The 1,114,144-nt window shown below is 35.1% G+C and overlaps 16 protein-coding genes and 1 long non-coding RNA gene across 36 annotated transcripts; 7 read left to right on the top strand and 10 right to left on the bottom strand.

Moving 5' to 3' along the window:
• Positions 1-52,117: 52,117 nt before the first annotated feature.
• Positions 52,118-61,400, bottom strand: LOC147078826 (uncharacterized). The gene is made up of 3 exons (XR_015070986.1): positions 60,700-61,400; positions 53,973-54,224; positions 52,118-53,670 (listed from the first exon to the last, which is right to left on the bottom strand). It is a non-coding gene; the product is annotated as an uncharacterized LOC147078826 (long non-coding RNA).
• A 1,691-nt stretch (positions 61,401-63,091) lies between these two features.
• LOC147078825 (sorting nexin-4-like) lies at positions 63,092-84,945 on the bottom strand. 2 transcript variants are annotated; one of them, XM_085949923.1, is made up of 10 exons: positions 84,613-84,945; positions 81,461-81,567; positions 75,503-75,641; positions 71,245-71,422; positions 70,470-70,608; positions 69,689-69,834; positions 67,961-68,123; positions 66,651-66,812; positions 66,000-66,114; positions 63,092-65,155 (listed from the first exon to the last, which is right to left on the bottom strand). In XM_085949923.1, exons 1-10 carry the CDS (start codon positions 84,688-84,690, stop codon positions 65,105-65,107), a joined length of 1,278 nt encoding a protein of 425 aa, XP_085806049.1. In that variant the 5' UTR covers positions 84,691-84,945; the 3' UTR covers positions 63,092-65,104. The 2 variants fall into 2 exon arrangements, with proteins under 2 accessions (XP_085806049.1, XP_085806054.1); XM_085949928.1 differs by having other exon boundaries at positions 69,689-69,816.
• A 9,318-nt stretch (positions 84,946-94,263) lies between these two features.
• LOC147078824 (uncharacterized) lies at positions 94,264-95,716 on the bottom strand. Of its 2 annotated transcripts, none has more exons than XM_085949917.1 (4): positions 95,553-95,716; positions 94,982-95,093; positions 94,744-94,887; positions 94,264-94,530 (listed from the first exon to the last, which is right to left on the bottom strand). In XM_085949917.1, the coding sequence occupies exons 1-4, from the start codon at positions 95,561-95,563 to the stop codon at positions 94,483-94,485; spliced, it is 315 nt and encodes a 104-aa protein (XP_085806043.1). In that variant the 5' UTR covers positions 95,564-95,716; the 3' UTR covers positions 94,264-94,482. The 2 variants fall into 2 exon arrangements, with proteins under 2 accessions (XP_085806043.1, XP_085806037.1); XM_085949911.1 differs by having other exon boundaries at positions 94,271-94,530; positions 94,976-95,093.
• Positions 95,717-96,174: 458 nt separating this feature from the next.
• aralar1 (calcium-binding mitochondrial carrier protein aralar1) lies at positions 96,175-166,797 on the top strand. Of its 4 annotated transcripts, none has more exons than XM_085949889.1 (14): positions 96,175-96,405; positions 146,521-146,659; positions 148,632-148,808; positions 149,750-150,036; positions 152,058-152,296; positions 156,063-156,110; positions 160,099-160,189; positions 161,116-161,191; positions 163,409-163,617; positions 164,414-164,494; positions 164,801-165,016; positions 165,417-165,539; positions 165,751-165,944; positions 166,097-166,797. In XM_085949889.1, exons 1-14 carry the CDS (start codon positions 96,352-96,354, stop codon positions 166,251-166,253), a joined length of 2,091 nt encoding a protein of 696 aa, XP_085806015.1. In that variant the 5' UTR covers positions 96,175-96,351; the 3' UTR covers positions 166,254-166,797. The 4 variants fall into 4 exon arrangements, with proteins under 4 accessions (XP_085806015.1, XP_085806027.1, XP_085806021.1 ...); XM_085949901.1 differs by having other exon boundaries at positions 96,175-96,409; XM_085949895.1 differs by lacking the exon at positions 156,063-156,110.
• Positions 166,798-175,847: 9,050 nt separating this feature from the next.
• Yod1 (Yod1 deubiquitinase) lies at positions 175,848-185,482 on the bottom strand. The gene is made up of 3 exons (XM_085949879.1): positions 184,801-185,482; positions 180,788-181,119; positions 175,848-178,045 (listed from the first exon to the last, which is right to left on the bottom strand). The coding sequence occupies exons 1-3, from the start codon at positions 185,153-185,155 to the stop codon at positions 177,938-177,940; spliced, it is 795 nt and encodes a 264-aa protein (XP_085806005.1). The 5' UTR covers positions 185,156-185,482; the 3' UTR covers positions 175,848-177,937.
• Positions 185,483-193,226: 7,744 nt separating this feature from the next.
• Positions 193,227-233,333, bottom strand: LOC147078821 (uncharacterized). Its single transcript, XM_085949706.1, has 17 exons — positions 233,247-233,333; positions 232,792-232,866; positions 226,933-227,096; positions 226,309-226,454; positions 225,169-225,358; positions 222,023-222,333; positions 221,269-221,437; positions 220,784-220,933; positions 215,939-216,056; positions 215,673-215,818; positions 210,919-211,058; positions 207,736-207,966; positions 206,995-207,129; positions 205,582-205,757; positions 205,001-205,204; positions 204,193-204,281; positions 193,227-195,094 (listed from the first exon to the last, which is right to left on the bottom strand). The coding sequence occupies exons 2-17, from the start codon at positions 232,862-232,864 to the stop codon at positions 194,264-194,266; spliced, it is 3,273 nt and encodes a 1,090-aa protein (XP_085805832.1). The 5' UTR covers positions 232,865-232,866; positions 233,247-233,333; the 3' UTR covers positions 193,227-194,263.
• A 452-nt stretch (positions 233,334-233,785) lies between these two features.
• On the top strand, positions 233,786-242,748 carry LOC147078820 (uncharacterized). Its single transcript, XM_085949772.1, has 6 exons — positions 233,786-233,978; positions 234,094-234,803; positions 237,134-237,275; positions 238,794-238,996; positions 240,947-241,190; positions 242,416-242,748. The coding sequence occupies exons 1-6, from the start codon at positions 233,911-233,913 to the stop codon at positions 242,591-242,593; spliced, it is 1,545 nt and encodes a 514-aa protein (XP_085805898.1). The 5' UTR covers positions 233,786-233,910; the 3' UTR covers positions 242,594-242,748.
• LOC147078819 (rhodanese domain-containing protein CG4456-like) lies at positions 242,727-251,451 on the bottom strand. 5 transcript variants are annotated; one of them, XM_085949865.1, is made up of 4 exons: positions 251,325-251,451; positions 248,165-248,377; positions 246,261-246,423; positions 242,727-242,863 (listed from the first exon to the last, which is right to left on the bottom strand). In XM_085949865.1, exons 2-4 carry the CDS (start codon positions 248,304-248,306, stop codon positions 242,809-242,811), a joined length of 360 nt encoding a protein of 119 aa, XP_085805991.1. In that variant the 5' UTR covers positions 248,307-248,377; positions 251,325-251,451; the 3' UTR covers positions 242,727-242,808. The 5 variants fall into 5 exon arrangements, with proteins under 5 accessions (XP_085805991.1, XP_085805983.1, XP_085805997.1 ...); XM_085949857.1 differs by having other exon boundaries at positions 251,321-251,436; XM_085949871.1 differs by lacking the exon at positions 251,325-251,451 and adding an exon at positions 251,042-251,263.
• LOC147078818 (rhodanese domain-containing protein CG4456-like) lies at positions 250,459-263,056 on the top strand. Of its 4 annotated transcripts, none has more exons than XM_085949804.1 (4): positions 250,459-250,576; positions 253,921-254,089; positions 260,067-260,229; positions 262,910-263,048. In XM_085949804.1, exons 1-4 carry the CDS (start codon positions 250,520-250,522, stop codon positions 262,959-262,961), a joined length of 441 nt encoding a protein of 146 aa, XP_085805930.1. In that variant the 5' UTR covers positions 250,459-250,519; the 3' UTR covers positions 262,962-263,048. The 4 variants fall into 4 exon arrangements, with proteins under 4 accessions (XP_085805930.1, XP_085805938.1, XP_085805946.1 ...); XM_085949812.1 differs by lacking the exon at positions 250,459-250,576 and adding an exon at positions 253,442-253,525 and having other exon boundaries at positions 262,910-263,056; XM_085949820.1 differs by lacking the exon at positions 250,459-250,576 and adding an exon at positions 253,554-253,644.
• A 9,691-nt stretch (positions 263,057-272,747) lies between these two features.
• On the top strand, positions 272,748-286,002 carry Cont (Contactin). 2 transcript variants are annotated; one of them, XM_085949666.1, is made up of 3 exons: positions 272,748-272,778; positions 277,239-280,979; positions 282,158-286,002. In XM_085949666.1, the coding sequence occupies exons 1-3, from the start codon at positions 272,752-272,754 to the stop codon at positions 282,464-282,466; spliced, it is 4,077 nt and encodes a 1,358-aa protein (XP_085805792.1). In that variant the 5' UTR covers positions 272,748-272,751; the 3' UTR covers positions 282,467-286,002. The 2 variants fall into 2 exon arrangements, with proteins under 2 accessions (XP_085805792.1, XP_085805798.1); XM_085949672.1 differs by having other exon boundaries at positions 272,766-273,019.
• A 10,285-nt stretch (positions 286,003-296,287) lies between these two features.
• LOC147078816 (uncharacterized) lies at positions 296,288-626,483 on the top strand. The gene is made up of 15 exons (XM_085949694.1): positions 296,288-296,754; positions 591,046-591,202; positions 593,086-593,207; positions 593,971-594,867; positions 596,778-596,918; positions 602,451-602,575; positions 611,406-611,534; positions 612,594-612,762; positions 614,627-614,796; positions 615,911-616,078; positions 617,433-617,626; positions 619,537-619,702; positions 623,769-623,905; positions 624,083-624,188; positions 624,568-626,483. The coding sequence occupies exons 1-15, from the start codon at positions 296,664-296,666 to the stop codon at positions 626,356-626,358; spliced, it is 4,563 nt and encodes a 1,520-aa protein (XP_085805820.1). The 5' UTR covers positions 296,288-296,663; the 3' UTR covers positions 626,359-626,483.
• A 12,944-nt stretch (positions 626,484-639,427) lies between these two features.
• Positions 639,428-718,632, bottom strand: lili (LMBR1-like protein lilipod). 5 transcript variants are annotated; one of them, XM_085949737.1, is made up of 11 exons: positions 718,215-718,632; positions 716,468-716,732; positions 708,499-708,726; positions 705,922-705,990; positions 685,151-685,303; positions 684,732-684,916; positions 681,639-681,800; positions 677,268-677,499; positions 675,773-675,929; positions 660,299-660,418; positions 639,428-640,754 (listed from the first exon to the last, which is right to left on the bottom strand). In XM_085949737.1, the coding sequence occupies exons 1-10, from the start codon at positions 718,275-718,277 to the stop codon at positions 660,328-660,330; spliced, it is 1,605 nt and encodes a 534-aa protein (XP_085805863.1). In that variant the 5' UTR covers positions 718,278-718,632; the 3' UTR covers positions 639,428-640,754; positions 660,299-660,327. The 5 variants fall into 5 exon arrangements, 4 of the variants coding, with proteins under 4 accessions (XP_085805863.1, XP_085805882.1, XP_085805854.1 ...); XR_015070978.1 differs by lacking the exon at positions 660,299-660,418 and having other exon boundaries at positions 639,844-639,930; positions 640,511-640,754; XM_085949756.1 differs by lacking the exon at positions 660,299-660,418 and having other exon boundaries at positions 639,844-640,754.
• LOC147078815 (tetratricopeptide repeat protein 12-like) lies at positions 686,260-691,478 on the top strand. Of its 2 annotated transcripts, XM_085949792.1 has the most exons (3): positions 686,260-686,625; positions 687,718-687,963; positions 691,123-691,478. In XM_085949792.1, the coding sequence occupies exons 1-3, from the start codon at positions 686,380-686,382 to the stop codon at positions 691,330-691,332; spliced, it is 702 nt and encodes a 233-aa protein (XP_085805918.1). In that variant the 5' UTR covers positions 686,260-686,379; the 3' UTR covers positions 691,333-691,478. The 2 variants fall into 2 exon arrangements, with proteins under 2 accessions (XP_085805918.1, XP_085805910.1); XM_085949784.1 differs by lacking the exon at positions 691,123-691,478 and having other exon boundaries at positions 687,718-689,208.
• A 4,096-nt stretch (positions 718,633-722,728) lies between the features above and the next one.
• LOC147078813 (gephyrin-like) lies at positions 722,729-733,949 on the bottom strand. The gene is made up of 4 exons (XM_085949718.1): positions 733,842-733,949; positions 729,411-730,325; positions 727,286-727,581; positions 722,729-723,639 (listed from the first exon to the last, which is right to left on the bottom strand). Exons 2-4 carry the CDS (start codon positions 730,320-730,322, stop codon positions 723,078-723,080), a joined length of 1,770 nt encoding a protein of 589 aa, XP_085805844.1. The 5' UTR covers positions 730,323-730,325; positions 733,842-733,949; the 3' UTR covers positions 722,729-723,077.
• A 47,527-nt stretch (positions 733,950-781,476) lies between these two features.
• Positions 781,477-967,744, top strand: LOC147078812 (uncharacterized). Its single transcript, XM_085949683.1, has 7 exons — positions 781,477-781,817; positions 844,131-844,578; positions 925,979-926,086; positions 955,569-961,542; positions 962,032-962,198; positions 964,367-964,578; positions 966,135-967,744. Exons 4-7 carry the CDS (start codon positions 955,594-955,596, stop codon positions 966,587-966,589), a joined length of 6,783 nt encoding a protein of 2,260 aa, XP_085805809.1. The 5' UTR covers positions 781,477-781,817; positions 844,131-844,578; positions 925,979-926,086; positions 955,569-955,593; the 3' UTR covers positions 966,590-967,744.
• A 14,767-nt stretch (positions 967,745-982,511) lies between these two features.
• Atac3 (Ada2a-containing complex component 3) lies at positions 982,512-1,007,555 on the bottom strand. 2 transcript variants are annotated; one of them, XM_085949646.1, is made up of 10 exons: positions 1,007,493-1,007,555; positions 1,004,927-1,005,010; positions 1,002,910-1,003,062; positions 1,000,055-1,000,252; positions 998,619-998,832; positions 996,726-996,791; positions 990,609-990,703; positions 989,678-989,804; positions 986,225-986,814; positions 982,512-984,291 (listed from the first exon to the last, which is right to left on the bottom strand). In XM_085949646.1, exons 2-10 carry the CDS (start codon positions 1,004,981-1,004,983, stop codon positions 984,052-984,054), a joined length of 1,740 nt encoding a protein of 579 aa, XP_085805772.1. In that variant the 5' UTR covers positions 1,004,984-1,005,010; positions 1,007,493-1,007,555; the 3' UTR covers positions 982,512-984,051. The 2 variants fall into 2 exon arrangements, with proteins under 2 accessions (XP_085805772.1, XP_085805779.1); XM_085949653.1 differs by lacking the exon at positions 996,726-996,791.
• Positions 1,007,556-1,023,884: 16,329 nt separating this feature from the next.
• Fas1 (fasciclin 1 Fas1 domain-containing) lies at positions 1,023,885-1,069,005 on the bottom strand. Its single transcript, XM_085955141.1, has 13 exons — positions 1,069,000-1,069,005; positions 1,068,289-1,068,427; positions 1,061,534-1,061,715; positions 1,060,476-1,060,609; positions 1,059,216-1,059,312; positions 1,058,385-1,058,562; positions 1,056,161-1,056,321; positions 1,039,929-1,040,080; positions 1,038,160-1,038,250; positions 1,028,299-1,028,519; positions 1,027,653-1,027,839; positions 1,025,762-1,025,909; positions 1,023,885-1,024,096 (listed from the first exon to the last, which is right to left on the bottom strand). Exons 1-13 carry the CDS (start codon positions 1,069,003-1,069,005, stop codon positions 1,023,885-1,023,887), a joined length of 1,908 nt encoding a protein of 635 aa, XP_085811267.1.
• Positions 1,069,006-1,114,144: the final 45,139 nt, after the last annotated feature.

Raw genomic sequence — 1,114,144 nt, 5'->3', positions numbered from 1 at the left:
AGGGGGGAGGAAATGTGCCCCTTCTATTTTTTGATTGTGCCTGTTTACTTATGGGAAAATAAGAATAATTTGGGTTTGTTTCTTACCACACTCCTCCGCTCGTCCTAGTCTAGGCCTGGTATTACCGTGGGCCAGTTAAGTAATTACACGTTCTAAAACGTGCAATTACCGAACTCGCGCGGTCAGAACAGGTCGTAACCAGTACTAAGAAGAAGTGTTGTCCGGGATAGGATGAGTTGACGCGCGATAACTCGAGCGCACGTACAGAGCGTAGCCCGGTCTCGAGTGTGTTAATGCGCAGCTGTCGGCCTGTCCGGCCAACTACCTGTTACGACTTGCAGGATTTCTATTGTTTGCTCATGATTTCGACAGCTCTAAATATACTCTGACGTCTATGGTATATGGCGGGCAGCCAGTGTTACCAATATTGAAAGATTTTTTTTACACAATAACCAGTTCTTGGTGGGTAAACAAGTCTCCCAGGGGATCATGTCTCCCTCCCTTCCCCTAATTTGTAATGTCCACAATATGTTAAAAAAAAAATGAATTGAATATATTAATCATCATCATCATCAGAGGTCGATCGACTGCTGGATGAAGACCTTCCTTTGCTCCCTCCACTCCTTTATTCTTCACTGCCACGTATATCTACCAAACTTCATGAGTCCGTCTACCCAGCGGGTTTTATGTCGTCCCCTTGGACGTTTGGTTCCTCTTGAGTACCATTTTTTTTTTAGAATTATTAATAACCATGTCCTTGCTTTTTCGTACAAGGTGGTTGTTAGTAATTTTGAAAAATCACATCGCTTTGAGAAAAAACACATAAATGTTTTTGTCATGACCGGGAATCAAACCCAGAACTCTCGGGTGGAAGGCCAGCGCCTTACCCACTGCACCACGAGAGCCGCCTCTTGAGTACCATTGTATGATTAAATTAAATAAAACACAATCTTAAGTAGGTAGTACTTATTTGTTTTTATCGTCTGTGAACCAATGAATAAGGAAGCAGACAAGAGTACCTACGTGATGTGATTGAGGTCGCTAAAGGCTGGTTCGGATTAGTCGAATAATTTAGTCGAGTGGCGAGTAATTTAGTAACTAAACGTGTACGAGGCAAATTTAGTCGAGTAATTTAATGAAATCATTTAGTCGAGTCAATCCTTTTTGTTCTAATTTTTCGGCGAGTAGCAACCCCCACCACATCTCACTAAATACTGAACAACCCACGAGACAACTCTGAACACGTTATATTTAGTCAAGTTCATTGGTTGTCGGAGAATTTCTTCCTCCAATTTTTCTAACATAGCCATTATAAAACAGTTATTAACTTATTTATTTTTTGAACATAAAAGTTTTTTTATATTGGTTATATATTATAAGTGTTTTTAAATTATGTATATTCAATCAAATGAATGTTACATGTTTAAATCTTGTGAATTATTCGTTGAATAAAAAAAATAGTTAATTATTTTTCCGCTAGGTGCTTCTGCTGGTAGAAGCATCGCCATTAACGTCGAAAATAACTTATCGCAATATTTGTGCAAAGAAAATGTGATTTCAGATTCAAATGATAATAAATTAAAATACACAGCAAGCTAAATCAACCGTAAATAATATAATATTTTTAAAGTAACCAAAAGAATAATAAAATTTCTTTGATTGTCGTCAATGTTACTAAGCAAACGAGATCACTGGGTGGGATTTTCCCAACGTAAAGTTTTATATCTCGTCCGTTAAATTCGCCATTGTTCAAGATTTTTTTCTGATGTTATAATATTAATATATTTCACATTTTTTTTCATGAGTTTCAAAATCTAATAAAATATGAAATAAATCAATGCAGACTGACCATTCCTTACATTTTGTAAATAGTCCCGGCAGTCTCGTGGTTTTGTTGTAAATAATACTGATTTTATCTTGTTTTTTTTAATTCATTTTTTTTATATCAAAGTAACAAATTTGAGACTTGTATGGACACTGTTCGTGGCGCTATCTATCTTGGCCCGCCCCAAAACCTTCGTGGAAATTTTCGCAAAGCCTCCACTCTCAATTTCTTTCAAAACTTGCATGATTCTTTTAACCCTTGAATGCATGATTGCAACCTTTTAATGTGGGTAGATATTACTTTTATAATCGATCACATTTTAATGTTTAATCTATATATATATATATAAATGAATGTTTGTTTGATTGTCCCGTATGCGTTCCTATACCATTCATCCGATTGCAATGAAACTTTCGTCAGTTGCTGTGCGCTCTTCCGCGAATATTTCTGAATTAGTAGGTACAGCCATCTTCTTTTTCTTATTCTTCTATTTATCTTCTTCTATTCGTATACGTTCCTATACCATTCAACTGATTCTAATGAAACTTTAGTCAGTTGTTGTACGCATTCCCGCGAAGGTTTCTGAATTAGTACAACTATCTTCTTCTTCTATTAGTATGCGTTCCTGTACCAATTTTGGAAAATCCATGCTTCTCACATGGACAGCTGTATGTGGCCTGCTTACGCGTTGGAAAACCTTTTGATTTATTCGTGTATGCACCATAACAAAAAATATTGTATATCCAAAAGCACTTCAATAAACAGAATGATACTTTATTTCTTATAGTGGCATCGCAACGCATGCCGGGTACTCGCTAGTACTATTATAAATTAACAGTGGTACCTGTGACTAAAACTATAACTATCTTGTCAGTATACTGTCTCCGCTGGAGAGAACTGCAATTTTTAAATAAAACTTTATTCACCCAAAACAATACAAATTAGGTATTTTTATTATATTGTAGTATAACTGTTTTTTAACTACATGGCAACAAAATTTTAAAAAGGATTTTAAATTATACACATTATTATTTTATTTTACAACGTTTTTATTAGCTCGTATTCTTGTTTGTCCGGTGGTTGTTTTTCCAGTACAAATCTTCCAATCGATTTTAACTAACTTCCTGACTAGCTAGACATTTAAAACTTTTAGAATATATCAGAACACGACGACAATGCATTCGTTTAATACTCTTAGCCATCTTTAAGCAATTCATTTTCAGTTAATTCTGTTTTGTATGGAAAGTTAATTCAGAAAAATCCGTAAAAAGTAAAAGACTATTATTGGTTGCTAAGGGGGTGGTCCTAGCAACTAAATTATTAATATATACGTGCGTTATTATGGAAATTAAAATGAAATGTCAAAATGACATTTCAGTATTCTATATTTGTTTGTTTGTTTGTTTTTTATTTACTTCTTATCAAGTGCAAGTTTGAGCATATTGAGCATAATTATTCAACAGAAAATTTAAAAACGTTGTATATAAAAAGTTCTTTTTACCTTCTAATTATTTTAAATATAGATTAAGCACGTTTTTTAGATGTGATTAAGTGACGACTCAGATAATTATAGTATTTATTCTCATTTCCTCGTTAATAAAATCATATTATTATTGTAAATAGCTTGCTACATAATGTATACTATGAGAAAGTAGGTCAGTATGTATATTTAATAATTAATGGCTAAACCCCACCATCTAGAAAGTCGTCGAGCCACCACTGGGTGGTTGACCAAAAAAATAAAGTACTAGATTAATTTGGGTAGAACATGCAGTGACGTGGGGGTAGGCAGATTGAGCGTCGCTTTTGGCGGCAGTTACTCGAAGGGAGGCAAATCGAGGAGAATCATTAGGTATATATAGAAATAGCTACCTAAACTTAGTAATAACGGAAATATCTTTCCATTAAAAAAACCAGCTCACCGGTTGGAAACAAAATGTTTTAATTAACATACAAGGTTTAACAGGACTGCATTTTTTTCGGTTCGCGATGGCTAGTTTACTTCCATTGTCCTAGAAGGTCACGTCCTGGATGACTAGTAATGACACGTGCAGATTTTTGAATTATAGGTAGGTACATACTTGCCTAATTTAAAATTTATCCAAATATTTTTGCCAGTCACTCGCGAATTTTGGAAGTTGCCAGATGTATTTTTAAATGTATCTGGAACCGTGGACTCACAATATTTCTATTGAAGCAGAGATAGCATTTGATTTAGATTTAGTAGTATATATTTTGTCCGTAATGTATCTATACAACATATTTCTTAGATATTTTAGTCAGAAGGGTAATGAAAAATACTGTATAAAAAATGGGGCGGCATTTTGTCTAGGGACGTCACTGAGAACATGCTGTGTGGTATCTTTAGAGATATCAGTGATACTTGGTTAATATTTCAAAGTAAATGCAAGAACCGAATTATTAACATAATATTTCAATTACCAACTTTACAGAGAACCATCACTGTGTCAATTTTTGAAAACCGGTCAAATTTTGTTTCTACGCTAATCGGTTTGCTGTAGGTGCAATGAGTTATGTTTATACCTAAGATCGATGTAAAAACCCATCATCAATAACTATACTAAATACTAATGATTCTTAATTGTATATTTTCGTTATTAAATGTCTATCGTTATTAAGTATCTTTTATCATAAGACTTTTTTTTATTTCGACGGTTTGAATTTGGGAATATTGACAGCTGATCATTCATTTTCAAGCTGCTCCTTTACGAAAGGGGGGATTATTTATTATATAGCTGCAATTAGGTTAATTGCTATTTTCACTCTTAAGTGGAGCATCCATTATAAATAATTAGGTAGGTACTAAACAATTTTCCATGAATCAAACTTAAAAAAAACAATATAAAAATAAAATACAAGAAGTTGTACGGGCCGGGAATCGAACCCGAGCCGCCCGCGTGGCAGGCGTGCATTCTACTACTGAACGACCGAATTGCATACCGGCTGTTGTTATATTTTATAAAATGTCATTTTGCATATTACAATAAGTATTCATTTATTAACGTATCTATATTAAATATTAATATTAAGGTTTGAAATATAAATTAAAATAAAATATTAAAATAAAATAAAAACATATAAAAAATATTTGTCGGAAGATGGATGGATTCAAACCCACGCGAATTTGAATCTTAGACCGTGAAAAATTATAATAAAACAAGCGGTCGCCCATCCAGGTCATAGACGCGCTAAATGTTGCTTAACATCGGTGATTGGATGATAAGCTTATTGTGAGCGCTTTGTTGGAGTAAGCGTAAAGATGATATAATACTTATAGTAACATTATCCACATTAACAGTTGATTTTCTGCACACAATTTTAATATCGTGGCAAGCAGTAAAACATATAAATGTTAAAAAAAGAACATAGCAACCTACTTACGTAGGCACGCACACAGGAAAAGGGTTGGGGTGGTTTCATTTCTTAAAAATCTCCATAGTATTTTTTTAATGATTTTTATGGCGGCAATGGGGGATGGGGTTAAGAAAATTTACTGATATCCACATGTGCCCGCCATGGCTTTTCTTCACTTCAATTGCAGAATACTGCAATTTTCCGTGTACATTCCCTATACCGAAATACTATGTACCTACTTGGAGTCTAGCCATAAACACCTGACCCGCATGTATAACAAAAGGTGTTCACGCGAGCTGTCGCATCGACAAATGGTTATCGGATTGCGTGGTTTAACGGTCATAATAATTATCTGGATCATTCAGAAGGCTCCAAATTTCGACAGACAAATTATCATGGTCACGATCCTCAGTCGAGAGATCCTGACGAAGAATAAAAAGAAGTAATATTATATGTACGTAAATAATTTGAATTTTTTGGTACAAGTCGGTGTACAGGAAGCCAGACGGGAAACGCGCTAATTTTTATAACCGCTTTTCGTAAAATTTATGAATTCAAGAATGAAAACCTAACCTAACCTAACCTAACCTAACCTAAAAATGTATATCGGATGCTTTCAAAATTTGTTTGCCGCTAGCTTCCTGTAAACCGTCAAGAACAGTATTTTTTCCACATATTTTTCTTTCGACCATGTCCGATCCTAATAAGATTATATGGCCCCCCACAGAGTAGAGGTTTGTATTAACACATTTTATTTTTACGAGAAATGGATGTCAGCTACTTCCTCATCCTATTAGGTCCATACTCTGACTCATACACAAATTAAAAAACAATATGTGTACCTACTTACCAGACCCAGGATTCGAACCTGGGGCCCTCAACACTATAGACCGGCGATTAAGCCACGCGGTTATCGTGGGTGTGTTTCCACATATAACCGGACACTATCCTTTTTCTCCTCATATTCAAACAAAAATCTGTTAATACACCCTCCATTACGTGGAGACCAATAATAAATGATCTTCTTAGAATCAATTAAAGAAATCTTACTCTTGCTCTGAGTATAATTTTAGGCTTCCACATAATGGAGGTTATATTATCAGATTTTTTTTCTGTAGAATGGTGAAATAAGAATCTATTGGATCCTTGCAGTGTATCAAACACATACAAAAATAACATATTACATTGTTGCCAGCCTCGAGATCAAAATCACGACTCACGTCTTCAAAGACATGCAGTCTACAGTGGGTGTATACAATATAAAATAATTATATTTGTTACAACTGTCTTCTCAAAATGTTAATCTTTTTATTACGTATCTGCCTACAAACATGTGATGTGGGTCACTAACTTTAAGATGTTCAATTACTTAACAAAATGGTTGGTTTTTCCACTCGTAATGTTGGCAGTTAGTTGTCTGACATATTTCTAATTACTATGTATGAATCTTAAAGCCCTCGAGTATTTTGTACGTTTAACAAACCATCTACATTTTATTTGAGAGTTCGCCAACATTTTTTTGTTAAATTTATTATACTTAATCTATTTAACAATCCTTTGCTATTATAAAATAGTACAGTAATTAAAAGGTTTTAATAATAAATGTTTACTAATTTATATATTATGTAATACGTTTTATTCAATTAAAAATATAAATATAATATATTGTTTAAAATATCATGGATAAATGAAAGTAAAACAAAATACATGCCAGTTCTTTACGGTGCAACAGATAATAATAACACCTTTATCATTGACGGCGATGCTTTTAAAACCGTGGATTCATTTTTTAGTTATCTAGGGTCGAGAGATGAAAGAAAACGCCCCATCACCCTCACCAACAGGTGCTTTTTTGGTCTCCAAAAGCTTCTAAAGAACAAAGCACTCCAAAGAAAATCAAAACAAGCTTATACAAAACTCCCCTGCGGCCGATATTAACATATGGATCAGAATGCTGGGCACTCAGCAAACAGAATGAGATAAGTATGGATATCTTTGAGAGGAGAGTGTTGATAATAATTTTTGTGGCTGTTCAAGATAGTGACATTTGGAGGTCAATGTATATTGAGGAGCTATACAAACTTTATGGGGGCGAAAAGAACACGTGGCATATTATGAAAATGCAGAGACTGCGCTGGATCGGCCACGTGTATGGAAAGCTGGAGGATATACTGGTGAGGTGGGCTATGTTCGCAACCCCCGATGGCAAGAGAAACCTGGACTGCCGAAATTGAGATGGCTGGACTGTGCCACGGGAGATTTAAAAATGCTCAGTCAAAGCAATTGGAAAGTGTCACCGCTGGATCGTCCAGGATGTAGGAAGTTTTTGAAGGAGGCCAAGATCCACCAAGGGTTATAGTGCCATAAATGATGATGTTTATTTAAATCGGTGTTTTAAAACTACACAACTCTATAAAAGAGGAGTTTTGCAAAAGAAAATATTTATACGACGATCATTCAAATCCGTTCGCGGTAAATATGCTAAAATTAAAATATATTGATTAATTAATTTTATTCCTACTAATACATTTGTAGATATATTTATGTATTCAATACCTATCTGAGATTTTAGTGACATGTTCTTCATAATTCAAACATTATTTTAGATGTTATAAAGAATGGAGGGGCTGTTTTCAAACATATAATTTGCTAAGTAAAGTTATGTTAGCCAAAACAGAACTCAGTCTGACATAGATTTTTAAATATTATAGAATTTTGGGGAGATGGTGTTTTGATGAAAGACGAGATTGGAGGTTGCTCCGTTGAATGGAGAAACGAGTTTATTGCTAAGTACAATGGTAAAATGACAAGGCAAAGTTATGATACTGTTCCGAGGTCCGAGGCTCGGTGAAAGAGAATGCTGTGCGGAGCGACTAACACGAATATTACTGATCGGACGGAGGTAAAGATTGATACTAAGATTTAGACTAACTCATCAACACCCACGGTGGCCACGTGGCTTAAGCGTTGGACTATTGGAAGCTCGAATCCTGGGTCTGGCAAGTAGGTACACATATTGTTTTTCAATTTGTGTGTGAGTCTAATAGTCTAATGGATCTAATAGGTTGAGCAAGTGGCTGACATCCATTTCTCGTAAAAACAAAATCTGTTAATGCATACCACTCACTCATTTATATATAGAGTTAGGTTAGGTTAGGTTAGGTTTGGTTAGGTTAACCTAACTAATAATCCAGTTTATCGGCTATTTTCAAAATGCGTTTTCCGCTGTATCCGCTTTAACCGAACAGTACCAAAGAAACTTATGTAATTTGCAATTTTATCAACTATCTCCTGGTCGAAAAAAACTCATTTATATATATGAATATTCGGTAAATTGTGAATACTTCATTGCTGATGAAGTTTGCAATTGGGAAATTTGCCAGCATTATTTCACCTCGAGCATTTCAACCCCATCAAAGAATGTCATGCGTGAATATGCTGACGGTAGATGCGACGATTGTGCGATAGTTTAAATGAAATGTTCACAAGGTCCAAAGTCATTTACCGCTACATAATTATAAATTTAAAAAATGAAATAAATTAACGAATAACATCAAAAACCAAGACATAGAACCGAACACAATAAAGGAAAATGTGAGAGGTAGGGGTGTATTTCCAGCAGTGAACGTCTGCAGACTGAAGAAGATTCAGAAAATTTATTCCAATTTCAGGTAAGTATGTACCTGTCAGTGGCGAAAAATGGAGATAGGCTGATAAGAACCGCCATAAATAGTGCAGACTAAACTTTTTCAGTCATACGTATGAACTAAGACTACAATTTACAAATATCGTTGGTTAGGTTTTAAAATTTAATTAAGCCCTGCCTAACCAAACAATAATGGAGAATAGCCAAAAATACGCGTCTATCTATAAAATTTTGCCATTAATAATTATTAATCATATATAATTTTGGATATTTTTTAGATAGAATTATATTTTTATCTATCATAGTTTGGTTTAGGTAATACTTAATGAATTTAAAAAAATAACCAACAATATGTGTTATCATCATTATCAACCTAAATATATCCACTGCTGGATGAAGGCCTGTTCAAGCTGCTTCCACTTCTCTCGGTCCTGTGCATTGCGTTGCCACGTACTTCCGCAGAACTTTATCATTTCATCGATGCAGCGACCTCTAGGTCTACCTTGCGGACGTTTTGTACTTCTTGGATACCACTGGATGACTAGATTTGTTCAACGATTGTCTTTTCTTCGAGCTATGTATCCAGCCCATCTCCATTTAAGGCTTTTAATAAACTCTATTACATCGCAAACCCATGTCTGCTTCCTTATCCACTCATTCCTCTTTTTGTCCTTTCGCGTTATGCCAAGCATGCACCTCTCCATACCACGTTGTGCTACTCTAAGTTTCTGGATCTCTCTTTTACTTAGGGTCCATGTTTCACACACATATGTGATCACGGGAAGCACAAACTGGTTGAACACTTTGCGCTTTAGGCACAGTAGAAGGTCACTTTTGAAGATATTATTCAGGCGGCCAAAAGCACTTCAGCCTAGCTTTACTCTGCGAACAATTTCATCAAATATACATCCATCTATAGACACTTGTTGTCCCAGATAGATGTAGCTTTTCACCTGTTCGAGCTGAGTGCCATTAATGAGGATCTCTTTTTGGCCTGCAAAGCAGTTGAACATGACTTTCGTCTTTGTTACATTTATTTTCAAACCTACTTTGTTGCTTACTTCAGCAAGTTCCTGCATTCTGCTTTGGAGGTCTTCTGAGTCTTGCGAGAAAATTACTATGCCATCGGCAAAGCGCAGATGACTCAGGTATTCTCCATTTATGGGAATCCCTTTGTCATTCCAGTCAAGTTGCCTGAATAAGTCTTCAAGGGCAGCTGTAAATAGTTTAGGTGAGATTGTATCACCTTGTCGGACTCCTTTGCTGATAGAAAATCTGCTCAATAGTTTATGGAGATAGGCAGATGCTGTTGCGCTACTGTATATATTATGGAAAATATTTATATAGCGCCCAGGGATTCCTTGTTTTCTGAGTGCGTCGAGTATTGAACATTTCTTTATCGAATCAAACGCCTTCTCATAGTCTATAAAACCCATGCATAGTGGCAGTTTGTATTCTTGGCACCACTCTATAATTTCTCTGACGACTTGGATATGGTCCATAGTGCTGTATCCTCATCTAAACCCGGCTTGTTCTCTCGGTTGGTTCTCGTCTAGTTCATTTTGCACACGGTTTAAGAGAATTTCTGTGAACGTCTTGTAGAGGATAGGGAGTAGACTTATTGGACGATAATTTGCTAGGTCTTCTCTGTCACCTTTTTTGTGAAGAATGACAATGCTGCCATTTTTCCATGCCTCTGGGACATCCTCTTTGCATATGCAGGCTGTGAACAATTATGCAAGTACTTCATTTGCATCCTTTCCCGCTTTTTTGAGGATATCTATCGTTAGACCGTCTTCCCCGGGGGCTTTCCCACTTTTCATATAATTTAAAGCGTGGGTTACTTCCCAGGATGTGATTTCGGGAGTATGGTCTTTTGAATTTCCATTTCTCTGGAGATCTAAGTCTATAGTCGTATTGTCAGTGTCATCACTGTAGAGATCGCTGTAGAACTCTTCAACTCGGCTTAATATGTGTTATATGTATATCGAATTCAATGAAAACAATTAAATATGAATAAAAAGTGTGCACAATTTTGTCGTATCGCCCAAAGTATACCAAAACTATTATGTTTTGGCTTAGGCAAGGTTTATTTGATTTTTAAAAACTAACCAACACTATCTGTAAATTGTAGTCTTAGTTCAATAAAAACAAATACATATGAATAATAAAGTTTAATGTGCACTATTCTCGGATTTCAACAGCCTACCTCCATCCTTCGCCACTAGTACGTATGTAGTTAATAATCAATGGCAACTCTCGTGCCGATGGTCTACAAAGACATATATTTTTTTATGAACATATATAAATCATTTACTGCCTGATTGTTAGAAGCGATTCGCTAAACTATAAAAAATATCATATAAAAATTTTAGACAGAATAAAAATCAGCAATGAACTCGGAAATTCCCAAATTTTAAACCAGATCTTAAAAAACCAAACACCTGGTGGCTAAGAAATTATTAATAAGTACAAATAAAAACATTATCTTGATACTGCCACATTTTAATCACAATGATCGCTGTTACACGCGTAATGGTCAAAAACGTTACTGACTATCTGGGCGTTCACCGGAAACCGGTCAGCTAAGTACGCATTGCGATTAGTTTTAACTTAAACAATAATTTATAGTAACTATAATTGCAAATAGCAGTAATCAATTAACAGACACGCAGGCCATCAATACACTGTAATCGTATATGATTTTGAAGAAGAAGGAGAATTCTTTAGTTCGAAGCAGGCTTGAGAGTGGGTCTATTGTTTGGGCACCGCATCAGTTGAAGTACGGCCTTATGATCGAGAGTGCTCAGAAAAAAATCTTGAGATTCCTTTACTTGAGTTTGTATGGATACTATCCGTGTCTTTATCCAACTTACTTTCTCTTATGTATGCTTAATTACTGCAGTCTGCAATTTAGAAGAGATCTTTATTTAGCTACGTATTTTTTTCGACTTATACGAGGTATAAATGAGAACTCTGCCATTATGGGCAGTGTTGACCTGGTTGTCCCTGATAACTATCTTAGAAATAGGGAGCATCAGTTGTTTATTTTCCCAAGGTACAGAACCAACCTGCCACTGGTAATGCCAATTGGGAGGGCGATAACTATGTTCAACCAAACTCCTTTGGGTGTTGATATATACCACTTGCGTGAGGGTGAGTTTAGGTGGACGCTATTTTATAATTCCTTAAAATAGGGTCTCCTTAGCAAACTCGGTGTACTTCTTTGAGCTTCTATAGTTGTATAATTGTATTTTCACTGCTTTTGTATGTTTATACCATGTTCTCTTTTTATATTTTCATTTTTCCCACTTTTATTACTTTTATTTTTCTTTCTTTTTTATAATAATGTTTCATATCATATTGTGAACGTCTTAAACTTATAATTTGTAATGTGCACTATATGTATATTAAAAAAATGGAAAATTGAAGAAATATAATATTATAAGCGTTTGATATATTTATTAAAATACAGCAAATATAAACATGTATTATACTTATAGAAAAATATATTTTCATGAGCAGAAATCATAAGTTTATCATGGTACACGATTCAACACAACATACGGTGCCAGCCTATGGATTGTACCTACCAGCTACGCTTAGCCTAGTTTAGGTGGATGTTGTTTTATAAATTCTTAAAATAGGGTCTGCTTAACTCATCCGATGTACTTCCCTGTACCTATCTAATTTATCTACTGATATATCTCTTTTTTTATGTAATACTGTTATATTTATATATCTTTGTTTCTAAATATCATGTTGTGAACGTCTTAAACTTATAATTTGTAATGTCCACAATATGTTTAAAAAAAAAATGAATTGAAATTGAATAGATGCCATCGATAGGCTGAAACTGTATACGGTTTAGAACCGTTTGCCATACTAAAAATATGATTTCTGTTCATGGAAATATATTTACACAAATTATAGATATTATAAGCATCTGATCGTATCCGTTTATACTATACACTTACAAACTTAGTGAAAATATATTTTTCATAAACAGAAATCATAAGTTTAGTTTGGCACACGGTTCCAAACCGTATGTGAAGTAAAAATCAGAAATGAAGATATCCATCGCATTGCAATATTAAAGTAATGTAATACAATAGTTATCGCAAGATATTTACCTGCATCGTATAGGTATTTCGTTCGTTCAAAGGCAAGCTGTAAAATGCAAATGCGTTGAAAGGCTGCAATAATCCGTCCGTAATATTTGTTAGGTACACTCAATACACACAGATGATAAATTAATAATATTTATCACTTTAGCCGTCGATATCCGCCTTGTGTATAGAATAGATCCACAGGTAGACGAACCACAGTAGAAACTGCGTCTCTTATATTCATGGCCCCACATCCTGAAGCGGGCCCCCAGGCGGGCTCCCCTAGCTATCGCAAAGGATAAAGGCACTGTGATGCTCTACAGTAGCGTTTTCCAAATGGTGTACGCGGTAAAATTAATATGTATATATAGTGTTTTTTTGTATCTCTCAATACATTCATTTGAATTGTGGAGTTGTCAAGTATCGATACACAATTAAAAATTGTATCGCACAAGCACAATTTTAAATAATAACATTATTGAAGGAAAATAGCGCCGAGGCGACTTTTTTTACTATGAGAGCAAATTTGTGATGTGTGTTTATCTCACTTATCTGGTCGAGTCACCAAGCCGGGCCCCTCCTGAGCTCGGGCCCTCAGGCTAGAGCCCTGTCAGCCCCCCTTGTGGGGGCCATGCTTATGTTACATTACGCACACGAAACTTCAATCAGCGTCTGGAATATGGCTAATATTATTTTTCCCAAATATGTGTCTTTATGCCTATAATATTATAATAAATTCATTTTTGGTAAATTTTCATTCGCAATAAATATAATTTATAGGTGATTTTGCAACGAATATTTTTTTTTAAATCCCAGTTGGTTATATTATGTTTGTGTTGAGTTGAGTATGCCAGCATTATTTGGAGTCCTTCCACATAATTAAGTTGGATCGAGCCCACAATAGACTTCTTAGATTTCTCTACTTAAGAACATACGGGTTCTTTCCTTATGATAATGATAATAAAATGAATTTCCCGACTCGTTTTCTTCGGGTCTAGGACGATTTGGCACCGGGACAACTGGACGCCACGGAATTCGAAAATAAATAGACGTTAGGTACTTTAAAAAAATGATATTATTATTTATATTTAAATTTAAATGATTATATTATGATTTAATAGTTGGTGAGAATGTAAATATACAGACGTAAATAATGATTTAATCGTGCATATGTTTAAGTTCCAACGAAAAAAGAGTTTTTTTTTATTTTATATAAAGCCTTAGGCATGGTAATTCTCAATCCGCAATAAAGAATACATTATGTTAAGAGTAAAATTAATTAAAACTACTAAGTAGTAGATAGAAACTGATTAAAATACCTCGTCTACGTTCTGTATACGTGTCTACGACATTGCGGCGTCCAATAATTGTCCGGAGTCCAGTCGTCCCATTCCCTGTTCTTCTGGGTATGCTATCAATGCAATGTCCACCCGAAAAGTAATTGCTCTTTTAAAGTATTTCTTTTTACTTCTTCGTGGGTTCATTTACAATCCGTATATACTGGCAAATATAAATTTTCATGTTCCCACCAATATCACTCGTAACTCTGCAGGACTGCTAAGTAGGACAGATGTTATGTTTCATGATGTTGTCTATCGTGCGATTAAGATGGCCCCATAAAGGTTGATTTATTTTTTATTAACTGTATAATGTTTGTGGACGTATTAAATAGGTTAAATTTATAATTGTATATATTATCATGTTTCTTTAATATTTACATAAACACATGCTGTCTTTTCTACTTTCTTGTTATATTAGTTGTTATTTGTAAAGAAGATATTTTAATAATTTTGTATTTATTATGTATTATGGCGCATTGACCAATTGTTGTAATGCCGTAATACTATTTTTCTAAATAAATAAAAAAAAAAAAAAAATATTTCCCGGTACGTTTATTAATAATTTATTATTGTACATGTATTTGTAATAAGGTATGAATCTATGAGTAAATAAAAATATTGTTAAATTGAATATATAAGATATTTCTCAAATAAATTATAATTATTATTGTGGTCATTCGTCAACTCTTTTTTTACCGCCAAATAGGTTATACTCATTCAAGTTCACAGTAAAAATAAAAATCAAATTGTCCACCCAATTAAATTGATATAAATAATATAATAAATTGTACAACACTTTCAAACCTGATCATATTAATTAATTCGGAGAAATGATTTGTAGCAATCTTCATATTAAAACATTGTGCTGAAATCAACGCAACCAGTTGTCCGGCAGTGGTGTTTTCGAAAATGCGATTCGTGACACTCTGGCAAATCAGAAGATATAACGAAATAGTACCTAACTCAATGCCACAAATCAAGAGGAATCATTAAAAAAATATTGTAATTAACTAAATTAAAATATTAAAAAAATCATTGCATGCATATAATTAATTAAATTTATACCGACTACTTTAAAAATAATTTCAAGATAAAAAAGAACTTTTTATATACCACGTTTCAAAATTTTCTGTTGAATCATTTATAAACTTAACAATTCTATATATTAATAAAAACTTTTTATTGTACTTGATAGAAATACTGAATAAATATTATAGAATACAGAAATGTCATTTTGACATTTCATATTGATTTCCATAGTAACGCACGTATATATTAATAATTTAGTTGCTATGACCCACTTAGCAACCAACAATAGTGAGTAGTAAATATTACTTTTAACGATTTTTTTCCGAAACATACAAAACAGAATTAACTGAAAATGAATTCAATTCTGCTTAAAGATGGCCAAAAGTATTAAAAGAATGCACTGTCGTCGTGTTCTGATATATTCTAAAAGTATCAAACGTCTAGCTAGTCGGGAAGTTAGTTAAAAAATCTTGGACAAACAAGAAAAAATGTGTACTGCACAAGAAAAAATCTGTACCGGACAAACAAGAATACGAGCTAATAATAACGTGGTAATAAGACGGAAAGAAGCAATGATAAGGCTTTCATACAGTGGTGGCTCGATTGACTGGCAATATTAACATCCAATTTTAAATTTAAAACTCGATATGTTTTGCTCTCCCCGAAAGTTAGCACACTCCTATTATAAACAAATACAGTACCAAAGGAGAGATATTTAATAGGGGGTGTCAAGATTATGGTATGACTGGAGTCACGGACCATATTATTCGTCAAATAGGGGGCATATGCCCAAAATGTTTTGAATTCACTGTGTTATGGCATGTTTTATCACAAGGATAGTAAAGATGTAATATAAATAATTTAATAGTAATAACGCCTGTACACGTGTATGGATTTACTGGCAGCAATAGTGTGTATTTTAAACTATCGTGACAATAACTGTTTACACGTAAAAGTGCTGACTGTCTCTGCGATCTCATTCTTCAAAAGTAAGCGAGACGCGATGTTCTCATTTTATAGAAGTGTTCGACAAGTCGTAAAAATCGGTTAACCTCAAAATTAGTCTTTCCGCGGTGTTGTTCATTTTTTCGCCGTCAGGCTCACTACTATTGTTCTACTGCGCAGGCGCAGATCGAAAAAATTTCAACTGTCCCATAAAAATTCAGAAGCTTCCGAACTGTTTTGATTCATCCATGCAATCTTGTAACTGCAGGATAATACATATTTCGATCGTCTAGTTCATTAGTCAGACATCTCCAAATAACTAGTTTTGAGATAATGGCAAAGGTAATATTCTAGTGGTCACCAAAAAATCAAATATTATTGATTTATGCCCGAATTTTATATATTTTATCAACAGGTGTTTAAAGATTGGGTATTTTTTGAGATTTTTAGAGAGGATATTTAGAAATAATCTTTTAATGAACCAGACAATATCAACATTTCGTTTAATTCTTTAGAAGCTTATCAGCATTAGCATTTGTTTGGTGGCATTTTGGAGATATCTGAGTACTGAACCAGGTAGAATGTAAAATTTTACATAACACTGCATATTTCATTTTTTTGGAGTTGTCTGACTAATGAACTGGACGATCGATTTACGCATACATTTTCTTGTTACGGCCGCGATAATACGTACTGTCAGCAGTAAATTCATGCACGTGTAAACGGGGTAGGTATAATGTACGTATACTAATTAGGTAATCGATTTTTCGTTCTAGTAAACAAAATCAAGTCAGCAGATATTTTTGATTATTAGTAAATATTTCAGGTACAAAAAATGCATTTATTTTTTTTAATATTTTTGACTGTGAATATAGGGAGCCATATAAACTTTTTGTATAACAACATTTTACAGCGATTTCAGGACAAAATTTTTGCAAAAATAAAAATGGCTTCGTTGTTTGGCATCTTGCCTAACTACTTTCTTACATTACTTCCTTTTTTACGTCATTGTGTGGATACAAAATTATATAATGATGTGCCACTCAATAAAAAACATTTTTAGACTTGTTACACTGATGCAAGGGGGGGCTGACAGAGCTCTAGCCAGGGGGCCCGGCGTGGCAAGCTGATCAGTTAAATGAGAAAAACACATACCACAAATTTGCTCTAATAGTAAAAAAGTAGCCTGCGGCGCTATTTTCCTTAATGATTGTTAACATATAAAAATATGTGTCTGCGCGATGTAATTTGATAAGATATGATGACTGATATAATTAAATGATAATTCACACGTAGAATTTTGTTATATAAATATTTTGTATTATGTAGTAGTAATACATATGTTACATGTATCTTTCCTGACTTAGGCGAATATATGGCGAAGGGTTTCATATTACTTGGGTATCACAAAATCGGCGATCAGTGTTTCATAATTTTCTGATTGCCGACAACTCAATAAATCAACTGGATTTATTTAAAAATACAATACAATTTTTAAAAAAACACGGAATATCCTTAACCCTGGGGTTCCGTGGAAACCACTTGGAGAACACTACTGTAAAAAATCACACTGCCCCGTTAGCGATAGGTAGTAATACCAACAGAACTGTCTGCCTTCAGCAAACGGCTCCTCTAGGGTACGAATAGACCGGATCATCGCCTTCCAGTATATTAGTCAGCTGATCTTGAATAGGTATGTAACCATCCTCCTAGCTACCATTCAAATATAACGAAAATATTAAAATTAGTCGACTTTCAAGGGTTAGAGACGTGGCGTGACACACAGGTTGATCCGTATTGTATAGGCGGCCATATACGTATAGTTTTCGTAAGAGGTTGAACATGCCAGTTAATACGTAATGGCGGCCATACAATTATCTTTGGTAGATAATCTGCTGCGCCCATAGACGGACAGTTTTCGACCTGTCAGATGTGTGCCATGTTCAAACTGCCAGCGACCCCCCACTCCTGTGTTTTTGTAAAACTGTTGGAATTTCAACTCACCGAAAGTTTTCGGGTGACGTTAGTTAGCTGTGTCGTAAAGTAGGGGTAGCTGGCGCGATTTGGCGGCAAATTTTGACAGTTCTGTCATAATCTTCTAAGTTCGTTCGATAAGAAGTATATTATTTTTGTTGCGTATTCTTTTGCTACTCATATTATATAATTACGAATATTGTGAAGTGTCAACTAGGTACCGCAAACAATATTTTCCACTACTTAAATACAAAAATATGTCTAGGTATCATGGAAACAGACGCCAACTTGCAATTGCATGTTGTGCAATGTATGTCCATGACAGGGCGATGATAACGGAAAAACGTCGTTCCAAATAGGTGAAACAGTGGCTTATGGAGAAGGAACATTTTAGCCATATTCCTTTGTTCCTCTGGACATATATTTACACAAACAATAAATTGTAATCGTAATAAATTTAGCAAAATCAATATCGTTCAATATACCCTACTTAAAACTAATTTAACACTAGGTAGGTACCCCTGTGTATGATCTGCGCGAACATAACCTCCACAGTTTTTGACACTTGGTCTGCCACAGACAATAACTGTACGTATATGGGCACGTCTGTTGACAGTTCGACAGATTTAAATGGGGTAGTTAAACTGATCTGTGGTGTGGCCACTTAACGTACAGTTATTGAACAGTTATTGTCTGTGCCATGTTCAACCTGTTACGAAAACTGTCCGTCTATGGCCGCCTTATGAGAGACCTCGTAAGATGTGTTCGGCCAGCCTGTCGGCTCTCCAAGGTCGAAACCGACAGGAAGCAAACAGGAGAAATAAAATTTAAAAAAAGGGTACCTAGTAGGAGAAATTCATTTCGAGTGAGATGACGTCTAAGGACGCGAGCAAATGTTTAAGTTAGGATTAAAGATGATGTTATAAGATAAAGCTATTATATTTAAATTAAGTTATTGTAATATGTGACTGTAAGGCATAAAGCCCATTGACGCAGCGAGTGCGGCGCTCGCGCAAAATTTCTACAAGTGGCGCGTTAATCAACGAAAATACAACGTAATCTAATACGCCAGCGCCCACTGGATTTCATGGCGCATTATACGCGCCCGCCGCATGAATCATCGTTTTTTCGCGAATCACCGCTTCTCGGCGATACGAATGAAAGAAAATACAATGGAGTCCATTCATTGAACACGGCTACCAAAATTACGCTGCTCGAGGCGTCGTCGATCGACGGGCGAAAAGCAATTATTTAATAACAGAGAATCATTGTTTAATTTTATTGCGTGTCAAGTTTATCGCTGGTTGAATAATGTCGTCGTAAATATTAATTACAAGCCCCGAAATAATATAATATTTTTATTGCTTTGTTATGAGAGGCGCTGTAATAATAATTATTTTGTGCTGCTTGGGCCGCTTATTACATAGGTGAAGGGTAATGCGCGGCACGAGACGTGTGATTATGGTTATGAATAAACGCTGCATATGCGGACTTCGCCCGCTCGACGCGTTCTATGGGCACCATCGCTAAGAGACTTAGTGAATAATATACCAGTTAACTTACGCTATGAGTTATTTATTGTGAACCCTTCCCTACTCCCGGCCGAGTTAAGAAGTAAAAAAAAAAGTATTAAATAAATGTGGTGAAATGTACGGAGGTAGCAGTAGGGGGGCCCCTTTAGGATGTGATTTGTGATTAGGATGATTCAGTATGGCACCAGAAATAAATGTCAGAAATCGGCGACGAGGAAGATGAATTTAATTCCGATAATAAGCGCAGACAAAATGGTACAAAAAACTTCGCGGTTGATGTGTTGAATACCTCTGTATTATCAGTGATTCAATGACTCATAGAGCGTGATAATAATCTAAAAAGATTATTGAGTCAATCTGTGTACCGAATAAAATTGCTTCTGACTCTTTTATTAACTCATGTATCTGCCTACATAATAATATAAAAGAAATAACCTTATTTTATCATTGAATCATAGCAACTTCACTGCAATAAATTTGATCAATTTTCCTAGAATTAATCTGTAATCACACACAATAAACTTAATATTGATACGCTATTGGGAAAGCAATCGAGTGGCATATGATATAAGACCTTTCGAAATTGTTAAAAGAAATATTAGCACACATTATATTAGCGAAAATATATATATATTATAATATGGCGTCATTCTACCGGTTCACAAGAACCAATTCTTCAATTATTAGTGTTCTCACTTTCAGATTAACATTTTAATATAATAAAGTCAAAACACTTGACATCTCTACTAGGGATTGCAATACCGGTATTTCAAAACCGGTATTCAATTATTTATCGCTACCGGTTTAAAAAATCCAAAATACCGATGATAAAAAAGCATACACGTTTATGTTTTTTGCAAATGTATTAAAATTATATTTTCATTACTTTCTACTCTAATATTGTATATTAAATTTAGTGTATAAGTTTTATCCTGCCAAAATGCAAACATATAACCAACAAAAGTTAAATAATATTAAAACAAAATCCCTCAAATATATTTATAGAATTTTATTTATAGAAAATACCTATTCGTCGCAAACATTTCCATGTATTCTATAACTGTTGATCCAACGTTGATAGTACATCCAATAAACGTTGAATATGAGAGAGATTTTCCTATACCCGGACTTAATGGGAAAATTGGCAGTATTATAATCTATATTCTATACATATTTATAGAGGTCAATGTATATAGGTAGGTTCTTTCGGTTGCTATAAAATGGTGTTTCAAAAAGATTTTAATAGTTATATTTATTGATAGGTACTTTTTTTTCCGAAAAATATGTTTTGACGAGGGAATGGGACGACTGGCCTCTGTACAATTGGACGCCGCACTGTCGTAGACACGTGTAGACGAGGTATTTTAATCAGTTTCTATCTACTACTTAGTATTTCGAATTCATTTTACTCCTAACATAATGTATTCTTTATCGCGGACTGAGAATTACCATGCCTAAGGCTTTATATAACATTAAAAACTCTTTTTTCGTTGGAACTTAAACATATGCACGATTAAATCATTGTTTACGTCTGCATATTTAATCCTTTCTATGCCGCAATTAGTTAATTGATAGTAATTAACGTAAGAATCGGTGTAATTAAGGCGTGCAAAGACGCTCTGGGCACTTAACCGGTTAAATTCTTACCAACTATTAAATCATAATAAAATCATTGAAGTATAAATAATAACATTGAATATTTTTTTTAAAAGTACTTATAAGTACCTAACGTCTATTTATTTTCGAATTCCGTGGCGTCCAGTTGTCCGGTGCCAAATCGTCCTAGACCCTTTTGACGAATACCGGTATTCAATAATAAATACCGAAATACGGGTATTGATATATTCATTCGGTATTGCAATCCCTAATTTCTACATAAAAAAATATAATGTTTGTTCAAATACCTTTCCTGCCAATTCCAATTTTAAATTTTCACAACAGATAAAGTTTGCATATTTTGATTCCATTTTAATTTTTTCTACTTTTGTTTGATTTAGCAGTCAAGATTATTTTCTTTTTTTATATTACGTAGAATGCCTAGAAACTGTTAAAATTAATTTAAATTAGCATGAATAATAATTCAAAAAAACTAATAATTAGAGTTGACACTCTACATTAGTATTTCTCAAAGTGGGTGATAACGCCCCCTTATGGGCGCTGGAGGCTTTCATGGGAGCAGTAGAAGGCTCAAATAAAATTAGGGGGCGTTAATGATATCTAGAGGGGCGACGGCAGACAAATTTTATCCACAAAAATCCGACAGAATCCAGATACGACACCACTTCAAATGCGATTTACTACTCGAACGTTTGGAGTCCCGTATATACGGTTTATAGTCGCTTACGCGTATAACATATAACATAACAACGCATATAACATAACAATATATCTTACAGAGATAATGTTCATTCAAAGTATTCTACGGGACGAGGAATGAGCTTAAGTTAACCCAATGCTTACGGGCCGCACAAAGCTGTGTTTTTGCTAATTACTCTTCAAATGCAAATTAACACGTTAATTACAAAATTAATTAAAAGGGCCCGTAAGCATTGTGTTAATACTGAGGCTAAGAACAGGGCACACAATGGGCAAAAGATTTGATATCCTCGTGGGAAGAAGTGAATCGCAGCTCTGCATACAGCACTACAATGCCCTAAATATGAACATCACATAGTACAGCTGCAAATTACGGATATCTATGAGAATGTCGACGAATTTAAGGGTGTCCTAGCGGTGGGTAAGACGGAAGAGCTAGGCAAAATTGTAAAGTCATTTAGAAGAATAGTAGTGAGAAACTGATCGACGGATCCACTTCTAGAAGAGAAGAGGCGATATGACAGCGAGTCGCAGTCAAAGCCTTGGTAAAATCACAAAAAAAAAAAATTCTACGGAATGACGAAACCATAGACTAAATTTGTCATAACGTGATGATAATGTATTTGAACCTTAAGAGGCTCGTCCTGCTTTGACGGAACTCCCGACGAAATATCTTTGATAGCAGAATGATGAATTTTACATTACAATTATTATATTATAATATATTACACGTCATACCATTTGACTCACTGACCTATAATATATTCAATATATTATACTATATACACTTTAAATTTAATATTTCCGGATGAGTAAACGTTATGGAAAGATTATTAACTGTGGTGTGACCGGATGGGGCATAAACATGAATTGTCATGTCATTTCATACGCTATCGGCATATTAATTACTACTTTACAGTCATAGGAAGTTGTACTCTTTTCGCATTAAGATATGCTCATGACTACATACCTCTTTTGGTAAGTACGAAGGGTCAGAGACTTCCGAGACCAGGGGGTTCCGCCATGAAAACTACGGGATGTAGGAATAGCTATGATCAGATAAATTACTATGTAGTTCAGGGGTAGTCAACCTGGTCCCTACCGCTCATTTCTGGGCGTTTCAGCTTTCATGGTGGGCGGTAGGGGTTTTAAAAACAGTTTCATATTGTTTTAGCTTCAAGGAGCTAAGAAAACTCTTATAGTTTGCCAAAGTATTGTGTCATTGTTTATTGACAAACTTGAACTACTTCGTTATAATCTATTAAAGCAGAGGAGGGCAAACTGCGGCCCGTCGGGTATTTTTTTGCGGCCCGCCATCATTAATTGTACTTCTGATTGCGAATAACTTTTTTATAATTAAAAAAAAATATATCGACATAGATTAAAATTTGTTTAGCAATAGTACGCGATCCATTTTCAATAGATATTAATAGTATACCGACAGAGCTACAACTTGAGATTATTGATCTGCAGTGTGACACTGATTTAAGGGAATTGCATCGTCGTGAAGAAATCTCCAAATTTTACAATGCCCTCAATTCAGACAAATTCGACCAACTTAAAGATTATGTAAGAAAAATGTTCATTATTTTTGGATCAACATATATGTGAACAAACATTTTCGATCATGTACCTCAATAAAAATTCTTTACAATCAAATATCTCCGATGCCCATCTACAAGCAGTTTTGAGAATATCAACTACAAAATTAACCCCTGAATTTAAAAAAAATGTTAAAAAATGTATTTACAAAAAGATTAATGAGAAGAAAGAAACTGTTGTACTTAATGTTTATTTTTCGTAATAATAAATAGAGTATATCTAAAAATGTTATTTTACTTGCAGCCCGCCGCTCATTTTGAATTCTTGAATTTGGCCCTCCATCCAAAAAGTTTGCCCCCCCCCACCCCTCCCATGTATTAAAAAGAGAATTTATCACTTTCCTGAATTATCATCTATAAAAGATTTTGGTTAGGTATAACCAATAGAAAAAATCTTACCTTAAAAATATAAGACACCAAGCAGGAATCGAACCTGCATCTCTCAGGTTTCGCGCCGATTTTTCGATTTTTCTGTTGGTTATAATATATTTTCTCATAGGTGTTTTCAAAATTATGTATGTTCAATAATTAGAATGTTAAATTCTTAAATCTTGTGAATTATTCGTTGAAAAAAATATTTAATTACAAAAAAACAGTTTATCATTACTTTTACATTTGATACATTTATCTTATAATAATTTTATTGCTATAGGTATAATTCATATAATATTAGCTAACGAATTTACCTCTAAGAAATACCTGTATAAAACAAAACTGAAATAATTACAAGATAAAAATAACTTTTTATATACAACGTTTTTAAATTTTCTGTTGAATCATATTAACTTGACTTGACTAGCTTAAACGATCAAAAAAATTGTACTTGATAGAAATACTGTATAATGAAATATCATTTCGTATTGATTTCTATAGTAACGCACGTATATAATAATATTATTTAATAATTTAGTTGCTAGGACCCCCTAGCAACCAATTATGTTATCGAAATAACTTTTCATACAAAACAGAATTAGCTGAAGAGAATTCAATTCTACTTAAAGATGGCTAAAAGTATTAAAAAAATGCATTGGCATCTGATATATTCTAAAAGTTTCAAATGTCTAGATAGTCGGGAAGTTAGTAAAAATCGATTGCAAGATTTGTAGACGGACAAATAAGAATACGACCTAAGAAAAACGTTGTAAAATAGTAATGAATTATTTATATTTAAGTTGGTAATAATGCATGTCCTAAAGTGCCGAAGGAAACCCCTTTACAAAACTTAGAAATTCTCTTAATTTTCGAAGAAATTAGATTTAAACGTTTAATAAAGAAACAATTCAAAAATTGAGGGAACCGACACCGACAATACTATAATTTTGTGCCAAATATGCCAAAATACTATAATTTTAAAGGATTTAAGCCGAAAAATGTTCCTGTACTATACTGTTTACAGAAATACTATAATTTTTACGCCTTTGTACTATAATCAGCATAGAAAAAGATGGCAACACTTTATCAACTCAAATTATACCTATTTCGTTTAAACAAAATATTACGAGCACATTGTCATCGTCAATATATTCGTTGTGTCATCCGCTAATAATTTATATGCGTGAAACGCTTGACAATCGAGAATTGTGGTTAATTCTTTTCTTGAATAAATCACCGCATTATCTCAAAAAATTCTGTCATCACCCAGGGGGAAATTATTATGCCAGTTCCTTGTAATCAACGGTCACCCATCACAATTTTCCTGGATTAGGAATTCCGCTGACATATTTTGCATTGTCCCATTTTCGTTAAATCGATCCTCTTACACAGGGGAGTCCCTATAATGGTCTCTATAATCCAGTGGTTTCCAAACTTTATGTTACTACCCTTTAAAAAAAATCTAATCTTGGCGCCTCCCCCGCCCCTTCATTTTCATTAAATAATAGACACCTTTTTAAATAGACAAAAATGAAAAAAAAATATATAAAACAAACAAGGTTTAACTAATATTATATTCTAATGGATTCAAGCTCTGTACTATTCCATTTAAGTCGTTTTTTGCGACCCTGGTTTCGCCTTTCGGCATCGTCATGCGTCGTGTACACTCACCAAAGGTAAACACACACTGACAACGAACACTCTTAACTCTACCTTATATAGTAAATCAATACAATAAAGTAGGTAAAACTCCATTAAAACCCGGGTCGCAAAAAACGACTTAAATGGAATAGTACAGAGCATGAATCCATTAGAATTTAAATCCAAATTCCATCAAGTACCTTCGGTCGATAGTATTAATAATATTATATTCATTTTTCAATTAATTTGTTAGTCAATCCAAATTCATCATCTTTAATTGACGAATGGATTCTTCATGGGCCCCACATCCTGAAGCGGGCCCCCAGGCCAGGATCTTTGGCGAGCCCACCTATCGTGCTCTAAAGTAGTGTTACCTAAATTATACACGGGAGTTATATCAATCATCATAATTATATAGGTATAACATCAAATTGCAACGTACAACAACATATTTAAAATATTTAATAGCTTCGAAAGAAAGAAGTGCCTTTTACTATTAATAAAATAATGTAAAAAGTGCATTAGCAAACTAACCAAAAACTCAGTAAATAGATTTTTGTTTGCTTCAAAATATCTGGCGCAGAAATCATTTAAAAGTGGAAACATGGTGAACGGCGCTTCAGAATAGTATAGAAGTGAGGTATTATAAAATAAGTCACCATATTTTCAGACAGGTTTGCAAACAACCTTTTATAGAACTGTTTTTTTATGTAGTTTATAACTAGCGGCCGTTTTATAAACTAAGCATTTGCAAACTGCAAACCTGTGGCTACATTAATTGTGTTAAACTTTTCGCGCCTCCCAGTTTGGAAATCGCTGCTATAATCCTTCAATCTTTTGGATTAGGCATGCCCAGCACGGTGACCGTGAAGTGGACTTTCATCTATCGGGTACCATCGCCCCGCCCCCATAGGAATAGAGTCGTGAAATTTTAAAATCGTGTAGATATTTTAGTTTTTGAACATACCTACATAATTCTGAAAACACTCATGAGAAAATATAGCCAATAGAAAAAATCTTTTTTGAAAAAAGTAAGACACCCGACAGGAATCGAGCCTGCGTCTCTTGGGTATCGCGACCTGTGCATTACCACTGTGCTACGACTGCCATGCTTAATTGCGGTAAATTTTAACTATTGGACTTTTTAATACCTGCTCATAAGCGCTCTCCAAATTTAGTTACTGTAGGCGATCGGTTTTTGTATTCTAAATTAAAGTATTTATTACTTTTTTCAAAAAAGATTTTTTCTATTGGCTATATTTTCGCATGTGAGTGTTTTCAGAATTATGTATGCTCAATAATTAGAATGGTACATTCTTAAAATCATGTGAATTATTCGCTGAATAAAAGAAATAGTTAATTAAAATTATTAGCAAGTTCAAGTAAGTTACAACAGAAAATATTGGAGTGACCCGTGACGTCGGTTAGTAATTAAAGTAATAAATACTTTAATTTAGAATACAAAAACCGATCGTCTACCGTAACTCAATTTGGAGAGCGCTTATGAGCAGGTAATAAAAAAGCCAATAATTAAAATGTGTCGCAATTAAACATGGCAGTCGTAGCATTGTGGTAATGCACAGGGCGCGATACCCAAGATACGCAGGTTCGATTCCTGCCGGGTGTCTTACTTTTTTCAAAAAATATTTTTTTTTCTATTGGCTATATTTTCGCATGAGTGTTTTCAGAATTATGTATGTTCAATAATTAGAATGGTACATTCATGGTAAAATCTTGAGAATAATTATTCGTTGAATAAAAGAAATAGTTAATTATTTTATTTTTAATATAATATTGTTTCATAATATATTATCTTACATGGAATATTCATCATAAAGATTTGCATTTAAAACCATATAAATATAAATAACACAAGAACTTAAACCGAATAACCATTTGAAAGAAAAAATATATCTCTTATTTGATAATCCTTTATAAGGAAGAAAAATACATTATTATTTCTACTTACTACTTAAAATGTATGGTTTTTATTTTATTGTTTATCGTGGGGGGGGGGGCTCGTGCCTCGGGCTTCTAAGTCTTCGAACCAGCCACTGTTTTACAATAATTCAATAACTTATTCATTTTACAACTACTGATATTTTATATAACAGATCCATCAAAAAACAACAAAATTTGTGTCGCTTTCAGAATCTAGGAAACCAATCTGTAACCTTATTAGATGAATGTCACTGTAGTATTCAGTGACGTCCCCAGATAAAATGCCGCCCCTAGGCAGCGCCAAAATGCTGCCTCATTTTTTTATACATTATTTTTACCATCCTTTCATGAGTCCAATATCTAATAAATGTGTTGTATTGACACAATACTAACAAAATATCAGTCTAATGATTCACAAATCTACACGTGTCGTTTGTGGTCACCAATGACGTCGAAGGGCAACGGAAGTAAACTAAATATAGCGAACCTGGCAAAGCCAGTGAGTTCAATTTTTTAATCGAAAGTATTTTCGTTATTACTAAGTTTAGGTAGCTATTTCTATATATTCCAAATGATTTTCTTCGATTTGCCGCCCTTCGAGTAACTGCCGCCCCCAAGCGACACTCAATCTGCCTACCCCCACGGGACGCCACTGGTAGCATTCAAAATAAAACTTAATGTAGCCATAAATTCAGACCCCTTTAGAGACGTGTACTTATTTTATCTTTATACTATGGAAACCTTCCTCATTAAAAACAGACATTAAGAATATAAAAAACCAAATGGATTGTGATTATTTATAATATAAAAATAATATGCCTTATAGCATAAACATACTTGAGACAGATTCTTGGAAAATTTATTAAGTTATCCCTTGGAAAACCACTGAAGGAAAATTTTATGAATTCAATGAACACCTTTAATTTAAAATTGACTTCAATTATATCCATGACAACTTGGAAAACATTCTGAGAAATTGACACAATCATGAGATTCTAATAATATGTAACTGTTAAAAATGCTCAAAGATAATAAATATTCAATACTTTGATTACAGTTATTTTTACAATGTCAGGAAGACAAGGCATGACACAAAGCTGTACATTTTCATCATAGTGCTCATTTTCCGATTTATCCGACAATATGGTACTTAAACTATTTGCAGTGATGTCCCTAGATAAAATTCCGCCCCTAGGCAGCGCCAAAATGCCGCCCCATTTTTTACAACGTCTTTCTTAGCTCGTATTCTTATTTGGTCGGTGGTTCTTTGTCCTGTACAAATCTTGCAATCGATTTTTAACTAACTTCCCGACTAGCTAGACATTTGAAAATTTCAGAATATATCAGAACACAATGCCAATGCATTTTTTAAATACTTTTAGCCATCTTTAAGTAGAATTGAATTCATTTTCAGTCAATTCTGTTTTGTATGACAAGTTATTTCGACACCATTATTGGTTGCTAGGGTCTGGGGTCCTAGCAACTAAATTATTAATATATACGTACGTTACTATGGAAATCAATATGACATGTCAAGTACAAATTTTTGTGATCGTTTAAGCTAGTCAAGTCAAGTTTATATGATTCAACAGAATTTAAAAACGTTGTAAGTATATAAAAAGTTCTTTTCAGTCAAATATCAATATCTAAGAAATGTGTTGTATGGATACATTACTAACAAAATATCAGACTATAATAATTCTCAAATTTACACGTGTCGTTTCTGGTTGGTCACAAGGATGTCGAAGGACAACGGAAGTAAAATATCGCGAACAAAAGCAGTGAGCTGAATTTTTTTAATGGAAAGATATTTTCGTTGTTATTAAGTTTAGGTATTCTATATATTATTCCAAATGATTCTCCTGGATTTGCCGCCCCTCGAGTAACTGCCGCCCCCAAGCGACACTCAATCTGCCTACCCCCACGGGATGTCACTGACTGTTTGTGTAAAAAATATGATGATTGTCTTATTAATTGATTTAAATAAAATATACATTTGAAAATAGTCAATAACTAGCACTACCACCGCAACTCATAATTCAGTGTTGTTACAATAAGTGCTAATACTTCGATACAAACCTACCCTATATAGCTGCTGTAGTGGCCGAAAACAGTCCTGCTAGGTAATAGATGCGCTGCCTTAGACTATAGATACATCTAGACGCCACCCGTTGCATTGCTAAATGAAGCCGCGTGCCTTACGTTTGGTTTGTGGGCGAGCGAACGCATTCGTCTACTAATGTTCGAGACCATAGACCATTTCGCTAGTGCTCGCCCAAAGTGCTCGCACTAGACGCTCAGAATTAAAATATAATTCTCTATTTTTTTACGTTATATAGTATTTTTAAGCGGTCAAAATGCAACCATTAGGTAAAGATATCCATAATTTAAGTTATTTTAAATAAACACTAGGTCACTGATATTAAAATATATAATAAAATACAAATAAATTATCACGAACATGTATCAACTTACCTATGAAACGTAATACCATCTTCTTGCTTATCAGTACGGCTACCACATTTTAAGACAACGCACAGAACCATCTTTTCTACTTGATTAACTAAAAATATTTACCATTGACTTTATGTTTAACACAAAAAATATCAATTTTAGCAACTCAAGCTCGCAAGTTATCGACGCTATGTGAAACGTTTCGCCCCGATTTGATGGCGATACTTTTGGAAACTAGCTCACAGATATGTAGACCTTTTATCTTACTCTAGCGCATGTCGCAGAGAATGTAAGGGTGCCGAATACTTTCTCACTCGCACTCATGCATCGTTTTTGTTCAGGCCTTGTGCGCTGCAGTCACTTCTTCACAGATACCTCCAACGTATATTTGTTGTCATAATGCGCGCGAATTAGTTATTGCAGGCCAAGTTTCTTGGTCGTGACCAATGTTCTCTGTAAGGTGTGCGCGTGTGCGGGGGCACACTTACCAAAATGTGTCCGCACACATGTCTTCATCCCTCGCACAGTTCTCACACAAAAATATTGTAAAAGAAGCTCTAAGAACCAACCCCAGTTACGCCACTGCTCAAATGCGTTGGTGATCCGTACACACAATAGAAAAATTAGAGGGAACATTGGTCGTGACTCGTGTTATTTTCCGATTTGGCGTCTTTAAGAGGGCTCGCACATCAGAACTCGCCGCATGCGTCTTACGACGAATTCGTCGATGTGACGTCATCGTAAACCAAGAAACAAACGTTATCAAATGGAGCTTCGCAGATTGGCTGATGCAACTGCAACGCTGCGACGCTCCTGCATGCGACGAATTGCGTTAGCTAGAGCCTGCATGTCGATAACGAAAAATGTCGACTCCGGGCATAACCGAGCCGTGCGAGCCGGCTAACTGTCCTCCAAGACCGTTGGATATCTTCATTTAAAGTTTTTTTTTTTAAATAAAGTCTACATTGATAAGCATCATAATATCTGGCGCTTCGTCAGTGAAATAGAGTTGGATTTATCCTCAAAATCCGTAGTAATGATCACCAGCCAGAAAAACTGAGGCGGATAAAATTTGAACACTGTTACACGCTGAACATAATTAAATCTATCAGTATTACAATTATAGATTTTTTAAAAAATACAAAAATATTCCTTTTACTTTATTACAACGTTTTTATTGGCTCGTATTCTTGTTTGTCCGGTGGTTGTTTGTCCAGTACAAATCTTGCAATCGAATTTTAACTAACTTCCCGACTAGCTAGACATTTGAAACTTTTAGAATATATCAGAACACGATGCCAATGCATTCTTTTAATACTTTTAGCCATCTTTAAGCAGAATTGAATTCATTTTATTCTAAATTATTAATATATACGTGCGTTACTATGGAAATCAAAATGAAATATCAAAATGACATTTCAGTATTCTATATTTGTTTGTTTTTTATTTACTTCATATCAAGTACAAGTTTGAGCATATTGAGCATAATAATTCAACAGAAAATTTAAAAACGTTTTATATAAAAAGTTCTTTTTATCTTGTAATTATTTTTTATTCAGTTTTTATGGAAACACCAACTTTTATTGTGATAATATGAAAAATTTGGATTAGTATTTTTTACACAAATAATAATATTTTAAAATGTATTGCTCACTTAAATAAATAGATATTATATTATATTAATATATTATAGAATGAATACCCGACCACTTTGTCGGCGTGCGGTTTCCCGCCCTATTTCCTCTTTACAGTGCAAAGTATTGTCACATCCGTTTCCTGTATCACAAAAATTACTTGTTGAGGTTGCAATAGCAGCTTTCAATTGGCAGATTATACTTAATGATTGTCATTAATTAGTTATTAACAGGTGTTTAAAATAGAATTTGTTTTACCGCAATTTGTCAGATTTTTTCCAAAGAATCCCAGGAAAGTTTTAATATTGGTTTATGGTTTAATAGTCATGTTCCGGCTGTAATTCTAATCTTGTGGTAACTTAGTGGGCACACGTACGCACCGATTAATATTGTTCTCAAATGTAAAATACTATACAGCCGAACTCTGTTATTACGATCACGGATATTGCGAGATATCGGATGTAACGAGGAAACATTCGTTGATATTTTAGTTTATGATTTTCTCCATACATTTATTCACTTTTATAACGAGCTACTTATCGGTTTGTACACCCACGGTGGCCGCGCGGCTTAAGCGTTGGGCTATCACGCTGTGGGTCTCAGATTGGTCTGGCAATGTACACATATTGTTTTTTAATTTGTGTGTGAGTCAGGGTATGGACCTAATACTCCTAATAGGTTGAGCAAGTGGCTGACATCCATTTCTCGTAAAAAAAAAACAAAATCTGTTAATACAAACCTCTACTCTGTGGAGGCCCATATTATGATCCTATTAGGATCAGACATGGTCGAAAAAAAAACTTATCGGTTATACCGAGCTAAAATATCGTCAAAAAATTTCTTGAAACTGTTAATGTGTCGATCGTTTAAAAACATTTAGACCCTAAGCAATAAAATCCGACCGGACAGGGTGCCGCCGGAATCGAATTACGTTTATCACACTAGTTCAGTGTCTAAATACCTACCTAATTGGTGTTTTCGCCGACTATAATGAAAAAATATACACGCATATGGTTGAAATTGCAAGTTTGTGAAATCACTAGGTAGGTACATACCAGCGTTCATTACAATAAACAACTTCTTTTGTAGTTTATGAATGCCATGCTTGTTTCGGGGAAAATTCTAATTGTGTATTTTTGTTTGAATTGGGACTTTTTGTGTTATGTGACCGCTCATTTAAAAATACCCTTTCTCTGATATTACGAGTAACGCTTATAATGAGTAAATTCAGTCGGTCCCATCTTCTTCGTAATAACCAAGTTCGACTGTAGTATCTTTGAAGGAGTAGAACAATTTGATTATTATGAAATAAATCAATAACAGAAGGCCAAAGGCCTAACAAAGGCCTCTTGTCTTTGGATTTGGAAAACTTGTCTGCATGGACATCAGTAAGCAGTGGCGGCTCGACGACTTTCTAGGTGGGGGGGGGGTTTAGCCATTTATAATTAAATAAACTTGGTCTGACATGGCGGGAGGCGCAGGAGTTGGCGATGGACCGAGGGAAGTATCGCCAACTTGTGCTTGCCCTATACCCCAATGTTGGGACGTGACAGGGTGAAAGAAGAAGAAGATTAAATAAACATACCTACCAACTTTCTCACATTATACATTATATACCAAGATACTTATAATAATATGATATAATATATTGAGGAAATGAGTATTTTTTCAGAATAAATAAAATGATTATTTGAGTTTTCACTTAATCACATCTAAAAAGCGTGCTTAAAAATATTAACTTAATTAATACCATGGGGTCTTTTGATTTGCTCCCCAGTATGATAAAATAAATTGAATAGTTAATTTAATCATGTAATTAAATACCTATGTACATTATGACAGTAATAAAATATCGAACGTGTATTTTTGACATAACGATGTGGGGATGGTTCCTACGAACCCTTAAGATAGAGCCGCCCCTGTCAGTAAGCAAAAGATATATAATCTCCGCATCTGCATTTGGATTTTCCGGCAAACCCCGGTTTCCATTAACCTTTCTACAGAAAGACCATGAGATCAAGGTCAGAATAATTGAGATGGCAAAAAACACTTTGGAAAATTCTTCTGCAATCTGTAGGTCTATCTAGCAGTGGTTTTCACGTGATATTTAACTGTGGCCGCACAATTGACATTTATAGTTCTATGGAAACGTCTGGTGGCCGCACCAAATTTCACTTTCATTGGGATTGAAAAAATACAGCTAAATTTTATTTAGTTACTAAAAACTGGATCAACTTATTTATAGACAAGTCCTTTTAATGAAAGATATTTGAACATTTTAGTACTTATCTATTTATTTAAAAATAATGCAAATGAAAATTCCTCAATACTCCTTTTTCCAATGCGAGCCGCATGGCTGCTTCTAAGTTTACATCTGTCAACTGGCTTCGATATTTGTTTTTTATGAAGTGCATTACACTGAATGATCTTTCACAGTATACAGTAGTAGAAAAAATCCACAATATTAATAAAGCAATTGTGCGCTACTGAAGAGCATCACAATGCCTTTATCTTTGAGATGGGTAAAGGGCCCCGCCAAAGATCCTAGCATGGGGGCCGGGTTCAGGATGTGGGGGCCTTGCCTAAGACATACAGCGATGATCGCTTGTGAACAATCAGTTTAGTTTAGGGTGATGGAACCCATGGTGGATGATGGAGGGTCGACCACGACGGAATCCATTCGGCTGTGCAAAATGATTTCGAAGTATTGCTTATTAAATATGTCTGAATCACATGTTCCATCCACGTAATGTGCCATGTCACCGACGGCTGACAAGTCAGCTCACGAGTAACATATCACGTCCATACGTACAATCAATGACATATTAAATGGACAACTCACTTCATACCGGCGCGCACGAGAAATTGTGCATGAAAGTCATTCACAGATGTATAGGTAGATGTCACGTGACCATATGACGTATCCATTTCCATTATGCGATACAAGCTTCGAGAATTTATAGTAATATAACCTTTATTGTAATGGCGTATTAGTGTCATGACTCATTGCGTTAGAAACAGATTCTCGGTTACTTACGACATTTCGGAGATTAGACGCAAGTGAGCCAGCGCATCACAGGCGACTGTCCAATGGTTTCTGTCATTCAATTGCATTGAATAAACATTATCTTAAAATGGCATTTTATAAATAATAAATAATACTAACACATGAAAAGTGATATCCCATCTTTCTTGGAGTGTTTAGTAGATTTTTTTTACAATTTTTAACTAGGCACATTGGCATTTTGTAACACAATAATAACGGTGGAGTCGAAACCTGACAGTCAGAAATTTTGTATGGGCAGACCCAGCGGTGTCGCCAGACCGCTTGCAAGCAGGATGTTCATTTGAGCGTAGGACACCGATATTAAAATATGAATTTCGCCATCCGGCAGACCCGACACAAAGTGAGTGTCATTTTATTTTCTAGATGCTTCGTCCATATTAATGTCATTGCGTACAATACAATCTCCAACAAATAGTGTGACGCGAAACGAGTTACGAGGTCTACAATAATTATTATAGTCGCATAAATAAACTCTACTTTGTGGTTTTCGAGGAAACAGGATATTATCCTGTTATTGGATGTATCCTTTCTTTCAACATGTTTTAACCATGCCCGTTCAAGTAGGCTTACGCCATATTTTAAAGGTTGCATACTACACCATTGTGAATCATTTTTTTTGTGCATTGCCAGTGTTGTCAAAATTTCACTATTAGACCAGGCTCCCATAGACTTTTTGTATACATAATGTATATGCGGAACGCATTCTGACAATTGCTATAGGTTCTAGGGGTCTTTTTTTTTCTAGATGCCTTAATGGATACCTCGCATTTACTATCGAGGTTTCTTAAGGACTTCGGCACGCAAACTACTCTACTTGATGCTAGTCAAATGAAAATTGTGCCGGCTGAGAGAATATGCCTTATTGAAAACTGTTCTTCAACCCGCATCGGGTATTGCCAATTAACGGCCAGGGCCTATGAAACCGCCTTGCAAAAACCCTGGAAAATTCTTAGTAGCGCAAGGCGGAGGTGATTCTGATGAATATTTTGTCGTATTCATTGGGAACTGAGGACTGCGATTTGTAGTCGAGTTTTTTCCCGTTGTAAAAGAAATGTCGCATAGGACTGATATTCTGAGCATATACTTATCCTATCTTATATGATTGCAGTCACTGGATCTGAAAGGCATGAATCATCATTACATGTCACCATTTAGGTTCTAGGGGTCACAAAGATATATATATTTTTTTATTATTATTAATTATTTTATAATCTGCGCAGGAGTGTACATCGTTCCATCGGTTCTGCGCATAAGTCATACATTGATGGTATCGGGGGGAAGTTAACGTCAGATCCTAAATCATTTTGGAATTACGTTAGAGGTACACGCGACTCTTCTGCACAATTATCATCTATGTCTCTGGAAGGTAGTGTTTTGAGTGGCTCCCAGTCTATTGCTAACGGTTTCGCTCAATATTTTATGTCTGTCTATTCTAAAGCTCCTTCGATATTGCCCACACCTCGCCCGGATAGTATTTCATCTTCCTGGCCAGTACTAGATATTGATCTACTGGATGAGACTGACATGGTGTATGCTTTTTCTCGACTATATCCAAAATCCTCAATAGGTCCTGATGGTATCCCCCTTGGATATTAAAGGGCTGTCATAAGTTGTTAACTGACCCCCTGCTATATTTATTTAATCTCAGCCTAAGTACTTCTGTCTTCCCAGATTGTTGGAGCCTAACCCGTATTCTTCCGGTGCACAAAAAAGGCTCGCGCTCTGAAATAATAAATTTTCGCCCGTGTGGCGGTTCGGTGGCTGTTCTATCTGCACCAGCCAAATTATTTGAGTCTATTTTGCATAGGTATATTTATAAACATGTAGACGGTAAACTGACTGACGCTCAGCATGGATTTCGATCAGCTTAATTGAGGCGTCTAATTACAAAAGTCCACAATTCAATATTTTCGTGAAACAACGTTTTTATGTGCCAAGCTTCAATTATTTGTTTTAACGTGAGATTATTTTTTCCGTTGTATTCTATGACGAAATTAGAACCAAATGGCAATTTGTTTCAGCCGATAAACTCTTAAATGTAATAAATATAGGCAAAATAAAATCGGACGTAGCGCTATTTGTAGCTCACTTTTTAATTTACTCCGCATAAGGCACATATTTCCGTGGCACTGTCATGAGTTTACCAGATGCTACAGCATGGGAGACGCCCTTTTCAATATTTAACGTCCCCTTATTGGTTGACTTAAACACGCACGAAATCATCCAAGCTTTAAATAATATGAAACACGGACTTGGCGCTTCTTGTAATAAATCGAGACTTAAAATATTTTTTTTCGTAGGGTTATGTCGCATTTTGGAATTTATAGATCAATACATATTGTGTAAAATTATATAAAGAATACGTGCGTATTTTTTTCTCGATTTTGACCAAATGTGGACTTATCGCTTTTTGGAATTGGACGCCTCTTATGACGTATACTGAGTACATATCTCATTCGCTGAACGTAAATTGTCAAGTGGACGCAATTTATACAGATATGTCAAAGGCTTTTGATCGGGTAGATCATGATATTCGCATTAACAAATTAAGTGCAGTAGGTGGATCTATAAATTTTATCAACTTTTTCAAATCTTACTTTTCGCATCGCTGTCAATATGTGGAGTATGCAAGGTGTAGATCTGACGTCTTTCAAACTTATTCAGGTGTTCCCCAAGGATCAAATCTTGGCCCAATTATGTTTCTTATATTCATTAATGACATTGTCAATATTATAAATGGAATCCAGTTTTTAGTCTTTGCAGACGATTTAAAATTATATGCGTCTATTCACAGTGAATTAGATTGTCACATATTACAAAATAATCTCAATTCAATTGAAATTTGGGCGAAAAAAAATAAACTCGAATTTAATACTGACAAATGTGTATTATTAGCTTTTCGAAATCAAGATCTCCAATTATATTCAACTATAATATGTCAAATAGATTACTGAAGCGTCAATCAGAAATTAAAGATCTTGGCATATTGTTTGACTCACGTTTATCATTTCGCTCGCACATCACTTCTACGGCATTGCGTGCGAGGAAGCTTCTAGGATTCGTCATGAGACAAGCCAAGTCATTCAAGAATCCAACTGTTTTACGTACACTCTATGTGTCGTTAGTACGGAGTATTCTTGAGTATGGCTCCATTATCTGGAGTGCTTGTAAGGTTTCCTATAAACTTGTTTTAGAGCGTGTTCAGAAAAAAATTCTTCGTCATCTTTATTTTAAAGTTTATAATTATTTTCCTTTTGACACCTTCTCAAACGAGTATTTTCCGACTAACTTTCTTCAAGGCATGCTCGCCTTTCATTCTCTTGAAGCTCGTAGGTCACTTCTGCTCTTAGAGCATTTTTCCCTGCTCTCACGTGGTATCGTTTTCTGGAAAATTTGAATTTTTACGCACCCGTCAATTACATGCGTGGTCGCAGCCATGACCTATTTTGGGTGAAAGCTGTTTCCTCATGTCAGGCTCACCAGGCACCAATATCGAGGGCTGTGCGGCTGGTCAATGCACTCCCAAGAGATGTAGATATTTTTGGCGATCCATTATATATTCTGTTTTTTTAATTCTATTTTATAGTTTAATTTGTATTTTTTGAATTAAGTATTGTTGTTTTTTTTTAATTTTATTTCTTTTATATAAAACTATTTTTGCTTTCTTTTTTTTTCTCCACCTTGTTTTTTCTTTAACTCATTACTTGAAATTTTTATTCAAAATGTCATGTTGTGAATGTCCTGAATTAATAATTTGCTATGTACTCAAACGTGTCTTTTTCAAATAAATAAAATAAATACATAATATCGATGTTGCCAGGAAATATTAGTGATCATTTTTTTTGTTGAGCGTACTTCAGTGAAACGGCGAATAATTTTCAACAGAGGGTGTCACTCGTCGCCAATCGGAGACCGACAGTCAAGGTGTGCGCACGTCGATTTTTTTTGCCACGGCGTCGGATGAATATATTCTTCAATCGTGTAAACATGTCCATAAATATACAATTATTAGTAATATAACAATAAACATAACATTAAATAGACGCATGTTGAATTTTTATGACAAATTATATTTCGTTCGGCACGCGTCATTTGAACAATCCGCGCATCGCCTAGCCACGATCTTTTTAGACCATGCCTCAACTGAAGTATAGCCTTAATAAAAATAATAAAAACCAACCTAAAATTGTTATGAGTTCTTCAATAAAAGTAAAACCGAAGCACAGATCGATTGGAAATGCGATAAGTTTTACCATGCCATCAGCACGGTTCGTCCCCTTTGGAAAAATGAAAATAGTCAGTACCTAGTATAATGTGTTCAAAATTATCGATTCTTGGGATCATCTTGGATTCGATTGCCTTATTTAGTAGTATGTGTATATAATCACTCAATTTGATTTTGCTATGGGTACCACATCTATAAATATGTATGACTTTAGTTGTAGTAAAATGGTTAACCCAGAAACAGTGCAAGTTGCATGTATAGGTAGGTGAGTAAATGAAACAACGATAACTACACTAAGTACACATGGGTCTAGGACGATTTGGCACCGGACAACTGGACGCCACGGAATTCGAAAATAAATAGACGTTAGGTACTTATAAGGCGGCCATAGACGGACAGTTTTCGTAGCAGTTTGAACATGGCACAGACAATAACTGTTCAATAACTGTACGTTAGTGGACACACCACAGATCAGTTTAACTACCCCATTTAAATCTGTCGAACTGTCAACAGACGTGCCCATATACGTACAGTCACGTACAGTTATTGTCTGTGGCAGATCAAGTGTCAAAAACTATGGAGGTTATGTTCGCCGAGATCATACACAGGGGTACCATGTGTTAAATTAGTTTTAAGTAGGGTATACTTGAACGAACGATTGATCTACGAATATTTTTACTTTGTTAGATTTATTATGATTACAATTTATTGTTTGTGTAAATATATGTCCAGATTCTTTTATTTTGAATAAATTATTCATAGTATACTAATTGTTGTTTTAATAAAATTTAATTAAGATAAAATACATACGTATTGTTTTATTTAAATCAGGGTTATATACATTAAATTTATGTAATATGTTTTATTCAATCACCAAAACAATTTACTTATTGGTTTTGAATAATATAATATATTAATTTGGTACAGACATATTAACAACACAAAATAAATATTGTTTGCGGTACCTAGTTGACACTTCACAATATTCGTAATTATATAATATGAGTAGCAAAAGAATACGCAACAAAAATAATATACTTCTTATCGAACGAACTTAAAAGATTATGACAGAACTGTCAAAATTTTCCGCCAAATCGCGCCAGCTACTCCTACTTTACGACACAGCTAGCTAACGTCACCCGAAAACTTTCGGTGAGTTGAAATTCCAACAGTTTTACAAAAACACGGGAGTGGGAGGTCGCTGGCAGTTTGAACATGGCACACATCTGAAAGGTCGAAAAGTGTCCGTCTATGGGCGCAGCAGATTATCTACCAAAGATAACTGTATGGTTATTAACTGGCATGTTCAACCTGTTACGAGAACTGTCCGTCTGTGGCCGGCATTTGGTACTTTAAAAAAAAATATTCAAAACTATCATTTATATTTAAATGATTTTATTATGATTTAATAGTTGGTGAGAATGTAAATATGCAGACGTAAACAATGATTTAATCGTGCATATGTTTAAGTTCCAACGAAAAAAAGAGTTTTTTTATTTTATATAAAGCCTTAGGCATGTTAATTTTCAATCCGCGATAAGGAATACATTATGTTAAGAGTAAAACGAATTCAAACTACTAAGTAGTAGATAGAAACTGATTAAAATACCTCGTCTACGTTCTGTATACGTGTCTACGACAGTGCGGCGTCCAATTGTCCGGAGGCCAGTCGTCCCATTCCCGTACACATTTATTAAAAAAAAAAAGCAACAACAACAACATACACAAACGAGTTCAAAGTTCAAACTGCTTCAGTCCTTTATACTACTTACACATTTTCACAAAGAAAAATGCACTTGCCAAAGCCGATTTATAACAACTACATAACAATTTTTGGTTGGGTTTTATTATTTTTTTATTACCTCAATAAAAAAAAATACCACTATTATTTCCTGGCAACATCGATATTATATATCTTTGTGACCCCAGAATCTAGACCAATAATTGTCAGAATGCGTTCCGCATATTATGTATACGAAAAGTCTATGGGAGCCTGGACTATATATTTAAATATTGCTGTAGGTATTGTACTTAATATGAACTGTGCGGTGATCCACATGGTTGAGTTTAATTCCGCGTCGGTCTGCGGTTAACTAAAGACATTGCCTACGTGCTTTAAAAATAAACATGATACCATTGGTGTCTGACCATAGCATGAGCATACATAGTAATTATTAGAAGGTACATACATTAATACGAAAAGGGACTGATACCAAATATCATAATGCCTAAATCCCCCATCAAAAATCCTCCAATCGACAGAGTTGGGAATATAATGATATTATTGTAACCGTAAATGAGTCAAGGCTAGACCAGGATGCACAGCGAAACAAACAAAAAGAAAGTACCGTTATCTGTTTTCTGGGCGGACGAAGGATCGAGAGTAGGTACGGTCAGTCGGTAACCTACCCCGAGCCTTGAACGTTGCCTCCAAACAAATACGATTTGCCACATTTTTGCCCCAAAGCATGCGTTTACAAATGTTATTAATAATTAATTGTTACTTGTCAAGCGAAATATATTTACAATGTCCCTGAATCCGTGTTTTTAATAAGTGGAAAAGTATAAATCAACACCCTACGTAAACCCATACCTATCAGTACATACTTTTGTATATTTTTTTTATTAATAGGTGACATTGAGCTACTTTACAAGTTGCTTGTTGGCGAATTTACAATCTGCTTGTAAACTCGCCCAGTGTCATCATCGAACAAGCTAACAAGCAGGTTGTAAACAATCTACCAAGAAAAGTTGACAGCCGGTCAACTTTACACGCTACACGCTGGCGTGTGGGCCGATATGCGTCTGCGCAGTAGAGCGATAGTGGCGGCCTTCCGGTAAAAAAACGAACTACGTCCTGTCAAAATAATCGCTAGCTTGTGGCTTCTGAGCGAGTGGAAAGTTTTGTGTGTCATCATCACAATCGTACTAGCTGACTCGTCCACTTATAAATTCGCCAACAAGCAGCTTGTAAAGTAGCTTAATGTCATCGAGGCTTAAGCCTTATTTAGTTTTACGTTTACATAATAATTATATAACATACATTTTTATTATTACAATTAATAATGCAGTATTACAATTTAAATGTACAAAAAAAATTAATTTACACTTGAAGGCCACTTCTTCATCTTCTTCGGCCATATCCGCCTTTTAGTTGGAGCGTATGGACACTACGAGGCGCCTCCAAGAATTCCTGTCCCTCGCCAGTCTTCTTGCATCGTTCCAGGTTACACCAGCATCCCGTAGTTCCATCGTATACACTATATAGATAATATTTAGCGGCCTTCCGGTTGACTTGTAGAACAGGCAAGCCAGGTTGAGATAATCAGGTTAAATTCGCAGTAATTAAATGACTGCTAATTTAACGGTATGCATAATATTATAAAATAGTTTTTTTTCAATTTCATTTTACTTCTATCGCCCCCTTATTTATTTTATATTCAACCCCTTCTTCCCTAATTGTTTCCAAGGCTACTGCCGCCCTTCTGGACCACCCCAACGCCCCCAATTTATAATGACGAATACGTACGTAATAAGCAAATTATTATCTCATAATATAATAAACTATTTTTTTTATTCAACGAATAAGACACAAGATTTAAAAATGTAACATTCTATATATTGAACATACATGATTTGGAAACATCTCATGCATCCATTTTCAAAAAAAAAAATATGACATCCGACAAGACATGAACACACAGAACAGAGATAATAAATAGAATTCTGATAGGCTATTATATACCAATACAGTAAATTTTGATGCGGGGGTTTTAATGTATGAGTGTCCTACGAAAATGAACCACGCATTATAGACGTGCAATAGTGTGTGTTGCAACCTTTAATACACCAATATTAAATGAGCGTCGGTGCATAAACCGAGAGCAGTTGTCAGTATTCGACGTATGACGTTTTCTTGACACGTGTTTAAGTTTATCCCGTATTCTTCCACACTCGAGATCGATTGCCTGCTTCTCCACACCCGTTAAGTATTTCAGTTCCCATTATTTATGAGTTCCGTGACTATGATTAAGCCTTAACATTAATTTGTGTATTTGAATTACTTAATGATCCCTGCATGTACCTGTAACCTCTGGCCAGTGTGCTTTTTCAATTAAGCTACGGCCATCTTCATGGCCCCCACGGGGGGCTGACAGGGCTCTAGCCAGGGGGCTCCGTCCCAGGAAGGGCCCTGCATGGCGAATCGACAAGATAAGCGAAATAAACACAGATCACAAATTTGCTCGAATCGTAAAAAAAAGTCGCCTGCAGCGCTATGTCTATTAAGGCGATACTTCACTGAAACGGCAAATAATTTTCAACTATAGGCGCGATGAAATTTTGGACTCGCTGGCACTCGGAGACCGAACGTCGAGATGTGAATACGTCAATATGTTCCGTGATGGCGACGATTCTTAAATCGTGTAAAGATGACTAAAAACGTTATCCATTTACTTTAAAAAGAAAACATGTCAATGAATATATTATTATTGTTACTAATAGAACATATAGTGCCCACCACCACCCGTCATATATACACAGCCGTGGATATGCACGGCCGCTTTCTATGACGCTTTAAACGTGTCTGAAAGAAGTGATTTTAAGTGGTCATTCCGTCCCGAGACGGAGCCGCACTTACTAATATAACAATAAACAGAACATTAAATGGACGCATGTTGGATTTATATGACAAATTATATTTCGTTCAGCATGCGTCATTTGCACCCGCGACCAGCAATCCGCGCATCGCTAGCCACGATCTTTTTAGACCATGCCTCAACTAAGCTACAGCCTTAATAATATTTGGTTGTAGGTACGATGCAATTTTAACTGTGTGCCGATACTCGACAACTCCATAATTCAAATTGATTTACATATTAAAAATACAAAAAATCGCTAAAAATACACCTTAATTTTACCGCGTACACCATTTGGAAAACGCTACTGCAGCGCGTCACACTGCCTATACCTTTAGGGATAGGTAGGGGGACCCGTCAAACATCCTAGTCTGGAGGCCCGCTTCAGGATGTGGAGGCCATGGCCATACTACTTAATTTTTTTGACCATGTCCGATCCTAATAAGATCATAAATGGGCTTCCACAGAGTGGAGGTTTGTATTAACAGATTTTGTTTTTACGAGAAATGGATGTCAGCCACTTGCTCAACCTATCAGATACATACCCTGACTCAAACAAATATTGGAAAACAATATGTGTATTTGTTAGACCAGTGGCGCACCCAGGGGGGGGCCAAGAGGCCCTGGCACTCCCCAAAAATGAAAATTATCAGAATGATTTTAAACACTGAAATTGAAAGCCAATAAACTATACCTTTGGGCTTAGACAAATAAAAACACGGCAAAAAAATGATTTGTAATAATTCTCCAGCATCCTTTTTACAAAAATTTCTACACTACACTAATGTCAGGTTTTTTTAGAAACCCAATCCCTAATTGAACTGTCAAAAAATTCTCGGTGTCCACCCGAATTCGGAGTGGTGTAGGTCATAGTTGGAGAGGGCTGACAGGGCTCTAGCCTGGGGGCCCGGGCTGTGGGGGGCCCGGCTTGTCGGGTTGACCAGATAAGTGTGATAGACACACATAATAAATTAGCTTTAATAGTAAAAAAGTCGCCTGCGGCGCTATTATACTTCATGGCCATGAACATTTTCAATTACCTACTTATATAATTGTGCAATATATTTTTTGATTATTATGTGTCGATACTCGACAGCTCCATTATTAAAGTAGATGTATTAAAAATCGCCAATAATTCACTGTATAAGTACCCTTAATTTGAACTAAAACATAATTTGAAAAACGTTAATGTAGTGTTTCACACTGCCTTTAATCTTAGCGGTAGGTAGGGGGGTCCCCAAATATCCTTGCCCGAGGGCCCGTTTCAGGATGTGGGGACCATGGTGTAGGTACACCGAGTGCAATAGACAAAAGACCGATAAACGAGAAATTAGGCTGTGAAGAAGAAAAAGAGCCTATAGGACTAATTTACAATCTCCTCCTTGGCCCCCCCCAATATTAAATCTTGGGTGCGCCACTGTGTTAGACCCTTGATTCGAACCTGGGACCCACGACGCTATTACGACAATTTTAACTAGTAGTTCTTACATGAAATGCATATCGGGTGACGTGTTTTTTCTAAAATGGATTTTTTCTAGTGGATGAGATGTTTTCAAATTATGAGTGTTTATCTCACACGTATATCATCTAAGTATAAGTCAAGTATAAGTATAGTCTAAGTATATAATATCTCTACGTAAATTATAATAAGTAACATACTTTTGTAATAACCTATTTTTAACATCCTCAAACAATGTATTTTTTTTTACTACAGACGCAAGCTATGCAATTACCTTGTTATTTATTTTGTTATGCCATTCGTTGTATTATAAAATAATATTTTAATTATACCAACTGATTTTATCACTTAAATTAATGATATACTTACGTCATCTGCATTTTCGTGTTGTCTTTTTTGACAATTTTGTAAAATCTTAAATTTTATAATTATTATAAAGATCCTGACATTCAATTGATTTCATGTTACTCACAATTTTAGTGACAGATAAAAGGTTTATAAAATGAAGTTTTATAAGTATTTAATTAATAAATAGATACGACAAAAATTAATGTTTTATTTTTTCCCGTGGCTGTTCTGTTTCGTCACTGTTCTGTTTTTTTATGTTCTGCTTTGGCATCGTTCTGTTTCTTCGTGTTCTGTTTATACATGAAACCGACTAAAGTACATGGATGCCGATTTAGAACCTTCCTACAATTGAAGTTAACGGGTCTAGGACGATTCGGCGCCGGGACAATTGGCGCCACGCAATCGAATGAAATTCAAAAATAAATAGACATTTGTGAATTATATTAATACTGGGTGAGAATTTAAACGTAAATAATGATTTAAAACCGCGTTGACACGATCCAAGTACACTTGGATCGAGTGCCATCCAAGTGACAGCTTCATACTATTTATTCCTATCCAAGTGCACTCGTATGAGACATCTTCATACTAATCATTCCTATCCAAGCTACTTGGACCGCGTCCTACTCATCCAAGTTAACTTGAATAGGAATAAATAGTATGAAGCTGTCACTTGGGTGAGACATCTTCATACTAATTATTCCTATCCAAGCTACTTGGACCGCGTCCTACGCATCCAAGTTAACTTGGATAGGAATAAATAGTATGGAGCTGTCACTTGGATGAGACATCTTCATACTAAATTATTCCTATCCAAGTCTACTTGGATCGTACTTGGACCGTGTCAACGCGGCCTAATTGCGCATATGTTTAAATTCCAACGAGAAGAGGGTTCTTTTGTTTTTATATGAAGCGTCGGGAATAATAATTCTCAATCCGCAATAAAAAAAAAATATGTTAAGAGCAAAATCAATTAAAACTACTAAGTAGTAGATAGAAACTGATTAAAATTCCTCATCTACTTTCTGTGGCAAATCGTAACAAACGTCTATTTATTTCATTAATGAACGTTATTTTATTCGACAGTGCGGCGCCCATTTGTCCCAGTGCCAAATTAACCATATCAACTATTGCAGGCATGTCCAACGCGTGTATCGCGGGATGGATTTTGGCAGATCTCACCATAGACCCATAGGAAGTCAGTCGTGAAAATATAAAACGCGTATACTTCGGTTGTAATAATATAATACGATTTCATTGAGATTTCGAACCGAAGGATTAACCCTAAAACACCTATGAGGAAGATATTGCATTACGCATGGTACACAGGAGTGAAAGAATGAGAATATTTGAATACTTAGCTTTCCCATACCGTCGCGTAGTACACTACAAAAATAGTTTAACAGCGATCTCCGTGTAACGATAATGTCAATAATTTTGTAATTGTTCGTGTTATTTTATTATTAATAAGTATGCGCGTCTCGGTTGAAAATTACTTCAGCGACGTCCCTAGACAAAATGCCGCCCCTAGGCAGTACCAAATTGCCGCCCCATTTTTTATACAGTATTTTTAATCATCCTTTATGACTCCAATATCTAAGAAATGTGTTGTATGGATATATTACTAACAAAATATTATACACCTACCACTAAAACATAAGTACAAAATTAAATTTAGATATAAAAAGCGAATAAATAATATAAGTTAGACCAGTGGTCGGCAACCTACTACCCGCGGGTAATTCAATTACCGACAACATTTTGAATTACCCACCAAGAAAATATGGTAACAATTTTTTCAAATTATTATTTTCATAAAATTATTTATTTATTGAAATGAATATTTGAATGAATTTAAAATGAATAAATAATAATGTTTTTTATCACTTATTAATTTTAAGTAAGTAACTGAAGGTTTTTGTTTAAATTTTCTGTATTTGAAAATGATATCAAAAGTAAAATATTTTCCATCAATAAAAACACACGAAGGCATTGAAGATGTAGATAATATGAATATAATTGTGAAATATATCTGCGCTATAAAAACGGAATTTGATGTGAGATTTGTGGATTTAAAAACGTATGGTCCAATGTTTAACTTTATTATAAAACCTGAGCTTAAATACTTTGAATATCTTGAAATAAACAACATGGAATTAAAATACATTGAATTCAAATGTTCAGTTATATGGACAAATAAATTTAAAGATCCTAGCCAGCATCTTGAAAACACAGAACACGATCATATGAATGATGCTGTTGGGTCACTACTGTGGTGTTCGATGTGTGGGTTGAGGATGATGATAATGAAGTCTACGATGTAGCAGCGTGAGATTTATTAGCAGCGTATCGGTACAATAGTATATTATACAATGATAGTACATATAATCTACTGAGATAGTTACGAGCTAGGTACTTGGATTCGAGTGACATTTAGATAAATTATTCTTCGTTATTTATACAATAAAATGTAATACGTTAACATTAAATTCTGGTACATAATCATATTGGACTAATTATAGAGTCAGCGCTTTAAATCGAGTAGCGAAATGAAACATTATTTATTATTACAGTCGTAAGAAAATATGATACCATGAAAAATGATTATTCGGCTTATATACCGTAATGATATAATGTGCTGTGATATGATGTAATAATATACCGTATCTAATATTACCAATCAACTTGCTGATCTAGCTAAGAGTTGTTTGCTGGAAATTGATTCGCTGGGAATATATTACTGCAGAGTAATTTGATACATTAAACAATAGATATCTGATCGCTATTATTCTGCAGCTACAATGCTCTTTATGCTGGGCGTTATTGCCACAAAATTTTTTCATGGTTAAAAAAAATGCTTTTTTGTTCTATTATCAACATTATTCTTGTGAGCAAACATTTTTTCAAATAAAATGTGTCCAGAATACTCTGCGAAATCGATTAACACTAGAGAATCTTGATTCTTGTGTTCGACTTACAACTACGTATTCGCCAAATGTTTAAAAACTTCAAAATTCAATCAAAACTAAGGAAGCCACTAATAAAAGTATTTTACTATTATAATGTATGTTTTATAACATAATTTTGTATTTACACATACATATGCAACGTTTTATATATATTTAGATGTATATATTTTTTATTTTATAAAATTTTGTGTTTTGTTAGTGTTTTTTAAAATATTGAAAATTTGTTTCAAACTTTTACCCACTAACCAAATATTTTTTTCAAAAGTGAATTTTTTTACCCATTCTTTCAAAAGGTTGCCGACCACTGAGTTAGACACTTACCCACAAACATTATGGATTGTACCAACTACATGGGCATAACCCTTCTGAGCACAGCCTATAAAGTGTTCTCCAATATCCTGTACAGAAGAATGGTTAAATACATGGAATGCACAATAGGCGAATATCAATGTGGTTTCCGCCCAACGAAGTCGACCACCGATCAAGTATTTGCCCTACAACAAATCCTAGAAATATGCCATGAACATAAGATAGACACAAATCACTTATTTGTTCAATTCACGACAGCCTGTATGACTACATCAATAGGCTAAAACTCTATGAAGCATTAAATGAAAATGGAGATCCCAATAAGCTAATAAGCCTGGTTAAGATGTCAATGGCAAAAGTGGAATGTCAAGTAAGGATACAATCAGAACTGCACACATACAATGGTCTCAGACAGGGAGATGCCCTTGCCTGTTTGCTATTCAATATAGGACTGGAAAAAGTCATCAGAGACTCTCAAATACAAACAACAGGAGTCATATACAATAAATATGTGCAACTCCTTGGCTATGCCGATGATATAGACATAGTGGCAAGATCAGAACCTGCCTTAAAAGAGGCATTTATCGTACTGGAAAGAGCTGCCATAGAAATGGGACTCCAGGTCAATCAAGAAAAAACAAAATACATGCCTGCAAGTGAGGCTCCTTCAAGCTCACCACTCACGATTGACACGTATCAGTTCGAAAGGGTCGACGAGTTCATATATCTGGGATCACACATTACCCCTCAAAACGACATCAGCCAAGAAGTTAGCAGGATTACTCTGGCAAACAAATCTTACTACGGTTCACAGAGACACTTCAGATCAAGACTCCTCTCAAAGAAAACTAAGATAAAGTTATACAAAACCCTCATCAGACCCATATTAACATATGGGTAGGAATGCTGGGCTTTATAAAAAAAAGATGAGAGGAAGCTGGATATCTTTGAAAGGAAGATATTAAGAGGAGTCTTCGGAGCTGTATGTGAGGAGGATGGCACGTGGCGAGGAAGGTATAACCATGAAATATATGCGTTGTATGAAGACCCCCCTGTAGTCTCACACGTGAAAGTGGGGCGACTTCGTTGGGCAGGCCATGTCTCAAGGATGGAAGACACCCAACCACCAAAGAGGCTTCTCTTCAACAGACCTGAAGGGAAAAGGAGGGTCGGGAGACCTAGACTGCGATGGCTGGACTGTATAGAAAGAGACACAGCATCCCTGAGACTAAGGCGGTGGAGGGAGCTTGCGGCAGACAGAGGGGAGTGGAGACGTTTCCTGGAAGCGGCCAAGACCCACATTGTGTTGTAGTGCCGATGATGATGATGACACTTGACAAATCACCAGAGTCTGAGGTCCCATTTGCTTGATATTTCTGACATATTTGGTTTGTACCATTTTGCAAAACACAGATTTATTATTTTCACCCCATTTTTACTAAGCTATTATTGTAAACAAAATAATTCAACGGCCAAACGCCCTAAACGTCGGCCTATAACATCATGAGTCCCAGGTTCGACTCCTGGGTCTGGCAAATATACATATTTTTCAATTTATGTTTGAGTCAGAGTATGGGCCTAATAGGTTGGGCAAGTGGCTAACATCCATTTCTCGTAAAAACAAATCTGTTAATGGAAAGTCCCGTGGAGGCCCATATGATCTTATTAGGATCGGACATGGTCAAAAGGAAAAAAAAAGAATTTAGTAGGTATCTACTGATACCATCCCAATTCCATGTCATCAATGATACTGATGCACGATTTTAGTTTTGTAAAGCAATTCTATATTATTACTACATCGAGCTTATGGACTCTCAAAATTTTGAATTGATTTATGCAATTCGCGGAATTCAATATTCGGACTATTTTAAAAGGAACGAGACAAGTGAGAATATCACAAACATCTATAACTACGTCCACACCTGTGCCCTTTCGCTTGAAATTTCAATTCTGCTTTTTAACACTAAGTAGTTTAGTACATGCCTTAAATTGAATGCGCGTCAATTTTACAACTTCTCACCAGTGTAGACGTGAAGCAGTGTTGTCATTTATTCCCATGCTGCTTATAATACAAAGGTGTAAAAATTATAGTATATCTGAAAAAAACTATAGTACATACCGTCACCGTTCAGGCAAAAGTCACCAACCCTGAAAATGGCAGTTTTGAGTTGAGTATGTCACCCGAAGCGTAAAATTATGTTCTTTAAGATGCAAAACTCACCACGGTACATTAGTTAGTAAAATTTTGCTTAAATCCGAATTATTTGTTTTTCACTAAATGACTGTCGATAAAATCTTAACAAGCAAAAGTCATTATAGGTGAATAGACATTATTGACTATATAAAAAAAAAAATCCTTCGTTATAAATATACAAGCAAAAGTCACTATACTATGGATGGTGAGTTTTACTGATCCTTCTTTTGGCTAACATTGTTAAGATTATTAACAAGCAAAAGTCACCAAACCATAATTGAGCTACCTTGCCTCCTTCAAAACCTTCCAGATGTTTTAATTAGCATCAAAAAGTAAAATTATCTTATAGAAATTATTAAGAAGACATGAGAAAATAATTTAATGTAGATAAAACCTTAAAAACATTAAAATCCGATTTTTCCTACATTTTCAAACTTTCAAATTGCGATATCTCAAAACTATATTTTTAGGGTTGGTGACTTTTGCCTGAACGGTGACGATACACAGATCATTTTTCATTTTTAATTTAATTTAAATTATAGTACCTACATTTAAATTATTTGGCATAAGATTGTATAACTTACTAGGACGGGGCATAAACCCAAGAGATGCAGGTTCGATTCCTGCCGGGTGTCTTACTATTTTCAAAAAGATTCTTTCTATTGGTTATAATATATTTTCTCTGAGGCCAAAGATTCACTGGTTAGATGGAGCTGACAGTGACTGCCGTATTTTGGGGGTACCAAATTGGAAAGCGGCCACACTGGGTGGAGGGAGCTGTTGAAGGAGGCCAGGACCTACACCAGGTTGTCGCGCCCCTGATGATGATGATATTTTCTCTGAAGCATTTTTCAAAATTATGTATGTTTAATATTTACATGTTTTCTGCGTCATCACTCCAAATCAAATCCACTGATGGTGGAATCATGTACGTTAGCATTTCACATGTTGTTTTTACAATATGTTTTTAAATCCAGAAACACAGACCTACTAGATTAAGCAAATGACTAATAGCCATCGAAGGTGGCCAACATCCACACCACGTAAAGCCAAACTATTTCTTTACAAGCCAAATTCAAAAGTTAAATAGTTATTTAGTTTTAAATCTTCGCCGACCGAATTGCCAGGTGACAAAAATATTAGCTAAAAATAAAATAAATAATTACAACATTATTAAGAGGCATACAATGAGTTTTATTATCCATTTACATGGCAATCTTTTGTTTATTTGGTACAAAATACAGTTATTTTTTACAGGAAATATTATGGATGGTCCCTAAATATTGTGATCTTAATAATGTGTCCTTACGATAATCTCAATTAGCTTAACAGTACATGCATAATTATTGTGATAAGCTATATTAGTAAAGGGAATCAAATATCAATGGTAGACCATCAAAAATAATACACCAACAAAACTTAATGACATCTAGATAGCTTCATATAAGCTAGAGATAAATGTTATACCGGCTCCACATTGGATGCTGGTTCGTTGGTGATTTTAACAGTGGGACCAGTGTGATCTCGTGGCCGTAGGATCCAACATCTACCTTTTGACAAAAATATAGCGTAAAAATCATACATGTTTTGATTTATTTTATTGTGTACTGTCAATTCATGGTGGAAATGCATTGAATTATTAATTCAATTTAATAAAACGCGAATTTTTATCATACTTATTCAACTTTTATGAATTAATATCTGGACCGGACAGGCAGACGAAACCGGTCCAAATATTAATTAATAAAAGTGGAACCACTATTAACTCGGGAACTCTCACAAACAAGGGTTAAATTTCTATAATAATTAAATTCTAAAATCGGTTAAAACATTCAGTTGTCTATACTCTTGTCAAAAGGTATTGATTCATACGGCGACCAGACCAGATATGTATGTTCATTTATCCCTTAACAGCATATAATAATATGCAGAAGATACTCACATTTAATTTGTGTAGCACGATTAGGGATTGCAATATCGAATGAAAATACTAATACCGGTATTTCCTATTGAATATTTTTTTTTTTTTTTTAAATTATTAATAACCATGTCCTTGCTTTTTCGTACAAGGTGGTTGTTAGTAATTTTAAACAATCACAAACACCCAGGCTTTGAGAAAAACACATAAATGTTTTTGTCATGACCGGGAATCGAACCCAGGAACTCTCGGGTGGAAGGCGAGCGCCTTACCCACTGCACCACGAGAGCCGCCAGAACCCCTATTGAATCCTATGAATATTGTATTATTATACGTATAATTTTTTTTTAAATATTAATTTGTAATAACATGTGTCATTGCTTGTCTCCAAGTGCGTTGAAGGACAACGGAAGTAAACCAGACATCGCGAAACCCGAAAAAAATACATTCATGTTAAACCTTTTACATTAATTAATATGTTTTGTTTCCACTTTAAATACCGAATATATCAGTATTATCTGATTTTTAAAACCGGTATTTTGGTATCGAAAAATACTGGGATACCGGTTTTGAAATACCGGTATTGCAATCCCTAACCACGATATAATGAACCAACACATTATCTGGAACCGGCATTGTGAATAGAAGTATAATTATTCTAATGAGCCAACAAATTGAAATATGTGTAATGAATGATTTTAATTTTTAGAACAAGGCACAAATATATTCAAATTGTTAGTATAATAATGGCAAACCGATAGTTCAAATATCTATATTTTAATAATTCACATATAGAAGATATCATTGGGTCTATTCTATACGTATCGACCGCTAAAGTGATAAAGTGATAGATATTATCAAACTTAGGGTAGGTTTGTATCAAAGTATTAGCACGTATTGTAACAATTACACGAAGCTGGTTTTTATTGTTGCAATAAGTGCTATATTTTAACAGCACCTATCTTGCTGCTGTTAAAATATGGCACTTATTGCAACAATAAAAACCAGCTTCGTGTAATTGTTACAATAAGTGCTAATATTTTGATACAAACCTACCCTAAGTTTGATACTATTTATCACTTTAGTGTTCGATAAGTATAGAATAGACCCACATGTCATGTTATTCGCACAAGAAAAATTGGCTAAAATCTATAGTAATTGAATGTCATTAATGTGTCCAGAATTACATAGGTACTTAAAATCAATAAACCAAATGGTACACAGTACCATCTATGAAAATCGCAATAAAGTTATTGCCGCATAATAATAATATGGCAACATTTTGCTACAGAAATAATGAGATATAAAACTATAGACGTATATAACTAAATATTCATATCGCAGTGGCGAAGGGTGGAGGTAGGCTGTTAAGATTCGACATAAATTAACAGTGCACTCTAAACATTGTCAGTCAAACTTATTTGTTTTCGTTGAACTAAGACTAGTGTTGATAGTGTTTGATAGTTTTTAAAATTCAATTAAAACCTGCCTAATCCAAGCCATAGTACCTAGATAATAGTCAAAAATATTCGTTTATCTATAAAATATCTAAAATTTTAGATATTTTATAGATAGAAGAATATTTTTTATTGATTATGGTTTGGGTTGGACAGGGCTTAATGAATTTTATAATACTAACCAACACCATCTGTAATAATATTATGTATTGTTAATTCGACGAAAACAAATAAATATGACGCAAAAAGCGCGCATTATTTTTGTCAGATCTGAATGTAAGATTTGAATTTAAAAAATTAACCAACATCATCTGCAAATTGTATTCTTAGTTCAATGAAAACACATTGTGTGCACTATTTATGTTGAATCTGAACAGCCTACCTCCACCCTTCGCCACTGACATATAGTTACTAAATTCAGTAACCTTGTGAGAAACGTCAAATTAGAGGTTTAAATAGATTTTTAAATTTTTTAAATAGACATTCTAAGAAGCCTAACGCTTGATTATGTATTTCAGTTCAACGCCAATACGATGCATATATATTATTGCTTTCATTCATTATCGATGTATATTATATATATATGATAATATAAAGGTATAAATGTTTAATTATGTAGAAAACATGCATACATACATATAGAAAAAAATTAAGCCACATATACCAAAAAGGATGCAAAGACAAGTCACAATAATTATAGATGTGAGAGATTTAGAGCTGTCCAGAATCCACGAGGGAACTGAGACAGGTATTCGAACATAGATCACTCTCCCAAAAGATGTACATTACAGTACAAAAGCATACTGAAGGCTCAGGATGGAGATCGACCTGGGACCTGGATGGCCTTTGGTGCCCTCTAAGGTCGTGAGTATCTTATAAACGTCGAAAATTAAAAATTTGGAGTGTATTGGATTGTTACTTGAACAATTGAAGACAACCCCGAACAATGATAAGGGGGCACATTTCAATAAATTTGATGAATGAAGAGAAACATTTAACCAAATATTTTTACAGGAAAATAATATTTTCTATTTATTGATATTATATTATTAATATAGAAAATATAGACTTCTATACTTCATAGAATCTTCCTTTTTTGCCTTTGTTTAATTGATTTACGTCACTAGATGACAATTTCACACAACTAACATCCGCCATCTTTGTTCTGTTTTTCATTGTTCTTAGATGAAGCAATTTTCAAAACCTTACAGTACCATCTAGTAGTGAAGGATAAACCTTTTCGATACATTAAAACGTTCACAGGGATCTAATTATTATTGATATGTGCCGTTAATCGTTGTTCGGGGGTGCCTTCAATTGCTAAATGTACATAATAAGAAAGATACTTGTGTCATTATGATACCATATCTTATAGTATAAAAATATGTTATGCGATCATTAAACGTTGATTTACTTACAGGTGAGAAAAAATGGGGCGTCATAATGACATTAATATCTTTCCTACAAAGTCAGCTATTTTCTCCTGCTAGTAATGCTAGAAGACTAAACCAAGAAACTACTACAGGGTGTTTTAAACAAATATTCAATTCCAAACATACAAGCGTTTTATACAATAGTTCGCGTAAAGGTTACACATTTAAAAATAGATTTGGTGTGAGTTTTACAGTAGCACATTGTAATAATATCTTGGGTACACAATCCATATAAATTTTATATTAAACTATTATTTTTACATTAATTATTACTACGCTATGACATATTATTTTGATCAAGGAAACGTTTATCTTCAATAACGTGATATCCACCTAATTACTAATGATCCATCTCGAGAGAAAAACCCATTAACTGCCAGTGTAAAAAAAGTTTTAATTCCCAAAATGCCAAATGACTAAGTGTTTAATGTCAAATAATTATTAAAATAATAATCTTATTATAGTGAATTCTAATGAGATTACTTTGAATGTAGATACCTATAATCAATATCATTTATGCAATTAAATTCAGAGTCAGAAAGTTTGGTAACGTTGTTTCATGCAAATATGTATTTCATTATAGTATATTGCATAATATTGAAATGCCATACACTTTTGCTGACCCACACAAACTCTCTCTTTCCCTCACAATCTCTCTCTCTCACCCTCACAATATATCTCTTTCCATCAAAATCCATCTCTTTCCCTCACAATTTCTCTCTTTCTTTTTGTGTATGTGTTACACCGAATGTGCGAAATTGACTATTACATGAAATGGGCAAAATTTTGGCTAATTCATGTAATAGTCAAGCCTGTTGCCTTATTCATGAATTAGGTAATTTTTCTGCTGAGTACATGAATTCGCCACGGTATGGAATTCTTGAACTGTCAACATGACAGAAGAAAAAGTAAATTTAATACGGATGGTTTTATTAGTTATAATTGGACATAATATAATATTATTATTATTAGGTTAGGTTTTGTAATTCTGAATTAAATTATTCAACTGAATGTCCATTTTGAGGTTAGCTATCAAATGTCAACAAACTATCACAAACATTCAATCGACCATTGCACAATTGATACCCAAGCACGAATCAAATCGCGAAAATACTTTTCAATAAAATTCTTCTGTTATCATATTATAGTTCTAGAATTTTTTTGCGCATAGTAAATGGATATGAACGTCATTCAAATCAATGACATTTGACACATTTGTTCAGTTGTAAAAAACACCACGGAGCGCGATCATCTATTTTGACCAAGATAATATAAATGTACATTTTGACCAATCCATGAGCATTTGATACATTTAGTTTAGTTGCAAAAAATACCACCGTAGCGCTACTATCTAATTTGTCCAAGACATGAAGTAGGCAGAAAAATTACTGCCGATTTCACGCACTCTCCAGATATTTTGTCTAATTCATGAATAAGGCAACGGGCTTGCATTTTTCATGATTTAGGCAAAATTTTGCCCATTTCATGTAATATTCAATTTCGCACATTCGGCGTAACATATGTATCAAATTTCTACACTGTAAAGGATAAAAGTAAGTTAGTTCTCTTTTAGCAATATGTCAGTTTCCATCATGAGTAGATTAATTCACAAACAACATTAAAAGCAATGAATAAATCACAGTACGCCGGAAGTAGAAGAGAATTTCAGTATTACACAGTCCTTGAACAAACGTTCAGTGACAAATAAGTGTTTTCTGCTATGCCGTCAATGATGAAAGGCCCCATTTATACACGTTAACTTAAGAAAAATATTTATAACCAGTACAGAATCTTTGGATCTGAATTTATAATAATATTATATTCATTACATGGATAATTTATATCATAATATTGTCTTATATGTAAATGCTAACACATCATGATTACTTATATTATTTTAGTTGCGTCACAATATTATTCACTGATTGAATATTGCTTAAGATAACTCTCAATAAAGCCTCATTTTTCAATGTACACCCTATCTCGATGCTTTATAAAGTAATTTTGACGCCAAGATAAATCCAATCTAAACACAAGTCTTTATATTATTTATTGAATTATTTGTATAGACGAACCTTGAACCAGATATCAAAAATTACAAATAAACAATCTAATATAGTTTTTAAATTTTTCGCTTATCTTTACTCATCACGATTTCGGCATACCGCGAACGAGTAGACCCAAACCCTGACTTATCTTGCCCGGCCTTCAGTCTCGGCTTGTTTGCAGTGACAGTCTTTGGTTTTATCAAAAATATCTTGGATTTGACCAGATGCAGCCAAACAACATTGTGTGCCGTTTTGCTGTGGGCAAGGCTTGCATTCAAATTTATTTATTTACATATTGTGAACTTTACAAAGCATTGGCTATCTCTTCATTGAGGTGAGTTCCCCGTAAATCAATCAAGGTGGGACGGACTGTGCCAAGTGACACTTCTCCTAGTCAAGATGTTTGCTACACCACACGCCTTCAATTTGACGAGGGTGCTCTCAAGCTCATGCTTCTCCAGATCTGCAGCCTGAAAACGCCCAGGATATTTAATATTAATTCTTTTGACAGCTGACGTTTTTTAAGTCACCCAACTCTGTGGAATCCTTGATGACTTCTGTGAGAATCGTCACCAAGAAATTTACATCCGTCACGGGCACTATCACCAATATCAGAGGCATCTCTCAATGAGTGCAAAGGAGCAATTCCAACGGTTTCACGTATTCTTAAATCACACAAAGTTCACTAAATTCATTCAGAAAGTCGAGCATAATTATATTTAGAAATATGAAATTTTGAAAAAGCAGGTTAAAAGAAGGTTAATTTTTGAAGAGCTACTTTTATATTTACAGAACCAAATCACAGAACCAAACCTCTTACAAAGTTGAAACCGAATCTAGAATATAATATTCTATCTAAATAATTTAGGTGTTGGACAGCTCTGGCAACAACATACTCTGCTCTAATGAATATGGTACTCTACGAGAATGATTTAAAAACAATACTCAATCAAAATAATATTATGGAATTAAATCTTATACATAGTATGTATTAACACATTTTTACATTGTAGTGCAATAAATTATTTTGCAATATTCACAATATCTAATAAGGAAATATCATAATGTAGATATATTATAATATCAAATCTCTTTTAATAAGATAAAATGGGAGTAAAAAAAACTAAAGTTTATAGAAATAGAAAGTATTCTATCGAATAATGATTTTGTACTTTCAAACCACGTGTTCGACGGGGACGATGTAATCATAATTAAATAATTTAATTACGGGTAATTAAGAAATCAAATAAATCATTGATTTATAAAACTTTATTTCTTTTAAACAACGGGCCAAATGCACGGTTACGGAAATAAATGGGCTTATGCATTATGTAGCTGAACATCGACCCAAGTGACAGCTGTCAAAATACACAGAAATCAAGTAAATATAGTATTGAGTACCGATTAGTTACGCAAACGTGAAGAAATATAGCTTACAATTATTCAAACTATCAAATCGTCACCGTTCAGGCAAAAGTCACCAACCCAAAAAACATAATTTCAAGATATTACAATTTGAAAGTTTGGAAATGAAGGAAAAATCAGTTTTTATGTTTTTAACGTTTTATGTAGGTATGTACATTACATCATTTTCTCAAGTCTTAATCAATTCTGCTACTTTTACTTTTTGATCCTAATTAATACATCTAGAGAGTTTTAAAGGAAGCAAGGTGGCTAAAATGTGGTTTGGTGACCTTTGCTTATTAATAATCTGGACCAAAGCGATTTTATTATGACAAGCTAAACTGCTAAAGTAACTATTCCTGTTTAGTTAATGTTGCTTGTTTCAGACAAGCATTAGAAGTTTTCAAATGACAAATCAATAAGTCACCATAAATGGTTTAGTAACTTTTGCTTCTATATTTATAACGAAGGATTTATTTTTTATAGTGTCTTATGCTTGTTAAGATTTTATCGAAAAGTCATTCAGTGAAAAATAAATAATTCAAATTTAAGCAACATTTTACCAACTAATGTACAGTGGCGACTTGTGCATCTTAAAGAACATAATTTTACACTTCGGGTGACATACTCAACTCAAAACTGACTTTTTGAGGGTTGGTAACTTTTGCCTGAATGGTGACGAAATACTAGTCAAATAAATTATGTTTGAGGGTTAGTGACTTTTGTCTGAACGGTGACGAAATAATTGCCAAATAAAGTTGTTTGACACAGTGTTGCAATTCAAATATTATAGTCAAAATGTTAGGGATACTATATCCGCTGTGCGTGCATATATTCAATTAAACCACTGATAAAGCAACCGTTAGATTATTTAGAGTTCAGACTAACTATTAATTTCATACTTTTACCATTGTATGTCGATTTAAAAATATTAATAATATACAGAAAAAAGAATTTTAAAAATGGCAACACTTTTGATTGGCCCTATCAAGTTAATTTGAAGTAATGTATTTTTTTTAGATTCACTACACCACATGATAAATTGTTTTAAGTATAATAAAATTATAATAGGTGAGTATTTTTGAAATTGATTTAGTGAATTTCTATGATGTAATATTAAACATGATTGGGTTGATAAAAAAATATAAACAATTAGGTACTTACTACATTTTTTACAATATCCATTTTGGTATAACATTAACTAACATAGAAAAAAAAATTCTAGATAGGTAGATACCATTTTCTGCATAATTTCAAATTGTTGTTTTATGAATTTAATGAAAGAAATAATATATCTTAAGCGGTTCGCACATGGAGAATCAACGCAACACATATTTGAAAACTCATGACATGGGTACAAATGACAAAGAAATACCCTTGTAATAGTGGTAATTTAAACAGCTGCAACAAACACGCCGCATCACAGTCAAACATATTAGCAGTATAAAGCATTTGCTTCCGATAAGACTGGATATCATTGGCGAAGGGTGGAAGTACGCTGTCAAGATCCAACATAAATAATGCACACTAAACTTTGTCAGTCATACATATTTGTCTTCATTGAACTAAGACATATGCAGATAGTGTTAGTTTTTAAAAATCGATTAAACCCTGCATAAACTAAACCATAATAGTTTACTCATACTTATTTGTTTTCTTTGAATTAAAAATACATTTTACAGATGGTGTTGGTTAGTTTTTTAAATTCAGTAACCCCCATCTAAACCAAACCATAAGAGAATATTCTTATATCTATAAAATATCTAAAACTATGTATGATTTAATTGCATAATTTTAGATGTTTTATAGATGGACAACTATTTTTTGAGTATTATCTATCATGGCTTGGTTTATGCAGGGTTTAATTAATTCTTAAAAACTAACCAGCACTATCTGCAAATTGTAGTCTTAGTTCAATGAAAACAAATAAGTATGACTGACATAGTTCAGTATGGACTATTAGCCCACCTCCTCTCTTCGCCAGCGCTGGATCTAAAGTTACGAGTTGCGTTAAGTTTGTATGTGCGTTCTCGCTTAACAACCTTACCACCATATCACACGCAACAAATATTAATAAAACTCAGGACTTTATATCGCGATTATATTCGCTGCGTATGAAACGGGCGTAACCAACATTGAAATCTTCAAACAGAGTTAATAAATTTGTAAAGAATACTTAACTGAATAATAAACAGGCTGTAAAAAATATTAGTCACAAACTGTAATGTTTTTTAAAGCAAACATAACATTGCATGTATAAAATCTATAACTATTCTATATTTCAAAATTATTTAATATATGATTATAATTCAAAGCTGCAAACTGAAAGACTATACCTAGATCTCATGTAAAGTTTAGAACTAGAAGGTTTTTCCAATGTTTATTTATGTATCAAAAAACTTTGAGTTTATGTGTATTTTTCGAACGTCAAGAACCAATGTGAAATTGTTAAATATTTTTCAATGTGCTACAAGGCAAAAATTCACACTGATCTAATTTCAGTATAATATTTGATTTTAAATTGATAATTTCATATTATGTTGACGTTTTAAAGAGATGATATTGCGTAAATCAACTAAAGACATTTCTTAGAAAAATTAATGGAAAAAAAAGTTATGTATTTTTAAATACGTCTCATGATATATATGTTAATCTGTTTAGAAATTGTATTTAAATTGAAATTGATAAGTGTTTTGTACCATTCCATAGCAATCAGTTTTATCCACCTTTATTTCGGCTTTGGGAATCTTCAGGCACTATATATTCCTACCTAAGGCATGTATACAACTGACAAAGATTGATTCTATGTACATTAATTATTGTAATTTATACAATTGTGTGTTGTCACCAGATGAACACAACAAGCAAAAAACAGTTTTCCACCTATGAACATGGGAGTTTTATCCAGTTTCAAAGTACCTACCTAACTAAAAATATTGCCTATTAGCGTGTTTCAATATATATTATGAAAGGTACCTAAAACCTAAAGCACCAACGTGCTTTCTCTTTTTATAATAATGACCCACCCTCGTCTCTCCCAGAGACCTAAAGTACATAGTGCGTTTAGCTTGTAGTTTATGTACCGACTTACTTTTCCAGCATTCGGACAAATTCCTTACCACTAAAATATTTACCATTAAATATATGGTTTTGATAAACGTGTAACTTACAATAATTAATGCCTCATTAATGTTCATTAACAATTAACCTCCATATGTATTATTAATTTAATTTCCGGCAGAAAGCAGTCCAGATTTGTTTATTAAAACCTTTTCACCGCTGACGGCACAGCTGTTGTGCCCTCATTAGTTGGCCATTCGATATTATTAGCATGTTATTTAAATGTGGTAATTAAATAGTGATTAAATGCTCCGCGGTGAAAGGGTTAAAAGTGGAGAAAGTACTATAAAAAAATTCGCATTTTATTAAATTAAATTAATAATATAATGCATGTCCACCATGAATTGACAGTTAACACAATAAAAGAAATTATCCATCTGTGTTTTCAATTCAACAATAGTATATTATATCTTTGTCCACATATATGTTATCACTAGTATTCGAGGAGTCCAGAGGAGGGTATGTCAGTAAGTTGTATTCACGCAATAGATAAATATACAAAAACTGATATCTATGGAATAAGCCAAACCTTCTATCAATTAAAAATTTAACAATATATTGTAGGAATTCATATCATGAGCCAACACTACAAGGTTCCAAGTGTTCATCCTTGAGAAAACAAACCCATCAATGAAGTAGTATTCTAAGCTGCCTCATTATTACTTTTGTTACGCCAAGAACAAACACTTAGAACCTTGTAGTTATCCACTTGCGATATGGTATCTATTTACGCAAATATTACCCTCTTTTCATGTATTTAGTCATTTTTCACATTGGCCTTCTAGTACCATACCAGGACACTTTGCCAGTATGTTTAATCAAACGGCAGATTTAAAACTAATAAAATCCATTTTGACACAATATGTATTACAATTAATGACATTAATATGGAACAAGCATCTGGAAACAAAAATAACACTCACTTTTTTTGTCGGGTCTGCCGAATGGCATAATCTGTTCTAACGCCATTACAATAAAGGTGATATTGCTATAAATTCCCGATGCTCTTTGTCGGGTGTGCCGAATGGCATAATTCATATTTTAATTCGCTCAAATGAACATTGACACTAGAAACACTGTTCTAACGCCATTTCAATAAAGGTGATATTGCTATAAATTCCCGATGCGTGATATCGCATAATGGAAATTGCGAAATTTTGTCACGTGACGTCTACCTATACATGTGCGAATGTCCCTATGCACGAATTTACTTGCTAGCTACTGTACTGAGTGCATTGTCCATTAATAATGTCATTGATTACAATATCCAAATTAACATTTTAGTCAAGATCGATGTTATGAAATGTCAAAATATAATCATTTTTGGTTTTCTGTGAGCCTAGATTAAATTGACAAGAGTCGTATTAAATCTACTAATTTAGGTTTAATAAAAATATAAATTAGTACTAAAATCAATACTAAACAAGTAATTTAACTTAGTAAACTCTCAACTAAAAAAAAAACAAACTAAACTATGTTTTAAATCACATTAAATTGGACAAATTCATTAATATGTAACAATATTAATAAAAATAAACCTAAAAAAACGTAACAAAATAAATTCTTATAATTTTTAGGTACTATTTTCGTGTATTGAATGTCAGACATCTAAGACCAGTGTCTGTCTGTCTGTCAAACAAACTGATTCGAGAGATACCTATACAAAACAAAAATTGCAAAGTACAAAAACTAATAGTTATTATTTCATTACAATACGCAGAATTATCGGTAAACAAAATTCGTTGAGGTGCTGACGATTAATCTAGTACAAATGACAAATGATTTAAAAATCAGTTACAGGCAATTGTTTATGTCACCGCCTACCTACCTACATATCTGTACACACACACTTCGTATGACACCCACGATGGCAGCGCGACTAAAGCGTCGGCCTATAGCGTCGTGGGTCCCAGGTTTGAATCCCGGGTCTGGCAAGTACACATATTGTTTTTCAATTTGTGTATGAGTCAGAGTATGGACAGGTTGAGCAAGTGGCTGACATCCTTTTCTCGGAAAAACGAAATCTGTTAATACAAACCTACACTCTGTGGAGGCCCATATGATCTTATTACGATTGGACATATATGTAGAGATACAGTGGAACCTCAATTTTACGTGTCAGGAATTGATGTTTCCCCCTATTTACGTATAGTTTCTGCAGTCCCGTCTCATTATAGTACATCGAATTTGCAAGTTAACGTTTTTATTTCCCGCAATTTACGTCTGAAATATTCAAAATTAAATTAAAAATTCAATTCAACGCAAGCAAATAATTGAAATGAATTCCACACGCATTTATGCATTTCTATTTATAGGCATGTCTGCAGTCCCAAACCAAGGTTACACAATGTAAAATCGTGGTTTTACTGTAGTATAACCATTTTCCAAATTATCCAATTACATATTATATCCAAAGTTGTGAATAAAATCGTCAAACCAGCATCATGTATAAAATATAATTATCATCTTCATAGCAGCCGTATATGTAATATGTATAATTTGAATGTTTCAGCATGATTTTTGTCCTCCTTTAAAAACTTAAAACATTAAATAAACATCACCAGTCCACTTGTATTGGTTCAATCCCCAGCACCTCAGTTGCACTCTTTGAAAACATTCAAAAAGTGCATTATGTTTTCTCTTTTTCTTTTGTTATTTTAATATGTTACAATGATAATTTATAAATTTAATGTTTACACGAAATTGGCAGCATAATTGGTGACAGGAAATTTATAACAAAACAGCATTTGTGAAGCGTAAAAATTATATCAGTATCATTGGTTTAAGGTATGCTGTCAAGGCAATCTCTAATCTGCGTCCACGTCTGAAGCCCCTTAAAAAGAAAGAAGAAACAACATTAAATTTATTGTATTTTGTTTTTGGGCTGCCACTGTGCAGTCTTGCTATAAACGGATAGAACACTTTGAAAGTAGAGAATGTTGACTGAGCTTGAAATTTTGTACTGTCATTCCATTGATGTTACTGCTGAATATCAATCATGGGACAAAAGAAATAAGCGATGTAACCTTCCCTCACACTTTTTCACATCTATTCTATATGCAAGGAGGCTATGGAGGGTAGTATTGAGGTCATGGGCCCTACATCGTGAAGCGGGCCCGCAGGTTCGGAGCTTTGTCGGGCCCCCCTACCTATCGCTAAAGATAAAGGCAGTGTGACGCTCTACAGTAGCGTTTTAAAAAAAAATGTACGCCGAAAAAATAATGGGTATACATATTTAGTGTTTTATTGTATATTTTAATACATCCATCTGAATTATGGAGATGTCGAGTATTGAAAAACAATTAAAAATTGTATCTTAAATAGTAATATTGCTGAAGGAAAATAGCGCCGCAGGCGTCATTTTTACTATAAAATCAAATTTGTGGTGTGTTTATCTCACTTATCTGGTCGACTCGTCTCGCCGGGCCCCCAAGCTAGAGCCCTGTCAGCCCCCCCCCTTGTTTGGCCATGATTGAGGTACTATAATTGTTACAATAAGTTAGCCGTCTAAACTGTCATTACAGGGTCTGGCCAATTCACATATTGTGTACCCAATAGGTTGGAGCAAGTGGCTGAATTATTAAAAAAATCTGTTATGAAACATCCTCGTGATAAGACCAAGATTCACATCAGATTGTACAACTGATATACAAAAAATATTAAGAAGATGTATATACCTTTCTAGCATTCTTCACTTGGAGTACGACATATCCAGCTAGTGTCTCCTGTAAATCTTTGTCTTTTTGCTTTTGAAAGCGTTCAATATCGACGAGCGCTTTTTCGGTGAACTCTCTATAAAAACATTTTTTAAAATTAATTTATTATGAAACATACATACCCTTGCTTCTTCATACATTCAGATAAGTTAATTAGATATTTGCATTTTTGAAAATGTTGGAAGGTATTTATACTGTTTATCACATAGTGATGTAATGTAACACTAATATGATAAAGAGATAGTTGATAAAATTGCAAGTTACATAAGTTTTTTTTTCCCGACCATGTCCGATCCTAATAAAATCATATGGGCCTCCAAAGAGTGGACGTTTGTATTAATAAATTTTGGTTTTACGAGAAATGGATGTCAGCCACTTGCTCAACCTATTAAGTCCATACTCTCCGCGCTAGGCGTTTTGCTGTGTATTGATAATAATAATTATAATCCTTATTGCATGTAAAGCCGCATTTAGACCAAGCGAGCGAATGTTTGTTCTTCCCCCACTCCAGTGAAATTCTCTCGCTTTTTGTTGAGCGAGCATAAGAATTTCGCCGGAGTGGGGAAGAACAAAAATTTGCTCGCTTGGTCTAAATGCGGCTTAATTTTTTACCTGAGATCTTCGTGTGCTTTTTCAATAGCAGCCTTATCGCTAATTATTTTAGAATCGAGGACTCTGCACGTTTGATCTCGAACTATATCGGGATCTGTTGTGCCAAATAGCCTAGACATCAAGCCAGACTTGCCTTGGGCCGCTCTATCTCTTTCTGTAGTTCTAGAAAATAGATAAATAAATTATAATAATTACTTTATGGAGACTAAGAAATCAGAAAGTTAAAAGTTTCTATCATAAGATATAATATCTCTGTTCATTGAATTGATATGAATAACATTAATTAAGAAAAATTTTCCTTGCTCATTTCATCAGTGTCGACAAAATATAATATATATTTGTCGCATTTATTAGAGTTACTGTAACAATATACTGCTTTTAACACGTTCTCAGAAACGACGTCTATAAACGTCGTGTTCTGTGAGATGAGATATAACAAGACGTCCATTGACGTCCTCTACTGTGGAACGGAATATGACATGACGTTTATAGAAGTCGTATTTTAGATTAAATCCAATAATTTCAATGTGTCATATCACTAACATGACGTATTTAACATGTGTCTGCGAATGTGTTAATTGTCAATGAATGTGCAGCAATTAAAGAAATAATGTTAATGTAGAATGACAATAACTGAAAACTCAAATGTTTGCTTTTAATTATCTCAGAAAATAAATCAACTATTTTTTTATATTTCTATTTAGAAATCTACCACAAAGAATCAATTTGCGCAAAATTCAGATCAATAACATGGCCAGCAAAAAAGTTAGTTTTGTTTTAGTTTTTTACAGACACGTTTGGAGTACTGGACCGCCCCCAAATTTGAACAAAATATATCGTCACTGTTCTGGCAGAAGACACTAATTCGAAAAAATGACATATTGAGTTAGTTATACCAAAATGTTCCTTATTTCAAACTTTACCATCTGGAAACCTTCTTAATAAATAAACAGTCTTTATTTTAAAGTCATCCTTTTTACGATTACTTAATAAGCTCACATGATAGACCATTTCAAACATTTTAACAACTTCAAAGTCAAATTACTCAAAACTAGTATTCTCCAGTTAGTGTGTTCTGCCAGAACAGAGACGATATTGTCACTATGTTAGCATCGGTGTACTGAATTTAAAATTTCTAGGTACAATGGAAAAAGTCACTTCGTATTTGGTAGGTATTGGTTCCACACTCGACAAGTTGTTTTTTTTATTTTTTTGATTGCCCGGATACTCTTGATTACTTTGGGTAATCGGAGTTCTAATGTAGTGTACATGTACACAATAATGTTTATATATTCAAGTTGCTAGCTTACCTAGAGGATAGGCAGTCCTCGGCATTTTCTACGGCTAACTGTAAGGCTTCGTGATTTCTGCAGACATTCTGCAGCGCTTCCGCGAAAAATAAATACTCTTTCAGCTGGTCAGCGTACAATTCTTCATCTTCTAAAATACTATCTATACTATCGGCAATGGAATCTGGAAAAATTAAAAAGAAACGACAATATTACAACCTGTTATTAAAGATGGCCAGAGAGAATTACAACACGACTATTCTAACATATCACTTAACTCCAAAATCAATAAAAAAGTGATAAATATGATATGTCATATTCAGGCAGTTAATTATCGCAGGAAGTTAACAGTCAGGTGTGATATTTTTTAACATGGCCGCCCATGACCGTGAGCTGTCAAATGTCATAGAATAACACAGTTAACACGTCTTACTTGATTTCAAATGCATCCGATTACAATCTCCGAGAGATCATATTAATTATGTTAAGCATGCATCAGGAGAATAGCAATAACATTACGAGGGTATACTGACAGAACGCACTATTTCAGTTTTTGCTGTTTTTCTGTTTTAAATGCCAAAATGTATACAATTTTACGCTCTACGTCCTGGCAAAATGCACAAAGGCATAGGATATAAAGGTGAGAAAATAGAAACATTATTAAATCATATTGTTATTTTTTTATTCTGGTAGAAAGCATGATAATGACCTAATGCGTTCTGTGTATACAAAATACAGGACTTGTAACATGTCGTATATTGTGTTTGCCATAAAGGTTAGTCTTTATAATGTAGAAAAAATGTTTTTAAATCATAAAAAAATCTACGTGGGAGAACGCTTTGAAAAAAAATTGAAGTCATTTTTGCGATTATCTCAGAACTTGTTTTAATGAGTTAATGCTTTCTGTCAGTATACCCACGATTATATCGACAGCTCCAAGCCAAAAGGGCGTAAGTAACATTTTGGTGATTTTTAGTTAAATATGAGGTTAGGTTTACAAAAAAAGCCTCTACAGACTGGCAAAAGGGCGTTCTTCATAGATGATTGCAAACAGAGTTAGAATTTTCCAATTTGGGCGTAAATGATAACCCTAGAGAAACCCAATAAGAATTAACGTACCTACCACTAACGTAACGTACCAAAATTAAAATGATTATAATAAACAAACAAAACATAACATAAATACAAACAAAAATATGAATAAAATAATTTAAAAAAAAAACAATTCGGTGTTTTCTTTATGAACTTTGTACTTTTTCTTGGACAGCCAAAAGGAATATTTAAAAATTCTAATTGCAAATAAATAAATAAATTAACACTACATACTCCAAAACAATATTATTCTACCATAAATGAAAGGAAAAAAAATTCCAATACTAAGTGCTAGAATGCAGTGGTTGGGCGGGTGACGGCGTGGCAGCGGCGTGCGCAACTCAAACGTATAACCGTGTGTGAAATGTTCGTATAGTGTATTTTTTTTTTTGGGCATATCACACACGGTTATACGTTTGAGTTATACACACCGTCCCGCTAACCACAAAGAATTTGTTCTCATTAACATGAATTTTTTTCACTCTTTCTGCTCTCGTGAATAGTAGTGATTTGTCACTAACTTTGGCTTGGATATAATTAATTTAATTAGATCATATTATGTTATAATTAATTAAATAATATAATTATTAATTTAACTAAATCATTTTAATTATATAATTAATTATATATATATATATAGTGTAGTAGTTTTCTCACCAAAATAATGGCCAGCTTTTTGCAGTCCATCTCCCATTTCTTTCTCTATGACACTCCACTCGCTAAACAGTTTTCCGTAATTTGCATGCAGTTTACACAGCGTGTATTGCTTTTCCACCATTCTTGATCTAGAAAAATTAAGAAAACTTGAAAATATTAATGCTACCACAATTAAGATGTTTTCACGACATTTGGACTCCAACACAAAGCATGCATATATAATATACCTCAACAATGTGTAAAGGCCGGTTTGGTTTAGTCGAGTAATTAATTCGAGTGGCGAGTAATTTGGTAACTAAACGTGTACGAACAAACAAATTCAGTCGAGTAATTTAGTAAAATCGTTTAGTCGAGTCAATCCATTTTGTTCTAATTTTTCAGTCGAGTAGCAACCCCCACCACCTCTCACTAAATACAATACTTAAACAAAAACCGATTGCCAATAGTAGCTTGATTTGGAGAGCGCTGATGAGCAGGTATTATAAGGGCCAATAGTTAAAATTTGTCGTAATTAGTATGTCACCTAGTAGCATAGTGGACAATGCGCACGGGGCGTAAACCCGAGAGATGCAGGTTCGATTCCTGCAGGGTGTCTTACTTTTTTCAAAAAGATTTTTTCTATAGGTAATAATATATTTTCTCAGAAGTGTTTTTCAAAATTATGTATGTTCAATCAACTGATAAGCAACAGCCTAGTGATTTTTACTTATGGTATGTAATTAATATAATATTTATCAAGCGGTAACTTTAAATATACAGATTGAAATTAAATAATGAATACCTGGTATAGAGCAGATTATTTAGACTAGTTTCCAATTGTTTTCCGTACGATTTTATCATTTCAAATTTAGCGTCCGGCGTCTTCAATCGAATCGCAACCGTAAGTGACTTCAGTTTCTTTTCGGCTAAGAGAAGATATCCTGAAAGAAAGCAAGAGTAAAATTAATAACCAAAACTGCATTAAGAGCGAGCGCAGGGGGTTACAATTGCAGCCAGCGCATCTATTTTATACACAAAACTGCTTTCGGCCGCTACGGCAGCTATCTAGAGTAGGTTTGTATTGAAGTATTAACACTTATTGTAACAATTACAATAAGTTAGTTGTAATCGTTACAATAAGTGCTATGTTTTAACAGCACCTCTTTTGGCTGTGGTAAATTTTAGAGCGAGATAAGACAGATTGTTTTTCAATTTGTGTTTGAGTCAGGGTATGGACTTAATAGGTTGAGCAAATGGCTGACATCCATATAATCTTATTATAATCGGACATGGTCATAGAGTATTTACTTTTATATACCCACAGAAATGTGTACACATTATTATCTGTAGAGAGAATTATTGATTTTAGATAATGGTATCATGCAACTTATGTATTTTCTTCAAACTGAACGCATTCGAGTCTACGAATGACACAACATATCTTCTGTGATGCATTAGCGATGATTTTAACTTACGCAATGCTAAAGCGTGATAAGGTGAAGTGGGTAAATAATTCGAGGGAATAAGAAAAGGCCACTTAACCAATATTATTCTACAGAGAACATGTCGATCCTCACCTGATTCAATAACTGTTTCCCGCCAGCCATGCTCCAATTGCAGGAATCCAATAAAGTGATTGTCGAAGCAGAGGATAGGATGTGAGGCAATCCGGAGAAGGAAATTCTCCAGACCGGCTCTACGTCGATCGACGAATTCAGGATTGAGAGTGTCGGATTTTTGCCATGAATACAATATCTAAAAAATAAATCATTATGAATAAGACACAGCACACCATCTCTTTTCAATTATCGTATGTGTCGGATTATTCGCCGAGGAATGCTGATATTTTTTTGTATAGACTTGAAGCCACGTGACCTTAGCATGTCTATTGCAATGCATTCAATACGGTAGGCTCCGATGGCTAAGCCTAAAACATTTGCGAATAATATTATTGTCTATGAGCCAAAATAATTAATAATTAGATAATTTAAAAAAATAATTTCAACGCCATTCAATCACACATAAATTAATATAGGTTGTTTTTAAAATAAAAAATAATTTTACTTAATGATTTTTGATGCGTAGAAATGTTCCGAAAAATACAATTTCGCTGGTCAATTTTATGACGTCAGTGAGCTATTGAAATTTCATCGAATTAGTCTGTCTTTATCATTAGTGTGTAACGCCCACGGTGGCCGCGCAGCATAAGCGTTGGGACTATCATGCCGTGGGTCCCAGGTTCGAATCCTGGGTCTGGCAAGTACACATATTGTTTTTCAATATGTGTGTGGGTCAGGGTATGGACCTAATAGGTTGAGCAAGTGGCTGACATCCATTTCTCGTTAAAACAAAATCTGTTAATACAAACCTCTACTCTGTGGAGGCCCATATGATCCTATTAGGATCGGACATGGTCGAAGAAGAAGAAGATTATCAGTAGTAATGAGTAGGGATGGCAAATAGGATTTGATCAGTGTGCCAAAATAAGCTGATTTTTTTTTTAATTCGTGATGCGTGCCATTCCTTGACACATGATATAATGTAAATATTCTAAATCATATTTCGTCTCTGTTGTGGCAGAACACACTAACTGGAGAATACTAGTTTTGAGTAATTTGACTTTGAAGTTGTTAAAATGTTTGAAATGGTCTATCATATGAGTTTATTAAGTAATCGTAAAAAGGATGACTTTAAAATAAAGACTGTTTATTTATTAAGAAGGTTTTTAGACAGTAAAGTTTAAATTAAGGAACATTTTGGTATAACTAACTCAATATGTCATTTTTTCGAATTAATGTCTTCTGCCAAAACAGTGACGATTTATTGAATATATAAAAAAATTATAGATATAAGATGTACATTTTATAACACACTAATTATTTGTTAGAGGTTTTTTGTTTCATGTTATTTGTGAGACTTTTTATATCAGGCAGATATGTCGTTGATTGTAAATTAATAATGCTGAATCTTCCTTTGTCAACCTATTTCTAGTCTTTGAATGTACATGATTCAATATAAAAAAAATACTTTCACATACAGGAATTTATTTTTTGACGTGCCGTCGAAAACTTTTAGCGTGCCACGTATTTGCCATCGCTGTTGTAGTATCTTCTTATTTCCCATAAGTATACATGACAAGTGTGCTCTTTTTCTCAGATTTCCACAGCCTACCTCTTTACAAAAGTTGCCCTTCGGCACTGCAATTAATTGATGTACCTACACAGTGACTGAAGCTTGAATGTAGATAATTTGGCAGGTATTAGAGGTAATTCGTTACAAAAGGTCAAAGTAATTGGGGGTTACAAAAGGTCAAAGTGTACAAAATTTGTAGAACTGGGAATAAATTAATGAAGGACATCAATTTTGTATGGCTTTATTTAGTAAATCTACTCTACTATCACCTACAAAAGTTTACATATACAAGTGTCAGTCAGCATCAATGACATTAATATGGACGAAGCATCTAGAAAATAAAATGACACTCACTTTGTGTCGGGTCTGCCGGATGGCGAAATTCATATTTTAATATCGGTGTCCTACGCTCAAATGAACATTCTGCTTGCAAGCGGTCTGGCGACACCGCTGGGTCTGCCCATACAAAATTTCTGACTGTCAGGTTTCGACTCCACCGTTATTATTGTGTTACAAAATGCCAATGTGCCTAGTTAAGAATTGTAAAAAAATCTACTCACTCCAAGAAAGATGGGATATCACTTTTCATGTGTTAGTATTATTTATTATTTATAAAATGCCATTTTAAGATATTCATGAATGTTTATTCAATGCAATTGAATGACAGGAACCATTGGACAGTCAGTCGCCTGTGATTCGCTGAGCTCACTTGCGTCTAATCTCCGAGAAGTCATAAGTAACCGAGAATCTGTTTCTAACGCAATGAGTCATGACACTAATACGCCATAATAAAGGTTATATTACTATAAATTCTCGAAGCTTGTATCGCATAATGGAAACGGATACGTCAATGGTCACGTGACATCTACCTATACATCTGTGAATGACTTTCATGCACAATTTCTCGTGCGCGCCGGGTATGAAGTGAGTCGTCCATTTAATATGTCATTGGTCAGCATGTACAAACAATGATACCGTTGTTGAATACAAATTTGTTTTTAAATTTTAATCGATTTAAGTTTTGTACTATTCCATTAGAGTCGTTTTTTGTGACCCGGGTGTCGCCTTTCGGCATCTTCAGGCACTGTGTACACTCACCAAAAGGCGAATAAACACTGACCACGAATACTATTAACTTATATAACATATATAATTTTGAAAAACACTTTCTGAGAGAATATATTATAACCAATAGAAAAAAAGCAAGCCAACCCGACGGGGAATCGAACCCCGTATCTCACATGTTTACGCCCTATCCGTTGCATTACCACTATGCTACGAGGTGACATACTAATTGCGACAAATTTTAACTATTGGTCAATCTTAATACCTACTAATCAGTGCTCTTCCAAATCAAGCTACTTTGGCAATTATTCGTTGAATAAAAGAAATAGTTAATTCTAACTTATATAACAAATCAATACAATAAAATAGTTAAAAACTCCATTACCTACCTATTAAGTCAAGGGTCGAATAAAAAAATATAACAAACAAAAAGTGTTTGTAAAAAACCCCCTATATTGTCAACAATAATACACTCGATAAGCATATAATAAATCGTCAAAACGTATTGATTTGTTATACAAGTTAGATATCATATTATATATAGAATCAAGTACCTCCGGTCGATAGTATTAAATTGTTTTTAACTTATCACCAATTGTGGTAGGGAAAACAGATGTCGCCAATATATTGCATATCATATTGTGATAAAAGACATATTCGTGATTGTGCGAGGCATCGTTTAGTCAGGAAACTCAATGACGAATTTGAAACAATAATGTGGACAGACCGGACAAAACCACAAGTTTGTCATTTTGTGAATAAATAAATAGTCTCGACCTACTTAAAACTTGTCTATTTTTATTCCCTGATCTTGAAAATGTTTATTTATACAACAAGATTGTGACTGTAAGTGGTTTAGAACCTGGGATATTGGTAATGTAGTTATATTTCAAATTGGCCACAGGAGTAAGTTGTTAAAGTGAAAAATTTAAAGCTTTGTCCCTGAATAGCACGTAGAATGAATTTTACGCTTTTACCTGGTGTCCACATCTTCATGCCAAATCTCATCTTAAAATAATAATCATGGTGACAGTGGCTTAAGCGCCAGTCTACAGTGTCGAGGGTCCCAGGTTCGAATCCTGGGTCTGGCAAGTACACATATTGTTTTGTGTATGAGTCAGTTAAACATTACTAATAGATGACACACATGATGGCTGCGAGACTGAAGCGTCGGCCTATAATGTCATCGGTCCCAGGTTCGAATCCTGGGTCTGGCAAGTACACATATTGTTTTTCAATTCGTGTATGAGTGAGAGTATGGACCTAATGGGTTGAGCAAGTGGCTGACATCCATTTCTCGTAAAAACAAAATCTGTCAATACAAACCTCTACTCTGTGGAGGCCCATATGATCTTATTAGGATCAGAGATGGTCGAATAATTAAATGGTACCTGATGAAGGAAGCTAGGGCTGTAGTATCCTAGGACAGCCATATTTATGAGGCTTGAATTTGAATTTTGTTTCATCTTCAGTATTTTACCGATACAATTTACTGCTAAATTTTAATTTTTATAAAAAGATATTTCTATAAAAAATTATAATATTAAGCACAATTTTTTGAATTTTAACAATAATTACTCCGTTGGTAATAATAAATCTGTATACAGAAAAAACTAAGTAAACTGAAAAATTACATACTCTTTTTTCTGGGAGTGGGGGCATAACGATGTACGGATAAGTGACTTGAAGATAGTCATGAAGTTGTTCAAATTCTGTGTAACGCCGCCATATTGAACTCAGTCTATCCTGTAGCTGTGTGAAATTTTGGTCTGTAACTCTGAAAGAAAATTAAACAAGAAAGAAAATGAAACATAAAAGAAGACTTTGTTATCTAATACGAGGGTTATCGTCATCATCATCAGCAGCCTGAATCTATCTACTGCTGGATAAAGGCCTCTTCAAGCTGCTTCCACTTCTCTTGGTCCTGTGAGTTGAATTGCCACGTACTTCCGCAGAACTTTATCATTTTATCGATCCAGTGGCCTCTAGGTCTACCTTGCGGACGTTTTGTACCTCTTGGATACTCCTGGATGACTAAATTTGTCCAACAATAATATAATACTTAGGGTATGTTTCACACGCATATCGTCATTGAAACTAGAAAAATGTGTAACTCCGTTTTATTCGAAAATTGACTTTGAATGCCATCTAGTAATCGTTTTTAATATCTACCCGTCTTGCAAAAGGTGCAATTTCCGCGAGCCCCGCTCCTCGCGCCCCTCCTTCGCCCATCGAGCATATTCCATCAAAAATGATACTGCATAAAATCACGCGATGCGTCACTTTACTGATATTTGTATCGCAGTGTATGATAATTATTGGATGTATCGGTGCGCGGGCGAGCTTAACACCATTAAATAATATTCATATATTTATATAATATACATAAATTTATGTATATTATAATATTACATTTTTCTCAATTTGCTTGGGGGTGCTGCAGTTCCGCAGTGCATGTGGACGAGCCGCCACTGCTATTATCTACTATGGTTTCGATTATGCAGGGTTTAATTGAATATTAAAAGCTAACAAACACCAATATACATATTGTAGTCTTAGTTTAATGAAAACAAATGCGTTTGACTGACAAAATTTAGTGTGCACTATTCATGTCGGATCAACAGCCTACCCCCACCTTTTACCACTGGTAAGCACTGTCTACCAGCGGCTTCAAAGGAAAACATGGCTACAATTAGGTAGATAATATGTAAAATCTCGTAAAAGAATACAAACAGGTTACGTAGAGCATGTTTTGAATTAATACCCCGTTTACACATGCATGGATTTACTGTTAACAGTAAGTATTATCGCGGCCATAACAAAAAAATGTATGGGTAAACATGTATTATGCTGAAGTTGCAAGCTTGCATGGATGAATCAAAAAAGTTTAGAAACTTCTGAATTTTCATGCGACAGTAGGATTTTTTCGATCTGCGCCTGCACAGTAAAAAGATAGTGGCGAACCTGCAGGCTAAAAAAACAAATTACGTCGCATTTTGAGGTTAACCGATTTTTACGATCTATCAAAGTAGTAGCAAAAAATAACAACATCACGTCTCGCTCACTCTTGAAGAATGAGATTGGAGAGACACCTAACACTTTTACGTGTAAACACTTATTGTCACGATAGTTCAAAATACACACTATTGCTGCCAGTAAATCCATGCACGTGGTACAATAATTATTAATAATAATAATAATAATTATTATTGTATCCTGGCTAAAGAACAGGTGTATTGATTTTATTATCTACTCGCCTTGGTTGCAGGCAGACAACTGACAAAAGAAAATATTTTTAAATCAAGTACCTACAGAAGGAAGAATTTTTACAGTACAAAATATATGAGTGCATGAAAAGAAAAGAAACGCGAAGAAAACCAACGTCTTGTGTAATAGCACCTATCCTGATCCAGATTTTATCTGATTCTTTTCTTTGCCCATATCCGCCCCTTAACTGGAGCATATGGACACCACGCGGCGCCTCCAAGAATCCCTGTCGCTCGCCAGTCTTCTTGCTTCGTTCCAGGTCAAACCAGCATCCCGTAGCTCCGCCGTATACACTCTGTAGATTGTATTTAGCGGCCTTCCAGGACGCCGGAATCCGGTCGGCTTGAAGAACAGGCAAGCCAGGTTAAAGTTCTCTTCTGGCATCCGCAGCACGTGGCCGAGCCAGGTCCAACGTCGCCTCTTCACTTTCAGCGTGATGAGAGGCTGCTTGGTACGTTCTCTTATCTCCTCGTTGCTCCTAAAGTCATACCACCGCACACCCAGTATTCGTCGCAAACATCTGTTTTCGAAGCTCAGTATACGGTTGCTCTGAGCCTTCGTAAGGTGCCATGATTCGCTACCGTAAAGCAGCACCGTCAGAATGCAAGCGTCGAATAGGCGGCATTTGGTTTTGACCGAGTACAATCGTGAGTCCCAGACATTTCGCATCGAGTTGAATGTTGCTCCAGCCATTCCCATTCGGATAGCGAGCTCTTTCTGCAAAATGCCATCTCCCGTGATGTGTACCCCCAGGTACTTGAAGCTGTCGACGCTCTCGATGCTCTGTCCATCGCTAATCAGAGGGAAATCTGGATCAGGACAGGTGCTATTGCACAAGACGTTGGTTTTCTTCGCGTTGATTTTCAAACCAACGCGAGAGGAGTTGTTATACAACCTGTCGATTGTCTCTTGAATGCCCTCGATTGAGTTGTCGAATAGGACAGCATCATCGGCGTATTCCAGGTCGCATAGCTTCACCGTGGGGGTAACAGGTATGCCTCGGTCGGGTGGTATTGACTTCCGTAGTATGAAGTCAAAGAGAATGATAAAGAGAAACGGTGCAAGGACACAACCCTGTCTGACTCCGGTCGTGACCCCGAACCATTCCGTGACAGTGTCTCCAATTCTGACACAGCATTCGCTATTCTCGTGCAGGCTTTTGATTATGGCAATGATCTTGGGAGGGATCCCGTATGCTCCCAGTATCATCCAGAGGGAGGGGCGGTGCGGACTGTCGAAAGCCTTCTCATAATCCACAAAACAGCAGGCCATCGGACTGTTCAACTCATGGCTCTGCTGGAGAAGACATCGAAGGTTGTGGATTTGGTCTGCACACGCTCGACCAGGTAGAAACCCGGCTTGGTTTTTCCTGAGGACGTGCATTATTGGGTCCCTTATTCTCATCAAAATGATGTTTGCCAAAATCTTTCCCGGAACACTGAGTAGCGTAATGCCTCGGTAATTGTCGCAGCTTAGAGGGTCACCTTTTTTAAGAAGTGTGATGATTTCACCGTTCACCCAGTCCCTTGGGCAGCGCTCTTCTTCCCACACCTTTGTCATCAGATGAAACATAGGGTGCAGGATTGCGCTCAAGCTGTACTTGAGGAATTCAGGATGAATCCCGTCTCCCCCCGGTGCCTTTCCGTTCTTGAGCCTTTTCACAGCCGATTTTATCTCGGTGTGCGTGGGCGGGCAATCGGAAATGTCGGTCGCTCGGGGAATGTCCAAAAGTAAAGCTTCCGCAGATATGTCAAAGGGATCCAAGGGGGGTGGGCGGTTCAGCACTCCGCAGAAATGATTCTTCCAAATCTTCTTGACGCATTCTGCGTCAGACTCTATTGCTCCACTGGGACCACGAATGGCTCCGGGAGTCGGTGGTCGCCTGCCGCAGACTTCACGGGTGATTCGGAAGAGTTTCCTGGTGTCATTTCTGCTTGCTGCCTCCTCTGCCGCTTCAATTTGCCGGTTCATAAAATTGCGCTTGTCCAACCGCACGGATCGTTTGACTACCCTGTCTTGGGTCTGGTAGTCAGTCCGGCGGTCCTCGGTTCGGTCGGGGTCTCTCTCCTCGTCTCTCAGGGCTTTCAGCCTGGCTCGTTCACCAATTTCAACCCACGTTTCGTCAGACATCCACTTTGGCTGCTCACTCCTTCTGGTACCAAGGACGGTACGAGCCGACGACACAATCGCACTCTTTATGAGGCTCCAGTCCGCCTCAATGAGGTCGGATTCAGATTTGTGCCGCTCGTAGATACGATCTACACTATCTCGTACAGCAGTTTCGAAGTCGGTCCGAATTCTTCGGCGTCGGAGCTTCTCAACGTCAATTCGTTCGCACTTTGGAGGCCTCGCCTGGCGACTGAGTTTTACTCGGATGTTTCCAATAAGTAACTCATGATCGCTATGGATATCGGCGCCTCTGTAAGTACGCACGTCGAGAAGTTCCTTTCGGTGCTTCAAGCTGTATAAGAAGTGGTCAATCTGCGTCCTCGTGCGTCCATCAGGAGACGTCCACGTATATTTGTGAATGTCTTTGTGGGGAAAAACAGTGCCTCCGATTGCAAGCTCGTTCAGAGTGGCGAATTCTACGAGCCGCTCACCATTATCGTTGGGGTCACCGAGGCCGTGTCGTCCCATCACCGTGGGGCCAAGCACCGGGTCTGCTCCTACTCTCGCATTATAATCCCCCATTACAATCACGCGGTCTCTTCGGGGGATGGCGGAGACTGCCGCGTGGAGAGAATCGTAAAAAGCATCCTTTGTCTGCGCGTCGGCATCCTCAGTGGGGGCGTAGCACTGAAAGACGGTCAAGGAGCTACCAGGCGTCTTGAAGGAGGCACGTATCAGTCTCTCCGAGATTGGTTCCCATTTCACGAGGCAACGGGCCGCTCTCTTTGACATCAACACTGCCACTCCCTGGCGATGGTATTGCTCCTGACCTGAGTAGACAATAGAGTAACCCTCAATCAACTTTCTCCCGGCTCCTTTCCAGCGCACTTCGCTCAGCCCTAGGATGTCCACACCATAGGTGTGCATGATGCGTGTGGCGTGCAGGTCCTTTCCGGGGGTACGCAGGGTGCGAACATTATATGTCCCAATGCGCATACTCGAGTTGTTAGAGAGGATTACTCTACCTGTTTCATTGTCCATTTCCATGCAAGGTCGTCGTTTTACAGAGCCGGTTGTCGTCCGAGGCTGCTGTGTAGGTGTTTTGTTAATCTGTTTCGTTTAAGGAGGCAAGGTGATTAGCCCAGCGCTCCCGAGGCCTGAGCCACGAGGGCCCTGAAGGTCGGCTCGACCAGGTTTTTCTGTCGGGGATTTCCTTCCCTTAGCCAGAAGGCCAGTTTTATGGCGCCGGTCACTCGCCCTTCGCCCCCTGCTGTTAGCTACAGCGTACGCTGCATTGCCCGGAGGTCGCCACGGGGAGGCCAGCAGATGGGACTTGCTGGCAGTTTGGCATTTCCCAACTTTTGCTATGAACACATCTACTGGCGTCAATGTGTCCACTTGGGGCCGACCAGCCGTTGATTAGCGACGGACAAAACATCGAGAGCGTTGACAGCTTCAAGTACCTGGGGGTACACACCACGGGAGATGGCATTTTGCAGAAAGAGCTCGCTATCCGAATGGGAATGACTGGAGCAACATTTAACTCGATGCGGAATGTCTGAGACTCACGATTGTACTCGGTCAAAACCAAATGCCGCCTATTCGACGCTTGCATTCTGACGGTGCTGCTTTACGGTAGCGAATCATGGCACCTTACGAAGGCTCAGAGCAACCGTATACTGAGCTTCGAAAACAGATGTTTGCGATGAATGCTGGGTGTGTGGTGGTATGACTTTAGGAGCAACGAGGAGATAAGAGAACACACCAAGCAGCCTCTCATCACGCTGAAAGTGAAGAGGCGACGTTGGACTTGGCTCGGCCACGTGCTGTGGATGCCAGAAGAGAACTTCAACCTGGCTTGTCTGTTCTTCAAGCCGACCGGATTCCGGCGTCATGGAAGGCCGCTAAATACAATCTACAGAGTGTATACGGCGGAGCTGCGGGATGCTGGTTTGACCTGGAACGAAGCGAGAAGACTGGCGAGTGACAGGGATTCTTTGAGGCGCCGCGTGGTGTCCATATGCTCCAGTTAAGGGGCGGATATGGCAAAAGAAGAAGAAGAAAAGAAGCCTAAAGCTTGATCTCAAAAAAATCTCACTTCATTCGATATGCCAATTGTCGATAGGTATATGGGTAATGAACTTTGCCGAATCAACTCAGGAATCTATTGCCATAAAATATCACAGTATTTAAGTACCATGGGTGTTGACAAATACTTACTTGACATCAATAAGATAGACCGTGTAATGATCCCGTACGTGCAGAGGACCATTTGCTCGTTTCTCCGACTCGGAGATATTTATTTCTGCATGCTTCACAAGGGTATCCTAAAAACACCAAATTATACAGTTATAATAAATACAATATAATTGGTTGATGCTATGCATGACCAGAAAATTGTACATATGTAAATCGCCATATCAATTAATCGTGAGCTGTTGTACTGGAAAGAGACGACCGTATAATATTGAGATTGCATTATTCGAAGACTAGGGGTGGCAGGTTATATGAAAGTATGGTGAAGCAGGCAAGTATGGTGAGGCAGGCTCAATTTGCAGCAAAATTTCCGCATTAACATTATATTATATGGGCAGGCTATAATGACCAAAGTAAATTCTCCGTGATGTCCTGGATTTTTTTTATCGCGTCGCTATTTCTCATAAGTTGTCGGCAATTGTTGGCCTGCTTCATTCAGTTGTATGATAAAGCCGATTCCTTGCCCCTCTTTTTAACTAATACGTCTATGTTCGAAGACCATTTCACATGTGGTTATAGTCGGTTGACTATAACCACATGTTATTTATCCGAAAATGGGTTTATAGCCTGAAAAAACTGTCAACGTAAATGACTCAATTAAAATAGAATTAACAAACATAACTTTGCTGCAAACATTATAATGTAGTTCTACCAGGTTCAAACAATATATTAAGTATATATTTTACATATAATAACAGTTAAAAAATTTAATTAGTGTTTATACGTGTCCCACAAAAAATTATTTTAATCTGTAAATTTATTGGTATAAATAACAACGCGATATCAATGCTATACAGCCATCTGTTTTCAGTACAACATCTCATGGTCAAATCTGCTAAGAATATTGAGCAATTTATACAAAAATAATTACAAGATAAAAAAAACTTTTTATATACATTTTTAAATTTTCTATTGAATCATATAAACTTGACTTGACTAGCTTAAACGATCAAAAAAAATTGTATTTGATAGAAATAATACTGAAATGTCATTTTGACACTCATATCGATTTCCATAGTAACGCACGTATATTTTAATAATTTAGTTGCTAGGACCCCAGTCCCTTAGCAACCAATAATAGTGGATTGGATTACGGATTTCTTCCGAAATAACTTTTCATACAAAGCAGAATTAACTGAAAATAAATTTAATTCTACTTAAAAATGGCTACAAGTATTTAAAAAAATGCATTGGCATCGTGTTCTGATATATTCTAAAAGTTTCAAATGTCTAGCTAGCCGGGAAGTTAGTTAAAAATCGATTGCAAGATTTGTACCGGACAAATAAGAATATGACCTAATAAAAATGTTGTAATAACTACTTCCTTGTGAGATGGGTACTTTCTATTGCGGCACAATAATTGAATTATCTATGGTCAAAAAATAGTGAATATTTTCCGGCAATAAACAAACTGCCACGTTTCAATTTAAAACTTTCAACATACGAAATATTAATTTTCCTCAAATAGTATAAGTATCCTCAATAAGTTATAAAATCAAACCACACAAAAAACATTCCACAAATGCCATCACATGTTTTCATACTAAAATTGCATATGGCACAAAACAATAAGTTATGGTTATATTCTTGGTATGTATGAATCACATTCTTTTTTATTAATGACTAGGAGCCAATGACATTATTAATATGGACGAATCATCTGGAAAAGAAAATGACACTCACTTTATTTTCGGGTCTGCCGAATGGCATAATCTGTCCTAACGCCATTACAATAAAGGTGATATTGCTATATATTCCTGATGCTTTTTGTTGAGTTTGCCGAATGGTTCGGTTCGAACGGGTTCACTCAAATGAACATTGACATTAGAAACACTGCTCTAACGCCATTACAATAAACGTCATATTGCTATAAATTCCCGATGCGTGATATCGCATAATGGAAATTGCGTGACGTCTACCTATACATGCGAATTTACTTGCTAGCTACTGTATTGAGTGCGTTGTCCATTAATAATGTCATTGCTAGGAGCTAAGTCACTTTCATTCATTTGTTTTTCACATGTTACAAACATTACAAAATATTAATTCAAAATGTTCACCACAATAAACATTTAGATTAAAGATATATTTTATATATATATATAGGCAGAACTCGACTTTTGTACAAAATTTGATTCCTACCTGCCTGTTCCCCTGCATGAAAACCACATTGCCTGCATAGCATCAAACACTAAGCCAGCTCTCACATCTAAACTCGCCTCGTCTGCAACGTGTCAAATACATCGATGTGACGTCAACTTATTCACAAAACACACATTGCCAAATGGAGCTCTGCAGATTGGTCGAATGCGACTTTTCAGTTAGAAAAAAACATCTAGTGCTGCTATCAACAAATTGCATGCTTCTCGGGCTGCGAGTCGAATACACCAAAACGCATATGAACAATTACGAATTGGTCATTCCTATACCGGCTCGCCAATCCAAATATCTATACGTTTCGAGAGGTTACGTGCGACAGTCACTAGGTCACCGGATTGGCGTTCCTAGAAGGTTTGATTTATGGCTGTGCGGCAGACGAGGCGAGTTTATATGTGACAGCGGGCTTATCAGTCCACGAATCACCTCCATTGCCTTACAGAATGTCAAAAAAAACCTATAAACTAAGAGCCTATCCTATATGGTAAATAAAATTAATGGGTTGAACAAAGGTATTGCCATAAAATAACTGATACTCCCAATTTCTCAGATAGGTATCAGGTACACACTAACAAGAAAAATGAACATTTCTCATTTACACCATGCGTAAGTCCAACAAATACGTAGCCAAATAATGTTTAACATCTTTCTCTGCTAGTACCTATCATTAATAAACGAAACATTAGACTAGCTTCAATATTTACAGACCATAATGAGTGACCTACCTACCTTCATTACTTCTACACATTAAAATTACCCAACAACTAACAGTGGATATGTTTCAAAATTAATACCTAAAGAAAAATAATAATAGAATAATGCCACAAGGGCTAGGTAATCATCGATATCACCAATCTTAAATAATAAACTGCTCGACTGATTGTCAAAAATTGTTACCTAGATAATCATTACAACTCCGCAGCAATACGATGGAAATATAATATCCAAAGCTCACTTACTTGTTCCTTTATGTCGCTGAGGGACACATACGTATTTATGATCTCTTTTGTTTCAATAACAGCCGCTGTGACTTCCATAACTACAGCTGAAAACAATCTGTGTTTTCTACTGTCACTGAATTTGCGAAATCCTGGACCCAACGAACAACAATTCTGTACTTAAAATGTCGTCGGTATAGTATTGTTGAATGTCCAGTACATACTGTGTTGTATATACTCTCATTGTTTGATGTCACTTATCTAATTAGTCCATTGATTACAATAGTTTTTGATTTCTCGACGTCAGACGTAAAACCTACCAAATATGACATGTATTATTGAATTGTCAAACGCAAATAAATGTCATGATTATAAATAGTGGCAATACTATTAATATTATTAGTATGTAAGGAAAATGGAAATTAGATATCTGGCAGCACTAATGTTTTTCTAAAATTCTATTTTTATAATTATTTTTAAACATTGTTTTTTAAATTAAATATGTTAATAAGTTCAGTATTTTATATTTATCCATCCCGAAAACAAAATATAGCATTGCAATATAATTCATTTTAAACTACCTAGGTACGTCGTAGGTAGAGTGCGGAACTTTAAGGTGATGCGCGGCGAACTTTGGAGCTTGGAGAACTAAATCCCCTCCTCTCGCGTTTCAGTATTCATTCCCCTCACCTGGAACGCATTTGACGTTTCTTATAAGTGCGCAGTATCAGTCATTTAGACGTGTTAATAATGGCAAAAGTTTTGAAAAGTGACAGTTGTCGACAAGAACAAAAACGACAAAATAATAATAATCATTATTCGAATTTGACTTTGAAGTCCTTGAGATAGTGTTTGCTCTCCCTTCTTCGCGTGAAGCTATATTCTACTAATTTATTTTCCTTTTTCTTGTCGTTGGTCATTCCTCCCTTTTTATTAACTGGTCATACCCGCGCGTACCTTTTTTACGTAGGGAGTTTGGGAGTCCTTTGTCTTCATTCTGGATTTGGTTTTCTTATTGTTTAGACGTTGCGTCTGATATTTCATTTCTAACTATCAAAAAAATTATCTTGGACGACTGTTAAGTGATAGTTATGTGAACGTTAAGTGATCAGTGATTATGGCGCATCATCTGAATGACCGTGAGGAGGATATTCTAAAAGCAATGGACACCAGACGGCGAAGCAGAACAGCTATAGGAGGTAAAGTTTAACGTACGAGCGATTATACGATTAAGATGCTGATGTTTGAGGTATCCTCGTTACGTACCTTATTTCAGCAGGGGGACAAGTAAGGAGTGGCACAACGCCCAAAAACAATTCTTGGCGGCCCTTACGTTCGTAGAGTTAGGTCTAAATGATGAGTTGCGTCGGTACGACCACTCGTCATCAGCTAATCATCTGACGGAGAGGACCATCGCGGCCCTCCAGAATGCGATGTTTTCCCAACGGGACAGCTTCTGGAAGGGTATGCAAGGATTACTGGATTGGGCAACCAATCCTCAAAACATCATTTTTTTATTATTCCGTCGTGCGATCCATTCATTATCAAGCGAAGATTGCGGAAAGCGTACGAAAATAGCCAAATACGCGCCTGCTCGCTAGTCATGCAAACGGTCGTTCATTTCATTCTACTGGTCGATTTCAACTGAATAACTGCAAGATGGCGAAAACACAAATAAATAAATGGAGTAGCACCGAGGACACAGTCCTCGTCGAATTAATACACGCCAAAGATATAGTGTGTAACGTAAACAACCCGCTATATTCAATGGCGATCACGCTGTTCTTCAGTTAGCCAACTTTTGACCCAGTGTTTTCGTTTACGGCGAGTCCTGACCGCCTGAGCCAGTTGAAATATAGCCATACTCGCTGCAATTAGTTTTAATCAATTGGTTTGGAGATGCAAGCTCGCTCAGTTATTCATGATGTAAATTAACAATAAGTATACAAAACTTTCTATAAATGTCAAACGGCCGCGTAAATTTTAACAGATGCTCGCTAGGTTTGACAGCTCAGTTTTTTTGACGTAAAATTGCGCGGGAATGCGTTTAGTGTAGCCACCAATCTAAGAAATATCTAGTTTTCGGTCAACCTATATTTTTAATAATAGCAACACTATGTTTATTTTAAACCAATCAAAAGCAAGGACCAACGCGATTGAATCGTTGTGTGTAATTGCAAATATTGTTAAAACGTTGACCACGACGGTTTTTGGATCGGGTTGGGTCTGCACGTCTGCCAATGTAATTAAACCATAACAGCGATGGGCCTGTACCAAAAAATCGAAGAGGGTTTTGGGGACAACGCATAATCAAATTTGCGAGGACATGACTTAGATGCTTACCGGGAAGCGCGCCGAGATTATGCAAGCTCGGCGCCAGGTGATTTCGTCTTCAGTGAAGCATACCTTCACTCGGGAGGCACTATCAAGGATTCCTTCGAGCTCAGAATCCCGGAAGGCCCTCGAACTCACATTATAGCCGGGGTACTCCGTATGGGAAACGCCCTGTGGGAAGGGAGTTCTCTAGGGGAGGTACGGGCTCCACCAGGGTCCGTACTCCAAGCGGGGGTGACTGCATCTGGACGACCAACAACATTGGGGGCCGCCTAAGAGACTTTCGGTGAGTCTGGATGATGTAAGATACCCCCCCAAAATTGGTAAAAAAAAGCCGTAGCCCGCATACCTTTTGTGCGGACACCACCATTGGTAAGTTCCTCTATACTTTTACGGGAAGAATTTCAAACGCAACAATCAGCAGAGGTCACTCTCGAGATCGAGAAGTTAAAGAACTCAGGGGTTCTAGAAGAAGCGGGGCCAACCACCTCTGTTTTCTCTCAACCCTCTTTCTGATCAAGAAACAAGACGGGACCTATGCCCTGTTTTCAACCGAAAGCGTTTGAATGCGTTCCTACAGCCAAAGCCATTCAAACTAATTCACCATTACGAGGTTCCAGCCGTCTTACAAAAATAAGAATGGCTAGTAATAATAGATCTATGCCAGGCGTACCTCCAGGTACCCATGGCTTCTCATCATCGTCGATTCGTTCGACTAACCTACCGAGGAGAGCTCCTACAATTCACGTGTCTCCCGTTCGTGCTGTCAGCCGCTCCGATTGTGTTTGCATCCCTGAGCAATTGGGTCGCCGAACGCCTACGAAAGAATGGCTGAGAATATTCAATTACCTAGACGATTTCTTAGTGGCCAACCAATCCGATAAACAGTCTCGGTTCAGGTGGAATATAGGATAACCTTCTTACAGTCTTTAGGGTGGTTAATAAATATAAAAAGATTCTGTCTGATTCCAAGCCAACAGCCAGCAAGAAGCCAAGGTTCCTGGATATCACGTAGGACACACACAACAAGCGGAGGTTTCTGTCGCCGGAGAAGTGTGTAGCACTCCGTCACCATCTGCTAACGCAGGTACAAAAGGGCAGTTGGTCGGTCAGACAGGCACATATCCAATCCCTTCTGGGGCGATTTAACTTCACATCCTACCTCCACGAGGAAGGTTGCATTGCCGACGGCTACAACGCTCCAGTCATTAATATGGCCGAGGTCCCATCCTCGCCAATTGATGACAATCCCACCACAGGCCTAACAGGACATCATGTGGTGGCTCTAGGCGATAGGATCCTCAGAGTTGACACAACGCAGGTACAAAAAGGCAGTTGGTCCCTCAGACAGGTGCATATCCAATCCCTTCTGGGGCGACTCAACTTCACATCGTACCTCCACGAGTAAGGTTGCATTGCCGATGGCTACAAAGCTCCAGTCATCAATATTGTCGAGGTCCTATTCTCGCCAATAGACGACAATCACACCACAGGCCTAACAGGACATAATGCGGTGGCTCCAGGTGATAGGATCCTCAGAGTTCACACACAGAACGACATTCAATCACTTCCTGACGACAGACGCAGCCGACACAGGCTGGGGAGCCAACTGAATGAACACCACCTATCAGGTACGTGGAAACAAGACCAGTTAGCATGTCATGGCATTCCAACAGGAAGGAAATGTATGCAATTCAATCTCAGGTACAAGCAATCATAGGATCAGATCTGCTTCTGCAGACAGAGTAACAAAACACTGGTGGCCTACATCAACAACAAGGGCGGCACAAAATCTGTCACCCTCTTAAACCTATGCCGACAGATACTAGTATTTACCAGTCGAGCCAACATCACGTTTACTGCACAATATCTCCGCAGAAATTACAACTGCGTGGCAAATCATCTCTCCCGCAGACAACTCATTCCCGAATGGCACCTCATCAACACCGCAACCCCCCCCCCTGTTTCAAAGATGGAGAGTTCCCGAGGTGGATTTATTCGCAAGCGAAACAGCATAATATGTCGTTGCAACGTACGTCTCACGAGACGTTACAGACAGCGGCGCGCTGTTTCACGACGCCTTCAGCCGAGTATAGGACTTCAGACTGGCGTGAATATTTCCCCCACCAAACTTACTTCCACGAGTCCTAGCGCACCTGAACTCAGCAAAAGGGAAATACTTACTAATGGCAGCGAGCTGGAAACAATGCTTTTGGGGAGTGAACTTACGAAAAAGGGCGATAGTACCTCCTTATACAATACCTCACCTACATACGACACTAGTAGGTACGGAGACCAACCGTCCACCTCCAAGGACCCAGGACCTGTCCCTTTAACTATGGATAATTTCGGGTGGGGTGAAATAACATCAAATTGAATGGTGGAAGAAAGGGAACTCCTTACTTCCAGATGGTGGCCTTCGACTCTAAAAACTTACAAACCAGCTTGGAACAAATGGAAGGCAATGACATGGTGTAACATGAACCTAATGGATCATAATAGCCCTCAATAAATGGAATTGGCCAGATACCTAGGCTACTTGCACAACACGGAGGGTTTATCGTACAACACCATCCTGGTGCATAAGTCAGCCATAGCCACATTTTGCAAACCGATTATCATTATAGATATCAGCATCAACGTGGTAGTACAACACATTATGTTAAAGGCAATTTCGGTACATAAAACCAAACCCGTCAAACCACCGGTTTGGGATCCAGAATGAGTGGTAGATCATCTTAGGAAAACAACACCAGTGGAGTACAACCTATTCGAAACGTCTCGCAGGGTTCATGACCTCACACTACTCAGTAATAGTAGACAATGGGTTAGTGGATAAAGGTGACCACATAATTGTATAGCCAATGTTTGGCGCGAAGACAGATACCGCCAAGCATCGTCAATCGGAATGGAAGCTAAGCGCTTCGACGTGTCAGAACATCGACCCAGTATTCTGGTTACGGAAACTCGTCTGCGTGTCAAACCCAAGGAGAGAGGAAGGTGGGGATATTTCGGAATTATTTATATCTTCAAGAGGACCACCAGGACAGTAATAGGGAATTGGATAAGGTCAGTACTGTTGGAAGCAGGAGTACAAGAACCACCAGGCAGTGTCCGCTCAGTGGTGGCTTTCTTAAACTGTAAATATACCCAATAGATGATATCTTAAAGAGAGGTAACTGGCGTGGTGAGTCGATATTTCACGACAACTATCAGAGAACGATGGACACACCATCATCAGAAGGGGAAAGAACCCATTAACTTCTCTATTCAACCCTATACATTGAACGTCACGATGGTCTATACCTCGTCAATGAATCATTGTCACATACAGGAATTAGGCATACCCAACACCAGGTGATAACAAACAGATATCTCAAGGACTTCAAAGTCAAATTCGAATAATGAAAGGAGTTTTACCTACCAATAAAACTCTTATTATTCATGTTGACTTTGAAGTCCAGGTAACTTCTACCTGGTTCCTTGAGCCATATCATAATGAAGACAAAGGAGTCCTAAGCTCCCTACATAAAAAAAAGGTACGCGCGGGTATGACCAGTTAATAAAAAGGGAGGAATGACCAACGACAAGAAAAGGGATAATAAATTAGTAGAATATAGCCTCACGCGAAGAAGGAAGAGCAAACCCTATCTCAAGGACTTCAAAGTCAACATGAATAATAAGAGTTTTATTGGTAGGTAAGACTCCTTTCATTATTTGAAATTTGTAAAAATATATACTTAAAAGGAAATGGGAAATAATATCTTCCAATACCATATGATTCCGACATCGAATACCATAGCTGATAGATACAACACAAGCGCCGCCTCCAGACCTCACGTTAAATTTTTCGGTCTCTACCTACCTACTTACAGTTTAATTTTTTTAGTAAGTATAGATATTATTAAAAACAGAAGAGAACGATGAAAAAATACGGGTGCTTATGACTGGTCGTCCGCCGTCTTTGTTTGTCAGTCGCCATTGTTAAATTCTGCTATCTTTTTGTCATCGAATTATAGTACGCGGTCCAAGAAATGATAGTATTTCGGCAAAAATTATAGAATGTGTTGAAAATGTAAAAATATGCTATTTAACCGGTGAATTCAATTGATTGCATTTTTCAAAATTGTGGTATTTTTGACGTACTATACTTTTTTAATAGTACGCGGACCAAAATGTACAGTTCACTGACAAATGGCAGCGCGCGACGGCGGACGGCGGTCACAAGACCCAAAATACGGCGTATTCACTTTAATATATTTTTTTAATATAAATTTTGTTATTCTACTCGAAAATTTTCGTCGTAGCCTCCCCCAAACCAAAGCGAATATTCGCGGCGAATATTCGCAGCGAATTATTCGCCAATCAAGCTTGTATTGGCTTACGGGACAGAGCACGCTTGCGCGACCGCCTTGCGTCTTGAGTGCGAATTTGCAGCGAATATTCGCTGCGATTTTCGGGAACTCTGTCGACAGCGAATTTATTCGCGGCGGACAATTTCGCCAAGGGAATTAGTAAAATCAAAATGGCGAAGACATTGAGCAGCTGATCGAGTTGGTCCGGAAATATCCAATCCTTTATGATTTCTCTGACAGTGACTACAAAACATAAGAAAGAAAGATAAGATATGGGATGAAATTGGCAGGAAAATTGTTGAAAATGGTATGAAGGTCGTCATAATAATATTATGTAGGTATCTTTGTCTAACCAAAGTATGTAAAGTTTTTTGACAGGATGAATACGCTATTATAAATAAATAACTTTAATCTAAGGTCCCGATATTTAAAAAATACATATTATTAATTTGCGTCATGCACAGCCTTTAATAACAGAAACTTTATAGGTAGGTAACTTTGATTGTTAGTGCACTGACAGTTCTAACTTATTGCGATCGTTTGACGTTTTGGTTTCGACTTTCGAGCAGTCATATCAATAATGTTATAATTAGGTATCAGTTACAATACTTCAATCATATTCGGTATCGGTCACGTAAATACCCATTTTATATTCGTCGATAATATCTTGATAATATTTTTTTAGGTTAGATAGGTAGTCTTTAAGATTATTTTTTTGCTTCTAACATTATGCAGCATAGCATTTCTATTGTAGCTAAAGATATAATATACATATAGGTAGATAAGTAGGTACTCCATGTCGTCATTGTGGTATTTTGTAAGGTTTTAGACCAAAAACCTTACATACTACTTACTATCAGGTTATTTACAGTAGGACATACCTAGGTTGTGTTTGTTTTTTGATCTCAAGAGACCTCAATCACAAAAACGATATTATGTACCTATATACCTACTAGGTATATATTTCCTTCATTATGTATAGGTATATTGAGCTAATTAACTGGTTTTGCCCAGTGCCGACCGCGAACCAAGATAATATCTACATGTTCCATGTACCTACCTAACATAACCAATGTTTTCTGTTTCACATTAATTTGTATACCTACAAACATTTTAAACTTAATTGAGATGTTCTTAAACTTCTGTTCATGTAATATTATGTCATTTTCACACACCGGACGAAGGCCCTTACTTATAAATAAAAAAATACTTACGTGGTTGAGCAAGGAATCAGATTAGATGTTTTATGAAGCCGTTTCTAGAGGTCAGGGTTACGTTTCGACTTGAGCTACTAAATGATTATTTTACACCGGGAGAAGCCCGCCTGTAACAGGGGTGTATCATAGGTATATCTTGGTCTGCATTAAGCAATAAGATTAATAATTTTATGTGCATGTAAATATAAAGGTCAGGTACCTCCTCTAAGTACATAATATTATATTATCATCATGGATACCTACCTGAATGATGTTGGAGATATACTAATGCTTTGTGATGAATTTAATTTTAGCAAAGATCTTCAACCTTTCAACGTAGGTACAAAGCACCAGAAGAAATTAAAAATGAAACCCCCGGCATTAACAGGAATAAAATAATATTTCATCATAAACATCAGTCGGGGTCATTCCACTGCTAGATGAAAGCCTCTTCTAGCTCCTTCCACTATTTTCGGTCTCTAGTTCTTCGCTGCTACATACTTTTATTGTACTTCACGTGAACAAAGAGATCAACTAAGTGAAGTGTCAATCAACAAAAGTGGCATTTGTGCACAATGTTAATGAATTTTCCAAAACATTAAGTGTGATAATATAATATACAAGGATGAATAAGGCGTGGGCGAGGGCCAAGGTCCATTTTATGATTCCTCTATTGATGTACCTATTTTTATTAAGAAAAATGTTTGCCGTAGAATGGGGTGAATACTGAATAGACCCTTTTTAAAATTTCTATTTTTCTGCTACACATTATTGGGACAAACATGAATGACTTAAAACCTGTTTCTATGGACATAATCATACTCTAAAATATTTTTCAACTACCATTTATTATCAAACAGCCAATTTTGTGTGATGTCTCTTTCTATCCAGCGTTGGGGTGATTATAGACATGGCGGGTGGATAGAATTGAATAATGGTAATTTCCTAATGTTAAAAATGTAATTAAGTACCTACTGTACATTACAAATTTATGTAGGTACATTTAAGTATGTAAATCAAAATCAAAAATATAAATTTAAATGTTATACAACACAGTATCATGTAAGTATTTAAAAAAACATATACTTACATAAACATCTATTTATCCAAGAATTATTTGATACTTGAATCTGTATTTTATTTACCATATTCGATGGATGTATGTGGTGTATTTTGTAAAATATTTGGTACGTATTTATTATTTAACTAAGCGTATTTAATTTGCTACGTGACCTGTAGCTCTTTTATAATCACAAATTATTGTTGAATGTTCCGAAAATGAGTTTATGTGCCGAAACAGCTGTCAAGGTAAATGACTCAGTTAAAGTAGAATTAACAAAAATAACTATATTTCAAAACCATTATAATCCATCTACCATGTAAACACCATTTCAAGTAATAAAGAAATAAAAAGTCACCTAATTAAATAATATTATACTAGAAAAAATATACTATCTATATACCCACTTAATTTTCATTTAAAGTTGTAAAACGCCCGGTTACTAAATAGAGGAAGGACAGAGTCTTCTGGCACGACCGAATCACATTGGAACGGTGTTATTGTCATTTGAAAGTAACAATACTGACACCTAAATGAGTCGCCTGTACTGCCAGAATCATCTGAACCCTGTCTACCTATCTATATACAATTTATTGTTATTTTTTTTCATATTTGTCCATTTTATTACAATATCGTGTTACTTTTAAAGCTCATTGTAATTCTAATAATTATATAAATATTTTTCTTGTATTCTGTGCAAAAATGATTATTAAAACTTTCTTAACCTAAACCAAGTATTTTTTATTGAATGATCCTGCAAAAATATTCAAGTACAGTTAAGTGACATATTTTGTTTCGGTGTATAAGCCATAAATAAATATACATAAATTATATTTAATATATACATGTATACTGTATGTATAGCCACGGTTGGTCTTGCACTTGTTGCTGTAGCTATGCGATCTGGTGTGGTCCATTATCCAAAAACACTCAATCACATCCCTGGTCAAACAGCGGGCAGCCGTGTAGTGAGTCTGGCTGGCCTATGGTGGCACTAGAATGATTTCAATATACACAGTCTGTTAATTTGAATATGTTTTCGACTGAAAGTTGTAAAAATATTAGAAATCAGGATTTAAATAATTAAAAAACTGTTTCATGCAAAATTTTGATTCCTTTGAAGTACCTATACAAAATACGGATGAATATAAACCAAACAAAAATATTTGTTACTGGTACTGCCATAGTAAAGTAAAGTTTAACATACTTCCCTAATAGAACAAAATTCCCAATTCTTGTCGTTCTGTAGATGTTTCATTTCAGTTTTTACCAACGATCCATTAAATATGAATTGGTCATAAACACTCAAAGGAAATCTGGCACTCACTGCGAGAATGTCCATGTCAGATACCTGCATAAAAATAAATGTCATGTTATGATATTATACGTAATGAATATGAATGTATCAGAAACAACATAGATTTTATTACGAATTTTACATTTACAGAAAATTTCCTGCGCTCATTTTTGAAAGTCTCCAAGTATGACGGGTATATTCGCACATGGGTGCAGTTAATGCACCCAATGATTTTCGGGAAACCTGCCCTTTCTTGAAGTCTGAAATTAAAAAATATTTTTAACGACACAAAATAATATTCCCGTTAAATTCTTATTGAGTAGGTAATTTACTTGTTGTGTCTATGCGCAGTTACTCTAGTTACATGACATGTACATTGTAATATTGTATAAATTGATCAGAGGGTATCAACACAACACTAAAGACTGTCAGCGCTGTATGGCGACTGTATGTAAGTATTACTAAGCACTGCTATTATAGCATCGGTCACGTTTCCTATGCATCTGCTTACTGATGCCTGGCTCATTGCGCAGAAGACTTGGCCTACCCGTTTTTGGTACGCTCCCTCTGCGTAGAAACGCAAAATAGTCAAAACCTACAATTCAAATAACGGAGACATGTTATTTCAATAGCATATTACCTTCAAATCCTGTTAACCCTTCATGGTAAATGCTTATTTATAATATGTGCAGTTATGAAACTGAGTAAATCTATCTTACCTATGAGCCATGGCAATCTTGCCCTGTCATAAAGTAAGGTTATATTAAATGTCGATGTAATTTGTCGCACGCCATCTCATTATATCTTCAGCGTGTAATAAGCATTCAGAAGACGTGTACATTTTGTCAACACACAACTGTCACTTTGACATTCGTATATGTATTTAGTCTATGGCTGCATCCAATGCTGCCACCTTGTTTCAGATAATTTTAAAATACACTTTACGCAAAGTGGGTAAAAGTTGTAGCAATTCTGAAAGCGCTATAGTGTACGTATATTTTTCATATTTAATTCATAAAAATTATAGAATATTTGGCGTAAAATATTAATATTATTTACAATTTTTAAATCTGGCGCGTAAATAAAATTATTTAGTCTATGGCTGCGTCGCTGACGCTTTGGTGTGGGGCCAAGCGCGAAATTCGCATCAAATCCAAGCGGTAGCGACAGCGACAGCGAGGGCGTTGCGAATTCGCTGCGAATATTCGCTTTGGTTTGGGGAGGCTTTAACATTTGTAAGTATTTTTTTCAATAGTGGCGGGGATTTAGTTTTCCGTAGCTTGGCAACACACATTGGCGCTTTTTCTGCGCCCACGATCGTCAAATCCAAAACGAAAACCTGTCGAGCGTAGAAGTCGGTGTCAAGTGGTGTCCGTGTTCCTCTTTCCTAGTGTCGTTGGGGGTGAAATAATTGTATGTTTTGAATGACAACTTGCAAATTCTGAGAACGTGATACTGTTACGGCAACCCTCTGCGTATTGTTTTTATTTTGTTCATCGCCTGTCGAAAGCGTCTGTGATGTTTAATTCAAGTTTAACGGATATGTTATTAACCCGAGCCAGCTGTCAAGAGGTGGGTAAGTTTGATGACAGTTTTACTAATTTTACCTGTCAACCAACGCACAATTATTATTTTATTCTGAGAGAATGGATGTTATTCAACGTCTCCGATACAACAATAATGTGCGGGTGTTGTGTTTCAATATTTCCAAGGAGTTTAGGATGCCAGTTGCCCTCCTGGTGCCCTTGAAGACTTTATAGTTTAGTCAATGCCGCCAAAATGTTTTCATCAAATTTGTGGAAAAATATGCAATTTCCAATTTATTTATAGATATTGATTAACAACACGAACTATACCGTTTTGTTTCACAAACTGGTATGTGTTTTAATAGCTCAGATAGACAGTTATGTCGGCATTATAAATGATTATAAAAATGATTTCTATATTATAATTAATATAGGTAGGTAACTAAAATAGTATGTTCCGAGATACGTAATAGGTACATGGTTGATAACTAGCTTAAAACAGGCATTTTAATTCTTTAATTGTGTTCAGAAAAAAATATGACTTGCTAAGCTAAAATACTCAACGTGACACCTACGATAATAATTTTACATACCTATCTACCGGATACACAAGATACCTATCTACCACAGCTTGCTACCGATCTAACATTGTTTTCATTTTAAAACTAATTAGGCACTCGATTAAACAACGTGTGTACAATGAAAAAATAATGGTTTTGAAGTTCTTCACGATAATAAAATCACTTTCGGTATTATAAATACTGGAATACCGGTTTTGCAATCCCTAGTTAATATGTAAGTGGTTATCCAACCCACTTCATTGCTAAAACATTCACGATTTAAAAAAGAAATGTTCGGCACTTCACGATTTCTACCTACGGTAAAGTACGTTCTACTAATAATTAGTATAACAACGAGAAAATACGACAGTGATACATAGGAATTACTTATTAAAAATACAAAATATAAAATGACAATGTGCAGCCACTGCATTAAGTGTGCATTAAGACTTGTTTACACTGGTTTAGTACTAATCATTAGTACTCACTACTCACACTTATACCGACCAGTGGCGAAGTGTGGAGGTAGGCTGTTAAGATCCTCCATTAGTGGTGTACACTAAACTTTGTCAGCCATACATATTTTGTTTTCATTGAAATAAGACTACAATTTACAGATGGTGTTGGTTAGTTTTTTAAATTCAATTAAACCCTGCGTAACCAAGCCATAATAGATAATAGTAAAAAATATTCGTTTTTCTATAAAATATCTAAAATTATACATGGTTTAATGGCATAATTTTACATATTTTATAGACAGAAGAATATTTTTATCGATTACGATTTGGTTAGGCAAGGCTAAGGCTTGATGAATTAAAAAAAACTTATTCTTAATTAGACAAAAACAAACAAATTTGACTGAAAAGGTGTGCACTAAATTTGTCGAATCGCCCATAGCATAAGTACCTAAACTATTATGGTTTGGTGAGGCAGGGTTTAATTGAATTTTAAAAACTAACTACCACCATGTGAAAATTGTATTCTTAGTTCAATGACATTAAATAGGTAACTAACAAAGTTTAGCGTGCACCATTTATGTCGAATCTTAACAGCCTTCCTCCACCCTTCGCCACTGCTATTTAGTGATACGATATACTTTCGACGTACGTACTTACAGCAGAAATGTTACAGATTTCAATGAAAAGGTATATTTCATTTTCACCAGTGGCGGCTCGACGACTTTCTAGGTGGTGGGGTTTAGTCATTAATTATCAAATATATGTACAAGTATGTACCTACCTACATTGTCATATTAGTATAGGTACATTATGTATGAAGCTACTTATAATAATATGATTTTATTAATGAGGAAATGAGTAATTTTTCAGAATAAATAATATGATTATCTGAGTCGTTACTTAATCAAATCTAAAAATCGTGTTTAAAAATATAAACTTAATTAATAATAATAATTATTATAGATTTACCATCATCGGTTTTGAACAACAACACACATCGAGCGTTTTTACTCACCAATGGGGTGTCATGCTATTCGGTCCCTAGTATGCGTATAATAACGCTAATGCATTCACATACTTTGTAGAAAAAGATTTGTATCGCAGCAACGGGATGGGACTGAGTGACCCTGATCATCTAAAAATAGACGCCAGAGCATCCATAATTTGTATATTTATGTGTCACCGTGAAATATTGCGTATTTAATTTAATAAATTATATTAATACGGTGTAATCATTATTATATTATTACATAATTTACAACTATTGCTTTATTTATTTGTATAATAATAATAAATATCTCTCTAAAATTGCGACGGGTTTAGATAGATGAAATAAATTAAATAATTCATTTAATCATTTAGTTAAGTAGGTATATTATGACAATGATAAAAATATCGGACGTTTTTTATGCATTCTTCACATGATAACGATGTGGGGATGGTCCCTATGAACCCTTAAGGTAGAGTCGCCCCTGATTTTCACCATAGTTATGAGTAATGTTTGTTAGCCATCATCGGTGTTGATATATATAGCCGTCTAATATAATAACATAACTAAATATTATAAGTAATAATATAAGAATATTATAAATATGTTTAACTACGGCACTGGCTGTCAGTCAATGCTAAATACTAATTAATACTAATTACAGTTAAATGTTCACTTGAGTGTCCGGCGTGACATCAGTGTATAATCGAAGGTCTATTGTAACGGTCGCAAAATCAATGTAATCTTTTACTCTGTATATTATTATTCATGATGATAATAATAAAGTTAATCATATGAAGAAAACCATGTTCATAATTTAACATCCTCTAAACGATCCATTATCCCAACATGGTAGCAGAACGTGGTTTAAATATAAAACTAGTGCAACGTGGTTTAAAAACGTAAAACCAGTGCTCCGTAAATTGTACCGCGGGTTCCCGGTGACAATAATAAAAGTGCGATCACAGCGGATCAGAAAACAGACCGCTTGGTTAAGTGAAACGCAGTGGCGGCGTAAGGCTGCAAAATAATTCAATAAAAAAGAAAAATAAATAAATAATAAATAAAATTATTATTACGAAAATGGCAAATCTAACGAAGATCACAGAGGTAAATATACCAATCTTCGAAGGAAGGAATTACAATAGCTGGAAATACAGATTGCTGAACATTCTAGAATACAACGAGTGTCAAGCGCCAGCAATCCGAACAATGGAAACAACAGAAAAATATGCGGAATGGAAAAAACTAGATTTAAAAGCCAAAACCATTCTAATTAGTGCAGTTTCAGATAGCCAATTAGAATTTATCAAGAACTGCGACACGACATTGACAATGCTGAAAAAACTAGATGAAATACACTCAACGAAATCAACGCCGATGCAGATAATCTGCAGGTCAAAAATCGAGGAAATTAAAATGAAAAACTATGCAACTGTCGATGATTTCTTCTTAGACTTCCAGAAAACCTGCAATGAATATGTAAATGCAGGTGGTACTCTTCAACAAGAAGAGCAGATAAGATATTTAATAAAGGCACTACCGTTAAGCTATAGTGCGATAGGTGATTTCATTGACATAGTTCCGGCGGAAAAACAAACAATGGAATATGTCAAATCGAAAATCAAGGAAAAAAGCCTAACAAACACGGAAAATCCACAAAAGACGAATGTAAGCACATTCAATACAAAAACAAAAACAAAAGCCCTGTGCTATATATGCAATAAGCAAGGACACAAGCAGCAACAGTGTTGGTTCGCAAATCAAACCGACAATCTACAGCAGGGATATGGGCCCAGCACCAGAAACAGCGGCAATACACCACAACAGCCGACGAACAAAAACAATAACGAGAAATTTGGATATCAGAGAGGCAGAGGCACAAGATACCAGCGAGGCGGCAGCCGAGGCAGAGGCATCCAGCAGCAGCAACAACAACTAAACTTGAACACGTGGGCTCTTCAAGTAAATCATCATAAACTCAGTGCAAACAGTGAAGAAACAAGTGAGAGTGAAATAAAGTGGCTACTCGATAGCGGGTGCACAGATCACCTAGTGAAAAGCGATAAGTTCTATTCAAGTTGCGTTGAGCTTAAAGAGCCAATCGACGTAAACCTACCCGACGGCAAAAAGTTGCGAGCAACAAAAGTGGGAAATATTGTAAGTTACTTTAAAAACCATAACAATGTTGAGCTAGTAGAACTAAAAAACGTCTATTTAGTAGAAGGTTTAAAGAAAAATCTGTTAAGTTTTTCAAAAATAACACAAAATTGCACAATAGTAGCGCGCGATTCAAACGCCAAAATCTTTGATAAAAAAACCAGAAACCTTATAGCAGTGGCTAATAAAATAAATGATTTATACTACATGACTAGCTTTGAAAAAATTCCTAAAGATTCAAGCAAGATTAGTACATACAATGATTATCCAAATGAAGCCTTCACAAATACAACGAGATTAACAAAAAAGGAAAAGTGGCATCGAGCGTTAGGCCATGTAAACTTTAGATATCTAGAAAAAATAGTAAAAGATAAGTTACTTGATGGACTACCAGACCATCTTGAAAAACAAGAAATGAAATGCGCGACATGTATTGAAAGTAAAATGGCAAATTTACCTTTTGAAAATCATCGCGCGAAAACAACAGCAATAAACGAAATAATACACACCGATCTAAACGGTCCGCACAATATTGTGGGCTATAAAGGTGAAAAATACTTTTTGACTGTCATAGACGATTACAGCAAATGTGCAAAAATTTATTGTATAAAAAATAAATCAGAAACGGCCGAGTGTCTCAAAAATCACATTAACTTTGTAGAGAATCAATTCGGGAAATCAATAAAAAGATTGCAATGCGATAAGGGGACCGAATATTTAAATCGAGAAATATACGAATTTGCAAACAAAAAGGGAATCGAAATTTTACCATGTCCGACAAACGTACACGAACTCAATGGAGTCGCTGAACGTTATAACAGATCAGCAATGGACATAGCAAGATGTTTAATTAAAGAGGCGCGCATAAGTAAAATTTATTGGCCCGAGGCAATAAATACAGTTGCCTATTTAAAAAATCGAACTATCGCAAATACGTGCGAGAATAAAACGCCTTATGAAATATTTTTCGGGGTTAAGCCGAAAGCCAAACATTTAAAAATTTATGGCTCAAGAGTTTTTGTCCGAATTCCGGAAATAAACAGAAAAAAATGGGACGATAAGTCACAAATCGGAGTACTCGTAGGATATGCACATTTCGGGTACCGAGTTTTGGTTAAAAATAAGGTGATCGAGGCAAGACATGTGCAGGTTATCGAAAAAGGTACAAGACTAATATGCCTAGAAAATCAGACTAATGAAAACACTTTCGACGGAAGTAACGAATCACAAAACCGTGTAAACATTGATCTAAATGAGCAGGGCTCGGAGATCGAATTAAGCGAAAGTGAAAATGAGCGTGAAAATGATAATGATAATGAAGTATTTGTTGAAAATGAACAGGCGAGCGAATCGGTCAAAGTTAAAACTAGACGAGTATCCGCACGCGAAAAAAAGACAGTTGAGCGTTACGGAAATCCTATAGCTCACTGTATATACGTTAATTACATAAACGCAAATGCGCCAAGTACATATGAGGAAGCTTTAACCTCAAAAGACTCTGACCATTGGCGAGCGGCGATGGATTCAGAAATTAACTGTCTAAATAAAAACAAAACATGGTGTCTAGTCGATAAGCCGACTGATAAGAAAATAATCGATGTTAAATGGATATTTAAAAGAAAGAGCGATGATACATATAAAGCGCGTCTAGTAGTACGCGGCTTTCAACAAAGTGAACACTTGGAAAACGTTTATTCCCCGGTGGGAAAAATGTTAACTTTTAAAATTCTTGTGAGTTATTGCACAACGAATAATCTCTTCATTGACCAGATGGACGTTGAGACCGCATTTCTCAATGGACCAGTTAAAAGCGAAGTTTATATTTACCAGCCAAAAGGCTATCAAAAAGAAAAAAATAAAGTCTGCAAACTAGAGAAAGCGTTATATGGTTTGCGAGAAAGTCCACTTGCGTGGTACGAAACATTCGATGAATATGTAAAAAAATTAGATTTCAAGAGAAGCGAATACGATAATTGTCTTTATGTAAAAACCGAAAATAAGGAATCAATATATCTCCTGGTATTCGTAGACGATCCGTTGATCTGTGGGAAAGACAAATTAAAAATTGACTTAATTAAGAAAAGTTTAATGAAAAGATTTACGATGAAAGACCTTAATGAGGTTAAAAGTTATATAGGCATCGATATAGATTACAATAAAGATCAAAACAACATGAAGCTAAGCCAGACAAAATATATCGAATCATTAGCCTCTAAATATCAGTTAGAAAATTCTAAACTATACGAAACTCCAATGGAGACAAACCTAAAAATCGATCAAGCGAGCGAAACAGATGAATCAATAAAATACAGAAACTTGATCGGCGAACTTTTATACATAAGCTCAGGCACTAGACCTGATATCGCGTACAGCGTTAATTACTTAAGCCGTTTTCAAAACTGCTACGACAAAACCCATTACAAGTATGCGATGCGAATTCTAAAATACTTATTAAAGACCAAAGATCTAAAATTAAGATATGGCAAAAACGAAAAGAACGATAAAATAGATTGTTACGTCGACTCGGACTATGCGGGCGACAATATAGACAGAAAATCGACGAGCGGTTACGCAATTCGACTAAACGGAAATTTAATTTTTTGGAAGTCAAAAAAACAAAATGTGGTTACAAAATGCTCCACTTTCGCGGAATATATAGCACTGTCAGAAGCAGTCACAGAAATTTTATTTGTGAGAAATATATGTAACGAAAGTTTTGATTTAAAAATAAATACACCAATCAAAATTCACGAGGACAATAGCGGAGCGGTCGCTATTGCAAAGTTTGGAAATTTTACAAAAAACTCCAAACACATTGAAATTCAATTTCATTATGTAAACGAACATTACCAAAACAAGACGATTGACATAGTAAAAGTTGATTCAAAAAATAATATAGCGGACATCTTTACCAAAGCATTGGATAAAACGAGCTTCCTGGAAAATCGTCAAAGACTGAAGTTAATCTAATGTACAAGTACAAAAGTAATTAAACGGCTAAGAGGCGTGTTGATATATATAGCCGTCTAATATAATAACATAACTAAATATTATAAGTAATAATATAAGAATATTATAAATATGTTTAACTACGGCACTGGCTGTCAGTCAATGCTAAATACTAATTAATACTAATTACAGTTAAATGTTCACTTGAGTGTCCGGCGTGACATCAGTGTATAATCGAAGGTCTATTGTAACGGTCGCAAAATCAATGTAATCTTTTACTCTGTATATTATTATTCATGATGATAATAATAAAGTTAATCATATGAAGAAAACCATGTTCATAATTTAACATCCTCTAAACGATCCATTATCCCAACAATCGGGATACCCGGCACTCGACCAAACAATCCTGAATGCTAAACTTTTTTTGAAAATTAAGAATAGATTTGAAGTAATGTAATAAAATATAATATCACACAAATTTGAATGACATCATCCACTATAATTTCTGACACCGTGTGTTGTTGTATTTTATTAGTTTATTATTAGATTATTACATTATATTCTTATTGTTTTCTTATCAGATCACTATCAGTTTTCTTCTTATCACTCTCCGACCCATTCATTATTTTGGAAATAATATTCATTCAATAGCATGAAAAAGTAGTTCTTTTGTTTTATTTTCAATGTGCGTTCTTCATATAAATTTAGTTACATACTTGCATTCTTGCATATTAATATGTACTGTTTAATGTTGGGCCAATTGACCTAAAGCATTTAAAAATTAACAGACACAGGATACGAACCTGATCCCAAGACTTCGTGGACAGGCACTCAAAAGATTCATAGAAATTCAACAATAAAAAATATTATACTTCACAAAGGCTATACCTCAGCTGGGGCACGGTCTAAAACGATCGCGACTGCAAACGACGCCTGCAAAACAAAATATAATTTGTCATAAAAATCCAACATGCGTCCATTTAATGTTCTGTTTATTGTTCTATTAGTAACAATAATAATATATTCATTGACATGTTTTATTTTTAAAGTAAATGGGTAACGTTTTTAGTCATCTTTACACGATTAAAGAATTAATACGCCCGTCGCCATCACGAAACAAATTGACGTATTGACACCTCGACTTTCGCTCTCCGAATGCCAGCGAGTCCAAAATTTCGTCGCGCCTATAGTTGAAAATTATTTGCCGTTTCACTGATGTATCGTCTTAAGTAGAATGAAGTCAGATTTTTGATTCTGAGTCAGACCGTTGCAAAGTGATTTCGTCGTGGCTGTAATGTCAGATATGTCCTTCCTCTACCTGTAATTATAATCAGCTTAGATTATTATTTCCGTTTCCAGGTAATTTTATTCAGGTACTTATTGTGATTTTACCGTAAACATCAACAACCTAAAAATGTGCACACATTGACCCGTTTCAGACGCGACACCTGTGTCCAACCACCGGTGTGTCGAGATGCCGAATTTACATAAATCAGGGGTAGTTAACCTTTGTATACTTACCGCCCATTTTTTTATCTCTCTTTTATAAAATTTATAAAGCAGAGTTACAGCTGGGTGGTGTGGGGGGAGATGCGCGAGCTATTCTGGGACGTGGCCCTTTTGTTTGCGTTTGCACTATAGTGCCATTTAGTTTCACTTCCGTAACGTAAACTATACTTATGCGAGGGCGATACTAATAGTATATTTTCTGAAATATAAATTGTCACGGGGAATTTTATGAAAATGTTATTAAAACCCCTACCGCCCACCATGAAAGCTGCAACGCCCACTAGTGGGCGGTGGGGACCAGGTTGACTACCCCTGACATAAATGAACGCGACACTCGTGTGTCTCCGTCTGAACGCGCCCATTCATTTATCTGTAAATGCATCCGCTCGATACACCGGTGGCTGGATACAGGTGTCCCGTGTGAAACGACTCTAACCCCCGTTTCAGACGGGACACCGGTGTCGCGCTCGTTTATAATAAGGAGGCCTTTGTATTCCAATAAAGGGGCCTTTGTATTATGTTTATGAACGCCCCAGAGATAAAGAGTCAACGCGTGTCCGCTACACGTTTCCGTCGGCCGCTACATTCTCAAGCCGCCGATACATTTGTTTTTATTACCGCAGCCAGTTTTATGTTCTAGCTCTGGGACGTTCATAAACATAATACAAAGGCCCGTTTATTCGAATACAAATGCCTCCTTATTATAAACGAGCGCGACACCGGTGTCCCGTCTGTAACGGGCCTAAGCCTTTACACGGAGTACATTTTGCGGTCGTTACGGTACAGCTGCAGAATGCAGCCGCTTCTCGGCGTACATGGGTACATACGTACGTTGAACGGGGGTTTATTCGATATTCTTGCATAAAAACGACACTAACAAGTATAATATTTTGCAATGAATTTAATTAAACAAGATTTTATATCGATATTGGTGTCAAAATAATTAAAAGTAAATTTGTGGTCTATATAGTACTTTATTGTTTCAATATTAAATTTGTATTGACATTTTAAAACATCTTTTGCTATTGCATGCCTACTGTTTGTGATGTCAGTATTTAACCTTTTTCTGATAACCCTTCAATAATAATTGTTATTGAATACCAAACGTCATCACAGCATTTTGATTATAGTAGATAAGTATTGATTTCTGTTGACAAACATATTTTTGAATTTCGTTGTAGATGCGGCAATGTGATTTCAGAACATGAGACCTAGAAATAAATAAGCAACATTAATGCAATAATATGATATTTACTGATTTACATAATACGTAATAGATCAGCCATCAACTTGTCATTTTGTCATACAACGGGAAACCTATTTTTTATCCACCGATCAATCCAAAATCCGTTTATGACGTGAATATGTTGATAAGTCTAAAAACATAAATTCTCATGGCAATTATTGTGTCCGAAAATTTGCACGTATGCAGTTCGTCGTATCACACTTCACCGTGAAATGTTTATTGAAAATATAATATGGTCGTATATTAAATACCGTCCAACCTCTTTGGGTCGTACAGTACATGTCTAAATAAAACACGGTTATTGTCTTTTTACAGGAAGCCAGCGGTAAACAAATTTTGATAATAGCCAATATACTGGATTATTTGTTGGGTTAGGTTAGGTTTTCATTCTTGAATTCAAGAATTTTGCCAAAATCGGCTATGTTGAAAATTGAATTAATGTTCATATTGAATCTAATAAAATTGGAGACCGTATAGTAGAATAGTATAATAATATATGGTCATATCTTTCCGATAAGAAAGCTTACGGCGAACTGTAGTAGTAGGTACGGTGAAATGTAATACGTACAATTTATATGTAACCGGCAGCTTGGTAGCACCACTTGGTTTTCTGTGGTAAATCCAATGACATTAATATGGACGAAGCATCTGGAAAAAAAATGTCACTCCCTTTTTTGTCAGGTCTGCCGAATGGCATAATCTGTTCTAACGCCATTACAATAAAGGTGATATTGCTATAAATTCCCGATGCTTTTTGTCGGGTCTGCCGAATGGTTCGGTTCGAACGAGTTCGCTCAAATGAACATTGACACTAAAAACACTGTTCTAACGCCATTACAATAAAGGTGATATTGCTTTTAATTCCCGATGCGTGATATCGCATAATGGAAATTGCGCGTCTACCAATACATGTGCGAATGTCGCTATGCGCGAATTAACTTGCTGCCTACTGTACTGAGTGCGTTGTCCATTAATAATGTCATTGGGTAACTCAGGTATGTTTTTGGAAGTTTTTAAATTCTCAACTAATTATCATTTAAAGACTTTCCTGATTTACCACCGAAAGCCAATCCTACAAATAGCTGCCATAAGAATTGATTTTTAGACTTATCAACATATTCACGCCATACACGGATATACCATAAAGCCACAGTGGCAAAGGGTTCACATTAAAGGTAGGTTATGTAACTAAAAGATAATCCTAGAACAGCCATGTTTACAGGGCTTACTCTTTTACTAAACAAAAAATGAGTGCGTGAACACCAAACCAGCTCCAGCGCGCCAACCCTGTCATAATCAAATGTTAGTGCCTGGATTGAATCACTGTTTAAACTAAAACCCTCCCCCTAGATCCGCAATCCACAAGCATCTTCAAAATTACAGTCCACTGCAAAAAGTGCAACCAGTGATTATTTAAATATGTACGTCGATATGTAATTCAAAATAGTTTTTCTTGAGAAAGTAGGCTTTAAAGTTTAAATCATCGATGAGCAAAATCTTTATTTTTGATAAGCGCATGGTGAAGCAGAAATAATGTAAATTAGGTATCCTCGAAGACTATAAATAAAATATCGCTTGCTTTATTCCTACAATGGACAAGCATGGCATTTGTTCTAAAAATAATGCAATATATATACTTGCCTACCTAGGGTTTTTAATAACACTGCAATAAAAATCTGCAATCTGAACCTTTTTGTATGACTTTTTGTTTGAAAATAGGGTGACCAATAATTATTATACTAATATATATGTATGTACTCTTGTTTTATTTTCATAACTTTTTTAACCATCCTAAAGATATCTATTATATGTACAGCATTCTTAAGTAGGTAGGTACCTACCTACAATATGCATGCAGTACAGAAAAATACTTTTCTCATGTTAATTAAATATTCAGCTATTTAAAGTAAATAAAGTATGTTTACAGATAAATTTATAGGCATAAATATTTATTTTATTTTGTTAACTGTCAATTCATGGTGGAACTTCATTGTATTGTTGTTTGATTTAATTGGAATTAAGTGGAATAAGTACTACAAAAAAATGCGTTTTATTAAATCAAACAACAGACATAAATATCTGCTCAATATTTTAAATCCTTTTTTTTTTTTTTAAACAGAGTGTATTATTTGAAGACAGCATATTCGTAAATCCCTCCACTATACTTGAAGACTACGAAATGTGGTTACGTGCCCATCGACGCTTTAAATTTAAATAATCGCCTTGTATGGAGTCTTCACCACTGTTCGATATAATACCGATATGAAGTACGAGTATCATTACCTTTTCTTCCGACATATTGTCATCCTTTCGGATTGACCGAGCATGGCCCCCACAAGGGGAGGGGGGGCTGACAGGGGTCTAGCATGGGGGCCCGGGCTCAGGAGGGGCCCGGCGAGGCGAGTTGACCAGATAAGTGAGATAAACACACATCACAAATTTGTATTACTAGTAAAAATAAGTTCTTCATTGATATTAACATTTCAAATTATGTGGCTTGGTTGTACAATACAATTTTTAATTGTGTAACTCCATAATTCAAATGGATGTATTAAAATATACAAGAAAACACTATATATATACACATTAATTTAACCGCGTATACCATTTGGAAAAATTCTACTGTATCACTGTACTGAGCATCACACTGCATTTATCCTTAGCCTTAGCGATAGGTAGGGGGCCCGCCAAAGATCCTAGCCTGGGGGCCCGTTTCAGTATGTGGGGGCCATGTGACCGAGTAATATTAAATATTCGGTAATCGGTTACTTCTAGGTATACGTATTAACAGAATATAATATATATCTATCATTAAGAATATATAATCTATCTTTATAAAAGTCGTGGAATAAAACACAAATGATTAAGTTTGTTGCGTGACATCGCTTTAATATTGTACAATATAGTTCGGTACCGCTCATCCCACGATTTTATACAAGTCAAATTGAATATTATGGTATTGCCAGTTGTTGAAAACTTGATATAATCATTTTGAATTTGTTAGAACTGAAATATTTTTTTGTAGTTGTAATACGGAAGTAGTCTTGCCCCGGCAGTGGCGAAGGGTGGAGGTAGGTTGTTTCGAACCGGCTTAAATAGTGCACATTAAACATTGTTAGTCATATTACGTATTTGTTTGTATTCAACTACTTAAGACTATAATTTACAGATGATGTTCGTTAATTTTTTAAATTCAATTAAACCCTGCCTTAACCAAACCATAATAGTTTTAAATTCTAACCGATTTAAGTTTTGTACTATTTTATTTGAGTCTTTTTTTGCGATTCGGGTTCCGCTTTTCGGCATCTTAAGGCCATGCATTAGTTGAGGCACGGTCTAAAAAGATCGTTGCTAGGCGATGCGCGGATTGCGGGTGGCGGGTGAAAATGACGCCTGTCAAACGAAATATTATTTGTCATATAAATCCAACATACGTCCATTTTATGTTCTGTTTATTGTTCTATTAGTAACAATAATAATATATTCATTGACATGTTTTCTTTTTAAAGTAAATGGGTAACGTTTTTAGTCATCTTTACACGATTTTAGAATTAATTGACCCGTCGCCATCACGCAGCAAAGTGACGTGTTCCTGGGTCAACATTCTCTCACTGAATGGCAGCGAGTCCAAAATTTCGTCGCGCGTACAGTTGAAAATTATTTGGCGTTTCACTGATGCGTCACCTAAGGCACTATGCGCACTCACCAATGGTAAATACACACTGACAACGGATACAGTTGGTTCTAACTTACCTATATAATAAATTAATACAATAAAGTAGGTAAAAACTTTATCACCTAGGCAACTATTAAGTCAAGGATCACAATAAAAAATATAAGTAACAAAATAAATTATGGATAGTTGAAGTGTTGGTTAAAAAGCCCCTACATTCTCCACTTACTACTAATAATATAACAGTAGGGGTAGGTATTAATAATCCATAATTGGTACCTAAATGTCACGCTTTAAAAAAATTATATTAGTTAAACAAAAATGCTTACTTGATAAGTTACCTACATACTACAAACTTCAACAAAATTCGATAGAATTAATTGGTTAATAATTACAAGATAAAAAGAACTTTTTATATACGTTTTTAAATTTTCTGTTGAACCATATAAACTTGACTCGACTAGCTTAAACGATCAAAAAAAATTGTACTTGACATGTCATTTTGATTCCCATGACGCACGTATATATTAATAATTTAGTTGCTATGACCCCAGACCCCTAGCAACCAATAATGGTGCCGAAATAACTTTTCATACAAAACAGAATTAACTGAAAATGAATTCAATTATACTTAAAGATGGCTAAAAGTATTTTAAAAAAATGCATTGGCATCGTTTTCTGATATATTTTTAAAGTTTCAAATGTCTAGCTAGTCGGGAAGTTAGTTAAAAATCGATTTCAAGATTTGTACCGGACAAATAAGAATACGAGCTAAGAAAAACGTTGCAAAAATAATCATAATTGTAATATTCCTAACAGTGCTAAATTAATTTGTTTTGACGTATGTAGCCAGTTTACTTACAAATGTACCCGTAGGGAAATGTAAAAACATTGTACCTAGGTACGTGAAGTATTGAACAAACGCCGTATGAAAAACATACAATGCCCAACGGGACTTGACCATGTAACCGCTGGATTCGCGCCAGTGTGCTTTTCCAATTAAGCAACGGGCATCCTATTTAATGACGACAATTTTAACTAGTAGTTCTTACGTGAAATGCTTATCAAATTGCGTTACAGTATTGGCTATCGGTTTTTGTATATTAAATTAAGGTAAGTAACTATCAATTATTAACTCCTTAATTACTAACCGACGTGACGGATCACTCCATTATTTAGTTTTTATAACGGTCGTATTGTTGGTTTCGGGATCAATCTCATTTTGCATTTAAATATAATATATTATATAATGTTGTACTAAATCTATCTCATTTTTACATTGTTTTGTTGTGGGTCACGGTCATTACTAAATTAAATAATATTTACAAATTGCAGAACCAGGCTGACAAAATGTTTAAAATCACTGACCTAATTAACGATTTCATGGTTGATGAAAAATTCTTTAACTAACCTTTCAAACGCCGAACAAAATTAATTTAAATTGCCTATTTGAATTGTAATAATTTTAAAAGAATTTATTATCAACTTCTATAATGTATGCCTGGATATCTTGTAGAGATGTAAAGTTTCTTTGAATATTCTATTATAAATCCCGGACAACGTATATCGATCACTTTATGGTATTCTAAACTTAAATAAAATTTCGTACAAATTACTAAACTACATAATCAAATCGAGGGATACTTATAACCAGAGGTACACTGAAACAGCAATCTCGAAGGTTATTTAGAGGTCATCGTTGTGAAGGTAGAAACTACATAGATATTAATAGGATGTTTGTGACATTGTTTAGTAATTAATTACCTATCAGTAAGACGGCTTATTGGTAATAGGTATGACTATGGTTGGCCGTACGAAAGCATAAAATTTAATGTTTAGATAAACGTTACGAGACCAAAGCTTCTTTTGTGAATTTCGCAATTAATGCAAGTCTCGCGTGTGTGAAATTATTCACACACTGAGACGATTCTCTCTACGAGATCGCCCGTGAACGATAGTTATTTGCAGAAAATGGGGAAACCTCTACGTTTACATAATAATGATATTAAGAGAGTGCGTCTGGGATTCCGACGCTCGGTTTTATTTTTAAAACCAGCTGACCGCATAAAATTCTCTGCGACCACACTCAATATTATTTTTGATAAAGAAGAAAATAAGTCTATCGTTCTATTTTCAAAATATTTGTCTCCACATTCGTCTGTCATTGAAATACGACAAAAGGTATCGCCATTTTTTTCGTTATTCACGTTTTTTTATTTAAATAAAAGTTATAGATTCATTAAAAATCTGAGAGTTGTTTTGTTAGCCAAGGTAAACAATGGCGTTAATTTGTTATGTAGGTATTGCCAGCTAAAAATCATTCAACACAATGCCAATAATTCTGTCGTTAAAAAATCGGCATTATGGGAATGCGTCAACACGATCTCTGTTGTGCAAAAAATCAAATTTCTTCTAAGTTAATAATTATTCCAAATATATATCGTTATTAGTTACAATGGAATCAGTGAATATCAAACAATGGAATGGGTTTAATATTTATTATAGGTACACAAACTATGTTATTAAAAATGCTAAGCTCAACTCACAAAATATGGCCCATAATAATTACCTAGGTACCATATTTGGCAGTACGCACTCGTGGGTCTATTCTATACAAAAGGCTGCTTTCGTCCGCTAAAACCGCTAACCGGGGTATGTTTGTATCAAATTATTAACACGTATTGTAACAATTACAATTAGCTGGTATTAATTGTTACAATAAATGCTATATTTTAACGGCATGCCCCCTGCCTGTGCTAAAATTTAGAGCATGAGCGATAGAGAGAGAGCGAGAGAGAGACAGTTTCGACTGATTAACTGATTACAATACAATTACAATTATAATATTTCAATATAAAATGTATGTAACAAATACTAACACATTATCACGTTAGCACGTTAGCGGTCGATAGTCGCCTTTTGTATAGAATAGACCCGCAGGAATGACACAAGGACATATCTACTCGCGGAAGTATTGCTACCTAGTTATTTTGTTGAAAATTATTATTATATTTGACAGCATACTATGCAGTTGCGAAAACTCGATACTAGTAAATAACATTTACGTTGAAGTATAAAAATACTACGATTTGCTAATAATAATAGCTACAATCGTTTTTTTCGGTTAGGTACATGTTCAAACACGCGCGTTAACATGATCTTACTCCCTACTTCATTTATCGTTTGTCAATTTATGGCTACGGCCGTATGTTGTAGCTTAACTACTGGGAAACGACAATAGAAATTGCGTATTTCAAAAAAATACTACCTTATTCTTAGGTCAATAGTTATTATAAAACAATCATTATTCGTCGGATGTTTATCACATTTGAATGGTCAAAGACATAGCTTATAATCAGTATCTTTAGAATTATCTTCAAATGTGTTAATCGTGCCCATTTTTTAATAATAAAATGCCTAAATCTTTGTCAAATTTGGGATCACAGAGAAATACGTATGACTGAAAAAGTTTACTCTATCACAACATCTTCTTGGCTACGTGTTAAAACTGTGAACTAACATGCTCCTCCCATTTTTAACCGCACTTAGCACATAGCTTATAATCAGTATCTTTAGAATTATCTTCAAATGTGTTAATCGTGCCCATTTTTGAATAATAAAATGGCTAATTCTTGTCAAATTTGGGATTACAGAGAAATACGTATGACTGAAAAAGTTTACTCTATGACAACATCGTCTTGGCTACGTGTTAAAACTGTGAACTAACATGCTCCTCCCATTTTTAACCGAACTTAGCACATAGCTTATAATCAGTATCTTTAGAATTATCTTCAAATGTGTTAATCGTGCCCATTTTTTGAATAATAAAATGGCTAATTCTTGTCAAATTTGGGATTACAGAGAAATACGTATGACTGAAAAAGTTTACTCTATCACAACATCTTCTTGGCTACGTGTTAAAACTGTGAACTAACATGCTCCTCCCATTTTTAACCGCACTTAGCACATAGCTTATAATCAGTATCTTTAGAATTATCTTCAAATGTGTTAATCGTGCCCATTTTTTGAATAATAAAATGGCTAATTCTTGTCAAATTTGGGATTACAGAGAAATACGTATGACTGAAAAAGTTTCTTGGTCACAACATCTTCTTGGCTACGTGTTAAAACTGTGAACTAAGCTCCTCCCACGTAGTCAACAACAGCGCCTTCCTTCACGTAGCCAAGAAGATTTTGTCGTACAATAGTGTGCACTATTTATGTCTAATCTTAACAGCCTACCTCCACCCTTCGCCACTGATATCTAGTCGTGTTAGTTGACAATGCGTTGAGTATGTATGTTTTTTTTATAAAATGCTGATACTGGCAATACTGCTTCTCCGATCAATTTAATTCGCCGGAAGTAGGAAAATGCATTTATCTGTTCCGGAAATTTGTCAAGCGAGTCATAGCGTAGCTGGACGAACGCGAGCAAAGGGGGAAATAAATACCTAATCAAACAATATTGTTTGCCAATTAATCAGTGTTACAAGGTCCCCGTACGAACTATTACATCTTCACTATATCGGTGTTTGTCAAACTTTTTCATTTTACAGCGTCTGGGTATACATTTTTCGCGGCACGGCACACTATTCTAATTATAATTTTTTCGCAGCATATCTACCTATTATTTTTTTCAAGCATAAAAATCAGATGCAATAATTTGTAATATAACTATTCAAAATAACCTACCTTTTATATAAAAACAAATGACAACAGACGTGTTCCTTAATGCCTGGTCCAGACCAAAAACATCTGTACATGGACAATGTTTTCCATCTACTCCGGAATACAAAAAACACTTGGACATTAAATTTGTGTAATGTTCGTAAACAGTTTTTATACAACTTTTGAATAGTGTATAGCATGGTTTCCCAAACTATGGATCGCGACCCACTGGTGGGTCGCGAGCAAATATTGAGTGGGTCCTCGCCACTGTATACATGAATTATAAAAAATAATACTTTTATTATTGAAAACCAAGTGCAGCCTAAGATGAACGTACTGTCTGAAATTTCCAGTCATTTATCACTGTTAATAAATAACTTTGACGACTATTTTGGGGAAGAGATGAAAAAGTTTGATTCGTTGCGTTGGATTTGTAACCCATTTCAAGACGACTTACCAACTAGTATGTCAACAAAAGCAAGTGAAGAACTCATTGATTTATCAGAAGATACGTCACTGAAAAATAGTTTCAATCGTAAACAGTTAATGAAATTCTGGCTCTCAGTTGCTGATAATTATCCTTGCCTGTTCGATGAAGCTATGAAAGTCCTCCTCCTCTTTACTACCTCATATCTATGTGAGGTCGGATTTTCGGCTACGGTTAACATTAAAACTAAATACCGAAATAAATTGGATATATCAAACTCACTGCGATTAAAAGTAACTAAAGTTGAAGTGGATGCTAAAACTGTAATGAAGAAAAATAAGAAACAAATACATCTTTTCACATTGAAATAACTTTGTAAAAAAACCTTGCAGGTGTAGGTATTTAAGTAATATATTTTTTTTATTTAAGTTGTGTTTCTAACAGTTTTTCATTCATATTGGTAACTCTTATAAAAAATATTTTTTTTATTTCAATTAGATCAAATAAGACAGCATTAAATAGTTCCACGACTCACCACTAGGGAATCTGAGCATTACTAATATGTATGCCCTCTTTTCTCTAAGACAGCTAAGAAGTGGGTCCCAAGATTGGAAATTTTTGTTAGATGGGTTGGAGCCCAGTCAATTTTGGGAACCACTGGTGTATAGTGCTTCCACCTTGGCAAGGTTGCTGGAGCCTGTGTGTTTTATGTGTTAAGTGTTTTATCCAGTACAATAGTCAGTGGGTTTGGTGAATGGCTTACAACAATTCTTCATAATTATCATCGAGCGGTGGTGACATATCATTGGTTCCAGTGTTGCCAACTATCGTTGATAAAAACATTCCAGACGGGATATGAAAACAAGCTATTTAGCAGAAAAAACGCTAAATTTTCTGAAAATAAAATTGCAAGTAAATTTACCCTACCAAGAACGAAGTTAATACCTCTGCTTTCGCGTATCAAAAAAAAGTGGAAAAGAACAAATGTCGATACATGTAAAAACCACACATTGTTTCATGTTTGAAGACGAGAGCTTCTTTTTTGTAGGACAGACATAGAGAATTAAAAACATACCTTTTAGATGAATAATAATTGTTCAATAATTATTTTATATACCTACTGTTACACCCCCGAATGGTCCCCATTTGGGGATGTCTCTGTGAATCTGGAGAGGCGCAAATCGATACCAAATCGACAAATAGTAAGGGTTGATTACGAAAATAAATAATAATAGAGCCGGCAATGCTGTAAATCACGGTCTTTTAAAAATATCGGCAACGTCGCAAACGTTTTTCGACAACGCTTCTCGCTGAAAGCGAAACACAAGATGGCGGGTAATACGCGCCAGACGGCCAAACAGTAAACATCGTTAACTTGCGCTTCATAATACGAGTATATAAAAGAAATTGTAACTGTAAAAAAAATGTAACCATTAGTAAATATTAACGTAAATACATCTCGTCGTTTCCACCACAATTCCGGTGTGTTATTTGTCCACCTCCAAGTCCTGAATCCAGACCAAAATCCATACGAAGAAACAAAGTGACAGCGTGCTTCCCACTTTCGAAAATGGAGGGAAATGACACTACTTACGCGGAGATTCGGAATAATTTACAAAGACATTAAAAAATAATGCATGAAATTGTTTCATCGTATTTTATTTCTCACTAAAATAGGTACTGACCTACCTGCATTAAGTATCCGATGTGATGCGCATGAAAATACATAAACTAAATATCTAACGTTTTTTCAACACATTTAAAACTGTTGGATGCATAAAAAAAATGTTAGTAAAAACGCCACAAGCCAGATGCGTTTTTTGCAAGCTAGGCGCTAAATTGGCAACGCTGGTTAGATCTAATAATTATATATCCATCATGAGCTCGTGACTTGACAGCTGTTTTTTTCTTTTAGACTCTTCTTCAATTTTTATCATAAGTACTTATGCGTGGCTTTCAAATCATTAAATTCACGAGTTTTTAAAACGTCGCGAGATTTCACCTGAGACTTTGTATGCGTACAACGGCGTGCGAAATGCAGCTGAGAATTTAATTCGAGTAACGGCCGCGTGATATAATAATGATGGCACTCGGTGCATACTACGATTTCGTTTCCCGTGACGCAATCTAAATCTCGAATCGGCCATCGGGCCAAGGCCACGCGTGCAATGTGCTTTATCCGATTTGAAAATCGAACATCAGAAATAATTGACGTTTAAAAAAAAGTTTAAAATTTCGGCATTCGACCAGAGAGGATGGTAGGTAAATTGACAATCGTCACGTAATACACATTTATCTATGGTATTCCAATTTGCTGAAAGGCGAAACACTAGACATTATTTTTATTTGCGCGCGTCAATATCATTTTACTCCGTACTTCCATTATAGTTTGTCAATTTATGGCTACGGCCGTATGTTTTAGCTTAACCACTGGGGAATGACAAAAGAAATGGCGTATTTCAAAAAAACACTACCTTATTCTTAGGTCAATAATTATTATAAAGCAATCATTATTCATAAGATGTTTATCACACTTGAATGGTCAAAGACATAGCTTATAATAAGTATCTTTAGAATCATCTTCAAATGTGTTAATCTTGCCGATTTTTTGAATAATAAAATGCCTAATTCTTGTCAAATTTGGGATCACAGAGATTATCAAAATAATTTTTTATCGTGAATATTTTACAAAAATTATCTCGTAATAAATTATACTAATGGTTTTATAAATGCGTTTAAAAATTAATAAACGTAAAAAATCTTAACACCACTGCACAGTTATGTACCGAAATATGACTATATTCTAAAACATTAGAGCGAGAGGTTTAAAAGAATACTATTTTATGTAACAAAAATACTTTATGCAGTCTTTTAAAATAACTATAAAGGATAATAAGGCTTCAAAATTATATAAATAGATTATCTACAACGTTTAAGGAGTGTCCAGGATCATGGTTTGAAAATACAATAAAAACTCAATTTTGACCTACGACGAGCACGTGGGCCGTTAAGTAAAGTTGTTCCACTATATTATAAATTCATATTATGCCGTAAAATTTATATGCGTTTTCTTTAATTATGGAATTGGAAATTCTGCCCAGTATTGTAATCCCTATAAACATAATATTATACCTATAAATACTGCCCTTCCAAGGAAAAAGGCAGTAGGTAACTCGCAAAATTTGTGAAATTTAGTTATTAATGCCATCTGTTAGGCAATTTTGAAAGTTATTATATTCTGTTCTAAAATACCGTTAAAATCATTAGTGAAAAAATATACATCTTCTAAAATAATACAATTTTTTTAGCAAAAAGGCAGTAATTGCACCTATTCATTGCAGTTACTGCTCATTTATTATTACTTTGTATTTTAACATCCTACTAACAAAAATTATCACCGTTTTTTTATTAATTCACAGTACTAAAGTAGGAAAAAAACCACATTATGTAATATATCTCGAAAGTGTGTGAGAGTCAGTTACTGCCTTCTTCCTTAGAAGGGCAGTATAAGCGTGAAATTCGATGGTTTTGGCACGAAACAAGCCATAGTGGGACAGATATAGAGAGAGAGAGAGAAAGTGATACAATAAGCTTGATGCAAGTAAACTCGACAATAGCGACCATAATAATAATAATAATAATCACACTATCTCTACATAATTGCTGTGCACTAGACGCGTACCTACTGTTTTATATTTCACTAATGTTACCTATGTCCAAAATAATCTTCCGATTGTAGAATGGATACCTATTTCACTGTTTCAAAAATAAAAAAAAGAATTTACAAATAGTTATTTGTAAGTATAATATAATGTATATAATTAAGTATTTTTCCTGTCATCTTGATTCTGACTTTTATTTCAACATCAGGGTTTCAATCTACTTCTGATAAGTACCCTCAAAATGACAAGCAAATGCTATCGACTCTTATCGTTTCATCGTCAACATGATTTTTGCTGCTATCTGAAAGTCAGAAGGTATTAATTGTTATTAAATTTACCGCCATCATATTTTATAGAACACTAATTCGTGAACTTTTGCCTTAATGAGTTTTTTGTTTTGTTTCTGTTTTTTTGCATTGTTTACCTCGATCAGCTGAGCACACTTTAAGTTGTATACATAACAGGAGTATCATATTATCAGTATATCACTATCTATCAGTATGTATAAATAAACCAATGACGAAATAATTTATGTTAATCAAACTGTCAACCGGTATTGATCTGGCGCGATCTGGTTTTTTTTATTCATGTTGACATGTCAAAATACTTAACACTACTTGATCTAATGAAAAAAATTAGGTATACAAATTTGATTCGATTAAATTATCATAATTCATAATAATAGGTGTCTAGCAATAGACACTGGCCACTGTACTTTAGGCGATACTTCAGTGAAACGGCAAATAATTTTCAACTATAGGCGCGACGAAATTTTGGACTCGCTGGCACTCGGAGACCGACTCAAGTCATTTCGCATTGCGGTTTCGGTTGTATCAAACTTAACACTGTTATCACCCTTAGGCATTTGTCAAAAACCGTAAACATTTCAATACAATTTTAGATTCGAACAGTCTCTTCCGTAATATAATAAATGTGTGGATATTGCCAAAACAACATTTAAAACTTGAATTTATGCCAGTTTTTTAATCATATCACATTCACAGTCCTCAAAAAAATATTGATTTCGTCCTCTACTTTAATAGAGCGGCTTAAATCTTGTACTTACTCATGAAAACCAATAAAATTCACCCCTGATATATCATCTCGGAACAGGTTGGGAACCTCTGATTTAATGTGTCACCCAACAAATTCATCGTCAAGCAATGTGCTAAAAAACATTCAACAAGCTTCTGCGATCCTAACCGGTGATCGTTGAAACATGTACTTGAATGGAACGACCATAATAATGTATGGCACTCCAACCCTTGGTGGGTATTGGCGTCCTTCAAAAACTTCCTCCACCCTGAACGATCCAGCACCAAAACTTTCCATTTGCTTTGGCCGACAATTCTTAAATCTCCTGTGGTCCAGTCCAGCCGTATAGGTCTTGGAATTTAGCCTCAAGGAATGCCTCCCAGATTCTACGCACGTGGCCGATCCAACGCAGTTTCTGAATTTGCCATAGGTATGCCACGTAATCTTCTCTCCATAAAGTACCTATATACAGCTCCTCGTTAAATCTCAACCTCCAAATTGACCGTCCCTAAGATTCTTCTCAAAGACATCCACGTTTCTCTCATCCTATTTGCTGAATGGCCAGCATTCTGATCCATATGTTAATTACTGGGCACATGAGAGTTTTATATGGTTGTTCTGGTTTTTCATGAGTGTTCCCCGTTTTCCAGAAGCCCATGGAAACCAAAATATCACATTTTGGCTAGGTTGATCTGGGCCCCGATTTCCTAACTATCGACTCGTGTGGCACCAGACGACATGACGTAATTGTGACGTCAGCCAATACACGCTCGAAGCATGCCGCCCGCGCGCAGTGCTCACCGTAGATAATTATTACGATGAAACACCTATATGTGTATGGTGACAATGAATAGCGCCGCTGTCTGAGTAGCGTGATTTTCTCGAGTGCTATTATCACTCCGGTAGTACGTCACAATGATGTCATATGACGTCATGTCGACCGGGTAGCTTGCACTCGCAAGTTCTAACATAGGGCCCTGGCGATATATTTCGTTTATAGTGTTTGTGATAAGAGACCCGATATAAATAAATGACTACCGTTTCAAAAGCATCGCCGACAATGATAAGGTTGTTATTATTATTTATTGCTGCTCTGTGGAGAACTAGCATGTATTTATTACTGGAAGGACTGAACTGCATACGATTATAATAATGAATTATATCAGAAACCTTAGATTATGCCGGTTTCATGGTAATATAATTATTTTCCACTGATTGGTGCTGAATGTATTTCTAATCTAACAATATAGTAGGTACTGTAGGTAGTAGGCAATACAAGATAATATTATTGAGCTGTTTATGGCACAATATGTTGGTATTCTTATCAATGAAAAAATACTATCGCCACAATATTACCACGTGTAAAAACCAATACTTTAACGTGATACTGATATTTATGTAATAAGTATTTAATCATAGCGTAACCCAGTTGTTTTCAAACTTTTTCGTTTCACGGCGCCTTTCAGATTTTTTCACATGTTTTCGAATCATGAAATCAGACTAGGACTAGACCACAGATACCCTTGTTTCACGGCGATTGCGAGATTTGGATTGGATTACAATTACTGTCTAAAACCCAAATTCGCATGGGTAAATCGTCACAAATAAAACTAATATTTTTTAATTCGGTTGTTTATATTATTTTTTTTAGAATTATTAATAACAATATCCTTGTTTTTTCGTACAAGTTGGTTGTTGATAATTTTGAACAATCACAAACACACAGGCTTTGAGAAGAACACAGATAAATAGTGTGTCCTTACCGGGATCGAACTCAGAACTCTCGGGTGGAAGGCCAGCGCATTACGCATTGCACCATGAGAGCCGCTCGTTTGTGTATGTCTTGTTTATGCTGACAGCATCGACCCATCGTCAGAGTTAGGGATTCCAATCCCGGGATCCCGAGCTATTTTCGATACCTATGAATCCCGGGATTGATAAACATAATCCCGGGATTTCGGGATTGATTTTTTTATCAATTTTTATGGAACATAAAATAAAAGCAAAAATATAAAAGAAAAATTACTACATTAGAAATAAATTGAGTTTGAATGAAGTTTGATTTATACCCATGTGTAAGTTGCCGATTCATTTTATTTTTTCACATAAATTATTAAAAATGAGAAAGATTGGAAAAAAACAATGCTTCGCACTTTTAACAACGTAATTCCACCATGATCTCATACGTTTTACGGCAGTTTCATATTTGGCTGACTAATTAGATTTATGAAGCGGAAAGGCCATAAGTACGCCATGATTATTTGCTTTACTATTTTAAATCTCGCTAATCCATTCATAAGCCTTTACTATCAGAAACAGCAATCTCATATTAAATTCAGATTATTATTTATATTACAATATTATTTACTCCATTAAACTTATGTATTTCCAAGATTGAACGTAGATACAATATTAACAATAAATGTCTTAAATAGTATAAATTATACTAGATTTATTTTTGACCGATTTTATCAATGTTATTTGTGAATATAAAATTTTTATATTAACAGTGGAAAAAAATGCCAATCCCGGGACCAGTCTGGTTTTTGGCTCGGGATTGGATTCCCTAGTCAGAGTCAGTAAGATGTTCTGACGTCGGTTTTATAGCCCGGAACTCCTATCAACATAACTAACGCAATTATCGTAGATATTTTTTAAACCGTTTTAATGGACTTCTACCTAATGAATGACAGTTTAATTGTCATCAGTATAATGTCTCCAAACAGCTTAATTAAACTCTTCCTCTGCCGAGATAAAGTTAGATGGAGAGTAGGTACTTGTAACTTGTAACCATGCGCCAGCGTATTGAATTTACATTATATACCTCAAGCCTGGGGGCCCGGCGTGGCGTGTTGACCAGATAAGTGAGATAAACACATCACAAATTTGCTCTAGTAAAAAAGCAGCGCTATTTCGCTTAAGGGGGACATGCTCGTCGAAGGTCAAAATTGAGTTTTTATTGTATTTTCAAACCGTGATCCTGGACACTCCTTAAACGTTGTAGATAATCTATTTATATAATTTTGAAGCCTTATTATCCTTTATAGTTATTTTAAACATTTGATGACTGCATAAAGTATTTTTGTTACATAAAATAGTATTCTTTTAAACCTCTCGCTCCAATGTTTTAGAATATAGTCATATTTCGGTACATTACTGTGCAGTGGTGTTAAGATTTTTTACATTTATTAATTTTTAAACGCATTTATAAAACCATTAGTATAATTTATTACGAGATAATTTTTGTAAAATATTCACGATAAAAAATTATATTGATAATCTCTGTGATCCCAAATTTGACAAGAATTAGGCATTTTATTATTCAAAAAATCGGCAAGATTAACACATTTGAAGATGATTCTAAAGATACTTATTATAAGCTATGTCTTTGACCATTCAAGTGTGATAAACATCTTATGAATAATGATTGCTTTATAATAATTATTGACCTAAGAATAAGGTACTTAATGTTTTTTTGAAATACGCCATTTCTTTTGTCATTCCCCAGTGGTTAAGCTACAACATACGACCGTAGCCATAAATTGACAAACTATACTTAAAGTAGGGAGTAAAATTATGTTAACGCGCGTGTTTGTCGCTTGTCGTGTAATAGTAACGGGCATGACGGGGCCATGCCCGTTACTATTATTTTTTCCTGGCGATTAATCACGGCGCTCCAGGCCCGTGAGGCATTGCACTTTGAAAACCTCTGGCGTAACCGTTGCGTATAAATTTCAATAATTTTCTTTAACAGGGTCGAACCGATTATATTTGGCCCCGCTATCAATTATCATTATTCTATTAATATTGTATGCTCACTGGTTGTTAATATCTAAAGTAGGCTGCATGTATGCAATAATAATTACTTAATAAGCCTAGTCCAAATCAATATACATCTCCCCGTTCACAAATAAACAGTACTTACATAAAACCTAACCTGACGTCATGTTTTTTTTTGTATTCCGCCACGGATGGAAAACCATACAAGCAAGCAGCAGCGAAGGGTGGAGGTGGGCTGTTAAAATCTGCCATAAACAGTGCACATTCAAATTAATTGTTAGTCATACGTATTTGTTTTTATTGAACTAAGACTGGTGTTGGTTAGTTTTTAAAAATCAATTAAACCCTGCCTAAACCAAACCATGATAGTTGGTATTTTCTGCAATTCGACAAAATTGTGCACACTTTTTCATTCATACTTATTTGTTTTCGTTGGATTAAAAATACATATTTCACATATTGTTGGTTTATTTTTTTGAATTTATTAAGCTTTCCATAAACCAAACTATAATAGATAAAACATATTATTCTATCTATAAAATATCCAAAGTTATGTATGATTAAATTGCATAATTTTAGATATGTTATAGATAGAAGAGAATTTTTTGACTATTATCTATTATGGCTTGGTTTCGCAGGGTTTAATTAAATTTTAAAAAACTAACCAACATCATCTATAACATTGTAGTATTATTTCAATGAAAAGAAACACGTTTGACTGACAAAGTTTATTGTGCACTATTTAAGGTGGATCAGTCTACCTCCAGCCTTCGCCACTGCAAGCAAGTGTAGCCATGTTTTCGTATTTTTTTCGGACAACCGAAAGCACACTTAATTTTACAACAATATATTATGCTGGATGTGTAAGCATGCATTACATTTGTGTAGCGGCAATAGTTTACAAACTGCTATCAAACATACAAAGACCTGTTTGTCTAATATTGTAGCAAAATTAATTGAGTTTTCAGTTTTTAGTAGAATTCAATTTTATTATAGTTTAATAAATACAATTTAATGAAATTCTGTGGGCTCGCGTCCAGTTCTGAGTTCGAAGAAATTCGCGGAGTTCGATTTCACGTGAGATGAAATTTAAACAAGCCTTTTTTTAATGTAAATTTGCACAACATCAATGCAGTTCATTGCACAATTGGAACGTATAAACATACCATCGACACTTCTTTAAAACAACCATATACCTCGATGTAACATAGTAAAATTACTTGTATACTTATCAGCTAAACTTTTAACGTAGGTACCTACGTGAATTTTCATTAAACGGTGCGGCGCCCAGATATTCGTTTTCCTGGCTTCCAGTCGCTCTAATCGTCGTAGCTAGAGTGTAGCTAAACTAATATGGAATATATGCTGCTTCCTGTGTTTCAGTGGCGAAGGGTCGAGGTAGGCTGTTAAGATCCAACATAAATAGTGCACAATAAACTTTGTCAGTCATGCGTATTTGTTTTTATTCAACTAAGCCTACAATTTACAGGTGGTGTTGGTTAGTTTTTTAAAATTCAATTAAACATTGCGAAAACGAAGCTTTAACTCATTTAGTGCTAACACCGCGACTGGCGCGGTTTGGAGCAATAGGTCATTCTATGTAATTAACGTGTTATTTAAATGTGGTAATTAAAATGTAATTAAAACGTCAGCAGTGATAGTCGAAAAATAATCATCCATCTACAAAATATCTAAAAGTATGCATAATTAAATCATACATCAAGTGAAGGCACGGCATAATAAATTTAAAAAAAACTAACCAACAATATGTGTAATATGTATTTTAATTCATCGAAAAGTATGAATGAAAAGGTGTGCACTATTTTGTCGAACGCCCATAACATAACAAAACTATTATGGTTTGGTTTAGGCATGATTTAATTGATTTTTAAAAAATAACCAACACCATCTTTAAATTGTATCTTTAAATTGTAGTCTTAGTTCAATAAAAACAATTACGAATGATTCACAACGTTTAATCTGCACTATTTAGGTTGGATCTTAACAGCTTACCTCCACCCTTCGACACTGCTGTGTTTCTTAGGGCACATGAGCCTATTTTCTTTTACGACTGTAGATTCACGACTAATTAAAATCTTCAATGATTTGTCGATTCAGAATAGAAAATAAATCACGTGATTGATTGATCGTCCTCGTTTACGTGGCCTGTCAGGTCTGTCGGACGTTGACGGTCACTGGCGAAAGCCCCCATGGGCCGTGTCCCGTACTCTTCGAAATAAGTCAACGTCGAGCGGAGAACTCCCACACCTAACTACATGACCTAAATATACGCGTCGTTCTGCGTTATTATCCCGTTGGAACTGTGGAGAAGTTCTCTCTTTTAAGAGCATATAGGTACTTCAGTGAAACGGCAAATAATTTTCAGCAATAGATGGAACGTAATTTCGCAAGATTTGCCAATCGGAGAGCGATAGTCGACCCGTTTGCACGTCAATTTGTTTTGTGATGGCGTCGGAGGAATTAATTCTTAAATCGTGTAAAGATTACTAAAAAACGTTACGTATTTACTCGAAAAACAAAACATGTCAATGAATATATTATTATTATTACTCAAATAACAATAAATATAACATTAAATTGACGCATGTTATTTTTATGACAAATTATGTTTTGTTCGTCACGCGTCGTTTGCACAATATGTGCGTCTTAGACCATGCCTGAGCTCAAGTATAGCCTTAAGGGTGGAGACATGCTCAGCGTAGGTCAAAATGGAGCTTTTGTTCTATTTTCAAAGCATGATCCTGGACATACCTTAAACGTTGTAGATAATCTATTTATATAATTTTGAAGCCTTATTATCCTTTATATTTATTTTAAACATTGGATGACTGCATAAAGTATTTTTATTACATGAAATAGTATTCTTTTAAACCTCTCGCTCTAATGTTTTAGAATGTCCAGGATCATGCTTTGAAAATAGAAAAAAAAGTTCCATTTTGACCCACGCTGAGCACGTCCTCCCTTAAGACAATCTATAAAAAAAAATTTACTATACCAGTAAGGCATATCATTTAACACCATTTCTAACATATCATTTAACACCAAAATAAAATTAAAAAATGATAAATATGCTATATAGTAGGCATATCGTATTCAGACAGTTAATTATCCCGGGATGTGAATTGTCTTGCTTGATGTTTTTTTTTAACACGACCTCTAATGACTGTAATAACACCAATAACTATTTTAGAGCGAGGTAAAGTACGACAATTACATATTAAGAATTGAGGTGCAGCGATTTTGAAAATTCCTACGTCACTCATGCTCTTGAGACATTTTTGCATGTTATCGCGTGAACGTCTTGAATTTAGATTTGTTATGTCCACAATGTTTTGTTTTCTTAAATAAATAAATAAAATTTGAGAAAAAAACGACATTTAATGTCGTTGAGTAAGTATCTACCGCAACATATTTTTAAATACGTTAAACTTGGTTCTAATTAGATGCATTTGAAATCAAGTAAGATGCAGTGCCGTGTGTTAGCAATTATTGTAGATAACCGCCTTGCACACGGAATTACCCTGAGTGATATCCGTGTTATTTTGTATCAAGAAATATAACGCAAACGTGTTACCGTGATAACCAGTTAAAATAGCCCTGCAGGGTGTTATGTTATAGAACTTTTAAGATCTGCTTAATCCGATGTCAAGGTATTGACCGAAGTTAAATCATGTTGATGTAATAGAATGTTACTTTTTTTAATCCGGTGTACACTTAGTGACAAGATAAATAATTAATATTATAATCTCGCCTGTCTGACAGTCATAATATCGTCACCGCTTAGGCAAAAATCACCAACCCTAAAAACATAGTTTTGAGATATCGCAATTTGAAAGTTTGAAAATGCAGGAAAAATCAGATTTTAATGTTTTTAAGGTTTTATCTTCATTAAATTATTTTTTCATGTCTTCTTAATAATTGCTTTAAGGTAATTTTAATTTTTGATGCTAATTAAAACATCTGGAAGGTTTTGAAGGAGGCAAGGTAGCTCAATTATGGTTTGGTTACTTTTGCTTGTTAATAATCTGAACAATGTTAAGTATATATTTTACATTCGTCACCGTTCAGGCAAAAGTCACCAACCCTAAAAACGTAGTTTTGAGATATCGCAATTTGAAAGTTTGAAAATGCAGGAAAAATCAGTTTAAAATTTTTAAAGGTTTTATCTACATTATATTATTTTATCATGTGTTCTTAATAATTTCTTTAAGGTACTTTTACTTTTTGATGCTAATTAAAACATCTAGAAGGTTTTGAAGGAGGTAAGGTAGCTCAATTATGGTTTGGTGACTTTTGCTTGTTAATAATCTGACCAAAGCGATCTTATTATAACAAGCTAAGGTAAACTATTCCTGTTTGGTTATTTTTGCGTATTTCAGACAAGTGTTAGAAGTTTTCAAATGACAAATCAGTAAAACTCACCATCCATAGTATAGTGACTTTTGCTTGTATATTTATTACGAAGGATTTATTTTTTTAGAGTCAATAATGTGTATTCACCTATGATGACTTTTGCTTGTTAAGATTTTATCGAAAGTCATTTAGTGAAAAACAAATAATTCGGATTTACCTAAGCAAAATTTTACTAACTAATGTACCGTGGTGAGTTTTGCATCTTAAAGAACATAATTTTACGCTTCGGGTGACATACTCAACTCAAAACTGCCATTTTCAGGGTTGGTGACTTGCCTGAACGGTGACGATATGTTCTAGATACGATTCGCAAACTAACTGTGTGAATAATAAATACTATATTGTCAAGTGGATACTTAGTAAATTGTTACCGAGGTACTATAATAGAAATGACCTCAAAAGTGGTGATAGTAGTTGAAATGCATAACTATTGATTGATAAAGCAAATAGTAAAATCGTGAAGTATTTTAATCTAGAGACAAACATACAAGATTACAAGGATGTTTGTAAATAATATTACTCATTAAAATAAAATACAATATCTAGTACTAATTCCACCTAGTTTAATATTAATCATGCCGGGTTTCATCCGCTTTAAATGGGCATTGTCAACTGGTAAATAATATATAAATAAGTATCTGTTTATTCTATATTCTTGTATATTCTTTATTAGTTGACAATGTCCCTTTGAAGCGGACGAAACCACTTCTGATATTAAACTAGAGATGGGAAAACTGGTCGATTTTGAAGACTAAGTATACTTACTACCAGTATAAAAAATACTTAGTATAGAAACTTGTTCCAAAATACTTACTAGTATTCGGAATACGCGTTTGGCGTGTGTGTATGCGACAAAAGTTTCATACTCAACGGAAACTAAAACCAACTCCATATTAGTTTTGAAATACGTATAGGCTCAGGGAACTCAGACCGTGTATCGGCTTCAATAGAATCGCTAAAAATATGCTGAGCTCCGCTTGTCGAAAAGTCACATTTATTATAAAATTTTAAACACATTTTAAATTTATGAGTTGTTTTTCTGTTAGGTTACAATATTCTTGTTAACAAAAATGAATAACAGTGATTTCTTTTAAATTTCAAACATGTTTTGAGCGGTCATATAACAAGCCTAAGCCTGTGCGTCATCTCACCACTGTGCTGCGACACAAAATTTATGACCTCTCTAATCTATGAATTATTCATACATTCTCGTTCGCGTGCACTTAATGTCAATAGTGTTGAAAGTCTAGCAACTGGCGAGTGCACAGAACAGCGGCTCGCGATGATAATATCATCACAAGTTTATTGGGCCACACATACTGAGTATGGGTAGTTTCATCCGAAACTTGAGTACACAAACTGGTGACAGTATTTCCAACTCACCTCTATATTAAACTAAGGGTAACAAAACAGAACATGACAAAACAGAACGTCATGACAAAACAGAACGGTGACAAAACAGAACATGAAAAAACAGAACAGCCAGGGGAAAAAAAAACATTCATTTTTGTCGTGTCTATTTATTAATGAAATACTTATAAAACTTAAGTTTATAAACAAAATTTATATAAATATTTTTCAATTTGTAAGTGAAATCATCAACTATTTATTAGGAATATGTACATACATATATTTACAAAATCGACCATTTTGGCAATTATGCAACTGCTAGATTTACCGTAGGTTAGCACCATTTACTATAAAACCACTTAAATGATTAAATTTTGGAAAATACAAGATACACAATGGATTATAAAATGTATTTATTTAACGGCGCTTTGGAAATATGTAATTTGTATCCGCAAACTATGTATAATTGTATACAAATATCTTTTTTGTCTATATTCAACGGAAAATCTGATAATGATTAATTATCCATCCCCTTTTATATCTATTCACCCTTCGCCAATGATTGACAATTCCATTTGTTTAGCAAATACAGGTGATATAGGTACAAATATACATACGATTTTTTCAATAAACTATGTATGTTAAACATGAAATATATGCAATGAGCTAATACCAGGCATGTACATGTGCCATATTCAATTAACGTATGTGTCTACACAAGTTTTCACCCAGTTGGAGTACCTATATAGTATATACTAACATAGTTTGACCGTGAAAAAAGTTTTACGTGACCTGGGCACCTATAAATTTGATACAACACGATGAGTTTAACTTTAAACTGTAAGTTTTTCATTGTACAAAACGAGTAGTTAACTACCTACTGTATTTTCACAAATAGACAGTTGAGTAGGTATATCATAATTATGGTTGGCTTAACTCAGTGATACACAACCCGCGGTCATCCACTTTACTGCGACCTACCCATTGAGGCCATACCTCAGTTGAGACACGGTCTAAAACGATCGTCGCTAGGCGATGCGCGGATTGCGGGTCGCGGGTGCAAATGAGGCATGTCAAACCAAATATAATGTGTGTTATAAATCCAACATGTGTCCATTTAATGTTCTGTTTATTGTCTTATCAGTAACAATAATAATATATTAATTGACATGTTTTCTTTTTAAAGTAAATGGGTAACGTTTTAAGTCATCTTTACACGATTTAAGAATTATTACGGCCGTCGCCATCACGAAGCAAAATGACGTGTTTCCAGCTCTACGTTCTCTCTCCGAATGGGAGCGAGTGCAAAATTTCGTCGCGCCTATGGTTGAAAATTATTTGCCGTTTCACTGATGAATCACCTTAAATAAAAGTGTGGCAATTGAGTAGGTACAAATAAATAAAATTATCTCACACATAAAGTGACCAATTAGACACGTAAGAAAGTTTTTGAACAGTGTTAAACAGTGGAATTACACATATTCTATTTATAGCACAAAACAATTATTTGTAGAATGCACATAGTTTATTGCATTTAAATGCAGTTTGGCACTGTCTATCGGTAAACGTTCAAGTTACCTGTTAGATTTATTCTAGCTTATTGGAATAGAGAAAGGTAGACAATAATTTGCGTAGAATCGGCCATTCGAGCAGTGCATGTTCAGACGTATGAATGTGCTATTATATAACTAAGTATCTGTTTATGTTTACGAAGTTGAATCTGAAATATGATTTGTATATGTTACGCCAAATGTGCGAAATTGACTATTACATGAAATGGGCTACATTTTGGCTAATTTGGCTAACTCTGTCAAGCCTGTTGCCTTATTCATGAATTAGGTAAATTTTCTGCCTAGTACATGAATTCACCAGGGCATGGAATTCTTAAACTGTCAACATGACAGTAGAAAAAGTAAATTTAATACGGATGATTTTATTAGTTATAATTGGACATAATATAATAGTATTATTAGGTTAGGTTGGGTTAGGTTAGGTTAGGTTAGGTTTTGAAATTCTGAATTATTCAACTGAATGTCCATTTTGAGATTAGCTAACAAGTGTCAACAAACTATCAAAAACATACAATCGACCATTGCACGATCGATACCCAAGCACGAATCAAATCGCGAAAATACCTTTTAATAAAATTCATCCGTTATCATATTATAGTTCTAGTTTTTTTGCGCATAGTAAATGGATATGAATGTCGTTGTAGTTATTGATTGGTATATTTTTATATTTAGTTTAGTTGCAAAAAATACCACCGTAGTGCTACTATTTAATAATTTGTCCAATGCATGAACAAGGCAGAAAAATTACTGCCGAATTCATGCACTCACCAGATATTTTGTCTAATTCATGAATAAGGCAACGGGCTTGCATTTTTCATGATTTAGGCAAAATTTAGCCCATTTCATGTAATAGTCAATTTCGCACATTCGGCGTTAAATATACAAATTAATGAGTGCTTATGATAATTTTACTTACACTTATAGCGCCTGTACACGTTCATAGATTTACTAGTACCAATAGTTTGTAAATGAAATGAGATAATAACTGTCTTCACGTAAAAGTGCTGACTGTCTCGTTAATCTTATTCTTCAAGCGAGATGCGTTGTTGTAATTTTATAGTGCTATTTGACTGGTTGTGAAAATTTCTAAACTTAAAAATCGTCTGCGCGTGTAGTCCGTATTTTTTCCGTACTTTCACCACTATCTTTCTAATGCGCAGGCGCAGATATCGCACATGTTCCAACTGTCGCTTGAAAATTCAGAAGCTGCTGAACTTTTTAGATCCACGCATGCAATCTTGCAACTTGCACGATAATCCGTGTTTACACGTGTATTCTCTTGCTGTGGCCGTGGTGATGCGTATGTACACTCAGCAGTAAATCCATGCACGTGTAAACGGGGTATTATGTTAAAACCCTTTTAGAGACAAGCTAAAGCCTCGGGTACACGGATTTGCTGATGAATTTCAAAATATTGGTTAATTTTATTATAACATCTTATAATATCTAATTCTGATCTTATTGGAATGTAAAAAAACAGCACTTACGTGCGTAAATGTTTACACTCTTGTAATGTGTAAATATAGTATGTACCCCTAAAGAAAATATGCGACATATTATACTGCCCTTCTAAGGAAGAAGGCAGTAACTGACTCACACTTTCGACATAAATGACATGTTTTTTTTTCAAACTTTAGTACTGTGAATTAATAAAAAACGGTGATAATTTTTGTTAGTAGGATGTAAAAATACAAACAAAGTAATAATAAACTAGCAGTAACTGCAATGAATAGGTGCAATTACTGCCTTTTTGCTAAAAAAAATTGTATTATTTTAGAAGATGTCTATTTTTTCACTAATGATTTTAACGGTATTTTAGTGATAATACTGATTTTAAAGTGGACAGAATATAATAGCTTTCAAAATTACCTAACAAATGGCATTCATAACTCAATTTCACAAATTTTGCGAGTTACTGCCTTCTTCCTTGGAAGGGCAGTAGGTATATTACATGTTTGAATTGCAGAGTGGAGAGTGAAGCATCCGCTATGTGCTTACTTAAGGTGACGCATCAGTGAAACGCCAAATAATTTTCAACTGTACGCGCGACGAAATTTTGTACTCGCTTCGCATTCATTGAGAGAACGTCGGGTCAGACATACGTCACTTTGCTGCGTGATGGCGACGGGCCAATTAATTCTAAAATCGTGTAAAGATGACTAAAAACGTTACCCATTTACTTTAAAAAGAAAACATGTCAATGAATATATTATTATTGTTACTAATAGAATAATAAACAGAACATAAAATGGACGTATGTTGGATTTATATGAGAAATAATATTTCGTTTGACAGGCGTCTTTTGCACCCGCGACCCGCAATCCGCACATCGCCTAGCAACGATCTTTTTAGACCGTGCCTCAACTAATGCATGGCCTCTGGAAAGGACAATATATTAGTATCATAAACTTACCAATTGTACCCAGTGCAACCCACGAACAATTATTAAAAAAAAATGGTAAATTTTCTCTTATTGTAAAAAGGTTTTGTATAACTGACTCAAATTGATAATGCCTAATGGCGTGCCTGCAGTTGTAATGTCAATGTTGTTGACATCAAGGTTTTTTTAGTCTGCATTTACAAAACTTGTAATGGTTACCTTTAAATCGTTGTCATAATGTTATATGTAGGTACCTATGTCAGAGTCAGTGGGTCCCAAGTACAATACATATTGTTTTGTACCAAAATTATAATATATTATTTCTGTGTCAATTCAACATTTAAATATATTATTTTTTATAATTCATAACATAACTCTTTTATTCGGCGCTCTTGTTTAAATTATAATATGTATTTCTCCACCGTTGATCCTTTTAATAATTCACCTGTTTCATTTAAACCCGCTATCTCCAAAATTTTGTATAAATAGATATATATATATTTTATGTTACTTTTTTGTATATAATTTAATTATTTATTATTCTTCTCATTTTTCTCACGTAATTTTCTTATGTAATTTCTTTATATTTATGTTATTCTTACTCTCTATCTTGTTAGGCTTAACTATATTATAATGTATACATGGAAACTTTGCTGATTGCAATAACTTTTCATTATTATATTTAAAAATTTTGTAATCAAAATGTAACTGTTTGTTTCCTTAATAAATAAAATAAAAAATAACAGAAACCCGAAATACTTAAAACCATTAAAGAGTTATTTATTACCATTAGGAGTGTGCTGATGAATCTCTAAAAAATATGCGGTATAAGCGTCTGCCTATAGTGTCGTGGGTCCCAGGTTCGAATCCTGGTTCTGACATATACACATATTGTTTTTCAAATTGTGTATGAGTCAGAGTATGGACCTAATAGGATGAACAAGTGGCTGACATCCATTTCTCGTAAAAACAAAAATCTGTTAATACAAACCTTCACACTGGAGGCCCATAAACGATCCTATTAGAATCGTACTTAGTCGAAAGATGATAATAAGAATGGTTTTAAAGTTATCTAATATGTATTTTCTAACACAAAATTAATACAGTTCCCATTCACTTCCGACTTACCTAGTTTTATCATTTTGTAGAGAAGGAATTGTAGAATTATATTCAATAGCTATCTCAAAAACAGTGAAATTGTAGTATTGAGGTGACGATTACATTATAGTATACTTTTTGTATTTACTCTTCATGGGAGGGTACTGTTTTTCTAATAGATAGGTAGGTAATCTGCTATAAGTATATTTCCTTGTTTTTTCATGTCGTGTTGAGAATGTCTTGAATTTGTAATTTGTAAAGTTTAATATATCTCTACCTGAAAGCAAGAGTCAGATGAAGTTTAAAAATACGATTTTGAGATAGTGTTATGCCATTCGATTGCTGAAAGCTACATCTACATCATGAGTATCAGTGATTCAGATACAGACATTTAAGGGGGTGTCACGAACACGTTTAGTGTGCCCCTGAGAGGACGCTCCCATAAGGAGTGGTACCATCCAACCGCTCGATCTGATCAAAATAGTCAATGTACCACCGGTTATATAGCGAGAAGCTCACGACCCCCGACAAAGACGAGCCATATATGATGTATGAGGAAGTCCTACAGTTGCCCCAGCAGGTTCCACTGCTCCTCAGGGTGAACTGTAGAAGAGATAAGTCGGTCATAAGGACCATGAAGAGTGATGGTAAGAATGTAAATAACGACGGAGTAATAATAAGGTAGTAATTAAAATTCAATTAAATAAATAATTGATAGGTATATAAATGTTAAATTAGCATAATACTGTATTGGACTTCGAGTAGATATAATAATGTAATTAAGATAAATGGATCTAATATTGTATAATTGCGATGATTAGGTATTGTCAGCGTGTGTAATTGTAAACCGACATTAATATATAAATCTGTACCTATAATTAGAATATAATGTTGACATAGTTCGATCCACGAAATTAAGCTAGATAATAATTAATCAATATTTTAATTAATTTAATTAGACGAGAATCGGTCCAGACCTGGGCTCTGTACGTAGCATCTACATAGCATCTAAGCCACTCACGAGGTACTGTATACCTCTGGCATCTAATTTTCATCACTCTCATATTAATACCATACGCGTGATCCGCACATCCAGCGCGAGATTGCCCAGCGGGATTTCTCGCGGATCATGTGTGTCATATGAGCAGCCTTGGCGCTGCGTTCGCTGGTCGGTAACCGGACAGTTGTCTCCCTCGCACAACTGGATCAATTCCCTATCCCGACCGCGGCCACAGCCGATTGGCTCATGTGTGGAGCGAAAACCCGGTTACGCAATCCATGACAGCCGCGAGATCTCCATACAAACACATTATCAACGATAGCTAGAGCTGCGCGTGTCCGATCAACGTGAAACTTGAAATGACGTATGCGTCTATGGACCGCGGAGATTTTAGTTATTTTATAGTACGCGTAACCATAAAGGTTCGCGAGATATAGAGCTCGGAGACTGGTCAGATTCCATTAATTTTAGCGCCTTAAATATAAGTTAATTAGATATAACATTTATATGTATACGTAGAGAATAAGACCTAATATTTTAATAATTTTTATTTTTATCATAAATATACACGTAGCGCGTGGGCGGCCCGCTTATAGGTCCGGACTGCTGGCTCCCGCCCTTCAATCATGAGGAGACTCACATCACGGGGTGCATACTCAAATGCTAGCGTAAGCGGTAACGAGCAGATTGACGTATCACACTCTTTGATACACTGAGTTTTCGCTTGGTTAATTAAAATCTAAAAGTACAATACCAGCTAAAAAACACATTCATTGTAAGGAGAGCTATATGAAATCGCGCTCTCAGCGGGATGTCGCGAACGAGATTTCATGCCAGCGGCCCGCGCCTACCGAACTCCGTTGATTTCAGCTCGCTCGCGGCTTGCGGTTCCGCGGGGCAATCAATTAAGTCCAAATCTCATAGTGAAAATGATATGTGGATTTTTGACCCGTAGAACGCTCGCCGAGGGGATGAAATCTCCCGATTCGAATAAAAACCCAGGATTTCCGAATTCTGTATCCAGTTTTCTCACTGCTTCCGAGGACGTCACCACGCCGGTGGACGATCCAAATTCGCATCTATTTTCATACATTTGTGCAGTTGCACAGGAGTTTGGGACCACCCAACTCCCCCTTTCCTCCTGCGGGTAAAATACCCTAAGTTGGACTTAGCGTTTCGGCGCGAAAAATCGTTTAGAAGTACCTAACCGGGACTTATAAAAATTTCGTGAATAATTTTCGGGAATAAATACCTATCTGGTACTTTAACATTTTCGGTGTGAGAAATAAATTATAAATACCTAACTGGGACTTATAAAAATTTCGTGAATAATTTTCTGTCATAAATACCTATCTGGTACTTTAATATTTTTGGAACAAATTGTGAAGTTTCTCTCTCGAATCAATATCTTTTTTTGTGTTGCGAGTGTTAATGTACTTTATCATCTGACGGATGACCGTATACTGTGCTTCGAACATTTATGTGAATAATATTAACTTTTTTTTGAACACTAATAATTATAATATGATGAACCATTGTGAACTTTGTGAACTTTTGTGAACTTGAACAATATATGGACCATTTACCAACTATGAGTTTTTATTCTGACTTCCAACCATACGAAGACCTTGGCCTGTGACTCCTCTTGGCATTGACAACCTTCACTTCCATACCCTTGGAACTAGCCGCGGCAGTGGAGGGCCCCGTCAGGGGGACATGCTCGTCGTAGGTCAAAATTGAGTTTTTATTGTATTTTCAAACCATGATCCTGGACACTCCTTAAACGTTGTAGATAATCTATTTATATAATTTTGAAGCCTTATTATCCTTTATAGTTATTTTAAACATTTGATGACTGCATAAAGTATTTTTGTTACATAAAATAGTATTCTTTTAAACCTCTCGCTCTAATGTTTTAGAATATAGTCATATTTCGGTACATAACTGTGCAGTGGTGTTAAGATTTTTTACATTTATCAATTTTTAAACGCATTTATAAAACCATTAGTATAATTTATGACGAGATAATTTTTGTAAAATATTCACGATAAAAAATTATATTGATAATCTCTGTGATCCCAAATTTGACAAGAATTAGGTATTTTATTATTAAACATTTGATTGTGATCAACACATTTGAAGATGATTCTAAAGATATTTATTATAAACTATGTCTTTGACCATTCAAGTGTGATAAACATCTTATGAATAATGATTGCTTTATATTAATTATTGACCTAAGAATAAGGTAGTGTTTTTTTGAAATACGCCATTTCTTTTGGCATTCCCTAGTGGTTAAGCTACAACATACGGCCGTAGCCATAAATTGACAAACTATAATTGAAGTAGGAAGTAAAATGATATTGACGAATGGCATGGTTTGAAAATACAATAAAAACTCAATTTTGACCTACGACGAGCATGTGGGCCGTTAAAAGAAAATTACCTATGTTGTATTTATTTAAAAATATCCTGTAACTTCGAAGCAACAGTGTGATAAGTGATAACTGAAATAACATACTGTTAATAGTGTTATGCTAAAAATCTAATCACTATCAACATCAACTACAAATTATAAACATCATGAAAAACAAAATAAACATAATATAGTTAACGGTTTGATTTGAATGAAACAAACGGTTGCTTTCAAGTAGCGATATATAAATAAATAAATTTGAAATTAACTATTTTTTGTATTCAACGAATAATTCACAAGATTTAAGAATGTCACATTCTAATTATTGGACATACATAATTTTGAAAACACTTCTGAGAAAATATATTATAACCGATAGAAAATTTCTTTTTGAAGTAAGACACCCCGCAGGAATCGAACATACATCTCTCGGGTATCGCGCCCTCGCACATCGACCACAATGCTAAAGGAATCATACTTAATTTAGACATATTAAATGCCTAATGGATTTAAGTTTTGTACCATTCACTAGAATTTAAATTCAAATTCCATCTAGTACCTACCTTTGGTCGATAGTATTAATAGTATTAATATAATATTTATATATTATTAAAAGCCATTAGTTAAAATTTGTCGTAATTAAGTATGACTCCTTTAGCAATGTGGTCAATGTGCGCGTCCATTTCCGCGCATTTTAATTTCCATAGTATCGCACGTATATATTAATAATTTAGTTGCTAGGACCACCCCCTTAGCAACCAATAATAGTCTTTTACTTTTTATTGATTTTTCTCAAATAACTTTCCATACAAAACAGAATTAATTGAAAATGAATTGAATTCTGCTTAGATGGCTAAAAGTATTAAAAGAATGCATTGTCATCGTGTTCTGATATTATATTCTAAAAGTTTCAAATGTCTAGCTAGTCGGGAAGTTAGTTAAAAATCGATTGCAAGATTTGTACCGGACAAATAAGAATACTAGCTAAGAAAAACGTTGTAAACATTCAATTAAATATCGAATTAACAAGATCAGAATATTCAAAGACCAATCAATCATAACCTTTATTTGTATTCAAAAATGATTTGTAGAAAATAGACAAAAAATATTCACGATTTTACAAAAGTATTCGAAATTCAAATAAATACAATACAATTTAATAATTCTGTGTATGTACCTATATGTAAAACGAGAGTTTTGTATTCACCTCACTGACACAATCACGTATTCCTGTGAATTCTAATTTTAAAAAGTATAGGTAGGTAAGTACTTATGTAAGTTAATAACTAAATAGGTTATGAAAAAAACGTTGTAAAATACCCCAATGCGACCCACCATGTACATTATTATGCGACAGACATTGGCAACAATCGGACCTCGTCCGTTTACGATCTCTTACAATGATTTAAATTTAAACCATTCAGCAAAAAAAACGTATTTTTATATGAGATCCAAATATACACGGTCCGTACATCCATCACGTTGCTATTTTGGACCTTCGCCAGAGATATACGGTCAATTTCCCACTATCAGGCGTCGTAATCACATATTATAACGCACAGTCACGGTCAATAATAAAATAAATACTCATAAACTACCCAACACGGCTATTTTATTTTCTATTCCTTAGCGGTAGTATTTTTTAGTTAGTAAATAGTATGACGTATTGTTTAGTCTTATCGCTTTTTGAGAATATGTAGTTTTGACGTATCTTACGGTTTGCTGAAATACTGTATTTTACAACGTTTCTATTAGCTCGTATTCTTGTTTGTCCGGTGGTTGTTTGTCCAGTACAAATCTTGCAATCGATTTTTAACTAACTTCCCGACTAGCTAGAAATTTGAAACTTTTAGAATATATCAGAACACGATGCCAATGCATTATTTTTATACTTTTAGCCATCTTTAAGCAGAATTGAATTCACAACCACGGTGGCCGCGCGGCTTAAGCGTTGGACTATAACGCCGTGGGTCCCACGTTAGAATCCTGGGTCTGATAAGTACACATATTGTTTTTCAATTTGTGTATGCGTCAGAGTATGGACCTAATAGGTTGAGCAAGTGGCTGACATCCATTTCTCGTAAAAACAAAATCTGTCAATACAAACCTCCATTCTGTGGAGGCCCATATGATCCTATTAGGATCGGACATGGTCGAAAGAAAAAGAAGAAAGAATTAATTTTCAGTTAATTCTGTTTTGTATGGAAAGTTATTTCAGAAAAAATCCATAAAAAGTAAAAGACTATTATTGGTTGCTAATGGGGTGGTCCTAGCAACTAAATTATTAATATATACGTGCGTTACTATGGAAATCAAAATGACATTTCAGTATTTGTTTGTTTGTTTGTTTTTTATTGACTTCATATCAAGTACAAGTTTGAGCATAATAATTCAACAGAAAATTTAAAAACGTTGTAGGTATATAAAAAGCTCTTTTTATCTTGTAATTATTTTCTTCTTAGATCGTATACCTATATCTGCGTTTCCTAAACAGTTTTCGCAGAAAAACATTTCGCCTGCTGCGCAATTTTTTCTTGTAATTGTAATGTAAAATTGTTAAGTCAATCAAATTAATATGGAAAAAATTAAATACGGATTGGCAATGTGTCTTCTGTCATATCTGCAAAATATGTCCATATGACACGACCAAATGAATGTCGCATCTTTATAATTGTATAATACTCACTATTGGTAATGTATCGAGACTTCAATTATTATCCGAAACCTTTCCCAATCGCCACGCATCTAAATACGGCCCTGAACCTTTATCAAAAATATTATTTTATACTTGAATTGATCGATTATCGTTTTTTGACCTAGGTCATGGTTCCCAATATAATATGATGGTTAATTTTTATTCTAAAAACATAGTTTGTCAAATATACGCGTGAAGATAATCCAATAACATTGCTATTATTTGATTAGTATTATCATATAAAATACAATAACATTAATTAATAGTAAATATTCTATAATATTATGTGTACAATAATATAATAAATCAACACATAGATATAATATTATATGGGTTTGATTCATTTATTGTTTTAATCTCGCATTCACAAGTCGGATCAGTTTTTTGCCGCGTGACACATCCTCATCTCGCAAAGCAGTGTTGCTAAAACTCTTGGTACCTACTTATATAATTAAATTGAAGTTTCTCTCTGTGATTTTGAAATATTTGCCATTTGATCAGCGTGTTGACTATTTCCATGATACCTACGCACAAAATACTTTTTTTTTTTTAAATTTTTGATTAATCTGTTTTCTCTGTTATAACTAAAAAAAACTACTTAACCAAAATTAATTATTGGTACATACATATCTATCAATTTAGTATTCATGTCCGATATATTATAATTTATAATATTTCGAGGTAACAAGATAAAACTTACTTTACGTAAATAATGCACTTGAAACAATAATTCGTCTCTAGTAAGTAAATTTATCAGATAGTAGCGGTGGAGTGGTGAGGTGAGTCGCGAACAGAGGAGTGCTAGTCTAGATCCAACCGTTGTCTTTATAGATATCATTGTGTTTAAATAAATCAAGTATAATATGCAATATATTTCTTCGTTCTTTACATAATATATTATGTACTTATATCTACTTTTTATTTCGCTAAATTAGAGTTTTTTTTATATGTCCACAAATAAAAAACAGCAATGAATAGTAACACTATATGCATACAAATGTCTGAATAGTGGGGATTTTTCAAATCCAACCAGGTCCAAGTTTTGTCTGATTTATTTTCCCTTGCAACCCAGTGACATCTCCATTTTTTATGACGGCACCCTTCTGGATTCATATCCAGCCCGCTCGCGCTCGTTGAACCGATTCGCGACGCATTTGGTTTACGATGAATCCCAAATGCACAAAGTTCACTACCCCAGTATATCAGCTACACTCGTTGTACGTATAATGAGAGAAATATTATTTAAACGTGTTATAAATGCTAAAAAAACTATTACCCCGCACACGCGTTGTGCAAACAAAATGTTATATATCTGTCTTAAGACGCGTTTCTAATGTTCCTAATACTTCTCCCCGTGCACTCATTGTATATATACAATATTGTATGCCATGTTTATAATTTCTACGGTGTCAATAAATCAGTCTATCATAATAAATTTTCATCATAAAACAGCCCTTTCTCCCCAAAACATTCCACCCCTCTCTCAGGCAACTTAACACCCCTATTCGTCTGGAGTCACGAGACTGGTTTGTTTGTTAGGTTTTTCCAAGTTACCTACGTTTTTCAATATAAATGCATTAATTCTACATTATATATATTATAATGTCGTATTTCAGTGAACATAAAACATTGCATATTCACTGAATATTGTGACGTAACGTTATGTTCACGTGCACGCAAACTGTTTTAAACTAAGAGACGTCACCCGTTTTCATTTCTTCTAAAAACCTATTCTTTCTAATCATTATTATTTTTGTAATGTCTGCTAGATACGTCTTGATATTGTAAACTATTATTAATTTCTTTGTTTTACTGCAACTGTTTAATGTTAAATCAATCATTGTTAATTAACTATTTGTGTCCTAACGGAGGTTGGCAATCATCCGTCATTTTATCCTGACCTTGGTGCAATGCCGTGGAACAAAATATTCCTAGTCCCGTTCCAACTCGATAAATATACCTTATAATTGATTAACATAGGTGGCTTCTTCTTCTTCTGATTTTCATCCTCAAATTATAATGTTAATTTTTAATGAAAACTCTTTTTCTTGCCTTAAAATCGTGTGAGACTAAAATTCGATTCTGTGCAATCGAACATGAAAAAAATATACACATTTTAAATATGGAACATTCGAAACAAATGACATGAATTTTCGTGTCAAATCAATGATATAAATAGATTATAGCGCAAACCAAATTGAGTTGCATGTCGCCTACTAACTATCGCGCTGTCGCGGCGACAAATTTAGTCTATGGTTTCGTCATTTTGCAGAATATTTTGAACCAGCACCATCTCTGTAAATTCGCTAAAGAATGACACTGATGAAGAATGCCGACTATAATGTATTAGTAAATTGAATTATTAATTATTCATGCTAATTTCAATTAATTTTAACAGTTTCTACGTGTGCGTACGTTAAAATACATAGGTAGGTAGATAATATTTTTAACAGAACCCAACCTTCATACCATAGATAATAGACACCGAAAATACATAGTGCCAACAGCTAAAAACAAAAAACGTGATTTTGACATGACACTCAAAAAGTGTGGGCATGTGGAATATGATTAAAAAACGTTCAAAACGTTATGCAGGTGTCGGTGCAGTGCAGTTCAACGTGAGGTGACCTCATTGTTGTTTTAGTGATTTCGGCAGATTTTGCCAACTGCCAATGTTTGTTTAAAGGTTCAAAATGTGCTACGGGATGAGAGCATCAGTCTGATAACATTTTAAATACCAAGAACAACGACATTACACACTTTTTTCTCGTAGCGGCAGCCCGTGACAGTAGGCGACATGCACCACAATTTGGTTCGCGCTTAAGTTCACAAAAATAATATATTCGTTATTTTTTTTCGTAAATCTGTTTTGGTGGGAGAAGAAAATGATTTCACAGTTCTAAAAACAAAAAAATATCTTTCTAATATGTAGTTAAAAGAGCGAACTGTTAAATAGGTTATCTACAATCTAGACTTTTTCGCAATATCTGATAACAAATATTATTGTGATTCTGATTCTGATTAGTTTCTTGGTCGAAAACTGTTTATTGTCTATAGACACAGTGTTGTATAAATAGTGATAATAATAATTATGAATTATTTATAAACGACTGTATACCTAGTAGTAAAATGCAATTCTACCAGGAAAATTCGAATGAAAGAACATTAAGTAACATTAACTGCTAAATGCCTAGTAATTATTATCTTTTTTTTATTGATGAATAATGACGTATTATTTTATGAATTGCTGTAAGATTCTTGTACTGCATATCGATGATTCAAAGGAAAACCAAGATGTATAAAAAACCCATATTTAATTTTTTCAAATCATGACATGGGAAAATAAAATAAAACACAATAGGAATAGTCCATAACTATCTTAATATGAATGACAATATCAATTTATGAGTTGGTATTTCCATTAAGTAACTATAACACTTTCCTTTAGGTCAGGCGCCCGCCCACACAGAAAAATAGAATCGTGGGGGTCCATTTCGATTTATTCAATGAATATTTTGATTTATTATGGCGTATATATTTATTGAGTCTAGTGATGAACAACTGACCTGCAGCTTATACCAAACGCGGGGCCTAATCATTAGGCTAGTTAGTGTCCGTTTGTGTCATCCGCGCTGTCTTGTCTTTTAGACATGCCGCGTCAGAATATTAATGGGTGCCTCAGGCCTTACGTGTCGTAGAATGCCGAAAGAGGAGGACCCAACGAAATGGCTGTTCGATAACAAAATCAACTCAGTCATACGGTTCCAACGAAGAATAAAAAGTAACATTCCAATTCACCTAAATAATTTGAATTTTTTCGTTTCTGGGGGGGTCCGGACCCCCCCCCCCGTAAGCCTGTTTGGATAGATACCTACCTAAATGTAAGCTGTGTAAATATGTGCCTACCTAATTTTACAGTATTTTAATGTCTAAAAAAAATATTGACAGAATTAATCAACTGTCATAAAAAAACCTGCACTTTTTCGTTGACATGTTTATATTCTTAGATTTCTTCATGTTTCCTTATCTTGTTTCAATAGTTTTTTTTTATGTTGACGCTGACAGTTAGTATCTTGCCGACGTCCGCCATAAATGCCGAATACAATATTGTCTACCAGAGTAAGTTTCAATTTTACCCGAACAACGTGATTTTATTCGTTCTATTTCAAGTATTCCGTGAAATTGTTGTTTAAAAATCGAATCGAGTTGTGTGATTTCTGATATCGATTTCATAACCTATACTAGTTATTAACTTACATAAGTACTAACCTACCTATACTTTTTAAAATTAGAATTCACAGGAATACGTGATTGTGTCAGTGAGGTGAGTACAAAACTCTTGTTTTACGTATACATACACAGAATTATTAAATTGTATTGTATTTATTTGAATTTCGAATACTTTTGTAAAATCGTGAATAATTTTTGTCTATTTTGTACAAATCTGATTCTGATCTTGTTAATTGGAAATTTAATTGAATTTGTACAACGTTTTTCTTAGCTCGTATTCTTATTTGTTCGGTACAATCGATTTTTAACTAACTTCCCGACTAGCTAGACATTTGAAACTTTTAGAATATATCAGAACACGATGCCAATGCATTTTTTTAATACTTTTAACCATCTTTAAGTAGAATTGATTTCATTTTCAGTTAATTCTGTTTTGTATGATAAGCTATTTCGGAAGAAATCCGTAAAAAGTAAAACTATTATCGGTCGCTAAGTGGGTCCTAGCAACTAAATTATTAATATTAATATATACGTGCGTTACTATGGAAATCAATATGACATTTCAGTATTATTTCTATCAAGTACATTTTTTTTTGATCGTTTATGCTAGTCAAGTGAAGTTTATATGATTCAACAGAAAATTTAAAAACGTTGTATATAAAAAGTTCTTTTTATCTTGTAATTATTATGAAATATTTTTAAAAGATTTCCTGTTTGAAAAAATGTTTTATCATCTGAGCTGTCAATAACTTGTTTCCTCTGAAAGGATTATGTCTTTTCGGTGTGTGTTTTATCGAAATTGGATTGTTTTTTATTGCGGGACAACGTCCTATATTTTAATGTTACGTGTGAGAGATTGAACTGTGTCAATGTTCTGTACCTACAGCTTCCTTTAGAAACGAAAATCTCGAAATTTCATATTATCGAAAAACGATATATACCTAGAATATGTAATTACAAGAGAATTCTCGAGCACAACTTCTAAATACTTACAAGTTATTAGATATTCAAATTTAGAATGGTTAGTCAAATGCATTGTCATATTTTAATTTTATTTACCCAGTTGGAAAGATACTCACTGTATTCTGTTCATGCTCTAATTGTTTATCTTCAAAGGGCAAGCACAAGGTCGCCGCACGCCGCCCACGATCCAATGCGCGACGCCCTTCGCCTCTTTCATTTATGTATTTACTACATACCATTCACTGGCTGAAATATTATATATTTATTTCGAATACAAGCATTATTATTGATTGCAAACATTTAAACTACTATTACAAAACCACCATACGAATTATGGGGAGTCCCTATTATTAATTTTCAATTTCGCTACATTCGGCACTAAGGCCTTGTCCACATGGCGCGACTTTGACTCACGCGCATTCCAGATAGGTACATGTGACCTCATTGAGCCGTCCACAAGCACTCGCGCCATGACGACTGTCACGCTCGGTCGAGGTGCAGGTGACCTCATTGAGGTGTCCACATTCACACGCCATGCGGACAAGGCCTAAGGACAGAATAATGAAAAATTTATTTTCTTCTTCGGCCATATCTTCCTCTTAGTTGGAACATATGGACACCACGAGGTGCCTCCGAGAATCCCTGTCGCTCACCAGTCTTCTTGCATCGTTTCATGTCAAACCAGCATCCCGTAGCTCCGCTGTATACACTCTACAGATGGTATTTAGCGGCCTTCCAGGACGCCGGAATCCAGTTGGCTTGAAGCCAAACATAAACCATAAACAAAATTACCTCCGTCGATTGTAGATATTTCTCCCATCGGAAGAATAATTATATTATATATACATAGACATGCACAATTTTTTAATTGGTTTATTAAACACCTCCTTTTTGTTTTGATTTCAGGGTGCTGGTCACCTAAAACGCGCCGACGCAGAGAAACTAAAGGAGATCTTCATCCAATATGCTTCCAAAGAGGTGAAAGGAGAGAAGTTTATGACTGGGGATGACTTCGTTAGGAAATTTCTCGGCTTATATAATGAAGGTAAGGAAATCATGTATCCATTATTTTGATTCAATATCTCCAATGCTTAAAACTCTTTCACTGCTAAAGACACACCTGGCGTGTGGCCATTAGATACATATACTTTCACCGCTGACCACTTAATTACCACATTTAATTATCATGCTAATTGCTACACGCCAAGCGTGTATTTAGCAGTGACCAAGTTGTGGTAATTAAAAGTATAGTTAATCAAGTTAAAACAGTTTCCAAGTAGTGGGGTATTATTCTTGAATAGTTATTGGATGGAATGAGTGAGGATCCCGAAAAATATTTATGTAAAGACAAGCCATTTATTTTTCTAGTCTTAAGTTGTAAAGTGGAATTCTCCCAATAAATGCTAACACAATTAATTAATTCGAAGCATTTAAATAACATCTCAGCGCATCTATTCTATCACACGGCTGCTATCGGCAACGTGTGTTGAGGTATTATAATTGTTACTATAAGTTAGCCATTTAAACTGTCAAAATCTCGCTCTAAAAGTTAACAGCCAAGAGAGGTGCTGTTAAAACATAGCACTCTTTGACAGTTTAGACGGTTAACTTATTGTAACAATTAACCGCCTCAATACATAAATATGATAAACACCCTCGATAGTCGCTGATAGCTGCGTTGTGTATAAAATAGATGCGCAGATTTGTATTGCGCACATCACTATATCATTTATAAACAATTGAATTCAGATAAAAACAGAAATCTTCTATTTAAACTTATTTGAATTCGAATATGGAATTTAATTGAACTGACTGTTTATAGACAAAACATTAAATTTGTTTTATTTTTGGCAATCAATTCATTTTTGTTACATTAACAGCATATTAACAGTAAGGTAGGCCAGCTGCTAAATACATCTTCAAGGTGTATTCGGCGATGTTACTAGTGGGCCTATTCTATACTTATCGACCGCTAAAGTGATAAAGTGATAAATACATCGGCTAACTAGGGTAGGTTTGTATCAAAGTATTAGCACTTATTGTAAAAATTACAATAAGTTGTTTATAATTATTGCAATAAGTGCTATATTTTAACAGCACCTCTCTTGGCTGTGATAAAATTTAGAGCGGGATAGACAGTTTTGACTGTTTAGACGGCTAACTTATTGTAACAATTATAATACCTCAATACAAATATGTGATAAATACTATCACTTTAGCGGTCGATAGTCTAAGAGGTCTAGAGCTGATGTGACATAGATTCTTAGAAATACTGAATGTATGTATGAAATAATGAAATATGTAAATATGAAATACTGCGTGGTGTCTATATGCCAGTGGCAAAGGGTATAGGTAGGCTGTTAAGATCTGACATAAATAGTGCACACTAAACTTTGTCGGTCATACGTATTTATTTTCATTGAACTAAGATTACAATTTACAGATTATGTTGGTTAGTTTTTAAAATTCAATTAAACCCTGCGAAACCAAGCCATAATCGATAATAGCCAAAATGTGTTCATTTATCTATAAAATATCTAAAATTATGACATTAAATTATGCATAAATTTGGATATATTATAGATATAATAATATTTTCTATGTATTATGATTTGGTTCAGGCAGGGTTTAATGAATTTTATAAAACTAACCAACACACTGTGTAATGTGTGTTGTTAATTCAATGAAAACAAATAAGTATGAATGAAAAGGTGTGCACTATTTGGTCGAATCGTCCATAGTATACCAAAACTATTAAGGTTTGGCTTAGGCAGGGTTTAATTGATTTTTTTAAAACTAACCAACACCATTTGTAAATTATAGTCTTAGTTCAATAAAAACAAATACGTATGACTGATAAAGTTCGGCGTGCACTATTTATGTCGGATATCAATAGCCTACCTCCACCCTTCGCCACTGCTATATGCAACGCTTGGGATCAGCAATGGACAAATAAAATAAATATATTATTAATATGTATTAAATTTGATTGGCTACATGTAATATTTTGGTTCCAGGCCAATTTAACGAGGAGTCGGTGCGGCTCATCGCCAATATTGTGGACATGGACAAGGATGGACTCATCTCGTTCGATGAGTTCCGCGCCTTTGAGGGTCTGCTGTGCGTGCCGGACGCCCTCTACAAAACGGCATTTCAACTTTTCGACACTAACGGAAATGGACAAGTGGCCTTCGGTAAGTACCTAATGCACAATTTGTTTATGGTCAAAGCATTAAATTAAGCATACACATTTAGTAAAATAGGACAACAAAGCTGTAAAGACATGGATGCGAATTTGCAATAATCACCCTATTCACAATGTATGCAGAGTGCGTTTTTCAATGACATTCACATACAGGTTAGCAGAATAGGACAACAATGCTATAAACATAAACACATGAATGCGAGTGGTACATTTTCCACATTCATCTGTTTACGAAAGAATGAAATTTGTATGTCTATAAGCAGAATCATTTACAAGGCCCCTTTCCTTAGGTCCTGCTTCCATTAGTAAATCAAAGCATCAAAGAGATTTAACTACCTACTACTATAGTAATTATAATAATGCGTCCACGATGGACGAGGACTTACCACATAAGCGTGAAGTTCGGTAGTTTTTATAGAAAATCTGACATAGTTAAAGCGACGCAGAGCGAGAGAAAACGATGCAATAGGCTTCATGTAAGAGCATTCGGAAATAATAATTGTAACAATAATTAGATTTACCCTATGTAATTCATGCGAAGTAGAAGAAATCGCAATCTGCACCATTCTAAGGTAAAGTTTTTCCACTATAACATGGTCGCTTATGAAGTCGTGGTCTCAGGTTCGAATGCCTGAGTCTGCCAATTTCACATGTTGTTTTTAATTTGTCTCTGGAACTAGAGCTTACACCTAATGGATTGAGCAAGTGGCTAACATCTGTTTTTCGTAAAAAGAATCTGTTATGAAACGTCTTCGTTAGGTGGCCGAGGTCAGAGAGTAATATCACTTTTTGTATTAGAACACTTATTAGCGAATCCGGAATCTATCATTCCCCAATATTTGACACATCAGCCACTGGTGCATAATAATATTTTGATTATTATTGTTGCTACAAAATGAGCATAACTAAGTTATTGTTGATTATCTTCAGATGAATTCGCCGACGTGATGAAAAAGACTGTCCTGCACAAGAGATTACCATTCAACATGGACGGCACATTCGTGAAGCTGTACTTCGGCAAGGAGAAACACCGAGTGATCTCCTACTCAGAGTTCAGTCAGTTCCTGCACGACTTCCACGAGGAGTATGCCGTGGAGGCTTACAAGAAGTGTGACAAGGAAAGCTCCGGCTTTATCTCCGCCGCAGACTTTAGAGACATCATGTTAAATATTAAGGGCCATTTATTAACAAAGGACCTCAGGAGTAACCTCTCTTCGGTACGACGTTTCTATATTTACTTTGCAAATTTCATTTCATACGTGAAGAACTGGAAATTCTATCCAGCGACAACAATCTATATAGATACATTAATTCAACCAACACTTCAATAGATGACTTTTTCGCCCTCCAATATATTTGTGTAACTAATTTTGCAGTGCGTAATGAACTTTGAATGCGGATGACAACAAAACTAATTTTTTATTTACTTATTTGATTTGTAAATCTGTCACTGAGGTTTTTCTATATCTTTTTCAAAATTGGAATATGTGTATAGTAGCATGTACGGAAACTTGTACATATGCAGTTCGCCGTATCACACTTCACTGTGAAAAGTTGTACCGGAAATATATGGCCGTATATTAAAGTGATACATCAGTGAAACGGCAAATAATTTTCAACTATAGGCGCGACGAAATTTTGGACTCGCTGCCATTCGGAGAGAGAACGTCGAGCTGGAAACACATCAATTTGTTTCGTGATGGCGACGGGCGTATTAATTCTTAAATCGTGTAAAGATGACTAAAAACGTTACCCATTTACTTTAAAAAGAAAACATGTCAATGAATATATTATTATTGTTACTGATAGAACATTAAATGGACACATGTTGGATTTATATGACAAATTATATTTCGTTTGACATGCGTCATTTGCACCCGCAATCCGCGCATCGCCTAGCCACGATCTTTTTAGACCGTGCCTCAACTGAGGTATAGCCTTAAAGACTGTCCAACCTCTTTGGGTCGTATAGTACTGAGCAGCAGTACTACAGCAGCAATGAAAATAGCCCATATACTGGATTATTTGTTAGATTAGGTTAGGTTTTCATTCTTGAATTCATGAATTTTGCCAAAATCTGCTATGAAAATTGGATTAATGTTCATATTGAATCTAATAAAATTGCAGACCGTTTAGTATACGGTGATTTCTTTCCGATAAGAAAGCTCACAACGAACTGTGCCATGATGAAATGTTTTACGTACAATTTACATGTAACCGTACAGTAGACCTGTACTCTTAAAAAATTCTTCGATCATAATAAAATTATATTGTCAACCATTTTGGAGTAGCAACAGATTATCCTCTTTTCGAGCCGTGGGTGAAGTCTGAACATACTCGGCTTTCAAATAAATATAAAAGATCACCTATTTTATTCATGACATTACTTTATTGTGTGATTAACAATTAAGTATTAAAAAAAGTTTTTGTTGGTTTTTAATTCTGAAGTTAATGATGTCGAAAACTATTTCGGGTATGGACCAGTGGCGAAGGGTGGAGGTAGGCTGTTGAGATCAGTCATAAATAGTGTACCGTAAACTTTTTCATTCATACTTATATGTATTCATTGAACTAAGACAACAATTTTATTGTAGTAGATTTTTGGGTTTCCACCGTGTGTCCTTCTTCCTTCTTTACTCGACGTTTCGGGCTCGTTGCAGAGGCCATTATCAAGAGATGATATGTTGATAGATAGATCATCTCTTGATAATGGCCTCTGCAACGAGCCTGAAACGTCTAGTAAAGAAGGAAGAAGGACACACGGTGGAAACCCAAAAATCTACTACGATAAAAAAACAACCATGAAAGCCTCAAACATTATATAACAATTTTATTATTTGCAGATAGTGTTGATTAGTTTTTAAAAATTAATTAAACCCTGCCTAACTAAGCCATAATAGTTTAGGCTAATAGATGACACACACGATGGCTGCGAGGCTTAAGCGTCGGCCTATAATGTCGTCGGTCCCAGGTTTGAATCCTAGGTCTGGCAAGTACACATATTGTTTTTCAATTCGTGTATGAGTCAGAGTATGGACCTAATGGGTTGAGCAAATGACTTGACATCCATTTCTCGTAAAGACAAAATCTGTTAATACAAACCTCTACACTATGGAAGCCCATATTATCTTATTAGGATCAAACATGGTCGGAAAAAAAAGTCTAATAATTACTATTGCTACTGGATATATTTTCACGTTTATTATTATCTTCGCTAATACCTTTAATTTTGTTTTAGGCAGCGGGTTATGGACAAACCAATCGTAAAGTTAGCTTCCCGTACTTCATGGCGTTTAATTCGTTACTAAACAACATGGAGCTGATAAAGAGGGTGTATTTAAACGCAACCAACGGACACAGATCAACGGAAGTTACTAAGGAGGAATTCTTATCGTCCGCCCAATTGATGAGTCAGATCACACCCTTGGAAGTCGATATCCTGTTTCAATTGTGTGACATGTTGCACCACGCGGCGGGGTGAGTACATCGATTATTTTTCTACCTCAAAAATGTGAGCAGAACATTGAGTATTTAATAAAATGCACATCGAGCAAAGCAATATGTAATTTAAACGCCTACCTATTCAATTCCCACGTTTTTTTTGTTCGGAACTATCTGCAGTTTAATAGCTGAATCAACACTTTTATTAAGTAGGTATACAGTACAGCAGTGGTGAAGACTTGATACCGAGTGATTATTTAACGTTTAGGGGTCATCCATGTATGACATCACGCTCCATGGGATACGGCGTTGCATATATTGTTATGAAAGGGATAGGGGGTTGTAGAAATTGCGCCCGCGATGACCGAGAGGCTTACGCGTCAGTTTATAATGTAGTGGTTCCCAGGTTTGAATCCTGGGTCTGTTGTTGTTTACATTGTTACATTGTTTTTCAATTTGTGTTTGGAGTCAGAATATGGACCTAATAGGTTGAGCAAATGGCTGACATCCATTTCTCATAAAAAACAATATCTGTTAATACAAACCTCTACTCTGTGGAGGCCCATATGATCCTATTAAGATCAGACATGGTTGAAAGAAAAAGAATTTTATTATCAATGTTACCTCGACTTAAAACCATAAGTATATAAAATTATTATTTATTTTCGAAAAGTGAGTAAATGTTGTAAGGGATGGATATTTGTAAATGTTGATTTTTGAAAATAGTTTATTTTATTATATTGTGTTACATACATAGAAGTATTATACGTACTCAAATTATTTTCAACATAACAATAATAATATTATATTCATCTGATTTTATGAGTAATTTGACAAAATGATTGGGCCAACTGTTTATAACAGCAAAATAATCAATAGGTACTGTAACTTAATTTATCAAACAAGCTGTAAAATTAATAACGTGCTGCATGACATGTTCATAAAAGTATGAAAATGAATTGCTATAAATCTAAAAATTTCGCTAATATAAAATTTCTGCAACATGGTTAAAAGAAAATGTACCGTCACAAAACTGTCAAAATTATTTTATATTCCATGAGAACAGTTAACTGAATTTGATAATTTTCAATTTACTTGTTTTTTTAACAAAAGGGAGCAAACAAAATTGTGTAAAGGCCATATTCTATTGGCAGACGCACAGACCCAACCCGATCCAACGATCGACGCCAATCGTCGTCGCTAGCTATTTGCAATTACACGCAACGATTCAATCTCGTTGGTCCTTGATTTGATTGGTTAAAATAATACTAGTGTTGCTATTATTAAAAAGATAGGTTGAGTGAAAACTAGATATTTCTTAGATTGGTGGCTACACTGAACGCATTCCCGCGCAATTTTACGTCAACAAAACTGAGCTGTCAGCTGTCAAACCTAGCGAGCATCAGATCTGTTAAAATTTATGCGGCCGTTTGACATTTATAGAAAGTTTGTATACTTATTGTTAATTTACATCATGAATAACTGGGCGAGCTTGAATCTCCAACCCAATTGAGTAATTCGAATATCGAAATCGAATAATCCAAAGACTAATTTATTGTAGCGAGTATGGCTATATTTCAACTGGCTCAGGCGGTCAGGATTCGCCGTAAACGAAAACACTGGGTCAAAAGTTGGCTAACTGAAGAACAGCGTGATCGCCATTGAATATGGCGGGTTTTTTTACGTTCCACACTATATCTTTGGCGTGTATTTATTCGACGAGGACTGTGTCCTCGGTGATACTCCATATATATTTTTTAAGTTTTCGCCATCTTGTAGTTGTTCAGTTGAAATCGACCAGTAGAATGAAATGAACGACCGTTTGCATGACTCAGGCGCATATTCGGCTATTTTCGTACGCTTTCGGCAATCTTCGCTAGATAATGAAAGGATCGCACGACGGATAATAGAAAATTTTCCACTTTCGACCCGATCGCTCACGATCCTTGAAAACCATAGAGAATAGAGTTTGACAGTCGTGGCAGACGTGGCAGACGATCGGGCCAGACGCAATCTGCCAATGGAATATGGGCTTATTGAAAAATTTTAGGGGGTCAAAATTTATCTGAAATCTTGTGATGTCTTTTATCTTTGACTCAAAAATGATTTAAAAATAAAATTAATACAAGGCAATTGCCCCACAAATACGTACTGTGAATTGATTTATTATACCATTCATAAGTAACGTAAATTACAATGTGAACAAATTAAAAATTGCCACTCATTTATAAGACGTAACACTTTACACACCGTCACGGTGTATATTGTTATTCTCTACAATTGTTATAATCCATCCAATATGCCGTCTTCGCCACCGCAGTATTGTTAGTTGTAGAGTCCTGCCTTATTATTAACTGATTCAGCAGATTTTGTAACTTTTGAAAATGGAACCTGCAATGATTGCTTCAGCCTACAATAAATGTCACCCGTCCATATATTATTTTAGCGAAGCGAAAGGTTTAGTTATACATTTATGGCTTCCGCAACACTTCCCCTGTAAGAAATGTGGGAGCCTGCACGGGGCATAGAGGGGTACACAACGTCTTGAGAATACGTAGGTGCGCAGCTTTAGTTGAATGGAAATTATGATTTTTAGTATTTACCTAGTGGATCATTTTAAAGTTAATTTAGAAAGCTTTTTATAATATTTTTCTCATGAATTATTCAGAATATTGCCGACAATATATCACTGGTGAAGGGTGGAGATAGGCTGTGGAGATCCGACAAAAATAGTGCACACCAAACCTTGTTAGTCAAACTTGTTTTGTTTTCATTGGACCATTGAAGTATGACTGACAAAGTTTAGTGTACACTTTTTTTTGGTCAGATTTCCACAGCCTACCTCCACCCTTCGCCACTACAATATATTATTCTTCATTTAAGAAATGACGCCAACAATAAATCTTCAACCAAAACATTAATTGTACTGAAAAGACGATCGAAGCAGTAATGAACTGCTTGCAAGTTTATGACAGATGTCATGTGAATTATTTCTTATAACTACGTTTTAATTGAGGTACCTAGAGTCTGTATTCTATAAACTGGCGTTCACGTCACGTCGTACGCGAACGGAAAGCATTGACCCATCGCGTTTGACTGTTGCATGTTTTCAATGAGAGGGAATGCAGTGCTGAATGCTGAAGCGGGGGGGAAACCGCACGCCAGCTTATAGAAGACAGACTCTACTTCAAAATATACATTTGTTATATAAATAGCAGTCAAAAAATTACTATTAGAAAGTCCCATTTTATGGCTACGATAATGATTCCTAATACTGATGGCATCACAAATTCTGAACTATCCACTAACATAATGTAATAGTCAATATACAAAATACTTCTAGTGTTAGTTAAGTGTTACCCACTGCAATGTTCCACAGTTATTCAATACATCATAAAATTTATTTAATACCTCATTCTAATTACTATACATATTATTTAAAATATATTTTAATTAAGTCTTTATTTCCAAAAATATTGCTCCCTTGATAATTTATATAATGCATTATATTATATTAATTTATTTATCTATGTAATCGGAATATTATACTTATTTCTTCTTATATTAATCTATTAAGTTATTATAAATATTAATTGTTAATTTATTTTTATAAGCGAGTAATCAGAACTTTGAATTATCATTACATAAGTGTTTACTCTAACTTGTATTTTTTCAAGTAAATGTTTACACTTATCTAGTAAATTATAAGTATTCACTGAAGAAAACGTTAAGTAAAAACAAACATATTATATTTTTGTATTCACTTGACCCAAATGTAACTTCATTTTTAATGAATGTTCAGAGCTACTGCTGTCAGCGTTGATTCAACCAATGTTCAACTGATGAGGGGGTTGGTTAAAACAATATTTATATAATTTTCATCGGTTGGTTTTTATCATTTTTGCCCCTGAAAACGCTTATTTTTTCACATAACCTCACATTACACAGTATTATTTTATGCTGTTATACTGCAAAAAAACTCCATTTAAGTGTCTCGGTTCAGTACCAGTTCAGTATCATCCATAAATGTAACGCTAACAATGTACTAAAATTATTTTTAATGTTCTACTCATGAACAGCTTGTATTAATTTATATGGCATTCAAACATTCAGAATATTTAGATTATATTGATAAATTTAGTATTACTTGAACATGGTTATACTTGCAACAAAAAAAAAATGCAAGCAATATTTGAAAAAGGAATCGGTTTTTCCTTTTTGCTGTGAATCTTATCAAAATAATTGTTTTTAATAAATTCTTACCATTAAAATTTGTGCTAAAACTATATATGTACAATATTGTTAGAATGGTACATACTGGACTGATGCTTACTTAATATTGTGTAAAAATATATATGTGAATATACCTACACTTTTTTATTTTCTCTTTTGAAAGTTTTTATTGTTCTTTTAAACATAATGACAGAGTGCGTTTATAGTGATTATTTATAATAATTGAAACTAATTAACGGGATGGGGTGTTAATACATATTTTATTTGCATATTTAATATGTGTAGAATATCTACCAGTAAACAAACTTTACAACACCCATCATCAAATTTGGACTGCCTTTTGAAGTATCGAAACAAATAATTAGTGACTTTTTGTTTAAGTTTTAAGATAAAACTGAATTCGTCAAATGTCACTTAACCTATAAATGAATAACATGACCATTTTGTTATTGTAGTATTTAATTGAGGTATTTTTTCATACAGCTAATATTGAATTCTTCTGAAATGTAACCTTGTCTAATTGGCTGCACTAAATAGAAACACTGTATATCCGTATTCGTCGCTATAGGATTGGTTTGTCGTATATCCGTTTTTATCGAAATCGACCTTTTAATACAGAATGATTTTTAGTTTAAAAACATTCCTAATATTCACGCCATACACGGATATTATACGTACAGATAAAATGTTTAGAAAATGCAAAAATGTGATTGGTACAGTTAAAAATAAATTTCAATTCAAACTAAAAATGTTTAGACTGAATAACCAGCCCTTTCATTCGGGCTTATTCCCAGAGGGATCACGATACATCTGTGTGATTCTTACAAATCCAGGATATTTATGTGATTGTTTCACTGCTACTACTACTACACTATACTACAGTGGAGTCAAATAACCACATATACACACAGATACGATTTCACACTCTACACAAGATGCGGTAGTGTTAAGCGGCAATTACATTATGATCACGTCACGTACTGTCACATGCTGGTACAGCGACAAATTTTGTCTGTGGTTTCGTCATTCCACAGAATATTTTAAATGATCACCATCTCTATAAATTCAATGATGGCGAGTACCAACTCTAATGTATTAGTAGGGCAATTACATTATGATCACGTCACGTACTGTCACATGCCGGTACGGCGACAAATTTAGTCTATGGTTTTGTCATTCCACAGAATATTTTAAATGATCACTATCTCTATAAATTCAATGGTGGCGAGTACCAACTCTAATGTATTAGTATTTTGAATTATTATTCTAATGCTAATTTCAATTAATTTTAACAGTTTCAGTTCAAACCAGTTCAAAAGAATAAGAAAACCTTCATTGAGTCATGTGGTTACCGATGTAGCGCGGTACGCGTGAGGTGACCTCATTGTTGTTCTGGCGATTTCGGCAGATTTTGCTAACTGACAATGTCCATTAAAAGATTTGAAATGTGCTACGGAATGGGAGCATCGGTCTGATAACATTTTAAATACCAAGAAAAATTACATTACACACTATTTTTCCGTAGCGGCAGCTTACTGTGACAACACATAACGTGATGATAATGTATTTGAACCATTATTGTAATTATTGTTACCGTTGCATCGCATTCTCTTGCTCATCTTTCTTGTCTCAAATGCAGAAACTGTCGATCCTCACGATGTGGAAAATTTATACCACACTACTGTCATTGTGCCGCGTGGGTTGCCGTAGCATTAAAAAGAAAAAGAAAATCCAACATTAAAACATTTTTGTCAATAATTGTTAGGACAGTGTTTATATTTGGGACAACCGCAATGTTTTATGGAATCAAAAAATATATATAAATACGTAACTCGAATGTTAACTTTTGCACCGCAATATTCACAGTATTTATTTATATTTTATTACCGTATTTTCTGCACAGCACCAATTTCTATAACGCTTTTACTAATATATATTTTATTCATAAATATATTATAATATTCCCGTCATCTATTGAAACGATTTCTATTCCTATATTTCTCTTCTCTTCTTATATGATTATATTATTTTAACAATAAATCTTATTACATTATTATACATACTATGTCTTATTTTGTTTACTTTTATTAGTATTGATGTAAAAAATTTCGAAACTGTTATTCCCACAAACTGTAGGAAATTAGCATATTAATAATTTTTCTTGACATTCTTATTTTTACCGCAAATACATCATGTTTATAGCAGTGGCGGAGGGTGCAGGTTAGACTGTTAACACTCCCGTTACTGTAATGTCACCTCAGGTTACCCGGCACATTAAACTGCAGATATTGCAGTTAATATGCACTTCATATTTTGGCTATTCCTAGAATCATCAATATTACATCTAATTAAAATGTTATTGCTTTCAAAATCGATAGCTTTATCCAGTAAATACATAGAATTGATAGATATCCGTCAGATTTCATTTCTTCTTCTTATTGTGCCATCCCCTAGCGGAAGTCGGCCACCATCAAGGAGATCTTATCTTTGTTGTCTGCCACCTGGAACAGTTCAGTGGAGCTGCACTCGTACCAATCACGGAGGTTCTTAAGTCACGAAATGCGGCGCCGTCCTCTGCTACGCTTCCCATTGATCTTTCCTTGAATGACAAGTTGGGGAATGCTGTATTTTTGTCCTCTCATAATGTGGCCGAGGTACTGTAGTTTCCTGGTTTTGATACTACAGATAGAACTTCTCGGTCCTTCCCCATTCGATTGATAACTTCAACATTTGTCACACGGTTAGTCCATGGAATTTTGAGGATGCGTCTATACAGCCACATCTCGAAAGCTCCAAGTCTCCGTGACATCTCTTGGTTTAGCGTCCATACTTCCATACCATAGAAAAGAATTGAGATTTCATTTAACTTTCATAAATTATAAATGTTCATTGCATACAGAGCTTCGCATTCCATTACGAACAAAAGAGATGGATCTAAAAGTATATGCGATAAAGAGACATACTCAATTGTGAAAACAAGAAAATGAAAATAAATGGTCAGATCATGATAGTATTATTATGACTTGTAGGCTCTAAGAATGTATAGAAATAATTGTATGATTATATTAAGTTTTGATGCCTTGATCATTAAATAAAGCAAATAGCAAATAGCGATGAAACTTTGTAATATATGTTATATTGCCAAAATAGGGATTTTTCTTTTACCTACTGTAATATTGTCAATCTCATATGTATTATGGTAACACAAGGTGATATCACTGTAACAGACGGAATTTATTGGCATCGTAAAGCAAAAGTTAAGATCTGACATAAATAATGCACATTTAAACTCAGTCAGTCAGTCATACGCATTTGTTTTCATTGTATTAAGACTACAAATTGCAAATAGTGTTAGTTTTTTAAATTCAAACTAACTAACACCATCTGAAATTTGTACTCTTAATTCAATGAAAACAAATTAAGTATGACTGACAAAGTTTAGTGACTATTTATGTCAGATCTTAACAGCCTACCTCCGCCCTTCGCCACTGGTATATAGTAGGTATATGTACTATATAAAAATTGATTATTTTCTTTAGAGATTTCATACTGTAATGATTGATATTAAAATTTAGAAAAAACTTGAAAGTTTTATTCATTTTCAGGAGAATAGTATACAATGACCTGAACGCCATTACTCCAGAACAATATTTTAAAGTAGTAACAAGGAGAATAGCAGAAATTAAGGCCGTATCTGTAAGTATTTCAATGGTTTATTGGCATACTGAACGAATAAACCGTGGGGTTACTGCCAAAAATTGGTAAGTCTCGAAATCATGTTATGGAGCAATTGCAGTTTGTAAGTTTGACATGCCCTATTAGGCATAATGCTAATAGTTGTGCTTTATGTACATGTTCTATATATTGGATGGCCTTGAATTTTCTTTCTAGTATACATATTTATCAGTGGCGAAGGGTGGAGGTAGGCTGTTAAGATTCGCTATAAATAGTGCACACTAAACTTTTTTAGCCATATGTATTTGTTTTTATTGAACTAAGACTACAATTTATAGATGGTGTTAGTTAGTTTTTAAAAATCAATTAAACCCGGCCTAAACGAAATCATAATAGTTTTGGTCTAATTTGGGCAATACGACAAAATTGTGCACACTTTTTCATTCATAGTTATTTGTTTTCATTGGATTAAAAATACATATTAAACATATTGTTGGTTAATTTTTTTAATTCATTAAGCCCTGCCTAAACCAAACTATAATTAATAAAAAATATTATTATATTTATAAAATATTCAAAGTTATGTATGATTTAATTGCATAATTTAAGATATTTTATAGATAGAGATGTATTTTTTGACTATTATCTATTATGGCTTGGATTCTCAGGGTTTCATTGAATTTTAAAAACTAACCAACACTATCTGTAAATGGTAGTCTTATTTCAATGAAAACAAATATGTATGTCTGAAAAAGTTTAATGTGCACTGTTTATGGCGGATCTTAACAGCCTACCTCCACCCTTCGCCACTGAAATTTATATATAAACACATATCCGCTGTTAACTTTAAATACCTAAATTATTGACTTACCAACTTTCGGCTGCAACCCCACGAAATGAATAAATGAACCTTTTTAAACATTTTTAAGTGACCTTTTTTGTTTTAGAGTCCTGAAGAACGCGGTTTTTTCATTCAAATATTAGAAAGCGTATACAGATTTACCCTCGGTGCTATTGCTGGAGGTAAGACTTATAACCTTTAAATAATTACTCACAGTTATAACAATTTCAAATCATAAAGATTCAATCGAAACATATCTTATCTGCCATATTTCTTCGACTAGATCTTCGTTCGCCTTCCTTTCCCGAATGTCAGTTTCTTTGTCATGTGTGACTCGTCCATTTTGTCTACATGGCCCAGCTATGTAATGCAGTACAATTTGATGAACTGTACAAGCCACGCACGATGCGTACAGTTCGTTATTGTATCTTCATCTTTACCCCAAATGTGTGTCATCGATGGGTTCGAAGATACCACGCAGCACACTCCGTTCAAATCTCTTTCCATTTATTTTGGTGATGCACCAGGTCTCCGAGCCATACGTGACAACAAACTGGTTTTAATAATATAGTGTACACGATACATTTCAAGTGTTAATGCAATACCTTGGAACGTAGCATCTTCTCCTTACATTCATTACTCTCACTGCTAATGGAGGACCCTAGGTACACAAAAACCTTGACCCTCTCAAAAAGGCAGTTGTGCCTCTTGATACCGGTAGTGAAGGGTGGAGGTAGCCTGTTAAGATCCGCCATTAATAGTACTCATTAAACTTTGTTTGTCATACATATTTGTTTTTATTGATTTAAGACTACAATTTACGGATGGTATTGGTAAGTTTTTAAAAATCAACCCTGCCTAAACCAAACCATAATAATTTTGGTATATTTTGAGCGATATGACAAAATTGTGCACACTTTTTCATTCATACTTATTTGTTTTCGTAGGATTAAAAATACATATTTTTGGTTCATTTTTTTTTTAATTTATTAAGCTCTGCCTAACCAAACTATAATTGATAAAAAATATTATTCTATCTATAAAATATTCAAAGTTATGCATGATTCAAGTGCATAATTTTATATATTTTATAGATATACAAGTATTTTTTGACTAACATCTATTATGGCTTGGTTTTCGCAGGTTTTAATTGAATTTTAAAAACTAACCAACATCATCTGTAAATTGTAGTCTTATTTCAATGAAAACAAATACGTAGGTATGACTGACAAAGTTTGGTGTACACTATTTATTGCGGATCTTAACAGCCTACCTCCACCCTTTGCCACTACTTGGTACAACCATATATTTAGTAGAATTATAATTTGAAGCTAACTATAAATCAAATATACACATTTGAATTTTTGTCCGCCGTCTACATTCGGCAACTATATTATAAGCTTTGAAAGAGTACATCTACAGTTGACGCTTGATTTAACAGACTAGTTGAGAAAATCTTTCCTCAGTTAATGCAATATATCTTTCTTCCTGTTTGACGGCGCTACATCCCGGGGTGAGATATGGCCTCCTCCACATCCGCTCTCCACTCACTCCGGTCTCTCGCCATATCAATGCAATATATCAGTGAAAATAATTTCCAGTTGATTTAAGGCTCGGGCACACAGAACGTGATCTATCGTGGCGGGCAGCTATCGTCGTGGCGGTCAGCGATATAAGAATGTCACACAGGCCGTGATACCTTTGTGGTCGATCCAATATCGTGGTTGCTTCCTAGCGGGCTGATGTGTATTCTTTTTTTGACAGTTTTTGTTCGAAATGAGTAGTTCGGACGAGGAGCAACTCCTTTTTCTATTAGCCCTACGAAGCAATAGAAAAAAAGACAATGTTGGGTACGATATGAAAAAGGGAAAGATTTGGAGAGCACCACTGCTTCAATCTCATGAAGATAGATTTTTTCTATATTTTCGTGACGTACAAATAAAAATGTTCTCTCACTTTTCGATAAATAACTCCATTTCTTCCGCCATTACACAGATCGTGTGGTTGATTATGTACAACCGTATCGCTGCCCGCTGCGATCTATTTAACCCTAACTCTAGACTATTTTCTAAAACATTAGAGCGAGAGGTTTAAAAGAATACTATTTTATGTAATAAAAATACTTTATGCAGTCATCAAATGTTTAAAATAAATATAAAGAATAATAAGGCTTCAAAATTATATAAATGGATTATCTACAACGTTTAAGGTATGTCCAGGATCATGCTTTGAAAATAGAAAAAAAGCTCAATTTTGACCCACGCTGAGCACGTCCGCCCTTAAGCTCCTACGTTCTATCCTGGAAGTCTTTTGAAAAGATAACAATGTCTACAAAATGCTAATATATGTATCCGATTGAAGTGGTATTAAAATCATGACAAATGTTTTATAATTAACAGCTGTGGGAGCATCGGCGGTGTACCCAATAGATCTGGTAAAAACTAGGATGCAAAATCAAAGAACGGGCTCCTTCATTGGTGAAGTGGCTTACAGAAACAGCATTGACTGCTTCAAGAAAGTTATCCGCCACGAAGGTGTCTTCGGATTGTACCGAGGATTGTTGCCGCAGCTCATCGGTGTTGCCCCCGAGAAAGCCATCAAGCTCACGGTAAATAATAAGCCCTGCACCATATTTAAATATTGCTATCCTGTCGTGGTGGAGGAAAACTCTTTGGTTTCACTCGAAAAAGAAAACATTCCAGTCCCCGCACAAAAATAATGAAAGAAGGCAGTAGAGTATAATATAATCGTATAATACACTATACGTCCACGATAACCAAGCGGTTACGTATCACACTTATAATGTCGTGGATTCCGGGTCTTGCAAAAATTTATGTATAAAATAAATAATAAGTACCATAAAAATCTGACTGTGAGAAAAACTGAAAATCAATGACATCAGACAGTAATAAAATTATTATAGAGAATTGAATTTTTCTCTGCCATTTTGGAATTTTGGGGCTCCTGGGTAAATTTTAAAGCAGCTCAATATCTTGGCAAGGACCTCTATTAGATGCTTATTCATCATATTGAAGTTAATGCTTTTATACAAAAGTGCAAAATTCATTGGGAGTATTGAACATTTTGAAAAATAAATGACGCCCGACGGGACTTGAACCTGTAACCACTGGATTCACACCAAGGTGCTTTACCAATTAAGCTATGTGCATCCTATGTAATTACGACGAAATTAATCAGCAGTTTTTACATAAAATTGTGTTAATTTTGGTTATCAGTTTTTGTATTTTAAATCAAGGTATCATAAGTACCCTAATTAGTGAGTTAAATTATGTATGTTCAATATTATATAGAATGTTACCTTCTCAAACCTTGTGAATTATTTGTTGAATAAAATTGTTTTTTTTAATTATATTTAATTTATATGTAAACACATCTGTTTCCAGATGAATGATTTCGTCCGTGACAAATTAATGGACAAAAATGGAAATTTACCTCTATGGAGTGAAGTTCTATCTGGAGCCTGTGTAAGTAAATTTTATCAACCGCTTTTTCAATGCCTAACTAAATTGACAAGTTTTTTTTAATGCTACCCAAATTATGAAAATAGTGCAATTTACATAAAACAAAGGGTATAAGTCCTGTTTTTCTAAATTATTATCGTTCTCATGTCACGTCAACCCAATGTGGATCTTGAATGCTTCCAAGAAACATTCCCACTGCACTTGCGTATTTATTGTTGCATTAATTTAGTTACTTATCGTAATTTAAAAATTTTACAATTCAAGCATTGATAATATAATATATTTACTTTTAATTTTTACAATGTACAGGCTGGCGCTTCACAAGTAGTGTTCACCAATCCCTTGGAAATTGTGAAGATTCGTCTTCAAGTAGCCGGTGAACTGGCGAGTGGTGGTCGTAAAATCAGTGCCCTGGGTGTGGTGAAAGATCTTGGAATCCTCGGCCTCTACAAGGGTGCGCGAGCATGCTTCCTGAGAGACGTGCCTTTCAGTGCCATATATTTTCCCGCATACGCTCACGTCAAGGTAAGAAACACTTTATATTGTTTTGTCAGTTACAAGCAATGACATTAATATGGACTAAGCATCTGGAAAAAAAAATAACACTCACTTTTTTGTCAGGTCTGCCGAATGGCATAATCTGTTCTAACGCCATTACAATAAAGGTGATATTGCTATAAATTCCCGATGCTTTTTGTCGGGTCTGCCGAATGGCATAATTCATATTTTAATATCAATATCATTAATAAAAATTAAATAATTGCAAAATTTTGTCACGTGACGTCTACCTATACATGTGCGAATGTCGCTATGCGCTAATTTACTTGCTAGCTACTGTACTGAGTGCGTTGTCCATTAATAATGTCATTGGTTACAAGCAATATTTATGGAAAGCCACAGTAAATGAATTGAATTTGTTTCCCAGGCGTCATTTGCTGATGAGAGCGGTTACAATCATCCTCTGACTCTCCTGGCAGCTGGAGCCATCGCTGGTGTCCCCGCTGCCTCCCTCGTCACACCCGCTGATGTCATTAAAACTCGGTTGCAGGTACGACATCTTTTTAATATTATATTTCTACATAGAAAAATTCTAGTTTAATACTACTGCATACTGTATATCAGGGAATCCTTTGTTTTTTAAACCTATTATTTTATTCCTTTTACTCAAATATTCTTTGCATTGCGCATTTCATGTTAAATGTTCATTTAGTTTTATATTAAACGAGTAGTCACCTAATTTTATTTTATTAATTGTATAGGTAAAGGCGAGAACTGGCCAGACCACGTATTCGGGTGTGTTTGATGCAACACGAAAGATCTACGCTGAGGAGGGTCCACGAGCCTTCTGGAAAGGAACCACCGCCCGTGTCTTCCGATCTAGTCCACAGTTTGGTGTCACTTTACTCACGTATGAAGTTTTACAGCGTCTCTTCTTCGTCGACTTTGGTGGATCGTAAGTATTAATTTATTAATTGTATATATAGATATATATCTATAGATTGTATTTAGCGGCCTTCCAGGACGCCGGAATCCAGTTGGCTTGAAGAACAGGCAAGCCAGACAATGCTTAAAATATTTTCTAATGCCTGAATTATTATATTACAGACGTCCATCCGGCTCAGAATTACAAGTGGCGTCAGGCGCGGAGGCCATCGCCACCAAGCCTCACCACATCGGAGGCTTCCAGGTGGCCATCCCTATCATCACAGGAATGGAGACCAAATTCGGAATTGCCTTACCTCGTTTTCACACTTCCGTATAACGAACCAACCGATCTACTCCTATTTCAAATGTACATAGCAGAAGTCCCTATATCACCTCTAATGGCTGTTTTTACAGAATTAATTATATATTTAAAAGCAGCGATTACTGATCGGGATGGAGTTACGTTGATAAATGCGCTTTCACCATTTCGTCTGTGTCAAAGACAACTATTTCGACATTACTATGTAGTTATCAAATCACATTATTTAATATTGTGTAATGTTTTAAAAACCTCCTAGCGTAAAATGTGTAATTCTGCACAATGAGAGTAAATTTGGCGATGTCGTTACTCGTTGATATAAAATATTATTTTATTTGTAATGATTCACAAAATAAAAATTAAACTTACAGCTATTGATAAAATGCCAAATATTTACATATCAGATATTTGCTTATTTTTTAGATAGTAATATTGTCTATGTAAGTTCAATACCGCGGAAGAACCATTTGTCAAAATGTTCAGGAGGGACAAAAAGTCTTGCAATTTCGTCAATAAAAAAGATAAAAAATAAATTTTAATGCAGTTCATTGTGTCTGTTTTATATTAGAAAATATATTTTTACTATCGTATTCGTCTGTGGCCATATATTGTAATAGGATTATTTTGTAAATCGGTTAGACAGTATTGCAGCAACTCTCCGTTCATCGGCTGTATTGGATCTAGGGATACACGCGGTCTTGTTTGCTTTTTTAGTATAGATAATTCATGCGCGGTATTGATTTTAACTGAGTGCAAGTAGTCTATTGGTCAATTTCAAAATTTGAATGCACCAATCAATGCGGCTTGTGTCGTCTAACCGAGAGCGCCAAAACTACATATTTTGAACATATTGGCGGCGCATACGCTGTATTGAACTTACAATAGATGATATAGTGAAATTGAAGAATCCATGGTTTTAAACACGGTGCCATCCAAACTTAAGCTTTTCAATCTTAGATTGTATCATACTCGCAGATTTAAAGCACCGTGTCATTATGTTCGATGCTTCGTATTAATTGTTTTAAGAATTCTCGCTTCAGTAGTTTGTCAAATATATAACTAAACTTAGCTTAACACAATTTAATCGGCTGACGTGTTATTCTTAATTATTAAAACGACACCTTTAGTGACTTTTTAACAGGTCCTGTAGATAGATTTTATCGTAGAGATAAGCTGTTGTTTTCTCCGATTGAATGAATACCTAAAAGGGAATCTCATATATCAGAATATCTTTTTCGCTTTTTTCCTCATGCTCTGACAGTTAGGTAATAAATAAATTATTGTTTCGATATAAATAAATGGTGCAAAACTTATAAGGCTGTGTAAATTAAATTATTGACAGCTGTCAAATTTAGTGCCAAACTGCCATATTTATTATATTGTATATTTTTTTTTTCTCTTTCCACGACAGAATTTTGCATTTCTTTCTACATTTTAATAAAACTGAATAAAATAGAAAGGTTGCAGATCCCGATAGATCGTGGTGAAAGCGACCTTTATCAATATTTATTTTTTTTATTGTAAGAGAAAGAGATTATATTTTTTTATTCTATCTACATACATAAACTTTCAAGGATTATAATATAAATATTGAATTTTATTTTTTATAATTTTTTTTCCACATTGGAAACGTTTTGAATTTAATACAGTTCATATTATTTTTTTATCTTACAATTACTGCACTGAATTGGCCTTATATTATACTATATTATATCATTAGTCATTTTTGTAATATAAATATATAATAATGTATACCCCCTTACGATGGAAATTGTTTGTGGATTCGGGTCTCATAAGGGTATAAAACAATTAATGAAAAATGTTTATTTTTTTACACATTTCTTGTCCACTCTATTTTAAGTGTTAAGTATAAAAACATAAATTGAGACTTGAATATAATATTATTATTTATTTGAGATTTATTTCATGAAATCTGTGAAACAGATTAAATACTATTATCGTTTTAGGAAATTATATAAAGTAAATTTACAAGCTTATACATTTAAAACAATTTTATTGACACAAAAATGCACATGTTTGTAAAAATATTTTCTTAAATATACAAATTTTATTTGTTTTTTTTTGTCATTTTTATTTTCCCAAAAAAAATCATAATAATTTATAACAAATTATAAATATGTAATGTTAAACGTAAACTGACAACACTTTACGTAATAGAAGTACGCGTGTAAATCTACACATAACCTGTACGCCTAATGAGAGATCAACAAAAGAAAATTCATAGAAAAATACCGCAATTAAATCGATTTATTTAATTTACAGCAAGAGAAATCATCAACGGGTTCATAATAAATATGTACCATTGAAATTATATTCGTATGTAATTCTAACCATATATAAAAATCACCAAATACTTAGGAAGTGACAATATCATAAGTGTCAAATAAATGATATTTAAAAATATAACGAATTAATGAAAAAATGGCATTCATTTTATAGTGACAATATAAATGACAGTGACATTCTAGATGAAAACAAATAAACTAAAAATATATAGAATGCCTTTTTACATTGTTTGATAATAGCCATAAATATTATAGAAGATGGAAATCTTTCACAATATATACAATATTATGGAAATAATAAATTACGTATTTATTATCTATTCTAAAGGCATCAAAATAATTCGATTTAGTTTGAAAGATTTTCAGTTGAGCATAATATTAATTGACATTAAAGCCTATACAACATGCTTTAACATTTATCGATTGGGGTTGCATTTGCTTTGTAGAACTCCATTACGGGTGGAAGAACTGGTTCACCTACTGGAGTTCACAAAAAGCAATGAGGATCTAGAGAAAGTAAAACAGCAGAGACCATAAATTTTTGGAAGCAAGACAAATAGCTAACAATTCCAAAACCTTTTTCATATGGTGGAAGCCTTGAAGCATTTTATAAAATCTATGTGATTCCTCCACTTGGCTGATATATATAGAGGTCCAGCGCATCTATTCTATACACAAGACTGCTATTGGCAGCTATCAAGGGTAGTTTTGTATCAAAGTATTAGCACTTGTTACAATAAGTGCTATGTTTTAACAGCACCTCTCTTGGGTGTGCTAAATTTTAGAGCTAGATAGACAGTTTTGACTGTTTTTTAGACGGCTAACGTATTTTAACAATTGAGGCGCTAATTCCAAAAAGCGATAAGTCCACATTTGGTCAAAATCGAGAAAAAAATATGCACGTATTCTTTGTATAATTTTACACAATATTTATTGATCTATAAATTCCAAAACACGACATAACCCTACGAAAAAAAATATTTTAAGTCTCGATTTATTACAAAAAGCGCCAAGTCCGTGTTTCATAGTATTTAAAGCTTGGTTGATTTCGCGCGTTTTTAAGTCAACCAATAAGGGAACGTTCAATATTGAAAGGTAGGTTTCAGTGTAAGGTTTCAGTGTAGGTAAACTCATGACAGTGCCACGGAAATATGTACCTTATGTGGAGTAAATTAAAAAGTGAGGTACAAATAGCGCCATGTCCAATTTTATTTTGCCTATATTTATTACATTTAAGAGTTTATCGGCTGAAACAAATTGCCATTTGGTTCTAATTTCGACATAGAATACAACGGAAAAAATAATCTCACGTTAAAACAAATAATTGAAGCTTGAAACATAAAAATGTTGTTTCCCGAAAATATTAAATTGTGGACTGTCGCTTTTTGTAATTTGACACCTCAATTATAATACTTCGATACAAACATGAAAAACTACCCTCGAAAGCAGTCTTGTGTATAGAATAGATGCGCAGATCGATAAATTACAGATAAGACATGTCAAGTAGTCGGTTTTAACATACCTTGGGGAATCCCTGCCTGCAATAACAGTAAAATTCCATCTTTTCTATTTGAATTACCTATTCGCCACCTTTTATGATTTCTGTGTCGCTATCCTAAATGGATACATGCAAAAAGATCTATAAAATTCCGATAAACACATCTACAAACAATAATTTGCAATTTTTATTATTGAATTCCTCAATCATGTTTTGCTGCAACAAAAATTCCCATTAACAATAAAATTTCATCGTTGTTTAACTTTTGTGAATACTCGAGTAACTCTGATGTGAGAATTAACTGTATTATCTAGTTGAAACAAGATTAGCAACCCTTAAAAAGGTCAGTCGGGAAGCCAAGATACGCTGGGACGACAGCATCAAGAAAGAAAGACAAGAATCAGAATATCGGGTCGGCCGGAGAAAAACAATTGACAGAAACTCGAATTATGTTAATTTAATAAAATAATATAATCATTCATTCATCATAGTCACCCATATAAAAGCTACACAAACTATAATATTATCATTATAATCTCTAGTCAGGCGTTTACGAATTAATTTGAGCTACTAGAAATCAGCCTTTCATCTTGGGGTCTACATGTTACAACAGCTTCGACAGATAATATCCAATACACGTTAATTTCTAAGATTTACTCGAAACTGAAATATAAAACCTCATTATACCCTGCAGTGAATAGCTGCATGGTTTATTTGATTTAATGTTTTGAAGATAGAAAAGGTTTACACAGTTTTTATGTGCAGTCGTGGTATGTCAGAATGATGGAGGTTATGGTGCTATAGTAAAACCTCGCTAATACAAATACCACGGGACCGAAAAATGAAAAAAAATTCGAAATTATGAAATGTATGGGGGGGAAAATATTAAGATTTTCATTAATTTCGTTTACGATTGATCATTTCCGATACAATTCTTTCAAATTAAAATCTGTGCAAATACCATGCGTCATTAATCCATTAATTACAAAGTAATGTAGGTAGGTATTTACCACCATGAGCTAGAATTATTTTTTATGTTTCCAATTCGTCAACACAATTGTATAACATTGGTTCTCTTGTAAAACTGAAAATCCAAACAACAATTAAATACCTACAGCCTTGAAACATGTGAGTTTCTCTGAGTGGAGTGCAATCGTACCACGATGTGTTAACACAATGCTTACGGGCCCTTTTAATTAATTTTGTAATTAACGTGTTAATTTGCATTTGAAAAGTAATTAGCAAAAACACAATTTTGTGCGGCCCGTAAGCTATGGGTTAAAACACAATCACTGCTAACCTTTTAATAACCACACGTTAATTATATCTAATGGTCAAACAATTTATGTTTTAAAAAAAGTCTGTCACAATTAATATCAATAACTGGCTCATGAATCGTCACTGTTCTGGCAGAAGACACTAATTCGAAAAAATGACATATTGAGTTAGTACCAAAATGTTCCTTATTTCAAACTTTACCGTCTGGAAACCTCCTTAATAAATAAACAGTCTTTATTTTAAAGTCATCCTTTTTACGATTACTTAATAAACTCACATGATAGACCATTATTTCAAACATTTTAACAACTTCAAAGTCAATCACTCAAAACTAGTATTTTCCAGTTAGTGTGTTCTGCCAGAACAGAGACGAAATAGTGTACTTTATTACGATCTATTGAATATTTTTATATGCCAGAACTCTGAAATCATTTCGTATTCGAATTAAAGTTATGGTTTTATATTAAAATTAAAATTTCGAATTGCCCGTGTTCTTATCAATGAGGTTTACTGTAATAGAATAGTTATTTGTTTGGTCTGAGAGCGAGCTTTCAATAGTCAAAGATATGTTCTTCCGATACACCTTTCAAGAGGTGATATAAACCCGAAACATTCTTTTACTAAATTACACATTTTATTCGATATTAAAAAACATTTTTTTTACTAAGTTAATAACAAAAAAAAATGGTATGGTTTGTGGTTTACGGTAAAAATACATACTGAAGAATGGTTGACTCCTAATCCTGGAGTTTTCATAATAACATCCCCATAAAACTTTTTTTTTCATTTCAATAAATAAACACCATACTTCACCATAGAAAACAATGATTTATTAGAGAATGCTTTAAGCACATATTATAAACTACTTACATACATTACGTGAGCGAAATACGTATTAAATATTTTTTATATGTCATGACTACCAAGTAAGATAAATGGTTCCGAGTTTTCATTTGGTTAAACTAACATGTAATATAATATATATTTTTTCCTTATTCAATAATAAATCATTTTGTTTTTTATAAATTGAAAAATAAATTATCATGAATTAATTACTTACCACAATGTAAACGCTAATTCTATATATTAAGTAGAATGAATTATTTAAATGAAACAAGAAAATTAGTTTTTACAACTGGATTTTAAAAACAATGGAAATGTGAAATCAATAAACTGTATATATTATATCGTCACCGTTCAGGCAAAAGTCACCAACCCTAAAAACATAGTTTTGAGATATCTCAATTTGAAAGTTTGAAAATGCAGGAAAAATCAGAGTCCACATTTGGTCAAAATCGAGAAAAAAATATGCACGTATTCTTTGTATAATTTTACACAATATTTATTGATCTATAAATTCCAAAACACGACATAACCCTACGAAAAAAAATATTTTAAGTCTCGATTTATTACAAAAAGCGCCAAGTCCGTGTTTCATAGTATTTAAAGCTTGGTTGATTTCGCGCGTTTTTAAGTCAACCAATAAGGGAACGTTCAATATTGAAAGGTAGGTTTCAGTGTAAGGTTTCAGTGTAGGTAAACTCATGACAGTGCCACGGAAATATGTACCTTATGTGGAGTAAATTAAAAAGTGAGGTACAAATAGCGCCATGTCCAATTTTATTTTGCCTATATTTATTACATTTAAGAGTTTATCGGCTGAAACAAATTGCCATTTGGTTCTAATTTCGACATAGAATACAACGGAAAAAATAATCTCACGTTAAAACAAATAATTGAAGCTTGAAACATAAAAATGTTGTTTCCCGAAAATATTAAATTGTGGACTGTCGCTTTTTGTAATTTGACACCTCAATTATAATACTTCGATACAAACATGAAAAACTACCCTCGAAAGCAGTCTTGTGTATAGAATAGATGCGCAGATCGATAAATTACAGATAAGACATGTCAAGTAGTCGGTTTTAACATACCTTGGGGAATCCCTGCCTGCAATAACAGTAAAATTCCATCTTTTCTATTTGAATTACCTATTCGCCACCTTTTATGATTTCTGTGTCGCTATCCTAAATGGATACATGCAAAAAGATCTATAAAATTCCGATAAACACATCTACAAACAATAATTTGCAATTTTTATTATTGAATTCCTCAATCATGTTTTGCTGCAACAAAAATTCCCATTAACAATAAAATTTCATCGTTGTTTAACTTTTGTGAATACTCGAGTAACTCTGATGTGAGAATTAACTGTATTATCTAGTTGAAACAAGATTAGCAACCCTTAAAAAGGTCAGTCGGGAAGCCAAGATACGCTGGGACGACAGCATCAAGAAAGAAAGACAAGAATCAGAATATCGGGTCGGCCGGAGAAAAACAATTGACAGAAACTCGAATTATGTTAATTTAATAAAATAATATAATCATTCATTCATCATAGTCACCCATATAAAAGCTACACAAACTATAATATTATCATTATAATCTCTAGTCAGGCGTTTACGAATTAATTTGAGCTACTAGAAATCAGCCTTTCATCTTGGGGTCTACATGTTACAACAGCTTCGACAGATAATATCCAATACACGTTAATTTCTAAGATTTACTCGAAACTGAAATATAAAACCTCATTATACCCTGCAGTGAATAGCTGCATGGTTTATTTGATTTAATGTTTTGAAGATAGAAAAGGTTTACACAGTTTTTATGTGCAGTCGTGGTATGTCAGAATGATGGAGGTTATGGTGCTATAGTAAAACCTCGCTAATACAAATACCACGGGACCGAAAAATGAAAAAAAATTCGAAATTATGAAATGTATGGGGGGGAAAATATTAAGATTTTCATTAATTTCGTTTACGATTGATCATTTCCGATACAATTCTTTCAAATTAAAATCTGTGCAAATACCATGCGTCATTAATCCATTAATTACAAAGTAATGTAGGTAGGTATTTACCACCATGAGCTAGAATTATTTTTTATGTTTCCAATTCGTCAACACAATTGTATAACATTGGTTCTCTTGTAAAACTGAAAATCCAAACAACAATTAAATACCTACAGCCTTGAAACATGTGAGTTTCTCTGAGTGGAGTGCAATCGTACCACGATGTGTTAACACAATGCTTACGGGCCCTTTTAATTAATTTTGTAATTAACGTGTTAATTTGCATTTGAAAAGTAATTAGCAAAAACACAATTTTGTGCGGCCCGTAAGCTATGGGTTAAAACACAATCACTGCTAACCTTTTAATAACCACACGTTAATTATATCTAATGGTCAAACAATTTATGTTTTAAAAAAAGTCTGTCACAATTAATATCAATAACTGGCTCATGAATCGTCACTGTTCTGGCAGAAGACACTAATTCGAAAAAATGACATATTGAGTTAGTACCAAAATGTTCCTTATTTCAAACTTTACCGTCTGGAAACCTCCTTAATAAATAAACAGTCTTTATTTTAAAGTCATCCTTTTTACGATTACTTAATAAACTCACATGATAGACCATTATTTCAAACATTTTAACAACTTCAAAGTCAATCACTCAAAACTAGTATTTTCCAGTTAGTGTGTTCTGCCAGAACAGAGACGAAATAGTGTACTTTATTACGATCTATTGAATATTTTTATATGCCAGAACTCTGAAATCATTTCGTATTCGAATTAAAGTTATGGTTTTATATTAAAATTAAAATTTCGAATTGCCCGTGTTCTTATCAATGAGGTTTACTGTAATAGAATAGTTATTTGTTTGGTCTGAGAGCGAGCTTTCAATAGTCAAAGATATGTTCTTCCGATACACCTTTCAAGAGGTGATATAAACCCGAAACATTCTTTTACTAAATTACACATTTTATTCGATATTAAAAAACATTTTTTTTACTAAGTTAATAACAAAAAAAAATGGTATGGTTTGTGGTTTACGGTAAAAATACATACTGAAGAATGGTTGACTCCTAATCCTGGAGTTTTCATAATAACATCCCCATAAAACTTTTTTTTTCATTTCAATAAATAAACACCATACTTCACCATAGAAAACAATGATTTATTAGAGAATGCTTTAAGCACATATTATAAACTACTTACATACATTACGTGAGCGAAATACGTATTAAATATTTTTTATATGTCATGACTACCAAGTAAGATAAATGGTTCCGAGTTTTCATTTGGTTAAACTAACATGTAATATAATATATATTTTTTCCTTATTCAATAATAAATCATTTTGTTTTTTATAAATTGAAAAATAAATTATCATGAATTAATTACTTACCACAATGTAAACGCTAATTCTATATATTAAGTAGAATGAATTATTTAAATGAAACAAGAAAATTAGTTTTTACAACTGGATTTTAAAAACAATGGAAATGTGAAATCAATAAACTGTATATATTATATCGTCACCGTTCAGGCAAAAGTCACCAACCCTAAAAACATAGTTTTGAGATATCTCAATTTGAAAGTTTGAAAATGCAGGAAAAATCAGATTTAAATGTTTTTAAGGTTTTATCTACATTACATTATTTTCTCATGTCTTCTTAATATTTTTTTTAAGGTACTTTAACTTTTTGATGCTAATTAAAACATCTGGAAGGTTTTGAAGGAGGTAAGGTAGCTCAATTATGGTTTGGTGACTTTTGCTTGTTAATAATCTGACCAAAGCGATCTTATTATAAAAAGCTAAGGTAAACTATTCCTGTTTGGTTATTTTTGCGTATTTCAGACAAGTGTTAGAAGTTTTCAAATGACAAATCAGTAAAACTCGCCATCCATAGTATAGTGACTTTTGCTTGTATATTTATAACGAAGGATTTATTTTTTTAGAGTCAATAATGTCTATTCACCTATAATGACTTTTGCTTGTTAAGATTATATCGAAAGTCATTTAGTGGAAAACAAATAATTCGGATTTAAGCAACATTTTACTAACTAATGTACCGTGGTGACTTTTGCATCTTAAAGAACATAATTTTACGCTTCGTGTGACATACTCAACTCAAAACTGCCATTTTCAGGGTTGGTGACTTTTGCCTGAACGGTGACGATATATTGGCCAAGCAGCTCACGGATCGTTTTATAATATCGTGGGTCCCAGATTTGAATCCTGGGTCTGGCAAATACAAATATTGTTTTTCAATTTGTGTTTGGGGGCAGAGTATGAACCTAATAGGTGGAGCAAGTGGCTAATATCCATTTCTCATAAAAATCTGTTAATACAAACCTCCACTCTGCGGAGGCCCATATTATGATCTTATTAGGATTGGACATGGTCAAGTAATCATAAGCTGACATGCAGGGTTTAATATTATGACTGAGTTACCCCATCTCCACCCGCCACATATATGCAGCCGCAATTTGTGCACAGCCGCCTTCCATAACGCTATGAACGTGTCATAATGAAAAGATTTTAGTACCACACTTCCTTGTCCAGGAATGATTTAGCAACCATGCACCTTGGTGCCTAATGAAAGGGTTTAGAAAATAAAAAAGAATCTTGACTTGTTCTGCCGTCGTTTATCTTTGGTGATATGAAATGTCCTCCGTACCCATGTACTGAAACACAAGTCAGTAGATATTTCGAGTAAGACAGGAGAAACTGATTGTTTAAAATAAAACTTTTCCACTGGCATTATCGTTATATGAAAAATAAATATCAGGCAGAAAGAATTAACATCTACGGAGTCACGGTCCATACACTGCTCGCAAATTATAAATGTTAAACAATAATAATAAATTGATTACTGATGCGAAAGGATGAGGCATTGTGAACCGTGCTAGCTGATTTGTCGGGATACATAAGCGGCAGTATGCGTATTAACAATATTTAAATAAACATACTTAACAGTGATTCATAAAAATTGCAAAATATATACATAATATTGATTTAATCGATGGCCATTATATACAGAATTGAATATATATATGAGACTTACCACGAATAACTTTGGGGTCGTCAATACATGACGTGATGCTTTAATAGAGCATAGAAAGCAAATTGTAGAAAATGTGATATTACAAAACCAAAAAAAGGGCGTATGTAACCCTCAGTATTTTCAAAATAGGTTTTATTGCATAATAACGTTGTACATGACTAAATAATACACGTCGTGTCCAAAAGGCATAAGCTGCAAATGCCGATTTATTATCTAAATTTAGCATGCAATTGGAAAAAAAAGAGAATAAAGTGACGTGGGAAAAAAGACTTAAACATCATCTTTGTTGGTTTTTTTTTTAATTAATTCAACAATTAATATCAGATGTCGGGATTTAAAAAACCAAGTTATTAATTATCATGCTTGTTTCTGTGCCTCCTAATTTGATTTCTGTAGATTACGCCCCTTTTCCTTTCCACACGGTCAATATCATGGAATCGTCAAAAGTCAATATGTAGTTGAAAAAATTAATTCATTTATGGTGATTGTGTGTATTATTCATATTCACTGCTAACCTTTTAATTACCACATTTAAATAACACGTTAATTATATCCAATGGCCAATGACTCCAAACGCGCCAGTCGCGGTGTTAGCACTAAATGAGATGTTTGATCAACGTGTTTAGGCTGAGCAAAAAAAAAGATAGCTATTTGGCAAAATAATGATACGAAGCACGGAAGTATTGAAGCAGCAAAAACAGCTATCTCTCTAGATTCTATAAACTATTTGTCGTGCCGATTTAGCCTCCCTCGCAAGTTGTTCGGCTTCGTGTAGAATATCAAGGTCTTCAATTGGAAATAATGTTTGAATGTCACCCTGAAAATAATAAAACACTAAGTATTAACAATACGATCAAAACCCAGGTCTCTCCTCCTACGAGAACTCAAGATACATCAATAATAAATGAGGCGTCTAATTACAGAAAGCGACAAGTCCACAATTCGATATTTGCGGGAAACAATGTTTTTATGTTTCAAGCTTCAATTATTTGCTTTAACGTGAGATAATTTTTTTCTTTGTATTCTATGTCGAAATTAGAATCAAATGGCAATTTGTTTCAGCCGATAAAATCTTAAATGTAATAAATACAGGCAAAATAAAATTGGACGTAGCGCTAATTGTACCTCACTTTTTATTTTTTTCCGCATATGGCACTGTCATGAATTTACCGGATGCTACAGCATGGGAGAGACGCCATTTGCAATATTGAACGTTCCCTTATTGGTTGAAAACACGCGCAAAATCAACCAAGCTTTAAATAATATGAAACACGGACGTGGCGCTTTTTGTAATAAATCGAGACTTAAAATAATTTTTTTCGTAGGGTTTTGTCGTGTTTCGGAATTTTTCGACCAATACATGTTGTGTAAAATTACACAAAGATTACGTGCGTATTTTTCCTCAATTTTGACCAAATGTGGACTTATCGCTTTTTGGAATTAGACGCCTCAAATTATTGTTAGCACTCACTGCCAATTTTCGTTTGAATTTAATACTGACTGAAAGAGAATGATGTAAAGAAGTGTTCAACAATAGTTGAATTCAACTTTACTTTTCATCTACGTGTAGATTTATTTTCATTACAGTTAAGACTAATACACCGTTTACATGTGCATGGATTTACTGCTAACAGTACGTATTATCGCGGCCATGCCGCCAACATTCAGAAGCGGGCCCCAAGGCTAGGATCTTTGACAGGGCCCCCTACCTATCGCTAAGGTTAAAGGCAGTGTGACGCTCTATAGTAACGTTTCCTAAGTGGTGTTGAGGGTAAAATAATAACGGTATTTTTGTGTACTCAAGTCTTGGCATGAAACTACCCATACTCAGTATGTGTGGCCCAATAAACTTGTTCCAAGAAACTTGTTCGAACGCATACGATGAGATCATCGCAACTCGCTAGTTGGTGTTAGTAGACTTTCAATACTATTGACATTAAATGTGCGCGAGCGAGATTGCATAATACACATATGTCGAGCCGTGATTCACTCAACAGTCATTGGCGTCACTGCTCTCTCTTTCTCCCCAGTTGTAAAGTTGGTATAGTGAAGGACAGAAATAATGACAAGTTCGTGTGACACCAAACGCTCTATAATATCCCAAATACTAGTATTTTGGAACAAGTTTCGATACTAAGTATTTTTTTATACTAGTAGTAAGTATACTTAGTCTTCAAAATCGACCAGTTTTCCCACTTTAGCGCAGACTCGTTTTGAGGTTAACCGATTTTCATGACCTGTCAAATAGTACTATAAATTGACAACATCGCGTCGCACTTACTCTTAAAGAATGAGATTGGCGAGACAGTCAGCACTTTTATTATCACACAGTTATTATCGCGATAGTTTAAAATACACACTATTGGTGAAAGTAAATCCATGCACGTGTACAGGCGCTATAACTATTTTGATCTTATAATCTCTTATATTATTATAATCGTTTTATAACGCCCGACGAGATGAACCGATAGCCAAAAATTAATGCAATTTGATAAATATTACATGTAAAAACTACTGATTAATTTTGTCGTAATTAGATAAGATGCCAGTAGCTTAATAGGTAAAGCACATTGGTGCGAATCCAGTGAATTTGGGATTAAGTCCCGTCGGGTGTTCTCAGATTATGTATGTAAAATTAATTTGCTACATATACCCACACAATAATATTTTTGATAAAATTGACTTGATACTCCTCTTTTTATATACTTTTTAATAACCGGATGACACGTCCAATCGTAAGTACTAGCTTATCAGTTTTTATATACCAGTTATCGGTTTTAAAGCAGTTGTATATATTTTTAGTATAAGAAGTACAATCATGTCCATAAATTATCAATTATCAATTTAAAATATATAATATATAGATAGGTATATTATATTCTTTTAACACTACAAAAGGCCTAGAGGCCCAATGACGGTAGTGGAGTGAAACAGTAGTGTAATTAGTAATAGAAGTGAAACAATCACAAACACCCAGGTTTTGAGAAAATCACATAAATATATTGTGTCCTCACCGGGAATCGAACCCGAAGACCACCACGAGAACCGCTAATATAAATAAATATTATCCAAAACAGTTGTTTATTTCAGGGCTTCGAACCAGAACTAAACCGGAAAAACTGTGATTTTTGTCAGAACGAAAACCGGAACCGAAACTGTTCAAACACGCGCGTTAACATGATGTTACTCCCCGCTTTAGTTGTCGCAGGCGCAACACGTCTTACGTCTTGTGTCTTGAAAACAATTAAAAAAATAATTTCTGCAAGAGCTGCCACGATATTCCTTAATCCTTATGTGCACCAAGTATTTTATAATTCATCAATTAAGTCAAAATTTCATAATAATTTCTGGCATGTCTAAATGCCTAGCGCTGCCATACAAATTAAGTAAATTACCATATTGACTCCTAAGCGAAGCATATAGACTTTGGTGGATAAAGTGGTTATAATAAGACTTTTTTACAGGGAATGGTTATTTATCCATTGGCACTATATCGGACACATTGAAAAACAACATTTATACATTCATTAAGTCTATTTATAAAGAAGTATTTATTCACCTGAACCGGCTCCAAGTATAGCGGGTCATAATGGATGCCATCGAACAATAAAAACACCCTTTGTCCGTAGTTCTGATCTTCACCAAATCTATTGATTATGGCGTTTAATGTGTCTACGACGTCCATTTCCAGTCCGTAGAATCTTGATAGCACCGACACTTCGATGGCGCCGCCCCAAGAATTCGGTTTCTGTATCCAGGCGCAGTATTCGGCGTTCGGCTTGCCCAAGAATCCGTCTGAATAAGTTAACGGATCGCTGGCGACCACTTCAGCAATTATCTGGCGCATAAATGTCCCGACGGTCGTGTCGACTTTTCCATTTAATACGAAACCTAAAAAATTAATCAAACCAGTCAAGGCAAGGAAATCTATTCGAAATTCCAATACAATCTCCGACATTCAAAAATTTGTACCCTTCTAACACACATCTCCAAAATTGTCACCATAACTATTAATAAAACAAAAGTGCCTAGTTGAAAAATTAATATTGTCAATGTACAGTCGAACTTGGTTATTACGAGGAAGATGGGACCGACTGAATTAATTCGTCATAAGCATTACTCGTTATATCAGAGAATAGGTATGTATTTTTAAATGAGCGGTCACATAGCACAAAAATTCGCAATTAGAATTTTTCGAAAGAAGTTGTTTATTGTAATGAACGCTGGTAGGTACCTACTGACTTCAGCTTGGATTTTTTACATGAAATTTCAACCATATGTGTGGATACTTTTTCAATATTGTTGGCGAAAACATCAATTAGGTACTTAGACACTTAAATAGTGTCATAAACATAATCCGATCCCAGTGGCATCGGTCGACGGTCGGATTTTATTGCTTAGGGTCGAAAATATTTTTAAACGATCGACACATTAACGGTTTTAAGAAATATTTTGACGATATTTTTGCTCGGAATATCCGATAAGTAGCTTGTTATAAAAGTATGGAGAAAATGATAACCTAAAATGTCAACGTATGAGGAAACATTACATCCGAGATCTCACTATGTCCGTAATCGTAATAACCGAGTTTGACTGTATTATCTTTGGCAGTCTATATGAAATTGTCAAAAAAGTATCTTTTCGCAAAAACGTCTGCTAGATATAGCAATATGTGAGATGCATGAAATATTAATTTTGAATCAAATCTGATTGTACACTATCGAATCCTATGAATTTTAGTATTCAAGATTTTTTTTTGCAATATCTACACATAAAGGGTTATCAAAATAGTACTATTGCCTTGATTACACGTAACGAGTACAGTGGTCTCAGCCGAATGCTCGGTTGGCATAAACATATTACCGAGCGTTCGGCCTAGTAGGATGGCGAGACAGTCACTCGGACCTTTTCTATTTACTAGACCGAGTGCCCAACCCCCCACCCTACCGGCACTGACTTGCTAACCCGCTTGGCATGTTTAAACTCACACTCGGTGCGTACTCGCCACTCGTTTCAACATGCCAAATAGCTTAAAGCTACTTGTAGTTTAATCTTTGCAAGTATTGCTTCTGTCATGACAGTATCTTCATGGAGTAATATTTTTTAACAATTTATCAAAACATTTTACGTCCATTCTCAGAAGCGCTCTAAATTCATCGGGGTATTCCAACTCCAATTCACTAAAAAGAGTGTATGTTGCATGACGATCTGGTCAGCTTAAAATCCGTTGTCTTGTCCAAAGACGTTGATCTTCTTCGTGCAATAATTCATTCAATTCAGGAGTGGTATGAGCAGCTTAATATATTTTTTAATGTACGTTTTACAATCCATGTTTCGGTACACAAAATTACCCTGTTTTTTCATCAAAAGTGAACTGACTCGCTACAAAAGTCGAAAAGAGAAAACTATATATAAACACTCTCTCGCTCACACCACTTTCTCGGCCTAGTGACGTTTTGCTGTCTCCCCACTATGCTCGTTACGTGCAATCAAGGCATATGGATTTTTAAAACGTCATAGCAGTCATTTTTTGTCTAATTCCCACCAAAATTGACATCTATGTTCAGTACTGCTTGACAAATCATCATGGAAAGTTACACAGTTGTCCAGCGTATACCAGTGGTGAAGGGTGGAGGTAGGCTGTTAAGATTCGCTATAAATAGTGCACACTAAACTTTTTTAGTCATATGTATTTGTTTTTATTGAACTGAGACTACAATTTACAGATGGTGTTAGTTAGTTTTTAAAAATCAATTAAACCCTGTCTAAACGAAACCATAATAATTTTTGTCTAATTTGGGCAATAAGACAAAATTGTGCACACTTTTTCATTCATAGTTATTTGTTTTCGTTGGATTAAAAATACATATTGGACATATTGTTGGTTATTTTTTTTTGTTAATTTATTAAGCCCTGCCTAACCAAACTACTTATAATAAATAAAAAATATTATTCTATTTATAAAATATTCAAAGTTATGTATGATTTAATTGCATAATTTTAGATATTTTATAGATATACATGTATTTTTTGACTATTATCTATTAAGTATGACTTGGTTTCTCAGGGTTTAATTGAATTTTAAAAACTAACTAACAGTATCTGTAAATTGTAGTCTTATTTCAACGAAAACAAATATCTATGTCTGAAAAAGTTTAATGTGCACTGTTTATGGCGGATCCTAACAGCCTACCTCCACCCTTCGCCACTGGCGTATACAAATAATTAAAATTTATTACAACAATAATAAATCTATTTGAGCTACGTTTCGGGCGTTACGTGAAATTTATGTTCAAAAGAATCGACCTACAGAACTTACTATTCGTAATTTAATCAGAAAAATCGAGTCAAATGGTAATTTTTGTAATGTTAACAATTCAACCCGTCAAAAACGTAAATGTCTTGCTGAAAATATTGATATTGTGAATCAACGTGTCCGGAAACTTGTACATATGCAGTTCACCGTATCACACTTCACCGTGAAATGTTGTATCGGAAATATATGGCCGTATATTAAACTTTGGGTCGTATAGTACTGACATAAAATTCATGTCTAAATAAAACACGGTTCATGTCTGTTTACATTTTACAGGAAGCCAGCAGCAAACAAATTTTGAAAATAGCTAATAAACTGGATTATTTGTTAGGTTAGGTTTTCATTCTTGAATTATGTCAAAATCAGCAATGAAAATTGAATTAATGTTCATATTGAATCTAGTATACTTACTAAGTATACGGTCATCTCTTTCCGATAAGAAAGCTCAAAGCAAACTGTGCCACTGTGAAATGTTTTAAGTACAATATACATGTAACCGTGAATCAAAGTGTGGAATCCAGAACAATCAATTACATGTCGTTCTCGGGAACTTGGACTTTCTTATGACACTACACGGAATATTCTTCATAAAGATTTGCATTTGATGGCGTATAAAATACAGTCAATACAAGAACTTCAAACGAATGACCATTTGGTCATAGTTACGGAACTTGACGCTGAATTTTGTTTCGTCTTCTGTATTTTAGTAATAAAATAAAAAAGAAAAAAACAGTGTGCATTTGAATGGCATCTGCAACGCCCTGAAACGTCGAGGAAAGGAGAAAAAACAAGCAATGACAACCCAAAAATTTATTATGAATGTGACAATTTTTTCTAAAGATTTTTCTAAAGTGCCAATCAACCGAAATATATCGCAGGTATGAATAAATAAAATTGAAAGTATCAGTGTGAAAAGTGAAAATTTTTTACATTTTTAAAAATTCTATAACCGTAATAACAAGAGTGATCGGTGAGCGATGACATTATTAATAGACAACGCACTCAGTACAGTAGCTAGCAAGTAAATTCACGCATAGCGACATTCGCACATGTATAGGTAGACGTCACGCAATTTCCATTATGCGATATCACGCATCGGGAATTTATAGCAATATCACCTTTATTGTAATGGCGTTAGAACAGATTATGCCATTCGGCAGACTCGACAAAAAAGTGAGTGTCATTATTTTTCCAGATGCTTCGTCCATATTAATGTCATTGTCGGTGACGGATATTTTATTTGACAAAAATCTTACCAATGCTAGTAAATAAACACGAATTGTCTGAAGGCACAACTCTCTTCATCAAGATTCCTTGGCGGCCATCCCTTTGATATTCTTCAACGGTTACTGGGATATTAGTTTCATTAGATTTCTCTTCTATAATCAGAGTGTCCCCAGATTGCAAACTGCATTCGGCTAATGTATATTCTTCGAGGGACATATCTATTGGTTTAGGTGGATAGCCACATAATACGTGAATTCGAGATGACGGGATATTGGTTATGCCACACAATATTGCCTTTAGGTCTGCTATCGTACTGAGCGGCGTCAGGTTCTTGATTATCTCCTGTCCCGATTTACTTTTAACCTTCAACGCTAAACATGCCATTGTTTTGTAAAAATAGACAATTTCTCTCACGCCGGTTTATTTTTATTTGTATATTCACATAAGCGAGAATATAATATTATACACCATCTATTCGTGCTCGACGCTGCTGCGAGAGTATGTCAACAAAGGCTAATCAGAATGACATATTATAATTCAAACGCACAACTAACACGCATACTAGGTACGCGCTGCAGATTAATATGGAATGTTATGAATATTTACGGCTTTCTGATGTAATTATAGAATTCACAAAAAGATCACACGGTTTTTTAAAAGTGGAAGGAAACAAAAATAGCAACATACAAAACGTCTGATTAAAAGATTCACAGACAATAAACGTCAAATTAAGAGCCTAAAGGTTTTTTTTTACCAGGACGAAAAACTATTTTTTCCCTATATCGTATCATAAAATTAATTTATTATTATAAGTACCAATTAACAGTGGCGCACCCAGGGGCCTTGGCCCCCCCAAAAATATTGAAATTGAAAGCCAATAGATTAGACAAATAAAAACACGGCAAAAAAATGATTTGAAATTCTCCAGCACCCTCTAGAAAAAATTCTTAGATTTTAATTTCTAAAACAAAAATTTCGAAACACTAATGTCGGGTTTTTTTAGAAACTCAATCTCTAATGGAAATGTCAAAAAATTCTCGGTATCCACCCGAATTCAGGAGTGGTGTACACCGAGTGCAATAGACAAAAGTCCGATAAACGAGAAATTAGGCTGTGTTCTGTTGGGTTAGGTTTGTGTAATTATAAGTTAAATGCAATAATACTTTATTTTCCATATTCAATTAATATTTTGGAACTTCACTATTAAAAAACCCAAAATCGACGATAAAAATTCGGCGAAAAGTACGACTACACCCACCACTATGGGCTGACTGGGCCACCACCTGGGGGCCCGGGCTTAAGAGGGCCCGGCGTGGCGGCTCGTCTAATTGTGAGATAAGCACACACCAGAAATTTGTTATATCATAAAAAAAATCGCATGTGGCGCTATACTACTTCATCAAAATTAACATAAAAAATATGAAGTATGATGAAAATATGATATACGTAACTACATGATAATAATTCACGTGTATCATTTTATATTACAATTATTTTTAGTGTTTCTAGAAAAATAAAAATGATTATTTATCCAATATTGAAGGGTTGAATGCTACTTGGCTACCACAAGAGGGGGTCGTGACCAGTGGTTCATAGTATGATAACGATCGATAATATGATATGAGGTCCGACAAATCAAGAATTCAAGGGAATTATTTAACAATATAGATAAATCCACGGAATACCATTTGGGAACACTACTGTAGAACATCACATTCCCCTTAACCCTGGTGATAGGTAAGGGGGCCTGCCAAACATTCATGATGTGGGGGCTATGCCCACCACAGTCGGTGGTGGTGTAAATTTAAAAAAAAAACATTTTTTTCGGTGGAATTCAGCATAAATATTGTGGCTCTAGACCAGTAGTTCTTAACCGGTGCACCGCTGGCTTGTTGCAAGTGCACCGCGAAAATAATGATAATGAAAAGCAGAAAAATCCGCGAAATACCGAAAACCGAAAAAGTCCTTCGTGAAAATATGTGAGCCGATGAAAGATCTAATGTGATTTCGGTGTTGCCGAATCGATCGCACGTGTCTACCGTTGGCCTCACAGGTTTTCGTTTCATAAATGAAAACAAAATAGTGGATCAATATCTATGCTGCAAAGAACTCACCAGCATACGACATGACAAGATGTTTTTGATTCTATTTCTTCATATTTAGAACAATCTAAAATAGCATGGAGGAATTTGTATGGATGGTGCTCCGTCAATGTTAGGCTCATTTAAAGGATTTGTTACCCTCGCAAAGACAAGAAACCCTAACATTATATCTACGCACTGTTTTATTTACACAGGGAATCTATAGTTTCGAAAACATTACCGCAGTGCTAAAACCTGTACTAGACCAATATGGTAAATTTCATCAAATCCAGACCTTTAAAAACGGGCATTTTTTAAAAAAGCTGCATTTCTATGCAAGCTAAGTACGAATGTTTGCTTTTTCACACTGAAGTGAGGTGGTTACAGTAGCGCACCCAGGGGGGGGGGGCAATGGGGCCCTGACACCCCCCAAACATGAAAATTATCAGAATGATTTTAACTATTGAAATTGAAAGCCAATAAACCTTTGGACTTAGACAAATAAAAACACTGGCAAAAAAATGATTTGTAATTCTCCAGCACCCTTTTTATAACAATTTCTTAGATTATAATTTCTAACACAAAAATTTCGAAACACTAATGTCAGGTTTTTTTATAAACCCAATCCCTAATGGAACTGTCAAAAAATTCTAGGTGTCCACCCGAATTCCGGAGTGGTGTAGGTCATGGCTGGGGAGGGCTGACAGGGCTCTAGCCTGGGGGCCCGGGCTGTGGGGGGCCCGGCGTGTCGGGTTGACAAGATAAGTGAGATAAACACACATCATAAATTAGCTTTAATAGTAAAATACTTCATGGCCATGAACATTTTCAATTACTTATATAATTGTGCAATATATTTTTTGATTATTATGTGTCGATACTCGACAGCTCCATTATTAAAGTGGATGTATTGAAAATCGCCAATAATTCACTGTATAAGCACCTACCCTTAATTTGAACTAAAACACAATTTGAAAAACGTTAATGTAGTGTTTCACACTGCCTTTAATCTTAGCGGTAGGTAGGGGGCCCGCCAAATTTCCTAGCCTGAGGGCCCGTTTCAGGATGTGGGGACCATGGTGTAGGTACACCGAGTGCAATAGACAACGAGAAATTAGTTGTCTCATAGCTAAGAGTCGACAACCTGCGAACGCGTGTTGGTAAAATTGCTATTTTTTGTGTTAAATATAAAGGTAGTGGTACATATTTTTAGTTAATTAAGTAGAAAAGAGGGTTGTGTATGCTGCATTAAAATGTGGTAGCCGTACTGACAAGCAAGAAGATGGTATTACGTTTCATAGGTAAGTTGATACAATATGTTCGTGATAATTTATTTGTTTATTATTATATATTTTAATATGAAGTGACCTAGTGTTTTTTTTAAAATAACTTAAATTATGGATATCTTTACCTAATGGTTGCATTTTGACCGCTTCAAAATACTATATAACGTAAAAAAATAGAAAATTATATTTTAATTCTGAGCGCCTAGCGAAATGGTCTTTGGTCCCCCTCACTGCTCCACGGGCCACAAGTTGACACCCAGTAGGCCGCGGGTTGGCCGCCCATGGTCTAATGGTAGGATGGTGCTTATCGATATTATTTATTGTTTTATCGTTTTGATTTCTCTTGTACAGGGTAAATTAATTAAAATCACGCTGAAATCTCTGTACTTTTTCGTATTACGATTAATAGCAATTAATTTAAAACAGTAATCTCAAGTATAGTCAATAAATAAATATACACAATAAATCTGATTCAATACTTTTTATTAGTCATCTATTTTTTTCCTATAAAAGATACATAGGTAAAATAATTATAAATAATTGTGAAGGAGAAAAACAAATAATTATTTATTACACGGGTATGGTTCGGTTCGTATATTAAATCATTGTGATATAAAAATGATATACAATGTAAAAACTTGAATGTACATACTTATAGTAAATGCAAAACATTATGTTAAAAAAGTCAATAACTTGGGATGAATAATGAGTGAAACAGTTTTATCCATAACATGACAATATAACTACTAAACCATTACTAAGGTGAAGGAATATTTTTTCATAGTTTTATTCATGTACTAATATTTATATTATAATATTATAGTAATAATATTATGAATGTTTGGCAGCATTTAAAAAGGTATAAACCAACAATAATCAAACAAGAAAAACCTATTTTGGTATAAATGTTACACCAAATGAGCGAAATTGACTATTACATGAAATGGGCAAAATTTTGGCTAATTCATGTAATAGTCAAGCCTGTTGCCTTATTCATGAATTAGGTAATTTTTCTGCTGAGTACATGAATTCGCCACGGTATGGAATTCTTGAACTGTCAACATGACAGAAGAAAAAGTAAATTTAATACGGATGGTTTTATTAGTTATAATTGGACATAATATAATATTATTAAGTTAGGTTAGGTTTTGTAATTCTGAATTAAATTATTCAACTGAATGTCCATTTTGAGGTTAGTTATCAAGTGTCAACAAACTATCACAAACATTCAATCGACCATTGCACAATTGATACCCAAGCACGAATCAAATCGCGAAAATACTTTTTAATAAAATTCTTCCGTTATCATATTATAGTTCTAGAATTTTTTTGCGCATAGTAAATGGATATGAACGTCATTGTAGGACGACATTTGACACATTTGTTTAGTTGCAAAAAACACCACGGAGCGCGATCATCTATTTTGACCATAGATAATATAAATGTACATTTTGACCAATGCATGAGCATTTGATACATTTAGTTTAGTTGCAAAAAATACCACCGTAGCGCTACTATCTAATTTGTCCAAGACATGAAGTAGGCAGAAAAATTACTGCCGATTTCACGCACTCTCCAGATATTTAGTCTAATCCATGAATAAGGCAACGGGCTTGCATTTTTCATGATTTAGGCAAAATTTCGCCCATTTCATGTAATATTCAATTTCGCACATTCGGCGTAACATAAATACATTTATAAATTATGTCAATGACATTTTTAATGTAAGTTTTATATAAAATGCACTATCCAATACCGTGAATTAGACACACATAAAATAAATGACTAGGCAGTAAGTAACTAATTTATTGCACGTTATGGTAATAATATTCTATGTGACTAGCACCTTGTCTAAAGAAATAATCATTATTTCGAAATTTCAAAATATATCTTTAATTCACGCTTCGAGACTTTCTTCATGACGAATACGGTTCAATGGTAAATAAACTCTATATACATTATAACAAAACAACGCTTCGGTAAACGCTAATAATATAACATGCGAGGAAAAATATTAAATACATACACAAGAATTCCCTGTGGTGCTGCCCTGAATAAAATAAGTCAGAATGCTATTAGATATTACATAGTCCTGGTACACACGTAACCACTTATGGGTGCAACAGGTTGCATCCACTGGTAAGTAAGTGACTATACACACACACCAACAGTTACAGCTGCAAGCCAGTCGACATGGGCCAAGAGTTTGAAACCGGAGTCGGTTTATTACTTTATGACGGTCAGATCATAAGTTTACATACATTTTCTTTAACACATGTTTAAGTTCATCGCATATTTCTCCACACTAGAGATTTACACTTTGTTACAGCCTTACCCAGAAGGCAACCCACTTCCCACTATTTGTGTTGCCATGGCATGAGGCATGAGGCATGAGGGGGGGAGGAGGGAAATCACTGAGTCGTAGATGCATAAGGAGCGGTAAGGTACTGTGATGGATAAGAATGGCAGGGAGTCGTCTCGCATGTGTTCGATGTAGGCTACGCAGTGTATACAAACATCCCATGCATACAGTATGAGAAATGCAGTCTGAAACATATGGTTACCACCGGTCTCATGTCTTGTCTATGGGTCTTAGCATGTTCATATGCACACCTTCAATATCATCGCATGATATTCGATATAGGTACTTACTAAAACAATTTGTCAGAGCACAGCTGATTCTCGATTCCGGGAATACCTGGAATATATTAATAAATAAAAAAAATGGCAGTGCTTAACACAACACAATAAACTGTCAGGCTATAATCTGTCGTGACATTACACATTATTTTCCAAAAATAATTATAATCATCATAGATGCATTTATCAATAAATAAAATTAGCAAGAGTCATCTTATTTACACCTTTGGCATTTAGAAAATTTTGCCACCCCCCATCAATGACATTATTAAATGGACGACGCATTCAATACGGTAGCTAGCAAGTAAACTCGTGCATTCGCATGTTTACGAAGACGTCACGCAATTCCATTACGCGATATCACGCATCGGGAATTTATAGCAATATGACCTTTATTGTGATGGCGTCAGGGCAGTGTTTCTAATGTCAATGTTCATTTGAGCGAACCCGTTCGAGCCGAAACTTTCGGCAGACCCAACAAAAAGCATCTGGAATTTATAGCAATATCACCTTTATTGTAATGGTGTTAGAACAGATTATGCCATTCGGCAGACCCGACAATAAAGTGAGTGTCATTTTCTTTTCCAGATGATTCGTCCATATATTAATGTCATTGCCCCCCATAGAGTAAAATTTGGCATAATAAAGCATTATCTTCGGTGCCAAATACAGACTGAGTAAAATTCGGATATTATTTCTCCAATCAATATAATATGTATGTATTTGGATTTAGGGAATGCGCTCAATAGATTGAGCGAACAGATAACAGGTAATCCGCGTAAAAAATGCTATTAGTATACCTCCACACCGTAAAGATTCATAATAAATAATGTCTTGCTGCCGAAATAGTGATTTACCTATACACATTCATGATTTGAACTTTACCGTACGCTTATAAATTATTAATTATTGCTTTGCTTTGCTTATATAGAAAAAAATTTAGACTCTATCAACTGAAGTTATTTGATGGAAAATGTTTTTATATTCTAATTTATAAAAATTCTGTATTTTTCCATTATTATGTCAGCGACTTGGGTTTCTACGATTTGGCAATTATATTATTTCATTAATGGAAGCTCATTAGATACTTGATATTTAAAATTTCCCAATAATTGATAAATTTAATAGGTTTCACAAAATTAAGGAGGTACGTAGTGAATTACTTTTTATTGTTATTGTCACTACAGGTGATTGATTACCTGAGATATTACCAGTGACGTCCCGTGGGGATAGGCAGATTGAGCGTCGCTTGGGGGCGGCAGTTACTCAAAGGGCGGAAAATCGAGGTGAATCATTAGGTATATATAGCAATAGGTAAGTACCTAAATTTAGTAACGGAAATATCTTTCCATTAAAAAATTCAGCTCACTCGTTGGAAACAAAATGTATTAATTAACATAAAAGGTTTAACAGGGAAGTATTTTTTTGTCGGATTCACAATGTCCAGATTACTTCCGTTGTCCTTAGACGTCATGATCTTGATGACCAGCAATATACAGATTTGCAAATTATAGGTAGGTACATACTTACCTAATTAATTTATCCAAATATTTTTGCCAGTCACTCGCAAGTTGTCAAGTATATTTTTGAATGTATCTGAAACCGTGGACTCGCAATATTGTCTATTGAAGTAGAGATGGCGTTTAGATTAGATTTAATAGTATATATTTTGTTAGTAATGTATCCATACAATACATTTATTAGATATTGGAGTCATGAAAGGATGATAAAATATACTGTATAAAAAATGGGGTGGCATTTTGGCGCGGCATTTTGTCTAGGGACGTCACTGGATATTACTGTTGTTACTTCTTGGTTATTTGGACTTCGATTTTTGATTATCCAGCTTTCTCTTTGATCATAATTTTCTCGAGTATTTTGTACTATGCGTTTTGGGAAAAGCTGAACGAACAATATCCTACAGATAGTCAATACCACTGTCAAACAAGATCTTCTTGTCGACGTGTTAAAACTATGAACTAATAAGCCCCTCCTACTTTTAACTGCACTTCGACTGCCACGACTTCCGGTTATCGACGAGTTGTCCACGTGTTAAAACTGTGAACGAACAAGCCCCTACTTTTAACTGCACTTCGACTCCAGCGACTTCCGGTTATTGCCTAGATCTTCTTGTCGGACAGTATATTATAGTAATACAAACAAGATAAATAATATTAATGATATTCAATCAATTTACAGGCAATTTAAAAACCTGTATTTATTTTTGGAAAATACATGATAAAGCAAACTGCGCATTATGCGTTTATAAAATAAGTGACAAATTAAAAAAAAATATTGTATACTTATTTAAAATGTTGAGGATTGAATTAGTATGTGACATATAATTTTAAAATGAGTTGAGAACAGTTTTCACATAACCACGTCATACCGGTGGCGAAGGGTGGAGGTAGACTGTTGAGATTCGACATAAATTCTTCTTCTTTCTTTCGACCATGTCCGATCCTAATAGGATCATATGGGCCTCCACATAGTGACGGCCTATAGCCTCGACATAAATAGTGCACACTAAACTTTGTCAGTCATACGTATTAATTTGTTTTCATTGAAATAAAAATACAAATTGCATTGATGGTATTGTTTGGTTTTTAAAATTCAATGAAACCCTTCCTAGACCAAACCGAAATAGTGTAGAATAACATATCCAACAAAAATAATGCACATTTTTGTCAGTCATATTTGTTTTCATTGAACTAAGAATACGAATTGCAGATGGTGTTGATTAGTTTTTATTTTGGTTTAAAATAATACCATTTATGGTATAAAAATATTTTATATGACCATTAAAATGTTTCGTGATAAAAATATGTAAGTACCTCACCTACAAAGTTTATGGCCAACCTAGGCTTAGAACGTAATGCAAAGTTGTCGACGTTAAGCAGCTGTTCTAAAAAAAAAAAACACGTGGCATGTTCAGTTTTTCTCACTGAACTTAGGTCATCGAAATCGGCTTCTTAAAGCTAGACGCGTATCTTAGGGACTTACGCGCCTAAGTATGGTTCTGCATCGCGCTCTTAAATGCTTAAAGTATTTTTTTTTAATTCTCATTTTGTTTAGGACACTTGTCCTTTAACACTATTTTATGTTTACTAAGATGCTGAAATTAAAAAAAAATGAATGTTGACATTTATATAAGAAAATACACTACATTTTTTTTATAATGGACTATGTAATGTGATCGTTCTTTCTTTTTAAGCTATTTTAAAACATCGATATCTTAAATATCTTTTTAAAGGACGGGTTCAGAAAAATGTTTGGTATTGCATACCGGTATGTACCATCACATAAAACGCATTGGGGATACACCTATTGCCTTGCATACTTTACATTTTAAAAATTAGGTAATACATCTATATAAATAAGTAAAATTTTCCTTCTTACATTCAACTCCCCCAAATACTAATTTATGAAGAACATAGACTGGCATGTGGTGAAATGTTACCATCACAAACGGCTAGCAAACATTTTCAGAATTGTATCCTGTAGTTGTTGATGGAACGCTCGCCGTTTTTCCCATCCCTGGTGAGGGAATTTCCCCGCCGGGAAGAAGAAGACGCATACATGGCCTGCAGTTTGGACGGTGGCGGCAAAGAGCCGGCCGAATTGTCACTCATTGTGGCGGACCCGCCCGAATCTCGACCGCCCTTCACCAAGCTTTCCCTCGAAGAGTTCCCGACGGGCATCGACATATTCTTCATTATCGAATCTCGCAGATTGCTATTGCGCATGTCTATCCCTTTAACGAGGGATTCTCTTGAATTGGACGTGGAAGGAGAACTTGATCCGGGAACTGATGGAGTAGTAGATCGAATGGATGGCTTCCGTAGAGAGCGTTGACTGGAGGAATCTTCGTTGAGTCTCCCATAATCGCCTAAGCGCCGCGGGGGTAATGCGGGTCGTGCTGTAGGACTGGCGCTTCCTCGCCCGGACACCATGCTTTCCTCGGAATTCTTCTTAACGTCGGCGTCACTAAGCCTGCCGTAGTCTCCGAATCTCCGGATGGAAGGCTTCCGAGGCGGGCGGGGCAAGCTGGACGGGGGCAGCGACCCCGACCGCCTAGCCTCGCTCTCTGCCGCGTCTTGCATGCGCTGCTGCTGCGAGCTCAGACCCTGCTTCTCCAGCAGCATCATCTCTTCGGGTCGACCCTGATCGTGGGGCGGCCGGGTGACCAGGTTCCCGAGGAAGCTCTGGTCGAACAGGACTCCCGTTCCGGACGATCCGGTCAACGGTTTTGACATTTTACCTTTGCGCGGAGCCGTATTGGCCCCCGAGAAGGCAGGGAAGCAGCAAAGACCCCGCTGAAAACATCATTTTACAATGAATTTATAATTTCTAACACAAAATAATATTGGCAATATTATTTGTGTCCATCTTTTAAAACATTGTAGGTAAATAAATGTATTTTATTAAGATGAATTATTTTTAGATTTGACACTATGTACCATTATGAGCGTAGGTGTACATTACTAAAATCCAATAAATGTAGGAAATATTGGTTTATCCTATTTTAGTTTTTTCATGCATGATAAACCTTGATATAAAGTTGTGTGTGAAAAATTATTCACACATTGGTTTTTCAACTTTTCATGGTAATATTCAAAAACAAATAATTTTAATTTTAATTATTAAATACCAATACTCAACATAATATAACTATTATTTAACTAACCTTCTTAACTAAACACATAAAGGAAATAAATAGATTCTTCCAAATTAGATTATAAAAATAAATCTTATCGAAACCATTATGTAGGTTTTTCGTTGCGCGGATTATACTCTCGAATGGTTATGAAAGCAAAGTGTTGTGGGCTTATGTTTTTGTATAATTATGTGTTAAAAAGATTAGCTTAGTGACATAACAATGAGAAAAATATGTAGTAAAATAAACACTCACCTCAATATTTGGTTAAATCGTCAAGATTCCAAAAACTTGAATGCAGGAAATTAAGGGAAACAAACTCGATTAGTAAACACCCAAGACATGCAGAGCATTCTCGGGGTGAGAAATCATTTAGAATAATATTATCTGTTCATTGGTGTAGGACTTTCATTTAATAATGACTTATCCAATAATTGTTATAATTAATATTGAAAATTGCATTTCTACTTACGACTTTATAATTACACATAAGACAACATCATGGTACAAAAAATAAGATGAAATTTATGCACTTATTAAATTTGTTTGCGGCGTACTACAAAGAATTAAATCGATATTATAATAATAAATTATCTATGTTATACCATTGTAAGTTATGAGCCATCCGGTTCCAAAATCCGTTATTCACATTTTGAGAAAATTATATTATGCACCAGTTCTCAAGTTCGACTATATTCAAGACGTGCTAATTACGATGGCAGTGCTAGTTATTGATTGTCTTCGAATGCAATGCAGTAATTGTTCGCAATAAATCAAGATTTTCTATTGCATATTGTTTTCAAATTATTACCATTTATTTCAATACGCACCAATTATTTTCTACAGATAACCAAACTACCATCTAAGTTTTCAGTTTCGTGTCACGGTTTGACTATAGTGGGACTTTGTCCCACTATAATAATGTTTGAGATCAGAAGGATTGACCTATAATTTTATTTAATTCCTACTTCCGGTATGTGTTACTATTTTGTCTATTAAAAATGTATTCAGCAATATGGATGACCCTAATGCTTCTAAAAACACGTATTTGGTAGTCTATCTATCCAGTTAGCACGGCTGCCAATGTTGGCATTAATAAACGTTACATATAACAGTTTATATCTCGAATAGTTAACTCTTGGAATATGTACATCGTAGCATTTTCATCGCTTTACTTTTTGATTTTGGAATAGAATTAAAAAGTTAAAACTCATTAAGTACAATGTTACACTTTGGCACTTAATGAGTTTCACCTTTAATACAACTTTAATTAATTATTTATTTTTCAAACATTTTTATATACAACTGCTATTATTTCTATTAATAAATAATTAATGGTTTCTTACAATTGTTTTTCACAAAGGTGGTTATTAATTATTTCGTCGGTGTTTTGTAAAAAGGACGAATCAACCAAACTTAACTTTTGACATTTATTTGCCTGTGGATGATTATAAATGTCGAACAAGTTTATAATAAAGCTTAGAAAGAATACTGTCTTTATAATATAATATTTTAAAAGGCCTAATATGTCACATTCACTTTTTATCCAATATTAACCCTTACGATTATCATTTTTAAGTACTTTCCTGTGTAGATCCAAATTCGCCGTTTTTACGCAACAAATCTAGTGAAATACATATTATTGTTTTTTCATTAAAATCTCAATTTCGCCAAAATGGTTGATTCGCCCTTTTTACAAAATACCGACAATATCGTCACTGTTCTGGCAGAAAACACTAATTCGAAAAAATGACATATTGAGTTAGTACCAAAATGTTCCTTATTTCTAACTTTACCGTCTGGAAACCTTCTTAATAAATAAACGGTCTTTATTTTAAAGTCATCCTTTTCACGATTACTTAATAAACTCACATGATAGACCATTATTTCAAACATTTTAACAACTTCAAAGTCAAATGACTCAAAACTAGTATTCTCCAGTTAGTGTGTTCTGCCAGAACAGAGACGATATATAGGGTGGGTGGAATAAAAATCAACCGATGTATATTATATAATATTTGTGTATTTTTATTAATATTAAACAAAAGTAAAGCCTTCTTGGATACATAATACATAGTGTATTATCTAAAGCAGATCTCACAATAAACAATAAACAACTAAACTAGAATATAAATATGCATAGTATTTGGTTGTCAGCATATTCGAATAAATAAGCATAATCAAGTAGCGTTATTTTATTATACATACATATACACGCACACACACACTCTAGTATCAAAAATATGTCATATTACAACAATAACTAGTATAAAAAATAAGCCTTGGCACAATTTGATATATCAAAATATTTAAGGCACAATGAGAACACAGCTGCAAATTTTGTTATTTTTTTTTTTTCATGTCATATATAACAGTAATTTTTGGTTACAGTATAATTCACAAAATCCAGAGAATATTCAGTGTCATTACACTAAAGCACCAATCCAAAACAAATTAAAGTACAAAATGGAGTCATCCATACATGAGGCGTATAATAACAAAAACCTACTAAGTCACACATATGGTCAAAATCTAACAATAAAATGTCCACATTCTATGTGCAATTTCACACACTATTACATAATGGTCTATAACTTCTAAAATGCCCCGAAATCACACTAAAAAATGTTTAAAAACCAAACGATTTACAGAAACACATTATTTAAAGCGATTTAAAAAAATATTGACATTATTTCATGAATTTAATGCAAAAAAAACGTCAATTAGCTAATAGAAATAAGCATATTGTTCTAATTTAAAAATAAAATACTATGGAAAAAAGAAACTAATGTTAAAACCAACCAATTACATTTGATGCACAAAAATGTAATTTCCCTCTAATATTGAATTATGGACTTATTGGTTTTTGTTATTAGATGCCTCTAATATGATGTAATGTCCTGATAATGTTCAATGTATTTATTTTTTGACGAATTGGGGGGGGGGGGTAAAAAGTGTGACATCACACCGTACGTGGTTCTAGCTTAAGTTGAATTGTATGAATTGTATGAAATTCTCAAGTGACAGCTGTCATATTATTCATGTGTATTGTGCAAGGATTTTATAGTGTAATAATTTGTTTTAAACGAAATACAAAACAATACTTGCTTGAATTCAATGTGTAATGATATGCTTGACTATTTTGAGAGATCCACATATGCTTCTCAAGTCTGCCACTATTTGGTCACATCGCCACTTCTGTTAATTAGGTTAAAGTAACGGCAACATCTTTGCATCTGACCCATATCAGATAAATAATTAATTTAACAGTGTTGACACTTGCGTTTTATCGATGTTACATAAGTATGACTCTAAATATAGACAAAAAGCTGTTTAAAAGTTATGTTACCTATGTTTACATTTTTAGTCAAATCTGGCATCTCTGCATATGGGCTAAGTGGACGCGAAAATGTGAAATTTTAAATGGCTGCTCTATTCTTACAAAATGATATATATGTTCGGCCTATATCTAAGCAATATTTCAAAATCAAACCGGCTTCACAACCGACAAAAAAAAATTCCATGTGAATTGGAAAGAAGTTTTAATTTAAAGACAGCAAGACATAATTAATTTTATGAAGCTGAAATTGTAAATAGTCTGCATATTAGAATGAACAATAAATTGAACATGTATATAATATGTAACTTGGCACGGTAGGTACTTGTGACCTATTTATAAATAGGTCAGATATCTATTTATAATATCGCGACCTGATCGAATAAAAAAATAAATAATGTGGAATATAAATACATGTCAAAATATATTACAGATAAAAAATATGTCAGAATTGAAATCAAATATTTCACGTAAAATAATTTTACATGCTGGATTAATATATTATTATGAAATATATTGAAAGGTTTTATATAATTTTTTCACTCAAAACAGTTAATGTTAGTTGGCGAAAACGATTTCACAAAGGAATGTGTAAATAAGTCATTTTTGTACTACGACCTTTGAATGTTACTGAACCCACTCCATCTTGTAGAAAACAACTATAGTTTAATTCACTATGTTAATACTATTATAAAATATTCTTTTCTGGTGGTGAGTAAAAACTATAATATGACGAATTATTTGATTGTGTTCAACATAGAAATTGTTAGTACAGTTTTAGTGACATAAACACGTCTACTTTCTACTTTTTTGGTACGAGCTGTTCGCCCTCATTCAGCCACACACCACAAATGGCAAAAAAATCATTCCATTATATTAATTACCTAACTAAATCATGATTTTGAGATGTGAACACTTACATAATGTATATACAATCTAATTGATCGATACAATGACCTGTCAAAGTGAAGTTAGTGTTTTAGCAGTTTACAAACGTTCTAGCGGAAATAAACATTGTAATATTTTTTTTCTAATTGTTCGTTTCACTAGAGGGGTCTCCGATACTTATAACACATCATCTTAATAATCAATTCTCAGTGGAAGACCATCATATACAAAATAGTAAAGCACATTTTAAGGAATCTAACCCTGCATTTATTTCAGACTGTATCTAAACATGCCATCATAATATCGCACCGTGAATGTAAAACCAAGGCATCTGCAAAAGACATATTTTGGATATACTAGGGATTGAAAGGAGATGGATGGAGAAGAGGGATTTTTCTAAAAAAAAACCATAATATTTGGTTTATATCTACATTATATTGCATGTTCTTTCAGTTATTTCACTTTTACATTATCAAGTTCACGACTTTTCCAGTTGTTTTGCATTTAATCTCGAAATTGAAAAATTTGAAGATGCCTCGGTTTTACACTCACCGTGCGATATATTAACCCTGAAACCAGACTGTAGTATCTCGGAAAAATCTATATATATATATCAACCATATCCGTAGTAGAGGTTTTTGTATTAACAGATTGTTTATACGAGAAATGGATGTTACCCACTTGCTCAACCTATTAGGTCCATAATCTACCTCTACACAAATTGAAAAACAATATGTGTACTTGCCAGAACCAGGATTCGAACCTGGGACCCACGACATTATATGCCGACACTTAAGCCGCGCGGCCATCGTGGACATCGAAAAAATTGCTTATATTCAAAAATAAGGAATTTGGGAGTTACATCCAAATAATGCATACACTTTGTAAGTGTCATTATGATGCTCTATCTTTTTTCAACTTAAAAATCAACATTTTCTACCTTAAAAATCCCACAGGAATATATTTCAAAATTACGATTGTTCACATACATACTAGTCTGGTCTCAGGACAACGATGTATGTGTAAAAATTATCTAAGTATATTGTATTATTTCAAATTTGTATAACTTAGATTTCAATTTGTTTGGCATCAAAATTTTGACATTTATTTTGATCTAATTGTTCGCTTTTATAATGACATAAAAAATATTTACGTACAATTTTGTTTGGTACTTGCTATTTACAATATTATATTTTTATTATATTATTATAAAATTGACTATTTTTTCAATTTTTATTATTACCACTCACAACTGTAGACATTTCAAATACATCTGTTTATTATTGCTGGAATACTTTCAATTTTATAAAAATACCTATCACATGCAATGATGACAAGAATTTATATTACAATATAATTACTCCAAGAATTTTGTTTCTTTACATAATTTTCACACCATAAAAATATCATTGGTTAATTTCGAGACTTGTATCACATACAAAGGCAACACATTTCATCAGTCTATACAGAAAATTTATCAAATTACTATCTACAAATGATTTTTCACAATTTACGAAGCAATATATAAAGATATTTCTATCAAAATTCAATGATATTTTTCTTTATTATGTAATTATAAAAATATTAACATTAATGACACCAGCGCATCTATTCTATACACAAGACTGCAATCGTATTATAATTTTTACAATAAGCCAGTTTTAATTATTACAATAAGCGCTATGTTTTAACAACACCTACCTCTCATAGTTGTGCTAACTTTTAGAGCGAGATAGTCAGTTTTGACTGTTTAGACGGCTAACTTATTGTAACAATTATAATAACTCAATACAAAAATATGATAAACTACTCTCGATAGCAGCTGATGGCAGTCTTTGTATAGAATAGATGCGCAGATGTTCTTATGAAAATATCCGCGTATGGCGTGAATATGTTGATAAGTCTAAAAACATCAATTCTCAGGGCAGCTATTCGTAATGTTGGTACTCTGTGGTCAATCAGATTATATCGTCACTGTTCTGGCAGAAGACACTAATTCGAAAAAATGACATATTGAGTTAGTTATACAAAAATCTTCCTTATTTCAAACTTTACCGTCTGGAATCCTTCTTAATAAATAAAGTCTTTATTTTAAAGTCATCCTTTTTACGATTACTTAATAAACTCACATGATAGACCATTTCAAAAAATTTAACAACTTCAAAGACAAATGACTCAAAACTAGTATTCTCCAGTTAGTGTGTTCTGCCAAAACAAAGACGATATTATGTTTTTGGATGATTTAAAATTTTAGTAAAATGCTTGTAAATTCTCAACTAAAATTTAAAAACATTCCTCATATACTAACCTTACAAGTAGCTGTCCTGAGAATTGATGTTTTTAGACTTATTAACATATTCATGCCATACACGGATATGTCTTTCAACTATTCCTCTTACTTCAAATAGGTAAAACAATTAATATCACCGACTTATGGTGCTTGATGTAATTCGAATTTACATCCCATTTGTTTAAAGCTTCGTACTATTCTATACGAGTCATTTTTTTCGACCAGTGTTTCGCCTTTCGGCATCATCTGACACTTTAGGACCAACATTTAAAATTACCAAGATTGTGCAATGTAATTTTTGATAATTGCATAGATACTCGACAACTCCATGATTAAAGTAGATGTATTACAAATAGAAAAGAATCGCTAATAATACAATGGTAGGTACCCTTAATTTGACTTGAAACATAATTTGAAAAACATTAATGTTGTGCGTCACACTGCCTTTAACTTTAACGGTAGGTAGGGGGCCACTAAAGATGCTAGCCTGAGGCCCCGCTTCAGGATGTGGGGGCCATGCTTTACGCACTCACCAATGGTAAATGTACACTGACACAAAATACAGTTAATCCTCATTTACGCAATAAATCTTAAGTGTTTGGAAAAACCTACTAATGTATGATCTTATTCATCATATCTTTCTTTTCTTCTTTCGACCATGTCCGATCCTAATAGGATCATATGGGCCTCCGCAGAGTAGAGGTTTGTATTAACAGATTTTATTTTTTACGAGAAATGGATGTCAGCCACTTGCTCAACCTATTAGGTCCATACCCTGACAGACACAAATTGAAAAACAATATGAGTACTTGCAAGACCCAGGATTTGAACCTGGGACCCATGGCGTGATAGTCCAACGCTTAAGCAGCGCGGCCACCGTGGGTGTGGGTATCATATATCATATATTATAGAAACAAGAATTGACTGCATTCTGGGTCAGTGTAAATTTGCCATCGGTGAGTGCGCATAGTCCCTGAAGATGCGAAAAGGCGAAACCCGAGTAACAAAAAAATTAATCAAATAAAACAGTACAAAAATTGAATCAATTAGAAGGTTAAACAATTTTTGTATTATGAACCATAATACATATTTGACAACAGAGATATAATAATCCTAATAAATATGGGAAGTATTTGGAATGACATAAAAATTACAGATCTTCAAACGACGACGTGTCAATCTTAAATATTTATATTTTTTTCTTATAAAATAATTTGATACGTTGCCAACTATTTGTAAAAACTAATAGTTATATTTTTCATCACTAAACTATTTTCAAATGTTAGTAAGCCGTTAATTAATTAATTAATTAATTATATAAAAAAACAAAATAAAACATGCGTTGGAGACGCGATATTTTTCACACTCGGAAAACTCATTTAGGAACAAAAAATCTTTTGAAAATCCTAACCAGGCTGTGTTAAATACAAAACAAAAGTCTAAGTTACATTTTATTAAGACTGTTCATTAATATAAGGCACTATATATAGGTTAATGATTTCTACAGAACAGCCAGGTAAAATGGCAGACTCGATAAATTGAGATATGTAACAGTAATCCGTAACTCTTTGAAGCCGTTGATCGAAGGTTCAATACCGCGGCTGGCGAAGAACATGTCTTGTTTTTTCAACACAATAGGTAGAGAAAATTAAATGAAACTTCCACTCTGTGGAAGCCCATAAACTATGTTTACAGCCGACGTACATGAGTCGTAAAATAACTTCAATACAAACCAGAAAAATACAACTGTGTTTTTGCAAAAAAAGGAGTAATTGTCTGCCGATAATGATCTTGTTTTTAGGGTGATTTATAACACCATAAACTGTATTTTGTAACTCGTGTGGACTCGCTGTTTGGAGCAAAATGGTAATTAAACGATGAAACGTTCTATACGTCAGAAACAATGGCATTCTACTTGAAAAGGTTCTGGGGAGTTAATCAACTTTGAAATTATCATTCAATTTTGATTGTGTGCCGTAGACAGTATCAAATACTGAGACTACATCCATTTTACCCCCTCAGTATTTATCTACATTCCGGAATGCGATCAGAGAAGACCGGCCGGTCCTATGTTCTAATAGAAAGTCTCCCGTTGGGTGGGTTGGGTCTGCCTGGTGTCGGGGGGAGCGCGGTCGATGTCTGCCGTGAGGTTAGCGAGGTGATAGCGGGAAATGATTTGTGAGCCGAGGCAAGCACACTGCGAGAAAGGGACGGAGCCGGAGGCCGTCCCGCCCGCACCCACCTTGCTCAGCAGCTGGCTGTCCAATTGGCTGTCCAGCTTGGCCAGCTCGTCGTCCAGGGTACGCTTCTTGCCCTCGAAGCTCGTGGGATCTGAAAATGCACACAACTTATAAATGGAACAGACTCCTTATCTATGCAGATAAGGCTTTTATGAAAACGGTTTGTCAGAATGTAAAAAGTGATTGAAAGTGAGTAAAACGATTTTAAACTGAAAAAATTATTCTTTGTTTCATTTTGACCAAACTTATCATACTGCCCTCGTATCTAAAAGATAACAATGTTTTTTAGTTGAAATCATTTTTATTTATACTTGTACTCATATTGTTTGTCATTGTTGGAATAGATTTATAAAAAATAATATTAACTAAGTTTCTAATTTTTATAATATGTATGTTAGTGACAAGTGGCGAAGGTTAGAGATAGGCTGTGGAGAATCGTCATAAAAATTGCCCAAAAAACTATACCGATTTGTTTTCATTGAACTAAGAATACAAATTGCAGATATTGGTTAGTTTTTAAAATTCAATTAAACCCAGCCGAAAGCAAACCATAATAGATATTAGATAATTTGGCACAGGTAGTGCCTCCAAATAAAATTATCAGAAATAATTAACAATTACCACCCACTGTGGGATAGAGCACGCGTTTCTGAAGCTGTGGGCTTTGCTCTCATGGATGGCAAAATTCTCGTTCAAAGTCTGTTAATATAGACCCCACTATGCGAAGGATGTATGGTCCACCGAGGTGTGAAACTTACACCCTAATTAGAACAAGAATTAATTATTAATGAATGAATTGAGTATTCATACCCGCAGCACCGATGGAAGCTTTGTTAAGAGAGTTCGCGGTGGATCCGTACTTGGGTACCAGTCCCGAATGAGAGGCGGATGAATGTGGCATGGCCATAGCCATGGCCGACTGCGATTGAAGATGTCCCAGGACGTGAGAGTGGTACAGCGGCACTGTGTCCTGGCTGGAGAATGACGCAGCTGACGAAGACGGCCCAAACCCAACTGCTTACACGAAATTCAACCATCTTACTTCATTTCATTTTATCATTCAAATAGATACGTTATACAATGTAAAGTTTATTACGCTGATACTGTATCTCCGCCGCTATAATACAGCAGTGATTTGTCGTAGCATTGCCTACCTACTGCTTCCCAAGAAACGCAGATCACATAAAGTTATTGATATAATATTTATGTATAGATGGCCAGTTTAGTGTTGGTATGATAAAGCACTTGAAAAAGTGATTTTACTATGTACAGAACAGTGAAAATAGTATTATTTCTACTTATAAAGTATAAACAATAATTTCATCGCACGCCAAGTTACCTAGAGGCATGCTTGTCAGACTTTTTTGACAAATTAATATAATTGAACTGACCCAATTCTTCTCTGCTGGAGTTATTCCTGAGAGAGTGTGTGTGCGAATGGGTGTGCGTGTTATAATGAGAGTCGCTAACATCGCTGGCGTAGGCGGCCGCGTGCGTGTGCTTCTGCTTCTGGAGAACTTTAATCATGGCGTCCTTCTCCGCCACCTTCGACTCCAGCTCTTTCAACCTAAACAAAAGACAAAACCACACTAATTAAAGTCACCATATTAACTCAGAGAGGACTCCAATAGCATGTACTCACCACAAAATACAGATAGAAAAAAAAATGAACATAATGTAATAGGAATTGTAATTTCTATTTAAATATCTAGCAAATAAATGAGTGTAGGGCAGGGGAGGGCAAACTGTGGCCCGCGGGCGGCATGTGGCCCGCCGGGTATTTTTTTGCGGCCCGCCATCATTAATTGTACTTCTGATTACAAATAACTTTTTTTATATATTTTTTAAAAATATTGACAATAGATTAAAATTTGAAGAATTTGTTGTTTCGTTAATGTATTATCTCAGTACGTCTTCCTTGCGTCTCGTCTCACACTATGTAACCACTATTTTCTATGTTGAACATCGTGACACATTTAATTAACTCTGCGTTGCAAGGAAAAAAAATATATGCCCACGATATGGTGAAGGGTTTGAATGGATTTCAATTAAAACTCAAGTTGTTCCTTCGACAAATATCGAATAAGAACGTGGACCACTTTCCAACTTTGAAGTTGCTGAATGTACCAGAATATAAATTTGAAGAATATGGTAAAATTATTAAAGCTCTGAATGACGATTTTTTACAAAGATTTGGTGACTTCCGAAAAATTGAGACAAGTTTAGCAACAGTACGCGATCCATTTTCAATAGATATTGATAGTGTACTGACAGAGCTACAACTTGAGATTATTGGTCTGCAGTGTGACACTGATTTCAGACAATTGCATCGTCGTGAAGATATATCCAAATTTTACAATGCCCTTAATTCAGACAAATTCGAACTACTTAAAGATTATGCAAGAAAAATTTTCGTTGTTTTTGGATCAACCTATATATGTGAACAAACATTTTCGATCATGAACCTCAATAAAAATTCTTTACGATCATCTTCGATGCCCATTTACAAGCAGTTTTGAAAATATCAACCACAAAATTAACACCTGAATTTGAAAGTTGTACAACACTTTCATTCTTCTCATTAATTTTTTTGTAATGTTTATTTTTCGTGATAATAAATAGTGTATATCTAAAAATGGTGTTTTACTTGCGGCCCGCCGCTCATTTTGAATTCTTGAATTTGGCCCTCCATCCAAAAAGTTTGCCCGCCCCTGGTGTAGGGTAACCCTTTGATTTCGCTAGGTCTAAAGCAGGAATGAGAAAAATAATGACGTTATAAATGAATGATAAAATTAATAACGCACCTTCCTTCAAGGTCAGCACACTTTTTCTGCGCTTCATGCAGCTCGTCCATGTGTCGTATCTTCTCATTCCTGGCTTCAGCCATCAGCCGCTCGCTCTCTTGAGAAGTCTTTTCCAAAGCTGCAATCTTGGCATCCCTGTCAACAGAGCCGTATTAGAAATTGACGCAATACAGTACTCAATACTATACATCAATTTCATTGTTATAATTATGTTACATTCTCTCACACTAACCAATAATAATATTATATTGATTTACTTTAAATATTCTATTTTTAAAAAAAATGAAGAAGAAAAAACAACATTCACTAAACCGAAAAAGATATCAACTCGATTCTTTGGATCCTTATTTTCACCAAATTCAGTGTTTCCTTAGCATATTGTTGACAATAGGCGACACTAATGCTACAGTTATAAATTTTATTTTATTTTATTTTCCGAACATTATTACATATATAATTTTACATTAAATAAATCTGAATTATTTGACACCTATTAATTGGGCACTTAACCAGCCATATCATTTTGATATAGATTTTCCACATTTTCAGGCATGGGCGGCTCTTGTAATCTAATGTGCAAGACACTATTTCGCATGTAAGGAGTCCGGCTTTGATTCCCGGATAGAACTATAATATACTACTGTAATTGGTGCCTTTGTAGACTACTATTAGTTTTTTAAAAAAGATCCTGGTTTTGAAAGGCATGACTAGTAACCGCAGATTATACAAAAGGTTACTGACTTAGGAAGGCTGGCAGCATCCACAGCGGACTGCCTCAAAGCGGCCTCTTCAAGATATCTCTGCTCCCACTTGGCGCATTCTCCTTCCAGAGCCAGGACTCTCTCCTCTCTCTCCCGCAACTTGCGACGAAGCTCTCCCTCTCCCGCTCCGTTACTAGAGTTGGATGCCCCTCCACCTGCTCCGACTCCGTTCGATCCATTGTTACTCGCTGTTGCACTGCCATCTCGAGACCTGTTGATTGTCACACATTATCAGCCAGGTAAAACCGTTTGAATATATTGTCAGCGTTTTGTAAAAAGGGCGAATCAACCATTTTGGCTAAATCGAGATTTTAATGAAAAAACAATTTGTACCTCACTAGCTTTGATGGGTAAAAACGGCAAATTTGTATCTCCACAGGAAAGTACTTACAAACGATAATCGTAAGGGGGAATATCCACTAAGTGTTACGAATAAAAAGCGAATGTGACATATTAGACCATTTAAAATATTATATTATAAAGACAGTATTCTTTCAAAGCTTTATTATAAACTTGTTAGACATTTGTCATCCATCCACAGGTAATTAACCCTTTTACTCCCACGGGGCCGATATTTCGGCCCACCATACCTATGCGAAAACTCCATCTGGGCCGATCCATCGGCCGAAAGTTTGGAACCAAATTTACGATTTATTCCAAATTTTTTCCCGTCATATTTCGTTCATGTAGACGAAGCATTATATTCACTGTGTGTTGGGTGGTGACTAACATTTATTTTAGTGTCGGCATTGTTTATAATTATGCCATACCCTAATAACTCACAAGTCATAATTGCTCTGCTGTCGAACTTGAGACCAAAGAGGGTCATAAAAATAATAAAACATTATTTTTATGACACATTTTAAATTCTGATATTTCTTTTAGTTGTTTTATGATTCATATATCACATTACAAAATGAAATTTGTAATTTTTGAACTAACAATGGATGCCACTGTATTTTTGGTAAGATGGTGAAAAAATACATGAATATAAATAATATTATAAATGATTTAGTGCTTTGAGACTTATTTTTTGAAATTACTTCATTCCATATCAGTTAGTCGTCGATACTGTATCGAATTCTCTTGCGATTTCGTGAATTGAATAATATTCTTGAATACCTTGACACTATACAATTTTTTTTGATTACTTTATAAAAATTCTATTTCATAGAGAAATAATAATATGTTTATTTTTTTTTCTGTTACTACATAAGGATAGATTATATTATAAAATTTGATATATCAATTATAAATAAAAAAATGTTGTCACACTTGTTTTGTTGTTCAAACATAGTTTTATCCGTTCATTTCTAAATAAATATTGATACATTATTTTTTTCTTTTGTTTTATTGATGTAAACTATCAATATTATTACTTATTATTGCTTTATACACCATTGAGAACACACAAAAAAAGTTTCAAATTTTTAAAACATGTGTAGAATTAGTTATTTAAAAAAAACTAAATCGACGATTTGTTGTCAAAAAACGCTTGGGAGTTTTCGCATATGCTAGGCTAAATCAGCTGGGAGTAAAAGAGTTAATAAACAAATGTCAAAAGTTAAAAATCCTCCTCGTGTAAAGTAGCATTTTGGTTAACTCACCCTTTTTACAAAATAATGACAACTTAGTAAAATACTAGCTATAGCAGTGGCAAAGGGTGGGGGTAGGCTGCTAAGATCCCGGATAAATAGTGCGCATTAAACTTTGACAGTCATACGTATTTGTTTTTATTGAAATATTATTGAAACCAAATCATGATAGTTTTGGTATGTTTTGGGCAATCCGACAAAATTGTACACACTTTTTAATTCACACAATGTAATTTGTTTTCGTTGAAATAAGAAAACATATTCATATTACACATGATGTTGGTCTGTTTCTTAAAATTCATTAAGCCCTGCTTAAACCTAATCATAATATATACAAATAGTATTATATCTATAAAATATCCAAAATTATGTATGATTTATTGTCATAATTATAGATATTTCATGGATAGATGAGTAAATTTTTTGAATGCTATCTATTTTACTTGGTTTAATTGAATTTTAAAAACTAGTCAACACCATCTGTAAATTGTAGTCTTAGTTCAATGAAAACAATTACGTATAACTGACAAAGTTTAGTATGCACTATTTATATCGAATCTTAACACATTGATCGCCAACTAGTTTTACATAAAATAGTTAAAAAATGATTATTTGTTTCTAAGGTATTATTTGATAGGTTATGAAAGAATATAATGTTTTTTTTTTTCATTTTGATGATTTTTTTACGTAAATATTGGTTTTTATGATGTGCCGGCCACATGTGTCCGTCGCGGCGCCAACAAGTTATTTTATTCTATTGCGCCGGGCCGGCCATTTCGCCGGTCACCTGTCCATATGTGTTGACGAGAGCATGGTGCCATTTCGCGGTCGAATTATGTTTAGATTTAGATAGTATAATAAACAGAAAAGGCACAAATACGGAATAAAAGTTTTCAAATTGGGTAGTATAATACCTGGATACACATAAACTGGAAATATACGTATACATACCTTATAATCATTTTTGTAATTCTATTTTTTTTATTATTTACATATTTTTTATAACTTATATTTTTATAATCTAATTAATTTTTATTTTTATATCAATAAAAACACATTTACAATTTAAAAGGAAAACTTTTTTTTTCATTATGTACATTCTTTACATTAGTGAGCCTATATTTTGTGACTGGAAATACATATTTTCAGGCCAAGTGGCAGTAACATACAGAAGGGCCATGCCGGTCACCGCGTATCGAAAAATGCACTGCGCGCATGCCCGCTGGCGCTGTAGAACGACTCTAAGGCAGGTCTTCTTTGCCAGTCACCGGTGACCCCCATGGCCCCCTTAACGTAATCCAATGCCGGTCACCGATGACCCCCATGGCGATCAACGTGTTAACAGCCTACCTCCACTCTTCGCCACTGAGCTATAGGTATGTCCATAAATGATGTAACACGATTTTTTATATGTGATACGTATCTAGTGTGTAACAACAAAACATATATCTTATTATGAGAAATAGATGTTAGCGACTTGATTAACTTATGTCCATTGCATAATTGGTCACATAACTAATTAAAATGAAAAAACAAAACAGAAAGAACATTAAAATAGAAGCATTCACCTCTGATGCTGCAGTTCTTTCTCCAGCTGCGATCTAAGTTTTCTTTCGGTGAGTTCCCTTCTATCTGAAGCCTGCTGCAAGGAAGCGAGAGCCCTCTGAAGTTGCGTCACGCGCTCAATGTAGCCCTGAGCATGGCGGCACTGTAAATTGAAAACAAGATTTTAAAATGTGACATTCCTCGTAGAAAATATGCGCATAATTTGTAATAGTCTCAGGATCATAGCATTTAGAATAAGTCTTGGACGGAGTACCATTTGAACCCACGCCTATCACATGGCTGACGATTCCCAATATTTTCTACCAACTTATAATACATTTGAATTCTATCAATAATTGCAATCATAATAAACTAAATATTTTTTTTTATTCTCAGGAGCAAGAGCGTACTTGTCAGGTATTATACGGGTAATAAGAAGATAGCACAATATTACTAATGATGAATAGGTACTAATACCCAGAAGAATGGAATGGACTCACATGTTGGGCTGGCAGGTGTCTTCTGGAGCATTACTTTGATCGAGGGATGTGTGACATCACGGGGTTTAATTATATAAAACATATCTTATTTTTGATTTAACAGCCTGCGCAGGCGAGATTTATTTACACTAAATTATACAGACATCGACGGATATTACATCATAGATTACATTGTAGATTACAACAGAGAAGACACGTTATTATTACTGGCCATTGCCGCAACGCTTTTAATTCATTCGAAGCAAACACTAAGGCGGGTTAATATGTTTAGGCACATTGCCGGGATCAACACCGAAACACTTTACCGGACACGTGATTCGTTTTAAGGGTGGTTACATGAATTATTATTAACACGATAATGGGAAAAGAGATTCACTGATTTACAACATCGAGAAAAGCGCGGTATTTTCGCGTTGAGGAACACCGCCCGGCTATGCCGAGCGCGTAGCCCGTGGTACGCGGTACTTTTTGCTTTCGCCGCACAATCTGCACTGTCCCCTTTATCTGCCACGAACCTATGGGTGGTGAGACAGCGGGGAGGGGCAAAGGGATGAAACAAATTACGGTAAATTTTTGTTTGTCTCCCGGCAAGTTACCATTTATTAGTAGCAGGACTCAGGTACTTGCCCTTTTCGCCGCTGTCGAAATGCGTCGTGATGATGTTATTTCGTAAATCAGGGGAGGTGAACCATTATTCATGACTGTTTGACATCGATGTTAAATTCCTGATACGGCATTCGAGGCATTTTTTTTTATGGTGAGGGTTGTATTTGGTAATAGTACACACTAATGATAACGACACACTTAAGTCGATGAAATTTCAACAACTCACTGACGACATAAAATTGAGCGATGAGTTTAAATCGTGTATTTTCCTAAAGATTTATTCATAAAACATAAAACTAGACATTTTAAATTGCTTATATATTTAAAAGTGACGAATGATTTAGGTACAATATCAGATGATTTATCCACATTCAGAAAACTCAATAATACGCTGAATTTAGATCACAAACCTTATAAATCAAAATAGCGTTTATCAATATCTCGATCTGACAAATAACTAAATAAATAATGTTAGTCTATGACTGAACTAACTGATAATTAAAAACAATCCATATTTATATGCGATTTTTATATTATTTTGGACAAAGCTGCAGTCATAGACAATAATGTTATGCGCAATTTAGGCTTCGTTTTCCAAGCCTACTGTATTGCATACATTTCGGTAGACAGGACCTGATGTCACGTAATTTGGTAACCTAACGACGGTCAAACAAAATATATCTGAGTTCCTTCAAAATAATCGTATATGTAAATACAATAGTTGAGTGTGTGAAACAGATGGCATTGTCATATATTTTTTATTTATTCTGAATTCAATACTAGAAGATCTATTTTTCTTGGAAGGAAGGCTTTAAATCAGGGGGGGGCAAACTGCTGCCCGCCGGGTATTTTTTTGCGGCCCACCATCATTAATTGTACTTCTGATTACGAATAACTTTTTTATAATTTTTTAAAAAATATTGACAATAGATTACAATTTGAAGAATTTGTCGTTTCGTAAATGTATTATCTCAGTATGTCTTCCTTGCGTCTCGTCATCGTCATCACACTATGTAACCACTATTATCTACGTTGAACATCGTGACACATTTAAATACTTTTAACTCGTTGCAAGGAAAAAAAATATATGCCCATGATATGGTAAAAAGTTTGAATGGATTTCAATTAAAACTTAAGTTATTCCTTCGACAAATATCGAATAACAACGTGGACTACTTTCCAACTTTGAAGTTGCTGAATATACCAGAATATAAATTTGAAGAATATGGTAAAATTATTAAAATGACGATTTTTCACAAAGATTTGGTGACTTCCGAAAAATTGAGACAAGTTTAGCAATAGTATGCGATCCATTTTCAATAGATATCGATAGTGTACCGACAGAGCTACAACTTGAGATTATTGATCTGCAGTGTGACACTAATTTAAGAGAATTGCATCGTCATGAAGAAATCTCCAAATTTTACAATGCCCTTAATTCAGACAAATTCGACCAACTTAAAGATTATGCAAGAAAAATGTTCGTTATTTTTGGATCAACATATCGTCGCTTAAGAAACAACACCGCGGAAGTCAATTAACCCTTTTACTCCCACGGGGCCGATATTTCGGCCCACCATACCTATGCGAAAACTCCATCTGGGCCGATCCATCGGCCGAAAGTTTGGAACCAAATTTACGATTTATTCCAAATTTTTTCCCGTCATATTTCGTTCATGTAGACGAAGCATTATATTCACTGTGTGTTGGGTGGTGACTAACATTTATTTTAGTGTCGGCATTGTTTATAATTATGCCATACCCTAATAACTCACAAGTCATAATTGCTCTGCTGTCGAACTTGAGACCAAAGAGGGTCATAAAAATAATAAAACATTATTTTTATGACACATTTTAAATTCTGATATTTCTTTTAGTTGTTTTATGATTCATATATCACATTACAAAATGAAATTTGTAATTTTTGAACTAACAATGGATAGCACTGTATTTTTGGTACGATGGTGAAAAAATACATGAATATAAATAATATTATAAATGATTTAGTGCTTTGAGACTTATTTTTTGAAATTACTTCATTCCATATCAGTTAGTCGTCGATACTGTATCGAATTCTCTTGCGATTTCGTGAATTGAATAATATTCTTGAATACCTTGACACTATACAATTTTTTTTGATTACTTTATAAAAATTCTATTTCATAGAGAAATAATAATATGTTTATTTTTTTTTCTGTTACTACATAAGGATAGATTATATTATAAAATTTGATATATCAATTATAAATAAAAAAATGTTGTCACACTTGTTTTGTTGTTCAAACATAGTTTTATCCGTTCATTTCTAAATAAATATTGATACATTATTTTTTTCTTTTGTTTTATTGATGTAAACTATCAATATTATTACTTATTATTGCTTTATACACCATTGAGAACACACAAAAAAAGTTTCAAATTTTTAAAACATGTGTAGAATTAGTTATTTAAAAAAAACTAAATCGACGATTTGTTGTCAAAAAACGCTTGGGAGTTTTCGCATATGCTAGGCTAAATCAGCTGGGAGTAAAAGAGTTAATTAAAATTTTCAGGGGAAACAAAAAACGTCTCAAAAAATTGAAAATTGATACCTTTTAACTTATTTTTTTTTTGTGTTTAGTTAAAAAAATGTTTCTTTTAACTAAACACAAAAAAAAATAAGTTAAAAGGTATCAATTTTCAATTTTTTGAGACGTTTTTTGTTTCCCCTGAAAATTTTTATTAATTGACTTCCGCGGTGTTGTTTCTTAAGCGACGATATGTGAACAAACATTTTCGATCATGAACCTCAAATTATTTACGATCAAATATCTCCGATGCCCATTTACAAGCAGTTTTAAGAATATCAACTACAAAATTAACACCTAAATTTTAAAAAATTTACAACAGTTTCATTCTTCTCATTAATTTTTTCGTAATGTATATTTTTCGTGATAATAAATAGTGTATATCGTCACCGTTCAGGCAAAAGTCACCAACCCTGAAAATGGCAGTTTTGAGTTGAGTATGTCACCCGAAGCGTAAAATTATGTTCTTTAAGATGCAAAACTCACCACGGTACATTAGTTAGTAAAATTTTGCTTAAATCCGAATTATTTGTTTTTCACTAAATGACTTTCGATAAAATCTTAACAAGCAAAAGTCATTATAGGTGAATAGACATTATTGACTATATAAAAAAAATAAATCCTTCGTTATAAATATACAAGCAAAAGTCACTATACTATGGATGGTGAGTTTTACTGATCCTTCTTTTGGCAAACATTGTTCAGATTATTAACAAGCAAAAGTCACCAAACCATAATTGAGCTACCTTGCCTCCTTCAAAACCATCCAGATGTTTTAATTAGCATCAAAAAGTAAAATTACCTTAAAGAAATTATTAAAAAGACATGAGAAAATAATTTAATGTATATAAAACCTTAAAAACATTAAAATCTGATTTTTCCTGCATTTTCAAACTTTCAAATTGCGATATCTCAAAACTATGTTTTTAGGGTTGGTGACTTTTGACTGAACGGTGACGATATCTAAAAATGGTATTTTACTTGCGGCTTTTGAATTCTTGAATTTGGCCCTCCATCCAAAAAGTTTGCCCCCCCCTGCTTTAAATAGTCGTCTAGTATGGAGCCTTGGTTACTGCAATATAGTATGTATTAACTTTCGCTTACCTCTTCTTCGAGTCTCACAACATTGCTCTGTGCGTTGGTTAAGGCGGTATCTAAAATATCAATGTGCGTACGCTGTTCCTGTAGGGTGGCCCTCTGCGCGGTTATTTCAATCTCTTGTCTCTCTTTGGCGCATACAAACTCTTTATCTGAAAATGCCAATTCATTACTACTTTAGGACAAACCATTGCAATAACATAACCCAACACATTCTCACAAACAGTGTACATAATATATCGTAACTTTGAAAACATCAGCGATCAACTTACTCTGTTGTATGAGTTGAGTGATGAGCATATCTCTGTTTTGTACTTCTTTCCTCAGCATTTCGGTGGAAGGCGTCATCGAATCCATCGGTCGTATTACTTGTCCTGATAGTAATTCCACCTATAAAGAATTACCCAGCGTTTACAAAAAAATAACACATTCACTGCTGACCAGATAATTACTATTTAAATATCATTTTAAATATATCTAATGGCCAACTAATGCAAACGCGCCAGTCGCGTTGTCAGCACTAAATGAGTTATATTAATTAAAAACTCTTTTATATTAGATATACAGATATGTACGATATAAGTGTTCATCCACATTGTAGTGGAAGAAAGTTTGTAGTAAAGATTAAAAAAGACATTTTTTGGGGAACACAGAATTAATGGGAACTGAAATACCTAATGGGTATGGAGTAACAGGCAACTGATCTCGAGTGTGGAAGAATACGTCATTCTAAGCTTGTCCTTCTTTCTGACAACTGCTCTCGATTTATGCACTGATGCTCATTCAATATTAATGTATTTGAAGGTTGCATCACACACTATTGCACATGTGGTAACGTGTGGTTCATTTTCGAAGGATACTCACACATTCAAAACCCTGCTTAAAAATGTAGTGTATTGGGACATAGCCTATCTGAATTCTATTTATTAATCTGTTGACCCTTTATCAACCAAATTATTTTTCACTTTTCCAAAGAGATACACATGTGTAAAAACATCAAATGTATAATTGTCCACCCGCAGCTCTATTCTAGCAGTCGTATTTACTGTTAAGTGGTGGTCCATAAATGACATACGAGGGTGGGTCAATAAGTCCTTAGAAAAGCCGACAAGTGGCGCGACTAGTACTGTAAGCGGTTTGTTTTCATGCAGCGGCACTACCGATTCAGTATGCTGCGAAGTTTCAATCAGATTGGTCGGGTTGTTGTGTGTTTTTCGTACATTTAAAAAAAAAATTTGCTTGTGGAAAATGGAAAAATGGAAAATGGAGAAAATTGAGTTTAGAGCTGTTATTAAACATTTTAATATAAAAGGGTTAACAGCAAAGGAAATAAAAAATGAGTTGGATTTAGTTCACGGCATATCTGCTCCTTCACTTGCAACTATTTATAACTGGTTAAATGAATTTAAACGTGGTCGTACATCAACAAAGGATGAACCACGCTCAGGACGTCCTGTAGAGGTGACTACACCAGAAATGATCAATGAAATCCACGATATGGTGTTAAGTGACCGAAGATTAAAGTTGAGTGAGATAATTGAGGTTACAGGGATCTCAAAAGGTAGCGTCATTTCTATTTTACATGACAAATTGGGCATGAAAAATATTTCTGCAAGATGGGTGCCGCGTTTGCTCACAGTCGACAATAAACGCAATAGGGTGGTGGCCTCTAAAGCCCTGTTGTCGCTCATGCAACGCAATCCGGATGAATTTTTTCGTCGCTTTGTGACTGTAGATGAAACATGGATACACCACTATACTCCCGAGACAAAAGAACAGTCAAAGCAGTGGATTGCGAAGACAAACCATGTCCAAAGAAGGCGAAAACCGTAAAATCAGCTGGTAAGGTTATGGCTACTGTATTTTGGGATGCACGTGAAATTATTTTCGTTGACTATTTGGAAAAAGGAAAAACAATAACAGGGGATTATTATGCATCTTTATTGGACCAGCTAAAAAACGAAATTGAAGAAAAATGGCCTCATTTAACCCTTTATAGGGCAAAGCATTTTTTTCTTCATTTTAAACCTATCTCTATCATTTTGCATCAGATATTTAATATCTTAAAACAATTTCAATATAAAAATAAAAAATATCTATCAGAAATTCGGAAAAACTATAATTTATGATGGTTTTTTTATCAACCAGTGCCCATTCAGGTGTTTTTTTTTTTTGATTTTTTGATATATTTTTTTCAAATAAAACAAAAAAATAATGGTTGTACATATTATTTATTTAATCATAAGAGAAGTTACAATTTATTTTTTATTTTTTTACACTTATTTACGTAATACTTTTCAAAACATAGTATGCAAAGCGGTACGTTACATTGCTTACAAAAATAAGATATGCGTTTTGGCTCTTTAGCCGTACTACAATAAGCACATCTACAGCTCTTTTTTTTAGATTTACTCATGAACTGAAACAAAAATAAAACATATTATCGTAACAGTACCTACCGACCTACAACATTACCATATTACGAAATGACCGAGAAAAATGGAGTATGATGGGGGAGGCCTTCATCCAGCAGCGGATAGACCCCAGCTGATGATGATGTTACTTCAACAGTCAAATATAATACAATACAAACCCATGAAAGTTGCGATATTGATAGTAATTTAGTACTGTAGCATTCAATTGATCTCACAACTAACAAAAAAACACCATTTCTTCGCGGATATTTTGAAAACTTTTCCGATCCCAAATATTTTGAGTAAAACTAAAATATATTTATGATAGTATACTATATTTACAATAAAATATAACTAAACACAGCTGCCTAAGCTGCTTTTTTATTTTTAAAATAATTCTAGAAGTCAGCCGTACGAATCGCAAATTTGAGGTTATGTACTTCCCGCTTGGCAATAGAATGATGAAACAAGTACTCTATCACAATATATTTGTAAAAAATATAATGTAAATCGATAAATAAATGCATATTAAATACTTATGTACATACCCTTTTTCACAACACATAATATAAATGGCAACAAAATGACTTGCAAAGTCAAGTGTCACTCGCGAATTCGTCGAGTCACGACCGTAAACGCGCAATGGCTGATACATCGACCATTCGTTGAAATAGTGTTTTGCGAGCGATTGACGTACACTTCATATTAGATGGTTTATTTCATAACCAGAGAACGTTCTCGACAACGTCTTGACGCACTAAGGTTGATATTTCCATATTTAGTGTATGACTTATAGCTCATAAATGAGGTGGTCGATAAATAAACCGTTTTCGACATTTGCCCTATAAAGGGTTAAACAGGAAAAACATCCTCTTTCATCAGGACAATGCCCGTGTTCACACATGTTTACGATCAATGGCTAAAATTGAAGAATTGAAGTTCGAATTGGTCGACCACCCACCGTATTCGCCAGATTTAGCCCCCAGTGACTTTTTCCTTTTCCCAAACTTAAAAAAATGGCTAAGTGGACAAGGTTTTTTTGCAAATGAAGAAGTCATCGATCGGACAAATGCTTATTTTGAGGACCTTCCGAAAACTTATTTTTCTGACGGTTTAAAAAAAATTGAGAAACGTCTAACCAAGTGTATTGAGCTCCAAGGAGATTATGTTGAGAAATAAAAAAAAAATACAAAAATAAAAACTGTTTTAATGCTTTTTTCTAAGGAATTATTGACCCACCCTCGTACTATTTTCGGTATATTTCGTCACATTTTGTCACAAATCTAAATTACTTACGTCACATTTTTAAAACCCCCTCCCGTTCGTCAAAAAATATTAAATACATATTATTCATTTTGTGATGTCGCATTTTTTACAATCCCCCAACCTCCTCCCTTTAGTTTAGAGCATATGGACGACTCCTAATATGAAGTTTAGCACTATAATCGAACAAGAACTTCTTGGCCTTGTGTTAAAACTGTGAACCAACAATCCAGTAAATCTAATTGCACTTCCGTTTTCAAATGAGGAACGCCCCCAAATTTATCATTTTATTTTATGCTCCCGTGGTGTACGGATCTATCAATTTACGTAATTTGAAGCTTTTTATAATAAAAATATGTCTAAAACGATCAAGAGTGATGTCAAAATTATTATTAGTGAATTTTTGGTTTATTGTGAAGAAGAAAATGAGTCTGAGAAAATGAATGCATCTAAATAGAAACCTGATAAATTATTTAAACACGCCTCTAGCATGCTTTGCCGCCATGACACGTACGTCACTGAGAAGTCTTCTATATGCGATTACAGCGACTTCCTGTTATCGCCGATTTCTTGTTCTCGGACAGTAGGACCATGTACAATACTGCCATAGTAAATGATAATGGGTATGGACGAATTAAGTGCTTTGTAGCCATGGTAACAGTGAACATGATCGCTAGAGCAGGGCTGCTGATAATGAGGTTTTACTGCTAGGAGGGCACTACAGCCGGTTTCAACAACACAACATGATACCAGATGAAGGTCTCCCACAGGAGACCACCTCAAAGGGCAGACCGAACCATCATATTTCCCAAAATACCACAGCCTACGTCCACTCTACGCGGTTCTCGCAACCCTCTGCCGAGCGAAGCCCGCCTCAAAGAATCGTAAATTCAAATTCTTCAGAATCCCGCCAAACACAGACGCGGCTTGTCAAAAACGGTCGCTCGCACCGCCACTAGTCGATTCGTCGGTAAAACAGAGAGCGCGTTAATGCCGGCAATCTGACAGTGGGACGCGCGTGAAAAGCTCTCTCTTTCCCGTGACGCCGAACCAACAGCATCGCCCGCAAAAGCTCTCTCTCGTATCAGACGTCGACCAACCAGGATCTCTGCTCGCCTCGGACGCGAAGCCAAGCCAGCATCCCCTATTCTCCAGCCAAAAGGACCGTGTCGGCGCCAAGCAAGATACCAAGCTAAAGCATTCCGGACAGCCAGCCAAAAAGACTGCATCGCCATGACCAACCCACCGCCACGACAATAACCTGTACCCACTTAAAATATACCAGCCTTGACAAAATACCCCGTGCGTTTCTGTCTCCCACCCCCGCTTTGGCCTTGACGTTATCACGGCCTGCCATCTCCGCTTAAGAGCGCGCGGAAGGCCGGTGATAAACACAGTGGTAATCCTAGTGAAAGATTGTTTTCATGTAATATGGTGTACCTGATCTCTGAGAGCCCGATTGATATCATGAAGCCGTCTGCAGTCAGACTGCAATCTCCCGCGAGCGGCTCGTTCCAGCTTCTCCCGCCTCTCGCAAGAACCCACAAGCTCTTCGTGAGCCCGGTGAACTTTCGACACTTCTTCTTCCAACTAAGCAAATAAAGTCATTTATAATCAAAACATCAAAATGGATTACAATTCTCTATAGCAGAAGATGTCAGGTTCTTTCTGGATTTTTTTGTTGATTATCAAATAATTGATAAATGTATCATGTTAATATTTTGCACATATAATAATAATAACACATTATTGATGGTCCAAAATTTTCCTGGATAAGAGTTAAAGGAAAACAGAAGGTAGGGAAATTGAGTGTTTAGTTAGAGCAATGGTTCCAATCATTTTTCGACCAAGGGATACTCTATCAAGAAAAAATATCAAAAGTACCACGATTTATAGTTTGCAATTTTTTTCATTTTTATATTGACCTTGTGTGACTTGGCAATCTTGTGCCAAGCGTCGTCGAGTTGATTCTTGAGCTGCGAGTTCTCCTGCACCAGCATGTCCAGCATGTCAGCATACGAGCCCATCTCCTCTAGCTCCGATGACTCCAACCAGCTGGCCTCACTGCCACCCGGCAGCGGTCTAACACCCACACTGAAATCATTCGTAAGTCACATATATTTATTTCAAAAAAAGCATCAAATAAAACTATCTGCATTAGTAAATGAAAGTGAACCTAAAAAAAAATGTCCTACTGTTTAAATTACATGCAATTCATTTTGCATTGAGAATTCGTTTGTAGCAAGCCTGTCGGTGATGTTACCAATATCAAAAAGAGGTTGAAATTATCAATATTAATAACAAATTGATATTAGGTCACTCTCTTAAATGATGCAACAGAACACTTACTCCGTGTAACCCCTTCCCATGTGGTTGCAGTAACCCCACCCCACCTACTAATACAGTCCACTTGCATCCTCTATATAGTAGAACAACTTAACCTTGAAATTGCGATTTCTTCTACTGCGCACGATTGACAGAGAATCAATTTATTTATTGCTCCTGTTATTATTTCCTACTGCTCTCACTCTGCGTCGCTCTAACTTTCTGTCAAAATTATCGAACTTAGCGCGTATGTGGTTATAACAATAATTGAAACCACTATGTAATAAATAAATACTCCACGAATATCACAATCGTAGTCAAAATGACCATAAAATGTTAGAAAATAAAACAAACCTGGAGAGATCTGGTTGGGAACGGGACAGGCTTAGCTTATCTTTGTTAAGTCTGCCCCGTCCCTTGAGTGGCCCCGCCAGTTTCTGACTGCCTTGCGACTGAATAGAAGTAGCAGCCTGTCGGGGGGACGGAGACGGAGATTGATTGTGCGTGTGTGAGTGTGAGAGGGACAGAGATGGGGAGGAGGGCGTCGGCGGAGTGAGGGGAGGAACACTGGGAGACCTCGACGATGGACTCTGCGTTACTTCTTTGGCCAAGTGCTTCAGAACTGACGATTGATTCAAATAGTCGTCGGGTATCTCATTAATTTCCTGAAAAATATATAGATGAAAGGAGGTTTCAGAAATGATTCATAATTCTTTTTGACTCAATTCCATCCTTACTACCCCCTTAATCCCCTAGCCTGTATGCAACAAACATGTTGCACACCAGCGTCAATGGAGTAAACTTCAAGTCAGTGCCAAACAAAACATTAACTGAGCAACATTGAATTTAAAAACGAATGTAAAATCAAACTGATACGGGGTACAACCTCTAATATTTGGCACAACATAAGATCAAGTGATCTTTCCGGACATAAGATTGCTGTCATCTATCCAAACTCACTTCATTATTTGTGGTTGCAGCAACACCCTACCCACTAATACAGTCCACTGCTTTCCTTCTAACTATTCTTCTTTTGACCATGTCCGATCCTAATACGATCATACCGTCTCTGTTCTGGCAGAACACAGTAACTGGAGAATACTAGTTTTGAGTAATTTGACTTTGAAGTTGTTAAAATGTTTGAAATGGTCTATTATGTGGGTTTATTAAGTAATCGTAAAAAGGATGACTTTAAAGTTTATTTATTAAGAAGGTTTCCAGATGGTAATGTTTGAAATAAGGAACATTTTGGTATAACTCAATATGTCATTTTTTCGAATTAGTGTCTCCTGCCAGAACAGTGACGATATAGGCCATGCACAGAATGGAGGTTTGTATTAATGCGCCGGCTAGACAGCAGCGACTTGCCTACTTTTCGTTTTCCCGTCCATACATACGGGCTTCCCAATACAAACCGGTTTGTGCAGGTAAGATTGTCGTAAAGCATGAGCTTCTAGTCGGCGCTTTTTTTAAAATTTACGAGAAATGGATGTGTCAGCCACCATTTTAAATACCCATGAATCAAAAAATATATGTATATATAATGTACACAGTGATTTATACAAATAGTTCAGAAGTTAAAACTTCTCTTTCAAACTGATACTGCCTTTGGTTGAATATTTAAAAATGACTTATAGGGTTTCCATGGAAATAAGCCGAACCGAATGGTTTATGACGGTCTCACCTTACGCCGAAACCGTTTATTGCCGTAATAAAACTTGTCGAGTGTTCACCCACTTAGCTTCGGATTTGTATATACGGGCGCCGCCGTGTTCCATTATGCTCTATGCAAATAACGGTGTTTGTACATGCGCGCCTATTTGAAACAAGTATTCCTTATATTAAAACAGAAAAATATTTTTTCTCTATGGTCAGTTTTTGATGTCTATGGGCACTTAACTGTCAAATAAATGACAATTTCTCACATTTTGCCGCTAGATATCCCTAGTGGTCCATATATTTTGAACTCGCTATTACATTTACTTTCATATTATTTCTTTTATTTTTCGATTAATACTACATTATGGCCGGATAATCCGAATGCCGAATAAACGTTATTGAATAAATAATCATTACAATATAAACAAATGAAAGTAAATGGTTATCGTGATAGTATACCTACCTACCATATAATTATTATGCATAAATCGATTCCAGCATACTCATGTGAATTGAGTTGTTCAAAATATTATATTACTTGTATTTATTTGATTTCATGAATCTGCGTCTGATGTGTATTTACTAACGAGACTCTTAAATTTGAAAGCGTCGCCTCTTTTACGAAATTTGCGGCATTGTAGATTAGCTTTATCTACGAAAGCAAAGTTTACTACCTATAAATAAAGCATTCATGATTGAATAAAATGAAGCACCAATTGAGCCGTTGCCCGGAATAACGTTGTATCCAACAATATTCTTGTTTTGAGAAAAATGGAAAAAATTAAACCAGTTATGTTTTGTTACATTTTATATTTTAAATACAATAAACATACAATTATTAAGAGTTTTAAATGTAAAGTGTCGAAGAAAGGCAATTAAATTTGGATTTATTACAAAAAAATATAGTAAATTAGTGGAAAAATGTTGTAGATGAAAATTTCACATACAACATTATTCCGCAAAATGTATTTTATTCATTCTGCTTCACTCAATAGTGCATTAAAAAAGGCAGCATGCTCATCTAACATGAATTCACACATGTCATTGAGGTTTTTGAGCTTAGAATTATCTTCGTCTGCTTTCTGAACATAGCGTCCGACATTCGACTCTCAATACATGAGACGAGATGATGACTTTATCCATTGTGATTCAGTAACCTCAATGCTAATTGAATATTTGTCTTGATATTAAAATCGAGAACACATCCCGGATAAAAAAAAATTTGGCACACACGCGACCTTGCAAAATAGAACTAGGAACGATTAAAAAAAATTGAAACGGTATTAGATTAAGTTACAATATATATAGCACTACAATGCCAGCATTATTATCAAACAACATTTCTAATAACAATATGGATAAATCAATTGAATACAATCGACTAACGTTCGACATATTAATAATATGTCGAACGTAATAATTTTATTCATGAGATCAACAGAACTGTCAAATGGTATACAACATTATTCCACAAAACTGTTTCGACGGGTAAATTGCAGACTTAATAATATTTTTTCTGGATAAATACTCTTTTCCTACATCCTTCAGCTTCCTAGCTTTGATATTTGTCCAGTTTAAAACATTAGATGTCCGTTTTCTTCCTTTATTCAAGTGAATTATACCACGCTCCGTGATATTGACGGATGGCTACGCCATTTTGACAATAGCATATACAACGTTCTTCCACAAACCAATAACTTTAAAATGCTGCCGATGCGTAATATGCGATGAACACCCTATTAACCCTATCATTCTCTGATTAACACTATAATCTAAAACATTAGTTTTAATAAACATAATTCAAGCTAATATGAGGATATCATCTTCAAATGTTTCATTACCTGAACTCCGTGATCGTACGCAGAACTATACATCCCGCCAGACCTGGGCAAGGAATTCCGGTCTTTGTGAGATCCATTCATGGCGAGAGGAATCCCACTAGGTTTCTTGCCAGACTCCTGCCCGGAGCTCGAGTGGTGTCCCGAGCTTTGATTCGACGCATTCGAGGGGTGATCTCGGATCCCGGACAACCTGCAACATCAATTTTAGATAATTTTTAACACCAATTAACTAATAATCGGCTCATGTACCTGCATATTAAATATAAGACTAAAACAATAGTGAATCGTAAAGTGTATAAAAAAGATATACAGTCGAACTAGGTTATTTACGATCATGAAAATAGCGAGATCTCGGATGTAATGAGGAAACATTTGTTGACATTTTAGTTTATGATTTTCTGCATATATTTATTCACTTTTATAACGAGCTACTTCTCGGGTATACCGAGCAAAACTGTCGATCGTTTAAAAACAACATTTTCGACCCTAAGCAATAAAATCTGACCGGGAAGTTAACTAGACCGATGCCAACGGGATCGGATTATGTTAATGACACTAGTTAAGTGTCTAAGTACCTAATTGGTGTTTTCGCTGATAACATTGAAAAAGTATCCATGCATATGGTTGATATTGCATGTAAAAAATCCGAGCTTTGTTAAGTCAGTAGGTGCCTATCAGCACCGGTGACTAATTTTGTAGTTTATGAATGCCATGCTTGTTTCGGGGATTTTTACGATGGTTATATGCTTAAATATGGCGCGAAAAATGTTTAATGATTATAACGAGCAAATTCAGTCAGTCCCATCTTCCTCGTAATAACCAAGTTCGACTGTAGTTATAAAAATCAATGTGTGATTGGTCATAAATTTCGTATGTCAATTGGGGAAAGAAAACTGTATCATATCCACAAATTAAGGGCAGTTGAAAATTGAATAAATAGTTATAAACATAACCAAAGGTCATCAGTTTGATGCCTTTGCGAAAAACACTTTGCACAAATGAAATATATATTTTCTTCTTTCTGTCGTTGAATTATGTAGTCAAAGAATATAGTCGATATCGTAAGCATTTACAGCAACGAGTGCAACTTTTAAATTGAAAATAACGTAATCACTATTAAGACAGAGAATGACGTATCACCTTCCAATCCAGGGGTCGTCCTGTGGGGCATTGTGAATGATGAGGGTATTGTAAGAAGAAGAGGAGACAGAGCTCCGATTACTATTTTGACCACCACCGATTGACTCCTTCAGCGAACTACGGTTACTGCTCCCTTGCACCGATTCCTACCAACACAAAACAAACATATCTTTAAACCGATGTAATACATTAACGGGATTTATATTTAAACTTGTCACCACATGGAATGGGAAATAAACTGCGATGATTTGGTTGACTTTGCGCAAGTGTATTGTGACGAGTACAGCGTGACTTCGTAAAAGTTACGTAATTCTCATTTGCGAAGGCAGTGCATTGGCGCAGTTTTGTTCAAAGAGATAAATTAAATAAGAACAGAGCCTACATATATAGTGACTAATAAATCTAGGTTTCTAAAAGTTCATAAATTATATTAACAATGACGATCACAGAATAAATTCAACTTTCTTCTCTATAGGATATATTATTTTAAATGTGAACTAGTCACTATCTCGTCAACTATTGGTAATTGTAATTACATAGGGTTATTTCTTTGGTAAATGTGGGTGAAAACCCAGTTGGCAATTTAACAGAAATTAAGTATAAAAAAAGGCAGTGATATCAAACCTTCAAGGAATTTCTCACAGAGTTATCTTGCATGTTCTCCTGCCCCTGGGGCTCGACTCGCATCGTGTGTTGAATGACGTAGCGTTCCTCATTCGATAGATTCTCATTGGACGTTGAAACGTCAGTCTCGCTTCCAGACAGGCTTTGAGGAAAGCTTCCTGGAGCTGTGAAACATTCAGACAACGACATCACTATAACTATAGTCTCCATTGTATCTGGACAACAAATATTTACAAAATCCTTCAAAAAACAATTACATACTGTAATATTAAAGATAATTAATAATCACCATGATATTACATAACAATAATCGTGTATTAACGGAGGTCTCTTTATCTCACATCTCTGATCTCAGCAGGAATGTCATGGCTTCTGGCACTGTCAGCGAAATCCGATATTCGATCTGGTATCTCTAGTCATCACAACCGATACAGCACATTACTCTGAGCAACTTTTGCTCCCAGTTAAACTGACTCCTTTTGACATTCTTAGAGCAGGCGTTCATACTCCTACACCACACTTCATCATAACAAATTTCTTGAGAATGGCCTCTACAACGAGCCCGAAACGTCGAGGAAAGAAGGAAGTACACACGGTGAAAACTCATAAATCTATAAATGAGGCGTCTAATTCCAAAAAACGATAAGTCCACATTTTGTCAAAATCGAGAAAAAAATATGCACGTATTCTTTGTATAATGTTACACAATATGTATTGATCTATAAATTTCCAAACGCGACATAACCCTACGAAAAAAAATATTTTAAGTCTCAATTTATTACAAAAAGCGCCAAGTCCGTGTTTCATATTATTTAAAGCTTGGTTGATTTCGCGCATGTATAGGTCAACCAATAAGGGAACGTTCAATATTGGAAATGGCGTCTCCCATGCTGTAGCAACTGGTAAACTCATGACAGTGCCATGGAAATATGTGCCTTATGCGGAATAAATTAAAAAGTGAGGCACAAGTAGCGCTACGTCCAATTTTATTTTGCCTATATTTATTACATTTAAGAGTTTATCGGCTGAAACAAATTGCCATTTGGTTCTAATTTTGACATAGAATACAACGGAAAAAATAATCTCACATTAAAACAAATAATTGAAGCTTGAAACATAAAAACGTTGTTCCCCGAAAATATTGAATTGTGGACTTGTCGCTTTTGTAATTAGACGCCTCAAATACCCTACGCTTTAATTGAATGATATTTATTTGGTACCTAGTAAAAACACTGCTAAGCTGTAGGCATTTCCAAATTTGCTTAATTTAATATTATTTAAATATTTTTAAAAATCTATGAAATTGTTATATTATTACATAAAATGATATACCAAAAAAAAATATTTCTTGATAAATAAAAGTAACAAGTCCTGATTACAGCGACCAAACAATCCCAGGGTTCTGCGACACATAGTTTGAATATCACTGCACTAAGCCAATGCATATTAATGTCAACGAAAAATTGAAGTTCCTTGTAATAACTTAAATAAATAATAGGTAGAGACTGACAACTATAACTTGAGGCGCGGTGTTGCTGTGTAACTATTACTAGTCTATTGCGAGCTACTTATTAGGTCGCCAAAATGTCTTTTTCAAAAATTATTAATAACCATGTCCTTGCTTTTTCGTACCAGGTAGTTGTTAGTAATTTTGAACAATCACAAACACCCAGGCTTTGAGAAAATCACATAAAAATATTGTGTCCTCACACCGGGAATCAAACCTAGAGCTCCCGGATGGAAGGCCAGCGCCTTACGCATTGCACCACGAGAGCCGCCTCACACCTCAAGTTACAGTTGTCAATATTTATAGTCCCTATGTATTATATTATATTGTCACCCGAGGTAGATTGAATGTGGAAAGTCGTCTTTGAGATTATAACATCCTTAGCTTTTCGCTTCCATGAATTTCTGCCAAAACTATATCAAACCATCAATCTAGCAGGTTTTAACACAGCCCTATGCCATGTCCAGCGTTTTTCACTAAGCATCACGACGAGTCCATGGTGATTCCAATAGGTATACAAATTTGGACAGTAAATAACCACAATGCTGTATAATATATTCCAAACACAATTCAGTTTTAAATTGTTTTAAGTGATCCTATAGGATCTCTATACAGGTTAACTTTATTTTCAATTAATTAATAAGAGACAATTCCTATGATTACTGTCTTTTTTCATTGACTTTACAATGTGGATTGTTTACCGAGAAACATATATTAGCCACTTGCGCAACTTATTACGTCCGTGCTCCGAGTCCAAACACATTGAAAAACGACGTGTGAATTTTCCAAATACGGAATTCAAAACTGAAACCCACAACTTCATAAGGGGACACTTTACAACTCATCTATTGCAGGCGCCATTGTTCTATGACTACAATCATTACTACTCTATCAAAATTAAAATACACTCGAGCTCGGTTATTACGATCACAGATATAGCGAGATCTCGGATGTAACGAGGAAACATTCGTTGACATTTTAGTTTGTGATTTTCTCCATTCATTTATTCACTTTTATAACAAGCTGCTTATCGGATATACCGAGTTAAAATATTGTCAAAAATTTTCTTAAAACTGTTAATTGTCGATCGTTAAAAAACATTTCCGACCCTAAGAAATAAAATTCGTCCGTAGACCAATACCGCCGGGATCGGATTACGTTTATGACACTAGTTAAGTGTCTAAGTACCTAATTGGTGTTTTCGCCGACACGATTGAACGCATATGGTTGAAAAAAAAATCCAAGGTTTGTGAAGTAAGTACGTACCTACCAGCGTTCATTACAATAAACAACTTCGGTACTGTTCGGTTAAAGCGGATACAGCGGAAAACGCATTTTGAAAATAGCCGATAAACTGGATTATTTGTTAGTTTGGGTTAGTTTAGGTAAGGTTAGGTTTGGTTAGGTTAACCTAACAAATAATCCAGTTTATTGGCTATTTTCAAAATGCGTTTTCCGCTGTATCCGCTTTAACCGAACAGTACCACAACTTCTTTTGTAGTCTATGAATGCCATGCTTGTTTCGAGGAAAAATTCTAATTGTGTATTTTTGTTTGAATTGCGACTTTTTGTGTTATGTGACCGCTCATTTAAATATACCTATTCTCAGATATAATAAGTAACGCTTATAACGAGCAAATTCAGTCGGTCCCATCTTCCTCGTAATAACCAAGTTCCACTGTAGTTCTCTCAATGCCCTCAGAGTAGCGTTATTTCAATTCAGAGTTCACTCCCTGACTGGAAAGAATGATAAATCTGTGGGACTTTTTTTTTTTTTAAATAACCATGCCCTTGCTTTTTTGTACAAGGTGGTTGGGAGGGTTAGTTACATTTATATGCAGTTAATTATGTTCCTCCATTTATATCTTTAATTTTCTTATGGCCATAATTAAATATTTTGTGTAGTGTTCTTGTGTTGGTTTGTTGTTTAGTATTTTGTAAGGTTTTTAGAGGTCAATTTCATGATTATGCTGTCTACATAGAGTTCTGAGAGTCCATCGCTTCTTTTCCAGTATAAGGCAGTTGTTAATGATCCCTTCTCTGACGAAAAATAAATGTTTTCAAGTGCTATTTTCAATCATAAATATAAAAGAGAACTAAGTGTAAAAAATCCATGCTTGAATCAAGCACTCTTCAGTAGTTTTACAGAGAAAAAAATGCTTCAGTGCTATACCCCCAACCCAATAGCCTGGATATGTGACTTAATGTCTAAACACCTACAAACCCGGAACCGGGGTTCAACGTAATACGGGTGTCTGAGTGATTATACGGGTGATAAACATATTAATTTAGGTCTAAGTTTAAACAAAAATTACATACAAAATCTTTTAGTGATGCTTCACTATAAGATAACATAGACATTGTCGTGCATTTACGGTGAAACCAACGAACACATCCATCACAGCCAATGTTCTTTAATAAACCATCCTCAACATCACTTTCTAATTCATCAGAACAATTTTGGCAAATCGCCTTTTTCGCTTTCCTTTTTTTATTTGTCTTCTCTTTTCTAAGGAAGACCTTTCATCTTTTATGAATTGCTGTACTTTTTTCATCCTTCACTTCATCATCATCATCCTTTACTCCCAAATTGAGTAGGTTTGGGGTAAAAGAGATGAGATTTTAATGTTAAATTGCTCACACTTGATGAACTGGTGCTTGCATTTGACGTACTCGTACCAGCTATTGGAGATAATTGTATAAATACATAATAATTAATTAGAAAATAGCTTTGTCCGGTCATTCAATATTGAATTTTAGTCGCCGGACAGCAGGATCAAAATTATAAAATCGTGTCCGAAAACTAAAAATATTTACAATTCTATGTTTGTCCTTTTCTAACTTGTATGAAACCAAGCAAGCCTCGATGTGATACTGTACACACACAAATACTCAATGTCTCTTATAAATTCAGTGCCCGGACACTGCGTCCGACAACTAAAAAAAGATAAAATTTTGCACTTTAGTTGCCGGACACCAAATATTTAACTAAATTTAACAAAATACATTATTTTTATCATTGAATAATATACAAGAACATATTACTGAATAATATGAAACATCTTTGAAGCGAATAAATGAAATAATCATAGTTTTAACGTACTTTTTGTATCCTTCGTTCACTAATTATTTTTTAAGAAATCGAATATTTTTTTTTTCGAGTCAGCATGTGCACCACTACTAATGTAATAATATATAATGAATTCCTTTGTGTGTGACAAATATAATTTTATTGGTCAAGGAACAATACAGGCACAATATGTGAGTCATCCTTCATATGAAACTCTCATACTTTGCTTATTTTCGTTATATTTGTACAAAACTGTCCATATACTGAAGCTGTCCGGGGACTAATGCAGTTACCCTATATAAATAATAATGTGAATTTAATACGAGATTGCTGTTTCTGATAGTAAAGACTTAACGAATGGATTAGCGAGATTTAAAATAGAAAGCAAATAAGCATGGCGTACTTATGGCCTTTCCGCTTCATAAATCTAATTAGTCAGCCAAATATGAAATTGCCGTAAAACGTATGAGGTCACGGTGGAATTACTTTGTTAAAAGTGCGAAGCATTGCTTTTTTCCAATTTTTCTCATTTTTAATAATTTATGTGAAAAAATAAAATGAATCGACAACTTACACATGGGTATAAATCAAACTTCACTCAAACTCAGTTTATTTCTAATGTAGTTATTTTTTATTAAAAGTATTTTTTGTTATATTTTCGCTTTTATTTTATGTTCCATAAAAATTATGTTTATCAATCCCGGGATTCATAGGTATCGAAAATAGCTCGGGATCCCGGGATTCGGGATCCCGGGATTGGAATCTCTAGTCATCGTCCCTCAATTTAAAACTTTTTAGATACGCTCGCACTGCTCCGTGGCCTGTTAGTATCTGTGTGATATTTTTATGTTCCTGGCAAGTGATGGCAGAGTTAAATAAAATAAATTTTTGCGTTATTGATCCTGTGGCGGATGCTGTATATTTGTTGTTCCGTAGTCCTATTGTGTCTTCGTTTAGTTTTTGTTTTGCGTAACTCAGAGGGAAGTGTGTATAGGTTGAAGGTCTTTTATCTGTTGTGGCTTGTTTAGCGTATTTATCATCTTCCTCGTTCCCAGCTATCCCTGTGTGACTTCTTATCCAGAAAAATCTAAGGTATTTGCTGTGTTGACAGTGTTAAAGTGTCCCTCACTAGTAGGTGTGTGTTTGATGGGTTTTGGTGAACAACAGTGGGGTTGTATTGACAAGCTTTGTAGAAACACTTTGGTAAAGATATAGTGTTAAAACCACTCTGGACTCCATAGAATAAAACAAACTATGATAAATTACCAATAATAATACCAACCTGACTGCTTTCTTGCCATTTGTATATTGTTAGTGAATTGAAGAAACCTTCCTGTTTTACGAAGAGAACTCATTTCTGCAAATTAAAAAAGCAAATCTTTAATATACCTATAATATAAAGTTTGAACTGCTTAGTTCAATCCAATTAACCTGAAAATAGTCTTATTTACAAATAAACACAAAATCTGATTCGTACAATGTCAGAAACCGTGATGTGCATATTACTTGACTTAAGTACGATAAGACATCACTATTATGATATAAAATGATAATAATAATATAGTAAAAAAAATATATGATAATGTGGACATTCCAATCCAACTAATTTAGTAAACAGGCAATTGAGATAAAGAGAAATTGAAAAATTATTTGGGTAAACGACTGCACAACTGAAGTTAGAGATAAACATCTATCATTCGGACGCGTAAAGTTTATAATTTGTATGAAATTCATTACTTGTACAACAATTGCAAAAATATTTCACCAACGAATGACATGATACACAAACTACTCCATTTTACATTTACACGGACGTCATGTTACAAAATACAAAAATGTTCACAAATTCCTCACAGGAATGTCATGTCGCATTTTATTTATTTGGTTGCTTTTTTTCTACAAAAGAAAAATAATGAAGGTAGGTAGGTAGCTAAGTATTAAAAATTGTAATTTCATTTTACAGTACGTGTATTTATTTAATACTTAATTAATTTATTAAATTATTGTTAAAATGCGACCAATTTTATTTAACTTTTTATTATGAAAATGATAAAACCAAAGGAAACTCATAGGTAACAACAATAATTAATTTACTCATGACTCTAATTTTACTTTCTTGTTAAAATTCATTTGAAACATACGATATAGGTACCTACCTAGGTAGATAATAATTTTTTGTAATTTTATCAAAAATAATATGCTACATCTGAGTGGCCGTATAATATTATTGTCTATGGTGTTTGCTACGAGTCCTTAAAAAATTGTCTATTATTTTTATATGTCAATCACATAAATCAAATCGATGTCAATCGTTTTGGAGTTTTTCACCTGAGAATCGCAGTAAATAGCTTCATTTACAGAAAATCTGAAAACAACTATCATCAATTTCACTATTTTAAGAATGCCTTCAGAATCAGATTCATCATCAAGCCAATCCGACTCTAGTGATGATTCGGACGACTCCCCCAGGTAAAAATATAGTATTGTTTTTAATGTCGATTACTTATATATTTTTTTACTGATTTGTTCTATATTCTGACAAGATTTCAATAAGTACTAACATATTTATTTTTTACTGTTTCAGGAAATCTAAAATTCATACCGATAATAAAACAAATCGCAACGATAAACGGAGAGATAAATCTCCTCTTTCAAAAAATCATTATTCTTTGAAACACGTAAAACGCGAAAAATCAAGATCACCAAAACCAGATAAAAGTAGGTACACGTCTAAGAAAAGGTCATCCAGGGATAATTCAAGCTCTGATAGATCCAATATAAAACAGAGATCTCAAGACAATCACACGAAACAGTCGCAGTCTTCAAGAAACACTTCATCAGTAGTGAAAAATCGCAACAATGAATCTTCGAGATCCAGATACCGCTCTAAATCACCAAGACGTAGGTCGAGATCACCGAAGAGGCGTTCAAAATCGCCTGCAAAAGCTCCAACATCGTCGATTGCTCGATCAAAATCCCCCAAAAGGCATAAGTCTCCTAGAATTAGATCCAGATCTCCACGAAGACGTTCCAGGTCGACTGAACGATATTCTAAATCTCCGAATAGCAAACCCAAATCTAGCCATTTTAAAACATCAGAATCTGCACACCAGAAGTCTTCTCATGATCAATCACACAAGAGGGCCACAGATCGGTCACATGTAAAAGATGATACTGGTAATAATCATGGCAAAAAAGATGAAGAAAGATGGCCGCATGATAAACATGAAGCTAATCCAAGAGAGCCAAGATCATTCAGAGGTTTTAATGAAGATCGCAATGGATTCGGAGGAGGTATTCAATCATTACTTTTATTTTTACACGGCAATATTTTCATTTACAGCACCAATTTCAATTGTTTTCTACAATAGATCAAGATCTTGAAGTCACTTCAGCGTGTATTTAGTGTGTAAAATTACAGCAAGCTACGTATTGCGATGTTTTTTTATAAATTGGGGTAATTCTCCTAGCCAGGGGCCCAATTTTAAGGCACCAGTCCCTCGCACTTGCTCTCTGGTGTTAAAGGGTGACTTTTGGAAACAGGTAGGCTTGGGATATCAAAGAAAAAGAGCACACTTGTCAGGTATACTTACGGGAAATAAGATGATAATATGATATTACTACTGATGAATAGGTGCACACTAATGTCAACGTCACACTAAATCAATGAAATTTCAATAGCTCACTGACGATATGCAATTGAGGGATGAGTTTGAATTACCTATTTTTTAAAACATTTGTACACATCAAAAATCATTAGATAAAATTCTTTTTATTTTTAAAAACAATCTGTCTGTGATTGAACACCATGGAATTTTTCTTTTTAGATATCTACTAATTTTGTTATTTTGGAAAAAGTGCAGTCGTGACAACAATATTATGCGCAAAGGTTTTAGGCTCTGCGATAGGAGCTTACCATATTTCAAACAATTCGATAGACTGACTGAAGTTACATGACGTAAAGTCCATACGAAAAAATATCACAATCCCTTCACAAATAATCCGACATTTATTTACGTCAAGACAGATGGGCGCGCTGTGGTATATCTGTGATTGAACACCATGGAATTTTTCTTTTTAGATATCTACTAATTTTGTTATTTTGGAAAAAGTGCAGTCGTGACAACAATATTATGCGCAAAGGTTTTAGGCTCTGCGATAGGAGCTTACCATATTTCAAACAATTCGATAGACTGACTGAAGTTACATGACGTAAAGTCCATACGAAAAAATATCACAATCCCTTCACAAATAATCCGACATTTATTTACGTCAAGACAGATGGGCGCGCTGTGGTATATTTTTTTAAACTTAAGTTGTTTCTTTTATAATCCGTATAATACATTCCTACATATACGACATCATTGGCAAATTAAATTATTTTTATATACTATAAATTAATAATCACGTGATTAAGTAAGTATATAAATATGTCAATATGCAATTCAATATTAAATGGTAATTGATAATAATTTTGACTTCTTAAATTTTCAAGGAGCATTCGTCATATTCGTCATTGACCATCATAAAGCGGACATTGCCAACCAATATGATTAATATTTTCATTGTTGCTCCGCATTAACATTTCGGATCATTTGTTTTACCTAAATGAGCTAAAGATGCTGCACGATTGTAGTGATCAGCTCTGTAACTAAGGAATCCAACCCGAGCCAAAATTTTGATCCCGGGATTACAATTTGACGATCCCGGGACTGGTCCCGTGATTAACATTTTTTCGATAGTTAACGTTAAATTTTTATATATTATACAAATAACATTGATAAAATCATAAATCATAAAAGCTCTATTTTTTACTCTACTCTCTTACTAGCTCTACTTTTCCCCCTCTAAATTCATTTAAATAAACGGATTTATTATTTTTCACTTACGATTGTGTTAGGCACTGTGACCAGTGGGGCTCCAGATTAGCATCTTCTGGTAGTGTGCAATGGTTTACTTTCAATAAAAAGAAGACAGCTTAGGTGTAAATGGCTGAAACTTCTAACTAAATGTTTCTTGATAAAAAGAATTGGCAACACATAGGTAAAGATCTACCATCGTAAGTTGGCAGCCGGTCGAATTTGAAACTAAAATTGTCTATCGAGGATAAATTTGTTACAAATGCCATTTAATTTTACAACATGTTTCTCGAATTATGGATTGCATAATATTTGTACAGAAATCTACTACCAATAAAAAATTATAAATTACCATTTTTTTGTTAGTTATGGTAATATTCTCAATGTCATACTAGCGCCCTCGCTGAAATGCCAATTTATGATAGTAGATCTATACTAAATCAAACTTCATTAAAACTCAGTTTATTTCTAATGTAGTTATATGTTATTAGAAGTATTTTTTCTGTTATATTTTTGTTTTTATTATATTTTCCATAAAAATTGATAAAAAAATTCAATCCCGAAAGTTTTGGGATTATGTTTACCAATCCCGGGATTCAAACGTATCGAAAATGGTTCGAGATCCCGGGATTGGAATCCCTATCTGTAACTACTAATAATTGTTACAATCCTTACAAATCAATACTACTTACATTCCGGTCTCTGCCATATTTTAAAGTTTGTTAGAATTATGTATAATTCTTTATATTTTATTGTCTCTCTTAGGTGTGGGAGGTGGCAAAGGGAAAAATCCTCGACACTTCAAGTCTCAGGAAGATGAATTCTACGATTCGAGACGGGAGGAACGAGAAAGAATAGGAAGCATTGGTGTACAAGCGCTCTGGGGTCATTCCCCTGCCAGAATAGAGTAATAAATCTCACCTATTTATATGGAATTCACTGAGACCATACCAATGACAAGTCTAAAGCATCTTACAAACAAGTAATGTCACTGTACTCAGCTAGGGGCGGCAGGGTTATATGAAAGTATGGTGAAGCAGGCAGTTTATATAAAAGAAAGTATGGTGAGGCAAGCTGGTAATCAATTTGCGGCAAAATTAACATTAGCATTTTTAATTAAATGGGTACGTTATAATGACCAAAGCAAATTCTCCGTGATGCCCTGCATTTTTTTTTATCGCGTCGCTATTTCTCGTAAGTAGCTATTGTAGGCCTGCTTCATTCAGTTGTATGAAAAAGCCAATTCCTTTCCCCTCTTTTTGTTTAATACCTCTATGGTACTCAGGTACTCCACCCTTATAAACGATGTCTCTGCCAGGGAGGGATTAATACAACTTTTTTTTCTTTTGACCATGTCCGATCCTAATAAGATCATGGGCCTCCATAGAGTAGAGTTTTGTATTAACAGATTTTTGTTTTTACAAGAAATGGATGTTGGCCACTTGCTCAACCTATCAGGTCTATACTCAGACTCCAAACACAAATTGAAAAAACAATATGTGTATTTGGCAGACCCAGTATTCAAACCTGGAACCCACGATATTATAAGCCAAGGCATAATCCACATTGTGGTAAATGTAGAGTAAACACTGAATCTCTTGAAAATAGATTTATACTTGTTTAGGGGCCTGATGCATAGAGTGTCGACTTTATGCTATCCTTATGCATAGACAACATTTTAGCTAATAGTTTAGCCGTTATATATAGATATAGCAGTGGCGAAGGGTGGAGGTAGGCTGTTAAGATTCGCTATAAATAGTGCACACTAAACTTTGTTAGCCATATGTATTTGTTTTTATTGAACTAAGACTACAATTTACAGATGGTGTTAGTTAGTTTTCAAAAATCAATTAAACCCTGCCTAAACGAAACCATAATAGTTTTGGTCTAATTTGGGCGATATGACAAAATTGTGCACACTTTTTCATTCATAGTTATTTGTTTTCTTTGGATTGAAAATACATATTACACATATTGTTGGTTCATTTTTTTATTTCATTAAGCCCTGCCTAAACCAAACTATAATAAATAAAAAATATTATTCTATCTATAAAATATTCAAAGTTATGTATGATTTAATTGCATAATTTTAGATATTTTATAGATAGACATGTATTTTTTGACTATTATCTAGTATGGCTTGGTTTCTCAGGGTTTAATTGAATTTTAAAAACTAACCAACATTTTCTGTAAATTGTAGTCTTATTTCAATGAAAACAAATATGTATGTCTGAAAAAGTTTGATGTGCACTATTTATAGCAGATCTTAACAGCCTACCTCCACCCTCCGCCACTGAGGTATAGGTACTGTTGCCAAAATAAATGTCAACATGTTATTTGTTTGTCACTTTCAGTGTGAGTATTGTGTGCATTTAATGTTATAATATTATGATAGAATGATATATTATGTGTTTTTACTGTCTAGATCTGATGAAGAAAATGCCAACAAGGTTCTCAAGAAAAGTAAAAAGTCAACAAAAGATGCCAAAAAGAAATTGAAAAAGTTAAAGAAAAAGCTGAAGAAGGCTAAAAAGGCCAGAAAGAAGGAGAAGACCAAAAAATCCAAAGGATCGTCCGATTCGTCAGACAATGATAGCTCCGATAGTGAAGTTTGGGTGGAAAAAGGACGTAAGTGTTCTCGAGGAAATTGAAATCTTTCAAATTTGTTCAATCTATTGTATAAGGCCTTTCGCTCATGAAAAAACTAAAATCCGACTAACTGGTTGCTGGTGGAACTCATAAACTGGCCAATGACTGTGCTTCGCACACGGCGCTACTGAAACCCGCTTGCAATAATAATCACATAACCTCAAACTGTCAAATCCATTGTCTTTCCTACTTCATTCGAAGCTTTTCCGTAATAACTTTATGGGAATATTCTGGCAGGCTGCCAGAGTATTTCTCAACTTCTGCCATAAATTATATATGAAAAATCGGTTCACCCATTTTTTTTTTTGACAAGACTTTTGACGTCTTCACTTGTTATTGCTCGTTCAGTTCAGTTCAGTATTATCAATTTTGGTAAGAAAATATGATTTTTCATCGAATCTACTGATATTGGCACCACTGTTTTATGGAAAACTAGCATGTTGCGTCTCTTCAGTTTAATAGCGAACGTTTTGAAACTGAGAGATTCCAGTGTTGCCGTGAGCGAACTGCCATTGTAATACATTAGCTAGATACTGGTTGGAATTTTAGTTTCAGTGAGTATTCTTGTGAGCGGGAATTACCATTATAAGTTGCCTTCAAGTAATATGACTTTGTGGATATTTTTATTAACTTTATTTGAAATTTTTACAATTTTGGACAAATCTAATATCAATGCTACTCTTTATCTCAATTTAGTATTACACAAATTCATGAAATATTATTGGTAGTTGCTCCATGTGTGATTCTAGTTATAGACAAAAATTATAGTTAACTTCTTCGCATCGGCACATCAGCTATGCAAAATTAAAAGACAATATGACATTTGTCACAATGTTCAACAGCTAAAACTGTAAATTGTGCAAAATTATATTACATAATATATCAGTACTGTGATGGCAAACGGTCATGGCCCCCACGTCCTGAAGCGGGCCCCCCTACCTATCTCTAAGGATAAAGGCAGTGTGACGCTCTACAGTACCTAGCATTTTCCAAATGGTGTACGCAGTAAAAAGAAAGTGTGTATTTAGTGTTTTTTTTTGTATATTTTAATACTTACATCCATTTTAATCATCATGGAGTTGTCGAGTATCCATACACAATTAAACATTGTAGGTACAGAAACTGTGTAAAAATAATATTGAAGGACAATAGCTTTTTTTACTATTAAAGAAAATTTATGATATGTGTTTATCTCACTTATCTGGTTTACTCGCCACGCCGGCCCCACCTGAGCCTGGGCCCCCAGGCTAGAGCCCTGTTAGCCGCCCCTTAGTGGGGGCCATGCAAACGGTTATACCTTTAATTTAATTTTACAGGAGAGCAAAAACAATGTTTTCAAATCAGTCTGATAAAAGTTAGTTTATAAGATATTTTGAAGTATTTTATATCAAAATAAGCAGAATTTGCATCCCAACACAAACCTTAAATCATTTCTTTTAAAAAGTTTTATTTGTCTTGCATTTTAAGCAGATATATTTTTTGCCATATCAACTTTTTTTCACATTTGGTCAGACGCAGATTTCTTTTAATGTTCCTGTGTGACGAATAAAATTGCAGCTCTAATATTTTGCCACATCAAAGAATATACAATTTGGAACATATTATGGAAGAAAATTTAAAAAGTTAAAAAAAACTGCAGTTAAACCGTCTGCCATCACAGTACCGAATTGGTATATCTCCTCCCAGGCACTCCTTGAAAACGGGAAGGACCAATAGTTCAGTGAATAAAGTGCAGGCCTCGAGTTCAATTCTCGGCGAGGTCACAATATATTTAAGTGATTTTCTCAAAGCCTGGGTATTTGTGATTGTTTCTCTTTTGTGTAATATATAGCTATTCACTTTTATGATTCATGACTATTATGCTGTACTTTCCCTTGCGCTAGCTGAAGAACTTTCTGGAGTACAAACGTATGATTATAATTTTTTTAGAAGAGAGAATCAAGTATGCGGAAGGTGATGATGAAGATTTAGGCGGTGAAATAGGCCCTATGCAGAAGACACAGATCACTCTTGGAAGACAAGACTTTGGACGCGCCCTCATGCCCGGAGAGGGTGCCGCTATGGCAGCCTTCGTAGCAGAAGGAAAGAGAATCCCTCGCAGAGGTGAAATCGGTTTAACCAGCGACGAGATTGCACTGTACGAATCCGTTGGATACGTCATGAGTGGAAGCAGGTAATTATTTATCCGATTTATTTTAATTTTTGTTTTACTGAAACCATAAACAATATAATGATTTATACTCGATCGATGCTCTTTTTATAGCAACATCTTTGCGGTAAAAATATCTTTGAAACCACTGTTAAGGTAGTTCTCACGTAATGCCATGATTGGTTGTTAGCTGATACGTGATCAGGCTTGTACCCTCTGCGCCTATCTGAATACCAGGGATGAAAAAAATGTCTTAAACATAAGAATGTGATGCTGACAAAACAGGATTCATTGTCTACTATTTAAATTGACTGCAATTTGTACCACATTGCCGATTGATTTTCAGGAAACCTCACCATTTTCCCGTGTGTGTTTCAACACAGCTTAAAATTCATTATAATTCCTTGGTTCGAAGTAGGCTTTAGAGTGGGTCTATTGTTTGGGCACCGCATCATTTGAAGTACGGTTTTATGGTGGAGGGTTCAGAAAAAATTGTTGAGGCTCCTTTACTTGATGCTGTATGGTTATTACCCGTAGCTTTATCCAATTGACTTTCTCTTAAGTATGCTGACATACTGTAGTCTAAACGCTAGCAGAGATCTATATTTGGCTACATGTTTCCCACTCATCCCTCACACCCATGTTTTAATTGTAATCTAACGACTTCATCATCGTTATTTATGGCGCAACGGTCCAGGGTGGGCCCTGCCCTCTTCAAGTCGTTGTACCCAATCCGGATCTTCCGCAATCCTTCTCCAATTTGGAGTTGCAATCTGCCAACTTACAAAATATACCTACTTGGAAATATCAATATTCTATTGTCGACAGACACGCGGCACTGCAGTTTGAGCGCGTCAATACAAGTCTTACTTGATATCAAATGCATCCGATTAGAATCCCAAACTGGATTTTTGTGTCTTTTCCCTTAGGCCGCGTTGACACGATCCAAGTACACTCTGACTGAGAGCACTCGTACGAGACAGCTTCATACTAACTACTCATATACGACCTAGCTCAGAAGAATAGAACGTGGTCCGAGTTCACTAAGATCGGACGCCGTCATCCGATTCCATTCGGATTACTGATTGGTACAATAAGAGTAGCGTCTGACTGTACTCGGATCGTGTCAACGCGGCTTTACCTGGGTTGTTGAAATATTTGTAGTTACACTTAAAGCCTGTCTTATTTGACTGCTCTATAAAGAAGGGTGAGTTCATAATATAGTTGAAATGTTTTCTTTTTCTTTCAGGCATCGTCGAATGGAAGCCGTCCGTATACGTAAGGAAAATCAAATTTACTCAGCCGACGAGAAGAGAGCCCTCGCCATGTTTAGCAAAGAGGAGAGATCCAAAAGGGAAAATATTATTCTTTCTCAATTCAGAGAAATGGTTTCCGCCAAGTTGGCCGACAAAGACAAAACCAATTGATTGTTATTTTATTTTCTCTTTTGTTATTGTGTTGTTGTAATAGTTTTTTAATGACTTTAATACATCCTCCTGAATACATGGACTCGACTACATCAGGTCGGTGGAGATATTTTGTAAATAAAATTGACTATGGTAATCAAAATAGTATTTTATTAAATTTTCCTTTATTATTTCACATAATTTAATGATCCTTAAAAATACAGCTGCGTTGAGATTCAATTGCCTTGTCTGCTTGCCCAGTCTAACCAACTGCCTTCATAAAATTTGGAACTGAAAAAAACAATAAATCAATTGATCAATTCTTGCCGATGGATTATTGGTATAAAGTTATTTACTTGCACCACAGTTATTAAAAAAATCACATGGGCCAGGAATTACGAGCCATAAAACTCATCCCATTAATAAACAATTCTCACTCTATTAAACAACCAAAATGTGCACAGCTGTCATTTCACAACACTGTATGTAGTGTAAAGGATGGAAGCAGGTGTCAGGTCAGGTCAAGGATTTATAATTTCTCAAATCACCGCAAAGACGTCCACAGCTATGGTATAATGGTAAGCATGGCCCCCCACAGGGGGGGGGGGGGGTGACGGGGCTCTAGCCTGGGGGCCTATTGTGGCAGGTTGACCGAATAATAGAGGCATCACAACGTTGCTCTAATAGTATAAAAAAGTAAGGCGCTATTTTATATTTATTTATTATACTATTTTTTCCGTCATGTAATAATTTCAATTTCAATTTATTTATTTTTACATATTGTGGACATTACAAATTATAAGTTTAAGACGTTCACAACATGACATAAAAAAGAGATAGATAATATGTTATTAAACAGTAGAAATATGTACATACAAAAGTATTAATTATATAGGTACATGGAAATACACCGGATGAGTTAAGCAGACCCTATTTTAAAAATTTATAAAATAACGTCCACCTATACTCATCCTCACGTAGGTGGAATATATCAACACCCGAAGCAATTTCGTTGAACATAGTTATCGCCCTCCCAATTGGCATTACCAGTGGCAGGTTGGTTCTGCACCTTGGGAGAATAAACAACTGATGTTCTCTATTTCTAAGATAGTTATCAGGGACACACAGGTCAACACTGCCCAGAATGGCAGAGTTCTCATTTATACCTCGTATAAGTCGAAAAAAATACATAGCTAAATAAAGATTTCTTCTAAATTGCAAACTGCAGTATGTAAGCATGCCTAAGAGAAAGTCAGTTGGATAAAGCCACGGATAGTATCCGTACAACCTAACTAACCTAACAACCTAACTCTAAATAAGAGCAATCATGGGCCTCCACAGAGTGGAGGTTTGTATTAAGGCTATACCTCAGCTGAGGAATGGTTTAAAAAGATGGTAACTATGTGATGCGCAGATTGTGCAAATGACGCGTGCCGAACGAAAGATAATTTGTCATAAAAATTCAACATGCATCCATTTAGTGTTGTTTATTGTTATATTAGTAATAATAATAATATATTCACTGACATGTTTTCTTTTTCGAGTACATGCATAACGTTTTTTAGTCATCTTTACACAATATAAGAATATATTCCTCTGACGCCATCACAAAACAAATTGACGTGCTCACACCTCGACTGCCGCTCGCCGATTGGCGACGAGTGCGAAATTTCATCCCACCTATTGTTGAAAATTATTTGCCGTTTCACTTATGTATGCTCGTAACAGATTTTGTTTTTACGAGAAATGGATGTCAGCCACTTGCTCAACCTATTAGGTCCATACTCTGACTCATACACAAATTGAAAAACAATATGTGTACTTACCAGATCCAGGATTCGAACCTGGGACCCACGACGCTTAGTGCAAGAACGTAGTGGTCGGTGGCGTCTTTCGCAACTCAAACGTATAACCGTGTGTGAAATGTTCGTAGACAGTGTCTTTTTTTAGGCATATCACATACGGTTATACGTTTGAGTTACGCAAGACGACACCGCGCCGTTGCCCGCCCATCACTGTGGCCAAGCGCTTAAGCCGCGCGGCTATATAATATTAACATTTCAATACGTGGTTGTACGATACAATTTCTGTTTATTGTATGTTAATACCTGACAACTCCTTTATTCAAGTGAATTAATTCAAAAACATAAAAAAAACGCTAAAAATACAATGGTCACCTCACACTGCCTTTAACCCTAGCAATAGGTAGGGGGTCCGTCAAATATCCTGGTCTGGGGGCTCACTTTAGGATGTAGCCTATAGTTATTAATTTACAATCAATCACGAATTTTTATTCTATAATTTACATTATGTTATACGAGGGTGGGTCAATAAGTCCTTAGAAAAGCCGACAGGTGGCGCGACTAGTACTGTAAGCGGTTTGTTTTCATGCAGCGGCACTACCGATTCAGTATGCTGCGAAGTTTCAATCAGATTGGTCGGGTTGTTGTGTGTTTCTCGTACATTTAAAAAAAAAATTTGCTTGTTTACAAAAATGGAGAAAATTGAGTTTAGAGCTGTTATTAAAAATTTTAATATAAAAGGGTTAACAGCAAAGGAAATAAAAAATGAGTTGGATTTAGTTCACGGCATATCTGCTCCTTCACTTGCAACTATTTATAACTGGTTAAATGAATTTAAACGTGGTCGTACATCAACAAAGGATGAACCACGCTCAGGACGTCCTGTAGAGGTGACTACACCAGAAATGATCAATAAAATCCACGATATGGTGTTAAGTGACCGAAGATTAAAGTTGAGTGAGATAATTGAGGTTACAGGGATCTCAAAAGGTAGCGTCATTTCTATTTTACATGACAAATTGGGCATGAAAAATATTTCTGCAAGATGGGTGCCGCGTTTGCTCACAGTCGACAATAAACGCAATAGGGTGGTGGCCTCTAAAACCCTGTTGTCGCTCATGCAACGCAATCCGGATGAATTTTTCGTCGCTTTGTGACTGTAGATGAAACATGGATACACCACTATACTCCCGAGACGAAAGAACAGTCAAAGCAGTGGATTGCGAAAGGCGAACCATGTCCAAAGAAGGCGAAAACCGTAAAATCAGCTGGTAAGGTTATGGCTACTGTATTTTGGGATGCACGTGGAATTATTTTCGTTGACTATTTGGAAAAAGGAAAAACAATAACAGGGGATTATTATGCATCTTTATTGGACCAGTTAAAAAACAAAATTGAAGAAAAACGGCCTCATTTAAACAGGAAAAAAATCCTCTTTCATCAGGACAATGCCCGTGTTCACACATGTTTACGATCAATGGCTAAAATTGAAGAATTGAAGTTCGAATTGGTCGACCACCCACCGTATTCGCCAGATTTAGCCCCCAGTGAGTTTTTCCTTTTCCCAAACTTAAAAAAATGGCTAAGTGGACAACGTTTTTTTTCAAATGAAGAAGTCATCGATCGGACAAATGCTTATTTTGAGGACCTTCCGAAAACTTATTTTTCTGACGGTTTAAAAAAAATTGAGAAATGTCTAACCAAGTGTATTGAGCTCCAAGGAGATTATGTTGAGAAATAAAAAAAAATACAAAAATAAAAACTGTTTTAATGCTTTTTTCTAAGGAATTATTGACCCACCCTCGTATTTGAAATGGAAAACAAACATAGAAACAATAATCTGTAAGCAATTAACTCGTAATACCCCAAATTACTATTGGACTTACTTAGTGTATCCAAGTTGAACGGCAGCATCCATGGCTTTTCCAGCCCTTCCACCCATCTTACATGTAAACACCAGTTGAGTACTTTTGGAGGGAAATTCTCTATTATATTTCTTTTTGAACTCCTCTGGACTGCCATTTTGTAATGTCTTCGTAACGTCACCCACTGTAAAATAATCAATAAAAAACGTACTGAAAACACTTAGATATATCATCATTAGCTGGGGTTTATCCGCTGCTGGATGAAGGCCTCCACACTTCTCGATCCCTAATTCTTTGCTGTCACATATCGCACCCCCGCAATTAAACCGCCACAAGTCCAAATTTACGTGTTTTGAGTTAATTACTACGTTTCATTGTCCATCGTTCATAGTAAATGTACCGAAAATTTCATATCTCTAAGTCATAAAATTCAAGTCAAAACTTCATTCAATATCTAAACATATTTCAAAAACACAGTACAAAAATGCGAAAGGTAAAAACTTCAAAGCTGATGTTCTACGACGTTTTTTGGATTGTGGCAGTTTAGTTGCGAGGGTGCGATATATCCACCGAACTTCATGAGTTCGTCTATCCAGCAGGTTTTAGGGCTTCGCTATGGTCGTTTAATGCCCCTTGAGTAACAAGTGTATGACGGCATTTGTCCACTCGCTGAGCAACACGCCAGCCCATTCCCATTTCGTCTGCTTAGCGACCTCTTATCACATCGCGTACCTTAGCCGATACCTAGATTGTAGTGGGGATAGATTCGTTATCTCTAATAAATTACTGTAGACAATATAAAAGTTAAGCTGGAAAGAGTTACAAGGACTTTTGATTAAACTAGCATAGCACTGCAATTTGTATTGCAGATTAATTTTGTACCAAACTCGTTGCTCTGACATTTATTTCCTAGAGGAGCGGTGATATAAAAAAAAACACCTAGTAAAGTGTTAAAAGCCAAAAAGAATTTATTAAGTATATTAAATTAACTATAATTATTTTCGATGAACAGTACCTAACTAAAGCGTTGATAACATTTTACTTTACAAGCTACAAGCCGGCGAATTTACAATCTGCTCGTAAACTTGCCCAATGTCATCATCGAACTAGGTAACAATCTACCGAGAAAAGTTGAAAGCCGGGTTTCTTTTTTCGCTACTCACTGGCGTGTGGGCCAATATGCGTCTACGCAATAGAGCGATAGTGGCGAACCTGCCGGTAAAAAAACGAACTACTTAATACTTCCTGTCAAATAGTACCATAAATGACGGTTTCAACTCGCTAGCTAGTTGACTTCTGGGCGAGTGGAAAGTTTTGTGTGTCATCATCATAATCGCACTAGCTGACACGCCCGCTTTTAGACTAGCAGCTTGTAAAGTAGCTCAATGTCATCGACGCTTTAGGAAACTAAGAGGGACGTCAACATCAGGCCGCCATTTTCGAAATTGCAAAATGAAATAACCAACTAATTACTCAACGTTCTACAGTAGTCTAAGCTGGCTCGCACATCACAACTCGCCTCGTGTGCCTGACAGCCATAAATCAAAACGTCCGAGACCGGCTGGCCAGTGTTGCATGACACAACCTCGCACATCTATCTAGCGACAGTCGCGCGTAGCCTTCGAAACGTATTGATATTTCAATGCGGTGATCGACGAGCCGGTATAGGAATGACCAATTCGTAGGTTTTTTTTGTGACTTCGACCCTCCGACTCGGAGCCCGAGAAGGATGCAACATGTCGAATGCAACAGCCAGGTGTTTTTTTTCAGATGAAACAGTTGCATTCGATCAATCTGCGAAGCTCCATTTGGCAACGCGTGTTATGTTGTTTCGTTAAATAACGATGACGTCACATCGACGTATTCGACACGTTTTTAGGCGAGACGAGTTCCGATGTGCGAGCCGACTAATACGTATTACTTACATGGAATGTTGATACTGGACGGAATGACTCCAGTATCAATGAGTTCCTGCGGTTCTCTCACGTCGATCAATAACACGTCCGTCTTATCTTTATAGCCGACCACATCCTCATACGTCACGACTTTGTTATTAGAATTTGCCATTGTTAAATGTAGAAATCGTGGTTGGATATTGGTTAATTTCAAGCACAGATTATTGTTACGTCTTTCAGGATCTGAAAATAGTAAGAAAAGATGTCTTATTAAAAAAATTACTCAAATTAGTTAGTAGCATTGTCCCCTATAAACACTGCTGTGCACATAGCAAATTGATTTTCACTAGGGTTCCCAGACGTCCTCTTTTACCCGAACAAGTCCTCTTTTTCGAGGTCAATGTCCGTGTCCGGTATCTTTTTTATCGAATAATGCGTAATATGTGCTCTTTTTTCACTATGAACATGTTATGCTCCTATTTTGTAAAATCGATTGACAAAATAATTTTTTCATTAATTTATTTAAAAGAATTGTGATAGGTACCTTACTATAATTCTTAATTGAAATATTTACTGGATACTAATTCTTGTTTGTTAATAAAAATATGATGACAATAATATTATTACAGTAAAAACAAAACAATCATTCGGTTGGTCGATGGTGTGTGTGCGGATGTTTACCCCTACTAGTGCTACTAATTACCTGGCAGCCGATGTACTCGTAGCGCTGACGACGGCATACGTATTCGTACGCATACAATCCACGAACCGAATCACGAAACATTTCGGGGTAAATTATCGAGATCTAACAATTGTTGGCATGCCACGGGTTCAACTACAGTGGCAAAATACATAACAGAAACACTCAGAATTGAGAAAATCACAAGTATGTATTGACAGATCACCAGGATCGATCCCGGAGACCCCGTACGGCATCGGATTATGGGGCGGCTGCTGATTATGAAATAATATGTCCTTTTTTATCATCGTCAAATATGGGAACCCTAAATGTCACACATCAATTGAGATAAAAAGCTAAATAAAATTTGTGGTTTAATACATTTTGTATCATTGTTCTATCTTGTAAACTTCATAAATATAAGATACTTTTTTTCAGGAGATAGTAAACGGTTTAATTTAGTTTGCAGTAATAAATAATGAGCGCACATTTAAATGTGTATTGTGCAAATGCTAAATTTTGTGTTAACAGTAAACATGACTGCTAGGATATATTATCGTTTTATTTTATTTAATTGTTAAGGTGGGCTCAGGGAACTGAAATACCTAACGGGTGTGGAGAAACAGGCATCCGATCTCGAGTGGGGAAAAATATGAGATAAACTTAAACACGTATCAAGAATACGCGTTCGCATTTGTTCTAAGAGGGCTCGCACAACAAAACTCGCCGCATGCGTCTTACGACGAATTCGTCGATGTGACATCATCGTAAACCAAGAAACAAACGTTATCAAATGGAGCTTTGCAGATTGGCCGATGCAACTGCGACGCTGCGACGCTCCTGCATGCGATGAATTGCGTTTGCTAGAGCCTGCATGTCGATATCGAAAAATGTCGACTCCGCGCATGCGCACAGCCGCACAATCGGCCATTTCTGTCTCTGTCTCTGTCTACACTGTCATTGCTCGCTCATCGCTGGCACCGCGTTTGACGTTTGTTCATACAATCAACACAATAAAAATGGCAGACGAGAGATTTCTCCTTAAATGTCTCCAGTACCAATACATAATAATCGCTGTTTCCGCGTCTGATGACATATTTGCGCAATGGCGTCGTCTAGCTAGAGTATATTTTGACGTTTCGGGAGATAACGCGTGAATGTCGATGTCGCTAGGCAGATGTGCGAGGTTGTAACATGCAACATTCGCCGGCGGTCTCGGGAAGTTTTGATTTATGGCCGTCAGGCACAAAAGGCGAGTTGTGATGTGCGAGCTGGCTTATAACTACTCTCGTTTTATGCACTGACACTCATTCAACATTGGTGTACAACACACACTATTGCACGTCTATAATATGTGGTTCATTTTCGTAGGACACTCACACATTCAAAACCCTGCATCGGAATTCTATATATTAATCTGTTCTGTGGGTGAGGTGTTTCATGCAGATTGCTAGAGACGTTAGAGAGTTATTCGGTATAGGCAGAATATGTGAACTATAGAAATGCCAAATATAGGTAGGTAGATTTATTGTAAATATGAATGGAAAATGTTAGTTTTATGGAATTATTAAATTAACCAATAGCAACACAATTAACCGATAATTATTTATGAATGGAATTACATATAGAGGTTATTAAGGTTATTTTATCAGAATGTGAACAGGCACGAAAACATTCAAGAAAACAATATTATAAGAGATATTGAAATGTACCCACGTATCAAATATGTCCTGGTTACTGTAGAAGAGCAACTACGAAGAACTGTACGTATTGGAATAAAATTCTTCAAACGATAAACCCGATAACTTAAAGCCGACATGTCAACTGTCAAAGTTTAGTTGTCGCTGATAATGTTATTATAAAATGTACTGATAAGATTTATAGGTTATGTCGAGTTATTATATAATACAATTTGATGGCGGCAATTCTAAATATACATCAAACTTTTGAATCATTAATATAACAGGCATGTATATAATATTATCTGACATTCCGATAACAATAACATGTCAAAAACGGTAAAGAATGAATCTGATAATGATAATATACCTAGGTAGTCATTCAATGTCATTATTTGATCAATAAAATAACTGCTAAATTTGTTTACCCAATATTTTATTTGACTCCGTATTTAATGCAGGTCCAATTAAAAAACAAATTGACAAAAATATCCTGTTATGAATAAAATAAACAGGAGTAATCTATTTTTCAATACTCAAGGTACATACCTACAAACTTATCTGTAGAATGGCCAAAAATGGAACTACGAACTACCATAGGATGCCATATTGAAAAACGTCATCCGAATGTCAGATTTTGCCAGTTACGAGTCGTGATTGGGTAGTTTTCGACAGTGGTTCCCCCATCTCATTCTCCAGATAAGTCTGTAAACTAAACTTCCGATTCCGGTAGGCACCAATCCACCCACAAAAACTACCTTTCAATCCAACAGACAACAAAATAAATTAGGCTATAATTCCTATTATATTTTAATCTTTGGCTGTTACCTACAATTTTTGAGGACACAAATTCAATGTCTGATCAAAAAGGTTTTCCAATCTTACCGGACTACAACAAACACTGCCTGTATACAGTGAATATTTTGAATTCTAACGATTCTAACCGAGGTCGATATAATCAATTAAGCTTCAAGACAAAAAAGATACTAAAACTAAGTTACCTACCTATTGCCTAGTAATTTTAATTAATTTTACCTATTCTTAACTGCGGATTGAGAATTGTCATGTCTGTTATATAAAAATAAAATAACTCTCTTCTCGTTGTATCTTAATGATAATATGCACAATTTAATCATTATTTTTACGCGTACACATTTAAATTCTCACCAAATATTAAATAGAAATAATTTAATAATATTAATATAATAATACTATCAAAGATATAGGTACTTAGGTAGATAGGTACTATTTTAAAATTACCATCGTCCTAAACGACCTAAAAAAATTCACTGAAAAAACATTAAAAAGCCGTGATAGGAATATCTTTTTATTCAAAGATAGACTTCCAATAAGAAATAAGCTGTTGTTTTTTTTATTATTACCAGTCAGTGCTCGAAATAGAAAATCTTACGAACCGGAGCGCTGAATAATCATTCAAAAATATCAAATTATGGTAAATATTTTTCGGATATCATAAGGGCGATATGCCTAATAATCACGGTTTTATTTATACTTGAAGGGGCTCTGCGCTAATACGCATTACCCCCCCCCCAATACAACATTAAAATGTATTTTTTTTAAATGGGTAAACTACTCATTTTTGCAAAATCACTTCTTTCAGGTTCCGGAGACCTACTAATTTAAGGTCCTGGACCTGTAGCCCCTTTAGCCCTTTTTTAAACACATCTGTCCACACAAGTCCGAACAGCCTATATTATATGATAGACCTTGTAGGACTAATCATTAATAAATAAAATACACACTTTGTCAATTTTTTTCCCACGAATCAGTTCTTACAACTTTAAAAACTACATACCTACATGTAATATTATCGCAATAACATGAAACGGAACGCAATTTTCAAAGAATTCACGAGCCGGAACAGTATCTTTTAGAATGTCACGAACAGGAACGGCGCTCCGGTGCGTTCCGGTCTATTTCCAGCCCTGTATTACCTGAATTACCTCCTTACTCATTTTATCATTGAAGTAATAATACATACATATAAGAAAATATATATTATATAGTTTAATACGTATTATGCTATTTTCTCCAACATAGAAAACATTTTTTATGGTCGTACTGATTATTAATATTTAAAATCGTATTCAATTATTGAATGTCCCGTCATTCCGTCACTAGGCGCCTGTTGCCTGTATGAAGTTGGTATTAGTATTTTATAATAATAATAATATATGCAGTCACGTCCCGTGGACGCAGGCAGATTGAGCGTCACTTAGGGCGGCAGTTACACAGAGGGCGGCAAATCGAGGAGAATCATTTGGCATATAGAAATAACTAGGTAGGTACCTAAACATAGTAATAACGGAAACTTTCCATTAAAAAATTCAACTCACTGGTTGGAAACAAAATGTATTAAGTAATTAAGTACTATAAAAGTTTTAATAGGACTATAATTTTTTGTCGGGTTCGCGATGTCTAGTTTACTTCAGTTGTCCTTGGACGTCCCGTCCTTGGTGAACAGCAATGACACATGCAGATTTGCGAATTATATTTGAATTATAGGTAGGTAATAAGTTTTGGAAGTTGTCAGGTGTTTATTTTAATGCATCTGAAACCATGGACTCGCAATATTGTCTATTGAAGCAGAGATGGCATTTATATTATATTTAGTGCTATATATCGTGTTAGTAATGTATCCATACAACACATTTCTTAGATATTGGAGCCATGAAAGGATGATTAAAAAAACTTAATAAAAAAAAATGTGGCGGCATTTTGGCGCTGCCTAGGGGCGGCATTTTGTCTCGAGACGTTACTGAATATACGGCTTTTCCCCATTGATAAGTACACCCTCAGAAGAAATAAAACACGTAAATTATATTACTTACTGTGCTATCAAAAAAAAACCTCTTGTCTTTCCAATAATAATCCAATCAAGATACACATTAATTGTGGCACCAAAGTAATTAATCTATAATAATGATTGAGAAACTCTGGTGGCATTAGTTATTGAAGTGTAGAAGCCACTAGAATTCATACATACACGAAAATAGTCATACTATTTGCGAGGTAAATTATAAACTTTGTTACTGTATAGGTATTACACTTAAATAATAATTAGTCAAATATACATTTTAACTTTTATGAAGTACGTTTGGATTCATATTATTCGTTTACGTTTCATGTAGGTATATAATCAAATTTATCGATTTCCCAGATAATAAATGTCTTGTAATATTAATAATTTTAGTTTCTCGTTTCGTATCGGCTACTCTGACCTTGATAGCAAATGTACCTAGCTTCATATAGCTAGGTACGTATAATAAATAGCGACAAGTTTTTCTTTTATTATGCATGACCCGTGTGATGAGTTTTTAATGGTTACAAAAATCGATATTTGGTAAGTATACCTAGCAACCTATCTTGTAAATATTAATAAGTTGTGTTATGTTATTTATTTTAAGGTGAACTCAGTGGTCGAAGGCAGCAGAACGATCTCGACAATGGATCGCATTGTATCATACGATGAAATAGCGAACATTAAAAACACACCCGACGTCTACCTTATTGAAATAAGGGAAAAACAAGAATTAGAGGAAACTGGAGTCATACCAGCCAGCATACATATCCCACGTAAGGAACTGACTCTTTGTTATACCAACCTTTTTCATCACGATATCAAGTCACATATTTATATACATTTGAATACGTGTATTAATTAAGGCGCTAAGTACCAAAAACATAAAAACTGACATTTTTATAGAAAAATGTTCTACATACCAACGCCAATAACTTCAACTATAGTCCAAGTGCCTCAAGCAAGTCAAAAAAATACAGCAAAATAATTAAACCTGTCGACGTTGTAAGTGCGTTAGCGTGTTTTATTTATAATGGTATAAGTAGCACTGCAGTGGTCAACGGCATTCAATATAAAACAACTGACGATGGTGTGTTGACACTTGCTAGTTCTTAATACCTAAATTATAGAAGCTGCCGTGATTGCTTCACACTGTAAAACTACATTTTTCAAAAGGTCTGCATCATGAAATTTTACTGCAATGACTCGGTATTTTGTAACTACAGGCAATACTACTTTTTGGTACTTAGAGCCTTATTTAATACACTTATTCATTTTTATGATCCAAGATCCTAATACTGGCTGATTTTTTTTATGATTTTACCGAGGCTTTAACAGCGACTCGCTGTCATATCACCTCTTCTCATCTGGAAGAGGATTCGCCAATCAGGCCCTCACTCCAATTCCGTTAAAGAACTTTACAATAATTATTCTACCGTGTTCTTCCATTCTACCCACCGCCAGAGCACCTTTCAATAATTCATCGACATTCTCAAAGATATCCGCAATTCGCAGCTGTGCTCTGTGTCGTTCAAAACTGGCTCATATAGATAATAATTATGATAGTACCTACTTTTATCGGTATCTATTCACTAAAGTAATCATTTACATTTTACTTGATTTTTATTTCGATATATTAATGGTGTCCGATTCTTGTGGTAGTGCAGGCGTGACAGAAGAATCTGTCCTTCCTCCATGTACTGAGTTTCTGAATCAAATAAACAAAAATATGCACCTACGTGTACCTAAATATTAAAAATTATTTAAACTATCCATTTTTTGATAAAGATCTCTTTAGCGACACGCAGGGCTCGAAATGGACCGGAACGCACCGGAGCGCCGTTCCGGTTCGTAAAATCACCAAAATTATCGCTCCTCCTCGTGAACATATAAATTTGACGGTGAGTTAGATTTTCCATTTTACGTAAAAATCTAAAAGTTTGCCTACACTGGTAACCTCATTAAATTTCACGATAATTATCAAAATTTGTTTGACCAAAAATTATTTTAATCGAAATTTAATGAGGTTGCCAGCAACTTGTTGCCAATGTGTATACGGCATAACACACTTATTTTTATAAAATACACAAGCAATTAGATAACTATGTTAACATTTTCATGAAATATTGAGCGCTCCGGTTCGTAAAATATTCCATTTCGAGCGCTGGCGACACGAGTTTTGTATCTTGGTATCTTCCATTTTGAATCATTATTTCGAAATTGTACAAACTTCAAGCATAAATTCTATTTAAAAGTTAATGTTCACCAAGTAGAGTAGGTATACTATATAACTTTGCACTTATTTGCACCCTTTACTACACTGATACGCCTCTTTGCCTGATTACCTCGCATAAAATTACATTATGATATTCACTTGAGTTAATATAATATGTAATTAGTTACAGTGCTCGAAATGGAAAAATTTACGAACCGGAGCGCTCGACAGTTTTCTGAAGATTTTTACATAGTAAAGTTATCAACGTGTTTTTTTCATAAAAATAAGTGCGTTAGATTTTCTATTATATGGCCTATCCAGCTCAGACGGTCAAATTATTTATTCTAAGAGACGGAGCGATAATTTTACCGATTTCACGAACAGGAACGGCGCTCCGGTGCGTTCCAGTCGATTTCGAGCACTGAATTAGTAATAAATAAATAAATTATATATGTAAAAAATATATTTTTGGAATATATTATTACATCATTGTCATCCTAGAGCCGGAGTGCAAAGGTATAAAGATAAAGCATAAACTATACTTACCCACTACACTAATTCGATAGTGCCTATTAAAAATAATTACAAGATAAAAAGAACTTTGTATATACTTACCACGTTTTTAAATTTTCTGTTGAATCATATAAACTTGACAATTCTATGTATTAATAAAAACTTTTTATTGTACTTGACAGAAATACTGAATAAATATTATAGAATACAGAAATGTCATTTTGACATTTCATATTGATTTCCATAGTAACGCATAATTTAGTTGCTAGGACCCCCTTAGCAACCGATAATAATAACTCTCTATACAAAACAGAATTAACTGAAAATGAATTCAATTCTGCTAAAAGATGGCCAAAAGTATTAAAAGAATGCATTGTCGTCGTGTTCTGATATATTCTAAAATTTTCTAATGTTTAGCTAGTCGGGAAATTAGTTAAAAAAATTGTACTGCACAAGAAAAATCTGTACCGGACAAACAACGTGGTAATAAATATCAGTGATACCTATATACTAGGTATTATATTTTATTATTATACATACGCATAAATACCTATGATGTCATTGGAAATCATGAAGCAAATCAAAGCAACTTGAAAAATTAAATTAATTTCTAAATTGCCTAAGTACCCTCGCAGTTACAATTTTTATTGTCTTTTCTTATCTAGAATTCAATATTAGATATTGCCGTTAACTACATTTCGGTAGGTAGGTAACTGACAAAAAACTGATAAGGACTTATCTTAAACTAAATACCTACATAGGTTTATAAGTCAAAAATGATTTAGCATCTTAAAAAGACGATTTCTATTATTTAGCTAGGGTAAGGGGATTATTATCGTGATAGATTTCACAAAGTACTATATATAACTATAAACTTGCATAATATTAAAAATGTGAAATATGTGATGTAAATGTCCATGCTTTACCTTAATGATAAACAATAAATGGACTTTATAAGCATAATAACTATTCTTTTTTTTACAATTTTATTTTAACCGAAAAATTTTGGTAATATCGTGACAAGTACAGTTAATACCGTGATACTGGTGAGGTAATATCGTGACAACTAGAATAAAAAGGAAATACCTAAGCGAAAATATTTAAATATTTAAAACACGTCCTAACTCTAACAGGTTCGCAAATTAAAAGTTTTTGCACTCGCTTAACAGCGCCTTAGCGACAGCGTTCGAAATGGAAGGTTTTACGAACCGGAGCGCTCGATAATTTTCCGAAAATATTTACATATTCATTTAATATTTCTGTGTATTATATAGAATTACAGGAACATACCCGCTAAGTTCAGACGGTTAAGTTGAGTAAATGTCTTTAAAATTGTGGCATACAATCACTGTTAACCTTTTAATTACCACATTTAAATAACACGTTAATTATATCTAATGGCCAACGACTCCAAACGCGCAAGTCGCGGTGTTAGCACTAAATGAGTTATTAAGGCATGATATTGTAGTCGTCTCAGACGAATATCAAGGCTTACGTCACGTCATAAATATTATGTTTTTAATAAATTCCGACAAGTTTCGTACAAAATTTAAAAAAAAAGTATAAAAGTATACATAACGCAAATTAATTTTATTACTTTTTCATAATTCACAAACATGAACGCAATATTTAATTTTTCCACGAGACGGAGCGATGAACTAGGGGATTTCATGAACAGAAGCACCGCTCAATTACCCATCAATGTGAAAATACCATTGTCCTTTTCACTCCTTTGACTCATCGTATGCGTTGTTTCACATTCGTCACCAGGCTAGGTAATAATATCGTAATATCAAGTTGAAAATGTATCACGGTATTACCTATATCACGATAATACATCCCCTTACCCTATTCTTTATACTCACTGCCGAGTGCCGAAGAATGCAACTTTCACTGACTGGAACAACTTCATCACATTCGATGATTTTCTGTTCATTCTTTTCTGCACGATGAACTTCTGAGTGCAGTTGGGATTTATAAGCATGGCCCTCACATCCTGAAGCGGGCCCCAAGGCTAGAATCTTTGTCGGCCCCCCCTACCTATCGCTAAAGTTAAAGGCAGTGTGACGCTCTACAGTAGCGTTTTCCAAATGGCGTTCACGGTATTAAGATAGGTATTTAGTGTATTTTTAAAACTTACGTCCACTTGAATTATGGAGTTATCAAATAATGACGCAATTAAAAAGTACATCTCACTACAACATATTTTAAAATATAGCTTTCACTAAAGGGAAATAGCGCCGCAGGCGACTTTTTTTACTATTAGAGCAAATTTGTGATGTGTGTTTATCTCACTTATTTGGTCGACTCGCCACGCCGGGCCTCCAGGCTAGAGCCCTGTCAGCCCCCCCCTTTGTGGGGGCCATGTTTATAAGTAGGGATTCCAATCCCGGGATCCCGAGCTATTTTCGATACCTATGAATCCCGGGATTGATAAACATAATCCCGAGATTTCGGGATTGATTTTTTTATCAATTTTTATGGAAAATAAAATAAAAGCAAAAATAAAACAGAAAAAATACTTTTAATAAAAAATAACTACATTAGAATTAAACTGAGTTTGAATGAAGTTTGATTTATATCCATGTGTAGGTTGCCGATTCATTTTATTTTTTCGCATGAATTATTAAAAATGAGAAAGATTGGAAAAAACAATGCTTCGCACTTTTAACAATGTAATTCTACCATGATATCATACGTTTTACGGCAGTTTCATATTTGGCTGACTAATTAGATTTATGATGCGAAAAGGCCATAAGTAGGTACGCCATGATTATTTGCTTTACTATTTTAAATCTCGCTAATCCATTCATTATGTCTTTACTATCAGAAACAGCAATCTCGTATTAAAGTCACATTATTATTTATATTACAATATTAATTACTCCATTAAACTTGTGTATTTTCAAGATTGAACGTATACAATATTAACAATAAATGTCTTAAATAGTATAAATTATACTAGATTTATTTTTGACCGATTTTATCAATGTTATTTGTAAATATAAAAAAATTATATTAACAATGGAAAAAAATGCCAATCCCGGGACCAGTCCCGGGATCCCGGGATTGTCAAATTGTAATCCCGAAATCCCGGGATCAGAATTTTGGCTCGGGATTGGATTCCCTATTTATAAGCACATCCTTCACCTGTTCATTAGACAAAAATACGACACGTGTATCGTACATCCAATAGACTTTATTGAGGTAAACGATCTTTTGAATATAATATATAATATATATTAGTGGAAAGGGGGTTATATTATGTACGATATACTACATCTATACTAAACGGAAAATAATGGCGGATTCGGCGCAACCTGAAGCTCTGTAACATCTCTCAAGAAGAATGTATCTCTACATTCGTTAAAGTTGGTAGGTTCCGTGTAGCAAGAATGGGCTGTGCCCAACAGCCGAGGGGACTCATGGATACCAGACCGGACGGTTGAAGATCGGTTGGAAGGGCCAGACTCCGGTGGTTGGACGGTCTCAACGGAGATGCTAGACTAGCCGGCGCTGTCACCTTAAGAATATTATCCCAGGGTAGGGTGTGCAGTGGTATGACTTTAGGAGCAACGAGGAGATACGAGAGCCCACCACGCAGCCTGTCATCACACTGAGAGTGAAGAGGCGACGTTGGACCTGTCTCGGCCACGTGCTGCGGATGCCAGAAGAGAATTTTTAACCTGACTTGCCTGTTCTTCAAGCCAACCGGATTCCGGCGTTCTGGAAGGCCGCTAAATACTATCTATAGAGTAAAAACGGCGGAGCTACGGGATGCTGGTTTGACATGGAACGATGCAATAAGACTGGCGAGCGACAGGGATGGTTTCCATATGCTCCAACTAATTGACGGTATGGCCGAAGAATGTAGGGGGAGAGGAGGAAGTTCTTGGAGAAGGGTAGGACCAACTCTGGGTTGTTGGATCACTTATGATGATGATGTAAAGTGGGATTATGAATATGCGTTAAATGTTAGATATTATTAAATAATGCCTGATAGTTTAATCTGTTTTGATTTACAGAGGCAGATGTGGGCAGCGAACTTACCCAATTGGATGCGGATGCTTTTCAATCTAAATACGGTGTTTCAAAGCCCGATTTGAATTCTCCAATTGTATTTACTTGTCGATCAGGAAGGCGAGCAGAGAAAGCCATGTATGACCTCGAAAAGATGGGATATACAAAGTAAGTATCATCATCATCAGCCTGAATCTATCCACTGCTGGATGAAGGCCTCTTCAAGCTGCTTCCACTTCTTTCGGTTCTGTACGTTGCGCTGACACGTACTTCCACAGAACTTTATCATTTCATCGATCCAGCGGCCTCTAGGTTTATTTTGCGGACGTTTTGTATCTCTTGGATACCACTGGATGACTAAATTTGTCCAACGATTGAGACTTTTAATGAACTCTATTACATCGCAAACCCTTGTCTGCTTCCTTATCCACTCATTTGTCTTTTTGTCTTTTCGCGTTATGCCCAGCATGCACCTCTCCATACCACGTTGTGCTACTCTAAGTTTCTGGATCTCTCTTTTACTTAGGGTCCATGTAAGTATAATAATAATTAAATAAGTAAGTATAATAAAAATCAATACTATCGACCGAAGTTACTTGATGAATTTGAATTTAAATTTAAGTTTTGTAATATTCCATTTGCGTCGTTTTAACATAAATTTAAAGACTGATATCATAGATATAATATCTCATTAGTTAACTCTATTAATTTCCAATACGTTACCATTGTTCCTAGAATTGACGATTTTACACCTCTTGGGTGTAGTATTTTTATTTTATGCCATATTATAATAATGATATATTATTAGATTTTGACGATTTATTATAATATGCATATCGAGTGGGGGTATTTTACTAACACTTCACTATTCATAATTTTTTGTTTGTTATGTTTTTTATTGTGACCCTTGACTTGATAGGTAGGTAATGGAGTTTTTACCTACTTTATTATTGATTAATTATACAAGAGTGTTCGTTGTCAGTGTGTGTTTGCCTTTGATGCTGAAAGGCGAAACCCAGTTCGCAAAAAACGACTCAAATGGAATAGTACAAAACTTAAATCCATTAGAATTTAAAGTAAGTATTATTGTCATGTTTTGATTCGGCATAAATTAATAAGTGAAGACCTGTTTAACTATAATTTGGTTAGAGTGAACAGAAATTATTAAAACATAAAAGCATTGTTAATATTTCATTGTCTAGTAATCCACTCTGTTTGAGACTTTCGCGGTTGTTTATTATCGTAATAAATTTTTGTGTTTCCACCGCATGCTCTTTCTTCTTCTTTCCTCGATGTTTCGGTCTTGTTGCAGAGGCCATTCTCATTCAATGGTGTTTATAAAGAATACAATTATGTGTGATCTTCATCAGTTGGGGTTTATCCATTGCTTGATGAAGATTCTCCTAGCTAACCCCCTTCTATTATAATCATGGCCCCCACATCATGAAGCGGGCCCTTAGGCCAGGATAATTGTCGGGATCCCTTACCAATCGCTATGGTTAAAAACAGACGCTCTACAGAAACGTTTCCCAAATGGTATTCCAGGTAAAATTAAGGGTATTCAGTGTATCTTTAATAATTTTTTGTATTTTTCAATAAATTCATTTGTGTCATCAAGTTTTCGAATATTGAAACACAATATTCAAAATTTGCATCACACAATCACATATCTTAAAATGGTAATATTCTTAAAGTAAAATAGCGAAGCAGGCGACTTTTTTACCATTAGAGCAAATTTGTAATGTGTGTTTATCTCACTTATAATGTAGACGCGCCACACGGGGCCCCCAAGCTAGAGCCTTGTCACCCCCCCCTTGTGGGGGCCATGATTATAATTAGACGTTCGTGAATATAGGTACCAATATATACCTATTAATATTATTGTTTATACTTATTTAAATTATTATAAGTATTACTATTTAATACTTCTTGACGATAATTTAAATATGCACACGTAAATAATGAATAATTAAGTGTGCATCATAATTGCTTAAGTTCCAACGAGAAAAGACTTCTTTTATATTTATATAAATTCTCAGGCATGATAATTCCCAATCTGCAAAAAAAAACATTATGTCAATAGCAAAATGAATTAAAACTACTAAGTAGTAGATAGAAACTGATTAAAATTCCTCGACTACTTTCTGTATAAAATCGTAACGAACGTCTATTTATTTCATTCGACAGTGCGGCGCCCAATTGTTCTGGCGCCCAGTCGTCCCATTCCCTGTAGGTATACCCATGCCCCCACATCCTGAAGCGGGCCCCAGGCTAGGATCTTTGGCGGGCCCCCCTACCTATCGCTAAGGATAAAAGCAGTGTAACGCTGCACAGTAGCGTTTTCCAAATGGTGTACGCGGTAGAATTAATGTGTATATTTTTAGTGTTTTTATTTAAATATTTTAATACATCCATTTGAATTATGGAGTTGTCGAGTATCGGATACAAATACATAATTTTAAATAATAATATTAGTGAAAGAATAGCGCCGCAGGTGACTTTTTTTACTGTTAGAGAGAATTTGTGACGTGTATTTATATCACTTATCTGGTCGACTTGCCACGCCGGGCCCTTCCTGAGCCCGGGCACCCAGACTAGAGCCCTGTCAGCCCCCTCTTTGTGGGGGCCATGGGTATACCTACTGTACTCAAACTATTCACCACAACGCTGGTGTTATTATTACAAATAAACTGATTAACGCTTTCGCTGCTGAAGAGATAATGAGATTTTAATTGCCCCCTTTAAAATGCACGTTAATTACATCGATCGGCCGCCTGGTCATTACGCGCCGTGTGCGTCTTCCGCGTCAAAAGTATTAATATAAAAGGTAATATGATTTTTATTACAGTTGTAAATACTACGCTGGAAGTTGGCTGGAATGGGAAAGCAGACAAAAATAAGAATACCTAAGTGAAAAGGGATAATTATTATTAATATTATTATATTAATGTTTTAATGGCTTTTAATTGAAAAATAAACTAATTGAGTAGGTAGTTAGTTATGTGTTTTATTTTGGGTTTATTTGGTTCTATTGACAGAGGCGGTTCTACCTTAAGGGCTCGTAGGGACCATCCCCACATCGTTATTATGTCAAAAATACACATCCTAATTTTTATCATCATTGTCAATATATACCTACTTAATTAAATGTTTAAATGAACTATTATCCAACTAAACCCGTCCCAATTTTATAGAGATATTTATTATTATTATTATACAAATAAATAGAGCAATGATTCTAAATTGTGTAATAACATAATGACGATTATGTAGTATCAAAGTAATTAATTAAATTAAGTACGCCCTACCTCACGGTGACACCTATGTACAAATTAAGAAATCTATGGCGTATATTTTTCGCTGACCGGGGTCACTCAGTCCCAGCCCGTCACCGCGGTACAAATCTCGTTCTACAAAGTATGGGGAGCGAATCAAATAACCCCTAGGTGAGTAAAAACGCTCGCTGTATTTCGTTGTTCAAAACTTTACTGATAATGGTAAGTGTATGCTTATTATTTCCTCATTAATAAAATCATTTATTATAAGTAGCTTGGTACATAATGTATAATATTATGAGAAAGTAGGTAGGTATGTATATTTAATAAGTAATTGCTAAACCCCACCACAAAGAAACTAGAAGAGCCGCCACTGTCTATTGATGTCACCAGTAAAATTAATAAGCAACTAAAGATGGTTTTTGTCAATATTTTTTTTATTCGCTTATTTTCTACAACTGCGCATCTATTCTATACACAAGACTGCTTTCAGCCACCATGGCAGCTATCTAGGGTAGGTTGGTATCGAAGTATTAGCTCTTATTGTAACAATTATAATGAGTTAGTTGTAATTGTTACAATAAGTGCTATGTTTTAACAGCACCTCTTTTGGCTGTGGTAAATTTTAGAGCGAGATAGACAGTTTTGACTTTATTAGACGGCTAACTTTTTGTACTTGTTACAATACCCAAGTGCTAATACTTCGATAGGTACAAACCTATCCTAGATAGGTAGCGGCCGAAAGCAGTATTGTGTATAGAATAGATGCGAATTACTAGGACCAGACGTCAAGTAGTGGTTAGAATATAAAGCTGGGTACTCATTACCGAGCCGTAACTGTAACCGATCATCAGGATTTGGAGAGTCAGGGTCAATCATATTGTAAAGGAGCCTTGCTTCCTTGCGCTTTAGGTGTAGGTTTCTTGTAAGGCCCTTCTAATGGTCTATTCAAGAAAGTCTCCCCGTATTTAGTTATGGTTTTGACAATGTCGCCTACACCGTGTTTTGCGTTGATGTGTTTGATCCTATGGTGAGGCTTGAGTCGTAGACAATTTGCCAGCATCTGTTCTCTATTGTTTGCAGCATCTGTAAATTGTATTTGGTGATGTCAGTTAAGTAGTCCAAATTGGTGACGCATATAGCATGGTTGGTTTAATAACCGCGCTAGGTATACAGTGCCTTCTTGTTTTCTTCGGAGAGACAACTTTTACGGTTGAAGATGGGTCTAAGAACCCCCATCGCCATAAAGGCTTTTCACCTGGTTTCTATTAAGTGAGGTGTCCAGTTCAATCTATGGTGTAAGTCTGTAAGTATACCTATAGATGTTTCAGAGTGTTACTGAATGGACACGGGATAGGTATTATCACAAACTTGACTTGTGATATTCCTCAGTTTCAGGGCACCCGGGCTAGTCCCACATCCCCTGCATCTGAAATATTGGTTTGTATGAATTGAAGTGTGCGATTTTAATCTTAATATCCCGGTTCTTGAGGAGGACCGGGAGGGGTTCATACCTCCAAATGCAAGGGTGTTGTTTTATAATTGATTTTAGAAGCTATCTTTACATATCCTCGTGATCTCGAGCCACCCCTTCGGCCCACACCGCACCGACCGCGCTGCCGCTTTTGTTCCCAACGTGACGATCGTCATGCCGCCCGACTGGGCTCCTTTTGATGCATCTGTGTCCATTGGCTTCGACATGAGGGTTGAGAAGGTTGCGAGTTTTGGAGTTCAGGCGTACACAGCCACCAGCTCGAAGACCGATGAGAAGAAGAAGAAGAAAATACTTTGCCATGTAACCAGTTAAAACCTGTTCGTTCATCAGAAAGTGAACCGCGGTGGGGTGAAAAACTCCGAGAGTGGTGTGTGCAATACTCTCGGCCAAAATCCCCACCGCTGTGATTTTTTCTGAAAAGGAATTGGTATTAATGGTCTTTGGTTGCGTTGGTTGTCATGGGCTGCTTGGCTCTGATATCAGAGGTGGTGTGTAGATCCTGGTTGTAGGGTGATCCCTGGTTGGGTATGTCGTCATTGCCTGCCGGGGATCTGAAAGCATAAGAAGTGTCGAGAGGTCCTGGTTGATGACGTCTGCTGCTGCTGCTTTGGGTCTGTAGATCTGTAATTATAGAGTTTTTTTAGTGGTTCGTATGTTGATTTTACGGTGGTAGCGGAGGGTTGCGTCTTAGTATGATTCGTGGTCTGTTGAATTCGGTGATGTCGTTTATGTCATAGTCGTTTAAGTTCCTGATTGTGGGGTTGGGGTGGTTTGTCATGGAGTCATAGAATTTTATTGCTAGTTTTTGTATATGGTCTGCTAGGGGTTCTATTTCTAGGTCGTTGTGGAGAGTCGATCCTCTGACGTAGTAGGGAGCGCCTGTGATCGAGCGTAGGGCTACGTTTTGTACTGTCTGGAGTTTTTTTTATTAGGTTGGGGCTTCCGTGTGCCCAGATAGGGCAAGCGTACGTCATGATTGGTATTATAATTGCCGTGAATAAGAGACGTTTTCCTCTGAGGGATAGCTTGCTGCGTTTGCCTATCATTGGGTTGAGTCTTGCCCTGGCTATTCTAGCTTGTCTGTCTTTGATGTTTATGTGTTTGAAGAAGTTAAGATGCTTGTCCAAGTGGAGGCCTAGATATTTAACTGTGTCAGTCCAAGGGATGGCCGTGTTATTCATGCGAAGAGATTTTGCCTGTCTGCTGTGTAGGTTAATGCGGTGTGAGAATACGATTGCCGCACTTTTTTCAGCGTTGACTTTGATGCGCCATTTCTTGCACCATATGGAGATGTTATCTGTTGCTTTCTGCACTATCTTTGTGGCTTGATTTCTGTTGATGGATTTGGCTAGGATTGCAGTGTCGTCGGCGTATTGGGCTACTATGCAGGAATTTGTTGTAGAGTTTAGTGGGATGGGAATATCTCTAGTGTATAGATTGTAGAGAGTTGGAGCTAAAACTGAGCCTTGGGGGACTCCGGCGGTGGGAGTCCGTGTGGTTGATCTGATACCGTGGTATTTGACCGAAAATTGTCTATCTGTGAGGAATGAGTTTAGGATTTTGATCATGGGGAGGTCGACCTCTGCTCTGGCTAATTATCACAAACAGTAATTTTCCCTTTATATGGTTTTTGGCGGCTCCGTGAGAAGAGAATCGCCTCCGTCTTCTCGAGCGACTGAAATAATCAGTTAATGCCATTTTATTAGTTACTAAACGCTATGTCAGTATGGCGGCTAGTGAAAAAGATGGCTGTGTCATCTGCGTACAGTGCCAACGTGCAGTTGGCGTGGTTTGGCATATCACTTATGAAGTGATTGAAGAACCTGGGCCCCATCAAACTACCCTGTGGTACCCCTGCATCGATAGTGCGGTGAGATGAATTCTCCTGCTTGACCTCTGCAAAAAGAGCTCGATCACTCATGTAGTTCTGGATGATTCTTGTGATATACACGGGCATGTCCGTGGTAAAAAAAAATGTGGATTAGGACGTCATGCCAAACCGTGTCAAATGCTTTTTCGAGGTCTAAAAGGACCATGCCAGTGGTCCTGCTCTGTTTCAAATCGGCGATCACAAGCCCGGTAATTCTGAAGAGTTGTAGGGTCGTTAATAGATCCCTTCCTGAATCCGTATTGGGTGTCCGAAACGACTTAATTGTGGAATGGGAGAAGCATCGAAGGATCACTTTCTCTAACGGTTTGCTTAGGTCATCCAGTAGACTGATTGGTCTGTAGTTTATAGCCAAAGAGTGGTAGGTACTTCTAGGGTTTTCTTGGGTGAGCCGTTTTCCAGGTCTTTGTAAAGTATCCGTGCGGAAGACATGCGTTGAAGATCTCGGCAATATGTACCCGCGCTTTCTCGGGAAGTCGTTTCAACATGTATTTTGTGATATTGTCCCGTCCGGGTGCCTTTATGGCGATCAAGGTATTTTGTAGATCTAGAGCTCTCGCGCGGTTCAACATTATTTTAACATCGTCGGGATCAATGTCTTCTTTCGCAAGTGCAAGAATTGAGATGTTCACCAATGCCTTAGTGGCTGAATTGGTGTCCGACTGGATTTTGGTATTATTTACGACCCATCGGCAAGGGCATCTGCTTTTTCGAGATCTGAGTAGGTATACGAAATTTTGACTGTTCGCGTTCTGCCTGAGAGGTTTTATGACAGTCGGGTCCGTTTTAATCGCCCTGAACAGTGCCTAGAGCGAATTCCGGGGGTCGTCTGTATAAATTCTGCAGTCCTTGAGTTTATTGTCCCAATGCTCGGCTTGAAGTTCTCATATTACTATCTTCTTGAGTTTACCTTGCAAAGTATTGATCTCGCGTTTAATGAAGTGATTTTTACGTGTAGTTTTGTTCCAGTTCTTGCGTAGCTGGTTTCTACTGTTGATGAGTTCTCTAGCCTCATCATTAAGGTCCACGCTGGTGGAGTTTTACTTGATTTTCGGAATATACCTAGCTTCGTCGCGCTGTGAGAATAGTCTCATTGAATACGACGGCCACTATCTCTATCTTTACCTCAGCGCTCGAAATGTAACATTTTACCAAACGCAGCGCTCGATAATTTGACGAAAATATTACCCAACGTTATTATCTAATTGTATATATACTTAAAAAATAAGTGTTTTAGATTTTTTTATTATATGGCATATGTCGCTCAGACGGTCAAATTAATATTTCCACGAGACGGAGTGATAATTTTTGGGATGTTACGAACCGGAACGGTGCTCCGGTGCGTTCCGATCCATTTCGAGCCCTGCTTTACCTCCGTTTGAAAGGATCTAGCGTGAGACCAATGCATCGATTCATGTGCCTCTTGTATAGGTGCCATTTGGCCTTTTGAGTAGTCAAATTGTATTTTACTTTCTTTATCTTATTCGCCTCCAACTTCGAAATAAATTGGCAGGTGATCCGACTTCAAAGCGTTTACAACTCTCGGGACATCAGTTTCTGGGGAGTTGTTTGCTATCACAAAATCTAAAACAGCTGGGATGCAACGAGCTTGGACACAGTCAAGTCGGCTCATCAGGATGTGACATTGAGAAATCGCAATTCTCTGTTATCTTTAAGAGGGCATTGCCTCGAGCGTTTTTGGAATGACGAATTCCAAATCTTATGATGTGCGTTAAAATCATCTGCCCGGATGACTGAGCCTGCTGAGGTTGGCAAGGTGACCACCTCTGCCTCGCTCATTTTCTCTTTGACATGCCCATATACCGAAACTATGGCACGTAAGCGTCCATTTAAGTTTACTCCAACTGCTAAATCCAATGAGAGTCTTAATTATTGGGATGGGAGCATGTTTCAATTCAAGTCTTGGTTGACTAGTATCATGACCCCCCCTTCACTGGGCGAGGGCGGTCTTCACGATAGCTTGTAGTCAAAACCAATAACGGAGAAACGGTCTTTTGCTTCACGTCTAGCACCCGGAGTAGGTCAGTCAACTCCGGTCGCTTATTGCGCTGAGCAATGCTGCAGGCGTTGCAGGAGATTATTTTAAGTGGGCGCGTGTTAGCCATTTAGGCCGACATCCCGCATTTATTAAGCAGAGATTCGGCTCTGCCAAGCCATTATTCCATGGACAGGGTAGGCTCTGCTTGAATAGAGCGCATCATTTTGATACATTCTAGGTAGTATGGCTGGAATGTCATCTATGGTGACACCATCCTCTCCATGAAAGAGCAAATTCAGTGCTTCCACCAGAGTTGAAGGAATAGGCCTACTATGGGGGCTATGGATCGAGAACTGGTTGCTGCGAAAGCAGATGTTTGCGGTCTCGCGAGAGCTGCCGTATATGATAATGTTAGGGGTCTACCGCACGGTAGGCTGATTTGTATGGTGTAGCTTTGGTCTTAGGAGTTGCTGCGGCTGCTCTGCGAGCTACTATATTGCCTTAGCGGAGGCAATGCCTGAAATTGGCTTGGTGGTTCATTTATAAGCGTACATGCCCCTACAGATGATAAGTCGGATTAGGAAAAAGAGGACTTCTGTGCCAAAACAGGACGGGAGGAGATCTACACTGCCATTGTCGGAAAACATATTCTTCACAATGAAAGTACCTAATGACAATGGTGGGGGCGGCTCTCGTGGTGCAGTGGGTAAGGCGCTGGCCTTCCACCCGAGAGCTCTGGGTTCGATTCCGGTCATGACAAAAACATTTATGTGTTTTTATCAAAGCCTGAGTGTTTGTGATTGTTCAAAATTACTAACAACCACCTTGTACGAAAAAGCAAGGACGTGGTTATTAAGAATTCTATATATAAAAAAATGACAATGGTAGGTACCCGACTAATTAACTGTGCAGCGTCACTAAATATGGTTATTGGTAGCACAATGTTTTCCCGTAAGGATGTATATAAGGGAACTTGGAAATCCCCGGATGGGTGCACAATAAACCAAATAGACCATATTTTGATAGACAACTAACAGGCACAGATCGGATCTAATGAGCGTCCGGACATACAGAGGGGCTAATCTAGACTCAGACCATTTCCTAGTGGGTGGAAAAGTTAGAGCAAAGTTCTCAAACACCAAAAAGGAAATGGGAGCAAGAGCAAAACCCTTTGACACAGAGAAACTGAAGATTCTGCAGGAACTGGCTAGTTACCAGGAGAGCTTGAACACTCAACTGAGCGACAATGTTGAGGTTGGAGACCATGAATGACCATGGAAACCCCCGAATGACTGAACTGTTAGCATCAATAGCACTATAGAGTCACACATCAATAGAGTGCCTCCATTGTTTGACTTGCCCCAATTTCTCTATTGACACCTTAACGTGGCAGATTTCCCTGGTCTTATTCAACATACCTATACTGCATGTCGGAGCCAGGGGGCATCTGCACCAGCAAGAGGGGATTTCTGGATCTCATTAGAGAGTCGATATTACCTCGAAGCCTTTCGCTCTGAGGATCTCCGAGATTTCTCTTATTCTAGGCTGAGAAGTCTCTTGATGACTACCTTGTGGATCCTATCCTCTGCAAGGGTGAAGGTATGAAACACGGCTCCGGAATCACTAGCAACTTGTGCGCAACTACTGATTCCGTTTGCACGGAGTAATTTGCTCCTTTAATTTGGAAGGAGCATTTTTTTCACCCTAGAAGGTATTGACAGGATCTATTACCGTCTTATGATTTTCACCCATTACTGAGAGAATGACAGGAGGAACTCGGGTTTAGCGAACCTTCGGAGGGTTTGCAGAAGAGGAGGGGAGTTTTGGTAGGACTGTTGTAGTTGGGGGTATTTACACCGAATTTAGGGCTTTAAATTTGTTCGCTGTTTGAATGAGATACCTACCTACATCGAAAGCGGCCGTTATGGGTCTTTGCAGTGACTCGCTGCTACTGGAAGGGGAATTTGGGAATAGAGATACGGAAATTCCGTCTCCATATCCTGAGAGAGGCTATTGAAGGTGTCCTCATTAGGGGTGTCCCCGTTAGGGGGTAGAGTTCTCGAAGGGAAGGTAGGGGTTATGACTAACATATATATATAATCTTACAATGGAGACAGGTATCTTTCCGGAAACGTGGAAGGTGTCAAAGATTACTCCAATCCATAAGAGTGGTACAGAGTCATCAGTGGAGAATTACAGGCCGGTAGCTGTTCTCTCTGCACCAGCAAAAGTTCTTGAGATGATCATGCACAACATGATTTCTCCAAAAATTGAGTTATTTATAATAAATGAGCAGCATGGATTTAGAGCAGGCCGATCAACGGAAACTAACCTGATGGTATTTACCAATTATGTGTCATCGGCACTGGATAGAGGCCACCAGGTTGACTGTTCTTACAATGACTTCTCGAAAGCATTTGACAAAATCGATCATGATGTCCTGATGGAAAAACTCCAACTTATTGGATTGTCTGATCGATTTTTGAAGCTATTCGGGAGTTATTTTAGGAACCGTCAACAATACGTATCGTACGGCCTTTATCAATCACAGACCTTTTACACATTTTCTGGTGTCTCTCAGGGCTCAAACTTAGGGCCGTTGCTGTTCTAAAAATGCTATGTTTTTGTTGTTCGCTGATGACTTGAAACTCTTTTTGAAGTTGTCACCTTGGACGATTGTCGTCAGCTCCAACTTGATATAGATAATATATTAGATTGGGGCAGGCGTAACAAACTAGAATTCAATATTGATAAATGCAATCTTTTGTCGTTTACCAGAGCCTCAAAAGTGTTGTTTTTCCAATACTCGATGCATGGCAGAGTCCTGTTACGAATATCATCTGTAAGGGATCTTGGCATTACGTTTGAGAGTAAATTGGCATTTATTAGCCATATAGTTACCATTTGTAACAAAGCGCTTAAAATGTTGGGCTTCGTCATGCGTACTTCCCGGGTCTTTTCGAATGTTACGGTATTAAAACATTTATTTAATTATTTAGTTCGAAGCAGACTTGAGAGTGGGTCTATTGTTTGGGCACCGCATCAGTTGAAGTATGGCCTTATGGTGGAGAAGGTTCAGAAGAAATTCTTGAGACTCCTTTATCTGAGGTTGTACGGATACTATCCGTGGCTTTATCCAACTGACTTTCTCTTAGGCATGCTTACATACTGCAGTTTGCAGTTTAGAAGAAATCTTTATTTAGCTACGTATTTTTTTCGACTTATACGAGGTATAAATGAGAACTCTGCCATTCTGGGCAGTGTTGACCTGTGTGTCCCTGATAACTATCGTAGAAATAGAGAACATCAGTTGTTTATTCTCCCAAGGTGCAGAACCAACCTGCCACTGGCAATGCCAATAAAATTGGGAGGGCGATAACTATGTTCAACGAAATTGCTTCGGGTGTTGATATTATTTATTACACCTACGTTAGGATGAGTATAGGTGGACGTTGTTTTATAAATTCTTTAAATAGGGTCTGTTTAACTCATACGGTGTACTTCCTTTTACCTATCTAATTAATATTTTTGTGTGTACATATTTCTACTGTTTAATAACATACTATCTATCTCTTTTTTATGTAATATTGTTTTATATTTCTTTGTTTCTAAATATCATGTTGTGAACGTCTTAAACTTATAATTTGTAATGTCCACAATATGTTAAAAATAAATAAATTGAAAATTAAATTGAAAGAAGGGTTTTATGAGGGGAGATATTTGAAGAGGTTTTATAATGTATTTAAATACTATATACGTATGTTATCCATGGTGGTACCTCACTAACACGTCGAAACGAATAATTATTAAGTACTTTAAAACGTAAAATCTTTGAAAGCTTTTTTTGTATACCTATCATAAAATTGTCAAACCCATCAATAAATATAAAGGAAAATGATGATAATCGTAAAAAAATAATAAATGTGAGTTTTTTTTAATTTTTTCCAAAGGAATATTTTCTGAAATAGATTAAAAAATGGGAAATAAAACGTGTGAAGTCTAGCAACCCATTATTTTAGATGACCACACTAAAATGGGTGGAACTATAGGAGGCGTGCAGGTATGTGTCATGTTTTGAAATTTGTTTAGCGTAGTTACATTATTTTGAATCGTCTTATTAACAAAGTTGTATTTTTAAAACTTCACCGACTTTAGGCAGAAGTTATACTGTTCGGGATATTTTGCATCAGATGCGTTATGTTAAACTATTCTATTATCAATTTTAACTGTCATTGTTTACTATGCGAGGCAAGTAGTTGGGTACGCCTTTGTCGAATGTTGACGCATCCACAGTTGGACAGGTAACCACTATTATTATATTTTATACTATTTTGAATGTTTTATTTGATATTTAACTGTGTTTCATTTCTAACTAGCGAATTTTATATCATCAAAACAACTAACACGTCGCAAATTAATGAAACAGTTATTTGTTACTAACCGTTTTGCCAGATTTTTAATTTAGTTTTTCGTAAAACAACATTGCTATAATACTGTGTATATTTTATAGTATTTTAACCATATATAACGCTTAAATGTATTCCTAATTAATTGTACCCATTTAAAACAATGTTTGTATGAATAATTTTGTGTAATTATTTCCCTAAAAAAAACATTAATCATAGACACAACAGCTACCTACTAATGTATTTTGCAATTTTTTAGTGTAGGTACAAAAAAATATTTTGTTCAATTAGATTACGATTGTGACAAATTCACATGAAATGGTTTTAGCTAAATATTTTTCTAGAAATTATTTGCAATAAAACATATGAAATCTAAAATGCTAATGAATCTATGAGTAATAATATTGATTCACTAAACTGCTTCGTGACATTCCAATGAATTATGATTGTGATTGTAAACTAACGTAAAGCTATGACTCCTTTGGATCACTTAAATTTTTTAATTCTGGTTTTAACACCAAGTAGTTTTGCGCATGTTTTACGTTGAAAGCGTGTAACGCTCCGCATCATCTATCTACACGTCTTGTACATCATCATATCGTTATCAATTAATCACGGGAACAGTGTTGCCATCTTTTCAAAGTGTAATTATAGTACAGAGCCTCCAGAGAGAAATTATAGTATTTGGGGAAAAAATATAGATGGGGAAGATTGGGTTAGTTATAAATAACAGGGGTAAGTTGCAACAATCGATTTAAAATGGCAGCCAATCACAATTTCAACGAAATTTATTAGTCGTACGTCAGATGGTAGTGTAATACACACTGTGGTCTAAAAATCAGTTAAATATATTGCGCCAGACAGGAGTTATTATTAATAGTTTGTTTTCGTTTAAGAGTATTTTTTTTTAAAAAGGTAAATATTTTCTGTTACTTTTATACTTTATTAATTTGGATATCTGTGTTATATATTTTCTTGCCAAAGTATTGTAAAATATATGTACAGATCTTAAATTCACTCAATATTACAGCAATAACAAAATTTTGAGGCTGGAATTCAATTTTAGATGATGGGGTTGGTTGCAACAAATGTTATGGGGTTAGTTGTAACATATTGAAACTGACCCTAAGTAAAAAAAAAAATGTTATATACCTATATATATTATTTAATAATAATAGTGATATGGAAACATAATTAATAAACTGTGGTTGTGTAAAAGACCGTTAGGTATTAACGGATGAAAATTGAGAGATGACCAATGGAAATAAGGAAAATGAAACATGTGGGCATACTTTATCTGTACCAATATAATGCTTATTACATATGTGTCAACTGCAAATCAGATGTCCCTATGCCTCCGAGTAGATGTTGCAATTTGCCCCAGAGGTGTTGCAAGTACCGCTGTCGGGGCAGGATGCAACGATGCTCCATTTTTATATTATAAACATACGTGTATGTATTTATTTTCTATAAATTAACTTGTTTATTCATAATAATGTATACTTTAATTATCAATTATTATTTCTTCATTGGAATACATTGCGTAAGTTTGAAAATAAAAAATACAAAAATAGAAACATCAAAAGTGTTGCAACTAACCCCATCTTCCCCTATGCGTTGTCATCTATTGAAAACGTATAGGTTTTTTGTTTCTCAGAATAAAAATAACGGAAAATTTGAGAAACTCCGAGACCCCTTTTTATTTAGGTACCTCTTGCCACCAAAAATACTTACCAAAGAATTCAATAAATTTCATTTTAAACCAAAGTCAAGGGATTTTTTTACATTCTTCGAGCAATTTTTTTTTCCAAGTTCTCCAAATCTTATATTGCGAAATTATAGTACTTTGCACCAATTTATCGAACGGAAATATCGAAATTTTAGTACTTTTTACATATTTTTTCCGATATTCAAAATTATAGTATTTTGGGCGTACCATACCTGTTTTATATCGTGCATAGTATGCGGACCAAAATTATAGTACAAATACTATAATTATAGTATGGTTGGCAACACTGCATGGGAAGCAGTGTTGTCATATTTTTATGATGCTTATTTTAATAAAAAAATGGAAAAAATATAGTATTTTGAAAAAAACTATTTTTGTTATTGATTTTAGGATTTTTACAGGTTTTTTTAAATTTCCCGATATCTCGAGAATTCTTTTCTGGAAATCCCGAATCTCGAGAATTCAAAATTTCATTATTTCGGGAAATACCCAACTCTATATGTGTTGTAATTATTATGTTGATGCAGATTATTTAAAATATAATTATTATCTAAACTGAATAGTGGATATTATTGATCATTGAGATTGACGAGCAATGTACAAATTCTGAAAACTAAATCATACAGGTATCAGTAGCGAAGGGTGGAGGTAGGCTGTTAAGGTTAGCCATCAATTGTGTACATTAAGCTTTTTAGTCATATGTATTTGTTTTTATTGAACTAAGACTACAATTTACAGATGGTGTTGGTTAGTTTTTAAAAATCAATTAAACCCTGCCTAAGCCATACGACAAAATTGTGCACACTTTTTCATTCATTCTCATTTGTTTTCGTTGGATTAAGAATACATATTATTTCACATATTGTTGGTTAAATTCATTAAGCACTGCCTAACCAAACTATAATAGATAAAAAAATATTATTCTATCTATAAAATATCCAAAGTTATGTATGGTTTGATTGCATAATTGTATATATTTTATAGATATACGTGTATTGTTTGACTTTATGGCTTGGTTTTTGCAAGGTTTAATCCAAATTAAATGATGCTTGTGCAAACATTAGTGTTCTCGATATTCCTATACGGAGTCGAGTCGTGGACCCTGAAGGCAAGAGAACGGAAGGCAATTGATGCCTTTGAGATGTGGTGTTGGCGCCGAATGCTTCGCATTTCTTGGACGGAGCACAGGACAAACCAGTCAATCATCCAGGGACTGAAGATAAAGGAACGGCTCTCGACGATATGTCTGAGAAGAATTCTGCAGTTTTTTGGACATATTGTCAGACGCGGACCGGACAACCTGGAGAGACTGGTAGTTTTGGGTAGCCTCCAGGGAAGGCGAAGCAGAGGAAGGGCGTCTGCGCGATGGAGCGACCAAGTGAAAGAGCTGACTGGGAGCACCATCCATTCTGCCCTGAGAGAAGCGGAAGATCGAGAAGGATGGAAAGTCTTGGTCGCTCAAAGGATGGCGAAATTTAAATGTGGTCACGATCCTCAGCCATGAGTGCACGACCAAGAAGAAGAATCCAAATTTAAAAACTAACCGACACCATCTATATATTGTAGGTTTATTTCGATGAAAACAAATACGTATGACTGACAAAGTTTAGTGTGCAATATTTGTGGCGGATCTTAACAGTCTACAACCACCCTTCGCCACTGCTAAGTATACCATAATACTTAATAATATTATTAATTAAACTTACAATTTCAATTTTATTTTGTTACATTATATTAATTAAAATAGTACCTATCTGCACTTATTTATATTTATCCAATTTTACTAGGATCATAATATGGGCCTCCCTCCACTAGTGGAGGTTAAACAGATTTTTGTTTTTATGAGAAATAGATGTTAGCCACTTGCTCAATCTATTAGGTCTATACTCGTGACTCCAAACACAAATTGAAAAACAATGTGTATTTGCCAGACCCACGACATTATAACCCGTCGCATAAGTCGCTCGGCCATCATGGGGTCGTACAAACATATTTAGTAAGTAATTTATTATTATTTCATGTTTGTCTGAGTAGTGGTTTTTAGATAATTCTATTTGTTTGTTCGTACAAATACCTATTAAGAATTTGGCCAGTTGAGTATGTAAAATTACCCGGAATTCTGTTTGTTTAGAAATGCGTGGTTAGCCGGCTTAGGTTTAAACCGGCTTGGAAGCTCTACTGTGTAATGACATGAGCAAATTTGCAAACCTTTATATATGTATCCCCTAGAAATAATTTTATACTAATCAAAAATAAATTTGTACACATTTCACTGATCACCCTGTGATATTCTAACTGAAAGTTAAAAGAGTCGATATCTACCGACACCTCCGTGTTGACATTATTGCATGTTTTAATGATGAATTAAACATTTAATTGTTTCAGATAAAAGTTCCCGATAAAAGAATGGTATTCACCGCGGTGTGGTGCTTGCTCCTGCCTCTGGTGACCGCCCAGCTACCCCCGGAGTTCACCGGCGACAGAAATGCAGTACTTCCCCAGCAGAGTGGCTATCCTACGCAAGGCGACTACGCCCAGCAGAGTCCTAATTTTCCGCAGCAGTCCAACTATCCTCAGCAGGGAAACTATGGGCAAGGCAATTACCAACAGGGAAACTATGGCCAGAACGACTACCGTCAAAATAATTACCAGGACACCTCGTACGCGTCGAATTACCCCCAAAGTAACTATCAAGATGACAGATTCGGCCGGGGAGATGGTTTTGAGGACGACGGCGTGAGCGGATATGAAGACGGGGGGCGTGGCGGCTACTCCGACGGGTTGCCACGTCTCGTCTGCCCCCTCCACTGGCTGCAGTATAGGGACTCCTGCTACCGTTTCATGAAGTCACCTTCCCGACCCCGCATCGAGGCCAGGAAGAACTGCCAGGCTTACGAAGCCGACCTCGTGTCCATAGACTCGGTGGACGAGCACGGCTTCCTCATCTACCAGCTGACCGCGCAGGACCCTCAACATCGCCGCTGGTACACATCCGTCCGCCAGCAGGCGCCGCAGTCCTGGGTCAACGACGGGGACGGCTCTGCCCTCGTCAACATGGATAATGCCTTCCTCCCGCGTGACTTTGACAATAATCACTACATCGGCAGAGATTACCTGGTCTACAAGTACTCTGATCAGCTCAGGCGATGGGGCTTTGAAACAGTGATAGGTGAGGAGCCCCTGCTGTACATCTGCGAGGCACACGTCTCCAAGCTCGCGTACCTGGTGAGCGACGACCGCACCTACACTTATGGGGTGAACGTGGATGATCCAGAGAAAATTCCTCGAGGGCCCTACTTCATCAAGCAACCCACGGATAAGACCTTTGACTTGTCCCAGCGAACGCTGACTAATGATGTGGCCCTCAGTTGCTTCGCCGGGGGCTATCCGACCCCCACCTATGAGTGGTTCCGGGAGGACTTCAAGAATGACTTGCTGGTGGCGACCCAAATCAACCCGCTGTCTGACTCGCGGTTTACCATCAGCGGCGGAACACTCATCATTTATGATCCTGACAAGCTGGCCGACCGCACCAACTACCACTGCCGCGCCACCAATCGATTTGGATCCATAGTCTCCGAGAGCGTGTTGCTCTCGTTCGGCTTCATCCGGGAGTTCAACTTGAAACGTTCCAACGAGTACGGCGACAAAAACTGGGGCACCGTGGTATCGTGCGACCCGCCTCCTCACTATCCGGATGTGAAGTATTACTGGGCGCGTGACTTCTTCCCTAACTTGGTGGAGGAAGACCGTCGTGTGTTCGTATCATATGACAGCGGCCTGTACTTCTCTGCGCTGGAAACAATTGACCGTGGCAATTACAGCTGTAACGTGCAAAGCAAGGTGTCCGACACGGGTCGCAGTGGCCCCTTCTTCCGCCTCTTCGTCAATCCCCATCCCAACTACCAGCAGATCAAGTTCCCCAATAACTTCCCCAAGGCATTCCCCGAAGCACCCAAAGTAGGCCAGGAGGTCCGGCTTGAGTGTATGGCCTTTGGCTACCCCATCCCCTCATACAACTGGACCCGGCGAGGAGCCGACCTTCCCCGCCACGCCTCCCTCAGCAGCTTCAGCAGGGTGCTTACCATCCCGCGGGTCTCTGTGGAAGATGAGGGTGAGTACGTGTGTACTATCAGTAATGATCGAGCCGCCTTGAACAACAGTCTCTATTTGAGCGTACAGGCTGAGCCTAACTTCACCATACCCCTGCAGGACAAGCACGTGGACAACAAAGGAGACTTCACCTGGACGTGCGAGGCGTTCGGCGTACCCGACGTCAACTACACATGGTGGAAAAATGGAAACCCGCTTTCCATGGAGACACTACCCGCTGAGGACCGCGACCGCTACTACATCCAGGACAACATTCTCACCATCAAGTATGCCGACCCCGAAAGGGACCCCGGCATGTACCAGTGCCAAGCTAAGAATCAGCTCAAGTCAAGGTTTTCGTCTGCCCAGTTGCGTGTACTCTCCCTCAGACCCACGTTCAAGAAGAGGCCCCTTGAGTCAGAGACGTATGGCGCCGAGGGCGGCAACGTCACCATCCTTTGCAACCCGGAAGCTGCTCCCCGCCCCAAATTTGTCTGGAAGAAAAACAACAATGTGATTGGTGGCGGCGGGCGCCGCCGGATTCTTGAAAACGGCAACCTCATCATTAGTCCCGCTTCCAGGGACGATGAAGGCGTGTACACATGTACAGCGACCAACCAATATGGTTCTGATGAGAGCAAAGGCCGTCTGATTGTGTTGCAGGCGCCACGCTTCATCGAGCGCCTACCACCACGTATTCACACCCAGATCCACCAGAACCTCTTCCTGCACTGCAATGCGTACACTGACGAAGTGCTCGATACCGCCTTTATCTGGACCCACAATGGTATCCGGATGAGAGATACAAACTTCATTGAAGAAGATGACAATGTGTACGATGATAGGAGGTTGAAGATCGACGGTGGGATCCTGGACATTTTCAACGTCTCTCTGTCTGACTCTGGCGACTACGAGTGTATCGTCAAATCCGCCGTTGGCAGGATCTCCTCGAGGACCATCCTTATAGTAGAGGGACCACCCGGCCCCCCAGGCGGCCTGCAGGTCATCGGGATCAAGAAGAACTCGGCCACCATACACTGGACGGACGGTGCAGCGAACGGCAGACCCATCCTTGGATACGTTGTGTCCGGCCGCACCAACTGGAACTCCACCTGGGTCAACGTAAGTGATGCGCTATTCGGCAGAGAGGTGGACAGGTATAACGGTAGGAAGGAGGGTATCATCGAAAACGCCTTGTACCCATGGTCCGTGTACGAATTCCGGATTCAGGCGTACAACGAACTGGGATTCGGGCCACCGTCCGGCCCCAGTCCCCAGCACTCTACTCCCTCTGACAACCCGTACCGTGCCCCGCACAACATTGGAGGAGGAGGTGGCAAGATCGGTGATCTTACTCTCACCTGGGACACGATCCCTACATCTGAGCAGAATGGCCCTAACATCCACTACAAGATTTTCTGGAGGAGACTTAAGCACGACAGCGAATACCAAACGCTCCTGCTCAAGGAGTTCGGCAACATGGGCATATCCGTGGTGCACGTGCCCCCCGAGTTCTTCTACACCAAATACGAGATCAAAGTGCAGGCCATCAACGACATCGGACCGGGACCCATCAGCGAGCCCGTGACTATCTACTCCGCTGAGGACATGCCCCAGGTGGCTCCACAGCAGGTGTCCGCCCTCTCCTATAACTCCACTTCGCTCAACGTCAGTTGGATAGCCATCGATCAATCCAGAGAGATGATCCGCGGTAAATTAATTGGCCACCGCCTTAAATACTGGAAGAAGGACAACACTGAGGAGGAGTGCGTCTACTCTCTCTCCCGTAACACCATCAACTGGGCTCTGGTCGTTGGCCTGCAGCCCGACACCTACTACTTCGTGAAGGTGATGGCTTTCAATTCGGCCGGTGAGGGACCCGAGAGCGAACGCTTCTTGGAACGCACGTACCGCAAGGCGCCGCAAAAACCACCATCATCAGTTCACGTGTATGGCATCAATCCGTCTACCGTACGAGTTGTGTGGCGATATGTGGCGCCACCTCCCGACGAGGAAACCCTTTTAGGCTACAAGGTGATGCTCAATTTTTTATTATCCATATTTTTAGTTCCGCAATTAATAAACCTGTACAGTGTACGGCAAGAAAGACCTCATTTGAATGTGCCGGGAGAGCACAATGTTGTTTTACTATTTTCTGTTTAACTGCTTTATATCCCAGAGATCCCCACTCACCCTGTAGTAGACTACATTCTTTTATAAAAATATTAACAATAAAACAGAAATAATCTATGACACTTAAAAGTAGTACATTACCCACTCAAAACATCAAAGACAAGCCATAATACATGCAATTACCTACTTTAGCTATTTTGTCTCTTAAGTTGTGATCAAACTGAGATCCATGTCACGCTGTCACGGCTACAAATTTAGTCTATGGTTTCGTCATTTTGCAGAATATTTTGAACAACCACCACCTCTCTAAGTTCAATGATGGCGAGTGCCAACTCTAATGTATTAGTATTTTCAATTATTATTAATTATTCATGCTAATTTCAATTAATTTTAACATTTTCTACGTTTGCGTACGTATTACTTGCAATATTATATCCATAGATAATATTTTGAACAGAACCCAACCTGCGGACTATAGATAATAGACAATATTCTTATAGAAAATACATAGTGCCAACCACTAAAAATAAAAAACCTGATTTTGACATGATTCGAAAAAGTGTAGACATCTAGGCAATGATAAAAACATTCAAACCGTCATGCAGGTGTCGATGCAGTGCGGTTCAACGTGAGGTAACCTCATTGTTGTTTTGGTGATTTCGGCAGATTTTGCCTACTGACAATGTTCGTTTAAAGGTTCAAAATGTCCTACGGGATGGGACCATCAGTCTGATAACATTTTAAAAAAGAAGAACGACATTATACAATTTTTCCCGTAGCGGCGGCTTACTGTGATGTCAAGTGATAGTCCGCGACATGCACCATAATATATTTCGCACTTTACATAGACAAATAATATGTCAAAGGCTATGTAAGTGATAAGTATCTTTTTTAGTAGTGGAAGTAATGATGGGGCGGTTTGCAGTCATGAAGGGAATTTTATGCACTGATGACGATGAATATGGAGATCAAAACAAATTGATTCACTTTTGTTGCGCGTGTTCGCCACGCTCTTTTTTTCAAATTCTGTATCACTGCCTACTTCAATTGAGTAATAAACATTGTATCTAACATTCCAGATAAGGGTCTGGGAGATCGATCAAGATATGACGAAAGCCAACGACACGATCGTACTTGTGGGGAAGAACTTGGAGGCGTACGTGGACAACCTGTCACCGGGCAAAGCGTACCACATGAGAGTGCTGGCTTACAGCAACGGAGGCGACGGCAGGATGTCTTCTCCGACCATCACATTCCAGATGGGCGATTACCAGTCGGCCGCCTATCTGGGTGGAGGGGCGTCCAACGTCAGCACCAGTATATTCTGCATGCTCCTCGCGGCGATAAGTTGCTTATTGTTTGTTACCGAGAACAGGGTGCACCTTTGATAGCTGAGAAAACTTTATACATTCCACGTAAGCCATTTAAATTGTTGAATATCAATTTTTTTCTCGCGCATTTTATTTTCAATCACTGTTATAAGTATTTTTTTATTTATTACAGAATTAATTTTTAAACTCAAGCGTGCGATCGATCGGTCATGTCAAATATTTCAAAGACTTATTATTGAACTACAGTACACACATACACCATCATATGGCTGACATGTTGTGGCGCTGTATGTAATGTGGGTATACAAACGGGTATTGAGATATACGTGAAAAGGCTGGGAGAATATTTCTTACATAGTCTTAAGGCTCTGGCACACAGAACGCGATATATCGCGGCGGGCAACGATTGTGTGATCGTCGTGGCGGTCAGCGATTTAAGAACGTCACAGGCTGTGATACCTTTATGAGCGATCCAGTATCATGGTTGCTTCCTAACGGATATGTATTTTTTTTTAACGGTTTTTGTTCGGAATGAGTAGTTTGGACGAGGAGCAATTCCTTTTTCTATTAGCCCTACAAAGTAATAGAAAAAACGACGATGTTGGGTACATGACATCAATATGAAAAGGGAAAGATTTGGGAAGTACCACCGCTTTTTCGATAAATAACTCCGTTTCTTCCGCTATTGCACAGATCACGTGGCTGATTTTGTAATTTTGTACAACGGTATCGCTGCCTACTGTGATCACGGCTGGATCGTCCTGTGTATAGCTGGGATGATGCTATCTTGTGAATACAACTAGATCGCGTTCTGTGTGCCAGAGCCGTCCAGTCAAAATCATCTCATTTTTGTTAAAAGATTGATTTTATTCTCAAAAAATAATGGTCGTGTAATAACTTATTTTCTACAACTCCCGCTAACCGTTTCATTAGAAATCATCACATTGTGTCAAACTATATACACTCCTATTGGGGAGTGACATATCGTCGCTGTAGGATTGGTTTGTCGATTAGACCAAATCTTTAGGAGACGAAAAACAAATTTCATAATCCTATATTTAAATACATGGAGATATTTAAATTGTTGTTTTTACAGCATATGAATGATGTATTCATTACCATTACAAAGTAATTTAAAGAAAAGGATGGTTCTGGTCCATTTAGATACAAAAAAACAATCTGCATTAAAAGGTCGATTTCGACAAAAACAGATATTCGACAAACCAATCCTATAGCGACGATATATCAATGACCACAATATAGAGTTCATTGTGTGATTGTATTTTTAAATGACTTACTTTTTCTTTACTGTGTTGTGTATGTTTTTTTTATTTTACTGACATTTTGATATTATCTGATATTATTTTCTTACGATGACCAATTTTAGTGCTTAAATTGTTTCTTTATTATGTTTTAGCATTTGTAATATATTGTATAAGACGTGAAATATGCTTGTAGCGGTGATATGAAAGATGGATCCGAGACCGCTCTTCTGAGTACATATTCAACATAGCCTTTTTGTAAATTTTAAATGTTTCTACTGAAATTTACATTAATTACTGAGGGTACAAAAATGACGTGAAAGCGATGTGTATAATAGATTATATTGTGAAGTGTCTATAATCAGCATAGAGTTGTGAAATATATTAAATTTATAAATTCTTTTCATAGTACTAATGAATGTTTTTTGATACCTGAAATATTATAAGATTACTAATAAAAATGTAAGCTATTACTTTGTTTACATTAGAGTACACTAAAGTCTTGGATTTTTTTTTATTACGGTCATTTAAAAGTTATGTTTTGTTTCTGTAATGTATGTAGTATGTGAAGGCGTACAAGTACACGCAGAGAAAATGTTGGCGACCTCGTAAAAATTATGAAATAATTGTCATAAATTATTTTAATCGTTCATTGCACTAAATTGATGATTGTTGCTGTTGCCAAAAGCTTCCACACAGAGATACGAGATGGCAATATGTTAAAATGAGGTCATAAAAATAATCACCCAAGGTCGGTGTGAGTGGTTCACTTGTTGTTCCAGTATTAATTGTAACCAGCGCATTATAAACTTCCATTGTTGCACATTGTTCTCCGAACAACAACGGAGAAGGATCATTTTCACTAACAACTAAAATATTCACTGATACGAATGCAAAAAAAATAATGTAGCAGCAACATTTCGTGTCTTATAAGAAAAATTTCCAGCTGCAGCAACTTGTTGTCTTTTCTGTGTGGTCGATTTTGCAACATCAAGAAAATAACAGCTTCACGTTTATTGCTATATTTATACTTAATGGGCAATTTGCGGTTTTTATGGTGTTGTCAACCGCCGTGTAGACGGGACTTAAGATATCATTGAGACTATGCGAGGGGTTTATAGATTTGTTTTAATCCGAGCCATTTTATTTACACATTTAATTAAACTTACTCATATATTTTTTTACAATATTCGAATAGGTATTTACTCTTCTTTTCTCATAATCATTATTGTTATAATATTGCATAATATATTGTGTACTAGTGTTATATTTTATGAAATGATATTTTTTTTATATATATGTACTTTTATATAGACTTTTTTCTATCATTATTCATTTGAAAATTGTGAATTTTTAAGTATTAGTACTCAAAATCGTATCAGACTGATTTTATAAACATTCTATTTTTTAATATATCAACAATAAAATGTGTTTTTATTTTTCTTTGTTGACAATGTTGTCGTTTCCATAAAAATCTTCATACTTTATATTATGTATTTTTAATTGTAAAATAGAATCTCTCAATCCTTTTTTTTTTGTTTGAAATTATTACCTGAATTCAAATGTTGTCGATTGCGCTTATGCATAATTATCTGTGTGTAAACTAAAATCTATTATAATATCTTGCATTTTATTAATTAGCTTATTCCTACTTATTTTCTTTAAAACTCATTTTCCGACGCATCTTGATATCGGAAACTACCGACAATTCTTGTAAAGAAATAATTTGTATTTATATTAATTGTAAAAAAATTCCATTATGATTTAAAATATAATAATATTTTAATTTGACTATGACAGTAAATGTTGTTTATATCTTTATAGATTTTAGAAATGTTTTTTACTCGTCAGGGATGGTATTAATTAGGTAAAATTATGTAAGAGATATGAATTACATACCTTTGGCATAAACTTTGTGAATTCTTTAACATGAAAATTGTTTAAAATATCTATACCATATCCGGTATACATATCTGGTGGACCTATAAAATTCTCATGTCTATTAATCGGTCACCATAAATCTTGTAATTATAATAAGACATTCAATTTCTTTACATTTTTGCAATTCAGTTTATTAACGATAGTCTGTCGATTCATGACAATAAATTTTGAGCTAGAACTGGGAATAATTATTATGTATTACTGTTTTTATTACTGATTAAAAATAATTTAATGTCGAATGTTTTTAGATGTCATGCACACGTTTTTTACAAATTTTATTTTATCGGATGCCTCATGCACAATCGGGTCAGTGCCCGTAAATTATATATTTACATGCTAGGTATTGTATTGTACAAATTGTGATTATTGTACTTCTATTAAAGATATACATTTTCTATAAATATCTTTTATTTGTGTTCTACATATTGACTGCTTAATACTTTGGACGCTGAAGACGCACATGGACCAGGCGGCCGATCGATGTAATTAACGTGCATTTTAAAGGTGCTAATTAAAATCTCATTATATAGTCAGCAGCAAATGAGTTAATGTGCAAACCGGCTAACTCCATTTGGGCAATTTGTACAGAAAGGAGAAAAAAACATAATAATTTAACTATCGAGCGGAATTTAACAATTCCAAAAATATACTATTTTAGCTTCCCTTTTATATCGTCTCTGTTCTGGCAGAACACACTAACTAGGGAACACTAGTTTTGAGTAATTTGACTTTGAAGTTGTTAAAATGTTTGAAATGGTCTATCATGTGAGTTTATTAAGTAATCGTAAAAAGGATGACTTTAAAATATAGACTTTATTTATTAAGAATAAAGTTTGAAATAAGGTACATTTTGGTATAACTAACTCAATATGTCATTTTTTCGAATTAGTGTCTTCTGCCAGAACAGTGACAATATATTATAAAGAAAATTTATATAAAGAGCGGAGTTGTTCCATTTATGATATTGGAAGTTTGGCAACTGCAGTTGGCTGTTTTGTTTGAAGTACGATAACGGATTTATTTATAAGTTTAGGAGTTTGAAATTTTGTATGAGCATAGAAAATATGCTTTATAACAAAATGCCATCAAAATTTCATTTTTGGTCAAAAGTGCAGTTGGCTGGTTTGCAGATTATCTCAATTTAAATGTTCATCTAGGCTGCTACTTCCTGTGATTTGTGGTTGCGTTCAGTTGTCGTAATGGGCGGCAGGGCCCAGCATTATTGATACCCTCCCTATAATACTACGTTTCAACTGTTTATCATTGTATTTGTGTGAGTGAATACCGACTTAACAGCCTGAAGCTAATAAAAAAATTTCATTCTAATATAAATCACAAACAATGGACAGTTGGAAATATTTAATTGAACCATTTCTCACCACGAATTTGATCAATGTGACGTAATATTGTGGTAAACCGTTGCTTATTATACAATTCTTCAAATTAATGCATGATTCATTTTTAGGTGCCATCGTATTTACAAAATGGCAGTTCATGATTGATAAATCTTGCGAGTCACTGTACAGTGAATCACCTATCAATTAAATGGACTATTATTATTGTGATATCAAGTGCTGACAGTCAACTGAGTACAAGTGACATTTATGATTAAAAACTTATCTGTTGTCACACCACCACATACCTATTGAAACGTTGCGTGAAACCTGTTTCATGCAAATTCAAATATGTGTCCATATTGTATGGAAAGATGTAAACATTTCTTTCCCAACTACAGACCCATTCAAGTCCGTGGCCGATTGCACAACCATCCTCCAGGAATCTATCTCGAGCTCTCCCTCTCATAGGCATGGTGTATTAAATGTTATATTTTTTAATAGAATAGATAATAAAGGATGATTTGAAAACAACACGTCACTTGTGATGGAAACAGTTATGTTGAATTTACAATCACATATTTAATATTAAAGTGTATTTACTGAACTTGGTCACCGGTGTACTTGTATTCATTCAATCCTTAGAACCTCATTCAATGGTCCATAATGGTCATAGACAAGTTGAAGTACGAAATGAACAGGACACATAGTCTGATAAAAGATCTATTTGTGTAGTGGAATGTAGTAAAGGGTCAGTTTGGAGAAGCCTTCATCCACCAGTGAATTGTCCCAGGATCGATCACGAGGAAAAACTTGGAAAATGCAATTTATTTTTACAGTGTGCAAAAGGAAAGTACTTAATATCAGATTGAATGTTTTTATTGGTTTTCTTTACATGGCAGTGGCTTATTAAAATAGGTAAAACCAGTCAATATTTCTATAATATTAATCATACTTCATGAAAAATTACAAACAATGGAATCTATTCTAATTAATTTTATTATTTATAATTTATCTGTGTTACATGGTCATTGTACAAGTTTTCGCTGACGCCCTGGTTTGTAAGTAAATCGGCCCGTTCGACAACTTCAAATTCCATATTATTACTCTGGACCAAATCCAATAATGTTTCCCCGGTGAGGTTAACGTAAGAGCCGTCTTGCGATTTGAAGAGGATGGGTATGTCGGTGGGCAGGCCCGCAGATTTCAAAACACTCTCGCAGTGCTCTAGCGTTGACCGGTCCTGCTCCATCATCCACGGACATTCACTCTTGATATAAAACGGAGGACGAATATCCATCACAGGGCTACCGAATTCGGCGCTTGGATTAATATATTGCTGCCCGTCGGCTTGCATTTGCCGGTCGAATGCACTATCGACGGCCTCAGAGAGTTCTAACTGTTCAATTGAGCCCTGAAACATTAAAGTCTACGTTGTATAAACAAATACACAACCATTTTTTCTCATTTTACATTTGTCACCTTATACTTCTAATGGACGATGAGTATAAATTAAATTTATAACTGGTTTGCAAAAAGGAAACATTATATTGGAAGCTCATTACAATAACTCTATAACAGGATTATACTATATTATGATTTTATAACTACAGTCGAACTTGGTTATTACGAGGAAGATGAGACCGACTATATTTGCTTGTTATAAGCATTTTTTTTTTTTTTTTCGACCATGTCCGATCCTGATAGGATCATATGGGCCTTCACAGAGTGGAGGTTTGTATTGACAGATTTTATTTTTTACGAGAAATGGATGTCAGCCACTTGCTCAACCTATTAGGTCCATACCCTGACACACACAAATTGAAAAACAATATGTGTACTTGCCAGACCCAGGATTCGAACCTGGGACCCACGGCTTTATAGTCTGACGCTTATGCCGCGCGGCCACCGTGGGCGTACTCGTTATATAACATTTTTCACGCCCCGTTCTATTTAAGCATAGAACATAAAAAATCTGAAAACCATTCTAAAAATTCCCGAAACAAGCATGGTGTTCATAAACTACAAAAGAAGTTGTTTATTGTAATGAAATGTTGAGCCGCCGGCACTGGTAGGTACCTACCGACTTCACAAATCTTTAATTTTTTACATGCAATTTCAACCATACGCGTGGATACTTTTTCAATGTTGTCGGCGAAAACACCAATTAGTTACTTAGACACTTAACTAGTGTCATAAACGTAATCCGATCCCAGCGGCGTCGGTCTAGTTAACTGCCCGGTCGGATTATACATATTGCTTAGGGTCGAAAATGTTGTTTTTAAATGATCGACACATTAATAGTTTTGCACGTTATACCCGAGAAGTAGCTCGTTATAAATGTATAGAGAAAATCATAAACTAAATTGTCAACGAATGTTTCCTCATTACATCCGAGATCTCGCTATTTCCTTAATCGTAACAACCAAGTTCGACTGTATTTCAATAATTATGAGCTGATCATACTCTAATCTTCTTTCGGTAGGGTGTCGACCCATTGTAGTGTTTATTAGCATTAAGCTTGCTTCGTCTTTTACTTCCTACGGTTTTGTGTTTATTACTCGCCATATCAATCGGGATGATGGCTGCAGCTTTACTATGGTTTTCTAACGGGAGGATTAGTATATTGTCCAGTAAATCGCCACTCGTCTGTAAATTGTTAAGAAACATTTTGAAAAATATTATTATCTGTTACTCATATAATAATTATATTATACTTATAAATAGTGAGAATACTATACTAGCATTTCCTTATATCTTTAGCATTCAACAATTAAAATGACTGATCTAATATGTCATTTATAAAAGAAAACAATTTAAATTTCCTTAACGAATTGACCACAAAGTCACCGAATCCATTGAATTAGATGCGTTCTTTAGCTATGAATAATATTACCCTATATTGCATTGTTTATGATATAAAATATAGTATTATCGATAGCTAATAGTATTAGTGGTTTATGCATTAGCCTATAGTGTCATGGGTCCCAGGTTCGAATCCTGGGTCTGGCAAGTACACATTGTTTTTCAATTTGTGAATGAGTCAGAGTATGGACCTAATAGGTTGAGCAAATAGCTGACATCCATTTCTCGTAAAAACAAAATCTGTCCCTCAATCCTCCACTCTGTGGAGGCCCACATGATCTTGTTAGGATCGGACATGGTCGGGATCAAATATGTAGAGTTATTGAGCGGATTGACAAGGCCTGCCAATTTTTTCTAGCATGTAATAATAAGATGAGATCCTTTAAGGCCATACCTCAGTTGAGACACGGTCTAAAAAGATCGTCGCTAGGCGATGCGCGGATTGCGGGTCGCGGGTGTAAATGAGGCATGTCAAACCAATTATAATTTGACTTATAAATCCAACATGTGTCCATTTAATGTTCTGTTTATTGTTTTATCAGTAACAATAATAATATATTCATTGACATGTTTTCTTTTTAAAGTAAATGGGTAACGTTTTAAGTCATCTTTAAACGATTTAAGAATTATTACGGCCGTCGCCATCACGAAGCAAAATGACGTGTTTCCAGCTCTACGTTCTCTCTCCGAATGGGAGCGAGTGCAAAATTTCGTCGCGCCTGTGGTTGAAAATTATTTGCCGTTTCACTTTAACGTTTAATCACCTTAACGAATTCACATTTGATAAGGATTTTAGATATGTATGTATTTATTAAATAAAACATTTTAAAATGTAAAATATCTCAAATTGTAAGCTTCATGTTTCAACGCTATGTGCGTTTCGTAGACAGTATTCACTTTAAAAACAATTTTAATGGAAGACTATTGGACAGGTTGACAGTTACATTAATTAGATCATCTTTTCAGTCAGTGTATGAAAATTGGTAGACAAGGCAGTCCTTTTTTGTTTCACTTTCTCTATATAGAAGAAGGTTTTCTTCAACATCGTTTGGCTATCTCTGAACTCTTATCATTTGTAAATTAAATCTACATTGATTAGTAATGAATTATAAAAATCGATTCCTACATTGACAAATGACTTGCGTTGATACTTTGGAAAACTGGGAAAATCATCTGAAATCAATAGTCTATCAGTTTTAAAAATATTCGCATCTTGGGACAAATTTTCCTTGTCGTGATTTTGATCTTCCATGACGGAATCCAACTCTACCATCCACGGTAACCTATTATCACTGTAAAATGGATGCAACAGTTCCACTCTTTCACAGTTGTTTATATGGGAGCTCGGTGCGTTGGACTTTTGGTCCGTCTGCGTTTCCAAGTTGAGCATATTCGTGATGGCTTGCGAAAGCTCCAGCTGGTCGCCGCTGACCTGGAATATAAGTATTAACAGAATAATACAATTTTATACTAAAACCAGAGACCAAATAAAATATTGTCAAATTATATTGTAGTAGGTACTAACAATTTCCAGTTTACTCACATGATCTCCGTTGTATCTTTTTAATTTGTGAATTGTTTCTAAGGAATGCTCCTCTACATTTTGCAGTTTATTTATTACTTGGTTAAGTACTTTTGTACCTAAATCGTCTGCGTACAGTTGTTTGAAATCCTACAAAAAAAAGGTTCATCTTATGTCTATGATCAACAATCAAAAATTGTATGTGATACCCGATTTTTTGGTTGGCTAAATCAGTGCTTCCCAAACTTTTTATACCATGGCCCCCAATATCTGAAATAAATAATCCCCGGCCCCCATCTGTTGTAAAATTTCCCGACAGAAAAGCAAATCCTCATAAAGTTGTGAGTCATACTGAATCTCACAAAAACTATTAACTGTGCATTATGTAATATCAGTCGATTCATCGAGCTGAATCCCAAAGAACTCGCTCTGTTTAATCCGAAATATTAATTAACTTTTAATATTGCCTCCAATGACATTATTAATGGACAACGCACTCAATAGCAATACAGTAGCTAGCAAGTAAATTCGCGCATAGCGACATTCGTACATGTATAGGTAGACGTCATGCAATTTCCATTATGCGATATCACGCATCGGGAATTTATAGCAATATCACCTTTATTGTAATGGCGTTAGAACAGTGTTTCTAGTGTCAATGTTCATTCGAACCGAACCATTCGGCAGATCCGACAAAAAGCATCAGGAATTTATAGCAATATCACCTTTATTGTAATGGTGTTAGAACAGATTATACCATTCGGCAGACCCGACAAAAAGTGAGTGTCATTTTTTTTTCTAGATGCTTCGTCCATATTAATGTCATTGATTGCCTCCCATGCATTCAATTCTTCTTAGATTTGGTTATATTATTTTCGGTCAAAATAGATATCTTAATAAAATTTTTGTATAATGTAACAAATTTTAATTTTATACATACCTATATACTTAATTGTAAAACATATTCATAAATAAATATTTGTAGTTCTACTGAAACATTCCGTGGCCCCCTGCAAAGGCTCTATAGCCCCCCAGGAGGCCGTGACCTACGAGTTTGGAAAGCACTGGCCTAAATGGACTAAACAATGATCACCATTTTATTACACCTAAAAATTTTGCACATTCATCTCAGACTCACTACTCACAGGAGGAATGCTGTCAAATTATTCTATTACGTGATGTAATAATTTGACGAGATCATGATATTTATCTATACATATTTTTTTGTACACACATGTTAGAGGAAACGTTATCTATGATATCAACCCAACTGAGAAGTGCTAAGCGATCCACTATTACTTATCATATTTTTGTGAATGACGACACGTTCCCTGTCGCTGCCAACGTAACATGTAAACGTTTAACCCATCTAGTGAAACTTAGTGTTTTCATTGATGTTTTGGATTAGGTAACGCGGAAATTTATAGTATATAGAACAGCGGCGAAGGGTGGAGGTAGGCTTTGGCGATTCAAGATAAATAGTACACACTAAATTTTGTCATTCATACTTATTTGTTTTCATTGAGCTAAGAATACAATTTGCAGATAGTAATGATTAGTTTTAAAAATTCAATTGAACCATGCCAAACCATAATAGATATTAGATTACATAAAAAAATATTCTTCTATCTATAAAATAACTAAAATTATGCCATACATAATATTGGATACTTTAAGAATATTTTCTATCTATTATGGTTTGGTTAGGAAGGGGTTTAATCTAAATTTAAAAACCATCTATAATTATCACGTTTTTATTAGCTCGTATTCTTGTTTGTCCAGTACAAAATTTTTCTTGTTTGTCCAAGATTTGAATTGGACGATTGAAGATTTTTAACTAACTTCCCGACTTGCTAGACATTTGAAAAAAGTAAAACACTATTATTGGTTACTAAGGGGGTCCTAGCAACTAAATTATTAATATATACGAGCGTTACTATGGAAATCAATATGAAATGTCAAACTGACATTTCAGTATTCTATAATATTTATTCAGTATTTCTATCAAGTACAAAAAAAAGTATATATTAATACATAGAATTGTCAAGTTTATATGATTCAACAGAAAATTTAAAAACATGGTATATAAAAAGTTCTTTTTATCTTGCAATTATTTGTATTCTTAGTTCAATAAGTATGACTGACAAAGTGTGCATTATTTTTGTCGGACCTCCCGAGCCTACCTCTACTATTATAGTTTGGTCTAGGCAGAGTATAATTGAATTTTAAAAACTAACCAATACCATTTGCAATTTGTATTCTTAGATCAATGAAAACAAATAAGTATGACTGACAAAATTCAGTGTGCACTATTTATGCTGAATGTCCACAGCCTATATGCGTGAAACAATAACTTACCTGTTTATTCTCTTCTTGGGTGCAAGTGGATTCTTCATTACAGTTATTCAAACCATTTTTGTTAGACCTACCCCGTCTTGGCTTAGTGAGAGATTTTACCAATTGTAAATTATTTGGAAGCTCTATTGGAATGTGAACAACCACTTCACTGTCAGTTGCTATAACTTTATCAGCAGAGATGGATAGTATGCCATCCAGTAAATCGCTGTTAACAGGAATCTACAAATATTATAATATTGTTAATTTTCCATCTTTTAAAATTCTGAACCATTTTTGTTATTCTAAAAAGTCAAATGAATGACTCACTTATTTATGCTAGCTTTATTTGAGAAAAAAATCTCCCATGCACTTATGTATTTAAAAAAAAAAGTGAGGATTTTCAACGAGTCAGTTGGATTCAAACCCCAGACTACCCATATGGTTAGCGGAATAGATTGTCTTCTTCCCGTGCTATCACCCATTAGAGGGGCTGGCCACCATCGATGGAGCTGCATTCGTTCCAATCACAAAGATTCATAAGCCACGTAATGCGGTGTCATTTCTTTATTACAGTTTCCGTTGATCTTTCCTTGGATAATGAGTTAAAACGATTCTGTACTTTTGTCTTTCCAGAATATGGCCAAAGTACTGTAGTTGTTTGGTTTTTATATCATGACGCTGGATTTGTCAGTCATTTTCCATTTGTTAAAGGTTGTTAACATTTGTCACCATGTCAGTTCAAGGGATTTTGAGGATACTTCTATACAGTCACATCTCCAAAGCTTCAACTTTCTGCGATATCTTTTGATTAAGCGTTCAGACCTCAATTCCATAAAAAGTTAGTATGACATGACAGCTGAACACGTACCATCTCGAGTCTAGGTTGAGATCTCGATTTCTAAGGAGGCACCTCGTTCTGAGACAGGTACCCCTTGTTTTTATTTCTTGAGACTGGTTCCATTTCTCATTGAACCATGTCCCTAATTTCAATATCAAAAACACCGACACCAAACGTCTTGTGATAACACAAAATCAATTGTATCCGTGATCCAACAATACTCATTATATATTGCAAAAATCATTAATAATAAATACATTTACTATACAACCGTCACAAGGTATTAATAATATAATATTTATATAAATAAGTAGTAGGTACGTGGGTACCCAATCTAAATTAAGTTTACCTATTGGTTACCTGAAAACTTCCTTGTTTGCCGTTTACAGGTTGATTAATAATAACTGGATCTATGAATTCCGGTGAAGGATCTATATTAAAACAACGATAATATTTAATTATTCATATTTGTAAGTATTTTGCATTGCCTTGACAGTATAAGATTTTTAAAACAGTGGCGGAAAATAATAATGTTGCCACTTAAGAAATCTTTTGTATGTGCTGCCGTAACAACTTATGATTTCCTTAATTTCTTCAAGATACAATAATATTAATTATTGTAGCTTTTTACAAAGAGAATATAGCATGATTACGTAATTTAGAACCATTTAAGGTTATTTAAAACATTTCGTAATAATATCGACATTCGTTGTCAAAATTTGAAAGGTGCAATGTTTAAGATTTATTTAAATTTAAATAAGGCAAATTTACCCATAAAGTCCGGTTCCATCTCCATGAGACCCCTGATTTTCAAAAACCTGGCGGCAGATAACAGTTCACTTTTATGAATTTCCAAAAACGTAGTTTTTCCACTGTACATGAATTCAACGATATACTTCAAAACGTTAAAATTCATTTTCAACATAAACAAAAGTTCTCCCGGCTTTTGCTTAAATATATCCTTCAAAATAAAATCATAACGTTATTTTATTAAACAATATAAATTTACTATACAACTCATTCATAGTTCAACAACTAAAATCTGTATAAAAATATTATTACATACCTGAAAATATGAACTAGCAGCAGCTAATACAATTTTATGAACTTTTAACACCTCTGTCTTTGAGCATGCGAGCGTTGTATCGACTAATATTTGCATTTGCATTAAGTATTTAAAATGAGAAACCAAACTTGGCGAATGATCTTCATGTTCAACACTGTAACGAATGTTTGACATATTAACAGGTTCTGTCGGAAAAACTGATCCGAATGACAGCTGCCGTCTTTACAAAACCGATACAATTTTTTAAAACAAATGAAAACCTTTCAAATTTGTCATTTCAAATATAGAACGGCCACTATCATCTACTTGCCATTTTATAAATTATTTATTTTCTTTCTCATGTTGTGTTTTATTGTATAATTCATATTGTAAGTGAAAATCTTATCTAATTAATCAATTTCCTTATGAAATATATTTTTATAAGATAAACTAAACCAAAATTCTTATATTATTATTGTATACTTGCTGATTTAAAATAATGTTTTCACTAAAGAGGTTTATACGCTACAAACTAAATATTTAATTTCGTTATAACGCAAGAAACCTACTCAAACATTATTTTATAGATACCCAAAATGATTTAAAAAATGTTTTAATTATTATAACACGGAACACGATCATTCATTGCGAAAATATTATTATTTTGACGAAATTCTTGTTAGAATAATAATACCTCGTAGCAGTCGTAGCGCTGAGCTGTCAAATGTCAGTTCAGTTCATTTGAGGGTGGGAAGGCTTCGTGTCGTGTGTTGTATGTGCAGTGTTATGACGTGAGACAGTCGTTTGTTTTTCTCGATTATTTTAGCGGAATCGGCCGTTTTTTGATGTTGTGCGATTGTAAAAAATGTCTGAAAGTAAAATCCTTCTAAATAAAATGAATGTTTTAAAAGTTCGGTAGCTCTCGCAACATCTCGCTTTGTGTACAATGTATTGTCAATGTGCAATATTTTTCGTACGGAAATGACGTTTGAAATGTGTTTCTTCGCACCTCGAGACACCCGTATGTTTTGGAAAAATGTGTTTAAACTCTGCTGTGGTAATAGTATTATTTGTTGAATATGACATGAGATAGTGAATCTTTGTGTAAAAATGTGCAGTTTTTTTTGGTTTGTGATTGTTTCGGCTCACCTGACGAGTGTCGTTCTGGCAACGCCGCTTGACCCCGTACCTATTGGAAGAGGTAAGCAAATACCTTATAAATCTGTTCTGCTGACTGTAGAGAAAGGGATAATAATATTTTGTTTTGCTGTCAAATTCAATTTATAAAATATCATATCGTTTGAATGAAAACTAAAATATCTAAAATAAATAGTTTCAAACTAAATTAAATTAATTGACATCGTATATATAGTTAACTATTAGCATTGTGTAATAAACTTATTCAACTTTAGACATCTGGTTTGAGATAGAAAGATACTCTTACACAATGGTTATTATTTCACCAAATCAATTGTGCATTAAGCCTCTTCGCCGTCGGACGAATTTCTGTATCAAAAATATTCTATTATAATTCATTACACTTATACAACATAATTATTACCTACTGGGAAAAACAATCAAAATTTTCCTAACGTTTTTTAGCATTTCATTAAGAATTTTACATTGTTATACACTTCACCGGCTGGGTCTAGGACGATTTGGCGTCGGGACAACTGGACGCCACGCAATTCGAAAATAAATAGACGTTAGGTACTTATAGGTACTCTTAAAAAATATTTAAGTAATATTATTTATATTTCAATTATTATATTATTATTTAATAGTTGGTGAGAATTCAAATATGCACACGTAAATAATGATTTAACCGTGAATATGTTTAAGTTCAAATGAAAAAAGATTTTTTTATTTTTATATAAAGCCTTATGCATGTTAATTCTCAATCCGCAATAAAAAACATTATGTTAAGAGTAAAATGAATTAAAACTACTAAGTAGTAGATAGATTATTATTATTATTAAACTGGCGCTAGGGGCCGTTCAGGTCCATGGCCGACTGCACAACGTTTTTCCAGGCATCTCTGTCCAGCGCTCTCTCTTCCCAGTTGACTATCCCCAGCCTTTCCGCATCCCTTTGAATGTTGTCCGCCCATCTCCGTCGAGGGCGGCCAAGAGGTCGAGTGCCAGCTGGTGTGCCTTTGTAAATCCTATAGAGAGTTCTAGATCGTTCAGATCGTACAACGTGGCCCGCCCATCTGAGCCTTCTTGACCTCAGAATATTAGTGATTCTAGGTTGGTATCGGTCGAAGAGCTCAGCGTTTGTGCGGATGCGCCACCGGTGGTTCTCATTGACGGGTCCAAGTATTCTCCGGAGGATTCTGTTTTCAAACACTTGGAGCGCCTTTTCTTGTTAAGTAGTAGATAGAAACTGATTAAAATTCATCGTCTACGTTCTATTTACGTGTCTACGACAGTGCGGCGTCCAATTGTCCTGGCGTCCAGTTGTCCCATTCCCTCACCGGCTACGCGATGCGTGTTTCGTCATCTTCGATACATTTATATTATTAATTTGACGTCTCCGCCAAATATTGGTATGATCGCGTTATAAACTCTCGAGTTTGTGAGCTGACACGTCAGTCTTCGGTGAGTAAATTAGTCAGATGCGGAGACCAGAGAATGCGATACTACAACCCCAAAGATTCCATCACCGTGGTCGACTCTTTGATTCTGCAGCGGTGCTAAAAACAATCTACGCGCTGCAGGTCTCACATGGCGGAAGGCACGAGACGTAGCGACTGTGTGCGTGTTCTACAGTCCGAGCTGTTATGCTGGAGCATAACAGTTTGAAGCGCGTTTCAAGATCAAACTATACTGTCACTGGCATATAAGGTCGGATATCGTAGCTGCCATTTCCTTCGATGGCGCAACCGATCTGCATAACGATGCTGTATCCAACCATTAAGGCCGTCGACCTAGAGAGTCATCCGTTTTTGGTCATTACGACTTCCTTCTATGTTGTACAGAGGACGCTCCATGTCACTAAATATAAATGACGCAGAGCAAGTCAAGATTCTTTTTATTTTCTAAAACTCTTTCTTTAAGCACTAAGGTGCATGGCTGCTACATCATTCCCGTGCAGCATCGCTTCGGGACAAGGAAGTGTGGCACTAAAATCTTTTCATTCTGACACGTTTATAGCGTCATGGAAGGCGGCCGTGCACAAACCGCGGCTGCATATACATGGCGGGTGGAGATGGGGAAACTCAAATCATTCCCTCTATGTTGTACAAAGGACACTTATGTCTCTAAAGATAAATGACGCAGAGATAGTCGAGATTCTTTTTTATTTTATAAACTCTTTAAACACCAACGTGCATGATTGCTACATCAGTCCTGTTCAGCGTCGTCTCAGGACATATAAATGTGGCACTAAAATCTCTTTTTATTCAGACACGTTTATAGCGTCATGGAAGGCGGCACAATCGCGGCTGCATATCCACGACGGGTGGAGTTGAGGTCACTCAAATCATTACCTCTATGTTCTTTCCTATAACTATTTTCAACTCTCGTTAGGTTAGTATTTATAGTTTCACATGGCCGTGGCCCGTGGTCATGGTGTGGCGGAGTATCTGATTTTATAGCTTTCCTGTACCTGTCCTATAAACTAGCGATTAAACCTCTTTTTATTGCGCGTAACAAAAATTATGCAAAACAAATTATTATGTTTTAATGAAATGTTGTTGTTGCCATAATAATATAAAATAAGTTTCACTTTCATAAGATTTTGTTTTGTGTAAACATTAGATAATATTTAGGTCTGCTATCAGTGGATATTGTGTAAAAAAATATGCTACATTTGTTATCCGTTTACAATAATGGGTGTCGCTTTAATTTAATTTTAATGGAAATTAACCGTTTTTATTAGCATATTATTATGTTTCATTATAATAAGTATATACATTTTTTGACATCTGCATACAGTTGTATCACTCCAAGACGGACTATATGGGATTCATCAAAAATGTCGAAGAAATTTCAAATCAAATTTATTTATTTTACATATTATTATAATGAATATAACAAATTACAAATTCAAAGCATTCACGACATGACATAAAACAAGTGGTAATAATTTTTAAAATAAAAATACAGATAAATGTGACTTAATAATACAAAAAGTAATAAAATAAAAGAAATAAAATAAAGCAACAAAAATAAAAGTAGATGGAAGCACACAGAGTGAACTGAAAAACCATCTACTATACAAATATAGGTGTTATATAATATTTACGAAAATAATTATAATATAGTTCTATCACGTAAACGCCATATCAATTAATAGGTATATAAAATGAAGTTGAGAAAAAATGAATCCATTTTGTACGGCAAACTCGATTTTTAATATTTATAATTCAGTCCGAAATAAAAATGCACTGCATTCGCATTACACCCCTGAGTTAAGTTATTTTTAATACAATTCAGAACTAGGTAAACAATATTAATATGTAAGTAAGTAACCGAATCTAGACGTGAACAGTAAGCCTTCATTTTCTTTTTTCCATTTATAAAAGAATGCTGAAAATGCAGATTTATTCTGTTGCTACCAATGGGGAAGGACGGAAAAGTTCTACGTAGTATCAAAACCAGGAAAATACAGTAGCTCGGCCACATTATGAGAGGACAAAAAAACAGTATTCCCCAACTTGTCATTCAAGGAAAGATCAATGGTAAGCGTAGCAGAGGACGGTGCCGCATTTCGTGGCTTAAGAACCTCCGTGATTGGTACGAGTGCAGCTCCACTGAACTGTTCCGGGTAGCAGACGACAAAGCTAAGATCGCATTAATGGTGGCCGACCTCCGCTAGGGGATGGCACAAGAAGAAGAAGAAGACCAATTCTACATCACTAATAAAATCGTCCGGAATCGCTATCAAGTATTGTAATAAATGACTTCATATTACTCCCTCTATTAGAGTAATTCCACCTCTTTATATTGGGTCCACGATCTGGATTTAAGCACACGTCTTAATGATTGAAAAAAACACCATAGGTATTACATATTGTGCTTACCTACCTACGTACCTAGCCGCGGGCTTCGCTATATAGACACGTAGATTCATAGAACAATCCTAGATTTATGGCTACTATCTCACTGTAGGCGTGTTTAGATATAAACAGAAGTTGAAATAAATAGTCTTAATAAAAAATTAAAAAATCTACCCCATTTTATAGGGCGCACCGGTTGAAAATCGCTGGTATATGTCGTAAAACTGTTTAATTGGTAACCTGTTTAGTTGATGAGGTTTTTAATTATGTGTAGTAAATGCTTACGTATGTATATATTTGGCATATCTGTAAGACGTGTACTTAACTGTCTGAAAATCGGGCGGAATACTTTGTTCGTTTTCCTCTCAAATAATGTAGAATTACCATGTCAAAGTTAGAGCCAATGAAAATGTTGCAGTGCTGTTGTACAACCAATTATTTCGTATCGTAGCATTGATATAAGCGTAGCCCTCAATGTGTCGTAATGTCATTTATTCAAGTAATAATAAAATTAGTATTCCTTTATTTGTATTCTACGTCGTAGCCCGTGCTACGAAGGAGACATCAACGCGCGAAGCATTAAACTCGATATTTTTTGTTGCTAATTAAATTTACATTAATGGTCATAATAAAAGTAATAGACAACAGAATATTTGTAAGAATTCTTTTATAATCCGTGATTATATGTGGATATAAACGCGCGAAACTACATATTCGTTTTTTGATTCCTAATTTAAATTACTTTAGTAAAATGTTACTCGTTGACTATTTTTGGTGGGAAGTCAATATTTCCTGACATAAACTAGCGCTAAATGCCATTCAGGAATCTCTATCCAGAGCTCTCTCTCTCTCTAGTCAGTCACACTTAGCCTATATGCGTCCTTCTCGACGTTGAGAATGAATTGAACAAACTGTTAAATTGTTTTAATTCAACGAATATACAGAAAGATTTGAGAGTGTAACATTCTTTATTAATAAACATAGTAATTTGAAAACCCCTCAGAGCCCTACTAGAGAAAATCTTTTTGAAAAAAAAAATAGACGCCAGTGATTTCTCGACAATTTTTCGTTGCTCGAGATACGAGAATTTTCGAAATTAAGAATATTAGTTTTCTCGAAAAATCTTGTAACCTCTTTTTTTTTGTACATTTTTACAATTTCCGGCTAAAATTTTTTTACCAATAAATTTAATAAATCCCGTTCAGATGGAAAGTCATGAGATTTGTTTAGCTCCTCCGGCCAAAAAAAAATATTTACCGACAAATTTAAGAAATTCCGTTCAGAATCAAAGTCGATGCCGTTTTTTTTTTTTACCGAGAAGGTTAGTTTTTGTGCTTTAAATCAGAGTATCAATTAAGTGCCTTAATTACTAACTGACGCCCGGATCACTCCAAATTTTAGTTATAACGTACTTGCACTTAATTTAATAAACTGTTTATTTTCTTCAAGGAATAATTCATTCCGAAAGCCAACATTGATGCAATTTGATGCATTTAAATCATTTCATGTATAACTACTAGTTAAATTCGTCGTCATTAGGTAGCATGCTTATAGTCGAGTGTCGTATTTAAAAAAAATATACTGGGTTTCTATTGTGTTTTAAAATTATGTAGTTATACGCATTCAATATAAAGAATGTTACATTCTCAAAACTTGTGAATTAATCGTTGAAAAAAAAGAAATAGTTAAAACCCATTATTCTTTAATTTCAAATAAATAGAGCTTTACTGTTTACAGCCAGACGTATTAAAACTCCCAATTTTTATGATCGGTTCTGTTTTTTTTTTACAAAACTTATTATCATGTATCCTATTTACATCTAACTACCTTGTTATACGTGTATTATGTATATTATATTTAAAATCTGAAAAGGTTGATAAATTATTTATTATTTAGGTCACTAAGTAGAGCACAACATAGACATCCCGATAGTGGAAATTCATCCAAGGAACATTTGTGAAACATTACTTCATACATTAATTATCGGCATGAGTGAATGATGACTGAAAATAAACATCTGGGACCCCGTCATTTTTAGGGGTTTCCCGTTCCGTTTTACAGTTATGAAGATTTGGAATCAATTGGGTTCCAGGTTTTGGTTATAGTTCCATTTCCAGCTAAGCTTACAAACTAATCGTTATTTTTATAATTTATATCCTTCTTGTACGTGGTCAGTCAAACATTTATACGAGGTATAAATGAGGACTCTGCCATTCTGGGCAGTGTTGACCTGTGTGTCCCTGATAACTATCTTAGAAATTGAGAGCATCGGTTGTTTATTCTCCCAAGGTGTAGAACCAACCTGCCACTTGCCACTTGGTAATGCCGATTGGGAGGGCGATATCTATGTTCAAAGAAATTGCTTCGGGTGTTGATATATTCCACCTACGTGAGGATGAGTACAGGTGGACGTTGTTTTATAAATTCTTAAAATAGGGTCTGCTTAACTCATCCGGTGTACTTCCTTGTAATTTATATTTTTTTGTATTTACACATTTCTACTGTTTAATAACTTACTATCTATCTCTATACTGATCTATCTCTTTTTTATGTAATACTGTTTTATATTCCTTTGTTTCTAAATGTCATGTTGTGAACGTCTTCAACATATAATTTGTAATGTCCACAATATGGTAAAAATAAATAAATTGAAAATTGTAATTTATTTACTCTCAGGCCTGTTGAATATCAAAGTTTAATTTCCTTGTTCTAAAAACAAGCAGTAGTCGCCAGCAATAGGCATTATATTACATAATTATTTAGTTGCTACCCATTTATCATAAAGTCCACAATTTCGGGCGTGTGTTCGGAAATTATCCACTTGGGGACAGAGAGAGAGAGAGAGAGAGAGAGAGAGAATTTATTCAGTTACGAGTTTGGCGAAGGCCTGCTTTGTACCGGATAAAATGAGTACCTAATAACTAACTGCGAAAAGTTTTCAAATCAAATATCCATTCATGAATTTAAATGACTTTCGAATAATTCAAAATTACCTTTCGATATGGCATAACGCTTTACATAATATACACACAATGAAGTTCTACACGTGCGGATATTATACCCAAGGGTGGCGCCGTCTTAAAATATCAGGGAGTGTGTTTTTCTCCTGCTATAGTCCACACGAAGCCTTGACCTCTACGATACTTGGAACAGTTCCATCTTTCATATTAATATTGTTAAATCTTTAGTGAAGTCTTCCAATAGGTACTTTTTCCGTTGAACATCCATGAAGTATCTTCGCTATTCGGAGGTTAGTTCGATTATTTTAATGTGTATGAAGAATCATTGTATCTCTTTATCTTATTTAATATAATGCCCTCTGACTCTCAAACTTTTTTTTTAAATTTTAGCAAGTAGGTACTGTGAATTAATAAAAACCGGTGATAATTTTTATTATTAAGTCATCATCATCATCATCATCAGCCTGAATCTATCCACTGCTGGATGAAGGCCTCTTCAAGTTGCTTCCACTTCTCTCGGTCCTGTGCATTGCGTTGCCACGTACTTCCGCAGAACTTTATCATTTCATCGATCCAGCGGCCTCTAGGTCTACCTTGTGGACGTTTTGTACTTCTTGGATACCACTGGATGACTAGATTTGTCCAACGATTGTCTCTTCTTCGAGCTATGTGTCCAGCCCATCTCCATTTAAGGCTTTTAATAAACTCTATTACATCGCAAACCCTTGTCTGCTTCCTTATCCACTCATTCCTCTTTTTGTCCTTTCGCGTTATGCCCAGCATGCACCTCTCCATACCACGTTGTGCTACTCTAAGTTTCTGGATCTCTCTTTTACTTAGGGTCCATGTTTCACACGCGTATGTCATCACGGGAAGCACACACTGGTTGAACACTTTGCGCTTTAGGCACAGTGGAAGGTCACTTTTGAAGACATTATTCAGGCGGCCAAAAGCACTCCAGCCTAGCTTTACTCTGCGAACAATTTCATCAAATATACATCCATCTATAGATACTTGTTGTCCCAGATAGATGTAGCTTTTCACCTGTTCGAGCTGAGTGCCATTGATGAGGATCTCTTTTTGGCCTGCAAAGCAGTTGAACATGACTTTCGTCTTTGTTACATTTATTTTACATGTCAGCATTGTCATTCTTCACAAAAAAGGTGACAGAGAAGACCTAGCAAATTATCGTCCAATAAGTCTACTCCCTATTCTCTACAAGACGTTCACAAAAATTCTCTCAAACCGTCTGCAAAATGTACTAGACGAGAACCAACCGAGAGAACAAGCCGGATTTAGAGGAGGATACAGCACTATGGACCATATCCAAGTCGTCAGAGAAATCATAGAGCGGTACCAGGAATACAAACTGCCACTATGCATGGGTTTTATAGACTATGAGAAGGCGTTTGATTCGATAAAGAAATGTTCAATACTCGACGCACTCAGAAAACAAGGAATCCCTGGACGCTATATAAATATTTTCAATAAAATATACAGTAGCGCAACAGCATCTGTAAATCTCCATAAACCATCGCGCAGATTTCCTATCAGCAAAGGAGTCCGACAAGGTGATACAATCTCACCTAAACTATTTACAGCTACCCTTGAAGACTTATTCAGGCAACTTGACTGGAATGACAAAGGGATCCCCATAAATGGAGAATACCTGAGTCATCTGCGCTTTGCCGATGACATAGTAATTTTCTCGCAAGACTCAGAAGACCTCCAAAGCAGAATGCAGGAACTCGCTGAAGTAAGCAACAAAGTAGGTTTGAAAATTATTATTAAGTAGGATGTTAAAATACAAACATAGTAATAATAAACAAGCAGTGACTTACAAGTAGGCTACGATGGCTGCGTGGCTTAAGCGTCCGTCTATCTATAGCGTCGTAGGTCCCACGTTTGAATCCTGGGTCTGGCAAAAAAACATATTGTTTTTCAATTTGTATTTGAGTCAGAATATGGACCTAATAGGTTGAGGCAAGTGGCTGACATCCATTTCCCGTAAAAACAAAATCTGTTTATATAAACCTCCACTCTGTGAAAGCCCATATGATCTTATTAGGATCGGACATGGTCGGAAAAAACTGCAATAAATAGGTGCAATTACTGCCTTTTCGCTAAGAAATTTGTATTATTTTAGCAGATGTCCGTTTTTTCACTAAGGATTTTAACGGTATTTTAGTGATAATACTGGTCCTAAAGTGAACACAATATTAAATAGGTTTCAAAATTACCTAACGGATAGTTTTCATAACTTAATTTCACAAATTTTGCGAGTTGCTGCCTTCTTCCATGAAAGGGCAGTAATACATATATCAATGTATCTCTTTCTTTGACTCATGTCATACTTAAAATAATTATTTTTGAAACATAATAATATCACTTACCTAAGTAAGTATATAGAATATAGATAGTGATTTATTTTATTATGTAGGTACAACAAGAACGTAACTGTTTGAGTGATTAAGTTATAGGAATTTTATTAGGTTTTGGGTATTTTTTTATAGTCAATTTGTAATAAATACGCATAGTTTTAAGATTTTTAGTATATTAATAACTGTATAATTAGTTTTACTTTTACAACTTTGATGAATCAAATGCGTCGTATGCGTCAGAGAAAATCGCCGCTGAATATTTCGACAGGGAGAGCCCCAAACCACGTACGTAATACTTATATTTTACAGAAAAATCGACAAATACCAGCTGATCAACATACATAAGGCTCTTCAGCTGAAGCATGGTCTAAAAAGATCGTGACTATGCGACGCGCGGATTGTGCAAATGACGCGTGTCCGACAAAACATTTGTCATAAAAATTCAACATGCGTCACATTAATAATAATAATATTTTCATTGACATGTTTTCTTTTTCGAGTGCATGCGTAACGTTTTTTAGTCATCTTTCCACGATATAAGAATATATTCCTCCGACGACATCACAAAACAAATTGACGTGCTCACACCTCGGCTACCGCTCTCCGATTGGTGGCAAGTGCGAAATTTCGTCCCACCTATTGTTGAAAATTGTTTGCCTTTTCACTTATGTATGGTCTTAAATCATCTCAGCCAGCAGTCTTGGTGTATAAAAGCCTTTCCTTCATGTTTCCACTCTTCCTTAGACTTGCGTCGGAAAGTACTTTTATTACACTCGATTATCCATCGTTCCAATGGGTGCTTGGTCGCCCTATAGGTCTTTTAATATCGTCACCTAAATACTGCAACTAGATAACTCGGATTTGGTCTTTGTTGGGAAAATGAAATTTAAACTTTACTTTGTACAAGTCGGTTATGGGGAAGCCTAATCGTCGCGCTAATTGTTATAGCTATAGCTTATTTATAGCTATAGTTATAGCTTCCCCATAACCGACATGTACCCTTTACTTGATAAACATAAATAATGTTCAATTGTATGAAAAAAAAATGTAGATAAGTATATTACTTTATTTATTTAAAGCATTTATGGTTTTAAAGTTATCTAATATTTTTAAACACAAAATTAATATTGTGGTTTTTATTTAATAAAACGCATTTTTTTTGTAGTACTTATTCCACTTTTAATCAATAGATTAGGACCGGTTTCATCCGCCTCAGTGGGACATTTTCAACTGAATACATTTTTTTAAAACAATATTTATCAAACAAAATCCAAAGCGATAGAAATAATATAACAATAGGTACATAAATAATTATCCGTCCAATAATACCTTCCCAATAACAGATTAATTTAAAACTAATGAGGTTGGACATTAATATTCCATACTACGTCAGGGGCATTAAACAAATTATTTTAAATATGAACAAACCACAAAATATGAAACAATCTACACTTACAATAACATTAATATCAACAAATAATTATGATTAGTCAAAATTTACAATAAAAATTTATAAAAAGTAAAATAAACAATATTATCAATTGAAGTGAGATCGAATACAAAAACAAATACTACCAAAATATGAGTCAAAATTAAATAAAAATTAAAATAATAAATAATGTACAATATACAAAGTTATGTTATAACAATCCCAAATATTAAATAGGGTATAAGAATGGAGAAGACACAAAATATAATTGGGCAAAAATTTATACCTATTAATTTCTAATCTATTTATTAAAAGTGGAATAAGTACTACAAAAAAATGCGTTTTATTAAATAGAACCAACAATACAATGCAGTTCCGCCATGAATTGACAGTTAACAAAAAAAAAAAATAATACAGTTCCCATTAACAGAAGTTATTGCCTATTTTTATCATTTTGTAGAAAAGGAAATGTGGAATCGTATTCAATAACTATCTTAAAAACAGTAAAAATCAAGTTATCTAGTTTTAGTATTGAGGTGACGATATGCAGTGGATGATTAAATTTGTCCATTGATGTGGAAGACATGATGTTTGTTAGTCTCGATCTTCTTTTTCCAAATATTTACACGTTGCGAGTGAATAAAATATAAGTTTAATAAATGAGTATTATAAGTCGACAGCTTTAACTTAATTTCCATGAAGGAAAAGCTACCAGATTTGTAATTTAAATCAATGTAATATTATTACTTATAACTTATAAGACAGTTTTGTGACGCCAAGATCTTGAAAATTTATATAGCGTTGTTATTAGTAATAATTCGAATGAATCATAGACAGAATGATGATAATTTGAATCCCAATCGATTCAGATCTTTTCTAAGATGAATATTTATTTAAATGACTTTGATATGTGATTTTAATGTCGAATCAATTTAGACTCCGTATAAAGGAACAGCTCGCGACTAGAAATTCCAATCCCGGGATCCCGAGCTATTTTCGATACCTATGAATCCCGGGATTGATAAACATAATCCCGGGATTTCGGGATTGATATTTTTATCAATTTTTATGGAACATAAAATAAAAGCGAAAATATAACAGAACAAATACTTTTAATAAAAAATAACTACATTAGAAATAAACTGAGTTTGAGTGAAGTTTGATTTATACCCATGTGTAAGTTGTCGATTCATTTTATTTTTTCACATAAATTATTAAAAATGAGAAAGATTGGAAAAAAGCAATGCTTCGCACTTTTAACAAAGTAATTCCACCGTGACCTCATACGTTTTACGGCAATTTCATATTTGGCTGACTAATTAGATTTATGAAGCGGAAAGGCCATAAGTACGCCATGCTTATTTGCTTTACTATTTTAAATCTCGCTAATCCATTCGTTAAGTCTTTACTATCAGAAACAGCAATCTCGTATTAAATTCAAATTATTATTTATATATATATATATATATATATATTTAATATTATTTACTCCATTAAACTTATGTATTTCCAAGATTGAACGTAGATATACAATATTAATAATAAATGTCTTAAATATTATAAATTATACTAGATTTATTTTTGACCGATTTTATCAATGTTATGTGTAAATATAAAAATTGTATATTAACAATGGAAAAAAAATGCCAATCCCGAGACCAGTCCCGGGATCCCGGGATTGTCAAATTGTAATCCCGAAATCCCGGGATCAGAATTTCGGCTCGGGATTGGATTCCCTACTCGCGACAATATGTATGAGACCACCGCCATCTTTAGATTGATAAAGCCTGGGCATAACTTTTTGCACAAACAACGAGTGGTCCACTGCCATACTATTTATTGACAACGTACATACCTACTTGGAAGCAGAGTTTGGTATTCTATAATGACTGAAGAGTATAAATAAGTTATTAGTTATTGTCGTTTAGAATCGTCTGTCACATTCACAAGCGTCCTAGTGTATTATGATATTATTATACACAGAAGAAGTTTACTTACTTTGATCGTCACTTCCAATTATTAATAACACATAACCACTAAATCAGATGAACTCCAAGGTCTCCAAGGTACGTTAAAATAATCTGAAACTAAGAATACTCCGACAAGTGAACACGACAGACGCGTCAGTATGAGCACTCTTTAGACAATGACTGGTCATCCATAGACATCGGGAGGGGCGAAAAGTAGGACCAGTCATGTAATGTATCGGCTTCCTTCTTCAGTGGGCAATGATGAGACGCATTCTATAGTTTTTTACATATTGCTCGACGCTTACCAGATAATCAGTTATGACTGTTGGTTTTGGGTAGCCTCTAGCGAAGAAAAAGCAGAGGTAGAGCGTCGGCGCGCTGGAACGATCAAGTGAAGAAGCCAACTGGGGGCAGCCTTCAATCTTTTCTGAGAGAAACAGAGCATCGTGCAATGTGGAGATGCTAAGACGCTCAGAAGATGTCTGAATTTAGTGGTGCTCATGATCCACAGCAATGAGGGTACGACTGAAAAAAAGATAGAATATTTCTAAGAATTTTCAAGTACTCTAAGGTAATGTTTTTACAAAACCATGAAAATTTTTGATTAAACCAACGCTATGTTGGTAAGCAGGTACATATTATTCACATTTCAATTTCCTTGTGTTGGTACTGAAAATGTTTGCCCGAGGGTAGTCATGTTACTGATATTTGGATTGAAAATATTATTAAAACCTCATTCTTGATACCACAATGTTTGGGCGATGATTTAGCCAATCACGATCGAGGAAACTGTGAAACCAGAACTGTAGCCCTTATTGAAATTTGAGACCGCGGCACGGGAACCTCTTAAAAATATTCGCGTTCAAACAGTTTTACGTCGTCGTGAAAACTACACGAAAATATCTTTTTTGGTAAATTATTTTTTATTCAACAAATAATTCACAATAATTAAGAATATAATATTCTGTATTGTACATACATATCTCAGGTACGTATTGAAAAAATCTTGAGTAAAATATGGTGCCTGGCAGGACTCGAACCCGCATCCATCGGATTCCGTTCAGTGCTGCACCAATTTAATCACATGCACCCTGTCTTATTACGACGAAATTAACTAATAGTCATGCGACTGAAACGTTTTTCAAATTTCGGTAAGTACCATATTTTTTCTAATGTGTATGTTTCTGAGGTGTTTCCGAATTATGTATCTCTTTAGTCATCAGGCTCATTAAAGAACATTGTAGATATTCATGATTGTAACGATATTGCCAAATGTAATCCTTGCAGATGGGGTCAAATCTATTTCGCAAGATTATACGTGAAAATGCCTACCTGAAATTTCTAGTAGTTACTAGGGATTGCAATACCGAATGAAAATTTCATATTTCTTATTGAATACCGGTATTCATTAAAATATTAAGAAAAACAGATGTAGGCACTAAATGACACAGGCAGTAAATATGGGAATGGGACGACTGGCCTCCGGACAATTGGACGCCGCACTGTCGTAGACACGTGTAGACGATTTATTTTAATCATTTTCTATCTACTACCTAGTAGTTTGAATTCATTTTACTTTTAACATAATGCATTCTTTATCGCGGATTGAGAATTACCATGCCTAAGGCTTTATATAAAATAAAAAAACTCTTTTTTCGCTGGAACTTAAACATATGCACGATTAAATCATTGTTTACGTCTGCATATTTACATTTTCACCAACTATTAAATCATAATATAGTCATTGAAATATAAATAATAATACTGAATATTTTTTTTAAAGTACATATAATTACCTAACGTCTATATATTTTCGAATTCCGTGGCGTCCAGTTGTCCGGTGCCAAATCGTCCTAGACCCGTAAATATAGCTATTAAAATATCTTTAAAACATTATTTATAGCAAAAACCTACCTATCTACTATTTATTATGATGAATTTGAATATATTGATCATTTCAACAAAAGCCCTCAAAAAAACTAGTTCATCAAGTGCAATAAGTCCGGCTACAGGAAAAGTTTCTTAAATTCATCGCTTGTACAGTCATTAATAATTATACAATAATTGAATATTTGTCACGGATGTTTTCTATTTCGAAATACTATGATAATTCATAGCGACAATTATATAAATATATTAATACTTTGGACGCTGAAGACGCATCTGGCGCGTAATGAATGACCAGGCGGCCGATCGATGTAATCAACGTGCATTTTAAAGGTGTTAATTAAAAAGTCATTATCTAGTCAGCAGCGAATGAGTTTGATGAATTTTGTTTTGTTATTATTTAACCTATAATGGATTAAGTCAATGTATTTGCATTTTAGCAGCACATAATTTATAATTCATTTTCAAAAACGTAAACGACTGTGCTTTCTTAATACCGACAATTCCGGTGTTTTGGATATTTAAATCCGGTATTTCGGTATTGATGAATACTGGAATACCGGTTTTTAAATATCGGTATTGCAATCCCTAGTAATTACTAACCGTTAATGGCCATACCATACCAGACTTTCGTATTCCTTGATATAATACTTTTTTTATTATACACAATATTTACTTAGTACTTAGGTAAAATAAATATTAGATAAGACTAGGGAATCCAATCCCGAGCCAAAATTCTGATCCCGGGATTTCAAGATTACAATTTGACAATCCCGGGATCCCAGGACTGGTCCCGGGATTGGCATTTTTTTCTATTGTTAATATAAAATTTTTATATTTACAAATAACATTGATAAAATCGGTCAAAAATAAATCTAGTATAATTTATACTATAGACATTTATTGTATATCTACGTATGAGATTGCTGTTTCTGATAGAAAAGACTTAATGAATGGGTTAGCGAGATTTAAAATAGTAATGCAAATCATGGTGTACTTATGGCCTTTCCGCTTCATAAATCTAATTAGTCAGCCCAATATGAAACTGCCGTAAAACGTATGAGATCATGGTGGAATTACTCTGTTAATAGTGTGAAGCATTGTTTTTTTTCAATCTTTCTTATTTTTATTAATTTATGTGAAAAAATAAAATGAATAGGTAACTTACACATGGGTATAAATCAAACTTCATTCAAACTGAGTTTATTTCTAATGTAGTTATTTGTTATTAAAGTTTTTTTTTCTGTTATATTTTATTTTCCATAAAAATTGATAAAAAAAATCAATCCCGAAAGTTTCGGGATTATGTTTATCAATCCCGGGATTCATAGGTATCAAAAATAGCTCGGGATCCCGGGATTGGAATCCCTAGTCCTTACTACCCTCATTAACTTTTCTATCATCTTCTTTCATTAAGCAAATATCCGTATTATGTGTAAACTACCTGGAAAGTATATCCTACCGCTTCCGATAATTATTGTGTAAAAAAGTTTTAGCAAAGCCATAAGCAGAGTGTAAAAGATTCGCGCCGAGGTTCAATCCGAACTTTAATCCCCGACTCTGCCCCTTGTACGCGCAGGTGATACGGGGGATCCCGAGATTTAATTGAGTTTTTATTTTATTTTTTGAAACTCAACCGTTGAAGTTGCCGAAAACATGGCAATTCGCCTGGGTCGTTATCGCCTAAAAGGAAAATAATAATGAGAAAATTTTCGGCAAAGGCGGGAGAGCGAAATCAAAATAAACCTTTCCTGGCCATTTAATTCGATTACAGGCGGGCGGCCGTGGGAAAATTTGTCGCGGAGGTGAATTACCTTTCCCTTATAAATTAAATTTGAATATTCAATTGAGTATATTTTCGCATTTTAAATAATTAAATGTTATCCGCTTTTAACTAATTCTGTTTTATTGGCATTTACGGGAATTAAATGCTATTAGACAATAATTGTTTTATGAATTTCATACTCATTTGATATTGAGTAAAATTTCCTTAAAAGAAATTATGCAAATCTTTGTTCCTGTATTTTTTTTAAATAGTAATATTTTAATTCTAATGGATTCAAGCTAATAGCTAATAAGCCATTTAAGTCGTATTTCCCGGGTTTCGCCTTGCGGCATCTTCAGGCCTGACCAATCAACGAGTTGATAAAATTCATTATTATATACTTTATACGAATGTTGTAAGTATCCCTTTACCGAATACATAACTGGCCGAGTCATTTATTTGCACCCTGTTTAACTGCAGTAATACAGCCGATAATTCAAGACTTTTCGTACAACTCTATCTGCTACAGATATATCCAATTCAGTGGCGAAGGGCGAGATAGGCTGTTCCGACATACAAAGTGCACAATAAACTTTGTCAGTCAAACGTATTTGTTTTCATTGAACTAAGACAATATTTTGTAGATGGTGTATGTTAGTTTCTAAAATTCAATTAAACCCTACGAAAACCATGCCATAATAGATAATAATTAAAACAATACTCGTCTATCTATAAAATATCTAAAATTATACAATTAAATCGTACATAACTTTGGATATTTTATAGATATAATATTATTTTTTATTTATTATAGTTTAGTATAGGCAGGGCTTAATGAATTTAATAAAAATGAACCGACAATATTATATTGTGCAATATGTATTCTTAATCCAACGAAGTCAAATAAAAGTATGAATGAAAAAGTGTGCACAATTTTGTCTTATCGCCCAAAGTATACCAAAACTATTATGGTTTCGTTTAGGCAGGGCTTAATTGATTTTCAAAAACTTGTACTCTCAGTTCAATAAAAACAAATACGTATCTAACAAAGTTTAATGTGCACTATATATGTCGCATCTTAACTCATTCGCTGCTGAGTAGATAATGATTTTTTAATTAGCACCTTTAAAATGCACCTTAATTACATAGATCGGCCGCCTGACCATTACGCGCCGGGTGCGTCTTCCGCGTCCAAAGTATTAACAGCCTACCTCCACCCTTCGCTACTGATATCAATATACCTTGTATATTCTTTATAGCACGTCGGAAAATATTTTATTTGATTTCTGTTGTACGCATAAAGGACTTTTTGATATACTGTCGAACTTGGTTATTACGATCACGGAAATAGCGAGATCTCGGATCTAATGAGGAAACATTCATTGATTATTTTATTATTTATGATTTATTATGATTTTCTCCATACATTTATTCACTTTTATAACGAGCTACTTCTCGGATATACCGAGCAAAACTGTTAATGTGCCAATCGTTTAAAAACAACATTTTCAACCCTAAGCAATAAAATCCGACCGGGCAGTTAACTAGACACACGCCGCTGGGATCGGACTACGTTCATGACACTAGTTGTCTAAGTACCTAATTGTTGTTTTCGCCGACAACATTGAAAAGGTATCCACGCATATGGTTGAAATTGCATGTAAAAACATCCAAGCTTTGTGAAGTCAGTAGGGACCTACCAGCGTCAGCGACTCAGCGCTTTATTACAATAAACAACTTATTTTATAGTTTATGAATGCCGTGCTTGTTTCGGGGATTTTTACGATGGTTTTCAGATTTTTTATGTTCTATGCTTAAATAGAACTTGGCGCGAAAAATGTTATATAACGAGTAATGCTTATAACGAGCAAATTCAGTCGGTCCCATCTTTCTCGTTATAACCAAGTTCGACTGTATTAAAATCCACTAGTGAGGAGGCATTCACAGAATTATCTGAATATATGAATTATACAAACGCGCACATAGCAGGTACTCAGGTATCTATTTAGTTAGATGGATTCTTGAATTATATCTAATTACGTTCGCTTCCATCGATTTATATTTAATTTGTCGCCGACATCGCAGGTGATGGAAACCGCGAATGAGCAATTCAGTTTACAGGTGTGTCAAAATAATGCGGTTTTAAATTGCCTGAGAATTGGGCTGCACAGTTATACGTTTAACTTGAAATATTATTATTCCGTTGTTAAACAAAATATTTTGCAAACAAGGTTTTCGCTCCTCTAGTATGACGGATCATTCGAGAATATTAATGGAGGATAATAGGAAACTGTCTCAGCTGTCATAATGTTTGTCTGAATTTCCGTACCCTCGTAAGTACATGGTAGTTTGTTAAAATAATAACTTAGTGACAATAAGCTGTTATTCTTTGCTGGGGCGTTTGTTTTGTGATGTTTGTTATTAATCGTTTAATACTTCAGTACTTGCTAAATTCGATGCAACATGTGCTAAACTTAAACTTGTATCGTATAATAACAACTGTATATTGTAAATTGGTGTATTTTCCGTATTTAAAATAAACACAGCGCGGGTGAACTGGCAACGTTATTATTATTTTTATTGTGTCTTTTTTATATTAGGTTATTCGACTTCAAGGGTTACTTTAAAATGTATGAAATACGCTAGTAGGTACCATCTAGTTTTTAAATTAAACAAAACTATTGTTTAATAATTACTAGATAAAAATAACCTTTTATATACTTACAACGTTTTTAAATTTCCTGTTGAATCATATAAACTTGACTTGACTAGCTTAGACGATCAACAAAATTTGTACTTGATAGAAATACTGAATATATATAGAATACTGAAATGTCATTTTGATTTCCATAGTAACGCATGTATATATTAATAATTTAGTTGCTAGGACCCCAGACCCCTAGCAACCAATAATAGTGTTTTACTTTTTACGGATTTCTTCCGAAATAACTTTTCATACAAAACAGAATTAACTGAAAGTGAATTCAATTCTACTTAAAGATGGCTCAAAAGTATTAAAAGAATGCATTGACATCGTGTTCTGATATATTTTAAAAGTTTCAAATGTCTAGTTAGTCGGGAAGTTAGTTAAAAATCGATTGCAAGATTTGTACTGGATAAACAACTACCGGACAAACAAGAATACGACCTAATAAAAACGTTGTAATGTAAAAATGCTAGAACAATGCGTCCTGCGCCCACGCAATCAATGTGTGGGATTGTTTTCTTTTTTTTTAAAGCTACCGACGACTCGATTTCGGGTTTGTGCCACGTGTATTTTACCACGTTTTCATTAGCTCGTATTCTTGTTTGTCCGGTACAGATTTTTTCTTGTGCAGTACAATTTTTTTCTTGTTTGCCTAAGATTTTTAACTAACTTCCCGACTTGTTAGACATTTCAAACTTTTAGAATATAAGTATCAGAACACGATTCCAATGCATTCTTTTAATACTTTTAGCCATCTTTAAGTAGAATTGAATTCATTTTCAGTTAATTCTGTTTTGTATGAAAAGTTATTTCGGAAGAAATCCGTAATACAATCCACTATTATTGGTTGCTAAGGGGGTGGTCCTAGCAACTAAATTATTAATATATATATATATATGTGCGTTACTATGGAAATCAAAATGACATTTCAGTATTCTATATTTGTTTGTTGCAAAATAGCAAAAAAAATGATTTGTTGACAATTGCCTTATTTGTCCTAAATTATTAATACATAGAATTGTCAAGTTTATATGATTCAACAGAAAATTTAAAAACGTGGTAGGTATATAAAAAGTTCTTTTTATCTTGTAATTATTGTAAATGAGTTGGCAATAAGTACTGCTGCAAACGCATTTTATTATGTTTTTTTTTTAGTTCTTTTTATCTTTTAATTATTTAGAATATTATATTATAACATTTTCATCCTTGAGCCGGACTGCAAAGTTATGAATCGTATACTCTACCTACAAATGTTTGATGTCTTTACGACAGACAGTCTACCACCGTACTCTATCCATAATTAATACTTATCACAAGAATGCTATCAACCAATGTTTAGTTGCTTGGGACACCTGTCTTACTTTGTAATTACTTAGTATTACACACCTAGTTATGGTTCATTCATAAATTAAATCACGCGATTTATTTAATTGTTGGTACCCTCTCCTCTTTGGCACACTTCATCGCAATTTATTTCGTCACCCGGTCTTAATTACAGCACATTTTTAATCTCCACCCCCTTCGTTAAAAAGGAATTCATTATTAAGTAGGTACTTACAATTTTCTCAAGAAAAATTAGTTGCTAAGATTTCATGACGTCACATTTTTTTATAACACCCACCCCGTCTATCCCCTTCGTCACAAACCTTCAAATTATATCAGACCCCCTCCCACCTTGAGGATCCATTATATTCAAATTTTATTCTTCATACAAATCAGATGCTTATACTAGTGCAGTAAATACCAGTGGTGAAGGGTAAAAGTAGGCTGTTAAGATCTGACATAATTAGTGGACATTAAACATTGTCAGTCATACGTATTTGTTTTTATTGAACTAAGACTACAATTTACAGAATATGGTGTAGGTTAATTAAAAAAAAAAACAACTAAACCCTACTTAACCAAACCACAATAGAGATGTCACCAAGACACTTTTTCATTCATATTTATTTGTTTTCGTTGAATTAAGCAATTAAGGTATACTTCAGCTGAGGCATGGTCTAAAAAAAACGCGCAGATTGTGCAAACGACGCGTGCCGAACAAAACATAATTTGTCATAAAAATTCAACATGCGTCCATTGAGTGTTATGTTTATTGTTATGTTAGTAATAATAATAATATATTCATTGACATGTTTTCTTTTTAGAGTATATGCGTGACGTTTTTTAGTCATCTTTACACGTTTTAAGAATATATTCCTCCGACGCCATCACAAAACAAATTGACGTGCGCACACCCCGACTGTCAATCTCCGATTGGCGACGACTGCGAAATTTCGTTCCACCTACTGTTGAAAATTATTTGTCGTTTCACTTCTGTTTGCTCTTAACCATTGTCAGTCATACGTATTTGTTTTTATTGAACGAAGACTACAATTTACAGAATATGGTGTAGCTGTAGGTTAATTTAAAAAAAATCAATTAAACGTAAACGCAACCACACCCTAACTATTGTGGTTTGGTTTACGTACTACGTAAACTTCCCGACTAGCTAGACATTTGAAACTTTTAGAATATATCAGAACACGATGCCAATGCATTCTTTTAATACTTTTAGCCATCTTTAAGCAGAATTGAATTCACTTTCAGTTAATTCTGTTTTGTATGGAAAATTATTTCAGAAAAATTCGTAAAGAGTAAAAGACTATTATTGGTTGCTAAGGGGGTGGTTCTAGCAACTAAATTATTAATGTATACGTGCGTTACTATGGAAATCAAAATGAAATGTCAAAATGACATTTCAGTATTCAACATTTGTTTGTTTGTCAAGGACAAGTTTGAGCATATTGAGCATAATAATTCAACAGAAAATTTAAAAACGTTGTATATAAAAAGTTCCTTTTATCTTGTAATTATTTTAGTATTAATTCAATGAAAACAAATAGGTAGGTACGTATGACTGACAAAGTTTAGTGTGCACTATTTATGGCGGATCTTAACGGCCTACCTCCACCCTTCGACACTGGTAGACACCTAATATTATTTCCACTTCTATTTATGACCTATATACGTATAATATAGTCACTTTGACTGTGACATAATAAATGGTACTGGGTGGAATGGGTTAGCTATGCTCTATTTCCCTGGACATATTATTATGTAGGTGCAATTCTTGTACATATTCTTTTTCATTTTATTCCACATAAGTGGTCATCTGTCGACACTCACATGTGAGTGAACCAGCGCGGATTTACCTGAAGTTTCCGCATTTCCGATAGCTTTCTAGGGTGACCAAAGTAACTGGAAAACAGAGGGAATTTTCCGTAGTTTATTGCCTGTATTCTGATTCGGAGAACTAAAGTTTCCATGACGTTGGTCTTTTGAGGATTCGTTATTCTGATTAATGTATTATCTCTAGGGAGCGGATTTATATGCAACAAAAAACACATATGCACTTAAAATCATTGAAATATGCACTAAAACCAAAGAAATATGTAGTTAAAAATTGTCATTTTTATGGAAAAATATTGTAAATACCCGCTTCACCCAATATTACCGATAAAAAATCGAATAACGAATTAATAATCTTAAGCAATAGGTAGGTATAATACAATAACAAAAAAACACAAATAATCGGTATAAAGTTAATCAATTACAATTTTCAAAATAGTTTGTTTACAAGTAGGTAGGTACCTACAAATAATTGATCAAGAAATGCAAAATGTAAATTATGGAAACTAAACACAACTTAATTATTCCCAAAAACTATTTGCTGTTTTTTTGTCCGAAAAAATAATTTACAATCTTTTCTCAGTCAGTATTTTGTTTATATGCGGAAAATGATCTCTCAACGTCCACAGAGGTGATAGCGCAAAATTTAAATAAAGGTGCCCGGGTTGACTTCACTTTTTCTGATAAATCAATGAAATGCTCGGGGATGCCATTAAAAATGCAAGTGCATCTACCTGATTTAGTTATGTTTCGATAAAATTATAAATGCAAAAGCCCTAAAATATGTATTTATTAATTAAATATGCACTAATGTCTCAAAAATGCTCTAACGCATGGGTGGCCAACCTTTTCAGCAGCTGGGTCAGATTCTAAAAATGAGATTTCCTACCGGGCCGCACAACCGATTTTTTTTTATTATACAAAACAAAAAAAAAATACCTATAAATAATAAAAATGAGAATCAAACATTTTTATTAGATTAGACTTTTTTAAATAATAAAAATTAAACAAAATACTTAAGTACTTAATATAAAAATAATAAATTTTAGTGATAAGTTTGATTTTGTGTGGCAGAACTAAGTGCATCAATATAGATATCGGGTGAGTTGTTCCTACACGCAAACAGTTTTCCAATTGCACATCAGTGATTCGTGTTCTCACTCGGGATTTGATATGCTTCATCCGGCTAAAAAGCTGTTGTTTCCAAATAGCGAAGTCATTATTAGAGCATATTTGTAAAATGCAAGATATTTCTCCTTGTCCAAATATGTTTTGTAAAACTCTTCCAAACCAATCTGATGGAATTTCTCCTTTAACTGTTCATCGCAACATATTTCACAATGTTCCATTTGTACATTTCCCGGTAATAAACTCACGTCTTCGGAGAATGGCGTTGCAAATGCAGTAAAAACCACACCGTGCTTTTTAAAATCTTGATCCAATATCGAATCTCAATTTGCGAAATTAGCACATCTAGCGGCAGCATTTAATATTATTTTTATTTTCTCACTGCTCCACGGGCCACAAGTTGACACCCAGCGGGCCGCATCTGGCCGCGGGTTGGCCACCCATGCTCTAACGTCTCAAATTTTCATTTATATGCACAATAAAATTTTATTTTTGGATTCTGCATCTTTCGAAACGGATTTCTGCGCAACTCCCATAGCTGTGCATACACCATAACAAAACATGCACTAGCGACTAGCATATAAATCCGGGCCCTAATTATCACATAAGTTATCCTTGCGATACTTTGAATGGCTTCCATTGGCGTTTTTGTCAAAAGTCGAGAACGGCATGCACTGTGAAATATTATTAAAAAAAGTAGTAACGTAAGTAAGTAGTAAAAACCTAGTAGGTAAATACAAAACCCTATTATTGAACATACATAATTTTGAAAACACGTATTTTATTGCGTTTAAATGCAGTTTGGCGCTGTCTATCACTATACTTTCAAGTTACCAATTAAATTTGATTCTAGCTTCTTATTGATATGGAGAAATGTGTATAGTAAAATTTTCGTTAAAATTGACCATTGTATCAATGCATTTTCAGACGTATGAATGTGCTATTATATATCTGTCATATTGAACATACATAATTTTGAAAAACACTTATGAGAAAATATATTATCACCAATAGAAAAAATCTTTTTGAAAAAAGTAAGACACCCCGCAGGAATCGAACCTGCATCTCTCGGGTATCGCGCCCATGCACATAGACCACTATGATAAAGGCGTCATACTTAATAACGACAAATCTTCACTAATGGCTTTTAATACTCTCTGAAGCGTTTTCTAAATTGAGCTAATATTGTCGATCGGCTTTTGTATTTTAAATCAAAGTAGGTATTACTAACCGACGTCACGGATTACTCCAAGATTTTTTGTTGTAACTTGACCTCTGCTAATAATGTTTAATTAATAATTTCACTCTTGGTTTGTGAGTTACGTTGCCATGCACCTCCCCTGCACATAATGATTCCTTTGATCCTTTCGCGTCATGCCTCTTGGTTTCTAGACCTCTTTTTTACTGAGCTATTTTAAAGTACATATTAAGTTAAGTATTGCCCTCAATTGAAATCAGTCCTACACAGCCAATTTGGCGATATAATAGTTTTGAGAATAGAGTTGAGTTTAAGACATACGAGGCCATTCAAACCAATGTTGTCTAGTAATCGAGTGCCATATTTGTACGCTGGTCGAATGGCTGCCCCAACTCTTGCGCTCTGCCGGGCGCCGTGAACCAAAAGAGAGAAAATAACATAAAACCCATTTCGTTTGTAAGGGAAACCCCGGCCGTATGAGAAGTGTAGTGGCTGTAGGCGGTGGATTTATTGCGACCGATTCCAGGTTAATAAGTACAAGTCCCGTCCGAGGGCGCCGCCCGCGCCGTGTTCGCCTCTTTCGAATTTTCCCGGGCTTAATTTTGTAAATTGGACGGACGGAAACACTCCGGCAATTGGACGTGTGCGCGCCCTCTCTGGAGTTGAAAACAAATTACGCAACGGGGGGTGGGCGAAAGCGCGGCTTTGCGATACGTGTGGTCTTGCTGCCGTGGCGTGTGCGACCTGCCTTATTTTGAAAATGCTATCTGAATCTGCAATATTATCTACTTAGACACTTGCCAGAACAATGGTTATTATCTTTAAGAATAGGTATACTTATCGTGATGTGCGTACTGTGATACTAATTGCGTTCCGGGCTATATTATTACCTGTCTAATTGAAATCTTTATTATATTGTAATCACCATCGATATTGGATCTACTACCCTCAGAGGCGAAGGGTGGAGGTAGGCTGTTAAGATCCGACATAAATAGTGCACATTAAACTTTGTAAGATATTCGTCTTCGTTTTTATTGAGATAAGACTATAATTTACAGATGGGGTTTAAAAATCAATTAAACCTTGCCTAAAACAAATATAATTATTTTTGTATAATTTGGGCGATCCGACAAAATTGTGTAGACTTTTTCATTCATACTTATTTGTTTTCGTTGATTTAGAAATGCATATTACACAATGTTGTTGGTTATTTTTTTTTTTAATTCATTCAACCATGCCTAAACCAAACTATAATAGATAAACATATTATTCTATGTATATAATATCCAAAATGATCTATTATTAAATGCCATTGTGATTCTGGCCTGGCTGTCACATCGCCTCTTCTCTTCTAGAAGGGGATCCACCGATCAGGTCCTCACTCCTATTCTATTAAAGAACTTTACAATTTTGCCAAGCTCTTCTGTCTTATGCGTCACCAGGGCACCTTTCAATTCGCCGACATAGATATTTTTGACTATTAACTTTTATGGTTTAATTTTCGCAGGGTATAATTGAATTTTAAAAACCAACCAACACCATCTGTGAATTATTGTAGTCTTATTTTAATGAAAACAAATACGTATGACTGACAAAGTTTAGTGTGCATTATTTATGGCGGATCTTAACAGCCTACCTCCACCCTTCGCCACTGACTACCCTTAGTGACACCGACGATTTACACGTTCTTAACCTCCCCACCCCTCCCGTTGAAAATCAATAATAAATTACTATGAATATTTTTTTGAAATGGACCCCCCCTCCTAACCATTTGTCTGAGTATAGTACATTCCCGGGGCATTGTTGCCTTTGTTCCGAGATACCTCATCCAGACGAGGCGTTATTTACATACACGGAGGCGAATGATTTTTTCGCGCACTCTTGTTAGAATATATAAATTTTGTTTTCCCTAACGAAATATTGGTAAAGCAAACTCAACCCCCCCCCCCAATCTCTAGTTTATGTGCCCACCTCCCCCGCCACCCCTCCCACGTGCCTCGACGTTTGAATTCGAAATGAAACTTCTGTTTTTCGCAGGAAAATATTATTACGTTTGTGTCAATAGAGACGAGGAAAATTTGTATTTATTTGCTTATTCTTTCCGTGTATGTTAAATGTAAGTAATGTACATACAATGTATCTACCTACTTTCTAACAATTTTTCCAGTGGTATTAAGTTTTATGACAATAAATAAACATAGGATGGTTCATAAATTATATGTATTACAATATATTTACTGTAGGCTTTCCCTGGTCATACTAGCATCCATAGTAGACCAGTCCATCAAATAGCCACCCGAACAGAATTCTTGAGACCACGAGCAATATGGCTCTTATCGTCTGCTTGATCTATTTTTTCTGTATTCTTTAGCCACATCCACCTCTTGGCCGGCTCTCACACCTAAACTCGCCTCGTCTGCCGCACAGCCATTAATCAAACCTTCCAAGAACGTCGATCCGGTGTCGCATATGAAAACCGCGCACATCTACCTAACGACAGTCGCACGTAACCTTCGAAACGTATAGATATTTGGGTGCGGCGAACGGTGAGCCGGTATAGGAATGACGAATTCATAGTTGTTTGTGTGCGTCCTGGCGTCTTCGACTCGCAGCCCGAAAAGTATGCAACTTGTCGATTGCAACAGTAGATGTTTTTTTCAAAATAAAAAGTCGCATTCGACCAATCTGCAGAGTTCCATTTGGCAACATGTGTTTTGTGTATGACGATGACGTCACATTGACGTATTTGACACGTTGCAGGCGAGACGAGTTTTGATGTGAGAGCCGGCTTAGCTGGATCATATTATGGACACCACACGGCGCCTTTAAGAACCCCTGTCGCTCTCTCGTGGATCCGCCGTATACACCATATACTATATACTTTAGTATCTTCCAGGATACCGGAACTTGTTGGCTTGAAGAACAGACAAGCCATTTTCTTCTGGAATTCGCAACACGTGGCCGAGACAGATTAACGTCACCTCTTCACTTTCGTGGTGAGAGGCTGCTTGGTTCGCTCACTTATCTCCTCGTTATTCCTAAAGTCATACCATCGCACAACCAGTATCCATAACATCTGTTTTCAAAGCTCAGTATACGGTTGTCTGAGCCTGCCTAAGGTGCTATGATTTGATATCGCAAAGGAGCGCCGAATAGGCGACATTTAGTTTTAACCCAGTACAGTATGCAGTAGTCCCAGATACTTCGCATCGAGTTGAATGTTGCGCTACCCATTCTAATTAGGGTAGCTAGTTCTCTTTGCAAAATAACATCTCCCGTGATATGCACCCACAGGTATTTGAAGTTGTCAAATATCTCTATATTTTGCCCATCGATAATTAGAGGTAAATATGTGTTTTTTTCTATATAGTGGGAGAAAATATATTTCTATACCTCTTTCTATATGTGTCGCTACATTTCAAAATCAGCCAAGTCCACCTTTATGTATTTTTGATTTTTTTGTGAATTGCTGAAGAACTACTGCTTTCTAACATTTCTGCATTATCAAAATATGGAATTTATTAATTTTAAATATTCTATACTCGAAATAATATAAACTTTCACCCTTGTGACTGTGTATTTGAGAAAACAAAAAGCTGTTTTTCTCCTATTCATCTATTATGGACTTGGCTGATTTTTAAATTTCGCACACATATGTACCTATATTTTTTAATTTTCTGATTTCGTAGTGCCTGACTCCATGAATTTCACGAAGAAACCATTGTATAATCCCAATTTTCCTATTTTAATTTTTTCTTCACTTACCTTGCTAAGTACCTTTACATATTGAAGACGTGCTGAATATAACGAAAATAAAGGGTTGTTTATGCTTGGTGCCTCAAACTATACCTAAATATTACAGAATAATAGAGATCCGCAGTACACAGTATCTTGTGGGTGATATTTAACATTTTTCAGGGCGTTGGGATACGGTTGGATGTTTGTTTGTTCCTCGATAATTTGCTTAGCAATAATAATTATTGAAGGTTATTAAATTGCTTAGTTCTTATAATGTGAACACCATTATTTTTAAAACATTCAAATATATTTATGTAATAGACATGAGTAGTAACGGATAAAGTTTAGTTTAGTTTTATAATATCCGTATGTAATATAAACAGTTTTATAACTTTGTTATACTTAATATTTTTAAAAAACTTACCTACCCTTGGTAATATTTATACTTGGCGGCTCCCGTGGTGCAGTGCGTAAGGCGGCGCTTGCCTTTCACCCGAGAGTTCTGGGTTCGATTCCTGGCCTGGGTGTTTGTGATTGTTCAAAATTACTAACAACATTATCAATATTTATACTTGATAATAATATTATATATTATAATAAGTATCACAATATTGTAAAATTATATCACACCTACTCTTACTTAACTTTTCAACAGCTCAAAATGTGAAGAGGGAAATTTATTAAAAAACAATAAATACTTAAATTCAAATTTCAAACATATATTTTTGATTTCCAATATTTTTATTTATATAGCAGCCCAACACTTGATAAGTGTGGTTTTTAAGCAAAATAAAACTTATATTTGTGGAGTAAATCATCATGATGTTAAATACCATCATTGGAATAAATCGATACGGAGAAAATTTATCCAAGGAGGTGTTTTGTTTTATCTCCTATTTGACAATATTTTTGAATCCTATTAATCGACAGATGATAAAGCTCTATACATCCTTAAACACATTGAGTTTTGTTTTCAGAAAGTCATTTCAAGCCCCCGGGCATAAAGCCTATGCCTTACCCGGGACAATGCGGCGTGACTTTTGCTGTTTTCAGCGATTCAGTAAAGCACAGCCTAAATGATGTTAGCTATTTAATTTCGATATGTCAGCGGTTTCAAAATTCTCCACGGCCAGCATATTTTTTTTATCTCTACTCCATTTCTACATCAGTCGTAATTTTTGTCGTGGAATATTTACCCGCGTTGACGATGGTGCTGTGAGCTGTGGCTCCGACGCCGAGCGGGATTTGGCTCGTTAAACCATTTTTCCCGGTGGAGTGCGCGAATCGACGGATGCAAATGAAGGCGGGGAGGGGGTCGCCATCCTCCGCCCTACGCGCGAAAAAGCGGCTGCAATATTTGGGCGGCTAATGCCATTAATGCGATGACGCGAATTCAAACAAAGGGGAGAGGATAATGCACCCTGAAGGGTATAGTACTGTACCTACCTACCAGCGAGTGAATAAAGGCCCATTTAAACATCTCGGTAGATGCAGTGAGTTCAGCGTCCCGATCCTTAATAAATCTGTCTCAGAACGTACTGTCAACAGGGCCCGACTATAATCTAAAGATTATTTCAGACCAAAATATATCTATATCCAAGAACAATTTAACATTTTATAACAGTGTTGCCATGGCTACTGAAATTTCAGTAAGTAGATCTACTGATATTTTTTGACAATTTACTGATTTTTTGATTTTTTTTCGAAATTCAAGAAATCTACTGATATTTGCGTTTCTCCATAATTGTAAGTTCACTGATGATTATTTTAATAACAAACTTGAAATGATTTACGCACTACCTTTTTTGATGTGTTACACTTCTATATTGACGAAAAAAACATTGTAAATCTACCCAAGAACGCCATTTTACCCATTAATATGATCATTGATTACAATAAATTAATATTATTAGTTATTTTTATTCTTATTAGTTTTAAATCATATCTAATATACTACATTTTCCAAAATCTACTGATATTTTATGAAATCTACTGAATTTTTTGTCAAAATCTACTGAAATTAAAAATTTTGACTTGGCAACACTGTTTTATAAAACTATTGAGGCTATACTTCAGCTGAGGCATGGTCTAAAAAGATCGTGATTAGGCGATTCGCGGTTTGTGCAAATGACGCGACCCGAACGAAATATAATTTGTCATAAAAATTCAACATGCGTCCTTTTAGTGTTATGTTTATTATTATCTTCGTAATAATAATAGTATATTCATTGACATGTTTTCTTTTTCAAGTACACGTGGAACGTTTTTTAGTCATCTTTACACGATTACACGCCATCACAAAACAAATTGACGTGCTCACACCTCGACTGTCAGTCTCTGATTGGCGACGACTGTGAAATTTTGTCCCACATACTGTTGAAAATTATTTGCCGTTTCACTTATGTACGCTCTTAACAAACATTGGTATAAAAATATTTGAAATGTTTTTAAACATTTTTTTTTCTGACCTTGTCTGATCCTAATAAGATCATAATATGGGCCTCCACAGAGTGGGGATTTGTATTAACAGATTTAGTTTTTACGAGAAATGGGTGTCAACCACTACATACTCTGACTCATACACAAATTGAAAAACAATATTACGTGTAAGTATTTGCCAGACCGAGAATTCGAACCAGGGACCGACGACGCTATAGGCCGACGCTTAAGCCGCGTGACCATCGTGGGTCAACTTATACAATTGAGATTAATTTATTCTATAAGTAGCGGATGGAAAACATGAGAAAATCCACTGACAACAGGCAAGTGTGACCGCGTTTGCCGTTGTATTTACTCTTTCATCGGAAGTCGCGACCTGTGATCTTGTTTTGATTAAAGCGCGCAAAATTGTACGGTGTACACATTCCAAATAACATTTAATTTTGTAGGTTGGACATGGCGTGGCTTTAGTTTTAAATAAATTATTGTTCACGTGTTGGGACAAATGTATCTTGGGGTGGATTAGACATACATGCTAAGGGATATCTTTCTTCTTCTTCTTCTTCTTTCACCCTGTCACGTCCCAACATTAACGCCACTTCCCTCGGTCCATCGCCAACTCCTGCGCCTCCCGCCATGTCAGACCTGCAGCACGTAGGTCGCTTTTGTAGCATCGCTGCAGGGTGAGGGAGGGCCGGCCACGGCGATGGAACCCTTGAGGCTGTGCCAAAAGGGTACGAAGTGCCGCACTCTTTGGCGGCATCCGGAATACATGTCCCAGCCACGTAAATCGTCTCTTAGTGATAACTTCCATCACCGAACGCCGTTGTGTCTGCTCACGAACTCGGGTGTTTGTAACGCGGTCGTACCAATGTACCCCTAAGATTCGGCGGAGACATCGATTCTCAAAGCTCAAAAGCCGAGACTCTTGAAGCTTAGTAAGATTCCATGTCTCACAGCCATACAGGAGCACAGGTAGCACACACGCGTTAAACAAACGACATTTGGTCCTCACAGAATACAGCCTTGACCTCCATGCGACTCCAAGTTGGTTGAACGCAGAGCCCGCCACACCCATGCGGATTCCAAGCTCACTAGAAATACCACCATCATCGGCAACCGTGGCACCCAAGTATTTGAATCTGGACACCAGCTCGACGAGCAGACCAAAAACCCGAAGAGGAGTTTCGGCGTCGATGCATGCAGCACTGCACATGGATTTGGTCTTAGCGGCATTCAGATGAAGACCCACACGCATCGAGTTCTCGGCTAGCCTGTTCACGGTTAACTCCAACCTTTCGATCGTCGAGTCAAACACGACTGCGTCGTCTGCATACTCCAAGTCGCACAGTCTTTCTTCGCATAGATCGGTTGTGTCATCATGATGTAGGCGTATCCCACTGTCGGGGCAAACCGTCTTACGCATTATGAAATCCATCATGATGATAAAAAGAAAGGGCGCAAGTACACATCCTTTCTTGACTCCTGACGTGATTTCAAAGAGATCAGAGGATGTTCCGGCTGCTCTCACGCGACACTCTGTATTGGTGTAGAGAGCACTTATCACGGCGACCAGTTTCCGTGGGACACCATAGCCTAGCAGAATTTGCCACAGAGATTCACGATGAGGACTGTTAAATGCCTTTTCATAGTCCACGAAGCTGCAGGCGACAGGTATATTCATCTCTTGCTACTGTTGCAGGAGGCATCGGAGAGTTGAAATATGCTCTGAGCAGGACTTCCCCGGGACAAATCCACTCTGCTGCGCACGCAAAACGTCCAGCATGGGACTTCTAATGCTGTACAGGAGAATCAGCGCCAACACCTTCCCGGGAACGCTGAGAAGAGTGATTCCTCTGTAATTATTACAGTCCTGTGGGTTACCCTTTTTGTGCAGAGTAACAACGGTACCATCCCTCCAGGCTTTGGGGCACTGTTCTCTTTCCCACACCTCGTGCAGAAGGTCACACAAGGACGGCAATACAGCGCTCATTCCGCAGAGCAGAAATTCTGCATGGATGCTATCATCTCCAGGAGCTTTCCTGCGCTTCAGTCTTTTGACAGCCTCTTTAACTTCAGCAGTTGTTTGATCCCTTCGATATTCCGTCGGAGATCACCGCCCTCGGAATCACTACTGCATTGGGATTCTGCGAAGATCCTCCGACAAGGGATATCTTTGCTGTTGTATAATTATGTACGATTACAATGTAAGAAGCTAAATCAATATTGAGATACATGTTAAAAGTAAAACAATGATAAACACACGAGGTCCTTCGGTTATTATATCAATCTCGACTAAATTAATATAATATAAATTTCAAAATTAAACAAGATTTCAGGACGTTGGTCTCACTAAGCGGTAAGTTTTTTTTCGGGAATGCGGTATGGGGACCCATGTTTGGAGCAGCTGTCCACCCCCTAGTTTAAATATTACGTATCGCCACCGCATTAGCGCCTGCTTAGCGAATTTCATGGCTCCGGGTACGCGTGAAATGTGCGAGAAAACAGTTGACAGTTTGAACACACACAGATCCCAAGTCGAGATAAAGTATGTAAAAAATAAACTATTTATTTTCTAAAAATTTCATTATAAGACTTGTTGTGAAGTTCGTTATTAATGCGGCGAGACATGCAGGGGTAGGTAGTGTATACACCCATTCCTATGGTAATATGCCAAGCGTTTTGAGTTAATAGTTTCATCTTACGTTGTATACCTACCTATGTGTGTAGTGTGTACCTACCAGTGGCGAAAGGTGGAGGTAAGCTACATAAATAGTGCACACTAAACTTTGTCAGTCGTACGTATTTGTTTTCATTGAACTAAGACTACACTGTGTAGATAGTTAGTTAGTTAGTTTGTTTTTCAAAACTTTAATTGAGTTGAATAACAGTAAAAAAAATATTCGTATATCTATAAAATATCTGAAAGTATGACATTAAATAATTCATAATAGTTTTGGATATTTTATAATATATAGAACAATATGTTTTATCTATTGTGGTTTGGATTAGGCAGGGCTTAAGGCGATGTCTTTACCTACCAGAGGCACCTAGCGGAAATATACGAAACTTGCAATTTGAGACATGAATTTACAATTTAAACTGTATTAATTAATAAATATGAATCTAAAAACATTAAAAAGAAAAATATTTTTTTATTTTAAGTCAGACAAACTTACAATAATTGTAAAAAAATGTTATAAAATGTGAATTTGTCAAAGGACCCCATCTTGTTATTTCATATATTTTATCATCATATTTATTATTAAAATTAAGTTTATTAAGTTTTCTATGTGACTGTATTTGACGTAGAGATTTTTGACTAATTCATAGTTTTAATATGTTGTATATTTATTTTATAAAACATCGATTTTCTATAAAAATATTAATGGTCAATTAAGTATGTGAGAATAACTCTTGCAACAAAAATTTCGACTGCGGCGCTAAAATGGTATGTATCTTTATGGATGTATGTATTGTATTAAAAAAAATGGATGCTTATTATATTAAGGCTATTCAGCTGAGGCACGGTTTAAAACGATCGTGACTACGCGGATTGTGTAATCGACGCGTGAGGAACAAAACATAATTTGTTATAAAAATTCAACATGCGTCCATTTAATGTTATGTTTATTGTTATTTAAATAATAATATATTCATTGACATGTTTTGTTTTTCGAGTAAATACGTATTTTTTTTTAATCATCTTTACACGATTTAAGAATTAATTCCTCCGACGCCATGCTAACAGGTCGACTATCGCTCTCCGACTGGCAACGCGGCCGAAATTACGTCCCACATATTGCTGAAAATTATTTGCCGTTTCACTGAAGTATGCTCATAAATAACCACGTGAAATGCGAAGAATGCGGTATGTAATAAATGTATACAAAATGTAAGACTGAAAATAGTAAGGGGCGGCATTTTTAGTCTGCTTAAAGTTGGCACTGTGCCGATGTGTGTAACTGACTAGGGTTTCATGCATTAATATTATGATTTAACTTTCTACCCCTCAATATGTGTCAGCCATGTAGGGTTCCTTGAGATTTTATAAAGTCCCGCCTTATAAAACTATTAGCAGTAGTTTGATTGTCTGTTTTGTCAGTATCTGTTCGATATTTGGTTTCATTAAGTTACTTGGAATAATTATTGACTAGATAAGTAGGTTATCTATTTTACTATGTCAAAATGACGTTGCGAAGTGTCAAATATAATTAGACATCTAAGCTTGTTAAATTAATGCAATCAGATTTTGGTGTAGTCACGATTGCGCGATAGACTGATTGCGATCTACACAGATTCTTAGTTCATCTTTAACTTCTACCATTCATCGTACAAATCATTGGGTAACTAAAAGAACGTTGGAAAGTAGGCAAAATTGTTTTATAAAAATAATGGTTGGCAATACCAAATGAACTGGACGGGAAAAAATAGTTTTATTGGGTCTAACTCTTTCACAAACGCATTTAGACTGTAATATTCTTACGACCGGTCACGAATTCCCTTTTTCTTTTCATTCGTGGTTCCTCTCCTCGCAAGAGTTTGGTTAGCATCGTCGTGGTTAGGGAATCCAATCCCGGGATCCCGGATAATTTTCGATACCTATGAATCCCGGGATTAGTAAACATAATCCCGAAACCTTCGGGATTATTTATCAATCACAATCAATTAGTATGTGTACAAAATTATGTTAGTGAAGTGTATGTACATGCACATGTCACAGGTAGAATCTCCGGACGCTCAATCGTTAGAACATCACAAAAATAATAAATTCGTTCATTTGAAACCAGCTAGACGCCACGCCACTGACGTTCTGACACGCGAACAGCGTCTAACCGCCAGTGCCACGGTCAGGCACTTGTCTCTACGCCGAATCTTATAAATGTTATTTTTTCTTAAATGAATAAAAAAAAAGCTCGTTTACTTCACACTATTATCAATATTACACTATTATTTACTCCATTAAACCCATGTATTTCCAAGATTGAACGTACACAATATTGATATTAAGAACATACATAAGTGAAACGGTAAATAATTGTCAACAATAGGTGGCACGAAATTTCGCATTCGTCACCAATCGTCGAGCGGCATTTGAGGTGAGAGTACGTCAATTTTCATATCGTGGAAAGTTGACTAAAAAACGTTATGGCTATTATACTCGAAAAAGAAAACACGTCAATAAATATATTTATTATTATTACTAGTATAAAAATAAACATAACACTAAATGGACGCATGTTGAATTTTTATGACAAATTATGCACCGTTCGGCACGCGTCATCAGCACAATCCGCGCGTCGCATAGTTACGATCTTTTCAGACCATGCCTCAGGTGAGGCATAGCCTTAACTTTAATCTCTTAAATAGTATAAATTATACTAGACATTTTTGACCGATTTAATCAGTGCTATTTGTATAAATAAAAAAAATAATATTAACTATTGAAAAAAAGGCTAATCCCGGAATCGTCAAATTGTTATACCGAAATCCCGGGATCAAAATTTTGGCTCGGGATTGGATTCCCTAGTTGTGGTTATCATTTTGGAAGTAGACGCGTTAAAAGCGACCCATGCTGCATTGTCACCAGTCTCGCAGGTTCATCGTCATCTTCCAATGCTGCGTATTCTTCTGTGAATCAGATGCAGTACTTATATATTTGCCGTTCCGCATCACATGTATATAATATGTGGTTAGATACTATGTCTTTTCAGTCATATTATACGGAGTGGACGCGTGGGCAGTCACAGAAACAACGCTCAAAAAACTTTTTAAAATGTGGGTGTAGGTACAGAAGCATGCTCACGCACACTGCGTACAAATGACGACTATGAAAAAGACTAATAAATAAATACTTTAGCCACATCATGCAGCATTCGAGAGATATCTACTTATTTATTCCATCATTGAAGGGATGAAATCTGGTAAGCGAGGCCATGGCTCAAGAAACTCAGAGACTGGTGTGAGCTCGGCAATCCATCCCTATTTATGATATGAAACGAAAATAAGAAAATCACATGTCTGAAGTAATCCAATACCTTATTGTTGCTATAATAAAATACATATTTACCTATCGTGACAAATATAATGCACGCAACGAGTCAAATGCAAACCGCAACGGAAATTTTACCGAGTATTTGACTATATCATCATCATCAGCCGGGGTCAATCCACTGCTAGATGAAGGATGACGGCATTTGTCCAGCGGCCGTCCTTTCGGCGAGCAATGTGCCCCGCCCATTTCAGCTGTTTGGCAACGTCTATTACATCGCGTACTCTTGTCTGCTTCCTAACCGTCGTTTCTCTTACGGTCCTTTCGCATGATGCCCAACATGCACCTCTCCATGCCTCGCTGTGTGACTCTTAACCTTTGGACATCTCTCGTGTTGAGGGTCCACGTCTCGCAGCCATACGTGAGCACGGGTAGCACACATTGGTTGAACACCCTACGCTTAAGACATAATGGTAGGTCACTCTTGAAGATAATATTCAGACGTCCGAAAGCACTCCATCCCAGCTTTGTTCTTCGAGCAATTTCATCGTGCATGCTTCCGTCTATGGACACCTGCTGTCCGAGATAGACGTAGCTGCTGACTTACTCGAGTATATAATAGTAAATAAAAATGTAGGTAGATTTAATGCATTTATTGACAAATAACAATTTGACAAATTGTTATAATCATGGACGATGACGTTTACACTGATACTGATACTAGAATTTTCCCAACCATGCCTTGCCCACCGTGTTGGGCCGCGTCATCGATGTTACATAGACAGTTGCAACGAGCGGACATTGAAGTTAAAGTCCCTCCACCAAACCCGCCCCGTACCACCCTCGGTCTTAATCGAGAGTATCACGGGACCCATCAATTGGTGATGTGAAGCATCTAAGAATTGGCCTGGGAGTGTCCTGGGAGAAGATGCCCAAGACTTAGATTGCTACGCTCAAAGTGAGCTGTGACTGAGTTTACTGAGTTTACTCTAATGCAAAGTGCCAGGGAGAGAAAAAGCACATGGAAATTACTAAAAAGAAAATGAACCTACTTGTTTATTAAATTAAAGAACGAAGCTAATCATACAGGCAGCAAAATTTATGTGAAGAGATCTTCACGCACGTAGTAAGACGCCGCAAATTTTTTGAAAGCAAGATAATTGGCCTTAGTAGCAACCAGGTCGGACGGGCCGATGGGTCCAACAGCTGGTTGGACCGACCTGAGCATTTCCTCCCGTTCGGAGCACATACTCAGACACTCCCATAGGATGTGGTTGGCATCCTGTATTTCCCCTCCGCATGGACATGTCGGACGGCTTACAAGTCCAAGCTCGAAGAGCTTGCCAGCGAAACCACCATGACCAGTCACAAATTGACTGGTGTAATGGTCTGGAGTCAGATATTTGGTTATCTCCATTCGCCACTGTATGTTTGGAAAAAACGTATATGTGTGCCGGCCCTTGGTCGATTCGTCCCACTTTCGCTGCCAGGTCTTAATGGCGGACAGACCATCAAACCAATAACTTCTTGTAGTATGAAAATACGACAATAAAACAATTAATATAAACACAGTGACGAGAGATGGAGGTAGGCTGTTATGGTTCGACATAAATAGTGCACACTAAACTTTGTCAGTCATACTTATTTGTTTTCATTGAACTAAGCAGACAATAATATGCAGACGGTGTTGGTTAGTTTTTAAAATTCAATTAAACCCTGCATAAACTAAATCATTATAGTTTAGGTATGCTATGGGCGATCCGACAAAAATAGTGTACCTACACTTTTTCAGTCATAATTATTTGTTTTTGTTAAATTAAGAATAGGTACATATTATTACAGATGGTGTTGGTGAGTTTTGTTAAATTCATTAAAGCATGCCTACTTCAACCCACACTCGATAGAAAATATTATTCTATCTATAAAATATGTAAAATTGTATTTGGTTTAATGGCATAATTTTAGCTATTTTATAGGTAAATGAACAATTTTGACTAATATCTACTATGGCTTTGACAGCGTTTAATTGAATTTAAAAAAAACTAACAAACACTATCTCTTAGTTCAGGGGAGGGCAAACTTTTTGGCTGGAGGGCCAAATTCAAGATTTTAAAATGAGTGACGGGCCGCAATTAAAATACCATTTTTAGATATACACCATTTATTATCACGAAAAATAAACATTATAAAAAAAATAATGAGAAAAATGAAACTGTTGTACATTTTTGAACATTTTTTTCAAATTCAGGTGTTAATTTTGTAGTTAAATTCTCAAAACTGCTTGTTAATGGGCATCGGAGATATTTGATCGTAAAGAATTTTTATTCATGATCGAAAATGTTTGTTCACATATATAGATTGATCCAAAAATAACAAACATTTTTCTTGCATAATCTTTAAGTTGGTCGAATTTGTCTGAATTAAGGGCATTTTAAAATTTGGAGATTTCTTCACGACGATGCAATTCTCTTAAATCAATGACACACTGCAGATCAATAATCTCAAGTTGTAGCTCTGTCGGTACACTAACAATATCTATTGAAAATGGATCGCGTACTATTGCTAAACAAATTTTAATCTATTGTCAATATTTTTTTTTTAAATTACAAAAAAAATATTCGTAATCAGAAGTACAATTAATGATGGCGGGCCGTAAAAAAATACCCGGCGGGCCACATGCGGCCCGCGGGTCGCAGTTTGCCCCCCTCTGAGTCGTATACGATTCATAACTTTGGAGTCCGGCTCAAGGATGAAAATGTTATATGGAGGAGGATGGAGGGCCAAATTCAAGAATTCAAAATGAACGGGCGGGCCGCAAGTAAAATACCATTTTTAGATATACACTATTTATTATTACGAAAAATAAACATTACAAAAAAAATAATGAGAAGAATGAAACTGTTGTACATTTTTGAACATTTTTTTAAATTTAGGTGAATTTTGTAGTTGATATTCTCAAAATTGCTAGTAAATGGGCATCGGAGATATTTGTTCGTAAAGAATTTTTATTGAGGTTCATGATCGAAAATGTTTGTTCACATTTATATAGGTTGATCCAAAAATAACGAACATTTTTCTTGCATACCTACTCTTTAAGTTGGTCGAATTTGTCTGAATTAAGGGCATTGTAAAATTTGGAGATTTCTTCACGACGATGCAATTCTCTTAAATCAGTGTCACACTGCAGATCAATAATCTCAAGTTGTATCTCTGTCGGTACACTATCAATATATATTGAAAATGGATCGCGTACTATTGCTAAACAAATTTTAATCTATTGTCAATATTTTTTAAAAAATATATAAAAAAGTTATTCGTTATCAGAAGTACAATTAATGATATAGGGCCGTAAAAAATACCCGGCGGGCCACATGCGGCCCGCGGGCCGCAGTTTGCCCCCCTCTGTCTTAGTTCAATGAAAATAAATATGTTTGATTGACAAAGCTTAGTGTGAACAATTTATGTCTGATCTTTACGGCTTATCTCCACCCTTCACCACTGATACCTATAAGGCGAATTAACAAATATTCTAATGAAAATTTCGTGTACAAAATGCCGCCCCTAGGCAGCGCCAAAATGCCGTCCCATTTTATCATATGTCCCATTATATTTTAGTATTTTTATCATCCTTTCATGACTAAAATATCTAAGAAATGTGTTGTATACATACATTACTAACAAAATATATATTACTAAATCTTATTTAAATGGCATCTCTGCTTCAATAGACAATATTTCGAGTCCACGGTTTCAGATACATTTAAAAATACACCTGACAACAAAAAATATTTGGATGAATTTAAATTAGGTAAGTACGTACCTACCTATAATTCGAAAATCTGCACGTGTCATTGCTGGTCATCAATGACGTCACCTCCAAAGACAACGAAAGTAAACTAGACATCGCGAAACCGACAAAAATATAGCCATGTTAAACCTTGTATGTTAATTAATATCTACATTTTGTTTCCAAGCAGTGAGCTGTTTTTTTTTAATGGAAAGATATTTCCATTATTACTAAGTTTTAGGTAGCTATTTCTAGATAAGTTTGCCTCGTGATTCTCCCCGATTTGCCGCCTTTCGAGTAACTGCCGCCCCCAAGCGACGCTCAATTTGCCTATCCCCACGGGACGTCACTGATTGTAATTTAGCTTCCAAAGATGTACTTGGCCCAAATTGTTAATTTTCGACTATTATATGGCACATGGACTCTTAATTAGTATCTCTACGTTATTTTTTATGGGTAAGAAATAAATGAGCGAAGTTAATGTAAGATAAATAAACGAGACACAAGTATTAATAGAAAGCGAATGAACACTTTTACTCGAAAGCCATCCACAGATCTACACGATTAATTCCGTACGCGGTATTGTTTGCTAATGATTCGGTCTCCCACTTCTGGGGGAAGGGCTCAAGCTTAATTGAAAAGATACCCTTGTGTTTGAACCCGATGAATCCTACATATTGTCAAAAGGATAAATTCGCATGTCGGATACTGTGGCAACGTGTTAATTAAAATAAAAGACAGTGTCGTTTTATCTACTTAGTACTTAACCTGATGATGAAATGCCTCTTTTAGTGCACTGGATATTATTCTATTTAAACCAATGACATATTAAATGGACAACTCACTTCATACCCGGCGCGCACGAGAAATTGTGCATGAAAGTCATCCACAGATGTATAGGTAGATGTCACGTGACCATATGACGTATCCGTTTCCATTATGCGATACAAGCTTCGAGATTTTATAGTAATATAACCTTTATTGCAATGGCGTATTAGTGTCATGAGTCATGACTCATTGCGTTAGAAACAGATTCTCGGTTACTTACGACTTCTGTGAAATGAGCCCAGCGCATCACAGGCGACTGTCCAATGGTTTCTGCCATTCAATTGCATTGAATAAACATTCATCAAAATCTTAAAATGGTATTTTATAAATAATAAATAATACTAACACATGAAAAGTGATATCCCATCTTTCTTGGAGTGTTTAGTAGATTTTTTTTTCAATTTTTAACTAGGCACATTGGCATTTTGTAACACAATAATAACGGTGGATTCGAAACCTGACAGTCAGAAATTTTGTATGGGCAGACCCAGCGGTGTCGCCAGACCGCTTGCAAGCAGAATGTTCATTTGAGCGTAGGATACCGATATTAAAATATGAATTTCGCCATCCGGCAGACCCGACACAAAGTGAGTGTCATTTTATTTTCTAGATGATTCGTCCATATTAAATGTCATTGATTTAAACATAATAAAAATGTTTTTCAACCAGAAATCGACAGTTGAATATAAGTGGCTTATTTTTACTACACTATCTGCTACGTCTCTACACGTACCTACAGGATACTTTATTCCATACAATGTCTAAATAAAAAAATGGCTACTTTTTCGAGAAAGCGTTTATAAGACATCTGAAAAAAACTCTTATTGCAATGTAGGTAGAGTTCAGTTTTTAGCAGAGCGTTGGAGCGGACCCTTTTTTGAGTTTCTCCGCTCCAGCTCCGCTCCGGGACCTAAAACTTGCTCCGGCTCCGCTCCAGGGTCTGCTCCGCTCCGGGTTAAAAGTTTTAATAAGTATTGTATGAATAAAAATGTTAAAAAATAAGTAGTTCGAAAATAATCGCAAATAATAGTTAATAAAAATAATAGTAAAAAAATAGTTTGGGCACCGCATCAGTTGAAACATCTTCAGTTTTGATTGTTAACTACTGAATTATCCAGACCGTTGGAGCGGACCCTTTTTTGTGTTGCTCCGCTCCGGGACCTTACTTGCTCCGGCTCCGCTCCAGGGTCTGCTCCACTCCGGGTAAAAAGTATTATATGTATACAAATGTTAAAAAATAAGTAGTTTTAAAATAATCGTCATGTTCATTATTAATTCTAGTAAACAAAATTCTGCTGACAGCAAACCGTCTCTCATTATTTGCCTCTTCTGTCAAAAAAGTGAGGTTATTTATCACTCCGTAGTTTTGCCATATTTAAAATAATTCCAGTACATATTGCAAAGTGTCAAAATATACTATTTTCATTGGATTTTAGGATGAAAATTTAATAATAAAAAAACATCCAGAGCAGTTTAGCAGTATTTTAAATTATAGTACCAATAAAAATGACTTATACAAATCAACGCAGCTTAGTAATCGACCCTTATTACAATAATTACAAGACGTGTCTGTTTTATCGAAATATTTTTTTTTTATAAAATGACTTATAACTAACTTCAAGGCAGACTTTATTTTTGTAGAAATTTTATTTTTCACATACTCCATTCATACGTCAATGGCTGGGAGTGTCCCAGGAGCAACGTTTCAAGACCTTGGTCGGCGCGCACTAGAGTGTGCGTAATTCCTATTCTTATTTAATATATTACGGTCAAGCCTCGACGAGAAGAGATCTTCTCGCTCGCAGTACAACCCCGCAAACTTTTTGAAAGCTTAGAAATTTTCTCGCGAAGAAAAGCTTTCCCCTTTCGATCGATATATGAGGACACTGGCTGAGGATATGACTGCTGCTATTCTACAACTGACATGGAATGGCTGCGATCTCATAGCGTTGTACCTGTTTCATCGTGACTCTGTGACTGAGGATCGTGTCACGGATGCTTTCAGCCTTCTCCGCGGCTATCACTGTTTAGTTACTATTATCTTAATGAAATCAAAACAAAAGTGTTTTTTTTTTTTAAATATCTCAAGATCATATCGATTTGTATTGCGAAATCACGTACCACGCGCGTCAATTTTAAAGGCCTTGATGTCACATACGATTAACTGCTATTAAATACCCCGCAATTTAGTAGGTAGATACTAAAACGTGATTATTTGAACTGGCGCTGCCGTGTTTCATTGTAAACTGAATATATGATATCTAAAGTCAAAAACAGCAACTGACAATAATCAGGCGATTCATGAGAATTAATCGTGAAAATTACGTTATCTCAAGTCTTTAAATTCCATCAATGGAAAGGTAACTAATTAATCAAGGTGAGGGTTATCGATCCCAGTGTGCGGGATAATTCTTTTTCTTCGGACATATATACATGGCTGGGACACGTGTTCCGGATGCCGCCATAGAGTGCGACACTTCGTACCCTTGTGGCACAGCCTCAAGGGTTCCGTCCCTCACCCTGCAGCGGTGCTACAAAAGCGACCTACGTACTGCAGGTCTGACTTGGCGGGAGGCGCAAGAGTTGGCGATGGAGCGAGGGAAGTGGCGCGAACTTGTACTTGCCCTATGCCCCAATGTTGGGTCGTGACAGGATGGAAGAATAAAGGAAGAAGAAGTTGGATCATATGAACACCACGCGGCGCCTCCAAGAATCCCTGTCGCTCGCCAGTCTTCTTGCTTCGTTCCAGATCAAACCAGCATACCGTAGCTCCGCCGTATACACTATATAGATAATATTTACCGGCCTTCCAGGATGCCGGAATCCGGTCGGTTCGAAGAATATGCAAGCCAGGTTGAGGTTCTCTTCTGGCATCCGCAGCACGTGGGCGAGCCAGGTCTCCAACGTCGCCTCGCCTGAAAATACATAACTTTGACAAAACTTAAAGTCATTATTTATTTATTTAAAATATTATAGGAAAGATGTACCTACCGAGCGGGATTTTGATCACTCATATTTTACTTTCGTGACGATGGCTCTCTGCATTAAGCTACCGGTGCACATAACATACCTCTCGCAAATAAGTATTAATGACTATTCTTTTCTGAAGTGTTTCAGACATCTTGTGTTTCATTTTAACTTAACCACTGATATGATTTATGGCTGGCGTCGAGTGTAATCAAAAATGTATGTCATGACGTCCTTGCCTTTGCATCATTACTTTAATAATCTTAAGGGGATACGGGGATAACAATCATTGACAGTGAGAAAACGATCATGGAGACCTTACAGACGTAGTATAGGGTTATCAAATGAGTACTAAGTATAGATTTTTAAAACGTCATAGTAGTCATTTTTTCCTGATTCCCACCAAAATTTACATTTGTGTTCAGTATTGTTTAGCGAATAATCATCATGGAAAGATATGTACACAGCAGTGGCGAAAGGTGACTTTTGGAAACATGTAGGCTGTGGAGAAAGCACACTTGTTAAATGTATTTACGGGAAATAAGAAGATAATCCGACATAACTACTGATGGATAGGTAGGTACACAAAAACCGATGAAATTTCAAAAGCTCACTGGTATAAAATTAAGCAATTAATTTGAATTATGTATTTTTTTTAAATATAAACGCAAGATACGCTCAAAATATATGGAAAATATCCGTTGATGTGAATCTGTTCCAAAAGAATTTATAATTTAACCCGTAAACTAGACATTTTAAAATACTTCTATATTTAAAACACAGACTTAGATACAATAGCAGATTTCAACTGACATAATTGGCTGAATAAATTGTCTTAGTCTATGAATAAACTAACTGACAAATAAAAATCACGAGATAAATTATTTATTATTTTTAACAATCAATATTTATATGTGATTGAATTCCATAGAAATTATTTTTTTTAATTATCTTATAAATTATTTTGAATAAATGTGCACTTACGTAAAATGTAAGCGCTCATTAAATAGCTTACCAATTTATATGGGCCGCCGCAGACGTGTTGAAATTATGAGAAACAAACTTCATATAAAAAAAGTTTTCGATTCACGCGAACGTAATCCATACAATATGTGAAGCGAAACGAGATGTCGCTTATTTTTTTAAACCTTCGAGACATGCCATAAATGGTTCTTATTGAAATAGTGGAAAAGATCGTAACATTATTATGACAATTATACGATAGATGTCGTTGGGAATATTGAATATATTATTATGTGATTATATTATTTAATATGTCAATATAAAATAAAAAATATTTTTCTTAAGAAGGTAGGCTTTAAATAATCGCCTAGTATAGAGTCTTCGCCACTGGTACACAGTTGTATAGCGTATATGAATTGTTAAGATTTATTACAATAATAAAATTATCAGCCTGTTCGAGCTACGTTTCGGGCATTACGTGAAATTTATGGTCAAAATAATCAACCTACAGAACTTACTATTCGTAATTTAATTGTAAAATTCGAGTCAAATGGTAATGTTTGAAAAATGTAAACGTACTGCTGGAAATATCGATGTTATGAATCAAAGTGCGGATGAAATCTAGAACAATTTTACACATCGTTCTCAAAAACTTTCTCATGGCACTACATGGAATATTCTTCATAATTATTTGAATTTAAGGCGTATAAAATACAGTTAATACAAGAATTTAAACCGACTGATCATTTATTGCGTCGAAATTTTGCTAATTAGACTTCAGAGCAACCTGAAACATACCTACCCATAATTCCATGAAAAAATCACATTCGTCGATGAAGCTCTGGTTAAATGGCTTCGTACAATAATTGTCGTATTTGGAGTAATGAAAACCCACATACTAATTTCTTTTATTTTGTTAACTGTCAATTCATGGTGGAACTGCATTGTATTGTTGTTTAATTTAATAAAACGCATTTTTTTGTAGTACTTATTCCACTTTTTATCAATAAATTAGGACCGGTTTCGTCCGCCCCAGTTGAAAATGTCCCTCTGAGACGGACGAAACCGGTCCTAATTTATTGATTAAAAGTGGAATAAGTACTACAAAAAAAAATGCATTTTATTAAATTAAACAACAACCCAATTAGTATTCATGAAACACCTTTACATTCGTCAAAATTAACAGTTTGATGTGGCCTATGGTCTGGAGGCAGTGATGCCAACCGTACTATAATTTTATTATACTGCCCTTCTTAGGAAGAAGGCAGTAACTCGAAAAATTTGTGAAATTAAGTTATGTATGCCATCCGTTAGGTAATTTTGAAAGCTATATATTCTGTTCACTTTAAAATCAGTATTATCACTAAAATATCGTTAAAATCCTTAGTGAAAAAATATACATATTCTAAAATAATACATTTTTTTAGCAAAAAGGCAGTAATTGCACATTTTAAAATCAGTATTATCACTAAAATATCGTTAAAATCCTTAGTGAAAAAATATACATATTCTAAAATAATACATTTTTATAGCAAAAAGGCAGTAATTACACATATTCATTGCAGTTACTGCTTGTTTATTATAAATTTGTTTGTATTTTAACTTCCTACTAATAAAAATTACAACTGTTTTTTTATTAATTCACAGTATCTACTAAAGTTTGAGAAAAAACACATTATGTCATTTATCTCGAAAGTGTGTGAGAGTCAGTTACTGCATTCTTCCTAAGAAGGGCAGTATAGTAAAATACTATAATTTTATTTCTGCGAAAAATGTAAAATAGGTACTATAATTTTACGCCAAATATACCAAAATACTAATTTTAAATGATTCAAGACGAAGAATGTTCCTGTACTATATATTTTTTAGAAATACTATAATTTTTACGCCTTTGTACTATAATTACCATAGAAAAAGATGGCAACACTGTCTGGAGGTGTAATTGGACAGTATTTTTTTGAAAACGAAAATAGCACAGGACAGATAATAAATAGAATACCGATAGGCAATATTCAATACGCCGCATGGTGAAGCAGGCTTTTGAATGTGTGAGTGTCCTACGAAAATGAAGCACGCATTATGCACGTGCAATAGTGTGTGTAATACACCAACATTAAATGAGCGTAAATGCATAAACCGAGAGCAGTTTTTAGTATTCGACGTAAAACGTATTCATAACACTTGTGTAAGTTTAACCCGGATTCTTCCATACTCGAGTCGGTTACCTGCTATCAATGACATTAATACTTTGGACGCGGAAGACGCACACGGTGCGTAATGACCAGGCAGCCGATCGATGTAATTAACATGCATTTTAAAGGGGGCAATTAAAATCTCATTATCTATTCAGCAGCGAAAGCGTTAATATGGACGAATCATCTGGAAAAGAAAATGACACTCACTTTATTGTCGGGTCTGCCGAATGGCATAATCTGTTCTAACGCCATTACAATAAAGGTTGCTATAAATTCCTGATGCTTTTTGTTGGGTCTGCCGAATGGTTCGGTTCGAACGAGTTCGCTCAAATGAACATTGACATTAGAAACACAGCTCTAACGCCATTACAATAAAGGTCATATTGCTATAAATTCCCGATGCGTGATATCGCATAATGCAAATTGCGTAACGTCTACCAATACATGCGAATGCGCGAATTTGCTTGCCAGCTACTGTATTGAGTGCGTCGTCCATTAATAATGTCATTGCCTGCTATCGCCTTACCCGTTGTGTATTTCAGTTCCCATTATTCCCTGGAAAATAGCAATGCAGTTACTGTCAATGGAGAACGCTACAGAAATATGATTAAGTACTGATTTTATCTAGTATGAATTAGATGATTTTTATCTGAACAACAAGATGGTACAGCATGTCATACAGCTCGTGACACAGTCAACCTATGGAGAGTTAAATAAAAAATATAATATATTATTATCTCTTTGATAACCCTATACTTGGCATGTCTGTCACGTCAGTTGGCATAAGAAATGCCAAATTGTATGACGCATGTTTTATGGCATCAAGATGACGTCAACTTGCATGCTCAACCTTGCAAAGATTTGTGGTTTTATTGGAATTTTAATACTGTACCTACATCAGCGGCAAAAAGGTGGTTCTTTAATATCCTCGGGATTCATATCTCAGAAATTTTATTTTATTACAAACTCGTTAATAAATAGATACAATGGATTTGTTAATTCAAAACGTTTCTAAGAAAATTTAACTTTGTAAATAATTTTGATAATTTCATTGTATCAGTATTCCGAATAAGTATTTAAAGGAATATATTTGACAAAAAATCGAAAGACAAAGGGCATTCATTATTATTTTGACTTTTCCGCTTAAAACTCCATAAAATCACAATGAAGAATGTACATTAAAGGGAAAATTTCTTTCCTCGAATTGGAAATCCTTTGAAAATCTGAAATTTAATTTTGAAATTAAATCTCATCAATGTAGAGCATAATATAATACACATCTTTTGTCAATAAGTCAGTAGAGACGTACCTATTTTAACATCAACAAAGCTATTGATAAGATCAATTATTTGATTAAGTGCTTTTATGAAACTGGGATTGCTTGAGAAAATACGTACCTAACAGTCGCGAAGACTCCATACTAAGCGATTATTTAAAGCCTACCTTATTAACAAAAATAATTTTTAATTTCGTATTGACGTATTTAAATAATAACTTGATTATTTTATATTCTACAAAAATAATTTAATTTGCCAATGATATCACTATCGTATGTATTATAAATTGACTGCCAACTAGAGACGGACATAATATCATTGTATCTACTCCTAGTCGTCCAATAGTATTGATACTAATACATAATAATAACACAGTTGCTTCAAGAAATTTGGTACTTACATTTAACGCACACAACACATACAAACAATTACACACCTATCGTAAAAAAATACATACACACAATGTCAAAACAGGTGTCGTTCTATCACGTGACATGCAATTTGTTATTAAGCCTAAAAGGCCCTTTTTGCATTGTATGTAAGCAGGCTCGCACATCACAAATCGCCTCGTGTGCCTTACCGCCATAAATCAAAGCTTCCGAGAACAGGCGGCCAGTGTTGCATGACACAACCTCGCACATCTATCTACCGACAGTCGCGCGTAGCCTTCGAAACGTATTGATATTTCAATGCGGCGATCGGCGAGCCGGTATAGGAATGACCAATTCGCATGTGTTTCTTTGTGACTTCGACCCACCGACTCGGAGCCCGAGAAGGATGCAACATGTCGAATGCAACAGCCAGATGTTTTTTTCAGCCGAAACAGTTGCATTCGATCGATCTGCGAAGCTCCATTTGGCAACACGTGTTATGTTGTTTCGTTAAATGACGATGACGTCACATCGACGTATTCGATGCGTTTTTAGGCGAGACGAGTTCCAATGTGCGAGCCGACTAAGCCGGCTCGCACATCACAAATCGCCTCGTGTGCCTTACCGCCATAAATCAAAGCTTCCGAGAACAGGCGGCCAGTGTTGCATGACACAACCTCGCACATCTATCTACCGACAGTCGCGCGTAGCCTTCGAAACGTATTGATATTTCAATGCGGCGATCGGCGAGCCGGTATAGGAATGACCAATTCGCATGTGTTTCTTTGTGACTTCGACCCACCGACTCGGAGCCCGAGAAGGATGCAACATGTCGAATGCAACAGCCAGATGTTTTTTTCAGACGAAACAGTTGCATTCGATCGATCTGCGAAGCTCCATTTGGCAACACGTGTTATGTTGTTTCGTTAAATGACGATGACGTCACATCGACGTATTCGATGCGTTTTTAGGCGAGACGAGTTCCAATGTGCGAGCCGACTAAGCCGGCTCGCACATCACAAATCGCCTCGTGTGCCTTACCGCCATAAATCAAAGCTTCCGAGAACAGGCGGCCAGTGTTGCATGACACAACCTCGCACATCTATCTACCGACAGTCGCGCGTAGCCTTCGAAACGTATTGATATTTCAATGCGGCGATCGGCGAGCCGGTATAGGAATGACCAATTCGCATGTGTTTCTTTGTGACTTCGACCCACCGACTCGGAGCCCGAGAAGGATGCAACATGTCGAATGCAACAGCCAGATGTTTTTTTCAGACGAAACAGTTGCATTCGATCGATCTGCGAAGCTCCATTTGGCAACACGTGTTATGTTGTTTCGTTAAATGACGATGACGTCACATCGACGTATTCGATGCGTTTTTAGGCGAGACGAGTTCCAATGTGCGAGCCGACTAACCATTCATTTCGACACGCTGCATTCGTCCCGTGGTCCCGAGGACTAACTGTCCGACCACAGAAAAGAAAATAAATAGAACTCTGATCTCCTATCCTGCAAACGGTTCAAAGTGAAGCAGGATTTTAGAAGTGGACGCACAAAAAATGACCTTCGCAGCACGCACAGAGCCGCATTATTGATGACTACTTTTCATTAGAAAGATTTAATACGAAACATATTTTAAATACTTACATATTACTAATATTAGTGTTTTAACGCATTTTTTAAATTAACATACATACTTATTAATTTCACACACAATTAGTTAGGAATATACTTTCTAGAAATTGAAAAAAGGATATTAATTGGATTTTGTAGAAAGTATATTTATATGAAATGAATGAACATACATAACACATTGTACAGAATAATTATGAAAAATATTAAATATAATTATAAAAATCCCATTCAACTTATACGTCACATAATATATAAGTTTAAGTAATAACAAGATAAGTACAGCAATATTTACATACAACAGGTAATTCTAAATAGGTATAACATTAATCGCATTTATAATAATATATTAACAGAAAGTATACATTTTTGTCTGAGTTCCCTGTGTCCGACTCTTGTGATAACACAATTTTCTAGGTCGAATTCGAATTGCGGTTGAGGCGTTGGGCTTTACTTTTTTTTAAATATATATTTTAGTGCCTGTTGCTTTTTTCGTATAATATCTATTATGAGAATGTAAAATATTATATTTTTTGTTCAGTGGCAATGGTGTTTAAATTGTCCGCCACAATCTTAATCCGCTAATGCGTGATGCCAATGGTAGATGATTCGTCGATTTTTTTTCTTCAGGCGATAACAACACTTCTCTCCTGTTATTGTAACCGTGACCATCTTACTTAGCTACTGCTACAGACCATTCAGGTCCATGGCCCACTGCACAATCATTATCCCATCTCTATCCTGAGCTCTCTCCTCTCTATCTCTCTTTCTTGTCGGTTACACTCAGCCTCACTACACGTCTCCTGACGTTGTTCAATGATTTATAAGTATTATAATACATTGTTTCGATTTATTTACATACATACTTATACTATTGTATGGCAATTAAAAAATATTTAAATAATTATCGGGCAAACTGAACTTACGTGATCGCGGAAAGCAACGTTGCCTTGTTAATTAAAAATTTTGCATTTGTCATTCCATTTTGATTTCTTCTTCGATGACGCTACAGCTTAAGTCGAGCCCTGGCCTCCACCACCGCCGTCCTCCAGCCGGAACGGTCCTCCGCACGTCTTTTCCAGTTCCTGATTTTTAGAAGCTGGTTGGCATATTTTGTAATATTATCACCCCATCGTGTGCGTGGCTTTCCCACTGGCCTTTTCCCCCCTGGGTTTCCTTCGAGGATCTTCTTCGGTATCTGTGACTCAGGCATGCGCTGGACATGGCCTGCCAAGTTTAGCCTCTGGAGTTTTATGAAGGTGGAGAGTTTTGAATCTTGGTACAAGCGGTATAGTTCCGTGTTGCACCTAATTCTCCACTCCCCACCATCATTCATGGTTCCGTATATCCGCCTTAGGATCTTTCTCTCAAAGCAATCCACTATTTCAGCTGGTTTCATATTTAGCGTCCATGACTCGCTCCCGTATGCAACGACTGTGCGTATGACGGTTTTATAGAGCCGGGTCTAAGTTTTTCTGTGGACATTTCTGGATTTGAATATGGGCAGCAATGAGAAGTACGTCCATTTTGATTTACATGTTATTTATTATGCATGGCTTAAGCTGTTATGTCGATTTAACGTAACCTCGACATTCTGTGCATCTGGGCCTATTAATTGCGGTGAGGGAGCTCCGCTGATTCGTCATACTCGGTCGACCGGTTAAAAAGTGCATGTAACAAAATGAATAAAAATGATTGTAATTTTATTGTATTTATTAATATTACAATATCGCGTGTCTGCCTTTGTTTAGCGATGTCGTCTCACGGCATTGTCAGCTCTAATGGCGGGAATAGGCGTTCTTTAGACTTCATTATTAGCTTATTACAAGATAAACTATGTAATTTATGTACTTTTTCTGCGCTTTTTAATATAAGTACCAACTTACGTTGAATCAGAAATGGGTATTAGGTTTTTCAACCCCATATTAAAGAAGATATGTCACTTATCGTTCTGGTCATAAGGTGATTAGCTTGGCGGCTGTGGCTGCCATCTCTCCTTCTGGTAGAGTTCCTTCAGATTTCTAGCGACATGTTGATAATGGGTGTGCACGTGTGGATGTGGACTGTAATTTTAAGAATAATATGTATTCCGGATCGGCGATTTAACAGAATGTCAGACACTGACCTTTATGATGGACCCGTGGTCTGGCTGTCCTATCACTCGCGCGGTATTGTTTGTTTGGGTTACCCGATGCGCGCCACTTGACGGCATACTGTTGATGGATGATGTATATGAAGTTGATAAATGACGATGATTGGTGATATGAATGATTAGAGCCGGTATCACGGCTTGGCAAGTATTCAGAATTATCGCTTGAATGACGGTCACACTATACCAAGCTGATCCAGCCGGGGTCGACGAACTACTTCTGAATCAGTCTGTATTTTACGCTGTGCTCACGCGCGACGGTGGTCTTGGAGTCACTCTTTTTGAGTCACGCTATAGGTAGGAAACGACGGTAAAGTTTAACAACTCGCCCACGTCCGATTGCTGCCTATTACTTGAGCTAACTAAATGTTATTTGCATCACGGTCTATAATGGATGACCCGTGACAGCCGGTCACTTGGTCTTGTGAAAATAATACTGGGGCTTGAGGGAGGTGGGAAGTAAGGATTACGGTCACCACAATTTGGCGCAACCAGGTATTAATTGATTTTGGATAATAGAAGCGATGATGATTGATGATGGGATCGATAAAGTTGGATGGAGTGTGTTGTTTCTTGTGTCTCGCCTGACGCCACGCTCTCGATTTTACAACGTTTTTCTTAGCTCGTATTCTTATTTGTCCGGTGGTTGTTTGTCCGGCACAAATCTTGCAATCGATTTTTAACTAACTTCTTGACTAGCTAGACATTTGAAACTTTTAGAATATACCAGAACACGATGCCAATGCATATTTTAAATACTTTTAGCCATCTTTAAGTAAAATTGATTTCATTTTCAGTTAATTCTGTTTCCATCCGTAAAAAGCAAAACTATTATTGGTTGCTAAGTGGGTCCTAGCAACTAAATTATTATTAATATTAATATATACGTGCGTTACTATGGAAATCAATATGAAGTGTCAAAATGACATTTCAGTATGTTTTTTCATTATTTCTATCAAGTAGAATTTTTTTTGATCGTTTAAGCTAGTCAAGTCAAGTTTATATGATTCAACAGAAAATTTAAAAACGTTGTATATAAAAAGTTCTTTTTATCTTGTAATTTTTTACTTAGAATTATATCAAATTTTAGTGTGCGTTAAATTCGTCACCATTTATTGGGGGTGACATGCTGATATTCAAAAGTGTATTATTGTGTGATTGTACTGGTACATACATGGCTTATGATGAAACCTTTTAACTTGGATATTTTAAGGAAATGCCGAGCGTCTCGTGACGTCTACATTTTTGAAGCTCTGTTTGACAACTGTCTCGTATTAGGTACCAAAAAGTTTTAAGTTTTAGCATTTTTGCAAGTTTATACGAATTGAAGAGGCCTGGTTGGGACAGCACAGATTAACACCATCGATAACCGTTGTCTAACAATTGCTTACATATATTATTATATACATATTTCAGAAATTCGCTTAAATGTATTCGACAATCAAACAAATAAGTACCGTTATTGAGGAAAATATTATGTTTAAAACGGACAACGAGGCGATTTTAAAATAATAAAAATATAAATGTGTGCAAACATGCCTATTTGAACGGTAAATTCGAGGCCGTACAAATAACATAATAAATAAGACTAATGTTTAAGTGACACGAATATGCATGTTAATTGGTTAGAAATCGGGAAAATCTAACATGATAAGCCTTAAATGGGATGCTTGCGGAGGCGTCCAGAAATAAGGTTTTTTTAAACTTTGAATAGTAATAAATGGTGACGATTATGTTTAGCATTTTTTTTGTCTCCGTGAGAGATGAACGCGTTCTTATTAATTAGGTAATTAATGCTTACGATACCTACATAATATGTAATAATTAAATTTGTTGACATGAAAAACTATGTGACGAGATCTTCACCCCCGCATTTTTTAAACGCAATGAAATTGGTCTTTGTGGCGACCACCGCGTCTATTCTATGCTTTTCGGCTTTTACGGCAGCTATCTAGAGTAGGTTTGTATCGAAATATTAGCAATTATTGTAACAATTACAATAAATTAGTTGTAATTGTTACAATAAGTGTAATCTATGTTTTAACAGCACCTCTCTTGGCTGTGTTAACTTTAGAGCGAGATAGACAGCTTTGACTGTTTAGACGGCTAACTTATTGTAACAATTATAATACCTCAATACATAAATATGATAAAGTGATAATATTTATCACTTTATCACTTTCGCGGTCGATAAGTATAGAATAGACCCACACGTCCGACGGATCTAACAGCTATTTGGATCGACTTGAGCATGTCTTTGGAGCACATGATCTGCTCATTTTAGTCGAGAAATTTTTGATGTTTTGGATTATGCTCGGTTTCCTAAATTTGCGGCTACAGCGCACGCGCCACACTCCACCTCCTTCATTCTTGGCTACAAATATCGTTTTAAAGATGTTTTTCGTTCGGAAATGAGTCAACAAACTAATGTAAATGTCAAAACATGTTGCTATTTTATTTGCATTACAAACAAAACTGTGAAGCCACATTGTCAACTTGACGACTTTCTTGCCAGATCTAACATTTTTGAATAGGCATATCTAGCTTGTAAAATGTGCATCTGGCTTACGGCGTTAAATTTAGCATTTTTTGACACCGCAAACAGCTTTAAACTTTTCATAATAAAGCTAGAATATCAGATTGACTTGAAAATCTACATGGTGGGCTTTTGTACCGTACGTATTATAAATAAAATTAATGATACAATAAAATGGTGACTAAGTGGCGTAATTTTAAATGTTATGACTTATTTTATTATACGAAATTCGTATTCGATATCTGTTATTTTAAAAAAATATGTTAATATTTTCTAAAATTATTATTTTAAATACTTTATTAATTTTGAGAAAATTCCTTATCCCATCTGGCATATTTTTGTAAATGAGCTGGCAATACTGCTGCAAAAGCATTTTACTATGTTTTTTAGTTAGCAATTAAGCCATACTAATATCAGATCATTCATTCATTCATCATCGGCACTACAACCCAATGTGGGTCTTGGCCGCCTCCAGGAAACGTCTCCACTCCCCTCTGTGTGCCGCAAGCTCCCTCCACCTCCTTAGTCTCAGAGATGCAGTGTCTCTTTCTATACAGTCCAGCCACCGCAGTCTAGGTCTCCCGATCCTCCTTTTCCCTTCTGATCTGTTGAAGAGAAACTTCTTTCGTGGTTGGGTGTCTTCCATCCTTGAGACATAGCTTGCCCAACGAAGTCGCCCCACTTTCACGTGTGAGACTACAGGGGGATCTTCATCAGTGACGTCCCTAGACAAAATGCCGCCCCTGGACAGCGCCAAAATGCCGCCCCATTTTTGTATACAGTATTTTTTATCATTCGTGCATGTGTCGTTTCATATGAATATATGTCGGTCACCAAGGACGTCGAAGGGCAACGGAAGTAAACTAGACATCGCGAACTCGACAAAAAAATTACAGTCCTGTTAAAACCAACCAGTGAGCTGAATTTTTTTTAATGGAAAGATATTTTCGTTATTAATAAGTTTAGGTTGCTATTTCTATATTATATACCAAACGATTCTCATCGATTTGCAGCCCTTCGAGTAACTGCCGCTCCAAGCGACGCTCAATCTGCCTACCCCCACGGGACGTCACCGATCTCCATACATCACATATAATTCATGGTTGTACCTTCCTCGCCACGTGCCATCCTCCTCACATACAGCTCCGAAGACTCTTCTTAAGGGGGGACATGCTCGTCGAAGGTCAAAATTGAGTTTTCATTGTATTTTCAAACCATGATCCTGGACACTCCTTTGACCAACAATTTTGACCTACAACGAGCACGTGGGCCGTTAACATCTTACTAAAATCAGATCATGAATATAAAAAAAGTTCGTTTTATGATTGTCTTTATGTACCTATACTCAGTATAGCTACTTTAGTTAAAATATTTTTGCTTTTGATTCAGCCGTTAAAATAGTTTCACTATTTGAATTTAATTTTGTTCTTTGTTTTAGGTCAAAATTATTATCACTCTTTTATAATAGCATATAGCAATTATTACTGGTCTATGCAGGTACAGAATAGCTCGATTCAGCGAAAGAGAAAGGTTATTGCCACATTCGCCGTATTCAAAGTTCGTTGATTGGCTTTTGGAAACTACATACTGCACGCTCTGGTACTCAGCCACTCGGCTATCGTTTATCTTTACATTTCTAATGTGTGCAGAAAAAATGATAATTATTTATTTGTTATTGTTTAATAACAGTGATTGCTTATTCACTGAGGTGGCGTAAACGTTGAACTTATGCGAACACTGTAAATGCGTGATTGGAAACAGCAACCGTTAGGCATAAAGCCCACCAAAGCGGTGCTCGGTGCGCTCACTACGAAGTAGGCCCCCTCCCATCCGCGCATTACCCTTCTCCTATGTAATAAGGGGCACAAGAAACACAAAATAAATATTATTATCAGCGTCTCTCATAACAAAGCAATAAAAATATTATTAAATTTCTCGGGGATTGTAATTAATATTCACGATGACATCATTCTACCAGCGAAATATCGGACATGCAATAACTAAAAAATGAGTTCACTGTTATTAAATAATGCCTTCTCGCCCGTCTATCGACGACGCTTCCAGAAGCATGATTTTGCTTGCCGTGTTCAATGAATGGACTACGTTGTATTTTCGTTAATTCGTGCCGCTGAGAAGCCACACAACGGTGAATCATGGGGCGGGCGGGAACAATGCGTCGTCAAATCCAGTGTGCGCTGGCGTATTTGATTACGTTGTATTTTCGGTGATTTACGCGCCACTTGTGAAATTTTGCGCGAGTGCCCCACTCGCTGCGTTAAGTGGGTTTTACGCCTTAGGCCCTCCTCCCACGGAGCAACTGAAATTCGACGGAACTGAAACTAAAATTCCAACCAGTATCTAGCTATAAATGTATTTCAATGGCGGCTCGCTGTCGGCTGATCGGGCGGATGGTTTCAAAACGGTCGCGAAAAGACGCGACATGCCGGTCGCGCGGTCTCTCAAGTATCCAGTCTCCGTAAAACAGTGGTACCAATATCAGTAGATTCGGTGAAAAATCATATTTTCTTACCAAAATTGGTAGCACTGCGTAACAAGCGTCGTGCTATAAAAACCATAACAACCAAGACGTTAAAAGTACAAGATAAGCAAAATTGAAATAACCTAATTGTATTCGAGTAACCGCACCAGCGTGCGTGTTGTCAGTTTTTGTAAAAAAAACAGCTGATGGTCCAGTTTGACAGTTCGTTACCTTACTTTGAAAAGGTTCTAACTGACATTTTGGCCTAAAATGACCTTTTTTATGTGTAAAGGTTCCATTAGCCATATTCTATCATATAATATAACATATTATGTTCATTTCAGAGTCATCTATTGTCAAATATGGGAATTAGCAGTATGCCGGAGTTCTATCTACATGTCTTTTTATATTCAAAATATCACCATTCCAAATTTCAAACGCTCACAGCTCAAAACATGGTCAAGTGCAATTGGAACCTTTTCAAAGTAAGGTAACGAGTTTAAGATTATGTGATTATTATTTAAAGTGGGTTTCAGTAGCGCCGTGTGCGATGCATCACATTGGTCAGTTTATGAGTTCCATCACCAACCAGTTCCGCCAGATTTCAGTTGCGCCGTGGGAGGAGGGCCGTAGAGTGGGACTCTTTGTTTAATATTTTTATAGATGAATAATCACAGACATAATATATATAACGACCAGCGGTTGGTAAACTGTCGATCGCATAGGAAGTGAGTTATCTGAGTTCAAAATATTTTTTAACGTGGTAATTTCGCGTATGCGGTATTCACATAATAATATCAAGTAGGTGTATTCGTTCAAAGCGTTCAATGCAATAATCCTACAATTAGTAAAATTACCGCCATTTGAATGTACACATTCAATTCGGTTGCGATGATCGAATAAGCAAAATCACACCATAAAACATAATATGATTGTGATCAAGACTGGGAACATGTTTTCTTGTTAACCTATGCAGTGTTTTTCAACCTTCAAGTTAGAGGCATACTTTAAAACTGAATAGGATTTATATAGGACAAAATTATATTTTTTTTTGGGTTGAAATAATAACACATTTGCACTTATTTTTGAAATATTTTGGCGTCACACTGGTTTAATGTGTCATTTGGACGCCCATTCCAGTGTGGCATCTTTCTACCAATTAATTATAATTTTGTTTCTAACACTTTTTCTTCGTAAAATTATCACAAATTCAAATTAAAAGCAATCGATCGCTAATTTGATTAATTTATAAAGCAGCTCCATGTCAAAGTTTGCCGACAGTCGCGTTCTATCGAATAGGTGTAGCCCGTTCCAAAAAATTGGCAATCGGATTTTTTCACGATTAAAACAGAAATAACAAGAATTTAACTGGTTTATCCGGAACTGAATCCTGAAACTGTGAGATCCCTTTATAGGTTTCCACTGTTTCTATATAATATTTTTTTTTTTAAATAATTTTATCCTATACTTTTTTGTCCTCGTTCGCTGATGCTGGAGTCAGTGATGCGCGGAACGTGGTTGTAAACCTACTAATTATAGTGTTTAATATCCTCCACCTAATAAGGTTATCATAAAATAATGCTTATCATAAAATGATAGGTACTTATAGACATTATTTATCTACTCTTAGAGTTTATAGAGATAAAATGTCCGTAATATTCATATAAATGGGTTTCATACAACAGAACATGAAGGAACAGAACGGTGACAAAATAGAACACGGAAAAACAAGAGAGTGACAAAACAGAAGAGAGTGACAAAACAAAAGATATTGTCGTATCTCTATATAATGTTGTATAGATTTGTAATAACAACAGTTTTCAATATGCCATAAAAATTACATTATATAATTTCTGCTTTCTTTAACCAATCAATTAAACGGGACTCAGCTCGGTGTTGCCGGCAAGCTAGGTGCCTATATCTCGTCTTAAGGGTCAATTACACTGAGCTACTTTACGAGCTGCTTGTTGGCGAATTTACAATCTGCCTGTAAAGTCGCCCAGTGTCATCATCGAACAAGCTAACAAGCAGATTGTAAACACTCTACCGAGAAAAGCTACGAGTAAAAGCCAGTCAACTTCACTGTAAACTGCGTCACGGTAAAAAAACGAACTACGTTCTGTCAAAATAGTTACTGTCTCAGCGAATCGAAAATTTTGTGTGTCATCATCACAATCGCAGTAGCTGGATCGCCCGCTTTTAAATTCGCCAACAAACAGCTCGTAAAGTAGCTCAATGTAATTGACGCTTTAATCAATCTAATATGTTCAAAATGGTTGGGTGACTAGGTACAATGGAAATAATGAGTAGGTATAATAGTTCTGTGGAGTTGCGCATGATTATCAAAATCAAGCAGATAAATTGAGCTTTTTACTTCAAATGGTTAACATACAGTGATTATGGTTAATATATACCCACGGTGGCCGCGCGGCTTAAGCGTTGGACTATCACGCCGTGGGTCCCAGGTTCGAATCCTGGGTCTGGCAAGTACACATATTGTTTTTCAATTTGTGTGTGAGTCAGGGTATGAACCTAATAGGTTGAGCAAGTGGCCGACATCCATTTCTCGTAAAAACAAAATCTGTTAATACAAACCTCTACTATGTGGAGGCCCATATGATCCTATTAGGATCGGACATGATCGGATTGTAAAATATATATATTTAATTAATAAATAGATTCGATAAAAATGAATGTTTTGGCTGTTCTGTTTTGTCACCGTTCTATTTTATCATGTTTCGTTTATCCATGTTCTGTTTTGTCCGGTTACCCGGACCTTTAAAAGAATTATGTTTCTAACAGATCCGCTTTATAATAATATGCAGTATGTACTAGAGGTGGGAAAACTGGTCGATTTTGAAGACTAAGTATACTTACTACCAGTATAAAAAAATACTTGGTATCTAAACTTGTTCCAAAATACTTACTAGTATTTGAAATATCAGCTTTAATAGAATCGTTAAAAATACGTCGGCTTTTTGAAATGTCCCATTTTCGAGACAGGTACAGCTAGAACTGTGGCGCTAGTCACTCATGTTTCAGTAGTTATCCATTTATACAATCACGCATATAATTTGAATTCAGTTTATGTTTACAAATTACAATTATAACACTAAAAAATCGAGAAACTTGACGTGACGAAACCAGATAAACGCGTAGTCAGTTAACGTTATCAGAACTCCGTTATTCCGGCTTGCGACTGACGTCAATTCGATGTAAATGTCTTACTCAACTAAAACTAAAATTAAAACCCGTCGCATACTAAACATACGCGAGTCGCGACACCGAAGCGATGATTTCAGACGTGGCAAAACTACGAACTAGCTAGCGGTCGGCGAGATCTCATACCATGTGTCGAACTCCTGGACTCGATAAAGTTTCATACTCAACTAAAACCAAAAACTCTTAAACAAACCTAAAACCCTAAGGCGAACTCAAAAGTATCCTATAAAACGAACACGTGACCATTTCTGTCCTTCACTATACCAACTTTACAACAGAGGAGAAAGGGAGAACAATGACAGTTGAGTATAATATCACGGCTAGACATACGTGTATCATGATATCTCGCTCGCGCGCATTTAATATCAATAGCGCTGAATAGCGAGTCACGGCGCATATATTAGCGAATGCGTTCGAATTCGAACATCTAATACGTTTCAAGTTTCTTGAAACAAGTTTATTGGGCAACAAATACTTAGTATGGGTATTTTCATCCGAAACTTAAGTACACAAACTTGTGACAGTATTTCCAACTCACCTCTAGTATGTACGCGAAAATATGCTAGTAGTATATATTACACGAGTTCAGTTGAACCGTGTTGTGTAACTCGAAAGGATCACACGGGCGGATATTAATTATTTTTCAGTCAAAAATGAAAAAACATAAATGATAGGTAGCCATTGTTCCCCGTCATGGGACACGATTGCATGACGTTTCGTTAGGTAGGCTTCCACGGCGGTTTTTTTTCATTATTTAATGTATTATAATAGATTGATATCATCCATTGTTTCCGGTGGGCTATACGTAGAAAGGCGAACTGTGGTGAATAATAATGACCCCGCCGATCGGCTGAACTCTCAGTCGATAATATGGAATTGAAATTGTATTATTTCTTCATAATATCATTCACTTTGTTCTATAGGTGGATGTAAGATGCAAGTGTTGAACTATTAAAACATTAGTTTAAAATAGAGTGGGTCGGTTGTTTGAGGATCGTATTAATTGAAGTACCTACGATAATAATAATAGAGGCTTCACAATTTTTTTTTGAGAATTCTTTAATTGGTGACGTAAAGTTAGAAGATATCTTTATTAGGCCACGTATTTTTTTCCGGTTTATACCCGGTGCAAATTCGAACTCTGCAATTCTTGATGGTTGTTCTAATAATGCGCAGAACTAACCTGTCATTGGTAATGTCAATTGGGAGGGCAATATATGTGTTCAACCGAATCTATTAAAACGTTATATTATTGTATGGGCCAGTGGCGAAGGGTGGAGGTAGGCTGTTAAGATTAGATATAAATAGTGCGTACTAAACTTTGTCAATTATACGTATTTGTTTTCACTGAACTAAGACTACAATTCACAGATGGTATTGGTTAGTTTTTAAAATTCAATTATACCCTGCGAAAACCAAGCAATAATAGATAATAGTAAAAAAATACTCATCTATATATAAAATATCTATAATTATGACATTGAACCATACATAATTTTGGATATTTTATAGATAGAATAATATTTTTATATATTATGGTTTGGTTTAAGCAGGGCTTAATGAATTTAAAAAAAACTGACCAACATCTTAATATTGTGTAATATGTATTCTTAATTTAACGAAAACAAATAAGTATGAATGAAAAAGTGTGCACAATTTTGTCGGATCGCCCAAAGCATACCAAAACTATTATGGTTTGTTTTAGGAAGGGTATATTTGATTTTTTAAATTAACCAACTCCATCTGTAAATTGTAGTCTTAGTTCAATAAAAACAAATACTTATGACTGACAAAGTTTAATGTGCACTATTTATGTCAAATGTTAACAGCCTACCTCCACCCTTCGCCACTGGTATGGACAGTGTCCGCATTAACGGCTATTCAGAAAACCCATTTGTTTGCACAATCGTCATCACAAGTAATCCCAGCGCAGTAAAATGGCCTAGCGTGTAAAACTGGCGTTACCGATAACATGTTTTAATAATACACAAGATTTAATAATGTGATATTTTTACATAATTTGGCACGCGTCTAAATTTACCTATTCGATTTTTTAAAGTGTACTGAATGGGATATGAACCCATAACCGCCGCAATCTAAGCGATGTGCTTTACCAATTTATTCCCAAGAGTGTCGCCAATATTAGTTACATAGATTTTTTTCACGAGAGCGTCATATTTTTTTGCGTATAGGTAGCCGCACACCTCGCTGCGGCCCTGCTCGGACTCATCGCTTTTCTGTCGAACATAAACCTGAGATTAACTTTTAAATGCTTTCAAACAATGTAGGCACAGTCCAATCGATAATACCTACATTGAATACGGCACAATCCAAATTGGCTTGCGAGTCGTAAAAATGTTCACAGCGAGAGAGAAGTCAATCTAGTTAAGCCCCCCTGTGTATTCACACATACATACATACATATTAATTTATTTCGTAGGCTCCTCACGAATTCAACTTGAGCCGAGGAGGTCCTTTCTTACGGACTCTGCAGTTTTATACCGGAATAGAAAAAGATTTTGATTAGGTCAAGCCCACGGGCCGGCGCACATTTATTTATTTATTTATTTACCATTGTTACGTTGAAATTGGAAGGCGCCCAGTCGCTTACAGCAGTGATCGCAAACCACGTTCGTTTGAGAAACCGTCAAAATAATTAAATACATACATTAAAATAAAGGTTTTAATTTTTTTTTCTGAACACGCTTCAAAACAAGCTTATAGGAAACCTCATAAGTACTCCATATAATGGACCATGGCCCCCACAAGGGGGGGGGCTGACAGGGCTCTAGCCTACCAGTTTAATGAGAAAATCACACCACAAATTTGCTCTAAGGCATAAAGCCCATTGACGCAGCGAGTGCGGCGCTCGCGCAAAATTTCTACAAGTGGCGCGTAAATCATCAAAAATACAACGTAATCAAATACGCCAGCGCCCACTGGACTTGACGATGCCTTGCGCCCCGCCTGCCGCATGAGTCACCGTTTTTCGCTTCTCGGCGATACGATTTAATGAAAATACAAAGAAGTCCATTCATTGAACACGGCTACCAAAATTACGCTGCTCGAGGCGTCGTCGATCGACGGGCGAAAAGCAATTATTTAATAACAGGGAAGTCATTGTTTAATTTTATTGCGTGTCCAGTTTATCGCTGGTTGAATAATGTCGTCGTAAATATTAATTACAAGCCCCGAAATAATATAATATTTTTATTGCTTTGTTATGAGAGGCGCTGTAATAATAATTATTTTGTGCTGCTTGGGCCGCTTATTACATAGGTGAAGGGTAATGCGCGGCGAGAGACGTGTGATTATGGTTATGAATAAACACTTCATACGCCGACTTCGCCCGCTCGACGCGTTCTATGGGCACCATCGCTAATAGTAAAAAAAGGTCGCTATTTTCCTAAATGATTATTAACATTTAAAAACATGTGTCTGTGCTATATAATTTGATGTGATATTTTGATAGATATAATTAAATTATATTTTTTTTGTGATTTTACCAAGGCTTTGACTGCGACTCGCTCTCAATCCCGGGATCCTGAGCTATTTTCGATACCTATGAATCCCGGGATTGATAAACATAATCCCGGGATTTCGGGATTGATTTTTTTATCAATTTTTATGGAACATAAAATAAAAGCGAACATATAACAGAAAAAATACTTTTAATAAAAAATAACTACATTCGAAATAAACTGAGTTTGAGTGAAGTTTGATTTATACCCATGTGTAAGTTGTCGATTCATTTTATTTTTTCACATAAATTATTAAAAATGAGAAAGATTGGAAAAAAGCAATGCTTCGCACTTTTAACAAAGTAATTCCACCGTGACCTCATACGTTTTACGGCAATTTCATATTTGGCTGACCAATTAGATTTATGAAGCGGAAAGGCCATAAGTACGCCATGCTTATTTGCTTTCTATTTTAAATCTCGCTAATCCATTCGTTTAGTCTTTACTATCAGAAACAGCAATCTCGCATTAAATTCACATTATTATTTATATATATATATATATTTAATATTATTTACTCCATTAAACTTATGTATTTCCAAGATTGAACGTAGATATACATTATTAACAATCAATGTTATGTGTAAATATAAAAATTGTATATTAACAATGGAAAAAAATGCCAATCCCGGGACCAGTCCCGGGATCCCGGGATTGTCAAATTGTAATCCCGAAATCCCGGGATCAGAATTTCGGCTCGGGATTGGATTCCCTAATCAGGTCCTCACTCCTATTCTGTTAAATAACTTTACAATTTCGCCTAGCTCTTCCGTCTTACCCACCGCCAAGACACCCTTCAATTCGTCGACATTCTCATAGATATCCTCAATTCGCAACCGCACTCTGTGAAGTTCATATTTAGGGCATTATAAAATAAACATTCATTCATTCACGCGTATTTTGTGTGTTTTCTGGCGAATATATGGCGAAGAGTTTCTTGTTACTTGGGTACTTACCACAAAATGAGGTCGCGATCAGTGCTTCATAATTTATGCTGAGTGTCGAAAACTCAATAAATCAACTGGATTTATTTAAAAATCGGTAAAAATACACGGAATACCCTTAACCCTAGGATTCCGTGCAAACCATTTGAGGAACACTGCTGTAAAAAATCACACTGCCCTTAACCTTAGCGATAGGTAGGGGGGCCAGCCATAGGTCCTAGCCTGGGGGCCGCTTTAGGATGTGGGGGCCATGTAATGGGCTCATACTCAAAAATATTCCGTACTAACGACACATTGAGTATACGTAAAACAGCTGGATTCTTGAATGGCTTGGCTCGTCTCATGACCGAATCCTAGAAGCTGTCGCACGCAATGCCGTAGAAGTGATGTGTGAGCGAAATGATAAACGTGAGTCAAACAATACGCCAAGATCTTTAATTTCTGATTGACGCTTCAGTAATCTATTTGACGTATTATAGTTGAATTTAATTGGCGATCTAGATTTCGAAAAGTTAATACACACATTTGTCAGTATTAAATTCGAGTTTATTATTTATTGTAAAGGAGTAGGGGTAACCAGAGTTATTCCGAAAAAGTCAAGGGTTCACACAAACGAAAAAAGGTTAAGCATCACTGTGCTACGGCAAAGCTAGGTAGACTTTTTTTGTATGAGCTTATTAAGACGACGTGAGACGCTGCTTTTGTATTGATATTCTCATCAGATATCAGTCACGAATTTACGGTCCATTTACACGCCAATAAATTCCAAATATATGTAGTAGACTACCTATATGATTGTTTATTATACAATATGGGTTACAAATATGTAACTGTATTGACATATTAATTTACTAAGGCTACGATTTCCACCCACTAGCGTTCGCACTTACCATACAAACAGACAAGAAACTATGTACGTTTTTGTGCCTCAGAATCAAAAATATTACCTTTGTAAAATGTTATTATTTAATCGTGAAAATTAAATCAAAAATACTTAGGTCTTCATATTTCATAATATTAATAAGTATAAGTTTTCATTTCATAGACCCTGAGGTTAAACCCAATTTTCTAAAGCTGTAAAACTTCAATAGTTTTTTTTTGTGAAAGTTGCAGAATAATTCATCGGCTAGCCATAATTCACATGATGTTTTACAATGCTCGTTTGCATCCAGAGAAAATACCCAATAGGTTGACCGAATGGCTGTCATTCTTTCCCTTGTAAGGTCCATATGAAAATGTTAATTAACCCTTATAATGGCCGAAATGGTGGAGGTAGGTCGGTAGGGGAAAATTCATGAATGCATATATATTGGGAAAATAAATACTTAATGGAATTTAAATCAATTATTAGAATATGAATCTATATCTAACCACCTATCTGTCTTGAGATGAACTCATCAGTTTTTTGGGCGTGTGATTCGGGGTTGGGGGAGATTGCAGCTTCAAGTAAATGGTCAACTGTGCCAGCCACATAACAGATTAATAATATAGAAATGTGAAAGCTAAACGCCATGGATAATGTATTTAAAACCTGATTCGGTTTATTAATTTACGACGATCAGGCTTCGAAACGCAAGAGATACAAAGCGTGCCGAGTGTCTTCAAATATGTATTGAATGCGCTTTTCTTTTACACGACAAACTTTAATATACATATCAGTAGCGAAGGGTGGAGGTAGGCTGTTAAGATCCGCCATAAATAGTGCACATTAAGCTTTGCTAGTCATACGCATTTGTTTTTATTGAACTAAGACTACCTACCTATCTACTAAGATTGCCTAAACCAAACCGTAATAGTGTTAGTATACGTTGGGCGATACGACAAAATTGTGCACACTTTTTCATTCATACTTATTTGTTTTCGTTAAGAATACAAATTACACATATTGGTTCATTTTTTAAATTCATTAAGCCCTGCCTAAACAAACTACAATAGATAAAAAAACATTATTCCATATTAATAAAACATCCAGAGTTATGTATGATTTAATTGCATTATTTTCGATATTTTATAGATATATATATTTTATAGTATTTTTTGACTATTATCTATTATGGCTTGCCTCTCGCAGGGTTTAATTGAATTAAAAAAAAATAACCAACACCATCTGTAAATTGTAGTCTTGTTTGAATGAAAACAAATACGTATCGTATGACTGACAAAGTGTAGTGTGCCCTATTTATGGCGGATCTTAACAGCGTACCTCCACCCTTCGCCACTGATACATAATATACGTAACTATAAAAATAAATAGGTATTCTTATATATAATATTAAATAATATGACGTTACTCCATATTTATCCATACTCGAGGATTAAACCTTTATTTATACAGTCTCACCCAGACGGCAACCCACTAACCTTAGTTTTGAGTTGCCTAGTGCCAGCAGTTTTGATGCTGAAAGAGAAAGGGGATGAACATTTACACATAAATCTGTCAATCCCCTCAGCCGACCACGATCCCCAGTAATACAACACGTAAGAAAATACGAAGAATTTCTTTTGTATATAATATGTTAAGCCGAATGTGCGAAATTGACTATTACATGAAATGGGCAAAATTTTGCCTAATTCATGTTATAATCAAGCCCGTTGCCTTATTCATGAATTATGCAAAATATCTGCTGAGTGCGTGAATTCGGCAGTAATTTTTCTGCCTAGTTAATGCATTGGGCAAATTAGATAGTAGCGCTGCGGTGGTGTTTTTTGCAACTAAACCAAATGTGTCAAATCGTCATGCATTGGTCAAAATAGATGGTCGCGCTCCGGTGGTGTTTTTTTGCAACTAATCAAACTAACCAAATGTATCAAATGTCATTGATTATATAAAAATATACCAATCAACAACTGCAATGACATTCATATTCATTTACTATGCCCAAAAAACGGAAGTATTTTATTAAAAGGTATTTTCGCGATTTGATTCGTGTTTGGGTATCAATCGTGCAATGGTCGATTGTTTGTTTGTGATAGTATGATTTGATAGTTTGTTGACACTTGTTAGCTAACCTCAAAATGGACATTCAGTTGAAGTTAGAATTATAAAACCTAACCTAACCTAATAATAATAATCTTATATTATGTCCAATTATAACCAATAAAACCATCCGAATTAAATTTATTATTTCTACTGTCTTGTTGACAGTTTAAGAATTCCATACCCTGGCGAATTCACGCACTCGGCAGATAATTTACCTAATTCATGAATAAGGCAACGGGCTTGACTATTACATGTAATAGTCAATTTCGCACATTCGGCGTAACATATATATTACTTTATTCACTGTTAAATTTAATAAACATAAATTTACTAGTGAATATGACATATTGTGTTTATTTTCTAAACTTTCAACGGTGGATTGAAACCATACATTCTCGTAGGAATGGCTCTGAAAGACTAGGCGCGGATATTCTATTTTCGATATTGATGTACCCATACAAATCATCGCTTGGTATATGGCGGGTTGACGGCTTTATTCACCTTTGAAAATAGCGTCTCTTGAATAGGATTTGACGACATACGTATATACGAGTCACGTATATATACTATATATTACTACACATAATATGAGAAACCATTTCGTGGTGCTTTTGTTATTTCTCCCGGAATTGGTTTCTCAAGACCATACGCTTTGATATATTATATGTGCCTTATATATTATACATCTATATCTGTTCTCAATACGTGTAGTGTGTAAAAAATGTGGTGGGTACTTAGACTATAGGGGTGGGTATTAGAGGTCGGTTTGATTGAGTATCGGTAACTCGATAAGTAATTAATGAAAGGCAGATGTTTGTGTTTGATTTTGAGAAACGAATAAGGAATTATGTGCTTCGTTGGAACTAAACAAATATTTATCACTGAGCGTGTTTGATTTGATGAAAGAGTTTTTAAAGCTGTTGTGATATTTGTAAAAAGCTCTGAAAAAGTTTCGCAATATTTAATTAGTGTTATTTATATATTCTAAAAATAAATTAATCATTTAATTGTGTATAGCTGTCCGTGACGAAGGGTGGAGGTCGGCTGTAAATATCCGCCACAAATGGCGCGCATTAAACGTTGTCAGTCATACTTATTTGTTTTCATTGAAATAAGACTACAATTTACAGAAGGTGTTAGTAAGTTTTTTAGAAATCAATTTAACCCTGTGAAACCAATCCATAATAGATAATAGTCACAATTACTTGTCTATCTATAAAATATCTAAAATTATGCAATTAAATCATACATAACTTTGAATATTTTATAGATAGAATAATATGTTTTATCTATTATAGTTTGATTAGGCAGTGCTTAATGAATTTAAAATATGAACCAACAATATGTGTAATAATATGTATTCTTAAAAAAGTGTGCACAATTTTGTCGTTTCGCCCAAAATATAATAAAACTATTATGGTTTGGTTAGGCAGGGTTTAATTGATTTAAAAAAAAATAACTAATATCATTATGTAAATTGTAGTCTTAGTTCAATAAAAACAAATACGTTTGACTAATAAAGTTTAATGTGAATTTTTTATGGTGTATCTAAATAGTCTTCCTCCACCCTTCACCACTGATATAGAATAAATGTTTTATGATTTTATTGAATTATATGCATGAAACAACAACTAACCTGTTTATTCTCTTCTTGGGTGCAAGTGGATTCTTCATTATAGTTATTCAAACCATTTTTGTTAGACCTTGACTTACCGAGAGATTTAACCAATTGTAAATTATTTGGAAGCTCTATTGGAATGTGAACAACCACTCCATTGTCAGTTGCTATAACTTAATCAGCAGAGATGGATAGTATGCCATCCAGTAAATCACTGTTAACAGGAATCTATAAATATTATAATATTGTTAATTTTGCATCTTTTAAAATTATGAACCATTCTTGTTATTCTAACAAGTCAAATGAATGACTCACTTATTTATGTTAGCTTTACTTGAGAAAAAAAACTCATACGCACTGAATTTTGATTCGTACATTATAGATTTTTGTTTAAAAAAAAAAGTGAGGATTTTCAACGAGTCAGTTGGATTCAAACCCCGGACTACCCATTTTTTATTATTTTATTTATTAAGGAAACAAACAGTTACATATTGATTACAAAAATTTTAAATATAATAATGAAAAGTTATTGCAACCAGCAAAGTTTCCATGTATACATTATAATATAGTTAAGCCTAACAAGATAGAGAGTAAGAATAACATAAATATAAAGAAATTACATAAGAAAATTACATGAGAAAAATGAGGAAGAATAATGAATAATTAAATTAAGTATATACAAAAAAAAGTAACATAAGTATATATATATATATATATATATCTATTTATAGAAAATTTTGGAGATAGCGCGTTTAAATGAAACAGGTGAATTATTAAAAGGATTAACGGTGGAGAAATACATATTATAATTTAAACAAGAGCGCCGAATGAAAGAGTTTTGTGCATAATTAGAACCGTTACGACTGATATGGTACAAAGTTTGGTTTCGCGTAAATCTTGATGGAAAATGGAAACCCACCCTTTCGAGTAGGTTTGGCGAGTCAACAAAACCATTGATAATTTTAAAAAGAAAATATTGATCAGATATAGGACGTCGACTTTCCAAAGATGGTACCATAAAAGTTGCAGTGGTCGAAATAGAATTAGATAAATCATAACAGCAAGCTTCAAAATTGACGTGCTTACGAAATCGCTTTTGCGGAATACATTGTCTTCTTCCCGTGCTATCCCATTAGGCATAAAGCCCATTGACGCAGCGAGTGCGGCGCTCGCGCAAAATTTCTACAAGTGGCGCGTAAATCATCAAAAATACAACGTAATCAAATACGCCAGCGCCCACTGGACTTAACGATGCCTTGCGCGCCGCCTGCCGCACGAGTCACCGTTTTTCGCTTCTCGGCGATACGATTTAATGAAAATACAAAGAAGGCCATTCATTGAACACGGCTACCAAAATTACGCTGCTTGAGGCGTCGTCGATCGACGGGCCAAAAGCAATTATTTAATAACAGAGAACCCATTGTTTTATTTTATTCCGTGTCATTATATTTCGCTGGTTGAATAATGTCGTCGTAAATATTTATTACAAGCCCCGAAATAATATAATATTTTTATTGCTTTGTTATGAGAGACGCTGTAAAAATAATTGTTTTGTGCTGCTTGGGCCGCTTATTACATAGGTGAAGGGTTAGTGCTCGTCCGTAGTCATCTGGCGGATGCAGCGCGGCAGCGTCTTGCGAAACTCAAACGTATAACCGTGTGTATTATGCCCCAAAAAACACACTGTCTATGAACATTTTACACACGGTTATACGTTTGAGTTTCGCAAGACGCCGCCGCGCCGCTCCCGCGCGACCACTACGTTCTTGCACTAATGCGCGGCGAGAGACGTGTGGTTATGGTTATGAATACGCCGACTTCGCCCGCTCGACGCGTTCTGTGGGCATCATCGCTTAGAGGTTGGCCACCGTCGATGGAGCTGCACTCGTACCAATCACAAAGATTCATAAGCCACGTAATGCGGTGTCATTCCATTATTATATTTCCGTTGATCTTTCCTTGGATAATCGCTTCTGATAGGTGTGAGGGTGTTTCTAGGGAAATTATACCGACGCTGATTGCTACTTTGAAAGCGACCAATATCGTCATTTTAAAATAAATAAACTTAACTTCGTTTTGGAAGATACATAGCATGCGTAAAGCATTTAAAACATATTATGGAGATTCAAAATATTCAAATAGACATTCACAACGTGACATTTACAAAATCATCATCAGCCGGGGTCGATCCACATCCGGATGATAGGTCTCCCCTAGCTCTCACCGCTCTTCTTGGTCCCTAGTTCTTTGCTGCCACCTACATCCTCCGAACTTGGTGAGCTCCGATATCCAACGGGGTTTTAGAGTGTCCCTGTGGGCGTTTAGTGCCCCTTGGTACCTCTATGGCATAAAGCCCATTGACGCAGCGAGTGCGGCGCTCGCGCAAAATTTCTACAAGTGGCGCGTAAATCAACGAAAATACAACGTAATCAAATACGCCAGCGCCCACTGGATTTCACGACGCATTATACGCGCCCGCCGCATGAATCATCGTTTTTTCGCGAATCACCGCTTCTCGGCGATACGAATGAAAGAAAATACAATGGAGTCCATTCATTGAACACGGCTACCAAAATTACGCTGCTCGAGGCCTCGTCGATCGACGGGCGAAAAGCAATTATTTAATAACAGAATCATTGTTTAATTTTATTGCGTGTCAAGTTTATCGCTGGTTGAATAATGTCGTCGTAAATATTAATTACAAGCCCCGAAATAATATAATATTTTTATTGCTTTGTTATGAGAGGCACTGTAATAATAATTATTTTTTGCTGCTTGGGCCGCTTATTACATAGGTGAAGGGTATTGCGCGGCACGAGACGTGTGATTATGGTTATGAATAAACACTGCATACGCGGACTTCGCCCGCTCGACGCGTTCTATGGGCACCATCGCTATCATTTACATAGAAAATAACAATTAAGTAGTAATTAAAACATTACAATAATATCTAATAATGTCATTCAACGATTTATTGATAAATTAATTTAAATGCACGTCTCTTAATTCACATGATTTTATCATGATCAGGGTCGGTTTCGTCATATATAATAAACTGTATAATATATTTTTTAAATCACAACTTTCACTCTCCGGGTGAGTGCTTTTATTCATAAAGATACCAATCCATATGTAAGCCAATAAGTAATTACTAATTACAATAAGTTACAGTCACAATAAGTAAGATATCGTTCAGATGGCCAAAATCATTCTGTTGCTCCAATATTGACAATAAATTTACAACTCGTAGTACAATAGGCGCTCGGTAATCCGGCACCCATATTTTTTCAGTTATGCCGGATTATTGAATTTCTATAGGAAATAATTCTATCACAGATTTGCACAGTAAAAATCTTTATCAGTTCATGTAAACATAACGGCTCTCCGCTCTGTAATCCGGCAGTTTAATGTGAAACCTGCCGGATTAAAGAGCAGGAGAGCTGAGTTGCAAAATGCCGGACTATTGGACGTGCCGGATTGGTGAACGCCAGATTACCGAGCGTCTACTGTAGTTTGATGATGATAGATAGCCATGTGCCCTTTGAGTGAGCATTTCTGCCTAAAAGCCTTAGAGCCCATACGCACTTGCGGCAGGCCGCATCGCGGCCTGCCACATATCGTTTTTTGTATGCCGGCCTGCCGCAAGTGCGTATTGGCACTTACTGCAAATGTGGCAGACATGGTTCTTCTCGCCAGTATGAATCTTCACGTGCTCGGTGAGGGTGTACTGTCGAGGATACTGCTTTCCGCACACTGCGCATTTAAATTTTCTCTCTCTGGTGTGTGTTAACATATAAACATATGGTTTGTGAGTGTATGCTTCGTAAAAAATCCCCTTTTGCCAATACTTCGATAAACCTACCCTAGATAGCTGCCGTAGCGGCTGAAAGCAGTCTTGTGTATAGAATAGATGCGCTGGATAGTGAAAGACTTTGGTTCAAATCTCTTTTTTTGACTAATGGATGTTTCTGAGATCATGTATTTTCAATTAAAAAATTCTTACTTTCGTAAATCTAATACATATTATATTTATATATGTTACGCCGAATGTGCGAAATTGAGTATTACATGAAATGGGCAAAATTTTGCCTAAATCATGAAAAATGCAAGCCCGTTGCCTTATTCATGAATTAGACAAAATATCTGACGAATGCGTGAATTCGGCAGTAATTTTTCTGCCTAGTTCATGCATTGGACAAATTAGATAGTAGCGCTACGGTGGTATTTTTTGCAACTAAACTAAATGTGTCAAATGCTCATGCATTGGTCAAAATGTACGTATATTATCTATGGTCAAAATAGATGATTGCGCTCCGGTGGTGTTTTTTGCAACTAATCAAACTAACCAAATGTGTCAAATGTCATTGATTATAATATAAAAATATACCAATCAATAACTACAATGACGTTCATATCCATTTACTATGCGCAAAAAAAAAATCTAGAACTATAATATGATAACGGAAGCATTTTATTGAAAGGTATTTTCGCGATTTGATTCCTGCTTGGGTATCAATTGTGCAATGGTCTATTGTATGTCTGTGATAGTTTGTTGACACTAACTTGTTAGCTAACCTCAAAATGGACATTCAGTTGAATAATTTAATTCAGACTTACAAAACCTAACCTAACCTAACCTAATAATAATAATATTATATTATGTCAAACTATAACTAATAAAACCATCCGTATTAAATTTACTTTTTCTTCTGTCATGTTGACAGTTTAAGAATTCCATACCCTGGCGAATTCATGTACTCGGCAGAAAATTTACCTAATTCATGAATAAGGCAACAGGCTTGACTATTACATGAATTAGCCAAAATTTTGCCCATTTCATGTAATAGTCAATTTCGCACATTCGGCGTAACATATATATTAGTTATTGAAAGAAAATCTTTATCTCTGCTACAAATAATAATATACAAGGCAGACTAGCAGAATTATTCTGTTTCATATTTACATACCAGATATAGGGAGATTATTCATTACTTTATAAATAACCCGAAGTATCGATTCGTACGAAAACGATTGAAAATAGCTTTTTCAATTATTATTTTCGAATATCGTATTTTTGGTTCGGGGATGTTTTATTAACAATATTCCGATTTTGTGAAAATGTCTTCCGAAATTGAATAAACGCTTCAATTTATTCATACATCGGTAAAGGCGTGAGCATGCATATGGTAACGATAAGTGATTGTGATTACATATGAACATGATAAAATAATAACACCACACACTTTGAAAGTGATCCATATTCATACGGTACTGAGTAGGGATTCCAATCCCGGGATCCCGGAATCCCGAGCTATTTTCGATACCTATGAATCCCGGGATTGATAAACATAATCCCGAAACTTTCGGGATTGATTTTTTTTTATCAATTTTTATGGAAAATAAAATAAAAACGAAAATATAACAGAAAAAATACTTTTAATAACAAATAACTACCTACATTAGAAATAAACTGATGAAACTGAAAAAAAAAAATGTGTAAGTTGCCGATTCATTTTATTTTTTCACATAAATTAATAAAAATGAGAAAAATTGGAAAAAACAATGCTTCGCACTATTAACAAAGTAATTCCACCACGATCTCATACGTTTTACGGCAGGTTCTTATTTGGCTGACTAATTAGATTTATAAAGCGGAAAGGCCATAAGTACACCATGATTTGCTTTACTATTTTAAATCTCGCTAACCCATTCATTAAGTCTTTACTATCAGAAACAGCAATCTCATATTAAATTCACATTATCATTTATATTACAATATTATTTATTCCATTAAACTTATGTATTTCCAAGATTGAACGTATACAATATTAACAATAAATGTCTTAAATAGTATAAATTATACTAGATTTTATAATATTTATAATATTATCAATAAATATAAAAATTTTATATTAACAATGGAAACGAATGCCAATCCTGGGATTGTCAAATATTAATCCCGAAATCCCGGGATCAGAATTTTGGCTCAGGATTGGATTCCCTTGTACTGAGTACAATAATATAATAATGCCAAGTAACGCATGGCATTATAATATATAAATATATTCCTTTGAATCCGACAATATTAGAAAAAACTAAATATTTTCAAATTATTGTATTTCTTTCTATTATTATTATTGTAATTCTAATTTTACAGGAAGCCAGCAGCAAACAAATTTTGAAAATAGCCGGTATACTGGATTATTTGTTAGGTTAGGTTTGGTTTTCATTCTTGAATTCATGAATTTTGCCAAAATCAGCTATGAAAATTGAATTAATGTTCATATTGAATCCAATAAAATTTGAGACCGTATAGTACCTCTTTCCGATAAGAAAGCTCACGACGAACTGTGCCACGGTGAAATGTTTTACGTACAATTTACATGTAACCCTTTGTAGTTTATAAAGCCGCAAACTTGTCATTTGTGGCGACCGGATCGGACGGTCTGATGGACCCCAACAACTGGTTGAACTGACTTGAGCAGCTCTTCCCTTTCCGTGTAGGGATATACCCATGTAGTGGCGAAGGTGGAGGTAGGCAGGTAGTGCACATTAAACTTTGTTAGTCATACGTATTGATTTGTATTGAACTACGACTACATTTTACAGATGGTGTTGGTTCGTTTTTAAAAATCATTTAAACCCTGTCTAACCAAGCCATAATAGTTTTGGTATACTTTGGGCGATAAAACAAAGTTATGCACACTTTTTCGTTCATACTTATTTGTTTTCGTTGGATTATACACGAGTATTTTTTGACTGTTATCTATTATGACTTGGTTTTCATAGGGTTTAAATGAATTTCAAAAACTATCTAAAACCATATGTAAATTGTAGTCTTATTAATAAAATGAAAACAAATACGTATGACTGTCAAAGTTTAATGTGCACTATTTATGGCGGACCTTGACAGCCTACCTCCACCATTTGCCACTGAAATATATATATAACTAGATATTTGAAAGGAAATCCTCGACTGTACAGAACGATAAAAGGATTTTTTTGTATCTTCTTAACGTTTGCAATCTGAATACATATTACAGATATATATATATATCCAACCCCAATGCGGCTATCACAAGTCTTTTACATGTCGTAGTAGCAAGCCTCACTTTGGCCCAGTTAGAAGAAAGTTTTTATTCAAGCCAAAGTTAAATATTCAGAAGATACAAAACAAATGGCGCGCCCTGTTTACAAAACACGGGGGCGTATTCATCCGCAGTGACCCCTGCAAAATGTTTTAATGGAAAATTTAAAATTTTCCGCGTTTTATAGGAAAATTATTTTTCGCCAATCATAATATCGGAAATGATTATATTGCGGACATTCTGACAATGTCTTCTATCTATTTGCTTTTCATATCGAGTTTTTTGCATGACTACGTTGCTAATCAACGTAGCGCACTTTGTCGTATGGTAGTGTTACAACCGAGTTAAATCGATTAATAATAACAATTTACTTTAGTATCTAGTTCATTGTGTGTAATATCTAAAAATAAAACACGTGCAAAACAATGACTGAGTGGAGCGAGTCGGGATGTGACTACCTCGTGGAAAGAATGTGAGTAAAAAGTATTTATTGAAATATCACCAGCGTGTACCAAACGTCGTTCGATTTGCAGGCGCACGACCTGTGTTACCAACGCCACGTTATTTGTGGGATTCCCGACTCGCTACAGTAATATTGCAATCAATCATATTATATGTGTGGTCAAAAAATCTGTTAGTATTCAAGTCCACCATTATTAAGGATTGCGACTCCGTTTAAGTCTGCAATTCTCCATCACTACCTCTGCATTTCACGTTTAACTGTAGCTACAGAAAGTATTAATTTACACAAATTTAGTCGATAGCGCATCACACACACACACTTCTTGTCAATATGCAACCGAATAGTAAACAAGCACAACCATACAGACGTTGAACACGTCCTCTGGGACTGCCCGCTGATGGGATCCGACCGAGCGGAGCTGTTTGCCAGGGTCCGTCCACACACAGGCCCGATTGGCCACGCCGACTTGATATCAACCAAGGCCAACTTTGAGGCATTTGAAAAATTTGCTGCGTCATATGGAGGACGGAATAATTCCGATCCCTCTTTAAATTCATCACTTTCAACTCCTGACTCCTCTGTTTCGGCAGAGTTTCAGTACACGGGTACATAGGACACTTCATTTCATTAAAGATAATTGACGGCAGAGCAAGTCAAGGTTATTTTTATTTTCTAAAACTCTTTCTTTAAGCACTAAGGTGCATGTTTGTTACATTAGTCCCGTGCAGCATCGCTTCGGGACAAGGAAGTGTGGCAGTAAAATATTTTCATTCTTCCACGTTTATAACGTATGGAAGGCGGCCGTGCACAAACCGCGGATGCATATAGATACATAGCGGGTGGAGATGACGCAACTTAAATCATGTCCCAAATCTAGAGGTGAGTTGGAAATACTGTCACCAGTTTGTGTACTCAAGTTTCGGATGAAACTACCCATACTAAGTATTTGTGACCCAATAAACTTATTCCAAAAAACTTGTGATGATATCATCGCGAGTCGCTGTTCTGTGCACTCGCCAGTTGGTAGACTTTCAACACTATTGACATTAAATGCGCACGAATGAAATGGCACTTGAATATAGGTATATTTTAATTTATTAGTCTATTGCGTTCGACTGTATGAATAATAATAGGTCATAAATTTTGTGTCCCAGCACAGTGGTGAGATGACGCACAGGCTAGGCTTGTTATATACCGCTCAAAACATGTTTAAAATTAAAAAAAATCACTGTTATTAATTTTTGTTAACAATAATATTGTAACTTAAAAGAAAAACAACTCATAAATTTAAAATTCTATAATAAATGGGACTTTTCGACAAGCGGAGCTCAGCGTATTTTTAGCGATTATATTGAAGCCGATACACAGTCTGGGTTCCCTGAGCCGATACGTATTTTAAAATACTAATAATATGGAGTTGGTTTTAGTTTCAGTTGAGTATGAAACTTTTGTCGCATACGCACGCCAAACGATCTATATACTATTCCAAATACTAATAAGTATTTTGGAACAAGTTTATATACTAAGTATTTTTTTATACTGGTAGTAAGTACCTATACTTAGTCTTCAAAATCGACCAGTTTTCCCATCTCTAACCAAATCATTGATGAATTACGCTAAAGACATTTTAGTTGGCTTGTTTTTACTGAATTGAAACTGTACGCCTACGCCTAACCTACGCAAATAATAGAGCAATTGAAAATCGAAGGTAAACAGATGGCCAGCTATATTGTGAAATGTAACTAGAGAATTATTGTCGAATAATATGCGTTTAGAATCAATTATGATTTTTAAAACGTTAGCCCGTCAGCGTGTTACCGGGTTACTCATTTCATTACACTGTAGGTATTGCATTGTGTTAAGACTTTTGTGCCTAAGAGCGGAATGCAGAAACATTTGTCATAACTAAAATTTCCTTAGCAGAAAACACTATGCAGAAACATTGTCCTTAGTTAAGATCATTTCTATTGAAAATAATACCATATTTAAAAATTCTCTTTCCTATAGTTTAGGTAAATTATTTTATAATTGTTAAACGATGACAAAAATATGACAACTCCATTTTATAAATGCAATAACTATAAATACATATTAATATTTAATTATAATACTCTTATGTTTCCGTTATAAGTCATTATACGTGATTCCACAGGCACCACAAGATATTTTTTTAACATGGTAACACTAGCGTTAAGTGTCATTTTATCATCTGGCATCTCGTATTTCTGCGGGCTGGCGTATACAAGTAAAATAATATTCTGCAAGTACATGCCAAACGAATTAACACTATCAATATCCATATTGAGATAAATTATATGATTAAATGAATATGAGTGTATGGCATAAAGCCCACCAAAAAAGCGTTCGGTGCGCTCACTACTGAGTAGGCCCCCTCCCACCCGCGCATTACCCTTCACCTATGTAATAAGGGGCCCAAGAAGCACAAAATAATTATTATTATCAGCGTCTCATAACAAAGCAATAAAAATATTATATTATTTCTCGGGGCTTGTAATTACGCAATAACTAAACAATGAGTTCTCTGTTATTAAATAATGGTTTCTCGCCGACGACGACGGCTTCTATCGACGACGCTTCCAGAATGTGATTTTGTTCGCCGTGTTCAATGAATGGACTACGTTGTATTTTCGTTAATTCGTCCGGCTTAAAAGCCACCAACGGTGACTCATGGGGCAGGCGGGCACAAAGCGTCGTCAAATCCAGTGAGAGCCCCACTCGCTCCGTTAAGTGGGTTTTACGCCTATGGACTGTTTTATAGCACGCGAATTTATTTTGATAGCAGCTGTCAGTGGTAAAATGGTAATACGGAAAGAGGCGTGTTTATAACAAAAGTTGTCTATGGTTAAGGATTCCTTAACTCTATACTCAGTATAGTCTATAGTTAAGTCATCCTTTTCGGTGACTTATCCTTAGGATCGAAATCTTAGATTGTGCATGCCGCTCTTAGAATCAATTATGATTTTTAAAACGTTACAATTGGGTCATAGAACCCGTCAGCGTGTTACCGGGTTACTCATTTCATTACAATGTAGGTATTGCATTGTGTTAAGACTTTTGTGCCTAAGGTATTATTCTTAAAACGCCCATACACTCTGACGTATACAAGAAAACATAAGACGAATTGTTTGACCCTTTCAGTGGCCACAGTTTTTTTAATCACCATATACTTAAAGTTCAAATAGCTTACATAATTTCCATAAAATTATACACATGCAGTTATCCGTAGCACAGATAACCGTACACTTCTGTATCGGAAACCGATGACCGTATAGCATTGGGATCAAATTCATGTCTTAATATTATTTTTTACCATGATCGATCCTAAAGAGATCATATTATGTGGCTCCACGAGTTTGTAATAAGAGATTCTTTCTTGTACAAGAAATGGATGTTAGCAGGTTCAAACACACCGAAAAAAACTAATGATTTTTTTGCCAGGCCCGGGATTCGCTCCCGGGACCCACGACATCATGAGCCTGACGCGTAGCCGCTCGGCGATCGTGGGCGACATGTCGAAATATAACACTTGAACTGCGTAATAAAAAAACCGGAAAACAAGGAAAAGGCCGAAAATATTACTTTAGTTAACTAAGTTTAACTAAGTTCCGAATGGTTGTAGACACAGAACAGATAATAAATAGAATACTGATAGGCTATATTCAATATGCCGCACGTTGAAGCAGGGTTCTTGAATGTGTGAGTGTCCTACGAAAATGAAGCACGCATTATGCATGTGCAATAGTGTGTGTAATACACCAACATTAAATGAGCGTAAATGCATAAACCGAGAGCAGTTTTTAGTATTTGACGTAAAACGTATTCTTGACACGTGTGTAAGTTTAACCCGGATTCTTCCTTACTCGAGACGGTTACCTGCTATCGCCTTACCCGTTGGGTATTTCAGTTCCCATTATTTTTGAGTTCCCTGGTTGTAGAGTAGGTTGGCAAGTAGGTGCTCGTAAGCAAGTCTCAAAAGTGTTGTTTTTCCAATACTCGATGCATGGCAGAGTTCTGTTACGAATATCATCTGTAAGGGATCTTGGCATTACGTTTGAGAGTAAACTGACATTTATTAGCCATATAGTTACCATTTGTAACAAGGCGCTTAAAATGTTGGGCTTCGTCATGCGTACTTCCCGGGTCTTTTCGGATGTTACGGTATTAAAAGTTTTATTTAATTCTTTAGTTCGAAGCAGACTTGAGAGTGGGTCTATTGTTTGGACACCGCATCAGTTGAAGTATGGCCTTATGGTGGAGAGGGTTCAGAAGAAATTCTTGAGACTCCTTTATTTGAGGTTGTACGGATACTATCCGTGGCTTTATCCAACTGACTTTCTCTTAGGCATGCTTACATACTGCAGTTTGCAATTTAGAAGAAATCTTTATTTAGCTATGTATTTTTTTCGACTTATACGAGGTATAAATGAGAACTCTGCCATTCTGGGCAGTGTTGACCTGTGTGTCCCTGATAACTATCTTAGAAATAGAGAACATCAGTTGTTTATTCTCCCAAGGTGCAGAACCAACCTGCCACTGGTAATGCCAACTGGGAGGGCGATAACTATGTTCAACGAAATTGCTTCGGGTGTTGATATATTCCACCTACGTGAGGATGAGTATAGGTGGACGTTATTTTATAAATTTTTAAAATAGGGTCTGCTTAACTCATCCGGTGTATTTCCATGTACCTGTATAATTAATATTTTTGTATGTACACATTTGTTTAATAACATATTATCTATCTCTTTTTTATGTCATGTTGTGAACATCTTAAACTTATAATTTGTAATGTCCACAATATGTAAAAATAACTAAATTGAAAATTGAAATCATGAATTTAAATTGAAATTCCATCAAGTACCCTCAGTTATGAGTAAATGTATTAAATTGTAGTTTTGCTATAAATGTAAGAGTATAATAATTATGCTTCATAACTTTGCATTCCGGCTCTTAGATGAAAATGATGTAGTACTTAATAGGTGTGTTTTATTTTTATTACATTATACGGTACATTTTACATATATTATCTGTCTGTTTATTTAATAGAAACTTAGAGTAGCACAACGTGATATGGAGAGGTGCATGCTGGGCATAACGCGAAAGGACAAAAAGAGGAATGAGTGGATAAGGAAGCAGACAAGGGTTTGCGATGTAATAGAGTTTATTAAAAGCCTTAAATGGAGATGGGCTGGACACATAGCTCGAAGAAGAGACAATCGTTGGACAAATCTAGTCATCCAGTGGTATCCAAGAAGTACAAAACGTCCACAAGGTAGACCTAGAGGCCGCTGGATCGATGAAATGATAAAGTTCTGCGGAAGTACGTGGCAACGCAATGCACAGGACCGAGAGAAGTGGAAGCAACTTGAAGAGGCCTTCATCCAGCAGTGGATAGATTCAGGCTGATGATGATGATGATGATATCAATACAAGTACATAAATAAGTATCATTTGATATAATTTTATACGAGGTATAATAATCAGGCAAAAAGGCGTATCAGTATAGAAAGAGTGCAAAAAAGTGCAAAGTTATAAAACGTATATTTACTCTACTCTCCGCCTTAACTGGCATACATTATTTTTCTTCTTCTTTCGACCATGTATAATCCATCCTAATAGGATCATAATCGGCCGCCACAGAGTGGAGGTTTGTATTAACAGATTTTATTTTTACGGGAAATGGATGTCAGCCACTTGCTCAACCTATTAGGCGTAAGAGGGCTCGCCCATCAGAACTCGCCGCATGCGTCTTACGACGAATTCGTCGATGTGACGTCATCGTAAACCAAGAAACAAACGTTATCAAATGGACCTTCGCAGATTGGCCGATGCAACTGCAACTCTGCGACCCAGCGACATTCGTCTAGTTGCATTGGCCAAAGCGTGCATGTCGATCTCGGGAATGTCGCCTCCGCGCAAGCGCACAGCCTGCGGCCATCGGCCATTTCTGTTTCTGTCTCTGTCTACACTGTCATTGCTCGCTCATCGCGGTGAGCGTTTGACGTTTGTTCATACAATCAACACAATAAAAACGGCAGACGAGAGACTTCTCCTTTTTCACGTTTGACGTTTGCCGCTAGGCAGATGTGCGAGGCTGTAGCATACAACATTCGCCGGCAGTCTCAGAAGTCTTTGATTTATGGCCGTCAGGCACACAAGGCGAGTTGCGATGTGCGAGCCGGCTAAAACCCACTTAACGCAGCAAGTGTGGCTCTCGCGCAAAATTTCACAAGTGGCGCGTAAATCAACGAAAATACAACGTAATCAAATACGCCAGCGCCCACTGGATTTGACGACGCATTATGCGCGCCCGCCCCATGAGTCATCGTTTTTTGGCTTCTCGGCGATACGAATGAACGAACATACAACGTATCCATTCATTGAAAACGGCGAGCAAAATCACGCTCCTTGAAGCGTCGTCGATGCGACGGGCGAGAAGCCATTATTTAAGAGCAGCGAACTCTTTGTTTAGTTATTGCGTGTCCGATTTTAATTACAAGCCCCGAGAAATTTAATAATATTTTTATTGCTTTGTTATGACTGTTATGAGAGACGCTGATAATAATAATTATTTTGTGCTGCTTGAGCCCCTTATTACATAGGTGAAGGGTAATGCGCGGGTGGGAGGGGGCCTACTCAGTAGTGAGCGCGTCGAGCGCTTGTTTGGCGGGCTTTATGCCTTAGATCCATACTATGACTCATACACACATTGAAAACAATATGTGTACTTTGCCAGACCCAGGATTCGAACCTGGGACCCTCGTCAATATAGCGGCGCTTATGCCGCGCGGCCATCGTGGGTATTATGAGTAACTAGTACTTTTAACCAAGTAACGTACAATAATTTTCATTTACAATGTTTATCAATTTCGTCATTATGTACCCAATGTTTTACATTCTCTTAGGTCACGAATAGAATCGAAAGAGTTAAGAGGTCTCACTCAAATTACACGGCTCGTAAACCGCGGCCTTCCAACACCTAAAAGGTGCCCAGCGTTTTGGGACCCTCGCCTCAGACTGGCCGCATAATAAATTCAACAAAATAATTATGCATTTCATTGTCTACCATTCAATCTGGCCGCAGATAAAGCCTTGCATGTTTCCCATAAAGCGAGAATGTTTCACTTGAAATTTTGCCCCATGAATCATTTATTATCAATTCGTATAGCATGCAAAACAATGGTATTTTTTCTCCATTGCTGGTTTTACACAGGCACATTAACAATCTGATAACGTTTTCAATCAATATTGATGGTTAACGCCAGTAAAACAGGGTCATGGGATTACACCATGTTTCATTTTTTTGTGCGTTAAACGATAATTATTTTGCAAAAATGACATATATGAAAAACTGACCAGAGTCTCCATGTCCGGTCATATGGGCCTCCACAGAGTGGAGGTTTGTATTGACAGATTTTGTTTTTACGAGAAATGGATGTCAGCCACTTGCTCAACCTATTAGGTCCACACTCTGATTCATACACAAATTGAAAAACAATATGTGTACTTGTCAGACACAGGATTCGAACCTGGGACCCACGACGCAATGTGATCATTAATTATTAAAATAACACACAGTATTATGCAGTGCTTATTGACATAATTTACAAACATAAACTCTGCCACCTCCATCTTGGAATATAAAAATATCACACGAACTCACACAGATACCAACAGGCCACGGAGCAGTGCGAGCCTATCTAAAACGATTTAAAATAATTGAGCGCGATGACTGTTGTCCATGTGACGGCTATACATCTCAAACTGTGTGGCATGTCATCAACGACTGCCCTATACTAGAAAAGGACCGATGGAGTCTCAGGACTCTATCTAGACAGCATAAACATGAAATCGACCTCCAAAAACCTTACGAAATACTTAACAATAAAACATCACAAAACACTACACAGAATATTTAATTCTGGCCATAAAGAAAATTAAAGATATAAATGGAGGAACATAATCAACTACGCAATATCTTGCAACTAACCCTCCCAACCACCTTGTACGAAAAAGCAAGGGCATCGTTATTTATATATTAAAAATCATCAGTACCGGTTTCGTCTGCTTCAATGCGACATTGTCAACTGAAACTAATTAATACACAATTATACAGCTATCTTTTGTCGGTAGCTTTATATTTTGTATCAGTTGATAATGTCCCAGTGAAACGGACGAAACTAGTCCTGATGATTATTAAATTATTTTCATTAATTATTTAGATGAACAATCACGTACAATTGTATACAGTATGGGCGGTTATCATTTGAATTAAAATTTCGAAACTCAACGTACTGTTACATGCATCAACGTACTCCAGTTCACATCTGCAATCATTGATTTAAAATTAAATGTAATTCGGTCACTCAACATCGTAAAAATGTGCACCTACGTTCTAATAAATATATACACAAGACCACGCGTCGCTACTTCCGATGAAACGGTAAAACTTTCTCCCCAAATACTCCCGCTATTTGAATAAAATTGTGTAAATGTTTCCTCACCCACGGTGGCCGCGCGGCTTAAGCGTTGGACAGGTTCGAATCCTGGGTCTGGCAAGTACACATATTGGTTTTCAATTTGTGTGTGTGTCAGGGGTATGGGCCTAATAGGTTGAGCAAGTGGCTGACATCCATTTCTCGTAAAAAACAAAATGTGTTTATACAAACCTCTACTCTGTGGAGGCCCATATGATCCTATTAGGATCGGACATGGTTGAAAGAAAAAAAGAAATGTTTTTTAACAGTTTTATACAACTTTTAAAACAATTTTAATACGGTGTTTATTTTGTTTGTGGAGATATGTATAACAATTTGTTCTTGCCAAAAAGTAAAGTGGTGTGCACGGGACTAGATAATATCTAGATCAGTCCTTCGAATACTGCCTTTACTGACAACCATGGACCCCACATCCCGAAGCCCCCAAGCCAGGATGTTTGGCGGCCCCCCTACCTATCACTAAAGTCAAGGGCAGTATGATGAGATAATATGATGACAGCAGTGTTCTCCAAATCCCCAAATGATATAACGTGGAATCCCTGGATCCGCGAGGTAAAATTAATGGTACCTATTCTGTGTATTTTTAGCGTTTTTTTTTTTTGTATTTTTAAACAAATCCACTTGAGTTATCGGCACTAGGCATCATTATTATGAACCATTGTAGGTAATTAACATGCGAATCATCGACATATTGGATAAATAATAGCCATTTTTATTAGTTAGGAAACACACTACAAATAATTATGAAATAAAATTCTACGTGTGAATTATCGTTTGGGTAATAATATATCAAACATCATTTTTTTTACAAACAGAACGACTTTGTGATGTGTGTTGGAGCCATGTCAGCCCTCCCCTTGTGGGGCCCATGCTGACAATACAATAATTATTAATTTTTCTATGGTTAGATACCAATTTAACTATACTAACACTGTTCTATAATCACTATTAAAATTAATTGAAGTATTAAGAAACTATTTTTCTCGGCAGAATGTTGTTCATCAACTTATTCGATTGAGGCCATACCTTAGTTGAGACACGGTCTAAAAAGATCGTCTCTAGGCGATGCGCGGATTGCGGGTCGCGGGTGCAAATGAGGCATGTCAAACCAAATATAATTTGTCTTATAAATCCAACATGTGTCCATTTAATGTTCTGTTTATTGTTTTATCAGTAACAATAATAATATATTCATTGACATGTTTTCTTTTTAAAGTAAATGGGTAACGTTTTAAGTCATCTTTACAGGATTTAAGAATTATTACGGCCGTCGCCATCACGAAGCAAATTGACGTGTTTCCAGCTCTACATTCTCTCTCCGAATGGGAGTGAGTGCAAAATTTCGTCGCGCCTATGGTTGAAAACTATTTTCCGTTTCACTGATGAATCACTTTAAATCATATTATTTTGATTTATTTTATTTAATACTATCTACTTGTTTTCTACTTCTCATTTCAAGTTAACTATAAATATTACAGTCGTACAAACTTACTAGACCCACTATTATCCCGTGTAAATTCTCCATCATTTTTTCTCAGTACGAGATAGGCCGACAGGGACACGGTCGGGTAAAAAAGTTTTAAGTTCGTGAGCCATAAAACGCTTACGTCACAAAAGCGGCTATATCCACGCGGAAATCTTGGATATGTCATGTAATATTCAAAGCTCCCGGGATAGGAGATACACTTGAATGGAGCGCGAGTAAGGATTTTCCGGGACTTATTCACGGACCTGTTATTCATGACGGACATTCATGTCTATTTACTCGCGCCATGTCGGCGTTTTATCAAGTTTCCTCAGAAAAGAGTTGGCTTAAACGCACTCGTGAGAACTTGATAATAAAATACCAATAGTGTTGCCGACGCGTTTAAACACCCACGCATGCATCATATGATAAATCAGAGGTTCCAAACTGGTACCCAATGACCCATTGGGGCGTGCGCCGCAAGGTATTGTAACGGTCAATGGTCACTATTAAAAATTCAATAATGTGTAGTGTCAGGCAGTGTGGAGGTAGGCTGTTAAGGTCCGCCATAAATAGTGCACAATAAACTTTGTCAGTCATACATATTTGTTTTCATTGAAATAAGACTACAATTATTTACAGATGGTGTTGGTTAGTTTTTTAAATTCAATTAAGGGGGGACATGCTCAGCGTAGGTCAAAATGGAGCTTTTATTCTATTTTCAAAGCATGACCCTGGACATTCCTTAAACGTTGTAGATAATCTATTTATACAATTTTTAAGCCTTATTATCCTTTATATTTATTTTGAACATTTGATGACTGCATAAAGTATTTTTATTACATAACATAGTATTCTTTTAAACCTCTCGCTCTAATGTTTTAGAATATAGTCATATTTCAGTACATGCATGTGCAGTGGTGTTCAGATTTTTTACATTTATTAATTTTTAAACGCATTTATAAAACCATTAGTATAATTTATGTCAACATTATTATAGTGAAATATTTACGATAAAAAATTATATTGATAATCTCTGTGATCCCAAATTTGAGAGAATTAGGCATTTTATTATTCAAAAAATGGGCAAGATTAACACATTTGAAGATAATTCTAAAGATACTAATTATAAGCTATGTCTTTGACCATTCAAGTGTGATAAACATCCTGCGAATAACGATTGCTTTATAATAATTATTGACCTAAGAATAAGGTAGTGTTTTTTTGAAATACGCCATTTCTTTTGGCATTCCCCAGTGGTTAAGCTACAACATACGGCCGTAGCCATAAATTGACAAACTATAATTGAAGTAGGGAGTAAAATGATGTTAACGCGCGTGTTTGAACATGCAATATGCAATTAAATCATACATATCTTTGAATATGTTATAGATTAAAGAATATGTTTTATTATCTGTTGTAGTTTAGTTTAGGCAGGGCTTAATGAATTTAAAAGAATGAACCAGTAATATTTTTAATATCGAAAACAAGTAAGTATGAATGAAAAAGTGTGCACAATTTTGTCGTATCGCCCAAAATATACCAATACTATTATGGTTTGGTTTAGGCAGGGCTCAATTGATTTTTAAAAACTAACCAATACCATCTGTAAATTGTAGCTTAGTGCTATAAAAACAAATACGTATGACTAACAAAGTGTAATGTGTACTATTCATTGCGGATCTTAACAGCCCACCTTCACGCTTCGCTACTGGAGTCAGGTTGTAAATGTAAAATAAAGGCAGTACTGTGCAATAAAACTGATTATTGATTAACGTGACTTCGTCTAAAATCGAACCCGGAGTATTGAGATTAGAATCCAGTGCCTTACGCGTTGGACTACGACAGCTGCCGACGATGGTATTTTACGTCTTTACATTTTAAATTAGGTATGAAGTTTGCATACTAAAAATCTATGTGCAAGTTTATGTATTTGTATATAATATTCTTCGTCCTGCGATGGGGAGAGAAACGTGGCTACAAACTGTGAGAAAGGGACAGCTGGTAAATTTCCAAATTATAGTTCACTAGACGGGGTGGGAGGTTTTAATGGAAATATGGAAATGGGAAGAAAATGTTTTTTGCTAACTCAGTTTATTTTGTTTCGTGCTATTTTTAAATAAATTAATATTCTTTTATTTTATAATCTGTCTTGTTTTAATACGCACAATAAAGAATATTGCAATTATATAAGTGATTTAAAACATTTCTTGCTATATTTATCAAGAATTTTAAGGCCCCTCCTTGACTTAAACCACAGCCATCACTCGCCGCGTCTACACAACGTTTATCCGGTCGTATACCATGGTGTAACAGATATTAGGCGCCCTTCAAAGCTGTGCAGGGGGTGACCCAAGAGTTATCTTATTTAGTCTTCCAAGTTTACTCCTTCACCCCAAAGTAATAAAGTTAAATCAATTAGATTTTGAATTCAAGTTCCATCAAATAACTACAGTCGATAGTATTCATTTTCTAAAAAAAACATTTTGTCTGTTTACTTTACATCAAGGCCTGAACAAAAACGAACCATAAGTGCGAATGAGAAAGAAATTCGGCACGCTTGTATCTCCGCAATCTGCGTCACAGTAAGATAGAATTTCTACGGCTGAATTAAATATTTTTTGGAAACGTCGCCGGTAAATATTGACATGAATCATTTAAAAACTGCGAGCACATGTTGAAACTTATTGTTTTTGTGTTAAATATAAAGTCAGTGGTAATTATTTTTAGTTAATTTAGTAGAACATATTATTATGTTTAACTATCTTGTATTTAAATTTGGTAGCGATACTAAGAAGCAACATTATGGTATAATGTTTCATGGTTAAGTTGAGACGATACAACAGCGAAACGGCAAATAATTTTCAACTATAGCCGCGACGAAATTTTGGACTCGCTGGCATTCGGAGAGAGAACGTCGAGCTGGGAACACGTCAATTTGTTTCGTGATGGCGACGGGGGTACTAATTCTTAAATCGTGCAGAGATGACTAAAAACGTTACCCACTTACTTGAAAAATAAAACATGTCAATGAATATATTATTATAGTCACTAATAGAACATACGTTAAAGTTCCCACCACCACCCGTCATATATGCCGTGGATATGCACGGCCGCTTTCTATGATGCTTTAAACGTGTCTGAAAGAAGTGATTTTAAGTGCTCATTCCGTCCCGAGACGGAGCCGCACGGGACTGATGCTGCAACCATGCACCGTAGTGCTTAAAGAAGCTAGTTAAGAAAAGTTTTTTTGTTTTTTGGACTGGCTCTGCTGTCCAAACAGAACATTAAATGGACGCATGTTGGATTTATATGACAAATTATATTTCGTTTGGCATGCGTCATTTGCACCCGCAATCCGCGCATCGCCTAGCCACGATATTTTTAGACCGTGCCTCAACCGAGGCCTAACAATAATAACAGTAGGATTAACAATAATAAAATTGACGTTTGAGGGAAACACGGCTTGATTTTGCCGAACAAATAGCCGCTCTCCTTATATTAATACACTGAGGTTTACATAGTTTTTTTTTTTTTATAAATATTTAGAATAATTGTAGAACATAGCAAAATAAATTAGATGTCTACGCGCAATGCAGGCTTATGGGAGCGATAGTTACGCCACTGCAATACTAATTTAATATAATTTAAATGTCGGTTGTATCTCCAAATAAAATACATTGACATTTCAATAACATTTTATTATTTTTATATTGGTGTTATTGGTTTCATAAAAATATTATTTCGTTTTGAAAACCGCTTCAAGTGAAACGAATATGGAGATTTTTTACCGGAACATTATATTATTATTATTGGCAATGCTTCAAATATGGATTTTACGACAAACTCAGTCCTCGCATGTTTATCGCAGTAGCTCGTGTAGTTGTAGATAGGTACTTGTGTATTTCAAAGTGTCATTTTACTGAAAGCAGCAAAACATATTGAACGTCCGTCGTTATTAATTGAATTAGAAAACAGAATCGATCATTTAAGGGCGGACGTGCTCAGCGTGGGTCAAAATGGAGCTTTTATTCTATTTTCAAAGCATGATCCTGGACATTCCTTAAACGTTGTAGATAATCTATTTATATAATTTTGAAGGAAATAAAGAACATTTTGGTATAACTAAGTCAATATGTCATTTTTTCGAATTAGTATAGTATCTTCTGCTAGAACAGTGACGATATGTTAAGCCGAATGTGTGAAATTGGGTATTTCATGAAATCGGCAAAATTTTGTCTATTTCATGAAAAATGCAAGCGCGTTGCCTTATTCAAGAATTAGGCAAATTATCTGCCGAGTGCGTGAATTCTGGAGTAATTTTTCTACCTAGTTCATGCATTAGGCCTAGGACAAATTAGATAGTGGCACTCCGGTGGAGTTTTTTGCAACTAAACCAAATGTGTCAAATGCTCATGCATTAGTCAAAATAGATAGTGGCGCTCCGGTGGTGTTTTTTGCAACTAAACCAAATGTGTCAAATGCTCATGCATTGGTCAAGATAGATAGTGGCGCTCCGGTGGTGTCTTTTGCAACTAATCAAACTAACCAAATGTGTCAAATGTCATTGATTATATAAATATATACCAATCAATAATTACAATGACGTTCATTTCCATTTACTATGCCCAAGAAAACTTAGAACTATAATATGATAACGGAAGAAATTTATTAAAAGGTATTTTCGCGATTTGATTCGTGATTGGGTATCAATCGTGCAATGGTCGATTGTTTGTTTGTGATAGTATAATTTGATAGATTGTTGACAGTTATTAGCTAACCTCAAAATGGACATTCAGTTGAATTCAGAATTACAAAATCTAACCTAACCTAACCTTATATTATGTCAAATTATAACGAATAAATCCATCCGTATTAAATTTACTTTTCTACTGTCATGTTGACAGTTTAAGAATTCTATACCCTGCCGAATTCACGCACATGGCAAATAATTGCCTAATTCATGAATAAGGCAACGGGCTTGCATTTTTCATGAATTAGGCAAAATTTTGCCGATTTCATGTAATACGCAATATCACGCATTCGCTGTTAACATATTATATGATAATATGTATAACGTCTCAAAGTATTGTTGTTCACTCAATATACCAATCGATTCGATTTTGGGTCGCGACGCATAGGTTAAGAACCCCTGCTGAAAATCATAGTAATAAGTGTATGCCTGTGTAATTCTTCTACTTAGGCCCATCAATACTGAATATACAATAGCTTTAGGAATGTACCATTCATTTTGTTGTTAATACATAGCTTCAGAAATATACCACATGAAAATTTCTTAACACTCTTCACTGCCGGAACAATGAGATCTAAGGGTAACGAATTAATTGAATTGCGAAAATGTAATTACCAACATATATTAGGCACGAGCTTCGTTTTAACTGCTTGAATGAACGGGAATTAGAAGTTAAAATGGAAAATAATGGTGAGCATATTTTTCGCGAAACTCTCATATTTTAAGGACGCTTTATCAAGACATTAGTATACGCGCCGCCAGCTACTTACGCTGTTATATTCAACGCGTTAAACATGAGAATTTACGTAATTTCGGCATTATGCTCTACCATTAAGGGCTGTCATGCTGGAATACCGGATGCGGCTTTGTCTGCGGCGTGAAGGTTTGCAATCGAATTGCGGCACGTTTCGCCGTCATGTGCGAGTCAACTTAATTTTTTAACATCTATCATTTCCCTCCATTTTCGAAAATGAATAGCAAACTGTCACTTTTATTTTGTTGTCTGGTTTTTCGTCTGGATTCGGGATGTGGAGGTGAACAAATAACACACTGGAATTGTTTTGGAAACGGCAAGGTATATTTAAGTTAATATTATATAATACTTACATTTTTAATGATTTATTTTACGGAGGACGAAATTCGCGTGTTTACTGTTCGGCTGTTGCAACATATTACCCGCCATCTTGTGTTTCGCTTTCAACGAGAGCCGTTGTCGAAAAACGGCGACGTTGCAATATTTCAACGGCCATAATCTACGGCATTGCCGGCTCGGCTCTATTATTATTATTTATTTTCGTAGTCAGCGCTTTACTATTTGTTGGATTTGATACCGATTCGGGCCTCTCCAGATACACAAAGACATCCCCAAATGGGGACCATACGGGGGTGTCACACATCCCATAATTGTACATACATAATTTTGAAAACACTTCTGAGAAAATATATTGTAAACAATAGAAAAAATCTTTTTGAAAACAGTAAGATACCCGAATCAGGATACAGGAATCGAACCTGCATCTCTTGGGTATCGCGCCCACGTACATATACCACTATGCTAAAGGAGTCATACTATACTTAATTGCGTCAAATTTTAACTACTGGCTATATTCACTGAAGCGTTTTCCAAATTAATCTACTATTGACGATCGGCTTTTGCATTTTAAATCAAAGTAGGTATTACTTTAATTACATACTAACCGTCAAAATTATTAGCAAGTTCAAGTAAGTTACAACAAAAAGTCTTGGAGCGATCCGTAACGTCGGCGATCCGGTTGCACCGATTTCTTCGCTAACTAGTGTCCCAATCCACTAACTTCAAACATTGAATGAACAACTAACTTGTTAATGTAGTGTTGTTAAATACCGGGTGTTTAAAAAACATATGTAAAAAAAGGCGCAGGTACTTATCCATGGTGACGTAATTTATCTCACGGTCTCTACTGACCTCTGCGGATACGTTGTGGGTACAAATTATTTTAATTACTAAAATCCCGTCGATTGTTATTCAACGCTTTCAAATCCCAGTCCCATGCCAACCCTGGCTTGCCGTATGTTGCGAAGAAGGCTGCCTGTCACATAATAAAATGCGAATTCATTTGTGTTACATATCGCGTTACTCGTGGATGTGATAAATTAATATAATTTGATAAGTTGCCGACACATAGAGCAGAATTTTTCTGTTTTCGAAATAATTATTTCGTTCCGAGTCTGTCTGCATCACGGCGAAGTTTTGTATTAAAATTGAATTATCTCAGGTATTGATTTTATCGCCAGGTAGATCATTTACATAACAATATTATTACTTACCTGTGCTGTACCTATATGGCTTTAGCAGTTCTATGTGATTAGCTCGTAATTAACTGCTAAGCCGACGTAATTACCTGGCAATATGATAAGATAGTATATGATTCTAGACTTGTAATAATCTTTTACGCAATTAAATATTGTATATTATAATTTTATTAAAGGCGTTCACTATAGAGAATTGGCTGAAGATCCACCGCGAAATCCATCGTTCGCGGGTTCGATTTCCGCGTATGGAAAATTAGAATTAAAGTTATGATGAGGGGAACATCTCAGTAAGAACTTCGTTGTAAAATTTGACGTATAGTAAAACCGTGTCCGGAAACTTGTACGTATGCAGTTCGCCGTATCACACTTCACAGTGAAATGTTGTATCGGAAATATATGGCTCTATATAAAGACCGTTCAACCTCATTGGGTCGTATAGTACTGACATAAAATTCGTGTCTACATAAAACACGGTTCTTGTCGGTTTCCACTTTACCGGAAGCCAGCAGCAAACAAATTTTGAAAATAGGCGATAGCTATCTTGGATTATTTGTTAGGGTAGGTTAGGTTTTCATTCGTGAATTCATGATTTTTTCAAAATCAGCTATAAAAATTGAATTAATGTTCATTTTGACTCTAATAAAATTGGAGACCGTATGGTATACGGTAATGTCTTTCCGATAGAAAGCTCACGGTGAACTGTGCACGGTGAAATGTTTTACGTACAATTTACATGTAACCTAGTAAAACGTCTTAATATGACTTCGGTTTAACGCAGTATGACGCCGCAAATTTAAAAGTATTTTTTAACCCCGTTATACAAGTGTCATACAGCGCATGTAACCATATTGTGGCCACTACATTTACTGACACTGATGACAGAGGGGGGTATTCCCACACATGCAAATCTTATATGACGTATTCAATCACACTCGTTTGCTCGTCGTTTCTTAGTATTCAGATATGTATATTTTTTAATTATTAATAACCATGTCCTTGCTTTTTCGTAGAGTAGGTGGTTGTTAGTAACATTGAACAATCACAAACACCGAAACTTTGAGAAAATCACATTAATATATTATGTCCTAACCGTGATCGAACCCAGAGCTCCCGAATGAAAGGCCAGCGCCTTACGCACTGTACCACGAGAACCGCCAGATATTGTGTCCAATTGTTTACGAGCGATGTAATATCAATTAATAATTGTGTAATACAATTGCAAAGTCAATTTGGTATACGAGTTATTTAGTAAAGGTGGCCTGACTTTAAACATTGTCTCATTAGCCAGATTATAGTTATAAACGTAACTAAAATATTGTTACAAGCGCATTGCGTACAATGCGCTTGTTATTTTTTTTGCGAAAATCCTAAACAATAGATTTTTTTACAGTGAACACGATTCCTGCGCATCTATTATATGCATATGACTGCTATCGGCAGCTATCGAGGTTAGTTTTTCATATGTTTGTATCGAAGTATTACAATTGTTACAATAAGTTAGCCGTCTAAATAGTCAAAACTGTCTATATCGCTCTAAAATTTAGCACACCCAGCGCTCGAAATGGAAAAGTTTACGAACCGGAGCGCTCGACAGTTTTCTGAAGAACAATACATAGTTATCAAATTTTATGTGTATTTCATAAAAATAAGTGTGTTAGATTTTCTATTATATGGCCTATCTAGCTCAGACGGTCAAATTATTTTTTCCACGAGACGGAGCGATAATTTTACCGATTTCACGAATAGGAACGGCGCTCCGGTGCGCTCCGGTCCATTTCGAGCCCTGAGCACACCCAAGAGACCAAGAGAGGTACTGTTAAAACATAGCACTTATTGTAACAATTACAACTATCTTATTGTAATTGTTACGATAAGGGCAAATACTTCGATACAAAAATATAAAAAAAAAACTACCCTCGATAGCTGCCGATAGCGGCCGATAGCAGTCTTGTGTATAGAATAGATCCGCAGATGCGAAGAGCAGAATACGAAAACAAAGTATAGATGATTATTTTTAAAATGGTTACTCATAGATGAATAAAGAAAAATGACAAGATTTTTTGACAATCTATACGCCCACGATCGCCGAGCGGCTAACGCGTCGGTTTATAATATGTCAAGTTCGAATCTTGGATCTGGCAAATCCACATATTCTTTTTAAACGTGTGTTTGTAGTCAGACAACAGCGTTACAATAAGTGCTAATACTACGATCAAAACTACCCTCGATAGCTGCCGATAGCAGTCTTGTGTATATAATAGATGAACTTGTCCTTATAAATCAAACCACTGTATTCAGGCCGTGTAACGAAACTGTAAACTTATATGCTAGTGCTAGTTATTGCTCATACTTCAAATATAATACGGTAAACTTAATAAACCATTTCTTTTATTCAACGAATAATTCACAAGATTTGAGAATGTAAAATTCTACATACTTAAATTGAAAACACCTCAGATAATATTTATCAGAAATATGATAAACTTTATGTAGAAAATGCTGAGTGTTGATATTGTTGAATTTTAACGAAATATGCATTCGAAAATTATAAAAAAATAGCACTACCATCGTAATTCGCAATCGAGTGCCACAGGCTGAATATTATAATTGGCCTTGTTATAAACCCATTATTTGAAGTAAATAATATGTATGCAAGTCGTTTTTAATTATTAATTATTTTAATTTCTATGTCGTGTTAAAAAGAGATAAAACAGTAGTTGTATTGGATTATTCATCGTTTTGATCCCTGTTGTTGAAGCTTTGGCAATACGTAAAGATCAAGACAAACTTTCAGTTTTATAAATTGTGTTTTTTTAGAGGTATAGAACTTTAAGCTGGCAGCACTTTTTTAATTGGCGGCCATTTTGTCAGCTGTTAAGTGATTTATGTTTAGTTTGGGTTGGCATTTCAACATGAATAGACTGACGCCTGAACAACGCTTCCAAATTGTGAAAATTTATTTTAAAACAAGATTGCCGTTGATCCCGATTCTCATAAGCGAATTTTGTTTAGCGATGAAGCTCATTTTTGGTTGAATGGATACGTCAATAAACAAAACTGCCGTATTTGGAGTGATGATAATCCTCAAGTGTATGTTGAGACACCGTTACATCCAGAAAAATTGACTGTTTGGTGTGCTTTATGGGCTGGTGGAATAATTGGTCCGTACTTCTTTAAAAACGATGCTGGCCAGAACGTTACAGTCAATGGTGACCGCTATAGAGCCATGATTACTGACTTTTTCGTTCATCAATTGAACAACCATGATGTGCAGGAGCTGTGGTTTCAACAAGACGGCGCAACATGTCACACAGCTCGTGCCACAATTGATTTATTGAAGGAAACGTTTGGTAACCGCATAGTTTCACGTTTCGGACCCGTGAATTGGCCTCCAAGATCGTGCGATTTAACGCCGCTTGACTATTTTCTGTGGGGATATGTGAAGTCGCTAGTCTACGCCGATAAGCCCGAAATGATTGACCACTTGGAGACAACATTCGTCGCGTTATTGCCGATATACGGCCACAAATGTTGGAAAAAGTCATCGAAAATTGGACCTCCAGATTAGACTACGTCCGAGCCAGCCGTGGCGGTCATATGCCAGAAGTCATATTTAAATTATAATGCCAGAAGAGCATCTTTCGAATAAAGTAAATTTCATGTCAATATAAAAAGTCATCTTTGTTTTATTCCATTTCAAAGTTCTATACCTCTAAAAAAACACCCTTTATAAAGGATTTATCTACGCAGTACAAAGGATTTTAAATAAATTATTCGTGTTTTGGCATAGATGGCATAGAAGGACGGGTTTGTAATATTTGTTTTCTTACACAGCCGTCTAGCATAATCTGACTCAGTCTTAAAATATAGATGCACGATAAAGCGTCTAAACACCCACGCAAGATTCGAGAGTCTAGGCAGGTAAATGTAAAAAATATATATTGTAGAATTCTAGTATAGAAGGCGCCTATGATCTGTCTGTACGACCTCCAAGGTGACCATACACTTTTATAGCGCTAATTCGATCAAAACAGTGTAATATCGTACGAAACAACTTACTAGATGAGCAGCTAAGCCGAATATTATACGTGCGACTTAAGATAGGGTGACTATCTAGTTTTAGCATTAAAAACATGATTTATATCTGTAGCAATGAGAGACACACTTTAATATGTATGTTTTGTTATCAAAACAAAATAATAGAGCGATAATATTCGTCAGCATTTCCTCAATAATAACTAGATCAGTAGAGTCTGTTATGATTGGTAATTGTGAGAATATCTCGTGTAATATTGTACTGCATTATTTTTATAAATTGAAATGACAGTGCAGGAATTCTCGCTCATCGAGTCCGTCACGCGACTCACTACTATCGTCACTAGTCCTTTGCTAGACGCAGTAAACAAGTAAACCAACATTCCACTCGAATCACGTCTCTCAGTTCATTGATATAATCAATCTCTTGATCACATCGATCTCACCAGTAGGTATATCCATATCCGCGATTATAATCACACGTTATGTATCATCCGTATTTTTGTATTCAGTGTATACTGTCTTGTAACGACAAATAAACGCCCTCCCCGAAACATCAAGCAAGGCGACTATATCTCCTCCACCTTCATCTACCTCCAAATTTAAATGCATTGACGCGAATTTGCAAAATTATACTTTTACCCCTGCTTCACACGCAGCGAATATTATCGCGCGATATAAATACGCGCGACAATTTTTCATATACAAATCAGCGAACAATGGTCGTGCGATATTATTCGCTGCATGTGACATATGGATTAGGCGTAGTACCAGTGGCGAAGGGTGGAGGTAGGCTGTTAAGATCCGCCATAAATAGTGCACATTAAACTTTTTCAGACATACATATTTGTTTTCATTGAAATAAGACTACAATTTACAGATAGTGTAGGTTAGATTTTAAAATTCAATTAAACTCTGAGAAACCAAGCCATAATAGATATTAGTCAAAAAATACATGTCTATCTATAAAATATCTAAAATTATGCAATTAAATCATACATAACTTTGAGTATTTTATAGATAGAATAATATTTTTTATTTATTATAGTTTGGTTTACGCAGGGCTTAATGAATCAAAAAAATTAACCAAAAATATGTGTAATATGTAGTTTTAATCCAACGAAAACAAATAACTATGAATGAAAAATTGTACACAATTTTGTCGTATTGCCCAAATTAGACCAAATCTATTATGGTTTCGTTTAGGCAGGGTTTAATTGATTTTTAAAAACTAACTAATACCATCTGTAAATTGTAGTCTTAGTTCAATAAAAACAAATACATATGACTAACAAAGTTTGGTGTGCACTATTTATAGCGAATCTTAACAGCCTACCTCCACCCTTCGCCACTGTAGTACATACATGAAGTTATATGGTTTTCGGTATTTTTTGACCACACTTTATCACAAAATCAATTATCTCCTTGCATAAATTACGTCACTTTTTTGGTTTAAAAATTAATTCGTCGAAAATGATCGATTTCTGTTAGGTACGGATAAAATGCGAATGTGACATATTAGGCCTTTATAATGACAGTACATATTATTTCTAAGCTTTATTATAAACGTGTTAGACATTTATAATCATCTGCAGATAATTAATAAATAAATGTCAAATGTAAAAATATCCCTGTAAAATCGTATTTTGGTTAATTCGCCCTATTTACAAAACACCGACGATATTAAAAAGTTAATTTTTAACCACGTTCAACTGTTTATTGAAAATATTTTTAATTTACTACCTGTTTCTTGTATTCAACGAATAATTTCACGATATTCTAATTATTGAACATACATAATTTTGAAAACATTCATGAGAAATATAGCCAATACAAAAAATCTTTTTTGAAAAAGATAAGACACCTGCATTAGTGCACAGGGCGCGATACCCGAGAGACGCAGGTTCGATTCCTGCTGGGTGTCTTACTTTTTTCAAAAAAGATTTTTTCTATTGGCTATATTTTCTCATGAGTTTTTTCAAAATTATGTACTTATGAAAATATTTTTATTGATCAAGAAACCCCAAAATCGTAAGATATCTATCAGAAAAATCCTAGAATTCAAATATTTGCAAAATGGAGAGTTTGATTTTCACACTCCTACTCGGTTCAAGGCTTACGAGTTTTTTCAATCAAAAACTATCAATCTACATTCCTGCCGCCTACAAGAGTAATATAGTGCAGACCATGAAAACAAGATCAAACTTAAAAAGCAGTTTTGAAAGAATTAAACACCTCTTCTGCAATCGACGCATAATACCCCGTTTACACATGCATGGATGTAGGTACTGTTGACAGTAAGTATTATCGCGGCCATAACAAGAAAATGTATGGGTAAATATATAATATCCTGCAGTTGCAAGCTTGCATTCATGAAGAAGTTTGGAAGCTTCTGAATTTTCATGCGACAATATGGATTTTTTTCGATCTGCGCCTGCGCAGTAGAACGATAATAGCGAACCTGCCGGTAGAAAAACGAACTATACTCATTTTGAGGGTAACCAATTTTCACTATCTGTCAAATGGTAAAATGACAAAATCGCGCCTCGCTTACTCTTGAAGAATAAGGTTGGAGAGACAGTCAGCACTTTTACGCGTAAACAGTTATTGTCACGATAGTTTAAAATACGCACTATTGCTGCCAGTAAATCCATGCACGTGTACAGGCGCTATAAGTCTGGACAAACGATGGATTACGATCAGGTGTTACATTATATTCGTACCGGTCTATAAGTCGAAACCAGGAAGTTAAAGGAACGGACTGTCAGTAGACTGGAGACTTTGAGGGCCTTCGGCGTTCGGCACGTTTATATCTCCGCTCTATGCGTTAGGTTAGAGCAATGACATTATTAATGGACGACGCACTCAATACAGTAGCTAGCAAGTAAATTCACGCATTCGCATATATAGGTAGACGTCACGCAATTTCCATTATGCGATATCAGTATATCACGCATCGGGAATTTATAGCAATATGACCTTTATTGTAATGACGTTAGAGCAGTGTTTCTAATGTCAATGTTCATTAGAGCGAACCCGTTCGAACCGAACCATTCGGCAGACCCAACAAAAAGCATCAGGAATTTATAGCAATATCACCTTTATTGTAATGGTGTTAGAACAGATTATGCCATTCGGCAGACCCGACAATAAAGTGAGTGTCATTTTGTTTTCCAGATGATTCGTCCATATTAATGTCATTGGGTTAGAGTAAGATAGAATTTATACGGCTGAATTTTTAAAATTTGAAAACGTCGCCGGAAAAAAATGATTTGGCTGATTGCATGCATCTAAAAACTGCGAGCACGTGTTGCTGAAGTTTATTGTAATTGTGTTAAATATAAAGTTAGTGGTAATTATTTTTAGTTATTTTGATACAACATAATATTATGGTTAACTATGTTGTGTTTAAATTTGGTAGTCGTACTGAGAAGCAACACGATGGTATAACGTTTCTTAGCTAAGGGCCGGATGTATGAGATTGCCAAATTCTTTATAAGCTATTTAACCGATTTTCCATCGAATAGCTTATAACACTCTTTGTGACGTAAGCAATCTGACGTCACGCGACATTCAAAATGGCTGCCAACGGCAGCTTCATCTGTCACTTTAATAATGGATGCCATACAGCAAGCACGCATATTAACAGCTATGCAGCAGACATTTGTTGCTGCAAGTGTTCGGAGTCTCGTTAATTTTGTAGATTTAGTAGAGGAAAGAAATAGACGATCGCGACTGCCAAAAAGATACATACGGGACATGGAGGACCCGTACTCCAGATACGGGGCAATCGAATTTAGGCAAAAGTTCCGTTTCACAAAGGACGTCGTGAGAAACGCGATATTCCCGATGGTGAAAAATGACTTGCAAAAAGTCACACTAACGGGCTTACCCATTGCGCCAGAGGTTCAACTTCTTCTCACCTTGAGATATTACGCCACTGGAAGCATTCAGGTAAGCCACATTGGGGAATAATTTGACATACCTTGGTACCTAGCTATATTATTTATTTATGAAAGAGTTAAGTTTGAGGGAAGTATCACAAACATGTAATAGAGTTAAAATGATATAATACGATTTTATGTAAAAGGTTGATTGGGATCATTGGTTACATGTAAGTTGTACGTATGCAGTTCTTCGTTAAACATTTCACCATGGAATACATTAATAATAATATCATTGTTCTACTGTGCGTTATACGCTAGAAACACGGCTTCATTTTGCTGAAAAATAGGCTTCCTCTATATAATTATCATTACTCTGAGATCTGTATACATTCTGCGTGACGGTCACCCTTCCTCACGTATGTTTGCCGGATAATGGAGGCTCGCGCGAAATTTTCTCACGTTGGTGCCGACAACACGTGACGGCCCGTCGTCCGCCATATTTGCCGCATAATTATCGTCATTATTATTATTATGTATTATTATTTTCGCGTAAAATTTAATTTCGACCAGTCCTGCGCGGCCACGCATCCACGATCTGGGACCGCCATTTTGATTTTTTTGTAGATTCTTTAAGAAGTTCCAAGCATCTATGAACAGGCTGTGCATTTAAATTTTGTGTCAAAGCATCAAAATTTAATATTCGAATCAAAACTTAATTCGAACTCTTACTGCGTAGTATAAAATCGTGCACATGACGACGACGTTTAAATCATAGGTGGAAATTGAACCGAAACCGACCCCTGAAACCATAAGAACTCCTTTAAGGCTATATATACTTTAGCTGAGGCATGGTCTAATAAACAGATCGTGACTACGCGACGCGCAGATTGCACAAACGACGCGTGCGGAACAAAACATAATTTGTCATAAAAATTCAACATGCGTCCATTTAATGTTATGTTTATTGTTATATTAGTAATAATAATAATATATTCATTGACATGTTTTCTTTTTCGAGTAGGGGAGAGGGGGGCGCCTTCAGCCACTTTTCACAAGACTATTTTTCACAGCCTGGGAATATAATATTTCCACATAAAAATAAATTTATCTAGTAGTTTATACATTTACCTAACTAAGAAAATAGTTTAAATTTTTTAAAGTTAAGTTCAACATAAAAATGTATGCTCTGGAAAAAAAGAGAAACTTGCTGAAAGTGCCCCATAGCCGGGGCACTTTCAGCCATTTCATGTTTCAGGTGGGGGGGTATTTATTTTATTTTATTTTATTTGGGAAACCTCACAGTCGACATTGAAAGTACATATTACAACTTTTTACATAATATACAAGGACCAATAATGGGTTTCCACATTTATTATTACATTTATATTAAACTAAAACAAAGTGAGATAGAAGAAACAACTTTAAAATAAGTATATAATATAAGGTATGTGTTTACGTGCGTGTGTATATATGGGTGAGAGTGCGTGGGAGTAGGCTTTGGTATTTATTGCGGTAGTGTGAAGTTAGTTTTGTATGTTTTTTCGCAAATTGTTTTTGTGAATGTGTCAAATGTTAGGTGTAAAATGTCTGTATCGCTGAAAAAATTATTGTACGTAGTCATTATTCTAACGGGTAGATTCAGCCACAGTGAAATTGTAAGGTTAATTGAAAAAATATATAAAATTAATGTCAATACGATTTATAGATGCGATATCTTCTATTAATGGATATAAGAATTTGCACGCAGTTGATCCCTTACACTCTTACAGCGTCAAAATTTGATCACATAATCAGGATCCATTTATCAATCACATTTTCCACATAGTAAACACTCGTAGACTTCGTCAAAAATTTGATTATCAAATAATCCTCTTTTTCGATCACTTCATCGTCCAATATAGGCACATAAGAGTATATCGTTCTCTTCTCTTTGCTTCTCTTACTCGCTAGACATAATGAATCATCTGACTCAAGCATCATGTCAGATTCAAAATCACTAGAGGAGGATAAATATTTAGGTCTTTTATTCTTTGAAGAAGTATTTGAAAAGATGTTTTTCATGATGCATTTCTTTTACTTCCCATTCTAACCATCTGAAACAACATTAAAGTAATGTTAACACCGCTTAGGGGCAGATTCACCCATGCTGATTGTACCCCGGGTACTATATTTAAAAAAAAGTTGTTTATATACTAACAGCGTAAGGGTGAAGTTAAATTTATGATATAAAAGTATTCGTTTTTAACACTCTGTTAAATCGAATAAGTAAAACAAAATATGAAACTCAAGTACAAAACATAAATCACAATATTAGATGCAGTGAAAATCTTACCTTTGAGTATAAAAAACACACTTTATTTTATTATATTTTTTCCAATGTAGAAAAAACTCCAGCGACTACCTCAGATAACAAACGGAAGTATTGTCAGTAATAATATATTTTTTTCCCAATTAATATTCTGCATGGATAGGAAATAACATGCATGGCTGAATGCGAACATATGCTGAAACCGCATCCCTTTCCCCTACATGCGTGACGTTTTTTAGTCATCTATACACGATTTAAGAATATATTCCTCCGACGCCATCACAAAGCAAATTGACGTGCTCATATCTCGACTACCTCTCTCCGATTAGCAACGAGTGCGAAATTTTGTTCCACCTATTGTTGAAAATTATTTGCCGTTTCACTGATGTATGCTCTTAATTATTTTGGAACCGAAACCCTTGATTGCATGTCTTGACAACATGGAATCTGAACTTCTTAAAAATTATGAGGCTCCATTGTTATATTACCTTTAGTCATAATTCACTCATTATGTACCCTCTATTACCTGAATTGTAATTAATATTATAATTTGCATTTGCCTTTCATGAGTGCGCATAGTGCCTGAATATGGCGAAAGTCGAAACCCAAATGAGATACAAAGACTCCATGCTGGGCGATTTTTTAAAGCATACATTAAGAAAAATAATATTTAATTGCCTATTAGGGGAGCAAGGGGGAATTGGAGCCTACTAAGGAAATTGTTGAAAAAAAGTAACAAAATGTTCTAATCCTTTCTGTCACAATGGACACAAAATATGATGAAATAAGTAAAATTTTTAGTACTTACGTTGATGTTTATGTATTGTAAATTGATATAAGCACCTAGCCCAAAACACACTTCCACTCGCCACGCGCGTGAACGTGCCACTAAGCAGCCGACAGCGATCGACGGGCTTAGCCCATGATTGACAAAGATGTTTTGGTTATTTCCGAGTCATTTTAGTGTTAGATGGTACCTGTTTTGCAGTCGCTCCCATTACCCGCAAGCTCCCATTACCCCTTGTTCCCCTAACGTTTGTAACGCAAGCAACATAATAATATATGTATTGTAAAAAACATACACACACAATGTCAAAACAAGTGTCGTTCTATCACGTGAGCTGAGGCTGTAAGTATTTAAGCCTAACTGGCTCTTCGGTCCATACAACAATGTATTTTTTTTTAATATAAAATTGCATTACTATTCTTCAATATCTAATTTAGTGCCTGTTGTCTTTTTTCATGTAATATCATTTATAATATAAAAGGTAAAATACCTACATATTATATTGTTTGTTCAGTAAAGTACCTACTGAAGATGAAAAAAAATCGGTGCGTGTACTTATGTACGCGCGATAAAAGTTATACTTCTTTGGCGTAACAAAACAAAAACAGAACAAATAAGTAGAAAATACGATAAAATAAATACCGTATTGACCATTCACATGTATCAGTCTTCTGATCTTCATGAAAGGAATACGTGGTGATAAGTCTTTCTGAAATTGAATCCAACGCTGGTAGATCATTAGGTATTTCTGGAAATTTGAAACCATTGTACATAGACATTAATGGCATATTATTTTTATTTAAAGCTTGAACGCATGTGGTGCATAATTTAATAACAATAATAAATTCCTTTCCTAGGCAACGGAACAATTATTCAACTATCAAACTTGCGTTTGTATAGGGCTGTCAGAGTCACAGCTATTTTCATACTGTCTTAACGGTGTGCGCGCGCAGCTCTCAATTTCACTCTCGTCCCAAAAGAAGTATAACTTCAAAAAATCAAATGCAAGTACTGGAAATATGTCCTAGGACTTTTTTTCAGTTATCTATTACAGCGTACCTACCTTCAACAGGCACCCTTCTCCACTGATAGTAATAGTCCAAACTGTTGGGTGTTTACCTGAATATTTTTACTCAGTAACTACCTACAGAATATTTGTGTAAATTACCCAAAAGTTGTACGATTTTCGCTGATCTTTAGCAATTCACAGAAGCGGGGACTCCTTAACGATGTTGCCAATCCTTCATCCGTGAAACGAGGCTGCGTCATTGCCTACAGCTCGCCGCAATTCCGCAATAAACGGGGGCCTTCATTAGAGAATCCTTGCGTACCCGTTATCGCGACACAAACCACTTCACAAGGAGCCCTATAAACAATCGGGAGTTTATTAAAAGTAATTTTCTTGCTTGGACAGAGAAAGCTTTCCTCGGTATTGTGAATCAGACGTTTTCAAATCGTGGCTTGCGACCCACACGCGACTCGAGTTTTTATTTATTTTCGCATTGTTTTTTTTTTTATTAAGCTACGAAGTCTCATCTGCACACACGACAAAATTGAATCTTTTACATTGCTCTCCATTTTTTACAACGTTTTTATTAGCTCGTATTTTTGTTTGTCCGGCGGTTGTTTATCCAGTACAAATCTTGCAATCGATTTTTAACTAACTTTCCGACTAACTAGAAATTTGAAACTTTTAGAATATATCAGAACACAAGAAATGAAAATATAATTAATATTAAATTCTACAGGTTTTTAAAAGGTTTGTCGATAGATATTTCGGTTGTAGCACCATTATCAAGACTATTAAAATTATATAATTAATATAAAATTAAATTTACTTGAACAGTTGGAAATTAATCGCGAATTATCCAAAAGTAATCACATAATTAATGAAAATTTGGTAATGCATTCGTCGCCACTATTAAATATAATTTAAACACACGATTAAGACAATCATACTAATAAGATTTTAATTGATTAATAATGTCAATAAATATCCAAAGTACTCAAACACTGTAATTTTGATAAATTTTGTAAATTTTGATATCCATAAAAAAACCCACTTAGGGTTTTCAAAGTATTAATAATATTACAACTAATAATAAGTGTACAAATTCATAATATTGCTGGAACGAATAAGAAAATGTATTCTCTCTCTATCTATACACGTATAGTATAACGGCCTATCTGAATAGTCTTGGTAATGGTGTTACAACCGAAATAGCTATCGACAGACCTTTTAAAAACCTGTAGAATTTACGGCCTCCTTATTAATAGGAATAAAACCATGTTAATAGTTGTTGATCGGGCCAACCTTCTACCAACACCAAGTACATTTCAAAACCTCGTAACAGTCGACGAGTTTGTATATCTTGGATCGACCATCAGTGGAAACGGCGGATGCGAAGCGCAAATAAGAAGGCGCACACAAATTGCAAAAAGTGCGATGACACGCCTTACCACTATATGGAATGATCGGGGAATTTCGATTGCCACAAAAATGATGCTTGTGCAAACATTAGTGTAATCGATATTCCTATACGGAGTCGAGTCGTGGACCCTGAAGGCAAAAGAACGGAAGGCAATTGATGCCTTTGAGATGTGGTGTTGGCGCCGAATGCTTCGCATTTCTTGGACGGAGCACAGGACGAACCAGTCAATCATCCAGGGACTGTAGATAAAGGAACGGCTCTCGACGATATGTCTGAGAAGAATTCTGCAGTTTTTTGGACATATTGTCAGGCGCGGACCGGACAACCTGTAGTTTTGGGTAGTCTCCAGGGAAGGCGAAGCAGAGGAAGAGCGTCTGCGCGATGGAGCGACCAAGTGAAAGAGCTGACTGGGGGCACCATCCATTCTGCCCTGAGAGAAGCGGAAGATCGAGAAGGATGGAAAGTCTTGGTCGCTCAAAGGATGGCGAAATTTAAATGTGGTCACGATCCTCAGCCATGAGTGCACGACCAAGAAGAAGAGAAGAATTTAATATTAGTTATATTTTCATTTCTTGTAAAATGGAATTCTACCAAGTAAATGCTAACTCAATTAATATCAGAACACGATGCCAATGCATTCTTTTGATACTTTTAGCCATCTTTAATAAGAATTGAATTCATTTTCAGTTAATTCTTTTTTGTATGGAAAGTTATTTCAGAAAAATCCGTAAAAAGTAAAAGACTATTTTTGGTTGCTAAGTGGTGGTCCTAAAAACTGAATAAAAAATAATTACAAGATATAAAGAACATTTTATATACAACGTTTTTAAATTTTCTGTTGAATTATTATGCTCAATATGCTCAAACTTGTACTTGATATGAAGTAAATAAAAAACAAACAAATAAATATAGAATACTGAAATGTCATTTTGATTTCCATATTAACGCACGTATATATTAATAATGTAGTTGCTAGGACCACCCCCTTAGCAACCAATGATAGTCTTTTACTTTTTATGGATTTTTCTGAAATAACTTTCCATACAAAACAGAATTAAGTGAAAATGAATTCCATTCTGCTTAAAGATGGCTAAAAGTATTAAAAGAATGCATTGGCATCATGTTCTGATATATTCTAAAAGTTTCAAATGTCTAGCTAGTCGGGAAGTTAGTTAAAAATCGATTGCGAGATTTGTACTGGACAAACAACCACCGGACAAACAATAATACGAGCTAATAAAAACGTTGTAAAAATGGAGAGCAATGTAAACGATTCAATTCTGTCGTGTGTGCTGTCCATAAATACTCATTCGATTTATTTAATTTAATTAATAATGTTTAGAATTAGGAATAATAGCTATCATAATGGATCTATCTTTCAAATTCCAACGTTATATTTTCAGTCTCGAGGAATTCGTACCAGACTGAAAAATGTCTCTTGCTATTGGTAATTTATTTTATATAAAAGTGTTTTTTTTTTTCAATTAGGTAATACGTAAATACAAAATCCACATAATGCACAGTTTCATAGTAATGGTTTTTATTTTAGGAGCAGGTAACAATAAACAAAATTAGTTTTATCAATAATCTCTCGAGAAAAAAAATGATTTTATGTCCGTGCGCCCTCTCTAAAGGTAAGGGTTTAATTTAATTTTTAATCTTGAGCATAAAATCAAATTAAAAACATTACATAATACGAATTTTCTGCTACAGATATTCCAGCGGTAGTGGTCTAAGCGAAAATGATATACACTCTGCGCAAAAATCCTTTTCCTTTCGCTCTCTCAGGTTTGTGTGCCGTAGTGCTTGCCTAGTGGTCCCCAGGGAAGGTGGAATTTCGCCGGGCCCGGACTATCGTTACGCCAGTACGTACGGCCGTGATCAATTTGGAATTTATTAAATTATGGCTCTCCGATATTATGTTATCCTAATACTTATCTCGAATAACAACTCTCTCCTTGCCCGCGAGCGCTCCTAATAGTAATTGTCCACGTTCCACCTCGGGATCGAGCCCAGTTTTTTTTGTTCAGTTTTCCCATTTGATTCTCCTCCGTCCGATAAATCATATTCTTCTTCTTATTGTACCATCCCCTAGCGGAGGTCGGCCACCATCAATGCGATCTTATATTTTTGTCGTCTGCTGACCTCAGTTGAGGCATGGTCTAAAAAGATCGTGGCTAGGCGATGCGCGGATTGCGGGTCAATAGTTGCAAATGACGCATGCCGACTGAAATATAATTTGTCATATAAATCCAACATGCGTCCATTTAATGTTCTGTTTATTGTTCTATTAGTAACAATAATAATATATTCATTGACATGTTTTCTTTTTCAACTAAATGGGTAACGTTTTTTAGTCATCTTTACACGATTTAAGAATTAATACCCCCGTCGCCACCACGAAACAAATTGACGTATTCATACCTCGATGTTCGTTCTCCGAATGCCAGCGAGTCCAAAATTTCGTCGCGCCTATAGTTGAAAAGTATTTGCCGTTTCACTGATGTATCGTCTTAAGCCACGAAATGCGGTGCCGTCCTCTGCTACGCTTACCATTGATCTTTCCTTGAATGACAAGTTGGGGAATGCTGTACTTTTATACTCTCAAGTCACAGCTGCTCTAAAAATTACAATGAATTGCCCTGCTGCACTACTTTTAGGGAACTCAGAAATAATGGGAACTGCGCATAATATATTCTATACACAAGACTGCTTTCCGCCGCTACGGCAGCTATTTGGGGTAGGTTTTTATTGTAACAATTACAATATATTAGCCTTTTAAACAGTCAAAACTGTATATCTCGCTCTAAAATTTACCACAGCCAAAAGAGGTGCTGTTAATACATAGCACTTATTGTAACAATTACAAATAATTTATTGTAATTGTTCTTATACTTCGATACAAACCTACCCTAGATAGCTGCAGTCTTGTGTATAGAATAGATGCGCTGAAATACCTAACGGGTGTGGAGTAACAGAAAACCGATGTCGAGTGTGGAAGAATATGGGATACACTTAAACACGTGTAAAGAATACGTCATTCCTTCGTTCTGGCAACTGCACTGACGCTCTTTGAATATTGGTGTATTTGAAGGTTATGTGGCAGCGAAGAGCTGGGGTTTGAGAAGAGTGCTGCTGGCTTCCTGTAAAGTGTAAACCGATAAGAACCGTGTTTTATTTAGACATAAATTTTATTTCAGTTATATACCACCCAAAGAGGTTGGACGGTCTACGGCCATATATTTCCGATACAACATTTCACGGTGAAGTGTGATACGGCGAACTGGATACGTTTCCGGACACGCTTCACCACTCCACCGCTGCCATCTGACCACATCAACTACTCGTGACGAATTCTATTGAATTTGGAAGAAATCTAAAAACAATTATTATTCAATTCCAAGGATTCATTATATTTATAATAGTGATTCTATTGACATGTTCAACACCTCCGTTCATAAAATCAAGCACTGCAATTAAAAAATGCTTTTTTTTCTGAGATCTATCCACATCACTTCTTTTCATAGTTTGATAATATGCTGTTTTATGTTATTATTCTTTTTCAAATTTAATCGATAAATTAATGTATTTTGTTGTTGTATAAACTATACATGACTGTTATATTTATTATTATTTAGTGTGCTCTGTTTTACTGTCATTTTTTTTCAAATGTGCATGCGCTGTTTTTAAATAAATTAATAAATAGAAAAACTGGAACTGTGCCTAACCATTTTTCATCTCGATATGGATATTACCATGTATGGTATAAACATTACAATAACATCCTAATTTATCAACTTATTTTGTATTACTAATTTTCATTCTTCTCATTTTGCGTCTTAGCGATGGTGCCCATAGAACGCGTCGAGCGGGCGAAGTCGGCGTATGAAGTGTTTATTCATAACCATAATCACACGTCTCTCGCCGCGCATTACCCTTCACCTATGTAATAAGCGGCCCAAGCAGCACAAAATAAGTATTATTACAGCGCCTCTCATAACAAAGCAATAAAAATATTATATTATTTCGGGGCTTGTAATTAATATTTACGACGACATTATTCAACCAGCGATAAACTGGACACGCAATAAAATTAAACAATGACTTCCCTGTTATTAAATAATTGCTTTTCGCCCGTCGATCGACGACGCCTCGAGCAGCGTAATTTTGGTAGCCGTGTTCAATGAATGGACTTCTTTGTATTTTCATTAAATCGTATCGCCGAGAAGCGAAAAACGGTGACTCATGCGGCAGGCGGGGCGCAAGGCATCGTCAAGTCCAGTGGGCGCTGGCGTATTTGATTACGTTATGATTTACGCGCCACTTGTAGAAATTTTGCGCGAGCGCCGCACTCGCTGCGTCAATGGGCTTTATGCCTTAAATATTATGTTGTCATGCTGCATAGTAGTAAAAAACAATGCGACTTTTACATTTATTTGTCCCAACTGGCTGGATCGGTATAAATATAATATTTTGAAAATCGCTCAAAATAATAAAGCAAATATAATAAGATAACTTTGAAATAATATTTCCCGCATCAGGCAATGAATCAAAGCTCTGACTAGGGAATCCAATCCCGAGCCAAAATATTCTGATCCCGGGATTTCGGGATTACAATTTGACAATCCCGGGATCCCGGGACTGGTCCCGGGGTTGACATTTTTTTCCATTGTTATTATAAAATTTTTATATTTACAAATAACATTGATAAAATCGGTCAAAAATAAATCTAGTATAATTTATACCATTTAAGACATTTATTGTTGATATTGTATACGTTCAATCTCGGACGTACATAAGTTTAACGGAGTAAATAATATTGTAATATAAATAATAATGTGAATTTAATATGAGATTGCTGTTTCTGATAGTAAAGACATAATGAATGGATTAGCGAGATTTAAAATAGTAAACCAAATAATCATGGCGTACTTATGGCCTTTCCGCTTCATAAATCTAATTAGTCAGCCAAATATTAAACTGCCGTAAAACGTATGATATCATGGTGGAATTACTTTGTTTAAAGTGCGAAGCATTGTTTTGTTCCAATCTTTCTCATTATTAATAATTTATGTGAAAAAAATCAAATGAATCGGCAACCTACACATGGGTATAAATCAAACTTCATTCAAACTCAGTTTATTTCTAATGTAGTTATTTTTTATTAAAAGTATTTTTTCTCTTATATTTTCGCTTTTATTTTATTTTCCATAAAAATTGATAAAAAAATCAATCCCGAAATCCCGGGATTAGGTTTATCAATCCCGGGATTCATAGGTATCGAAAATAGCTCGGGCTCCCGGGATTCGGGATCCCGGGATTGGAATCCCTAGCTCTGACGTTGCGTTAGTAAGATGCATGCACCTTGTCGGCTAGGCCACCGTGAAATCAAACAATTGAATTCATAAGTCGAATTTTACATTTTGAATTAACAATTCTATTGTGTATTTTAAGTATGGGTTCATAAAATAACATTGAATTTTATTACAGACAAAAGGGCCCGAGATTATCAAAGAACCCCTCAATGACGATGTTGATAATATAGTATTAAAAATCCAGTAAATGCACAAACTTTTACAAAATATTACAATACCCATACAAATCGGCTTAATTTTCGCACAATATTGTGTCGTATATAATTATTGATATATATTGATAAAGAAATAATATCCAAAACCTTGAAAATCCACAATCGAGATACCGCCAATAGAGTATCAGGTCTGAAAAAACTAATTATGTGATTAGGCCACATGGTAGCTCATGCTTAAGATAGAATAGTGTTTCGCATTTTATATACTATTTAATTCCTAAAAAATAATAAATTAATAAAGATATTTATTAAAATCATAGATTATAATATTACAAAGAATTAATAAATATATATACAATAATTCCGACCATGTCCGATCCTAATAGAATCATATGGGCCTCCACAGATTAGAGGTTTGTATTAACAGATTTTTGTTTTTTACGAGAAATGGATGTCGGCCACTTGCCCAACCTATTAGGTCCATACCCTGACTCACACACAAATTGAAAAACAATATGTGTACTTGCCAGACCCAGGATTCGAACCTGAGACCCACGGCGCGATAGTCCAACGCTTAAGCCGCGCGACCACCGCGGGTGTTAATAATAATAATAGAAAAGAAATAAACTAGTTATTTTATTCAACGAATAAGAAACAAGATTTTAGAATGTATCATTCTATACCTATACTGATTATACATAATTGGAAAAACATAATGGCGCGAATCCAGCAAATACCTACAGGTCCAATTCCCGTCGGGTGTCGTATTTTATTTTTTCTTTCTATAAAATGATTTTTTCTAGTGTGTTCAAATTTTGTATATTCAATAGTAAAACGGTTTTGATATACTAGGTTAAGCCCTAGTAAGTATATAAAATATCCTCTCTAGTCCCCTGGATACCTCACGAGTGTCCAAAACACTGATTGCATTACCTCTTTGGAAGTCTGATTATTCGCTGTCTCGGATACTCAGTTGAACGGCACTCACCTGTTTTATCGGTCAAGCGACAACTCATACCCTTAAGGCAGAGGGTCATCAGGGTTCAAATTACTTAAATTGAATTGAATGTCGTCAAAATTTAAAAAAAAATCATGCTACATAATTAATTAAGTAATATATTTTTTTATATATTTGTTTTCCTCAGAATAATGAATTTAACGTTTGGGCTTTCGTTTATTTCAAGTCTCATCATATCTCTAACATTGTTTCCTTATTGCTGAGTATAATGATCCCCATGCGTTTTTAAAATAAATGATTACAATAATCCTACTTCAAATCTATAGGGAACATTTATTTTACAATACCCAATGTTCTTGAAGTGAACGGAAAGCGTAGTGTGAACCAGTAGTCAATTTTATTGGCGATGATCGCAGAAAAAGACTTTAATATTACATCAATAAAATATTATGAATAAAAATAAAACACAACATCTAATATTGAATCCAAAAACCGGTTTATGTTTAAATTATTTTCACAAATGGAATACATTAATATATATTATATAATAGTTTATTATATAATACTTATTCCACATGATTGAATAACGGTCAGGACCGATTTTGTCCACATTAGTAATATAATATTTTCGACTTATATTTTTTTTTATTAAAGTCCATGAAACCCTATTAATATTATGTGCATTCTAATTGATTCATGTTTTGAACGTTTCCATTTGAATCGTTTTTGGTGACCCGGGTTTTGCATTCTGGCATCTCCAGACAATTTTACCCACAGAACAGATAATAAATAGAATTCTACATTTTGATGCAAGGGTTTGAATGTGTGAGTGTCCTACGAAAATGAAACACGCATTATGCATCCGCAATAGTGTGTGTAATACACCAATATTAAATGAGCGTCAATGCATAAACCGATAGCAGTTGTCAGATTCGACGTATGACGTATTCCCGACATGTGTTTAAGTTTATCCCGGATTCTTCCTTACACGAGATAGGTTATCTGCTACTCCTTACCCGTTAGGTATTTCAGTTCGCATTATTTCTGAGTTCCCTGATTTTACTAAAGACAAATGTGCACAGTGCACGACGATACTGAAGGAGTGAATGGTACACAATTAAATAAGTTATGTTCAAATTCCACGATGTAACTTCAGTCGAAAGTATTAATTTCTAATTTCTTTTATTTTGTTAATTGTCAATTCATGGTGGAACTGCATTGTATTGTTTTACATTTTCATGTCCCTCTGAGGCGGACGAAACCGGCCCTAATCTATTGTATAAAAGTGGAATAAGTACTACAAAAAAAATGGCGTTTTATTAAATAAAAACAACAATATTAATTTCTAAGTAAGTAATATTGGGTTTTATTTTGTATTAAAACATTGTCTTTCCTATTTCCACAAAGAGTTGACAGTTAACATAATGAAAGTGTTTTCAATAACTATAATAGATCAATAGCTTAATTCTAACCCAGTAAATCTGTAAGTAAGTATGCCTAATAGCAATGGATCTTTGATGTGAGCTAAGTTTATTTAACCTTCAAGTTATGTACTTTCATTTACTGTAATCGAAGCTTTGAATAAAAAGCTTTGTAATGGATAAAGGCAAGGAAAGGTTAAAGGGTCGCCATTCGTTATATACTACATTGAATTGATATTCTTTCGGATCATTTCTATTCTTATATACTCCGCCGCATTTGATCGAAAGCCTCGCAGTGACGTATTGTCGGTGAGCCATAAAACATATTTTATCAAACGGTTTGCCTAAACCGTCGGAAGAAACATCTTATTCAGGCCTGAGAAACTTTCTATAGCCTATACTGTGGTAAAAACCTAAAAGAATTTACTTTTTTCTTTTACCTGGGGAATATGAAACAAATCGAGTTGTGTGTTTTTTTAAGTCTCGTAGCGATAAGACAGGCTTCCTTAACTTTTTTGAGACGTGGCCCAGATAAGGAAAATAGTTTTGGTTTGGTGATAAAATGAGATGTTTAGAAAAAAACATTTACTTAAATACTTACAATTTAAATAATTTAAATAATATCTATTATTTTGTAGTATATAGGTACTTATTCCACTTAAGTAGTTTGATAATAATTACAAGATAAAAAGAACTTTTTATATACCACGTTTTTAAATTTTCTGTTGAATCATATAAACTTGACAATTATAATAATATGTATTAATAAATATAGAATACTGAAATGTCATTTTGACGTTTCATATTGATATCCATAGTAATGCACGTATATATTAATAATTTAGTTGCTGGGACCCACTTAGCAACCAATAATAGTGAGTAGTAAATATTACTTTTAACGAATTTTTCCCGAATCATACAAAACAGAATTAACTGAAAATGAATTCAATTCTGCTTAAAGATGGCCAAAAGTATTAAAAGAATGCATTCCCGTCGTGTTCTGATATATTCTAAAAGTTTCAAATGTCTAGCTAGTCGGGAAGTTAGTTAAAAATCTTGGACAAACAAGACAAAATCTGTACGGGACAAACAAGAATACGAGCTAATAAAAACATGGTAAAAATGAGGCCGATACCTACAAATTTTAAAGGTAACATTATTTTTAACAAATCATTTCTTTTATTCATCGAATAATTCACAAGATTTTGAGAATGAAACATTCCATATTATATTGAACATACATAACTTGAAAACTAGAAACAAAGAAATGGTTTACTAAAAATTGTTAAGTAGACGTTATAATTAAAATATTTGGCGAGAGCCGGGCGTCGGTTAGTAATAAAGGTAATTAATATTCCTTGATTTGATAGACAAAACCGATAGTCAATAATAGCGCAATTTGATAAGCATTTCATGTATGACCTACTAGTTTAAATTGTCGTAATCAGATAGGAGGCTCGTAGCATAATTGGTTAATGGACAGTTGGCGCGATACCAGTGGTTATACGGGCCCAAATCCCGTCGAGCATCATATTTTTTCAAATATGATTTTTTCTAGTGGGTATATATATATCTGAGATGTTTTCAAGTTATGACATTATTTACTGAATATAATATATGGACAATAATTAAATTAAATTCTTGAAAATTCTGTTCTTAATTTACCTATAATATAATAATATATAGTATAATCGTATTTAGGTACTTAAGCTGAAATGAATCTATATATATTATAATGAGTGGGCTTTCTGTCTGGGCTCCGCATTCGTTGAAGTATGGCATTATGGTGGAGAGGGTTTAGAATAAATATTTGAGACTCCTTTACTTTCGGCTGTATGGATATAATCCATGCCTGTATCCAACTGACTTTCTCTTAGTTATGCAGTGGCGCACCCAGGATTTAATATTGGGGGGCCCCAAGAAGGAGAATGTAAATTAGTCCTATAGGCTCTTTTTCTTCTTCACAGCCTAATTTTTCGTTTATCGGTCTTTTGTCTATTGCACTCGGTGTACATACACCATTCAAATTGTGTTTTAGTTCAAATTAAGGGTACTTATACAGTAAATTAATGGCGATTTTTAATACATCTACTTTAATAATGGAGCTGTCGAGTATTGACACATACTAATCAAAAAATATATTGCACAATTATATAAGTAATTGAAAATGTTCATGGCCATGAAGTATATTTTTTTTACTATTAAAGCTAATTTATGATGTGTGTTTATCTCACTTATCTGGTCAACCCGACACGCCGGGCCCCCCACAGCCCGGTCTCCCAGACTAGAGCCCTGTCAGCCCTCCCCGGCCATGACCTACACCACTCCGGAATTCGGGTGGACACCGAGAATTTTTTGACAGTTTTATTAGGGATTGGGTTTCTAAAAAAACCTGATATTAGTGTTTCGAAATTTTTGTGTTAGTAATTAAAATCTAAGAATTTTTTCTAAAAAGGGTGCTGGAGAATTATTACAAATCATTTTTTTGCCATGTTTTTATTTATCTAAGCCCAAAGGTATAGTTTATTGGCTTTCAATTTCAATGTTTAAAATCATTCTGATAATTTTCATTTTTGGGGGGTGCCAGGCCCCCCCCTGGTTGCGCCACTCTAGTTATGTATGTATCATACTGTAGCCTAAAATTTAGAAGGGATCTTTATTTAACTAAGTACATATTTTTTTCGACTTATACGTGGCGCTTATTGTATTATAATATGTAGTATTGTTACGTTATTATCTCAAAAATATTGTTATAATACCAATCGACCATATTTTGGGTCGCGACCCATATATTAATAACTCATGCATAAGAGATACGGATCTAAAGAAAAATATAAATGGAAAATATAAAAATAATTTTATCTTTTCCCTAATACATATATTTATTTTTTAATATTGTCAGATAATCTTTATCATTCGGTTTGGTTTCTGTTAAATATTGTAATGTTTGTTTCTGTTATCGTTGTCTATGTGTTGGTTTTTGGGTCAATGCATCACTCCTTTATTTATTTCGTAGATGCCAATACATATTACATCGTTTCATTTAATTGGGTCATGAGGTCAGTATGGGATTTTATAATTTTGCAGAAGCTTCGCTGTGGGATCAATTAATATGTTCATCCAAATATTCCAAGGCGATATCTGTATTCCCAGCGAAATAATTATACTTACCAAAGTGTATTACATAACTTTAGTACATCCGATTAAACTGAAATTATTAATTTGATTTATATAATTATGTATTATAGAGGCCCTTAGCAACCAAGGAATTTCCAGACGCTACATAAACATATTGAACAGTATATACAGTGATGCCACAGCATGCGTAAAACTCCACATACGGTCGTGTAAATTCCCCATTAACAAAGGTGCCCGGCAAGGTGATACTATTTCACCTAAACTATTCACCGCTACTCTTGAGGACTTATTTAGGAAACTTGATTGGGAGGAAAAAGGTGTTCCAATTAACGGAGAGCACCTCAGTCACCTGCGCTTTGCAGATGATATTGTTATACTCTCACAAGACCCGAAAGACCTCCAAGGTAGAATGCAAGAACTCGCGGATGTCAGTCAAACGGTCGGTCTAAAGATAAATGTCTCAGAGACAAAAGTGATGAGGAACTGTTTTTCGGACCCTGCGATTATCTGTATTTCTGGCACCCAACTCGAGCAAGTCAACAGCTACATCTATCTCGGACAGCAGGTGTCCATGGACGGAAGCATGCACGATGAATTGCTCGAAGAACAAAGCTGGGATGGAGTGCTTTCGGACGTCTGAATAGTATCTTCAAGAGTGACCTACCATTATGTCTTAAGCGTAGGGTGTTCAACCAATGTGTGCTACCCGTGTCCATGTATGGCTGCGAGACGTGAACCCTCAACACGAGAGATGTCCAAAGGCTAAGAGTCACACAGCGAGGCATGGAGAGGTGCATGTTGGGCATCACGCGAAAGGACCGTAAGAGAAACGAATGGGTTAGGAAGCAGACAAGAGTACGCGATGTAATAGACGTTGCCAAACAGCTGAAATGGAGATGGGCGGGGCGCATTGCTCGCCGAAAGGACGGCCGCTGGACAAATGCCGTCATCCAATGGTACCCAAGGTGTACGAAACGGCCACAGGGTCGCCATAAAAGCCGCTGGATTGACAAACTGGTAAAGTTCGGCGGAAATACGTGGCAGCGAACGACATAGGATCGAGAGAGTTGGAGAAAGCTTGGGGAGGCCTTCATACAGCAGTGGATTGACCCCGGCTGATGATGATGATATAATTATGTATATGTACAGTACCTACATCAAATTCAGGGGGTGGTTCCTCCCAAACATTAAACAGTAGAAAATTAACGTAGATTTCGTCTTATACCAATAATTTAAATATATAATAAACCATTTCTTTTATTCAACGAATAATTCACAATATTTGAGAATGTAACATTCCATATATTGAACATACATAACTTGAAAACACCTCAGATATTATATACCCATTAGAAAAAATGTCAGCATGTTCAAGTAGACGTTATAATTAAATATTTGGCGAAAGCCGGACGTCGGTTAGTAATTAAGGTAAGTAATATTCCTTGATTTAAAACACAAAAACCGATAGTCAATAATAACGCAATTTGATAAACATTTCATGTAGGACCTACCGGTTTAAATTATCTAAATTAGGTATGCGGCTCGTAGCTTAATTTGTTTAAGCATATTCGCGCGATACCAGTGGATATACGGGTTGAAATCCCGTATATCCCCGAATTGAAGTGTTTTCAAGTTATGTATGTTCAATTTAAATATATTATTTTACATATATAATGTTGGAGAATACATCATAAACATATATATCCATTAGAAGAAAATCTGACGCCAAACAGTGCATGTGCTTTACCGATTTAGCTACTTGTATCCTAGATACCTAATTATGACGAAATTAACTAGTAGGCATCCAATTGAAGCGGGTTTACACAATTCTCTGATATTGGTGACTAGCTTTTGTGGTTTGCATCGACTAACTGGTTAAGTTAAGTATTAATGGAGCAATATATCTAGCAGTATGTTGACCCTTGCTGATAATAATGATGCACCCAGTTAAATGTAGAATTAATAATGATATAAATAAACACTAAATCTGCCCAAGTATGTACTAAATTCTATATTTAATTAAGATATATTATGAAATAATCAAGATGCTCCAACATAATATAATAGTTTTTTTCTATTTCAATAAAAAATAAGTCCAAACAGGAAGTCTAATGCAGAAGGATCACGTAACCGACGAGTAACTGGCAAATAAAGACGTGGCTTGAATGAATCAGAGCTGGACAAAAGAGCCGCTCATCCAGTCGTACCGAATAGGCATAAAATCGGCCACAGACTTGCCGCTGGGTCGAAGAATAGTTTGAATTGGCGAAAAGCTGCGAATTAATGCGATTGATAGTGTATATATAGAGGAGAACTTCACCCAGCCGTGGGATATCGCCGCCTGTAGTATATGTACGAGGGTTGTCCAAGAATTAAAGACCTTTATTATTTTAAATATCAGGAAAATTATATTTTTACATAAAAAGCATACGAAATTTTTGGTACATATCCCCACTATTTTTTGACTTTGTCCCCGTTACGATCGATGTACTTTGTGAGCCGTGGCACTAGGTTCTCGATATTCTCATCTCTTCCTCTACGTCCTCGTCGGTCGTTTTCCGGCCAAATGTTGCTTCGGGTGAAGAAAAAGAAGGAAATAACACGGCGCCAGGTCGGGGTTATGAGCAGGATGACGGAGAACATTCCATTTGTTTGAGTCCAAAAGCTTCAAAAAGACCTAATCGCTTTTCACACGATTTTGTTGGCACCCAACGAGCACACCTTTGCATACCCCAATTTTTCGCTCAAAATCGTTTGTATGGTAGACTTGCTGACGTCTGGGATCAAAATTGCGAGCTCACGGACTGTCAGACGGCGATCATGAATACTCGTTCTACACTTGAAAACTCAGTACACCATTTCCTGACATTCCGCTGGTTCGTCACATTACCATAATTGGATGTGAGACGACGATGGACTCCTGGTTGAGAAACCTAACGATTGAACGCACCCGCAGGCGGCGGTATTCGACAGCAGAGCGTCCATTTCAAACGGACGCAAAGGTCATACTGAAGCAGCTACCGAGCCGGCTCACCACTCGTTATGGAAAGGGAAGTCTACGCTACACGCCAGTGCTGCCATCTTTTGAGAAATAACATTCTCGTCGCCAAAAATGAATAGAGGTCTTTAATTCTTGGACAACCCTCGTATTGTATTGTTTAAAACTAAAACTACGATTGTTTGCATAATGCATGTTCAAACACGCGCGTCAATATCATTTTACTCCCTACTTCAATTATAGTTTGTCAATTTATGGCTACGGCCGTATGTTGTAGCTTAACCACTGGGGAATGACAAAAAAATGGCGTATTTCAAAAAAACACTACCTTATTCTTAGGTCAATAATTATTATAAAGCAATCATTATTCATAAGATGTTTATCACACTTGAATGGTCAAAAACATAGCTTATAATAAATATCTTTAGAATCATCTTCAAATGTGTTAATCTTGCCGATTTTTTGAATAATAAAATGCCTAATTCTTGTCAAATTTGGGATCACAGAGATTATCAATATAATTTTTTATCGTGAATATTTTACAAAAATTATCTCATAATAAATTATGCTAATGGTTTTATAAATGCGTTTAAAAATTAATAAATGTAAAAAATCTTAACACCACTGCACAGTTATGTACCGAAATATGACTATATTCTAAAACATTAGAGTGAGAGGTTTAAAAGAATACTATTTAATGTAACAAAAATACTTTATGCAGTCATCAAATGTTTAAAATAACTATAAAGGATAATAAGGCTTCAAAATTATATAAATAGATTATCTACAACGTTTAAGGAGTGTCCAGGATCATGGTTTGAAAATACAATAAAAACTCAATTTTGACCTTCGACGAGCATGTCCCCCCTTAACTAATAATATAGTTTATATATATATATGTAATACCATCCACTTTTCCGCAAGTTTGTTTGAATAAAATATCAAATTTCACCAGACATCAATATGCAAACAGCTGTCAACAGTCGGGGTTGCCGATACGTGAGGCTGGCGTGACGTGTGAGGAGTTGTCAGGTTGTGTTTAATCCAAGCTAGCGAGCATGTGCTTGACAGTTTTGGGGTCCAGAATATCGCAAATAAAATTAGCGATCGCTGTTGCGAACGTTCAAGGATGTTTGTTTTCCTAAGTAACTAAGTAAATCTGAAAGCATCGGTCACAATATGTGTAATTATTAATTAAATTATGTTTTATTCAATTAATACTGAACATACACGAGATTAGCGTATGTAAGATTCGACTTATTTGACTTAGTAGATTATAAATTATTGACATTCGATACCATACAAAAATGATATCTAAATAATTACAAGATAAAAAGAACTTTTTATTTACCACGTTTTTAAATTTTCTGTTGAATCATATAAACTTGACAATTCTATGTGTTAATAATTTAGGACAAATAAGGCAATTGTCAACAAATCATTTTTTTGCTATTTTGCAACAAACGAACAAATATAGAATACTGAAATGTCATTTTGATTTCCATAGTAACGCACGTATATATTAATAATTTAGTTGCTAGGACCACCCCCTTAGCAACCAATAATAGTGGATTGTATTACGGATTTCTTCCGAAATAACTTTTTATACAAAACAGAATTAACTGAAAATGAATTCAATTCTACTTAAAGATGGCTAAAACTATTAAAAGAATGCTTGGCATCATGTTCTGATATATTCTAAAAGTTTCAAATGTCTAGCTAGTCGGGAAGTTAGTTAAAAATCGATTGCAAGATTTGTACTGGATAAACAACCACCGCACAAACAAGAATACGAGCTAAGAAAAACGTGGTAAAATGTAGTGTTGGCACTGAATGTTTCGTATTTCTAGTAGACTACATAGATATAAGATGTCTCGGCTTTGATACTCTTTGAGAACTCCGCCGAATCTTAGGGGTACATTGGTACGACCGCGTTAGAAACACCCGAGTTCATGAGCAGACACAGCAGCCTTCGGTGATTGAGGTAATCACGAAGAGACGTTTTACGTGGCTCGGTAATGTGTTCCAGATACCGCCAAAGAGTGCGACACTTCGTACCCTTTTGGCACAGCCTCAAGGGTTCAGTCGTCGTGACCGGCCCTACTTCACCCTGCAGCGGTGCTACAAAAGCGGTCTACGCTTTGCAGGTCTGGAATGGCGGGAGGCGCAAGAGTTGGCGATGGTCGAGGGAAGTGGCGCGCACTTTTGCTTGACCTATGCCCCAATGCTGGGTCGTGACAGGGTGAAAGAAGAAGAAGAAGAAGGCATACATATAGAAAAACGGCTCACGACAATATTTTTGAGACGCATTTCGCAGTTTTTTGGAAATATTGTTCGGTGCGTACCGGATAACCTGGAGAGACTTGTGGTTTTATGTAGCTTCCAGGAGAGGTGAAGCAGAAGGAGCGACCAAGTGAATGAGCTTACTGGGGGTAGCCTTCACTCTGCCCTGAGAGAAGCAGAGAATCAAGAGAAGTAAAAAGTCTTGGTCGCTCAGAAGATGATGGAATTTCAATGTTGTCATGATCCTCAGCTGTGAAGGAACGACTTATAAAATTGCCTTGACAAATATACGTTGTCGTCATTTGATATTTATTTATTGATTTATTTATTTATTTTATTTAAGAAAACAAAACATTGTGGACTTAAAAAATCTAAATTCAAGACGTTCACAGTATGAGATTTACATTATAATAAATATTACCCTCACAAGAGAAGAATAGAATATAATATATAATAATAATAATAAAAACATAAGTACAATTTTAAACATAAAAATAAAATTTCGAATACAAAACACATAGCATGTCACCGAAAATGTCTACGTCTTTGGGGAGCGCATTGACTAGTCTTGCACCCCTCGCTAACGGTGCCTGATAGGCTTGAGACGAGGAAACGGTTCCGACCCAGTATAGATAATTGCTGCGACCACGTAGGTAATTGACAGGCGCATGTAAATTCATATTCATACCATATCATCATCAGCCAGTGTCGATCCGCTGCTGGATGGAAACCTCATTTAGCTATTTCTGCTCTTCGGCCCTTAGTTCTTGGCTGCCACATACATCCACGAACTTTATGAGTTGTCATTGTGGTCGTTCAGTGCCCCTCGTGTCCCACTATTCAACGGTATTAGTCCAGAGGGCGTTCAAATGGATAATATATTAAATTTCGATTACCATGCCAGGACCCAGGTCCACAAGGACGAGACGGCTTTCCAGAAAATTGGTCGTTTATCTACTACCTACTACTGCCTACCCTTAATAAATACCTAACACAATCACAATTCTAATACTAAGATTAACCGTTATCAAATTAAGAATTCTATCCCCACAGTAAGGAGGATTATTTAGGAAGTTAATAAATCAATAATATGAATTGACTGGCAGCGTAGGCAGCGATCACCATGAAAATGGCGCCATAGTGTATTCTGAGTAGGCGGGTCTAGGACGATTTGGCACCGAACAACTGGACGCCACGGAATTCGAAAATAAATAGACGTTCGGTACTTATAGGTACTTATATAAAAACATATGTAATATTATTATTTATATTTAAATGATTATATTATGATTTAATGGTTGGTGATAATGTAAATATGCAGACGTAAATAATGATTTTATCGTGCATATGTTTAAGTTCCAACGAAAAAAGAGTTTTTTATTTTATATAAAGTCTTAGGCATGGTAATTCTCAATCCGGAATAAAGAATACATTTTGTTGAATTAAAACTACTAATTAGTATATAGAAACTGATTAAAATACCTCGTCTACGTTCTGTATACGTGTCTACAACAGTGCGGCGTCCAATTGTCCGGAGTCCAGTTGTCCCATTCCCTTTATTAATTTCTTGAATAACGTGTGAATGTATACGTGTCAACAAAGTTGTATAAATGTTGTGTTACAAACGTTTTTCTTAACAATTGAGAATGTATAATTAATTACTTTTTTTATTCAAAGAAAAATTCACAAGATTTAAGAATGTAACATTCTAATTATTGAACATACATAATTTTGAAAACACACATCTAAGAAAATATTATAACCAATAGAAAAAATCTTTTTGGTACAGTTCGGTTATGAGGAATACAGCGGCAAACACATTTTGAAAATAGCCGATATACTGAATTATTTGTTAGGTTAACCTAACCAAATCAAACCTAACCTAACCTAAACTAACCCAAACCAACAAATAATCCAGTATAGGTATAAGGTATTTTCAAAATGTGTTTTCCGCTGTATTCCTCATAACCGAACTGTACCATCTTTTTGAAAAAAGTAAAACACTACGATAATAGTAGCTCAATTTAGAAAGCGTTTCAGAGAGTATTATAAGATCTATACCATGAGCATAGTGGTATATGTGCGTGGGCGCGAAACCCGAGAGATACAGGTTCGATTCCTGCGGGGTGTCTTACTTTTTTCAAAAAGATTTTTTCTATTGGTTACAATATATTATTTTCTCAAAAGTATTTTCAAAAGTATGTATGTTCAATTGAGAATGTCTTATGGACGCAACAAAATTGTGGAAATAGTACGAAAACTAAAGTAATAATAACTGGGTAACGTACTTAAGTGTTTGCTATATCTTTATACCCACGGTGGCCGCGCGGCTTAAGCGTTGGACTATCACGCCGTGGGTCTCAGGTTCGAATCCTGGGTCTGGCAAGTACACATTGTTTTTTAATTTGTGTGTGAGTCAAGGTATGGACCTAATAGGTTGAGCAAGTGGCTGACATTCATTTCTCGTAAAAAAAAAAAACATAACCTGTTAATACAAATCTCTACTCTGTGGAGGCCCTATGATCCTATTAGGATGGGACATTGTCGAAAAAAAAATCTTTATATCAAGTCTTTCTGCGAAGATATAACAGTGAAAAAACATGATGTAACCTCATTTATGGACGACTCATTCATTACCTACTTGGTGTTGCTTCGTTGCATTACATTGCACGACAGTTGAATGATCAAACTAATTTGTAACGCGATTTACAATAATAGATACAGATTATACAACTATGTAAAATCATGTTCATTCAAACTCAACTCACGTAAGTGAAATATACCTATCGGTATCCGAAGCAATTTGGTTAAACATTGTTATAGCAAGTTGGTTCAAGACTTGGGGAACGAAAATAATTTCTGTCTTTAAATTTTATTGTTAGTACTTACGTATAGCCATGGCCGCCCGGTTTAAGCGTCGGCCTTTAGCGTCATGGGTCCCAGGTCCGAATCCTGGGTCTGGCAACTACAAATATTATTTTTTTATTTTGTGTATGGACCTAATAGGTTGAGCAAGTAAGTGGCTGACATCCATTTCTCCAAAAAACAAAATCTCTTAAGGCCGTGCATTAGTTGAGGCACGGTCTAAAAAGATCGTTGCTAGGCGATGCGCGGATTGCGGTTCGCGGGTGCAAATGACGCCTGTCAAACGAAATATTATTTGTCATATAAATCCAACATACGTCCATTTTATGTTCTGTTTATTGTTCTATTAGTGTGTTAAAGTAAATGGGTAACGTTTTTAGTCATCTTTATACGATTTTAGAATTGATTGGCCCGTCACCATCACGCAGCAAAGTGACGCGTTTCTGGCTCGACATTCTCTCACTGAATGCGAGCGAGTCCAAAATTTCGTCGCGCCTACAGTTAAAAATTATTTGGCGTTTCACCAGTGTTGCCATTTTTTTCTATGCTGATTATAGTACGAAATTATAGTATTTCTAAAAAATATATAGTACAGGAACATTTTTCGTCTTGAATTTCGTCTAAAATTATAGTATTTGGCGTAAGATTATAGTATTTTACATTTTTCGCGGAATTAAAATTATAGTATTGTACTATAATTATAGTACGGTTGGCATCACTGCGTTTCACTGATGCGTCACCTTAATACAAACCTCCACTCTGTGGAAGCTCATATGATCCTACTAGGATCGGACATGGTCGGACTTAGGTACCTACATAATATAATAGATATAGACAAGTATGTCTTTTGTATTAGTTATTAAAGAATGTATTATTAAATCCGAACTGGTTCTTATATTCACATATTTATGTGGGAGGAAGTAATATTATATATTGTGTATTATATTAATTGAAAAAAAAACTATACTTACCATAATAATATTATAATCAGTAATCGCACTACGTCGTGTACAAAATTGAGTTATAGTTTGTCAATTTATGGCTACGGCCGTATGTTGTAGCTTAACCACTGGGGAATGACAAAAGAAATGGCGTATTTCAAAAAAATACTACCTTATTCTTAGGTCAATAATTATTATAAAGCAATCATTATTCATAAGATGTTTATCACACTTGAATGGTCAAAGACATAGCTTATAATAAGTATCTTCAGAATCATCTTCAAATGTGTTAATCTTGCCGATTTTTTGAATAATAAAATGCCTAATTCTTGTCAAATTTGGGATCACAGAGATTATCAATATAATTTTTTATCGTGAATATTTTACAAAAAATATCTCGTAATAAATTAATACTAATGGTTTTATAAATGCGTTTAAAAATTAATAAATGTAAAAAATCTTAACACCACTGCACAGTTATGTACCGAAATATGACTATATTCTAAAACATTAGAGCGAGAGGTTTAAAAGAATACTATTTTATGTAACAAAAATACTTTATGCAGTCATCAAATGTTTAAAATAACTATAAAGGATAATAAGGCTTCAAAATTATATAAATAGATTATCTACAAAGCTTAAGGAGTGTCCAGGATCATCGTTTGAAAATACAATAAAAACTCAATTTTGACCTTCGACGAGCATGTCCCCCCTTAAATTATTTTGGCTGATTTTACACAAGACTTCATTATCAGCTAAGAATAATTATAATTATACCTGGTAGTTGGTTAGCTTTTGCACAAGTTTGCCCGATTTAATTTCCTGATGTTTGTAGACATTACAGACTTGTGGTAAATCCATTCTTAGTTTGTGACCCGTTTGACATCTCATTTACTGACAAAACTCCACCTACGAAATTTAGTTAACACATAAAATCAATTAACCCCTCCTTTCAAATCGAATTCATTGACTTTAGTGAACTGAAAGGATAATGCCATCGCCGCGACGTATTTACTGAGGCTTCTGTATGGCTTTCAGTGGCTTTCCCGGATGATGCCTTGGGGGGTATCCGGAACATACACCGCGAACAACTCACTGACAACAATTCACTTCGCAACAATTCACCGCTGAGACAATTCATCGCCAACTCAATTAGGCTCAATAGATATATTAAACAATTTACTCACCGCCTAGACCAGTGGTTCTCACGATATATTTAACTATCGCCGCACAATTGACATTGACAGTTCTATGGAAACGTCTGGTGGCCGCACCAAGTTTCACTTTTGTTGTGATTGAAAAACTTAAAGCTAAATTTTATTTACTAAAAAAATGGATTAAATTATTTATAGACGGGTCCATTTAATAAAAGACATTTGTATATTTTAGTACATATCTAATTATTTAAAAATAATGCAAATGAAAATTCCTCTATACTCCTTTTTTTCAATGTGACCCGCATGGCTGCTTCTAAGTTTACATTTCGTCGCTGTAGGATTGGTTTTTCGAATAGACCAAATGTAAAATATTCAGGAGATGAAAAACAAATTACATTATCCTATATTTAAATACATGGAGGTATTTAAATTGTTATTTTTACAGCATGTGAATGCTGTTTTCATTACAAATCAATTTAAATAAAAGGATGATTCTAGTCCATTTAGATACAAAAAATCATTCTGCATTAAAAGGTCGATTTCGACAAAAACGGGTATTCGACAAACCAATCCTATAGCGACGATCTGTCAATTGGCTTCGATATTTGTTTTTTATAAAGTACATTACACTGAATGATCTTCCACAGTATACAGTAGTAGAAAAAAATCGACAATATTAATAAAGGAATTGTTGCCGATTCTTTAAAATTTACTTGATTCTTGGTCAACCGTGGTATTATTAAAATATTTTGAAACATTATTCTGTAAAGCGTTGGTAGTCGCAGCAAAATTCTCTGGTGGCCGCACATAAGAACCACTGGCCTAGACAATTGTCTCATTGGATCTATTATTTGAGAATTAGTGTATAGACAATACGTACCCCGTACCTAGTTATATCGAGTTAACAGATAAATAAAAATGTAAAAAATATATATCGAGCTTTTATGCATAATGGAAATATTCAAAACGCAAATATTGCTACATCACAGACACGTCAATTTTATTGTCTATATACTTTTGTTTAATTGTAATAATTTTCCATTGTCCATCAAGATTTACGCGAAACCAAACTTTGTACCATATCAGTCGTAGCGGTTCTAATTATGCACAAAACTCTTTTATTCGGCTCTCTTGTTTAAATTACAATATGTATTTCTCCACCGTTGATCCTTTTAACAATTCACCTGTTTCATTTAAACGCGCTATCTCCAAAAACTTGTATAAATAGATATATATATATATATATATGTAATTTGTTAAACAAATTGCTCTAAATATGAATACGGTAGACTGATGTGGGTTGACACCAGTAGCAAGGAGTGGTGGTAGGCTGTTAAAATCCGCCATAAATAGTGCATACTAAATTTTGTTAAACTAATTGTTCTAAATATAAATAGGGTTGAATGATATGGGTTGACACCAGTAACGAAGGGTGGAGGTAGGCTGTTAATATCCACCATAATTAAGCCATATGAATTTTTGTTATACTAATAATTGTTTTAAATATGAATAGGTATGGTAGACTGATATGGTTTGACACCAGTAGCGATGGGTGGAGGGTATGCTCTTAAAATCCACCATAAACAGTGCACACTAAATTCTGACTAATTGTTTTAAATATAAATAGGGTAGACTTATATGGGTAGCGAAGAGTGGAGGTAGGCTGTTACTATCCGCCATAAATAGGGCATATTAATTTTTGATAAACCAATTGTTCTAAATATGAATACGGTATATTATATATATATATATATACTTATATACTTTATACTTTTTTTGTATATAATTTAAATTCCTCATTTTTCTCATGTAATTTTCTTATGTAATTTCTTTATATTTATGTTATTCTTACTCCATATCTTGTTAGGCTTAACTATATTATAATGTCATACATGGAAACTTTGCTGGTTGCAATAACTTTTCATCATTATATTTTAAATTTTTGTAATTAATGTGTAACTCTTTGTTTCCTTAATAAATAATAAAAAAAAAATGAAAAAAAACCTACTGAGACTATAGATTGTGTCGACATGAAATTGTTGGCGAAGAATTACCTCGGCGGTGAATTGTTTCTTGGTGAATTTTCGGCGGTGAATGTTTCTAGATCTGCCTTAAATGTGTTAATTAAATCGGCGATACCGCACCTATGGTATTTTGAATTTCGAAGACGTAATATTCTTAAATACATTTGAATGTTGGCATATAAATAAATTAGATATATAATTTCGATGATTATTTTAAAAGGTCTTCAAAAAGATACCCATTGGGTGAGGTAGGTCCGGCCTGAACAAAAACTAACCATAAGTGCGAGCGAGAAAGCGTTCGGCGTTATTATATTATATATTTCCGCAATGTCGCAACGTATTCTTGTTTGTCCGGTGGTTGTTTATCCAGTACAAATCTTGCAATCGATTTTCAACTAACTTCCCAACTAGCTAGACATTTGAAACTTTTAGAATATGTCAGAGCACGATGTCAATGCATTCTTTTAATACTTTTAGCCATCTTTAAGTAGAATTAAATTCATTTTCAGTTAATTCTGTGTTATATGAAAAGTTATTTCGGAAGAAATCTGTAATCCAATCCACTATTATTGGTTGCTAAGGGGGTGGTTCTAGCAACTAAATTATTGATATATACGTGCGTTACTATGGAAATCAAAATGCCATTTCAGTATTCTATATTTGTTTGTTTGTTTCAAAATAGCAAAAAAATGATTTATAATTAACTATTTCTTTTATTCAAACGAATAATTCACAATATTTAAGAATATATCATTCTGATTATTGAACATATATAATTTAGAAAAACACTTTCTGAGAGAGTATATTATAACCAATAGAAAAAATCTTTTTTGAAAAAAAGTTAGCCACTCCGGCCGGGAATCGAACCCTGCATCTCCACGGGTAAACGCCCCAAACGTCGCATTTATCCAATATGCTACGGCGTGACATACTAATTGCGACAAATTTTAACTATTGGTCACTTTTAATACCTTTAAAAAATGATTTGTTGACAATTGCCTTATTTGTCCTAAATTATTAATACATAGAATTGTCAAGTTTATATGATTCAACAGAAAATATAAAAACGTGATATATAAAAAGTTCTTTTTATCTTGTAGTTATTAATACTATTGTATCATTTTGTCGGTTTACTTAGAATCTAGATGATAATAATGTGTCAAACTGTCAACTATATTAAACTTGAGCACCGGTGCCAAAAATCCGAATGGATACAATGCCATGATATTTGACTGAATAAACAAGAGTAAACAAAAAAAATCGATATCGTATCGAAACCTAAATCCTGCCTTTGCAAATTCCCTCACACGTCATTGCGTATGATTTCAGTTTCCCTTATTATGTTGTCTTTCCTAGCCTGGTGTGCGGATAGGTATTCCGACATCGCTTTTGTCTGCCATCGCCTCCAGAAACGGGTGGGTGAAAGGGGTTACTAAGGCAAGGATAATATGGAAAAGCTCCTTTTTGCTTTGACATGTAGTTGGGTCGCTATGTGAGAGGCCCTGTCGCTTAATAATCTCCGAAAATGTTGATCCTTGGATTTTATCGCCCTTCTTTGTGCATTGAATCGTGTTTTTGTGTTCGGAATACTTGAATCATTATTTAAAATTGGATAATTGAGGCGCTGAAGACTAAATGATTACAAGTGTACCCATTACCACGTTAAGGCTATACCTCAGTTGAGGCATGGTCTAAAAAGATCGTGGCTAGGCGATGCGCGGATTGCGGATGCCGAACGATATATAATTTGTCATTTATAAATCCAACATGCGTCCATTTAATGTTCTGTTTATTGTTCTATTAGTAACAATTATAATAATATATCCATTGACACGTTTTCTTTTTCAAGTAAATGCGTAACGTTTTTAGTCATCTTTACACGATTTAAGAAATCATACCCCCGTCGCCGTCACGAAACAAATTGACGTATTAACACCTCGACGTTCGCTCTCCGAATGCCAGCGAGTCCAAAATTTCGTCGCGCCTATAGTTGAAAATTATTTGCCGTTTCACTGAAGTATCGTCTCAACCTGCGCGCACATTGACGCCGTCTGTGGTTGAGTTTTTATGTACCCCGCGCACGCATACCGCGTCGACTGATTGTAGGAATCAGTTATTATAAGCAGGTCAAGTCACGACGGCCAGACGTTAGAGTGGGCGCACCCAGTTAATAATATGCACATTTGTCCTGTTAATCCTTATTTTCTTAATTAATACCATCAAACCGAGGTTGGGATGGGATTTTAATTTAAATTATAATTATTTATTAAGTTTTGTACTATTCGATAGGAATCGGCAACCCGAGTGTAGTTTTATTTTCTGTAATTAACACTCAATATAATAATGTTCTACGCCTACGGTGGCCGCGTGGCTTAAGCGTTGGACTATAACACCGTGGGTTCCAGCTTCGAATCCTGGGTCTGGCAAGTACGCATTATTGTTTTTCAATTTGTGGGTGTCAGGGTATGGACCTAATAGGTTGAGCAAGTGGCTGACATCCATTTCTCGTAAACAACAAAATCTGTCAATACAAACCTCTACTCTGTAGAGGCCCATATGATCCTATTAGGATCGGACATGGTCGAAAGAAAATAATATTGTTTGACGGACTATATCAACGCCAGCTAGCTCCGTCGAACTGTTGTGCATGTCTACAAAGGTGTTATATGTTTACACCTATCAATGTTTGCAATACTATTTGCCTATTAAACTTTGCAAGTTTAATAAGAACTTCTAAATAATAAAAACATTATAACTTGAGTAAATATCCACATATTATTTTTAATGGGTAAAGTAAACATCCGGCAGTGCCAATAGACTTTGTGCTTCATTTTTAAGATGTCAATAAAGCAATTAAAATATTGTTATACTTGCAAGGGAGCACACGTAAGCACACACCCTATCGGGGTATAATATTTGGATATTTCCGAACTTTGCCCCAGTCAATGAACCGATTTAGATAAACTGTATAAAAAAGGGCCAACTCAGCTCACATTCATTGTCTACTATCCTTAATATCCCTAATATCCAATCTGTTTCCCGAATCATCTATCATCTCACCATCTAAGGGCTAAATCCATCCTTAAAGGTAAAATACCTGACGTTTAGACGACGGTCTATAAACGTACAACTGTGAGTATTGTATCAGGAGTCCACAGAATGTCCAATCTTTAGTAAAAAAAAAATATAAGGAAAGCTAACACCATCAAGCCACACCAGCAGCCCTATGTTATAACTTCTTACATGAAGTCACCCGACGACATGACGTAATTGTGACGTATGCCAATACACCCCCGAGGCAAGCCGCCCAACGCACACTGCTCACCATAGATATTATTATGCTGAAACACCTATTTGTGTATGGGGACAATGGATAACGCCAGTATTTGAGTAGCGTTAATTTCTCGAATGCTTTGACTCACTCCGGTAGTACGTCACAATGATGTCATATGACGTCATGTCGACCGGGCGACTTCAGCTCGCAAGTTACAACATAAGGCCCCAGGTACCTGCCAGCTCAAGCCACCTGTTTCCTTTAATCACTCACCTAAGGCATAAAGCCCACCAAAAAAACGTTCAGTGCGCTCACTACTGAGTAGGCCCCCTCCCACCCGCGCATTACCCTTCACCTATGTAATAAGGGGCTCAAGGAGCACAAAACAATTATTATTATCAGCGTCTCTCATAACAAAGCAATAAAAATATTATTAAATTTATCGGGGCTTGTAATTAATATCGGACACGCAATAACGAAACAAAGAGTTCACTGTTCTTAAATAATGGCTTCTCGCCCGTCTTATCTACGACGCTTCGAGGAGCGTGATTTTGCTTGCCGTGTTGAATGAATGGACTACGTTGTATTTTCGTTAATTCGTATCGCCGAGAAGCCAAAAAACGATGATTCATGGGGCAGGCGGGCACAATGCGTCGTCAAGTCCAGTGTGCGCTGGCGTATTTGATTACGTTGTATTTTCGATGATTCACATAGAAAATGCGCGAGCGCCCCGCAAGCGTGCTTTAGTGGACGTTATGCCTAAGCGATGGTGCCCACAGACGCGTCGGGCGCGCGAAGTCGGCGAATGCAGTGTTTATTCATAACCATAATCACACGTCTCTTCCCGCGCATTACCCTTCACCTATGTTATAAGCGGCCCAAGCAGCACAAAATAAATATTATTACAGCGCCTCTCATAACAAAGCAATAAAAATATTATATTATTTCGGGGCTTGTAATTAAAATTTACGACGACATAATTCAACCAGCGATAAACTGAACACGCAATAAAATAAAACAATGACTTCTCTGTAATTAAATAATTGCTTTTCGCCCGTCGATCGACGAGGCCTCGCGCAGCGTGTTTTTGCTCGCTGTGTTCAATGAATGGACTCCATTGTATTTTCTTTCATTCGTATCGCCGAGAAGCGGTGATTCGCGAAAAAACGATGATTCATGCGGCGCGCGCGTAAAATGCGTCGTCAAATCCAGTGGGCGCTGGCGTATTTGATTACGTTGTATTTTCGTTGATTTACGCGCCACTTGTAGAAATTTTGCGCGAGCGCCGCACTCGCTGCGTCAATGGGCTTTATGCCTAAGGGACATAACAGAACGATACGTGTCATACCCCGCCTTCTTTACTCTGTGTTGAAATGGTACGATAATATAATCTAGGTAGTAGGTACTTACATAAACAGTAGGTGGGTTGTCTGTTTAGTGTTAAATACTGTCATTGTTTTGCGCCAGGTTCACAGATCACTAAAACAATGCCTCTTAACATGACCTGCGGTAGAGGTTATAATCAATTACCTATTGTATGTTCGTTATGTCTTCCCGTTATTTTTATCGGAACCGAACACTAACTAGAGTAGTTATGTACTAGTTTAATTTTGAAACGGTACCGACATTCCACATAATTATTTCAGGAAATTTGGGAAACATGACATGATGAATTGCTTGATATATTACGTAAAATGCTAGCACGATTAGAATTTTTATTTCCGTATCTTCTTGGTTGTACATTGATGGCTGAGGTTCATGACCATTTTTTAATTTTGCCATTATTTGAGCGACTTTCCATCCTTCTCGATCTTCCGCTTCTCTCATGGCATAGTGAATGGTGCCCCCCCCCCCCAGTCAGCTCTTTTACTTTTGTTGGAAATGGTATGGAAAAGCTCATATGATCCACTATCTGAGCCTATTGATTTCCTACAACTTGGCTATGAGTTACGATAAAATAATTTGTATCCAAGACAAATGACGAATGAACCTCTACCAAATTATTTAGTTAAACCATGCAAATGTAATTCTAACTGCCATACATTATCATGTATATATTATAAGAAATCGGCTTTGACATATTGTATATTATTGTGCAAACATGTAAGTATTGTTTGTAAAAACTGTGATCAGTGATCACAAAGCAGTTTGAACACTTGACGTCTTGTTGTTCCTTTTTTTAATAGATGTGTACTTAGTGTGGTTAGTGGTTATCGTTATTTCATTTATTCACCTACCTATATGTGCAACCTACACTGTTTCTGGATTAACCATAATACTAAAGCAATGTCATATGCATATATATATATGGTAAAAAAAACCAATCTGGGTGATTCTATACAAAAATGCTACTAAATAAAATAATTTAAGCCAAGGAGGATCCTAAGAATCGATAATTTTGAACACATTGCACTACCCGCTATTTTATTTTTTTAAATGGAACGAACCGATCTACGACCATGCCGATGGCATGGTACAATTATTGCATTTTCAATCAATCCCTGATTCGGTCTTGGTTTTATTGAAAAACTCAAAACAATTTTTGGTAGGTTATAAGAAAAAAAATTAAAACCTCAATAAAAAAAATTTACCACTAATATCGCCTGGCAACATCGACATTATATATCTCTGTGACCCGTAGAATCTATTCCAATTGTCAAAATGCGTTCCGCATATTATGTATACGAAAAGTCTATGGGATCCTGGACTATCTCCAGGTTGTCCGGTCCGCGCCGGACAATACAAATAATGTCCAAAAAACTGCAGAATGGTCTCATACATATTGTCGAGAGCCGTTCCTTATCTGCAGTATCGGGATGATTGACAGGCTTGACCTGTGTTCTGTCCAAGAAATACGAAACATTCGGCGCCAGCACCATATCTCAAAGGCATCAATTGCCTTCCGCTCCTTTGCCTTCAGGGTCCATGACTCGACTCCGTTTAAAAATATAGAGAGCACTAATGTCTGCACAAGCATTATAATCTGTAATATTTGCACAAGCAGTATAATCTGTATCTCCATAATTATGACAGTTGCCAATTTGTATTTACTTTGTTATAATAATTAAAATGTACTAATTATGATTTTTTCTTTGTTTTCAGGTAAGCCAAACTGCCAACACACTTAGGTATATCTTTTGGATGCGGTGTTATAATGTCTACTTAGTGAGTAAACACAATGTACTTTTTATACCTAACTCTCGTATGTTAGCAATCAAATTGGTAAACGTTTGCCCGTTTTTTGAATCTCAACATAATATGTCCACCCATATCAGCAAACATTGCTATCAAATTAAATGTGGCTTGGACAGACCACGTCGTAAAAAATGTACGCTTAAGAGGGCTCGCACATCAGAACTCGCCGCATGCGTCTTACGACGAATTCGTCGATGTGACGTCATCGTAAACCAAGAAACAAACGTTATCAAATGGAGCTTCGAAGATTGGCCGATGCAACTGCAACGCGAGACGATCCGCAGATGCAACATGTCGCATTTGCTACAGCCTGCATGTTGTATCTAAAAAAGTCGACTCCGCGCAAGCGCACAATTGGCGGATCGGCCATTTCTCTCCAGACTGTCGCCGCGTTCGGAGCAGCCACGATGCAGCGAATGTCGATATCGCTAGGCAGATGTGCGAGGTTGTATGAAGGAACGCCGGCTGCCCGTTCTCAGAATTTTTGATTTATGGCGGTTAGGCACACGAGGCGAGTTATGGTGTGCGAGCCGGCCTAATCAATAAGTACAACATTTCACGAGACTACGCGTCGCTGCTTCCATTGAAATAGTTAAAAAAAATCCTCAAAGCCAGTTAATACGTGACAAGGAACGAGCACACTTTTCCGATTTGTCAAACTTCGCACATCGGCATTATTGTAGAAAGTAGTATGCGATACCAGATTGTTGGTTGTTAAGAGGTATTCCTAGGCAAAAATTGTGATCACATGAATTATTTATGGTCCGCATAACCAACAGAAATAATTACAAAATAAAAAGAACTTTTTATATAAGTACCACGTTTTTAAATTTTCTGTTGAATCATATAAACTTGACTTGACCAGCTTCTAGCTCGCATCTCGTATCACGAATTGAATGATGGCTTTCATTAATTTGTTGACTTAATTCTTTCCAAAGCTTTCTTCGTTTGTAAATATCTGGTTAGATCTTCTTTATAAGTCGCAACTAAAATGCCCCCCCCCCCCCCCCCGTCAAGAAAACTAGAACTGAAAATAATTAAAAGATAAAAAGAAATTTTTATATACCACGTTTTTAAATTTTCTGTTGAATCATATAAACTTGACAATTATATGTATTAATAATTTAGGATAAATAAGGCAATTGTCAACAAATCATTTTTTTGCTATTTTGCAACAAACAAACAAATATAGAATACTGAAATGTCATTTTGATTTCCATAGTAACGCACGTATATATTAATAATTTAGTTGCTAGGACCACCCCCTTAGCAACCAATAATAGTGGATTTGATCACGGATTTCTTCCGAAATAACTTTTCATACAAAACAGAATTAACTGAAAATGAATTCAATTCTACTTAGAGATGGCTAAAAGTATTAAAAGAATGCATTGTCGTCGTATTATGATATACCTATTCTAAAAGTTTCAAATATCTAGCTCGTCGGGAAGTTAGTTAAAAATCGATTGCAAGATTTGTACTGGATAAACAACCACCGGACAAACAAGAATTCGAGCTAAGAAAAACGTGGTAAAAATAGAGAGAACGTTGGTAAGAAGGTTTATCGATGATCAAGCGTGGAAAGAAGGCGATAAGTACAAAATAATGTCTATGTTTTGCATTTTAGTTGAGAGACGTTTGTCAAGTTTAAGAAAAAGAACGCGTTTTATTGGTTTATGAGTTTTTTTTTCTAACATTCTATTAACTTCACATGAGTTAATACATAATTACGTTGACCATGCGACATTCTTTTATTTGAGCATGGTGTCATTTAAAATTTATATTTAATTCTCAAAATTCCAGTTTTTTCCGTTATTTTTAAAATCGTACCTTAGTTTTGGCGAACCCGAGAAAACATCCGACACCGTATAGATTGGCATCTTTCGAGGGAAATGATTTTAGGGAAGTAAATAAAAAAGGAAAATTGGCTTCTTTCTGTAGAGAGAATCTTTTTTTTAATATGAAAGCAGGACGGATGAAAAAACGTGGTTTTTTTTTTTACGGAAAACTGATCTTATTGAAATGATTATTTTTTGGACTTCTTGGTCATTCCCTCATGGCTGAGGATCGTGACGACCATGAAATTCAGTCGTCTCCAGCGCGACTAAGCCGCTCCGCCTTTCACGGTTATCTGCGTCGCCTTCCTTGGAGGCTACCCATAACCATCAGTCATGGCCCCCACATCCTGAGGCGGGCCCCCAGGCTAGGGTGTATTTTTAGCGATTTTTTGTATTTTTAATATGTAAATCCATTTGAATTTACATATTAAAAACTCGGCACAGTTAAAAATTGCATCGTACAACCAAATATTTATAATTAGTAATAACATTGACGTAAAATAGCGCCTTTTTTACTATTAGAGCAAACTTGTGATCTGTGTTTATCTCAGTAATCTGGTCAACTCATGACGCCGGGTCCTTCCTGAGCCCGGGCCCCCAGGCTAGAGCCCTGTCAGCCCCCCCCCCCCCCTTGTGGGGGCCATGCCAGCAGTTATCTAGCTAGAGTCTAGCTTATCCGCGCCGAATAATACGCCAAAAAACTGCAGAATATCGTCGAGAGCCGTTTCTTTATCTGCAGTCTCTGGATGATTGACTGGTTCGTCCTGTGCTCTGTCCAAGAAATAGGTACAAAGCATTCTGTCCCAACACCACATTTTGAAGGCGTCAATTGCCTTCCGCCCCTTTACTTTCAGAGTCCATGACTCGACTCCGTATAAAAATATAGAGACCACTAATGTTTGCACAAACATCATTTTTGTGGCAATTCTCATATAGTCATCCGATAATTGATTTTTTTTAAATTGACAAAAACTCTAGCTCTGTCCAAGAAATAGGTACAAAGCATTCTGTCCAACACCACATTTTGAAGGCGTCAATTGCCTGACTCGACACCGTACAAAAATATGGGGGAAAAACTAATGTTTGCATAAGCATTATTTTTATGCCAATTAAAATTGATAGACGTGTCATAGTATTTTTCGTAAGCTGTGTTTTTAGTTTGGACGTTCTCGACTCGAAAAAACATGGGTGCTGTTGATCTACTCTACTTGAATCCAAATTTTTTCGTGTACAGTATTTTTTTTACTGTACAATCTAAATGTGAATGTAAATTTTATCTCCATCTCGCGAAGAGATTTCTTAAGATTAGGTAGTTTTTTTTTTACAATTGGCGCAATTATTACGATAGTAATGGTAATAATTTAAATGTAATAGTGATGTAATAATAAATAATACCTGTCGTTTTTACCCGTGTATTTTTTTTAATGTAACGTAGTCAAAGTTATTCAAAGTGCGGTGACTGTGAGGAAATCTGCATTACCTACTTCTGTAAATGATAATGATTGTTTGCTGTTCCCGCCAACTCATAAGTGTTGATTCTAAGTTCCTGCGCCGAGGTAATCGCATTAGTCGCCGGGTCCTTGGCTGGATGTGATACATTGAGCGAGATTCAAAGTGCCTGCGTACATACATACACGCTCTGCCCGCTGCGGAGTTTTGGTAACAGAAAATTTAACTTAAGTTGTAATGTTGGACCAGAGCCGCAACGGTTTGGCCGAAAAATTGTAAAGAAACTTCATAGGAAAATTAATATATTTAATAGGAAACGTTGTAACAGATTTGTCTTTGCGCTAGCCGCTTCGCTCTGAGTAAAAAATTTGGAAACGTGAATCGTACATGCTAATCAGTTGCGTGCGGTGACTTCTGAGATCGGACATGCTGTCACAAGTAGTTCTGTCTTTCAAGACAGCTATTTACCAATAATTAATAGTGGAATTTATATGGGCAGTGTATATTTTGTAAAATAATGAACTAGTACATATTTCGTCTACAATGACAAAGCAAACGACATACCTTATCACAGAAAAATAAGTAGTATAATATTTTCTTCTATAGATATGTATGTTGTAATATAATACTAATGTATTATTATTTAATTTAAAGTTTATATTTTATTATGAATATCTAAGATTAATTTTATTTAGGCATGCGCCGCATTTTACAGCATCTATGAACCGCACGCCACTGTTGCTAATATAAAAAATATATTTTTCTATAAGTACCTACATACTATATTGTAACGCGTAACATCCCTTCTCTCAGGTTACATTATATCTACAACAACGGTAAGATAATCGTAAGCATAATAGGTACCATCAGCAACTCTTAGTAGGTATATTAAATATTGAATATACAAATGTACTGAAAACATTTAGAATTTCTTTATCACAACCTCTAACGCTGTGCTAACTGCTAAGCCAAGCTGCTCCTTACAATTAAAAAAAAAACTTAACTAATAACCTTAAAGTACAAGGTGACCCACCGCGCTACTAACAAGTGTGCAGGAGTCCCACCATCAAAAGGTTTGTGTCCGGAATCTCTCCGCCCACTGTACACCACCCAAACTCAACATATCCGAATACAGTCCATTTAAATTATTGCCACTTTTTATTGGTATTGTTTGAAAATCCGCGATCCACATAATATTTCAAGCTACCCATAGGTTAAGGTTACCTAATCTAATATATTGTGTTGTAGTATACCTACAGTGGAACCCCGATCTACCGTTCTCGCATAAATCGTTTTCCCGCACGGATCGTTCATTTTTGAGAGTCCCGCCAAACACGCATAAGAATAATGTTAACTAATCCCGCATTTACCGTTCCCCGATTTATTGTCTTCCTCGATCTCTCGTCTAAATATTATGGTCTCGTCACAAATATTATCGCGATTGACCGTTTTTGTTGAATATTTCTCATTTCGCTTTCAGGCGCGTCGCTTTGTTTGCACTGGTCGGTCGGCGCTCAGGCTTGCCTCGCATCTCGTATCAGTCGCAACTAAAATCCCCCCGTCAAGAAAACTAGAACTGAAAATAATTACAAGAACAAAAATACAAAGAACTTTTCATATACTAGAACTTTTTAAATTTTTTTGTTGAATCATATAAACTTGACAATTCTATGTATTAATAATTTAGGACAAATAAAGCAATTGTCAATAAAATTATTTTTTGCTGTTTTGCAACAAACAAATATAGAATACTGAAATGTCATTTTGACATTTCATTTTGATTTCCATAGTAACGCACGTATATATTAATAATTTAGTTGCTAGGACCACCCCCTTTACAACCAATAATAGTTAAAAATCGATTGCAACTATTGCAAGATTTGTACTGGATAAACAACCACCGGACAAACAAGAATACGAGCTGAGAAAAACGTGGTAATAATTCAAGACGTCGGAAAAATCCAGGAAAAAAACGAGTTTTTTTTAGTTTTTAGGGTCCCTTGAAAACCTTAGAATCGGGGTTTCAGTGTAGTAGTAATAATGATGTTAAAACAGCGAACTGGCTTTACTTACATTTAAATGTTTTTAAGGCAGTTATGTAAGTACATGCAGTTTAAGTAGGGTTACGCGTTGCTAACGTAATTAGCCGAGCTCCCACCCAATCAGGCTCAACTTGAGCATGCGTCTTAATTTACCAATCCGACACTGTACTCGAATAAAGTAAATGCCGTAAAATTAAGAAAACGTTTTAAGGCATGACATTCACGGATCGTTAAACGCGAGGATATACACAAGTGTGCCATTACGCTAACTGAAGATTTTAATCATTTGTGCTCGTTTTCTTTTGACTAAACGCGCGCGTCTCCGGCGCTAACTGCCGTCGTTCACATTGTTTAATCGTTCAAATTAATTAATTCTTTCGGATGAATGCATTCACAAGTCGCGATTCGTCTTCCGGTGAGTATTTTGATATTCGCTGATTGCGAGTTTGATCGCAATTTCCTACCATGTCACTGGTCACGTTAAATAATGATATTGCTTTCAATTTCATAATTGGAACGATTTCAGCATCGTCTGGGAATGTGCTAAAATGTGTACTACGGAAAGGGAAGAGTAAGATAAAAGGTTTACAGATCTGTGAGATGTTTTGCTATGGCGTCGCCGCCAAATCTTAGTTTTTTTACTTAACTAAGCGTCGATAACCTGCGAGCGCGTGTTGCTAAAATTGCTATTTTTTTGTGTTAAACATAAAGTCAGTGGTAAATATTTTTAGTTAATTAAGTAGAAAATATGGTTTTGTGTGTTGTATTAAAATGTGGTAGACGTACTTATAAGCAAGAAGATGGTATTACGTTTCATAGGTAAGTTGATACATGTTCGTGATAATTTATTTGTATATTATTATATATGTTAATATCAAGTGACCTAGTGTTTCTTCAAAAAAAACTTAAATTATTGATATTTTTACCTAATGGTTGCATTTTGACTGCTTAAAAATACTATATAACGTAAAAAATAGAAAATTATATTTTAATTCTGAGCGTCTAGTGCGAGCACTTTGGGCGAACACCAGCGAAATGGTCTATGGTCTCAAACATTTGTATACGAATGCGTTCGCTCGCCCACAAACCAAACGCACGGTATGCAGCTTCATTTAGCAATGCAATGGGTGGGGTGTGGTCTAGATGTATCTATAGTCTAAGGTTCAGCCAGTTCTTAGAGTTAGACCCATGAATCTGGTCGCCACACAAGCCAATTTTGTTGCATTTATAAAGTGTTGTATGGGTGTTTGTTAACTACCGCATTTAAAAACTTCTCCAAAGACATTCCCAGTCATAAAAGAATAATGATGCTTTGCTTTGAAGCGGACGAAATAGGTTACGTTTATTATTAAACGAAGCTTAATGTGTTTTATTGTAATTCATATAGTTTATTTCCACTACAAATTATCAGTTAATACCATAAAATAATCGTAATAATAATAGTTATATAATGTATTGGTTTATCCCTACGATGTTTATTACGATAACAAGTGTCACGAAAACTTTCACTTAGGCTTCGGCAATGACATTATTAATGGACAACGCACTCAATACAGTAGCTAGCAAGTAAATTCGCGCATTCGCATGTATAGGTAGACGTCACGCAATTTCCATTATGCGATATCACGCATCGGGAATTTATAGCAATATGACCTTTATTGTAATAGCATTAGAGCAGTGTTTCTAATGTCAATGTTCATCAGGTAGGTGCTTCGCTAGTCCTGAGCTAGATGCTATGCGTGTCTACTAAAAACACTACTGCCACATTGCATGCTACGTGCTTAGGTACAAATTCATTTGACATTTGTGAGCATAACTCTCAAAACTAAGGTACTTCTCACAGAGAATTTAAGTTTAAAATTTCGAAAGTCTCAAATTCCAACTCGTTGGGTGCATTCATCCCATGCGTTCTTCATTCATAACCTCAAAATATACGGTATTTGACGTTTGTCATACTGAAGAAACATCCGCCATCTTGCAAAATTCATAGACAATGGCAAAATCACTAGGTGACACATAATCACGTAGCGAGGCACGAAGCGTGCAGTGTGGCCATTGCGATAGAATAGTGTGCGTTCGTTCACTAGGATATGTCACCTAGCACGTAGCCACCAAGCAAGCACCTGCCTATGTGGACGAAGCCTTAAGTATTGCAATACCGAATGAAAATTCCAATACCGGTATTTCGCTATTCCTATTGACCGGTATCAGTGAAATATATGAAAAAAACATAAGTATCTACTAATAAATATAGATATTAATTTTTGTTAGTATACTTAAATATTTTATAGCAAAAATATTTAAATTATTATTATGTACTGATAGGTATGGGTTTATGTAGGGGTTTATTTATACTTGTTGTGTTCGATGTGTAGATTGAGGATGATGATAATGAAGTCTACGATGAAGCAGGGTGAGATTTATTAACAGCGTATCGGTACAATAGTATATTATACATGATAGTTACGAGCTAGGTACTTGGATTCGAGTGACATCTAGATAAATTATTCTTCGTTATTTATACAATAAAAAGTAACACATTAACATTAAATTCTGGTACATAATCATATTAGACTAATTATAGAATCAGCGTTTTAAATTGAGTAGCGAAATGAAATATTATTTGTTATTACAGTTGTAAGAAAATATGATACTATGAAAAATGATTATTCGGCTAATACACCGTAATGGTATAATGTGCTGTGATATGATGTAATAATAAACCGTCTCTAATTACGCCAACCGACTTGCTGATGTAGCTCCGTTGTTTACTGGAAATGAATTCGCTGGGAATATATTACTGCAGAGTAATTTGATATCTTAAACAATAGATATTTGATCGCTATTATTCTGCAGCTACATACTTATTAAAACCACGGATTCAGGGAAATTAAATATTACGTAGGTAAGTATATTTCGCTTTTAAGACAAGTAACAATTAATTATTATCAACAATTTTTTTTAACACTCACGTACACTTTGGCGCGAAAAGGTGGCAGATTGTATTCAGACGCGACGTTCAAGGTTCGGGGTAGGTTTCCGACTGGCCGTACCTACTCTCGATACTAATGTTTCCATTATAGTGTATAATTATTATTTCATCATGAACTATTCGCCACTACAACTGAGGTTACTAATGATTATTCAAACAAACAGTATTTAACCGCGAATTTAGATATGTATATCAATAAATTCACCGGACAACTTCTAAAACCCGCGAGCGACCGTCGAAAATATTTGGATAAATTTAAAATTGGGGAAGTAGGTACGTACCTATAATGCAAATGTATTTCGCAAATCTGCATGTATCATTACTGGTCAACAAGGACGTCGAAGGGCAACGAAGTAAACCAGACATCGCGTAATCAGAAAAAATTACAGTCCTGTTAAAGTTTTTCCGCTTTCAATACCGAAAATATCGGTATTGTCTGATTTTTTAAGCCGGTATTTCGGTATCGAAAAATGCTGGGATACCGGTTTTCAAATATCGGTATTGCAATCCCTAGTTTCACTCGCGGTCGTGTACCGTCTTAAAACGTATTTAAGTTAAGCATATTTCTCCACACTTAAGAATCGTACCTTCTTAGAAACCACACCCAGAAGGTAAAGCACTCTATCGTGTTCCCCGATAAATACGAACGTGAAATAATTGATAATATACCTACAGAGGCATTGGTATGTAGGTACTTGATAGAAATTAAATTTATATTAATGGCCCACATGCCCAACGGAGGTCAGAATGGAGATTTTATGGTATTTTCAAAGCATTAGCCTGAACATTACTTAAACGCTGTAGATAATGTATTGTATAATTTAGAAGCCATATTATCTTTTATATTTGTTTTAAATATTTGATGACTGCATAAAGTATTTTTATTACATAAAATAGTATTCTTTTAAACTTCTCGATCTAATGTTTTACAATATAGTCATATTTCAGTACATCCATGTGCAGCATTTATAAAACCATTAGTAAAAATTTATGTTGACATTATTATAGTGAAATATTTACGATAAAAAAGTATATTGATAATCTCTGTGATCCCAAATTTGACAAGAATCAGGCATTTTATTATTCAAAAAATGGGCAAGATTAACACATTTGAAGATAATTATAAAGATACTAATTATAAGCTATGTCTTTGACCATTCAAGTGTGATAAACATCCTACATGATTGCTTTATAATAATTATTGACCTAAGAATAAGGTAGTGTTTTTTTGAAATACGCCATTTCTTTTGGCATTCCCCAGTGGTTAAGCTACAACATACGGCCGTAGCCATAAATTGACAAACTATAATTATTGAAGTAGGGAGTAAAATGATGTTAACTGTTTAGTAGCTACGGGGTTTATTTTTTTGTACCATTGACGGTTGTAAAGGGTGTTTTTTTAGAGGTATAGAACTTTAAGCTGGCAGTACTTTTTTAATTGGCGGCCATTTTGTCAGCTGTTAAGTGATTTATGTTTAGTTTGGTTTGGCATTTCAATATGAATAGACTGACGCCTGAACAACGCTTCCAAATTGTGAAAATTTATTTTAAAACAAGATTGCCGTTGATCCCGATTTTCATAAGCGAATTTTGTTTAGCGATGAAGCTCACTTTTGGTTGAATGGATACGTCAATAAACAAAACTGCCATATTTGGAGTGATGATAATCCTCAAGTGTATGTTGAGACACCGTTACATCCAGAAAAATTGACTGTTTGGTGTGCTTTATGGGCTGGTGGAATAATTGGTCCGTACTTCTTTAAAAACGATGCTGGCCAGAACGTTACAGTCAATGGTGACCGCTATAGAGCCATGATTACTGACTTTTTCGTTCATCAATTGAACAACCATGATGTGCAGGAGCTGTGGTTTCAACAAGACGGCGCAACATGTCACACAGCTCGTGTGACAATTGATTTATTGAAGGAAACGTTTGGTAACCGCATAGTTTCACGTTTCGGACCCGTGAATTGGCCTCCAAGATCGTGCGATTTAACGCCGCTTGACTATTTTCTGTGAGGATATGTGAAGTCGCTAGTCTATGCCAATAAGCCCAAAACGATTGACCACTTGGAGGACAACATTCGCCGCGTTATTGCCGATATACGGCCACAAATGTTGGAAAAAGTCATCGAAAATTGGACCTCCAGATTAGACTACGTCCGAGCCAGCCGTGGCGGTCATATGCCAGAAGTCATATTTAAATTATAATGCCAGAAGAGCATCTTTCGAATAAAGTAAATTTCATGACAATATAAAAAGTCATCTTTATTTTATTCCATTTCAAAGTTCTATACCTCTAAAAAAACACCCATTATAAGACATCTCTAAGCATTTTGTATAGTATCCAGTGACTCGATTCTGGTCAATAAGAAATACCTAGTGACCTTTGACTAACGCGTAAAGCGAATCGATTGGCTTATGTGTCTGTTTCCACTTCTTACTTCGACGCATTTGGGGCATGACGAATAAACCTCCGAACTTCCTCTAGGAAACAAGTCTCGAAACATTTTAAGTCTGGCGAGCTAAGGGTTTGATACGGTTCTTATAATATAATACCAAGGTTGCGTTTGGCCTGTACATTTTGTAAGGGTGAGTGATGCGGTTTTTTTGTTTTGAGATTTTGCGATCTTTTTAGAGTTTTCAGGTTTTTTGAAAACTTAATAAACGTTTATTTTTATTGGGTACTTCTATCAATTCATTCGATCGATGTGTATGTGGAACATTAGGACACTATACGGCCCCTGCAAGCATTTCCCATTAGCCCATTGACGACAGATTTTCAAGGAGAACAAATTGCCACATTAAATATTGTACTTTGTAAATTTGATTTGATTTTAAAACTGCTACAACCTTTTTAGTATAATACATGCTTAATTGTAATAATTGAAAACTTGTGTAGTTATTTAAACACTTAAATTAGTTACTTCTCTTTTTAAATATGTAGATAAACTTGTAGGGTTTTGGGAAATATCTAAAAATAAAAAATAAAACATTTTTACCAAGGAAAAGGGGAGTTGACGACGATCGTCCAGAATCACTTGGTCAACAGCGGCGTCAAATTGGCGCCGACTATCTCCAATGGATTAAGCAGATGTGGCGAGACAATCGCTTTGACAGAAAATACCAAAATCTTTAAACTATACGTATGTTTCACTATTTGACTGTAATTTTGACACCCAATGCTGATTTATCGTACTGACAACATTGCTGCAAATTGAGCCTCTAGAAATGTCAGCGTGTCGGCCGTTTATGTACCTAAAACCGTTACTGTAGCGAAGAATCGCTGTCGCTCGCCAGCTGTATTGCGCTATCCCGTAGTTCCGCCGCATACATCGTGTGGATGATTTTTAGCGACCATCGATGGCCCGACGAGTTAACTGGCTGTCGAAGCTTAGCACTTACTTAGCACCACACTCGGTCTTAATTGAGGGTATTACTAGCAGTTTTCCGCACTGGTAATGTCTCAGAAGCAGATATTCAAGACTAAGGTCACCACGCTCTGAAGTGAGCTTTGACTTTACTGATTTTACTCTAATTAAGTCCCGTGGAAGAAAATGCAGGGAGAATTAACAAAAAACGAAGCTAATCATACGGACAGCAGAATTTATGTGAAGAGATCTTCACGCTCGCAGTAAGACGCAACAAATTTTCTAAATGTAATAAAATTAAGATTTAGACTGAGTGTGGAGCTAGGCGGGTTGGTTTGGAGGGGTCTGTGTCTGTGTTGTCTTGAAGAAAGATGTAGCAAGGTAGATACCCTTTTGAAAGATGAAAGTTTGCATGTTCCGCTTTATTATCTCATTGTCACAGGTTATTAAGACAAGCACATGTCATTAATTACCTAACGTACTGCCCCTAAGATTAAGTCCCTACCCCTCCAGTGGCGAAGACTCAATACTAGGCGATTATTTAAAGCCTACCTTCTTAAGAAAAATATTTTTTAATTTTATATTAACATATTTATATACTTAATCACTTCATTATTTTATGTTCTATAAAAATAATTAATTTTGCCAACGAGAGATGTCGTATATCTAGGAATGTATTACAGTTTACAAAACAATCTGCAAAGTTAAAATATACCACAGCGCGCCATCTATCTTGGACGTAAATAAATTTCCGATTATGTGTGAAATAATTCTGAATTTTTTTCGTATGGACTTTACGTCTCGTAACCTCAGCAAGTCTGTTGATTTGTATAAAATAAGGTAAGGTCCTATCGCAGAGCCAAAAACATTCGCGCATAATATTGTTGTCACGACTGCGCACATTGTCCAAAATCATTAATAATTAGATAATTAGAAAAAATAATTTCAACGACGTCGAATATTAATAAACAAGTAAGTATAGATTGTTTTTAAAAATAAAAATAAATTTTACCTAATGATTTTTGATGGGTATAAATGTTTTGAAAAATACGTAATTTAAACACATCGCTCATTTTTATGTCGTCAATGAGTTTTTGAAGTTTCATTGAATTAGTGTGCCGTTGTCATTTATAAGTGTGTACCTATTCGTTAGTAGTAAATATCGTACTATTCTCGTAAGTATACCTGACAAGTGTGCTCTTTTTAACAGATCTCCAGAGCCTACCTCTTTCCAAAAATCACCATTCGCCACTGCTACCCTCATACCCATATCGTATACCGTCCATTGCAAAGTAACCGAATACCAAAAGATTACAATATTAATTATAATATTGCTCAATGTTTTCTTATTCTCGCTGTAAATTTATATGTATTTGATAGCGCGGTTTTGCGTATTTACCAGAGATGCGGAATGGAACCCCTAATTATGTTGAACCCAGATCCGGAACCCTTGCCCTTGTTTCTCATATCTTCGCACAATGTATCAAAAACGGCTGCGCTATGAAGATAAATGGGTATGCTAATTTGAGATCGTAAAAATATAAGCTATCTCATAAAATCGTCGCCGCGGAACTAATACGCAGGAATAAAAACTTTTCTAAATGTACTACGTACTTGCGACGTCCTTATGCGGGTAATAAAATAGCGCGTCCTTTCGCAACCGACGTACGGGTTGCTTCGCTTCCTTTTTGACAATTTCGTAACAAGTATTCCGTCTTGCTCACTCTTTTGAATTCGGCTGTAATCTGCATTTTTCTCAGTCGTTCCATCGTGGCTGATGTTTGGCTCTGGATATCAGTAAGATAGTGCTGTCAACACTCAACAATATACTAATGAATTAAAATTAATAGCACATGTAGATACACATGCATGGAATTACTTGCACCAATAGTGTGTATTTTAAACTGTCGCGATGATAACTGTGTACACGTAAAAGTGCTGACTGTCTCGCCAATCTCATTCTTCAAGAGTAAGCGAGACGCGATGTTGTCATTTTATAGTAGGAACTATTTGACAGTTTTTGAAAATCGGTTAACCTCAAAATGAGTCTGCGCGGTGTAGTTCGTTTTTTACCGGCAGGTTCGCCACTATCGCTCTACTGCGTAGGCGCAGATATCGAACAATCCCAACTGTTGCGTGGAAATTCAGAAGCTTGCGAATTTTCTTGATTCATGCGTGCAATCTTTCAACGCACGATAATACATGTTTACACGTGCATTTCCACGGCCGCGATAATACGTACTGTCAGCAGTAAATCCATGCACGTACAAACGGGGCATAATGTAGTAATACGTTTGGTAAACGTTCAATTAAAATCTCCTGATGGTTCTCCACCAGCAGCCGAAGTATGCGAATAAAGGCTGTACTACTCACAAATATATTAAGTCTCTCTAAACAGTCTAAACTAAAGGTAAATTGAAAGAATCGAGAATTTCTGTATAGTATCAAATCGTAAAACTATAATGCCTCGCCCACATTATAAGATGACAAAACTACAGTATTACCCGATTCATTGTCCAAAGAAAGATCAAAAGAAAACGTGGCAGAGGAAGACGCCGCATTTCGTGTAGCTCCACCAAACTGCTCTATGTAGTAGACGATAAAGCGAAGATCGCCCTGATGATGGATGACTCCGATAGGGAGTGGGCAAAAAGAATAACTGGGTCACTCGATTAGCTGCTCCAGCCTTCACACTGTTACCCTCGTTTGTCAAAAACTGTAAGCATTTCAACACCATTTTCGATTCAATTAACTATATTTTTATTCAACGAATAATTCACAAGATTTAAGAATGTAACATTATTGAACATACATAATTTTGAAAACACTTCTGAGGAAATATATAACCAATAGAAAAAAATCTTTTTTGAATAAATACGACACCCAGCAGGAATTGAGCCTGGATCTCTTGGGATTTGCGCCCACGCACGTCGACCACAATGCTATAGGCATTTTATAATATAATTGTGACAAATTTTAACTAATGGCCATATATTATTCAAGACAAGTTCAATTTTCAGAATGAATTTTGGCAATATCTGAATATTAGATACACTTAATAATTTATTTATTGAATTGACTGTTTCTTTGAAGGAATCTAAAATGAACATTTTAGATTCCTTCAAAGGATTCCTTCAATTTTGACAACACTTCTGAGAAAATACGAGTATATTATAACCAATAGAAAAAAGGCCGATCGCCAATAGTAACTCAATGTGGAAAGCGCTTCAGAGAGTATTGAGAGCGATTGTTTAAAATTTGTCGCAATTAAGTATGACGCCTATAGCATATTGGTATATTTGCATGGGCGCGAAACCCAAGAGATGCAGGTTCAATTCCTGCTGGGTGTCTTACTTTTTTCAAAAAAGATTTTTTTCTATTGGTTACCCATAACATATTATCTCAAAATTGTGTATATTTAATATTCATTTGAATTGTTCGTTTTCGTGTAGTTAGCTAAAGGATAATGGGTAATTGATGTAGAAATTTCCACCAACTACCGGAATCTTTCCGCGAGATAGGAGTACGCGTTGAATCAACCAGCGTAAAAAGCATAAATCCAGCTATGCATGCATGGCCTTATGGTTTAACTCATGCACCTTTTACGACGCAAGGCGAATTCTGCCTGTTTTACGTTATACGAGTGCATATTCCTTTGACATCCTAAAAAGGCAAAGTGCTGTGCGAATAGTGAAAGGTGAATGCTTGAATATATACCTTGTACTAAGTGCAGGTGGGCTATCTGTAGAGATATTCGCTATATAGCGTCGCGTCTTTGAAGTATACGGATTTCAAACTTCTATCGTATTGTCTTCAATATGGACAATTGCTCTTTCTTAGCGTCTGCATATACATGACGGGTGGAGATGGGGTAACTCAAAATATAGTACTATTTCTGTTTCATAAATATAATATTTATATACTTACATAATTTTAAAAACACTTTTGAGAAGATATGTTATAACCAATAGAAAAAATCTTTTTGAAAAACCTGCATCTCTCGGGTATTGCGCCCACGCACATTGACCACAATGCTAAAGGAGTCGCACTTAACTACGACAAATTTTAACTAATGGCTTTTTAATACTCACTCGGTGCGATACCCAAGAGGTGCAGGCAGTGACGTCCCTAGATAAAATGCCGCCCCTAGCCAGCGCCAAAATGCCACCTCATTTTTTATACAGTATTTGTATCATCCTTTCATGAATCCAATATCTAATAAATGCATTGTATGGATACATTACTAAAAAAATATCAGACTAATTATTCGCAAATCCGCACGTGTCGTTTCTGGTCACCAAGGACGTCAAAGGGCATCAGAAGTAAACTAGATATCGCAAACCCGATAAAACCAGTAAGCTGATTTTTTTGATGGAAAGATATTTTCGTTGTTACTAAGTTTATATAACTATTTCTATATATTCCAAATGATTCTCCTCGATTTGCCGCCCTTCGAGTAACTGCCGTCCCCAAGCAACGCTCAATCTGCCTACCCCCACGGGACGTCACTGGGTGCAGGTTCGATTCCTGCGAAGTCCTACTTTTTTCAAAAAAAATAATTTATTGGTTATAATATAGTATATTTTCTCAGAAGTGTTTTCAAAATTATTTATGTTCAATAATTAGAATGTTACATTCTTAAATCTTGTGAATTATTCGTTGAATAAAAAAATAGTTAATTATTAATATTTTTAATTAAAATATGTATATTGCCACCTGCATATTTATTATTTTTAACTTTATAACAGGTTATGAGGCGCAATGGCAGTAGTGTAGTTAGTAATAGATGTGAAATAATCACAAATACACATACTATGAGGAAATCACATAACCTTGACGGGAATCGCACCCGGAGCCCTCGGATGAAAGGCATGCGTACTGGACTACGATTGCTGTACTTACATAAATATATCTACCCCAACTGTATTAAAATCTAATATTTCAATAATTAAGGGGTGCATATTGATATTAGCGCTATCTGACTACAGAGTATGTGGCAGGCAATTTAAGTATGATCTTAATGCATCTGCGAGTGATAAGTTTCATCAATACGTTTTAATAACATTACAATTTATAAACAAAAATGTGTTTGTTGGATGTCAGAATTTTTTTAGCATACCGTATTATAAGAATATCGTCACTTATTAATTGAGTTAGCATTTACTTGGTAGAATTCCATTTTACAAGAAATGAAAATATAATTAATATTAATGTATATTGAAGAATCTTTTAATGAAAAAACACATACGCTAGGTATTTTTTTGGACGTGATTGGAGCCTTCAATAACGTTCAATCAGATATTCTCGTTGAAATATTGGCACAAATAGGGTGCCCCTTTAAACTCGTTAAATTCTGTTTTTTTCTTGTCTACAAGAGATTAATCTATACTAATTCAAACATAGATCTCCCGAGGACACTGTATAAAGGCGTTCCTCAAGGAGGAATTTTAAGTCCGCTGTTTTACATTATATACGTTAGCCACATTGTTCGCAATATACCGAAAGCTATAACAGTCTCCCAATTTGCAGACGATATATCTTTGTTCCTTAAAACTAAAGACCCAAATCAGGATAAAAATATAATGGAATGTGCACTAGAAACAATTAGAAATAATCTATTTAAACTGGGTTTGGATCTATCTCCGGAGAAAACGGTATTTGTACATTTCAACAAAAACAAAATACTGCCGGGAGAATTTCAAATTAAATTGAATGATATGATGATTAAATCAACTGACTCAGCCAAATTTCTAGGTATTTATTTCGACTTCAAGCTTTCTTTTGATAAACATGTCAATTACATTGCCCAGAAAGTCAATAGAGCCACCAACATTATAAAGTTCCTCAGAGGTACTTGGTGGGGGTCACACCCTTCCACTCTAATAACTTTCTATAAAAGCTACATCAGATCCATAATGGACTATGGAAGCTATATTTACTTCCCAAAAAATAAAGGAGCAAAGCTACAGTTAGAACGACTACAGAACCAAGCTATCAGATTGGCTCTTGGCCTAAGAAAAAGTACACCTACTAACATACTACTTGCCGAAGCCAAGATACCATTACTAGAAGAAAGATCTAAATTTCTATGTAAAAACTTCTTGGTAAAATGTATGTCAAACCGTACTTCTAATACGAGATACAATGTCAACAGATTTCTACAAACAACTATAACGCGAGATCGTACTCCGAAGAGATTTCAAATTTTAAAAGAAAGTATCCAAGCTGTAAATTGTATTGATCATCTGATTTTAAAAAGAGACTTCTACAACTTTTTTAATTATACCTATGAGGATATTATATATAACGTTTTAACTAATACAAAAATAGGAATGGAGCTATCGCACTCCGACTCTCCCGACTTATTATTCAAGTCCAAATTTAGCAATCAAAATGTAGTCCAAATTTTTACGGATGGAAGCAAAATTCCCGATTCACCTTCAGTAGGTGTAGCAGTGTTCTTCCCCCAATCCAACACGTCGGTTGCCATAAGTGTCCACAGATTCACTTCCATCTATACAGCAGAGTGCTTAGCCTTATGCGAAGCCACTAAAATTGCACTTAATTACAAAAATAAAAATATCAACATTTTCACTGACTCCTTAAGTCTGATTCACTCGCTCGAAAATCCAAATTTCAGCATCAAAACTAATGACTACATTCTTAATATTAGAACCAACATTTCATAATTTAGCAATAGTAACGAACACGGTACAAATATACAGATATACTGGATTCCAGCACATAAAGGAATTAATGGCAATGAAATTGCTGATCAATTGGCAAAAAAATCTGTAAAATACCCATCAGAAAATATAAGAATTCCATACACAGATTTTAAAGCCCAGTTTAAACAAACAATGAGCGAAAATAACGGTAAATATTTAGAAAATCTTGGGAAAGAAAAGGGAACACACTACTATCAAAACTTTTATAGTAGATCTCCTAAAACTTGGTTTAGTAAACATTGTAAAATAAAGCGAGATGTAATAGTGACAATAGCTAGAAGCAGGACAGGGCATCACAGTCTCAACTAATCATTGTACAAAATTAAAGTGGTAGATAGCCCTCAGTGTCAGTGTGGACATCCCACTCAAGATCTTAACCACATTGTCTGGCAATGTGATGCCTATGACCAGGAGAGAGAAGTGTTATTGAATAAGTTGGGGAAATGCAGGTTATACCCTCCTTTTACGATTAATTCGTTCCTGGCAAAACCAAATATTTCAGTTATGAAAATTGTACATGAATTTCTCCAAAAATGTAACGTAAATGTTTAGTGTATAGTGTAACAAAAATGTAATTCTGTATCATTGATAATGTAACTATTTATGCCTGTCGTTAAAAAAAATGTATGTATACTTTTGTAAACCATTGTAAAGCAGAATAGCCTTCCATTCAGAGAAGAGCTCAATTGCTTCCAAATAAAGAAAAAAAAAAAAAATTAAATTCTACAGGTTTTCTGTCACTGGTCACGGTCACTGTTCTGGCAGAAGACACTAATTCGAAAAAATGACATATTGAGTTAGTTATACCAAAATGTTCCTTATTTCAAACTTTACCGAATGGAAACCTTCTTAATAAATGAACAGTCTTTATTTTAAAGTCATCCTTTTTACGATTACTTAATAAACTCACATGATAGACCATTTCAAACATTTTAACAACTTCAAAGTCAAACTACTCAAAACTCGTATTCTCCAGTTAGTGTGTTCTGCCAAAACAGAGACGATATTTTCTTCTAAATCTTTCTTCTTTAATTTTTTTTTAAGTTGTAAGTCAATTTTTTAACTAAAAAATAAAATATATAGGTTATCTAATGTTCTTAGTTGCGTATCGATTATTTAAAGTGGATGTTATCATGTACCTATTAAATTGTAGGTTTTCCTAAGTTTTTATTAATATAGATGTAGGTACGTGGCTAAAACATTAAAAATATTTTTCATTAATTTATTTTTTATACTTACACAATTTAAAAAAAAAACATTGATTTTTCTAAATATAATTAATTTTTATCAATAACTTAAAATCTTTCTGTTTTTGTTTTATCGGATCGAGCTTTTCAATTTGGTCTATTTATATCATTACTCTGGGATATGGTCATAATTCCGAAGATCGATTTGGGTTCGAGCTTTGGTTATGCATGGCATGGCAATATTAATGACTTATCAATTCATTGTTTTGTAACTCAATAAATATAATGAAACTACTCCCTCTTCTTGCGTCATCATCCCCTGTCGGTGGTCGGCCACCCTCAGGAAGTTCTGCACATTTTCTACTGCCCGGAAAAATTGCGTCGTGCTACAATCTTCTGTCGATCTTTCCTTGGATAATCAACTGGGTAACGTTGTACTTTTGTCCTCGCATAATGTGCATCATACTTACATACCCAATGTAAATAATTAAGATAAAACAACATTAGTCATGCTCTTGCAGTGTAAATATAAAAATAATACTAAACTTGTCTATGGCCTTATCGCCCGTATCAATTCGCGAGTCACGATCCTTCCAAGTCGCAGGCGGTCAAGGCTACCAACCTCATAACTGACGCAGCAACCTCCAATTTTATTCTCGTCCGCCAAGTTACCGTCCTGTCGCCATTACGCATACTGTGATTGTTTCGAAGGTGTGCTAATCTAACCTATCAACCAGTGTTGCCAACCGTACTATAATTATAGTATTTGTACTATAATTTTGGTCCGCGTACTATGTACAATATAAAACGGGTATAGTACGCCCAAAATACTATAATTTTGAATATCGGAAAAAATATGTAAAAAGTACAAAAAATTCGATATTTCCGTTCGATAAATTGGTGCAAAGTACTATAATTTCGCAATATAAGAAGAATTGGAGAACTTTGAAAAAAATTGAAATTTCTTGAATTCTTCGGTAAGCATTTTTGGTCAGAAGAGGTACCTAAATAAAAAAGGATCTCGGAGTTTCTCAAATTTTCCGTTATTTTTTTTCTGAGAAACAAAAAACCTGTACATTTTCAACAAAATGACAACGCGTACTATATTTTTTCCCCAAATACTATAATTTTGGAGGCACTGTACTATAATTCTACTCTGAAAAGATGGCAACACTGCTATCAACAGGCGGATGTTCACTCCGTACGCTGCCATCATCAGCGACAAACGGGGCCGTTCATCTTATGCCGTATGGCCATGTTACCACACCTTCATTTCATATTTTATTACCCCAGGTAGTAAGTGCACTATAATTATCACATTTAATTTCGCTCTCTAGCTTGATATCACATTAAATTCTAATTCGATAGTTATTTCGGCTTTGATGTCAGTATCTCTCCGTTGTCACAAAAAATAGGGGCCAGATATGTAGTTGTTCATCACTTTCCGACGGGATCGCCATTTGTAATAAACACAAAATTGTTTTTATGATTGTTTTATTGAAAGTAATTGTTACACTGTATTACATTTTAAGGATGTCAGTATATATTTAGAAAATATAATTTTAGTTATCTATATGAATTTAGTTCTTATTTAATAGTTTTACGTAATTTTCGGACAAATACAGTATGCTTGGAACGACTATTCAATTGAGAGATTAATTATTGTCAACTGCTTGATTGAAAGGTTTGATATTGACTAATCATTACATCTAATACAATTTAATATGATAAGTTCGAGTGACGAGTTTTTAATTATCGTCTGAGATCGTTAGTTTTATTTTGTTTTGTTGGATGTTACTATAGATAGATGCAGTCATTTTACGTGAACAACACACGAGATTTAAGAATGTATCATCCTTTATTGAAAACACTGAATGTGTGGATGTGGGTTCAAGCTTCTTTCCGTACAATTTTTCTATGTATATTTCTGATATTGTTCCAAAGTATGTATGGATATTTTATTAGTTTCTTGTATCCACTGAAAATAGTGGAACTATTTACTACGTATTGTTTTATATTTTAATTAATATGTTATTAGGTTCGCGTTTTTCTCGATTCATACAAGCCTTTAGATGTCATTTTTCATTACAATATTGTAAATGCTGGATAGTTTGTATTATTGCTCATTTGATGCTTTTTCCTATTCAAACTCAATACAGTAAGTATATAAAATATCACCCACGACATTTAGATTTCATAAATCAATATGATCATTGTAGGCATACGAAAACAACATTCTTCGGTTTATAAAAAAAAACTCACTATCAAGCCGCCAGGACCTTATAAAGAATGTGGTATGAAGAAAAACATACAGTTCTGTTTTTTTTCAAGTAGACCCATAAAGTATTTTATCGATAGAAAGATACTTCATACAAAAACTGTGGAAGTATCTTACTTGGGTACTTGGGTATAAGTTGGTTTGTGACCTATCTTCTTTTTTATACTGCAATAAGTAAAAAAAATATATGCTCATTTTTTCGCCCCCTCGCAACTAAACCGCCACAAGTCCAAATTTACATGTTTTGAGTTAATTACTACGTTTCATTGTCTATCGTTAATAGTATATGTACCTACCGAAAATTTCATATCTCTATGTCATCTAATTTAAGTCAAAACTTCAAAGCTGATTTTCTCTGTTTGACGTTTTTTGGATTGCGGCAGTTTAGTTGCGATGGTGCGATTTATGCTCATAAGCGGAGCATATGGGCGGCCATGCATTAGTTGAGACACGGTCTAAAAAGATCGTCGCTAGGCGATGCGCGGTTTGCGGGTCGCGGGTGCAAATGAGGCATGTCAAACCAAATATTATTTGTCTTATAAATCCAACATGTGTCCATTTAATGTTCTGTTTATTGTTTTATCAGTGACAATAATAATATATTCATTGACATGTTTTCTTTTTAAAGTAAATGGGTAACGTTTTAAGTCATCTTTACACGATTTAGGAATTATTACGGCCGTCGCCATCACGAAGCAAAATGACGTCCTTCCAGCTCTACATGCTCTCTCAGAATGGGAGCGAGTGCAAAATTTCGTCGCGCCTATGGTAGAAAATTATTTGGCGTTTCACTGATGAATCACCTTAACACACTTGACGTAGAACAACGTATTTGTATTTGGTTAGGTAGGTCGCCAAACGCTCTATAATAATTTCCATAATGTAAAAAAAGTAATAAAAAGTGCCACAGGTGATTTAAGAATGCTCGGTTAAACCAGGTGTTGGCGCTGGACCTTCCAGGATGAAGAAAGTTTTTGAAGGAACCCACGTGCTATAAATGATGATGATGAGTTGGTTAAAGAGCAAGAATTGTAATTCTCGCCCCTGAAAACAATGACGGGATGAATCTACATATGTACCACATTATATATTTTTAGCAGGCGTCGGAATTAAGATATGTTCAGGCGAGACCCAGTAAAAACAAAGGACCGATATCACGCTCATATATATTTTTCAAATCATAAATATTTAGTAATACAGTCGAACTTGGTTATTACGAGGAAGATGTGACCGACTGAATTTGCTCGTTATAAGCATTACTCGTTTTTTCGCTATATAAAATTTTTCGCGCCACGTTCTATTTAAGCATAGAACATAAAAAATCTGAAAACCATCGTAAAATCCCCGAAAGAAGCATGACATTCATCATCTACAAAAGAAGTTGTTTATTGTACTGAGCCGCCAGCACTGGTAGGCTGGTAGGAACTTGGTTATTATGAGGAAGATTGAATTTGCTCGTTATAAGCGTTACTCGTTATATCAGAGATTTTAAAATAAGCGGTCACATAACACAAAAAGTCGCAATCCAAACAAAAATACACAATTAGAATTTTCCCCCGAAACAAGCATGGCATTTATGAACTACAAAAGAATTTGTTGATTGCAATGTAAACGCTGGTAGGTACCTACTGACTTCACAAAGCTTGGATTTTTAACATGCAATTTCAACCATATGCGTGGATACTTTTTCAATGTTGTCGGCGAAAACACCAATTACGTACTTAGACACTTAACTAGTGTCATAAACGTAATCCGAATCCGGCGGCATCGGTCTAGTTAACTGCACGCTGCTTAGTGTCGAAAATGTTGTTTTTAAAGGATCGACATAATTAACAGTTTTGCTCGGTATACCCGAGAAGTAACTCGTTATAAAAGTGAATAAATGTATGGTGAATATCATAAACTAAAATATCAACGAATGTTTGCTCATTACATCCGAGATCTCGCTATTTCCGTATAACCAAGTTCGACTGTATAACCAAAACAAGCCCACCTATGGTAACCTTTTTTTATTGAAATTATGATATTTAAAAAAATGTATGGCTTTGTTTAGTCAAGTTGGTCATACTAATAGAACCAGTTCACATCCCTTACGGATGCGTTATTATTATGTTGGTCACATATTTGAAGTATAATTTTGACATTTTTTTATAGCGAGCCGCTCGTTGGGCTGGTGTTTCGGGGGAGGGCCACACTGCGTCGATGTAGATAAAAATGGCCCCTCTCGCAAAGCGGAGAGTGAATGAGATACAGCCTTAAGGCTTCATGTGACAGATGGCGGGGAAGTAATGTATGCGATAGATACTTACGAACTAAAGTTAAATATTGATTCGCGATAAATGCGTCACGGAGCAGCGCTGCGAGCGAGAGGATGGAGACGGTTACTTTTCAAATGCCGCCATTTTGATTTCATTTGTCAGAAACGTTCTATTAATAGTATTTTAAATGTTATATACTTACACAATATATCTATATATTAAATCTTATATACGATCTAACTTGTTCAACAACATATTATTACCACATACCCAGCCATAACTATTTTGCTAGGCTGTTATAATTTATAGGTATATGAAAACTTAGCTGCTTGTAACATGTTCTCTTTAAGGCTATACCTACCTCAGTTGTGGCACGGTCTAAAAAGATCATGGCCAGGCGATGCGCGGATTGCGGGTCGCGGGTGCAAATGACGCATGCCAAACGAAATATAATTTGTCATATAAATCCAACATGCGTCTATTTAATGTTCTATTAGTAACAATAATAATATATTCATTGACACGTTTTCTTTTTCAAGTAAATGCGTAACGTTTTTAGTCATCATTACCTCCGTCGCCATCACGAAACAAATTGACGTATTCACACCTCGACGTTCAGTCTCCGAGTGCCAGCGAGTCCGAAATTTCGTCGCACCTATAGTTGAAAATTATTTGCCGTTTCACTGAAGCATCGCCTTAATCTATTTTAATATATATTTATAATGAATTTAACTGTTTTCATTAATAAAATATAGTATACATGACTTATGCATGGACATGGCTCGTAAACAAATGAATGTGAAATTATTATTTGTTTTCTGCACTGCACTCTTGACCAACAATGAGATTTTGATGGCATTTTGTTATAAAGCATGTTTTCTATGTTCACGAAAAACTCCTAAACCTATAAATAAATACGTTATCGTTCTTCACACAGAACACCTAACTGCATGTGCCAAATTTCCTATATCGTAAATGGAACAACTCCGCACTTTATATACATTTTCTTTATATATAAAGGGAATCTAAACTAGTGTATTAATTCATAATGCAGCTTGTTTGTAAAAAAAATCCAAGTGTATTTTTGGAATTGTTAAATTCCGCTCGATAGTTAAATTGTTTTTTTTTCTCCTTCCTGAACAATTTGCCCAAATGGAGTTAGCCGGTTTGCAGATCAAGCAGTCGTAATACTGAATACATGCAAGATTTAAGTAAGTATATTAGATTCTTTATTACGTACATTACGCTCAAATACATACTTTTGAAAAACCTCAGAAGTATTTATATTATAAACAATCCAATAAAAAAAACTTAAAGGTCCGGATAGTGAAGGATGTGAGTTCAAGTCCCACTCGGTCTAACTTTTTCTAATGGGTATGTTTTTGAGGTTTTTCAAAAATGTAGTTGAAAAATTAACTCTACCTATATTTCAATAAACGTCATTATTGTAAATCAGCGTTTATGTGTCTGTTTAGCAATGTTGCCATGTTTTGCTAACGCGTATACAGCTGTCCGCAGAATGTATTGTAAAAATACATACGGAATGTAACCAGATTTCTGTTCATAACTGACATGTCGTTGTTTTGTAAAAAGGGCGACTTAACCAAAATGCTTTTTATAATATAGCATTTTTAACTTTTGACATTAATTCTTTATTAATTACCTGTGGATGATTTTAAATGTCTAACAAGTTTATAATAAAGCTTAGAAATAATATTGCCTTTATAATATAATATGTTAAAAGGCCTAATATGTCACATTCGCTTTTTGTCCGTAACACTAAATGGATATTCGCCCTTATGATTATCGTTTTAAAGTACTTTCCTATGGAGATACAAATTCGCCGTTTTTACACAACAAAACTTGCGAGGCACATATTGTTTTGTCATTAAAATCTCAATTTCGTCAAAATGGTTGATTCGCCCTTTTTACAAAACACCGACGAATTATAATATTAAACGTTTTCACGACCTGAATTTTTGATAATTCATTTGTTAAAAAACAAGTCCTTGCCGCTTTCGTTTTTTTTAAATCTGGAGCTGCAACAACACATTACAAAACATGCTTTGACATAAATTATATTTTTAAAAACATAAAAAAAATATATGTGGTCACGTCGCAATGCTGTTTAACTCTCGTTTGAAAGTGCATACCTATTTATTTATATACTATAATATTTTTTACAACGTTTTTATTAGGTCGTATTCTTATTTGTCCGGTGGTTGTTTATCCGGTACAAATCTTGCAATCGATTTTTAACTAACTTCCCGACTAGCTAGACATTTGAAACTTTTAGATTATATCAGAACACGATGCCAATGCATTTTTTAATACTTTTAGCCATCTTTAAGTAGAATTGAAATCATTTTAAGTTAATTCTGTTTTGTATGAAGTTATTTCGGAAGAAATCCGTAATGCAATCCACTATTATTGGTTGCTAAGGCGGTGGTCCTAGCAACTAAATTATTAATATATACGTGCGTTACTATGAAAATCAATATGAATGTCAAAATTACATTTCGGTGTTATTTCTATCAAGTACAAATTTTTTTGATCATTCTAGTCAAGTCAAGTTTATATGATTCCACAGAAAATTTAAAAACGTGGTATATAAAAAGTTCTTTTTATCTTGTACTTAATTATTTATCTAGTGGACGTTTACTGTTTAGAGCTCTCACAGACGGGATTCCGGTGTCGAGCCACCGAAGAATTCAGCCACTCGACATTCCAGTGGCTATGGCAGCCACTGCAGTGGCTATAGCAGCCACTGAATTGAGTTGTCCCTGTGCAAAACTTGCTATCCCCAAATTTTTCGATTTTGAGGTTTTGGTACCCTTGGATTCTACTCGTCTCAGGCTACACGTCAATATATGAAATGGGCTACAAACCCATGTATAAACCTTTAAAATTATGTTTAAAAAAATCCAGTCGGTTGCAAAACTTTATTTTTGATCTAGAAATCAAAACTGTATTAGGTACTGCTATATTTCTGATAATCTCGGTTGCAAAACGTGAAATATTTTTTCATTTGCAAAACAAGTTAAATAAGCTAAAATCAGGGACGTGAAAAACCTTCTCAGGTTACATTTTTGTGGAGAGTGGGCCAAAAATCAAGGTCTTGATTTTTATAAGAAGGTGTTCGAATAACATGAAGCAGTGAGTTGTGAAGAATCTAACGAAGCATCTCATTTCGAACTCATGGATGATGAAGATGAACCACCCCTGTAATATTATGTTTTTAAATGTATTATTTAATCACCTACTACTAATTGTTCATAAAACTTTTAATTTTATTCTTTTTAGTACGATAACTACTTATCTTTAAGAATTTTAATGAACCTATGATGTTTTTAATTTGAATTATTATTGTTTTATTGCCAACTATTAAAATTTTGTAATAAAACAATCATTTTCTACATGTGTATGTCAATTGTATTTTATCATTTATCAATGCTTGTTAATATTAACAAAACGATAGCATTATTAGACTTTTAGTAAAAAAGATTTTATTTTAGATTTTGGATGATAGGATTTGCAACCGAACATATTTGGAAGAAGAGCTGTCATGTTTGCAGATTTTCAACCATAATATCTATTTATTTAATTTCTTTTATTTTGTTGTATTGTTTTTATTTAATAAAACGCATTTTTTTGTAGTTCTTATTCCACTTTTAATTAAAAGATTAGGACCGGTTTCGTCCGCCTCAGAAAATGTCCCTCTGTTTTATCCCAATTTCCCTCTTATTCTCCCATTTATTTTAAAGCCTGATTACAAAATACTTTTCTGTACCAACGAAATATATATTTTTTTAATTTTCTAAATAAAAGAAGTGTCTAGAAGTGTCAAAATTAGTTTTTTTATCATTTTGCCAAACATCTGTTCAAACACAGTTAGCAAGTTTTGCATCTGGATGACTCGGATGATATACGCGGCACTTCAATTAATAAAAAAACATATTATTATTACGTTAGCTCATAAAAAAACACATTATTATTATTATAGTAGGTAGCGGCAAAATATCAGATTTCATTTTTGTTTATTGGTAATTTTATTATGCAATAGTGAACTATTTATACAAAGGGTTTAGAATACCTACGTTTTTTAATAATTATCAATAGTTTTGCGTAGATAGGTACCTATCAGGACCACAATGAAAATATATAATGATCGCTGTCATAATAAATTGTTGGAGAAAATACTTATTCCACTTTTAATCAATAAATTAGGACCGGTTTCATCCGCCTCAGAGGGACATTTTCAACTGAATACATTTTTTTAAAAACAATATTTATCATTCTGTCGCTAAGAAATGTCGTATAAACATACATATTATTACTTATTATTATATGGTATATATATCGGAATATCAACGCCTATAATTATTCGCTACCGGCTAAACGATCAAAATTCATAAATATGATTACGGATTTATCTCGAAAATATTCCTATTATTATTGTGTTTAGAATTGTCATCGATAAATCCCAATTTACTAATAAATTAATACAATGGCATGATCATCAAAAGATCATTTATCTGTGATTTATTTTAAAACTACTGGGAGGCATTTAGGTAACTACTTATGTCTATTGGTAGTAAGTTCTCACATAATATGTACTTGTTATTTTTTCTTCACCGTAGATCACATGTATTAATGTGACTATTCTTCAATAATTTGTCCAAATACTAAACTATACTAATACCAGAAAATTCCTCGGTATCCATTAAATCTCTTGTACTATAACCACCAGATAATTGACCAGATAAGTGAGAAAAATACACATCATAAATTGGCTTTAATAGTAAAAAAAATATACTTAATGGCCATGAACATTTTTATAATTGTGCAATATATTTTCTGATCATCGATACTTGACAGCTCCATTATTAGAGTAGATGTATTTAAAATCGCCAATAATTCACTAGCCCGAGGGCCCGTTTCAGGATGTGGGGGCCATGGTGTAGGTACACCGAGTGCAATAGACAAAAGACCGATAAACGAGAAATTAGGCTGTGTTGTGTTGAGTAGGTTTGTGTATAAGTTAAATGCACTAATACTTTTTTTTGTCCATTTTCAATTAATATTTTGGAACCTCAATATTAAAAAACCAAAAATCGACGATAAGAATTCAGCGAAAAGAACGACTACACCCACTACAGTCAGTAGTGATGCAAATCAGAAGTATATTTTTTTTTCAGTGGAATTCGGCATAAATATTGTAGCTCTCTAGACCAAGCGGGTAGGACAGTCGATAATATTTGAGTAATGTTTTAGCATACTAGGCGCACATGTCCAGCATGGTCGCTATTAGTTACTTCCAATCCGCCAGTCGTTGATGACACGCTCAACGGTTACCGCCGTTATGCCTCCAATTTAATAAAAACTAGGAGAAACTATACAAATATACCACCGTGTATTGTGAAAATATGTACAAATTATTATATGAAGAAGAAAAAGACCCTATGGGACTAATTTATATTCTCCTCCTTGCACCCCCCCCCCCAATATTAAATCCTGAGTGCGCCACTGATAACTACATCAATATTTTTTATTTCATATTTCATTGTACCTACTACATCTTACAACTTATTTTTCTGAAAAACATAGGTTCCATAAATTATTAACTCATTTTTAATTAAAAATAGTTGCAATATAGTTTGGCCCCAAAAAAAATCCCGGATGGCCGGTGTTAAGTTATCATTTATCATTATCACTTGATAAATAAATACAAAAAGTCAACAATAGTATGCTTATACATAATTTGAAAACATCTCAAGCACACACTAGAAAAAAAATCGTTTTTGTAGAAAAAAATACGACACTCGATGGGACTTGAACCTGTATCTGCTAGATTCGCGCCAGTATGTTTTACCAATTAAACTACGAGCGCCGTAGTATATACCTACTAATATAATATATATTTATGTTTATATTTTAGATTTAATGGAGAAGGCATCTATAATACCGTGGATTTAAAATAATAAAATTACAAAGCAAAGGATAATCTTAAAAAAAAATAGTGAGCTATATAATATATATATAACAGTAGCTGAGGGTGGAGGTAGGATGTGAAGACCCGACATAAAAGGTGCACATTATACTTTGCTGGTCATACGCATTTGTTTTTATTGAACTAAGACTACAATTTACAGATGGTGTTGGTTAGTTTATAAAAATCAATTAAACCCTGCCTCACCAAACCATAATAGTTTTGGTATACTTTGGGCGATACGACAAAATACATACTTATTTGTTTTAGTTGGATTAAAAATACATATTACACATATTGTTGGTTCATTTTTTAAATTTAATAAACTCTGCCTAACATAATAATAAAAAAATATTATCCTATCTATAAAATATCCAAAGTGATGTTCATATATCTAATTTAATCGCATAATTTTAGATATGTTTAGAAAGACGACTATTTTTTTACTATAAGTTATTATGGCTTGGTTTTCGCAGGGTTTCATTGAATTTTAAAAACTAACCAACACCATCTGTAAATTGTAGTCTTTTTCGATTTAACAATAAACAAAAATGCAAAATGTACAATAAATGTAAAAATTATATTTTTTTTTCATAATATTGATAAGTACAGAATAATGTTGTCATTTATGCATTTTATTTTGAAGAAATTCATATGTAGCTAAAAAACATGCCTATTAATATTAATTATGCGTCAATGATAACAAATAATAATAGCACACGTCGCATCAAAGCAGCCTTTGTTTGAATTATTATTTTTTTTTTACGATCGCCGGAGTTTCGGCCGAAGAAATGAATAAAAAATGGTATAAAAACCGCGATGCGAATTAATAATGAATTCAAGCGGCTTGACATTGTGGCGGGCAACGGAAAAGTGTGCGATTCTCGTAAACACGAGTATCTTCCGTCTGAACGCTCCCATTTAGTTATGTGTAAATGCGGAATCTACGCCACACAAGTGGCTTAAAAAAAGTGCGATACGGGTGTCTTCCGTCTGAACGCTCCCATTTAGTTATGTGTAAATGCGGAATCGAGCCACGCCGGTAGCTCGACACCGGAATCCCGTCTGAAAGCCCGCTAACGCCGCATGCGTCTTACGACGAATTCTTCGATGTGACGTCATCGTAAACCAAGAAACAAACGTTATCAAATGGAGCTTCGCAGATTGGCCGGTGCAACTGCGACGCGAGACGATCCGCAGATGCAACATGTCGCATTTCCTACAGCCTGCATGTTGTATCTAAAAAAAGTCGACTCCGCGCAAGCGCACAGCTGCACAAACGGCCATTTCTCTCCAGACTGTCGCCGCGTTCGGAACAGCACGATGCGGCGAATGTCGATATCGCTAGGCAGATGTGCGAGGTTTTATCAAGGAACACCGCATGCCCGTTCTCGGAAGCTTTGATTTATGGCGGTTAGGCACACGAGGCGAGTTGTGATGTGCGAGCCGGCTAAGGAGAAAGGCTCAGGGTGGATTTCCGTTTGAAGGAATCCTGGGCTAATATGTAATTTTAATAATTTCCCATGAATTGTTCGCAGTTATTATATGATGTTTTATGTTATGTTTATTACTTCAGATTGTATTGACATTTTATTAGTGCTAGACCATGGGTGGCTAACCTTTTCAGCAGCCGGGCCAGATTCTAAAAATTAGATTTCCTACCGGGCTGCACAACCGATTTTTTTTTATTATACAAAGCAAAAAAGAAATATATATTATATACCTATATATTAATAAAATAAAACAAAAATAAGAATCAAACATATTTATTAGATTAGACTTTTTTTTAAATAATAAAAAATAAACAAAATACTTAATATAAAAATAATAAATTTTAGTGAGAAGTTTGATTTTGTGTGGCAGAACTAAGTGCATTAATATCGATATCGAGTGAGGTTGTTCCTACACACAAACAGTTTTCCAAATGCACATCAGTGATTCGTGTTCTCACTTGGGATTTGATATTATGCTTCATCCGACTAAAAAACTGTTCACACATGTAAGTGTTTCCAAATAGCGAAGTCATCATTAGAGCATAATATTATTTGTAAAATGCAGGATATTTTTCCTTGTCCAAATATGTTTTGTAAAACTCTCCCAAACTAACTTGATGGAATTTCTCCTTTAACTGTTCATCGCAACATATTTCACAATATTCCATTTGTAAATTTCCCGGTAATAAATTCACGTCTACGGAGAATGGCGTTGCAAATGCAGCAAAAAGCACACGGTGCTTTTTAAAATCTTGAGCCAATATCGAATCTCAATTTGCGTAATTAGCACATCTAGTGGCAGCATTTGATATTATTTTTATTTTCTCACTGCTCCACGGGCCACAAGTTGACACCCAGTGGGCCGCATGCGGCCCGCGGGCCGCGGTTTGGCCACCCATGTGCTAGACACTTAATAATATTTCATGATGAACAATTTTTAATTAAGTAGTGACAATGTAACACTTTGTCGCCTTTGTAATTTAGTAAGTTGTAGGTATAACTTTACTACATACAGAGAATTTTTCTCAAAGCAAGTAGAACTTTTGAAAATATATTTGGGCTCTCATTTTCTAGAATGTAGACGTTTGAATATTTGCTTATTATTTTCTCGGCTATATTTTAAACAATTTTTCGGATTCTGGAGCATTATATCAAATTGGTGCCCCTGGTTCATACATATAAATTGTACGTAAAACATTTCACCGTGGCACAGTTCGCCGTGAGCTTTCTATCGGAAAGAGATGACCGTGTACTATACGGTCACCAATTTTATTGCATTCAATATGAACATTCATTCAATTTTGTTCAATTCAATTCAAGAATGAAAACCTAACCTAAACTATACTCCAGTATATCGGCTATTTTCAAAATTTGTTTGTTGCTGGCTTCTTGTAATGTGTAAACCGACAAGAGCCCTGTTTTATTTAGACATAAATTTTATGTCAGTACTATACACTATACGACCCAAAGAGGTTAGACGGTCTTTAATATACTTACGGCGATATATTTCCGATACGTTTCACGGTGAAGTGTGATACGGCGAACTGCATACGTACACGGGTTTATAGATATGGTAAGCCCTTAAGCCCTATGGTAAATACAACCCTAAATTCAGGACCATGATCCAAATATATTCCGCAATGTCCAATTTCATCTTAATTAGTATTATTTTACGGATGGAGGTTATCTATGTCAATTTATAATGATTAAATCTCGTTATCTGCTGGGTCAAAGCACGCTGCAACCCTTCGCGGACGTGGTATCGTAAAATGGACGACACACGAGACGCGAAATGGCGGCTGCCGCGCGCGCCGTCGATCTGCCGAACGGCGCGGACGTGTCGTGAACCAGGATTTTTGCAAGTCATCGCGCCGTGCGGCTTGTGACCTCCGGCTTCCTGGGTCAACGACAATGGAAATTCTGAATCATGCCATTCACGCGTACGACTTTATGTATTAACTAACAGTGTAATAATGTAGTCATAATTCTGCATTTTTAATCAAATCAAAATATGTGCACGAGAGATCATTCAATCGAAATGGCAATTATGCACTTACTCACCTGATAAGTAATCATTAATGTTTAATGAACTATTTCTTTTATTCAATAATTCAATAATTAGAGTGGTACATTCTTAAATCTTGTGAATTATTACAACGTCTTTCTTAGCTCGTATTCTTATTTGTCCGATACAAATACTACGGACTAGCTAGACATTTGAAACTTTTAGAATATATCAGAACACGATGCCTTTTAATACTTTTAGCCATCTTTAAGTAGAATTCAATTCATTTTCAGTTAATTCTGTTTTGTATGAAAAGTTATTTCGACACAATTATTGGTTGCTAGGGGAGGGGTCTGGGGTCCTAGCAACTAAATTATTAATATATACGTGAGTTACTATGGAAATCAATATGACATTTCAGTATTATTTCTATCAAGTACAATTTTTTTTGATCGTTTAAGCTAGTCAAGTCAAGTTTAATGATTCAACAGAAAATTTAAAAACGTTGTGTATAAAAAGTTCTTTTTATCTTGTAATTATTCAAAGAAATAGTTAGTTAATTAAAAATTATTAGCAAGTTCGAGTAAGTTACATCATAAAATATTGGAGAGATCCGTGGCGTCGTAGTAGTAGGTACCTATTTTGATTTAATAAACAAAAACCGATTGCCAATAGTAGCTTGATTTGGAAGAGCGCTGATGAGCAGGTATTATGAATGGCCAATTTGTCGTAATTAGTATGTCACCTAGTAGCATAGTGGACAATGCGCGGACGGGGCGTAAACCCAGAGATGCAGGCTCGATCCTGCCGGGTGTCTTACTTTTTTCAAAAAGATTTTTTCTTTTGGTTATAATATATTTTCTCAGAAGTGTTTTTCAAAATTATGTATGTTCAATAATTAATGTGTAAAATAGCATGATATTATTTTGTTTTGGTCTAACTTTTTCATTACCCATTGGAGACAAAGTGATTTTTTTTTTTACTTAAAAAGAAACACTGATTACTAAAATTAATATACCTAACTCATTTATTATTCACTTATTTCAAATAAATCATTTAAATATTTATAGATATTAAATTCTTCTATTGTTTATTTATATTTTAAGTTAACTTTGTGTATCAGTGGAAACAAAAAAAACATAGTTTGTCAAATATAGTTTTTTTTGTTTTTTTTAGCCTTTTTATACAAAATGACATAGATAAAAAATGCATGATCGAAGTAAATAATAAAAGAAAGATATACTTACTAAAACTGGAGTTAAATATAATACTCTTCAAGATATTTAAAGATCGAGGGGTATTATATGTTTTTTTACTGTCTCAAACACCTCATACCTACCAAACTGATCATTATTTTGACAAATTCAAATAAAAATGGACTTTATAAATGGAATAAGTTTTAAAAAGTATTCAGGACTGTATATAACTAACACCATAACACGATTTGACATAATATGATGACATAAAATTTCAACTATTAAAAAAAATCAATATAATGATTAAAATTGTTTGATTTTTACCATGTCCTACATCCTGTAACAGCGGCGCCAAGTTGGCACCGATTGGGTCCGATGGGTTATGATTTTTTACGGCTAATTTGTGGGAACCTAAAAAATGTGTCTCGACACTGTCTCTGATATTTACATAATATTATTATATGTACATATTATATTCTAAGTCATATTCAGTGATCCGCGTAAATTTTATAATTCGCATAGTGTACAGTGATTTAGGTTAAAAGTTAGGACACACTGCGTTGAGGGAGGTGTCAGTATTTTAATACACAGAAAATTGTCAGCGCGAACAACATATTTGTATTCAGTGACATCCCGTGGGGATAGGCAGGTCATGGGTTGCATAGGGGCGACAGATTGTAAAGGACGGCGAATGAAGGAACGAATACAAAATAAATATTAAAACTTTTGAGAGCAGTGGCGGTTTTCGACATCTTAGTTTAAAAAATAATCATAGTATAAAAAATCCTGACAAACTAGTTATTATTGTAATACATATTGTATTGGGTGTTTATCGCACATGCAAAGTTTTCACAAGGTGTCTCAAAACCTGTCACCGCCACTTTTTGAGAATAACTTAAGGTGACGCATCAGTGAAACGCCAAATAATTTTCAACTGTACGCGCGACGAAATTTTGGACTCGCTGCCATTCACTGAGAGAATGTTGACCCGGGCACACGTCACTTTGCTGCGTGATGGCGACGGGTCAATTAATTCTAAAATTTTGTAAAGATGACTAAAAACGTTACCCATTTACTTTAAAAAGAAAACATGTCAATGAATATATTATTATTGTTACTAATAGAACAATAAACAGAACATAAAATGGACGTATGTTGGATTTATATGACAATTAATATTTCGTTTGACAGGCGTCATTTTCACCCGCCACCCGCAATCCGCGCATCGCCTAGCGACGATCTTTTTAGACCGTGCCTCAACTAATGCATGGCCTTAATCAAATTTAAAACGACGGCATTCTACTGTTTGTATCCCAAGTTTTTTTTTAACCCAGTTCTTTGTTTACAGTATGGTTGCTGCATTATTCAAAAATATGATTTTTGTAATATGAAATTAAAAAAATATTATTCAAAATTATATAAGTAGGACATTTGAATTTTTTAAGTTATTAATTTATTTTATTCAATATCACAGTGAATGGGTAATGTTTTTTTTTTTCAATAAGCATGTGAATCTATTTTTGCGCACAATACATTATTATCGGGCAACTAATAATTTTAATTGTTATTTTTTGTCTCGTCTTGACACATTACCTACATCTTTGGTAAATTATCAATAAGACAATAATTGTATACTAATTATTTATCACTGCCAAAATTGTATATGTGAAATTAATAATATCGCATATATATGTTACGCCGAATGTGCGAAATTGACTATTACATGAAATGGGCAAAATTTTGACTAATTCATGTAATAGTCAAGCCCGTTGCCTTAGTCATGAATTAGGTAAATTATCTGACGAGTGCGTGAATTCGCCAGGGTATGGAATTCTTAGCCGGCTCGCACATCACAACTCGCCTCGTGTGCCTAACCGCCATAAATCAAAGCTTCCGAGAACGGGCAGGCGGTGTTCCTTGATAAAACCTCGCACATCTGCCTAGCAATATCGACATTCGCCGCATCGTGCTGCTCCGAACGCGGCGACAGTCTGGAGAGAAATGGCCGTTTGTGCAGCTGTGCGCTTGCGCGGAGTCGACTTCTTTTAGATCCAACATGCAGGCTGTATGATATGCGACATGTTGCATGTACGGATCGTCGAGCGTCGCAGTTGCATTGGCCAATCTGCGAAGCTCCATTTGATAACGTTTGTTTCTTGGTTTACGATGACGTCACATCGACGAATTCGTCGTAAGACGCATGCGGCGAGTTCTGATGTGCGAGCCCTCTTAAACTGTCAACATGACAGTAGAAAAGGTAAATCTAATACGGATGGTTTTATTAGTTATAATTGGACATAATATAATATCATTATTATTAGGTTAGGTTAGGTTAGGTTTTGTAATTCTGAATTCAACTGAATGTCCATTTTGAGGTTAGCTAACAAGTGTCAACAAACTATCAAATCATACTATACAAACAATCGACCATTGCACGATTGATACCCAAGCACGAATCAAATCGCGAAAATACCTTTTAATACAATTCTTCCGTTATCATATTATAGTTCTAGATTTTTTTTGGGCATAGTAAATGGATATGAACGTCATTGTAGTTATTGATTGGTATATTTTTATATAATCAATGAAATTTGACACATTTGGTTAGTTTGATTAGTTGCAAAAAACACCACCGGAGCGCGATCATCTATTTTGACCATAGATAATATATGTACATTTTGACCAATGCATGAGCATTTGACACATTTGGTTTAGTTGCAAAAAACACCACCGTAGCGCTACTATCTAATTTGCCCAATGCATGAACTAGGCAGAAAAATTACTGCCGAATTCACGCACTTGGCAGATATTTTGCCTAATTCATGAATAAGGCAACGGGCTTGCATTTTTCATGATTTAGGCAAAATTTTGCCCATTTCATGTAATAGTCAATTTCGCACATTCGGCGTAACATATATATACGAAATCACACATACTTGACTCGTATATGAAAACACGCCGACAATTAGTATTCCAAAGTAAGGTGATATACCCGTTACTTTAGTATTGACGAAACCTCGTTTTTCCGTTGTGCCTAACACATTGTTAATTATTATTTAACATTCACGAAATAGTATGGTCGTGTACGCAGTTCGTGTCTTAAAATCACTCCAATTCGATTGAAGACGGTTCACGATTATGATAAATCATTCATGATTAGGGAATCCAATCCCGAGCCAAAATTGTAATCCCGGGATTTCGGGATTACAATTTGACAATCCCGGAATCCCGGTCATAATGTCTACTATAATTTATACTATTTAAGACATTTAATGTTAATATTGTATCCGTTCAATCTTGGAAATACATGGGTTTAACTGGTTGACCGCGGAGCATTTAATTACTTTTTAATTACTGCATTTAATTCATTTAGTGCCAACTCCGCGACTGGCGCGTTTGTAGTAATAATTACCAATAGATATAATTAACGTGTTATTTAAATGTGGTAATTAAAAGGTTTGCAGTGATTGTGCTTTAAATAACATGCTAATTATATCGAATGGCCAATTAATTAGTGTACAACAGGTGTTCCGTCCACGTGGAAAGGATTTTAATGGAGTAAATAATATAGATAATAATGTGAAAGTAAAACAGTTTTTTTTTTTAATTTATGAAAAGATAACATAGCTACGTAGAAACGAGTGCCTGCCTGCACGTCCACGGCACTGGTGGTTATACGCCGTTCGCGTGCCAGAGCGTCAGTGGCGTCTAGCTGGTTACATGAATTTATTATTTTTCTGATGTTCTTACGATTGCGTGTCATGTGCAGGTACATATACTTCACTATTATAATTTTGTGCACATACTAATTGATTATGATTGATAAAATATTAAATCCCGAAGGTTTCGGGATTATGTTTACTAATCCCGGGATTCATAGGTATCGAAAATTGTCCGGTATCCTTGGATTTCCTATTCATGATAGATAGATACCACTTACGGATGGTTCACTCATGACCTCATCATCGCCTTGGTCGCGGTGTGCAGATTTTAAAATTTAGATTTCGTCATAGATAATATTATTTAAAATATTTTATTTGTATTATTTTTTAGTTCGGCACGTAGAATAATTCGGAGGTTCAGGAAACAAGGTGTACAAAATTTTCTATTAGAAAATTTATTATTTATATTGCATATTTAATAAATGAATACATAACGTATTTTGATATTAGCAAAAAAATGCTAATAATAATATTAAATAGTGGCTGTTTCTTAATACAGGGTATACAAAAAAAATTCACAACTTTTTGCCACTATTGCATTTTTTATTAATATAAAATGTAATAGAGGATTAAATTCATACACAAGGGGGGGTCCGGGCTCAAGAGGGACCCGGCGAGACGAGTTGACCAGATAAATGAGATAAACACACATCACAAATTTGCTTCGCTAGTAAAAAAAAAAGTCGCCTACGGAGCTACTTTCATTCAATGCTAAACATTATTATTTAAAATTATGTGGTTGTATGATACAATTTTTAATTGTGTATCAATATTCGACAACTCCATAATTCAAACTGATGTATTAAAATATTAAAAAAAAACACTAAACACTACACACATTAATTTTACCGCTTACGTATACAATTTGGAAAACGCTACTGTAGAGCATCACACTACCTTTATCGTAAGCGATAGGTAGGGGGGCCCGCCAAAGATCATATCCTGGGGGCCCGCTTCAGGATGTGGGGGCCATGATTAAATTCAATCAGTGAGATAACATAATATACATACTTAATACATTTTTTATAAATATTTTACTTTATTATATAAAATAACTGCTTACCTATCAATTTGGAAAACGCTACTGTAGAGCATCACACTGCCTTTATCGTAAGCGATAGGTAGGGGGGCCCGCCAAAGATCATATCCTGGGGGCCCGCTTCAGGATGTGGGGGCCATGATTAAATTCAATCAGTCAAATAACATAATATACATACTTAATACATTTTTTATAAATATTTTACTTTATTATATAAAATAACTGCTGACCTATCAATTTGGAAAACGCTAATGTAGAGCATCACACTGCCTTTATCGTAAGCAATAGGTAGGGAGGCCTGCTTCAGGATGTGGGGGCCATGATTAAATTCAATCAGTCAGATAACATAATATACATACTTAACACATTTTTTATATATATTTTACTTTATTATATAAAATAACTGCAAACATTTTTATTCAGTTTTGTCATTAATGGCACTTGGATAACTTTTTGTATTCAGCCATTAGATTCTTTATTGCTTATTATTATCATCTGACCTTTGCAGACGAATAAAATTCTTCTCAAATTAAAAAATGCTGTAATACGTTGTTCGCGATATAATTCTTATTATTACCGATATCTTCATAACAAGCGTTCTTTTGTTAAAAATAGAAAAGTTTTTAAAAATGCATAATTTCACATGCCATAATATATTCGTCAGCTCAATGCAGAACTGTTCTCACAACAAAAACGATGCATGAGTGCGAGTGAGAAAGTATTCGGCACCCTTTTAATCTCTGCGACACGCGCTAGAGTAAGATAAAAGGTCTACATAATATGTTTTAAGGGGGGACATGCTCGTCGAAGGTCAAAATTGAGTTTTTATTGTATTTTCAAACCATGATCCTGGACACTCCTTAAACGTTGTAGATAATCTATTTATATAATTTTGAAGCCTTATTATCCTTTATAGTTATTTTAAACATTTGATGACTGCATAAAGTATTTTTGTTACATAAAATAGTATTCTTTTAAACCTCTCGCTCTAATGTTTTAGAATATAGTCATATTTCGGTACATAACTGTGCAGTGGTGTTAAGATTTTTTACGTTTATTAATTTTTAAACGCATTTATGAAACCATTAGTATAATTTATTACGAGATAATTTTTGTAAAATATTCACGATAAAAAATTATATTGATAATCTCTGTGATCCCAAATTTGACAAGAATTAGGCATTTTATTATTCAAAAAATGGGCAAGATTAACACATTTGAAGATTCTAAAGATACTAATAAATTATAAGCTATGTCTTTGACCATTCAAGTGTGATAAACATCCTACGAATAAGGGTTGCTTTATAATAATTATTGACCTGAGAATAAGGTAGTGTTTTTTTGAAATACGCCATTTCTTTTGGCATTCCCCAGTGGTTAAGCTACAACATACGGCCGTAGCCATAAATTGACAAACTATAATTGAAGTAGGGAGTAAAATGATATTAACGCTCGTGTTTGAACATGCGCGTGTTTGAATCTTTAGAATTATCTTCAAATGTGTTAATCTTGTCCATTTTTTGAATAATAAAATGCCTAATTCTTGTCATATTTGGGATCACAGAGATTATCAATATATTTTTTTATCGTAAATGTTTCACTATAATAATGTCGATATAAATTATACTGATGGTTTTATAAATGCGTTTAAAAATTAATAAATGTAAAAAATCCACCACTGGACATTTATCTACTGAAATATGACTATATTCTAAAACATTAGAGCAAGAGGTTTAAAAGAATACTATTTTATGTAATAAAAATATTTTATGCAGTCATCAAATGTTTAAAATAAATATAAAGGATAATAAGGCTTCAAAATTATATAAATAGATTATCTACAAAGTTTAAGGTATGTCCAGGATCATGCTTTGAAAATAGAACAAAAGCTCCATTTTGACCTACGCTGAGCATGTCCCCCCTTAAGTTAGGTTAGGTCATTATTTCGTTGTACCTAGTCACCCAATCATTTTGAACATATTATATTGATTAAGATGAGAATAGATATCCTAAGCTTGCCGGCAATACTATAATTAATATACTGTACGCCAACACTGTATATAATTTGATTTATTATGGCGTATTGAAAATCTGTGCTATTAAAAATCTATCAACATACTAGAGATAGGACAATATCAATATTAAATCTATATTTTTCCTGAAAGGTCATAGTTATATTTATCGTTGTTCTGTTTTGTCACTGTTCTGTTAAGTGGCGCGAACTTGTGCTTGCCCTATTCCCCAATCCTGGGTCGTGACAGGGTGAAAGACGAAGAAGAAAAAGAATATGTAAATAATAATTTTATTTTATTTCAATAGAATGTTGATATCGTATTGTGTATTTTTCATCTCATATTTCGATGATTGAAGAAAAAACATCCAATTAGTGACAAACTTGAAACCGAACAAATACAATATTGAGATTCTCTTGAAATAAGAGCGGAAAATAAATTTAAAAAGCGTTTTCGCTGTAAAAGCAAAATACACAGTGACTTTTAAAATTGACTATAAATTAACTATTTACTCTATTCAGTGACTTCGACGTTACTTTTTCAAAATCAATGGATTTCGTCTTTAGTACGGTATAGTTTTTTTTATATTATTTTAATTTTATTAGTATTTACCTCATTTGAAGATGTTTTAATATGGCATGACACGTGTTTCCTTTAACACTTAAGGTGATTCATCAGTGAAACGGCAAATAATTTTCAACCATAGGCGCGACGAAATTTTGCACTCGCTCCCATTCGGAGAGAGAATGTAGAGCTGGAAACACGTCATTTTGCCTCGTGATGGCGACGGCCGTAATAATTATTAAATCGTGTAAAGTTGACTTAAAACGTTACCCATTTACTTTAAAAAGAAAACATGTCAATGAATATATTATTATTGTTACTGATAAAATAATAAACAGAACATTAAATGGACACATGTTGGATTTATAAGACAAATTATATTTGATTTGACATGCCTCATTTGCACCCGCGACCCGCAATCCGCGCATCGCCTAGCGACGATCTTTTTAGACCGTGTCTCAACTGAGGTATGGCCTTAACAACATCATGATTGCGTACATATATGTATCAATAATTGGGTGGTTCACAATAATTATGGATCAAGTCCAATTTTCATGAAATTCGATTTTTTGTTTCAGTGGCTAGATAAACATATTTCGGTATTGTTATTGTTGTATTATGGCGTATTGAAAATCTGTGCTATTAAAAATCTATAACGTAATAGAGATAATTTCATTATTAAATTTATATTTTTCCAGAGAGGTCATAGTTATATTCATCGTTGTTCTGTTTTGTCATGGAACCGGCGATTATTTAGTGTTTAAAGCCTACCTTCTTAATAATAATATTATGGTTCCTAAATAATCGCCTAATAGGTACGGAGTCTTCGCCACTGATGTTTACTATATTATAAACGAAACTAGTATTAAATAAATAAAACGTCATGTGTGGTTAATATCGGGTAATTTTAAATAATATATTTTTTATAATCAGTTATGTAGGTGGCTCGTAAATAAAATTAAGTGAAGATTTACAATGTGAGCATACGTTATACCGCTATCATTGTGGACTTTTTGAAAGAGAAATATGTAATATGATATTATGTATGTATGCTAAAAAAAATTGATGTAACAAAACGCTTTTGTGAACGCCTGAATGACGGGGCCGAAAAAAATGGTGAAAATTTTGGCAAGCCTTCACTCTAAAGTGGATAGATACCGCATTGAAAATTCTCTTATGTGTCATACACACAACGAAGTTAATTATTTATCTTTTTTAATTCAAACCACGAGTTGAGGGTTTAATCTGTCTGTACCAGTGGCGAAGGGTGACTTTTGGGAAGAGGTAAGCTGTAGAGATCAGAGAAAAATAGCACACTTGTAAGGTATACTTACAGGAAATAAGAAGATAATACTTACGATATTAGTACTGATGAATAATAATATGTGCACACTAATGACAACGCCACACTGAATCGTTGAAATTTCAATAGCTCACCGACGGTATAAAATTGAGCGATGAGTTTAAATTATGTATTTTCATAAACATTCATACACGTAACATACGCCCAAAAATATATCATTGGTGGCTTTGAAAAAAGCCGTTGTTGTCATTTTGCCATTCAAAACACTTCAAGATATTTCAGTAGGTAATTAATATAAAGGCTTACTATATGATCATTTGTACTCTAAGTCAATTCGTCTGTTTTTCTGCAGAAATTTTTTTAAAACATCATCATAAAATGTTTGCCCACGTTTTAATTTAATTAATAATTCTTTTTCAATAGCTATAATTGAAAGATTCGATAATCTAGTTTGTTTTTGAGTATTTCGACAATATGTGTGGACACGTTTTAGAGTAGAAAAACTCCTTTCTGCCGTCGCTGTCGTGGTCGGTAGCGTTAAAAATAATTTGACTAGTTTATAAGTCTGTGAGAAAGCTTCCACTAGACATTTTTTGTTTTTAAAATATTCGAACAACTCTCTTAAATTTGAATCTTGAAATTCTGGTAAAGAATAAATGACTTTAAGTTCGTTTTTCAATTGACTTGAATCAAAAATACCAGAATAACTGTTTTTCAGGGATTCAAATAGTTTATCTGGAAATTTTCGTTTAAACGATTTAAATAGCGTCGGTTCAAGTAATTCTAAAAAATTTAATTTTTCAAATGAAACAAATCTATCGTTCATTTGCATTAAAATGTTATCGCAAACCTCCTTAAAAATGATTTTAAAATATTGCTCATCATTTAATTCATTTCTGCGACGTTTTTTTGGTGGTTCACAGAGGTTTTTATATTTATTATATAAATTACTAAAACTATTTTGGAAGTCGGTCTCTAACCATTTTTTAAATTCGTTAATTTTTTTAATGGAATAAGAAATGTTTACAGTTCTACTTTGAATAATTTTAAATAAAATATCCGTTCGGGCATAGATTTCGGAGAATATTCCTAAGTAAAAGTTAAATTCAAATTCTTTAAATTTACTATCATAAGCATCTGCAAAGGTTAAAGAATCTTCATCCCATTTAGAAGAATTATTCTGTATTGTCTCGAATGTCGTTATGAAATCAGATCTATTGTCATGTATTACATTAAGTATACGAGAGTGGTAGTGCCACCTGGTCGATGCAACACTTGGAAGACGGCGATCCATTATTTCATTGAGCAATGCACTTCTCTTTGTAGATGTATTAAAAAAACTCACTAATTTATTAATGTGTCCAAAAAATTTTTTACATTCCGCAACATTTTCAACGGATCTAGATAAAACTAAATTTAAAATATGAGCATGGCACGGTACAAATATGGCCATAGAACATTTTTCTCGAACTTTTGATTGAACTCCGTTTAATTCTGAAGACATTACTGCAGCCCCATCATAACTTTGCGCTACCAATTTTTCACTACAATTAAACTTTTCTAATATGGAGAATACATGTAAACTCAAAACAATGGCAGTTCTCTCTGAACTTACGTCTACATAACCTAAAAATCGTTCTTCTACAGAATTATTTGAAACGTATCGCAAAATGGTTGTTCTGTTCACGGCGACTAATATCTGGTGTTTCATCTATCATTATAGAAACAAAACTAGCTTCTGCAATTTCAGCCTTAATTTCTGAAATAATTACGGATGATATTGACGAAATTAAATCATTCTGAATCTCACCTGATAATCCAGAAAAGGCGCACGAAGATTTTAATGAATTAAAATGTCCTTCAATTACAGAATCGTAAGATGATAAAAATTGAAGAGATTCTATGAAATTTCCACGATTATTTGATGATTCACTTTCATCGTGTGCTCGAAAAGATAATTCTTGTTTACCCAAAAAAATTGTTGTATCTATCAATCTACGCATTATATTAAGATTTCTGTCGACTTTCTCATTGTGTACTCTAGCAATTGCCTTTTGTTGTTTATCAACGGCAAATTCGATTCTAGTTTTACCAAAAGATTCCAGATTTACGATTGAATGTAAATGTTTTTCTGTAGTCACATGTTTTACCACTGAATTTGTCAAATTATTTAAATCACTTATACCAGAATAATTCCACGCAGACTTATCTGTGGCAAATAGCATACATGGCCAACAATATAGTTTATTTAATTGACAACTGCCAGTCAAAAACGAATATTTGTCATATAAATTGTTGTGGAAATGTCTAACATAAGTTTTTTTTGCTGTATGCAAATTTAAATGAACGGTTGATCTTCCAGCTTTGATAATTTCTGATTTTTGGTTAAACGTCAAACTTGAAAATGATATTTTTAAAATTTGATCTGTACTACAGCAATGACCAATTTCAGTTGGAAAACTAGACATTTTTACAAATAATTTGTATTTGAAGCACTGACGAATGACTTAGGGTACAAAAAAAGATAATCTATCCACATTCAGAATACAATAAATCACAGAATTGTCTCACAAAATAAAACTATACCACCATGTTTTGAACAACAATCTGACTGAATTAAAACGATATAAATTATGTTTGTCTATGACTGAACTAATCTAAATAATTATCACGAGATACAATTATTTGTTATTTTTAAAATCAATTAATAATTATATCTGATTGAACCCAATAGACATTATTTTTTTAAATCATCTTATTTATTTATTATTATTTAAAGCGGCAGGCATAGACAATAAACTTTGCAAAAAGAGTTGGAAGGCGGTCACTCGAACGCTTCCAAGACGTGATAAAATTTGTAGACTTGCTCGAAGACATGAGTCATATAAGGTATAGAAAACCATTTTCGATTATGAAGTCAATAATCGACAATCGTCATTCAAAGAAAAACAACAAATGTCGTCACTCGCTTGTAATTTTTTGTTTGATTCTAAACTCGGCTAATTTACATAGTCTACATTCAAATTCACACAATAGATGACTCTTAATATTTTAAAATTTTCTATATATTTTTTTATTGCAATTTGAAATAAATACTTGAAGATATAGTTTTCTTAGAAGGTAGGCTTTAAATAATCGCTTAGTATGGAGCCTTCGCCACTGGTCTGTACTCTGTACTATGAATGTTTTTTTTTTGTTTTATACAAACCATTACATTTCGGATTATACAGTGACTTTTGGAAAAAGTAGGCTGTGGAGATCTGATAAAAAGAGCACACTTGTCAGGTATACTTACGAGAATAGTACGATATTTACTACTGATGAATAGAATTTATTAATATTCGATTGAACGCCGTTGAAATTATTTTTTTAATTATCTAATTATTAATGTTTTTGGACAAAGTGCGCAGTCGTGACAACAATATTATGCGCGAATGTTTTAGGCTCTGCGATAGTAGCTTACCTTATTTCATACAAATCAGCAGACTTGCTGAGGTTACGAGACGTAAATTCCATACGAAAAAAATTCAGAATTACTTCACACATAATCGGAAATTTATTTACGTGGTGGCGCGCTGTGGTATATTTTTTAATACCTTTGCAGACTGTTTTGCAAACTGTGTAATACTGTAATGCATTTCTAAATATACTATATCTCTCGTTGGCAAAATAAATTATTATTTTTCCTAAGAAGGTAGGCTTTAAATAATCGCCTTGTATGGGGACTTCGCCACTGGATTATACTATTGCAATTGTTAATACTCAGGGCCGCATTGAGGCATGCTGTTGTCAAATAAGAGAAAAAAGTAAGTGGTCTTAAATACGACAATTTTACACATTTTTTTATTACTGCTGGGAACAATTATATAAGTATACAATATTGATGAATATAAGTTACAAAATATATCTATTGACAAATAGTGATGGTCTTTATAACTGGCGGACGTGGATAGAATTATTAAATCAAACAGTTTATTAGTACTGTCGAACAAGATCTTCTTGTCAACGTGTTAAAACTGTGAACTAATAAGCCCCTTATGCGTATTTAACCGCACTTCGACAGCAATGACTTAACTGAACTAACAAGCTCATCCTAATTAGTTAATCGCACTTCGACTCCAGCGACTTCCGGTTATTGCCTAGATCTTGTCAGACAGTATAGTTATGGATCATCGCATACAATGCGGGGAGATAATGTTAACAATTAGTACTAACAGAACAGTTGGTATAAATAAAAAGCAGGTTATCAGAGAATGTCAAATAATGAAAAATAGAAAATAGAAAAAGGGCTGGCAATATAAGAAAAATATCGCTTCATTGCATCGGTATCAAAACACATAGTGTATAATTGTTCTTAATTTAAATTTAACGAACGTGACTCTTCATAGTATAAGGCAGAGTTGGTGAACCCAGAACATAGCACACATATAGCTTTATCACTTTTTTCAAGTACGCCATACATTTCGGTCCACCAATTATGCAACTGATTAATTGAATGAAATAATTGAATTGCAAATGAATGAATTAGTACTGCTGGCTTCACCAAGTTTTTGTGTCTTATTTGGTATAGTCATTTTTATATATAAATGAAATTGTTAATGTATTATTTTTACGCATAAATTAACACCAGAATTGCTCTGATCAGATGAGGCATTCTCTCGCTACAGTGGTCTCAAGCATTGGAAATCGATCAAAATTAGAGGTTCGCGGTGTGTCATTTCCCGCCGCCTGATAAGGTTAGTGCGATATAATATTATATGTGGCGCATAAGGTCTAAGGACCGACCTATGCACTTACATATTTAAATTAAACGTAATGCGTATTCTTGAAGAGTATTTACTTGCTATTTTTTTATACAATGCGATCTGCCATTCATTATTATATGTATTTTTTTTCTCTTCAATCGCGTGCCATACAAAATCATCTCGCCACCACTGGTATTACTGTTGACTTGACATAGCTATTTCGATAATATTATTATTTACAGTTGTAATAATATTATCACTAAATTTAAGGTAAATGGTTAAAATTTCCTTTTCAAAAAAAAAATTGCGAAGGTCTCACAATAAGGCTATACCTCAGTTGACGCATGGTCTAAAAAGATCGTGGCTAAGCGATGCGTGGATTGTGAAAATGGCGCGTGCCGAACGAAATATAATTTGTCATATAAATACAACATGCGTCCATTTAATGTTCTGTTTATTGTTCTATTAATAACAATAATAATATATTCATTGTCATGTTTTCTTTTTCAAGTAAATGGGTAACGTTTTTTAGTCATCTTTACACGATTTAAGAATTAGTACCCCCGTCGCCATCACGAAACAAATTGACGTGTTCACAGCTCGACTCCAAGTCCATAATTTCGTCGCACCTATAGTTAAAAATTATTTGGCGTCTCACTGAAGTACCGTCTTAACTAGGGATTCCAATCCCGGGATCCCGAGCTATTTTCGATACCTATGAATCCCGGGATTGATTTTTTTATCATTTTTTATGGAAAATAAAATAAAAACGAAAATATAACAGAAAAAATACTTTTTATAACAAATAACTACATTAGAAATAAACTGAGTTTGAATGAAGTTTGATTTATACCCATGTGTAAGTTGCCGATTCATTTTATTTTTTCACATAAATTAATAAAAATGAGAAAGATTGGAAAAAACAATGCTTCGCACTATTAACAAAGTAATTCCACCATGATCTCATACGTTTTACGGCAGTTTCATATTTGGCTGACTAATGAAATTTATGAAGCGGAAAGGCCATACGTACACCATGATTTGCATTACTATTTTAAATCTCGCTAACCCATTCATTAAGTCTTTACTATCAGAAACAGCAATCTCATATTAAATTTAACATTATTATTTATATTATAACATTATTTACTCCATTAAACTTATGTATTGTAACGTATATTATTATATATATTATATTGTATTGTATATTATAACAATAAATGTCTTAAATAGTATAAATTATACTAGATTTATTTTTGACCGATTTTATCAATGTTGTTTGTGAATATAAAATTTTTATATTAACAATGGAAAAAATGCCAATCCCGGGACCAGTCCCGGGATCCCGGGATTGTCAAATTGTAATCCCGAAAAACCGGGGTCAGAATTGTGGCTCTTGATTGGATTCCCTAGTCTTAACTAACTGTAGCCTAGGCCCTAGAGGCGTAGAAATTCTTAATCTGGCCCTAGTAATAGTAATGTTGCTTGCTTATCCAAACCGTCGATAAATATTTTCCGTTACAAATATAGCGATTAAATGCACGTATAGCTTAACAATAGTTCGATCACGACACGGCAATTTTTTGCTGTACATTTGATACTACGGTATGATGGCTCGAGACTCTTTTCGCATTGGCATACATTTTTGATTTCTCTATAAAAAATTATTACGATGATGTAAATGTGGACAAGATGTGTGTTCGAATGCCACTATGTACATGTTTTTTCTAGGATTTTATAATATTTATATTCCTTCGGCTTCTTCGAGGTTTTTTTAAAACAAGTTCTGAGTTCAAAAACAACATGATTTTATAATGTCTAGGGCAGTGGCGCGTTTAGTGACGTAGAGGTTCGATGCACTGACTTATAATAATCTCATTTTAATTTTTCAAATAAATCCATGCATTTATACATTTAAAAAAATATATAAATTATGCAAACATGATTTAATTGCAAGAGTCTCCTTGCTTACAAACAGTGACGTCCCTTGACAAAATGCCGCCCCTTGAAAGCGCCATAATGCCGGTCTATTTTTATACAATATTTTTTATCATCCGTGCTCGTGTCGTTTCTGGTCACCAAAGACTTCGTAGGGCAACGGAAGTAAACTAGATATTGCGAACCCAACAAAAATATTACAGCCCTGTTTAGCCTTTTATGTTAATTAATACATTTTGTTTCCAACCAGTGAGCTGATTTTTTTTAAAGGAAAGATATTTTTGTTATTAAGTACTCAGTTTTGGTAGCTATTTCTATATATACCAAATGATTCTCCTCGATTTGCCGCCCTTCGAGTAACTGCCGTCCCCAAGCGACGCTCAATCTGCCTACCCCCACGGGACGTCACTGCTTACAAATCATAGTCCATAACAGTGGTTCTCATGCGCGGCCACCAGAGAATTTTGCTGCGGCCACCAACATCATTTTGTGTACCTATTTAATTTAATTAACTGGGCGAACGTTAAATATGCGTTATTGAAAATGAGTCATGACCAAGTACTTGGTAAACCATTAAACCAAGTAATCCATTTTAATAATACCACGGTTGAAAATTTTTGGTCGATGCTATACGTTGACCAAGAATCAAGTCAATTCAAAGAATTGGCAACAATTGCTTTATTAATATTGTCGATTTTTCCTACTACTGTATCCTGTGAAAGATCATTCAGTGTAATGCACTTCATAAAAAACTAATACCGAAGCCAGTTGACAGATGTAAACTTAGAAGCAGCCATGCGGCTCCTCGCATTGGAAAAAAGGACTATTGAGGAATTTCCATTTGCATTATTTTTAAATAAATAGATATGTACCTACTAAAATGTTCAAATGTCTTTTATTAAATAGATAAATAAATTGATCCATTTTTTTAATAAATACAATTTAGCTTTAATTTTTTCAATCATAGCAAAAGTGAAATTTTGTGCGGTCACCAGACGTTTCCATAGAGCTGTCAATGTCAATTGTACGGCCACAGTTATTTCACGTGAGAACCACTGGTCTATAGTATACATAGACACATACTTACAGCAGAATACCTACTTACCAGTTTAGTACCCGATCTCTGTTAATTGCTTAATATTGAAAAGAAATCGATATCAAAGATATAAAGTCACATAAAGGGCACATTTTTTTGTTTTGTTTACTGTTCGTATTTACCTACGTAATTAGTCTATTTTTATTTATAATCAAGAGCTATTAGAACCCCTACTTTTATGCAGGGATTTTGTTATGCTTTGGACAATATTAGGGATTGCAATACCGAATGAAAATGTCAATACCGGTTTTTCGGTATTTCTTAAACATAAGTACTGTTATCAAACATCATAATGCCTAAATCCCCCATCAAAAATCCTCCAATCGACAGAGTTGAGAGTATAATGATAATATTATTGTAACGGTAAATGAGTCAAGGCTAAACGATGATGCACAGTGAAACAAACAAAAAGAATGTTACCGTTATCTGTTTCTAGGCAAACGAAGGATCGAGGGTAGGTACGGTCAGTCGGCTACCTACCCCCGTTGAGCCCTTACGTCGCCTCTAAATACGATTCGCTACCTTTTTCGCGCCAAAGCCTACGATTACAAATGTTATTAATAATTAATTGTTTCCTGTAAAACGAAATATACTTACGTAATGTCCCTGAATCAGTGTTTTCAATAAGTGTAAAAGTATAAATCAACACCCTCCGTAAACCCATACCTATCAGTACATAAGTGCTTATCAATAAATATAGCTATTAAAATCCTTTTAAAATATTATTTTATAGCAAAAACCTACATACCTACATTTATTATGTTGACATTTAAAAATATGTATTGATCATAATTGTAGAACTAGTGATTTTTTACAAATAATTTGAATATATTGATAATTTTAACAAAAGCTCTCAAAAGTTCATCAAGTGCAGATAAGTACGGCTGCAGGAAAAGCTTCTTACATTCAACGTTTGTATATTCATCAATAATTATAGAATAATTGAACATTTTTGTCACGGATGTTTTCTATTTCAAAATAATCTTATGATAATTTGTAAAATATATTTGATGAAATTTGTTTTATTATTTTTTCACCTCTGTTGGATTCACTCAATATATTTGCATTTTAGCAGCACATAACTTATAATTCATTTTCAAAAACGTAAACGAGTGTGCTTTCTTAATACCGAAAATTCCATTCTTTTGGATTTTTAAAACCGGTATTTCGGTATTGATAAATACTGGAATACCGGTATTGCAATCCCTAGACAATATCTATTATCCATTCAATTTGTTAGAAATATATATATATTTTTAAATTTCAATATACATACATAATTTAATAACTGAGGGTCAGGTTTTAACTCTTCGGAGGCCCCCCTTTTAAATTTGCTCACGAATCGACTGCGTCATGTTGCGCATATGTGTAATATGTGTATTTTTCAGACTCAAAATTCGAACCTGGGACCGACACCTAATCCGATCGGCCATATTTAAAGTCGAACTATATTTAAAAAAACTTACTTACGCTACGAATATAATGTAACACCTGATCGTAATCCATCGTTTGTCCAGACTTATAGCGCCTGTACACGTGCATGGATTTACTAGCAGCAATAGTGAGTATTTTAAACTATCGTGACAATAACTGTTTATACGTAAAAGTGCTGACTGTCTCTCCAATTCATTTTTTAAGAGTGAGCGAGACCCGATATTGTCATTGTATGGTACTATTTCGCACTATTTGACAGGTAGTGAATTGTCGTCTGCTACCCGGAACAGTTCAGTGGAGCTGCACTCGTACCAATCACGGAGGTTCTTAAGCCACGAAATGCGGCGCCGTCCTCTGCTACGCTTCCCATTGATCTTTCCTTGAATGACAAGTTGGGGAATGCTGTATTTTTGTCCTCTCATAATGTGGCCGAGGTATTGTAGTTTCCTGGTTTTGATACTACGTAGAACTTCTCGGTCCTTCCCCATTCGATTGAGAACTTCAACATTTGTCACCCGGTCAGTCCAAGGAATTTTGAGGATGCGTCTATACAGCCACATCTCGAAAGCTTCAAGTATCCGTGACATCTCTTGGTTTAGCGTCCATACTTCCATACCATAGAACTATATTACTAATCGAAACTAATATTAGATAAAAATCGAAAAATTCATACAGTCGCATGAAAATTCAGAAGCTTGCAAACTTTTTTGATTCACGCATGCTATCTTGCCAACTGCAGGATAATACATGTTTACCCGTACATTTTCTTGTTATGACCGCGATAATACTTATTGTCAACAGTAAATCCATGCACGTGTAAACCGGGTATAATGATTTGATACTGAAGCGGGTGACAAAAGTGATCAGGTTTATTGTTTATCATTCTACGATTTTTGACATTCTGCATAAAATACTTTTGGTAGTAACAAAACAACTATTAGCCGAAATACAGATCATTTAATTTGTATTCATAAATCGTCGTCTTCTTATTGTGCCATCCCCTAGCGGAGGTCGGCCACCATCAAGGCGATCTTGGATTTGTCGTCTGCTATCCGGAACAGTTCAGCTGCACTCGTTCCAATCACGGAGGTTATTAAGCCACGAAATGTGTCGCCATCCACTGCTACGCTTACCATTGATCTTTCCTTGAATGACAAGTCCTCTCATAATGTGGTCGAGGTACTGTAGTTTCCTGGTTTCGATACTACGTAGTACTTCTCGGTCCTTCCCCATTCGATTGAGAACTTTAACATTTGTCACCCGGTCAGTCCAAGGAATTTTGAGGATGCATCTATACAGCCACATGTCAAAAGCTTCAAGTCTCCGTGACATCTCTTGGTTTAGCGTCCATACTTTTCCATACATTTAGGTGCATGGGTCAATGAGAAATGGGACCAGTCTCAGAAAATAAAAACTAGAATTGAGATGGCAAGGAGTGCCTTTCTCAAAATGAGACGCCTCCGTAGCAATCGAGACCTTAACCTAGGTCTGAGACTGCGTATGGTACGTTGTTATGTTCGCTCAATTATTCTTTTCTATTCATGAATAAGTAAGGCAAATACAACGTGTGGCTCAATTTCAAATAATGTATGCGTCGGTATTATTTTTGATTTAGAGATGGAGGTCACAGCACAGCTAGCATCTCATTAGTCGACATAATGGTAACGCTTTTTGGTGATGTGACCTGTTAATTTTTGTATATTATTTTACTTTCACGGTCCAACACTCGTGTAGTCATGGAATGAAGCCATATTTATGCGTGCCAGAAATTACCTGCCCACGATATGTATTATTTTTAAAGTAGCGCGTTCCATTGAAATAAAGTGTTAAAAAGTGATATATATATATGATTGCCTCTAATAACAACGCGTCGATCATTGAATAGTTTTTAGTGGGTCTAGGACGATTTGGCACCGGGACAACTGGACGCCACGCAATTCGAAATTAAATAGACGTTAGGTACTTATAAGTACTTTTAAAAATAATAATTATTTAATATTATTATTTATATTTAAATTATTATTTATTCTGATTTAATAGTTGGTGAGAATTTAAATATGCACACGTAAATAATGATTTAATCGTGCATATGTTTAAGTTCCAACGAAAAAAGAGTTTTTTTTTTTATTTTATATAAAGCCTTAAGCATGGTAATTCTCAATCCGCAATAAAAAAACATTATGTTAATAGTAAAATTAATTAAAACTACTAAGTAGTAGATAGAAACTGATTAAAATTCCTCGTCTACGTTCTGTATGCGTGTCTACGACAGTGCGGCGTCCAATTGTCCTGGAGTCCAGTTGTCCCATTCTCGTTTTAGTCGATCACACCATTCGGTTTAGCCGGCTCCCACATCTTAACTCGCCTCAAGACTACAATTTACAGATAACATTGGTTAGTTTTTAAAAATCAATTGAACCCTGCCTAAGCCAGACCATAATAGTTTTGGTATATTTTGGGCAAAACGACAAAATTATGCACACCTTTTCATTCATAATTATTAGTTTTAGTTGGATTAAGAGGATATATTATTACACATATTGTTGGTTCATTTTTTTAAATTCATTAAGCCCTGCCAACAATAAATAGAAAACAAATATTATTCTAACTATAAAATATTCAAAGTTATATATGATTTAATTGTATAATTTTAGATATTTTATATATATACGAGTATTATATATTACGGGTTGGCTTTCGCAGGGTTTAATTGAATTATAAAAACTAACCAACACCATATGTAAATTGTAGTCTTATTTCAATGAAAACAAATACGTATGACTGACAAAGTTTAGTGTGCACTTATTATGGCGGATCTTAACAGCCTACCTCCATCCTTCGCCACTGCGCTCACCTATTACCGCACCGCGCTTCGTTGCTTCCAAGCTAGACACGTTATAACTACTGAGGAGTTGCTCTATGTATTATTGCGATCTGACGCATTCATAATTGGTTATCATGTGCATGTGACCTTTAGAGGAATAGCAAATATGACTGGTCATTCAGTTTGAATTTGGGATTGAAAAAAAACTAACAGATAGAGATACATTTCACAGGACGTTCCTACTTTGTGTTTGATTTTAATGGTATGTCCAAAAACAAGCAATCCATCACAACACGCGACATTCCTTGTCATACGGTCCGAGTAAAATTTAACATGTTCAGTTCCAGTGGTGGAGCTTTAATTTCTGCCCTTTCCAAAAGTTTTTATTTTGTTGCAAAAAAAATAAGTATACCCAACTACAATTGAGAAGTATATTGAGTACTGATGATTAAATAAATTCAAGTGATTTTTTATTATAATTAATAAAAAAATGTATTTATTTAGTTTTTAAATCACCTATTTCTTTTTAAGCACATAAATTGGACCGCCAAGAAAATGAAGAAGAAATAGCATATTTACATTTGTGTAAGTGAAATAAGATTTATACCTTTTACTACTTTTGTACGAAAAGTTATCAACATTTTAGGCCGAACAGCTGTGTATAAAAATGTTAAGTATTATTATCATCAGTGTAATATTTTAAATATTTTTTTTTATAATTTATATCGTCACCTCAATACTACAACTAGATAACTCTGATTTGGTCATTGTTGGGAAAATTAAATTTAAACTTTACTTGATTAACATAAATCTAGCCTATAATTATTATTAAAAATAAAAATGGAAAATTGTGCCTGTCTAATTGGGAACAAATTAAATAATGTTGAATTGTATGAAAAAATATTGCAGATGTATTATTTTATTTATTGAATGCATTTGTGATTTTAAAGTTATCTACTATTTTCAAACACAAAATTAATATAGTTCCCATTAACTTCTGACTTAGGTACCTAGTTTTATTATTGTATAGAGAAGGACATGTAGAATCATATTCAATAGCTATCTCGAAAACAGTGAAAATCAAGTTATCTAGTTGTAGTATTGAGGTGACGATATATATATATATATATATTATTTTCAGCAAACAACAGGCCATGAATCCTAGTGACGTAGTGTAGTTAGTAATATAAGTAAAACAATCACAAACACTCAGACTTTGAGAAAATCACTTAAATATGTTGTGACCGCATCGGGAATCGAACCCGGAGCTCCCGGACGAAAAGCCAACGCCTTACGCACTAGACTACGAGGGCCGGTCGTGTTATGTGAAAGCTGCTATGTTATAGTTCCACGCTCAACGCGTCGCGTTTCGGAAAATTAACGCTCGATTTTTTATATCGGCGATAAAATTGGTAGCGTGTGAAATGGGCGTAAATGATACTGTAATACACATAAATTAGAACAATCGCCATTATCTAATCACAACGATACATTTTATGCAAACTATTCAGTCTGAATTCTAAATAAACATGAGAGATGTCATCATCATCCGCCTGAATCGATCCGCTGCTGGATGAAGGCATCTCCTAGCTGATTTCACATCTCTCGGTTCCGTGCGTTGCGTTACCACGTACTTCCGCATAACTTTACCATTTCATCGATCCAACGGCCTCTAGGTCTACCTTGCGGAAGTTTTGTAACCTCTTGGATACCACGGGAATGGGACGACTGGCCCCCGGACAATTGGACGCCGCACTGTCGTAGACACGTGTAGACGAGGTATTTCAATCTGCTTCTATCTACTACTTAGTAGTTTGAATTAATTTTACTCTTAACATAATGTATTCTTTATCGCGGATTGAGAATTACCATGCCTAAGGCTGTATATAAAATAAAAAACTCTTTTTTCGTTGGAACTTAAACATTTATGCACGATTAAATCATTGTTTACGTCTGCATATTTACATTCTCACCAACTATTAAATCATAATATAATCATTGAAATATAAATAATAATATTAAATATTTTTTTTACCTAACGTCTATTTATTTTCGAATTCCGTGGCGTCCAGTTGTCCGGTGCCAAATCGTCCTAGACCCGATACCACTGGATGACTAAATTTGTCCAACGATTGTCCTTTCTTCGAACTATGTGTCCAGCCCATTTCGATTGGAGGTTTTTAGCAAACTCTATTGCATCGCAAACCCTAGTGTGTTCCCTTATCCACTCATTCCTCTTTTGTCCTCTCGCGTTATGCCCAGCGTTCACCTATCCATACCGCGTTGTGCTACTCTCTCTCTTTTACTTAGGGTCCATGTTTCACATGAGAGATGTATCTTACGATATTATTTAAAAAGTAGAAAATAAATATCTGTGATATTACATCGTGCACCTATAATTTAGTTAATAAATGTACCAACCCTTCCTCCTCTTATACAACATAGTACTGCCACTGCTGAGTTGGAAACTTTCTTGCACGGCACTCTGCCAAACGAAAGGGAAGGCAATTAATTCGCTAATCAGTGCGTGTGCTGCATATTACATCGCTGTCACGATTGTGTCCGATCGGTGGTGAAAGTGATAGACCCCATACGGCGCACCGAAAAAGATTTATGCTCCCGTAAGCAAAGGGTTCACCTTGACGATTGTAATTAAAACGTGGCTTAACTCAATCACCGTGTATGTAATTATTGTGGAGTGTTGGCCTTTCCTAGGTGGCGATTAAAATCTGACTTCAACACTTAATTCTTTTGGTAGCAAATTAAACAAAAAAAAAAATGTAGTAAGTAAGGTAGTTACAAATAAACTTCCTTCTACTCTCCGTTGGAATAGGTTGAGGTGGATCGAGAGTAACGAAACGGGAAAATGTTCAATTCAATTCAATTTATTTATTTTTTAACATTTACGACATTACGAATTATAAGTTTAAGACGTTCACAACATGTCATTTAGAAACAAAGATATATTATTAAAATAGCATTACATAAAAAAGAGATAGATCAGTATTAAGTTATTAAACAGTAGAAATGTGTAAATACAAAAAATATTAATTAGATATGTACAAGGAAGGACACCGGATGACCATGAATGGATGGATGATGATGGATGCAACACCCGAAGCAATTTCGTTGAACATATTTATCGCCCTCCCAATTCGCATTACCAGTGGCAGGTTGGTACCTTGGGAGAATAAACAACTGATGCTCTCTATTTCTAAGATAATTATCAGGGACACACAGGTAAACACTGCCCAGAATGGCAGAGTTCTCATTTATACCTCGTATAAGTCGAAAAAGATAGGTAGCTAAATAAAGATTTCTTCTAAATTGCAGACTGCAGTATGTAAGCATGCCTAAGAGAAAGTCAGTTGGATAAAGCCACGGATAGTATCCATACAATCACAAGTAAAGGAGTCTTAAAAAAATCTTCTGAACCCTCTCGCACATAAGGCCATACTTCAATTGATGCGAAACAATAGACCCACTCTCAAGCCTGCTTCAAAAATATAGAATTAAACAAAAGTTTTAATACCGTAACGTCCGAACAGACCCAGGAAGTAAAGTACGCATGACGAAGCCCAACACGACTTAAGCGCCTTGTTACAAATGGTAAACCTTATGGCTATGTCAGTAAATGTTGTGGGATGAGGTACACGGATGAACATTGATGTATAAACATCAAAAGGACGCAGAACTGTTGTTCAGTAAATAAAATTAATGGTTAAAAAAACAAGTACGCCTAATGGTTCACGACGCGCTTTTTTTGTACTTTTAATTAAAAAACACAGTGTCCCGCGCTGTGATTAGGGAAGTATCTGAGTGAACGAGTCCGACTTATTTGGCGGGTAGATAATTCAGTAGTTTACAATCAAAACTGAACATGCCCCATTATATACCTAAAATGAGTGAGCTGAATATAATTCAATAACTAAACATACATCTGGTTCACTTTCAAAAATAGCCAAAAACATCAATTTCTTATTGAAAGAGGCTTTAAAAATGGTGTCATACTATGGGTTTTAGGTTGGTTGTATGTATGAAAGGATTTAATGTAGGAGTAAGGAATAGGTATGGGAGGTGGGTAGGATGGGGATAGCATGAGACTCGGGGAAATAGGAAGCAGGGTCGTAGGTAGATTGACTTTTACCTCTATAGACCTCAGTTACCTGTCCGGTTACTTCGCTCATTCGTGTGATGTTCCTAGATTAATGAAAAGGCATAATAAATATGGAAGTAATAATAAAATCTCGGTTTGAGCGCCACTCTATGATGATGCATAGAGACAATAGTGATAAGGATAATTAAATAAAAAGCAAGTAGAGAAATTTCAACAAATTTATAAATAATGAATGAGTTTAACTTGCGGGCGACATTGTATAAAGTTGTATAATTATTTATCAATTGACTTACGAGCGCCTAACACAATATAATGTTCAGACAAAGTTAGAATTAAAATTAGAAACTAGTTCGAATCAAAGGCTAGTTCGGTGGACCGTAACATAAAAAGGAACAAAAATCAATACCAAATACAAAAAAATAAGCTCTTCAGTTTCCATCGCGGTCCTCGAACGTGCCGGGTCCATGGGGGTACCTTCGATCTCCTGGCCTGTTGGGGACATCCTTCAGTGGGCCTTCAACAACGTCTCCAAAACGTCAGGACATCAAGGCCATGTGCCCCGGTTCCCGGGACTTGGAACTCGAGAAACACGTCTGCTTCGCTTGAAGGCTAAAAACTGAGAGACCGCCGCTTCGCCTTTTCGTTCTCCAGCCGCTTTTTCGTTAGCGCCGGAAATAGTTTGGCGAACTGCGTACAAACTATCCGGCGTGATCCTGTCGATGTTATGTTTAGTTGCCATCCTCAAAAATCATGTGTCATGTTATAAAATAATATGACAATGGGGTACTTTCAAATCGAGACAGGTCCAACGTTAGTGACATTCACAATGAGACAATATCCATGCTCTGTATGTACCTAAGTATATACGTTTATAATGTGTAAATCATTTTATTTTTTATAATATTCTTTTGCGGGGAAATTGAATTACAGAAAACGTGGAAATGTCTAGTTTTGGTTGTTATCTACTAATTTTTTATTGAATATTAAATAATAAAATATTCGTTGTTTTTACGGTATCAATTCACGTATTAATCTCTGGATTGAACTAACCAACCACTTGAAGCGGTTGACATCGCACTAAAATTGACGAGTAGCAAATCAGTGTCTTTTATAGACCTGTTATACAATAATTTACAAAAGTGCAAGCCATTTGCTTACTGTCACGATAAATTGGCAACAGTATTCTAGTATCCATTTACCTATATGGCTATTGTAGTTTCTGCGGTAAATGAGGTGGAGGAGTTAGAAGGTGTTTAGTTATGTTTGGAGGAGAGTTTATTGATCATTACAAAAATACACTGAATACAATAATAAGGATGATTACGTGAGATTATAATCGTGGGTATTGATATACTGGTGAGATCGATGTGGTGAAGAGATTGATTATATTAATGAACTGAGATTTGATTCAAGTGGAGTGATGGTTAACTATGTTAGTGAAGAGCTCGTGACAGTAGTAATGCGTCTCGTGACGGACTCGATGAGTTCAGTATTCATGCATTTATACAAATGCAGTACATATTACAAGAAATATTGTCGCAATTAGGAAATCCAATCCCGAGCCAAAATTCTGATCCCGGGATTTCGGGATTACAATTTGACAATCCCGGGACTGGTCCCGTGATTGGCATTTTTTTCCATTGTTAATATATTTTTTTTATATTTACAAATAACATTGATCTAGTATAATGTATAATATTTAAAACATTTATTGTTAATATTGTATAATATCTACGTTCAATCTTGGAAATACATAAGTTTAATGGAGTAAATAATATTGTTATATTATGCGAGATTTAAAATAGTAAAGCAAATAATAATGGTGTACTTATGGCCTTTCCGCTTCATAAATCTAATTAGTCAGCCAAATATGAAACTGCTGTAAAACGTAAGAGATCATGGCAGAGTTACTTTGTTAAAAGTGCGAAGGATTGTTTTTTTCCAATCTTTCTCATTTGTATTAATTTATGTGAAAAAATAAAATGAATCGGCAACTTACACATGGGTATAAATCAAATTTCATTCAAACTCAGTTTATTTCTAATGTAGTTATTTGTTATTAAAAGTATTTTTTCTGTAATATTTTCGTTTTTATTTTATTTTCCATAAAAATTGATAAAAAAATCAATCCCGAAAGTTTCGGGATCATGTTTATCAATCCCGAGATTCATAGGTATCGAAAATAGCTCGGGATCCCGGGATTGGAATCCCTAGTCGCGATTAACAAATCGAAAAAGATCCTACTGATCTAGTTATGATTGAGGTAATGTTGACTAATATTATCGCTATATTGTTTTGTTTTGACAACAAAACATACATATTAAAGTGTGTCACTCATTTAATGTTGAGTGGTATGATTACTACATAGTAAATACCAAGCCAAGTAATCCAATATTGCCGCTGCCAAATGGGCATCCAATAAAATCATAATACGGGGAAATTCTATCGAACCGAATTTTAACCCAATCAGTAAGTAGGTCAACAAATAAAATTAAACAGTTATGGAGTCAGACTATTTTAATGTCATCTTCGGCGTCCTAAAAGTGCGTCGACAAGAGTTGTTCCGTGACGAAGTTACGATTATTTTTTGGTATGGTAGTTTGACGAAACCAGTGCAGATCTAATTTTAAAATCTGTTTCATTTAAAGTTGCAAATTGTGACTTTAATAATGTCTTTTGGCACTCTCGGTGTGATGGTACTAATACATTTTGATTTGTAACATTTTAAAAATATTTCAAAGGCCATTCAAATTAAAATGTATTTATTTTTTACATAGCGTCTATTCAATTCTAAATTATCATAATCGCCAAACCATAAAATGTGCAGGAAATTGAACTTTAGGAATTACGAACCTATACTTACTTAATTCGATTTTAGTACTGTAATCCTATCGTAATATTTAAAAAAAACATTTTTTGTGTTTCAAATTAGGTGCAATTAATTTTGGGGAATTTTTTCCAATTTCAAAATAAGCATGAAGTGCGCATGGTTCTTTTAAGCTGTCTCAATTTTATAATCGTCGATAGATTAACAAAATAAATGAAAATAACGTTTCTGTTTGTTGCTATTAAAGTTAAAATACTGGCATTTAATATTATATATTTTTTGAAATTATACTTCTTTTGGCGCATTTGGGAAAACAGATCAAGAGTGTATTTTTGGCGTGTGACGAAGTTGCGCGCGCCGATGTAACTCGTTTGGCGTGTGACGGAAGTTGCGCACGCCGATGCAACACAATTTATTATTATGATTGACTCGGTCTCGAGGGTACATGCCCATGCGCATAGTGTCATTTAGTTAGTCGTTCAATACAACTAAGTAAACAGCACGTGTTGTAAACATAACCAATATTTCTACACTGTTAATTTATATTCATAAAACTTTATATTGGAGTGTATATTTATTTTTCATTGTAAAGATTGTGTATCAAGATTTGAGGCTAAATTTATGTAGTACTATTATTATGTAGTATATCAAGTATTATTTATAAGTAAAATTATATATCAATAAATAAATAAATTTTGCGAATGTTGAGCTGGTAAATAATTCAAAAAATATACTAAAATTTGATTTTTTATTAATTCATCGTGGGCACTTCTGAATCGATTATAACCGTGTATGGCAAAGATGAGTTTTGGTCCAATACAATAATTAAATTACAATTATCATGTGCTATATGAGACACAGATGAATCGCGTACGTTTTCATCAACTTAATCCACTGTTATATTAATAGACTCAGATATCGGCTTATTTTGTTTTATTACGCCAAAGAAGTATAACTTCTAACGCGCGTACATAAGTACACATTCTACCGATTCTTTTTTTTAAATAATCGTCACAAAATCTTTTACCTCTTGTACAAATAACACCACATTTTTGACCCCCCTCTATTCGCCAAAAGACCAATTAATTGAAAATTAACGATTTTAGCATAATGTTTTCACGGAATATTTTATTAAATTTATATTTTGCTCGTTTTGTGATGTCACATTTTTTCAATCACCCTAATCACTTCGCCAACCCCTTCCCTTTTGGGGCGTGATATCATTGTTGGGAATTGTGGATTGTTTTGAGGATCGTAAATAAGCAACGTAGTTTTAGTATACGATTAACTTTATTTATATTAAACTGCATGAATATTAATATACAGAAAGATTACATTTTATATGCACGTGTGGCAAATAACCGATGAGAACTAAATACTATCACGCCGTACACACAGGTGCGGCGTAAGAGTGGGAAGAAGAATCTGTCTCCCTCTTACAAACAATAGTCGGTATCTAGCAGCGTCGCGCAGCGAGCGTTAAATGTAAACACGTACTTCTTTATTCTTATATTATTAATTATATTGTTATAATTCGTCGTTGTTCTGGCAGAAGACACTAATTCGAAAAAATGACATATTGAGTTAGTTATACCAAAATGTTCCTTATTTCAAACTTTACCGTCTGGAAACCTTCTTAATAAATAAACAGTTAAGGCATCCTTTTTACGATTACTTAATAAACTCACATGATAGACCATTTCAAACATTTTAACAACTTCAAAGTCAAATTACTCAAAACTAATATTCTCCAGTTAGTGTGTTCTGCCAGAACAGAGACTATATTATTCTATTAGACGGCTATCTCTCAACAGTCATGTATGAACATTCCTTAAAATACTGAAAATATAAAAGTTATCGAGGGTTCCCGCGTCGACCGCCCGTACCACACGCGCGTATCCGCTGACTGAAGATTGTGTCGTAAATTTTGAAATTCCAATTTACCACGAAGCCCCACGCATGAAATACACTCTTTCATCTTTTGTATGAACAAGATAACAGCGTACTAACTCCCGGCATTTGGCGTGGCACTGGAAATATTGAGATTTTCCCATGTTCAGAATTTTTTCATAAAAATCGCCATATATTTTAGTGAAATAAATCAAATCATAGAAAGGAGTTGGGCGGATAATGGAAACCATTTTTTTGTAGTTGGATATTCTATACTTCCCGGCAGTGGCGAAGGATGGAGATAGGCTGTTAAAATCCGCCATAAATACTCCACATTAAACTTTGTCAGTCATACGTATTTGTTTTCATTGAAATAATGCTACAATTTTACAGATGGTATTGGTTAGTTTTTAAAATTCAATTAAACCATGTGAAAACCAAGCCATAAATAGATAATAGTAAAAAAATACTATTCTATCTATAAAATATCTAAAATGATGCAATTAAATCATAGATAACTTTGAATATTTTTAGATAGAATAATATTTTTATTTATTATAGTTTGGTTAGGCAGGACTTAACCTAATTAATTTAAAAAAAAAATGAACCAACAATATATGAAATATGTAGTCATAATCCAACGAAAACAAATAAGTATGAATGAAAAAGTGTGCACAATTTTGTCACTTTGCCCAAAATGTACCAAAACTATTATGGTTTGGCTTAGGTAGGGTTTCATTGATTTTTTTAAAACTAACCAACACCATCTGTAAATCATAGTCTGTCCAATAAAAACAAATACGTATGACTAACAAAGTTTCATGTGCACTATTTATGGCGGATCTTAACAGCCGACCTCCACCCTTCGCTACTAAGTCTAGTATTATAATATTATATATAATTCCCCATTTGATTCATTGATTTTGTATTCAACATTATAAATACCTAGTCAGATTTCAATATAATATCTACGGATTATATTTTTATTATTTTAAACACTGAAAATAGCATATTGCCATGCGAACGGGTCATTCAATAAATCAAAATAGGTAATAATCATTGCCGACTGAAGAGGAAAGCCGATACATTTCACGACTGGTCCTACCTTTCCGCCCCTCCCGTTCTTTATGGATGACCTGTCATTGCCGATCATTGTCTATAGAGTGCTCAAACTGACGCGTCTGTCGTGTTCACTTGTCGGAGTATTCTTAGTTTCAGATTTCTTTCAGATTATTTTAACGTATCTTGGAGACCTTGGAGTTCATCTGATTTAGTGGTTATGTGTTATTAATAATTGGAAGCGACGATCAAAGTAAGTAAACTTAAGTAATAATATGATAATACACTAGGACGTTTGTCAATGTGACAGTCGATTCTAAACGATAATAACTAATAAGTTATTTATACTCTTCAGTCATTATAGAATACCAAACTCAAGTACGTTATCAATAATTACAAGATAAAAAAAAACTTTTTATATACCTACCACGTTTTTAAATTTTCTGTTGAATCATATAAACTTGACAATTCTATGTATTAATAATTGAGGACAAATAAGCCAATTGTCAACAAATCATTTTTTTGCTATTTTGCAACAAATTAACAAATATAGAATACTGAAATGTCATTTTGATTTCCATAGTAACGCACGTATAAATTAATAATTTAGTTGCTAAGACATAACTTTTCATACAAAACATAATTAACTGAAAATTAATTCAATTCTACTTAAAGATGGCTAAAAGTATTAAAAGAATGCATTGGCATCGTGTTCCGATGTATTCTAAAAGTTTCGAATGTCTAGCTAGTCGGGAAGCTAGTTAAAAATCGATTGCAAGATTTGTACTGGATAAACAACCACCGGACAAACAAGAATACGAGCTAAGAAAAACGTGGTAATAAATAGTATGGCAGTGGACCACTCGTTGCTTGTGCAAAAAGTTATGCCCAGGCTTTATCTAATGATGGCGGTGAAACGGGTCATTCAATAAATCAAAATAGGTAATAATAGATTACTTTGAATAATTTTTCCATAATATATTCCGCTACCCCCGCCCTAAAATTGACATTGATTTAATCGCATCATTTTTAGGGCTTGTACAGAAGCTTTTCTGCCCGGCGAAGTCTTTTCAGAAATGCTTCTTTTATCCGAATAAATGTTTGTTAAAATCCCTTTGTTACGGTTTACAAAAAGGAGAGTCTTAATAAAGAAATATTTCCCGGTCCTAAATACGTTGCTAATGTTTTTCGCAGTTTCGGAAAGTTTCGGGCCCCATTACGGAATACGAATTTTCCGTTGTTTATTAGTTACAAATCGTGTTTCGCACGACACATACGGGCGAACAATGAAGAGAAATAAGTAACAGTCTTTTGCGGCGGTTCCTCAACTGTGGAACTTTAAATTCTAATGGATTTAAGTTGTATACTATTCCATTTGAGTCGTTTTTTCGTTTCGCCTTTCGGCATCTTAAGGCGCTGTGCTTCGGCTATGTTCGGCATCTTAAGGCACTCACCAAAGGCAAACACACACTGACAACGAACAATTCAACTCAATTTTAAATATATAGGTATAATATGAGGCATCAAGGCCAAACGGCCTTTTATCCTCGTCGTCTGCAGTATTCGCGTTTGTATACCTATTAACGAAAAGCGCATGGCTCTTTGTCGTGGGTTTTAAGGGGAAAAAATTAAAAAAAACCTGGGAAAAATAGGGGGTACACAGTGGTTTCTCCTTCGAATTGACGAGTCAGCACTGTGGAATATTTTATTTTTTATATCTATCTATGTATGTAGATGGAGAGGCTACCAAATGGCCTCTTTTTTTGTTTCCTACTGTAGGGAAAACATATAAACTAAGAAGACTTTAAGAGCAGTATTGCTCGTGGTCTCGAAAATTCGGTGGGGATGGCTGGATCGTAAGTGTTTACATCTTTGATCGACTGGTTTGGGAAGTCTGCTGTCATGGAGCTGTAGAATTTTTTAGAAAGTTTCAAAACGTGGTCGTAAATGGTTTCTACGTTCAAGTCTCTATGAAGAGTGGTATTGTGTACAAACCATGGGGCATCTGTAATTGTTCTAAGAGATTTGTTTTGCATAGTCTGTAGCGTTTTAAAATGTTTTGTAGAATTAGCGTAGCCCCAGACGGGGGCGACAGTGAACACTCTTAACTCTAACTTATATAATAAATCAATTCAATAAAGTAGGTAAAATCTCCATTACCTACCTATCAAGTCAAGGGTCACAATACAAATATAACAAACAAATTATGAATAGTTGTGTTAGTAAAAGTGTTAGTATAAGTCAGGGGAGGGCAAACTGCGGCCCGCCGGGTATTTTTTTGCGGCCCGCCACCATTAATTGTACTTCTGATTACGAATAACTTTTTTAAAAAATATTGACAATAGAATAAAATTTGAAGGATTTATTGTTTCGTAGATGTATTATCTCAGTACGTCTTCACTGCGTCTCGTCTCACACTATGTAACCACTATTTTCTACGCTAAACATCGATTTCAATAGATATTGATAGTGTGCCGACAGAGCTACAACTTGAGATTATTGATCTGCAGTGTGACACTGATTTAAGAGAATTGCATCGTCGTGAAGAAATCTCCAAATTTTACAATGCCCTTAATTCAGACAAATTCGACCAACTTAAAGATTATGCATGAAAAATGTTCGTTATTTTTGGATCAACCTATATATGTGAACAAACATTTTCGATCATGAACCTCAATAAAAATTCTTTACGATTAAATATCTCCGATACCCATTTACAAGTAGTTTTGAAAATATCAACTACAAAATTAACACCTGAATTTAAAAAAATGTTCAAAAATGTACAACAGTTTCATTGTTCTCATTATTTTTTTGTAATGTTTATTTTTCGTGATAATAAACAGTGTATATCTAAAAATGGTATTTTACTTGCGGCCCGCCGCTCATTTTGAATTCTTGAATTTGGCCCTCCATCCAAAAAGTTTGCCCCCCCCCCCTGGTATAAGTGTTAGTTAAAAAACCCCCTATCTTATCAACAATAATACATCGATAAGCATATTATTAAAATCGTCAAACCTAATAATGTAATAATAAATCATAAGTACTTATAAACAATAAAAACACTACACTCAAGAGTAGGGAATCCAATCCCGAGCCAATATTCTGATCCCGGGATTTCGGGATTACAATTTGACAATCCTGGGATCCCGGGACTGGTCCCGAGATTGGCATTTTTTCCATTGTTAATATAAAATTTTTATATTTACAAATAACATTGATAAAATCGGTCAAAAATAAATCTAGTATAATTTATACTATTTAAGACATTTATTGTTAATTTTGTATATACGTTCAATCTTGGAAATACATAAGTTTAATGGAGTAAATAATATTGTAATATAAATAATAATGTAAATTAAATATGAGATTGCTGTTTCTGATAGTAAAGACTTGATGAATAGTTAGCGAGATTTAAAATAATAAAAGGTGTACTTATGGCCTTTCCACTTCATAAATCTAATTATTCAGCCAAATATGAAACTGCCGTAAAACGTATGATATCATGGTGGAATTACTTTGTTAATAGTGCGAAGCATTGTTTGACCTAGTCTTTCTCATTTTTATTAATTTATGTGAAAACATAAAATGAATCGGCAACTCACACATGGGTATAAATCAAACTTCATTCAAACCCAGTTTATTTCTAATGTAGTTATTTGTTATTAAAAGTATTTTTTCTGTTATATTTTCGTTTGTATTTTATTTTCCATAAAAATTGATAATAAAAATCAATCCCGAAAGTTTCGGGATTATGTTTATCAATCCCGGGATTCATAGGTATCGAAAATAGCTCGGGATCCCGGGATTGGAATCCCTACTCAAGAGGTATAAAATCGTCAACTCTAGGAACAATGATAACATATTGGAAATTAATGGATTTTGTTTTCTTTTTCGTGAGGACACACTTTAACGTTTAACAGAATCTCAACGGCTCGGCTTTATTTGGTAATCAACGATACGCTGCAACTATTACCATGAACATTTTTGGCTGAACTACCCTTGACTGGTCCTGGCCTCTTTCATATCGGACAATTCAGTATAATTGCTACATAGTCGCAGGCCCGGTCTTAGAGCGATTGTACCGATTGAACCCAATCGGACCTCGCACCCTTAAGGATTTTATAAAAATAATTAAACTATAAATACAAGTTGATTTTCAATCATAATAGAATAAAATACTTAAAACGTTAATTGCGCAGGTAGTAAACGACATTTTTCCAATAAAGTAATCCAGGACCACTATTGGAAAACACATTCAAAATGAGCTCATTGGCATCAATATGTAAAATTCATGACTTATTTGACATTGACAAATTTTGTTGGGCGAATAAAAGTGTACCGTTTTACTGTCTTGTATTTTAAATGTTAGCTAAAGCTATGAATTATTTCAATTTTGAAAAATTATGAATGAATGGGTAAAACCATAGACTATAGATACATCTAGACGCCACCCGTTGCATTGCTAAATGAAGCTACGTGCCGTGCGTTTGGTTTGTGGGCGAGCGAACGCATTCGCCTACAAATGTTCGAGACCATAGACCATTTCGCTAGTGCTCGCCCAAAATACTCGCACTAGACGCTCAGAATTAAAATATAATTTTCTATTTTTTTACGTTATATAGTATTTTTAAGCGGTCAAAATGCAACCATTAGGTAAAGATATCCATAATTTAAGTTATTTTAAAGAAACACTAGGTCACTGATATTAAAATAAATAATAGTATACAAATAAATTGTCACGAACATGTATCAACTTACCTATGAAACGTAATACCATCTTCTTGCTTATCAGTACGGCTACCATATTTTAATACAACACGTAGAACCACCTATCCTACTTAATTAACTAATAATATATACCACTGACTTTATGTTTAACACAAAAATAGCAAATTTAGCAACACGAACTCGCAGATTATCGATGCTACGTGAAGCGATTCACAACGATTTGCCAGCGATACTTTTGGAAACTGACTCAAAAATATGTAGACCTTTTATCTTACTCTAGCGCGTGTCGCAGATATTATAAGGGTGCCGAATACTTTCTCACTCGCACTCATGCATCGTTTTTAAGGTAAAACCGTAAAACGACAAGAAAAATATCACCTCGATTACGTAGATAGTAAGTTTAGTAGCACAGTTATCAAATTGTAAGACTGAAAGGTAAATGCCGATAGTCTCCTATACGGCCAAAAAGAAGTAAAATTCAAGCTATTGAGCGCTATCAAATAGCCTATATTATATGTTATGGTTCACAGAAAATTCTTCTTCTCCGTGTCTGAATCTTCAGCTGCTATATGACACAACTTCAGAAGTTGGATGCGTTGATTTTCAATGCTTGCAACTCGCCGCATATACGGACTGGATCATGGCCCCCACATCTCGCCCCCTACGCATATGGTTAAAGGCAGTGGGACGCTTTACAGAATCGTTGTCTTAATGTTGCTTCCAATAGAATTAATGGTATTAGGTGTATTTTTAGCGATTTTTTTGTATTGTTGAATAAATCCACTTGAATTATGGATTTGTCGAATATCGCCATACATTCATCAAAAATTGCATCACACAACTAGATATTTTAAAATATTAAGATACTATAAATAAACTAGCGCCGCGGGCGACTTTTTCCCATTAGGGCAAATTTGTGATGTGTGTTTATCTCGTTTATCAGATCGAGTTGTCACGCCGCCCCCCCCCCAGAGCCCTGTGGGGATCATGGACTGGATAATCAGATATCCCCTATTTCATCATATTGTCTTGAATGCGCCCTACTTTAGTTCGATGTCTGTTGAGAGCTTTCCATTTACGGTATTCAAGACTGACACCCAATGACATATTAAATGGACAACTCACTTCATACCGGCGCGCACGAGAAATTGTGCATGAAAGTCATTCACAGATGTATGGTAGATGTCACGTGACCATATGACGTATCCATTTCCATTATGCGATACAAGCTTCGAGAATTTATAGTAATATAACCTTTATTGTAATGGCGTATTAGTGTCATGACTCATTGCGTTAGAAACAGATTCTCGGTTACTTACGACTTCTCGGATATTAGACGCAAGTGAGCCAGCGCATCACAGGCGACTGTCCAATGGTTTCTGTCATTCAATTGCATTGAATAAACATTATCTTAAAATGGCATTTTATAAATAATAAATAATACTAACACATGAAAAGTGATATCCCATCTTTCTTGGAGTGTTTAGTAGATTTTTTTTACAATTTTTAACTAGGCACATTGGCATTTTGTAACACAATAACGGTAGAGTCGAAACCTGACAATTTTGTATGGGCAGACCCAGCGGTGTCGCCAGACCGCTTGCAAGCAGAATGTTCATTTGAGCGTAGGATACCGATATTAAAATATGAATTTCGCCATCCGGCAGACCCGACACAAAGTGAGTGTCATTTTATTTTCTAGATGCTTCGTCCATATTAATGTCATTGCTGACACCAGTTGGAAATGCTCTGCTGGCCGTATCTAGTCTTCGAAGCTCTTGGAGACTAATTTAGTTTCCCATGCCATAGAGATTCTAAAGACCTTCCACAGAAAAATGACCGGTCCAAACATTATTGAGCGCAGAGCAAAAATTAAGTTATATAATAGGTAATTCCAATGAATTCGCAGAGTAAAGCTATACGTACTTGAGTGCTTTTGGCGCCTGAATAATGTCTTCAAAAGTGACCTCCCACTTTGCCTAAAGCGCAAAGTGTTCAAGTCTGCATCCTGTAATCACATATGCGTGTGAAATATGGACCGTAAGTGAAAGAGAGATCCAGAAACTTAGAGTAGCACAACGTGGTTTGGAGAGGTGCATGCTGGGCATAACGCGAAAGGACAATAAGAAAAATGAGTGGATAAGGAGACAGACAAGGGTTTGCGATGTAATGGAGTTCGCAAAAATCTCAAATGGAAATGGGCTGGACACACAGCTCGAAGAAGGGTCAATCGTTGGACAAATTTAGTCAGCCAGTGGTATCTAAGAGGTACAAAACGTCCGCAAGGCAGACCTAGAGGCCGTTGGATCGATGAAATGATAAAGTTCCGCGGACGTAGGTACGTGGCAACGCAACGCACAGGACCGAGAGAAGTGGAATCAGCTTGGAGAGGCCTTCTTCCAGCAGTGGATAGATTCAGGCTGATGATGATGATGATGATGATTAATTCCAAATTTCTAATATGCACTTAAGTTATTTTCATAGCAATGCCGTGTCAGTGTGTGATACAAATATTTCCGAAGCCATCGGAATGGTTTAACAACATAACCATAATATACAATCCTTAAGTTAACACATTCGGGCCTGCTTACAGCAGCGAAATCTCTCGGGGCAGACATGTCGCCGATACAGTTTGAGAGCAGGGAGTATTATTTGCCAGCGTGGATTTTGCCGTCCGGGGAGCAGGTGAGGATTGTTCCACGCGCTGTAAATTTCACTCCCGCTCCAGCGCGTGTTAATACCTGTTCCCCTCGCGCCCTAACCTAACTTATGCGCTGGCTCAGTGTGTACGGGGAAACAGCTGATTCAATTGACAGGGGACCCGTGCGAAATTATTATTTTATCGATAACGTGTCGCTTCGAAAGCGTTTTGTGCCGATTGGCTTGTCTCTTTCATTCGCTACATTGTTTTGGTGACAATAAACAAATCGTATTAGTTCATTTGCTTTGACTAATGTATTTTTTTAATTGGCACACAAGAACACGTTATGGTAAATGATAATGGCTTTCCTGGAGCAGAGTTATCATAAATGTTCATTCTTTCAATGAGGAGTAATAAAATCTTTCTATCTAGATTTGTTATGTAACAATTGGAGACGATTTTTTTTTAAAACTAAATAACTAAAAACTAAATAAATCAATGATAAACTGCTTTGCTGAACCAAAAGCTCTCAAATCAAAAGCCTCAATTACATTGAGCTTCTTTACGAGCTGTTTGTTGGCGACTTTACAGGCAGATTATAAATTCGCCAACACACAGCTCGTAAAGAAGCTCAATGTAATTGAGGCTTTAACAACTTTACTGTGTCCATCTTATATCCAATAATAAACCGGTGGTTTCGGGGGTAAAAGTGCTTGGTTGCAGCTGAGGTAATCGGTTTTTAAATAAATCGCGATTTTTTAAATACTGACATGCTTACTGTGTGCCACCAGTGCTCACATATGCGTCTGAAATATTCTAGTTTTTTGTGAGAAGTTTTAGGCCAGTCGCACATTGAAAATCGTCTCGACTGGTATAATAGTCATAAATCAAAACTGAACGTAACATGCAACTTTCTGATGTGCGTGCAGCAAGGCCGTGCGGGGACAGTGACGTCAATCGGCAAGCCAAAATGAATGACGAAGTGCGACATTTCGGGATTATACCTGCGCTGCATGTCGGGTGAAGATAGTTGCATGTTTTTTTTTCAAACTAAAATGTTTTATTCCAGCAGTGTGCGAAGGTTCATACGATAACGTGTGTTTTGTGAATAACGATGATGTCACAACGACGTATTCGACACGTCGCAGACGAGACGAGTTTAGATGTGAGATCCGGCTTAAGCTGTTTGCGATGTCGAGAAATGTTAGATTTAACGCTATACGCCAGATGTAAATCTTGAAAGTGCCTATTCAAAAATGGTAGATAGGTATATTAGGTAAGAAAAACGCTGTTTTTTTATTCGCGTATTCATTCGGTGATGAATATTGGCAGGTACGTAGAGTATACGTTTTATAACTTTGCACTTTTACTAGACTGATACGCCTCTTTGCCTTATTACTTCGCATAAAATTAGATCAAATGATATTCACTTGTTTTAATATAATATGCTTCGTAATAAGATAATAAATATATATTATATAATTTTAGAAAAACACTAACTGAGAGAGTATATCACAACCAATAGAAAAAACTTTTTTGAAAAAAGTAAGCCAACCGGTCGGGAATCGAACCCGGCATCTCCAACGGGTAAACGCCCCAAACTCGTCGCATTCAACCATTATGCTACGGAAGACATACTAATGACGACAATATTTAAGCTATTGGCTATTAAATACCTACCACTCAGCGCTCTGTAGTATGTAATATTGGAGAAATTCCTAGACGTCGGTTAGTAATCATTTGTAATAGTAAAATAGCTACCTACTTTGATTTAATAAACAAAAATCGATTGCCGAAGTAACATGATTTCGAAGAGCGCTGAGTCAATAGCTTAAATATTGTCGTCATTAGTATGTATTCCGTAGCATAATGGTTGAATGCGACGAGTTTGGGGCGTTTACCCGTTGGAGATGCCGGGTTCGATTCCCGACCGGTTGACTTACTTTTTTCAAAAAAGTTTTTTCTATTGGTTGTGATATACTCTCTCAGTTAGTGTTTTTCTAAAATGATATAATGTTCAATAATCAGAATGATATATTCTTAAATCTTGTGAATTATTCGTTTGAATAAAAGAAATAGTTAATTAATAAATATATAATATATGCAAAAAAAAAAATGAATATACTAAGTACATCATTTTTGTCCTAGAGCTGGACTGTAAAATTATGAAGCATAATATTATTACTCTAATTTGGTACAATAAATTAAACGCGCTTTTCAATTAATTAACCCCGCTAGAATTATACTGCCAAATATAAATATCAGTGAGCCGACATTTTGTTTGCTGCCTAATGCGACCTGCCGTATATTGTGTCCCGTTGGGGTTTCCTTTATCATTTTTGTATACTTTGGTACAACTAACAAAGCCAGTCACCCTTGAGTATCGAAAGGTCCAAAGTAATCGAATCGGGCGGTTCGCTGATGAAGGATGATGAAACTAAATCCATCCAAAATCGTCGTTGCGTATACGGATGGGTCAATAGGGCATTCCTTTTAAATGAGATAAGTTGGTTTTTTGCCTCTGTCAAAAAGCTTTAGGCACCTTACCTCTCGGGACCAGATTTGCGCTACGCAGTGTTGCCAGCTTTACTGCCATTGACAAAAATATACCAGTTAGGGTAAGAGAATAAACAAATGATAGATTTTCTCAAAATTAAAAACAAAATGTCCAGAAATTCTTTGAAAAGTCTTTGTTTACACGAGGACAAAGATTGAAAATAAATTATTGTTCCACAACTTACAAATAAGTCATGCGACTAAAAATCAACGGAGATACGAAATTTGGTCACCTCATTAGTATCGTATTTCGTATTTATTTTATTTTCAACTATCATGTTGTCATGGAAAATACAGATTTTCTCCAAAATTACGAATCAATTTTAAACTCCAGTGGATAGTTTTTCCAAATATATTATGTTACTAGGTATACAATGTTATTTATTTAAAAAGGTAGAATGCACGTATTAATAAAATAATATTTTTTTAAACGATGACGTTTACAATAAAACTCTTATAATATTCATACATTTTATATAATCGTGAAAAATGTTGATTTCTAGTTTGACAAAAGAAAGGGAATCATAATAACGTACATATTTATTCAATTTCAATTTATTTATTTTTAACATATTGTGGACATTACAAATTTCAGTTGACAAGTTGAGTTGATTTGAGTTGAGTTCAAGCAATGACATATTAAATGGACGACTCACTTCATACCCGGCGCGCTCGAGAAATTGTGCATGAAAGTCATTCACAGATGTATAGGTAGATGTCACGTGACCATTGACGTATCCGTTTCCATTATGCGATACAAGCTTCGAGAATTTATAGTAATATAACCTTTATTGTAATGGCGTATTAGTGTCATGACTCATTGCGTTAGAAACAGATTCTCGGTTACTTACGACTTCTCGGAGATTAGACGCAAGTGAGCCCAGCGAATCACAGGCGACTGACTGTCCAATGGTTCCTGTCATTCAATTGCATTGAATAAACATTCATCAATATCTTAAAATGTCATTTTATAAATAATAAATAATACTAACACATGCAAAGTGATATCCCATCTTTCTTGGAGTGTTTAGTAGATTTTTTTACATTTTTTAACTAGGCACATTGGCATTTTGTAATACAATAAAAACGGTGGAGTCGAAACCTGACAGTCAGAAATTTTGTATGGGCAGACCCAGCGGTGTCGCCAGACCGCTTGCAAGCAGAATGTTCATTTGAGCGTAGGATACCGATATTAAAATATGAATTTCGCCATCCGGCAGACCCGACACAAAGTGAGTGTCATTTTATTTTCTAGATGCTTCGTCCATATTAATGTCATTGAGTTCAAGTGACAGTGATCAACTCGCCCGTCATCATGTACGCCTCGAACCTACTGCAACCAAATCACAAAAATTAGTTATAAATAAATGTCTCGTTGTTTCGAAATATTTGGCTATTGATGATCAACGTTTTGATTATTTCCGTGATAGTCTATTTATTAATTTAATTTAACTTAATAGATATTGATGAAACTTACTGCAATAGTGGTCATACTAATTTAAGTAGTAGTTTCATCCCTTAAAATGTTCCGAAGTTAAAATAAAGCAATGCACAAAAATAACACACCTGCAAAAATTAATCACAAGTAGGTAAAGTGATCAGATAGTAACGGTGGAATGGTGGGGTGCGAATAGAAGGGCACAATCCAAACAATGTCAATTGCGTGGGTTTAATATGTTCTAATAATAAAATTGAATCGTTCAATTCAATTTATTTATTTTTAACATATTGTGGACATTACAAATTATAAGTTTAAGACGTTCACAACATGACATTTAGAGACAAAGAAATATAAAACAGTATTACATAAAAAAAGAGATAGATCAGTATAGAGATAGATAGTATGTTATTAAACAGTAGAAATATATACAAACAAAAAATATTAATTAGATATGTACGAGGAAGTACACCGGATGACTTTAGCAGACCCTATTTTAAGAATTTATAAAACAACGTCCACCTATACTCATCCTTACGTAGATGGAATATATCAACACCCGAAGCAATTTCGTTGAACATAGTTATCGCCCTCCCAATTGGCATTACCAGTGGCAGGTTGGTTCTGCAACTTGGGAGAATAAACAACTAATGTTCTTTATTTCTAAGATAGTTATCAGGGACACACAGGTCAACACTGTCCAGAATGGCAGAGTTCTCAATTATACCGAAAAAAATACGTAGCTAAATAAAGATTTCTTCTAAATTGCAGAGTGCACTATGTAAGCATTCTGACGGCATTTGTCCAGCTTTTGTCTACTCGCCGAGCGACATGTCCAGCCTATGGCCATTTTATCTGCTTAGCGACCTCTAGGTACTCTTCTCTGCTTCCTTTTCCATTAGTTTCTTTTGTGGTCTTTGCGCGTTATGCCCAACATATACCTTTCCATGCCACGTTGCGCTTCTCGTAAGTGAGGCCTGTTAAGAGTAGTGTAATAATTAGTAATAGAAGTGAAATAATCACAAATACACAGACTGACAGAAATGCCAGCACTATATGTATTGTACTACTAGGTTTAAGTATTTTCTAGAAAGTAGATAGAGTACAGATTAATCAGGTTTATCTCCCAAATTCTTAATTTTCGACCTTTATAGGTACGGCACTTGGGTCCGTGTTATGAGGTACAAAAGACTTTCATTGTTAATTATCTCTCAAATCTCTTTGCCGTGTCGATGATTTGACACCATACACCAGATGCGTATTTTTCAAGCTAGTTTCAATTCAAAAAAATATATTATATCTGGCAAGAAAAATGCAATGTTGGCAACGCTGAATTGCTCCGCGTACCCATTCGTATATTCGTACATGATACTTACCTATAATAATACATCAGTTAGTCTAAGTATTGAAAATTATATGTGAATTTAATATGCATTACGATGTAGGTAAGTACGTGTATTTACACAAATGACATGATTATGGCATTACCTACATAGACGAACGTGCGTTATTTTATTTTTTTATCTAGCACACGTTTTTATTACTGTATCGACAGTTATTATCAGCCGTTAGCAATTCACTGATGCATGAAGGCTTTCCTAAACCGTTTACATCTTCTCGTGCGGGGAAATCATACAAAAAGAGTATAGACGCTTCATTACTTCCTGTGTTTTGATATTATATTCTGATTAATACTTTGGACGCGGAAGACGCCAGTGGCGAAGGGTGGAGGTAGGCTGTTAAGATTCGCTATAAATAGTGCACACTAAACTTTGTCAGTCATATGTATTTGTTTTTATTGAACTAAGACTACAATTTACAGATGGTGTTAGTTATATTTTAAAAATCAATTAAGCCCTGCCTAAACGAAACCATAATAGTTTTGGTCTAATTTGGGCGATACGACAAAATTGTGGATACTTTTTCATTCATAGTTATTTGTTTTCGTTAGACTAAAAATACATATTACACATATTATTGGTTCATTTTTTTTATTTCATTAAGCCCTGCCTAAACCAAACCATAATAAATAAAAAATATTATTCTATCTATAAAATATTCAAAGTTATGTATGATTTAACTGCATAATTTTAAATATTTTATAGATATACATGTATTTTTTGACTTATTATCTATTATGGCTTGGTTTCTCAGAGTTTAATTGAATTTTAAAAACTATCCAACACTTTCTGTAAATTGTAGTCTTATTTCAAGGAAAACAAATATGTATGTCTGAAAAAGTTGAATGTGCACTATTTATGGCGGATCTTAACAGCCTACCTCCACCCTTCGCCACTGGAAGACGCACACGGTGCGTAATGACCAGGCGGCCGATCGATGTAATTAACGTGCATTTTTTAATAGATCTATAATAAAATTATAATTTATTTATTCAATACGGAATACCTACACATCAATTGGTTCTGCAAACAAGATCCAACCCACACGTGTGTAATTCTAGGAAAATTCATTATTTGATTGCTGATTGATTTAAAGTGATATGTGATTATTTTATTTTATTAAACCCCGTTCTCCCGACTTAATTTAAATAACTGCAGCCCATTGGCTGCGCGTACCATAATTTGAGGTTGCTCAGGGCAAACCTGCATCAGTCTGGACAACTGCAAGATATGCATTGTTCCCAATACCTGCCATAAATACAGAACTAAAATATTATGTATTACAATACTCGAACCATAGGGTTCGAAATGTCCCTTCATGACAATGTTTAAATTAAATAATCACACATCATATTTTTTAATTCAATTATTGTCTCTCAAATATTGAAGTTTCTCATAGTGCTACAATACGTGTGGGTTGGATCTTGTTTGCAGAAGTACCTTCAATTTTAAGAATGTTACATTCTTTATTACCAAATTTTATTTGAAAAACCTAAAAAAGGATTTTTTATGTTTCTAAAGTTTTTCAAAATGATTAGTGTCAACAGTACCTACACCATGACTAACCAGAGGTTGTTGTGTGAATTTATGCCTTGCCGATTCCACATCCTCGCGATTTTGTTGTCTAATGTATTTTATTTATTTTTATTTTTTTACTCAATGTTTGCCTTACTATCGCCATCATATTATGAGCATGCGTACTGTAATGTGTAAAATAAAGTCAATTGCCATCTTCATATCGAAATGAAGCACACGAGAAAGAAGTATATTAACAGAAATTTTCACAAGATAATAATGGAGGTTGCACTGAATCAAAATACTCACCATCATATTCTACTGCCAGAGACCGCCGCTTTACAAAATAGGTTGTGGTTTTTGCGTTTTTTAATGTAGAATGGATCCAATATTATGCTGCCCATGATTAGTCTGGCGCCCGCGATTAACGAGTCGTCGCTATAGGATTGGTTTGTCGAATATCCGTTTTTGTCGAAATCGACCTTTTAATGCAGAATGATGTTTTGTAATGAAAACAGCATTCATATGCTGTAAAAACAACAATTTAAATACCTCCATGTATTTAAATATAGGATAATGTAATTTGTTTTTCATCTCCTGAACATTTTACATTTGGTCTATTCGACAAACCAATCCTACAGCGACGGAGTGGCAATGTGTCCACTTATGAAGTCGTGGGACACTGGTTTAAATCCTGGGTTTGAAAAAATCAAATGTTATTTGGACCAAGAGTATATATACCTAAGTGGCTTATATCCATTTATAGTAGAGGTGAGTTGGAAATGCTGTCACCAGTTTGTGTACTCAAGTCTCGGCATGAAACTACCCATACTCAGTACGTGTGGCCCAATAAACTTGTTCCGAAAAATGATGAGATCATCGCGACTCACTAGTTGATGTTGGTAGGCTTTCAATACTATTGATATTAAATGCGCGCGAGCGAGATAGCCATAATACACGTATGTCGAGCCGTGATACACTCAACTGTCATTGGCGTCATTGCTCTCTCTCTCTTTCTCCCCAGTTGTAAAGTTGGTATAGTGAGGACAGAAATGGTGACAAGTTCGCGTGGCGCCAAACGCTCTATATAAAAATATTAGTAAGTATTTTGCAACAAGTTTCGATACTAAGTATTTTTTATACTGGTAGTAAGTATACTTTAGTCTTCAAAATCGACCGGTTTTCCACCTCTAATTTCTAATGAAGACACTGATAAAAAAAAACTCTTCGTGAGGCAGTCAAAATCCATATCAATTGCATAGCCGATGAAAAATAAAAGATTTATCTGAAATCTTCCACCCCACTAGTTGTAATTGGTCCGATTACACAATAACAAAAAAAAAATCACAAAGTTTGCCATAATTCCCAACAATGAAAACCTTTTATGCCGTAATAGTTTCCCTCTCGTGTCACTTGCGTTCATTTTCCACGGACCGCAGGTCGAGTACTTGTGTTTGTTTTCTTCTGGGGCCGCCATATATCTTGGCAGGCTTCAGAATATTGTTTACACGCAATAAAACCGCTCGACACTCGCAGGAAAAACGCCCCAAAGAACACTCTTGGATAATAATTGCTGAGCATACAAAACTTTCCACGGCGAGGTGAACCTTGTCTCGTTATTCGTGTTTGCGCAAGTTTTTCTTCGTAGTTTTTTTTTTCTCGCTGGTTGTTCATAGTGGAAGTTTTACTTCCATTGTTAGGAAAATCTAATAAAAATATCTACTCGGCTCTAGTATATTTTCAATAAAACTTATTGCTTGCCGCTTGATAGTGTTTTACAAAAATATAGAAAAATGCGCAAAAAATAGCATAAAACGTTAGTCACAGTTATATTTATTTTTGTCTGGTATTACGTATTTCAATCATATATTATAAAATATTGAAATAATTATAACTGTATTCACGGAAAAAATATTGCATGGAGACGACACTACTTCACGACCTTAGGCGTAAAACCCACTTAACGCAGCAAGTGGGGCTCTCGCGCAAAATTTCACAAGTGGCGCGTAAATCATCGAAAATACAACGTAATCAAATACGCCAGCGCACACTGGATTTGACGACGCATTGTGCCCGCCTGCTCCATGAGTCATCGTTTTTTGGCTTCTCAGCGTAGTCCATTCATTGAACACGGCGAGCAAAATCACGCTCCTGGAAGCGTCGTCGGTAGACGGGCGAGAAGCCATTATTTAATAACAGTGAACTCTTTGTTTAGTTCGTGCGTGTCCGATATTTCGCTGGTATAATGATGTCATCGTGAATATTAATTACAAGACCCGAGAAATTTAATAATATTTTTATTGCTTTGTTATGAGAGACGCTGATAATAATAATTATTTTGTGCTCCTTGAGCCCCTTATTACATAGGTGAAGGGTAATGCGCGGGTGGGAGGGGGCCTACTTCGTAGAGAGCGCACCGAGCGCCGCGTCGGCGGGCTTTATGCCTTAGAAGCGTATTCGATATTTGATTTGCATTGAGTGTGTGCTGGAAAAGTATTTTTAAAACTTACTTAAATTACCTATATATTCTGCAATCATGGTGCACTCCCACATGGTAATTTTTAATATTACAATCAATATAAAACTACAGCAAAAAAAACCGTGTTTTTCAATACGTTTTGTTAGTGAAATCGCCGAAACACCTGGCGTAGAGACGACATTACTATTTTGATGTTTGGCTTCCTTTCGCATCCCACCTTTGAGACGGAAGCAATTAATTATTATCCTTGGATTTTTAAGTTTATCTGAATTGCCAACATATTCTGCAACCCTTCTGCATACTTAACTATCATTGTTTAATTATAACTGGACAATTGAACGCAATGGCGCACCCAGGACTTAATATTGGGGGGGGGGCAAAGGAGGAGAATGTAAATTAGTCCCATATGCTCTTTTTCTTCTTCACAGCCTAATTTCTCGTTTATCGGTCTTTTGTCTATTGCACTCCCACATCCTGAAACGGGCCCTCAGGCTAGGATATTTAGCGGCGCCCTTACCTACCGCTAAGATTAAAGGCAGTGTGAAACACTAAATTAACGTTTTCCAAATTGTGTTTTAGTTCAAATTAAGGGCATTTATACAGTGAATTATTGGAGATTTTTATTTTTAATATATCTATTTTAATAATGGAGCTGTCGTGTATCGACACATAATAATCAAAAAATATATTGCACAATTATATAAGTATTTGAAAATGTTCATAACCATGAAGTATAATAGCGCAGCAGGCGACTTTTTTTTACTATTACAGTCTTTCTAAAAAAACCCCGACATTAGTATTTCGAAATTTTTGCGGTGGAAATAAAAATCTAAGAAATTTTTCTAAAAAAGGTGCTGGTGAATAACATTATAATAATTTTTATTTTGGGGGGTGCCAGGGCCCTCTGCCCCCCCCCCTGGGTGCGCCACTGTTATCTATTCACTCCGACATCGACAAAAATAATAATTACCATAACATAACATTACTAAACAATAATGTCGTATTTACCACAATGTTTCACATAATTAAGTTACACCGGTAGATAATTCTAAGTAAAGAAATGAAATGGTAAAAATGTTTATTAAAATTAAAAATAAATTCGCTCTGGAGGTATCTACTTAGTAAAAATAACATAAAACGTATTTCACTTCATTTCTTCTTCTTCCACGGCGCTAAATCCCGGGGTCGGATTTGGCCTCCTCCACAACCGCTCTCCACTCACTCCGGTCTCTCGCCACACTTCTCCAGTTGCCTGGTCTTCCTATATGAAGCCAGTCCACTTCTACGGCGTCAGCCCATCTCCTTCTTGGACAGCCTCTGGGTCTCTTCCGTTGGGGTAGCCACTTCGTCATGATCCTTGGCGCTCTAACTTCAGGCATTCTCTCCACATGTCCCGCCCATCGTAGTCTTTGGGGCTTACAGTGTCTTATGATTGTTTGCTGTTCAATCAGCTCTTCCAAATCGTGGTTCCTTTTTATTCTGTAGTTCCCATTTTCCAACGTGGGTCCAAAGATTTTTCGGAGTATTTTGCGCTCGAAGACAGCTAATTTATTCTCCTCGTTTTGAGTTAAGCACCAAGTATCACAGCCATAAGTGACCCCTGGCCTTATACTTCTTCCACGGCGCTACATCCCGTGGTGGGATTTGGCCTCCTCCACAACTGCTCTCCACTCACTCCGGTCTCTCGCTACACTTCTCCAATTACCGGGTCTTCCTATATGAAGCCAGTCCACTTCTACGGCGTCAGCCCATTTCCTTCTTGGACGGACTCTGGGTCTCTTCCGTTGGGGTAGCCACTTCGTCATGATCCTTGGCGCTCTAACTTCAGGCATTCTCTCCACATGTCTTATGATTGTTTGCTGTTCAATCAGCTCTTCCAACTCTTGGTTTTTTTTTATTCTCTAGTTCCCATTTTCCAACGTGGGTCCAAAGATTTTTCGGAGTATTTTGCGCTCGAAGATAGCTAATTTGTTTTCCTCGTTTTGAGTTAAGCACCAGGTATCACAGCCGTAAGTGACCACTGGCCGTATAATTGTTTTATATAGTTTACTTCTTCGGCCTAGAATTTCCGACCCCACCAGTCGCTTGCAGACATGCCAGCATTTATTCCCGGAGATAATGCGGATTTTTATCTCCTCTACTGTCTTATTTTGGGTATTTAGGCTGGATCCGAGATAAGTGAACTTGTCCACCCCTTCGTATGCATGCTGTTCTGTCTATATTCTGCAGCGGTACCTAATCGCGTGTGCTCACCATATACTTAGTTTTTGACTGGTTTATTTGCAGCCCAGCGTTTTCTGCTTTTTTTTCGCTTCATATATACTATGTCGATGTGTAGAATTTTATTCTCTTATCATATTTACTGACAAAACGATAATGGAAAATAACCCTCCCAAATTCACAATAAAATGTCATGCTACGTATAAAATGGGGTTTTTTTGATAAATGTCCACGGAATGTTTGTGACTCCACGATTCACATATGAATCTGTTGTTCGCGTGGTCAATTTCCCGTGAACCTAGTTTAAGAATCACTGGAACAGGCTACAGGTTAAACGTTAAACCTTTTTATTTGTAAGAAACGGCTGTGTGAAATAGTCCATGCTTGATTGGTGGATGTTGTGCTTACTGAGTAGTAGATTTATGGTTTAATTGGAGAGGCGTGGACAATGTCACAACGAAAGGACGAATTTAAGCACCCTTCTTGGACGTCCTTATAAAATACAGGCTGTATCGTAAAATGAGGTTAATAGCAGTGGCGAAGAGTTATTTGGATATAGGTAGGCTAGGAGATCATAGTGCATAGGTATGTAGATATTTGTCAGTCATACTTACGGGGCGTAAAAATATATTAGTTATATAAATATCCTGAATATGGATGTATGTAATATGATGTTAGTTTTTTTATTGAATTAAATCTTCAACAAAAACTCATAGGAGATAAAATTTCAATTACTTTTAAGTATTTAAAAATTATGTCTAAAATTAAATACTAATAATATGTTTTAACGTCATAAAAAAAACACTTTTTCAAATGATCTAATTTTTAATTATTTAACATACATAACCTCAGAATAAATATATATACATATATACCTACTAGAAAAAATACAACGCCCGATGGGATTTGAACCCATATATCCACTGGTATCGTGCCAATATGCTTTATCCTATTAAGCTACGGACCTCTCACTTAATTACGATAATTTTGACTATTAGGTCCTACATGAAATGGTTATCAAATTGCGTTATTTTTGTGTTTATCTGAGATGTTTTCAAGTTATGTATGTTCAATATATAAAATGTTACATTCTGGAATGTTGTGAATTATTCATTGAATAAAAGAAATGGTTTTAATCATTTGCCTGAAAGGATTGGTAATGAAAAGCTTTTAAATATGTCTTCAATTTGCCGATCTGTTATGATAATTTTCCAGAAGATGTCACTGTGTTATATAAAAGAAAAACATAATAAGTTTACGTACATATTATTACAGCTTTTGAACGCATGGGTATTGGTGGTACGTATAAGTAGATATATTACGACAAATATTACATTATAATAGTACGTATACATGCGTATGTTGGTGTATTACTAATAATTAGGGCCCGGATTTGTATGCAATAAAAAACATAGTTATATGCATGCACGTATGCACTTAAAATCAATAAAATATGCACTAAAACCGAAGAAATATGCAGTTAAAAATTGACATTTTTTGTGGGAAAAAATTGTAAATACCCACTTTACCCAATATTACTGACAAAAAATCGAATAAATAGTTAATAATTTTTCAACATAATACGATATCATAACAAAAAACACAAACAAAGAATATAAAGTTAATCAATTACAATTTTAAAAATAGTTTTGTTCACAAGTACCTACAAATAATTGAATAATAAATGCAATGTAAACCAAACATAACTTAAAAAACAAAAACGACACATTTAACTATTCCTAAATACTATTTTCTGTTTTTTGCCCGAAAAAAAATACATTATTTTTTTCAATATTATGCTCTGGCATTAAATTTTTCCGCATAGGTATCTGTCAGTATTTTGTTTATATGCGGAAAACTTCCTCTCAACGTCCACTTGGGCAAACTTTAAATAATAGTGCCCGAGTTAACTTCACTTTTTCCACTGATACATCCACAGCTCGGAGATGGCATTAAAAATGCAAGTGCATCTAAACTTTCTTCCTTCCTAACTTATACATTCAAAAGCTCTAAAATATGCATTTATTTATGAAATATGCACTAATGTCTCAAATGTGCTCTAACGTCTCAAATATGCATTTATATGCACAATAAAATTTTATTTTTGGATTTTGTGTCTTTCAAAACAGATTTCTGTGCAACTCTCATAGCTGTGCATACACCCTAACAAAACATGCACTAGCATATAAATCCGGGCCCTACTAATAATATACATACAAGTTAGTTTTATTAATGTAGACTCTAAATAATTTCCTAATAAGGAGTCTGTCAGTAGTAAATATTATCATTTTTTTTTCAGAATTCAAAAATGCCACAGACACTACAACGCAAATCAAAATATCGTTTAATATAACCTGTTATTAAACAATGCATTATTTTTAAATTTAAAGGAAAATTCAAGGATTTCAGCTGTCAGTACTGAAGGTCACCCCCTCGTTCGCATTGTTCATTTTACTTCTATCGAATCGATTAATTTTTTATTATATTATTTAGTTACATTTCAAAAATCTTGTAAAAATATTAAGTGGGGTACTCATTAGCAAGCCCTAACTGTGACCGTATAAGATAATCTCAGCCACCGCCATCTTTAGATTAATAAAGCCTGTGCATAACTTTTTGCACAAGCAACGAATGGTCCACTTTTCAGCTGTCAAAATCAGATCCCTGATTGCTTGACATATCGATTCGCCCTTTCTCGAATCAAATTGAATTATAAAAAATACTCAAATCAAATATATTAATAAATTATAAATAATATACATATTCATCAGCTGTCAAAGTCAGACTAGTCCTTCACACAAAAACCGGTGGTAATATCGATTTCCAAAAAATATGCATTAAATCTATGCATTACATTTGTAGAAGGTGTGTTAATGCTAGTGTATTATTTATCATGTAACTTATCTATTCAAATCAAACCATTCCATGTGTGAATACGACAGACGCGTCAGTATGAGCACTCTATAAAACAATGACACCCAATGACAGTTCATACATAGACAACAACGGGAGGGGCGGAAAAAGTAGGACCAGTCGTTATGAATATATCGGCTTTCTACTTGACTCGGCAATGTCTCAGTACAATATGAACGTAGAAGCGTCCAAACCCTGAAATGGGGATGATTTGATATATTTAAATGCTACTGTTCTCCAATATTTGCAATAATTTTGAATGTATGCTTTTCATATTAGCATAGCATTAATGCGTGTCTTTTGAAATCTGGATCTTGACAGAAGTTTTTTTTCTCCATTTTAATGATAATTTGCTCGATTTTGTTTACTTTTAAATTTGAGGGTAAAATTATTAAATTATAAGAATAGATTTTGGGTATTGTTACATTCCCAAATGGTCTCCATTTGGGGATGTCTCTGTGAATCTGGAGAGGCCCAAATCGATATCAAATCAACAAATAGTAAGGGTTGATTACGAAAATAAATAATAATAAAGCCGGCAATGCTGTAAATCCCGGCAGTTTAAAAATATCTGCACCGTCGCAATTGTCGCCGTTTTTAGACAACGCTTCTCGCTGAAAGCGACACAAAAAATTGGCGGTTAATACTCGCCAGACGGCCAGACAGAAAACATCGTTAACTCGCGCTTCATATAAAAGAAATTGTAACTGTGAAAAAATGTAACCATTAGAATATATTAAGCCAAATAAACCTCGTCGTTTTCACCACAATTCCGGTGTGTTATTTGTCCACCTTCAAGTCCTGAATCCAGACGAAAATCCATACAAGGAAGCAAAGTGACAGCGTGCTTTCCACTTTCGAAAATGGAGGGAAATGACAGTATGTAATACCAAAAAAAATATCCCAACTCCTGCTCTAATACACAGCCGCATTTTGGTTGCTCAATCGCTAAATTAAAAATCAATTACCTGTGTATTGCTGATATAATTATTCGCTTTTCATTTTGATGATGCGAACATTGAACCATTTCCGAATTAAGTAAAACACTGCATTGTAAATTGCGAGAGATTTATATTGCGAAACAAGTTGTGCAACCTTTCAAAAGTAATGTCTTATTATTAAGATTTATGCAACAGTTACGAGGACGCGCACTTTCTTTGTTGTATTGTTTGAAATTATAAATGTACGTGGGATTTGAACTTGTAGTAATGAAATCACGCACAATTCCGAGACAGCTGTGAGAACGCTTAATTGCTACGTGAAATGAGATTACCCGAAAATAAATTGTTGATGAATAATAAATGTAAATGGGAATATTGTGCTTCCTCGGAAGTGCTTACCTACTGAGAATTATATTGTAATTAACGTTTCATGGAACGAACTAATCTGTTATGCAATTACCTTCTAAATAATAGGATCACAGTACCTACTTAGTTTTTTTTTATATATTATATTTTAATTAATTATTGTATTCTCGATAATTATTATCTATATAATTTCGCTCAAGGTAAAGCGTCTCGGTTTACGTGGGGGTCCGTTCGCCCTATCGACTATCGCTGAATGTCAACTTTTTCAATTTTAATTTATATGGCAGCAGGGAGTAAATTAAACAATACTATATAATATAATATTAATACTATCGACCGAAGGTACTTGACGGAATTTGAATTTTAATTCTAATGGATTTAAGTTTTGTACTATTCTTATTTGAGTCGTTTTTTGCGAGCCTTGTTTCGCCTTTCAGCTTCTCCAGGCGCTATGTGCACCAGGGAACTCAGATGTGCACTAGAGGTGAGTTGGAAATACTGTCACAAGTTTGTGTACTTAAGTTTCGGATGAAAATACCCATACTAAGTATTTGTTGCCCAATAAACTTGTTTCAAGAAACTTGAAACGTATTAGATGTTGGAATTCGAACGCATTCGCTAATATATGCGCCGTGACTCGCTATTCAGCGCTATTGATATTAAATGCGCGCGAGCGAGATATCATGATACACGTATGTCTAGCCGTGATATTATACTCAACTGTCATTGTTCTCCCTTTCTCCTCTGTTGTAAAGTTGGTATAGTGAAGGACAGAAATGGCCACGTGTTCGTTTTATAGGATACTTTTGAGTTCGCCTTAGGGTTTTAGGCTTAAAAGAGTTTTTGGTTTTTGGTTTTAGTTGAGTATGAAACTTTATCGAGTCCAGGAGTTCGACACATGGTATGAGATCTCGCCGACCGCTAGCTAGTTCGTAGTTTTGCCACGTATGAAATCATCGCTTCGGCGTTGCGACTCGCGTATGTTTAGTATGCGACGGGTTTTAATTTTAGTTTTAGTTGTGTTTGTGTAAGGACATTTACATCGAATTGACGTCAGTCGCAAGCCGGAATAACGGAGTTCTGATAACGTTAACTGACTACGCGTTTATCTGGTTTCGTCACGTCAAGTTTCTCGATTTTTTAGTGTTATAATTGTAATTTGTAAACATAAACTGAATTCAAATTATATGCGTGATTGTATAAATGGATAACTACTGAAACATGAGTGACTAGCGCCACAGTTCTAGCTGTACCTGTCTCGAAAATGGGACATTTCAAAAAGCCGACGTATTTTTAACGATTCTATTAAAGCTGATATTTCAAATACTAGTAAGTATTTTGGAACAAGTTTAGATACCAAGTATTTTTTTATACTGGTAGTAAGTATACTTAGTCTTCAAAATCGACCAGTTTTCCCACCTCTAATGTGCACCCACTAAAAGGAAAATACACACCGACAACGAATTAACTCTAACTTATATAACATGTTAATACAAACCTATTACGTCATGGCTAAATCGTTTAAATCGTCAAAACCTAATATTATATTAGGTTAAGTTATTAAAAACAATAATAATACTACACTTAAGAGGTGTAAAATCGCCCATTCTGGGAACAATGGTAACGTATTGGGAATTTAATGGAGTTAACTAATGAGATATATCTATGATATCCGTCTTTAAAAAGTTATTACTTAAGGGGGGGCATGCTCAGCGTAGGTCAAAATCGAGCTTTTGTTCTATTTTCAAAGCATGATCCTGGACTTACCTTAAACGTTGTAGATCATCTATTTATATAATTTTGAAGCCTTATTATCCGTTATATTTATTTTAAACATTTAATGACTGCATAAAGTATTTTTATTACATAAAATTGTATTCTTTTAAACCTCTCGCTCTAATGTTTTAGAATATAGTCATATTTCAGTACATAAATGTGCAGTAGTGTTAGATTTTTTACATTTATTAATTTTTAAACGCATTTATAAAACCATCAGTATAATTTATATCGACATTATTATGGTGAAATATTTACGATAAAAAATTATATTGACAGTCTCTGTGATCCCAAATTTGACAAGAATTAGGCATTTTATTATTCAAAAAATGGGCAAGATTAACACATTTGAAGATAATTCTAAAGATACTAATAAATTATAAGCTATGTTTTTGACCATTCAAGTGTGATAAACATTCAACGAATAAGGGTTGCTTTATAATAATTATTGACCTGAGAATAAGGTAGTGTTTTTTTGAAATACGCCATTTCTTTTGGCATTCCCCAGTGGTTAAGCTACAACATACGGCCGTAGCCATAAATCGACAAACTATAATTGAAGTAGGGAGTAAAATGACGTTAACGCGCGCGCACATAGATACACGCACGTATACATACATCCACAAATATTAATATAAATGTTTTATATCAATACCATACACCAGGGGTTCCCAAACCCGTGCCCGCGGGCACCATGGCGCCCTCGGAACGATTCGTATGTGCCCGCCACTATTCGACAGAGACAGAATTTTCACGCTAGCCTGACACACGCAGAAAACCCGAAGTGAACGAACGCCACGAACTGAGCCGATGAACGCCGAAGCACGTGACAGTAGTCACGTGCTCGTACCGTCCCGATTGCTTCGGCGATCATCGACTCAGTTCGGGTTTTCGGCGTGTACAAGGAGTGATGTGCAAATAGCATTCCCCGCCTAGAACCGCGTTGTTGTCATTGTGATTGCGATTGCTGCCCCGTTCGGGTCGCGACAGTTAGCTAGGAGACATCTTCGTCTGACGAAATACGAATTAGGAGATTTGATTTTATGATGATTTTGATAAGAGATTTTTGCAGTTTACAGATATCGAGCCAATTGTTTCCTTCTGTATCAATCCTTTTACTTGCCAAATAAATGTAATGGAAATGGCCGCATGCATTGCAGATTCTGTTCAAGGTACTAGAGGAACTAGAGTTAGAAATTTTGGAGCTTAAGAATGATATTTTGCTTAAATCCTTAGTATCAGAGGACTTTTGGAATACAGTGGACAGAGTAAAGTTCCCATTTTTGACGAAAGCGGCATATAAAATTGAATCATTTTTCGGTTCGACATATTTATGCGAATCATTGTTTTCAAACATGAACTTAATAAAATCAAGATATAGATCTCGACTCACCGATGAGCATCTTTATGATTGTTTGCTAACAGGATTATCGTCATACTCTCCTAATTATGAGGCACTGGCCAATGATATGCAATGCCAAAGATCACAATGACATATTGATATTCTATTTTTTTATAAAATGTTTTTAAATATTTGTGTTTTTTGTTTACTTTGTTTACGTTTTGTAAATAAATTTCTCTGTGTGTATGCAATTTGAATAATAGATTTATTATTTTGAAACATTTTTTTTATTATTTATTAATAAATTATGAATATAAGAAAATAAATTATGGGAAAATGAGAAGTTATGGAAGGAGTTTGTCGATTAAAAATAGGTGGTGCCCGCCACCCTACCGATATTTTAGAATGTGCTCTAGAGTACAAAAAGGTTGGGAACCCCTGCCATACACCATTTAATAGTCTCACATGTAAACAATAATATTATAGGATTATAGCAGTGGGCTATTAGGAAAGCTAAGTTGATCATTCAGGATTGGTAGGCTCTGCTATATATGATTTGCCTCCGCTACTGATTACGTCTCCATAGGCTTAGCGGCGATTACCATGGCTTAGCGAACTATAAAGACCCTTCAAAGTTGTGCTGGATATGATCTGATCATGTGTGTGCAATATTCCTATTTTAATTTATAATGCTGCTTCCGTCAAGTTTAGTTGCGTCGAAACCTTTTCTTTCGCTGTGTGTCGCTGTAAATTTACTGAATTTACGTCGTGGAAACTAAGTTGTAATAGCTCGTTTCCTAACTGATTATCGGACAAAAGTAAGTAATTTATTCTTTCCTCTTAAGGGAGGACATGCTCGTCGAAGGTCAAAATTGAGTTTTTATTGTATTTTCAAACAATGATCCTGGACACTCCTTAAACGTTGTAGATAATCTATTTATATAATTTTGAAGCCTTATTATCCTTTATAGTTATTTTAAACATTTGATGACTGCATAACGTATTTTTGTTACATAAAATAGTATTCTTTTAAACCTCACGCTCTAATGTTTTAGAATAGAGTCATATTTCGGTACATAACTGTGCAGTGGTGTTAAGATTTTTTACGTTCATTAATTTTTAAACGCATTTATGAAACCATTAGTATAATTTATTACGAGATAATTTTTGTAAAATATTCACGATAAAAAACTATATTGATAATCTCTGTGATCCCAAATTTGACAAGAATTAGGCATTTTATTATTCAAAAAATCGGCAAGATTAACACATTTGAAGATGATTCTAAAGATACTTATTATAAGCTATGTCTTTGACCATTCAAGTGTGATAAACATCTTATGAATAATGATTGCTTTATAATAAGTAAGTATTGACCTAAGAATAAGGTAGTGTTTTTTTTAAATACGCCATTTCTTTTGTCATTCCCTAGTGGTTAAGCTACGACATACGGCCGTAGCCATAAATTGACAAACTATAATTAAAATAGGGAGTAAAATTATGTTAACTCGCGTGTTTGAACATGTACCTAACCGATTTTTTTTTTATTTTTTTTTAAACGGTACATGTTCAAACACGCGCGTCAATATCATTTTACTCCCTACTTCAATTATAGTTTGTCAATTTATGGCTACGGCCGTATGTTGTAGCTTAACCACTGGGGAATGACAAAAGAAATGGCGTATTTCAAAAAAACACTACCTTATTTTAGGTCAATAATTATTATAAAGCAATCATTATTCATAAGATGTTTATCACACTGAATGAATGTATCGGCTTTCTACTTGAGTCGGCAATGCACTGACCCCTTTGATATTATTTGCAAGGGTTTTGTTACTTCTCGGGTAATATTTTATGCAATGTATGAGAAATACGCTTATTAAGATGTTGGTATAATTATTTAATAATTGTTTGACTGGTTTGAACTGTTTCGAGGCCCCCTTTTAAATCTTCCGGCGAATCGTTTGCGTCATCTGCGTCAAAGAAAATAGTCGACACACGTATAAAGTACATCATTTGAAAACAACTCAGAGAAATAATAATAATATATAACTAGGTAAGTACTAGCAAAAAACTTTAAAAAAAGTAATACGATGCCCAATGGGAAACGAATCCACATTCACTGGATTCGCACCAATGTTCTCTACCAACTTAAACCATTTGCGTGGTATCAAATCATGAAGAAATTAACGAGTTTTTTTTTATATTTTTGAAGCGTTTCATAAATTGCATTAATAAAGTGTAGTCCGCTTTTGTATTTTAAATCAAGTATCGATTACCTTAATTACTAACTGGTGTCAGGTTCTCTCCAAGTTTTGTTTATAACGTAATTGCACTTGCTAATAATTTAATAAAAAATAATTGTTTTTTTTATGCAACAAATAACTCACGAGATTAGAGAATGTAATGTTCTTTATTGAACATTCATAATAAGAAGACATCTCAGAGAATTAATAGACAACTACTATATAGAAAAAAAATGATATACAAATTTACAAAAACGGATCAACCGAAAACACAAAATATGCGTAATGAATCATTTACATAAAATAAATAAACGGAATGATTTATAAGTTGGATTTAATATTTATTAGAGTATGTAGGTGCTTTTTTTAATCCAACAGCCTCGTCGTTGATGGATTTCATATCTTCCTATGTACACGAAGTAATCCCCCTAAAACGAAGCCAACAGGCGCCTTGCGAAATTTCGTTTGCCCGTTTCCTTGAAAATATTTGCATATTTCAGTAAAATATGGCATACAATAGACTTGTTAGAGTGCATAAATTTTCAGCAAAGTGTTGTTTCAACAACATGTTGCAGACTGCCTCGTATCAAAGCGTTGTTTTTGAAGCAGAAAGAAAGTGAGTGGATGTTTTTTGTTTCGAATATTACGATACCCTCCAAAAGGCGACCATCTCGTCTTGTGATGATCGTGCCATTGGTACGTATTCTCGACGTTTCTTTTTTATATTGAGTATTTTGCAAGTAATTGCCTCCGTATAATACTAAACCTTGTAAATGACTGCACACACACTAGTTGACAACATAAATATGACAACTCGGGACGACTCGCTTGTTTTACCTCGGAAGCAGTACTTGTCGTTCAGGCAGCAACTACAGAACATACTAATAAGATAGAAATGAAAAGTCAAATAAATATCAAATTTATTGACTTACCAACTTTTGGCAGCAACCCCACGTAAATAATAATAAGCATATTAGGCCACAATCTAATATATTATGCAAGCAATCTTAATTTTGCTAATTAACAGAATTCACTTGAGATTATAAAAATTTACGTATATACGAAAATTTTTATTATTCCATAGCATTTATTTTATTTCAGCGTTCGCTCGTTCAACACATATCCGCAACCGTTGGTGTATTTTTAGCTCACCGAGCGTTTTCAACGTAATATAGACACGGCCCATGATGGCTGAGCGGTTACTGCGTTGACTTATTTGTAATGTCGTGAATCCCGTGTTCAAATCCCGGGTCTGGCAAATTCACATGCTGTTTTTCGGTGTATGTTCGTACCAGAGTATGGACCTAATAAACTGAGCAAGTGGTTAACATCCATTTCTAGTAAAAACAAAAATATTTACCCTTATCTTCTTAGGATCGGACATGGTAATATATATGTATTGTAAGATAGTAATTTTATATTGGCTCTCGCGTCTTTCGATGCTCGGTGGGAAGCATGAACCCTATAAACCTATTAATATATGTTTACCTAGTTAAACATTTTCAACTACGACATTATTTTTTTAAGAAATGTCCTAAAACTGTTTCTTTTTTGAAGTTATACTTCTTTTGGCGCGTTTGGTAAATCAAATCACAGTGTATTTTTGGCGTGTGACATGTAACACATAATTTATTTTTTCACACGAAAAAAACGCACTCGATTGGATTTAAACCACCGATTGTTCAGTTATCAGCTGAACGCACTACATTTACGCCACATTATGATACTGCAATCGTGACGATTGTTCCGTTGCCTAGGCAGCGAATTTATTATTGTCGGCCATTTGCAATTCCTTACGCAAACAAACGCTTAAACGTCAATTAGTAATATAAATTAAGGTGTATAGAAATAAACCAACGGCGTTCCAATAAGCGGTCCTTTTTAAGATAATTAAGAGCTAGTCAAAGAATCTGTTTTGTTTTTGTTTTGTTACGCCAAAGAAGTATGACTTCTAACGCGCGTACATAAGTACAAACACCGATTTTTGTTGTTGTTATGAATATAATATAAATATATCTACATAATCAAACGAATGTCTTCGCGTAATACGCCCTTGATAAGGGTTCGCGGATAATCCAGGTGGAAATAGGATTGAGGACTGTAGACGTATTAAAAATCAATACGTGTATCGGCTACCCTCGTCTCTAATAAATATAACCGAATCCTTTCAATGAATTCTTCTCTATTTATAAAATATTGAAACACGACTTCGAGGCAATTTTGTTGACTTCCTGCTATTTTTTTTACTTTGTCTTTGAAAAGATTTAACCTTCTTCAGATGATGATAATATGGTATTATCCTTCTACGCTCAGTGGATTATGATTTTTATTCATATTATTATGCAAAAATATTTTTTGTTTTAAATACTGTCGACTAGAATAATGGAATTTGAATTTTATTTTTAATTATTTTTTTATTTATTACTTATGCGTCAATTACATTGAGCTACTTGACGAGCTGCTTGTTGGCGAATTTACAATCTGCCTGTAAAGTCGCCCAGCGTCATAATCGAACAAGCTAACAAGCAGATTGTAAACACTCTACCGAGAAAAGTTGAAAGCCGGTCAACTTTACACGCTACACTACGTCTGCGCAGTAGAGCGCAGTAGCAACCTCCCGGTACTACGTTCTGTCAATATAGTCGCTAGCTTGTTGGTTTCTCAGCGAATGGAAAGTTTTGTGTGTCATCATCACAATCGCAGTAGCTGAATCGCCAGCTATTAAATTTGCCAACAAACAGCTCGTAAAGTAGCTCAATGTAATTGACGCATTAAGAGCATACTTTAGTGAAACGGCAAATAATTTTCAACCATAGGTGCGACGAAATTTCGGACTGGCTGCCAATCGGTGAGCGAAAGTCGAGCTGTGAAAACGTCAATTTGTTTTGTGATGGCGTCGGGGGAACTAATTCTTAAATCGTGTAAAGATGATTAAAAAACGTTACCCATTTACTTGAAAAAGAAAACATGTCAATGAAAATATTATTATTATTACAAATAGAACAATAAACATAACACTAAATGGACGCATGTTGAATTTTTATGACAAATTATGTTTTGTTCTGCACGCGTCATTTGCACAATCTTCGCGTCGGGCAGTCCGTTCCCCAGCTGAAGTATAGCCTTACGAAAACAAAACATTGTGGACATAACAAATTTAAATTCAAGACGTGCACAACATGAGATTTACATAATAACAAAATAATATTACCCTCACAAGAGAAAAGAAGAGAATATATAAAATAATAATAATAATAATAGTACAAAAAATATTTAATTTCAATTTTATACAGAAAAGTAAAATTTTGAAAACAAAAAACATACAATTCTATAAAGAAAAATAAAATTTCGAATACAAAATACATAGCACATCACGGAAAATGTCTCTGGGGAGCGCATTTACTAGTCTTGCATCACTCGCTAATAGTGCCTGATAGGCTTGACACGAGGAAACGGTTCCGATCCAAAATAAATTATGGCTGCGACCACGTATGTAATTGACAGGCGCATGTAAATTCAAATTCATTAGGACACCATGATTGGAAACCAAAAGTGTTTAAGAGCAGAAGAGACCTACGCGATTCAAGAGAGTGAAAAGTTAGCATGCGTCGTATAAAGGCAGTCAGAAAATAATCATTTCACGAATTATCGAAAGGAAAATAGTTATATGGCTGAAAATAAAGACATCGAACAAATTTCTTCTGGACGCGTTCTAAAATAAGCTTATAGGAAACCACAGAAGGACACCAGATAATCGACACATATTCAAGAATGCTACGCACTAATGAGACTATTTAGATTATTTAGAGCACGGGTTCTCAACCCATGGGTCGCCAACTTATACAGTCAACTAAAAAAAATATTCCCCATAAAATAATTTATTTTGACGAGAGATGCCGTATGTGTAGATAATTAATTATAAAGCAATCTGCAAAGGTTTTAAAAAGTATACCACAGCGCGCCATCTGTTTTGACGTAAATAAAGGTCGGATTATGTTTCAAATAATTATCATTTTTTTTCATATGGACTTTACGTCACGTAGCCCCGCCCATTCTATCGAATTGTATGAACTAACGTAAGCTTCGATCGCAGAGCCTAATACTAAATAATTAATAATCAGATAATTTCTATGGTGTTTAATGGAATATTAATAAATATAGACTGTTTTTTCTAAATAAAAATAACTTTTATCTAATGATTTTTTATGTGAATACATGTTTTAAAAAAATTAATTAATAAAATTAATAGTTAATTTAAACCGATCGCTTAAGTTTATGTTTTTTTCATATGGACTTTACGTCACGTAGCCCCGCCCAGTCTATCGAATTGTATGAACTAACGTAAGCTTCGATCGCAGAGCCTAAAACTAAATAATTAATAATTAGATAATTTCTATGGTGTTTAATGGAATATTAATAAATATAGACTGTTTTTCAAAATAAAAATAACTTTTATCTAATGATTTTTGATGTGAATACATGTTTTGAAAAAATTAATTAATAAAATGAATAGTTAATTTAAACTGATCGCTTGAGTTTTGTCGTCAGTGAATTTTTGAAGATTCACTAAATTAGTGTGTCGTTGTCATTAGTGTGTACCTATTCATTAGTAGTAATATCGTATTATCTTCTTATTTCTCGTAAGTATACCTGACAAGTATGTTCTTTTTATCAGATCTCCACAGCCTACCTCTTTCCAAAAGTTACCCTTCGCCACTGGTAGTTATTAATCTCATTAAAGTATCAATTTATTGAAAGGAAAATATTATTATGATAAATTGTAGATACTTTGGAATTTTAACTGAAGTATTTTTTACGTTTGCCTGCTTTTTTGACTTGATTGATTCTATATAACGAACGAGCTTTTTCTTTTAAAAGCATCATTCAAAACGATGTCAATAAAATCATTCCCAGTGATTTAAAGAACGTATCATTAAAGGAAAGTAACAAACCAAAGGGTCCAATATGTCAGTGGAAGGACGGTGGGAATTCTTGGAGAATAATAAAAGTGAACAGGCAGGCTCCGGCTATATACCTACGCGTGACTTTTCCTTCGGCCATTTTTTGCTAACACAGGGTGTATCAATCATTTCGGTTCAATTCTTTTGACAGCGCCGAGTGAAAACTCGCCTCTCGCGCTAACGACATTTTCTTCGGCGCTGACCTGAAAGGACTTTTCTAAGAACACAACCCGGAGACCCTGGCATGTGTGTAGGTACTTGTTCCCTTCTTACAGATAGGACATGGTAACCTTTTTTGACCAATCTTGAATAAATGCAATAATAATATACCTATTGTACGACAACATCTTCTTGACTACGTGAAGGAAGGCGCTGTTGTCGATTAAATGGGAGGAGCTTGTTAGTTTATAATGGAAGTGCGGTTAAAAATGGGAGGAGCATGTTAGTTCACAGTTTTAACACGTAGCCAAGAAGATGTTGTCATAGAGTACACTATGGCATCCACAAGGGGGGGCTGACAGGGCTGTATCCTGGGTATGGCCCCCACATTCTGAAGCGGGCCCCCAGTCTAGGATATTTGGCGGCCCCCCTACTTATCGCTAAAGATAAAGGCAGTGTGACACAATAGCGTTTTCCAAATGGTGTTTATTGTTAGTGTTTTTTTTTGCATATTTTAATACATCCATTTGAATAATGGACTTGGCGAGTATTGATACACAATTAAATTTTGTTTCGCACAGCCACAAAATTTTAAATAATATTTTTTTACAATTAAAGAGAATTTGTGATGTGTGTTTATATCACTTGTCTGGTCGACTCGCCACGCCGGGACCTTCCTGAGATCGGGCCGCCAGGCTAAAGCCCTGTCAGCCCCCCCTTTGTGGGGGCCATGATCCTGGGGGGCCGGGCTCAGGAGGGGCCCGGCGAGACGAGTCGACCAGATAAGTGAGATAAACACACATCACAAATTTGCTTTAATAGTGAAATGCTATTTTCCATCAATAATATTTTTATTTAAAATTCTGTGATTGTAAGATACAATTTTTAATTGACAACATCATAATTCAAATGGATGTATTAAAATATAAGTACAAAAAAACACTAACTATACACATTAATTTCACCGCGTACATCATTTGGAAAACGCTATTGTAGAGCGTCACACTGCCTTTATTCTTAGCGATAGGTAGGGGGGCCGCCAAAGATCCTAGTCTGCGGGCCCGCTTCAGGATGTGGGGGCCATGACCTACACAATTACGAAATATTCTCAAAAATAATTTATTTAAAACAAACTTTGAACAATATTATATTTTTTAATTAACTATTTCTTTTATTCAAACGAATAATTCACAAGATTTAAGAATATATCATTCTGATTATTGAACATTATATAATTTAGAAAAACACTAACTGAGAGAGTATATCACAACAATTTTTGAAAAAAGTAAGCCAACCGGTCGGAAATCGAACCGGCATCTCCAACGGGTAAACGCCCCAAACTCGTCGCATTCAGCCATTATGCTACGGTAAGACATACTAATAACGACAAATATTTTAGCTATTGGCTATTAAATACCTACCACTCATCGTTCTTCGAAATCATGCTACTTTAATTATTAGCAAGTACAAGAAGTTACTTAAAAAATATTGGAGAAATCAGTTAGTGTTTTTCTAAATTATATAATGCTCAATATTATATTTGTTTACTTCTTCTTTCTGTGACATATCCATTGTCGGACGTCGGCGATGATATTAGCAACATTTTCCCTGTCTCTCGCTGCAAACTGAAACCAGTATCTATTTAATATTCTTGAAACCAGTGGGTCTATTCTATACTTATCGACCGCTAAAGTGATAAATACGATGGTTTGTATCAAAGTATTAGCACTTATTGTAACAATTACAATAAGTTGGTTGTAATTGTTGCAATAAGTGCTATATTTTAACAGCACCTCTCTTGGCTGTGATAAATGTTAGAGCGAGATAGAGTGTTTTGACTGTTTAGACCAGGGGAGGGCAAACTGCAGCCCGCGGGCCGCATGTGGCCCGCCGGGTATTTTTTTGAGGCCCGCCATCATTAATTGTACTTCTGATTACGAATAACTTTTTTTATATATTTTTTAAAAAATATTGACAATAGATTAAAATTTGAAGAATTTGTTGTTTCGTTAATGTATTATCTCAGTACGTCTTCCTTGCGTCTCGTCTCACACTATGTAACCACTATTTTCTATGTTGAACATCGTGACACATTTAAATACTTTTAACTCTGCGTTGCAAGGAAAAAAAATATATGCCCACGATATGGTGAAGAGTTTGAATGGATTTCAATTAAAACTCAAGTTGTTCCTTCGACAAATATCGAATAAGAATGTGGACCACTTTCCAACTTTGAAGTTGCTGAATATACCAGAATATAAATTTGAAGAATATGGTAAAATTATTAAAGCTCTGAATGACGATTTTTTACAAAGATTTGGTTACTTTTAAGACAAGTTTAGCAACAGTACGCGATCCATTTTCAATAGATATTGATAGTGTACTGACAGAGCTACTACAACTTGAGATTATTGGTCTGCAGTGTGACACTGATTTAAGAGAATTGCATCGTCGTGAAGATATATCCAAATTTTACAATGCCCTTAATTCAGACAAATTCGAACAACTTAAAGATTATGCAAGAAAAATGTTCTTTCTTTTTGGATCAACCTATATATGTGAACAAACATTTTCGATCATGAACCTCAATAAAAATTCTTTACGATCAAATATCTCCGATGCCCATTTACAAGCAGTTTTGAAAATATCAACCACAAAATCAACACCTGAATTTGAAAAAATGTACAACACTTTCATTCTTCTCATTAATTTTTTTGTAATGTTTATTTTTCGTGATAATAAATAGTGTATATCTAAAAATGGTATTTTACTTGCGGCCCGCCGCTCATTTTGAATTCTTGAATTTGGCCCTCCATCCAAAAAGTTTGCCCGCCCCTGGTTTAGACGGCTAAAATTATAATACCTCAATACAAATATGTAATAAATACTATCACTTTATTAGATAGTCGCCTTGTGTATAGAATAGACGCGCTGGGGCCCTATGTTAGAACTTGCGAGTGCAAGCTTCCCGGTCGACATGACGTCATATGACATCATTGTGACGTACTACCGGAGTGATAATAGCATTCGAGAAAATAACGCTAGTCAAATGCTGGCGTTATTCATTGTCCCCATACACAAATAGGTGTTTCAGCGTAATAATATCTATGGTGAGCAGTGTGTGTTGGGTGGCTTGCCTCGAGCGTGTATTGGCTGAAGTCACAATTACGTCATGTCGTCGGGTGACACACGAGTCGATAGTTAGGAAATCGCAGGCCTGGACGCTCTTCTTCTGCTAGTGCATTACTCACTGTAGATCTTCACCTTGAATTATATTATATAATATGCTGAAGTTAATATCTCTCAGGGGATCGCATGACGTGTCCATAGTAGGTATACCGATTTTCTAGTTTTTTTTTTTTTTTTACTTCTTTCGTTATTTATTTGACATTCGTAACATTGGCGTTACGTACGTAAGTATCACACTCGAATGACTCTGCGCGATCGGCAGCGGTTGGATGTAGGCATGCGTCCCTCTGCATTTACCTTACCTCACCAATTCACCACAGCTATCTGGGAAACGCTTTTGTAGAGCATCACTCGGCATTTACCCTTAGCGATAGATAAGGGGGGGCGCTTCAGGATGTGGGGGCCATGATCTGAGCAATTTACCTAGGTCATGGCCCCCACATAACGAAGCGGGCCCCCAGGCTAGGATATTTGTCGGGCCCCCTACCTATCGCTAACGTTAAAGGCAGTTTGACGCCTTATAGTAGCGCTATCCAAATAATGGTGTTCACAGTAAAATTATGGATACATACGGATGTATTTATAGTACTTAAATCCACTTGAATTATGGAGTTCTCGAGTACCACACATGACACACAATTAAAGTTTGCATCGTATCACCACATACCAGTGGCGAAGGGTGGAGGTAGGCTGTTAAGATCTGCCATAAATAGTGCACATTAAACTTTGTCAGTCATACATATTTATTTTTATTGAACTAAGACTACAATATATAGATGATGTTGTTTAGTTTTTAAAAATCAATTAAACCCTACCTAAACCATACCATAATAGTTTTGGTATATCTTGGGCGATACGACAAAATTGTGCACACGTTTTCATTCATAATTATTTGTTTTCGTTGGATTAAGAATACGTAATACACATAATATTGTTAGTTATTTTTTTTAAATCTATTAAACCCTGTCTAAATCAAACTATAATAGATAAAAATATTATTATATCCATAAAATATCAAAAAGTTATGTATGATTTAATTACATAATTTTAGATATTCTATAGATAGACAAGTATTTTTTGACTATTATCTATTATGGCTTGGATTTTGCAAGGTTTAATTGAATTTTGAAAACTAACCTAATTAGAGCAAATTTGTGATGTGTGTTTATCTTACTTATCTGGTCGAGTCGCCACACCGGGCCTCTGTGAGACCGGACCCCCAGGCTAGAGCCCTGTCAGCCCCCCCCCCCCTTGTGGGGCCCATGACCTAGGTACTCGTGATGAATAGTTGCAAGTGCGGGTGCGATATTTCGTAAATTCGAAGCCTTTTTAGGTATAGAGATGAATCTACCAAATTAGATATTTTGTGTTCCCCGGTCATTTTGAATTCAATTTCAATTTATTTATTTTTTACATATTGTGGACATTACAAATTATAAGTTCAAGACGTTCACAACATGACATAACACATTATTATAAAGAAGAAAGAAAAACAAAAGTAATAGAAGGGATAAAAATGAAAATATAAAAAGAGAACATAACGTCACTTTTCTGGCAGAAGACACTAATTCGAAAAATGACATATTGAGTTAGTTATACCAAAATGTTCCTTATTTCAAACTTTACCGTCTGGAAACCTTCTTAATAAATAAACAGTATTTATTTTAAAGTCATCCTTTTTACGATTACTTAATAAACTCACATGATAGACCATTTCAAACATTTTAACAACTTCAAAAGTCAAATTACTCAAAACTGGTATTCTCCAGTTAGTGTGTTCTGCCAGAACAGAGACGATAATAGATATAAACATACAAAAGAATCAATGGTCCTGAAGTTTTTTTTACTTGTAGAAAAACGGACAGATATATTACAAACAATATATTATTATTATAAAAAAGATCCATGCTTAGGTTTCCACCGCATCATGGAAACAGTCGCAACGCTGATCAAAATTCAAATATTTCGAAATCACATACAAACACTTTGATTTTATTATTTGTATAGATACGGCTCGACATCTGCTGTTTTTCCACGGCTGGCTGAGTTGGAAAAAAGTTGCCATCTTACAAAATGTTCTGGAGGTCGTGTTGGGGGTGCGACGCTAGCAAAAAGTCTTTTCACACTGACAGTAATTAGATATCTGAAGAATCGATACGTAATCAATTAATTAGGTCACATTCACATTTACTACAAATATAAATCATGATTTAGGCCCCGCGTCAATAGTCAGCGAAAGATTTTATTTCATTCGAAATTTCGGCACATTTTTTTAATATCCTTTCTTAAAACTGTGTCAACCAATAAGCCGCCTACTCAGTGATGCCTACCGTACTATAATTATAGTACAATACTGTAATTTTAATTCCGCGAAAAATGTAAAATACTATACTTTTACGCCAAATATGCCATAATACTATAATTTTAAAGGATTCAAGACGAAAAATGTTCCTGTACTATATATTTTTTAGAAATACTATAATTTTTACGCCTTTGTACTATAATCAGCATAGAAAAAGATGGCAACACTGCGCCTACTCCACATTTGCCCGTAAACAAATGCACCAAATGTTTTATGGGTTGTTTGTCGTACCTACTTCTTGTAAAATAGTAAACATTAACCTGCAAACACGCTTGCTTGTCGGTGCATATTCAAATATGTTCTAGGCTTAATTTTTTTTCTATGTCCGATCCTAATGAGATCATAAATGAGCATCCACGGTGACGATTGTATTAACTTTTTTTTTTGTTTTTACTAGAAATAGATGGTAGTCACTTGCTGAACCTATTAAGCCCATCTCCATACTTTGACTCCAAACACATATTTAAAAACAATATAAGTAGGTACTTGCCAGACCCAAGATTCTAACCTAGCACATTATAATCCGACGTGTTAGCCGCTCAGCCACTGTTGGCGTATTTTTCGATCATCTACGATCATAATAAAATCATATGGGCCTCCACAGAGTAGAGGTTTGTATTATCAGATTTTGTTTTTACGAGTAATGGATGTCAGCCATTTGCTCAATCTATTAGGTCCATACTCTGACTCATAAACAAATTGAAAAACAAAATGTGTACTTGCCAGACTCAGAATTTGAACCTGGGACTCACGACGTTCTAGACCGACGCTTAAGCCATCAGTGGGCGTATAGCCTGTCAAAAAATCTTGCCATTTCACCTTATTCATCCATTAGTAACCAGGTTCAAAGTAATCATATTTGTGTACCTACACTTTATCTTCGTAGTCTCTTATTCACATCTGCTCATGATCAGTAAGCCGTCGAACGTGTAAGAAAGTATCAGATTCAAAATCTAACTTCACTAAACTTTTTTTAGGAAATAGGGGCGTGTTGTAATCTCGAGCCCCTTTCAATAAATTAAAACCAATTCCATTATCATGCATAATTTAACTATCATGTATATATAAATGCTTTGTCGAATGTTTAAATTAGTATCAAAATACTTATGTTTGAATCCTACCGTAAATGAAGTGCTTAATATCAATTAATTACCTACCGCTCAACTTCCACTAATTAAACGAAATTATAACGATTTTTCTGACATTCTTCGTAAAGTACCATAACGTCTAGTGTGACACAACCTACTTCATTTATATAATATATTATCTACATATAGATATATTTTAATTAGAATAAGTTTCCATAAAATTCGGATTGATGTAGATAACATTTATTTATTTACAATTTTTAAAAGTATGCATTAATTATCTGGCTAACGTGAGCTGATAGCCAAAATATAAAATGTTATTTCTAAAATATTCATCGACATAATATGCCATTAGTATCCATAAATATTATGTATAGTGCTAGTCTCTCTCCAGTTGGCATCGGTATATTTATTTGCTACTTGGATTTCTAGTCTTCCGTATATACCTATAAAAACATCGCATATATATTTGGATTCAATCTTATAATTCTATTAACTCAACATACAAATACATGACACCCTACGGTGAGTTAGAATTGAAGTGACGTTATATTTCCGGTTTGCCAATCAACGATGTTGAAGTAGCACAAATCTTGATTGGTCGTATGAAATTTAGAAGGAAAAAATCCATAATGCGTTTATAATAACAGCTGATCGTTTATTTTGGCTGTTGTGCCAGTTGCCTCGACAGGTGACAGTAAACAAAGCGCGAATTACGTTCAATTGCCGCCAGACATGGTGTTACACGGTCTTAATTGACCTATTCTGATTGGCCCACATTTTATTTTGCTGGCATTTGTATCCCGCAAGTTAATTGGTTAACAAAGCAAGTGTTTACTTTAACAGTGACGCGTGTAAAATTATTTGAATTAGGAAATAAAGGGCATGACGTCGAATGACAAACATTTATTTACCTAAAGCATTTCTTTTATTCAACGATTAATTCACAAGATTTTGAGAATGTAACTTTCCATATATCGAACATACATAACTTGAAAACACGTCAGATATATTATACCCACTAGTAAAAATCATATTTGAAAGTATACCTACGTTATAACTAAAATATTTGGTGAGAGCCGGGCGTCGGTTAGTAATTAGGGTTAAATATTCCTTGGATTTAAGGCTATACCTCAGTTGAGGCATGGTCTAAAAAGATCGTGGCTAGGCGATGCGCGGATTGCGGGTCGCGGGTGCAAATGACGCATGCCGAACTAAATATAATTTGTCATATAAATCCAACATGCGTCCATTTAATGTTCTGTTTATTGTTCTATTAGTAAGGACTGGCTTTGCCACAAACTCTCGAGTAAGACGTACATCGTGTAGCTCCCGGGTCTTTTGTGCTTTAAAAATCGAAAAGTCATCCGATTTTGAAAAAAAAAAGGTTTCTCTGTTTTGGCTCATGAATGTCAACCTGGTGATACAAAACTTTTCCGAGAGATTCCTCCGGAAAGCCGTAAAACCGGAAAATCTTTTTGAATGTTAGTTTTTTGATAAAGTGTCGCGAGAAAGTGTTTCAGAAAAGTCGGTTTTTGCTCCCAGGCGTCGACGGGAGCCCCCTTGCATTCGAAGTCGTCGGAAAGTTTTCGGAAAATCTCAAGGTTCTTCGTGAATCGAGTGAAAACCATTTTTTTTTTGTCTTTTTTGTGCTATTTGTGACATTGTGAAGGCCCCCTTTGGGCTATAGTGATAAATTGTTTGTGGGATACAGGCGTATGTGCCCTCAACGTTTTGGTGTTTGTCCGAAGAAATTCGGTTCAGAACAACCGATTCTAGCTCCAAAAAACCATAATTTGTATTGTACCATTCCCCGAACACGTGCAAATTATTCATGTTTTGATTTGAACGATTTCCAGAACTTTCTCGAATGATCTGGAAGAATCGAATTTCGAAATCCGCATAGCAATTACACTTAACTGCAAATCCTTCTAGAAGTTTCTCGAAACTACTGGAGGAAATCGAAAACTTCGAGGGACTTTTTTATTAATAATATTACTTGCATATATATTTTAAGTTTAAATTTAATTTAGATTATTTTATTGAATTGAATATTATCATTTACCTAGTTTCTTTAATAAAGAATATATATTTTATATATATTTTTTAGAAATATTTTTTAATTTTTTTTTTATAATTCTAAAAAAAATTTTTTTAAATAGTTTTTTAATATTTTTTTTAAATAACATTTTTTTTTTCTTTAAATATTTTTTTCAATAATTTGAAAAAATATATAAATTTTTTTTTAATTTTTAAATTTTTTTTTTTTTTACTTTTTCTTTTACTTTAGTCATTTACTTATGCCACTAATCTTATATATATATTATATAATAAGCTTCTCCACAGCAACTCCACAAGAAAAGCAACGGCATGGGAAAACCTGCAGTCGATCCGCCCCCGGGAGGGGATAAGCCAATAGTTCCCGAGGACTGGTACAATACGCAATCCGACCCCTCCTCCGAGGACTCTGACACAGATGCAGTGCTTGACACCACCAAATCCGAAAAGGAAACGGTGAGAACTAGGGCGGAGGCTGCCACAAAGGCGAAAATCCTTGCTCGAAAGGCTGCGGATCTGAAAGCGGAAAAAATCCTAGCGGAAGCTGCCGTGAAAGCCAAAGCATCCGAACGCCAAGCGGCCACAGAAAGAAAAGAGAGGGAAGAGGCGGCAGCCACCAAGGCCAACAAGAAGGTCAAAAAGGTCAGGAAGGAAAGACGTTCCCTGGCTGAGGAAATACCACAGGACTCCGAGGAAACCCCGAGGCCAAACGCCAAGAATCCAAAGAGCGTTGCCCCTCCCGGGGATAGGATAGCCAACTCGGATGTTACGGACTCACAAAACGGGGCTACTAAGGTTGCTCAAGCAATCCAAAGAGTGAAAGAATTACTCTCCGGCGACGGAAATATCCCCGCATCGACAATTAAGGCGATAACAATGGAACTGGAGGCAGTCGTCGCGGAGACTTGGTCTCTCGCAATCAAGCTTGAATCCAGCAAAGCCATACTGGAAGATCGTGCCTCCTACATAAACGCGGTTGCCGCTGCCACTGGTGACGCAGTCAGTGAAGGAACCAAGTATTCTTGGAGCGACGTCACTCGAAAAGGCGCCAAGCCGGTCAGACAGACTTCTCCGGAATGGCCAATTGTGCCACCAACAACCGCCGCAAGGCCCGGCGTGTTCTTTTTTCCTACACAAGAAGGAATGGAGTCTCCGGCCACTAAAGAAGTCGTCAAGAAAGCCATCGTGCCCGCGGAACTAAAAGTCCAAATAACGGGCTTGAGAATGGTACGTGGAGGTGGGGTAATCATTCACCCCAGAACCGAGGAAGAGGCCAAACGACTGGCCGCCGCTCCTGGTCTAAAGGAGGCCGGTCTCCGGGCTGAAATCGCAGGAAAAAGGCTCCCGCGGATAATTGTATTCAACGTGCCGGTCAAGACGACGGAGGACGACCTTAAGGAAGCCATTAAGGCCAACACTCAAGAGGTCACGGGTCTCCCCTCGGAGGCATACCGCCATGTTAAACTGAGCCACAGGGCAGGCCCCAGAATCGGAAAATGTGACATGGTGATATCGGTCCCGGCAAAGGTGAGGGAAGCGCTCATCAATGACATGGGATGATATGGGATGGGAATCCTTCCCAACCAAAGACTTTTGTGGCGTCGTCAAGTGCACAAGGTGTCACTTATACGGCCACATGGCAAAGAATTGTTCGGCGAGAAGCGCCACATGCGGCCATTGCACCGAGGAAGGACACGATAGGGCTGAATGCCCTAATATTAAGGCCCCCGGAAAGTGCCCGGCCTGCGCCAGGCACAAGAAGCCGCATCAACATGCAGCGATCGACCCTGATTGCCCAGCGCGCAAGTACGCAATGGCACAGGAGCGGAACCGAACGGATTATTCGATTCAATGATTCGGTTCGGTCAGTTAAATGCGGGCAAAGGGAAGGCTATAACGGCGGAGCTGATCAAGACGGTTCGGGAAATGGACATCGATTTGGTCCTGGTGCAGGAGCCTTACTCCTACGGCCCCAACCTGGGTTTCAGTGGGGGTCGGGTAATGCACCACGGCCTGGGGTCCATGGCCTGCATCTTCGTTGCGAATCCTACCCTAGTGGTGCTACACCTTGCCCACTTGTCGAGCGAACTCTTTGCCGTAGCGGAGGTCTCCGACCGATCGGGGAACTCCATTGTGGTGGTCTTTTCTTACTTTAAATTCAGCGTAAACATCCTGAAATGCGTCGAGCAGCTCGATAAAATTCTGGTTGCATGCCGCGGCAAACAGATTATAGTGGGAGCGGACGTCAACGTTCAATCATGGCTGTGGGCCCCCCGGGGGCCGCGGTCTGGCCGGGACAATCCGGCGCCCCTCGAGGAACTCGTGGCAACTCACGACCTGACGGTGCTGAATAACTCTAATGGTCCAGCCACATTCTCTACCAACAATGGGGAATCTCACATTGATGTCACTTTGATATCCAATGGTTCTGCCGGACGCGTCGTGAACTGGACTGTCCATTTGGAAGCGTCAGCAAGCGACCACCGTCTGATCACGTTCGCCTACAAGACCGAGAGGGGCCACGCGTCTCTCGCTCCACTTGTGAGCGAGTCACTGCCGAGGCGTTTCAGGACCAAGGGAACCGACTGGGTACGTTTTGACCGCGAGTTTGCTGAGGGTCTGGACAGGATGGCCTCACGCCCTCCGCCAAAGGACATGCACGCTGCGGCTGAGGACCTCACGAATCTCATTATTGAAAAAGCGGAGGGCACTATCGGAAGGACGACCCCGAGACCGCCGAACCTCGCACCCTGGTGGAAGCCGAGACTGACAAGACTGAGAGACACGATGAGGAGGGCCAGAAGGGCCTTACAAGCAGCGCGAAGATCGCTGGAGGGGCCGCTGCACGCGGACCATCCGCTTGCGGTCACCTACAGGACCACTAGACTCAAGTTTAAAAAGGCAATCAGTAAGGCTAAGAAGGTGCACTGGAGAGAGTTCGTCACTGAAATGGGTGGCAATGATCCGTGGGGCCCCCCCTTCCGCGTGATGAAGCTGGGCTTACGGCCCGGAAAAGTCATGTCGGCGGTACGGCGCCCCGACGGATCGTTCACCAATAGCTCTGAAGAGTCCGCCACAGTCCTGTTGGATGCTCTTATCCCGCAGGACAACGAGTCGCTCGACATTGACAACGACCGATTTCAGCAGCTTCGCGTCTATGCGCTGCTCCCCTTAAACACTCCGCGATCCGCAGCCACTACCATGTCCGAGCTAGGAATCCTGTTTGCCAGCCTCCCGATTGGCAAAGCCCCGGGGCTTGACTGCATAGATAACGCGCTAGCGAGAAGGGCGTGGTCTCTTGCCTCACACGAGATCACGCAACTCTACAAAGAATGCATGAGTAGTGGCATATTCCCCGACTGCTGGAAAAAGGGTCATCTCACGGTGATCCCCAAAGCCGGCAGTCGCCCTCCTTGTGACCCGAAAGCGTATAGACCGATTACGCTCCTTCCCGTCTTCGGGAAGATATTGGAAAGATTGATAAATAGCAGGATTGAGTCCCACCTGTCGGAAAACTGTCCAATCTCGCAAAGACAATTTGGGTTTAGACCCGGAAAGTCCACCGAGGATGCGATTCGCTTTGTGATCGATTCTGTGGAGAGCTCTGGCAAGGACCTCGTTGCCGGGATTTTTCTCGACATAGCGGGCGCGTTTGATACTGCGTGGTGGCCCTTGGTTCTGGCAAAGCTTAGGCTGAAACAGATCCCCGGGGACCTCTTTGCCTTAGTTCAAAGCTACTTCAGCAATAGGGAGATAACCTACGACTCCGGCCCCAGCCTGATTCACAGGAGGACCACCATGGGGTGTCCCCAGGGCTCCGTCCTGGGACCCCTTCTGTGGAACATTCTGTTTGACGACGTTCTGTCCCTGCCACTGCCTCCGGGCTGCACGCTCGTTGCGTACGCCGACGACTTGCTCCTGCTTGTTGGGGCGACCAGCCGACCGGCACTTGAGCGTGCAGCCATGGACGCCTTGGGCAGAATCCTTAATTGGGGGTTGCTGAACAAGCTGACCTTTGCCCCGAGCAAAACGGAAGCTGTCCTCCTCAGGGGTAGTTCTCGGGTCAACATAACTCGACGGCCGCCCACGGTTCGTTTTGGCCAGACCTCAGTGCGTTTCTCCGAAAGGGTTACGTATCTGGGAGTAATTCTTGATGACAAGCTGTCTTTCGTTCACCACGCCAAGACGGCCGTCTCTAAGGCCAATTCGGCCTATCAGAGAATGGCCCGAATGGCGGGCAGCAATTGGGGACTTAAGCCTAGAGCCCTTAAGGTTGCATACGGCGCAATTTTCATGGGAATTGCCGGTTACGCCTCCAGCATTTGGCATTCTCGAGTAAACTCCTTAACTCTCGTGAGACGCGCACTATTAAGCGGGCAGCGACTTGCGCTGATCTCGCTTACCAAAGCCTACCGCACAACTTCTACTGACGCGCTTGCCGTACTCGCGGGGGTGCTACCCCTCGATCTGCACGTCCAAGTCAGAGGATCGATCACCCTCCTCTTGAGGGGGATCAGCACAATACTCGCCGGTGTCCATCTGACACCACCGCAGAGATCCGAGGACGTTCCTTACAGGAAGACTGTAAGTGACATTGTGTACAAGACCGCATTTGCGGCATGGCAGGCGAGGTGGACCGCCTCCCCCAAGGGGCGGCACACTTACCGTTTTTTTCCAGACGTATTCTGCAGGCACCAAACTAGAAGACTCCAACCTTCGCACTGGATTAGCCAGTTCCTCACCGGCCATGGCAACTTCGCCGCCAGACTCCACGAGTTTGGCTTGATAGTAGATGGGCCGGGTTGTACCTGCGGGCATGACCACCAAGATGTTGAACACATCCTCTGGGATTGCCCGCTTATGGAATTCGAACGAGCGGAGCTGTTTGCCAGGGTCCGTCCTCACACGGGCCCAATTGGTCATGGAGATCTGGTAGCAACCGAGGCCAACTTTGCGGCATTTGAGAAATTTGCAGCGTCGTATGGGGAGCGGGATAGTCCCGACTCTTCTGTAGACTCATCCATTTCAATTCGTGACACTCAGTATGCGGGTACACAAAGCGCTTAACGTCAGCGGACAGCAGAGCCAGTCCAAAAACAAACATTTTCTTTCTTAACTTTCTTCTTTCAGCACTACGGTGCATGGTTGCAGCATCAGTCCCGTGCGGCTCCGTCTCGGGACGGAATGAGCACTTAAAATCACTTCTTTCAGACACGTTTAAAGCGTCATAGAAAGCGGCCGTGCATATCCACGGTTGTGCATATATGACGGGTGGTGGTGGGCACTATTTGTTCTATTAGTAACAATAATAATATTTTCATTGACATGTCTTCTTTTTCAAGTAAATGGGTAATGTTTTTAGTCATCTTTACACGATTTAAGAATTAATACCCCCGTCGCCATCACGAAACAAATTGACGTATTGACACCTCGACATTCGCTCTCCGAATGCCAGCGAGTCCAAAATTTTGTCGCGCCTATAGTTGAAAATTATTTGCCATTTCACTGATGTATCACCTTAAGGGTCAATGTTTAACATGCATACACAAACCGATAGTCAATAATAGCGCAATTTGATAAGCATTTCATGTATGACCTAGACTAGTTTAAATTGTCGTAAGTAGATAGAAGGCTCGTATCATAATTGGTTAATGCACAGTTGCCGCGATACCAGTTATTATTCGGGTTCATATCCCGTCGAACATCGTATTTTTTTAAATATGATTTTTTTCTAGTGGGTATATATCTGAGGTGTTTTCAAGTTATGTATGTACAATTTATGTACCTGTTGTAATTTAAATTAGTGTAATTACATTACTAACTTTAATTTATAGACGGCGTCAATATTGCTCAAAAATTGTAGATTCAACGTATTAATATTTTTGTTTAATTAAATTATTTTTTATTCTAAACTGAATATACACAAGATTTAATAATAAAGCATTATTTTTGTTTAAGCTACATAATTTACTATTTACAGCTACATCCTGCGTGTGTTTGGACGTGGTATGTATGTGCCATAGTAAGTCGTAGGTAATCGACGCAGCTACGCTGTGTGTGCAATTATCCCATACAAAAAATATGAGAAATGTAGTCCGCGACGGCGCGACGTCTTGTAACCACAGGTGGTGTGGTTGGTGGTCATATCTGCGCTTGAAACTCACCTAACGAACAATCATTTTTTTAAAACGATTCATGATATTTTTTGTCAATACTGATATTATTATCTACTTTCTTAATCGAAAATACGTAACTCTTATTTGATTTGAAGACAGTTGTCTCTTTCCGGACTAATACTTTAGTCGATAGAATTGTGTTCGAATCATGTTGAAGAAAACCTTCTTTTAATTGTCATAAACCCTAATAAAATACTATAGATCAGTGATTCTCGTGTGCGGCCATGAGCGGACTTATCTGCGGTCACCAACATCATTTTCAGTATTTATGATGAAATAAGTCATGACCAAGTACTTAAAACCCATTTTAATAATACCACAGTTGAAAAAATTTGATCAAGCTATACGTTGACAAAGAATCAAGTCATTCAAAGAATTGGCAACAATTGATTTATTAATATTGTCGATTTTTCCTACTACTGTATACTGTGAGAGATCATTCAGTGTAATGGTCTTCATAAAAAACAAATATCGAAACCAGTTGACAGAACTTAACTTAGAAGCAGCCATGAAAAAAGGAGTATTGAGGATTTTCCATTTGCATTATTTTTAAATAAATAGATATGTACTAAAATTTTCAAATGTTTTATTAAATGGACTTGTCTATAGATAAATAATTGATCTATTTTTTTAGTAAATAAAAATTAGCTTTATTTTTTTCAATCACAACAAAAGTGGAATTTGGTGCGGTCACCAGACGTTTCCATAGAACTGTTAGTGTCAATTGTGCGGCCACAGTTAAATATCACGTGAGAACCACTGCCATATAATGTTACCTACATACTTTTGTGCATTAAAAAAGTCGTACATGCGTCAAACTAGAACAAACTTCAATAATTTCAATACGAAAATCCTAGGATCGATGATATTGAACCTTCTTCCAGGTGGACCCACCTGGAAAAAGGTTCAATATCATCGGTTCGAGATTCGAATCATCCGTCTATTTTTTTACAAGAATTTTTCTAATATTAGGTCGGTAAATGTTGTTTCAAATAGGCAACTAGGTACCTACTTATATAAAATGTAAAAAAATCAAAAAAGTTGGCGCCACTGGGAGGCACATTGGCGTTGAGGCCAAAAATAAACGCCCCCGGTAAACTTTTCACAGAGCTTTATTTAGTGGGCTCTTATCCAATTGTTTCAAAAAAAGGTCGTTAGTGCCAAAACTCTTGTTACGAAGCACCCCGCGGAGGAATGCCACCAATAAACTCAACCCCTTCTCCGCGAGGGCTCGGCGCACACTCCACGCGTGCGGAGCCGCCGACCGCACCACTGACTGCGGCGCGGAGCGAACTTATCGAGCACATAAATATAATACAGCCTCACAACTCATCCGCTTTTCGTTATTTTACTTTCGTGCTTTTCATCCTGCCGTAATTTCGACTGAACGTATTGATGGAGGTTACCGTATCTCGGGTATATCTGTCAATAGGGACTATCCGCCCCGGCTTTTCGTAGAACACGTCTTAAAACGTTACGCATTTCGACAATCGGCGTGGGAAGGGTTAACGCTAAATCATTGCTCTAATTTAGGGGTTCATAAACTTTTTCGTCAAAGGGACAATTTTGAAATCAAAAATATTTGGCGGGCCGCCCTTTCTTTTGTAAATATTTTATATTTAAAAAACATAATGCAAAAAAATAAAAAATATTTCGCTGTGTAAACTTATTTTTTTAACTAAATGTACATTATTAACACTCTTATTAATATAAGTACAAAAAAAATTCACCATGTGATTTATGCAATTGTTTGTCTGTAACGAAATCCTGCAATCTAGGCTCATATTTTGTGGTGTGAATTAGAGGTGGGAAAACTGATCGATTTTGAAGACTAAGTATACTTACTACCAATATAAAAAATACTTTGTATCGAAACTCGTTCCAAAATACTTACTAGTATTTGAAATATCGGCTTAATAGAATCGCTAAAAATACACTGAGCTCGGCTTTTCGAAATGTCCATTTAATATAAAAATTTAAACATATTTTAAATTTATGTGTTGTTTTTATGTTAGGTTATAATATTCTTGTTAACATAAAATGAATATACAATGATTTTTTATTATTTTAAACATGTTTTGAGCTGTCATAACAAGCCTGCGCCGTCACCTCACCACATTCTCGAGGAAATGTGCTGCGAATTACACAAAATTTAAGGCCTATTGTTTATAGATAAGATAATGACATTCGAGTGCATATATGTACTAATAAATTAAAATATACTTGTATTCAAGTGCTATCTCGCTCACGCGCATTTAATGTCAATAGTATTGAAAGTCTATGAACTAGCGAGCGACTCGCGATATCATCGCACGCGTTCGAACAAATTTTTTGAAACTAGTTTATTAGGCCACACGTACCGAGTATTGGTAGTTGCATCCGAGACTTGAGTACACAAACTGGTGACAGTATTTCCAACTCACGTCTAGTGTGAATACGCAAAGCAGATGCGATATGGTCTGCTAATTTTGATCTTAAGTTTGATTTATTAATGCTCATTGTAGAAAATCTATTTTCAGAAATATAGGTACTCCACGTAAATAAGCCATTTGATGAGCATGTTTAACTATATTTGGATATACCCCAAGTGAAAGTACTCATTCTTGCCAGAGGATATTTAATTTTAAATGTAATTTTTAATATTCGATATGAAGAATGAAAAATAATACAAATTTAACAAAAATCTCACAGGAGACATCAAAAAGTCAAGCCATAATGACATAATTGGCCCGCGGGACACGAACCCCTGCTCTAAGTAGTGATCCCCAATCGTTTAAATATTTTGAGAACTCTCGACTGTTTTTATACGTCACGTCGGGGTCACCAAACTTGGTGCACCCATTAATAGTGTCAGTATATCTTTATAGCGCCTGTGCACGTGCATGAATTTACTTGCACCAATAGTGTGTATTTTAAACTATCACGATAATAACTGTTTACACGTAAAAGTGCCGACTGTCTCTCCAATCTCATACCCCATTTACGAGACAGTTTGCACTTTTACGCGTGATCAGTTATTGTCACGATAATTTAAAATACGCACTATTGCTGCCGGTAAATCCATGCACATGTATAGGCGCTATCATTCTTCAAGCGTAAGCGAGATACAATGTTGACTTAGTATTGGTGCTATTTGACAGATTCAGACAGGTTCGGATAGGTTTGTAGATAATCAGTAGACGTCAAAATATTCTGTGCGGCGTAGTTTGTATTTCTTCCGGCAGGTTCACTATAATAGTTCTACTGCGCATGCGCACCGCCATGCAAGTACCAATTATTGCGTGACAATTCAGAAGCTTTTTTTGATTCATGTATGCAATCTTGCAACTTTCTTGTTATTATTTATATTTTATTTATATAGGGATATAATTATTTTTTTTGAAACTAACCAACACTATCTGCATATTGTAGTCTTAGTTATATGAAAACAAATATGTTTGATTGACAAAGTTTAGTGTGCACTATTTATTTCAGATCTTAACAGCCTACTTCCACCCTTCACCAGTGAGTGATAGCGCGTTACCATTACGAAAGCGACTGAATCAACAATAACTGAAGCAACAAGATCAGTGTAGGATCACTCTAGCTAGATGGAAGGAATCGAATGTTCAATGATCACCAATTTCACCATAATTCATATTTTAATATCAATATCGCTCGCTCAAATGAACATTGACACTAGAAACACTGTTCTAACGCCATTACAATAAAGGTGATATTACTATAAATTCCCGATGCGTGATATCGCATAATGGAAATTGCGAAATTTTGTCACGTGACGTCTACCTATACATGCGCGAATTTACTTTCTAGTTACTGTACTGAGTGCGTTGTCCATTCACAATGTCATTGCTGATCACCATCCTCTATGAAGGCAAGGAATACGAAGAAGATAGATAACATATTGTATTAGGTACATATTTACATTTTCTTTGCAATCTTTTCAAGTACTCGCGGAACCCTGGTTAGGTATCACTGACTTACGAATACACACAGACTTAATGAGATTAAAATATCACTTCTCGCATAGGCTCTTATATTAATTTTGTCTATCGAATAGAAGATTATAGTAATATGGAATTTGAATGTATAGATTTGAGTAATGTTTATTTTTCAGATTCATTAAGATACGAAACTATTTACACGTGTATATTCTCACTAAAAATATAAATTAAATTAATAAACGCTAAAATATTCGAAGAAAGACGCGTCCCATTTTCATCGGCGACGTTCGGTGGAAAATAGACACCAGACATCGATCGGTATCAAAATTTTCACGCGTTTGACTAAATAGTAAAATTACAAAAATGTGACTAAAATTCTCTATACTTGCACTCGAAAAGTAAAGAATTCTAATGAAAATTTATTCCATCGCGTAAATAGTGAATAAAAACGAGCGATAACTTTAAAATGTGGTTCGCGGAAAATTAAGATTTATGTTTGGTTTGATCGCCGGTGAATTACGGTTCGTTTCGCGGCAAGTGTACGTTTTTTAATGTGTTTTGTACTGTAGGGATTGCAATACCGAATGAAAATATCAATACCGGTTTTTCGGTATTTCTTATTGAATACCGGTATTTCTTAAACATAAAAGAACAGAAGTAGGTGCTTGTCAATAAATAGAGCTATTAAAATATTTCTAAAATAATATTTTATAGCAAAAACCTACATTTATTATGTTGACATTTAAAAATATGTATTGATCATAATAGTGATTTTTTACAAATAATTTGAATATATTGATAATTTTAACTAAAGCCCTCAAAAGTTCATCAAGTGCAAATAAGTCCGGCTGCAGGAAAAGCTTCTTAAATTCAACGCGTATAGAATAATTGAACATTTTTGCCACGGATGTTTTCTATTTCGAAATAATATTATGATAATTCATCGCGACAATTACTTATATAAATTTATTTGATGACATTTGTTTTAATATTTTTCACCTCTGTAGGAATCACTCAATATATTTGCATTTTAGCAGCACATAACTCATAATTATTCATTTTCAAAAACGTAAACGAATGTGCTTTCTTATTACCGAAAATTCCAGTATTTTGGATTTTCAAAACCGGTATTTCGGTATCGATAAATACTGGAATACCGGTTTTGAAATACCGGTATTGCAATCCCTATTTGGTAGACAGGAAATATGCGCAAAAGTAGTTTCCAGTTCGAACATAGATATTATGTACTCTACCAATACATAAATCTTGAGTGAAGTTTATATAACACCCGAAGATATTTCAATTCTGTAGGACATCTTTCTAGTGAACTAAATTATAATAAATAATAATTACAAGATAAAAAGAACTTTTTATATACCACGTTTTTAAATTTTCTGTTGAATCATATAAACTTGACAATTCTGTGTATTAATATAATTTAAATAATAAAATAAAATTGACGTGCTCACACCTCGACTGTCGGTCTCCGATTGGCGACTAGTGAGAAATTTCGTCGCACCTACTGTTGAAAATTATTTGCCGTTTTACTGAAATACGCTCTTAAATAACTCAGTGTCAAATATCGTAGAATTAACAAAAATCGAAGTAATCTATGCTTAGTAAAAATGGCAGTCACACGGTAGTTCGGAAGCACTTGAATAATGCTTTTTCGATGTTAATCTCGCTAATGCTTTCGCTTTGACCCAGTCCCGTCAAGAAAAATATGCAATAGGCGTGTACGCTTTGTGTGTGGCAGCCGACCGGTTAAGTCAAGAAGTTGATTTTTATTGCTAATTAATTGCGTTTCGGAACTCGACACAAAACAACACATTTCATTTTTCTTGCGAGCTAACTAGCAGAGCGGCCAGGCGTAGGGCAAATTACAATATCATAAAATTAATGGCCAAATAATTTGTATTACCCGCGCTGCTAACAATTCGAACGTAACGCGTGCTGTGAAACGTTTATTATCCAATCAATCATTTAATTCTTAATATATTGTCTCGTGTATTGGAATCCGTTGAGAGTGATTTCGTGATATACTTTTGGCAAAACATGACTATTATCAGCGCCATTTTTGACGTCACACTCTAAAGTGGTAAGGGGTCTGATATAGTTTGATGATGACGAATGGGGGGTGACGTAATTTAGATAGGGGTTAAAAAAATGCTACGAAGTGGTCAAGACAAGACGGTGGGGAAAAATACCGAAAATTGTATGACATCATTTATACACAAATATTATAAGTAATTTATAAAAAATACCACAGTGCTGAAACTGAAAATTTCGAGACTTGTTTTATTGATAGTGACAAGATTTTGATTTTTTTCGACTTCGATATCTTCTTTTTTGTAGTTGTTATCCTCACTACTGGTCGTCTAGAACAGAACCTCACCGAAACAGCCTCACCTTAGACCAGCGATTTCCGAACTGGGAGGCGCGGAGTGTTGCGAAGGGAGGCGCGAAAAGTTTCACACAATAATTAATGTAGCCACAGTTTTGCAGTTAGCAAAATACTTATTTTATAAAACAGCCGCTGGATATAAACTACATAAAACAGTCCTATAAAAGGTTGTTTGCAAACCTGTCTGAAAATATGGAGACTAAATTTATAATACCTGACTTCTATAGTATATTATTGTGAAGCGCGATGGCTATCTCGTGAAAAAATTAAATAAAAGGGTCAAATCATTATGTTGAAATTTGAGGCAAATTTGTTTAGGAACGATAATTTTGTTGTTAAACTTGTCTATTTGGTTGAAATTAAAAAAAATGAGTGAATAAATCAATGCAAGGACCACTAATGCATTCACTGATTTAAAAAGACGAAGTGAAGGCATTCATAAAATATTGGAGCTTTGGAAATCAAAATTACAAAAAAGAATAAGTTCGACATGTTTCCAATTTTAAATGATTTGTGCGCCAGATACATTGAAGCAGACAAAAATCTAGTTACTGAGTTCTTGGTTAGTTTGCTAATGCACTTATCATGTTATTTTATTTAGTAAAAAAAAGTCGCTGTGCGAAGTGGTTATGCGTTTCAATTTGATGTGATACCTATATGATGTTTGATATAAGTACTTAAGTGATAATTTTTGATATATGATGATATTTAAAAAGGTGTTTGTATTATTTAATGAAATAAAGGGGGGGGAGGCGCCAAGATTAGATTTTTTAAAAAGGGCGGCGTAGTAACATAAAGTTTGGAAACCACTGCCTTAGACAGTCATCTGCCATTCCCTCCAAAAAATATTGGAATTTATGATCTGTTTTTTTTTTTTAATCTTGGTGGCTCAAAATCAGTTGGTGCGTCGAGTGGGTGGTCACTTTTGAAGACACTATTCGGACGTCCAAATGCGCTCCATACCCATTTGATTTGCTAGGAATCACGTCATAGATAAACGTATATTTTTTTAAACATACATAATTTGAATACATTTCATATATACCCACTAGAAAAATCGTTTTTCAAAAAAGTATGAGACCCGGCAGGCTTGAATCTGTAAAAACTGGATTCACGCCAATGTGCTTTTCCAATTAAACTACGAGCATCTTAATTAAATTATATATTATGTTCAATATAGTAAACTGTTACATTCTCAAATCTTGTGAATTATTATTCTTTGAATAAAAGAAATAATTTATTATATTACTTACATATTTTTTTTATAAATTATGACGGCGACGAATTCAGCATACGCCGTCTTTATCATATGCTCTGATAATTTCTATACTTTATCACAGATGTGTAAAGTTGGTTCTTGAAATTTATAGGCACCTATTTGTTTTTCTTTTATTATAAAGCCCGCGAATATAGGTGACCCATTTCGCCGATAGAAAACCGGGCCAATAGGGTAGCGGTAGGTGAGCTTAATGGGTGTCCACACCCACCCTCTTTACCCAGAGCGATAAACACAAACGGTTATTGTCCTTTTAATGTATAATTTTTGCGAATTCTCATCTTTTTATTTATGTTTATTTTTTATTAATTAATACAGATTGCATTTTTTGCTTAAATATTTTTTTAAACGCGTTAAAATGTTTGAACAATTTTTATATGGCCAGTTTTCTGTTGGAGAGGTACGCTAAATTTTTAAAGAATTTAACAATTAATTTTCAAACCGCTGTTTACCGAATACTGGCAGTGGTTGGCTTAAGGGCGCTGAGGCTCGAGGCACCATCGATTGATTTTGAGGCCCCCCAAAAAGCTCATCCGCTCTAGAATCACATCCTGTAACTAAAAATATTTATTATTAAAGATGAAGTTGATGACACGTAATAGGTAATATTAGTGTTTTCTTTTTGTGTAAGTACGTAGCTATCTGTTTGAGTGGTTATGCTATGTATTGGCCCCTTTGATATTAATTGCAGGGATTCTGTTGTCCTTTGGTTAATATTTGTATACCCAATTTGTGAATAATACACATATGGTTTTTAAGTTTTTAGTATACTATAATAGTTGTAATTTAAAGTTTATAGACCAATTTTTAAATCTCCTGACGAGAATGACGAAATCATCTGCGTGAAAGAAAAGCGATATCTCGTCATATTTTTTAAGGTGTCAAAGAATACCTTCTTCCTCGTGGAGGACCTCATAAGGTAGGTCGGCTATACCACTCGTCTCCAAACCTGTCGATATTCATTCAAATGCAATTCAAATTTACTTTATTATATTAGATAATACTATCGACCGAAGGTACTTGATGGAATTTGAATTTAAATTCTAATGGATTTAAGTTTCAAAACTTAAATCCATTAGAATTCAAATTTATTTACTTTTACATACCGTGAACATTACAAATTATAAATTTAAGACGTGTCGATATATATATATATATATCGACCGTGTTTAGGAAAAAGGGCGTAACCCTCGATTTTTCGAAAAGTGCTTTTGTAAGATATTAACAATGTATACAACTAAATACACGTTCTGTAAAAAGATAGGTAAGCCGCAAATGCCGATTTATTATCTAAATTCAGGTTTTAATTGAGCTTTAAATTTTAATTTATGGAAAAAAGCAGTTACCCTCAATTTTAATGATTTTCTGTAATAACTTCTTTAATTATTAGTAAATCCACCAAATCATCAATCATCATGCACCCAATGTCTGTGCCTATTTTTTTTTTTATTAATATTAAGCCAAAATCATTCAAACAACGTTTTTTGCCTCTCCTGTAAAATTTGTTCTGTGTGGGTTACGCCCTTTTCCCTAAACACAGTCGATAAGATTTATAGTTAGCATGCCATTGTCTGGCGATATCTCATTATTCTAAGCTGCCAAAGAGTATCATGGGATTACTGCCAAAAGTTGGTAATTCTCGAAATCATGTTATGGAGTAATTATTGTAATTTGAAGTTTGACATTATCTCTATAATCGGGCATAATGCTAATTTATTTGTGCTATATGTGCATGTTTCATAATTATATTGGATGATCTTGAATTTTTTTGCTAGCATTATTTATACATAGACACATAACCCGTTGTTAACTTTAAATACCTAAATTATCGACTTACCAACCTTTGGCAGCAACCCCACGAATCTTCTTCTTTTCGAGGACCTCATGACTGGGTAGATCGGCTACGTGGATTGGATCCACCGCTATCGGTAGTCGGTGAATCCCGAAGAAAATAATGGAAAAGTGTTATTACAGTGGAACCCCGATCTACCGTTCTCACATAAATCGTTTTTCCTCACGGATCGTTCATTTTTGAAAGTCCCGCCAAACACCCATAAGAAAAATGTTAAATAATCCCATATTAACCGTTGACCGTCGTTGATGATATTTTTCATTTCGCTTTCGTAGAATTTTTTATGATTCATACAGACCTCTCAGTCGCGTCGCGCTGTTTGCACAGGTCGGTCGGCGCTCAGGCTTGCCTCGCATCTCGTATCACGAATTTTACCCAATTAATTTCACAACTAAAATGCCCCCCGTGAAGAAAACTAAAACTCTAGCTGAGAAACTGGCGCGAAAAGTTTATCACAAATGTAGCCACATGTTTGCAGTTTGCAAATGCATAGTTTATAAAAAAAACTTTGGGGGCCCGGGCATAACACATCAAAAATTTACTCCAATATTTTTTTTAAAAAAGTCCCCTGCGGCGCTACTTTCTTTCAGGACTATTAAATCTTTTAAATATGTGGATCCCGAATCCAGACGAAAAACCAGACAACAAAATAAAAGTGACAGCTTGTTTTTTCACTTTCGAAAATGGAGGGAAATGATACTACAGATATGCTGCGTCGTATATTTATATACCACCAATACTCATGCGTTCAAAGTCTGTTATAATACGTACGTGAATATCTTCTTTTCTGATAGAATATCCTGACATCTACGACAAATTTTTCAAAAAAGTTTCCTATGTCATATCGGATGCTCTTTAATTATTTTAATATAATATATTGGGTACCTTGTGATGATGAGACTTCTAAGTCTGATTCGTTGGTACGCCTGATCAGTGATCATCCACAAGATTCTGAGCAACCGCTACCAACACCATATTTTAAAAGTGTTTAGCCTCTGAATTTTTCTTGCCTTTAGCGTTCAAGTCTGAGAAGCGTATATAGAAATCATTATTTTCCATTTAATTTTATCAATGATATAATTTCTGAATTTAATCGTCGTCCTTTCTTTACCCGAGTAGTTTTCACCATTGTTTTCCTCGCACGACTAAAATTGAATACAAACGGCCATTATTTTCCATCGCCAAAATTCCGGCGATAATTGTTATGTTTCCAAGGATCGCGCATTATTTTGCGATAGTAATATATAAATTATTCCTCACGGCAATTTCTCGCGATTCTATGGTCCGAATTTGGGATTAACGTCGGCGCATTGTGAATATTGTGCCTCGCCTGATATACGGGCCGCCCCACACAAAAGACTATTTGCATATCCGACCCGTTTGCCCTCCCCCCGATATATTAATTTAGATATCAGGTCAAATTGTTTTCCTTTAATCCGTTAATTAAATTTCGGGCAAAGTTTATCGAATACCTGGTATAACAACATTGATTAATACGCGCCGGCACTGGATTTTCCGAATAAATAACTCAATTTTTTGTCAAATTATTTTTCGTCGAATGTATCGAAAATTTCTATTGAATCATCGTGCATTAATTAAAGTAAACATACAAAAATTCGTGACGAATAATACATATTGTTTGGAACACATCAGAAACATACTATATGTACATACATAAAATATGTATTTAATAAAAACATACTGAGTACATAAGAAATTATTAATTCAAAACAAACAGGTAAATCAAATTGTAATTTAAAAACAAACCAATCAAATAAAATAGATTTTCAAAAACAAATACATAGCGAATCAATAAAAATGTCTACGTCTCTAGGAATCACATTGACAAACCGCACAGCCTATGGGTGCCGGCACCGCCATCTTTAGATTAATAAAGCCTGAGCATAACTTTTTGCACAAGCAACGAGTGGTCTACTGCCATACTTTATTGATAACGTACTTGCAAGCAGAGTTTGGTATTCTATAATGACTGAAGAGTATAAATAAGTTATTAGTTATTGTCGTTTAGAATCGACTGTCACATTAACAAACTTCCTAGTGTATTATGATAGATATTATTATACACAGATACACAGAAGAAGTTTACTTACTTTGATCGTCACTTCCAATTAGTAATAACACATAACCACTAAATCAGATGAACTCTGAAGATACGAATAATCTGAAAGAAATCTGAACTAAGAATACTCCGATAAGTGAACACGACAGACGCGTCACTATGAGCGCTTATAGGCATTGGCAGGCAATGACAGGTCATCCACAGACAACGGGAGGGGCGAAAAGTAGGACCAGTTGTGTAATGTATCGGCTTCCTTCTTCAGTGGGCAATGGTGCCACATAAGCCTGACGCGAGGAAACGGTTTCCATCAAAAAGAGGGCTGTGACCTGTGACTATTACGCTAGTAAATGACGGGTGCATACAAAATAATTCGTACCAGGCGGGGCTCGAACCCGCATTCGTTGGATTACGAATTAATAAGCAACCTGTACGATGCTAATCATATTTTGTAATTTTGAACCAATTTGTGTTAACAATACGTACTTGCTTATTATTAATTTAATTTAATAAAACGCAACTTTTGTATCGTACTTATTCTACTTTTATTAATTAATATCTGGACCGGCTTCGTCTGCGTCAGATTGAATCTCCATATTGTTGTACGGTGTCAAGTCATGGATCCTGAGGGCAAGGGAACGAAAGGCAATTGATGCCTTCGAAATTTGGTGTTTACGCTAAACGCTTTGTATTTTTTGGATACAGCATAGGACGAATCAGTCAGGACAGACAACAGATAAAGGAACGGCTCTCAACAATGTATTTATAGGCTTTTTGGACATATTGTTCAGCGCGGATCAGATAACCTGGAGAGACTGGTGGTTTTGGTTAGCATTCAGAAAATACGAAGCAGAGGAAGAGCCTTCACTATGGGAGAAACAGAGGTTCAAGTGGGGTGGAAAGTCTCGATCGCTCAGGAGTTGACGGAATTTCAAGGTGGCCACGATCCTAAACCATGGTAGAACGACCAAGAATAAGGTGGGATAATTAAAAATAATGTATATTCATAATGTAAGGCCATCATAAGCGTATTGATTGTCTAAGTTCAAGCTTTCACCCCAAACTTATCCTGACTTCTTAATATTCCATACGGCATTTATTTGCCACTCATGCAGTATCCATATAAGCCCGTTGCCTTATTCATGAATTAGGTAAATTATCTGCCGAGTGCGTGAATTCGGCAGTCAGTTTTCTGCCTGCAACAGGCTTGCATTTTTCATGATTTAGGCAAAATTTTGCCCATTTCATGTAATAGTCAATTTCGCACATTCGGCGTAACATATATATTTACTCGTTTATTAAGCATAATAACTCAATTATTTAGTTTAAGCCTTCGTCGTTTTTGTATAGTATAATAGCTAAGTACATATAATAATAAAAAAAACATATTAAGATTAATATCAATTATACTACTTCCACAGTAATTATTTCTTTTGTGAACTCCGTACATCCTACATACTAATAAAATTTATGCTTTGACCTAAAATATTTTTATATAGCAATCATTATTATGTGTGCCTGAATATTTTTAAGTGCATACATACGTCATTTTGTACGTTTTCTACGGCCAATAAACATATTACGAGGCTTTGATATTATGTAGGCCGCCAAGTTTATAACAGATTTTTACTACGGCTTCAGAAGCACCTAAGCGACATAATAATGATTCGTCATTTATAATAGCATTCTCTCGATTATTACATGTTGCGGAAACTGTTGTTAACACAAAATGGAGTAGGTAGCGTAAAATAATTAACCAATAAAAAAGCTTTTTGTGAAGTATTACTTCTCTTTTACCAAGAACCTTATTTTAAAGTATTTCAAATACTTTTGGGATGATGATGTGGTGGAGGAGATAGAAGGTCGTCTTGCTTGAAGTTGCTTGGAGGAGAGTTTATTTGTCGTTACAAGGATACAATACATATAAATACGATGATAAGGATGACTGCGTGAGATTATAATCGCGGGTAATGATGTACTGGTGCTGTCAATGTGATCAAGAGATTGATTATATTAATGAATTGAGAGACTTCATTCGATTGTTATGACGGTTGACTATGTCAAGTGAAAGACTCGTGACAATAGTAGTGCGTCTCGTGACGGACTCAATGAGTGAGTGAGGATTCATGCATTGTCCTTCCAATTTATGCAGATGCAGTCTATATAATATTACAACAGATATTGTCGCAATTAACAAGTCATAACAGATCCTACTGATCTAGTTATGATTGAGGGAATGCTGAAATTATTATCGCTCTATTGTTTTGTTTTGACAACAAAACATGTGTGTCACTCATGTAATGCGTGACGTGAGTGGTATGATTTACTTCATAATTTTCCGTAAACAAACGTTTATAATACAATTATAGTTTACCTACATTGGCCTTAATTACGATAATACCAATTTTATAACGTTATGCAGATGGCTTGCACTTACACTAAATGTCTCGCGTTAGGCTATAAAAACTAATTAGCAGTGCAAGACAAATTTTAGGCAGGTGTCACAACAAATCTTTAGTGCATACAATGTATACTAAACTTGTGGTTTGTGATGCATCGTATTAATAATTATCGTAAATTTCGTTATCCAAACAAATAAATATATCATGTTCAGTATTTGCCTTTCCGTGTAAGAATTTATGACGCGACCTTTTGACAATGCCTCTCGCCATATAACCGTTATATGCTGCAACGCCAACTTGGCGTTTTAGCATGGAACATGCTTTCTTTCCTTGACCACCCGGTTGGATTCCTTCCTTCCAATTCCTTCGACAAAATTGATTTAAAAAAATACATAACTTTTTTCAGCTATCATAAACGCATGTCCATTACTTCTAACGATGATGTGAAGCAAAAAAAAAACCATTTTACGTTTTCTTTCGAATTTGGACAACCAGCATCCAGATAATCAGTAGGCAAAGTATGTTCCATGTTTAATAATTTTAGCCGTCAGGGTTTAAGTAACCATCATCTGAGGGGTCCATTTTTTTCTTTTTTTGACAGATCTAGTATTTTTCGATACGTATCTATCATGCAAAATAGGCATCTGGTTTATGGCGTTAAAAATAGCGTTTTTAGGCACTGCAAAACAGTTGTAATTAAATTTATTATAATGCTTGAATTTATTTTAAAATCAACAGTGCCGACCTTTAAACCACTCTACAGTCAGGCCACGGCATGTAACATGTAACTATGAATTTAGATGCAAGCAGTGTTAGTTATTGCTTATAATTGGAATGAAATATGATGAAAAATCGAAATCTTCATTTACTGTGAACATGTTACCGAACTGCATTCGAAGTCAAGCAATAACTAACACTACCGTCGGTAGCTCTCGTGGCACAGTGCGTAAGGCGCCGGCCTTCCACCCGAGAATTCTGGGTTCGATTCCCTGTAAGGATACAATATTTATGTGATTTTCTCAAAAGCCTGGGTATTTGTGATTGTTCAAAATAACTAACAACCACATTTTACGAAAAAGCAAAACGACATGGTTATTAATAATTCTAAAAAAACTAGCACTACCATCGGAACTCGCAATTTCGTCCCGCGGCCTGCCGGGCTTTGTACCTTACCAATAAAATAAATATAACATAATGATATTTAAGTCTTGACTAAATTGTGTACATAAATTAAAAACAAGGTTCATACATAATAATCATTTTAAATTTAGAGAATATCTAGCATATTTTTCTTCTCTTTCTGATATAATATGACTGTTGTGAACAAATTTCAAAATAAATAATCCTTTTAAACGTGAAAACTATCCAAATATAGGTACGAGTACGTTCTTGATAATGTCTTTGTATGGATACATTTTAATGTGGAAAATTCCACCCGAATATTAATTACTATCTTACAAAGGTATATTGTCTACTCGGACGTGAAATATAATTATATTATATAATATAATATAAATATATTATAATATGACCTGTCAACGTCTACGGCTCGGCGTAGGCTTGCTTATATTTATAATAACCGTAGATACGGGCGTTTGAATTTACACTTGATTGATCTTTCCGAAATTCTATTCAACAGGTTACACTGACATGTTGACAAGAATATTCTATATCAGAATGGTGTGTTGTTATGGCACACAATTAATAATATGCCTATATCTGATTATATAACCATATTTTCGACTGCGTAATACATCTGACTAGGGATTCCAATCCCTGGATCCCGAGCTATTTTCGATACCTATGAATCCCGGGATTGATAAACATAATCCCGAAACTTTCGGGATTGATTTTTTTATCAATTTTTATGGAAAATAAAATAAAAACGAACATATAACAAAGAAAATACTTTTAATAGCAAATAACTGCATTAGAAATAAACTGAGTTTGAATGAAGTTTGATTTATACCCATGTGTAAGTTGTCGATTCATTTTATTTTTTCACATAAATTAATAAAAATGAGAAAAAAATGCTTCGCACTATTAACAAAGTAATTCCACCATGATCTCATACGTTTTACGGCAGTTTCATATTTGGCTGACTAATTAGATTTATGAAGCGGAAAGGCCATAAGTACACCATCATTTGCTTTACTATTTTAAATCTCGCTAACCCATTCATAAATCTGTACTATCAAAAACAGCAATCTCATATTAAGTTCACATTATTATTTATATTATAATATTATTTACTCCATTAATAAACTTATGTATTTCCAAGATTGAACGTATACAATATTAACAATAAAATGTCTTAAATAGTATAAATTATACTAGATTTATTTTTGACCGATTTTATCGATGATACGAGTATTATTGTAAATATAAAAATTTTATATTAGCAATGGAAAAAAATGCCAATCCCGGGATTGTCAAATTGTTATCCCGAAATCCCGGTATCAGAGTTTTGGCTCGGGATTGGATTCCCTACATCTAACGTATCTAATCAGATAATGTTATACAATGATATTATATGTTACTAACACAATTAAGTTATCGAAATGCGAGTACGTACAATTCCTCATCCATACAGTTTCCAGATGATCAAAACAACATTAAAGCTTTCTATTATGAAATCAAATCTAATTTACTAGGCTTTGACATATGTATCATTGCGTACACGTTGTCTACCTGGTTTCCAATACCCTTGAGTATCGATTGATCTTATCTTCGACATGTCTAATAATTATTACTAGGGCCCGGATTTATATGCTAGTGCATGTTTTGTTAGGGTGTATGCACAGCTATGAGAGTTGCACAGAAATCTGTTTTGAAAGACACAGAATCCAAAAATAAAATTTTATTGTGCATATAAATGCATATTTGAGACGTTAGAGCATATTTGAGACATTAGTGCATATTTCATAAATAAATGCACATTTTAGAGCTTTTGAATGTATAATTTTAGTTTTTTTAAATTATTTTATCGAAATATCACTAAGTTAGGAAGGAAGATAGTTTAGATGCACTTGCATTCTTAATGCCATCTCCGAGCTGTGGATTTATCAGTGGAAAAAGTGAAGTCAACTCGGGCACTATTATTTAAAGTTTGCCCAAGTGGACGTTGAGAGGTAGTTTTCCGCATATAAACAAAATACTGACATATACCTATACGGAAAATTTTTATGCCAGAACATTATATTGAAAAAAATTATGTAATTTTTTTTCGGGCAAAAAACAGAAAATAGTGTTTAGGAATAGTTAAGTGTGTCGTTTTTGTTTTTTAAGTTATGTTTGGTTTACATTGCATTTATTATTCAATTATTTGTGGGTACTTGTGAAAAAACTATTTTGAAAATTGTAATTGATTAACTTTATATTCTTTGTTTGTGTTTTTTGTTCTGATATCGTATTATGTTGAAAAATTATTAACTAGTAATTCGATTTTTTTGTCAGTAATATTGGGTTAAGTGGGTATTTACAATTTTTTCCCACAAAAAATGTCAATTTTTAACTGCATATTTCTTCGGTTTTAGTGCATATTTTATTGATTTTAAGTGCATACGTGCATGCATATAACCATGTTTTTTGTTGCATACAAATCCGGGCCCTAATTATTACATTATATATTTGTCTTGGTTTATCTGTCACCCTGTCTGTAACAAACCGCTGCACACACATATAGACACACATGCACACCAGTGGCGAAGGGTGGATGTAGGCTGTTAAGATCCGCCATAAATGGTGCACATTAAACTTTGTCAGTCATACGTATTTGTTATCATTGAAATAATACTACACTTTACAGATGGTATTAGTTAGTTTTTAAAATTCAATTATAACCTGCGAAAACCATGCCATAATAGATGATAGTCATAAAATATTCGTCTATCTATAATATTTTAAATTATGCAATTAAATCGTACATTACTTATTACGTGAATATTTTATAGACAGAATAATATTTGTTATCTATTATAATTTGGTTAGGCAGGGCTTAATGAATTTAAAAAAATGAACCAACAATAATATGTATAAAATTTATTCTTAATCCAACAATTTTATCGTATCGCCCAAAATATACCAAAACTATTATGGTTTGGTTTAGGCAGGGTCTCTCTCTCTCTCTCTTTGGAGAAAAATCAATATTTTATCTAAAAAATAAAGCATTTTAATGTTTTTAGATACGCATTGATGACATATTTTGTTACTTATATTAATATATTGTAGCGGTGTGACTTTGAAAAGAGACTCATAGACAGTGCTGCCCATTGGCTGAACGCCGCAAGCGCTATGTAGACGGATGGGGATTTAACTCTATGTTAACTCCTTAATTTATATCTCTCGCAGTCTTACAGCCAGTCAGCTTAGTCTGATTAGATCTGACCCTTTTAATCATACAGATCCTCTATTTTTAAAACTAAGCACCTTACACTATTGATATTCGTTTCTAGTGATAAGTGTGGTTTCTAGTTGTCAAATTTGATACCTACCTAAACTGAACTAATTTTATTCTTTGGCAAGTTCATCTGGTTATTTGGTCGAGCGAGTCATCTTATCTTGTTAATCTATTTCCGTGTACCGTTTGAAGTGTGCTCTGCTATTATTGATTAAATCTCTAGCCTGAAGGCCCGGGCTCTAGGGGGGCCCCGCGTGGCGCGTCTATCTTATAAGTGGGATAAACACATCATAAATTTGCTCTAATGGTAAAAAAGTCTAAAAGGTAAAAAAGGATATTAACATTTTAAAATAGGTATGTGATTGTGTGATGCAAATTTTGATTATTGTATGTTGACATTCGAAAACTTCATTACTCAAATGAATTTATTGAAGAACACAAAAAAATCGTTAAAAATACACTGAATACCCTTCATTTTACCTGGAACGCCATTTGGGAGAGTTTTCTGTAGAGCGTCTGTTTTTAACCCTAGCGATAGGTAGGGGCCCCCGACAAATATCCTGGTCTAGGAGCCCGCTTCAGGATGTGGGGGCCATGCTCTGTGGACTCTGAATAAATACTAAACCGGAAGTGTTTCTATTTTATGAATTAAACTTACTATAATATCAAATTGTTGACTTTGTTAAAAACATTACTCACCCTAATGTACCAAAGTGTTTATTAAATGTATTTTATTTATTTAAAAGAAAAAGTCTTCTTTTAAGATTTTCAGAGACTTCTTTATTAATCTGAGTGCCGGGACGAATTGTTTAATAAATTTTCTTTAAACACTTCGGGGACATTTTAAAACTTCCCCCGGTCTCTAATTTTTTAATGTTATTGGGGACGCACCTGGCAAATTAAGTGCTATTTTAAATGTATGTATCATGTAATCAACGTTTATGAAATTTCATTAATTAAAGTATTGTGGCTTCCGCATGCAGTACTGGCCACTTTTCCCGACATAGTAAATTACATCGGTTACGAATTCCTTCAAAATATATCCGTTAATAAATATTTAAAATATTCGTACCCACAAGAAACTTAAAATTATATGTGTAGAGAAAACAATGCGTAGAATTATTAGAGTCGTCAAAAAGAATTGATTATTTGAAGTACTTTTTACCTAGTTGGAATATTTAAATTCTGTTATTAATTAATTAATAAATTATAATCTGTTTTCGTCATTTTAGCTCCAGGTAGCATTTATAGATGTGAATTACACAGTGTTTTATTTAAGTATTAATAAAATGATAGAATTATTAGCAAGTTCAAGTACGTTGCGACAGAAAATATTGGAGAGATCCGCTACGTCGGTTAGTAATTAAAGTAATAAATGCTTTGATTTAGAATACAAAAATCGATTGCCTACCGCAACTCAATTTAGAGAGCGCTTATGAGCAGGTGTTAATAAGGCCAATAGTTAAAAATTTTCGCAATTAAGCATGGCAGCTGTGGCATAGTGGTAATGCACAGGGCGCGAAACCCAAGTAACGTAGGTGTGATTCCTGCTGGGTGTCCAACTTTTTTCGAAAAAAAAATTCTATTGGCTATATCGTCTCTGTTCTGGCAGAACACACTAACTGGAGAATACTAGTTTTGAGTAATTTGACTTCGAAGTTGTTAAAATGTTTGAAATGGTCTATCTTGTGAGTTTATTAAGTAATTGTAAAGAGGATGACTTTAAAATAAAGACTGTTTATTTATTAAGAAGGTTTCCAGACGCTAAAGTTTTAAATAGGGAACATTTCGGTATAACTAACTCAATATGTCATTTTTTCGAATTAGTCTCTTCTGCCAGAACAGTGACGATATTTTCTAATGAGTGTTTTCAGAATTATGTATGTTAAATATTCTGTTTGATTTTTTATGATATATTGTAAATAATTCTTATCTATGAATAAATGAAAATTAACTACGCCGAAATAAAAATAACATACCTGTATAATACGATTAAATACATAATGACGCATTAGTTAAATGTTTAATTATTACAAAATTATATATAATACTCTATAATGCATGACATGAATGCGGACATGTCGCTCGGCGAGTGGACAACCGCTGGACAAATGCCGTCATACAGTGGTACCCAAGGGGACCCACAGGACGCCCTAAAACCCGCTGGATAGACGAGCTTATAAAGTTCAGTGGATGTAAGTGATAGCAAAGAACTAGGGGCCGAGAATAGTGGAGAGAGCTACGGAAGGCCTTCGTCCGGCAGTGGATCGACCCCGGCTGACGATGAAGATGAATGCATGATTCTAGATAAGATATTATACCACACACTAAATCAAGGGGCTAGGTTCAGTGTTGCCAACTTTACTGTCGTTGACAGAAAAATGCCAGAACAAATATGCGGGTCTGGAAACAAGCTATTTGGCAGGAAAAAAAACGCTAGATTTTGCGAAAATAAAATTGCAAGTAAATTTACTTATTCTAGCAAAAACGAAGTCAATGCCTTTGCTTTTGCGTATCGAACAAAGTGCAAAATATTCGAAAAATTGTCGATACGTGTATAAATCACACATTTTAACAGAAATATCTTTCAAAATTGACAACAAAATACCCATATTGTGTCAACGGCGTTCAAGTTTCGTTTCATGTTTGAAGACAAGAGCTTCTTGTAGGACAGGCTTAGAGAATTAAAGAACATACCATTTATATGATTAATTGTTAAATTATTATTTTATATTCGGAATAATATACAAAAATATTAAATAATCCATAAAACTGTTTTATCATGTTTTATTTTTCTCTAAAATTGGTACCGACTCACTTGCATTGAGCATACGATAGTCAGAAATTTGATGCGCATGAAAATAAACAAACTAAATATCTAGCGTTTTTACATCACTTACAGCTGTTGGAGTTGTAAGCTGCTGCTGTTGCAAGCTAGATGCCTATCGAAAAATGCTAGATCTAACAAGAAACACGCTAAATTGGCAACGCTCAAAAATTTGAAAAAAATATATAACATGTGTTCAGAAATGACAGGTTTGGTTATTTTAATTCTTGAGCCGCCCCCGTTTCCGATTGTTGTATCCGATGCCAATTATAGAATGATATTATCGATGCGTCCGTGAATATCACGGAGATGTTACACCATTCCGTGATAAGAAGCGATAAAAGTCATTCGCGCCGATATTGTTTTTATCGCCGGTTCCGTTTCCATTGAAATTCTTTCGGCCATCGTGCCACGGAAGCACGTTCTATCTTAATTGGTAGTACAGCCCATGTGGTAGGGAATTATAACCGAAAACCCATCGCCGTTTATCGGAGACCTTTTCCAAGTTTTCACATTTAGATGATATTGCATGATTGCTAGGACCAGTGGCAGTGTTCGTTACCCCGTCTAGCGTGCCGAGTAATTTTTACGAATGAAAATTATCCGAAACCGTTTGACCGAATCGCGAATGCCCGAATAGAGTTTTCATCGATAAGTTTTTACGAATAATTTGTAGCATTTAAATTTACCTGCGTATATGGTCATGGTGTGCCTTTCTCAAAATGAGACGCCTCCTTAGCAATCTAGACCTTAACCTAGGTCTGAGACTGCGTATGGTACGTTGTTATGTTCTCTCAATTCTTTTATATGGGATGGAAGTATGGACGCTAAACCAAGAGATGTCACGGAGACTTCGAGATGTGGCTGTATAGACGCATCCTCAAAATTCCTTGGACTGACCGGGTGACAAATGTTGAAGTTCTCAATTGAATGGGGAAGGACCGAGAAGTTCTACGTAGTATCAAAACCAGGAAACTACTGTACCTCGGCCACATTATGAGAGGGCAAAAGTACAGCATTCCCCAACTTATCATTCAAGGAAAGATCAATGGGAAGCGTAGCAGAGGACGGCGCCGCATTTCGTGGCTTAAAAACCTCCGTGATTGGTACGAGTGCAGCTCCACTGAACTGTTCCGGGTAGCAGACGACAAATCTAAGATCGCCTTGATGGTGCCCGACCTCCGCTAGGGGATGGCACAATAAGAATATGGTATATACATCTGAGTCTGCTCATATATATTTTCTTTATTATTTCATAAACAGACGATTACGTAATGTGAAGGTGGTTAAAAATTTAGGTTTGCCTTCATTTCAATAAGGGTGGTGGTAATTAGAAATTCTCATTGAGGTTGTTACAGAATTGTTGTATTATTCAGATAGCGTCCCAGAATTTATATTACACATGTATAGTAGCAGTGGCGTGCTTAACAACATGGATGCCTGAGGCACTAATTGATTTTGAGTCCTTCACATTAAAAAAAAAATAATAAAAACCATAGATTACTACCACCAACGTAACTAGTAGTCACTGACAAGTTTTATATAGGCACTTTCTTGAGTGGTAATGTTAGTTGCAGGGATTTGCAGAAATTAACACAGCTAACAGAGGTGCTGTTAAAACATAGCACTTTTTGACAGTTTAGACGGTTGACTTATTGTAACAATTAATTAACCTCTCAATACATAAATATGACAAACTACCATCGATAGCCGCCTTGTGTATAGAACAGCTTCGCTGAAATACATATAAGATTATGTAAGTATTTGAAAAATTTCTCAAGTTATAAAAAATCATTTATTTTTAATGTATTATTCCATCGTACAGACACTGGCGAATAAAAATTGACAAAATTATTTATGAACATATAACAACATGACGAATAATCACTGGGTAAGTTTTGCAAAATAAATTATTTAAGTGTTTGAACCCTCGGCCCTAAATCCGCACTTCGTCCGTTCGAATTAAGGCACTGGATCAAATTTACGTGTTGTTTTTTTCAATGTGTCTTCGATCTAGATTTGTTGGCATTATATTATGAAAATATAGAATATGCCTACAACCACTCACAGTAATAAAAATAAGTCTCTGTTAAAACCTCGGTCGAGAGCCTTGCCAAATTGTAGACCTAATTTCTGTTTGCGGCTATGTTGTGAACATCTCGTTCGACCGGACAGGAAGAATCTAATAAAATGTATTATGCAATTTGTCTTGATGCATAATATATTTATTACACAACTATATTTAAATTAAATACAAAAATGTAACCTTCGCTTATTAAAATTACCTGTTATGAAACGAAACTATGTCAAGTAATATTTAATTAATTAAGTAAGTAAATATACAGATGTTTAAAATAAAATCGTGTACAAGGTTGGACGATTTAGTTTTTCCGTCGAATATGTAATATGCGCCGCCGCTGGTCAATTTAATAATAAGTGACACTTGCCACTGCGGAAAGATAATTGGCGTATCGATTCTTACATTTTTATCTCGGCTATTTTGTCAATTTAGGCTCCAGCATTTGGACAGCATCGGTCCCTCCCCCTCGGTCGTTCGTTTTTTTTTCTTCATTCTTTTATTCTCCGCTCGACCCCGTTTCTAAAATATACGGCTGGTAATTATTGCTAATGGCGCACATCGGCACATCCGACATTGGAAAAATGCTCAAAGGCTCTTCGGATTTTTGGAAAGTGCGTTTGGCGGCAGGGCTACCAACCGCGCATCCTGTTGAAATCACAATGAATTATCTAGTGTTTTAGAGTATACCCACGGTTCATAACTTTACACTCCGGCTCTAGGATGAAAATTATGTAAGATAGTCTAAAAATACATTTTTTACATAATTATATTATATATTTATTTAGTTATTACTACATATTATATTAATACATGTGAATATCATTTGATCTAATTTTATGCGCGGTAATCAAGCAAAGAGGCGTATCAATGTAGTAAAAAATCAGTGGCGAAGGGTGGAGGTAGGCTGTTAAGATCCGACATAAATAGTGTAGATAGTGTTTGTTAGCTTTTAAAATTTGTTTTTGGGTAAGTATATGTATAGTCTTATAAAATATAATTGAAATAGAGTTTATATAAAAAACGATGTTTTTTTTTAAATATCTGAATTTAAAAAAATATTAAAACCATGAATTAGTCACAAATATCTACGACAAAACATAGAAAACTTAATAAACTAAATTTTAATAATAAATATGACCATAAAATAAATTATGTAATAATAAGATGGGATCCTTTGACAAATCCACATTTTATAACATTTTTACAGTTGTAAGTTTTTAATGTTTTCAGATACATTTTTATTAATTAATACAGTTGAAATTGTAAATTATCAAAAAAATGGCTCAAATTGCAAGCTTCGTATTTTCCAGTAGGTGCCTCTGGTAGGAAAAGACATCGCCTTAATGTGCGACGATAGTATACCGGGTCTAGTACGATTCGGCGCCAGGACCATATTGGGCGCCATGCAATCGAATGAAATTCTAAAATAAATAGACGTTCGTGAATTATAGGTACTTTTAAAATATACAAGTATTTATTATTATTATTAATATTTAAATTGATATATTATTATTTAATACTTGGTGAGAACTTAAATACAGAACACGTAAATAATAATTTTATTGTGCATGTGTTTAAGTTCGAACGAGAAGAGAGTTCTTTAATTTTTATATAAGCCTCAGGAATGACAATTCTCAATCCGCAATAAAAAACAGTATTAACTATTTCTTTTATTCAAACGAATAATTCACAAGATTTAAGAATATATCATTCTGATTATTGAACATTATATTATTTAGAAGAACACTAACTGAGAGTATATCACAACCAACAGAAAAAACTTTCTTTGAAAAAAGTAAGCCAACCGGTCGGGAATCGAACCCGGCATCTCCAACGGGTAAACGCCCCAAACTAGTCGCATTCAGCCATTATGCTACGGAAGACATACTAATGACGACAAATATTTAAGCTATTGGCTATTAAATACCTACCACTCAGCGCTCTTCGAAATCATGTTACTTCGGCAATCGTATGTCTTCCGTAGCATAATGGCTGAATGCGACTAGTTTGGGGCGTTTACCCGTTGGAGATGCCGGGTTCGATTCCCGACCGGTTGGCTTACTTTTTTCAAAGAAAGTTTTTTCTGTTGGTTGTGATATACTCTCTCAGTTAGTGTTCTTCTAAATAATATAATGTTCAATAATCAGAATGATATATTCTTAAATCTTGTGAATTATTCGTTTGAATAAAAGAAATAGTTAATTAAAAATTATTAGCAAGTACAAGAAGTTGCTTAAAAAATATTGGAGAAATTCCTAGACGTCGGTTAGTAATCGTTGTAATAGTAAAATAACTACCTACTTTGATTTAATAAACAAAAATCGATTGCCGAAGTAACATGATTTCGAAGAGCGCTGAGTGGTAGGTATTTAATAGCCAATAGCTTAAATATTTGTCGTCATTAGTATGTCTTCCGTAGCATAATGGCTGAATGCGACTAGTTTGGGGCGTTTACCCGTTGGAGATGCCGGGTTCGATTCCCGACCGGTTGGCTTACTTTTTTCAAAGAAAGTTTTTTCTGTTGGTTGTGATATACTCTCTCAGTTAGTGTTCTTCTAAATAATATAATGTTCAAAAAACAGTATGTTAAGAGGAAAATGAATTAAAACTACTAAGTAGTAGATTCAGGTAAAGCACAGGACGCCATAAATCATGACCAAGTGGATCCCACAGTGGAAACGGTCTAGGAGCAGACCAAAGAAGAGGTGGGCTGACTTTATCGAAGAGGACTGGAGAAAGATGGGGAGGGCTGGAGACTGGAGAGGAGCAGCCAGGGAAAGGGGCGTGTGGAGGACAATTTTAGAGGAGGCCAAATCCCGCCCCGGGATGTAGTGCCGAGAAAGAAGAAGAAGAAGAAGTAGTAGATTCCTTGACTACTTTTTGTATAAATTCGTAAGAAACGTCTATTTATTTCATTCGACAGTGCGGCGCCTAATTGTACTGGCGCCCAGTTGTCCCATTCTAGGCTGCCATGTTATATATAGGTACTTTCACATACATGTCAATGTTAGAAAATACCCCCTTCAATGTGTATTTAATTGTCAATTAATATTTATTAATATTAAACTGCTTAAGTAAATAGTTAAATCTTTTATCGTTTGAATGATTCAACATAATATTAACTCTTATCGAAAGCTTTCACGTGCTTAAAATGTATTGATACCGGCTATTACTCGAGATAAGAACTCAACATGTAACAAGGTACTATCGTTTGATAGGTCTTTTTATTATTCAATTAAATTATGTATCGGGATTTTCGTCGACACAGTTTATAAACGTTACATAAATGGTAGTTAGTATTTATTGTGCGATTACATGGACGGAATTCAATCGACTCGCGATCAGCTGATCCGGCAGTGGAGCGACCGTCTGAGACTTGTGGTGGGCACAAAGCTGCATTTATTATAATATGTATTTATTTAAGGAAACGTAACACTGTGGACATAAATCTAAATTCAAGACGTACACAACATCATATTTACATTATAACAAATATTACCCTCACAAGACAAGAGAAAAGAAGAGAATATAGAAAATAATGATAATAATAATGACAAAAAAATAATCAAAACAAACTTAAGTACAATTTAATACAGAATAATTACAAGATAAAAAGAACTTTTTATATACTTACAACGTTTTTAAATTTTCTGTTGAATCATATAAACTTGACTTGACTAGCTTAAACGATCAAAAAAAAATACTGAAATGTCATATTGATTTACATAGTAACTCACGTATATATTAATAATTTAGTTGCTAGGACCCACTTAGCAACCAATAATAGTTTTACTTTTTACGGATTTCTTCCGAAATAACTTTTCATACAAAACAGAATTAACTGAAAATGAAATCAATTCTATTTAAAGATGGCTAAAAGTATTTAAAAAATGCATTGGCATCGCGTTCTGATATATTCTAAAAGTTTCAAATGTCTAGCTAGTCGGGAATTTAGTTAAAAATTGATTGCAAGATTTGTACCGGACAAACAACCACCGGACAAATAAGATACCTACTGACTATCATATTGACCATCGTCTTATTCATTACGGGTACTAAAAATAAGGCTGCGATATGGTCCATCGACTGACTGATTCTTCAGCGAAGAAATGCGTCTTCAGATTCCCATTCGTTTTCAGGATTAAAACAAAATGGAAATCAATAATATTGCAGTATTTTTTATTACTGCATTGTTACCTGGTCTAATTATATTATTATGCGCATTACACAAAAATTCTAAGTAAATCCGGAGTAAGTCCCGCTGATCTGTGATGAAAAACCGTCATGATTTTCTCGACAAATGAAACATAAAGCTAAGGCCACCCGCTCACGCAGAAACTAAAATCTGACGAACTGATTGTTGATGGAACTCATAAACTGGCCAGTGACTGATGCTTCACACACAGCGCTACTGAAACCTAATAATCTCATAACCTCAAACTGTCAAACCCATTGTCTTTCCTACTTCATTCTAAACTTTTTCCGTAATAACTTTAAGGGAATATTCTGGCAGCCTGTAATTATACACCCAGGAGTATTTCTCAACATCTGCCACATATTTTAAATTAAAAATCGGTTCGCCCATCTTTAACTTTTGACGTCTTGACTTGTTATTGTTTGCTTAGTTCAGTTCAGTGCTACCAATTTTGGTAAGAAAATATGATTTTTCATCGAATCGACTGTTATTAGTAGCACTGTTTTATGGGTGAATGGAAACTGAGAGACTGGGAGACTAGCACGTCGCGTCTCTTCGGTTTCGGTCGTGGATGTTTTGAAACTAGAGATTCCAGTCTTGCCGTCAGCGAACCGCCATTGAAATACATTAGCTAGATACTGGAGTTTCAGTCTCGTCTTTTTTGAGTATTCACGTGAGCGGGTGGCCTAAGCTAAGGCAACGTGCAGGATCGATCCATAGACATTTAGATTAGCACACACTCATGCTGACGATTGCACTATTCTGGCTATCGGATGAGTGACGATTCTTTTCTATATATTATAGTACTTATATACGATGGAGAAGGTTTAACCTTGATTCCTGGCGATGCCGTCAGAATCTCTCAAGATTATAATTTGAACGTACTTGCATTTGCTAGTGATATTAAACTAGACTAATTTTCAATCAATAAAGAAGACACCCACGGTGGCCGCGCGGCTTGAGCGTTGGACTATCACGCCGTGGGTCTCAGGTTCGAATCCTGGGTCTGGCAAGTACACATATTGTTTTACAATATTTGTGTGTAAGTCAGGGTATGGACCTAATAGGTTGAGCAAGTGGCTGACATCCATTTCTCATAAAAAACAAATTCTATTAATGCAAACCTCTACTCTGTGGAGGCCCATATTATGATCCTATTAGGATCGGACATGGTCAAAAAAAAGATTTATGAATATAACACTTAAAATCACAAAAGATGGTCGCCAATATTTTAGGTATTCCAAATGTATAAAAGCAAAAATTAGACTAATGTCATTTATTTTATATTATATATACTGTAGAGTTATAAGATTGATAAAGAATATAAAATGTTAACTAGGTAGTATATTATATATAGATAAATCAACCTATATCATGCTTAATGCGATATGTCACCTGTCTGACTTTTGACAGAGTAATAATATACGTAAATATAATCTAGGTTCACATATTAAATTAATTTGTATTGTGGTTTTATCCCACGCACGCTCAGGACATTCGGTACGCCAACGTCAAGAATTATTATCTCTTTTCTATATAAGATTTTTTATATATTGTCCAAACGGTACGATTTTTAAAATGGAACTTCATACGAGCCCTACGCGAAAATTCCTGCCAGAGTGAACCCAGCTGATTTATGACGATATAAACACAAAGGCAGCGAACGGATGGGATTGAACCATAATAATTTTGATTAGCAAGTACGTACGCCGCCGATTACGCTATTCCATCCATATGTTTTACCCAGGCAATTTATGTATATAAGATTTTCGATATAGAAGAAAACTATTATTTTAGACGCACATCAGTAAATTAACAATTTTAAAAGAATTCGTATGTAGTAGTATTAACAGGTGATAGTATAACATATTATATTTGTTTACAGTACTACTTATATATTCTAATATTAAGCATTTTATTTACAAATAAAATAATAATTTCCTTAAAACACTTGGCCAATCAAGGACCAAAATACTATTATTATATCATAGTATTATGTGTAACACTACAACACGCCATGTAGCCTAATTACAGTAGTGTAATGAAACGGCGTATTGCATTAGTATAAGTGAAACAATCACATGAACACCTACGCTTTGACAAAATCACATAAATATATTGTGACCTCACCGGGATAGTACCAGGAGCCCCTCAATAAGAAACCAGTGCCTTACATATTGAAATACTAAATAGTTACTGGAGTGAATGAGAATGAGGATTCCGTCTCTTTATGTGAGTTAAATACTTATTCAGAGACAACGATTTATCCGTAGCAGTTATTGACTATTTATAATTCAAAATAATTTATATTATCATTTTGTAAAATGGAATTCAACCAACTCAATTAATAATCTAGGAGCGTAATGCAGAGTAGTTGTCGACGTTGAGCAGCCGTTCTAACAAGAATAATATTATGAAATACGCAACATGTTATTTCTCTCTTCCACTTATACGTTCTAATAAGAATAATATATGTTTTTAACACTGAAGTTAGGTTGCCGAAAATGACCTATATCTAAGCGATAGTGCTCATAAACGCGTCGAGCGGGCGAAGTCGGCGTATGAAGCGTTTATTCATAACCATAATCACACGTCTCTTCCCGCGCATTACCCTTCACCTATGCAATAAGCGGCCCAAGCAGCACAAAATAATTATTTTTACAGCGTCTCTCATAACAAAGCAATAAAAATATTATATTATTTCGGGGCTTGTAATTAATATTTACGACGACATTATTCAACCAGCGAAATATAGGACACGGAACAAAGAGTTCCCTGTTATTAAATAATTGCTTTTCGCCCGTCGATCGACGACGCCTCGAGCAGCGTAATTTTGGTAGCCGTGTTCAATGAATGGACTTCTTTGTATTTTCATTAAATCGTATCGCCGAGAAGCGAAAAACGGTGACTCATGCGGCAGGCGGGGCGCAAGGCATCGCAAGTCCAGTGGGCGCTGGCGTATTTGATTACGTTGTATTTTTGATGATTTACGCGCCACTTGTAGAAATTTTGCGCGAGCGCCGCACTCGCTGCGTCAATGGGCTTTATGCCTAAGGACTCAGTGGCGAAGGGTGGAAGTAAGCTGTTAAGATCCGCCATAAATAGTCCACACAATACTTTGTCAGTAATACCTACGTATTTGTTTTCATTGAAATAAGACTACAATAATTAACAGATGGTTTTTTTTTTAATTCAATTGAACCGTGCTAAAACCAAGCCACAATATACAATAGTCAAAAATACTCGACTATCTATAATATATCTAAAATTATACAAGTAAATCATACATAACTTTGGACATTTTATAGATAGAATAATATGTTGTATCTATTATAGTTTGGATTGGGCAGGGCTTGATGAATTTAAAAAAATGAACCAACAATATGTGTAATATCATATATGCACTCTTAATCCAACGAAAACAAATAAGTATGAAGAAAAAGTGTGCATAATTTTGTCGTATCGCCCAAAATAAACCAAAACTACTATGGTTTAGTTTACGCAGGGCTTAATTGATTTTTTTTAAAACTAACCAATACCATCTGTAAATTGTAGTCTTAGTTCAGTAAAAACAAATACGTATGACTAACAAAGTTTAATGTGCACTAGTTATGGCGGATCTTAACAGTTTACCTCCACTCTTCGCTACTGGTGTACTTGTAGAGCGCAAGTGAGGGTGTTATAAGATTCTAGGTAATTTCTTCGCACTCCTTGTAAGTGACTACAGTAAGCCACTGGGTCGGCTATCTTTCGCATTACGGGCATTAGGTATTCAATGAGCAAGCTGATTGAATTCAGAAATTGTACAACACAATAAACTTCTGAGACAAAGGAATCTTCAGACGCGCTGTCGAAAGTCTGGCCCCATGTCTATTAAATTAATGCCCTTTGTAAAACTTTACTATTTCCACTTAACTAATGCAAATGGAATCATTGAATGAACGGGCGCGTACGGGCAGGACAGAGAAGTTGGCCGCCCCAAATCGCTCGCGAATTTAAAATCATCTGTCTTCTTTCAATTAATCATTTTATGCAGGCGAACACAGACAAGTTAGTTTGCTTGGTGGTTTACTCGATATGGAATCGAGTGTTGCCGACATTCACAAAATATTATCCAATTACGGTGAGAAAATAAGTTGAATTAAAAAATTACTAGAAAATAATATAATTATTGGGTACAAGTCGGTTATTATGGGGAAGCCAGGCGGGAACTTCGCCAATTGTCATAGCCAATTTTGGCAAAATTCATGAATTTCAAGAATGAAAACCTAACATAACCTAGCTTAACCCAACCTGACAAATAATCCAGTATATCGGCTATTTTCAAAATGTGTTTGCCGCTGGCTTTCCCATAATCGACTTGTACCGATGATTGTTTTCGTTAAGAGCAAACATTGTTAAAAATAATGTATAGCATCGCAACTAATATATAAGTCAGATAACTAAAAATGTATGCAGATACGAATTTTTTTTAATCTTCTTTTACCATACCATCCTCGGTAGAGCATATTATGAATGCTGTTAAGATCTGACATAAATAGTGCATCATCAGTCAAATGTATTTTGTTTACATTAAACTAAAGACCAGAGCGTTGGAGCCTTCCCTTGTATTACTTTTGTTTTTCTTCTTTATAATAATGTTTTATGTCATGTTGTGAACGTCTTGAACTTATAATTTGTGAAGTCCACAATATGTAAAAATAAATAAATTGAATTTTAAAAAAATAATTGAATTGGAGCAATCTGGTTTTACCCGGGGCAGGAGCGGAACCGGACCACTGAAAATGTATTATAGTGCTCCACTGCTCAGGATGTTTTTTTAGTATTAAATTTTCATCCTAAAATCCAATGAAAATATTATATTTGCAATACACCAACACTGCCGAGTGATAAATAAACTCACTTTTTTGACAGAAGAGGCAGATAATAAAGACGATTTGCTGACGGATTTTGTTTAATAGAATACGAATAATAAACCTTATTTCAAAACTATTTATTTAAAAAAAAAAAAAAAATACATATTAAACCCGGATTTGACCCGGAGCGGAGCAGACCCTGGAGCGGATCTGGAACAAGTATGAAGTCCCGGAGCGGAGCAACTCAAAAAAGGATCCGCTCCAACCCTCTGCTAAAGACTATACTGTGTAGATAGTGTTTGTAATGCCGGGTCCACACTGGCAACATGTCGCGCGACAACCTCGTTAAATGTTACGATAATTATCATACTTATCGTAAAATTTAACGAGGTTGTCGCGCGACATGTTGCAAAACAAAAACGTTTACAAATTAGCAATGCGTAGCCATACGTAATAGATAATAGTAAAAAAATATTCGTCTATCTTATAAAATATCTAAAATAATTATGCCATTATAAGCATTTTACTACTTGGTTCCAACATATTTTTTTCTAATAAGTAGTTATGTTTCTGAAGTTTTTCAAAATTATATATTTTCAATAAGTAATTAAGAATCCGACATTTTTAAAATCTCGTGTATAAGTATTAAGAATTGAATAAGAAAAAATATCAAACGGAGTTTATCTGTTTTTTTTTCACGAGCGAGTCTCCTTGCACGCTGACATTTTTTAGAAGCGCCACAAACGCCCCCAAAAAAGCCGGCATAATATTATTATGCTCCTAAAAAACGCTAATTCAGAACACGACATGACAAATAATATAGGTACTTAAAGAAAAAATACATATAAAATTTGTCAGAATTAAAAATAAAAACAGCATAATAAAAGATATAGAGCATTATATTATAATGTACCGGGAATTTACCTACACTAAGTGAGCTAAATAAACCCACACATAAGAAGTATAATATCGTCGCCCCAAAAGCAAAAGGGCACATGTGTAATTTTGACGGTTTTGAGTTATGAATGCAGTTTTCTTCGTAATTTTTTTTCTCTACATTATGGGCAAAACGGCATTTGTGAAGCAAAACCCATGAATTCACAATTGAGCAAAGAAAATAAAGGTTACTTGTGTATTTTTGTAAACTGATCTTCATTTAATGTATAGAAAAAAAGTAACATGTACACGATTTTAGGAACTATGTGCAATGTTTACAAAAATAATATAGGAAAAGGGTAACAAGTGTAATTATTTAAAAGTGAGTAAGGGCCTTTTTACGAAAAAAATAATTTCGTTGCAGAAAAAAGGCACTTGTGAAATTTGTGGGAATTTTAAAAACATGTTGGCAGCGGACAAAGAGGCCCAAATAAATATTTTGGAAGATCACAATAAGCGTAAAGTGGACGCTCGCAAATCTAAACCTCTTAAAAATCAAAAATTGACAAATTATAAAAAAATTAAAAATTGCATTTTAGTAATTAGGTCACATGTGTTCCAAATATCATTTCAAAATATTAAGTAATAACCTCTCCACGATTTTTTTTCATTCCAAAAACACTTAATGCGTTTTTCTCAAAACTCAATTTATGCACAAGTGCCCTTTTGCTTTTGGGGCGACGATATTATGTACAGATAAAGAGGTGGGTTGATAAAATATATTGTAGACTGTTACTGCCTCCCGCACAATTGCTCTGAAAGGTTGTTGGATGCTTCTTAAATCTATTCTGCTTGATAGAATTTTGAATTATTGTCTATTGTCTAATGTCCCGCGAAGATAACAATAAAAAATATGTCATTTTGTCTTTGAATTGACATTCCGGGCTTATAATATTTTTTTCATCCCGTCGTCCGCGTTGAACCATTTGCGCGGCAAACCGAATGATTGGCTAAAAAATAACCCTCTGTCAAAATGGGATCCGTTTTTTTTTCAATCGAATTATGGCCACTGAGTGAGAGAGCTTGTCTTACTTTTTGCGGCAATAAAAAAAATGAAATGAAATGCTCTATATATATTATATTTATGGATTATATAATATATTATTTTTATTTCTGTTATTGGAAATTCGGAGCAGCTTTATTGTGTAAATAAATGGATGGTGGGCATTTTTTCACATTTTTTCTGAGGAAAGGGATTGGACAGATAAGGATACAATATATAATATATATATATATATATTGCTATCGTGGGTGACCACTCGTGTTACCGAACAGAATAGGGATTATCTATTGACATTTTCTTCCTACGCTTTACAGAAAACAATACATTGAATGATTCTCGCATCGTCGTGAGATTAAATGTCCAAGTCGCAATTGTTATTTTTTTAATCAACAAATAAGTGACGAGATTTCAGAATTTAGCATTCTATATATTAAACATACCTACATAATTTGAAAACACCTCATGCTCGAAATAAATATTTTAGAAAAAAATAGGTACGACATCCGACGGAACACGAATCTGTAACCGCTGGATTCGTTTCAGTGTGCTTTTCCAATTATTGAGCTACGGGCACCCTGCTTAATTACGACAATTTTAACTAGTAGTTCTTAACTAGGTCAGGGTCGTATTTTTTTCTAAAACTATTTTTGAAGTTATACTTCTTTTGGGGCGTTTGGTAGAGAGTGAGATTGAGAGCTGCGCGCGCACACCGTTACGAAAGTGCTCGACAGTATGAAGTTAGCTGAGAATCACTCAGCTGTATACAAACGCAAGTTTGATAGTAGAATTGTTCCGTTGCCTAGGCAACGAATTTACTATTGTCGGCCATTTGCAATTCCTTACGTAAACAAACGATTAAACGTCAGAGTGACGTTTGTTACATTACAAATAAAAACAACGAGAAATTATTTAGAGAGATAATTTTGTAATATTAAAGTTAAAGTGTATAGAAAGAAACCAACGGCACTCCAATAAGCGGTTCTTTTTCTTGAGTGTGTAATTTAACAAGATAATTAAGAGCTAGTCGATGAATCTAGGTTATTACAAGATTCACAAGTTTCGTTTTTGTTTTGTTACGCCAATGAAGTATAACTTCTAACGCGCGTACATACACACACATTTTTTATAGTGGGTACGTGCATGAGATATTTTCAAATTATTGCAATTATTATTTATGAGTGCAATTTTATTATTCTATGAAATTATGAACAAAACAACCAACTAACTTTGATGCTGCGACGTGTTAGTCAATTTGACAAGATTATAGTATGTCATATTGTGTACCTACTAAAATAAATGTTTATTGATTAATGAGTTAAAAATAATATTAATAAGTACTATCGACCGAAGGTACTTGATGGAATTTTAATTTAAATTCTAATGGATTCACTCAAATAAATACTCAAATGGAATAGTACAAAACTAAATCCATTATAATGTAAGTTAAAAATAGTCTAGTCATTATGGACAGTATATAACGTACAAATTTGCACACTTTAACTACTCAATACAACATTATATGTACCCATGTGTCGAAACATAGTTACGCTTGCTTGTTTGGCAGTATTTTACCACGTTTATCCAGTACAAATCTTGCAATCGATTTTTAACTAACTTCCCGACTAGCTAGGCATTTCAAACTTGTAGAATATATCAGAACACGATGCCAATGCATTCTTTTAATACTTTTAGCCATCTTTAAGTAGAATTGAATTCATTTTCAGTTAATTCTGTTTTGTATGAAAAGTTATTTCGGAAGATATCCGTAATCCAATCCACTATTATTGGTTGCTAAGTGGGTAGTCCTAACTTCCCGACTAGCTAGGCATTTCAAACTTGTAGAATATATCAGAACACGATGCCAATGCATTCTTTTAATACTTTTAGCCATCTTTAAGTAGAATTGAATTCATTTTCAGTTAATTCTGTTTTGTATGAAAAGTTATTTCGGAAGATATCCGTAATCCAATCCACTATTATTGGTTGCTAAGTGGGTAGTCCTAGCAACTAAATTATTAATATATACATGCGTTACTATGGAAATCAAAATGACGTTTCAGTATTCTATAGTTGTTTGCTTGTTTGTTGCAAAATAGCAAATAAATGATTTGTTGACAATTGCCTTATTTGTCCTAAATTATTAATACATAGAATTGTCAACAGAAAATTTAAAAACGTGGTATATAAAAAGTTTTTTTTATCTTGTAATTATTGATAACGTACTTGCAAGCAGAGTTTGGTATTCTATAATGACTGAAGAGTATAATTAACTTATTAGTTATTGTCGTTTAGAATCGACTGTCACATTGACAAACGTCCTAGTGTATTATGAATTTTATGATATTATTACACAGAAGAAGTTTACTTACTTTGATCGTCGCTTGCAATTATCATATATTCATATCAAGATGATCTTGATATTCATATCAAGTACATGTTTGAGCATATTGAGAATAATAATTGAACATAAAATTTAAAAACGTTGTATATAAAATGTTATTTTTATCTTGTAATTATGTTTCATAATATGCATTAAAGTTTGGTACACAAACGCGCATTCAATATTTAAGGACAGTTGGCCTAAATCTAAAATAATAAAGCGAACCCTACTTCAAAACTTTGGTCCACGGGTTTCACATTTCTATCTTATTAATCTGTCATAGTTGTATGATGTTTGCAAACCATCCTTATGGTGCAATGAGCAATTCGCATAATTATATAGCAATACATATTTTAGATCGGTTTAATATTTTTATTATCAATATGCAGAATACAAAAATCATTTTCATAATAATGAAATTACGTACCTAATATTCAAATTTTAGATGATTTCACAATTTTCGTCTAGAATTATATCATTTTTCCCGAGTGGCTTTAATGGGGGACATGCTCAGCGTAGGTCAAAATAGAGCTTTTATTCTATTTTCAAAGCATGATCCTGGACATTCCTTAAACGTTGTAGATAATCTATTTATATAATTTTGAAGCCTTATTATCCTTTATATTTATTTTAAACATTTGATGACTGCATTAAGTGTTTTTATTACATAAAATAGTATTCTTTTAAACCTCTCGCTCTAATGTTTTAGAATATAGTCATATTTCAGTACATAAATAAATGTGCAGTGGTTTAAGATTTTTTAAACGCATTTATAAAACCATCAGTATAATTTATGTCGACATTATTGTAGTGAAATATTTACGATAAAAAATTATATTGATAATCTCTGTGATCCCAAATTTGACAAGAATTAGGCATTTTATTATTCAAAAAATGGGCAAGATTAACATATTTGAAGATAATTCTAAAGATACTCATTATAAGCTATGTCTTTGACCATTCAAGTGTGATAAACATCCTACGAATAATGATTGCTTTATAATAATTATTGACCTAAGAATAAGGTAGTGTTTTTTTTTGAAATACGCCATTTCTTTTGGCATTCCCCAGTGGTTAAGCTACAACATACGGCCGTAGCCATAAATTGACAAACTATAATTATTGAAGTAGGGAGTAAAATGATGTTAACGCGCGTGTTTGAACATGTATCTAACCGATTTTTTTTAAACGGTTCTATACATCTGTCATAGTTGTATGATATTTGCAAACAATCCCTATAGTGCAATTCGCATATATATAGCAATACATATTTTAGATCGGTTTAATATTTGTATTATCAATATGCAGAATTCAAAAATCTTTTTCATAATAATGAAATTACGTACCTAATATTCCAATTTTAGATGATTTCACAATTTTCGTCTAGAATTATATCATTTTTCCCGAGTGGTTTTAAATATTTTATCATTATTTCCTTTGATTTGGTCACCCTTAACCCTGGCGCATAATCACCCCCCTTTGGGAATAGGTCAACCTTTTTAATATTTTATTACAGCTTGCTGTGAACGGTTTACTGCGTCTTTGAAATATTATGTTTTTGGACCCCTTAAAACACCACACGCTCGATTACCGAACTTTTAGTCGCTTCCCTTATGTGTTTTGGATTTTCTCTGCTTTGAGGACCGATGTTATTTGTTATTCTACATAAAATTCTTACGCATACAAACGACGTGAGACGATAGCGAAGATACAGTCGCATAAATATTTTCACGTAAATAAAAACGATAAACGTTTTTTTATAATGACAAAAAAATATAAGTACTTTTCTTGAAAACGTCATGCGTAGAATACATTTTGTGTTTTTTTATGAATAAAATAAATCAAACATGCAAATATTTTTTCAGAATAGCTATTTGAAGTGTCAAGTCTTTCAAATATTCTCTGAAAATACAAAGAAAAGTTTGAATGAATCTCTTTTCAACTAAATTTCCCACATTTCTTTAAAACATTATTATATGGAAATGTCGATAATTTAATATTGCTGAGTTAGGTACGACCAAAGAATTTTGACTATAAATAGAAGAAGTCGTATACATTATTCCTGTTATTACATTTTACATGATTTTTCGACTAAATAGTAATGCCGAAGTGTAGTATTATTGGCTGCTTTAAATGTCATAGCAGTGGTGTGAAGTTCTCTCCAAATGAACTTGTAATGCGAAGTTACTTGTAGCTAATTTATGTGGACCAATGGAGACCTTTTTTGCTTTAATTTTGTTGGGTCACTACTGTGGTATTCGATGTGTGGGTTGAGGATGATGATAATGAAGTCTACAATGTAGCAGGGTGAGATTTATTAGCAGCGTATCGGTACAATAGTATATTATACAATGATAGTACATATAATCTACTGAGATAGTTACGAACTAGGTACTTGGATTCGAGTGACATTTAGATAAATTATTCTTCGTTATTTATACAATAAAAAGTAAGACATTAACATTAAAATCTGATACATAATCATATTGGACTAATTATAGAGTCAGCATTTTAAATCAAGTAGCGAAATGAAATATTATTTATTATTACAGTCGTAAGAAAATATGAAAAAATGATTATTCGGCTAATACACCGTAATGATATAATGTGCTGTGATATGATGTAATAATATACCGTATCTAATGTCGCCAAACAACTTGCTGATCTAGCTAAGAGTTGTTTGCTGGAAATTGATTCGCTGGGAATATGTTATTGCAGAATAATTTGATACGTTAAACAATAGATATTTGATCGCTATTATACTACAACTACAATTTCATTCATTATTAAATTTAGGCTATCTCTCTCCAGTGGTTTTCAGCATCTTTATGTACGACCAATGAGGTATGATTTCTTCGCTGCGCTCATGGAGACGTTCTTACAAACGAAAATCGTACATTGCCCACCTTCAGTTTGGGCCAACCTCGATATTAAATCTCATTGACTGAAAACCACTCAATACTAATCAGACTATACCGTTTAATACGAACACGCCGGCCAATGAATCGCTCCGAATGTTTTACGGACTATCAGAAAATGAATAGGTATACATCAAATATAAAATATGAATTTAGTAGCTAAATGCCTATTCTATTTTAGGGCACGTCCGTACTTTATTATAACATTAAAAAATAAAATATAGTTTTACTTGTTTTATCGTAACTTAGTTGCAACAGTGGATAGAACAGTGTTTAAAATGTAATACAATACTGGTTAATTTGTTTACACTATTTAAGTTTGGGATACGACTGTATGTTACCAAAATTGCCACAAGAATAACGAAAATAAATATATCTATAACTATAAAATGACCGTTTTAGACGTACGACCACAGAACAGATAATAAATAGAATACCGATAGGCTATATTCAATACGCCGCATGTTGATGCCGGGTTTTGAATGTGTGAGTGTGCTACGAAAATGAAGCACGCATTATGCACGTGCAATAGTGTGTATGCCAGCAGAGAACCTAGCGGAAATATACGAAGCTTGCAATTTGAGATTTTTTTTGATAATTTACAATTTCAACTGTATTATTTAATAAATATGTATCCGAAAACATTAAAAAGATTTTTTATTTTTTTTTAAACATAAACTTACAATTGTAAAAAAATGTAATAAAATGTGAATTCGTTGCAGGGTCAAATCTTATTATTGCATTATATTTTATGGTCATAATTATCATTAAAATTTAGTTTATTAAGTTTTAGATTTTATGTGGTTTAGATTTTTGACTAATTCATCGTTTTAATATTTTTTATATATATTTGAAAAAAACATCGATTTTTATAAAAATATAAATGTGTATAACTTGAAATCCTTTTTATTTATATCAACTCGAGCTTCAATATTGCGACCATGCCTAAAATAAAATTTGATATAAATAAAAAGGATTTCAAGTTATACACATTTATATTTTTTTTTGAATTGATGTTTTTTAAAATATATATAAAAAAATATTAAAACGATGAATTAGTCAAAAATCTACACCACATAAAATCTAAAACTTAATAAACTAAATTTTAATAATAAATATGGCCATAAAATATAATGTAATAATAAGATTTGACCCTGCAACGAATTCACATTTTATTACATTTTTTTTACAATTGCCAGTTTATCTTTAAATTTAAAAAAAAAAAAATCTTTTTAGTGTTTTCAGTGGGTCTATTCTATGCTTATCGACCGCTAAAGTGATAAAGTGAAAAATATTATCAAACTTAGGGTAGGTTTGTATCAAAATATTAGCACTTATTGTAACAATTACACGAAGCCGGTTTTTATTGTTGCAATAAGTGCTATATTTTAACAGCACATATCTTGCTGCTGTTAAAATATCGCACTTATTGCAACAATAAAAACCGGCTTCGTGTAATTGTTACAATAAGTGCTAATATTTTGATACAAACCTACCCTAAGTTTGATACTATTTATCAATTTAGTGTTCGATAAGTATAGAATAGACCCACAGATACATATTTATTAATTACTACAGTTGAAATTGTAAATTATCAAAAAAAATCTCAAATTGCAAGCATTGTATTTTTCCGTTAGGTGCCTCTTTTCGCCTCTGATAGTATAAGCATCCCCCTTAAATGAGCGTAAATGCATAAACCGAGAGCAGTTTTCAGTATTCGACGTAAAATGTATTCTTGACACGTGTGTAAGTTTAACCCGGATTCTTCCTTACTCGAGTCGGTTACCTGCTATCGCCTTACCCGTTATGTATTTCAGTTACCATTATTTCTGAGTTCCCTGCGTACGAAAATACTATACTAAAGATACAATAATACTTATAAGCCTTTTCACAGATTTTACACCCCGTATACACGTGCATGTATTTACTGTTGACAGTACGAATTATTGCGGACATAACAAGAAAATGTACCCGTAAACATGTATTATCCTGCAGTTGCAAGGTTGCATGCATGAATCGAAAAAGTTCGGAAGCTTCTGAATTTTCTTGCGATAGTTGAGAATCTTTCGATCTGCGCCTGCCAATGACATATTAAACTGCCGGCAAAAAAAATTACTACGAACGAATTTTGAGGTTAACCGATTTTCACTACATGTCAAACAAGCGCTTAACGTCAGCGGACAGCAGAGCCAGTCCAAAAAACACAAATTTTCTTTCTTAACTTTCTAACTCACTAACTACGGTGCATGGTTGCAGCATCAGTCCCGTGCGGCTCCGTCTCGGGACGGAATGAGCACTTAAAATCACTTCTTTCAGACACGTTTAAAGCGTCATAGAAAGCGGCCGTGCATATCCACGGTTGTGCATATATGACGGGTGGTGGTGGGCACTTTAACGTAGTACCATAAATTGTAATTGTTTGTAATAAAATAACAGTTATTGTCTCGATAGTTTAAAATATACACTATTGCTGCCAGTAAATCCATGCACGTATACATGCGCTATTGGTTTGCGCCTAGTATCGAGTGGTTGAGCGCCCAGCGACAGCACTGATTTTTTTTTTTTGTTTTTAACTGATCTTCTTTTATGAGTTTCTCATTTGTTTTTGCAATGAGAATTTAACATTTGCAATAAATTGTTATTGATAAATCTTTTTAAAAAATACTCAGACAAAAACGTATTCATTAAGTGTCTTAAAATAATTAAAAATCTTCCACTTTTTAACACTTTCAATTATAGCATGGACCTTTTCCATCTGTTTCCCGGCGTCTCCCGTGAGGTAGATTATTTTTTTTTTGTCTGTAAACAAAATAAAAACAGCGAGATTTTCCCATTTTTTTTCTTTTTTTTTTTTTTTACTTAATTAATTCTCCAGGCAAAAGAAAGTACGCGCGCAACGCGGCCGTGTGAATAATTGATCTAACTTGATAAATTGTTTAGGTTTCGCCCTGAACGAGTTCGTGCGCCACTGGGAGGCGGTCCGCTACGATCAGAGGTCCAGTGGCGGAGTGCTGGGGGCGAAGGGGGGTCGAGCGAGGAGAGGGGCCGCCGCCCCGGCGCCTGGCCCCCTCAGGCTGAGCTTCAAAGCACACAACAGGTGATTAATTTTACACTCCATACATCTCTCAAGCAGTAGTTATTAGGTTTTTTTTTTTCAGAATGTAGTGTTGTTCATATTATTTACTATCCACAATTATTGACTGCATGAACCATGTGAAAAATATATGGCCATCTGTAAATTAGTCAGAATCCACTCGTATAAATGACATTCTTTCGTAAACAGAGAAATACATATTATTATGATAAGCAATTTAGCAATTAGGGTTATATTCCAATTCTGCATTTAAGTCTTATTAATTACTATTACGTGCGAGCTACCTGTGCTCCTGTATGGCTGTGAGACATGGCATCTTACTAAGTTTCAAGAGTCCCGGCTTGTGAGCTTCGAGAATCGATGTCTCCGCCGAATCTTAGGGGTACATTGGCACGACCGCGTTACAAACACCCGAGTTCGTGAGCAGACACACCAGCCTTCGGTGATTGAAGTTATCACGAAGAGACGATTTACGTGGCTGGGACACGTATTCCGGATGCCGCCAAAGAGTGCGGCACTTCGTACCCTTGTGGCACAGCCTCAAGGGTTCCGTCGCCGTGGGTGGCCCTCCATCACCCTGCAGCGGTGCTACAAAAGCGACCTACGTGCTGCAGGTCTGACATGGCGGGAGGCGCAGGAGTTGGCGATGGACCGAGGGAAGTGGCGCCAACTTGTGCTTGCCCTATGCCCCAATGTTGGGACGTGACAGGGTGGAAGAAGAAGAAGAATTACTATTATCCTACCTCTGCTAATGCCGTCTACATCTGACAGCCAAATGTTTTTGTAAAAATTCATAAGTATTAAAATAACTTAAAACGGACTTTACATACATTGTAATAAGGTTGAATATTCCAATCATTTTGACGTGGGTTTCAGGTTCGAATCCTGGGTCTGGCAAGTACACATATTGTTTTTCAATTTGTGGTTGAGTCAGAGTATGCACCTACTAGGTTGAGCAAGTGGCTAACATTCATTTCTCGTAAAAATAAAAATCTGTTAATACAAACCTCCACTCTGTGGAGACCCATATGATCTTATTAGGATCGGACATGTTTTAAAAAAATTAAATCTTAGTCAGATGTCTTTGACGTATTCTGAAAATCGTGTCCATTTTAATATTGAGATTTTGCATGCGACAATGTATTCTTTTGTCAATGTCCATAATAGTAAAGGTGTTGATATGGTGTTATTTGTGTCATCGTAATAGATGTGGATGTTTTTGCAAAATTTAAAAATTATTAAAAAAAAATAGCTGTCTTTGACGTATTCTGCAAATCGTGTCCACTTTAATATTGAGATTTTGCATGCAACAATATATTCTTTTATCGATGTCCGTAATAGGAAAGGTGTTGATATGGTGTTATTTGTGTCATCGTAATAGATGTGGATTTTTTTGCAAAATTTTAAAATTATTAAAAAAAATAGCTCTAGGTATTATTTTAAGCCGGCCTGAAATGAGCAAATAAATAATCCTCATCTATGACAATAGCGTATAGCCATATAAATTAATCATTGATTTAAATTAATTAATCCGCAGATTTTATTTATAAACTATTTTTATAGATTTTTCTGTTTCTTGATTTTTTTTATTAAAATTGAAAATGTTTTAAAATAATAAATTAAATGCATGTTAGTTACCCATTCTTATTAAGTTTGTAAATATATTACAATATATATTACCAGGGTTTTAAGGAGACAGCGATATAGGTAAATGTAGAATTGTGTGCGCTATAAATCGCCATGCATATCGGGTCTCTACATAGTAAAGAATTAAGTAAAAAAAAAAATCACTTAGTTGAAGTGTGCTGATATGCCAAGATCTTATTCAAAATACTTGCGTTGTCTAGAAGTGTATGGCCTTCATACTATTCTGTAATCGTTTACAGAGAGTTCCATCTACGACTGAGGCCGGATCCCAGTTCTGTCTTTGCCGATGGCGCAGAATTTCATGGAACTCGAGGTCCTGTCCAATTTCATACTGGAAGCGTTTATTCGGGTACATTAGAAGGTGAGTAAACACATAGTTTTTAATATATGCTTCTTATCAAACCCTTATAAAGGAATCAAAACTTGTATTGTATGAATTACTTGGAAATTTGCCACCCCGAGAATGTGCCATTCGTACACAGTGCCCGCCTCCATCCACCCTTTAATCTCAGTAACTAAATTTAGCGATTGTAAATTTAATGTCTTTCTAAGCTAGTGAAACCGTTTTCGGTTATATGATAGATTAATTTTTAATGGTGTTATGCAGAAAGGCGCTAACCCACATAAAAAACAATTGAGACAAGCAAGCTTCAAAAATTTTGTACATGTTTATAACCTGGATTTTTTTACAATATTATGTTTGCATTCATATATGACAGACGATATGACCGTGCATTAATTTTTAAGTTCAGATATTTTTGAAATAGCATCTGGCTGTGAGCCTATAGTCATGAACTCCATAAATTCTTAGTCTACCAATTATTTGTCATATATGAAAGTGGAAATCTGAGCAGAATGAACGAGCCTCTTGAGGCGGCCATGATCTACTCTAGACTTATAGCGCCACACAAAATAAAGATATTTTTGTGGATACTTCTAAATAAAGTCAAATTTATTTCTGTTATTTTTTAAACAAAATATATTATATAAAGATCTATCTATATAGAATATTCAATTCATTTTAGATTGATTCGTTTCTGCATAACGATGTCCATTTTATACACTAAATGATTTTCTGTCTGTTATTGAAGTATCTAACATAAATTACAATGTTCTAATTTCAGATGACGAGTTGTCGTCGGTTTACGGCATCATGACATCGGAAGGACTTTTCGATGGAACGATATCGACTCAAAACGATGACTACTACATAGAGCCGCTCTATCGATATGGGAAAACGCATCCTCAGATACACACGATCATTTACAAGACGTCGGACGTCATCCATCCTTCAAGAGAGCGGACCCCGTGCTCCTCCCATTTGCTTTTCCTATCCCGGCTCAATGACACCCCGCTCAATAACCGAACCGGTGAATCACCACATAATCAGAATATGATAAATCAGGGTACAATTGTAAAATATAATAGTGATATTGATAATGACGTAGATAGCTTACAAAAACTAGAAAGGACGAAGAGGTGGCTGCCGGAAGACGACGTGGACGTGTTCAGATTGTCCGATCTGAGTTACGACGACGTCGCTGCGGACGAAGCCATCCCTTTGAGAAATCCGAGCCTTCCGATAGACTTGTACGTTCCTTATTATAGTGAGAGCGAAGATTCTAATACTCCGAATTTAAATAGAATTAAAAACGGCACCGATAAAACGAGAGGTATCCTCATCAGCAGCTATGACGAAGAAGGTTACGGAGATGGGGGTACGTTCTCGCGCCCCAACTCCAAGAACCACGTCGAGATCAAATCGAAAATAAACGTCGTGGACAATGTGATTCATAAGAAGCCCGTCGGGTTCACCGTAGTTTCTTCTCTGACGGGGAACGTGACGGATTCTCTGCTGCGCCATGTGAACAAGCGTGCCACTGTCGACCCCAAGAAGACCACATGCATGCTGTACCTGCAGGCCGATCACCAGTTTTACCAGAAGTTCGGATCCGAAGAAGCGTGTATAGAAGTTATGACGAGGCACGTGCAGAGAGTCAATACCATCTACAAAGTGACAGGTAAGAATTCGGACATATTATTATCCCTTATATTTATTTTAAACATTTTATGACTGCATAAAGTATTTTATTACATAAAATAGTATTCTTTTAAACCTCTCGCTCTAATGTTTTAGAATATAGTCATATTTCAGTACATAAATGTGCAGTGGTGTTAAGATTTTTTGCATTTATTAATTTTTAAACGCATTGTTTAACGCGTTTTTGAACTTGTACCTAACCGAAATTTTTTATTATTTTTTTAAACGGTAAAAATGCGTTTAAAAATTAATAAATGTAAAAAATCTTAACACCACTGCACATTTTTGTACTGAAATATGACTATATTCTAAAACATTAGAGCGAGAGGTTTAAAAGAATACTATTTTATGTAATAAAAATACTTTATGCAGTCATCAAATGTTTAAAATAAATATAATGGATAATAAGGCTTCAAAATTATATAAATATATTATCTACACCGTTTAAGGTATGTCCAGGATCATGCTTTAAAAATAGAAAAAAAGCTCCATTTTGACCCACGCTGAGCACGTCCGCCCTTAAGTATTGTTTTATAATGTCGTAAGGCGCGATGCATAGTCGCCAGTCAGGCCCGACTTAGATACATAGATCTATAATAGTCTATGGTTAAAAAATACTATTTTTTTTTTTGAGAATGGTACAATATTTAAAATTTCAGATTTCCCTAGTTCGATAAAATATTTTTTTAATTGACAAACATCGGCAGAATTATGATAAATGTACAATATAAATTGAATGATTAATATATTCATAACTGATATACACTTTACTTAGTTTTATAGTTGTAATATCACTTGTTTAACAGAATTAATGCACACAGGATAGCCACCGTGGACTATCGTTTTACACTAGAAACACTATATTTCATTTCACTGTGTCAAGCCTTACTAGTGACAAACTTTTTATTATGATACTTGTCATCGGTGCGACAAAACCAAATAAAATACAATTGGTCTGGTGTGTATCCCTCGCTTCTCAGTAAAACACACTACACTCTGGATCCATAATGTCTCAAGCTCAGATCCTAGACAGGGAAAATGTCATACATTAATATTATTAATGTTTGATAATTAATATTAATATTGAATTTTAATCCAAGACATGGTTATATGCCGTAATTTCACTCTGTTCATGAAAGGGGTTGAACAGATCTTATGGTGACTATTTAGGATAGCTTCAAACTTCTAATCAAAGAGGTGTCATTCCTTGTGACAATAGCTTAACTTGCAGCTAAAATGGAACAACCGTAAATACCCACTTCAAAACATTAGAAGTAATGCACAAATTCAAAACCAAAATCTAAGGGCTTGCGCAGACAGAGCGCGGTCAGGCGGTCTGCGTTCCGCGTTCGGAGTTCGGCGTTCTTTGTACTGTATGGACTTCATACTGTATGGGTACACAGCCGGCGGTCAGACCGCGCCGGTCAATTGGAACGCTAGAGTTCTAGAGTTCTATGCCCGGAATTACAAAGAACGCCGTACCTCCCGTCCAGTCCCGTCATAGGAATTTGAGCAGTCACACAACATAGAGCGAAACCACACGGGGGAGTGAGTACGCAGCAGCGGTGCTTTCTCACTTCCACTCGCAGTCGGAATATAGCGGTCTCGCATTATGCAGCGCCTGTGTCACAACGACGTTTGTATACAAATGGAACGCTTATTGTTGACCGCCACCTGTCTGCTGTCCCTGAACGTTAGCGGTCAACGGTCGGTTGAACGCAGAACTCCGACCGCTCTCTGTCTGCGCAAGCCCTAAGTTGTCTTTAAATTGTGGTTTGTTAAAGTTTAAATTCTTTATCAGGACAATCAGAGAGAAAGTTCTGATAATTCTTTTTCAACTAAATACTTTACTTTACTACTAATTCTAATGAAATAATCTTTTATTTTTAGATTTCAACCAAGACGGAAAGCCTGATAACATCACGTTTATGATAAAACGTATCAAAGTTCACACGATGGACGCCCTGAAAGACCCTCTCTATCGTTTCCCTAATAATTACGGAGTCGAAAAGTTTCTGGAACTCTTCTCAGGTAAGAACCATTGTGCACTATCTTCGATAGACTGTAGCTGTCAGTATATTATTGATCATTATATCTATTTTTAATGTATCAAATAGTCGACCGCAATAATAAATTCCCAGGTACTCATATACCGGTAAACAACTTTACTGACCTGTAGCAGCAGATTGATTGGCGATATTAAATACGGTATCACAATGGAAAATTAGTCTAATATCCATTCCCATAATATCATATTATATTATGACTGTAATAATAAATAAAATTCACAGCTACTCGTATTTAAACCGCTGACTCGTTCAATATAATTATGTACTAGAATATATTGTTTAGGTATTTCGACTGTATAAATTACGAATAATGATTTATCAAAATGTCACTCGAATACACGTTTCCAGTCTGTTACCATCGCAGTCTCTATATCGCTTCGCCCAACATCTGATTGTACTGAGATGCGGACCTCGGATCCGTACCCATCATAAGTTTAGTATTGTAACATAATTGCTGTAACATACTATTATACCAACTGTTACGCCTAATAAAACTCGCTCCTGCATACATCTTCGACTTCTTCATCATCATCCTCAACACCATAACCTACGACACGTCGACAACTCCCGAAGTGATAACCCACACATCGAACACCCCAAGATAATCATTAACTTTATTGAGGTTTTTTTGCAAGAGCATGTCGATTTTTTTTTTGTTGTTTCGGTTCAGGTTCTCAAAAATTCTGAAACAAGGACTGTATGGTTCCAGAAAAAACATTCAGATCTTATGGTTACAGCATTCTCGACCCTGATTATTTATTTGTGAAGCATCCTAAATCAACTCAGTCCTTGATTGTACGTGCATCATTGAAAACCCACCTACAAATAATTGTGACACCAACGTGATGGCCCCCCCGGCAAGGAATTGAACCCTGACAGACTGAGATACTAACCCCTATATTACTCATTATCATACTCCATTAAGCATTTCACTACAAGGGAAGTCCTGTAACATCCCGATTCAACTCAGTCCGTGATTAGCCTCGGGACAGAGCACACGCAGATTACACAGTCCGGCACATTAGTCAAAATTAACATCTTTATATAATCATCTCAAATAAATCTAATAGCAAAAGTGCCTTCACATGTATCACTGAAGACCCACCTACAAACAATCCCACATATCGTCGTTGAAACTAGAAAATTGTGTAACTCCAAAAATGCTACTTTACAGGAGACAAAAAACATGGTTTCGTATACAAATATCGTTATAGAGTTAAATCATCCATAATTTAACAATGTCACATTTTTTTGGAATTACATCATTTGAGAGATGGGTAGATATTAACAATGGCCACTAGATGGCATTCAAAGTCAATTTTCGATTAAACCTGGGTTAGGTACACATTTTTGTAGTTTCAAGGATGATATGTAACAAATTTTGGATCAATGTCAGTTGTTTACATGAAACTCTTACATTGTCTGCATCAAGACAATGTATAGTCAAAATTGTGAATTTCGATCGTAGTGCTGATTATTACATAATACTTTGAATGCAATATGGTGAACTGTTTGTAGGAAATGATTATTATTGTATATTTTTTTAGAATTATTATTAACCATGTCCTAGCTTTTTCGTAGAAGGTGGTTGTTAGTAATTTTGAACTATCACAAACACCCAGGCTTTGAGAAAAACACATAAATATGGTGTCCTCCTGGTGAAAATCGAACCCAGAACTCTCGGGTGGAAGGCCAGCGCTTTACGTACTGCACCACGAGAGCCGCCTTATTATTGTATATTAAAAAAAATGATAATACCTGCGTTAATAAATATGAATGAAATATGGAATCGAAAATCTTCATTCTGCAAACTATAAGCAATAATAAATAAATAGGAGGAGTTGTAGTAGGATAAATTTGTGCCGCGGTCTAAGTATAGATAGTCTGCATATAGAGAAGGATGTATCAATGGAATCAATAGGTATTGTAGCTGCAGATTAATAAGCGATCAAATATCTATTATATCAAATTACTCTGCAGTAATATATTCCCAGCGAATCCATTTCCAGCAAACAATCTTAGCTAAATCAGCAAGTTGTTTGGCGACATTAAATACGGTATATTATTACATATCACAGCACATTATAAATCATTACGGTGTATTAGCTGAATAATCATTTTTATAGTGTCATATTTTCGTACAACTGTAATAACAAATAATATTTCATTTCGCTACTCAATTTAAAACGCTGACTCTATATTTAGTTCAATATGATTATGTAACAGAATTTAATGTTTATGTATTACTTTTTAGTGTATAAATAACGAAGAATAATTTATCTAGATGTCACTCGAATCCAAGTACTTAGCTCGTAACTATCATTGTATAATATACTATTGTACCGATACGCTGCTAATAAATCTCACCCTGCTACATCGTAGACTTCATTATCATCATCCTCAACCTACACATCGAACACCACACTAGTGACCCAACAGTATAATCTTTTCTAAGTTCAATTTTAGTCGTAAGCTATAGATGGCAGTGGCGAAGGGTGGAGGTAGGCTGTTAAGATCCGCCATAAACAGTGCACATTAAACTTTTTCAGACATACATATTTGTTTTCATTGAAATAAGACTACAATTTACAGATAGTGTTGGTTAGTTGTTAAAATTCAATTAAACCCTGAGAAACCAAGCCATAATAGATAATAGTCCAAAAATACATGTCTATCTATAAAATATCTAAAATTATGCAATTAAATCATACATAACTTTAAATATTTTATTATAGTTTGGTTAAGTCAGGGCTTAATGAATTTAAAAAAAATAACCAACAATATGTGTAATATGTATTTTTAATCCAAAGAAAACAAATAAGTATGAATGAAAAAGTGTGCACAATTTTGTCGTATTGCCCAAATTAGACCAAAACTATTATGGTTTCGTTTAGGCATGGTTTAATTGATTTTTAAAAACTAACCAACACCATTTGTAAATTGTAGTCTTAGTTCAATAGAAACAAATACATATGACTAAAAAAGTTTAGTGTGCACTATTAATAGCGAATCTTAACAGCCTACCTCCACCCTTCGCCACTGATAGATGGTAATGCCATAGTAATTAATTAACATACAACTCTAAATGGCGTTTCATCTTCAAAGAACATTTTCTTGTTTACATATTTTGCATTTTATGTTTATCATTATTTTCACCTACTCAATGATGTCAGATCATAATAATGTTAAAAAAATATTCACCTTGGAAACTATTTGTTTATCAATTATCGAATTTAAATATACATACACCATAATATACCCAACTGATAATTTAAGGATTTCATTGAAACATGTTTTCGTATTATTACTACGACTTTTGCGAAGAAAGAGTTCCTTGTTAGTGCTCATTGAGTGGAGTAGTGATGACTTCATTATAATTTTACATTTTATAAAACTGGTTTCATAAATTACAATTGCCAATAATGTTGGCAATATACGCATTCCATTCAATGTTTTGCTGATTTCAATGTCATCTTTGAAACATACTATTTCAAAATATCACATAATTCATTGAAATATATGTATTCATTTTTATTACCTGCCATTAATTGTATAATTTTTATTTAGAGCCCAGGTTTTTTACTCATCTTTATACATTCATCGTTATCTAGCATCGTAGCTACTAGAAGTAAATCCAGAACCATATTATATTACCTAAATTTTCGGGCGTTTTAGTAAATTATTTATTTCGATACTATGGGTACTGTTACACTCCCAAATGGTCCCCATTTTGGGATGTCTCTGTGAATCTGGAGAAGCCCAAACCAAGCCGACAAATAGTAAGGGTTGATTACGAAAATAAATAATAATAAACCGGCAACCCTGTACTTTTTTGGCGCCAAAATTTAATATCACCAACGCCGCATTCTTATCGAATGCTTTTAGCGTAAAAATCATCGCTTAAAAGCAAGAAAAGCGATACGATTAAAGTGGCTCGTAGCGCCAAACGATTGCAACGGCAGGATCGAAAGACCAACGATTTTGGCGCGCATGCGCCGAAGCAGCCATTTTGAAAACAGGAGAATCGATTTTATCATCGAACAGTAAACATGTTCATACCGCGGCTCTAAAATAATTTTACAAATATGTAGTCTTATAGTAATATTAATGTAATAAACCTCACCATTTCTGACAACAATTCCGGTGTGTTATTTGTTCACTCCTAAGTCCCCAAAATTTGCCAGACGATAAAAAAAAAACACAAAGAAAAATGCATCTCACACCAATGCATTTTGATGGGAGATGACAGTACTAATTCATATTTTTAAATAAGAAATAACCTTCAACTATATTAAGCTACACTAAAATACAACTAAATTACACCCACGATGGCCGCGCAGCTTAAGCGTTGGCCTATAGTGTCGTGGGTCCCAGGTTCGAATCCTGGGTCTGGCAATTACACATAATGCTTTTCAATTTATATATAAGTCAGTGTATGAACCTAATAGGTTGAGCAAGTGGCTGACATCCATTTCTCGTCAAAACAAAATCTGAACACAATCACTGCTGAGCTGTTAATTAATTTTTAAATACCACATTTAACAGTATACTTCCACCCTTCGTCACTAGTACCTATCTATTTAAAATGATTATTTGATTTAAAAGGTTTATTGATTGATTTAGCGTTCATATGGTAGAAATCCATTATTATTTGACAGCTTTTTCGTGCTATAAATCCATCTTCAGTAAAACACTAAGTAAAAGTTAAGATAGTGAAAAACTCAATTATTATAAAAGATTTACCTACTTTAAGTTTTCGTTCACAGCTAATTTCTTTGGATATGACATAATATGAATACGTGTATTAAATAAGGCTCTAAGTACCAAAAAGTAGTATTGCCTGTAGTTACAAAATACCGAGTCATTGCAGTAAAATTTCATGAAGCAGACCTTTTGAAAAATGTAGTTTTACAGTGTGAAGCAATTACGGCAGCTTCTATAATTTTAGGTATTAAGAACTCGCAAGTGTCAACACACCATCGTCAGCTATTTTATATTGAATGCCGTTGACCACTGCAGTGCTACTTACACCATTATAAATAAAACACGCCAACGGACTTACAACGTCGACAGGTTTAATTTATTTGTTGTATTTTTTGACTTGCTTGAGGCTCTTAGACTATAGTTGAAGTTATTGGCGTTGGTATGTAGAACATTTTTCTATAAAAATGTCAGTTTTTATTATTTTGGTACTTAGCGCCTTAATTAATACACGTATTCATATTATGTGAATCCAATTACTACATATTATTGAAAAACAGTACTCGAAAAAAATTCATTTTAAATTAAAAATTATTTATGATAACACTTCTATATGAAACGAGAAAAATACTAATATCAACTAATCTTTAAAATTGCATAACTTATTATATTGTCTATATTCTGATTAAGAATGTGTTAATTGAAGTATTTGACAAAAAAACATTAATAAGGAGGCGTATTGCATACAGCTAATAAATTTTCCACTGATTATTGTGATATGAATTTTTTTCAGAGGAAGATTACGATGGGTTTTGTTTGGCGTACATGTTCACGTACAGGGACTTTGAAATGGGCACCCTCGGATTGGCTTGGACTGGAGATCTGAAGAATGCAGGAGGCGTATGTGAAAAAAACGGCGTAAGTACCTGCCTACTATTCGAGAAATCAAAGTTTTAATTGGGTGACTAGTTTGAAAAATATATGCGGATGTACTTTACATTTTGTTACTGGCTTTTTTTTTTAAGGGGGATCGTATATGCCAACAGAGAACCTAGCGGAAAAATACGAAGCTTGCATTTCAGATTTTTTTTTGATAATTTACAATTTCAACTGTATTAATAATTAATAAATAATAATATGTATCTGAAAACATTAAAAAGATTTTTTTTTTTTTAATTCAAAGATAAATACACAATTGTAAAAAAATGTAATTAAATATGAATTCGTTGCAGGGTCACATCTTATTATTACATTATATTAATTTAGTTTATTACGTTTTCAATTTTTTGAAGTTTAGATTTTTGACTAATTCATCGTTTTAATATTTTTTATATTTATTTTAAAAAACATCGATTTTTATAAAAATATAAATGTGTATAGCTTGAAATCCTTTTTATTTATATCAAATTTTATTTTAGGTATGGTCCCAATATTGAAGCTCAATTTGATATAATTAAAACAAAATTGTGCACACTTTTTCATTCATGCTTATTTGTTTTCATTGGATTAAGAATACATATTACCTATTATACATATTGTTGGTACATTTTTTTGATTACATTAAGCCCTGCCTAAACTAAACCATAATAGATAACAAAAATATTAATCTATATATAAAATATCCAAATGATTTAATTGCATAATTTTAGATATTTTACACAGACGAGTATTTTTTGACTATTATCTATAATGGCTTGGTTTCGTAGGGTTTAATTGAATTTTAAAAAGTAACCAACACCGGTAAATTATTGTAGTCTTATTTCAATGAAAACAAATACGTATGACTGACAAAGTTGTGCACTATTTATGGCAGATCTTAACAGCTTACCTCCACCCTTCGTCACTGACCGATATAGTGAAATGAATAATCTTGTTGGATAGTTTGTACACATAATGTTTTTAACCATAACTGTACATTCAATCGTTATAATTAGGGAATCCAACCCTGAGCCAAAATTTGGATCCCGGGATTTCGAGATTAGGATTCGACAATCCCGGGACTGGTCCCGGGATTGGCATTTTTTCCATAGTTGATATAAAATTTTTATATATGCAAATAATTAACATTGATAAAATCGGTCAAAAATAAATCTAGTAATATTAAATTTATAATATTTAAGACATTTATTGTTAATATTGTGTAGGTACGTTTGATCTTGGAAATACATAGGTTTAACCCATTGCAGACAGATTTAATTTTTCAGGATCATTTAAAAAGGCACACTGATTACTAAAATTGATATAACTCTTGTATTATTCATTCAATTCAAATAAATCTTTGAAATATTTATAGGTTTTGAATTTTTCTATTATGTATTTACATTTTAAGTAAACTTTGTGTATAAGTGGAATGAAAAAAACATGTCAAATATAGTTTTTTGGTTTTTTTTAGCCTTTTTTTATACAAAATGACATAGATAAAAAGTCTATGATAGAAGTAAATAATAAAAGGAAGATAAACTAAAACTGGAGCTAAATATAATACTCTTCAAGATATTTAGAAGATGGAGGGCCATTTTATGTTTATTACTGTCTCAAACACCTCATACCTACCGAACTGATCATTATTTTGACAAATTTAAATAAAAATAGATTTTATAAATCAAATATTTCTTAAAAAATATATCAGACCGAATATAACTAACATCATAAAATGATAGCTACATATATTATTAAGTAATTTCAACTTTAAAAAAAATCAAAATATGATTAAATTTTTTTTATTTTAATCATGTCCTGCATCCTGTAACACCGGCGCCAATTTGGCGCCGATAGGGCGCGATGGGTTAATGGAGGAAATAATATTGTACTTAATATAAACAACAACGTGAAAGTAAAACAGTTTTATTTATTTATGAAAAGAAACAAATAAAATACAATTTCAAAAAAAAAGAAGACAGTTAGGTGTAAATGGCTGAAACGTCTAACTAAATGTTTCTTAATTTATTTATTCTATTTCTCAAATTCACTTTACGGATGTACATATTATGTGGAATGTTTAATTTATGTTAAACTATTTTCATTTATATAATTTCGTAAAATCAATATTGTGTTAAGTGTTTACATATTATATGAGATTGCTGTTTCTGATAGTAAAGACTTAATGAATGGGTTAGCGAGATTTAAAATAGTAAAGTAAATAATGGTAAATGGCCTTTCCACTTCATAAATCTAATTAGTCAGCCTTTATGTGAAAAATTAAAATTAATTGGCAACTTACACATGTAATAAATCAAATAATGTAGTTATTTGTTATTAAAAGTATTTTCTCTGTTATATTTTCGTTTTTATTTCATTTTTCATGAAAATTTATAAAAAAATCAATCCCGAAAGTTTCGGGATTATGTTTACCAATCCTGGGATTCATAGGTATCGAAAATAGTTTTGGATTCGGAATCCCGGGATTGGAATCCCTAGTTATAATGTGTTATGTGCCATTCAAATTTGTACCGTTAGTTTGTCAACCAGCGGGTTCGACCGACTGAAACATGTTACATCTTGTTAGTTTCTTAAGTTTTTTTGCATCATATTTATTGTTTCCTTCCTAGAAGTATTTCAGAATAACAACACACTCTACAGCTGGACGTCTCACAAGAAAGACGCATTGTGTACCTTGTAATATTCAACTTTGTATTAAAACTTCAGTAATAATAATTGTATGTGATTTTGTGTTATAAATCGGAATAAAAGAAAACGTTAAATATTATTAATAATATCTTTTAATAAAACCAACCCATAACATAAAATTGGTGTCAGGAAGTGTGGATAAAGCTAAAATAACGTGAAATAAATTAACGGTGAATTCAAATTCTTTAAAAATAGCAAGAATCCTAAAAATAAAACACATAATAATATTACGTATAAACTAATTGTTTTTTAAAGTACATCGTTGTGAAAAACGAACGGAAATTAAAAATCTAATTAATAATATAAAGTTGTATATTCTCCTAAATCTTCAAAATCATTAAATCAAGAGTCTTCAAATATCTTCAAATTCCTGAATTCGACGAATAATCTCCAATTCTTCAAACTCCAATCTCGAATTCGTCAAACTCAAATCTCGAATTCTTCAAGCTCCAACTCCAATTCTACAAACTCAAATCTTCAATTCTTCGAACTCCAATCTCGAATTCTTCAAGCTCCAACTCCTTTTCTACAAGCTCCAACTCCAATTCTTCAAGCTCCAGCTTCAAATGCTTCAAGCTACAGCTTCATATTCTTCAAGCGTCCATCAGATCTTCAAGTCTCCAAGTTTTCAAATCTCCAATATCATCAAGACATAATCTCCGAGTGTCAAGTGCTTAGTGTATATAACAGTGACAGTGTAAAGTGTAGGTATTTATTCTCCACAACAGAACGGTAAATTAATTATTCATTCATTTATATGAAAATTATCAATAACTACAATAATACTATGTCGTCACTAAGCTTAGATACCCTGATGAAATTTATTTCAACCTTCGATGGAGAAAGGAAAAATCTATACCCATTTCTTAATGACTGTGATACGGCTTTTGAAATATGTCCGAATGAATTAAAACCCGTCCTGTTAAAATACATGATTCACTGCGTAGTAGGTAACGCCAAATATACAATTTCGAATTATAAATTTGAATCTTATGACAATTTCAAATCTTTTCTAAATACTACTTACGGTGAAAATAAACATACATCACATTTAGAATTAGAACTCATAAATTGCAAACAGGATTATAAAGAACCTATTATCAAATTTATTCAGCGTGTAGAGAATTGCAGAAATAACCTCATCAACGCAATTAGACTATTACATAAAGATGACGACGAGTTAAAAGGTCGCATTAAACAAATTGAGGATAGCGCTCTAAATACTTTCATGCTAGGAATCCATCCTCAAACGTCTATGGTAGTTCGATTGTCTAAACCAACAACATTAACAGAAGCAGCAAACGTGGCTATAGACGAGGATAAGATTTTAAACGATTTCAAAGGTATGCACATAAACTCTAAAAATAATTATCATAATCAGTCGCATCATTTCAATTACAATAATCAAAACATAAATCAGTTCAAAACTTTAGTAAATAAAGTGTGCAGATATTGCAAAAAATCGGGACACTTAATCGAAGAGTGCAGAAAACGACAGTACAATAATCGTTTTAAAAATAATTCGAATCCTTCTCAGCTTCAAACTAATCAAACAAATCCAGATTTTAAACGATTTCAAAGGTATGCACATAAACTCTGAAAATAATTATCATAATCAGTCGCATCATTTCAATTACAATAATCAAAACATAAATCAGTTCAAAACTTTAGTAAATAAAGTGTGCAGATATTGCAAAAAATCGGGACACTTAATCGAAGAGTGCAGAAAACGACAGTACAATAATCGTTTTAAAAATAATTCGAATCCTTCTCAGCTTCAAACTAATCAAACAAATCCAAATGTTTCTTTCGATCAATCTCCGCAAAATTCGCAATATTCACAAAATTCTCAAAATTATCAACTCCCAGCACTCCAGGAGACCTGCCTCCTCCCGGTACGTGCGAAGCATTCAGGCAGAATATTTTCATTAGAACCAAATACATCGTATGTTGAATTTCCATATACAGAAAAAAAAAATCTAAAATTATTGATTGATACTGGCGCCGACATCTCATTAGTAAAAATAAGTTCCCTAGATGGAAACGAACTTGTTAATGAAACTGAACTCGTCACGCTCAAAGGTATCGATAACTCTTCGAATCCAGTAAAAACTATCGGAACAGTTAATTTGACATTTCCTTTAAAATATAAGCAACTTCATCATACTATTCACGTCATTTCAAACCATGTCACTAATATTCCTTTCGACGGATTACTAGGTCATGACTTTTTCGTCAATAATAATGCAAAGATTGACTACGAAAGAAATACATTACATATTCACGATGAAATTATTCCTATATTCAATAAAATCAATCCTATTTATACTTTAAAGCCTAGATCCAAAACCCTTATAGAATTAGTTGTTCAAAATCCTGAAATTAACGAAGGTGTAATACCAAATATCCAAATACTTCCAGACGTATACTTATCACGTACTCTTGCAAAGGTACTTCCAGGAAATAAAGTATATGCCACAATCGTCAACAGCAGTATTAAGTCAGTCAATATCTTATCAAATAAAATAACTCTCGAACCATTTAATAAACACGAAAGTTTCGTTGATTTTACAAACTCAAATACTAACGCTTTGTCTCAAATTGACAATCAAAGCACTGTTCTCATAAATAATTCTTCAGCGTGTAATCCTTCATATTCATACAATGACTTCATCGAGAAACAAAATGAAAATGTCAATGTCAACTTGAATGAAACCGATGAATCTCTTACAAATCAAAAACAATCGATTGCACACTGTATTTCGAATGATAAATTAATGTCCAAGGAAATAGCTTCAGAAATAAGTACGATAACTAACCCTAATCACAATGAAATTCCACAAATACTTAAAAAATATCATGAGTCTCCCATAAGAGAACATTCCGGATATCACAGAACCTTAAATCGCGTACGTCTAAAATACAAATGGACGAATATGAAAAAAGACATCAAAGATTACATTAAACAATGTGAATCTTGTCAGAAAAATAAAATCTCTCGAAATAACCTTAAACAGAACTTAAGAACAGTTAAAATCGGCGATAAAATATATTTAACCAATAACGCCTCTAAAATAAATAAATCAAAAAAAAATTATCTCCTAATTTCCAAGGACCTTACGAAATTGTCAAGGTTAACAGTCCGTTAAATGTTACAATTAAGGTTCAGAATAAGTTAGTTAAGGTTCACACAAATAGAATTAAGCAAGCTAATTTAGATCCCTCACAATAAATAATCTCATTCAAAGGATTATGTTATTATTTACTTTATTATAATATGTACTAATATTAAGAATTTTATTGTTTTTCTAAATGTAAAAAAAATATATATATATATATATATACCTGTATGTAATATGACTTCAATTGTTCTAAATCTATTTGTCACACATCACAATCTATTGTTCACAACAAAATCTATTTTCGAAAACCAATGTATTAATATGATTAAAATTTCTTTTAACCAAACTCATGGTAAAAATTGTGTACCATAAGTTTATTCTTTTGAAGGGAGGTGTTATGTGCCATTCAAATTTGTACCGTTAGTTTGTCAACCAGCGGGTTCGACCGACTGAAACATGTTACATCTTGTTAGTTTCTTAAGTTTTTTTGCATCATATTTATTGTTTCCTTCCTAGAAGTATTTCAGAATAACAACACACTCTACAGCTGGACGTCTCACAAGAAAGACGCATTGTGTACCTTGTAATATTCAACTTTTTATTAAAACTTCAGTAATAATAATTGTATGTGATTTTGTGTTATAAATCGGAATAAAAGAAAACGTTAAATATAATTAATAATATCTTTTAATAAAACCAACCCATAACATAAGTATTAAAATTTTTGTCAAGTTATGTAAATGAAATCATCATTTTATCGAATAAATAATTATCATTAAGCAAATGAGTCATGACTATAATATGCTTTTAATTGACATGTCGAATTTTGAATTAAAATTTATTTTCTGTTAATGGAATAAGATGAGTGTCTAATATGTTATTTTTCCTAATCATTGAGTGTATCATAAATAAATAATTAATTAATTTATTTTTTAATTAATAATATAAATACCTCAGAATACTAAATTTCTACTAAAAGTAGGTATGCCGGGTTAGTATCTTATGTTGACCTACCATGACATTCATACATATTTTCAAGGTTGCTTGAGGTTACGAAGGTTATTTTTACGTAAAAATAAAAAGATGCATATATTTATAAAATACAGTCGAACTTGGTTATTGCGATCACGGAAATAGCGAGATCTCGGATGTAATGAGGAAACATTTGTTAACATTTTAGCTTATGATTTTCTCCATACGTTTATTCACTTTTATAACGAGCTACTTCTCGGGTTATACTGAGCAAAACTGTTAATGAGTCGATCGTTTAAAAACAACATTTTCGACCCTAAACAATAAAATCCGATTGGGAAGTTAACTAGACCGATGCCGCCGGGATCGGATTACGTTTATGACATTAGTTAAGTGTCTCAGTACCTAATTGGTGTTTTCGCCGACAATATTGAAAAAGTATCCACGCATATGGTTGAAATTTCATGTAAAAAATCCAAGCTTTGTGAAGTCAGTAGGTACTTAGCAGCGCCGGTGGCTCAAAACTTCATTACAACAAACAACTTCTTTTGTAGTTTATGAATGCCATGCTTGTTTCGGGGATTTTTATGTTGGTTTTCAGATTTTTTTATGTTCTATGCTTAAATACAACGTGGTGCGAAAAATGTTATATAACGAGTAATACTTATAACGAGCAAATTCAGTCGGTCCCATCTTCCTAGTATTAACCAAGTTCGACTGTATATAACACTCATTACATTATAATACATTGTTCCACGATCACATAAAGTTTCATAAATGAAACTACATTTTGTATTGTTAAAAGATGTTATTATAGATCCACCAGTATAAGTTGTCCGCTGAGTGAGGGCGCCGCATGCTAATATTTGACATATTATTATCATTCAATACTTTTTATACTGTGATGAGCTTAGTTCTAAATTCGCACACTAGATGATTTATGATTGTATATCTATAAACTGAACCATATTGTTGGAGACTTTGAAGTACAGAAGAACCTAGGTCCTAGATTATCTGGATTATACAAAACAAATAATTTTAACAGAAAAGACCCACAGACTCCTGCTATTTGATTTGATCGATGAATCTCAGATGTTTTAAAATATAAGAAGAAGTCATCGGTGAGATTTCTAAGCGACTAATAATTGTTTGCGTTAATTTTTTTTTGGCAACAGAAGGCACTGTATATATTACGGGATTGATAATAATTTAAAAGCATAAAATAAACCAATATATTATGTCAGGAATGATGATTTAAGGTGAAGCTTGCAATCTGAGATTTTTTTTTGATAATTTACAATTTCAACTGTATTAATTAATAAATATGTATCTGAAAACATTAAAAAGAAAAATATCTTTTATTTTAAGTTAAAGATAAACTTAGAATTGTAAAAAATGTAACAAAATGTGAATTTATTGAATCGGACCGCACCCTATTATTACATATATTTTATGGTCATATTTATTATTAAAATTTAGTTTATTACGTTTTCTAAGCATCATCTAAGAGATTTTTGACTAATTCATAGTCTTAATATTTTTTCTATACAAATTTTATTTATGTATGGTCCCAATATTGAAGCTTGATTTGATATAAATAAAAAGGATTTCAAGTTATACACATTTATATTTTTTATAAAAATCGATGTTTTTTAAAATAGATAGAAAAAATATTAAAACTATGAATTAGTCAAAAATCTCTTACGTGATGCTTAGAAAACTTAATAAACTAAATTTTAATAATAAATATGATCATAAAATATATATACTTAATAATAGGGTGCGGTCCGATTCAACAAATTCACATTTTATTAAATTTTTTACAATTGCAAGTTTATCTTTGATTTAAAATAAAAAATATTTTTCTTTTCAATGTTTTCAGATACATATTTATTAATTAATATAGTTGAAATTGTAGATTATCAAAAAAAAATCTCAAATTCCAAGCTTCGTATTTTTCCGCTAGGTGCCTCTTTAAAAAAGGCTCAGTAAAGACTTCACCTTAATAGTTGTTTTCCTTTTTTCAGCACTATAGAGGCAGTCTGAAGTCGTTGAATACGGGTATAGTCACTCTGTTGAACTACGGAAAGCATGTCCCGCCGGCAGTCTCACATGTCACACTGGCCCATGAAATCGGTCACAACTTTGGTTCACCGGTAAGCACCCAGATTAATGCAATTTACATAATGGCCTGGTTGGTAGAGCGGCCATCTCTGAATTTGTAGATCTTGAGTTTTGCGTCTAGACACAAAACAGATGTTTTTTTTTCAATATATATTTGATCCAGTGCAAGAAGACAATCGGTAAGATGCATGGCTAACAATCCCCGTAAAAATATGTTAATATAACCTCCACTCCACGAAATCCATATGCTCCGCTCATCGCCTGTTCGCCACATGGTAATTTACTTTTTACTTTATAGAGACATGTATTTTATTAAAGTATCCAATTTTCTCTCTATGAAGCTATTAGTTTCAATGTTGGTAACCTCCATTTTTACTTTTTTAATATTTTTCTTGATTCTGAATTTGTAACTACTTTGCCAATCCTATGTGTGTATGTATATTCATAAATATCAAATCCAGCTTCGTTTGTTAGTTAAATAAAGTTAAATCAGAGGTTGATTGCAAAGACGTTTATATTCATCAGCTGCCATTTTTTATATACTATGACAAACTTTAAACATGATTTTCTATTAATTTTAATGACTTTAACGAGATATTATTTCGCTTTTTCTAATTGTTTACGATAAAGCATACCACAGAAGCGTAAAGTTTGATAGTTTTGACAGAAAATATAACATAGTTAGAGCGACGCCGAGTAAGGGAAAACGATGCAATAAGCTTTATGTAAGAGCAGTGGATAATAATAATGGTGACAATTGTTAAATCTACCTTATGTAATTCGTGCGCAGTTGAAGAATTCGCAGTCTGCGCAATTTCAAGGTTAAGTTGTTCCACTACCTGTAATATATTTACAAAATGAAAATATTCTATTTGCAATCCTAAATTTGCTTGATAATTTTTTTGCAATTATCTCATAATGGAAGAATATGGAGGCAACCGACTTTGAAACTAATAACTTCATAATTATGCAGTACTTTTTGTTGAAATATTGGATTAATATTTCGATTTCCAGTACCGGGTCAATCTGTCCCTGGCTATATAGGTATCGGTTACCGTATAAAATTATTGATATGTCATGTTTTTATTCAGCACGATCCCGACGTATGCACGCCCGGCGGGGAGGACGGTAACTTCATAATGTTTGCCCGGGCTACTAGCGGAGACAAAAAGAACAACAACCACTTCTCGCCGTGCTCGCTCAAAAGCATCAACCCCGTCCTGAATAACAAGGCGCGTTCCAGCAAAGGGTGCTTCACGGGTAAGCATACTGCTAACTGCCACTGAAGTCCACAAAATAATGGCACCGGGTCTGCTGTAGTATAATATTTATTTAGGTAACGTCTTTGACCATGTTTGAAGAATTGAAAGAATAGACTACAGTTTGAAGATCATCATTAACGGGTTCAGTTTCCATTGTGAATTAGCATGTTGTTAGCCTACTAATAAAATATTAATAGGTATCCAAATGTTAAAAAATAATATTACAATATTGCTAGTAATAAACGAAAAGTGTTTTTCATACAGAAATAGTTTACAAAGTAATTTAAGCCAATTCCAAGAATCGACAAAGCTTAACATATGGTGCAACGTACTATTTTTTTTTCATAATGGACGAATCGTCATATGAATACGTGTATTAATTAAGGCGCTAAGTACCAAAATAATAAAAACTGACATTTTTATAGAAAAATGTTCTACATACCAACGCCAATAACTTCAACTATAGTCTAAGTGCTTCAAGCAAATCAAAAAATACAGCAAAATAATTAAACCTGTCGACGTTGTAAGTCCGTTGGCGTGTTTTATTTATAATGGTGTAAGTAGCACTGCAGTGGTTAATGGCATTCAATATAAAATAGCTGACGATGGTGTGTTGATACTTTTGAGTTCTTAATACCTAAAATTATAGAAGCTGCCGTGATTGCTTCACACTGTAAAACTACATTTTTCAAAAGGTCTGCTTCATGAAATTTTACTGCAATGACTCGGTATTTTGTAACTACAGGCAATACTACTTTTTGGTACTTAGAGCCTTATTTAATATACGTATTCATATGACGGTTCCAATTAGTGCTAAAGGCATGCTAAAAGTTACCGTGATTTCAATCAATCTATACTCCGTACTTGCGGACAATATAATTTGTTTTTTTTTCTCATTGGCTCTACAATCTGCTTTGGATCTTAGCCCCCCAACACTGAACACATGTAACATATACTTTGAAAAAACTAAATAAGCTCACGTAGGAACGTGCTTGATCACGGCTCGCTCCATTTGTCTCTCTAGCAACACTATCACAGTATATTATATTAGTCGCTTTGCAAGCTATTGTCGAGATATTTGCAATTTTGAATTTTATTATTATTATATTAGATATTTTTTTTATTTTAACACCAGATGTTAACACCGGTTTCCATACATTTTAAACACGTGAATTACGATCGGAGTAATCCATAGATTTCATTGAAATTATAAAGATGTCACTATTGATTAATAAATTATATGCTCGCACTGTGACATATATCTATACCTAATTTAAATACACACAATAAATTGATATGCCTTATGCTTATAATATTACTATCTTGGCCCTCACAAATAATGAAACGGGCCCCCACGCTAGGATCTTTGTCAGCCCCCCCCCCCCCCCTCCTACCTATCGCTAATGTTAAAGGCAGTGTGACGCCCTACATTTGCTTTTTCCAAATGATACTCATGGTAAAATGATGGGTACCTATTTATTTAGTGTATTTTTTAGTACTTGAATCCACTTGAATTATGGAGTTGTCGAGTATTGACACACAATTAAAAATTGCATCGCATCATCACATAGTTTAAAATATTAACATTATTAAAGTAAAATACTTTTAATCATTGATATTACGCGACTTTTTTTTACTAAAATTTGTGATTTGTGTGTCTCACTTATCTGGTCGACTCGCCACGCCGGGCCCCCAAGCTAGAGGCCCCCTCCAGCCCCCTCCTTGTGGGGGCCATGATTACTATACTAATTGCATATCATGGCTTTATTTACAAATCAAAGTGATTGTTTACTATAGCCGTTTGTAGCCGAATAGAGAATTAGTGTCAGATGTTTTTAACAAAATATTTGTTTACTGTTCAGAGCCTCAATTGTCCCTGTGCGGAAACGGAGTCGTGGAGGCAGGAGAGGAGTGCGACTGCGGGTGGGAGGGAGATTGCCGCGAGCCGTGTTGCTACCCGCAGAGGAGACACCCTCCGCCTGGAGAGACGCCTTGCCGCCTCACTCCCACCAGCATCTGCAGTCCATCACAGGTATGTATTTAACTTTGTATATCAGACACGCACTAATTTTTAACTGATAAGAATACTTACTCGATGATTTCAGCATTATTTGGAGTCCAGCACAAGATACACAGGTTCTATCAATAGCGAGGGGTGGAGGTAGTGTGTTAAAATTCGACATAAATATTGCACATTAAACTTTGTCAGTCATACTTATTTGTTTTTTATTAAACTAAGAATACAATTTACAGATGGTGCTGGTAAGTTTTTAAAATTCAATTAAACCTTGCCTAAACCAAGAAGCCATAATAGTTTAGGTATGCTATGGGCATACACACAAAAATACTGCACACTTTTTCAGTCATATTTATTTGATTTCGTTGAATTAAGAATACATAATACAGATGGTGTTGGTTAGTTTTTTTATATTCATTAAACCCTGCTCACCAAACCATAATTGATAAAAAAGATTCTTCTATCTATAAAATATCTAGTATTATTGTATGATTTAATGGCATAATTTTAGATATTTTATATGAATATTTTTTGACTATTTAACTAACATTACCTACACATTATAGTCTTTAGTTCAAAGAAAACAAACACGTTTGACTAACAAAGTTTAGTGTGCATTATTTATGTCAGGTCTTCACAGCCTACCACCACCCTTCGCCACTGGGTTCTATCAATAAGTAGCAACAAGCGGCAGTGTTAAAAGGTGCCCTTTAAGCGCCGGCTAGACGCTCTTGCTTTACAACAAGCTTACCTGGGCAAACCGGTTTGTATTGGGAAGCCCGTGTGTATGGACGGGAAAACTGTAGCTCGTGTAAACCGAAAAGCGCTGTAAAAGTGGTTTGCACAAACTATACCGCGCAGGCAAGTCGCTGCCGTCTAGCCGGCGCTTTACTCAAGCATTCGCATGATATAGGGCCGTTCGGAAGTTTATCACTGTTTAAACGTGATCACTCCACAGAGAAAGTCACCTATCCTTTCCCTGGTCTTTTGTCACATTTTACTGAGAATTGTATGATTTGTTTTTTATTACGTAAGATGTTAAGGCTTTGACCATGTAGAAAGTATCCATGCGTAACCAATTAAATGTCTGTTGTTAACCCATCCTTAAATTGCTGAAATTCATTTCCAGGGTCCGTGTTGCACACCGCAGTGTTCTCTGCGGTTTGGAGAGCAATGCAGATCAGACAACGGATGCCGGGACTCATCTCACTGCGATGGAAGGAGACCGCACTGTCCACCAAGTGCCAGTAAACCCAATCGAACGGTCTGCGACGACGGATTCGTCTGCTATATGGGAGTGAGTGAAAACACTTATATACCAGTGTTGACCATAACGCCATCTGTGTAATAATTTATCAACTAATCTGTTCTAGTTACCTCACACTTAGCAGCCGAAGAGCCACCAGGCATGATTTTAATTTGTGGTTGGGTGCATTTATTAACAACAAATACGTAGGTATTTATTCCGCAAGGTTGTCCAGACTGTCGAATATTTTTATTCATAAAGGATTTGACAAATACAACGAACACCTACCTATCAAGTCTGGCATCATGTTACTTTTCTTCAAAACATTGCAGTGGAGATTGCCTTGTCATTCGTCTTCAGCTGGTCCTATTCATTGAATTAAAATTAAAGCATTTTTCAAAATACAATTAAATGCTAACGTGGATAAGCTGCTTTATCTTAGTTGACCCTGGTAAATACATCTCGGGGCACAACTGTAAAGTTAGCTACAAATGAATTTTCAATGTGAAATGACACAGCTGATTTAATTATTAGCTTTAGTAACCATGTCTTCGGCTTCACTTTCACACATTATTTAGGCTCTATCCTCATGGAAAAAGGTTTTTTTCAGCATCTTTAGTAGATAATATTTTTTTCAGTTCAGATTATCGGAGCAATCATAATGGATGCTAAATTATTATACAGTCGAACTTGGTTATTACGAGGAAGATGGGACCGACTGAATTTGCTCGTTATAAGCGTTACTCGTTATATCAGAGAATAGGTATTTTTAAATGAGCGGTCACATAACACAAAAAGTCGCAATTCAAACAAAAATACGCAATTAGAATTTTTCCCCGAAACAAGCATGGCATTCATAAACTACAAAAGACAAGTGACTTCACAAACCTTGGATTTTTTACATGCAATTTCGACCATATGCGTGTATACTTTTTCAATATTGTCAGCGAAAACACCAATTAAGTAGGTATTTAGACACTTAACTAATGTCATAAACCTAATCCGATTCCGGCGGCATCCTGTCCGGTCGGATTTTATTGCATGGGGTCGAAATGTTTTTAAACGATCGACACATTAACAGTTTTAAGAAAAATTTTGACCGTATTTTAGCTCAGTATAACCGATAAGTAGCTCGTTATAAAAGTGAATAAATGTATGGAGAAAATCATAAACTAAATTGTCAACGAATGTTTCCTCGTTATATCCGAGATCTCGCTATATCCGTGATCGTAATAACCGAGCTCGACTGTATGTTAACGTTGAAAACGACTCTCTAGCTAAGGATGCAGAATAAAAGAATGTGAAGAATCAGCAGATGTATTAATCGTTGAATTTTTTCCAAAATAGACTTAAGTCATGATGCCGGTTTGCATATAGCATTAAATTGTGTTATTGTTTACGTCAGGAATGTACGGGTTCGATCTGCCTTGCGTATGGTCTGGAGTCGTGCCAGTGCGCGTCGGAACGGGCATGCGAGCTGTGCTGCAAGATGCCGGGAGCGGGCAACCCGTGCCGCTCCTCCTTCCAGTGGAATCATCTGCCTTACGACGTGCCTGATCTCTTCGCCAAGCCTGGAACTCCCTGCAATGATTATAATGGGTCAGTTTGAATACTAAGCTTATTATCACCGGCAAAAGAAACTATCTTCCATAATGCTGCTTGTGGCTGAATATTGTGATAAATTTCTTGTACCTTGGGGAGGCCTTTCGATTGTCTTATATCTCTCAAGTACAACTAGATTATCCATTCATCCAGCAACCATCCTATCTGCGAGCTATCTGCCCGGTCTATCGTGCATTGATATAGCCATATCAAATAAGTCACTTCAGTTTAAATAATGACTATGTCAAGTTCATTTGATAATTCATTTTGACTGATTTGGTCTTAGTCATAAGTAAGTTGAGGCATTCAGCATTCGAGTGCCGCTTCTTCATCTGATCCTCAACTATAACTGACTTGAGTCTTTCTTCAGGTCAATTTATTCAACGTGACATCATTATTACATACTGATGAAATTGTAGTTGTTTATTCACTCTCGTTGAGGTTATCATTTTGTCATTGGTTTATAATAAAACCTCTTTTTTTTTTAGTTATTACACACAACTACTAATTTCTGATTTTTGGATAGGCACACATTATACAATACACATATTATATTTTGAACTGCAATCTTATTATATAACGAAATAAATTTAATTAGTTTTACATCACTTGCGGATGTACAGTTGCACTGACTGTTTGGTGACGTGCGTTTTTATTATCGCCTGAGACAGTTAGTTTTATTTTCTGCCGAACGTACGACTTATAGGGTATCCATGGAAATAAGCCGAACCGAATGGTTTATGACGGTCTCACCTTACGCCGAAACCGTTTATTGCCGTAATAAAACTTGTCGAGTGTTCATGCACTTATCTGCGGATTTGTATATACGGGTGCCGCCGTGTTCCATTATGCTCCATTCAAATAACGGTGTTTGTACATGCGCGTCTATTTGAAACAAGTATTCCTTATATTAAAACAGAAAAATATTTTTTCTCTATGGTCAGTTTTTGATGTCTATGGGCACTTAACTGTCAAATAAATGACAATTTTTCACATTTTGCCGCTAGATATCCCTAGTGGTCCATATATTTTGAACTCGCTATTGCATTTACTTTCATATTATTTTTTTTATTTTTCGATTAATACTACATTATGGCCGGATAATCCGAATGCCGAATAAACGTTATTGAATAAATAATCATTACAATATAAACAAATGAAAGTAAATGGTTATCGTGATAGTATACCTACCTACCATATAATTATTATGCATAAATCGATTCCAGCATAATCATGTGAATTGAGTTGTTCAAAATATTATATTACTTGTATTTATTTGATTTCATGAATCTGCGTCTGATGTGTATTTACTAACGAGACTCTTAAATTTGAAAGCGTCGCCGCTTTTACGAAATTTGCGGCATTGTAGATTAGCTTTATCTACGAAAGCAAAGTTTAGTACCTATAAATAATGCATTCATGATTGAATAAAATGAAGCACCAATTATAGAATCAATTGTAAAATAGATAGTACCATTAGACAATAATCAAAATAATACACTGAATCATAATGAAATACGGAAGAAAACAAGTACCTATGACAATTATCAACAAACGCGGGCTGTCAGCTGCGATCTGTCAAAAATGGACTCTGCCGAATTTAGCAATCGGTTCGCTAAACTTATGGTAGAGGGGCATTAGGTGTTCGGGTTCGGCGAGATGCTTATGTACTAAATTTGGATGAACGCAATTATACGGGCGTATTATATATCTGGCGTAAAATCGCATTCGAAAATTTTGGATGAACACCCTATTATATTGGGGCCATTATAATTATAGATCATTTTAACTCAGTCATTTGCAAACAAAATCTTTATATTGATTAGATAATTGGGTTGGTCTCAAAAATATTTACATACTCGATGGCTAGTACAGAGACATAATTATGTGTGATATATGATTTCCAGATACTGCGATGTCTTCCAGAAATGTCGCGAAGTAGATCCTTCAGGACCTCTGGCGACACTTAGAAAACTCCTTCTATCAGAAGAAAGTCTGAGTAGCTTTAAGAAGTGGATCTTGGATCACTGGTACGCAGTGGCCCTCATCATTCTGGCAGTTATTGGAATACTGGTAAGATATTCTACTGCTTCTCCGATTCCAATGATTTATTATCAAATAGATACGATAAACATCATAATAAATCAGTTAGCCGATTCTATTGTTTATGGGTCATTTGCGTGTGCTTAATGGCCCACATGCTCGTCGTAGGTCAAAATTGAGTTTTTATTGTATTGTACTCCCTACTTTAATTATAGTTTGTCAATTTATGGCTACGGCTGTATGTTGTAGCTTAACCACTGGGGAATGACAAAAGAAATGGCGTATTTCAAAAAAACACTACCTTATTCTTAGGTCAATAATTATTATAAAGCAATCATTATTCATAAGATGTTTATCACACTTGAATGGTCAAAGACATATCTTATAATGAGTATCTTTAGAATTATCTTCAAATGTGTTAATATTGCCGATTTTTGAATAATAAAATGCCTAATTCTTGTCAAATTTGGGATCACAGAGATTATCAATATAATTTTTTATCGTGAATATTTTACTAAAATTATCTCGTCATAAATTATACTAATGGTTTTATAAATGCGTTTAAAAATTAATAAACGTAAAAAATCTTAACACCACTGCACATTCATGTACCGAAATATGACTATATTCTAAGACATTAGAGCGAGAGGTTTAAAAGAATACAATTTTATGTAACAAAAATACTTTATGCAGTCATCAAATGTTTAAAATAAATATAAAGGATAATAACGCTTCAAAATTATATAAATAGATTATCTACAACGTTTAAGGAGTGTCCAGGATCATTGTTTGAAAATACAATAAAAACTCAATTTTGACCTACGACGAGCATGTCCCCCCTTAATGTTGCCCACAAAATATAAACAAAATTTTCAATAAATAGTATAGCTGCATTTAGACTCGGAGTTTTTAGTGGTGTTCACTTTTTGTTTACACTCGCAAAACTCTTTGCCGGCTCTCACATCTAAACTCGCCTCGTCTGCCGCACAGCCATAAATCAAACCTTCTAGGAACGTCGATGTTGCATATGAAGACTGCGCACATAAGTACCTAGCGACAGTCGCACGTAACCTCTCGAAACGTGGATATATTAGGATGCGGCGACTGGCGAGCCAGTATAGGAATGACCAATTTGCATGTGTGCAGTTCTGGCAGCTTCGACTCGCAGCCCGAGACGCATGCAATTTGTTGCTAGCAGCACTAGATGTTTTTTTTTTCACACTAAAAAGTCACATTCTACCAATGTGCGGAGCTCCATTTGGCAACATGTGTTTTGTGAATAACGATATGTATTCGACACGTTGCAGACGAGACAAGTTTTGATGAACGATCCGGCTTAAGTAGATTCAGAGGAAGCATATTCGTAAATTTACACCAATTCTACATTGTAACATCGTAGATTATCTCCCAGTCAATTATTGAAAACTGAAATGACTATTGACTAATATACTAATTTTTTAATTTAATATTACATAACAATGTATGTAAAATAGAATTCTATGCTGTAAATATTATCTCGATTAGTTAATTTGAACCTATCATCTTAAAACCGGACGGCCGAAATTGAGAAGGCTAGACTGAGCCACATAAGATTTAAGAATGCTTGGTCAAAGCAACTGGAGAGTGTCGGCGGTGGATCGTCCAGGATGTAGGAAGTTTTTGAAGGAGGCCTTGACCCGCCAAGGGTTGTAGTATCATAAATGATGATGACGATCATGTTACAACTGAAAAATTATTGAAGAAATAGCTCTGCTAAAGAGTACCAATGAAATTATAACTATACGTTTTGAAGTGTCTGTTATTTCTTATAATATTTGTCATTAATGGTGTAAAAATAATTAATATCAAAGATGAAATCATCAATAATTTATGATATATTTATTTCTATTATTATTTACGCTTTCGTGTTTAATTTTTATTATTCTTTCTGGATGTCAGTGTAAGTTCTGTCGAAAGCCAAACGATGACGACTCGGAGAGTATTGTATCTTACACTCGTAAGTGATCAGACTGGACATAAGTTCACCACTTTCCATGTACCGCTAGTCTTTCCATAGTACCGTGACATTAACGATGGTGTAAACCAACCGTTTTTGTATCAATTAAAATGGTAGTTATTTTGTAGAAAAATCTATTGAGTCTAAAGCTGATATTAATTGTATTCCCTCTATTATTGGACAGTGTTTTTATTGTACACATTATCATAGTAAAATGTTCCCAGCATAAATAATATTTTATTAGATTATTCAACACGCTTTGTAGGTGTTTGGAATAGCTGCGGTTTCTTCTCATTTTGTATCGTAATCTTTATTTAATTGTGTATTTGGAACACACTAGAAACACCAACACACTTTCCAGTACAACTTTATGTTTTAAAGCTTGACATTTGTTATTTTATAAAATGTCAATTTGATATCCACTACATATAAAATTGTTTTACAACAGTGAATTCCAAGTAATAATATATATCCACATCCACGCTGAATCTCTACAATTATATTTTCAGTTAAAGTACGTAATATGTTGTTAAATCCTTCTCTAAAAAATAGCTATTTTATTGCTTCTAAGACAAATCCATTATGTATCGTGAGGATTTTTTTTACTGTAGTAATTTTAATAGCTCTATAAAAGTGTCATACGCACAGTCGTTGCATACGAGTGCGAGTCATGGACGCTAAATATGAAAGCAGCTGAAATGGTGGACTGCTTTGATAAAAAGATCCTGAGGCATCAGAATTAGGTACAACACGGAACTATACCGCTTATACCAAGATTCAAAACTCTCCACCTTCAAAAAACTCCAAAGGCTAAACTGGGCAGGCCATGTCCAGCGCATGCCTGAGTCACGGATACCGAAGAAGATCCTCAAAGGAAACCCAGGGGGGAAAAGGCCAGTGGGAAAGCCATGCACACGATGGGGTGATAACATTACTAAAGATGCCAACCAGCTGCTAAAAATCAGGAACTGGAAAAGACGTACAAAGGACCGTTCCGGCTGGAGGACGGCGGTGGAGGAGGCCAGGGTTCGACTTGAGCTGTAGCGCCATCGAAGAAGAATTTTAATAGCTGATTTTGGCAAAATTCATGAATTCAAGACTGAAAACCTAACCTAACCTAACAAATAATCCAGTATATCGACTATTTTCAAAACATATTAGCTGCTGGCTTCCTGTAAAGTGTAAGCTGACAAGAACCATGTTTTATTTAAACATGAATTTTATGTCAGTACTATAGGAGCCAAAGAGGTTGGACGGTCTTTAATATACAGCCATATATTTCTGATACAACGTTTCACGGTGAAGTGTGATACGGCGAAATGCATACGTACAAGTTTCCGGACACGATATGTGATACCAGATAAGGAATGATGAAATTCGAATTTTAAATGATTTTGATGTGTATTTTAATGGCGTATAGTAGAAATTGGCATAAACCTTTTCTACTATACGTAGCCTAAATAATAATATATGAAAGTAATACTGAAAAAAGGACTCGTAAACCAAAGATTAAATTAACTGTAGGTCATTTCCCGTTGCGAATTATTCATTTGCAGCAAATTTCACACTTATCACCTGCGACTGTCAAAATTTACGATCATTTCAACACCATTTTAGGTTTTAAGCAGTCAGTTTCATGAAAGTTTCATTAAATGTCCACCTATTTCCAAGATAAAATCTGAAACTTGCATTTGATACGAATGGATGTTATTGTTTTATTAATTTCTACCTAATGACCATTTCTATGATGATTTACTGGAACCAAAACATGTAACTATGTTATCTATTATCACCCTATAAAAGACAGACAGCGTCAATTATTGTAGCCAGAAGATTTAGAATATTTACATGAACAATCACAAAATTTGCATATGTCATACATGTATTACCGAAACGTCGATTGCCAAAAATAAATATTAACAATATTGTCAAGTTTCAATGCTCCAATTTACAAAATATTAACTTTATGGCAACCAACTTTACTACACTACAAATGTTTTAGAATTATGACCGAGTGCTATAATACTACTAGTTCCTAAGGCTCTCTCTAGTATAGTCCTAGGTCTAAGGGCATATACTTATATTGAATGTAATTTGCAGGTGGGCAGTACTCGTCTCCTGGGCAAGAAGTCGGATGGAAAGCTGAAGAGTGTGACAATAATGCACAGCTCAACGACGGAGACTGTTCGCTTACCGGAACACTGTCCCGACGGAGTGATAGTTCACACAGCAGTCAGGTAATAATTTAACTGCCACCGTCTAATATAAACTTTCAGTTCTTTCGAGTTTGAAAATAAAAAATTCTTAGTTTTGTTTATTCAAATGTAAATAATTACAATATGTGTATTTATGACAATTTTTATATAGGGTAAAGTCAATATGCATTTCATGTAAAATATGTTTTTCTCGTTTAGATCAAAAGTTCCATTGAAGAAGAAAGTGGCACTCAAGAGTCGAGTCCATCGGAAGACAAAGGAGAAGAACCGAGAACCTGACCATGCCGCCAAAAACAAGAAGAGGGTAAGTTAAATCATGTTTAAGGCCACCAACAAAAGTCCAGGAGTACTGATTACAGTTAGTGAATAGAAACATCCTTTGAAAGTAATGAAGCTATTAGTTTCAAAGTCGGTTACCTCCATATTCTATCATTATGAGATAGAAGCACATTATTAAGATCGCAAATAGAATATTTTATAGAATATAAAGATATATTAGAAAATAAAGAATATAAGAAGAAAGAAAGAAGTAATATAAGAATGAAAGAATATAAAGATATATTAGAAACATAATAGAATAATGTTATATAATTTAATTTTGCCCAATTTTTGCTGGTTTATCCTATTCCAACTATTCTCTATTTCATATGTAAAGTAATATTTTTGACTATATCTCTTTACAGACGTCAGGTGTTGAAGACCTCCATAAGCATGCTAAGGAAGCGACGACCAGTCAGATAGAAGCCGTCGCCATCAAACTGCGAAAAGCGGGCATCAGCAAAAATAAAATTGCTATCGCTAAGAGAAAAGGCAAGAAGGAGGTCATCGATTACAGCGCGGCCCAAAAAGATAGAGAGCAAACTGTCCCCGCCGGAGTTCCCGTCGTCGCCGAATCTGACTCCGTCGGGAAAGTCCAAAACTGGCTGCTCAGTTCGCCGCAGCCCGCCGTTATAACTAAATCTAAATCCACCCCCGCCGGATTGACCGAGAGGGATCAAGCCAACAAGGCGACTGTCAATCCTCCTGCGAAACCGGCGAGGGGAAGACATGAAAAAAACTCGAAGAGTGTCAACAATTTAGCGCAGGGCGAGAAAGAGAAAGTTAGATTGCAGGTGATTTATAAACCTCCGTTTAAGTTTTCGCTGAAGCTTTGCAAGAGCGACAGAACGCGAGTCGTCGTGGACAAAACGACGCCGAATAGAAACGAACGAGTGAAAAAGAAAACGCATTTACGAATCGTAGATAATAATCTGAACAGATCGAATAAAGTCAGCAGTAGTCCGATCGCAGGACCTTCCGTTGAAAATTCCGAGGGACCCAGCGGAAGATTATCACTCTCTTCAAATACGGCAACGGCCGGATTGAATCCCACTAATGAATCTGTGACATATGAGGAAGTTGCAGGTGAACACTTTAAGACCCCTAACGAACAGAGATCCGGTCAGCATCAGAAGGAGGCAGCGAAATGGACTCACAGGAAGAGCAACTCCGTCGGACAAGGCTGCAAGTTGGCGGAGAGTCGACAGAATTTGCTCTCCCAAGACCAGTGGACGGACGGTGCCGACGCTCACTTCTACGAGAACATGATGTACGGTGACGGAAAGACCAATCCACCCAATAAAAGCAGCAGCATGCCAAGGAATATTTCACCGAGGCACGTAAGCCGGGCTGTGTCCAGGCAAAACAGCCACAATGTTGTCCCGCCCGCCAGAACGGGAAGCTCCCAGAGAGCAAATCGACGATCGCACAACGGAAGCGTCAACAGGAACGTGAAAAAGAGTTACTCCAACGCCTCTCAGCACACGGGACCCGCCCTGCAGAAGGGCAGCAGCCTCAACAACCTGCACACCGCGTCCAGAAAGAATAGTGTGGTCGACAAAAAACGACTACCCGGCGCCGAGCACCCGTACGGTAACGTCGATCCGAGATTGCGTCAAAGCGGATTCAAAAGACCTCTCAGAGGTCACACTTCCGATGTTGGACATTTAAAAAGGCAACTGAGCGCCACAGAATTATATCGAAGCCCTGCCCCCAGTGAGTTTTTCATGCCTCTGTCAGCCGGAGCTAAAGACTGTCACCGGCCAGACTTCGATTGGAGCTCGAGCAGAAGGAGAGTAACCGATACCGAAGCTTCGCAGCCGTCATCTGAATCGCGTCCTACTTCCGAGTGCGTGGAACCCCGACTAGTGCCAAATATTGCAGATTGCCAAACGCCATTAGAACATAGTTTAGAGAATAAGAGGCCGCAGCGGAGGAAAGCCGCAGACGCCTCGGCTCGCAAGAGGCAGCGCGCGCCGCCGGATGATCCTTCGACGGGCTTCCCGGAAGTTCATCATCCGCCCGACGACTCCCGCCCTCTTACGTTCGCCGACTTCAAGAACTCTCTCCCGGACGGCGACCGCGTCCCGCCAGATTACCGCTCCGATATGGATGGTTTAGTTTCCGACAATGACTATAGCCTCTTCGACGTTTGACCCGGACTATTCCCCGAACGACTTTAAGAAGCTATTTCAAGGAACGAGATCAAGTTTTATGATCCTCAGTGCATTCCTATATATATATATATTATATTATATGAATATTAATTGTGATTTTTATTAACGTGTATTGTATCCGATGAAAGTTTATCTTATCATTTTTGAATTACTTCATTACTTTTCAAACCTTGTATGTTCATATTCAAACTTCTCAGAAGAAGACGAAACCATTGCCAATTCTGTAGAGAGATTATACAAACAGATCAAGACCGTTTTTTATCAGACTTCGGCATTAAATTGTGAGTTCCGATAGTGGTGCTAGTTATTGCTTATGTTAGCGGTAAATGAAGATTTTCAATTGCATATTTTGTTCATATTAATCAGTAACAATAAACAATCGTCATTTTCTACAAACAGTATACCATTCGAAGTATAATTATGTAATAACTAGCACTACGATCGAACGTACAGTTTCCTGCCGCGGCCTGACTATAGAGACCTCTGTACATATGATTTTATTTATTTGTGATGCATATATTACACTCTAATATTCGCCTTTACGCATAGTTTTATGTTAATTTGTCGACAGAAAGGACATTAAAATTCCCTATGATAATGAATTTTACATTAATGGAAAATGGACACAGATGGTTTGAAAAGTACACTGGCAATAAATAGTTTCCACATACATATTACCAGAGATTGGCAATATATAATAATTTTGTGTTGATAAATTTCAATATAATCAACATACTTACTAGCATATTCTATCTTCTTTATTTTTGAGGTCGTTCATATACGACATCACTTCCTAATGGGAGGGTGTCTGATATATTATGATAATTTATGATGAACTTAATGTCTTCGGATAACAGCCAATGTCCATTTCATCGTCCGTTCCTACGCTCACCTCACGGCACAGTCAACAAAGCATGTCGCAGTCCATCCCAATTATCTTCATCAGCAGGCCAACCGAATCCTAAATTACAAACCAGCGCTGATGAAGCGTCACAGCAAACCACGCAAAACGTGGACGCAGGAGAGATGTATGATTGGACTGTAGGACGAAACAGAAGCTTAGAGAATCCATACACTACAATTGTTCCCACAGCCATGCTTGATAATACTAATATTCAGAACGGCCAAGTCAATGAAGACTATGAACAAGAAAATCAGGGGCAGTCGGCTTCCGCCAATGTCGCCAACAACAGGGTTACCAGAATTCCAATAAGCCTCGGGCAAACATGATAGTCTACTCAAAATTATCACCATACAATTGGTGGGGTGCCAAAGGGTGGAAGAAGCTTGTTGTTGAACATATACTCCGGTTACATTACTTACTGAAATTGATCATTTTCAATCAATTCATTATTATTATTATTATTAAACTGGCGCTAGGGGCCGTTCAGGTCCATGGCCGACTGCACAACGTTTCTCCAGGCATCTCTGTCCATCGCTCTCTCTTCCCAGTTGACTATCCCCAGTCTTTCCGCATCCCTTTGAATGTTGTCCGCCCATCTCCGTCGAGGGCGGCCAAGAGGTCGAGTGCCAGCTGGTGTGCCTTTGTAAATCCTATAGAGAGTTCTAGATCTTTCAGATCGTACAACGTGGCCCGCCCATCTGAGCCTTGACCTCGTGATTGAATAATAGTGATTCTAGGTTGGTATCGGTCGAAGAGCTCAGCGTTTGTGCGGATGCGCCACCGGTGGTTCTCATTGACGGGTCCAAGTATTCTCCGGAGGATTCTGTTTTCAAACACTTGGAGCGCCTTTTCTTGTTTTTCCGTTAAACCCCACGTTTCACATCCATACATGACGATCGGTTTGATGACTACGTTATACACCCGGAATTTCGTTTTGATGGACAGCATTTTGGACCTGAACAGACGACTCAGCGCGAAGTACGCTGCATTTCCACTTCTCAGTCGGTCAGCGAGCTCTAATGCATAATGAATCAATTCATTATGAATATTATAATTTGTGACAAAACGTGAGAATGGGAGAGTTAAAAAATACTCAAAAACAAGTAACATCTCGTTGTGACAAAGTTTATCCGTTTATCCTGCATAAAAATAAAGATCATAGAATATACTATTGTACTATGTACTGTCATTCAAGTTTATTGCTAGCTCCCTGGTAAATATGTAATTATCTACAAAATGACTTAGCTTATTACAACAATTGGACCGAATTATGCATTAACAGAAAAAAATTGATCTTTAAATGGCATTTGCAAATTATTGTTAATTCTTGGTGGAAACCATTTTCAATTATTATTTCTTGTCCAATTGACACACATCATGGTCCGCCTTCTGCATTCTGTACACGTGACCGACAATGCAGTCCAATAATATCTATAATGCGATGAAAGGTGGAAAATTGTATTTTGTTACGGCAACTTTTGGGAATTCTCCCGGAACCTTTTAACATTTAAAAGGTTAAAAAACATTGCTATTATAGTAATGTCTGAATGATTACATGACTTAATACATAGTCGGATCCAATTGTTATGAATAAGACCGCAGTGGTGAAGAGTGGAAGCAGGCTGTTAAGATCTGACATAAATAGTGCATACTAAACTTTGTCAGTCATATGTATATATTTTCATTGAACTAAGAATAGAAATTGCAGATAGTGTTAGTTTTTAAAATTCAATCAAACCCTGCGTAACCAAGCCGTAATAGAACAGTCAAAAAAATATTCATATTAAATTTATAAAATATCTGAAATTATGCTGTCAAATCATATATTGACACCTCTTCTACATAAAAGGTCGGAACTGCATTTTTGGCTTCTTTGAAGCGTATGCATATAACAGCAAACTGCATTCAAGCTATTTACTGCAAATTTGCATGCATAAACCTAATTTGAATCTGTCGAATAGTGACTTATCGTCGCTGACATAATACGCGTCATGCCGTGGCTAATGTTACCAACTTTTAAATTTAAATTTCCCAATAATTAATTTAAAATTTTGAAATTGTGAATAGGTGTAAAAATGTGGAAACGGTACCATATAAATTTAATAATTATAAATGAATAATTATCATGAACTTTAAATAATTTATTTGTTATAAAATCATATTCATTTTATACTTCTTAATGCACAAAATGATAAAGTATACCCAGTAAATATTGCCATAATATGGCAATACAGCTTTGCGGACTCATTGACAATATTACATACATCTCCATCGATCCACGATCTGTACTTATACATTTTTACAAGCATTTAGCATCATTTAGCATCATCATGAATCCGATTATAGCACAACGGCACGTTTCAAGTCTCCTACTAAACGCTTGTTGTGATGAACTCATTTTAGACGTATATTAAAGTGACAGTGACAACTCGCGCAGATCGCCGCCATTTTAAGTTTGGTGCGCATTCCTGTACGCATCTTCGTGACGTATGCATTTTTTATAGTTTTCTTATTTGGCCGATAAACCGCTTACTGCGTTGAATGCGGTTCAAAAGTGTATGAATACGTAGTTGGCTTTTATTAAATTATTTTAAAGATAATACAACAATGATAATCGAAAAAAAACAAATATTCAATCAATATAATATATCAATCAAGTAAAAACTTACGATTCCAGCATTGAAAATTAACTTTGTGGTGACGTTAAAATTTATTAAAATCGTACTACTGAAAAGTACCATTTTTCGGTTCCGATCTTATACGTAAAGGGTGTCGATATAATCTTAGATATTTGGAAATATAAGAATTTTTTATCTATTTTGGTTTGATTTAGGCAGGAGTAATCAATTTAACTATATTATATTCTTAATTCAACGAAAACAAATAAGTATGACTGAAAAAGTGTGCATAATTTTTGTCGGATCGCCCATAGCATACCTAAACTATTATGGTTTGGTAGAGGCAGAGTTTAATTGAATTTTAAAAACAAATAACTATCTGATAAAGTTTAGTGTGTACTATTTATGTTGGATCTTAACAGCCTACCTCCACTGTAAGACCGATATGGTCAAAGTTGAACCATTTTTAATTATCATTATCCTAAATGCTGCTATGTTTTTTTTTTTAAAACCTATCATCACGCTGTGTCTTGTTACGATTCAGATTATTTCATCGGCACGAATATTCCGTATTACGTGCTATACATAATATATATATGTACTACTCGGTGATCAATGATATATTATTATAATTTAAGTGTAATTAACATGATATTGTTTATCTAATTATTGACTTGCACTTTACATGCAAGAGGTGATTCTATCGTACTTAAGGCTAGGATATGAGCCAACTTAAAAAAATATATTGTATAAATTCAGGAGCCGCGTAGAAGAGCGGCCTAAGTAAAATTGAGTCGTTTCTGCTAGCCGTATAACACTAAAAATATTTCAATCTGACGACTGCAGGGCAGTGGCTAAAATGTATACATACGTAACGCGCCTCGTTTGTGTTAATTGAAATGTTTAAACTTTTAAAGACTAAAGTTTTTAGCAAGTTACGCTACTCTTCTAACCGGCTCCTCGATTCTTATTTCTATCATTTATCGGAATGTGAACGCTCTCTGTTTTAATAATTATTAAAATCTCCACTGAACTAATGATTAATTGAAAATTAACATGCTGGGACCATTTTATTTAATATTCATAATTCTGCGGTTTCAAGGAAAAGGGAAATGAATCAAAACAACCTGACTAATTAGTTAAAAGAAAAAAAGAAAAACAATACTCAGTACTGACTTACAAGTGAAACATTTTCACTAGCAGTACACTGAAATTCTTGGGAGAGTCAATCCTGCTAATCTGTGACAAAGAACCGTCATGATTTACTCGACAAGCAAAATAAAAATTAAAGGCAGCGGGAGGAATCGATCCATAGACCTTACAATCATAACGAGCGCACTGCCTATTATGCTTTACCAATCATTGAATGATTGATTATTATTATCTATATGATTTTCTTACAAATTTAATAACACAATAATGATTATACATTTTATTATATAGAATAAAACTATTATCGCAGACTCAAACCAATAGATTATCAATTATTGATAGTATTAATTTGTGTTAGTATTAATAGATGGCAATGCAATTTACTATAATATGGTTTATGGTTACTTATGGCTATATTGTTTGTCACATGCACTAATTTATTTTTTAATATCATTTAGACGCGTCTCCTTCATGTTTATGACTTATCTCCCTTTTCCTTGATACGACAGGATTAATTTAATATTATTTCACATAGCTGAATGCTTCTCGTGTGAATTATAATTATTATTACCTACTAATAATGTACATAAACATTTGGGACGCTAATGTGCTTCTTGAAACGGGGTGAATTATTTAACAATATTATGATTATTAATTTTCTTTATTAATTTATTTCTTAAAAATGAGATGTAAAATTTAATACGATGGATGCAATGTCATTTAAAAGTAGCCATTTTAATGCTTTGATCCATAATCGTCTGCCAAATCTACAATAATTTGTATTTTACATACAATAAATTACTATTCTATTATTTTCGTTCGTAAATATTTAATCACCAAATTGGCAAATCGTCATCATTGATTCTGCAACACCTGCATTATGGTGTCATCAAATTTGTATTTTTTCTACAGGTAATAAATACCAGGTAAATGATTGGTGTAAATACCCTATAATGAATCATTTATTTATTTCCATATCACATCTCCATTATAAAAATAAATGCATTCTTTATTGGGATCAACTTGAAGTAGTATGTTTATTTTTTTTCGAAATGAAGACAGTTTTAATAAATCTTTCAAAGTTATAAGTTTTTGTTTGTAAAATTTTCTGATGTCTTCTCATCTCCAATCATTTTGTTTGCCTAAATTGTAGAAATATATACATAATTTTACAGGTATACAATAATTTTTTCCGATGTCGAAAATATACAGAAAAGAATTTTTTTGGTTGTAAATAATCAAAAGAAATTGGGCCATAAATCAAAATCGCACCATAATTCGAGTGCTTAAAATCAAACAACGTTGTTTACAAAAAAGTATTTTTTTTAGATAAGTAACATTATTTTACATTCTTGGCTACATGATAGTCAAACAACTTTATGTCAATCTTTTCTAGTTTCTTCTTAAATCGTCAGTAAAGTTCTATCCTTGTTTTTATATTTTTTTATAACCATACGTATAAATATTAACATCAACATTAATGTTAGGTTTTAAATAAATATCTCCTTTGTTGAGTTACAAGAAACTAAAAAAACGTATTTTGGCTCTCCTGTAAAGTTTCACTTTTGTAGATAGTGTTGTTTGACATTAAGCACTCGAATTATAATGGGCTGTTATAGCAAAAAGCAATATAACTGGCAGCTGTACAGTGAGATATAATAACACTGTTGGACTATTCTGTGCAGCATTATTTACTTGGTAGAATTCCATTTTGCAAATGATAATATAATTTATATTAAATTCTACAGGTGTTTTTAAGTCGATAATGATGTTACAACCAAAATAGCTATTGACGTAAAAAAACACCTATTGAATTCAATATAATTTATATTACATTATATAATTTGACAGTTAATCTTCACAGTCAAATGAATACGTGTATTAATTAAGGCGCTAAGTACCAAAAACATAAAAACTGACATTTTTATAGAAAAATGTTCTACATACCAACGCCAATAATTTCAACTATAGTCTAAGTGCCTCAAGCAAGTCAAAAAAATACAGCAAAATAATTAAACCTGTCGACGTTGTAAGTCCGTTGGCGTGTTTTATTTATAATGGTGTAAGTAGCACTGCAGTTGTCAACGGCATTCAATATAAAATAGCTGACGATGTTGTGTTGACACTTGCGAGTTCTTAATACCTAAAATTATAGAAGCTACCGTGATTGCTTCACAATGTAAAACTACATTTTTCAAAAGGTCTGCTTCATGAAATTTTACTGCAATGACTCGGTATTTTGTAACTACAGGCAATACTACTTTTTGGTACTTAGAGCCTTATTTAATACACGTATTCAAATGTATCTATTGTTTTTACTCATTAAAGCGTCAATTACATTGAGCTTTTTTATGAGTTGATTATTGGCAAATTTATAATCTGCCTGTAAATTCGCCCAGTGTAATCATCGAATAAGCTAATAAGCAGGTTGTAAACACTCCACCTAGAAAAGTTGAAAGCCGGTCAACTTTTCACACTACACGCCGGCGTGTGGGCTTACTGCGTCTGCGCAGTAGAGCGATGGTGGTGGAAAAACGAACTACTCATTTTGAAATTTACATTTTTGACGTTTAGGCCCTCCTCCCACGGTGCAACTGAAATCTGTCAGAACTGGTTTGTGAAGGAACTCATAAACTGGCCAATGTGATGCTTCGCACATGGCGCTACTGAAACCACTTGAAATAATAATCACATAACCTCAAACTGTCAAACTGAACCATCAGCTGTTTTGTACAAAAACCGACAACACGCACGCTGCTGCGTTTATTCGAATAGAATTAAATTATTTCAATTTTGCTTATCTTGTACTTCTTACGTTTTGGGTTGTTAATGATTTTTATAGCATGACACATGTTCGCAGTGCGACCAATTTTGATAAGAAATATGATTTTTCACCGAATCTAATGATGTTGGTATCACTGTTTTACGGTGACAGGAAACTTCAGAGACCGCGCGACTAGCATGTCGCGTCTCTTCGCGACCGTTTTGAAGCTGAGAGATTCCAGTCTCGCCGTCAGCGAGCCGCCATTGAAATACATTAGCTAGATACTGGCTGGAATTTTAGTTTCAGTTCCGTCGGACTTCAATTGCGCCGTGGAAGGATGGCCTTAATGGAAACATTGTTATGGAGCGTAGCGACCTCCCGGTAAAAAAACGAACTACGTTCCGTCAAAATCGCTCGCTGGCTTGTGGCTTATCAGCGAATGGAAAGTTTTGTGTGTAATCATGAAGTCGCAGTAGCTGAACCGCCCGCTTTTAAATTCGCCAATAAGCAGCTCGTAAAAAAGCTCAATGTAATTGACGCATAAGTAACTTTTATTATTTATAACTGTTATTTGTTCACTAAACAATACGGTTTTTAGCATGTAGCAGATGTTGCAGAATCAATTAACTATATACATACCTACATAATATTTATTACGTTTACCTGTAACACGTATATACAGATTATTAAATGTGTTCATTAATAATTATTGTTCCGTGTTGAATTTGGACAATGTTTCGACAATCTTCAGCCAATGGGCACGTATGAAATCAACACAAAGTAGTCGCTCTAAAGATTAACGTTAATTCTTCTGTTATTATTTTCATATCGGACACCAATTTGAAATGTGATAATGTTAATAGTTTATTATATTTGCGTAGAATACGGTAGATGTATTGAAAAGTTGATAAATAATAATTATCTATCGTTCAATTTAACGTAAGATGGCGTCACGCGACGCTTCTACATTCCAATGTTTACTTAATTAAAAGAATAGTCAACAAGCTTAATCGAAAACTGGGGATATTTTTCACAAATCGATACTGCAAAATACTTGACGTGATAAATTAAAGAGTTAATCAATAATCGTCATCATCAGAATGACGAAAATCCGTAAAATCCGTAGTGGGTACTGGCTTACTCTGATAACTCTGTCCATATCCATCATGATCGCTTTCCAATTCGATACCTCAAGCAAAGGAAAGTCAGGTAGCTACATCTAGCCAACGATTTTTTAACTTGCCTCTTCTCAATACACAATAGTTCAGAATGTGGACATTCTTATTTATCCTGTACCGAATGTGAATTGAACACACATCTTTCACATACCGGGTGAGTTCATTTAATCAAGTAAGCTACCAACGCAAGCTTACCATTACTCTCTTTGCCGATTCATAATTATTCGAATGGTGCACATGATCTAGCTGACAGTCTCCTAATCTTAATCGATTCAACTGCGCTGAAATCTTCATACAGACTGTAAAGCTCAGCATTGTATTTTCAAATCATTGCCGTTCTTGATGGCTGTAGATTTTTTCAGAAATATCTGATATTTACATGGTGGAACTCCATTATAATGGTGAGAAATAAAGTATTTGTTAGTTCTGCACTTTCGAATTAATGTTTTCGCTTCGAAAACCGTCATCAGAATACTTATTCACCAAGTCTTACTGTGATTATTCTGGTAATGGGGTTGTAGTCTGAAACAGTTGTAAACATCACCAACGGATTAGAATGAAAAAATACGTTTATGTCCTATCTTATTATTTTAACCGGTTCTATGCCTTAAGTGAGCTATCTCGTCCGGCTTTAAACTCAAATTACTGGCCACTGTCGATTGATTTACATTGAATAATTATGAAATACGAAGCCACAAATTATCGATATTACAGCAATTGCAGTAAGAGCTTCGCTCTACATTCAACGTGTATCATTAAAAACTTGCGGCCTGTCAGATACTGCCATAGTAATATTGTGAGCCAGAGAAAAGGTCCAGGCTATCTATTGGCTAGCAACCGATCATCTTATAATACTGAATATGAAATAAAGAGAGGTTATATTATCTCTTAAATTTACCACATCAAGTAATATATTATTATTATATTAACGTACTGTATTGATCTAGTAAAACTATCCCAGGTTTTGTGATTAATAACGCAATGTCAATGTTTGAATCTGTTGTATTGATTTAACCCATTGATGTTTTAGTGTAATAATATTATTTTCAATATAGTTTTACTGTCTTATGATTTTGCAATATTGTGATATTGTTTACGATGACATTTTATACTTTTTAGTTTTACTCGTGGCATAATAATAATTGTTTATTTACAATTACATAACGATTATGTTTACCTACAGATATTTTTTAATAATGTAAATACTTAAAAAAAAAATGAAATGATTTCCTTTCTTCAATAGATCTGAGATCTGTATTGAATTATAAATTATATTACCTACTAATAATAATGAAAATCAATTATCTATTTTTCTGATTATTATTTTTAACCCTCTCATTGTTTGCGTTGATTTTGAAATCGATGCTCAAACTAATTTATCATTTAATAAAATATATACTTTCATATAAATTACAACACAATCACATTTTTTATGATAATACGTTAACTCGAGGTCTTAAAAAATAATGTACTTTTCCTCTAATTACAATATTATATTTTTCATAACTAACTTCAATAAGTGAAATTAAAAAGTTTATTTCATACAATTGTCTTTTATTAATTTTTTTATTAACATTTAGGAACATTTGAGCCCTCAAGAAGTGAAGTAGGCCAAGTGACAAAATGGTGAAACTTTCGTATTGAAGGTTTTAGTTCAATAAACTTTTTACATAATTTTTTGTATGGAGCTGTATTCATTTTTTTATATTAGATGGAAGTTTATCACATAAACAAATAGAAAAAAAGTATTTATGGATAATATTGATTGTAATAAGATAATAAAAGGGGTGAGTTTGCTTCACCTTTACTTATTAATGTCACTTGGCTCACTTTAGCCTATGTTAGTCGTGTTCACCTCTACATACTAATAGTACTTGGCTCACTTTTAGATAAGTTAGTCATGTTCACCATTACGTGGGAAACTTGCATGAATGCATAGAAGTGAACACGTGTTCACTTCTATAGGATAACAACACGTTAACCAGTTGGTGAGAACGGTGAAGTGAGCTCACGACTTGGCTCACTTCACCATTTGACAATATAATACGATAGCTCAATGAATATTTTTATTTTAACAATAAAACACTCTTTTAGTATATATTTACTTAGCTCACTTCACTTTTATGATAGTTTATGACATGTAGAATACCATAACGAACCTAACTCATTTTTTTCAAAAATGTCGGTTGGCTCACTCGACTTCTCTTTGGCTCATTTGTCCATTGCTCTCCCAATGTATAAATGGCAAATCAATTTTATTATTGAATAATGATGTTTTAGTATTTCATTTTTCCATCCCTATTATTTTTTTGTCGATCTCATTTCTATTAGCTCTCTATCTCAGCGTCGGTGATTTTTCCAGCCATCCCTTCCTCATGTGAATCTACAGCATTAATGTTTCAATATGTTGTGTACAACAGTGGCGAAGGGTGGAGGTAGGCTGCTATGATCTGATATAAATAGTGCGGTGTCAACCTTGTCAGTCAAACGTATTTATTTTCATTGACTACAATGTGTAGATAGTGTTTGTTAGTTTTTAAAATTCAATTAAACCGTGCCTAATCCAAGCCAAGAATGAAAAATCTAACTATTATGGTTTGGTTTAGGTAGGGTTTGATTCAATTTTAAAAACTAACCAGCACCATCTGCAAATTGTATTCTAAGTTTGATAAAAACAAATAAGTATGACTGAAAAAGTTTAGTGTGCACTAGAGGTGGGAAAACTGGTCGATTTTGAAAACAAAGTATACTTACTACCAGTATTAAAAAACACTTAGTATCAAAACTTATTCCAAAATACTTACTAGTATTTGAAATACTATATACAACATTTGGTGTGCGTATGCGACATAAGTCTCATACTCAACTGGAACTAAAAAACACCATATTAATATTTGAAATATCGGCTTCAATAGAATTGCTAAAAATACGCTTAGCTGGGCTTTTCGAAAGGTCCCATTTATTATAAAATTTTAAACAAAATTTAAAATTTATGTGTTGTTTTTATGTTATGTTATAATATTCTTGTTAACATACAATGAATAACAATGATTTTTTTTTATTTTAAACTGCTGTCACCTCAGTCACCTCATAATTTATGACCTATTGTTCATACATAAGATGATTTCATTCGCATGCATAGGACTAATAAATAAAAAAATAATTTGTATTCAAGTACTTACTCGCTCGCGCGCATTTATTGTCAATAGTATTGGAAGTCTATCAACTAGCCAGCGACTCGCGATGATATCATCACAAATTTGTTAGAACAAGTTTATTGGGCCACACGTACTGAGTATGGGTAGTTTCATCCGATACTTGAGCACACAAACTGGTGACAGTATTTCCAACTCACCTCTAGTGTGCACTATTTATGTCGAATCTTAACAGCCTACCTCCACCCCTCGCCACTGGTGTACAGTGATATTTGTATATTCAGCTTGAGAGCTTTGTGGGAGTTTGATTGATTCCTCAATGGCAGTGACGTCCCATGGGGGTAGGCAGATTGAGCGTCGCTTGGGGGCGGCAGATCGAAGAGAATCATATGGTATTAATATATAGTAAAATAGCTAAAATTATTTTGTTTATATGTTGTATAATAATAGCATAGTAAAAATGGTGTGAAAATAATAAAGCTGTGTATTCAATGACATATTAAATGGACAACTCACTTCATACCCGGCGCGCACGAGAAATTGTACATGAAAGTCATTCACAGATGTATAGGTAAATGTCACGTGACCATATGACGTATCCGTTTCCATTATCCGATACAAGCTTCGAGAATTTATAGTAATATAACCTTTATTGTAATGGCGTATTAGTGTCATGACTCATTGCGTTAGAAACAGATTCTCGGTTACTTACGACTTCTCGGAGATTAGACGCAAGTGAGCCCAGCGAATCACAGGCGACTGACTGTCCAACGGTTCCTGTCATTCAATTGCATTGAATAAACATTCATCAATATCTTAAAATGGCATTTTATAAATAATACTAACACATGAAAAGTGATATCCCATCTTTCTTGGAGTGTTTAGTAGATTTTTTTACAATTTTTAACTAGGCACATTGGCATTTTGTAACACAATAATAACGGTGGAGTCGAAACCTGACAGTCAGAAATTTTGTATGGGCAGACCCAGCGGTGTCGCCAGACCGCTTACAAGCAGAATGTTCATTTGAGCGTAGGATAACGATATTAAAATATGAATTTCGCCATCCGGCAGACCCGACACAAAGTGAGTGTCATTTTATTTTCTAGATGCTTCGTCCATATTAAGGTCATTGTGTGTATTGCTAAATGGTACAAACCAAATGTGTCAGAAGTATCAACTAATTATGACCTCAGACTCTGGTGATTTGGTCAAGTGTCTAACATAATTACCTTATTTATTCGATTTTTATATGTAAATTTAATTTGGTATGTTTTAGTGGTATATATTTTGTTAGTAATGTCTCCATGCAGCACATTTATTAGATATTGGAGATATGAAAGGATGTTAAAACATACTGTATAAAAAATGGGACAGCATTTCGGCACTGCCTACGGTCGGCATTTTGTCTAGGGACGTCACTGCACAATGGTATATGCGTGAAAATACCGTCACGCTTAATATGTATCGATACCGATTCACCGTGTCCTGTAGGATTTTGTTTCTTATAATAATTATAATAATTTCTTAAATCCACACCAAGCCGGGTGAGAAGACCAGGTCTCCACTGGGTCGATAGAGTAAGGGCGGGGATGTTGGACACTGCTGGAAACCGAAGAGAATTGAAGAGGCCGAGGCTTGATTAAGTTTTGACTGTAGCATTGGAAGAAGAATAAGAACTAAACCTCTCTTTATAACCTTGCCATTCATTTACAAAAAGTCTGCTTTATATTTTGACATTTGACATTACCTTTGATCAGTAGCGACGGGTGGAGGTAGGCTGTTAAGATCCGCCATAAATAGTGCACATTAAACTTTGTTAGTCATACGTATTTATTTTTATTGAACCAAGACTACAATTTACAGATGGTATTGGTTAGTTTTTAAAAATCAATTAAACCCTGCCTAAACCAAACCATAATAGTTTTGGTATAATTTGGGTGAGACAAAATTTTGCACACCTTTTCATTCATACTTATTTGTTGTTGTTGGATTAAGAATACATATTACATATATTGTTGGTTCATATATATATTATAAATGCATTAACCCCTGCCAAAGCCAAACTATAATAGACAAAAATAATATCCTATCGATAAAATATCCAAAGTTATGTATAATTTAATTGCATAATTTTAGATATTTTATAGATAGACGAGTATTTTTTGACTATTATCTATTACGGCTTGGTTTCGCAGGGTTCAGTTGAATTTTAAAAATTAACCAACACCGTCTGTAAATTGTAGTCTTATTTCAATGAAAACAAATACGTACGACTGATAAAGTTTAGTGTGCACTATTTATGGCTGATCTTAATAGCCTACCTCCACCCTTCGCCACTGCCTTTGAGAGTGAACTACTATTTTACATAATTTCTTGGTCTATTTCACAACAATCAAACTGTAAAATATCTTTCTTCAAGTCTTCAAGCTGATCAGTGGATAGATTTGAAGAGATGTCATAATATTCCTGAATGTATTTCAAGAATTCATTAATTCCACCAATCAAATACTTCTTTCCGCCTATGTAGTCTATTTGTTTCCAAATAATTGGTGAAGATGAATGCGTCCACTTCTGTTTCAGATTCAGACGAGCCAGCCATTTCTGAACAAAAAGAGATAACCCACCGTAAATAATATTATGGTTACATGTAAATTAACATTTCACAGTGGCACAGTTCGCCAAGAGCTTTCTATCGGAAAGCGATGAACGTATACTATATGGTATCCAATTTTATTAGATTCAATATGAACATTAATTCAATTTTCATAGCTGATTTTGGTAAAATTCATGAATTCAAGAATGAAAACATAACCTAATCTAATAAATAATACAGTATATCGGCTATTTTCAAAATTTGTTTGCTGCTGGCTTCCTGTGTCAAGTGTAAACCGTGTTGTATTTAGACATGAATTTTATGTCAGTATTATACGACTCAAAGAGGTAGGACGGTCTTTAAAAGTCTTTCACCGCTAAAGACACGCTAGGTGGCGTGGCCATTAGATCTAATACTTTCACTGCTGACGAGTTAATTACCATATTTCGAGTGCTTAAAAGTCAAACAACGCTATCTACAAAAAAGGTTGTTTTTTTTTTTGAGATAACGTTATTTTATATTTCCGGCTACATGATAGTCAAACAACGTTATGTCAATCTTTTCTAATTTATTCTTAAATCGGCAGTAAATTTTAACGTTAACTACATAAGTTACCATTGTTTTCATATTTTTTAAAAACTATTCCTATAAATTTTAACATCATCATAAGCAAGATAAATTGTACAATACATTATAAAATATGAACATTAGGTTTTAAATAAACATTTCCCTTGTTGGGTTACAAGAATCTAAAATAACGATTTTTGGCTCCTGTAAAGTTGCACTTTTGTAGATAGTGTTGTTTGACATTAAGCCCTCGATTTAATTGTCATGCTAATTGATACACGCCAGGCGTGTCTTTAGCAGTGACCGTATTGTGGTAATAAACTGGCATTCCATGCTGGCCAGTTTATTACCACATATATTTCCATATATATATATATATATATATATATATATATACGGCCATATATTTCCGATATAACATTTCACAGTGAAGTGTGATATGGCGAACTGCATGCATACAAGTTTCCGGACACGAAATAATCTTCATCTAAAAATTCTCCATATCTAAATCCATAAAATAATTCCGTGTATGGCGTGAATATGTTGATAAGTCTAAAAAAATTCTCAGGGCAGCTATTTGTACACTTGGCTTTCTGTGGTAAATCAGATTACATATTATTAAGTAGGTTACGTTATATCAATATCATTTTTAGTCCTATTTGTGCTTTATGCGGTAAAATGGTATCCTCGAACACCACCGAAACTGCCATAATACGAAAAGCTTACCTGTGATCTTCAAATGTCAAAGCGTAAACAAAATTAATGATGAACTTAATTTATAATATACATTTAGACATGGCCCCCACATCCTGAAGCAGGCCCCCAGGCCAAGATGTTTTGCGGGCCCCCAAACCTATAGCTAAGGTTAAGGGCAGTGTGATGTTCTACAGAAGTGTAACCTACTTGTATTCCGTGGAACCCTAAGGTTCCGCAGAGTGAAATTAGGGAGATTTGGTGTATTTTTAGTTATATTATGAAGCACTGATCACGATTCCATTCTGTGGTAGTCAAGTAACATGCGACTCTTCGTCATATTGGATAAATAGCCATGTTCATTAATCAGGAAATACACTAAAAATTTATAAAATAAAATTATACACTTGAAGTAAAATAGCACCGCAGGCGACTTTTTAAAACTATTATACCTAGTAAATTTGTGGTGTGTTTATCTCACTTAACTGTTCGAATCGCCACATCGGGCCCCTTTAAGCCTGGACCCCCAGGGTAGAGCCCTATCAACCCCACTTGTGGGGGCCATGCACGTAGGTATCGCAATATAAGATATTATTTCGCCATATTATGATTAGATAAAACAGATCACAACATGCGTCAATCCTTTATATGGAAAAGCAACATTTGGTCAAGATTCAATGAAATGATTGCCTTTAGGATTATGATTTGATTTATATGGTATTTAGGAAAGAATGTTGAATACAATGTATAATGGAATATCATAAAAACAGTGTGTTGATAACAATAACTACCTATTAATAAATAATTTGTTAATATATCGTCATAGAAATACTTTAAAAAATATCCTAAAATAATTACCTTTTAATATCAACTGCAGGAAAGAAAAAGGACATAACCCTCAGATTTTCAAGATAGGTTTTATTGGATAATAACGTTGTACATGACTAAATACATGTTATATCCAAAGGATGTAAGCAGCAAACGCAGATTTATTATCTCAATTTAGCTGGCAATTTTTAAAAAAAAAGGTGGAGGAGAAGTGGCGATAAATGACTTAACCATCGTTGGTCTTTCTTCAAATAATTCAATAATTAATATCAGATTAGGAATATAAAAACTAAATTATTAATTATCATGCACTTTCAAGCCTATGTCTATTTTGTATTTTAGCTTTGACCGAAAACCATAACAAAAACGTTTTTGTGCCTGTAAAATTTGATTTGTGTGGATTACATCCTTTTTCCTTTCTACAGTCGATATAGAATTGAAAATTAACATGGGTTTGTCACAAAATTACAATGTAACACAATTAAAATAATGGCAGAAGTCAAGATACTCAACCTCTTAAGTTTTGTCTTGCATTGGGATATCAACTTTTAGCCAATTCAATACGTTCCGTACATCGAAAGGTAGTTCATTTCTTGGTGAGAGTTCCTCTATTGGCTCCATCCAGGCATCGGTGAGTCCGTCTCTCCAGTTCAACATGAAACAAGTATCTACAAAGCTTGCCATTCTAACTCAAAGACACAGCTATTAAGTATCCCCTGGAAACAGCAGCAACCACGATGGCCGCGCAACTTTAGCGTCGGCCTATAACGTTGTGGGTATCAGGTTCGAATCCTGGGTCTGGCAAGTACACACATTATTTTTCAATTTGTATATTAGTCAGAGTATGGACCTAATAGGTTGAGCAAGTGGCTAACATCCATTTCTCGTAAAAACAAAATCTGTTAATACAAGACTTCCACTCTGAAGAGTCCCATATGATCCTATTAGGATCGGACATGGTCAAAGAAAAAAAAAGATAACAGCAGGACAACCGCCAGCTGATTTTTACACAATCGGAATATAAACACTAAATACAGGTGGCCCACGACTTTCGCATGTAACTGGTTCCTGAAAATGTGTTCAAAAGTAGAGGGATGTAAAAAAAAACATCAAAATGTGTACTTTAAAATATTTCGTCTCTGTTCTGGCAGAACACACTAACTGGAAAATACTAGTTTTGAGTGATTTGACTTTGAAGTTGTTAAAATGTTTGAAATAATGGTCTATCATGTGAGTTTATTAAGAAATCGTAAAAAGGATGACTTTAAAATAAAGACTGTTTATTTATTAAGAAGGTTTCCAGGCGGTAAAGTTTGAAATATGTAACATTTTGGTACTAACTCAATATATCATTTTTTCGAATTAGTGTCTTCTGCCAGAACAGTGACGATTTATTTATCAATGGGTATTAATAATGCGTCAATGACATTGAGCTGCTTGTTGGCGAATTTATAATCTGCCTGTAAAGTCGCCCAGTGTCATCATCGAACAAGCTAACAAGCAGATTGTACACAATCTACCGAGAAAAGTTGAAAGCCGGTCAACTTTACACGCTACACGTCGGCGCGTGGGCCTACTGCGTCTGCGCAGTAGAGCGTAGTAGCGACCTCCTGGTAAAAAAACGAACTACGTTCTGTCAAAATAGTCGCTAGCTTGTTGGCTTCTCAGCGAATGAAAAGTTTTGTGTGTCATCATCACAATCGCAGTAGCTGAATCGCCCGCTTTTAAATTCGCCAACAAACAGCTCGTAAAGTAGCTCAATGTAATTGACGCTTAAAGTTAACGAGGTGTATTAGCAATCAAGTGTTTTCTTTATTAACTTGTCAATAGATAGTTGAATACCACCCTTTTATGTATTTGAAAAGGCGACTGGGAGCGGAGGAGAGAGGAGCGACTACATGGAAGCACACAGTTTTTGCATTATAAATAAAAATGTAAATTTTAAGAAATGTGCGAAATAGCGAATTGTGCGAAAGTCGATGGCCGCCTGTAATCATAATTAATATCAAGATAATTGTACCTACTTCTTTCTTTCTTTTCTTCTTTTGACCATGTCCGATCCTAATAGGATCATATGGGCCTCCACAGAGTGGAGGTTTGTATTAACAGATTTTATTTTTACGAGAAATGGATGTCAGCCACTTGCTCAACCTATTAGGACCATACTCTGACTCATGCACAAATTGAAAAACAATAAGTGAACTTGCCAGACCCAGGATTCGAACCTGGGACCCTCGACACTATAGACCGGCGCTTAATCCACGCGGTCATCGTGGGTGTTACATAAAACTATTTCTTTGACTATATGAATTTTCAATTTAAAACATTCTTACCTTCCATACTTTACTTTCCTTCAATACTATTTGGTACTGAAAATTTGGAAGATTCTGAGACAAACGATCCGCTATGTAGACCACGTGTACCAGATCCAAGCAATCCTCGTGTCCTCCGATAATAATCATAACCATAATTAAAAATATTCTTCACGAAGACAAATGCATATAGAATAGAAATTTGACAACTACAGAAAGAAACTAGACATGGAATTTTTTATGATGCTTTTATTTGGAATGAAAAACAATGAAGTATTATTTTCGAATTTTAAACATCCTATAACAATAATTTACTATCTATTAATAATAATTCCATATCGTATACAAAATAACTGTTTATTGTAGATTTGTGTAACCATTTAGTGGTCGACAATAAATGATAGGTTAAGATATAGGTGATACACAATATGGAAGCATTCTTACATGGGGAGTTAGTTCACAAAAGCCTCAATTACATTGAGCTTCTTTACGAGCTGATTGCGATCATCGATGAGCGAGAATTTAAAAGCGGGCGATTCAGCTACTGCGATTTGATGATTACACACAAAACTTTCCATTCGCTGAGAAGCCACAAGCCAGCGACTATTTTGACGGAACGTAGTTCGTTTGTTTACCGGGAGGTTGGTACTGCGCAGGCGCAGTAGCCCCACACGCCGGCGTGTAGCATGTAAAGTTGACCGGCTTTCAACTTTTCTCGGTAGAGTGTTTACAACCTGCTTATTAGCGTATTCGATGATTACACTGGGCGACTTTACAGGCAGATTGTAAATTCGCCAATAAACAGCTCGTAAAGAAGCTCAATGTAATTGAGGCTTTAGTTGTAAACCAAGGAGTAAAATATACTTTGAATTAGAAGGATATACATTGCACTTATTCCATTATGCTGTTATAATGCTAGTACATGTGCATGGATTTATTGCCAACAATATTGTGTAAATTAAACTATCGCAACAATACCTGTTAACATACAAAAATGCTGATTGTCTTTTATTTTGTTAACTGTCAATTCATGGTGGAACTGAATTGTATTGTTGTTTTAATTTAATAAAACGCAATTTTTTTGTAGTACTTATTCCACTTTTAATCAATAGATTAGGACCGGTTTCGTCCGCCTCAGATGGACATTTTCAACTGAATACATTTTTTTTTTTTAAAACAATATTTATCAAACAAAATCCAAAGCGACAGAAATAATATAACAATAGGCACAATAATTATCCGTCCAATAATACCTTCACAATAACAAGTTAATGAGGTTGGACATTAATATTTCATACTACATCAGGGGCATTAAACAAATTATTTTAAAATATTAACAAACCACAAAATATGAAACAATCAACACTTACAATAACATTAATATCAACAAATGCTGATTGTTGCGCCAATCTCAGAGTCCAATGTCGAGACGATTTGCACGCATGTTTTGTGTGCTGCGCGGTGTAGTTACCCCAATCATTCTACTGCGCCTGTATACATATCATGCAAGCTGCAACTATTGCGAGAATATTCAGAAGCCGCTGATTTTTTTTGCGTGCAGTGTTGCAACTTACACGACAATAAGTGTTAAAATTTGCATTTTATTGTTATGGTCGCGAAAATACATACTGCCAGCAGTAAATTCATGCATGTGCAAACGGACTAGTACGAAAATTCGAATTATGCTGAGAGCAGATTTTAATGACTTTGCAAACCAAGCAATTCCGTATATAAATCAGCTTATTTAGCAGCTGATAATTAATATGTGATGATATAAAACTGCGTTTAACTCATTTTTAACACCGTAAATTGTATACCAGCAAGGCTATTCCAATTAGTTAACTCCATAACATCTCTCCAATATTTTTCAAGATAACTCTGATAACTCTCGGATCAATACTGTATACCGTCGTTAATTTTCTACAAACACGTATCTCAAAAAACACAACTTTTCAGGACAGGCAAATAACAACTTTATGCTCTCAGTTTTCAATTTAGAAATAAATTTTCTTCAATCTATCGCACTATACTTTCGACCAATCAGTCATATTGTCCAAGATACGAGAATGCGTTGCAACTTTACTGTGAATATTACTGCAGTAAACACGTATCTTGACTTACGAGAAAGAACTTCAGTATAATCATCTGACGGAGTTCAGTATTCTGTATACTTACAAATATATAACTCAAGATACGAGTTATAATATTTATAAAAGTCTTTTATTGTTATACGAGTTTTTTGTTAGTGCTTAAATCTATTATGTTATAAAGTATGTTTTGAGATACGTGTTAGTGGAATATGTGCGTATTCAAATTCTGAATTCATTACATCAAACAACTCAAAACTGACAAAAATTGAGATAAGTGTTTGTAGAAAATTAACGATGACAAGGCAGTTGGAACATTATTTATTATGGTTTTGCCATCCAGCAATATCACATTTTTTTATATAGCAATTCGTTGCTAAAAAACGATTTTTTGTAATAAAAATACTTTATGCAGTCATCAAATGTTTGAAATAAATATAAAGGATAATAAGGCTTCAAAATTATATAAATAGATTATCTACAACGTTTAAGGAATGTCCAGCCTTATGCTCTGAAAATACCATAAAAACTCCAATTTGACCTACGTTGGGGATGTGGGCCCTTAACTCTTTATTTCTATTGGAGTTAAGTGTTATGTTGGAATAGCCCTGTATAACTCTGTAGCCCCTTAGTAATTTATAAACAAACCACATCTTTACTTGGTCTTATAATGACTTAGAAATACTAATGCAATGAACAGGGGGTGAGATTGAAATGTGGTGAATATGAAATATAGCAAAATATTTACAATTACAAATTATTTACAAGTCAAAATAAAGTTGCATATCCTTGGTATGAATAAATAATTTTAATACACAATAATAATATTATAAAAATAAAGGATTTATTGATTATTACAAGATTGTTGTTTTTATTTAATAAAACGCAATTTTTTTGTAGTACTTATTCCACTTTTAATCAATAGATTAGGACCGGTTTCGTCCGCCTCAGTGGGACATTTTCAACTGTCCCACCGAGTTGAAAATGTCCCACTGAGGCGGACGAAACCGGTCCTAATCTATTGATTAAAAGTGGAATAAGTACTACAAAAAAATTGCGTTTTATTAAATAAAAACAACAATACAATGCAGTTCCACCATGAATTGACAGTTAACAAAATAAAAGATATTACAAGATTGATTGCGTCCATCATTCAAATTAAACAGTTTTATAATACAATGTAGTGAAATAATAAAGAACAAAGCCTATTTAACATGCAAAACCTAAATTTAAAGACGGTGTCCTGAATATTGACGATCTTTGTTATATTAGGAATATATTCCAGTGGCGAAGGGTGAATGTAGGCTGTTAAGATCCGACATAAATAGTTCACAATAAACTTTGTCAGTCATACGTATTTGTTTTCATTGAACTAATCATGGCCCCCACAAGGAGGGGGCTGACAGGGCTCTAGCCTGGGGGCCCGGCGAGGCGAGTCAACCAGATAATTGAGATAAACACACATCACAAATTTGCTTTACTAGTAAAAAAAAGTCACCTATTTTCCTTTTATAATATTAATATTTAAAATTATGGGGTTGTAATACAATTTTCAATAACTAATTCAAATGGATATATTGAAATATACAATAAAACATTAATTTTACCGTGTACACCATTTGGAAAACGCTAGTGTAGAGCGTCACACTACCTTTATTTTTAGTGATAGGTAGGGGGGCCCCGCCAAAGATCCTAGCCTCAGGGTCTGCTTCAGGATGTGGGGGCCATGAAACTAATAATACAATTTGCAGATAGCACCATCTTCAGGTAAGTTTGTAAAATCCAATTAAACCCTCCCTAACCAAACCATAATAGATAATAGTCAAAAAATAATCGTCTATTTATAAAATATATGCCATTCAGCCATACATAATTTTGGATATTTATTAATTATTAGATTAATTTAGAATAACATTTTTTATCTAAAATGGTTCGGGCACGGCTTAATGAATTTTAAAAAACTAACAACATGATGTGTAATAAATGTATTCTATAAGGGTAAATTCAGGGACTTCCTTAATAAATTTGAAATGAGTTCGTTGTGATGTTGAAGGTGGAACTATGGCGAAACCTGAGCTTGTGCCTCGCTCACCACAATAGCTCACTGTTCTCTGATAGAGTCACGGCTAACCGTCTATACCGTTGTCAGAGCAAGCAAGACTACTATGCTGAGCTGGGTGTACAGGAATAGCTCACTGATAGAGTCACGGCAAACCGTGTATACCGTTGTCAGAGCAAGCAAAACTACTATGCTAAGCTGAATCAGGGCCAAGTCTGGCCCAAAGCTGACTGATTGTTCAAGGCCGAGCATCGCCTTATATAGCGAACTAGGCGGCCCCTTCCTTGCCGTCCAGCTGATAACGCCGGTGCACTTCGGTGGGGGACGCCAGATAGCGGGGACGCGCGATGGTGGAGACGCCCGCGCTGACTGTAGGTGACGTCCGATGTGCGAGCGAGAAAGTATTATGTATGAAAAAGTGTGCACTGTTTTGTTGAATCGCCCATAACATACCAAAACTATTATGGTTTGGTTTAGGCAATTGGTACACCCCTGTTACAGGCGGGCTTCTCCCGGTGTAAAATAATCGTTTAGTAGTCATAAGTCGAAACGTAACCCTGACCTCTAAAAACGGCTTCATAAAACATCTAATCTGATTCCTTGCTCAACTACGTAAATTTTTTTTTTTATTCATAAGTAAAGGCCTTCGTCCGGTGTGTGAAAATCACATACTGGGCGGAGGTGTAATTAAGATAAATTTAATTTGATTTAAAAAGTTTAAATGATGATGGATGAGAGAGATAATTTTAAGACTAAATATAAGTATTCATATATAATAAATTTTGCCGCGCTTGCCGGCAACGTTAAAATCTCCACGCGCCTGCGCCGGGGTGGTCCTCGTGATTCGTCAAATCAAAAGCATCACGCGATAAAATTTGGCCAATCACGAGAGTCCTTTTTGCTGGACGGCGTAGGTACGGGGAATTTGAAAAAGAAAAAAAAAGTTAGTAAGCGTCCTTTGTAAACCGTGTACGGACCTGCGTAACTAATTGTAAAAACAAAATATGTAATGGACTATAAAGTAACGTTGTCCAACCAAATATTAAAATATATAACGCTAAGACCGCACGAGAAACACTTAGTGTTTTATTTAATTTTACCAACATTATATAAATCCTTTTTTTATCTTTTTTTGTGAATCCGGGGTTCGATGAACACCTGAGCTAGCCGCTGGAACCCCGGGCATCTCACAAGGTTTAATTATTTTTTTAAAACTTACCAAAACCATCTGTAAATTGTAATCTTATTTCAATAAAAACAAATATGAATGATTAACAAAGTTTAATGAACACTATTTATATCAGATCCTTACAGCCTACATCCACCCTTCGCCACTGATATATTCATACCATGCACGAATATTATAAAAACCATCAGTATAATGTACGTAATTGGTTATAAAAGCTTTATTAACATTAATAATAATACAATTATTACAAAATACATATTATTTTCATAACCATAGACTTAAATCTATAACAGTAATATACGAGGGTGGGTCAATAATTCCTTAGAAAAAAGCATTAAAACAGTTTTTATTTTTGTATTTTTTTTTTATTTCTCAACATAATCTCCTTGGAGCTCAATACACTTGGTTAGACGTTTCTCAATATTTTTTAAACCGTCAGAAAAATAAGTTTTCGGAAGGTCCTCAAAATAAGCATTTGTCCGATCGATGACTTCTTCATTTGAAAAAAAACGTTGTCCACTTAGCCATTTTTTTAAGTTTGGGAAAAGGAAAAAGTCACTGGGGGCTAAATCTGGCGAATACGGTGGGTGGTCGACCAATTCGAACTTCAATTCTTCAATTTTAGCCATTGATCGTAAACATGTGTGAACACGGGCATTGTCCTGATGAAAGAGGATTTTTTTCCTGTTTAAATGAGGCCGTTTTTCTTCAAATTTGTTTTTTAGCTGGTCCAATAAAGATGCATAATAATCCCCTGTTATTTTTTTTCCTTTTTCAAATAGTCAACGAAAATAATTTCACGTGCATCCCAAAATACAGTAGCCATAACCTTACCAGCTGATTTTACGGTTTTCTTTGGACATGGTTTGCCTTCGCAATCCACTGCTTTGACTGTTCTTTCGTCTCGGGAGTATAGTGGTGTATCCATGTTTCATCTACAGTCACAAAGCGACGAAAAAATTCATCCGGATTGCGTTGCATGAGCGACAACAGGGCTTTAGAGGCCACCACCCTATTGCGTTTATCGTCGACTGTGAGCAAACGCGGCACCCATCTTGCAGAAATATTTTTCATGCCCAATTTGTTATGTAAAATAGAAATGACGCTACCTTTTGAGATCCCTGTAACCTCAATCATCTCACTCAACTTTAATCTTCGGTCACTTAACACCATATCGTGGATTTTATTGATCATTTCTGGTGTAGTCACCTCTACAGGACGTCCTGAGCGTGGTTCATCCTTTGTTGATGTACGACCACGTTTAAATTCATTTAACCAGTTATAAATAGTTGCAAGTGAAGGAGCAGATATGCCGTGAACTAAATCCAACTCATTTTTTATTTCCTTTGCTGTTAACCCTTTTATATTAAAATGTTTAATAACAGCTCTAAACTCAATTTTCTCCTTTTTTTTGTAAACAAGCAAATTTTTTTTTTAAATGTACGAGAAACACACAACAACCCGACCAATCTGATTGAAACTTCGCAGCATACTGAATCGGTAGTGCCGCTGCATGAAAACAAACCGCTTACAGTACTAGTCGCGCCACCTGTCGGTTTTTCTAAGGACTTATTGACCCACCCTCGTACCATTTAACCAGTCATAGAGGGCTTTCGCAAGCCCATATCTTGTCAAAGTAAGTATTTTGGCTTTAACAGAATAAAACTTAATAATAAAACACATTGAGCAAAATGTATTTATAGATTCAATACATATTATTTAAATATTTTCAAAACATAGTTATGCACCGAGCGATACTGGAAAACGATTTTTGAGATCATTAATTTTGCTCAAAGCTAAAAACAATAATTTTGTAAATACGTAACAGCCTCAAAAACATACTTATTAGAAAAGTCCTTATAATAATTTGAGTTATAATATTTCAAATGTGGGTTAGAATAGTTCTGCATTCAGCTGACAGCTGAATTGGTGCAACAGCGATATTTTTTCTTTTAAATGGGGTATTGCAATTAAAAAAAAACTCAGTTATTGAAATCTCAGCTTTTAGCAATCGATTGGCATACTTATCTCACAATCATTTTTTTTCACTTTATCTCACTATTGTTTTCAGGTAGTGGAAATATAAAAGAAATCTAATTTTTGTTCTACAATGATTGTTTTAGTTGGATTTAATAATCTGTTCCTAATACAGTAAAACCTCGTTAATAAGAACACGGATAATTCGAAATTAGCCATAATTCGAAATTTTCACGAAAAAAAAGTCCCTTGAACAATATTTTCATATAAAACCATACCTTTAATTCGAATTGGCATATAAAAATATTCAATAAATCATAATAAAATATGGGCATTTTCGCCAAAGTTTGTACATGTTTGAAATTTGGGTAATATTATTTTTTCACTCAAATTAACCATTTTTATATAGCTAGCAGATTCCTTGTTCTATTGCTGAATTGGTGATAGCAATTTTTCAGCAAAATATTGATTAATACAATATTTATATCATTTTTATTATGAAATTGGGCATAATAAGTTTCCGTTCCGTGACTACGAAACTTAGCTTTTAAAACATGAATGAAACACTTTTTATCACTTAAAAGAGCTCTATTAGATTAAAAAAACCATACACTTCAAAATAAAACTACAAATAGTCAAAAAATATTATTGAATTTTAATTCTTGGGCACATTTCGTTCCCCTCCGTTACCCTATGTCTATAATGGCAGAGCATTTTTCCTTTAGTATTTGAAAAAACCAATCAATGTTCGTTCTGCTATTTTTTTAAAGACAATAATCACTTTTACTAAATTTTATTGGAAAAATAAATAAGTTTCGTTATTTAATAATCAAATGAAAAATAGTTAACGTTCAACTTTTTTGGGGACATTTTCGGAATGGAACGAAATGGTAACGGAGTGTAATTTGTAAAGCTTAAGTTACATGTTACCATAAAAACAAATTTTTGTTTTATGAAATTTATTTGAATTTTTTGATAGACAGATAAATATTCAACGTGCGTCAAAATAACAAAACAAATCAAACTTAATCACTAAAATAGACATATTTTATAATAAATTTCACAATACTTGTAAAATAAGGTAGGTAATAATTTTGACACACTATACATTACCATAACTTTATTTGGCATTTATATTATTTGTAACTCAGATAAAAAATATTTTTAAGCAAATTAACAATATATGAAAAAAAAAATCAGCAAGGGATTCAGACGCGAGTTCCTAGCGCGGCACGGAGTATATAACTTTTACGAAAATAATTATAGTCAAACTCGGTTATTACGATCTCTGACATAGCGAGATCTCGGATGTAATAACGAAACATTTGTTGACAATTGGTTTATGATTTTCGCCATACATTTAATTCTTTCACTGTTATAACGAGCAACTTATCGGATATACCGAGCTAAAATACTGTTAATGTGTCGACCGTTTTAAAACATTTCGACCCTAAGCAATAAAATCCGATTGGACAGGATGCCGCCGGGGTCGGATTACGTTTATGACACTAGTAAAGTGTCTAAGTACCTACCTTATTGGTGTTTCACCGACAATAATAAAAAAGTATCCACGCATATGGTTGAAAAATCCAAGGTTTGTGAAGTCCGTAGGTACCTACCAGCGTTAATTACAATAAACAACTTCTTTTGTAGTTTATGAATGCCATGCTCGTTTCGGGGATTTTTACGATGGTTTCCAAATTTTTTATTTTCGGCTTTTTGTGTAATGTGACATGCTCATTTAAAAATACCTATTCTCTGATATAACGAGTAACGCTTATAACAAGCAAATTCAGTCGGTCCCATCTTCCTCGTAATAACCAAGTTCGACTTTATGTTGTCTTGAAATTTAATTGTATTCATCAACATAAAATGTAGCTATACAGGTTGATTGTAATCAAGACGTACTTTTCTGACATTTCGTGAATACCTACAGTTCTAGGTATTAAATCTAATCGAGTACACATTTCTGTTAAACGTGACAAAAAAATACTTTTTCATACATTTTTATAAATTTCTATGCCTAAAATGTATGGAGAAGTTTTAAAATTTTGGTGGCGTATAACAGAAAGAGTATGACAGAGCCAGTGCCTGTCTCGCAATTATTTCAGTCTGGTGTTTTTTCTTTTCCTTCTGTTGTTTTTTTTTATCTCCATACTTTTATGTGCGCTATTTTTGCGTATTCAGACATATCACATACTTTTTTAATCTTTATTATATTATTATATTATAGTCAGGTTATTTTTTATATTTTTTAATGAAAATATTTTTGTTTTTCATACGAACAGACAAAATAATTTTTTTTATAATCTATGAAGAACTAAACACACACTGTAAACCCAACTTTATGCATGCCATTTCGTTACTTTTACATTCCACATATACGTTACCACCAATATAGTTTCGGAGTGGAAGTAACGGATTCTGTTTCAGAAGTGTTTGAAGCCAAAATTTAGCTTAGTTTTATTGTTAAACCTGCGATATGTTTTATTATATCTGTAGTATGAAAGATAAGCTCCATATGTGTAGTATGTGAAATAGAAATATGTGTTTTCTTACCTTATAAATCGTGGTAACAGTAGTGGAACTTCTTAAATGACCAACCCAGAAAGCAACCTGTTCCGATAGCGATACCGACACACACCAACAATTTAAAGTGTACATGGCGATCAGTGTTATACAAAAATGTTGCTACATTAAAAAAAAACATATTTATAGTGAAAATTTTTCGCCTTCATGCTAAAATCGTGGTAACGGAATGTGGAGTTCCACTTTTTCAAATATCCTGGGACACACTTTAAACGTGATTTTTTTTCAATATTGGTACAAATTTACGAAAAAACTATATATTTTCCAAAAATATATAATGTAAGCTGTTGAAAACACTACGAATTTAATTTTACACACTCAAAATTAATGACGAAATCAGACTTTGTTTATTTGAATTTATGGGTGGGACATGGTAAAAACGCACTACCTTTCGATCTAAATAATCAATTAAAAATATATACAGGTCAGATAGTTGTATTTAACTGATTGAATAGAGTAAATTAATAAATTTGCATGTTAAAAGTACATAACTTTCCAACATTTTATAATATAATAACTATGAAAAAATCAATCAAAGTCATGGGACATGCCAAAAACGCAATGTACAAACTTTGGCGAAAATGCCCATATATACTATTTCATGACCCAGTCATTGAAAATTGTGACTGACTTTTCTCAAAACATCATAAATTACTTATTTTAAGGTAATAAAAATAATCCTGACATTTTATGACCTATTAACTCACACGGAACCGGAAATTTGGTAGGCACATCTATAATCGTAAATCGACAATGTTTATGAAAATCAAAAAAAAAAAAAATTCAAAATTTTTATATTTTCCCCCCATACATTTCATAATTCGTAATTCGAATTTTCTTTCGATTTTCGGTCCCGTGGAATTCTTATTAACGAGGTTGTACTGTATTCAATACTTAAACCAATTTAGATTAACTGAAGGAGAAAAAAAAACATCACGGATATCATTGAATCCGGATTCAAACACATTATTCATTTGCAAAAAAATGGGAAATGAAAAATAGCAATGAAATTTAACAATAAAATAAATTAATACTATTTTTACCACGTTTTTATTAGCTCGTTTGTGCGGTACAGGTTTTTTCTTGTGCAGTACAAATTTTTTCTTGTCTGTCCAAGATTTTTAACTAACTTCCCGACTAGCTATACATTTGAAACTTTTAGAATATATCAGAACAAGACGACAATGCATTCTTTTAATACTTTTGGCCATCTTTAAGCAGAATTGAATTCATTTTCAGTTAATTCTGTTTTGTATGTTTCAGAAAAAATTCGTTGAAAGTAATATTTACTGCTCACTTTTATTGGTATACAATATTGTAGCAACAAAATTATTAATATATACGTGCGTTACTATGGAAACCAATATGGAATGTCAAAATGACATTTCAGTATTCTATATTTATTAATACATAGAATTGTTAGGTTTATACGATTCAACAGAAAATTTAAAAACGTGGTATATAAAAAGTTCTTTTTATCTTGTAATAATTTCTTTTTAGCAACACAGTAGGCTTTGTAGGCGATGATCGAGCTACTTATAATGTTGTGGGTCCCAGATTCGAATCGTGGGTTTGACAAATACACATATCGTGGAGTTGCTGCCAAATGTTAGTAAGTCGATTATTTAGGTATTTATGTGTCTATATGAATATTAAAAAAATTCGAGATCATCGGATATATAGAATATTCACGTAAAGCACGAAAAATTTGCGTATCTATAGTCTAAAATTATGCCTGATTTTAGAGGGCATGTCAAATTTCAAATTGGAATTACTCCATGACATGATTTCGAGCCATACCAACTTATGGCAGTAACACCACGATATTGTTTTTCAATGTGCATTTGGAGTCAGAGTATGCGCCCAATAGGTTGAGCAAGTGGCTAACAAAAAATTAACACAGACAAAAGAGGGGGTGTTAAAAGATAGCACTTTTGACAGTTAACTTCTTGTGACAATTGATATGTTAGAATAGCCTCGCTAATTTAATTTACCATCATCTCTTGTAAAATGTCTCTCAAAATTCTATGCTAGGCAGTGATTGAACAATAATTAGCATTGTCGTTGTAAGTGTAACACCGCGAAAGAGCCAAATTTCATGATATACATTTTTGTGTCGCATTCTGTTAAAAAAAGGCACATCAAATAAAATTACATAATCAACCAATAGTTCTCTTTAGAGATGGGAAAACTGGTCGATTTTGATATTTTATGACCATAATATTTTAAAGAATGCTTCCAATTGCATACTTTAATGCCAGATACAGCAGTAGGTATATATTTTTGCGGTCGTTTAGTGGAGATATTTTATCGTAATCTTACGCAAGTCCATCTTATCTCTCCATGAGAAATATTGCAAGCGAAATAGGTACGAGGCATTTTATCAGTTACCTACCTACTATCTAGATTATAGACTAGGGATCAAAATTATACGTATTTTGTAAACAGCACGACTAGGAACTGTTTTTAAAGTTCGCAAATGTTTTACAGAGTCTACAAAATGAACAAGGGCCTCAAGCAAATGTTTGTTGCAATGAATGCAAAATTAAAATGACATTTGAAAGTGACAGCTGAGGCAGCCATTTTGAATGTCGCGTGACGTCAGATTGCTTACGTCACAAATAGTGTTATACGTTATTCGATGGAAAATCGGTTATATAGCTTATAAAGAATTGGGGAATCTCATACATACGGCCCTTAGTATACTTACTACCAGTATAAAAAAATACTTAGTATAGAAAATTGTTCCAAAATACTTACTAGTATTTGGAATACTATATAGAGCGTTCGGCGTGCGTATGCGACAAAAGTTTCATACTCAACTGAAACTAAAACCAATTCCATATTAGTATTTGAAATACGTATCGGCTCAGGGAACTCAGACTGTGTATCGGCTTCAATAGAATCGCTAAAAATACGCTGAGCTCCGCTTGTCGAAAAGTCCCATTTATTATAAAATTTTAAACACATTTTAAATTTATGAGTTGTTTTTCTGTTAGGTTACAATATTCTTGTTAACAAAAATGAATAACAGTGATTTTTTTTTAATTTTAAACATGTTTTGAGCGGTCATATAACAAGCCTAAGCCTGTGCGTCATCTCACCACTGTGCTGCGACACAAAATTTATGACCTATTATTCATACATTCGAACGCAATAGACTAATAAATTAAAATATACCTATATTCAAGTGCTATCTCGTTTGCGCGCATTTAATGTCAATAGTGTTGAATGTCTACCAACTGGCGAGTGCACAGAACAGCGACTCGCAATGATATCATCACAAGTTTTTTGGAATAAGTTTATTGGACCACACATACTGAGTATGGGTAGTTTCATCCGAAACTTGAGTACACAAACTGGTGACAGTATTTCCAACTCTTTCTCTTGTTATCGGCTTTAATCAATACAGTGGATAAACCATTATTGCTTTAAAAAAAAACTCATCCTAGCCATAATATGGAGAGCTACAAAATTTTGCTAATACAGCGGCATGTCTTCATGTAATTCCATATATTTGTATGTCTCCCTGAAAATTTTCAAAAATGGTTCATTCGCAGTATTACTGTCACACCGATAATTTTTGCTACAATATTGAATAAATTACAAAAATGGCAATGACAATCAAAATTTTAACGACATCCTCAACAAATAATATTATTCTCATTCAATTTTTCATTCTTCACTTGTTTTTGGATTTCTCAGTCTTCACTCTCAGTTTCAACAATACAATACATAAAATAAACAATAATGCTTCAATTACATTATGATGCACGCAGCATACTGTCACAGCGACAAATTTGGTCTATGGTTTCGTCATTTTGCAGAATATTTTGAACAAACACCATCTCTGTAAATTCAATGATGGAGAGTGCCAACTCTAATGTATTTATTAGTATTTTGAATTATTATTCATGTGAATTTCAATTAATTTTAACAGTTTCTACTAGTGCGTACATTAAAATTACTTGCGATATTGCATCCATAGATAATAGATAACATTCTTATAGAAAATAATAACCCCTAAAAACAAAAAACACGCGATTTTGAGATGAGTCTAAAATGTGTAGGCATATAGAAAATGATAAAAAACCTTCATTGAGTCATGCGGGTGTCGATGCAGTGCGGTACGCATGAGGTGACCTCATTGTTCTTCTGGTGATTTCCGCAGATTTTGCTAACTGACAATGTTTGTTTAAACATTCAAAATGTGCTACGGGATGGGAGCACTCTGATAACATTTTAAACACCAAGAAAAATGACATTACACACTTTTTTCCCGTAGCGGCAGCTTACTGTGACGTGCATCATAATATATTTGACGCTTAACAATCAACATTACAAATATGTAATATAATAAAATATAGCTATAATAGATTTCTGCAATTGAATAAAAGCATAGCTTTTTATTCAATAATCAGACAAATCAATAGTGGACTTATTTGGTGGCAGTTTTTTCATCAAAATTAGACACATCTACATACACCATATCTCCGTTTAATTAATGAAATTTAGACAATACTAATATATTAGCGAATTAATTAATCAATTGGCAAGAAAAGTTTTAAAAAAACATGGCAATTCTGAGTCTGGCGGGACAATTATTAACGGGAAAAAAATCAATCATTCTGCAGCCCCAGTTTAGTTTAGATAGGGTTTAATTGAATTTTAAAAACTAAATAATACCATCTGCAATTTGTGTTTTTCGTTCAATGAAAACAAAATAAGTAGGATTGACAAAGTTCAGTATGTCTGAATGTCAGATCTCCACATATCGTCGGTGTTTTGTAAAAAGGGTGAATCAAGCATTTTGGCGAAATCAAGATTTTAATGAAAATACAATATGTACCCCACTAGCTTTGTTGTGTAAAAACGGCGAATTTGTATCTCCACAGGAAAGTACTTAAAAACGATAATCGACTAAAATCAAATTAATTAAAATTACGAATAAAAAGCAAATGTGACATATTAGGCCTTTTAAAATATTATATAATAATGCCTATTATAATGGCAGTATTCTTTCTAAGCTTTATTATAAACTTGTTAGATATTTATAATCATCCACAGGTAATAAACAAATAAATGTCAAAAGTTAAAAATCCTCCTGCATTTTGGTTAATTCGCTTTTTTTACAAAACACCGACGATATACATCAAGTAAATTAATACCAACCATTAACAATTAAACGTATTTATAAGACATGAAAATAATAGTGTTCTTTTTTCACTTAATATCAATAATTCACGGTCACCTTTCTTGAAGATCTGCCTGAAGGGTGTTTCAAGTCCCATCACTTGGCACGGATACGGACAGCTTTGCTCTGGTTTGAACCGGCTCCTTCTGACACACAAAATCCACAACCGTTCTAAATCTAGATATTAATAAAATAATAACATAGTAATTAGTCGCACATAATAATATTCAAGTAGCTCGTCACTAAATTGTGAGATTTTTGATTTCACAATAATACAGTGGATTCTCAATTTATCGTTTTTAAATGGACCAGCACATCTATTCTATACACAAGCTGCTATCGAGGGTAGTTTTTCATATGTTTGCATCAAAGTATTATAATTGTTACAATAAGTTAGCCGTCTACACCAGGGGTAGTCAACCTTTTTATACCTACCGCCCACTTTTGTATCTATGTTAGTAGTAAGATTTTTTAACCGCCCACCGGTTCCACAGTAATAGTGATTTCTAAAGTAAGGAAGTAACTTTACTTTATAAAATTATAAAGCAAGACAAGTCAAGCATATTGAGATCCCCGGGGTTCCAGCGGCTAGCTCAGGTGTCCATCGAACCCCGGATTCACAAAAAAAGAAATTCAAACGGTTGGAGTATAAATAAAACACGGTCTTTCGTGCTCGTAACGTGGTCTTCTTATATTTTACATTTTCTTTAAACGTTTACATATTTTGTTTTAACAATAAGTTTCGCAGGTCCTATCCTATCGGAAAGGGGACGCTTACTAATTACTTTTTTCTTTTTCAAACTTCGCGTACCCACGCCATTCCAGCAAAAAGGACTCTCGTGATTGGCCAAATTTTATCGCGTGATCTTTGATTCGGTGAATCACGAGCCTGACCCTGGCGCAGGCGCGTCGAAATTTGGACGTTGCCGACAAGCGCGGCAAAATTTATTATTTTGAATCCTTATATTTAGTCTTAAAATTATCGCTTTCATCCATCATCATTTATACTTTTTAAATTAAATTAAATTTATCTTAATTACACCTCCGCCCAATATGTGATTTTCACACACCGGACGAAGGCCCTTACTTATAAATAAAAAATACGTGGTTGAGCAAGGAATCAGATTAGATGTTTTATGAAGCCGTTTCTAGAGGTCAGGGTTACGTTTCGACTTGAGCTACTAAATGATTATTTTACACCGGGAGAAGCCCGCCTGTAACAGGGGTGTATCAATATAATATCTAATAATTACTTACCGAATACTTTACGTCAGACTTTCGGTAAGTTTAGCACAATAAATCTTTATAAAACGACTAACTGTAGTTAAATCTAACTTTTTATTTATACTTTCCATACATAGAAGCATGAAGTCTGATGAAATTACATTTAATTAATTAAATTATTTATGAGATCTCTGAGGCTGATGCTGCAAAACTAATACTGGATTCCACAAGATATGGGGTAGGGAAAGGTATCAATAAACTGAATATCATTTTCCAGATATTTGGATATAAATGTTTTTAAAACCCTTACCGCCCACCATGAAAGCTAGAACACCAGGGACCAGGTTGACTATCCCTGGTCTGCACAGTCAAAACCGTCTATCTCGCTCTAAAATTTAGCACACCCAAGAGAGGTGCTGTTAAAACATAGCACTTATTGAACAATTACAACTAACTTATTGTAATTGTTACAATAAGTGCTAATACTTTGATACAAAACTACCCTTGATAGCTGCTGATAGCAGTCTTGTGTATAGAATAAATGCGCAGCAGGACAGTATTCTAACATATTATCACTTAAGTCCAAAATCATTAAAAAAAAAAGTGATAAATATGTCATATTCAGGCAGTTAATTATCACGTTATACTTGAAGATAACCACTTTGTACACGGAATGCCTAGAGTGTTATCTGTGTCATCTTATATCAAGAAAAATAACGGAAACGTGTTACCGTGTTAACTAGTTAGAATAGTCCTGCTGATGAACCAAACGATAAATGCGGTAGGCATAAGGGAAAAAAATTAAAATCTTAATAACACACTTTTATGAGTAAATGAAATTTGGATTGGACGCCGTCAAAACATCTGTGGTTGATTGCGGTTGAGGGAGGGGGGGGCTCCAGGCTTGACTAATGCGTCAATCGCACAATTGAAATGATAAATCCAGAAACATGAAAAAATTTAACGATCATTGTGGGAAAATTATGAATATATTAATGAACGATTGTTAATTTTATATAAATTTATAGTATATACTTTTTATAATAATAATATTTATCAATCGATGCAAAAATGGAAACAACGAAATTCATGCATAAATGACAGATCGTATTATATAAAAAATGACATGCAAATACTCTTCAAGAATGCATTACGTTTAATGTAAATGAATAATAATTAGATATGTTGGTCCTTCGGCTTTAGGCATCACACATAATTATTATCACACTGACCTCATCAAGCGGTGGAGGAAGCTGTGCCGAGAATATCTGATTTTGATCGATTTACAATGCTTGAGTTAACTGTAGCGAGAGAATGCCTCATTCGATCTCAGCAATTCTAGTGGTAATTTGTTCGTAAAAAACCAAACTAAGTGATATAGTAATTACATTGCTACCCACAAAAATGGCTGTACCAAATAAGAAACAAAAACTTGGTGGAGCTAGTAGTAGTAATTCTGGCGCAGACAGTTTCAAAATTGGTGGACTGAAATGTATGGTATAATTGAAAAAAAAATTGATAAATTGTGTGCTATATCTTATGTCAGTGATATCTAGAACATCTGTAAAAAAATATTTAAAACCATAAGGAGCTTTTCTTGGCAAAAGCAAAGATGAACAAAAAGATTATATTTTATGAGTAATTAAAAATCTACAATCAAGTTTAGTGCTTTAAGTAATAGCGCCTGTACACGTGCATGGATTTACTGGCAGCAATAGTGCATATTTTAAACTATCGTGACAATAACTGTTTACACGTAAAAGTACTGACTGTCTCTCCAAGCTCATTCTTTTAGAGTGAGCGAGGTGCGATGTTGTCATTTTATGGTACTATTTCGCACTATTTGACAGGTAGTGAAAATTGGTCAACCTGAAAATTCATTCGTAGTTCATTTTTTGTCAGCAGGTTCGTCACTATCGTTGCATGAAAATTCAGAAGCTTTCAAACTTTTCTGATTCATGCATGCAAGCTTCAACTGCAGGATAATACAAGTTTACCCATACATTCTCTTGTTATTGCCGCGATTGTACTTACTGTCAACAGTAAATCCATGCACGTGTAAACGGGGTATAAGTTTATTAGTAGTAATTCCAATAATATTGCTGCTAGCTTTGAAGTAGCCAAAGTAATTGCCAAACATGGAAAACCATTCAGCTATGGAGACTATATACGCGAAGCAGACTCCTACTGCGATCTCGCGCATGCACAGTGCAACAAAACAATCTGTCATCCATCAGCGCCATCTCTGTGCTGCCAACTGTACTATTATAATACATAATAATATTACTATATATCGTCACTGTTCTGGCAGAAGACACTAATTCGAAAAAATTACATATTGAATCAGTTATACCAAAATGTTCCTTAATTCAAACTTTACCGTTTGGAAACCTTCTTAATAAATAAACAGTCTTTATTTTAAAGTCATCCTTTTTACGATTACTTAATAAACTCACATGATAGACCATTTCAAACATTTTAACAACTTCAAAGTCTAATTACTCAAAACTTGTATTCTCCAGTTAGTGTGTTCTGCCAGAATAGAGACGATATTATTTAATTACACTATTTTATAGTACGGTATAATTTTATTATAGTAGTAAAAAGGTATAGTACACTGAAAATAACCTAACCTAACCTCAAATTTAAAAAAAAATCTTTTTACGCAGCAGTTAGCTTTTCAATAACTGCGTGCATACCGAACATGATCGTATTATTTAAGCTAAATACATTATAATTTATTGCCAGTACAAATATTGTTAATGATTTTTTAAACCATTTATTAAAATTTAGTAGAAAAATGAACCTCCTGTGAATATTTAAACTAACTAAAAGACTAAAAAACAGAAACATCGATATAATCGGGGAAAACCCTGAATTATAAGGGTTGTTAGTTGACCAAAGATGATGTCTCAGTTCAAAACAGAGCTTTGGAGCGGACCCTTTTTTGAGTTGCTTCCCTCCGGGACCTAATACTTGCTCCGGCTCTGCTCCGCTCCGGGTAAAGAGTTTTAAAAGGTATTATATGTACAAATGTTAAAAAAATAAAAAATAAGTAGTTTTAAAAGCATTGGCATTTTCATTATTAACCGGTTAAGTGCCCAAAGCGTCTTTGGACGCCCTAATTACACCAATTCTTATGTTAATTACTATCAATTAACAAATTGCGGCATAGAAAGGATTAAACAAAATTCCGACAGCAAATCGTCTCTCATTATCTGCCTCTTCTGTCAAAAAAGTGAGGTTATTTATCACTCAGTAATGTTGCCATATTTAAAATAATTCTAGTGTTGCAAAGTGTCAAAATATACTATTTTCATTGGATTTAAGGACGAAAATTTTATAATACAAAAACATCTGGAGCAGTGTAGCACTATAAATTTTAGGTGCTCCGGGTAAAATCTTATTGCTCCAGTGCTCCTGCTTCGAGCTCCGCTTCAACGCGCTGGTTCAAAACCGAATTATAAAATTCTGTAGAGTAAGCTTTACTCCAGAAACACAGGACATTCTAAAGATAAAAAACATCTAAAAATATCAATGGATGGCTGACAATTAATCGTGAAAGTTATCACTGTCACGTGGGCACATCGCAGTGCATGCGTGTTAGGACGATTCCGTATATAATTACAGCGGTTTGCCGCAAGTCGCTTTACTCATGCGCTAGTCTCTTTAACATGTACCTTACAAAGTTTTTCTCCTGAAAAAAAAACTATTTTGGATTTAATTAGTTTTCAAGGTAGAATGACGTTACTGTTTAAAACTCACTAAATATATTATTACAGATCAATAAAAAAATACCACATGAATTTTAACTCTAGATAAATTTCAAGCAACCATGTTCAAAGCTATGACCCATGGTGTTGATCTGCAAAAGCAAAATAAAAACACCATTGGCATAAGTGTGTGCAATAAAGTGTTAAAAAGCAACATTAAAAAAGCTTCAAGCCGGCTCCATGTGATCAATTTTATTTATTATTCGTCAGTTTTAACACGGTGATGCGTGCATAGATGCGTGTTTGTGACAATACACCAAAGACACCCTCATTATGTTAAAAGCATTATGTTCCAAACACTATGCAGTCGCTTTTATATCGCATTTAGCCTACAGGCCTACAAACACTTTCCCGCAAACTTGTTTGTAAAATTTTGCACCTGCAACAAATTCCGACCATGTCCGATCCTAATAATATCATATGGACATATTAAATGTTATTTGGACAGTTGACACTGTAAAAATTTACACACTTTAATCAAAACAATACTCCACAAGACTATGCTTAGCTACTTCCAGTGAAAACATTTTATATAAATGTTCATAAACAGTTCTTCTACATTATTTCGTCGGGTTGCTGCCAAAAATTGGTAAGTCGATAGTTTAGGTATTTAGAGTTACGTGTCTATATATAAATAGGTATGCTAGAAAAAAAATCAAGTTAATCTGATATATAGAACATACACATAAAGCACAAATAAATTAGCATTATGTCTGATTTTAGAGAGCATGTCAAATTGCAATTTATTACTTCATAACATGATTTCGAAACTTAACAACTTTTAGCAGTATACCCATGAATTTTATTTATTTGCAGGAAGATGTATGCAGGTCTGTATTCTTCACGGCTATATTAATTAACTTACGATATGTACTTACCTTTGTTTCGTGTTATGTATGTGTTATGTTTCAGGCAAAATAATTCAAAACATCGTTATTTTTTTTTTATTTTAAAAGTATATTTGCCAATTTCGTAAGCATTTATCGACATTACAATCTTGTCCTCTTACAAAAAAATAAACTACCTTCATTTTCGAAAAACAGCACACATAAAAAATTTCAATAAATAAAATTATAAATATAACTTAAAATTTAGAAAAATAAATAAGTAAATGATATAATTAGGAGTTAGAACATGCGATGAAATAGTATTTATAGAGTATAGCTTGCCTTAATAAATGTTACAGTAGTATGTAAATAATACAAAAACTTGTTAACGTAATTATAAAGAAATGATCACAAGGCACAGACAATTTAATCAAAAATTATAAACACAGCAGTCGTTATTTTTTAGCGTTAAATTCAAACGTTTAACAGACAATTATTTTGCATATTATTATGTATTAATAAATAAATAATTAATTCTGATTTAGTAAATAGTTTATAATATCATATTTGGCATCTTCAGGCGCTATCTATTAAAAAGATCGTAAAAATTTCATTGTTCACAGTTCAGAAATTTCCCATTAGAAAATGTCCCTCTGAGGCAGAAGAAACTGGTCCAGATTTATTTATTAAAAGTGGAAAAAGTACTATTTCAAAAATTTTGCATTTTATTAAATTAAATTGATAATACCAATTAAAGTATTGTACTGTACACGTGCATGGATTTACTTGCATCAATAGTGTGTATTTTAAACTATCGCGATAATAACTATTTACACGTAAAAGTGCCCACTGTCTCACCAATCTTATACTTCAAGAGTATGCGAGACGCGATGCTATCATTGTTTGGTACCATTTGACAGGTCGTGAAAATCGATTAACCTCAAAATGAGTTTCTGCATGGTGTAGTTCATTTTTTTACCGGCAGGTTCGCTACTATCTTTCTACTGAGCAGGAGCAGATATTGCAAAGTCCAATCGTCGCGTGAAAATTCAAAAACTTATGAACTTTTTTGATTCATGCTTGCAATTTTTCAATTTGCATGATAATATGTGTTTAGTACTGTCAGCGGTAAATCCATACACGTGTAAACGGGGTATTAGATATTAACAAGCTTCTTATTGACGAGCCTAAAGATGCCGAAGGACGAAATCCAGATCGCAAAAACTGATGTCCTACGCAATAGTAAAAAAATTCTATTGAAATTCCATCAAGTAACCTCCCCGGTCGATCATATTAATTTTGATATCAAACTGTCATACGGATATTGGTGAATTCCAAATCTTAATTTGAAAGTAATGTACTGTAACAAAAATGGTTTTTCATATTTTACATTATATCTCCGTATCAGAGATAAAACACATTAAGTGCATTAATAGTAAACCTCTGTTTTGACAATATTATATGGGTAGAAATATGGAGAAACTCATTTATTATTCTGTTTGTTGACTATTAAAAAAAAATTGAATTGATTTTATATATTGAAAACGTTAAAGATTGGGTGACGTTTGCTATGATATTATTAAATGAAACACAAATACAATAATATGGTAGTAACATAATATAAATAACAGTATTATGCCAGGATGATTAATTACAATTAGAAAAACAACTTAATTAAAACTGTGATATGAAAAATATGTCTGACTCGATTGCTTTTAAAATGATGTAAAAGCAAAGAATGAATCTAGTTTAAAATTAAATAAGGCACTATAATTATTATGAGTGAGTTAACAGATGCAACTTTTTCATAGCGAGTTAGACACGTTTATGTATATTTGGCAATACGACAGTCGAGAAAGGAGAAAAATCCTTAAGAGATTTAAAAATTAAAAATAAATGCTTCTAATACTCCGTCTTCACAATAACATTATATTGTGCTTCAAACTAAAGAAAAAATAATATAATCACTAAAATAATATGTTACGTTGATAGAAAAAAATGTGGTGAATACATAATATTTTGTCCTACACGATATGTCTTTAGATCAATCTTGTCGAACAATGAAAACTAAGCGTCGTGGTCGTTATATCTCGTTCAGATTCAGATTTAAAACAACAAGAGTCTTGACAGCTTTAAATACTTAGGGTTACACAGGAAGCTGACACTTCGCAAAGAGAGCTTGAAAATTCAACTCTGTGGAACACTTGGGACGCCCTGTACTCGGTTACAACCAAATGTTGTATTCTGACGGTGCCGCTTTATGGTAGCAAGTCATGGCACTTTACAAATGTTCAGAGGATATATGAGCTTCGACTATAGATACTTGCGGTGGATACTAGGTGTGACAATAAGAATGCGGAGCGTGTAGCGTCTCATCACATGCTTTTCAGTTAAATTATTCAAATCATCCAGTTTCCCGGAAGGCCGCTAAATACCATCCGCATGGTGAATATGACGAAGCTACAAGATGCTGGCATGATCTGATAAAATGCAAAATGATTGACGAACGACAGAGATGGTATCATGTTTTCCTACTAACAAGCAGACATGAACAAAGAAGAAGATATCTTGCAAGCAACCTAAGAGCCAAATGCACAAATCATTTTTTTTAATAATCAATAGAAAGTGCTTTCAGTTTTATATCTTAAATACAAAGCTGTGGGTTGCGGGTTTGACCCCAAGGCTGGTTAAAAAATACACATTGTTTTTCAATGTGTATTTGATCCAGTGCAAGGACTCAATTGGTTGTACGAACTGCTAAAAATTATTCCTCGTAAAAGTCTGTTAAAAACTACCTCCATTTAGCAGTAAGAAATTAATCATAGCAGATGGATCAGCATATTTTGCTAACCGTCATGATAGAATGATCAACACAAGTCATAGCCCTGAAGAAGGAAATTAAGACAGAACGATCACTGCAGTCAGTGAGATAAGCAATCTAAGTTTTCATAGGCGTATCAAATTACTCGATTTTTTTCATAACCAGATAATCGAATTTTTCCAGTTTCTAGGTTAACCAGGCAATGTTTTGTTTTACAATGTGTATACAAGGACCCATTGGTTGGACAATTAATGACTAATAACCATTCCTCAATACAAAATCTGTTTCTCTATAGAGATCCATATACCGCTTAAGAACGAGAATAGTAATTTACCTACCAATTTTTTATTGCTGTTATCAGTGCAAAGAAAGCATTTTGGATTTTTTTATGTTACACTTAATTACAACACATTATTTTTAATTATATGTATGTACTCACCACATTTTTAATCACATTTCATATTAAATAACACATATTAATAATTAGTCTATGGCCATATCATCTTTACAATATAAAGATTAACGTAAACTAAAACATAGCTTTAGTGGTGTTAACTGTCAATTCTTGTTAGAAACTAGAATGACATTAAGTATTTGAATTAAAATAAAACACAATGTCCAGTACTTGTTCCACCTAGGCCAAAACTAATCAAATTAGTTTTAGCTGCTTACCTCTATCTGCGGGTCTATTCTATACACAAGGCGGCTATCGATGGCTTAAGTGAAAAATATTAGCACTTTATCATATTTATGTATTGAGGTATTAAAATTGTTTCAAAAAGTTAATCGTCTGAACTGTCAAAACTGTCGCTCTAAAAGTTAACACAGCCAAGAGAGGGGCTATTAAAACATAACACTTTTTGACAGTTTTAGACGGTTAAGACGGTACTTCAGTGAAACGGCAAATAATTTTCAACTATAGGTGCGACGAAATATCGGACTGGCTGGCAATCGGAGAGCGAAAGTCGAGCTGTGAACACGTCAATTTGTTTCGTGATGGCGGCGGGGGAATTAATTCTTAAATTGTGAAAAGATGACTAAAAACGTTACCCATTTAATTGAAAAAGGAAACATGTCAATGAATATATTATTATTATTAGTAATAGAACAATAAACATAACATTAAATGGACGCAAGTTGACTTTTTATGACAAATTATGTTTTGTTCTGCACGCATCATTTGCACAATCTTCGCGTCGCGTAGTCACGATCGTTTTAGACCGTGCCCCAGCTGAAGTATAGCCTTAACTTATTGTAACAATTAAAGGCCTCAATATATAAATACGATAAACTACCGTCGATAGCCGCCTTGTGTATAGAATAGCTTCGCTGAATCGGATAATCAGTTAAAAATGTTATTTAACCCAGTGCTTCCAAACCTTTTTTGCGGTACGGCACACTATTCAAATTATAAAATTTTCACGCACACTGAATAAAGTAACGTGTTTTGCGTACCTATTTCACATGAAAAATCCTTACAAGCAATAATTCTTTAATAAGAATTTTGAGATATTGACAGTGACAATCAACGAGATTTGTGATTGTAGTCAAATTTTTAGAGCATGCCACTTGCCGAAACGAATGTTCTATCTCTCGTTCACGATGAGAACATCGATAAATAATAAAATACTATAGGTGCTATCAAATAATATACTATAAATGTTATGTCGATCAATCCGTGGAGTGAAAGCGTCAATGATATTCGTGTTGGCGAAGTGACAAGCTATGTTGTGGGTACTATAAACATTAGAGATGAAAATTAACACTAAAAATAATTTTAATGCATATGTCATTATGTCAAATATTGCAATAAATCACACGATATTCAGATTGATTTTTATTGCACAGACAATAATATCTTGTGGCACACTTCACAGTCCCTCGCGGCACATCAGTTCGGAAGCTCTGACCTAAGCAGACGAAATTGGTCCTGGTCGATACTAATTATGTAGATTAAGTACTTATATAATATGTTTTATTTTAGCTCTGAGGATAAAAATTAAAATATGTAATGTCATAGTAATAATGAACATAAAAAAAATTATTAAAACTAATTACATATGCAACTGGTTTCTGGGACATTTAAAATAATCGTTATTTTAATAATAAATTTTAATTAATCTATTCAAATTCATTGTCATTATATCGCAACATATTCGAGAAATTCATAATGCCGGTATTAGAATATAAAAGATCTTTGATGAAGATATTTTATAAAATGTTTTATAGTATTTCTTTTAAGATCATTCATTTATAAAACATGATAGGTATTTTATAAACATATTATATATTTATAAGACATATTATACTACATAAAATATTTTATAAAAGTCAAACTTGTACATTTATACAGTATAACCCCTATTTTACGTTTTTTAAGGGACTGAAAAAAAAACCTAATTAAACATTTAAATTTTATGTTTCTAAAAAAATAACGTTTTAAATCATTTTTTCTATAAATTAACTAAAATTATGCCATTAAATCATACATAATTTTAAATATTTAAAACAACATTCAATTAAAAAATTTATTGAAAAATCGTTCGAATGTCACGACCCAATCATTGTTAAGCGCGCGTAACTCGCATATTTTGAATATTTCCGACGTAAATCGCGGGAAAGAAAAACGTAAATGCGGGTATTAAATGTAGTGAAATACATCGGGACTGAAAAAAATACACGCAATTGCCGGGAAAACGTGAATTCCGGCCACGTAAAAACGAGGTTATACTGTATTATGTTTCCAGTTTTGTATTTCCATTTTTCAAATCTGGGTTATGACTATGTATTATATTATAATATTTAAAAATTTTGAAGGGCAATAATTGTTGATTTTCATACATTTTCCTCAATTTCATTTGGCAACACTGCTAAATACTGGAGTGGAGCTAAATAGTGGAGGTAAGCTGTTAAGATCCGACATAAATAGTGCACACTAAATTTTATCAGTAATATTTGTTTGTTTTTTATTAAACTAAGAATACAAAAGTCCTGCCTAAACCAACCCATAAGAGATAAAATATATTCTAAAAAAGATATTTTATAGATAGACGAATATTTCTTGATTATTATTTATTATGGCTAGGTTTAACGCTAGGTTTAATTGAATTTTAAAAACTTACCAACACTATCTGCAATTTCTAGTCTTAGTTCAATGAAATCAAATACATGTGACTGACAAAGTTTAATGTGCACTATTTACCGGATCTTAACAGCCTACCCCCACCCTTCGCCAATAATAGATAAGATTAATCTTTAATAAAAGACAATGTCGTGCTATTACGATGGCCGCGCGGCTTAAGCGTTGGCTTATAGCGTCGTGGGTCCAGAATTGAGGGTTCGAATCCAGTGTATGACAAGTACACATATTGTTTTACAATTTGTGTATGAGTCAGAGTACGGACCTAATAGGTTGAGCAAGTGGCTGACATCCATTTCTCGTAAAAACAAAATCTGTTAATACAAACCTCCACTCTGTGGAGGCACATATGATCGTATTAGGATCGGACATGGTCAAAAGAAAAAAGATATAGATCTTTTATAAAAGACACATTTTATAAAATAATATAGGTACACTGTAAAATATTTTATAAAATATTTTTTATAAAATATTTTTATAGTCTGATACCGGCCTTAAAAAATATAAATTTTAATATTGTTAATAATTTCTACGTATGTAATAATAATAATAATAGTAAAAAGGCTTGTTTCGAAAAATTATTATCTAATAATGCGTTACTTATTCATTTTCAATGATTTTTAAAAAGATAATTTTGAATACTAAATTTTCAAATAAGTATTACAATACAACGACACAGACAAAATTTTATTATATTTAATATCAACGGAATGTTTCTCACAACATTCTACATTTTTTTTTTCAGTCTTGTATTATTTAAAACAAAGTAAAAGAACACACACACGCACACACGTTATACCGCCCCGCCTCCACCTTCGTGTTATTTACAAAATAGCGACGATGATTGTTATTCATGCAGCCATATTGCCATAGCAACAGCGTTATCATCACCTCGCATTTCTCTCGTTTACTTCATCACAACCATCACAAAAACAAAAATACAAAAGGATAAAATGAAGGAAAGAACATTGACTGATATCATTCTAGATCCAGCGATTTAAACGTTCGCTAAAAATCATAGTTTGAATAGCCACGTTTGATTGGTTGGCTATGTAGAGTGGATTTAATAACCTGTTATTTTTATCCTAGAGCGGATTTGGCGACTCAAGTCCGATATTCATTTTGATTTTTAGACGAGACAGGGCCGAATTTATAACTAGCACCCCGATAGGCTAGTAGACCTATCGATGTAGCACATACGTACATTTTTAAACTAATTTTATTGAAAAAACCTCCCACAGCGGGTTTGGCGACTAAGCGACTAATATATAATATCCCCAAATGTTATACTATAATGTAATGCTTAAGGAATGTGATCTCTCTCTCTCTCCCCCCGATTATTGGTCTATCTCTTGTAACACACATTCAGCTAAATTTGCTTGTGAATTTAAATTAGATTTTTTTAAAAGAAGGTTTATAATATTCCTGCCTTCATTCATTTTATCCTAACATATTTAAAAAATACAATTCACTTAAAATATTGTTTCTCGTGTAACGCAACGTAACGTACATACGTCTTACATTAACTATAGTTATTTTAGTAAGTTGAACTCCATAATGGAGTAGACATTAAAACAATATAACCTACATTAAGTAATTATTTTTGTATTATCTGTATTGGTTTCTCTTTATCCGAAGACTTTGATATTATTACTCCAGTTAAAAAACAGGTTTTTTTTTTACTTTCTGCTACATTTAATCTTTTATATAAAAAGACATTTTTAATTAATTTTATAAACTCCATGTTACAAATGGATTAGATTGATTATTTAACAAGTGGATTTAATTAAATATTTACTGATATTTTAAGAACTCAATCAAAATAATATGATTACTGATAGATTATGAAGTAATTCGAATTTTACTTTAATGTCAAAGGCTTTTTAGGTTTTAGGTTTAAAAGAAATGTAAATTGTAGGCACCAATAACATTTCAATGACTAGTCTTTGCTCACTTGCTAATGACATTTTGGATTTATTTGCAAACCGCATGGATATGACAATTATTAAGGAAGAAAGTTGTCGAAATATCTCTTGCATTTACGAGTCAATTACAAACTATAATAAAAAGTTTTACCAAAATTAATTTAAATGTTTAGAAAAGATTAATTTAAAAATGTGTGATAATTACTGTACATAATATCTAATGACCCGAAATATAGCATGTTGAATCTTTTCCCAGATGGAGCCTTTTTACAACGTTTTTCTTAGCTCGTATTCTTATTTGTCCGGTACAAATCCTGCAATCGATTTTTAACTAACTTCCCGACTAGCTAGACATTTGAAACTTTTAGAATAGAATTCATTTTCAGTTAATTCTGTTTTGTATGAAAAGTTATTTCGATACCATTATTGGTTGCTAGGGGTCTGGGGTACTAGCAACTAAATTATTAATATATACATGCGCTACTATGAAAATCGATATGACATGTCAAATACAAATTTTTTTGATCGTTTAAGCTAGGCAAGTCAAGTTTATATGATTCAACAGAAAATTTAAAAACGTTGTATATAAAAAGTTCTTTTTATCTTGTAATTATTAAATTTCCTTATAACGACCGACGAAACATATTACAGTTTGATGTAAGTGCTATTTTTATACGCAAAAAAATATATATATATATATATAAATATTGATGTCTCATTATTTGAGAATTTATATGAAAATCAGTGGTCCTTTTTTGCATAATTTTTATATGATTAGGCTCCATCTTCATAGAAGAAGAGAAATCCTTGAGACATACACATTCTAAAATTTTAAATTAAAATAATACCATTTTTGAGTATAACTTGAGTGATGAGAAATGATTGAGTTCCATAATCACAAAAATATCTTTACAGTAAAACCTTGTTAGTAAGAACACTGATAATTCGAAATTCGCCGTAATTCGAAATTTTCCCGAAAAAAAAGTCCCTTGAACATTATTTTCATATAAAACCACGCCTTTAATTCGAATTTCGTAATTCGAAATGATTTCAGAGCCCTGGCATATAAAAATATTCAATAAATCGTAATAAAGTACACTATTTCATAAGCCAGTCATTGAAAATTGTGACAGACTTTTCTTAAAACATCAAAAATTACTTATTTTATGAAGGTAATAATAATAATCTTGAGATTTTATGACCCAATTCGGTAGGCACATCTATGATCAGAAACGAAATTAATGAAAATCAAAATATTTTTTTTTCAAAATTTTAATATTTTTGCCCCATACACTTTTTCGTAATTCGAATTTTTTTTTCGATTTTCGGTCCCATGGAATTCGTATTAACGAGGTTTTACTGTACTACGAAGTGGCTGGATTCATGATCAAACCCCACCCTAAACTTACCCAAATATTCTTCATTTTCAACCTATTTAGTTATAGTATTTTCAAAGCAATATTTTTTGTTCTGTTATGAAACGACACTAGCTAAACTTCATAACCGTTATAATGCTTACATACTATACAACCTCCATAATATAATAATGGAGCAACATTTTCTAATAATATCTCCATGGCACAGTTCCATTGTTCCCAATGTCTTCTTTTCAGTTACGATATTTTCTACATTAGCGATTATAAATACGAAAAGAGAAACCAATATAGATTGAATTAATGCGTAATATAAAATGACGCATTAAAATAATTCTGTGATGATTCGAATCGATATGTTATTGTTGAGCATCAGACACGTTAATGCGCATAGCAGTCAGTTTAGGAAGGTTACACAGTCCGAGAGGATGTTGACATTCTCGACTAACCTATTGTAGAGCTCTCGGCGGACGGTGGCCGTGAACTTGTTCACCAGGCAGAGGGTGGCGGCCGCTGCAAACACCAGGTTGTACAGCAGAACCAACTTGAAGTTGCCCAGCCATTCGATGCTGCCGAACTCGCCCAAGAGGTCAAAGTTCGTGACGCCTGTAACACGTAAATTCATTATATATTCAGAAAGTTTGGATTAATAATACGACAATAACATTTCTGAATTTTGAAGTTCAAAAATTCGAAAAAAACAAGTTACGTTTGAAAAATTGGTTTTGTAGAATAAATAAAACCAATCAACACTCAACAGGTTTTGTTTAGAAAAACTTCTCTTTCCATGCAAAAACCAATCCATGATACATCCATTAAACATTCATCCTTACTTTCACATTTAAATACAGTTTAACCCCTATTTTACGTTTTTTAAGGGACTGAAAAAAATAAACCTAATTCGAGGGAAAATGTAAAAGGGGGGTATTGAAAAAAAGAACATTTAAGTTGTATGTTTCTTAAAAAATAATGTTTTATTAAAAAACCAACATTCAATATAAATTTTTGCGCCGAACTCAGGCCAATCACAGCGTCGTTCGCCGACCAATCACCGTGCGCCGTTCTAAAGACACTGTGTTTTCCCTCCAAACACCTTACGCCGTTCGAATGTCACGACCCAATCATTGTCAAGCGCGCGTAACTCGCATATTTTGAATATTTCCGACGTAAATCGCGGGAAAGAAAAACGTAAATGCGGGTATTAAATGTACTGAAAAACATCGGGACTGAAAAAATTACACGCAATTGCCGGGAAAACGTGAATTCCGGGCACGTAAAAACGAGGTTATACTGTATTGTATAAACTGACTAATATTAATGAATTAGTTTATATCGCGTTCCAAACTATAAACCTCATTTGTTAGTTGAATGTGGACTGGTTCCGTTCTGCATAATACCCACAAATAGTCTGCAGTTCTTTGGCCGCATAGCAAGAAGGGAAAACAATAATTTGGAAATCTCATCGTCAGCGGAAACATTGAGGGTTGACACAGGATAAGGAGGTCACCTACATGATGGTCCGACTATAGCTATGAGCATCTTAATATCGTCAGCTATGCAAACTGTGGAATGCAGGGGTCGTGCAAACATAACAAGGACATCTAAAAGAGTCATGATCCTCAATAACAAAAGACATGATAACGATTTTAATTATCCAGGACATAATACACAAGATTTAAGAATGTAATATTCTTTATGGAAATACATACATTTTTTGGAACAGCCTCAGAAACACATATAAGAAAAGTCCTATATTTGCATCAATAGCATTAATATGCAAAATAATGTATAGTTACGAAATTTTCGCATGATTAAGAATTGCATTGGTACCTTAATTAGTATACCTCACGCCGACGCGATGGATGTAAGTTCTCAGTAGGTACAATTTTTTTTATGATTCTGAGGTATTCAAATTATGTATAATATCGGTAATGATTGTGTCACCTAGTATCTTAGCGAGGAGCGGCAGAGCAGAGCTGAGCACAAGCAGGAGAGCGCAGTTGCCCACCAGGTGGGAGAGGGGAGTCTTGGAGAGGCGGGGGCGTAGGGCGCGAGCCAACGCCCCTCCGTACAGTCCCGTGCACGATGCCGCATACAAATACAGCAACACTACTACTTGCAGAGCCGCCCCCGCTGGCCCCAACCGTGACAGAGAGCTGATTCCCAATGTGAATTGCTGTAACATATTTCAAATAAAACATTTAATATCACAAGAATATCAGTGAAGTGTAGGCCTCCGAATCCTCAGCTAGCTCGATGCCAGGAGTGGAGGTACATTCGAATCGGAAGAACAGGTAGGCACTCTAATATAGTCGAAGTAAAACAATGTTCACTATATTAATCGTCAATTTATTAAGTTCCACAATCACTAACAGTTATAAAGTCAAATTATGAAAGTTCGAAACACAAACAAAAAAAACAATATTGTAAGGCCCAATTTATTATATGTTAATTAATTATATAACCGACACACTTAGTATTTAATTATTTGAGAATTAATTAGTTACTATTATTTGTAGCCGAGATTGCGCGAGCACGGGGCACGGTATTGAAAAAGTTGGGAACTCGGTCCAATAAAAAAAAATTAAAATTCGAGTGAAAATGGCTAAGTCGCTGTTTGACACTTCGCGTCTCGCGCTGTCAGTCTGACAGTAGGTATTTTTCGGGTAGGTATCAACCGGTAGGTATTTTCGAACCACGGTGAGTACCTCCTCACAAGTTTCGACAAACTCGTATAGGAAAATGCGAGAGAAATCACGCCACCGACCGTCGCAGGTTCGGGGTCGTAAGGGTGGAAAAAGACTGATCTCGAATTCAAAAATCACGGGTTTTATTACAAATCTGACCGATTTCATCCCCTTGTCCAACGTTTAGGGGGTGCGAAAATCTGTTAACGGTTTCACTATGAAGATTGGCGGAAATCGTACCGTGATCGATTATCCGCAACATCCACGTGAAAACCGGTTACGCCAAATTATAGGTCTTAGGCGGTACCTCCTGATGGGCGGAACCGCCCTCGCGTCACTTACGTTTTTCTGGTACTTGCTAGTACTGAGAGTAAGTACCTTCAGAAGCAGTAGCGCCTTGTTTCCGGCCCAGCCAAGCGAAAAATGCACGTACGAAGGAGTGCTTGGTATCAACGGATTCGTCGTCGAATTGCCTATCGATACAGCACACCCCCCGCGTGGTGACATTCCTCATGGCTGAGGGAGGGCCGTCTCAGAGGCGGCCGGCCCCGTGGGCTCTAGCGGCGTGACGGTGCCTCTCACTCAGAAACAAGGATACTCCCGAGTTAGCCTGGATGGTAAGGCTTCATATCCCAGTGGTTAAATTGGTATATTCGTGGCACCAGGCCTACGATAGCGCATACCAATCCTTCGGCCAACTACCGTTGGAGGGCCAATCTTTGAGGCACTCCGACGGCCTGAATACCTCCTCGACGTTGGTCTCAGAATATGAAATCGGTAGGTCATTAATTTATTTACAACATGATAGTTTAATATTAAATGATATCTAGAGGGAACGTTACTTAAATTGAATATGTCTGCGTGCCTGTCGCGCAATCTTTCTTACCTTAACATCTAATACAGCTCGGTGTCGCCACCGGCACATACTTACGACTAGTTGACGGATGTTATTCCGTCAACCAAACATATAGGCAGTAATAATTGCTTAGTACATACTCATACTTCGCCGATCAAAGATTTCCCGCGCCTTATTCCAGTACGTGGTCTCCTTGATCGACCAAAATCATTGATCCGATTCTCTCGCCGCGGGTGAGCGTGACGCCGTCATACACGCGAGCGAGAGGGGCTCTGTCTCTGCAGAGCGGGCAAATTCGGATCGCGAAATCGGTTTCAACACATACGACAGAGACGCCGTCGTATGTCAGAGCAGGAAAGCTGCCGGAATACCGATTCGGAAACGCCGCGCGCGGAACAGCCGTGGCTAGAGATCGAATTTGTATGAAAATTAACTCCGCGGGATCGTGATTAAAATCGGATCGATGATTGCCCTATGTGTTGCTATACTTTGTGATTGCACATATGTACAAATGGAAGTTTTCGCAACAGGCCTATGAGCATATGTTAACAATTATTGTGCCGTGTACGCGCGATGCGTGGCGACATCGATCCATATACCCTTAATATTACGATACAACTTAATTACTTTTAATTATTATATGTTATTAACGCCCATCCATATGTCTCCCTTTATTATTCTCGTTAACCCTTGCATTTTTACATTACTTTATACATTATATTACAATTTACATTACATATTAAACTTATAATTCAAATCATAATTTACATCCTATTTAATTTAATTATCCCCTTATCTAAACATATATTTAATTCAAATTTAATCCTATACATTATTACCTATTACCTATATTTACACGACTCGTTCATCCGCAGTTCACCCTGAGAAGTCGTGGGACCTGTCAGAGCAACTGCGGGACTTACACATAGGGTATATATCGCATGTTTTCGTTCGGCCTTGCCGGGGGTCGTCATCATTACATCGGTGGCACATTGACTACCAGGGTCAGACCGAGCGGCTGGGGAGCACTACTCCATATGGGAGCGCCCCCCACAGGGGCGGAAAAATCAGTGCGTGACAGAAGGTTACAAGTGATATCCTTCTGTTTCTCGCAGTTTCTCAACATCAGAAGTGAAATATAATGTGGACGTTGTAAAACATGGATCTAAGGCCGCGTCCAGATGCATGTAATGTAACACGAATTTGTCGTATGGACGTAGCTACGATCTTTACATGCAATGCTCGTAGTGACGTTCGTGCTTATCTATCGGCTGTCGGTTTTTAATACGAACACAAAAGCGTTTGCAGTGGTCGAGAACTCAAATAACAACAGGATTCGCGTTGAGATTGTGTGCCATCCATACAAATTCGCGTTACATTACACGCGTCTGGACCCGTCATTAAATTCAAAAACTCAAAGAAACAGAACACATAAATAAAAGATACATGTTGGGTATAATGCAGCGGTTTCCAACCTGGGAGGCGCGATCTATTGCCAGGGGAGGCGCCAAAATTTTTGAATAAATTATTTTTTATACCATAATATCTACAAATAAATAAAAGTTCATATCTTAACGTAACAGTGAAAATTCAGTGCATGAATGTTTATTTTAATATATAATACATATATTTAAATCCTATTAAAAAAATATTTGGAGCGGAGAAATTTAAAAATGGCGCTTTTGCAAACGCTCTGTTTCGGTAATGCACAAAACGACCGCTGGTTGCATGAAAACAATAACCTCAAATTTAAATGTCACTCGTAGCTAAAGTGTCAACTGAAGCGTGTAGGCAGGGTGTGATATTTTTTTTTAAAATTGTTTTTGACGTGATTTCTTTAATATAATATAACAATAATACATGTCTCCACTTTTAAATGATTTCTACGCCAGATATATTGAAGCAAACAAAAATCTATTTCCTGAGTTCTTGGTTAGTTTGCTAATGCATTTTTCATATAATTTTATTAATAGTAAAAAAAGTCGCCTGCGGCGCTGCTTTGTTTCAGGGCTATTAAATATTTTAATATATGGGTGAAAGATCCTGGCCTGTGGGCCCTATTCACTATGTGGAGCTCATGATAGAATCCATTAATTTTTGTCAATGAACGATGATGAATTTGGTTGACTTCTTTTAAAATTGATTGTGGTAATAAACAAGCTCATTCGTCGCATGAAAAAAAAATTTATTAAAAAATGAATTTGATATAAGTAAGTAGTAAAAACTTGTGTGTTAAAAAAGTGTCTGTATTATTTAATGAAATAAAGGGGGGGGAGGCGCCAAGATTAGATTTTTTTTAAAGGGAGGCGTAGTAACATAAAGGTTGGAGACCACTGGTATAATGTACAGCAATTGAAAAAGAAATACAGTGTTGAACATGACACAAAATATAAAGATCTTGAAGTGGATATGGTCAGGCCACATCGTTCAAAGAACAGATCATCACTGGGCAAATTTCATCATCCAATGGAACATATTAAAAGATGTAAAGGGTGATCGAGAGACCACCAAATCAATGAGATAATCAAGTTTATCAGAAGTACATATGTGGCAACACAAAATACCAAGAATTGAGAATAGTGGAGGCAGCAAGGAGAGGCCTTCATCTCTAGCAGTCAACTGATAGTTGCCGAGTTAATGATGAAACAAAAAATAAATAATTAAATTTTACTGTTTCAAAAAACTCTCCTGTAAAATTTGTAAAATATGACTTGATCTGCATTTGAGCGACGAATTTCTTTTCAGTGAAGTGAAACAATGAACTTTACTCACAGTCGTTGATAAAGGAAGAGCTTTGAATCCAACCAATAGCTCCAGAGTATTCTGCAGCACCATGAGTACTGCAATACCGGTTAACAAAAGCAACAATAACACAGCAAGAGGGTAGACCACATTGCGACGGAGAGCTGATGTTCTTCGTTGGCCGTCCAATTCCTGAGACAAAAAGAAGATCATTAATTAGAACACATCATATTATACTAACAACACATCAAGCAACATAATTTATTATTGGGATGTTGGCCTGGTGTAGGCCCTGGCCGCCTCCAACATTGCTCTTCACAATCCCCTCACTCTGGATTGCCAGTTGGACACACCGAGAGTCTGGAGGCGCTTTTCTACTCTGTTAAGCTAACCGCTACAGCTTCAACGCTGATATATTACACATCCTTTCAATGTGCCCCGTCCAGCGGAGTATTTGGATTTTTATAAATTTCCCAATATTCTGCACATCATAGGCCTTCACAATTCACGATTAAGCTGGCTCCGCCATACTCCAATTTCGCAAATAGGCAGGCCTAAGGAACTTTCTGAATACAGCTGATCAAACAACTTTTGACAATCAGTGGAGCACAGAATCTCATGTCTCAGCCCTATATGACAGCTTTGAAATCACAAAAGTTTTATTCAGCCGTATTAGCTGTTTTAATGGATAATTGTTTTAATTTAATTTATTCTAGTACAATCTAGAATCACCTATTATAAACATAATGCATTGTCGTAAGGTTTGATAGTCTCAGCAATAAAATTGGCGTGACCTAAACAAAACTGACAATAGCTACCATAGAGAATAAACAAATCAGCCTCTCCTACGTCTTGCACACTATAGCGATGATTAGAGTATACGTTTTATAACTTTGCACTTTTTGCTATACTGATACGCCTCTTTGCCTGATTACCACGCATAAAATTAGATCAAATCGTGGGCGTACAGGCAGAAGTCACTAACTCCAGTTTTGACGAAATTGAGAATTTAATGTCATTATATAGAAAAAGTAATGCTGCTTGATTGGCAGAAGTCACGATTTAAGATTATTGAACATATAAAAAAATAAAAGTAATGAATAACTCAAAAAATTAAGATTTAACAACCATTTTAAGAACACCAAAAACACAAAACATTGATTATCTCAGAACTGTGTATTTGGAGTTAGTGACTTCTGCATGTACGAAACGAAATGATATTCACTTGTATTAATATAATTATGTAGTAATAAGAAAATAAATAGATTATACAGGCGGACCTCGACTTACGAACGTTCGACTTTCGCACAATTCGCTATTTCGCACATTTCAAAAAAAATCGTTTTTTAAAACGTCGCGCTGGCCGTGGGGTTAAGATATCCCCTTCTCGCTCGCTCACAAGCAAGTGCATTTCTTGCGTCACTTGCATCCTGCTCGCACCCGTCACTTTGCTTGTGAGTTAGCTAGGATAGGTGGCTTGCGCAGAAGCGCGTGCGAGCGTGTCATGTTGTGCGTTTTGCTAATTTTCTTCATTTGAAATATTTCACCCTAAAAATTTATAAACATGAGTGAGAAACGGAAAAACTGCAGTGTTGATACGAACAAAAAGAAATCAAGGACTTATAAACTTCACATGACGTTCTGATTGCGGTGAATCTTTTGCTTCAATCGGACGTTCGTATGATACAAACAGGTCTACTACGATATGTTCAATTTTGAAAAATAAAAATAAAATTAAGGAATACGTTCAAAATTGTGGAAATATATTATCTTTAAAGGTTGTTTCTAAAGGACACGGCATAGTTATGGATGAAATGGAAAAATATTTGTCATCATGGATCGACGACCAACATCAAAAAGATGTCCCTCTGAATATTTCAATTATTCAAGCGAAGGCTCTTAGTTTGTACAAAGATTGGAAGGCTAGAAAAAGAAGATTCTAACACGATTTTTCAAGCAAGTAACAGTTGGTTTATATTAAATTCACTGGAAAATCGGCTGATGCGGATAAAGATGCTGCAAAAGAATTTATTTCCTCATTATCCAAAATTATTGAAGATGGAGAATATCCCTCTAGCCAAATATTTAATGTAGATGACACAGGTTTATTTTGGAAAAAAATGCCTAGTCGTACATTCTTATCTAAGGAAGAATCAGTTGCCCCAGGGCATAAATCTTCTAAAAACCGATTGACATTGCTTCTTGGTGGAAACTTGGCTGGTGATTTAAAATTGATGCCAATGTTAATTTATCAACCAGAAAATCCCAGAGTATTGAAAGGGAAGGATAAAGAATTGCTTACAGTAATCAAATAAAAAAGCCTGTGTTTACTGCGTTAATATTAAAAGATTGGTTCACTTTACATTTCGTGCCAGCAGTTAAGCAATATTGTAAAGTTTTTTTTATTTTTTTTTAGAATTATTAATAACCATATCCTTGCTTTTTCGTACAAGGTGGTTGTTAGTAATTTTGGACAATCACAAACACCCAGGCTTTGAAAAAAACACATAAATATTGTGTCTTGACCGGGAATCGAACCCAGAACGCTCGGGCGGAAGGCCAGTGCCTTACCCACTGCACCACGAGCGCCGCCTTATATAAAGTTAATGATTTACCATTTAAAATATTTTATTTAAAATAAGAAAAAGAAGAGTGGCAAAGAGTTAACTCTTGATAACTTTTTAAGGGAAACACCCGCAAACCCCACTTAAACATGTCTTTTAAACATCTTATATTTACTTGATAAATAAATATTTCAAAATACACACAATTTAATTTTTTTTACTTCCCTCTACTTTCGAACATTCAACATTCGCACACCTTTTCAGGAACCAATTATGTGCGAAAGTCGAGGTCCTCCTGTATATGTAAAAAAAATATTTTTAGAATATATTGCATAATTTTCATCTGAGAGCGTGAGTGCAAAGTTATGAAGCATATACTATACTCTGCGCTTGAATTCATTTCTTACTTTATTATAGACATTTACTAATGAACCTAGGTACTCAAATTCATTCACTTCTTCAAGACAGCAACAATCAATAGTGGAATTTGGTTATATTAGGCATTGTCATAAATTTGGTATCAAGCAACATATCTAAAATAAATGAAGTCGAGTCTGACCTCTCGTTTGTGTTGCAGTTGTTTCAGTTTCTGGTCCAGCCCCGTCTGCAGTGCTCCGTTCCTGAGGCGGAGCAAATTACTGGACTGGCTTCTGTCTTCCTCTTCCCCGTTCTCGTCGGGGTTCGATGCCAAGAGACCCACGGACGACGGAGTCACCATCGGCTCCGGTGATATGTACCCTTCACCTACTCACAAATTAGAAACATTCATATTGTATTAAACTACTTATAAATTTATGAAATAACATAAATGCTTTATGTACTATTTTCAGTCCTCCATTGTAGAACATAAAACAATTTCACAGAAGGGATAAATAAATAGAATGCAATTTCAACTATTGATCTATGAAAATTGTATGGAAATAGATGATTCGTTGACTATTTGAGTCAAAACTGATAAACTGAATTCTCATCACGCACCTGTATTTTGAGCTTGCTTCAGCCTCCGTCGCATGGTTTCTTCTTCGAGGGAATAAGCGAAGAACTCTTCGTTGAGGTCTCGGAGGAATTGTGGTTTCACTAGAACTTGCCCCACCACTCCAAATAGCCTCACAAACCCAAGCGGAGTACATACTGTAAAACAATATAAAAACACCTTGCATTAGGCTTTCGTGGTGCAGTGCGTAAGGCACTGGCCTTCCATCGGGGATCTCTGGGTTCGATTCCGGTGAGGACACAATATATTTATTTGATTTTCTCAAAGTATGGGTGTTTGTGATTGTTCAAAATTACTAACAACCACCTTGTACGAAAAAGCAACGACATGGTTAAGAATTAAAAAAAAAAACCAAAAAAGAAGTTGGGTATACAACCGGAAATAGACCCATTGAAAATGACGGTGTTCTAGAGGTTTCATTGCTTTATTAATTTTCAGTCATTCTGTGGCCAGTTATTGACCATATCCGATCCTACGGAGACCATTTACTATGGGCTTCCACAGAGTGGAGGTTTTGTATTAACAGTTTTTTTGTTTTTTTGATGAGAAATGAATGTTAGCCACTTGCTCAACCTATTCGGTCCATAAGCTGACTCCAAACACACAGTGAAAAGCAATAGGTATATTTTCCAGACCTAGGATACAAACCTGGGACCCATGACGTTATAAGCTGACGCATCAGCCGCTAGGCCATCGTCAAAAATAGTAATTATATATATAACGACACCCATGATTGTTGAGCGGTAATGTGTCAGCTTATAATGTAATGGGTTCCAAGTTCAAATCCTGGGTCTGGCAAATATACATATTTAAATTAATAACAATGTAAAATCACAAAATAATAAGACATTAGTAAATAACGAAGACGTTATCAATAGGATGCCATTTCCTTTTTTATTTACTAAAAATGCATTTAATGCTGCCAACTTAGAGAATAATAAATTTATTATGGGTACCAATTTAACCATATCAAAAATGTTGGAATCAATATAAAATGCTATAGGTAACAGCAAAAATTCAAATTTCCCCTCTATTACAATTAATTGTAGTTATTATGGTTTAAAATATTTCATAGACTAGGAACTGGAGTGAGTTGATGTTTGGATCAATACTGGTCACCATAGCAACAGGTTGGTTTGTTTTGTGTTTATTTTTAGATCTGACACAAGTATTGATATTTTCTAGAAAGCAGAATTTCTTTTAAGACGGAGGAATGGAGAAAAATGAAGAATGGAATAACTTCCTACACCGGGTGACGGAAATATCGGGAATAGTATCCGGGCTGAGTTGCAGCGACAGAGAACAGTCGGACAAGGCGCAGGTCCTCGCCGATAAATACCTGGCCGACGGCTCCAAGACCATTGTGGACTTTGATGAGAACATTGAGATGCAAATAGTCAACGATAGGACGTTGATTAATGAAAAAGCGTGCCGTAAAATAGATAAAACCGCCAACAATGTAAGGTTTAATTAATACTATTGACTTTAACTATAACCTTAATTTATTTTAAATGCAAGATTTGTACAAATAAAAAATGATAAATAATTGAGGTAATATTAGTTAAATCTTGCACATTTCTTTTTGTATTTGTAACAGAGGCCATATAAAAATCCATACAAAATTTAGCACATTAAGAAACAACCGTGTCCGGAAATTTGTACGTATGCAGTTCGCCATATCACACTTCACTTTGAAATGTTGTATCTGAAATATGTGGTAATATATTAAAGACCGTCCAACCTCATTGGGTCGTATAGTACTGAGATAAAATTTATATCTAAATAAAACATCGTTCTTGTCGGTTTACAGGAAGCCAGCGGCAAACAAATTTTGATAATAGCCGATATACTGGATTATTTGTTAGGTTAGGTTAGGATCTAATAAAACTGGAACAATATTGTCTGCAATGCTCCACGAACAACGTGTAATTTTTTCATCTCGGACTTATAGAGATGAGAAAGTTCACGGCGAACTGTGCTACGGTGAAATGTAATATGTATGTGTAATATAAGTGTAATATCTATGTAATAGTATCACTGATGACGTGTGAACTTGTCAATTTTTAGTGGAAATACAAATACATACAGAACTAACCTTGGATTGAATAAGTAGAAATACATTTCCCCCAAGCACTCTTTTAGCCAGAGGTGGAACCTATTTTTCAATGTAGCCACAGATGTAGCATATGAACAGAGATTTTCGTCATACCATGTAAAAGTTGAGAAATTAGATTGTTCAATATTGCTATTAAAATTGGAATTATTTGTATAACAAATAAAATATGAAAGTCCTACAAACGAATAGACGCAAATGCTCGGTTAAAAATGTGTTAAATGTCACATCTAATCATAATAAAACAAAGTGTTTTCAACTAGCACAAACCATCAGGAAAGGGTATATTTTATGATCAATTGAAGCGATCGGTGACAAAATTGTTCTGGCCTAGACCCTACAAATAGCAAAATTATATTATTATTATATTATATAAATAACATGGTTAACGGTCTGGACAATACTGTAATTATGTATAATTTATTCCTTTTGTTAAAGAATGAAATGGACCCGGAGACATTCATGAGAGAAATGGGTCGCGACGCAGACCAGAGAGCGGCCGATAAGAAAGTCCGTTTAGAGAAAGCCGACACCTTAAAAACAAGAGCGATGAAAGCCTTCAGACGAGGAGATTTTGAAACCGCACTCTCCTGCTACAACAAAGCCATAGACAATATTAAAGACAGCTGTTTGCTTTACACGAACCGTGCGTTGACTAACCTAAAACTGAGAAACTTTGAAAAGGTAATAAACAAACTTATACACGGTACAAAGACTAAATTCATCAACGCCCTACGGTTTATTCTGATGAAGATTAAACTGTTTATGGAAGACGATAGATTACGCAGTATCGCAGCAGAAATAATGGAGTTTTTACTGACGTCAATTTTGCAAAGACGCTTCGCCGTAAATCCAAATATTGGAATTCAAAATTTCATCTTGCACACAATTTTCGTTTATTTCATTCGAATCGTCATTCCGGCAACTATTAGATTTTTAAGACAGTTTGACTTCAGAGATGTATCACAAATTTTTAATACTTTGATGAATTATAGGAATTCTCATTGCAGGAGATTAATGTAAGGCCGATGATGAAAAATGATGGCAACATTATTAGGTTACATTGAATCATTCATAGATTGCTTGAGACTTACGGTTGCTTGTTATTCTTCCTTTTCCTTGATGTTTCAGTCTCATTACAGAGGCTTATTCTCAAGAGACAATCTCACATCTCTTGACAATGGAATCTGGTACGAGACAGATACATTGAGGAAAGAAATAGAAGAAAAAAGATAGGGACAGCCCAAAGATTGCAATCAATTCATAGACTTCAATACTAATGAGGACGTATAATGACATTATTATATTGGAATTTTTAAATACTTGTTCTTTAAACATGCTCAGCGTAGGTCAAAATGGAGCTTTTGTTCTATTTTCAAAGCATGATCCTGGACATACCTTAAACGTTGTAGATAATCTATTTATATAATTTTGAAGCCTTATTATCCTTTATATTTATTTTAAACATTTGATGACTGCATTAAGTATTTTTATTACATAAAATAGTATTCTTTTAAACCTCTCACTCTAATGTTTTAGAATATAGTCATATTTCAGTACATAAATGTGCAGTGGTGTTAAGATTTTTTACGTTTATTAATTTTTAAACGCATTTATAAAACCATAAGTACAATTTATATCGACATTATTATAATGATCCCAAATTTGACAAGAATTAGGCATTTTATTATTCAAAAAATGGGCAAGATTAACACGTTTGAAGATAATTCTAAAGATACTCATTATAAGCTACGAGGGTGGGTCAATAAGTCCTTAGAAAAGCCGACAGGTGGCGCGACTAGTACTGTAAGCGGTTTGTTTTCATGCAGCGGCACTACCGATTCAGTATGCTGCGAAGTTTCAATCAGATTGGTCGGGTTGTTGTGTGTTTCTCGTACATTTAAAAAAAAATTTGCTTGTGGAAAATGGAAAAATGGAAAATGGAGAAAATTGAGTTTAGAGCTGTTATTAAACATTTTAATATAAAAGGGTTAACAGCAAAGGAAATAAAAAATGAGTTGGATTTAGTTCACTGCATATCTGCTCCTTCACTTGCAACTATTTATAACTGGTTAAATGAATTTAAACGTGGTCGTACATCAACAAAGGATGAACCACGCTCAGGACGTCCTGTAGAGGTGACTACACCAGAAATGATCAATAAAATCCACGATATGGTGTTGAGTGACCGAAGATTGAAGTTGAGTGAGATAATTGAGGTTACAGGGATCTCAAAAGGTAGCGTCATTTCTATTTTATATGACAAATTGGGCATGAAAAATATTTCTGCAAGATGGGTGCCGCGTTTGCTCACAGTCGACAATAAACGCAATAGGGTGGTGGCCTCTAAAGCCCTGTTGTCGCTCATGCAACGCAATCCGGATGAATTTTTTCGTCGCTTTGTGACTGTAGATGAAACATGGATACACCACTATACTCCCGAGACGAAAGAACAGTCAAAGCAGTGGATTGCGAAGACAAACCATGTCCAAAGAAGGCGAAAACCGTAAAATCAGCTGGTAAGGTTATGGCTACTGTATTTTGGGATGCACGTGAAATTATTTTCGTTGACTATTTGGAAAAAGGAAAAACAATAACAGGGGATTATTATGCATCTTTATTGGACCAGCTAAAAAACGAAATTGAAGAAAAACGGCCTCATTTAAACAGGAAAAAAATCCTCTTTCATCAGGACAATGCCCGTGTTCACACATGTTTACGATCAATGGCTAAAATTGAAGAATTGAAGTTCGAATTGGTCGACCACCCACCGTATTCGCCAGATTTAGCCCCCAGTGACTTTTTCCTTTTCCCAAACTTAAAAAAATGGCTAAGTGGACAACGTTTTTTTTCAAATGAAGAAGTCATCGATCGGACAAATGCTTATTTTGAGGACCTTCCGAAAACTTATTTTTCTGACGGTTTAAAAAAAATTGAGAAACGTCTAACCAAGTGTATTGAGCTCCAAGGAGATTATGTTGAGAAATAAAAAAAAAATACAAAAATAAAAACTGTTTTAATGCTTTTTTCTAAGGAATTATTGACCCACCCTCGTATGTCTTTGACCATTCAAGTGTGATAAACATCCTACGAATAATGATTGCTTTATAATAATTATTGACCTAAGAATAAGGTAGTGTTTTTTTGAAATACGCCATTTCTTTTGGCATTCCCCAGTTGTAAGCTACAAGATACGACCGTAGCCATAAATTGACAAACTATAATTGAAGTAGGGAGTAAAATGATGTTAACGCACGTGTTTGAACATGTACCTAGCCGTTTTTTTTTTTTTTAAACGGTAAAAAAGCTCCATTTTGACTTACGCTGAGCACGTCCGCCCTTAAAGCGAGTAGTGGAAACTTGGAATTATAATTTTAGTCTCCGATTAGTTTTGAATCAATATTTTTTGCATTTATAACATGCATAATTTTTAAAAGGCTAGACCACATTACGTGGAAACACTGACAAAACGGTTTATATCATAAGTATGCTCGACTAAAGGTGCCTTTTCATGATGTTGTTACATAATATGCACATGGCATGTTTACTTCGTTGATGTGCTACATTATTGACTGCATGCGAGGTTATAAGCTATCCTAGTAACTATAGTGAAAATTCATTATATTCTTCTTCTTCTTTCATTTTTACATTCTTTCACAAACACGATGTTTAGACATAACCATGAGAGCAATAGTTGAATTTTATTTTATTTGACATTTACTTTGTTTTATGTATGTATCATTCATTCATTTCAAATAATCGCTTCAAAAACTACATATCTATTGAGTCTCCACTGGATTACACTTGATGTTGAGTTAATTATTAAATTAATCAAAATGACAGGTACTGTACGACTGTGAATGGGCCCTAAAATGTAATGAAAATAGTTTTAAAGCGCAGCTGTACATGGTGAAGGCTCATCAGCAACTTGAAAATACCGAAGAGTATGAGAGACTGTACCAAAAATTGATTGCATCCCATCATAAACACCGAGAACTGGTTGATGACTTTTTAAAGCAAGATTACGATGAAGATGAAGACGAAGATAACTAGGATACTTTATGAATATCTGTTAAATAATTGTGTAATACCGACCCAATTTACAGAAAGTGAAGCAATTATACAGTTTAGTATTATCATTGGAAAATTATTTGTAGCTTCCTTTAATTCTAATAGAAAATTAATTACATAATATTAAATATTTATAATGGAAAATAAATGAATTCTTTTTCCAGATATTTATTGTTTTAATAATCCAAAGAATTCCTGGGCGGATTAGTAAGAATAAAATTGACGACAAATCGTCATGTATGGTAGAGAATAAATGAATACGTGTATTAATTAAGGCGCTAAGTACCAAAAAAATAAAAACTGACATTTTTATAACGCCAATAGCTTCAACTATGGTCTAAGTGCCTCAATCAAGTCAAAAAAATACAGCAAAATATTTAAACCCGTCGACATTGTAAGTCCGTTGGCGTGTTTTATTTATAATGTTGTAAATAGCAATGCAGTGGTCAGCGGCATTCAATATAGAATGGCTGACGATGGTGTGTTGACACTTGCAAGTTCTTAATACCTAAAATTATAGAAGCTGCCGTGATTGCTTCACACTGTAAAACCACATTTTTTAAAAGGTCTGCTTCATGAAATTTTACTGCAATGACTCGGTATTTTGTAACTACAGGCAATACTACTTTTTGGTACTTAGAGCCTTACACGTATTCAAATAATCTATCGTTTGATCCTGGATAATATTGTTGCCTCGGTGGGGCCTATTTCACACCAATTTCAAATTTGAACAAACAACATGAAGAAACAATATAAATATTTAACTATCAAACATAGTACAGTAGAATCTTGATATAACAGACTAATGCAGGTGAGGTGGTGTCCGTTAAAGCCGAAAGTCCGTTAATTAAAAGGACAAACAAAATTGTGGAGTGACGTTAATGTTCGATGTCGACGCACTTGCTATTGGTATGTGCTGATACCAAAGCGACGATATGTGCTTATTATTCAATAATGTGAATTCACAATGGACGTATATAGATGCACACGAAAAGAAAATAATTTAACTTTATTTGCATTTAGCCATTGTGAACCGATAGAAGAACAATATTCAATGAATTTGAATAATTTAAACATTCAAGGTGTGTCATTTTGTAAGAACATTTGCATTTGTTTACTATACAAACAAATGTATATTGACAGTTGTTTTCATGTCAACATATAAGTGAATGTATTGTGCAGTAAACAGTACTAACAATGCAATGTTTATAATATAAATTCAATGAACTTATTGGTTAGATATTTTTGTAAACACTGCGAGCAGTTGTGTAGTGAAGTCATAATAATATTAAACCGGTACAGTGTTGTAAGCCTACAGCCAGAGAACTAAATTTAATATATTTTAACAAAAAAAAAATTAATTCATTTAAAAAAACTGAAACTTACTTACTTTATTTAATGAATCAGGAGCGGTTTATCCTTATAGGAAAATTTTCAACTGAGGTTTCATTCGTCCGAGGATGAAAAAGAATTAGCACTATATTTTTGAAATAGTTTAAACTTGGATAAATAAAATTAAATTAAAATATTTAATAAGTAATATTTTCAAAACATTTGATGTAGCTATGGATTTTACACGCACTGACCTGCCAACTTTGTCGATTTTTGCCTGTCATTTTTCAGGATTTCTGCTTCTCTTGCGACCTTTGTTTATTATTACTGGTGTTGGTTGGTACTCCATGAGGGGACTAGCCATCAGTATTTATATGTTTTGGTAAAAAAAAAACCATAAAAAACTAAACTTTAAACACGGCATGTCAACAGTCATAACTGAACGATATGTATGAGCGGGCATATTGTGACGTCACTTAGGGCAACTCTGTGATTGGTCGAAACCGAACAGTTCTACTTGTGTTTCCAAAGGCGTGAACACTGCGGGCAGTTGTGTAGTGAAGTCATAATAATATTAAACTGGTACAGTGTTGTAAGCCTACAGCCAGAGAACTAAATTTAATATATTTTAACAAAAAAAAAATTAATTCATTTAAATAAACTGAAACTTACATTGAAAAACACTAGGTATTTTGCATACATACATGAGTTTAAAATCTTTGATGTATGTGTATAAAAACAGTGAAAAGCATCCTCTCAAAGTCTCAATAGAATAGCTCAGCGACTAAGCATTTTGCAGAAATGAAATTCTTTGTAGCTGAAAAGGGAGCCAATATATGGACTGAGTCATAGTCATAAAATTTTATGTGAGTAGTAAAATAAGGTTACCCGTGGCGCAATTTACGTTATGAGATATTTTTTGTTGTAATATTAATGTTTTGTGTGAATATTAACATTTGCGGACATAACGTATAGACGTCGTATTTTGTGAGATGTGATACGACAGACGTCCTGTACTGTGGAACGGAATACGACACGACGTTTATAGAAGTCTTATGTTGGATTAAACCAATATGTTCCCTGCTACTTGTGTCACGGTGCGAACATATTTCCATTAGATAGTGTCATATCTTAAGACTAACTCATTTCTATATACCTAAATCGAAAATTTTAAAAATAAAATTTTTAATATGTATCACCAACATGTATTAGCTAACATGTGTCCGCTTTATTATGTATTCCATTTAAAAATGTGTTTAACATCTAGAGGCCAATCTTTGGCGCAGCCCTACATGGGGTCAAAAAAATTCAAGGATACTTCTTTATAGAAAAGTATAAATTTCTTAAAAATCTGAATTTGAAATTAATTCTCATCAAATACCCTCGGTCAATACAATAGTGTGTATTAATTATTTATAATCAGTTTAAATTTAAAAAAAAATTCTATTACCTCCAAGTGACCTTTTGCTTTGTCAAATTTTAAACAATTGTTTGAGAAATCATTAAAATTGTCACAAATTTGATATTATTCAGGACTTTCACAATGACTGATGTAGTAACCTATCGCTAAACCTTGAATAATTAAGCGTCCCCATTCACACAGAACGCTGATAAGAAGCTAATTATTTTTCTTTATCTAACGTAGATAAAGTGACCTTAAAAATTTTGGTGACAGCATGACAGAATAGTAAAAAAAAAATGTGTGAAAAAACATCTCGGCGAATAAAATAATGGTTTTAAATATTCAAGACAGGGGTTCCCAACAGATTTTTAATCAGAGGCAACGTTCCCTCTAATTTTTCTATTGTGTGTGCGGATAATCAACGCATCTGAGCAGTGGCGTAACTCTGGGGTTGGTGTCACCCGGTGCGGTGGATTTAACCCCCCCCCCCCCCAAACACTTATATTTTTAAGGTATTTATTAATTTCAGTGATTTTATATAGTAATAACACTAATAAAAATAGGAAATAAATAATTTTAAAAGTGTGATGTTTTCACAATAAGGATATGAGACTGTACTGACAATGTTTCTTGCAAGTTGAAACAATATGTCATAGACTAAGAAATGTAGAGGACCCAGCACATAGGTGGTCATTGATAAACACTAAAATACATATCTTCTTTTCGTATTCTTTGGCACGCAATTGAACGGGACGAATATAGTGATCCCGCTCGATGTAAAATTTCACTTGCGTGCTCGCGTTAGTCGCACGTGATCTTCGCCTTCCGAGAAATGAGTCGAAGAATTATGCATGTAATGGTTTCGTGCATTCGTGCCAAACTAAAATAGGAAACTTTATTTTACAATATTTTTGTGTGAGGATTGTGCGGGGAATGAAAACATGTGTACGGACACATTTTGGTAGATGCACGCACACATCTTACAGGGAACAATGATCAGGGGTATATTTATTGTATAATAAGTAGCAGGCACAATAATTGAAGAGTGACATTCCAAACCGGCCTTAGTCCAAAATTACAAATTTTCATGTTTTGATGGAATCCGATAGTGTGCTGAGATCTATAGTCTCACTAAAACTTATATTTTACAAAAAATATAAGTCTCTTCAACTTGATGTCGAAATGTGCCTTTTTTTTTTCAAAACAGCACTAAGGTAACGGTTGATTCTCTCCAAACTCGCCTAAGGATATATGCGCATGCGCATTTGAACTCTTTTTGCTACATTTCGCTCCAAGCGGCCATAACATAATATCGTCACCGTTCAGGCAAAAGTCACCAACCCTGAAAATGGCAGTTTTGAGTTGAGTATGTCACCCGAAGCGTAAAATTATGTTCTTTAAGGGGGGACATGCTCGTCGAAGGTCAAAATTGAGTTTTTATTGTATATTCAAACCATGATCCTGGACACTCCTTAAACGTTGTAGATGATCTATTTATATAATTTTGAAGCCTTATTATCCTTTATAGTTATTTTAAACATTTGATGACTGCATGAAGTATTTTTGTTACATAAAATAGTATTCTTTTAAACCTCTCGCTCTAATGTTTTAGAATATAGTCATATTTCGGTACATAACTGTGCAGTGGTGTTAAGATTTTTTACATTTATTAATTTTTAAACGCATTTATAAAACCATTAGCATAATTTATTACGAGATAATTTTTGTAAAATATTCACGATAAAAAATTATATTGATAATCTCTGTGATCCCAAATTTGACAAGAATTAGGCATTTTATTATTCAAAAAATCGGCAAGATTAACACATTTCAAGATGATTCTAAAGATATTTATTATAAGCTATGTTATTGACCATTCAAGTGTGATAAACATCTTATGAATAATGATTGCTTTATAATAATTATTGACCTAAGAATAAGGTAGTGTTTTTTTGAAATACGCCATTTCTTTTGTCATTCCCTAGTAGTTAAGCTACAACATACGGCCGTAGCCATAAAATGACAAACTATAATTGAATTAGGGAGTAAAATGATATTGACGCGCGTGTTTGAACATGTACCGTTTAAAAAAAAATAAAAAAAAATTCGGTTAGGTACATGTTCAAACACGCGCGTTAACATAATTTTACTCCCTACTTTAATTATAGTTTGTCATTTTATGGCTACGGCCGTATGTTGTAGCTTAACCACTAGGGAATGACAAAAGAAATGGCGTATTTCAAAAAAACACTACCTTCTTCTTAGGTCAATAATTATTATAAAGCAATCATTATTCATAAGATTTTTATCACACTTGAATGGTCAATAACATAGCTTATAATAAATATCTTTAAAATCATCTTCAAATGTGTTAATCTTGCCGATTTTTTGAATAATAAAATGCCTAATTCTTGTCAAATTTGGGATCACAGAGATTATCAAAATAATTTTTTATCGTGAATATTTTACAAAAATTATCTCGTAATAAATTATACTAATGGTTTTATAAATGCGTTTAAAAATTAATAAATGTAAAAAATCTTAACACCACTGCACAGTTCTGTACCGAAATATGACTATATTCTAAAACATTAGAGCGAGAGGTTTAAAAGAATACTATTTTATGTAACAAAAATACTTCATGCAGTCATCAAATGTTTAAAATAACTATAAAGGATAATAAGGCTTCAAAATTATATAAATAGATTATCTACAACGTTTAAGGAGTGTCCAGGATCATGGTTTGAAAATACAATAAAAACTCAATTTTGACCTTCGACGAGCATGTCCCCCCTTAAGATGCAAAACTCACCACGGTACATTAGTTAGTAAAATTTTGCTTAAATCCGAATTATTTGTTTTTCACTAAATGGCTTTCAATAAAATCTTAACAAGCAAAAGTCATTATAGGTGAATAGACATTATTGACTATATAAAAAAAATCCTTCGTTATAAATATACAAGCAAAAGTCACTATACTATGGATGGTGAGTTTTACTGATCCTTCTTTTGGCTAACATTGTTCAGATTATTAACAAGCAAAAGTCACCAAACCATAATTGAGCTACCTTGCCTCCTTCAAAACCTTCCAGATGTTTTAATTAGCATCAAAAAGTAAAATTACCTTAAAGAAATTATTAAGAAGACATGAGAAAATAATTTAATGTAGATAAAACCCTAAAAACATTAAAATCTGATTTTTCCTGCATTTTCAAACTTTCAAATTGTGATATCTCAAAACTATGTTTTTAGGGTTGGTGACTTTTGCCTGAACGGTGACGATATCGTCACTGTTCTGGCAAAAGACACTAATTCGAAAAAATCACATATTGAGTTAGCTATACCAAAATGTTCCTTATTTCAAACTTTACCGTCTGGAAACCTTCTTAATAAATAAACAGTCTTTATTTTAAAGCCATCCTTTTTACGATTACTTAATAAACTCACATGATAGACCATTTCAAACATTTTAACAACTTCAAAGTCAAATTACTCAAAACTAGTATTCTCCAGTTAGTGTGTTCTGCCAGAACAAAGACGATATATTGTAACACATCAGATTACAAATGTCAGACGAGTTCATGTGCACATCAGTAAACTATTTTTTTTATTGAAAATAATCCTACATTGTAGTATTATTATGCAGTAAAAGTTACAATGTTTACCTTTTTATCAAAAAATGCAATAAAGTGAAAGAAATTTTATATTATTTTTATTCATTAATCATCCCGACAGACCAGTCCATGACCACATTCTATTACACAATCATAATTGTACACACAAAAGATACTTGATTTTACTTTATTGTGTTCCAAACTGTACTTGGTACAGACTTAGGGCCATTTTGAAAAAAAAGTCAGTTTTTGAAGTTTTACTATACTTTTTAATGTTATTTATATATTATGTTTTCGAGTCTTTGAATTTTTTATGAAATCGCCAAACATTATAGTACCGAAAAATTAAGAGGTAAATTGCAAATCGCAAAAACATGATTATCTCAAAATCAGATTTTTAGACTTAGGCCAGTTTGGAATGTCATTCTTCAATTGTATGCAATGAACTGGTTCCAAAATTTATACAATTTCAAGATCATTTAATTTTACCGTTAATTAACATACATATTGACACATTTTGTTTAATATCTTGAGATTTCCTTGAATATGTATGATATTTGCATCACGCAAACATCGACCAGTATTTAATATAGACGTGTAAGTACAAAAATAAATGTTTTTTCATCAGAATTTACAAGATTCCATGGGGAGAGAGAAAGACACCTAATTTAAATTACTCTTGGTGAAGGTTTACCCATATAGGGGAAATTTCGCGCTGGGGTCAGTGACGCGATAATAAAAAAAAACTTCAACAAACATGCACTTACCCAGACACAATATATCCAGAGACCGATGATAAAACTCAATATATCCACATACTATTGAACAGTGGCGAAGGGTTGCGGTAGGCTGTTAAGATCCGCCATAAATAGTGCACATTAAACTTTGTCAGTCATACGTATTTGTTTTCATTGAAATAAGACTACAATTTACAGATGGCGCTGGTTAGTTTTTAAAATTCAATTACACCCAACGAAACCAAGCCATAATAGATAATAGTCAAAAAATAGTCATCTATCTATAAAATATCTAAAAATATGCAATTAAATCATACATAACTTTGGATATTTATAGATAGAATAATATTTTTCATCTATTATAGTTTGGTCGTCGTTAGTTTGGTGTCGAGGGTCCCAGGTTCGAATCCTGGGTCTGGCAAGTACACATATTGTTTTTCGATTTGTGTATGTGTCAGAGTATGGATCTAATAGGTTGAGCAAGTGGCTGACATCCATTTCTCGTAAAAATAAAATCTGTTAATACAAACCTCCACTCTGTGGGGGGCCATATGATCCCATTAGAATCGGACATGGTCGAAAGGAAAAAAAAAAAAATAGTTTGGTCTAGGCAGGGCTTAATGAATTTAAAAAAATCAACCAACAACATGTCGTCGTTGCACAAAAAAAACCTCCAATGTGCCATTTTTACGAAAATTGGTTTTTGATGCAAAAATATTTTACGATTTTTTCTGCATCGTTGACAAGAACCTCCAATGTGATATCACTTTTTGGTTTAAAGTTATTTTCGAAAAACTAAACCTCCAATGTGATGGGTCTCATATTTAAAAGTGGATAAATCTCCGATGTGCTGACTTATCACATTGGAGGTATTGTTGTGCACGCACTCGGCACATCGGAGCTAATGAGTTATACGCTTATATTGCGCCGATAAACTATCAGTTGCTAAATGTGTGTTATTCGTGATATAAATAAGCTGTTATTCTAGATACTTTGCAGTAAGATACTTTGAAGTAAGTTATTTTTATGATTTACATGTATTATTCATCAATTTCGTCGTCCTTCTTTTTGTTTTAATGCTTAATTTGGACATTAAAAGTAAAAAAAAACCAAACGAAAAGACTTCTCGGAAAATCGTATACCGGACAGAAAGTTGTAGAAGGGAAAAAAACAAAAGATATACCGTGAAGAAGGCTTGTGGGCCGTTGTGGTCGTATTATGACCACACCTAAAAGTAAATATTCTTTACTTTGCGGAGATATTTCTTTCCTTTTAAGAATTTTTTCCTTAACACACTTGGCATAAAAGAAGATATTTATAAACGATGGACAAAACATAATGATATAATACGTCTTCCAAATAACTATATAGAAAACAGTACTCTAAGCAGTGTATATGAAGTATCATTTACCAAGGAACATCGACAAGATAAACTCAAGGACGTCAGGAAATGGCTCAATCTAATACCTTTAGTACCCAGCCACTATTGTAGAGCTTCTTCCAATAGAAAGTATGTGGAGTCAAATTTTATATCCATTCTGCATATGCATAACATATATATAAAGAATGGTGTTTGGAGAATAATCTTGACGCCGTTAATCGAAATATTTTTAGTAAAATACTACATGAAGAAAAAATTTCAATCCACAGGCCTAGAAAAGACCAGTGTAATTTATGTTTCGGATTTAAGCTCGGCAATGTAAACGAAGAAGATTATGAATTACACATAAAGAAAAAAGAAGAACGTCGTATTGCCAAAAGTGAAGCCAAAGAATGTGCCAACAGCAAAAGAATGTTTATCACCATGGATTTGCAAAGTGTTTTGCTATGTCCGAAGATATTAGCGTCATCCGCATATTACAAATATTTCGCATATTTCAACCATCCATATTGCAATCCGCATATTTCAACTTCACAACTTTACCATCTATCGGTTAAATGATGCAGATGTAATTCTTTATGCTTTGCATGAAGCAGATCGTAATGTAACAAATACACATCTTGCATTATTGACTATTTAAGGAAATTGTCCAATGAATACGAAGAAATTGTAATGATGTCGGATGGTTGTAACTATCAAAATAGGAACAATGTTCTTGGGAGTGCATTGAGCGATTTCGCAAAATCCCACAATAAAGTGATAGAACAGTTGTATCTAGAAAAAGGGCACACTATAATTGAGGCAGACGCTGTGCATTCAACTTTAGAACATTATTTTAAGCCGCCAATTTTCTCACCTTCCGTTTACATTGCGAGAATGCATTTAGCTCGGCCTAGTCAGCCATACAAAGTAAATTCTACACATTACGATTGTTTTAAAAAATAATGACGATTTAAAAACAAATTTATCTTCACTTCGCCCAGTAATGAAAGTTGGTGATCCAGCAATTGTTGACATTCGTGGCTTAAAATATCTACCGAGTGGAGATATTTTATTAAAACTCAATTACTCTGAAGAGTGGCAAACTTTATCTCAAAGACGCAAATTATTTCCAATAATTGTTGAGTCACCTGCATTGTATACTGAGCCTCTATCCATATCTGAATCAAAATATAAGCACCTTCAAGAGTTGAAGGATGTAATTGATAGAAACCATCGCATCTTTTATGACACTCCAGATAAGAAACAATAGATAACTTCCAGTATTCCGTTAATATTAGATTTTTTCTTTTAATATTCAAATTCACATTTTCAATTTTTCTTTTAGTATCTATTCAATTTTAGCAACGAGAGCAATACTTTTGAATAGGTAGCACATTCTTCGTTTTCGTATCCCTCATTGTTTAAGATCGTGACTCTTTGGAAATGTCCTAGTAACATCTCTTCAGCGATCCCTGCGCTTTGCATAGTTGAAGGTATTGAAAGCCGCGTAGTGTCCTACACTTGGTCGGACTATCTTGTTGGCGACTTTCCTCTCCCGTGTCGACCCTCGATATTTCCGCTAACAATGAGCCTTTCCAAATTATTGAATAAATAAGGATAATCTAATAATACAATTTAAATAATAGTATGGCTTTTTTCAATTTTCTCATTGATTCTTCTTATAAAGTTATAGTATAAAGTGTTGTACAAGGATGACAACGCATAATAAATATCTCCAATGTGCCAAAACTGTGCAACACTTACCTCCTATGTGACAGTGTAAACATGTTATTTCTTTTATTGTAAAACTGATGAACATTATCGATCATTTTAACAACTGATAGAGTGTAATTAATATTACTCCGATAAACTGCAGTACTATTAAATTCAAAATGATTTTTTAAAACTGTCTTTTGTCTTTATCTCAAAACAACAATGACAACGCATAATAAATATCTCCAATGTGCCAAAATTGTGCAACACTTACCTCCTATGTGACAGTGTAAACATGTTATTTCTTTTATTGTAAAACTGATAAACATTATCGATCATTTTAACAACTGAAATAGTGTAATTAATATTACTCCAAAAAAATGCAGTACTATTAAATTAAAAATCATTCTCTTGATTTTTTAAAACTGTTTTTTGTCTTTATCTCAAAACAAGATTTTTGCACATCGGAGGTTTTTTTGTGCAACGACGATGTGTAACATGTATCCTTAAGGTGATACATCAGTGAAACGGAAAATAATTTTCAACTAAGGCGCGATGAAATTTTGGACTCGCATTCTGAGAGAGAACGTCGAGCTGGAAACACGTCACTTTGTTTCGTGATGGCGACGGGCGTATTAATTCTTAAATCGTGTAAAGATGACTAAAAACGTTACCCATTTACTTTAAAAAGAAAACATGTCAATGAATATATTATTATTGTTACTAATAGAACAATAAACAGAACATAAAATGGACGCATGTTGGATTTATATGACAAATTATATTTCGTTTGGCATGTGTCATTTGCACCCGCGACCCGCAATCCGCGCATCGCCTAGCCACGATCTTTTTAGACCGTGCCTCAACTGAGGTACAACCTTAATCAAACGAAAATAAATAAATATGAATGAAAAAGTATGCACAATTTTGTTGTATCGCCCAAAATATACCATAACTGTTATGGTTTGGTGTGGCAAGGTTTAATTGATTTTTAAAAACTAACCAACACAATCTGTAAATAATTGTAGTCTTGATTCAATAAAAATAAATATGTATGACTAACAAAGTGTAATGTGCACTATTTATGACGGAACTGAGCAGCCTACCTCCACTTTTCACTACTACTATTGAATGTCAACAGATGAATTATTCTTTTTAATGGACTTGATATAACTTTATAAAATTACGGTCTCTATTATGTATTATGTACACATTGTTGGCAACTCCAGATTTAATGTATACAGTAATGTTTGCAAGGAGCGATGGACTGTGGAACTTACAATGTTATCAGTAACTATATAATTAATAATGAAATAAATAATCTGGTTGAATGGTTTTGGATACTTATTTACGACAGTAGACAATACTAAGTAGAATACTTGGTATTCAATACCCTTTTATCAAGTTGTGATAATTTTAATAAGCATGGTATAAAATACACGCTCGCCAGTAAATTTAATAATGTTAAGGGACAAATCGTCAGTGTTCTGGCAGAAGACACTAATTCGAAAAAATGACATATTGAGTTAGTTACACCTATATGTTCCTTATTTCAAACTTTACCGTTTGGAAACCTTCTTAATAAATAAACAGTCTTTATTTTAAAGTCATCCTTTTTACGATTACTTAATAAACTCACATGATAGACCATTTCAAACATTTTAACAACTTCAAAGTCAAATTACTCAAAACTAGTATTCTCCAGTTAGTGTATTCTGCCAGAACAGAGACGAAGTGTTCAAATAAAGTACCGCATACTGATTTTCCAAAAAAAATCGCGTGTAATATTTTTCTTTTGATATTCAATATGAATAGGTACATAAAGAGATATTATTTAATGATTTTTTCTATTAGTATTACGTCATGCAATCAGATGCTATTAAAAATATTTCCCTATGCAGGGAGTCCTCGTTATCCGAGGGTAATTGGGACCGAAAAGGTACCTCTTAAAGCGAATCCGTTTAAAACAGGGACCAAAATTACTCAGTAAATGGGTTTAATTGGGACACGTTTAGAAAAGAAAACAACATATGAGACAGAAATAGTGTAGGAGTGTGGGATTGAAAGATTAAAAGTAACAGTTGACAACTGTGAGCTATTAATTGCGCTTGTGTTTTTATGGTTTTTTTGCATATTCCTGCAAATTCGGAACTGCAGGAACTCGGATAACGAATACTCAGATAATGAGAAGCACTTTATAATGTTAAATATTAATAAAATCTATAAAAGAATAATTTTAAAACGCGCTATAACCACGGACATTTGACATATCAAAATATGTGTTCAGTTACAATTTTAAACGACAATGTTTACAATACCCTTTTATACTATTAATATATTTTATCGAACCGGGAGCCTTCAGGTGAGAAAACAATGTCTTTAGTTTATAAACACCGCGTAAACGATAAAGAGAATAATATCGAGGAATCAAATAGCACGCAGAAGAAGAACCGGGCGATAACTGGGGCTGTATAGTCAGAGAGAGAAGAAACCAGGACCCCCTAAGGATTGTCGTACTCCTGATGATGATGGTAAGTTAGAACTAAGGCCGTCATATCAAAAGAAAGAGTGTCAATATCTGGGCATCCATTCTATACACAAGATTACTATCGGCGGCTATCGAGGGTAGATTATCATATTTATGTATTGGGGTTTTATAATTGTTACAATAAGTTAGCCGTCTAAACTGTCAAAACTGTCTATCTCGCTCTAAAAGTTAACACAGCCAAGGGAGGTGCTGTTAAAACATAGCAGTTATTCTAACAATTATAATACCTCAATACATCAGTAGCGAAGGGTGGAGGTGGACTGTTAAGATCCGCCACAAATAGTACACATTAATCTTTATTAGTCGTTGGTATTTGTTTTTATTCAACTAAGACTGGAATTTACAGATGGTATTGGTTAGGTTAGGTTAGGTTTCAATTAATCCCTGCCTAAACCAAACCATAATAGTTTTGGTATATTTTGGGTGACTTTTTCATTCATACTTATTTGTTATTGTTGGATTAAGAATACATATTACGCATATTGTTGGTTCATTGTTTTTAATTCATTAAGCTCAGCCTAAATCGAACTATAATAGATAACAAATATTATTCTATCTATAAAATATTCGAAGTTATGTATGATTTAATTGCATAATTTTAGATATTTTATAGATAGACGAGTATTTTTTGACTAATGTCTATTATGGCTTGGTTGTCGCAGGGTGTAATTGAATTTTAAAAACAAACCAACACCATCTGTAAATAATTGTAATCTTATTTCAACGAAAACACATATGTATGACTGACAAAGTTTCTTCTTCTTCTTCTTTGGCCATATCCGCCCCTTAACTGGAGCATATGGACACCATGCAGCGCCTCCAAGAATCCCTGTCGCTCGCCAGTCTTCTTGCTTCGTTCCAGGTCAAACCAGCATCCCGTAGCTCCGCCGTATACACTCTGTAGATAGTATTTAGCGGCCTTTCAGGTCGCCGGAATCCGGTCGGCTTGAAGAACAGGCAAGCCAGGTTAAAGTTATCTTCTGGCATCCGCAGCACGTGGCCGAGCCAGGTCCAACGTCGCCTCTTCACTTTCAGCGTGATGATAGCCTGCTTGGTGCGTTCTTATCTCCTCGTTGCTCCTAAAGTCATACCACCGCACACCCAGTATTCGTCGCAAACATCTGTTTTCGAAGCTTAGTATACGGTTTCACTGAGCCTTTGTAAAGTGCCATGATTCGCTACCGTAAAGCAGCACTGTCAAAATGCAAGCATCGAATAGGCGGCATTTGGTTTTGACCGAGTACAATCGTGAGTCCCAGACATTTCGCATCGAGTTGAATGTTGCTCCAGCCATTCCCATTCGGATAGCGAGCTCTTTCTGCAAAATGCCATCTCCCGTGATGTGTACCCCCAGGTACTTGAAGCTGTCGACGCTCTCTCTTTGATTAGTGATGGACAAAACATCGAGAGCGTCGACAGCTGACAAAGTTTAATGTGCACTATTTATGGCGGATCTTAACAGCGTACCTTCACCCTTCGTCATTGCAATACATAAATATGATAAACAATCCTCGACAGCTGCCGAATATCGGTATTGTATCAAAGCATCGATCAAAAAGTATTGATATATGTTTGACAGACCTCATTAGAACATAGCGCAATTTATCGATCAATATTACAAAGACATCATAATATCCTATAACATAAGCAATTGAAGATACTTTTAGCTGTCAAAGACAAATAAATGAATCATAGATAATAATAAACGCGATAAATGTGCACAACTAAAGTTTATTCTGAATCAGATTGAATCATTATGATTGATAGGGGGAATCCAAAAATAAATGTATCAACAAAATAACATACGAATCGAAGTTTCGAAAGTGTGATTGGGTTTGATTAATAATAATATAAACGCTTACCTAGCAACATTAGGACTCCGATAAACGAAATGCACGAGTAGAGAAATGGCAGATAGTAGCTCCACAGATCTGAAATAATTACAAAATGATTATTAGAATGAGTTCTTGGTTACGAAAATAATTTTGACTATCTTTCACAGGGATACTTATCAAAAATAAATAAATAAAACTAATCATGTTTAACATTCATATATACCGTGAGAGAATTAATGAATAATCATTTAATTTAATATCATTAAATTTATATAATAACAGAATACTCTGTCACATAACATGTACTAATATCTGAACCTGTGTCACGTATGTTCAATTCGGCAGAATGAAGTAGAGATTTTGTACCTAAGTTTCAGAGTCAATTCATCTTCAGATATTCGTAATGGAAACATGAAATTCGTAATACCAAAAAGCAGACAGTCCATAGTCATCAAGCGGCTGGAAGATCTTAAATTGCAATTTCCCGAAACCATATTTTTTGAGCATACAATACACTGACTCTCGGCTACAGATATTAAGGCTATACCTCAGCTGAGGCATAGTCTAAAAAGATTGTGACTAATTAAATGATGCAAGCCGAACGAAATATAATTTGTCATAAAAGTTCAACATGCGTCCTTTTTATGTTATGTTTATTATTATATTTGTAATAATAATAGTATATTCATTGACATGTTTTCTTTTTTAAGTACATACGTAAAGTTTTTTAGTCATCTTTACACGATTTAAGAATATTTTCATCCAACACCATGACAAAACAAATCGACGTGCAGACACCTCGACTATCGCTCTCCAAATGGCAACGCGGCCGTAATTTCGTTCCACATACAGTTGAAATTTATTTTCCGTTTCACTTATGTACGCTTTTAATCCTTTCAGAGCTGACGGCACACCTGTTCTGTCCTCATTAGTTGGCCATTCGATATAATTAGCATGTTATTTAAATGTGGTAATTAAATGCTCCGCGATGAAGAAATTAAGTGGACATGTTATCAGAATAGGTAAAAGATATGAATGAAAATCTGCAATAAAGTTAATACTATACTTATGTATTTTTATAATATCATTTGGTGGACGCATTAAAAGAATAGGACAACAATGCTGTAAATACATAAAGACATATGAAAAATGTTGAGAAAGATTCCACTCATTCTGAGACAACGTATGGGTTGCAGTGTTGCCATATTTTTCTATGCTGATTATCGTACAAAGGCGTAAAAATTATAGCATTTCTGAAAAATATATAGTAGAGGAACATTTTTCGTCTTGTATTCTTTAAAATTATAGTATTTTGGTATATTTTGCATAAAATTATAGTATTTTACATTTTCCACGAATTAAAATTTTAGTATTGTACTATAATTGTAGTACGGTTGGCATCACTGATGGGTTGGTTATTTTCTTGTCAACACCAGTCAATGCCACTGTATATACACAATTCATAATTATTATAAGTATGCAATTAATAAGATAGCCAAAAATAAAAATACATCATAATATATTTACACATTTCAATATCCAAAAATTTAATTACCTAATTAATTATCATGGTAGGTAATTAATAATAAGTAATATTGTCTCTTAATCTGTTATAAAAGTAGTATTATATTTGATAAGAATTATTATTTAAGTCAACTGAATAAGAATTATTGATTGATTTATCTGAAATTTAAATTATAGGACAATATTGATTGTATAGCTAATTAATATGCCTGTAGGGCAGAGAAATTCCCAACAAAAATAGTAAAACTATGTCATTAAGAACTTTACACTAAAATTAAGATAAATTTAATGTCACAGATAAGAGTGTACTTTTCCAGACAGCATTTCCATTTAACACAGGGGTAGTCAACGTTTTTATACCTACCGTCCACTTTTGTATCTTTGTTAGTAGTAAAATTTTCTAACCGCCCACCGGTTCCATAGTAATGGTGATTTATAAAGTAGGGAAGTAACTTTACTTCATAAAATTTATAAAACAGAGTTACAGCAAGTTAAAGCATATATTAATAATTACTTACCAAATACTTTATGTCAGACTTTCGCTAAGTTTGGCAGTATAAATCTTTATAAAACAACTTACTGTAGTTAAATCTATCTTTTTATTTATACTTTGCATACATAGAAGCATAAAGTCTGATGAAATTACACTTAAGAGGTTGATTTTGAGGCTGATGCTGCGAAACTAAATACTGAATATTTGGCTCAATTTTTGTGAGGAACAAATGAAGGTCTCCTCTTTTGGAAATATTCAGGCGGTTTCTTTCTTTGGTCATAATATGATTAACAGTACTAAAGCCTGAATCCACAAGATATGAGGTAGGGAAAGGTATCAATAAACTGAATATTATTTTCCACATATTTGGATATAAGACAGGCATTTTTTTATTTTGTCATAGATTTTCATATGCACGCCATAATGAAAATAATTTTAAAACCCCTACCGCCCACCATGAAAGTTGGAACGCCCACTAGTAGGTGGTAGGGACAAGGTTGACTACCGCTGATTTAACAGGTATAATTGGTATAACATTGCATTCTGGAAAACAGATTCTGTACAGTATAGAAGTATTAATTACTTACTGAGAGCTTCTTCACTTGTCTTGTTTCTGTCGATGAAAGCCGATATGACGTAGGTGAGACCCATCACGACGGCAGCCAGCAATCCGAGCACGGTGAACGTTTCGTACACTCTCGACATCACCCCGGATCGGTGGCCGAAGAAACCGGACGACTCCGTGAACAAATACGCAAACGGCAGCAACACAAATAACGACAGATTTGAAAACAGGAACACGTGATTCCACAGACCTGAAAATACATGACAATATTTTAATTGTTTATCTTTCGGTATTCATACGGCATAAGGGCTCATCTGTCAATTTCGAGAATGTTGAGGAGAGCAATAATAAGATTTCAATTTTGTCTAGCGAACAAAATATTTGAGCGATATAGGTACACAATATTTTAGTATTATTTAATCTGTTAGGCTGTTGTGTGTTTAGTTTGAGAGAAAAAATATTCATATGACATATTCGATATTAAAAGGCAAATGGGCTCTTTTGCCATCAAAATGTTTTTGCAATTGTTACAAATCCCTCATATTTTTCTTATTCCAATTGGTAGTGAAAATATTAATTATACCATTATTATGAGAATAAAAACCTTTTTATGATATACCTAGTATTTACAAAATTGTACCAATCCCTTGGTATAAAAATAGCCATGTCATTTGACTTTGCCTTATCTATCCATGCGTGGTGTGAATTACACACAATAAGCGTGTGCCTGGCACAAGAAACTTGTGGCATTTGGTTTGTAATCCACTGATAGATGTGTCCTTTTGCCTCATTGAAGATTAATGTATTTAACAACGTTTGTAGAAAAATAGAGAAAATGCAGATGGGCCCTTCTGCCATCTGAATACCACTTTATTTAATCCACCTTCGCTTGTGGTCACAATGCTTTGCAGACATATAGCAATGCTTCATCATCACAAACCGTAGTGGAACCCTACTACCTCCAACAACTCTTTCCACCTCCCTCTATCCAATGTGCCTGTTCTCAATACCGCCAGAGAAATACAGTTTGCATCTCTTAAGTTCTATTGGATTGCTAGACCTCCGTCACTTCATTATACAGTACAAAAATGACCTTCATGATCCATTACCACTCACAACACGATGCTTCGGTTTAATGATGATTGGTCAAATTAGTCAGTTCCTGGATGCTTATTAAAGTAATTTATATCCATATTTTTTTTTGTGATACTACAGAAATATAATATGTACACCAAATGGGACATGAATCCACACCTATCACAATATTGTGCTTTTAGATGAACACACCTATTCGTGGTTATTAGTAAAACTAACCAACACCATCTGTAATACGTATTCTTAATTCAACGAAAACAAATAAGTATGACTGAAAAAGTGTCCACTATTTTTGTTGGATCACCCATAATAGCATACATGGTTTGGTTGAGGTAGGGTTCAATTAAATTTTAAAATATAACCAACACCAACTAAAAATTGTATTCTTAGTTCAATGAAAACAAATAAGTATGACTGACAAAGCTATCTATGTCGAATTTTAACAGCCTACCTCCACCCCGCGCCAATGTTATAACAACTGCAAAAAATATTGTGAACATTCAACTTGTTAGCGTGACGTTTTGCATCAAATTAGCGGTTTAGTTCTAGCTTGAACCCTGCCATTTTACAACATTTTTCTTAGCTCGTATTCTTCTTTGTCCAGTGGTTCTTTGTCCGGTAAAATCTTGCAATCGATTTTTAACTAACTTCCCGACTAGCTAGACATTTGAAACTTTTAGAATCTTTTATCAGAACACGGTGCCAATGAATTTTTTTAATACTTTTAGCCATCTTTAAGTAGAATTGAATTCATTTTCAGTTAATTCTGTTTTGTATGAAAAGTTATTTCGACACCATTATTGGTTGCTAGGGGTCTGGGGTCCTATAGCAACTAAATTATTAATATATACGTGCGTTACTATGGAAATCAATATGACATGTCAAAATGACATTTCAGTATTATTTCTATCAAGTACAATTTTTTTTGATCGTTTAAGCTAGTCAAGTCAAGTTTATATGATTCAACAGAAAATTTAAAAACGTTGTATACAAAAAGTTCTTTTTATCTTGTAATTATTTTTGTCTCCAGTTAGATTTCAATTTTGTCACATTGGAAGTTTTGACAGCTGAACAACATTATGTAAGTATCTAACTTTGTAAATATAAAATAAATACAATGCGAACACAATAATATTATGATATTATCATGTATCAGTATAAATCTGCAACAATTTTTAATGTAGTGCTTGACAATTATTCAATGCATTGACAAATTGAATAAAATAAAAATGAACAAGGAAGTCAATATTTATGATAAGTATTGTCAGCAAATCACCGCATGTTTACTAACCGGAAAAAAATCATTACCGCTAACAAGAACAATAATGTAATAATGTAAATTACATTGAAAATAATATTATTAATTAATTCTCTTAGTTTCAGTAAAAACTGACAATCCACCTTTGGTCTAATCTTCCATTATACCCCGTTTACACATGCATGGATTTACTGCTGACCATATGTATCATCGCGCCCATAACAAGATAATGTACGTGTAATAGTGGTGAAGGGTGGAGGTGGGCTGTTAAGATTCGCCATAAATAGTGCACATTAACACATTCGCGGACGCGACGTCCATAGACGTCGTTTTTTTAAGTGTGATATGATAGAACGTCTATAGACGTCCTGTACTGTGGAACGTAATACGACACGTGTATAGAAGTCGTATTTTGGATTAAAACACTATTTTCCCTATCTACTTGTGTCACGGTGCGAACATATTTCCATTAGATTGTGTCGTATCTTAAGACATACTCATTTCTATATATCTAAATCGAAAATTTAATATAATAAAATTCATATCACTAACATGTGTAAGCTAACATGTGTCCGCGAATGTGTTAAACTTTGTTAGTCATACGAATTTGTTTTTATTGAACAAAGACTACAATTTACAGATGGCATTGGTTAGTTTTTAAATTCAATTAAACCCTGCCTAACCAAACCATAATAGTTTTGGTATACTTTGGGCTATACGACAAAATTGTGCACACTTTTTCATTCATACTTATTTGTTGTCGTTGTATTAAGAATACATATTACAAATATTGTTGGTTAATTTTTTTAAATTCATGAAGCCCTGCCTAAACCAAACTATAATAGATAAAAAATATTATTATATCTATAAAATATTAAAAGTTATGTATGATTTAACTGCATAGTATTATATATTTTATGGATAGACAAGTATTTTTTGAGTTTTATCTATAACGGCTTGGTTTCGCAGGGTTTAATTAAATTTTAGAAACTAACCAACATCATCTGTAAATTGTAGTCTTATTTCAATGAAAACAAATACGTATGACTGGCAAAGTTTAGTGTGCAGTATTTATGGTGGATTTTAACAGCCTACCTCCACCCTTCGCTACTGACGTGTAAACATGTATTATCCTGCAGTTGCAATGCGACAGTTGGGATTTTTTTGATCCGCGCCCGCGCAGTAGAACGATAGTGGCGAACCTGCCAGCAAAATAACAGACTACACCGCGGAGAGACTCATTTTGAGGTTAACTGATTTTTACGACCTATCAAATAGTAGCATAAAATGACAACATCGCGTCTCACTTGAATGAGATTGGACAATCAGCATTTTTACATGTAAACAGTTATTGTCACGATAGTTTAAAATACACACTATTGCTGTCAGTAAATCCATGCACGTGCACAGGTGCTATTAGTCATAAATAACATGAGAGTTAAAGTAAACATTGTTAAATGCATGAAAATTTTGTAGCATGTCTAATAAAAGAAATTACTTAATAATTATTTATTATGATTGCACTTTGGCAAGATAAGTATATTATATCTTGCTGACCTTTGGTTATTCACTTATCATTTAGAGTTTATCTCAGCCAAATGCATACTAGATATGAGGCGTCTAATTCCAAAAAGCGATAAGTCCACATTTGGTCAAAATCGAGAAAAAAATACGCACGTATTCTTTGTATAATTTTACACAATATGTGAATACGTGTATTAATTAAGGCGCTAAGTACCAAAATAAGAAAAATGTTCTAAATACCAACGCCAATAACTTCAACTATAGTCTAAGTGCCTCAAGCAAGTCAAAAAAATACAGCAAAATAATTAAACCTGTCGACGTTGTAAGTCCGTTGGCGTGTTTTATCTATAATGGTGTAAGTAGCACTGCAGTGGTCAACCGCAATTCAATATAAAATAGCTGACGATGGTGTGTTGACACTTGCGAGTTCTTAATACCTAAAATTATAGAAGCTGCCGTGATTGCTTCACACTGTAAAACTACATTTTTCAAAAGGTCTGCTTCATGAAATTTTACTGCAATGACTCGGTATTTTGTAACTACAGGCAATACTACTTTTTGGTACTTAGAGCCTTATTTAATACACATATTCATGTATTGATCTAACGTGACATAACCCTTTGAAAAAAAATATTTTAAGTCTCGATTTATTACAAAAAGCGCCGAGTCCGTGTTTCATATTATTTAAAGCTTGGTTGATTTCGCGCGTGTTTAAGTTAACCAATAAGGGAACGTTCAAAATTGAAAAGGGCGTCTCCCATGCTGTAGCATCTGGTAAACTCATGACAGTGCCACGGAAATATGTGCCTTAAGTGGAGTAAATTAAAAAGTGAAGTACAAATAGCGCTACGTCCAATATTATTTTGCCTATATTTATTACATTTAAGAGTTTATCGGCTGAAACAAATTGTCATTTGGTTCTAAATTTGACATAGAATACAACGGACAAAATAATCTCACGTTAAAACAAATAATTGAAGCTTGAAACATAAAAACGTTGTTTCCCGAAAATATTTAATTGTGGACTTGTCGCTTTTTGTAATTAGACGCCTCATATGTATATTAAGTACCTACTATAGGTATTTATAAACATGAATAATTAATGATAATAATAAAAAACTACGCTGCTGCATCGAATAAAAAATAAAAATAAAAAACTATGACTGATTTTTAACATTCAGAAGAACTATTAAAAAAAGACTTATAAAATATACATAATTTAGAATAGACTCTATGGTATTTTCTATGGTATGGAAGTATGGACGCTAAACCAAGAGTTGTCACAGAGAGTTAAAGCTTTCGAGATGTGGCTGTACAGACGCATCCTCAAAATTCCTTGGACTGACCGGGTGACAAATGTTGAAGTTCTCAATCGAATGGGAAAAGACCGGGAAGTTCTGCATAGTATGAAAACCAAGAAACTACAGTACCTCGGCCACATTATGAGAGGACAGCATTCCAATTTGTCATTCAATGAAAGATCAATGGTAAGCGTAGCAGAGGACGATGCCGCATTTCGTGGCTTAATAACCTCCGTAATTGGTACGAGTAAAACTCCACTGAACTGTTCCGGATAGCAAATGATAAAGCTAAGATCGCTTTCATTGTGACCGACCTCCGCTAGGTGATGGCACAATAAGAAAATGAATAGATTCACACATAATTAAAACATCCTCAATGACGTAGGTATTAGATATTATTGACAAAGACACTTGGTTCGATAGATTAATGGATAAAGCGCTTGCTTGGTAAGTAAGTTGTGTGGTCAAATCCCAGTCAGTCCAAAAAAATTCCAGGATGTTCCTAATACCCATTAGGATTTGTCTGAGGTTGTTCGAAGTCATCAACTATTACTTGTTTACATAACAATATAATATCGTGGGCGTACAGGCAGAAGTCACTAACTCCAAATACACAGTTCCGAGATAATCAATGTTTTGTGTTTTTGGTGATCTTAAAATGGTTGTAAAATCTTTATTTTTTGAGTTCTTCGTTACTTTTATTTTTTTATATGTTCAATAATCTTAAATCGTGACTTATGCCAGTCAAGCAGCATTACTTTTTCTATAATTCGTCACCGTTCAGGCAAAAGTCACCAACCCTAAAAACATAGTTTTGAGATATCACAATTTGAAAGTTTGAAAATGCAGGAAAAATCAGATGTTTTTAAGGTTTTATCTACATTAAATTATTTTCACATGTCTTCTTAATAATTTCTTTAAGGCACTTTTACTTTTTGATGCTAATTAAAACATCTGGAAGGTTTTGAAGGAGGCAAGGCAGCTCAATTATGGTTTGTTGACTTTTGCTTGTTAATAATCTGAACAATGTTAGCCAAAAGAAGGATCAGTAAAACTCACCATCCATAGTATAGTGACTTTTGCTTGTATATTTATAACGAAGGATTTTTTTTTTATAGAGTCAATAATGTCTATTCACCTATAATGACTTTTGTTTGTTAAGATTTTATCAAAAGTCATTTAGTGAAAAACAAATAATTCGGATTTAAGCAACATTTTACTAACTAATGTACCGTGGTGAGTTTTGCATCTTAAAGAACATAATTTTACGCTTCGGGTGACATACTCAACTCAAAACTGCCATTTTCAGGGTTGGTGACTTTTGCCTGAACGGTGACGATATAATGACATTAAAATCTCAATTTCGTCAAAACTGGAGTTAGTGACTTCTGCCTGTATGTCCACGAATATAATAAGTTTAGGTGAATGTTGTTATATGATTTGTTAGGGTAGGCTTATAATTACATTATTTTTTGTATAAATATTGTTAAGACTGTATTTCACTTACGATTTGTAAAATTCACAAAACTTTATGCAAAAAAAAATATTTTGAATTTGAACAAATTATTAATGCAACATAATATTCACAATGTGCATTATTATTTCCTGATTTAAATTTGTTATTCTGGCGGTATCACTTTGCCCATATGCAGTGTTGCCAACCGTACTATAATTATAGTACAATACTTTAATTTTGATTCAGCAAAAAATGTAAAATACTATAATTTTACGCCAAATATGCCAAAATACTATAATTTTAAAGGATTTAAGCCGAAAAATGTTCCTGTACTATATTTTTTACAGAAATACTATAATTTTTACACCTTTGTACTATAATCAGCATAGAAAAAGATGGCAACACTGCCCATATGTGAAATTTTGTTCACCATTTCACACATATTACTTATATTAACACCACGTCAATGAAAAAAAAACTTTCTACAACATACCAACCTAAATAACAAATTAGCAGCCTCGATAAGTAGGGTCTGTTACATATAAAGAAACACAAAGTATCACTATATTACCAGTTCAATTTCCATTTAATTGATTATAATCAACACCATCCGAGATGAAACCTTTGCTACCATGTTAACACGTTAATCGCCATGGGGGTCACCGGTGACCGGCAAAGAAGACCTGCCTTAGAGTTGTTCTACAGCGCCGGCGGGCACGCGCGCAGTGCATTTTTCGATACGCGGTGACCGGCATGGCCCTTCTGTATATTACTGCCACTTGGCCTGAAAATATGTCTTCCCAGTCACAAAATATAGGCTCACTAATGTAAAGAATGTACATAATGAAAAAAAAAGTTTTCTTTTTAAATTGTAAATATGTTTTTATTGATATAAAAATAAAAATTAAATAGATTATAAAAATGTAAGTTATAAAAATTATGTAAATAATAAAAAAATAGAATTACAAAAATGATTATAATTATAATATATTAATAATTATATAAGTTTATGTGTATCTAGGTATTATACTACCCAATTTGAAAACTTTTATTCCGTATTTGTGCCTTTTCTGTTTATTATACTATCTAAATCTAAATATAATTCGACGGCGAAATGGCCGGCCCGGCGCAATATAATAAATTAACTTGTTGGCGCAGCGACGGACACATATGGCCGGCACATCATAAAAACCAATATTTACGTAAAAAAATCATCAAAATGAAAAAAAACATTATATTCTTTCATAACCTAACAAATAATACCTTAGAAACAAATAATCATTTTTTAACTATTTTATGTAAAACTAGTTGGCGATCAATGTGTTAACAAAGTATAAAATCCAAAAAATATAGTCACCGTGGATAAGAGAGCTGTTGAGCCATTTGACATAATAGCTGTCGGGGTAGATGAGCAGCACTTCGTTGCTGACGATGGAAATGGGAAGCAGCAGAGTGGAGCCGATGGAGACGGCCAGCGAGAAGGTGCACAGCCACAAGCTGATCCGATACACCGTGATCTCATCCTCGTCCGTCGAATAACAGTCCTCGTGGTCTCTGCGCCGAAACTTTTCGATCAGAGCGTACGAGCCCAGATACAGCATAATGAACAGAAGCAGGAAAATCTGAAAATATTCACAATCTGTACATGTATCGAAGATTCAAACATGACATTGGTTCCTTGCTTTGGCTTGGGAGTTTTTGATTTCTGACTTGTTTCAATTCCAGAGAATTCAGGAATTATGGAATATTTCATTGTCTCGATTTCGCGATTGGTTGATTGATTTCTCAATAGGTAATTATGCCCCAGATGCCCGCATGACCTTTTATATTTTATTTTTACAAAAACAGTTATTCCATATAGACAATTATATTAAATACCTTTTTCTGTCAGCGCAGATGCTTTTCGATCCAATAATAATTGTTAATTTGAAATTTTCATACATTTTGATGCATCATTATCACACACTACGATTATATTAGGTTGGGGTAGGTTAGGTTAGGTTGAGTTTGGTCTAAAAAGAAAGTTATAAAAACTCATGCGGGCATCTGCGGCACATTTACCTCTTAATATTCTAGAAAAGTACCGAAATTCAATCTTCCTGGAGGGGAATTGAGATTTCCTCTCCCAAAAAACTGTCACACGAAACCCACATGCTGCACCGTTCGAGGTATGAAGACTGGCGTGTGATTTGTTGTGTAAATAATTACTTACTGACAAAGCCAATATTTTATGAAAATGAGTTGCTAATCGATTCAAAAAAATACACATATCCTTTCTTCTTCTTTCTACCATGTCCGATCCTAATAGGATCATATGGGCCTCCACAGAGTAGAGGTTTGTATTAACAGATTTTGTTTTTTACGAGAAATGGATGTCAGCCACTTGCTCAACCTATTAGGTCCATACCCTGACAGAGACAAATTGAAAAACAATATGTGTACTTGCCAGACCCAGGATCGAACCTGGGACCCACGGCGTGATAGTCCAACGCTTAAGCCGCGCGGCCACCATGGTATATTAGTAAAGATAAATTCAATATTTTATATGGTTCTTGTCTGTTTAGTGGAAGCCAGCGGCAAACATTTTTTTTTTGCTTAAATTGCAATCTTTAAAATCATGGTTTTAAATCTTTTTCAACAATCATATTATATTATTGTTAACAAACTAGGTATAGTTAATTTCTAAATCCAATAACTTTTCGTAAAAAATATAAAAGAAAAATACAATAGAAATTTAGAAATGTGGCACATTGATTCTGGCAAGTCACTATACTTAAGTACAAAAAGTACTAAAAAACATATTATGTAGAACTGAAAAATAGTGTACAAATAGATATTTCACTACCTGCAAATCTGTGGATTTTCTTTTTATAGTTTCATATTTAAACCTATATGAATATGTAGTACAAAAGTCGATTCGATTAATAAAGATTGATGTATGTCATAACAAAACTAATACGTAGTGAATTTCGAGAGAAGATTCACTCAAAACTTCACTCTCAAAAATATATTATAAAACATAACTATAATGAAACAACGGTATTATAATATTGACAATTGATCGCTTTGGAGGCTGCAGAACTTGTAAACAAGGATAATCTTACGATTTGCTCTCTGACATTGTTGTGGAAGATTTGCTCTCGTATATCCGCTTCATCCTCGTCCATTTTCTGTCAATTTCACCTGTTCTCTAAACAATGATCGTAACACACATTCAAATAAAATGTCAAACGCATTTTTACAATATCATCTCTCGTGTAAATCCACTATGTTAAAAATGTACACAATATTTTCCTTGCCTGACACTGACACATAATACAACGTCAAATTTGAAACAAAAAGACAAAAACATGACATATATTATAAATATGTGTAATTAGAATGTCGCTCCCACACGAATGAAGAAAGAACACATCAACAAATCGTTGAAACCAAAAATACGAATACACGATTGCAATATTTTGCACTTTGAATAATGTCTGCATAAGTATAAGCAACCCGGACTTCAGACAATTCGCTACTAGTTACCATAGACAAAACTAAAATATATTTAGGTATTCAGCTGGGTGACAGTGTTGCTATATTTTCAAAGTGGAATTATAGTACAGAGCCTCCAAAATTATAGTATTTCGGCAAAAAATATAGTATGCGTTGAATGACCAAGCTTTTCTGTATTTTCAAAAACTTACGCGTAAAGTACCTATAATTAGCATAAATTTTTTTTACACAAAAATTCATATGGAAAGTAATTGACATCTCGTTTTTTTTTGACAAAATTTGAAAAGGTAGGTATTTTGGTTCTCCGTTCTTCCGAATTTTGAAAATTATTATAGTAAGTGTGACATATAATTCAATGAGATGAATTTCAACGTGGTTCATGATGAATAGGTGTGCTTTAAACCAGTGCTCCGCAACCTTTTCTCATCCACAGCACACCAAAGGTCTTCCCAGAATTCCGCGGCACACCACACGCAAAACAATTAATACACCAAAACATGGTATTCCTGAAGGGGGACCCCAGGCCAGGTTCTTTGGCGGCCACCCTACCTATCGCTAAGGTTAAAAACAGTGTGATACTCTAAAATAGCGTTTTTCAAATAGTGTGTGAGGTTAAATTAATGGTATTGATTGTATGTTCAGCGATTTTTTTGTGTGGTTATATTATATTAATATAATTATGTTTAGTTGTCGGGTTAGGAATAATTATTTGTCGAGCATTGACACAATAATAATAAAATGTATCCTACAATCACATGTTTTAAAATATTAATATTAGTTTAGTAAAATAGCGCCGCAAGCGATTTTTTTTATTCGAAAATGGGAGCTGAACTGCGATAGCCTTGTCATAAATCCGAGGATATTTTTTATAAACCGAAATCCAGAAAATAGACAATGGAACATCGGCGTAGTTCAGTTTTAGCATCCCGTCGTATATCAATTCAACAAACTCCTCTCGAATTTATAGGAAAAGCGCTTCTATAGAATTTTCGGCACTGGTTGCAAAAGGGTTTCGTATCAAGACGCATTGATTGTATGAAAGTAATGATGAAATTTCTTTTGCAGCAAAGTTAAATGTTTTTGAGACGGATCCAAAATTAATTGGCTGTTTTCAATGGTGGTCTGGTAGGTCTGGTATATTTGTAGAGATCTTTGTGTTAACTACTTCTGCCAAAATTCGAGTTAATTTTTGAACCCTTCTAATTTATCAGAACACGTCAATATATTTTCATTCTGACCTTGCATTGTTTTATTAAGTTCATGAAGGTGCTCAACTTTATTACCAACCATGTACGCAAATTTGGCTATTGCACCGCGGCACACCTAGCATCGTCTCGCGGCACACCGGTTACGGAGCACTGCTTTAAACAGTTGAAAACTTTACCGTATGATCTACAAAAGCATTACAATTAATATGTACAGAAGGAACCCACTGTATATCTTACTATAATACGACATTTTAATATTTTTTGATCACCAGTCAGTTTGTTACACTTACCCCAATATTGGGGTAAGTGTAACTAAATTAATCTTTATTCCAAAAGTACATCAAAACCATAATATTTATTATATGCATAGAAAGGTAATATTTCATTTAATGGATATTGAGTCTTGAGTTAAAACTACAGTATAGAATTTCAGCAAAATGGACTAAAACATTTTTTTTGGGGTAAGTGTGTCATACTAATGTATGAACCGCTAGTGATATCCCGAAAGAAAAACGACGTATTATTTAATAATTAACGTAGGTAGTTGACGTAAATCCGATGACACTAACGAGTTTACTTTTGAAGGATCATGGGAAAAACTTGTTATGTCAAATTGACAGTCAACATTATATATCCATTGTGGACAATCCTTTAAATTCAGATTGATGATTGTACTGTTTAATAAGACAAGTTATAGTACCAACTGATTACAAAAGGATCGCAAACTTTTTTTCAAACATATTCTACGGCTTGCGGTTTTTAGCATGGAACATGCTTTTGTCTCGACCACCCGGCTGGATTCGTTACGAAAACATCGCACAGGCAGCGGTAACGAAAACAAAAAACAAAGTCAAGAAAGTAGCGCGGCGCGGGCTTCAGTCGGCCGCGAACGGCGCTTCAGGAATAACGTGACCCGCGCCCCGCAATTTATTTTATTTTCCTTCGAATTTGGACAACCAGCATTCAGAGAAGCTATGGGCGAAGCATGTTCCATGTTTAATAATTTTAGCCGTTAGGGTTTAAGTAACCATCCTCTTTAAATAATAACTTATTTCTTTCAATAAAACCTATAAACCAATTGTATCCGGGTACTTCGTTTTTAAACGGTGTGTTAATATTATTTTCTTTAATATACTGCCCAATTGATTCGAGGACTACTTTTTTTGTGAGACATGCTTTTCCAACGTATGCAAATTTTCTGCAAAAGATGTTTCAATCTCTTTGGGTAATATTGTACTTCTGCTAAAACTGTCTTCTCTTCTTTCGTAAACATGATTATACATATCCATATGACATTTCCTGTGTTTTTTACACATTCAACTGTTTTTTGTAATTTTCCTTGGTCGTAAGCTCCATTATCTGTCTTTCGTTTATATTTACATGTGGAAAAAATGCACATTAATTATTATCACATGTTAGATAAGCACTTATTTTAAAAATGTGTGTATTAAATTGAAACACATGCACTCTTCCGGTACCTACGTACTTAGCTAACATAAAAGTATAACAATAAAATTATAAACATGATATTTCAATTGCGAACATTGTTTCGATCAATATAAATAATGCGTCGTGTCCCATCAGTAGTTAAAATAATGACTATGCGAATTCATAGAAAATATATGGGGGAAGTGTGACACAAAACAAAGGCACACTTACCCCACGCGTTTACTTTAGTGTGGAAAGTGTGTCTACTCGATTAAAGCTTTAAAATGCTTATCAATAAGTAAAACGATAACAACACGTGAAGCAGGGTCTGAAAACCCATATACTCACCAAATTTTACAACCATAATGTGCAGATTTCCGTGTTTTAAATAATAGTTTAGTAACAACTAACATCTCACTCGTCGACTTCAAAATGTCATCTGGAGAATAATCCATATAGTCACCTCAGAAAACATGGTATCGACACCATTTCTGATTATTTTTATAAATTGGTGACTTTGCTATCACCTTTCCATAGATGGCATCATCCAATCTGTAGTAGATACTGAGAAATCTTAGTAGCTACACTTACTCCGATTCACCTTACATAAGCTCTATAAGACTTTTTGCTGATTTGTCACTTTAACGATTTGCAAGCTGTTACTGCCAATATAAATTTGGGGATTTTGGCCAAATGATATTTCGGCCTTCGGGATGTCGTCTGTCACCACCTCACGCTGCTAGACCTAGCAGAACAGCTGGCAATAGCTGATTGCTAACACTGATATTTTGATACAATTTGTGTGTAGGTATATAAATCTTTTGTTACATCCGGTTCATTCAAATATGTTCATATTAAGTTTATACACCTCAATCATTCGAATGCAAAGCAATAAATAATGTGATTATCAGAAATCGCGATCCAACATAATGTTAACATATCCAACACAACTGCTTACAACCATAAACTACTATTAAAAAATACGATCGAAACAAATGATGATAATGATGATGTAAATGGGTATATAAAATTACCAATTCTGATATGTATAGAAATCCATAGGGCACAGAGGAATGTAATCAGCATGGAGAGGCTTGCATCCAGCAGTGGATTGATCCAGTCTAATGATGATAACGATGAAATGAATATATTATAATAACATATAACAAATTTTGGTAAATGCAACAATGCATATAATGAAAAGAGGAATGGAATTTGGAATTGGAAGGAGAGACCTTCATTGAGCAATGGATTGAACACAGTTGATGATGATAATGGCAGTGGCGAAGGCTCCATAGTAGGCGATTATTTGAAGTCTACCTTCTAAGAAAAATAGATAGAAAGTATTTAAATTTAAAACAGGTTTGATAGACATCCCATTTTTCCAAATAAAAAACCAGGAATAGAAAATATTAAATCAATGTATCTATGTATGTATTACTTAACACATAACATGAATATGAATGACGAAATTGAACACAAAATTGGTAAAAATATTCAAATTTATTTATCAAAATGATATAAAAAGTAAAAAAATACAAAAAATATTGGTCATATTAAAATAAAATAATAGGCGTCTTGCCTACCTGGACGGCTAGCCGCAACCACAAACCGTGGAAAGTCACATGTTTGATATTCAATGAACGACTTTGACATGAGGAAATCAGGTTTTGTGTTGGGCGGGTATCACACGTTGACAATTCGGTGATTGAAGGATGCGCAGTATATGAGAAATGTAGCTGACCACACGTTGCGTACTTTGATGTCTCCAAGATTTGTGTCTGGCTGTCCAGCCAACAAATATTTATCTCTCAGTGAAATAAATCCTACCTTTTATTCTTTAACCTTTTCACTTTGTGCATTGTTTATTTCGATAGCGATCTGATTGCGTATGAAAGTGTGTAAACTATCACCAGAAGTGTATATTTTTTCAAACCAATCGAGGGATTCGATATCCTTGATCACCTTTTTTATTTGCTCAGATATAATAGTACTAAAAATATTCTTAGTGGAGACAAAATCCATGTGACATTTTTTGTATTGAAAGCCTGTGCCGATGAAGTGTTTTAATGATGGTAGAACAATCAAGTTGTATGCTATCAACGAGTCCAGAACACCACCGGGGAGGCCAAATATGAACTTGATTTTTTTTTCGAAAATACATGTTGCGAAGATTGTCACTGCGTCTGGATTCGTGGTTATATTACTAAAATGTATTGACGCATGGAAATCATCCTTCAAGACACATCTGAGAATGTTTCGTTCCGGTGTATATAATTTCTCTGTAGCGATAATAACTATATCGTCTGTTGTGAAAGCTCTCTCTAATGCCGCTTTGATGGGATTGGGATCCAGGTTTACAACGCCCAAATTGAAGAAATCAATAGACAGTTCACTGTGAAATAAAAGAAAAAGTATTGAAATATTAAAAATAGCATATTATTATATATTATGTATAGGCTAAGAATTCTTGAGTATTTAAATATTTTTTTGAGTAGCCCCACAATCAAATATCAAAAATATCTATCTGTTTCAGACAATTTTGAAACATTTAAGCCCTATTTGATAGCTAAATATTTTTGGATAATTACATATTTTTACATATTCTAGGTTTAAGCACATATTTTCTAACAAAATTTCAATGTTCCTGTATCAATAAAATAGTGTTTTAAATAAAAACACTGGACTTCAAACGCTGCAGATTGTTAAAGCTGTTTTGGAAAATCCATCAGATTCCTCAGACGTTTCAATTTTTTCTACTTCAGAAATAGTTTCATTTACATACGCAATAATAACATCTGTAAAAGTAGAAAGAATTTTTCCGTGTATAAAAATTTGCTAAGATCAAATCGTCAAAGATTCACTTTCGAAAATTTGAAGCATTATTTTATTATTTATTGAAATAAAGCGTTTTCTGTTTGTGAATAAATAACACCCACGATGGCCGCGTGGCTTATGGGCCGGTCTATAGTGTCGAGGGTCCCAGGTTCGAATCCTGGGTCTGGCAAGTACACAAATTGTTTTTCAATTTGTGTAGAGTCAGAGTATGGACCTAATAGGTTGAGCAAGTGGCTGACATCCATTTCTTGTAAAAATAAAATCTGTTAATACAAACCTCCACTCTGTGGAGGCCCATATGATCCTATTAGGATCGGACATGGTCAAAAGAAGAAAAAGAAAAGAATAAATAATAAATTAAACTGTTGAAATATATATGATTTATTGAATAGGTACATATTTCAATTTTTAGCACCTATTTTTGTTTTTCACCACATATTTATGAAATTTTAATGACATATTTTCCAATTATATCTACATATTTAAGGTACCTATTATTCATTTTTAGCACCTAAAAATCCTAATTATGGCGCATGTGAATACAAACACTACTGTCCAACAAGAAGATTTAGGCAATAGCCAGAAGTCGCTGTCGTCGACTAAATAGGAGGAACTTGTTAGTTCACAGTTTTAACACGTGGAAAGAGATTATCAATATAATTTTTTATTGTAAATATTTCACTATAATAATGTCGACATAAATTTTACTAATGGTTTTATAAATGCTTTTAAATTAATAAATATAAAAAATCTTAACACCACTTCACATGGACGTACTGAAATATGACTATATTCTAAAATATTAGAGCGAGAGGTTTAAAAGAATACTATTTTATGTAATAAAAATACTTTATGCAGTCATCAAATGTTTAAAATAAATATAAAGGATAATAAGGCTTCAAAATTATGTAAATACATTATCTTCAACGTTTAAGGAATGTCCAGGATCATGCTTTGAAAATAGAATAAAAGCTCCATTTGACGTACGCTGAGCATGTGGGCCGTTAAGCCCACCTCTATTTTATTTAAATTGCATTATCCAATATAAAAATATTTTTTTTAAATGTCACACGAAAGTAATACATTCAGTGGGTCTATTCTATACTTATCGAACACTAAATTGATAAATAGTATCAAACTTAGGGTAGGTTTGTATCAAAATATTAGCACTTATTGTAACAATTACACGAAGCCGGTTTTTATTGTTGCAATAAGTGCGATATTTTAACAGCAGCAAGATAGGTGCTGTTAAAATATAGCACTTATTGCAACAATAAAAACCGGCTTCGTGTAATTGTTACAATAAGTGCTAATATTTTGATACAAACCTACCCTAAGTTTGATAATATTTTTCACTTTATCACTTTAGCGGTCGATAAGCATAGAATAGACCCGCAGGTCTTTATTGTAGCCATCATGGGCACTAATTCCATCATTTTAGCTCATGTTACATTCTTTTCATTACAAGATACAATAAAACTACTTTTTTTGCAATTCAGTGGACATAACGTTTGATATCAGTCAACACGTATATAGAACCGCCAAACTTTCAGTTAACATCTGAGCACACCGAATGCACCATTGAGACTGGCAAATATAAAAACTATTTGACGAAATAGATAAAATAATAATCTACATATGAGGCGACTAGGGAATCCAATCCCGAGCCAAAATTCTGATCCCGAGATTTCGGTATTACAATTTGACAATCCCGGGATCCCGGGACTGGTCCCGGGATTGTCATTTTTTTCCATTGTTAATATAAAATTTTTATATTTACACATAAAATTGATAAATCGGTGAAAAATAAATCTAGTATAATTTATAATATTTAAGACATTTATTGTTAATATTGTATATCTACGTTCAATCTTGGAAATACATAAGTTTAATGGAGTAAATAATATTAAATATATATAGGTATATAAATAATAATGTGAATTAATACGAGATTGCTGTTTCTGATCGTAAAGACTTAATGAATGGATTAGCGAGATTTAAAATAGTAAAGCAAATAATCATGGCGTACTTATGGCCTTTCCGCTTCATAAATCTAATTAGTCAGCCAAATATGAAACTGCCGTAAAACGTATGAGATCATGATGGAATTACTTTGTTAAAAGTGCGAAGCATTGTTTTTTCCCATCTTTCTCATTTTTAATAATTTATGTGAAAAAATAAAATGAATCGGCAACTTACACATGGGTATAAATATAAATGAAACTTCATTCAAACTTAGTTTATTTCTAATGTAGTTATTTTTTATTAAAAGTATTTTTTCTGTTATATTTTCGCTTTTATTTTATGTTCCATAAAAATTGATAAAAAAAATCAATCCCGAAATCCCGGGATTATATTTATTAATCCCGGGATTCATAGGTATCGAAAATAGCTCGGGATCCCGGGATTGGAATCCCTAGAGGCGACTAATTCCAAAAAGCAATAAGTCCACATTTGGTCAAAATCGAGAAAAAAATACGCACGTATTCTTTGTATAATTTTACACAATATGTATTGATCTATAAATTCCAAAATGCGATATAACCCTACGAAAAAAAATATTTTAAGTCTCGATTTATTACAAAAAGCGCCAAGTCCGTGTTTCATATTATTTAAAGCTTGGTTGATTTCGCGCGTGTTTAAGTCAACCAATAAGGGAACGTTCAATATTGAAAAGGGCGTCTCCCATACTGTAGCATCTGGTAAACCATGACAGTGTCACGGAAATATGTGCCTTATGCGGAGTAAATTAAAAAGTGAGGTACAAATAGCGATACGTCCAATTTTATTTTGCCTATATTTATTACATTTAAGAGTTTATCGGCTGAAACAAATTGCCATTTGGCTCTAATTTCAACATAGAATACAACGGAAAAAATAATCTCACGTTAAAACAGATAATTGAAGCTTGAAACATAAAAACGTTGTTTCCCGAAAATATTGAATTGTGGACTTGTCGCTTTTTGTAATTAGACGCCTCATATTATAATAATAAAGTTTAATTTTAACGACTTAGAAATTTGATAAAATATTTTAATAAGCTGAATTAAAATGTCACCTAGTAAGTGTTAAGAAAAGAATAATTTTATAAAATTATCAACCTGATTCATTGACTTTTCAAACTAATTATTACAAATCTACTAATTCCAGAAAAGAGAGCATTGTAAACCATAGATATAAACATCTAGACATATCATAAATACCTTAGGAAGCTCTCCAGGACAACTCTATTGGTAACAGGATTCAATAAAGTATCAAATTGCTTGTCCAGACCACTTTCTATTGAAAAGAAAGATACTCTTGGCCTTGCGTACACGGCGAAATCTTTTATTCCCAGATTGCTGAGAAGGCCCTTTTCCAGTGGACCGATCATCGTGCCTTTAAAGACTATACTTTCACTTCTCTTGATGCCAAATCCATTAGGATGAATATTCGTCTTGTGGGAATCGAGAACAGTGAATCGTACCACGTCATTTTCTATCTTCATATCACTGGTTAGCTAAAAAGAATGAATATTTTGAGAATTACCTAGTCATTACCTATTATTACCAAATACAACCCTCTCCATAAAAAAATGTCTCGAATGCCGTATCAGGAATTTAACATCGATGTCAAACAGCCCTGAATAATGGTTCATCTCCCCTGATTTACAAAATAATATTATCGCGACGCATTTCGACAGCGGCAAACAGGGCCAAGTACCTGAGCCCAGCTTCTAGGAAATGGCAACTTGCCGGGAGACAAACAAAAATTTACTGTAATTTGTTTCATCCCTTACCCCGCGAGGGGAAAGGGTCCCTTGAAAAGATAGTTTTTGAAAGGACAGTCGGCCGAAAACGTTCCCTTTGCCCCTCCCCGCTGTCTCATCACCCATAGATTCGTTGTAGATAATTGCAGGACAGTGGAGATTGTCCGGCGAAAGCAGAAGGTACCGAGTGCCACGTGCTACGCGCTCGGCATGGCCGGGCGGTGCTTCTCAATGCAAAAATGCCGCGCTTTTCTCGATGTTATAAATCAGTGAATCCCTTTTCCCGTTATTGTGTTAATAATAATTCATATAACCACTCTTAAAACGAATCGCGTGTCCGATAAAGTGTTTCGGTGTTAATCCCGGCAATGTGCCTAAATATATTAATTCGCCCCAGTGTCGGCGTCGAATAAATTAAAAGTGCTACGACAATGGCCCGTAATAATAATGTCTATTCTCTGTTGTAACCTACAATGTAACCAATAATGTAATCGATGTCTGTCTAATTTAGTGAAATTAAATACCTCCGTACGGAGAATCTGTCAAATCAAAAGATTCTGTGTTATAATTTATTTACCCTGTCAGTAACGACGTCACACACACCCCCAATCGAAGTAATGCTCAAGAAGAATCCTGCCAGTCCACATGTGAGTCCTCATTCTTCTCGGTATTACTATCAAGTGAAATTATAGACGTGAATTGATATTGTAAATGGCCTCTGTAACAACCCTGATAACCTAACTACCAGGGAACCCTTAAAAGGCCGGAACCATTATCAGGCAGGCTCATAGAAATATGAGAAAAGGTGACTGTCCGACCATAAAAAGATCATATTATGGGCCTCCACAGTTTGGAGGTTTGTATCAACAGATTTTGATTTTACGAGAAATGGATGTTACCCACTTGCTCAACCTATTAGGTTCATATACCAAACACAAATCGAAAACAATATGTGTATTTGCCAGACCGCACATAAGCCGCTCGGTCGTCGTGGGCGTTTATTACTGTTGAAATACAAATCTGACAGTAAAATGATTTCCCGTGGCCACAAAGGCCATCTGACAAATTCACATATTTTACAAAGTGCATTTGAACCCAGAGAATGGACCTAATAGGTTGAACAAGTGGCTAACATTCATTTTAGGTAAAAACAAAGATCTGTTAATGTTAATGCTCCTTTTAGGATCAAATGTGGTGATTTAACGTAAAAAGAATTTCCCAGACATTGCAAAGTATTATATTTTTTAGAATATTAGATTAGAATTAAGATACTTAATTGCAAAAATAAGATAATGGTTATCAAGATGCTTAAAATGAAACCTGGATAGTACAAAACTTTCAACTTTTGGATTTTAAAAACAAATTACATTAATCAAATTAATAGCAACAATTTTGCGGTAAGTAATAATGATACTGTTAATATTTGACACAAAAAATAATTTTGGTATATATTTTTATTAACTAATTATTTTTATTATATATTATTATTAACATATTTTTTTTGTTCATTTTATGAAACTAGTTTAATAAATTAGATATTGCAAGAATATGTAAATCCAATATGAAAAAGAAATACATACCTCTATGACACTGTTTCCAATTTCGGGAATAGCATCACCAGCATTGATTTTCACACACTTACGGGCTTTTTCACTACAAATCAATTTGCATATTTCAAAGTTGCCGTCTGAGTTTTTGTAATAGTTGTTACTATTGTAAACAAATCCATTTACTCTGGAAATTGGAGTCGAGGCAAACTCTTGCGGGGCGATAACATCTTCTGCTAAAACTGATCCTAAAATTTTTTCAAAAGAACAATGCTCGATTGTACGGTTGAAGTCATTTAACGATCCAAATATGATTTGCAAAGCTTCGTCGTATTTGTATATATGACAGTCATCACTGACTGAATTTTCAATTCGAGCCGAATCAACTTTACTTTTAGAACGACTCTTAATATCCGAAAAAGTTTCCTGTAGGCATTCTTGCCTGCTTTGGAGCTGAGAAACTTTCGGTAATCCCAACTCTTCTAATAAACCAAGCAAATATGGAAATAATACAGACTTGCAAGCGTCATACATTTTATATACGTCTTCTAAAGTTTCGGGGAAATCAAGGATGAGGGTGTTGCGTTGGTTTCTCGAAATCATTCGGCACGGCAAGTCAAATGGCAGAGCCTCCAGGCACTCGATAAACAGAGCAGAGTGAACGAGTTCAGTGTCAGGGATAATGCTTCGCACGTTTATGACGGTGGGATCCTCAAAATGTACATCAGCACAGCCAAGTGTAATGATCAAATCGGTCATTAAAGTCTCTGAATTCAAAATAAAAAATTTCCGAATAGATTCTCCATCTTTGAAAGTGAATTGAGTGCTAACATCGTCTCCATTAAATGTCTCCTGCAGTGTATCCTTCACAAGAGAGCTTGTTTTCAAAACATTTTCATTTTCTTCAACATTATCATTGATTGCAATCAAAACCACACACTTCATTATCTGGAATGTAAAAAACAATCAATGAAATAATCATTTAAACAATAAAGGGAATAGCAGTTAGAGCCCTCATAAAAGTATCGATAATTTTTTCACAGTATCGAATCATTCGATACTTTTCCCCTAGTTGGAATATTTAAATGCTAATTGGTGATTACGATGTACCTATTATTAGATTACTTTTAATATTATCCAAAAACATTTAAAAGATATATCGCAATTTATCTTAAATTCCGTTTACACGGTTCACTTTTGAACACTAACATTAATACTCATGACCAGGAATCAGTACAAAGTGGCATGGATGATAACGAAGAACCACCGACATTAAATGAGGTAAAAGGTGCCATGTCAAGGTTAAAAACAAACAAATCGCCTGGAATAGATAACCTACAGAGTGAATTAATAAAATGTGGGGGAGAAAGCCTACTCAATCATTTACATAGCCTAATCCACCAAGTATGGACTTCAGAAAAGATGCCAGAGGAGTGGAAGGATGGGCTGATTTGTCCCCTGCACAAGAAAGGAGACCAACTAGAATGTAGTAACTACAGAGGGGTGACACTCCTTAACCCCGCATATAAACTGTTGTCGATTCTGATATTCCAGCGGCTGGAACCCATTGTAGAAGGAATACTCGGGCACTACCAAGGAGGCTTTCGACGAGGGAGATCATGTGTTACTCAAATATTCACTCTAAGGCAGATTCTAGAAAAGACCACTGAATTCAATATTAACACGTATCACCTGTTCATCGGTTTTAAGGCAGCTTATGATAGCATTAATCGATACCGGTTATATGAAGCAATGCGAGAATTTGAAATTCCGACGAAAATAATTAAACTTGTAGAGATGACAATGACACCAGTACAATGCCGGGTAAAGCTTCAAGCGGAAATATCCGAACCATTTGTATCACTGAATGGCCTAAGGCAAGGTGACGCTATGGCATGCCTTCTTTTCAATATTGCGCTAGAAAAGGCGATACGGGATGCAAAGAGTGATGCCCGTGGCAGCGGCACGATATTTACTAAGCCTGTGCAGCTGCTGGCGTATGCTGATGATATCGACATCATTGCCATATCAGAATTGGCGCTGAAAAAGGCATTCACAGCACTAGAAGCCTCTGCCAAAAGAATGGGTTTACAAATAAACGAGGCAAAAACTAAATACATGCCTGTCTATGTCACACCACGAGAAGTCGCACCAAAGTTAGATATTGGTGCATACAAGTTTGATACGGTCGACAGTTTCATATACCTTGGATCTCTTGTAACTCGACATAATGATATTACAGAAGAAATCAACACGAGAATCATGTCTGCGAATAAATGCTACTTTGGTCTGTTAAGACATTTTAAGTCCCGCTTACTATCTCATCGAACTAAAAGCACTCTTTACAAGACACTTGTAAAGCCAGTGCTTACCTACGCATCGAAAACCTGGACATTAACTCTGCAAAATGAACGAGCCCTGAACATCTTTGAAAGAAAAATTCTCCGCCGTATATATGGACCGATCAGGGATGGCACCAATTGGAGGAGAAGATATAATGCTGAGCTCTACGGGCTGTACGAAGATTGCAGTGCAGTTCAATCAACTAAGATTGGGAGACTGCGATGGCTAGGTCATGTGCACCGTATGAATGACAATGAACCGGCAAAGAGAGTGATGGCCAGCAATCCAATAGGACGTAGAAGAAGAGGGAGGCCAAAGATTCGCTGGTTAGATGGAGCTGCCAGTGACTGCCGTATTCTGGGGGTACCAAATTGGAAAGCGGCCACACTGGATAGGGACAGGTGGAGGGAGCTGTTGGAGGAGGCCAGGACCCACACCGGGTTGTCGCGCCCCTGATGATGATGATGATGATGACTTTTGACGACCATCGCGGAGGAATCATCCACAGTGACCCGTTGTCACCTCCAAAAGGAGGGGGGTGTAGGATGCGCTGGACCCCCCCGGGATGATGTAAGGTCACGGTGATCGTCTGCTGGCTTCTTTCAGGGACATGCTTATTGATTGACAATGCGGAATTACAGGCGAAAACAGGGCGTTTTATTGTTTGGATTACATTTACAGTAAAGTTACAGCGTAGAAAATATTTAACAAAAATATTTATAAAAATAAATAAATTTAAATTGGCAGAGACGTCATGCTCAAGAGTCCGAAACCCGAATGACAATTAGACATGCGTCGTTCTCGAACGTACGAATCTTTTTAAACTAATCTATAGCCAGCGAACAAATCGGTCCCGTGTCACCTGGCGCTTATGTCGTTCGAGGCGAACGAGATTCGCGAGAGTGCGCGCGCAGTATAGGAAGAAACGTGGGTGCGAAGGACACGCTGCCCGGTGAACTGAATATGTCGTTCGAGGCGAACGAGATACGGGAGAGTGCACGCGCAGTATAGGAAGAAACGTGGGTGCGAAGGATACGCTGCCCGGCGAACTGAATATGTCGTTCGAGGCGAACGAGATACGCAAGAGTGCGCGCGCAGTATAGGAAGAAACGTGGGTGGGAAGGACACGCTGCCAGGCTAGCAGGTCAACTCTAGGCAATAATAAAATAAAACCTACAAATTCTGTCACTGAAAAATGACAAACCACCCTCTGGCCAGTGACGTCCCTAGATAAAATGCCGCCCCTAGGCAGCGCCAAAATGTCGCCCCATTTTTTATAAAGTATTTTTATCATACTTTCATGAGTCCAATATCTAGGAAATGTATTGTATGGATACATTACTAACAAAATATCAGACTGTAATTACTCGCAAATCTGCACGTGTTGTTTTTGGTTACCAAGGACGTAGAAGGGCAACGGAAGTAAACTAGATGTTGCGAACCCGACAAAACCAGTGAACTGAATTTGTTAATGATATTTTCGTTATTATTAAGTTTAGATAGCTATTTATATCTATATATTCCAAATGATTCTCCTCGATTTGCCGCCCTTCGAGTAACTGCCGCCCCCAAGCGACGCTCAATCTGCCTACCCCCACGGGACGTCACTGCCTCTGGCATATGTACCTGGCTTGTAGGTAGGTACCTTGGGTCTCCTATTTCTGAGAATTTCGGCTTACCACAGAAATAGTCAACCAAACCTTTTCTAGGTACATGTTTTGAAAGGGGCTGTGGATTTCTTTACATAGAGCATACTACAAAGACATATTTTTACAAAATAATCTCAAATCAGTTTAGAGTTAAGACTAAAAATATAGGTACTAGGTATTCTAGGTATTAGGTACATTGTATGGCTGGGAACTTTGCTTCCAATATTTATAAAATATAGGTAAGTATACGAATTTTAATATTGGTCAAAATTGGATGAAGGCTAATGTAGGTAATAATATTAATAAATATTATTTTAGGCATCTAAAGTGTTGTGCTGATGATTGTTTTAAGTCATCTAGGTAACTACAATTCCACTCAAAAGGGCTAAGCAAGACTAATATTATACCACTTATCCGAAAAGTTAAATACGTTTCGTACAAGTTAATAGAAGGAAATAATTCATCTACTCACCGCTTATAATAATACGCGTCAAAAGGTTAGTTGCTTGTAGGTATACAAATGGTATACAATAATATTATGACGGATGACGGCCGACGGCGTCTGGTCTGACCATAGACTAAAATACTTCTAGAGCAGTGCTGCCAAGACAAAATTTAAAATTTCAGTAGATTTTGACAAAAAATTCAGTAGATTTCATAAAATATCAGTAGATTTTGGAAAATGTAGTATATTAGATATGATTTAAGACTAATAAGAATAAAAATAACTAATAATAATAATTTATTGTAATCAATGATGATATTAACTGGTAAAATGGCGTTCTTGGGTAGAGTTACAATACTTTCTTCGCAATATAGAAGTGTAACACATCAAAAAAGGTTGTGCATAAATCATTTCAAGTTTATTGTTAAAATAATCATCAGTAAACTTACAATTATGGAGAAACACAAATAACAGTAGATTTTTTGAATTTCGAAAAAAAATCAAAAATTCAGTATATTGTCAAAAAAATATCAGTAGATCTACTGAAATTTTAGTAGACATGGCAACACTGTTCTGGAGTCTGACATACAATGAAAATAAAATTCCATATAAATTATATTCCATAGACTAATATACTAATTTTATTATTCGTTCGTTGAAAAAAATCCCCATATCCCTATTATTCGTTTATTTATAGTAACGGTAACACCACCAAATAATAGTTGGTTCGTAGTAATTTGAAAGGGAGTAATTCCGTTTGCCATAAGATAAATTTAGGCGTAAACTGCGGAAGTTTGTTTTGTTTCATTTCACAAGAATAAAAGTCGTAATAAAAATACTTCGATAAAAACAATAAACTACTTTGTGATTTACATGCAATAAGGGCATAATATTAAATAAAAATTAAATATAATATCGGTAACATGGCATAAATAAATTGATTTTATTATTACTATTTGATTATTTGCGTACGTGTGGAGTGGAGGTGAGTTGGAAATACTGTCACCAGTTTGTGTACTCAAGTTTCGGATGAAACTACCCATACTCAGTATGTGTGGCCCAATAAACTTATTCCAAAAAACTTCTGATGATATCATCGCGAGTCGCTGTTCTGTGCACTCGCCAGTTGGTAGACTTTCAACACTATTGACATTAAATGCGCGCGAACAAGATAGCACTTAAATATAGGTATATTTTAATTTATTTGTTTATTGCGTTCGAATGTATGAATAATAGGTCATAAATTTTGTGTCGCAGTACAGTGGTGAGATGACGCACAGGCTTATTATATGACCGCTCAAAACATGTTTAAAATTAAAAAAATATATATTAATAGTTATTTTTGTTAACAAGAATATTGTAACCTAATAGAAAAACAACTCATAAATTTTAAATGTGTTTAAAATTTTATAATAATTGGGAATTTTTGACAAGCGGAGCTCAGCGTATTTTTAGCGATTCTATTGAAGCCGATACACAGTCTTAGTTCCCTGAGCCGATACGTATTTCAAATACTAATATGGAGTTGGTTTTAGTTTCAGTTGGGTATGAAACTTTTGTCGCATACGCACGCCAAATGCTCTATATAATATTCCAAATACTATTAAGTATTTTGGAACAAGTTTCTATACTAAGTATTTTTTATACTGGTAGTAAGTATACTTAGTCTTCGAATTCGACCAGTTTTCCCATCTCTAGACTGTGGAGTGTAAATTGCAATAATTTACCTTTTATCGATTCGAATAAAATAAGTACTACACAAGTACTAAATCTATACACTCTATAATATGGTAAAAATCACCATAACGTAATTTATGTATTAAAACTATGAATTCATTCAACGGACATTTATTTTACTCTAAGTATATTTTCTAATTTAAAAATAAAGAAAACTTAATACGTTCTTATATCCTAAAGGAAAATTATCAGTACAATGTAAAATGTTACACAAATCACAGTTTTAGCTAAACGTTTGTGGGATGGAATCAAACATTTTCTATAATCGAAAGTCTAAACTAAACGAACAAAAATTAATGTGATCTGGTTGGGGAATTGGCATCACAAGAATTCAACCAAATGCTGACATGCTAACCTGAAATTTTGAAAGAATGATGTCAATACACATATATAATATTATATTAATAAAATGATAAACATTGAAGGCTTACGAAAAGTTGTAATCCTTCATTCCTTCGACGAAATGTTGTCCTCAAATTTTCTGTCATTAAAAATATGATTTGAATATGGCCACATAGGTAATAGGTATTGACAAAATAAAGAATGAAGAGCAAAACCGCATTGAATTTTATTGTTCACAATAATTATTGGGATTAATTTTACTGTTTACCTTTCTTCCTATCCGCTTAATTTTTATGTAGTTACAGTAAAAACGAAACAATGATGCGGTTCGTCGATTGTATATCTACGTACAGTGGCGCACCCAGGGGGGGGGGCAAGGGGCCCTGGCACCCCCCAAACATGAAAATTATCAGAATGATTTTAAACAAATTGAAATTGAAAGCCAATAAACTATACCTTTGGGTTTAGACAAATAAAAACACGGCAAAAAAATGATTTGTAATTCTCCAGCACCCTTTTTAGAAAATTTTCTTAGATTTTAATTTCTAAAACAAAAATTTCGAAACACTAATGTCAGGTTTTTTTAGAAACCCAATCCCTAATGAAACTGTCAAAAAATTCTCGGTGTCCACCCGAATTCTGTAGTGGTGTAGGTCATGGCTGGGGAGAGCTGACAGGGCTCTAGCCGGGGGCCTGGCGTGTCGGGTTGACCAGATAAGTGAATTAAACACACATCATAAATTAGCTTTAATAGTAAAAAAAGTCGCCTGCGGCGCTATTATCCTTCAACGCCATGAACATTTTTAATTATATAATTCTGCAATAAATTTTTTGAGGTAGATGTATTAAAAATCGCCAATAATTCACTGTATAAGTACCCTTAATTTGTTCTAAAACACAATGTTAAAAACGTTAATGTAGTGTTTCACACTGCCTTTAATCTTAGCGGTAGGTAGGGGGCCCGCCAAATATCCTAGCCTGAGGGCCCGTTTCAGGATGTGGGGACCATGGTGTAGGTACACCGAGTGCAATAGACAAAAGGTCGATAAACGAGAAATTAGGCTGTGAAGAAGAAAAACAGCCTATGGGACTAATTTACATTTTCCTCCTTGGGCCCCGCCCAATATTAAATCCTGGGTGCGCCACTGTCTACGTATGCGTACGAATACGCGGTCATAGGCTGCCAGGCATTTATCACGGCACCCCATACGCACGCACACCATCGACCGACCGCATTATTGTTTCGTTTTTACTGTAAGTATTTATTTACATTTAATGCGATGAGTCTTAATTCAATTTAATCACATGAGGATTGAGTTCAATTTGTGGTTCAACAAATATAAAAAATGACAGGCTTATTCCGAAATGTGATTTACTTTTGAACAGGACGTTCCTAGACAAAATGCCGCCACATTTTTTTTATACAGTAATTTTTATCATCCTTTCGTGACTCCAATATCTAAGAAATGTGTATGGATACATTACTAACAAGATGTATACCACTAAATCTAATTTAAATGCCATCTCTGCTTCAATAGACAATATTGCGAGTCTACGGTTTCAGATAGGTATATTTAAAAATATACTTGACAACTTCCAAAACTCGAGAGAGTGACTGGCAAATATATTTGGGTAAATTTTAAATTAGGTATGCACGTGTCATTGCTGTTCACCAAGAACATGATGTCCAAGGACAACGGAAGTAAACTAGACATCGCGAACCCGACAAAAAAAGTCCTGTTAAAACTTTATAGTACCTACCTGATAAATACATTTTGTTTCCAACCAGTGAGCTAAATTTTTTAATGGAAAGATATTTCCGTTATTACTAAGATTAGGTAGGTAGCTATTTATATATACACCTAATGATTCTCCTTGATTTGCCGCCCTTTGGGTAACTGCCGCCCCCAAGCGATGCTCAATCTGCCTACCCCAACGGGACGTCACTGCAGTTTTGAAGGTGATTAAACATTAATTAAACATTCCCGAGGGGTGCGGGCCATAGAAAAAGTAGGGAACCTTTATTCTCCACATTACGGTTGTATTGTTATAAGACAGGGGTGGCGAACCTCTGTATGCTTCAGTGCGATAAAAATAAATATCGATCTGTAATAATAGGTAGCACTCCAGAAGATTCGAGGAAAATCCAATTTTTTCCATTCAGAAAGAATAAATCGTTGTAAATGATAGTCGAGAGCTGTGTTTCAGCTCTTCTTCTCAAAAAGGGGCTTTTGCATGCCAAAAAAATTTCCGCATGTGCCACAGGTTCGCCACCTCTGCAGTATATGATATACTAGGTCAGTTGTGGCGAACTTATGGCATGCGTGCCACCACTGGCACGCGAGATGATTTTGCATGTCACGCGTTTGAAGAGAAAAAAATACCTATAATACTCGTATTAATAAATGACAGATCGCATTATATAAAATATAGCAGGCAATTAAGATTAAGCGTTAGATTTAATTTCAAACTATAATTGCATAAGTCGGTCCTTAGACTTTATGCGTCACATATAATATTATCCTATTAACCTCATCAGGGGGCGGGGAATGCCGCCACGCGAACCTCTAATTTTGATCAATTTACAATGCTTGAGACTACTGTGGCGAGAGAATACCTCATCTGATCGGAGGAATTATGGTGTCAATTTGTGCGTTAAGAACCAAACTAATTAATACATTAACAACAATCAATCTCATTTCTACCCACAAAAAATGACTGCACCAAAAATAAACATAAACTTGGTGAAGCAAACAGTAGTAATTCTGGTTTCACAGTTTCAAAATTGGTGAACCGCAGTGACGTCCCTAGACAAAATGCCGCCCCTAGGCAGTGCCAAAATGCCGCCACATTTTTTTATACAGTACTTTTTATCATCCTTTCATGACTCCAATATCTAAGAATTGTGTTGTATCGATACATTACTAACAAGATATAGGTACCTATACTACTAAATCTAAATAAAATGCCATCTCTGCTTCAATAGATAATATTGCGAGTCTACGGTTTTAGATAGGTACATTTAAAAATACACCTGACAACTTCCATAACTCACGAGTGACTGTGAAGAACGTGATGTCCAAGGACAACGGAAGTAAACTAGACATCGGAAACCCGACAAAAAAATAATGTCCTGTTGAAAATTATATAGTACTTACCTTATGAATAGATAGGTATATTTTGTTTCCAACCAGTGAGCTGATTTGTTTAATCGGAAGACATTTCCGTTATTACTAAGTTTAGGTAGCTTTCTATATATACTGTCATGTTATTTTATAACATAACACACTAAGCCAAGGAAGTCTTTACGAGGGCAACACTACGCAAAAGTACGACCGGACCACGCCTGCGCACGGGATAGTTTGTACGGAGTTCGCGACACTATTTCCGGCGCTATAGGAGATAGCGGGCTTTTTACACGAAGGTGAAGCGGGAGTCGATCTCTCAGTCTTGACCTTTCGAAGGAAGCAGACGTCTTGGCCAGTTCCGAGCCTCGGACCCTGGGCACAGGGCTTTCGATTTCCTGACGTTTTGGAGACGTGGACGATGGTCATCCGAAGGACGTCCCCCCACGCCAGGAGATCGGAGGAACTCCACGGTCCCCACACGTTCGAAGACGCACTCCTCGATTCCGTCCTGGAAGGAATCGAGGGCAGCGAAAAGGCTGGAGAGCCTTTTGTGTAATCGGTATTTATTGTTATTTTATGTTACGGTCCACCGACCGAATTAGCTTTTGGGTTTTTGTTCTAATTTATTTAAATATTGTATCGCTTTAGGTGCTCGTGATTCACTTAAGTAATTATACTTCTTTATACACTGTAGCCCGCAAGTTATCTTATTTATTAATATACAATTGTTGAAATTTCTCTACTTGCTTTTCATTTAATTCTCCTTATCACTATTGTCTCTATGCATCATCATAGAGTGGCGCTCAAATCCGAGATATTTATATTTTATTCCATCATTATGTACTTTATTATTATACAGGAACATCCAACGAATGAGTATAGTAGCCGGACAGGTAACTGAGGTCTTAGAGGTAATTGTCAAACCATCCACGACCCTGCTGCCTCCTATTTCCCCGAGTCTCATGCTTATCCCTATCCTATATCCCCATCCATACCTATTCCTTACCCCCAAGTCAAAATCAATCCATGACAATACCTAATGATTCTCCTCGATTTGCCGCCCTTTGAGTAACTGCCGCCAACAAGCGATGCTCATTCTGCCTACCCCCACGGGACGTCACTGGTGAACCGAAATGTTTGGCGTTATTGAAAAAAGTGATAAAGCCTTATGTGTGCTGTGTTCTGTGAGTGGTATCTAAAACATCATTATTTTTTTAATATAATTTTTAAAAAACTATTTTTTCCCCATAACCGCTCGGTACGTCAGACAGTTGAAAAATATTATTTGGGAAATTTTGGCACGTGTACGTAAAAAGGTTCGCAAACCCTGACATAGGTAAACATCGTGTATAAGCGAATCACTGATTATATATCAGTTAATATTATGTCGCCTATCATACCTAATACAAAATTATTAGCCAAGTTTACCAATAGTTATGTTTCAGAATTATAGATAAATCATTATGTTTATCTCACACGACCGCACTGCACAATTTCATTTAACGTATTTATTAGATATATCTATTCCCGACCCTGACCTAATAAGTAGATGGTTCCTAGATTCCTTGAATCCATCTGCTGTATTCCCAAGGGTTTCCTGCATAGCCCGAGCTTAGCCTACTTTCGTATGAAGGTTTCCATGGAAATCTGACAATAGAGAACGCCATGGGAAATGAAATGTGTGCACCAAGGAAACTGATTCGCAAAATGTATTAAGTAAATAATAATTGTTTTATAACTGTAATGAAGAAAAAAACAAATACATAAACACTCACAAATCACAAGATTTGAACAAAGTGTGACTTATCTGTTTTTTGATTAATTTATACATTAAATCACAGACATTATTATTGAATTGAAATATGATAGCATAACAGCAATATTTTCTAATGCTTCAAATACACGACGATCGGTCATATATATGTCGAAAAACCCGTTTCTTATGTTGGCGTCCTGTGTCACAGGGTGTCACAGAGTGTAAATAGGATGTCATAGCTGTCATACAATATGTATGTATAAGGGTTCAAATAGACTATATGACGATCGGGCACATATATGCTAAGAGCGTTTTAGTGTCTATGATCAAATCTATGCCATTCCGACATATTATACATACATATTGTATGAGAGCTATGACATCGTATTTACACTCTGTGATACCCTATGACACAGGACGCCAACATAAGAAACGGGTTTTTCGACATATATATGACCGATCGTCATAGAGTGTATTTGAAGCATAATATGTCGGAATGGCATAGATTTGATCATAGACACTAAAACGCTCTTAGCATATATGTGCCCGATTGTCATATAGTCTATTTGAACCTTAATTCGCTAAACGCAAGTTTACCAAAGTTGCAACACTAATTTCCTTTACTTCATAATAAAATTTAAAAAAATAAAAGTCTTCTTCTTCTTCTTCGGCCATATCCGCCCCTTAGTCGGAGCATATGGACACCACGCGGCGCCTACAAGTCCCTCGCCAGTCTTCTTGCTTCGTTCCAGGTCAAACCAGCATCCCGTAGCTCCTCCGTATACACTCTATAGCATCCGATTAGAATCACCAGTTGGATTTGTTTTATCTAATTGGTGATTCTAATCCTAATCGGATGTAATTGGAATCAAATAAGACTTGCGTCGACGCACGTCAACTGCAATGCCGTGTGTCTGCAGCCTAAGGTGTTGTAGTGTTGCCTTATAGTGACTTACCCACGACGTGTTTGTGAACCACTGATCTATATGTGTGGGAATCGGAGTAAATGGCGCCAAATTCAAAGCATAAACGATAATCTATATTTTACAACGTTTTTATTAGCTCGTATTCTTATTTGTCCGGTGGTTGTTTTTCCAGTACAAATCTTGCAATCGATTTTTAACTAACTTAACTAGCTAGACATTTAAAACTTTTAGAATATACCAGAACACGATGCCAATGCAGTCTTTTAATACTTTTAGCCATCTTTAAGTAGAATTGAATTCATTTTCAGTTAATTCTTTTTTGTATGGAAAGTTATTTCTGAAAAATCCATAAAAAGTAAAAGACTATTATTGGTTGCTAAGGGGGTGGTCCTAGCAACTAAATTATTAATATATACGTGCGTTACTATGGAAATCAAAATGACATTTAAGTATTCTATATTTATTCAGTATTTCTATCAAGTACAATTTTTTTGATCGTTTAAGCTAGTCACGTCAAGTTTATATGATTCAACCGAAAATTTAAAAACGTTGTATATAGAAAGTTCTTTTTATCTTTTAATTATTTAGTTTTCAGCGCTTGACATTAATTGTGTAATTAAATAACTAATAGGTATATTTGAACGTGTCGCTTGATGTTATAACGCGAACCAATAATTATAGTAGAATGTAGATATAAAATGAATAGCTACGCGAACTGTAATCTGCGTCAGTTTGCAATAATATCGTAATGGGGAAAGTGTGCCAAGGTGGCATGGCAGGCCCCGCTTTTCCCCGCTCAACGCTTCGTCTCACACTGCCGACTGACATCAAAGTAACAAATTGCAATCCTAATACGAATAATCCTATGAGAAAGATTGCTGTTTTACTGGATCTCGAAATAATAATGTACTAATATACAGTCGAACTTGGTTATTACCAGAGCGTTGGAGCGGAGCTCGGAGCAGGAGCACGGAGCACTGGAGCACTGAGATTTTACCCGGAGCACCGAAAATTTGTAGTGTTCCACTGGTCCGGATGTTTTTTTTATTATCATTAAATTTTCGTCCTAAAATCCAATGAAAATAGTAGGTATATTTTGACACTTTGCAACACTGGAATTATTTGAAATATAGCAACACTGCCGAGTGATAAATAACCTCACTGTTTTGACAGAAGGGGCAAATAATGAGAGACGATTTGCTGTCGTTTTGTGAAATACAATTAATTATGAAATGACGATTATTTTAAAACTACTTATTTTTTTAACATTTGTATACATATAATACCTACTTCATTAAACTTTTTACCCGGAGCGGAGCAGACCCTGGAGCGGAGCCGGAGCAAGTATAAGGTCCCAGAGCGGAGCAACTCAAAAAATGGTCCGCTCCAACGGTCTGGTTATTACGAAGAAAATTAACCGACTGAATTTTCTCGTTATAAGCATTACTCGTTAGGTACGAGTATATCGTTATATAACATTTTTCGCGCCACGTTCTATTTAAGCATAGAAGATAAAAAAATCTGAAAACATCATAATAATCCCCGAAACAAGCATGGCATTCATAAACTACAAAATAAGTTGTTTATTGTAATGAAGTACTGAGCCGCCGGCGCTGGTAGGTACCTACTGACTTCACAAAGCTTGGATTTTTTACATGCAATTTCAACCATATGCGTGGATACTTTTTCAATGTTGTCGGCGAAAACACCAATTAGGTACTTAGACACTTAACTAGTGTCATATTCCAGCGGCATCGGTCTAGTTAACTGCCCGGTCGGATTTTATTGCTTAGAGTCGAAAATGTCGTTTTTAAACGACCGACACATCAACAGTTTTGCTCGGTATACCCGAGAAGTAGCTCGTTATAAAAGTGAATAAATTTATGGATAAAATCATTAACTAAAATGTTAACGAATGTTTCCTCATTACATCCGAGATCTCGCTATTTCCGTGATCGTAATAATAATCAAGTTCGACATATTATGTTTATTTTTAACTACCTATGTATTTAAGATTTGCATTCAAAAAATTTTTAAATGATTATTTTCGTGTTGAACTAAATATTAACATGACAAAAGCACGTTACATTTGTATCCATCTGATTTTTCGGTTGTCACCGTGTGCTCTTCCTCTTTCTTTCCTCTACGTTTCAAGGATCGCCGATTTTATTGTCAACCAGTGACGACCCGTAGGAATAGGAAGGTCATACGTTGCTTAGATGCGGCACATTTCGATAAAAACATTAATTTGACATTGATTGATATAAATTTAATATCTGACTATAGCTGTCATTATTATCAGATATTTGGTAGATACAACTTGATACTTACGAGCACCTACTTGCTAACCTACTTTTGAATCATTCAAAATTGTATGTAAATATATACAATATGACTGTATGTACATATTTCGAATTTACTTTTACGTGGTAATTTTCTTGTGTTTTTTCCCTGTATTCTGGTGGTTTTGTTACGTAGGTATGCTTAAGGGGGGACATGCTCAGCGTAGGTCAAAATGGAGCTTTTGTTCTATTTTCAAAGCATGATCCTGGACATACCTTCCTTAAACGTTGTAGATAATCTATTTATATAATTTTGAAGCCTTAATATTTGATGACTGCATAAAGTATTTTTATTACATAAAATAGTATTCTTTTAAACCTCTCGCTCTAATATTGTAGAATATAGTCATATTTCAGTACATAAATGTGCAGTGGTGTTAAGATTTTTTACATTTATTAATTTTTAAACGCATTTATAAAACCATCAGTATAATTTATATCGACATTATTATAATGAAATATTTACGATAAAAAATTATATTGATAAACTCTGTGATCCCAAATTTGACAAGAATTAGGCATTTTATTATTCAAAAAATGGGCAAGATTAACACATTTGAAGATAATTCTAAAGATACTAATTATAAGCTATGTCTTTGACCATTGAAGTGTGATAAACATCCTACGAATAATGATTGCTTTATAATAATTATTGACCTAAGAATAAGGTAGTGTTTTTTTGAAATACGCCATTTCTTTTGGCATTCCCCAGTGGTTAAGCTACAACATACGGCCGTAGCCATAAATTGACAAACTGTAATTGAAGTAGGGAGTAAAATGATGTTAACGCGCGTGTTTGAACATGTACCTAACCGATTTTTTTTAAACGGTACATGATTAAAAAATATCAAAATTGTATTTATGTATGGTATGTCCAGGATCATGCTTTGAAAATAGAAAAAAGGCTCCATTTTGACTCACGCTGAGCACGTCCGCTCTTAATAGTTTTATTTTTACATGATTTGATCTCAATGCCAAACGGCCATCGGTTTCCCATACAGCATGTCACGGTGAATTATGATACGGTCAACTTACAACAAAGTACCTACGTACGCCGTAATATAGTAATTTTGCTTATTATTAATTGAGATATTCAAAAGATAAAATCAACTTTTTAACGGTGACATTTTGTTGGAGAAGCTTGGAAAGATGTGTCCTTGTCAATCCAATGATCAATTTATTTCTTATAATAATGGGAACTCGAGGAATCCCCCCCCCCCACTTTATTTGCGCTTATGCTTCAGGTATAATATGGGGGTGTACACAGGCACACACACAACGGGGGGGTGTTCGGGTCCCAGTTCAAAAAAAATACAAATACATACCTAATTTAGGTGGTCAGATTATTACTTCTTCCACTTCTTCGTCAGGACCTCATGACTGAAGATCGTAACCCGGATGATTTGGCTGTCTTCTCAACGCGGTGGCCCCTCCTCTTTCGACATTCTATTACACGCAAGGCAATAGGCATAAGATCATATGGGCCTCCACGGTATGGAAGTTTGTATTAACAGATATTTTTTTACAAGAAATGGATGTTAGCCACTTGCTCAATTTATTAGGTCCATACTCTAACACCAAACACAAATTCGAACCTGGGACCCACGACATTATAAGCCGACGCGTAAGCCTCGGACACTAACGATCCTAATAATTATGACCCTTTGGCTACGTACTTTCGATCAATTCAAATTCATTTTATTTATTTATTTTACATACCGTGAACATTACAAATTACAAATTTAAGACGTTCACAACATGACATTTAAAAACAAGGAAACAGTGTAAATAAGAAATAAATATATGCAGTATCACAAAAACAGTATGAAAAGTTAAGCAAAAGGTACAAAATTATAAAAACAAAATATATATCATATAAATTAACCAATCATAGATGCGACAAGTCGCAATAAGTAGTACCTAGGTTAGCACCCGTAGTCTTCGTGTTCATAGCTCGACTCAACTTGCGGAGTGCCTGTGTATGGGGAATGTACACGGAAAAGTGCGGGGGGAAACTATAAGTAGGTAGTAAGTAGTAGGCAGGGTAAATGCGCAAGTCAGTGGCACCTGCTAGATTTTGTTAACTTCGCCATATCCCGCCCGGAAATCATTATTATTATGTACATATTTTTTTGGAAATGCACCTCCTCTACACATAGCACTCTCCTTTATGCGCCGTGCTTGTACCTACTTGCTCGGATAAATTCAAGAAGAATTCGTTGCATTCTAAACAAAACATTATTATTATTTGCTATGCACACGATATGGCTGTGGAGTGTTGCCAATATTAGCGAGAGGCGACCTTGCATGCGCGACCCCGAAAAAGGTCTCGGCCGTTCATTGGGGTTTTATTGATCTGCTTGCATCAGGGAAATTATTTTATTACTTACCTACCTAAATAGATAGGCATTCTTGAACAAGTGTATCCGCGATTGTGCAGCAGTTTTATTTATTCCATAGAATAGACTAAAATATTAAAAGCATACATCAGTGAAACGGCAAATAATTTTCAATAGTAGGTGCGACGAAATTACGCACTAGTCGCCAATCGGAGACCGATAGTCGAGGTGTGAGCACGTCAATTTGTTTTGTCATGGCGTCGGAGGAATTGTGTAAAGATGACTAAAAAACTATTTCTACGTATGTACTTACTTGAAAAAGATATCATGTCAATGAATATAAGTACTATTAGTTATAAGTTATAACTAATATAACAATAAACATAACATTAAATGAACGCTTGTTGAATTTTTATGACAAATTATATGTCGTTCGGCACGCGTCATTTGCACAATCCGCGCATCGCCTAGTCACGATCTTTTTAGACCATGCCTCAACTGAAGTATAGCCAAAAATAATAGTGATAATGAATTTATCGATTATGTAAGAATATTGTCCTAGCTCTATATTATATTCATCAAATACTTATGCGTCAATGACATTGCGCTACTTTACAAGCTGGTAGTCGGCGAGTTTAAAAGCGGGCGAGTCAGCTAGTGCGATTGTGATGATGACACACAAAACTTTCCACTCGCTCTGAAAACAACAAGCTAGCGAGTTGAAACCGTTATTTTTGGTACTATTTTGACAGGACGTATTGAGTAGTTCGTTTTTTCACCGGGAGGTCGCTGCTATCGCTCTACTGCGCAGACGCAGATCGCCCACACGCCAGCGTGTAGCGTGTGAAGTAGACCGGCTCAGGCTCTCAACTTTTCTCGGTAGATTGTTTACAATCTGCTTGCTTGCAACACTGGGCGAGTTTACATGCAGATTGTAAATTCGCCAACAAGCAGCTTGTAAAGTAGCTTAATGTAATGGCTTTACTAAATTTGCCATAAACGAGTATATTATTGGGAATATGGTGTTAATGACCTATGAATTAATTACATATATCGTCACTGTTCTGGCAGAAAACACTAATTCGAAAAAATGACATATTGAGTTAGTACCAAAATGTTCCTTATTTCAAACTTTAACGTCTGGAAACCTTCTTAATAAATAAACAGTCTTTATTTTAAAGTCACCCTTTTTACGATTACTTAATAAACTCACATGATAGACCATTATTTCAAACATTTTAACAACTTCAAAGTCAAATTACTCAAAACTAGTATTCTCCAGTTAGTGTGTTCTGCCAGAACAGAGACGATATTATAGGTATAATCTATTTTTATTCAATTCTTACCACAACAATTGATTAATATGTGCCATTCGAATATCGACCAAACATTCCAGCACGTCCCACAGTAAAGACATCTTGTGGATACCTACATAATACAATATTGCTGCCACACTTCACATATTCATTCATCTACCTGAATGTCCATCAGTGGCGCACCCAGGATTTAATATTGGGGGGGCCCAATGAGGAGAATGTAAATTAGTCCATAGGATCTTTTTCTTTTCACAGCCTAATTTCTCGTTTATCGGTCTTTTGTTTATTGCACTCGGTGTACCTACCACCATGGTCCCCACACCTTGAAACGGGCCCTCAGGCTACGATATTTGGCGGGCCCCCTATCTACCGCTAAGATTAAAGGCAGTGTGAAACACTACATTAACGTTCTTCAAATTGTGTTTCAGTTCAAATTAAGGGTACTTATACAATGAATTATTGGCGATTTTTAATACATCTACTTTAATAATGGAGCTGTCGAGTATCGACACTTAATAATCAAAAAATATATTGCACAATTATATAAGTAATTGAAAATGTTCATGGCTATGAAGTATAATAGCGCCGCAGGCGACTTTTTTTACTATTAAAGCTAATTTATGATGTGTGTTTATCTCACTTATCTGGTAAACCCGACACGCCAGGCCCCCCACAGCCCGGGCCCCCAGGCTAGAGCTCTGTCAGCCCTCCCCAGCCATGACCTACACCACTCCGGAATTCGGGTGGACACCGAGAATTTTTTGACAGTTCCATTAGGGATTGTGTTTCTAAAAAAACCTGACATTAGTGTTTCGGGTGCTGGAGAATTATTACAAATCATTTTTTTGCCGTGTCTTTATTTGTCTAAGCCCAAAGGTATAGTTTATTGGCTTTCAATTTCAATGTTTAAAATCATTCTGATAATTTTCACTTTTGGGGGGTGCCAGGGCCCCTTGCCCCTCCCCCCTGGGTGCGCCCCACTGATGTCCATATAATAAATATGTTTTTTATTCAACGAATAATTCACACGATTTGAGAATGTAACATTCTTTATTAAACATACGTAATTTAAGAACACTTCAGAAATACTTACTAGAAAATATCTTTGAAAAAAATACGACGCCCGACGCGACTCGTATCCGTATCAACTGGATGTGCTTTACCAATTGTACCACGTGCAGCGCTTGAAATGGAAAAGTTTACGAACCGGAGCGCTCGACAATTTTCTTAAGATATTAACATTGTCATCAAATTTTATGTGTATTTTATAAAAATAAGTGTGTTTGATTTTTTTTGTTATATGGCATATCTAGCTCAGACGGTCAAATTATTTTTTTCACGAGACGGAGCGATAACTTTACCGATTTCATGAACCGGATCGGCGCTCCGGTCCATTTCGAGCCCTGAGTCCACGTGTAAGTATTATTATTAAACTGGTGCTAGGGGCCGTTCAGGTCCATGACCGACTGCACAACGTTTCTCCAGGCACCTCTGTCCAGCGCTCTCTCTTCCCAGTTGACTATCCCCAGCCTTTCCGCATCGTGTAAGTATTACCTATATCTAAATTAACTAAGTAGGGTCCTACTTTATACAATGATGGTACAGTCGAACTTGGTTATTACGATCACGGAAATAGCGAGATCTCGGATGTAATGAGGAAACGTTCGATGACATTTTAGTTTATGATTTTCTCCATACATTTATTCGCTTTTATAACGAGCTACTTCTCGGGTATACCGAGCAAAACTGTTAATGTGTCGATCGTTTAAAAACAACATTTTCGACCCTAAGCAATGAAATCCGACCGGGCAGTCGACTTGACCGATGGCGCCGGGATCGGATTGCGTTTATGACACTAGTTGAGTGTCTAAGTACCTAATTGGTGTTTTCGCCGACAACAATGAAAAAGTATCCACGCATATGGTTGAAATTGCATGTAAAAATTTCAAGCTTTGTGAAGTCAGTAGGTACCTACTAGCGTTCATTACAATAAACAACTTCTTTCGTAGTTTATGAATGCCATGCTTGTTTCGGGGATTTTTACGATGGTTTTCAGATTTTTTATGTTCTATGTTTAAATAGAACGTGGCGCGAAAAATGTTATATAACGATATAATGAGTAATGCTTACTTACAACGAGAAAATTCAGTCGGTCTCATCTTCCTCGTAATAATCAAGTTCGACTGTACTAAAAAAATATATATTAGGTGTTTTTTAATTAATATCAATTAATAGATAGATATAAGTAGATTATTCGTTGCATCTCTTCTCGAAGCTAGCATACAGTTTCCTGATCATTCGTGAATCAAATACTGCAGCGATTTCCAAACTGGGAGGCGTGGAGTGTTGCAAAGGGAGGCGCGAAAAATTTAACACAATTAATGTAGCCACAGGATTGCAGTTTGCAAATGCATAGTTTATAAAACGGCCGCTAGTTATGAAATACATAAAAAGCAGTCTTATAAAAGTTTGTTTGCAAACCTGTCTGAAAATATGGAGACTAATTAATTTATAATACCTCACTTCTATACTATTTTGAAGCGCGCTGGCTGTCTCGTGAAAAAATGAAATAAAAGGGTCAAATCATAATGTTGAAATTTGAGGCAAATTTGTTTAGGAACGATAATTTTGTTCTTAAATTTTTCTATTTGGTTGGAATTTTAAAAAAATGAGTGAATAAATCAATGCAAGGACCATTAATGCATTCACTGATTTAAAAAAGACAAAGTGATGGCATTCATAAAAAAATGGAGCTTTGGATTTAAATCAAAATTACAAAAAAAAATCGGCATGTGGAAACACTTTTAAATGATTTCTGCGCCAGATACCTATATTGAAGCAAACAAAAATCTATTTACTGAGTTCGTGGTTAGTTAGCTAATGCACTTTTCACATTATTTTATTAACAGTAAAAAAAGTCACCTGCGGCTCTGCTTTGTTTCAGGGCTATTAAATATTTAAAATACGTGGTTGTGCGTTGCAATTTGATGTGATACCTATATGATGATTGATATACTTACTTAAATGATAACTCCCGTGTATAATTTAGGAAGCACTACATTAGAGCACCACACTACCCTTAACCTCAGCGATAGGTAGGTGGTCCCGCCAAAGATCCGGGCCTGGGAGCCCGCGTCATAATGTGTGTCACAAGTGTTTATCGAATGCACGTGGTCTTGCATGTCGTAGAATGCCGAGAGAAGAAGGGGCAAGTCTTTAAGAAGGCTGTTCGACAGCAAAATTGATCCTCGGTCTATGAGGTCCTGATAAAGAAGAAGTACATAAGGTGCATTGGGGTAATTCCGAATATGGGTATATTCCGAAAGTTCAAAAATTCTACCAATCGAAGCGATATTTTCCTATTGGCAACATTAAGTCTAGAAGCCATGTTCATTGTGATCGCTTCGTAAGTCGTCGCTAGTTGCTAGTGTCAACAATGCGTGCATACCATCAAGTTTTTTCGGAGAAGTGTTTTTCGCGCCATTTTTGCTGATTCGTAATTACCCCAACTTACATATCTCGGAATTCTGGTAAGCTATTTGAATAAGTGATTGCTTTTACGATAGATTATCGTTTTTACGAATTCGTCAGAGGAGCACAACGTCCTAACTGTGTTTTTAATTTTTTTTCGGAAATACCCCTTTGGGGTTATTCCGATACATATTCACTCCGCAATAGCCCACTTAACTTTTTCATAGTAATTGGCAGTGATTCTCAATCTGTAAAGAAACTAAAATTATATCTAATTTAGATGTACATAATATACTTAATTAAATTAATATTAAAGTAAGTAAATTTAGCGTCGTCCTAATAAGAAGCTATCGCACGCCTTATTATAATCTTGGGTATGTGCGGTAACGCCAGCCTTCACTTAACAGCATAACTAGTGTATCCGACATCATGAGCGAATATAGCAATGCTGATATTATAAATTATCTTGATTTTGAAGAATTGATGGATGAATACTCTGAAGATGATTGAAAAATATACAAGGAAGAACCGAGGTCACAAAAAAAACAAACGATGTGAAATATGGTGAAAGTTTAACTGACGAAAAGATACTCACCAACAACGATTCAAATTCTCTCTGTACTAAGAGTAAAGGTGTTGGCAAAAAAAGTAAAGGTAAAGAAAATCAAGCGGATAAAACAGACAAAAAAAAACGAAGAGAAAAGACACATTGAAAGAGATGACAAAGACAACGTTGATGTTTTTATAAAAGGAAAAAATATGACAACTAGAGAAGACTCAAAAGAAAAAGACAAAGATGAACAACTGCTACTAAAACTGAAAAATAAAGATATAGTATACAAAACTCAATAAAAGGACCCTGCCATGAAGGAAAATTACAAATTAAATGATTCAGTGCTTGTCAGATATTCAATCAGAAAAAATGGAGGTACTATATTGGGTTCATAGAAGAAATAATAAAACATGAGGAAACATACTTCTCTATCAACTTCTTAAAAACTATGAGACCACAGCAGCAGCTAACCTTTATTACGACCAAAAGAAAAGATAGTGACAACGTTCCAGAGTCATTAATAGTGAAGAAGATAGATATACAAAAAAGTGCTGATGAAATAGAATATTACTTATGTAATGATAAAGATAGAATTTAATTTGACTGATTGCGTACCAAACCAATAGATCATTATTATGCATATGTGAGGCTTTCAGACCATGTCTTAAGCAATTCTGTTATATTTTTTTAACAGTGTAGCCCGCATTTTAGTTTTAGGTTTGCTAGCAGGAATAAATTATAAGTTTATGCCATAAAAGTAGATGAAAATGATTAAAAACACAAGTTCCGACTTTGATTTAACATTTTTAATGTTGACTATTTTAATTGTATGGGTATGAAGAAAGTTTATTTTGCTATGCAAAAAGCAGTAAGTAAACAAAAGATATCTTTATAAAAAATATTGTTCTATCAAGGTAGTCAAATAAGAATGTAGACTCAAATAAAAATTGATTTTTAAAATTATCACCTTCTTTGATTTTCTTCGTCTTTATTTTAATGATTTAAGGTGGTAGGTACTTGTGTCATATTGGGATATTTTTTCTCATTATTTGTCACCGGTGGGAACAAAACTGGTAGTAACAACCGGGAATAAACCTACTCTGCTCCATCCCGTTCCACAATCCCTTTAATCCTAAGTTCTTAACTGAAATGTTGAGAACCACTATCTTTTTTTGGGGTAATTCCGAACTAATAGTATCAAAAGTTAGTTCGTAATTTCCCCAATGCAAAAAAAAAATGACTCAATATTTCAAATCCTCAATTTAAAGAACCCAACTATATATTCAAGAATCTAATATATATTTATCATACATCTTTTTTTTAAGTACACAGAGGTAAAACAATAATGGCAGTAAATATAAAACACTTTGAATAATTAACCGAAATATATAACCTCTAGTCATCTCATAGAAATTCCTGTCGGAATTACCCCAATGCACCTTACCTACTATTCCATTCGCTTTGATTATTTGTCCCCCCCCTGTCGCGCCTCATCTCCAATCATTCCTCATTTTGATCATTAAATTACATTCGAGTACGCTGTTCGCGTTATTGTGATAGTCAGTAACGTCCCGTGGGGGTAGGCAGATTGAGCGTCGGTTGGAGGCGGCAGTTACTCGAAGGGCGGCAAATTGAGGAGAATCATTTGGTATATATAGAAATAGCGACCCAAACTGAGTACTTACCTAATAACGAAGATATCTTTCCTTTAAAAAAAGCTCAGTTCACTGGTTGGAACCAAATGTATTAATTAACATAAAAGGTTTAACAGGACTGTATTTTTTCTCGGGTTCGCGATGTCTAGTTTACTTCCGTTGCCCTTCGACGTCATTGGTGACCAGAAACGACACGAGCACGAATGATAAAAAATATTGTATAAACAAGTAGGGCGGCATTATGGCCCTGCCCAGGGGCGGAGTTTTGTCTAGGGACGTCACTGGAGATAGTATACTATTATTATAGTAAAGTTAAACAACTTAACCTTAAAATTGCGCAGATTGCGATTTCTTCTACTGCGCACGAATTACAGAGGGTAAATTTAAATATTGATAGACATTGATACCATTATTATATTTTCCAACTGCTCTTACATGGAGCCTATTGCATCGTTTTCTCTCACATATTATTTTCTGTAAAAACTATCGAACTTCACGCTTGTGTTGTAGGTATGTTTATACAAGCTAGAGGGATAATACATTTCCTACCCCTATATTGTCTTTTCCTACCCTACCCCACCGTCATAACGTAATTATCATAGTACTCCCTTATAGCAGCGTCATTCAATCTGTGTGTATCACCATATCTTCCCTATATACAAAAGGTGAAATTCCCTCCTACTTTTCATGAGATAGCAAATATGTTTTTATAAAATGTTTTTCTTTCCACCGCGTCTTCCGAGTATTGTGCCGTAGGTGGCTCCATATCCAAGGTTTCGTTGAATTGATACAACTGGCCCAAGGTAGGGTGACGTCCTACCTTCTGCAATCGGGTTACCAACTTTAAACAAAACAGTGCACCAACAAGATTATGCCGTAATGCATCTTTCAACGCGCGCCCAAGAACTAATAACCTTTTTGTTGTATATGTCTATTAAATCCATCAGTCTTTCCCAAAGTGAGGCACGGGAAGAGTTTGATGGGGGTACGCGCTGCACCGGGCTTTGGCTGTGCCTGGTGCAATAATCATTAATACAACAGCCATGCTAGAAGGTTTATCTCATGCGAAAGATGAGCAATTGTTGGAATTTATTTATTTTTTGATTGTTATTAGTACGTATAAGTATTAATTTTTTTTTTTGACGAGCGGTACTCAGATGTCGAACGTTTGGGAAACAGGTGATTAAAAATAAATTGATTGTCTGATCGATTTTTGAAGCTATTCGGGAGTTATTTTAGGAACCGTCAACAATACGTATCGTACGGCCTTTATCAGTCACAGACCTTTTACACATTTTCTGGTGTCCCTCAGGGCTCAAACTTAGGGCCGTTGCTGTTCACGATTTTTATAAATGACATAGCATTGGTAATAAAAAATGCTATGTTTTTGTTGTTCGCTGATGATTTGAAACTCTTTTTGGAAGTTGTCACCTTGGACGATTGTCGTCAGCTCCAACTTGATATAGATAATAATTATATTAGATTGCGGCAGGCGTAACAAACTAGAATTCAATATTGATAAATGCAATCTTTTGTCGTTTACCAGAGCCTCAAAAGTGTTGTTTTTCCAATACTCGATGCATGGCAGAGTTCTGTCACGAATATCATCTGTAAGGGATCTTATCATTACGTTTGAGAGTATAGTTACCATTTGTAACAAGGCGCTTAAAATGTTGGGCTTCGTCATGCGTACTTCCCAGGTCTTTTCGGTGTTACGGTATTAAAACTTTTATTTAATTCTTTAGTTCGAAGCAGACTTGAGAGTGGGTCTATTGTTTGGGCACCGCATCAGTTGAAGTATGGCCTTATGGTGGAGAGGGTTCAGAAGAAATTCTCCTTTAGAGACTCCTTTATTTGAGGTTGTACGTTGTACGGATACTATCCGTGGCTTTATCCAACTGACTTTCTCTTAGGCATGCTTACATACTGCAGTTTGCAATTTAGAAGAAATCTTTTTTTAGCTACGTATTTTTTTCGACTTACACGAGGTATAAATGAGAACTCTGCCATTCTGGGCAGTGTTGACCTGTGTGTCCCTGATAACTATCTTAGAAATAGAGAACATCAGTTGCTTATTCTTCCAAGGTGCAGAACCAACCTGCCACTGGTAATGCCAATTGGGATGGCGATAACTATGTTCAACGAAATTGCTTCGGGTGTTGATATATTCCACCTACGTGAGGATGAGTATAGGTGGACGTTGTTTTATAAATTCGTAAAATAGGGTCTGCTTAACTCATCCGGTGTACTTCCTTGTACCTATCTAATTAATATTTTTGTATGTACATATTTCTACTGTTTAATAACATATTATCTATCTCTTTTTTTGTGTAATACTTACTGTTTAATATTTTTTTGTTTCTAAATGTCATGTTGTGAACGTCTTAAACTTATAATTTGTAATGTCCACAATATGTTAAAAATAAATGAATTGAAATTGAAATAGAAATAAATTGAAATTGAAATTGAAATTCTGGTAGGTAATAACAGCTCACAGTGGTAACCAAAAAGTTCCTCTATGATCCTTGTTGGGTTCAAGAAGGAGAGAGGCCAATGATTTGAGTTTGCTCATCTCCACCGGTCAAATTTTATTTATTTTACATATAGTGAACTACAACTTATAAATTTAAAACGTTTACAACACGGCATTTAAAAAAACAAAAAAATAGTATTAAAACAGTGTAAAGAAGAAAGAAATATAAATATGCAGTATCACAAAAACAGTATAAAGAGTAAATAAGTACCTACTATTTTTTTTATCGTGGGGTCTCACAATCAGTCAGTGCCTCAGGCATACAAGTTCCTGAGGCAGCCACTAGCTGTAAGGAACTTAAAGAAAGCATATATAATAATTATTAAAACAGAATTGTTATTTGCTTAACCATTAGCAACCAACCACAGAACAGATTAATAAATAAAATTCCGATAGGCTATTTCGCTATAAATCCCAATACACTACATTTTGACGCAGGGTTTTGAATGTGTGAGTGCCTTACGAAAATGAGTCACACATTATAGACGTGCAACGTGCAATAATAGTGTGTGTTGCAATCTTCAAATACACAAATATTTAATGAGCGTCAGTGCATAAAACGAGAGCAGTTGTCAGAACGAAATACAAGCCTATTCATGACACATGTTTAAGTTTATCCCATATTCTTCCACACTCGAGATCGGTTTCCTGTTTCTCCACACCCAGCTACATTAAAATATGTCCTTTGTACCATAGTCGGGGTGTGATCGGTCGGATGACTGCGGATACGCTAGGAAGAGGGGGTAAAGGGGGTTGCAATGGCACTGATTAACGTCGAAGACTGGAGAGGGCTGCAGATAATCGCGCCAGCTGGAGGAAAGTGGTGGAGGAGGTCGAGGTTCGAATTATGCTGTAGCACTATCAAAGGAAGAAGAGATACAGGATTTAGAAGTCCAGAATTTTAACCCCACTCGAAGGGTGAAATACACAATATGTTGGAACAGCGGTTCTCAAACTTTTTAAAATTTCCTGCGTGGCGGTCCCTTTAAAATTTGTTCGATGGCTCGCGGACCCCTTAAAAAAATCTAAGTATATTATTTTAAAGGAATTGGGGGCGTCTTTGGACACTTTGCACAAGGGTGCCACATAGGTACATACGGTGCGGCACTGCTTATAGGCTGTTGTGAATAAAACATTTTTTTACAAACATTTATGTATTCAGAAAATATTAGGTAGGTAGCTACAATTAGGTAGGTAGCTAGAATCGATGTCTCCGCCGAATTTAATCGGGTACATTGGTACGACCGCGTTACAGACACCCGAGTTCGTGAGCAGACACAACAGCCTTCGGTGATTGAAGTTATCACGAAGAGACGATTTACGTGGCTGGGACACGTATTCCGGATGCCGCCAAAGAGTGCGGCACTTCGTACCCTTGTGGCAAGGCCTCAAGGGTTCTGTCGCCGTGGCCGGCCCTCCCTCACCCTGCAGCGGTACTACAAAAGCAACCTACGTGCTGCAGGTCTGACATGGCGGGAGGCACAGGAGTTGGCGATGGACCGAGGGAAGTGGCGCCAACTTGTGCTTGCCCTATGCCCCAATGTTGGGACGTGATAGGGTGGAAGAAGAAAAAGAAGAAGCTACATGTTATGTAGTCATTAAATTTAAATAACAATTTCAATAGGATTGATGCATCTGCTTTGCCTGAACCAGTTCTTCTATGTTTGGCTTTGTTTTGGTCAGTGCAACTCTCATGTCACTTTGTCGCGTACCTATAATCTATTTAGAAATTTTGTGAAAAAGCCGTCTAAACACTCATAGGTGGTTGCAAATGGAATCAGCACTCTAAGAGCCATCTTTGCAACATCAGGATAGGACTGTACCATTTCAATCCAAAAATCACTAGGTAGGTAAAACACGTTTCACGGAAAACATGTTTTGCACCTCCATCATTCATCAAATCAATAAACTGTTCCTGAATTAAATTTTCCTCCGAAGGCAGATTGGAGAGCACAACAAATGGGTTGTTGATAAAACGATTGTATTTTTCAGTTTCAAGTTCAGTCACTTCTTTCCCTACCTGGGATAAATCCAAATCCAAAACCCAATAAATGTTACATGCTATAATTATAGAAATATAAATAGTTTTTTGTTTGAAATATAAATAGTTTTTCAGTTTGAGAACCGCTGTATTTAGAAGAAATAAAATGTTTTATATGTACCTACTTCGATATCATTCGCCTCTTGGGTAATCGGTTCATTTTTTATTCGCATTCACCCAGACGCACGCGCCCCCAACTTTCAGAAACACTATAGAACAGGGATAGGACAACATAACCTTAAAAACCGACTCCCAATACGCGGCTGACGGTTGATCTACAATTTCATTTTTTGTCTTTGTCCAAAAGCTCTTTTATTGGACATGACAAGTTTTTCTAAGTATCGATTTTAAATTTTGAAATTTAATAAATTCATAATAATAACTTTTATAATACACATACCTAGGTACTTCACTTACACCCTCGCATTTTGTTCTGTGCTGCTACACGGGCCGAGCGACGACAGGGTTAAATGGGGTTATATTGGTAAGTGATTCAAAACAGTTTCCTGTTTTACCGATCGTTCAATATTTTGCAATGGATTTAGCTAAGGTCGCGAATCGCTATACACGATACACCAGCCATAAAACGCAGTCGATACCTACCAAAAAGTACGACCGCTGTTGGTTCATGGATCCCAGTATATTTCTGACTGTAAGAACCAGGCGCACCCCCATTCAAAATCCAAAAGACCGAACTGTCGAATTCAATTATTATTACTAAGTATATAAGATACTGTGAAATATGTGCATGTATCTATTTTCAAACTAAAATAAGCATGGGTAACTAAGACTTATGGGTTGGTTTAGTACACCTTTTATTTTTAAAATATGTAATTAGGACACAACTATGCGAAAATGGGAGTTTTAGGTCTGTCTTCTACAAGCTGGCGTGCCGGTTTTCCCACGCTTCAGCATCCACCTCGTTCCCTCCCATTGAAAGCTTGCAACAGTTGAACGCGATGGCACGATGCTTTCCGTGTGACGTGTACGCCAGTTTATAGAATACAGACTTCTACGTTTGGTGCATTACTTTCTATAATAGTTTTATGCATAGAACAGATAATAATTATAATTCCGATAGGCGATATTCAATACAGCACATTTTGATGCAGGGTTCTGAATGTGTAAAATGAAACATGCATTAGGCACGTGCAATAGTGTGTGTAATTCACCAATATTAAATGAGCGTCAATGCATTAACCGAGAGCAGTTGTCAGTATTCGACGTATGACGTATTCTTGATACGTCTTTAAGTTTATACCGGATTATTCCTTACTCGAAATCGGTTAACTGCTACTCCTTACCCTTTAGGTATTTCAGTTCGCATTATTTCTGAGTTCCTTGGTTTTATGGTAGTTTTTATTAGGTTTGTTCAACAGAACAATCATAGACAGCTGACAGGTTCTTATTCACTTTGGGATTATCATTGTTGTTGGTGGGGAATTTCTTATTTTCTTTGATAGCTACCTTTTTTAATAATTAACTTACTAACAACTTTCATGACAAATTAAAACCGAATCTGAATTTATATTTAGTGATAGAATATGTTAGAGTCATCTGAGATTTCATTATAATTATTTATTTATTTAAGAAAACAAAATATTGTGTACATAACAAATCAAAATTCAGGACGTTTACAACATGAAATTTACATTATAACAAATATTACTCCCACAATAGAGAAGAAGAATAATCATAATAATAATAATAATAATGAATAATAAAATTGTGTAATAAGTGCTTGCGCAGACAGAGCGCGGTCAGGCGGTCTGCGTTCCGCGTTCGGAGTTCGGCGTTCTTTGTACTGTATGGACTTCATACTGTATGGGTCAGTGTTGCCAACCGTACTATAATTATAGTATTTGTACTATAATTATGGTCCGTGTACTATGTAGATATAAAACAGGTATAGTACGCCCAAAATACTATAATTTTGAATATCGGAAAAAATATGTAAAAATTACTAAAATTTCGATATTTCCGTTCGATAAATTGGTGCAAAGTACTATAATTTCGCAATATAAGAAGATTTAGAGAACTTGGAAAAAAAATTGCTCGAAAAACGTAAAAAAATCCCTTGACTTCAGTTTAAAATGAAATTTCTTGAATTCTTCAGTTATCATTTTTGGTGGCAAGAGAAACCTAAATAAAAAGGGGTCTCGGAGTTTCTCAAATTCTCTGTTATTTTTTTTCTGAGAAACAAAAAACCTATATATTTTCAATAGATGGCAACGCGTACTATATTTTTTCCCCTAATACTATAATTTTGGAGGCTCTGTACTATAATTCCACTTTGTAAAGATGGCAACACTGGTATGGGTACACAGCCGGCGGTCAGACCGCGCCGGTCAATTGGAACGCTAGAGTTCTGGAGTTCTATGCCCGGAATTACAAAGAACGCCGTACCTCCCGTCCAGTCCCGTCATAGGAATTTGAGCAGTCACACAACATAGAGCGAAACCACACGGGGGAGTGAGTACGCAACAGCGGTGCTTTCTCACTTCCACTCGCAGTCGGAATATAGCGGTCTCGCATTATGCAGCGCTTGTGTCAGTACAACGTTTGTAAACAAATGGAACGCTTATTGTTGACCGCCACCTGTCTGCTGTCCCTGAACGTTAGCGGTCAACGGTCGGTTGAACGCAGAACTCCGACCGCTCTCTGTCTGCGCAAGCCCTAAACGTCCTAAAAATTGAAAATTGATTATTTCAGCTGATTTTTCTGAACCCGTCATTATAAAACAATTATCTTTTTGTGGATAAATGGTCATATTTTTTGTTCGCGTTAGCAACTGTTGTGCCACTACCCTTAGCTTGTGTGTATTTTTTGTTTTGTACAAATAACACTTTTACTTCCGGGTGTACCTGTGGTCAGAGGGTTTGCCTTCACTGCCTAGCTTGGAACATCCCCATAGAGACCGGGTTATCGATTATGTGACAGTTAACAATGTAAACGCAAAGAAACATCGTTCACTGTTCAGACATCGCAAGGCGTATCAGTCAAGGAACTTTTACACAACACATACGAATACAATGGATAAAATTCAAATGCTAAAAAATAATGTTTGAGATAGGTTACATTGAACTGGCACAAGCCAATGTTTCATTTACAGAAAGCCTGGCAGTAAAACAGCTATTGTGTACATTCTAATATATATTACTGATCATTCCAATTTAAAACATAATACGTATTAGCAGTGGCAGCTCGTGGATAAGATATCTGGGGGTGCTCCGATTAATGAAAAATAAAAATGAATGTTTCGTCACTGTTCTGGCAGAAAACACTTATTCGAAAAAAATGACATTTTGAGTTAGTACCAAAATGTTCCTTATTTCAAACTTTACCGTCTGGAAACCTTCTTAATAAATAAACAGTCTTTATTTTAAAGTCATCCTTTTTACGATTACTTAATAAACTCACATGATAGACCATTATTTCAAACATTTTAACAACTTCAAAGTCAAATTACTCAAAACAAGTATTCTCCAGTTAGTGTGTTCTGCCAGAACAGAAACGGTTTATTTGTATTATATTTTACTATTAACATCAAAATGAAATATAAATTATTAATTATATTAATAAGTACTTAAAATAAAGAACTTTGCATAAATTGCTTGCAGAAATAAATTTTAACAATGTTAATAAATCATTAAAGCTATGTTTCTTTCCTCCGATGTCGCGCGCGTGCTCACGTAAGAACGTAGAAACAGCGAAATACTGTCGGGCTGGCAGTACCGCTCAAGCTCCCAGCTGCGTGACCCGTTCCCCGCACCTTTCCTGCGCCCATTCGAGCATATTCGTTTGAAAACGGTACTGCAGTGTATGATAATAATTGGATGTATCGGTGCGCGGGCGAGCTTAATTCACGCATAAATAATATTGATATTTTAATATAATATACATAAATTTATGTATATTATAATATTACATTTTTCTCAATTTGCTTGGGGGTGCTGCAGTTCCGCAGTGCATATGGACGAGCCGCCACTGCGTATTAGATATAATTTTATTTATATACCTACCTACTAATGAAAAATTTTCACACTAAAAAAGATTATTTGAACTGTCGATCCAGTCTGGTATAGAATACTCCATACTATGGCTATTATTTAAAGCATACCTTCTCAAGAAAAATACTTTTTAATTGCATATTAACGTATTTAAATAATAACTTGATTATTTAAATCTACAAAAATAATTTAATTTGCCAACGACATCAGACAATAATTCTGCCATGTATGTAGAAATGTATTTTACAACGTTTTTATTAGCGCGTATTCTTGTTTGTCCGGTGGTTGTTTGTCCAGTACAAATATTGCAATCGATTTTTAACTAACTTCCCGACAAGCTGGACATTTTAAACTTTTAGAATATATCAGAACACGATGCCAATGCATTCTTTTAATACTTTTAGCCATCTTTAAGCAGAATTGAATTCATTTACAGATAATTCTGTTTTGTATGGAAAGTTATTTCCGAAAAATCCGTATAAAATAAAAGACTATTATTGGTTGCTAAAGGGGTGGTCCTAGCAACTAAATTATTAATATATACGTGCGTTACTATGGAAATCAAAATGAAATGTCAAAATGACATTTCAGTATTCTATATTTGTTTGTTTTTTATTTACTTCATATCGTACAAGTTTGAGCATATTGAGCATAATAATTCAACGGAAAATTTAAAAACGTTGTATATAAAAAGTTCTTTTTATCTTGTAATTTTTATAAATAAACCATCTATCAAAGGTTAAAAAAATGCAACAGCGCCATCTCTCATCAGCTATTGGATGTATCGAATTATTGTGCGATGAATGTCAGATTTTTTTTCAATATTATGGACTTTGTATGCACCACGGTAGGCTCGAAAGGCGAAGCCTAAAACCTTTGAGCATAATATTATTGTCCAAAATAATAAATAATAAGATACCTACCTAAGTCTACCTCTTTCCAAAATTCACCCTTCGCCCTTCGACCCCTTCGTCCCAACTAAGCAGACAAAAACTCTGACCCTTCTCACGTTGATTTTTAAAAGCCAACTTTTCACTGTTTATTATACTTACGAAGAATTCATTATTTTCTAATATGTACCTAGTTCTCCTATTGACATGATCAGGCAATCAAGCATTGCATTACATATTTTTTTAGGTGTCTACGTATTAAACTTATTTTTATAATTTGATATGCTGCTTCTATGTTATTGTACTTTTTCATTTTTTTTCTATTTAATTTCAAATTTTATTCAATCTTACAAGTTGCAAGATTGCATGCATAAATTAAATCAGCTTCTGAATTTTCACACAGTAATTTGATCTTTCATGGCGTATGCGGATGCGCAGTAGAACGATATGTATTCCCTTGTTTTATTAATTTATCCCTAAACAAATCAAATCCCCTATAAATCCTATTCCCCTTCTTCCCACATCTTTTTTCACTTACAAAATATCAAAAATCACATCATTTTAGATATTATATAGATAAACGAATATTTTTTTGACTATTATCTACAACGGCTTCGATTACGCAGGGTTTAATTGAATTTTAAAAACTAATAAACATTGTCCACACATTATAGTCTTAAAGCGGAATGCAAAAACATTTGTCATAACTAAAATTTCCTTAGCAGAAAACACTATGCAGAAACATTGTCCTTAGTTAAGATCATTTCTATTGAAAATAATACCATATTTAAAAATTATCTTTCCTATAGTTTAGGTAAATTATTTTATAATTGTTAAACGATGACAAAAATAATATGACAACTGCATTTTATAAATGCAATAACTATAAATACATATTAATATTTAATTATAATACTCTTATGTTTCCGTTATAAGTCATTATACGTGATTCCACAGGCACCACAAGATATTTTTTAACATGGTAACACTAGCGTCAAGGGTCATTTTATCATCTGGCATCTTGTATTTCTGTGGGCTGGCGTATAAAAGTAAAATAATATTCTGCAAGTATATGCCAAACGAATTAACACTATCAATATCCATATTGAGATACATTGTTAAATGAATTTGAGTGTATGGACTGTTTTATAGACATGCGAATTTATTTTGACAGCAGCTGTCAGTGGTAAATGGTAATACAGAAGGGGGCGTGTTCATAGCAAAAGTAGTCTATGGTTAAGGATTCCTTAACTCCATACTCAGGATTGTCTATAGTTAAGTCATGCTTTTCGGCGACTTATCCTTAGGATCGAAATCTTAGATTGTGCATGCCGCTCTTACTTCAATGAAAAAAATACGTTTGACTGACAAAGTTTAGTGTACCCTATTTATGTTGGATCTTAACAGCCCACCTCCACCCTTCGCCACTGCTTATACAGTGCACATATTGTACGCACGTACGGGCGGGCCTGCTGTTTGCTAAGGGCTCAGACACACGACACACGACACATGCAGTTAATGTGAGTCATGCATCTTATTAGAATCTTCAATTAGATTTAAAAAAAATGGAGAGTATAATCGGATGCATTTGGAATCAAGTACAACCTGTGTTGACGCACACTAACTGCAGTGTCGTGAGTCTGACCCCTAAGTTGACAAAGACTATTGTTGGTCGTATTATTAATCATTTTACAAAATTAGAAGTATCCGGAATAGTATTAATCTAGGCGGCCTCGATTTTGCAGCCGGGGGGCTATAAGTGTCTTAATCCGTCACTGGTATCAATAATATTACTGGTCAGTTTAATATTACGCCCACAAACAGACGAAACAACGATCTTAGCATCGTAAAATTTAATATACAATATTATTTGGCTTTTTATGTGGTACGTATTCAACAGGGATTATAATCCCGGGATCCCGGAATTGACGAAAACTTAATTATATTATAATAATAATGTTGACCAAAGAGATTCCCATAAGTTCCGAAATAGTTCTATAAATAAATATATTCTTAAGCCTTGTCTATTACCCTTGATATTAAGAATTGAATAATAAAAAAAAAACAGAATAGTTGTTGTCAGTAGTGAAGGGTGGAGGTTGGCTGATAAGATCCGCCATAAATAGTGCACATTAAACTTTGTTAGTCATACCTATTTATTTTTATCAAACTAAGACTACAATTTAGCTATGGTGTTGGTTATATTTAAAAATCAATTAAACACTGCCTAAGCCAAACCATATAGTTTTCGTATACATTACTTTGGGCGATACGACAAAATTGTGCATGCTTTTTCATTCATACTTATTTGTTTTCGTTAGATTAAAAATACATATTGTTGGTTAATTTTTAATTCATTAATCCCTGCCTAAACCAAACTGTAATATATAAAAAAATATTATTCTATCAATAAAATATTCAAAGTTATGTATGATTTAATTGCATAATTTTAGATATTTTATAGATAGACGAGTATTTTTTGACTATTATCTACTATGGCTTGATTTTCGCAGGGTTTAATTGATTTTTGAAAACTAACCAACATCATTTTGTGTAAATTGTAGCCTTATTAAAATGAAAACAAATACGTATGACTGACAAAGTTTAGTGTGTATCATTTATGGCGGATCTTAACAGCCTACCTCCATCCTTCGCCACTGATAGGTGTAGATCAACGATGTTGAATATTATTCTAGGTGGAGTCTTCTGTGCCTAGTCAGTGACAGGTTTAGGGACTGGCTTTGAGCCCCCCACGATAAAAAATAAAGTGAAACACGATAAATTTAAACTGATAATGTACATAGTAAAAATATGAATGTATCTTTTACCCAGAATCACATCCTGTCACTTAAAATAATGATTATTGAAGATAACAGTGATGGCACCAGGGAACTCAGAAATAATGGGAACTGAAATACTCGTACATAACGGGTAAGGCGAAGCAGGTAACCGACTCGAGTAAGGAAGAATCCGGGGCAAACTTACACACGTGTTAAGAATACGTTTTACGTCGAATACTAAAAACTGCTCTCGGTTTATGCATTTACGCTCATTTAATGTTGGTGTATTACACTGTTCTGTGGATGGCACATAATAAAATGAGTTCTTATTTTTTTGCATAAGTACGTATTTTTGTACATATCTGTTAAGGTGATTCACTAGCCATAGGATTTTGTACCCGTAATAGATTGCAGTATTGAGTATAGCAGTGAGACCGAAACTAAATGACATTTGGCAATGACAATCAATGGCATTTGATTGATATTGTGATAGAAAGATTCTTTTCTTGGGCCTAGTGATGTTCCCGTTGAATTGAAATATGTAGATAATTTTACATTGATTTATGACAAATAATATTTTATAATAATTATGGTAGGTAATAACTAGTAGGTACTTGTCTACTTTTAGATAATTCAGCATTCTTCAGGTATTTACAATTTCAATTAAGTAAATAAGTACATTTATATGATTTTGTGGTATTCGTTTTGTGTTTGAATTAGCTGTAAAAATAGTAATTTAATTAAATCAGGAAACGGTGCAGGATCTTGAAAGCAACGTTTCCTCTAATTGTTATATTGTATGCGCGGATCACCAACGCATCTGAGCAGTGGCATAACTAGGGTTGGCGTCACCAAGTGCGGTAAATTTACACCCCCCTCCCCTCCACAAACACACACATACAATTTTACATTAAAACTTATATTTTTAAGGTACATGTGTTATGTGGTATGTATAGGTTTGTGCATGTGATGGTTTCGTGCATTCGAGCAAAACTAAAATCAGGCAAAGGAAACTTTCTTTTACAATATTTTTATGTGAGGACTGTGCGGGGGATGAAAATGTGTGTGCGGACACATTTTGGTAGGTGTGCGCGCGCAAACACGCACACATTAGAGGGAACATTGCTTGCAAGTGAAAACTGCAAAAAGGTCTAAAGAGGCACGTCTCGAAGACAAATATTTCCCGAAGAAGAAATCCGAAGATCCTGGTATTTCGGGGTCGAAAAACCGACCGGGATCCCGGAATTACAGACCCTAGTAATCACGTGCGTGGTGTAGCAGTATAGCCAAAACAAAAATAAACTTTTTTGTGTGACAAGTCGGTCATTCGCCGCTCGAAGACGGCTGACAGCGCCGAATGGTGACACACAGTCCACCATTTTTTCGTTGGCACATTGCCAGAACTAAATACATATCACAATATACATTTTGTGTTATTTTTATTTGTTTATTCGCTCACCTTCTGATAATAATTAACATCGACATACATGTGGGAAGTTATTACAGGCTTCCCCGTTTCCGAGAAAATCGTGATCGATGTTTCTTTGTTTCCCAAAAATATCTAGTTATATTCGAAATATATTATTTTTTAAATGCCGATCCAGGCAGAGCATCGATCGTTTCCAAATACATACGTATGCCCAGGGGCCTTATGTTAGAACTTGCGAGTGCCAGCTGCCCGGTCGACATGACGTCATATGAGATCATTGTGACGTACTACCGGAGTGATAATAGCATTCGAGAAAATAACCCTACTCAGACAGCGGCGCTATTCATTGTCACCATACACATATAGGTGTTTCATCGTAATAATACCTACGGTGAGCACTGGCGCTGGGCGGCATGCCTCGAGCTTGTATCGGCTGACGTCACAATTACGTCATGTCGTCTGGTGCCACACGAGTCGATAGTTAGGAAATCGCGGTGCTGTTCTTATGACGATTGGACCGATTGGGCCCAATCGAGCTTCGCTCTACTAGGAAAAGGAAATATACAAAATGTCACACTAGTGAAGTAAAACTAGGTTAATTGTCATGGAAGGCGGTTCTGGAAGAAATGAACGAAATAATGATTTTTAAATTTATTTTACTTATTGAATGAATGGATGGTTTACAAAGTACAACATAAACGTCCGGATCGCTTAAGATCTTACAGAGTTATGCACATAAAATGCCCGTCGGAATGCAGTTATCGAAGTCCGTTTCGCCGACATTTACCATCAGGGCAATATTTTGTCTACATCATTTTTGTTTGTTATGTTTACTTCTTCAAAAGTTATAAGCGATTCTAATTAACATTACGTTAACCGGTAATGATAATGTAGACGTAGTACGTAGTTTTACGTCAAAAGTTGCTTTTCGAACAAGCTGATTGGTCAGTGTGAAAATGTTGTTTTAGCAAATGGCCTCTGCTACCTACATGGTTAAAGCGGGCCTTACATTTTCTTGAATTGGGCCTGCAGCCCAATGTTCTAACTAGTGATATAAAGTCACCCGACGACATGACGTAATTGTGACGTCAGCCAATACACGCTCGAGGCAAGCCGTCCAACGCACACGGCTCACAATAGATATTATTATGCTGAAACACCTATTTGTGTATGGGGACAATGGATAATGCCACTATTTTAGTAGCGTTATTTTCTCGAATGCTATTATCACTCCGGTAGTACGTCACAATGATGTCATATGACGTCATGTCGACCGGGAAGCTTGCACTCGCAAGTTCTAACATAAGGCTCCAGGGCATAGAACTCGTGGCTAGACCAGTAATGATTAACAATACTTGTAGAAGTGTAGAAGACAAAGGCTATTTCATAAGTGCTTGGGATAGGTCCCCAATTTGTTTGTTTGTCTGCGTCGAAAAACAGTACTCGATACAATTTTGCTTTATCACAAACCAATTAACGATGTACCAACAATGATTGCTTGAATTCTGTATAGTACCAGGTATGTCCAACTTCAAGTAAGCTATGCATGGCCCCCACAAGGGGGGTGGGGGGGTGCTGACAGGGCTCTAACCTGGGGGCCCGACGTTGCAGGTCGACCTGATAAGTAATATAAACACACACCACAAATTTGCTCCAATAGGAAAAAAGTCGCTAGTTTACTTCAAGGGTATAAACAATTTAAAATATCAATTTGTGTGATGCAATTTTTGATTATTGTGACGTGTCGATGTTTGACAAATCCATAATTTGAGTGGATTTATTCAACAATACAAAAAACCAGTAAAAATACCTTTAAAATTTTACCTGAAACAATATTTAGGAAACGATTCTGTGAAGCGATGGGCCCGCCAAAGATCCTGGCCTGGAGGCCTTTTTAAGATGTGGGGGCCTTGTTAGCTATGAAATATCCGTAAAATCCTCTCATAAAGTTCTGTGAATGAACGTGGCAGCAAAGAACTTGGGACCGAGAAGACTGGAGGTAACTACGGGAGGCCTTCATCCGACAGTGGATCGACCCCGGGCTGATGACGATGATGATGAATATGTATGTACAGCGGGTACAGCCCCAAAAACTTATCTATACTGTGGACAAAAATGGAACTACCTATATACGTCATAACGAGTCTATGGACGAAATATTGAATCTGTCGGTTCAATGTAAGCTGTACGTAAAACATTTCACCGTGGCACGGAAAGAGATGACCGTATACTATACGATCTCCAATTTTATTAGATTCAATATGATCATTAATTCAATTATCATAGCTGATTTTGGCAAAATTCATGAATTCAAGAATGAAAACCTAACCTAACCTGACAAGCCTGAGAAATAATCCAGTATATCGGCTATTTTAAAAAATTGTTTGCTGCTGGCTTCCTGTAAACTGTAAAGTGTAAACCGACAAGAACCGTGTTTTATTTAGACATGAATTTTATGTCAGTACTATACGAGCCAAAGAGGTTGGACGGTCTTTATTATACGGCCATATATTTCCGATAAAACATTTCATGGTGAAATGTGATACGGCGAACTGCATACGTACACGTTTCCGGACACGGAACCTGTCATATCGCTGTCAAATTATGTTCAGTTGCGCGAATGTGGCTCCTCCATCAATTATACAGATATGACAGTGTCACCACTCACCACAACATTGGTAGGATTCGAGGTTAGTTGATAGCAGAAAAGAAGCGTGAATATCGCGACCATCAGCCAGTGACGTCCCTAGACAAAATGCCGCCCCTAGGCATTACCAAAATGTCGCCCCATTTTTATACAGTATTTTTTATCATCCTTTCATGACTCCAATATCGACGAATTACCAACAAATTATATACCACTAAAACAAACAAAATTAAAATTATAAATATTTTTACCCCAAAAGTAGGGATTTTTTGACGTTGGTAATATAGTGGCTTCTTACATGCATTTTTGCGATACATTGATTTGCTCTGTCTTGAAGAATTAAAAACGATCCTTGTCTCTTTTCTTCTTCACAAAACATTTTTTGTAATGATATTTTTAGTCTGAGATCGCAAAGGTTTAGGCATTATTAAATTGATGTAATGACTGCGCAACCTTCGATACAGACTAATATCGTGGACCAGGAGCAGTAGATGGGAGTCTCTGTAAGAAAAAGATGCACCCTTAGACTATATATACATCTAGACGCCACCCGTTGCATTACTAAATCAAGCCGCGTGCCTTGCGTTTGGTTTGTGGGCGAGCGAACGCATTCGTCTACAAATGTTCGAGACCATAGACCATTTCGCTAGTGCTCGCCCAAAATGCTCGCACTAGACGCTCAGAATTAAAATATAATTTTCTATTTTTTACGTTATACAGTATTTTTAAGCGGTCAAAATGTAACCATTAGGTAAAAATATTCATAATTTAAGTTATTTTAAAGAAACACTAGGTCACTGATATTAAAATATATAATAAAATACAAATAAATTATCACGAACATGTATCAACTTACCTATGAAACGTAATACCATCTTCTTGCTTATCAGTACGGCTACCACATTTTAAGACAACACACAGAACCATCTTTTCTACTTAATTAACTAAAAATATTTACCATTGACTTTATGTTTAACACAAAAAATATCAATTTTAGCAACTCGAGCTCGCAAGTTATCGACGCTATGTGAAGCGTTTCGCCCCGATTTGATGGCGATACTTTTGGAAACTAGCTCACAGATATGTAGACCTTTTATCTTACTCTAGCGCGTGTCGCAGAGATTGTAAGGGTGCCGAATACTTTCTCACTCGCACTCATGCATCGTTTTTGTTCAGGCCTTGGATGCACCCCTTTTTAGTTTCGACGGCCAACGCAACATCTGTGCGCACTGGTTAATAAACCAGACTATAATTATTCGCAAATCTGCACGTGTAGTTTCTGGTCACCAAGGACGTCGAAGGGCAACGAAAGTAAACTAAACATCGTGAACCCGACAAAAAAATACCGTCCTGTACATACCTAACATAACATTTAATTTCCAACCAGTGAGCTGATTTATTAATGGAACAGTTTAGCTATTTATATATTATACCAAATGATTCTCCTCGATTTGCCGCCCTTCGAGTAACTGCCGCCCCCAAGCGACGCTCAATCTGCCTACCCCCACAGTACGTCGCTGTCAGCAGCGACGAAAAGATCGAGGATGAGGTCAAGTTCAAGTCAATAATCAACCAAAAAGTTTTGTTCCCACAGTCTTTGTATTATACCTATCAATATATTTTGCGTGTTTCCTGAAATGTAGGTAGGTAGGTAGGTATAATATAATTTCATTATTTATCGACTTTTTTGTCCATTAAATTAATTGTGTGTCTAAATACCGGATAGCCGACTATGATTATTAGCATATTTAAATAATAAATCGTCATATACGAGAAGTCTGTATCTGCCAGTAGTGGGGTTGGCATTCTCGTATTACTACGAGGAACCTACATACAGTGAATTTATTTTCAATGTCAAGAGTAGATATAATATTATAGTTATACCCAGCGACGGCTTTAGGAACTCGGAGGCCCGAGGCAATTACTGATTTCGACACTCCCCGTGATAAAAATAAAAACCAAAAATTCCAACAACCAATGTGCATTGGTGCAAAAATATCAATAAATCTCATTCGTAGAATCACATTCCGTACCTAAGGGCTTGCGCAGAGAGAGCGCGGTCAGGCGGTCTGCGTTCCGCGTTCGGAGTTCGGCGTTCTTTGTACTGTATGGATTTCATACTGTATGGGTACACATCCGGCGGTCAGGCCGCGCCGGTCAATTGGAACGCTAGAGTTCTGGAGTTCTATGCCCGGAATTACAAAGAACGCCGTACCTCCCGTCCAGTCCCGTCATAGGAATTTGAGCAGTCACACAACATAGAGCGAAACCACACGGGGGAGTGAGTACGCAACAGCGGTGCTTTCTCACTTCCACTCGCAGTCGGAATATAGCGGTCTTGCATTATGCAGCGCTTGTGTCAGTACAAGGTTTGTAAACAAATGGAACGCTTATTGTTGACCGCCACCTGTCTGCTGTCCCTGAACGTTAGCGGTCAACGGTCGGTTGAACGCAGAACTCCGACCGCTCTCTGTCTGCGCAAGCCCTAGCTAAAATAATTATTGTGCAACTCAGTGATGCCAACCGTACTATAATAATTATAGTATTATTTGTACTATACTTTTGGTCCGCGGACTATATACGATATTAAAATAGTATCATCATCAGCCTGAATCTATCCACTGCTGGATGAAGGCCTCTCCAAGCTGATTCCACTTCTTCTTCTACTTCCATTGCATTGCCACGTACCTCCGCGGAACTTAACCATTTTTTTTTATTATTAGAATTATTAATAACCATGTCCTTGCTTTTTCGTACAAGGTGGTTGTTAGTAATTTTGAACAATCAGAAACACCCAGGCTTTGAGATAAACACATAAATATTGTGTGTCCCGACCGGGAATCGAACCCAGGAACTCTCGGGTGGAAGGCAAGCGCCTTACGCACTTCACCACGAGAGCCGCCGGAACTTAACCATTGCATCGATCCAACGGCATCTAGGTCTACCTTGCGGATGTTTTGTACCTCTTGGGTATCATTGGATGACTAGATTTGTCCAGGGACTGTCCCTTCTTCGAGCTATGTTTCCAGCAAATTTCCAGTTGAGGTTTTTAGCGAACTCTATTATATCGCAAACCCTTGTCTGTTTTCTTATCCAATCATTCCGCTTTTTGTCCTTTCGTGTTTTGCCCAGCATGCACCTCTCCATACCACGCTGTGCTACTAAGTTTCTGGATATCTCTTTTACTTAAGGCGATACATCAGTGAAACGGCAAATAATTTTCAACTATAAGCGCGACGAAATTTTGGACTCGCTGCCATCCGGTGAGAGAACGTCGAGTTGGGAACACGTCAATTTGTTTCGTGATGGCGACGGGGGTATTAATTCTTAAATCGTGTAAAGATGACTAAAAACGTTACCCATTTACTTGATAAAGAAAACATGTCAATGAATATATTATTATTGTTACTAATAGAACATGGTGTGTAAAATTCCCACCTCCGCTCCCGTTATGTATATGCAGCCACGTCATACGCGGCCGGCTAACATAACCCTTACGTGTGCCAGATCAAAGAATTTAAGCCCTCATTTTGTCCCGAGCAGAGCCGCACGGGACTGGTGATGCAACCTTGCACCGAAGTGCGAATGCATGATGTTAAAAACAGAACATTAAATGGACGCATGTTGGATTTATATAACAAAATATATTTCGTTTGGCATGCGTCATTTGCACCCGCGACCCGCAATCCGCACGATCTTTTTAGACCGTGCCTCAACTGAGGTATAGCCTTAAGGTCCATGGTTCACACGCATATGTGATTATGGGAAGCACAGACTGATTGAACACTGCGCTTTAGACACAGTGGGAGGTCATTTTTGAATACATTATTCAGGCAGCCAAAAGCACTCCAGCCCAGCTTTACTCTACAAACAATTTCTTGAAATATACATCCATCTATCTATAAGACACTTGTTGTCCCAGATAGATGTAGTTTTTAACTTGTTCGAGCCGTCATTGGTGAGGATCTCTTTTTGGCCCGCAAAGCAGTTGAACATGACTTTTATCTTTGTTACATTTATTTTCAAGTCAACTTTGTTGTACCCCCAAAATACTATAATTTTGAAAAGGTATTGGAATAAAAATATTTTTATAATAAAGATTTAATTTTGACATTACGCCAAAAGTAATAAAGTAAAATACTATATTTTTGTATTAGAAGAAAACTTGGTAAACCCGAGATAAAAATTGCTCGAAAAAGGCAAAAAAAAATCTTGATTTTGATTTAAAATGGAATTTCTTGAATTTGTCATTTCATTTGAATGAGCATTTTTGGACGGAAGGGGTACCTAAGTACCTAAATAGAAAGGGCCTCCGAATTTCTCAAATTGACAGTTATTTTTTTGTGAGAAACAGAAAACCTTTCAACAGGATAGATATAATTTTTGTCCTACCTATCGATAATATGGACTAAGAAATTAATAACAAAATATGAAATGCGAGATTTCGTTCGATTTGCCATTCGTTATAAATAGACGTGTATCTTTTATTTAATAATAATAAACATATAAATTTTGAGTGTCCACTATCGGGACCTCCAATTAATTGGTGCTGCGTATAGGGCCCCGGAATGATTAAATCCACCCCTGAATTTCCTACCATCCAGTGCCGTCCAATTTCATTAAAACTACAGATCTATTCGTCATGATGATCTTATTAGAATAATATTCCTTTCTCTTACGTCGTGTTGTATGTATTAGAAATTAAAAGAATACCTATAGAGATTAACAAAATGCCTTTCATTTCCGCATCAAATATCCATACAACGCGATACAACACTTATTATGCTAAATTTAGCTAATCTTGCTAAACCAGATGCGCGCATAACAGAAATTATTATGTGAATTAAACATTACTTCTTCTTTCTTTGGCAGGACCTCATGACTGAGAATCGTTACCCAGATGAGTTGGCTGTCGAACAGCCTTCTCAACGAGTAGAACCTTAGACTATAGATACATCTAGACGCCACCCGTTGCATTGCTAAATGAAGCCGCGTGCCTTGCGTTTGGTTTGTGAGCGAGCGAACGCATTCGTCTACAAATGTTCGAGACCATAGACCATTTCGCTAGTGCTCGCCCAAAGTGCTCGCACTAGACGCTCAGAACTAAAATATAATTTTCTATTTTTTTACGTAATATAGTATTTTTAAGCGGTCAAAATGCAACCATTAGATAAAGATATCCATAATTTAAGTTATTTTAAAGAAACACTAGGTCACTGATATTAAAATATATAATAAAATACAAATAAATTATCACGAACATGTATCAACTTACTTATGAAACGTAATACCATCTTCTTGCTTATCAGTACGGCTACCACATTTTAAGACAAGACACAGAACCATCTTTTCTACTTAATTAACCAAAAATATTTACCACTGACTTTATGTTTAACACAAAAAATATCAATTTTAGCAACACAAGCTCGCAAGTTATCGACGCTATGTGAAGCGTTTCGCCCCAATTTGATGGCGATACTTTTGGAAACTGGCTTGTAGCTAGTAGACCTTTTATCTTACTCTAGCGCGTGTCGCAGAGATTGTAAGGGTGCCGAATACTTTCTCACTCGCACTCATGCATCGTTTTTGTTCAGGCCTTGAGTAGAACCCATATTTTCTCGGCATTATATGAGACGCAAAGCCTCTGTCAGTGTAACTCACAAATAAGTGCAACCATCTGTGGCTCCAAAGTTTGTTTATATTCTGACGCAATCTAAAATACAGACAGCGCGGACGTCATAAACGAACAATAACGATCATAATAATTATGACGGTTAGACCACGGTTATTATTGATATTTTTCGAAATGGACCCCACAGTAAGTTTATAATTTATGGTTGAGCCAAATATGGTGGCCGTCATCCCTTAATTCCCCACCTACCTCACATCCTTATTTATTATTGTCACAAGACCAGACGACAGTGACGTGCCGTGGGGGTAGGCAGATTGAGCGTCGCTTGGGGGCGGCAGTTACTCGAAGGGCAGCAAATTGAGGAAAATCATTTGGAATATTATATAGAAATACCTACCTAAACTTAGTATGTAATGACGAGAATATCTTTACATTAAAAAATTGAACACACTGATTTAGTTGGGTTCGCGATATCTAGTTTACTTCCGTTGGACTTCGACATCCTTGGTAACCAGAAACGACATGTGCAGATTTGCGAATAATTAGTCTGATATTTTGTTAGTAATGTAACCATACAACACATTTCTTAGACATTGGACTCATGAAAGGATGATAAAAATAATGTATAAAAAATGAGGCGGCATTTTGGCGCTGCCTAGGGCGGCATTTTATCTAGGGACATCACTGCCAGACGACGATCAACTACGGGTCATCAATCGACCGTGATTGAATAACATTTAGTTAGCTGAAGCAACGAACGCGTATGTGTGCCGCATCGCATTTACTACCGAGTGACTCAAAACATATCTGTTCGACTTTCATTGCACTAAATCTGTAACGGTTTGAGTCAACGTCGCGTCCATCAATCATACAACGTATCATCATCATTCATCAACCTCATATACCGAACCGGCCCTAGCGCGCGCCAGCCCTCTCAACATAAAGGTCAGTGTCTGGCATCCTGTGTAAACTCCCCCCCTAGATCCGTAATCCACCATCCACCGCCACCTTCAAAGTACAGTCCACTGCTAAAAATGCCACCATTTTATTTTAAAACATTCGTTGGGGAGACTATATTATAATATAATTCATGGATATCAATCTAGTGATTATACCTAATAATAATAATTATTAATTCATGATCCAATAGACGTTGTGAGCTTTTAAATTATTCTAGCAGACGATGATTCGCAATCGCTTTATTAAAAATCCAACAATCGATAGGCACGCTTCTATTTTAGTTGGTTGTTTGACCCACTTCACTTGTTTTGACCGTTTCTCGAGCGCATGTAATAAAATGCTAAACTTTTCGAGTGTATTTGGTCCAATGTTACGCTTGGATTGACTCATTGCATAATCTACTAATGGTCAATGGATTAGAAAAACGACAACAGAATAATGTCATTCTCCAGCACATTATTATCATGCACTACCGTCACCTGTTTTGTTTACCTGCAATCATTTCTAAATTTTGCAATTAATTGCGGTCACAAGCTTCACCAGTTGCCACGATTTTAAATAGATAACTTACAATGATAATAATATTTAGCAAGATACCTACTTAAATCGGCCAATGCAGTGACGTCTCGTGGGAGCAGGCAGACCATGCGCCACGTTAGAGCAGCTGTTATTCGAAGGGCGGCAAATTCAAGAAAAATAATGAATCTCATGTTATGGCAAACTAAATGTTACGAGACATCCCCAAACCCTTAGCGATGGTGCCCATAGAACGCGTCGAGCGGGCGAAGTCGGCGTATTAAGTGTTTATTCATAACCATAATCACACGTCTCTCGCCGCGCATTACCCTTCACCTATGTAATAAGCGGCCCAAGCAGCACAAAACAATTATTTTTGCAGCGTCTCTCATAACAAAGCAATAAAAATATTATATTATTTCGGGGCTTGTAATAAATATTTACGACGACATTATTCAACCAGCGAAATATAATGACACGGAATAAAATAAAACAATGGGTTCTCTGTTATTAAATAATTGCTTTTCGCCCGTCGATCGACGACGCCACGAGCAGCGTAATTTTGGTAGCCGTGTTCAATGAATGGACTCCATTGTATTTTCTTTCATTCGTATCGCCGAGAAGCGGTGATTCGCGAAAAAACGATGATTCATGCGGCGGGCGCGTATAATGCGTCGTGAAATCCAGTGGGCGCTGGCGTATTTGATTACGTTGTATTTTCGTTGATTTACGCGCCACTTGTAGAAATTTTGCGCGAGCGCCGCACTCGCTGCGTCAATGGGCTTTATGCCTAAGGATAACACAATATCAATAACGAGTCTATTTTTTACTCATATGCAAATACTTCTCCAGTCAATGACATAATAATAAAACTATGCTTATTCATTACCAGAAACCGAATTATATTCAACATAAAAAGCTTGAAATATACATGAAAATATAGATGAAAAATGCTTAAAATATGCATGAAAAGTGTCAATATATGCAACATTAAACAATAAAAAATAGTGAGTATTAATAATTTTTAGTTTTTTTATTTCAAAATCTGCTTACAATTAGTACTATCGACGATAATTATTAATTGACAATTATTTAACATTTCGTTACTCTTGTAAACGTTAACAATTAGGTACTGTTCCAAATGTTCGACAGTAATATTGTCACCAAGAGACATTTTTTTTTCGGGACACATTAAACTTTGCACAAATAAATAAAAAAAACTATACTGAAGCAACCAGATTTTAGGTAAAATATTATATATGGTGAGAATGGGCTAAATATGTAATTGCATATGCAAATATGCTACATAATAATAATCATGGCCCCCACAAGGGGGGGTTGACAGAGCTCTAGCCTGGGGGCCCGGGCTCAGGAGGGGCCCGGCGAGGCAAGTCGACCAGATAAGTGAGATAAACACACATTACAAATTTGCTTCACTAGTAAAAACAGTTGCCTGCGGCGCTATTTTCTTTCAATGATATTATTATTTAAAATTATGTGGTTGTATGATACGATTTTTAATTTTGTATCAGTACTCGACAATTCCATAATTCAAATGGATGTATCAAAATGTACAAAAAACACTAAATATACATTAATTTTTCCGCGTGCACTATTTGGAAAATGCTACTATAGAGCGTCATAGTGCCTTTATCCTTAGCGATAGGTAGGGGGGGCCGCCAAAGATCTCAGCCTGGGGGTCCGCTTCAGAATGTGGGGGCCATGATAATAATATTCTCCGACTTATGCGTGGTGTAAATAAAAACTCCACCACTCTTGCTGGTATCAATTCTTTTAGATAGTGTCTATCTATGATAATAATTATCTTAGACATCAAGAACATCAGTTGTATTTTGTTATGTCAAAGTACTGAACCAGCCTGACATTGGTGATGCCAATTGGGAGGGCAATAGATTGCTTTACATTTCGATATATGTATTTCATTTTTCGGTATCTAAGGGTTGGGCGAATGACTAATGGATAATAATCATTTCTCGTAGGTAAAACAAATCAAAAAATAGGCTAACCGTCTCATTATATTTTTTATGCGTAGTGTTTGGTGATTCCAAGTTAATCATGATATACCTACCTAATATTGAGGGGATGGGTTTGGTTCTGGGATATTCTTGGCACAAGTCTTAAGGGGGGACATGCTCAGCGTAGGTAAAAATGAAGCCTTTGTTCTATTCTCAAAGCATGATCCTGGACATACCTTAAACGTTGTAGATAATCTATTTATATAATTTTAAAGCCTTATTATCCTTTATATTTATTTTAAACATTTGCATAAAGTATTTTTATTACATAAAATAGTATTCTTTTAAACCTCTCGCTCTAATGTTTTAGAATATAGTCATATTTCAGTACATAACTGTGCAGTGGTGTTAAGATTTTTTTACATTTATTAATTTTTAAACGCATTTATAGAACCATCAGTATAATTTATATCGACATTATTATAGTGAAATAAATCTAAAAAATCTTAATACCGCTGCACAGTTATGTACTGAAATATGACTATATTTTAAAACATTAGAGCGAGAGGTTTAAAATAATACTATTTTATGTAATAAAAATACTTTATGCAGTCATTAAATGTTTAAAATAAATATAAAGGATAATAAGGCTTCAAAATTATATAAATAGATTATCTACAACGTTTAAGGTATGTCCAGGATCATGCTTTGAAAATAGAAAAAAAGCTCCATTTTGACCCACGCTGAGCACGTCCGCCCTTACGGGTGTTTAATTATGATTTCTTACGCTAACTGATTGTAAATAAACGCTATGATTGTACACTCATCGATGATAAAGCTATTCTATTCTAGAAAGTATTACGAAAGTACACACGAAAAAAACTGGCATCATCGGCTTCTTAGTACAATCTCATGATTGTATGCCACCTAGGCACCTGTGGTATGTTTATGTAGGTATCATAATAAATGAACCTATGCTTGGCATTTTCAGAATGTTTTTGACGTTAACGTTATTGATGATACGAATTGCGTCAATGCCTGTACTCTTATAATAAAAGTAAATTTCAATTCAGCTGATATGGAGCTACCTATTCAATAAGATTTCTTGGTTATTTATTCATCTGTGAACAGGGTCAGATCGTGGCGTAGGCGTTTCATACACAAACTCGAATAATCAAATTGTGTTCTCTGCTACAAAAACCGGCTATGATGGATTGTTTATTATTCATTTAAGTACATACTGAAATCACTTAAGAAAATAATAAATATACTTTCTTGTCGTTATGAGCCGAGCAGTTTTGTTACAAACCATACATTTCTTCATATTATTTTGTTTCTATAATATTTTATTGGTAGGTACCCAGTCGTGACCACAAGGGAAGAAAATACAAATCATTTTTATGTAAATGTAATATTCTTCATCAGGTCCTCAGGTATTTTTCAGCGCGGACGACACAAACGGACACTAAGGCCAGTTTTACAAGGGACACCAGTGTCCAGTCACCAAGATGCCGCATTTACAAATACATTGTTACATGAACGCGACACTCGTGTGTCTCCGTCTGAACGCGCCCATTTATTTAATTACGTGTAAATGCACCTGTCCGACACACCAGAGGCTGGACACAGGTGTCCCGTGTGAAACGGCTCTTAACGGTCCTTATACTTATGACCGTTAAGCTACGCTTATTCGATAACCACTTCGTCAGCTGAATGCAGAACTATTCTTAATTACAATTGAAATTTTTGAGGAAAGTTTTTATAAACAACTGATCACCCTGTCACGCCCCAGCATTGGTGCATAGGGTAAGCACGAGTTCGCGCTACTTCCCTCGGTCCATCGTCAACTCTTGCACCTCCCGCCATGCTAGACCTACAGTGTGTAGGTCGCTGCATGGTGAAGGAGGGCCGGTCACGGCCACAAGCGTACGAAGATTCGCACTATGGTGGCACCCGGAATACATGTCCCACAATCACGAATATACCTACGCTTCACGCGGAAAGTAACGATACCAACACCTAAATGAGTCGCCTGCACTGCCAGAAAAATCTGACACCGTTCTAATAATCTAGATTTTTCTTCTTCTTGGTTTTTTTTGGGGGTTGGATTTCGCACAGGGGCAGCTGAGTCTGTCGGTGGGGGCCTGTTTGTAGTGGCAAAAGTTTACAGACAATTGTATAATTTATTTGCGGGAAGCTGTAGTTACTTATATTGTCCTGGAGTAGAGTAACTGCTGATCAGTCAAGGCCATCGAGTGTTATTGTTTTCGCCTGATAACCGACGAAGATAAAGAACACATTAGAATCTGACAACTCAATTCTGTAAGTAGGCCTCTGAACGGAAGCAGTTTAGTAAGTCCCGATCGACAGCCGCTTAGAGGCAGTATGTTTCTCTGTGCCTCTCATTGTATCGATAACATACTCGTTGAGTAGCTAGACCTGCCATTGCCTCGATTCGAGAATCGTGCCTCGCCTCGCTACAACATTTACCCCCACCTCCCCGCTGCAAGTTTAATACCCGCTATTTATACTACAGGCGTACACAAAAACACACACATATACTTTTTTATCGCCAGATTGACGTGAAAGCAAGCAAAATGTGCACACCGCACCGATCGGCAGTCTTCGGGTGCGTTCGCCTGCGTTCGTTCCCCCTTCCCACCGCGCAGCTTCAAAAAACCTCAGTCGAGTTTGGAACGTCGTTGGAGCTGGGTGTCGTCAGCTTTGAAACGGTTCCACCCGTATTTCAGTACAGTCGTATTAGATATCGTGTTATATAAACTTTAACAATATTATAAAGTGCAATATTGCACGCAGGTGGCAGTTTTTACTGCGTATTGACAGTAATTAATCTCTAAGACGGACTGTAATAGTTAGTGCGCTAAGAAAAGTACTGTGATCCGAGAGTGTTGGCGTTCGTCCGAATGGCGACGTTCTGTGTGCCTGGAATACTATTCACCGTTGTTCGGCCGCCGTCTTCTCGTTAGCGGACTATTCGTGGTTCACCTTCGACATTATCGAAAGGTAACGTGTTCGACAATCTATTTAATTACCCCCTGGATCTAATTATTTGATAATAGCATTTCTTTTCAACTTTTCGTCGCGATTTTCCTGCCTTCCACTCCTCGTTCTTGCGATTCGCCGTGTATAATGCCACGTCCGTGTGTGTTGTTCAACCTGATTTCTTATCGGCGGGCCCTACACGATGGGCGTTAAAACTGTTCCCGTACCGTTCGAATGAAAATAAATGTAGTTTGCAGAAATAGTTGTTTCGGAGAACTTCTCGCGATATTTTCGCAGATCATTTCGCGAGTTTTCAAAAGTTTCTTTTGTTGCGCCTTCTCACTTTTTCCGCCCGTTAAAATTCCATCGAATTCAGCTCGCCGTCTGACCAACTCCAAAACGATAATTCTCGAGAGCGCCTGTTTGAATTCGGTTCACGAAATTTGTGGTAAGTTTATCGGAGTACCGTTATAAAAGCCGCTGACTCCTCCGATCGCCGTGTTGGTTTCCGAAATGTTTTAAAAATAATTTCCACATTGTGTCATCATTTTTTTTATAACGAGGCGTACTTATTGTGAGTTTTAGTTTAAGTTCTGGTTTAATTGTCATATTGTGACCGCCTGGATCGAGGATCGATTTGCGAAGCCTGCAACCATTTTGAGTGCAGTTAAATTGTATGCGTTTTCTCTGATGCGAAATATGGCAATACTACAATACAATAAATAACTCGGATAAATTTAAAAGTCAGACATTGTTTATGGTTCAAATATAATTTTCAAAAATCGAACAGTGTTTCGAATTTTATTTCGTGTGTTTTGTTTTAAGACTGATTAATTAGTCAACGAATGGAAATAATTATCTGATATCTCTGGGAATAAAAACATTTTGATTTGACACGAGTAATATCAAAATAATAAATGGCTTCGAGATTGTGCTATCGTGTTGTTGGGTTCCGAAGACTACAAAGTTGATTATCGTTTTTTTTATCTGTAATGCCCGTACTATATTAGTTTCATTATCATGCAGATAAGTGCGAATGAATTACGAATTCCCACGGGAAATTATATTTATGTTGTTACTATTAGTGGTGAAAAAATAGTAAAGTATTCAATAAATAATAACAAAAATAAATATTAATAATATTGTGTCTAAAAATTAAGCTAGCAGCTAGCATACGTCGTTAATTTACGAGCCTGAAATATTTCGTTGAAGTTAACAGGTTTTATCCTTGCAATCATTGAGTGAACCCCAGTAATAAAAACGCGTTTTTAATTTGAATATGTAGATCATGCCCCCCACAAGGGGGACTGACAGGGCTCTAGCCTGGGGGCCCGGGGTCTAGGGCCCCCGGGGTGATGGGTCGACCTGATAAGTGAGATAACACACATTACAGATTAGCGCCAATGGGAAAAAAATTTGCCTGCTGCGCTATTTTACTCAGAAAATCATTTTAAAATATCTAGTCGTATAATGCGACTTCATAATTCATGTGTATTTATTCAACAATACAAAAAAAATCGATAAAAATACCCGAACACCCTTGATCTTACGTGAAACAACATTTAGAAAACTATTCTGTTGAGTGTCCCACTACATTATTTAACCCTAGCGATGGATAGGGGGGCCCACCAAAGATCCTAACCTGGGGGAAAATAATCTTCATTTGATCCGTGTGTGTATTTGGTTTTATAAATCGTGTCTTTAATGACATAAATTTCAGGCTCATGATGAATTAAATTTGTTTGGGAAAATTTGAATTTGGAAGTAATTGCTAAACTTTTTTTTAAATCGTGTTTTTTTTTGTTTCGAAATTGGAACAATACAAGTCGCGTTGTTTTGTTTCGAATATTTTATTACAAAATTAATATTGTTTTTATCACTATCATGCGGTGACTATGAAAAATGCTTGTAATTTTGTGTTTCTCCCCGTGAATCCATCAATCGCACATTTCGTCCACGCATGTTTCAAATTATTAGGAAACCAACGTGACCGACCGGTCAATAAAGAGAGAGAGAGTTCTTTGAAACATTTTTTTTCATTTAGTAATAATACCTATTACTAAACGTCTTTTTGTGAATCTATAATCTCAACCTTTTTGTTTGGCGGAACTAGACATTTTTAAAAAAAATCTTGTGGCATTTTCTTCATTACAATATTGATTATGATGCAGAAAGGCAAATTTCAAAATAGGTACCTACTAGTTTTAGTCTCATATTTCACAGGTAAATTCTCTTGCCCACTACATTGTATTATTTAGCCTTTTATCTTTTATTTAGGTAGCTACTTACATATTTTTTCCGACTTATACGCGGCGTAAATGTGAACTCTGCCATTCTTGGTGGTGTTGGCTTGGTCTCTGATAATTACCTTATGAATCGAGGGCATCCGTTGTTTGTTCTCCCAAGGTGCAGAACTAACCTCCCATTAGTGACGCCAATAGGGAGGACAATGACTATGTTTAATGAAATCGCTTCGGATAATGATATATTCCACTTACGTGAGGTGAATTTAGGTGGACGTTGTTTTATAAGTTTTTAAGATAGGGTCTATCAATAGTTCACTCTGTACGTACTTACTTCCATCTACTTTTATTTTTGTTGTTTAATTTTATTAATTTAAATGTAACTTGTTTAAAAATTGTTAACACTTATTTTATGTCATGTCGTGAACGCTTTGAATTTATAATTTTATATGTTCATTTGATTATTAATGCGTTATTTTGGCCGAAAGCATATTGAAAATCATTAAACTCACATTATATTGCGCCACAGGCGAAATTTTTGTCATATCCACGAATTTTACTCTGACGACAATATAATATGTTTTAAGACGGTTTCGCACGCTAATGTATAATACCTATGTACGTGTGCAAAAAATGTACAACCATACTCTTATTCACTTTATTCGTATTCCTTTTTTAATATACTATCCCCAAGCAATGCATTATATGGCCTACCTGTATGGAATAGCAGGTTAGTAATCAATAATATAATATTTTAACTAACACTTCCTGTCACGGCCTGTATATAGTCGGCCTTGGGTAAGCTACAGTGAGATATCTACTAGAACTAGGGCTTTCATTAACCAAGGACATAATATTAAGTAATATTATCATTTATCACTATCTACCTATAATATATATATAATATTATGCGGAATGTCAGTGCGGACAAGGAAGCGTACCCATATTACACTATTATTAATTATATGCCTACATTATTTTCTGCGGTGTTATATTATTCGTGTTGAATTTAAAATTTAAATAATAATGCAGTATGATGTCAGCGCGGGTCACCCTGTCGAGTCACTTTGTCTTCACTTTGGACATTTAGATGGGTACCTATACATATTGCCTACTCCTTATTACGTGGATTGCATATTGTTCATAATATTGTGTAGTTTAGTCAGTGTTCTATTTAGGCTGTGCGCGCGCACACAGATCTTTAAGGGTGCACACATATAAGATTGATAACAAAAAAAAATCGGTGTGTGTACTTATGTACGCGCGTTAGAAGTTATACTTCTTTGGCGTAACAAAACAAAAACAAAACTTGTGATAACCTAGATTCTTCGACTAGTTCTTAATTATCGTGTCAAATTAAACACTCATGAAAAAGTGCCGCTTATTGGGCGTCGTTGGTTTATTTCTATACACTATTAACTTATATTACTACATTTTATAATTATATCTCGTTGTTTTTATTTTCAAAGTAACAACTTACTGTCACTCTGACGTTTAATCGTTTGTTTACGTAAGGAATTGCAGATGGCCGACAATAATAAATTCGTTGCCTAGGAAACGGAACAACTCTCCTATCACAGTTGCGTTTGTATACAACTGACTGATTCGCAGCTAACTTCATACTGTCGCGCACTTTCGTAACGGTGTGCGCCCGCAGCTCTCGATTTCACTCTCTACCAAACACCCCAAAATAAGTAGGTATAACTTCAAAAATGTGACGTGATAAATAAATACGTTTCTTTTCGTGTTTGTCGTAGGTATAATCGTATAGTAACTTTTTACAGTGCACATCCACTTTTTCGACAACACATTTAACATGAAATCGGAACAAGCATTCATTGGTCATAATTACATCATTATTACACTTACTATTGTCCTGTCCCCGCTTTAGTGAATACAGAAAAAACATCGAAAACATTGCGCTTTAGGGTCAATCCCCCCGAAGCACTTGTTTATAGATATTGTAAACATCTAAGTAAAATATTTATCTACGAAAAAGAACTAAGTATTTTTTCAACTTTCGAGAATTCTTTCAAATGATAAGTTTCGCAACAAAGAGTTTGAAACGGGACGTAATTAACTAAGAAATGTTATTTTACTAATTGTTTCATGCCAATTTATATGTTTACTATTAATTTATTTGTGTGGTGGGAGGTATGTAGTGAAGATTACCAAGTACTGTCTTTTGAGTTTTCACATGGTTTTCGAACTCAACACTATGAAGAGGAGTGCACAAGAGAAAGTTAAAATGTGAACGCGAAGTAAATCCAACTCATTCAGTCGATCGATTCCTCACCTGTGGCCATGCATTCGTTTAATCCTGTTAGCAACGATGTTTTCAGCATATGCAGTGAAGTGAAATAGAACCTTTTCTGTTCGACGTCTCTCAGAAAATGCCAAGTGCTTATCTAGTTTATCTACCTGGAAATTTCTTGATCCATTATAATGTGGATGACACACCTTTATAAAATAAATATTATCTTACTTCCCCTCACAAACTTCAGTTTTGTAGCAGTGGGGAGCACAAGATCGCGACATTTTTATCGATCGCATCACAGCACTCTCAAACTGTAGATTAGCCTGATTTTTTGTAAAAAATGAAATAACAATCGGTACGACCTTGCTGCCAAACTTCACCTGATAAATGTCTTAAGTCGATGTACGATAACCGATTTATTTTGCTCATTTGGGCGAACTTTCACACCATTGCCAAAATGAATCAATTTAATATAATAATTATAAATTCTGAAATAATTGATGAATAAGCAACATAATCTATAATTTTATCAAAATCGAGAACTAACAAGCGAGCTAACAACCAAAGATTAACACCATATCGTATTTTTCATGCTTTTTCAAAAGTTAAATGAGACAAGCGACAATCTCATTTCCGATTGCTCTGCGCACAAGATATGCGTGTGGTAGGGACGCGCTTTCGTGAGATAAAATAATTATACTAAACATTGGGTAGTGGTATAGTATTCCGAGTACTTAAATGCTTTCCGAATTAATAAAATAATTGCACTTACGCCAGAATTTTCATGCTGATAGAATCCAGCTCTACTGGAATACTTCCTTCCCGTGCCAACTTCGTTCTATTTTAAGTGTTGTGCGTTTTTATTGTTCTGATGCCGCTCGACCCGAAGACGAGATGCATTCGGCTAAAAATAATTTTATACTTACATATGCATACTAGAACATTGGCCTCGGTTGCCTTTGGTGTCACCATGATTGTTCGTTTTGCTGACCAATTCGTTGGCTCTCGTCCAACGTCCACGCACTTCTCTTAATAATAAAGAACTTCTCCGCGTCTCAATTGTTTTCATCATTTATCGATGTTAACTTTTTCTTTCTATTCACACTTCGATGTTACAAATCAGTTTTTTTATTTGGTTGTTCGACCCAATCAATTTTATTTGTAAGTAAGGGTTTTTATCGCCTTATTAAAAATACTTCTTTCTACAGTTCAATGGTGCCATGGTCTTGTCTACTTCTTTATAACAGCTGCCCTGGTAATGTAGAGCAAAACCACGGCTTGCTCGATACCTACTGTCTTCGCTGTGCGTTCCTGGCTGTTCACAGATCTGATTCTGATCAGAGTAATTTCATTTGCGATGAAATTCTACAGTGTTGTCTAGCGGCTCAAATGCCTCTTCTGAAAAACACCCATCATACAACCTCCTAAATATTTTTTTTCTGGTATTTTGACAGTCAAGAGCGTGAAAACGACTAAACGTCTTTGAGTCGTGTTACTGGAAAATGATAGTCCGAGCTCTAGCCGACATCCCAATTCCGATAAAGTCGCGCGTCTTAGATATAGGCATACGCCCTACTACGACGTTATGCGTGTTGAATATACTTGGGTTGTCGTGTCAAATTTTAAATACCATTAAAGGACGATACGCAGCTATGTGTGCGGTGTTGATTAGAGTCGCAATATAGTGAGTTTAATAATATACTTGACAGGCGATCGTGAAATGAGTGATAATAATTATTCGCTTATTGGAACCAATCCATCTGAGGGTGCAAATTCTGCAGCGCTGTGGTTAGGTGCTTGGGCAGGTTGACGGATTACGGAATATTTGCTTAAGATTCTTTATTTTGTGATGGCTGGAGAGCACTACGGGCGTTTTATTCCCGAATGCCCTTTTGGCACTGAGTCAGGAAAATATATCGCGAGGAGCGTCAGACCTGATACTAGTCAGCTAATTTCGCGATTCGAGGTCACCATGATTTGATAACTTTACTGACTACCGACTCGTAAAAAAACATGTGCGTTTGCTTTTGTTGATTATTCTAATAAAGTTAGATTATGTTACGTATCCCTGACCTATCTCAGTGGCGGTTCGTATAAATGCATACATGAATTGCATTCACGTTTTAGTCTCGGCTGGCCGGCCACTTTCGTTTGACCTATTATGCGTATCAATTTGAATTGCATGATCCCGAAGTGTCTACAGTAGCTGTCTCACTACCTACTACACTACCAAAGTATAACCCGACTGGTGGACAACATCCGGTGCTCCAAACAAATCCGCCAAACATTATAATTCATTAATTGTTATTAATAATTCGCTCACCTTGAATTCCTGTTTTTTCAATGAAACTGGGAAATAAATATAAATAAGAACATTAGGCCGGCTGCACACGTTGCGTAGCTCGACTTCGAACGCATGCCGATTTTATCCCCGCACGAGCAATTTCAGCGCCACAACGAGGGGTGTCTGGATACGAGGAGTATTCATAAAGGTCGTCTGTGGAACCACGTGAAGGAGTCGCCGCACTGGACAGCTGGGGATTTGACGAATATCACAGAGAATTTCATGTGTTCATATACGGGCTGTTCTTTTTGGCTGTGTTTCTGTATGTCCGTATTGTTTTAGAATTTCTAGCTTTGATTTTTGTACCTATTATATACTTATAATATTTGTATGTTAGAATCATTTATTTTTGTTAGCTCATCGTCCTCTTCTCTCATATGGGCACTTTTGATTATAAAATCTCCGTAAACTCAGTAAGAGCACACTTGAGTGCGTGGTGACCTCTGTCTTCGGTATCTGCCCATGAGACATGTGTAAAAAAACTGCTGATACTTCACATTCAAACTTAGTGCCTCGTGATTGCGAGAATTAATAAATATATGTATACATAAAGATAAACAAATTAACACATAAAGCCTCCCCAATTTTGTACTGCCTGTCCTGGTTGCGCCACTGAATTCGGTATGCTTGTTAGACTGTTGATAAATATTGTTATAATAAAATAACTAAGTATGTATAGTTCTCGTATAGTTTCATTGTCAGTATGATGAACGTTGGTGGGCGTCTGTGTTTGCGCTTGTAAGTTGTGTGTGAATCGCAAACATACACACCTCTTTTTCAAGACTTTATTAAATGATCGTGTGGACGCCAACTCGTTGTTTTCGAACCTATTGTATAATGCTGACGAGCCTTACTTAATAGTGGGTAGCCTCGGACAGTAGACTAGGATATCCAGTTATATACATCTGATGGAGGGTACTGTAGTCTTTTTTTCCTCCGGTTACATTCTACCACAAAGGCTAGATACCCACCAGACGTGGATCCCAACTTGAGATTGGTGTATAAATCGACAACATGGCGAGGGTAAGGAAATAAATAATGCGTGAATCAGGAATACGCAAATATTAATAATATGTTCTGTGTTATGAATCCTACATTTTGGTAAACACGATTTTTCGAAGCGGTCAGCGGAGCAACTTTCTATCGCTCGGGTGGGTCAAGGAAGAATGACTAACTTAGGTAGCTAGTTTATTGTTGATTTAAAAAAAAGGTTGCCGATGTCTGAAATGCATATTGACACTGCGCTTTGCTAATAAATTGAGACCAAGGGCTGAACGTCGACTATTATTTTTAATTTCCATTATGTAATGCTATTTTATAATACAAATAAGTACTTAGTTCTGCTTAGAAATTTTTTATGTAATATGCAATAGGTGTATTCAATTTAGTGTTCATTAATTTTTTAAAAAGATCGTAAAAAGTAGCCTAATTTAGGTCGACATTAAAGATTTTCCACTGTACTAAAAATAATAGGGAGTCCTATGAACTTTTTGTATTAAAAATTTCAAAACTCAGTGGCAATTACACAGTTGTATCAGTGTGTATGTATGTATTATTGGCTATACGGCAATCAATAGTTTGATTTAACGTTTTGTGCATAGGTGTGATTTTTGGTGTTTGTTTGACCTGGGTCCTCACTCTTGACAAGCTAGTAGGATAACACGTTTGTATTGTAAAGTCGATTCTTTTGGTTTGTAATAGTCAATGTATACATTCATTAATAGCACCACATCATAATATTATATTCATAACAAAATCAACTTTTGAATATTTGCTTGGCAATGCTTATTTAATAATTAATGGATTGAAGGATCTAAAACAAAACCTTTGCTTCAAATGAATTTTCAGTGCGTAATGATTTGCAGCTAATCTGATAGTTAGCACTTTTCAGCTTAATTTTCATATATTTAATGACACTGCGTCTATATAATAATATAATCATGTTTATTGGCGCCTTTGTTCTACGGTCTACACAGTATTACAATAGGTAGGTATATATTTCTTTATGTGGCAAATGGAAAATGCCGAAGCAATAATATACATTGCACATTACAGCGGCTAGACGCAACCACAAATTCCACGAAATAGCAGTCTAGGTGCACAGTCAATCACACCAGTCAGTGAGTACATCAATCCTTCGCACGGACGTCACGGATTGATCGTGCTTCACACCCCCATATCTCTGGTATATCGCCATGTTCGAGCCGTCCTTGAACTGTACAGTACCCCCCAGTCATTTGTAGTTGCGTCTAGTCGTCGTAGTGTGCGACGAGCCTGATAAAAATTACTTGCGAAGCGCTTTCTAATTATTTAATCAAGTGCATTTTGCCACCAATATCTGTTTATGTCATTATAAACAGCAACTAGTACGTATTGTTGCTATGTATAAATATTTAAGTAGTAATTGAACAGTTCTAGAAGTGTACACCTAGACTACTACTACTTCCTACGATTTGTGGTTGCGTCTAGGCATCGCAATGTGCGCCGAGCCTAATTGAAATACCTGCGGAATGTGTTATATTTATTTAATATTAATACGATGCATTTTGCCAGTTTTATGTTTACATTATAAACGGCACTTAGTACGAGTATAATTCTAGTCATTGACCGATAGCATTTGGTCGATACCAATGACATTGTCTTTACGATTCCAAACGGGTAATTGACACTTGACATAATGGAAGATTTCACATAATAATAACAATATTAAGCAGTCGTTTAACAGCAATCCTTTCAACACCATTGGCTGTTTTACATTTTATATTCAAACCAATATCATCTCTTGTCAAATTTATGGCAAAATGTAAATTCTTTAGTCGCCATTCTCGTTTTGGTTTTCTGTTTAGAATTTTAATGATTATTAAATTTCTTGACAGTCATGAAGATTGATCAGATGCTGGTTAGACGCCATTTTGATTTTTTCTCAAAGCGTGTTTTAGTTGGCACATTAGCACGCTTGAGTTCTGCTTTTTGTATATATTTTATAATAATGTTACGTAAATTAAATCATACGCAATGCACATTCAATAGTACGCATATAAACGGCATGGCAGTAACTCAAATGTTCACTTATATTGTAATATAACAGGTAACTATTACCAGTGCGATATAAAAATGGCAGAAATGCGTTCTAGCAAAATGGATTTTTTATCGTTCAATACGGAAGCAGCAATTTGCGTAATTTGCCGTAATTATTATCAAATATTTATTTCGAAATAATGCCAAATTTTCTAATTTTATCTAAGTGGAGCATCGTTGTTTGTATTCCAATAAATGTCATATCTTAAATAAATGCTATTTCTTTTTAGCTGATTGATGTAAATTCCATTCGGCTTGAATGCTTTTATACCATTTGTGAATCGGCTTGTTTTGGCCAACTTACTTCTGTACCTACACGATTACGTGTAACCCTTATTGGGGTACCTTGTCTTGAGAACCAGATTCCCAAAACACCAATAACTTTAAATCATCGCATATTAAGGCTATACTTCAGTTGAGGCATGGTCTAAAAAGATCGTGGCTAGGCGATGCGCGGATTGTGCAAATGACGCGTGCCGAACGAAATATAATTTGTCATAAAAATTCAACACGCGTCCATTTAATGTTATGTTTATTGTTATATTACTAGTATATTCATTGACATGTTTTCTTTTTTAAGTAGTACATACGATAAGTTTTTTAGACATCTTTACACGATTTAAGAATATTTTCATCCGACGCCATGACAAAACAAATCGACGTGCGGACACCTCGACTATCCGCCTCCGATTGGCGACTAGTGAGAAATTTCGTCGCACCTACTATTGAAAATTATTTGCCGTTTCACTGAAGTACTCTCTTAAACTGGTGGTTTGCAATGTGCGTAGGTATAGCAATGCATACGCGAGGCTTAAATCCCATTCTTTGTATGAGTGGGGAGAAAACTAAACCGCTGAGCATGATATGATGTTGAAACCTGTGTTTTGTATGCCTTCCATGAATTGGCCGTTCTAACATCCACCGAGCTGATGCAAACGCCTTGGCATGGATTGAGGCTATATCGTTGGCTCTATAGTGATGACTGCTTCAATGTGATAGAGTAGGTGGCCGTGTTTTATTTTCTGTAGTTATTTCTATGCTGTCGTTACACCCCCGCCGTACTAGTTAGTGAATGGCGTACGAAAATGATTCGGAAAAAGATGTGTTTTTACATACTTAATTTATTTTTCCTCCGATCTCTCCGAGCAAATCGAGGTTGTAGTGATTCAAATAATATACACAGTGGCGTGCGGGGTGACATTCGCTTGTAGGGATGCTGTTGAAAAATACATTATATATACGTATTATTTGCTACATACCTGCTGAAGGTGGTTATGTAACTAATTGAATATTGATGACATGTTGCTGTCTAGTAGCTATGGTACATTTTGAAATATATCATCGATGATGGTAATATAGAACGTTTTTAAGTAAAGTTAAGTAAAATTTATCATTCCATTTGCGTAGTAAATCTTCTTTTTGGCGCTACATCCCTATGTGAGTGTACCTAACAGCTTCTGCCCCGATCCAGGTCTGTCCAAAGCTGCTTCCTTCCAGTTTAGGACGCCCAAGGTTTTTAAACCCAATTAAACACTATCCCTCCATATTGTACGAGGTCGACCAGGTCTTCGTTTATCTACATACTATTATTATACCTATAGTAATCATTAAAATATTGATGGGGGTGTAGAGCTTTTACACTTTTTACAGCATCTATGGATGGCACACTACTGATACATAGGTACCTTCTTAGTGTACCTATGATTGGTGGTATGTGTGCGACGTAATTTTGACTGATAATAAATAATTCAGAATGCGGTCACTTACTTATAATACTAATCGGCCGATAAGACTCGCATAATGTGTGATGCGTTTTTATTTTATTTATTCTTTATACTGGGGTTATCTCGTCCTTATCAATTTATTTCTATTAATTGTTTGACGTGACGGCGACAAATTCGCTCGCAGGTCAACAATCTGACAATGTCAAACGCGCGGTCGGCAGATGTGGCCGAATGCCCGCCGATCGAAAAATGACACAGGCACGCCAACTTCAGCGTTATTAATACATTTTTTTTCCTTTTTTTTTTCCGCAACATTCATCTATCTATATTATTCTATGAACTTATCGACTACGCAATTTTGATATACATTTTCTTAGCGTCATCTACTCTCAGCCCAGCATAATATCGTCGTTATTTTGTAAAAAGGGCGAATGAACCATTTTGGCGAAATCGAGATTTTAATGAAAATACAATATGTACCCCACTAGCTTTGTTGTGTAAAAACGGCGAATTTTTATCTCTACAGGAAAGTACTTAAAAACGATAATCGACTAAAATTAAATTAATTAAAATTACGAAATAAAAAGCAAATGTGACATATTAGGCCTTTTAAAATATTATATAATAATGCCTATTATAATGACAGTATTCTTTCTAAGCTTTATTATAAACTTGTTAGATATTTATAATCATCTACAGGTAAAAAACAAATAAATGTCAAAAGTTAAAAAACCTCCTGTAAAGTAGCATTTTGGTTAATTCGCCCTTTTTACAAAACACCGACGATATATGGCTATTATAGAAAATATTATTTATAGGGGTAACGATTTTTTTTGATGAATGTATTTATTTATAAACTAATTATGTACTTACTTCTATTAAGGCTATACATCAGCTGGGGCACGGTCTAAAACGATCGTGACTACGCGACGCGAAGATTGTGCAAACGACGCCTGCAGAACAAAACATAATTTGTCATAAAAATTCAACATGCGTCCATTTAATGTTCTGTTTATTGTTCTATTAGTAACAATAATAATATATTCATTGACATGTTTTATTTTTCAAGTAAATGAGTAACGTTTTTTAGTCATCTTTACACGATTTAAGAATTAATACCCCCGTTGCACGAAACAAATTGACGTGTTCGCTCTCCGATTGCCAGCGAGTCCAAAATTTCGTCGCACCTATAGTTGAAAATTATTTGTCGTTTCACTTATGTACGCTCTTAAGTAAGTGCTCTTCACAAATAGTTTCGCTCAAACCTTGTATTTAATTTGTACAAACACTATGTCAATGTGTATTATTTTATTTATGTACGTGAACTATTGAGGAGCTAGATTGATGAAGAGTGTAAGTAAAGTTAGGGCGTTCTGCTATGCCAATACGTATTAGGATTCCTTCTGCACCATGTGTGGAAATATCAATTGGATCTGACGACTTCGTGTGCCGCCTGTGGCAATTATATATAAAAATACTGACTCGCCTTGTTTGTGTTAAGGTGACGCATCAGTGAAACGGCAAATAATTTTCAACTGTAGGCGCGACGAAATTTTGGACTCGCTCGCATTCAGTGAGAGAACGTCGAGCTAGAAACACGTCACTTTGCTTCGTGATGGCGACGGGCCAATTAATTCTTAAATCGTGTAAAGATGACTAAAAACGTTACCCATTTACTTTAAAAAGGAAACATGTCAATGAATATATTATTATTGTTACTAATAGAACAATAAACAGAACATAAAATGGACGTATGTTGGATTTATATGACAAATAATATTTCGTTTGACAGGCGTCATTTGCACCCGCGACCCGCAATCCGCGCATCGCCTAGCAACGATCTTTTTAGACCGTGCCTCAACTGATGTACGGCCTTAATTAAAATGTTCCTCCAAACTGTTATTTCACGGTTACGTGTAATTTGTACGAATACATTATGCAGAAACGACAGAAACGATTCGAGTTGAATAGAATTTTCATCCATTATATTTTTGCCAATGCGGTAATTTGTATGAAATTAAAAATAATTTAAGTACATTTATTTCAAAACGATGATATTCCGCTTTGATTACATTAAAAAATGCATTGAAAATACATATTTGATAATACGGTGCTATGGCGTGGTTGATTACTTGCTTTTTAGTCAGTCTGAATGAATTAAAATTGCAGGACTTTTAATAAAGAATGCTATATTCAAATGTCTCATCCACAATGATTGAAAATGCAAGCTTTGTAAATCGGCCTAATGGTTCGGGCAATTTTCCTTTGTATAAATTGCTGGACATTAATTTTAGCTTAGCAGTCTCGTCCCTCAGTTTCCGAATTATTTCTTTCAGTGTAAACTGTAAATGTTATTAATTTATTATAATTCGAATGCGTAATATTCATATCTATAAAAAGTTTTTAATATTATAGAGTTAAGGGAGATTTTATTTAAAATGTATCCTGAACATTTATGCTTGTTTATTTATATAACGGGGTCGCAACATTTCTCGACCCTTTTCCCTCCCTTAAATTATTTTGGGCACGTAAAAATGCCTAAAAAGTTTTTCATAGGATTTAAAAAAGGTGTAAGAGCCTTTTTTGTTTTTGTGGTTTCTAAACGACCTCCTAGCATCATTGGACAGTAATACAAATTGATGTGTTGCCATCTCTTTCTCCCGAAACATTGTGTTTTTATGGTCTATTACACTTTAGCTCTGCTTTCATTGTCACGGAATGGCACGGCTATAAACACTATGCTGAAATTTTCCGACATTTTCTTTTCCGTCATCATTTTGGATAATTTCCGTTTATTGTTATCTCAACATATAAAAAACAATATCAAAGAGGTCATAACTCAATGTAAAATAGAGGGATTAAATTTACTAATTGTATTAAATGATTGTACTTTAGGTCATATTTGACAAAATAATCATCACTATTGCGTAAGATTAAATATTTGGTCTGGTGGTTACCTCAAGCTATTTATTCATTCACCAACCATAATTATAAAATACATAATTTTGAAAAACGCTTCAGAGAAAATATAATTATAACCAATAGAAAAAATCTTTTTGAAAAAGTAAGACACCCGGCAGGATCGAACCTGCATCCCTTGGGTTTACGCCCCGTGCGCATTTTCCACTATGCTACTACGTGACATACTAATAATTACGACAGATTTTAACTATTGGCCATTGGTATTATGGTCTTGAAATTCGACTCATAGTCATTGACATTGACGTTTCTGATAATTTCGTAGGATAGAAATGAGATTCTATTTACTTATCGTAAATATCAACCTACAAGAATCAGAGATCGATCGCGTGCCAGAGGTCTTAGTTAAAATTACCCTCACTTGCCATAGTAATGGCTAATGACAAATCAATAATATAAACATGAATGTCCCACGTTGGGCGCCAATAAAAAACTTTAATTAAATCCCAGATTGACTGCATTAAATCAAGATCATCATTAAAAAATGCTAAATCATGCATGGCAACACTTTAATAGTTGGCAGCGCTGCTAACCAATTATTATTCTTCAGTTGGTACGTGCCGCAACATTGAACAAGAAATAAAATAATAATATAATTGTGCCTACACCACACCGTCTTGTTTTGTGTTGCGCAAACTTTCTCTCCGTTCGCGGCTTGGACTGTTGCTTCTCTTTCTCCGTTGAATGCTTATGGCCTAGTTTTAGCATTGCTATTAATTTTGTCAGACTAAGAATATCATGCAAATATTGTCACTTGTAATAATATGAATAATACTGTAATAATTTTTATATAATAATCGATTTTCAACATAGAATTATGACAACTTATTATATTATATTATTTTGTTCTCTTGTAAAACTTCTTGATTTCTCTTAAAATTCAATTAAGTTTTTTTCTGGTATTTTTACGCCTTAAATTTATTTAGCCAATGTTTTTTTGGATTCTAGTGAAGATCGATATTTTCTCGGATTTGTTATAAGGCGAAACGAATATCTTGTTTTATATTCTTAGAAATCCCTAGTCTGAGTTTCCTCGAATGAACTGCGAAGGATAATTCGCGCTCATTCCTGATTCACTGAAATTTTCATTTCAAAGGTTAAACATACCGAGTGCGTTTATAATTGCGTATGTTTTTATTTTAAATAATCTACAGGAAGTATTTTGTAAAGATCGAATCAAAATATTTTTTTAACTCGGTAATTATTAGTGTTAGAATTAGTCAAAATTGAAACTACTACTACTTGAAGCTCGGCAAGAAAATAATTTGACGTTTAAATTGGGCTTGCGTGCTGTCAAATTGTCAATTACACAATGGAGATTCATTCTCTTGAAACGATACGTAACAGAATTCTTTAGATATTTTTTGCCGAATACTTAGGTATAATCTTCAATAAAATATTACCTGCCTTGCGAAACGTGTGTAGGTACCTATATCGTATTTTTTTATTATTGTGCTCGGTTCAAAGAATATTTTAGTATGCGAACTTATTCAGAAAAAAATACTATGTCTTCACCTTCGAAGGTCGGGATTTCGGATGAAAAGTTACGACAGGAAATGGCAGAAATATTTGTCCTGCCAAATAGTTATTTTTTATAAAGTCAATTTAATTTTGTGCTGATCGCACACGACAGCCACTTGCGGGTTTAATTAAATACAATTTCTGAATATTACCTATGGATGTCCTGCTGCGGAAGCAACGAGGTGCGGTTAGATAATCGGAAGGGCGGCGTGACAGTAAATCAGGAAAGATATATTCGGAGCTAGTTGATGGAGTACTGCTCGCGTCTTGCACTCACAGTTCCCGACAATTTTCGTTATGTTCTTCCTCAGTGAGACATTGCATTTTACCGCAACCGTTCCTCATGTCTAGATACTCCACCCAATGAACATCTGGCTTGCAACATGTCGCATCCGCAGTGTCGTGTGCGAACGCCTTAAGACAATATTGTGCCGTAAATAATAAATGAAGTCACGATTGCGCACGGGCTGTATGATGTAAAAAAATAGAATAGAACGAAACAACTCAGGTTATACAAATAAATTAAATACATCGTTCCAGACAGTTCGCACATAACGAAGTGGTGAATCGTCAAAACACGGGGCAAATGCGATACACAGTTTATTCGAGCAGCATTCCACCACATTGACAGCCATTCTCAAAATCAAAGTATCATATTATCTATCATCTGGGGTCGGTGTCTGACTGATTTAATTACGTAATAATATACATTATCCAAGTGTACTTGGTAATTTACTAAAGATTTTTTATTGATGGTATTCGCTAGAAGCATCTAGTCATGAAAAGTGTTCGAAATAACTATGACCTACCAATTTCGTGCATTATCTTGCTACTTTATTAGCGTAAGTCACTAAATTGAGAAAAAAACTGCATTGGATTATTTTTAAATGCACGATGCATTGATAATTGGAGACTTGCATTTTTCTGGTAAGATGAATAATTATTGTTACATTTCCGTCTGCAGTATTATAAATAATATTATTTTATTAAAAAATGTTCTTCGCGTATAAAATGATTTTATTGCCCACACGGCAGCACTCGACAGACTTTAATAGATTACCCAAAAAGAGAAAGCGGTACGCCTTGACTGATTTTCTTTCTCGTAATGAACCGGTAAAAAACTAGTTTCGTGGTACCTGCATCAGTTTCATATTGACAATGACTCAATTAAAAAATCAATTTAATAAAGCTTCAGTTATGTATTTCCTTTAGGGACTGAATGGTTAACATTGGTGACAAGTTTTTAGTAGTAGGTACTTATAGTTTTCACGTGGAAGTTAAACCTAACAAGTCTTTGGTTATTATTTTATTTTGACGGCATATCTTGGATACACAATAATGTACATGATAATAAGATAACTATTGCTTGTTTTTTTGTTATCTAGGGTAGTGGAGGCAATCCGCATCTTATACATTTGATATGCGAGTTGTTATTTTTATCAATAGTAGTTACGCCATCAACTAATCGGCTATAACTGGCACATATTGTATTGATCCCAACGATCGTTATACGTATAAAATCTTGACACCCGTACATACATGGATTAAACCCTCTAGGAATGTCGCACCGATGTTGCATATGAAGACCGCGCACATAGGCGCCTGGCGACAGTCGCGTGTAACCTCTCGAAACATGGATATGTATGGGATGCAGAAACCGGCAAGCTTCGACGTCTAAGCAGGAATGACCAATTCGTATCGTGTGCGTATGCGTATTTTGTGAATAACGATGCCGTCACATCGACGTATTCGACATGTTGTATACGAGACGAGTTTAGACGTGTGAGCCGGCTAAAGACAACGTATTCTGAGATATATAATTTTTTTCCGTGCAACGAGATGCACAGAGAGAGTGCTGCTTGGGCCCACCGCGACGGGCGCGCATCTCGCCGCTACTCGTAGTGGGTTTTGAGCCTGTTTAATGCGACTTCGATAGATGATGATAACAGTACGTTCGAAGAGTACCTCGCCTAATATTTTAACGAATAAACACATCGTATGGGCCGGCGTTAGACTGTTTCTACGTTTTCCACCGTGGCATTCATTACGTATCAGCTTGTAATAGAAACAATTATTATTGCTGAGTAAACAGAAGTAGACTGCAAGCGTTTTTGGTTTGTTTCGCTATCTTGGTGTTGTGAAATCTGTGCGTTTATTTTTGAGTAACGGGTTTCCATGCGCCGCATTCGTTCAGCGCGAGTTTCATTTAACCGGTTTCCTCGTCGCTTCGTTCTCAATCATTCGCACCTCCTTCGCCGCACTTGTCTCGCTCTGCGCTCGTCTGGGAAAACTTTCTTTCCCGCCGAACAATTCGAAAGATTCAAATTTAATAATGTGTCGGTTATCTTCATCCAATCAGAGTGTCTTTTATTATTAATAATAAACGTTTACTTGGCAATTTAACAGTGCGCGCGCAATTTGTCGGATCGGCGAAATTTTACAGGTTATTTGTATATTCATGTTGGATATTTAATTTAGGTAATTGAGATGTTAGCCGGAATTTCAGCGAGCAAGCATGTTATAATATGTATTATATCAATTCATGCTCTGTATTTGCCTTCCTATCGTAGTTGAGACGCGGTCCGTCCTCCACACAATCATGTGATTGTAATTAATGTAATGCGATGTCATAGACACTTAGATATTATCATGAACCTTTTATAAACTTCTACTTTGCTAAATACTACAAGCAATAAACCAATTATGTAAACCCTAACATAAATTTGTCGTTCTAATACCACTCCTGAAATACCCCCCCCCTGATCCTGAACAAATCCTGAACGGTGAGACAGAAGGTGGTTTGTTATTATCTACTTGCATATATTATTCTTCTGCCATATCCACCCCTTAGTTGGAGCATATGGAGTATATGGACACCGCGAGTCGCCTAGTCTTCTTGCATCGTACCAGGTCCAACCAGCATCACGTAGCTCCGCCGTATACACTATATTGTATAGTATTTAGCGGCCTTTCAGGACGCCAGAATTCGGTTGGCTTGAAGAACAAGCAAGCCAGGTTGAAATTCTCTTCTGGAATCGGCAGCGCGTGGCCGAGCCAGGTCCAACGTCGCCTCTTCACTCTCAGCGTGATGAGAGGCTGCTTGATGCATTCTCTTATCTCCTCGTAGCTCCTAAAGTCATCTCACACCCATATACTGCCATCTTAAAAATACCATTTGCCATATTATATTAGGTGATTAAAAGATAAACGGTTCTGAAATAAAATGCTTATTTCTGCAGATAAAACTAGAAATTAAAATATAACCTCAAATGTAGTTGTATTTTGACGCTATATTATATTATAAGACACGATGATATGTCGTTTGAAACATATTGAACTATCAAGAAAATGCTTTGAAAACGCCGTGGCCGAGTCGTGTGTTTGGACACAGAATATGGACCTGATCGGTTGAAAAGTGGCTAACATCCATTTCTCGTAATCTTTTACTGTTTAACTGATCGTGTCTACGGGGATGGGGTGGGGTGGTAAGCGTCACTTATTTTTATATTCAACGGTTAGGATCGCAGTCGCTTGTAGGATAGTCTTCTTTCTTTCGTATAATTATAATATAACGAAAGAGAAAGACATATCATTTCAAAGTATTGTAGTATCGTAACTTCAATATGCTTAATCCGTATAGCGGTAATACTTGGTATAACTAGTTTTAGATCGACCCGTATTTACCTAATTGACAATCGTAAATTACTATTATTAAATAACGTGGCTCCATAAAAAATAATAAAACGACAGCAATTACTATATAACCAACCACCCACGCGTAACACTATTAAAACAATTATTTACGAACAGCAATAAAAATGTATATTATGTAATTTATTCACAAGTCTAAAGGGGAAAATATTTCCAACTTTCTAACTTTACTAATTTCCAACTTTACAATATTCACCACCTTAAAAGTGTAGGTAAATGTTAGTCCCCGCAAAAGTTTGAAAACCTCTCATTTTCAAACTTTCGTGTCATGTGGAAAACTTGCCGTTTTTCATACTATTTCTATTTCCTAAACTTCACTTGGACGACCTTTCAACATTAGTACTGAACCTAGTTGCCCCTCTGATATAGAATCATTCGTATTTAATTTCGGTGAAACTGTGCTCTTTATAATATTTATAATATCGATATTACGGCCCTCATACTATCAGTTTTTCTTTTGGACGGCCGCAGAACGAGCATGAATCCGCCACTTAACGCCACGCCGTGTGTCTTGGCCCTTATTCTAAACATAGTTTTATTTAAGAGCGTACATAAGTGAAGCGGCAAATAATTTTCAACTGTACGTGGAACGAAATTTCGGCCGCGTCGCCATTCGGAGAGTGATAGTCGACCTGTTTGCACGTCAATTTGTTTTGTGATGAGGTCGGAGGAATATATTCTTAAATCGTGTAAAGATGACTAAAGAACGTTCCGCATGTACTTGTAAAAGAAAACATGTCAATGAATATACTATTATTATTACGAATATAATAATAAACATAACATAAAAAATACGCATGTTAAATTTTTATGACAAATTATATTTCGTTCGGCTCGCGCCATTTGCACAATCACTAGTCACGATCTTTTTAGACCATGCCTCAGCTGAGGTCAAAGCTGAGGTGTAGCATCAATCGCGCTTGTTTTATATAGGTATAATCATTATTATTTAACTTCTTTCAAGTAGTTGATCGGTCCAACCCCCAAAACATGTGTTCATGTTGGGTTATAGCCAGCCATAGGGAAAACATACAATCTTGCAGTCAGTTGCTGAGGAATGAAGAGATCTAATTATGTTTTGTCGTAGGTATCTTCTTGCTACATTTTGTTTTACTGATTATTTATTTATAATATTATATTATGTATCTATTATAATTTTACCTGATAATCTTGGGTGTATTTTTTGTATGAGTGCACCCTTCGTATCGCGCGAGTTTTCAGTTTTCACCCCTATCCGATAAATTTCGAAATTTCGGTCAAGTCTTCGCTCTCTCTTGAAATTATGGTATAAAAAACGCATACAAAAAATATTATAACCTGCACTGAATAGGGTATTTACATCCTGCGCCGTGTGGGGTGATCGATTTTCTCAGTAGGTATGTTGTATTCCTCTTTTATCCAGTCTGCTGGAACACGCCATAAATAAATAAACGAGCGTGCTGATTGATTATTTTTTGCCTGTGCCAATTTCGTAGGCACCCTACCTCCCTACGACCATGCATGCGAAAAGTAAATTCAATTGTTATCCGATTGAATGAAGTCCGGATTTCAAATATTATAGAATAAACTGTCAAATATAAAATGTTATTACCTATTATTGGGAATAACAGTGGGGAGGGATGGTTGTAGGCTATTAAGATTCGACATAAATAGTGCACACTAAACTTTGTCAGTCATACTTATTTGTTGTCGTTGAACTAAAAATACAATTTTCAGATGTTGCTGATTAGTTTTTTTTTTAATTAAATTAAATCCTGCCTAAACCAAACCATATTAATTTAGATTTGCTACGGGCGATTCGACAAAAATAGTGCACACCTTAAAAATGCAATTATAAAAATGCACACCTTTCAGTCATACTTTTTGTTTTCGTTGAATTAAGAATACATATTTTATTACACATGGTGTTGGTTAGTTTTTTTTAAACCATTAAGCCCTGCCTTCTACACCAAACCGTAATCGATAAAAAATATTCTTCCGTCTATAAAATATTTAATTGTGTATGGTTTAATCAGTTTAATGTAATAATTTTAGATACTCGTAGTTTAGGTATATAGGTAAACGAATATTTTTTTACTATTATCTACTATGGCTTGGATAGGCAGTGTTTAATTAACAATCACTATCTACCAGTGGCGAAGGGTGACTTTTGGAAAGAGGTAAGCTGTGGAGATCAGAGAAAAAGTGCACACTTGTCAGGTAACTTACGGGAAATAAGAAGATAATACTTATGATATTACTACTGATGAATATGTGCACACTAATGACAACGACACACTGGTCATAGATTTCACCGCTGAATTTGTCAAATTATTTAAATCATTTATGGCAGTAGAATTCCACGCAGACTTTTCTTTAGCAAACAATACGCATCGCCAACTTTAACTGCCAGTTAAAAACAAATATTTATCATATAAATTGTTGTGAACTAATATAAGTTTTTTTGCTGTATTCAAATCTAAATGAACCCTTGGAAGGTCAAGCTTTGATAATATTTAATTTTTGAAGAAACGTCAAACTCGGGAATGATTTTTTTAAATGCAATCGTTCGCACATCTTCCATACATGACATAATTCTAAAAATAGCACTCACGTTGTGACGTTCCGTCATTTATTTTTGATTTAAAACTTGACTAAAGTAAACGCTCTACTTCTAAATACCGACGATAGATGACAATCAATATTTTTATTATAACCTAGTCCTAGACAATATAGATATTTATTTATTTAAATTAAATACTTGAAAATATAAGGTAAGCTTTAAATAATCTCTTAGTATGGAACCTTCGCCACTGCTATCTTCACCTTGTAGTCTTAGAATCTTAGATCAAAGACAACAAATAAATACGTTTGACTGACAAAGTTTAGTATGCACTATTTATGTCAGATCTTAACAGTCTACCTCCACCCTTCTCCACTGGGGTATACGTACATATAGGTACCATATTATGTTAGAATAATGAATATCAACTTAAAATTAGCGTATGGTATATTAATCATGTTATCGCCTTGGAGAACGTATCTAATAAATGACAATTTGCGGAAAATAACTTGCATGACATTGTTCTAACATTGTTCGATTCAGATAATATTATTATTATCTATCATCTCTCGTGATTAAAATTATAACTGTCGGATGGTTAACTGTCTCGGGTCGACGAACGAAGGTCTCGGTTCGAAGCCAGTGGTGTTGAGCTTTTTTCTCGGGTCCCACATGGCTTACCGCTTGGGTGACTATAACTTCTGTTATCTATATCTATACGGGACGATTGTGTAACTAGATAGAGTGACTACGGGGCATTGGTTGATTTACATAACCGATGTATTATTATTAGAGTGTATACTGTAAATAATATATATTTGTGGTCTTTGGTAAATTTATGATATAAAACTAACGATGAAATTTTACAAATTGGATCTCATTCGATTGGTGGAATCTGAAGTATATAAGATAATATGTAGTTATAGTAAAAAAATCGCATGCATCATGGAAGGATCGATAGCTCTCACCCGGAAAATAAAAGACGTGGGTTCGAGTCCCATTCGATCCAACCTTTTTTCACTATTATTATTAGATACTATTTCAATTGTATGTATCTTTTAAATGAAATAACTCCCTACGTAGTATCTAAAACTGTACCTATCAATATAAATTATCGATCTTACGCTTATCATAAATCCACCGACGTCTACAGATTTTTAAGTACCTACATATCCTTGGACAGTGGTTGCAATTGGTAAATGAAATAATTACATTTTTGAACCGTCAATCTAATCAGGAAACAAGGGATTTTTGAAGGCAATGAGTGGTAACCATATGCTCCACTTATAGGGCGAACATGGACTAAACACCTAAATATGAATTATTTTAATTGATTCGACTGGTTTCTAATAGCTGGCGGTCGCCAAATGCAAAATATTCGGCGTCTATACGACCAGACGGAAATGGTTCTGGCCAATATTCATTTTTGATTTTATTTTTAATACCGGCTTGAGTACTGTATAATATTTTTCTTCTAGTCATTGACTATTAAACAGAGTTTTCCATACATTTAAAAAAATCTTGTTCTATTATACATTCATACAAACTGAAATCAATGGGCAATACTAAAATTTGATATTTCGGATTATTAGTTTAGATTCCTCATCGTGACCTTAAAGTTCCAAGCTATATTTCTCTTCTCGACTCTCTAATATTATTTAGTTCTTTCCTCGATTAATTACTCATTGCGTTAATAAGATTTTATTCATTGAACACTTAAAGTGCAGTCTATCGTAAGGTAAGGTGGCAAAAACTTTGTGGTGTTACTGACTCTTGAAATGACCTGAACGTCCTATAGTATTTACATATTGTGAAGACTGCAGTGGGATGTTTTCATTGCTTATGTAGACTAATTAATTGTATATGACCATTAAAAGAATCGTTTAACAAAAATATGTTCGGCAGTATGTAACTTACATTTAAAATCATACGTAGGTAGGTAGGTACATGGCACATTTAGTTTCAAGTGCTCGTCACAAGACTCTTGGAATTAAATTGATTATCTTGTATGCCTTGTATGTTACCTACTTATGTATCGAGAAACATTATTATTTAGTTTTAAATTGTATGTGCTGAATGAATAAGTGAAAAGAATTATATAATATCACTATCGTGGTCGCCCTATGGATACCCTATTATTTTAGTCCCTCTGTGGCGGGATGAATACAAACCATATCTCGACCCATTTTTTGTTCACGAATTGATATATTGAGTGGATGTCTGACAATATTAACGATTTCCACAATCTCGGTTTTTCAAGACATTCAAATCAATTTTTTGGAACTTACGAATCCCTCGTTTTGATATTATTATAACATTATCTGTGGGTTAGTTACACATAGGTAGCGACTGGGACCCAGTTTGCGGTTTTATTATCAATATTCGTAGCATTATGACGGGTTCGAATGGTTCGATAGTATTTAAATAATTCCTTTAGTTTTGTGAAATATTATATAAAACGGTAATTTACCAGAATATCATATACTCACGCACGTAGTCGTTTGCACGTAGTACTATCCATTGTTTAATACTTTAATTTTAAATAATACCCGCAACGAATCTTTGAAAAATATGGTTCTGGTATATTCTATGTCACACCAAATTGGCAGTATTCCAGAAGGGTCAGAGGGCGAACGTCAATGGGGTGAAGGAACTCTTCGGAAAACCCATATAACCAAGCACATGATAGGGAAGGGTGTATACATCTTATTAAGAATTTGAGATTTCCATGGTGATTATGATCCTCAGTCATGATGGTGCTGACGAAAAAGGATAATATTCCACCACTTTGCACAAAAAAGGACGATTTGACACACCTTTCTCTCCTGGGAGACACTGAGGAGCGACGCCTGTGAAATATTGCTGGTGGGTAACTAGGAGAGCAGCGACGGACTGAATGTCGCAGAGGCGAAGAATTGAGGGGGCCAAGGTCAAATTTAGGCTGTAGTGCCATTGAAGAAGAATATTTATTGAATTTCAGCTACAATGCTAGCATTTACGGCTTACGCTATAACGACTAAACTCTCTGTTTTTATTTCAGTCACAAGATATTCCTTCAAGGTTAGCCTCTTCCTACACTATAATACCTAGATTTTATCATTATTTTATAATTACTTGCAGATGTCATTAGGTATCGTATATTTTTTGTTGTATTACATTATGTAGTTATATACTGAGACTGACAGTAAAAAAAATCAAAAACCAGTTTTACATGGCGATATTTCAGCGATAAATCGCAAATTTAACTCGGTGTCGGAGGACGCGGTCAGGTTTTTGTGACGGTACTGCTTTGCGTCAGCAAGTCAAGCGCACTTAGTATAACTATTGAGTTTTGAGTAGTTAGTTACCTACATACGTTTACGGCGAATACTGGTTGTGCGAGGTGGTATAGATTTTTCACAAATAAGGGGGATGTAGAAGCCTTTCGAAGAAATAACTCGGCCACGTGGTACTACCTAGTCTCAACCTGGTCTGCACTTTCTTTGAGCTAACTGGACTCCGTCTCCGTCTCTCAATGCCATCCACCCATCCACAGGTTCATCTGGCTAGACGTCAGAATATTGGAATGCGCCGCGTAGTGTTCATATTAATTATTTATTTAAACATAAACGAATGGCAGAAAAAGTAATTATATAAGTACTTAAACAATAAAACAACTTCTAGGTAATAATCCCTTAGCTAATAACAAAATATTTAAATATCATGTACCTACTATAATCATGACAACGTAGATAACACAGGTAGTAAACACTAATTTTAATACAATAATTAATTATAAAAGTACCTAAGTATATGAAAAGATAAGTTGAGTACACCACACAAAAAGTAAACTGATGGTGGACCGTAATGGTAGACGATAGTATTGGACATGTCAATAGACAAACACCTAATGAGCGAACATGGAAAAGAATATCGCAAATTATAGAGTTTTATGGCAATACTTAATTCTGCTCAACTCACGGAACAGTTTCGACTCGCGTGGACGATCACGCCGCGTATAATGTTCATAGCGCGCTGGCATTAAATTTCGTTCGAGACGTCTGTGCGTGTTTTTTTTTTGTATTCTGTCGTAAGGATTTTTAGCCTAGCACGTTCGGTCAACAACCCGCTGAAGCTGGCAAAAGGGTACGACCCGCGAGCAAGACGTCGATAGCTCGAGGGAAAAGGATGGTTGTATTGCTCCACCACTCCTATTGCGTGTGCCATCGCACTTAGAACGCTGATGGATTTTCCACACATTTAATTTCACCGTTAAAATCTACGCACATGTATTTTTTTTTTAACCTATGATGTGATATTAGTTGGACGAAGACGATTGAAGATTGTGTTTTGTTCTACTTAATTCATTCCAAATAGTTCGCATTCCTTTTGTACATGACCCTATCAGTACTGTATACCAGCTCATGTCATGACTTCTGACACATTATCTATGTTAATAATAATTTGTAGTAAGTATGATAAATTATTTTACTGCAGTCAAACCACAGTAAGGGTTGAGACACACTAGTATTCCTACCAGCTCAATGTCATGTCATGACTTCTGACACATTATCGGTGTTAATAATAATTTGTAGTATGATAAATTATTTTACTGCAGCCAAATCACAGTGGTTGAGACACACTAGTATTTCTCTGGCCGGTCGGTATATACCGCGTTTTATTTTAACCTATAACATATCGAGGGTATACTGACAGAAAGCATTAACTCATTAAAATAAGTTCTGAGATAATCGCAAAAAGGACTTTCATTTTTTTTTCCAAAGCGTTCTCCCACGTAGATTTTTTTATGATTTAAAAACATTTTTTCTACATTATAAAGACTAACCTTTATGGTAAACACAATATACGACATGTTACAAGTCCTGTATTTTGTATACGCAGAACGCATTAGGTCACTATCATGCTTTCTATCAAAATAAAAAAATAACAATATGATTTAATAATGTTTCTATTTTCTCACCATTAATATCCTATGCCTTTGTGCTTTTACCAGGACGTAGAGCATAAAATTATATACATTTTGGCATCTAAAACAAAAAAACAGCAAAAACTGAAATGATGCGTTCTGTCAGTATACCCTCGATATTATATAATATTATAACAATACTGTGAACATTACAAAGCATAAGTTCAATACGTCCACAAAAATATGGCATTTAGATGTTCTTAAAAAAAAAAAAATCATACAGTCACGAAGAATAAAATATAAAACGTGAATACAGCAACGGCGATTTTCTTTCACGCAGACGACACCATCGATTCGTCAGAAGATTTAAAAAGATGCTTTGAAATAGTTCAAACTGCTCATATAATTAAATATTAAATTATAGTTATGCCAACATTTTGATAAGGTACATATCCCTCGAAAATTGAGCATAAAATATACCGCTTAATCATATACGTACGTCATTGATATTCTGTTATATTATAGTATTTGCGAAATATGTTTTTATCTTAAATGAATACAAAGTTACATCATAATTTTATGGATACATATTCTAAGGCCCGTTTCAGACGGGACACCGGTATCGCGCTCGATATAATATAGGAGGCATTTGTATTCGAATAAAGGGGCATTTGTATTATGTTTATGAACGTCCAGAGCTAATGAGTCAACGCATAATTTTGCGTTATAAATTAGAACATAAAACTGGCTGCGGTAATAAAAACAAGTGTATCGGCGGCCTGAGAATATAGCGGCCGACGAAAAAGTGTACCGGACACTCGTTGACTCATCAGCTCTGGGCGTTCATAAACATAATACAAAGGCCCATTTATTCGAATACAAAGGCCTTCTATGGTATATTGAGCGCGACACCGGTGTCCCATCTGAAACGGGCCTTAGTGTCGTGAAGTGTACTTAAAGAATATTATGTTGTGTGGGTGAGAGGTTGATTCCTAATTTAAATTTCCTGTGTCAAATGATAACGCTCAAAAGCCTAACTCATTTATTTTTTTGTTATTTGGAACAACTAAATACAACTAACGATTGGTATTTTTTTTATTATGACTTATTAAGAATTGGCGTGGGCTAATATCGAATAGAATAATATCAGCAATCGAAATTGCCAGCAGACGTTATCTTTTCTTGCATAATTAGCATATTCTTACAAATTCGACTTTAAGCTTTAGGTATATGCAAAATTGATTTTCTGCACTGTATCGTTTTTTTCTGATAGGTTGCGGGAAGAAAATGTGCATATTCAAATAGATTTTTAGCAGAAAAATACTCCCCACACCTTCTAAATGAAACTGTTATTTCTGTGTTATTTCGAAATATGTAATGTGTGCCATTCGATCAACGTTTTGACTGCTACCATGATACCTAAGCATGGCATATTGCCTATTTAATAAAACATCTGTTTATTCCGTTGTAACTCTAAAACTATCTGGCCAATCAGACCAATATAATATGTGATTAGGTACTTGCACAGTTTACGCTGTTTACAGGCTGCGATGTTCGTTTCTACTAATTTCGTGGGATTTGTTTCGATATTTCGAAAGGTTAACTTGTTGACTGCGGAGCATTTAATTACCGCATTTAAATAACATGCTAATTATATCGAATGGCCAATTAATTAGTGTACAACTGGTATACCGTCCGCACCACCGTAACGAGTAGACGAAGTGGTCAGATAGGACCGTTGAGTTGTGGGGTGAGTGTTTAGGGCGCCTAGATCCATCCGCTTACATTCAAATAGAGTAAATTTCTTCATTGCGTATTTGATCGCTATTATCAGTCAATATAAATAAATGAATGTGATGGTATTTTATTGCGATGGGTGACTTCACTGTTTATTTAACTTTGTGGTTGTATTCTATTTGCATTGCTAATCAAATGTGTTACGCTCTGATTTGATTTATCTGCAAGTTTCCGTAGATGTCGATTTACACCTAATTGTATTAAATTCATCTGATTCGTAAATATTATTTTGCATTGGTATGCTAATTATTAAAAAACTGACACAACAGACGGGGCTGGTCGCGACTTCCAAGTGCGCGTTGATTAGCTGGATTTCATATTAAATCATGAGCATCGATGGGTGTCGTAATTCTGCTCGTGGAAGTGTTGCCATCTTTTTCTTTGTTGATTATAGTACCAAACGGTAAAAATTATAGTATTTCTGAAAACAACTATAGTACAGGAACATTGTTCGTCTCGAATCCTTCAAAATTATAGTATTTTTGATATATTTTCCTAAAATTATAGTATTTTACATTTTCGTGGATTCAAAGTTATAGTACGGTTGGCAACACTGGATCGTGGTCGCATCAGTGCGTGTGTAGCGTTACGCGACCACTGCAAATAAATAAATTGCCATTAAATCATATTCTCGTGCTTTTGTGGTGAATCGTAGGGTATCACCTGGTTTCCCTCCACCACTTGCCACGTCTCCACGCTCTTGTGGGCGTATACTGTATACCGTGGCACAGCGAACGACAAACTCCCTCTAAAGTTGTACTGGAAGCGTCAGTTCACCCTGGTCTCGTGCACGCTACTCACAATCGGTGATTCAACTCACAGTTATTCTTGCGACATTCTCATAACAACTTTTCATTCGTTATGCCGCAGTATGCGTCCGAAAGAGTGCGGAGACACAGCGGGCGTATACGTTATTGGCCTGTTGATTTCATGAATTATTGATTAACCAATCCCTCACCCGAGTAGGTGGGTAACGTGTATTTATAAATAATAATTTTGATTATATCTACTGATAACACTTTTCATTTTTAACATATTTTTTCTGAAATAAAAATGTAAATACATTTAAATCGATATCAAATTTATTAATTGACCAAGCCAAGACGAATAAAATTAATAATTAAATAAACACAACTCAACCCAAAAGATAATGTCAAGTTAAACGGGAGTTTAAACCAGATTGCAACAGACGTTGGTAGTTAATATGCTAAAATTATTATGTTTAAAACAGATATATTGACAGACCGTATAATATTATTATGTGTTGTAAGACTTCAAACTAACATTTTTCAAGAAGACCTGATCTTGTGGCTCTTGTTAAAAAGATATGTTAGATTGAAAGACATCTGCATTGACGTCTGTTACTTGTATAGCATGTTACATATCACTGATGTAAATCTGTTTATTGTTTTATAAAATAATCAGTTTGATTAATTATCTGAAATATCAGTCTCTTTCGATCAGTTGCTGAATGTGGGCCACCTTAGGCTATCAGTTCCTTGATATTCGCTACCACGTAGTTCCGCCAAATCTAATATGTACTTATATATATATATATATTATATAAATGCGCTGATGTAGATTGTAGATAGGCCATGTGTAGCCAGGCAGTATAATATATATTTCTGCGAACGACACAGGTGATCTTCAGAACAGGATGCAGCACAGGGAACTATTATTGTTCTGTGATGCAGCAGTTTGAAAATGAAAGCCGCAAATTGGGCTTAGGGATAAATGTCTCGAAAGCAAACGTTATAAATTGCTCTGCTGAACCATAAGCCATCCTTGTCAATGGCACTCAAGAGGGTCAACAACTACGTCTGTCTCAGACTACAAATGTCAATTGATGATGGCGGTATGTATGACGAGTTGATCGCAAAACCAAACGCATTTTGGCGTCCGAATAGGATCTTCAAAAGTGATCTCCCCCGTCGTGCATTAAGCGTAAGAGGGCTCGCACATCAGAACTCGCCGCATGCGTCTTACGACGAATTCGTCGATGTGACGTCATCGTAAACCAAGAAACAAACGTTATCAAATGGACCTTCGCAGATTGGCCGATGCAACTGCAACTCTGCGACCCTGCGACATTCGTCTAGTTGCAATGGCCAAAGCGTGCATGTCGATCTCGGGAATGTCGCCTCCGCGCAAGCGCACAGCTGGCGGCCATCGGTCATTTCTGTCTTTGTCTCTGTCTACAATGTCATTGCTCGCTCACGCCGCCGCGTTTGACGTTTGTTCATACAATCAACACAATAAAAATGGCAGACGAGAGACTTCTCTTTTTTCGTGTTTGACGTTTGCCGCTGGGCAGATGTGCGAGGATGTACGATGCAACATTCGTCGAAATTTTGTCAACTTTTGATTTAGCCGGCTCGCACATCACAACTCGCCTTGTGTGCCTGACGGCCATAAATTAAAACCTCCGAGACTGCCGGCGAATGTTGCACGATCACAACCTCGCACATCTGCCTAGCGCTGCTAGCTCTAGCTCTACCAAACGCAGCGACAGTCTGCAGAGAAATGGCCGATTCGCCCGATTCTGCAGCTGTGTGCATGCGCGGAGTCGATATTGGCCGGACATCGACATGCAGGCTTTGGCCAATGCAACTAGACGAATGTCGCAGGGTCGCAGAGTTGCAGTTGCATCGGCCAATCTGCGAAGCTCCATTTGATAACGTTTGTTTCTTGGTTTACGATGACGTCACATCGACGAATTCGTCGTAAGACGCATGCGGCGAGTTCTGATGTGCGAGCCCTCTTATGGCCGTTAGGCACACAAGGCGAATTGTGATGTGCGAGCCGGCTAAAGTGCTCAACCAATGTACGCTACCGGTGCTCTCGTATGCATGTTAAACATTGACCCTTAATGTAAGAGAAACCCAAAAAAATCGAGCAGCATGGCAAAGAAATGTTATGGAACCATGGAAAGGTTCATGTTGAGCATAACGCAGAAAGACACAAAATATACCAATGGTAAAGGAGGCAGACAGCACGCGGTGTGTTAGAGGTCGCTAAGTAGGTGAATTGGCAATGGGCTAGAGATGTCGCTCGTCATTCAGTGGTAACCAGGGGGCACTAAACGACGTTGCAGGAACGAATAACTAGGGACCGAGAAGAGTGAAATGAGGTATGGGAGGCCTTTAACCAGCAGTGGATCGACCCAGGCTATATTTATCTATAAGCATGTGTACTTTTCCACAAATCGCATACACTTGAGTCAGTGAATTAATGAATAGTGATACCTACCTACTTTCCGAAAATTGATTAGTTTTGCGTGACCGGAATAACGTTCAATCACGAAACATCTCGTTCATTGACTGTTCAACGTACTACTTCTTATATTTCAGTCAAGTTACGTAACCTTTGAGTTTTTATTGCGCGATCAATAAATTTAATGCTAGTTGTTTTTGTGAACAATTTGACCTGAATCTACTCAAAAATTTGTCAGGTTTTCAAAAAAAAATGTGAAATATCTGAGTCACCACGCAAAAAAGACAGCAAGACATTTTTTATTTACTCACTAAAATTTTGGATGCTCGAATGTTATGCTAATGATATTTTTTGTGTTTCTGGTTCACTGCAATGAATCATCGTAAGTACGAATAATCTACCTTTAGGATTATATTTTTGGAGATGTCATTAGTCATATCTAATCATAGCTCTGGGTTTGTTGCTGTAGCGTCATCATAATATGAAACACCACCGGAATACCGACAAAAGTAAAAAAAACTGGGAGTTGTATTTGATTGGCGTTAGTGAATTGATAACATAATCAACTGGCGGAGAATCTTGACTCATGAGAGTCATCTACCTATAAAAAATGCTGTTTCAAAGAATATTGGATGCCATATTAAATTAATGCCTAGTCGTGAGTATGCATGTCATGGCCCCCACAATGGGGGCTGACAGGGCTCTAGCCTGAAGGCCTGGGCTCATGGGGGCCCCGACATGGCGAGTCGATCAGATAAGTGATATATTATATATTTGCTCTAATAAGTAAATACTATTTTACTTCAATAATGTTAATATTTTATATGATGCGATGCAATTTTTTATTTGTGTATTGATACTCGACAACTACATAATCCAAATGGGTTTAAGTAGTTACTAAATATACACTAAATACCTACAATTTTACCGTGAACACCATTTGGAATACGCTGCTGTAGAGCGTCACACAGGCTTTATTTATCCTTAACTACATGTAGGGGGGCCCGACAAAGGTCCTAGCCCGGGGACCCGCTTCATTATGTGGGGGCCATGATGTATGTATAATGCATCAGCTATAATTATATACACTCGTAACTCCAGCTCCATACTAGGCGATTATTTAAAGTAAAAGCCTACCTTTAAGTACCTAAAATATTTTTTATTTGCCTATTAACGTACCTATTAAAATAACAACTTCATTATTTTATATTCTTCAAAATTGATATAATTTGCCAACGACATCTGTCTGTAGGTTTATATTATAAATTGACTGCCGGCTTGCTTAACTAGATGGGCAAGTAGCTATTGGCATCGATATATTGGCAGCTATCACAACAACGTCACCAACGCACTCAAACAAATGCATTGGTGTATTTCACGCATACAACACACACATAGGGTCTCACACGTATTGTAAAAATCACATACACAATGTCAAAACCAGTGCCATACTATCACTTGACCTGAGGCTATAGGTATTTAAGCCTACAGTTACAGATATATAATTTTGTAACATTCATTTAGACGCGCCCGATCCGATACTACCTACCTTGAACAGGCATTAGCGATGTAGACGAAAATTTTCTATATGTATTTAGTTGTTATTCTCGTCTTTCAACATAATTTTTCGTGAAGCAGTTTGAGCAAGTGGCTAACATCCATTTCTCGTAAAAATATGTTAATACAAACAAACCTCCACCCTGTGGACGCCCACACGATCTTATTAGGATCGGACTAGTCAAAGATAATTTATTTTTGTCATTTCGCAAAAAACCTATGGGGACACAAGACTGTGTTCCCAGCATCAATAGAGTAGCAATGTATCTAGGTATCTGTAAGTAAATGGTACACATAATAATAATGCTCGTGTGTAAGTCACATTATATTATTTTTTATGTATACTTACGGTCGGATGTTTCAATTAAAATTAAGTTTCAATTTATTTGTCAATTGACTTAAATGAAAATGACATTAATCTGAATTGCGTTATTTCTCGACTGTTATAAAAAAGAAAGCATGAATTAACAACATTATCTGCCATACATTTAATAATCAGTAATTATTTATTTAATGAACAATACCAATTATTGCGAATTATTGCTGATCGTTGATAATTTTTTTTATTTCGGTGTAACTATTGCTTTTTATTACTGCTTTGTTACATATTATTAATTATTACTTATTAGTTATTATTCTTATTAGGAATATAATGTAATATTATTTCGCCTTCCGTAATTGCTCGATGTTGATTCTTCTTCTTATTGTGCCATCCCCTAGCGGAGGTTGGTCTCCATCAAGGCGATCTTATCTTTGTCGTCTGCTACCCGGAACAGTTCAGTGGAGCTGCACTCGTAACAATCACGGAGGTTCTTAAGCCACGAAATGCGGCTCGGTCCTCTGCTACGCTTCCCATTGATCTTTCCTTGAATGACAAGTTGGGGAATGCTGTGTTTTTGTCCTCTCATAATGTGGCCGAGGTACTGTAGTTTCCTGGTTTTGATACTACGTAGAACTCGGTCCTTCCCCATTCGATTGAGAACTTCAACATTTGTCACCAAGTCAGTCCAAGGAATTTTGAGGATGCGTCTATACAGCCACATCTCGAAAGCTTCAAGTCTCCGTGACATCCCTTGGTTTAGCGTCCATACTTCCATACCATAGAAAAGAATTGAGAGAACATAACAAAGTACCATACGCAGTCTCAGACCTAGGTTAAGATCTCGATTGCTAAGGAGGCGTCTCATTTTGAAAAAGGCGCTCCTTGCGATCTCAATTCTAGCTTTTTGTCTTTTGGTCCCATTTCTCATTGACCCATGTACCTAAATATTTATAATGGGTCACACGATCGATTGGTTCGCTGTTAATAACAAAATTTGTGTTGGTGTCTGCTGTCGCTATTTTTGATACTAGCAATAGTTTTGTTTTCTTGAGGTTCATTTGAAACCTTAATAATTACTGCCCTCATTAACCTTTTCTACCAGTTGATGTAAACTCTTTAAACTATCAGCAATCAGCACAGTATCATCGGCATATCGTATATCGTTAATATGTTTGCCATTAACCATAATACCCACCGATTCACCTTGTAAAGCTTCCTTGAAAATAGCTTCTGAGTGCATGTTAAATAGCAGAAATGACAATATACACCCCTGTCTTACACCGCGACGAATTTTTACCTCTACACTGATTCGTTTTCGATCTTAATATTCGCTGTTTGATTCCAATATAAGTTGGCTATCAGTTGAATGTCTCTTGCCTCGATGCCTTTCTCCTGTAAGAGTTCGAGAAGTTTAGGATGCCTAACAGTATCGAATGATTTCTCATAATCGATGAAACACATATCAACATTAACATCTAGGCATCTTTGCACTAGAACATTCAAGCTGAAAAGTGCTTCGCGAGTGCTCAAACCACTTCTGAAGCCAAATTGTGTGTCATCCATGTCTTCGCATTTTCGAAAAATCCTATTATGGATAATTTTTAATAAAACTTTAACATGTGGCTCATCAAACTTATTGTTCTAAACTCGCTGCACTCCTTTGCATTCGCCTTTTTTGGTAGAGTGATGAATGTCGATTTCAACCAATCATCGGGAATTATGCCTGTTTCGTAAATTTTATTAAACAAATCAACGAGAATTGCTAATTGATCTTCTTCGTTGTAAATATTATCAGGGCCGACAGCTTTACCATTTTTAGAATTTCGTATTGCGTTTATTATTTCTGCCCTATTTTATGCATGGGGCTGTTCCACGTTCATTAAAAGTATAGTCAATAGGTCCCCTATCATCATCAAACAGATTTTCAATATATGTCTTCCAACGACTCAGCTTTGTTTTCTATAGCTAATATAATACGCCCATCTTTGTCTTTCAAGATAGTTGATGAGGTTCCTCTCGTAATTCCCAATGTTTCCTTTATCTTCTTGTGCATATTAAAGGAATCGTATTTTCGTTGGAAATTTTCAATGTCTTTGCATTGGTCGGGCATCCATTCTTCTTTAGCTGTAAGAATTTTACTTTTTATGGTATTATGAATTCTCCTATATTGAGTTTCATTTTTATTTTTCCATTTTCTTTCGTCCATTGAAGAGAGAATCTCATCTGTCATCCATTTTTGCATCTTAGCTGTTCTTTTATATTCCAATCGATTATTAGATATGGAGAACACATATTTTATCCTGTCCCACTTGTCTGTTATGTCAGAGGATGTAATGACTGAAGTTTTTATTTGTTCTATTTCTGTGTTCAGTGCACTTTTTACTTGTTTGACTTCGGGATCTTTCAGTTGATTAATGTCAACACGTTGGGTTGCGCGTCGTTCCCTCAGTAATCTTTTTAATCTAATTTTTACTGTAGCTACAACAGGATTGTGGTCAAATGAGATGTGAATAAGTTTTAGTAGATGTTATGCTATTTCTGTAACGATTGCGAATTAATATAATTATAGTCTATTAGTCTTACAATGTTATTGCCATCATCTTGTGGGGATTTCTATGTATACAATCGCCTTGCTGGAAGTTTGAATAATGCGATATTGATTAAGTACGTTTAATACTTACGTCCCGCTAATTAATTAGTTCTCCAATGTAGAGACATGTTATCGTCTTTGTCTTCTGGCAGAATTTACAATCGCTATTCGTTTCTATTATTACAATCCTATCGTGCATATTATTATGATAATGAGTAGCAAAATGATGGGCGGTTATCGAATACCTAACTATCGCAGAAGGAGGCCGAAGGTTGTGTCAACAACGTACAAACTGTCAGTATTAAACCTTTGATTACTGCTGGTTTCTAATTCAAACGAAAGGAGTAGGCATACCTTACCACTTTGTTTTTACAACATTTGAAATACATAGCTTAAACTAAATTAATATACTAAGTTTTGTTCCCATAATAATAATATGATGGTGTGTACTAAAAATAATGTATTAGGTACATAGTATAGAGTGTTGTTTGGTGTGTAGATCCAACATCTATTAATTGTATGCAGAAGGTTGCGTCGTGTGTGTGATATTATAATATGTTCGGGGCACAGTAGAAATAAGACACAGTGATGTATTTTCTTGGGTTTATATTGTAGCACTACATTTTAGATTATAGATGTTTAATGCACGGCATTAAAGAATGATGACACATTGATATTGTAGTTAGTTACGGAAGATTTACATTATGATTTTAATTGAATTGGATATTCGAGAGTTGCGAGTGAATATTTGACTGTACTGTCCAAGGCCGAAAATACAACTGAATTGTTGACTGTCATTTCCGCTTGGTACTTGGTACGTGTTGACCAGGGAACTGAAATACCTACCGGGTAAGGAGAAGCAGGCAACCGATCTTGAGTAAGAAATAATACGGGATAAATTTAATTAAACACGTGTCAAGAATACGTCATACGTCGAATACTGACAACTGCTCTCGGTTTATGCATTGACTCTCAATTTAATATAGGTGTATTACACACACTATTGCACGTCTATAATGCGTTGTTCATTTTCGTAGGATACTCAAACATTCAAAACCCTGCATCAAAATTTATTATACTGGTATATAGCCTATTGGAATTCTATTTATTATCTGTTCTGTGTATTAACAGTAGGTACTATTGAATGTTCTTCTATCTACAATTGTGATGTTGCATGCAACAGTTCCAGGTGGTACATATGGATATAAATAGGCTATACTCCAATACACTACATTTTGACACATGGTTTTGAATGTGTGAGTGTCCAATGAAAATTAAGCACACATCATAGACGTGCAATAGTGTGTTTTGCAACCTTCAAATACACCATTATTGAATGAGCGTCAGTGCAAACACCGATAGCAGTTGTCAAAACAAATGACAAGCGTAACACGTGTTTAAGTTTATCCCATATTCTTCCACACTCGAGATCGGTTGTGTTGTGTTACTCCACACCCGTTAGGTATTTCAGTTCCCATTATTCCTGAGTTCCTGATATCGATTACTAATTTTATTGTCCCGGGGGTTCTTTCAACTGAGATTTTACGGCATTGGTTTTAACATGAATATGAATTCAGACCAGCGTTATTTCATCCAAGATTTCTTTTTCCACCCTGCAACTTGACACTTATTTCTTTCCTACATGATAGTTCAAGGTAAACACATGCATCGATGTAACCAAACTATGGTTAGTGGTGATTTCATTGGGATCAATTTCTAGTCTAAATAAATCACATCAACAGATTAATAAGCCTTCCGTCAAATATTGAATGTGCGATTCGTTTACATGACAAACTTTGATCCATATTGTCAGACAGACGTAACTATTGAAATGAACGTAGATATTCTTAAATTTATCCCAAATTTTTCGACATTCGAGATTCGTGCCCTGTTATACTACATCCCGTAGGGCATTGATTTCCAAACTGAGGGGCGCGCCTCCCTGGGGAGGCGCGAAAAGTTTAACAATAATGTAGCCACATGGCCCACAATGCAGTTTTCAAGTGCATTGTTTATAAAACGGAAGCTAGTTATAAACTACATAAAAAACATTCCTATAAAAGTTAGGGTTGTTTGCAAACCTGTATAAAGATATGACGACTAATTTTTATTATACCTCATGTCTATACTATTGTGCATGGCCCCTACAAGAGGGGGCTGACGGGGCTCCAGCCTGGAGGCCCGTCGTTGCCGGTCGACCAGTTAAGTAAGACACATCAAAAATTCGTTCTATTAGTAAAAAAAGCTGTTTCGCTTACAGAATATTAACATTTTATAATATATGTGCTGTGTGATACAATTTGATGAGAATTTTATTTTATAATTATTTGTAATGTATTTCCTGACTTATAAAAATGGGTATATAGAAACAAAAACCTTTGTTCAATTTTGGTTGAATAGAACTGAAGAATACTATAACACTTTGTCAATAAAAGCAATGCAAGTAGCAATGCGGAGTTTTCTGCATTAGATGCAATGAAATCTATATATCGAGCCCGTTTAGTAGAAAAAATCACTTTGGTGTAAAAATGTATTTAATGAAATAAAGGGGGAGGCGCCAAGATTAGATTGTTTTAAAAGGGAGGCGTAGTAACGTAAAGTTTGGAAACCACTGCCGTAGGGTACGCCAGTTCCCATTAATGTGGTTCCCTGTGAACATTTCACATTTTATGACTCCGCAAGGTCACAATAGTCATATTATTAAAATTAGGGAATATACTATATTATTCGAATCACACTCACGTGAACAGAATTTTCATTCGCCCTAGAACAGCGTTCTTTTATTTGACATTTCGCGTTCCAGTATAAATATCGATGTCATACAATGTAAATTTAAAACCCTTCTAGTTTATAATTAATATAATATCGGTAGATTGTCAGTAGTTGGATATTTGCATCTTAGGTTAATTCACCGGCAAATCTCGGCGTGACGGCATCTCAAGACCGACATTACAGGTTTCCGAACAATTTCAAGGATAATCGGATAGTCGGGTCGGTCGCTTGTTCGGTTAATTGATCGATTGCCTAATCGGTACAGGTATTATCAAGGTTTTTGGTTCGAGAAGAAGCTCGTAGACACAGGTCGTACTAGTGAGACTATAATACTGAGATATATAAAATTCGAATATTGCAAATTAATTAACAAATATTTTTTTATTATTATCTACCTACTAAGTACTTAAATTTATAATAATAGTCAACTATCTTTGAATGCAATGCGGTAACCTGTTATCAATAAAAATTAAGATTTTCGATTGCATATTCTGTTAAGCGTCAATTACATTGAGCTTCTTTACGAGCTGTTTGTTGGCGAATTTAAAAGCGGGCGATTCAGCTACTGCGATTTGATGATTACACACAAAACTTTCCATTCGCTGAGAAGGCACAAGCCAGCGACTATTTTGACAGAACGTAGTTCGTTTTTTTACCGGGATGTTGCTACTGCGCTCTACCGCGCAGACGCAATAGGCCCACACGCCGGCGTGTAGCGTGTAAAGTTGACCGGCTTTCAACTTTTCTCGTTAGAGTGTTTACAACCTGCTTGTTAGCTTATTCGATGATTACACTGGGCGACTTTACAGGCAGATTGTAAATTCGCCAACTCAAGTAAAAAGAAGCTCAATGTAATTGACGCTTTAGTATTATTTTCCATTTATTTCAATATGCGACTATCATAATTTTCTAGTTTACCATCCTAGCATTTGAAGTATGAGCTCTACGATCGATGTTGCCAGTTTCTTGCCACGGCCTGGTTGATAGCAATTGGTTATATTATATTTCCTGATAAACTAGGTAATTATTTGAAATTTTATTCCTCCGCTAGTTTTATTTTTTCAATCAAATACGTCGAATAAAATCGCTAGAAGATTTTTTGATTCGATAAAACAATCAATTCGATACGTTATTTAATTTGCAGATATTGCCAAGAGAATCCCTGAAAACTATAATATGAATTGATCATTTCGAGCAGGAGAGTTGTTCGACTTGTACTGAAATCGAAATTGAAATATGATGCAAATGTATAATCTGGTAGATGGACAGCCAAATACATTGAACCGTCGTTATATAGTTTAGTTGAACTCTCACACATGTCAGGTTTCAATGCTAGATTATCCAGGTACGTGTGCGGTTCGCCGTTTCACAGTTCACGGTGAGCTGTTGTATCGGAAGCAGATGTTCGTATAGAATTGAGATCAAATTCATGTCTAAGTAAATATGTAATAAATACCCCCGGGATACAAGAGAAAGACATGGGAAAATAGATAGTTTTGGTAAATTAGAAATACAATCATATCGTATATACGTATATACAATTGCGAATGATTCAAAAGTAGGTTAGCAAATAGGTGCTCGTGAATTACTTCACGAACAAAGCGTCATTTTTTGATCTCGGTGCAATGTGAACTGCATACGTAAATACAGTTTACATGTAACCGTAGATTCGCAATCAAGCGGTGTACTCTTTGGTTATACATATTCCACACTATTTGTGTTACTTAAATTTGATAAACGAAATTGGTTAGGCCTGGGCCCTTGTTGGTACTTGCTGTCTAGCATTTAGCCAAACGGTATTTCTTCCTCCATCTTTTCGATGGCCTTCGGAGTTTTTTTTAGATATAATTCATACACTAATAACTCTAATACGAATTAGCCTATTCTATTGATTACATTCAAACTAGTTCTTTCATCTTTGAGAATGTGTAAAATTGTATAAGTTTCTATTTAGTTTGCGTGTCGCGTGAAATAAATGAACCTACATATCTATATTGTATATAATATATTTTACATCCTACCCCTTTAAGTTACACTTTCTGTCCCGTGCTACCCGTCTTGGCAAGTCAGTTCTGCTCGTGTAGAATGCTCTTGTAGTATTATTATTGCATGCGAAATGAGCAACGACCATACAATATGTGAGGTCGTACAAAATGTCCATTACACAATATGTAATTATTGTAATAATGTAATTTTTATTGAAACTAATAAAACATAAAGCACTTGATGGGTATTCCAGAACGCTTCTGGTATAACATAGTAACTAAGGACAATTAAATATTCCGGGTTGGCAGCACTGAATAAATTAATGTTATTTAAAAAAATGTTAACGATACTGTGTGTGTTAGCTATTTATTATTTACGCTACATAATCCAAAGTATGAACATTTAAAAGAATACATTTTATGCTTGTAACACTATCTCAAACCAATTTGTTTCACTGCGACCGTGGCAAATAAATCTCGGGAGTATCTTACACTTCGTAGAAATCAGCCTAGACCATAGTTTCCCAAACTATGGGTCGCGAGCGAATATTGAGTGGGCCCTCGCCACTGTATACATGAATTAAAAAAAATATGAAGTGATACATTTGATATTTCATTCAGCTAAATACCGAAAGAAATTGGAAATATCAAACTCACTGCGATTAAAAGTAACTAAAGTTGAAGTTGATGTTAAAACTGTAATGAAGAAAAATAAGATACAAATACATCCTTCCCATTGAAATAACTTTGTAACAAAAACCTTGCAGGTGTAATTTTTTTTTTATTTAAGTTGTGTTTCTTATTTCAACAGTCTTTCATTCATATTGGTAACACTTATAAATTATTTTTTTTTATTTCAATTAGAACAAATAAGATAGCATTAAGTAGTCACTCGCCACTAGGGAATCTGAGCATTACCAATATTTATGCCCTCTTTTCTCTAAGACAGCTAAGAGGTGTGTACCAAGATTGGAAATTTTTGTTAGATGGGTCGGAGCCCAGTCAACTTTGGGAACCACTGGCCTAGACTACATCTGATTTACCATTAGCTTAGTTACCTACTCTGTTACTTTACATTCATTATAATAATATTATAGAAAAATATCTTTAACGTCGGATTTGAACTTAATTATTTTTGCAATAATATTCGCTGCTTAAGCTGTATCATATCATAATAATATGATTTTGAACATTTGTCTTTAGTTCTAAACCGTGATTATTAATTTATTAAGTTCCTATATATTTTCTCAACTATCACATCCTATTTTAATACGATCTCGTAAATTTCTTATTTTGCTCGTAGGTGCGTAGGTATATCTCTACGTATTAATATTATCGTGTTAGCTATAAATACAATATTATACCCTCTTCCCACAATTTGTAGAAACCCTACATTCATTATAACGTTGTATTCATACGTATTATTATGCTTGCTAGCGCGACTCCGCTGCGGCTCGATAGTTCTACCAACGTGTTTGATTCAGCGCCAGTTTGAATCATTTTACATTTAATTTGATGTTATTAATTAGATGTTTACAGGCAGTTGTAAACACACAATCTATATCGATCACCAATTAATAAATGTGATGTGTGGTTAAAGGTTTATATATAGGTAGATATATAAATAAATTTATTATATAGGATATAAGCAGGGGGCGCCAAGCGGGGGTGTGTTAGGAGTGCGAAACACCCGGGATGTTTGCGGGAGAAGTGTTGCTCATCACTAGGGAATCCAATCCCGAGCCAAAATTCTGATCCCGGGATTTCGGGATTACAATTTGACAATCCCGGGACTGGTCCCTGGATTGGCATTTTTTTCCATTGCTAATATAAAAATTTTATATTTACAAAAAATAACATCGATGAAATCGGTCAAAAATAAATCGAGTATAATTTATACTATTTAAGACATTTATTGTTAAGGCCATGCATTAGTTGAGGCACGGTCTAAAAAGATCGTTGCTAGGCGATGTGCGGATTGCGGGTCGCGGGTGCAAAAGACGCCTGTCAAACGAAATATTATTTCTCATATAAATCCAACATACGTCCATTTTATGTTCTGTTTATTATTCTATTAGTAACAATAATAATATATTCATTGACATGTTTTCTTTTTAAAGTAAATGGGTAACGTTTTTAGTCATCTTTAAACGATTTTAGAATTAATTGGCCCGTCGCCATCACGCAGCAAAGTGACGTATGTCTGACTCGACGTTCTCTCAATGAATGCGAAGCGAGTACAAAATTTCGTCGCGCGTACAGTTGAAAATTATTTGGCGTTTCACTGATGCGTCACCTTAATATTGTATACGTTCAATCTTGGAAATGCGTAAGTTTAATTGAGTAAATAATATTTTAATATAAATAATAATGTGAACTTAATATGAGATTGCTGTTTATGATAGTAAAGACTTAATGAATGGGTTAGCAAGATTTAAAATAGTAAAGCAATTCATGGTGTACTTATGGCCTTTCCGCTTCATAAATCTAATTAGTCAGCCCAATATGAAACTGCCATAAAACGTATGAGATCATGGTGGAATTACTTTGTTAATAATGCGAAGCATTGTTTTTCTCATTTTTATTAATTTATGTGAAAAAATAAAATGAATCGGCAACTTACACATTGGTATAAATCAAACTTCATTCAAACTCAGTTTATTTCTAATGTAGTTATTTGTTATTAAAAGTATTTTTTCTGTTATTATGTTTATCAATCCCGGGATTCATAGGTATTGAAAATAGCTCGGGATCCCGGGATTGGAATCCCTACTCATCACTGTTTTTATGTTAATTATAAGCTAGTTACATGTGACGATTGAAATCAATGAACTATTTATTTATAACGTGTTTATATGAGAACCATGATTTATTAAATTTAATGAGAAAACAGAGAGCAGCCAGGATTTCTTCATACCCATAACAAGAACACAGCATTACATTGCCCCCCCCTATCAGCATTACTAACAGCAGGTTAGTTCGACACATTGGAAGATCACAAGGTTTTTAGATGATTATGGTTATCCGAGACACACACTGAATAGCTACTTGTTATTATGTTATTAGCATGGCCCCCACAAGGGGGGATAACAGGGCTCTAGCCTAGGGGCCTGGGCTCATGGGGGGACGGGCTTGGCGAGTCGACCAGATAAGTGAGATAAACACACTTCACAGATTTGCTCTAATAGTTTTTAAAAAAGTCGCCTGCAGGCTATTTTACTTCAATAATGGTTATATTTTGAAATATATGGTTGTACGATGCAATTTTTAATTGTATCATTACTCAATAACTACATAATTGAAGTGAATCTAAATATGAAAAACACACTAAAAACCCTTAATTTTACCGTGCACACCTTTTGAAAAACACTTCTGTATAACGTTACACTGTTTTTAACCTTGGCGATAGGTAGAGGGTCCCGATAGCAACTGCATTATTATCGTCACTAATCAGTATGTATTATTTTTTTTAATGTTTGTTGCACATCTAACAGTTTAAAAAGAAAATTAAATGCCGAATTGCAAAATCGACCGATCGGAGTGATGAGCTCAGTCCAATGACCTTTTAACTGCAAGGACACCGTATCATCTAACACAGCTGTGTCAACTGCATTTTAACACCGTGCCCCCGGATTTCGGCATTAATCAATATTGCATTGAACATGGAAAAATTTATAAACTAGGTTGGATGGTACTTGACAAATTTATAATTCGTTGAGGTATTTGAGTAGTTAACTTATTGATGCATTGATTATTTTATGGTAGGCAATCAAAACTTTACATAGAGTAGGATCAAGTTTTAACGAGACGTAGGTAACGAGCATTGCTTCTGTTATGAATCTGTTTTTTAAGCTTCTGTAATATAGTTTTTTTTCAATAAAATTATTTGTTGCGGCATGGTCGGTCGCAAAGCCGATGAACAAAACAATTAAATGCAATCTATGCTGACATACAACTATATGGTTTGACCGCTTTAAAATATTAAAATGACAGCTGATATTGACATGATGTGTGATGTTTGTGGATATACCTACAACTATGGCCCCCACAAGAGGGGGGCTGACAGGGCTCTCAGGCGAGTCGACCAGATAAGTGAGATAAACACACATCACAAATTTGCTTTAATAGTAAAAAAAGTCGCCTGCGGCGCTATTTGCTTTCAATAATATTAAATATTATTTAAAGTTATGTGGTTGTACGATACAATTTTTAATTGTGTATCAATACTCAAAATTTCCATAATAATACAAATGGATGTAAGTATTAAAATATACAATAAAACACTAAACATACACATTATTAAGTTTACCGCGTACACCATTTGGAAAACGCTACTGTAGAGCTTTACACAACCTTTATCCTTAGCGATAGGTAAGGAGCCCCCCCCCCCCCCCCAAAGATCGTAGCCTGGGGGCCCGCTTCACGATGTGGGGCCCATGCCTACAACCATGGATATATTAAGACGTGATAACCATTATTAAACATGTCAATGGATTGGCTACTACTAAAAACTTTATCCTACTAAATACTCGAACAAGCTCAAAAAAAATCCATTTGATCATATAAAATAACAGCTACAGTTGAAACTCCATTTAAATGCAATTTATGCGACACTAGCAGAAAGTATCACTGCCTGGAAACACATAAAATGACACATACTGAGGCAAAACTATTCAACGGCGATGATGTACTTTCTTACAATATCAAAATATTTTGATAAGATTTTCAGAAGCGGGCAGCGCCCCGAAATAAGTGACATGTCAATGAAGAACGTATGGTCACTGTATATTTTACTGAAATATAGTAAATAATCTATAATAATTTGATTATTTTAGGTTATTTTTTAAAATGTACGTAGGTACATTGACAATTCATTATCTGTGTGTGTTATTGGATTGGGCACACCTTACTCATTCCAGTTATTTGAGGTTGCCTTATCTTGAAGTTTTTATCTTATCTGGTTATTATATTAGTAGAAAATAAATTAATGAGGAAATATAATATAGTGTTGTGCGGAAACTCAGAACAGCTGATCTTACAATAATAAAAATATATTATTCCGTTCATTCTTTAACTCACGAATTAAATATTACACTGGGTTCTTGTAATTTATTTTACGTGGATTACCTATCTACACTTTTAGTTTCCAATTGAGTTATCTACCTTCACAGATCACCATCGTTTATTTTATAAATTTTGTGTCTGTATTGTTCTGAAGTACCTACTGATTTGTGTTCAATTCACGTCCCTACCTCTCCGTAGTCTCGCAATATTGATGTTAAATTTACCCGGAGTGTAAATTTAATAATCTTTTGGTCTTGCGTACAAAGTTGAATAATTGGCCTTCATATTATTATAAGGACACGGCGCGTTGCTTGGTTTGTTGGTAAGTAAGCAAGACCGTGTTGACTTCTTAAAACCCGCACAAGTAAATATACTTTATCACTACGTATCCTATCCATCACTATCGACTGATTATCTTATCGATACACGCGCACAGAATATACATCGTAAATGATACGAAATAAATAAAATCCTAGTTTCTTATTATGACCAGAAAACTCACTCGACAAATTTAAATTTCGCAGCTGGTCGAAATCTGTGTGATTTTTTTTCAATCGATGTATATTTAGATTGAACAAATTGATTTTGAGTGTTGACCAATCAAACTTTGTAAAGGACGTTTCTTGGTATTTGCATTCTACAGCGGACTATGTACTCGTCTCGGAGTGGGGATCAAAATTTATATTATCGTGGTCACATAATGTCTCGGGTCTTTGAAAATTGCTAAAGGCAGTGTGAGGTTCTACAACGGGTATTCCGCATAACCTTAGGAATTATACTATAATCAAAGAAATTATAATACACTTCGCGCAGCTAGATGCATTTAAATATTAATTAATATACCTACGTGACATAAAATAAACCCACAGGCGACTTTTCATTTTCAATGGAACAAATCAGTGGTGTTTGAAAATGTTACTTTATCAGAATTTAAGATTAGTTGACGGCCCAATAGAGTAGGCGATACCATAATAATTATCATTTAATTAAGAGAAAAACCTTCTAATTTTTATTCCGCGACAAAATTTAATTGGGAAACGCTGCTCTACAGGATTTCGGATTTTACAAAGTCGCTTATGTCTTCTTCATAACACTTAGCTGGCCGACTTGCCAAGCCACCTCCCCCTATCTCTATGCCCAGCCCCAGGCTAAAGTCATGTCAACCGCCCTTGTGAGGGCCATGATCATCCACCTTCAATCCACTTCTGAGTGTTAACTCTTCTCGATCCTTTTTCATTCGTAACCACGTAATTCGGCTGATTGCCTCATCGGTATTTTTAATTATTCGAGTGACACTGGATGATGTGATTTGTCCAGGGGTGATATTTTCTTCGAACTATGTGTAATGCCTATCTCCACTTCGGGACTGTCACGCATTGTAATTATTATGTAGGCATAATATTTGTATAAATATAACGAAGTAAAATATATTATACATAAGATATCGTCTCTGTTCTGGCAGAACACACTAACTGGGGAATACTAGTTTTGAGTAATTTGACTTTGGAGTTGTTAAAATGTTTGAAATGGTCATGTGAGTTTATTAAGTAATCGTAAGAAGGATGACTTTAAAATAAAGACTGTTTATTTATTAAGAAGGTTTCCAGACGGTAAAGTTTGAATTAAGGAACATTTTGGTATAACTAACTCAATATGTCATTTTTTCGAATTAGTGTCTTCTGCCAGAACAGTGACGATATAATAAGTATGAAAACAAAATAATCTTGCCTTTTGCCAGTGAAAACTAATATTCGCTGAACCTTGCAAATTAATATAATATGTAGGTACATTGTTATGGGGCAAGAAAATCTACAATTAAATACTATTGTATTATTGTTGTTACATAATTAATAATTTCTTATAAAACCCTTTTACTTTTACTTATTTTTATTAATATCAATATCGAATCAAAAATATAAGATAGTATATAGATATCACGTGTATAAAGTATTATGTATTACCTAAATAGATCATATTGATAATAATTTGCAAACGTCCACCTAAACTCACTGTAACGCCAGCGTAATATATCGATTCTCAAAGCGATTTCGTTGAACATGGTCATTGTCCTCCCGATTTGCATTGGTAGAAGAAACTCGTAGTAGAGACACGCAATTCGGGTTTGAATGTGTTATCGGGCCTTGCTTACGAATCGGCGGATTGCAATTTACCACCGTAGAACTCAGCGTTATAAAAATGTATGAGCGGCAGCAGGCTATTTTGTCGATATGGCAACGTTGTACAAACAATTTGATTAAATAAATAATATTATATTATTATAATTTTAAATTAAACGGTGGGTATTAAAAAATCGAATGGAATAGATTTAATGCCATCGATAATCTTACTATTGACTTTTAACGAGTCATCAATTCATTTTTTAGTATAGTTTCACTGATAACTTGTTTTTTTATACTCGTACGTACCTATATATGTATACGTAGGGCGGGGTGAAATTCTTTCCTCGTCCCTCTATAAAGCGCCGAACAAATAAATTTTTAGTCTAATAGGTAAATGGTCTGTACATTTGTTATTATATTTAATCAAATAAATACGAACATTTTTGTAAACCACATGTAAGTATGCGTTTAATGTTTCATCTGTACGGGTGTTTATATAGTCACGAAGTATAACTACACGATACTATTACTTATGTGATTTCTTATAGAGTTATAAGGCTCTTGCACACAACGTGATCTGTCGCGGCGATCTAGTTTGTTGTATACACAAGATTACATCACCCCCGCTACACACAGGGCGACCTGTCGCATCGACCCAGCCATGATCGCAGCGGGCAGCGATACGGTTGTACAAAATTACAAAATCGATCACGCGATCTGTGTAATGGTGAAATGGAGTTATTTATCGAAAAGTGAGAGATCATGTTTATCTGTACGACACGAAAATACAAAAAAAAAATCGGTGTGTGTACTTATACGCGCGTTAGAAGTTATACTTCTTTGGCGTAACAAAACTTGTGATTACCTAGATTCTTCGACTAGCTCTTAATTATCTTGATAAATTACACACTCAAGAAAAACGACCGCTTATTGGAACGCCGTTGGTTTATTTCTATGCACTTCAACTTATATTACTAAATTGTATAATTATTTATGGTTTTTTTATTTTTAAAGTAACATCTGCCACTATGACGCTTAATAGTTTGTTTACGTAAGGAATTGCAAATGGGCGAGAATAATTAATTCCGCTGCCAAGGCAACGGAACAATTCTAAACTATAATATCATACTGTATAATCGTCACGATCGGAGTATCAATCATACTGTGGTGTAATATGGTAGTGCGTTCGGATGATAACCGAACAATCGATGGTTCGAATCCAATCGAGTGCGTTTATTTTTCATATCATTTTTTCATATTATTTTTCATATCACACGCCAAAAATACACTCTGATCTGATTTTCCAAACGCGCCTAAAGAAGTATAACTTCGAAATATTCTATCTTCGTGAGATTGAATCTCAATACAGTAACGTGGGAACTCCCCAATTCTTTCCCTTTTCATATTGATGTCATTTACCCAACATCATCTTCTATTACTTAGTAGGGCTAATAGAAAAGGAAGGTTGCTCCTCGTCCGAACTACTAATTCCGTTCCGAATAAAAAGCGTTAAAAAAGAATACACATCTGCCCGCTAGGAAGCAACCACGATATTGGATTGCTTACAAAGATATCATGGCCTGTGTGACGTTCTTATATCGCTGACCGCCACGACGTTTGCGCGATCGCTGCCCGCCGCGATAGATCGCGTTGTGTGCCTCAGCCTTTAATCTTGATTTTTCGTGGACTGCATAGATTTATATTGTGCTTTTCTGTTGATATATTCGTGCTGGGATAAATATTCATTTGATATAATTATTTTGATTGGACAGACGTCTTGCGGAGTAATATTTTACTTGTACCTAAGTAGTCGCGACAATAAGGACATCAAAAATCAAGATATAAAAATAAACAAAATCTCTACTTACCTATATAAAAAATATTCTGTATAAAAGATATTTGTCAAAGGTCTTTGATAGTACCAGCCGTAATAATTAAACTCATTAATTTTGTGGAGAATAATATTGTGATAAAACTTAAAAACAGATTAACAGCCACGGATACAGCTCATAGCTGTAGGTAGGTCCTCGGATTATTTCACATACTTAATCACAAGTCATAATTAACCTTAACATTCTTCTCTTCTACGCCTTCTGGGAATTTACCTGAATAACAGAGACAACGCTATTATCGTGGGCGTCTTCCGATTGCGCAAATTCAGCCGGTTGTTTTGTCCTTTCCGGGCGCACGTTGTAGTGCGGCGCGTGACAGAGACAGTCGCGCGAGTTTCGAATACAGTTAAACAATTAAATGGTCATGCTTTGTACTCCGTTCCTATTTCAAATCATTACGAAACAGATGGCAAAGTCAGGTTTCGCTGTTTATTAGACATTCTTTTATTGTTCTGGAAAATGTGTATTTTTCCACACAATAGGGTACCTACCTAATTCATACGTAGGTTCCCAATCAATTCCAGGGAACGTTCGAAGTTACGCAATGGATTATGTGCACATTATTGGGTGACCGGGAGACATAGGTTTTAATTTGAATGTAAGCTGGTTTTTTTTTTATCGTTTCGACGATTCCCACCCAGCAATACGGTGCTAGAGACAGAAAGGTAGGTACATGCCCTTGGAAATGGGGACACTGCAGCAATTATATATTTTTATTTTGTCGCTCGTAAATATTAAATGCAATTCTTTCTTTCACTTACCTACCTAATATTAAATTGATGCTGCTTTTACTTATAAGATTGTCTGAAGCTGGTTCCGGTCCAATCCCCGAATGAAAGTCAACTTAAGGCTATACCTCAGTTGAGGCATGGTCTAGAAAGATCGTGGCAAGGCGATGCGCGGATTGCGGGTCGCGGGTGCAAATGACGCATGCCGAACGAAATATAATTTGTCATATAAATCCAACATGCGTCCATTTAATGTTTTTAAGAATTAATACCCCCGTCGCCATCACGAAACAAATTGACGTATTCACATCTCGAGGTTCGCTCACTGATTGTCAGCGAGTCCAAAATTTTGTCGCGTCTATAGTTGAAAATTATTTGCCGTTTTACTGAAGTATCGTCTTAATTACTTATATATATTTATATACATACGTATGGCTTGGTAACTTCGCTAACTTTTGCTATTCGAGTTTATTTATATAACGACTTATCACATATTATGTACGATGTATGTTTTAGTACAGTAATGTTGCTCGTTGCAAAGATCTCAAAACAGCTGTTGTTCTGACTAAAAGTGTCTCAGTGCACCAGTTTAGTTGTGTCAACACTAGAAATAACACAATGAGACTACCTGCAAATTGCACAATGCACAAACTCACAGTATCCTTGATTTTTGTGCACGGGAATCGCATGTATCAATTTTAAATAACAATATTAAGAATTATTTGTTATCCGAGTAGTGCAGTAGGAGGTATCTATCCAAATTTTACGTAGATTCGGAATACTTACCTACTTATTATGTTTATGAGTTATGATTTCATATTGTCCTAGATTGACCTAGATTCTGATGCTTTTCCCTGTCAAAGGCCCTTTACTGAATTGAATGTACATATAATATAAACTTATTATAAACAATAGTTTAAATAAGTAGGAATATAATAATATAATATGTATATTATACATTGGTTTTCTGAAGGCTATATAGGTAAACATACAACTTTTCAACACCAAGAGATACACAAATCCAGATCATAAATTGGGCCTCAGATCGGTCGCGAAGCCACCGAGGCCCAATAAACACAGAAGAGGTGAATAAAAACCCAAAAGGCAATACTACAGACACATACTACATATAACGGGGATATATAGTACTATCTGGTGCCCCATAATGTTACGTCATTACCCCAAGCAAGCAAGCAACTTCATAAATAGGGAACCTCGGTTTGACTCATCCATTAAATCTCAGAAATAGTAATCAACATAAAGCCGTTCTTATGCGCAAAATAAACCCGTATTAATTCTACAGAGTAAAAAATGTTATTTTAATTAATATGCAATACGTAAACGTATGAGAGTTATGAGCCACATGCAATGCAAACTAAAAGTTTTGAAACGTTTGGGAACAGAAAATACGGCATTGAAGAGGGTACCTATTCGTTAAATTATTACGATACCCAAATCGAAATACTTCGTATGTCTGATTTTCTACAGTTACATACATGATAATCATTTAAATATTATGTCATTTAATTATTAATCCACATAATAATATTATACTGAAAGTGTCACCCTGCACACGGAATAATGGACTCGATAGTAGTGTTAGTTTGGTCCCCCGCCCGAGAATGCAGTGACCCTAGTCAGTGTGCCCGCATTTACTTGCACCTTTTGTCAGACCCTTTTTTTGTTCCAAAATTACCTGCCTCCACTGGCTGCTCGGTTATGCCCTTTGTATTTTCTTCTCGTTTTTAGGGTCTAGGTCAGAACAATAATCACTTTTTTCTGTACACTATTGTTACAGTAAACGCATGGTGGAATAAATTTATGGACAGTGTTGCGTAGTCGGGTTCATTGTGCATGGTTTTAAGAATTCTAGGTTTTGCATTATCTCTTACCGACAGGACTGACTTTTTCCCAGCTGTTGGATTGTTTGTCAATAGTTTATGACTCTTTTTTGTGATATCTGCCTATTATTGTTTTGTGACATTGTACCTAATTTCCTATTATGATAGTTTATTTTAAAAAGTACCTATATACCTACTCTATAGTACTCTATTATCTATTTTAAGATTTATGGACCTGTAGAAGTATTATTTTCCTGAATATTTCTTACACGATTTCGCTGTCATTTCGCCTACCTACGCGTGACATTGCGCCATTATTTTTTACGTAGGTACCTACCTACCTACTATATATTTTTTTTAAGATACGATTATTGAAAAGGAAAATATTATTCAAATAATATAATAAGCAAGCCAATGTTTTATTAGCACGGTTAACTAAAATTCAATAAATCAGGTATAAACTACTTGCTCATTATGTACCTAGTAGGTAAATCTTTTTTACGCAATGACAACACTGATAAGGGCTTATCATTGATCATGTTTAAAAAATACGATAGAATATACCCTCTCCATTTCTTATTGTTTTGTAGCATTGGAGCACGGTTATCTGGCTCTCCTTCTTCAGCTGTTATCGATTTCCAGCACTAGGTAGGTTGACAAGTCTGTTTTATTGTCAATTAAAACACAGTACTGAATCACGAAATGTAAATCGCTTCGCATACATACATCTGCGGTATTGGTAAATTTGACGATTTCTGTCAGACTCATCAAATAGCTTATGCAGGGTCTAGGACGATTTGGCGCCGGGACAACTGGACGCCACGCAATTCGATAATAAATAGACGTTAGGTACTTAAAAATATTTTATAAGTACTATTATTTATATATAAATTATTATATTATGATTTAATAGTTGGTGAGAATTTAAATATGCACGCGTAAATAATGATTTAATCGTGCATATTATGTTCCATCGAAAAAGGAGTTTCTTATTTTAAAAAAAGCCTTAGGCATGGTAATTCTCAATCCGCAATAAGAAAACATTATGTTATTGTGGTTAAACAAGTAGTAGATAAAAACTGATTAAAATTCATCGTCTACGTTCTATTTACGTGTCTACGACAGTGTGGCGTCCAATTGTCCTGGCGTCCAGTTGTCCCATTCCCCTTATGCATGCATTATGTATACTCATAACTAGACTATAACATAGACTTATCATCTATGTTTATTTAGATTTTAATTGAATAAGTACTGATAAACTATAATTATTATTGTTTTATGTAGTAATTACTGTGACACCCCCGTATTGTCCCCATTTGGGGATGTCTTTGTGTATCTGGAGAGGCCCGAATCGGTATCAAATCCAATAAATAGTAACGGCTGATTGCGAAAATAATTAAATAATGTTAAATATCTGCCGGCAACATTGTCTGAATAGCGTTAAAAAAAATACGAATGGCACGCCGCATTTTGTACGGCTCTCAAGTGACCGTTGGTTTAAGCGAGAGAAGCGTTTTTGACAGCAACGCTGTAAGCAGTGTTAGCCTCGCTATCCGTCAAAATTAAATCGAAAAGAATTTGTATAAAAATGTAACCGTTTAGAATATATTAACGTAAATATACCTTGCCGTTTCCAAAACAATTCCGGTGTGTTATTTATTCACCTCCACATCCCGAATCCAGACGAAAAACCAGATAACAAAATAAAAGTGACAGTTTGTTTTCACTTTCCAAAATGGAGGGAAATGATATTACTTATGTTTTTAGGTCATGTTTGACTATTATCGCGCACACAGAAAAACGTTTGGGGGGGGGGGGGATTTGGAAAATATCCGTATATCTTGCATGCCGTAGAATGTCGAGAGGAGTGAAGTCAATCCGAAGAATAGGCTGTCCGACTGCCAAATTTAATAATCAATGAAGAACGAGAAGTAGTAATTCCATTTAGCTAAATAATTTGTATTTTTTTTTTCCGTTTCACTGCCAGAAAGAATATTCATTTCTCTATTGTGCATAGTATTTGTGTATATTATAATAATTGCAATAATCGTCGATTTCAAGATTTACATTTATTTACACACTTTGGTAGATGCCTACTTGATGTTTAGATTCCGAGAAGCAGATTCCAATTAGATTCCTTTTCGCCTTGTTAATAAAATAATCTAATGTTCATTTTGATTCAACGAAAGCTCGGCCTGGGGGTCCGCGCATCTTTCAACCGGGTTTATTTATAAATCGGTCATATGTTTTAAGTGGGTTACGCTAGTTCAACCATCTCGCAGCGTGATTATAATACAGCACATTTATAACGAGTTGACGGTGAAACAGGAAACTGCTATTTGAAGCTGCCGCTCGCTGTGTGCATCCATCTATTTATGCCCAAGCAAAACTATTCTGTATACTATACGCCATACGGTATACCGACCTACCAAAGCTTCCAGATAGCGCGGCCAGTAGGCAGGCGCGCACACAGAATATTTCTTTAGGGGAGGAGTCAATTTTGAAAAAAATGTTCATAATATTTTTAAGGCGGGGTTAACAAAATCTAGCCGATGCCACTAACTTCGACATTTACCCCCGTGGAATATCACACTTTCCGGGTACTTTCCCCATGCCCAGACACTCCGCACCTAGCCTAGCCCTAAACATCTGACCTGCATGTATATCTAAAGTTGTTTCACTTTCGAGTTATTTCGGGCTGTTGCATCTACATGTAGTTATAATTATTAGAATCGTTAGTGTCCGTTTGTCACTTGAAACGATTATTTGTACAATATCTATACTTACATAATTTATGAGAAATAAGTACGCATCTTTTGAAGATTTTGGTATAATTTAGTAATTGTATGATTGGTTTGAACTGTTTGAGCCCCTTTTTAAATCTTCTGGTGAATCAATCGGTTGTGTTGTCTGCACAATCTGCGTAATCGCACGGGCAGATTACGAAAATTTTTAAGCTTTTGCCAAATAAGATTTAATTCCATTCACAAATCCTTACTTTCTGACCTGTGTGTATATTAATCTGACAAAAACGCTAAATTGGCAACGCTGGCAGTGTTGTTTCATCGGGAGTGTATTATTTGACGTGATGGATACATTTCAATACAATAGTATATTATGCTTGTCAATTTGGTCTAGTTCAATTTAAAATTTCTGGTTTTTTATGATTTTTTGAAAAATACGTATTAAATGTTTATATACCTAACCATAGTGTTGCCAAAAAGATGGACAGCTAATGATTTTCTTTGTAAATGTTTGGGAGTGAGCCATATCAATCATTAGGTAGGCATCTAAAATTAGATATGATGTTCATTGAATAATTAACATCAATTTTGCTCATTAGAAGATGGAGGTGCCTATCTTCATAGTTCGCCAAAGAACCAGGCGACGTAAATAAAGCTCACTTTTATCGGTCCCTTGTTTCACGCTGTCACGTAATTCTGCCGAACCTTAATATTTGGTCAATCCAGTAGACCACGGCGGTCTTATACATATCCCTCGGGTACTACTGGATTATCGCATTCATGCAGCTGCCTTCTGTCCAGGAGCGGTGTCTGGCCCATCTCCATGTCGTTTTCTCCCTTATCCAATCGATGCCTTTTCTGTCTTTATGCATGTAAACAATTCTTGATTTCTCTATTACTAATGTATAAAGTTTCGCATGCATACTTGAGTACTTCTATCACGAATTGATAAATAAAATCTCTGTTTGAGGCACACATCACAAACACAATGGAAGATCGCTCTTGAATCTTGATATCAATAATTAATTATTCATCCGTAAATCATTCATTTAATATTTCCCATTTTTCTAACAAAATCTGTGGTGTCTTACAATGTAGGTGGTGTCTTACACTGTACTATATATTCAGTGCATATATTGGTCTTGTCGTTATGTGTTTACATTAGATTGAAAAATAGTTGAACAATTTCATTAATCGACCGAATATGGCCATTCTTAGACTATAGATACATCTAGACGCCACCCGTTGCATTGCTAAATGAAGCCGCGTGCCTTGCGTTTGGTTTGTGAGCGAGCGAACGCATTCGTCTACAAATGTTCGAGACCATAGACCATAGACCATTCCCTCGCACTAGACGCTCAGAATTAAAATATATTTTTTTTTTTTTACGTTATATAGTATTTTTAAGCGGTCAAAATGTAACCATTAGATAAAGATATCCACAATTTAAGTTATTTTAAAGAAACACTAGGTCACTGATATTAAAATATATAATAAAATACAAATAAATTATCACGAACATGTATCAACTTACTTATGTAACGTAATACCATCTTCTTGCTTATCAGTACGGCTACCACATTTTAAGACAACACACAGAACCATCTTTTCTACTTAAGGCCATGCATTAGTTGAGGCACGGTCTAAAAAGATCGTCGCTAGGCGATGCGCGGATTGCGGGTGGCGGGTGAAAATGACGCCTGTCAAACGAAATATTAATTGTCATATAAATCCAACATACGTCCATTTTATGTTCTGTTTATTGTTATATTAGTAACAATAATAATATATTCATTGACATGTTTTCTTTTTAAAGTAAATGGGTAACGTTTTTAGTCATCTTTACACGATTTTAGAATTAATTGACCCGTCGCCATCACGCAGCAAAGTGACGTGTTCCCGGGTCAACATTCTCTCAGTGAATGGCAGCGAGTCCAAAATTTCGTCGCGCGTACAGTTGAAAATTATTTGGCGTTTCACTGATGCGTCACCTTAATTAACCAAAAATATTTACCACTGACTTTATGTTTAACACAAAAAATATCAATTTTAGCAACACGAGCTCGCAAGTTTTCGACGCTATGTGAAGCGTTTCGCCCCGATTTGATGGCGATACTTTTGGAAACTGGCTTGTAGCTAGTAGACCTTTTATCTTACTCTTGCGCGTGTCGCAGAGATTGTAAGGGTGCCGAATACTTTCTCACTCGCACTCATGCATCGTTTTTGTTCAGGCCTTGTGGCCATTACTTTTCTTCATCTATCACGCGCTTTGTAAAATACCTCACTGTCTTTTAATGTGTAAGCTACTTTCACTTTAAAAATGTTATTTGAACCGTGGAAAGATAATATGAACACCTAGTTACCGCACAATATGCAGTACCTAACACGTTTTATCCAAAGTAATTTATATTGTATTAAAAGTAAATTTAATACGACATTTTTCGATTAGATACAAATTAACTTATTAGGTATAAAGTAAACATTCCATACAAAATGTTAAATGGCTTTCTATCAGTTCAAAATATAAACGAGGTAAACGTTCAGCACTTAGGAGATAATTAAGAATATCAATCAACCAACCAACCATGACGTGTAGAATCATAATCATATTGCTGCCAGAAAGTTACATTCAATTTAATTCTTTTTGTGTTTCAAGTAAAACTCATTGACTGATATGACCTGCACATTTTCAGTTAAAATTGTTAAAACTTATTTTTATACCAAAGAGTAACCTATTGACATCATTAGGAAGAATAGGCTAAATATTCCTAACAAATTCTCTGAACTATATCTGTAAATACCATATCCTGATCGTTGTTAAATTATGTGGATTAAGCACTGCAGGTACCTACTTACATGTATATAATAAATGGCTTTATTTTAATTAATTTAATGGATTTTCACCAATAATTGATATTTGCATTGTTTATAGTTTTAAATAATTGTAAACGTTGGTTCTTACAGTCTATTACAGTTCTATTATAACTTTAAAATGAACACTGCTTTCTAATGTTTACATAAATTTAATAGTTAACCTATAATATGTGTAGGTATAATTTACCCTTTTTGAACCTTTATTCGAGAAGGCAAATAATATTAATAATGTTAATGGAGTTCAAAATAACGAAAGTAATAACTCGTATCATGTTATATATTTATTTATTCCATTTAACTAATGTATGTACCTACAACGACATTAAATAATACCAAATGTGGCCGGTTGGTATATTTGTTTATATGAATAAATAGTAGATATCATAATAGTGAGGTAATTTGCATATTTAAATAATGTATATTATGTACTACACATTATTATCACTAGTATTATCAGCTGTCTTAGGTCGTTTGCTTACATCGGTAATTTGAATATTGTAAATAAGTAATATTATAATGAACTTGTACATATCTATCTATCTACTGTGAATTACCTAAAGAGAGTGCAGCATTTAAAACTATACTCAGTACTATTATGATGGTAAACATACTGACTTTTTTCTTGTTCATTCTGGGTAGGTAATGTGTCGAATCCTGGAGTGTTGGTGACTTTATTGTTTCCGATTTAGAGTAGTATGAACAGACGTGTTCGCATGCGCGTTTTCACCCGCGCGCGGTCTAGGTAAAGGTGACTTCATTGAGCTGTCCACATGCAGTCGCGGCGTATCGCAACGAGACACGCACCATGTGGACGAGGCCATAGTGCTGCCCATGGACTAGGGCACAGGCGTTCAGACACCTGCTATACTGCGGGCGCAATTAATAGAGACCACAAAAATAATTTAGTTGTACTTTTAGCGGACGAATAAATATCACCACCTGTGTAATGAACATATCCCTATCTTTATAAAGCGAAGCGGAGTCGAACTCACCGGGTGAACCTGTCAACTGCCGCAGGTGAAAAAATCAGTGAAACTCCGTTGGGCCATGCGGCATTGTGGGTGCATTCCCGTAAGTGTTCATCGCTCGATAATGATTATCTTGAGGAATATACGAGGGGAAAGTGCGGGGATCCACGACGGCGGGGCAAGATTCAGACAAGACATTCATATCTACCCTATTCGAGTCACATGCCTCATAAATAGTATGGGAAATACAGTCCAGAGCATGTGCTTTCCACCGGTGGTTGCGGTTAGTCGTTGCGCCTGGGCACGGCATTAATCTCCCACAGTTTTGTTTATAAAATAATTCGGAGTACGCACTGAATAGCGATCGTTGTTTGCTAAATATGCTAAAATCTAAACAAAACCGAATATTATGATTATACTTCGATTAGTATCTATTAATAGTAAGTAGAATGTAGCCAAACTGGAAAATAAATACCTATGCGACCGGTGAATATAGTTGCCAATGTTCAGTTGCGTTGCGGAAAGCTATGCGTGTGGTGTGGTGTCTGTTCTGGTCGGGCTGAGAGAAAGTTCACGAGGAGCCAGCGAATGCCGCTGTGCCACGTGGGAGGGCAATGTTATTTTAGTATCGCGCTGTCTTTCCACCGTTGTGTACGCTCGTCGCGAACTCATCTCTTATATTATTATTTAGCGAAGCAAACTGAAAATTTTCAGTCGGCTCATTTTGTTATATTGTGTTGTTGGTTTTCCGTTTTCCTATCTTTAATTGTGTCGAACAGGACCGGGTGAAGTGTAGAGAATCTTTCGCAGTGTTGTGATAACGGTATATTAGAAATTTTACTACCATACTTATTGACGTACGTGTAATGTTGGATAACTTGAAAAGAGTAAAGTTGTTCCACTATTGACTGAATGTAGTATTGAGAATCTTTCGCAGCGCTGTGGTAACGGTAGATTCTATAACTTTTAGTGTCTTTCGGTCAAAGTATGATAACTTCAAAATAGTACATAGTTCCATACGGTAGCCTTTTGAATCTTTGGAACGCATTCAAAATTCTATTTTTATATACCTAGAGTGTTCGGGGATATTTTTTTAGTTATATATGTACACATATTATAGCCATAACATATTATTTGGCAGATATGTATACCAATTAATAATATGTGCCTACCTGTCCGCTAATATTGGTTACTCGGATAGAAAAGATTAATAAGTTATAAATGTAATAGCGAGTCGCCATGGAGCAAGGTTTTGTAGCCGAGTTCGGTATTACTCAGGCCATAAATCGCAAAGAAGACGAAGGGCGCTGAGTGTCCTAAAATGTCATATTACCAATATTGAATGCGCGTTTAGTTTATGTGACAAACTTTAATGTGTACGTATTGTGATACAGATATAACTATTGAACATAACATATTCTTTAACACGTGTTTAAATTTATCCCACATTTCTCCACATTCGAGATTTAAAACCTAACTTATTACCAGGTACCACGCACAGAAAGTAACGCACTTATTATTTCTGTTTTTCCTGATTAACTCGTTTAGGGTTACATACTAAATTATATTATTACATAATATTTTAATCAATGCTTAAAAATAACGTTCTTTTACTGCTGGTTACATCGCTATTGCATACCGACTGTACCGTGTGATTCGTGAAACGTTCTTAATTTTACGGAAAATTAAGTATGTGGGTACCCACAGTAAGGCCAACGATGTCGAGAAGATAATTACTATTAAATTTATGTTTTTTTTAATATCTGTGAAATCAATCTGCGCAGTGACGCTGCTAAAGTAATGCGGATTAATAAATTGTTGTTCGCTGAAATTTCCCCTTATTTAGTTAAATGTTTTACTGACAGAATTATACCATCTTTTTTTGAATATATATTTTGCCCGATCTTTTAATTTGTTTCGCCGTCTAGTTGCAAGCCACGAAACTAATAAACTTGTGCGTAATAATATAGGTAATGTAATTTTGAAATGAAGATTGCCATTCTTACTAGATTAGAGCCAGGCCACACGGCGCTGCAAATTGATGCAAACTGCGGTGTCACAACGCCGATCCTACCTAATTTTCCAATTAGATCCGGTGCGAGGTTGGTGGTGCGTCACCGGAGTTTGCGTCAATTTACGGCGCCGTGTGCCTCGGCCCTTAGTTGATTTGTTTGCATCTTATTCATATTTAATCAAAATCAGAAGCATCGGTTGTTTAGAACGACTGCCGTCGGTGATACCAGTTGAGAGGGCAATAGCATAATATGGAGTAGTTAAATTATTTAGATGGACTCTCTCAGTACACCTCTCACTGTGTTATAGATATACTTTATAACTGGATTAAAAATAAGCTAACTGTTTATATTGTGAATGTATTGAACGAATAACTTATAATGTTCAAAATAAATGATTTTTTTTACTGAACTTAAAATAAATATGCAGGTCACCTTTAGATACACATCTTTACAGTGTCTACTTATATGTGTTTTCCCACGATATTAAATGGCTCTATAATACATATTATGTATATTTGATTATAATTCCTTTTATTTTCTTTTGCAGGTGTTTCGATCGTCTTATCCCATCCTCGAACAAGGACTTGAGGAATGCAGTAAACGTGAAAAGTGATATAAAAAGTGATGAATTTTTAATACAGTTCGGCAGTGTTTCGTTACGTTACGTTTGTCGCGGAACTTTTTTACCGTTTGTTTTTATTGAAAAGTAGTGAAAAAATTGTTTTTGTTGATAGATACTAAATAATAATTAACCGGTGCATAGTAAAATATACAAGTGAAAGTGTATTTATTACAAAGAATAACAGCGTAACAAGATAATTGGTAATAAAAGTGTAATAGTTAATTGAATATTAATTTGTGGTTGATGATAATTGAAATTGTGAAACTTGTTACTAATTGATGTGATCGAAAAGTGGGTGTTTGACGCTGATGATAGTTTTGTGCAATCAAATTTTATGGATTACTAATATGGCATTTCGCAGATAAATAATAAGGTAAATTATTATTTATTGTTATTGCTTATTTACTAATAGTAAAAAAAACACAACATTCCCCAAGCTTATAATACCTAATTGTTGCGTTGCAAAGATCAAACGAAATTTATAGTTTTTGTCTAAAGGAAGAAACGGTCATCGCATATTTTTTTATACTTACCTAATTATATCGTAATAATAATTATTATTATTTACCTACTTCCTTAGATTTTTTTATTATTTTATAAAATAATTTTTGGTTTTATATATTTTGTAAAGATTGTGAAGAAATCACATTTAAATAATGCCAGGTAAGTACTTACTTGTTTATTTTTGCTATATTTTCAAGTCATGTGGTGAATAGCAAACAACTAAAATATATTTGAGTTTGAATAAGAAACTCATTAGTTTTGATTTAATATATTATAAATACATAGTTGGCTAACATTTTGTAATTATTATATAAGTATGTCTCAATATGAAGATTTCAACAGTAGAAACAGTGTGATTTTTCAATAAAGTAGATTATATCTAGGTACCTAAAGAATAACCTGAATAGGTATCTAATAACTTTTAAAATCTACTGTGAAACAAATAATGTGAAAATCGTTAAGTATGTATCAAGTTAGCGTATTATTATTCTAACTACGGAATTTCTACATGACTGACGTTTACTGGAGTGTAGCAAAATATGTTTTTATCCAAGTTTATTGAAAAGATCACGGCTTGTTAAAAATAAATGATCTGCATGAGAATCTAATCTGAAATAAATCTGAGTTGGAACGTTATTTTCATTTTTTTTTATTATAAGTTGTCACGTCAAATAATAAAAGAATATTAGATATTTAAATGTAATCCGAGGGTCAAGCCATACGGCGCTGGAAATTGACGCAAACTGCGGTGCCGCAACGCAGATCTTGCGGCTTGGTCTTTCATAAACGGTATAGGTAATATTGGTCATAGATTAAATAAAGAAATAAATGGAGGAACTTAACTTAACAAAAACACAGTACCTATTCACTACTAAAAGTTTAATTTTAACAACATATATCAATTATTATATTTATTAACATTCTTAAGCGTATCTATAATAAAATGGGAAATATCTACTATGTAATTGTGCTCAACTTATTTCTGACCTGTTTCCTAGTTGTATGACAAAAAAAATTATCTTCCCAAACAAATGTTATTAAATTGACTCATTGACTTGTTAATTACTAATTAATTCTTTTTTTTTTCGACCATGTCCGATCCTAATAGGATCATATGGGCCTCCACAGAGTGGAGATTTGTATTAACAGATTTTTTTTACGAGAAATGGATGTCAGCCACTTGCTCAACCTATTAGGTCCATACCCTGACAGACACAAATTGAAAAACAATATGTGTACTTGCCAGACCCAGGATTCGAACCTGGGACCCACGGCGTTATAGTCCAACGCTTAAGCCGCGCGGCCACCGTGGGTGTTCTAATTGTTTGCTAATTAATTACCACATTTAAATAACATGCTAATTATATCTAATGGGGAACGCAATAGTTGCGTTGGACGCACGTAAAGAGTTATTTAAATTTCAGCATTATCCATTTAACGTAACTTTTTTTATTTAACTCAGGAGTGGTATAGGTTTAGACTGCATCAAAGCAAAATCTCAATATCCCCATCGACAAAACAGGAGAATTGGGAGAAATATTACGAGGAGAAATTAATTAGGTATTAGGATCAGGTATCAGTGTTACTTACATCATATAACTATAACTGGTAACAATTATTATAGGTTCGCACTGTCGCGCTTTTGACGGGATAGTTTTGGGTCGGATCTTAATTCTTCGCCGGGAAGGTAATTACTGCATTACAATACACTTATAATATTTGTTTGAGTTTTTTACGCGCTCGGGTAAATCTTGGGTTGTCCTCTATCCCTACCATATTGTGCTTGTCATCGCTACCAGTTAGTGATAGTATGTATCCGGATACACATGCCGAATAAATAAATAAATGCTATTGGTATGTATATTTACTTTAACAGCATTATACTTATAGTTGAAAATGCCATTTGTAACTGTTCTCCGAAGCCCTAATGATTGTATGTATAATTAAATGACATTGCCGACGAAATTATGTATTTACGGTATAATAATTGTCTTTAATTGTTTAGTTCTCTATAAATTTATAACTCATCTGTTAAATAACGATAATGATATCGTTAAGGCTAATTCATAAATTCCAAAACATTGTATATTCCTAATCCCAACTAAATAAATAATAATACACGATGTTTTCATTGAATTGTAACTATCGGTATAATTAAATAATATATAGCTACCCATGTTCTAATGTACGCATTTTTATTCCATATTTTATTAAAACAATAAGTTATAAAAATATGCTTATTTACCGTAATTCTTCATGCACACCCTGTGTCAATACTACCAAAGAACACCAACACAAATGCAAATCGTTTTTAGCGTACAACAGTGTCTCTGTAGAACGAAACACCTATATTGTATTTATCATTGGATCTCAAAATTAGTTTTACCTCATGTGCCTTAAGCCGCCACTGCCTTATAACATTTTACTTTTGCATAATATGATTAAAATTGGTAATTGTAATATCTATACAACAATATTTCGAACACCAAACCTATCTTATCCGAGGTAATGTATTCAAAATATACCCATCCAATCCATATTATTATGTATCGGTATTTATTTTGAGAGTTATTAAAGTATTTAATAATGTAGATTGGAGATAGCCGTCAAAAGTTATTTGGATTTTTCGACTCTGACCACACGATACAGTACCTCCCAAAGTTTTGGTGGCCTACTTAAATTATTTGCGCGGCCAAGTTTTGGCGACACTCGAAGTTTGCGAATGCCCCCTCTTTGCCACCTCCCACCGACCGGTCCCTCATACTTCCAGTTAACTTTACGAGCAGCTATGCTGCGCCGCGTCCCTGGGGCAACTTTCTCAATATCAAGTATCAACCTTTCGTTGACGGCCGAAACTTTTGTCTGTCAGCAGTACTTTTTTAATAAATTGGCAAATAATTGCAAACATTACGCAGTTATTGTCTGTTGTTGTTTATAAAAATAATTAACGTAGGTTCGTTTCTATTGTTGGTTTCTCGTAAGGTCAACTTTTGTTAGTATTCATGTTCTCAATTTCGGTTATATATTTCTTCTTTCCACGACGTTTCGGGTTTGTAGCGATTCTCAAGAGTTTTAAAAGTTGTTTACACACGACAATCGAATGACATACTTAACAATGACTGCAATTTTAGTAGCTGCAACAAGCATTCCGCGCTGTGGACTGTATGGAACGCGTATTGTACCTATTCTAGTCGCTGTGAAATGTCACAGTTCTCACTGGTGCAGTTCTAGGAACACAGGTATAGTCAGGTCATGTATTGCTCAGAGGCGGCATGTTTATACGGGAAGCAAACTAAGGAAGATGAATTAAGGATGTACATTTCTTTATACCAGATTTTTAATATTTTCAGCACGTTTATCTGTTTATGATATAGCATATTTGCATTAAAAAAATTGTCATAACCACTGGTTTTCACTTATTAATCGCTGCGACCGCCAGTGGTGGGTACTACATAACACGGAAATAGTCTGGACTTGCGCTAATGTTACGGGTTGCGATGACTTTGTAAATGCAACGTTGTTTGCTTACGATTGTCTCAACGAAATTACACGAGTATGAAATCCATTTTTACCATGTTCGATCCTAAGAACTAAGATCATGTGGGCTGCTTCCATGGAGTGGAGGCTGTATTAACATTTTTTGTTTTTGTTTTTACAAGAAATTGATGTTAGCCACTTCCTCAGCCTATCACATTTATATAGGTACGCTGGTTCCAATTTCACATTGAGAAACAACGTCATTTTCCATACTCGGGATTCAAACCCAGACCCTTGACATTATAAGCCTGACGCGTAACCGCTCGGCCATTGTGGGCATTAGTCCAATTAAACACTTAACTATCAGGGTATTATAACGGGATAAATGGGAAAGCCTTTGTCTTACTTACCCACGTAAATGGTCGAAGAAAGTTTTCGCAGCGGGGAAGTGGGTCAGGTTTATGCGTACCGGCGACCCCATACCACGGGACACTCCATTTGGCTTATTTGCCGGCCACTGGGTCAGGTTGATTTAATTCCCCGAATAATAATTTTGGTGTGAAATTGAATTGTTGTAGGTATGCCAGTATGTATGGGATCATATTTCATTAATTTAGTACCAACGGGATGCAAGGTCAGTTAAATAAAATATAATTTGTACTATTATTTTTTTTAACTAGTACCTAGTTAGTAGTCATACAGAGTTATGTTTCTGTATTACGGTTTGGAATCCCGGTATTCCGGAGTTGATTTAAAATTAAATAGGTAAGTAAAAGTACCTTTACTCATAATTACCAACCATGATTATTATTATTATCAAATATTTGTTACCTATGAAATACTTCTCAATCAAATTTTCTATTTTAAGGGGGGACATGCTCGTCGAAGGTCAAAATTGAGTTTTTATTGTATTTTCAAACCATGATCCTGGACACTCCTTAAACGTTGTAGATAATCTATTTATATAATTACCGATTTTATTTTTATTTTTTTTAAACGGTACATGTTCAAACACGCGCGTCAATATCATTTTACTCCCTACTTTAATTATAGTTTGTCAATTTATGGCTACGGCCGTATGTTGTAGCTTAACCACTGGAGAATGACAAAAGAAATGGCGTATTTCAAAAAAACACTACCTTATTCCTAGGTCAATAATTATTATAAAGCAATCATTATTCATAAGATGTTTATCACACTTGAATGGTCAAAGACATAGCTTATAATAAGTATCTTTTGAATCATCTTCAAATGTGTTAATCTTGCCGATTTTTTGAATAATAAAATGCCTAATTCTTGTCAAATTTGGGATCACAGAGATTATCAATATAATTTTTTATCGTGAATATTTTACAAAAATTATCTCGTAATAAATTATACTAATGGTTTCATAAATGCGTTTAAAAATTAATAAATGTAAAAAATCTTAACACCACTGCACAGTTATGTACCGAAATATGACTATATTCTAAAACATTAGAGCGAGAGGTTTAAAAGAATACTATTTTATGTAACAAAAATACTTTATGCAGTCATCAAATGTTTAAAATAAATATGAGGGATAATAAGGCTTCAAAATTATATAAATAGATTATCTACAACGTTTAAGGAGTGTCCAGAAACAATAAAAACTCAATTTTGACCTTCGACGAGCACGTGGGCCGTTAATGTGATAGAATCAGGAACCTCTGATTGGAAAATTATTTGTACAAATGACCGCTCGGCGAAATGCTTTTTGATAAAGTTTCCATATGTTCTCAATGTTCTTGTGCCATCCGGGTACAAAATAAAATAATGTTTTCAGCTATATACATATTGCACGAGTACGATAAATTGAAAAATTATTCGTAGATTACATTAAATTGCCGCTCGGCGAAATGCTTTTCGATGAAATTACCTTTCGTTTTTAATCCTTTTCTATTGTCATCTATAATGCAAAGAAATGCTACACCAGAGAACAGATTAATAAGATATAAATGTAAAACCCATCGCCATGGACAAAGGTTTTAAAACATCAGGCCATAAACATAAAGTAAAACAAAGTGTGCTGACTGCTCTTAAATATTGAATGCGCGTTAGATTTACGTGACAAACTTAAATGCATAATATTATTATGGTACAGGCATAACTATTGAAAATAACATATACCTACTTTAACTTAACACAATATGATTGTTAATCAGTTTATCCAATAGTTTTCCACACTCGAGATCCGTAGCTTATTATACTACAGCCAGGCGTAAGTAGGGCAAGCCAGCTCACATTAATGTCGTGTTCACTGGTGTGCACGTACATATTATGTTATCGTACAATTACATTTTCACAAAAATATATCAAAATAGACAAGAAAAATATTTTTTAATATCAATTTAATTTTCATCTTGAGCTCTCTCCCTACGCATTAATTTAATCCGTACGTACCTACGTAATTTCTAATAATATTCTACATTTTGTGATCCATATTATGTGTATCATCCGTTTAAATGCGGTCAGTATTTAAAATCTGTAGTTACCCAAGTAGGTACCTACTTAATTTTTATTTAATCGTTGCAAAAAGTCCACGTTCAACATTGCAGTTATTATTACCCAATCGCTCTTTCACTCAAACAATGACATTTTTTATTGCCTGCAATCGTTTTGTAATGTAAATATGACCTCGTGTTGTCTTAATTGTTTACACTCGGTCAAACTTGAGCCATATTTATAATGTTTATTTAGCATTGAAATACTTCATTAAATTAAAAGTTTATATCGAGAATTTCAAAGAGAACCAATTAATTAAAATTTCCACGAATGCATATTATTATACTTTCCGTAAATGATGAAAATGAAACGTGAAATATTTAGTGATATCTTTGAATATCTGCTATGAGATTATTATGTATAATGCCCGGTTTTCATTAGTATAGTTAGCGCGTAGAGTAATTGGGAAAGTACTAGTTATTTTTCTAACTTTACGAGTGAAAACGATTATATAATTGGGTGAGTAGAGTAGTACTAGATCTTGATAGAGTAAAGCAAGATTACATGGACGGATAGTAACTCTACTACTCGCCTTCCCCTACCACCGTTTACCTGGATCCAGTGTTGCCAGATAAATTATTCAAAGTTGAATATTTAATTTGTATCATAGATTAAATAAATATATGTATGAAAATTAACGATTTGATGGATTGGATATTTTGTTTTTAAAGCGTGTAAATTGTTATAATCTCAGAAGTATATTTACGTCATTATAACATTTTTTTAATGTAGTTTTTTTAATTTCTTATTAGAGAAATTCGTCAAGAATTTCAACATAATTAATATAATAGGTATCTTTATAATACCGTGCAGAAATAATTCACATTGATGCAATATATCAGTGGATCTACTGAAATTTCAGTAGACATAGCAACATTGCAGTATTACCTCTGATATTTATAGTTCTCTACTAGCACAGTTTTCTATGGTTATAAATATTAACATAATATTCCGTATATCCTAGTCTCGCTCGCGTCCATCACCTACACCTACACAACACATAAATTCGAGTAAGAATAAAATGTAGTCGCGAGATTCCTAGTAAGTACTCTACCGCTTAGTGTCTACCAATGAAAATCGGGCTTAATCGTAACCGATATTTGTATGAAAATTGTTTTTAGTGCCGTTCTTTGGAGAAATAAGAGAGCTCAGTTTCTATGGGTACAGAAGTAATATTATTTAACTTAATTGAAATTACAGGTTGTTATTCTTTTCGTTTGTTCTAATACTCATTTTCCCCTGTTCAAGAAACGTTCCTTCAAATAAGAATAATAAATAATATTAAGTAGCTACATATTATGTTGAATTATAATATTATTTACTGATTTTACCGATTTCAAGATGAACGTATTGTTTTGGTTAAAATTGTATTCAATGTTTATAGATTTTGTTATTCTTCATATTATTATCTTCTCCTTTCCATTGTTGCCAGTGTCTTCTCATTACATTTCAGTTGTATGGGAGGAGCTGTGTAATATGGGAGATATCCTTGTATGCTTTTAGATACATTATTCATACGAATCAATATTTCGCAAGCCAAGCAACAATGTTTACTGATAATAAAATATCGCCAGACAAACTGTACCGCGCTGACCGTAGTATGGGCGAATGTATTTATAAATCTTGCAAAGAAACAGCTGTCCGCATTTTATTACCCACGCAAAATGTGCTATTCTTAACTCTCTCTATTGCTTATCTTTATTTTTGTAAGTGTTCGTCAGAAATTTTGTAGACATTGTAGGATTCTTCAATTTTCTGCTGTGCTAACATAAATAATTCACTGTGGGATATTATACAATTATATACTTATTATTCAATACAATTCTGGGGCCGTTTTCCTCCGTGTCAGAACCCTGGTTTCCAACCCCTGATTGCGACTCTGGCATGGTGGTATTTTTTGTGTCGTCGCTAATTACTTCGGTAATTTGTTGATACAAGTATTATAGCGAAAAAAATATTGTTGACAGACCAAAATAGTCGCTTACCGTTGGAGAAGATTAACAAAACAGTTTTAAAGACTACAGAAAGTGTAACGGTAATCAGACAGATACCAGTAAAGTAAAACTAATATTGTAATGTTCGCTAATTTTAAAGTAGAAGGAAATTCTATTCGAAAAATGTAATGTTCTTCTGGACACGTGTAGTCAGTAAAACAATAATGGTTGACAATCCACGATAACGCGAAAGATCCATATGCGTTGACATAGAATGAAAGAAAATATGATAGATTATCCACAAATACGATAATAAGGATATGCTTGAATTTTCGGTCCAAGATTGAAAATGTGACGGGCGGGGCAAAAGGTGTTCGTCACTCGCAAAAGGTTGTGAACCCGTGGCTTAGAATGACATTGGCAAATGATTCAAGAAAATATTAACAAATTTGTTTATTAATAGCGAGTTTAATGTGAGTAAAAAACCAGATCTTAATAAATTATATGGTGTTTCGATCCAGATTCTAGATCACAATTGATCGGATAACTTAGGCAAAGATCAAGAACAATTTCGCGACTAAAAACATTTTGTTACGAAAGGCGACCGAGATTTAAAACCTATTATATTATTATAGTAACATAACATATAAATCAACATACAATATAACTAACTATCACAGAATATAATTAAGTACTCGTCACTCGCACATGGTTTTAGATATAATGATTAGTCGATATCAAACCTTTCAAACAAGCAGTTCACAAATAATCTGTCAATTGAATAATCGTTCCTCGCAACACCTCGTTCACATAATACTATTAAATATCTACTAAACACTGTGTACACAAGTGCATACCATAAAACAACTATGAATGTGTTTATTAATGAATGTGTTTATTAATCAAATATGTCCATATTAAAGTAAAGTTAGTAGTTGGACAGCATACCTCATACCAAATTAAAATACCAAACAACTACAAATATAAGTGAGATACAATATAAGTGAGTATGATTAAGGTATTTACTATTGTCAGGTTTGAAAGAATGTACCTACTCCGTTAAATCTTGTTTGTACATACTCATATAAGTGTGCAATATAGGATGTGGTTTCAACAATATAATGCTCAATGATTTGTACCTGTAGTAGTTGATTGCCGTGCCCACCATTTTTTTCCGTTTCGTCATGAATGATTAAATATCTCAATAGCATCATCATGCATGTTAAAAATCGTCGGTGTTGACTGCAGAAGCGTGATTCGATCATACCTCGAGTTGTCTTTCCTTGAACTCTCGAATCGTGACGGGAGAATTTTGAAATTGTGTTAATTTGCCGTACTTACCGCGACTTATTGATGGCTTTGCTTGCCTATTTTGAATGCTCATTTTTTATACTTACCTGTTGCTACTATTGCGGAGAAATTAAACGATCTTTAGATGTGAGATGAGATGTTGTATAAACCCACCTGCCTGTCTGTTAATAAATAATAATCTATCATAATAATGACATTACGTAGTGTGCACCTGTGTAGTGCATATAATTCCAATTGATGTATTTACGTAAATCCAATATTACAAACTAGAATAAAATACCAGGTGGCACATCTGTCAGCATTCTTGTCGATACGCTCGCTCCAGGCTAGGCCAACAACAATATCATATGCAAAACAATATAGGGTAACAATACTCATCACTGAAGAACATGTCGAACGACCTATCAATATATATTGCTAGGTATCTATTTCGATAAAGCTGCTGTATTTTACGTGAGTTTCATGAGTTTATACCGTATGGGTTAAGAAGCGCGTAAGCGAAATGCGCATATAAGTGATTAAGCGATTGAGAGCAGCCGCATGAGAAGGACACAACGTGAGTGTTCTATTTATCTAATCGCGCAACAAAGACGCAAACTCTTTCGCATGCAAATTTACGTTATTCAGAGAAAGAGACAGCTTATGCGTTAAAAATAGATGGATAAACCAAGACAAATGTATTTTATCTTTTATGATTAACGTTAACTGTCAATTATTGGTAAAAATCCATTGTATTAATTAGAATGCAATACAATATCTAGTACTTAATATTATCTTGGAACAGTTTCATCCGATGCGTGTAGAGGAAACATTGTCAACTAATTAGGTCCAAAATATTTTTTTAAAGTGGAATTAGTACTACATATTGACGTATTTTATTTTAATTAATACACATGCCTAAGTAGGTATATAGTGTAATTGTAAATTTCAATTTGTTATTGAAAGTTTTTTTTAAAGTGATTCACAATATGAATATGTATTTTGATTTAGAAATACATTTAGGCTTAGGGATTAAAAAGATAAACAGGAATGAAAATGGGATAAGTTCCGTAAACAAAAATGAACGTGTTTTTACCTTTTCTTGCGGCCTGCGGGCTTGATTATAATGATTTTTACCCCTAGTGAATGACCAAATAACGTGATCAGAGATAATGCTTATTAAAATACGAACATTTTCTTACTTAATTAAATTTTTTGAACACTAATCTCAAGGTAGTTCATTTACCTCGGTTCAGCGCCACGTGTCACGCGAAACCTAGATCACGCAGATCGCTGTTGTGGCGTCGCTGCAGAGTGATGAGGGTTGGCGACTGGATTCGTGAGGCTGTCACGCGGGCGTCGAGTCTTGCACTGTGTTCGGAGTACGTACATGGCCTACTCACGTGAAGCACCTCTTCCGTATCATATTTGGTACGAAGAGTAAATTGTCTGTTCACTAACTCAGATGTGTTTCTTCTTCGTATTGGAAAAATACATTACTAATGATAATTCGGCTACTTTGTATTTGAATGCTATGTAAAATGCAACACTGGTTATAAATAACCATCGTATTACCCACTGCTGATTCACTGCTATATGAAAACCTTTTTATGTTCTACTTGTCTCGGTCCTAACTCTTCTGTTACCATAATATACTCTCGCCAAACGTGATTATCTCATCGATCCTGGGAATTCTTCATCGCCTTTTAGGTTGGGTGTAATTTGCCCATCGTTGATATGTCCTTCGAGCGATGTGCCTTTGAGATATTGGGTGAAAACTGTGTTGAGTTTGAGCAAGCTCTATGGCCAAGTCACACGGTTGTGCAATGTGTTGGAAATGTGGCTTAACTCTTATATGTTCATTTATGTTCCAAACCCATAGCGTTATGCTCAACATGCATATTATATCCATATTACGCTGCGTTACACTTGGTAGATAATCATATAATATATATTATATAATATGTACATATTATAAGAGCGTGTGTGTTTTCAAATAATGTTTACGCGAAGGTCTCCCTCGGTGATAAATAAATATTTCTCGCAGGTATACGTTCACCTTGCAGCCAATTTACCTGCAATCGATATTACCTTGTTACATACAGGCACCAGATTAAAATTAACAAGTAACCGTCTTCTTTATCAAAAAAAGTGTGAAGTATCTTGGTGCTGGAAATGAGGTCAAATACTTCGACGGCAGTGACATACGAAACACTTTTTGTAAAATGTGTCTTATTTTTTTGCGGGATAATAACTTATCCACTGTGAATTATTAACTATGTATATAACGAATACAGCAGATATAGCCATATAAACCAGATAGTGAATTCATATGACGAGTAACGTACCTCGGTGTCCATGAAAAGTGATTATTCGGTTGTATATAATATTTAAAAAACCGGTTTTCAAAAATATTGTATAATTTCTAATAACTTGCACGTGCACTTACTAATAATACTGTAATTGTATTTTTCCTAGACTGAAGGTGCGAATTTTTTTGTTGAAAAACCTAATCACCAATAATTATTTTAAAATTGATTAGGGATTGTACTATATGCTTTTGATCGTCAGTATTATTAGTTACGCAGTACGCACAGCGATAAAACTTCGGATCAGCTGTTGAGTAGACTTTAATCCAATTGAATGCTGGAAACGTTGCTAGGCAACGGCCTTTGAATAGCTCCGAGCTTTACAAAAGCTCCCGCTAAGCTTTTGTCCGACTCATACGAGAAAGAGAAAGAGGATGTTGTTATGTTTTTATTATTCATTGACTAATCTTCATTGTTGAAGTTTTATTATATAATTCATGTAATTGGAATATTTTAAACATATGCTTTGGATTTAGTGAACGCATTATAATATTATTATTTCAAAGGGGCGATGTAATTTACTATGTACCTATTATTATCTTCAGTTGATACGGAACTGATCTAACGCACATTAAACGTAGATTGTATCAAAAAGGTAGTGGCATAACTTAACTATAAGTGATATTATGTATATTCTTACTTTAAAATTTATTATCGCAAGTCATGAGTGGAGTAGTATCGCGGTCAGATACATATTTAAATTAGCGTTTGAACTGGTTGAAGGTCATCTAGAAAAGTTCAAAGTTTATCCAATTCCAAAATACAAGTTCGGTGATTGTTTACTTGAATTTAGTTTAAATATATTTCTAATATTTATAAACATGTGTAGGTATTTATTTTAGTAACAGGAAAATATGTCAATATCCTCAACTACACTGGGAAAAGTTTGTCGGAGTTTTACCTCATTCGATCCAAGTTGGTCGGGGTGTTTAGTAGAGCGACTGTCTATGATGCCATAAGTGCTGGTTCCTACCCCGCGTGTGGAAAGAATTATGTGCTTGTTTTGTTCAGTTTTCATTGTGTATTTGATGATCCATTTGGTGGACTAATGGCTAACATTATTAGATATACCTCGTTATTAGGTATGTTGATAATAAAAAAATCTCTGCATACTCAGTTTAAATAAGTTTAAATTATAATCACAGTAGTGTAAGTAGTGTGCGAATTAGGTATATTTTTTTGTTATATTAGATACTAGGTAAGTTTAAATACTAAAATGTTAAAATTGGTAGAGGAAATTATACAATGCCTTCTGGGATCAAATATAAAGTGCATAAGTTGGTCCCATGACCGAATTAGTTATGAATTACGTAAACGTGAAAACGACTACCATATAGGAATGGGTACTGAATATAGGTACCTGCATACTTTTTTTATATTTTCACGACTCAATTTCTATTGTGTGATCGACCAAAATCATAATATGATTTTGTTATATATATATATAATCATATTATAATATGTAGTTAGATAAACGATTCACGGTAAAGTATTATTTTGGTCATACATTGTATTTTATGGACATACAATAACAATCACATTGTTGAATAAGTAATTATTAGTCAGCTGCTCTTATAATGGTGTATTGACTTATTTTACAACTGATTGATATCGAGATGACTTTATTGAGATTTACAACAAATTACCGCGCCATTCTGAATGACCGGTCGGCGAGGCAATGACACATGCAGCTCGATTATTGACACGGGAAAATATTTTTATGATTTTATTCAAAACGCCCACACTATCTTATTAAAACTTCTATGCGATACCAGACTGCATTCGGTAAACACAATGTGAGATTTCGCTTCTCAACATTACTAACTGTCCATTTCAACCTCATATGGAGGCAGTGCCAGAGGATGTGATTAACATCCTGCGAATACGTGTGGGATTCTATCCAACCAAACGAATGTAGCTTGGCGGAGGAACCAAGAAAAGGGAAGGCCCGGAGTCTTCTCCGTTGTTTTACTGTTTTACTGTAAGTTTTTACTGAATTAGTCTCATTGTTATTACAGTGTGCTGTATTATATATTATTTTGGATTAAGACCACGTTGAAGAGAATATTGAAATAATTAGGTAGGTATTTCGAACGCCCGAAAATATATTATAATAATATGCATTGGACCTCCACTGGAAACACTTGTATATGAACAGAGTGTGGCATTCAGGAATCCTATTGTCCCTAGTGTGCGCACGTAGGTACTTCATTGTCTGAGCGGATTTTGCGTGGTTATTCGAGTATTGAAATTTAACTAGATTAATTGTACCCAAATCTCTTTGTGGGTAATCCGTCGCTGACAATCGTGCTAGCATTAAAATACAATTACCAGGAAACTTCAAAGACGTGTGAAGTTAAATACGAAATGGGCCTAGGAATAAATTCTTAATATTTCAGCTGCTGTGTGAGCAGCGGCTTGTTTAAAATTAGACGAAGTGTTTCACTCGATTAAACTGAATATAAAAAAATGTTATTAAAAAAATCTACCTACCCTATGTACATAAATACTTCGCTATAATTGGATGGAAGTTGTACTAAAATTATTATAAATAATATAAGACTGCTGTTTAAATTTGACTTGTTTTTCTTCAATGTAATACCTACCTGAATGAATGAATATTTTATATTACAGTATAACTTGATTATCCGGACTAGTTGGGGGATGAAGGTAGTCCGGATAGTGACAAGTTGTCTCGAGTTCTTCTAGGCTCTCAAACCACTTCATGGCGACATCTATGCAATGAAAAGCTTCAGAAAGTTTAGGACCCCATATCGTCGTTGAAACTAGAAAATTGTGTAACTCCGTTTTAATCGAAAATTGACTTTGAATGCCATCTAATGGCCGTTGATAATATCTGTCCATCTTGCAAATTTTGTAATTCCAGAAAAATTGTAACATTGTTAAATCATGGGGGATTTAACTCCAAAACAATATAATTGTATAGGAAACCATCATGTTTTTTGTCTCTCCTGTAAAGTAGTGTTTTTGGAGTTACACAATTTTCTAGTTTCAATGACGATATTCCCCCGTGGGAATCTCCTCTTTGTCTTCTTGATATTGTTCCATTGATGCAGATATTTCCTCAATTATTTCCCCATCATTAAAAATTTGGCACATTTGCCAAATTATACTATTATAAACTTTTGTACCATTATAAATGTCCGTAAACAACTGCTGTAAACTATAATAATACTATAATAATGTAATACAAATGCCTCCTATAGTATATCGTGCGCGACACCGGTGTCCCGTCTGAAACGGGCCTTAGAGTTAAGGAGTCTTCGTTAGTCGTCGTCACTGCTAGAGTATACGTTTTATAATAGCATTTTTTTGTACTTTTTACTATACTGATTTGCCTGATTACCTCGCATAAAATTTGATCAAATGATATTCACTTGTATTAATATAATGTATTACCTATGTAGTAATAAATAAATAAATAAATATTTTTAGAATATTTATTATGTAAGTGCATCATTATCATCTTAGGGTCGGAGTGAAAAGTTATGAAGCATATATGTATTTTACTAAGTTTAATCATTATACGTTGTAGTTATTTAAACGTTACGTTAGTCAGGCGAGGCTTCATCTCAAATTCACAAAGTAAAGTGTAGCGATTTAACTTTGATCGCTGTGAACTTTGCGAATAAACAAGTGAACAGATTTATGCGTACGGAAACGAATGGAGGCGGAATCGCCGCTTATTTGTGAGAGATAATAGTGCTCATTTGAATGTCAAGGCCGCTGTGCTCAGCGCCAGGGCATTTCACATTATTTTTTCTCGCATTTTTCACTTTCACAATAATGCCTTAATTACGAACGTTAGCGGCCGGCTTCGTTTTCAGAATTCAATATTAGGTATGCATATTTGTTTAGTGAAAGTATTCGTTTCGTCGGCTTGTACGGAACAGCTGGTGGTGTCATTCCGCAATCGTTCCCTGCTCCGGCGATAAAACATTTCGAAAGTGGTTCGTTTGACATTTAAGGTTAGCTCCGTTCGAAGTTTCCAATGCATTGATTTCGAACTTGCGGACATATTTTGAAACTTGAACTTCATAATTTGACATCGTTAATACCTACTAGTGACTGAATGCTGTTTTTACCTGCTAATACAATATTTTTATTAAGTACGTATGTCACATCACGATGTGAAACTATATATTATTATAATTATGGTCACGCCTCAATGGTAGGTAGGTACTTACTATTCAAGGTTGTAACAAGGATCTTCGAGGTTTCATATAAAAAAGGTTGTATTGTATATTATAAGTAGTGAAGAAAGATTATTATGATTTTGAAACTCAGTCTGTGTTACTCGTATCGTCAGCTGAATGCAGAACTATTCTAACTTACATTTGAAATTTTTGAGGAGAGTTTTTTGAAACAACTTACTGAAATTATTCATTATCTTTATGGATAAATGGATGCATCATTAGTAGGATTATTGATGAAATAATGGTGCATACACTTGTCCATATAAATAATAAATAACTGAAGTAGGCTGTTTCAAAAAACTCCTCTGCAAAATATTTCAAATGTGAGTTAGAATAGTTCTGCATTCAGCTGACGGTATGATAATTAAATTATTATATTTGGATTGTAAACTATATTCAGAGCGTTCTCATTAATAATTCAAATATCTTATATTTAAATACCAGATGGCGGTGAAAACCCTTAGAAACATGTACTTAAATACATATGTGTAAAAAAAAAACTAGAAAAAAGTTTGACCGAATTTGACGTCTTTCACTTTCCGGGTGAGTGCCTTAGCCTGTAACCTTGGCTAACAATAATACCTACTATTTTTATACCATACACAAGCAAACGGAACCTATTATAGGGTAACAATATTCATAACTAAATTACTCGTCGATTTGAATAAGTACTTACCAATATATATCGGTAGGTGTCTTATTTCGATAAAGCCGGTGTATTTTACGCGAGTAAGTGTGTGAGCGAAATGCAAACGTATACGTGATCAAGCGATTAAGACCAACGCGCAGGATGGGGATGCAACGTAGGTGTTTTATTTATGCGATGGCACAACAAAGACGCAAAGTCTGTCGCATGCAAATTTACGTACGTCAGTGAAGACAGCTTATGCGCTACCGATACTATAGATACATGAATACAAATAAGACGTTTTTTAAATAACATTGTAATGGAGCTCTACCACGTAAACGCCAGTTTAATTATTGATTAATTAATAAGGAAACTTAAACAATCTACAGCAGAAAAAAATAATTACTAAAAATTAAACATTCTCCATTGACTAGTTTGTATATCTGACGCCTTGTCAGTGATTAAAAAGTTGTGGTTGTAAGTAATGGTTTGAAAAATCATGTTTTAAAATTTGTTTGAATGTTGATTTTCCAAACAATTTCGAACCTTTTTCGAACAGATAAAATGCTATTAATGTTTCGATATAATACTATTTGAAGTGCACCAAAATGTCAATGCCATGCGTTGTGTAATAAAATAAAATTGTGTCATCTGTCATCTACAGTCAACGAAATCACCTTATAGTTTTATTTGTATTTTATTTTTTGTAAATTAAATTATATTTGATAGATGACTTCTCGCGTCATTGTTTTTTTACCTTACACGCCCACAATTTGAGATTGAAACCAGGACGTGTTTCAAGTCTCTTTTCTAAAAAAATCTTAATGTTGAAATAGAGGAGCTTAAAAATTCTAGATTTATTTATTAGACTGATGTCCCACGGACCACATTTAGCGGTTTGATATTGGCGCACTATCGGATTAAGCATCGCACTAGGTATAGGCCTATAATTTTGACTGTCAAACACTGAGCGGCACATTATTTATATTATGGGTATTTTACCCGACAGCATACTTGAATACAGTGGGAGCGAGATTTCAGCAGTTTTTTACGACCGCCAAATCCTACAGTGAGAGGGGTAGGCCTCAGTCGGTGGTATAAATAAAACCATTCAGTTACTTCCTCGTCGAAACTCTTCGGAGATTTACTTTTTTATCTCGTAGTTGATTATATTATTATGCATGTATATTATATAATGTATAACTAGGAATAGTGTACTTATACGTTTATTATTATAATATTCATACTGCTTCATCGTTTATTTGCAAATTGGGTAATGTAGTATTTATTCATCTACTAGCAGCTAGCTAGTCTTTATCCGATTAAGCATTTTACGAATTATTATGTCATCGTCTATTATATTTAATCATGCATGAAATTATTTCCGGTTGTTAATTTTGCAATTAATTATTTTCTTGCAGTGTGCTCGTGCACGGAGTCATTGACCAAACGTCAATAATTTATACAATTTGAATTTAATTAGCAAATAATATGTACTATTATAGCAGTTTAATTGAAATCGACATAATAAAAAAAAACTAGTGTTTTCATTTTTCGTAATAAAGTACATGTTTATAAATAACCACGGTAAGCATTAACTTTATATAAACCATACATAATTTCAGTAAAAGAACACTTACATTTTTATTAATTTTACACATTAATATTGTTATTTTTAGCCTCAGAATATTATCCATTTTTAGTAGGGTCGGGTGCTGATAGGTACTTATGTCTTACAGCAGGGGTAGTCAACCTTTTTATACCTACCGCCCACTTTTGTATCTTATTGAAGGTTTTTTCTCATTATGTTTTATGAACATTTTTGTCATTGAAATGTACCTAGTTTGTACTATATAGTTTTAATGCATTAGTTCATTTAATTAAAAAAATAAAATTATGTTTTTTGTATCGAAGGTATGGTCACTATTACGAATTTTGTGATACCTACTAAACCTATTTTTAGATTTGTTCTCCGGACTAACAATGAAAATAATAATAATATTGTCGGCAGAAATTTAAAACGAATACCTAATTAATTATTTGAACCAAGATCTTATATAGATTATTTGTTGAAGCATTGTCAGTGATTAGTAGGTAGGTACGTTTATGAAAAATGCTTGACCTACGTTTATAGACTTCTAATTATTAACTGTTCTCTTACTGTGCCAATAAATTTTCTTTCGCCCTTGTCCCGTAACGTTGCGTTACGGTACTAATGTTACGATATAACAATAATTTGAAATGGACATGGCGGCTTTGGCAAATATAGATTTATAAATATCCTTTCATTGTTATTTGTTAGTTGATGATTAAGTACAAAAATAAATAGGTAAAGCAGAGATATAACAAATAATTTCAAGATAAAAAGAACTTTTTATATACAATGTTTTTAAATTTTCTGTTGAATTAGTATGCTCAATATGCCCAATCTTGTACTTGATATGAAGTAAATAAAAAACAAACAAACAAATATAGAATACTGAATTGTCATTTTGATATTTCATTTTGATTTCCATAGTAACGCATGTACCTATACATTAATAATTTAGTTGCTAGGACCACCCCCTTAGCAACCAATAATAGTCTTACTTTTTACAGATTTTTCTAAAATAACTTTCCATACAAAACAGAATTAACTGAAAATGAATTCAATTCTGCTTAAAGATGGCTAAAAGTAGTAAAAGTATGCATTGGCATCGTGTTCTGATATATTCTAAAAGTTTCAAATGTCTAGCTAGTCGGGAAGATAGTTAAAAATCGATTGCAAGATTTGTACTGGACAAACAACCACCGGACAAACAACCACCGGACAAACCTGAATACGAGCTAATAAAACGTTGTAAAATGCAGCCTCCACACGCAGCACAAGTAAAACTTATTTCTTTCGGTCCAAACGGTTCTAAGATTTTTTTTCATAATTCATGAATAAAATACTTACGTAAAGGTTTTTTTTTAATTGATTCACTGTCTAAAAATGAAACGGTTGTTATAATATGATAAGAAAACTATGATTTACCTGAATATTTTTTTTATTCTTTGAAACGATGTTTTTTTGTTAGCTCTACGATAATATCATAATATCGCCAGTTCAATGATTATCCTTTATTGAAATTGATCGAAATAATTTAAATCCAACTAATCCAGATAATACCACGTCAATTGTCGTCATTCCGGATCCTCGTAGTTAATTCACAGGGATTTCTTGTCCACAAATACTAACAGTGTCTCTTGCTAGGCGATGTTGGTATTAAAATATTCATTTACAATCATTTTATCCAATCCTATTTACAGCGGAGCTGCTCCCTCGGCGATATACGCGACGTGCATGATTGCGATTATTTGAACAATTGGTTGATTGTATGACGTTTCTAAAAATAGTCTGTTAGTTTTTCAAAACACCAAATAATTATTTTATTGATCGGAAGGAAATTTTTTTATTCGTTTCGAATGTTCTATACTAAAAAAATGTGTTTATGCCGTTGCATTAGAATCGAATCGAATCGAACTTCTTACATAATATCATGCTGCCTCATTCTTTTTCGTTTAAATTTATATTTAAGTACAATAAAAACAAAACAATGATTCGGTTGGTAGATGGTGTGCGTGTGGATGGGGAGCCGTACTAAATACCTGGCAGCCGATGAGTGCGTATTCGTACGTATACGTACGCATACAATCCACGAACCGAATCATTGTTTTGTTTTTACTGTACGTGTGTAACGTAATGTGGCATCACAGACCGGGCAAGGTTAAATAATGCGATCTATCAGAATTATAGGTGTGGTGAGACATGTTATTCAGCACTGAATAATATCTATTATTATAAATTAAAACAATGTGTATTTTTCATTGTTGTAAATACCAGAAACAAGATTCCCCGCGGGCGTCAAACATTTTTACGTGTTCCCATATTGCTTTTTTATCTTCACGCTATGGCTTTTATTTATTTTTTATTTTTCCAACGATTACATTATTTGCATTTATTGCTGTATTGAGGAAGGTCACGCGTTCGCTCGGCGTTCGTGAACGGCATGTGAACACTCTATGTTTAGCCATATTAAAGCAGTTGGAATAATTTTTAGTGAAGCATTTTATTTACAATTGAGTTCACTTAATTTTATTTTATCTCCATAGATATGTTTCATTGTCTAATACGAATTGGCGCAATCCAAAATGTTTATCTTTAATTACACCATGCAATATTATTATCATCACCATCACATCTCTAACTCCCGGTCGCCCCAAAAATAAGGTAGATTCCAAACTCAGCGGTTCTCGTCAATCCTGGATTTTAATGTAAAACATTGAATTCATTGAGCTTAGATCCACTTATATTTCCTCTTTAGACTGAGATGCATGGAATATCACGAGCAGTGGTGGCTCGTGGATAAGATATCTGGGGGTGCTGCGGTTTATTAAAAATAAAAAAAATGTTTATTTGGATTATATTTTACTATTAACATCAAAATTAAATATAAATTATTAATTATATTAAAAAGTAATTAAAATAAAGAACTTTGCATAAATTGCTTGTAGAAATAAATTTTAACAATGTTATTAATAAATCATTAAAGCTATTATTTCTTTCCTCCGCTGTCGCGCGTGTGCTCACTTACGAACGCAGAAACGGCGATACACTGTCGGGCCTGCAGTACCGATCAAGCTCCCAGCTGCGTGCCCCGCTCCCCGCACCCCTCCTGCGCCCATTCGACCATATACGTTTGAAAACGGTACTGCAGTACCGCGGTGTATGATACTTATTGGATATATAGGTACACGGGCGAGCTTAATTCACGCTTAAATAATATTGATATTTTGATAATATATACATCAATTTATGTACTCATATTATAATATTACATTTTTCTCAATTTGCTTGGGGGTGCTGCAGTTCCGCAGTGCATATGGACGAGCCGCCACTAATCACGAGTCGCCGTACGCTATTTTGTCGTTTATTTTGTTGTTAACCAATAGCTAAAAAATATGAAAATATGCTGCGTGCAAGAATATGCAAGGACTAGTCACATATTGTGGCATCTGTCAGTCAGGACTCACGATAATCCACGCAAACAACAACCGAAAATTTATGGATACTTTGCAAGCATTTGAAACATTTTGAGTAAGTAGATACCACAGAACAGATAATAAATAGAATACCAATAGGCTATATTCAATACGCCACATGGTGAAGCAGGCTTTTGAATGTGTGAGTGTCCTACGAAAATGAAGCACGCATTATGCACGTGCAATAGTGTGTGAAATACACCAATATTAAATGAGCGTAAATGCATAAACCGAGAGCAGTTTTCAGTATTCGACGTTAAACGTATTCTAGACACGTGTGTAAGTTTACCCCGGATTCATCCTTACTCGAGTCGGTTACCTGCTATCGCCTTACCCGTTGTGTATTTCAGTTCCCATTATTTCTGAGTTCCCTGGTAGATACCTATGGATATAAGCAAATATGAAAGGTTAACATTATTAAATACGTATTATTGTCTATCTATAATCATTATTAACAACGTTCAAATGAATAATTTCTTGCCATGTTAACAAAAACATATGAATCCAGTATTGATTTACTTAATGACTAATAAAGCAACAAATAAAATATTTAAAGATATTAACCAATAATTATTAATTATTATGCATATTTTTCTTTTTCAAAGGGGTGTAGGGATTGACACCTGACACCCAATCACCACTCTTCACCATTTACGGCTTTCGCAAAATACATGTTTGGTGGTAGGAGAGAAGGTCGTTGTTGCGTGGATGTTTGAAGGAGAGTTTATTGATCGATACAAGAATACAATAGATGACAGCGTGAGATTATAACTGCGGATACGGATGTACTGATGAGATCGATGTGATGAAGAGATTGTGTATACTAATGAACTGAGAGACTTGAATCGAGTTGAATGACGTTTACTATGTCGAGTGAAGAAGGACTCATGACAATAGTAGTGCGTCTCGCGACGGACTCGATGAGTTGAGTGAGGATTCCTGCATTGTCCTTCCAATTTATACAAATGCAAGACATAATATATTACAAAAGACACTAGGTACTGATATAGTTATGTTTGAGGAAATGCCGACGAATATTATCGATCTATTGTTTTGTTTCGATAACAAAAGATAGGTACATATTAAAGTGTGTCACTCATTTAATAAAGAGTGGTACGATTGCTACACATGCTTGCATGGCTCAGAGTTCTCCGTGCGCTGCACAAGTCCTGTCCACCGATTCGTCTAATCGAGATACGGTGTGCGAGGTTTTCATCCTTGTATATTCATGGTTACACCTAATACGCCGCACTCTTATCGATATATGTATTTTTGTAGAATTTTTCTCTTTAACACAGTACTAAAACGCTGAGATGAGTGGACACTGAGAGATGAGCAAAATAACCACTGGGCAATAATTATACTTACAGGATACACTTTTAGCTAATTTTGCGAAAGGATTTTGACGACTGGGCCGTCCATTGATATTGATGTACAATTATTATTATCGAGGTTTTTATTTCGCTACTGTGCAACTAGCTTGCATAATTTTTTGTGCATAAGGATGTTACCAGTAGCGATAGCGAGATGAAATCTTATTGCTTAAAGCTACTATCTTATTTTATTGCAACCCGTCATGTCTGTACTTATTTATGCTTACCTTTCGCGGATTTTTCTTACTCAGTAAAACACATGACACACACAAAATTATTAATTTAAACAATATTATGTATTCCATTGAATAGTGGAATGGAAACGTGTATAAAAACAAGCAGCCTAAAAGATACTATATTATCAACGCACAGTGAAAGCAACCACTTACTGTCTCACTGCGATTACCTGTTCTTAAATTTAATTCCGGATAGCACGTGTCACGTGGGTTCTTATAAATTAATAGCGGGCTCATTTTGCGGAAGCGACCCTGCTTTTACGGCGCCGCTGGGAAATTAATAACGATCCGGCTCTGTTGTTCCCCGCAAGACTGCTCCACGAAATTAGTTAAGCCGCATGAGTTAAAATAACTCTTTAATTTTGCCTTTTAAAAATACATGTTAGCTCTTACCATTGTCATATTTGTGAAAAAAATACTAGACTCATTACGTTCACTGAAACAGTGCGTGCTATTATGAACTACTTAGCCACAGGTCACCGTAAGAATCTATTAAAAAATATTAAACGTGGGCTGAAAAATGGTTCACAATCATTGGTAAAATTCATTCCCCCAAATAGCATCAAAAGTAGAAGGTATTTATTTGCCTTCCTGACGCGATCAACATTCCGTAGTGGGTGACACTGGTTAAGGGTCGTATGCATGAAATTCATAAATACTTTATAGGCTAGGTATATACTACCCATTTGTATGCATGAGTGCAGATGTAATTCATTGTTTAGCGACGTCATAATGTGTCATAGCGTGCAAATAATGGCAAACTTATAAAATTTCATTCCCCGACCATTAATTTAAAATTTTGAAATTGTAAATGTGTCTCTGAAAGTTTGCGAACGGTACCATATAAATTTAATAATTATACATGACTAAATTATACATGAATAATTATTATGCACTTTAAATAATTTATCAGTAATGTTATGTTATCACATTTATTTTATAATTCTACTGTACGAAAGGATAAAGTATACCCGATAAACATTTCCATTTCATGGCAATACATACAATTATATAATGACTAACTTCACTTCAATCACTTATTTATGAGATCTCAAAACGGAATAAGTAATGACAGAAATGAAAATGGATTTAGTTTAGAATGTAATGTAATGATCTCTGTATAATATTATACAGATACAGCAGTAGGCACAGTAGGCACCTATCTTTGCGGTCGTTTAGCAGAGATATTTTATCGTAATCTTACGTAAATCCACGTTATCCTACTATCTATCTATCTATCTACCATGCTACTATCTAGATTATAGACTATAGATCATAAATATACGTATTTTGTAAACAGCACGACTAGGAACTGTTTTTAAAGTTCGCAAATGTTTTACAGAGTCTACAAAATGAGCGAGGGCCTCGAGCAAATGTTTGTTGTAATGAATGCATTATTAAAATGACATTTGAAAGTGACAGATGAAGTAGCCATTTTGAATGGCGTGTGACGTCAGATTGCTTACGTCACAAACAGTGCTATACGATATATAGTGGAAAATCGGTTAAATAGCTTATAAAGAATTTGGGAATCTCATACATACGGCCCTAAGGCTATAACTTCAGCTGGGGCACGGTCTAAAACGATCGTGACTGCGCGACGCGAAGAATGTGCAAACGACGCGTGCAGAACAAATTCTAACAAGTCATAAAAATTCAACATGCGTCCATTTAGTGTTACGTTTATTGTTCTATTTGTAATATTAATAATATATTCATTGACATGTATTCTTTTTCAAGTAAATGGGTAATGTTTTTTAGTCATCTTTACAAGATTTAATAATTAATTCCCCCGACGCCATCATAAAACAAATTGATGTGTTCACAGCTCGATTTTCGCTCCCCGATTGGCAGCCAGTCCGAAATTTCGTCGCACCTATAATAGTTGAAAATTATTTTCCGTTTCAACTTATGTACGCTCTTAAAAAATAATAAGAACTGACATACTCCTGGACTTCCAGTCTTCAATGGGGAGTCGGAATAAAGTTTTGTAGGCCTAAGCGTGCAGCTTGGTCACATAGTCAATTAACAGAATATGAAAGGCTTATGACGTGTATCACTTGGCTATCTGGATAAAAAGGAATTATGTTAGATTTATAATGCTAATTATAGTATGTACCTAGATATAAATTTTCAAACAAATAGCTTTAATTGTAATATTAAGATTTATACCATTAAAATTGTAATTAATTTAGTAATAGGAATAGTTTGTAAATCTATAAAAGATCTTGTTTTATGAGTATGAAAGTTCCTTTTGTAGCGATTGTACCACTTACTCAATTGTCACATGAGAGTTTTTTGGTATTATTTAAAGTCAGTCGAAAAAAATACGAGTGGCGAGCGGACGCAAATTAAGTTTGCGAACTCGCGCGCCAAAAACAATAAAACTAAAGTCGAAAAGAAATACGTGTTGCGAGCGGACGCAAGAATTTGTGTACTCCGCGCAAAAAAAATAAACTATTGTTTTAATTATTAGCATATAAGTAAATGTGTAGCAAAGAAAAATCACTGAAAATATAAAGCCACGTGCTTATAACCAAAAAAAAGACAAAGACTTTTCATTTAACCCAAATCTATTTAATAAATTTTTGTGAATCCTGAGTTCCGGTCTAGCTCAGATTGGTGTGTCGAACTCAGGATTCACAAAAATTAATTAAATAGATTTGGGTACTGTGCTTAATCTCAATAAAACGACTGAGTGTAACCTGTAAACATTCCAAAAAAGAACTGTGTTTATTTCGACACCACTCAATAATATTTATCCCCTTCAGTCATGTAATTTCCCACTTATTAGTCAGTTTAAGCAAAATGCGGTTTGTTACTACGAGGGTGGGTCAATAAGTCCTTAGAAAAGCCGACAGGTGGCGCGACTAGTACTGTAAGCGGTTTGTTTTCATGCAGCGGCACTACCGATTCAGTATGCTGCGAAGTTTCAATCAGATTGGTCGGGTTGTTGTGTGTTTCTCGTACATTCTCGTACAAAGGAAAATGGAAAAATGGAAAATGGAGAAAATTGAGTTTAGAGCTGTTATTAAACATTTTAATATAAAAGGGTTAACAGCAAAGGAAATAAAAAATGAGTTGGATTTAGTTCACGGCACATCTGCTCCTTCACTTGCAACTATTTATAACTGGTTAAATGAATTTAAACGTGGTCGTACATCAACAAAGGATGAACCACGCTCAGGACGTCCTGTAGAGGTGACTACACCAGAAATGATCAATAAAATCCACGATATGGTGTTAAGTGACCGAAGATTAAAGTTGAGTGAGATAATTGAGGTTACAGGGATCTCAAAAGGACAAATTGGGCATGAAAAAAATTTCTGCAAGATGGGTGCCGCGTTTGCTCACAGTCGACAATAAACGCAATAGGGTGGTGGCCTCTAAAGCCCTGTTGTCGCTCTTGCAACGCAATCCGGATGAATTTTTTCGTCGCTTTGTGACTGTAGATGAAACATGGATACACCACTATACTCCCGAGACGAAAGAACAGTCAAAGCAGTGGATTGCGAAAGGCGAACCATGTCCAAAGAAGGCGAAAACCGTAAAATCAGCTGGTAAGGTTATGGCTACTGTATTTTGGGATGCACGTGGAATTATTTTCGTTGACTATTTGGAAAAAGGAAAAACAATAACAGGGGATTATTATGCATCTTTATTGGACCAGCTAAAAAACAAAATTGAAGAAAAACGGCCTCATTTAAACAGGAAAAAAATCCTCTTTCATCAGGACAATGCCCGTGTTCACACATGTTTACGATCAATGGCTAAAATTGAAGAATTGAAGTTCAAATTGGTCGACCACCCACCGTATTCGCCAGATTTAGCCCCCAGTGACTTTTTCCTTTTCCCAAACTTAAAAAAATGGCTAAGTGGACAACGTTTTTTTTCAAATGAAGAAGTCATCGATCGGACGAATGCTTATTTTGAGGACCTTCCGAAAACTTATTTTTCTGACGGTTTAAAAAAAATTGAGAAACGTCTAACCAAGTGTATTGAGCTCCAAGGAGATTATGTTGAGAAATAAAAAAAAAATACAAAAATAAAAACTGTTTTAATGCTTTTTTCTAAGGAATTATTGACCCACCCTCGTATCTATCTAATGTTAATTTATTTAAATAATTCTAGTAGACATTCGTGGGTGTTGATAAAATATGTTTTAAGTTTTATGTAATCAATGTTATGGTAGCCGCTATCGAATATTCAAAGAAACACGCCGTCGTTTATGAAAGACCCAAAATATTATGTAGCATTTCTATGATGTATTTTTGTGGTGTTGGATGAAGCCAAGAACTTCTTGTAACTGCCATAGTTATTTTTTTTTATATAATTTAAATACATAAGTACCTACTGCATACTTACATAGATACCTACACATTTTTTACACAATTTTCATAATTACTTAATTTAAATGATTGAATTTAAATGTTTAAATGATGAAATTTCAAGTAAGTAGTTACATATTAATAATTGTTGTACCTACATATTAAAAAAAGGCCTTTTTTGTTGAGTATTTTCTTTGTAATAACATGGGAAATAATTTGGCGTGCGGCTGTTGTGTAGTAAAAGCAAAACTTTTGCAAAGAAGTAAAATATTATTATAACCCCTCTATCTCTGCGTGTTTTCGGTCTCTCTCTTTGGAAAGTAAGTAGGTAGATAGTATTTTTGTTTTCCTTGTGTAATCTGTGTCTGTTGTTTTCCCTCTCTCGCTTTTCCTTTATCCGTTGGAAAGATACAAATGGTTTATTTTCCCGCCATTTATCTCTCCGAGTATATTATCATAAGTAGCTCTATCTTATTAAGTGTTTATCTGTTTAGTACCTAGCCGTCGTCAATCTATTATTGTAATGCATACGTAATTTATTTACTGATACCACTAAAGTATTTTACGTGTAGAGGAGTGGATCTCACTGATTTTAGAGTGTCAATAAAAACAAACAACATTCGAACGTCGATTATCGAATTTTGGCCGCTTATGGTAAAATCGGCCGCACAACAATCGAATATGAAAACTTGAAGTGAACAGCGTGTCCAAAACTGGAGAGAAAAACAAAAAAGTTTCACTTCTGTCGCGTGTCTTGCCACATTAGCTTCTTTTTTAAAACCTCACTACATGATTGATGGAATTTTAAACGTAGTGGCAGCTAATACCATGGCCCCCACATCCTTAAGCGGGCCTCCAGGCTAGGATGGTTGGTGCCCCCCCTACCTATCGCTAAGGGTTTAGGCAGTGTGACGCGCTGCAGTAGTGTTTCCAAAATGGTGTACGCGGTAAAATTAAGGTGTATTTTTAGCGATTTTTTTGTATTTTTAATATGTACTTACATCCATTTGAATTATACAAAAATTGCATAGTACAATCAAATATTTTAAATTAGTAATATCATTGAAGGAAAATAGCGCCGCAGGTGACTTTTTTATTATTAGAGAAAATTTGTGATTTGTATTTATCTCATTTATCGGGTCGCCTCGCCACGCCGGGCCCTTCCTGAACCCGGGCCCCCAAGCTAGAGCCCTGTCAGCCCCCCCCCCCCTTGTGGGGGCCATGGCTAATACAATTGGTTATTTGGATCGTTTACGGTAATTATCGGTACTTAATTGAGAGTAGTGGTCATAAAAATATGTATCATAATCATAAAATACTATCCTGTTACCCGGTGTCAGTACAAGACTTGGCAAAGCTCGGAAATGTTATGGTTAGATAATAAAATTATTATTAATTTGATAAAGTCGCTTTCGGACATGGAACAAACAGACTACCAAAAGCTTAATTAGCGTAAACGCTAATCGAAAGCAAACAGTTATTAATTGAGACGAAAACGGAGCTTGTGTATGGATAGACTATTTTCTTTCTTTTTCTTACACTGTAAACCGGTGTGTCCTAGCTTTCACCAGACTTCTTAACGGTCTTGAGCAAAATATTATCCACCCATCTTGTGTGTGGTCGGCCAACACTCATCAAAATACACCACTGACTTTCGAAATGTTGGGTTGTTTTGCCGTGTGTGATTCGTCGATCTTGTGATTATATGGCCCAGTCATTCGGGACGTCCCGTTTTAATATGTAGTTTTCTCAAAAGATCTAATACTTACTATATTTTATACCACACGGACTGACCGTCACTGAATAAGTATACTGCGGAGTAAGCACACGTTCAAACTTTTACAGTATTTATTTGTTCAGTGTATAATAAAAGGTGCACTTCAAACGAACGGAAAAACTGAAGCGATCGTTCGGTTTTCGATATATCTCTTATTTCATCTTCATTAAAAGCTAGTTAGTGTAACAATTAATTAGTGAAACGCATAAGTAAGGCACCTGCTTCTCATACCGGGCTTCGGGCGTTCCGAGTTCGATTCTCACTAAGGTGACAGTGCATTATTTTTTAGATTTACTCAAACAGTGATGTTTCTCTGGTTGCCTCAAGCTACTACTGCAATTGTGGCTCGTGGACCTGAGAGAAGATAGAATAGTAAGTATCTTAATGTCTATAAGAAACGTATCCTGCGTATACATAGATCGATATAAATAACATCCGGTCAGAACATTGTGTATAAAAACAGTTCACTGAACACGAATATTTGTTTATTCACCATTTGCGTGTGCGTGTTTATATTTAATTACTTATGCACCGCAGAGTGAAGAAAATACGTACAATTATATTCGCCAACACATCAATTAATTATTGGTGTTAAGCATATTCGTTATGAACTAATTCTTGTATTTCGTAGATATATTAATGGTTTCATTTAATATGAAGAGTATATAGGTACGTGATAAACAATAATGATATTAATTAACAAGACATTATATAACTTCAAACGTAATATAATAAATAATAATAATAGGTATGTTCAACAGCTGTTAACGTACGTTTTCATAGCGAACATACTAAGAAAGTACAATATAATGCGAAATGATAATAATAATATGTATGTAATATGGCGCCTTATGAATGTGACCTATTTAATTTCATTTGTATTGACTTCACTTACGGCAGTATTTCTCAAACGTAGTCATATAAATCCAATCATGTTATGTTCAATTCTTACCTATTTGTCAAGGCCGTCTATATAGCCAGGTCACGGCATTAAATGGCGAGTTCCGATGGTAGTGTTATTATTGTGTAACTTCAAATGCATTGTGGCAACCTGTTCGCAATAAATGAAGATTAATTATCGTTTGCATTATTTTGTTCAAATTTATTAACGAACTACCATTTTATTTTAAATATAAAACAATCGTCATTTTCTACAAACGGTTTTCCATATTGCATTCGAAGAATGAGCAATAAATAACTAGTACCTACCTACTATGATCTAAATTCACAGTTCGATATTGTTTCATATTGTAAAAAAAATGTAATACATTAATGAATATTAACATTAATAGTGAAGAATTATTTTCATATGGAAGGTCATACCTATTCATATTTAGCCCACTTGGAGCACTCCCTCGTACTTTATAGTGGAACAACTTAATCTTGAAATTGCGCAGATTGTGATTTCTTGTACTGCGCATGAATTACATAGGGAAAATTAATTATTGTTACCGTCATTATTTCAGATTGCTCTTATACCCCGTTTACACGTGCATGGATTTACTGTTGGCAGTAAGTATTATCGCGGCCATAACAAGAATATGTATGGGTAAACATGTATTATCCTGCAGTTGCAAGCTCGCATGCATGAATCAAAAAAGTTTGGAATAAGTATTCTGAATTTTCATGCGACAGTAGGGATTTTTTCGATCTGTGCCTGCGCAGTAGAACGATAGTGGCGAACCTGCCGGCAAAAAAACGAACTATACTCATTTTGAGGTTAACCGATTTTCACTACTTGTCAAATAGTACCATAACACAACATCGCGTCTCGCTTACTCTTGAAGAATGAGATTGGTAAGACGACCACTTTTACGTGTAAACAGTTATTGTCACGATAGCTTAAAATACGCACTATTGCTGCCAGTAAATCCATGCACAGGCGCTATTAGTATATGAAGCCTATTGCATGATTTTCTCTCTCGCGGCGTTGTTCTAACTTCACGCTTATGTTGTATGTTTATAGCTATCTTTATTATTTGATTTTTTACATGTATTTATTATCCATGGTTTTATTCGTCATGTATTTTAATACGAATATTGCGTCATAAATATTGTTTATTCCACTCTGCGGATTCTGCGTTTGCGAAGCACTGACGTACGCTATCTTCAATCAGCGGCTGTTATCACACACCCGGCTTATCGCGTTTTGTACACTGCCGTGAGATGTGAGAGAGCAGAGTGCTATTGAGTCTGGTTGAGGTCTGTTGACACATTTTCGCAGCGTAGGCTCGCGGCGCAACTTGGATTGCTGACTGATTAATTATTAATAATTATTCTTAAACAAAATAGTTTAGGGTAGTAGTGTCAGTGGAGGTCGAATTCACACAATTCACTGCCCGATTGAGTGCCCTTATTCGCTAAATTATCGATTTGTTTTGCGATTTGTAAGTAAGTTTTCTACACAAACTATCTGAGAGTTTCTAATTTCGCCAATGAAAAAGCAATCTCAGAATGCGAGGCGGCTCTCGTGGTGCACTGCGTAAGGCGCTGGCCTTCCACCCGAGAGTTCTGGGTTCGATCCCGGTGAGGACACAATATTTATGTGTTTTTCTCAAAGCCTGTGTGTCTTGTGATTGTTCAAAATTATTAACAACCACCTTTTACGAAAAAGCAAGGGCATGTTTATTATTAATTATAAAAATCTCAGAATGCGAAATTGGTTATAAACGTCCCGTAGGTATGTCATATCACAATGGTTGCCCACGATGCGCAAACCTCGGTGCGGAGATGGTGATTAACATCAGAGGGTTGGAGCAGACCCTTTTTTGAGTTGCTCTCCGCTTCGGGACCTAATACTTGCTCCAGCTCCACTCCGAGTAAAAAGTTTTAATAGTTGTATATTGTATAGGTATGTTAAATAATATGTAGTTTTAAAATATGGTTTGTTATTCGTCATTTTCATTATTAATATTCTGTTTAACAAAATTGCTGACAGCAAATTATCTTTCATTATCTGCCTTTTCTCACTTAAAATTAATTTTAGGGCGAAAATTTAATAATAGTAGAAAAGCTCATAAAAAGCTAATAAAAAAGCTCCGCTCCAACGATCTGATTAACATCATCGAAGTTCTAAGTTGATTAGCCCTTCGTTGAATCGCCGAGATGTGTGCGGCAATCAATTTCTCACGTCCCATCCTTCCCATCTCAAGTCACTGGTGGTAAGCGGTCGTCCAGCTTACGCGCGTTCGGCGGAGCGTCGAGCGGCGCGCGCAACTCAATCTTTCGTAGACAATGTCTTTTTTTGGTTATACGTTTATACACTTATTATACGTTTGAGTTGCGCGCGCCGCTCAACGTTCCGTCGAACGCGCCTACGCTGGACAGGGCCTAACAGCCACAGATGTGAAATAATAATATTTTCATTTCATATAAGTATTAGAGTCTGTCTTCTATAAGCTGGCGTCCGGTTTCTCCCCCCCCCCCGCTTCAGCATTCGGCACTGCATTCCCTCTCGTTCCCTACCTTTCAAAACTTGCAACAGTCAAACGCGGTGGCACAATAGCTGGCCATATACCTACAGTTTTCGTAACAGGTTGAACATGCCAGTTAATACGTAATGGCGGCCATGCAGTTATCTTTGGTAGATAATCTGCTGCGCCCACAGACGGACAGTTTTCGACCTGTCAGATATCTGCCAGGTTCAAACTGCCAGTGACCCCCACTCCCGTGTTTTTGTAAAACTGTTGGAATTTCGATTCGCCGAAAGTTCTCGGGTGACGTTAGATGTTGGTAACGTTAAGTAGAATATACCGCGCGATACAGCTTCGGCTGGTGTTGCTTGATATAAAATACAAATTAATTTATTATTAATAATGTAATACTATTATGGACGCGGAGATCGCAAATATTATATTGAATTTATTTTTACGAGAGTAAAACGAAGTTATAGTTATTTATGTAAACATATTATTTTATACAATATACTCGTACTTAATATAAAATGTTAAAATTTTAGAGAGCATTATAAATATTAAGTTATTGTGAAAATATAGACTGATAACTCAGTATTCCAATTTTATTTATTGTATGCAGTGAATATTACAAATTATTAATTTACGACGTTGACAACATAAATTATTATACTTACCTAATGGTGAATGACAATGTCGGTAAACCTAAATAAAATTTAAGTATATATTTTAATAATATCATAGTAATTAATTATTATACTGATGATTGATGTAAATATAATTTTGTGGCATGTTTAAATTTATTGTATATAAAATCAATACCTATATAAATATTACCGTATTCTAAAAATATGACCAAATAGATAATTGATACTGTCCATTAAAGGGAATAATTTATTCAATAGAAAAGATTATAGTTCATATTTTATATTTACACGAATGTGTATAATATTGTTTCGGTGAATCGATAAAATACACAATCCACTAGCGAAATCATGATTTATTTTACCAACGTCATTGGTATGTATTTTATGTCAATTTGTTCTAATAAAAACAATTATAATCATAATAAATTCAAAGTAAAATTATTCGTGTATCAATATCGTTCAAGTATACCCTACTTAAAACTAATTTTACAGTCGGAAGCCAACAGCGGTGGAGTGAGGTTGTACAACTTCGCTTGCGTATTCGGGACGCAATTCGCCTGGTTACTCGCGAACGGTTATAAATACGGGATACAACAAAAATAATATTGTTTGTAAATGAATTTGACAATAAACTCAACATGTGTGGTCCCATGTGATTTTGACAATCAGTGCCAGTGCTTGAGAAAAAGTGAAAAATATTTATTGTTGCACGGATAGTGCACTTTGTGCGGGGAGTGCGTCAAACGCTGTGAAGCGAGGGGTTGTCCACACTGTTTTTTGTTCACACTGTTGCGCGAATTCCAAGACCGCGTGAACGGCAAAAGCAATAAAATGGAAAACACCACGATGGAAGTGAATGAAACCAAAAAAACGAAGAAGAAAAGAAACGATGATGAAGAGGAAGTGGTTGGAGAAAAAGAAGAAGAATGGCAGACGGTGACCTCTGGAAAAAAACCCAGAAGAGACTCTGGGGTCACTCCAAAGGGAAACCAAAACATCGTCATGATAGCGACGGGAAGTAAAATTCCATTAAAATTGAAAATAGCGCAGATGCTGCATAAGGCAGGAGTAAAAGTACAGAAAATTTACAATAAAAATTTAAAGACGTACATCCAAGTAGAAGACGAAAAAGAAGCAGATAAAGTGAAACAAGCTGGAGAACTCAAAGATCTCGGTTTTGTGACCAAAGAGAATGACTCCTGCTCTTATGGAGTAATAAGAAAAGTCGATATTGATATGGACCTCCAAGAACTGCAAATGGAAATCAAAAGTGATGCAAAAGTAATCAACCTTAAGAGGTTGACAAGAAAAGGTGATACAGGAGAGCTGACAAAGACCTCGTCAGTCAGTATTAAATTTGGGGAGAAAATATTGCCGAGAACAATTTACATATATGGAGTCTCTTTTGCTGTAGAACCGTATGTATTCAGGGTTATGCAATGCTACAAATGCTGGCGATATGGGCATATCGCGAACAATTGCGGACGTACAGTAGAAACGTGCCCTAAGTGTGGTGAAAACCACAAAACCTGCGAAAAAAATGAGGAAATTACGTGCATCAATTGCAAAGGTAACCACGCGGCAAACAGCCAAAAATGCCCAAAGTGGCAAGAGGAAAAGAATTGCAAAGAAGCAATGAAAAAAATGAACATACCTTTCAAGGAAGCAAAAAAAATATGTTAAATAATAGCTATGCTGACATATTAAAACAAAAAAAAATCGTAGGAAGAGATGAAAGCGAAACAATTCAAAAAACTAAGGAAAACAAAAAGAAAGAAGAAGCGGTGGTAGAAGCTTCAGGCTCAACAATAATATCTACAGGTAGTAGCGTAAAGCCTACAAAAAATAAGAAAAATTCAAAAGGGAAGACAGAGGTTAACGCGATGGGAGAAATTATGAAAGTCTTGCTGAAAGGGGGAGACTGGCAGCAGATCATTAAACAACTAATAATTAAAGCAGTGGACTGGGTATGCAAACAATTCAAAGAAGGACACTTAAAGGAAATTCTAGGGGAGGTTCTGGAGCAAAATGGATAATAAAAAACAAATTAGGATTTTACAATGGAATGCCAGAAGTATGAAGCAATAAAAGGATGATATAGAACTCTACTTAATAAGACAAAAAATTTCAATAGCATTAATCTCAGAGACTTGGCTGAGGTCTGAATTAGACTATCTGAAATTCAATGATTACACGATGTATCGAAAATACAGAAGGGATGGACACGGAGGAGAGCGATTCTGGTGCATAAAACACTGGCGTCTAAAGAAGAAAGAAAGAAAGACGGAAGAGCTAGACAAAATAATTATAAAGTCATTTAACGCTTTCGCTGCTGAATAGATAATGAGATTTTAATTGCCCCCTTTAAAATGCACGTTAATTACATCGATCGGCCGCCTGGTCATTACGCACCGTGTGCGTCTTCCGCGTCCAAAGTATTAACAGAATAGGAGTGAGGACCTGATCGAAGGATCCCCTTCTAGAAGAGAAGAGGCGATATGACAGCGAGTCGCAGTCAAAGCCTCGGTAAAATCACAAAAAAAAAAAAAAAAAACTAATTTTAACACTACCCCTGTGTATTATCTCCGCGAACTTAACTTCCATAGTTGTTGACACTTGCTCTGCCACAGACAATAACTGTACGTATATGGGCACGTCTGTTGACAGTTCGACAGATTTAAATGGGGTAGTTAAACTGATCTGTGGTATGCCCACTGACGTACAGTTTTTGTGCAGTTATTGTCTGTGCCAGGTTCAACCTGCTACTAAAACTGTACGTATATGGCCAGCTATAGCTTTCCGTACACGAACAACGTGATGTGAACGCCAGCTTATAGAATACAGGCCTACCTGATTTTAAAAGATAAACAATTTTTTTATTTGCATGAAATAACACGGATACGGGATTAAATAGGCGCTATTATGCCATGCCGTCTCTATACATAAATGTGATTTTTGATATTACCAAAGTAGTCGTTAACTACTTAATTGATTTTAAATTATAACTTTGGTAGCAACTGATAATAGAGTTTTTTTTTAATTAGGCTGTGTTTGTTTATAATACAGTGATATAATATTATAAATAATTAAATACGTAAACAAATCAAAGATACTTACATTAGGAGTTATGATAACGATAGCAGTATTTTATTAATGTATTTCAAAACGTTTCGTTCATTTAATAATAATAAACAGCCATGAAAAACGTTTGCCAGATTACCCACTCAACAAGTTTGACGGCGTTTAAACTTTTTCGTTTAAATTGAAAACTGTGATCTTTTGCCAATAAAATTTTGTTCCCCTGGAGAGTTTCTTTCGGGAAGTGTAAAATATTTAAAACCAGCAGTTTTTTTCCAACGATCATAACTTTTGACGATTACAAACTCGACGTCGCACGTTATAACTATGCCATTTTAATTTGAATGAGAAAGAGGGCATGGTGGAAAAATAGATTTATTTTACGAAATACCTACATGATGTATATAACATCCACTCAGGATTATGCACAGATCCATGCCGCCGTGTACATAAAAATCGTCGTGTCCTAAAATAACCTCTATATTTGATAGTCAATATAAAATTTTGACGCTAATGACACAAGCGATTCTTCATAATTTTAAAAGGGGGCCTCGAAACAGTTCACACCAGTCACACAATACCAACGTATGTTATAATATAGTAAGTATATAATATAGCCACGGATAAGTACGTACTTGTATACAAAAAATTAACAACTACTTAATTTTATTACGTGTCATCAGTATCACTGTTATCTTCAATAATAATTATGTTTAATAACGAGATGTGATTCTAGGAAAGAGCTACAATGCTATTTTTATTATTTAGTAAGTTGGTAAGTAGTTTAAATCTATTGCTTTTATTTTTTATCTTGGGAGCCTCAAAATCAGTCAGAGTCTTAGACCTCTCAAGTCCCTAAGGCCTTGTCCACGTGGCGCGAGTCTCGCCGCGAGTGCATGTGGACACCTCAATGAGGTCACCTGTACCTCGACCGCGCGCGACATTCGTCATGTAGTGCAGGGTCCCATAGACTTTTCGTATACATAATATGCGGAACGAATTCTGACAATTGGAATAGGTTCTAGGGGTCACCAAGATATATAATGTCGATGTTGCCAGGCGATATTAGTGGTCAATTTTTTTTTATTGAGGTTTTAATTTTTTTTTTTATAACCCACCAAAAATTGTTCTGAGTTCTTCAATAAAACCATGACCGAATCAGTAATTGATTGAAAATGCAATAATTGTACCATGCCATCGGCATGGTCGTAGAACGGTTCGTCCCATTTGAAAAAATAAAAATAGCGGGTACTGCAATGTGTTCAAAATTATCGATTCTTAGGATCCTCCTTGGCTTAAATTATTTTATTTAGTAGTATTTTTGTATAGAATCACCCATATTGCTTTTTTACCATATTATATGCATATGACATTAGTTTTAGTATTATGGTTAATACAGAAACTCTGTAGGTTGCACATATAGGTAGGTGAATAAATGAAATAACGATAACCACTTACCACACTACGTACACATTTATTTAAAAAAAAAGATACAAGTCAAGTGTTCAAACTGCTTTAAGTATCATGATCACAGTTTTTACAAACACTACTTACACATTTGCACAATGATATACATGTCAAAGCCGATTTCTTATAACTACATGATAATGTACGGCAGTTAGAATTACATTTGCATGGCCTAACTAAATAATTTGGTAGAGGTTCATTCGTCATTTTTCTTGGATACGAATTATTTTCTCGTAACTCAAAGCCAAGTTGTAGGAAATCAGTAGGCTCAATAGTGTATCAGATGAGCTTTTCCATAAATAAACTTGTGTTGAAGCCCTTAAACAGCGTTAAAGATAAAGAAAGATCCTTGAAGATTTTCCCTTAGATGTTGTGGATTAATTGCAAAGATTATTTTGTGAGCCCTCAAAATAAATTACAGCTTGTTAAATTTATTTGCGAAAATGCTCCCACATTTGCAAAAATCAACGAAGAAAGTGAGCTGTAGATTTGTGGTGGATTTGACGACCCCACACAATGGTTTAAATTGTAGTGATCAATTTTTAATGACGCCATTGATTTAAAATCAAAATCATTAGATTCTAGAATGAACTCTAGATTCTAGAATGTTCTGTTATATATTTCATGCTGTAAAAAATGCAAAATTTGGAGATTAACACACTCCCGATACAGATGTTTTAATCTTAGGCATTTATTTCTGGAATAAACTTGCAACGATTGGTTGCCGTGGATTATGGTTTGAGGGATCTCAAAAGAAATCCCGTGTTTTAGGATGGCATTTGGCAGCTGAATCTCTTGGTGAAAATATTTGTAATATTTTGCCAGTATTACATTCTTTAACCGGCTATTACACCACTAGTTGCATAGGTACAAAAAAACAAGCTTTAACCATCTCGTCAAAGAGTTTTGTTCAGGATGCACTTTCAGCTTTAGGAAATGGTTTGTTGGAGACCACAGCAGTTTCAAGACCTGGAAAAAGTTTGCACTTACTTATTATGTAAACAAAAAACAACAGCGGATGAACTTCGATATAAATTTATTTCCCAAAATATTGGATTTAGTTTAAATTTGTCAAGAGTGATATGCACATATGATTCATTGTATTTACACTGTTAGGCTTCAGCACAAGTTAATTTATGGAAAAGCTCATCTGATCCACTATTTGTAATTCTAACTGCCGTACACTATCATGTAGCTATAAGAAATCGGCTTTGACATGCATATCATTGTGCAAATGTGTAAGTAGTGTTGGAAAAACTGTGATCATGATACTTAAAGCAGTTTGAACACTTGACTTGTTTCTTTTTTTTATTAAGTGTCTACTTAGTGTGGTTAGTCGTTATCGTTATTTCATTTATTCACCAACCTATATGTGCAACCTACATTATTTCTGTATTAACCATAATACTAAAACAATGTCATATGCATATAACATGGTAAAGAAAGCAATCTGGGTGATTCTATACACAAATGCTACTAAAAAATATAATTTAAGCCAAGGAGGATCCTAAGAATCGATAATTTTGAACACATTGCAGTACCCGCTATTTTTATTTTTTCAAATGGGACGAACCGTTCTACGACCATGCCGATGGCATGGTACAATTATTGCATTTTCAATCAATTACTGATTCGGTCATGGTTTCATTGAAGAACTCAGAACAATTTTTGGTGGGTTATAAGAAAAAAAATTAAAACCTCAATAAAAAAAAATTGACCACTAATATCGCCTGGCAACATCGACATTATATATCTTGGTGACCCCTAGAACCTATTCCAATTGTCAGAATGCGTTCCGCATATTATGTATACGACAAGTCTATGGGATCCTGCACTAATGGTGCGAGTGGACGTGGACGGCTCAATGAAGGTCACATGTACCGCGAGTCAAAACGCGCCATGTAGACAAGGCCTAAACAACTCACTGATCTCACAACTGAGTCATCCAATTCGTATTCTACATCAGGAGGCAAACGCACGTACATTATTAAATTTGATTGTATAACGTACCTATATGTAAGTATTGATTATATTATCAGTCTTCGTTTCAGAAGGATGTAGTCTGTATTGTAACCTCAAGACTTGAGTTCACCTTTGAATGGATGACAGATATCTGGCGAGAGTTTATCGTGGGAGTGTGGTGTATTTAAAAGAATAACAGAAGTTTCCGTATGGTGGTCACTCTATTATGTCACAGCTATTACATTCCTACAGTAATATTACTATACTATGTTTTCAGTCGGTTATACTCATATCTACATTGTTAACTTAATTTTAATTACATTGAAGTAGGGCTGCCATTATCGCCAAATATATTCTCTCCTAGTCTCTGTATAATAAAAAGGCTTTGTTTACATTGTAATTTTTTTTATATTAATTGTCAAACAGGCAAGCAGACGACTAACTAAAAAGCAGATACTGATACAGATGACCGTGGGAATTCTTCGTTAGTCTTCTTTCGAACCGTCTTGTGATTGATTGTATGATATGATTGAAATTGCGTGAAATTTGGAATTTATAAAACATGAATGGGCTTGTTTAGGCCAAATTTTCCCATTCCAATGCATCGGCCTGCAAGCCTCATCGATGCATTACCATGATAGTAACAAGAAGGTTCCATAGTATGCGATTATTTAAAACCTACCGTATAGGAAAAATAGATCTTCAAGTAAATAAGTTAATTTAAAAAATAAATAAATACACTGAAAAATCCAAGACAATTGAGAGTCATCTATCGTCAGTATTTAGAAGTACATAGTTTTATTTTATTTAGTAAGGTTTATAACCATAACTATCGCGAGTAGCGCCGTCTGGATTCAACTATATTATGAAATATTCGATGGGAAGTTTAAGATGTGTTTTGTATGCGTTTCAGTCACTGGACGCCAGTCACTGTCTGACTTTTTATTCTGAAATCATAGGTTGTTTAGTTAGCGCCTACACCCGTAAGAGCACATTTAGTCAAAATAATTATTAACACGTTGATCGCCATGGGGGTCACCGGTGACCGGCATTGGATTACGTTCAGGGGGCCATGGGGGTCACCGGTGACCGGCAAAGAAGACCTCCCTTAGAGTTGTTCTACAGCGCCGGCGGGCACGCGCGCAGTGCATTTTTCGATAAGCGGTGACCGGCATGGCCCTTCTGTATATTACTGCCACTTGGCCTGAAAATATGTCTTCCCAGTCACAAAATATAGGCTCACTAATGTAAAGAATGTACATAATGAAAAAAAAAGTTTTCCTTTTAAATTGTAAATATGTTTTTGTTGATATAAAAATAAAAATTAAATAGATTATAAAATGTAAGTTATAAAAAATATGTAAATAATAAAAAAATGGAATAAAATAAATGATTATAAGGTATGTATACGTATATTTCCAGTTTATGTGTATCCAGATATTATGCTACCCAATTTGAAAACTTTTATTCCGTATTTGTGCCTTTTCTGTTTATTATACTATCTAAATCTAAATATAATTCGACCGCGGAATGGCACCATGCTCTCGTCAACACATATGGACAGGTGACCGGCGAAGTGGCCGGCCCGGCGCAATAGAATAAATTAACTTGTTGGCGCCGCGACGGACACATGTGGCCGGCACATCATAAAAACCAATATTTACGTAAAAAAATCATCAAAATGAAAAAAAACATTATATTCTTTCATTACCTATCAAATAATACCTTAGAGACAAATAATCATTTTTTAACTATTTTATGTAAAACTAGTTGGCGATCAATGTGTAAGAAGATAATTTAAAAATAATTTCTATGGGATTCAATCACATATAAATATTAATTGTTGTTAAAAATATAAAATAATTTATCTTGCGATTTTTATTTTTCAGTTGTTTATACCTTGTGTTTTAAATATAAGTATAAGTATTTTAAAATGTCTAGTTTTACGGGTGAAATTATAAATTGTTATGGAACATAGTAGGATACACAACAACGGATATTTTCAAAGATGATAGGTAATATATTTTGAGCGTATATTATGTTTATAAATGTTTAGGAAAATACATAATTCAAACTAATTACTTATTTATAAACTAATTATATCATACTAATTAAGCTTTTGAAATTTCATCGATTTAGTGTACCTATTCATCAGTAGTAATAATGGGTTATCTTCTTATTTCCCGTAAATATATCCGACAAGCGTGGTTACTCCTCAGCCTACCTCTTTCCAAAAGTCACCCTTCGCCACTGGTAGTAGGTACATACTTAATTACATCTCTCTTCTTGGTCGTGCACTCATGGCTGAGGATCGTGACCACATTTAAATTTCGCCATCCTTTGAGCGACCAAGATTTGCCATCCTTCTCGATCTTCCGCTTCTCTCAGGGCAGAATGGATGGTGCCCCCAGTCAGCTCTTTCACTTGGTCGCTCCATCGCGCAGACGCTCTTCCTCTGCTTCGCCTTCCCTGGAGGCTACCCAAAACTACCAGTCTCTCCAGGTTGTCCGGTCCGCGCCTGACAATATGTCCAAAAAAACTGCAGAATTCTTCTCAGACATGTCGTCGAGAGCCGTTCCTTTTACATTTACGGCGTCAATATTCTTTTTCTTACATTTCTTCATTGGGCATTAGTCTCTTTCAAGATTTTTCTCCACTCTCGTGTATTTATATCCTATCTCCATCAGTTGGCAGACATCGGAAGTCACGCCATCCAAGTACCGCAATGTTGCCATGCCATTCATCATGACACTACTCACTGGTTGAAATAGCGTCAATTCGCAAAGGATGGCCTTACTATAACACCACTGTCTTATCTACCAGAGTTTAATAAAATTTATATACAGAACACTGCTCAACGATTTATTGGCCAAGTACACAGTATCGTTTCGCAACACAGCACACATTATTAAAATGCTTACAATGTCGTAAGTCGTTGGCTGTCAGGGCAATGCTAAAATGTTTTCACGGTCGACGTGAATATTATATACGTTTTTGCAACTCCTACATTTATTATAAGCTTGAAGCTTTGTGCTTCGTTGTATTATTTTGTCGTTATTAAGATTCCAGAATTAGTTTTTACTAGTTTTTGCGCGCGAAACGTGTTTAGAACTGCCAGACCGATGTGAAAAAATACTTATTTGTCACTTAGCATTCTTACAATTTTAGTTAAGAATTACTTTTAACTAAATAACCAAACTAAAATTAACTCATTTCCGTGTTATCAACGGATGGAAAGTTTGTTAAAGTTATGTATGTACATACGAGTATGCGTTTTGTGATTATATTTGCTAATCACACTTTCAATATAATAAATAGTAGATAATAATATGTTATCGCATAACCTTCATTACCGTCAATTTGCTGTACATTAAATTTAAGCATTGAATAGTTATGTAATGCATACATTATTATTTATACATTTAATACTGACAACTGACAAGAGCAACGAAAACATACTGAATAGATAGACCTTGGTTTAATCATTAATGCAAGGGTAAGCTGTACTACTTATATTCAATTTCGCTTTACAATCTGTTGAGGATGTTGAGTGCCTCTCGACGATGTGTCTTTTGACACTTTTAAAACGGTTGTCAGACATATGTCCAACTTATTTGATCTGTTGTATGTTGTATCTCAACTTATTTGGTCTGGTCTATCTTGAGATATACGTACCAAGTAGATGCAATGATAAGCCATATCACAACTTGAAGTGTAAAAAGAAAAATAAATATCAAAGTACACCTACCAGTATTGGCTGTTTATTGATTTTTATAAACATTACCAACCACATAAGCGTGAAGCTCGATAGTTTTGATCGAAAATATGACGTGTAGTAGAGAAACGCCGAACGAGAAAAAACGATGTAAATACGCTTCATGTAAGACCGGTCGGAAACAATAAAGATAACGATGATTATTAAATTTATCCTATGCAATTCGTGCGCAGTAGAAGAACTCGCAATCTGCGCAATTTCAAGGTTGAGTTGTTCAATAATTCTTCCCCTATACGATTAGCTAGACCGGGAAAACTTATTGGCATCCTTTGACTAAATTTGTAGTAATGTATAATCATGTAATGTATATTCTTCAGTGTTCACAATGGGGTATAAAAACTGGAAAGTTAAATGTTCATAGATGTGGAATAATGCTATACTATTAATGTGAATGTTTTTTTTTATTATTTCGGTTGCAGAGAGGTAATTAACATTGCATATAATAATAATAATTAGTGATTAGTCATATAGGTATATTCTATAATACATATTGACTTTAATTCTCTATTTTTGGCGTTAGTTTTTGCATTCTATTTGTTTTGTTCAATGCTGGCAACATTACTGTTGCGATAATATCTTATAAGGTAAAGGTAGTAGGAGGCATAAAATGGAAACCCCCGACCAACAAACCAACTTAACAAGCAAAAGAGCTCTATCTATCTGGTGCCGCGTATAACTAGGTCAAGGCATGACCAACTAAACTTTGCCGGTTTTATTGCGCTCGTTCATTACGAGACGCATCCGCTGCAATATACGCGTCTCTTTCTCTGCAGTTGCCAGGCGGACGCCGAGATGTGACGTTGTCTCGCTCGTTGAGATCTTTCGAGATTCGTTGGAGAAAAATGAAATCGAGTTAGTTACAAATCGCAGCGAAAGAGTGCGCGCTTTTGAAACTCTGTTTATTTTATTTGATCTGAATCTATTCAGCCGGTAACAATGAGCGCAGTGCATAATGAATTTATTAGGATTCGTTTTTGGCTTTCACGATTTTAATATTATTATCTAATAAAGATTTCGTATGCTTTTAATTAGCTTTTGAGGTGTTATTCGTAGGTTAAATGATTAATAGAAGGAAACCATTGTGTCGAATCCGGGTCACGAACGTCTAGTTTGCTTGTTTAGGAATTGATAATCAATTAGTGAGTATTATTTTCCTCATAATATAAAGAACGAGCATCGTTTAGACTAATTATTAATACTTTGGTGACCCACTTATGTATTGTATAATATACCGGATTACTAAGGATGTACATGAAGTCGCCCACTACACACATATAATACATAGTGGAATGTATAATAATATATTCTAAACAGCTAGACATGGCGCGCGAACTGACCATTTGGTTTCGCAGCTTCATCAGTGTCAGTCGTAGTTTGTGGTATTATTGTAGTATCCCATTTCTCCATATTATCAATGGTTGTGGTTTATCGTACTCCAAATTGCAAAGTCGCGAATACACTCATGTTAGCTTAGCTTCAAGTCTAGCCGTGGAATCGCAAATATTATCGCACCTGTTATTTCTATGATTTCAGACGTCTCCTCAATCTGCATCTTTGCCGTAAGGAGGATCTTAGTAGAATCGGGGATGTCTGTTAGTATAATAGCTAGTGCAATTATAGCCAGATGGTGCTCCATTCCTATGGGAGTTACTTACTGCCGAAGTTTGTAGTGTTTGTACGTGTGCTCAGAGTGAAGGCAGTGAGTCAGTTGATATAGTGCGATGGAAACGTTTTATTTAGGAGGCATCCACGACACATTGATGGTGCAGATGTTGTTGAGTAAAAGCTTTGAGACGGCCATAGCTAGTATATTCGCCAGTTGAATGGTTCAATTCTCAACCAGATCACAATAATGCACGTAATATATCCTACTATTCATTCCTTAATATTCATCCTCAAACATAAAACAGCATGTTAACCTTGAAATATATTTCTCTGAAATAGTGATCCATTGGTTTCAAGTTCAAATTATTTATAATTTTTATGACGTAACTGGTGATTAATAATTATGTCCAGGGGTGGATATAACCATTCATGAGCCCCACTCGCAGCAATCATCGGTGCCCCCCATTGAAAAATACATATTATTTATAATATTTTAACTACCCAAAAGAGGCGCGGTATCCCGCATACCATAATTACTTTATAGTGCACTATGTCTTAATTTAAATGTCGCATCCAATCTCGGGCGCGTCACAAAAGTGGCGTAGTCTATTTATTTATGTTATTATTAAGTATTAAAATATAATAATATTCTAATATGCTGTCTTGATAGTAAGATGTATTTAATTGTGTTAAACATAGACGAAATAGTTGAGGAATACCGACACAAATCCTTACTTAGGATATCTTATATGAAAAGCAAATAAATGTTTAGCCCGAAAGTTTCTCTAGTAAATTAATTTAACCTTTGCGCGGCCGTTTTACAATCCCAACCCTTCCGGAGTTGTATTCGACTTAATTCGTTTGTAGCGTGCCGGGGCACGTTTCTTCCTTACTATTTGGCTACTTTTTGTTTGTTGGCTTTATTTGGTTCATTGTGTTTTTGTGCGGGGCTGTGCTTAGGCCTCTTTACCTATTTAACTGATTGCTAGAGTGCGATGTCTTTCCAACAAGGCTTATTATTAAATTGGTAGACTTAATGAATGATACAGATGTTTTGTGATTAGCCCATACTTTGTTGTATTGCAATTTTAATATTGGTTAATTGGTTAATACTTAATACGAACATCTCTTCAGTTCATTTTTTCTTTATGTTACAAATCTAGTAACCTACCTACCTGCGCTAAGGACTTTTCATGGAAGGTTAAATGTAACTTGTACGTAAAACATTTCACTGTGGCACAGTTAGCCGTGAGCTTTCTTTTCAGGAAGAGATGACCGTAGGTATAGTATTCTTTTTTCGACCATGTCCGATCCTAATAGAATCATATGGGCTTCCACAGAGTAGAGGCTTGTATTAACTGATTTTGTTTTTTTTACGAGAAATGGATGTCAGCCACTTGCTCAACCTAATAGGTCCATACCCTGACACACACAAATTGAAAAACAATATGTGTACTTGCCATACCTAGGATTCGAACCTGACACCCACAGCGTGATAGTCAAACGCTTAAGCCGAGCGTCCACCGTGGGTGTCAATAGTATACGGTCTCCAATTTCATTAGATTAAATATGAACATAAATTCAATTTTCATAGCTGATTTTGGCAAATTCTTGAATTAAAAAATGAAATCCTAACCTAACCTAACAAATAATCCAGTATATCGGCTATTTTGAAAAATTGTTTGCTGCTTGCTTCCTGTAAAGTGTAAACCGACAAAAACCGTGTTTTATTTAGACATGAATTTTATGTTAGTACTATACGACCCAAACAGCCTGTACGGTCTTTAATAGACGGCTATATATTTCTGATACAACATTTCACGGTGACGTGTGATACGGCAAACTGCATACGTATAAGTTTCCGGACATGGTCATGGAACAAGCTACTACCTACTACTTACTGACATTCGTTACCTTCCTTTACTGTTATACTATGTGGTGCCCTAAAAGAACAGTAGTAGATGGGTTCATAATTACTGTGAATAAAGTGATAATCTGTGTAAGTAATTACTAATTAGGTACAAACCTGTTGTAACGGTGTGTAACCTGCCAAACGCAAATGAAAAAGAGTAGATTAGGTTACCCACCTACTGGCATATTTAATTTTCTTGTTTACGCAATAATATTTTGAAATTCCAATTTTTATAATAATGTACCTAGTTGATTATGCATGAACAAGACAATGACAATGAAATATACCAGTACATCGCACATCATCATCGTCACCAGCGTGGATTAGTTCACTGTTGGATGAAGAATCTCCTAACTAATTCAATTTTTCTACGTCTACCTTTAGGACGTTTTGAACCCCTTGTTCAACAATAATATTGTGAATATACATAATTTTGAAAACACTTCTGAGAAAATATATTATAACGAATAGAAAAAATCGCGCCCACGCATATAGTATTATCTATGCTAAAGGAGTCATACTTAATTGCGTGGGCGCGATACCCGAGAGATGCAGGTTCGATTCCTGCGGGGTCTTACTTTTTCCAAAGAGATTTTTTCTGTTTTTTATTATATATTTTCTCAGAAGTGTTTTCAAAATTATGTATGTTCAATAATTAGAATGTTACATTCAAATTTTGTAAACTATTCGAGGAATAAAAATAAAAAATCGGTGTGTGTACTTATGTACACGTGTTAGAAGTTATACTTCTTTGGCGTAACAAAACCTATGACAAACTAGATTATTCGACTAGCTAGCTCTTAATTATCTTGTTACATTACACACTCAAGAAAAAGGACCGCTTATTGGAACGCCGTTGGTTTATTTCTATATTATATTACTAAATTATATAATTATTTATCGTTGTTTTTATTTAAAGTAACAACTGCCACCGTGACGTTTAATAGTTTGTTTACGTAAGGAATTGCAAATGGCCGACAATAATAAACTCGCTGCCTAGCAACGGAACAATTCTAAACTATAATATTATACTGTACAATCATCACTATTGCAGTATCATTCTGTGGCGTAATGGTTGTGCGTTCGGCTGATAACCGAACGATCGTTGGTTCAAATCCAATCGAGTGTGTTTTTTTGTGTGAAAAAATAAATTATGTGTTATATGTCACACGCCTGACCCTTCCTGACCCCATTCTCAATTTAGGTTTTTTAGTGAACTATTGCATAACAACCATTGTTTGTTCCCTTATCCAATTAAGTAGTTGTTATGACTTATAACAGTTGCGAAACGTTGCAAAGTATTATATTAAAATTCCGTTATATGGGTTGTTTATATTGATAGCTGCACGTACACCCATCATTAGAACGATTTAAGTATTTAAGACTAATCCAAAAAAATCCGACGGCAATCATTCATGTTGCGAAAGTTCAGATAAAAAGAGAGGGTATGGTGTTCCCTGTTAATATCTGCTTCGCTCTTTACACACGACAATGGCATAGTTTTTTTTCTATTTTTACAACGTTTTTATTAGGTCGTATTATTATTTGTCCGGTGGTTGTTTGTCTGGTACAAATCTTGCAATCGAATTTTAACTAACTTCCCGACTAGACTAGACATTTAAAACTTTTAGAATATAATATCAGAACACGACGATGCCAATGCATTCTTTTAATACTTTTAGCCATCTTTAAGCAGAATATAATACATTTTCTGTTAATTCTGTTTTGTATGGAAAGTTATTTCAGAAAAATCCGTAAAAAGTAAGAGACTATTATTGGTTGCTAAGGGGGTGGTCCTAGCAACTAAATTATTAATATATACGTGCGTTACTATGGAAATCAAAATGAAATGTCAAAATGACATTTCAGTATTCTATATTTATTCAATATTTCTATCAAATACAATTTTTTTTGATCGTTATAGCTAGTCACGTCAAGTTTATATGATTCAATAGAAAATTTAAAAACGTTGTATATAAAAACTTCTTTTTATCTTGTAATTATTATTTTTATTATCATTTATTTATGCTAGTAACCGACTATAAATATTTATTTCTACTGGCTTAACATTACCAGGATGATGCTTCTTTCCATATAAGGATCTGGTACTATTTGCTAGACTTTCTCTCTTTTTTTGAATATTCATGTTTTACATGCATACGGAGAGTACACATCTACAACACTCTGTTGTAGGCATAGTGAAAGGTCAATTTTAAAGACATTAATTATTCTGACGGCCAAAACCACTCCGACCAAGCGTTGATCTGCGAACAATTTCTTCAAACACTGCTGTCCCAAATTGGTGATGATCTCTTTCGGTTAGTAAAACAGTTAATCATGATTTTCGTATTAACTATGTTTATTTGTCAGCATATTTTTCCGATTTCCTGCATTCCGCTTTGGGTGGGGGTCTTCTAGGTGGATATTTACTTATTAACTTATTTATTGAATTTTAAAACTGAGTGGTTACTAAGCTATTGCGGGTAATGTACTATAACCATGCAATTAAATAATGCTTTCACCGCGATGGCAGCGACCAATTGGAGAGGAAATAAAATGAACAAGTAAAACGCTAAACATCATCTTCGGCCAGTGTTGTTAGCCAGAGTCATATAATAATACCTTCTAAGTGTAAATGATACTATTTGTTGGTAGGGAAGTCAACTATTATAAAAATACCGTCATTAGTCATTATTATATTATTATGATGATATTGTGAAGTGAAAGTGAAAACAAGGTGGTGACGCGAAGAAGATGAAAGTCGATGCCATGGCTGTAATATAATTATAAGAGTTGATAGTCACAGATAAACGAATTATTATTAAGTAATATTTAAAACATAGAGGGAATTTTGCAAAGTCATAGGTAGCTTTATTTAAATTATAATAAAGTATATACGATTCTAATCAACGAAATAATTTAAAACGTTTTCTCGTATTTGAAATTGCGTAGTTTTTTGTTGCTTTGACTGCGACTCGCTCTCATATCTCCTCTTCTCATCTGGAAGAGGATTCGCTGATCATGTCTTCACTCCAATTCTGTTAAAGAACTTTACAATTTTGCCAAGCTCTTCCGTCTTACCCACCGCCAGGCCACCTTTCAATTCGTCGACATTCTCAAAGATATCCGCAATTCACAGCTGTACTCTGTGTCGTTCATATTTAGGACATTGGACGACTATATATACAGTGGCTTCCAAAACATCACATTCATCGCAGAGCTGCGAATCGCTACTTCCCATGAAGACATCAAATCTTTAACCCATTGTGTGTCCTGTTCTTAGTCTCAGTATCAGCTTAAGCTCAGTTCTCTTCAAAGGAGACTACAAACCAGGGAACCAAACGTGGGGATGGTAGAATGGACTTACTACATTTCCACTTTTCTAGGGTAGTTAGTTAAATAGTACTATTTTAAGTAATTATATATATATGTGTATAAGCTGTTATAACTGACTGTTTTGGTTTATTTGTTTATTCATGGCATACAAAAAGTTTGGCGAAAACGCCACAAGATACTGTAGTTATGTAAGATAGGTACAAATTAAGTGTATAATCGATCGTCTGCACCTAACTACATGACGTCTAAAATCTAAATCAATTGATCAGAGTCTAGGGCATGCGGCTGAATCAAATTCACATGTACTTATCTTCAGATCATGGGCCATTTGATTCAGCGAATAAATTTTGCGTTATTCCATGAAAAATTATATAACTTTCTCTCAGTGGATACTCGTAATGATCCGCCTTGGAACGGAAACGATATTATGGACACTGTTGTATTTATTAGAAACTTGATATATCTACATATTAAAATATGTATACAATATGCATGTGCAAGTAAAGTGGTGTAGGACTTTGTATGATAACTCCATTTTCGCGTAATTATCAATAATATTTAGATAAAACCAATCTACCTACTTACATAAAAATTATATATCCTTATAGTACCTGTAGTACACGTGCATGCACTGTCACCAATTAATAGTGAGTACCTATTTTAAACTATCACGATAATAACTGTTTACATGTAAAAGTGCTGACTGTCTCTTCAAGCGTTAGATGAGACGCGATGTTGTCATTATATGGTGCTATTTGACAGGTTCGAACCGGTTCATAGATAATCGGAAAACGTCTAAATGTTTTGTGCGGTGTAGTTCGTATTTCTTCCGACAGGTTCGCCACTATCGTTCCACTGCACATGCGCATCCGCCATGCAAGTACCAATTATTGCGTGAAAATACAGAAGTTTCTGAACTTTTTCGATCCATGCATGCAATCTTGCAACATGCTCGATAATACGTGTTATGTTTTGTTATGTTGTGTTATGATATACGTGTTGTATTATGGCCGCGATAATAAGTACGTACTGTCAGCAGTAAATTCATGCGCGTGTAAGCGTGGTATTAAGCTTACATTATTATTATTATATTATTATTTGTAGAATAATTTTAAATTATAGGTATTACATCTTTTCATATCATAAACGTTCGCACTCGTATGTACCTATTTATCATTTTATCACATTATCTTTTGAGCTTGAAAACTGCATCTTTCACAAGCTGAAACACCAAGAAAAGAATGCGTGCATTGCACATTCTCTGGTTAACGAAGTAACTACTTAAGAAAAGAACAAATAATATTTAAATTATGTAACTTTCAAGATTTGAATTTTTCATGTATAATACTTATGCTAACTCAATTAAGTGCTATTTAAAACACTGGTCACTTAGTGGTACGTATGTTGCCTCTACTATAATGGTATGTTGTGAGGTTTAACATAACGCAATTTTATTTCTATGTTACCACAGTACCTATTATTCTATTCAACGCAATACGCTGGCACAGAATCTCTTGTGTTTATTACGCGAAACAAATGAAAAAGTCATAATCGCACAAAGTTTTGTTCCCACGGCTCATTATTTTACGTTAAAACCGGAAGTTCTTCGCGTAAAAATGTTTCCCGTAGACTTCACTGTGTTTTAAATTAATCTTTTCAGTGGGTATTATATTATCGAATGGATTATACGGGTTGGCTTACACTAAACTTATTGGTACCTACATATATAATTTATATTTAACATATCAAGTGACTTTACTTTAAAGCAATTACACATATATAAATATTGAACAAACATAATTTGAAAACATCTCATGCATATACACACTAGAAAAAAATCATTTTGTGAAAAAAATTCGACACCCGACGGGACTTGAACCTGTATCTGCTGGATTCGCGTCAGTATGCTTTCCCAAGTAAGCTCCGGGTATCTTACTCAATTACGACGATTTAAACTAGTAGTTGTTACATGAAATGCTTATCGAATTGCGTTATAATGTTGGCTTTCGGTTTAAGTATATGTATTAAATTAAGGTGGGTCAATTGATACCATTTTCTAGTGTATATTGCATGAGATGTTTTCAAATTATGTATGTTCAATATAAGTATAGAATGTTACATTCCCATATTTCGTAAAGCACACGAGTGTGTACCGAGTAATAATATTATTAAAAGATTACCTATCTTATCGACACTAAAGATCTAAGTAATTGTTATTTCAACGATTGATTAGTCTTTCAAATTATCATGGTTTTACAACAGATCACCAAATTATATAACAATAAGGTTAGCGAAATGAATGTAGGTTGATATACCTACCATTTTTTATGAAATTTAAAACTGTAATTAGTAACTACATATAATATTATCTCTTTACGTTTATATTCTCTTATATTGAGGAAGGAAGCCAAGGTAAATCTACTACAAACTGTAGACTATAGAGGCATCGTCAAACATAAATATTTGACTGTCTCTGGAAGTCGAAATGTGGTTGCCAGATAGTCAATGTAACTGACCTCTGACCACATTAACTTATAGAGACTTCGCTCCGAGAGCGGTTTTACACGGGAGGATTCACGTACATATACGATAACGGCATGTCGGACACAGAGTATACCTACATTGAATCAAACGGAACCTTTCACACGAATATATTCCTATGAGGGCTCGCACATCAGAACTCGCCGCATGCGTCTTACGACGAATTCGTCGATGTGACGTCATCGTAAACCAAGAAACAAACGTTATCAAATGGAGCTTCGCAGATTGGCCGATGCAACTGCGACGCTGCGACGCTCCTGCATGCGACGAATTGCGTTTGCTAGAACCTGCATGTCGATTTCGAAAAATGTCGACTCCGCGCATGCGCACAGCCCCACAATCGGCCATCTCTGTCTCTGTCTACACCAGCGATACTCAACCTGCGCGTTTGACGTTTGCCGCTAGGCAGATGTGCGAGGTTGCAGCATGCAACATTCGGCGGCGGTCTCGGAAGTTTTGATTTATGGCCGTCAGGCACACAAGGCGAGTTGTGATGTGCGAGCCGGCTATGATACTTTCACGATACACCGTCGTCATTCAGAATTTGAGTCGATCATGGACCTCAACCGCCCGGCAGTATCTGGTGTCTGGACCAAAGCTATTTATACTGGAGATAATTGAATGGGTCGCTGTTTATTGTTGGCTGTTGAACTAGTAGTATCTATGTGTACCATTTTGGCAATGGCAAATAGTTTATTTGTGCGGTGAAAAATTTGCGTGAATTGTCACTTAATACCTACCTGAACCTACCTGAATATTTTAGAATATAATTAAAATGAAACCGATTCTTTCCTTGAAATAATATTCTCACGTCAACGTTAAAGGGAGTCCTTTTTGAAATACAAGTCGCATTTCGTGTCCTCTTCAAAGTATGTATCCCTGTATGAAGACACATTAGAAAACTCAGTATCCATCACACCACTCCCACTGGTATCGGATAAAAACACCGCCTAGTTACTACAGGTATCCTCAGTATAAAATCGCTCTTACCTCTGATATGTTACGGTTACCACTCGTATCGGTGAATGCCTGACTTGTAGCCGTAACCGTTGGTGATCACTGATCAGTTAATCACACTCACCAACCACTTACCAGTGTGTGTGACAGGTCGCAAATCACGTGTTCATGTCTGTAGAAAGAATGAGACGGGGTAATATAGCCTGTGGTCCGCCTCACCGTATATTTCCCTTATTATTAGGAAACTTGATTGGGAGGAAAAAGGTGTTCCAATTAATGGGGAGCACCTCAGTCACCTGCGCTTTGCAGATGATATTGTTATACTCTCACAAGACCCGAATGACCTCAAAGGTAGAATGCAAGAACTCGCGGATGTCAGTCAAACGGTCGGTCTAAAGATAAATGTCTCAAAGACAAAAGTGATGAGGAACTGTTTTTCGGACCCTGCGATTATCTGTATTTCTGGCACCCAACTCGAGCAAGTCAGCAGCTACGTCTATCTCGGACAGCAGGTGTCCATAGACGGAAGCATGCACGATGAAATTGCTCGAAGAACAAAGCTGGGATGGAGTGCTTTCGGACGTCTGAATATTATCTTCAAGAGTGACCTACCATTATGTCTTAAGCGTAGGGTGTTCAACCAATGTGTGCTACCCGTGCTCACGTATGGCTGCGAGACGTGGACCCTCAACACGAGAGATGTCCAAAGGCTAAGAGTCATGGAGAGGTGCATGTTGGGCATCACGCGAAAGGACCGTAAGAGGAACGAATGGGTTAGGAAGCAGACAAGAGTACGCGATGTAATAGACGTTGCCAAACAGCTGAAATGGAGATGGGCGGGGCACATTGCTCGCCGAAAGGACGGCCGCTGGACAAATGCCGTCATCCAGTGGTACCCAAGGGGTACGAAACGGCCACAGGGTCGCAGCCCAGCAGTGGATTGACCCCGGCTGATGATGATGATATTATTCTTATCGGAGTGGTCTCTTCCAGAGCATTTGTGCAATTATAATGACCACTGGCGGCTCCCTGCTTAGGTCATTTGGTCATCGACCTGCCAAAATAAATACCTTACAATCGACATAATAATATTAATAATATGTGCAATGTCATATATAATAATATTAATAATAATCGGTGGATTTGAAATTATAGGGCGCGCGATATTGTGTCGACCGTGTCTATTGGGATTTTTTTTGTTTGGGCGATACATAATTCCCCGAACAAAAATATTGTGTTCGCTGGCAGTCTGAAAATTGACCCAAATTGAATATTTTTATAAAATTTTCTCTCTCGTTTCTCATACATAAGACAGAGATCGATATAACACAAAATACGAGATCGAAGCTTGTAACGGTGCGTGAATTACTGTAATATCGGCAATGCCCGAGTGTGAGACAAAAGATTTTTTCACCTAATTAAATGAAACAGAATGATAACACTGACTAGATAATTGGTCTCAAGACGCAACTGTGTATGCGGTTCGGATTCGTTGACAGGTTTTGACGAATGCCTTTGGTTATTTTAATCATATGTAAGGAGTTTTTTTAACGTTTGGTTTTTAGTGATTTATAACATTTTTGTGAAGCAGTTAGTACGCACGCAGTAGCAATTGAAGTCTGTGATACAATTATAATGGAAATGGAAGCACGATTCGCATCCAACGATCATCTCATTAAATCCGATTTGTTCAATAAAGAAAATTACACTGATTTTAAAAATAATTTTCCCACACGTCAAGTAAATTTGGTAAAACTGTTAGAAGAAATAAACATAATCAAGTTAAAAAATGAATTATTGGTGTTTTATCAACGAGATGATTTGCATGGCGCTAATAGTGCAGTTTCTCTTCTACATTTTTTACTCAGCAATAATTTCAACGAAACATTTTCCGAGTCGATCGAAGTTCTCCAATTTATTTGCGTCATACCAATGACAACAGTTAAAAGTGAAAGATGTTTTTCCACTCTCAAAATAATAAAACCTTTCTACGCAATAGGGCCAGGATAGACTGACCGCTCTTGCAATGCTCAGTATTGAAAAAAAATATGTGATAAAAATAGACAATTTTTATAATCGTGTGATTGATGATTTTTCAAAAAGCAAAGAAAGAAAAGTGGACCTAATTTACAAAAAATTATAACGCGTTGTGTGCAATTTCGGTTAACGATGGGTTGGCGTTATGAAAAACGGACATTTTTTGAAGGGTAAGTAGGTACCTACCTATAACAATTTCTAGCACTTATTCTATAATGTATAAAAAGTCAATTTGCAATACGTCTTTTCAGTATACAACGAAAAGGCAAATTAAAATAATATATTCAAAATTGACCTGCTAGTTTTTTCCGGATTAAGCCGCCAATGATAATGACCACCTGGCCTGCGACCCACAGGTGATTTTAGTGTGCGAGCGGCTTAAATCAGTGAATTTCGGGTTTGAATCGATTAATATTATGTCCTGATTAGAAATGAAGGTTAGTAGTTAGGGCCGTTATATCGGAAGAAAGTATTGATACATCTGTTGACGGCCCTATGTATAATTCAGGAATATTGAATAGGTTGGTACCAGTGACGAAGGGTGAAGGTAAGCTGTTTAAGTCCGCCATAAATAGTACACACTAAACTTTGTCAGTCAGACGTATTTGTTTTCAATGAAATAATACTAAAATTTACAGATGGTGTTGGTTAGTTTTTAAAATTCAATTTAACCCTGCGAAACCAAACCATAATAGATAATAGTCAAAAAATACTTGTCTATCTATGAAATATCTAAAAGACGCAATTAAATTATACATAACTTTGGATATTTTATAGATAGAATAATATTTTTATCTATTATAGTTTGGTTAGGCAGGGCTTAATAGATTTAAAAAAATGAACCAACGATATGTGCTATATGTATTGTTAATCCAACGAAAAACAAATAGGTATGAATGAAAAAGTGTGCACAATTTTGTCGTATCGCCTAAAATATACCAAAACTATTATGGTTTGGCTTAGGCAGGGCTTAATCAATTTTTAAAAACTAACTAATACCATTTATTTTGTAAATTGTCTTAATTTAATAAAAACAAATACGTATGACTAACAAAGTTCAATGTGCACTTGTCATGGCGGATCTTAAAAGCCTACTTCCACCCTTCGCTACTGGTAGGTACATACAATAAAACACCTATTTATATTTATTTCATTCGGTATTATTTGGTATAATATAATAAATAAGCTATGCCGTACAACACATTCGTAATACCTACCCACCTAGTTGTTTCAAACTAAAACCTTGAATTAGTTATCTAATACTACTTTTATTAGCAGCATTATTATTATGCAAGATATGGAAATTCAGTTGCTAATCCGGTCATCTTGAATGCCTTGTAGGTTTACCGATCATGCTGAGCGGAATGCATATTATAATATATTCCAACACTCGACTATTATAATACGAGTACGATGCCGTACCATACCTTGTAATTGTAACTAACTTGCTACCTATGTAAAACCAATTTAATATTACTATCAGGAAGTTTCGTACCGCTGGCAATATTGTGGGACCTGATAAAATGGATGGATGACCGCTGTACAAATTCAGTCATACGATGGTACCCAAGAGACACTAATCGACCCGAGCCAATAGTGATTGTGGATCTAATTTCCACGCACAAAAACACACCACATTAAATAGTTAAAGCCTCAATTACATTGAGCTTCTTTACGAGCTGTTTATTGGCGAATTTAAAAGCGGGCGATTCAGCTACTGCGATTTGATGATTTGATTACACACAAAACTTTCCATTCGCTGAGAAGCCACAAGCCAGCGCCTATTTTGACGGGAGGTTGGTACTGCGCAGACGCAGTAGACCCACACGCCGGCGTGTAGCGTGTAAAGTTGACCGGCTGTCAACTTTTCTCGGTAGAGTGTTTACAACCTGCTTATTAGCTTATTCGATGATTACACTGGGCGACTTTACAGGCAGATTGTAAATTCGCCAATAAACAGCTCGTAAAGAAGCTCAATGTAATTGAGGCTTTAGAAACACAAAATATTATAGAGCTTTTTATGTAAGATGAAATTAAAAATTGGTGGTCATTAAGGCTAACAATTAAAAAAGATGAAGTTATTGCAGTTGTAGAGTTAAATATTATTGTTTTTTTTCAATGTGTGCTTGATATGTAGCAAGTGACCGTTATTATCATCATAATATTGACCACAGCTCTTGGCTGGCCATGTCCTCCTCCATTCCAGACGATTCAAAGCCCCTATGTATCCTCACATTCTCCGTGGGCGATTCCAGGTCCAGTCATTTCTGTTTCAGCGTTAAGGTTTCTCTTGACCACAGGGGATGCGTACACTTTGCTGGTAGCTTTCACCGGCTTTCTATATGCCAGCTGGTGTATGGATGATCACAGTGAGCTTTAATGGCTATTCGCGATGAGTCGGCAGTTAATAATTAGTTTGTAGTTTCCATACTTGGGTGCGTTAAATTGGCAGTGTCGATGTTTACCCAATTTTCCGATAGTGTTGACAAGGTTAAGAGGCCAGACCAGTTTATTTACTTATATCGAAAACGAAACAAGTATACAAAAGTCACTGATACCAATAATATTACCGATAGTGTAAATAATTCTGTCACGTTAACTTTGGATCAGGAAATAGATAGAATATGATTATAATATATACTCGAATGCCAGAGGTAACCTAGTCTCTCTGGAGGTTCACCTGTTCCACTTAAGAGTTTATCATTGTTCTATCATTGTTGTATCAATACTCATTGTTTTTTTAAATACCCAAGTAATTTGTCACCACAGCGCTCGTCTTAATTTCATTCACTTTCGAAACTCTCTGGCATTCGAGTATATATTATAATCATATTCTATCTATTTCCTGATCCAAAGTTAACGTGACAGAATTATTTACACTATCGGTAATATTATTGGTATCAGTGACTTTTGTATACTTGTTTCGTTTTCGATATAAGTAAATAAACTGGTCTGGCCTCTTGACCTTGTCAACACTATCGGAAAATTGGGTAAACATCGACACTGCCAATTTAACGCACCCAAGTATGGAAACTACAAACTAATTATTAACTGCCGACTCATCGCGAATAGCCATTAAATATATGATAAACAAGGTTTTATAGTGTTTTTGCGACGTGAATAAATCAATTGGACACATAGCTTTACAACTAATCATGAATTTAAAAATCTGTTTTATTGATTATTATCAGAATAAACTTAATTTTTCTCTGAAAATTTTAATAGGTAATATTAAAAATGGCTCTTTTCGAAAAAAACTATTATTTTTTAAAAATATATAATGGGTGTTGCTGTATTGTTGACACCCGGTAACGCTGCCATACTAGGCGATCATTTAAAGTTAAAGCCTACATAAAAAAAATATTTTTGTAATGTACCATTAACTTATCTAGTGACGGAAGTCCCGTATATAATATGATTGGTCTAAGACTTTTTTTCAGTTCCCCACTACAGGCTACATTTATTTAACAGGCGCCCTGCCGTCTATAGTCTATCATTTCGCCGGCTACAAACGACATCCTTTATTCTTATTATGTCTGATTTTTTCCTGGTAAATCATTAAAATAATCGTCAAAATATACTAAAAAAAACTACCAATATTAATTTTAAAACGATACATCGATTGAAAGGTAAAGTACGTATAATCAATCGTTGTATTGTCATCAACATTAAATAATAATATTCAAATTTTAAATCAAAGCCGACTATATTCAGCCCATGGCAGTATGGCACTGAATTGCTGGTTATTTTTGAACCCCCCTGTCAAAAATAATAATTAATAATGTTTGGTACCTTTCGTCTTTACAGCAATACTTTGATGACTTAAATACGTTGCCAATTGGTGCTGCACCCGTCAAGCGCCCATATTTTTCCACCTCCGTCTTGCAAAGGTTAAACCGGTTAGGCGAGATTTACTACCAGAGCATACCAGTTTATTATTATTAACCGTTGACATCTGATTGTTTTTCTATATTTATTATACACGGCATCGTTAGGTGACTTTTTTATAGATTGAGTCTTTTTATTTTTGATACGTAAATCGATGGTCCGATTTATTTAAACTAAAACGATTTACGTTATTTTATTTATATCAACACGCAGTACGTATGTATTACTTACTATCAAATGAATTTTCTTACTTGACTCTCAGATACGAATATCATCAAATTATATAATGTTTGAGGCTTTCACGGTAAAGAAGGAAGAAGGAGACACGGTGAAAACCCAAGAATATACTACGATATCATCAAATTAATTAATACTAACTAAACTTGTAACTTTTAATTTGACTTGTTATGGTTTAATGATCGATAATTTGAATACGCCTGACATACCTATATTTTTTTATTTTAACATGGAACATGTTTTACTCATGATCTCCGACGCAAAAGCGTTACGAAAAATAGACGCACACCCCGCCCCGATTACTTACGCGCGCCGATTATTTTTATTTTACGTTCAATAGCCTACATTATGTGCGACGTATTGTTCGTCTGTTATTATTACTTCTTTAGTTTTATTATTGTAATTACATAATTTTCAGAAAAGTAAAATTGTTTGAATCCTTTGGATTCGGTTACTTTGAACAAATAAATTTTCTTTCGGATTTTGACAAGCAGCATTCAGAGAATCAGTAGGCAAAGCATGTTCCATGTCTAATAATTTCAGCCGTTAGGGTTTAAGTAACCATCATCCAGTGAGGCGGAGACCACCGCGCCGAGTTTTTATTTTAATACTAATTATGCTAAATGATCTGTAACTATAGCACAGTGATTCGTAACCAGGCACAGTGAACTCGTGTTGGGGTTCTCCGAGAATTTTCAAAAGATTGCCACATTATAATAATTAAAAAAATATTCGTTAAATAATTATTATTTGTTTGCATGACGTATAATGTGTGTCAACCAATTAGGGGTTCCATTAGAATTTACAAATCATTTTGGAAGGTTCTTCCAATCAAAAAAGGTTGAAAAATATCTCTAGTATGCTGCAACGCCAAACAAGAACAAGATCAACTAATGATGCAAACTTGACCGTGAAATTATACCAAACTAGGCTTGAACGTTATTAATAATTATTATGAAGTAATATAATATTTGTCTGCTCATGCCTTATTTCTGTAGTCAGTGCAATAGAAGCAAGTTCATTTAACGCTCTGTTACTTGTATGTACTTTTTCTCGTGCTATCCCCTATTAGAGGTCGACTACCATCGGGGCGATTTTTGCTCTCCATCGTCTGCTAACAGTTCATCGGCGCTGCATTTATACCAATCAAAACACGCGCGTTAACATTATCTTACTCCCTACTTCATTTAGCGTTTGCCAATTTATGGCTACGGCCGTATGTTGTAGCTTAGCCACTGGGAAATGCCAATAGAAATGGCGTATTTCAAAAAAATACTACCTTATTCCTAGGTCAATAATTATTATAAAGCAAACATTATTCGTAGAATGTTTATCACATTTTATTGGTCAAAGATATAGCTTATAATCAGTATCTTTAAATTTATCTTTAAATGTGTAAATCTTGCCCATTTTTTGAATAATAAAATGCCTAATTCTTGTCAAATTTGGGATCACAGAGATTATCAATATAATTTTTATCGTAAATATTTCACTATAATAATGTCGACATAAATTTTACCAATAGTTTTATAAATGCTTTTAAAAATTAATAAATATAAAAAATCTTAACACCACTTCACATGGACGTACTGAAATATGACTAAATTGTAAAACATTAGAGCGAGAGGTTTAAAAGAATACTATTTTATGTAATAAAAATACTTTATGCAGTCATCAAATGTTTAAAATAAATATAAAGGATAATAAGGCTTCAAAATTATGTAAATAGATTATCTACAACGTTTGAGGAATGTCCAGGATCATGCTTTGAAAATAGCATAGAAGCTCCATTTTGACGTACGCTGAGCATGTGGGCTCTCAATCTACATCTTACTTCGGTAAAAGGTTATTATTTTTTGTTGGTATCGCTTGCTAAGCATTGTTTATTATTCGAATTTTCACTATTTTTTTCTTATTGTTTTCAGGTATGGAATTATGATGATTGCAACTGGCTAATTTTAATGCTCATTGAATGGATTCACTGCGTGTATGCGTACGTGTAAATTGTAAGTCATATTATATTCTTATATAATTATACATTTTTCATAATTTTTTATCTGACGAACGCACGGACGGGTCTTCTGCGCAGTTCCAATTTCAAAACCATTGTTTTGAAATCAAATAGGTACTTAATGACACGACATATCAGCAAGATATCTAAAACAATAGTTAATTATTAAATTATAAATGAATACTACATTGTGATGGTTCCAATAATGGGGAACGATTTTTAAAAACTAACCAACACCATCTGTAAATTGTAGTAAAAGTTTAATGCGCACTATTTATGGCGGTTCTTAACAGTCTACCTCCACCCTTCGCTACGGGTAAACACATAGTCAATTTGCAGAAATCTGTAAAAAAATAAATAATTATAGGGATGGCATACTAAATCTACTCAAGGACATGATATGTTTATAAAAAATCATACGCTTTTAAAATACATGAATAAACGAGTAACTAATTATTGTTGTTAAATTGTATTATCTACTTAAAGTGAAACCAAAGTTATTGTTCTAGTATTGATTCTAGAAGAGATAGTTATCTCTACTATCTCTAGTTATATTGATGGAATTTGAGATATTGTTGTTTGTATAGTAAATTCTAACCATACCCTTCTGCCCCCTCAATGATACAGGAAGCTCTTTCGAATAACTGTATCCTGGCAACGAGAATTACCAGGTGGCATAAGTGCCGACGATCATGATTCAGACACATTCGGCCGTCCTCGGCTCGTTGCATCGATCGTAGTGCCGGGTCGGAAGGGAGGTGGCAGACGTGTTCATGGACGTATAGCTTTCTATTTATAGTAAGCACCGACTACCCGTTTCTGTAGAGTGTTTCCCAAACTTTCGACATCTGTGTACCCCTTCTATTCTATAATTTTCGTAACACTGAGTACCCCTCGTCAAAAAAGTTGCATATTGGTACTTTACTAACAGTCAAAATATATTTAATTTTTCCTTTTTGAAGTTTTACTTCTTTAGGTGCGTTTGGAAAATCAGATCAAGGTGTATTTTTGGCGTGTGACATGACACATAATTATTTTTTTCACACAAAAATAAACGCACTCGATTGGATTCGAACCGCCGATTGTTCGGTTATCAGCCGAACGCACTACCATTACGCCACAGTATGATACTCCACTCGTGACGATTATACAGTATACTATTATAGTTTAGAATTGTTCCGTTGCGCAGGCAGCGAATTTATTGTTGTCGGCCATTTGCGATTCCTTGCGTAAACAAACTGTTAAACGTCATAGTGGCAGTTGTTACTTTAAAAATAAAAACAACGATAAATAATTATATAATTAAAGTGTATACACCAAATAAACCAACGGCGTTCCAATAAGCGGCTCTTTTTCTTGAGTGTGTAATTTAACAAGATAATTAAGAGCTAGTCGAAGAACTAGGTTATCACAAGTTTTGTTTTTGTTTTGTTACGTCAAAGAAGTATAACTTCTAACGCGCGTACATTAGTACACACACCGATTTTTTATTTAGTACATAAACAAAATAATAATAAACGAAAAATAAAATACATTCATAATAAAATATAAATAAAAGTTATATTATAAAAATAACATTCATTATAATCAGAGAGAAGGATGACATTGTTTATGTCGAGACTACAGATCATCGTAATTGGGTTCCCTGGTTATGACTTTTAATCTGAGATGCGGTTCCACATCCAAAAGCCTGTTCCTATTTTTATTTTTTTTACTTAAAGTCTACAAATGCTAAAAAAGCAACTTCACATAGATATTATGAAGTTGGAAAAGGCAACATGTATTTCAGGACTTTCTCTGTTAAAACTGGATACACATGTTGCATTTGCAACCAGAATGATGATAAAGTAAGTATACTCCTTACTTCAAGAATCCGTCTGAAGCTAATTCCAACAATTGCTCTTCTTCCGCACGCGATAAACCTTCTAGCATGTATGTTATATTGATGTCGTATTAATACTTGTTGCACCAGGCGCAGCCAAAACCCGGTGCAGCGCGTACCCCCACCAAACTCTTCCCGCACCCCAGGGGGTACGCGTACCACACTTTGGGAAACACTGCGTAGCTCGATACGTCCCTGTTTGACAATGCAAATACGAGGTTGCACATCCACGGTGTTTGCACAAACATGAGTCGAGTGGAGGAGTGCCTATCTACCTTGTGTTTACCATTTTTATTCATGATAATGTGAAATGTACGTAGATGTTGTTTTTACGTATAATACTTTATTGGGTGTTGAAAATTGAGCTTCTATTTTTGTTTTGTTTTGGGTACCTACTTTAAAATTTAAAAGCATATTATTATGTTTGGGTACAGATAAGAACCTATCTGTAGCGAAGGGTGGGGGTAGGCTAGATCCGCCATAAATAGTGCACATTAAACTTTGTTAGTCATACATATTTGTTTGTATTGCAGTAAGCTACGATTTACAGATGTGTTGGTTAGTTTTTAAAAATCAAATAAACCCTACCTCAACCAAACCATAATAGTTTTGGTATATTTTGGGCGATACGACAAAATTGTGCACACTTTTTCATTCATACTAATTCTTATATAAATCCATTAGGCCCTGCCTAACCAAACTATAATATATATACAAAATATTATTCTAGCTATAAAATATCCAAAGTTATGTATGATTTAATTGCATGATTTTAGATACGTATTTTATAGACAGACGAATATTTTTTTGATTTATGTATTATGCCATTATGGTATGGTTTCGCTGGGCTTAATTGAATTTCAAGAACTAACCAACACCATCTATCTGTAAATTGTAGTAGTATTATTTAAATGAAAACAATTTTTTTTAAACGGTACATGTTCAAACACGCGCGTTAACTTCATTTTACTCCCTACTTCAATAATTATAGTTTGTCAATTTATGGCTACGGCCGTATGTTGTAGCTTAACCACTGGGGAATGCCAAAAGAAATGGCGTATTTCAAAAAAACACTACCTTATTCTTAGGTCAATAATCACACTTGAATGGTCAAAGACATAGTTTATAATGACTATCTTTATAATTATCTTCAAATTTGTTAATCTTGCCCATTTTTTGAATAATAAAATGCCCAATTCTTGTCAAATTTGGGATCACAGAGATTATCATTATAATTTTTTATCGTAAATATTTTACTAAAATTATCTCGTCATAAATTATAATAATGGTTTTATAAATGCGTTTAAAAATTAATAAATGTAAAAAATCTTAACACCACTGCACATTTATGTACTGAAATATGACTATATTCTAAAACATTAGAGCGAGAGGTTTAAAAGAATACTATTTTATGTAATAAAAATACTTTATGCAGTCATCAAATGTTTAAAATAAATATAAAGGATAATAAGGCTTCAAAATTATATAAATAGATTATCTACAACGTTTAAGGTATGTCCAGGATCATGCTTTGAAAATAGAAAAGAAGCTCAATTTTGACCCACGCTGAGCACGTCCGCCCTTAAGAGCGTACTTCAGTGAAACGGCAAATAATTTTCAACAGTATGTGCGACGAAATTTCTCACTAGTCGCCAATCGGTGACTGACCGTCGAGGTTTCCGCACGTCGATTTATTTTTTCATGGCGTCTGATAAAAATATTCGTAAATCGTATAAAGATGACTAAAAAACTTTACGTATGTACTTAAAAAAAGAAAACATAGCAATGAATATACTATTATTATAACAATAAACATAACATTACATGGACGCATGTTGGATTTTTATGACAAATTATATTTCGTTCCATGCCTCAACTGAAGTATAGCCTTAAAGCAAAAACGGAACTAATAAATAGCTTATAAAACCAATGAACGCTATATCAAGTTAACCCGAATCGTAGATTTTACAGTAATTTACATTCTCATACGTCAATTGGGTAGATTGATTACCTTTCCTAAAACAAAGTTTGAAATTATAGTGGCCTCTGTGTATTGTGATTATTGTGAATCGTGCCTTGCAACTAAAATTCAATAAATAAAGCATCATCGTCATCACTCGGGGTCGATCCACTGCTGGAGTACTTTTCAATCTTCTCGGTCCCCAATTCTTCGCTGCCACGCACATACATAAAACTTTATAAGTTCGTTGATCCAGCGGCTATTTATGGGTACGGCATATCACGAGCGGTTGTCCAATCACCGAACGACATGTCCAGCCATTTCATCTGCTTGGCGACCTATGTAACCTGATGCAATTTTTCATTCCACGTTGAGCTACCTACTTGTAATTTCTGGAATTCTATCACACTAAACCGGGTCTCACATCTAAATTCGCCTCGTCTGCCTCACAGCCATAAATCAAAACTTCTAGGAACGGCGCGCTGATGTTGCATATGAAGCCGGTGTAGGAATGACCGATTCGTAGGTGTGCGTATGCGTTCTGGCGGCTTTGACTCGCAGCCCGAGACGCATACGATTTGTTGCTAGTAGCACTATATGTTTTTTTTCAAACTAAAAAGTCGCGTTCCACCAATGTGCGGTGCTTCATTTGGCAACGTGTGTTTTGTGAATAACGATGACGTCACTCGACGTATTTGACACGTTGCAGACGAGGCGAGTTTTTATGTGCGAGCCGGCTTAAGCTCCATGTTTCACATGCATACGTGAGCACTGATAGCACACATTGGTCGGTCCTTGACGCACACTTAATTTTCCGCCCTTGTGGGGGGCGCTCCCATAAGGAGTAGTGCCTCCCAGCCGCTCGGTCTAATCCTGGTAGTCAATGTACCAAAGGTTAGATGATTACGACCCTCGACAAAGCAGAACAATATCTAATATATGTAGAAGTCCCGCAGTTTGCTCTGGCAGGTCCCACCACTTCTCAGGGTGAACTGTGGAACAGATAAGTCGGTCACAGACCATGTACATATAGGTAATAAGATAATAGGATTAAATTTTGACTAAATATAATATGCTTAGGTAAAGGGTTAATTAAGATAGATTAAATATAAAATATGATTTGGTTGTAAGATAATTGGTAATGTATAATTGTAATATAATGGTTAATGAAATGTAATATGCAATGGGTTAGCGAAATAATAAAGCATTTAAAACGGGTACCTAACCTTCATCATCATCATCATCATCAGCCGGGGTCAATGCACTGCTGGATGAAGGCCTCCCCAAGTTTTCTCCAACTCTCTCGGTCCTGTGTCGTTCGCTGCCACGTATTTCCGCCGAACTTTACCAGTTCGTCAATCCAGCGGCTTTTAGGGCGACCCTGTGGCCGTTTCGTGCCCCTTGGGTACCACTGGATGACGGCATTTGTCCTTCGGCCTTCCTTTCGGCGAGCAATGTGCCCCGCCCATCTCCATTTCAGCTGTTTGGCAACGTCTATTACATCGCGTACTCTTGTCTGCTTCCTAACCCATTCGTTTCTCTTACGGTCCTTTCGCGTGATGCCCAACATACACCTCTCCATGCCTCGCTCTGTGACTTTTAGCCTTTGGACATCTTTCTTGATGAGGGTCCACGTCTCGCAGCCATACGTGAGCACGGGTAGCACACATTGGTTGAACACCCTACGCTTAAGACATGTAACGCGTAAATAAGGAAGTCGACCTTTAAAATCGACGCATATGAATTATTAAATTTCAGTTAAAATTGTGTAGGTATGTTCGTAAGATCACATACAAAGTTGTCCAAAATTCACTTATTTGGCTGTCTTGAAAAGTAGTGATTTTAGATTTTTCTTTTCCCACACAATACCTATAAATCTTAAGCTTTGTACCTACTACTGTAGATAAATACACGTCAGTAACGTTCTAAGCCTTTCTTTGCAAAGAAAGTTAAATACTCCGGGAGTAAATTACCTAGTAAATCTTGTTAGCCATGCGAACGTAATCGAGTTAGACAACAGGTTTATGTCGTGAATTCTATCTGCAAACTAGTTTCTGCTAAGGATTAAAGGATTATGGTGCCAAAATATAGCATAGTTTTAGATTTAGCGCTTGTTCAGTTCGCTAAAGGATTCTCTCATTTCAATTGCCCCCCGATCCTTGTAGTGTAAAATCATTTACAACGTGATAATACCGTCTAGTTATGCATTCTATTGTTAGTGGATTGTCGATTTGCAGATTCATAAATATGTAGTAGGTATTGTGATATTATACAATACCCTTTTATCAATACGGCCAATTTATCCACTGTCAAATTATTATTGTTTGCAAGGGAATAGTGTAGAGTGTAGATCAGTGGTGCCCAATTGTGGAACCCTGGGGCATTTAGATATCATTTAAAAAAACTTCTCAAGGGTTCCGCCAACCAAAAACGGTTGGGAATTATAATACTCATTGAGTATTATTTTTAATACTCCAGTCACTTTCTACTCAGCAATACGTACACATTTACAAGATGAATCAACTCAATCTCATGGATAGTGAGATCGCTGACACCATTTGATCACATCCATAAAGTTTCTTTATAACTTTTCGTATACATCAGTTGTACAGTTAAATCCTTTTTTACGCATAAATGCCATGTGGTGATGTGGAAACTACTCTTAGCTTGTCCTTTACTTACTCGTATATGCTACTACCCAGCACCTCAATTATTCTTTAAAATGGTTAAGAGCGTACATAAGTGAAACGGCAAATAATTTTCAACTGTATGTAGAACGAAATTACGGCCGCGTTGTCATTCGGAGAGCGATAATCGAGGCGTCTGCACGTCGATTTGTTTTGTCATGGCGTCGGATGAAAATATTCTTAAATCGTGTAAAGATGACTAAAAAAATTTACGTATGTAGGTACTTAAAACAGAAAACATGTCAATGAATATACTATTATTATTACGAATATAATAATAAACATAACATAAAAAGGACGCATGTTGAACTTTTATGACAAATTATATTTCGTCATTTACACCCGCGACCCGCATTCCGCGCATCGCCTAGTCACGATCTTTTTAGACCATGCCTCAGCTGAGGTACAGCCTTAATATTGCAGATAATTAAGTAGGTATGTAATTAAATACCAAATTATTTCACTTTTGAATAATCCTCCGTCAGGTGTAAGTATTGTAATGTTATTTCTGTCATGCAATTACGTTTTAATATGGCACATTTTCTTGTCATTTTTTTGCAAAGCATATAATATGTACCAGTGTTCTTATAAATTCAGCACTAAATATCTACGTTCATCTATTCGTATCGTGTCGATTTAATTTTCTTTATCTGGGTCAAGCCGGCGAAAGTTATAATCGTGTGAGCCAAACTTTACTTTTCACTTAAAATCGCAACACTAGCACACTAGTAGGAATAACTTCGTTTAATTACACATATTATGTACCTCTAAGTAAATTTCGATTTAGGCCACAAAACAAGATCGATTTTCACTATTCTTCTATCGATACGTTTCGTCAACGTTGCGACATACGATATTTTAATTATGAATCGCTAAAAAATGCGAAAGCTGCAGGAGCAGTTGAGGAAATACTATGTGTATTTTATACTGAATAAATATAATTTTATAAAATATTGATGTCTTTATTCTCATCGAGAGTAATTTGCCATAGGTATAGACTAATGCAAAAGGGCACATGTGCAATTTTGACGGGTTTGAGTTGTGAATGCAGTTTTCTTCGTAATTTTTTTCTCTACATTATGGGCAAAACGGCATTTGTGAAGCAAAACCCATGAATTCACAATTATCGAGCAAAGAAAATAAAGGTTACTTGTGTATTTGTAAATTGATCTTCATTTAATGTGTAGGAAAAAGGTAACATGTACACGATTTTAGGAACTATGTGCAATGTTTACAAAAATAATATAGGAAAAAGGTAACAAGTGTAATTATTTGTGAGTAAGGGCCTTTGTACAAAAAGAAATTCGTTGCAGAAAAAGGGCACTTGTCAAATTTGTGAAAAATTTAAAAAAATGTTGGCAGCGGACAAAGAGGCCCAAATAAATATTTTGGACGATCACAATAAGCGTAAAGTGGACGCTCGCAAATCAAAAGATGAAGATAAAGCTATTCATAAATGCATATAGGAAAAAGGTCACATGTGACTTAAAACCTCTTAAAAATCAAAAATTTACAAATTATAAAAAGAAGTAAATTGCATTTCAATCTTGAGTAATTAGGTCACATGTGTTCCAAATTTCATTTCAAAATATTAAGTAATAAGCTCTCCACGATTTTTTTTCACTCCAAAAACACTTAAAATGCGTTTTTCTCAAAACTCAATTTTTATTCACAAGTGCCCTTTTGCTTTTGGGGCGACGATATTATACTTGGTCATATTTAACCGTTTGACGTTATGCGGCTAAATTTTGCTGTTTAGTGACTAGTAAATTAGTACTGGTTGTCCCAATTTTTGCGGAGGGGAAATACAGGATGCCAACCACATCCTATGGGAGTGTCTGAGTATGTGCTCCGAACGGGAGGAAATGCTCAGGTCGGTCTAACCAGCTGTTGGACCCATCGGCCCGTCCGACCTGGTTGCTACTAAGGCCAATTATCTTGCTTTCAAAAAATTTGCGGCGTCTTACTACGGGCGTGAAGATCTCTTCACATAAATTTTGCTGCCTGTATGATTAGCTTCGTTCTTTAATTTAATAAACAAGTAGCTTCATTTTCTTTTTAGTAATTTCCATGTGCTCTTTCTCTCCCTGGCACTTTGCATTAGAGTAAACTCAGTCAGAGCTCACTTTGAGCGTAGCAATCTAAGTCTTGGGCATTTTCTCCCAGGACACTCCCAGGCCAATTCTTAGATGCTTCACATCACCAATTGATGGGTCCCGTGATACTCTCGATTAAGACCGAGGGTGGTACGGGGCGGGTTTGGTGGAGGGACTTTAACTTACCTGTCCCAATTTTTGAATCAGAATACAATCTAAAGTGTAAACTTTAATTTGGTACAAAACGTTGCACATCTATCTAAAGACCAATGACGGAACCCGATGCTACACGTATTGCTTTTAAGTCTGTTAATATGCTAATTGAACAGAGACGTCATTGATCTGACCCTAAGTTTTAAAATTATTGAGGTCTATCAAACAACATTTTACAACATAATATAGTTATGGGGTCCTCTATGTCTATGATATGAAGAGGTAGGGTACGAGGTACCAACCTTATTGTTTTTTTGTTACATCTACAAGACCTCTTCGTATAAGGTATTGGCTGTTCCCTTCCGAGGATTCCTTTAGAGGAGGTCGACTTTAGGTGCACTTTGTCTGGAGTTAAGATAGAACGAGATATAAATAGTTATCAACAAAATAGATTAAATCGCAAAACACGTGTGTAGGGCAATTTTTGGTCCGCGCGGACACATCTATTTATTTAATAAGCATAGTTACACAGCAATCAGTTTAAATATTTTTTTTTGGTACATACATGGTGATTTGTAATAATATTGATAATTTAATAAACTATTTTTTTTATTTAACGAATATTTGAGAATGTAACATTCTATATTGAATATACATAATTTGAAAACATCTCATGCATATACACACTATAAAAAAATCATTCCAAATCGATGAATAAAAAAATAATTATTATTATTATCAGCAAGCTTAAGTACCTTATAAAAACTAAATAATGGAGTAATCCGCGTCGTCGGTTAGTAATTAAGGCATGAATTGGATACCTACCTTAATTTAATTTACTAAAACCGATAGCCAACATTATAACGCAATTCGATAAGTAATTCATGTAATATCTACTAGTTAAAATCGTCGTAATTTAATAAGCTGCCGTAGCTTAGTTGGAAAAGTATACTGGCACGAATCCAGCAGATACATGTTCAAGTCCCGTTGAGTGTCGTGTTCTACAAAATGATTTTTCTAATGTGTATATGCATGAGATGTTTTCAAATTATGTATATTCAATATTGATAATGTTTGGCTTTTCACGGATGGACGAAAATTTCCTGCCACAGTGAAAGAAGGTGCCAGAATAATATGATGGATAGATAGCCAAGTATAAAAATAATTGTAAGTACCTACTAGTAGGTATTAGTATTATGCATGATGCAGCATACGGTGGCATAATGGAAGACAAATATTTATTAAGTTCATAATGAATTTTGTAAACTATTCAATCGTTCAAATGCAGTTTAATATGGCCTTTTATTTCAGATTGTGACAGTATCTGAATTATACAAATTAAATGCAATCAATGCGTTTGCACCGTAAGCGTTACGCGAATGGCTTTAGTATGCTGTGTTTGAATGCATCTAGTGCACACAATCGTTGAATGAAAATACATTACATAATACGTACACCTTACGTTCTGATAACGGCGATAAGGATAAGGCCGATAACATAATAAATAAATGATATTAAATGCTATTGTTATTATGACTATGTTATAGTAATGGATAGCAGACTGCCTGTCTCATTAGACTTGTCATTATTTAGTCATTACGTAGTGTTATTTTATTTCTAATTGTTGCTAATTTCAATGATATTTATAATATTAATACTTTCGACCGAAGGTACTTGATGGATTTTGAATTTAAATTCTAAAATTAAAAATTCTAAAAATAATGTTTAAAAGTAGGTACCTTGTAAGCGTATTATTAAAGACTAATATCTCATAGTTAACTCGATTAATTATTTTTTCTTAGAATTGACGATTTACACCTCTTGAGTGTAGTATTTTTATTGTTATAAAGAATTTTGACCTATTATTAGGTTTGACGATTTATTATAATAATATGCTGTCCAGTGTATTGTTATTAATAAGAGAGGGTTTTTACTAATTAGGTTTTTTACTTCGAATTTCATAATTTGTTTATTGTATTTTTTGTTGTAATTTCTGACTAAATAGGTAGGTAATGGAGTTTTTACCTACTTTATTGTATCGATTTACTATATAAGGTAGAGTTAAGGGTGTTCGTTGTCAGTGTGTATTTGCCTTTGGTGAGTGTACACGACGCCTGAAGATGCCGAAAGGCGAAACCCGGGTCGCAAAAAACGACTTAAATGGAATAGTACAGAGCTTGAATCCATTAGAATTTCAATGATATTTGTCAGTTGAATGAATCGCTAAGCCTAGCAATAGGTATTATTGTATTCTTGCTAATATTGTTTCATCTAGATTTATTGCTATGTACCAACATTGTAATGAATGTGTTTCGCAGAATATTGACCGCAGACGATAGTACTCGTATGTAGGATATTATTTTAATTCCAGGATTGTTACCGTTTAAGAGCGTACTTCAGTGAAACGGCAAATAATTTTCAACAGTAGGTGCTACGAAATTTGGCACTCGTCGCCAATCGGAGACCGACAGTCGAGCTGTGCGCACGTCGATTTGTTTTGTCATGGCGTCGGATGAATATATTCTTAAATCGTGTAAAGATGACTAAAAAACTTTACGTATGTACTTGAAAAAGAAAACATGCCAATGAATATACTATTATTATTAGTAATATAACAATAAACATAACATTAAATGGACGCACGTTGAATTTTTATGACAAATTATATTTCGTTCGGCACGCGTCATTTGCACAATCCGCGCATCGCGTAGCCACGATCTTTTTAGACCATGCCTCAACTGAAGTATAGCCTAGGTACCTACTTCAAATTATTATTGTGTTATGTTTTAATTAATATCATCTCTCTCAAGAATTCACTGTTAATTCCATTTATTTCATAGTTTTTAATAATCTTCTCGTATAGCCCGAAAGGTCGATGAAAGAAGGAAGAAGTACACGCGTTGGAAACCCAAGAATCTATTACGATACAAAACAACTGTGAAATCTCAAACATTATTTAATACTCGTTATTCAATATGGCATCATTGAACAAGTAATATTTTTTATAGGCGTGTGAAATTGTCGATTGTCCGTCTATGTATATTGTATCCTAATAACTAAACCATCAGTGGAGCCTTCTTGTGCTTGTTGGACGTAAAAAATGGATGAGTAAACGAAAAGGGTGATAATTGTATACGAGTAGGTAAATTAATACCAGTGACAGGCTAACTAATTTCATTTGGGTGAACAGTCGACGGTCAGAATTTTTGTTTGTGAAAAGAAATGTCTCAGTTATCATTATTTTTGAGTTCGGATTCCAAGACGAATAACTTCATTTATTATTCATTCGTATCTCTAATGGCAGCAGTGTGTCTGCGACGGCATCGAGTTTTACATGATCAAACCTACAAAATTGTAAACTGTAGTATGCACCGGTAAAGCTCAATCCATGCCAGCTCGTTTTCATCAGGTCGGTGGATGGCTAGTCGTTTAGAGAAAGCATACTGGGACCAGCTCCCAACAGCATTCTCAGCGGCTTGGATTTCCCTGCACTCACATAGAACGGAGGGGTTTAATCCCCACTTATGTATGTATTACATAATTTATGTATGCATTATTCGCACTGTGTGTCCATTGTATTGTTAGACCAGATTCAGTCACGCAGTCATACGTGTCTATGAAGGCATACGTAATTAGAAAATACTGACTGCTCTGACCATGGCATCTACATCCTAATGCGCCTCCCCAGGTCACGATTTTTGGAGGGCCCCCAACCTTTCGCCAATGTTAAGGACAGTGTAATGTTATACAGTAGTATTCCCCAAATGGTATTTCGCGGATCTCTATGGTTCCGTGTATTTTTAGCGATTTTTGGTATTTTTAAATAAATCCACTTGAATTATCGGTAGGTAATCGGCATCATATTATTATTATAGCACTGATCGCGACTCCCCTTTGTGATAGCCATGTAATATGCGATCCTTCGCCATATTGGAAACACTAAAAATAATTATAAAATAAAATTCTACTTGTAAAGAGTAGATCTTTTTTACTATTTGAGAACATTTGTGGTGTGTGTGTGTATCTCAATTAACTGGTCGATCCGCCCTTGGGGCCATGGCTCTGATCTTGTGTCTTATCTAATTGCGACAAAATTAACTACCTGATCATCATTCATCAGTGATTTAAGCGTCGGCCTATAACGTCGTGGGTCCCAGGTTTGATTCCTGGGTCTGGCAAGTACCTACACATTGTTTTTCAATTTGTGTATGAGTCAGAGTATGGACCTACTATGTTGAGCAAGTGGCTGACATCCATTTCTCGTAAAAACAAAATCTCTCAAACCTAAACCTCTACTCTGTGGAGGCCCATATTATGATCTTATTAGGATCGGGCATGGTCCAACAATATTAAATAACGAAGATATGAGCATGATCCTCATCAGCAAGGAACACGAAAAGAGGTACAGAAAACTCATTGACGTCAAATTAGTACTGTCTTAATGATGTATAAAATATTCTTCAGTTTCCATTAAAGATGCATTACATTTCCGTCGTTTCTTCAGAGTGTAAATGATTGAAGCGGTCGGTGTCGGCGGATTCATTTATATGGAGGCGAGATCTGAATTGCAAAGAAGCTATCCGCGTGAAATTCGCAAGGCCGACTCGAGGCGTTACTCAATGTTTCGGAATGAGATGCTTACTTACTTATGCTACATACTTACTTTATTATTATTACCTCACTTATACTGACTGCATCAGAGATACTAAACATTGCCAGATGATAATTTGTTGGATTTGTATAGTATAATTTATTTGTTTATGTAAAATGTAATAAATAGCATTTTAACTTGTGTTGGGTCAAAGCCGACTCAAGTACAAGCCGAAGCACTGCTGTCTATCTGTAACCTATCATTGTTCTATAGTCCTTATACTGATGTGTCTGTCATGTTCACTCGTCAGAGCATTTTTTATTGATTTACTTAGTAAAACTGATTATTTTAACGTATCTTGGAGACCTCGGAAATTATGTGATTTAATGGTTCTGTGTTATTAATAGTTGTAAATGACGATCAAAGTAAGTAAACTTCTTTTGTTTATAATATCATAATATGCTTGCTTAATTGACAGTTAGTTAGTTAATTGACGACAATAACAAATAACTTCTTTATACTCTTCAGTCTACATTATAAGATTTTGTTAGCTGAGTTACATGAGAAATAATACACTAACATTAACATACATCCTACAAACGTACTGTATAACTCAATACTACATAAGACAATTTTTAGACAGATGAACAAACAATGGGACCACTCGTTTGAGAAATATGCTTGTGCAAAAAAATATGCTCAGGCTTTGTATCTTAATATGGCGCTGCATGGGCTCATTGTATATGCCATGTTTAGTTGTTGAAAAGAGAATATTACTCGATCGGTTTTGTTGCCATACTGGGTGGTATGAATTTAGAAGTAACAAGGAGATAAGAATTCGGATCATGTAGCCTCGCATTGGTTTGAAAGTGCTCTACGTACAGACGCATCAAGAAACTTTCAACCTAGCCTGACTGTTCTTCAAACTAATCAGATAAACCATCCACACCAAGGCCTGAATAAAAACGAACCATAGGTGCGAATGAGAAAGCATTCGGCAGGCTTATATCTCCGCCAGGTGCGTTAGAGTAAGATAGAATTTCTACGGCTGAATTAAATATTTTTTAATTTTAATTTTATTTAAGAGTTTTACGGCATCCATGTGTGCGTTTAGTGCGTCGGTTACCACTGTATGACGGCATTTGTCCACTCGCCGAGCGACATGGTAGCCTATTGTCATTTTACCTGCTTAGCGACCTCTATCATGTCACTCTTGTTTGTTTCCTTATCGATTGGTTTATTTTGTGATCTTTACGCATTGTGCCTAGTATGCACCTTTCCATGCCACGTTGCGCTACTCGTATTTTTTTAATTTTTCTTACATTAAGTTAATGTTTCACACGCATTCGTGAGCGTTGGTAGTACAGATTAGTTGAACACTTTACATTTAAGACACAATGGGAGGTCACTTTACGATACTATTCGGGCACCCAATGCAGTTCGAGTCAGCGAGCAATTTCGTCATCATATGCCAATTACGGAAGAATGCATTGGTGATCGGTAATGTTATTAATATCCAGTAAAAATATATTGCGTGATGGTCACTCTTTAATGTATTGTGGCACAATTTTACACATGCGTCTAAATGCATTTCCGCTTCAGTTTTCTTTGCACCTTTTCAAGTTACCTCAGCGGAAACGCCCGCTAAGAAGTTTAATTTAAAAACGAATTTAATATTCGAAAATGTTGTTGATTCATGGTATTCGTGGTGTGATTCGGTATATTAGTATAATACGGTACATTTACGTAGGTACGTTGGTCTGTGAATCTCGAGATTGCTAGGATGTCGGTCAATGTAATATCTCTTCGATTTCGTGCATGTGTGTATATTATAGGAGTGAAAATATAAATTTCTTTTCACTTGCGGGTTTATTAGAAAGATTTCGACTTCATGGTTTTGTAAAAACGATCTGAAGTAACTACTCGTGAAGGTATCAATATGCATTTCTCGTGCGGATAGATTCACATGGTTATATATATATAAAAAAAAAAAACTATTTACTGTGTTATTGGAGGCAGTTAATAGATTAGACATATTGTATTCATCGAATTTAATACTATCGACCGAAGGAACTTGATGGAATTTGAATTTAAATTCTAATATATTTAAGTCTTGTTATATTCCATTTGAGTCGTTTTCTGCGACCCGGGTTTCACATTTAAATATATTTTAAAAAAAAGTGGGTGTCATATAAGAGTATTATTGAATATTAATTGTTTAACTTCTAACTTTTAAAGACTAATATCATAAATATGAGGGGGTCAGAAGCATAGGCAGCTTTCTGCAAAAAAATGACCTTTTAACCTATGAATGCAGAATCATAGAGCTAAAAATTCTGCACGTTGTAAGCTGATGTTTTACCAGCAAACTCGGCTTTTTTCAATAGAAAATCGTTGTTAAAAATTAGCTTCAGAAGCAAACCCAGCTTTCTTCACTCGTAATGTTTCGTCCCATACAAAAAGTCACGTGACGAAATGGCGGCTCAGTACATTTTGGCGGTTGCCGTGTGAGTTTTTGCTGCGGCTTATAATCGTGATTATTGTGCTAAAATTGTGAATCTAAGTGTTAAATTACAAAATTTTGAAAGATGGAAAGTCACACTTTGGAAATAGCTTCAAATAAAGCTAGGAAACATTCAAGATGCCCAGAAAACTGGAGGAGAAATATGAGTAAAATTTCGAGGTATAAGACTAAGACAACCATCAAAACTTTTTTTTGAACAATGTAATTCTTATAATTATTTAACAAACAAAAAATCCTTTCCATTATAAGTAATATTATTAGGTTTATCTTATAATTAGAAACAAATGACTTTACAAAATTTGTTTTTTTTTGTGTGCAGGTAAAGATTTTTTCATTTATTCAAGTAACAATGTTTGTCTTTGAGTATTTTTATAATAAAAAACATGGCTGACAAGTTAAAAACTAAGAAGCAAACATGGCTTTCTTTCAAGTTGTCAAAAGCAAAGTCAGACTTCTTGATGGGTGAGAAGCAAATGCACCTTTCTTGAAATTTATTATGAATATATCTTAGTCATGTAATAAAATTAATGAGTTCAAAAAGTTAAATTGACTTTGAAACACAATATTCTACTATAATGTATAGCTCACATAGATTAAATTAAATTGTAAGACTTGTTATCGGTTTTTGACGTTTTTCTCAAAACTACTCACGTGGTAGAAAGCTGCCTTTGCTTTTAGGCACCTCATATATCTCATTAGTTAACTCCATTAATTCCCAATACGTTACCATTGTTTCCAGAATGCATGTTTTTACATCTCTTGTGTGTAGTATTTTTATTGTTTATAAATTACTAATGATCTATTATTAGGTTTTGACGATTTATTATACGCTTCTCGAATGTTGGGGTTTTATTTACAAAAACTTCAACTATTCATAATTTGTTTATATTTTTATTGGATACTTGACTTAATAGGTAGGTGATAAAGTTGTTACCTACTTTTAGAGTTTATAGTGTTATTTGTCAGTGTGTGTTTGCCTTTTGTGGAGTGCACAGTGTACACAGTGCCTGAAAATGCCGAAAGGCAAAACCCGGGTCGAAAAAAACGACTAATAGTACGCAACTTAAATCCATTATAATTCATTGAATTTCTTTTCTATAATCAGCTATGGTTTGAATGTAATAATTACATTCACGTTCAAATGTTTAACTATTTAATTTGATTATGAATGTTCCTAGCAGATAAGCGGAAACATCCGTCTGTTTCTAACCACTATTAAAATATTGCCATAGCCATGGCAAGTTGTACTCTCATAATGGACTCGTGCTATTTTTCCGTACGTGACTAAACTGAAAACAAGCGCAACATAATCCACCTGGAAACATATCGACGGATAAACGACTGTGTTGGATAAAATTTGCATGACCGCAATCGGTCGTGGATGCACGTCGTCCGTCCTTACCTGGTTTATTTGTCAACTGTGAGTATTATTTGTTTTATTCACGCAATGTGTTTGTACCATTTTCTGGTTTTATTTGCGTCAGTATGTCCTTGTATTATTATAATATTGTGTCCAGTGAAATCCAAAACCCAATCGTTTTGTCGCGCAGACACGTTCACTATATTCTCCATACCGTTTGTATGGAATGTTTGCATACGGAGGCATGCTACTCAGTACCTACTCACTGCGGAGTTCGGAGAGTCTACAGCTAGATGGTGCGACTAAACACTGCTTCTTACCTTACTTACTTCCTTACCTACTGCGCCTTGTCGTGTGATAAGAGAGGAGGTGAGAGTACGCGATATAATGAGGTCGTTAAACTGATAAAATGGTAGTGGGTCAGACCATGACACCCAAAGGGTGGGAGGGGGGAGGGGGCTGACGGGGCCCGGTGTGGTGGGTCAATCAGATAAGTGAGATAAACATACATCACAAAATTACCCTAATATTTATGCTAATTGACTTCAAATGTTCTTCTTCAAATGTTGATTATGGTTTTAAAAATATGTAGTTACGCTATGCATCTTTTGATGTATGCCGATACTATCGATATGTAATTCAATAATTCAAGTGGATGTATTAAAAAATACTAAAAATCGTCAAAAAATATACTATATACTCTTAATTTTACCTCGAACACCATTTGGAAAATGTTACTGTAGAGCGCCATATTGCCTTCAGTCTTAGTGATAGGTAGGGGGCCTACGAAAAATCCTGGCCTTGGGGTCAGACATCTCGCTCGACCGATCTGTAACCGCTGCACAGATACAATCATACAGTGTTACCTAAGGGGTTGTTTCTATAACAGGGCTGCTCTAAGTGGGCTCGCACATCAGAACTCGCCGCATGCGTCTTACGACGAATTCGTCGATGTGACGTCATCGTAAACCAAGAAACAAACGTTATCAAATGGAGCTTCGCAGATTGGCCGGTGCAACTGCAACTCTGCGACTGCGACATTCGTCTAGTTGCATTGGCCAAAGCCTGCATGTCGATGTCCGGCCAATATCGACTCCGCGCATGCACACAGCTGCAGAATCGGTCATTTCTCTCCAGACTGTCGCCGCGTTTGGCAGAGCTAGAGCTAGCAGCGCTTGGCAGATGTGCGAGGTTGTGATCATGCAACATTCGCCGGCAGTCTCCGAGGTTTTGATTTATGGCCGTCAGGCACACAAAGCGAGTTGTGATGTGCGAGCCGGCTTAAGCGATGGATCGACAAACTCATCATGTTCGGTAGGGAAAATAGTAGAATGAGGTATGGGGAGGAGATCAGATACGAAGGGTAGGCGGAAAGAAAGGTCCACAAAGATCGCAAAATGAGTTAATGATGCCATCATGTGGATACATTTGTAAACTATTATATGGCATACTTTGAAAAAAATAATAAAAATCATTGTCCAAACATTGACATCAGCAAGAAAACATTGAAATTCAAAAGAAAGATCATTATCACAAACATTTGACAAAGAATATTAATATTTTTATATATTTCTTTTGCCTTCCAAAACTATATTTATTTAACTAGAGTGTGTGAGTGTAATTGATATTAAATTGACATGTATGATTAATTTAAATTTAAGTTTAATAAATAACATAACAAGGTAATTAAGTTTTTTCACTTTATCTCAAAACTGAATAAATGTGACAACGATCTTTCTTTTCGCCTACCCTTTAATTGTCTAGTTGAAAAATATTACAAAGAATATTGAACCGAGTGTGATTCGAATACACGAATTTCGTTTGTCGAGCACTATTCATTGACTTAGGTGCCACTTTCCACTGATATATGTGTTATAATGTTGTTAACCTATTATCGTCATGATAATTAACTGACCCGTATTTCCTTGTTTCAGGATGTCGGATTACTGGACACAGGAAGGAGGCCGACATGGCTTTCACTCGACAAGGACACACATTCAAACTTCTCTCACTGCAGGATAACCGGACATCCTGTATCTATGGTGAGTAATGTGATGCAAATAGGCACATTCAGTTAATTATCTTACGTCATGTGTGATTTGGTTACTTGCAATTGTAGGAAAATTCTTGTGTGAGTATAATATGGGCGATTTTTTTATACATCGCAGTAACTGCATAAAATTATTGAGAATGAATGGATTTTTTCTTAAACCCTCTGGAGGAAGAAATAATACTAGGGAAAGGATATTTATTATTTGTTTGGTTAGTTAGATATTTTGAATACAGCACATTTTTCCGTGTTTCTATAAAATAAATCAACCATTAAATAATACAATGTTTTAACAATTATTTACTTTTTAGTCAAAAAAATATATTTTATCTAAACATATCGTCGCTGTAGGATTGGTTTGTCGAATAGACCAAATGTAAAATGTTCAGTAGATGAAAACAAATTACATTATCCTATATTTAAATACACGGAGGTATTTAAATTGTTGTTTTTACAGCATATGAATGCTGTTTTCATTACAAAGCAATTTAGAGAAAAGGATGGTTCTAGTCTATTTAGATCAGTGGTCTCCAACCTTTATGTTACTACGCCTCCCTTTAAAAAAAATCTAATCTTGGCGCCTCCCCCCCTTTATTTCATTAAATAATACAGACACTTTTTTAACACACAAGTTTTTACTACTTACTTATATTAAATTCATTTTTTAATTAATTTTTTTTTCATGCGACGAATGAGCTTGTTTATTACCACAATCAATTTTAATAGAAGTCAACCAAATTCATCATCGTTCATTGACAAAAATTAATGGATTCTATCATGGGCTCCACATACTGAATAGGGCCCACAGGCCAGGATCTTTCACCCATATATTTAAAATATTTAATAGCCCTGAAACAAAGCAGCGCCGCAGGCGACTTTTTTACTATTAATAAAATAATATGAAAAATGCATTAGCAAACTAACCAAGAACTCAGGAAATAGATTTTTGTTTGCTTCAATATATCTGGCGTAGAAATCATTTAAAAGTGAAGACATGTATTATTGTTATATTATATTAAAGAAATCACGTCAAAAACAATTTAAAAAAAACAATATCACACCCTGCCTACACGCTTCAGTTGACACTTTAGCTACGAGTGACATTTAAATTTGAGGTTATTGTTTTCATGCAACCAGCGGTCGTTTTGTGCATTACCGAAACAGAGCGTTTGCAAAAGCGCCATTTTTAAATTTCTCCGCTCCAAATATTTTATTTGTAGATATTATGGTATAAAAATTAATTTATTAAAAAATTTTGGCGCCTCCCCTGGCAATAGATCGCGCCTCCCCTGGGAGGCGCGCCTCCCAGGTTGGAAACCGCTGATTTAGATACAAAAAAATATTCTGCATTAAAAGGTCGATTTCGACAAAAACGGATATTCAACAAACCAATCTGTAGCGACGATATTGCACTATTTGGCTAATCTCCGATAAGGCAGACACCGGTAAAGAGGTTTTAGTAAGTAAAACTTACGCTTACGATCCAGTTTCCACTCTAGTCTAACCAATATCATTGTCAGTAATTATTTATCACTAAGCGCTTTCGATATTTCGGTAATTTGTACGATTAAAAAAAACCGGAATAAAAAAAAATACATCAATTCGTGACAAATATAGGTATACCTAATAATTTTTTCATGTATTCAGTATTCATCATTCTTGCTGGTACTAAGATAACATCTGCAGTGATAAATACATAGTACATAATATAACAAAAGTTTACTTACAATGTAAGATTGTAAGATCTTAATATCGCCTTCATCATATACCTATACTAAAGAAACAACGGTGACTCGTGGAACATAAAACATTTTTATCGGTTTTCTACATTTTATCTTACTAGTTGGTAAACGTTTCCTGAAGTCATTACAGTGTTGCCTTGCTTTTATGATTAATTAGGAATTATTGTCGTGGTTTAATTCCTGTATAAATTACCAGTTTCAGAAATTTCTTTGCAGAAATCATATAATTTTTTTCGACAATTAGTATTAATAAATCATTTAAAGAAGTCTTATTAAAACAGAAAAATTACATCACAAAATTTGATATTTTAGAAACATTTCTTTAGTAGGTAGGTACGTAGGTACGTTATTTTCCCTCTTATCTGGGAGTTAGTGGAATTGATAGTTAATTCCATAATTATAAATAAAATTGTGCTTTCGTACTCCATCGATAGATATCTATCGATTTATGATACATTACGTCATAATTCAGAATGTTATATTATTTTATAGGTAGCATAATAATGTGTCATCATTTTAGTTATATATTTTGATGACAATTAAATAATTGATTTGGCGACGTGTATGTTTCTTTGGATAAGATATGACCACATTGTAGTTAAGGAGCCAGTTAATTTATACATATATACTGAACTAAAAGACATACTTAGTTACGTACTTAATAGCAAAAGAAATAAAACACTAATGTTGGATGGGTACATTTTTTTAGTAGGTACCTACCCATGGCCCCCACATCCTGAAGCGGGCTCCCAAGTTAGGTTCTTTGGCGGGTCCCCTACCTATCGCTAAGGATTTAAGGCAGTGTGACACTCTACAGTAGCGTTTTCCAAATGGTGTACGCGGTAAAATTAATGTATATATATTTTAATACATCCATTTGAATAATGGGGTTGTCGAGTATCGATACACGTTTAAAAATTACCTCATAATTTTAAATAATAACATTACTGAAGGAAAATAGCACCGGGGGCGACTTTTTTTTAACTATTAAAGCAAATTTATGATGTGTGGTTATCTCACTTCTGGTCGACTCGCCTAGCTGGGCCCCTCCTGAGCCCGGGCACCCAGGCTAGAACCCTGTCAGCCCCCCTTTGTGGGGGCCATGTACCTACATATTTACTCTTTCCACCAACAAATTACAATACGACACAATTCAATGTGGTAGCAGTAAATACCCATCTTCTTTGATTTCGCGTCCTTTACTGTTGAGGAATTGTGACTCCTTTTAAACGTCCAAGTTATGTTTCACCAACGAGGATCCCGCTACTAATGAGAGGCTCGTGTCTTTCGACTATGCAACTCAAATTTATGTTTAATTTAATACATTTAATGTTAATTTTTATTATTGTTGGAATGGAATAAACCAGTATTTCTTACTTGTTTAACTTTAGTTGCAGTTTAATAAAAGTTTGATTGGGTTATAGTTGTATTTTTATAGACTAGCAACTAGCTGCATTGCGTTTATATCTGCAGTGTGCAGCCAGTGCAACCTTCTAGTTATTTATTACAATGCTAACGTTAGATAACAAATGGCCGCTCACAGAATGAGAACAATGAACTTGCATTGACAGGCAACTTCGATTATTGTATAATATTAATTTAATCTAACACTGCCGGCCACGCTGTGCTACGGGACGCCACTGATTTAGACAGTGGTCAGTGGTAACTCACATTTGGTATAATTATATCTCAATTATTTATGATTTGTAATATTTGTCAGTCATATTTTTGACTTATTTGTCAGTAAGTAACTGTCTTTATTCAAGACTCAATAATGACGCGGAGATTTATTTAAATACGTAAACTTTAAAAACGTATGTATCTATAGTCTACTAACTAAACGTAAACCCTGATTGCGATGGATGTGGATTCAAATCGCATTCGGTCAGATTTTTTGAATTGGCAAAAGTCAACGAATTCATATGTCTGGGATCACGCGTTTCTCAACGATATTAGCTCATGAATTGGAAGACTTTCTCTGCATAACAAATCGTACCATGGTTTAGACTTCACAGGGACACTTTAAATTTAATTAAGACTTGTCAAAAATAAAATAATAAAGACAAAAAAAATAAAGCTCATACTTTATTCGTCTAGGGATCGAAATGTTAAACCTTATCAAAAAGATTAGAGGATTCTGGGTATATATATTTAAAGGATATTGAGAGGGGTTTTCAGCGGCGATATTCGTTGATGCAAATGACGCGACCGATTCGTCAGAAAATTTGAGAGGCGGCATCAAAACAGTTTAAACCAGTCATACAACTATTTAACTATACCAGAATCTGAAAAAATATACGTATTTCCCACAAATTAATGTTTTTGTTTTTAATAATGGATGTATTATATAGATAATAATCGATTTAGATTTCACAGAATAAACACTCAACCATCATTCAACAATGTTATAATCAGTAACGTCCCGTGGAATTTGGCAGGTCATGAGTTGCTTAGCGACAACATATTACTTAAGTTAGCCACCATGATTCAACGATGGAAGACATTCAATCATCATTCTTCAGGCTTCTCTTAAATATTCCAGAAATGAAAAGGAGGTTCGGGAAACCTAGCCTGTGGTGGAAAGATATATACCACCCCTGAGTGGAGGGAGCTTGCGGAAGACGGGGTGGAGATGTAGTGGTCAATGACTTCGGGCCTTGTCAGCATTATTTCAACAGTGTAAGAATTAGCAAGTCATTTAAACTATCGCACAATTGTCGCATCTACAGTCAGCATATTCTACACGCGTGACATTATTAGACGAGGTCGAAACGATTGAAGTGCAATAATGCTGAAGCCAGCAGATTTCTCAATTGCAAACTTTATCAACAATGACTCACAATTTACCGAATATTCATGCATATAATTAGCAGGTCGTTGATGAGTTAATTAAATACCTATTAGTATCAATCATAATCTCCGTCCGATCAGAAAGCTTCGTATCAGTTGCACCGCACAGCATTATATTCCACCGAGCTCGGACCTCAGAACAGTATCATAAGTGTTGTAACATAACGCTCTTGGCACATACTGCAAATAAAAGTCGCTCCTCCATCCATCGGAGCAACCACCAAATCTCGACTTCTCGTTTCTCCTCCTGACGGCGCTCCATCTACACCTTCTAGTCATCCCCAATCACAGCGGTTGTCTTCATCCACCATACAAGACTAGCAAAAGAGATGTTTCTTAGAGACGGCTAATACTCGCATTGGATCGTGGCGCCAATGATATATGAATGGATGTTACCGAGGCCGTTATAATAATTGACGCATGCACATAACTGTTTGTGAACATTGTTCCAATTATTTGTATGGAAAGGGTTATCACTTTCCAGTTTCATTTCACTGAAGATATCGCTAACAATGTGGAGTGTAGAGTATGTCGACGGCCGCAGTGGCTCGGCAACTCGCCGGATAACGGTTTAAACCGCTCCTCGGCTCGGTTCACTTCCCTCCACCCGCCCGTATCCACATTTCACAACGCTGTGAGAGCTTGTGAGCCTTTTTTGCGCGGGAGTATGTTCTATCATCACCGCAGTACAGGTTGCCTCTCTTGCTGAACCGGAATGGGGAAAAACACTATAACCATATATTTGATTGATGTTAAACTTAAATTCTAATGGATTTAAGTTTTGTACTATTCCATTTGAGTCGTTTTTTGCGACCCGGGTTTCGCCTTTTGGCATCTTCAGGCACAATGTGCACTCACTAAAAGGCAAATACACAATGGCAACGAATATAGTTAACTCTAACTTATACATCAAATTACTACAATTAAGTAGGTAAAAGCTTTATCACCTACCTATTAAGTCAAGGATCACAATAAACAATATAACAAACACATTATGAATAATTGAAGACTTTTTAAAAAAGCCCTACCTTATCACTAATACACTCAAGAGGTGTAAAATCGTCCTTTCTGGGAACAATGGTCGTTATTGGAGCTAAATAGAGCACACTTGCAGAGCCTACCTATCCTAAATGATCAATTTATCTTTCCTAATAGCCCATTATAATTTAAATTCAAATTCCATCAAGTACTTTCGGTCGATAGTATTGAAGTTAAACTTCTTGAATGGCAATATGTAGTTATAATATGAGTAAATCTGTTCTTCCCACCACCGAGCGCCACGAAAATACGTCACATCCCCACCACAGGGATCATTTCGACTATACTTGCGTACTATATTCACTGGCAGTAGGTACTATTAAATGTTAATTGAAGTCAGTGTACAATACAGATCCAATTAATAAGATATTCATGTGAAAGCCAGTGGCCATGGACCTAGCCGGATTTTGTTTATTGCTTTATGGATGGTTAGGTTAGGTTCATTAAACGCAATAAACGCAAAGCGCACCTAGTGTCAAGTATTGCCAATATTGAATGCGCGTTTCGTTTGCGTGACAGAGCATCCGAAATGCCAAACCTTAAGTTCCAATCTCTCTCATGGCATATTAACATGTTATTTTTACTTCTCAGCAGTGCCCAAGTGCAGAGCCAATTGCACATTTAGTGACGAAGAGGCGCGACGCACTGACTGATTTAGAGGTCCTATACGATAAATACGATGTTTTTAGAATTTTCCAAATAATAAATGCAGTTTGTGTAAAATATTTATACTTACTTGGAAAATAGATAGCTAAGTAGGTAGTATATACTTCTATTATTACAGACACATAACGACCGATCGCTCACGGTTGCGTTTTTAATTCAAATATAATTGATATTGTGACTGGTTTTAACTATTCGGAGGACCCATTTTAAAGTTTATGACGAATTCGTTGCAAGAGCAAAGATACAATGCGTTGCACAAATGAATGACTGGCAACCATTTCTCATAAAAATACTTAATAATCTTGATATCTACAATACAGTTTCTGTTTCTCAAATGTTATACTTGATGATAATGATTATTTGTAACCTGTGCTATGAATAAACAATATTCTCTGCCAACTTACAACATTGCAATATTATGTTAAACTAATTGTAACAGTTTCAACTTATTATTAACATAAATACTTTCTTTATCTCGTAGCGAACAACTCGCGAAAAAGTTACAAAGTTTTATTTATTATAACTTATAACAATCCGAGCCGTGTCAAATCTAAGTTACAGATTTCTCATTTTTATCTCATGCACTGTGGTTACTATCTAAGTTACAGTTTTCTTGCGATTAATACGGTAGACGAGCATAGAGATGATGCTAGCAAAGTTTCACCGTGAAGCCATCGTGTCTACTCGGCTTTACCGTTGTGCCGGCCTTGAAAATGAATCGTTTTCTAATTAAAATATTATCATAAGTAATATAAAAAAATTACATACATCACTCGGAACAGGAACACGCATATTGGAAAATAGGTATGGAAAGAGTGGGTGGATAATTGATGTCTTTTCTGTGAGGTTATTCGACTGCAATGGCCCGAACACATTATTATCACATCACGTCCTGTCACACTGAAATAAGAGATATACACCGGAGATAGGTATAGTGAATCATTATCTCTATCTTAACGTTTATATCTTATCTCAGCGTGACAGCACGTCATACCGTGACGGTAATGTGTTCGGGCCATAATATTCACGAATTTTCATTTTAAAATTCATTGCTCATTAAAAACGGCACACGGTTCGTTTGCAAAACACTAAGAATTCGTGGGCTTATGCGACCTTTTCAAAACTACCGACGACTTGATTTCGTGTTTATGTTAAGCGTATTTAACAATATATAGATAGACGCACTCTTTTTATATTGTATGAGCTTTTAAAATGTCTTCTATTTCGTATGTTGTATAACAGCATTATTTATTCATCATGAGCCACGCTCTTCATTTTGAACTATATGAGTCTGAACAGATCTGATGTTGTAATAATGGACTTTTTATGAGAAATAGTTGTAAGCCATTAGCTCAATGTATTACTTTCTTGCACTGATTGGATCGATACACATTGAAAAATACAACTCGCGTGTTTGCCCAACCCTCGGATCGAACCCGCGACCTGCTACTTCCTTGAGGTATACGTAGTATTTTTATCCGTTACGCAAGTTTCGTAAGTATGACTTTACCTCCTTTCGGCACATAAATCCGTACGTTTATAGAACGGCAAAAATATAATATAGGTGTATTTACCATTGGTTTACTCAGCTATTTATAAACTTCAATTTTATTCATTTATTTCCGTAGACACGTTTCAAATGTCACGCAGCAGTTTCCTACCTTACCGCCTGCAAACAGCTGACACAGCATGCCTCGTGATACAGTGTTGCCCACGCAGGAAAATTTTGTCTATTATAATTATTATCTTATATTATCATTATACTGATTGAATATAACTTTATTTATACATCCATTACGATAAAACATGCTTCTAATTGACGAAGGCGTCACGTGGTTTGATCACACTCTGTCCTATATCTTCATATCTTTCTGAATATAATCGTTACTAAAAGATTTTCCAACGTTTACCATGAAAATAGTAAACATATAATGACATACGTATATCAGATTACCTTATTTATTGAATTGTAATCACCAGGCTCGATTTTAGGGTGATTGTACCTCCGGTCTCACGCTTTGGGGGGGGAACTCGCATGGGTTGCAATGAAAAACAACAAAAATAATAAAGCAATACCTAGATTAAAGTCTGTTTTTAAGTTTAATAAAATATTTTAGTAAAGTATATAGCATTTAAAACGGGTACCTAACCTTCATCATCATCATCATCAGCCGGGGTCAATCCACTGCTGGATGAAGGCCTCCCCAAGCTTTCTCCAACTCTCTCGGTCCTGTCTCGTTCGCTGCCACGTATTTCCGCCGAATTTTACCAGTTTGTCAATCGAGCGGCTTTTAGGGCGACCCTGTGGCCGTTTCGTACCCCTTGGGTACCACTGGATGACGGTATTTGTCCAGCGGCCGTCCTTTCGGCGAGCAATGTGCCCTGTCCATCTCCATTTCAGCTGTTTGGCAACGTCTATTACATCGCGTACTCTTGTCTGCTTCTTAACCCATTCGTTCCTCTTACGGTCCTTTCGCGTGATGCCCAACATGCACCTCTCCATGCCTCGCTGTGTGACTCTTAGCCATTGGACATCTCTCGTGTTGAGGGTCCACGTCTCGCAGCCATACGTGAGCACGGGTAGCACACATTGGTTAAACACCCTACGCTTAAGACATAATGGTAGGTCACTCTTGAAGATAATATTCAGACGTCCGAAAGCACTCCATCCCAGCTTTGTTCGAGCACGAGCTTCGAGTTAGCTTACCTAACCTTGGTGCAGTAGAAACATAAAATTTTTAGAAAAAAATCGAAATCGACGTGTTCTTAATAAATTCAGGTAGGGTACACAATTGAATAACATAGAATAAATAGTACAAAACAAATTTGTTGGACGGGTAAATGCAGCCAATAAGTATTTTGCATTCCTCCATTGTACTCCTCCCTGTTTATTAATTGTTATTGAAGGAAGAAGAAGCTTGAATTTTAAACTGTCGATATAAAAGCAAGAAAAAATCATCTTGATTAAGTAACCAATTGTATTATATTACAATCAAAATGTTCGGCAAAGTACTATATAATAATACACACCTATGTACATATAAGTATTATATCCATGCAGATCTTTTTGAAATGTTTTTTCAAGTAAACCAGATTCACACTGATAATCAACCCCCCTCATCCGTTTATGAAGAGAATAATAATATACCTTCGACATCGCATCGGGACACCGCACACATACTCCAATCGGGCCTCGCATTTGCTAGGACCAGGTCTGGTAATTACATTGTTTTATTTAACTTTGGTTGGTAGTATTCAGTATTGACAACTGCCATTTACAAACATAATATGCCAGATAGGGTATGGAAATAAGCCAGTTGTTTACAATTTAAAAAGATGTATAGAAATCAGCACTTGCGAGAACAAAATATTAATAGGTATATCGATGAAGAATTAATTATTTCGCTACTAATAAATACAACCATACAACCAACAATTTTAATCAGTTTGTTACATTTAATTAATTGGTACGATATAAGGCACAAGAGGCTAGCATATTGATTTTAAAGCAAATTGGTGTAATATTCAAGCTTTTTTGTGCGATATTTTATGCTGTTCTGTTCTGTCGAATTCCTTAGATTTACCGCTATATTATGCCAGTTGCGTATTATGCAAGCTAGATATTTAAAAATACTAGATCTGGCAAAAAGAAAACGCTAAGGCCCGTTTCAGACGGGACACCAGTGTCGCGCTCGTATATAATAAGGGGGCCTTTGTATTCGAATAAAGTGTCCATTGTAGTATGTTTATGAACGCCCCAGAGCTAATGAGTCAACGCGTGTCCGGTACACTTTTCCGTCGGCCGCTGCATTCTCAAGCCGCCGATACACTTGTTTTTATTACCGCAGCCAGTTTTATGTTCTAATTTATAACGTAACATAACTAACATAATACAAAGGCCCGTTTATTCGAATACAAAGGCATTCTATATTATATCGAGCGCGACACCGGTATCCCGTCTGAAACGGGCCTGAGTTGACAACGTTGGACTGGTTGTGTACACAGCTTTAATTTTTAATTTGTAAAATTCCATTACAGTGATAAGAGAAAATTTGATTCGTTGATACCACTAACAGATTGAGTAATGATAAACAATAAAAATATTTTGTTGGGAGTACTCACATACCTATTTTTGTCGTGTAATGGGAAGAGAAAATTACATTAATTAAATTAAAGTCTGTTAAATAAAAATAAAAAGAAGAATGGTATCTTTACAATATTTATGTTCAAATTAAAATAAAACATGTCAGCTGGAATGAGAAATGTTAAAAATAAGAGTGGCTGACCTCAGTGGCAAAAATATCTTTCTTTTTAAAAGTAAACACAACGGGATTCTTCCATTTTTAAAAGAGACATTCGAAATTAGAACACTCCGGGTATTACAAATTTTGAAATAACGCGCGTAACATAATAAATAATATTTCATTCCGGAAGAATGAAAGAAAAACTTTACTTATGCATATTTAAAAAAATAAATTTCACCATGTACATATTTTGTATTATAGATTTTTTTAGTAGCCAGTAGGTATTAATTTATTTCTAAAGCATTTAAGTTTTGTACTATTCCATTTGAATCGTTTTTTGGGACCCGGGTTACGCCTTTCGACATCTTTAGGCACTATTCGGCTCATTCTGTCAGGCTGTATTTAAAAATATTTAAATACAGCCAAACCATTGACACATTCTCATTGTCATTATATAGATACGTACCTACTGTTCTATCTTCTAAAACGCTTAGCGCGTGGGGACGTTAGCGCTAAAGACTTCTGTGATATACTGAAATCAGTAGGGTTTGTAGTTGCAGGTGTTGTTTGTAGTAGGTATGGGCGATGTTGAAATGCGGTCGCCAAAGGTTACATCTATGTAGACGCGAAAATTGTCTCTTCCGTGCTCTCTGATAATTAGGGTTTGGCAAGACGCTACCAGGTTAAGGGTCGTGCTATCTTTAGATTCTATTTAGTATCTTGTGCTAGGATTTTTTTTCATCTTCGTTTCCGTCCGATATAAATATCTACTTGGCGACACCAATCAATCTGTAGATCATTATTATCGATCGTCATCGAATTTAGCGGGTTTGTGCTTATAAAATACTAATGCTCTTCTTCCAGATCTTTGCTCTTCTCTTTCAATTTTTGGCAACTCCTGGCAACAGAGCGAAAACACCTATCCTATCTATTTAGTACATTGATAGTCATTTTGTAATATTTTGCGGTCTCATATTCTATAGGTTTGCGATAAAATTGCACTTGGTCAGATATCGATGGTGCAGATCACAGACATTCTTAGTCAAAAAATACGATTTTACAGGGGAAGGTTAAAACTGATTTATTTGTAGCATAATACGATGAATATGACATAGGAGTTTTAATTAAAAGATCAATAAACTGGGCTATATTTCTCTTTGACATAGGAGGTAAAGTTCAACAGATCCGTTAAATTTTTGTTGATTTTTTGATATCATAAAGTCAAAATCATAAAATTTGACATATAAGGTTTGTGATCTGCAGCATCGATATGTTAATTTATTCCCTTACATCCGGAAGGTTAAAAGCAAATTTTTCAAGTTGCACATCTAGGAAACAGCAATAATGGAAAGTGAGTTGCTTACTGGAGATGCTGAAACATGGTTTAATTCTCGAGTGTGGACAAATATGGGACAAACTTAAAATGATATCTTCTTTACAATAGTTATATCTGTATCATAATAATTGCATTACAGTTTGTCACGTAAATGAAACGCTGTTGGTAATATTTGAGGACATTTTGTGTCCAGAACGTTACGTTCTTGGTGTAGGGCGGCTGGCTTCACATTTTTGTTTATTAATTAATCTGTTCTGTATGCATAGCTGAATCTTTCTATGTACGCCTCTGTTTCTAGTACTTTTAATCGGGCCTAACGATTTGTTGTTGGAGTTTTATTTACATCGCGAGCATTATTTTGTCTGCTGCATGCAATGACATATTAAATGGACGACTCACTTCATACCCGGCGCGCACGAGAAATTGTGCATGAAAGTCATTCACAGATGTATAGGTAGATGTCACGTGACCATTGACGTATCCGTTTCCATTATGCGATACAAGCTTCGAGAATTTATAGTAATATAACCTTTATTGTAATGGCGTATTAGTGTCATGACTCATTGCGTTAGAAACAGATTCTCGGTTACTTACGACTTCTCGGAGATTAGACGCAAGTGAGCCGAGCGAATCACAGGCGACTGACTGTCCAATGGTTCCTGTCATTCAATTGCGTTGAATAAACATTCATCAATATCTTAAAATGGCATTTTATAAATAATACATAATACTAACACATGCAAAGTGATATCCCATCTTTCTTGGAGTGTTTAGTAGATTTTTTTACAATTTTTAACTAGGCACATTGGCATTTTGTAACACAATAATAACGGTGGAGTCGAAACCTGAAATTTTGTATGGGCAGACCCAGCGGTGTCGCCAGACCGCTTGCAAGCAGAATGTTCATTTGAGCGTATAGGATACCGATATTAAAATATGTATTTCGCCATCCGGCAGACCCGACACAAAGTGAGTGTCATTTTATTTTCTAGATGCTTCGTCCATATTAATGTCATTGGCTGCATGTCGAAAACGTCCTCGGCCTCCGACGCGCAATCTCTCCCGACGGTGTCTCCCGCCAGACTGTCGGGCAGACTCACGCTTGCTCTGCCAGTCGGCCGAGTAGGGGTTGCCGCGGCTTCCCTTTCGCGGGGACGGGACAGGGGTAGGCAGCGCCACAAAGGAAGAAGGCGGAAAGCGAGACAGATCGATATTTGAGGGGGTGCGAGTGGCGCGTGCAACAGCCGTAGACATATGACTCCCTCCCCCTCCATCGCTTTTCAACCCTTCGCGCTGCGTTCGATCCTCCTCCGTCTATTACCTCTCACCCTAGGCCGTCTCTGTTTCTTGTTATGATGCTCAATCTAGGTGTGTCACTTATTCTCAGATTCGGCTTGGCCTATTTAAATTTCCCTACTCGTATTTTCATTTCCAGTAAAATTAGATCTAATATCGCACTCTCATCATGAGAAACAAGGATTTGTTTTTGTGGAAATTGCAACCAAGCATGTGGAATTCCTTTGAAATAACAGTTAATTCAAATAAACAGTAGACAAAGGTTCTGTTGAACTTCGTTAAACGTAATAGTTTCTACTTGTCTTCACAATACTTGCGGTACATTTAATATTATTGTGCAGTAAAATGCATCCCATTAGAATCAAGTAAAACCTTCAAACACGAATTGCAAGGTTGCGTGTATTAGCCCTTGCTTGATTTCAAACATATACAATTGGAATCGAGCGAGACCATTCCAATTGGTTACATTTGAAATCAATTGGCATGTGTTGATGCAGCGCCGTTTGTATTGCCGTGTGTCTTGGCCTTAATGGACATCATTACGATCTTTTCATTTATAGAGAAATATAGATTCATAAGCCAGTTGTATAAGAATAAATTTATGGCCAACTTGGGCCGAACCACAGGGCGCTGCAAATTGACGTAAGTAAGCGTCGTAAACTATAGCGGGTCTTGACTTATTCATAGACTATTTGGCTCTTTACCACGTACCACTTACCACGGTTTAGCGACACGCCCAGCGCGTCTTGCCATGCAGCCAGTGGATAGCTTCCCTAGTCCTCTCAGACCTCTAGCATCAAATAGACCGCATTATACATTTTGTAGATCGAGCGACTTCTGAGTTTTGAATGAGAAGTCCTGGTAAAACTTAATTAGGTAATTAATAACAACTTCAACAGAATAATATATCGATTTGCGATCCTTTCATAGAGTTTTGAATGGAGTGTCTGCAATAATTGCCTCAGTTTCTCAACAAATCTTTAGGTCTACACACTATGCATAACCGGTTGGGTTACATTAAATTGTATGTAAATAATTAGTTAAGTTAAATTAATTTTCAAACTACTTATGAAGATATATGCGATATTATTGTACTTCATACAGATGTTTTGAAAATGTCAAATCACCACACGGTGAAATGCCGGTCGAAGAACGTGTCATCTGCACCGCGATTTCCTAACTATCGACTCGTGTGTCAGCCGACGACATGACGTAATTGTGACGTCAGCCAATACAGGCTCGAGGCATGCCGCCCAGCACACAGTGCTCACCATAGATATTATTATGATGAAACACCTATATGTGTATGGTGACAATGAATAACGCCACTGTCTAACCAGCGTTATTTTCTCGAGTGCTATTATCACTCCGGTAGTACGTCACAATGATGTCATATGACGTCATGTCGACCGGGCGGCTTGCACTCGCAAGTTCTAACATAGGGCCCCTGGTATCAATGATCTGTTATTTGAAAACATTTAATATTCACTGCCATAATGTATAATGATATTAATAATAATAAATGTAGGTACAATTTACCGGACACAAGTGCAAGCTCTGTTGTCACGTGCGGTATGATAAAACCATAGAGGTATTAAATGTTTTGACGACTGCCTATGCTAGTTTGTATACTATTTACATGCTAGCTGTCTGAATGGTTATGCACACTATAGAAATTGCTAAAAATAATTCTTTTGGATCGCAGAAATAATTTATTTTTACATAATACTTAATATGTTTCTCTACAGGTGATTTAAGAGATAGAATACTGTCTGGTCTGCCTAGAATCCTAGATTCTAGTACCTACTTAGTAGAATTCCATTTGAATCATTTTCTATTTAGAATGAAACATTATCTAGTAATATTTACTAACAGAATGAGACTGGATCTTCTCTCTTCACTCTTCATTCATTATTTCAAATACTAATAGGTATAATGATATAGTAAGGTTTCCGGTTATGTTAAAAAGAATTATTCCATAATTATTAATAATTAAAATCTCGCCTTTTTCTGTAAGTCACCTATCTTGGCAAGAATAACCCGTTTATCGAATTTCAGTCTTGATTAAGGTGTTACAACCGAAATAGCTATCACATAAAAACTAAACCGTGGAATTTATTACAACTTTTAGTATACTATTATTACATAACGTTATACACACTCGAGTTCATGAGCGGACACGGCAACCCTCGGTGATTGAGGTAAATTACGAAGAGATACTTCAAGTGGCTGGGACATGTGTTCCGGATATCGCCAGAGAGTGCGACACTTCTCTCACCCTGTAGCCGTGCTACAAAAGCAGTCTACGCGTTCCAGATCTGGCATGGAGGGAAGTTGCGCGAACTTGTGCTCGGCCTATGCCCCAATGCTGGGGCATGACAAGGTGAAAGGGGAAGAAAAAGATTATTAGTAATTTTCAAAACGGATTCTAAATAGACACATGCATCCGTAGACCTCACATATTTGTAGCTGTTAGTAGGGAGTGCAATACCGAATGAAGACATCAATACTGATATTTCGGGAATGGGACGACTGGCCTCCGGACAATTGGACGCCGCACTGTCGTAGACACGTCTAGACGAGATATTTTAATCAGTTTCTATCTACTACTTAGCAGTTTGAATTCATTTTACTCTTAACATAATGTATTTTTTATCGCGGATTATAAAATAAAAAAAAACTATTTTTTCGTTGGAACTTAAACATATGCACGATTAAATCATTGTTTACGTCTGCATATTTACATTCTCCCCATCTATTAAATCATAATACAATCATTGAATTATAAATAATAATATTGAATATTTTTTAAAGTACCTATAAGTACCTAAAGTCTATTTATTTTCGAATTCCGTGGCGTCCAGTTGTCCAGTGCCAAATCGTCCTACACCCGATATTTCAGTATTTAATATTTATATACCTACCGGTATCAATACAGCTATTCGCTAAAAACATTTCCTCGCGTCGAAAGTTATTTTTTACTCTTGCCAAAAAAAATATTCCACCAAATCTAGAGCTTTTCACCCCCAAATAAATAATATGTGGAGGATTTTTTTGTAATCATTTCACTTTTGTCAGATAATTTTTTTATTCAATTTCTCTGCTTTATAAATTCCTTAAAATATCGGTAGATATTAAAGATTTATAAACCGCTATTTCGATAACGATGAATACCCAAATACCTGTTTTCAGAATACCGGTATTGCGATCCCTAGCTACGAGTGTATCAAATGAGGAAGTGTCACCGCTCTTGTCAGATTAGGATAGAAACGACAAGACAAAGAGGATAAAGTTAACCCAACCCAGTCCAAAGTTGGCCGCGATCTATTTAACCTCAAAGGTCGTGTGATGACCCCGGTGTGTCGACTGATGGGCCTCCGCGAGCCACAGTTTGACTGCCCAGCCGTCTGCCCTTCGTCGAGGGTGGCATTGGTTCATTCACTCCCCCATTTACGGCTATAGTTTTATAACTTAATTTAGTATCATGGCCCGTCTAGATGGATTTTCGGTACTCTTGGATTTATCGTCCTTGTTATGTGTGATATTTGATCAACGCACATAATAACTTGTACCAATTCGAGAGGTAGTTAGTTAGTTTATGTTAATTTGTTATTTTTGCTTGATACGAAAAGGTCGTGGACTTATACGAACATTGTATTTCTATCAGATTTGAACACGCCGAGCAAAGGATAGAACTTCCGCTTTTTGATACGTGGGTTACGGATTCGACAGTGTTTTGGAAAAATACATTTAATATATTTTGATATGTTGAATCTGCATTGATACAAGGCATTCATGAAATCGATTAAAATACCTTCCATACTAGTAAGTAGTCTGTAATGATGTCATAAGATTCGCACTAATGGTCATATCTCTACTACTTGGCCGGTAATTCCTAAATATTTGCCTTCATTTTATATCGCGATAAGGTGTAAAATACAAAATTCACCCCAGCGCATTTACCTGGTCCCGGTGTATGGCAGAAATACACCATGGGAAGGCATATTTTTCATTCATCCACGAGAGACAATAACAATATATTATTTACTTAATATTTAGTATTATTTACTATTTAAGTACATTTATGGCACCATACAACGGGGTGGAATGTCTTTTTTCATCTCGGCTTGAAGTAGTTTTATTGAGGTTTAGGTCAAATTAGGAACATTTCAAGTTAAGTTCTCCCTACTTACAGCTAGAGTCCAGCGTCATAGCTATAGTGGCGAACCTGTTGGGAAAAATACGAACTACACCGCGCAGTTAATTTTGAGTTTATAAATTTTCATAACCTATCAAATAGCACCACACAATGACAACGCGTCTCGCTTATGCTTGAAGAATGAGATTAGCGAGACAGTCAGCACTTATACGTTACTTATAGCGCGATAGCTTAGTTTACATACTATTGGTGCCAGTAAATCTATGCACGTTTACATGCGCTAATATTCTAAATATTATATACACAGGAACCCCATAATTCCAAAATGGCGGGGGAAAAAAAAATCTGTAGATATAATTACCGTCTGGTTTGCCCGATTTTCAGTTTGAACATGTAGTTTATAGTGCCAAATACTAATTAGAAGTTAAACTTAACATTGTGCAATTGGAAGTCCACGATATACCAAGATGGCGAAACAGTTTTATAGAGTAGTTATTTTGGTTTTATTTGTAGGAGCATGCAACTTAATAACGGTTATTAAGAAGGTTCTGTACACCAAAAATATTTAGAACTTTGGTAAAATACCGTTTATGCAAAAGGCATTGAGGTGTACCGGATGTTGAAGGAAAGGCGCGTAATTGACACCAGTGACAGGTTGTTAATTAATCGCGAACTCGTGAAAATATAATTTCCCTGTTGTAGCGAAAAGGTTTTCCAGCTAAATATTAGTTCTGAATAGTATGTACGGATTTATAGAGGGCGATGACACTTCAACTAATGGGCTAATAGCAATGGCCCGATTCACAGAAAATTATCGAATGACCCTGTCGATTGCACGTCTGTTTCGTACGATTGGTAGGTCAACGATTCTACTATGGATGCCAATAAACTTTGCCGAGTTATTTTAAATTATATACATTAGGCGGTTATGATTTAGGAATTATAAGACACCGTTGACCTGATCTGAGTGATCGTTCCATACCGCATATTTGGAGGGGGATACTAGAGAAGTCTGATGTTGGACGTGGATCAATATGTAATATCGTCGTTGTTTTGTAAAAAGGGCGAATTCGCCGAAATGCTATTTTATAGGAGGATTTTTAACTTTTGACATTTATTTATTAATACCTACCTGCGGATGATTATAAATGTTTAATGATATTTTAAAAGGCCTAATATGTCACATTCGCTTTTTATCCGTAATACTAAGTGGATATTTGCCCTTGCGATTATCGTTTTTAAGTACTTTCCTGTGGAGATACAAATTCGCCGTTTTTACACAGCAAAATGAGGTACCACTCGTAGGTAGGTACATATTGTTTTTTTCGTTAAAATCTCAATTTCGCCAAAGTGGTTGATTCGCTCTTTTTACAAAACACAAACGAATATACCTGCAGTGGTGATTTTTTTTTGTTTTATCTGTTATTACGTGTCAAGGTAAACGTTAAGTGAGCGTTTGATATTGAGTTTTCGCACTGGTCACCGGGCTACTTATTTGAAGGGGTAATAAGTATTGTTCATTAAGTTTAGGGTGAATTCGAAAGCGTCAATACGTCATCGCTACAATATAATATTTGATTTTTTCTTGAACTACTAATAAGTATGTATTATCAATAATTATTATCATTCGCATGTTTTTGAAAAAAAAAATATTAATTTAAAACTAAACTAATTTTTGGCTACCGATGTTGACAAGTGTTTAGGGCGATAAACCCATCTTCAGGCGCACACAGAAAATGGTGTGGGGGATACACGTTTCGAAAAAATACCCACAATCATTTATTATTGTTATTTTAAGGCTGCGGGAGGGTGCGGTTTTAACAAAATCTGGCAGGTGGCACTGACTTTCGCAATTACCCCGCCTACTGCTCAAAGCTTCTCGTCACTTCAACCGTGGACCTTCCTCCCACGCACTTTTCCTAGTACATTCTCATACCCAGACACTCTGCACGTTTAGTCTAGCTATGACGTTAATTAATCTACATACTTTTTTTGCATTTTTTTCGTTTCTGCCCCTTGTGCGCGAGCCTCTATTACGATAACATACCTTCTCCACTTTAGCTTTTCGTTTAGAATCCGTTTTAATGGAGTTATTTTTTTTTTTAAATATAATTGTTGGTTGTGCAAATAAAAACATCTTCCGACGCTTGCTTCCTTTAATATCTTGTAAACAATTGTATACAATATTATATAATTTAAAACTCATCTTCATTTTATTGTAGCTACGAAGACGCCACTTCCTACCCTTTTGCTTTATATTTCTCTCTTGAGTCTATGGTATAAATATAAAACAACCACAATCTCTTGATAATTTATTAAATATTTATTATAATAATAATATAATACGTATTCAAATAATTACTTTATGTTCTAATTTTATAATTTTATCGATTGCTGAGACTTGGGGAAATACAAAAAATGCTGCGTTTCGAGACAAAACGTGATTCGATCGATATATATATATTTTAAATATGTTTATTTATCGATCTTCATAGGTTTTTTTTTATAAGCCATGGCAAACAAAATATCGAAGTTTTGCATCGAAGTATAAAACGAGAATTGTCTGTTTTGATATAACTATATTGATTAACTATTTTGTTTTTTATTCACTTCGAAGCTAGGTAGTATTTATTCACGGACTATTTACTCATGCATGGAAATCCTCACGCGATTGATAGTAATAATAATAAGTATAGTAAGTATTAACATTTCAAAAACATTGATTAAAAATTCTTGCTTGCACTTGTCAAAGAAAGCATTGCAATAAATATCTGTCCCACTTCGAAAACAAAAATAGTGTTAAGATTGAAGAAACCATCTTATATTATCGTGTGTTTGAAATCTTTTGAAGGCCGTTCGTATATAGGTCGCTGGTGAATTACTGATTATTTCGCATCTAGTTTATAGTTCGTTGCCGTTTGGGCATAACCTGATAACTGCTTTTTTGGTCATTTTATGTTAAGAGTAAACATTGGGTTACTATAGTATTATCTTCCATTTGGTAATAACCCGATATCTATATTTCACTTAAAATGCTCAAAACGGTATTGTAATAATATGATGATAATATGTGAACAAACGCAGTGGTTAGTTTGGTCAAAACATGACCAATGACCTTATCATAGTTTGATCACTGATAAGTGACCCTATTTTCCTAATTAGTTAAATAATTGACAATCTAAGTATTGTCATATTCTTCTTCAGTTATTTATTTTAAAATGTTTTTTTTCAATTTTAAACAAAAAAATGAACTGAAATTTATGTGGGCAATTAAAAGCTTTAAATGGCTCTCCTGTAAATTCAACATTTTGCAGTTAACAGGTTATGCCCAAACGCCACCGTGTTTTAATTCAAGTATATTGAATTATTTGTATTCCTTTTCTCGGTTATGTTTGGTTGGGAAAGCGGTGTTAAAATCGAAGCATTTAAATTAATAGGTACAAGCAAAAATTATTTGAATTGAAATCAAAATCCGATATGCGGTGTACGCAGCATAGATTTGTTTCATGTCATTCACCTGACAATTCCTGTTCTGTCAGTAAAGTAGCGGCAATCGGCGTATAATGCGTTCGGAATCGAAACGTCGGGGGTGATCCCACGCTTCGCAGACGATCCCGTTCCTTCACGCTTCCCGCGGCGGCCGGAGAACGGGAACGAATGACCCCGCCGAGTTACGCGCGTCCTAGACACGGCAGGTTAACAAACCCCGCGTTTCTTCTGATCACTTTGAAAGTTGCCCCGAGCTAGCAGGCCTATTAATACATACTTACAGCTTATAATATGTTATACTTATACAGTTCGCAGCTGATGTCGTTGAGTAAAGTTTTTCGCCTCGGGACATTTTCCTACTGAATGGAAAGCGAAGTATGAATTGAGATTACTTACACACTCTCTCGTGCAGTGGTTTTTGACTTTGGCTATGCGTAAGGGCTTGTTTACACTAGCTTAGTGCTAATCAAATACCGACACGCGGTAGCAGACCGAATATTAAGCTTATTACTAATTCGGCATGTTTACACAAGGCATGATAACCACTTACAATTTACATCTTACTCGATAAGTAGGGGTGTCAAAAAGTATCGATTATTTCTTTTCCAGTGTCCGATCGTTCGATACATTGACCCTAATTGGAATATTTAAATCCTGATTGGCGATTACAATAAATTAATTCATTAAACATTCACAATATACTCTTTTACGCGTCATATAGAAATAGGTATGTAAAATAGAAAGTGTTATGTTTTTACGTTGTTTATCAATAAATATACAGCTGTGAACTAATAAGTTGACAGTAAGTTGACAGAGTCGATGTGTTTAAAACATCCGTAACACGAACTATTTTTAATGCATAACGATGTAAATAATATGTACCGTAAAATTAGACCAATGATATTTTCAAACCATTTTGTATCTAATTAATGTTTTTAGTCTCATATTTTGTTAAAAAAATCATATTTCACAAGACTATATAAATTTTGTTTTATTTTTCATCTTTGATTTTCAAGAAAATATTGCATTTTCGTAATATTACAAAGTTTCGATAATTGCACGTATTAATATTCCATTTAAGGAATTTAAGTTGTAATAACAATTATATTCGTCAAGGTCCAGCTATAATGGCATTTTTAGCGATTATTAATGCTATAGTTATGACGTGTAAATTAATATCAACTAACATTATTTTCTCTTCTCAAAAAAATATATCATCACAAAATCTTTTACCATGTCGAAATTAAATACATTTTAAACCTCATCATTTGTTCAAAAGAAAAGTAAATTCGTTCAAAATATTTCATTTAAATTTAACATTCTTACGAAATATTGTATTCTCACACGAAAATGAGTTAATATTTTGTTAATTTTGTGATATCACATTTTATTCGACCACCACACCCTTCCATCATATTATATCTTACCCCATTAGGACGCAACCTCATATATAGACGACCTTTAATAACCCTTTACTCTTGGGGATTGAGTTAATTAGGGTTTGAGAGCTTTCTTTCAACTCTAGATCATGAAACCGGACTTCATTTACAGCACAGATTATTTTAATAATAATTATGGTTGTACAATCCACCTTTGACATAGGTACTGTTTTAGCGAATAACCCTTAGATATGTTTTATATCCAATTTAGATCGGGTGAACTCACTGACCACAATATGACAGTGATTTGGTTTCGGTTACGAATGTTTAATCTTTTTGGAGCATGGCAATTAGTAGCGAGGTTCTGTTAAAAAAAATCTACGGTTTTTATCTTTCTGAGCAACAGAATAATGCGGTTGATTAAAATGGTACTGTATAGAACTGATGCCATTATCTCAATTAGGGAATCCAATCCCGGGATCCCGGACAATTTTCGATAATTACATATCAATGCCGGGGTTAGTAAACATAATCCCGAAACCTCCGGGATTGATTTTTTTACCAATCACAATCAATTAGTACTTATGTGTACAAAGTTATGTTAGTGAAGTGTATTGTACCTGCACATGTCAGGGGAGGAATCGCCGGATGCTCACGGATAATAAATTGTCATTTTTTGTTGTCATACGCAATCGTAACAACATCAGAAAAATAATAAATTCGTTCATTGCTATTATTATGTTATATTATATGTTCATGCTAGACGCCACGAACATTCTGGCACGCGAACTGCGTCAAACTGCCAGTGCCACGGATGTCCCGGCAGGCACTTGTTTCTACGCCAAATTTTATAAATGTTATCTTTTCTTAAATAAATAAAAATACCTGTTTTACTTTCACATTATTATCTATATTATTACAATATTATTTACTCCATTAAACCTATGTATTTCCATGATTGAACGTACATAATATTAACATTAAATGTCTTAAATAGTATAAATTAAACTAGTCATTTTGACCGATTTTATCAATGCTATTTGTATAAATAAAAAAATATTAACTATCGAAAAAAACGCCAATCCCGTGATCGTCAAATTGTAATCCCGGAATTCCGGGATCAAAATTTTGGCTCGGGATTGGATTTCCTAATCTCAATGACTGACCAATAAAATAAATCGCTCCCAAAACATCTTCTCAAGAGAATAAACATTTTGTTAAAAAAAATATGTTATTTTGCACGGAACCTCATTGATGAAGTAAAATTATTTCGTCATATATTTTCACTAATTAAGCAGCCAAAAAATAATTGTAACTTCGTCACGGAATTACTCTGGCTGATGTATCTATTTTTGGGACGCTTAAGATGACATTTTAAACCAAATAATTGAACCTCAAAAATAACGCATTGTCGTCATAACCTAGCTCCTAGACTTTTTTTGCCGTAACATACATATTCAATGTAATGTTATATTATTTGTACTCGTACGTATTATGTAGTTCTCTCGTATGTAGTTACTAAGCAAAACACTGATTCGAGAAGCCGAAAGGCAAACCGGATCAAGTTGTCCAAGATGTAAGGATTGTGTTGAGTTAGATTTATAGATCTTCGGCGAAAACTGGATGGATATTGCGTTGGACAGACTTGAATGGAGGCGGATACTACTACTAGATGAGGCTAAGATCCATATAGAGTTGTAGCGCCAGTAAGAAGACGGATATAGTTGTTAGGTGCGGTGATGATTCGCTAAAAAAAAGATATTGTGGTCAGACTACAAATTTACTGCGAGCTTTCCTCATTCCGCGTGGTGCTGATATCAAACCATGTGATCATTTCTGTAGACAAGAGTATAGTGAACTTTTGCAATATAGAGAATGTCTCTTTTCTCTTTCTAATTGTTTAAAGTATAATATATTTCTGCTTAGAAATGAATTAAGTTAGCATAAATTCTGATTCCCAAGTTCACTGTCGTGAAGCTTTTTTAAAAAGCTCTCGCTAATTACGTATAAATAAAAACGCTGTGAAGTAAACTGCCGCGTATAAACGTGGATCGTAATTTTTAACATCGGGGATTGAAAAAATAAATGTTTGCAATTACTTTGGGGGTCTATCAACCCGGCCGAGTTTGAAAGTTGCGAACTGCAGGCGTTCGGAACATTCGGCATAATGAAGGTGTGATTAAATAATTTAACTACTATTATTAGACGACCATCATTTCAAAATTTAATATTGTTTATCACTGTTGATTTTGATCTACAGACATTGTATTAATAATAATATCTTCTTATTTTGGTGTCGTCTTCTATCGAAGGTTGGCGACCGACTTGCGGTACACTTCCATATCTCCTGAGCCAATCATAAAGACTTAATTACAACCAGATTCAACGATACACGCCGACCATCGTGACCAACGTTTTACACTATAAGCAATTACACGCCACGATTCGATCGCGTTGGTCCTTGCTTTTGATTGGTTTAAAATACCGAGTGACCGAAAACTATTTATTCGTTAGATTGGTGACTACACTGAACAGTTTTCCCTCGGAATTTTACGTCAAACTCGGCTGTTAGGCATAAAGCCCATTGACGCAGCGAGTGCGGCGCTCGCGCAAAATTTCTACAAGTGGCGCGTAAATCATCGAAAATACAACGTAATCAAATACGCCAGCGCACACTGGACGATGCGTTCTGCCCCGCCTGCCGCATGAGTCACCGTTTTTCGCTTCTCGGCGATACGATTTAATGAAAATACAAAGAAGTCCATTCATTGAACACGGCTACCAAAATCACGCTGCTCGAGGCGTCGTCGATCGACGGGCGAGAAGCAATTATTTAATAACAGAGAAGTCTTTGTTTAATTTTATTCCGTGTCCTATATTTCGCTGGTTGAATAATGTCGTCGTAAATATTAATTACAAGCCCCGAAATAATATAATATTTTTATTGCTTTGTTATGAGAGACGCTGTAATAATAATTATTTTGTGCTGCTTGGGCCGCTTATTACATAGGTGAAGGGTAATGCGCGGCAAGAGACGTGTGATTATGGTTATGAATAAACGCTTCATACGCCGACTTAGCCCGCTCGACGCGTTCTATGGGCACTATCGCTTAAACCTAACCTCGCAAGTGGGCGGTAGCTTCGGATATTATCTTACGTTCTCGGCAATCTTCGCTTGAATATTCGTGAATCGTGGCAGACGGAAATAGGATTGGCTCCAATTTGCTGACGATCGTTCACGATCCCGGAGAACCATAGATAATAGATTTTGGCAATCGTGGCAGACGATCGAGCCAGACGCAATCTGCCAATGTAATAATTTGAGCATTACAGATCCCAACGCCTTTGAGCTGCTTACGTAGGTTGCGTAGCTAAGTAAATCTTCAACCAACGTTTCTGCTACCCTCTACTTTGCATACAATATACAATAAATAATAACATTTAATACTTATTCCCTACAATTTAATAACGATCATGGCCGATTTCGTCCATTTTTAACTGAATAATTATCCTGGTGAGTCTCATTAGTTGAGAATATCCTATTGAAGCAGCTCACGAAACCGGTCGTGAGCTAGGTATCAGTTCTCACTGCTCTCAGCTGCACCTCAAGTTATAATAATTGTCAGTATAGGTAAATGACTACTACAGTGGTATAAGTAAATCATTATACAGTGGTATAATGGGAAATTCTTGTGCGTATTAAAATTGTTTGCTACAATGTCTGCTTCAATGCTACCAATCATTTACCAATACAACCGCAAGTCACTTTTGCCGTACGTATGATGACACTGTAGGAAGATTTGCGTATAGCCGTATATCATGGGTACGGCAAAAGCGATTCGCAGTTGTATCGGTAATGATTGATGTCATTGCAACAGGCATTGTAGCAAACAATACCAATATTTAATTTATACACATGTGACTCGTCCATGGTGGCACTGTAGAATAATTTCCTATATATTCTGTTTAAAAACAGCGTTGCAGAATGAAAATATTATTATTACATATATATTGTCCAGAGAAGATTCGAGATGGTGTGATTAAAAATGTGCAAGATCCCTGCATACGTTTTAAGGTTGAGGTCGTTCGCCCACTCTCCAAAGTCTGGCGACCTCTGCGGGTCGAAATCCCCGCAACTTGTCGCACTCAATGGGTTCGAATAATAAATACACCTCTCTCCCTCCCCCGCACGATGCCAGACGGAGATGTCATTCTAATAGGCCCCCGACTTTCAATGTCATTGACAGACTATGTCATGCCAAATGAGATCTTTTTCACTTCACCTGCGATGAATCCTGCTGAAATCAGGAATGACTGACGTACATACTTTGAATCGGTTGCCAACACCAGCAGTTCTGTAATGTTTTAACGTAGAATACGTTTATTGGCAAGGTCTACCTAGAAAAATCGCAACACGGTGGTGTCACGTTTTATGTCATCATTAATTTTACAAACGAAATAATTTCTTTGGCGGCATGTGGATTTGAACCTTAGCCCCGAATGTTATGAGTCGCAAATATGCCATTGCCGTGATGCAGAAAGTTTTTCATTTATTTTATAATTTCGGTAAGTACAACAAAAATAAAAATAGACGGCATGCAGATTTAAACCTCGGGCCTAACGATCACCAGTCGCGTACTCTACCAATAAGTCATTGCTGACGCTCGTAACTGATAATAGGTATAGAGAATAATTTACTGTCAAACTAAGTTAAGTATTCATTTAAAAAAAAAATACATTCTACTAGGGATTGCAATACCGGTATTTCAAAACTGGTATTCCAGTATTTATCAATACCGAAATACCGGTTTTAAAAATCCAAAATACCGGAATTTTCGGTATTTTTTCATAGAAAGCACACTCGTTTACGTTTTTGAAAATGAATTATAAGTTATGTGCTGCTAAAATGCAAATATATTGAGTGAATCCAACAGAGGCGAAAAAATAATAAAACAAATTTCATCAAATATATTTATATTAGTAATTGTCGCGATGAATTATCATAATATTATTTCGAAATAGAAAACATCCGTGACAAAAATGTTCAATTATTCTATAATTATTATTGATGACGTACAAGCGTTGAATTTAAGAACCTTTTCCTGCGGCCGAACTTATTTGCAGTTGATGAACTTTTGAGGGTTTTTGTTAAAATTATCAATATAATCAAATTATTTGTAAAAAATCACTAGTTCTACAATTATGATCAATACATATTTTTGAGTGTCAACATAATAAATGTAGGTATGTAGGTTTTTGCTATAAAATAATACCATACCTCTGTTTTTTTCAATGTTTAAGAAATACCGAAGTACGGGTATTGTCATTTTCATTCGGTATTGCAATCCCTACATTCTACCCACTGCTTGATGGCATATAAGTTAGTTTCGGTATATATTATATTTGCATTGTATCAAATACGTATTCTATATTATGTTTTCGTGAAAATTATATATTTTTTCTCACCATAATAATATGTATCCACTACCAGGGGAGTGTATGGCTGTAATGGTTGTCTTAATTGGTTCATTAAGTAAGGGTATATGGAAAAATGACGAAAAATCGTTTTTCGTGACAATCAACTTTATGGACTAGCAACATTTTGATTTTAGCTGCAGACGGGAGCCAAACCCGCACCCACGCTTTAATATAGATGTTACACCGAATGTGCGAAATTGACTATTACATGAAATGGGCAAAATTTTGGCTAATTCATGTAATAGTCAAGCCTGTTGCCTTATTCATGAATTAGGTAATTTTTCTGCTGAGTACATGAATTCGCCACGGTATGGAATTCTTGAACTGTCAACATGACAGAAGAAAAAGTAAATTTAATACGGATGGTTTTATTAGTTATAATTGGACATAATATAATAGTATTATTATTAGGTTAGGTTAGGTTAGGTTTTGTAATTCTGAATTAAATTATTCAACTGAATGTCCATTTTGAGGTTAGCTATCAAGTGTCAACAAACTATCACAAACATTCAATCGACCATTGCACGTTTGATACCCAAGCACGAATCAAATCGCGAAAATACTTTTCAATAAAATTCTTCCGTTATCATATTATTGATTGGTATATTTTTATATTATAATCAATTTCATTTGACACATCTGTTTAGTTGCAAAAAACACCACGGAGCGCGATCATCTATTTTGACCATAGATATTATAAATGTACATTTTGACCAATGCATGAGAATTGATACATTTAGTTTAGTTGCAAAAAATACCACCGTAGCGCTACTATCTAATTTGTCCAAGACATGAAGTAGACAGAAAAATTACTGCCGATTTCACGCACTCTCCAGATATTTTGTCTAATTCATGAATAGGGCAACGGGCTTGCATTTTTCATGATTTAGGCAAAATTTTGCCCATTTCATGTAATATTCAATTTCGCACATTCGGCGTAACATAGACAACCAGTTACTAGATTGTCGATTGGAATTATCGCACTGTGATCTTATTTTATTATCCAGTATCAAAACTGGCAGTCGTTACCACTCAGATTACGATTTTTTTTTGTCAAATTTCTAAAATGATTTTCTCATGTAGGTAAATTGAGATTTTTTTTAAACCAATTAGAGATTTTAATAATATAAAATACCTTTTTATTGGTGGATGGGAGAAAATCTATCAAATTAAATAATCAATATATTAATGGCCCGATATACAGCAGTATTCAATATTATTGCTTTTATTAATAAAATAGGAATTAAAATAATTTAGAAAATATCGAAAATAGTCAGTTTTTCATGAAAAGTTGTAGTAAAAATATATTTTTTTTTATGGATTTTTCTTTTCAGTTTTGTTCAGACTGTAGCGCTGTCCCATGGATTTATTTTACCCCTACATTTTTGTTTTATTTAGAATTACGAATTTGTTGTAATTTTGAAAAAAAAAACGGGAAAAGGAACAGAGTCATCGTCATGGTATTTATCGAATGTGAATTCCGAGTAGGTACAATTTTTTCATAGCTGCTTAGGACATTCATTTTTGGGGTACATACCTTGAAGGGATCTATGTACCTACACAAAGACCGCCGTGACAGAAACTACTGAGTTAACTTATGAACATCCGCTTCGGTATGATAGATACATCGGTACTACTATTGCCTGTGGAAACTTCACTGATTACTGATACGCTTACTTTTGTCTATTTTTATATTTATTTGTGATTGTTTGTTTTCCTCAATAAATAAATAAAACCTATGTAAATTTATTTCTTATGATTTTCCTTATTTATATTTGTGTTTTTTTTTCTTTGCAGAACTGAAGGCGCGTCCCCGCGAAGGATGGACGTGAACTTTTCAAACGTAGTGGAGGGCACACGACAATATTTCCAGGGTCTCCCGAAGGCCTCGCCGAACTCAGCGCAATCGCAGAATGAATCTCCGACCGCAGCGGCCGTCCGCCCCTTCCGGTCCGAGGCTCTTCCCGGCCCTTCCGCGGCTCTGCCCGCCCAGCCCGATCACTATCGCAGCGAGGAGGGCTCCTTAGCGCAGTCGGGCTCGCCCACCATGGCCGACTCCCGCCCGCCCTCCGTCGCCGCCGTCCGCCAGGCGCCGGACGCCGCGCCGCCCCCGGCGCTACCCTTTCGCCCGCCTTCGGAACCGCTCCTCGAACCCGAGGCGCACGTCATCCACAAGGCCACCGTTATGCAGCAGGCCCAGGCTCAGGCGCAGCAGAAGCAGCAGAGCTATCTGAACCCTTCGCGCGACCTCGAGAGGCCTCCCTCCGTCAACATGATATCTCCTCCGACGCACATAATCCACAAGCCTCAGAGGGCGCTCCCCGAACCGCCGCAGCGCGCCGAGCCGGAGCGGCAAGACAGGCGCACGCCCAAAGAGGAGCCGAGGATCCCTCCCCACTTCGCCGTGACGGAGGGCGGCCGCTATCCGCCGGAGTCGGCCGCGCCCCGCGATCCTTCGCCCGTCCACCCCGGGAAATACTACTCCCACTTGCCGACTCCGCCGCCGTCCGCCTCCTATCAGAGTCGGTCGCAGACGGCCCCGCAGCAGCGGACCCTCACCGTCCTGCAGGCGCGCCAGCCGAGGACGTCGCTCTCGTATCACGGCTCTGCGTATCCGAAGGAGGCGCTGGCGACCGGCAACGGAAAGATTCTTCACAAGTCTCCTTACGTGTCGTCGTCGCAGCCTTCGGAACTCTACGCGCGACACCAGTACGAGACCGTGACGGTGAGCGGCTCGTCTCCCGCGGACGCCAGACACAGTCCTTCCGTGACAGATTTGTATTTGAAATCTCCGCAGATGACCTCTATGGCCGCGCAATCGGCGCAGAAGCCCTCGCGTCTACCACCCGTCCAGTACTCACGGTCCCAGACCTACCACCCGCCGCAGAATCATCCGGACCGTCCGCCTCCGCCTGAACGGGAGAAGTCGGTCAGCAACCTCTCGAGCGTCAGGCATTATCCCCAGACCGTCCCCCATCAGAAGTCTCGTGCGGTGCCCGTTCCGAAGCCTTCCGGCGCGCAACCGCCGCAAACGCTGTCCGGGCAGCACTCTTACCCTCAGAGAGCAGTCCCTCTGCTTCAGCAGCAGCAACAGCAGCAGCAGATCCACAACTCTTCGTACCACTCTGTACCGCGGGAACCCATCCTGTATGCGTCTCAGAATCATCCGAGGGTTTCCGACCCTTCAGCGTCCGATGGCTTGCCGTCCCGCGTCTCCGGAGCCGCACCTTCCCACGATTACCATTACGCTCGCCGACTTCCTCCCAAAGGGGTACCGAACCATCATACCCCTAGCGTGGCGCCCAGCTATCATGAGAGAATACCCCCTCTCGGCACTGATCACCGGCATCCTTCATCGACTCCCGTCGCGTCGCAGACTCATCCTGGTAGGAGTGCTACGCACCCCAACATCGTCGGTGACTCTACCCACCATTACTCCCGAGTTCCTCCGATGCCCGCTCAGCATCCCACATTGAAGCGTGAATATCATCCGTCCCCCCCTCTCAAGTCTCACCTTCCGACCGGCGGCCACCAGTATGGGAGCGGTAGTCCCGCCCACCAACAGTATCCGGTTATGAACCCCACAGACCATTCGACCGCGCCGGGATCCAGCGGCTCTACTTCGGCTGGATCGTCCGGCTATCAGACGCAGACTCAGTACAGGCAGGCGCCTCTCCTCAAACATTCCTATGCTGCTTCCCCTAAGCATGGGGCGCCGCCCCGGACCCTGCCACCTAAGCAGAGTCTGGCTGCGCACCAGCCACGACCGACGGTCTCCGTCACGAGTCTTGTTACCCAGATGAACGTCATGAGGCAGCAGTCCACCCGGCCGGAGCCGACTGGGGCCCCCGTATCCAAACACCGAAAGGAGTCTCCTCTCGATCTGTCAGTCAAGACTGTTAGAATACCGGCCGACTCCACCGCCCAGGATGATACGGAAAATGCAGCATACGAAAAGCGAGAAGTGGTCCTGCACCGCGGCGGTGTAGTGAATGCAGGCGCCCCTCAAGATCCTTCCGCGGTATCACCCAATATGACAAATCAGAGACAGAGATACCGACCCGAGCCCGATCCGGCGACCTCTCACAAAGTCGACTTCCTGCCTAACTTCAACACCCAGCATCCGGATAAGGCGGCTCAGCGTCTATATAGGGAAACCAGTCAACCGTATCCGCCGAATGCTGTGTCTGCCCGTTATGAGCGCGGATATCCTGAGGCTCACTCCGCTGCCCCCCCGTCACCGTACGTCGGAAGAGCGCCGCCTCATCCCGAACTGCAGCAGAGTTATGCCAATCGTTACGAACCTGCACCTAAGCAGACTTACACGGCGTCCGCCGACTATGGTCGGAGAGTTGATCAAAGTTTACCCAAAATCGACTTGACTATCAATCTGGATGACTACGAGCGGGATCGCCGGAGAAACGCTCAAGCTGCAGCATATCACAGAGAAGAGAGCCGGAAAAGAGAAGCCGGCCGCGTTCCGAGCGGCATCCCTCCCAAATCGTCCAGATACGATTCTTGGAATGTCGACAGGCACGGCAGACCCGATGCGATCCATCCCAGGGAAGCGAATGCATTAGCTGCCCCCGCCCAGCATTATAAAACTTTGAATGGAACCGACCCGCTCGCGGCCGACCGACGTAGACCCTACGATAACCATGTATACGCCAAAAAGTCTGAAAATGTAGAACCCACCCCGTCAAAATATTACCACGGTCACGTTCAGCAACCTCAATCTCAACCCGAAGTATTTTACCAAAAAGTTAGTAATTATCAACACAATTATGATTATAATAATCCACCAGAAAAACTCCCCCTCCCCCCTCCTGCAAAGCAAGAGCTTCACACAATTCAGCAGACCACGCCTGCAGACAAGCGAGTCCTGAGCATTTTGAGAAACAGTCTCGAAGCCAGGAACTATGCGGATAGTCAGAAGGCAACCGACAGTTCCGACGATTGCATCGTTGTGCCGTCCGATAATGACACAGTGCCCTCCGGAGACTTTTCAGAATACCAATCGAAGAAAACGAAGCACATGATCGAACACAGATCTTCCATGGCATCCGTCTCTACTGAGATCGCATCTGGCGCCGTGCCATACAAAGTTCAGGTGCCGAGAGCGGTAGACTCCATCAAGTATGATTCGGATTCTTCTCTAAAATCCATCCGAATCAGAGAAGATCTGCAGAGTAAATCTGTTCCCGTCATCAAAGAGCCTGATGAGGTTGCATCCCTCTCCATTGAAGTGAATGAATCGATTTCGCCGACTGACATGGACATTGCGGCCGTCCTGGCCGCCAGGATCAGAACGAAAGCTGAGTTGAAAGGTTTCACGCAATCTAATAATAATGCTTGCCCCACCAAACCGAAAGCACCCGAAAATAATATTGAAACAAAGGAAAGCGAACCACCGTCGAACACGTCGAAAGCGATTCCTCCTGTCACTCACAGAAGACGGCTTTTCAGCAAAACTGAATCGGATTCGAGTGCCGCCAACGAAACTAGAAAGGAGCCTCCCGCCATAAGAAGCTCTTCGGATTCCTGCATATTTGATTTTCAGGACAGCGGATCTGAGAGCGAAAAGCCAGCGTTGGAAAAGGTGTCTGTGGAAATTGTGTCCAAAGAAAACCAATCCGACGTGGCGAACGTCGAAAAGACTCTCCTGCTTGTTAAATCGGAAGAGAAAACCACCGCTGAAGATGATCCGCTATGGGCGGAGGCCTGTGATAGTTTTTTAGAACAACTCAAAACCGGGAAAATGAAGAAGGCTAGACGGAGAAATTTACCAGTAATCAATAGAGAAAAATCTGAGCCTCCCACGAAGGGTAATCTGATTGATGCAATTAAAATAGAAAAATCTGTGATAGTCAACGTTGTTGACATAGTTAAATCGGACAGGACGAATAATCCTTTTGTTAAAAAAATCAAACAGGAAGTTAAAGAATCTGAAACGAGAGAGTTTCCTTCGGATTCCTCTGATGAGGATCAGCCGCTCATCAATAGAAAAGTAAAGAAGGAAAAGGAAGACAAGCTCAATAACACTCAGCGCTTGCCCGAAGATATCGATATCAATTGGAAGTCTGCCATCATCAAAATAGAAAACACTATGGACTCTTCGGAGATACCTAAAAAGAGCGCTGCTTCTAAATCTAATTGTTCTCTTTCCGAAAGCAAACATCAAACTGACAAGAGCAGCAGTGACGATGAACAATTGATCGTTAAAAAGCGCAAACAAGAAATCTTGAAAAATGAGATCAGCAACTCGGATTCGAGCGACACAGATTCTGATGAACTGATCGTAGCTACGAGATCGAAGACACGTAAAAGTGTGTCATCATTGAAGGGCAGTGATGGAAAATTAATAAAAAGTCCTACAAAAGAGTCTCTGAAGACCCTTAAAGATGACAGTTCCAAATTGAAAAAGCAGGTATTTGGAGATGGGTCTGATTTTCGGCCCGGATGGGAAGAGGAAGTATATAAATTCAAACAGTCCCTCAGAATGCCCCCTCGGCTGATAAACGTAACGCGTCCGCCTCACTGGCCCAGAGTCTCGACATCTCTGCCAGATCTGGACCCCTATCCTAATTCTCCTGCCCCGTCTACTTCCACTGAGGAGTTGTACACTAAAAGGTACGCCTTGAATATTTTCGACGGGCACGAGAAGTCGAAGCACGATCTGGACAGCGATTCGGAGTCTATGTCGAGCTTCTCTATAAATCATAAACCTAATTATGATTCGGAAGCTTCCTGTTCTACTGTGATATCCGCGACAGATAAAAAAATGAAGAGCAAGGCGAAGCAAGATAGCAACTCTTCCATAATAGATCTCCTCATTCAAAAGTGCGGGAAGAAAGATGTTCGGAAAAAGAAAAACAAAGACGACAACGGTGCCCCCAAGATGATCCCCAAATCCACCAACCCTTCTGAGCTTCTAGCCACCCCGAGTCTCTCTCTTGAGAGGGACTCTCACAAGAAGGGAATCAAAGGAGTCATGAAAGGGAAAGTGACCGAAGAGCGTAGCTATCTGGGATCGTTCAGGAAGCAAACTATTTCCACCTTTCGGGCAGCGTTCATTACTAACACTGACGGGTTGCTGGGCGCCACTGAAGAGTTTTCCCCCGTTGTTATGAAATCCAGAACGAGAACTGAAACTCGAGTTTTAAAGCAGCGGGCCACTATCAAGGAAGTTTTCGGGGACGAGAGACCGGCTTCGGCTCCGCCTGTTTCCTGCAGAGAAGAAGAAGAACCAACGCCGGTGGTGCAAATTAAAGTGGCCGATATTAAAAATAAAATTATTCTCAAGAAGAAAATTAAGAAATGTCTCAGTGCCAGAGAAGGCCTGCGAAGCTCTCGCTTAAAAAGAAGTGACGCCAAAGGACGACTGCTTCGTATCAAAAAGAGAAATAATTTTCTTAAATCTCTGTCTTCCAAAAAACTTAAAAGTACAACGACCGTAATTCATAAAGTCAAGAAGGAAGGCGGAGACGGCGGGCCGGTGATGAACGATAAAGACGGCGAAGGAGTGCCGGCTCCCGTTAAGAAACGATTTCGAAAACTTTTCACCCGGAGAAAGTTCAGCTCGGGGTTCGATTATATCCGGAAGAAGAAGAAACTGATCAAGAAGGAAGACGGCCACAAGAGAAAGAGGGGCATTCTGTCTCGACCCAGTCCTGAGTCTGTCCATGACATTCAAAAAGAGATCAAGAATTGGATCATCAACAAAAGCGTGGGAGAGACTGTCCTTCACAGAGCGGCCCGACTGGGATTTACGGTAAGTTATTACAAAAATAAATACAATATAGTACTTATCAAATTTACATTTAAAAAATTATGAAATTCATATTACCAAAATAGATATCATTTCATGTAAAGAAAATCAGTGGACTGACTGGTAGTGCACGGGTAATGAATTTGCCAACAGAGCCCTGGGAGCCAGTCTAGTACTAACAGACTGAACAATGGTTTGGCGGACTCTAGGCAATATGGTGAAATGGGGGATATCTGATGACTAAGGCTGCAATTCAAGCGTTAAGCATATATTTTAATTCATTCTGATTTGACGACATTAAAGTGAAAACAGATATTCATTGATATCATTTTGAGCATTATTGATAGCAAGGTAATATTGCTTATTTGAAAATGTTTACAGCAACATCCAATTTGCATTTTGCTTTATTGTAACTTATCTCTCTCAGTAGGCACGATTGATTTAGTTAGCATCCATGTATAATTAATAATGTAAATGCTCTATTGTTCTCAGGACTGTGTGGCCTATTGCTTGGAGAAATTGGACGTTCCCCCGTCGTGCCGAGACAATGCTGGCTACACAGCCCTTCACGAAGCTTGCTCCAGAGGCCACTTGGATATAGCTAAACTCCTCTTGCAGTATGGAGCCAATGTCTCAGAGGCCGCTCAAGGTGGAATCAGGTAATTGATTTGCATTGATATTCTGTTTTTAAATGCAATTGTCACTGTCGATACCTCTCTTAACTGCAGAGTAGGAAATAAAAATAGAGAGATATTATTGGCCGCTTCACAGTAGAACCTCAATTATTAGAAATTAATAAAATTGAGGGCTAATTCCAAAAAGCGATAAGTCCACATTTGGTCAAAATCGAGAAAAAAATACGCACGTATTCTTTGTATAATTTTACACAATATGTATTGATCTATAAATTCCAAAATGCGACAACCCTACGAAAAAAAATATTTTAAGTCTCGATTTATTACAAAAAGCGCCAAGTCCGTGTTTCATATTATTTAAAGCTTGGTTGATTTCGCGCGTGTTTAAGTCAACCAATAAGGGAACGTTCAATATTGAAAAGAGCGTCTCCCATGCTGTAGCATCTGGTAAACTCATGACAGTGCCATGGAAATATGTGCCTTATGCGGAGTAAATTCAAAAGAGAGGTACAAATAGCGCTATGTCCAATTTTATTTTGCCTATATTTATTACATTTAAGAGTTTATCGGCTGAAACAAATTGCCATTTGGTTCTAATTTCGACATAGAATACAACGGAAAAAATAATCTCACGTTAAAACAAATAATTGAAGCTTGAAACATAAAATCGTTGTTTCCCGAAAATATTGAATTGTGGACTTGTCGCTTTTTGTAATTAGACGCCTCAATTAACCTATTTTACTTCCAAAATACCTATTTCATTGCAATTTTTGAAAATTACAATTTTTTTTAAAGTTGATTTGTTCCTATAATCATATGAAACTGATGTACATCGGATGCTCAAGAATTCTTTCTCAGTTCAGTTACTAAACTTCTATACAGTTAATCATTTTAAAGTTATTTTATATACAGGATTATCGAACTTATGGTATGAATTTCATAGTCCTGTCATTTACAACCGAGCATAAGCGTTGGACTATCATGCCGTGGGTCCCAGGTTCGAATCCTGGGTCTGGCAAGTACACATATTGTTTTTCAATATGTGTGTGAGTCAGGGTATGGACCTAATAGGTTGAGCAAGTGGCTGACATCCATTTCTCGTAAAAAAAATCTGTTAATACAAAACCTCTACTCTGTGGAGGCCCATATGATCCTATTAGGATCGGACATGGTCGAAAAAAAAAAAAAAATATTTCACACATTTTTTGACATATCGCCAGTTGAAAGTTGTAGTTGATCTGACACAATAGACCATTTCTTCACTGCACAAATGCATAAAAATCGTACTATGAAAATGGTAAATCTTCAACAGTCGTACTGCGAAAATTAAGGTCAGAATTTGAGCAAGATGATTAAAAATTTGAAGAGATTGGTAGTGTTTTTGATCACCTGACACCTGTGCATGTTCGTCCAGCCCGAAAAATCATCTTCAGTGATAAGGCACATTTTCACCTCATACTGGGTTCATTAATAAGCAAAACAGCCATATTTGGGGCGAGGAAAACCCACAAATGATTCAAGAGAGGCCATTGCATACCGCGAAAGTTACAGTTTAGTGTGGTTTTTGGGCTGGAGGCATCAATGGACTCTACCTTTTCCAAAATTATGAAAGAGCGACTGTTACATTCAATGGCTTCCGCTGTAGGCAAATGATAACTGACTTTCTGCAGCCGGAATTTGAAGATTTTGATTTCGAAAACATGGTTTCAATAGGATGGGGTGACATGCCATACAGCTTGTGTAACAAACACTGATTTTATTGCGTATAAAGTTCAATGGGCTCTTAATTTTAATTGGCGTCAATATCTTGCAATTTGACTTTGTTGGATTTCTTTTTGTGGGGTTATGCCAAAGGAAGTGTTTATGCCAACAATCCGCAAACTCTTGACACGCTCCGAGATTATAAAGTCATTGTAAATTCGCATAAGCGGATCGTGAACTCCAAAATTGCCTGGAGAGATCGATTAAAATTAATATGTTTGCAAAATGTTAAGTTAATGTGTTTTATTTAGAAAACAAATTCGTACCAGAACTTGTATAATAACCCTTTATTTTATACATTAAACATAGCAAAAATATTTCACATCTCTGCGATTTTTTGCATTTCAGTAGAGTTTCCTCTTAATCAAAAATAACATTCATACAAGCACTGCAATTCTGTGTTGTAACCAAGCTTTCTTTGTCCATTGCAGGCCACTGCATGAAGCCTGCGAGAACGGCTACATCGAGATCATCCGACTCCTGCTGTCGTACGGGGCGGATCCCTTGCTGGCCACCTACACGGGTCAGACGCCCATCTCTCTGAGCGGGGGCAAGGCGGCCCGGCTTCTGCAGCTGCACCTCAACGATGTACAGGGAAATGTGCCGCAACCTTGGCACTTTAATGGCCCCTGTAAACTCTTAGGTAAGATATCTCTAATTAATCAAATTAATTATGGTTTTATTTAGATATGACACAGTTCAGCATTTGTTTCCCACTGTCTAAGCCGCCCTAAGGCTAGAAAAATTAATTCTATGAATGAAGAAATTCAAAGAATGATTTCAAATTCACATGTTGTTTATTTCAATGTATGTTTGATCCAGAGCAATGGACCCAATCAATTGAGCCAGTGTCTCTTAAATGGTAGCAAAAGAAAAATTAATATTCAATAATATGTTGGCACATTGAAAGATGATGGTCTGTTTCAACACAGGTTTACAATGTACAAACATACTTTTGTTTGCAACGTATGTAAGTTTAAAAAAATCATAAAGATTCGCGTTTCAGGGTTTATCTTGGCAATAATGCCACATTTTATTATTTATGAAATTGATTAGTAGAGTACATCTAAGATTGTTGCTGTTGTCGACATAATATATATATATTCTGTTTTATTGTTTAATTTGTATTTTTTTTGAATTATTGCAGTTTTTTTTTATTTTATTTCTTTTGTATAAAACTATTATTTGCTTTGTTTTTTTTCTCTAACTGATTATTCTAAATGTCATGTTGTGAACGTCCTGAATTGATGCGTCTAATTCCAAAAAGCGATAAGTCCACATTTGGTCAAAATCGAGAAAAAAATACGCACGTATTCTTTGTATAATTTTACACAATATGTATTGATCTATAAATTCCAAAACGCGACATAACCCTTCAAAAAAAATATTTTAAGTCTCGATTTATTACAAAAAGCTCCAAGTCCGTGTTTCATATTATTTAAAGCTTGGTTGATTTCGCGCGTGTTTAAGTCAACCAATAAGGGAACGTTCAATATTGAAAAGGGCGTCTCCCATGCTATAGCATCTGGTAAACTCATGACAGTACCACGGAAATATGTGCCTTATGCGGAGTAAATTAAAGAGTGAAGTACAAATAGCGCTACGTCCAATTTTATTTTGCCTATATTTATTACATTTAAGAGTTTATCGGCTGAAACAAATTGCCATTTGGTTCTAATTTCGACATAGAATACAACGGAAAAAATAATCTCATGTTAAAACAAATAATTGAACTTGAAACATAAAAACGTTGTTTCCCGAAAATATTGAATTGTGGACTTGTCGCTTTTTGTAATTAGACGCCTCAATTAATAATTTGTTATGTACTCAACGTGTCTTTTTTAAATAAATAAAATAAATATGTGTGCAATATAGCAGTGTGAAGTTTGCTAATTTTGCAATGTCAAATGATAATTCAATTATTAGCTTTTGTAACTTTTTTTTTTGTTTTACTTTCATACATTTAGGTTCCATCCATATATTGTGAAGGTTTTATCAATGTCTTGCATATCTAACAACTGGTCTTAATTTAAAAAAGTGACATGAGGATAGCATCCTTTCTGTGGCCTATTTGCTCCTGCTTAGTAGCGAACATTGTAATTTGCAATAAAAAGTATCAAGTTATAGTTTTAAATTTATACAGAATTTGTAGTTTTTTAGCATTCTTCTTCATCTCATGATGTTTTTTTAATCTTTCAGATCCTGTTGACAGCGGCTACGATGCGGTGGCCCACCCCCCTACGGCTTCGCCTTCACCTGCCCCTCTGCATCATATAGAATTAATATCGGCCTCCACCCCGCTGCCCCCTCTGTACCGCCTCAAACCGACACCTCACACTTCCACGTCCAACTCTGACTCGGAGAGAAGCAACACCTGTTCCGACTCGGGCCTCTGGTGTCTTCTCCAGGACCTGGCGGCTCTGCTCCAAGTCAAGTCCCGAGACGCCCTCCTCAAGCAGATACACTGTGGGCCGGGACCTCCCAGGGACTCCCTCAAAGAGCTGAGGATGCAAGAGTTCCTGGACCGCGCCCAGTGCCAGCAGTTGATGTCGGCCGGGGAAAAAATCAATATTAGAGCCTCTAAAATAGCTCTGGTGCGCTATACAGATAAAGTGAAACAACTCTTAAATACAGAAACAGTTGTGGTCAGATGATAAACAATATAAGACTGTTTTAGTGTTCTGTGATTCAAGCGATTTGCACAATATAGACATAAACCGTGCAATCAATTCGCTGTGCATAATGAATTAATGAATTGAAAAAAAACAACCCACGATAAAGTTAAAAACAATGAATTTTATTCAAAATCAGTTTTTGTCTCAGTTACCGATGACTCTTATTATCTGTTTTAAGTTGATTTTAGTTAGTATGTACCCTAATTTGTTTTTTATATTATTATTTAATTCATAGGCCGATATTGAAGTATATTATTAAACAAATGAATATAATATATGGCAAATGGAATATCATTCCACCGCCTTCAGAAAGAGAATAGAATATTTTTTTATTTGTTAAATGAACTTTTATGATTTATTTATTATAGGTGACATTTTATTATGTTAACTTTTTACGTTATTTAGGTACTTAAACATTGTTATTATTGTCGAGTGTGCGAAAGAATTTGTTTTAATTTAAATTAATTTTCATTGGATTAACAATATTATTAAAGTAAGAGGTAATGGGTATTAAAAAGAGAAGGAATAATATACTCGCGCGGGCTGTCGGTCCTCCGCCGCGTCCGCCCTGATTTTACGTTATTTTTGTTAAATAATCCGATTTATAAATAAATTTGTATATATTTTATGAAATGAATTCCAGCTGTATCAGTGTTTATTAGGTGCTTTAAAATTAGTGACGTACGCTCTTACGCTCTAGGTCCTAGGATTACGAAAACTATTGTAATATGTTAAGTTAAGCATATCACAAATTATTTTATATTATTATATAAATATGCTAACGAATGTACAGCGATTCCTTATGGTAATTTAATGAAATAATTATAACGTGTTGTCTGATTTTCCGTTGAAATTAAAATTGTCGTAATAAATTGATTGTAGCATAATTGGCGCACGCGATGTTCAATCGGGCGCGAGGATCAACGGAGAATATTTACATTTACACAAGAAAACTGTGATTTAATAAGTTTGTTAGGGAGGATGCAATTTTACGAGTCTAGAATGAAATTGACTTGTAAGTCTCTGTTCTATTATGTTTACGAATTAATGTAACACGTGATTTGTTCTTTATAAAAACCTATGCGACTAGAAAATTATTACAATTTGATAATATAATATTTTTTTCAATCGACATTACCTGTGTTTTTTTTTACCTGTTTCATTCTTCCGATAAGTCATTTACAAGATACAGTAAAACCTCATTAATAAGAACATGGTAATTCGAAATTCGCCTTGCATCGAAATTTTTGTGAAAAAAACAGTCCCTTGAACATTATTTTCACATAAAACCACACCTTTAATTCGAATTTCGTAATATGAAATGATTTCAGAGTCCTGACATATAAAAATATTCAATAAATCGTAATAAAGTACATTATCTCATAAGCCTGGAATGAGAATTGTGAAAGACTTTTTTTTAAACATCTTAAATTGCTTATTTTATGAAGGTAATAAAACAATCCTGACATTTTATGACACATTAACTATTATAACACATCAGTGGCACAACTGCACTCCACTCAAAGGAAAACAATAACTCACATGTTTCAGGGCTGTAGGTATTAATTGTTGATTGTTTATTGGGTTTTCACATAGTTTTACTAGAAAACTAATGCCTAACAATAATTGTGTTGACAAATTGGAAAAATAAAAAGTATTTCGTATTTTTTTATAATTCTAGCTCAACACAGGATGGTAAATACCTAACTCATGGCCCCCACAATGGGGGGGGCTGACAGGGCTCTAGCCTAGAGGCCCGGGCTCAGGAAGGGCCCGGCGTGATGAGTCGACCGATAAGTGAGATAAACACAGACCACAAATTTGCTCTAATAGTAAAAAAAGTCACCTGCACTATTTTAGTTAAATAATTATTAACAATTAAAATATTTGATTGTACGATGCAATTTTTAACTGTGTGCCGATACTCGACAACTCCATAATAATTCAAATGGATGTACATATTAAAATACAAAAAATCGCTAAAAATAAACCTTAATTTTACCGCGTACACCATGGAAAATGCTACTGTAGTGCGTCACACTGCCTTTACCTTTAGCGATAGGTAGGGGGGCCCGCCAAACATCCTAGCCTGGGGGCCCGGTTCAGGATGTGCGGGCCATGACCTACCTACATTACTTGGTAACTTCAATTAATGAATTAATGACGCATGGTATTTGCACAAATTTTAATTTTAAAGAATTGTATCGGAAATTTGGTAGGCATATAATCTATGATCGTCATAAACAAAATTAATTATAATCAAAAAAAAAAAAAATTTCAAATTTCAGTATTTTTCCTGCCATACATTTCGTAATTCAATTTTTTTTTCGATTTTCGGTTGTGTGGAATTCGTATTAACGAAGTTTTACTGCAATTATTTGGTTGGCCTAGTTGGAGGAGCGGCCATCTTTGCAGCCGGTCAAAAAAATATGTTGTTTTTTGATGAAATGGAACTCTTCACAGAATATGTCACCTTGGACGATTGTCGTCGACTCCAACTTGATATAGATAACATTATATTAGATTGGGGCAGGCGTAACAAACTGGACTTCAATATTGAAAAATGCAATATTTTATCGTTTACCAGAGCCAATATTCGATGCATGGCAGAGTTCTTCGCATCCATGAATTGACTTCAATATATGTTCAAAATTTTATCTCAGTTCTTTATCGTAATTACTATATTACCAGAATGGAATTAGATTAGTGAGGCCTCCATTTAGCTAGTGGATTTATTTATGCCGACAATGATAATGATACAAATATTTAAATTATATCGCCAATATTGTTGAATGGCGTTTAAATATTTTTGGATTATATGAGCGTCTAATTACAAAAAGCGACAAGTCCACAATCCGATACTTGCAGGAAATAACGTTTTTATGTTTCAAGCTTCAATTATTTGTTTTAACTTGAGATTATTTTTTCCGTTGTATTCTATGTCGAAATTAGAACCAAATGGCAATTTGTTTCAGCCGATAAACTCTTAAATGTAATAAATATAGGCAACATAAAATTGGACGTAGCGCTACTTGTACCTCACTTTTAATTTATTCCACATAAGGCAAATATTTCCGTGGCACTGTCATGAGTTTACCAGATGCTACAGCATGGGAGACGCCATTTACAATATTGAACGTTCCCTCATTGGTTGACTTAAATACGCGAGAGATCAACCAAGCTTTAAATAATATGAAACACAGACTTGGCGCTTTTTGTAATAAATCGAGACTTGAAATATTTTTTTTTCGTAGGGTTTTGTCGCGTTTTGGAATTTATAGATCAATATGTATTGTGTAAAATTATACAAAGAATACGTGCGTATTTTTTTCTCGATTTTGACGAAATGTGGACTTATCGCTTTTTGGAATTAGACGCTTCATATTAGCTAATTAAATTTAAATAATTTTCATTGGCTCAAAAAAAAAAGTGAATGGTAACAGCCATAATATACTTAAAAAAATAAAATGGAACATTATGTATTACGGTATTGCCATCTAGAAATATCACATTTTTTATGAACATATAAATTCATAGGACTGACAGTGGAATTAGCTTAAGGAGGTCTTCATTTAGCACCTGGATTAAATTGATTTAGGCCAGTCTTTCCCAAAGTGGGCGATAACGCCCCCTTGTGGGCACTGGAGGCTTTCAGGGGGGCAGTAGAAAGCTCAAAGAAATTAGGGGGCGTTAAGGAAATCTAGAGGGGCGACAGCAGGCAAATTCTATCTATAAAAATCCGACGGAATCTAGACACGAAACCACTTGAGATGCATGCGTCGAAATGCATTAGATTCATCCTTCACATTAGTTTTAAATTTTACATTTTTAAATCACTAGTTTTAAATTCAAAGCCTTCTTTAAATGTTAATAAAAATATTTCTAAATATGATTAAGTATGAGTTTTATTTCCTCTCATTGAAACATTCTTTGATCTCAGAAATAGGATATGAGTCACACCCTATCTATCCTATCCATAATAATGCATCTTTAAAAATTATATTTGCAATAACTGTTTTTAAGATACGCAACAGATGGTAATGTAACAAGGTAAGTTAAAAAATATGGGGGGCACTAGATTTTTTTAAAATCTCAAAGTGGGCCTGTTTTCGAAATAAGTTTTAGAACCTGTGATTTAGGCTGATGATGACAATGATATAAATATTTATATTATATCATTCATATATCATCATTTTTGCTGAATGGCCTTTAAATATTTTTGGGTTATATTAGGTTATTAAACTTTCACTTTCAACTTTCTGATTTGACATCGAGTAGTTTAGTGCATGCCTCAAGCAGAGAGTCTCGCTGTCTATATAGTTCATAAAAATTTACACTTCGATGGATTCTCAAGTGACAGACAAAATTATTCTCGGTAATACAGTGCCATCACGAAGTGAACTTGGAAAACTACCGAAAACAGTGAGTCTATCCATCTAGTGCAGAGGGGGGCAAACCGCGGCCCGCGGGCCGCATGTGGCCCGCCGGGTATTTTTTTGCGGCCCGCCATCATTAACTGTACTTCTGATTACGAATAACTTTTTTATAATTTAAAAAAAAATATTGACAATAGATTAAAATTTGTTTAGCAATAGTACGCGATCCATTTTCAATAGATATTATTAGTGTCCGACAGAGCTACAACTTGAGATTATTGATCTGCAGTGTGATACTGATTTAAGAGAATTGCATCGCCGTGAAGAAATCTCAAATTTTACAATGCCCTTAATTCAGATAAATTCGACCAACTTAAAGATTATGCAAGAAAAATGTTCGTTATTATTGGATCAACCTATATATAAGAACAAACATTTTCGATCATGAACCTCAATAAAAATTCTTTACGATCAAATATCTCCGATGCCCATTTACAAGCAGTTTTGAGAATATCAACTACACAATTAACACCTTAATTTAAAAAAATGTAAAAAAAAAACAGTTTCATTCTTCTCATTAATTTTTTTTTAATGTTTATTTTTCGTGATAATAAATAGTGTATATCTAAAAATGGTATTTTACTTGCGGCCCGCCGCTCATTTTGAATTCTTGAATTTGGCCCTCCATCCAAAAAGTTTGCCCCCCCCTGATCTAGTGAGTGCACTTTGTAATACGTGAATGATAAAATCGGTGTTCTGGCAGAAGACACTAATTCGAAAAAATTACATATTGAGTTAGTTATACCAAAATTTTCCTTATTTCAAACTTAACCGTCTGGATAAACACACTAATTTTTATAAAATATACATTTGCTTAAAAACAGTTGTGTGCAAACGAATTAAATGAAAAATTACAAAATTTTGCCTGGAAATAACAACTAATTGAGTTAGTGTTTTTTTTTTTTTCCATTTTATTTTTCATTTTATACTGGCAAGCGACTTAGTGTCTATAGTCTCTAAAACAAAATGATCTGATAGATTGACAGAACCTGATTAACAATTATATCGTCACTATTCTGGCAGAAGACACTAATTCGAAAAAATGACATATTGAGTTAGTTATACCAAAATGTTCCTTATTTCAAACTTTACCGTCTGGAAACCCTCTTAATAAATAAACAGTCTTTATTTTAAAGTCATCCTTTTTACGATTACTTAATAAACTCACATGATAGACCATTATTTCAAACATTTTAACAACTTCAAAGTCAAATTACTCAAAACTAGTATTCTCCAGTTAGTGTGTTCTGCCAGAACAGAGACGATATATTGCTTTTAATCATCACAGTCCTTTTATTTATTCATTTATTGTTTTGTTACCAAAATCGACAACAAGTCACTGATGTATAAAACACATTAAAAAGATTATTTACATGTAGTCCAGGTGCGTTACCTAACAACCCGTATACATAATCAGAGAGACGCACTTTCTTCTGTGGTTTGTCTACTTGAGATGATGGTATACACGAAAAGTTATGGTACCAGGTCGGGAAGCGGTCGTGACACCCAATCCTCACCTTTGTAACTTGTTACTTGATGAGAATCCCGCGCGTACATCGGATTCGTCGGAATTAGGGATTCCAATCCCGGGATCCCGAACTATTTTCGATACCTATGAATCCTGAGATTGGTAAACATAATCCCGAAACTTTTGGGACTAATTTTTTTTATTAATTTTTATGAAAAATAAAATAAAAACGAAGATATAACAGAAAAAATACTTTTAATAACATATAAATAAATTGAGTTTGGTTGAAGTTTGATTTATTACCCACGTGTTGCCAATTCATTCTATTTTTTCACATAAATTAATAAAAATGAGAAAGATTGGAAAAAAACAATGCTTCGCACTTTTAACAAAGTGATTCCACCATGATCTCATACGTTTTACGACTGTTTCATATTTGGCTAACTAATTAGATTTATGAAACGGAAAGCTCATAAACCATGATTTACTTATTTTAAATCTCGCTAACCCATTCATTACGTCTTTACTATCAGAAATAGAAATCTTCTATAATATAATAATATCATATTATAGAATATATTATGTAAACACTGAACACAATATTGATTCAACGAAATTTTATAAATGAAAATCGTTTAGACTTGTAAATAGTTTATCATAAACTGCAGGTAATATCCGTGAAGTGAATTTGAGAAATAGAAGAAATAAATCAAGAAATATTTAGTTTGACGTTTTACTCATTTATACCTAAACTGTCTTCTTTTATAGAAAGTAAACCATTGCGTACAACCAAAAAATGCTATTCTGGAGACCCACTTGTTCACAGGGATAATCACCGGATAATAAATAACCATTTTTTGCTGCCTTACGCAATCATAACATCAGAAAAATAATAAATCAATTTATTTAAATGAATTAGAGGATGGAAATTATTAAATAGAAAAAGTAGAGCTCTTTTAAGGTGATACATAATAATATTTTAATGGATGTAAAATGCATTAAAATCTGAACTCTATCATAACATCAGGGAAATTAATGCATTTGTTATTATTATTGTTATTTTTTATTATCCTTTTAAAATAATAACAATTTAAATTTGAAAATATGATGATCAACAAAAAATCACAGGCTGCCTGGGTACCAAAATTGGATTCAGATTAAATGACGAAATACTTGATGCTTTGGTATTACTTCGGGCATATTATTCAGTGTCATAGTGTTTTAATTACTTAAATCTTTCATTTTTTATATTGTATTTATTGTCAACACGATAGGATATTTTTTATTTTAATTGAACTTTGTAGCGCGGGACCTCCGAATACTTTCTTACTCGCACAGCGGCCATCGCCTACAGTCAACGCGGGCGCCCCCACCACAGCGCCTTCCCACTATCGAGTCGTTCCCCACCGGCGTTATCGGCTGGACGGCGAGGAAGGGGTCGCCTAGTTGGCAATATAAGGCGACACACGGCCTAGAAACATCAGTTAACCTTGGCCAGCTTGGCCCTGACTTAGCATAGTAGTCTTGCTTACACTGACAACGGTACACACGGCTTTCCGTGACTCTATCAGTGTACAGTGAGCTATTGTGGTGAGCCAGGTACGAGCTCAGGTTTCGCCATAGTTATACCTTCGACAACACAACGAACCCTTACGTATTTATTAAGGAAGTACCTACTTTCACCCCTTATAACTTATATTTGTATTTGTTATCTTTTCATAAATAAATGAAACTTTTTTACTTTCACATTATTATTTATATTACAATATTAATTATTTACTCCATTAAACCTATGTATTTCCAAGATTGAACGTACACAATATTAACAATAAATGTCTTTAACAGTGTAAATTTTATTATACTAGATATTTTTGACTGATTTTATCAACAATATTTGTATATATAAAAATTTTATATTAACTATTGAAAAACATGCCAATCCCGGGATTGTCAATTTGTAATCCCGAAATCCTGGGATCAAGATTTTGGCTCGGGATTGGATTCCCTAGTCGGAATCATATAAAGTTTGTTTTGCAATTCGTCTACCTGAGATGATAGTATACACGAAAAGATATAGTACCATGCCAAGGAGTCTACGAGGCTCCCACTCCTCACATCCTCGATGGGCACCGCTAGCGCGCCTCTGATTCACCTGCATAATATGATATACCTACACGGTCTATTTTGTAATTCGTCTACCTAAGACGATAGTAAGTATCATGGCCCCACATCCTGAAGCGGGCCCCCAGGCCAGGATGTTGAGCGGGCCCCATACCTAGTGCTAAGGTTGAGGGCTGGGTGATGCTCTACACCAGTGATACTCAACCTGCGGCCCTTTAAGCTTTTATGTGCGGCCCGAAACACATTTATTATCAGGAATTTCGTATATCTTGAGATTCGTTTCGACTTTGACGCACAGATAGTGACACCCGAAGAGGATTGTCATTATGGTGCACATCAGATCTGGTATGCGAGTGTTGCTATTGCACACGATTAATTTAAAAAACACGCATAATTTTTAAAATCTCAAAAATGTTTTGTAAAAAAGGGGCGGTTTCATGATTTTTTTTGTCACACCAGTAGTGATGCGGCCTGCGTTACTTTACAAATATGTGTATTTGGCCCGAAGAAAAAAGAGAGTGAGTATCATTGCTCTACACTTTAGTATTCCCTAAATGGTATATCCAATGGAACCCCAGGGTTCCGCAATGTAAAATTAAGGGCATTCTGTGTATTTTTAGTGATTTTTCGTATTTTTATATAAACTCAATTGAATTAGTGAGTTTTCAGCGCATGCATTCAATTATGAAGAATCGCGACCATCTTTGGTGATAGTCAGGTAACATGCGATCCTTCAATATAATTGATACAATTTCAGGAAGCACACTAAAAATATCATTTAATTATAAGTATCAATCATTTGAATGTTTCTATCGTTCTGTGGTAGGGGGTTATTTTTTCAGGTGATGTAGGGAGTGTTCTTTTATTGTTAGGCTTTACCATGATCAGTTTATCATATTTTATTCTGACTGTATTGCCTTTCTCTTTCTCTAGAATCATTTGCTGTTGTAATTCTTTTCTTATTTCTAAAATCTACTGTGGATAGTCCTCCTTCATATAATATTGAGTGTCTTTCAGCGCTCTCTTTTGTTTAAATATGTTAATCTTGAGACCGAGATTAGTGAAAGTGACTATTATTGGTCGAGGTCTTTCACCTTTTCTTCCAATTCTCTTTACTTCTTGAATGTCTTTATGGTCTAATCTAATAGAAAAGCTCTCTCCTATCCACTTGGCGATGTTGTTTTCCAGTTCTCCGTACGACGATTCTCTTTCTTTGACACCATCAGAGATTAACACTTTGGAGGAGGCCTTCACCCGAAGAGGGGTTCTTACAAACCAAACAAACTAATTATATACCATTGTTCAATTTATAAACATTATCTAATAGTATCGTCGGTCCCTATTAAAAAAGTCGGATTTGCAAAATGCTATTTTTCAGTACGAGCAATCAAAGATGTTTCATCAAATATCCTTTGTGACCTATTGCTTGCCATAATGAATAAAAATACAGGTTATAGAAACTTTTCTAAACGTTTATAAAAACATCCGTCTGTCCGGTGAACATAGCATCAACTGTCAGATTCGACGCATCTTGCTCACCCACGCCCAGCCAACAATGTCGGTTGGTAAGAACCGACATTATTATTCGGACACTCTCGGTAGATCCGTCATTTTTAACTTGAATATCTCGAAATTTTTCAAACAAACAAAAAAAACTGTGATTGTGGTATAAATGTTTAAAGTGTTTAAATAACTTTTAATTTAAAAAAATGACAAAATTTCAGATCCGACGGTACTGTTCGGTTATACCGGAGCCAGCGGAAAACGCATTTTGAAAATAGTCGATAAACTGGAATGCTATTTTTCAGTACGAGCAATCAAAGATGTTTCATCAAATATCCTTTGTGACCTATTGCTTGCCATAATGAATAAAAATACAGGTTATAGAAACTTTTCTAAACGTTTATAAAAACATCCGTCTGTCCGGTGAACATAGCATCAACTGTCAGATTCGACGCATCTTGCTCACCCACGCCCAGCCAACAATGTCGGTTGGTAAGAACCGACATTATTATTCGGACACTCTCGGTAGATCCGTCATTTTTAACTTGAATATCTCGAAATTTTTCAAACAAACAAAAAAAACTGTGATTGTGGTATAAATGTTTAAAGTGTTTAAATAACTTTTAATTTAAAAAAATGACAAAATTTCAGATCCGACGGTACTGTTCGGTTATACCGGAGCCAGCGGAAAACGCATTTTGAAAATAGTCGATAAACTGGATTATTTGTTAGTTTGGGTTAGTTTAGGTTCGGTTAGGTTGGGTTAGGTTAGGTTAGGTTAGGTTAGGTTAGGTTTGGTTAGGTTAACCTAACAAATAATCCAGTTTATCGGCTATTTTCAAAATGCGTTTTCCGCTGGCTCCGGTATAACCGAACAGTACCGATCCGACTTTTTTAATAGGGACCGACGGTATTATATACAAAAATAAAAAATCTTAATATATATTATATGTATTATACAAAAAAAAAAAAATATAGTAATAATAATTAATATTATATAAACTAGAAAATAAGTAGATAATACAACCATAGTTAGATATATATACATAATAAATATATTCATAGGTTATATATATATTCATTAGATATAGTCATTTAACTGTCATTTACTTTTGTTTGTAAGAAATAAAAACGTTTTTTATTTATTTATGTCAATCATTTATTATCACATCGAATTATTGTATCACATTGACTTTTTTTACTAGCAGAGCAAATTTCTGGTGTGTATTTATCTCACTTTACTGGTCAACCTGCCACGCTGGGCCTGCTCTATTCCCGGCCCTGCAGGCTACAGCCCTGTCAGCCCCCCCCCTTGTGGGGGCCATAGTAAGCATACACGAAAAGTCACGGTAGCAGCACCGGAAGTAGTCGTGAATCCAACTCCTCACTACTTAACTTGGAACTACAATTACACTGTGTGAGCATCTTAGTTTCGTATGTACATATATGAGAAACGCAGTATGACTTTGTATATTATTTAACGCTGGCCATTGTCTTCAAGAATAGGCATGGTGCCAGGCAGTGTATTGGTTACTTTGGTGTAAGCATCATTCTTCTTCTTCATAGTAGGAACCTCATGGCCGAAGGTCGTGACTCGTATGGGCTCCACCTCTCTGTATACCCAACTTCGTGTTCGAATTAACTACGAATTCAATATATGCTTCTACTAACGAAGCTCACGTGACTCTTCTAACATGAAAGACGCAGTTGTTTCATTTGTGATATATCTACCCGAGGCAATAGGAAACCAGGAAAGTCATGTTTCCAGTCGTAGAAGTGGTCATGCCTTTCACGAATCATCACCTAACTTGACTACATGCGCATGGTTAATTTTCTATTAAGGCACTGCTGAAACACTTTTTTGTATTAATTATGAGAGATGCAATTTATTTTATGATTCGTCTGCAAGAGCCATATGCAGAAACTCAATTGACATTTTCTGGGACAACAAGTGTCTGTAGGTGGATGTATATTTGATGAAATTGTTCGCAAAGTGAAGCTGGGCTGAAATACTTTTGACCACCTGAATAATGTCTTCAAAAATGACCTGTGCCTTAAGCGCAAAATGTTAAACCAGTGTGTGCTTCCCGTAATCACAAATGCGTGTGGAAATATGGACCCTAAGTAAAAGAGAGACCCAGAAACTTATAGTAGTACAGCGTGGTATAGAGAGGTGCATGCTGGGCATAACACGAAATGACAAAAAGCAGAATGATTGGATAAGAAAACAGACAAGGGTTTGCGATGTAAAAGTGTTCTCTAAAAACCTCAAATGGAAATGGACTGGATAAATAGCTCGAAAAAGGGTCAACCGATGGACAAATGTAGTCATCCAGTGGTACCTAAGAGGTACAAAACGTCTGCAAAGTAGACCTAGAGGCCGCTGGATCGATGAAATGGTTAAGTACTGCGGAAGTACGTGGCAACGCAACGCACAGGACCGAGACGAGTGGAATCAGCTTGGAGAAGGCTTCATCCAGCAGTGTATTGATTTAGACTGATGATGATGACTCCAACGATGCTACTTTTCCACCAATGATAGTTATTCTGAAATGCTCTTTATCAATATTTCTACTTGTCATTATTTACCCATGTACTTACTTATAATCTCTACGCTCTATAAGAATATACTATGCAGTATTGTTGTTTTAATTTAATAAAATGCATTTTTTTTTTGTAGTACTTATCCCTACTTTCTTACTTTCCCTAAAACTATGACAATGGCTTTAGAATATTCTGCATTTTTCTCCTGGGAGAAAACACTAAATAACACTTGGTGTAATCAGTACCGCTGAAAAAGACAAAATGTGTTCTGGCAAAAAACACTAATTTGTTTTTTTATAAACAAATAAGAAAATAAACATAAAAAAAGAAAATTGTATTTTATTTTTTACTTTAACCTTAATAAATAAACAGTCTTTATTTTAAAGTCATCTTTTTTACGATTACTTAATAAACTCACATGATAGACCATTTCAAACATTTTAAAAACTTCAAAGTCAAATTACTCAGAATTAGTATTCTCCAGTTAGTGTGTTCTGCCAGAACAGAGACGAAATATTCCTGTATGAATTATTGTTCACCCCGTAAACGTCATCTGTCAAAATAAAACTCCACGAACAACCCGAAGATGCTGGAGTGTTGAACAGAAATCCAAGCCAGTCGGATCTGCCTGTACTAGTACTTTCATCACAAATAACAGCCATTTTGAGACCGGTTTGAGGCACGCAATGCCCATGCTACTCATGCATGTGATAAATTCATGAAACACCCGGAAAAAGTCCATATGTGGACAGGGCTAATGATGATTTAAGTGCATTTTGTGGATAAAAATATGTGTGGGATCAAACCAAATAAAATGAATTTCTAAATAATGACAGCCATCAGCTAAAGACATCCTCGGTGCCTTGTGTTTGGTTGCGATTGGACACCACAGTGGAAAGTGTTGACGCTTTGACTGGATTAGCGTTTACCAGTGGCAAAGGCTCCATACTAAGCAATTATTTAAAGCTTACCTTCTATTTTCAAGTACTTATTTAATTTAAATAAATAAATATCTATATTGTCTAGGACTAGGTAATATATAATAAAAATATTGATTGTCATCTATCATCGGTATTTAGAAGTAGAGCGTTTAATTTAGTTATGTTTCGAATCAAAAATAAATGACGGAAGGTCACAGACGTGAGTGCTATTTTTAGAATTATGTCGAACATAATCCACGCCGATTTTTCTACCGCAATTCCGTTGCCAACTTCATACATGTCTGCATATTTGTTCCAGACTTGTAAGCGTTACAGGAAAAGCTTACGCTCTATGTTGATTTGTTTATTGTCGATGACTATCTTTTTAAGCAAATAATAAATAATAAGGATGATTGAAAAAAAAAAAATAGCTATTGTGTTCGATCACATTATAATTTATAAAATGTTATTAAAAATAAATATATTATTACGCGATTATTATTTAGGTTACTTCAGTCATAGACAAACATAACATGCTATTCACAGTTCATGTCATATTGACATTTCAAAGACGGTGATAAAGTTTTATTTTATACTTAATACAAAATTCAGTGTATTACTGTGTTTTGAATGTGGATAAATTATCTCATATTGTACGGAAATCATTCGTCAGTGCTTTAAATATATAAGTATTCATTAAATTGTCTAGTGTCCTGATCGAAGATGTTGTGCGAACGATTGCATTTAAAAAAATCATTCCCGAGTTCGACGTTTCTTCAAAAATTAAAAATTATCAAAGCTTGACCTTCCAAGGGTTCATTTAGATTTAAATACAGCAAAAAAACTTATATTAGACATTTTCACAACAATTTATATGATAAATATTTGTTTTTAACTGGCAGTTATACATTAAACAAACTTTTTTGTTGGCCATGCGTATTGTTTGCTAAAGAAAAGTCTGCGTGGAATTCTACTGCCATAAGTGATTTAAATAATTTGATAAATTCAGCGGTGAAACCTATGACCAGTGTGTCGTTGTCATTAGTGTGCACCTATTCATCAGTAGTAATATCGTAAGTATTATCTTCTTATTTCCCATAAGTTACCTGACAAGTGTGCTCTTTTTCTCTGATCTCCACAGCTTACCTCTTTCCAAAAGTCACCCTGCGCCACTGGTGTTTACATGGTTCATGAAATTAGTCAGTGAGAGAACCAAAATAGACCAAACTGTCAATCGTATCGAACATACAAGGAAATAAATAAAAAATATTTTAACAAATATAAAGTGTACTTTTATTGTATCATTAAATCGGGTGATAACAATATCATTTGGATGTCAGTGTCAAGTTTAAACATAAATTCGAGTGAACAAAAATATAAATCGATACAACTTGTATAAAAATATGATTTAAGGTAATATTAAAATGAATGGTCGAATATTACATTTATTATAGGACATAATAAGCTTTCGAACAGGGAATTGAAGATACAACTTATTCATTGGAAATGGTGAGTTATTGCACAACAAGTTCAGATTTTTAATCTACTCACCGAGAGTCGAATTCAACAGTTTATCGATACACAACAATAGTAAATTGATACATGACAATCGAAAAAAAATATGTATTACTTATTCAAAATGTCATCATTCAAGATGACATTTATTAAAATATATATCATTGTTTCAAAGATGAAACTCACTATGTGACATTGCAAAAAAAACTGAGAAATCCAAAGATTTGCGAATAATCATGCACTCTCAAAATATATTTAATAATAAACCAAGTTAAATAATATATCATGGAAAGCTCGCTATTTTCATTAAAAAAGTTTTAATTTTTTTTTAAAGTGAATACGATACTTAGTGAGTTTTACCTTTGATGAAAACTTACAACAATTCGGCAGATCTAATTTGTATGTGTGCCAAAAAATATAAAACAATTGTATGGATGTAGTTACCGCATAGTGTTTATTAAAATAAAACAAATGATATTTGAGGAACTTTTGCGACAGAAGAAAGTGATGAAGCTGTGAGCGGGTGGGTAAGCCAAGCATCATAATGAAACATTGTCGAGAATTGAATAAAAGTTTTAATTGCTCAACGTCATCGGAACTCTGTACCCACACTTGAAGCATTTGGGTGTCAGAAAAATAAACATAGTATAAGCCATTTTTGATAAAATTACATATTGAATTTTTAGATATAAAGTGTACGCAGTCACCTATCATTTGGATCGGAATTTGAACCTTTAAACCCAGTTAGTATATGGCATAAATTGTACGACATATATAAAATTTATCAATAATTTTTTTGAATGTCCTGAAAATTTTACCTGTTGGCACATACATGTTTTTACTTAGCCTATTCAATAATATGATAATATTGACATTGGTAGCGGTTTGTCATCAAAAATCGCAAAAGATAAACTAATTATAGGATATTAAAATTATTTGTAAAATAAGAGTCATATAAAAAATAAAAAATTTGAAGTTTAATAAATATTTTGAAGAGAATGACGCTGCGGAATATGGCACATTTTATCACGTTTCTCATCAATGCAAAAAATATTGTTTACATTAAATTTATAAGGCGTTTAAGGGAAAGCTATATGGGTGAAAGAGAGCATTAGCATGAGCAGATAGCCCGAATGCTGCCAATTATAATACAAATGACATTACGTGTTAAACATCGATAATATCATCTCTATGAAAACATATATAAAAAACACGTCTTCATTTTTTTCAATAAATATTATTGTCACGTCAAAGGTAAAATTCACTATGTGACATCATGAAAAAAAAAACTGAGATCTACATATGGATCGGTTTGGTGTATCATACATCAGAAAATTACATACTATAAATACATACGAATAATGAAGGTATCGAAAAAACTTTTGTTTTGGTTTTAAGAATCCTAATGAAAAACATTTCTTTGGAAATTTAATAACGTACTTGATGAGTTTTGCCTTTGAAACAATGAATAACGATAACGATAAAAAAGTAAGTGGTTACTGCTTTTATATCTTAGAATTTATTAAAACCCATCTGGTAATTTTTTTTTTGGTATATTTGAAGCTTTCATTGATTTGATGACAATGAAATGTCAAATAAATCAACCACATATATAACAAAATAAAGCAAAATTAAAATGCTGCATGTCACAATTTCTACTGTGGTTAGTTAACCATATAAAAATATTATATACATAATACATTATGTATATTGCATAACATGGGAAGACGCTAAAAGATTGGCAGATATTCTTGGAGGTGCCGCGTAGTGCTATCGGCAAAGATATGGTTAACAATTATTGCCAAGGGAGAGACGTGCAGTAGGTAAGTAGAATTGATATAATTATTATTTTTATGAGTTATAGTGCCTGAACACGTGCATGGAACTACTGTCGGCAATAGAGCTTATTTTAAACTATCGTGACAATAACTGTTTACACGTAAAAGTGCTGACTGTCTCTCCAATCTCATTCTTCAAGAGTAAGCGAGACGCGATGTTGTCATTTTATACTACTATTTGACAGGACGTATTGAAAATCGGTTAACCTCAAAATGAGTACTTCGTTTTTTTATCGGCAGGTTCATCATTATCGTTCTACTGCGCAGGCACAGATCTAACTTGCGCATAAAAAATCAGCACAATTCAGAAGCTTCCAAACTTGTTTGATTCATGCACGCAATCTTGCCAACTGCAGGATAATACATGTATCCCAATACATATTCTTACTGTGCACAGTAAATCCATGCACGTGTAAACGGGGTATTAAGCTTTGTTTTCATAGGTAGAGTTAGCGATAGTCTACATTGTTTAAGTATGTACTAACAACTATACTTCTGTGTTGTTCAATGAATGTAATTGGTAGGGTAGAGTAAGTTTGCAAGGTGGGGTATTAATTAACTCTCTTTCTCGCCTTGCCCTCTTTACCGATTTACACAAACTGTACTGTTCACGGTGACACCGCTTGTTCGGTTATTTTTTGTTTTGTTTTATTGTCGGGCGTTTCAAAAACGAACGAGACGAGCAATGAAAATTATATTTGAGTAAGTGAGAAACTGAGATTTGACCTTCGACGACTCGACTTTAATATGAATGTGAACTCAGGTACAGTAGAATAGTTTGGAAACTAAATATGCTAGTATATTCTGCCGCTAACTCGACCAGTGAAAACCAGATTTTAGATACTTGAGATTAGATTTTAGATCAACCAATTATTATTTTACTACTTTCCAGTTATAAATCTTTTATCTCCCTCCAATAGGCAGTCTTCATCATTGCAATGTGAACTAAAGAAAGAGAATTATGTGAATGTTGAAAGTGTAGTGTCATGATAGCTTGTTAAAATCTTATTCAGTCATTCTCAAAATAGAATGGTTAACATTCAGCGTTATAAAATGTACAAAAGCATTACTTATATCTAAATTAATTATTACTTTATCACACAATCGAACCGGCTTCAATATCCATCAATGCACTGCACTTGAGTTTATTTTTATACACTAGAATTTCATTCTGCATAGAATGCACTTTCTTTTTATATTGTTCAATTTCTAATTTGGCTAAGGCTAATTCTGATTTTAATCTTTCCACTTGACTTGTGTTGTCAATAAAATTCTTCATGAACATGTCCGATTTCTTGTCTAGCGCGATGGTGGTCTTTTGAGGGTTGCTGATGTCCTGAAATAATTTAAAATTAAATGACAAATCATTCATTTACTAATTTTTCGTCCATGCTTAATTGCAAATCTGCTTCTTATTATGACGAGTGACAGCATTATTATAATTATCTGTTAATTCATTTTTTTCCGACCATGTCTGATCCTAATAAGATCATAATATATGGGCCTCCATGGAGTGGAGGTTTGTATTAACAGATTTTGTTTTTACGACAAATGGATGTCAGCCACTTGCTCAACCTATTAGGTCCATACCAACTGACATTCTCTTAGGTATGCTTACAAACTGCAGTCTGCAATTTAGAAGACATTTTTATTTAGCTACGTATTTTTTTCGACTTATACGAGGTATAAATGTATTATATTAGGTATTCTTTAATGAGAACTCTGCCATTCTGGGCAGTGTTGACCTGTGTGTCCCTGATAACTATCTTAGAAATAGGGAGCATCAGTTGTTTATTTTCCCAAGGTGCAGAACTAACCTGCCACTGGTAATGCCAATTGGGAGGGCGATAACTATGTTCAACCAAGTTGCTTCGGGTGTTGATATATTCCACTTGCGTGAGTTGAGTTTAGGTGGACGCTATTTTATAAATTCTTAAAATAGGGTCTCCTTAGCAAACTCGGTGTACTTCTTTGAACTAATATAGATGTATAATTGTATTTTCACTACTATGTATGTTTATATTATTATGTTCTCTTTTTACATTTTCATTTTTATCCTTTTTATTACTTTTGTTTTTCTTTCTTCTTTATAATAATGTTTCATGTCATGTAGTGAAGGTCTTAAATTTATAATTTGTAATGTCCACAATATGTAAAAAATAAATAAATTGAATTGAATTGAATACTCATACACAAATTGAAAAACAATATGTGTACTTGCCAGACCCAGGATTCGAACCTGGGACCCACGATGGTATAGGCTTGAAATATTTACATGTACAATCACAAAAAATCGGAAACAACAGTACAGGCAATGGTGAAGGTAGACTGTGGAGCTCGGACATAAATAGTGCACACTAAGCTTTATCAGTCATATTTATTTGTTTTATACTAAATATTGCAGATGGTATTGGTTAGTCTTTAAAATTCAATTAAACCCTGCCTAAAGCAATGCCTACGATGGCCGCGCGGCTTAAGCGTCGGCCTATAACGTCGTGAGTCCCAGGTTCGAATCGTGGGTCTGGCGAGTACACATATTGTTTTTCAATTTGTGTAGTCAGAGTACGGACCTAATACGTTGAGCAAGTGGCTAACATCCATTTCTCGTAAAAACAAAAATCTGTGAATACAAAAACCTCCACCCTGTGGAGGCCCATGTGATTTTATTAGGATCGGATATGGTCGATATGAAATCAAACCAAGCAGTGTACATTAATTTTGTTGGACCTTCTAAGCAAAATTTTACGACCAACCCGATTTGAAAAACTAGACAATTAAAATATTACGAAAACTAATATAACTTTGCAATAATCTTAAAAAATAACATTAATTTTGTTCTCACATACAAAGTCATCTTGACTGAAACAAATCAAATTTGCCGATATGATTTTGTTGGCATTTCTGCCGTACACTTTGTTGTAAAACACACTTGATGTCGCATGCAACAGTGACGTTCATCCGTTTTAACAGGAGGCGAGCGAAAGTTGCAAAATTCCTACGAGGTTTGATTTATCACCGTGTTTCAGACGAGACGAGTTATATGTGCGACCCGGCTAATTTGTGAGTAATATGCAGTTTTTTAAGATCTCGGTATAATTTGATAATTATATGACTGGTATGAATTGTTTCGAGGCGTAACCTGCATCAAAGAAAATCGCCAATGTCAACCAGACTAAAAACAATTCAGAATCAACATCAATAATTATTGTTGAAATCCAAAAAACTCTTATGAAATTTATGTCCAAGCACTTTGGTTTGTTTATAAATACCTTTTGTATGATGTTGCCGTTGCTGATCTGCGAATTGAGCGGCATCTGCGACATGAATTTCCCTAGACTGTTTTTGTTCATGACGATCTTCACCGCGTTGCCGAGACCCGACCCGCTCTTCAACTGGATCACCTTGGGCTTCTTCCCCTGCCCGGTCAGCTGATTCAGGTTGATGATCTCCCCTTTGATGGCGCTGTGCGGCACCGTCAGGACGTCTCCTTTTGCCTTTTTCACCACCGTGATTGTGCTGGGCGAACTTTTAAGCGGTCCCGTATTAACAATATTGGTATTCTTCGTCAGAGGTGCAGCTTTCCCCGTACTCATATTTATGACTTGGCTGGTTTTTGGTATTTGTACAAAATTTAACCCGGCGTTGCTGACAGCTTTTTTGATGGTGTCGAGTGGCACCTTCTGAAGGATGTTGGGTTTGGACTGTCCCGTGAAGGCCAGGAATTGACTGCTGCTCATGGTGTATATCTTCGTGTTTTTTAATTTTCCCGTAGGCAATATCGTTGGTTTGTTTTTTATGTCGACAGGTTTCGGTGGCTCCTTTTGGAATTTGCAGTCTTTCAGGACCAATTTGCCAGCATCTAAAAAATTCATGAATAAATAAATACATGTGTTATTTAATTTAAACGAAGATGAGTCAAGTAGATATACTGTTGTTGTTGCATATCAGCTTTAGAGGCTAAAAGGTTTATTTGACAATGGTTATTGCACTTATCTTCCAGTCACTGTTTGAATAACTTCTATATTGTTTTGGACATACCAACATAATATTATAATACAGTCGAACTCGGTTATTACGATCACGGACATAGCGAGATCTCGGATCTAATGAGGAAACATTCGTTGACATTTTAGTTTATGATTTTCTCCATACATTCATTCACTTTTATAACGAGCTACTTCTCGGGTATACCGAACAAAACTGTTAAGGTGACGTATCAGTGAAACGGCAAATAATTTTCAACTGCAGGCGCGACGAAATTTTGGACTCGCTCGCATTCAGTGAGAGAACGTCGAGCTAGAAACACGTCACTTTGCTTCGTGATGGCGACGGGCCAATTAATTCTTAAATTGTGTAAAGATGACTGAAAACATTACCCATTTACTTTAAAAAGAAAACATGTCAATGAATATATTATTATTGTTACTAATAGAACAATAAACAGAACATAAAATGGACGTATGTTGGATTTATATGACAAATAATATTTCGTTTGACAGGCGTCATTTGCACCCGCAACCCGCAATCCGCGCATCGCCTAGCAACGATCTTTTTAGACCGTGCCTCAACTGATGTACGGCCTTAATGTGTCGATAGTTTAAAAACAACATTTTTGACCCTAAGCAATAAAAGCAGTTAACTAGACCGATGCTGCCGGGATCTGATTACGTTTATGACACTAGTTAAGTGTCTAAGTACCTAATTGGTGTTTTCGCCGACAACATTGAAAAAGTATCCACGCATATGGTTGAAATTGCATGTAAAAAAATCCAAGCTTTGTGAAGTCAGTAGGTACTTACCAGCGCCAGCGGCTCAGTACTTCATTACAATAAACAAGTTCTTTTGTATTTTATGAATGCCATGCTTGTTTCGAGGATTTTTATGATGGTTTTCAGATTTTTTATGTTCTATGCTTAAATAAAAAGCTCGCGAAAAATGTTATATAACGATATAACGAGTAATGCTTATAACGAGCAAATTCAGTCGGTCCCATCTTCCTCGTAATAACCAAGTTAGACTGTATTTAAATACCAGCATTGTCGCCGAATGATGGCAACAGTGTTGTATGGAACAAATTCAGTTTTACCGAGTTTAAACAGTGGTATCAGGTAGCGTGTTGTGTGCAAATTATTACCTGGCAATAACGTTGACAAGCTTTCACGTTTTATTTTAAAATCCCATCTCTCCTAAAAGTCTTTGTGTGCATAGTGTAAAAGTTAGACTGACTTTCTATTTCAGGCATTCGGATGTATGTTAAGACCTGTATTTAATGCCGCAGGTTTAATTGGAAAATCTGTAGTAAACTTTTAGATTGATAATTTTTGTAATTACGCATACACACCGACTGTGTTTAGGAAAAAGGGCGTAACCCTCGATTTTTCGAAAAGTGCTTTTATTAGATATTAACAATGTATACAACTAAATACACATTCTATAAAAAGGAAGTAAGCCGCAAATGCCGAATTATTATCTAAATTGAGGTTTTAATTGAGATTAATTAATTTTTAATTTATGGTAAAAAGCATTTATCCTCAATTTTAATGATTTTTCTGTAATAACTTCTTTAATTATGATTAGATCGAAAATATATTAGACCAAATCATCAACCATCATGCACACAATGTCTGTGCCTATTTTTTAAAAAAAATATTAAACTAAAATCACTCAAAAAACGTTTTTTGCCTCTCCTGTAAAATTTATTCTGTGAGGGTTACGCCCTTTTTCCTAAACACGGTCGATACGTAATAAGTCCTAATAAACCTGTATCTCTCAAATGTCTCTGACATGTGGCTACTTTTCTACCAAAGAGATACTGTCAATTGGGTATCTCTCGCTCTCTTCAAGGTGTAACTGGGAAGAGAAGTATCAGCATGTAACAGGAAAACATTTCAGGCTACGGACAAACGGCATTGCAGTAGACGTGCGTCGATGATACAAATCCAATTGGTGATTCTGATCGGATACAATTGGAATCAAATAAAACCCTGCGTCGACTGCAATGTCGTGTGTCTGCAGCTGGGAACTCAGAAATAATGGGAACTGAAATACCTAACGAGTAAGAAGTAGCAGGTAACTGAACTCGAGTAAGGAATAACCCGGGATAAACTTAAACACGTGTCAGGAATACATCATACGTTGAATACTAACAAATTGGCGCTCATTTAACTCATTCACTGCGGAACTGTAAATTACTATTTAATTACCACATTTAATTAACATGCTAATACTATCTAATGGCAACGCAATAGTTGCATTGGACGCAGGGAATGAGTTAATATTGGTCTATTACACACACTATTGCACGTGCATAATGCGTGTTTCATTTTCATAGGACAGTCACACATTCAAAACCCTGCATCAAAATGTAGTGTATTGAATATTGCCTATCGGAATTATATTTATTATCTGTTCTGTGGTCTGCGGCCTTCGACATTCAAGTTGACACGCGGTGATGGAAAATTAAGATTTTTTTATATTCTTGGTTTTATAATGATTTTTAAAATATACCTACATCGGTGTTCAAAGAAAAGAAATAAACTAACATTTTATACAAAAATTACCATTGAAGTTATAAGAAATATATCACTGATTCTAAAACACAGTACACAAACACCAGTTGCCCTTCGAGACGAGATTATCGTACACATTTTATTTTAAGTACCGTTTGAGCTTAGCTAAATTTGGATACTTCAGGACAACTAATAAGGGCAGGGCATATTCACCGGATAAAACAATCTTCCTTCCGCTTTGCATGGCTGATGTAACCATATTGCTGTCGTCGGTTGGCAGCATTGTGATACCGTGCTCCTTCAAAAGCTGCATCGTGGCCTCATTCGTCGACTCTTCGACCTGAAATATTTAACAAATAAAATAATTTTGACTAACCATTTAAAAAAAGGTAATAAGCGCCATTTTCATTTTAAGCACTTTTCCAAACTTAATCGTTTTTCCAACTAACAGGATTCTTGCACTGGATCAAACACACACTCATGGCATCGGAGACTGTCTGTCTATAATTTTAATTATAGCCGGCAGGTTCACCACTATCGTTCTACTGCGCAGGGGGAGATCGAAAAAATTCCTACTGTCGCATGAAAATTCAGAAGCTTCCAAACTTTTTTGATTCATGCATGCAAGCTTGCAATTGCAGGATAATACATTTTTACCATGTTTTATGAAAGGCAAGTTCAGTTTGACTAAGTGCACTGTATGTAAAAACATATAACATATACAAACATAACGTCTCTGTTCTGGCAGAACACACTAACTGGAGAATACTAGTTTTGAGTAATTTGACTTTGAAGTTTTTAAAATGTTTGAAATGGTCTATCATGTGAGTTTATTAAGTAATCGTAAAAAGGATGACTTTAAAATAAAGACTGTTTATTTATTAAGAAGGTTTCCAGACGGTAAAGTTTGAAATAAGGAACATTTTGGTATAACTAACTCAATATGTAATTTTTTCGAATTAGTGTCTTCTGCCAGAACAGTGACGATAATATACAGGTATTCGTTCATCGCGATTCTGACAAGTGTGAATTCATATATTTTTAAGATCCATCTCTATACAAGATCTTTGAATATGTTTATTAATTTCGGTCTAAAGAAGCAACATAAAAATATAATACATAATATACAAAATTTGATACAGACCTGAGGTAAAAGTGCGGCTAACGCATTTTGGGCATCCTTCTCCGAATCTAGCAGTTCATTATCGACTTCATTAACGTCGGACTCTCCTTCTTTCACTGTAATAAAATAAACACAATGTTACATTTTAGTTACGTAACATAACACGCAAAACCAAATAATGACTCTATACTTATCCCAGGGCTGCGAGTTTTGAAATAATTGTCTGCGCTATAAAATCAATTGGTTTTTCGAAAAATCTGTTTCAAATAATAAATATAAAAAGTGATTAAGATAATAATATGCTTATATTTTCTAAAATTCAATATTACGGCTAATATTAAGCCCACTTATTTAAATATTTATTACTGTGCATTAGGCCCCTAGGATAGTAAATTATGGAAGATTAAGTTAAAATGTAATCAATGAGTGAAGTTGCGCACATCGTAAGAAATCTATTGGAAACCTAAGAAATAAAACAAAATTCTCATTAATTAGCATTATACCTCGTTTACACGTGCATGGATTTACTGTTGACAGTATTATCGCTGCCATAACAAGAAAATGTATGGGTAAACATGTATTATCCTGCAGTTGCAAGCTTGCATGCATTAATCAGAAAAGTTTGGAAGCTTCTGAATTTTCATGCGACAGTAGGGATTTTTCTATCTGCGCCTACGCAGTTAGAACGAAAGCGGCGAACCTGCCTGCAAAGAAACGAACTATACTCATTTTGGGGTTAACCGATTTTCACTACCTGTAAAATAGTATCATAAATGACAACATCCCGTCTCGCTTACTCATGAAGAATGAGATTGGAGAGACAGTCAGGACTTTTACGTGTAAACAGTTATTGTCACGATAGTTAAAATATGCACTATTGCTGGCAGTAAATCCATGCACGTGGACAGGCGCTATTATTAAAATAATTTTGAATAATTATCAGAATTACCAACATTAATAACCAATAATTGTAACAATAAATGAGGCTTCTATTATCAAATACGTTCAAGTCATGTTTTTGCCGATGTTCACTTTTTGATCAATTTCAGTATGAAATTTTAATACCTATAATTCAATATATTGAGGGTTAAGAAATGACACTTCGTAAGTGACAAAATTATAACTTTACAGGAGAGGGAAAAAACTCACCTGCACACTATGTGTTTGATATTTGATTTTACAAATCAATGTTTTTGTCTTTTATAGTGAATGTACGTATAATAGTATGAGGATTACTTACATGCAGCTGACGGGTGGCTGGCGGCAAACAAAATGATGCATTAACAACTTATCATTAACTCTATAGTAGATACGAGATACCGAGATGAGATGTGATACGACACGACATCCACAGACGTCCTGTACTGTGGAATGGAATATGACACGACTTTATAGAAGTCGTATATTGGATTAAAACAAAATGTTCCCTGCTACTTGTGTCACGGTGCGAACATATTTCCATTAGATAGTGTCATATAATGGTACGTTTACATTTGACACTAATATCGTCATATTTATGTATGACACCATATTCACTTAAGTGTAAACAGTAAGTATATTTGTATCTGCCACTTATTTTGCGTGTGTCGACTCTCACCTACCACTTATTCAATCTACTTATATACGCAAATGTAAACACCGCGTTTTCGACAAGTTCGAACTTGGAGCGATATATCACCGAAGTTGGACCACCGTCTACTTTTATGTCAAGTACCTGACACAATATTCGTAGTTTGACAGGTACCTAGTGAATTGCATATGTATATTTCTAAAACAACGGACAATCAATAATCATAGGTACACCATGAATGTACGCCCAACGTTTACGTTAATAAATGTACTGTAGCGATCTGTCAAAAATCATAGACAATGAGAAATAAATCGGATGTGCCGTGTTCTATGGATTTTGTTCGAAAATAAAATATCGCTTGTTCTCGGCACATACGATTAATTCTGATGCACTCTGTGAAGAAAAAATGCGCTTCAAATGGTATTACCTAATTCATTTTGGCCCACACCTGCACTCGTAATACGATAATATTATATTGAATATGCAATGACGATCAAGTGCTAGATATCGCAATGTTACTGTTAATCGTTCTTCTACACTTATGGCATTTCTAAATTGTGTGTCTTGTTTTTTGGCAAAAGGTCCAATCTTGCAAACTAAAGTTCACAAATTGAGTTGGATCTTCGATTTTAAACTCTGACATTAAACGGAAGGCACCTAGTTCTTCTCGTCGCTGAATCCATTCCCGCACCCATCTAGACCATTTTTTCCTCCTTTTTGTTGCCAAAAGACTTAAAATAATAACACTCGCTGCTTTCTTTTTTAACATTCCCATATTGACAACTGACATAACGTTTTTGAGAAGTATACAAAATAAGTGTCCGAATAAATTACAATATCATATGTAAACACCGCATATATTTATTCCAATGTTGCCATTGAATAAAGTGTCGAGACTTTATTTCAACGAGAATTATACCAGAATTTTATGTCAGATCCATGCAGGTGTAAACAGGAAATGAAATTTTATGTCCGACACATAAAATAAGTATAACGGTATAAGTGTCAGATGTAAACGTACCATAAGACTTAACTCATTTCTATATATCTAAATAAAAAATTTAAAAAATAAAATTTTTAATATGTGTCACATCTAGAGGTGGGAAAACTGGTCGATTTTGAAGACTAAGTATACTTACTACCAGTATTAAAAAATACTTAGTATCGAAACTTGTTCCAAAATACTTACTAGTATTTGAAATATCGGCTATAATAGAATCGTTAAAAATACATCCGCTTTTTGGAAAGTCCCATTTTCGAGACAGGTATAGCTGGAACTATGGCACTAGTCACTCCTGTTTCAGTAGAAAATACTGGAGCATTAAAAGCACTGGTTTCATTTATCTGTAAAGCATTTTTATTTACAGGTGGAGCTATATTTTGCCTGACAAATTCAATATGAATAGTTGGGTGCTTGCGCTGTAAAAGTTTCTTCAAATTTGACATTGACTTGTATGAATTTTTTATTTTACAAACATTACAGATGGCATAATTTGTAATTATTTCTTTGGAACGATTCCACACGAAACTTAACCTTTTAGTCGCCATTTTTACACAAATTGTTTATTAAGTATAATATAATTATTATCCATTTATACAATCACGCATACAAGTTGAATTCAGTTTATGTTTATAAGTTCCAATTATAACACTAAAAAATCGAGAAACTCGACGTGACAAAACCAGATAAATGCGTAGTCAGTTAGCGTTATAAGAACGCCGCTATTCCGGCTTGCGACTGATGTCAACTCGATGTAAATATCTTACTCAACTGAATCTAAAACTAAAACCAGTCGCATACTAAACATACGCGAGTCGCGACGCCGAGGTGTGAGATTTCATACGTAGCAAGACTACAAACTATCCAGCGGACGGCGAGATCACATACCATGCGTCGAACTACGGAACTCGATAAAGTCTCATACTCAACTGAAACTTAAAACTCTTAAAACTAAGGCAAACTCAAATAGTATACTATAAAACGAATGACCATTTCTGTCCTTCACTATACCAACTTTACAACAGAGGAGAAAGGGAGAACAATGACAGTTGAGTATAATATCACGGCTAGACATACGTGTATCATGATATCTCGCTCGCGCGCATTTAATATCAATAGCGTTGAAAGTCAACCAGCATTACGCGAGTCACTGCTAGACACGACTCGGCGCGGGGCAAGTCACTGCGATGACATCATCAAATGCGTTCGAATTCGAACATGTAATATGTTTCAAGTTTCTTGAAACAAGTTTATTGGGCCACAAATACTTAGTATGGATAGTTTCATCCGAAACTTAAGTACACAAACTGGTGACAGTATTTCCAACTCACCTCTAGTCACATCACTAACATGTATTAGCTAACATGTCGCACCGTGAGTGTAAAACCAAGGCATCTGCAAATTTTTCAATTTCGAGATTAAATGCAAAACAACTGCAAAAGTCGTGAACTTGATAATGTAAAAGTGAAGTAACTGAAAGAAAATGCAATATAATGTAGTTATAAACCAAATATTATGTTTTTTTTAGAAGCTCTGTTTGTCCTAACAAAACGAAGACTTCAAACCCTAATATTGGTTTGGTTTTACACTCACGGTGCGATGTGTCCGCGAATGTGTTAAACAAAATGTCAGTTACGAGGTGTCGTTTCTTAACCTTCAATATGTAGAATTATTATTAAATTCTGACTTAAAGTAAATTAAAATCAACTTTAAATTATTATGATGTTATTATCAAATGTGGCCAAGTCAGAGGGATCTTGTTTTCAAAATGGCTAAGTCATTGAGAGCCAATCGGATCGCCGCATTTGAATCAGCTGACTGAACATCGTTCAGTATTTTGTATGGAGTCACTCTTGCCTTATGTTAAGTAAATTGAAGTTTGGTGTCTGCGTATTTCATGTTTATTAGTATTAAAATGCATTCGTTTTATTGTTAGGAAAACAATTATTATTTTATTTGAATAAATTCATTTTTAATTACCATGATTAATTTCAATAAGACATTTACCAACCACAGTGACGCCCCGAGACAAAATGCCGCCCCATTTTTTTATAGTATTTCGTATCACCTGTGCACGTGTCGTTACTGGTCACTATGGACGTCGAAGAGCAACGGAAGTAAACTAGACATCGCGAACTCGACAAAAAAATTACAGTCCTGTTAAACCTTTTATTGCACTTAATACACAGTGAGCTGGACTTTTTAACGGAAAGATATTTTCGTTATTACTAAGTTTAGGTAGTTATTTCTATGTATACGAAATGATTCTCTTCGAGTAACTGCCGCCCCCAAGCGACACTCAATCTGCCTACCCCCACGGGGCGTCACTGAACAACCATGAGTATTAACTAAGTTCACTGCTAAAAGACAGTATTGCTTACGTAAATTATATTTTAAAATAGATATTTCAACTCATTTTATTTTCAAAAGCGGCCTAGTCGTATATTCAAACTGATTTTCTTACGAAACTGGTCATCTTTACTGTCAAACAAAAACTTCTTATCCACGTGTTAAAACTGTGAACTAACTATCCCCTCCAGTGAAGCGATATGGCAATACCTCCAAATTTCTCATTTCATTCTATGTCTTCTACGGCCATATTCGCCCCTCAGTTGGAGCAAATGGACACCACGCAGTGCCTACAAGAATCCCTTTCGCTAGCCAGTCTTCTTGCATCGTTTCGGGTCATACCAGCATCCCGTAGCTCCGCCGTATACACTCAATACATAGTATTTAGCGGCCTTACAGGATGTCGGAATCCGGTTGGTACACGATATGTTCACGTGCCCACAATGTTTGCATTTCAACAGTAATTAATAATAACAAAATTTAAGATATCATTTACTACTTTTATCGTACAGTGAAACCCCGTTTCTACGGTTTTCAAGAGATTCTAAAAAAACGATAAATGCGGGATATATAATTGTTTTTAAAAAAAAACTCATTTTTCTCCTCGATTTTTTTCGACATCTTGAATTATTTTCAGTTTCTTAGCTAGAGTTCTAGTTTTCTTCATGGGGGGCATTTTAGTTGCGCCTTATAAAAATTCGTGATACGAGACGCGAGGCAAGCCTGAGCACCAACCGACCTATGCAAACAAAGCGATGCGATTGAAATGTCTGTATGTATCATAAACAATTCTACGAAAGCGAAATGAAAAATATTCAAGAAAAACGGTCAATCGGGGTAATATTTGCGATAATAAAACGATAAATTGGGGAACGGTTAATACGGGATTATTTAACATTGTTCTTACGGGTGTTTGGCGAGACTTTCAAAAAACGATCCGTACACGCAAACGATTTATGCGAGAACGGTAGATCAGGGTTCCACTGTATAGGATTTTCTCATAACGTATTTTAGAATATTATTCGATCATTCAGAAATATAGGTATGCGATGAAAAAGAAGTTAAACAAAATTTCGTTTCTCATTAAAAAAAACGTGAAATTGACTTGGCCGTGTTTGATAATAGATGTCCCAATTAAATTATTATATTCACTATGAGCGTGAGGTACAACAGTTGTTTTTAGTATTGAAAATAAAATAAAAGGAAAAACATTTATTACGAGATATATTTAGCAAGTCTTCTTCTTCCCTTAATTCGAATTCCGGCTCTGGTTCTTCCTCCATATCTATCAAAAAGAAAACAAAATCTAAATAGAAAATTTTGAAAGAGACAAAAAACAATGAATGATGATACCATGGTTGACACTGTTGATGATGATGGTTAAGTCAATACCGGAGATGATCAATGTGATCTGTAGGAATGATTTATTTTATAACATGTCATCGGATGAACGAGAAGCTGTTTCATAATAATTGAGATACAGAAGATAGAAAAAATACATGTGCATTGGTGATCAAGTTGAGTAAATCGATCGTAAATTCTACATATTTATTATGCAACTGTTTTCAACATACTGCAAAGAAGGGTTCATTCTCAAATGATCGTTTATGATTACTCCATGAAAAAATATTGATATGAATATTGTCTTATTCAAATTATATCCGTCAGTCTATCTTCCAGAATGCGACAAGTTTAACTTGAGGCTTGGCAGCGGCGTTCGCGTTGTTATCGAAGTATTGTGAGAGTATTGCCAGGATTGGAAAATATTATTCCCACTTCATTAATAAAAACATAAATATAATAAATAATTAAATATAAAAAAGATAAAAAGAACTTTTTATGTACAACGTTTTTAAATTTTCTGTTGAATTATTATGCTCAATATGCTCAAACTTGTACTTGATATGAAGTAAATAAAAAACAAACAAACAAACAAATAGAATACTAATATGTAATTTTGACATTTCATTTTGATTTCCATAGTAACGCACGTATATATTAATAATTTTGTCGCTAGGACCACCCGCTTAGCAACCAATAATAGTCTTTTACTTTTTACGGATTTTTCTGAAATAACTTTCCATACAAAACAGATTTAACTGAAAATGAATTCAATTCTACTTAAAGATGGCTAAAAGTATTAAAAGAACGCATTGGCATCATGCTCTGATATATTCTAAAAGTTTCAAATGTCTAGCTAGTCGGGAAGTTAGTTAAAAATCGATTGCAAGATCTGTACTGGACAAACAAGAATACGAGCTAATAAAAACGTTGTAAAATACAATGAGATACGGAAATTTTGTCCCATTGAGTTTGGAATATTTTTAGTTATATGACAACATTAAAATATCAAATGTCTCATCATCGCAGTGATACTTTCGTCAACACTGAATAAGCTCTTTTTGTCGTTTTTCTTCTTCACACTACGAATTACAATCTTCCTACCACCACTTTACAAAACTTTGTGCATTAGTAACACATCTCAGAAATTTCAAACGCTCTCATGGTGAGGGGAACGAATAGGGGATTTTAGAACACCAAGCTGCCGTGCACCAAGTTAAACTTTTAGTATTCTATCGTGAAGTTCGATAGTTTTATTACAATATTTAAGAGTAAATGCAAACATGTGGATAGCTGATGACTGCAACAACGACCCAAAACTGAATGACCATTCGTTGCAATATAAATGGGACATAAATTTCAAATGAAACTACAAACTTTACACTTTTGAATATAAATATCAATTATTAGGGCATTTTTATGCTTTCATAGATTAAGTATATTTCATAGGAACGTGCAGCGTGCATATTGTGTGCAGTTGTTTAACATGCACGCCACACGCCCCGCTCCGCAAAACGAGCCACTGTGGCCTAAACTAAGACGATTACAAATATTATAAACACGTGCGAAGATGTTGAACTTCTTCCAGGTGGAGTTTTCAGTATAAAAATCATTGAAGATGTAACCTCTTGCAACCGACCTACTGATTGGGAATTATCAGTCTACAAGCACCGTTTTGAGATGGCACGGATTTTTTTTTTATCTACGAGTTATAATAAATACGTTGTCATTCAGTAACAATATTTATTACCGAGGGACTTTGGTTACTCACTTTCTTGCGTGATTTCTATGCTCTGCGTAGCCTCGAGGGTGGAAGTCATCCTGAGGGTGTTGCTCATCTCCGTCCAGCCCATGGCGGCGGCGATGGACAGCGGCGTCTTCTTGAACTTGCTCTCCGCCTTGCAGTCCGCTCCGTAGTTCAGCAAGATGTGAGCGCACTCCCCATGACCTCTCTCTACCGCCCAGTGGAGGGGGGTCATCCTCAGCTGCATGCGTATAGATAAATATAGTTATCAGTTTCTTGGTAGAATAATTCGATATATAAATAGTGCACGCTAAACTTTGTCAGTCATACTTATTTGTTTTCATTGAACTAAGAATACAATTTGCAGATGGTACTGGTTAGTTTTTAAAATTCGATTAAATCCTGTTTAAACTAAATCATAATATTTCATAAATAAAATCAGTGGAAAGGGCGGATGCGAAGCGGAAATAAGAAGGCGCACACAAATTGCAAAAAGTGCGATGACACACCTTACCACTATATGGAAGGATCGGGGAATTTCGATTGCCACAAAAATGATGCTTGTGCAAACATTAGTGTTCTCGATATTCCTATACGGAGTCGAGTCGTGGACCCTGAAGGCAAGAGAACGGAAGGCAATTGATGCCTTTGAGATGTGGTGTTGGCGCCGAATGCTTCGCATTTCTTGGACGGAGCACAGGACGAACCAGTCAATCATCCAGGGACTGAAGATAAAGGAACGGCTCTCGACGATATGTCTGAGAAGAATTCTGCAGTTTTTTGGACATATTGCCAGGCGCGGACCGGACAACCTGGAGAGACTGGTAGTTTTGGGTAGCCTCCAGGGAAGGCGAAGCGTCTGCGCGATGGAGCTACGTGAAAGAGCTGACTGGGGGCACCATCCATTCTGCCCTGAGAGAAGCGGAAGATCGAGAAGGATGGAAAGTCTTGGTCGCTCAAAGGATGGCGAAATTTGAATGTGGTCACGATCCCCAGCCATGAGTGCACGACCAAGAAGAGAGAATAGTTTAGGTATTCTATGGCCGATCCGAGAAAAATAGTGTACACATTTTCAGTTATATTTATTTGTTTTTGTAGAATTAGGAATACATATTATCATAATCATAAAAAATATTCTACTATCTATAAAATATTGTGAAGAAATTATGGAAGTATGAATATTTTTCGACTTTATCTACTATGGATTCGATCAGGCAGGGTTTACTTGACTTTTAAAAAAACTAACAAACATCTATACATTGTAGTCTTAGTTCAATGAAAACAAATAAGTAAGACTGATAATGTTTAGTGTGCACTATTTATATCAGATCTTAACAGTGTACCTCCACTCTTCGCCACTGTAAATAACCATAGCAACACAAAAACAGCTAAAGACAAATGAGTTCCGAAACAATCTATGAATTTCAAACCTGATTATTAATGAAGTACGTAAGATTATTTACCATGTCTCTGCAGTCAACCTCGACACCGTTTTCTAAAAGTAATTTAGCGATGGCGGCATGTCCTTCGTAGGCGGCAAAGTGTAATGGAGTTCTGTCGACTTTAGTGCGGCTGTCTTTTCCTATGCCGGCGCGGAGTAACGCTTCGCATGTCTCAAAGTGATTGTTCATCACAGCCAGGTGCAAAGCTGATGTTCCAAGCTAAGAAAAATATGTTTAAAACAATATAAATAGTTAATCAGACGTTGAAAATTTTTATTGACACTATTTGTGAATATTCTGATGTATTCATTAACCCATTGGAGACAGGGAGAATTTTTCAGGATCACTTAAAAAGGCACACTGATTACTAAAATTAATATAACTCATTTATTATTCATTTACGTCAAATAAATCCTTTAAATATTTACAGGTATTGAATTCTTCTATTGTTTACTTATATTTTAAGTTAATTTTGTGTATCAGTGGAATCAAGAAAACATGTCAAATATAGGTTTTTGTGTTTTTTAGCCATTTTTTATACGAAATGACAGAGGTAAAAAGTCTATGACATAAGTAAATGATATAATAAAGATATTATAAAATTGGAGCTAAATATAGTACTTTTTAAGATATTTAGAAAATGGAGAGTCATTACATGTTTTTTACTCACTCAAATGCCTCATACCTGTCAAATTGGTCATTATTTTGATAACTTTAAATAAAAATAGATTTTATAAATCAAATAATTCTTAAAAAATATATTGGACTCTATATAACGAACACGATAAAATGATAGCTACGTATATTATTAAGTGTCGTTTAGCTTCTTTATTTGATAAGACAAATTGACATATAATTTTTTTTCTGCTCAGTCGTTAACGAAAAATAACGAAAGAAAATCAATTCAATTAATTTATTTATTTTTAGCATATTGTAGACATTACAAATTATAAGTTTTAAACGTTCACAACATGACATGAAACATTATTATAAAGAAGAAAAAAAGAAGTAATAAAAGGGATAAAAATGAAAATATAAAAAGAGAACATAGTATAAACATACAAAAGCAGTGACAATACCTACTGACAATGTAATTCGTCAGCCGAATGCAGAACTATTCTAACTTACATTTGAAATTTTTCACGGGAGAGTTTTTTGAAACAACTTACTGAAATTATTTATTATCTTTATGGATAAATGGACGCATTATATTTTAGTAGGATCATTCATTGTTGAGAAAATTGGTGAATATGTTACACCGAATGTGCGAAATTGATTATTACAAGAAATGGGCAAAATTTTGGCTAATTCATGTAATAGTCAAGCCTGTTGCCTTATTCATGAATTAGGTAAATTTTCTGCTGAGTACATGAATTCGCCAGGGTATGGAATTCTTGAACTGTCAACATGACAGAAGAAAAAGTAAATTTAATACGGATGGTTTTATTAGTTATAATTGGACATAATATAATATTATTATTATTAGGTTAGGTTAGCTATCAAGTGTCAACAAACTATCACAAACATTCAATCGACCATTGCACGATTGATACCCAAGCACGAATCAAATCGCGAAAATACTTTTCAATAAAATTCTTCCGTTATCATATTATAGTTCTAGATTTTTTTTGCGCATAGTAAATGGATATGAACATCATTGTAGTTATATTTTTATATTATATAGCGCAATCATCTATTTTGACCATAGATAATATATGTACATTTTGACCAATGCATGAGCATTTAATACATTTAGTTTAGTTGCAAAAAATACCACCGTAGCGCTACTATCTAATTTGTCCAATACATGAACTAGGCAGAAAAATTACTGCCGAATTCACGCACTCCCCAGATATTTTGTCTAATTCATGAATAAGGCAACGGGCTTGCATTTTTCATGATTTAGGCAATATTCAATTTCGCACATTCGGTGTAACACATACACTTGTCTATATAAATAATAAATAACTGAAGTAGACTGTTTCAAAAAAATCTTCTGCAAAATATTTCAAATGTGAGTTAGAATAGTTCTGCATTCAGCTGACGAATTATACATCTATAGAAATTCAAAGAAGTACACCGAGTTTGTTAAGGAGTCCCTATTTTAAGAATTTATAAAATAGCGTCCACCTAAACTTACCCTCTCACACAAAACAACGTCCATCTATACTCATTCTCACGTAGGTGGAATATATCAACACCCGAAGCAATTTGGTTGAACATAGTTATCGCCCTCCCAATTGGCATTACCAGTGGCAAGTTGGTTCTGCACCTTGGGAGAATAAACAACTGATGCTCTCTATTTCTAAGATAGTTATCAGGGACATACAGTTCAACACTGCCCAGAATGGCAGGATTCTCATTTATAGCTCGTATAGGTCGAAAAAAATATGTAGCTAAATAAATATCTCTTCTAAATTGCAGACTGCAGTATGTAAGCATGCCTAAGAGAAATTCAGTTGGATAAAGCCACGGATTGTATCCATACAACCTCATTCATGTAAAGGAGTCTCAAGAATTTCGAAAGACTGTTATATTAAAAAGTAGATGAAAAGTGGGTACAAGTCAGTTATGGAAAAGACAAGCGGGAACCGCGCTAATTGTCATAGCCGATTTTGGCAAAATTCATGAATTCAAGAATGAAGACCCAACATAACTTAACCTAAACTAACCCAACCTAACAAATAATCCAGTTCATCGGCTATTTTCAAGATGTGTGCTGGCTTCCCCATAACCGACTTGTACCGAAAAGTGAATTCCCTATGATACAGCATTCTGAAGGAAGTCATTTTCCTTACTCATGCAGGTCTATTCCAATTTAACCCTTAATATATTATGATATCAGTGAATCTGTTAAATTCATCTAAATGTATAACCCAGTCAGAGTTGAAGGGAGCGCCTTTCGAGAGAAGGTCTTGGACTGCTTCCATGTCGCCCTCTCGGGAGCTTTGCAAGAGTTTCTTTCCGAGGTCGCCTACCATTGAAGATTGAGTTCTGTGCCGGGTCACCAGGGTTCCGCCCATTTCCACCTACAAAGAGAATTAAATGTAAACATACAACATATTGCATTTGAGAAACGTAAACAAATGGCATAACTATAGTACGAAAACATTTTCTTGGCTATGTGTTAAAACTGTGAACTAACATGCTCCGCCTATTTTTAACCGCAATTCCATTATAATCTCCTCCCATTTAGTAAGCAACAGCGCCGGGAAACGTAGCCAAGAAGATGTTTTCGTACAGTAACACAGCATATTGATCGTTTGCTTTCCGTTTTGAAGCGGAAGATCAGAAGGTTGTTTCTTTAAAGTGTATAAGAAACCTCTAATAAAGGCTATACTTCAGCTGAGGCACGGTCTAAAACGATCGTGAATACGCAACGCACAGATTGTGCATACAACGCGTGACAAACAAAACATAATTTGTCATAAAAATTCAACATGCGTCCATTTAATGTTATGTTTATTGTTATTTAAGTAATAATAATAATATATTCATTGACATGTTTTGTTTTTCGAGTAAATACGTAACATTTTTTAGTCATATTTACACGATTTAAGAAATAATTCCTCCGACGCCATCACAAAAGAAATTGACGTGCGAACAGGTCAACTATCGCTCTTTGACTGGCAATGCATGCAAAATTACATCCCACCTATTGCTGAAAATTATTTGTCGTTTCACTGAAGTATATGCTCTTAAGAGATGCCATAAGCATAAACATATAATAGGATATATAGCTACCAAAAGACCAACTTGTATCATGCAATTGTATTTGATATGCCATCTCAGAGTAATAATATAAAGAGAGTGGCTATTGTTCGGCAAAATGAAGCTCTTTCTTGCGTATAACGCAGAGTAAAACCTCAATTTTATTATTATTAACTTAACTATGACACGTAATTAATTATACCATCATGTTGCTTCTCAGTATGGCTACCAAATTTAAACACAACATAGTTAATCATATTTTCTACTAAATGAACTAAAAAATAATTACCACTAACTTTATATTTAACACAAAAACAATAAATTTTAGCAACACTTGCTCGCAGTTTTTAAATTAATGTAGTCATTCAAATCAACATTTACCGGCGACGTTTACAATAAATATTTAATTCAGCCGTAGAAATTCTAGCTTACTCATATTGCGGAGATATAAGCGTGCCGAATGCTTTCTCGCTCGCACTTATGGTTTGTTTTTGTTCAGGCCTTGTGTGCCGTAATATTTTTGTCCACAGGAGCATTCTATGGTTTGTGGTTTTGCTTTATGGAAGAAAGAATATCGTTTCAATGGCCTATACGGCGGGCTGTAGTATTGAAGATAGAAACAGTAACGATAATTTGCATACCATCCCAGGTTTCCCTGATATTGGCAATTGTATCAGCTAACCAAAATAGATTCTGGAAGGGTGTTGAGGTATTTTATTTGTCTGTTTCTTAGTTATATATGGGTTGTCATCAAAGTGTATTTGGTTTATAAAAGTTTACAATGACAATTGACACAATGCGGGTATAGTATAATTCGTAAGACAAATCTTATTACGTGGCTAGTTCAATTGACTCTGATACTGAATACAGCGTATCCGTTTTCAGAGGTGAAGCAAAGCTAATAAACCTATTGAACTAGGCGAGCTAGATGTTTAGACGGAGCTGAACTCTATGATAACTGAAGGTCGAGCAATCCTTTATATAGCCCAACGGGTGACCCATTCTCCATGTGTATGATAAGGTTGCTGTACTCTATCGGAGGGTGCCTGGGTGGTTATAGATGCAAGTCCGAACGAGTGAATGAGAAAGAATTTCATTTGCGAAATATGTGGTGAATGTCATGAATAGATTAAATTAATAGTTAGTTATTATTATATTATAAAAAGGTCATTATATATCTACCGGAATCAATGATGATACGTCCAGTCCTACCATGTTTTCATCGGTGCAAATCATCATGATAGATTTTTATTTCACCGCATATATCTGCAATAAAAAGAAAAATTAAAACATTAAATACAAGCAAAATAATATTTATAGGACATTCAGCATTTAATTATTGCTATTTCATGATAATTTATAATATATATTTAACAGCAATTACATATTATTTTTAATGAGACGATAGTATGAATATACTGTTAATTTCAGCTACAAATTGTTTACCTCCCTCCGACAAGCAGTCTTCGACACTGTATAATAGCAAAGCCTTACTATACTATTGTCTATCAACACACATCGTACATTACTATTCTTAGATCGAAGAAGTCTTATATGTTACTGCTGTTATGACATTTGAAATTATTTTGCAAGCGTATTCATCATCATCAGCCTGAATCTATCCACTGCTGGATGAAGGCCTCTTCAAGCTGCTTCCACTTCTCTCAGTCCTGTGCGTTGCGCTACCACGTACTTCCACAGCACTTTATCATTTCATCGATCCAGCGGCCTCTAGGTCTACCTTGCGGACGTTTTGTACCTCTTGGATACTACTGGATGACTAAAGTTGTCCAACGATTGTCTCTTCTTCGAGCTATATGTCCAGCCCATCTCCATTTGAGGCTTTTAATAAACTCTATTACATCGCAAACCCTTGTCTGCTTTCTTATCCACTCATTCCTCTCTTTGTCCTTTCGCGTTATGCCCAGAATGCACCTCTACATACCACGCTGTGCTACTCTTCTAAGGGCTAAGTTTCTGGATCTCTCTTTTACTTAGGGTCCATGTTTCCCACGTATATGTGAATACGGGAAGCACACACTGGTTGAACACTTTGCGCTTTAGGCACAGTGGAAGGTCACTTTTGAAGATATTATTCAGGCGGCCAAAAGCACTCCAGCCTAGCTTTACTCTGCAAACAATTTCATCAAATACAAATCCATCTATAGACACTTGTTGTCCCAGATAAATGTAGTTTTTCACCTGTTTGAGTTGAGTACCATTGATGAAGATCTCTTATTGGCCCGCAAAGCAGTTGAACATGACTTTCGTCTTTGTTACATTTATTTTCAAAACTACTTTGTTGCTTACTTCATTAATCATGGCTAAATTGGTAAATTCCATAAATATTAAGGTTGCTCAGTTGCCATTCTGATTTTTTTACATACATAATGGCGGCAATTTTGTAATGTTCATTGTGATAACTTACCCGAATGAAGTTATAAACGGGTTTCCACAAATTTTACATGATTTATCAACTAAATAATAATGCTGTAGTGTAGTATTATTACTTTGGCTGCTTATCTACTCATCGTGACGGATTATCTTTTTATACACCCTGCAAATTGGTAAATAAAAATCATAGCAGTAGTGTGAAGTTCTTTGCAAATGGACATGCAACGTGGAGTCACTTGTAGCTAACTTAATCAGTGTACCAGTGGTCCATCCTTTTGCTTCAATTTAATACATTTAGACTACATCTCTATAGAAGAAAGTTTGGTACAAGTCGGTTATGTGGAATATAGTGGCAAACACATTTTGAAAATAGCCAATATACCGGATTATTTGTTAGGTTAACCTAACCAAATCTAACCTAAACTAACCCAAACTAACAAATAATCCAGTATATCGGGTATTTTCAAAATGTGTTTGCCGCTTTATTCCACATAATCGACTTGTACTGAAAGTTTTTACAAATTTTTTGGACTAGATAGAAACCAAAATGTTTAAATATATGGTACAAGTCGGTAATGGAGAAGCCAGCGGCAAATACATTTTGAAAATAGCCGATATACTGGATTATTTGTTAGGTTGGGTTAGTTTAGGTTAGGTTAGGTTTTCATTCTTGAAATTCATGAATTTTCCCAAATTCGGCTATGAGAATAAGCGCGGTTCCCGGCTGGTTTCCCCATAACCGACTTTTATCTTTTTTAGTTCATATTATTATCTACTACTTATACATGATAATCATCGTTTTTATTTTTATAACTAAATATTGCTATTATCAAATAGTATGTATAACCACAATTAGATATGAGATTTCGGTTAGAAATGTGTATCTAATTATACTAATGGTTTGGCTAATTAATTATGTTGTTATAATTTAATGTCAGTTAGACAAAAACAACGAAATTGACATGTACTATACGGGCAAATTGACATTTATCGAAATATACGTAGGCACATAGTTGTCAGTGATAATCTTTGACATAAATAATATTATAATACAACATATGCATAGTACGATTTTAAAGAATGGTATAGTTTCGGATTTGATAAGTATGGGTGCAAAATTCAATTACGTCGCGCAATGTACATTTGTGAAAAGGTATCCGAGAAAAAATAGCGTCACGAAAGTTTCAAATGACAGGATCAGGATGTCGACAACTATAAGACAAATCGCCATATTACATTAGCTACACTTCCTGTTCCTGTTACACCATTGTAAACATTTCAGCTTGTTGTGCGTACGAAGCTTTTGAAACTTGATCGCCAATTAAGATATTCACTGTTAAATCAGTCCACTTACATAAATTGTCCGCCTTTTCTCTAATTTGACAATGTGAGTCAACATGTACGCGCTACACAAAGTGAAGTACAAAATAAAGTGGTTGCACTGCCTTCTGTATCACATTTTAAAGCGCCAAAACTCGATCGTACGAGAAAATGTTATAATAAAATAAATATTATTTGATTTACATTGATTACAACTGTAGTTTGTAGTTATTAACTTCGTAAAGCAATACAAATAGGTGTCTGTAAAATAAAAACGACGTTTATTTAATAATATCTAGGTTTTTCTTCGTTGACTTTTAGAGGTGGTTTTATGGCTGTTGAGTATGTTATTTTTCAGTCATTATGATCAATTCCAAAATTGTAATACAAATTGTAAATTGTAAAACTCATAATAAATAAAGCTAAATTATAATTATTTTTATATATTCATCTTCAATATAAATATCGCTGTAAGATTCATAATTATGTATTTACATTAGTAGGTGTTTGTGTGGGCTGTAACATTATGTTGCCAGGTTAGTGGCACATTGTTTTCCCAACTGAAATTAAATGATTGTATGTACAAAGAGGTTTTATTATTTATAAAAAAATATTGAATACCTACGAGAAGATTGGACATTGAATATTATGTTTTAAAATAGGTCAATAGTTAATTTCCATTAAAAAATATATACCATTTAACCAACCATGTACGGCATAGTTCCTCGCCATATTAAAGTTAATTTACGAGTTTATATTTTTCTTCAAAATATTATTAATATACCTACTTAATCCTGTATTCTTGAAATTGTACGAAAACCCTTAAACTATTTCAGTTTTTGAGAGCTTGAATTAAAAAACCTGGGTCCTATAATGACTGCAAAAATATAATTTATTAAAAAAAATCAAAAACTATACGAAAACTCAAGGCCAAGATACTAATAGTACATACCTACTGCTAGATCAGGGTTATTGGAAATTGCGTAACCTTTTATGCGTATTTTGGAGAAATCTTATTAGATCAAAAAGATTGGACAATCTCTTTGCATTAGATATATTTTTTAATATTAGGTGGCGTGCCAAAACATAAATGAAAAGCATTATACCTATTATTGTATCTCTGTCCAACCTTTTTTTAATAATACCTATTATGTATATATTGCTGCATATTGTATTTATATTTACAGAAATATTATGATTCATCGTGTCATTCAGAAAATGATGAATTAAAAATGAAATCATTAAAATGCGATGTTTGTTCCAACAAACAAGATCCAACCAAACAAGATTCAAACAAGATACATCCCACACGTGTAGCATGTTGAGAAAATTCAATATTTGAGTTAAGATTGATCTGTGATTATTAACTTTTATTAAAGTACCTATCCCATCAGATGTTTAAATTAAATAAACACTCATCATATTTTTTAAATCAATCATCCCTCAAAGATAAAATTTTCTCAAAATGTTTTCATTTTTCTCAAAATGTTGGATTAACCTTTTTATACCTAGAACATATTTTAAAATATCGGTAGGTCGGGGGGCACCACCTATTTTTTCAAAGAAAATTTATAGTTGGGCATAGGTAATAAATAATACACAAAAAAAATTAAAATATAAAAAAAATCCGTTTGTTTATTTATTTATTTATTTATTTATTTATTTAGAAAGAGTATTACGGCATTACAGCGATTGGCCAATGCGCCATAATACATAATAAATACAAAATTAAAAAAAAATATCTGAATTACAAATAACAACTAATATAACAAGAAAGTAGAAAAGACAGCATGTGTTTATGTAAATATTAAAAAAACATGATAATATATACAATTATAAATTTAACCTATTTAACAAGTCCACAACCATTATATAGTTAATAAAAAAATAAATCAACCTTTATGGTGCCATCAAATAAGTTAATCGCACGATACACAGCATCATGAAACATAACATCTGTCCTGCGACGAGGTATCATGAAGACCGTAGAGTTATGAGTGATATTGGCGGGAACATGAAAATTATTATTTGCCAGTATATACGGATTGTAAATGAACCCACGAAGAAGTAAAAAGAAATGCTTTAAAAGAGCAATCACTCCTCGGGTACCCAGAAGAAATCGAGTCGGGAAATTCATTTTATTATCATTGTCATAAGGAAAGAACCCGTATGTTCTTAAGTAGAGAAATCTAAGAAATCTATTGTGGACTCGATCCAATTTAATTGTGTGGATGGACCTATTAGGACTCCAAATAATGCTGGCATATTCAAGAATACTCAAAACAAATGATACGTATAATGTACGTAGCACTCGGACGTTTTCGAATGAATTTGAACCTCATAACAAAACCAAGCATTTTGCTAGATCAAGTACTGATGTTAAGAATATGCTGATTGAAAGTGAACTTTGCATCGTACAATACACCCAAATCTTTTATCTCCGTTACCCTACTCAATATTATACAAGACAATGTGTATGGGAACAATAAGGTGTGCCTTGAACGACTGAATGAAATAATATTACATTTGGAGGTAGCGAATTCAAGTTTATTCAAGAATCAAGATATACCAGAGGGGGGCAAACTGCGGCAAAATTTTGACAATAGATTAAAATTTGAAGAATTTGTTGTTTCGTAAATGTATTATCTCAGTACGTCTTCCTTGCGTCTCGTCTCACACTATGTAACCACTATTTTCTACGTTGAACATCGTGACACATTTAAATACTTTTAACTCCGCGTTGCAAGGAAAAAAAATATATGCCCATGATATGGTAAAAAGTTTGAATAATGAACAAATATCGAATAACAACGTGGACCACTTTCCAACTTTGAAGTTGCTGAATATACCAGAATATAAATATGAAGAAAATGGTCATATTATTAAATCTCTGAATGACGATTTTTCACAAAGATTTGGTGAATTCCGAAAAGTTGAGACAAGTTTAGCTATAGTACGCGATCCATTTTCAATAGATATTGATAGTGTACCGACAGAGCTACAACTTGAGATTATTGATCTGCAGTGTGACACTGATTTAAGAGAATTGCATCGTCGTAAAGAAATCTCCAAATTTTACAATGCCTGATTTTTTATTTACCACCTTTAAAATGCACGTTAATTACATCGATCGGCCGCCTGGTCATTACGCGCCAGGTGCGTCTTCAGCGTCCAAAGTATTAATTCAGACAAATTCGACCAACTTAAAGATTATGCAAGAAAAATGTTCGTTATTTTTGGATCAACCTATATATGTGAACAAACATTTTCGATCATGAACCTCAATAAAAATTCTTTACGATCAAATATCTCCGATGCCTATTTACAAGCAGTTTTGAAAATATCAACTAAAAAATTATGGTTAAAAAATGTACAACAGTTTCATTCTTCTCATTAATTTTTTTGTAATGTTTATTTTTCGTGATAATAAATAGTATATCTAAAAATGGTATTTTACTTGCGGCCCGCCGCTCATTTTGAATTCTTGAATTTGGCCCTCCATCCAAAAAGTTTGCCCTCCCCTGAGATATACCATAGCGAGATAGCATCTAGATCAGACTGCATCATGGCACAGCATAATGGGGTTTCAATAGTTCGAAAAAGTTTAAGATCATCTGCGAATAGCAAACAAGAAGAATTGGTTATAACTTTGACAATATCATCAAAAAAAATTAAAAACAAAATTGGGCCAAGATTTGAACCTTGAGGAACACCAGAGTTTGTTCTAAAAATCCGCGATTCATTCCCATGATAATCAACAAATTGACGGCGATTTTTCAAATAAGAAGCAAAAAAACATATTATATGTACTATATGACGCGCCAAATGTACAAAGCTTTTGTAATAAAATATCGTGATCAACACGATCAAATGCCTTGGAAATATCTGTGTACACAGAATCAACTTGAATTGACTTATCCATAGAATTTGAAATAAAATTATTATACACTATAAGATTTGTTACTGTAGACCGCCTAAGTCGAAAACCATGCTGCGAATCGGAGAGGCGAGAGTCTATTTGACGGTTGATGTGTATATGTAATATCGTTTCAAATAATTTACATGGAGCCGAAAGAACTGCTATTGGCCTATAATTAGAGATCTCTGATCTAGATCCCTTTTTATGAAGCGGCCTCAGGCGGGTTATTTTCCATGCATCAGGAAAAGTGCTGGATGCTATGATTAAATTAAATATAATAAGTTTAAGCGGAAAGGATAAATGTTCGTAACAGCCTTTCTGCAGCTATCTATCTAAGCTATCTGGTCCTAATGAACTTTTGGGAGACAATTTTGAAAACCCATATTCCATATCTTTGTCGTCAAATGCTGAGATTTGAAGATCTTGCGTAGCAGACGAAGGATCAGCAGAATTGGGGTCAAGTAGCGGTTCTATTGGGCTATAAAGTGATTCAAAATGCTTAGCAAATGCATCAGATATACCATGGTTCTATATAGGATCATTATTCAACGCCATCATGACATTGTTTTTTGTAGTACTAGTGGAACTAAGCGAATGAATATATTTCCAAAAACAATTAGGATCTGAGACAATATTTCGACCAATCGACGTTAGATATGATTTGTGAGCCGAAGAGATGTCACACTTCAATGAGTTTCTGAGACAGGAAAATTTACTATAATCTGCAGTCCGTCTATGTTTTTTCCACAGTGCGTGATAATATGCCTTTGACCTTAGATTGTAAATAATTTCTGGCGTAAACCACTGAGTACTTCGGTATATGAACGAGCCGGCGAGGGAAACAGGAGTTCAGACTATTATAAAATGTATTATAGAAAATATCTAATGCCGTGTTTACATCAATTTGTTCATATAAAGAGGTCCAATCTGTAGTACTAAGAGAATATTATACAACGCTAAAAAATTTCCATTTGAAAAATTCCATTGAGGATTATGTCTCTTCAGTGGTGGAATCGACGAATCATTTCTGTGCGATACATGCTTAAAAGATACTATTGTGTACGTAGAGGGATGATAGACAGCGTCAGGAACGAGAGGCTCGTCACACGCGCTGATCACCATGCAACTACATGTCACACGCCAAAAATACACTCTGATCTGATTTCCCAAACGCGCCAAAAGAAGTATGACTTCAAAAAAAAGATTACATGTCATGGTTTCCTCATACATAGGTGCAAAGTAAACGTTATATAAAAATTATAATATCAATCAGGTGTGATCTCTGGCATCGCATTTCATTGGCCAGTGCTTCTATATTCATATATTCCACGTACGTGAGAGTGAATTTCGGTGGACGTTGTTTTATGAGTTTTTAAGATAGGGTCTATCAATAGTTCACGATGTGCTTCCATCTACCTACTTTTATTTTTGTTATTTTATTTTATTAATTATTGTACTATTAAGGGGGAGAGGCATGCCAGCAGAGAACCTAGCGGAAAAATATGATATGAATATAATTTACAATATCAACTGTATTAATTAATAAATATGTATCTGACAACATTAAAGACTTTTTTTTTTAATTCAAAGATAAACTTACAATTGTAAAAAAATGTAATAATATCATCTCCTATAAATTGTTATCCTACAGCTTTCCCGGGTTTTGGCGAGCGATTGTGTGCCTTATTCGTCATGTCCGATGGGTTAAAAAAATAATCGGTTCTCGGATCGTTTAAAATGGGTTTTCCATAGTTGACAGCCCCACGATTGGATTCCATTCGAATTCGTTGATTTTTGTTCATTTCCCGATACATTTTCTAGCGACACGCGATTTTATTGACAACTGATTATGTCGGGAATTTATTTTTTCACAATGTTTGCAACGCTCAAACCAACTCACCAAAGATGGCCGCTTTAAATTTAAAATGCGTTTTAACCGATATATACAATCAATTTTCACAAACTAATCATGATAATATTAACCGATTAACATATTAGAACTGGTTTATTTAAAATTTTATGAATTAAGTTCTTTGTTTTAAGTTAAGTTTCTACATCTCTGACGGAAAGGAAGTCTTTTGACACTACGTATTTATCACGCTATGTATACTAAACTACATTATTTCAATTTACCACCACATATTTACTTATCGGATGCATTCGAGTGGCTATAATTCGAAGCGAGCACAATTTTATAAAACTCAACACAGTCACAAAAAAATCACTTTTAAAAACTATCATTCGTCATTCTTAGGTAGTTTTTTTTATGTAAAAAACGACAGGTGATATTATTTACGTCTCATTATGATTTAAAAATGCACAGCACTATATAATAACTCACATTTATAGCAAGTACCCATAGATAACTATAATTATTCAAATAAACAATAACATTTATACGAATTCCGATTAAAACTGTTTATTTCATTAAAACGCGGGCGCACGACGTATCGGTGTTTTAACGATTCTTCTTCTTCTTTCACCCTGTCACGTCCCAACATTGGGGCATAGGGAAGCACAAGTTGGCGCCACTTCCCTCGGTCCATCGCCAACTCCTGCGCCTCCCGCCATGTCATACCTGCAGCACGTAGGTCGCTTTTGTAGCATCGCTGCAGGGTGAGGGAGGGCCGGCCACGGCGATGGAACCCCTGAGGCTGTGCCACAAGGGTACGAAGTGCCGCACTCTTTGGCGGCATCCGGAATACATGTCCCAGCCACGTAAATCGTCTCTTCGTGATAACTTCAATCACAGAAGGTTGTTGTGTCTGCTCACGAACTCGGGTGTTTGTAACGCGGTCGTACCAATGTACCCCTAAGATTCGGCGGAGACATCGATTCTCAAAGCTCAAAGGCCGAGACTCTTGAAGCTTAGTAAAATGCCATGTCTCACAGCCATACAGGAGCACAGGTAGCGAGCACGCGTTAAACAAACGACATTTGGACCTCACAGAATACAGCCTTGACCTCCATGCGACTCCAAGTTGGTTGAACGCAGAGCCCGCCACACCCATGCGGATTCCAAGCTCAATAGAAATACCACCATCATCGGCAACCGTGGCACCCAAGTATTTGAATCTGGACACCAGCTCGACGGGCAGACCAGAAACCCGAAGAGGAGTTTCGGCGTCGATGCATGCAGCACTGCACATGGATTTGGTCTTAGCGGCATTCAGATGAAGACCCACACGTTACCTCCAACTTTTCGATCGTCGAGTCAAACACGACTGCGTCGTCTGCATACTCCAAGTCGCACAGTCTTTCTTCGCATAGATCGGTTGTGTCATCATGATGTAGGCGTATCCCACTGTCGGGGCAAACCGTCTTACGCATTATGAAAGCCATCATGATGATAAAAAGAAAGGGCGCAAGTACACATCCTTGCTTGACTCTTGACGTGATTTCAAAGGGGTCAGAGGATGTTCCGGCTGCTCTCACGCGACACTCTGTATTGGTGTAGAGAGCACTTATCACGGCGACCAGTTTCCGTGGGACACCATAGCCTAGCAGAATTTGCCACAGAGATTCACGATGAGGACTGTCAAATGCCTTTTCATAGTCCACGAAGCAGCAGGCGACAGGTATATTCATCTCTTGGTACTGTTGCAAGAGGCATCGGAGAGTTGAAATATGCTCTGAGCAGGACTTCCCCGGGACAAATCCACTCTGCTGCGCACGCAAAACGTCCAGCATGGGACTTCTAATCCTGTACAGGAGAATCTTCGCCAACACCTTTCCGGGAACGCTGAGGAGAGTGATTCCTCTGTAATTATTACAGTCTTGTGGGTTACTCTTTTTGTACAGAGTAACAACGGTACCATCCATCCAGGCTTTGGGGCACTGCTCCCTTTCCCACACCTCGTGCAGAAGGTCACACAAGAACGGCAATACAGCGCTCAGTCCGCAGAGCAGAAATTCTGCATGGATGCCATCATCTCCAGGAGCTTTCCTGCGCTTCAGTGGTTTGGCAGCCTCTTTAACTTCAGCAGTTATCGGAGGATCTTCGCAGAATCCCGATGCAGTAGTGATTCCGAGGGCGGTGATCTCCGACGGAATATCGAAGGGATGCAATTGAGGTGGGCGATTCAGGACATCACTGAAATGTTGGCGCCATAGCTCCTGGACCTTTGGAGGTTCAGTGAATGTCACTCCGTCAGAGTTGCGTAATGCAGTGACCACTGGACTTTTCCTACCTACTAACTGGACTAATTGCTCTGGTGATGCGGAAGAGAGCACTTGGATTATTCTTGCAGGCAGCAGATTCCGCATCTCGAATGAGGTCATCCAGGCGTCGGCGCTTATCGCGGCGGGCAGAACGCTTTACCACGCGGTCCATTGTCTGGTATTCCGCGCTGCGCTGTGGGTCGTATGCACCATTGTCTCGCAATTCTTTCAGGAGCTTCCTCTTCTCAATCATCTCCCATGTATGAGGTGACATCCAGTCCGGCCTGTGCGTATGCCGCTCTCCTTAGGCAGTAGTTGCGGAGCTCATTATAGCTATAGCATCCCGGAATAATATCCATTTTCCTTCGCTTTCCTTTCCTTTTAACGATTACCAAGGAATAATATTTCAAAATTTGATGTCACTTTTTTTTTTGTACGGCTGTTGAATGAATTTTTTTTTGAACCAATGAAACTTATATACATTCAATTAGCTCATTATAACCCAAAAATATTTAAAAGATATTCAACAATGATTGGTGTTATAATATACATATTATTTAAATCATCATCAACCAGGATCAATCCACTGCTGGATGAAGGGTTCCGCAACCTGATTCTACTACTAACGGTTAAACAAATTTGTGATACGAGTATTATGCCTATTTCTATCTTCGTTATCAACATCGACCTGAACCAATCCACTGCTGGATAAAGGCCTCCCTAGCCTGATTCTATTCCTTTCTGTCATTTGAATTGCTATATTTATCAGTGACATTATTATCTAAATATCTATATATAATGCCATTATTATCACGAGCCTCAATAAATCCACTGCTGGATGAAGGCATCTCTACGTTGATTGTATTCTTGACAGTATTGAAATTCTATATTTATTAAAAATGCTAATGTTATTTATCTACATATTCTTATCGTTATCCTAATCATCATCATCATCAACCAGGATCAATCCACTGCTGGATGAAGGGTTCCGCAACCTGATTCTACTACTAGCGGTTAAATGATTGCTATATATATCAAAATTGTTGCAATTATATTTACCCATTCGTAATATCGTCATTATCATCATCAACCAAGATCAATCCACTGCTGGATGAAGGTTATCCCAACCTAATTCTCTTCTACTTGGTCATATAAATTGCTATATTTTTTAAATTTGTGATTTTATATACCTACCCATTTATATCGTCATCAACCTGTATCAATCCACTGCTGGATGAAGGCCTCTGCTGATTCCACATCTTTAGGTCTTATAAATTCCTATTCTTATCAGAATTGTTCTATTCCTCTCAGATATAATATGTACGCGGTGGCCGCGCGGCATAAGCGTTGGACTACAAAGCCGTGGGTCCCAGGTTCGAATCCTGGGTCTGGCAAGTACAAAAATTGTTTTTCAATTTGTGTGTGTCAGGGTATGGACCTAATAGGTTGAGCAAGTGGCTGACATCCATTTCTCGTAAAAAACAAAATCTGTCAATACAAACCTCCACTCTGTGGAGGCCCATATGATCCTATCAGGATCGGACATGGTCGGAAAAAAAAAAAAAAAAAAAAGTTATCAACATTTGTCTCGATATGAATGTCCCGCACCGGGAAACTATATTGTTTAAGGTTAATTTTTAATTCAAATTTTGATTTTTTAAATATTATTCTATGGCTGCAAGCATTTATTTTTTTATAGACAATGAAACAAAATAATGCTTAAATTTATTTTTTACAATGCTAACCTTCTTCTATTATCTCAATGGGACCTGAAGGAGATTAATATCACGTTATATTGGATCGCTATTTATGATAATCACATAATATATTGCTTTATATTCGAATGATTGAGATGTATACTTATTTAGAATATTTAACTGCACATACCTAAACATATATTGTATTAAAATTAAAATGTCAGTGGTAGCAATCGGCGATTGCCAGCTGTTCTGCTAGGCATAGCAGCCTAAGGCGGTGTTAGACGATATTGTGAAGGCCAGACTCCTGAATAGACTACGCATATGAGTCCAAATTTATATTGGCAGTGACGATTTGCAAATCGTAAAAATGACAAATCAGCGAAATGTCAAACTGTCTGACGTGAATAAAAAACCCATCCCGAAGGAAAAACTATGGCGCCATCTATGCATTCTTCACAATTATATTAAAATCCAACACCGCCAAGCCGTCTGCAAGACCTAGCGAGACAGACTGGCGACCGCCAGCTGGCTCAGCTAGTATCATATTATTACATTATATATTATGGTCATATTTATTTAATTATAATTTTAAGTTTTCAATTTTTGACCATTTAGATTTTTGACTAATTCATCGTTTTAATATTTTTTATATTTATTTAAAAAAATATCGATTTTATAAAAATATAAATGTGTATAACTTGAAATCCTTTTTATTGTGGGGGCCATGATCACAGCCATCTGGGTTACGAAAAATCCCCCTTCCGCTTCTACACTTTTACACTGCACACACCCCTCTGATGTGTTTGTCGGTTAGTTTAGAAGTATTTTAATATTTTTTTGTAGGATTAAGGAAAGGAAAAAAAATAACATGTGTTTGTTTTATTATAAGTGAGGAATTTTATTTACATTCCTAAAAGTGTATTTAATTGCTTTTTCAACACTCCAAGCTGCATGATTCCATGAATAACGTTACTGAATCAATTATAAACCAAATGGCGGATCTTTACATTGTCATTTTTCCTCAAAATAACAGTCATACCCTAATTATTTCATATAATAATGTTATAACTAACACCCACACATTTCTAACTAAATGAAACATCATTTCTTCTTAAGATAACTTAAAGAAAAAACCAGATTGTTTTAAAAATATTACTTATCGAGACATTTTGGTAATGCATAAAAAGTACTTCAATAGTCAAAATCATGATCTCATACAAAATAAGTTTATTTAGAAAATATGACTGTACTTAAAACGAATATATACAAAATAATATTATAAATATTTAATGCAATGAAGAGTCTTTTTTGCCCTTTGGGGCCGACCATATATGACGTCACACTCTAGGGGGGGTCAAAGTTTATTGTGTCTTCCTGTTTTATATTAGAAAATATATTTTTACTATCGTATGCGTCTGTGCAAATTAATTTCCACAGGATTATTTGGTAAATCAGTTGGACCTTATGCGGTATTGCCGCAACTCTCTATTCGTCTGCTGTATTGGATCAGGGATATACGCGGTCTTGCTTGCTTCTTTAGTATGGTTAACTCATGCGCAGTATTGATTTTAACCGAGTGCAAAGTAGTCTATTTGTTAATTTAAAAATTTGAATGCATCAATCAATGCGGCTTGTGCCGTTTAACTGAGAGCGCCAAAAATACGTATTTTGTATATATTGGCTCATACGCGGTATTGAACTTACATAGACGACATATTGTTTTTCAATTCGTGTATGAGTGAGAGTATGAATCTAGTATGAATCTAGCAAGTAGCTGACATCCATTTCTCGTAAAAACAAAATCTTGTAATACAAACCTCCACTCTGTGGAGACGAGTATGATCCTATTAAGATCAAACATGGTCAAAAGAATTTAAAAAAAAATCTTCTGTTTTTTAATGTTTAGGGGGGGTGAAAGGTTATGTGACAAAATGTGATGATGATAGCCAAAATGTGTGACGTCATATGAATACGTGTATTAATTAAGGCTCTAAGTACCAAAAAGTAGTATTGTCTGTAGTTACAAAATACTGAGTCATTGCAGTAAAATTTCATGAAGCAGACCTTTTGAAAAATGTGGTTTTACAGTGTGAAGCAATCACGGCAGCTTCTATAATTTTAGGTATTAAGAACTCGCAAGTGTCAACACACCATCATCAGCTATTTCATATTGAATGCCATTGACCACTGCAGTGCTACTTACACCATTATAAATAAAACACGCCAACGGACGTATAACGTCGACAGGTTTAATTATTTTGCTGTATTTTTTTGACTTGCTTGAGGCACTTAGACTATAGTTGAAGTTATTGGCGTTAGTATGTAGAACACTTTTCTATAAAAATGTCAGTTTTTTTGTTTTTGGTACTTAGCGCCTTAATTAATACACATATTCATATGTGGACGGCCCCTTTTACGATTAAGAAATAATAAGAAATAATCATAGTAAGTTAAAGTACCTAGAACTATGTTTTGCTTTTTTGATAGTTAATAATTGATTTTGTGATATTTTGGTTAGGCAGTGATTGCACATTACATTACGTTACTTAATTCATATTATTTTTTTAACTAGGATAACGGAATCAAAAAAAAATATCATTCAATGTTTAATATTAGTACAATGGCGACAGACTATAAAAGCTGTGTGGGTATATTATTATGCATCTATCCTTATTTTCGGTATATACCTGTTACAGATTACTAAAACATCAATATTTTAAATCATTATTCGGTTTCTTTTAAAATCCTACGTAAAATATTCTCTGATTTACAACCATGCTTTTGTCGACTAAAACAGAATGAAAAATAATATATATTAAGATAATTTAAAAAAAAAGTCTTTTAAAACATATATGGTAAAAAATATATTATAGGGAAAATTTTATTAATGTGTTACCACACTGGAAATGTTTTTGAATGAAATATAATTTTTATGTTAAAATAACATTGTCTCCGGCTTGCTGGCGGTGGCGATTCACGAATGATTCGAATGAGAATACTTTTGAGTGTTTTAGGAAAGCTTTTTTTTCTAAAATATCGAACCTTATTTTTATAATTAGAAAATACATAAAAAATTCAACAAACGTAATCAATTTTGCTATAGTATTCTTTTTTTGAAAAAGTGTCGCCATTGAAAATTGACACCGAAGCTAAAAATATAAAGCACACATATAATATCCACATTTCTTATGTTGTAAATTTACCTAACTAATATTGAGTTGAAGCCTTAAATTTATCTAAGACATTTTTCCACCACGGCACAAATCAGAGAGAGAGAGAGAGCATTAAAATAATAAGTGTTGTTTTGTGTAAAAAATAATAGGAATTAAATAGAAAGTCATGTAATCGCTAGAAGCTATTTACCATCATTAAATAATATGTAATAAGATTTATCTGATTTTGCAATAAAACTGATGTAATCAATTGAAAAATAACGAAGTATAATTTTATAAATTAAATCCAACACGTGTATTGTATTATTTTAAAAGAATTCATTTAATTATTTTCACGATTTGACTAATTCATTTGTGATATATTATTTATTATTTATATTGTAACATTCATAATATTATCTAGAAAGTATCACGCTTACAATGATCGCAAAAATTCAGCTTACAGCCGATTTAAACATTTATTGCACGGACAATAATTATCGGGGGATCGGAGATATGTAGTTATTTTTTGGTTCGATCGAACACCTTTCGATTTATTTAAATGAAATAAACCGCACAAAAACTGTCACAGAAAGGAACATAGACAAATAAGTTTTCGTATGAATAACTCTCTCTGAAAAAAAATCGTATAAACTAGAGTAAAAAACGGTGTAAATGAAGCGGGTGTAACCAATATATTCGAGGCACAGAGCAAAAGCACAATTTCAGAATAGTGACTTCAAGAAAAAACCTTAATGATAATATTTACATCATAATATTTTAAAGTTATCAAACTTTTATGATAAAAAAAAAAGAATTCGCGGGATCATTTAAAAAAAAAAACTCTCGATTGAATATTATTCTTGCATTCAAATAAATATACTTATTTAGGAATGTTTAACGTACAATATATTATCAATTATTACTATATTCAGATCTTGATTATATTTCCGTCTTAATTTTACACTAATATCATAATATTATTTGAGATGGATTGTAAAAAATTCTTAAAACCGAAATAAATACGATGATATTAGTTAATAGTAATTCGTTTCTTAATCAAGAATGTTCACAGAATAGAATGAAACATATTTCTACCAAACAAAACAGTATACAAATGATAAGACATTCATGTAAATTGTAAACATTGGACCGATCAAAACTTCTCGGCACATCGGGTCGGGCAGACTAACTCTACTGTTCACCTTTGTGTCTGGAAACTTGTACGTATGCAGTTCGCCGTATCACACTTCACTGTGAAATATTGTATCGGAAATATATGGCCGTATCTCATTCAATGCTGACTAGTTAATTACCACAACTCGGTCAGTGCTAAAGACACGCCTGGCATGTAGCAATTACATTGATATACTACTAGATGAGCAGTTCCCATACAAGTGTCATTTTAAAAACGTACCATAAAAGATATAACAAATATCGTCTTATAATATTTCCTTGTAGGTATAATGCGTTAAGACCGTTAACATGGATTCCCGAATTTCACCCGTATTGCCCTGGCTGTAAAACTAAATTTGCGTTCTTGGAATAGCGAACCTAAGGGTGCTGCAACGCAAAACAGACAGAGCAAGTCGTCATGCGCTGACTATTAGTTAGAGTAAGATGCAAGCTAGACCGGGCTTACTCAGTAAGTTTTAACAAAGGCTGAGTCGCTGAAAATCGGGCGTCATTTTAAGAAGCATATGATTCATCCAGTAGTATATCAATGAGCAATTAGCATGATAATTAAATGTGGTAATTAACTGGTCAGAAGTGAAAGTATATTATGCATCTAATGGCCAGACGTCAGGCGTGTTCTTAGCACGGAATGTGTTATTAAAGACTGTCCAACCTCTTTGGGTCGTATAGTACCAATGACATTAATATGGACGAAGATATCTGGAAAAAAAATGACACTCACTTATTTGTCGGGTCTGCCGAATGGCATAATCTGTTCTAACGCCATTACAATAAAAGTGATATTGCTATAAATTCCCGATGCGTGATATCGCATAATGGATATTGCGTGACGTCTACCTATGCACGTGCGAATGTCGCTATGAGTGAATTTACTTGCTAGCTACTGTACTGAGTGCGTCGTCCATTAATAATGTCATTGTATAGTACTGACATACAATTCATGTCTAAATAAAAAAAGGTTCTTGTCAGTTTACACTTTACAGGAAGCCAGCAGCAAATAAATTTTGAAAATAGCTGATATACTGGATTATTTGTTAGGTTAGGTTAGGTTTTCATTGTTGAATTCATGAATTTTGCCAAAATCGGCTATGAAAAATGAATTAATGTTCATATTATTGAGTCTAATAAATTGGGGACCGTATAGTATACGGTCATCTCTTTCCGATAAGAAAGCTCATGGCGAACTGTGTCACGGTGAAATGTTTTACGCACAATTTACATGTAACCATTGCGGCGAGGTGCCAAAAAGAGTTGCTCGGAGAATAAGCATAATATACGGAAAGAAAGTACACAATATTATTATTAATATAAAAAAAATCATACTTAAAATACAATATTATAAATACATAATATTATTGGACAGTAATATAATATATTATCTCCAGGCGTGAAAAAAAGAATAACAACAGTGTTTCCGGAAATTATAACTATTATTATAGTTCGTCATTAATTGGTAAAATAATAATTGTTTTAAATAAGCCAGCTCTTACATATAAACTCGCCTCGCCTGCTCGCACAGCCATAAATTAAACCTTCCAAGAACGTCGATCCGGTGTTGCATATTCATATGCAACCATGCAGATCTACATAAAGATAAACGTATAGATATTTGGATGCGGCGATCGGCGAGCCGGTATAGGAATGACCAATTCGTAGATGTTTGTATGCGTCATGGCGTCTTTGACTCGCAGTCCGAGAAGCATGCGACTTGTCGATTGCAACAGCAGATGTTTTTTTCAAACTAAACAGTCGCATTCGACCAATCTGCGGAGGGAGCTCCATTTGGCAACGTGTGTTTTGTGAATAACGATTACGTCACATCGACGTATTCGACACGTTGCAGGCGGACGATTTTTGATGTGAGAGCTGGTTAAAATGTAAAAATCATAGGTACCAATATGGTGGCAGATTATTTGTCATTATAATAATATATTATATCGAAATCTTTTTCTTGTTTACTGTTTGGGATCTATAAAATTGAAAAATTATTTAGGTAAGTCAGTTTATATTGAAATCGATTCTTTTAGTAATTTACATAGGGACATACTTTAGTATAAAACACTTGTAACATCGATTTAACATATATTGCGTTGAATACGTAATACAACATTCATTTAATGAGTTCGAATATCTACTTTGAGTATTTTTTAAATATCATTAATATTGACGGCAAATGTCAAAATGAAGAGAGTCGCTGTGAGCAAAGAAAAACAAAATGATGACATTCTATTCCGCAATTAAAATCGATGGCAACAATTCCAAACAGATAGCAACATTGGTAATAAATTTAATTCTAATTAATTATCAAGCCATTTAGCGGTTATAAAGAGTAAGGCGGTGGGTGCTAGGACAGATAGGATAGTTCCCGCCATGAGGGCGGCTCGGCCCGTCACGCGGATGTCGCTCTCTTTTAAGAAGGGATAGTCGATCACGTGGATGATGCCGTTGGTGCACTCTACATCGTGACGGAAAACTAGGATCCACTGGTTCTGCCACTCAACATAGTAACCTAGAAAAGAAAAGTGTGAGACGATTATGATTCATACAATTATAATGTGCGGAAAATGACAAAATGCGCGTAGGTATTTAAAAAAATACGTCATGTTGCTATTTAGGAGTTCAAAATTATCATAGTATCATAGACAAAAAATATCAACTAGCTATATAGTTAATATATTTTTACTTGACTAAATAAGGTAGATACCTACATTTAAGATTATGGTATCCATTCATAATTTAACAAGGGGTTACGACTGCCAAAAGTTGGTAAGTTTTGAAATCATGTTATGGAATAATTACAATTTGAAGTTTGACATGCCCTCTAAAATCGGGCATAATGTTAATTTCTTTGTGCTCTGTGTGCATGTTCTATTATATCAGATGACCTTGAATTTTTCTTCTAGCATACATATTATTTATATATAGAGATATAATTCGTGGTTAACTCGAAATACCTACATTATCGACTTGGTACTAGCTTTTGGCAGCAACAATTTATTTTATTCTATTTTAGAGACGCCCTTTTAGATCTTATAACAAATTTATTGCGTCATTTGCGTTATTTAAAATCCGCCACTAGAGCTCGAGGATAACGAGCCCTTTAGTACCAGCTATTTCGGTAAATCATGTAATTTACAGACATGAAAATTCAAAATCTACCCTCATGTGCTTCATAAAATTTATGACATCAGAGGTCTTAACAGCTGAACGATTTTTATTATGTGGTGGGTGGAAAATTTGGTGTAGACCTGGAGGCCAATCCCCGAGTGAAGCACTGCAAAACACGTCGCCGAACCGCTTCAACTGAAGCACGTAAAATTTGTAGTTTTACAGGAGATATTGTGTGTACAGAGCTTCGAGTGAAACGGATACGCGATATATAAGTGCGAGTGAGAAAGCATTCAGCATGCTTATACCTCATGTCCATGCGTTAGAGTAAGATAGAAAGTAAACATGTCGTGACGGAACTCTTGTCAATTTCATGGAAATTAAATAACATTTTTATCCATTTTGGTAATGACTTCATATTTAATCAGTACTTACCGTTAATGTTGCATTATTAAACCATTCATTGTTGAAGTACGTAGCCAATTAATCTTTAAACAAGCTAGTTACGTCTCCAATATAACAATATTACAACACGGAATTTCCATTGTATTTTGTAAACAAACATGTGTGTTTGTATATTACAAAATCACAATAAATATTTAAATGAGGATTTAAACACAAAATAACACTTTCAACGGTAATAGTTATGTAAAAGACAAAACACAATAGATGTACATAGAGCTTTCTACAATATTACATTGACATTAGATCTGACGTTTACCGTCAGCGCCTCTAGCGGCAACGCATGTACCTAGCTCAACTCACCCGCAGTGGACAGCGGCGGTTGACTTTTGACAGTGAAGTTGGTTTGCGTAATGTTTGCGCAACTGGTCACTTGTGCTTCATAGTGCTTTATTCAGGAATTGCCGTCCTGAGGTTGAGAAACTCATATTTGGTGATGCACCCAATGGCAGAGCTCCCTGACATAACACAGTAGGCCTACATGCCTACACTGCGTACAAAACCGATATACTTATGCCACGCATAAGTTGGGATTATTTTATCTAAGAATGCGGCTTGGAGAATCGTGTATTGTAAATATTGTACTGGAGAAAATAATAATTACTTTTTTCCGACTCTTTGATGCGGAGTCGCAGCGTGTCTCGAACCGTCGGCAGCAGCAAGCCGTGCGTGTCGTTGGCCAGCAGCTTGATGTCGGCCATTGTGTAGGCGCGGTCGGATATCACAAGGTGGCGTTCCAAAATTTGCTTAGTCTGAAAAGAAAAAGGGTGTATTCAGAGATGTTTTTGTAATGACATTTATTTGTGGGCTTTTCAGAATCATCAAAAAATTTTAGCTGGATCATCGACAGGCTCCGATGTTCCGAGTGTAATTTTAAACCGACAACAATCATACAAAAACCTCCATCAGTTCTTAATTCAGGTCATTGATAAGTGTTTTTGTCATAGTAGTTTAAGAGGTAATTTTTGAGCTCCATCAGCAGCCATCATATTCCGATGAATCAAATATATTACAGAGGAAAGGGGTGGAAGTAGGCTGTTACATCCGACATAAATAGTGGACACTTTTTCAGTAATATTTATTTGTTTCCATTGAATTAAGAATACATATTACAAATGGTGTTGGTTAGTTTTTTTTAAATTCATTACATCCCGCCTTATATCAAACCATTTTTTTTCAACCATGTCCGATCCTAATAGGATTATATGGGTCTCAACAGAGTGGAGGTTTTGTATTAAAAGATTTTGTTTTTACGGGAAATGGATGTCAGCCACTTGTTCAACATATTAGGTCCATACTTTGACAAATTGAAAAACAATATGTGTACTTGCCAGACCCAGGATTCGAACCTAGGACCCCGACGCTTAAGCCGCGCGGCCGTCGTGGATCAATATACAGATAAGTACTATGATAGAAAGTCACTATATATACCTGGGTTTGTTAAACTATTTGGGTATTACGAACTAAGCATTTCATTTTTTGAAAAGATCTCCATTTAAAATTTAGAAAAAATCATAATGTTTCATTTCTGATAACATTATCATTGATAGAGAGAGTTGATTGGTGTAGTGGGTATTCAAGCGATTTTTGTACATTGTTTCAAGTTCATAAGGGTGTAAAATCTTTGTTCACAAAAGTTGGTTGTAGCAAAAGGCAAAACCACCTGTATCACATACGCATTTAGGTACAATGTTAAAAGCTTTCAAATCAAAAAAATGAAGAAAAGGAAGTTTTGGCTTGGTATCCGATGTATAATATGAATCTTCATAGAAGAAATGGAGAGCAGTATAGAATGCCATAGAAAGGTGCATGTTAGGCATAACACCCAAAATTTACAAAAGTGACCAAGTGTCGAGCCACACCGGGCGACTCTGGTCTCGAGACCAGTCGCGCAACTGGTCTCTTCGGGCGATTTACTCGGGCGACCAGAGAGGCAGCCAATAATAATAATAATAATCAATGTACACGCAAGTATGCAAAAATACGTTCTATCCGCGGCGTGGCTACCGGCGACTGGTCGCCCAGTGTGGCAGCGCTCAATACATAGTTATATATTTTCATACATCGCTACCGATCGACCGACCAGAGAGACCAGAGAGACCAGGAGACCAGACCGAGCGCACGAACGAGATTTTACTGGTCGCCCGACTTTATTGCTTGCGCGACTACTGGGCGACCAGGTGTGGCATGCTCCATATAACTGCATGCATCGGTCTGGTCTCGGCGACTGGTCTGCCGACCAGAGTCGCCCAGTGTGGCTCGGCACTAAATGATATGAAGAAACAATATGACAAATGTCGTCAAATTGCTCAAATATCAATGGGCTGGACAGAGAATGTGTCGATGATATCCAACGAATAGATTAAATTCGAGTAAAAATAAATACCAGTGGAAAACTAAGAATTGAGAGGGCTTGAAGTAGTCTAGATGATAATGTTTTGATGATTGTGGAAATTATGAGGTAGTATGAATGTGATGAAAAGGTTCCAACTCACTTGGGTGTCATGAGATCCACTTACGTGATAGCTGAAGTCTTCCATGAAGAGTTTCTTGTGGGTGGACGGGTATTCAGTCTCAAACTTCTGCCAAGCCTTGTCCCGGGGTACGAAGTAAGTGAATCGGTGGTTCGTGTCGTTCAGTTGAGCGTTGAAGAATCGTCTCTTGCCCAGGAAGTAGGTGTCGCTGGAATAGACAAAACATGGACGATAAATTATACCGATATTAAGATTGAACCCCAGAATTATTTTGACACCAGAATCCTTCATAGGTACTGAATGTCGTAAATTAAAAACTCTGCAAAAAAGAGGCGCAAATGGCTTCTCAACCTTTTGTATGACAAAGATTTTATGCTACCGTATCAAAATGATTGTGCTTTGCCATTTGAGAGGTCAATATCTGAATTACAAAATTGATTTGTGTTTTGATGCGGTGACGTTTTGAACTACCCTCAAGCAACATTTGTGTTGAGTTACTTCCAACTTTGTTGCAAGCGCCAAAAGATGTTTTTCCAAAGAACAATATTGCATCGACAAAGAATGACCATATAATATTATATTTACGTGCTTTATATTTAAAAAAACACTTTTTGGATGACTATATGGAATTTTCTATTAATTTTGTTGACGAAATCATTAAACTCACTTGAGCATGGGATCAGTCTCAAGTTTCTGCAGGACGGTAGTGTAAGGCACTCCGAGGACCCGGTTGATGATGTGGACGATTCCATTGGTGGCGGCGATGTTGGGCTGGATGACGGTCGCGTTGACTCCGCCTCCTTCCACCGTCAGCGTCTGGTTGTTACCGTGGTGCACAATGTTGAAGTAGAGGCTCTTCCTACCCGCTTCGGTTTGTACCTGGAATATCTGGAGTGGTAGCACCGAGAAACGGGTTTTGACAAGCAATACAACTACCAAACCACATCTAACGTTCACATGCGCGTCAAGGTCACACAATAAATACTCAAATGCAATAACGTAACATATGTCAATATCTACAACAGATAATATAACAATTCACTAACACCAGGATGTAATATTTCACACCGTTGATAGGATAGGATGGTGATCTGTAATCAGAGCTTGACAAATATCGTAGGCGCCTGAAGAATTTGTAAAAACGTCTTATAAGTGAGTGAAAAAAAATATGAATAAAATTTAGAATTGTTGCAATGGCGGAGATAGTCTATAGGACAGAGGTAAACAGTTACATATCACAATTGAAAAGAACAATAATACACATTTATATCAGTGTGTTTATCATATTATTTAAACATTAGAAAACTAGAAAACATTTGATTGTCGGAAGGAACACCTGTTTCTTATCCTTTTAATATACTTAATTTTATCTACTTAATATTTGTTGAGCCCTGATGATATTTCAACCAATAGGGAGAGTGGATAATGGTCTAATTCACGGATGTCCAACTGGGTGATGACAGAAAGAAAAATGGCAACTATAAAACAAGATGCAAAGTGTGAGAAAAAACAATCTGTCACGATGGGTAAATAAGCAGTTAATATATTATTTAGTTGAAAAATCCTGATAAACTGTTGAATATCAAAAAGTGACAGCCATTGTTTGAGTCAGGAAAAAATAAATACCAACTTAGAGATGTTAATATCTGAGCAGTGAACCATCTTAAAAATGTTTCATTTGTTCGGAAAAAGCCTTCAAATGTCATAATAGAAATGGAGGCAAGTTTGAGGTATCTCAAGGGCGAAAAATCACTGAACGCCTGAAGTGTCCCATTGCAGTATTTAAATATTTTTTACGAATATCTTAATAATACAGAGAATATAAAATGTTATAAATGCTGTGAATATGAATTTTGATGGCGCGATTAAAATCTTGAAAAACCCACCAAATTGTATAGAAAAGACGATTTTCAACAAAAGTCATCTCTGTAAATGTTAATTTCTCTAAGGTCAACTTAAAATCACAGGGTGTTTATAAATTTAAGTAAAAGTGTTAAAAAATCAACAAAGTGGCGTTCAGTTGAGAAATTAGTGTTTTATCTGAAATATGGAGAATAATATTGAAAGCCATGAAAATTAAATTCAATATTTCATTAGACCATATCCGACCCTAATAAAATCATAATATATGGGAGGTTTGTATCAACAGATTTTTGTTTTTACAAGAAATGGATGTTAGCCACTTACTCAACCTCTTAGGTCCATACTCTGACTCCAAACACAAATTTATTTATTTAAGAAAACAAGATATTGTGAACATGACAAATCTAAATTCAAAATGTACACAATATGAGATTTACATTATAACAAATATTACCCTCACAAAAATTGAAATACAGTATGTGTATTTGACAAACCCAGGATTCGATCCTGGTACCGTCGATATTAGTAGCCGACACGTAAGCCGCTTGGCCATCGTGAAATCAAAATTAAAAGCTAGTTCTAAACCCAAAAAAAGTTTGGACATCCGTGTTGTACGTAGTGTTATGTAATTAATGAGGGTTTGTAAGTTTGTATTAATTAGTATGTTTATAAAATAAGGGTTATGTATATAAATATTTGATTCCAAGCAAAATACATATCTACCACAAATAGATTATAATATCTTTTGTAATCCATCCAGAGCTGTAGTTCCAGTCGGTGATTTTAGATTGTGGACAGCATTTTACAAAAAGTGTTCTTACCAATCTCGTCTATGGAGAAATTGAAAATAATAATGAAACAATTCACATCAACGATTAATAATAGGCACCATAGGTTAAAAACGCCATTGGAAATAAATATTATAACAGAGATAAAATGTCAGGAGAAATAAATTAATATGAATTTATATAAAATTTAAGCAATATGAAGTAATCATACAACCATTAAGCTACACCCCGCTTTTCTTTTTATAGAGTTATAATTAGTTTAAATTTTGAATCAAGACGTCTGTCCACTTAGTCTCAAGGTCAGGTCTGTGCGAATTGATGTGGTTCGCCGCTGTTACTAATGCGTCAAATACATTATAATCACGTTATGTGCTGTCACAGTAAGCTACCGCTACGAGAAAAAGTGTATAATATCGTTTTTCATGGTATTTAAAATGTTATCAGACTGATGCTCCCATCCCGTAGTACATTTTGAACCTTTATCAGTTAGCAAAATCTGCCGAAATCGCCAGAATAACAATGAGGTAACCTTACGCGTACTGCGCTACATCGGCAACCACAACTCAATGAATGTTTTTTATTATGTTCCGCATCCCTACACATTTTCGACTAATGTCAAAACGCGAGCTTTTTGTTCTTATTTTTTTTCTCTATGGATTTTCTATTAAATTATTTTTCGCCGTATCGGCACGTGACGTGATCATAATGAAATCGCAGCATTAGAATTTTTGGGGTGACTGTCTGAAGTAACAGAGAAGTACAGTATATAAAAAATATTAAACAGCGATAATATTATTAAATTATGAGAATTTGAGTGGCATTGTCACGAATTTACATGCCTGAAGGCCAATTCTTGAATGAAGCAGTATTGCCGGTTGCACAACCTAAGCGCAAACCTACTACAACGAAGTATATTAAATGTACAGTATGCAATTTAGTATACACGCTTTGCCGGTAGAGGCGCTAGTAACTATCCGTTTGACTTTGACATATTATTAAACGTCAAAAATTTGTACGTAGTGAGCAGGCTGTTATTCTATTTTTTCTATTACCGCTGAAAGTATTATTTTGAATTTAAATTCTCACTTAAATATTAATTGTGATTTTGTAGTACAGAAACACACATGTTTGTTTGCAAAATACAACGGAAATTCCGTGTTGTAATATTGTTATATTGTAGACGTAACTAGCCTGTTTAAAGATTAATTGGCTACGTACTTCAACAATGAATGATTTAATCATGCAACGTTAACAGTAAGTACTGATTAAATATGAAGTCATTACCAAAATGGATAAAAATGTTATTTAATTTCTATGACATTCACAAACGATCTGTTTTGGCATGTTTACTTTCTATCTTACTCTAACGCATGGACATGAGGTATAAGCATACTGAATGCTTTCTCACTCGTACGTATTGATGTCGTTCGAAGCTCTACACACTCAATATCTCCTATAAAACTAAAAATTTTACATGCTTCAGTTAAGCGGTGTTTTTTACTGCTTCGTTCGTGAATTGCACTTCTGGAGGCAATCATTGTTATTCTTAGGCATTGTTAATGCGTAATAAGTAACGGATATGAAATACATTTTCGCATTTGTAGTGAAAAATGAATTTATATTCTACCTAATAGCGTTATAAATCTAAAACATCACAGTTAAAATTCTAATAATCAGTTTAGAAATTTAATGAACGAAGGACTGTATCCTAATTAAAAAAATTCTTTTATTTCTCTAATTACCCACGGGAGTAGGGAATCCAATCCCGAGCCAAAATTCTGATCCCGGGATTTCGGGATTACAATTTGACAATCCCGGGATCCCGGGACTGGTCCCGGGATTGACATTTTTTCCATTGTTAATATAAAATTTTTATATTTACAAATAACATTGATGAAATCGGTCAAAAATAAATCTAGTATAATTTATACTATTTAAGACATTTATTGTTAATATTGTATACGTTCAATCTTGGAAATACACAAGTTTAACGGAGTAAATAATATTGTAATTTAAATAATAATGTGAATTTAATAGGAGATTGCTGTTTCTGATAGTAAAGACTTAATGAATGGATTAGCGAGATTTAAAATAGTTAAGCAAATAATCATGGCGTACTTATGGCCTTTCCGCTTCATAAATCTAATTAGTCAGACAAATATGAAACTGCCGTAAAACGTATGATATCATGGTGGAATTACTTTGTTAAAAGTGCGAAGCATTGTTTTTTTCCAATCTTTCCATTTTTAATAATTTATGTGAAAAAATAAAATGAATCGGCAACCTACACATGGGTATAAATCAAACTTCATTCAAACTCAGTTTATTTCTAATATAGTTATTTTTTTATTAAAAGTATTTTTTCTGTTTTATTTTCGCTTTTATTTTATTTTCCATAAAAATTGATAAAAAAATCAATCCCGAAATCCCGGGATTATGTTTATCAATCCCGGGATTCATAGGTATCGAAAATAGCTCGGGATTCCGGGATCCCGGGATTGGAATCCCTACACGGGAGGCTACATTATCGATGACGAATTCAGATGACTGTCATAATCTAATGAGAAGGCACTGGCTTTTCACATTGTTTGATTCCCGGTGAAGTCGCAATATATCTTTGTGATTTTCTCAGGCCTACGTGTTTATGTGATAGTTTCACTGTTACTACAACTACTGTAATTGGGCCGATGAAAAAAAAATGCGCAAAATTAGCAAAACTGATTCCACATTTCCTTATCATATTTATATAGTGGATCATAACACTTGGAGTGCTTGCAAAAGTCTGCTCAGGCCTGCTCGAGGTATTTTGAACTATAAGGTTCAGCTGGTGTACGGGCAACAATGATTTATTGTTTGCCGCAGCTGCTAATTGAGTGTACAGGTCATAGATGTCAGTCAGTGGCGATGGGTGGAGGTAGGCTGTTAAGATCCGACATAAATAGAATAGTACATACTAAATTTTGTCAGTTGTATGTATTTGTTTTCATTGAACTAAGACTACAAATTACAGATAGTGTTAGTTAGTTTTTAAAATTCAATTAAGCCCTGTGTAAACAAAGCCATAATAGATAATAGTCAAAAAATCTACATATCTAAAATTATGCACTTAAATCATACATTATTTTAGTTTTTTTATAGATACGAGAATATTTTATATCTACATATGGTTTGGTTTAGGCAGGGTAACATAAATTTAAAAAAAAAACTAACCAACACCATCTGCAACTGTAACTGCAATCGTACAACTGACAAAGTGTACTGTCCGACAACAAGAAATAAGCGATAAAAGGAAGTTGCTGTAGTCGCATATAGAATACTTCTCAGTGACGTACCTGTCATGGCGGCAACGTGTTTAAATAATGTATATGCTCTCTTTTTAGATGCGACTCATTTTCTTCTTCACAATAAACCAAAAGTTTACTAATAATAATTCTAACGTCACTCTTGATCGTTTTAGATATATTTTTATTATAAAAAGCTTAACATTACGTAAATAATTGATAGATCCGTGCAACACGGGAGCGTAAAATGAAATGATAAATTTGGGGATGTTCCTCACTTGAAACTGTACTGGAGGAGGTTGTTAGTTCACACTTTTAACACGTGGACAAAAAGTTGTTTTTCGATAATATACTATTTTTGTCAGATCTCCAAAGCCTACGGTGGTTTGGTTTAGGCATCGTTTAATTGAATTTTAAAAACTAAACAGCACCGTCTGCAAATTGTATTGATAGTTTAATGAAAACAAATAAGTATGACTGAGATAGTTTATTGTGCACTATTTTTGTCGGATCTTAACAGTCTACCTTCACCCTTCGCCGCTGATGTCAGTAATGACTATTAAATGCAGATGATGAATACATCTAAGTGACGGACAAGACTTCACTACAGATTGTTACGAGTGTTGTATACCTTCTTGAGGAAGAGGTCAGTGCATACATACAACTGTAGTAGCGTGCAAACAGGCAAAAAGAAAATGGGTGCAACATATAGAAGACAAACAACATCAAATGATACATTATAATAAATAAAATATAAACATTGAAAGAGAGGAAAAAGATATATTATATAATATATATTGTATTATAATAATAAATGTAATGGATATTTTTTTAGAGTAGAACTAGATATTAATAAAGAAAGCTATCATAGAATAAAATTGGTTATGTAGAATCTGGTTAACTACCATTTCCGTGTAAAGACGGAGAAATATGAACAGTGTGGAGGGAGGTATCTTGATATTTTAAAAAATAAGACGGTCCTCTGCCAAATCGCTTAACGGTAATTTAATAAACTATTTTTTTTATTCAACGAATAAGACACAAAGATTTGAGATTGTAACATTCTATATACTGAATATACATAATTTGGAAACATCTCATGCATATACCGTCTCTGTTCTGGCAGAACACTTTAACTGAAGAATACTAGTTTTGAGTAATTTGACTTTGAAGTTGTTAAAATGATTGAAATGGTCTATCATGTGAGTTTATTAAGTAATCGTAGATAGGATGACTTTAAAATAAAGACTGTTTATTTATTAACAAGTTTTCCAGACGGAAAAGTTTGAAATAAGAAACATTTTGGTATAACTAGCTCAATATGTCATTTTTTCGAATTAGTGTCTTCTGCCAGAACAGTGACGATACACACTAGAAAAAAATCATTTTGTAGGAAGAAATACCACACCCGACGGGACTTGAACCTATATCTGCTGGATTCGCAGCGGTATGCTTTTTCAATTAAGCTACGGGCATCACATTCACTGTTGACCAGATAATTACTAATTAATTACCACATTTAAATATCATGCTTATTATATTATCTAATGGCCAACTAATGGTTACTCGTTTTTAGCACTGAAAGACTTTTACGACGATTTTAACTAGTAGTTGTTACATGAAATTCTTATCGAATTGTATTATAATGTTGGCTATCGGTTATAGTATATTAACGCAATTGCGTTATAATAAGCATTTCATGTAACAACTACTAGTTAAAATTGTCATAATTAAGTAAGATGCCTGTAGCTTAATTCGAGGGCTTAGAGTCAAACAACACTATCTACAAAAGTGCAACTTTACAGGAGAGCCAAAAATCGTTATTTTAGATTCTTGTAACTCAACAAGGGAAAGGTTTATTTAAAATCTAATGTTAATATTTTATATTTTATTGTGTATTGTACATTTATCTTGCTTATGATGATGTTAAAATTTATAGGGATAGTTTTTAAAAAATATGAAAACAAGGGTAACTTATGTAGTTAGCGTTAAACTTTACTGACGATTTAATTCAAAATTAGAAAAGATTGACATAACGTTGTTTGACTATCATGTAGCCGTAAATGTAAAATAACGTTTTCTCAAAAAAAAAAAAAAAAAACACTTTTTTGTAGATAACGTTGTCTGACTTTAAGCACTCGAATTGGAAAAGCATACTGGCGCGAATCCATCAGATACAGGTTCAAGTCCCATCGGGTGTCATATTTTTTTCTACAAAATGATTTTTTTCTTGTGTGTATATGCATGATATGTTTTCAAATTATGTATATTTAATGGTAATTGTAAAGTGAGGTTATCTAGTTTAATAAAGTAAGTAGTCCAAGGTTAATAAAAATAATCTTCCTAGATTATACATAATATTAGGTATACAAAAAGGACACAGATTATTTACATTTTGGTATAATATAATATCGTCACCGTTCAGGCAAAAGTCACCAACCCTGAAAATGGCAGTTTTGAGTTGAGTATGTCACCCGAAGCGTAAAATTATGTTCTTTAAGATGCAAAACTCACCACGGTACATTAGTTAGTAAAATTTTGCTTAAATCCGAATTATTTGTTTTTCACTAAATGACTTTCGATAAAATCTTAACAAGCAAAAGTCATTATAGGTGAATAGACATTATTGACCAAATAAAAAAAATAAATCCTTCGTTATAAATATACAAGCAAAAGTCACTATACTATGGATGGTGAGTTTTACTGATCCTTCTTTTGGCTAACATTGTTCAGATTATTAACAAGCTAAAGTCACCAAACCATATTTGAGCTACCTTGCCTCCTTCAAAACCTTCCAGATGTTTTAATTAGCATCAAAAAGTAAAATTACTTTAAAGATATTATTAAGAAGACATGAGAAAATAATTTAATGTAGATAAAACCTTAAAAACATTAAAATCTGATTTTTCCTGCATTTTCAAACTTTCAAATTGCAATATCTCAAAACTATGTTTTTAGGGTTGGTGACTTTTGCCTGAACGGTGACGATATGCTATGGATATTGATTTGTACTGATTATACTTACACATGTGCACATTCACCAATTATTGTAATCGTAATAATTATAATACCCATATATATAGATTATAATACATATTAATATTATGTGTGCATAATTGTATTATACACACAAAAACAACCTAGCACCAGTTGAAATACAGATTACAATTACTTCATACCATTTCAAACATTCCATACTGTAATTTTATAGAAAACATAATGTAATATAAGATGCTATTGTCTAGTAGAGATGCCAAAGTTGACTATATTCAGACCAGGACACAAAGCTGCAAATTTCGATCGTAGGGCTAATTGTTGCTTATTATTCGAATGAAATATGGTAAAGCGTTCGAAGAAAATGAAGATTGTCGTAAAATTTTAATGTATTAACGAAATATTCGACAAAAAATATTCATTTACTGCGAACAGATCAACGTATCGTATTCGAAGATAATCAATAACTAGCACTACCATTGTAACTCTCTATTCAGTGTTCTGGCCTGATTTTAGTCGGCCTTGTACAGACACCTACTTTATAATATATAAAATATCTACTTTTGTTTTAAATATTATTTATTCATATAACGTAGATTCCAGTGGCGAAGGGTGGAGGTTGGCTGTTAATATCAGACATAGATAGTGCACACTAACCATTGTTGGTCAAACGTGTTTCTTTTCATTGAGTTAAGAATACAACATGTCGATAATGTTTGTTAGTTTTTAAAATTCAATTCAACTCAGCCTGATCCAAGCCAAGACAAAAAATATAAATATTATTTTATAGATAGAAGAATATTTTTTATTGAATATGGTTTGGTAAGGCAGGGCTTAATGAATTTTAAAAACTAACCAACACCATTTGTAATTTGTATGCTTAACTCAACGAAAACAAATAAGTATGACCGAAATTTTGTTTTGTTGGATCGCTCTTAGCATACCTAAACTATTATGGTTTGGTTTAGGCAGGGTTTCACTGAACTTTATAAACTTACCAGCATCATCTGCAAATTGTATTTTTGTTCAATGAAAACAAATAAGTATGACTGACAAAGTTTAGTGTGTACTATTTTTGTCGAACCTTTACAGCCTATCTCCACCCCTCAACACTGGTAGAAGAAGAAGGAAGAAGGTACAGAGAAAGAAGCTAATATTCATGTCTATAATGGAGAATTTTTGTTTTTATTGGGGCTTTGTTTGAAAAACCTGTAAATTTTGCAGAAAAAATGTGTAATTTAATACACGTTTTTTTTTAAATAATTGTCTTGAGTGTTTCAATTATTTTTATTAGTTTTTATCACTCTTTTGAATTCAATTCATTATGCAAATGTGGTGGTAGTCGTGGATTATTTGGTTGTTATAAAATGGGATCCAGACTAAAAAAAAAGTGAAAACAAAGTGTGATTTGATGCCATTTGACATAATGTGAATTTCGTAACCATAGATATAAATAGATAAATTTTTGTGCTGGCGATGTCACAATTCTTCTATGTATTATCAATATATTACACTATATTAATACTAATTAATTAAGCTAATAATACACTAATGTCTAGTCAAATAATAAAAAAAACCCATTCCTATAATTTAGGATTGTACCTGGTGCATGTTGTTGCTAATGATTTTGTCCAGCGGGAGTCGCTCTCGCACCAAATGGAGATTCAGAATTTCCAATAACTTTTCTTTATTTCTGGAAAATAAAACAAGCGACGTTAGAAAGACAAATATAATTTTTTACTATGCGGTATTATCTTACACCAGCTTTGGCATTGTTAAGATTGTCGAGATTGAATTAGGTACCAACTAAGAACGAACGTTTGCTAGTGATTCCAGACCGTTTTGATCAGGGTTTTGAACTGTTATTTTTTTTCGTTTCGGTTTTCATTTTGTTGCAGGTAAACAAATATATTACGGTTCAGCTCCGAATGAATGATTTTTTAATATCTCTAACACCCAAGACGTTAAGACGTGTGACAACTGAACGACAACTGAAGTGGGGAGTAAGATCATGTTAATGCACGTGTTTGAACATGTACTGAACCGAAAAAGTTCAGTTCCGGTTTTTGTTCTGACAAAAATAACAGTTTTTCCAGTTTTCGGTTCAGTTCAGGTTCGAAGCCGTAGTTTTGATGAAGAACTTTAATTTTTTATTCGCCAAAGTAGACCACCAATTGCAATGATGTAAAATAAATGTTACATAAAGCCTTGACCAGATGGTACGATTTGACTCGTGTGGAAAAACTCGTGCCCATTCCAGGTACATGTTAATTCCACATTCCACTATCCACATGCACTCGTAGCGTAACGCAGCAAGACACGCGTCATCTGGACAAGCTTTAAGAATAACTTGCTTATAACTTTTAAAGTATAGACATAGTATAGACAAAGAAGTCTCCTGATGGTAAATATTTAACTAGGTGCCCCCCAAGGTCAGTGATACGAATATGGGGTAACAAGATGCGATAACTAAGTTCTGGAGGCTATTGTATGCGGATAGTTATGTAGATAGTACGTTGTACTTTGTACACCACACTTTAATTCAAAAAACAAAACATATTCAGAAAACATTTCTCCCGCCAATTTCACCCAGAACTATCGTCGCTGACAAACATTGTTTTATGTCCATAAACTCTTCACCTCCCTAGTAAGCGCTAGTAAGCTGCAAAAACTTTTTAGTATGGTTGAATTGGTAACTTGAGAAAAGTGACAATTTTCCATGTTGGTAGCATTGAATGAATAAATAAATAATTACAAGATAAAAAGAACTTTTTATATACCACGTTTTTAAATTTTCTGTTGAATCATATAAACTTAACAATTCTATGTATTAATAAAAACTTTTTATTGTACTTGAGAGAAATACTGAATAAATATAGAATACAGAAATATCATTTTGACATTTCATATTGATTTCCATAGTAACGTACGTATATATATTAATAATTTAGTTGCTAGGACCCCCTTAGCAACCAACAATAATAACTTTCCATACAAAACAGAATTAAATTAAAATGAATTCAATTCTGCTTAAAAATGGCTAAAAGATTAAAATAATGCATTGTCGTCGTGTTCTGGTATATTCTAAAAGCTAGTCGGGAAGTTAGTTAAAAATCTTCAATCGTCCAATACAAATCTTGGACAAACAAGAAAAAATTATTACTGGACAAACAAGAATACGAGCTAATAAAAACGTGGTAAATAATAAATATTGACACCTCGCTTTTGTTACTCACTCACACCGTCTGTTTGTAATTTTACACAATTTTATCATGTTATCAATGTTTTTCTTAAAACAACAGTTTTGCACTAGCCTCTACTTTATCTTCTCAATTTGGGTTTAATTAATTAACAATACGAATTTCTTTTACCTAATGAGATTGTTAAGGTTGGAATCTTTCCACGCTTCGTTTGAAGGTGCAAAGAGGGTGAGGTCCCGTAATCTGGTCATCGACTGCATAAAATCTCCGCCGAGGTCCATGATCACTTCGTAAAATTTGTAAAGCGGTCCATCTTCTTTGTCCTGAAAAACGCAAATGAAACCATTACCATACCATATTAAAATAATCTCAAGGCATAGCTAAAGAGACCTTACCTTAAATATGTATTAATTATTATTATAACCATTGATATATTAGACTTGGATGTGACAATATGGAAAATGATAATATTTAACATTAAAACAATTTGACTGGACAAATATCTATATTACGATAGGTGAATTATGTGTTATGTTCTCCAAGACGGATCTTCACAAAGTGAATGTATCCTGATTCATGTTTTTTTTTTTTTTGATAATTGATTGTTAAGCATTTGTTAACTCATTGAAACATACCATGGATTCAAACAAACATTTGAATTTGGCCACATATTGAAGAATATTAGCCCGCTACTTACCGATAAGTAAGTGAACTTGTTAGCCTCTCCTCCACGTTGGGCACAATATTTATTACTGACCAGCGTATCTATTCTATACACAAGACTGCTATCCGCAGCTATCGAAGGTTTTACATTTCATATGTTTGTATCGAAGTATTATAATTGTTACAATAAGTTAGCTGTTTAAACAGTCAAAACTGTCTATCTCGCTCTAAAATTTAGCGCACAAGAGAGGTGCTGTCAAAACATAGCACTTATTGTAAGAATTACAACTAACTTAGTGTAATTGTTACAATAAGTGCTAATGCTTTGATAAAAAACTACCCTCGATAGCTGCCGATAGCAGTCTTGTGTATATAATAGATGCGCAGAAGCCTTTTATTGGGCTTTAAGCGTCAATTACATTGAGCTACTTTACGAGCTGTTTGTTGGCGAATTTAAAAGCGGGCGATTCAGCTACTGCGATTGTGATGATAACACACAAAACTTTCCATTCGCTGAGAAGCCACAAGCCAGCGACTATTTTGACAGAACGTAGTTCGTTTTTTTACCGGGAGGTTGCTACTACGCTCTATTGCGCAGTAAAGTTGACCGGCTTTCAACTTTTCTCTGTAGATTGTTTACAATCTGCTTGTTAGCTTGTTCAATGATTACACTGGGCGACTTTACAGGCAGATTGTAAATTCGCCAACAAACAGCTCGTAAAGTAGCTCAATGTAATTGACGCATTACAAGAAAAGAAACAATCGATGTAAGAAACAAAAGAAGATAATATTTGAAAAATAAAAACAAAATAGCATCACATCCTGTACAACAGAGTTGCCAACGCTAGAACAGCTGTCATAGACAATGTCAATGTTTTTCGCTTACACCTTTGTTGGTGAAAAGATATTGTATTAATTAAAACGGTGGTCCTGAAAACAAAAACACTAGTTTCTATTTTGGAAAAATGCCGGCAAACCAATTAAAATATTTCATTTATCTTAGTATACTAATAACAGGTTGTTTGTTTCTAGTGCGTTTAAATAAAACATGATGTTAATAATTCCATAATAATTTAATGATAATCACCACCAATTTTGTCTTATTAAAGGGGGCAAAACAAATCCTGACTATCGAAATTATGGTGTGTTTCATTTTAATCAATGAAACGCTTCATTCGAAAAACTGGTAAGAAAATTCATGATTTTAGCCCCATATTTTGTGTACCATGCGTTGAAAGATGTTTGTTGCTTTATGGAAACCAAATACAATATCTTTTACATAAACGCAATTAAGAAAACTTCATATCAAATAAGACATGAATGTTGTACTAACATAAATTCAATTAGTACCCTTTATTGTAGGTACAGTTTTGTTTTTTCCAAGTGAAATAAAAAAAATATTAAAAGGGTTTGGGTAAGAAATAAGGTGTTGGGCATAGAAGCATAATATATCAATGATAACAATAATTAGATACATATTAGAAAGATTACATTATTTCATTTCGAATTTATTAAATTATATCTCTCATGTACTTATATAATATTGTAGGATTGTCAGAAAAAATATCTGTGACATTAAAATTTTATCTTTTAAAAGAATTTAGAATATCTTTTATTTAAAATTTTGTAATTAAAATAAATAAGAGAGTACAAATTTTCGACAATCCTTTTAGAGAATACATTAAGCAAGTTGTGAATTTAATATGCTCATAGATATGGTGCAGGTTATGGATTGAAATTATTAATCTGAAAAAAATTCAGTGCGTGGAAAATAAATTATTCATTGTTGATTTAGTAAAACAAAGTGTTAAAAATTAATCACAGGGGGAAAAGTTTTTAGTTAATAAAAGCAAACATACAAAATCACTAATTCAACACATATATTCGAATATTACATTGCCTAAAATAACTGAATCTCGGCCATTACTGTCAAAAAATGCAAAATTAAAATGATTGTAGCTTGTTTAATTATTTTATGTTTAATTTGAATAAATATTGTTTTTATTGCATGTAAATTTTGCATTACATAATTTAGTTTATTCTACAAGTCTTTATAAGTTGAAAAATAATCAAAAAAGTCTTAGGTCAATTTTGCACTGTCAGAGTAAACTTTGCACTTTTGCAAAACGATACAAATCAAAATATGAGTAACTAATATGCATAAGTCAATCTTTTAAGTTACTAGAATGACGTTAATTCTTGATAACCATTTCTTGTATATGATTCTGTCAATCAAGCGGTGCAGATAGCGTGATTGTAAAGCTGTTTTCTGCGTCTGTTGATCCCCATTTTTAATTATAAACAAAGAAAATTGGCAAAGATTATAGTCGTATTTAGATAGTCATGTTTTGATTTGTTTTTATTATAAAAAAAGCAATTTGTACCTGAAAATAATACTGATACAATTCCAAATACCTGATTTAGTAAGAGTTTAGTTTTTATGTTTATATTTTGCACATACAACAAGCGTATTGTGATAAAATGGAATATGTATTCGAACTGTGCTTGCTTAAATCCGTGTATGGCGTGAATATGTTGATAAGTCTAAACACATCAATTGTCAGGGCAGTTATTTGTAAGGTTGATTTTCTGTTGTAATAGCGCCTGTACACGTGCATGGATTTACTGGCAGCAATAGTACGTATTTTAAACTATTGTGACAATAACTGTTTACACGTAAAAGTGCTGACTGTCTCTCCAATCTCATTCTTCAAGAGTAAGCGAGACGCGATATTGCCATTTTATGGTACTATTTGACAGGTAGTGAAAATCGGTTAACCTCAATATGAGTATAGTTCGTTTTTTTTGTCGGCAGGTTCCCCACCATGCAGGCGCAGATTGAAAAAATCTCTATGTCGCATGAAAATTCAGAAGTTTCCAAACTTTTTTGATTCATGCATGCAAGCTTGCAACTGCAGGATAATACATGTTTACCCATACATTTTCTTATTATGGCCAACAGTAAATCCATGCACGTGTAAACGGGGTTTAAATCAGGAATGTTTTTAAATTTTAGTTTGTTGAGAATTTACAAACATTTTCTAAAATTTAAAAACATCCAAAAACATATAATCCGATTTAGCCCTGAGAATTGATGTTTTTAGACTTATCCACATATTCATACCATACACTGAAATAAGGAAGTATTTGGTATTATTTCATTATAATTATTCGCTTGGTACTCCCCGTTTACCTCAATTAGGCAAAGTAAGCACTATTGGTGCAAAATTGTCCCGATTTCATGTAAAGTTTGTCGACGAATGACAGTACTTTGCCGTGAAATGACATCAGCCTAATATCCAACATACGAAATTAAAATGTAAATAAAACAGAGCAAAGTGATCGATACTCACAATACCCTGCGTTGGGGGAAACACACACGTACAAAACCATGCACCAAAAGTAGACGGGGGAGGGAGGAATCCAATGCAGTCATGTGAGGCCGCAAACAGGTAGAAACACCAAGAAAACGAGAAAAGTACAAAACCATTTGTTATACCTTTCGAGATGGGTTTGTTACGGCGCCGTGGATCATTCCTATGCTTTGGACCTAGCACTTCACTGTGATTTTTACAATTTAACAAATCACAGATGTCACGCTGGATTTAGGCTTCAAAGTGCACTATATTATCATCAATATGGGTTGGATTTGGTCATTGGTTAAACAGCTTGTTAATTTTATTATACAATTAAACGCTGCAGAGTGTTAAATGTATGACAAGAAGCTCTTACGCAATATTTACGCAAAGTTTATTTTTTAGAAATTTGCAATACAGGCAATTAGTGAAGATCTAGTAAAATGTTTGATACTCCCTTATGGCCTTATATGTGGTAGATAATAATTAATACAACACAATTTTGTATTATTGAGACTTCCATATTTCGGCCGACGCGTCATAGCCATCTTTTTAGTTTGAAAGGGTGGGGGCATAAAAGTTGGGGAATTTATGGTTATCTGGATGGGTTAATGTTGTGCCAGCCAAAATACATAAGTGTGAGGCCTCAGTGCCAGCGTTCGGCGCAGCGTTGAGCGTTGTGCGCAACTCAAACGTATAACCAAAAAGACATTGTCTACGAACATTTTCACACACGGTTATACGTTTGAGTTGCGCAAAACGCTCAACGCTGCGCCGAACGCTGCCACTCAGGACGTACACTTAGTCTATTTTAATGAAATTATTTATTTGAGCATTTCCCAACTTATAGATATTAGCCGAAGACGGATAGCATCAAATACCGAAATATCATCAGGGCGTGAACCAAATTTCAGGTCTCCAGATAAACAGTTTTGCGAAAAACGATTATCAAGTACCTAAATAGAATTAAAAATGTAAATTGTCTTTTTTTAGAGGTTACTTTGGCAAATTTTTTACAGGGAATGGTCGTTAGTCATTCACTCTACGCTCTTGATCCAAATCCATATTGAAAAAAATTGAATTAGAGCCAGTTACGGAAGTTGAGTACGTGACCTATGGCTTTATAAGCAGGTTTTCTGAAACTATTCCAAATAATGTAATTATGTAAAAAAAATTTAAAATTAATTCCTGCAAGTCCTGTGTCGTTCCTATACAATGTACGATTCAAAAAAATATTTGGTCTTTGGACGTATTACCTACATGTCGTTAAAATGCTATTGTTTTATTTTGACAACAGGATATTCATAATTATTTTATTTATGATAATAAAAGGTTTGGAGTAAATATTAAATACAGTTGAGCTAATATTATTACATAAATAAATGAATGATTTAGTCTTGATAAGTAAATTTGTAAGGAATTGCCGTCTGTCAAATTACCAACAAATAAGTAGAAAGAAAAAAAAACATTGTCTGGTTATTTACCTGTTTTTGATTCCACTTCATAAAAATCACTTAAAATACTTAATACAAGAAAAATGAACAATATGAATGAAATATATTGACAAAAATAATAAATTTACCATTTTGAGAATGGTAATTATCCATTGCACATGCGAATAATATTTAAAACCCTAAAAATATTGAAAACCATAATATTATTATTAAAAAAATGTGTTTTAGCAGAAACAAGAACCACAGAGAAATATATGTAACTAATAATAAAATTGTTATTAATGAATTAAAAAATGTGATAATTAATAATTTTAAGTGTTGCCATAGAAAGATAAGTGTATAAATTACGAAACATACAATAATTATTAAATAAAAACACATTTAACGTTATGTAAAATTGACATATATTATTAATTAAAATTGTGAAGATATTATAACTGAAGTAGGTACCTATGGCAAATTAAGCTTTTGCAGATAAACACCTAAAAAGAGTGAAAAGCATATTGATTATGTTTGGTTAATTTTTAAAAGCTTAATATGTTACCATAATCCTTTGGCGGCATTTTTATTGCAATGTAGCTTGAAACCTATGTTAGTAAGAAAATAATTTTATTTTTGTTTTGAATGGTTAAATTTACATTTAGATTTTCGAAACCTTTGAAGTCTTAAGTATATTTTGTAAAAATATTACATTCTTTTATTACAAAAACCTCCGTTTAAAATAGAAACTTTTATGAAATAAATTAAAATGATTATTTACAAAATAGACATCTACAGTTAAATTAAAAAATCTCATATAATGATTATTGAACAAATTATGTAATTACATAATATACAAATCTATTATTAATATAATATCTGATCAATAAAAATGGATACTATTATTACAGATTTTTGTACACAATTCAGTTCTTAATATTACATTATTAAATACACTCTCCGACATCTCCATTTTGGATTCATAAACATTTAGTTTATCACGTTTAAAATTTGGTATTGTTTAAGTCTGTTGTCATATGTGACTGGAAATTTTGTATACTGTTATTTGCAGGAAGTTTTAGGCATTTTCACTGATTAAATACAATACGTGTTCAAAAAGATATTCGTCATTGAACTATTGATTGTGATTTACAATAGTATAGAATATTTTCATACACCATGAAGTCTGTATAAGAGGTGAAAAGGAACGTGAGAAGAGGAGATAGCATTCTTAACACTTTTCACTTTACGTGAACATTAGAGCTCAAATGCAGTCTCCAAGTTTCTAAGTCAATGGTTAACTGTTGTATGAGTAACGTATTTGACAGATGAAAAGTGTTTTGCATAATTTGATTGTACACGTGAGAAACTAATATGTAACGTAATAATTGAGGTGCAGTGTGTTGAAGGAATACAAGTGCATCGTTGACCAAGTTGAGTAAATCGACTTCACAGCTATCAATATTCTGTGAATGGTATTTCATTTTAAAATGATCCCTTATTACTTTTCACAAAAAATGTTGATATTTTTTAACGTTTATTAAACGCGTAAAAGTAAACATGGTGAAACAAATCGAACCTGATATTTTAAGTAAAATTTTGCCACAGTTCATAAATAAATACTAGTAAAATAATTAAAGCACGTCTAAAGGATTAATGTTCTTAAGCATCAAATATATTATGATGCATGTCGCGTACTATCACGTGACGTCACAGTAAGCTGCCGCTACGGGAGAAAAGTGTGTAATGTTGTTTTTCTCTGTGTTTAAAATGTTATCAGACTGATGCGCCCATTCCGTAGCACATTTTGAACCTTTAAACGAACATTGTCAGTTAGCAAAATCTGTCAAAATCACCAGAACAACGATGAGGCGACCTCACGCGTACCGCACTGCATCGACACCTGCATGGCTTAATAAACGTTTTTTATCATTTTCTAGATGCCAACACATTTTTGACTCATGTCAAAATCTCGTGTGTTTTGTTTTTAGCGGTTGGCACTACGTATTTTCTATAGAATATTGTCTATTATCTATGGTCTGTAGGTTGGGTTATGTTCAAAATATTATCTATGGATATAATATTGCAAGTTAAGCAACTGTTAAAATTAATTGAAATTAGCATGAATAATTAATAATAATTCAAAATACTAATACATTATAGTTGGCACTCTCTATAATTGAATTTAGAGAGGTGGTGATCGTTTAAAATATTCTGCAAAATGACGAAACCATAGACTAATTTTGTCGCCGTGACAGCGTGACAGTTCGCGACGTGCATCATAATGTAATTGAAACATTATGCGCTGGCTAGACGGCAGTGACCTACCTGCATGGTATAGACTTTTACAGCCCTTTTTGGTTTACGCAAGCTTCAGTTTTCCCATCCATACACACGGGCTTTCCGATACAAACCGGTTTGCGCAGGTAAGCTTGTCATAAAGCATGAATGTCTAGCCGGCACTTTACTGTTTGAGGGACAAGTCAAACCAAAGTATGGTTGCTATGAATATAACAACTTATACTAATTTATTCACCATGTCCATTGGATATAATCAGATGTTACATTATTTGAATTATGTTTCACAGGCATAAATAGGTATGGGATTTAAAAACTGCGTCTCATTCATGTCAATATTTTAATTATAATATGTCACTTGTACCTGTTTAATACCTACGTATATAACAATATTCTTCTGTCAAAAATATTATTCAAACAATAATTATAAATCTAGAAACATAGAAGACATGGCATTTGGGATTTAATCTTCATGTCACAAATCCAACGCGCCGGACACAATTGCTATCTGTCGTTTCTCTATGGTATTTAATAATCTATTCTTTTTGAACACGTTATGTTTTTATTCAGCGGTGCGCTTATAGGATAACTGCAAATTCATGCAAGTGCCACAAAAACCTTTGTGCGAAAACGGTGAGTAATAAACTATTTCCAAAATTTATTATATGTACAGTGTGCGATTTTTTATATCTGTGATATTGTTAAGAATAACAAAAAAAAATATGTACAACGATTAGTACTATTCACTCAAAAACATTCGGTACATATCGAAATACACAACGAATATAATTATATCTAAAAAGTATTGTTAACTCATAAAAAATGTAAGTCAAATAGTTGTTATTTTGGTAATTATGCCGCAGATGCCCGCATGAGCTTTCATAATATTTTTTTTAGTTTATTCCATGTAGACAATTATATTAAATACCATTTTCGGTTCCATGACAAAACAGAACAACGATAAATATAACTATGACCTTTCAGGAAACACAAATTTGATATTGAAATTGTCCTATCTCTATTATGTTGATAGATTTTTAATAGCACAGATTTTTATTACGGCATAATAAATCAAATTATAAAATATAACTAATTTCTGCATTCCTAATCGCTAGAAAGCCTCAAATAAACAGGACTTAACTCGGTGTTCCCGGCAAGCTTAGGATATCTCATCTTAATTAATATTGGGTGACTAGGTACAACGAAATAATGACCTAACCTAACCTAAATTAATTCCAGAAAAATTAATGTTTCATTTTTCCTCTGGCTGTTCTGTTTTATCTTGTTCTGGTTTGTCCGGCTACCCCTTTTTCAGATGCTTTTCGATCCAATAATTGTTAATTTAAAATTTGAAATTTACATACATTTTGATGCATTATTATCACAAACTAAGATTATATTAGGTTGGGGTAGGTCAGGTTAGGTTAGTCTATGTTAGGTTAGGTTTGGTTTGGTTTAAAAAGAAAGTTATAAAATCTCATGCGGGCATCTGCGGCGTATTTAGCGTTGTTTTTTATATTGTGAAGTTTTAATAATGAGATATAATTATTATATTTGATGTGAATGTCGATATTAGAAACATCAATCAAACAAACAGCTATGAGTAAATGTGACCATTCCATTGTAGAGGAAGCCAAATCAATCCCAGCACTAAATTCTACCGAAAATAATAGTTATAAAAAAAAATTAAAAAGTAAGCATATTTTACCTTGAAAGACTGTTGTTTGTAATCACCCCACATTGAAAGCATAAAAAAATATGTCAATGTATCGAAATAAAAAAAATGTCTTACCCATTTCAACTTATCTCAGATGTCATGTTAGGTACAATACATTTATGTCATGTTAGGTACAATGTAAAAAGTGGATTAATTAATTAAAATGTCATTTTTCAAACAGAATCATGGAATAGTAGGAATCTGTTATATACTATATAGTGTGATGAGCTTATATTAAGTGATTTCAGCGGTGTAGCGACGCAGTCTTGACTATCTTTTCTTTTAGTTAAAAATGTATACAATTGGCAATATTTTAAGAGAGATTTTTTATTCATTTGTTTTATATAGGAAACACTAGCTACCAGTGGCGAGGGGTGAAGGTAGGCTGTAAATATAATGTTTGAGGCTTTCACGGTTGTTTTTTATCGTAGTATATTCTTGGGTTTTCACCGTGTCTCCTTCTTCCTTCTTTACTCGACGTTTCGGGCTCGTTGCAGAGGCCATTATCAAGAGATATGAATAGAAACGTCGAGTAAAGAAGGAAGAAGGAGACACGGTGAAAACCCAAGAATATACTACGGTAGGCTGTAAAGATTCGACATAAATAATGCACACTAAACTTTGTCAGTCATACTTATTTGTTTTCATTGAATTAAGAATAAATATTACAGATGGTATTATAGTTAGTTTTTTTAAAATTCATTAAACCCTGCCTAAACCAAACCATAATAGTTTGGGTACCTATTCTATGGGCGATCTGACAAAAATATTGCACACTTTTTCAGTCATACTTATTTGTTTTCGTTGAATTCAGAATACATATTACAGAATCGTCACTGTTCTGGCAGAAAACACTAATTCGAAAAAATGACATATTGAGTTAGTACCAAAATGTTCCTTATTTTAAACTTTACCGTCTACAAACCTTCTTAATAAATAAACAGTCTTTATTTTAAAGTCATCCTTTTTACGATTACTTAATAAACTCACATGAGAGACCATTATTTTAAACATTTTAACAACTTCAAAATCAAATTACTCAAAACTAGTATTCTCCAGTTAGTGTGTTCTGCCAGAACAGAGACGAGATGGTGTTGGTTAGTTTTTTTAAAATTCATTAATCCCTGCCTAAACCAAACCATAGTCGATAAAAAAATATTTTACAGATAAATGAATATTTTTTTGACTATTATCTACTATGGCTTGGATTAGGCAGGGTTAAGTGAATTTTAAAAATTAACAAACACTATCTAAACATTGTAGTCTTAGTTAGATCGATGAAAACATACACGTTTGACTGACAAAGTTTATTTTCACAGATTTCAAATTCAATTAAAACATTCATTAGTTCTGCATATGGTACAGACAAGATGTTGATTCAAATTAATTAGTGCGGAAGTGGGACTCGAAGAGTATCTGATGCATATTGTCACATACCACGCCTTTTACGCCACGCAAATTCTGCCCGTTTAGCATTCAGCAATACTAAAGCTGATACTATCAGTATAAAACGTATTTCTTCCATAATTAATCATTTCACGTTGGGTACCTGAATCGATTTTATTATCAAATATTAGTTGACTATTATTTTATGGTTGATAATGATTAAGTAGGTACTACAATTCATAAAATATAAAATACCTATCATATTACAAAATGTATATATTATCTATTAAAATTGCAATCCATTTGTGACAAGGTTACGCGAGACAGTTAATTCTTTCGCAAAATTAGCGTACATACGAGGTAAACGAATTATATACTTAGATCATGTGACTAATTGTATTTTGAAACAAGGTTTTGTGGAAATTTATCCAAATCTATTATAATATTTTGAAAAAATCTCTCTATTGCCAGTAAGTACATTATTAAAAAAAAAAAACAATATTCAGACATCCACTACAGCGCTGGTGGTTGTTTATGGAAACACAGTGATAGAAAATAAATATTTTGTAGGTAGGTACCTAAGTATACCATAGTGTAATCTTAAAGTATCAGAAAAATGTGATTTGTATTAAATTAAAATAATATAGCTAGAGTTCATCCATCAAATGAGTGTATGTCATTTTTCATATTAATAATAAAAATGTAAGGAATACGATAAAATTGTATTCTATTCATTACATTTTCAAAATAATGATACACAGAGAGAGACTGATTTATTTGTTCATTTGGTAGATGTATACAGTATAGAAAATGGTTCAATGTTGCCTTGCAGGATGCAGTTGAGTGTTTTTGCTGATATAATAATATTAGGTACTTGTCAATTAGACCGGTGCCAATCAAAGTAAGCCGCTTTGGAAACCATTAAAAAAACCTAAAACCAACACAACCTACTGAGGAATAATTGCTTATTCTAAAGTTATGTTGGAGTTTAGTTTGTTATTAAAATTGGCTTAATTCGCAGTAAGTTGTGGTTAAGTGTGGCTGTCATGTGACGTAGAGCATATACAGCATCAGGTAATCTTTTTTGTGGTTGTTTGTGGTCCATGTGAGCCGGATCAAACCGGTTTGCATCGAGTGGTCTCGGTCTAATTGACAAGTGCCGAATATTACGTCTCTGTTTAAAAATAAATAGTAGTTGTTGATTTCTTGTAAAATTATCGGTCAGGTGATATTGCGTGATTTCTGAATATGAAATTGATGTGTGCTCACATTGTATTGTTGTATTTCGTGAATTATTAGCGTAAAATGAAATATCTTTATAAATGGCCGCGGTGCGATAAATTTTTACAACTACTTGGTGTGATATTCATCTAAACAGATACAGCAAAACAGTATTATAATATATTATGTTGCACTATCGACAAAAAAATTAAATTCAGTTGGAATAAACAGGTCGTTGGCCATTTGACATTTCATCTATTAAATGTATATTTACAACACGTAATACTATTTACCATAAATATGGTCAAATTATACAAAAGGAAGAAGAAAGTATTCAAAGATGTTAGTTTTATAGAGTAAATGAAAATAAATATATTTTTTAACGGATACAGGATTATAGATTCGATAACATATTTCAACAGGGAAATAACTCAAAAAACCTTGTTCTAAGATAATGGCGTTTGAATTTTTTGCAGAAATTCTTATTTTAATTTTAAAGCCTTGTTTTTGAGGAAAATGTGTGTTTTTTTATATTTAGTTTAGTGGAATTCAGCAATACGCAATGAAATTTTACAATTTCATAAAGAATTAATCCAAAAATTCCAGTATATAACTGTAGAAAATTTTTTGGCTCTTTTTTTTGCTGAATTGTAAAAAAAAGACAGCAAATAGCATTATTAACTCCAAAACCTTGAAATTTTAAGTTGTTTCCTTATTGAATGGGGTATCGATATGTTATATAAAATAAAATAGATAAAAGAAAAAACAAAAGCAGTGAAGTTTCTACAAATAGTAGGTATATAATATTATAGGTTAACATGATAGTAAAAATATAATAAATAGAACAATAACATAAAATAGAAAGAAACCTGAAGATAAAAAATAAAATATTAATAGTTATAAATGGATTATTTAATTAATAAACAACATCACTGATATTATTTAGAAATATTTATGTTAGCGCAAGAAAGATTAGAGAAGAGAAAAATAAAATAACAGAAGAAAGAAAAGTATATGTTAGCTGCGATCGAGGTTGATAATACAATATATTATTATGTTATTAGTAAAGAATCATCAGAAATACATTATTTAAAATATATCTGAAGCAAATACAATCTTGTTGATTGCAGAATATGCACAAAATTTATTATGTTGTGATTATGTCATAATAATATGTATTACAGAATCAGCTCAATGCCTGTTGGGTTTGATCTGATAAAATAAACTTGACAGTTTACTTGTCAAATGCAATGATTTCAGTTGGTATTAAAACCAATAAAATAGGTACATTTTTAATAAACAATAATCAACGAAAAACAAAATTATCATATTAATGTGAATATATTAATGAAACACAAACTTTTTCAACTGTAAATAAACTACAATGTAAATGAAATATCATTAATAAATGGCGGCCGATAGATTGTTTATTCCAGCTGATTCCTAATAACGCTGTGTGCATATTATGAACGTCAAAGCTGTGAAGACATTTAATGGATCAGACAAGCTGTTATCTTCCTAATTCTCCAGTCAACATTGAGCAAAACAACAATTTTCTGATGAACATGGCATGGCTGAAACATTTGCAGTAATATAAAATCTTCTATCGGTTGAAAGTCGCAAGATATAATTCACTATTTGTCTTATGAGAGAAAAAAAACTTTCAGGATTCTTAATATATTCAAATTACACAAGAGGCCACTGACTGTCTGGCATGAATGAGATGTGCCATTTTGAATCTTTTAATTGAGTTGTAAGCAACTTGACAGTTAAGTTAGGTTAGGTTACATTCAGACTATTGTAGCTGTCTGACTTTATTCATTATTTTACGATACAATAATAATTAAAAACAAAATTAATAGATATGCTGTTAAAAACAATTGGCAACCTATTACTTATTCAAATATAATCTCTATTAGTTTAATGTTTAAATAGAGATTAGTATATATGTTACGCCGATTGTGCGAAATTGAATATTACATGAAATGGGCAAAATTTTGCCTAAATCATGAAAAATGCAAGCCCGTTACCTTATTCATGAATTAGACAAAATATCTGGAGAGTGCGTGAATTCGGCAGTAATTTTTCTGTCTAGTTCATGTCTTGGACAAATTAGATAGTAGCGCTACGGTGGTATTTTTTGCAACTAAACTAAATGTATCAAAATGCTCGTGCATTGGTCAAAATGTACATATATTATCTATGGTCAAAATAGATGATTGCGCTCTGGTGGTATTTTTTGCAACTAATCAAACTAAACAAATGTCATTGATTATAATATAAATATATACCAATCAATATGTAACTGCAATGACTTTCATATCTATTTACTATGCGCAAAGAAATCTAGAACTATAATATGATAACGGAAGAATTTTATTGAAAAGTATTTTCGTGATTTGATTCGTGCTTGGTCGATTGAATGTTTGTGATAGTTTGTTGACACTTGATAGCTAACCTCAAAATGGATATTCAGTTGAATAATTTAATTCAGAATTACAAAACCTAACCTAACCTAACCTAACCTAATAATAATAATATTATATTATGTCCAATTATAACTAATAAAACCATCCGTATTAAATTTACTTTTTCTGCTGTCATGTTGACAGTTTAAGAATTCCATACCGTGGCGAATTCATGTACTCAGCAGAAAAATTACCTAATCCATGAATAAGGCAACAGGCTTGACTATTACATGAATTAGCCAAAATTTTGCCCATTTCATGTAATAGTCAATTTCGCACATTCGGCGTAACATATACATCAAGCTAGGTAACTAAAAGTTTTCATTTTGTTAATTTATAATAACTAATATAAATGCTATAAACCGTAGCGTCTGAATTGTAGCATGTAATGCCTATTTAAGGTTGATGCACAATAATTGGTTCGTGCCATCGAGCCTGCTAGTATAATTAGAATATTTTATACCCCGATTCATTTAATGCGTATTTAAGATTCAATTCTATTTTACTGCAAATATTTATTGTCGATTGTCATTATTGTGTATGTTGGCCTGATTGTTTCTCTACCATTTTTGATGAAAGTTAATCTACTTTTTTGAATAACATTATTATGCAGTTTGATGGTAGAGAAATCGATACTGACCAATTTTATTCCGATATATAGACAATGTTATTAATTATTTCTTTTGATATACGTATTATGAATATGCTTAACTGGAGACAGTTGACAATCTGATTAAATTAAATTTACACAAATCTAATTTTATTTATAAATTTAAATACATTTATGTATATTATGTATACTAATTACAATTATAGGTACATAATGAACATGTTGTCAGATGTCTTTATTGGAAAGATGATAAAGAAAAATTGATGTTTATTGAATTAAAACATTAGTATTAATGCCGGATAGAATTTCTTCCTTGCTTGTTCAAAAATTAGAATGATAGGTAGAGTTATAAACAAAGTATTTTATTTAGCGATTGTTTGTATTTGTTGGTAATAATCTATTTAAATTCTAATGGATTCAAGCTCTGTACTATTCCATTTAAGTCATTTTTTGCGACCCGGGTTTCGCCTTTCGGCATCTTCAGGCGTCGTGTACACTCACCAAAGGCAAATACACACTGACAACGAACACCCTTAACTCTAACTTATATAAAAAATAATGTTTTAAAAGTAGGTACCTTGTAAGAGTATTATTAAAGACTAATATCTCATTAGTTAACTCGATTAATTATTTTTTCTTAGAATTGACGATTTACACCTCTTGAGTGTAGTATTTTTATTGTTAAAGAATTTTGACCTATTATTAGGTTTGACGATTTATTATAATAATATGCTGTCCAGTGTATTGTTATTAATAAGAGAGGGTTTTTACTAATTAGGTTTTTTACTTCAGTTATTCATAATTTGTTTATTGTATTTTTTGTTGTAATTTCTGACTAAATAGGTAGGTAATGGAGTTTTTACCTACTTTATTGTATTGATTTACTATATAAGTTAGAGTTAAGGGTGTTCGTTGTCAGTGTGTATTTGCCTTTGGTGAGTGTACACGACGCCTGAAGATGCCGAAAGGCGAAACCCGGGTCGCAAAAAACGACTTAAATGGAATAGTACAGAGCTTGAATCCATTAGAATTTAAATTCAAATTCCATCAAGTACCTTCGGTCGAAAGTATTAATATAATAATCTATTTGTTCATAATATTATAAAAATGAAGATTAGTAAAAGGTAATATATTTTAAATAGTTCTTTTACAAATACAAACAATACTAAACTGATAATATACTTTGACAATTAAGTATCTCTGTATTGTTAATTGCTATTATTTTTAAGGAGAAGGTGACCACTGACTGACCTCTAAGAATTGTGAAACTGATGTGTCAACGACCATCAAAGGTCGCTGAATGAGATGAACGACACCGTTTCGTACGGGAATATTGGCCTTAACAATATCGGCGAGGACCACTCCCGGAGAATGTTTCGAGTCGCCGAGAATCGTGTTGGACTTGACGTAAGCTGAAATCATATGGACACATGATTGAGTAACAAATAAACGTTATGTCATGACCTTAGAACAACAAGGTATCATCTGTCATTTTGGTTGATTTTAACTTTTTGGTAACAAAATAATTATGGCAAAATAATAACTCCTTAAAACTGTGTTACAAGATATTAAAAATTCTTTATGGTGTATGATATATCAGGGCAACAAAGTTCTATATCAGCGCATCTATTCTATACACAAGACTGCTATAGGCCGCTTTCGGCAGCTATCAAATGTAGTTTTTCATTTTTTTAATCAAAGTATTAGCACTTATTGTAACAAATACAATTAGTTAGCTGTCTAAACAGTCAAAACTGTCTATTTCGCTCTAAAATTTATCACATCCAAGAGAGGTGTTGTTAAAACATAGCACTTATTGTAACAATTACAACTAACTTATTTTAATTGTTACAATAAGTGCTAATACTTCGATACAAAGAATGAAAAACTTCCCTCGATAGCAGTCTTGTGTATAGAATAGATGCGCAGGTGCATTAGTAATTTATTTTTGGAACAACATGGTTACATTTGAAGTTTGAAAGCAATGTATTGATAAGAAGGCTTGATAAATAATTAAGATGGAAATCAAAACCAGTTATCTCCATAGTAAAATATTCCTAAAAATATAATATAACTATTTACTAAAGTAAATATAATCAAAAGAAAAAGTAATTTATTAAATATTTACAATTCACTTTCGTTTTGAATACATAACTACCAGATTTGGTTAGTACTGTCCTTTTACAAATGGAGGGTAAATAATTATATTATTGATTTAATTGTCCATAATATCGTCTCCGTTCTGGCAGAACACACTAACTGGAGAATACTAGTTTTGAGTAATTTGACTTTGAAGCTTTTAAAATGTTTGAACTGGTCTATCATGTGAGTTGATTAAGTAATCGTAAAAAGGATGACTTTAAAATAAAGACTGTTTATTTATTAAGAAGGTTTCCAGACGGTAAAGTTTGAAATAAGGAACATTTTGGTATAACTAACTCAATATGTCATTCTTTCGAATTAGTGTCCTGCCAGAACAGTGACGATATAATGTGCAGTGGCTAAGGGTAAATGTAGAAAAAGTGCTAGCAAAGTCATAATTATTTTAAGTTGAATTTTGTTTGATTTTTGGTATTTTAAAATATGGATTTTTATTTGCACAGCCGCGGATCTATCCCCGAACTACAGCTTCATAGGCATTCATTTTACCATCTCAGCCCCCGTGAGGGGTCGTCCATAAAAGACGTCACTCGATTTTGGCTATATTTTAACCCCCCCCTCATCGTCACATTACGTCATATAACCTTTTATTTCCCTGTCTATATTATGTCACATTTTTGACACTCCTCCTTAAGCGTTGAGAAAGAGAAAAAATGATTTATTTAAAATATTTATCAATAAATTCCCTTAAATTTTTTGTTGACTTTGTGACATTACATTTTTTCTGACACACTCTCCCCCTTCGTTACAAATCATCAACATTATATCAGTCCTCCCCCCCTAGAGCGTGACGTAATAATATGTGGATTGCCCTGAGTGCGTGAGATAGACCCAACTAGCAAAAAGATAAAATGTTCAAAGCTCGTCCATCACATAAAATTAACATCCAGGTTTCCGAGGCGTAGGTAAATACAGACTTTACAATTGGGTCGTAAAGCACGATTTAAGGTTGGGTGTAGTAGGCTTTCGTTCGCTGACTTGATTGTATTATTATTTATTTACAATGTTGGCAGTATGTATTTTAATAAGGATAATTCATTGCATTTATAATGAAAGAGGTAAAGAAAAACAATTAACATTAATTATTATTGATTCACCAGTATAAGTTGGCGGCTGAGTGAGGGCGCCACATGCTAACATTTGACATATCATTCAATACTTTTATATTGGAATGAGATTAGTTCTAAATTCGAACACATGACGATTTATGATGGTATATCTATAGAACACATGTGAAAATGGAAAATGGTGTGCTTGTGTTCTTTGTAAAACAGACGAAGTTATAATAGTAATTGACGATTATAATATAACCCACTTTGTGTTTCCTGTCCGTCCTGGGTGGTGGTAAAAGAAATGGTGACTTTCAGGTTGTCGGTGAATGCGAGGGTTTGGAAGGGATAATCTCCGTCAGTTGGCTTCGTGAACAGCACCATGTTCGGGATGACGTGTCCGTCGATGACTTTGGCGTCGATCATTTCAGGTCGAGGTTGTGGCTGCACAAATAGAAGTGTTAAATTTACAAAGAATATTACGGTGTTAGTTAATGCTACTAAGAAACAGATGGCAGTGGTTAAATAGTTGATACTACTAAAAAACAGATGGCACTGTTTTGATAGTTAACACTTTTAAAAATAGATGGCAGTGTTTTGCGAGTTGACAAAATAGTATGTATTAGGCATGGGTGAATCGATGTTTTTTTAAAATAAATATAAAAAATATTAAAACGATGAATTTGTCAAAAATCTAAATGGTCAAAAATTGATAACTTAATAAACTAAATGTTGATAATAAATATGACATTAATATATTATAATGTAATAATAAGATATGCCCCTGCAACGAATTCACATTTTTTTACAATAAATTGAAGTTTATCTTTGACATAAAAAAAAATATTTTTTTTTTTAATGTTTTCAGATACATATTTATTAATTAATACATTTGAAATTGTAAATTATCAAAAAATGTCTCAAATTGCAAGCTTCGTATTTTTACGCTAGGTGCCTCTGCTGTCATGACTCCCCCCTTAATTAAAAACCACATTAAGTATAATAATATAAATTACAATTGACACAGGTGGTATTTTGACTTATTCATCTGTATTCATCAATTATGTGTTCAACTCTTTGTGAAGAGTGTTACATACCTTGAAACCTTCATCAACGGGTATGAAAAAAGTATGGCGCCCTTCATTCGTGTAGATGTTTTGTTTCTTGATTTGTATAACTTTCTGGCGGAAAGATCTGTAAATAATAATATTTTGCTACACATTTTCTATAATAATAACGCTATAAAAATATATGTAAATAAGTACCCTGCATAGTCAATAGGTCAGCGTTTCTCAAACACTGAGTCACAGAAATAATATACAAATTGCTCAGGGAAAAATTATACTGAAATATGGTCATGGTTTAAAAAAATTATGCATAGTGTTAAATTCATTTAAGCCTCCGCCAACAACTCTATACGTCTATTTTGGACAACAAATGTCAATTGATGGTGGTATGTATGACAAGTTTGCTAAAAGAACAAACTGACATGGAGTGGATTTGGGTGCCTGAATGGTATCTTCAAAAGTGACCTCCCGTTGTGTTTTAAAAGTAGTCGTAAAGTGTTCAACCAATGTGTACTACCAACGCTCACGTATGTGTGTGATACATGGACTCTTAATTTAGGAGAAATCCAAAAATTACGAGTAGCGCAACGTGGCATGTAAAGGTGCATGTAAGGCATATCGCGTAAAGATCACAAAATAAACTAATGGATAAGGAAGCAGACAAGAGTATACGATGTGATAGAGGTCGCTAAACAGATGAAATGGCAATGGACTGGGCATGTCGCTCGGTGAGTTGACAACCCACTGGACAAATGCCGTCATACAGTATCCATGGTGCACTAAACAACCACAGGGGCATCTTAAAACCCGCTAGATAGATAAACTCATTAAGTTCGAAGGGTGTACGCAGCAGCGAAGAACTGCGGACAGAGAAGAATCAAGGGAGCTACGGGAGGCCTTCATCCACCAGTGGATCGACTCCGGCTGATGATGATTATGTTATTAAATGTGTAGTTACTTCCCTACTTTATAAATCACCATTACTGTAGAACTGGTGGGCGGTTAGAAAATTTGGTACAGTTCGGTTATGAGGAATACAGCGGAAAACACATTTTGAAAATACCCGATATACTGGATTATTTGTTAATTTAGGTTAGTTTAGGTTAGGTTAGGTTGGGTTAGGTTTGGTTAGGTTAATCTAACAAATAATCCGGTATATTGGGTATTTTCAAAATGTGTTTTCCGCTGCATTCCTCATAACCGAACTGCACCGAAAATTTTACTACAGAAATACAAAAGTGGGCGGTAGGTATAAAAAGGTTGACTACCTGTGGTGTAGTAGGTACGTACCTGACACGGTGGGTGCCAATGTCGAAATCTTCGGAGCGGGATAGGAACTGATAAGCGTCAGGGTTGTAGAGGGGATCCGCTGAAGTGCCTGACGGTGAAATCGGAACCAGCACATCATCAATCACGTGGAGAACCTGCAAGAACAAATAATATCATCTGTTAAAGAGTGTGTGCATCAGTGGCGAAAAATTTCCTGTTGGGTGTAGTAAACAATGTAAACGACTTGTAAGCGTTGCAATAGAGTTGCAATCGCTAGTTTTTCGTGTTGTAATTTGAGCATTTAGTGGCGGGGAATGAATGAATTTGGACTATGGCAAATTATTAGAATAACCAAGTAGGGGTCGACTATATTGAAGCCTTGGAACTGAATTGCGAATAACGTTGGTAGTGATAATTATTAGGCGCGTACTGACTGAGCGATTAGCCTCGGGCATTTGCTGCGCGAGGCAGCTCGCAAAAAAATTAACGTCACGCGAGGCAGCCGCGTGCAGCACCTTTGAGCATTGATAAACCGAGAACGATTGGAACGGGTCGTGGCAATGCTTGGGCGAGGCGCCGCGTGCGTCTGCCTCGGGCGAGTCGTGTACTGATTGAGCATTTTGCCTCGCGAGGCTTTTACGTAAGTATAATTATTATTTATGGCAAAGCTGCCTCGCGACTACGCGAGGCTGCTCGCTCAGTCAGTACGCACCTAATGATTATCTTCCAATGCAATGCGGTAACCTATTTGCAATAAAATATGAAAAATTTTGATTATATATTTCATTCAAATTATTACTATTTATTTCAATATGCAACATTCTTTATTTTCGACGCATTGAACGCATATGACGCATTCGAAATATGAGCAATAATTATTAGTACCTATTACTATCGATATTTACAATTTCGTTTCACAGCCTGACTATAAAAATATAGTAGGTCATTTGATTCCCCTAGTTATTTAAAAAAAATGGTTTTGTCGACTAAAAAGGTTAGGAATCACTATATACTATAAACATTGAAAAACATACATCAAAAATGGATGGCTTAACTAATATAACACTGTGTATTCTCACCTGTTTCTTGTTCATCGAATTGGTGGACATGTGGTTGGAGCGGGAGGCCAGGACCCGGGCGTTGTTGATGTAGATATCATCGTGGTGCTTATCTTGTTTCCTTGTGATCCACAGCGGTGGACTTCCATCTAAGTCCGAGTTCACTGAGTGCATTAACTGGTCCAGAGTTACCGCCTGGTTTACTGCAAATGAAAGAAAACACAATTTACTTTAGGATTATGTTCCTCTCACATGTGAAAGTTGAGTAGGCCATGTCTCAAGGATGTAAAGTAGTGAAAATGACAATGACATTATTAATGGACAACGCACTCAATACAGTAGCTAGCAATTAAATTCACGCACAGCGACATTCGCACATGTATAGGTAGACGTCACGGAATTTCCATTATGCGATATCACGCATCGGGAATTTATAGCAATATCACCTTTATTGTAATGGCGTTAGAATAGTGTTTCTAGTGTCAATGTTAATTTGAGCGAACCCGTTCGAACCGAACCGTTCGGCAGACCCGACTAAAAGCATCGGGAATTTATAGCAATATCACCTTTATTGTAATGGCGTTAGAGCAGATTATGCCATTCGGCAGACCCGACAAAAAAGTGAGTGTCATTTTTATTCCCAGATGATTCGTCCATATTAATGTCATTGGAAAATGAGGACTTGGAGACTAAACACAGGGTTGGATTTATAATTGAAGGGGCACTGAGTTAATACGCATTTGGGGCCCCGAAAGTCCAACTTATTAAAACGGATTTTTATTGAAATCACAATTCATCAAAATCTATTATTTTTAACATTTCAGGCTCTGTTAATAATAAAATAAGTTAGCTTAGTTCAGGGTTAGCGAACCTTTTTACGTACGCGTGTCAAAATTTCCCAAATATTATTTTTCGACTGTCTGACGTGCCGAGCAGTTTTTCATGGGGGAAAAAATAGTTTTTAAGAATCCTCTTATGACGATGCTCTAGATATAACTCAAAGAACAAAGCACACATATAGATTGATTATTTTTTTCAATTACCCAATCAATTTCGGTCCACCAATTTTGAAATTGTCTGCCAGAATTACTACTATTAGCTCTACCAAGTATTTGTTTTTTTTTATTTGGTACAGCCATTTTTGTGGGTAGAAATGATGAAATGATTGTTACTGTATTACCTACTTTGGTTCTTTCAAATTGACACCATAATTACCAGTGGCGAAGGGTGACTTTTGGAAAGAGGTAGGCTGTGGAGATCTGATAAAAAGAGCACACTCGTCAGGTATACTCGATAGTACGATATTTACTACTAATGAATAGGTACACACTAATAAATGACAACGACACACTAATTCAATGAAACTTCAAAAACTCATTGACGACATAAAAATGAGCGATGTGTTTTAATTACGTATTGAAAAAATTAAATGAATCGGCAACCTACACATGGGTATAAATCAAACTTCATTCAAACTCAGTTTATTTCTAATGTAGTTATTTTTTATTTTAAAGTATTTTTTTTGTTATATTTTATTTTCCATAAAAATTCATAAAAAATCAATCCCGAAATCCCGGGATTATGTTTATCAATCCCGGGATTCATAGGTATCGAAAATAGCTCGGGATCCCGGGATTGGAATCCCTAATTGGGAGCTTCTGCCGCTCAGCAGTCGTACGTCGAGCGCAGTCCAGAGCGGACCTGTATACCTCACAAAAACGTTATTCCCACTTTTGCGTTTATCGAAAAAGTGTGACTGAAGATACAAAAACGTTATTCAGATAATTTCAATTATATTAACATATTTATTTGTCTATTAACTTTAGGTGGAATAGCTTACATTATTGCAATTGATCGTTGTTAACAAAATAATTAATGGTTAAAAAAATGGTGCGGGGACAATAGAAACAATCTAAGGTGGGGACGTTAGAAACATATTTCTAATGTTACTATACTTACTATATTAACTATACATGTTACAATTGCTTATCAGAATCAATTTTTACTATTACTTTTTAGTCTCGTTACTATTTCTTACCAACTACCTACTTGCTTTAATATTACTTATTGTGTTGTTACATTTTTTTTCAATGTTTACTTTAATTGACAATAAAATGTAATTAAATAAATCTGTTTTCTTATTATTAGCACTAAAGACGCCATAGAATCTAAGTACTGTTTCAATAATTGTCCCCAGTATGTGTTTCAATTGTCGCAGGCACGGGGGCAATTGAAACTCGTTCCCAATCTTCACTGTTTTTGTAATATCTCTTTGATGCATGGTTGTAGACCATATATAAAAATAAACACAGAAACTAGAATAGACATGACATCAATATCTTACTTAAAATTATTGAAGTTTGAAATATGTAAGGAGAAGAAAATTCTAAAACCCAAAGTGTTTCAATTGTCCCCGGTCTCCCCTACCTAAATAGCGTTAAAAATGGTTTACAATAAATAGCATATTTAGCTTTAGATTTCCAATGCACTTGGATCTTTTTAATTCTCATGCCCTTAATTTACGCTAAACATGATTTACGTATACTTCATCATGGCCATGACTCATTCGTGATCTTCAGTTTTATAGGTTTTCATGAATTACTAGCAAACAGAATCTCTTGAGGAGATGGTAGTCAATTTTGTTTACAGTAATTTTTCTCATGGTAAACAACAGTTTGTTTATTACGTGATGTAGGGAAAATGTCAAATAATAGCAATGATATATTACAATAGATGTAAGAATATCTGTCTATCTTTTATGACATCCAGAACGGAATATATCCCCGTGGGATGCTATAGACAAAAAACAAACCAGTCGGAAAAGTTATAAACAGAGGACGTATGCCATTGTTTCGATACGTATTACACGATACAAATAAAAATAGAAGACAATTAAAAAAGTAGTTTATACTTTTACTTCGTTTTAATAACTTTGGTGCAATATACAGAAACTGTTTCGGAAACATTATGTAGTGATGACGTGATATCAGATACGTAGGGCGTCCATTATATTTTACAACGCTTTTATTAACTCGTATTCTTGTTTGTCCGGTGGTTGTTTGTCCAGTACAAATCTTGCAATCGATTTTTAGCTAACTCCCCGACTAGATAGACATTTTAAACTTTTAGAATATATCAGAACACGATGCCAATGCATTCTTTTAATACTTTTAGACATCTTTAAGCAGAATTGAATTCATTTTCAGTTAATTCTGTTTTGTATGGAAAGTTATTTCGGAAAAATCTGTAAAAAGTAAAAGACTATTATTGGTTGCTAAGGGGGTGGTCCTAGCAACTAAATTATTAATATATACGTGCGTTACTATGGAAATCAAAATGAAATGTCTAAATGACATTTCAGTATTCTATATTTGAGTCGCTTAGAATCATAACTCACATATTCCAAAAATCAAGTTTTGAGATAATCGCTGAAAACCAACAGAGCACTATTTTTTGTAATTAGAAGAACAGTATTGAACTCCCTAGAATATTAATGAGTGAGAGAGTCGAATAACTTTTTTTTTAAAATATATATACCTAATACTCCTAACGTTGCAGACATACAGCATACTATGAGAAATAGAGCTCCCCGATCGGTTAGGAAGGCGTTGGTGACAAAACTCTATTCTTTGAAATATACGACATATTACACCAACAATGAACTTTGTCAACGATTTTCACATGGTTTAAATTGACTTTTAATACTCAACTATTTTTCGGTATATAGATTAATTCATTTAGAATCACTTGGCATATTTAACTAAAAAACGACAAAATTGCAATATGTGAGTTATGATTCTAAGCGACTCATTTGATTGTTTGCTTGTTTTTTATTTTCATCATATCAAGTACAAGTTTGAGCATAATAATTCAACTCTTCTTCCACGGCGCTACATCCCGAGGTGAGATTTGGCCTCCTCCACAACCGCTCTCAACTCACTCCGGTCTCTCGCCACACTTCTCCAGTTACCGGGTCTTCCTATATGAAGCCAGTCCACTTTTACTGCGTCAGCCCATCTCTTTCTTGGACGGCCTCTGGGTCTCTTCCGTTGGGGTAGCCACTTCGTCATGATCCTTGGCGCTCTAACTTCAGACATTTTCTCTACATGTCCCGTCCATCGTAGTCTTTGGAACTTACAGTATCTTATGATTGTTTGCTGTTTAATCAGCTCTTCCAACTCGTTGTTCATTTTTATTCTGTAGTTCCTATTTTCCAACGTGGGTCCAAACGGAGTATTTTGCGTTTTTTATAATAATTCAACAGAAAATTTATCTACCTCAATATAACTGAAAATAAGTGCGTATTGTGATGCATGTTTTGAGGTGATGTGTGCACAGTTGCAGCTCAGTACGATTTTGACATTAAAAGTAACGACATGACGAAACGGATCCTCGTGTGGGCCTACTAACAAATTCCTCGAATTGTAATACCATTCAGTACGAAATTAATTGGAAAAACATACTGGCGTGAATCCAGCAGGTTCTAAGTACGTTATAAAAATTAAATAATGGAGTAAACCACGACGTCGGGTAGTAATTAAGGAATTAATCGATACCTACCTTAATTTAAAATATTAAAATCGATAGCCAACATTATAACGCAATTCGATAAGCATTTCATGTCAACAACTAGATACTAGTTAAAATTATCGTAATTAACTAAGATGCCCGTAGTTTAATTGGACGAGCATACTGTCGCGAATCCAGCAGATACAGGTTTAAGGGGGGACATACTCGGCGTAGGTCAAAATTGAGTTTTTATTGTATTTTCAAACCATGATCCTGGACACTCCTTAAACGTTGTAGATAATCTATTTATATAATTTTGAAGCCTTATTATCCTTTATATTTATTTTAAACATTTGATGACTGCATAAAGTATTTTTGTTACATAAAGTAGTATTCTTTTAAACCTCTCGCTCTAATGTTTTAGAATATAGTCATATTTCGGTACATGAATGTGCAGTGGTGTTAAGATTTTTTACATTTATTAATTTTTAAACGCATTTATAAAACCATTAGTATAATTTATGACGAGATAATTTGAGTAAAATATTCACGATAAAAAATTATATTGATAATCTCTGTGATCCCAAATTTGACAAGAATTAGGCATTTTATTATTCAAAAAATCGGCAAGATTAACACACTTGAAGATAATTCTATAGATACTCATTATAAGCTATGTCTTTGACCATTCAAGTTTGATAAACATCCTACGAATATTGATTGCTTTATAATAATTATTGACCTAAGAATAAGGTAGTGTTTTTTTGAAATACGCCATTTCTTTTGGCATTCCCCAGTGGTTAAGCTACAACATACGGTCGTAGCCATAAATTGACAAACTATAATTAAAGTAGGAAGTAAAATTATGTTAACGCGCGTGTTAAAAGTCTCATCGGGTGTAGTATTTTTTTTTTCTACAAAATGATTTTTTCTGATGTGTATATGCGTCAGATGTTATCAAATTATAGAATGTTACATTTAGAAATCTTGTGTCTTATTCGTGGAATAAAAATAATAGTTTATTTGTGGATAAACAAACAGTGAAAAAAAAATCATGTAAATTTGATTTTAAATTTAACAAAACGTCGAATTAATTTGTACCGAGCCCTCGTCAGTGTGCTATATCAAGGGTGGCGCAACTTCCGGTAGTGTGCGCAGGTAATGTGATTTGTACGTCCGCCCTGAGCGAATTAATAATGTTTTCCTCCGCATCGGAAATATTGCCAATATCCGGACAGAATGACGCACTTCGCATTGCCGGAGGGTTGCAGCACGACCTAGGGCGAGGCACATATTGCCGCGTTTAATTGGAATGAAGGGACAACAACTTATACGTGTAGAACATTGTAGTTGACGTGATACATAATTTTGCGAAAATACTTTCATTTATCATGTATAAAACATGTTAAGAAATAAGCCGAAACCTAAGGCCATCCGCTTACGAGAATACTCAAAAAAGACGCGACTGAAACTAAAATTCCAGCTGGTATCTAGCTAATGTATTTCAATGGTGGCTCGCTGACGGCAAGACTGTAATCTCTCAGTTTCAAAACGATCGCGACTGAAACTGAAGAAACGCGCATGCTAGTCTCCCAGTCACTCATAAAACAGTGGTACCAACTACCAATATCAGTAGATTCGATGAAAAAATCATATTTTATTGCCAAAATTGGTAGCACTGAACTGGACTAAACAAGCAATAACAAGTCAAAAGTCAAAGATGGGCGAACCGATTTTTAATTTAAAATATGTGGCAGATGTTGAGAAATACTCCTGCCTATATAATTATAGGCTGCCAGAATATTCCCGTAAAGATATTACAGAAAAAACTTAGAATGAAGTAGGAAAGACAATTGGTTTGACAGTTTGAGGTTATGAGATTATTATTGTAAGCGAGTTTCGTCATTGGCCAGTTTATGAGTTTCATCAGCAACCAGTTTGTTTTGTTTAGTTTCTCCATGAGCCAAGCGCCTAAGTGAGTATTCAATGAATTTTCATAGAGATGGTTCCATAAAGCGGTGCATATTGTACAAAGGTGATTTGAATCTGCATCCTACGTCAGCTGATAGAAAAATGCAGGGAATTTAATAATTATACAATTATTATGTTTCATTGGTTATCAAACCGGTTGACTGTGTGTGATGGAAAAATATGTGAGTGGTCCTAGAGATGTGAGTTCCAGCCTAAGGTGGTTTAACTTCTTCAGTTTCCGAAACATTCGTAATTTGTTTGTTGTTTTAGAATGATTTTGTTGTTGCGTTACTTACTGATGTGGTACAGAACCAGATTGTCATCAATCGGGCCAGGATGTCTCTGGAAGGCCTGGTTGGTCGGCGCGAAGAGGGTTATCTGTCTGAGCTGCAGGGTGCTGTTGGCGATGCGATTGCGTTCCAGAAGGGCGTAGAACTGAAATCAGAGAGAAAAATTGTTATTATTATGTCGTTTGCACTATGAAAATATTATGGACCTACGTGCATTCAAAAAAATACAAACAGTTAATAAAATTGAGCATTATTATTGATCATATGGACGTTATTACTTATTTGTAAGTTATTTTAGGGGTCTTCTAAACTTTTTCTATTAGGATTAAGTTGGCCCCTCATGAAGGGAGCGACTACTATGATCGATGGAAAAAATAGTAGATACCTAACCAAGTAGTTTGGTATGATACTATCACGTAAGTTAGTGTGGTACTATTTGGTTTGGTGGAATTATAAAATAATATTATGTACGACATACGGGATATTCATCTAATTATATATCTAAATAATTATTATAGTTCGGTGTATTTGGCTGCCATCTTATATTATAATAATAAAATTGTTGTTGATTGTCCTTCCACAGGTTATACATTATTTGCATTTAAATGCTTATGGTATTGAAGATACATAATTTTGAAAACATTTCTGAGAAAATATATTATAACCAATAGAAAAAATCTTTTTGAAAAAAGTAAGACAACCCCGCAGCAATCGAACCTGCATCCCACGCACATTGACCACAATGCCAAAGGAGTCATACTTAATTACGTCAAATTTTAACGAGTTAAAGTCAAGTTAAAATTTGACGGAATTAAGTATGACTTCTTTAGCATTGTGGTCAATGTGCGTGGACGCGATACCCGAGAGATGCAGGTTCGATTCCTGCAGGGTGTCTTTCGGAATGTTTATAGAACATACATAATTTTGAAAAACACTTTCTGTGAAAATATCCTATTATAACCAATAGAAAAATGATTTTTGTGTTTTCAAAATTATGTATGTTCAATAATTAGAATATTACAGTCTTAAATCTTGTGAATTATTCGTTGAATAAAAAATTAGTTAATTAAAGCTTATGGTATTGTTATGTTGCTATGGTACGGCACGTGGAGAAGAAGGCATGCACATAGCGACTCTCGTATGTAATGCGTAAAACACTGGGTTCTCAGTTCGTGTGTTCCGGGTTCGATTTCCGGAAAGATAACAATACATCTATGCGACTTTCTCAAGTAGGTATGGGTGTTTTTGTGATTGTATAATATTACTACACTGCTATTTCAATAGTATTTCACTACTGTCAAGGGGCTACGCAAGTTTCTGGGGTTATCTAGGAAACATCTACACGATATCTGAACGGTAACGTGTCTGTTTATAATGTCGTGGCTACAAGGTATAAATCTTGAGTATGAAAAATTCACGTGTTGTTTGTTAATGTGTATTTGGAACCAGAGTATGGAACTGATAGGTTCAGTAAATGGCTAACATATATGTCTCGTAGAATAAAAAATCTGTTAATACAAACCTCCACTCTGCGGAGGCCTGATCTTATTAGGATCGGATATGGTCAAAAAAGATTTTTTTAACACTAGTCCATGAGTGATTTTTTACAACGTTTTTATTAGCTCGTATTCTTATTTGTCCGGTGGTTGTTTATCCAGTACAAATCTTGCAATCGATTTTAAATTACTTCCCGACTAGCTAGACATTTTAAACTCTTAGAATATATCAGAACGCGATGCCAATACATTTTTTTTAATACTTTTAGCCATCTTTAAGTAGAATTGAATTAATTTTCAGTTAATTCTGTTTTGTGTGAAAAATTATTTCGGAAGAAATCCGTTTTCCAATCCACTTTATTGGTTGCTAAGTGGGTGGTCCTAGCAACTATTATATTATATTATTTATATTAAATATTATATTATATATATTATTAATATATACGTGCGTTACTATGGAAATCAAAATGACATTTCAGTATTCTGTATTTGTTTGTTTGTTTTTTATTTACTTCATATCAATTACAAGTTTGAGCATATTGAGGATAATAATTCAACAGAAAATTTAAAAACGTTGTATATAAAAAGTTCTTTTTATCTTGTAATTATTCAGCTTCACTTTATTATGGCTATACTTCTGTTGAGGCATGGTCTAAAAAGATCGTGGCTAGGCGATGCGCGGATTGTGCAACGGACGCGTGCTAAACGAAATATAATTTGTCATAAAAATCCAACATGCGTCCATTTAATGTTATGTTTATTGTAATATTACTAATAATAATAGTATATTCATTGACATGTTTTCTTTTTTAAGTACATAGGTACATAGGTACATAGGTTTTAGTCATCTTTACACAATTTAAGAATATTTTCATCCGACGCCATGCCAAAACAAATCGACGTGCGGACACCTCGACTGTCAGTCTCCGATTGGCGACTAGTGAGAAATTTCGTCGCACCTACTGTTGAAAATTATTTGCCGTTTCACTGAAGTACACCCGATCCTCTTTTTGCACGGTTTAAAAAATGTACCAATTATTTTTAAATATCTTTTATTTACACTGCTTTTTTTTGCTTTAACACGGTTTAAAATTGTACATATTAATCAAAAAATTGCGTTGCAATGGACCGCACGCCACTGCTGCATAAATAATATGTTGTCACCGGATGCCGCCCAGACATACATACGTACATACATGGCGCCACTAGTCAGTCACTTCGGATTTGATATTAGAGACGCGCCTCGTGCTTCGGCGTTAGCGTCATTAAATATTTCCAGCGATTAGTGATATTTCGCCAGAGACAAACAGTAGTAAACGGGCACCTTTATTGTCAAGTAACGAGACTGAATGAATATATTTCTCGATGATAATTTTAATTTAAATTGAAAACTATGTATTTTTATGTATAAATATTTTAATGTATAATAATAATAAATAAATTCCATTTATTTCTGAGTTCAAGGATTTCGTATTTTGAGTTGATTTTAAGTAATGGAACCTATCTACCATTTTTGTATGGGCATCTTATCTTTTTTTACACGGTTTTGTTTTGCAAGGTAATCTTTGGAACGTATCCCCCGTGTAAAAAGAGGATTGGGTGTACGCTCTTAATATTTTTAGGCAACGTCTAATAGAGAAGATTTGCTTTAACGTTTTTGGGCAGAACCTACATAATAGATCAATGGATCGGCACAATTGGATTCGAGAAAATATATTATTGCCATCTCATCAATATCACCCATAACATAATAATAACACAGCATCGACTTGAACCATCAAACTAAAAGGGGTCGATCTTAGTCTCCATTTTCTTTCTATTTATGTGCTAAACGCAGTAAAACCAACACGTGTTCGGAGAGCCTAACATGCGTTAATCGAATTTCCTCGATAATAATTCTTTGATAGATCGAATCGTGGATGGGACTCACGTCTTTTTATTCCTACCCTCTTGTGATTTTTGAATAACTTTCGAAGTTGACCGTTGTTGGAAAGATGACATACCTACCATCGAGTAGCAAAGGGTGGAGGGAGGCTGTTAAGATCCGCTATAACTTTGTTTATATATATGTTACACCGAATGTGCGAAATTAACTATTACATAAAATGGGCAAAATTTTGGCTAATTCATGGAATAGTCAAGCCTGTTGCCTTATTCATGAATTAGGTAAATTTTCTGTTGAGTACATGAATTCGCCAGGGTATGGAATTCTTGAACTGTCAACATGACAGAAGAAAAAGTAAATTTAATACGGATGGTTTTATTAGTTATAATTGGACATAATATAATATTATTATTATTAGGTTAGGTTAGGTTAGGTTAGATTTTGTAATTCTGAATTAAATTATTCAACTGAATATCCATTTTGAGGTTAGCTATCAAGTGTCAACAAACTATCACAAACATTCAATCGACCATTGCACGTTTGATACCCAAGCACGAATCAAATCGCGAAAATACTTTTCAATAAAATTCTTCCGTTATTATATTATAGTTCTAGATTTTTTTTGCGCATAGTAAATGGATATGAACGTCATTGTAATTATTGATTGGTATATTTTTATATTATAATCAATGACATTTGACACATTTGTTTAGTTTGATTAGTTGCAAAAAAAACCACCGAAGCGCGATCATCTATTTTGACCATAGATAATATATGTACATTTTGACCAATGCATGAGCATTTGATACATTTAGTTTAGTTGCAAAAAATACCACCGTAGCGCTACTATCTAATTTGTCCAATACATGAACTAGGCAGAAAAATTACTGCCGAATTCACGCACTCTTCAGATATTTTGTCTAATTCATGAATAAGGCAACGGGCTTGCATTTTTCGTGATTTAGGAAAAATTTTGCCCATTTCATGTAATATTCAATTTCGCACATTCGGCGTAACATATATATATCTATAGCTTAGTGCAAAGATATTATTGTATGTCCAGTTTTTGTCGAAATTGAGTTAACATACACAAAATGTTCGCCTGCATCATACCTTTATGCTGTAAAAATATTTTACGTCCAAATAGGATATTTTAGAAGATACTATATCATTAAAATATACAATATGTCCATTTCTCATGCATCTCAAATTTTAACCTTCGATTTTCTCAAAACATACTAAACTGGACATAAAATATCTGTGCACTAAACCATCGATATTAATTTTTATTGAACTAAGACTACAATTTACAGATGGTATTGGTTAGTTTTCAAAAATCAATTAAAGTTTTGATATACTTGGGCGATACGACAAAATTCTGCACACTTTTTCATTCATACTCATTTATTTTCGTTGGATTAAGAATACATATTACACATATTGTTGGTGCTCATTTAAAATTCATTAAGCCCTGCCTAAACCAAACTATAATAGATAATAAATATTATTGTATCTATAAAATGTCCAAAGTTGTTGGTCCAGCGGCCTCTATGTCTACCATGCGAACGTTTTGTACGTCTCGGGTACCACTAGATGACTAGATTTGTCCAACGATTGTCTCTTTTTCAAGCTATGTGTCCAGCCCATTTCCATTTTAGGCTCTTAGCGAACTCTATTAGATCGAAAACCCTTGTCTGTTTCCTTGTTCACCCTTTCTTTTTTTTCTTTTTTTCGCGTTATCACAGCATGCAACTCTCCATATCACGTTGTGCTATTCTAAATATCTAAAATGATGTATGATTTAATTGCATAATTGAAGATATTTTATAGATAGACGAGTATTTTTTTTACTATTTTCTATTATGGCTTGGTGTTCGCAGGGTTTCATTGAATTTTAAAAACTAACTAACACCGTCTGTAAATTATAGTCTTATTTCAATGATAACAAATACGTATGACTGACATAGTTTAGTGTGTACTATTTATGGCAGATCTTAACAGCCTACCACCACCCTTCGCCACTGCCTACCAATCTACCTACGCAAGCTATTATATGGGTGTATGAAAGGCTCTAGTTGAACAACAATATAAACAATAGAAATACAATTAAGCACGTCTTCGAAAAAAGAACGGTATCGCGATAATGCTAGTTTTAAGTAAATCGAACTAAATAAGGCACGATACATTTCTCAACATACTAGCCAAAAAATTACTTTTGATAACACATGGAAATACCCGGAAAATTATACATATGGCGTATCACAGTTCACCGTGAGCTTTTGTATCGAAAACCGATGTCGGTTATAGATACAGAACAGATTAATAAATAGAATCCAGATAGGCTATACACCCCAATACACTACATTTGAAGCAGGGTTTTGAATTTGTGAGTGTCCTATAAAAATGAGATACATGCGCAATAGTGTGTGTTTTAACCTTCAAATACACCAATATTGAATGAGAGTCTGTCCATAAACCGAGAGTATTCTTGAAACGTGTTTAAGTTTATCCCATGTTCTTCCACACTCGAGATCGGTTGCCTGTTACTCCACACCTGTTAGGTATTTCAGTTCCCATTAATAATGAGTATCCTGGTTATAGCATTGAGATCAAATTGATGTCAAAACCACCGAAATACAAAGTATCGACAAAAGAAAGTAGGTCGGTTAGTAAACTATAATTTATTACTATCTTATCTATAATATTTTGAAAACACTCATGAGGAAATATAGCCAATAGAACTTGTGGTACCTACACTAACTTTGTACACAAACCCAAGAGACGTCGGTTCGATTCCTGTCGGGTGTCTTACTTTTTTCAAAAAAGATTTTTTCTATTGGCTATATTTTCTCATGAGTGTTTTCAAAATTATGTATGTTCAGTAATTAGAATGCTACATTCTTAAATCTTGCGAATTATTCGTTGAATAAAAGAAATAATTAGTTAATATCTATAATATATCTACTGAATGATTCAAAAGTTGATTAGCATCAAACCGTACCTGTCAAAAAGAGAACAATTTCAAAATTAGAATTAAAAAATATGGTCAATATTTAATCGATTCATTGGTGCGTTATAGGAACCAATAAACGTGTGGCAGATGGCGTCCGGCCGGATATGTCAACGCTTCCTTGGGCGGGAATTTCGTTTTATTTTAAGAACATAAACCATAGACAACAGCTGTTGACCGATCGAAAATCGCCTTAAATAATTTATAAGCCAATGGAGTATTTTAATATATATTGAGCGGTTTGCCATATTGCGTATGTAGGTAAATGAATTTATTTTAAGTGAGAGAATAGTAAATGTTATATATTATTTCTTAATAAAATTCTATAGCGATGGCAGCATGCTTTTATGGATTTTGTAATTTGATATTTCAGAAAATGTCTGAAACGTGGTTTTTTGGACATATTGTTTGTTGCGGACCCGATAACTTGGATAGACTGGTGGTTTTGGGTAGCCTCCAGGGAAGGCGAAGCAGAGAAGGAGCGTCGGCGGTCATGTGAAGGAGCTGACTGGGGGCAGCCTTAGCTATGTTTTGAGAGAAGCAGAGGATCGAAAGGGGTGGAAAGTCATAATCGCTCAAAAAAAGACAGAATTTCAAGGTGGTCACCATCCTCAAACATGAGGGAACAACCAAGAAGATATCAGAATAAGAATATTGCATAGCATTCGACAAACGAAACAATGTGTATATTTGACAAAAAATAAGCTTTTTGTCATAATGTATTAAACTAAAAAGATTTGGTACGAATGCAGCTGCATCGAACTGTTTTAGTTGAGCAGACGATAAAGCAAATATCGCCCCAGCGATGGTTGACCTCCGACAGCGGATGACACGAAAAGAAGAAGACTGATGTAATTCAGTAATGAAAAACTACTTCTGATTATGACGATGCCAGAATAGACGTTTTCGAATTTGTTTGTGCGGCTTAAGCGTTCGACTATAACGCCGTGGGTCCCAGGTTCGAATCCTGTGTCTGCTAAGTACACTGTTTTTCAATTTGTGTGTGATTCAGGGTATGGACCTAATAGGTTGAGCAAGTGGCTGACATCCATTTCTCGTAAAACAAAATCTGTTAATACAAACCTCTACTCTGTGGAGGCCCATATGATCCTATCAGGATCGGACATGGTCGAATAAAAAAAGGTGTATACCAAGCTGGTTGAAAAAAAGTTCTTCTATAGAGACGGAGCCTAAATGTATGAAATTAAAGCAAAAAAAGAACCACTGATCCACTGACTGAAGTTAGCTACATGTGACACTTTGTAGGTTCATTTGCAGAGAACTTCACACTACTGTCATGACATTTATTTGCCAATTTTCAGGGCTTATAACAAAACAATCCGTCACGATAAGTAGATAACCAGCCAACAATAACTACAGTTCGGCATAATTATTTAGTTGAAAAACCACAATGAACATAAAAATGACCGCCATTGTGTATGTAAGAAAATCGGACTGGCAATGGAGCGATCTTAAATATTTGTCGAGTTTACCAACCTAACGATACTTCATGCTCTTGCAAAATAATTTCAAATGTCATAACAGAAGTAATGTAGGTATATGATATTCTATTTATAGTCCAAATTATTTTTATCAAGCAAAAGGTATTTCAATCGATAGCCAAATGTTTAACGGCCCACATGCTCGTCGTAGGTCAAAATTGAGTTTTTATTGTATTTTCAAACCATGATCCTGGACACTCCTTAAACGTTGTAGATAATCTATTTATATAATTTTGAAGCCTTATTATCCTTTATATTTATTTTAAACATTTGATGACTGCATAAAGTATTTTTGTTACATAAAATAGTATTCTTTTAAACCTCTCGCTCTAATGTTTTAGAATATAGTCATATTTCGGTACATGAATGAGCAGTGTGTTACGATTTTTTACATTTATTCATTTTTAATCGCATTTATAAAACCATTAGTATAATTTATGACGTGATAATTTTAGTAAAATATTCAAGATAAAAAAATATATTGATAATCTCTGTGATCCCAAATTTGACAAGAATTAGGCATTTTATTATTCAAAAAATTGGCAAGATTAACACATTTGAAGATGATTCTAAATATACTTATTATAAGCGATGTCTTTGACCATTCAAGTGTGATAAACATCTTATGAATAATGATTGCTTTATAATACTTATTGACATAAGAATAAGGTAGTGTTTTTTTGAAATACGCCATTTCTTTTGTCATTCCCCAGTGGTTAAGCTACAACATACGGCCGTAGCCATGAATTGACAAACTATAATTGAAGTAGGGAGTAAAATGATATTGACGCGCGTGTTTGAACATGCAGTCATCAAATGTTTAAAATAAATATAAAGGATAATAAGGCTTCAAAATTATATAAATAGATTATCTACAACATTTATGGAGTGTCCAGGATCATGGTTTGAAAATAGAATAAAAACTCAATTTTGACCTACGACGAGCATGTCCCCCCTTAAAGTACTAGTTCGACTAGCGAACGATATTTGTTCGAATTACATTTGGTTTTTTTTATGTTTTTTAAAATTTATAATAATTGTGGTAAATAATGTCATATTATCTTTTCAGTAAGGGTTAATAATTAGAGTTCTGTCAAAGTATGAAAAAATGGGGAAATATGCAGTTCTTTTTATTCAAATCCCTGCACAGGAAGTAATCCAGTAGTTGGCAGTATGTTAAGCCACATAAACCGGAAGTTCCCGCCCAGGGACTGTGGCTAACTTCATTATTTATGAAAGCACATTCGTTCTGATAATTACCGCCAAGTGGTTTGGCGGGCAGAGACAAAAGACCGCGAAATGTACTAAATCTGCCGCGTAAACATACTGCACTATAAACTAGAGAGTTGTGAAACGACACGTTGTTTTTGGTCATTCTGTATATACCTAAAGGTTTTCAAATACTTTAGTATTTAGTTATAAAGTCGCATGCACCGTAAAATATATTTAAATATAACAATAGAACAGAGCATATTGACAAAAATATTAGTCGGGTAAAATATAATATGAAACGAAATAAAATTTATCATTAAATTAGAAATAAGAAGAGAAAAAACGTACAAACTTGCATATAAAATCATGTAAAACATGTTGAGAAGATTCAGTTGAAATTTGGGGGCGAACCAGTAGTCCAAACATAAAATAAACTAAAAAAAACTAACTTTTTGTTAATGACGCTATCCACATGAAAGCTTCACTAATAGATTTCTAATGGACAGAAATGTAAAAAAATCATGAAACAAAATAGGTACCCATTTTCGAGATAATTTAATATAAATACTGTTTTTTCGTCGCTCATTTTGTGTGTGTTGCGAAGGGATGGTATGGTATTTGGCGGGGTTCGACAGCCGAAGGTTTGAAGAAACTTGGTTTAATATTTATACCTAACTGGAAACATTAGTTGAACATTCTCTGGTCATATAGGTATACCGCTCCGCATAAAAATAATTTAGTATGTCGCAGATATGTCAAGTTTTGGAAACGCTGCAAGAATCTATTACGTTAAAAATGTGGGTGTCTGTTTGAAAGTTTAAATATCTGTGACGCAATGTATTAAACAGAAACATCGATAAAAAATCCACAGCCATAGTGATTATTCGCTAAGTTCAGGGCTCGAAATGGAACGGAACGCACCGGAGGCTCGTGAAATTTGTAAAATTATTGCCCCGTTTCGTGGAAAAAATATGTTGACCGTCTGAGCTTGATAGGCCATAGAATAGAAAATTTGACACACTTATTTTCATAAAATACACATACGATTTGATGACTATGTAAATATCTTCAGAACATTTGTCGAGCGCTCCGGTTCGTAAACTTTTCCATTTCGAGCGCTGGCTAAGTTTCTTACCTATCAGTGGCGAAGGGTGGAAGTAGGCTGTTAAGATTCGACATAAATAGTGCACAATAAACGTTTTCAGTCATAATTATTTGTTTTCATTAAACTAACAATACAATTTGCAGATGGTGCTGTTAAGTTTTTAAAATTCAATTAAACCCTGCCTAAGCCAAACTATAATAGTATAGGTATGCTATGGGCGATCCGACAAAAATAATGTATAGATTTTCAGTCAAACATATTACAGAGGCGAAGGATGGAGGTAGGCGGTTAAGATCCGACATAAATAGTGCACATTAAACTTTGTGAGTGATGCGTATTTGTTTATATTAAACTAAGACTACAATTTACAGATAGTGTTGGTTAGTTTTTAATAATCAATTAAACTTTACCTAAACCAAACAGTAATCGTTTTGGTATGTTAAGTACAATTCGACAGAATAGCGCACACTTTTTTATTCATACTTATTTATTTTCGATGAATTAAGAATGCATACTACACAATAGTCATGTTGTTGGCTAGTTTATTAAAATTCGTTAAGCCCTGTCTAAACCAAACCATAGTAGATAAACAATATTATTCTATCTATAAAATATTCAAAATTATGTTTGATTTAATGGCATAATTTTAAGTATTTTATAGATAGACGATTATTTTTTGACTATTACTATCTATATTATTGCTTGGTTTTCGCAGTGTTTAAATGAATTTAAAAAAAACTAACTTACACCGTCTGTAAAATGTATACTTAGTTTAATGAAAACAAATACGTATGACTGGCAAAGTTTATTGTGCACTATTTATGTCAGATCTTAACACCCTACCTCCACCCTTCGCCACTGACATATTAATTGTTTCCGTTGAATTAAGAATACACAGTAAAATGATAAATTTAACAATGAATGTCAAAAGTGATCATTTGAACTTAAGATAACTATAGCCGAACATCGATCAAAGCGGTACATTAAAAAAGTGAGTTTTAGTGGAACTAACAGAAGATGGAAGGTTCCATTCATAAAACTACAAATATATTACGTAATGAATATTGGTTGCAGAGGGCTATTCAACTTTGACTCGTAATACTACGACAGATTTGAGATTGAATATAAAACCGCTCATTTTCACCTGGGATAATATATCCACCGAACATCGATCAAAGCGCCGCACTAAAAGCGAGTTTTAGTGGAACTACTAAAAAAGGAAGGCCCCGTTCACCAAACTACAAAATGTATTACGTAATAATGGTGGCATAAAAGCGACCGACGCCGCTAAGTAAAACCGACGTCGGATCTAAAAGCCTCCGCTAGAAGAGACGTTACAGTATAATGCACCCTATCACTCAGGCATTAAAATTAATTTAAGAGCTATAATAACAAAAAAATGTAAAATAAAATTATAATTTCATTATGTAAAAAAGTATATTTGATATATTAGTTTAATTAAAATTTAAAGAAATCATTTTATATGCGTAGTTTAGATGGAGTTTTTAGATGTTATATTGGAATTACTCTGTGAATTTGAGTACACGAACTCGCGCCCGTCCTTCAAAATATCGATTAAAACAACGGAGGGGAGTGAAGAAGATTACGAAATGCGGGGAACGAGGGGTGGTTTCTAAAAACAGAACCTTTAAATCCACTCCGCGAAGTAACATACCACCTACCTATGTACATACGAAAACATGAAAAAAAATATTTCATACGCCGCGGTTAAATTTTCAGTCTACGCTCTACATTTATTTTAAAACATGGAATTGTTGTTGGATTGGGTAGGTTATTTATTGATAGGTAAGTGTACAGTGGTCGCGGTGGAGTAGTGGCTGAACAACCATTTCTACTTTCTTCTTCTATCTTCTACATTAACTAAATCCATGGATTCGCGTTCGAATTCCGCGCCAGGAAAAATCAAACAAACGTGGTACAGAGCGTTCTAGATATCTTTGGGTATTAATTGGTATTCAACACATATAAAATATATTCTAATTGATTTAAGTTTTGTACTATTCCATCTAAGTATTTTTTTGCCACCCTGGTTTTGCCTTTTGGCATATTCAGGCGCTATGGGCACTATCTGACACGTCCGAGCGAGAGATGCTAGCTACATAATGCAGACTGCATTTACCATTGGTGAGTGCGCATAGTGCCTGAAGATGCCAAAAGGAGAAACCGAAGTCACAAAAATACTCAAATGGAATAGATAAAACTAAAATCAATCAGAATTAAAATTAAAATTCCATCAAGTATGCTGAAGTCGACAGTATTAATAATTAATATAATATATATATATATATATATATATATATATATATATATATATTTTTCCCGACCATGTCCGATCCTAATAGGATCATATGGGCCTCCTCAGAGTAGAGGTTTGTATTAACAGATCCTGTTTTTTACGAGAAATGGGTGTCAGCCACTTGCTCAACCTATTAGGTCCATATCCTGACAGACACAAATTGAAAAACAATATGTGTACTTGCCAGACCCAGGATTCGAACCTGGGACCCACGGCGTGATAGTCTAACGCTTAAGCCGCGCGACCACCGTTGGTGTAATATATATTATATACATATATTGAATTCTAATTAATTTAAGTTTTGTTCCTACTTTTCCGTTTGAGTAATATTTTGAGACCCGGGTTTTTATTTTAACAAGAATTAACTGTATTCGATGTTGGTGTGATGTGAGACGATGAAGGGCCACAGAAGTAAACCAGACATCGCATAACCCGACAAAAAATATAGTTCTGTTAAGCCCTATATTAATCAATACATTTTGTTTCCACTTTATTATCCACGGTATTGTCTGATTTTTAAAACCGTTATATCAACTCAAGTACTTCATAGACTGGCTTGAACTCAGCAATCCATCTCTAATTACAGGGACGAAATGGCCGAACTCATCGTCGACATCCAATAACGAATATGGCACGAAAAGAATAAGAGATACTAAGGGATGATTGTAGGGTTAAAAATAAATACAAAATTAAAGTTAACGTCGTCTTTTATATGCCTCAATTCTTCTTTTGTGTTAATGACAACGATTTCTATAAATACACGTCGGTATCTGCCGTCATTGCTAAAGGGCGGTAAACTTCGTAATTAGCCAGCTTAGAAAATATTGATTATTTCACAAGAAAGTAATTTCAACTCAAACAATGGCCCCGGTAGGAAGGACGCGGTCTCGTTTGAACGGCGTGGAAAACTGTTTAAGCAGTTTATAGTATTATTCTGATGATATTTTTATGTGAAATAATATTTTCTATTAAGATAAACTAGCCTCGCGCGAACTTTCGCGACACGCTGAAGTTTATGATGTAATATTATGTACTCAGATGACAAAAGAGAGGTGAACTATTACAAAATATTTAAAATTAAAAAAAGAACACACTAAACATAATAGTTTTCACTAAAACATCATTTATTACAACGTTTTTCTTAGCTCGTATTCTTATTTGTCCGGTGGTTCTTTGTCCGGTACAAATCTTGCAATCGATTTTTAACTAACTTCCCGACTAGTTAGACATTTGAAACTTTTAGAATATATCAGAAAACGATGCCAATGCATTTTTTTAATACTTTTAGCCATCTTTAAGTAGAATCTAATTAATCCATTTTCAGTTAGTTCTGTTTTGTATGAAAAGTTATTTCGACACCATTATTGGTTGCTAGGGGTCTGGGGTCCCAGCAACTAAATTATTGATTATGCGTGCGTTACTATGGAAATCAATATGACATGTCAAGTACAAATTTTTTTGACGGTTAAGTCAAGTTTATATGGTTCAACAGAAAATTGAAAAACGTTGTATATGAAAAGTTCTTTTTATCTTGTAATTATTATATTATATAATACGTGTTTAGTTTTTTGTTTTTATGAAGCCCTGCTTAAACCAAGCCATAATAATATATACTTAAAAAAATATTATTCTATTCTATAAAATATCCAAATGATATTGTATGATTTAATGTAATAATTATAGATATTTTATAGATAGGCTAGTATTTTTTGACTATTATCCATTATGACTTGGTTTAATTTGTTTATTTAAAAATACACATTAAGCACATAGCAAATTATAAAATCAAGACGTTCACAACACGACATTTAGAATAATAAGTTCAAAAAAAACAAAAATTAAATTTATAGAAAAAAACAACAATAATTGAAAAAAATACAAATTAAACAATAAAATATAATTTAAAAAACAGTATATATAATGCATGGCTAAAAATGTCGATATCTTTAGGGAGCGCATTGGCCAGCCGTACAGCCCTCGCTATTGGTGCCTGGTGAGCCTGACATGAGGAAACAGCTTTCACCCAAATTATGTCATGGTTGTTGCGACCACGCATGTAATTGACGGGTGCATAAAAAAATAAATTTTCCAGAATGTCGGGACTGGAAACTGTACCACGTGAGAGCAGGGAAAATGCTTTAAGAGCAGAAGTGACCTACGAGCTTCAAGAGAATGAAAGGCGAGCATGCCTTGAACAAAGTTTGTCGGAAAATACTCGTTTGAGAAACTGTCAAAAGGAAAATAATTATATACGTTAATTGAATTTTAAAAACTAACCATAACCATCTGTAAATTGTAGACTTAGTTCAATGAAAACAAATACGTATACCTGACAAAGTTTAGTATACAGATTTTAACAGCCTACCTCCACTTTGCCACTTATATCATGATATCAAGTGTCTCAAATAAATAAATTAAAAATAAGAATTTTTTTTATGACTTATTAAGACGTAAATTATTACAGCTTTTGAAATATTAATTAGATACACAGGTATATCTATAATTGAATTAACTATAACATAGTACCTACTAACTATTATAATGATTGAAAATAAATTTTAATGCCACAAGTTTCAGTTAAATTACATATTTAAATATTTGACATGCGCCTAATTAATTTGGAGCTGTCACGTGTTTTACAAGGTAAATTAGAAATACAAAAGCTCATACATGTAAATATTGGAAGTTAGGAATATAACGGTAGCAAAACTAAACAATGTAACAACTCTGTATAGAAAATTTAGATTACAGTCTAATTTATGAAACAACATTTTTAACAATAAGTATTACAGCCAAAACACGGAAGGCAAGAAAACTAATTTAGAGCCAAAATGGCTGTAAAAGCAAATTGAACTGTCAGATGTAAAATATATCATTTATTATTTATAAGTGTTGCCAACTTAAAACTTAGACGTTGAAGGAAAACTTATCCATAAAGACGGATCACAAATTATTTATGACAATGGAATTGAAAAGAACGGTTACCGAAAGAATGATTTAATTAGACACAAGTCATTTCACATTGCACATTAATTATTTATGAAACTGCACATTGATATTGCTTGCATCTATCAAAAACAGTAAGCAGTTCGGTCAATTCCATATAGGTATTTTTTAATGAAGGATATCGCCAGAGAACACACCGAAAGTAGAATTTGTTACAAATGGATGGCACCTATTTTTTTTATTTTATTTCGAACGAAAATATTTTCAACTTGTATCGTACATTATCTAAGTATATAGTTGAAGCCTAACTATATGAAGGTGAAACTAAAAAAAAATATTAAAACGAATGCTTCAGTTAGACGCAAGTCATTTCGCATTGCAGATCGATTTTAAGAAAGATCCACTGTGATATCGCCTGCTTCTGTCAAAAATAGCATGGAGTTCAACATAATTTTAAATTCAGGAATTCTATATATACCTACGTATTTAAAAAACACCTTGAAACATGATTTTGTTCCGAATGGATGGTATTGTTTCAATAGTTACTACATGTTAGACTTGTGCCCTGACTAAAGGGATTCACATTAGTATTTATAATACAAATGTAGAAAATTATTGTACATAATAATTATACCGTCATTATGTAAAAATATTTAGATTTAGAAAAAAATCGCTTATATAAAATGTAGGTACAGACCTTATCTAAAGAATGGCCAAAAATATAACTACGAACTATCATAGGACGTCATTTTGAAAATGTCATTCGAATGTCAGTTTTTGTCCAGTTACGAGTCTTGATTGGGTAGTTTTCGACTGTGGCTCCCCCATCCATTCTTTAGATAAGTTTGTAGGCCTGTAACAGTAACGAAACGTCAAAATGGGCCGCAATCTTTCAATGAAGTAATTATTTTTTTCCGTGGCTACCAATACAACCAAACTAAAATCTAAAACCTTGGAGTGGGAATCCAACCGATTCGTACTTAATTTTTTAATCCACATTTTGTCACCAAAGCTCTGTAATGATAATCATTTTTTTATGTATATGCTTCTGCTAAAAACGCAAAGAAAACGCCATAAATACAACAATTATTCACACTATCTCTAGCTATAATATCAATGCTCTAACATTGTCACCTTGTATCTGACATTCAATATTTTTGATAGGGGGTAGTTAAAATGTTATACATAAACTATTAAATGATAATAAATAAAAACAAAAAAAATCGGTGTGTGTACAAAATAAAAACAAAACTTGTGATAAACTAGATTCTTTGACTATCTCTTAATTATCTTGTTAAATTACACACTCAAGAAAAAGGACCACTTATTGGAACGCCGTAGGTTTATTTCTATACACTTTAACTTATATTATTAAATTATATAATGGTTATTCGTTTTTTTTATTTTTAAAGTACCAACTGTCACTCTGACGTTTAATCGTTTGTTTACGTAAGGAATTGCAAATGGCCGACAATAAGAAATTCGCTGCGTAGGCAACGGAACAATTCTAAACTATAATATTAAACTGTATAATCGTCACGATTGCAGTACCATACCGCGGCGTAAAGGTAGTGCGTTCGGCTGATAACCGAACAATCGGTGGTTCGAATCCAATCGAGTGCGTTTTTTTTCGTGTGAAAAAATTAATTATGTGTGGCATGTAACGCCAAAAATACACTCTGATCTGATTTCCCAAACGCGCAAAAGAAGTATAACTTCAATATAGTTATATTAAAATAAACTAAATTATTTTTGCACTAAGCGTATTTTTGTTTATATTTAATATCATTTAATAGTTTTTATATTACATTTTAACTACCCCCTGTCAAAAATATTGAATGTCAGATACGAGGTGTCAATGTTTGAACATCGATATTATGTAGTTCATGTTTTTGTAACGGATTTGAAAATGGAATGAAATCAATTCTTCGAAAATACTTTCAAGGATATCCTGTTTGAACGCGTGTGTAGCGTGGTAGACAATATCTACTTTAATTCCCAAATAGTAAAAAAATCCACTCTCCTAAATTGCCTTCTACATTGTTGAATGTTGTAGAGCTTTTGTAACTAAGGGCGCAAATATTATGTGTGTAAATATATTAGAAAGCGTACAAGACGTGAAAGAAACGTGCCTTAAAGTAAAAGTATATGTACACCTACGGGAAGTTTTCAAAGGAGTAACATTAGCATAATATACTGAAGGTTTGGGCATACATTGAAAGTGGCACTGTGCTAAGTACCTGTTTGAATAAAACTCTTCAATCTTGTGAAATTTCAAGAGAAGAAATAAATTCTAAGTACCTACTTATGAGTTTGCGAAATATGAACGTGTTTTTGTATGGAATATAAGTAATTAAAGTAAATTAATTAATTGAAATTATTTGATAAATAGTTGGCAGTATTTTTTTAAAGTTATACTTCTTTTGGGGCGTTTGGTAGATAGTGAAATTGAGAGCTGCGCGCACACACCGTCACGAAAGTGCGCGACAGTATAAAATTAGCTGCGAATCAGTCAGCTGTATACAAACGCAAGTTTGATAGTAGAATTGTACCGTTGCCTAGGCAACGAATTTATTATTGTCGGCCATTTGCAATTCCTTACGTAAACAAACTATTAAACGCCAGAGTGACAGTTATTACTTTAAAAATAAAAACAATATTCCGCTCCAATAAGCGGCCCCTTTTCTTGGGTGAGTAATTTATCAAGATAATTAAGATGATACTTCAGTGAAACGGCAAATAATTTTCAACTATAGGCGCGACGAAATTTTGGACTCGCTGGCAATCGGAGAGCGAACGTCGAGGTGTGAATACGTCAATTTGTTTCGTAATGGCGACGGGGGTATTAATTCTTAAATTCTTAAATCGTGTAAAGATGACTAAAAACGTTACCCATTTACTTGAAAAAGAAAACATGTCAATGAATATATTATTATTGTTACTAATAGAGCAATAAACAGAATATTAAATGGACGCATGTTGGATTTATGACACAAATTATATTTCGTTCGGCATGCGTCATTTGCACCCGCGACCCGCGATCCGCGCATCGCCTAGCCACGATCTTTTTAGACCATGCCTCAAGCGAGGTATAGCCTTAAGAGCTAAGGTTATCACAAGTTTTGTTTTTGTTTTGTCACGCCGAATAAGTATAACTTCTAACGCGCGTACATAAGTAGGTACACGCAACGATTTTTTTGTGTATCAGTCGACAAAAATTGCCTTCTGTATTAAGCATACATCTAGACTACACAAAATTTCTAATACTGGCAATACAAATATATAAAAATAAATGTTTTATCCGAAAGTTATCCACAGAAAAAGGACTCTTTGTATATTATGAGTCGTATTAGTTTCCGGTAAGTGCTATTATTGCCATCTTCAAAAACAGCGGCTGATTTTGAATGCTCAGCCATTTTTTAAATATTGCAAAGATGCACATTGAATAAAAAAACGTTTTTAGCGGGTGGTCACATAATTATGTCGTGTATGCATTTTGCTCACATGCTGACTCGCATAAAATACACCGGCTTTATCTAAAAAAATCATACCGATCTATATTGGACGCGTTTTTAGATATAATTATTGTTACTATATTATTATATTGCTTTGATTATGATATAGTTTTGTGGGGGCCATGGTGTTGTGTATGAAGAGGTCGTCAGGAGTCGAGATTTGGTGGTTGCTCCGATGGATGGAGGAGCTAGTTTTATTTGCGGCGTAACGGTTGGTACAATAGTATGTAACAATACTAAACTTATGATACGGATCCGAGGTCTACAACTCGGTACAATGATATGTTGTGCGGAACGATACGGAGATTGAGATAGTAACAGACCGGAAACGTATATTCGAGTGACATTTCCGATGAATTATTATTCGCTATTTATACAAACAAAATAATATTCTTTTTATTGAAATAATCGAGTCAGCTATTATCTAGCGATTGCGTCAATGGATGACTGACTAAGTGAAAAACGGATATGCGGAATTTATTATTGCGGTCAGCTCCTTACCGAGTTTGTTATAATTTGACAGTACAGAAAATAGATATTTAATTTGTAATTCTATATCTCTATATGAAAATGTCTCAAAGACAAAAGTGATGAGGAACTGTTTTTCGGACCCTGCGATTATCTGTATTTCTGGCACCCAACTCGAGCAAGTCAGCAGCTACGTCTATCTCGGACAGCAGGTGTCCATATATGGAAGCATGCACGATGAAATTGCTCGAAGAACAAAGCTGGGATGGAGTGCTTTCGGACGTCTGAATAGTATCTTCAAGAGTGACCTACCATTATGTCTTAAGCGTAGGGTGTTCAACCAATGTGTGCTACCCGTGCTCACGTATGGCTGCGAGACGTGGACCCTCAACACGAGAGATGTCCAAAGGCTAAGAGTCACACAGCGAGGCATGGAGAGGTGCATGTTGGGCATCACGCGAAAGGACCGTAAGAGAAACGAATGGGTTAGGAAGCAGACAAGAGTACGCGATGTAATAGACGTTGCCAAACAGCTGAAATGGAGATGGGCGGGGCACATTGCTCGCCGAAAGGACGGCCGCTGGACAAATGCCGTCATTCAATGGTACCCAAGGGGTACGAAACGGCCAAAGGGTCGCCCTAAAAGCCGCTGGATTGACGAACTGGTAAAATACGTGGCAGCGAACGACACAGGACCGAGAGAGTTTGAGAAAGCTTGGGGAGGCCTTCATCCAGCAGTGGATTGACCCCGGCTGATGATGATGATATCTCTATAGTTGAATTGAGAACATCGATTAGAATGTTGATAGACTGCACTGCCACCTGGTTTTTTGTAGTTGAATTAAAACGACTATATAAAATAAAACATAATATTATCATGTGTATAAAATCAATATACATGTAAAACAAAAATAAATATTATTCATGGAAATAAAATTAAATAAAATACAATAAAGAGATATTTTAATATTAATCGAGTAAGTACATGCATTGCCATTTAATAACAGAATTTAATTACGAATACAATTAACCTAAAAACAGTGAATGGTTATATAAAGCATTTGATATAAATTTGAAATATAACATGAATGAACACAATGATGAAATGACTGCTTTAAACACAGCTGGTAAAATATTAGGAATTTAAACGCGAATTATTTATTAATATATATTTCAATACAGTACAAATTATACGTGATTATTATTTTCAGATTGCAACATTGCGAATTATCATTGCGGAATTTTCAATATCGAAATAATCATTTTAAAGCCGTTGATAAAAATGATTTAATATAATATTTTTTTTCGTGATATTCCTTATAATGGCAAAACAGTTTTAATGCTACAACAACACTAGAATATTCTGTTCTGTTTTTGAATTTTAGAATCGAGTACTGTGTTGTATTCATGTAAAAAGATAATTTAAAAATATTAATTTGACTGGAAGACACTTTGAAATAGTATATATTTAATATTTTTGTAATTATTGTTTGTATATAAATAAAATTAATTTAAATAATATGTACATCTATAACTTACTTATGCAGTGTTTCACATCGATAATTAAACAGACTAAGCCGGCTCGCACATCACAACTCGCCTCGTGTGCCTAACCGCCATAAATCAAAGCTTCCGAGAACGGGCAGGCGGTGTTCCTTGATAAAACCTCGCATATCTGCCTAGCGATATCGACATTCGCCGCATCGGAGAATCTCTCGTCTGCCATTTCTATTGTGTTGATTGTATGAACAAACGTCAAACGCGGTGACCAGCGATGAGCGAGCAGTGACAGTGTAGACAGAGATAGAGACAGAAATGGCCGATGGCCGCGGGCTCTGCGCTTGCGCGTAGTCGACTTTTTTTAGATACGACATGCAGGCTGTATTAAATTCGACATGTTGCATCTGCGGATCGTCTCGCGTTGCAGTTGCAACGGCCAATCTGCGAAGCTCCATTTGATAACGTTTGTTTCTTGGTTTACGATGACGTCACATCGACGAATTCGTCGTAAGACGCATGCGGCGAGTTCTGATGTGCGAGCCCTCTAAGTTTACTTTTGACTTCCATACTTTTACCCAAAGGTAAATCAAACAAAAAATTCTATCAAACGGTTTTTCAAGCTAATTTTCGTCAAAATTTGACTTACGGAGTTTTACCAGAATATCACAGATTTGGCTCACTAAAAAATAACTACTTATATTATATTCATCGGGTTTAAGATACGACATAGACCTTGGCTGTCTCACGAGAGGGCTGTTTGAAATTTTGTTACGATAAATATAGGTATATTGGTCCCGGTGGCGCGTTTAGTCACGTAGAGACCGCGCACCTACTATTAAAAATAACGTCCATGAAATCAACTATAAAATATATAATTAGGAATATAATATTCGTAATTTCTGCACAGGTCGGTCGACGCTCAGGCTTGCCTCGCATCTCGTACCACGAATTTTTAGAAGTCGCAACTAAAATGCCCCCCATCAAGAAAACTAGAACTCTAGCTGAGAAAGTGAAAATAATTCGAGACGTCGACAAAATCCAGGAGAAAAAAAGAGTTAAAAAAAATTGTATATACCTACCGCATTTATCGTTTTTTTCTAGGGTCCCTTATAAAATCATAGAAATGGGGTTTCCACTGTACCTAAAGGGTGTGGAGTAACAGGCAACCGATCTCGAGTGTGAAAGACTATGTGATGTATGTGAACTTAAACACGTGTAAAAAAACTGCTCTCGGTTTATAATTTGTTACTCATTCAATATTGGTGTATTTGAAGGTTGAAACACACGCTATTGTACGTCTATAATGTGTGGTTTATTTTCGTAGGACACTCACATATTCAAAACCCTGCGTATAGGAATTATATTTATTAATCTGTTATTAATTAATTAACTCGAGACCCACGATTTCATAAGTGGATATGTTACCACTTGTTCATAATTTAGTAATTATAATTTAACTATGCTTATATTCTGCCTACTTAAACACTATATCGTGTTTCTCTCCTATATGGGACAATTAATTTATTGTTAATTTATTAAATTAAGGTTGACAAGTTGTATAGTACCTACCCCTAAATTGTTTACAGCAGTATACGATAAAACAAAAAAAAAAAATGTCAGTCATGGCAAACAAATGCTTTTTTTTTTACATACTTATAAGGGTGGGCGTGCAGGTATTACTCATCGACGAAGGGTTGAACGAACTGTTCAATAACACTTATAAATCATGCACCCTTATTTTTTTTTTTGAAATATTACTGTATTGCGAAAGTTTCAAACTAAGGTCAACAGTAACCACCAACTTTACATCAACTTTCACATCATACATTTTTTACATCATACTTTAAATCAACACCAAGTTATTATGTATTTAAATACATAATATAGTCGGTGTTTTGTAAAAAGGGCGATTGGCAAAATTGAGTTTGTAATTAAAAAAACAATACCTATGTACCTCACTAGCTTTGTTGTGTAAAAACGGCGAATTTGTATCTCTACAGGAAAGTACTTAAAAACGATAATCGTAAGGTCGAATATCCACTTAGTGTTGCGGATAAGAAGCGAATGTGACATATTAGGCCTTTTAAAATATTATATTTTAAAGCCTATTATAAAGACAGTATTCTTTCTAAGCTTTATTATAAGCTTGTTAGACATTTATAATCATCTACAGGTAATTAATAAATTAATGTCAAAAGTTAAAAATTTTGGTTAAATCGCCCTTTTTATAAAAAATCGACGATATGAGTAAGTCAAGTTAATAAAAAATTGCATTTTTCAATTGGGACATGAAAATAAAATCGGTTGCTATCTTCATTCGGTATTCGTTTGTATACCGATAAATATGGGAGTCGCTTAGAATCATAACTCACATATTGCAATTTTGTCGTTTTTTAGTTAAATATGCCAAGTGATTCTAAATGAATTAATCTATATACCGAAAAATAGTTGAGTATTAAAAGTCAATTTTAAGGATCTCTGGTCTACTGATTAATCTAGCTATGAGTGACTTCGTATTGCAGGTGAATTTGAAGAGCACTTCAGAACATTTCATATGAGGCGTGTATTTTCAAAGTGAACTTAATCCACTTCAACATATTTTTGGCAAAAGTCAAAAAAACTGTTTACGGTATTGACGTTACATATGTTTTTTTTTGTATTGGAATAAGTTATTTTTGTAACTAACACCGATTTTGAAGTTGATTTTTCTACTGGATTGAATATTATTAGGATCTTTTACACAAAAAGTAGTTTATCCTTTAAATTCTGGCATTCATAACTCATTTTCGTCAAGTAGTGGAATAAGTTCACTTTGAAAATACACCCATCATATATTGCCATATGAAAGTAAACATTTAGCCATACATACATGTGGATACATAGATTATTTTAAGATGAATAATTACGTAAAATACTAAAAAAATCACAAAATTAAATTATGTAAACAAAGGAATAGAGCGCGAGCCGCCATTTTGTTTTTTTTTTGTGCTGACATTGGAATAAGAAAATAATGAACTTGTTACTAATATAACCACACGTATAATCAGTAAAGTTGATCTACCTGCCACCAAGGGACGTCATTGGCTACGGATGGTTCAAGACAATGTCAACCTGTATTGCATGTTCTTCAAGCCAACTAGAGTGCAGAGTCTATGGCCGTTAAATACGCTATATGCAATCCACAAGGTGTACCTATACGACAGAGCTAAGAGATGCTAGTATGATCTATAAATATTGGTACGCGACAGGGATTGTTCAAGAGGACGCGTGATGTTCATATTCTCTAAGTAAGGGACATATATATTAAGTATAAATTCAACCCTCTCAGACAGGCAGACTAGACTATATCGCGTGATAACGAAACTAAAATAAACTACAGAATAGCACCCTCTCCGCCATTACGCGGATTTTAAATTACACGTCTAAAGCATTGGCAAAACAGAGATACGCGTGCAACTTTGGCTGCGTGAATCAGAAGTCATTCAGCCGTATTATATTGGAAGATATACACACGTGGATTTAATTTGAGGTACTGTTCCGGTAGCGAAGTAAATGATAGTTCAATGTCGTCATATAAGTAAAATTATAATTTAAATAGAAAATTAAATAACATATTTGACATATAAATTACAAATGTGAGAGTCATGGTATGGTGTATGGAGAAGTCGAGATGTGGTGGTTGCTCCGATGGATGGAGGAGCGAGTTTTATTTGCAACGTAAACAGTCGGTACAAGAGTGTATTACAATAGTTATGTTACAATACTTATGATACTGTTCCGAGGTCCGAATCTCGGTAGAATGAGATATTGTGCGGAGCGATATACACACTGAGATACTAACAGACCGGGAACTTATATTCGAGTGACATGTCCAATGAATTATGATCCGCTATTTATTGACGTACTCACAATCAAAATAATATCTTGAAAAGAATATTTAGGAAATAATTATTATAATTAATTGAGTCAACTAATTGAGTTCGCGTCATCGGATAAAGCTGACTATGTGGAAAAATGGATATCGCGAAAATAATAATTGCAGTAAACTATTTACTGAGCTTGCGATAATTGGAAACTACGAGATATGGATGTTAAAGAAATTTGTAATTGCGGTATTGTATTTACTATCGCCGATCAATATGCTGACACGGATTGGGTTTGTTATCCCCGTGGGGAGATAATCTTATTCAAGAGGTTCACAGCATGACATGACAATAAAAACAAAAGACAGTAAGTACTTTAAAGCAGGCAGACATACTCAATTTCTCATTCGTCATGATTCGTTCTGATCACACACATTTTCAAACCATTATCCTACTATGAGACAACAAGGGAAAGCTACGCCTCAGTTTAAATCACGGGAATGCACATCATCTCTTTCATTTACTCCAGCGACAGGTGAGTGTACAAATGTCGAATACAACACAAATGGAACGAGGGCACATCGAGTATCTTATGGTTAATTTGAAATCCTTTCACGGAAGCTGGTTATTGAAATTAAATTAAAAATGGATAATGCTTCCCCGAGTGATCGACGTGTTAACAATATGCAGGCAACAAAAAAACCGTACCCACCTAATAAAAAATAATACAATTGAAATACACCAGGCGTAGTGGTGTAGTGCGTAAGGCGCTGGCCTTCCACTCGAGAGTTCTGGGTTCGATTCCCAGTGAGGACACAATATTTATGTGTTTTTCTCCCAGGCCAGGTGATTATTCAAAATTAATAACTACCATCTTGTGCGAAAAAGCAAGGACATGGTTATTAATAATTCTAAAAAAATGAAAGTATATCGAGCGAGCTAAGGAGATCATATTTAAAGAATTTATAAAACAACGTCCACCCAAACTCACTTTCACGCAAGTGGAATGTACTAATATATCATGAAATGATTCGGTTGAACACAGTTTTTGTCTTCCCAGTTGGCATTGCCGATGACGGGTTAGTTCTACACCTTGTGAGAACAAACAACTTATGTTGATCCAATATAATTATCGGAAACACTGTTCAATACTACCACATTTGCATAGTTCTCATTTACACTACGTATATGCCAGAAAAATACGTAAATAAATGTAATATATAAATGTGTTCTAGTTTTTAGACTAGAATATATGAGAATATCAGTCGGATAAAGATACCAATAGTATTTATATTATATACAAAACCTAATAACAACAAACGCCTACTCTGAAAAAATCACTAATATTAATGAAGGTTACTATCACGATAAAACAGCGACATATTCTAATATTGTAAATTTTTTGAACTAAAATCATAAACTAATATTTGTACGAAAACAAACAACGGGACGGGACACTGACGAATTAAATAAGATTCAGAATTTTCTATATAAATGTATTAAATATTTCAAATAATGAGCGAGTCATCGGGTATCTGATGGATAAAAAATATAAACGTATGGTCTGGGATGGCTCTACCTTAAGGGTTCGTATGGACCATCCCCACATCGTTATCATGTCGAAAATACACATCCGATATTTTGATCATTGTCATAATATACCTACTTAATTATCTACATGATTAAATGAAATATCTAATTTATTTTATCCATCTAAGCCCGTCGCAATTTTTTAAGATATTTATTATTATAGTACAAATAAATAAAGCAATGATTGTAAAGTATGTAATAACATACTGATGATTACTCGTTATGAAAATAATTAATTGAATTAAAATACGCTCTATTTCACAGTGACACATTACGAAAGCTATTACGTCTACTTTCGCTGACCAGGGTCACTCAGTCACATCCCGTCGCCGCGGTACAAATCTCGATCTACAAAGGATGTGAATGCATTAGCGATACTAGCATTAGTATACTGGGGAGCGAATCAAATGACCCATATGTAAGTAAAAACGTTTGCAGTATGTCGTTGTTCAAATTGATAATGGTAAGTCTATAATAATCATTATCATTAAATAAATTAATATTTTTAAGTACGCTTTTTAGATATGATTAAGTAATTACTTAGATAATCATATTATTTTTTCTGAAAAATACTAATTTTCTCATTAACAAAATCTCATTATTATAAGTAGCTTGGTCCATAATGAATAATGTATGAGAAAGTAGGTATATTTAATAATTAATGGCCAAACCTCACCACCTCGAAAGTCGTCGAGTCGCCACTGCTATGGCATTTCCTTTGCAGTACATCAATCAATATATATATACGAGAAGTAGGTTCAATCGTCGAGGATGGTTGAGCTTGGTTAAACGTTAACCAATTCGTCGAAGCCGTAAACCGATTCGTAGAAGAGATAACTCCCCTTTTATTTGACTAATCAGACAAATGAAATGATGGATTCGTTTTCAAGAATAAAAGGTTAGCTACTTCCTGGAATTTTATCACCGAATCGAGGTAGATCCTTTTTTATTTCTGCTAATAAAAAGGTAGACGATACTTATATCGAATGCGGTTGGTGAAAGAAAGTCGAATATGATTATTTGGCGATTGTCGATTTTTCATTTTGGTTTCATTCATACAATGATGATTTGTTTATTTCTACAACTAATACATAATCATCATCATCAGCCGGGGTCAATCCACTGCTGGATGAAGGCCTCCCCAAGCTTTCTTCAACTCTCTCGGTCCTGTGTCGTTCGCTGCCACGTATTTCCGCCGAACTTTACCAGTTCGTCAATCCAGCGGCTTTTAGGGTGACCCTGTGGCCGTTTCGTACCCCTTGGGTACCATTGGATGACGGCATTTGTCCAGCGGCCGTCCTTTCGGCGAGCAATGTGCCCCGCCCATCTCCATTTCAGCTGTTTGGCAACGTCTATTACATCGCGTACTCTTGTCTGCTTCCTAACCCATTCGTTTCTCTTACGGTCCTTTCGCGTGATGCCCAACATGCACCTCTCCATGCCTCGCTGTGTGACTCTTAACTTTTGGACCTCTCTCGTGTTGAGGGTCCACGTCTCGCAGCTATACGTGAGCACGGGTAGCACACATCGGTTAAACACCCTACGTTTAAGACATAATGGTAGGTCACTCTTGAAGATACTATTCAGACATCCGAAAGCACTCCATCCCAGCTTTGTTCTTCGAGCAATTTCATCGTGCATGCTTCCGTCTATGGACACCTGCTGTCCGAGATAGATGTAGCTGCTGACTTGCTCGAGTTGGGTGCCAGAAATACAGATAATCGCAGGGTCCGAAAAACAGTTCCTCATCACTTTTGTCTTTGAGACATTTATCTTTAGACCGACCGTTTGACTGACATCCGCGTGTTATGTCCAAATATCCCCATGGAACAAGAACAAAAATCTCGGCCCTTATTCTCCGGAGGCCAACCTAACACTGATCACGGCAGCAATCAGCAAGGGAAGGCAGAGGGTGCTAAGAACCCCCGGAAAGACGGTAACGGCTGCCTACCGAATACATAATAATTAATATCTATTATCTACACTAAAGTTTGTCATTGTTACCCATTTTTTATTTATTAAAACGTTTTTCTTACCTCGTATTCTTATGTGTCTGGTGGTTCTTTGTCCGGTACAAACCTTGCCATCGGTTTTTAACTAACTTCCCGACTAGCTAGACATTTGAAACTTTCAGAATATATCAGAACACGACGCCAATGAATTTTTCAATACTTTTAGCCATCTTTAAGTAGAATTGAATTCATTTTCAGTTAATTCTGTTTTGTATGAAAAGTTATTTCGACACCATAATTGGTTGCTAAGCGGATGGTCCTAGCAACTAAATTATTAATATATACGTGCGTTAGTATGGAAGTCAATATGAATGTCAAAATGACATTTCAGTATTATTTCTATCAAGTACAAATTTTTTTGATTGCTTAAGCTAGTCAAGTCAAGTTTATATGATTCAACAGAAAATTTAAAAACGTTGTATATAAAAAGTTCTTTTTATCTTGTAATTATTCCCCATATAACTAAGAATACAAACTACAGATGGTGCTAGTTAGTTGTTAATTAAACCATGCCTAAACCAAACCATAATAGTTTAGGTATGCTATGGGCGATCCGACAAAACTAGTGCACACTTTTTCAGTTACACTTATTTGTTTTTGTTGAATTAAAAATACATAATATTTTAGAATTTATAATATAAAATGGTGATAGTTCGTTTTTAAATTCATTAATCTTTGCCTAGATAAAAAAAATCTTATATTTATTCATCATCATCAGCTTGAATCCACACACTGCTGGATGAAGGCCTCTCCAAGCTGAATTCACTTCTATCGGTCTTGTGCGTTGCGTTGCCACGGATTTCCGCAGAACTTAATCATTTCGTCGATCCAGCGGCCTCTAGGTCTACCTTGCGGACATTTTGTGCTTAAACCACTGTATGACTAGATTTGTCCAACGATTGTCTCATCTTGGAGCTGTATCCAGCCCATCTAATATCTAATTTCTACAACTAAACTTTGTCAGTGATAATCATTTTTTTCCCATAGATCTAAGAATACAAACTGCAGATGGTGCTGGTTAGTTTTTAAAAATTAATTAAACTCTGCCTAAACCATAATAGTATAGGTAAGGGATGGGATAACTGGGCGCCAGGACAATAGGGCGCCGCACTGTTGAATGAAATAAATAGACGTTCATTACGATTTTATACAGAAAGTAGACAAAAAATTTTATTCAGTTTCTATCTACTACTTAGTAATTTTAATCCATTTTGTTTTTAACATAATTTCTTTTTATTGCGGATTGACAATAATCAAGCCTGAGGCTTTATATAAAAATAAAATGACTCTCTTCTTGTTGAATTTTAAACATATGCACAATTAAATCATTATTCACGTGTGTATTTTAAAATTCTCACCAAGTATTAAAGAATAATATTAAATATATATTTTAAAAGTAAATAATTCACGAACGTCTATTTATTTTAAAATTTCATTCGATTGCTTGGCGCCCAGTTGTCCCGGTGCCGAATCGTCCTAGACCCGTTTAGGTATACTATGGGCGATACGACTAGTGCACACTTTTTCAGTCATATTTATTTATTTTCGTTGAATTAAGAATACATATTACTCGTACAAAAAGGTGTTATATAGTTTTTTTTAAATTCATTAAGCCATACTTAGAAAAAATCTTCTATCTAATAAATATCTAAAATTATGTATGATTTCATAGCATAATTTTAGATATTTTATTGATATATGAGGCGTCTAATTCCAAAAAGCGATAAGTCCACATTTAGTCAAAATTGAGAAAAAAATACGCACATATTCTTTGTATAATTTTACACAATATGTATTGATCTATAAATTCCAAAACGCGACATAACCCTACGAAAAAAAAAATATTTTTAAGTCTCGATTTATTACAAAAAGCGCCAAGTTTGTGTTTCATATTATTTAAAGCTTGGTTGATTTCGCGCGTGTTTTAAGTCAACCAATAAGGGAACGTTCAATATTAAAAAGGGCGTCTCCCATGCTGTAGCATCTGGTAAACTCATGACATTGCCACGGAAATATGTGACTTATGCGGAATAACTTAAATAGTGAGGTACAAGTAGCGCTACGTCCAATTTTATTTTGCCTATATTTATTACATTTAAGAGTTTATCGGCTGAAACAAATTGCCATTTGGTTCTAATTTTGACATGGAATACAACGGAAAAAATAATCTCACGTTAAAACAAATAATTGAAGCTTGAAACATAAAAACGTTGTTTTCCGAAAATATTGAATTGTGGACTTGTCGCTTTTTGTAATTAGACGCCTCATATGAATAATTTTTTACTGTTATCTATTACGGTTTAGCTACGTAGGGTTAAATTGAATTTTACAAACTAACCAACATTATCTGTAAATTGTCGTTTGAGTTCAATGAAAATGAATGTGTATGACTGACAAAGTTTAGTGTGATTATATGAATTTTTAAGCACTCATAAATTAACATTAGTAAGTCAAGTTATTCGATTAAAACGATATTAAGTAAAAGCAAGTTATCGAATTGGACCGATTTGACAATAATTTGTATTTTCGAATTGAAATTGTATGAATACAAGATTTAAAAGAGGCGATGCGGGTTACTATATTTTAGCATATTAATTCTTTTTCATAAATTCTTCACAAATACCCGAGAATTTTTGTAAGTGACATTGCTTTGTCCATGACAATGTAAGATATAGAAACTTGTGTATATATAACATCCAACAGCGTAAAGTTCAAATATTTGTTAGCGCCGTGACGTGGATATTCTTTTGACGTGAAAAGCTGTGATGGTGAAGCTACTCGAGGGAAAATGTTGCTAGCAGCTATTACAGTTGCCAGGCACTATTAAGTTTTCCCGAATTTAATGAAATTAAAAAGTAAATGTAGCAATATTAAATTTAGTAGGAATACTGAATAATAAATTGCCTACATATTATTATTATTACTATTTTTTAAATCTCTTGGATAACACACTAATAAATTATTATTTAAACGCCCTTTTGTTGATTTTTTAACATTTCTATTTCGATTTATGCACACGTAAAATATTTTGCATTTGTGGTAGAAACCCAAAAACCTATTACGATATTTATAAATTATCTTTACAGAAAACAAGGTTCTGGCAGGTGAAGAACGTTATGGCTCAAGAATTTTAGAGACTCGTTTGAGCTCAGATCTTTAGATTAATAAAGCCTGAGCATAACTTTTTGCACAAGCAACGAGTGGTCCACTTTTCAGCTGTCAAAATCAAATCCCAGATTGCTTGACATATTGATTCACCCTTTCTTGTTTCAAATTGAATTATAAAAAAATCTCAAATCAAATATATTAACTATCAGTGTTTAATATATTATATACATTCCTGTTATTCATCAGCTGTCAAAGTCAGACTAGTACTTCACACAAAAATCGGTGGTAATATCGATTTAAAAAAAATATGTAGGTATCATTGATATATGCATTACATTTGTAGAATGTGTGTTAATGCTAGTGTATTATTAATCATGTAACTTATTTATTCAAATCAAACTATTCCCTGCATGAACACGACAGACGCGTCAGTATGAGCACTCTATAGAACAATGACAGGCAATGACAGTTCATACATAGACAACAATGGGAGGAGCGGAAAAAGTAGGACCAGTCGTTGTGAATGTATCGGCTTTCTACTTGAGTCGGAAATGGCTCAGCACTCAATCGATATTTAGATCAACGACATGCAGGTATAATATGTCCAAAAACAGCTATGACACTGCTAAAAGAAGATAATGAATGATTTTTCGCATTAAAAAGAGTCAAGTTTTGTGGATCTGATATTAAAAAAAAAATACTTAATTTTTTTCAATATTTTTCGTCTGACGTTTAAAAAGTGTCTATGGTAACACCGTCCTACAGCAGAGACAAAAGACAAATGTTGAACCAACCAAAGAAGCGTCGAGGGAGCGAAAATGCGCGCCATGTTAAAAATAACGGCATGGAATGAAACAAAATGACACAGGCTTTATTTCACGTTTTTTTATATAAAGAACCAACAAACAAACACGACCTCTGGGAAAAGTATCCGAAATATTTTGTTTAAATGTACTTAATTGTTAAGATTGTGCCTGCGAGACACACAATACTTCGTTATGTTTAAAGCGGAAAGTAATTATATCTACTTACTACATTTTGCTAAATATTTTTGAGTCATTACGTTTATGCTTAGGCTCAATTATATAAGCAGACTCTCCCACGTGACTCACGCCCATCGTCGTGAGCAATCGTCATGCTTAAGACGGTACTTCAGTGAAACGGCAAATAATTTTCCACTATATGTGCGATGAAATTTTGGACTCGCTGGCAATCGAAGAGCGAAATTCGAGCTGTGAACACGTCAATTTGTTTCGTGATGGCGACGGGGGTATTAATTCTTAAATCGTCTAAAGATGACTATAAAACATTACCTATTTACTTGAAAAAGAAAACATGTCAATGAATATATTATTATTGTTACTAATAGAACAATAAACAGAACATTAAATGGACGCATGTTGGATTTATAAGACAAATTATATTTCGGTCGTACGCGTCATTTGCACCCACGACCCGCAATATGCGCATCGCCTAGCCACGATCTTTTTAGACCATGCCTCAACTGAGGTATAGCCTTAAGCTCAGTTATACTCTATATATATAAAGACTCTCCCACGTGACTCACGCCCATCGTCGTGAGAAATCGTCAAGCTTAAGGGACCAGCGAAGCGGTTCTATACACAAGGCGGCGGCTATCGACGGTAGTTTATCATATTTATGTATTGATGCGGTTAACTGTTCCACAAGGCAACCGTTTAAACACTTTAAACTGTTAAAAAGTGCTATGTTCTAACAGCCCCTCTCTTCAGTTTTCGTCTTCATATTGTGGACACTACAAATTATAAGTTTAAGACGCTCACAACATGACATGAAACATTATTATAAAGAAGAAAAGTAATAAAAACGATAATAATGAAATTTTAAAAGGAGAACATAATATAAACATACAATAGCAGTGAAAATACAATTATACATATTATATTGAAGTTCGAAGAAGTACACCGAGTTTTCTAATGACGCCCTACTTTAAGAATTTAAAAAATAGCGTCCATCTAACTCACCCTCACGCAAGTGGAATAAATCAACACCCGAAGAAATTTTGTTGAATATAGTTATTGCCCTCTCAATTGGCGTTGCCAGTGACAGGTTGGTTCTGCACCTTAGGAGAATAAACAACTTATGCTCGCCATTTCTAAGGTAGTTATCAGGTACACACAGGGCAACACTTGCCAGAATGGCAGAGTTTTCATTTATACCTTTTCGAAAAATATACGTAGTTAAATAAAGATCTTTTCTAAATTGCAGACTACAGTATGCAAGCTGAGTTAACTTTTAGAGCGATATAGACAGTTAACGTAAATGTTTTAATACAAAATCCCGTCGCTATCTTGTAATCTTCCGGAAAATCCTTAAAAAATATACATATAATACATCAGACATTAAAAAATTGTTAAGTAGAGATACACTGATAGTGAAATCACAGTTAATATGATAATAAAAATACGCAATACAAATACACGCGGTTAAAATTTAATAGAAAAACTCAATAAAAGTCAAACGAAACTTTTAAGTTAAAAATACATATCCAAAAAGAAATTGAAAATCGCCTTGAGTGCCTATCGATTAATTAAATAAGAAGGAAAGTTTTGAGATTAAGAAGTAATCCCTGCCTATATCTGCCGATGCAATCTAGATCAGTGGTTGTGAAGTTCGGTTTCAGAACGGCCATGGAGAGTCTCAATTTTTTTAAACATCAATAATTGAAATGATGAGCCTTAAAGAAGCATAGCTAAATATAAAAATTCAACTGTTTTTTCCCTTTTAAAACACAAATAATCTAACTATGAAGACGATAACATTTTATACATAGGCGTTTGTAGGATGTCTAATATGTGATAACATATAAGCCAAATACATTGTCATTATACTAAATTATATTAATGAAAAACTTAAAAATACTTACAATCAAGAACTAATTTACATAATGTTTAACGGCCCACATGCTCGTCGTAGGTCAAAATTGAGTTTTTATTGTATTTTCAAACCATGATCCTGGACACTCCTTAAACGTTGTAGATAATCTATTTATACAATTTTGAAGCCTTATTATCCTTTATATTTATTTTAAACATTTGATGACTGCATAAAGTATTTTTGTTACATAAAATAGTATTCTTTTAAACCTCTCGCTCTAATGTTTTAGAATATAGTCATATTTCGGTACATGAATGTGTCGTGGTGTTAAGATTTTTTACATTTATTAATTTTTAAACGCATTTATAAAACCATTAGTATAATTTATGACGAGATAATTTTAGTAAAATATTTACGATAAAAAATTATATTGATAATCTCTGTGATCCTAAATTTGACAAGAATTAGGCATTTTATTATTCAAAAAATTGGCAAGATTAACACAATTGAAATTGGTTCTAAAGATATTAATTATAAGCTATGTCCTTGACCATTCAAGTGTGATAAGCATCTTATGAATAATGATTGCTTTATAATAATTCTTGAACTAAGAATAAGGTAGTGTTTTTTTGAAATACTCCATTTCTTTTGTCATTCCCCAGTGGTTAAGCTACAACATACGGCCGTAGCCATAAATTGATAAACTATAATTAAAGCAGGGAGTAAAATGATATTGACGCGCGTGTTTGAACATTAACTTGAGCTTAACACCACTGCACATTCATGTACCGAAATATGACTATATTCTAAAACATTAGAGCGAGAAGTTTAAAAGAATACTATTTTATGTATCAAAAATACTTTATGCAGTCATCAAATGTTTAAAATAAAAATAAAAGATAATAAGGCTTCAAAATTATATAAATAGATTATCTACAACGTTTAAGGAGTGTCCAGGATCATGGTTTGAAAATACAATAAAAACTCAATTTTGACCTACGACGAGCATGTCCCCCCTTAAGGTGACGCATCAGTGAAACGCCAAATAATTTTCAACTGTACGCGCGACGAAATTTTGTACTCGCTTCGCATTCATTGAGAGAACGGCGAGTCAGACATACGTCACTTTGCGGCGTGATGGCGACGGGCCAATTAATTCTAAAATCGTGTAAAGATGACTAAAAACGTTACCCATTTACTTTAAAAAGAAAACATGTCAATGAATATATTATTATTGTTACTAATAGAATAATAAACAGAACATAAAATGGACGTATGTAGGATTTATATGAGAAATAATATTTCGTTTGACAGGCGTCTTTTGCACCCGCGACCCGCAATCCGCACATCGCCTAGCAACGATCTTTTTAGACCGTGCCTCAACTAATGCATGGCCTTAAGAAGAACATATTATAAGCCTCTACAAGTCTACATGGTGGAGGTTGTATTAATAGATTTTTGTTTTTACGAGAGATTGATGTTGGCCACTTGGTCAACCATTAGGAGTCTTAGAGTTATACTAGTATGAGAGTTATACTGGTCTAAACATAAATTGAAAAAACACATGCGAATTTTCCAGATTCGATTTACGATATTATATGCCGATGCGGTAACCGCTCAGCCATCGTTACAATGAATTTAGAATTGCATATAAAGTTTGAAATCGATTGACACAACTTATCCGGGCACTTCTTTCAATCCTAAATTTCTTAATTACTAGCTTTATATTAAGTTAGGCAATATATTATAATGAATACTGTATTGTACATATATATGTATTTAATTGTCAACGATTTTCATATATTTCCCATTAACAAGAGACGTGTAATTCTGTTGATAGATTATTTATTTAAAATTTAAAAAAAAATGTGTAAACTTAATAAACATAAAAAATATTAAAACGATGAATTAGTCAAAAATCTACACGACGAAAATTTGAAAACTTAATAAACTAAATTTTAATAATACATATGACCATAAAATATAATGTAATAAAAAAAGTGTGATAAACATCCTACGAATAATGATTGCTTTATAATAATTATTGACCTAAGAATAAGGTAGTGTTTTTTTGAAATACGCTATTTCTTTTGGCATTCCACAGTGGTTAAGCTACAACATACGGCCGTAGCCATAAATTGACAAACTATATTTAAAGCAGGGAGTAAAATGATATTGACGCGCGTGTTTGAACATCTCAAATTGAACAATCTCAAATTGCAAGCTTTATATTTTTCCGCTAGGTTCACTGCAAGCACGTTTCTCCCCCTTAAAGCTTTTATGAAATCGTATTTTAAAAACACATAGTTTTTTGAATACTGTAAGATTTTTTTAAATATATTTATACTAATACGCTTAATAGAGTATTTTTAATGTTTTTAGATCCGTGGGGTTGCTACCAAAAGTTGGTAAGTCAAAAATGTAGGTAATTAGAGTAAACAACATATTATGTGTCTATATATAAATGTCTAGAAAAAAATTCAAGGTCATCCGATATATAGAACATGCACATCAAGCACAAAGAAATTAGCATTTTACCTGATTTTCGAGGGCAGGCCAAACTTTCAAATTTCAATAATTACTCCATAACATGATTTCGAGACTTTTGGCAGTAACCACACGATACATTTCAATTATTCAAAATGAAAATTATTAATTACAATGTTTTAAATTGCAGTTTTGAAATTCATTCGAAGAGGCGTTACGGTTGCCATTAAACAATTTCAAATATATATTTATCTAGTTTTGACACTATCGAATATTTTTTTTTTGAAAAAGTCATAGCTGTACATGCCATTATAATTTACTTACACTATATATTATTGTTACATTACGATTGAGTTTATTTCAAGTGAATTTTCGTGATTGCCTTTTTGTAGAAATTCTATTGAAAACCATTGATAGGATATAGTCCCAAAAGAATTTCCAATACTTCGTAATTGAATCAATCACAAAAATTAGTTTAAGCCATCGGATGGTTTTAGCCTCTTTGGGCGAACGTAAAATTTGTCTGTGTAACTTTTCACTCAGCGTTCATCTAATGAGTAGGACGTGGCGTGGGTGAGGGTTGGGTGAAGGATGGGTGAAACTTGCGAATGACTTTGAAACGGACGGGCGAAGTGACTTGTCGAGTGATACGTCTTTGACGTTTGAAATGTTTAAAGCTTCACTAAGAAAGACGTGGTGGGAAAGGTATGCTCATTTATTGTAAGTATATAATATAGAGAAAATATTGCATTATTAATTACAGTCGAACTTGGTTATTACGAGGAAGATGAGACCGACTGAATTTGCTCGTTACAAGCATTACTCGTTATATAAAATTTTTCGCGCCACATTCTATTTAAGCATGTAACATTAAAAAATCTGAAAACCATCGTAAAAATCCCCAAAACAAGCATGGCATTCATAAACTACAAAATAAGTTGTTTATTGTAATGAAGTGCTGAGTCGCCGGCGCTGGTAGGTGCCTACTGACTTCACAAAGCTTGGATTTTTGACATGCAATTTCAACCATATGCGTGGATACGTCTTCAATGTTGTTGTGCGAAAACACCAATTAGGTACTTAGACACTTAACTAGTGTCATAAACGTAATCCGATCCCAGCGGCATCGGTCTACTTAACTGCCCGGTCGGATTTTATTGCTTAGGGTCGAAAATGTTGTTTTAAATTTAAGCGATCGACACAGTAACAGTTTTGTTTGGTAGGTATACCCGAAAAGTAGCTCGTTATACAGATGAATAAATGTATGGAAAAAATCATAAATTGAAATATCAATGAATGTTTCCTTATTACATCCGAGATCTCGCTATTTCTGTGATCGTAATAACCAAGTTTGACTGTATTACCTACGTTTCCAATACTTTTATCATAAGATATATCTATCCTGTATGGTTATATGTAAATTGTACGTAAAACATTTCACCGTAGCACAGTTCGCTGTAAGATTTCTTATCGGAAAGAGATTTTCTCCAATTTTATTAGATTCAATATGAACATTAATTTAATTTTCACATCTAATTTTGGCAAAATTCATGAATGAATGAAAACCTAACCTAACCTAACAAATAATCCACTATATCGGCTTTTTTAAAAATTGGTTTGCTGTTGGCTTCCTGTAAAGTGTAAACCGACAAGAATCGTGTTTTATTTAGATATAACTTTTATGTAATTATTATACGACCCAAAGGGGTTGGACGGTCTTTAATCTACAGCCATATATTTTCGATACAACATTTCACGGTACAAGTACAAGTCTCCGTAGACGACCATGTATAAGGACTTCGTTTCCGAATTCAAATAATCGTAAGTATACGTTTCTTGGAACAGAGTTTAATTTCCCGCCAACCATCTGCTAGTCTGTTGCCCTTCAAGAAGGTCAAGCGAAAACTGCATATTGCATGTTTCAGCATTCACTTTCAGTGAATATGTAGATAGCGCGTCTTAACTAAGAATTCCAGTATTTTTTATAGGCGGACTAAATTGTTATTTAAAATTAAATTGTAATTAATGTCACCAAATTGATTTAAGTTGTGTATTTTTTGAATTGAGAATTTTTTTACGACTCTGGTTTCCTCTTTCGTCATCTTCAGGCACTATACTATGCACACTCAACAATAAGCAATGGACACTACAATAAACGAATGTTAACACTATTTTGTTCATCAGTGTACATTTACCATTTGTGAGTATGCATAGTGCCTGAACATCGAGAGGCAAAACACGAGTCGCAAGAATGACCCAATGGAAAACATATGTAATTTTAATTCAACAATTTTTTTATTCAAGTAGCTACATACCATCAGTCGATAGTATTAAATAGTGTTATTTAAATGCTTGTTTCAGAAAGTATAATAAAAATATAATAAAAAGCTAATGTAAACGATTTCACTTATATGTATATTGAGAAGATCTCTATCTTGCGGATTGCATGTAATATCGACAAATAAGTTAAATTCAATTAAATTTTTAAAATACTATATTTTATATACTTATTTGACTTTGCAACACTGGATAGGCAATGAACTTCTTAAATAATAATATGCTCCAAGCTCCACTGGTCTCTAGATTTAAGTAGGAATCCTGGAAATCAATGCAATATCAAAGTTTCGCTCTCTTCTCTAGAACTCTTCTTCGACTTTTAAAAGATATCCAATATTGATACGGCATGTGATGTTTTCATTTATATACTTATAAGAATAGACAAGGGTTTGCGATGAAATAGAGTATGCTAAAAATGTCAAATGGAAATCGGCTGAACACATAGCTCTAAGATGGGACAATCGTTGGACAAATTTAGTCATCCAGTGGTATCCATTTGGTACAAAACGTCCGCAAGGTAGACCTAGAGGCCGCTGGATCGATGAAATGATGAAGTACGTGGCAACGCAACGCACAGGAACGAGCGAAGTGGATTCAGATTGGAGAGGACTTCATACAGCAGCGGATAGATTCAGGCTGATGATGATATATTATATATTTCAGGATATTATTAAAATTGACATAAGTTTGGCTAATATAGTTTCTTTCCTAAACTTTTGACTCGATGTTAACTTTCAATGTTTTAAATCTTACGAAAAAAAGGCGGGAATATTGTCTAATAATTCTTTTGTTATTATGGGGAACAGATAAGACTTATTTAAAATTCGAACAGTGGACAATTTATATAATATTGTTTTATTATTGGATTCACCACCGAAATCGTGCTACAATGTGACAGACGGTATGCCCGCCGTACTGACACGTGTCACCTTGCGTGCGACTTGTTCCAGCCCACGTGAGTATTATAAAAATACATACACAAAACAGCACGCTGCAATAACGAGCCGCTTTCATTTCGCGAAGTTAATGAGGGAGAAATGAAAGTGAGGGCATGATAGACACTTTACGTGGCATCAAGGGAGATATTTGAGATGTTAAAAGTATAACACAAATTCAATTTAATTAATTCTTACTGCTTTGTGTTTAACCTTTTAATACAAGTTATTGATCTATAATACCTACTTATTGAAATACCTGTGGCTGTCATCGGATTACCAGATTTCAATTATAATAGTATTTGTAAAATATTCATTTTTCACGTACAATCAGTCAGTAGGTACCTATATATAATATGATTTCGTAATGTTATAAGATAGCGGATCTGCAATTTCAAAACATTACGAATTAATATTATTTCATAATAATTTCAACATATTATTTCACAGTGTAAATATATATAAATACCGGGTAAGAATCTTAAAAATTCTACAGCTCCATTACAGCAGACTTCCCGAACCAGTCCAAAATCAAAGGTCTAAACATTTACGATCCAGCCATTCCCACTGAATTTCCGAGACCACGAGCAATGCTGCTCTTAAAGCCTTCTTAGTTAATATTTTTTCCCTACAGTAGGAGACAAAAAGAGGCCATTCGGTAGCCTATCCATCTACACAGATATAAAAATAATTATTTCGTAGTGGTTCGAAGGTTAAACCACTGTATATATCCCCTATTTTTCCCAGATCTTTTTCTTTTACATCTTTTTCCTTCAGACCCACGACGAAGAGCCATGCGCTCTTCGTTAATAGGCAAACAAACGCGAATACTACAGACGACGAGGATAAAAGGCCGTTTGGCCTTGGTGCCTCATAATATACCTATATATAATTGAAATTGATTGATTGGACATCTCACTCGATTAGAAGTTACCGTTAAAGACACATCGCTCCGAATTGCCGAAATACTTATTTATTATATTGCATCGATTGTACCCTTGTAGTTATTTGAATCAGTAAATAAATTCTTGCCTCCTCCATCATCACGAACAAAGACTACCGTCTTTTATCTGCAATACCTATCTTCTATCAAACCAAAAAATACCACATGTATACAAGTGTCGGGACTAGCATGGAAACTCATCATTACATATAAATTATCATAATATATTTAAGTATCTAATAATATTTGTTACTATGTAAACTAGTTGATAAGAAAGGCGTATTGCATGATTCACAATCTGACTGACGGCATACGCTGTCAGGTCAGTCAACTTTCGTAGCAATTTGCAAGACATCAAATTTCATCATAAACACATTTGCTTTCTTGATAAAATATAATTATTCATAAGAATTATTTAGCAACTTTGTAACGAGTATGCATTATCAAGCATTATTCATTGCCATATAAAGCAATCCGGAAATGTGCCAACTTATCAGATTTGCTCGTACTTAGTAAACTCACAGTAAACAAGTGACATGTGGTCACCGGGTCAACGTCCTGACCTCAGATAACCTTTCTTTGTTATAATTTCTATAAAAGCTCAAAGCGGGGCGAATCTGATAACACACGTCGTCAAATCCTTGTAACCTATAGTCGAATCTCTGCTCGTCGCATTCGGTTCAACTTTTCTCATAGTAACACGCCATTATAATTTAACTTAATCAATTTAATCTTAATACTAAATATATTGTCTGTAAGAATTGTTTCAAGTATTGTTGAGGAGAATAAACTGATATTTACTCAAACACGCATCTACCTTCGATCCATTGAAGTCCATCTACCTACCTCATGATCCTCATACCTCCTCGCAATACAAGAATTCACGACATACCATTTATTTATTTTCCATAATCTACAGAAAAAAAGTATGATTACATAAAATTTGAACTCATGTCACGAAAGTGGAAGATATCAATATTCGAAACGATTTCGTTCAACACGGTAGCATTATGATGTGTTACGTATTGTAAGTTATTGCTTGTTGACTTGACATAATAGTAGCGCAACGTGGCATGGAAAAAAGTACGTTTTGAACGCAGAAGAAACCAATAGACAAGGAGGCAGACAAAAAAAGCGTTGTGATAGATGTTTTCATGGAGATGAAAAGGTAATGGATTGGACACGTCGCTCAAATGCCGTGATACAGTAGTACTCAGGAGGCACTAAATGACCACAGGGATGCCGTAAAACCCGTTGGATAGGCGAACTTATATACTTCGGTGGATATACATAGCAGCGAAGAACTATGGACCGAAAAGAATGGAAGGAGTTAGTTGCGACGACGCCATCACGGTAGGTTTTCAAAATCTGAAGATGCACAGTTCAGGATAGATAGGTGTGGAAAATATCCTGGTGGCGTCCAAAATCCACATATAATTGTAGAGTCACTGATGATGATTATCATGAATTTCCACATCACACCATACGAGTTGAAAATTGAAAGACGATTGATTGGTATTCTGTACCTGGGAGAACTAATATATTAGAAATATTGCAAAATTGTTATTCTATGGATAAATAAATACAAAAACGAATATACTTAAAAAAGTAATGATTCATATTTTATCCATGTTGGGCATAATGCACTGGAATCGTAAATGAAGTAAATGGCAAATAAATTATAAGTAAATATTAATATTATAGACCGAGGGTACTTGGTGGAATTTGAAGTTAAATTCTAATGAATTTAAGTTTTGTACTATTCCATTTGAATTGTTTTTTGCGACCAACTGTGTGTATTTGCCATTAGTTTCATTTCATTTCATTTCATTTATTTTTTTAACATATTGTGGACATTACAAATTATAAGTTTAAGACGTTCACAACATGACATTTAGAAACAAAGATATATAAATATAACAGTATTACATAAAAAAAGAGATATATCAGTAGATGAATTAGATAGGTACAAGGAAGTACACCGGATGAGTTAAGCAGACCCTATTTTAAGATTTTATAAAACAGCATCCACCTAAACTCATTCTCACGTAGGTAGAATATATCAAGTGAGTGTGCATATGCCTGAAGATGCCGAAAGACAAAACCAGGGTTGCAAAAAACGTCTCAAAGTAAATGACATTAATTCTCACTTTTTAATGGTGACGTACATCATACGACGCTATGTTATCCTTGCCTCAATTACATGTAAGAAAGCCTGTGTATATGATAGAAGCAAACTTTTGACAGCACTGTTTTAACTTAATTAACGAGATTAAAAAACAAAGCACACAGTGGCGGGCCGTAGATCCAGGTAGGCGGGATACATAATTATTTTCATTTCGTATAGACACAGTGGCGTCGCGACGGCTCAAGCGGCCGCGTCGCCTTCGTTAAATTTTAATTAGCCTGCAGCACAGGTGGGCGCCGCGCTGGGCGAAGTCGACGCCGAAAAAATCGCATTAAACCGTGACGCCATTAGATTGAGCGCCGCGCCATTATGAAAGCCTCCAATTTTTTTCCTACAGTGAAAATTTCTTCACAAAGGAGAGGGTCGGAAAGAAAATATTATAAGATCGGGGAAATTGCTTGGAATATGTTTTTTTCTCTCTCCGTGTAACCGTGTTTTAAATGCTATTTTTGAGGATATTTATGCACGAAGAATATTACGCGCTGGCACTTAAGATTTAAGATAAAGTTAATGTATGCTTATCATTATTTATTACTCTACGTTTTGTTTCATCTTCTTAAAAATATGGTTACCTGCTGTGGTTAATATTAAGGGTAACTTGCAAACAATTTTATTCTTTTGCCCGTTTTCAAGGACATTACTAATAATTTTCAATTAATTAATTTTTTTATTTAACAAATAATTCACAAGACTTAAGAATGTGACATTCTAATTATTGAACATATTACACATTTTTTTAAAACACTTCTGAGAAAATATAATATAACAAATAAAAATTCGAGCCTGCATCTTTCGGGTTTCGGGACCACGCACATAGACCACTATACTAAAGGCACCATACTTAACTACGACAAATTTTAACTAATGGCTCTTATAATACTCCCTGAAGCGTTTTCTAAATTGAGCTAATATAGACTGTCGGATTTTATATTTTAAATCAAAGTAGGTATTACTTTAATTACTAACCGAAGTCACGGATTACTCTAAGATATTTTAATGTTGTAGCTTCCTTGAACTTGCTAATATTTTTTTTCCTGCGGGGTGACTTACTTTTTTCAAAAAGATTTTTTCTATTGGTTATAATATATTTTATCAGAAGTGTTTTCAAAAATTATGTGCATTAGTAATTATTAGTTTGAATAATTTTATACTAGCTGCCCGGAACTACTCCGCATGGGAGCAAAAATCTGTACCAAACATGAATAAGTAGGTACTAACTTCTAATATACTTTAATTTTCTGATTTATTTAGGGTACGTGTCTTTTATGTCAACATTGTCGCACCAATTTTAAACGTCACGAATGTTGCAGTTTCGTCATAACTTAAAGCGCACTGAAATAATAATTCAACTTAAGCTTTTGTAAGAGCTTAAGTATTCGTTGAAATGACATGGAAAGCTCCCGTCGTCGGTGACAGCCTTTGAAAGCTCAACCATACAAATTCAAAGTTCAGACCGTGCTTTGGTATTATATTTAGTGAATTGAAAGCGGAATAGATGACTTCAATACTGCCAAATGGGTATCGAATACATCCATGTCACTGAGATTCAATGATCTGTAACTTTACAATTTGGATATATTATATATATATATATATATATTTCAGGTAACAGCCGATGTCAAAACGATAAAGTAGTTCGTAGGATGTTTATCACACTTGAATGGTCGAAGACATAGCTTATAATTAGTATCTTTAGAATTATCTACAAATGTGTTAATCTTGCCCATTTTTTAAATCATAAAATGCCTAGTTCTTGTCAAATTTGGGATCACAGAGATTATCAATATAATTTTGTATCGTAAATATTTTACTATAATAATGTCGACATAAATTATACTGATTGTTTTATAAATGCGTTTAAAAATTAATAAATGTAAAAAACCTTAACACCAATGCACATTTATGTACTGAAATATGACTATATTCTAAAACATTAGAGCGAGAGGTTTAAAAGAATACTATTTTATGTAATAAAAATACTTTATGCAGTTATCGAATGTTTAAAATATATATAAAGGATAATAAGGCTTCAAAATGGTGTAAATAGATTATCTACAACGTTTAAGGAATGTCCAGGATTACGCTTTGAAAATGCAATAAAAGCTTCATTTTGACCTACGCTGAGCATGTCCCCCTTAAGCGCTGGCCTATTGCATTATGGGTCTCAGGTTCAAATACTGGGTCTGACGACAAGTACACATATTGTTTTTCAATTTGTGTATGAGTCAGAGTATGGACCTAATAGGTTGAGCAAGTGGCTGGCATCCATTTCTCGTAAAAATAAAATCTGTCAATACGAACCTCCACTCTGTGGAGGCCCATATGATCCTATTAGGATCGGACATGGTTGAAAGAAAAAAAAATCACACGATATATTATAATTATCTATAACAGCGATGGCGAACCTATAGCATACTTCCTGTGGCACTCGCCGAAGTTTTGTTGGCACGCGGAGGGATTGTATATGAAATTAATTTAACATACTAAATAATGTTATGTTTTTGCCTTCATCACACTTGCAATACTAGCAGTCCCTAGACAAAATGCCGTCCATAGGCAGCGCCAAAGTGCCGCCTCATTTTTATAA

The sequence above is a fragment of the Rhyacophila brunnea genome, unplaced genomic scaffold (genome assembly GCF_057557595.1).
Source record: "Rhyacophila brunnea isolate RB1 unplaced genomic scaffold, BYU_Rbru_1.0 scaffold_10, whole genome shotgun sequence".
NCBI lineage: Eukaryota > Metazoa > Arthropoda > Insecta > Trichoptera > Rhyacophilidae > Rhyacophila > Rhyacophila brunnea.
Note: the sequence above shows the minus strand (reverse complement) of the source record. Positions and strands in the feature narration are given on the sequence as shown.

What these genes read in the sequence shown, in the direction of transcription:
- LOC147078819 (XM_085949848.1), bottom strand. Translation starts at nt 250,632, where the DNA reads ATGTCGGCTTTAAGTTATCGGGTTTATCGTTTGAAGAATTTTATTCCA. An exon ending in AACCAGGACATATTTGATAC is followed by an intron (nt 248,378 to 250,529) that starts GTGGGTACATTT and finishes TACTATTTTCAG; the next exon opens with ATCCTGAAAGACGTAACAAT. An exon ending in GTCCAGTATCAACATTCCAT is followed by an intron (nt 246,424 to 248,164) that starts GTAAGTAATACG and finishes ATTATTTTACAG; the next exon opens with TGGGTGACGTTACGAAGACA.
- Cont (XM_085949666.1), top strand. Translation starts at nt 272,752, where the DNA reads ATGGGTGGAACTATAGGAGGCGTGCAG. An exon ending in GAACTATAGGAGGCGTGCAG is followed by an intron (nt 272,779 to 277,238) that starts GTATGTGTCATG and finishes TAATTGTTTCAG; the next exon opens with ATAAAAGTTCCCGATAAAAG. An exon ending in AAACCCTTTTAGGCTACAAG is followed by an intron (nt 280,980 to 282,157) that starts GTGATGCTCAAT and finishes CTAACATTCCAG; the next exon opens with ATAAGGGTCTGGGAGATCGA.
- LOC147078820 (XM_085949772.1), top strand. Translation starts at nt 233,911, where the DNA reads ATGCCTTCAGAATCAGATTCATCATCAAGCCAATCCGACTCTAGTGAT. An exon ending in CATTCCCCTGCCAGAATAGA is followed by an intron (nt 237,276 to 238,793) that starts GTAATAAATCTC and finishes TTTACTGTCTAG; the next exon opens with ATCTGATGAAGAAAATGCCA. An exon ending in TACGTCATGAGTGGAAGCAG is followed by an intron (nt 241,191 to 242,415) that starts GTAATTATTTAT and finishes TTTTTCTTTCAG; the next exon opens with GCATCGTCGAATGGAAGCCG.
- LOC147078821 (XM_085949706.1), bottom strand. Translation starts at nt 232,864, where the DNA reads ATGAGTTCTCTTCGTAAAACAGGAAGGTTTCTTCAATTCACTAACAAT. An exon ending in CTCCAGCAGAGAAGAATTGG is followed by an intron (nt 205,205 to 205,581) that starts GTCAGTTCAATT and finishes TCGTGTAAGCAG; the next exon opens with TTGGGTTTGGGCCGTCTTCG. An exon ending in AGCTTCCATCGGTGCTGCGG is followed by an intron (nt 204,282 to 205,000) that starts GTATGAATACTC and finishes GTGCATTTTCAG; the next exon opens with ATCCCACGAGCTTCGAGGGC.
- LOC147078818 (XM_085949804.1), top strand. Translation starts at nt 250,520, where the DNA reads ATGTACCCACGTATCAAATATGTCCTGGTTACTGTAGAAGAGCAACTA. An exon ending in AGCCAGCATACATATCCCAC is followed by an intron (nt 254,090 to 260,066) that starts GTAAGGAACTGA and finishes TTTGATTTACAG; the next exon opens with AGGCAGATGTGGGCAGCGAA. An exon ending in GAAAAGATGGGATATACAAA is followed by an intron (nt 260,230 to 262,909) that starts GTAAGTATCATC and finishes TTTTTATTACAG; the next exon opens with TTGTAAATACTACGCTGGAA.
- LOC147078816 (XM_085949694.1), top strand. Translation starts at nt 296,664, where the DNA reads ATGTGCAGTTTTTTTTGGTTTGTGATTGTTTCGGCTCACCTGACGAGT. An exon ending in AGCTTCAAAGCACACAACAG is followed by an intron (nt 591,203 to 593,085) that starts GTGATTAATTTT and finishes AATCGTTTACAG; the next exon opens with AGAGTTCCATCTACGACTGA. An exon ending in GTCACAACTTTGGTTCACCG is followed by an intron (nt 611,535 to 612,593) that starts GTAAGCACCCAG and finishes GTTTTTATTCAG; the next exon opens with CACGATCCCGACGTATGCAC.
- LOC147078815 (XM_085949784.1), top strand. Translation starts at nt 686,380, where the DNA reads ATGGAGAAAAATGAAGAATGGAATAACTTCCTACACCGGGTGACGGAA. An exon ending in TAGATAAAACCGCCAACAAT is followed by an intron (nt 686,626 to 687,717) that starts GTAAGGTTTAAT and finishes CTTTTGTTAAAG; the next exon opens with AATGAAATGGACCCGGAGAC.
- lili (XM_085949737.1), bottom strand. Translation starts at nt 718,277, where the DNA reads ATGGACGAGGATGAAGCGGATATACGAGAGCAAATCTTCCACAACAAT. An exon ending in GACAAGTGAAGAAGCTCTCA is followed by an intron (nt 705,991 to 708,498) that starts GTAAGTAATTAA and finishes TAATTATTTCAG; the next exon opens with ATCTGTGGAGCTACTATCTG. An exon ending in CTCTTCCTTTATCAACGACT is followed by an intron (nt 677,500 to 681,638) that starts GTGAGTAAAGTT and finishes AATATGTTACAG; the next exon opens with CAATTCACATTGGGAATCAG.
- aralar1 (XM_085949889.1), top strand. Translation starts at nt 96,352, where the DNA reads ATGTTTAATTCAAGTTTAACGGATATGTTATTAACCCGAGCCAGCTGT. An exon ending in TCAGGAGTAACCTCTCTTCG is followed by an intron (nt 150,037 to 152,057) that starts GTACGACGTTTC and finishes ATTTTGTTTTAG; the next exon opens with GCAGCGGGTTATGGACAAAC. An exon ending in TTCGTCGACTTTGGTGGATC is followed by an intron (nt 165,945 to 166,096) that starts GTAAGTATTAAT and finishes ATTATATTACAG; the next exon opens with ACGTCCATCCGGCTCAGAAT.
- Atac3 (XM_085949646.1), bottom strand. Translation starts at nt 1,004,983, where the DNA reads ATGATGATTTGCACCGATGAAAACATGGTAGGACTGGACGTATCATCA. An exon ending in AGGTTGACTGCAGAGACATG is followed by an intron (nt 998,833 to 1,000,054) that starts GTAAATAATCTT and finishes ATACGCATGCAG; the next exon opens with CTGAGGATGACCCCCCTCCA. An exon ending in TAGCCGCACTTTTACCTCAG is followed by an intron (nt 989,805 to 990,608) that starts GTCTGTATCAAA and finishes TAAATATTTCAG; the next exon opens with GTCGAAGAGTCGACGAATGA.
- LOC147078825 (XM_085949923.1), bottom strand. Translation starts at nt 84,690, where the DNA reads ATGGAAGTCACAGCGGCTGTTATTGAAACAAAAGAGATCATAAATACG. An exon ending in GGAAACAGTTATTGAATCAG is followed by an intron (nt 70,609 to 71,244) that starts GTGAGGATCGAC and finishes GCTTTCTTTCAG; the next exon opens with GATATCTTCTCTTAGCCGAA. An exon ending in AATAATCTGCTCTATACCAG is followed by an intron (nt 69,835 to 70,469) that starts GTATTCATTATT and finishes AATATTTTCAAG; the next exon opens with TTTTCTTAATTTTTCTAGAT.
- LOC147078813 (XM_085949718.1), bottom strand. Translation starts at nt 730,322, where the DNA reads ATGAAGTGTGTGGTTTTGATTGCAATCAATGATAATGTTGAAGAAAAT. An exon ending in TTGGAAACAGTGTCATAGAG is followed by an intron (nt 727,582 to 729,410) that starts GTATGTATTTCT and finishes CATTCTTTTTAG; the next exon opens with CTAACCAGTGATATGAAGAT. An exon ending in GTCCTGGAGAGCTTCCTAAG is followed by an intron (nt 723,640 to 727,285) that starts GTATTTATGATA and finishes TTTATTTCACAG; the next exon opens with TGAACTGTCTATTGATTTCT.
- LOC147078824 (XM_085949911.1), bottom strand. An exon ending in GCAGGAAATTTTCTGTAAAT is followed by an intron (nt 94,888 to 94,975) that starts GTAAAATTCGTA and finishes ATTTTTATGCAG; the next exon opens with GTATCTGACATGGACATTCT. An exon ending in AATTTTGTTCTATTAGGGAA is followed by an intron (nt 94,531 to 94,743) that starts GTATGTTAAACT and finishes AAATCATTCTAG; the next exon opens with TGCCACCATAGGCCAGCCAG.
- LOC147078812 (XM_085949683.1), top strand. Translation starts at nt 955,594, where the DNA reads ATGGACGTGAACTTTTCAAACGTAGTGGAGGGCACACGACAATATTTC. An exon ending in CGGCCCGACTGGGATTTACG is followed by an intron (nt 961,543 to 962,031) that starts GTAAGTTATTAC and finishes TATTGTTCTCAG; the next exon opens with GACTGTGTGGCCTATTGCTT. An exon ending in TGGCCCCTGTAAACTCTTAG is followed by an intron (nt 964,579 to 966,134) that starts GTAAGATATCTC and finishes TTAATCTTTCAG; the next exon opens with ATCCTGTTGACAGCGGCTAC.
- Yod1 (XM_085949879.1), bottom strand. Translation starts at nt 185,155, where the DNA reads ATGGCATGTTTAGCGTTGAAGGTTAAAAGTAAATCGGGACAGGAGATA. An exon ending in GTGTTTATTTACTAGCATTG is followed by an intron (nt 181,120 to 184,800) that starts GTAAGATTTTTG and finishes TTAATTTTTTAG; the next exon opens with GTTTCGTATTAAATGGAAAA. An exon ending in TATACTTGGAGCCGGTTCAG is followed by an intron (nt 178,046 to 180,787) that starts GTGAATAAATAC and finishes TATTATTTTCAG; the next exon opens with GGTGACATTCAAACATTATT.
- Fas1 (XM_085955141.1), bottom strand. An exon ending in GGACGGACAGGAAACACAAA is followed by an intron (nt 1,056,322 to 1,058,384) that starts GTGGGTTATATT and finishes ATATGATTTCAG; the next exon opens with CTTACGTCAAGTCCAACACG. An exon ending in GAGACTGATCCCATGCTCAA is followed by an intron (nt 1,027,840 to 1,028,298) that starts GTGAGTTTAATG and finishes TGTCTATTCCAG; the next exon opens with CGACACCTACTTCCTGGGCA.